The sequence below is a fragment of the Xenopus tropicalis genome, chromosome 7 (genome assembly GCF_000004195.4).
Source record: "Xenopus tropicalis strain Nigerian chromosome 7, UCB_Xtro_10.0, whole genome shotgun sequence".
Classification (NCBI taxonomy): domain Eukaryota; kingdom Metazoa; phylum Chordata; class Amphibia; order Anura; family Pipidae; genus Xenopus; species Xenopus tropicalis.
In genome coordinates this window covers 24,345,216-25,319,848 of record NC_030683.2, presented here as the reverse complement: position 1 = coordinate 25,319,848, position 974,633 = coordinate 24,345,216, and the positions used below count along the sequence as shown (strand labels likewise).

At 40.8% G+C, this 974,633-nt stretch overlaps 12 protein-coding genes and 1 long non-coding RNA gene across 29 annotated transcripts; 6 read left to right on the top strand and 7 right to left on the bottom strand.

The window, feature by feature from the left end:
- Nucleotides 1-9,238: 9,238 nt before the first annotated feature.
- Nucleotides 9,239-13,432, top strand: cyp26a1 (cytochrome P450 family 26 subfamily A member 1). 2 transcript variants are annotated; one of them, XM_012966562.3, is made up of 7 exons: nt 9,239-9,513; nt 10,072-10,296; nt 10,899-11,183; nt 11,454-11,600; nt 11,744-11,878; nt 12,371-12,526; nt 12,822-13,432. In XM_012966562.3, the coding sequence occupies exons 1-7, from the start codon at nt 9,325-9,327 to the stop codon at nt 13,161-13,163; spliced, it is 1,479 nt and encodes a 492-aa protein (XP_012822016.1). In that variant the 5' UTR covers nt 9,239-9,324; the 3' UTR covers nt 13,164-13,432. The 2 variants fall into 2 exon arrangements, with proteins under 2 accessions (XP_012822016.1, NP_001016147.1); NM_001016147.2 differs by lacking the exon at nt 12,371-12,526 and having other exon boundaries at nt 9,297-9,513; nt 11,744-11,783; nt 12,904-13,429.
- Nucleotides 13,433-96,696: 83,264 nt separating this feature from the next.
- On the top strand, nt 96,697-117,227 carry aldh18a1 (aldehyde dehydrogenase 18 family member A1). Of its 9 annotated transcripts, none has more exons than XM_018095407.2 (19): nt 96,697-96,741; nt 99,085-99,187; nt 101,195-101,406; nt 102,302-102,451; nt 102,668-102,772; nt 103,079-103,237; nt 104,103-104,193; nt 104,341-104,465; nt 105,318-105,374; nt 110,133-110,277; nt 110,620-110,693; nt 110,851-110,950; nt 111,154-111,374; nt 111,577-111,714; nt 112,643-112,838; nt 113,511-113,632; nt 114,061-114,247; nt 115,346-115,441; nt 116,401-117,227. In XM_018095407.2, exons 2-19 carry the CDS (start codon nt 99,094-99,096, stop codon nt 116,580-116,582), a joined length of 2,454 nt encoding a protein of 817 aa, XP_017950896.1. In that variant the 5' UTR covers nt 96,697-96,741; nt 99,085-99,093; the 3' UTR covers nt 116,583-117,227.
- A 471-nt stretch (nt 117,228-117,698) lies between these two features.
- tex36 (testis expressed 36) lies at nt 117,699-123,079 on the bottom strand. Its single transcript, XM_004912722.3, has 5 exons — nt 122,992-123,079; nt 122,301-122,615; nt 120,859-120,975; nt 119,312-119,392; nt 117,699-118,997 (listed from the first exon to the last, which is right to left on the bottom strand). Exons 2-5 carry the CDS (start codon nt 122,349-122,351, stop codon nt 118,800-118,802), a joined length of 447 nt encoding a protein of 148 aa, XP_004912779.1. The 5' UTR covers nt 122,352-122,615; nt 122,992-123,079; the 3' UTR covers nt 117,699-118,799.
- A 103-nt stretch (nt 123,080-123,182) lies between these two features.
- On the top strand, nt 123,183-126,284 carry mrpl51 (mitochondrial ribosomal protein L51). 2 transcript variants are annotated; one of them, XM_012959079.3, is made up of 4 exons: nt 123,183-123,270; nt 124,427-124,499; nt 124,815-124,922; nt 126,032-126,284. In XM_012959079.3, the coding sequence occupies exons 2-4, from the start codon at nt 124,427-124,429 to the stop codon at nt 126,226-126,228; spliced, it is 378 nt and encodes a 125-aa protein (XP_012814533.1). In that variant the 5' UTR covers nt 123,183-123,270; the 3' UTR covers nt 126,229-126,284.
- Nucleotides 126,285-127,854: 1,570 nt separating this feature from the next.
- edrf1 (erythroid differentiation regulatory factor 1) lies at nt 127,855-165,476 on the top strand. Of its 2 annotated transcripts, XM_012959636.3 has the most exons (25): nt 127,855-128,068; nt 129,696-129,892; nt 130,016-130,082; nt 131,002-131,127; nt 132,349-132,473; nt 132,553-132,712; nt 134,078-134,179; nt 134,408-134,529; nt 134,792-134,903; nt 135,764-135,911; nt 136,483-136,591; nt 138,919-139,030; nt 140,307-140,570; nt 142,018-142,089; nt 142,172-142,319; nt 143,036-143,221; nt 143,864-144,064; nt 144,579-144,797; nt 148,610-148,836; nt 151,991-152,149; nt 154,213-154,362; nt 154,643-154,796; nt 156,336-156,451; nt 160,082-160,233; nt 163,147-165,476. In XM_012959636.3, the coding sequence occupies exons 1-25, from the start codon at nt 127,991-127,993 to the stop codon at nt 163,313-163,315; spliced, it is 3,675 nt and encodes a 1,224-aa protein (XP_012815090.2). In that variant the 5' UTR covers nt 127,855-127,990; the 3' UTR covers nt 163,316-165,476. The 2 variants fall into 2 exon arrangements, with proteins under 2 accessions (XP_012815090.2, XP_002932709.3); XM_002932663.5 differs by lacking the exon at nt 134,078-134,179 and having other exon boundaries at nt 127,856-128,068.
- A 2,027-nt stretch (nt 165,477-167,503) lies between these two features.
- mmp21 (matrix metallopeptidase 21) lies at nt 167,504-180,937 on the bottom strand. The gene is made up of 7 exons (XM_002932652.5): nt 179,741-180,937; nt 178,625-179,270; nt 175,445-175,584; nt 174,773-174,914; nt 170,949-171,206; nt 169,746-169,918; nt 167,504-168,879 (listed from the first exon to the last, which is right to left on the bottom strand). The coding sequence occupies exons 1-7, from the start codon at nt 179,951-179,953 to the stop codon at nt 168,580-168,582; spliced, it is 1,872 nt and encodes a 623-aa protein (XP_002932698.2). The 5' UTR covers nt 179,954-180,937; the 3' UTR covers nt 167,504-168,579.
- A 3,762-nt stretch (nt 180,938-184,699) lies between these two features.
- uros (uroporphyrinogen III synthase) lies at nt 184,700-256,561 on the bottom strand. Of its 2 annotated transcripts, none has more exons than XM_012958524.3 (10): nt 256,540-256,561; nt 253,032-253,108; nt 250,539-250,622; nt 249,038-249,134; nt 243,215-243,289; nt 235,129-235,203; nt 190,792-190,875; nt 188,505-188,587; nt 186,674-186,775; nt 184,700-185,723 (listed from the first exon to the last, which is right to left on the bottom strand). In XM_012958524.3, exons 2-10 carry the CDS (start codon nt 253,092-253,094, stop codon nt 185,598-185,600), a joined length of 789 nt encoding a protein of 262 aa, XP_012813978.1. In that variant the 5' UTR covers nt 253,095-253,108; nt 256,540-256,561; the 3' UTR covers nt 184,700-185,597. The 2 variants fall into 2 exon arrangements, with proteins under 2 accessions (XP_012813978.1, NP_001107324.1); NM_001113852.1 differs by lacking the exon at nt 256,540-256,561 and adding an exon at nt 256,035-256,109 and having other exon boundaries at nt 185,428-185,723.
- bccip (BRCA2 and CDKN1A interacting protein) lies at nt 256,111-272,828 on the top strand. Its single transcript, NM_001004968.1, is given in 7 exon segments — nt 256,111-256,521; nt 259,147-259,221; nt 260,697-260,777; nt 262,056-262,151; nt 262,766-262,953; nt 265,618-265,789; nt 272,309-272,828. Coding segments are annotated over 7 exon segments (933 nt in total). The 5' UTR covers nt 256,111-256,371; the 3' UTR covers nt 272,480-272,828.
- dhx32 (DEAH-box helicase 32 (putative)) lies at nt 272,713-310,924 on the bottom strand. Of its 4 annotated transcripts, XM_031906149.1 has the most exons (13): nt 310,763-310,924; nt 307,067-307,170; nt 306,538-306,969; nt 305,309-305,503; nt 300,040-300,412; nt 297,742-297,987; nt 293,763-293,862; nt 291,955-292,110; nt 281,886-282,077; nt 279,715-279,864; nt 278,398-278,585; nt 277,586-277,764; nt 272,713-273,045 (listed from the first exon to the last, which is right to left on the bottom strand). In XM_031906149.1, the coding sequence occupies exons 4-13, from the start codon at nt 305,365-305,367 to the stop codon at nt 272,868-272,870; spliced, it is 1,821 nt and encodes a 606-aa protein (XP_031762009.1). In that variant the 5' UTR covers nt 305,368-305,503; nt 306,538-306,969; nt 307,067-307,170; nt 310,763-310,924; the 3' UTR covers nt 272,713-272,867. The 4 variants fall into 4 exon arrangements, with proteins under 4 accessions (XP_031762009.1, XP_004912777.2, XP_002932696.3 ...); XM_004912720.4 differs by lacking the exon at nt 307,067-307,170 and having other exon boundaries at nt 306,538-307,023; XM_002932650.5 differs by lacking the exon at nt 307,067-307,170.
- fank1 (fibronectin type III and ankyrin repeat domains 1) lies at nt 310,633-386,296 on the top strand. 2 transcript variants are annotated; one of them, XM_002932651.5, is made up of 11 exons: nt 310,633-310,732; nt 340,032-340,209; nt 344,008-344,132; nt 351,764-351,845; nt 363,328-363,402; nt 364,822-364,887; nt 370,004-370,169; nt 378,605-378,748; nt 384,848-384,925; nt 385,016-385,060; nt 385,140-386,296. In XM_002932651.5, the coding sequence occupies exons 1-11, from the start codon at nt 310,720-310,722 to the stop codon at nt 385,176-385,178; spliced, it is 1,011 nt and encodes a 336-aa protein (XP_002932697.1). In that variant the 5' UTR covers nt 310,633-310,719; the 3' UTR covers nt 385,179-386,296. The 2 variants fall into 2 exon arrangements, with proteins under 2 accessions (XP_002932697.1, XP_017951317.1); XM_018095828.2 differs by lacking the exon at nt 310,633-310,732 and adding an exon at nt 310,974-311,069.
- Nucleotides 386,297-389,567: 3,271 nt separating this feature from the next.
- Nucleotides 389,568-392,487, bottom strand: LOC116412314. The gene is made up of 2 exons (XR_004223660.1): nt 390,965-392,487; nt 389,568-390,896 (listed from the first exon to the last, which is right to left on the bottom strand). It is a non-coding gene; the product is annotated as an uncharacterized LOC116412314 (long non-coding RNA).
- A 2,039-nt stretch (nt 392,488-394,526) lies between these two features.
- adam12 (ADAM metallopeptidase domain 12) lies at nt 394,527-711,926 on the bottom strand. The gene is given in 23 exon segments (NM_001040014.1): nt 394,527-394,587; nt 405,923-406,053; nt 411,117-411,311; nt 412,361-412,463; nt 415,792-415,927; nt 416,957-417,065; nt 420,400-420,477; nt 427,530-427,728; nt 427,819-427,927; nt 435,724-435,919; nt 436,402-436,491; nt 444,010-444,187; nt 491,306-491,454; nt 500,663-500,747; nt 507,779-507,948; nt 512,160-512,231; nt 515,428-515,493; nt 524,010-524,193; nt 528,566-528,642; nt 549,170-549,248; nt 641,850-641,923; nt 664,809-664,942; nt 711,785-711,926. Coding segments are annotated over 23 exon segments (2,778 nt in total). The 5' UTR covers nt 711,888-711,926.
- Nucleotides 711,927-750,492: 38,566 nt separating this feature from the next.
- c10orf90 (chromosome 10 open reading frame 90) lies at nt 750,493-820,627 on the bottom strand. Its single transcript, XM_031906602.1, has 9 exons — nt 820,334-820,627; nt 794,762-794,838; nt 792,661-793,684; nt 790,743-790,928; nt 786,413-786,543; nt 784,864-785,062; nt 753,898-753,961; nt 751,696-751,795; nt 750,493-750,578 (listed from the first exon to the last, which is right to left on the bottom strand). Exons 1-9 carry the CDS (start codon nt 820,497-820,499, stop codon nt 750,540-750,542), a joined length of 1,986 nt encoding a protein of 661 aa, XP_031762462.1. The 5' UTR covers nt 820,500-820,627; the 3' UTR covers nt 750,493-750,539.
- Nucleotides 820,628-974,633: the final 154,006 nt, after the last annotated feature.

Genomic DNA, 974,633 nt, shown 5'->3' with positions numbered 1-974,633 from the left:
AGCATTTTGCTACAATAGCCCTGGGTGGGGCAAATTGCTAGAAACTGCCACATCCATGCTTTGATTGGCAAAAGCATGGAGCCTAGTGGTACACTTGTGGTTCCAGATACTGATGCCCAAGGCAAGGATGACAAGTTATCTGATAACCCCCCTTCTGCTCACAAAGAACCCCCTCCACCTCCTCACTTACTCCTGCTCCATGTTGAACAGCACTGCTTCTGGATTGGCAAAACCCACTGGGCAACAGTGGCCTTTACATAGGGCCCTAGCACCCTGCTTCCAGCACCAGTTGCACCCTAGGTTCTAGTAATATTCAGCTTGACCAGAAACCTGTGGGGCCATGTGTTTACCTGCAGGTCAGGGGGGTTTGAACTGAGATTTGGGCAATCACTGTGAGTTTGGGTTGGATGCAGGTTAAATGAGGAATTGTGCACCTCCTCTGCTCCAGCAGATTCCCTGTCTCGGAACCTGAGTTGCGCACAGTAGTAGCATATGAAGCAGTATGTAGAACTGGGCCCTTGAGCGGACATGCAATGGGGCCCCCCTACTCCTCCCTGGATGCTCGTTTTCTCTTTTTTAATAGTTGTGATACGGCCTCCAGTGGGCCACTAGGGAGCTCAGGGCTGGGTGCCACCACACACTCTTTGCCCCCAGTAGTTAGGCCCCTGGTATTAAGCAGAACATGGGTGCAGATGAGGTGCCGGGGCCTTCAATGGTAACATTTTATGAGTATGGGGCTCATTCACAATTTTTTTTTTTCAGAAAAAATCATATTTTTTCTAATTTATAGAACTTTTCATAATGACCACGATAATATCATTAAAATTGCACTACTTTTTTGTGGTTTTCATTAACTTCCACAAAAAAGTAGTATTTTTCACAAAGACTACGACCATTTTGGAATTCATTCAAGCTTCGGTATCGTGCCTATCTTTTGGCCAGGTTGGGTCTATAGAGTGCCATTGAGCCCTATGGAAGGCTTCCAAAATCATGAATTAAAGATTCAAAGCCAGAAAGGTTTATGAACCAGTTAGTACTCAGAAACTTAGTGAACTATTATCCGTAACCCACAAGTGCACCGGTCATGGTGCAGACGAGCTGCAGTGTCTCTACATTACTCAGTAGTAGGGTTGCACCTACCAGTACATACTCTTTTTTTGGGCATTTTGTTGCCAATGTCGAAGGCAATTTCTTGTGGGTCCCATGTGTTCTATCCCTTAGAGATCTCATTACTAGATCCCCCTGAACTGTGACACGGCGATCTGGTGAAATCAGTTGGACGGGACTAGGCTAACAGTTGTTGGCAGGGTGACCTCTGTTTGAACCAGGAGCTTCTGCCCTTCTGACCTTGTCTTTAAGGTGAATCTTTGTGGCCGTCCAAGGGAAAATCTGCAGGCGTCAATGACTAACTTTAATGAGCTCGGCTACTGAAGGCTCCTGTCTCTTTAGAGAGACCCCCTTTAAATATTAACCACTTGGCTACCAGAGAAGATAAGGGCAAAGCTCTGGTACGATATGTTTCATATGATCACAAGATCCGCTCATTTAGTGAGGTCGCCCACAAGCTGATCTTTCCACCAATAAGGGCAGGGGTACGCGGGGAGATTAGTTGCGCTGCAACAAATCTCCATTGTTGCGGGCAGGGCTGCCATTAGAAATCACGGGGCCCCTCACAACAAATTTTTCCAGGCTCCCCCGAGCATCCTTCAGCTCCCCCCAGCATCCTCCAGGGCCCCCGTAGCATCCTTCAGCTCCCCCCAGCATCCTCCAGGGCCCCCGTAGCATCCTTCAGCTCCCCCCAGCATCCTCCAGGGCCCCCGTAGCATCCTTCAGCTCCCCCAGCATCCTCCAGGGCCCCCGTAGCATCCTTCAGCTCCCCCCAGCATCCTCCAGGGCCCCCGTAGCATCCTTCAGCTCCCCCCAGCATCCTCCAGGGCCCCCGTAGCATCCTTCAGCTCCCCCCAGCATCCTCCAGGGCCCCCTATGTCGGCTCCCCTGCAGGCTCCGACCTTGCCAATGTCCACCGCTATGTCCTGCTGCTCCCCGCTCCATCTGCGCTTATATAAGGTTGCGCCCCGTACGTGTGACGTCACTACACACGGGGTGCAACCTTATATAAGCGCAGATGTAGCGGAGAGCACAGGACATAGCCAGCAGTGATAGGGCCCGGACATGATTTAAGGGGGCCCGAGCTAAGAAAACTCTAGCCGGGCCCCCTTTAAAGTTAAAAACGTCCGGGCCCGGGACGACTGTCCCCCCTGTGCCCCTCTGATGGCGGCCCTGGTCGCGGGTGACATCTCCCCGCAATACCATCCCACCAACTAGAATGTAAATCGCCAGTGGGATGGCATACGCGGCACTGCGATGTCCTGCAGTCGCTCAAAGTTTCCTCTGAAGACAACTTTGGGCGACCACAGGACATTGCAGCGCCGCGTATGCCGTCCCACTGGCGATTTACATTCTAGTCGGTGGGATGGCATTGCGGGGAGATTAGTCGCACGCAACAATGGAGATTTGTTGTAGCGCAACTAATCTCCCCGTGTACCCCTGCCCTAAGGCAACCAGTACCATTATACCACAGACTTATTATTGGCCAGGTTTGCCCATTTTGGCCAGGCTGCCTTCACAGACAATTACTATTGATAGGTGTATTTTGAACATGGCTGGATCTTTTCAGTCTGCTTTATGTGCAACTACAAGTCCCTGCGGCCGGACCCCCAGACGCCTATGGAGTGAGTAAATGAGCAGCCACTCAGCGGGTTTCTAAGGAGAGTGAACTAATGGCCAAGTGAGCCCATTCCTACCCAGCAATTAGTTCTCACATGGTGCGATGAAAAGGGGCGTTCATTTTATTTTTTTGACCCCGGTCCAATGTGCCTTTAATGAATCTGTAATTCTGCATTCATTTTGTCCCCTGTAAAATAGCTGGCGGCGGGCACAATAAGGCTCCCTGCGGTAATTATCGCTGCTCACACCACCGTAGCGGGTTATTTGATGAGCAGTGAACTTGGCAAGGCTGCTGGCAGGGTTCATTCAGATGTCACGGTCCGTGTTTGTAGGTCACAAGCAGGTCAGCTCCTGGGAACTGGAGATGTGCCCGGGGGTCACTGTGTCACCGCATCCCCGCCCGGGCCACTGACACGCTACACACAGGCACCAGGAATGCGCAGCCCCCCCCCTACCTGGGATGGAACGCTCCGCCGCCTCCAGTGGGCGTGGCGTGGGCGTGTCTACTCGGACTCGGTGTTTGTTATGGGGGCGGGGGCTCCTGTGCTGCTGCTAGTTAGTTATAATAGGTATAGTAATAAGGATTAGTTCTTTTCTGGATTGCTTTATATAGCGCCTGCATTTGTTTAACTACAATTCTCTGCATCTGCTGTAGCAGGGCGTTACAGGGTTGGTTGACCTTTAGAATAACTTTTAGTATGTTAGAGAATAGCAACTTTTTGGTTTCCTTTTTTAATTCATTTTTTAAGGAGTCACTGACCCCGGCAGCCACAAATCTATTGCTTTGTGAGGCTACAATTTTATATATTCCTTTCTATTTAGTCCCACTTCACATTCCAGTCCCTCATTCACACCACTGCCTGATTGCTAAGGTAAGCAAAACCCTAGCAACCAGACAGCTGCTGATATTCCAAACTGGAGAGCTGCTAAACAAAAAACTACAAAAAAATAAAAATGAAAACCAACTGCAAATTGTCTCAGAATATCAATGTCTACATCAGGGGTGGCCGGACTTTTTCCATGGGCGATCGACCAGTGACTCCTCCCCCAAGACACATTGTGTGTACGCATTCACGCCGCACTTCCACATCCCCCGGCTTCGTCACGATCCACCAGAAATCCATGTGGGATCGAGTGTTGGACCACGATCAACGTTTTGGCCACCCCTGGACTACATCATACTAAAAGTTAATTTCAAGGTGAACAACCCCTTTAAAAGCTGGAGAGCAGCAGGCTGGAAGTAGGAGTTTCCATTGCCTCTCCTTTTAAACCTGACACCTATAGCACACACATGCCCAGCAGGGGTGGGCCAAGCTGACTGGGCGCCCTAGGCAACCCGGTCGGCAACCTCGCTGATCCCCAACCCCCCCCCGTGCGTGTGCTTTAGTGCGCGTGGGGGGGGGGTTCGCGATGCGCTAGCGGCTAGATCATTGCCCCCACCGCGTAATGACAAGCGGTGGGGGCAATGACTAAAGTGAGTGGACTAGGGGTAGGCAGGAGAGGCTGTCTGGCGCCCCCCAATCGTTGCGCCCTAGGCAGCTGCCTCTTCTGCCTACCCCTAGTTCCAGCCCTGATGCCCAGTGCCAACTGAAAGGGACGGCCTGATGCCAGGAGGCTGCGTTAATAGTGTAGACATCACAACTGGGCCTCTGCACTAGAATAGCTCAATATCAGGTTGATAAACAAAATTTGCCACACACTGCTGCACATAGCACTTGGCTGAAGGGAGAATTCAATGGCAATAGATATGGTTGCACAGAAACAATGCAGCGGGCAATGTGCTTCTGATCTAATCACTGCATTCATGAGCCATGCAGCAGCACAATTGGTTTTGTAGCATTTTAAAAGGTTGCATCAATGCCCAAGGAAACCTTATATGTATAGGGCGGGCTCATTATATAGAAGGGATGTACAGTTTGTATATTGGCTGTATGTAGATTAAATATTGACTCCTGCAAACTTGGAGACAATTGGTTATATAACCTATGGTGTGTTTGGGGGCCCATATAGGCACACAATGGCATTTTTGCTGCTTCTTCGTGTATATTAGGGTTCCTCACTAAAGCAAGTGCAGCTGTGGGGGCAGGAACTTGTCTCTATGGCCTAAACCAGGGATCCCCAACCTATTATACCCGTGAGTGACATTCAAATGGATTTGGAGAGCAACACAAGCATGAAAAAAGTTCCTGGAGGTGCCAATGAGAGTTATAATTGCCTATTTAATTGCCCTATGTGGACTGGCAGCCTATAGAAGGCTCTGTTTGGCTTTACACTGGGTTTTATCCAATCAACACTTGCCTCCCAGCCAGAAAATAAAAAATGGGCACTTACTTTGAGGCCACTGGGAGCAACATCCAAAGGGTTGGTGATGCACTTTGTGGCTATTATACACAGGCAGATTTAAGCTGCCAAATTGGGTTCTTCAGAAAGATTCAGCACCTTATCTGCTAGTGTATGCGATTTTCCAACAGGCCTTTCCGGATGATATCTGCCCAAAAAAATGGCCAGATATTAATCAGGCAGCCTTGATTTTTCAGTTGGATCGAGGACAGCATTGGCTCATTGATTCAGTCCTTGCTACCACTTCTAGTATCCCCTTTATTGTAAGGTGAGCATATGGGGGAAAGATTAGTTCATTTGGCAAATCTTACTGTGTATGGCCACCTTTACACTGTGCCACTAGTGCTCACATGAGGGCAGGGAGCCAGAATAAGCCCCTTCTGATTCACTGCATATCACTGAAAGGTCTGTCTTTCCTTCTAAGGTGCAACCAAACTCCCTATAGGATGGCTGTAAATAAAAAAAAAAATACATTTTTTAATTAAAATCTGTCATGTGGGCCCAGATTTAACCTACATGTGCCAATATAAGATGCTGCCTCAGCCCCTCCAGACTCAGTTGCACTGATATGTCACCAAAAATTGTGCAAACATCAATCAGGCTGGTTTGGAAATCCGATGAGGATCACAGTGTTGAGGCAGTCCCTGCCCAATCTTCCCAAAATGCTTTTCCTCTGGCAATAAAGTGAATCGGCAAAGAAAAAGCACACAAGGCACTTCATTTTCCAAAGTTGCCTGCAGTTTCCTGCACAGGTGCCTTCCACCAGCGCTTCACATTATTACTTTTTGTGGAAATGCAACATCCTAAACTTCTGACATAACAAAAAATTGGGTGCCATAAAAAAAATCAGCATGACAACCATGAATTTCTCATTCAATGATGTTTGGGTGCAAACGAAAATATGACTTCAATTTAACATAAGTTTGACTGGAAATTTGAGCCCAGCAGAACAAGTAGAAAGGTCCAGCCATTCCAGAGTCAGTGCCAGGTAAATCCTGTTGACCAATGTGCATTCAGCACTATCGGATCACATAAATGTCACCTCTGTGACACAGTTTTGGGCTGTGTTCCAATCAAGCAGTAGCCTGGAGATTATTAGAGATGGACATATGTCAGATATTTCTGGATTTAGCCACCCAAATGCAACTATTGGCTCCCAGGCCAACAACTGGGTCATCTGGCAGGCCTACGGAGTCCGATCAGGTAAGGATCGCATCAACATACCAGTGTGGTCCTTGTGCAGCGGGATTATCTAATCTGTCATGTATGGTTCAGGCAGGTTTTTGGGATGGCCCCATACACAGGCTAATAGGCACAGGGGGTCACATAATAAACTTACAAATAAGGTTCCCTGAATGAAATGCAGGGGTATTAGAGATCCATATGTAACACCGTAGCGCATATAAATACAAGGAGGGTTTGTTTTTCCCCAAACATGACCTCTGTGCTGAATGCAGGGGATGTTTATGCCACTTTATCTGCTTTCCCAGTGCATATTCTCTGTGTCTTTGGGGAAGCAGCTTAGATACATTGTTCCAAATGCATTACATTAGCCCCTGCACTCTCAAAGCAGTCTCTCTCTGCAGCCCATGTATTTAAGAATCTTAATTAATTGATTGTGAGGGTTGATTATTTTAGGTTTCACTACTCCTTCTTTTCAGATTCTTTATTATTCATCCCAATAGTCAAACAAATGCTTGGTCATTGCCCTAGCAACAAAACTTTCATAAAAAACAACACTCAGAATGCCACTGCAAGATGTTGGCTAAAGATTAGCTGAACCTGGCATACTGACATACAGTGACTGGTGATACAGCCAGGACTGGATACAGCTCTAAGGGGTAGCCCATATATAAAGAAATACTTTAAAAATCCCCTAGCCACTGCTGGACATTTGCAGATAAATCTGGTGGTGGAGCTGAGGGGGTGGAAAGCAGTTTTTTGGTGATCTGCGCAGTATGCAAACTGAACTGTGAATGCCAAAGGGGAAAAGTCCAGACCAGTAAATGTATTGGATGGAGATATAGCCCTCTTTAGATGCCACCTGTGCACAAGTGGTGCAGGGTACCTAACCCTCAACAAGTGCAACTCATAAAGAGCTCACCTCTCCCCCTCACCTCTCCTCCCACTCAGAGACTTGCATTATGGTTACAACTTGGCACTGAATCCTCTGTAATAGTGTATTAGCAACATACCACCCTCCTGGGGCTCTTAAATTGAAAACTGAAAGCTGGAAGTTGTACTTCTGTGCCATGTGGGAGCCCTTCATTTATCCATAGGTATCCTACAGTATAACAGCGTGCTCTCTGCCAGACTGACCATACTGTTATTTTTGTTTGGAACCTGCTTAGAACCAAACCACAAGAATAACCCTGATCCACACCATCCACTTTGTAGCAAGTTCCTTTTTAGGGGGCCCCATGATTTCTGTCTGAATCACCTAAAGAAGCACAATTACAAGTTATCATTTATCTCTGGGAGTCCCACAAGTCGTGTTTAAAACTGGGAACCCCACCTTCAGTGTATGGGGTATCTCGCTAAACTAAACATGGCATTGGATCAGTATAAAGCCAGGGGAATCTGAACTACAACTCCCAGAATCCCCTCAACAGAAATCTACCTTATCCCTTGTGCAGTTCACTGATGGCCTCAGTACACATGGTGTCATTATACTGCCACTCAGGACTGGAATTGGAGACAAGGGCCTGTCTGAGAGAAAGAGCAATTCCATAAATCACAGCTGTCCAACCTGTTGCCCTCCAGCGGCTGTCAAACTACTGTTGCTGTAGACCAGCTGGAGGGCTTCAGTTTGGACATGGCTGTATATGGCATATGCAGAGAATTGTTCCACGATATAATATACCCTTTGTACTTTTAGCCTAAGTGGCCCTGTGATACTGGGGAGCCGGGTCAAAACACTCACCATCAAGACTGTTCCCATATTGATGTGAATAATCCCCTTTAATTTGCTGAAATTGCAGTATGGCAACACTAGTTTATATTTAACATTAAAGAAAAGAAGACAAAAATGATGCTTTTCTGTGCCTGCTGATATACAGTCCCGCCATAATGAGCTACTAATCCAAGCTGAGAGGCGCTTTATTGCCTGGGTATCAGCGCTCAGCCCCTGCCATACGCACATTTGGGAGATATTTAGCGCGCATTATTGGCTCGGCATCTGCTCAGCGCTCTGATCTATTATTATGATCATTACTATTAAGTCCATAAGAAAAAAAAAGCGAAGCGTGGGCAGTAACGGCCGTGTGTTTACCTTGCGCTATAACCTCGCTTTCCCTCGCTGACCTGAGTTTGAACCAGCGATTAGCGCTGCATCATAAGTCGGAGAATTTACTTGCGACTCTCCCTCCCGGGACTCAGGACGTAAATACAATCAGTGAGTTGGGGTGAAGCTCGGGCCAAGCGCTCGGTTTATAAGAGATGAAACTTGTACAGTGAGTCCCATTACTGTAATACATGGGGCAGCTTCGTACATTCCTTGCGCGGCAATAGGAGCAGGGAGAAAGCACTGGCTGCCTCTGTCCCATGCTAAGTTAAGAAAGAGGGTGTATTGTTGGTGCTGACATTCAATTCTATGGTTTATAATAATAAGTCAACAGATGCGGTAAAATTATTTTGCGTTGTAGAGAAGCGCAAATGCGCTTCTCTATGACGCAAAATAATTTTACTGCATCAGTAAATACTACGAGGAGCCTTTGGCGGCGGAGGGAGTTGATAAAAGTAAAAGGGTTATAGTATAAGAAGATTCTTGTCCAACCTGCTAACTCCCTCCAGCTGTTGTGCACTGCAACACTGCGACAGGCGGGTTAGACATCTCCAATACTAAAACGAATACATTCAATGTAAATACCCCAAACCCGCGTATAGATCTATAAAACAGACTATTCAGTTGCAGAACTTTAGGCGACTGGTGGTGGAAAGGGGGCGGCACAGTGCGCCCGAACGCGACTCATTGTAGTGAGTAAATTAACACCTATTCACAGTGAAATGCTGATTGTCTGGGGGTGGTAATGGGAGCCAAATGGTTAAAGAATTTGGGTAGAGTCGTGTCCAGGTGGGAGGAGTCCCAGGGTGATGCTACAATCTGCAATTAAAGATGAACTTTGTTTGAACTAATTTATCTGACCAAGGTAAAAAAGGGGGCAGAGCGGGGAGAGTATATAAAGGGCAAAGCATGGGGCAGCAGCAGACTGACTCCGGGGCTCACCTTGCTTCCAGCTCAGGTAGCCTCCTCCTGCCATGGATCTATACACTCTGCTCACCAGCGCCCTGTGCACCCTGGCACTGCCAGTACTACTCCTGCTCACAGCTGCCAAGCTATGGGAAGTGTACTGCCTAAGCCGCAAGGATGCCAGCTGCAGAAACCCTTTGCCCCCTGGCACTATGGGGCTGCCCTTCTTTGGAGAGACTCTGCAAATGGTGCTGCAGGTATGTACATGTATGTACTGGGGAGCCCAGGCAGCTTAGCGCGCAGTTGGGAATGTAGGAGGCACCTGTGCGCAACAGAGTTTGTTAGGGGGGAAACAAAGTAGCAAGTCGTATGAAACTGCGATTATAGATAGGTACAAAGTAACTTTCTGCTTTGAAAACTGTAACAACTTAGGTACCAACTTATACTATAGTGTGCCAGGCTGAAGCAGAGCCCAGTCCGAACCGAAATGCGCACCCATTGGCTCAGTAGCAAAAATACAGGCTCACACGTCACTCGTTTGAAACAGCCCAGCGTTTCGGCCCTTGCAGCAAACCTTGGGCTATCTGTTAGAGAATGCGCTGGCAATTCTGCTGGCCAACACTTTGGCGCTAACCATCTCTGCTGGCCAACACTTTGGCGCTAACCATCTCTGCTGGCCAACACTTTGGCGCTATTCATCTCTGCTGGCCAACACTTTGGCGCTATTCATCTCTGCTGGCCAACACTTTGGCGCTAACCATCTCTGCTGGCCAACACTTTGGCGCTAATCTGCTCTTCTTTCTTCCCCAAACCAGAGGCGCAAGTTCCTCCAAGTTAAGCGAAGGAAGTACGGTCGCATCTACAAGACGCATCTATTCGGCAGCCCCACGGTGCGCGTTACGGGCGCAGAGAACGTTCGCCAGATCCTACTGGGGGAGCACAAGCTGGTGTCCGTTCACTGGCCGGCATCTGTCCGCACTATCCTGGGGGCCGGCTGTCTGTCCAACCTGCACGACTCCGAGCACAAGTACACCAAGAAGGTAAGCGTATACCCATAGACTAGGGCAGTGGCCCTGCAGCTATTGCTGAATTACAGCTGGCACCCAGGGTGTCGGTTCCACAGGTTCTAGAAAGCATAAGTAGCGCCATTCTACAGCGTTTCTCCAGCTGTTTTTAGCGACAGCAGTCGTTTTATGCGCGTAACTGCAGCGCCACCAGTGGTTCCATAGAGAAATGCCTGGGTCTAATGCATCAATTTGTATCTCTCACCCTTTCTTTGCGCCCTGCCTCATCCTGGTGGGGGATCGCATCCCTTAAAAGCCCCCGGGGGCCTATTCTACAGAGGGAGATTTCATTTCAGCAGGGTGATGGGGAGGTTAATCTTTGTTTGGGATGAACCTGCTAATCTCTCCCCCTGCTGAACCCCAGCGGGGGGCTCTACTGACACCTGGAAAGGATTAACCCTGCGTGTGTGCGCACTGCTCCGGGCCAATCAATGGAACATACTTATCTGATCTAATGTAGGGCCAATCGGGTGGGGGTACAACTCCCTGCAACCGACTGACAGGCTGCTGGGAGTAGTAATGGGGCGCCCTAGTGTAGTGCTGGGTGCCAATGGGGCTAATGATGGTGTTGCCCGCAGGTGATCATGCAAGCCTTCTCCCGGGAAGCCCTCGCCAATTACGTCCCGCTGATGGAAGAAGAACTCAGACGCTCCGTCAACCTGTGGCTGCAAAGCGACTCCTGTGTATTGGTGTATCCCGCCATCAAGCGACTGATGTTCCGCATCGCAATGAGGCTGCTGCTCGGCTGCGATCCCCAGCGCTTGGGCCGCGAACAGGAGGAGACGCTGCTAGAAGCCTTCGAGGAAATGACCCGAAATCTCTTCTCTTTGCCTATTGATGTGCCATTTAGCGGCCTCTACCGGGTAAGCCAGGAACTGCATGCTCTTCTCTTTAACCCTGTGTATCCCAACAGCCAACTCATTCTTTATAGAAAAAAAAGTTATTTATTCCCTCCCTGGGTAGTTATTTACAAGGTATTATAATGGGCAGAATACAATCATGTAAACTAGTATGGCAGGCTGTATTTATAATATTAATTCCTGCATGTTGAAGTCTCTGCAATGCCCAGACAAAATGAGCATATTAAGAAATGCTGGCAACTAAAAGTTGACTTTAATTTTTCTCCACAATAGGGTCTGCGGGCCAGAAACATAATTCATGCCCAAATTGAAGAAAATATCAAGGAAAAGCTGCAAAGGGAACCAGACGGACAGTGCAGGGATGCCCTGCAGCTGCTGATTGACCACAGCCGCCGGACTGGTGAACCTGTCAACCTGCAGGTAAATATCATCATCATCCTCTTTAGAGCGTTCCGTCACATTGTGTGGTTAATCTGCCATGCAGGTGTCACCATTTTGTGAAGAGCGTAAATGCCTGTATAACATGTTGTAGTTTTTTTAAAGCATTATTTTAACTCTTGCAGGCTCTGAAAGAATCGGCAACGGAACTCTTGTTTGGAGGCCACGGAACCACAGCCAGTGCTGCCACGTCCCTCACCACCTTTCTTGCACTTCACAAAGACGTTCTGGAAAAGGTCCGCAAGGAGCTTGAATCACAGGTAATTTAGCCGGATCCAAATAATAGTGGCAGGCCATTTTTTATAAGGGCTTTGGTCATAAGAGCTTACAATCTAGCTGTATGCCGTTTGAGAGAACCTTTTGTTTATAGTGCACCACATGCAGTGCAAGCTGCCCTATTTGCCAGTGGCACTACTGTAATGGGTCAATCCACAACTATATATATATAGGATCGTTTTCATTAAATTTTTGTTTTCTAACAAAGTCCCTGCGTGTGCGGCTCATTGTCTTGCTATATATATATATATATATATAATTTATATACAATAGTGCCACCCAAACAGTGCAGCAGTGTATGCAACAACAGAAAAAAAACCACAGGTTACTCACAGTTGCTTGCAGTATTAAGGGTAGTTATAGGGGTGTGTGGGGGGCTTATAGGCATGGTAGTTCTAATGAAATATGCAGATGCAATGGGACATTTTTATTGATTAAAACATGACTTATATCTTTATTTTTTTTTTCCTCTGTAGGGTCTCTTGTCTAATAAACCCGAGGAGAAGAAGGAGCTGAGCATTGAAGTACTCCAACAGTTAAAGTACACTAGCTGCGTCATTAAGGAGACCCTGCGGCTCAGCCCACCAGTGGCGGGTGGATTTCGTGTGGCCCTCAAGACCTTTGTATTAAATGTAAGTTCCCCTTTCTGAAACGTCTCTCTCTGTGCTTAGAGCCTGTTATATTGTAGTTTTATATCGGCATCCCCATAGGCCCCAGTGCAGTGTCCATGTGTTGGGTTTTACCCTTTAGGAAAGTTCACTGCGTGTAGCAGCACAGTGTTCCTGATACCTGTAATAGAATCCCTCTTTTATGATTTTACAGCCCCCTCTAGGGAGAAACCAGCACCCCACATAACACCTTTCTACTAGTGACACTACCTGTAGTGCCAGTTGCCTGCTATTTATGGCCTGCTCTTTGTTCTTTCAGGGCTATCAGATTCCCAAGGGTTGGAATGTTATATACAGCATTGCTGACACTCACGGCGAGGCGGAGCTGTTTCCCGACAAGGACGAATTTAACCCGGACCGATTTCTCACACCGCTTCCCGGAGACTCCTCGAGGTTCGGTTTCATCCCGTTCGGAGGTGGCGTGAGGTGCTGTGTCGGCAAAGAGTTTGCTAAAATCCTCCTCAAGGTCTTCATTGTGGAATTGTGCCGGAATTGTGACTGGGAGCTCCTGAATGGATCCCCAGCCATGAAAACCTCCCCAATTATCTGTCCCGTGGACAACCTACCCGCTAAATTCAAGCCCTTTGCCAGCTCTATTTAAGCAATTAATATTCTGTATGTAAACCTACTCTATAGCATCTTAAAGTTGTACATAGTGGCTTTTGTAACTGGTTTTATATTTAATTTGTACAGTGTTGCAGTTATTTATACTTTTAATTTTTGTTTTCGTCACTGAATTGAAGCACTATATGCGGGTCTTGGCCGTGGTGTCTGGGATTTGCATCACTGGACATGTATTAACGCATCTCTGTAAATGTTTCTGTAAATATGAATTTCGTGTTTGCTGTAATAAAGCATTAACATAAAGAACTTTGTTGTAGTAACATTTTATATGCTGTCTACTATAGTATGAGCTTTGTTCTTACAATTGCTTATGTCCCATAATACTAAGTAGAACGTAGCAGAGTACTGTATATTATATTATGCCTTAACTCCCACCAGGACCATGAGCTACTGGCTACAAAAGTGCATTGTGCTGTTGTAGAGATGATGAGCAGCTGAAGCTGCAACTCAACAAGAAGCAATGCCAAGGAGATCTGGCATTCACTTTTTTTGTGGTCAAATATGGCTTTTTTTTTTTTATTTCAATATTTTTTATTTCAAATAAAAGTAGTAAAAGACATACAGACTGCTTTCCAAGTATCACAGTGTATACAAACATAAAATCGAAACCGTAGATTACTGAAGCCTTTAGGTAGGATGAGAATTGTGAACATTATTAAATGTATAGTCTGAGACTATTCCATTAGGGGCCAGGGGAAACCATCCCATGGGTCACCCTGGGTCCCTTACTTTTGTGTTCTTTCAGAACAAAATTATAAGAACTATATACAAAGGACGGGATATGTTTATAAAGATTATACTCGGGGATGGCGACCAAACCGGGTATATATTGTGTTTCTGTAGTCCATGGTAAGGGTTACAGTGAACAAATATGGCTTTTAACAGCCATATAGTAGTACAACTACTAGAGCACCTCAACAGCTTCCAGGTCTTACCAAGCTGTATTTCAACAGGTGCAGGTCAAGAAATACTGATCTAAAGTGTTCCTTTATAATAATCTTTTCCCAGAAATGCACATCCACTGCTACTATAGGCACCATCTCTCCCTACTATACCTGCTATCCCACAGCCCCAGTCCCTTCCCAGAGGCTATTATCCCCCCACTGCTACTATAGGCACCATCTCTCCCTACTATACCTGCTATCCCACAGCCACAGTCCCTTCCCAGAGGCTATTATCCCACTGCTACTATAGGCACCATCTCTCCCTACTATACCTGCTATCCCACAGCCCCAGTCCCTTCCCAGAGGCTATTATCCCCCCACTGCTACTATAGGCACCATCTCTCCCTACTATACCTGCTATCCCACAGCCACAGTCCCTTCCCAGAGGCTATTATCCCACTGCTACTATAGGCACCATCTCTCCCTACTATACCTGCTATCCCACAGCCCCAGTCCCTTCCCAGAGGCTATTATCCCACTGCTACTATAGGCACCATCTCTCCCTACTATACCTGCTATCCCAGAGCCACAGTCCCTTCCCAGAGGCTATTATCCCCCCACTGCTACTATAAGCACCATCTCTCCCTGCTATACCTGCTATCCCACAGCCCCAGTCCCTTCCCAGAGGCTATTATCCCACTGCTACTATAGGCACCATCTCTCCCTACTATACCTGCTATCCCACAGCCCCAGTCCCTTCCCAGAGGCTATTATCCCACTGCTACTATAGGCACCATCTCTCCCTACTATACCTGCTATCCCACAGCCCCAGCCCCTTCCCAGAGGCTATTATCCCACTGCTACTATAGGCACCATCTCTCCCTACTATACCTGCTATCCCACAGCCCCAGCCCCTTCCCAGAGGCTATTATCCCACTGCTACTAAAGGCACCATCTCTCCCTACTATACCTGCTATCCCACAGCCACAGTCCCTTCCCAGAGGCTATTATCCCCCCACTGCTACTATAGGCACCATCTCTCCCTACTATACCTGCTATCCCACAGCCCCAGTCCCTTCCCAGAGGCTATTATCCCACTGCTACTATAGGCACCATTTCTCCCTACTATACCTGCTATCCCACAGCCACAGTCCCTTCCCAGAGGCTATTATCCCCCACTGCTACTATAGACACCATCTCTCCCTACTATACCTGCTATCCCACAGCCCCAGTCCCTTCCCAGAGGCTATTATCCCACTGCTACTAAAGGCACCATCTCTCCCTACTATACCTGCTATCCCACAGCCACAGTCCCTTCCCAGAGGCTATTATCCCCCCACTGCTACTATAGGCACCATCTCTCCCTACTATACCTGCTATCCCACAACCATAGTTCACTTTATTAGCTGAAGCCATTAATTTTCACTGTAATTTATTTTTGGGACAGTCTAAACCTGCAGTCCACCGACATGTCAACCTATATACAGGACCACATTGGATGAACTCCACCTATAACAATATAGTTCTCTTGACATAAACCTTATTTTCTGAGAAAAGCCCAAAGTGAACACACAGCCGGCACTGCTCTGCCTGACAGGACTGATAAAATGGCCTTGTTGTGACCTGTGAACCTTTAATAACCTCAGTGAAAGCTGCTCCTGTCAGACTCTCCCAATCAGTAGGTCGATCAGAGAGTGAGAGACAGGCATTAACCTCATCAGTTCAACTTGGTCTACCTCCCCGTCTTCATCATCCTCACTGCAGCAAATGGGACCTTCATTTATATACATAATACATAACATACATCTGTATTTATATATATATACCTCATAGAACTGAGTTACATTTTCAGTAGAGCCCATTTTTCAATATAGTTGTCCTACTGTAGTATTCTGGAAGTTTTAGTTCAACATCATCTAGAAGTAACAGGACAAGTTGCCTCCAGATGTTGCTGAACTAAATCTCCCTGAATCCTACAGTAAGGCCACATGGTGAATAGTTGGCTCTACTAAATATGTGACACATCAGAGCAGAATGTGCATCATTTTCTTGATACTTGCCTCTGAAACACACCTGCTGTGGGGTGGAAGGAGAACTTTTAAAATAATGGGTTTAGATGCTAAGTGATAGGACTGAGTTATGAACATTAGTTCCAGGGAATAATATCCACCTAATAGTAAAAAAAAAACGGTATTAGAGGTCACCAAAGAGTTACGAGAGCTTTAATCAGCTGTTTCACAATGGAGGAGGAGAGAAAAATACATTTTATATCAATGCCATGAAGGAGAAATGGGTGACTGTGGGCTGTATGTTCTGGCAGAAACAAAGGGAGGAGGCACTTATGACACCCAAACAGTAGGTGGGAAGAACCGCATGAGTTGCGAGTGTTGTGGAGTGGGAGAAAGACTTGTTTACTGAAGAACAATGAGTGAAATTGGAGGACAACTAAAAAGGGCTTTATTAAAATCAATACAGTGGGAAGCATATCAGCAATATACGATGCAGCCTCTGGTGAAGAGAGGGTCTAGGGAGCAAGTGTTGGTGCTGGCTGTAGGATGTAGGCCACATAAGCTTATTAGTAAGCCATGACCAGTACGGTTACAGACTGACTGAGAGAAAAAGAGTGTAGGCAACAATATGAGAAACATCTGAGATCCCCACTTACAGTCTGTATTTCTAACCTTATTCAGGTAACTCCACTGAATAAATGCTAAGTCTACCATAACAGCTCTGAGAATAAGAGTAGGTTAATGCTTTTAGTAACTGGTGGCCCTGAGCATGGGGTTGGTGGCAATTTCCTATATACATATGTAGTGCCTAATAACCTATATACGTGTATTACTAAGCACTAAGGCAGTGATACCCAACCGGTGGCTCGTGAGCACCATGTTACTTCCCCCTCTGATGTTGCTCCCAGTGGCCACAAAGTAGGAGCCATTTTTACATTTCTGGCTTGAAGACAAGTTTTGGAAGCACAGAGACACAGTTTTATTTTAAACAGGGTCTCCTGCAGGCTAGCAGTCCACATGGGGCTACCAAATAGCCAATCACATAGTTACATAGGGTTGAAAAAAGACCATTGTCCATCAAGTTCAACCCATCCGAGTAAACCCAGCACACAACCTATACTAACCAATCTATACACTCACATACATAAACTATATATATACAACCAGTAATACTAACTGTAGATATTAGTATCACAATAGCCTTGGATATTCTGCTTGTTCAAAAACTCATCCAGGCCCCTCTTAAAGGCATTAACAGAATCTGCCATTACCACATCACTAGGAAGGGCATTCCATAACCTCACTGCCCTCACCGTGAAAAACCACCTACGCTGCTTCAAATGGAAGCTCCGTTCCTCTAATCTAAAGGGGTGACCTCTGGTGCGTTGATTGTTTTTATGGGAAAAAAGAACATCCCCCAACTGCCTATAATCCCCTCTAATGTACTTGTACAGAGTAATCATGTCCCCTCGCAAGCGCCTCTTTTCCAGAGAAAACAACCCCAACCTCGACAGTCTAACCTCATAGCTTAAATCTTCCATCCCCTTAACCAGTTTAGTTGCACGTCTCTGCACTCTCTCCAGCTCATTAATATCCTTCTTAAGGACTGGAGCCCAAAACTGCACTGCATACTCAAGGTGAGGCCTTACCAGCGACCTATAAAGCGGCAAAAATATGTTCTCATCCCTTGAGTCAATGCCCTTTTTTATACAAGACAGCACTTTATTTGCTGTAGTAGCCACAGAATGACACTGCCTGGAATTAGACAACTTGTGATCTACAAAAACCCCTAGATCCTTCTCCATTAAGGATGCCCCCAACACACTACCATTCAGTAGATAGTTTGCGTTTATATTATTCCTACCAAAGTGCATAACTTTGCACTTGTCAACATTGAACCTCATTTTCCAGTTTGCTGCCCAGTCCTTATTTGGCATCCCCAAAGATATTTTTCATGCTTGTGTGGCTCACCAAGACTTTTTACCTAAAGTGTGGCTCACAAGTAAAAATGGTTGGAGATCCCTGCACTAAAGAGGAACAAAGTGATTAAAAAACACATACGTATATTGACGTATATTTTGCCTCTAATTCTAATGTCAACTTAGGACATGGCAAGATGTTGGGGAGAGGCAGAATAAATAGAAGAAATGTGTGTATCATTAGATGCAAAGCTGAATCCAAACTAAAGTTCAGATACTTTGGCTCCAGCCCTCATTAGGGCCCACTTCCCAGAGAGTGATAGGAAGGCACTGAAAAGTTATCAGACAGAGGAAACATCAGCCAACTGAGATAAGATCACCCTGAAAGGGCAATCAGTGAGGCTGGCTGAAGGAGAGTGCAGATGAAGCCAGCAGATAATATACACATATGTGCTCTAGATCAGGAGCAGTAATGGCTATGGCACACACACAGCATTTGGATCTTCGCTACTGACTTACTGTAGTCAAACCAGAAGGAATATCCCTAGTCTGTTCCTTATTTACTACTTGGAAAGCATTGCATGTAACCAAAGACTTGTTATTATCACTCAGTAATGCACTTCATAGAATACTGGAAGCTTATCTGACTGTGGTCAATGGGAACCCCCATTTCATCATTCATTTACCACCTTAAAATAAAAGCAGTCGTGTATGCCATTGCCATAGCCTTATATGCTTGTCAAACCCTGATCAGTTTGATCAAGTATAGGACAAACTGGAATTGATCTGGCCTTCAGACTTATGGCTCACTAGTTTTGCGACTTTTTTGTGACTTTTCTGCGACTTTTTCCTGTGCAGTTTTTCAGTTCAGAGTTTTTAGTAAATGTCAGAGATTTGTTTATTCAAATTTTTAAAAAGTAAATGTTTTTAGAATTTTAGTAAACTGCCCCTAGTTGTATGATACTAAATGTTTCTAGTGCAGAATTCAAGATTTTAGGAGCATCATAAGTGGCTCCTGGCCCATTAACAAAAGAAACGTGCCCAACGAGATTCCTTCATGGGTTTAAAAACAGACCCTTGCAGCTGTCAACATGGAGCACACAGTTAGGTTAACCAATAAACCAGTGTTAATCTTCACTGTGCAGTTCTTGCTTGCAAATAGCATATGCTCCCCACTTTCTGAACAGTAAGCTCCAGGGAAAGACAGAGACAGCATATATTCTGGGCCCTAGCATAATAACAATAAACATGTACAGGTATGGGGCCTGTTATCCACAATGCTCAGGATCTGAGGTTTTCAGGATAAGGGATCTTTCTGTAATTTGAGTCTACCAAAAAATCATTTAAACATTCAATAAACCCAATAGGAATGTTTTGTCTTAAATAAGGATTCATTATATGTTAGTGGGAATCAAAAAGGAAATAATTTATAAAAATTAGAATTATTTACTTTAAAGTGAGTCTTTCTGTTATTCTGAACTTTCTGGATAATGGGTTTCCAGATAAGGGATCCCATACCTGTATTTGGCAAAGACCAGGGTCAGACTGGGGGGTGCAGGGCCCACCGGGGCTCCTGCCCCAGGGGCCCTGCAGGTGACACGCCGGCCACTTCCCCTAACCCCCCCCCCCACAGGGGCCCCCACCCGACGCCCTCCCCTGAGTGCACATAAATTTAACACATCAGGGGAGAGGCAGTTGGGTAGGGGGAGCGCCGGCAAGGGTCGGGTCTGGGCTGCAGAGGCCCACTAAGGCTGGGGCCCACCGGGATTTTCCCCAGTGTCCCGCCAGCCCAGTCCGACCCTGGCAAAGACTGTTAAAGTTATGGTACCAGATGTCCAGTCAGCAGACCCCCAGCTATCAGGCTGTAAGGGGATGTTGGAGGTCGCAATTTAACAGCTGGAGGGCTGCATAGTAAAAATTTTCTCTGGGGCTCCATAACTCCTATATTAGGCTTTATATAGTCACACAGGGGTGTACATGGGCTTTGTTACAGCTGCAGGGGTAAGGATGTGGCTCCCATACCAGCTGTTTGGAAGTTCTCTTGGGTCTCTGCACTGCAGCCACCCAGGCCCCCCCACCGTAGGCTGCACTGATAGCGTCCCTTGACTTACTGGGTCATGTACTTTCACAGTGCGGTGTTTTCTGTTTTTTTTATATATAGACAAAGACCAAAGGGTGCAGTTTACAACATCTCATTTAATTTAGATGTATCGTAAAGATGGTTTTCTTGAAATTTCTCACCCTTTGTTATGTAATTTAGCAGATGAAAGGAAAGCGCCGTCTCTGCTCTTCATACCTTTATTGTCTGCCATGGCTATCTGCATATCTAGCTCCCGAGCATAAACCTGAACCGGCCTTTAGCACCGCAGGGCCAATAAAGGAAAAGCAGAAAAGATGTAGGGTTCGGATTTAACTGAAATTCACAAAACTTTTTCTAAATTCCCCTTCATGTTCTCTGTGCTATCAAAGGCAACTCAATGTTGGGCAGAGTAAATGACTTTAACTTTTCCAGTTGTCATACTTTATTTAAAAGTCTTTGATGTCAGCAATTAATTCCACTTGTCCTGAGGACACAGAAATGTCACGTGGTGGCCCAGATCAGTCTGACATAACCATTTAGACCCTGGACTAATGTTTGGATAATAACTGGGTCCTATGAATACTGATCAGTAGCGGACTGCATCAATGGACCAATACAGTCCTTACATATTGATATCTAGTCAATCCTTGGCCAGATATTGGTTGGGTATTGGATTTAATTTACCCCACTTACACTAAAATGAACTACTGATTTATCTGGAGGAGTCAGCCTGACAACTACATTCAGGCTACTCAAGTGCTTTTAAAGAACCTTTACTATGGTGTATTTATTTGTATTTATTGTTATACTTTGTATGTATCTATAATTATCTTAATAACCCCCTGTTTGTATTAATGCATTCTACTGTACAGCGCTGTGTACATAAGTAGGGCTTTATAAATAAAGATATACATACATACTATGGTTTTGCCGTATGAACCTTGCTCTTTGGATAAACTACATTCAGACTAGACACACAAAAGTCGAAAAAAGTCCCCTTTACATGTGGGATCCCAATGCAGAATACCCCTATTTACCAGATGGATCTGCCACAATGGGGCAACCACCTGAAAGGTACAATCATGACAATAGGGATCGCTAGAAACAGAGTCTTGTGGCTCCAGTATAGCACCCCACTACTGTAAGTCTTTGGGTTGTTTTCTGTTGGCCGTTCTGTTCCAATATTTCAGGTGTTCGAAAGAGAGTAATGCATAATGAGTAAGTTGCTAGTCTTTGGCTTATGGTAGCCCAGTACTTGTACCTTTTCACTTGTGGGCTTGAACAGGAAGGAAATCCCACACACTGACTAACAGGAGAGGGCATAAGGCGACATTTCAAAGGTCAAATGGAGGTTCAGTGCAAATGACCCTATCTCCAGACAGCCTGATAATGGTTTCCTCAGATTCTGCAGTCCTACAAAGGGTTGAATAGGTGTCAATTGCTCACAGCAAGTGTTATACTACATGGCTGTTAGAGTGAATAGAATTGGCCCAATTCTTAGCAATGACAGGAAACCAATTTATCTGGGTGTAGCTGTTCTGCGTGCCCTTTCAAATGAACATTTGTCCTTCATATGGTTCTTTTAGAAATGACATTTTCATGATAGTTTTCCTCAGCAGCACTGTTCTTATTCATTTTGTTTAATTAGAGGGGTAGTTCAAACTTGTATTCTCAGCCAACTTGCAACTGGTCTTTTATTTCTAGTTAAACCCTTTGGTTCTGCATATCTCCATTATGGAATTCAAACAGTTAGTGGTTGCTAGGATGTGAATGGCCCAAGCAACTAGGTAGCAGCCTGAATAACAAAAGAATCCCCTGCAGACAGACTCTTTATAAATGGTGTCCAGGCTGGAATCAAACTCACAAGGCACAAGTGCTAACCACTGAGCCATTATGCTGCCCCTTATGACCAGCAGGGAGCCAAAATAAAAAGATATAATAGAGACAAACTCTAGCCTAGCAATCAAACAGACTTATGGTTACTGGGGTCACTGACCCCTGACAACAAGTTAGATTGGGAAGGTTCAGCTTGCAGAGTGATAGAATAGAGAGGGAAAATTCAAAACGCACCAATAAAGGACCAACCTGCAGGTTGTCTCAGGATAGCAGCGTGCTCTGGTGCAAGTGGCAACACTATCCCTTAGGCTGGCAGAGAGCCATGGAAATCTCACTTGGATCCAAACGTGGTCTCCAGGTCTCCAGCTACACAGCCCTGCAGGTGAAAAAATATGTTGTTTTTGGTTTGTGAAATACTTATAATAATACAACACTGACATTGCAAAAAATAATCCTTCTGCTTTGCACCATTTGCCATTATGTGCTAGTAGGGTCAGTGTAAGTTACTCCAATGGTCACAATGGCTTATAGAGGATTTTTCAACAGTTCAGCTGAAAAGCAACATATAAATATTTCTTTCAGAAGTTCATGCTACAAATTTCACTAACATTTAAACCAAATGGTCCAATGAAAGAACTGCAAGTGTTTTACTGACTTCTAGTTCTTTGCAATGGCAAATATCTTCTATCAAGACCTAGAAACCTACATTTTATTTTAAAATAAACTGCATCAACAAATTGCATCAATATTAAGTCAACTCCTTGTTTAGATTTGGAGAACTTTTAAAAGACTAAACTGAACAATAAAACTCAAGGAAAGAGGACACTAAGCTTTAGTTTAAAGTGAAACCTGTACCATTTTGACCAGTTCTGCAGCCCATTAACAAGTGCCAGAAGGTTCAAAAAGTCATCCAAACCTTTCACCTTCTTTGTCCCATCAAAGGCAATTTCCTTGAGAGGGCGGCAGGTTCATCTCTTTTTTTATATAAGGATGTGAAAACAAGCCGGCTGAATAGAGCGGCTTTCAGCCAAGGGGACTGAGTTCACAGGTCTGTGTTTGCTTTGTGAGCCTCTCACACCTTTATGAAAAGGACGGGAGGCGAATTTCTACATGGTCATTCTGGGCAGAGCAGCTCAAAAGGAACTTATGGAAGGACAGTGTGTGATTTCCTTAATAAATCTCTCAAATTACACAGGGGGCAAGGAGAAAAAAAAATCATTACTACATGTAAAAAACCTACAGTAGTTCAAGATGTAAAGTTTATGCTTAGCATAAAAATTAGGAGGATGGAACAAACCCTGATAGAGTTCAGGTGAAATTATAGGTAATGGTACGTTACAAATACACAGTGAAGCTTCCATGTTTATATATATATATATATATATATATATATATATATATATAGATAGATAGATAGATAGATAGATAGATAGATTAGCAATAAGTAGACCTCCATGCTGGTGTTTGACTGGGGTATCTGGGACCCACTAGGGCCATCACCCTATGGACTGACCACCCAAGCCCTCCTCTTGAATCCCCTGCTGCCCCTCTTGATGCCACCGTTGCAAACGTTGCCCACAGGTTTACCATTCCCCCTACCCACAGATCTAAGGGTGGGCCCATAAGGGCCAAGGGATTTTTCCTGGTGTCCTGCTGGTTCAGTTATGATTCTCTGATCAGCCAATCCTGTTAGCCAATACAATTGCACCTACTCTTTTCTTACTCAGTTGGCAAAGTGCCATATAGTTACATAGTTACATAGGGTTGAAAAAATACCAGTGTCCATCAAGTTCAACCCATCCAAGTAAACCCAGCACACCTAACCCACACCTACCAATCTATACACTCACATACATAGGTTGGCCCAGGGTAAGCCCAATGCCCTGCATGTAGGTGGGCAAATCAAACAAAGATCTGCTAATTTGGTGACCTTGCCAACAAGCGGCTCCTAATCTGTTTGGCCAATTTAAGGCACAAATAAGGCTTATTTCTATATTAAATGATAACCTTCTGAGGACACTTTTGTTTACCCTTACAGTTGTTCCTGGAGAGGTCAGGTTTGTGGCTGCCAACATATACAGCCTTAACTGACCCAACAGATAACCAATGTATCAGAATTGGCCCACATATTGTTTATAGATAATTAGATTGAACTCCCCTTTAAGCAGGTCCATTGCACACATTTATCTTTGTTGTTATATTTTTATATTGTGTATATTTATTAGAACAATGCAAACAAGACACAGACAATCAGGGAAAATCGATGGGAGAATATATAGACTACATTATTTCATGCTATGTGTCAGAAATGGGAGAACAAGGTTCAGTGAATATGAATAGCAACACTTGTCTTCTAGAAGAGGGAGGAGAACGAGGACAGGGGAAAGGGAGGAGAAGAACCATAAAGGGGGGAAGGAATACGCATCAGACACTAGCAATAAACACACCCAATCAGATGTGCAATAAAACTTTTATATTTATCTGAATCCATATAAGACATCCACAAGAAACCAGATCGATGTCTAATCTTTCCTTCGTCTGGCATTTTCTACCTACAGTGGCTGATTTTTATCACCGGAAGCAACATTTGTGCCTTTCCATTGTAAACGAAAGAGTTGTGTGTCTGATGTTCCCAAAACTAATATAAGCACAGAAGGATCTGCTAACTGTCGGTGCACCTGTGGGGGGCTGTAAAAGGTACCTGTTACCTGTAGGAGGCTCCCTTCATTTGTGTTATAAACCACAACAAATTAACCAAAGCTGCTTCTTGAATCGAACCAATCAATAATCTTTGATTATTGCCCTTATTCTAAGTTTAAAGAGATTTGGCTCCCTATTTACCATATGTAGGCACCCAAAGGCCTGTGCTGAGGGTGGCAGCTTTAGGAGCACACCCCCTGATGCCTATATATAGTAAATACATTTTTTCCTTAAAAAAGGGTTAGGAAGAACCTGATTAGCCTTTGGCAGACGGAAGTTACATAAGGTTGAAAAAAGACCAGAGTCCATCAAGTTCAACCCTTCCAAGTTAACCCAGCACACACAACCTATACTTACCTATCTATCCACTCACATACAGACCCACACTGACCTATCTATCCACTCACATACAGACCCACACTGACCTATCTATACACTCACATACAGACCCACACTGACCTATCTATACACTCACATACAGACCCATACTGACCTATCTATCCACTCACATACAGACCCATACTGACCTATCTATCCACTCACATACAGACCCATACTGACCTATCTATACACTCACATACAGACCCATACTGACCTATCTATCCACTCACATACAGACCAATACTGACCTATCTATCCACTCACATACAGACCCATACTGACCTATCTATCCACTCACATACAGACCCATACTGACCTATCTATACACTCACATACAGACCCATACTGACCTATCTATCCACTCACATACAGACCCATACTGACCTATCTATCCACTCACATACAGACCCATACTGACCTATCTATCCACTCACATACAGACCCACACTGACCTATCTATCCACTCACATACAGACCCATACTGACCTATCTATACACTCACATACAGACCCATACTGACCTATCTATCCACTCACATACAGACCCATACTGACCTATCTATCCACTCACATACAGACCCATACTGACCTATCTATCCACTCACATATAGACCCATACTTACCTATCTATACACTCATATACATAAACTATATATACAACCACTAATACTAACTGTAGATATTAGTATCACAATAGCCTTGGATACTATGTTTGTTCAAGAAGTGACGTAATATGCATGTAAATTACATCACGCCCGCACATAATCATTACATTATTACTTTGCCATAAATTGGACACAATAGCGCTGACAGTTTGCCAACTCTGGTTGGTGTCATTTCTGGCGTTTGGCTTGAGATTGATTTGTGCGCCCAATTCTTTAGACGCTAGTATGCTACGCCTCTTGACACAGGGCACTATAGAAACCCTGGACTTACTATCACCTCTTAACCAGGTGTTTGCTTCAATGTTCCCTCAGCACCCTGCATTTATAGGTGCAGCAGTGACTAATTCCAAACAGAAAGCAGGAAGGACTGATTGGGGACAAGGGCCACTGGACAGAAGCGCAAAGAGCGCCCTTTGATGCAAGTACCTTGACTGAATGGGGGTTTACTTGCAACTGTCTGTGGGGAAGTTTGCTCTACCCCATCTGGGTGTTTATGACCCCTAATGTAATTTTAAGCATCCTGACCAATGTACCTTAATTAAACATTTTCAATTATTTATTTTTAATTTTTCTGGCTCCTTTTAATTAGTGCACTCCTGCCTCCTGAAGAGCTTATTTTGACTAAAACTGTCTTTGTGAATTTTGCCTGGAATGGAGAACAAATGATGTGTAAATGTTGGTGAAAATTTATTCCAAGTGATGGTTGGAAGTTGACCCCAGGTGACATTTCCTTAAAAAAAAACCACAGTCTGACCATGTGCTGGGTTATATTATAGGCTTTAGAGCAGTGATCCCCAACCAGTGGTTCGTGAGTAACGTGTTTCTCCCCAACCCCTTGGATGTTGTTCCCCGTGGCCTCAAAAGTAGGTGCTTATTTTTTAATTTCTGGCAAGAAGGCAAGTTTTGGCGGCCTAAAAACCAAGTATAATGCCAAACAGAGCCTCCTGTAGGCTGCCAGTCAACATAGGAGTTATTAAGTAACCAATTATAGCTTTTACTGGCACCTTCATGCTTGTGTTGCTCCCCAACACTTTTTTCCACTTAAATGTAGCTCACGAGTATAAAAGGTTTGGGATCCCTGCTTTAGAGGGTTTACCTGTTAGTAGGCCAGGTACTACGGTTTCTAAAACTATAGAGGAAGTTGACCCTGTGTTCTGGGCCCTCGCCCCCCCCGACCATGGGGTCTGCTTCCTCCATAGTTATGCCACGGGGGTCCCCCCAACCTTTGTAATGTCACTTGTCACATTATCACTGAAACCCATGTATTATTAAAAAGAATGCACACTTGGAGTATTAGCAGTCGCTTTGGAGTTCTGTGACCCGTACAAAGTCACTCAGACTGGTGCCAGTATAAGGTCACGGAACTCCTTGGTGACTCTCTTTAAAGAGTAGAAAGATTTCAGGCTGTCTCCATAAAGTTCACTGGACCTTAATTCAGAACAAATGAAACATCGATTTATGTCACATAGATTCTATGCTGGTTGTAAAATCCAGCGCTTTTGGCATTTGTTTAGATACCAAGCAAGAGACAGACTATACTGACATCCATCACGGCAGAGGATAATTATTGCTGGTGTCACAGAACACCTGTTTCCATGGCATTCTTTAGGGCAGTTCAGCCGGGAGCATGTTGGAACTCTTCTCTGATTTTTATGTCTGACAGTTTCTCCGGGGCATTTGTGTCCATAAAACACTATTCCTTGTGCAGTTGTTTACCTATGTTAGTATTTGTTTTGCTAATAGAGCGTTTATCTGAACAAGGCTGCACTTATGAAGGGAGATCCATGGAAGGGTACACACAGAGGCAGGCTGAGGTATTATAGGTTACTGAACCTTGCATATGATGCATCCTCGCCATTATGCCTGACATGTAAGCCGGCCATGGGTGTTTTATTCCACATTATCCATTATTGGATAATGGCAATGTTCCTATATATCATTAGGTTTGTACCTACAGTGTTTTTTATTATATGATTAATTTATTTCCTTTCTGCTTTTATTGTCCCAGTGCTTTGATGGGCACAGATCTAAAGATCAACAGATGAACATACTCCATTCAGCAGAATGCAACCTGTGGTGGAAACATACAGCATCTGCATATTGCTTTGTGTCGTGCCCTCTGCCATCCCATAGGTGCTCACGTAAATATGCACAATGGAGAGGGAATGGAATTCTGGTAAAAAGGTGGGGTTGAGAAGCATAGGATGTGACTTAGCACACTGGGGATTTACCCAAAGGTGTTCTGATTTTAAATGAGAAATACTGAGTGGTACATGAACAAACACATTCACTTACCATGACACTTAGGGATACCATGGCATTTAGGGTGTGAGACTACAACAGTGATCCCCAAAGAGTGGCTCAGGAGCAACATGTTGCTCACCAACTCCTTGGATGTTGCAGTATGTAAGCAGGTGCTTAGTTTTGAATTCTTTGCTTGGAGGCAAATTTTGGTTACATAAAAACTAGGGTTACTGCCAAACAGAACCTCCTGTAGGCTTTTGATCAATATATGGGCTGCCAAATAGCCAATAACAGCCCATATTTGGCAGGCACCCTAAGAACTTACTGTTATGCTTGTGTTGCTTCCCAATTGTTTACATTTGAATGTGACTCATGGATAAAAAGTTTGGGGGCCCCCTGAACTAGAACAAGCTAATGGCCACTTAGCAATGTGTCATACTTCCAAAATTTGTGCACCAACAAACAGAAAAGCAAAGGGACAAATTAAGGAGAGAAATGCATGGTGGACTAACCAAGCAACCACTTTCTAGAAAGAATAGAAAGGCTGGCATAGAAATAGAAGGCAGTAACCCAAGGGAAAACTATACCTATGCAGGAAAAAGGGGTGTCCCTGTGGCTGTGGGTGAAGAAGTAGTAACACTGTCATTGAACTTTGTGCCTGGTCTCTAAAAAAAAGGAGGGGGCTGTAAAGCATGAGAAGGAGGTTATAGGAGAGAGGTCTCAACATTCCTCAGTTAAAAAAGAAAAAAGAAAGAACTGTTCTTGGCATGTTCTGACAGAGGAATTATCATGGATCTATGTAAAACTGAAGGCAATATTTCTTTTGATGTAAAATTCTATTTGTGTGCCGTTTCTTACTTCAATGGACTCACATAAAGCATTTCCCTGTGGCTAAAACTCTGTGGATATATAACAGTTAAAAGATATAAAACCACAGCAGCCCAAGGTTTAGAATCCTTCCAAATGGCATACAAACACTGTGTGGAGGCCACTCCCAGGTAGCTAAGAGGCCAAGGGGCTTACCCTACAGCAGGGGTACCCAGACTTTGTCACCCTGTGATCTACTCTTGCCACCTGGCCTCCATCATGAGATCTAGTTTAATAAAAATAGCGCAACGTCTATCATTTAAAAAAAGTATTATTCTTATTGTTTAATACCTAAATACATGTATATGTTGAGGGGAAAAATATGGCAGGATGGTATCCCGCCTTATGGTCTACCAAAAACTTTTTAAGTGATCTACTGGTAGACCGCGATCTACCTCTTGGGCACCCCTGCCCTAAAGTATGTATGGATGTAATGGTGGAAGCGCATGAAAGAAAAAATAAAAAACATATAGTGCAATACGTATGTTCAATGTATAAAGTAACCACAGTGCAGTAAATAAATCCACTCCCGCTATACTGTCAATCTATATGCTTACCAGATGGCGAAAGATGGAATCATATGTAAGTGGTGAAGAAATAGCTTGAAGTAGATGCCAGGATCCTCAATATAATGAAGGGAGGAAAAACCACAGATAGTATAATACCGTTTATTGAGATAAAAACTGCATAAAGCAGGCTACTCACAATCTGAAGTAGTGTACAATGCAGAAAGAAATATAGCTTGACACGTTTCGCATGCTGGATGGCACGCTTCCCCTGCCCTAAAGACTTAGAGAGAGATTTGTGGACTCCTACATATGCCTACAAGCCCACCTTAAAGGTCAGTTAGGGTGATATCTGGGATGAACATTTTTTTGCTCTCCTAGATGCCTTTGGGCTAATTGGTTTATATGCCAGTGTTTTACTATATCTGTAACCTTGCTATGATTTCAGGGGTTCCCAGACAAAGCTCCAAAGGAGCCAGAAAAAGTCCAACAGATACTGGTGTGAACATTCTCCCCTTCAATGTCCTCAAATAAGTAACAAACTAACTACATGAAGCACTGGAAAACAATTCTAAATTATGGACTCTGGTGCAGTATAAGGTATAGTAGACCCCAATCTTTATTATCCTTCTACCTTATATCATATGGATACAGTTATGGGACCCTTAACTCACAGCTTTAAAAAAAAAACGAGAAACTTTGATTTTGTACACATTTTATCTAGACCCTAAGATATATTCCCTGGCTGGAAGCATTTTGGGTGGCTTTTAGCAGAAGACGTCATCACGGGTGCCACTGAAATGTTTTGCCATTGTTAAAGCAAATGACCCAGCATATGGTTTTCCATCAATGGGATATTATGAAGGATAACGTTTTTAGCCAAGCCTTTGCGTTTGTTTAAAGTTGCATGATTAATATGGACGGCGTCTTTTAACCCAGCAATGAAAAGAAATATCATCTGTTTTTGTTTTGGGCTATCAGCTATCAAACGTGGATGTCACTGCAAGAATCCATTTACAACTATAATGATGACATTACTTTTATAAATAGAATTCAGTTTGCATACCTTGACAAGGGAAGACGGATTCACTCCTCGGAGGCAGTAAAATGAGAGGGAAAGTTATTTTTTTACAAAGAAAGGCCTCATTTTATGGCTCCAGTTTCTTCTGAATGTAGGTCAACCCTAATACACAGACCCATGAAAAAAAAAGCTGGGATCCTGCTGAAGAGTTTTGTTGCCTAATATGAACCTGAGTTAAGTTCCAGTGTGCAGCAAGCAACTTCCGCTAAGGAACAATATAGTCTTGATGGATCAGGGTGAACCTGCAGGGCAGCCCCAGGATCATGCACCAAGCATCCAAAATTGCAACCTGCAATGGCTTCATATGGAATCACTCCAGGATTACTCTGCAGAATAGTTAAATAGAATAGTTAAATTATAGGGTATTGTTTATCCCAAGTACATTTGGATTATAATAAAATACATTCTGTATACAAAAATATCCCCAATAAAATTTTTGACATAAAATGAACCTCTCTCAGGGAACTTACAGTATGTCATTGTGCCCAGGCCCAGACTGGCAATCTGTGGAATCTATTTAGGTTTATTAAAATTTGCATTTGTGTCATTTTCGTGTATTTTTTGTGAAAAAAAAGGCAAATGTTACCACATTTATTAAAAAATCTGATTCTAAAAAGTGCAATCAAATAAAAGAATAAAAAATACCTCATATTTGTAATTTTCACATAATACTTAATGGGTCACAAAGCTAAAAAAATTTTTGAAAAACTTGAAAAGCTCAAATTGACTAAATAGTTGAAATTTTAAGTAAGTCATTGACTTCAACATGACCTTGCAAGCCTATAGGGTGAAGACACACAGAGCTACTAGTAGCAGCTACTGGTCGTGGCTACTAAAACAGACAATGCTGATCATTTACTGATAACTGTCTCTACATGGGTTTTAGCAGAGGCAATTCTCAGTATTTTATATTAAAAGGTATTTTTCTGTAGTAGCCATGAAAAAGTAGCTGCTACTAGTATGTTAGTGTGTCTTCATCCTTAGATGCTGAAGTTTTACATTAGAGTTTTTGCATTTTTTGCTTATAAATATAACATTGTGTCCTTTTATTCATAATTCAAATTCATGTTTTTTTAACACAAAAAACCCAAGTCACTGAAAAAATAAGAATGTTGATAAATAACCCCTTTAGTGTTCATTTTTGTTGACATAATGGATTATGTGCTATTTTTTCTCCCTTTTTGTCATAAGCATACATTTTGTCAATTAATTATAGCAAATTAGAGTTATATATTAACTGAGTAGCTTTATATACTGTAACCATTTGCAAGATCAGATTTTATTTTAACATTTTTTTTTTTACATAATTCATTCTGCAAGTAAGTTTACACATCATTGGTTATGTTATATGGATTTTATACATTTAAAAAGACACATTGTGGCTTTTGTTTATTCTTTGCCACTGTATACTGCTGCCATCACATTTGAACCCTGACAGGAAATAATTTTGTGTACAAAACTGTATTGGGGATATTTCTGCATACAGAATGTATTTTTGAAAACAAAATGTACTTGGAACTAACAGCACCCTATAATTAATAGCCAACAATTTAGTTTGATAACTTTACACTTCAACAACTTTCGACTAGTATCATTCGGGGGAAAAGACAGCTGTATTTATAAGCCAGAAAGTCAGCCGTCCGGCCTGTGTGGCTAGCCCAGAATAAGACTAGCATTTTCATTTTGGGCAATTTTACTATGGAGTCACTTGTCCTAAAATAAGACTTTGTAAAATAGGATTATTGACCTTATTGATGTGATCTATTGTTTATAGACACATGTATTCAATTTTGTAGACACTATGCCCAGTTTACAATACTTGTTGGCAAAGTAAGGATCCCTAAGACAGCAGGAATATTTGGTAGCCAATGTCTTCCCCAATAATTGGGTCTTGGAATATCTATGGTCAATAATCATCAGGAGATCCCACAGAAAGTTTGCTTAGGTTTGATATATATTCTTAACTCCATGTTACTTGTTCTCATGTCTAGAGAAAGAATATTTTCATCGCCAAAATCATGGCTCCTATTCATTAATACCCAAGGATGTTTGTGCCCAAATTACAGCAATATATTCCTGTAATCTGTCAACAGCTCTACAATGCAGTTCAGAAGCAGAAGCTTGAGGGCAGAAGGTCAAACACTTTAAGACCACTTGAGAAGTTATCCTGAATTTGATGACTACAGTGTTACATAATCTATTGTTCAGTAAAGACATATAATAAAAAAACAGAGACAGTAGGTCATCGGAATGTTATTATGGCAAAAAATAGACCACAGCTGCCACATAGAACCTTTGGTACAGAATTTGATGGGGCACTACCCACATGGAGCTTGTATGTTCTTCCCATGTCTGTGTGGGTTTTGTTTGCATGCTTCATGTTTTCTTCTGTAGTCAATAAATATGTGACAATGGTAGGGAACTCCACTGAAATGACTTGGGTATCTTGAAATGTTCATGGAATTAAATCCAACTTCAATTTATTGCTAAAAGGTATCAGATACTCTATCTACTCTTCTATGAATGTAGAATTAGCAACAAAGGTAAGTTTCTTCTATTTGCATCAACAATTTTTTCATGAAGGAAGCAGTAACATGGAACCTAGACTGATTTCCAGTTATTATAACTAGGAAAGGGGCAAAGGGTTGCAATCCAATCACATTCCGCAATCATAATGCCAGGCTACTGGCTCCTGATGAAACTTTCCTAAACTGTGGGTACCTTGAAGAAGTGGCTGAGGAGGTCTTACCATAAAGGCCAGTAAGGGAGGGAATTGGAAGAAATGGTGATTTGCTCTCCCAGATAGATCTAAAAGTCCATGTTGAAGGTCAGTTAGGATAAGATTTGTTATGAATTCATGCTCAACTATAGTTGAATGACTGATATGCAGACATTTTCATTCATATGTACACATTTCATGCGTGAGGGGCCTGACCAAAGGTTGAACATTCAAGAGTGGCCCTAATCAAAAGTTGGACCTTCAGGATGGGCCCTGACCAAAAGCTGAACCTTTAAGTTGGGCCTGACCAAATGGGAACTTGAACTAAAAAATTAACGTGTGAATATTATAGGGACCTTGGAAGAAGAAATGATGATAAACAATCTGTGTAAAGTACAGCATTAATGCATCAGCTTCACTTTAATAAAGAATAAGAATAAATAAAACCCTAGCACATCCAGGACTGCAAATAACAACCAGTCACTCCAAGTCCGGTCTTCAGACCCACCATTTTGGGATCCTCTAGTTCCGGGAACCTATGACCTAGAAGACATCTCACAATATATTAAATACAAAATTCATTCTTGTAATACAAACCTATAACCAGGGGGGGGAAAGCAAAGGCCACATGAGCCAGAGGAGCAAGCAATATTGAATTTATTATGTGTGCAACAAGTATGCGCTCTTACAAATCCCCTTATCTGTGACCCCTGTGCCCTTGAGCATTTGAAACAAGATAGGAAGCTTCTGTCCTGTCACAGATGCTATAAAAGCGTGTCCTGGGAAGGCTTCTCCATAGGGTCAGGTAGAGTTCAATGAACTAGTGGAACGGCAGTTTTACACAAATCCTAAGGTGTTCTTTCCTCCCCTCCCATCTGCCTGCTATTAAACCACTAGGGTTTAACAACATCAATAAAGAACTTTCCAAGCGGTCGGCCCAAACAAATGCCCAAAAGCTAGCTTTCAACTCGGGAAAACTTTGCCTTTACATCCATTTAGGTTTCACTGTGTCAAATACTCCCCTTGAGTTCAAAAGTTCAGTTGAACCATGAACTTTGTCATTTAGCAGCAGGCATCCCAGCTATTTTGCCTTAAAACATTGAAAAAGCATAACACTGGGGAATTTTTTTGAAAAAAAATATCAAATTTTATGTGAAACCTGGCGCTCTGAAGCTGTCTTTTTTTTTTTCACCAAAAAAAAAAAAAATCTAAAAAATGAGAAGGAAATACAGTATTGTTGACCACTAATCGGCATTATTATCCAATGAGCACTCATTAGTGCGCAAGCAAAACGCAACTAATCTCCTTAATAATTTGTGAAGCCTTGTGTGCCTTCTGGTTCCTATGGTGGCTTTGCTCCCTGTCTGGGACAACAACGAGTATGAAAACAAACGGGTCATGACTTTTTAGTGAGAATACATGTCCTCTCATGATACAGATTCTTGACCAGGTTATACAAGCGTACAGCGATCCACAAACTTGCAGGAATGAAAACAAACACCGCCTGTTTTTTTCCCTCTGCTAATGCAGTTAATGCGACCGGTGCACAAACTCAATGGGGTAACGGGTTCATTTTGTTTTGTGTGTGGAAAATTCAAATTCCATTCTTTGATATTGGACTGCAAATTACTTAATAACTGGGGATAAATAAACCAAATTGTGCAAGTCCAAATTCAAAAGTCCAAATTCCAGTTTGGGGATGGAGTTTCAACCTGACTGTCTAGTAGAGCTAAATGGAAAACCTTCATGCAATAGGTTAAACACATCTACCTTATGTATTTGAGAAAGCCATGGGTATCAGCGAAATGCGTAAGGAATAGGTGGAATGTGGCAGTGAAATAGCCCCCATGTGACCCAATAATTAAGGCAGGAATACTAATGGGAATTTGGTGGCCACCTGGCCTAGACTGGCAATCTGTGGACTCTGGCAAATGCCAGAGAAGCTTCTGTAAGGTGCTTTAAACAGTCACTATTTATTGGGCTGTTGGGAGCAGCTGTTTGGACCTCTGTGTACTTGAAATGCCAGGGCCTATTTTGAATCCCACTCAGGTCCCAGTGGCCATATATTTAAACGGGCAGTAGAATCACTTTTGCTGTCCTAATTTGCCACAGACCACCTGTAATTGTTGCTGAGCATGATTTTTCACTATATCCACAAGGCAAAAGAAGTTGATAATTTTAAACTGCTTTTAATCTATTTCATAAAAATTATGGTTTAGTCCTATTGTGTAACTGGGGAGACATTTCATCTCTAAACAGATCTTAGGGGGAGATGTAAGTGTGGGGTAAGTGTGCTACATCCCTGTTGTTTTAGACTTGTAATTTGTCCTTACTGCTGGCCTTCTCTTTTATTCAGAGGGTCTATTATTGTAGCATCAACAGGAACTACCTTGGGTATAGTGCAAGACAGATGCACCTAGTAAAAAAGGCTGCTTCCCAAGATTGCCATGAATACTCATGCACCATGAAAGATGCCACAACAACACTGAGTGCAACTGTACATGCTACAAAATAAATGAGGCGCCATATTAGATCTGTGCCAGTTACAATTAAAATTCATTATGAGCAAGTACCTAAATAATGTTTTCTGATTAATGGAATAGAGAGCAAAAGTACAAACTTAGATGTAGAGAGATGTTTCTTAGAGAGATACTTGCTCTAAACACACTTCCCCATAGTTGCGCTAGGTGCCAATGCATTCGTCCTGCCTTTTTGGATACAGCTTGTTTATGCTAAAAAGGAAAAAAGAAAAATAATAAATGTATAAATAATATTAGTATATAAAATATATCAGTTTAGCTTTCACAAGGCGTATATATACCCACCCACCACCACTGTATACCTGATAGAGGTCAGGTAGGGGTGGTAGGGGTGGTTGTGCGTGCCAGTCCCCTTCTGGAACATTTTTTTGCAGTGGGGGCAGGGGCACAGGTGGCAGTCCCCCTGAACTTTAAGAGACTAATTTCTGTTCTTCTCCCGAAATTCAGCTCAGCTTGTGCAGAGAGAGCACCATTGCTTGGTCAGTTGGCCAAGTAATAGTTTTTTTCTGCAAGCTGTAAGACTTTTAAATTATCTTACATTTTAACTATGTCAGGTTGGTAAATTAAGGGGCTTGCATGCACAATTGCACTTTATGCTTTGGCGTAATATTTAATTATTTAAACACAGGTTTTTTCTATATGGAAATTATGCACAATAATGTACATTGGCACTTTAGAATATAGCACAGTAATTGATTAAAAGCAAAAGTAGGAACATTTGTGTGGGGCACTAAAAATGCTGGATCTGCTATATAGATAGCAGTGATTGGAAAAGCTGGAATGATTTGTTGGCACATTATAATATAGTGACATAATATGGTCACTATAATATAGTGGCAGTATAATATAGTGATAGAATTTATGCACCTTTTCTACTAACAAGCTTATTTCAGAAAGGGGGTATTTTTCCCTTTACAATTTTAAAGCCTGGATGTAACTAACTCCTCTTTACTCTCCCAAATACTGCTAGCCCTTTCCTTGGCAATAACAAAAAGCAGACGATACCCCTTTACAAAATATCCTCCAGTCATCAACTTTATCCAAAAATGTACAGAACCGGAATGTAGTTCTGCATATACTGAGAAACAGGAAGCTCCGCCCAACCTACCCCCAAAAATTTACACTTATTACTCCATTAGAGGAAAGAGATCAGAAAAACTTTGTGTTTTCATTCTGCACCTGTTCTTTCTTGGGTCATTTAGCAATGATACAAATGACAAACCTATGGACTCCCTGACATTTTGAGTGGTCCAGGAATCAGCGCCAGGATTCTGAATAAAGAGTTCATTCTGCTCAGACCCCCACCACAACAAAGCGGAGCAGTTCAAGTAGGTCTGGAAATAATTTCAGTTTTACTATGGCTAAATCATCAGCTTAAATTTTTGGCCAAGGCAACAAACTATTTGAATTTTTATGCCTTTCTGCCCCACCCTGCTATATTTGTCTATGTTTTCAATTTGTTTAATATATTTTCTATTGTAGGCCACAATACAAGCCTTTTCCTTTACTATTTGATTAAAAAAATATAAAATGGAATGAATATTTCAAGGATTTCATTCTTCTGATAATTCTGGGAGCTTCAGAATTATTACAGCTTTACCATCAATGTTTTGAGCACAAATTATAACAATATTTTCCAATATTGCTGTCCATGAAATAAATGGCCACAGATGGTAATAGCCAAGAAGTGCTTCTGCATTTGATACCTCATTATAGACATTTTTTAGCTGAAAGAACCTTGAAAAATACAAAACAATATATATTTAATAAAAATACAATACAGGTATAGGACCCGTTATCCAGAATGCTCGGGACCAAGGGTATTCCGGATAAGGTGTCTTTCCGTAATTTGGATCTCCATACCTTAAGTCTACTAAAAAATCAATAAAACATTAAGTAAACCCAATAGGATTGTTTTGCATCCAATAAGGATTAATTATATCTTAGTTGGGATCAATTACAAGGTACTGTTTTATTATTACAGAGAAAAGGGAATCATTTAACCATTAAATAAACCCCAACAGGGCTGTTCTGCCCCCAATAAGGGGTAATTATATCTTAGTTGGGATCAAGTACAGGTACTGTTTTATTATTACAGAGAAAAGAGAATCATTTAACCATGAAATAAACCCAATAGGGCTGTTCTGCCCCCAATAAGGGGTAATTATATCTTAGTTGGGATCAATTACAAGGTACTGTTTTATTATTACAGAGAAAAAGGAAATCAGTTTTAAAATTCTGAAGTATTTGATTAAAATGGAGTTTATGGGAGACGGGCTTTCTGTAATTCAGAGCTTTCTGGATAATGGGTTTCCAGATAAGGGATCCCATACCTGTACAATCACATTTCCTACATAGGTTGTTCACCTTTGAATTCAATTTTAGTATGATATTGAGAGTACTATTCTGAGAAAATTTGCAGCTGATCTTCATTTTTATCATTTGTGGTTTTTGAATTATCAAGTTTTTTATTTAGCAGCTCTCCAGTTTGGAATTTCAGCACATATCAGGTTGCTAGAGTCCAAATTACCATAGTAGCCAGACAGTGGTGTGAATGAAAGGCAGAAAGAGACAGAAGAAGAAGGTAAATAATTCAAAAACGGATGATAAAAAATAAAGACTAATGTAAAAGTTGCTAAGAACTGACAATTCTATAACATACTAATGGGCTTATCTATCAATTTTCGAGTTTGTAAATTTTTGAGTTTAATTCGAATAAACTTGCATTTGAAATGTTTGCTTATTTATAAATATGGAAAACTCATTTTAATAAAAAAAAACTTGAATACCTTGAATTTGTGCCTTTACAGACTCGAAAAACTTGAAAATCTCGAATTGACTTTGCCTAGGACAACTCCCATTGACTTCTACATAAACATGCAAGCTTTCAGATGCTGAAGTTTTACATTTTGGGTTTTTAACGCTTAGGGGCACATTTACTAAAATGCGTTTTTTTCTGGCCTTGAAACTCGATATGGTATAAATTCAAAGTAACCACAATAATGTCTGTACTTCTAAAATGTCTCAACAATGCTTTTATTGTTCTTATGAAAATATTGCGATTGCGTTCCGAAAGTCACAAAATTTTCGGCCCGAAAAAACGCCACAAAAACAGTTCTGGCTTTGGAGCCTTCCGTAGGACTCAATGGCACTCGACAGATCAAACCTGGCGGAAATATAGTCCCGATGAAAGTGTAACCAAAGTGTTAATGAATCCCGAAATGTTCGTATTCTTTGAGCAAAATGCGTTTTTTTCGTGGAAATTTTCCCGAAAATTTTTGCATATATTCCAAAATGTTCTATAATTTAGAAAAAATACGAATTTATCTCAAAATTATTTAGTAAATGGGCCCCTTAATAAGTATCAGTCACTCGAGTTTTTTTTTTTTGTAACTTACAATATTTATCGAAAGATTTAGGGGGTACAGAAAGAAAGAAGGGATGGGGTTAGCAGTTTCACTTTCACAAATGAACAAAGCACAGTAAAGCATTTTATACCATTAGTCACTCGAGTTTTTGATCCATAATTCGAATACTGGGAGTTTTAGCGCAAAAAAAACTCAAATCGTGGAAAAAATTCTAATTTAAAAAGTTGTATTTTTAGTAGTGACTAATTTTCAACCTAAGTATCTTTTTGGCACTTGCATATTCTTGCAAATGATACAGCTGTTAGAAAAATAAATGGATGTAGGAGAAATATTAGAAGGAGATGCACATGTAACATTCATTTCAGTTGGGATTTACAATAGGACATCCGAGGGGGGGAAGTGGATAAACACAGGAAATCAAAATATGACTTATATAGATGATCAGGAAAACTAGAAATAAACAGAGATTCCATCAGTTAGGGTTCTATGAAGTGAATGAAGAAAGGGATGTATGATAAGCTAAGAGACAGTTTGAGAATGTATATGTCAGTCAGAAGGGTGCCGTGGAGAAAAGGCGGCCAGTGTTCCTGCCAGCAGAACCTTGATTATCTGGGAGGTACATGAAATGTAAAGGTTAAAAGTTCTGAGTGTCAGGTGGTCTGAAGGGAGTGATTTATTCCAGCGCACTCCTGAGCAACTATTAAACACAGACAAGTAAGATACATGTCTGGTTTCTATACCCCAAGTATACACAGAGATTGCTATCACTGAGATATTCAGGAAAACATACAAGTCGGCATATTTTCTTCTTATTCATATTTTTTTTATCTCCATGTACATAGCATTTGAGAGCTGTTGTATTATATTATCCAGGGTTCTCAGGCAATGACTATATGAGCTAATCTGTCTTTGTGTTACTGGCCTATTAGAATGTAAGCTCTGTTGGGAAAACCCCTCTTTACCTCTTGTATCAGTTAGTTGCATTTTTGTATAGGTTCAAAGTATACATTGATTTATTGAAAAGCAAATTGCAATATGTTGATGCTAATATAATTATTATTATCAATACTAATACATGTAGGGGATCTTTTATTCAGAAATCTCTGCATTATGGGAAGGCCATCTCCTACAGAATTAATTTTAAGCAAATAATTCTAAGTTTTAAAAAAATTATTATTTAGAAATAATAAAACAGTACCTTGTACTTGACCTCAACTAAAGTCGGCCATACACACCAATATTATCGTACAAAACCTCGTCTCGTACGATATTCTATGGCGGCTCAGCGAGAAAACAAATATCGCAAAGGCTGCAGATATCGGTTGTCTCGTTGATTGGGCGGGTTAAAATATTTTGATCGGGCACCATTGAAGGTACCTGAATTGGCAGGTGGAGGTAGAAAAATTTCTATTGTTTCTACCTCCATATCTGACGATTCAGCCCTGAACGTCAATAGAGGGTGGGAACGATCTTTCTTGCGACCAATGATCCTTGGTAATGGAGGCAAAACAATCCTATTGGGTTTATATTGTGTTTAAATGATTTCTAACAGACCTAAGGTATAATTATGTAAAAGATCCCTTTTCTGTAATACCCCAGGTCCCAAGCATTTTAGATAATAGATCCTATAACTGTACATGATTTCTACTTTCTCAGAATTTCCATTTCTGAGAATTTAGATGAGGCAAGTAAAATGGTCAAGGTCCACCCATAGTTCTGCTCTGTTGCATAGTAAATCTAGCATTTAGCTACAGATGTTCTTACTAGCAGATGTATCCTGCATTGGATTACATTTCGTTTTAAATCTGGATTAATCTAATGTACAGCAATCTTCATTCTCATTCTCTTTTTACATTCTCATTCTGGGCAGGTAAATAGGAAAAAGGAGGTTCTAGGGATCCCATAGGAAAACATCAACTGGGCTTGTTAATAAAAGAAGAGATGCATATTAACCTGCAATTCTGCCATATTTCTATTTATAAAGATTCTTGGTTTTCAGAAACTCTAAAGGGCTCTTCTACTTGAGGTTCCAAGGATTCTGGAAAATATCTTACAAAATAATTGCTTGTATGAATGTTAAAGGGCGCAGTCATGAAATTGCATATTCAAGACATTCCATCATTAAACCAAATTCATTTGAACCAGAAGAAAGCCAAGTGCTTCTACCTTAAAATACGATTTTGATATCAAAAACAATTGTAACAGCTAATCAAAATACACTAATGCTAGGAACATTAGAAGATATCCCATTAGAAGATATCTTTACAACAAGAATATACTCATTTATAGAATTTCTGTACATCAACAAGGAGAATAGTAGTAACAGGAAGCTGCTTTAACTTCAACAGAACAGGACTGATCAGGAGTGATATATATATATATATATATATATACAGCGTATATCTTTAAGTATGTTTTTATCTGGGACTCAAACTCATAGAAAGAGAAAGTTTCTACAGCACATTGCAAGTTCTGTATTTGTAGACTCAAACCACTTTAGGGTTTCTACCTCCCAGGCTCAGCTAACTGTATAGCTCACAGCTACTGACAGGTCGTATTACCTGCCTGGACTAAGCACTATATTTATTCATGGTTTCTGGTACCACACTAAAAATTGCACAGAATGCTTTTGATAGACATTCAGTTCTGGGTCCTTCATATTTTCTAACTATCTTTGCATTTGTTGACCTTTACTCTTAATGTCACCATCATAAAACTTCAAGCTCTGTGGCCCCAATACTAATCTACATTCCTACTGATGTGAGAAGTTTTCTGCTTTTACTGCCTAAACAGATAACTTACTCCATATCCTAATTATATTTCCCTGATGGTTAACCTTAGCTATTTTCATTTTGCATTTACATACATGAAATAGTTACAGATGTTTATGCATTGGTTACAGCTGTATGTTGGACCCTTAGAAAACTGACAGTTCATGTTTGTGCAGAAGTCTGAACATGATAAAGTAAGATCTTCTGACATGAGTTGTTCTACACTCTTCCCTCTGTTGCATTGGAAATAAAGTTGTGGGATCAGTACTGTAATGAGATGGAGGCCCTTAACCTCTTACCAAGAGCTAAAGTATAGGGCTGTAGGCCTCTTTCCTATTCCAATACTACAGAAAGAAAGAGATTACAAACTCTCTGAATTGTAATTAGGTGATAGAGTCAATAAATCGAGAGACTCTAAACCTCTAAGATCAGGGATATAGCACTCCTAACTAGCTGGACTTCCTTTGGCCACCTAATAATTAATAGATACAGAAGTCTAAGAGGCAGATTCACTAAAACTCTAACTTTTCTCATTTTTTTCAACTTTTTCAAATTGTTGCCCTAAAAACTCAAATTTTTTGAATTTCACACAAAAACCAGCATCAAAAATTCAAATGCTTTAATGTTTTGTGTCAAAAAAAGGATCTTTCAAGAAAGGGAAGGCACATCTGCCATTGACTTCTATATGACCCTGGCAAGTTTGAGCTGGTGAGTTGTCAGATTTGTTTTTTTAGTCATGAGTTTTAGAATATGGCTTGACTTTGTCTATGAAACTCCCACTGACTTCTATAGAAACTCACAAGCTTTTACATGGTAAATTTTTATCGGTTTTTTGCACTTAATAAATTAGAGACATTTGAGTTTTCGAACCTTAACTTCAATCACCCCCTTAATGTTTCTGAAAACATATGAATGCTGTATAAATGTAAATGTAGACAGATGGAAGACCTTTCCAGGTTAATATTAAAGTTGTTGAAACTACATTCATCAAGTTATGTAACTAGCCAAACTGACACCATGTTACCAGGAGAAAAAGCAAAGAACTGCAGCACCACAAACATAATGGGAGACTTGCCGAGGTAGGAGAATGCCCATATCTGAGTTCCGGTGGCATCTACCAGAAGAAGCAGTTCCTAAGCTGCTGTAGGGCTTGTAGACTGCAGATATTAAACATTTTAAGATTTTGGGACTTTACAAAATGCTGATTTTGTTTTAATATTAATATCATTTTATTAAAATGTTACTGAAAATCTATTAAATATTGCAGTGGGTTAGGAAAGGGCATGACTTATCCCACATTCTAGGCTTCAGTAATCTAGCCTATGGTTGACCTGTTTCCTCAGGCAGACAATTCCACTGCTAGGTAAGACCTGTTTAAGGTGGGGCAGTGCAGGTACGGATTTAGCCACCCCAGCAACATCACAAGTCCTAAGGTGTGCCTGGGAGATATCATGTAAAGCACCTTAAGTTTTATGGTTGCACCTAGGGGAAGAAGTGTTAAACAAGTAAAAACCAATCCCTCCTTAAAAAGTTATATTCTCTAATGTTTATGGCTCTGGTGATGACACGCACAGCACAAAATCATAAAAAGCTCTTTGTAAACTGTCTAGGGATTCTATATTCATTTTCCATCACTGACATTGAAAGAATTTGTGATAAATCTTATGTTGTCTTATTTGATAAACTATATGTTAATATAACACTTGTGCAATATACAAAGGTACGCTCTCCCACCGAATCACAAGCCATAGAGGGTCTTCAGGCCCTGGCTATCCCTAATTTTTTCAAACCACTTGAATCTGAAACCCATTTTAGGGCAAAACATCAAATAAAACAAATTTTTTTTATTAAAATTGTTCTTTTTTTAATTTTTATTTCAATATATTGCACAAGATTTTATTATTGACTCAGAACTTCTAGTTCTAGTTTTAAAGCACTACGGAGCTGGCACTACTCACCACCCACTAGAGTAGTATTCTGTGCCTGTGAGTGATTTTCATTCATGAGACTTAGGGATCTATTCATTAAAGTACCAGTTCAAATCCCAAAATGGGAAAAATTCGGATTAAAAACGATAATTTCTGATGATCGCAAATATCACGAAAATGCTTACGAAAAATTCATATTAGTCACGATAATATCATATTGGCGATCCGAAAACGAATCCGAATGATCATAAACGGCGGGAAAACGTTTCTGGCTTTGATCCTCCTGTGCATGATTTTGGAAGCCTCCCATAGGACTCAATGGCACTCTGCAGCTCCAACCCGGCCCAAGGAAAGTCTCCCATAGGGCTCAATGGCACTCTGCAGCTCCAACCCGGCCCAAGGAAAGTCTCCCATAGGGCTCAATGGCACTCTGCAGCTCCAACCCGGCCCAAGGAAAGTCTCTCCTAGGGCTCAATGGCACTCTGCAGCTCCAACCTGGCCCAAGGAAAGTCTCCCATAGGGCTCAATGGCACTCTGCAGCTCCAACCCGGCCCATGGAAAGTCTCCCAAAGGGCTCAATGGCACTCTGCAGCTCCAACCCGGCCCAAGGAAAGTCTCCCATAGGACTCAATGGCACTCTGCAGCTCCAACCCGGCCCAAGGAAAGTCTCCCATAGGACTCAATGGCACTCTGCAGCTCCAACCCGGCCCAAGGAAAGTCTCCCATAGGGCTCAATGGCACTCTGCAGCTCCAACCCGGCCCAAGGAAAGTCTCCCATAGGGCTCAATGGCCCTCTGCAGCTCCAACCCGGCCCAAGGAAAGTCTCCCATAGGGCTCAATGGCACTCTGCAGCTCCAACCCGGCCCAAGGAAAGTCTCCCATAGGACTCAATGGCACTCTGCAGCTCCAACCCGGCCCAAGGAAAGTCTCCCATAGGGCTCAATGGCACTCTGCAGCTCCAACCCGGCCCAAGGAAAGTCTCCCATAGGGCTCAATGGCACTCTGCAGCTCCAACCCGGCCCAAGGAAAGCCTCCCATAGGGCTCAATGGCACTCTGCAGCTCCAACCTGGCCCAAGGAAAGTCTTCCATAGGACTCAATGGCACTCTGCAGCTCCAACCCGGCCCAAGGAAAGTCTCCCATAGGGCTCAATGGCACTCTGCAGCTCCAACCCGGCCCAAGGAAAGCCTCCCATAGGGCTCAATGGCACTCTGCAGCTCCAACCTGGCCCAAGGAAAGCCTCCCATAGGGCTCAATGGCACTCTGCAGCTCCAACCCGGCCCAAGGAAAGTCTCCCATAGGACTCAATGGCACTCTGTAGCTCCAACCCGGCCCAAGGAAAGTCTCCCATAGGACTCAATGGCACTCTGCAGCTCCAACCCGGCCCAAGGAAAGTCTCCCATAGGGCTCAATGGCACTCTGCAGCTCCAACCCGGCCCAAGGAAAGTCTCCCATAGGACTCAATGGCACTCTGCAGCTCCAACCTGGCCCAAGGAAAGTCTTCCATAGGACTCAATGGCACTCTGTAGCTCCAACCCGGCCCAAGGAAAGTCTCCCATAGGACTCAATGGCACTCTGCAGCTCCAACCCGGCCCAAGGAAAGTGTCCCATAGGACTCAATGGCACTCTGCAGCTCCAACCTGGCCAAAGGAAAGTCACGATACCAAAGTTTGAATGAATCCAAAACTTTCATACTCATTTCGACAATACGATTTTGTTGCATAATTTTTGACGGTACGAAAAAGTCACGCAAAATAAGGAAAAAATAGTGAAAATTTGCAAGGTAAGAAAACTTAGAAAAAAATACGATTTTTTTTTATTCAGAGCTGATCATACTTTGATAAGTTGGCCCCTACGTGGGGAAGTCAGAGTAGAGTTAGCTCAAAAGTGGAGGTAAGGTTCTTTATGCAACAAAATCAACAATTAACTTAAGTCTCAGACTTTTTACATTACCATACACAGCAAAAAGTTGGAGTGTTTCTGTCATTGTTTCATGAATTTGTTGTTGTTAATACCAACACAATGCTGTTAAGAATGCCAAAAAAAACCTTATACCAACTCCAAATTGTTGTAGGTTGTTTGATTATTTAGTGCTTTCTGTAATTCATAAAAATGGAGCCTGAAATGTCATTCTAATGCCATAATGCACTAGAACCTCTCAAACATAAGACTTTTGTGAAATTGTTTTTCTTTTTAAGAGAAAACCCCTTACTTCATATTGACATAGCCATTGCATTTTGATTAAAGCAATGCTTCTTTAAAAACTACAGTACATTATTGTGATAAATTGGCAAGCCATGGTACCACGTCAAGGTAAGCCCTATATGGTGGTCATAAATAGTTATCTCCAGTCATAATGTTCTTAGACTGGCACCTCCCTGCCTGGTAACATTTTTGGGCAAAAGTGTCTCCTGGTCAGGGCACCTGTCTCACAGCGCCTCATACCCTGCCATTAGCTTTTATAGGATTGAAAAGACCAAAGCACTGGTTTCACAGGTTTTATCCTCCACACTTGTGGCTTTTATGGGAAAGAGTTCACCCAGAGCAAGACCCATTCTTAAAGACAGCTATTAAAGGAATGAGTTTGTGGGTTCTACAATCACATGGAAGATCTTGCTGCAACAAACGTACAAAAATCAGTCCTTTCTTTTTTGTATGCTTGTAGCTAATTTGGCCACATCAGTTGCACTTCCACTGTACTTACATATTTTACTTAGCCTCGGAGTGCTCCCACAATCCCCCCCTTTTTGTGTATTTCAATATCACCCCAGGTCTCTATACTGAACCCGGGAGCTTAATGAGCATTACAATTTTGTTATTCCATTACTGACAAGGACAAATTGTGAATGGGCATCAGATTCCGAAAATATGTAAAAAAGGTGGATTTCATGGGCTTAACTTCCTATGCAAACTGCCTGCCAAACTTTTCAACTCTTGTATAAACTGTACGAGAGAGTTTACACAGGAACCTAAGCCTAAAAAATCTGTCCCCTCTACACAATCTCTATATCTGAAACCAGTCCAATATTTTTGATGTATTCTTCGCCTAAAATGCATAGTTATTTTCCAGCGTCAGCACACCCCTGTCTGTCTCGCTGAACTTTGGATAACCTGTATTAATTTTTCTATCACCTACACATGAAATCAAACTTTAAGATTGCAATTCAATTTCCTAAAGGTTCTAAAATAGCACTGCCGGATTAGAATGATGCACCATTATGTCCAAGTGGAATTGCTAGTGAAAATAAGACGAGGGTTAATAGGTCAGGGGAGAATCAGGTACTATATCATAAAGGACAGGAGAAAATTCCCTCTGTATGCTTTGGCACCATTAAGGCTTCATTACGCAGTAGCTCTGCTATTTGCTTTATAAAGGGAACTTTATCTGCAGCACAAACCCCTCTGAAAGGTACCGGAGCGAGCAAGGTATAGGGTGTGCTGGGGCTGGCAGTCACGGTATGAGGCAGCGCTCAGGGTTGGGGTTAATTGAATCAGCAAGTGCAACCTTAAAGAAAAAGAGTACAAAAAAATTAAGTGTAGATGTTCACGGGCTGCAAAACTAATTGTTTACCTTATTTATAATATATATTTTCCTAGAATTACACATTAATATCAGTTATGGTCCATCAAGGCTTAGGCATTCCCTGAGAAGAGAATAAGTACATGGCAGCAGGGTCAAGCACAAATCAAATTCCTACTTATAGCCCCTTTAACATGGTGTTTGAGCATTGTTCAGGTATGGGACCTGTTATCCAGAATGCTCGGGACCTGGGATTTTCCAGATAAGGGACCTTTCTGTAATTTGAATCGTTATACTTTCTGCTAAAAATCATTTAAACATGAAATAAACCCAATAGGATTGTTTTGCCTCCAATAAGGATTAATTGTATTTTAGGTTAGGATCAAGTACAAGGTACTGTTTTATTATTACAGAGAAAAAGGAATCATTTAACCATTAAATAAACCCAATAGGGCTGTTCTGCCCCCAATAAGGGGTAATTATACCTTAGTTGGGATCAAGTACAGGTACTGTTTTATTATTACAGAGAAAAGGGAATCATTTAACCATTAAATAAACCCAATAGGGCTGTTCTGCCCCCAATAAGGGGTAATTATACCTTAGTTGGGATCAAGTACAAGGTACTGTATTATTATTACAGAGAAAAAGGAAATTACTTTATTTGATTATAATGGATTCTATGGGAGATGGCCTTCCCATAATTTCTGGATATAGGGTCTCTGCATAATGGTTTAAAATTACTTCATAGGTCCATATTGTCATATAACTTACATTTGCCCTATTATACCTGCTATCCTAACACCCTTTCTATCTACAGCTGCCTTTTTAATGGGTCTACTATATACTGGACTCAAGGTAGTCTCCCCTCTTTTGAGCCATTAGAAGATTATTTGTCTGTGGTAGAGCAAAACTTATGGAAAGTGTTACAATAACCATCTTACCTTAATGTTGCCATATTGCTCTATTAAATCTGCTCTACTAAATCTAGACTCAGGAGAATATCTGTACACTCATTGGCTAACTAGCTATGTAGTCACATAATGCATGGATTCCCAGTATGGTCTGTAGAGAGCATCGAAATGGATTGCTGACCATTGGTAGCCAACAAGAGGACCTTATAGGCAACCCTACCTCTGCAGTGCAAGAAGGTCCACTTCTTTGAGTATAAATAAAATATCATTATGCATATAAACATCAACATTGTATATTAACCCAATATCAGTAGGGTTTAACCTTGCCTTCTGAGCCTGATACGGTTCTAGCAGAGATGCAGAATGTCATTGCACTTTATGGATGAATATATTCCAGTATGTCTAGGAGGAGGCTTCTGTTTGCACAGGGCAGTTTAACCTTGTTCAGCCTTGTTCTCAAAGACCTCATAGAGAAAGTTCTAGACGTGCAGCCTCACTTGCTAAGTGCCAGCTGCATTTAGACACTCCGGGATATGTTTTATGGCACCATTTGCATTTGCCTTGGGCACATTTTAGGGCAGGAAACAAAAACAACTGATTTAACAGGGCAAGAGCATAATAAAAGAGTCTCCGAAATATGTGCAGAGGTATTTGTGCACCCTCGTGTAACCCCTTTACACCATATCGTTGCCTTTACCCTCGAGAATATGATTTAATGCAGAGAAAACATTTGCTTTTTTTATTGTTAAAGGAGAAGTTCACCTTTCAATGAACTTTTAGTATGTGACTGACCTGGTTTTTAGCAACATTTCAACTCACCTACTTTTTTATGGTTTTTAAATCATTTGACTCCCTATTGCAGCTGAAAAATTCTATTTGCTTGCTGAGGTCAGTCAAAAGATTTCTGTTTTTTCAGGGGGCAAGTTTTGTAAAATGCGAGATTTATTTTACCGCAAATCAATAAAATCACCAAAATGTAAATGAAAAAATTCTATAGAAGTTGTTTTTTTCGACATTCAAGCTATTTTGACCTCAAAACCTACAATTGCGTTTATTTGTGGTATTTCCTAAATGAATTTGAAAATCGTCTCATATATCATTGTCTACTAAGGGACAAATTTGTTTAAGTTTGTTGCCAGTTTCTTAACTTTCCCTTGTATACTCATCAGGGCAGAAAATAGGAAATATAGACATTTTCTGGAATTATGGGCAACTTTTTTTGTTAGTAAAAAAAGTGCAATCACAGTTTTCTATAGATTTATATAATAGGAAATTTTACCTACCTGTTCAGGAACTTTTCAAACCAATATTCTGATAACCTTTTGGCAACAACTCTGCAATAGTTTGAAAAAGCCTAGGGAAAACAGAAACATTTTTATAAACAATAGAAAACAAGTACTTTTGTTAAAAATGGTTGAACCTGTAAAAGTCGACTTTTTATAGACATGAAAAACATTTGCACCCAATTTTTACCTGATTTTTTGCAGGCAATAGAATTATCTTGAAGAAATATGCTGTTTTAACTATACTACACCTTTAATTAAGAAAAAACCCAAAAGTGTAGTATTATCATATAAACAGCATCTAGTGTGGAATTTTAGCAATATTTTCCATATCTGGACGTGATTCGGTTTTAAAGTTATGACATAAAGCATTCCGCCAACCAGAAAGCAAACTAATGTGATTTTCACCTGTACGACTGAACTTGTGACTCCACCAGAGCTGAATAACAAATATGATTGAAGCTTCTGAGACTTAGTGGAAGCGTTCTATCAGAAGCTCAATAGCAGCTGCTGGGTGCAGTTTGGGTAACATCCAGGGGTGCTATGTGATAAGTCAGTGAATAGCGGCATCACCTTAAGACCATTGTGTCATAAAATGTTATATGGGATCCTAGATGCCACCAGGATGACGATGCACATAGGAGGACATACATGCAAGTGATGCCACATTTACTGGACACAGTGTTGCGCATCCAGTAAAAAGTCCATGCTTCTCCAATGAACTGGTTAGATTAACATTGCAACATGGCAATAGGTCTTCATTTTTTATTTCTTATTGTTTTTTTAATTATTTGCTTTCCTCTTCTGACAAGTTATCAAAAGGGGGTCACTGACCCCAGCAGGCAAAAGATATTGCTCTTTGAGGCTGCAATTCAATTGTTATTGTTAATTTGTATTAGTTATCTTTCTATTCACACCCACTCCTTTTCATATTCCAGTTTTTCATTCCAACCACTGCCTAGATGCTAGTGGTAATTTGGACCCTAGCAACCATATTGCTGCTAAAATACCAAACCAGAGAATAGCTGAATATAAAGCTAAATAATTCAAAACCCACAAAAATTAAAAAATGAAGACCAATTGCAAATTGTTTCAAAATAGCACTCTCTATAACATACAAAAAGTTAATTTAAAGGTGAACAACCCATTTAAATATAAAGGCCACTTCTGTCTTAACACACAGCTCCTGTCTCAGTACAGGTATAGGACCCATTATCCAGAATGCTCGGGGGCCAAGGGTGTTCTGGAGGTCTTTCCGTAATTTGAATCTCCATAGTCTACTAAAAAAAATCAATAAAACATTAATCAAACCCAATAGGATTGTTTTGCATCCAATAAGGATTAATTATATCTTAGTTGGGATCAATTACAACGTTCTGTTTAATTATTACAGAGAAAAAGGAAATCAGTTTTAAAATTCTGAATTATTTGATTAAAATGGAGTCTATGGGAGACAGGCTTTCTATAATTTGGAACTTTCTGGATAACAGGTTTCTGGATAAGGGATCCCATACCTGTATAATAAAACAGTACCTTAGCCTGTAGGTAAATTATGGGAATATGAGAAAAAAATCATCAGGATATAGAAATTAAAACCTATAAAAGTATCTACAGGCCCGGAATAGGACAATTTGATGAACTCCGTATCTACAGCAACAGCTTTTGCTTTTCAAATTTGCAAAGGCTGTTGCTGTAGATACTGAGATCATCAGAGGGTCAGCCAACAGACAGCAAGGAGAGCTACCAGGGAACAGTAGAAGAGCTAAACAGGTGGCAAAAATATTCAAGATTCCAGCTTCGAACAAGGGGCATAAGGTAAGACCCGTGTGTGTTTGGGTGGGGGCAATGTACAATAGGCAAGGCCAGGAGGAGGAGCAATTGGCAACATAAAAAGAGGTTATGAGATGCATCAAAGCTGGAAATATAAATTACAGTCATAAACAGGATGTTAGACACAGCTTTGTAGATGACACTAAGACAATAACACTGGAACTCTAAGTTTAAGCAAAGTTGCCATGGGCTTCTAGTCATTAATAACTGCCATCCTCTGGCTACAAGCAACACTCTCGCACAGACTCCCAAATTGTTCTCTATGGTTCTAATGACACGGATCGGTTATGTAATGCTGGATTAAATATGTCTCAGTGAGTGATGCCTCCGGGGAGCCTGGGGATTTGAAAACCCAAACTATAAAAATGAAGGACACTTCTCCTGACCACACATAGTTTCAGAGTTGCATCATTTGCATGGGAATCCAGCAATGACCATTTTTCTCTCATTTAGCTGGCATAGACTCTGAAACAAGTAGCAAACGATTTCAAAATGAATGTGTACAGGGTGAAACAGCTGCCAGAGGAGAAGTAGTGAAAATAAACTGGTGAAAGGAAACTGCCCAGTTCACAGAGAGGGCAATAAGGATATAGTGCAGCAGGTCCATGACACTTGTAGATGCTTATGCTGAAAGACGTAGCCTTCACTGTCCAATTGCTACAAATCTCCCTATTGCTCATTAAGGAGAAATGGTTCTTGCAGCTTTTCCCCTTTCCTATTTTAGCACCCTTTGTTTTACTTTCTGTTCTCTTTGGGTTCATTCCTATGTCACACCAGCCAATTCGTTTCAATGAACCAGTGTCCTTCATTCCCAAACAGCCAAACGATCCCTCTAATGGAAAAAGCTGAATGCATGATTTCACTGAAGGTGTTTGAAGTGTCTCTGGAAAATAAAAAAAGCTATTTCAGCCAAAGGACATATATATCAGAGGTAATGGTGGCTGAATGAAATGGGATCAGGTACTAGCTCTGTCTATAAAAGGTAGAACAGAAGAAATAAAATACTGAGGTGGGAAGGTTATTTAGAAAAGGGGACATTAACTCCTAAAGTGATAGTCTCTAAGTTATTGCCTACACCAAGGCTGGAGTTTCAGGTGTCCTTATTATGGCCTTATTATGGTTAAAAAAAACCAGCCTATGCATGTGGGTGTAAGAATAAATTAGAATGGAATTAACATGACTAGGGTCTTCTCAATTACAATGGATGTTGGGGCTTTTAAGAAATGATTTAATAAGTGCTTTTGCTTTATTATATATCGCAATACATATCCTTGGGGTCTACGTAGTCCTAGGACTTTCCTTTCCATAAGAAATGCAGGAGGACACTAACTGACCCCGTAGCCTTGGCAGCTGCCAAATGGTGAAAGCATAGTTGTTGTATAGGGCACAGCACTATGGACACAATCTATCTAATGATAAACTTTCCTGTGTACATTTATGGGACCCTAAATGTGGGATGTCTAGCAATACTGGGCAACAATACAGGTCCTGTCTATGAAATGCCAAGTATGAAGTTTTGAAAGGGTCACTAAAAAGAGCTATCCCCTCTTTTTATCTCTTGAGGCTGTGGAAGTGTTGGTCCTTTAACAAGAAAGGACTGTAACTTGCTGCACATTGTGCAAAATTGGTTTATAACCGTTTTGCAATGGCAGAAATTCTATACAGACATCTAGCTTATATAGGGAAATAATCATATTTATAGCTATATCTTTGTCACATTCATACAAATTGATCTTCAGTTTGGAGATGAGATGATTACCTTATATCTGTATGTATAACTGAGACCGATTCTGTCCTTTGGATGTAGAAATACAAAGAAGGCGACATGGGACATATTCTCAGGATGACTGACACAAGTTCATAAGGGACTGGCACAAAATATTCCCTGGATTCAGTAGGATTTAGTGCCTGTTTAGATACAATCCTCACAATGGTATCTGCAAATGCCTGTCTTTTTATTGCATGCTTTGCATTCACCACAGATACGAAAGCACTAGTTTGCTCAATGGTAGTTGAGCTATCTGGAAGCTTCAGAGTCAGAAGGCAGCCAGCATGAAAATAAGTTGGGACTATAGATGAAAGAAATGCAAAGAAGGGAAGCATCTGTGACCACTCTAGTTTAGATGGAACTGATGTCCTACCACTGCACACAAGTACTATGAAAGCATAGGTAGGTAAGTAGAAAGCATTACCAGGCAGATAACAGAGGTACAGGACTAGCTAAGTCACTGCTCTCCAACTTGCCTGTCTGGTTTTCAAAGGTCTCGTCTGGCTGTCATACTATTTTTTGGTCTTTAGTTGATTGTAAAACTGGACAGGTTTCCTTCTCTTTATTCTTAATATATGTTAAAGGCCTTTCTTTTGTAGGAACACCATACATGCACATTTAATAACATGCAGCTGTTGTGGTTGTTCCTTGGCACAAGTAAACACACCCAGATCTTTAAACTCTACCAGGTAGGTTTGGCCCCATCTGGTTTTGAGTCCAGTGCATTTTGGTTTTGCACCCTGTTTGGGACTTCCTAAAACCTGTATTTTACCCCATTAAACAGTTACTTTCATTAGAAACGTTGTGTCTATATAGAGCCTGGACCCCACCTACAGTCCATAACCAGAGCCTGCCTTAATACTAATTTCCTAAATCTAATTAAGCTGCATCTTTTGGACCTTAGCATCACACTCTCTCTACAGGTGACCTTCTGCTGTTGTAGAACTACAAGTAACACCTCCCATTTGCTAACAGCACAGATAAAAGAATGCTTGTAGTTACCATCATAAAACATCTGGAATGCAAAAGCATCACTTCTATAGCTTACTGTAGATCCAAGTTTTATTAGGGAAGATGGGAGTGGGGTCATGTGTTGTCCCAGTACAATTGAGACCGATGTCACTCCCTAGTATTCAAATAGGATAACGCAACAAATCCAGACAGAAATATGTATAATTCTGGGAACCCTAGGACATGAATGGTGAAGAGACAATAGATTATCCCATCTACTCACTGAGGGAACATATACAAGGGCTCTCCCTCCATAGGGATGTCACAATATACTACTTACTCTGGGAAATACCATGCATATAGGACAGTTACTACACAATCTACCCATAATGCAAGGGCTTGTATTTCATAGGCATGTCACAATTACCACAACTGCAGACGACTATAGTAAGCATGGTATACATATAGTGTCGTTCTTATCCAATCTGCTCTTAATCCTTCATAACGATTTACCACATTTACTGTATATACTCGAGTTTAAGCCTAGTTTTTCAGCACCCAAAATGTGCTGAAAAAGTCACCCTCGGCTTATACTCAAGTCGGGTGCCATGGGTCCCTCCAGACTAGCACCCACTGTCCTTTGTGTGCAACTTAGACCACCTACAACCAGACCCTCCAAAGCCTGTTGTTTTTGTTGACCCTCTTCTCCACTTACAGAGTAGTTTACTGTTTTTCTTTGAAATAAATATTTAAAAACATATACCCCCTTGATGCCTCAATTAATATAATTTTATTGGTATTTATTTTGATTATTAAATCTTAGCGGAAGCTGCTGCATTTCCCACCCTAGGCTTATACTCGAGTCAATAAGTTTTTCCAGTTTTCTTAGGTAAAATTAGGTACCTCGGCTTATATTCGGATCGGCTTATACTCGAGTATATACAGTATATAGTATTATACAGTAGGCAGCATATTCACTGTGCCTAGCTATATAAAGACATAATATTATGATGAAGAAATATTATCATGGAACTATTATGCCATTGTCTAGCCTGGAAATATAACAAACTACAAATCCATATTTAACACCTTTTTTACTTTTTCAATCTGTAATATATCAGTTTCATCTGACTTTAAAATTCTTTGTAAAGGAGTAACATGATATTCATAATTATATGTAATCTGAACACATATCTGCTTAAACACAAGCCTAATGTGAGCCCGTGCCATTTGTCATGCATTTAGCCTGCCTGAACCCTGTGAGATGTGCCTGAAACTTGTGCAGAGCCGCAGAGCATGGGAGCCCCTGTAGCACTGAGGTATGGGAGCCGTAACAGTACAGTAAGGAGATGTGACCCAGACTTCACCTTAAACCTGTCAGCATACTTTACCTCACAGACAGCACTGGGTTTTTCAAGAACTGCTTGTGAAATATGGGAAGGCAAATTCTGTTAAAGATGCTACAAAAACAGCAGTTCCTTAACCCTTTCAGGGTCTCACCGGGTCAGTAGTACAGTTCCTAAACACTTGCACTCTACCGCCTCATGTACTTCAGTACAACTGCCACGGTAAAGTGCTTCAGTTTGTAGACTTTTGAAACCCGAAAAATAATCTTGCCAATAAATGATAAACATTAAAATAATCACCATGATTTCTCCTATCAACATGGCTTAGTTATCATCAAGTACAGTTAATTTTTTTATTATTATTACTACAGCAAGAAAAAGCAAATCAGGCAAAATTGAGAAACTGTTTTTTTTCAATTAGCATTGCTGTATTTCAGAACTTTCTGAATACTGGTTTCTGTATAATAAGATCTCATACTTTTAATTTAATGGACTTACTCATCAGGCAGAATACAGAGGTTTTAAACCAGACATCCCAATGTTGAAAGAGCTGCCCCGTTCAAAACTTTCTGTTTCAAACTTTGAGAAAACCCTGCTCCAGCATCATAATCCCACCTGACATCACTGTGCCTGCTCCTGTCGTCATCATGCCCACCCCCAGCATCACTGTCTACCCCCATGCCATCAATCTCACCCCCTTTGTTTGGGTTTAGACACCGCCAAAGGTGGCAGCCCTAGGCAAATGCAATGTACATTCCAGGTGGGCAGACAATGCAGTTATAGAGGTGCAGAAACCCCACCACAAGGCATGCAATTTGGTTCAAGGCAGAGAGAACTCAGCAGATCCCTAGAAGAAAGGGGCAATCAAGAAATACTGGGGTCCCCCAGTACTGGCCCGTTTGCTGTACATGCTGAAAAAAGTAATAGTAGAGCAGCAAACTTGATTGGTACCATCCTGCACTTCTTGATATCTCCTCTACAAGCACCAACAAGGAGCATGCTCAGTTGAAACCAGGTCTAGAACGGCTTCAACTGCATATCCTCCTGGCAAAGACCACTGAGAAGAGGACATTAAGTGGCACAAGATGGTGCCAGCCAACCCTGCTACAATACAACTGGGTACAGCATGTCAGACAGTAGTGAGGATTCCCGGTGGTGTGGTTCTGGAGGGGGAAAAGAGTTTTAACAAAGTTTTATGTTCTCCATTAACCTATTGGAGATACTGCTGCTTTCTGCTGTTGGGATACAACAATACATTACCCATGAGTCTTTAAGTTGGGCACATTTCCCCCATCCAAACCACACTATTTGTATTGTATATATTCCCTCTGTTTGCCAGTCCCATAATATTTTCCTAAAACAAACAGCAGCCTTCCCCGACCATTTTCCCTCTGACACATCACCAGTGACATTTAAATCTGCAAACAGCACAGGTGCGCTGTAAATTTCATGCAGAAGAATGCTGGCTTACACAGGCAGATCTCACTTTGATAAAAAAGTCCTGCATATATTGTGCCCTGTATTAGTTAAACTGAGCTCCGGAGAGAAGGTTAGGAGAAAAAAAAACATGTTTCTTCAGCAAAGTCACTGCTAGAGAAGAGTTTCTATAGAAACCAGCAGTGCAATTTTTTCATTGGCTGCTAGACAGGAGGGTGTTTTGGTAACCTGAGTTGATAAGAACAGAGCATGCTCAGCGAGCCAAGAGCCAAAGTCAATTCCTAAGGGAGGGGGCTGAGTGGATTTGAGAAGGAGAAGGAATCCTAACTGATTATGGGGACACTGCAGCCTTATGATTAACCTTTCAACAAATGGAGTGGCAGGTATTGGAAGATTTCAAAGATATTCATCAATTACATTTTTTTGTTGGGGATTTACGTGTCCTTTAACGGTATTGAAAGGTTAAAGTACAGCCCTTCCAAGTTAGTATAGTGAGCTGTTTATTTCAATTGGTCTTTATGATGTCAGCGTTTCAGGAAAGATACAGAATCAGACTCAACAAATGTCATATCATAGTACTTAGCAATGCATGCTGGAAACATAGATCAATGTTTATACTGCAGCATAGCTGACCTTTAAGAAATCACATACATCTCCCGTATATTTAGCTCTCAATTCGCTCCAGTAATTTTCGCTGCAGTCAATCCAGGGGCAAAGCCCTTGCTATGTACACATACAAATAAGGAAATGAATAGGTGCATCCCTATTGCTTATATTATTACGTTACACTGAACTATACATGAACTCCTTTTGCTTATAAAAGAAGCAGCTGTTCTGCGACGGAATCCATGGTTCATTAAAAAGGCTGACCCCAAGTACAGGAGTAAAACACTTCCTCCATTTAACTGCAACCATTCAGACAAAGGTATTTACAGATACACATCATCGGCACTGGGACGAAGCCGCACTGCCAGGGAGCCGCTCTCTGCTCGTTGGCAGCGGGAGAAGAACTTTTGGAATACGAACAGATTCTTTGTTGTGGGGCAAGAAAATCATCCATTCCGAAATGTATCTGTCTTCGGTCTTTCGGTTGTAGGAAATAAAGAAGCTTTGTAATAAACGAGCCAAGCAAATTTAGCACTGAGATATTACATACTTTGCTTCCATTAGAAAATCTGGAATAAGAGCACGTTAGATACACAGGTCATTCGACAGAAATGGAATGAAACAATAAAATGGAAAAAAAAATGAATATAAATTCCTATGTACAGTATGTATATTTATAAAAAAAAATGTACAGGTATTGGATGTTTTATCTAGAATGCTTGGGATCTGGGGTTTTCTGGATATGGGATCTTTCTGTAGTTTAGATTTCTTTAAGTCTACAAAATTAATTATTTTACCATTAAATAAACCCAATACGAGTGTTTTTCCTCCAATAAAGATTAATTATATTTTAGTTGGGATGAAGTAAAGGGTACTGTTTTATTATTACAAAGAAAAAGAAAATATGTAATAAAACTTAAAATTATTTGATTACAATGGAGTGTATGGGAGACTGTAAATAAAAACTTTCTGGATAACGGGTTTCTGGATAATGTATCCCATACCTGTACCACCTATTGTAAACTATAAGGAGTCCAGTTTCTGCAACAGAGACCTGACCTGGGGTTGCGACCCAAAATTTGACTCACATAGAGCTGCTACAGCACCCAATTACTAGCTTTCTGAACCAGACCCAGGGACCCTCTCTCTGCAGCGCCCCCTACAGGAATTAGTCAGAAGCAGGAAGAAACTGGTGGAGACGTATGTGTGCCATTGTGAGGTGACATGCCCTCTAATGATGTGTCCACAAACTGGAGGTGGTCACCACACCTGTGTCCCTAACCAAACTTGCTGGACATGGTGTAACCCAAAAGCAGCCCACAATATGAAAATAAGCCTCATGTTTGACTGCAACCCTCATACATGATGGGTATGTGCTTCAGATCACCATGGGTACTGCCAGGCATATGCCTGTTTTGCTCTCATGTTGCATTAGCCAACTGGAAAAAAGATCTTATTGGCTTACATTTTTGTGGCTAAAATCAACATTATACTGTCATATTTTTTGTGGTCTCTCTGTACAAGCATGAGGGATGTGTGCAGAACCAGACTTACCTTCATAAAAGCTAGAGAAAAGGATAAAATAATTACATGTTTTCATGTAGCCAAATTGAAAATAAGTTTTCCTTAATAATTGATATTTAATAATATATAAAAATAACTACACTTCTATACATAAAACAATGTTAAGTAGATCAGTGTCAGGACAAGAATTCTAGAAGGGCTGAATTAATCTACGTGTAACAGAGCTGCGGGTACAGAATGGTTGGGCCCATTCCCCAAATTAGAAAAATGAAATAATGCCCTCTTCCAGCATACTTTGCCAAACTCACAGCCCTTGAGCTGTATGTCAGGACTCCTGGGAATAACCACCAGCTTCCAAAGTTCTCCACTGGATGTTTGGTTCCCAGGTCATCCTGCTACATGACACCTGCTGTGTCTCTCTTGCCTTCCCCTTACCTCCATGTGGAGCTCTCTGACCTCTCCACTGTTTTCAGAAAAACACCTCTTTTCTCCCTTTTGTTTTTCACTAAATATTTGGCAAAGTGTCAGTTGTCCTTTGAAGCTGCAGACATGAAACCCTACCTCCTCTGAAGCACTGAGAGAGGGATGAAAAATTTTAGAGGATTTAATTAATGTCACGAGAAGACATCTAAATATTGTCCACACTTGGATTTCTCAAAATATTTTGATCAATGTGCTAAATACTCAAAAAATAATGATTCTTAGAAATCTAAAGCTATGGCTCTCTAGGTGTAGTAATCTTTCAGCTTAAAGTTGGCTGGGCATGCTGCCTTAATAAGAGTGGAATTTAGGGCCATGCTGCCTTTAATGTGGTCTCCTTGGAGTGACTGTACTGGGTACAACATAGCAAAGGTCATTGCATAGGAGCAGTTGTACGTAGGAACAGTGGTAACAGTGCCCCAAACCCTGGCATACAAGGTATAGAAGGGCGAGTAAACATTCATAGTAGCAATGGGGATAATAGCCTCTGGGAAGGGACTGTGGCTGTGGGATAGCAGGTATGGTAGGGAGAGATGGTGCCTATAGTAGCAGTGGGGGGATAATAGCCTCTGGGAAGGGACTGTGGCTGTGGGATAGCAGGTATAGTAGGGAGAGATGGTGCCTATAGTAGCAGTGGGGGGATAATAGCCTCTGGGAAGGGACTGTGGCTGTGGGATAGCAGGTATAGTAGGGAGAGATGGTGCCTATAGTAGCAGTGGGGTAATAGCCTCTGGGAAGGGACTGTGGCTGTGGGATAGCAGGTATAGTAGGCAGAGATGGTGCCTATAGTAGCAGTGGGATAATAGCCTCTGGGAAGGGACTGGGGCTGTGGGATAGCAGGTATAGTAGGGAGAGATGGTGCCTATAGTAGCAGTGGGATAATAGCCTCTGGGAAGGGACTGGGGCTGTGGGATAGCAGGTATAGTAGGGAGAGATGGTGCCTATAGTAGCAGTGGGATAATAGCCTCTGGGAAGGGACTGTGGCTGTGGGATAGCAGGTATAGTAGGGAGAGATGGTGCCTATAGTAGCAGTGGGGGAATAATAGCCTCTGGGAAGGGACTGGGGCTATGGGATAGCAGGTATAGTAGGGAAAGATGGTGCCTATAGTAGCAGTGGGGGGATAATAGCCTCTGGGAAGGGACTGTGGCTGTGGGATAGCAGGTATAGTAGGGAGAGATGGTGCCTATAGTAGCAGTGGGATAATAGCCTCTGGGAAGGGACTGTGGCTGTGGGATAGCAGGTATAGTAAAGAGAGATGGTGCCTATAGTAGCAGTGGGGGGATAATAGCCTCTGGGAAGGGACTGTGGCTGTGGGATAGCAGGTATAGTAAAGAGAGATGGTGCCTATAGTAGCAGTGGGATAATAGCCTCTGGGAAGGGACTGGGGCTGTGGGCATATTTGTATACGTGAAAATTATATATGTATAGACAAAAGTACCATTGTGAATAATGTACAAATATGTGTGTTGTCTAGTGATGAGCAAATTTGTCCCGTTTCACTTCGATGGAAAATTTGTGAAACGCCAAAAAAATCAGTGAAATGCGCTTGTTGGACAACTTTTTTGACGCACGTATCAATTTTTCCCCACAAGATGAATTTTACAAATTTTCTGCAAATTTTCACAGAAGTTTCGCCAAACAATTTGCCAATGCAGAAATGCAGAAATTCGCTGCAAATCCGTGCCTGGCAAAAAAATTCTCTCATCACTAGTGTTGTTCTTTTGCTTGCATACTTAAGTTTAGTTTTATGTTCTAGAAGGTGCATTTGGAAATTACTTCAACAACAAACCCATACAGCATAAACTATTTTTTTGATTAGACTTTTTAATAAAACTGGTGGGATTTTAGCATTCACTTTATAACTGGTTGCTTGTATTGTCATGTCCATTAAATCATGAGTGATACTACAGAATACATTCATATGAGATTACAGGTATGGGGGCTTCTTGGATAACTCTTTGTAATGCCTCTTTGCCACAGTGTAACCCTAGACCCCCTTGCACAGCCCAACACCTTACTACAAAACATAGTTTCTAGCTCTTGGGGTAGGCTGGATTCTGTTGCAAAGGGTCATGGGCCCCCGGGGCATCTTTAGAATTGCCTTGTTAGTCGCAAAAGACAGAGAAAGATATAAAAGTCAAGCCTCAGTCAATGTCTATTCTTCAGCATTTATTGACATAAAACAGACACCTGGGTGCCACTTTAGCTTCTAGTGCACATTGTAGGATGTCATATACTTGTTACAGTAATATTCAGCACCAGGCTCGGACTGGCTGTGGACCCTGGCAAATGCCAGAGGGGCTGCTGTAAGATGCCATAGACAGTCACTATTTATTGGGCTGGTGGGGGACTATTTGTGCCTCTGGCTACTTGAAATGCCAGGGCCTATTTTGAATCTCAGTCACAATGACCTCTACCCAGACAGCTTTGATAGCACATATGTAATAAAAAGTAATAAAAAATTTGTCCAGAAGCAGAAACCCACAGCAACCAATAATATGTTTGGTTTAACCAGGTGACAAGCAAATGCTACCTGCTAATTGGTTGCTATGGGGTATTATTATTATAAATAATAATAATAACCCAGAGCAACCAATTAGCACAGGGTTACTGCTCTTGGGCAAACTTAGTGTCTTTTATTAAATAACCTCCTGCCTGTGAAATGTAGCTTCAGATCTGTACTCCCAACATCATTAATATTTCACAAATCAATACAGTTGTGCTTTGCTTGCTCATGCTCCCAGGTTAACCATCCTATGGATCTATTATTTTTAAAATGATCTTGTTTAGTAAATGTTCTATAAATGTTGCCTGTTCTTGGATGTCAATTACGGTTATTGGCCTTGTATAAAAGAACAGGCCTCAAGGCAGCTTACTGTACATTTATTTCTTTTTTACTGCATCTCTATCAAACTTTGCACTGTTATGTTCCTTTCAGCGGTGTAACTTGGTTGCATCGGGCCCCCATGCTGGAAAAACTTCTGGGGGGGTCCGGCCCGACCAGACCCTCCTCTCGCACATCTTGGGGTCTGCTGTATACATAGTTATGCCACTGGTTCCTCCCACTCCCACAGGTACTATACTGTATCATCCCACCCCTACAGGTACTAATCTGTATCATCCCACTCCTACAGGTACTATACTGTATCATCCCACTCCCACAGGTACTATACTGTATCAGCATCCCACTCTTACTCCTACAGGTACTATACTGTATCATCCTCCCACTCCCACAGGTACTATACTGTATCATCCCACTCCCACAGGTACTATACTGTATCATCCCACCCCTACAGGTACTAATCTGTATCATCCCACTCCCACAGGTACTATACTGTATCATCCCACTCCTACAGGTACTATACTGTATCATCCCACCCCTACAGGTACTAATCTGTATCATCCCACTCCCACAGGTACTATACTGTATCATCTTCCCACTCCCACAGGTACTATACTGTATCATCTTCCCACTCCCACAGGTACTATACTGTATCATCCCACTCCCACAGGTACTATACTGTATCATCCCACTCCCACAGGTACTATACTGTATCATCCCACTCCCACAGGTACTATACTGTATCAGCATCCCACTCTTACTCCTACAGGTACTATACTGTATCATCCCACTCCCACAGGTACTATACTGTATCATCCTCCCACTCCTACAGGTACTATACTGTATCATCCTCCCACTCCCACAGGTACTATACTGTATCATCCCACTCCCACAGGTACTATACTGTATCATCCCACTCCCACAGGTACTATACTGTATCATCCCACTCCCACAGGTACTATACTGTATCAGCATCCCACTCTTACTCCTACAGGTACTATACTGTATCATCCCACTCCCACAGGTACTAAACTGTATCATCCTCCCACTCCTACAGGTACTATACTGTATCATCCTCCCACTCCCACAGGTACTATACTGTATCATCCTCCCAATCCCACAGGTACTATACTGTATCATCCTCCCACTCCCACAGGTACTATACTGTATCATCCCACTCCTACAGGTACTATACTGTATCATCCCACTCCCACAGGTACTATACTGTATGATCATCCCACTCCCACAGGTACTATACTGTATCATCCCACTCCCACAGGTACTATACTGTATCATCCCACTCCTACAGGTACTATACTGTATCATCCCACTCCCACAGGTACTATACTGTATCATCCCACTCCCACAGGTACTATACTGTATGATCATCCCACTCCCACAGGTACTATACTGTATCATCCCACTCCCACAGGTACTATACTGTATCATCCCACTCCCACAGGTACTATACTGTATCATCCCACTCCCACAGGTACTATACTGTATCATCCCACTCCCACAGGTACTATACTGTATGATCATCCCACTGCTACAGGTACTATACTGTATCATCCCACTCCCACAGGTACTATACTGTATGATCATCCCACTCCTACAGGTACTATATAAAAACACTCCCACCTGCACTTTTGCTGCCATGAGTCCTGAAGTCAGTGGGAACCACAACAGGTAGTTGGGAGAATTATCTTTTATGCCAGCAGCAAATCCACTAAGTCTAACATTAGTAGTCTTTGTATGGCCCATCTTTAGCCTCCCCAAACAAAAAGGTCACCCTCCGCCTATGTTTGAAATTATGTTTAAATTGGGTTTGGGTGGAGTCTACTTTAACATACAGCAGCGGTCTGTCCCACAGAGAAGCTATGGAGGAGTTGAGATGTCTTCTATCAATATGCAACTTTAAAGAGGGAAGATTAGAGAGTTTATACAGTATATCCTTTATTTAGAAGACCAGTCAAAGGAAAATATGACTAGAGGTGACAGTTTTGAAAAGACCATTTACCATATCTATATCTTGCCTGGGAGTCTGTACAATGTATAACCCCTATGAGTACACTACAAAATGATATATCCCACCATGGCATGGTAGACACTTAAAGGAGACAGTCAAACAAATCACTGACAGATTCAGGGACCTTCAAAGAGAAAGATACTTTACAACAAGGTCATGACCAGAGAAATATACAGAGGAGGACACCCTTCCCTCAACTCCCATCTGCTGAAGAACTTTCCAAAATCCAAAGGAACAATCAAAGGGAAGAGCGTGCGTGTGAAAAAGATTTGCACATCATAAAACGAAACCACTAACTATACAAATACATGTGGATTGTCTCATTTTGTTTTTGGGACGGGGGTGCTGGAGAAATATGATTTTTATTAAGTGCATTCCATATCAATGTATGCACATAAAATAGCGAAGAAATCTGATTTATTTCAGAAGCAAATAATATAAAAAAGGAATTGCTTTCAGGAAACTGGGAAACTCAATATTACACATGAGGCTCTTCACATTATGTATATACAACAAATTGAGTAGTTCTCTGATACTATGGAATGATGTAACTTCTTTGGCCAAATGGCAGATGTATTTTTTGGGGAAAACAGATGGCAGAAATAAGCTCAGGTACGTTTTGGCCTTTGCAACAAGTTCCTTAGAAACTATGGAGTGCCCCGCGGCTCCCACCAACCCTCATCAACCCAGGCTGTGTTCCCCTGCCTTCAACTCCCCCTCTCATCGCGGTTTACAAAAATGTAGCAGCTCCCAACTGGGGTGGGGGGCCCCCAGGCTGAAGCCCTGGTGGGTTCAGGAGAGTGCAGTCTAACACTGTTGTACCCTATGGAATTTTAAATCATGAATCGAGTACCGAAGGTTTGTGAACAAAAAGTCGTTGCTGGCATTTCTCCAAATGAGAGGATGGTCACTAAAAAGTTTTGTTGCATTCGGCAATACCATGTCCAAACAAGTATCCCACCAAGCAAAACTTGTAACCCCTTGTTACCATATAATTAGCAGCCAAAGTAAAGTGGTAAACCCTGTGGCGCTGCCCATCAGTTTATGGAAGCTACCTCTCCATTGCTTGAAAAAAGTGGCAGAGAACCAACGGAGGGCTACCATAATCCTGCAGCTTTACATCCTGAGGAACTGGGTCATTGTTTCATCATTGGAAGGGCCAGTGATCCAGGATCTCCTGTGCAACTTGATAATGGGATATTAGTTTTAACGCTAGAGACCTGACACTGCAGATCTGGATTGAGGTGGAGATACATGGTCCCTAAGTCTCCATGCCTACTAAGCATACGGCAGTTTCTGGGAAACATGTGCTTTGGGAAATGCATGACTAAGTGAAAATGCTCTTCTTGCCATATGTTAGTGTGATATATTGCACTGTTAATATCATTAGTTCTGCACATTTTTCAAAGTTTCATGCGCCCTGAAGGGCATTTTAGAACTGTCACTTAGCAAAGTTTAGCCAACCCAATGGAGTGATATTGTCCAAAGCACTGGGTACCCACATACATATCACTTTGCTAGAGCTGTGCCATGTACAGATGAATTTATCAGGCACAATAGGCAGCAAACTTCCTCTAACCAACCATGCTGCTCCATTTAATTAGATTATCACATGTTTCTATTGAAAGGAATAAAGCAAAATGTTGTGCCGTGGTGCTCCACCAAGAGCACTTAAGTGGGCCACGTGAATAAAAAACAATGTGTGATCCATCTGTAGATGTGCGTGTATGGTAGCAATGAAGGTAACATTAGTGTGTGAGGAATGGCTGCCAGGTGATAGGCTGGAAGAATCAGAGGACATAAAAGAGCCTTGTCCATCTTGTCCCTTCTCATTGGATCTAGGGGAATAAAGGGGAATCATTCTAGTTTGGCTACAACTTCATCTCTTCTCTGGTTGTGTACCACTGCTACTAGTATTGGTATACTAATGTCCCCTGTCAGCAGGGGTGTCATTGGGTATCACCATCATTGCTGTCACTATTATTTAATCTACCCCTTTTTCCGTCAACTGGAGGATGCCAACTCCTGCCCACCTTCCCAGCATAGGTAGCATAAATTGACCTGGGTCACAATAGGATTTATTTATGCTTAGCTGCCATGGGTTCTGAACTACTAACCAGGCTTTACAATAAAAGGGGAAAAATACGATATATATGCAGGGTTATATTTGTGCAGATTTTCAGTAAATAAATGTGAAAACCCTATTTAGCTGCATTATGCTGTATATTCTTGTGTGTTGGAGCTCCCCTAGCTGCTGTAAGTGGTACAGTCCTCCCGTACACTGGAGAATGGCAACAGTACTCCATCTTACTGATTGATTGCACCACTCTCAGCCTAGAGTGACCAACATATCCAGAACTCCTAAGAAGTGTGTTGAAGCAGGTTACACTATGGTGGGATAGGATAGCATAATGAAAGAAAATACAGTTAGAAGCTTTACAATATAGATACATTGAACTTTTCTAAAGATTCAAAGTTATTTGTATATGTAATTGGTCATGAAAGACATATCTATCTATCTATCTATCTATCTATGTAAGGGGGCCCGGACTGCGAGTCTGCTATATCATAGTCCCCCCTCCCAGCCCCTCAACTGTTTGTACTAGGCCCCTCCAAAGTTTTTATTTGTGGTGGAAGCCCAGGGCTTGCCAGTTAAGCTACTATTATTGATTATTATGTATCTAACTATTGAGATTTCTCTCTCTCCCTCTCTCTCTCTATGTGTATATATATATATATATATATATATACACAGACACATATATATTTACACAGTTCAACATACGGATATGGGATCCATTATCCGGAAACCCATTACCCAAAGCTCCAAATTACGGAAAGCCCGTCTCCCATAGACCCCTTTTCTCTGTAATAATAAAACAGTACCTGTACTTGATCCCAACTAAGATATAATTACCCCTTATTGGGGGCAGAACAGCCCTATTGGGTTTATTTAATGGTTAAATGATTCCCTTTTCCCTGTAATAATAAAACAGTACCTGTACTTGATCCCAACTAAGATATAATTACCCCTTATTGGGGGCAGAACAGCCCTATTGGGTTTATTTCATGGTTAAATGATTCCCTTTTCTCTGTAATAATAAAACAGTACCTGTATTTGATCCCAACTAAGATATAATTAATCCTTATTGGATGCAAAACAGTCCTATTAGGTTTATTAAAGTTTTGCTGATTTTTTAGTACAATAACAGTATGGAGATTTAAAATACGGAAAGACCCCTTATCCAGAATACCCTTGGTCCCGAGAATTCTGGATAATAGGTCCTATACCTGAAGAATACATCCATGTGACAACACAGGGATGTACAGAGATCATCAGTAAGAAACTCCTCTCTTAAAAATATAACAAGCCCACTTATGGTATGAAGATCCAAATTATGGAAACACCTATTATCCAGAAAACCACAGGTCCCAAGCATTCTGGATAACAGGCCCCATACCTATATCAATTAATATATACTGACGTACACCAATGCACAATGAAAGACACAGAGGCAAGGTGCCGTTTATTCTCAGGGTACAACTACCTAAAGAAGTTGTCTGGAATGTATAAGATGGAGACAACGGGTCTCTGTCAGCACCGGCTACCAGTCTGGAGTATTTGCTAGGACAGCTCGGCCGTGCATTTCAGCTTAAATGTGTAGTTAATATAATTATCCTGAAAGAATCCCAACATGTAAGCTATTCTAAAGGGATGCTCTTTAAATGGGGTAATTACAAACAGAAGCTGCACTGAGTGGGAAAGCAATAGATAAGATCAGGTCACCGAGCGAGCAGGAGTTCACAAAGAGCACCAGGGTAAATCATAGTTCATTGACATGTTATTATTGCCTGAGCCTTGCATCCCATTTATCTGTTTTAGCTACCATACGCTTTACTGCCTGCTACTAAAAGCTGAGAGATAACTTACTGGATCTTATGGGCATTTGGTGGCACACATGACACCCCGGCGATAAAGATCTCTGCCTCTCTTTCCAAACAAATCAAAGGGAAAATGACTTTTTTTTTTCTCCCAAAACAAACTTCACCTTATTTTCCCTCTTGTGCTTCCAGGGGAGGGAAAAGGGAAGAGGAGCAGAGTGCAGGAAGCATGGCGGAAGCTCCGTCATTCGCTCCTCTTACCACTGAAAAGAAAGAGACACTTCCAAAAACAAAGATTTCCTAATAAGATTTCACTCATTTGCCCAAAGGTCGTGTCCATTTCTTTAAGGAATTTCAACTTTTTAATTTTTTTTTAATTCATGGTCATTACACTGTAAATCTGAATGGACATAGCCAGCTGTAGTGGTTTCCTTCTAAATACCAATATAGACAAGTGCGCAGGTACGTTTTGAGCAAAGTGCAATTTGGAGCGCAATCACCATGTTTTTTCCCACAGTGCTCTGTTTTCTTCCCTAAAATTCCAGAGCCATTGCAATTGAAAAGGGGGGATGCTCTTGACGCAATTTCGCTTTGCCCACAATTACGTCCAATTCGCAGAAATGAACTAAACCGCATTAAGCACGGAACACCTATAGCATCTGTATTAATATAAAAAAACATTGTCCCATTGTACAAATATATGGGCTCCGGGGTCTTTATAATGAGACTGGGAACTCACCCCTATAAAAATGTTTGATCCTGAACCCAATAAGCACTGGATTTGTATTTTCCTTTATTGCTGGCAGTGCTGGTATAGGTCTAATATCTTTAGTGCTTGGGACGTGGGGGTTTCTGCATAAGGGATCTTCCATAATTTGGAGAACCATGCCTTAAGGCTACAAAAAATAAAATAAACCATTAAATCCCAACAGGGCAATTTTGCCATAAAAGCGGATTTATGCTAGCTTAGTTATCAAGGCACTGTCTATTGCAAAAAAGCAAATCAGTTGTATTCTAAGAATTTTTGGTTTACATGGGACTTTATGAAAAATGTCAATGCCATATTTTGGAGCTGTCTGGATATTAGGTTTGGGAATAATAGCTCCCATAGCTCTGTATAGTACATACTGGGTGGTCTTAACATGAACTGCAGCCCTGAAATAGTTCTGTGCATAGAATTAAGATATATTGTATGGGCATTATTATATAAATTAAATATATTATATACTATATATACTGTATTAGTAGTAGTAGTATTATTATCAAAAATGTTACCCAATCCATTTGTAATGACAGTAATTTCATTAATACCAAAGCAAACATCAGAATCAGGGCCATTAACAAAGGATGATACACAATAATAGTTTTGTAAGGAAATATGCAAACTCTGACATTCTCCCCTGATTGCTGTTAGGCTGCTGATGGCAAGTTAAGTGCATTTGCAGCACTGTTAGTAATTTATGGCTTTTGCTGCAGTGTTTAAATAGAGAATTACCATGATAGGCACACTTTCTTATCAATCATGGCAATCCCTAGTGTTTGTTTGGACACTGCGCTGAAACAAATTCAATTACAAGAGTAAGAGAGAGCAAATAAGGTTCATTTCCAGCACCGGTAGTGTGAACTGTACAGCTTATACAGGTGCATGCATTTGCCTTTGTGCATGTGGAACCACTTTACTGTTATAATACAAACAATACATTTTATACATAATACATTGCCCAACAATAAACAAAATAAAAATCCTTTATTCTGAGCTGATATCAGGTATCCAATAAAATATCAAACAGCTTAGTCGGCCATTAGCCAAGTTCCCCCAATAAGAACACAACTCAGCAACAAGGATGTGAACGTAACTAAGTCTAAATCATTGTCAGATGCAGAAGTGGTTTCTTAACAATACAGCTTATCATAGTAACATAGTAAGTTAGGTTAAAAAGAGATCACACATCCATGAAGTTAAACTATTTATGCCTATATATTCCTTCCTGACTCCAAGATGGCAATCGGACCAATCCCTGGATCAACTTGTACTAAGAGCTATCTCCCATAACCCTGTATTCCCTCACTAGCTAAAAAGCCATCCAACCCCTTCTTGAAGCTATATAATGTATCAGCCAGTACGACTGATTCGGGAGGGAATTCCACAACTTCACAGCTCTCACTGTAATAAATCCTTTCTGAATATTTACATGGAACCTCATTTCTTCTAAATGGAATGGGTGCCCTTGTGTCTGGTAAATAAAGCATTAGAGAGATTATTAAGAACCCCTTACATATTTATACATAGTTATCATATACCCCTTAAGCGCCTCTTCTCCAGCGTAAACAACTCCAACTTGGCCAGTCTTTCTTCATAACTGAGACTTTCCATACCCTTTACCAGCTTAGCTGCCCTTCTCTGGATCCTCTAACTCAATAATATCCCTTTTGAGCACCGGAGACCAAAATTGAACGGCATATTCTAGATGGGGCTTTACCAGCGCTCTGTATTGGAATAACTCCTTCCTCCCGCAAATCTATGTTCCTTTTAATACAGCTCAAACCCGCCTCTAAATCTGATCTGCCACTTAGCCACCCAGATTGCCAGTTTGTCAGGATCCTGCTGCAAGGATGCCATATCCTGGATGGAATGAATTGAGCTGCAGAGATTTGTGTCATCTGCAACCACTGATACATTACTTATAATACCCTCCCCTTGATAAACAAATTAAATAAAAGTGGACCCAGTACAGACCCCTAGGGACCCCACTGAGAACCTTACTCCAAGTACCCTCTGTACCCGATCCTGTAGCCAGTTTTCTATCCATGTGTAAACGACTTATACCAATAGAACTTGGTTCTTACTCACCTCATCATAAAAAGCAATTAAATTGGTCTGACATGACCTGTCCTTCATAAAGCCATGCTGATTACTGCTCATAATGCCATTCTCCACTACATAATTTTGTATGTGATCTCTTAACAAGCCTTAAAATAACTTGCCCATCACGGATGTCAAACTTACAGGCCTATAATTGCCAGGCTAATATCATAATCCCTTTTTAAATAAGGAATAGGAATAAATCTGCTTTCCTCCAATCCATAGGTATCATGATGAAAGCGAGTCTGAAAACATCAGAAACAGAGGCCTGGCTAGAATGAGCTGAGCCAACAGTGCAGTTATTGGGTGGGTCTTAGCACTGTGACTCCTCTATTGTATTGTATATTGTATACGCTAAAGAAAAGAACTAGTTTAGCACATTTGCCTTTTTTGTATCTGTTATAATCATATTGTTACCATAATTCAATGGAGCCACACTCTCAACCTTTTTACTATTAATATACTTGTTTATTTATACTTTTATTCTTTAATTTTAGCCTCTGCCTCAGTGAGCTCCTCATTTTCTATATTTGCCTTCCAAATTGCTGTTTTACAACACTTGTTATAGTGTTTATATTCATTAAATTCAGCATCTGTCCTTTTTTCCCTATTAACTTCTTCTAAATTAAGCCACAAAGATTGGTTCTTAATGCTTCTACATTAACAGGGAATAAATAGAAAACAGTAACGATTTAATACTATTTTAAATTGCAACCATTTCTGAAATTCTGAGTATATATTTGTTTTTTGCACCAAACATCAAATGAAATAACATTATGGTCACTGTTACTCAGAGATTCAACCACTTGCACATTTGCTATACGTTCTGGGTCATTAGAGATCACTAGATCCAGTACAGCATGGTTTCTGCTTGGCTCATCTGCAACAATTGCAAACTTATGCAGCAAGTTTATAAACTTGTTCTCATTTACTGTCCCGGCAGTACTATTGCCCCAGTTAATATCTGGATAATTAAAATCCCCCATTATTATCACTTGCCCCAAACTAGCAGTCTTTTCTATTTGCAACAGGAGCTGAGCCTCTTCGCTTACATTAGGGGGTCTATAGCATACCCCTACCATTAAATTGCTGGATTCTTCACTATCTGTGAGAAGCTCAACCCATAAGGCTTTAGCTCCCTCATTTAACGTCATCACTTTCTCCTTTATATTGACTGATAAGTTAGGGATGCACTGAAACCCCCATTTTGGGTTTGGCCCAACCCCCAAACCCACCCTGACGGATTCTGCGGAATCCCGAACCAAATCCAAATTAGCATATGCTAATTGTGATCAGGAAGGGTTAAAAATTATCATTTAACTGCCATTTAACCCTTTCTGGATGCTAATTAGCATATGCTAATTTTTGCTAATTAGGATTCGGATTTGGTTCGGCCGGGCAATCGATTCCATCATAAAAAGGCTGGATTCGACCTGAATCCCGAACCAAATCCGTGATTCGGTACATCCCTATTATAAATATACTGCTTTATAAACAAACACACCCCTCCTCCTTTTCTATTGCCTCTGCCCCTCCGAAACAAAGTGTACCCCCCAATATTAACAGCCCAGTCACGAGACCCATTCAACTAAGTTTCAGCAACTCCAATCACATCATATTTCCTTTCCAGAGCCAGCAGCTCTCCCAATTTACCAGTCAAACTCCTTGCATTTGTAAACATACAGGTACCAGCATTAGAATTCTGCATATACAACTTACCGTCATCCCTGTCAATATCAGAACCCCCAAGAAAGTCTCCTCCCCCATTTTCCTTTACTATGCCCACTACATCATCTAACCTGTCTACCACAGAATTACTCGCCGCACCCCCCCACCCCCCCACATCTAGTGTAAAATCTTCTCCAAACCTCTGGCCATTATCTCCCCCAAAGCAGCTGCCCCATCATCACTGAGGTGCAGCCCATCCCTGGCAAAGAGCCTGTTGCCGATTGAGAAATTAGCTCAGTTATCCAGAAACCCAAAGCCCTCCTCCCTGCACCAACCATTAAACAGTGCATTAGCTTTGGAAGTCCTCGTCCTCAACTTCTTGCCTAGTTTTTTAAAATTGGTCTTGTGGACTTACCCCGATGACTTTGTCCTTGGTACCTATGTGTACCAAGACTGCCGATCTTTCCCATCCCCTCCCAATAATCTGTCTACTTGTTCCACCACATGCTGAACCCTAGCACCAGGCAAGCAACATATGGTTGATTGTCCCTAAACCCCTCAGCAGTAGCTGCCAGAGGGCCAGTCTGAAGACCATTGTGGATGAGATCTTGGAAGAGTGCCTATGTCCTCCCCTAGATGCACCTGGAAGCCCAATTTGAAGGAGGTTAAGAGATTAAGGAGAGATTTGGGATGAACAGTATTTGCTGCCCTAGATATTTTGTGACTAAAAGGAGTAGGGAAGATACATCACTGGAGGTGGCAATTTGTTAGACATCCTCATTGATTATAATCTCTAACATTAGACCCCAGGCTAGTGCTCTGGTTTGCTGTAAAGGCACTGGGTAATATTTTAGAGCAGTGTTGGACTGGGGTGTCAGGGGCCCACCGAGGCTACTGCCTCAGGGCAGGGCCCACTAGGGTGTCCCGGTGTCCTGTCCATTCACAAGGGATCCCTGGTAAGATGGGTGTGCATTTTCAGCAAAGAGGAGTGTCGGTCAAGGGTCTGAAATTAGTGATTATACCTCTCTATTTAATCAATCCCACTGATGAAGCCTTTCCTTCTTCTTTAAAGGCTGATACAATAATGTTTTCATAGAGCTGCAGCCTTTTTAAGTACTAAGAGGGGTCAAGACCAAATGTTATACCTTTAAAAGCAGGACTTACAACAAGAACATCTAAAAGCCTCTGCTATAAGGAAGTCGCCATCAGTAGAAATTGCCCACTTGAAGGCCAGCTTACCATATGGTGCAATGGTTTTAATGCCAGTTTTAGGTAACAGGTACACACAGGCATTTATTTATGCATTACTGTGCAGTGTTTTTTCTTTGTGTCCCAGCACACAGGAATGCAGAGGCATTTCTTTTGTATAGTATCTGTATCCATAGTAGCATGCAAAACAACCAAACGCAGGTAAGGCTCAACAGGTGTTAGCGCTCGATGCTACTGTTGATCTGCACTCAGTATGGACACCCTTTGAAAATAATGTGTTAGACTTATCAAAACCGACTTATGTATCTTTAATCAATGTGGTTAATAATACTTTCCTGCCTGCCAGGAAAATATTGCCCAGTGTGATATTTGCATCCATAAGATGCAACAAGAATCTTGCTCCCGCTGCTGCAGTTTTAGGCAGACTCTAACAAGTGTCGCTTCTCATTTGGGGAAACTGTCCCTGTGTCAGATCTTTTTGGTAAAAATGTAGTGTCTGCCATGTCTAAAAGATATTTCATTTAAAAGTGTAGTTCAGCATTGGCTGCCTTCAGCTTATCCATAAGAAGAGGTTCTGTTCCATTGTATTTATAGAATGCATTTGCTGCCAGCAACAGGTGGAAAGTGGTACAGCAATGACATCCATTTCCTTCTAACTGGCAGGAAAAGTTTATTTACAGCATATGAAGATTCAGTTACAAATTATGTGCAAAGTACAACATTGTGCATATAAATCACTAGGTTTTTTGCCCACGTCGCAGGGTTTCCTCTCCAGTATTCCAACTAAATAGCAGTTGCCCACAAAGTAGCACCTGCTACAACAATATTGGCACAAAATAGCCTTCAACATAAATTTGGCAAATTGCAGAAAATTTTCAGCAAACATTTTCCTCAATGTCCTTATTGTATTCTTTCTGTTTGAATGGCATCACTTTAGACATGCACTGTCGGCATTAGAATCAGACTGGCTTGGCGCAAATCAGATGTGTCTATGAATGCAAGCCACTAAAAGCCAGGAATCCCAAGGTTGCATGCAGTTCATCACAGTCGGCAGTTGCATTTGTGCTTGCCCCAGGATGCTTATGGGCATGTATGGATGCAAGAACCTTTGTGAATAGCATCAATGTGTGTTCAATTTTTCATCCATGGGGCTTTTTGCTTTCCTAAATGTAATGTTTTTACAAGTACAAGTATAGGACCCATTATCCAGAATGCTCGGGACCAGGGGTATTCCGGATAAGGGGTCTTTCCGTAATTTGGATCTCCATACCTTAAGTCTACTTAAAAATCAATAAAACGTGAATTAACCCCAATAGGATTGTTTTGCATCCAATAAAGATTAATTATATCTTAGTTGGGATCAATTACAAGGTTCTGTTTTATTACTACAGAGAAAAAGGAAATTCGTTTGAATTATTTGATTAAATGGGGTCTATGGGAGACAGGCTTTCCATAATTCGGAACTTTCTGGATAACGGGTTTCCGGATAAGGGATCACATACCTGTACTTTAATTACAGGTGAAACTTCCCTTTTAAATGAGTTGTACACCTTTAAATTAACTTTTGGTATGATGTAGAGAGTGATATTCTGGGACAATTTGCATTTGGTCTACAATTTATATTATTTGTGGTTTTTTAATAAGTTAGATTTTTGTTCAGCAGCTCCCCAGTTTGGAATTTCAGAAGCTGCCTGGTTGCTATGGTTCAAATAACCATAGCAACCAAGTAGTGGTTTGAATGAGTAACTGAAATTTGAACAGGAATATAGTTTATGGGCTACTAGGGTCAATAAAAACTGCCCAATCAATAATATATGAAAAGATAACTTAAAGGTAACCTACCCCATTAAGTAAGAGCTGGTATGTATGGAAAACAGAGACCAGTGTGTGCCTGTGTATGAATACCAGGCTATCTGCATTCAACAGTGCTGTTTTCATGTGGGACAGATAGGTAGGAGGCACAGAGGCATCCCTCCTCCTCCTGCCCCCAACCTTTTGCATTATTTATACGTGCAAGGGGCTCAAACTGCAACAAAACCCTGTACTCAGTGCCTGCCCTATGGCTGACGGAAATGACAAGGCTGCCTTGATCCTGCGGGCCCTGCATTTTGCATCTAGCACTGAATTTCCAATACGGCTTGAGGTACACATGCTTTTGTGTCCCTTAGTGTTCATGCACTTATGTCTGGGGTCTGGTAAATCACCATTCCTGATCTCTTGGTTATGATTGTTAATAGTAATGATGATCAAACCCAGGTAGATAAAAGTTGAGAGAGATTGCAGCTTATTGGCCCTTGTTTAGTGCCCTCATACCAGGGTAGATACCAGGGCAGGTTTAAAACTTCCACTAGGTAAAGACAGTGCATTGATGTGGTCCTCACCTGGTGGGTCTACCTAGGGTCCATTATAATCATCCTGATTTGGCCAAGCATGTTTGATCTGTATGTTCACTGTATACCCCCATTTATTGCACAGTGCTACAGAATATTTAGGCACCTTAGTAATAATATTAACAATATTGTGTTTGCCCAGCTTTATGGTAAGCCTAATGCCTCTATGAAGTTTTAATTTGCAACTTGTAATCTGCCCAAGCCTAGTGTTCCCTGTGCTCAAAAGAAAGCTATATACTTATTCCAGCCTGGAATATAAACACAGGTTAAATAGGTAAATGAGTTCTATTTTCTAAATGGGAAGAGCCGTGAGCCTGCCGAGCGCAAGGAATTCCAAGATAAACCTGACCCTGTGCCCTTTTTCCTTAATAATATATTCAGCCATTTATAGAAATCATTCCGCACCACAGAACCCTGTATATTTACACAGATCTTATATTACTGGAACAGTAGAAGTTTCAATACAAATTCATTCCTGACTTTGCTTTTCTTCAGTAACCTGAGGAATTCCCCTTGTTGTCTGGAAAAATCCATCAGGCGATTGGTTTGCTCCAAGCCGTGCCTTAATGCTGATTAGCAACCCTAGCGTGTTTGGTGGGGGCACTTTCCAAAGATCCCCTTGATGCAAAGTAAATAGCAATCTGCCTCATAAATAAAACTGATCCCGGTGTTGCTAGGGCATTCCTGTGTGAGGTTTGCTTATGCGCCCATTCCACTTGTTGGTCGTTCTTAGTCGGTGCCATGAATATCTACCATTAATCATTATTTTCAGTAAAACTGAGCTTAAGTTGGACAGCTTGCACTTTTCGTAATTATGATTAACCTATTATAAAAGCAGTGCCTGGCCAAGTGGATTAACCTAGACTTTTAGCTAAATAATAATCTTCTAAATGGGCACAGTTACTAAAGATACACATGCCAATATTAGCTTTACGTATTTTTTGAGTGGGGTGATTCTAAAGGTACTTTGTTTCTGCCTCATTCAGTCACACAGTAATCTGCACAGGATGGGGTGGGATGGTGGCACAGTGGCTGCCACTGCTGCCTTGCAATTGTTGGATCCCAAGCCAAGTCTGTATATTCTTCCTTTGGTTTCTCCCTTACACTTCAAAAGCCTACAGGCTGGCTCTTGGCTGGGTATTGGTCAGGCAGTCCACTGGAATAGCCCCAGAGAAGGGCCAATAAGTGTCTGACTTCGTCTAAAGGGGCCAAGTATGTGTATATGGCAACAGGATCGGACTGGGGGGTGCAAAGCCCCGCACCCCCAAGGTGCCACCTCCGGCCGCGTCCCCTGCCGCGCACCCCTAAACACCCCCCCGCAGGGGCCCCTGTCCGACGTCCTCCCCTAAGCAGTGAAACACATTAGGGGAGGACATCGGAGGCCAGAGGAAGCAGCAATAGGGTCGGGTCTGGGCCGCTGGGGCCCACCGGGTATTTTCCTGGTGTTCTGTCAGCCCAGTCCAACCCTGTATGGCAACCTAATTAACCCATAGTAACAAGTCAGATGTCTGCTTTCAAACAAGAGGAAAGCAGTAAATGCTTCCTGGTGATTGGTTGCTATGGTTTGACTTTATTTTTATTTGCACTTATATGTCAGCTACAATCTACATTTACAGTTTAATTTAAAGTTACAGGCAACGCAACTCATTTGTTGTTTAAATGGTCCAACCAGGTCAGCAAGTTTTTAGGTCACAGAACACTTGTGGATAAGTAATGCTGGCCATACAAGGGTTGATAAAAACTTCCGACTTGGCCCCTACAGACTGATTACACATTTTATTGGCCTGTCTAATGGGACTTCAGAAAGGTTTGCCTGACCAATCCAATCTGGCTGAATACTGGGCAGGTATCTATCAAAAGATCTGAAAAACCCATTGGGTGAGGACTTACTGGAGTTGCCTGGTCTGTTATAAATGAATGGTGGGCCTGCCCTAAAAGTGCTTATGCAAAAGAACAGTAGGATAGAAGTAGCCAATCACAACGCTACCTTCACACAGAGAAAGAAATAATGCACCTTAAAGGAAAACTACACCCCAGAACAATGTAGGTCTCAATAAAAATATATTGCAAACACCAGCTCATATGTAGAGCCCTGCTTCATCTAGATAAACCATATTCATAAAAATACACTTACATACATGTTAGCTCACATCAGCCAATTAACGGACAAAGTTCTGCCTTTTACTCCCACACTACTTCCTGTTACAATTAGAGCTACATAATTTCCTGTCAGCTGATCTCTGAGGGAGCACACAGCCCGTCACTAAATGGCGGCTCAAGATGTAAAAGGGCAATATTTACTGATATATATCTTTCAGTTTGGCAAGATTCTTTAATAGGCCAGTTAACGTGATATCAACTATCTGTTGATTATTCATTCTGGGGGTATAGTTATCCTTTAAATCCAGAAATGCAGAATCAACATAGTTGACAGGAAAATGGTTAAATAAGTAAATAGAGCAACACCACAGAAAATAATTTAAATAACGAGAACGGGAAGGAGCAAATTAGTATACTCCTCAGGAAATAAATGGTCTCTTTGTCAGCGTGTCCCTGCATGCACCATGCAACTGCGCGTCGCACAAGGGCAGCCTTCGTGTTGTACACCTGCGCTGGGCAGATTGATGCCTTCCAGATGTGACTGAACTACAAATCACATCACTCTGTGATTCATACGTTGGGCTGAACAAGTTGCATGCGTGAACTTTGTTTCACATACAGGTGCTTTTCATACAAATTTTTGCTGCTGTATCTATTGCAGTTGCCAGTTGGCTCTGTTAAAGGAGCCAGTCACCACAGAATCAGGCATGATGAACAAATATGAACACAGTTCCTTCTTGTCTTATTTTATTTTTTTCGTTTTTCGATTCATTTAAAAGTTCTGTTGCTCTCTAGTGTGGCATTTAGGGCAATGACACACAAGAGGGAGTAATTTACAATGGGCTGGGCAGTGTGCAAAGTGCAAAAACCAGGAGCAACAACCACAAAGGGGCTCTTGCACTTCTACCCAGGTTTTTTAATCACACTATGGAGTATTGATAATGAAATATCATTGGTTTACAGGGTCTCTTGCGACTGACAACAGTAGGAAATGTTTGCATACCTTCGCTGTAGTTGCCATCCTAAAACAGACTGTTGCTGCTCTAGGCCTACCCTAAATATCTTCCCATTCCCATCGGTAGAAAGAGAATGCTGTGATTCTGCCTTGTGGTTTTTTTAATGAGCTGAAAGTTGAAAAGCAGGTCTTTCTAGCAAGGAACGCCATTTATATTTATGGTTAGAATGGCTTCCTAGCAGTAGTCGTTAGGGGAATTTACCACAACAGGTACAACATGGATACAGTCATTATATCTATTGACACCATTCATCAAAGGTACCTGTGTCCAAACAAGCTCCTTGCACCTCCATATAGTTGCACTAAGCACCATTAGCATCAGTATAGTCTGCTCTTGTAAATGATGCAGAAGTGCAACAATTAACGCTGGAACTACTGCCAGGGCCACCATCAGTAAACAGCTGGCCCCATAGTACTAAGTTAGCAGTTCCCATGCCCAAGGGACCCCCATTATTAGCCCACCAGTCATCTGAGCTGCCTTGATATGGTCCCACCCAAAAATGAAAAAAGAATGCCTCTTGCTTGCCTAGTCACACACCTAATCCAACTGTGTCATTCCTCATTATGGCATAACATCACTCCTGTTCCATCCAGAACCCTCACACTCCTGGCAAGCCCCACTTTCTGCCAAGCATCACACCCCTCTTTGTCTTTATGGGACCCTCTCTGCCACAGGGCCTCAGACTGGAGTAACCCCCTGATGGCTACCACAAAAAAGTTATATTTAGTAATAGTGCTCATATAAAATGCATAAAAATGAAACAAAAAAAGTAACTTTTGGGATGATAATATCCATTTAACATACTAACCCTTAGTGTGAACTCTCCCCATAAGGCTGCTGTATAAATTTCAAAAATATGGTGATATTTAGATCCTTTATTTATTTATATACTGCTATGATTACACATTACACTGGATGATATATAAATCAGCATGTTGTGCTTTCAGTATGCCATGTAAAATAATTTACTGCTTTCTGGGGAAAAAGTTGCCATAACAAGATCAGAATAACAGCAACTATAGGATATACTAGAGGTACAGTATGTATAGCCGCCTACGTTGCTGCATAATATCCTACACAGTGACATCAAGTGGAATGTAGCGGAACTACAAGCTACTCATTTTAATATACAAGAATCAGGTGGGCGGAATATTTAGCTGCAGTGTTATTGTTGGGTCTGTGGCCTTTAGCACTCAAGCAACTGTGCCAGGAGCATTGGCAAACACACTATTTAGTATGCCATATGTGGATCTATTCTGTTCATTAGAAGTTCAAAAATACTATTCCAGTTTTTAAATGTGGGTCACTGACCCTGGCAGCAAAAAAAAAACAAAAAAAAAACTACTGCTCTGTGAGCCTTCAGTTTTATTGTTACCTTTGTATTGCCTTTCTTTCTATTTAGGCCCTTTTCTATTTATATACCAGTTCTTCACTTACACCACTGCTTTGTTGCTAAGGAGAACTGGACGATTCTGAAATGGAAAGCTGCTAAACAAAAAGCTAAAAATTAAAATCAAACACAAAAAATGAAAAATGAAATCCAATGGCGATTTGTGTCAGCATATCACTGTCTACATAATACTAAAAGTTAATTGGAAGATGAGCCATTTCTTGGGTGAATGCTGCTAGGGGATGGGAGACCGGAGGAGAGCCAAAAAAATCTGGTAACTCCCAAACAAATAGGGGGGTTGACAGCTCATGCTATCGTATGCTGGGTAGTCAAGAGCTGCTGGATAGGAGACTGAGGGGATGGACACTATATATAATACTGCATATTAATATTGCAAATATTAACAATAACACAACTACTTGTCCAACTATATAGACTCTTCTTTTCAGCTGTACCTTTGCCTTACTGTCTCTCCAATGTTACCAAACCTTACAATGCTGCTACAAAAACAGGTGACAAAAAAATTTACAAATTATCCTTATCCTTTAGTTATATAGTGAAGTTATTTGCCGAGATTATACAGATCAGTCCCTGTCCCAGTCTAAGGTCCCTATCACATTCACACACACTAGGGTTGATTTTATCAAGAACCAGTTTACCTGCCTGTATGTTCTTAAAATGTGGGAGGAAACCCAGGTACCCAGAAGAACCCCACACAAGCATGGGGATACAAACTGCTTGCAGATAATGCCCTCAATGGAATTAAACCTGGGTCCCCAGCACTGCAAGACAGCAACGCTAACTTGCACTGAACCAATATATGTCCTAATTCAATTTTGGGGATTTACCCAGTGTTTTTCTTTATTTAAGGTGAATTTCTTAACTTAATATAAAAGAAAGAAAACGATAAGAAAAGCCTTCACCTTTGTTTCAAGGTTTTGCCCAGCCACAAAAAGAATGGGCCATCAAAAATGTTTCCATTATCACATGAGAAATCAATGCTATAAATATTATCTGAATGAAATGGAAATTGCTTTTAAAGGTACTTTGTCAATTGTGAAGTGACCATCCATCTCGGTTATGGCAGGTTTTGCTTTTTTATGCTTCATTTCTAGGTCATGAGGTTGTTCATCTGAATAAAAGCTATGGGGAAAATAGACAGGGGGCACAAAGCACATTCAACAGCTTCTTTGTATATCTCTGCCCTCATTTACAAATAAATTCCTTCAACTTCTATCTTCTCCTCTTCTTCTCTTCTATCTTCTCAGCATCTTCTTCAGTTGTTTCTGCTTGATCTCCCTATAATTACCATCCCATCCTATCATACAATCCCCTCTGATACTTTCCCAGATATCTATCTGCCCATGTATGGTTCTTCTAAAGGCAAAATTCCATAACCAAGGTTTCTGCCCAACACCTTTATCTGTCAATTGTTTCATTCTAAGGTCGTAAGAATGGACTAAAATCCTTAATTATTTCATAATTTAACCCAGAGGTTCCCAACCTTTTATCTGTGTGAGCCGCATTCAAATGGAAAAAGTGCTATTATTGGCTATTTGGTAGCTTTTACTTGGACTGGCAGCCTACATGGGACTCTGTTTGGCATTACAACTGGTTTTTATTCAACCAAAACTTGCCACCAAGCCAGGAATTTAAAAATAAGCACCTGGGAGAAAGGGGTTGGGGAGCAACATGTTACTCCTGAGCCACTGGTTGGGGATCACTGATTTAACCCATAGGCTTGGGGGTAAATTGGGCACATAGGGAGATTTGACTTCAACTGCAGTCTAAAGAAAAACAGCACCAGTTAATATGCCCCTGTTCTTCTGTCCCCACTTCTTATGTTATTCAATGAAAAGGGCCCAGTGTGGTGCAAGCAGAGTGGTGGAAGGTAGACCGCAGCCCTAAAATGTGCATGGGAGTAAACTATGGACAGATAAAAGTGTTGGGGAAGTTTTTGGCTCCAGAGAAATCATATATAGTTACAATAAGCATGGTCAAAGAAATATATTATTAGTCAAATCTGAATTCTATGACCATGACAAGGTGTTCTCTTGTGCGCTCAGTACCTGTGGACCAGTGGAGTCTGTAGGCCCTGTACAGCCAGCTTCCACAATCAACTACATATAAGACCAACTTGAAAAAAATTAGTTACTTTGATGATGACCAGTTACCTCAATAATACTGAAGTACATTTATTATGGCAAACAGCCCAAATAAAATCATTGTATTCGGAAAAACCTTTATCAGTCCTGTCCAGCCAGGGCTCCTTCTTCTGTTCCCATGCCAAGCACATACCATGCACAAGGCACTTATGACCAGCCCTAGTCCACATGACTAAAATACTCAGAGACCGTCAAAACTGAATCTTTTATTAACAAAAAAAAAAATGGCAGTTTGTTGACAAAGTGAATAATTAAATACAACTGTCATTTTGTGTGCACCTTATATCACCAGATTCCATGCCTACGTCTCAATGCTTAGACATATCAATACATATACCTTTTGATTAATGCCATCAGTTCCTCTTTGGGCCAGCAATCATTTTGGTAAAAGCATTCTATGACTCAGTCAACACTAGTAAAAGTGTCTCATTGAATTATGTGGTTTCCCTAGGGACCCTCCCACAAGGCTACATAGCAAATGGCTTGGTACGGGCAGCTGTTGGGGTCTAAAACCCATGATGAACTTCCCTAATGGTAAATGCAACCCTGACATGGTCAAAAATTACAACAGCCATTGATCTCAATAAAATAAACCATTGTCAGGTATTAATCAAGAGATATCCAAGAAAGCAAGTGGTGTATTGACAGGAAACAAATAAAATCTGCTCACCCGATCACAAAATTAGGCTGAAAATCCCTGATCTTCACAGTTATCATTAACATATTCTCATCTGGGGACTGTAGAGAAGAAGCAGCTGATGTGAACTCGGTGCTAGCTCTTCACCCAAGAATATGTAAGTGTGGCATTTGGGGGTTTTTACTCTGTTGTGTCCAGTCCTAAGGATGTCCCTGAAAAGCTTCATATAAATATAGATAAGAAATAACACAGCCGTTTTGCATACCCCCATTTAGAAATTCATAGAGTAGGACTATACAGTACAGAGAATATTTTTGGATCATTTCCTGCCCAAGAGAGTTTATAATCTAATTCCTTTCTGTAGGAACAGAAATACAATTCTTTTTGCCTTTGTAGAGGTCAGTTATAGAACCCCTTAGTGCTCATTTTAAAAGCACTCTGAAATCCGGCACTAGTGGTAGAGCACAGCCACAATGGGATAAGCAGTCCTGTCCTTTATGCCTGGCACAGGCACCTAGCGCCAGATTTTCCATTGTAACATGTGCCCTTCCAGCTCTCCATATCTAGCGCATCTGAATGGTACAGGTAAGAGGTGAAAACACTTACATTCCTAGCCTGCAGGCCCTTGAAGAATAAACCATACCCCCAACTGTCCTGTTTTCCGCAGGACTGTCCCGGTTTTAATAGCGCATCCCGCTGTCCCGGATAGTTCAATGAATGTCCCGCATTTCCGTACTAGATTATGGGGGGGTACTGTTTATGGGGGCATTTTCTATGGGGGGCAATTGGGGGCACTTTCTATGGGGGGCACTGTGTATGGGGGGTACTGTGTATTGGGCCATTGGGGGTGCTGTGTAGGGGGGGCAAAACTGGTACATAGTTATAACTCACTTATAACTGACTGCCTTCTCTCTATATTTGTATTTTATATGTAGGAGTTGTTATATTGTTTTCCTTAGGTCGTTCAGTATGAGGGTATAGCACAATTTGCGTCGGAGTATTTTTTGAAAAAAAAAATGGATGGGGTGTGGTAATTGGGGCATGGTCACAAAAGTAGGTTGTTATTGTTGATTTCAGGCACTTCCTCTGAGATATTTTCTACTGATTTAAAATAATTGTATATGTATAAAAAGTCCAAGAAATTAAAATGGCAAATGGAATCATGAAAAGACCCATGGCGGTTGGAAGAGATTTACACCCCCCCCCCGATGGCGGCCCTGTAGTAATCACTACCCTGAGATCATAGGATTTTTGTTTTCAAACCAAGGGATCTCCCAAAATCCCAGTCTGAGCTCCTCTGTCTTTATTCTGTGTGTATTTCACTTCCCATGAAGTCTCTTATGTTCTGGCGCTTCCCACTGATTGGCAGCTCTGTTCCTGTTTGCCCCTCCTGCTTCTAAACCATCTACCAATATGTCTGTCAATATACACATTTATAAAGCAGAAAAGCTACGTGATACAATAGTGGCCAGCCAGCCTTCTATGGCAAGTCTCTCCTATACTGTAACCCACAGAGGGCTTTATTGGGTCCAGCTTGGATGGGCATACAAGTGACTGCTTTCAGGTCAAAAGTTTTTCAAACAGATTTTTTGCCTATTTTGATGTTAAACAGCCCCACTAATTATACAGGTTTTGGTGCAAGCGGCGGCTTCAAGCCTGCCTGTTTCATTTACTGGAAAAATCCATTTCTTATCACTGGCAATAATAAGCCAATTGATACACATTCCTGATGCTTGTGATATTACTTGGGGAAATCATTTCGTTCAAAGCCAGTTCATTGCCCTTCACTATGCTAAAAGTGAGTGCACATTAAAGGACATCAGCACTTTACCACTTTAATGTAGGAACACGTTCCTTTCGTGAGAAAATTCATATTCACTATTTTCATTCGGGGTCCATGGATGCCACCTGCTTTGGTACATCTATGCATATTGGCCACCATGTCACCGCATCGTTATGTGTGAGTTAATTGTGGCAAATTGCAACATTTTCAGGCGATTTTTAGAAAGGTCATAAATACAGCAAAGTATTTAGTATTTAGCAATTTTAGATTCATCAGAATGTGTCTTTCCAAAAAATGTGTGGTTTTCTGGGGGTCTTTATACAGTTAGGGGGTCTTACCACCAGGCCTGGACTGGGATTCAAAATAGGGCCTGGCCTTTCGTGTACAGACAGGCCCAAACAGCACGCTACCAGCCCACTAAATAGTAACTCTCTACGGCAGGGGGGGCCCCAAACTTTTTATTTTACCCGTGAGCCACATTTAAATGTAAAAAGAGTTGGGGAGCAACACAAACATGAAAAATGTACCTTAGGGGTAAGATCCTAAAAATCCACGGGGCCAAGGACTGTTTTCCCCGTCCCTGGGTTGTGCCTATGTTTGGCATTTTGCAGCCCGCCCCTACCAACTTTAAAACCAACTTCTAGTTTCAATCGGCAGAATGTTCCTATACATTTACAAAATATAATTTTTGTCAGTTAAAATTCTCTTTACTATGAAATAATTTCTTATTAAGTGAAACACTAACCCTGAAAACAAATTAGCACATTTATGAAAGCTGATAGACATTCATTTTCAATGGTTTATCAGTCATCCCTAATGATCTGAAAATTTTTTAATGATTCATTCTAGTGCCAAAAATAAATGACTAAATCCAAAATGCTTTCTGTTTTACTGGCAGTAACTACCTGTACGGCTTCTAAAAGGGTAGTGAGAGTTGATATATATATATAAAACTAGAGGATGTTGAGCCCTTAAGATGGCACACAGGGCTTTAAGCCATTGTACAAGCAACAAGAACTGTCCTAGCAACTCTCCAGTGAGTTGACACAACTGTCAGATCTCAGCCAAATCAGTCAAAATCAAAATCAAATCAGCCAAATCAGTCAGATCTTAGCCAAAATAATGTGCATCAGAGCATTAGATTACCAGTACACAACCCGATGCAACAAATGATGCTTGATGCCAATGTCATTGATAGGTAACAGGTAAAGTATTTTTTTCTACAAAAGAGAGCAAAAAAAACAAAAAACTTTCACCCTTTGTTGTGACAGTTTTGGTTTTCAGATTAGCAAACGTCCATTATACAGCAGGATTATCTTTGCACTGTAATATAATTATCTGCTTTGCAAGGACCAGACAAAAATTGCACTCATGTCGAACATGGGGGTCACTGAAAGAGTAGCAATACTAAAGGAAATTGATTCACTTGTTCTCACATACATTTTTTTCTTTATCCTGTGCATGTTTAAATCATTAAATAAAAGCAGCAGCTTTTTAATTAAGCAGCTCTGTTGTGATTGGCAATTTTTCTCTGTTGTTTAAACAAAGCCCCGTGCAGTCTTTTGTGTTCGATGGAATTTTAGTTATTGCCTCCCAAAACCCTATCAGAAAAATTCCAGGTATTTTCATATAAAAATATAATACTTTATAGAAATGGTGGAGAAGCGGGGTAGGATTTTCAGATGCGGCTATAGATGCGGGTGTATCATGAGTCTGAGGGCTGCGTTCTTATCCATATTTCTTATATTATATTACTTATATTCTCTATAAAACCTAGGTAAATGCTTTGGGGGCGCTTTAATGTTCCATTGTCAATGGCCCTTTAATTATAATTGTGCAACAGAAATGGGAAATGTAGGGATAATAGTTTTTATAATAATACAGATATGAGATTATTTTCTTGGTGAGAGAGCTATGGGGAAGGGGTTAAGGAACCCACCTTCTCAGAGCTGATGCACAGTTACTCTATTGGACGCTATTCAAACGGGAAAACAAAACGCCAGTTAAAGTTTCCTTCCCCATTCAGTGACCTGTAGTGTACATCTGTTTTCTGCTTATTTTCCTCCCTGCCAGGAATCCGACTGAAAGGAATATGCGCACATATTTGGGTTTTATATGACTTCGAAAGGGAGCCCTCTGCTACTTTCCAAAATGGTCAATAAATTGGGAGTGTGTGCTAGATAGGAAAAAAAGGCCTCTGTAGCGCTTTACTGTGTGTAAAGCCGGTCCCATTCTGGGCTCAAAACCAAGTACGGCGACTGGAGGAAAGTCCTGAACTGAGAGTCACCGCTGGCATGAGCTCCATGCACTGATCCTCTGCATCTGGCGCTAATTTAGCTAAAAGAAATGCAATCCAGTATCTACTAACGAACGGCTTATTAAATCGGCCATTACAAATTTCTTCCGCATAAATGCTTCAACATTAGGGGAAAATGGAAGGATGGAAAACTCTACACAACAACTAAGGGCAGTGTCTCTTAAGAGCTCAGTGATAGCCAGGGCTGATTCCCGGGGGGACAAATCCTGGTATCCATTATAATCCATTATAATAATTTTGTAAAGGGTACATGCATGCTGCAGAAGTAAGAAGTCTAAGCAATTGTGCATCCAGCTGCTTAAGTCCGAGACCCTTGTTTACATTCCCAGTTCCTGGTATCTTTTGATTACACTGTGGGGTTGGAGGCCCATATACAAAAAGACTGGCAATAGCTGAAAACCCATTTAGAGTGAGACTGAAGAATGCTGGAGGTCCATGTACATTTAGGGGTATATTTATCATGCTGTGTAAAAAGTGAAGTAAAACATTACTGGTGATGTTGCTCATGGCAGCCAATCAGATGCTTTGCTTTGGTTTTCTAACTGTTGAAATCTAATTGCTGATTGGTTGCGCTGGGCAACATCACTGGTAATGCTTCACTCCACTTTTTACACAGCATGATAAATATATACCCTTAGACTGGTAATAAATCGAGGTCAATGCATGGAGACTAGAAATGGAGGTCCCTAAACAGCAAGACTGGCAACAGCTGGAGACCCAGGGGCAATCAAGACTGGCTTGAAGGCTACATGGTCCTAAGAATATCACCAAAATGACTGCTCAAGGGCCTTCAGCAATCGCCAGTCTGGCTGTGCATGCACTGTTATCTATCTTTAGTCTTACATGCGCCTACAAATAACACAAGTTTGATTGCTCAAGGGCCTCTTGGTTATTGCTTAACTGTGCATGGGTAAAAATCTACAGTAACACTTACATTATATTGTCTGGGTCCCTGGCAATCACCAGTCTATAAGTGCATGCCCCATGCTGTGATACCCTGGCACTGAAGCATTGTCAGACTGGGTTTAGCTGGAGTCACCCTGGGGCCTTGTACTACTAAGTCCTATCACAAGGACACCTGGGTTGTAATGTTAGCCCACTGCCCATGTGGTGACCCTGGACCTTGGTGCTGCCAACTTTTTAGAATGAGGCCTGAAATTAAACAGAAATCTTCATAAAAATACCTGACCATACCCTGGTCTGCCCAGCCACGCCCCATTACTATCATGACTTTACTAAACTACACCCATTCCTTCACAAGTGATGCCTCTATTGCAGTCTTCAAATCAGACCACCACATCTGTCCCCCTGATGGCATCCCTGATTGTGTGTATTTCCTCTATATCTGCCTAGTGCCAAAGGCAGGTACCTCACAGTTGGCTGGATGATGTGGGGTTCTGGGATTTGTAGTTTAGTTGCATCTGGCAAGGCACAAGTTGATATACTAAGTCTGAGTTAGTTATATGGCATACATAATAGTAATAGGAAATAGAGTTAGTTATATAGTATATACTTAACAGCAATATACAATACAGCATTCTGCAAAATCAGTCTCAGCCCATTAATCTATTTCTCCTCAAAAACTGACAAAGACTTCCTAACAACATTGGGTTAAAACATGAAGTAATACAATAATAATTTATGGATTCATCAATGACAATAAACTTAACTAGAGAACGAGGATTTCTCCCTACCCCCCCAAAACCCAGAAACGTTTGTCTCAATAAACGCATATATGGGTCGATGAGAAAAATCCTCCGCGATTGCATTTTTGTGTATTAGCTTAATTACTGCCCTCTCTGAAGGCCGAGAGCGCAAGAAAACTCCCTTTATTCACAGAAATGCAGAACAGCCCTTTCCTGTTGTTGTTAGTTATTGGACTATAAATTCTACCTGCTGGGCAACATCTCAAATGCCCTTTATTTACGACAGGCCCTAGCCCCTCATGAAATGATTAAATTGGCTGAGGCTGACTATCAGGTGGGCCTGTAAATCTTTTGTGGGAGAAACATAAAAGGAGGATATCTGATCATATTCAAATTTCCTGAACAAATTGGCTACTGCTGCTCATAGCCACGGGCCATTGCTCAGGTTATGTTCAGGTCAGGCTAAAACGCTAGCATTTGGCTTTAGGTCTGAAGATTGAGGCATATGGTTTTCAAATGTGGGTTTAGGGGGTCCCCAAAGCAGTGAATTAGGGTAAATTAAAAAGGAAAACTATATCCCAGAACCATGTCGGTTTCTTTAAAACTATATTGCATGAAACAACTTATATGTAAAACTCTAAATCAGGGCTCACCAACCTTTTTAACCCGTGAGCAACACTTTAATACAAAAAAGGCTGTAATTGGTTATTTTGTAGCCCCTATGTAGACTGGCAGCCTACAGGAGGCTCTGTTTGGTAGGACCCATGGTCTTTATACCTCCAAAACATGCCTCCAAGTTAGAAATTCACGAATGAAGATCTGCTTGAAGCCACTGGGAGCAACATCAAAGGGGCTGGTGAGCAACATGTTGCCCACGAGCCACTGGTTGGGAATCACTGATCTAAATAAACCAGTTTATAAAAACATATTTTTTTAGTAGTATGTGCCATTGGGTACTCCTAAATAGAAAATTGCCATTTTAATTACCTGGACCGCCCCCTGGGACCATACAATTTGTGGTGCACAAAAACAAACAAAGTGCACACACATGTTAGATTACATCAGCCAATGAATGGACAGAGTTCTGCCTTTTACTCCCACACTACTTCCTGTTACAGTTAGAGCTGCATTATTTCCTAGAAGAAGTTAGGCAGGCACTCCGAAAATCCAATAATGTAGAATTGAAGCTCAAATGTTTAAAGTAAAATCACAAGTATTTTATTGAAGAATACACATAAATGCTAAGCCTTTACGCGTTTCGTGCCTATCTGGGCACTTAATCATAGGCTGAATAACATCTTACAGACATGAGATATTTAGGGCTCTGGCACATCATATACAATTTATTAATTAATTACTACTTTTCAGGAATTCTTCCATTCTACTAGTAATATATATAGATTCGTGTTGTATATACAGTCATTGTTTATATATCTTATGTACTTTATATACTTTAATTTAATTTACTATAGACTTAAATTAGCACTATGTAAACATTAGGCTTATGTTTACACATTAACTACTTACAACAATATAAATTAGGAAAGGAAATCACATTTTATATTTCACTGATAGGCCCTGAACCAATATACAAATAACAGCAGAAAATTCAGTGAAAATAAAACCACATTTTAATGGCTCAAAGATTTTTTCAAAACATAATACAAAACAAATTCAGATATATACTATACCAAACAGTGGCAAGGTGCATCCTAGTGCCTCTCCTAATGAAGCACTTTGTGCGAAACGCGTTAGGAGAGGCACTAGGATGCACCTTGCCACTGTTTGGTATAGTATATATCTGAATTTGTTTTGTATTATGTTTTGAAAAAATCTTTGAGCCATTAAAATGTGGTTTTATTTTCACTGAATTTTCTGCTGTTATGTTTACACATTAAATGCTTCTTTTGTTTCTTTTATCTTACTTCTGTGATTAACAACTAATTACACAGCTTTTTACAATTGGTATGTACTAATTATTCTAATTAAATGTCTGTAATGATTGGTCTGTACAGCTACCCTGTGATTGGCTAGTTGTGACCTTAAATATCTCATGTCTGTAAGATGTTATTCAGCCTATGATTAAGTGCCCAGATAGGCACGAAACGCGCAAGGCTTAGCATTTATGTGTATTCTTCAATAAAAATACTTGTGATTTTACTTTAAACATTTGAGCTTCAATTCTACATTATTGGATTTTCGGAGTGCCTGCCTAACTTCTTCTAAATATTTCCTATATGGCTCCCCCATGCTGAGGGTCTGGGGCATGAGCACCCGGAACACATCTATACAAGGGTAAGCTTTCTTTCTTCTTCCAATGGCTTAGATCTAGATATCCAAACAAATAGATAGCAACGGCACTCAAGAGCTTCATACGGGACTCTGCCCTTAAAATTCTTTATTGCGGAAAATGCAGATATAGATATCTCTTTAAGAGGATTTGTATCTGCATTATTTCCTGTCAGCTGATCTCTGAGGGAGCACACAGCCCATCACAAATGGTGGCTCAAGGTAATAGAATATATATATATATATATTCCAGTTTGAGAAGAATCTTTGTAATGACCACTTAGCATGATATAAACTATCTGTTTTATAAGATTCATTCTGGGGGTATAGTTTTCCTTTAAGGCTGTCATTTGTTTGATACTATTGGAACTTGAATGCACATATTGTTGGGCACACACAGTGGGTAGCATTGCTGCCATGTAGCTCCGTGACCTTTTATTTCTTTCATGCCTCCAAGGAGTTTGTATGCTCTTGCCATACTTGAATGGGTTTCCTCTGGGAGAATAATAGTAATATTCAATGGAGGTGCCAAATATTAGGTAGGATGTGGGGTGCTGGGATTTGTAGTTTCATTTCATCTAGGCACAGGCTGATATACAAGGCCTATGTTACATTGCATGCATAATAGTTATATGAATTAAATATATACTGTATGGATGTATTGGTTTGTTGGTTTAGTTTGCCAAATTATGACTGCTGGTGTGACCATGGTCGAAACAGAAATGCACATTGCCTCTAAGGCTTTGTATTTAAACAAACCAGACACCTACAAGATTCCATTAAATTGTTTAAGCACAATTTGAGAATTTGTTTCCCACCAGTTTACTCTCATATTAAGTCTCCTGGACTAGGGTTAGGCAGACAGAAGTACGTGCCTAACGCCCCCCACAGATGAACCTGAGACACGTGCCTCTTCTGCCTAGCCCTTGTTCTGGCCCTGATGGCAACATTCAACAATATTCAAACAGCAGCACTAATCAGTAAGGCTAAAAAAAAGGCAAAAAGTTTCCCTTGGTAACTTTCATAACTACACTTCTATTTCATTTTTTTCCAAAAATTCAGCTCATTAAATGCATTGCTGAGTGGAAAGCCCCCCACAGTGCAAGCACAGAATATTGGGCTTTCTGAGGCCTTATTGGGGGGAACCAAGAAAAAAATGGCTTCAGTCTGGCATATCTATTAAGAAATATTGTGATTGTAACTTTGCCATAATCTAAAATAACAGTAATTCTGATCCTAAACTAAATGCTATTTGTGTAAAACAGGCAGAGCAAGTAATACTTACTGAATAATCTAAGAGTACCCTCTAGTGGTAAATAAATTGCACTGCTCAAAACCATGCAAACTACTTCCTTGGAAATAGGCTGAAGGCACTTTAGGACCATTTCCTGCTGGAAAAAAGGCAATTTGTGCACATTGGCGCTCCCTAGCACTAAATGAAACACAAACTAGGGGGCATCCTTATACTACCCCCAGTTCTTCCTGTGTTCGGCTGTGCTGGATTCATAGGAGCGGTGCACTTTTGAACTTGATTCTGAACAGCAAACATCCAGTAACAAAACTAGTGCACTAAAGCAAATAAAGTGCTGTCTTGTATAAAAAAAGGGCATTGACTCAAGGGATGAGAACATAATTTTGCCCCTTTATAGGTCCCTGGTAAGGCCTCACCTTGAGTATGCGGTGCAGTTTTGGGCTCCAGTCCTTAAGAAGGATATTAATGAGCTGGAGAGAGTGCAGAGACTGCAACTAAACTGGTAAAGGGGATGGAAGATTTAAGCTATGAGGTGAGACTGTCGAGGTTGGGGTTGTTTTCTCTGGAAAAGAGGCGCTTGCGAGGGGACATGATTACTCTGTACAAGTACATTAGAGGGGATTATAGGCAGATGGGGGATGTTCGTTTTTCCCATAAAAACAATCAGCGCACCAGAGGTCACCCCTTTAGATTAGAGGAACGGAGCTTCCATTTGAAGCAGCGTAGGGGTTTTTCACGGTGAGGGCAGTGAGGTTGTGGAATGCCCTTCCTAGTGATGTGGTAATGGCAGACTCTGTTAATGCCTTTAAGAGGGGCCTAGATGAGTTCTTGAACAATCAGAATATCCAAGGCTATTGTGATACTAATATCTACAGTTAGTACTAGTGGTTGTATATATAGTTTATGTATGTGAGTGTATAGATTGGTAGGTGTGGGTTAGGTGTGCTGGGTATACTTGGATGGGTTGAACTTGATGGACACTGGTCTTTTTTCAACCCTATGTAACTATGTAATTGTGTACCCAGTGCAAAATTTGCACAAGAGCTCTCCTTACCCAACCCTTCTCTGTACCAACTGGCAGAATCCTTGAAACATATAGCTGTGTTAGAAGTGTAGCAGGCTCAATGGGTAGCAGATGGGCCCTGGTGCAGTCGTATTGGTAGTCTGCCACGGAAAAGACCTGTCTCTATGGTTGGGTTTGTGCACTTTACACTATGCCCCAGTCTGTAAATAAGCCCTTAGGTCTTACAAATACCTAAAATGGATCAGTATCACCATGACAAGGGGTTCATTGGCATTGGAATGAAGCATTAGTTGAGCTGATTTTGTAATTACTTGTCCTTTAGAGCAAAGGCACATGGTGTTTTCTTGCCCATGTGATTTCATTCTCTTGCATGGGAGATAAAACGCACGCAAATACCTCTCCGTAGGCTAACTTTGTAACTGTGACCCTGCCAGTGTAATGTTATCGCTCCCATATATTCACAGACAAATTTAACCTCCATCTAGACACAACTTTTAGCAACTTTGAAATATACATCAATTAAAAAAAATGCAGCTTTTCCCGAATTTTAAATGTAATAACATGATTTGGAACAGTTCCCTAAGCCCCGCCCCCTCTTCTGCTGCTTATCTGGCTGACTACTTCAGGTAAAAAAAAAAAAAACAACAGTAATTGACTGTCCTCAGCCTGCATCCTCCATATCCCACAATTCCCTGCACATGTGATGTTAAAGGAACAGTAACACAAAAAAATCAAAGTGTATAAAAGGAACTACAGTATAATGTACTGTTGCCCTGCACTGGTGCAACTGGTGTATTTGCTTTAGAAACATTACTATAGTTTAGTTAATTAAGTTGCTGTGTAGCCATGGGGGCAGCCATTTAAAAGAGAAAAGGCACAGGTTACATAGCAGATAACAGATAAGTTCTGTAGGATACAATGGTGTTTTATCTGTTATCTGCTATGTAACCTGTGCCTTTTCTCCTTTTTCCAGCTTGAATGGCTGCCCCCGGGGCTACACAGAAGCTTTTTATATAAACTATAGAAGTGTTTCTGAAGCAAATGTGCAAATTTTACCAGTGCAGGGCAACAGTGAGGGCAGTGAGGTTGGGGAATGCCCTTCCTAGTGATGTGGTAATGGCAGATTCTGTTAATGCCTTTAAGAGGGGCCTGGATGAGTTCTTGATCAATCAGAATATCCAAGGCTATTGTGATACTAATATCTACAGTTAGTACTAGTGGTTGTATATATAGTGTATGTATGTGAGTGTATAGATTGGTAGGTGTGGGTTAGGTGTGCTGGGTTTACTTGGATGGGTTGAACTTGATGGACACTGGTCTTTTTTCAACCCTATGTAACTATGTAACAGTACATTGTATTATGATTACTTAAAAACATTTTTATTTTTTGGTGTTACTGTTCCTTTAAGAAGGAAAGGAACATCCCAGTGCAATGCATTGTGGGTTATGTAGTTCCTGCATGTTGTCTGTAAACTGTGGACTTCTTACAACTTGTACATCAGTGTTTTAGTTCCTTCTCCCCAGGGTTACAAGTTTGGCAGTTTTTCCACCAAATTGAGTTACTAATTTAAAGCCCAGGTGGCTTTATAAAGTACAAACCTGCAAGGTATGGATTTGGAAACCTTGGCAGTTTTGTACTTTGAAAACTAGCCAACTTTTTTTTCCCATAGTGAACCTGACATGCATCTCCCAGTGCATGTTGGGTAATGTAGATTGTATTTAACAATAAGCCTACAAATAAAACTACATTACCCAGCATGCAAAGGGACTGGTATAGAAAGAAGCTCCTTTTTCTACACTGTTTTGCTGCTGTTTCTAACCTCTCAATCCCAATTTGTCTGCTCCTTCTGGTATGAGATTGTACTACTGAGTTGTACTATGATATGGAGGGCTGACATTTGTGCAGTAGATCCTTAGACTATAACACTTAGCATAACACTTAAGCTGGCCATACATGCACCGATACTATCGTATGAAACCTCGTTTCGTACGATATTCGGTGCGTGTATGGCATGTTGGCGAGTCGACTGATATCGCAGGAAGCTGCTGATATCGGACGACTCACCGATCGGCCAGGTTAGAAAATTTTGATCGGGCGCCATAGAAGGCACCTGAGCGAAATCTGCCGTCAGGGCTGAATCGGCAGAAGGAGGTTGAAATCCTATTGTTTCTACCTCCTTATTTGCTGTTTCAGCCCTGACTGTGTGTGGCGGGTCTGACGATGTTCATTAGATCACCACGTGTATGGCCAGCTTTAGGGTTTCTGAGAGTTGTAGTAAAACGCACCCATGTGTATATCATGTCTGGGGTTAATGCAATACTGGTGTGACATAACTCCCAACATATGCTTTCTTTTATTTATTTTTTGTTCACTGTGGTTATTGTGCTATTTTTGGGCTGCTTTTGAAGCGGAATTTGGCTAGTTTTGGGCTGGCTTTGACAATTAGACATGGCAACCCTGCTCCTCCCCTGCCAGGATTTCAAATGATACAGAAAGAGAAGAACTGGTTTGAAGCTGGATCTCAGCAAATAAAAATTGTGTTTACTCATACTTTTCGAAGGAACAGATTACAGTGATAGGTATATTAGCGGTTGTGTGGGGGACCTTTAAGAGTTCCCCGTTAATAGGGCTTCTCTCTATGTAACACCCACCACACAGAGGGCACTTTCTAACATGAGCGCTATGTCGCACCCAGGCTGGCACTGACGGCTTTACAGACACTGATTGATAGCTGATAACACCTGACCCAGTAATCTAAGCACAGATTTGCCGCCTCACAACCTATAGGCGAGAAAGCCCCTCCCACCTCTAACATGAGGCAGCCGTGCAAGCCCCGCCCAGGAGCCACGTAACTCAAACACGCCACGTGAATCTTTACGGCGATTCCAGAAACAATATTGTGAGCTGCGTTTCTTTGCACTGAAGGAAAGATCCGTAAATAGCGCAGCGTTGTGGTTCTGAACGCGGTGTCAGGGATACGTCACTGTGTGTGTGCGGAAGGGCTGCGCAAGGAGCCTAGTGGGGCTTTGAGAATAGCCGGAGCGGAGAGCAGGCTGGATAGGTGAGCCCAGAAGACTGGGAAAGGGTTATCGGGTTTAAAGGGCCCCGGGGAAGCATGGGTGATTGATCATCTGTATTAGGAGGGGCAGGTTGGGGCTGGTGGTTGGGGGAAAGGGGTAAGTGATAATAAGGAAGTGGTGGCTTTGGTCTGGCAAAAGGGTCTTTTCGGAGAGAAGGGGCTGGTAATAGTTTATTTGGGGTGTGGTATATTGGGGTTGGTAATGATCAGTAATTAAGCCTTTGTTGTGATGATGAGGGGTGTTTAGGAAAGGTGAGGATGTGGCAATGATGGATGCGAGGGGTATTCAGGAATGCTGGGAATAGGGCTGTGTTGTGATTAGAATTGGGAATGGGGGCATTGATGTGTAGGTGTCAGTGAGTGGGAATTGGTGCAAGGGATAGTCGGGAAAGGTGCCAGTGATGGGTGCAAGGGATATTTGGGAAAGGTGCCAGTGATGGGTGCAAGGGATATTTGGGAAAGGTGCCAGTGATGGGTGCAAGGGATATTTGGGAAAGGTGCCAGTGATGGGTGCGAGGGATACTTGTGAAAGGTGCCAGTGATGGGTGCAAGGGATATTCGGGAAAGGTGCCAGTGATGGGTGCAAGGGATATTTGGGAAAGGTGCCAGTGATGGGTGCAAGGGGTATTCGGGAAAGGTGCCAGTGATGGGTGCAAGGGATATTTGGGAAAGGTGCCAGTGATGGGTGCAAGGGATATTTGGGAAAGGTGCCAGTGATGGGTGCAAGGGATATTTGGGAAAGGTGCCAGTGATGGGTGCAAGGGATATTTGGGAAAGGTGCCAGTGATGGGTGCAAGGGATATTTGGGAAAGGTGCCAGTGATGGGTGCAAGGGATATTTGGGAAAGGTGCCAGTGATGGGTGCAAGGGATATTTGGGAAAGGTGCCAGTGATGGGTGTGAGGGATACTTGTGAAAGGTGCCAGTGATGGGTGCGAGGGATATTCGGGAAAGGTGCCAGTGATGGGTGCAAGGGATATTTGGGAAAGGTGGCAGTGATGGGTGCAAGGGATATTTGGGAAAGGTGGCAGTGATGGGTGCAAGGGATATTTGGGAAAGGTGGCAGTGATGGGTGCAAGGGATATTTGGGAAAGGTGCCAGTGATGGGTGCAAGGGATATTTGGGAAAGGTGCCAGTGATGGGTGCAAGGGATATTTGGGAAAGGTGCCAGTGATGGGTGCAAGGGATACTTGTGAAAGGTGCCAGTGATGGGTGCGAGGGATATTCGGGAAAGGTGCCAGTGATGGGTGCAAGGGAATTCAGGAAAGGTGCCAGTGATGGGTGCAAGGGATATTTGGGAAAGGTGCCAGTGATGGGTGTGAGAGATTTTGGAAGAGGTGGGATTGGGGCAGTGTTGGGAGCAAGGGGTATTGGCAGGGACAACTGGAATGGAGCAATTAATAGGTACAACATATAAAGGAGAGGTGGCAGTGATGGACAGGATTTGGTAGAGGTGAGAATAGAGGCAGTGATGGGAATGAGGTGGCAGTATCTCCTGCAGTCAGTTTATGCCACTTTAGCATCTGCCCCCCACCAGGATTTATAACTCTTCTAAAATTCACTTGGGCAAATTCTACAGGGCACAGTTTCCACATGTTGCTACAGATTAATTAACGTTATACATTCTTTAGACAGCATGGTTGGTATATTTGTGTTGTGAGCAGCCTGAGTTATCTTAATAAGAGGCTTCCATTTTTTCTCTTTCGTTTGATCTCTTGCAAAAAAAGTATTGCTTGTGTTACCATGGTTACGTCTAATTTTGTGGGTTTGTATTTCCCTTGGCCTGTGTACTCTGCTGGCAGCCGCAGGGAGTGCTGTAACTCCTCTCTGGGTTTCATCATCTTGTTTGGTGGTCACGTTAGTTGCCGGCTTAGTGTAAGCTCTGAGTGCCGTGCAGGCAGCCTGGCAGCATCAGCAGTAGGGCTCATATTGGAACTAAACTGCGCTCTGCCCAAAACAGCTATTTTAGCAAAGATTTCCAACTTGAAAAAAGTGAGAATGTTTTATATAGATTCAAATTTCTTTGTATTATTTATTCTGCACACAATGAATATACTCAAAGCTTGTTTTTGCAAAAATAACAGGGGCTAATTGGCAGAGGAGGCTTGAAGATCACACCGGTGCTAGTCTGCTCTGGTTATATTTCCTGTTTTGTTTAATTTAAGAGTACGAAAATGTTGCATCGGGCTGCTCTGAGTTCCTGCGTGGGCACCTCTGCCAGATGCCTCCTTGCACGGGTACGAAGCACGGCTTCTTCCAACTTGTTACGTGAGTATTTACAGACTCTTTGTCCATATGTTTGTTTATTAAGAACGGGTAGTGGTTTGCAGACCACTGAATAAAGTATTCTGCACAATATTCTTACTGTGAAAATAGAGTAAAGGTGGCTATACACGGGGCAATTTTAGCTGCCAATATCGGCCCTTTAGACGAATTCAGCAGCTTATCCGCCCCTGTATGGGCACCACTGACAGGCCTCTCTGAACGGCATCTGGCCTAAAAATTGTGCAGATCTCGACCAGGAGTTTTTTTTTTTTACGTTGGATCAACCTCTCCTAAGCCAACCATGTTAATTTGGTCCTAGGGCCAAATGATCGAATTAGCCCGGTAGCATATCGGGAGAATCTTGCAGTGTATGGCCACCTTAAAGGACATGGAAAGGCAAAGTCACTTGGGGGTGCCAAAATGTTAGGCATCCCCAAGTGACTTAAATCGCCTACCTTGTGCCCCTGGGAGAGAACAGCACCAGCCCGGGGTACCTGCAGCGCTTCCTTCTTCCTGGTTCGCATGCGCGCACATGCGCAGTAGAGTGAAAAGTCTTTAACAGAGAAGTCGGCTTTTCATTCTACTGCGCATGCGCCTATTGTACAGTCGCAGCTAAACGAAGCCGGAAGGAGGAAGCGCATCGCTACAGGTACCCCGGGCTGGTGCTGTTTTCTCTTAACAGGGACACCAGCCCGGGGTACAAGGTAAGCGATTAAAGTCACTTGGGGGTGCCTAACATTTTGGCACCCCCAAGTGACTTAGCCTTTCCTTGTCCTTTAAGACCTGCTTGTTTGGCGAGCTCACCAAACAATCTGATCTTCTCCTAATGGGCGATATTGGGCTAAGACGATGGTTTGGTCCTAGGGTGGATATATGGCCTGCCAATTGAGATCTGGCCAATTTTGGCCAGATGTCGGTCAGGTAGGCCCATCAGGGGTGCCCATACACGGGTAGAGAAGCTGCTGAATTGTTCTGAAGGACCCAAGTCAGGAACTGAAATCTGCCTGTGTATGGCCACCTTAAGAAAACTAGCATATCTTGTATTGCTTTCCATTAGCCTTTATGAAAGCGCACTATTTACATTGAATTGATATTGCTACTCTGCCCCTGTGTCAATATTAACAGACAGATGGGATATATTTACTGAGTGTAGATAACACTATACAGTGAAAGTGCTGATTCTGTAGGAACTGGGATAAGAAGCAGAATACAAGTGCAATGCACAGTTTCTGTTTAAGAAACCCTAACACCCAACAATAAAAGTGTATCAACGTCATTTAAATATAATATACTGTTGCCCTGCACTGGTAAAAGTTGTGTATTTACTTCAGAAAGGCTAATATAGGTGCTGTGTGTGTATATGGGAGCAGGTATTCAAACTGAAACAGGGCTAAATGGCACAGATTTACATAACAGATAACGGATAAGCTCTGTAAATCACCATTGTATTTTACAGACTGTATCTGTATGTAACCTTTGACTTTTCTCCTTTTTACCAGTTTGAATAGTTGCCCATGTGGCTACATGGCAGCTTATTTATGTAAACTATATTAGTCTGTAGCAAACACACCAGTTTTACCAGTGCAGGGCAACACTACATTATATTTTAATTACTTTGATATACAGATTTTTGGCGTTGCTGGTCTTTTCAGATAAATTCAGCATTTGTTTTCATTCAGTTGCAAAGTCGACATCTGCTTATGATTAATGTTAGTGTGCAACATCATTTAGTTTTTGCCTCCGCCTCTAGTAGCCACATTATCAATTATCCACGTATATTTTTGATGGCAGTAGCCATGATTTAAGGTGGCCATACACGGGCAGATACAAGCTGCCGATTCTAGTCCTTTATACCGATTTGGCAGCTTATCTGCCTGTGCATGGGGCCCCTACCTGACCAATATCTGGTTGAAAATCAGGTTGCTATGGGTTACTGCACCTGGGCAAACTTAGTGCTGTTTATTAAATCACCCTTAGTGATTAAATGCAATAATGTTTTCCCTCTGCTAGATTTCCCTGGCTCTACTCATCAGACAGCCCGTCATTGGAGCAATATCCCTTTCATCACGGTGCCACATATGCGCTCTCATGGGAAGCCATTTGCCCACCGCAGTGAGCTAAAGCATGCCAAGCGAATCGTCGTGAAGCTGGGAAGCGCAGTAGTGACAAGAGGGGATGAGTGCGGCTTAGCTCTTGGGAGGCTGGCTTCTATTGTAGAACAGGTAGGGGAAAGTTTGCTTCTTATAGTGATAATGAGATTTCATGTACAGAACATAATGTACACGTGTAAACGTCACTTGCACAATAAAAATAAATAGATTTGCATCAGTGTTTTCTCCTCTGCAAATGCTCAACTCGGCTGTTCTTTTCTGGTTTAATAGTCCTGTAGTTTCTGGTTTAATAGTCCTGTATTTAAAGGGGAACTTCACCCAACTGCAATTTAAGCTTATTGAAAAGTAACCATAATTTCAAGCAACTTTGCAATATACATTATTTTAATAATGTGCAGCCTTTTCGTGATTTTTAATGTAATAATTTGGTTGGGAACAGTTCCCTAAGCCCCGCCCCCTGTTCTCCTGCTGATCTGGGTGACTACTTTGGGACTGAAATAAAATGTAACAGTAGTCGACTGTCCTCAGCCTGCCTTCAGTTTGCATCCTCCATATCCCACATATCCCATAATTCCCTGCACACATGATGTCAGTAAGGTAAGGAACATCACAGTACAATGCATTGTGGGTTATGTAGTTCCTGCATGCTGTGTGTAAGCTGTGGAGAATTTGTTACAATTTGTAACACCAATCTTTTAGTTCCTCCTCCCCCGCCAGGATTTCAAATGATACAGAAGGAGAAGAAATTTCAGCTTATAAAAATATTTATTCATACTTTTTAAAGTAACAGATACAGTGATGGGTATATAACGGGTTTCTGTGTTGTGTGGCGCTCTTTAACAAGTTTTAGTTTGAAAGTCGGAGTTCCCCTTTAAACAGCAAGTCATGTATCACCAGCATTAAAGGCTTGTAGACTCTTCACTCCCCCTTTATTACAGTCTATATCAGTGGTTTGTACATAAGGCTTATAAAAATACAAAGGTTGATAGAAGCTACTTCCCCCCAGGTGTCTGTGCTGCAGAACCAGGGCAGAGAGATGATGATCGTTACCAGTGGTGCTGTGGCATTTGGAAAGCAACGCCTGCGCCATGAAATCCTCTTGTCACAGAGTGTGCGCCAAGCCTTGCACTCAGGGCAGAACCAGCTGAAAGATATGGTAAGTGACTGTTAATGTGGAGGAGACGGGTGTAACATAAATGAAGCAAAACCCATTCTCACCTATTGCACATTCCTGACCTCCATATTTTTTGTGCGTCGGACAGGCAGGTATGGGTTTTAGGTGGTGCACAGGGATCCATAGTTATGCCGGTACTGGGAGGTACAGTTATTAGTTGAGCAAAGCTTGATGTGTTTCTATATCTGCTCTCTCCAGCAAGTTCCAGTGTTGGAAGCCCGTGCTTGTGCCGCGGCCGGCCAGAGTGGACTCATGGCGCTATATGAAGCAATGTTTACACAGTACAGTATTTGTGCTGCTCAGGTAAGAGCATTATGGGGACTTTTTTGTGTTGTAAATTCCTTCAGCTGACTGTTTTTATAAAAAAAAACAAAAAACTATAGTTTTTGTTATTGTTTGCAAGCAGGGCTGCAGCACTGCCACCTGGTGCCTGGACTGCTGTAAAAGGGGTGGTTTCTGCGGATCAGGGCAGTGTGTGGGTAGGGTTGTCAGATTGGGGGGCAGGCCTGTAGATAACTGTGTATAATGTGCCAGCCAACTATATATGTGCGTAACTGTATACCCTGCACAATGTGCTTGCCTGACTCTTATCTGTTCTGGTGTTTTCAGATTTTAGTAACAAACCTCGATTTCCACGATGAGCAAAAACGGAGGAATTTAAACGGCACTTTACACGAGCTGCTTCGAATGAACATTGTTCCCATCATAAACACCAATGACGCAGTGGTTCCTCCTCCAGAACCCAATAGTGATCTGCAGGGGGTAAATGTGGGTAAAGTATTCCTGCGGGTGCACCCTGCATGCAGAGCTGTTTCCCTCGTAGTGCATATAGTGCATGGTTGCTTATCTGCATTCCTGCTGGAAAATGGTGATGTATATATGAGAGACATTTTTATTCTTTTTGGGTTCAAGTTCCCCCTTCCTTTGCAGTCCAACACTTAGCTGGGGCCCCAGTTAACAGAAGGTTAGTGTGATAATAATGGTAACACAGTAGGTACCCTGCAACAGTATCTAGGACAAAAATACCAACCCTCAAAGGGGGGACAAAGGGGAGACCGGATGGCCCCGTACATGTCAGATGGCCCCATCAGTGGGCCAGTAAGCTGCTAACTCTGTCTGCAGCTTTTATCATTGATTTCCCCATCCTTACTTGTAAAGACAAATAGGCAGATAAGGGATTTTTATTATGGTTATTACTTCCACAATTTGAAGGGACACCAATATAACTCTGATCTTCCTGATGGCTAATGATTGGAAAATGCAGATGGGGGGCTGAATGTTGGACCCTCTGCGGCAGCCCGTGATGCATCACGTTCTGTATGTGCCATAAAAGCCTTTAATTTGATTTCCTTTTCTTGGTGTGAGTTCCTGTGCGCTAAGTATGGAGTGGCTGCACTAACTTGCTTTAGCTTCAGCCCATTGCTAGCATAACTAGCCCTTTGTTTTATTGCTTGCCTCTTTCTTTTAACCCTCTGCTTTATGTTGTTTATTAACTGTGTGACTTCTGCGTTTACTTCCTTTTGGATTGCTGGGTTTTCCTTTTTTTTTTTTTACTTTCACTAGTTCACACCAGTTTGTTTGCCTCCAGTGGGTGCAATGATCATTCCATGCTCTGACCTTAGGTTTTTTACAGGTAATCAGCATTAAGGACAATGATAGTCTGGCTGCTCGACTGGCTGTTGAAATGAAAGCTGACCTGATAATCGTGTTGTCTGATGTAGAAGGTACATGATACACCTCTTGCACTTTCCTGTAGGGCGGTTCTGTCCAACTGGTTCCATTCATTGGGCCATTTATTTGCTATAATTTGCACCATCTCTGATTCTCACATTGCGTTCTGTCAGTATGTCTTCCCACTGCTTGTATTTCAGGACTGTTTGACAGTCCACCGGGGTCAGATGACGCTAAACTCATAGACATCTTTTATCCTGGAGACCAGCAGTCGGTGACCTTTGGAACCAAATCTCGAGTTGGTATGGGAGGCATGGAGGCAAAGGTACTTGAAAGACCTCTTGTAAAAGGGTGTATTAGTATCACTTTATTTGTAATATTTGACAGATATTTGTGGCAAAATCCTACAGTCATAAGTAATGATTCCTTTACAGCTAGACTAAACATTAAAGGGGTTATGCAGTAACCCACAGCATGTATGGTATGTTCTCTAATAACATTTATCATTGTACTGGTATGGGCCTATTATCCAGAATGCTTGGGACCTAGGGTTTTCCAGATATTGGATCTTTTTGTAGTTTAGATCTCTATACTTTTGTCTACTAAAAAATAATTTTAACATGAAATAAACCCAATAGGGCTGTTCTGCCCCCAATAAGGGGTAATTATATCTTAGTTGGGATCAAGTACAAGGTACTGTTTTATGATTACAGAGAAAAAGAAAATATATTGAATTTTGAATTATTTGATTAAAATGCAGTCTATGGGAGATGGCCTACTCATATTTCAAGCTTTCTGGATGACGGGTTTTTCGGAGAATGGATCCTTTACCTGGTATTGACTATTAATGCCACACCCCAAAGTATTTGGGGAAAAAATGCCTTATTTAGGGAAAATAGCCTGACTACTACTGCATAGAGGGAAAAGGAAGCCCACTTCATTGTATTATAGCCCTAGGTAGCTATACAAGTCTCATTGCACATGGACTGTGCTGCTTTAACATTGTCTCATAATTAGAAATATAATAATAGATTTTGTGTATCTAAACAGAAGTGTTTGATTTATGTATTTCTAATTTAAATCACATTTTCAGTTGATAATTGGAAAACATTAAAAAAAAAAAGGATTCCTGTTCTGTTTGGTAAATCTTCCTCTACCCTCCCCCTTTCCATTGCAGCCCTACAAGGCTCGAGCTTCAGCCCTCTGCTCTTCTATCTCTTCACCTCCTTTCTCGGTAAACAACTATGCTCCTTTGCTTTTATTTCCCCGTTTGACCCTTGAAGCAGTTAGTCTCAGTTCCATATTGTTCTTGGATTGCTTTAACTGCCTTAAAGGAACAGTAGTGCCAAAAGAATAAGTGTTTTAAAGTGATTAATATATAATGTACTGTTGCCCTGCATTGGTAAAACAGGTCTGTTTGCTTCGGAAGAACTATAATAGTGTAGCTAAACAAACTGCTGTGTAGCCATGGGGGCAGTTAAAATAGGGCTAAATGGCGCAGGTTATAGCAGATAACAGATAAGCTCTGTAGAACACCATTGTATTTTACAAAGCTGATCTGCTTTCTGCTATGTAACCTGACCCTTTTTTCAGGCTGAATAGCTACCCCCATGGATACATAGCAGCTTTTTTATATACAGGTATGTGATTCTCCATACCTTAAATTAACTAAAAATAACTTAAACATTAAATAAACCCAATATTGCTTTGCCTCCAGTAAGCATTACGCATGTCTTAGTTAGGATCAAGTACAAGGTGCTGGTATATGTTTTAACATTTTGAATTAATTGGTTAAAATAGAGTCTGTGGGAGATGACTTTCCCGTAAGTTGGAGCTTTCTGGACAAAGGATCCCATACCTGTACACCGTAGAAACATTTCCTAAGCAAACACACCAGTGCAGGGCACTTTATTTTGAATACTTTAAAAATACTTTCATTTTTTGGTGTTACTAGTCCTTTAAACATATGAAAGCAGGATCCTGGAACAAAGTCACATTTTGCCTCACATTTTTTTTTAATACTCACAACAGTTACATAAAGTGAAGGATATCCATTAATCATCCTGCTATAGTTCAAAAAGTATTTAGGCCTGCAAATATTTAATCAAAGTATTTTCCTTATTAGCCTTTGGCTTCCCACACTGAACAGTCCAACACTGAGCGCATGTATCCAGAGGGCAAGACTCCAGTTTATCTTTATAACTACAATAACAGCTGCTTTTTTGGCAGAATATACTGTAACTGTCTTGCAAAGAATTCTGTTTTGCCTACGCAAAGGGGTTGGGAGTTTGGTCACATGCTCTGTGCTCAGTATTACGCAGATAGAGGCGTTCAATAAATAGCATTAATGGAACAAGTTTCAAACACTGTACAGGTATGGGACCGGTTTCCAGAATGCTTAGGACCTGGGGTCTTGTGGATAAGGGGTCTTTCCATAATTTGGATCTCTATACTTTGTTTACCAAAAAAAAAATTTAATCATTAAATTAAACCCTATAGGACTGTTCTGCCCCCAATAAGGGGTAATTATATCTTAGTTGGGATCATGTACAGGTACTGTTTTATTATTACAGAGAAAAGGAAATCATTTAACCATTAAATAAACCCAATAGGGCTGTTCTGCCCCAATAAGGGGTAATTATATCTTAGTTGGGATCAAGTACAAGTACTGTTTTATTATTACAGAGAAAAGGGAATCATTTAACCATGAAATAAACCCAATAGGGCTGTTCTGCCCCCAATAAGGGGTAATTATATCTTAGTTGGGATCAAGTACAAGTACTGTTTTATTATTACAGAGAAAAGGGAATCATTTAACCATTAAATAAACCCAATAGGGCTGTTCTGCCCCCAATAAGGGGTAATTATATCTTAGTTGGGATCAAGTACAAGTACTGTTTTATTATTACAGAGAAAAGGGAATCATTTAACCATTAAATAAACCCAATAGGGCTGTTCTGCCCCCAATAAGGGGTAATTATATCTTAGTTGGGATCAAGTACAGGTACTGTTTTATTATTACAGAGAAAAAGGAATCATTTAACCATGAAATAAACCCAATAGGGCTGTTCTGCCCCCAATAAGGGGTAATTATATCTTAGTTGGGATCAAGTACAGGTACTGTTTTATTATTACAGAGAAAAAGGAATCATTTAACCATGAAATAAACCCAATAGGGCTGTTCTGCCCCCAATAAGGGGTAATTATATCTTAGTTGGGATCAGGTACAAGGTACTGTTTTATTATTACAGAGAAAAGGGAATCATTTAACCATTAAATAAACCCAATAGGGCTGTTCTGCCCCCAATAAGGGGTAATTATATCTTAGTTGGGATCAGGTACAAGGTACTGTTTTATTATTACAGAGAAAAGGGAATCATTTAACCATTAAATAAACCCAATAGGGCTGTTCTGCCCCCAATAAGGGGTAATTATATTTTAGTTGGGATCAAGTACAGGTACTGTTTTATTATTACAGAGAAAAAGGAATCATTTAACCATGAAATAAACCCAATAGGGCTGTTCTGCCCCCAATAAGGGGTAATTATATCTTAGTTGGGATCAAGTACAGGTACTGTTTTATTATTACAGAGAAAAAGACATCCTATAATTCAGACAATCCGATATTTGTTTACAGACAAACGAACAAAAACAACATCAATTGCAATGGATATATAAGGGGTACTTATCTTTTTGCAATAATTTAATGCAGGTTATTACAAGTATAGGAATGCTTGGGGCCAGATAACAGTTTTTTTCCTGTAATTTGGATCACCATACTTTAAGTCTATTTAAAAAAAAAAAAAAAAAAATGACTCTATGGGAGATGGTCTTCCCATAATTCTGAGCATTCTGGATATCTGGTTTCAGGATAAGATATCCCTTTTTTAATTGCATTGTACCCTTATATTAGTAGGGAGGTGCCATATCTTTTTTTCTTGCGAATATATAGAGTTATTGTAGCTGTCATTGGGATATGCCGTAGCTAAAATTTGACTAGAGGCAATTTCATGTTTGTTGGCTTTAAAGGAGAAGGAAAAGTAAAAACTATCGGAAAGGTCTGTGTAAATACAGCCATAAGCACTCACAGAAACGCTGCACTGAGTCCTCTATCAAAAGAAACACAAGATTACATGTTTTGTAAACATGTTCTTAGGGTATCTGACTTCTTCTCTGCCCCTCTGCCCCTTAATTCCTGGGGCAGTTCTCTCCTCTCTCCCCTCTGCTGCTCCTCCCTCCCTTAGGAATGTGTAATCTGAGCTATAGAGGCTAGAGCTATACAGCAGGAAGCTATGAAGACCAAGCTAAAATGGCAGCTGCTGTCTTAAACAGTGAAAGCTTCCTTTCCTCTACTTCCTGGTACAGAGTGAAGCCCCACCCCCTCTTCCTGTTTAGCTCTCCTCATCTCTTCTGACTACCCTAAGAGGAGAGGCTTCTGTGCATGCCTGACAGAGAAGAAGCTTTCCAGGAATGCACAGTGAGTCGGGCAGTTATCTATGGGCACAGAAAGCTTCTTCTCTGTCAGGCACGCACAGAAGGCTCTCCTGAGATGAGCACAGCTGAACAGGAATAGGGGGCGGGGCTTCATGCTGTATGAGGAAGAAGAGGAACGAAGCTGGAGATTTCCACTTATAAATCAGAAACCAGATCAGACTGATTCTAGGGGTTGTTTAGAGTAATTTTAAAGATAGAAAAAAAAATGTTTGCTTCACATCCCTTTCATCTTGAGTTCCCTGTATTATGGATGTTGCCTTTTTTGTACTGTCTTCCTGTAAATAAATACATAAAACTTTGAAAGATGCTGTAACTGAGGCAAGCAATATGGTAACTGTGCAGGAACATCCTTCAAAAAATGATGATAAATATGTTTAATCCTTCTTGTGTTATTCCCTGGTTTGGCTTGGGCAAGACCACACCGCAGAGATATCCTGAACCAATGGCTAATTTATTTAAAAGGTTTCTGGTTCCCCATTCCGATTCCCCTATCCATCTGCTTCTGTTTTTTTTTTTTAATGCATTTTTGAGCTGTGGGGAACCCTCCACACAGGAATGATCAGGGTCACACAATAATTGCTGCCTTCTATATCTCAACCATGTAGCCTGTATATGCAGTATGATATCCTGGAAGGAATAAAGGTGGAATTCATTTTACAGGGCTTAGAATACCAGGACCCAATTACAAAGACAGTGATTTCTAGAATTCCTTTTAATTCAGGGTTCAACATTTTAGCCCCATACAAAGGTACAAATACATAAATACATAGTCACATTCGTCTCTCAGCTGTAATTCCACTATTGCAAACATATTGACTGCAGTAGTTGCTTAAAAGGGCCTTTCTTGACCCCCCCAATATAGTGAAGGAAAGTGCAGTGTCACTGTTTAGGAATCTTTTGTTTTAAAGGTGAACTAAAGCTTAGCATTCAGGTTAAAAAATGCTACATCTAAGTGTTTTGGGGTTTTCTAACAGGCCTTCAACAGTGTGAAGATGTACGTATCCAGTGATGCCCCCAGTAGTCTTTTCTGCTGATTTAAAGTTCCTGCCTGTTGTTAGGTTACTAAGATTAGCGATGGACAGACAATATACAGTATAGATACAGTACAATGGCCATTCAGTTTAAATTGTTGACAGCAGCCCAGAACACACTAAGCATGGCAGCGTCACTGACACTGTAAAGGTGGCCTAACAATCAGAAGATAGGGGGCTGCTGTGGACACCTTATAAAGCATACATAATTACTGTTTTTGAGCTACTGAACCCTTGCGATGGTACAGGAAGTTTAGTATATGAAGTACAGCATTTCTATATTCTTTTTTTAGTTAAGCAGGAGCTGCAGCCATTGTTAACATTGCTTCACAGAATGACCTCTCTAAATGATCTGACTTGAGTTGACTCCATTGACTCTGTGCCCTAGTTCCCACCTGTGAGTGGTGTTGTCAGCACACAGAACAGTTATCTAGATAAAAGTTATTTATGGATTTTCATATCTGCAGGTGAAAGCAGCTTTATGGGCGCTACAAGGCGGTACCTCTGTTGTTATTGCGAATGGCACTCACCCAAAGATCTCAGGTCATGTGATCACTGATATTGTGGAGGGGAAGAAAGTTGGGACCTTTTTTTCAGAAGTGAAACCAGCAGGTAATTATATTAAGTATTGCAAGAAATAAACCAAACAAAGTTTGGACTTAAGGTGACCATACACTGTAAGATCTGCTCGTAGGGCCAAACAATCGAATTAAGATGGCGGGTATTGGCGCTGCCGGTGGTGCTTATAATTTGCCAAATCGGTCTAAAGGACCAATATCGGCAGATATGCTACATGAAGGGCTGACATTGGTGCCCTAAACTGGGTCTTATTTGGTGCCAGACAGCAGCAGAACAGTTCCCTCACTATCTCATCACTAGGTCATTCTGTGTGATGCCACCTTTATAATAACTGGGTATCTCCTCTTCAGTGTTACTACTTGATATGTCTTGCAGGTCCCACTGTGGAACAGCAGGCAGAGATGGCACGGACAGGTGGTAGGAGCTTGGCAACCTTGCTACCTGAGCAGGTAATTTTGTTTTTTTTTATAAGACCACCTTTAGAATCTTTAGTTGTTAGTAAGCACACAAACATCATCTCACCTATGTCCTCTCTCTCTCTAGACATTTTATTACACATTTTAACTTCTCCTTTTTATGTGGCATACATCTTTCTCCCCAAACAAGAGAGCTGAAATCATTTTTCACTTGGCTGACCTACTGACTGACCACAGAGAGGAGATTCTGTCTGCTAACAAGAAGGACATGGACGAGGCAGAAGATAAAGGTATGATATTCTCTTATTGTAGAAACTGAAATAAAGGCAAGGAAGGTTTCTAACCTTTTTATATATAGATATATCATTGAGACATATATGAGGCCTGTGTAGGTGGCCTGACCAAGTTTGTGATGGAACATGGGGACTTGAACCAAAAATCACTTGAAAACCTCTGCTGTAATCTGTCTTGAAATTGTTTCTTTCTCCTGTAGGAAGATTGGCTGCTCCTTTGCTGAAACGGTTAAGCTTATCCACAGCGAAGCTAAACAGTCTGTCCATCGGGCTTCGGCAGATCGCTGCCTCTTCACAAGATAGTGTAGGCCGAGTGCTGCGCAGAACACGCATTGCCAAGGATCTGGAACTGGAGGAAGTGACCGTACCTATTGGAGTCCTTCTAGTTATCTTTGAGTCCAGACCAGACTGCCTTCCTCAGGTGAGAAATTGCAGCAGTCACTGAGCATGTACCACCCTCAGTGGTGTCTGTTTTTTCCCTCGGTTATAGTGTCAGACATCACATTAAGCCTGACTGAATCCCACAATACTGTCAATTAACACACAATAATTATTCTGCTATCAAAGCTTAAATTATGCTATTTAAAAATCTGCCACATTCCATCATTTCTGTCTCTTGTTAGGTTTCTGCACTGGCCATTGCAAGTGGGAATGGTTTGCTTCTGAAAGGAGGAAAGGAGGCCGCCAACACCAACCAGATACTCTACCGACTGACTCAGGAAGCATTGTCTCTTCATGGAGTCAGGGACGCTGTGCAGTTGGTGCGTATTTATTCTTGTCAGCTATTTATTTTTTTGCACAGCAGCTCTTTAGTTTGCTATTTCAACAGCTATATGGTTGCTAGGGTCTTATTTGCCCTGACAACCAGGAAGTGGGTTGAAAAAGAGACTTTAGCTTTCCAGAGCAATAGTTTTTTGCCTGTGGCGTCAGAGACCCCCTTTTGAAAATTTGAAAGAGGCAGAAGAGGGGAGGCAAATAATTCAAAAATTCCATTACATAGTAAATTGTTAACAGAACCACCCCTTTAACTGGTCACAGATGTCCTTATTGCAACAGTCTTTTACAAACTGGGCCTGCCTCACCTCTGGTGATTTCACAGATAGCCTGGTTACTTTAGTGGTTGGCATGGGGTAGTGACATCACCAAAGGGGAAGGCCTAGGTAAAAGTGGCAGAGAAATGTGGCTGGCTGCCTGCTTGATGGGGATTGACTGGCATCCTACAGTACAAACTGCTTGTGTCATTAGATCCAGGATGAGGAGGCCCCTCTCTTACTGGCTTGGTTCATGAGAGATGCAGTGTATGTAATGTGGTGCAGCAAGATAGAAGGGGGGCCTTGCCCTAATACATTCCTGGGCCATCCTCTGCATACAGTAAAAGATAATAGCCTTCATAACCTCAAGGATAAGCCGTAGTACCATATAGGACTTTGCAGAACTGGGCAGTAGGAGTTTTAGAGCTTGGCAAGAGGAATATGAAGGAGCAGTTAAAATGGGGCTGGGTAGCTAACACAGGACTAGGGAGTGGGGTTTGGGGTAGAGGTGGGGTATGGGGTAGATCGCATAGATTTTGCTATGTTTTAAAACCACTGGAAATGTTCAATTGCTATCCTCATGGGCATCATATCTTTCTGTACTCTTTCATGGCTAAGCTACCTTCATATCTTATCAATGGCAAACCTTTGTTTTCAGGTGAACACCAGAGAAGAAGTTGAAGACCTCTGTCGTTTAAACAAACTTATTGATCTGATCATACCACGTGGTTCCTCACAATTGGTCAGGGACATTCAGAAAGCAGCCAAGGGTATTCCCGTGATGGGGCACAGTGAAGGAATATGCCACGTGTATGTGGATTCTGATGCAAGTGTTGACAAAGTCACAAGAATCGGTGAGTATGGAATCATTCCGGGTTCACTAGTGTAGAGCAATGCTTAGGGTTTAGGTGTCAAAATTTAGCAAGGGCCATATCTAAAGGTAGTAGAGTCGTGCTGATATGATAGTTGGCTAAAGGTGGCCATACACGCACCGATAATATCGTACGATATATCGGTGCGTGTATGGTATGTCGGCGAGTTGACCGATATCGCAGTTGGCTAAAGGTGGCCATACACGCACCGATAATATCGTACGATATATCGGTGCGTGTATGGTATGTCGGCGAGTCGACCGATATCGCAGGAAGCTGCTGATATCGGCCGACTCGCCGATCGGACCAGTTTGAAAATTTTGATCGGGCGCCATAGAAGGCGCTTGACCAAAATTCTCCCTTCAGCGCTGAATCGGCAGAAGGAGGTAGAAATCCTATTGTTTCTACCTCCTTACCTGCCGATTCAGCCCTGAATGGTGTGTGGCGGATCTGACGATGTTTCATGCGACCATCGGTCGCACGAAACATCGTCAGATCGCCACATGTATGGCCAGCTTATGGCTCTGGGCCCAGGAATCTACCTTGTAGTTTTCAGTAGGAAAACCAGAAGTAGTGAGAGATATGTAATGTGTTGCTAAGGAATAAAACCATAAATAAGTAATTCATTTTTATGCTTGTTTTTGTTTTTCCTAGTGCGGGACTCCAAGTGTGAATATCCAGCTGCTTGCAATGCAATGGAAACACTGCTCATCCATAGAGATATACTGAGAACCCCACTGTTTGACCAGATCATTGACATGCTGAGGGTTGAACAGGTACCAGCCTAGAACATTCTTACTGTTCCAACAAAGAGGTCCTGATCTCACCGACCCCCAGTCACTGAGCATTATTTTGTCTAAAGGGAATGTAAGCTGTCAAAACCAAGTCATGTAGGATTGTTCAGACTGCTCTTCTGAGCACTTTTACAATATATGATTATAATGAATTTTACCTGTGGTTCTGTTTGGCTGACCAGCCACAGCAGAGCAAGGAAAAGTCTAATAATGTGGCTCTGCTTAGAACTTATATTTATTACTAACACCGCATATATAATGGGAAGGCCCCTATTATCTAACGGCACCTTAGGAGATCCTTTATCCAAGACATGCAGTAGAGCAGCCTGTATCCATGTATATATGCAAATAAACGGAGAATGATCACTTTTAATGACCGCTTATAAGCCTGCTTTAAATTTTCTGTGCAGGTTAAAATCCATGCCGGTCCAAGGTTTGCCTCCTACCTGACCTTCAGCCCCTCAGAAGTGAAATCTCTGCGGACAGAATATGGTGACTTGGAGTGTTGCCTTGAAGTTGTGGATGGAGTTCAGGATGCAATTGAGCATATTCACAAGTATGGAAGTTCCCACACGGATGCTATTATCACAGAGAATGGTGAGCAGGCTTCTCTGCTATTTTATATCTTCTGAGCTTGAATTGGCATAATATATTAACTTTTACTATACTAAAAGTATTTTACTATTAAAGGGGTGGTTCACCTTTAAATTATCTTTTAGTATGATGTAGAGAGTGCAATTCAGAGAAAATTTGTATTTGGTCTTCATTTTTTATTATTTGGGTGTTTTTTTAATTATTTTGCGTTTTGTTCAGCAGCTCTCCAGTTTGTAATTTCAGCAGCTATCTGATTGCTAGGGTTCACTTAACCTAGCAACCAGGCAGTGATTTGAAGAGAGTCAGTAATATGAATAGAAGATAAATGATTGATTATAAGTAACGTTAACAATAAAATTGTAGCTTCACAGAGAATAGTTTTTGGGCTGCTGGAGTCAGTGACCCCCTTTTGAAAGCTGGAAAGAGTCAGAAGAGGAAGGCAAATGATTAAAAAAATATATAATTCTGTAACATGCTAAAAGTTATTATTTTAACCTGAAGGTGAACCACCCCTTTAACTTTGATTACAACATTTAATACACGTACCATAATAATGAAATAAAACCTTATTTATAAGTTGGTTTATATCCAATAATGATTTTTCTTAAATGGACTTTATCACTTTAATGTGCCTTTTTATATTCCTGTTACCTTTTCTTATCTCCTACATAATCCTCTTTGCCAGTCTTAGGTTAACTAGTATAGAGGCCACCATATGTATTAACAGGCATAATTTTTGGTGTAGTAACCCATAGCAACCAATTAGATGTTTGCTTTAAAACAGGTGACCAGTACATGCTACCTGCTGGTTGCTATGGGTGCCTATATCTGTAGCAAACCTGGAATCTTTATTACATTACTCCATTTCATCTGTTTTGACAAGATGCCAGGAATTGTACCTTAGACAAGTCTGTCAGTGGTAATTATCTACTCCAAAATAATGACCTGCACATTTAGAGCTGATAAATAAAACCAACATGGGGCCCTAGCCTAGCAGGTAGGGGATTTATAGGGGACTTATTAAGGGAGTCATTTAACATTTTACCATAACAGGGATTTTTAAGTGACATATAGATAAAATTTTCCTATTCTATTTTCCAGAACAAACAGCGGAGTATTTTCTGCAGCACGTGGATAGCGCTTGTGTGTTCTGGAATACCAGCACTCGATTTTCTGATGGATACCGATTTGGACTTGGTTTGTTTTTTTCTTTATGTTTTTATTTGTATTTTTAATTGTTGATTAATTGATGTGATGAAGATTTTACATTTTCATTTCTTAACATTCCTTTAATATCTACACCAACCAAAACAGTGATGTGTGGGTCAACAAAAAGTCAACCCACACCTGACCCAGCAATTCACCTCTATTTATAAACCTGCCCTGCCCTGCGGAGCAGATGCACACCTATAAAAAGAGGCTGATGGAGGTAGAAGCAGGGCATAGTAGAATTGTGGGTGGGGAGGGCAGATGGAAGAGTTCGGCTTGAACCCACCCGCAACCCTACATATTTTGTGTGGATGCCGGCTCTAATTTGCACATCACTAAACCAAAATATAAATCATGTTTGCTAACCTCCCTTAAACCTGCTCTTGACCAGTGGACTTTTAGAAGAATTCAGTATGCTTTGAGTTGGACCTTCTGGCTGTGTCTTTCTCTGTGGGGGTTCTTCTGATTATTCAGTTTGATCAAATTCAGGAAATGCCAGCTCTTTTTTGTATGGATACCCTATAGGACCTCTCTGATGCTTCCTACCTTTTATTTGGGATGAACATAATCCTGACTTTGGACCTCTGTGCCATATTACTTACTTTCTATATATGTACAATGGATAATGTACCACCTATTAAAAAATATAAGGATATTTTAAATCACAGATGAGTACCATGACCATATGAAGACACGAAAAGCCAAAGGCTGAGTGTTTTATTCAGGTAATGGAACCCTGAGTTGACTTCTAATATCCTCATATTTTACAACAGGGAGTACATTGTTTCTAATACCAGTGAGTCATGTGACTAGTTATGCATCATAACTGATGACATCACTAAGCACTGTGTTTATAAGGATATATATTTACATGATATTCATGGCTCTCGTGTATTATATGTTTATTGTGTATATTGTACTTTGATTTATCCTGTTTGACGTTGCAGGAGCGGAGGTGGGAATCAGCACAGCCAGGATCCATGCCCGAGGGCCTGTGGGGATAGAGGGATTGCTTACTACAAAATGGATACTGAGAGGAGAAAATCACGTTGTGTCTGACTTTTCAGAACAAGGGAGCAAGAAATATCTACATGAAAAGCTCCCTGTGCCACAAACCAGTTCTAGCTAAAACCAACATGATCCAGGTTCCACTTTACCTTTGATGCTATGTAGAAATGGCAGTATTCAGCAAGGGTGGCTGCTGCAGTGCCTAGAATGTGTCGGGTTCTAGTTAATAGCGCAAAAGCTCGTATTTCAATAGGACAAGAAAATGTTTAACACACCAAAACTTTCTTCAAACACAAAATGCACTCCAACCTTAATAGCCCTTATAAGCCAAATGAAACAGTCCTATGGTGCCATTGTTGAAATGTTCACCTAAAGAAGCAAATGGCACTTCAAATAAAAGTATTGTAGTTTCCTATATTTTTTTAGTAAATACTTTTGCATTTAACATGTATAAAGCCCTGATAATCCTAATAGTCTGTAACAGAAAATGGAATATCCCAGACACATTACATCGTCAGTCCTGCACTTATAAATCCATTTTAATGCTGGCAATGGAGGATTATCTTCTCTAACCTGTCTTTTTTTATACTGGAAGAAGAATGGGCTTGTTGCTTCTATACAAAATAATTTTTTTGCTCCTAAGGATTGAAGTATTTTTGTACATTTTTTTTAATGTTGAAATGCATGTAATAAGGCTTTCCCTTCTGAAAAGTTGACTACATGTAATTATTAAATGTTTTTCCGGTCAATAAATTTGTGAAACCTATTTGAGTTTTACATTATTCTGTAAATAGTAACAGTTACATAGAGAAACTTCCTAGCAGTTACCTAGGCGTATAGGCACATTTATTTAATATATTCATCAGAGCAGTCCCTGTGACTTCTACAGATAAGTACAGAGAAGAATTTTAGCATTTCGAAATGATGCAGTAATATGGGAAGCAGGTACCTTGACTAACCAATAACAACACACCAGTTTCAAAAGTTTCAGTCTAGTGCAGACAGATTGGTGAAAGCAATCCCCTGCCCACTCCTGGACTCCAGGAGATTCAACAGCTCTTAAATATCCCATTCAGTTCTGTCTTTCTAATAAGAGATACCTGGATGCCCAGTGATTTTGTACAGAGCAGCTTCTAAAATCTAATGGAGTACTCACCTTTATACATAGAAATAATCATGTGTATTTTCCAGCAGTCTTTCATGCTGACCCCTTAATCAGTGTGTATAACAAGGTAAAGGTGCTTAAAATTTTATTTTAACAATCACTGCTATAGATTGGATATACTGTACATGTAAACCCTACATTTTCCTACTATGTATATAAATTGGGCAAATCTCTCCCACACAGACGTCATCATTTGCACCGCATAAATCCCCTCCGTTAACTAGTGCCATCACATTTTCCTAAAGCAAATTGTAGCTTTAGGACATTTGCTCTCTCTGACATATCATGAGTGACATATCTGTAAACAGCACATATGTGCGGTTTGTACAATAAAGAATGCAGGCTTACATAGGCAGAACTTACTTTGATAAAAAGTCCTATTTGGACGGAGCACTATAATGTTTATGCTGAGCTCAGGAGAGGAGTTAAGGAGAAAAATACCAGACAGCTAGAGCAGAGTTTCTATGGCAGTGATCCCCAACAAGCGGCTTGGGGTCAACATGTTGCTTCCAGTGGCCTCAAAGCAGGTGCTTATTTTTGAATTTCTGATTTGGAGGCATAAAACCATGTGTACAATCAAGACTGGTAGTCTGCCAGTCCACATAGGGCTACCAAGCCATAAAATAATCATAGCCCTTACTGGGCACCCCCTAGGGACTTTTTTATCCTTGTGTTGCTCCCCGTCTTTTTTTTATAATAAAATGTTGCTCAGGGGTAAGAAAGGTTGGGAACCCCTGTTCTATGGGAACCAGCAATGTGATCTCTTAGCTGGTGGCTAGACTAAAGTAAACTGAGTTGAGAAGAACTGAGCATGCCAAAGCAAATTCCTAAAGGAGGGGGGCGAGTAGGTTAGAGAAGGAAAAGTTATCCTTAGTGATTAAGCGGATGCTGCAGGTATTTAAAGATTTTATAGAGGCTGTTCACTGATTACATTTTTTTGTGGGGGGTTTACATGTCTTTTAATGTTTCAGCATACAACTACAGTGTTCTGCATACAAAATATGCTAAGGACACCATTTTTACTGCTTAAATTGTATTCACAATCAGAAATCCTTTCCTCTATCGGAATTATGCATTCATTTTGCCTAAGAGCAGGAACTTCCTGGAATTGGCAGTTCTAGTGGGGAGTAGCACAATAATCCGCTCAAGAGTTGTTCTTGGGGACAGGTGTTTTCAGTATTCTAAGTAGCTTTTGGGATATCTTCTCAGAAATGTCTGCTGGGGGCCTTGTTGACCCCGGTAGGACATCTGATAAACTGTGAAACCTTTCCAGAGGTTGGTGGCTTTTGGTGGTGGGTCATGGCAATAAAGGTTGAAGTCACGGGAAGAGTGCTGATCCTTTGTGCTTGAAATTTTTTTACGGCCGAATCCCTATAAATAAAAAGGGTTAATAAAACACAAAACTTGAAAACCAAGTAGAATAACTGTTTTTCATTTTCCTATTGTCTTTACGTGCATGTTACAGCTTTGACTAGATAAGTTTAAAAGACTAATAAAAATGCCAAACAGTGGCCAAATTATATGGGAAATAGCCAGATGTTTGACTAAATAAATCAATAACCTTTTCCTTCTCAGACATGGAGGTGACACCATTTTAGTTTTTTCTCAGCATTGGGCTCTAATAATGTATATTCTTCCCCAACCAAACACTAACCCTGGGCACACCAGTTTCATAGAATACTTACATAATCAAAATATTCTGCAGAGCTCTGTAGTGAGTGTCTGTTGTCATGGGATGAAAATGGATAGGCTCTTTGTACTTCAATCTGAAAAATAAATAGGGACATTTAAATGAAAAATGAAAGTTTCATAGAAAGCAAATAAAACTTTAAACTGTGCCTGAGACTGACCATGCTACGGTATAGCAGAAGTCTTTGCAATAAAACCTTGCAGCCTCTCTTGTATGGATCACTTCCTCATTGACTTAGTAAATCTTTGTAGAAGGGAACACATTCTAGCCTGTCCTGCCTCCATTTACAGGGCTCTATTTGATCTCCCCTTAGTGGCTCTACAGTGCTATTGAAAGTGCAGTTTACTGTTGGGAACAGATCTATATCTTCCCATGCTGCTTACAAGCTGCCATCCTTGATTGTTTTTTAAGCCAGCTGTGTACTAACCAATACTTGCCAATATGCAAAAATTTGGCTGAAATAATGAATATCTTATAAGCGACCTTCCTATTGTTTTGCAGGTGGTCCAAATGATAAGAATCGCAGTAAGTGGAGTTGCGGCTCCTCTTTACTTTCTCATCTACCAATGCACCATATCTGTAGGGTGCATTGCCATAAGACATTCTCAAATACATCCATCTGCGATCTGATGATGACAGGATGACCAGTTGAAATAACCCACCAACCTGGCATACGTGTCCAAATGGTCAGGCAGTATAGTCAAAAATTTGCCAACCTGCCTGGTCAAATCTGGCCGCTTTACATAGAATTGTATAGCTATTTTGGCAGATAGCTTGTAAGCAGCATGACCATAGGAAACTTTGGATGTGTACCCGTTTACCGACCTTCTTTAGAGCAAGAGATGGTAATGGGTGAAACAATAGTCTGGTAAATGTAATAGGAAATCCTTGCAGAAGGGAATATAAGCCAGAGTAGAGGTGATCCAGGCAAGGGGAAAACAGGGTGTAGTAAAACCCAGAAAGAGACATAAGCTGGCTGTCATGGTGAGGTTTCAGTCTAATATGGGCAAGATTCCAGAAATGGGTTAAAGGGGTGGTTCACCTCAGTTAACTTTTAATTTGTTATAGAATGGCCAATTTTAAGCAACTTTTTAATTGATCTTCATTTTCTATCTTTAATAGTTTTTGAATTATTTGCCTTCTTCTTGCAGCTTTCAAATGGGGGTCACTGACCCCGGCAGCCAAAAACTATTCCTCTGTGAGACTATAGTTTTATTGTTGTTACTTTTTATTACGTATCTTTCTATTCAGCCCCTCTACTATTTATATATCAAGCACTCTCCCAAACCAGTCCCCTAGCAACCAGATAAATTGAAATAGTTGAAAATTCCAAACTGGAGAGCCGCGGAACAAAAGTAAAATAATTCAAAAACTACCAATAATAAAAAATGAAGACCAATTGCAAAATCAGAATAACTCTCTATATCATACTAAAAATGTACTCATAGTTGAACAACCGCTTTAAAGGACACAAGCCCTGTCAGGTTAGTTTGGGATGGTAAGCTCTGCACCATCCAGTAGAAAAGAACATCTATACATTACCTTACACTTTGGTGGTTGAATAAAAGGCAGTGTTCGATTTTCTCTATAGGCAGAGCGGTAAAACATTTCCTGAGTGCTTGTCATGGGCAATGTAGTACTAGTGCCAATATGCGGGAACTACAGCAAATATAAAAAGTATCATAAATGAAAACACGAAGCAAGTTATTTTTAGAGATACATTATGGGGTAATGTCTCATGGAGAATATAACCCAAAGTAACATTGCAGAGACACTTAACTGTGAAGTGTGACAAACCCACTGTATTCTCTTTGCATTGCATTGTATGTGTATTATGATTGGTAGCTCTAGTTATTTGAGGTGCATCTCATTGCATCCAGTTAGGTAAGGTAACTTTTCACAGTAGTACTTAAGCTGGCTCTCAGCAATAAAGAATACTGTATATGTATGTATAAAGTATGTATATTTTCTTTAATATAGAGCTACTTGTACAGACAGTGATGTAGTTATATGTTTAAATCCATTAGAAATGTATAACCTATGTATCTGTATCTTGCCTGAATATATGCCTTTCCTACAACTGAAACTTACATTTACTGAGCATTAAGGTAGACCTAAAAAATATTTTGCTTCTACGCCCCCAGTCTATATTCCTGTATTCCAAGTGTAGAGGGCCCAGTGGGACCATGACTAATGTCCACAGTGCAGTGTATGGTTGGAATCAGCCAAATCTGTGCAGCTTTACCGGGACTAAAACTTCAGCGACAAATGAGCAGGAAGCAAGGCTGTGTAGGGGAAAGGGCCTACAGGCACCATGGCTCCTGCCCTCCCTTCCCAAGTCTGCAGCTCACTGACAGCAAGGGGGCCCCTGGCTAATCCCCATTAGCGCAACACTGCCTTTCTCCTAGTTGCCCTCCCCATCTTCTGTTTTCCATACTCCCACTTCTAATGTGCCAATCCCTCCTCTGTGCCCCTCAGGTACTTTATGGTCTCTTGTCTGTCAGTTGGCGGTTGGCATATTCTGTGTGAAACATGCAGCCACTTGCACCAACATCTGTATAACTAGGGGTACTGTTTCATACATAGAGAGTTTGAATCTGGAAAATGTGAGCTGGTTGCATTGCACACAAAAGAGGGCGTGGCCAAACTTTTTTTTTTTGTACGGCACACTTGTGTTCATGGGGGCCCTATATAAATAACTTGTATGGAGCCCCAAACTTCCTGATGGCGGCCCTGGTTCTCCATATTTGGGTATATGCAATCTAGCAAGCAGTGTATTATTTACTAAGTCTTTGTTTTTGCTTGCTTTAATGCAGGTTAGTAGGGCAACAAATTCCAAAGTAAATAAGAGAAAGAAAGTTATTTGTAGCACAAACAGCATGCTCTACCCCAACCATCCCAACACTCTAACACACACTTTAACACCTATCTTTCAGCTGAAAACACATCTATATCATTCTCTATATAAGTAATTATTTCCTTACCCATACTCCATCCTTCTCAGTGGAAGGATTATGTAAATGTCCTTTGGGCATGTTTGCCCACACCGCCAATCTCCAAAAATGTAAAAATGAAGTATATGTGTAATCTGCTGTTGCTTTAGAATAGCCTGGGCTGGTTGTGCACTCTCGTTATATTGGAATCACAACACTTGGCTCCTTCTTGTAAGAATCTGTCGTTTACTGGTTGCCTTAGATACAGCTATGAGCTGTCTCTTTCTGCTTGACGCCAGACTAGTGTAAATGGTTGCAGGGCTTGTTCTCTCATTGTTCTCCTTGTCAAACAACATATTAAACCACCTGCCGAGCCAAACATAGAAATAATGAAGAGTCCTGAATGGTAGTCTGTGTGCATACTGTATTGATTTACTGTACTAATTTACAGCGCTGAAGCTAAAGTAAAAAATAAAATCTATAAAGCAACAATGTCCATATACTCTAAACTGCTAAAAAGCAAATGCAGAGGGGCAGAAGTATACTGGGCCTACTGGGGTGGGTTGCTAGAAGATTTATTTAGTATATTTTATTTACATTTGTCATCTTCCCCAAAGGAAGTTATGAAGTATCAGGTATTATTTGGTCAGCTCAAATGGAGAGCCTTATTTTACTGAAATTGTCCCATTTCTTTACGGCTATTTCTTATATAATTCAAATTCTGCCTTATGTTTTCCATCACCTTTTCTTGATAAAGGTATGCTGATGGTTGGTGTTAATTTAATGGCACATTCCACCAAATCTGTAATTTCCTATCCCCTAGGAAAGAGCGCCCAGGGCTAATGCCCTCTCTGCCCTACATCATAGCCCTGATAAACACTCGTCGCTAGCCTGAGTACGCACAGGCGCAATAGCGTTTAGTGTCAGAGCAGAGACTGGTTTCCCGGCATGCAGCAAGTGCGGAAGTAGGAAGAAGGGCAAAGAGGGATAGAGGGAAGGAAGGAGATACCACAAGGAGGAGGTAAATGTGTCCGAGCAGAAGAAAGTAGCAGCGCTGAGAGCCCCACTATACGCAGCTGAACACAGTAAGTTAGTGAAAGGGATAAAGTGCGTATTGGCACTGCTTAGCTCTGTGTTGTGTATCTGAGATCGTGTCCGGCTGTTGCACGTTTATTGGCTTGTTAGTTGGTCGGATATGTCTGAATGGACCCGGTGTAGACAGGGTTAATATTAGAGCAGGAAAGGGATCCAACTTTGCAGGGCCCCCATTGGGGGAGAGAGGACATAAGCTCTAAGGAAATTCAGTCCTATTCCCATACAATCACTTGTTAGCAATTCCCTACTTACTCACTGCAGGAAGAGGTTGTAGTTCAGCAGCAACTGTGGGAATGCAGGTTGCAAAACCTATGTTTGTGACAAATTACTAATAGCCTTTATTTACATTGCTCCAATGTGTTCTGCAGTGCTTTACCCATCATTCCCTTGGCGAGATTACAAGCTTAAGGGCTTTATCACAACACAAACACTTTTACACTTGTGTTTATGAGAATGTGGGAGAAAACCTGAGGAAACTCACCCAAGCGTGGGGTGAGCACTCAAAAGTGCTCATTAAAGCACTGATACTGACGCAGTTACAGCTTCATCATTCAAGAGAATGGAATTAGGTGGTGGTTTGTGGGTATGGTTATGCCAAGAAAACAACCAATGTGCTATGGCGATTTTGGACTTGTGTAGTATGAAGAGGATCAGCTTTGCAAACATACCTAGTTCTGCTTGTTATCATTGCCATATTATAGGACCTGGAAAATGCATTCATGTATCATGTCATTAGGGGGTTGCCCGTGCTTTTAGTCACGGCTTTACCTATATGTTCAGAATTATATTGAATGGTAATATTGTTACACATTTATATTATATCTGAACCTCTACTCATGTATATTGTTCAAAAATAGAAAATTATTGGTGAACTTTGTATAAAATACTTACAAAAAAGCTTTAGCTCCTAGTTGTTGCTCTGTGCTGCAACCAAATACAACTGCAAAAATCCAAAAAGTAGGAAAAAAAGCTTCAGCAGATTTACTGCAAAACATTTATTGTGGGTAGAGTTAACACAATATATGCATGTATATTGTCTCTATGCAAATATGAATCCATTCTCCTTATTTCCCTCTATTTAGATGTGGAGTGTACAACAGCTGCTATGGGGGTGTCGCTCCCTTCTGACCCAAGGCTGTCGATCATTTTCACTCGGTAAGACATATTTAAAGAAAAACTTTACCCCCAAACAATGTAGGTCTCTATAAAAAAATATATTTCAGGAGATCTGTTGTTCATGGTAAATCCAGTCTAACATTCAAAATGGCAGTAAAACAAGCTTAATTGTGGAAAAAGAAAAGAAAATTGTTAGTGTGCCCAGAGGAGTACTTTGAACATATTCATTGTAATTTGTAAGGAGGGGTTATGTCTCTTTAAGGTAATGCAAAGGATGTAAGGCAACCTGAAGGTGCTGGAATGATGAGGACAATGGATAAGGCTGAAGTATTAACTCTATTTTTTTTTCCCTAGGCAGTCGTGATCTAAGGAAGATGAATTTTATGCCTCAGCCCAAAAATACAGATCGTTGGGACCACAAGAGGGCCCTGTATGGAGTGTATGACAACATTGGGATACTTGGTGAGACAATTCTTTTTGAGAAATAAGACAGGCCTTTGCCACTTGAACTTGTTTTTGTTTCTCACCCTTAATTAAAGGAGAAGGAAATGCTAATAAAGAGTTAATCTCAAGCTGCAGGCATACCAGTTGTCTCAATAGTTCCCTTAAGTCTCCCCATAGTTCACCTAGAACAGCCATAACTTTAATACAGTTATTATGGAAAAGTAAAATATACACTGCTGGAAGCCAGGTTCTTAAGGGCCCTGACACATGGGGCACTTCATCAGCTACTGGAAATGTACTCGCCTGCGACAATGAAATGCCCAATAATACCTGTCCTTTAGCATTCATTTGTAGATTGTAAGCTCTTTTGGGCAGGGCCCTCTTCACCTCTTGTATCGGCAACTGATTGCTTTATATGTTACTCTGTATGTCCAATGTATGTAACCCACTTATTGTACAGCGCTGCGGAATATGTTGGCGCTTTATAAATAAATGTTAATGTAATGTAATGTAATTCATTTGAATCACTGCATGTAAAAGACTTTTTTTTTTACACTTTACCCAATGTGTGGAAATAGCCACAGGCCCTTTCGGAGCAGAAACTTGTGGACTGTGCCTAGAACTGAGGACTGTGTTAGCCTGTGCTTCTAAAGGGGTGAATGGGGGGAGGCACGTAAGGGTTCTGCCCTCTCACCCCTAACTTGTACTTCATTTGCACATGCAAGTTAAGTAGTGGAAGGAGGTGCAGCCAGCATTGGGGCCCTGAACTTAAGGACAGGTGCTCTGTTCAGTGAACAGCAACCCCCATGGGTGCAAGTGACGTTAATGAACACTGAAGGGTGCAGTCTTGTGCCCCCCCGAGTTGTAATTGACCCCTTTTACATGCGACAATCCTGGAGCAAGTGCCAGAAAATGTGGACCAAGGCATTTTTTGAGCGATTACCTAGGATCGCTACTTATAATGTGTTTTACATGCACCCATTCCAATGAATGTGAAGGGGCAGGTATTGTTGGATATTGTAAAGGCAGACATGTAGCTATGCAACTTGATTTTTATGAATATGTGTTTGGCATTAAAAACTCTTGTATGGTGCACATCACCTGTAATGTTTGTTCTCTCTCTGAAGGTGACTTTAAGGCGCACCCCCGTGATTTAATAATAGGCCCATCCTGGCTAAGGGGCTGGAAGGGGAACGAATTGCAAAGATGCATTCGAAAACGTCAAATGGTTGGGCCAAGAATGTTCTATGAAGACAGAGAAAATCTGAACAAGAGAATTCGCTTCCTGTACAAGCGATTTAACCGTTACGGCAAACACCGCTAGCATATGTATTTTGGACTTTTATATTTCCTTGTAACAAATAAATTATTTCATATTCACTTTGCCTCATCTGTTTTTAATATGCAGCCTTTAACTCTGCCTTCTAGAAGTAATTGATAGATTTTTTTTTATTCAGTAGTGCCTTTTTCCTTGAATAATAAAATTACAACAGAATAGTGTCAGGGAGTAATACCCTACTAGATCATCATCAGAAATTAAGAAAACTCATTTGTATCGGTCTCCAAGTGCTGCAAAAATTCAGGAATAGGCAACATCCAGCTACACCTGTGTCATATCCCATGACCCCCCATTTTTCTAATTGTAGGGAGCTGGGAGTTCTTCAGTAATGAAGGGAAGGGAGGACTATATGTAATTTAGGTTTTTTCTGCCACAGAGCAAACTTTTAACCCATTGTCCAGCCACTGGGCAATACATCCAAATGGCTTACTGCAAATTCTCCATGTAGCTTTGCAAAGGGAAAGAAGCACACCAGTTGTGTCGGTAATGCCTTTAAATCATTTATTTGCAGAAAATAAATGATTTAATGATGATTGCAAATAAATGATTTAAAGGCATTGCCGACACAACTGGTGTGCTTCTTTCCCTTTGCAAAGCTACATGGAGAAAAGGCTTGGGAGCGGCCGTGGAAGTTAAGCACCCTCTGAGAACATGTATGTAAGTGGTGTGCTGAAGATTTTTCTTTGTTTACTGCAATTTCTACCATCCCAAGCAGGTTTTTATGCACTCACATAGCAAGGACTGATGGGAAAATCAGTTTGTAAAAACCTGGAGGGCCAATTATGTGCTTTGTGTGTAGATAAACCACTGCATTAGTAGGCACTAATACTAATACTATACCTGCCATCCCACAGCCACAGTCCCTTCCCAGAGGCTATTATCCCACTGCTACTATAGGCACCATCTCTCCCTACTATACCTGCTATCCCACAGCCACAGTCCCTTCCCAGAGGCTATTATCCCCTCACTGCTACTATAGGCACCATCTCTCCCTACTATACCTGCTATCCCACAGCCACAGCCCCTTCCCAGAGCCTATTATCTCACTGCTACTATAGGCACCATCTCTCCCTACTATACCTGCTATCCCACAGCCCCAGTCCCTTCCCAGAGGCTATTATTCCCCCACTGCTACTATAGGCACCATCTCTCCCTACTATACCTGCTATCCCACAGCCCCAGTCCCTTCCCAGAGGCTATTATCCCACTGTTACTATAGGCACCATCTCTCCCTACTATACCTGCTATCCCACAGTCACAGTGTAATACACACGAAAAGTGCATTTTCAGCCACAAGTTACAGTTGTTAGCAGGGCTCACCACCCAGGGTGCCCATGTGACCACTAATTCAGGGACGGCCAGGCTCAGTAATATAGTTGTAAAGGCCTCGCAATCTCTTTCAACATATAATAAATAGGAGGAAACCAACTCGGACAATTGAGCCAAGTAACTGCAATTGAGTAAAGCTAAAGGCTATTCCTTGAGTCGGAGACGAGAGAGTTTAAACTGCTCTGGCAGCAGCCTTGGGATGAACGCATTGTACTCCCGCCTCACACTGACCCCAGCATGTACTTACTGACTTTTATTTAGTAGCCCGCCCCATTGACCTCTCTGTGGAAGTGAGGGGTGTGGCGTTACAAACACTTCCGGGTTGAATGGAAGCCGGTCTGGAAGTTTCTAGTGCGAGCGCTTCTGTACAAGTGTTTTATGTAATTCAGGTATTGGCAAAAGCACTAGGAGTGGGGAAATGGATAATGAGGAGCCTCCGGGGTGTGCGAACTCCCACAATCTCTCCAGCGAGGAGGAACATGAGGAACATGGCGAGGTAAAGAGCAGTTCTGCCCACACATGGTATTGTTTATTATTGTGCCATTGGCTTCAGCCCCTAGCCAAGGCTGCTCCTGCCCTCTGTGTGTGTGTGTGTGTGTGTGTATATATATATATATATATATTAGTGCTGCTTCTACTCCTGCCCTCTGTGTGTGTATATATATATATATATATTAGTGCTGCTTCTACTCCTGCCCTCTGTGTGTGTATATATATATATATATAGTGCTGCTTCTACTCCTGCCCTCTGTGTGTGTGTGTGTGTGTGTGTGTGTGTGTGTGTGTGTGTGTGTGTATATATATATATATATATATATATATATATATATATATATATATATATATATATATATATATATATATAGTGCTGCTTCTACTCCTGCCCTCTGTGTGTGTGTGTGTGTGTGTATATATATATATATATAGTGCTGCCTTCTACTCCTGCCCTCTGTACATCTATATTCCCTCATGTAGTACTGCCTTCTACTCCTGCCCTCTGTACATCTATATTCCCTCATGTAGTACTGCCTTCTACTCCTGCCCTCTGTACATCTATATTCCCTCATGTAGTACTGCCTTCTACTCCTGCCCTCTGTACATCTATATTCCCTCATGTAGTGCTGCCTTATATAATATCATACGAAACCTCGTTTCGTACGATATTCTGTGCATGTATGGCAAGTTGGCGAGGCGACCGATATCGCAGGAGGCTGGGATCGACTCGCCGTTCGGGTGGGTTAATAGATTTTGATCGGGCGCCATAGAAGGCGCCTGAGCAAAATCTGCCTTCAGAGCTGAATCGGCAGAAGGAGGTAGAAATCCTATTGTTTCTACCTCCATATCTGCCGTTTCAGCCCTGAACGTTAGTGGCAGATTGGAACGATCTTTTGTGCGACCGATGGTTGCACGAAAGATCGAAAATCACCACATGTGTGGCCACCTTAAGGGTTGTTACACATGGAAAATCAGACTTAAATAATTGTCTTTTTTATTGTATTAAGTCTCTAGCAAAGTAATTAAAGAGGACCTGTCACCCAGACATAAAAAGCTGTATAGTAAAAGTCCTTTTCAAATTAAACATGAAACCCAAACTTATTTTTATATTAACACATCCAAACCCATTATAAAGGCATTTAAAAATCCCAGCTGTCAATCATATATTGCCACTTTAGCTTTCCATTCAGCACTACCTAGATGTCACTGCACATCTCACTTTTCCCCTCCCTCCTCCTCATCTAACTGTGTAGCCAGTGCATGGGTATGGGCATCTGGTCCCCCCATTCTGTCACATAAACAAGATTTTGGGCTGATACAAAGCTTGCCTTCATAACAGTGTCCACAAAATGGTGCCTGCCTGCTTGCAGTGAATGAGTAATTATTATTTATATAGAGTAAGTAAAGTTTATTTTGCTCAACTAGGGCTCTTAGGGTGACAGGTCCCATGCTGTCCTTGGCTACTTGTCATTAAAGGAAGTGCTGGTCATACGTTCTTTGTTGGTCTACTTCTGACTCTTGGAAGTGCTGTTATAATTAAACATGAAAATGATCAGCTTGAATCAAAGGAGTTCATGGGGGGTGTTTCCATATGTATATAATAAAAAATATTCTGTTTTACTTTGTAGGAATCCTTGTTATCTCTTGGAGGCAGTGAAGTGAAAAGCAGGGCCATTGTGAAATATTCTTCTGCCCCACCCACTACATTTGCCCGCCTTCAAGAAAAAACAGATTTAAAGCTTCCTCCGGCCAACTGGCTACGGGAAAATGCCAATCTTGGGCCCGCCATCCAAAACAGCAGCAAAAAAAGCAAGCCATTTTCAAGGTATGGAATATTGCATTGTGGAATTGATTCATTCTGCATTAATTCTAAATGCAGAACAGTGTTTTCATTACTTCACCTCTGTAAATCACTTGATCTCATTGCATTATTTTCCTATCATTGCAGCTTTGGGATGGCATATGATTTTATTGACACCGTTGGAAAGGAGGTGGATGTTGTAGCTGATTCAGAGGTTTGTACGTTGCATGTTGTTTTTGGGCAAACCTACACCATGGATATGTGTTTACCTTTCATACTCAAGATTAAATAGGGCAATGACCTTGCAAATATTTAGGAGAAAGGGTAGTACATCCTATTCCATATGTTGCAGAGATAGAATTTCTGGCATTCCCCCAATAGCTCTAATGAAGCAGGGCTGCTGGGAAATGTAGTTTATGCAGTGAAAGTGCTTGCCTGTCCCTCTCCTATGTTGTGCTGTTCAAAGTGGTACTTTCATTTCAGTACATCATCAAACTAAAGCCTTTTTGCTGTAAAATAGTTTTGGATCTGCTATTAAAGTTATAGTCACTTTTGCCCATTGCAAGAGGTAGTGTTTATTCTTTTAGTCATGCGACCTGTTTCTGGCTGCCAGCAAAAATGAACAAACAGACATTGGGCCTGATATGCTTACTGAAATGGAATTATAGCTGAGTTTGTTTCATAATAAAATCTGTATTCCTAAGGCCAAGGGCATTTGGTGTTCTTCGAGTGCTGCCTGTGCTGCACTATGCCATAAGCGTAAATATAATGTACAAAGGAACCAGTAGGGAATGAAAAAGTTTAGGGCTCAGAAGTTATATATGTTATAGCAACTTTTCAGCTGGTCTTCATTTTAATTTGTAATATATATATATATATATATATTACAAATTAAAATGAAGGCCAGCTGAAAAGTTGCTATAACCTACAAAGAGTTAATTTAAAGGTAAACTACCAATATATATATATATATATATATATATATATATATATATATATATATATATATATATATATATATATATATATTCAACTTATTTGCCTTTTTCTTCCTGCCTCTCTTCAGGTTTTAAATGGGTTTTTACAAAAATGACAATTCATAATTTTTTTGTATTTGACCTATGTATTTTCAGAACATAAAGAAACTTCTGAAGATCCCATATAGCAAGTCTCATGTCAGTATGGCTGTTCACCGAATTGGGAGGACACTGCTTCTAGATGAACTGGACATTCAGGAACTCTTTATGAGATCCTCTCAGGTGGGAATCTGCTTCTCTTTAGATTTTTACCAACAGGAGGGGTTATTGTGTGCAGTCTATATTACTATAATTATTTCATTGCCATGTTAGTTATTGGGTAAAATAATCTATGGCAATATAGCTTCTGGGAGAAAATACCTGTTGGGATATTGCTCTGCATAAACAATTAAGTTAGAAGGGCCATCTGAAGTTCTCAAGGCAGTTCTGCACAGATCAACGAGCAGGTGTCTTTTCTCACACTTAAGGCTGATGGCAGACGAGGCATAGGGCAGATATTTTCAGCAAGCTGAAAAGCCGAAAATATCCACCCTACACCTCGTCTGCCATCAGCCTAATTCTGACCGACATTAGATGGCTAGCTAAAATGGCCAGCAGGTGGCATACAAAATCTTTTATATAAGTTGTTTAAAAAGGGCATCTTAGAAACAAAAAAATGAAATTACAAAAGTGCTTAGAAGAGCATTTTCACATTAGGTTTGCATATTCATTAAATTTACTCCTAACGTTCCATCATCTTTTCAACGTGACAGCATTTCTGTTTGTAATCTATACAGTAGATATTTTTCTTAGTTAGGCACTATTAAGGCAAAGCTGCTGTATGGATACCCAGGTACCATGTTATGCAGCTCATCCTCTGACAGCCCACCGCTTCCAGGCTGCCTGTTCATCTGATTCTCTTTTTTTTTCCCTGGTCACATTAGGTGTGAATTGGCATTTGGACACTTGGAAACTTTGGGCAGGGGCAGCACTACACACAGATGGTTAATCTTCAGCTCTTAGTTGAATATGATACCATAAGCTAAGAGGTAGAGATTGGAGGGGAGGGGCATAAATTTACTTAGGGTGGCTTTACCTAAGTGTTGACACAGCCAACCTGTGCATTAAAATTGACAGTTTAAGACCCTGTGGGGTATAAATAGAGGAAGTAGACTCCAAAGACACATGCGGGGAGGGGGTGGATGGGGTGATTGTGTTATCTGGTTCCCCTGTTGTTGCATATAAATCCCTGCTCCCTCTCTAGTAGGAGAGTGGCAATTTATATGTGAGCAGGCGGGGGAAAGGAGGCCAGGGCTGGTTTGCCGCTCTGTGCCACAATCCCCCCAACAACATCTAGAATACTTATATTTAGAAACAGGTTTCACAGGATATAGTACTAGAGGTTTTTTAGTTGCCCCTTAATAATGGTGGAGTTATTTTTGTAAAATCTTTTCTATTATCCAGACAGGAGACTGGACATGGCTAAAAGAGTTTTATCAGCGTTTGATGGACCAAAAGTGGCAGAGGAAAAAAAAGAGTAAGGAGCATTGGTACCAGAAGGCTATTCTCTCCAAGTTCTTATACTACAGGTAATTGCACCTTGTGCTTGTGTTAACTACTTAGAACCCTTACTGTATAGTAGCTAAATATATTCCCTTTCTGTTACAGTATCAATGGAGATGATGCAGCTGAACCTGTTCCGACAGCATCAAATGAGCCCAGAGAAGCTCAGGACCTTGGGGGCCAAACCAGCCGTGAACATGTTGCCTGGCCTGCCCCATTTGAAACACTTCCATCTGTATCAGAAGATGGTGGAGCTTCCAATCAGGTGAGGAGCTAGGTACCTTGCAGTGCAATATTTATTTATGTATATATGCTTTGTTTCTTTTTTTCTTTCTAGGATCCTTTTTTGCTCAACATTAGTGTTCTTGATTGAGGAGTTTGTTTTTTGTGGCTTCTTTATGGTGCAAAAGATGTCTTCAGATGAGCATCAGCTTGCCATTTAGTCTGCTTATTTAAAAAAAAAAAGCATACACCAGTGTTGGCGTCCAGGTTGCATACGGTGCTCATGCCAAAACATGCACACTGAAGACCTGGATCAATGTTGCCTTTTGATTCCCAGGACCCTTGCTAGTACCAAGCAGCAGTTCCACTTCTAGCTGGGTGCTTTCCCATGCTGTGCAAGAGTGCCAGCTGCACCCAGCACCTTGCACTATAAGCTGCCAGCCAATTCCCATCTGCTGGTAGGCAGCTATTAGCTAGAAATGAAGGGAAACTACAATTCTCTCCTTCTGTGAAGGTAAAACTGTAATTGGTTACAGGCCAGAACTGGGAATCAAAATAAGCCCTGGCATTTCAAGTACACAAAGACCCAAACGGCACCCCCACTAGCCCACCAAATAGTGACTGTTTAGGCATCTTACAGCAGCCCCTCTGGCATCTGCGAGAATCCGCAGTTTGCTAGTCCAAGCCTATATACATAATTCTGTGCTTCTGAGGGAAGTATGTTAGGACACGCCCACCTTTTATTTGTGGGTAACAGTCTTTTTTTAATATTTAAGTCAGATAGCATATGTTATAGATCCGCCTACATGTTGAGGCTTATTTTATAAATCACCATAAGGTTATATCATAAAAAGTGCAAAGTTAGCTACAGATATAGTTGCCTATAGCAATTGATCAAGTGGTAGAATTTACTGGTCGTGTGTTTTAAAGCAAAAATCTTAAATTAGTTTCAACTGATTACTGCACTTGGTCAAGCATTGTGCCTTTCATAATATAGGGGGAGTATATGTTTAATGTAGAGAAAAAGTGCTAGGGAGTTTTTGACCCCCTTTCATCAGGTCCCTCCTTTTTTGCCAGTATAGTGGGCTAGAGCTGGTAGCCCCTTCTGTATAATCAGGCAAGGTATTACCTTTCTCTTATTAAACTGGAGTCATATAAAGAGGTTTGCAGAACTCTAGGACTGGTGGGGCCATACATTTCCCTTGCATGATCTCATTCTTCCAGTATTCCAAATTTATCTCTGTAGGAAAACAGAAGTTAGAATTTGTTGCCAGCCAGCCCTTGCTTTTGCTTTACAACCCCAGTGATTTTAATTTGCGCTATATGATCGGTGTTATTTACACTCCATCTGAAATTGATTCAGCCTTCATCCTCCACTGCCAATGTTGTGTGCTTGCACTTTTCACAGGGAACTGTGTCCATTGACCCCTCAGATAGAGAGGGACGTGTGGCCCCAGTCACCAAAGAACAAAGTCTTCCCACTTTCTTTAATGACAGGGAACATGGTCAGGTATGAACTATATCAAGCACAAGAGGAAAAAATGCAATTGTCCAGCGCAAGAGAAATCATTTTTAACCAAAACTCCAAATCGACATCTATAACCAATCACCGTAGAAGTAGTTATCCATGTTTTCCCTTTCCTTCTCTTTATTTTTACTGACACTTTTTTTTTTAATTTACATTTCCACCATGTAATTCTACAACTGCAATTTCATAACTTCATTTTGTTTGTTCAAGGGACTTAAAAATGACTTTGTCAGAAATATCCTGTGGACGTTTGAAGATATTCACATGCTGGTGGGCTCCAATATGCCTATCTTTGGTGGTGGGCGGTATCCTGCTGTGAGTTTGCGTCTCAGGTGAGATGAAAGGCCATACAGGTTGCTTTGTTGCAGATGAAAATTGTTAGCATAAGTCCTTGTTTCATCTCTTTGTATCCTTGGGCAATTCACCTAATCTTTCTTTGCCAGGGCCATTCAGGTAAGTAAGTGACCAAGCAAATTGCCCCAGGTGTCATAAGTGGAAAGAGTTTTATGCACCCTCATACCTATTCTGTGTAGTGTTCTTAAAAGAAATATGTGATATTGTTTAACTTTGTACTAACTTCTCTTTTCATTGAAGGGACAACAATAAGCCAATCAATGTGCTGACTGGTATTGATTATTGGTTGGATAATCTGATCTGTAATGTCCCTGAACTTGTGATGTGTTTCCATGTCAATGGGATTGTACAGGTAGGTTAACTGCACTTTTCCTATATAAATACCCTGTGTTGCAAAGAAGCAGCAGCAACAAACTTATGTGCTCTGTGTAACATGTGGAAGTGATAGACTCCCTGGGACACACAGGCTTTTTCTTGTTTTAGAGGTGCTTCTTTTGTGGATTGGCCTGAAACACAAGTTTCTGTGCCTATGCACACACATATTGTAGTATTCACTTGGGCTAAAGTTGCCAATGAATTGCTCTGTAAAGCTGCTCTAAGACAGGACAGTATCCAAATGTATCCACAACTTGTTGCAGTTTGTTACTAGACACTCCAGGTCAGTTGCCTTAGGCTGTAATTATGTGCAGCACAATAAAATTGTGTGATTACAAGAGACTATTTACAATCTGTTGGGTTGCATCTAATCTGTGTTGTTCACATTTAACTGTGTACAAAAGGGCATTGAGGTTTGCTCCTGATTTGCCAACCATGGGACTAATATTGCATTGCAGTATTATGGTAGAGCACAAGCTGGCATGAGCAACTGTTTTTAAGGGACGTATAAAACCTACATTTTCCTACTTTGTATATTATAAGTTGGGCACATCTCCCCCACCCAAATTACATAATTTGTATTGCATATTTATGATTAAGTGTGGCCAGTATTAAAAGATTTCAAAGATCCTGTTTAAGGATAGAAATGGACCTTTACTTAACAACTATCTGATGATAGAGACTTTTCCTGTACACTGAATTGACCAATCACTTGCTTTTATCCCATTCTGTGAACCATAGTATAATATTAATACTCCTGCAAATATGAATGCTTCTGTTTGTTCTAGCCTTTACTAAGTTTGCTGGTATTTTTGTTTCTTTTCCCCGAAACTGTAGAAATATGAGATGATTAAAACAGAAGATATACCAAATCTGGAGAATTCAAATTTTTCAACTAAAGTTATTAAAGACATAGCACAAAATATTTTATCGTTTTTGAAGTCTAATTGCACTAAAGAAGGACACACTTACTGGCTTTTTAAAGGTAAAACAATGTTTTATTTCTTTTTATTCTCTGCCCATTTGGGTTGGTCTGAGTCTTCCGCTGTCGGTCTAACACATATCTGCTTGTTCTCTATTCTAAGCTGTTGTTTGAGTGGCCCTTAGAAAATATAGACAGTATAACCCACTACTCCTCCTTTCCACCTTACTGCCTGTCTGTGTGCCGCTCCAACTGCAGTTGTCATTTGCTGTACGTTATGCTTTTTTTTTTTTTTCTTAATATTAAGAATGCATAACAAAATTGTGTCTGGATGTAACTGCAAGTGGCTGTTTACAGTCTATTTTGTTCTTGTTTTTATTCTGTGTACACCTAATTCACAAATTAAAACAAGAAGCTATTTCGCTGTAAACACTTAACTGCTTCCCGACTGAAATCTGCCCCATGTGTGCACTGACAGGCCAGGCGGTGCCTTTTTGAGCTTATTGGCATTTTCTATGGCCAAAACTAGGGGAATACAGAAGAGGCATGTTCCTCTCGCAGTACTGGAGGGACACTGGCCGAATATCATCTGGTTCTGTGCTTGCCCACTAAAAAGTAATATTCTTTATTTTAGCCAGCGGCAGTGACATAGTAAAGCTCTATGACCTTACAACTTTATGTGAAGAAACGGAGGATAAATACCAAAACCCATTCACCATGCCCGTGGCCATTCTTCTTTACAAGTAAGTGCTCCATCAGAAGTTGGCATTAAGCAGGTTTTTTAGTTTTAGTTAGTTTTTTAGATATATTTTTATATGCAGCATTTTGAACAACAAAATTGTCACGTTCTGTTTTTCAGAGCTTTAAGTTCACATGATATTAAGAGTTTGAATTTAGATCTGCTAAACACTTAGGTTGAGTCCACATGAACACTCTGTAAATAAACCCTAAGCTGCAGCCTTTGTTCGTTTTTGAGATAAGGACCAGCTTATGATACAGAGCGCTTGTCCATAGACTGTTTATTAGTTTTATCAGCTTCTGCTTTGAAAAATGGGAGGTTACAGGAACTCCAGAAATGAAGGTGGTTTCCTTTTCTTGTGTAGGGCAAGAAATAACAAAAAACCCCATGATATTACTATGATAAACTATTATATGAAAATGATATTACATAAAGGAGAAATATACTCCCCCTTGTTCAACATTAGTTCAGTGAATAGGGCTTGTGGTGAACATACTTTCTGACTATTGTTTTAACCAGGACAAATCTATGGTTTTTGTTGTTTCTTGAGCTAAACAGGACAAAGAGGGAAATGAAAGCTACTCCGTGTTTGGTCCTTGCAAGGTAGTTTATCAGTACACAGATCATTCTCCTGTGTAATGGATTTGCTTATCTGTAAGCCAAAACAGTCACTACAATGGGTGAAAATGGTGGGGGTTTTGCTTATATATGCTTATATAGAACTCAGTGTCTCTAGATAAATTAACTCAGCTTAATATAGTAAGATAGAAGGCGTGAAGTCAAAATAAAGTTTTTTTTTTAAAAAAAAACACAAAAAAAACCCAACTAAAATATATATTTTTTAAATCAAAAGAATAGGCAGAATATTTATTTTGCTCATGTTGAAAACAGCTGTGTTCAGAGCAGATAGCCTCTGTAGAATAAAATAATGTTTTATCTGCTATGTAACCTGTGCCTTTTCTCCTTTTGAAAGCTTGAATGGCTGCCCCCATGACTACACAGCAGCTTATTTATATAAACTATAGTAGTGTTTCTAAAGCAAACTAAAAACTTTTAGTGGTCCAGGGTAACCATACATTATATTTTAGTTACTTTTATACACTTTAATTTTTTGGTATTACTGTTCCTTTAAGACGGGGGTGGGCAAACTTTTTGGCTCAGGGGCCACATTGACTTCGACAGAAATCACGAGGCCTCTCTGCTCCCCCCCCCCCCAGCATCCTCCAGCTCCCCACCCCAACATCCTTCAGCTCCCCCCCAGCATCCTGTAGGTTCCCCCCCCCAGCGTCCTTCCCAGCATCATCCTCAACATCCCCCCCAGCGACCTACAGCTTCCTGCAGCTCCCCCCAGCTCCATCCTCCAGCGACCTCCTGCTTCCTCTGTCCTTCGCCTGCGTCTGTTCCCCCGGCTCCCCGCTGCATCAAAGCACTTTAATACGGTTGCGCCCCGTAATGATGACATGTGCACGCACGGGCCGTAACCAATCAGGGCCCGTAATTCTTTAAAGGGGGCCACCGAGTCAGCGGGCTGGATTAAAAAGGCCAACGGGCCGGATGTGGCCCGCGGGCTGTAGTTTGCCCACCCCAGCTTTAAGAGGTGTTTTGGGTGCTCTGTCACCTGCAGGGAGCATGATTTCCGACAGGCAACAAAGCCCTATGTGCCATCACTCTAGCTTAGTGTACCCCTAGCTAATGTCTGGTTGGCTGTGATTGTTGGTATATGTCCCAACCTACCAGCTTTCTTGTAACTGCAGGTGAGGGCCTGCAGTCAGTTAGTAACAGGGCAAACTGAGCTTATTGGGTCCAGGCCTGAATCTATCCTGTGGGTTAAAAATATAATATGCTCAGTGCATTTCATTGGGCTGTAAAATGTATGCTTAAATAGGGAACTGCATTGTAACATGGCTCAGTGGGATGTTAAACTACAGTGGAATAGTTAACTACTCACAAACCCACAAATTAAAACCCATTTCTCATTCCACGTTGCCTTATGGGAATGAACTGTGAACACAGGATTTTTTTTTTTCTTTGTGTGTGTTAAATTTGTACTCGGCCCGCATTGTGATATTTCCCTGCAGCCCCTTCATAACGCTGTTCCTACTCTCTGTGGCTTTGTCCCCTGTAAAATAAAATTTTAAATATTTATCATGATGCATTAACGCACTGGAATCTTTATAGCCTTCCCGGGACTCAGCGGAAACATAAGTGAATAAATCTTGCCATGCACAAGTGACCCAATTTGTTGCAGCAAAGAAAACTATTAGCCAGGAAACAAGCAGTGACATTAAAACTGTATGTGCCATTAATCTTTCTCTTGTTTGTTCCTAATAGGGTGGCTTGTAATATGATGATGAAGAAAACCCAAAACAGGAAGCACTATGGAACCATCCGAACATTGTTATTAAACTGCCTGAAGTTAGTGGACAAGGGGAGGCATCCACAAGTAAGTTTATAGATCATGGCAGCAAATATATTTCAGTATTATACGGGGTCTCCTGCCAGCGCATTGCCATGAAACTGTAGAATATCAAAATGAATTGCTGGGCTTTGGGAAACAGTACCCATAGTCATCAACAGTTACAAAACAATTATATTTATATTTGCAATAGTATGGCTGTACAAGCGCTCCATGCAAATACAGCATTCTTTTTTTTTTTTAATGAAGGGGGGGGAATTACAGGCAAAGACTCTGTTTAAGGTGCCTACCCAGAATATCAGTGGGTAGATCAATCTTAAAGGCCTGTCATGGCAAGTCTAGGGGAACATGCTGGCTGAGCTGATGTCCCCACTACTACCCACTGACCAATGTTCTCATTGCATAATAACTATTAGATACAGAAGACTTGTATCCCTGTCTTTGTAAGCAGTTTGTTTAACATGCTATTTGCAGTAACATGATGTAAGAACTGGGCAGGTTTGATGGTAGGTCAGATAGGATAGCCCCCAGCATCAATAGGGCCAAGTGAGGCAAAGGAACAATTATAACATTTTGGAGCAGTAGCTATATATTATAAGTACATACATCATGGATGCCCAGTCTGGCAGTTATAGTTGTAGAACAGCAGGTATAGTTGGATACACCTGCTCTGTATATATTACCCTCAACCACTCCTTGTATGGGTGTCCCTATTTTTTACTGCTTTGCCAGGGGGACATCAATTTTTCTCCAGCCCTGCTCAAATAATATTCATTAAACATTTTCATCTTGTGTGTCCCTTTGATATGTGCTGGCAGTAACACAAAGCAGTGAGCAACCCCTAAGTTTAGCTTCTCAGCAGCCTAGAGCATACCGAGCATGTGCAGTGTCACTGACATGTAAAAGATGTAACAACATTAGAGGTAGGGATCTCCCCCTGACAACTTGGAAGACATGGATCATTGCTGTTACAAAGCTGCAGAACTGCAGAGCTAATACATTAAATTAAGAATATAAAATTCAGCATTTCTATTTATAATCTTTTTTAGGTTTTACTTCTACTTTAATATTTTGTTAGGTATGGCACCTGTCATTTTAAATGCAATTAGGCGGGTGAGTTCAGGGACCTAGAAAGCAGAAAACACTCTAACGTTAAATCAAAAACCGTAACTAATGAAGACAAAAAGGAAATGACCTTAGAATACCACTTTCTAAATATAGCATATGCAAGTCTAGCTGTAAGAAATGGTTATGTTTACCTTGATTGTATGTACATATTTACTCTCTCTCCCTTCCTTGGAAGATTATTGCATCAGCCAATTACATGCTTTCAGAACTTTTCCAACTCGACGAGCCAAAGAAAGAAGAAAATGGGGATGTTCCATCCAACGGGAACTCCGATGAAAGCTACAGTGAAGAGGAGGAGGAAGAAATGGCTGACAGCGATGAAACTCTGTCCTACAACTCCACTTCCGAAATTATCGAAGACTCCAAAGCCATCGCTGTCATTAAATCAGTCAGGGAGTTATCTGTTCCGGAGAAATATAAATCCACGCATCAGATACGGGTAGGCATATCCTGTAAATGGGATGTGTGCTCTCATTGAGGTAACGGGAGAATTTGGTCAGTCTGTGAGTGATTGGAGTCATGGAATAATAGGTTGATCTCTGCCATCTTTGGCTTTGTATAGATAAATTCCAAGGCCAATACTATGCCAATACTTAACCTACAAAAAAGCAGCCTTCAAAAGGGACATTCACATTCGGACTGGTGTCAGAAAGTGAACAGCCCATTCTATTCTAAACATTTTTTCTACCTGATGTTGAAGTGTAGCAAGATATTTAGCTCTGCAGCTCCTCTTGCAGTACAGGTATGGGATCCCTTATCCGGAGACCCATTATCCAGAAAGTTCCGAATTACGGAAAGCCCATCTCCCATAGACTCCATTATAAGCAAATAATTCTAATTTTTTAAAATGATTTCCTTTTTCTCTGTAATAATAAAACAGTACCTTGGACTTGATCTCAGCTAAGATATTTATAATTGATCCTTATTGGAAGGAAAACAAGCCTATTGGATTTATTCCATATTTAAATGATCTTTCGCAGACTTAAGTTATGGAGGTCCAAGTTATTGAAAGATCCCTTATATGGAAAACCCTGGGTCCCAAGCATTCTGGATAACCGGTCCCTTACCTGTATAACCAGAAGGAAGGCACATGTGTAATAGCAGTTTGGGTAATTTGGCACTCTGCAGTAGGCAGAAATAGTAAACCATGCTGGAATGAGTACTCAGAAGTTCATATAAAACTGGCAAAGAGTAGCTTTATGAGTAATCAAAACACTTTTACTTGTGAATAATTCAGGATTCCTACAGCAGTTTTTACTGCTTTGAAAAGTTTTCCTTTTGTTACAGAAGTGGAAATCTTAAAGCATCTGTAAATATGCCATTCTGCTTGGCTGTGCCCTTCTATACACTCATTGGAGGAGTGATTAACATGCAGGTCACAGTGACATTTTCGGAGCTAAGCACTGTTATAGAATACACAACAACATCAGTGTTTCTCTGGTTTCAGTTGGATTACAAAAAAAATATCATAGCACTGGTTGCTAAGCCTTATTTATCTGGCTGTTCATGGGTATGAATAGGCGCTGCCATCTTGTTCTGTAACAGTCTAGCTGCAGTTCACCTACTGAGATCTGTCAAATGAGGACTGCAGCAACACACTGATGCGGTTCTTGGCGAGTGGGATATTCAAACCTGCCTGATCAATTACTGGCTAATTTTTGGCCAGATATCGGTCACGTAGTCTAATACATGGGCTGATAAGTTGGCAACATAAGTCAGCACCATTTATTGACTTGTGTATGGCCACCTTTCCATAGAGGTGTTTCTAACCCTGCTTGCATATTTTTTTTTGCCTATAGAAGCCATTGTTCTTTCAATGAAAAAATACAAATTTACGTTTTTCTTCTATTGACATATTTTTTGGAAATGTGTTATCTGTTTTGCAGTCTAACTACACATTCCCAGTTTGCAGCGACACTGAGGAACGATGCCGATTAGTGCTCAGTTATGTTTTAGAGGTAAGACTCATTCACTCTCCCCCTCTCCCCCTAAATGTATTTATTGTTGCTATAACAGAAGCCCTGTGTTCTTTCTTCTTAGGGGTTGAAATGTGTTGACAGCAGTGTGAAAAAAGACGGGGAGCTCCCAGCAGCAGACCCCAGTACTCCTATCCCACTGAAATACGAGGATGACTCAGCTGACAGGCCTGAGTGCATGGAAAAGCAAATTGAGTTATTTCTCCATAAAAGTAAGATTACTATTATAAAAGTAACGGATATATAAATGTTGGTAATGAGAAGAGGCACATTTGCCTGTTTATTAGTTAAATAGACATTAACATTTTAAGGGGATTTTTAAATACAAAAACAAATTAAAGCAGACATAAATAATGCAGAAATAATAAACAATATTTTGCTGTATTCGCTTGCAATAGGCTATTTTTTTGTTAAGAATGTGTTTACATAAATATTTTACATCTTAAAGGGGTTCTGCACCGAAATTTGTTTTTGCATAATTAAAGAAAATGCAATTCAAAGCAGCTTTTCAATAAATATTTCCTAAACATTGGATTGTAAATGTAACTGCTTTTGAAAGCAGTATCTCTCTGGCTGTTTACATTCTATGCCCCTCATGGTTCTGACTCCTGAAACAATGTGGCTACCTGATTAACAGACCTGTGGAGAACCGACTCCTGTTACCTTGTTCAGGAGTCGGACGGAGAACAAAAAGGGATAAAGAAACACTGCATTTAATTTCTTAGAACTACATTTTTTTAATGTAAAAAATAGTATTTTGGTAGAGGACCACTTTAATAAACTTTGAGTTATTTGTAGGTCTTTGTGTTGCCAAGGGAATGGGGTGGGGGCATATCATTGCTGGAACCCTAACCCTAACATTAGATTGGCAGGCCACAATATTAGCCACCTTATTCTTGTATTTTATAATAAATTTTTTCATTCTCAGTGGGATCGTCGGAAAATAAGTGTTCGAGCCGATCTGGGATTGTTCCAGATGCCTGGCAGTTTAAAATAAAGCTCCAGCTCATACTCAAAGCCTCAAAAGCATATTATGTGCTCTCGGATGCAGCAGTGAGCCTACAGAAATACGGCAGAGCACTGAGATATGTCAAGCTGGCATTGCAGTGTCACGGTAGGTTGCTGCCTGTTCATGTCAAGTGCAACAACTAAAGCGACTTAGCAGTGGCTGAAATTATAAGACTTTTCTTGAATGAAAATGTTTTTTTAAAAGATTTTACTATCAAATTTTTTCGTTACAAATAGACAAAAGTGAAGAGAAAAGAGAAGTGCGAGGAGGCACAAGTTATAGTTCGCTAATATAGAGATTAAATAACATTAGTCATTCTGTAATTCCAGCCAGGTACTTTGCATGAAAATTTAATTTCGGTTAAACCAATTTGCTGTGCCAGAACCATGTACTGGTATTACAATGTATTATCATATTTTTCTTTGTCTTGTGTATGAAGTAAGTTGGTTAAATTGGCAGCTTAACTAAATGAATACAATAAAATAATACAGAAATGCACCTGTTCCTTCTCTCTCTGTCCCCACCAACACATGTTCCTCTCAGTGGGACTGTAGCAGAGATGTACAGCCTGCAGGGTTTGTGCTGTTCTCAAATCCGGACTGGGATTTAAAATACATCATGAAAATAAATGAGATGTTTACGTGATCCTTTGGACCTTCAGTTGGACAATGCTGCTCTTTATTTGAATCTGTCTTTTCCTTGCACTTAGTGTTATGTCTATTAATATGTCACCCAACTCCTTTCCAGATGCCTACAGTTGCCTGTGCACTGGCATTGTGCCCGATGTGATGCTCCTCCTCTGTCAGTACCTCACTCTGTGCGGGGACGTCCAGTTAATGCTGGCCCAGAATGCAAGCAACCGAGCTGCCTATTACGAGGAGTACAGTTACCAAACCCGAGATGACCAGGAAATCCTACACAGTCTTCAAAGGGAATCCAGTTGCCAAGGTTTCATTTTCAGACCTTTCATTTACTGCTTTGGCTTTTGTAATTCTGCATGTGATCTAGTGTTTGAATCTTGGGATAATTTTGAGGCTAATTAGTAATAAATACCAGGGTTGGGGTTAAAATTTGGATTTGGGTTTCTAGTTGGTTGCAGGTCAGACTGGGAAGGTCTACTTGAAGATTCCCTGTCTTAGAACCAGGGTGCGCACCGAAGTAGCGTATGTAGGGGGAAGAGGCAGGTTCCGGTTGAGTGCAGGTCCTACAGTGGTAACACCACTTCCATGATTCGCTTGCTCAGATAAAATACAATTATTTTGGCAGTTAAGGCAGCATTTCTGTATGACATTTTTACTTTACAACAATTTTCTGTATACTTATCTACTCAGCTGAAAGACTTTATTAGAGGCCCAAGTTGTCATTTTACCCATAAGGATAAGTACAAGTCAAAGTGATCATTATGAATGTGTGATTTTGTTCCGTACATGCTGCGTTACTAACGCAGTGTTACTTTCTGTAGGTTTTTCGTGGGCAACTGATCTAATCAATGACCTGGAATGCCAACTCTCTGTGAGTTGCAGATGCTACGAGTCAGCCAACGAAATTCTGTCCTTCACAAACCTGCGGACCCAGAACCCAGAACAGAGCACACAGGTCCTGAAACGCCTTGGGAATATCCGGAATGAAATCGGAGTGTTTTATATGAACCAAGCAGCTGCTTTGCAGTCAGAGAGATTAGGTATGCCCTTCTGTCTTTTATTCTTCTTGGATAGAGTTTATATGAGTTGGACAGTAGCAAGATTTCTAGTGGCAGCCATACAACATTGTAGAGTTTATAAGGATTTTGTTTACTTCTTTCTAAAGCCTCACTATAGGGAAACTGCTGGACAGTAGGACAGAGTTTTGGGCCTCCAGCATTAAGGTCCTAGGGAAAACATTGATTCATATTCAAAGGGCATGTTGTTAATCATTTGTTAGCCTGCAGCTTTGTGTCCACTGGTGGGATGCTGGGAGTTGTAGCTCAACAACAGCTGGAGGTGCTGTAGATTGGAAATCTATTATTTATGTGATCCTACCCTCAGATGGGGTCCCCAGCCATCTTGCATTGCCAGGGACCCCCTCTTCTTTAACTCCAGCCCTGGGCATCTGTACATGATTTATGATAAAGGTTTGTCTTACACTTATTTTGCTTAAAAATAGCAAAAGTATTAATTATATACATTTTCAGTTGTTTTAAAGCTGATTTACTTGCCCTTATATACAATATTATTTTTACAGCAATAAATCTAGAGCCCCTAAAATTTAACTCTTGTACCTGTTAGTGATTGCCCTGCTTTTTCATGTCTCTGTCCCAGAGCAAAATTTGTCCCTGCTGGGCCACCATACTTAGCTCTCTACGCATGCCCTAGTAGTGTCAGCAAAGACATGGAGTAGCAGACAAGTAAGAGGGGATTTGTGTGGGACTGTGCTATATTGTCTGTACTAAATTCACCATTATTCATGCCAAAGGCAGTGGTTGGTAACTCTTACAACAAATAACACAATTATTGGCAAAATAGAGAGTGTGTACAAATGGTGGGATCTCTCAATTACCAGCAAGCGTCATTACCACATCAGTATGTCCTTTCTCCGTGGCAAGAGCTCCACCTGCAAAATTGCAACAGACCATTGCATCTCCTAGTAACCGAGGACTACTATTTCCAGAATTGATCTATACAGAAACCATGATTACTGACGAGTTGTTGTGCTGTGTAAGAAAGTAAACAATGCTTTATCTGTCAGTTTGTCATCCCAAAATCATTTTAGCAACCATTGCAATCCAAAAACAATGTGTAATATACGCTAGAGGCGCTATAGGTGGTCTCCCTTTAGTGAAATCTTCTATGATGCACAAGATATTTTGCTTGCAGCTTCCTCTTGATAAGACCCCTTTGATTGGGCTATAGAATTTAGTCAAAGTGCATAAAGAAAAAAAAAACAGAAATATGTAAGCACACCATACAGTACACAAAGTGCACAGTGCAATAAAACTCCTCCACTGACACGGTTTCATAAGTGTGCCCATTCTCCCGACCCAAGGAGGTAAATGCCAAAACTTTTAAGAGACTTTAAACCGAGATAAATAGACGAGTCCTGACAAGCAAGTCCTGCACTGTGCACTTTGTGTATTGTATGGTGTGCTGCAATTTACACTTTTTTTTTTTGTCCTTTCATAACGTATTGCCCTATATATTTCTGTTTGTTTTCTTTCTTTATGCACTATATCCTTTACAATTGCAATCCAAACAAAATTTCAGCTCTCCACAAAGCGGCCATGCGTGTGGGGCATTCAGGTATGCTTATTTGCCAGATCTGGCACCTCTGAACAAGCTGAGAGCATGAGGGGCTGCACACGGTAAGGTCCAATCGGGACAGCAGGATATCAATTGAAATCCACCATACATGCACCAATAATCATACACTCCTGTGGCCATGTTTGGTGCCATTTGTATTGCCCTACTGGTGACTGGCCTTGCAGCCTTGTACTGACATTGAATTAAGGTAGAGTTTGTTCTTGTTCAAATTATATTTCCTGTTCTTTTAGTGAGCATATACATAAATAATATGGATCTGGGCATACATTGCAGCAACTGAAATAGATCAGGAAGCCTGACAAAGAGAGTCTGCATTCAGGCTCTGCAGTGTCCTTATTTCCCCTTGGCTCTAGTACCAAATGCAGATTTTTGCTGGTTATGCTGTGTATTATGTCCTGAATCGGGCTTGTCCGACCTGTGTCTCTCCGGCTGTGGAACTGCTGCCTTTGATGGCTCAGTGTCATCCCTGTAAAATTGTAATGTGCCCGGGTAGCAAGGCTGCCTTTGTGTAACATTTTTGAATGTAGAGGGTCTGTGCTTGTCACACTAGGGAAATTTAATATTTTTACTGCACAGAAACAGAAGAATACACAATTGTTTTGCTATGAACCCTCTTTAATAAGAGGATGATTAGGGGCCACTGGAAATACCATAAAGGAAAGACAGCCCTTTGTAATTTGGACAGTCGTGAATTAAATCAATTAACCCATTTTTTTGTGACAGTGAACCTGTTCCAATTAGAAAATTTAGCAGGTGTACTGTTGAAATGTACAGGGCAGCACTGATAGCTACAATGGGTAATGGGCACTATGGGTAAACCCAGCCGTAAACCTTTTGTAATCACTTTCAGGGGATGCTGGGAGATGTATTTCACATTCAAGCAAAGTGCAGCAGATCAGCTAACGCTGCATGATTATTTGGGAAGAAAACCCAAATTCTGAATGGTTCTGATAGCTGTCTGCTTCAAAGCCTCATATTAATAGCACATCTTTGCCAGTAGGTCAATTCTGGTTGCTTGTAGAAACTATCTGTATACAGATTTTATTGCTCTCTCTTTTAACATTTGGTACTTCTTCTTTCAGCTCAGACTTTAAGCTTGGCACAGCCAGCTTCATATTTATTTATGACTTTGCCACCTAATAATGGGATTCTAAATATTTTAGAGTACATGCACATTTAGTTCTTCGCTCAGAAATAAATATAATAAAGGAGTCAGCAAATATTTTGCAAGATGGGAGGAGAACTGGAAGAATGTATTGGAACTATCTGGATGGGTGATTGTTGTATACAGAAGTGGACTGAGATTCAAAATGGGCATTTCAGGTACACCGAAGCTTAAGCAGCCCCCTGGAGCAGGCCCAGACTGGCAATCTGTGGGTTCAGGCAAATACCAGAGGGGCTGCTGTAAGATGCCATAGATAATAACTATTTATTGGGCTGGTAGGATGATTTTTGGGCCTTTGTCTACTTGAAATGCCAGGGGCTATTTTAAAGGCCAGTCCAGACCTACTCTGCAGGCCTTATGAATAGTTGCTGTCTATGGCATCTTACAGCCGCACCTCTGTAATTTGTACAGATTTAGGCTTTAAGCCTGATTGTATTCTATATAGATTAAACACTTCTGTTACTGACAGTGGGTTATATAATGGTAAGGGCCGCCATCAGGAATCAGGTGCCCTGGAGCCCCAGTTATTAGCCTATTGGTCACCTGAGCCCTGGGCGAAGAGCCATGTCAACAAGTAGAATGGCGCACCAATGAAAAGAAAATGTGCTGCATACTTATGGCCATACCCTATTGTGTCAGAACTATGCCTGTGACCTTCCCAATCTCGTGTGTATTGGGGGTCCCCTCTGCCATGGGGCCCCTGACTGCAGTATCTCTTCTGCCCCCAGATGGCAGTTATGGCTGCTAGGTAAACAATGGTTCTTTTAGTGAAGAGTAACTATTCTATATTTGGTGGATACATTATTTCAGTAATGTGTCCTGCATAATTATGGTGTAAAGTATCTATTACAGTGTGGGTCCATCTTATACTGTGTCCTGCAAGTTTTTCTGCCTTTCCAAGTACAGGGACATGCACATACTAGCTAGCCAATCATCACATTATTTTTTTTCTGTCCATGGTCTCATAGTGCTCACTGTCATTTTTTAATGTTAATGGTTTTTAATGTTTTGTGCCCTCGTATTTTAATCTAGCAAACAAAAGCGTTTCCAGTGCAGAGCAAGACTTGTGGAAGAAGAGCTTCTCTAGCTTTGAGAAAGGTATTTCCAGTTTTGACTCCATCAAGGACTTGACCAACATTGCCCTCTTACTGTGCAACATGGGCCGCTTGATGCGGATTTGCGCCCAGGCTCATTCTAGTGGCGGAACTGATCTTGGCAGAGGGGAATTCTCTCCAGAGGAGGCTCTCTACTATAATAAGGTGGGCAATGGCCAGTTGCTATTGGTCTTACCTATACATTAGGTATAATGGTCATCTTTTATCCAGTACACAAAAGGTTGCACTGAATGTTAATATAGTAGCTGGGAACAAAAATACTGCCTCTGTAGAAAGCACCATGTATTTGTTAACGATAGCTGAAGTACACATAAAATGTTTAATTCAAGGCAAGATTGGGTCTAGCAATCTGCAGGGGATACTTTATGTGGCCATAGGTAGACCATAGACAAGTTCTTTATATAGGGCATGTATTTACTTGAAAGGACAAAATAAAAGGAAAGCAGAGTGGCCATTTATTAAACCTTCACTCTGGTCTTCCAGCTTTTGTTCCATTGGCTTGGGAATGGAGGCACAGAGTTAATTATGGTGGCCTGATGAATGTAAAAGCAGATAGGTTCTATTACTAGCGATCCACTGTTTGCTTACCTTGGTTTATTCAAGCTTTTAATTAGTACTCCGTTTAATAGAATGTAATTGACCAAGATAAAACTCCTTATCTACGGCAATTTACTGCGACAATGGCAAACAATTACATTAATTACCCATTTAAATGATGGCCCTGCAATGTGTGCATATAGAAAGTGTATTTAAAGAAAAGGGTAAATATTTATCCCATGATGGGTACAGGTTTATATTATACAATTACAGAGGGACGCCTCCAAGCTGGCACCCTCACTCATGATTGCTGCTTGAAATAAAAGGCCTGCGGGGTGTATTTATTGCTCCCACCTGTTAAATTCTATGGAGGTGAGAAAGAAAGTTATTTAGTTAGACTCTTTCTCCTATTTGATCATCATTTTGAAGTATTGTGTGCTATGCTGCAGCCATTCCCCTTGTTATTGTTAATGCTTATAATTCAGGCACTCTGCTATTTTCATACCTAAAGTACCATCTGGTTGCTAGAGTCATTGATCCTAACATCCAGACAGTAATACCAACCTGTGAGGCACAGGGAAAAAAAATCCTACCCCATAGGGCAATGTCACACATGGAGCTTTGTTACACGTTGTGTGACAAAGCTTGTAAAACACAATATTTGGTTTAATTGCCAGTTTTCTTTGTGAAATTACATTGATGGTTATTGATCCAAAACATTGACGCTGCAGCACTCTGTTTAGTGTGAAAAAGTGTTAATTTGTGCCAATAACCAGGCACCGTTTTGGGTAATTGCCTTTACGAAGCATGCACATTGGTGTAATACAATCCAATAAATACAGTGGTGTGAAAAACTATTTGCCCCCTTCCTGATTTCTTATTCTTTTGCATGTTTGTCACACAAAATGTTTCTGATCATCAACCACATTTAACTATTAGTCAAAGATAACACAAGTAAACACAAAATGCAGTTTTTAAATGAGGGTTTTTATTATTTAGGGAGAAAAAAAATCCAAACCTACAAACCTACCCTGTGTGAAAAAGTAATTGCCCCCTGAACCTAATAACTGGTTGGGCCACCCTTAGCAGCAATAACTGAAATCAAGCGTTTGCGATAACTTGCAACGAGTCTTTTACAGCGCTCTGGAGGAATTTTGGCCCACTCATCTTTGCAGAATTGTTGTAATTCAGCTTTATTTGAGGGTTTTCTAGCATGAACCGCCTTTTTAAGGTCATGCCACAACATCTCAATAGGATTCAGGTCAGGACTTTGACTAGGCCACTCCAAAGTCTTCATTTTGTTTTTCTTCAGCCATTAAGAGGTGGATTTGCTGGTGTGTTTTGGGTCATTGTCCTGCTGCAGCACCCAAGATCACTTCAGCTTGAGTTGACGAACAGATGGCCGGACATTCTCCTTCAGGATTTTTTGGTAGACAGTAGAATTCATGGTTCCATCTATCACAGCAAGCCTTCCAGGTCCTGAAGCAGCAAAACAACCCCAGACCATCACACTACCACCACCATATTTTACTGTTGGTATGATGTTCTTTTTCTGAAATGCTGTGTTACTTTTACGCCAGATGTAACGGGACACGCACCTTCCAAAAAGTTCAACTTTTGTCTCGTCGGTCCACAAGGTATTTTCCCAAAAGTCTTGGCAATCATTGAGATGTTTTTTAGCAAAATTGAGACGAGCCTTAATGTTCTTTTTGCTTAAAAGTGGTTTGCTCCTTGGAAATCTGCCATGCAGGCTGTTTTTGCCCAGTCTCTTTCTTATGGTGGAGTCGTGAACACTGACCTTAATTGAGGCAAGTGAGGCCTGCAGTTCTTTAGATGTTGTCCTGGGGTCTTTTGTGGCCTCTCGGATGAGTTTTCTCTGCGCTCTTGGGGTAATTTTGGTCGGCCGGCCACTCCTGGGAAGGTTCACCACTGTTCCATGTTTTTGCCATTTGTGGATAATGGCTCTCACGGTGTTCGCTGGAGTCCCAAAGCTTTAGAAATGGCTTTATAACCTTTACCAGACTGATAGATCTCAATTACTTTTGTTCTCATTTGTTCCTGAATTTCTTTGGATCTTGGCATGATGTCTAGCTTTTGAGGTGCTTTTGGTCTACTTCTCTGTGTCAGGTAGCTCCTATTTAAGTGATTTCTTGATTGAATCAGGTGTGGCAGTAATCAGGCCTGGGGGTGACTACAGAAATTGAACTCAGGTGTGATAAACCACAGTTAAGTTATTTTTTAACAAGGGGGGCAATCACTTTTTCACACAGGGCCATGTAGATTTGGAGTTTTTTTTCTCCCTTAATAACGTAAACCTTTATTTAAAAACTGCATTTTGTGTTCAATTATGTTATCTTTGACTAATAGTTAACGGTTTTTGATGAGCAGAAACATTTAAGTGTGACAAACATGCAAAAGAATAAGAAATCAGGAAGGGGGCAAATAGTTTTTCACACCACTGTAGCTGTGTTAAGGGGAGGGACATACCAATTCTACCTCCCATACTAAGGTACAACTCCCATGATGCTCAGTCCAATAGATGATATACAACCAAAATGTACTGTGCCCATAATATTTGTGATCATTGAGTTACAAAGTGAACTGTCGTACGCGCAGCTATAGTTTCTCACTAACCTGTGCCCCAGTGAGTGCATAGCAGTCATACCCTGCCCATGGGTACCCATCATAGGTGGTTTTATTGATCTGCCGGAAGCTGCACTATTAGAGAGCTAATGGTATCCAATGTTTTCTCCTTTCGCAGGCTGCTGATTATTATCACAAAGCATTAAAGGCTTTGGATAAAAGAGAGAACCATCAGGCCGTTTGGGACTCTGTGTACTGGGAGCTGTCAACGACATATTTTACCATGGCCACCTTGCTGCAGGATTATGCCCCTCTATCCAGGAAAGCCCAGGAGCAGGTAAAGAATAGGACCACCTGTGTCTCGTCCTATATTCTTATATTAACTCTCTATTTTTGTTTGATCGTTTTGAAAAATACCAAATCGAGTTTCAAAGCCAGAGAAATTCTAGTTTTAGTAAATCTGCCCCTTCGTGTCATGTTTTCTGCATGTATCATGGGAAGCACTTTACTAAAAACTTTAATACTGTTCTTTACAAAAAGTGCCTACCTTTACAGTGCCAAGCATTTGCTGAGTACATTGTGGCTCATAAAGGCCCCCTCATACATTTAAGTTTAGTGTTCTGTTTTTATTTACTACAGAGAAAAATCAAATAATTTTCAAAAATTTAAATTTTACATACCCTGATTTTAAGTTTTGTCTCATTTTACACCTTATTTTTATGCTCTCACCAATATATAATGCATTTCCCTGATTTTATATTTTTCCTGGATTTCACACCATTTTTTTATATGGCCCCTGAAAAAACGTAAAATGAGGTTTCTACTGTATTTGCTTAAAATAGGTTCTTATAAAAGATGATCTTTCCTTAATTCAGAGATTTCTGGATAAGGGAACCCTATACCTGCATCACATTTATCATGCTAAGCTAGGGGCTGGACATGCTGCTGCACTACCAGTATGCTTACACCCTTATGATTATGCTCACTATGCTCAGCCATAGAAAGTGTGACTATTGAGTCTGTATTTGTTGGGATCTGGGCAGTTAGTAGTACTGCCTGACGTCTCCTATATGATTACTCCATCCTGCTGCTCCAGAGATAGATCATCCTACATGCGGCTCAATGCCTGCTCAGAGAGGGTCCCATTCCCTTCTGTCCTGCTTCCCAGCATGATTTAATTATTCCATAAACACTGAAATGCCTCAATCAGCCGGCTTCCTGAATTCTAAACTTCCAGCATTTGATGATGCACTCGAGCCGCTTCTTTAGTTTGCTGCCGAACAGATGTGCTGAGATGTGTGCGTAATGCGTCCTTCCAGGACATGGCACCCCGCTCTCTAATCAGCCACGTACAGTGGATTTCATTTCCTTTTAATCAGTGCTTCACTTGTCATTCCTTTATACTCCCGACTCCCGCTGCTCGCCCCGTCTTATCCTTTCTTACTGCTCGGCCCTTTCCCTCAAATTCCCCTCATTCCCTTTATTCTCTTTCTTTTTCTTTGTACCCAAACCTTATCAAGAGACTGCATTTTTAAAACAAAATAATAATGCTTTTGAACATCTCTCTCGGGTTTAAAGTGCAAGTTTTTCATTAACTTCAGTGTGTTGCAGACTGAGTTAGTCTTCAGTCTTATATTTGGGTACTTATGAATGTTTGTGTGACTTTGCAGCCGATTAAAAGGATAAGATTTGTTAAATGGATACTGTCATGATTTTTATGGTATCTTTTTTTTATTTCTAAATTACATTGATTACATAGCAAATAGTTTACTCTGTCATTTAAAATTGTACTCTTGAGCCAACAAATGTATTTTTAGTTGTGATATTGGTGTGTAGGCGCCATCTCAGTGCATTGTGCCTGAGTCTGAGCTTTCAGAAGGAGCCAGCGCTACACATTAGAACTGCTTTCAGCTAACCTATTGTTTCTTCTACTCCCATGTAACCGAAGGAGTCCCAAGCTGGACTTGGATTCCTTACTATTGAGTGCTATTCTGATACCTACTGGGAGCTGCTATCTTGCTCCCTTCCCATTGTTCTGCTGATCGGCTGCTGGGGGGGGGGGGATTTTAACTCCAACTTGCAGCGCAGCAATAAAGTGTGACTGAAGTTTATCAGAGCACAGGTCACATGATTGTGGCACCCTGGGAAATTAAGAATATGGCTAGCCCTATGTGAAATTTCAAAATTTAAATATAAAAAAATCTGTGTTTTTGAAATTTCAATGCAGGGTTCTGCTGGAGAAGCTCTATTAACTGATGGGTTTTGAAAAAAACACGTTTTCCCATGACATCATTCCTTAATTACAGCACAGAATCCACAGAAAGGCAATTTGCTGGCCTTACCCTGTAGCTGCCATCTAGTTTGGACAACATTGTCGCTGTTCTATTTCCCTTTGTGTAGATTGAAAAAGAAGTAACGGAAGCCATGATGAAGTCCCTGAAATACTGCGATGTCGAAACTGTGTGCGCAAGACAACCACTGTGCCAGTACAGAGCGGCGACCATTCACCACAGGCTGGCCTCCATGTACCACAGCTGCCTGAGGAACCAGGTGCGGACATGCATTTTACAGCCTATCTGTGATTACTGGTTGGGAAGCTGGGCCAATCATAATGCTGCCAGGATTCATTTAGGAAACCGCTACTTTGTAGGCCAGAAACCTATGTAGAGAGCTCAAAGTATATGTTTCTTTGTGTGCAGTTAACCCTTGGTCCTGTCAGAGACAGTTGATCCTACTAGTTTGGATCAGAGTAGTCATTTGTCTTCATTCCTTCTTCTCTTTTGAAGCCTCCATACAAGCAGTGAGGGTAATCGGAACCTTGTTCTTTTAGGTGGGCGATGAACACTTAAGGAAACAGCACCGTGTCATGGCAGATCTGCATTACAGCAAAGCAGTTCAGCATTTCCAGTTTCTGAAGGATGCACCATGTGAGCTGTTACGGGTGCAGCTGGAGAGGGTTGCCTTTGCCGAATTTCAGATGTCAAGTAAGTTCTATTACATTCTTGTACCAGACCTATTTGCCTTTATTTATCTATTTCTGATCTCCAATCTTGGCTGAATAGTAAATCTTGTTGTGATCTAGTTAGGCAGTTTGGTTGATTTCTACTATATTGCCCAACACATGGGCATATATGGCCAGTCAGGGTGCTATTCTCACAGATAATCCTTTATTTCTGGTGGATCAAGTATTATCTGTCCTGATAGGAATGTGTTTTTTTGATGGGCCAAAACGAAGCAAAGAGTGGGAACTTAACTTTCTACTGTTCAGATTGTTCAGGTGGTTCCCTCATACGGTATCTGTCTGCTGGGCCCGCAGGTGTATGGCAGCTTTAGGCTTACTAGTGTTTAGTGTCTATGGGCAGTTCTCAGCTCTGACAGACAGGAGGCTTTGCACACAGGAATGCTTCCTGATTGTAGCAAACTGAATGTTGCCCGAAGACAATGCACATACACTTACTGATTTTTGGGATGTATACAATCCCAACCAATATCTGTGTACATGGATATTGTTCAGTTTGTCCATTGGATAGGTATGTAACATGCATTTGATAATTTGTCATGTTGGCCAATATGATGCATGAGCAGATCTCTTTACTTCATGCTATACATATAATAGAAACTGAGTGTTGTGGATCCTGCATGGGATCAGCTTGCATACAACTAATGTGTATATTGTGCTGCTTCGAATAAAGTGAATAAAACTAAGCCTATCATACATACATTATATATAATATGTAGTATGTCACGTGGAATTGTGTGATACAGACATTTCATCAGCATATGGGGCACACATAAATCTTACTGCAGAATTTACCATGACTTGCAGCAGCAGCAGGCTGGACTGGCAATCTGTGGGTTCTGGCAAATGCCAGAGGGGCTGCTGGATGGTACCATAGACAGTCACTATTTATTGGGCTGGTGGGTGTACTTTGTGTACTTCAAATGCCAGGGCCTATTTTGAAGGTTTTGCCTTTATTAGTAAAACAATTCCTTCTACCGCTTGGCTCTGGCTCCGGTACCCAGTGAGTATCTGCAGTGGGATTTTCTTACCATAGAGAATAGAAACAAGCAGATGCACTGACAGCAGGGTGTCCTAGGCACACATGGATCTCCATTGTGATACAGCCTGTCCATATGGGTGTCTCCTTATATATTTAACACCTCCAGGCGGATAAAGCTAAAAATGTAAAAATCTGATTAGTTCAGTCTAGAAACTTGCTGTTTTCTAGCCACTTTCCCAGCACCCACTGCAGTTATTCAGGCAAGCAATTTTCTGTTTATTACAATAAGTTTTAACTCCCATCATGAAAATGAAATCCTGAGTTACAGGAAAGCCATTCACTCTCATATACAAAGTATAGACTAACATGGGGGGGCTATACAGCTACCTCTGCCTCTTTGTGTCTTTCAAACACAACCATTAGAATTCCCTCAGCTGATCCCGTAGGTCTAATAACAACAAAAAAAAGCACCGATTGGTCAGAATATGGTTAATGAGACTTAAGGCTGCTATTTCATTGCAGGTCAGAACAGCAGTGCTGGGAAACAGAAGACTCTGTATGGGGCTCTGGATATCATGATGAAAACCCGCTGTGCGTTTGTTGTTATTCACAAGGAGCTGCTGGCCGAATCTGACCAGGTAAGCAAAGTCTTCAGAGCTCTGAGCACAAACCCCATTTTCAAATCTGCTGAATGCTGCTTTTTGGAAGTTTTTTCTAATTAGGGCTCTTGTATTCAGTGTACCTTCATTTGTATTCTGAATATTCAAACATTAAGTGCATTAGCAGAAGTACTTCAGTTGCAGGCCTCTAACCTTGTTGATACTTTGCCACCAAGGAGAATCCTCCAAGCTCGTCTCCTGTTTTACTAAATAGAACAACTTTTTAAGCTATTAAAATGCTCTTACAGCACTAGGCTAGAAATGCAACACAATATGTTTTGGGCTTTTTTACTAGCCCAGTGCGACCATAGCCAACCATTTAGTTGGGAAGATCTGTTCCTCTGAAGATGCCCCCAACAGCTCCCCATCTGCTTTTATGCAGATTTAAAGCATAGGCCCTGTGGCTGCCCAGAGGCCACGGAACTTATGCAGTGCAAAAGAATGGCCTAACAAGATCCAAGATTGTGAGCTCCTTTAGACAAATATAAAGACCTGGATCATTACTGTTATCAGCCTGATGAACCTCTGGGCTGATACAGTAATTTCTATTAATAAAATATAGCATTTCTAGCCATGCTCATTTTTAGTCTCTGGTAATTTTTTTTACACTCAATTGGATGTCTGTTTCTCAGATAGGGGTTATTAATTTCCCATACCTTACCTGCCATAGAATCTATGGTGCCATTGGCCTTTGTCATTTGGTATCTGGTGGCCAAATCTACATTTTGTTCCTGTTTTAAACAACTCTTTCAGCTCTGTCATTTCCTTTGCCTCTGTAAAAATAACACAGTACCTTGGCTCTTGCCAACCCAATCTTATTGGGTTTACTGTAAAATGACTTTGGACCCCTAGGTGATGATATTTAGGCCTCACTGCTTTCTACCCAACCCACTTTACCAAAGTTTTAGTTCTTAGCTTGGGAAAATGTTCATGGTCACTTAGAGGACACTTACACTGTATGTATATTATAAGGGGAAAACTGTATAAAACTGCCCCCCCCAAACTGAAATTTGCATTTCATACCTCATTGCACTTGCACGGTGCCCCTCTGGAGCTCTTTGCCTAGGTCTGCCACCCTAGTCATATTTATTATACACAGTTGCCACACAGTGCAAGTTTAGTACAGATACTGTTAGATATTTTTAACTGGCATGAATACAGCTAATTAGTGCTATCCAACTGGTACCAGTGGCCAGTACCCACAGTGCCAGATTAATTAAAATGTGAGGTGTATGTATAGAGGAGCCCTTGGACAGAGTTTCTTGTAAGGCCACATCGGGCCCTTTAGAATCAGCTGGTTTAGCTGGTACGGCCTAAAGCTTTTGTGTTCTGTTTTGCAATTAACTTATTAGACTGTAGTGGAATTGGCAGGGAATGGACTGCAGCCGGGACCCTCAAAATATATCAAACCATGCATTTGTTATCCTGTAGGGCTGTTGTTCTGCATTGATATTATTTATCTAGATGTGGGTTTAGTAGATATGCAAGTTCAGTATTGTTGCCTATAAATAATATACCCTATTAATAAGCAGGAATTCATATCAATTAGCTCTTTGCTCTTTCATACACCAGCAGCTTGTGCCCTGGCAGCGCTGTCCCTTTAAAGCTGCAGGCTTTCATTAATCACAAGACTGCATTGGCAGCCGGTGAGTCTTTTTCAAGGGCACATCTGTAGCACGGAGTATGAACGTGTTTGATGCTTCCCTGCTGCCCCTACCAGTAGCTGTGATTTTGCGCTTCACTGGCCTTTTTATCAGTTTCTGCAGTGTCTCAGCCTATTTGTCACTATGCTCCTTGCTGCTGGGACAGAGCCACGGATTTCCCGATTTGTCTATCCATGATTTGCCCATCAGTAAATATTATGGCTTGTGTTCTGTGTGTGTATATGCCTGAGCAGATGTACAGTCACATCCACTTTATATAGAAGGACATGCCAGCCTGCAGTGCACCTGTTCTCTATGGAAAGATAAGGTAATGGGACGGTTGAGATCAGAGAAGGGTCACCTAGCCCCTAGCTGAACTGCAGCTTTCAGATTCTGTCAGAGGATGTTGGAACTTGAAGTCCAGAGGGGGCTAAAGAGACAAGCTGAAGGTATCGCACATGAGGAATGCCCAGCCAGTGCTATCCCAGCAGTAGTTATTTACTCACCATCCATACTACCTTGCTGGTGTTGGAATCCAGCAGAGCTTGGCTTCAGTGTTCTATGGGGTCCATGATGTAGTACGTAACTACGTAGCAGTAACTGGAAATGTGCCCAATAGTTCCTTAGGAGCAGTTGCTTAGTACTTCTTGCCTCAAGCATAGGAATCTGGCCAGGAGCACTGCTAACCGCAGGCCACAGAGACATACTGGGCAGGCAAATGGAGTAACATAAACCATTGTCAGATTAACGTGGCTTCTGTGGCCCTATTCTTAGTAAGTGGTTTGCATTAGTCTCTCTGGCACAAGACATCTAATGGGAGGCAAACTGTCCACTGACGCAATAACCAGGAAGCCTAGTCCCATGAGAGGATTAACAGGAAGTCTAATCCTATGGCTAGCAGGAAGGACAGTTACAGGAAGCCTAGTCACATGACTAGCAGGAAGTACAGTTACAGGATTTACAGGAAGCCTAGTCACATGACTAGCAGGAAGTACAGTCACAGGATTTACAGGAAGCCTAGTCACATGACTAGCAGTAAGTACAGTCACAGGATTTACAGGAAGCCTAGTCACATGAGAGGATTAACAGGAAGTCTAATCCTATGGCTAGCAGGAAGGACAGTCACAGGATTAACAGGAAGCCTGGTCTCATGACTAGCAGGAAGTGTCACAGGATTAACAGGAAGCCGTGTCACTTGACTAGCAGGAAGTACAATCACAGGATTAACAGGAAGCCTAGTCACAGGAAGTACAATCGCAGGATTAACAGGAAGCCTAGTCACAGGAAGTACAATCGCAGGATTAACAGGAAGCCTAGTCACATGACTAGCAGTAAGTACAGTCACAGGATTTACAGGAAGCCTAGTCACATGACTAGCAGGAAGTACAGTTACAGGATTAACGGGAAGCTTATTCTCGTGACTACCAGGAAGTACAGTTACAGGATTAACAGGAAGCAGTCACATGACTAGCAGGAAGTACAGTCACAGGATTGACAGGTTGTATAGTGAGAGGAATTTTACAACCCCATGTTGTATGTTTGTCTATCTATTACCTATTTATCCACCATTGGAGTTCCATGACCTGCATATAAGCACTCGGCCTTTGCTCTTTAGAGCCTCTGTATGGTTATGGAGCTCTGCCGTGACTCCCAATATCCTTATCTTTCACGATAGTAGAACATTATTCCCTATGTGAGTTACATGTGCCTGCCAGAGTGTGTATGTATGTGGGACAGCCGGGTGCTGCAGGGGTTAGTGTGCGGTTTCCTGCCAGGGCTCAGTGGGGTTGGTATTGCCCCCCTGTGTGTGCGCTTGGGTTTCCTGTGGGAGAGAATGGCAGGGAAACTTGTCCACATTCCCTTGTTCCATATTTAATTTTGGGGGTGACACCCTGCCCAGAGCAGTAAAGCAGGTCTCCGTGTAACACAATGCAGCCAAGCTTTAATCAACTCTTCTCCTTTCCAGGGGAGTGAGCATGGAAGCGAGACAACCGAAGATTCCTCAGCCAATCTCAGCAAGGAGGAGGTGCTAAAACTGGTCAATATATTTGAGTCTCGCCTGTCATTCCTTCTCCTGCAGTTTGTCAAACTGCTCAGCTCGTCCAAGAAGAAAAACAGGTAGGTGATAGTTTCCTGCCGTATTCACTGCTTAGTCCCGGCTGTATGGTGAGCCTGCAAGCTTTCAACCCAACATAATAATACTCATTCAAGCATAAAATCTATATAAATATATACACTTAATGGCACCATAATGAGTGCTGGCAAACCCAGGTTATAGACCCACGACATCGCTGCAGTGCAGGAAACTGTGACTCTGCTAAAACTTTTTCCAGCTCTTGCACAAAGTATTCATTTTACTATGATGTAAAGAAAAAAAAAATCCAAGCCTTCCTTGCGGTGAGAATGTGGATAATTCCCTGTTTAATAGGATTCCCACGCATGCCTGCAGATCTCTGCAGCTCTGTTATTAAATATTCCTGTTACACACTGTAAGAAAGCAGCCTCCGAGCGTATCGATATAGAGCTACTGGGGGGGAAACAATTAAAATTCCATGCTGCCTTACACTGACAAACATAGAGGGCGGCTGGGCCGGCTCACAGGGTCTCTCGTTTCTGCTGTAGCACATTGAGCCGTGACTCAGGCTGAGCTGAATTAGCTGCACGTTGTGTCTCCGTTAAAGGGATACCGGCATCTCCTCGCTTCCCTGTTAAAAGAAATATATGCATATTTTATTTTGTAGACATGCCTAATTAGCACCATGCAGTTAATTAGGGCATTAGGTTCCTGGCACACTGGTGGATTAAAGTAGAACTAAAGCTTAGGTAGGTAGGCCATTAATATTACACATCTGTACCAGCCCAAGGCAACCCCAACCCTTTAGCTGTGAACACTGTGCCTCTGAAGATGCCCCCATTCGCCCCCCCCCCCCCCCATATTCTTTTCTGCTTTCAATCACCCCTAAGCTTAGCTTCTCGACAGCGGCCCAGACCACACTGAGCACGTGCAATGCCACTGAGACTGAAATGTTGGCCTAACAAATTCCAAAATGGTGAGCTCCTTTCAAAGGCCTAGATCATTACTGTTACAGGGCTGCTTCTACAATAAGTACAGTATTTGAAATAGTGTTTCTAGCCATATTTACTTATAGGGTTAAGTTCTCATTTAACAAATTATCGCTGTAGTAAACTGTATTGCAAGGGCACTCGTGTGATTGGTCCAGTGCCAAGTGCTCTTATCAGCTCTTATCAGCTCTTATTGGCCCACCACACGGGTGGCTGGATTAGACACAGATCTGCTTATTTAGCAACACGGCAGAGCAAGCTTGAAACATCATTGTTGTGAATTCCGTTGGCTGGATTATAATACTAGTAAACTAATTAATCCATCTGAGTGCTCTAAATTCCACAGTGATATGAACACTGTTTCTCTGGCTTGCTAGGGCCTCAGCCATAAAGCACAGCAGCACTGCTGCTTACAGTAGGCTTCATTCTGGGTCCATTCCCTTTAGACAGAATAGAAGTATCCAGCCACCAGAGTAATGTGCCATTCAGCTGCCCACCCCCAATCTCTGTCTGGCTACAACAATCGCACCCATTTGCACCCCCTACAGGTGGCTCTGTAAGTTGCAGTTTATCTATTTAATGGAGCATCTAAGTGATGTAACTCATGTGTCAGTGGCTTTCTGGCATTTTCCATCAGCCTACAGAGAATGCTGGGAGTGTCAGCAGGTACCAACAGGAGAGGTGGGGTTATATCCGCTGCTGGTTTTGTCCTGGAACTGTTGGATTCATCGCTCCGGAGAACTTTCCAAGACTGGATTTCTTTTTAGCACATTCCAGTTATGGGGGGACATATATAGACAAGCACATTCCAGTTTTGGGGGAGATATATAGACAAACACATTCCAGTTTTGGGGGACATATATAGACAAGCACATTCCAGTTTGGGGGGAGATATATAGACAAGCGCATTTTGTGTGACCAGGTATCCACAAGATGGCAATAGAAACTCTCCATACATCATGGGGAGCAGCGGTGGCGACGGCGGCATCTTAACGAGATTTTGTTGTTTAGAGTAATTCCACACAACCGGTAATTGTTTTTGCTCTCCAGTGTCGTGATATTTCATGGGCTTAGACTCGCATCCGGTATCAGGCTGGCAGAGGCTCCCGTATTTATCACTTTTATATACTGCACATTTGTTGCCAGGATCACTAATCTGGAGAGTTAAATGAGTTTTATAGCAAGGATTATGCCTTAAATTGCATGCAGGCAATATTGGGAGGAATAAAGAAACCGTGTGTGGCGCTGACTAAATTGCCCCTGTCTGGGACTCTCTTTCTTATCATGATTCCACTTTCCCTTTATCCTACACCCTCATTATAATGCAGGGAGCTACTAGGTGCTGCTGCAGCCTGCACAGTTACACATACCGACTTGCCTATTTGCCTGGGGGCGGGGTTACAAGATCCTGAGCAGCAGGTGGGCCACTAATGGAATCCAGGGCAGTTGGCAGGGGTCTCAGACTGAATGCTATAGCATGGGGTGGGTTAATCAGGTCTCTATAATCAGAGTATGTAGTGGGGTGAATAAGGATCATTAGAGATCAGATACAGTCAGATACTTGCCCTTGAATTGAATTGGCTCTATTGCCACAGCAGGTTATTGAGTTTCCCTTGCCCCCTCCCTGAGGCCCCCATTGCTGAGTTCCATTGGCCATTGGAAACCATAAAGGGCTCTGATTAAACTGCACACATTGGGGTTCATTTATAAACACTGGGCACATTTACACCTGGGCAGTAACCCATAGCAACCAATAAGTGGTTAGATTTTTTTCCAGCCTGCTGCAGGTTGAACACTGAAAGCAATCATCTGATTGGTTGAGATGTGTTACTGCCCAGGTGCTCACAAAGAGCAATCGCTATACATTACAATGCAACCTGTGCTGCTGGCAGTCAGAGGGTTAAATCTTGATAATTATAATAGATTTTCTGTGCTGCCGACAAATCCTGTATTTCTCCTTTCCCGTAGTGTCCCAGAGGAGGAGGCGTCTCTGAGAACATACAAGCAAGTGTATTCCAATCTGTTACGGGCGACGGCCAACCGAAGCGCAACCCTGAGCGAGCGACTCAGCCTCCTAATACATTTACTGGATCAGCTCACCCCTAAGGAGCCAGCCAGCGAGTCCGCCACTCCGTGACCCAAACATTGTTTTCCAGTTACAACGTGGATGCCGTGCCTTGTTAATCCCGGGATTGGTGGGTTGCTCCATTTGCTGCGTAACGCAGCCTGCAACGAAATATGCAATGCGCTGCTGTGTAAGTGACAAAGGCGTTTGAGAGACAATAAGGCTGCCATGAAAAGCTTGAGAGGTGCCGCACAAGGTGCACGTGTGGAGATTTGTGTTGTATGCAAAGCCAAGCGGTGGGGGTGACTTTGTTGCTCGGGACTGGACTGGCTGGTCAGAAAGCCAGAAGTTTCCCAGGTAGAAGTTAATGGGCCGCCGTACGCTCATTTTTGTACTTTCCCTTTGTATTTGTTTCATTGAAATAATAAGGGGTGAATGTATCATAACTCTTAATAAGCTGTAGCCTTACTGGGCTGCCATGGCCCTGCCTAACTGGCCACAACCTTGCTTCATTTGCCATAGCCCTCCTGTTGCTTTATATGCCCTTCTATAGAGAATGACGCCAGTCAGATGGATGCCGGTGCTATGTTATAGTGGCACTTTTATATTCCACTCAGTCTCTCTCCAGCACTCAGCTATTGGCTACAGATCTGCTCCCTATTCTGTTCATTAAAGGGGAGGTTTGCATTTAAGTGAACGGTTAGTATGTCACACACCTATTCTAAGCAACTTTTTATTTGGTCTTTTTTTTCTTCTGTATCCTGAATACATTCCAGCCTGCTACTGAAAATCCTTTCTGGTTGCCAGGGTCACTGACCCCAGCAACCAAAAAACCCCAGGCTTCAATGTTTATTTTTGGTTATTAACTTTCTTTTCAGACCTTTCCAATCTTCTGCCTTTTGCTTTTGTAATGAAGTCCAAGCAGCCAGAGTGTAGCCTAAATTCTAAGCAAAATTCTAATGAAAAATCAATGTAAACATTAACAAAAGACTTATTGCCTGTTGCTTTAGAATATGATTGTCTGCAGCAATACAGACTGTTCATTTTCAGGCAACCTACCCCTTTATATTCATAACATTTAGCATACTGGGGCAGTGTTTTGTTTTTTTACCCTTCTTACCTTCCTAGTAGTTGTCTGTGTCTCAGGCTTACAGATAAGGAGTTGTTCTTGTTGGGTATGTAACCGTGACTAGCAGTTACCTGTATAAAAGTCCTTCCAGTTTTACTGCTCTACACTGAACGTCACGAGGAATTATAAAAGCCAGATATATTCATAGAAATAAAGTTCAGCCCAAGCCCTAATCATCAAACTTAGGCCGAGAGCAGGAATATTAGTGCCCCTGTAATAATGATCTTTATACCCAGTAACAGCATATAAAGGCATGGTGCTCAAGGCAAAAGGAACATTTTGCCGCAAAAAAATCACTCTGGGTATTTGTTCCAATGGGATTCAGCATTTCAGTTACCAACTGTGCATTACATGGGAGAATGGGTAGTAGGGTGCAGTCATAAAGGAAAGGTGCCTGGGTAGGAATCATGGGAAATGGGAGGTGGAAATTAGCGTGGGGGAGGGTCATAGGGAAAAGAGGAGGAAAACAGCGTGGGTGGGAATCATAAGGATAAAGGGAGGAGGAAATACCATGGGGGAGGGTCATAAGGAAAAGAGGAGGAGGAACAGGGTGTGGGGGAGGATCATAAGGAAAAAGGGAGGAGGAAATAGCATGGGGGGGGATCATAAGGAAAAGTGGAGGAGGAATTAGCGGGGGGGGGGAGGATTATAAGGAAAAAGAGAGGAGGAAATAGCAGGGGGAGGATCATAAGGAAAAGTGGAGGTGGAATAGAGCATGGGTGTGGGGAGGGAAATGACATAAGGAAGGATTATAAGGAAAAAGGGAGGTGAAAAAATCATGGATTAGAATCATATGGAAAATAAACAGGAGGAGGAAGATCCCAGGCCATGTTCCATGTTTCCTTTTAGTGGAAAATACCTCATTAAAATGATTTCTCTTGCATTTACTTTCCCCATAGGGCCAATAACAATAACCAATGAAATGAGTTTATAGTTTGCACAGTCCGTGCCTTCACCTCTCTCACATTGCCTGGTGCTGAGCCCCTATTAGCCCACAATGGGGCTACGATTCTTCATGCCTTTTCTCTACTCTGAAATGTGAAAACTTTGTGAAAAAAAGTTAAAATATTTGTATTTATTTAAAATAAAAATCCGTATTCCTTATTGGCTTTATCTGCTTCTTTCTTGTAATACCAGAAAATCTAATGGTAAAGACATAAAAGTGTCAGCTCTTGGACACAGTGATTTGATGCGTACATGCTTCTTCCTTCAGCCATTTGGTAAATCCAAGATTGTGCTGTTTATAACTGGGTGAGGGTTATGGGAGTTGTAGTTTGAGAGCATCACTGGTATTTATACCCTGCACTATATGCCAATATGTTCCTATAGGCGCTGCCTATAGCAGGGACAGCGCTAATATGGCGCCATGTGCGGCTCTCGGCCTTTTCCCTTCTCTGTGTGATGCGACTGTGACATTTTGTTTTGTGCTACAGAGCAACGTACCCTCGTATTTACAGCACCAGGCACAATGTGATGTATTGGCATTAGCTGAGCCTTAGCCACTTTGTCATTCAATGGGGGGGGGGGGGGGATTAGTGGCTCTCAGAATCAGCACTTTGCAGCCACGGTTTGTTTTGCCTGGAAGGCCAATAGGTCAGGGGGAAATTCATGTAAATAAGCGCTGTAATAACTGAAATAGGCTGCTGCTTATTCCAAGCAATTGTATTCCAGCAGAGCCTCTCCCACCGAACACATAAGGGGCTGCCGTACACAATATGTCATTGTTTTCCATTGGGTTCTTCCATTCTTTAGTTAGCAGAACTTACCCAATCACCTCCCACAGCTCTAATGTAGTGTCTTTTTTTCTGTGCCCCAATGTAGACTGGGGGGGGGGGTTTTAGTGGGCTTGAAACGCGTAGGGCACCAATATATTTATATGTGTACATATGGTTAACATGGAAGTGCATCACCAAGTACTATTTCTAGTGTAGTAATATCCACCTACGAGCAACCAGCAAGTGGCATTGAGCCATGTCACCGAGGGTTAGTCAGGAAAATGCATGTCTCCAGACATAACTGCAACTGTACCGCTGGGCAAACAGTGATTCTACTTAGAAATGGGAGCTGCCATATTGCTTGGTTCAGCACTTCAACAATACGGAGGTCACGCTGACCATTAAAGATGCAGTCGATTCTTTGGATCTGGTTGAATGTTGGTAAGTCTTGCGTTACTCTGGGCCCCTTCCTCTCTCTAGTGCTGCTCATTTAATAGTTTTATAAGATCAAGGAACGTGAGGTGTTATGGGTTAAGCCAGGCAGCAAACCGAAAAGGTGGATGGATAGATGCCAGGGAGGCAAAAGGAAAGGAGTCTGAGAGCTGGAAACACTGTGTATTGGAATAAAGGGTAAGTTCATGTTGCTCCTAGACATGCTATTACTCAGTTTCTTATTTACTTATAATGGGTTGACCCTTTTGCACATGGTGGGGAGTGAGGGGGTTGTACAGGGTCTGCAAAAGATTCAGTAAATGGTTACCCACCCTTGATAAATGAGTGGCTTCTTGCCTAAAGCTGGCCATACAGTGTGGGGCCCTCAGGAGGTCTTCCCTAATGGACATCAGCCCAAAACTCCATTGTCAATTAGACATGTTTCAAAATCCCATTGGACGAAGAAAGCATTGGCATTGGAAGTAGTGGTAGGCAGAAGAGCCACCTTGGGTGCAATTAGTGGGGAAATGATCAATAAGGAAAAGCGAGACTGGAGAGCAGCAGGGGTTAGTGAGTGTGAAGTGGAGTAAAGGGTTAAAGTGGTGTGTTTTGGCCCAGCTATGCCGTAGGCACTCATTGGCCTGGGAGCCAAACAATTGTCAGATCATCCCTATTTGACCCACCATGTTTGTGACCAAATTGAGTTGAGATCTTCTTATGTAGTGGCCCTGCAGTACAAGTGGAGCTTATGATATGTGCCCAGCGTAACTGCAGACATCTTTTCTCTTCTGCCTAAACCAACAGACTGCAAAATAACCCTCGGGATTTCAGCTTCGAAAAAAACATTTCTATAAGTTTTGCAAGATGAACCAACCAATCAGTGCAAATCATTCAATCATTTTCATTTCTTTTACTTTTATAGAGTTAGAGTTATATAGGATTGTATTGGGGGAGGGGAACCCAGTCCACAACCTGCTAAATATAATTGGAAATGTAAAATAATTGTTTTATTCGTACAGAATAACAGTGCCATATAAAGCTAAGTAATAACATAAAGTGTATCATTCTGAATCAAACGTGCACAGCCAGTAAGAGCTATTGAGTCCCGGTGCTACACAGTTCATTAATGAGAGCTAGGAATTCTGAAGGTTGGACCTCCCTTTGCTGCTATAATGGTCCCTGCTGATCTGGGAAGGCTTTCCACTAGATCTTGGAACATTAGTGGTAGGAGTTGCCTCCATTTAGCCGCAAGAGCATGAGTGAGGTTGGGGTTCTGGCCTGGCTCACACAGTCAGTGTTTTGGTGTATTCCATAGGTGCTGAGGTCAGGTCTTTATTCAGGCCACACATCTCCATAAACAATTCTGTATGTACCTTTCTTTGCACACATGGGCCATTGTTGAGCAGAAGAAGACAAGGGCCTTCAAGAAACTTTTGCTACCACAGAGGAAGCACAAATTGGAACCAGGGGCCCAAGCCCAAACCATGGACCATAATTCCTCCTCCTTTACTATCAGTATTATGTTTAGTTTGTGTTTAAAAGTGCATTCTGGAGAAGGAGTTCATAGTAGAAATGTAAAGAACAATAGATAAATAAAGCATTTAAGCAGATCCGAACTGAGGATCCTTGTACAACACGGAATCTTCCCAAGTTGGGATTCATCTCAACTGATACATACATTCTTCTTGAATGGAATTCCCCATTCTTGTCATTAATAACTTACACACATACATTAGGCATTATGGGAGCCTGTCTGTCCCTTATTAGCAATTATTGGAGCGCCTATGTCTGTTCTTTATGTCATTAAGGAATGGCTTCCTGAAACCTGGTTCCGTTGGTGCTCCTTAGGGCTGCGTTTAGGAAACAGTGCTTTACAATAGTTTACTCAACTCCATTACTAAGGATTGTCCAGCTTTTCTACAGCTCTGGATCCAAAGTGTCTGTGTTTGTCATCTGGGAGCATTGTCATGCCGTAGGTGGGTACATTGGTGGAAGCCGAGGCAGAAGAAGACCTTAGAGAATCTCAGTGCAAGGATATTATTCAGGCTTTTTTGGGCGAATCACATTTTCAGCAATGAAGGGTGTACATTACAGATGTCAAACCACTGCTGTGATATTGTTCTTCTGGGGAACAATCCATTGTATGGAAGAGAGGGGTTTTGCCTTCTGTCCTTGTCGCTGACGACTTTCCAAAACTCTCTTCCTTTGAAGAGAAATAAGGAGCTGTGTGTGTAGGAGTAGTACGCCGCGTCTATGTTACCCTTGGGGTGATTGTTGGCTGCCACGGCTGGGAAAAAGTCGATGATTCTTTTGGGAAAGTCTGGCACAACTCTGTTTTTGTTGATATCAAAGGCAAAAACCTAAGGAAGAGAACATGTTGGAATTAAATGATCCTTCAGTGGAAACTCCCAAAATCCCAAAAACTCCTGCTTATCCAGAGATATTGCACCCCCTGCAGCTACCGGCACTCACTTGCTTCCAGATCATTCACTAATAAGTTTATAGATGTGCCCGTGGCCAAAACAGTTCATATGAATACATGCAACCCAAAGGGGATAGCTGGCCCTCTAGCTATAAAATGACAATAGCTGATTGCTGCTGATCTATAGCAGTAATGAAAAACAAACAGTGGTTTCATTAGTTACCCTTATTATTATGGGTCATTCTGATACCCTGCAACTTTCTCTGGGAAAGTCTCATCAATTCAAAACCCTACAAATGTTTCTGATCAATTCCCATTATTATCCATGGGAAACAATGACATTATGGCACACATACTACAATACGAAATGATTGGCTGCAATTTTTAACCATTTTTATCACCACAAGAACATTTCTTGCTAGTAAATGGTCTTTTAGTTCTGACCAATTACACTGTGGGACCAGTTTGAACATCAACATATACCACCTTGTGGAATTTGAACAGAGTTGCAGGAATCACATGAACCTGGACCACAAGAACCTCATACACATGCCAAGAAGAGGCATGAATAGATTGGACTCAGCCCAGACTCAGTGGTTGACATTAGAATGATTTGCAGAAGATGCTCTAATGGTGGTGGAGCAGTTAATCTGAAATCAAGGAAGAGGCCCCATAACATGAATGCGGAAACTTTTTTCTGCTTAGTTACCAAGGTTCTTTCCCCCTTTGATAACACTAGGACCTAATCTTTCTTTTTGGTTGTTTCACATTCAATAGTAAGAACGGAAGAGGAGAAATAAATACCTGTGAGTCTCTGAAGAAGTAAATGTACTGCCATCTCCGGTCAAAATAGGCAGCATTGATGGGGCTTGGGATTCCAGGAAACCCTTCTGAGATGAGGCGAGGGTAGCTCTTCCCCTGCGTATCTTCGGCGTAGGCTTTGTCGTTTTCGCTGTCGTAGTGCCAGTACTGAGTACCTTAGATAAGGAACGTGTATATATGGCGGTTAGCAGGCCACATCAAAGCAGAAGCCATGAATATTTCTAACCACATAACAATGTGATAGACCTGACTGCCAGTGAAACATCAAATACATAACAGCAATTCAGCTGCTCGGCTTGTCCCCCCGAGACAACAAGGATGTGCATCTATTCACAGTTCAGAGCCTTCGTTGACATCACAAGATTTTTAAATTGAATTTATTGCAGCTTCAACCTCGTTTAGCTTTTGGCAGACACTTATGTGCTCAGCCAACGGGAAATGCCAATCGAAGGACAGTGTTACTGTATTTTAGTGACCGTCACTTGTAGGATATAATGGCTTGGGCACAAATGGCTGCTAATAACATGAATGCGCCACTTTGTAACGTGCCTTATTCCATTATAACAGCAATAGTAGATAAACTAAGTCATTCAATACAGTATTTTCCAATGGGAAGTAAAGACATCCATACCATAAAGCAGTGCTTCCTACACCAACAATTCTCAACTAATCTTATTTTCTGAATAAACATGGCAGCAGGAGGGGAAGTGTATCCCCACAAAACATGGAAGATCTAGTGCTCTGGACTAGTGGAATGAAAAGTTGTCACAACTGCAGTCATGGAACGTTCATTACATGATATTACATGGGCTAATCCTGCTCAATTTCCGACCTATTGGCCCACAGGCAGAACGGACATATAATGTACAAGGGAACATAGACAGTAAGTTGCCTTTCTATTGCTGCACTTGTTTGGGCTGTTGCAGGAAGTGAAAAGGAGCTGCGGCTTCCTCACAAGCTGATGCACTGATCGATATGGTCCATTAGCAGACGTAATTTTTACACCTGCCCAATTGATGAACTGACCAATATCCATAGTTCATAAATATCATTTAGGGTTTCCAGGCCACCATAGACAAAATCATACTCCCAAGTTATGATATGAAGTAAAACCTAATTATTTTTACTAACTACAACTACTTTGATGCCTAAAGTGCTGTTCTGCCTACTATGAGTCTATAATACCTTTGAAAAAATAGGTGGCGTCTCTTGTCCAGGTCCAGACATGAACAAAAGCATCAATATTCTGTGCGGGAATTCCACTCCAGCCAGTAGCAATGGCCAATGGATCCCCATAGCGTGTCCTGTTGCTCCGATTCTCATACATCCAGTACCAGCTGTTGCGGAAGAAGTAGGTATTGTATCGAACAACAAGCTCCCCGTATTGGTTCTTTTCTTTATAGATCCAGTCAAAAACTGTGTCAAAGGGGCCTTCACATGAACCTGGAATGGAAGAACATTAAGAATTTTGAATATATGAATAACCGTGCAAGACGCTAGTGGTGCCTTCCATGGCCAGAACTAGAGGGAGCCATAATGGATTGGATCATTCTATTCCATTCTTCTGTACTGTTGATTTACAATCAATAATTCGGTAATTATAAATGCTATATCTGTCCAATAGTGATACGGGGCTATGAAAATAAATCTGTCCATCAAGATCAGTCAGCAACAACTGGAGCTACAGGTTGGATATCCCTAAATCATACTATTTCACCCCTATGGAACCTGGTCTTCTGTAACTTTGGCTGAGGTCACGGCGACGGCATTTAGGTAAAGCTTAAGGTCAACCTCGTAGGTTTGGTTTTTATCATTGCAGGCAAAGATTTCACATTTGTTAGCTGTTGTTTTGAAAAGGTTTGTTAGAAGAATAAAAATGGTTTTACAAAGATCTTCCATAGGGACTGTGCCAGCGCCCACACGTCAATGCTACAACCAGGAAACCCAATTTTTCACTTTTGTAAAAAGTCTTCATTTGTCCCTAGGCTAATAATACAAAAGTTGCACCTGGTGCGGAGAACATCCAAAAATAAGACAATTCTCTCCCTCCCCCCCACAGACTGGCCTAATAGGCTTGCCTAATGCTCAGAGTCCTGGAAGCAGAAAGCATCCTTTTGTTAGTGGAAATTACTTGGAAATCTGTCTCACCCGTAGCAGAGTGCTCGGAGCCGGCCAAGAAAATGCACAATAATTGAGATGTTTCCAGAAGTGCAGCACTAAATTACACAGCGCTTTCAACTCAAAGTGATGCAAAACCCAGAAGTGAGTTGGGTTCTGCCATGTTACTTTCCTCAGCAGACCCATTATACAGGCCTTCATAGAGAAACACTGTATATTTTAATAATGTTTTTATATTTTTGTTTGTGGTTGTGTGCATTTTATAAGTCTAGGTGTCCATACAAGGGCAGGTTTAAACTGCTGATTCGGGCCCTACAGACCAGGTCGTCCTACTGGAATATCTGGTTGAAAATTGGGCAGGTGTTGACCAAGAAGGTTTAATTTCCTGTCAGATCAAGAACAACATTGGCTTGTTGATGTGGTCCACACCCAAAGGCCTGTATCCCTGTCATTGTGATCAATCTTTTGGCCCTAGGGCCAAATTATCAGGTCAGCCCAATATCACCCACCATCATGGTTGCTAAAAGAACGGATCTTATAACATATGGTCGCAGGAAAGATTGTTCCTGCCCTCCACTGACATTCAGAGCTCAATCATCAAAGATAGATAGAAACAATAGGCATTCTACCTCCACCTGACGATTCAGCCCTAAACACGAGATGACCGCTATCCAAAGCTTTTGCGATATCGTTGTTTAGTTGCTCCGCCATACATGCAGCAAATATCATACAAAACTAGCCAACTAGCCAGCTATGGCCAGCTTTAGGATGCTCATACACTGGCCAAGCCTTCTGGGTGTCTGAATCACCAGTAAGTTGAAGGGCAGCTATAGTACAACTGGCAATACATAAAGGTTGCCAAATGCACTGTGCAATGTGTAGTATTGCCTAGGCCCCAGGACAACAACACTACTTGACCTGACTCTAAGGCCAAGGTTCCAAATGATTGGCAGCTAAAATATCTGTCTTTCTCATCTGCTCAAGCACCATACACTCACCAGTAAGATGCATCAGTTTGAACAGACCTGATAGGCTCGCAGGATGGCCTGTTAATACTGAGCCTCAAGCTGAGATCCATGCTCAAAAGATCAGGCACTTTAGCTGAAATCGGCCAAACTACCCCAACAAATGGAAGCATGCAGGGGCAGCTTAAGGCCAAAGCCAGCACAACAAGTGGCACAAAGAGACAGCCGGGGCCTCGCTTCACTATAACAGACTCTGCAGAAGAATAAAAAAAAGCCTGAGCTCCATATTGGTGAAATAATAAGATCAGCACAAAAATGCGCTTGAGGAATAATGGGCCATCCATAACTATTTGTCTTTAAATGAAGACGCTCTGCTGTATGCTTCTGCCATATTAATGGAGGTATGCAAACGCAATTTATCGTGCGTTTAATCAGCCCGCTGACTCCAAGACACTTGCATTATTTAAACTCCTTTTTAAGTTGCAATCCTTTGTGCTCAGCAGCGGCGATTCTCTCCCGGTCTGTCTGCAAAGTTAATTTGTTTGGGCACCGGTGAAAAATGGCCGTGGGGATTGTCAAGGCCCCATTGAGAAGTCAGCAAGCTGTACGGGGCCTTCTCCCTCTCGCTTGTGCGGATGTGGGATGATAGAGTAGTTAGAGGCAGCAGCGAGCAGACACAGTCATTGCTCAGGGAAAGTAAGGGACAAGGTATGAAAAGGAATTGGACTTTCTTTCAGCATTTGGGTCCCCCCCCCCCCCACCCAACGCCCTTGTTCTCTTCTACAAAAAGCTGATGGATAGTTTGAAAGGGAATTGCTCTATCTACATCTATTGATCGGGCCTCACATTGAGCACTGCATGTTCTCGGAGATGCCACATACTTTGTCATTCTTTACACTTTTGCATTGAGAGTCACAGGTTTATGCCTTAAAGCAGTGGTTTCCCAACTGCCCATTATCCCCCTGGGGAGGCCTGAAGGCCAGTTAGAGATCTGAGGACAATGTCACTTTGTTCTTGTAGCCCAGGGATCCCCAACCTTCTTTACTGAGCCACACCCATATGTAAAAAGTGTTGGTGAGCCACTCAAGCATGAAAAAGTACTATGGAGATGCCAAATAAGGGCTGTGATTGGCTATTCGGTAGCCCCATGTGGACTGCTAGCCTGCAGGAGCCTCTGATTGGATTAAAACTGTTTCTCTATGCTTCCAAAGCTGGCCTTCCAAGCCAGAGATTTAAAGATGGGCACCTACTTTGAGGCCACTGGGAGTAACATATTGCTCACGAGCCACTGGTTGGGGATCACTGGTGTAGACTCACCTGAAAGCCCAGCTAGAAGGCCAGTTAGGGTAAGTTTTGATGAGTATCTGTAATGTTGTTATGAGCTTAGGGGAAAGGGGGTCTCATCATAAATGGATCCAGCAAAGGGGGCTTACTGACAACCCTAACCAGTCATTGCACAATTAATAGTACCAGTATCAGTAATAGGATAGTATAGAATTGGCTGCTAAACAGCCCTATGCTGATGTTATGGATAGTATAACCTAATTTATATACCAGCTTCCTTGCCATAAACCAGTCACAATATGTTATTACATGACATCAAACTGACTGAGGATATCAATAACTGATACTCTTGCTTTTCTGTTTGCTGCTTGTGGACACTGCCCAGGGCCATACTGTTTGGTTGGGGACACATTTGGTATTCTCTTGGCTATTAATGGGACAGAAACATGTTACCATTCCACTAATTAATAGTCCTGATAATAAACCTGATGTGTTATGGTTGATGAGACCAACTGATTTTCTCTTCCTGTGTTCTAGACCAGTGGTTTTTGGACTTTTTCCTGTTTGAGTCCACTTTGTCAGTGCCACTTTTCCCTATATTTTGCCCTAACTGGCCTTATGGCTGTTAGTAATTGTGCTTACCATATAGGTTCTGTATGGCTCTCCTGTCAGACCGGTCCAGCTCAAAGCCAGAGTCCTGCGGGATGTAATTGGGCTGCATTATTGATCCCACCCTGTGGATGTGAGATAATCCAAGAACATGGCCAATTTCATGGGTCGCCACCTGTTTCATGGAGGAAAAAAAAAGACAAAGGTGTTACAATGCAGTGAAAATATTTCATTTAGATGCCACAGAAGCAGGGAAGCCTTTTTCCATTTTGGGATGCTGAGTAGAGTAGTTTTGGGGCCCCATCCTATCGCAAAAGCCTTTTCTCCAAGCCAAATCATCTGATTGCTCCATATAATGTAATGACAGGGTCCCCAAGCATTGGCAGGCCCTAGGCAGGGATCTAGGGATCCTTCTTGCACAATTTAGGGGAAGATACACACAACTCTAAAAGCAGAGGAGGGGAGAGAGGGGAAAACAATGCAGTGAGGATCATCCTATACAGCAGCCCCCTGCCTCTTCCCTGTAGCATTGCCATCATGGGGCCCTGCAATGAACCTATTTATGGACAATATAATTGCTGGGCTTACACTAAAGTTCTACCTGTGCAGTTACTTGATAGCGATAAAGGGCAGATGAGCACTTGGTTCTGCCTGACTGGCACACTCATCATTAATGCTGGACTTGTGCTTAGAACCTTCATTTACCTTCAGCAGGCTGATCCCGTGCTCGCTGCTGGGAGCAGTAAAATGTTCATCATCATCAAAGTGGATGTCCCCTAGGAACCAAGCGTGGGCGAACTCCTGCCCGGAGCCATCAAACGCCCGGCTACAGCCTAAATGCCGACCTGTGCGGGAGAGACAGAAGCAGAACTTGGTTAAATTCACATATAACCTACAGTGTAATCTTTTAATCCCAAGGGCAATCAGACTATTAAATTAATGAAACCCTAGGTGATTCCTTGGTGCTGTGATTCCTTGCAGGGCCACATTTACATTTGTGCCACTTATGCCAGTTTGATGCAGCTTAGCTTATGGCTAGAGGCCAACTGTACCCCCCATTTACTAACCTTGCACCCAATCTAGAGTAGTAGAGTCGTATATTTTGTATGTTTATTTAGGCTTTGTGGGTTCAGGACAAACAATTCTTTGCAGTTGGATGTTTGTCAATGTTATATGACATCAGTTGTCCCATCAGAAAGAAAAGCAACTTTCTTGGTGAGAAGTACAATAAAAGGCAGTGATCTGAATAGTAAAATAAATCCTTTAGTCTATAGAGACTAATCTTGGGGCCACATCCCCACATTTCTCCATTAAAATATCATCACCTGCACTTCTAATAACATAGCCTTCCAGTAAAGCCTAGCCAACAAATCTTCACCCCGATTGGCCGTCAGTTTCAGCATCCAGAAGAATCCAGGGCTTAGGATAAACATTTACCTTAATCACATTACCTGCTCTACAGTAGTTATTGGCGCCCCAATTGCCCAAAACATCGCATTAACACTGCTGTGCATCTTGTTTGTACACGCCAGAGACGCCAGCCTTTGCTTACTTAGACTGTAAGCTCTACGGGGCAGGGACCTCCTTCCTACTGTGTCTTATACCACATGGCACTTACTCCCGTATATATATATATATATTGTAAAACTTGTCCTCCCTGTGTGTAATTTTGTATGTAAGATTGTACAGCGCTGCGTACCCTTGGGGCGCTTTATAAATCAAGTTATATATACATACATAGATATACTGTATATATTGTGCCCGACGTCACTAAGGACTTCACTGCTAAAAACAGCCGATTGATCAGGATTTTACAATTATGCAGCAATTTCATTTAACTTGGTGCTGTGAGTTCTTGGCTACAAGCACTTTACATTCCCTATATAAACAGAATGTTATGTGGATACAACAATAATTAAGAAACTTGCTGTAGGCAACTGATCTCACCCCCACTCTGTGACAAGGCATTTCAATAACTGCTCTATTTGAGGAAAGTACAGAAACGGAGCTGCTAATTTCCGTACAAGCGCAGTCTAACGTCTGCATCAAAAGAGAATCATAAAAAGTATCCAAATTAAAAAAAAAAACAAAAATGTAAGGGACACTATCCTTATGCGAATGTTGGCATTTAAAGGGATACTAACCCACCCTGCACTTCTCAGTGTCACCTAGTTGTCACTGAACTACACATCCTAGAAAACTTTAACATATTATCAAGGTGAAATCATTCTGAGAGCTGTAGTCCAACAACATTAGGCTTGTATTATTAAAGCAATTTTGACCAGTAAAACTTTTCCCCTAATCTCTAGCGCCTGTAGCTAAATTTAAAAAAAAAAAAAATCATCCAATGAGAATCCCCGCTAATCTGTGTAAATATGGCTCAATGTTCTTTCTTCCTGCAGTTGGTGTTGGAAGCTTTAAGGACCATTTTCTAGGCCCTGAACAAGTCTCTTCTGTATCCCCCTGTCTGATTCCAGTGTAATATATTGATAATAATAAATTCTCTTGCATCTATATGATGACCCTCCCACATTTCCTGGCTCGTGAAGGCTATACAGGAGAACAAGTAGACAGCTAGCTACCCAGCCCTAACTATCACCTGAGGAATAACTCGCCACATCCTACCTGCTGCTGTTGTTTATGGGCATGCATCTCAGGCACTTATCCCCCTACTTTTTAACCCCATCATTTATTAATCCCAATGACTAAACATATACACATATATAAATACTCCCTAAAGCAGGGGTCCCCAACCTTTTTTAGCCATGAGCCTCATTCAAATGTAAAGAGAGTTGGGGAGCAACACAAACATGAAAAAATGTTCCTGGGGTTGCTAAATAAGGGCTGTGATTGGCTATTTGGTAGCTCCTGTGTTAACTGTCAGCCTATAGAAGGTTCAGTTTGGCAGTACACCTATTTTTATGCAACCAAAATGGGCCTTCATGGCAACAATGTTAAAAATAAGCACCTGCTTTGAGGCCACTGGGAGCAACATCTAAGGGGTTGGGGAGCAACATGTTGCTCATGAGCCACTGGTTAAGGGTTCACTGCCTTAAAGAGTAGAAATGTTTCTTGAGAGGTGGGAGAGGAAGTGTTCTTACTGGTTATTTGCCAAAAAAGAATTTTGAGGACTTTCCTCATAGCTGCCAAACCTTTGGTAAAGTCTCACACTAAGAGAAGGGAGCACGGGCAGCCTGTCAAAAAAAAATTTGATTTTCTTCAAGCTTGACCAACTTTAGGCTGATATCCCTTTAATGACTTACTGGCTTAATTCTAGGCAAGATGTGCAGCACTACATACCTCCCAATATTCATATAAGGATGCTCTGTCTATGCCATGCCTGTAATATCCCAGTGCCTCACCCAGTAATTCCAAGCCATTCTGCAAAATGCCCCCCCCCTGATAATGCTAATTAGGATTGTGCCATAAAAACAACCAGTTAGAAAGTATGCATTATATTCTAATGCTTATGATTATATCATTTTATTTGTTGCTTTATGGCTGTATTATTTATATTGTGTAATGGCACCTTGGCATATGCAAAAGGCATCTAATTCTTAGGGTTAGCAGATTATAGGCAAGGTTTAATTCAGGCAAAAAACCTTATATCATAACTTATCTAATAGAAAATCTATTGAAGTCTATGGGGAAACCTGTTACTGGATTACAAGATACTTTCTTATGCAACTGAATCGGGCCATAATAGGCAGCAACTGCTTTGCTAGAAATTTGCACTTTGTGAAAGAAGAACATAGGGCATGAACTGCTAACAACCCTGGCTAACAGGCCATGTATAACTTATATAGAACCCAACTCTAGGGCTCATTTATGAATGCAAGGTGCCGTGCATACAGGATTTAGATATGATAAAGAATATGAGCATACCTCGTCCAAATCCGAGTTTGATATCTATTTGGGATAGAGGGGAGGTGTTATCTTCTTCGAAGTCCAGTGGCATGATTTCACTCCACATGCGGAAAGCCAACCTGAAGACATATCTCTGCTCATTGATGGAAAGTTGATTGCTGTAGCCTTCTCCAATCATTCTCCATTTCAGCAGCTTTTTGGTGAAGACTTTCCCTGTGGATTTCTGTAGTGTCTCCTGTTCTTCCCTGTACTTGTTTGAGTGCATTAACATGTCTAAGAACCTCTTCCTCCGAACCTTGGGGGGGTCTGGGTTTTGTTGAGTAACGTTCTCCGAATCTTTGGTTTTGTTTTCCAAAGACTTTCTTGTGGGCAATCTCTCTGTGTCTTTCTTTGCCATTTGGTTGTCTGGTACGCCGCACCGTGGCTTGTTCATGGCATTGATGGTGGCATCATCTAGGATTCCTGTAGCTGGCAAGTTGTTCAGCTTCTGAAACTTTTTGAGAGCATCGATGAACTGAGGGCTTTTTGTTGGCTCGGCCACCTCTTGCCTTGCGTTAGAAACCCCCTCTTGCATGAGACTGAAATCTTTCAGAGGTTCATTTTCATTGGCGCTCGATGGATCCCAAATTACTGGTTCTGTCCAACCATATTTTGCCAGGTATTGCTGAAATGATACAGTAAAAGCATTTAGTGGTCTAGTAAAGACTGGACATTTACTGTTGGGCCAATGGCAATGCCAGTGAGTGAATACTGGGGGACCACCATGGTTTAGATTGGAGAACTTTAGCAGAGTGATATATTGGTTATATCAATACATGGCTCAGCATTAAAGAGGATAGCTGCCTATTCTATCTAATAGGTTGCAGTGAGGTGAGGGGGTATAGGCTTTTGTGTTTCATCTTAAAACCCGGGTTTACATCCTTTTTTCCTTTCAAATTCCGTATAAAACACAGAGATATAGCTATGAACACATATAACAAGTCATGTTCTGTGGCATGGTACCGTCATACATAATTATAATGGACAAATAAATGGAAGGAAAGATCTACCTATAAATTGGGTACCATGTCTTATTATTATTATTCAATAACACTGGACAGTGGCAAAGAGTATGCTGAATCTATCTATGAATACCTTGGCGGAGAGCAAATCCTTGACCAGTTCTGCCTGTTGGATTCCTGAGGGCTGGAGGTCTGACCGATCCCGGCTGTGGAAGAGCTTCTCCGAATGGCACAGCCTGGATGATATCAGGCACAAGGAGCACCAGATCAGAAGCTTAATGGAAGGCATGGTGGCCTCATGTGATGCTGATGGTCCTGCTGCTGTCCTGCTGACTCTGTGAGGCATATTCTGTAGTGCTGCCCACTACAACTGACTCCTTATATTGGCTACTGACTTACAGAATGTTTCACTACCAATAAAAACAATCTGGGCACTTGTTTATTTGACAAACGTCAAAGTGTGCTAGGGGGTCTAACAGATCACTGTAAACCAACATGTCTCTGGGTTTGGCGTCAAAATTCATGCTTTGAAGAACAAATGACTTCCTAATGTTGTTTACTGAGCCTTCCAGTACATGGAACTGGTGTTAGATGCACAGTAGGGCTCTCAGTAAACAGATACAAAGATTGTGACTACTAAATACAAACAGCTACAAATCAGTGCTGTAACTAGAAGCTATGGTGCCCCATAGCAAAATCATTTAGGCCCCCTCTTAAACTTTTGAAGTAAGGGCAATATATTAGCCAGTGTCCCACTTGGCCCCCCATAACTCCTGCTTATCCCACCAGTCCCACAGTGCTTCCTTTGAAGTTAAACCCTAACCCAGCAAGGTGGTATATAAAATCAGAACACAACTTCATAAATACACCAGGTTTTATGCACCGATGGCTGACGTTCAGGTAGTGATAAGGTATATTTGATTTTGTTTGTTTGTTTGTAATAACTTGGTATACTAAGCACAGTCATAAAATAGTCAGTAGTCATAGTTGGAGACAGTAAATGGAACAAAAATCATCTCTTAAATTACAAAATCTGCACCTATTTCAGATTGCAATACTGTACTGGCCTTATATATTGAAAGCAACATTTGTGACCATTAGAATATTTGCAGCAAAAGGGTTTGGTTTTTTTTTTTTAATACACACACCTACCAACCAATGAAGCTTTTTGGAATTCTCTTTCATTTAAATGAAGCTACAGGAGGCATTTAAGTGGATTGAAACCAGTGTCAACCTTGCAAGCTGCGAACAGTCTCCTGTAAAGCTGGCCATACACGTGGCGATCTGACGATGTTTCCTGTGACCATCGGTAGCACGAAACATCGTCAGATCCGCCACACACCATTCAGGGCTGAATCGGCAGGTAAGGAGGTAGAAACAATAGGATTTCTACCTCCTTCTGCCGATTCAGCGCTGAAGGGAGATTTTGGTCAGGCGCCTTCTATGGTCCGATCGTCGAGTCGGCCGATATCAGCAGCTTCCTGCGATATCGGTCGACTCGCCGACATACCATACACGCACCGAATATCGTACGAAACGAGGTTTCGTACGATATTATCGGTGCGTGTATGGCCAGCTTAAGTTGAAAAGGAGAGCAACCAGCAACATGGCTGAACTGTATAGTAACTGATGGACCTACTTGGGGGAACATTATGGTTGCAATTTAAGCAGGACTAAAGTACATACAGCGCTTAAGGTGCCCATACACTATAAGATCCGCTCGCTTGGCGATGTCGCCAAGCGAGCGGATCTTCACCCAATATCCCCACCTACAGGTGGGCGATATCGGGTAGCAAGAAACTTAAAAAAATAATAATCCGATTATGGTTATGGGGCAGTCGGTTCAGGGACCACATCAACGAGCCGATGCGGTCCCCGATCCGGCTGGATTTTCTAACCTGGCCGATCGAGATCTGGCCAATTTCTGGCCAGATATTGGTCGGCCAGGCTGCTCTGTTCTGCCCATACATGGGCCGATTAGCTGCCGAATCGTTCCAAGGGACCGATATCGGCAGCTATAGTCGGCCCGTGTATGGGGACCTTTAGGATGGAACAGCTCTGAGATAAAATGCTGGCCTACTGCCGAAAAACTTGTTCAATATTATAATATCTCTTTATTTGTTTCCATTGGTCACAGGAGAGCAACACATTTCATTCCAACTCATACGGGCTGGATACTGGTTGTAAATTAGTTATTTGACATGTGTGCGACATTTCCAGCACATCACCAGCCTACCCCTATTCTAACTGAAGATGGACATGGGTTAGAAGTGAACACCTTGCTTTAACAACACAGTAAATCTAATACATTGCCTGGTATGTAGTGAAATGTTGTCTTTTCCAGATCTCCAGGAGATATTTTCTGGGTGTTGAATGCAATCTGAAATACTGTGTAACAGCTGCAGCCTCACATAGCAGAACAACCACGGGCTTTATTGGCAGGATGGATTCTTATGACACGATGGAAAGGACTGACATTGAAGATCATCTCAGCCTGTCCAGCCGGCCTTTATCCCGTGACACCAAGGATTGATTTGATTGCAATAAATATTTAGACCAAATAGATGAATAAAACTGGAAAGCCTTGAGGCAGACGCATGGAGCAACCTTACATATGTACTATACATCATCACCAGTATTCTGTATAAAGGGCTTCTTAGTAACTGGCAACATAATAATACTTTTTCAAATCATAAATAATGAGCTCTAATCTCACCTTTTGATACATCTGCCCATAAACGTCGGCAGAAACAAAAGGAATTGGTTACAGCAAATGGTAACTATGAACCTACCAACCCATGGGAACTGCACCTCTTTATAAATACACTGTACCCACATACCAAGGGCACTGACAAAAAGTTCCCATTTATAAAGGGCGGACTGATAAATTAGATAAAAAACTTCAGTGGTTTCTACATCTGTTTCCTCCAAGATCTTGGAGTTGGGAAGGGATTTTTTCCCCCACGAAGGCAAATTGTAGAGGATTCAGAAGGTTTTTTTTTGCCTTTCTCTGGGTCCACTAGCAGTAAGGCAGGTTTTATATAGGCATAAAAGATTGAACTTGATGGACATGTGTCTTTTACTAACTTACTATGTTTCTATGTAAACGTTAGCCAACATTAAGCGTATACTGTGTATCTATAGACTGTACTTATACTGCATATCAGTCTGGGACTGCTCCCCCTCAAAATTGAGTTGAATGAATCTGTTGTAAAAATGCTTCATGATGTTTGTAGAGACTTTGTTCCAAAAACATGAACTGTGCACCTCAAAACGGTTCAGGTGGCCCCACAGGGCACCTCCCGGCTCATCTCTGCTAGGGAGGACCACGCTTGGCTGCTCAAGAAATGTCTCTGTCAGTACAAAGTGCAAATAAGCTGAATAAAGATGGCCAGACACTGGCAGATTTAATTGGGCAGGTTTAAAAATCGACGCAAGAACTGCATTGGGGCATTGATGTGGTCCTTGCCATAGCGGTCTGCATACTGTTCTTGCAATATGATTGTTTGGCACTTAGGTAAAAAGAATGGACAGCCTGATATTGCCCACCTCAAAACGGATATTTACATCTATGCCCAGCTTTAGAAACACTGCCAGCAGAACAGGGAGATGAATATCAGACAAAAAGATATACCTATGTCAGTCAGTTGTGCAAAATAAATAAAAGCTTTTTGGTTTATAGAGGTTTGGGTTCCATTCAGACTGAGAGGAAACCAACATCATTATTTATGGCAGAACAGCCCTAATGATGTTCCAATGTTATCAATTCCCTCTTGATGAAAGTTTTGTTATTCTCATTATTGGAACAAGGCAGGAAGACATGCAAATAAGTTACATTGTACAGACATAGAAGTAATTTCCCAACAGACCTCAGTGGATTAGTGTAAGATTCATATCTGTCCGGCTTTATCTACAGGCAAGGTCAGATTGGCCTGCAAAGTAAAGGTGGCCATACACGCACCGATATTATCATACGAAACCTCGTTTCGTACGATAATCGGTGCGTGTATGGTATGTCAGCGAGCCGACCGATGTCGCAGGAAGCTGCTGAAATCGATCGGCTCGTCGATCGGCCAGGTTAGAAAATTTTGATCGGGCGCCATAGAAGGCGCCTGACCAAAATTCTCCCTTCAGAGCTGAATCGGCAGAAGGAGGTAGAAATCCTATTGTTTCTACCTCCTTACCTGCCGATTCAGCCCTGAATGGTGTGTGGCGGATCTGACGATGTTTCGTGCGACCGATGGTCGTACGAAACATCGTCGGATCGCCACGTGTATGGCCAGCTTAAATCTCCCATTTGGCCCAGGCCATAGTATAACTTCCCTTGGTTCTCTATTGTTTATGTCTAATACCCTAACAGTGAACTGTAGATGGCAGGTTTTCTGTTGGGCCCTAGTAGGTCCAGTCCAACGATGGCACCTGTGCAGGACAAAAGCCAAACTGACTAACTTGTGCCATGAAAAAAGCTGATCTTTTGAGAACCAGGTTATATATAATTTTGAATATAAATGAATTCAGTGTGTAATGTAATTGTATAGGTAAAAGCGACTATTAAAGAACATACCGATCCCACTGCCCTCACTGGAACCGGAATATTTAATGAGTAATGTTTAAAGGAAGGAAAAAATGTCTGTATGTCAGTATCTAAGTGTATTTAGCGCAGCTGAACAAAACCAATTTCTTTTTCCTTATTTGCTTAGCACCCCCCCCCAACTGTTTGTACATATCAGCCATTTGCTAAGTACTGAGCTTGGTTTCTGTTAGTAAACCCTGAGTAAAGTTTGAGTTCTCAAGTAAATATGGAAGCAAGGACACAACACATGCACACAGCAGAACTTTCACCTCAGCTCAATTGGACTTATTAGGTCCAAGCTTGAAGTCTCCAGGGGATTATTAGCCATAGGCTCTACAATGGATGTTTACTTCTAAAGGGCCTTTGGGAGACAAATAAGGCCAATTGCAGGGAAACATAAAGTATATAATAATATTGTGAACTCACATATACACATACAACATATAACTGAGCAGGAAAATCCTCTAGGGAGCAAAAAAAGGGAAAAATAACCAATTAATATATATTTTTCACAAATGGTGAGATTAAAAAAAAGTTGTATTTATTTTAGTCCATTAAACCTACTATCACCCTGTATATTTTTGGGGCCACAAATAAACCATCTGAAGGGCTGATTTACTAACATAGGTGAACATCAACTCGTCTCTGTGCGCTTTGGTCTTACCCACAATCGAAAACTTTTCAGCCCGTATCATTAATGCATTAATATGGGTTCTTTGGTGAAGGCCTGCATAGCATGGTGCTTAAAGGATACATTTTGTAAATAATCTATTATAAAGACCATACATTGGAATCTCAGCTAAAGATCTACAACTCCCAGCATCCCTCTAAGGCAGGGAACCCCAACATTTTTTACTAATGAGCCACACTAGTGAATAAAAAATGTTGGTGAGCCACACAAGCATGAAATAATTTCCTTGGGGGTGCCAAATAAGGGCTGTGATTGGCTATTTGGTAGCCCCATGTGACTGCTGGCCTGCAGGAGGCTCTGCTTGGAGTAAAACTGTGTCTCCGGACTTCCAAAACTTGCCTCCAAGACCCATTTTAAAATGGGCACCTAGTTTAAGGCCACTGGGAGCAACATGTTGCTTATGAGCCACGGGTTGGGGATCAAGGCAATGGGGCTGCTGGAAGGTGCAATGCAGTAACAGAGGTTGCTTATTCCCTATAGACCCATGATCTGCTAATTCATAGGCCTGGTTATATACATATCATAAGATGCAGAAGAAAGTAAACACTGCCACAAGTTGCAGTTGACATGTTCAATGACAGTTACCCTTGGAGTCAGCATTTTATTGCACCATTATTTAACTCAGTACAGACTTTCCCAAGAAGTTGCAGGGAATCGATAACCTTTCATCACGAAGCTCACTCACGCCGCACTTGGCAGAAGGTCCATCAAGCCCAATTAGCATTTTTATTGCATGTCAGCTTGCTTTATTCCTATTGCTAAGTCCTGAGGCGTGGGGTTCAGAGCAGTGCATGACACCGGGATGCCTTCTTCGGCCATTGCTTCCGCAGTTGTAGGGCCAATGGCGCCAAACTGAAAGGGTAGGAAAAATCATAAAGAACAATTTCCAGATAATTATAACCCACCCCTTTCATTTTACTTATTATTAGAGAGAAATCTGGCCAAAAGTGATGCATTCTACTGCCAAATGTCACTGCAAACAAATATTATGAATGTCTGTTATAGCGGTGACCTTTTGTGCAGCTGTCAGTTGTACTGCCTTTCCTTATGTCACTCTTTCTGCTTCTAAGAGTTTCTTTACAAATGCAGAGTGACATGGTCAGAACAGAAATCAAAAGTCTTATACAGAACTTTCAGGCGAGTCAGAGGAGAATGGCAAGTGGTGAGCCAAGGCCTGACCTGCATACAAAGTGCAGCTTGTAGTTCTTACAGGAGAATGTATTTGTATATTTACGCTGCAGTCTAATAATGACTCTTCACATTATTTTGAATCATCAAATGTGCCTCTGAAGTGCCCACAAATGGCTCCCTCTTTTCTTTTAGCTTATTTACAGCTCAGTATCTGAGCTGCTGTCAGTTACCTGAGCTTAGGGATGAGCCTGGGAATTAGCGATCAATTCATTTTCATCCTAGTAGCATCAGCTTCCAGCACCAGGGAACTTCATTTTCTGCTGATTTCTGATGACCCCAGAAGCTAAGCTTCTCTACAGCTGCCCAGAGCCCACTGAGCATGTGCAGTGTCACTGACACTCAGAAGAGGGCACATCAAGATCCAAAACTTCTTTTCTTGCCTATCACAGCTGTTGAGAAGAATTAGCCAGGTAAGCATTGGTTTGGAATACCAAACCAATGCTTACCTGGCCAATGCCAGGTAAGCTGCTAGATGTGTTCTAGATAAGCCCTTTGCTCCAGTTTGTGGCTCAGACTACCAGTCACCTCTATTACATTTCTGTAAGTTACTTTTTACACCAAAACTACAGACATAACCGGGCTTATTTTATTGTTAGGTGTAAAGAATTTACCTTTATTTGATTAAGCTGATCATTAGGTAGGTCCTTGAGAAACTTGAGACAATATTTTACTCCAGACGGACTAAAGAACACAACACTTGCTGGGACACCTTCCTGAACAACAATTGGAAAATACAAAAAGAAGAGAATTTATATTCATAATCAAAATAACAAATCAAACAAAACAAGCAGCAAAGTGATGAGGTAGAGTGACAGGCGGGCAACAGAGTGACTAAAAGCCTGCTTGTCACTGCAGAAATTGCAACCTCCAGGACCCTGTACTAGGGGTAGGCAGACGGAAGAGGTACGTGCCTCCCCCCAGCCTTGTGCCCTAGACATGTGCATCTTCTGCCCTCCCCCAGTTCCTGCCTTGATCAAAAGTTATTAGGCTGATCTGCCCATGATGGGTATCACAGTAGGGCAATTGTTAGCACTGCTGCCTTATGGCTGGGTATGCTGAAGTCAGATTCCAGCCAGGGTACTATCTGCATGGAGTTTGTATTTTCTCCCCATGTCTGTCTGGTTTCCTCCCAAATTTTGCCCATTTTTCTTATACACCCTCCAAACCACATAATGTCATATGTAGAATACCCCTTACCCCAGGTAATGTGCGTGGGTATAATTCAGTAGTGACCATTAATGATTACAGTGGTGGGGTTCAGTATAAGATATTTAAACTGATATATTATGTATAAGTAAGCAGTTTTTACGGTTGCAGTTCCTTTAAACCCATGTTTAACCCATGTTTCCATTTAACATTATCTGAAGTGCAGTCAGTCCTTATTGACTCAGGTGCATAGCAAAGCAATAGGAGACTTCAATATGGCAGACTTATTTACTCCCTCCTGTGTAAACTAACCACACCGGGTGCCGAGTGTGCCCAGGAGACAATACACTGATGCAAACAGTGGCCACTCTGAATGGGTAAACTGACATCAAAAACTGCCCCCAAAGTAGCCCAATAAAGGAAGCCGAAAGTAAAGCAAAACTAGTTTTATTAGCACTGTAAACAATGCCTGTTCTTGATTAGGACTGTATTTGCTGGAACCCAATAATAGGCTTGCAGATCTGTTTTGTCGGAATGACTGTTACCGTTATATGAAAAGCATATATTAAAGGAAGGGTTTGTTAGAGAACCCCCAAATCCTTTGCATTTCTTTTGTTTGCTATGTATTTGGTTGCTCAGGTCGATAATAAAGTGCTCTTGTAAGGTCTAGGTCCAGAGTAGGCACCCAATCGATATCTTGCCAAAAATCGTTCAGATATCAATCAAGTTTGAAAGTCCCATCAGAAAGGGGGTCATTAGCAGATCATCTGATGTTCCTACACTCCAGATCCACCCAATTATCTTTAATATATTGTGGTGTCTGGTTGCCCTTTAATTCTTCAAATCTCCTTGGCTACATAAGTGCCAAGTACGGTGAACTAAATCCTCTCTGTTTCTGAAGAGTTCAAGAAATCTTGAGCCTAGTGCTCTCTTATTACTCATAAACTGGCACTTGTATAAAACATAATTATTCCACGGCTGGAACTCACAAAGGACAATACCTAAAGCTTAATTGATCCTGTAAAAATATGATATATCAGGCTCGGCCTTAGAAGTGTTATTGCTGAAAGTACTGAAGGTCCTAAAACACAAAATAATTGGTAAAGATTTTAAAATGGATCTGAATGGTGTCCATTAGTTACGGGGAAGTGCCACTTGGCAGTTTTAAAAAATACTTCAAAAATCGCTTTTAAATCCAAAGGCAGAAGCAGAAAGGGTTTTTTTTTAAAGGGTAAGTGAATGGGCTCATTTATTAGAACTACACAGATATAAGGCATTGTTAGTCCAGATACCAACCTTAGTGAAATAATTCATAAGAGAGTCTTGTACGGCAGGATGCGGGGCAGTCTGATAAACCGTAATGGTCTCTAGAGGTACCTCTGTAATTAGAAAATAAAAAATGTATTTCTATAAAGCTGTCGGCCCCGTAACGCAGCAATATCCTCACTGTCTACGTATGCAATTTCACAAGGCGAAAATGAGCGCTTACATTTTCCATTCTCCTTATGGAAATCTTGATAATACCATCAGGCATTCATAGCGGCCAGGACACGCTGTACAATTCTCATCAAAAAGTGAGAAACCTCAGATGATTGTTACCTTTTAAACTGCTTATTAAAATGAATGCAGGAGCCGTTCATATTATACTGTGCGCTAACGGACTGACCCATTCAGCACGAGGGTTTTCATCTTCCCAAACCCTCTCAAGGTGCACTCTACAACTCAACTCAATTTTCTCTCAAGCTGGAAAGTCTTGCCGTTAGCCGAGCGCTCACCTGCCCAAGCTTTATGTTTTTATTATCTTCTCACACAGGCGCCCGTAAATGAAAATGAATGTTTATATAAGGAGAGGAGATAAAAGGAACAGAAATCATTTATAAAGCTGCAGAAACTGAAAATACAGTTTACGAAAGTTGAATTGAAGTTCTTGAGGAAGTCGGGTTCAACTAGAGAGTACAATGCACGACCAAGCACAGTGTAGCATTGGAAATACAGCATTATAGCTTTAGGAAAGTTAATATTATCAATACTTGTGAAAAGTCTCAAGTGAGATGTTTCTATAATAGGATAAAATGATCATTATCTATTTGGGATGTTTGGCCAATGGCTTGACCCTATACATCACTATGTTATGCACAAGCCTAGCTTAGAGCTTTCCATAGCCCTGAACTAGTGCGGTTAGAATAGTAAAATGGAATACCTGACTGTCTTGGCTGTGGTGGATTACAAGATTGTGTATAACATGGATAAACATCACATAGCTCAAACAATGGAAAACACACCTAGGGGCACATTTACTAATCCACGAATGTCCAAAAAGCGCCCGAATGCGTTTTTTTCATAATGATCGGTATTTTGCGATTTTTTTCGCGATTTGTCACAAATTTTTCGAGCGCTTAATACGAAAAAGTTGCAACAATTCGGGAAAGTCGTAATGGCTATGAAAAAGTCGCGACAATTCACTAAAGTCATAATGGCTATGAAAAAGGCGCAACAATTCACAAAAGTCATAATGGCTATGAAAAAGTCGCGACAATTCACGAAAGTCATAATGGCTATGAAAAAGTCGCGACAATTCGCGCAAGTCGTAACGGTTCCGCAAAAGTCGCAAACAATTTACGAAAAAGTCGTAAAGTCATAATGGCTATGAAAAAGTCACGACAATTCACGAAAGTCATAATGGCTATGAAAAAGTTGCGACAATTCGCGCAAGTCGTAACGGTTCCGCAAAAGTCGCAAACAATTTACGAAAAAGTCGGAACGGCGACGAAAAAATCGCAAAAAAATACGAAAAAGTTGCTAAATGTTCGTTTTCCAATCCAAATTTTTCTAATTTGGATTCGGATTCGTGGATTAGTAAATCAGCCCCCTAGATATTGTCAGAAGAACAATTAAAAAAGCACATGATGTTTTTCAGAGCTGGGTAACCAGCTTCCCCTGGGGCTGTGTGGGAATGCAATATGGGCAGGTATATGATATAAGGTTATACTCATGTAAAAGTACCAAACATAACTTATGAGCAGACACTGTTTCTGCTGGGTTCAAAGGGAACCATAGGGAGCCCAGTGACAACCAAGTGCTGCAAGAATGATATAACTACAGGGGCCTCTAAGCAGCTCCCCCCAAGCTCTTGTTTGACATAATGCAAAATTGGCAACTCACAACAAAGCCAGATGGAACATCTGATGTGCCTAGAAATATTCAGTGCCCCAAGGCAGGACTTTTTGGCTCCTCTGGACATTGTCCTTAGTATGTCTACCTGCCCCCCCCTCTCTTACTATACAGGCAGCTGGTATCTTGTATGTATCTTCCTGATAAGGCAGCGGGGTATCACGACAATATTGAGCTCCCCAGAGCACTTTGATGGTAATTTCTCAAAATGTTACACTGGGCTATGTGGTTGGCTCAGATACATATACAGCTTTATAAATCTTCCAGGCATTCAGACAAAATTAAGTGCTTTTTTTAAACACAGCTTTATAAATATAAATATTCTCCATAGGGTTTCAAGCAATGCATATGTGTCAGGGTGATAATCTCTTATATCCTTATACCCCCAAAGTTCATTTATTTTGGTACTTACTTTTTTCTTGAAGTTTTTTAGGAAGAACCTCTCTTTTCAAAGATCCACAAGGAAAAAGAATGGGTGCAGAATACGATAATCCCTCTGAAAAAAATAACTGATGTTACACACCCATTAATGGCTTGTTGATTTAGAACGTTTGTCCCAAGGCTGAACACAACAGGCAGAGTTGAAGTTCACATCTATGTAAATACATTTAAGGGGTAATTTCCTATGACCTCTGACACTGCAGAAAAACATAGTGGCTTGCACCAATTATAAATAGGGGTTCATGATTTCATGTGTATTATAAAAAGTAAAGAATCATTCCTGAAGAATTGGGCTGGAATTACAAGGAACCCATGTAGCCCATGCAGTTTTATAGTATCTCTGCATACAAGCATTAAGCAAACTCAGGAAGCGTTTTTGTTAATGATAAATTTGTAGAATCCCACCCAGTTCTAGGGCCCATCACAGTACCTGACATAAAGGCCCCACTCTCACAAGTGTTAGATAGAGTAAGGGCTAAATTACATATATGGTGTAAAGATTAATGGTGGAAAATAGAAAGGGCAATTCTCATACTCTGTGGCCAAAAAGGGCACAGGCCCTCTGGTAGATTCTCTGGCAGGCTAGACTAATCCTTTAGGAGATTACACAGAAACGTTTCCATCCATGTATGTATGTATATGTGTTGTCACACTTCCAATATCTAGGACAGAATATATGTTTCACCCCAAATCCCACCCAAATTGACCTGCAAACGGGGCTTTCAGGTGTATCTATTTCTCTAATTGTTCTTCAGGCATAAGCCCCTTCCCATGTCACTCATCCATGCACAGACATCCCTTGAGGAAAGCATATGAATCATAAATCAGCTATGACAGACGAGGAGATTAGTCACCCGTTATAAGTCTTCTCTACTGCGGGCGACTAATCTCCTCCAAATGCCACATTATATTGCATAACGCATTTCACCTATAAATTATGGCTTCAGTGGGCAAATGTGCACACACCTTTACCAAGTATCCAAGTCATGGATACAAAGAACCTCCTATGAAACTGAGAATGATTAGCAAATCAAAGCAAGGTTCACTTATCTATTATAATAACTGGGCATAACACGTTGTGCTTTATGGGAGCCTTTAAAGTTGCTATAGAATGAGAAACTGTGCCAGTTATTACCATGCCTGGTGCCAGGGTAAAGCACAGCTTGGGTTCTCACTGACCAGCTGAAAAGGCAAGATAAACTTATAGAATCCTGTCAATATAAAGTCCGGCCAATCCATTAGAACTGTGTAAGCCTTATGCTTGAGATCAGTCGGGCAGAATTCAATTTCGATCTGTGAGAGCAACATTAAATGGTTTCTTTTCTTTTCATAGCTGTCTTTGAAGCCACCAAGCAAGAAAGACAAGGGCAGTAGAAAGTGGCACTTATTGCTTTCCTTACTATTGTTTACAATATCAAACAGGACAAGGCAGCGAATCTGTTTTTTCTTAACGGCGTAGACGACGGGAAATCACTCTGTTAGAATTTTTCACCATAATGTGTCCTTTTTACGGGCAGTTCTAAACTGCTGCACGTGATTTAAAGTGGCATTGATGGGCACAACTGCTTTTTAGCCTCGGAGCAATGAAACGGCTTCGGAGAAAGACATTTATTTATAGTCAAACATAGCCTTCTCTGTATGAGGCTTATCTGGAGGCCGGACATGGCAGCTGAGTACTACAGCTATAAACCAGAGACATGGCGCAGATGCACAAAGCCACAATAAAACAGTAACAAGGTGCTTCCATATTAAATGGCAGATTAAAACATGCCTTGCTGGTGCCATACAGCAATAACTAACTGTGCCTGTTCCATATTCACTGGCAACAAGAGCAGGGCAGCTCTAGCATGGGCTTTCTGTAATGAATACAAAGAAATGATCTGCAAATTGGGCAATAATAGTACCTGCATCAGCAGAGCAATTGGCTGCATTGATTTAGCATGAATAATTTATATGCACTATGGGCTTTGGGCCTGCAGTTATAGCTCTTCTGCCACCGGGTCAGTACAAATTATTGCTCCCCTTGGCAGTGCTCCAGCCAAGGGTAAATTAGGAGAAACTTTATAGTTCTACAACAATAGTGATTACAGACAATGCTGCACATAGAGGTGTTTAGGCAAGGGTCTCTACCGCCACAGAGCTCACAATCTAACTGTACAGCATAAGGTGCAGGGAGACTTAAAGGGGAACTCCGGCTTCCAAACCAAAATTTGTTTAAGAGCACACAACCCAGAACCCCCTAATATACCTATCACTGTAATCTGCTCCTTGAAAAAGTAGGAATAAATACCCCTTGTCAGATAACTTGCCTGTAGCACTTTACCTACCTACTAGTACTGCCTACTGTATGGCTGGTAGGGAAGTGGTGAGAGAATTTGCCCTGGTTCCTCAAAGGAAATGTGAATAAAAGTGCAGATCACCATACATATAAACATGAAATAAACCCAATAGGATTGTTTTGCCACCAATATGGATTCATGCAGCTTAGTTACCATCAAGTACAAGCTAATGTTTTATTGTTTTAGAGAAAAATTGAACATTTAGAAATTTTTTAATTATTTGCTTAAAATGGACTCTCGGGTTTAGGTAGACTGTGGCCCAAGCCTTCTTCTAATGCCAACCCCCAGCATTGCTTATTTTAGGCTTTAACACCTATGCTCTGTTTTCTAATCTAACATATCCATCTATGTGGGACAACAGATGGTAGAAAATCCTGCAGTAAAAGGACTGTGGCACACGGGGAGGTTAGTTGCCTGAGACAAATCTCCCTTGTCAAGGGCTACTAATCTCCCCGAAATGCCATCCCACCGGCGAGAATGTAGGTAAATCTCCGGTGGGATGGTATACGTGGTGCTGCGATTGCCAAAGTTGCCTTGAGAGGAAACCCGCGATTTCGGCGCCACGTATAGGATCCCACCGGAGGTTTAAATTCTCGCCGGTGGGATGGCATTTCGTGGGGAGATTAGTCACCTGTGACAAGGGAGATTAAAACGTTATGTTTCCCCTTTCATTATTCCAAGTGAGGAAAAAAAGAAATTGAGAAAATACAGTTACATACAGCAGAACAATCCATTGGACTCAGGGCTATTTGTTTTGGTCCAAGAGAAATCCCTTTCATTTAATAAAACTAACTGGCATATGCAATCTGTATAATTGTGTATTGATCTGTATTTCTGTACAAGAACACTCAATGCTCTTTGTGCAACATTTCCCATAAGGGCTACTGGCTCAGGTAAAATATCAGCCCCTAACACACTGGGAGCTAGCGCATTGATGCAAGGGAAAACTCACTGAATTACAACTTGGTTTCATAAGTCAGGCTTTACCAGAGAATAGGGGGCTTGCTTGGTGACTAAATAGTGTGGGCTCATTTTTGTTTTCCCCAGTACCAAAACCCCCAAAACGTCTCCATCAAAAAACATCCAAGGTCATTTACTTTGACCATGGATGCAATTGCACTAAGTGGTGAAAAAGTGCAATTTTTAGCACTCATTTAAAAAAGCATTTTCATCCAGGGTCTGCCAACCCCCTGTTCACCTAGTCAGTGGAGGCATGGCCCAGTTAGGTTATACCCCATTTATATCCATTCTGCTATACAAATGCTTAGGCTGAGGGCACACAGAGTTAGCTTCGCTGCTCTCAGCCTGCACTTTTTTTTTATATTTTACTTTACATTATGTGGCCGTGGTACATGAAGATTACACTGCTATGGGGTATGTTATATTTATATAATTACGAACTGATTTATTTATTTGATTTGCTGTCATTCTGTGCACCAATAAAATGTTATGTACATTATTTTTATAATTGAGTATACAGGTATGAGATCCCTTATTCGGAAACCCGTTATGCAGAAAGGTCCGAATTACTGAAAGCCCGTTTCCCATAGACTCCATTTTAATCAAATAATTCAGAATTTTAAAACTGATTTCCTTTTTCTCTGTAGTAATAAAACAGTACCTTGTAATTGATCCCAACAAAGATATAATTGATCCTTATTGGGTGCAAAACAATCGTACTGGGTTTAATTAATATTTTATTGATTTTTTAGTAGACTTAAGGTATGGAGAACCAAATTACGGAAAGACCCTTATCCAGAATACCTTTGCTCCCGAGCATTCTGGATAACAGGTCCTATACCTGTATTTGCAAAGTGCAAAAAACATAGCCGACTGTGCTCTTTTATTGCAATTTGCACCCTGCGCTGCATTAAGTAAATGACCCCCATTAAGTTCTAAGATTTAGAGACAAAACCGGCCTAAAACTCTTAGCTAAAGAACCTTAAACACACAGACACATGTAATATAGGACTGGACTACCCATATTACAATAAATATGACATGAGTTGGTGCTGTGGCTCTGAAACCAGACCAGTGTCTGTGTAAAGGCAAAGTGTGCCTAGCTGTGAAAATGTAAATGAAGATGCTTTCCTACAGCGGATACTTTTGGTGACTTTTTCCTGCAGTACATCTTTCTGGGTGAACCACCTTAAATAAGTGACACAGATGTATCACATACATTTCATTCATTATATAATATATTCAATCACAATACTCTATTTGTTATGAGGGTGGGCCCTTGATATCAGGTTTCCTGGTGGGTCCAGTCCGTCCTTGCAACCAGCCATTCTGTGTTATACTCACTCAGCCCCCATGTTCCACCTTCTGCTGATGCAGGAGCACAAAGGGGGGGAACAAAATGAAGTTCATAAAGGAGATGTCAGGGAGGAATACGACTTCCTTGCCTATGACGAGCATTAAGGAATAAATGAAGCCAGGGTCACCTGAAGCTATAATCTGCGCCACCTGACCTGGTAAAGTGCCATTTTCCAGCAGTATAAATGTGTATTTTGCAGAAATGCCACTTGTGCTAAGAAATATTTCATGGCACGTTACTCATAATGTGCTCTATGCACTGCTGACATTTGCGCAGGAGAATAAAGAAGAAGAGTTAAGCAAACACATCAAACTAAAAAAAAAAACCTCAGATGACAAAGGGAAAGTCAATTTCATATTTCCTTCCTTTTTATCATTCTGCGGATCTGTTTGAAACTGACATTGCTCTTGGTTGTTAGGGTGAAGTTCATTTACTTTGTCCCACTGCTGTTACCGAGAGCAACCAATAAAATATCTCTGCAGTAGACTGACAAAAGATAATTGTTGATTGGTGGCTGTGGGTTACTGCACTGGGGGCAAATTTGCCTCTAACAATCTGACATTGGTTCAATTATAGACTGGAAATGAACTGACGAGCATCTAATTAGAATCCTAACAACAGAATAACAATAATAACTAGAGAGGTAAATTTCCTGAAGAAAATGTGAGTGGTGCTTGCCGTGGCAAAACTCGTGCCCCAATATTACAATGTTTCCTTCAGCTCTCCGTGACAACTGCCCCTGCTGGGGCAATTAACCGCCCACCCCTCAAAAAAGTCATAGCACCCCATTCATGGGTCTACAAAAAATAGTGGTTAATTGCCCCCTGCTGGGGCAATTAGCTGCCCACCCCTAAGAAAAGTCAAAGAACCCCATTCCCGAATAAGCCACATGGTTTGACACCTCATTCATGAGTCTACCACAAACGGTGGTTAATTGCGACCTGCTGGGGCAATTAACCGCCAACCCCTCAGAAAAGTCATAGCACCCCATTCCCAAATAAGCCGCACGGTTTGACACCTCATTCATGGGTCTACGACAAACGGTGCGGTACTCAGTCAAAGTTGTTCTCAATGTTAAGTCTATGGGTGGTTAATTGCCCCCTGCTGGGGGCAAAGTCATAGCATCCCATTCCCGAATAAGCAGCACGGTTTGACACCTCATTCATAGGTCTACGACAAACTAGTTATTCGCCAAAATCCCAATTATAAGTCAACGGGGCAAATTTGGGGACCTCTCTTGCCCCGGAGGTAAAACTTATAACCTTGTGCGGGGTATCTTCTGACACAGGTTGCAAACCTCTTCAAATGTGGTAAATTTCACGTTTCTAAAAAATTCCCTCTCTGCGCTACAATCCGTCAAAGTTGGCCTCAATGTTAAGTCAATGGGATTTTTGGGCCCTGCGGGGGCAATTAACCGCCCACCCCTTAGAAAAGTGAAAGCACCCCTTTCCCGAATAGGCCGCACAATTTGACACCTCACTCATGGGTCTACGACAAACAGTGCGGGAATCAGTCAAAGTTGGTATCAATGTTAAGTCTATGGATGGATAATTGCCCCCTGCTGGGGCAATTAACCGCCTGGCCCTAAGAAAAGTCATAGCACCACATTCCCGAATAAGCCGCACGGTTTGACACCTCATTCATGGGTCTACGACAAACGGTGGTTAATTGCCCCCTGCTGGGGCAATTAACCGCCCACCCCTCAGAAAAGTCATAGAACCCCATTCCAGAATAAGCCGCACGGTTTGACACCTCATTCATGGGTCTACGAAAAACGGTGGTTAATTGCCCCCTGCTGGGGCAATTAACCGCCCACCCCTCAGAAAAGTCATAGCACCCCATTCCCGAATAAGCCGCACAGTTTGACACCACATTCATGGGTCTACGACAAACGGTGGTTAATTGCCCCCTGCTGGGGCAATTAACCGCCTACCCCTCAGAAAAGTCATAGCACACCATACCCCATTCCCGAATAAGCCGCACAGTTTGACACTTCATTCATGGGTCTACGACAAACGGTGCGGGACTCAGTCAAAGTTGGTCTCAATGTTAAGTCTATGGGCGGTTAATTGCCCCCTGCTGGGGCAATAAACCTCCCACCCCTCAGAAAAGTCATAGCACCCAATTCCCGAATAAGCCGTACGGTTTGACACCTCATTCATGGGTCTACGACAAACGGTGGTTAATTGCCCCCTGCTGGGGCAATTAACCGCCCACCCCTCAGAAAATTCATAGCACCCCATTCCCAAATAAGCCGCACGGTTTGACACCTCATTCATGGGTCTACAACAAACGGTGGTTAATTGCCCCCTGCTGGGGCAATTAACCGCCCACCCCTCAGAAAAGTCAGAGCACCCCATTCCCGAATAAGCCGCACGGTTTGACACCTCATTCATGGGTCTACGACAAACGGTCGTTAATTGCCCCCTGCTGGGGCAATTAACCGCCCACCCCCTAGAAAAGTCATAGCACCCCATTCCCGAATAAGCCACACGGTTTGACACCTCATTCATGGGTCTACGACAATGGTGCGGCAAAGTTGGTCTCATTGTTAAGTCTATGGGCAGATAATTGCCCCCTGCTGGGGCAAATAACCGCCCACCCCTCAGAAAAGTCATAGCACCCCATTCCCGAATAAGCCACACGGTTTGACACCTCATTCATGGGTCTACGACAAACTAGTTATTCGTCAAAATCCCCATTATAAGTCAATGGGGCAAATTTGGGGACCTCTCTTGCCCCGGGGGTAAAACTTATACCCTTGTGCGGGGTATCTTCTGACACAGGTTGCAAACCTCTTCAAATGTGGCAAATTTCACGTTTCTAAAAAATTCCCTCTCTGCGCTAAAATCATTCATTTCATTCAGTCGGTTAGAATAGGCCAACTGCCAATATGACGATGACAAGCGGACGAAAAAAACATCCTACAAGCGGGAGGAGCAAGCGTGGCTAAGTGGTCAAGGCACCCGCCTTAAGCAAGCCAGCCAGCCAGCCAGCCAGTAGTTCTAATCCCCCCATAGCTAGAAATATGCCTCACCACTGGTTACGCCCTTGTGACCCCTGGACAGAAGTCACTTAACCTCCCTATGTCCCGGTGACCGCTTGGCCCAGAAATGGGCTAAAGCGGTTGTCGTTATGACTTTTTCAATGGCTACATTTCCCCCAAATCCTCTGTTTTGCACTTTCAAGGGCAGCTCACGATTTATGATACAGGTATGGGACCTGTTACCCAGAATGCTCGGGACCTGGAGTTTCTTTCTGTAATTTGGATCTCCATACCTTAATTTAAACATTAATGAAACCCAATGGGATTATTTTGCCTCCAGTATGGATTAATGGTATCTTAGTGGGGATCAAGTACAAACTCACTGTTTTATTATTACAGAGAAAAAGGAAATTATTTTAACCCTTTTCCTGCCAGCTGTTTTGGTCAAAGCGGAACTTGTATTGCCAGACGGTTTTTGAACATTATGCACTGTTTCACTTTAGGGGCCTTTCCTCGGGGGGACTTTTAGTTTACCCAGGAAAACAATATATAGTTTTTTTCAGGACAACCTAAGCTTTCAAAATATGGAAGAATTTTTGTGTAATTCCAATTCTGTAACAAGATATAGGCTTCTAAATGTCTAAAAATGCAAAAAAAATCTAATTTTCCATAATATAAACACACATACTAGAAACAAAAATTATTTTATGCACGAATATACAACTGATTTGGAAAGTCCCATGTCTCCTGAACGTGCCAATACCAAATATATATAGTTTTATGGAGATTTGTCACTTGTATAGGTCAAAAACTCTCAGCAGTACATTACCAAATTTCCAAAGCACTGCTCCAGAAAGCTGCATACTTTAGATTTCAAGGACAAAATTTCCACTAACAGAAAGTTTATCCCAGAAAATTGTACATTTTTGGAAAGAACAGATTCTGGGGAATCCAGAATAGGCACAACTGTCTGTCTACTCCAAACTATCAAGTCCCAATGCTTTCCTAAAGTTATTGGTTTTTATCAAAATTTGTGATTTTTTTTAAAAATTGCTTCAAAGCTTCCAGTCTATAGTATCTTATCTCCTACAGGTCATAAAGTAACCAAATAAAACACCCTAAATTTGAACGCCCGGGGTCCACTGAACAGTTTGATGCCCAATATGTATAGGTTTAGCTAAGTATGTGGCATGTAGAGGCCCCAATGGGAACATACCCCCATATGATGTATCATTTCAGCTCCTGCAAAATCAACACATTTACATCCTTTATGTGGGATAATGCTACAAAAAAAGTACATTCACCCCAGAAAGCCATATATTTTTGGAAAGTACACATCCCCCCGAATATATAATGGGTAAACATTTCTTTTTCCTCCAAAGTACCAAGCTGTAAAGCTTTCCTAAGTTTGCAGATTTATATGACATTTAGAAAATCGCATAAAAATGTTGCAATTTGCCGCATTTATCTCACACAATTTCTTGCGTACAAAGGCAAGTCACCCCAAATAGGAACACCTAAGGCCTACTGAACAGTTTGATGCCCAATATGCATAGATATACCCAAGTCTGCGGTATGTACTGACCCCAAAATTAAAATAGCGCATAAGGATTTCTCGCCTGCCAACTCAGCTTTTGCACACAGAGCCCCCTGTCAGTGTATTATGTGCAGTAACCCCCCCCTAACTATACACAGACCCCCAGAAAACCCTATATTTTTGGAAAGTACACATTCTGGGCTAAGCCTCCCCAAACCTGCTTTGGCACCTTAAAACCTGGCTCCGTTTCTGCACTGTCCTGCAAATCTTCTCCGGGTTCTGCAGAAATCAGCTGTGCTCTGATTGGATCTTTCTTCTTGTGGATTGTCCAATCAGAGCACAGCTTTCTTGACAGGCAGTAAAATTGACCAATCAAGGCGCAGATGCAGACAGGGATCGGGAGATTTTGCAAACTGGAGGCAGTGCCGAATTGAAGACAAAAAAAAGAAGATTCTGCAGGCTGTACACTTTACCCAAGAACCAACTTTGAACGTTTTAATCCCACAGGCACTATACACAGGTACTATACAAAAGTACTATACTTTATATGTTCTAAAGACTGACCCACTAGCTGAAATTAAATTGTTTTTTGTCACCTGATATCTATAATATCCCTATCCCCTACCCTAACAGATGGAGGTTAAGTTAACTTTTCCCCCTGACAAAGCTCATTGTGCTTTTATATATTTGTTATGGTTTTTTACACTTTCTATTTTTCTTTTACTTTTGTCATAGTTTTTTTCATTTCTAGTTAGTTACAGTGAAGCCATTGCTCTGTATCAGTGCCAGTGCTATAGTGCCAGGGCCTGAATATCTGCCATCAGTACCCACTGCTCCTCATGGCATATAATGTGCTGGTTTTGTATATAAAGACTGCGTCTCACTGTATATAATGTGCTGGTTTTGTATATAAAGACTGTGTCTCACTGTATATAATGTGCTGGTTTTGTATATAAAGACTGCGTCTTACTGCATATAATGTGCTGGTTTTGTATATAAAGACTGCGTCTCGCTGCATATAATGTGCTGGTTTTGTATATAAAGACTGCGTCTCACTGTATATAATGTGCTGGTTTTGTATATAAAGACTGCGTCTCACTGTATATAATGTGCTGGTTTTGTATATAAAGACTGCGTCTCGCTGTATATAATGTGCTGGTTTTGTATATAAAGACTGCGTCTTACTGCATATAATGTGCTGGTTTTGTATATAAAGACTGCGTCTCACTGTATATAACGTGCCTGGAATGTCAGTACCTGCTGCCTCTCTCTCTATAAAGCTAACTTAAACACATCTAAAGGGGAGGTTCACTTTTAAGTTAACTTGTAGTATGTTATAGAATGGCCTATTCCTAGCAACTTTGCAATTGGTCTTCCTAGTTAATTTTTTATAGTTTTTGAACAATTTGCCTTTTGCTTCTGCCTCTTTCCAGCTTTCAAATGAGGGTCACTGACCAAAAAGTATTGCTCTGTGAAGCTACAGTTTTATTTTTCCTTGCAGGCCCCTTAACTATTCATATTCCCATCTCTTGTTTAAACCACTACCTGGTATATAAGACCCTAGCAACCAGATAGCTGCTGAAAAACCAAATGGAGAGCTGCTGAACAATAGGCTAAATAACCGAAAAACCATTAAAAATTAAAAGAGGACCAATTGCAACTTGTCTCAGAATATCAATGTCTACATCATATTAAAAGTTAATTTAAAGGTTAACTACCCCTTGAAGCTAACTGATCACAAACACAAATGTATAGAGAACCCCTAACAGAAGTGCACGTATGAATGCTTTTTACATCCTAAGCATTTTAGGGTTAAAAAAAGCACCCCCACCCGCACTTTTGCACAGTATCCCTGGGAGTCAGTGGGAACGGCAAGAGGTAGTTGGGACGTTTATATTTTTCACCCGCAGCGAATCCACTAAGTCTCACATTAGCTGTAGGTCAGTCTGTGTACGGCCCATATTTAGCCTCCCCAAACAAAAAAGTCACCCTCCGCCTATGGATTAATGGTATCTTAGTTGGGATCAAGTACAAACTCACTGTTTTATTATTACAGAGAAAAAGTAAATTATTTTAAAAAATTAGAATTATTTGCTTTTAATGGAGTCTATGGGAGATGGCCTCTCCATAATTTGGAACTTTCTGGATAATGGGTTTCCAGATAATGGATCCCATACCTGTACCAGCTATCAAATTGCCCACCATAAGCATGCCTGCTTGCCCCTGTCACGGTGAGTGGAATCATGCTGTCTATGGCAGCTGAAAGCAACTGTCATGGGAAAAAAATAAGTTTCTTATCACTGGCAATAAGAAGCCAATAGATAGGTGAGCTGAGCTGCAGCACAGGCACAATGGGGGGGATTACAAAGGCCGCCAAAATCAGCAAGTGCCTTTTAAGGTTATTTTTGGAAATTTGATTAGGATATGTGGAAATAATCATAGAACAGAATCTACACTGGGGAGCTGATAGGAGAGTAATGAAGATATTCTCTGAGCCGTATAATAGTGCCCAGCTGGTATGTAATACAGGAGATATCCTGTGAGCGCTATCTGTAATCCCCTGCTGGGGCAATTAACCGCCCGGCCCTCAGAAAAGTCATAGCACCCCATTCCCGAAAAAGCCACACGGTTTGACACCTCATTCATGGGTCTACGACAAACAGTGGTTAATTGCCCCCTGCTGGGGCAATTAACCGCCCACCCCTCAGAAAAGTCATAGCACCCCATTCACAAATAAGCCGCACGGTTTGACACCTCATTCATGGGTCTATGACAAACGGTGGTTAATTGCCCCCTGCTGGGGCAATTAACCGCCCACCCCTCAGAAAAGTCATAGCACCCCATTCCCGAATAAGCCGCACGGTTTGACACCTCATTCATGGGTCTACGACAAACGGTGCTTAATTGCCCCCTGCTGGGGCAATTAACCGCCCACCCCCTAGAAAAGTCATAGCACCCCATTCCCGAATAAGCCGCACAGTTTGACACGTCATTCATGGGTCTACGACAAACGGTGCGGGACTTAGTCAAAGTTGGTCTCAATGTTAAGTCTATGGGCAGATAATTGCCCCCTGCTGGGGCAAATAACCTCCCACCCCTCAGAAAATTCATAGCACCCCATTACCGAATAAGCCGCACGGTTTGACACCTCATTTATGGTTCTACGACAAACGGTGGTTAATTGCCCCCTGCTGGGGCAATTAACCGCCCACCCCTCAGAAAAGTCATAGCACCCCATTCCCGAATAGGCCGCACGGTTTGACACCTCATTCATGGGTCTACAACAAACGGTGCTTAATTGTCCCCTGCTGGGGCAATTAACTGCCCACCGCTCAGAAAAGTCATAGCACCTCATTCCTGAATAAGCCGCACGGTTTAACACCTCATTCATGGGTCTACGACAAACGATGGTTAATTGCCCCCTGCTGGGGCAATTAACCGCCCACCCCTCAGAAAAGTCATAGCACCCCATTCCCGAATAAGCTGCACGGTGGTTAATTGCCGCACGGTTTGACACCTCATTCATGGGTCTACGACAAACGGTGGTTAATTGCCCCCTGCTGGGGCAATTAACCGCCCACCCCTCAGAAAAGTCATAGCACCCCATTCCCGAATAAGCCGCACTGTTTGAAGCCTCATTCATGGGTCTATGAAAAACGGTGGTTAATTGCCCCCTGCTGGGGCAATTATCCGCCCGGCCCTCAGAAATGTAATAGCACCCCATTCCCGAATAAGCCGCACGGTTTGACACCTCATTCATGGGTCTACGACAAACGGTGCGGGACTTAGTCAAAGTTGGTCTCAATGTTAAGTCTATGGGCAGATAATTGCCCCCTGCTGGGGCAAATAACCGCCAACCCCTCAGAAAATTCATAGCACCCCATTCCGGAATAAGCCGCACGGTTTGAAACCTCATTTATGGTTCTACGACAAACGGTGGTTAATTGCCCCCTGCTGGGGCAATTAACCGCCCACCCCTCAGAAAAGTCATAGCACCCCATTCCCGAATAAGCCGCACGGTTTGACACCTCATTCATGGGTCTACAACAAACGGTGCTTAATTGCCCCCTGCTGGGGCAATTAACTGCCCACCGGTCAGAAAAGTCATAGCACCTCATTCCCGAATAAGCCGCACGGTTTAACACCTCATTCATGGGTCTACGACAAACGATGGTTAATTGCCCCCTGCTGGGGCAATTAACCGCCCACCCCTCAGAAAAGTCATAGCACCCCATTCCCGAATAAGCTGCACGGTGGTTAATTGCCGCACGGTTTGACACCTCATTCATGGGTCTACGACAAACGGTGGTTAATTGCCCCCTGCTGGGGCAATTAACCACCCACCCCTCAGAAAAGTCATAGCACCCCATTCCCGAATAAGCCGCACTGTTTGAAGCCTCATTCATGGGTCTACGACAAACGGTGGTTAATTGCCCCCTGCTGGGGCAATTATCCGCCCGGCCCTCAGAAATGTTATAGCACCCCATTCCCGAATAAGCCGCACGGTTTGACACCTCATTCATGGGTCTACGACAAACGGTGCGGGACTTAGTCAAAGTTGGTCTCAATGTTAAGTCTATGGGCAGATAATTGCCCCCTGCTGGGGCAAATAACCGCCAACCCCTCAGAAAATTCATAGCACCCCATTCCCGAATAAGCCGCACGGTTTGAAACCTCATTTATGGTTCTACGACAAACGGTGGTTAATTGCCCCCTGCTGGGGCAATTAACCGCCCACCCCTCAGAAAAGTCATAGCACCCCATTCCCGAATAAGCTGCACGGTTTGACACCTCATTCATGGGTCTACAACAAACGGTGCTTAATTGCCCCCTGCTGGGGCAATTAACTGCCCACCGCTCAGAAAAGTCATAGCACCTCATTCCCGAATAAGCCGCACGGTTTAACACCTCATTCATGGGTCTACGACATACGATGGTTAATTGCCCCCTGCTGGGGCAATTAACCGCCCACCCCTCAGAAAAGTCATAGCACCCCATTCCCGAATAAGCTGCACGGTGGTTAATTGCCGCACGGTTTGACACCTCATTCATGGGTCTACGACAAACGGTGGTTAATTGCCCCCTGCTGGGGCAATTAACCGCCCACCCCTCAGAAAAGTCATAGCACCCCATTCCCGAATAAGCCGCACGGTTTGAAACCTCATTCATGGGTCTACAACAAACGGTGCTTAATTGCCCCCTGCTGGGGCAATTAACTGCCCACCGCTCAGAAAAGTCATAGCACCTCATTCCCGAATAAGCCGCACGGTTTAACACCTCATTCATGGGTCTACGACAAACGATGGTTAATTGCCCCCTGCTGGGGCAATTAACCGCCCACCCCTCAGAAAAGTCATAGCACCCCATTCCCGAATAAGCTGCACGGTGGTTAATTGCCGCACGGTTTGACACCTCATTCATGGGTCTACGACAAACGGTGGTTAATTGCCCCCTGCTGGGGCAATTAACCGCCCACCCCTCAGAAAAGTCATAGCACCCCATTCCCGAATAAGCCGCACTGTTTGAAGCCTCATTCATGGGTCTACGACAAACGGTGGTTAATTGCCCCCTGCTGGGGCAATTATCCGCCCGGCCCTCAGAAATGTTATAGCACCCCATTCCCGAATAAGCCGCACGGTTTGACACCTCATTCATGGGTCTACGACAAACGGTGCGGGACTTAGTCAAAGTTGGTCTCAATGTTAAGTCTATGGGCAGATAATTGCCCCCTGCTGGGGCAAATAACCGCCAACCCCTCAGAAAATTCATAGCACCCCATTCCCGAATAAGCCGCACGGTTTGAAACCTCATTTATGGTTCTACGACAAACGGTGGTTAATTGCCCCCTGCTGGGGCAATTAACCGCCCACCCCTCAGAAAAGTCATAGCACCCCATTCCCGAATAAGCCGCACGGTTTGACACCTCATTCATGGGTCTACGACAAACGGTGGTTAATTGCCCCCTGCTGGGGCAATTAACTGCCCACCGGTCAGAAAAGTCATAGCACCTCATTCCCGAATAAGCCGCACGGTTTAACACCTCATTCATAGGTCTACGACAAACGGTGGTTAATTGCCCCCTGCTGGGGCAATTAACCGCCCACCCCTCAGAAAAGTCATAGCACCCCATTCCCGAATAAGCCGCACGGTTTGACACCTCATTCATGGGTCTACGACAAACTAGTTATTCGCCAAAATCCCCATTATAAGTCAATGGGGCAAATTTGGGGACCTCTCTTGCCCCGGGGGTAAAACTTATACCCTTGTGCGGGGTATCTTCTGACACAGGTTGCAAACCTCTTCAAATGTGGTAAATTTCACATTTCTAAAAAATTCCCTCTCTGCGCTAAAATCATTCATTTCATTCAGTCGGTTAGGATAGGCCAACTGCCAATATGACGATGACAAGCGGACGAAAAAAACATCCTACAAGCGGGAGGAGCAAGCGTGGCTAAGTGGTCAAGGCACCCGCCTTAAGCATGCCAGCCAGCCAGCCAGCCAGTAGTTCTAATCCCCCCATAGCTAGAAATATGCCTCACCACTGGTTACGCCCTTGTGACCCCTGGACAGAAGTCACTTAACCTCCCTATGTCCCGGTGACCGCTTGGCCCAGAAATGGGCTAAAGCGGTTGTCGTTATGACTTTTTCAATGGCTACATTTCCCCCAAATCCTCTGTTTTGCACTTTCAAGGGCAGCTCACGATTTATGATACAGGTATGGGACCTGTTACCCAGAATGCTCGGGACCTGGAGTTTCTTTCTGTAATTTGGATCTCCATACCTTAATTTAAACATTAATGAAACCCAATGGGATTATTTTGCCTCCAGTATGGATTAATGGTATCTTAGTGGGGATCAAGTACAAACTCACTGTTTTATTGATACAGAGAAAAAGGAAATTATTTTAACCCTTTTCCTGCCAGCTGTTTTGGTCAAAGCGGAACTTGTATTGCCAGACGGTTTTTGAACATTTTGCACTGTTTCACTTTAGGGGCCTTTCCTCAGGGGGACTTTTAGTTTACCCAGGAAAACAATATATAGTTTTTTTCAGGTCAACCTAAGCTTTCAAAATATGGTAGAATTTTTGTGTAATTCCAATTCTGTAACAAGATATAGGCTTCTAAATGTCTAAAAATGCAAAAAAAAATCTAATTTTCCATAATATAAACACACATACTAGAAACAAAAATTATTTTATGCACGAATATACAACTGATTTGGAAAGTCCCATGTCTCCTGAACGTGCCAATACCAAATATATATAGTTTTATGGAGATTTGTCACTTGTATAGGTCAAAAACTCCCAGCAGTACATTACCAAATTTCCAAAGCACTGCTCCAGAAAGCTGCATACTTTAGATTTCAAGGACAAAATTTCCACTAACAGAAGGTTTATCCCAGAAAATTGTACATTTTTGGAAAGAACAGATTCTGGGGAATACAGAATAGGCACAACTGTCTGTCTACTCCAAAGTATCAAGTCGCAATGCTTTCCTAAAGTTATTGGTTTTTATCAAAATTTGTGATTTTTTTAAAAAATTGCTTCAAAGCTTCCAGTCTATAGTATCTTATCTCCTACAGGTCATAAAGTAACCAAATAAAACACCCTAAATATGAACGCCAGGGGTCCACTGAACAGTTTGATGCCCAATATGTATAGGTTTAGCTAAGTATGTGGCATGTAGGGGCCCCAATGGGAACATACCCCCATATGTACTGTCATTTCTGTCATTTCAGCTCCTGCAAAATCAACACATTTACATCATTATATGTGGGATAAAGCTAGTAAAAAGTACGCTCACCCCAGAAAGTCATATATTTTTGGAAAGTACACATTCCCCCGAATCTAAAATGGGTACCCATGTCTTTCTACTCCAAAGTACCAAGCCACACAGCTTTTGTAAAGTTAGCAATTTTGATGACATTTCAAAAAATCCCCTCAAAGCTTCCACTTCGCAGCATCTTATCTCCTACATAGTGTTAGGTACCAAGATAAAACACCCTAAATTTGAACGCCAGGGGTCCACTGAACAGTTTGATGCCCAATATGTATAGGTTTACCTAAGTATGTGGCATGTAGGGGCCCCAATGGGAACATACCCCCATATGATGTATCAATTTCAGCTCCTGCAAAATCAACACATTTACATCCTTTATGTGGGATAATGCTACAAAAAAAGTACACTCATCCCAGAAAGCCATATATTTTTGGAAAGTACACATCCCCCCGAATCTATAATGGGTAAACATTTCTTTTTGCTCCAAAGTACCAAGCTGTAAAGCTTTCCTAAGTTTGCAGATTTATATGACATTTAGAAAATTGCATAAAAATGTTGCAATTTGCCGCATTTATCTCACACAATTTCTTGCATACAAAGGCAAGTCACCCCAAATAGGAACACCAGAGGTCTACTGAACAGTTTGATGCCCAATATGCATAGATATACCCAAGTCTGCAGTATGTACTGACCCCAAAATGAAAATAGCGCATAAGGATTTCTCGCCTGCCAGCTCAGCTTTTGCACACAGAGCCCCCTGTCAGTGTATTATGTGCCGAAACTTCCCCTAACCATACAGAGACCCCCACAAAACCATATATTTTTGGAAAGTACACATTCTTGAAATTTGGGGGGGTTGCTATCAGTTTCATGTATCATATGGTAGTATATGCAGGATATAGTACCCTTAGTTTTCAATCCTTTTTTGCATTCAGATTCATATTTCGAGTAGCTTCCGTCACATCCTCCCCTCAGGAGGGTTTTCACCCAGTGTGTTAGTTGTAAGTACCGAAAATATTCACGTCGGGGGATGTTATATTTTTCTTTCAGGGTGTTAAATGACTTGACTCTGCTCCCAGTAAGCAAGTCGCCTATTTTTGTAATTCCATTCTGTGCCCACCATCTGAAGTCAGATATTATAGTACCTGGTAGGAAGGCTGGGTTTTGGAGTAGTGGCGTCATTAGAGATTTTGGTTTGCATAATTTGTCCCTATATTTATAGGCTGCCCATAATTGTAATGAGTGGGCTATACATGGGGGCCCATGTTTCAGGAATGCTGAGGGGGTGGGTTTCCACATTATCTCAGACAGTTTTGTGTCTTGGACCAGCGCTTGTTCTAGCGTAACCCAGCGTGGTTGCCCTTCTAACATGTGCCATGCTTGTACCTGAGCAAGTTGGGCTGCTTTATAGTATCCGAACAGGTCTGGAACCCCTAGACCTCCTTTATATTTGCTTTTCTGTAGTAATTTTCTGCTGTATATCCTTTTTTAACCTTTCCATTAGTGGGGTATAATGATACTTTGATAGGTCATGTGAGTTCTCAGTAAGCATTACCCCCAGATATTTAATTGCTTTTGGCTTCCATTTAAAATGGCAATATTGAGCCATTGCTATTGCTCTATCATGGGGTATGTATAGGTTCAGGGCTTCACATTTTGTTAAGTTTATTTTGTAACCTGATATTTTACCAAATTTGTCCAGTTCTCTATATAGATTGGGGAGGGCTATCTGCGGGTTAACCAATGTTAGCAATATATCGTCCGCAAATAAGCTTAATTTATAGATGTCCTCGCCAATTGTTACCCCTGTAATGTCTGGACTTAGCCGTATTGTCTGGGCTAGTGGTTCAATGCATAGCGCGAAGAGGAGGGGTGACAAGGGACAGCCATAGGCGGAGGATGACTTTTGTGTTTGGGGAGGCTAAAGATGGCCCATACACAGACTGACCTACAGCTAATGTGACACTTAGTGGATTCGCTGCTGGCGTAAAAAGTTAACCTCCCAACTACCTCTTGCCGTTCCCACTGACTCCCAGGGATACTGTACAAAAGTGCGGGTGGGGGTGCTTTTTTTTTTTACCCTAAAATGTTTAGGATGTAAAAGTATTCATACGTGCACTTCTGTTAGGGGATCTGCAAACATTTGTGTTTGTGATCAGTTAGCTTAAAGGGCTAGTTCGCATTCAAATTCACTTTTATTTTTAATGGTTTTTCGGTTATTTAGCTTTTTGTTCAGCAGCTCTCCATTTGGTATTTCAGCAGCTATCTGGTTGCTAGGGTCTTATTTACCCTAGCAACCAGGTAGTGGTTTAAACAAGAGATGGGAATATGAATAGTTAAGGGGCCTACTTGGAAAAATAAGTAATACAAAATTATAATAATAATAAAATTGTAGCCTCACAGAGCAATATTTTTTGGCCCCCATTTGAAATCTGTATAGAGGCAGAAGAGAAAGGCAAATTATTCAAAAAAATTAATTAGACCAATTGCAAAGTTGCTAGGAATAGGCCATTTTATAACATACTAAAGGTTAACTTAAAAGTGAACCACCCCTTTAGATGTGTTTATGTTAGTTTTATAGCAAGAAAGGCAGTGGATACTGACTCCCCATTATATACAGTGAGACGCAGTCCGTATTTACAAAACCAGCACATTATATACAGTGAAACACAGTGGGTACGGATGGCAGATATTCAGGCCCTGGCACTATAACACTGGCACTGATACACAACATTGGCCCCACTGTAACTTACTATAAATGAACAAAACAATGACAAAAAAAAAAATAGTAAGTGCAAAAAACAACAACAAATATATAAACACACAATGAGCTTTTTCAGAGGGAAAGAGTTAACTTACCCTCCATCTGTTAGGGTAGGGGATAGATTATAAATTATTATAGATGTCAGGTCAGGCAAAAAACAATTTAATGTCAGCTAGTGATTCTTTAGAACTGTATAGTACCTGTGGGATGAAAACTGCAGCAAAAGTTGAGAGTTGGTTCTTGGTAAAGTTACAGCTGCAGATTCTTCTTTTCAGTCTTCATTTCTGCACTGTTTCCAGTTTGCAAAATCTCCCGATCCCTGTGTGCATCTGTGCTCTGATTGGTCAATTTTACGGTCTGTCAAGGAAGCTGTGCTCTGATTGGAGAATCAACAAGAAGAAAGATCCAATCGGAGCACAGCAAAACGGGCTTGAGGAACTCATTTCCAGGACAGTGCAGAAACGGAGTAAGGATTTTTTTTGTTTTTGTTTTTTTTTAATGTGCCAAGCAGGTTTGGGGAGGCTTAGCCTCCCCTAGCCTTATGGAAAATCCGCCTATGGGGACAGCCCTGTCTTGTGCCGCTCCTGATTTCAAAGGGGGGTGACCTTAGTGAGCCTGTTTTAACTTCAGCTTTCGGGTTGGTATAGAGGCGTTTGATCGCGTTGAGGAATGGGCCTATTATGCCAAATGCTTCTAAGGTAGTGTTTAGGTACCGCCAATCTACGCGATCAAACGCTTTTTCAGCGTCTAATGATAATAAGATGGTTTGTTGTTTGTTAGCATGCACTTGGTCTATTATGTTTATCGTTCTCCTTATGTTATCTGCTGCATCTTGGCCTCTAATAAAGCCAACCTGGTCTGGGTGTATCAGATTTGGTAGTAATAGATTTAGGCGTTCTGCCAGTATCTTTGCAAAAATCTTTATGTCGGTGTTTATTAATGAGATTGGGCGGTAACTTGAGCAGAGTTTGGGGTCCTTACCTTCTTTATGTATTACTATTATTTGAGATATTAGCATTTCTGGAGGGATGGGGGTGTCTGTCAGGAATGCATTATATAGTTTCACCATCTGCGGGGCTAGGGTTTCCTTGAATGTCTTATAATATTTCCCTGTGAAGCCATCTAGGCCCGGGGCTTTTGATGGTTTCAGTTTCTTTTTAATGGTATCTGTAATCTCCTCCATTGTAATGGGGGCGTTTAAGAATGTTAGCTGATCATGGTTGAGCTTTGGTAGTTTACACGATTGCAGATACCTATTAGTATTCTGTATTACGTTTGCTGTTTGCTCTGTTTTTTCTCTATTATATAGTTCAAAATAAAATTCTACAAAGGCGCTATTTATCTGATTTGGGATGTTAGTTATTGCGCCTGTTTTTGATTTAATTAGGGGTATAGTTTGGGCTTTCCGGAGGCCTCTCAGTCTCCTGGCTAATAGGGTATCTGGTTTGTTAGCTTTTTCGAAAAATTTTTGTTTTGTCCATAGCATAGCCTTATATGTGTCTTCAGATAGCGCTAGGTTAAGTTCTGTTTTTATCTTTACCAGCTCTAGGTATATTTTGTTGTCCCCGTGTGTTTTGTGTTGCATTTCTAGGTTTTTTAATTCCGCTTTTAGCTTATTTATCCTTTCCTGTCTTTTTCTTTTCCGGTGTGCAGCAATTTTTATCAAGGTACCCCTTATTACTGCCTTATGTGCTTGCCACACCATAGGGGTGGGGGTATCCCCTTTATCATTTTCTAGGAAGTAATTTTCCAGGTCTGCTAATACGCTTGTGACCACTTCAGGGATGAGAAGTAACATTTCATTAAGTCTCCACGTATAGTTAGGGCGTTCTGTTAGGAGGTCTACTAATGTGGTGGTGACTATAGCGTGGTCTGACCAGGATATTTCCCCTATGGTGGACTTCGCTATTTTGCCTGCATGGGGTTGGTTCAGTAGTATGTAGTCTATCCTTGTATAGGTCTTATGGGGGTGGGAGTAAAAAGTATAGTCTCTCCCTGTGGGGTTTGCAAGTCTCCAAGTGTCAATTAGGTTATGCTCCCTCATAAGGCACTGCAGCCTGCTTCTGTTTGGGTGGGATTCCCCTGACTGAGCTGAGGGGTATCGATCCGTGTGTTTGTCAGCTATAGTGTTGAAGTCCCCTGTGATTATTACCAGGGGTTTCCAGTTTGTGTCCAGGATCGTTGATATACCTTTGTAAAATTGAGCGTCTGCCTGGCTTGGGGCATATACTTTACCTAATAAACATTCTTTTGTGTTTAGCGTGCCCTTTAAAAAAAGATACCGCCCTTCCTGATCAATTATTGATTCTTGCAGTTGGAAGTTGAGATTTCTGTGTATAAGGATAGAAACCCCATTCCTTTTCCCTGCATGTGTCGCATGGTATATGTTTGGGTATGCAGAGTCCCACCATTTGGGGATTTGACCCGTTTTAAAATGAGTCTCTTGTATCATGACTATGTCCCCTTTGCATGCCTTATAGTATCTGAGGGCTTGCCTTCGCTTTTGGGGTATATTTAGGCCCTTAGCGTTGTGTGTGATTATATTAACTGCCATTGTGTACTGTTGTCGTTTGCACAAATACCTTTACCTTAATTACTAGTCTGAAATTGTTATACCCATAAGATCGCCCTATACTTTCCACATGTTGGCTGAATACACATTCTATAACTTCATAATAACTCATAACAACCATTGTTTAAATATAAAACCAATAAACGTTTCGGTATATGGGTAGTGGGGGTTGGGGTGTGCTTTTTAGCTGTTACCAAGGTAATGACACCCTTGGTGTATATAGTTGGGGGTATTTGGGTCAGGTCGGGGGAGAGTAAACCACAGAGTTCTCCGGCTCTTTATAAGCGTCCTCTCCTTTGTCGGGTACTTATTGTCCTGAGTAATTGCCCATTACTGTCCCTGGGAGTGGTATAGTTGGGTAGGATTGTTCATTATGACTTACAGTTTTAGTTGATCGGCTGGCGTTGTATAGCGGGTGGGGCTGCGAGGCCTAGTCGTTGTAGCCATCGGGGGCCCTCTGACGGTGATCGAATGAAGGTAGTCACTCCGTTGTGTGTGACTAGCAATTTAAAGGGGAAGCCTCATCTGTAGCGGATGCCGTGTTGCCTTAGAGTGTCTGTGATGTGTCGCATGTTCCTCCGTTTGGCGAGGGTGGTGGGAGACAGGTCCGCGAAAAGTTCCGGCGTCGATCCATCCAGATTGATAGAGTTGTTTCTGGCTGCTTGGAGTATCTTTTCCTTAGCTGAGTAGAATCTCATCTTTATCACTATGTCTCTGGGTCGTTCACCCGGTCCTGGTTTTTGTCTCAGCGCTCGGTGTATGCGCTCCATTCGCAGTTCTTGCGCAGGTAAGTCCGGGGTCAGCGTTGCGAAATATCTTTGCACTTTGTACTTTGTACTCCTCGATGTTCCCAATGTCCTCCGATACTGCTTTGACTCTGATGTTGGATCTCCGCGTCCTATTTTCTAGGTCCTCATACGCATCTTGCAGGGTGTGGACCTCTTCTTGTAGATCTTGTATAGTTGTTTCCATTTTAGCTGTGATGTCCGTGAGTTCCTCCTGTCTTGTCTCTAGGCGCTCCGTGCGGTTGCCTATTGCCGTAATGTCTGCCGCTAACTCCGCTAGGCCTTATTGTAAGTTATCCTGTAAGTCCTTTTTCATAGAAGCTAGATAGTCCCGTAGTTCTGCGATATCTTGCTTTGTGCATGGCTGGTCAGCCTGCGTAGCCATTTTGTCCTGGGTCTGCATTTGCTGAGTGAGCGGGGAGTGAGTTACCTTCGTAAAAGGCAAGGGTGCTGTTGCGATCGGTGCCTTTTTGTTTCTTTTGGCCATACCCAGGGGTTTTTCCTTTAATTGAGCTCCCTTTTTGGAGGGCATTCAGGGCTTTTAGACGCTTGCTGATAGCTTTGGAGAGTTTCTCGCTTGCGAGCTAGCTACTCATGCGGCCATCTTCCACGAGCGCTGGCTCCGCGGAAAGTACACATTCTGACAAATCCAACAAGGGTAAAGAGTCCTTTCTACACCAAAGTACCAATCTGCAAAGCTTTCCTAAAGTTATTGGTTTTTATGACATTTCAGAAAATCGCCTAAAAATGTTGCAGTTTGCCGCATTTATCTCACACAATTTCTTGCGTACAAAGGCAGCTCACCCCAAATAGGAACACCAGAGGTCTACTGAACAGTTTGATGCCCAATATGCATAGATATACCAAAGTCTGCGGTATGTACTGACCCCAAAATGAAAATAGCGCATAAGGATTTCTCGCCTGCCAGCTCAGCTTTTGCACACAGAGCCCCCTGTCAGTGTATTATGTGCCGAAACTTGCCCTAACTATACACAGACCCCGAGAAAACCATATATTTTTGGAAAGTACACATTCTGGGCTAAGCCTCCCCAAACCTGCTTTGGCACCTTAAAACCTGGCTCCGTTTCTGCACTGTCCTGCAAATCTTCTCCGGGTTCTGCAGAAATCAGCTGTGCTCTGATTGGATCTTTCTTCTTGTGGATTGTCCAATCAGAGCACAGCTTTCTTGACAGGCAGTAAAATTGACCAAGGCGCAGATGGAGACAGGGATCGGGAGATTTTGCAAACTGGAGGCAGTGCCGAATTGAAGACAAAAAAAAGAAGATTCTGCAGGCTGTACACTTTACCCAAGAACCAACTTTGAACGTTTTAATCCCACAGGCACTATACACAGGTACTATACAAAAGTACTATACTTTATATGTTCTAAAGACTGACCCACTAGCTGAAATTAAATTGTTTTTTGTTACCTGATATCTATAATATCCCTATCCCCTACCCTAACAGATGGAGGTTAAGTTAACTTTTCCCCCTGACAAAGCTCATTGTGCTTTTATATATTTGTTATGGTTTTTTGCACTTTCTATTTTTCTTTTACTTTTGTCATTGTTTTTTTCATTTCTAGTTAGTTACAGTGGAGCCAATGCTCTGTATCAGTGCCAGTGCTATAGTGCCAGGGCCTGAATATCTGCCATCAGTACCCACTGCTTCTCATGGCATATAATGTGCTGGTTATGTATATAAAGACTGCGTCTCACTGCATATAATGTGCTGGTTTTGTATATAAAGACTGCGTCTCACTGCATATAATGTGTTGGTTTTGTATATAAAGACTGCGTCTCACTGCATATAATGTGCTGGTTTTGTATATAAAGACTGCGTCTCACTGCATATAATGTGCTGGTTTTGTATATAAAGACTGCGTCTCACTGTATATAATGTGCTGGTTTTGTATATAAAGACTGCGTCTCACTGCATATAATGTGTTGGTTTTGTATATAAAGACTGCGTCTCACTGTATATAATGTGCTGGTTTTCTATATAAAGACTGCGTCTCACTGCATATAATGTGCTGGTTTTGTATATAAAGACTGCGTCTCACTGTATATAATGTGCTGGTTTTCTATATAAAGACTGCGTCTCACTGCATATAATGTGCTGGTTTTGTATATAAAGACTGCGTCTCACTGTATATAATGTGATGGTTTTGTATATAGAGGCTGTGTCTCACTGTATATAATGTGCTGGTTTTGTATATAAAGACTGCGTCTCACTGTATATAATGTGCTGGTTTTGTATATAAAGACTGCGTCTCACTGTATATAATGTGCTGGTTTTGTATATAAAGACTGCGTCTCACTGCATATAATGTGCTGGTTTTGTATATAAAGACTGCGTCTCGCTGCATATAATGTGCTGGTTTTGTATATAAAGACTGCGTCTCACTGTATATAACGTGCCTGGAATGTCAGTACCTGCTGCCTCTCTCTCTATAAAGCTAACTTAAACACATCTAAAGGGGAGGTTCACTTTTAAGTTAACTTGTAGTATGTTATAGAATGGCCTATTCCTAGCAACTTTGCAATTGGTCTTCCTAGTTAATTTTTTATAGTTTTTGAACAATTTGCCTTTCGCTTCTGCCTCTTTCCAGCTTTCAAATGAGGGTCACTGACCAAAAAGTATTGCTCTGTGAAGCTACAGTTTTATTTTTCCTTGCAGGCCCCTTAACTATTCATATTCCCATCTCTTGTTTAAACCACTACCTGGTATATAAGACCCTAGCAACCAGATAGCTGCTGAAATACCAAATGGAGAGCTGCTGAACAATAGGCTAAATAACCGAAAAACCATTAAAAATTAAAAGAGGACCAATTGCAACTTGTCTCAGAATATCAATGTCTACATCATATTAAAAGTTAATTTAAAGGTTAACTACCCCTTGAAGCTAACTGATCACAAACACAAATGTATAGAGAACCACAGAAGTGCACGTATGAATGCTTTTTACATCCTAAGCATTTTAGGGTTAAAAAAAGCACCCCCACCCGCACTTTTGCACAGTATCCCTGGGAGTCAGTGGGAACGGCAAGAGGTAGTTGGGACGTTTATATTTTTCACCCGCAGCGAATCCACTAAGTCTCACATTAGCTGTAGGTCAGTCTGTGTACGGCCCATATTTAGCCTCCCCAAACAAAAAAGTCACCCTCCGCCTATGGATTAATGGTATCTTAGTTGGGATCAAGTACAAACTCACTGTTTTATTATTACAGAGAAAAAGTAAATTATTTTAAAAAATTAGAATTATTTGCTTTTAATGGAGTCTATGGGAGATGGCCTCTCCATAATTTGGAACTTTCTGGATAATGGGTTTCCAGATAATGGATCCCATACCTGTACCAGCTATCAAATTGCCCACCATATGCATGCCTGCTTGCCCCTGTCACGGTGAGTGGAATCATGCTGTCTATGGCAGCTGAAAGCAACTGTCATGGGAAAAAAATAAGTTTCTTATCACTGGCAATAAGAAGCCAATAGATAGGTGAGCTGAGCTGCAGCACAGGCACAATGGGGGGGATTACAATGGCCGCCAAAATCAGCAAGTGCCTTTTAGGGTTATTTTTGGGAATCTGATTAGGATATGTGGAAATAATCATAGAACAGAATCTACACTGGGGAGCTGATAGGAGAGTAATGAAGATATTCTCTGAGCCGTATAATAGTGCCCAGCTGGTATGTAATACAGGAGATATCCTGTGAGCGCTATCTGTAATCCCCTGCTGGTATATGGTACAGGAGATTCACCCTACTTCTATGCATTATCAGGAACTCTTAAGCTGGTCTCAATGTTAAGCCTATGGACGGATAATTGCCCCCTGCTGGGGCAATTAACCGCCCGGCCCTCAGAAAAGTCATAGCACCCCATTCCCGAAAAAGCCACACGGTTTGACACCTCATTCATGGGTCTACGACAAACAGTGGTTAATTGCCCCCTGCTGGGGCAATTAACCGCCCACCCCTCAGAAAAGTCATAGCACCCCATTCGCAAATAAGCCGCACGGTTTGACACCTCATTCATGGGTCTATGACAAACGGTGGTTAATTGCCCCCTGCTGGGGCAATTAACCGTCCACCCCTCAGAAAAGTCATAGCACCCCATTCCCGAATAAGCCGCACGGTTTGACACCTCATTCATGGGTCTACGACAAACGGTGCTTAATTGCCCTCTGCTGGGGCAATTAACCGCCCACCCCCTAGAAAAGTCATAGCACCCCATTCCCGAATAAGCCGCACAGTTTGACACGTCATTCATGGGTCTACGACAAACGGTGCGGGACTTAGTCAAAGTTGGTATCAATGTTAAGTCTATGGGCAGATAATTGCCCCCTGCTGGGGCAAATAACCTCCAACCCCTCAGAAAATTCATAGCACCCCATTACCGAATAAGCCGCACGGTTTGACACCTCATTTATGGTTCTACGACAAACGGTGGTTAATTGCCCCCTGCTGGGGCAATTAACCGCCCACCCCTCAGAAAAGTCATAGCACCCCATTCCCGAATAAGCCGCACGGTTTGACACCTCATTCATGGGTCTACAACAAACGGTGCTTAATTGCCCCCTGCTGGGGCAATTAACTGCCCACCGCTCAGAAAAGTCATAGCACCTCATTCCCGAATAAGCCGCACGGTTTAACACCTCATTCATGGGTCTACGACAAACGATGGTTAATTGCCCCATGCTGGGGCAATTAACCACCCACCCCTCAGAAAAGTCAAAGCACCCCATTCCCGAATAAGCTGCACGGTGGTTAATTGCCGCACGGTTTGACACCTCATTCATGGGTCTACGACAAACGGTGGTTAATTGCCCCCTGCTGGGGCAATTAACCGCCCACCCCTCAGAAAAGTCATAGCACCCCATTCCCGAATAAGCCGCACTGTTTGAAGCCTCATTCATGGGTCTATGACAAACGGTGGTTAATTGCCCCCTGCTGGGGCAATTATCCGCCCGGCCCTCAGAAATGTTATAGCACCCCATTCCCGAATAAGCCGCACGGTTTGACACCTCATTCATGGGTCTACGACAAACGGTGCGGGACTTAGTCAAAGTTGGTCTCAATGTTAAGTCTATGGGCAGATAATTGTCCCCTGCTGGGGCAAATAACCGCCAACCCCTCAGAAAATTCATAGCACCCCATTCCCGAATAAGCCGCACGGTTTGAAACCTCATTTATGGTTCTACGACAAACGGTGGTTAATTGCCCCCTGCTGGGGCAATTAACCGCCCACCCCTCAGAAAAGTCATAGCACCCCATTCCCGAATAAGCCGCACGGTTTGACACCTCATTCATGGGTCTACAACAAACGGTGCTTAATTGCCCCCTGCTGGGGCAATTAACTGCCCACCGCTCAGAAAAGTCATAGCACCTCATTCCCGAATAAGCCGCACGGTTTAACACCTCATTCATGGGTCTACGACAAACGGTGGTTAATTGCCCCCTGCTGGGGCAATTAACCGCCCACCCCTCAGAAAAGTCATAGCACCCCATTCCCGAATAAGCCGCACGGTTTGACACCTCATTCATGGGTCTACGACAAACTAGTTATTCGCCAAAATCCCCATTATAAGTCAATGGGGCAAATTTGGGGACCTCTCTTGCCCCGGGGGTAAAACTTATACCCTTGTGCGGGGTATCTTCTGACACAGGTTGCAAACCTCTTCAAATGTGGTAAATTTCACATTTCTAAAAAATTCCCTCTCTGCGCTAAAATCATTCATTTCATTCAGTCGGTTAGGATAGGCCAACTGCCAATATGACGATGACAAGCGGACGAAAAAAACATCCTACAAGCGGGAGGAGCAAGCGTGGCTAAGTGGTCAAGGCACCCGCCTTAAGCATGCCAGCCAGCCAGCCAGCCAGTAGTTCTAATCCCCCCATAGCTAGAAATATGCCTCACCACTGGTTACGCCCTTGTGACCCCTGGACAGAAGTCACTTAACCTCCCTATGTCCCGGTGACCGCTTGGCCCAGAAATGGGCTAAAGCGGTTGTCGTTATGACTTTTTCAATGGCTACATTTCCCCCAAATCCTCTGTTTTGCACTTTCAAGGGCAGCTCACGATTTATGATACAGGTATGGGACCTGTTACCCAGAATGCTCGGGACCTGGAGTTTCTTTCTGTAATTTGGATCTCCATACCTTAATTTAAACATTAATGAAACCCAATGGGATTATTTTGCCTCCAGTATGGATTAATGGTATCTTAGTGGGGATCAAGTACAAACTCACTGTTTTATTGATACAGAGAAAAAGGAAATTATTTTAACCCTTTTCCTGCCAGCTGTTTTGGTCAAAGCGGAACTTGTATTGCCAGACGGTTTTTGAACATTTTGCACTGTTTCACTTTAGGGGCCTTTCCTCAGGGGGACTTTTAGTTTACCCAGGAAAACAATATATAGTTTTTTTCAGGACAACCTAAGCTTTCAAAATATGGTAGAATTTTTGTGTAATTCCAATTCTGTAACAAGATATAGGCTTCTAAATGTCTAAAAATGCAAAAAAAAATCTAATTTTCCATAATATAAACACACATACTAGAAACAAAAATTATTTTATGCACGAATATACAACTGATTTGGAAAGTCCCATGTCTCCTGAACGTGCCAATACCAAATATATATAGTTTTATGGAGATTTGTCACTTGTATAGGTCAAAAACTCCCAGCAGTACATTACCAAATTTCCAAAGCACTGCTCCAGAAAGCTGCATACTTTAGATTTCAAGGACAAAATTTCCACTAACAGAAAGTTTATCCCAGAAAATTGTACATTTTTGGAAAGAACAGATTGTGGCACAACTGTCTGTCTACTCCAAACTATCAAGTCTCAATGCTTTCCTAAAGTTATTGGTTTTTATCAAAATTATCTCCTACAGGTCATAAAGTAACCAAATAAAACACCCTAAATTTGAACGCCAGGGGTCCACTGAACAGTTTGATGCCCAATATGTATAGGTTTACCTAAGTATGTGGCATGTAGGGGCCCCAATGGGAACATACCCCCATATGATGTATCATTTCAGCTCCTGCAAAATCAACACATTTACATCCTTTATGTGGGATAATGCTACAAAAAAAGTACACTCACCCCAGAAAGCCATATATTTTTGGAAAGTACACATCCCCCCGAATCTATAATGGGTAAACATTTCTTTTTGCTCCAAAGTACCAAGCTGTAAAGCTTTCCTAAGTTTGCAGATTTATATGACATTTAGAAAATCGCATAAAAATGTTGAAATTTGCCGCATTTATCTCTCACAATTTCTTGATAAAGATCAGATAAAGGCAAATCACCCCAAATAGGAACACCAGAGGTCTACTGAACAGTTTGATGCCCAATATGCATAGATATACCCAAGTCTGCGGTATGTACTGACCCCAAAATGAAAATAGCGCATAAGGATTTCTAGCCTGCCAGCTCAGCTTTTGCACACAGAGCCCCCTGTCAGTGTATTATGTGCCGAAACTTCCCCTAACTATACAGAGACCCCCACAAAACCATATATTTTTGGAAAGTACACATTCTGACAAATCCAACAAGGGTAAAGAGTCCTTTCTACACCAAAGTACCAATCTGCAAAGCTTTCCTAAACTTATTGGTTTTTATGACATTTCAGAAAATTGCCTAAAAATGTTGCAATTTGCCGCATTTATCTAACACAATTTCTTGCGTACAAAGGCAAGTCACCCCAAATAGGAACACCAGAGGCCTACTGAACAGTTTGATGCCCAATATGCATAGATATACCCAAGTCTGCGGTATGTACTGACCCCAAAATGAAAATAGCGCATAAGGATTTCTCGCCTGCCAACTCAGCTTTTGCATACAGAGCCCCCTGTCAGCGTATTATGTGCAGTAACCCCCCCTAACTATACACAGACCCCCAGAAAACCCTATATTTTTGGAAAGTACACATTCTGGGCTAAGCCTCCCCAAACCTGCTTTGGCACCTTAAAACCTGGCTCCGTTTCTGCACTGTCCTGCAAAACTTCTCCGGGTTCTGCAGAAATCAGCTGTGCTCTGATTGGATCTTTCTTCTTGTGGATTGTCCAATCAGAGCACAGTACCGGCTGCCTCTCTCTCTATAAAGCTAACTTAAACACATCTAAAGGGGAGGTTCACTTTTAAGTTAACTTGTAGTATGTTATATCTAGTATAAATACATTTAAAGCAACTGGACTTGTTTGGTTATCATTGAAGACGTTTCACTACTCATCCGAGCAGCTTCTTCAGTTCAACTGACTGGTATGGGAAGTCCTCAGCATATATACTCTATATATATATACTCTATATATATATATATATATATATATATATATATATATATATATATATATATACAGTGGTGTGAAAAACTATTTGCCCCCTTCCTGATTTCTTATTCTTTTGCATGTTTGTCACACAAAATGTTTCTGATCATCAAACACATTTAACTATTAGTCAAAGATAACACAAGTAAACACAAAATGCAGTTTTTAAATGAGGGCTTTTATTATTTAGGGAGAAAAAAAATCCAAACCTACATGGCCCTGTGTGAAAAAGTAATTGCCCCCTGAACCTAATAACTGGTTGGGCCACCCTTAGCAGCAATAACTGCAATCAAGCGTTTGCGATAACTTGCAACGAGTCTTTTACAGTGCTCTGGAGGAATTTTGGCCCACTCATCTTTGCAGAATTGTTGTAATTCAGCTTTATTTGAGGGTTTTCTAGCATGAACCGCCTTTTTAAGGTCATGCCACAACATCTCAATAGGATTCAGGTCAGGACTTTGACTAGGCCACTCCAAAGTCTTCATTTTGTTTTTCTTCAGCCATTCAGAGGTGGATTTGCTGGTGTGTTTTGGGTCATTGTCCTGCTGCAGCACCCAAGATCGCTTCAGCTTGAGTTGACGAACAGATGGCCGGACATTCTCCTTCGGGATTTTTTGGTAGACAGTAGAATTCATGGTTCCATCTATCACAGCAAGCCTTCCAGGTCCTGAAGCAGCAAAACAACCCCAGACCATCACACTACCGCCACCATATTTTACTGTTGGTATGATGTTCTTTTTCTGCAATGCTGTGTTACTTTTACGCCAGATGTAACGGGACACGCACCTTCCAAAAAGTTCAACTTTTGTCTCGTCGGTCCCCAAGGTATTTTCCCAAAAGTCTTGGCAATCATTGAGATGTTTTTTAGCAAAATTGAGACGAGCCATAATGTTCTTTTTACTTAAAAGTGGTTTGCGCCTTGGAAATCTGCCATGCAGGCCGTTTTTGCCCAGTCTCTTTCTTATGGTGGAGTCGTGAACACTGACCTTAATTGAGGCAAGTGAGGCCTGCAGTTCTTTAGATGTTGTCCTGGGGTCTTTTGTGGCCTCTCGGATGAGTTGTCTCTGCGCTCTTGGGGTAATTTTGGTCGGTCGGCCACTCCTGGGAAGGTTCACCACTGTTCCATGTTTTTGCCATTTGTGGATAATGGCTCTCACTGTGGTTCGCTGGAGTCCCAAAGCTTTAGAAATGGCTTTATAACCTTTACCAGACTGATAGATCTCAATTACTTTTGTTCTCATTTGTTCCTGAATTTCTTTGGATCTTGGCATGATGTTTAGCTTTTGAGGTGCTTTTGGGCTACTTCTCTGTGTCAGGTAGCTCCTATTTAAGTGATTTCTTGATTGAAACAGGTGTGGCAATAATCAGGCCTGGGGGTGACTACAGAAATTGATATTGAAATTGAAAATTGAAATTGATAAACCACAGTTAAGTTATTTTTTAACAGATAAATATCACGGGAGCACTTACCGGTCAGCTCAGTCCTGCTCAACGTAATTGCTGACACCCAGACAGCACAAATCCATCAGGAGAAATAAAGTATACGGAGCAGTTTCCACGTCGCTGATTAAAAGCACTATTTATTGTAATCATTTAAAAACATATGCGAGTGCCAAAACAATCCGGGTAATACGCTTGACGCGTTTCGTGGCGTCACGCCACTTTCTCAAAAGCTGCATAACACCCATTGAAGGAGGTACCTTTTATCTCAAAACGGACTCCACCCCCCATCATAATTAACCCTTCACAGGTATAATAAAAACATTGCCACAATCAAAAGAAATACAGAATCGTATCATAAAATATAAATATAGGAGAAATACATGGACTTCCGAGTGTCACTTATTATTCATTACTCATATTAACATTAAATCATTCCATAATTAGTAATAACATGTCAATTCCCAGTCTCTATTCATACCCCCTTGTGTTTCCATTGTGCCTAACTGATAGATCCAAAATGCTTCATTCCTTAAAAGTCTTTTCTCAAAATCACCCTTTCTCAGGTTTAAGGCTGGAGTGTCTATAATCTGAAAGAAGAAATTCAAGTTACCATTATGTTGCTCAATACAATGTTTAGCTAGGGCCTTCCTCTCTATAGCTGAGGCATGTTCTAGAATGCGCTCACTTACTCTACGTATCGTTTTCCCCACGTACTGGGCCCCACACTCACATGTAATCAGATATACGACTCTCTTTGAAATACAATTAAAGTATCGTTTAATTGTGTATATTTTCCCTGTCAAGGTACTCCTAAACTCTTTAGATATCTTGAGATATCTGCACGCTTTGCATACTCTTCTACCACATCTATAATTCCCTTTATATCTAAGCCAAGATGTATTTACCGATGGTGATTGTGACACAAATAAGCTTGGGGATAACTGAGATGCTATGTCTCTCCCTTTCTTATATACAAAAGACGGCTTATTCCCCAGGACCTTTGCAAGAACTGGGTCTTGTAAGAGAATCCCCCAATATCTATTTACACTTCTTTTTATATGGCCAGAATCTCTCCCATATGTCATAGAGAAACGAATCTTAGAGGGATCTTTACCCTGCTTGTATTGTGCATCCGAAACCCGATTATAACGCAGTAAATCACTTCTATTAGTGGTCACAGCTCGATCATATGCTAATTTAAGAGTCTCTGTATCGTAGCCTCTATCTAGGAACCGATCCCAAAGTTCCATAGCACGGTCCTGAAAGGCATCCCAGGTTGAGCAAATCCTCCGTAACCGGAGGAACTGCCCAACGGGGATGCCCCTCTTAGTACCGATAGGGTGCGAACTCCCATAATGCAACAAAGTGTTGCAAGTTATGGGTTTCCTGTATAAATCCGTGAAAATAGAATCATCCTTGGATGTAAATAATACATCCAGAAATGCAATTGTGTTGATATGTGATTCAAACGTGAAAGTGATACCCTTAACACATCCATTACAGTAACTAATAAACTCTGTCAGTGAATCTACATCCCCATCCCAAATACCCAAACAATCATCGATATAACGAAAAAAGCATACTAGTCGAGTCCTATATATATTAGAAATCCCAAAAATATGGAGCCGTTCAAACCAACCCATAAAAAGGTTGGCATACGTAGGGGCAAATGAAGCCCCCATTGCGGCTCCACGTTTTTGTAAATAAAATCGTCCATCAAACAAAAAATAATTAGACTTCAATAAAAAGTCAGTGGATTGAAGAATAAAGTCTCTTTGTGTTTTAGGAAAAAGCTGTTCTCTATCTAGCCAAAATTCTATGGCTTGTAAACCATATTGATGTTCAATCGACGAATATAGAGATGTAACGTCCATCGTGAACCATCTGTAAGTGGATTTCCACACGATATCTTTAACACGATTTATACACATAGTAGTGTCTCTCAGGTAGGTTGGTAAAACTTCTACCATAGGACGCAACAACCTATCTATATATCCAGATAACTTTTGACTGAGAGACCCTATACTTGCAACTATGGGACGCCCTTTTACATTTATCAGAGCTTTATGCACCTTGGGTAATATATGAAAAATTGGTATCACTGGGTTCTCACATAGCAGGAACTCATATTCTCCTTTAGTCAGAACTCCATTCTCTAGACCCGCAGACAATAAATCATTAAGACTATTTTTGAACTTGTTAGTGGGATCACTATCTAGAGCTTCATAAGTCTCAATATCAGTAAGTTGTCTAGTAACTTCTGATAGATATTGTGAAGTATCTAAAACTACTACTGACCCTCCTTTATCTGATTTCTTAATCACAATACTCTTATCAGTACTCAATATTTTTAAAGCCTTACGTTCACCCAAAGAGATATTATCCGAATTATTCAATCTCTCTTTAGTATTCAGAAGATCTATATCTCTTTGTACCAATTTTTGGAACATTGTAATCTGTTGGCTCTTCGAATTAATAGGGTAAAAAGTAGATGTCTTATTCATACCTCGCACTCTGACTATATTTTGTGAGGAAACCTGACCCTCACTATAATTTTCCTCTTGAAGTTCTTGTAAATCCTGTAGACCACAAAAATCCTGAAAAGTATCAACATCTACTCTTGGCAAAGGGGAACTTTCCCTCAAAACACCAGTATCCTCAACATCATATAAGGCTACAGTAGACATATCATTTCCAATGTTATTAGTGTGAACAGTAAACATATCATTTCCCATAATGTTAGTATGATCAGTATTAGCAAAGTGTCTCTTTAGAGTAAGTAATCTTATAAATTTATTCAATTCAAGAGTCAGATTGAAAGTATCTACTGTATTGGTCGGTATAAAATTCAACCCTCTGGATAGTAGTTTCGCTTCATCTGTAGTTAAAGTTCTAGACGATAGATTAATCACATTATTTGGACATTCCATAGGTATTCCATCACCTTTTTCACCACTACAAATGCCCATCTTAGACGTTAATTCAGTCACAACACATTCATAATCATTAAGTCTGTCAGGTAAAGTTATTTTTTAACAAGGGGGGCAATCACTTTTTCACACAGGGCCATGTAGATTTGGAGTTTTTTTTCTCCCTTAATAACGTAAACCTTCATTTAAAAACTGCATTTTGTGTTCAATTATGTTATCTTTGACTAATAGTTAACGGTTTTTGATGAGCAGAAACATTTAAGTGTGACAAACATGCAAAAGAATAAGAAATCAGGAAGGGGGCAAATAGTTTTTCACACCACTGTATATATATATACATCTATAGTATGTTATAGAATGGCCTATTCCTAGCAACTTTGCAATTGGTCTTCCTAGTTAATTTTTTATAATTTTTGAATAATTTGCCTTTCGCTTCTGCCTCTTTCCAGCTTTCAAATGAGGGTCACTGACCAAAAAGTATTGCTCTGTGAAGCTACAGTTTTATTTTTCCTTGCAGGCCCCTTAAATATTCATATTCCCATCTCTTGTTTAAACCACTACCTGGTAAATAAGACCCTAGCAACAAGATAGCTGCTGAAATACCAAATGGAGAGCTGCTGAACAATAGGCTAAATAACCGAAAAAACATAAAAAATTAAAAGAGGACCTATTGCAACTTGTCTCAGAATATCAATGTCTACATCATATTAAAAGTTAATTTAAAGGTTAACTACCCCTTGAAGCTAACTGATCACAAACACAAATGTATAGAGAACCCCTAACAGAAGTGCACGTATGAATGCTTTTTACATCCTAAGCATTTTAGGGTTAAAAAAAGCATCCCCACCCGCACTTTTGCACAGTAACCCTGGGAGTCAGTGGGAACGGCAAGAGGTAGTTGGGAGGTTAATTTTTTACACCAGCAGCGAATCCACTAAGTGTCACATTAGCTGTAGGTCAGTCTGTGTACGGCCCATATTTAGCCTCCCCAAACAAAAAAGTCACCCTCCGCCTATGGATTAATGGTATCTTAGTTGGGATCAAGTACAAACTCACTGTTTTATTATTACAGAGAAAAAGGAAATTATTTTAAAAAATTAGAATTATTTGCTTATAATGGAGTCTATGGGAGATGGCCTCTCCGTAATTTGGAACTTTCTGGATAATGGGTTTCCAGATAATGGATCCCATACCTGTACCAGCTATCAAATTGCCCACCATAAGCATGCCTGCTTGCCCCTGTCACGGTGAGTGGAATCATGCTGTCTATGGCAGCTGAAAGCAACTGTCATGGGAAAAAAATACGTTTCTTATCACTGGCAATAAGAAGCCAATAGATAGGTGAGCTGAGCTGCAGCAAAGGCACAATGGGGGGATTACAAAGGCCGCCAAAATCAGCAAGTGCCTTTTAGGGTTATTTTTGGGAATTTGATTAGGATATGTGGAAATAATCATAGAACAGAATCTACACTGGGGAGCTGATAGGAGAGTAATGGAGATATTCCCTGAGCCGTATAATAGTGCCCAGCTGGTATGTAATACAGGCGATATCCTGTGAGCGCTATCTGTTATCCCCTGCTGGTATATGGTACAGGAGATTCACCCTACTTCTATGCATTATCAGGAACTCTTCAGCCAATTAGGCAATTAACCGCCCACCCCTCAGAAAAGTCATAGCACCCCATTCCCGAATAAGCCACATAGTTTGACACCTCATTCATGGGTCTACGACAAACGGTGCGGTACTCTATGGGCAGATAATTGCCCCCTGCTGGGGCAAATAACCGCCCACCCCTCAGAAAAGTCATAGCACCCCATTCCCGAATAAGCCGCACGGTTTGACACTTCATTCATGGGTCTACGACAAACGGTGCTTAATTGCCCCCTGCTGGGGCAATTAACCGCCCACCCCCTAGAAAAGTCATAGCACCCCATTCCCGAATAAGCCGCACAGTTTGACACCTCATTCATGGGTCTACGACAAACGGTGCGGGACTTAGTCAAAGTTGGTCTCAATGTTAAGTCAATGGGCAGATAATTGCCCCCTGCTGGGGCAAATAACCACCCCTCAGAAAATTCATAGCACCCCATTCCCGAATAAGCCGCACGGTTTGACACCTCATTTATGGTTCTACGACAAACGGTGGTTAATTGCCCCCTGCTGGGGCAATGAACCGCCCACCCCTCAGAAAAGTCATAGCACCCCATTCCCGAATAAGCCGCACGGTTTAACACCTCATTCATGGGTCTACGACAAACGGAGGTTAATTGCCCCATGCTGGGGCAATTAACCGCCCACCCCTCAGAAAAGTCATAGCACCTAATTCCCGAATAAGCCGCACGGTTTAACACCTCATTCATGGGTCTACGACAAACGGTGGTTAATTGCCCCCTGCTGGGGCAATTAACTGCCCACCCCTCAGAAAAGTCATAGCACCCCATTCCCGAATAAGCCGCACTGTTTGACACCTCATTCATGGGTCTACGACAAACGGTGGTTAATTGCCCCCTGCTGGGGCAATTATCTGCCCACCCCTCAGAAAAGTCATAGCACCCCATTCCTGAATAAGTCGCACGGTTTGACACCTCATTCATGGGTCTACGACAAAAGGTGGTTAATTGCCCCCTGCTGGGGCAATTAATCTCCCACCCCTCAGAAAAGTCATAGCACTCGATTCCCGAATAAGCTGCACGGTTTGACACCTCATTCATGGGTCTACGACAAACGATGGTTAATTGCCCCCTGCTGGGGCAATTAACCGCCCACCCCCTAGAAAAGTCATAGCACCTCATTCCCGAATAAGCCGCACAGTTTGACACCTCATTCATGGGTCTACGACAAACGGTGCGGGACTTAGTCAAAGTTGGTCTCAATGTTAAGTCTATGGGCAGATAATTGCCCCCTGCTGGGGCAAATAACCGCCCACCCCTCAGAAAAGTCATAGCACCCCATTCCCGAATAAGCCGCACGGTTTGACACCTCATTCATGGGTGTACGACAAACTAGTTATTCGCCAAAATCCCCATTATAAGTCAATGGGGCAAATTTGGGGACCTCTCTTGCCCCGGGGGTAAAACTTATACCCTTGTGCGGGGTATCTTCTGACACAGGTTGCAAACCTCTTCAAATGTGGTAAATTTCACATTTCTAAAAAATTCCCTCTCTGCGCTAAAATCATTCATTTCATTCAGTCGGTTAGGATAGGCCAACTGCCAATATGACGATGACAAGCGGACGAAAAAAACATCCTACAAGCGGGAGGAGCAAGCGTGGCTAAGTGGTCAAGGCACCCGCCTTAAGCATGCCAGCCAGCCAGCCAGCCAGTAGTTCTAATCCCCCCATAGCTAGAAATATGCCTCACCACTGGTTACGCCCTTGTGACCCCTGGACAGAAGTCACTTAACCTCCCTATGTCCCGGTGACCGCTTGGCCCAGAAATGGGCTAAAGCGGTTGTCGTTATGACTTTTTCAATGGCTACATTTCCCCCAAATCCTCTGTTTTGCACTTTCAAGGGCAGCTCACGATTTATGATACAGGTATGGGACCTGTTACCCAGAATGCTCGGGACCTGGAGTTTCTTTCTGTAATTTGGATCTCCATACCTTAATTTAAACATTAATGAAACCCAATGGGATTATTTTGCCTCCAGTATGGATTAATGGTATCTTAGTGGGGATCAAGTACAAACTCACTGTTTTATTGATACAGAGAAAAAGGAAATTATTTTAACCCTTTTCCTGCCAGCTGTTTTGGTCAAAGCGGAACTTGTATTGCCAGACGGTTTTTGAACATTTTGCACTGTTTCACTTTAGGGGCCTTTCCTCAGGGGGACTTTTAGTTTACCCAGGAAAACAATATATAGTTTTTTTCAGGACAACCTAAGCTTTCAAAATATGGTAGAATTTTTGTGTAATTCCAATTCTGTAACAAGATATAGGCTTCTAAATGTCTAAAAATGCAAAAAAAAATCTAATTTTCCATAATATAAACACACATACTAGAAACAAAAATTATTTTATGCACGAATATACAACTGATTTGGAAAGTCCCATGTCTCCTGAACGTGCCAATACCAAATATATATAGTTTTATGGAGATTTGTCACTTGTATAGGTCAAAAACTCCCAGCAGTACATTACCAAATTTCCAAAGCACTGCTCCAGAAAGCTGCATACTTTAGATTTCAAGGACAAAATTTCCACTAACAGAAAGTTTATCCCAGAAAATTGTACATTTTTGGAAAGAACAGATTGTGGCACAACTGTCTGTCTACTCCAAACTATCAAGTCTCAATGCTTTCCTAAAGTTATTGGTTTTTATCAAAATTTGTGATTTTTTTTAAAAATTGCTTCAAAGCTTCCAGTTTATAGTATCTTATCTCCTACAGGTCATAAAGTAACCAAATAAAACACCCTAAATATGAACACCAGGGGTCCACTGAACAGTTTGATGCCCAATATGTATAGGTTTACCTAAGTATGTGGCATGTAGGGGCCCCAATGGGAACATACCCCCATATGATGTATCATTTCAGCTCCTGCAAAATCAACACATTTACATCCTTTATGTGGGATAATGCTACAAAAAAAGTACACTCACCCCAGAAAGCCATATATTTTTGGAAAGTACACATCCCCCCGAATCTATAATGGGTAAACATTTCTTTTTGCTCCAAAGTACCAAGCTGTAAAGCTTTCCTAAGTTTGCAGATTTATATGACATTTAGAAAATCGCATAAAAATGTTGAAATTTGCCGCATTTATCTCTCACAATTTCTTGATAAAGATCAGATAAAGGCAAATCACCCCAAATAGGAACACCTATGGTCTACTGAACAGTTTGATGCCCAATATGCATAGATATACCCAAGTCTGCGGTATGTACTGACCCCAAAATGAAAATAGCGCATAAGGATTTCTAGCCTGCCAGCTCAGCTTTTGCACACAGAGCCCCCTGTCAGTGTATTATGTGCCGAAACTTCCCCTAACTATACAGAGACCCCCACAAAACCATATATTTTTGGAAAGTACACATTCTGACAAATCCAACAAGGGTAAAGAGTCCTTTCTACACCAAAGTACCAATCTGCAAAGCTTTCCTAAACTTATTGGTTTTTATGACATTTCAGAAAATTGCCTAAAAATGTTGCAATTTGCCGCATTTATCTAACACAATTTCTTGCGTACAAAGGCAAGTCACCCCAAATAGGAACACCAGAGGCCTACTGAACAGTTTGATGCCCAATATGCATAGATATACCCAAGTCTGCGGTATGTACTGACCCCAAAATGAAAATAGCGCATAAGGATTTCTCGCCTGCCAACTCAGCTTTTGCACACAGAGCCCCCTGACAGCGTATTATGTGCAGTAACCCCCCCTAACTATACACAGACCCCCAGAAAACCCTATATTTTTGGAAAGTACACATTCTGGGCTAAGCCTCCCCAAACCTGCTTTGGCACCTTAAAACCTGGCTCCGTTTCTGCACTGTCCTGCAAAACTTCTCCGGGTTCTGCAGAAATCAGCTGTGCTCTGATTGGATCTTTCTTCTTGTGGATTGTCCAATCAGAGCACAGTACCGGCTGCCTCTCTCTCTATAAAGCTAACTTAAACACATCTAAAGGGGAGGTTCACTTTTAAGTTAACTTGTAGTATGTTATATCTAGTATAAATACATTTAAAGCAACTGGACTTGTTTGGTTATCATTGAAGACGTTTCACTACTCATCCGAGCAGCTTCTTCAGTTCAACTGACTGGTATGGGAAGTCCTCAGCATATATACTCTATATATATATATATATATATATATATATATATATATATATACATCTATAGTATGTTATAGAATGGCCTATTCCTAGCAACTTTGCAATTGGTCTTCCTAGTTAATTTTTTATAGTTTTTGAATAATTTGCCTTTCGCTTCTGCCTCTTTCCAGCTTTCAAATGAGGGTTACTGACCAAAAAGTATTGCTCTGTGAAGCTACAGTTTTATTTTTCCTTGCAGGCCCCTTAACTATTCATATTCCCATTTCTTGTTTAAACCACTACCTGGTAAATAAGACCCTAGCAACCAGATAGCTGCTGAAATACCAAATGGAGAGCTGCTGAACAATAGGCTAAATAACCGAAAAACCATTAAAAAATTAAAAGAGGACCTATTGCAACTTGTCTCAGAATATCAATGTCTACATCATATTAAAAGTTAATTTAAAGGTTAACTACCCCTTGAAGCTAACTGAACACAAACACAAATGTATAGAGAACCCCTAACAGAAGTGCACGTATGAATGCTTTTTACATCCTAAGCATTTTAGGGTTAAAAAAAGCACCCCCACCCGCACTTTTGCACAGTATCCCTGGGAGTCAGTGGGAACGGCAAGAGGTAGTTGGGAGGTTAATTTTTTACACCAGCAGCGAATCCACTAAGTGTCACATTAGCTGTAGGTCAGTCTGTGTACGGCCCATATTTAGCCTCCCCAAACAAAAAAGTCACCCTCCGCCTATGGATTAATGGTATCTTAGTTGGGATCAAGTACAAACTCACTGTTTTATTATTACAGAGAAAAAGGAAATTATTTTAAAAAATTAGAATTATTTGCTTATAATGGAGTCTATGGGAGATGGCCTCTCCGTAATTTGGAACTTTCTGGATAATGGGTTTCCAGATTATGGATCCCATACCTGTACCAGCTATCAAATTGTCCACCATAAGCATGCCTGCTTGCCCCTGTCACGGTGAGTGGAATCATGCTGTCTATGGCAGCTGAAAGCAACTGTCATGGGAAAAAAATACGTTTCTTATCACTGGCAATAAGAAGCCAATAGATAGGTGAGCTGAGCTGCAGCACAGGCACAATGGGGGGGATTACAAAGGCCGCCAAAATCAGCAAGTGCCTTTTAGGGTTATTTTTGGGAATTTGATTAGGATATGTGGAAATAATCATAGAACAGAATCTACACTGGGGAGCTGATAGGAGAGTAATGGAGATATTCCCTGAGCCGTATAATAGTGCCCAGCTGGTATGTAATACAGGCGATATCCTGTGAGCGCTATCTGTTATCCCCTGCTGGTATATGGTACAGGAGATTCACCCTACTTCTATGCATTATCAGGAACTCTTCAGCCAATTAGGAAATTAACCGCCCACCCCTCAGAAAAGTCATAGCACCCCATTCCCGAATAAGCCACATAGTTTGACACCTCATTCATGGGTCTACGACAAACGGTGCGGTACTCTATGGGCAGTTAATTGCCCCCTGCTGGGGCAAATAACTGCCCACCCCTCAGAAAAGTCATAGCACCCCATTCCCGAATAAGCCGCACGGTTTGACACCTCATTCATGGGTCTATGACAAACGATGGTTAATTGCCCCCTGCTGGGGCAATTAACCGCCCACCCCTCAGAAAAGTCATAGCACCCCATTCCCGAATAAGCCACACAGTTTGACACCTCATTCATGGGTCTACAACAAACGGTGCAGGACTTAGTCAAAGTTGGTCTCAATGTTAAGTCTATGGGCAGATAATTGCCCCCTGCTGGGGCAAATAACCGCCCACCCCTCAGAAAAGTCATAGCACCCCATTCCCCAATAAGCCGCATGGTTTGACACCTCATTCATGGGTCTACGACAAACTAGTTATTTGCCAAAATCCCCATTATAAGTCAATGGGGCAAATTTGGGGACCTCTCTTGCCCCGGGGGGTAAAACTTATACCCTTGTGCGGGGTATCTTCTGACACAGGTTGCAAACCTCTTCAAATGTGGTAAATTTCACATTTCTAAAAAAATCCCTCTTTGCGCTACAATCCGTCAAAGTTGACCTCAATGTTAAGTCAATGGGATTTTTGGGCCGCCCCTTAGAAAAGTCATAGCACCCCATTCCCGAATAGGCCGCACAATTTGACACCTCACTCATGGGTCTACGACAAACGGTGCAGGACTAGTTTACGGAAGAATAATAATAATAAGAAGAAAAATAAGCCTGTGAGATAACAGTAGTGACGCTTATCTTCGCAAGCCCCACTAATAACTGTGCCCAGAGAGTAAGACTAGAAAGGCAAATAAGAGATCAGAAAAAGATAAAAAAAAAAACCGCAGCCAATGTTAAAAGTGCCAGTAAACATTCTTTATATCTTTATAACATATCTTGTATCTATAAAGGTGTATCTACCTCTGCTTTTGAGAGAATAGAGTAGTCATGGTTGTAAAGACTGGCAATCTGTAGATTCTGGCAAATGCCAAAGGGGCTGCTGTAGGATGCCATGGGCAGTCACTATTTATTGGGCTGGGGGGGGGGGGCTGTTTGGAACTGTCCATGGTCTATTTTAAATCAAAACCCCACACCAGGTTGACCCTTAACCAGCAGGTCATATCATTTGAGGGCACAGCCTGGCACCACTGGAGGCAAAAACAAGACAAATGAAAAATATACTGCCTGGAATGCTGGGAAATGAAATGGAGACACATTGCTCAGTCTGCTTATAGGACCTACATTGGTAAAGTACATGTAAGTAGACTTACTTGAGCAGATACATTCCGCAAGCTTTTCTGCATTTCCTGACCCTTCTCCTTCTGACGAAAGGCCAATCTCTTCAACTGGAAAACACATATAAAAGCATTAAACGTTTGCCCACACTGGCAAAAAATGTTTTAAATCAGATTTTCTCTGTAACTCATAGTTATATTACAAGGTTTCTAAACTTTAAGTCTCCTTTTTCCATTTGTACCCAACAGCAAATGTGTTATTAGCCCCAATTATGAGAAGGATAAAGGAAACTAAGAGCAACTTCAAAAGCCTACTATATATAATAGCCCATACTATCAATTCATTTGAGGATGGTAGATTCCAAGACTTTGTTTCTTTTTAATCCTGTTTATTAAAGGTTTTCTGGATCCATTCTGTAGATCTGTGTAGCTCTGGTGGGATGGTGCCTTTGGTACAACTCTCTTACTTTACTACTTATTCTATAGAGTGAATTATAAACAGACCTCTAGTAGCCTCGTTTATAAACTGCATAAACAGCAGGCAAGATATGTGACATATACAAACACACCTTCTCAGCACAAAGGGCAAGGTGAGTGGTACATAAACAGTAAGTAATCACAGATATAGTAATAACAGTGGAATAACTAGGGGAAACAGACCACCACCCTGAGCTGTAGGAAAGCCTGGTTGCACAGGGGGCCCTTTGATCAGGCCCAGACTGGCAATCTGTGGATTCTGGCAAATGCCAGAGGGGCTACTGTAAGATGCCATAGAGTGGCCTGGTGGGGAACTGTTTGGCCTTCTGTGTGCAATTGAAATGTCAGGGGATATTTTGAATTCCAGACCAGGCCTGCAATCGATCCCTTGCCTCCTCATGGGCCACCCCAACTCCCCCCAGCGGCTTCTTGCGATCCACCTTCCTGCCACCTTTGACTCCAATTCTTTCACCTGTGATCCCCCTTATGGACCCCCCTGCCTTTTACTTCTACCACTGGAGTGCTGGGACGTAATAGAGGCCCAGGGGGCAGACATAACACCACTGCGTATAAATACTGGGGAGGGTCCTATTAACCAAAAAGATTGGGACCCTGTGGTTTCCCGGGTATGGGATCCTTCTGCAATTTGGATTATCATACCTTAGGTCAGCTAAAAATCATTTAAACATTAAATAAACCCAAAAATAATTTTTTTTTGCCACCAATATGGATTAATTCAGCTTAGTTAGGATGAAGTTCAGGTATGGGACCTATTATGCAGAATGCTTGGGATCTGGGGTTTTCCAGATAAAGGATTTTTCCATTATTTTTGATCTCCATACCTTTAAAAATAATTTAAACATTAATTAATCTCTATATAATTGTTTTTCCTCAACAAAGGATTAATTATATCTTTTTAGGATCAAGTACAAGGTACTGTCTAATTATTACAGAGAAAAAGGAAATCATTTGTAAAATTTTGAATTATTTGTTTAGCATGGAGTCTATGTGAGATGGCCTTCCCAAATTTGAAAAAATTGCTGAAAATTTACTCCATGGAGGATGAACCTGTAATTCAGAGCTTTCTGCATAACAGGTTTCCAAATAAGAGTTTCCATACTATATACAAACAGGCAAGGTGTGTGTTATAGGCACAGTAGGAATACTGTTTATATATATTCTGCCAAGACAGAGGGCAATGTGAGTGATATATACAGTACTTTATGAGTAATCACAGATACACACTATCCAGGCAAAGGACAAGGTAAGTGTTATACACAGAATAGGTGCACACTAAGTAAGGCTTTATGACCAAACCAGACTTGCACAAGAAGCACAATTAATTATTTGGGAGGCAAAAAGCCATTGCAGACAATGTGCCATCCACAGATAAGACAAAATATATACAGAAATGATATAGTTCCCCCAAACCTCAGCTGCAAGTAACTATTCTCATATCTCACATGAGAGCCATAACACCATCAGGCCACGCAGGTACTGTGTGATTCTGAGCATAGGCCCATTTATCAGTCACACAGGAGATTGCTGTCTGGTTCTATTTCAATATTTAGATGGCACTAATTACCATACCATTAACACATGCTAGAGTGAATAATAACACCACACACTGCAGGCAATGTGTTGGTTTCACTTGACAAAGGCAATTAATACAGCCCCTATGTGATGACGGAGACCCCCTGTATTAGGCTGATGCCCAGCAGACAGATTAGTCGGCCGTGATAAATCTTTTGGTACTGTGGGCGACTAATCTCCCAAAATGCCTATCCACCAGCAGCAAAGTGAATCGATGGTGGAAAGTCATATGTGTCGTTTCTATTTTACAAAGTTGCCCAACTTCGGGAACTCTGTGCAACTTCGAAAAAAAACCCAGGACATACACCATTCCTTCAGTGATTCCCTTTGGCATTTCTGTGAGATAAGTTGCTTGTGGTAGTAGAGATTTATCGTGGGCGACTAATATCTCCATGGTGCATTAGCCCAATACAGGTATGAGATCCGTTATCTGGAAATTTGTTATTCAGAAAGTTCCAAATTAAGTGCGATCTCCCACAGACTCCATTTTAAGAAACTAATTAACGTTTTTAAAAACAATCTGCTTTTTCTCTGAATAAAACAGTAGCTTAGACTTGATACGGACTATGATATCATTAATCCTTACTGGAGGCAAAACAATCCTTTGGTTTAGTTAATGTTTACATTTATTTTATTTTTTTTTTCAAACTTAAGGTATGGAAAGCCAAATTACAGAAAGACCCTTTATTCAGAAAACCCACGTCCTAGCATTCTGGATAACAGGTCCCATACATGTACTATAACTAAAGCTGTCAGTTTTGCAGCTAGACAGGGGAATTTGTTTTCTGTCGGAACACTCACTTCCAGGTAAGGAGGCTGGATACCGTTGTGGGAAATCATGAGAAGAAAAATGTAGCATTCCCCTAGCAAACGAAGGCAGTACTGCTCTAATGTGATATATAAATTCCATTTACATGTAGAGTTTTTTCATCCATCTATTCTTTATTAATAGAAAGTGCTTCTGAGAAACATTAAAACCTGCAGCTCTGATGGAGGAAGCATATGGGGGCCAATTTGAGGAATGACAAATCCTAGTGAATAAGATATATTCTCCCTCTAACCTGTAAAAAGATACCAAAAAAAAAACATAGGTAAGTACTATGTTCCCTCTAATGCCTTATAATAACCATAAATCTGACTAAAGCTCACTATTAACATCAACGGCAGTCTGCTTTATGGCATCCCAACCAACTGCCATTTAGCTGTCATTTCCCTGACTGCACTAGACAGATTAAAGCTAATTGCTGATTGGTTGCTAGGGATAACTGCACTATAGCTAATTTGCATTTATTCAAGCAACGAGGCTCTAATGATTTCCATCCAGAGGCTGGGATGGATGTACATTTTAGACAAGACACATTACAAAGCCATGGAGAGACAGCTTATTGGGTTAATTAACAGAACTGATGGCAAAGCCCAGGACACAAGCCCTGGCTGGATATACAGAACCTGTCTGAAATTTGAAAAGTTATAAATCTAACAATTAATGGGCTGTAAAATTCTCATTATAAAATGTCTTTGGGGATGTGTCAGCCCAGGACTGTCTACAGAAGGCACCAGGAAAGGGCAACTGCCTAGGGGTCCCTTGATCTTTCAGGGTTCTGCCCAGTAGCAGTTCAATGCAGTGGGGACATAAAGAAACAACACATTGTTCCATAGCTTTAACATTTTCCTAGTAGGGCCCATTCACTTACATAAGTACTGTATGCAAAGTGCAGTTTTTGGATGCAAATCGTCATGTTTTTTTACTCATAATGTAGCATTTACCGTTTAATTCCTGTGCAGGCGCAGTTAAATGGGTTGTTTGTCTTTGAATTAACTTTTATTATGATGTAGAGAGTGCTATTCTAAAACAATTTACAGTTGGTCTTAATTTTTTATTATTTGCGTAGTCTGAATTGTTTAGGTGTTTATGTAGCACCTCTCCACTTCAGAATTTCAGCAGCTACCTGGTTGCTAGGGCCAAATTTAACCAGGCAGTGGATTGAAAGAGAGAAAGGAATATAAATAGGAGAGGCCTAAATAGAACGCTAAGTAACAAAAAGTAAAAATGACAAAACTGTAGTCTCACAAAGCAGTAGTTTTTAGCTGCCGGGGTCAGTGACCCCCATTTGAAAGCCAGAAAGAGTCAGAAGAGGAAAGCTTGCGGTAAAAATTAATTTTGAATGTGAATGCTGCAAGTTCACTGTGCCTATTAATGAATTTGCAGTGGGAACAATTGAATTAACGCCACATTTAGGTCAAAAAGGACACAATAACGCCTGATGCGACTATACAGAAGTGTAATGAGTGTATTTGTGGCTCGGTCGTAAATGACCCCTCGGGGCTGATTTACTAACGCACGAATCCGAATTGGAAAAATTCCGACTGGAAAATGAACATTTTGCGACTTTTTCGTATTTTTTGCGGCTTTTTCGTCGCCGTTACGACTTTTCGAAAATTGTCGCGACTTTATCGTAACCATTACGACTTGCGCGAAAAGTGGCGACTTTTTCGTGGCCATTACGATTCGCTCGTATCTTGTCGAGACTTTTCCGTATTGAGCGCTCGTAAGCGGTGGGCGAAACTTTCAGACTTAGCATGATTTTGGATGCCTCCCATAGGACTCAATGGCACTCTGCAGCTCCAACCTGGCCCAAGAAAAGTCTCCATACTGAAGCTTGAATGAATCCGAAACTTTCGTACTCGGCGCGAAAGCTGAGTCGTAATGCTACGAAAAAGTCGCAACATTTTGCGAAGCAATCGTAATGGCTACGAAAAAGTCGCGACAATTTCCGAAAGTACTGATCATTACGAAAAAAACGCATTCGGACGCCGTCGGACGATTCGTGGGTTAGTAAATGTGCCCCCTTGTGTGTATAGTGAGGCACAATAATGTTCATGGAAGCCGCTGAAACTCTAGCATGATGTACAGGACTCCAGACTGAATACTGTGCCTCGGGCCCACCTTTCCATGCACAGGTCACTTACCCCCTTTATTTCTTTAAGGGTGAAGACACACGGAGCTACTTAGTAGCAGCTACTTGTCGTGGCTACTAAACACCAGAAAATGCCCTGCCATAGACAATACTGAGAATTGCCTTTGCTAAAACACACGTAGAGACAATTATCAGTAATTTATCAGCATTGTCTATTTCTGTAACCATGACAAGTAGCTCTGTGTCTTTACCCTAACCCGTTAATATTACGTCCAACAATAGGTTTGTGACAAAAGCCTCATACTAGCTGCAAAGCGACAACATAGAAAGTAGAAAGTGTTATTTTAGCAAGTGACCTGCTGCAAGCTGGCACCCTGCCCTAGTTGCCCGGCATAATGCCACCAAATCTTATAATGTCAGAGAATGCAGGAGTCCTTGGAGTTCCCAGCAGCAGTGAGTGGCTGGTTCCAGTACTGCACTGCAGTATCAGCGCTGGCGTACAGCCTGGCATTTGCTCCGGGAATTGGAAAGCATGACTCTCTCTCTCCGACAGATTTCTGACACTGTAGGTTATATAATATAATGTTACTGAAGTATAACGCCAAGGTGACAGCTTTATTGTATCTCTTTAAAAACGAGTGCAGGCAGCCTTGGCGGAAGAAGAGTTACTAGCACTTACAAAACACATTCGCCCTGCCATATGCTGCATGCAGCCAGTGTTTATTCAGCTCAAGGACGGAATAGGGAACGTGGAAGGGGGCCCTATTATAATGCCAGTGGTTTCCATGAAAAAGGAGAAATCAATACGGACATTAAAGCTGAACTGTCAGATGGTCCTCAGAGCAGGAAATACAGTAATATTATTAGCTGGGGGTGTAAATTGCTTTGTGTCGCTGCTGCCATGTGCTTGTACTAGGAAAATAAAATTCATATGAGAGATGGTTATCCCCTCTGAGTGGCTGATATATGCAATACACTGATTCCATCTGTCACCGTGTGATTTATTGCTCATCTAACAAAATCACAAAGAGCTTGTGAGAAGCACAGTGCAAGAGATCCATAATTGATGGAAGGAATAGAAAATGCTAATTATACCCTGAATGGATATATTTTAACACAGGGTATAGTTTACTGTTTTTAAAAAAAAATTAAAAAATATATATATACATACACTATTATTATTATTACAGCTCTGTATAGCAGAAACACAGTTCCCACCCCCTCTCATTGTACTTATCCAGGGAATGGGATGTCACACAGGTATAATTTTCTCTGATCCTGTCACTAGCTAGCTGATGATTGTTGGTAGGAGTTAAATAGACATGACTAATATCTAATAGGGGTTCCATCAGATATGAGGGGTCATTTACTACAACAGGAAGCAAAGAGCAAAAATGGGCACAATAACCTGTTTTTTGGAATTTGTGTCCAGCCCTCCATGGAGCAGAGTTGGCGCCAGTTTCTACACTCTAAAATGCAGAGCAGAGAACTGTGTTTGCGCCATTAGCAGTGTTTAGCAGTGCTGTATTCATAAGGGCCATACGAGAACACCTAGATGTAACCTCCTATCCCCTAACTTGTTTGCCATTCAGCACCACAGTAGTGACAGTACCTATGGCCTGCCCAATATCTTTTATCTGGCATGAGGTACACAGCGCAGCCAGACCCCAGACTGTAGTGCTTTTTGAATGAGACTTAGTATGGTTTATGGTGTATGTTTGTGCACTTATGCTCAGGGTCTATGTAAATGACCCATCTTGTCCAGAAGTGCTTAGCAAGAACCCAAAACTCTGAATGGTTGGATCATCTTTTTATTTAACACCTGCTTGACCAAATCAGAAAAAGACTTGCTTGCCTGCCTCTGTACTGTATACCCAGCTTGCATTGCAACACTTGGATAAGAGCCTCCCCTACTGGTTTGCACAGGCCCCGCAAACAGTAGCTGGGCACTAAAAGGTTGGATAAGGCCCTTTTGGTACGCCATCTGGATGACCAAGTCTTGCTCAACTGGTGGTCTGCCATCGTATGCCCAGTTTTAGTATGGGATAGCTCAGGTGTTCTTTATATCTAGCATCTTTAAATACTAGATTAAAAATTAGATTAAATTTGAGGAGAAAAACTTGTGAAAACTCTCCTGAAGAGTATGCGAAAGGTTTTCTCCTCAAAGTGGGTGCAGATCAACTTAAGGGGGCTCAGACAGAAGGCCAGTTAGGGGATAATGCCATTAGCTCTCCTAGATACATCAGAAAGTCCAGCTTGGAGGTCACTTTATTTTTTGTCCTAGAGGTTCCTGGGGATATGGCAGAATGATTGATACAGCAATTTATTCCTGTATCTGTAAAGCTCCCCATACACTGAATCGGTCTAAGGGGCTGATATCGGCAGCTAGAATCAGCCCGTGTATGGGGACCTTAACTCTGTTATGAGCTTAGGGGGCCCTGGACAAAGGTTGGCATGCTGTGGGGTGATCGAATAAGATAAGGCAAGCACTGCCCTATTGTGTGTGTGTACTGTGACAGGGACCTTAGACTGTAAGGTCTGTTAGTTACTGACAGACAGTTACTGATGAAATGTTGAACAATCTCTGTAAATCTCTGTGTAACTTGACAGTCCTACACATGTAAATAAATAATAATAATGTGGATGAATAAAAAAAAAAAGCATTATAGCATTGGGGTGCCCAGGCATAATGAACTCATCAGTGATAGATAACTTACCATGTACCTCTGATGCCTGGGAACATGTTGTATTATATGCAACAGAACCTTCATTTCACATTTCTCAGGGGATCAGGGTAAACAAGATAGAAACTATCTTATTTTTCATGGTTATTAAATTATGGAACTTTTTTTTTGGAATGCAAACTGCTATATGGCTGCCAGGCTCCCACTGGACATGTAGGAGAGGTCCTGAACAGAAAGATTCACAATAAAAACATAATAACAATACAAATCTAGCGTCACAGTCAGCCTGCTTTCTTTTTGGTGTAGGCCCCTGATGACAATTTCCGGACAAGGGTGCACTTCTCTAAAACCTTGCTTATATGATCTCTTAAACCAAAAAAGTAGTTTACACTCTATATACAAAACTGCTATATGTGACAGGTATCTTGCAAGCTCCTCAGACTTACTTACCCAAAGAGGCTGTAGCTTTGCCAACCACATAAACGGGTTTAGAATTCCACTTGGCACAGAGCCGGTCATTCCAAGCTAATGAACAAAGGGTGAAAATTCAACATATTAATATGACCATCATTCCTTAGCAAAGCAACACACAGTACAGGGATAAGTCATCATTGACACACCAATTGCCCTGCAATACCTCCTAGTTCTCAGCATACAACACTGCCTGAGCAAAGAGGAAGATGGTGAGAGATGTAGTTCTGAATGTACCTGAGCCTATGCCAGATGCAGGGTGTGGAATTCAGTGCATGTTCTAGAGAACTGACACTGTTCTACCTATTAGTCTCCCCCTACTGGGAAATTATTTTATAACGCTAATGTAATGAGTGGTCTCAGAGGTTTGGGGTAGGCAGCTGCTGGGAGTGAGAACAGATGCTAGTGGAACGCGGCAAGTGCTCAACGGCAGACTTCTTGCATAGCAAACAATGCAGACATGTAGAATTTTCCTTTAGAGTATTCTATATATATATATATACAGTATATATATAAGGGCCACCATTGGGGGGCACAGGGGGGACAACTGTCCCTGGCCCAGTGGGTGTTTGGATCTTACGGGGGCCCGGCTGTCTCGCAGGAGGGGGCGGGAACTTGGGTGCACACAGCACCCAACACAGCTGCCCCTATGCTTGTTGGTCACTGATGTTAAGCCCCAGTGAAGCTGCATGGGGATTAGATGGGAAGTTCAAACTTCACCCACCCAATCCCTGTGCAGCTTTACCGGGACTAAAACTTCAGCCACAAATGAGCAGTAAGGAAGAATGTGTAGGTTAAGGACCTGCAGGCATCAGAGCTCTCACCCTCTGTTCCCAGAACTGCAGCTCATTTACAGTAGGGGCCCCAGGGTATATTTTTCATGCTTGTGTGGCTCCCCAACTCCCCATTTACATTTAATTGTGGCTCATAGTGAAAAAAAAAAAGTTGGGGCCCTCCGCCGTATACAGTTACTATTTAGTGGGCTGGTGGGGTGCAGTTTGGGCCTCTCTATATGCAAAAGGCCAGGCCCTATTTTGAATCCCAGTCCAGGCCTGGTGGTAAGACGCTCTAACTGTACAAAGACCCCCAGAAAATGTCATATTTTTGGGAAGGACACATTCTGATGAATCTAAAATAGCTAAAGATGTCTTTCTGCACCAAACTACAAAGCTTTCCTAAACTTAGTGGCATTTCTAACATTTCTAACATTGCTTAAAATGTTGATATTTGCCACATTTAACTCACACATAATGATGCGGTGAAATGGTGGCCAATATGCATAAATGTACCGAAGCAGGAGGCATCCATGTAGGTTTTCTGCTTTATAAATGTGTATATTGACAGACATATTGGTAGATGGTTTAGAAGCAGGAGGGGCAAACAGGAACAGAGCTGCCAATCAGTGGGAAGCGCCAGAACATAAGAGACTTCATGGGAAGTGAAATACACACAGAATAAAGACAGAGGGGCTCAGACTGGGATTTGGGGAGATCCCTTGTTTTGAAAAAAAAATCCTACTGTATGATCTCAGGGAAGTGATTACTACAGGGCCACCATGAGGGTGAAGGAGAGGGGATAACTGTGCCGGGTCCAGAGGGTTTTAGGGGGGCCTGGGGGGGTGCTTTTAGAGAGCTGGAAACTGGGGGGGCTGCTGTCAGAGAGCTGAAGGCTGAAGGGGGGGCGGGAGCTCGGTGCCTGCATTTTTTCCCTTACACATGGCATGGCTCTTGTGTATTATCATGCATATCCTGTAGATGATACCCTTATAAACAGTGCTTGGTGATGTCAACTGTTATAACTGGTGCATAATGGTGTAATTTGTCATATGATCCACTGAAACTTGTATCTTCATGTTGTCATGCAACTCCTCGGTATATTCCTATTCTTTTACAATAGGGGGGGTACAATATTCACTAAACACAAACAATGCCAAGCAATCCCATACCCAGATATCTCCTCCAAATGGTAATGTAATTAGCTGTGACAGTTACAGGTTTGGCTGTATGAGTCCTGTGGGTATTTCTGGGCATATTTATGTATGTGTAAAGAAGTGGTGCTAAAATTCAACATTGCTGCCTTAATGCCAAGTTGTGAAAAGAAAAATCTTATCTATTAATGGAGTTGTGTAATGTTTTTTTGCAGTGTGCAGTAAAGTGGATTTTATGGCATTGAAAGGAGGGAAAAAACATTATTAATATATTTAATAGTTTGCAAGCATCAATTTTTATCACCAATAAAAACAGAGTTTAAAGTTTGCTGCCTCAGTTGGTCCTGATGGACGTCAAAAGCGGGCTGATTTACTTTAGCTTGGGGTGTAAGTTAGACTGGGGGGCACAAGAGCACACCCCTAAGTGCTGATTTAAAAAGCCCTTGCACCACAGGGAAAGCTGTGCTCTGCTCATTATTCTGGATTACAAACTTAGTGCAAGGGGCACAGCTCAGTATCAAGAGGGAGGCACAGCTGAGCCCTGTCCTTACTGCTTGCCATAGGGAAGGCACTATAAACAGGGATCCATGCACCTCCTGCTGCTCCCTTACTTGCCCTTCTGAATGACACACAAGTTAAGGGAAAGGTAGGGGTGAGTGGGACGCCTACGTGCCACCTCATTCCTGGCCATCCCCATTAAAATACTGTATTTATGAGGGTTAAGGGCAATTCTCACCCTAATTATGATTTAGTTCTTTCACACCCACATATGAAATAAAACCTTTGCCCAGGTGTAGCAACCTATAGCAACCCATGGTGACAGTAAATGCTACCTGCTGATTGGTTGCTATGGGTTACTGCACCTAGGAAAACTTTGTGCCTGTGCCTTTTTTTTTTTTACATATCACCATGGAAGCATCTGCATTTTTAGGCTGAACTCAGCACTATTACATGAAACTGGCATTTAAAATTAGCCTATTTAAAATGCTGTAGCAACGCAGATTGGAAAGTTAAATGAACTATGAACTTCACAGTTTAGTCTTTTACTGATCTGAATAACAATGACAATGCAGGCTTGCCAAATCATCCAATATGGACTGGGCCACTTTATAATACTCAGGTTCTATAGCTGAGTGGCAATCAGCTTAGGAACGTGTAGCATTCAAAAGAACCATAAATGAACCATTAGGTCAAATAGTTGGATTACATGGGGGGCCTGAACAGACCTGTTAGCTGAGAACCGGCAGCTGATTTGGTCAAAAGTCCACCAATATTTTCACACGTATGGTCTTCCAATAGCAGCTCAACTAGTCTGTTCTAATAGCCCTAACAAAGTGATGACCTCCAGGGGGTGATGAAGGCCTGATGACTGGACACCCTTGAACAAAACTAATATGTTATACAATTTAAGGACTGTTATCCAGACATCTGTGTCAGAACGGTACGTCTAAGGCCCACATGATAACCAGTGGCAGGATTTGTGACATACTTAAACGGCCATAAAAAAGGGAGGCCTGCTGAAGAACTATGAAAGAGTTGGCAAAGCTTTGAGTCCCAAACTGGGGCCAACCATTACCTCACCCCCATGGGAGACTGTCTGGCACTCAGGCAGCCCCCACCGAGCCTAGCTGCTACATAAATCACCACAAAAGGGTGCCGTTTCTACTTCTGCTCTTAAGACTTTCAACATTCCCATTAAAAATACGTGGCTCGTGCCTGCTATTTTCCCATTTTTCAGACACTTTCATTAATTTAATTATTCGGTTTGGCGTGCTCCTTGTGTCTGGAGTTAATGATTTCATTCATGTTGGGGGGGAGAAAAAAAAAAACAACCCGCCAGAAGGTAATTTTGTACAAGAGAACTAATAACCAACTACAACATATTAGTAATGATTAAAGATTTCATGGAGTGTGAATTTTTTCAGCTTAAAATCAAAGGCCTAATTAAAAATGTTCGTGAGAATGCTGTATTAATTTTCTAAGGAGGTTAATTTACAATAATTTCTTGAGTGGGGCGCTGTAATTGAAAACAAAATGTCGTTATCTTTATTTAATGAGAGTTTGACATCACAGGCTTATTGGAAATGTCAGAGCATGAAGGGAACACAAAGCAGCTCTGGACGTTCCACTGGAAACCCTGTCTGCGCTTTGCAGGCAAGAGCTACTCGCAGCGAGGACTGACGCCGATAAATGTGATCACCATTAACAGCATGGATATTACCTGTGAGCTTTAAAGGGATGCAAATCAAGCACCTACTGCTAACTAAATTAAAAGGGAAATATACTGGGCTTATTCAGGCTCGGTCTGGCAATCTGTTGATTCTGGGAAATGCAAGAGGGCCTGCTGTAATATGCCATAGACAGTCACTATTTATCGGGGTGGCGGAAGGGGGGGCTGTTTATGCCTCTGTGTACTTGTGCCTTGTCACTGTAGCAACTAGTGTCATTCCTTCTGCATGGAAGTTAGGTACAAGGTGCAGTGAGCAAGGCTATTAACCCCAAGAGTACCCTGTACTTTAACCCTTTAAACTTGCCACTGAGTAGATATAGGGGTTATTTACTGAGAGCTGGCCAGGATGAAAAGTGCAAAAAATGGGTACAAACCGCCATGTTGCAGATCTCTTTACTACAAACTCTAGCACTTGAGTCAAAGTAATGACCCCCTATAAAGTCCAGTGTTCTTTTGTATTCTGCACCCACAAGTTTGCCCATAGATACCACTCAGATGTTTGCTATTATTTTATAACTTGCAGTAGTTAGTAAAAAAACTAACTGTAGGGACACAGTGGCAGCTTAGGAAAGCTGAAACGCCAACTTCTTATATAAACTTGGGAAAAACAGGGAAAGAATCATACACATACCTTTAATGACTTCTATTAGACTAATACGCATTAAAGGGGTAGTTCACCTTTAAATTAACGTTACGTATAATGTAGAGAGTAATATTCTGAGACAATTTGCAACTGGTTTTCATTTCATGGTATTTCATTTATTATTTGTGTTTTTTTAAATATTTAGCTTTTTGTACAGCTGCTCTCCAGTTTGGCATTTCAGCAGCTATCTGGCTTCTAGGGTCCAATTTACCTTAGCAACTACACAGTTGTTTGAATTAGAGACTAAACTATGAATAGAAGGTTTGAATAAAAAGATAAGTAATAAAAAATGACAATAACAATAAAACTGAAGACTCAAAGAGCTTTAGCTTATGGGCTGCTGGGATCAGTTACCCCCATTTGAAAGTTTGAAAAGAGTCAGAGAAAAAGGCAAATCATCTGGAAAGTTGCTAAGAATTGACCATTCTAAAAGTTATCCTAAAGGTGAACTACCCCTTTAAAGGTAATAAACAGGAAAAGATCTAAATGTAATTAAAGGGCACATTTCACCCCTATATTGTCCCCCCACCAGAGGTGCGTTGGAAGAATAATAGTTTTTTTCTAAAAATAAATTCCCCCCACCAGCGCTGTGCTACCAGCACTCGCTCATTATAAGCATGCGTGTGGCCCAACATGGCTGCCCACACCGGTGTCAGTAGCCCAGCGCTGGCAGGGGCAGTTTTTTTCATTTCCACTATCTGGAGTGCAGCTCTTAGCCCACACCTCTGGTGGGGGAAAAAATATAGGGGTGATAGGTGCCCTTTAATGGCCAACTTAACCTTTACTAAATGTGACAGGAGATTCAAAAATGAATGAGCATGTACCTCTAGAATCACAAATGCAACAACCTAATAGTGTAGATGAAACTGGGTCAAATAAAAATACCCCAAATCTAATGAAAACCATCAACATTTCTACATTGTTGATTAATAACCTGCTAATACACTGTTTCAACAAAAAAATGGGCATGAGTATGTTTCATCATTGTTTCTCCGCACTCACCTTCTTTATGATCGGGTGTTTGCAAACATAATTTCACGGCTTCTACTGCTCTTGGGCTGGTAAATATGAGACCAGCATAACTCTCTGGGTGGGAAAGCTTTTGAAATAAAAAAAAATGAAAAAAAGAAAGAAAGAAAGAAGAGAGAAAAAGAAAAGAAAGAAAGAGAGAGAGAGAGAGAGAGAAAAAAAGAAAGAAAATAGAGTTAAAGCTGCTTGCCATTTGGTGCCTACTTCTAGTGGATCTACCCATATACCGTATATACTCGAGTATAAGCCGAGTTTTTCAGCACCAAAAATGTGGCTTATACTCAAGCATATGGATTTGAAAGTAAGTGTCTGGCATCCGTTGCGCGAAATCCCCACTGACAGCCACTAAAATCTCACCAATTTGGCAAATGGATAAACTTGCCACAGATCAACTTTCTTATGTAATGTGTCATATACCAATTTTCTAAATTCCTTTGTGCGTTCATTAACTAGGACTTGCCTTATACTCGAGTATATGGATTTGAACATGTAAGTGTCTGGCATCCGTTGCACACAAAACCCTAGGCTTATACTCGAGTCAATACGCTTTTCCAGTTTTCTTAGGTAAAATTAGGTACCTCGGCTTATATTCGGATCGGCTTATACTCGAGTATATACGGTATGTGTTTCTGTTTTGTACTGTACTAGATAGTACTAAAGTCCTAATCACATGGCAATTGTTGGCCTAGAATCTGTTGCATGGGGACCCCACACAGACCAATGATCATACATTTAGCAGATTTTCTTAAAGGGCAACTCAACCCAAACACAACTTACGCTTTTTGAAAAGTAAACATAATTTCAAGCAACTTTGCAACATACATCAATTACAATATGCAGCCTTTTCGTGATTTTTAGTGTAATAATATGATTTGGAACAGTTCCCTAAGCTGATCTGTCTGACTACTTTGAGACTCATATAAAATGTAACAGTAGTCAACTGTCCTCAGCCTGCCTTCAGCCTGCATCCTCCCAATCCCACAATTCCCTGCACACGTGATGTCAATAAGGGACATCACAGAGCAATGCATTGTGGGTTATGTAAGCTGTGTCTGTAAGTTGTGGAGAAGTTGTTACAACTTGTAACATCAGTGTTTTAGTCCCTCCTCATTTTCCAGGATTTCAAATGATGCAGAAAGAGAAAAACTGTTTTGCAGCTGGATTTCAGCATATAAAAATTCATACAGGTATGGGACCTATTATCCAGAATGCTCGGGACCTGGGGTTTTCCGGATAAGGGATCTTTCCGTAATTTGGATCTCCATAACTAAAGTTAAAGGAACTTTCTGGATAACGGGTTTCCAGATAAGGGATCCCATACCTGTACTTTTTATTTATACTTCATACTTATTCATACTTTTGAAATCAAACAGATTCCAGTGAAAGGTATATTAGGGATTTCTGTGTTGTGTGGAGCTCTTTCCCTTTAATACATATATTCCAAGGTGTAAAACTTAATAAGACTATTTCATACCTTGTCAAAGAAATGATCCAGGGACACAAATTTGAAGGATAACACGGGAATTAATGTTGCCTGTAATCCATACGATGACAATTCCTACAGGAGATAAAGATACTGATACTCTTTACTTGTGCAGTGTCACAGAAACACAGTTGTATTATGCATGTTGATTATAAACTGTGTCAAAATTTGGCAGATTCCGAATTATTTATTATAATTATTGTGCATACAGCAAGAAACGGTATTTTTGTAAACAAATGATATAGTAACTGTATAGTCAAATACAAACAAATCACCTGCTGCAAGGAGTATTTTATGTGCTGGGCTTACAAAATCCCATACAAGATGAGGTACTTGCAGGGTGGCTGATGAGATTCAGTAAAGTATACAATTCTGGTACAGATATCGAACCTGTTAACCAGAATGCTCTGGACCTGGGGTTTTCCGGATAAGGGATCTTTCTGTAATTTGGATCTCTATAACTTGTCTGCTAAAAATCATTTAAATTTGAAATAAACCTAATAGGCTTATTTTGACTCCAATAAGGATTAATTATACCTAAGTTGGGATCAAGTACAATGCTCTGTTTTATTATTACAGAGAAAAGGGAATCATTTAACCATTAAATAAACCCAATAGGGCTGTTCTGCCCCAATAAGGGGTAATTATATCTTAGTTGGGATCAAGTACAGGTACTGTTTTATTATTACAGAGAAAAGGGAATCATTTAACCATGAAATAAACCCAATAGGGCTGTTCTGCCCCCAATAAGGGGTAATTATATCTTAGTTGGGATCAAGTACAATGCTCTGTTTTATTATTACAGAGAAAAGGGAATCATTTAACCATTAAATAAACCCAATAGGGCTGTTCTGCCCCCAATAAGGGGTAATTATATCTTAGTTGGGATCAAGTACAGGTACTGTTTTATTATTACAGAGAAAAGGGAATCATTTAACCATTAAATAAACCCAATAGGGCTGTTCTGTCCCCAATAAGGGGTAATTATATCTTAGTTGGGATCAAGTACAATGCTCTGTTTTATTATTACAGAGAAAAAGGAAATCATTTTTAAAAATTAGAATTATTTGCTTATAATGGAGTCTATGGCAGATGGCCCTTCCGTAATTCGGAACTTTTTGGATAACGGGTTTTTGGATAAGGGTTCCCATACCTGTACTGTTTTTGTTGGTTTAAAATTCTGCTTGTCGCCTTGGAGACTCAGTAACAAAAATTAACAGAAGAGCTAATTGGTTAAATATTGTACAAGGTCTGATTACTTTGATCTGATGCGTTAATTATTCCTGTCATGGACATATGAAAATCTTTTTTTGAAGTGGAGGCCCAACCTTTTATTGCAGCGTATTTGCTATCAGCTCTGATCAGCCATATTATATCTGTTGTCTAAACAAAGCCCCACTTGGTTTATTGCCTTAAATTGAACTTTAGATCACATATATTTATGAACTGCCCTAATGCTGACTATACATGTACCTATACAAAGTTTCATGGGATTTTGGGTATGTTTATGGCCCGCTAATTCCAATAAACCAGCAAAAACTACAGGTATTTTCATATCAAAGTATAAGGCTTTCTAGAAATGATACTTGATTTTTAAAATCACTTTGATTTCTTGGCGTTACTGGCACAATGTCAATTTCACAACAGTGGGGAAAAAATAGGGACTTTTCCTGTCATTTTGTGCATATTAATTTTCCACTGCATTTTGAAGCAGGTTAATAAATTGCAAATTTCACAAAACTGCAGAAAAAAACAGTAATTATTAGCCTGCTTGAATGCTGAACACACACTTCTCATTGCTATGGCTTCTGGATGGGTTTAATTTTTTTCAATCTTTTAAAATAAATCCTAAAATATGATGGGGGAAAATTCCATTCAGTTTGAGCAAGTTCATGATTTTGCTCACGCAGTCACAGTTGGACATGATTATTGATAAATCAGCCCCTAAGATAAATCCTTGCAATTAATATAGCTGGGTGGAGCAAGCAATGCCAGTATGAAGTAGTCAGTAAAATATTGTCCTGTATTAAACCAGGTATAATGAGGTGGAAACAGAGTGCACATCTTCAACTCTATTGAAAACACACTTTTTCTCTCCACAAAATGACATTTTAAAAATGGTGCAGCAAAGGGCAACTAAATTATTAAAGGGAATGGAGTAGCTCTTTTATGAATGTGGGCTACCTAAGATGTAACTGAACACAGTGAAGGGGTACTTTAGGGCAGGGATATCATGAATTTGTGTAAAAAATATAAGGAGACCACGAAAGAAGCTTTGCATTTTGCCAGGGGCAATCTTTGCCAGCAGCTAAAATGACAATCTAAAGATCACCTATAAACACTGAGAACTTTTAGGGTTGTTTCCCCTGAAGCAGTTGGCAGAGGGTATACTGTAACTATATTATATATTATATATATATTTGAAATGACCTATCATGGCATAACACAAAAAACAGCAAGAAGAAGAGATGAGTATTTACATACCTTAACATATGGATCTGAAGCCAAATCCTTAGTTTTGGGGTCTTTCAGTAATAAAACCTTCATTGTAGAGATGGACCCTAGAGAGAATTGAACCCGAACTTCAGAAAGACAGTTTCTGTACTTAATGATGGTAACAAGAAGCCAGCCAACTACCAGTGATATGATGAGTAAGCAGAGATAGACTGTTCACAGGAGAGCGGATACTCCCTGATAAGGGAAAATGCTGCTGCCTACAGATTACTCTTCATTTCTGGTTTTAAAGGAACTCTCATTGGAAGTACTAAAAACAAGATAAATTGGGTAGAAGCTAACAGGCCTTTCCTAGCTTGTGCCTGTCTGCCGACGTCTCAGTGAGCTGTATTAGCTTGATACTCACTGGAGCAGACTTGCTTGGAGATATTGGTCTAGGTGGAGTGACCTAGAGTTACCAGGGTGGTTCTGGTGAGGCAGAGTTATTGGACATAGGCATGGTGACATCAGAAGTGGCACAATGATGTCAGTGAGATTTTGATGCCGAAGCAGGGTTATTGCATCACTGTTTTCTCAGAGAGAGAAAGTTTTGAACTGGACAGCCCTCTCAAAAACTGTCTGGTTCAAAACCACGTGGGTGGCAGCCCTATCTATATCTATATTCTGCCTGATGAGTAAGTCCAATCCTTTACTTAACTGTATTGGATCTATTATACAGTAATCAGTTATCCAGAAAGCTTTGAAATACAGCAATGCTAAGGGTTCTGGCACACGGGGAGATTAGTCGCCCGCGGGATGGCACACGTGGCGGCGCGATTTCGGGAAATCGCCGAAGTTGCCTCGCGAGGCTTTTTCGGCGATTTCCCTAAATCGCGCCGCTGCATGTGCCATCCCACCGGCGACTTACATTTCCGCCAGTGGGATGGCAGGTGATGGCAACTCGGGGAGATTAGTCGCCCACGAACAGGGAGTTTTGTCGCGGGCGACTTATCTCCCCGTGTGCCAGAGCCCTAAGTTTGGAAAAATGCTAATTGATTGATTTGTTTTTTTTGTTTCTTTAATAATAAGAAATGAACTGTACTTGATGATAACTGAGCCATTGTGAGGTGAGTATCTTAATATTTGTTTTTTATTTATTGGCCAGATTATTGTTTGGATTTCACAACTCTGAAAACCGAACAGACAGCTGAGACCCGAACAGGCCTTAGAAAAGCCGAACTGTTTGGGTCAAAAGCGAACAGGTAGAAACCCTGTAAATAATATTCTTGGGAAGGCCCTCTTCACCTTTTGTATTGGTTATTGGTTGCTTTTTATGTTACTCTAGGGGGCCCATTCATTAAACCACAAATTTTTGCCAATTAAAAGCACGATTGGAAAAAATTTGGCAACCACTATAATATCTGATGTGCAAAAATTGTGCAAAAATTCTTTTCTTGGTCGTATGAAAACATTGTGGTTGTGATGTGAAAGTCCCGAAATTGATGATTTTGGAAGCCTTCTATAGGACTCAATGGCCAAAAGAAAGTCATGATACCAAAGCTTGAATGAATTCTGAAATGCTCGTGGTCTTTGCGAAAAATACAACTTTTTCTAGCAAATTAAAGCAAAACGCAAAAAAGTCGCGTAATATTAACAATATTATCGTGGTCATTACAGAAAGTTCTTAAAATTAGAAAAAATATGATTTTTTCGAAAAAAAAATTGTGGTTTAATGAATGGGCCCCTATATGTCCAATGAATGAAACCCACTTTATGTACATTGCTGTGGAATATGCTGGCACTTTATAAATAAATGTTAATAATAATAATAATATGCTATTTGTCATGCAGCTTTTCTTGGAGAAACTAATAGTACCAACATTCAGCTGACATTCAAAACAAAAAGAATAGCCAGGAGGGTGGCATATCATGCTCCTCCACAGACTGATGTGCCGGGTAAGGGCATTCCAAGCGTTGCCCCATCCCCCTCAAGTGATACCCCTCCTGTATACTGTGCTGCTAGACACAGGCTGCATACTAAAGAAAAAATTTGCAACTATGGATGCATTTATGTGGGGAGGGGGTGATGTAGAAATGTGCAGAAAACATTAAGCTCCTGTTTTTCCAACACCCACACCCTCTGGCTGTAAATAAACTTAGCACCGCTAAAGGTGGCTAAACGCGTTAAGATCCACCTACAGGTGGGTGATACCGGATGAATTTAGGCTAATTCGGTTGTTTGGCCCTGGGGCCAAATGATCGAATTAGAATGCTGGTAATAGGCGCAGTCAGTTCGGGGACCGCATCGGCTCGTTGATCCGACTACATTTTTTAACCTGCCTGATTGATAGCTGGCCGATTTCAGGCCAGATGTTGGTTGGGCAGGCCTGTCGTTTGTACCCTACACAGGCCGATAAGCTGCCAAATCGGTCTAAAGCTGGCCATACACGCACCGATAATATCGTACGAAACCTCGTTTCGTACAATATTCGGTGCGTGTATGGCAAGTCGGCAAGGTGACCAATAACGCAGGAGGCTGCTGATATCGGTCGCCGATCGGCCAGGTCAAAAGATTTTGATCGGGTGCCAAAGAAGGCGCCTGAGCAAAATCTGCCGTCAGGGCTGAATCGGCAGAAGGAGGTAGAAATCCTATTGTTTCTACCTCCTTATCTGCCGTTTCAGCCCTGAAGGTTAGTGGCGATCTGACCGATGGTCGCATGAAAGATTGCAGATCGCCACATGTGTGGCCACCTTAAGGGATTAATATAGGCAGCTCCAATCAACCTGTGTATGGCCACCTTAAGGCAGCAACACTACCTGCTCTCTGCCAGGGCTGCCCATAGCAACCAGTCAAATATACTGGCCAACTGCAGTAAGGCAAATCATGGCAATATTCTGCTTGGTTGCTATGAGTTACTACTCCAGAACATATATACTACACTAAACAGCCTGTCAGGAGCGGCTCAGGGGCTTGTGTGCTGCTTTTTGGATAGGATGCTGCTCTCCATACCACATCTCCCAGCATGGCAACCCTGTCTCTTCACTTCTACCCACCTGTCAGGAATTCAGGGCTCACTCACACTCAGCTTCCATGAGCCCTCTCCTCACTCACCCGCTGTCAGACATGTTCATACCTCTATAGGGTTATACGTTACATATGACTCCGCTCTATAAACCAGATAAAAGATTTTATCTAAAAGTCGGAATAGTATCATTCCTCTTATTGTAAATACATAGAGACACTCCTAGTAACGCACAGTATTCTGCCTCAAATGCTATGGACTTTAAACTTTAAGTATGATGGTCTCCCCTCTCTTTCAGATGGTACAGCCCAGAGAGCTTCCTGTTTACTTCCGCATTCAAGCACGCCGCGTAGGGAAAGGCGAACGGCATGGCTTCTAATGCAAAGCGGAGGGCGCTGGAGCCTGAGCGGCTGCCGGAGAGGAATGAGGAAGAGGAGGATGACATGGAAGGGGACAACTCAGACGAGTCCGATGATATTGAAGATGATGAATCGGAGGAAGAGGAAGAAGTGAACGAGGTATAGTAAAATGGATACCTATAGAAGATAGGGGCTGGTTACGTAAACCTTGCCATGTGGCGTTTAGAACTGCAGCTCCCAGTATTCCCCCGCTGGCAATTCTACCTCAGTGACACCTAGAAAACGGGTGAGCGAAGCTACATATATCCTTCAGCAACACAATGCGGGTCCCAGGACTAGGCCGCTGTATCGGGCCACAACTGGCTGTGTTGCTATACACGGAGCGGCTGGATACCGGAGCGGCTGGATACATGAGCGACTAAATGCAGTTGCCAAAACCTTTAGGCTCAGCAGTGCTCAATTCACTCTCATGCTCCGTCAGACGCGATACAGTCAGTAGCTAAATGTAACAGCAGGGACAGGGCACTACAGGGTTAAACTGCAAAAGTGCAATTCCTTGCACCGTTACTATGTTACAGAATGGCCTGTTCTAAGCTTCATATATTAATTGGTCTTTATTATTTATTTTTTGTAGTTTTTTTTTAACTATATGTGCCCCCTAACTCTTTTTAGCTGTCATGTTGGGGTCACTGACCCCAGCAACGAAAAACTATTGCTCTGTGAGGCTATACATTTGTTATTGGTACTTTTTTTTTGTAACTTTGTCTATTCAGGTCCTCTCCTATTCATATACCAGCTATGCATTTAAACTGCTCCCTGGTTGCTAAGGTAATTTGGGCCCTAACAACCAGATAGCAGCTTTCCAGTTTGGAGATTCAGAAGCTAAACGAAAAGTGAAATAACTAAGAAACTAATAATAATAAAAAATGAAGACTAATTACATATTGTCTCTGAATATTACTCTTTGTTTCATAATAAAAGTTAACTCAGAGTTGAACAACCCCTTTAGTCATGCAATGACAGAATTTGTTGTATACAGTTAACCTGAGCCTCAGTTCCACAGAGCTTGCAGTCTAAGGGGCACATTTACTAACCCACGAACGGGCCGAATGCGTCCGATTGGGTTTTTTTCGTAAGGATCGGTATTTTGCGTTTTTTTCGGAAAAATGTCGCAACTTTTTCGTTACTAATACGATTTGTGCGAAAAAACGCGAGTTGCGCAAAATCTGGCGATTTTTCGTAGCGTTAAAACTTGCGCAAAAAGTTGCGATTTTTTCGTAGCGTTAAAACTTGCACGAAACGTCGCACCTTTTAAGTTTTAACGCTACGAAAAAGGCACAACTTTTCGCGCAAGTTTTAACGCTACAATAAAATCGCCAGATTTTGCGCAACTTTCGGAATGGCTACGAAAAACTTACGTTTTTTCGCGCAAATCGTATTGGTAACGAAAAAGTCGCGACAATTTCCTGAAAAGTCGTAAAGACGCCGAAAAAATCGCAAAATGTTCGTTTTCAAATCGGAATTTTTCCAATTCGGTTCAGATTCGTGTCTTAGTAAATGTGCCCCTAAATCTGTTCCCCTAAGATAGAGTGGGATTCATTTATATGCATCTGTGCTAAATGGCACTAGTGCAGTTACCCATAGCAACCGGGCAGATCTTTGCTTTTATTTTCTAATTCGTAGAAGGGTCTTTGAAGCCAATGTCTGATTGCTATTGGCAACTGCTCTAGTGCAATTTAGCACCTTTTTTAGGGTGTTGTGGAGTTACAGGAACACGAAGAACTGACACAGGATCCGATTTGGCAAGACCTTTCATTAATTCCATTTGTTGAGGTATGTAGGGCCTTTCTACACAGACATGTTGTGTGATTTTTTTTTTTTTTTTTCTAAAATCAAAATTCAGGGACCACAAAAGATTTTTGTCATGTGAAAATTTGTTTCAGATTTGGTCACCTGAGATTTGTTGGGTGTGAAAATATAACCCATATGACAGAGTCTTAATTATTGTTTTAATTATATTTTTGAACTGTTTGCAGCTTTCAAATTGGGGGTCACTGACCCCGGCAGCCAAAAATGTTTGCTCTGTGAGGGTTTAGATTTATTGTTACTTTTTATAACTTTCTATACAGGTCCTCTCCTATTTTTATACCAGCCTCTTATTGAAACTGCTCCCTGGTTGCTAAAGTAATTTGGACTCTAGCAACCAAATATCTCCTGAAACTCCAAACTAGAGAGCAGCTGCTGAACAAGTGAAATAACTACAAAAACTAAAAATAATAAAATGTGAAGACCAATTGCAAACTGTTTTGAAATATTACTCTCTACTCCAACCTTCATACTAAAAGTTAACTTAAAGGTTATCAGTAAATTAGGGGTTTTTGTCATTGTAAAGGTTAATTAGACCCCCTTGTTTAACATAAGATCAGTAAATAGGGCTGAACATACTTTTTTGCCTATAGTTTTTATCAAGAAAAATGTATGTTTTTTGTTATTTGTATGGTTGTTATATGTATTGTTTATATTGTGTATGTGTTTTGTTAATTGATAGTAGGTCTGTTTTAGGTGTGTGTGTATATATATTAACTATATAACTCTGAAACAAAGGTTATTCCAGGTACTGCTCCAATACTTGTAGAGTCCCCCCCCCCCCAAGGCAATGTGCTCAGTGTACATATAATCACTAGATTTATCACGGAACAAACATTATTTATGAATGTTCTGTAGCTACAGTACATGGTGCAATTTAGAATCTGTTGAGATTGAAATGAATTTTTCTGTTTGCAGGAAGTTAATATAGACTTTGAAGCCTACACAATTTCTGACACTGATTCTGAAGGCATAAAGAAGCTGCTCAAACAGGTAAGATGGAGTCTGTCTGTGTCTCATCTTTATTAGGGACCCTTTGTTACACAGGGTCGGGAATATCTGCCAGAGGCACACACCCCAAACCATAGTTGTTGAAATATATTTTATACAAGTTTGAACTGTCTGCTTGCTAAAACGTATTGAGGACTACAGGCTGGTTCTTCCTCTGCTCCCATAATCCTTTGTTTCCCAACTCGCTTGCTAGACCGACATCTTTACAATGTGTTCATGATGAATCTAAATAATTATGAGCCAGTCATAGCCAACGTGGCACAACTGCTAAAGGCTTACTGACAATGGCAAGTGTAATGGTCCTGAGTGTGAATCCCTGCAGTGGCTTGGCTGGCATCAAGAGCCCAACAAGCAGCTTTCACTCTCAAGCAGTAGAGTTGGTCCCACCGGGCTGTTGGCCAATAACCCATTGGCACGTGTAGGAAGCTGTGCAATCAGTTCATGCCTGCTGGCTGAAAGAATTGATCTGCACAATTGCCCATCTTCATGGGTGCCCATATTGGGGCATCATTTTTCATTTGCTTTGCTGAGCTTGGCCAGTTATACTTTAATAATTGGCTGTGGACTAAAGTGACCATACACCTGAAGATGAAATAATAAGAACGGCACTCATATATATCTTTAAAGCTTGTTGCCCTTTATTTTATGCCACAGTTTGACTTGTGGATTCAATGTTTAAGAGGGACAAACAGCGTCGGACTGGACCACCGGGACACCGGCCCAGACCTGACCCTGTTGCCGCTTCCCCTGGCCAGCGATGTCCTCCCCTGATGCGTTTCAGGGGAGGACGCAGGGGGGTTAGGTGTGCGCAGCGGGGGGGCCCTGCAGGGGATGCGTCAGCGGAGGTACCTTGGGGGGGGTGCGGTTGCCCCGGTGGCCCCCCTCATCCCCAAGTCCAACCCTAGGGACAAACCCTCCCTGGAGGGCTCTGGACTAAAATGGCCATACTCCTGAAGATCCATTTACTTGGTAAGACTGACAAGCAAGAGCATCTTGACTAGACTTTGCTACCTACATGCTTGGTTAGGCTCCCGGGCCAAGCAATCCACTCAGAAAAGGCATATGGAGTCTTGTTGGGTTTAGTCCTTGATTGACATGATATTCAAACCTAGGTATCTTGCCAGATATTGGTCGAGCAGTCCATCAGTTTGCCCCCCTTACACAGCCCAGTAAGTTACAGACTAGGTCTGCAAGTGTAAGTCAGAAGCTATTATGGCATAAAGAACGTAAGCAGTGAAAGCATTCAGAAACTCAGTCAGGTCTTTTTGTCACTGCAGCATATAGGACTGTGGTATCCGTGTAGTGTAAATATGTTTAATCAGGAAAAAGAGTAAATGTGCCTTTAACTCTATTGGCAGAATGATCTGCTTTACCTTAAAACACTCTGTTTTATCTGAAACTTGTTTTGGCTCATCATACTAACCATTCCCAATGTCTGTCTCTTCCAACCATTTAAGTTGTTCCTGAAAGCCCATGTGAATATCTCCGAGCTAACAGACCTTCTTATTCAGCAGAATCACATTGGCAGCGCCATTAAGGTAATTACTTGCATCCCCCTGTCATTGGATCACTCTGACATGTGACGTGGGAACATTTTCTGGGCTCCGTTATACCAGTGTAATACATTATAAACAAAGGATTTACCTTCCTGAGACATTTAAACAAGAACTTGTGGCCTGTCACTTACACTGGCTGACCTCAGGGCTATGTTTAAAGGGGAAGTATACCCGTTTGTTAGTACAATTTACTTTCAATTGCAACTGAAAGGCAAACAATAAAGAGTCTTATTTATATTTTTCTTCTTATTATTATTTCTTCTTCTTATTATTCCTCTGGCTATATCATGAATGTATTATTATTATTATTATACATTTCTATTATAGCCTCATACTAAATTTACGCTAGTCCAGAGGAATATTTTTTGATATTTTATTACAGCTCAGGGTAATTACATTCATCGTTCTTTTTGGATTGTCACAATCAAATCTGGTTCCTATTATTCAGAATAAAAATGTTCATTTTTGCCTGAAATCAGTGTGCGGTTTTGTGTAAAGTAGTGTAGTTCTAGAAAAATGGGTTTCTTTATGGCCAGAAAAGTAATTGAGGCTTATGTTTTTACGGGGACATTCTGAGGCAATTTGTTTTTTCAGTTATTTAGCTTTTTGTCCATGAGCTCTCCATTTTGCTTTTTCAGTGGCTATCTGGTTGCTAGGGTATTGTTTACCTAAGCAACCAGGCTGTGATTTGAATGAGAGACTGGAATAAGAATAGGCAAAGGTCCAAATAGGCAGATATATAATAAAAAGTAACAATAAGATTATAGAAATGGAGGCAAATAACTACAAAATTATAAATAATAAAGATCAATGGAAAAGTTGCTAGGAAAAGAACATTATATAACATACTAAAAGTTTGCGTAAAGGCGACCCACCCCTTCAAGGACTACACGGCATATTAATAGTTATTACACTGCTGCTTGAAATGCTCACGACTGATTTAACGGAGGAGGGGTGTGTGAATGAGAAAAAGGTTCAGCTGAGGCAACAAACGTAAACACAGAACCTAACAATAATATAAAATCTGAAACTCCAATATGAAAGAAAATTATACTGTTAAACTTGTGTAGTTTTTAGTTAAATTGTTGTAATATGTAGTCATTCATGAGAATGTAAAATGTAAATATGATTCTCTTCTCTTACCAAAGGTATAACCATTTATTTGCAGTGATATTGTGCCATTATATTGCGCTCATATGTACAATGTAGTGGGGTTCTGTTTGCAGTATTCACGTCACCTAAATATGTTGTTTTTTGCAGCAAGCCGAGAGCCAGGAGGATAGTGATGATGACGATGACGATGACGTAGATCATGTCTTTGGCTTTATAAGTCTTGTGAATCTTACTGAGAGAAAGGTAAGTCCAAGGGCAAATAAAATAAATGCCTTATGTAGAATCTACTGAGATGGTATGGAATGTGCATGGGGAATACATTGGGCAGTTGCTAAACATGTTCTAATAGCAAGGTAATGTGTTCCCTCTATATCAGGGGTCCCCAACCTTTCCTTCTCGTGAGTCACAGTCAAATGTAAAAAGACTTGGAGAGCAACACAAGCACCATAAAAGTTCATGGAGGAGCCAAATAAGGGCTCAGATTGGCTATTAGGGGCCTCTATGCACACTATCAGCTTACAGGGGGCTTTATTTGGTAGAAAATCTTAATTTTTATTCAACCAAAACTTGCCCCCACGTCAGGAATTCAACAATAACTCCCTGGTTTGGGGGCACTGAGAGCAACATCCAAGGGGTTGGGGAGCAACATGTTGCCCCTGAGCCATTGGTTAGGGATCACTGCTCTATATAAATGAGGCCTTCCATCCACTGTTGTTTATCACAATTGCAGAACCTGCCATTGCTGCTTTGATTTCTTTTCAACTGATTTCTTTTGTCTTTTTCCAAGTTGTGCCACAAGACACTGGGCATAACGCGATTCCAAGCAACTGTTACAATTGTTCCATTTGTTCTTTTAGGGCACCTCGTGCGTGGAACAGATTAAAGAGCTGATTTTGACGCGCTGCGAGGAGAACTGCGAACAGAGCATGGTTGAACAGTTTGATAAAGTTCTAAACAACAACAGCAAGCCTGTGGGTTTCCTCCTAAGCGAGAGATTCATTAATGTACCTGCACAGATTGCTCTGCCCATGCATCAGCAGCTTCAGTAAGCAGATTCCCCCCGCTGTGCCTTCCCCACCCCTGCTCCACCTCCAGGGGGCATCAGAGATGTTATTTAAATGTAAATGTGTTGAAGGAACAGGAGTGGAAAAGTGACAATGATGTTTATATGATTAGTAGGAAAAACAAGATCATTTTTTTTTTGTTTTTATGGCAACGGCAGAGCTAGAATTTCTCTTTTAGTGGCATTTACAATATAGGAGATATCAGTTCATGTTTTAGCGGTTTGCTTTAAATGCATATAATTAACAAAATCTCATTAGGCTCATTAGCTGTATAATCTGCCCCTCCAGACCGAGTCTGCAGATTATCATTATCAAACTGCATAACCAACAACTGGCCAGGGATCAGCCATATATTTATCAGACTGGTTTAAATATCCTGTGGGATGAGGACTGCATTGGTCTATGGCTGATGTGCCTAGATAGGCCCGTGCTGTGCTTATTATTATGCTCTTAAGGGGGTGGTTCACCTTTCAGTTAACTTTTAGTATGTTTATGAATGGCTTATTCTTAGAAGCTTTTCAGTTGGTCTTTATTATTTTTTTTATAGCAGCCAAACTATTGCTGTGTGAGGCTACAGTTTTTTTGTTACTTGCTAATACTTTTTTTTCTACTCCTGTCCTCTCCTATAAATATATCAATATCGCATTCAAACCACTCCATGGTTGTTAAGGTAATTTGAACCCTAGCAACCAGATACCTGCTGAAATTCTAAACTAAGAGCTGCTGGACAAAAAGTGAAATAATTAAAAAAACAAAACATAGAATAAAGACCAATTGCAAATTGCCTTAAGGTCCCCATACACGGGGCGATTGTAGCTGCCGATATCGGTCCCTTGGACTGATTCGGCAGCTTATCGGCCCGTGTAGGGGCAGAAACGAGGGGCATGCCCGACCGATATCTGGCCTGAAATTGGCCAGATATCGATCGGGCAGGTTAGAAAATTCAGTCGGATCGGGGACCGCGTCGGCTCGTTGATGCGGTCCCAGAACCGACTGCCCCATTGCCACCGTTAGAACTCGCCTAGATGGTAACATGCCATGTTATGATGTCTGGAAGATACATGTTGACATTCACAGTCATAGTACCTGTTTCTTGTAGGCACTTTTTACAACCTTTTCGGGCACAGGGCTTCTCTGCTTAGGCCTGGACTGGCAATCTGGCAATCTGGCAAATGCCAGAGGGACTGCTGTAAAATGCCATAGATAGTGACTATTAAGTGGGGCTGTTTGGGCCTCTGTGTATTGGAAATGCTACAGACTATTTTGAATCCCAGTCTGGGCCTGTCTCCACTACTCCCCAAGCCATCAGCCTTATGCTTTTATATGTAGCCTCTGAGCAACATAGTTTCCTCTTCTCTAAACATGGGTAATGGTGCCTGTACCCTCCTCAGATGTGTAGCTTGAGTGCTGAACTGAAGTTTAACTAAATCCAAGTTATGTCTCAGAACTATGTTGCATGAAAAAGGATTAAAACCTGAACGTGCTTAAATATAAAAGAGAAACATTTTCTCATATTTTGGACTTGAAAGTGTGAAATGCGCTGTTCAAACCCGGGCAAATTCCTTATTAAATATACAAGCTATAAATTGAAAATTGCATAGCCGTGCAAGACACGCAGATAAGCAGGCTTGAAATTAGCGTCTCGCCTTAGGATAGGCGACAATAACTAATATGTTGACTGAAACAAGAGCATTAAGTCTTGCAGCATTAGTGATGAGAAACCCCCTTAGGTTACAGTATGTGCCAAGACAAACTAAATGGGATATTAGAAATAAATAACACAGATATCCGCCAAATTATCTAATAAAGCAATGCAGGCTGGGAAAGAACATCTCTAAATTTCTTGTGGAAATTGTTGGCTCAACTGCATCTGCTCAGCATTTGATGCATTTACATTTATATTCTTCTATTGCAACTGTGAAAGCACCACAATGATGCAGCATCCACCATTTATATACTGGGCTTCGCTATCTGTTGTGGCACAAATCAGTCTTTGGTGCTGTTCTGTGCAGCTGTGTGAGGAAAACAGGCCAAATAAATATAAATCAATTTGGCAAAAAGAGGGCAAGAACAAGGAGAATGGACAACTGGAAATACTCCAAACTGTTCCTTTTGTGGTTGGTTGGGGCACTGCTAACAAATCAGTATTTCATTGAATATATTTTTATAGTTAGATTTCCTCTAAAAGGAAGAGTTATGCCTTTATATTAGAAGGAACTTTCTAAAGAACCAACCTGTGTGAGTGGCAGTATATAAATGCCAGATGTTTTCAATAATATGAAGGCCAGTCATTTAAGTTTATGTTAGACAAGCCCAACAAGCTATAGGGGTGTCTTTATGTTCAATCTGCCCTCTTCCAGGCAGGCAGGGAAACTGCAGAGACGATTAATACTAATCAGTGTTTTCATAATGGGCTTGGCTCAGTATGGACTGCAGCAATTGGCTGTGATTGATTTTGTCGAGTGGATGGAATTAACCATCAGGGTAGGAGTCACGTCTTGGAACAGTATTTCTGCCAATACATTTCAGATATGTTAACCTGCTCTGTGTGTTACTGGTGATTATAGTAACTGTGCCCAAAGAAATAACTGCTTAAAGAACCCTTTGTAGTCTATTTAGGTGCCTTGTGTTTTATTTTTAAACAGGAAAGAATTGGCAGATACTCAGAGAACCAATAAACCATGCGGGAAGTGTTATTACTATTTAATTCTGAGCAAAACCTTTGTGGAAGCGGCAAAAACATCCAAGGGGAGAGTTGGCTCCCAGGCCAAGGAAGAGCTGATGTTTGCCAATGCAGAAGATGAGTTTTTCTACGAGGTAAAGTGAAGCTGATTGTGTGGGGGGGAAGAGTGGGAGTGTATGGTTAAAGTGTGCATACTAAAGGAGCAGGGAGTCCAGGTAAAAATGTGTGGGATGATCACTTGTACAAATGTCCGCTCAGTGTTTGTGCCTAAAGTTGATGGACTACAGCTCCCAGCATGCTTTGATCTTTGAGGGCTGGGAGTTGTAATCAAGTGATATTTGTGTTGAGTGACACTGGCAAGTTCTGTTCCCTACAAGCACTTATGGAAGGACTTAAAGAAAAACTATACCCCCAAACAATCTCTATAAAAATATACAACACATATGTAAAATCCTGCTTCATCTAAATAAACCATTTTCATGAAAATAGAATTTTTTAGTACAGGTATGGGACCTGTTATCCAAAATGCTTGAGACCTGGGGTTTTCCGGATAAGGAATCTTTCTGTAATTTGGATCTCCACAATTTAAGTCTGCTAAAAATTATTTAAATAATGAATAAACTCAATAGGCTTGTTTTACCTCCAATAAGGATTAATTATATCTTCGTTGGGATCAAGTACAGGTACTGTTTTATTATTACAGAGAAAAGGGAATCATTTAACCATGAAATAAACCCAATAGGGCTGTTCTGCCCCCAATAAGGGGTAATTATATCTTAGTTGGGATCAAGTACAAGGTACTGTTTTATTATTACAGAGAAAAGGGAATCATTTAACCATTAAATAAACCCAACAGGGCTGTTCTGCCCCCAATAAGGGGTAATTATATCTTAGTTGGGATCAAGTACAGGTACTGTTTTATTATTACAGAGAAAAGGGAATCATTTAACCATTAAATAAACCCAACAGGGCTGTTCTGCCCCCAATAAGGGGTAATTATATCTTAGTTGGGATCAAGTACAAGGTACTGTTTTATTATTACAGAGAAAAGGGAATCATTTAACCATTAAATAAACCCAATAGGGCTGTTCTGCCCCCAATAAGGGGTAATTATATCTTAGTTGGGATCAAGTACAGGTACTGTTTTATTATTACAGAGAAAAGGGAATCATTTAACCATGAAATAAACCCAATAGGGCTGTTCTGCCCCCAATAAGGGGTAATTATAACTTAGTTGGGATCAAGTACAGGTACTGTTTTATTTTTACAGAGAAAAAGGAAATCATTTTTAAAAATTAGAATTAGTTCCTTATAATGGAGTCTATGGAAGACGGGCTTTCCGTCACTCGAAACTTTCTGGATAATAGGTTTCTGGACAAGGGCTCCAATACCTGTACTATGTGCCATTGGGTAATACTAAATAGAAAACTGTCATTTTAAATATCAAGGGCCATCCCCTGGGATCACACGATTCATGGTTTACACAAACAAACCAAGGGCACACATACATGTTAGGCCACATCACTGGTTAAGTATTTATTCGGGGGGTATAATTTTCCTTTAACAAGGAACTGTGTGGTGCTGTCCATATATCTAAGCAAAAGTTTCTTACTGCAGATCCAGCAGCTCGTTGCCTTTATTAAGCCCTGGGTCGCATTAAATTGGTCATTTTCGCTCACAGCAAGGGCATAGATTACGTTCCTTATACTGAATGTGCCATTCTTGCTAATTAACGGGCCTTGTTTTTAGCTCCTTTCTTGGAATGGAGAGGTTCTTTGTTTCTGGCACCTCTGGCAGTTTCAGCATGTGCCTGAAATGCTAACTCCATTTATCTGCAGCACCGGCTCTCCGTTCCGCTCTGGACTGAGCTCGCCATGAAAGCAAGCCAGGTTTTGGGGATTAGCCAAGCTAACTGCACTTGAGGGGCATTATTTATTCTTTACAAGTGTTTGTGAACCACTGTAGTCGGTAGATTGAGCAAGACGAAGGACTAATAAAGGCACTGCGACTGTTTCATTCCGCCTGTAAAGGTGCTCATAGCTTTGTATGCCCGGGGGGGGACACTGGTTTTCTTTAACCCATAAAGCCTCCTCACCTCTTCACAAAGTGCTCCTGTCAGTCTAGGGCTAATGTCACACTATATTTAATTTGTTTGAAAAGGACTCAGAATGGCCTCCCGCAGCTCTCATTCACTTAAACACACGGTCAGGCAGAAAATGTTGCACTTCTGCCAATTTCCCATTCAAGCAAATAAGAGCTGCAGAATGGGAACCCTTTTGGCTTTTTTACCCAAATAACCCTATTTGCTTTTAGTCTGAAAAGCGCAGGCTGAGAAGAGCCCCATGAAACATTGGCTTAAGGCTGGTTACACACAAGTAAACTTTCAGAATGTCCAGTGTATTATTAGTGCAAGGGACATATCAGACACAGCTCTGATGACCCAAGGTACACACAAAGCTTCACACACGTGATTGAGTCATTTTTTCCCTTTTGGCAGGGTATGTCCAACTCTGTTCCATTCTGGAATGTCTGTTACAATAGAATAATGTGGGGGCATGATCTGATGTTATTAAGGGTGAAGACACATGGAGCTACTAGTAGCAGCTACTTGTCGTGGCTACTAAAATAGACAATGCTGATCATTTACTGATAATTGTCTCTACGTGTGTTTTAGCAGAGGCAACTCTCAGTATTGTCTATGGCAGGGGATTTTCTGGAGTTTAGTAGCCGTGAAAAAGTAGCTGCTACTAGTGTCTTAACCCTAAGGGCTCTGGCACACGGGGAGATTAGTCGTCCGCGACAAATCTCCCTGTTCGCGGGCGACTAATCTCCGAGTTGCCATCATTTGCCATCCCACTGGCGAAAATGTAAGTCGCCGGTGGGATGGCACACGCGGCGGCGCGATTTCGGCAAATCGCCGAAAATGCCTCGCGAGGCAACTTCGGCGATTAGCCGAAATCGCCTGCACAGCGTGTACCATTCCACCGGCGACTTACATGTTCGGCGGTGGGATGGTAGATCAGGGAGATTAGTCGCCCGTGACAAGGGAGATTTGTCGCGGGCGACTAATCTCCCCGTGTGCCAGAGCCCTAAAGGGGTGGTTAACTTTTAGTTAATAAAATTACTTTTTTTTTTCTTTTTAAATGGTTTTGATTGATAGATATATACTAATCAGGGGTTTAGTTCATATAGACTAAAGTTTGTTTAACTTTTAGTATGTGATAGAATGTCCTATTCCCTGCAGCTTTTGCAGTTTATTTGCTGCCGCCTTCTTCCTATGCCTCTTTCCAGCTTTCAAATTGGGGGTCACTGACCCCGGCAGCCAGAAAAAACTATTGTTCTGTGAGGCTACAATGTTATTGTTATGATTATTTTTATTACTTCTATTACTATTCATTGCCCCTTCAATACTTATTCCAGTCTGTTTGTTAGGGAAAATAACCACATGGCTGCTGGAATACCAGTATAGCAGACTTCTGTAGAGCAGGGACAGGCAAGGGGGGCAATATAGCAGACTTCTGTAGAGCAGGGACCCGCAAGGGGGGCAATATAGCAGACTTCTGTAGAGCAGGGACCGGCAAGGGGGGCAATATAGCAGACTTCTGTAGAGCAGGGACCGGTAAGGGGGGCAATATAGCAGACTTCTGTAGAGCAGGGACCAGCAAGGGGGGGCAATATAGCAGACTTCTCTAGAGCAGGGACCGGCAAGGGGGGCAATATAGCAGACTTCTGTAGAGCAGGGACAGGCAAGGGGGGGCAATATAGCAGACTTCTGTAGAGCAGGGACAGGCACGGGGGGCAATATAGCAGACTTCTGTAGAGCAGGGACAGGCAAGGGGGGCAATATAGCAGACTTCTGTAGAGCAGGGACAGGCAAGGGGGGCAATATATCAGACGTCTGTAGAGCAGGGACAGGCAAGGGGGGCAATATATCAGACATCTGTAGAGCAGGGACAGGCAAGGGGGGCAATATATCAGACGTCTGTAGAGCAGGGACAGGCAAGGGGGGCAATATATCAGACGTCTGTAGAGCAGGGACAGGCAAGGGGGGCAATATAGCAGACTTCTCTAGAGCAGGGACCCGCAAGGGGGGGCAATATAGCAGACTTCTCTAGAGCAGGGACAGGCAAGGGGGGCAATATAGCAGTTTTCTCTAGAGCAGGGACAGGCAAGGGGGGCAATATAGCAGACGTCTGTAGAGCAGGGACAGGCAAGGGGGGCAATATAGCAGACTTCTCTAGAGCAGGGACCAGCAAGGGGGGCAATATAGCAGACTTCTCTAGAGCAGGGACAGGCAAGGGGGGCAATATAGCAGACTTCTCTAGAGCAGGGACAGGCAAGGGGGGCAATATAGCAGACTTCTGTAGAGCAGGGACAGGCAAGGGGGGCAATATAGCAGACTTCTCTAGAGCAGGGACAGGCAAGGGGGGCAATATATCAGACTTCTCTAGAGCAGGGACAGGCAAGGGGGGCAATATAGCAGACTTCTGTAGAGCAGGGACAGGCAAGGGGGGCAATATAGCAGACTTCTCTAGAGCAGGGACAGGCAAGGGGGGCAATATAGCAGACTTCTGTATTGCTCATTTCTGCAGAGCTGGGGTGAGCAAGAGGGTCCGTGAAGCAGAGTTCTCCAGAGAACTCTAAAAATGCTGCTGTTGCATTAACTGCTGTTATGCCATAAATGCCACAAGTTCCCTTTCTCTGTTCTAGAACTTCGGTTCTAGGGATATAGCATGACTTCTCAGGTCACAAAACATTTCACAGATTCCTGTGCAGTAACAAGATTTTTGCTTCTCACCCCCTGAACAACACATACGTCTATCCATTATGTAGTGATATTATTCCTAAAGCACATATATATATATATATATATATATATATATATATATATATATATATATATATATATATATAAAGGATGGTTTAAGAGCCAGAACAGTTCCTACACAAGGACATTGGGGCTTCCAGCATTGCGTTGTAGAGGAATAACTTTCCATTTTATCACGGGATGCTAGCAATATCTCACTTTGCCTTTCAACCATAGAGAAGTATTCCACCCCATTAAACCGGCTTTTAATATAGGCATAAAATCCACTTTATAACAGCATATTTCTGCGAGAGGAGAATCTCGTCCATTTACTGCACGCTCAATTTCATTTAATTAAAACTGCATATGTATATTTCAATGTATCGCAGGGTTCCCTAGTTGTGCACACTGATAACTTGATATAGGAAGGCTCTGCAACCTTGCACTTTAGATACAGAATGTAATAATTAGAGCTTATTAATTACTTTATCTCAGCCAGACCTGAGGAAACAGCTGGGATTCTGGCTCTTTATTAACATTTTAAAGCGTGTCCAGAGAGATCCCTGTCATCTCTAACTTGTTTGTGTAACGGGGCCTAGCCTGCATCCCATTGGCTTTTGTTGAAGGGGAACTTCTCCTTTAAATAAACACGTGGCATTGTATTTATGGCCCTTTTCTAAACGTCTTTTGATTTGTTCCTTATTTTTTATGGTTTTCAAAAAATTATCTTTCTTACCCTCAGCAACCAAACATGGTTGTGTGGGGTCACTGACCCCAGAAAAAAAAAACCCAAAAACCCCAAACTAACTGTAAAGGGCCTATGAGGCATATATTATAGGCACCACTTTGTGCCCAGCAGGAATGGCACATTTGTTTCTGTGTAGGGTGGAAGCTGGCATCTAGGGTTTAGTGGGGAGGTTTTTCAAAATTTGGCTGATTGTAATAGGTTGTTTTCTTCCACCCCAAATCTTTAGTTCTTGTTAATATCTGTATCTTAACATAGATTATGCACCCCTGGCATTCAGTTCTTTGCATGCCCATTTTGTTCATTTCTTTGGATGGCTGGGCATTCAGAGAACGGGACAACTGAATGCCATCATCATAGGAGGCTCTCCCCCCCCCTCCCAGTGATTGTACCATTCCTTTTTCTTTAAGGGGTCTATGAAGGACAGTGTTGGACTGGGTGCTAGGGGCCCCACCAGATAACCTTAGATAGCTGGCCCACTCTCCATACTATATTTATGTCTTTCCTCCATTTCTCATCTTTGCTCTCGTAGAGGGATTGGCCATGGGACACCTATACAAAGCTGAACTTATCTATCATTTCTATAGGGCCAGCACGTTTCACAGCACTTTACATTAATTTATAACAAAGAAATGGTATCAGCGGGCTGTGCTCATAAGACACTGACACCTGGGGAATTTCCCTGGTATCCTAGTGGGTCATCCTAGTGATGGGGGAAACTCGCTCCAAGGTAGCATAGTTTATCAATAGGGGAGTGATACGAACTGCTAAATAGTATAAAGAAACCAAATTAGATTGTGAAGGGGCTTATGGGAAGTTAAATATGCCAAAGGTGCCTGCGTGTTCACTTAACTGCTTGCTATCAGACGGCCGAGGGAAAGGGAGGGGGAGGCCCCATAAAAATGACAATGAAAAAGAACTGCAAAGTGCTCAGCGGAGCACTTTAGGCAGATTTAATTTTGGATGTTTTATGTTCCCATCAGTGCAGATATATTAGCTTGCTGCAAAGTGTGAAGGTTAGCTCCTGCTATTCTAGAAAGAGAACCTTGTTCCCTGCTAATGAACGTTTTACCTGTATATTTCCCTTTCTTTCATGTGCAGAAAGCTCTGCTGAAGTTCAGCTACTCGGTGCAGGAGGAGAGCGACACGCAGCTGGGCGGCCGATGGTCCTTCTCCGACGTGCCCATGAAACCCTTGAGGACGGTGATGTTGGTTCCCGCCGACAGGATGAATTCAATCATGGACAAGTTCAAAGAATACCTCTCCGTGTGAACCGTTTCCCTCCAAACAGAACTATGTACCCGAACGCCGATAACATCATAGAGACTAATTAATTTTTATAAACGTGCGCGTACAATCGTAGTCATTCATTTCATCTTTTGTATCCGCTGTCGGCTCCGGCGAGACCACGCAAGGGTTCTGGGAGATTTCATTAGTGTAATTAAAGACAAGGTCCCTTTAGAGCAGGCGTTCAGTCCCCGGCAGGGAGAGAGTACAACACAGGGTTCACTATATCATTTATTTGATCAGACACAGGGAGGGGAGGAAAAGGGTTACTCGGATTCCTATAACATTTACAAAAAAAGAAATCAGTTCATTAAAGTTTTCCTTTCCTTTTGGACATGTATTGCACTCCTGGAGTTTTCTCTATTAGCCAAGGTCATTGTATAATGCATCTTTGTTCTGTTGCACCTTCATCATCGGCATCAGGTAGGGGCTCCTCTTCTCCGGGCTCTTCAGCCGGGGAACTGGGCACAGTCTGGTGCTGCTGCAGGAGCTCTTTAGTCTCACTAGGGGGCAGGTTGCTGAAGTAGTACGGGGGAACGAACTCCATGAACCTAATGAAAAATAAAGTTTTTCCCCATTAATCCTGAGGTTACATATGTATCCATTGAGGCTATATCGTAACATAAACAAAAGCTTGCAACGAATCCACTATCACCCCTCACTATTTCAACTGAACCAAACCCAAACATGTTAACTACTAATTGGTTCTATAAGTAACAACAGCGGTTCAGTTGTTTTAGGGCTCTGGCACACGGGGAGATTAGTTTGCCGAAATCACCTGCGCAGTGTGTGCCATCCCATCGGCGACTTACATTTTCGGCAGTGGGATGGTAGTTCGAGGAGATTTGTCACGGGCGACTAATCTCCCCGTGTGCCAGAGCCCTAAGGGTGAAGACACACTGAGCTAATAGTAGCAGCTACTTTTTCACCGCTACTAAATGCCATAAAATACCCTGCCATAGACAATACTGAGAATTGATTTGAATTATCAGTAAATTATCCTATTGCCTAAGTAGCAGCTACTAGTAGTTCTGTGCGTCTTCACCCTTAACCATCTTTCTATTTAACCAATCACAGTCTCAGGTCTTCACTATAGTTCCTCCCACAAAACTTGAATGATGTGGTTAACCCATTCCTTACAGCTCTGTCAGTGCAGCACCACTACCCTACTATACCTGCTATCCCAGAGGCTATTATCCCACTGCTACTATAGGCACCATCTCTCCCTACTATACCTGCTATCCCACAGCCACAGTCCATTCCCAGAGGCTATTATCCCCCCACTGCTACTATAGGCACCATCTCTCCCTACTATACCTGCTATCCCACAGCCACAGTCCCTTCCCAGAGGCTATTATCCCCCACTGCTACTATAGGCACCATCTCTCCCTACTATACCTGCTATCCCACAGCCCCAGTCCCTTCCCAGAGGCTATTATCCCCCCACTGCTACTATAGGCACCATCTCTCCCTACTATACCTGCTATCCCACAGCCCCAGTCCATTCCCAGAGGCTATTATCCCCCCACTGCTACTATAGGCACCATCTCTCCCTACTATACCTGCTATCCCACAGCCCCAGTCCCTTCCCAGAGGCTATTATCCCCCCACTGCTACTATAGGCACCATCTCTCCCTACTATACCTGCTATCCCACAGCCACAGTCCATTCCCAGAGGCTATTATCCCCCACTGCTACTATGGCACCATCTCTCCCTACTATACCTGCTATCCCACAGCCCCAGACCCTTCCCAGAGGCTATTATCCCCCCCACTGCTACTAATAGGCACCATCTCTCCCTACTATACCTTCTATCCCACAGCCCCAGTCCCTTCCCAGAGGCTATTATCCCCCCACTGCTACTATAGGCACCATCTCTCCCTACTATACCTGCTATCCCACAGCCCCAGTCCCTTCCCAGAGGCTATTATCCCCCCACTGCTACTATAGGCACCATCTCTCCCTACTATACCTGCTATCCCACAGCCCCAGTCCCTTCCCAGAGGCTATTATCCCCCCACTGCTACTATAGGCACCATCTCTCCCTACTATACCTGCTATCCCACAGCCACAGTCCCTTCCCAGAGGCTATAATCCCACTGCTACTAATAGGCACCATCTCTCCCTACTATACCTGCTATCCCACAGCCCCAGTCCCTTCCCAGAGGCTATTATTCCCCCACTGCTACTAATAGGCACCATCTCTCCCCACTATACCTTCTATCCCACAGCCCCAGTCCCTTCCCAGAGGCGATTATCCCCCCCACTGCTACTATAGGCACCATCTCTCCCTACTATACCTGCTATCCCACAGCCCCAGTCCCTTCCCAGAGGCTATTATCCCCCCACTGCTACTATAGGCACCATCTCTCCCTACTATACCTGCTATCCCACAGCCCCAGTCCCTTCCCAGAGGCTATTATCCCCCCACTGCTACTATAGGCACCATCTCTCCCTACTATACCTGCTATCCTACAGCCCCAGTCCCTTCCCAGAGGCTATTATCCCCCCACTGCTACTATAGGCACCATCTCTCCCTACTATACCTGCTATCCCACAGCCACAGTCCCTTCCCAGAGGCTATTATCCCCCCACTGCTACTATAGGCACCATCTCTCCCTACTATACCTGCTATCCCACAGCCATAATCCCTTCCCTTACAAACACAGTACACTGGTGTTTTTGCTCCGTTTTGGGTACATTTTTTTTTTTTTAAAGGGAAATTGGAATCCCTAATTCTCTGCAGTGCCTCTGTGCTGATTTAATATGCACTGGCTGCCCTTGAGAATAAGTGCCTTGGTTCAGCTCCCAGAGCAGCAATTCTTCTAGGAAATGAATTGCTGAATGTTCCCTGGTGCTCAGCACACAGATCTTGGACTAAAATAGCGTGGGTGGCAATGGGAGAACAAAAACGCAGGGGCTTTCACAGTGCCTCCACAGTGAAGAGAGATGTCACCCGCTGCAGGGGAAAGATAATCTATATTTTATTAAGATCACAGAACCTCTGAGGGTTTCTTCCCATTGAGCTCTGAATTGTAAATCATGTTTTAAATAACCTAGAAGATTAAAGTGTATCACTTTTTCTGTATCACGCTATTGATCCGCTGTGCATGACCCGAGGCCTGGTGCTCAGCGAGTCTCATTAGATTTCTAGGTTCAAGTTTTATTAGCTGTGAGCATTTTATTTGCCATTGTGTTGACTGTGGTTAGGATTTTCCTTTCTTCCATTTCCTCCCGGCCTGCACTGTTCTGGCAGGGAAAGGCCTTTCTAGCATTCCAAGGGGAATCTTATTTTTTGCAAAGGGAGTTCTAACAGTTCTTTCTTAAAGAGCAATTCAATCTCTGAGAAACAGTGTTTATATTGAGTACACATTGTGTAACTATAGTAGAAAATTTGTTACAGACCCAAATATGGTCCTGGTACCTCCGAATCAGAAGCCAAAAAAGAGTGTCCCTGCTGGGCCACCACTGTTTGCCATCTGAGTATCTTCAAGTGTGAATCCATGCACTCTGTACATATGCTATGGGCCCTAGAAGCTTTCTCTGTTGGATTAAGACAGCAGCTGCCATTTTAAGTAACTGTTGGTAGCTCAGATCACACATTCCTAAGGGAGGGGGGAGCAGGATAGAGGAGAGAGCTGCCAGACTCTGGCCCCAGGAATGAAGGATCTTTCTGAGAGAGGAAGTTTGATACCCAAAGAACATGTTCATAACAAAGGAGACAAGAAATCCTGGGTTTATTTTGATAGAGGACTCTGTGAGTGCTTATGGCTGTATTTACATAGACCTTTCTGATAAAGCTTACTTAGTTTTTACCTTTCCTTCTCCTTTAAAACAATGTGGAAAATAAGTAGGGCTTTATGTGCCAGATACAGAACCCGGTTATACAGAAATCTGCATTATAGAAAGGCCATCTCCCATTGATTACATTTTATTGAAATAATTCAAATTTTTCAAAATAATTTCCTTTTTCTCTGTAACAACAAAAACGTGCATTGTGCTTGTTCCCAACTAAGATAATTAATTAATTAATACTTATACAATACTATTGGGTTTATTTAATGTTTAAAATTATTTTTTAGTAGACTAACCCAGAAAACCCCTGGTTCTGAGATCCCATAGCTGTATATAGCTGTATATAGTTGTGGGCCTCCCTTGTGACTTCTGATATATTCCAATAGGGGTAGCATTATAACTGCCAAACAACTTACTCCTTCAACTGCTAACCTTAGCTCCCATCATCCAATGCTGTGAAATATATCAGCTGAAAGAAATAGGAAAGGTATAAACTGAGTAAGCTATAAACACAGAACTGCTGCTCTGTGACCTCAGTGAAAAGAAACACAGCATTTCTTTCCTTCTATTCTGTATACATGATATTCTGTGTCAGACTTCCTTCTCTCAGAAAAACCCTTCAGAGCACGACATAAGCCTGCTCAGTTTGCTACTCTCTCCCCTTCCCCTCTCTGCTGTAATCCGAGCTGAGAGTTGTTCTCTGCCTGCATGCTGCTGCCTGGAAGTGAAGTTAGACCAAGCTAGATGGCTGCTGCTATCTTAAAGAGAGGGAGATTTTAGGGCTGTTTACTCCGGTATGGTAAAGCATTCTGCAGAACAAATATAGCATTCTAGCTTGCACTATCGTGACTTATCTATTGGCAATAAAATGCCTAAGCAGCTCTCCCTTTTCTTGAAGGAAACACATTTCATATCCATTGGCTAGAATTTGGTATTTTCTAAAGCATTAATATTGTAGGTGTTTATGTGTAATAATGTTTAGATGAAATGTGTTGCTATTCCATGCACCCAGTCCTCTTAAATGTGTAATCTTTTTAGCATTATGCTTTACTTCTGTACAACAAATTATACTGCAGCACTTTACAGAAACTGTTCATTATTCTCCTTGGTCCCTGCCCAGTGGAGCTTCCCATTGACATTTCTACCACACACACACATTATGGTCAATGTAATCAATCAATGCAGATCCCTGGAATCTGGTGTTGCCCCTACGCATACATAGGGAAACTATACACACAGTGGTTGGAATCACATTCAGAGCTTCATGTCCCATTCAAGTCCTGCTCTGGTACCTACATGTTTGGTGAGATCTCTGAGACTATCCTGATGCAGCTTCTCTCAGAGACGCTAAATTCGTGGTAGAGAACCCATTCTGGAACCTTGGCGCCGTTGAAGCCAGAATCAGGATGGAGTTGTCCCACCTGCTTGTGTGTCAGCATAATGTAGTTTCCCAAACCATCAACATCACGAGCAATCTACAAAAATAAAAATTTTATTAACGCAAAACAACATTTTCTTTCAGTTTGTTTAAACCATCTACACAATGATTATGCCTATAAAACGCAAAAATGTATAAACTGCTGCCACTAACTCAGCCAGGGCCCAGACTCTCCTTTTTCCCCACCAAGATTGCTGGTATGCAGACAGAGAGGTATGTGCTCATTGCCGCCCCACCTAGTCTTGTGTCTCTTCTGTCCGCCCCTAGTTCTGGCCCTGATGTGACAGCTGTGACAGCAGAAGCTGCAGCTATAAAACAAGTCTGCCCATGTGAAGTTACACTGGTTCCACAGCTCTCAATGCTAAAAGGCTTTAGGTCTGTGAACCTGAACTTATTAATACGATGGAATATTTTTAGAGTCTCACATTTAGCTTGGGTGATGCTATGTTGACCTTTAAAACAATAATGATGGCGTTAACGTAACGAAAAACACAATGCTATGTGTGGTATCCTGTAGCAACCAATCAGCAGGTAGCATTTACTGGTCACCTGCTTAAAAGCTGCTAATTGGATGATACGAGTTACTGCTACTGGGCAAACTTTGTGCCTTTTTATTACATATAAGCGTAAAACCTAAAACCATGATAAATTTCTGAAACAGGTGCCTTACTTGCATGAAGTATCCTGACAAAAGTGACTTTTTAATGTTTATTACATTCTCCTCAGAGCCAAATGCAGGCGCTGTCAGTGGAAGCTCTATGCGCCTCATAATGTCAGCGAGCTCATTTCTTATGGCACGCGCCATCTCCATTGCCAGGAAACTTAGGCAGTGATCCTGACACCATTTTTCAACATCGTCTGTTAAAAGAAAAGAAGTCAGAGTTATGACTGGTGCTCATTTGTATCAAATAGGTAATATACAATGGGCCAACTTACCAGCGGCTCCAGGGTAATGACTTGGGAATTTGCTGGTACCCTTTGCTATGTGCTTATTTATATAATGCTTATTAACCTTTTGAGTGCCAGCTATACCCAGCACCACACTACCTAGCAATGCTTTCTTCCCATGGGAAACTATAATCCAGGTGCATTGTATCTACAGAGATGGCACTTCCATTTCAGCACTAAACAATTCTAGGCTCTATGGCACTAGGGGAGGCTTAAACTGTGCAATTGCGACAGAACTCTCCTCACCATCTATGGCATAAAGTGCCCTTCCCCACCTTTCCCCTCCAATTTAATCCTATAGCCACTGCTCCAACATATTTGCTATTACCATTTGCTGCAAATGAAGAAGCTATAGCATTTTCATTTCCCCCCTAATATACTGCCAACTTTAGGCACAAGGGTCCAACCCAGTAACGAGGACATCCTCTCTACTGCACATTTATCTTCCAGTGCAATTTTCCCTTATTTGTCTAACAGTCCTCAGTAGCGGCCAGCTGACATATAGTTTTTTAGTGAGTCGACCCTATAGTGCATGGAGTAGTGGAACTGACAGGTACATGGGGGGGGGGGACAGAATCAGAGGATGGCTGCAGACGCAGCTCCACTTGCACTTTGATTTCACTGAACTGGCAGTGGATTGAGCTCCTCTGTGGGATTTCCTTTTGTGCATTTGACTACAGATCAATGTTCTCAGTCTTAGCCAATTAAATGTGGTATGTTTTAGGAGCACTTTTTGATCCGCTGTCTAATGTTCCATTAAATCACTTTCACGAACTCCTGTAAGTACTCAGTAAAAGCCCACTGCGTACAGATGTCTATTACAGCTTTTAACTACAGTTCCCAGTATCCTTAGCAGGACTTTGGCTACAGATTTCAGTGGAGAGGCTTCAGTCTTGACATTCACAAATTAAATATGTTGTATTTATGCTACTGATTACTTGCTATACATTCTGGGAGGCTGTTTAAAACACACATGTATTTGGTTGCTATGGGTTAACATGGGCAGACAGACTCAGCTAGAAGCCAAATGAGTACTTACACTGGCTAGCATTGCTTCTCTTCATCTGCTCATATTCATTGTAGATATTTATAAGAGTGAAGTGGTCCCCCTCTGGATGAGAAAACTTTCCTTTACGAATTAAAATCAGCTCTTCGGCTTCAGGGGATGAATCGATAAAACAATTCGGGGCTAGTATTAATAGGAAAAAATAACAATGAATCAGTCAAAGACATTTGGTTTTTGGTCACCAATAATTAACAACTGGGTCACGCTTGTTCAAAGAGAGTCTAAAGCTCACATGAAGGAGATTCTCCCTTAGGCTAATCATGTCCATGCACATGGAGACTGACTGCCAACATAGCCACCAATCATTTCTAAAATAACTCCCTGTTGGACATCTGATATGGCCAGATAGACCAAACAAGTGGCTCAGCACAATTTGTACAACCGTCTTACAGTCAAAATCAGCACATGGCCAAGCCAGCCGGCCTCCCTAGGCCCAGCCGGCCACTGTTGCACTCTAGGCACGTGCCTCTTCTGCCAACCCCTAGTTCCTGCCCTGGTCAAGAGGTCCTTGCAAGAGCTCACTTTTGCAGTGTATTTTCCAGCTTTAAGCAGGCCATAGGCAAGTAGATATTGTTGGGCAGTTTAGTGTATCTGAACAGGCTATATCATCATCAACAGTCGGACATCTTGCAAAAGACCGCCTGTAGACCAAAAGACTGAATCTGTTGAAATTTTCACACATTGGCAAAGAAGCCAAAAATGGGTCAGCCACTAGGTAGAAAGACTGGTTTATGGGCAGTATGGCTTGTGCTAAACATACTTTTTGCCTTTTGTTTTATTAAATTAGGAAAAGCTAATGTTTTGTTATGTCTTGAGCCAAACAAACAAATCAGGGAAAGATACTCTGAAGATACTCTGTGTTTGGTTCTTGTAAAGTAGATATTCAGTGTATTCTATCCCCCCCCCCATTAATCAGTTGTTGTGACTGTTTTGTTAACATGAGTACATCATGCAAGTGGATTATCTGTGCACTGGAAAACTAATTATCTACCTCTCAAGAACATGGAGCAGATTCAGTCTCCCCTGTTTAGTTCAAGAAATAAAAACCATGGATTTTTCATACTTTTTCATACTTTTCAAAGTATGTAAACTCATGTTCTTTAAAAACAATAGGCTTTTAACACAAGTCTTATCAGTTGTACTCATATTCATCAAAGGTGTTTTTAGACAATATTGCTTCAAGTTGTCTATACATGAGCAGGTTTGGCCTGTCTTTCCAACGGCAAAACGATCAAGAATACAGTCATCTCCACATAAAAAAAAACTTCATTTTGCATTTATTTTTCTATTAAATTTTACCTCTTTTTCTTATTCTCCTTCTCTTGCACCTCTGCCTCTCCCACTAATTTCCTTAATGACCTAGGAGATTTTGCCATTTACTTGGCCATACATGCTCTGACCTTATGATTCAGAAGCAGTCTGGTGATGGTTGGCACCACAATGGCTGATCAGCCGGATAGAAAATGACTAGATCTGTACAGTTTGGCTCCCCAGGTTTATGGTGAAAATCAGCCACAGATCTGGCCATCATGATATTTTGAGCTTTAGCTGAAAATAACCAAACAGGCATATGCATGGCCCACTGTAGCACAACCAAATCAATCTCTAAGCAAACTTACAAATGGTATGCACGTTTTTCGTAATTTCAAAGTCCATTCTATCAAATGAGGTGTCAGATGCTAAAACCTATAATACAAATGTGCTAAAATGTTTTATTAATGTGCTATTTTACTGTTAATCCTTTCAACATTCAAGTGATATCTTTATCTCATCTTTGCGGAGAGAAAGTGTAAAAGACATTTAACGATTGGATATAGGCCCTGCGATGCATTCAGATCCAAATAACCGATCCGTTCCACAAGGCTTCTTGTATGAAATGCAATTTTATTATGCGTCATGCTAAAATTGCTATATTGGCGTCGTCTGTCCTCTTGAAACTCCAATTGTCTTGCATTTAGAAGCAATACACCTCTCATTTGCATTCAGATATACTGTAAGAGGCCGTGCTTGCTCACTTGGTGCCAGACATGGAATCGGCGCAGGATCAGCCGCCGCCTAACCTTTCCCGCTTGCTGCATCGAGAGCAGGACATCTGCTGTTTAGTATGCGGAATAAGAGCCGGCTATTGTTTTAGTGTGTAATACCTGTAACCATAGCAGCCAGTGTGAGCATTTCATCCACGCAGTCGAATTCGCAGGCAGCTAAAATGGATTTTGACAGCTGTGGATCGAGTGGAAACTCAGACATAATTATTCCAAATTCAGAAAGATTTCCATCATTGTCAAGTGCTGCCAAATAATCCAGATCTTCCAGTGCTTGCATTAAACTTTCAGGGTCTGTATAAAAGAAAAAAAAAAAAAAATGTGATTATAGTCCGAACATTTATGGCACAGAAAGAGAAACCAACAGTTTTAAAGGGGAACTAAGGATTGTAAAAAGTTAAAATGCAGAGATTTGTAATTTAATTTGTTCAAACAAACCTGTTGTGAGAAAAGTGGGTGTTTAAAGCCTCCTTTGCTTTCTCACCTCCTGCAGTGATCAAAGATGGCTGCAAGGAAGGCGGTTCAAGGTTACCCCACCCCTCCCGGAGGCCTCTTCAGTAGCATCCTGTATAGTGTGCCCTCCCCTAGCATCCTGCACAGGAAGTCCCCCGTGTCTGGAGTAATATGGAGCTCTGCTGCTAGCCCCCCACATTGTGTGTCTGTCAGTAATATCATTGAGAGTACCATGTCTTGAAAAAGAAATATTGTGCTAGGCCTGGTATTGCGCCTTCCACACCCCAGAACAATAAACCAATAGGAGAGTGGGCTCCTAATGCATGTGGTGTCCCCCAAACACATTCTAGGACAAGGATTTTCCCATTAAATTGAGGGCCACATTGGCTCATTGAGGAGGTCCTTGCTCCAACAGCTCATATTCCTGTCGCTCTAATCCGATTGTTTGGCCCTAAATCCAAATGATCAGATTAGCCCGATATTGCCCACCTTAGGGCAAATAAATATTTGCTACACAAAAAACTGTGCAAACATCCTTAAAGGGAAACTCTGGCTTGTGAATCACAATTTGTTAAAGAGCCCCACAAAACACAGAAACCCCTAATATTCCTATCACTGTAATCTGTATGAATAGATACCATTTATATGGTCTAGCTGCAAAACAGTTCTTTTCTATCTGCGTCATTTGAAATCCTGGCAGGGGAGGAGGGACTAAAATATTGAGGTTACAAATTGCAACAACTTCTCCACAGCTTACAGACAGCATGCAGGAACTACATAACCCACAATGAATTGCACTGTGAAATTCCTTTCCTTTGAAAGCACATGTGCAGGGAATTGTGGGATTGGTAGGATGCAGGCTGAAGGCAGGCTGAGGACAGTTGACTACTGATACATTTTTTTTTCTGAGTCTCAAAGTAGTCAGCCAGATCAGCAGGGGAAGAGGGGGTCAGGCTTAGGTAACTGTTGCCAACCATATTATTACATTAAAGATCATGAAAAGGCTGCATATTTGTATATTGTAAACTTGAGCTTGGGTACAGTTCCCCTTTAAAAAAGAAAGTGTTTTCCAGTTCCAGTACCCTGTAATCATTTGTAGTTTCAAAATAGAGCAATATATCAGATAATTATAAATATATATGTTTCTGTTCACCTAGAAAACATACATCTTGTTATTTCCAAGCATCACCAATCACCGGATTTGCAGCTCAGGTGATATTGTCTAATCAGTGTTTAACAGGGATCAAAACGATATAAGTTTAGATGCTTTTATGGCCATGCTCAACAGTGTAGCACAAAGGTTTTCTGGCGAGTGGTAATATTTATTAGATTTTGAGGCAGGTTTTATGTTAGGAGAGGCAAGACCTTGTAAAGTTGGAGCACTGGAGCAGAAAAAGTATAGGACGGCAAAGTCTCAGCAGCCAGGCATGAAATGAAAAACTGCCGCTTGTACACAGGGCAGAAAGCAGACAATAAAGAAGCACCGGGGGAAGAAGAGGGACAGAGACAAGGAGAAACTATTAACACGTTTCATTACAAGGTAAATACATTGTAAGATTTCATATAGCAGGTTATGAAGATACTAGTATTTTATTAATAGAATGCTATATAGGTGTCATTGAAAAGATTCTTTATTATCAAACCCAGGGAACACTGGGATTAGAAGGCCCCAACGCACTGAGATTTTGGCACATTTCAGGTGTTCTAGAAACAAATAGGTATTAGAGACAGGGTTGGACTGGGGGGTTAAGGGCCCACCGGGGCTGCCGCCCCAGGGGCCCTCCAGGTGCCCCCACCGGTCGCATCCCCTGAGCCCCCGCAGGGGCCTCCCTAACCCCCCTCGCAGGGCCCCCCACCCGATGTCCTCCCCTGAACGTGTACATTTACGATTAGAGGTGTGCGGGGTAGCCTGAAACCTGCGGGTCAGGCAGGTTCAGCCCAAATAAATGGCCTGCGCATCAGGTCTGGGTCGGGTTAAACTTCCCAGCCACAGCACACATGACTTCTTGCTCATTGGTGGGTGGGGGTGAAACGGTTAGATCCCACCCCTTGTAATGCCATCTCTAACATCAGCTAAGGGGACGGGATCAGGTCGAGGGGAAAATTCCCTTCTCAACCTCGGGCAGGTCGGGCTTGAGTTAAGAAGTGGTGGGTTCAGGCGCTTGGGGTTTGGAAAATTCCTAAACCACACATTGCTTTACAGCTGTGTTAGCTCAAACCTCCCCACAGTCAGTTGTGCATAAAATCCCATTCATTAAGAGGTACTTGTGCCTATACTTTCATAATAGCTATGCTCTGTGCCACTGCCTTCCTCTTGCCTCCGGTGTTGAATTGGGTGCTGATGTGCCTTTTGGGGAACCTGAAGCTACCGCTAATTCCAAACCAGGCCGTAGCTCAAAGTTTCCCTCAGCACCCTCCATCAATAGAACTGATGCACAATTGCATTCATTTTGATGCATTGGCCACAACTGAATCAGACACAACTTTGCTGGAGATAGAAACGATGCTTGAATTCTGCCACCAAATGCTGCATCGTGGGTAAAAAGCATGGCAACCGAGTCAGAAATCTGCAGTTGCACACAGCAGGCGTGGAGGTAAATTACCCCTAATAAGTTGAGTTTGAAAAAATTGATCATCAATATTCTATTGCAGTTACATTCATAACTTCTCCTGTAGATTTCATATTAGCATTTGTACACTGCAAATGTGCAACAGGAGCTACCTTATTCACAACAAAAGGTTAATTTACTGAAGGAGGAAGTGTCTCCTTAAACCTCTTTTCTTGTATTGTTTATCGCACTACGACAGTGCAAAATCTAGAATTACAAGTTAAGTCACATTTTACCAACAACCACAATTAAAACAAATCAGCAATCTACTGAGAGGCACTTTGTATAATAAACTGCCCCTTAACGCAAACCATAATAAAGGCTTCAGCTGGGGTTATAGAGGGGTTTGTTTATATGGAGCTTCTCAGTCAAATGCCGATTTGATTTGTTTGAACTCATAAGAACCCAGAATAGAATGGCACTCTACTTTCAGTTTCAGATTTTGTCTGGATTACCTATAAATGACACAACTCAGGCATATTTCCTTATCCAATGAATAAGCAAAAAGCACGATCAGCACAAGTCCTGCTCACTGAATTTTTTTAAAAATGGGGTTATAAAAAATGTTAAGCTGTCAAAATCAAAAGCAGAGGCAAGAGGCATCTAAGTAGCTATTTGTATATATCTGTCCAAAGTTCTTTGACGATGAGGGTTGACTTTTGGTATTAGGAAGCGTGCAACATTTTATAATGGGGGGCCTGTGAACCTCCTGTTTACTAGAAAACCGATAACCATTGGCACAGGTCAGGAATCTCAATTGTGCAGTCCTGCACTTGCTATAAGAGTTTGTAGTTCAAAAACACTGCTTTAGAAAGGTAAAGGAGAGTCAGTCAAACACAGGGTTCAATAAAAGCCTATTTAGTACTCACTAAAACAACAAGAAGTGAATCCTGCACTGAAAACGGAATCCAGACCCCACAACCCACATTTTACCCCACATCCGCTTGGACCCATTGCAGGACCCTACATTAGAGTCTTTTGAGAAAATAAACACCACAAGTGTATCAATCTGTGTGTAGTGAAAGTGCCATTATTCACCCATATGTTAAAAAGAAAAGCTGTCAATCACAGGAGGAGATGTGCTGCCAGGAGTAGGAGCAGCCCATCAAGTCAAGCAGCAAATCAAGAGGACCACATGAAAGCTGTCTGCCTCACATTCATCTTGTAATTTATTTGCTTCTGTGAGTTTCCATGAATCAAGAGATTTCCAGCACGGAAGGGTTCGATGGTTTTTAATGTAAACCAACCCCCCCATATCCAATTGAGGTCATGTGAATTCAATTAGCGACCTTACACTCTGTCATGTCTAATCTATTTCCATGCAGTTCATGAATTCTGAAAAGGGTAACAAGTTTTCTGCCTTTGTTCATTTCAATTACAGTTTGAATTAAATGCTTTACTATTTGCGACCGAGAAACATTTTGTTCACGACTTTATCCAAAACTTGTCTCCCCCAGACCGGCTAGTATCTGTGTGTCAGAACAAATCCACACAGGAAGTGTTAATTACACTAAACTTATAATATTTGCCCTTTGTACTGGAAATGGAATACATAGCTCCCTCCCTTTAGAATTGCTGGACAGATTGGCACTCACTTACAAGTAATCATGGGCATACCCTCAAATCTCTATCTCTCTTACTTACTAAGTAAGCACAAAGAGGTCCAGACAGCACCCCACTGGGCAACTAAATAGTGTCTATGGCATCTTACAGCAGTCCGTCTAGCATTTGCTAGAATCAACAGATAGCCAGTCTGGGCCTGATAGCAAGTTTCAATCTGTTTCTTTTATAAAAGAGAATGTATAAGTAAACATCCTGAATCCGAACCCTGCCGAAAAAGACCAAATCCTAGCCGAATACCTAACTGAATCCTGGATTCGGTGCATCCCTAATATGGAGTCAATGTTACATTGGAAATGCCTTCCTAGCAATACACCAAGGGGCATATTTATCAAAAACTGCCCATAATCGTAACTAAACTCGGTTGTTGTTTTTTTTTCCCTCACAATTTTGTTTTTTCCCCCCACAAATGTGCACATATTATAACAAATCTCCAGTAAGTAAGATGGCAGTGCCAGTCAGGGCTGCCATCAGGAAGTTTGGGGCCCCATACAAGTTATTTATATAGGGCTCCAGATGAACACAAGTGCGCCATGCCCAATTTAGTGTGAAATATAACCAGCTCACTTTAATCTATAATAAGTAGTTCATTGACTTAATGTGTTCATTAAAAGTCAGTGCATTGGGTGTCAGTGCCGTTTGCCCCTGCCCTTATGGAAGAAGATTCTCCTGCGCCTGGCACAACACTACCCTTGGTGAAAGAGGCGGGCTTTAAACCTGCATATTTTATTCCCACAGTTAGAATATGCCAACCGCTCATCTGTAATAAACAAACAGAAAGAACCTCCTACAGGAGAGATAATACTGTCCCTTACTGCCTGCCATAGGGTAAGCATTAAGAATAGGGCACACTGGGCCACCAGTGCTCCTAATTTGCCCATCTAAATTACGAGAAAATAAGGTGGAGGGGAAGCCTACATGCCTCTTTCATTAAAAAAAAAAATAAAAAAAATTGTGTGTGTGGTAAAATCTTACACAACAGGTACCAGCAGGCCCGGAGCGGTGACATGGTGGCCAATATGCATAGATGTACCAAAGCAGGTGGCATCCATGGACCCCGAATGAAAATAGTGCATATGAATTTTCTCACGTCTATGCATCTGCGTCCAATTTGCCATGAAATGCAGTAATTTTGGTGAACTGACAACAATTTCTATATATGCAGTGCAACTGTGTCGAGAGAATCACCCCCTTGTTACCGTGATGACACTGGAATTCTGGGGTAAACAGTGCATTGTAGGAAAAAAACATGGTGATTGCACTCAAAATTGCACTTTGCTCACTGCACTTGTGGATGTAAATGAGCCCTTTCATAGCAACACAAAGATGCTCAGCTCTGCAGAGAGAGGAACCGGATGAGTAAATGCAGCTGAATGCAGTTAAACCGTATCGAGCAGGGGCACTGCTGCCATTAGGCAAGTTAAGAAAATAGCATTAGATGTTTAATTGTAAATAAAAGGAATTAGATTTTATCAGTACAATACAGGTATGGGAAACCCATTATCCAAAAAGTTCCGAATTATGGAAAGCCCATCTCCCATAGACTCTATTATAAGCAAGTAATTCTAATTTTTTAAAAATGATTCCCTTTTCTCTGTAATAATAAAACAGTACCTTGCACTTTATCCCAACTAAGATATAATTAATCCTTATTGGAGGCAAAACAAGCCTATTGGATTTATTCAATATTTATATGATTTTAAGCAGACTTGAGTTATGGAGATCCAAATTATAGAAAGATCCCTTATCCAGAATACCCCAGGTCCCGAGCATTTTGGATAACAGGTCCCATACCTGTAATACATTTTACTTTTTTACAGTTTGCCCAGTGCTTTTCTCCATACCTCATGTCACTGAATGAACAGGGCAGAACATCTGAGATGTTACAGTCTAATACTGCATTGCCGGCAGCTGTGACTCTCATTTTCTATTAATTAAGCCAAGCTTTGAATCTTAATTCACTTGCAGAAGGTTCTAATGTATTCCCTACCAATCATTAGGCTTGTGAAATCAGTCTTTTTATAAACAAGTCACTGCAGTGGTACAAAGGTGACACGCTCGCCAGCATAAATAACTTAAAAAACGATGCAGAAAAATTAATCAGCGCTAAAGCGGGGACTGGGACTTCTCCCTGCATTATGAGTGACAGGTGCAGAGAGCGTGCCGTAATGGCAATGCATTTAGCTTGGAGCCGGGTGCAAATTCCAGCACTTATAAACAATATCCAGCTGCTACATGCTCTTGATGCTTAGAATGGCAGCTGGCTATTTACCACTATAGGAGCAGTGTAAATACTGAATTTAAAGACATCATGTAGTTGTGGTGAAGCATTAAATGATAAATAATGGATAACCACGTGAAACCCCTAAACAGGCAGTTTGATATTTATTCTAGTAACACATATATAATTCATTCTGGCTGTCAGACAACCATGTGCTTATGGTAACAATAAAATAAGCTTGCATTTTCTTTTTATAATATGTTATATAGGTAAGGGACCGGTTATCCAAAATGCTCGGGATTTGGGGTTTTCCTAATTTGGACCTCCACACTTCTAGTCTACTAAAAAAATCATTTAAACATTAAATAAACTAAATGCATCTAGTACGGATTTTTTATATGTTAGTTGGGATGAAGTATAAGGTACTGTTTTATTATTACAGAGAAATAGGAAATTTTTTAAATTGTTTGATTAAAATAAAGTCTTTTGGGAGATGACAGTAATGTGGAGGATAACGGGTTTCCAGATAATGGATCCCACACATGTATTGTCATTAAGCTTAAGCTGGCCACTCACTGTAAGATCAACTTATTTGGCAAGCTCACCAAACAATGGATATTTCCTCTGAAATGGCAATATGCTATCACGATCTGATCTTTGGCCCCTGGGGCACCAAACAATTGGACGAGAGGGATTTGGCCCAGCATGTAGGTGGTCAAATTAGGCAAAGATCTGCTTGTTTGCTGACCAAATGACCAGATCATGATGTGTATGATCTGCTTAACACTCTTTTTTATAGCCTTTGACGGATTCTTCAGAGCACCTCTGTCAACCCTCTTTAGGGAAGGGAACAATGGGCATTTTCAGCAGAGCCAGACCAACTGACTGGGCACCCTAGGCAACTTGATCATCTACCTCACCCCTTCCCAAGAAGAGGTAAGTGCCTAGCACCCCCCCTGAAGATGCCCCAGGCACTTGCCTCTTCTGCCTACCCCTAGTTCCACTCCCGATGGCAAATATGTCCTTTCCTGCTGGCTGTAACTTCCACACCAGAAGAAGCTATGACTGCAAAACCCATTTCTCTCAATACTACAAGCTTAACATTAGCACTTTGAGGTTTTAAGTCAACTGTTCTACACATAGATGCTAAACGGAAAATATATTTTTTATGAATATACATTTAATTAGCTATAAGAAATATGTATGTGCTATTAGCAAATGACAGATCCCTTTTAAACGTAGCTGCTCATATTGTACATTCGGTAGAATTACCAATGAGTGTCAAACTGATATATTAGAGAGAAAACAAAGCCAGAAACAAAGCATTTAGTCTATGCTCTCGCACAGCATTCTGCCCAGATAACGCAACCTGAACTGCCACTTTGAACAGAAATTCTATTTTAACTACATTCACAAAGTAGGAAAAAGGGTACAATGTTTTAAAGAAATACTTAAAGCAGTGAGCAGCCTGTTACACGTTGTCCCTGGAGGCACACAAACTAAACTTCAGAGAAGCCACATTAAAGACACCAATCCATTTCACAGAGCTTTTCTTTTGGACGCCAGGCATTTCAGCACAATGACATTTATGTCTTATGACGACTTTGCAAGGAACAGAACTTTTTCTCATAAATACTTAATCCAGTTTCTTTCTGAAATACAGAAGCAGTGGCAATGGAACGGGCTAGTCTGTTTTTGATTGCACTTACTTTTATTACAATCACTGTCACTTAATATGTGCATTCCTATATTGGGAAAAGTTATTTAGGGCAAGTCAGACAAATCTAATGGCAGCAGATGTGTCCTTGGCACATACATTATTCAGGTGAATACAGGCCCATTACTGCAGGCAAGATACTAATTTTGTGGGCCTTCTTTGTGACCCTGCTATGGATGGATGTACGTGGTTATTACACTTCTTCTCTACTGAGCTTTTTGACACTGTTGCACCACAGCTAAAGCAAAAGATTAACTGGGCACTTGTTGACACAACACTTGTGGCACATGACTGGTTTTTCTTTGTCCGCAGCTTTAATCTAGCAGGAAACTGAAGCTGACAAATTGCCCCTCTCCAGCTACCATGGCTGGTAATGTTGGTATGATAGCAGCGGTCAAGACACCCCTTGTGCCATAGGCTCCTAATATTACAGTATTATATCAGTCCCATATATCAGTGAAGCTGCTGGGGGAATGAACTAGAGAGTATCTAAATTTGCCTTTTCCTGGGCTACACATTTTGATGATCACGTCTACACATGTGCCTGTGGACAAGCTAGTGTGTACCTTAAAACCCAGAATACACAATACATTCAGTAAGACTTATTGTAATTTACAGAAAGCCAAAAAAAAAAATAGCATCAATATCTGTCCCTAAAAGAAGACCTGTCCCACCAAGTAATATTTCCAAATCTTTTTATATTGTATTAGTCACCGCAATACTCCCCATATGCCCTCATCCTTATGGTGATGGCACAGGATAAGCCCACGGCGATGCAAGAAGCCTTACGCGCGTCGTACCTAAGAGGTACTTAGTCATAGGCAGGAGTGCAGGATATCGGTCGATTGGGCAGGTTAAAAGATTTTGATTGGGCGCCATTGAAGGTGCCTGAGCAAAATCTACATTCAGGGCTGAATTGGCAGAATGAGGTAGAATTCCTATTGTTTCTACCTCCATATCGGACGATTCAGCCCTGAACGTCTGTGGAGGGTGGGAATGATCTTTCATGCAACCAATGGTCACTGCGTGTGTGGCCACATTTACTTGTGGTGATCCTAATGTTATGCAATGGCGAGGCATTTCTGGATGATCTGTTGCCTGTGGTAATGCAGATTTACCATGGTGACAAATCATACTGTGTCCCTTTGCCCTAAGGGTGATGGCATACAGGAGTGTTCTGTTGACTGAAAATACCTTTGTATCATTGTCTGAATTTACCGGTAAAACATTTGCATCGCGTACACTTATCAAAATGCCTTCCTCCAGGTCTTGACTGGGATTCAAATTAGGCACTGGCATTTCAAATACACAGAGGCCCAAACAGCCCCCCTCACCATCCTAATACATAGTGACTGTCTATCGGATCTTCAGGAGCCCCCTGGCATTTGCCAAAACCCACAGACTGACTTCTTCTGCACTTAGGAGTGGATACACAATTCAAATGTTCTAGTGGACGATATTAGTAGCTGTTACTTGAAGCTAGGAAGGAACTAAAAACAGGTCTAACAAACACAAGCATACTTATGTGGTGAGGACATTGCTGGACATTACCTGGTCTGTTGATGAAGTCACAGTGAGCGAGCCCCGCAATGTCCATTCTCTTCAGAAACAGAACCATTGAAATCAAATTGCACTCTTCCACTTTTGCAGTCAGGAATGGTTTCATCTCATGTGCAAAGTCCTCGGGGTACAAGCAAAATAGTTTTCCTGCAAAAATTAATTCACACACAATTTGCTTTGCTGCAGAGAAATAAGGAATATATATGCGCTAAAATGAAAATATGAAGCACAAATGCAGAGTATGTTACTTGTTCAACTCAGTTGTTGAATTAACACTGAGCTACTATAGCGAAACGCATAGAGCAGACGAGTAAACCGCTCCTTCATATTCAGTCCTGAGAATACATTCTGTGCATGCCTCCAGGCTGCAGTCTGCCTATAGTTGGCTCCGTACATCAGTCACATACATGTCTGACTGCACTTAGCAATACTGTAGCTGCAGGGCAATAAGTTGACTTGTAGGTGACACTAGACATATTGCACAACTGTACTTGCAAGAATGCGGTAATCAAAATGTTAATTGGAAACTATTTTTCGGGGGGAATTCAGGCTTATTCGGTCGTTTGGCGCTGGGACGAAACAATCAAATTAGAACGACGGTAATAGGCTAAGTCTGTTTGGGGACCGCATCAACGAGCCAATGCGGTCCCCAATCCGATTAAATTTTTTAACTTGCCAATCGATATCTGCCCGATTTCAGGCCAGATATTGGTCGGGCAGGCCCATCGTTACTGCCCCTACAAGGGCCGATAAGCTGCCGAATTGGTCTAAGGCACTTCACTCTGTTTGTCTGGAGGCTCCCAGTCGTTCCTATTCACTTATATACTTATGTAGTGGTGAACTATAAACTTAAGCTTAAATTTAATGGTTTCTTATAAGCCAAACGCTCACCAAATTAGACTACAGGTCCGGGTGCTTATGCCCCTCTCGCTCTGTAGGTATTCAGTCTTCATATTAGTGCAATCAACTACATATACTACTATACTACGTACAGTTGTGAACGGTTAGATATACACTCACCGCTTCCTCTCAGTGGCCCGGGTGCAATTCCCCAGACCCGGAGCAAGGGAAACATGACCTCAGATCAGGTGTAGAAACATCACCAGCATGCACTCAACGGACTCCAGGACAGCGGTTGTAAAACTTCAAAAAGGCTTTATTCAAGGATCCAGACCTGACGCGTTTCGTGTTGCCACACATATTCATAGGTACCTATGAAGTTTTACAACCGCTGTCCTGGAGTTCGTCGAGTGCATGCCGGTGATGTTTCTACACCTAATCTGAGAATCGGTCTAAGGAACTGATATTGGCAGCTGGAATCGGCCCGTGTATGGCCACCTTAAGGCTACTTGTCTGACGATAGCAATGTTGATAGAAAGTGTCCTGACCTGAGATTACTGCCTATTTTGGCTATAATTACAGATCTTAGTTTTTTTAATTATATTTTTATCATTTTTTAGGCTGGAGAGAACATCTATCATTGTGAATTACCCTTTTGCTGCTATGCACCCCCTGAGTGGACAGAATAGCAGGGGTGAACAACTGCTAATATAATGTAAAAAAATGAAGAAGTTTAATGCATTAGTGGGCAGAAGAGCAGGCTAAGCAATTATATATTAAGTCATGTGGGTGAGTATATGTTCAATTAAAAAATGTCAGGCATGGGTGGGTATATGACCCCTTAGAACAAGTTAGGAATGGGAGGGTATATGTCCCCTTACAGGATGTGCAGTATACTACCCCCCCAACCAACACTAAATTATTGCATGTACTAAGTTTTAGATATTCTCAACATTTACCTTTAGAATATGAGCTCAGTATATGCTTCCTCATCTCAGCCCGGACCTTACTTATTGGTTGCGTGACATGTGATTCTGCGCGGATTCTGGTATTATATACCTGAAACAAAAGGTGTTAATCGCAATGAATGCATTGTACTAACCAATTTACTGCATTGCAGGGATCTTGCTTCACAGAACCAGAACAGTTCTCCTGTCGATACGATGTAATTAACCCGTTACCATTGTGTTTTTATAACCCAGCTACTTTAAAGGGAAAGAATACCCTCACAACATTAAAGATCTTTCTATATTGATTATAAACATCACAGAAAACAGTCCATAGTTATAACTTGTGCTGTATCTGCTAAGATCACTGAATGAAAGTGTCTGCAGCACCATGAATTCTTATTTCTTGTGGAGTGTGGAAGGCAGGACTTTAATCTCCTGGGATCACATTTTGACCCTGATTATAACAAACACAAATGAGTTGTAAATGCAGCCCCAGTTTAATCTTATAGTCTGTGTTTGTATTTAAGTCTATGTAAACAAGTAGGCTGTCCCCTGCCTTATCCCTACTATAAAAAGCCGCAGAGCGTGTAGTTCTCCAACAACCAGAGCACAGATGGTTGCCTACGAGTAACCATTTATTGAAAAAAAAGCTTAAGGTTTCTATTAAGTTCATATTTTAGCTAATTTTACAAATTACAATTGATTTTATAGTTTAAAACATTTAGAAATATGGTTTTAAGATAAAGAGGAAAATATTCGTATATTCAACATTAACCAGATCAAGAGGGCTTGTATTTATAATGTCTGCCTATTTTTTAAACTGATAACAAAAGCAATCATTAATTTTGTTTTTAACCTTTTCTCCCATCCACCTTCTAAAATCAGGAGTTTGTTTAAAGAAAGATAATGAGCTCTATATAAACAAGCCCATCCCTTCCCCTTCTTGTTGCCGGTGTCTCATGTATACAGATAAAGAAGGAGATTATTACACAGGGGATTTAATTGTGTCCAACAGTTGAACTACTTTCTACCCCTTCTACATTTCTCTTAAAAACGAAGAAGGTGGGATCTAGTGTAAAATAGAAGTTCTTTAATTGTAATGTTCTGCACAGACAAGAGATATTTTTTAATTTAAACAAACAAAATACATTTCTGGCACAACCACATTGGGCCAAAACTAGGGGTAGGCACAGCAGGCAGCTGTTTTGTCCACTCCTGCCACCCTGGATTACTCTATGTGCAGAGATCGGTGTTTGTGATTGGTCTGCAGCAGGCACAGGAAGGGCTTTGCACAGGGGGTGGCCTTCGGTGCAAGTACCTCTTGACCCAGCACTGCAAGCCCAGCTTACTGAGCTTATGATAAACACAGGTGTATATAGTCCCTTTAAAAAGGAATAATTCACCCTAAAATCAACTTTTTAGATATAATGAAATAAAAAGATCAGGCAGTCTATAATTTATATGCATTTTTGTCTTAGAATCAATTATATTTTTTGTTCTGCAACTCTCAGGTTTGGAATATCATCTACTGTATGGTTGCCTGGGCTTAATTACCCTAGAGACCAGGTAGTAGTTTGCCAGAATAGAAGACACAAGAAAAAAAAGCACAAATAAAAATAATGATACATTTCATCCTAAAGTCAACCCTTTTGCTTCAGGGGCAGACTTGGAAATTGGCAGAAATTAATGCTAATTATTCAAAAACCACTTCAAATTAATAATGAAGACCAGTAGTAGAGGTGCTTAGAATAGGTACTATTGAAAAGTGGATATGAAGGTGAATACCCCCTTTAATGTTTTTCCTGCTAGCAATGCAGATTCTGTGTTGTTTACAAGGGGCTATATGTTTAAAGATTAAAGTTATACAGGTATGGGACTTGTTAGGCAGAATGCTCAGAACCTGGGTTTTTCCAGATAAGCAGTTTTTTCCATAATTTAGATCTCCAAATTTTAAGTCACTTAAACATTAAATAAATCCAATAGGATTGTTTTGCTTTCAATAAGGATTAATTATATCTTACTTGGGATCAAGTACAAGGTAAAAAGGAAACCAATTTTAAAAAAAATGAATTATTTAATTAAAATGGACTGTGGGAGATAGCCTTCCCATAATTCAAAGCTCGGAAAAGGGCTTGCTTAGTTCCTGTAGAGCTCCTACACTGGCCAAAATCTGGAAGGAAAGGGGTTAAACTGCAACTTTGGTCCATTGCAATAAAATTTGCAAATAGCATTTCAGCAGACATCAGTGTGCAGATAATGAGTCTGATGTACTAGCGTAAAGTAACTGATCACTAAACGCTAATAATAAAAGAGACAATTATGCCAGGCATGCACTAATGTGAATAAGCACAGTGCGTTAGACAAAAGGCAAAGCCAATGCTGATTATGTGGCATTCTTCCAGTAAATACTCCAGGCTATCATACATTCCAATACCAAACCCCTACATTTTAAGCAACCGGCTGTCAGCAGTAGAGTTTTTAATCAACACTGTCCCCGCTGAGCTAAAGAGACAGCTTCACACCGTGACTTATTAGTCTACCCTAGCAGAAGGGTCTGCCACCCTGATTAGTTTCACAGAGATCGGTTTTTGTGCTCCACATGCTCCCATGAAATATGCTTCTGCATCATAACATAAAAAGTTGTCTTTTCAGCTTGAGGTCTTCAATGGAAAAGAGACAATAGAAAACTTCTACTTGAATTTCTGTACAATGCATGATAAAATGCACCCCTTGTTGTAACATAAGTGAATATTAGCAGCTCACCAAGTGTCACAGCCAATTCAAGGCCCAAGACTACAGGCCACACATGATGAAGAATGCAGTGCCCGCTGGTAATCCCTAGGTTTGGGGATGGTGGGGCACCTACAATGCCTCACCCTGCCCCTCATTAACACATGCAGTGAAGGTCTTTACGCTCCATTTTAGAGTGCAAGACCTCTGCCTATCCTTTAAAGTGTCGGGCTGCATCAAAGCTGCAAAATACATAGCAGTTTGCGCCCAATTTATGCACCTTGCCCTGCACAAATAAACCTTACCACACTAAAATGTTGTTTTCTGTGATATGTTTACTTCAAAGCACCAACACGCAATTTCTGTGGCATTCTATGCCTTTGTGCATAAATGTAAAAAAAAAAAAAGAAAATGTGAAAATGTGCTATTTGCATAAACATTCAACATCTGTTATGGAAGCACTAAGTATATACAGGTAAAAATAACCGACTCAAAAGGACACAATTTTCTTAAGACTGGCCTCCTCCAGGGAATGATTAAAATAATTGCAACATTTTCTGAATAAAAAATCCTAATAAAAGGATGATTATTCAGGCGGGGCCTCCACCCCAGTAGTTACACCGCTGAAAAATCAATTTTCTTTCCTTCAAATGAATAAGGTTTAACCTACTAATTTTCTGATTTATTATTCAAGATATAAAAAGAGTACAGAGTATTATCATAGCTTTGCCCTTTCCCAGGTCCATGCCCAGGTTATTACAACATAACCTAGCAACAAAACAAGTCTAATGTATTATTAGACTACTAAACCCGGCTATTAGATGGCTGCCATGCTTGGGACTACAATGTTTCGTCATGTTTGTTAGTCCTTACCTGTATCTACTCCTAAAATAAGATAAAGCGCCAAAGAAAGATATATATTGACAGCATAAGCTTTTTATCGGACATGTATAAAGGTATAGCCCTTTGTGCCATTGGCTCATAACTTAATCATAAGTTGGCTCAAAGCAGGCCTCCACTGGCCTGTCCCACATGAAGTGACTACTGAACATATCTTTCCCTTTGACTACAATCGGATTGTGGTTTGTACTCTTTAAACCAAAAACACAGTAAATTATTTTTTTTGGGTTACTTGTTCCAGAGCAGTTGGCTGTTTTACATGCTAATTGTTCCCAATAATAAATAACTATTTTGCAAAGCTAAGATCAATCCAGAAATTTGGAATGGGTAAACATTGGGAACATAAATGTAATCTTACCTTCCTCCTCTCTATACCAACATCAATGACAAAGAGGATATTTTTCATCCAGATGAGAGACTCGCCAAGGCTGGTCGTCAATACCACTTTTCTTTTTGGGCTTTTGCTGTTGTCATCCAGTTCCTCATAAGGTATGTAGTCTGAAATGCTTTGATTGGGGTACAAAGCAATGGGTACCAGTTCACCCAATTCTGGATTCATGTGCAATGCTTCCTGTTTGATATGCTCATATGCCCTTTTTATCTCCTTCATGCAACCAGTAGTAAAGAAAACATAGGTTTAATAGAAAGAAAAATATGCATTCCAATAGACAGGTCATAATCTAATCCTTATCTGTCTACTGTGCCCAAGTGATAACACCAACCTGACATTAAACCAAATGTATTCTACTTGCCTAAAGGTGGCCACACACGTGGTGATTTTCAATCTTTCGTGCGACCATCGGAGGTAGAAATCCTATTGTTTCTACCTCCTTCTGCCGATTCAGCCCTGAAGGCAGATTTTGCTCAGGTGCCTTCTATGGCGCCCGATCAAAATCTTTTAACCCGCCCGATCAGTGAGTCAACAGATATCAGCAGCCTCCTGCTTTATTGGTCGCCACGCCGACTTGCCATACACGCACCGAATATCGTACGAAACGAGGTTTCTTACGATATTATCGGTGCGTGTATGGCCAGCTTAAAGGAGAATGCAAGTCAAAATGTAAAAAGCATACTGCCCAATAGTCCTCCTATTGTTTAGTAAAAACACCACACTTTTGGCTCACCTAATCAAATATTTACTCAATCACACTTACTTCACATTTTCTAGAACAGGCAGCCATCTCTAAAAAGGTATTCTCCCTTCCTTCCCCTCCTTGCTTCATACTGCACATGTGTGTCATTCCCTCCCCCCCTCCCCTCTGCCAGATCCGCTTCTGATTGGCTGGTGGGCATGTGTAGCTCAGAACAGGAGACAGGATCAAGTTACACACATGCTCAGAGAATAGGAAGGCTGCCGATGCAGCCTACAGGAAGGGGAGAGAGATTTCAGTGATGTCACTGTAGGCTTCACACTGCTGTAGGCTGCCAGCACCATTTGTCAGAGAAGCAAGCAGGGATCTGGGAATTTATATATATATTTATATATATATATGCAGTAAGTACTTAAAAATAATGCCTTTAGACTTACTTTTAATTTATATTAACCTTTAATTTTCCTTTAAGATAAACTAACTTGCCTGTGCTCACAAGAAACTTACTTTAACATTGTACCAAGGTTTTTATAAATATGGACAGCAAGCAGAGGGCTGCTTAAGTCCTGAACCCTTTTGGCATAGGAGAGCAGCTGAACTGTATCAGTAAGAGTAACAGAATTGGAACATACTTCCATAGGCCCAAGGCTATGTGCTCTTTAAAAAGAATAAAAGCATCAGGCTTTGTTTTTGGAACAAAGTCGTAGGGAATCAACTTTTTGATCGTGAACGGAGAGTATTAGTGTTTTTCAGTCCTCTTATAATTTTAAATGCGGCACCTACATTCACTGCTTCCAGAACACACTCTAAAAGGTGGCCATACACAATCTGATTTTAGCTGCCGATATCAGGCCTATAGACCGATTCCGCAGCTTATCTGCCCATGTATAGGCACCTGGACCTCCCTGACTGACATCTGGCCTAAAATTGGCCAGATCGTGATCGGGCAGGTTTGATTTTTTTCCGTTGGATAGGAACCAATGTTGCTGATGCTCGACATTTTAATTCGTTAATTCGATGCGCAGAAACACAGGCTGAGAATCAGCCCTTCGCTGGCACCAGCCCCCTACCTTGCCTTCACCCAGAAGCAGTGTCTCCAACCGGGTGTAGGAAGATGCAGTGAATATCAGCTTGAATTTTACAGCCAATATCCATAGTGTCTGCCTGCACCCATCGGGAACAATAATATTCCGCAGGCCAAGAATCAGCCCCGTGTGGCACTAGCGTTAAAAAAGACATACTATCATGACTCAGTAAAGCGAGTGTTTCAATACCACCTTTATTATTAGCTCAAATGTCAGCCTTCTGCGACACCGGTCGAGTCTTCTTGCATCTCATCACATTAAGAGTGGCCATAATTGCTGCTTCCAGTCTATGTAAGTGTAATTATTAATGCTCTGGTGTGTTATGTTACAGTTGGTTTTGAGCTTCAATATATACAGCCAACTGCTCATTTCATATATAGCCACTACGTATCACTACTAGGGTTGGCTTTATAAGGTACCAGCATTACTACTTTCAGATGGAAATTATAACAAATATCTACTTTTTTTAATTAAACTTACTTCTTCACAGGCCAGAAAGACAACAATGTCCCCTTGTTCTTTAGTATGATGTATTTCAAAGAGAAGTCGTAAAGTTGAGTGGAAGTAGTCTCTTGGAATGCTTGTGGTGTAAACCGACTCTACAGAGTGCATGTTTTCTGTTTCTACAAGTGGAGCATTTCCATAATAAGAAACCAAGGTCCCAGACAGAGCAGGGCAGGTAATTATCACAACTTTCAGTTCAGGTCTTGAGACTGCAATGACCTTAAGGCAACTGAGCAGCACATCAGTAGAAACTGATCTTTCATAGACATCATCGATAATGACGACTCCATAACTGGACAGAAGGGGGCTGGACATCATTTCCCTCAGCAACATCTCGTCCGTGCAATACCTGCATATAAAGACATCACCTGTGAGAAAGTGTCATGGCATCATCATTCAAACACATTATTGTCCATCATACACATTGAAATAAGGAATTATACACTACACAGGTTATTTTTAGGAAACACATTTGAGAAAAATAAAAAGCAGCTGATTTGTACTATATTGAAGGTGAAGCACCCCTTTGATTTGTATGTGGCCAAAGTGACCAGTGATTTCACCTTTTAATTTGCATGTATCCAAACGTAATTGTTGCTTATCTGTTGGCTTTTGGGCTGAACAGGTTGACTTTAAGGGCTCTGGCACACGGGGAGATTAGTCGCCCACGACAAATCTCCTTGTTCGTGGGCGACTAATCTGCCCGCAATGCAATTGCGGTGGCGCGATTTCCCTGAAATCTCTGAAGTTTCCTCTCAAGGCAATGCCACTTCTGCCATCCCACCGGTGATTTACATTTTTGCCAGTGGGATGGCATTTCAAGGAGATTAGTCACCCGCAACAAGGGAGATTTGTTGCGGGCGACTAATCTCCCCGTGTGCCAGAGCCCTAAAGGAACAGTGACACCAAAAAACGGAAAATGTATCAAACTAACTAAAGTAAAATGTACAGTTGCCCTATGCTGGTAGAAGGTGCATGTTTGCTTCAGAAACACTACTATAGTTTATATAAATACCCTACTGTGTAGCAGCAATGTGGGCAGCCATTCAAGCTGTGAAATAGGAGAAAAGACACAGATTACATAGCAGATAACAGATAAAATACCATCGTAATCTACAGATCTTATCTGTTATTTGCTATGTAACCTGGGCCTTTTCTTCTTTTTTTCCTGCAGGGTATTTATATAAACTATAGTAGTCTTTCTGAAGCAAAACACACTAGTTTTACCAGTGCAGGGCAACGGTAAATTTTATTCCAATTACTTTGATACATTTTCATTTTTTGGTGTTACTGTTCCTTTAAAGTGTGAAACTAATTTTGTGCTGTGTGTCTAGAGGCATAAAAATAGTCGTGCCCTTGGGGAGAATTAGATTTTCACAAGTGATCTATTCCTGAACTGACCGATATTTATAATACATGGATGTCAGTCAGGATCAGCATGTGTCCACACACACTAATAACAAAAATATGAAAACAAATAAAAATTAACAAATAATACATTTGGTTTGTCCAATTATCTGTATGGTTACTTGGTTGCTTTTGTGCAGAGACTAAGGGGGATTTTTTCTCATTTTTAAGAAACCACAAAAAAAATAATTTCCACGAATTGCAGTCATTTATCAAAAGTTCTAAACTGAAAAAGTATGAAAAATGGTGACTTTCTTAATTTCGCATAAAAATCAGCGTCAAAAACCTCTAAAACCAGGAAGCAAAGAAAGATCTTCCAGTCCAGCCACACCATTTCCGCCAGTACAAGGAATAGTGTGCACCATATATTCCATGACGCATCAATTATGCTTGCACCATCTTTATATAAAGCTGCAGCTGTGTCTTGGCAAGAAAGCCATAGGGAATTGATTCCTCGGTTCTAGACAGTTAGGACTCAGCTAAACAACACAGCACATATCTTGCCAGTCTGTCAAAGAAACACATGCCCACACCTGAAAATGCTGAATCTGAGGCACTATAATAATGTTTTATTGCATGTATATTTAATATTACCAGAAAAAAAGTAGCTTTCTGCTACGTATACTTTTGGGACTTTGCACCATGATGGCATAATCTAAATGCTGCTCCCATGGCAATTTTGTGAAATTTAGCCATTAAGCTAAAATACTAAAGGAGCCAATTATCTAAGCTTATTTGTCTGTATGAGTTGCACAATTTTACAACGTCTTTATCACAGGGCATTAGGCCGGCTACAGACAAAACTGACATAATCATTGCAAAAGGAGCAGACCTTTGTCATCTCTCAGCTCTAGGACATTTGGGAAAGAAGCCAATGTGGAGAAAAATGACAAATGGTTACAAACATCAAAATGATGCAATAATGAATAATGATCTTATTTCTGTACATCCAAAGTAGGCAAGAAGCAGAAAAATAGTCGAAATATGTTTTGCTGCTTTATCCACTGTAATAGGGATCTGGTCTGAACCGATACCCAAAAAATGTTCCTAGCATTTCTAGCACACAGAGGCCCAAACAGCCCCCAAAAGCCCAATAAATAGTGTCTATGGCATCTTATAGAAGCCACTCTGGCATTTTCCAGAATCCACAGATTGCCAGTCCAGGCCTGATGGGGATCTTGAATTTGTTTCCCTTTACGTTGTATTGTAGTGTAAGGGGAATAAAAAACCAAAGGAAGAATAACCTGGACCTCCTTCTAAGCTGTTTATTCAGCCAGTCACCTTTCTCTAACCCCAATCAATACCAAGTGGAAAAAACATTTTATGTTGGTTGCCTTTCGTCTCTTTTTTCCAGCACCCCCAATCTCTTAGCCCTAATGTGAAGTATAAAATGTGGCCCTAATCCTCAACCATTCAATTATAACTTTCCTAAAGCTAATCATACAAGTAAAGGTCCACTTGTTTGGTGAGGTCGCCAAACAAGTAGATCTTATACGGATATGCTGATCTTGAGGTACATGATATCGGATCCCAATGCAGTATAAGCAAGTCTTCAGGGTGAGAACCACATCAAGAAAAAATGCATTCTTCGCCCAACGAGATTTTGAAACCCTTCCAATCTACATCTGACCGATTTTTGGCCAGATACTGGTCAGAGAGGCCCCCCATACATGGGCCAAAAAGCTGCCAACATGGTCTGTCTAAAAAGAATTACTAATATTAAAAGACCTCAACAGATCACCGTTAAGAATGAAGGCCAAAGGGGCTTACTTATCAAAGAAGCACTATGTTACTCAGAATCCCAACTTAATATTGGGCACCCACAAAACTGAGCAGTCCATTTCCCTGTGAGTTACAAATGTAGGGTGAAATTAGCATCTGTGTTGGTAAATCACATACAAGTTGCAGCTCCAGTTTTATGTATGAAAACTCTTGATACACCAAGGCACTTGCCCTTAAAGACTGCGTTGGTGCAACACTCTAAGAATTTCTTGAAAGTAACACATGCTCAATGCAGGTGTGAATTCTATGCCTTCACAGTGTCCATGTGCCCTGCACTTTGCACCTTGCATTCAGTTAATCAGAAACGCTGAACAGGAGCATTGGCACTAGGTGAAAGTTGTTAGAAGCAAATAAACAAGTACATTCTTAATGGCATTTCAGACATCTGCTTATAAAACAAAAGCAAAAACATGATAGGAAATCTTTTAAAGCTTCCCTGGGAGTTGAGCCATTTGTATTTAACTCCATTCGCAGAGAAAATGCTAGCCAGTGACTATCTGCGAATCTTGAGTTATTCTGATGTTCCACAAGTGTACTGTATTAGAAGTTTAGCACATACATGTATTTCATGTATGGATGGTTTACATCAGTGATCACCAACCAGTGGCTTGTGAGCAACATGTTGCTCACCAACCCCTTAGATCTTGCACCCAGTGCCTCAAAGTAAGTGCTTATTTTTGAATTTATGGCTTGGAGTGTTAATTGCATAAAACCTAGGGTAAAGCCAAACAGAGCCTTTTATAGGTTGCCAGTCTACATAGGGGCTACCAAATAGCCAATTTTAGCTCTTATTTGTACCCCCAGGAACTTTTTCCATGCTTGTGTTGCTCCCCAACATTTTTTCCATTTGAATGTGGCTCACGGGTATAAAAAGTTGGGGATCCCTGCTTTACATGATTCAGGAACAGGAAGTGCCTAGTACATTTTTTTACCCGCTGGTACAGATACTGTGCCTCTATTCTGTAAGTGAAATCACTATTCACAATAGAAAATGAGCCCGGCTATCCACTGAACATCAAAATAACAGAAACAATGTGAGCACTGACCAGAGCAGGTCAAAATGCCCAGGCATCGAGAGTTTAAAGGAACAGTAACTCCAAAAAATGAAAGTGTATAAAAGTAACTAAAAGATAATGTGCTGCTGCCCTGCACTGGTAAAAGTTGTGTGTTTACTTCAGAAAGTCTACTATCATTTATATAAATAAGCTGCTGTGTAGTATGGGGGCAGCCATTCAAAGGAGAAAAGGCACAGGCACATAGCAGATAACAGATAAAACACTATTGTATTCTACAGAGCTTATCTGTTATCTGCTATGTAACCTGTGCCTTTTCTCCTTTTTTCCAGCTTGAATGGCTGCCCCCGTGGCTACACAGCAGCTTATTATATAAATTATAGTAGTGTTAAGGTGGCCATACACGGGCCGACTATAGCTGCCGATATCGGTCCCTTGGAGCGATTCGGCAGCTAATCGGCCCGTGTATGGGGAGAGCAGAGCGGCCTGGCCGACCGATATCTGGCCTGAAATTGGCCAGATCTCGATCGGCCAGGTTAGAAAATCTGGTCGGATCGGGGACCGCATCGGCTCGTTGATGCGGTCCCCGATCCGACTGCCCCATTGCCGCCCACATAATCCGATCGTCTGGCCCCAGGGCCAAACGATCGGATTATTATTTTTTTTACCTAAATGGTCCCCGATATCGCCCACCCGTAGGTGGGGATATCGGGGGAAGATCCGCTCGCTTGGCGACATCGCCAAGCGAGCGGATCTGCTCGTGTATGGCCACCTTTACTGTAGCAAACACACCAGTTTTACCAGTGCAGGGCAACAGTGCATTATATTTTTATTACTTTAAAGCTCTTTTATTTTTTGATGTTACTGTTCCTTTAAGGCTAGCATTCAGACTAATTTTATCCTTTCCTAGGAAATAATAAGCACTAGATGTCTGCTCCTTGACGTTATGTCAGATGTTTTAGTTCCTTTTTGAAATGACTGACTTGCTGAATTAACAAACAACTGTTCCAGGTTACCGGGAGCAAACGGTTATGTGCGCAAACCTTAAAAATTGTCTCGCTTGTACAGCAGTTTTCGAACGGCACAATATAGCCAACTTCATGTCCTATATTGACATCCATTTCGTCTGCCACTCTCATGGCCAGCCATACTGCCGTCTGCTTGTGCGCCTGCGTACACACAACTGCCCCATGTTGATAGTGCCCTGCTAAGCAGTATTCTGCGCACCATTGAGGAATCTGAAATTCAGAAAGGAAAGAGCAGTCAGTATGCAGTAATTATAATAGGATGCAGCCATAGAAGTACATTTGGGCACCGTAGTTTCACTGGTAAATCACATACAATCATAGTAACTCGAAGGCTGTTGCAGAAAGCTAAGCCAGAAATATGCAGTGTTACATGTTCAATGTCAGATATTCTGAGGGGTCAGATTATTTATAAGCACAGGTATAACATATGTTTATGTGCAGAGGTCTGTCTGTCATTTATACACACAAATATTCTTACAAAGTATTAAGCCACAACAACTTTTATAATAAAGACTAGGGCAGTTAGAAAAGATGCCCTGTGGCCCCTCAAGGGGTTGTTAAGCCTCTTTAAAGGACAACACAAGTGCCATTTTTTGAGAAATGCTGCAGGTAATACATTCAAAATGCCTTTGTGCATATGCCATTCCCCTCAGGGCTCTCTAGACTGTTATTTGGCATTTTCATTTTAAGTCATCTGACCCACAAGCTTGTGGTACATCCCTGTACATGTAAAAGCTGGACGTCACTGACCTAGATAACCATAAATCTGTGTCTGCACATGAAAGCCAGTGCAGACTGAAAAAACAGCTATTTGCATATGGAAGCGCATATGCTAGGAAGATGGGAGATGATTAAAGCTTCCTAATATTTCCAGTAAGCAAATATAAAGAGAATACAAAAATACAATAAAATAATGATTTTCTTTTTGTCTTTGTGACAGTTAAAGTTAATTTCCTGTTAAGCAGAGAATACTTTACTCTGTTCCCATGAAGAAACTGAAGGCGACTCAAGCCAGAGCCTCCATGGATTTCAAACACCCCATAATGTGTGGGTCTGCAACTAAGTATTCAAACAGTTTATTGTTTGCAACACTGTAGCAAAGCAAGTAAAAGGAGAAGCTCCTTGGGTTAAAAAGAAGAGGGGACAAAATGTTAAATCTAAACTAGTATTATTTCAAAAGAGAAACTGCAGGACACTGACAATGGTAATAACAATAAAATGAACTGTTTGGGTCTCACACTTACTTGTGAACTCTTTCCGCTCTTAGGTCCCGCCGACACAACCACAACTTGGCTGTTAGATAATCGCTCCAAAAAGTCATATTTGGCTTTCCATATGGGAAGATCTTCTCTTTCTTTTAAGAGTTTGTAAAAACGAGATGAGTAAGGCAAACCATCAAATGGATTTAGTTCCAAGTCATTAAGTTCATCTCCTTCCACATCACTTGAGTCTGTAACATCGAGGCAACAGCTTTTCTCTTCGGAAATGAGTTCATCGCCGTCCTGTTCATAGGCCTCTAGTGAAAGAGCCATCACCAGATATGGAGTGGGATGATTTCCATGAATCCAGCATCAGTATAACACAAAGGAAGCCCTGGTGGATGTACGGGTTCCCTTTAGCTCTATGTTGTCATTTCTCCTTTGTGAAGTCAACAGATGAGTTTGGGCACCTCCACACTGTCAGCAAAGAAGTTTGTTAAAACTTTTAAGTGTTGTATTACAGCGTCACATCTATTAGAAATAAGGAAAAAGGTATTTTAAAGCAGTGCCCTACTTTCCTCTGTATTCTATAGCCTTGCTGCTGCTGCTGTCTGGGGAATGATTAAGCAAAGGCCGTACTGGCCGGCCCTCTGTTACACGTGTCTGCATCCTGATTGACTATGAATAGAGAGCAACAGGAGTGAGGAGGTTATTGTGATTGTGGGGATGGGTCATGTGCTAGCTTAATCTCACAACAAAAGAGTTAGCCATTGTGAATACAAGAAGCAAAAAAGCACCGTGCATTGTGCCATAAGGACAAAAAAATCACATTTATAGATTCACCATGTATTTTAGTTTTAATTGATTAGCCGATGTAAAATTGTAATGGCACTGTATTTAAACACATTCAATACCTTATGGGAGGTTTATTCTACTAAAAAGCAGTTTGTATCCTATTTCCCTTTAAAAGATACTACAGCATAAGGGTATATTCAGGTACTATATATTATATACAAAGCTGAGGCATCCTAAATATCTCTTTAGAAAAGGTAATAGGTCAACTCACACATGATTCAAGAGGAATCCCACTGCTAGGGCCCCATTTTATACCTAAAAGGTTTAAATTTTTACCCCCATAGTGCTCAGTTACAAAGTACTGGTGTCAGAGGATGCCTGGCACTTTGTGTTGTGAGTGCAATGCATCCCTGTACTTACTGCCATAATAGTGGTAACTACATGGCCCTGCTGTGTCTTGCACCCATCTGAATAAATTAAAAATAGGGGGTGTAAAAGGCAACACCCACATACCACCCCCAGCTTGTTAAATACAACTCTGACAACACAGGCACTGCTGTAGCAGTGCAAAAACCATGGCGATTTGCACCCATTTTTTGCACTCTGGACCCTGCCCCACACTTGGTAAATGAATCGAATGTCTCTATATTTCTTTTATTGTTTGGAAACGTGGCAGTTCACCATGTCTTATGAGAAAAGAAACTACTCCTGCTTTATCTTGATTAGATGTTGTGACTCAATATACAACTAAAGACTCCTGTATCTTTGTGAGCAGAGAAGATGCTGTGTGTGCCCCTGGCTTCAATGATTTTTTAAAGCATGTGCTCCAAAGTATAGAAAGATCCTTTATCTGGAAAATGCTATGACCCAAGCATTCCAAATATACCACATTCTTAATTATAGTTCTTCTTTTACAAATTACTGCTTATCTAAGCAATCTCTAAAGTAATTATGTACTTAAGGGTTGGGCAGTGTAAACAGACATGCTTTCTTAACCCCATCAGTGCCTTGTCCCTTATAAGGTTAAGCTCAGCACCTGTTTTTTTGGTTTCACACTTTACAAGAAATTTGAGCACAAGTATAAACAGGTTTAAAAAATAACTAGGCACATTTAATTATCTTGGTGGCGACATTTTAGCCAAGATCAAAGATATGATGAAAAGGTGCAACTCATTGGTTTTCCAGAATTATAGATGGCCTTAAAATGGTTTGTATTGTAATAAATAGGTTAATAAACAAAAGATTATTCATTTCATTGAAATCTGTTAAATCATTGTATGAGATTGTATGCTCACCCTTCTATTGTTCAGCTCACTTAAAGGAACAGTAACACCAAAAAATGAAAGAGCTTTAAAGTAATAAAAATATAATGTACTGTTGCCCTGCACTGGTAAAACTGGTGTGTTTGCTACAGTAACACTACTATAATTTATATAATAAGCTGCTGTATAGCCACAGGGGCAGCCATTCAAGCTGGAAAAAGGAGAAAAGGCACAGGTTACATAGCAGATAACAGATAAAACACTATTGTATTCTACAGAACTTATCTGTTATCTGCTATGTGCCTGTGCCTTTTCTCCTTTGAATGGCTGCCTCCATGGCTACATAGCAGCTTATTTATATAAATTATAGTAGACTTTCTGAAGTAAACACACAACTTTTACCAGTGCAGGGCAGCAGCACATTATATTTTAGTTACTTTTATACACTTTCATTTTTTGGTGTTACTGTTCCTTTAAGCTAACAAGTCTGAACAAATGAACAAGCAAAACCTGGAGAGGAGCTGCAGCTCCAGTAACAGACATTACATGCACTGGCAGATAAAACTGGCCTTTCACTTGCTCAATAATTGTCAGGCACCAAATAGGTCAGTGTATGGAATCATGAATCTCTTTTGTAGTATGCAACTCATTCCAGAGCATGCCTGGGAACAGTTATAGGTATCTGCCATGACTGGGGCACAGGTGGGAGTTCTGTTAAGAGCCCCTTTCGCATTGGGTGGAACAGACAGATGTGGCGAGTTGATTTGCAGACCAAAAAAATAAGGAATATGTCCTAAGGAAGAGGAAGGGCTGCTTGAGCATAATATGGTAGGGATTGGTGGTTTTCTTTTTCAAAACACATCAGTTAATTGAGCTTCTCCAGCAGAATCCTGCATTGAAATCCATTTTTCAAAAATACAAACAGATTTTTTTATATTTAATTTTGAAACATGGGGCTAGCCATATTCTTCATTTCCCAGGGTGCCACAGTAATGTGACCTGTGCTCTTATAAACTTGTGCTCAGTCACCCCCCCAGCAGCCGATCAGCAGAACAATGGGAGGGGAGCAAGATAGCAGCTCCCAGTAGGTATCAGAATAGCACTCAATAGTAAGAAGTCCAAGTCCAGCTTGGGACTCCTCCAGTTACATGGGAGTAGGAGAAACAATAGGTTATCTGAAAGCAGTTCTAATGTGTAGCGCTGGCTCCTTCTGAAAGCTCAGACTCAGGCACAATGCACTGAGATGGCACCTACACACCAATATTACAACTAAAAATACATTTGTTGGCTTTTATGACATTTTTTATGACATTTTAAATGGTAGAGTGAATTATTTGCTACGTAAACATTGTAATTGTTGCTTGCATCTTTTAAATCTCGTTATATACTATGTGCCAATGACAATAAAAATATATTCTATTCTATTGTAATTTAGAAATAGAAAGTACCCCATAAAATCATGACAGTATCCCTTTAAATCAGGGCCCCATTCTAATTAGTCGTCAGACCCCATTGCCAACGCTGGTGACTGGGCAGGCAGTGGGCTAGTAGCCCAACTCTCCCTCTAAACAAGGCCCTGCTAAGTATTATGGCACCTCATGATTTCTGATGGCAGTCCTGTTGATAGTGAACACTCAGCTTAAAATAAACACATATTTATATTTATAAGCAAAGATGCTGCACTGTTTGGAACAAAACCTTGTTATCTTTCTTTTATTCTACATGTGAAAAGCACTGGCAGTTTAAACACATAATACAAAGATATAAGAATACTAGAAAGTATTGGGATCCACAACAAAACAATTTCCGCCCCCCCAAACTCTAGGAATAAAACATCTCTCATAAATCTATTTAAACTGGCTCACTAAGCCTGGGTCGGCCCCCTTTATAGCCATGGTCCTGGGCAAGACTCCTGCGCTCTATGAGTGATGAGAGACTTTATAATATAAACACTACAATATATATACAGTTATAAACTCTCAGCAACACCCAAAACGTCCACACTTTGTAGCAGAAAGACCGCATATTTTCGCAGGTAAAGTTAAAGCCTCCAGGCTTCCGTAGCCAGGATTGGCCGCGGCGCTACCATGGTAACCAGGTGACAGCGTCCCCCACTGCTACAGCAAACAGGGGAGAGAAGTGGTAGGCGCTGAGTCGGGCAGTCGGGAGCATGGCGCTGTCAGGTAGGGGTTCAGTACATGAGATGACATTACCTGAGGCAGGTTCCCCCGCTTCCCCTGTGTGAGACTGTGCCGGGGGAGAAGGCTGGGAACCTGGGAAGGCTGGGGCGTCGGTGACTCGCTGGCAGAGCGCTGAGCAGGTAGCGTGGCAAGCTGTGTGGGAGGAGCGATAGCCCTACACTGGCTGAAGGGATGTGACTTCCTTTAACCATAGGTGTGCCACACCCTACTTAAAGGAAACATGTCAGTAAAAATGTAGTTACATAGCCGAGAGGCACAGATGTTTTGTTAGATGCCGACATGCTACAACCTGGTTTTTGCACCTTTAGCCATAACTGTGGTGAGTTCTACATAGCATTCTGTGGTTCTTCAGCTGCTGTACAACTGCAACTAGCAACATCGCAATCAGAGTAGTCTGAGAGCTGAGGATTCTACAACAGCTACAAGGCTGAAAGTTTTAATTTACACAATTACCCCAGAATATATAGAAGCAGTACCCTAGTCTTACTGTATTGCCAGCCTTGCCCAGCTGAAGTCCTTCGTTACAATGCAGCAAGGGCCCAAGCATGGGTGCAGACACACAGAGCTACTAGTAGCAGCTACTTGTTCATGGCTACTAAACTGCAGAAAATACCCTGCCATAGACAGTACTGAGAATAGCCTCTGCTAAAACATACGTAGAGACAATTATCAGTAAATGATCAGCATTGTCTAATTTAGTAGCCACAACAAGTAGCTGCTACTAGTAGCTCTGTGTGTCTTGACCCTATAAAGCAGTGATCCACAACCAGTGGCTCAGGGGCAACATGTTGCTCCCCAACCCCTTGGATCTTGCTCCTGGCTTGGAGGCCAGTTTTGGTTGCATAAAAACCCAGTGTACTTCCAAACAGAGCCTCCTGTAGGCTACCAGTCTACATAGGGGTTACCAATAGCCAATTACAGTCCTTTTTTGGTACCCTCAGGAACTTTTTTCATGTTTGTGTTGCCCCCCAACTCTTTTTATATCTGAATGTGGCTCACAGGTAATAAAGGTTGGGGATCCCTGCTATAAAGGATAAAAATCCCACAGCCGTTCAGCTGGAGCGGCCCCCTGCGCAGCAGGCTGGAGGTACATTTCTTTTACAGTTTACCCTTTTGACCACAGGGGGGCAATCTGGTTGGCCTTGGTTGTTGCTAAACTATCACTTCCACCACCCCTGACAGCCTTTGCCCTCCACCATTTGGTGACTGATAGCACCCAGAAACCCCCTGAGCCAGTTGACAAGACTGATTAACCTTAGACTAAGAAAGCCGTCCTTATGCCAAATAGTATTAGGAATGGACAGTTTGGCCATTTTTGATTTAGGATGATGGAAGAAATGGTTGAACCACCCCCCGAATCTCTGCCTCCTATATCGGCTTCTTTGCTTTTTAAAGTGGTAGTTCAGAACTTTTAGTATCGTACAGAACAGTGTTCCCCAACCAGTGGCTCGTGAGTAACATGTTTCTCCCCAACCCCTTGGATGTTGTTCCCCATGGCCCCAAAGTAGGTGCTTATTTTTTAATTTCTGGTTAGGAGGCAAGTTTTGGTTGCATAAAAACCAAGTATAATGGCAAACAGAGCCTCCTGTAGGCTGCCAGTCACATAGGGGCTATTAAGTAGCCAATTATAACTGTTACTTTCAGTTCCAGGAACCATTTTCATGCTTGCTCCCCAACACTTTTTCCACTTAAATGTGGTTGGGGATCCCTGGTATAGAATGTCCTATTCTTAGCAAACTTTTAGTTGGTCTTCATTTCTTACAGTATTTTAAAATGATTTGCCTTGTTCTGCCTCTTTTCAGCTTTCAAGTGGGGGTAACTGACTCCAACGCTCTGTGAGGCTACAATTTTATTGTTACTTTTTATTACTTATTTGTTCAGGGCCTCTCCTATTGATCCTCCAGTCTCTTTTAAGCTACTGCTTGGTTGCTAGGTTAAATTGGACCCTAGCAACCAGATAGCTGTTGAAATTCTTATTGGTTGCTATGAGTTACTGCTCCTGGGTAAACCTTATTACATAAGGGTGTTAGAGCAGAAATGTCACAACAATCTGTGTGCTGCTCAATGCTATGATATTCTGGGTCTTCCAACTGCTGCACTGCCCTCTGCTGGCTATTGGCAGTTCTGCACTAGCTTTAGTGAAGGAAGAACTGGGCATGGAACCAGTATCCCTTTCCTTACCATCTTCATAATAGGCAGCATTGGCAACATTCCTGCCCATTTCCCAATACTAGCCAACACCAGCCCAATAGGCTAGTATAAGTAGGATTTGTAATGTATGATTATTTGCTGTACTGTGTTTTACCAAAAACTCTTATGTCTTCTTGTGGTGTAATGGACCCCTGACAAAGTCCTGGAATAGAAAGGGGAACCCAAAAGTCTTTTTAATTTAGGATAAAAGTATCCAGAATGCTTGGGTGCTCAGGCTTTCTAGATACAGGGGTTTATCCTTAATTTGGACCAATGGGTCAAGGCACAATGTTGCCCAATGCTAGGGCCCACTTAACTTAAAAAGAATTTGGCGATTTTTGTGGATGATAGGCTGTGAAATGCTAGGCAGTGTCAGTCAGTGGGAGTCATTTGCAGCTTGCTACAAAAAAAGCTGATCGCTGGTTGCTATGGGTTTTTGGACAGGTGCAAATTTGCCCAGTGTTAATAAATGAATCCCAAAAATGTCTTCTAAAGCAAATTGCAAGTACTTTTTGTATAAGAGTCTTTAGGAAAAGACAGCACTGTCTTTCTTCTCTACTGCTGAAGTAAGACTTTGCAAAAGGTGAACATCCACTTTGATCCCAGATTGCTGGGATATTTTTCCCATGCAACAGATCAGCTCACCAGAATCCACCAATTTTATTAACACTTTTTGTGATAATCCATATAAAATGAAGAATTAATTGTTTAAATAGGACACTGTTCTGTTTCAACTTGCTGTGCTTAGTGATAGTTTCCTTACATCTGGACCGGGATCAATATAGAACACCACTCACTGTTATTAACAGATCCTCACAGACAAGTTTATTCCCAAAACTGTGAAAAATCTCCCATACATAGACCAATCTGGTCGGTCAGAGAATATTATAGAACATACAAATGGCTGCTAATAGAAAACTGGAAAAACTGTTGAAGAGGGCAGGGGGTAATAATAATATATAGATATAACATACAATACAAACTAAGTATATAAACAGGTTGTGTGTTACATAACAGACTCTATAGGAAATTACAGTGCAGTACAGGTATGGGATTCATTATCCGGAAACCCGTTAGCCAGAAAGTTCTGAATTACAGGATAATAATAAAACAGAACCTTGTACTTCATCCCAACTAAGATACAATTAATCTTTATTGGAAGCAAAACAATCCTATTGGGTTTATTTAATGTTTAAATAAGCTTTTAGTGGACTTAAGGTATGGAGATCAAAATTACAGAAAGATCCCTTACCCAGAAAACCCCAGGTCCCGAGCATTCTGGATAATCAAATCAAATAATAAAGATCTTCCCAGATAATTGATTTCTAGATAATAAAACCCATACATGTTTGATATGAATCAAACCCCCTTCAAGTCAACTTTTTATGACATCCCCAAGCCTTTCAAAAAAGGTTAAAGGGATGGTTTACCTTAAAGTTAACATTCAGTATAAAATTCTGTAGAATGGTCTGTTCTTGGGAACTTTTTAACTTGTATTTTCATTTTTCATATTTTTTGAATTGTCTCTCTGATTTGCCTTTTTCCAGCTTTCAGAAGGGGGTCACTGACCCTGGCAGCTTAAAAGCTATTGCTCTGTGAGGCTCCAGTTTTGTTATTGTTATCTTTCTATTCAGGCCCTCTCTTACAGGGTCAGACTAGGGGGTGCAGGGCCCACAGTGCTCCCACCCGACCGTGTCCCCCACACCCCCTTTCACGTCCCTGCAGGGGCCCCCGCTGAGCCTTCCTTTCCCCCCCGGGCCCCTGCTGGGTCTCCCTAACCACCCCCCTGTCACAGGGCCCCCCACCCGATGTCCTCCCCTGAGCATGCATAAGTTTTACGTGTCAGGGGTGGAACAGTCCGGCCAGGGAGCACCGGGAAGGGTCTGAGCCCTCTGGGTTTTTTCCTGGCGGCCCAGTCCAACTCTGCTCTCCAACCTGCTAAAATTGCTAGATAACCCAAAATAAAGGCCCATTGCTGATCAGAATGTCACACCTACAGCATACCAAAAGTTAGTTTATAGGCAAACAACCTAAAAACAACCTAAGCATCATTCCCCTTAATTCATTTCATTGTGCCCCTTGAAAACAACATAACCCTCCTACTTGCCAGAAATGACATTTTGGAAGGTGTCTGTGAGCTTTACAAGCTACGTACAGTAGAATATCATTGCTAGAGGTTGATCTGGAGGACTGAACCTCGGGAGGAAAGTTAAATTACCAGCAGAATACAGACATTGCTTTCTTGTTATGGATTTGAGATGATTCATGCGTTTTGGGAATTATTATCTCTTTTATGATTCACTTACTTGCGGCATGATTTCTCTATGAAGCTGCAAGACTCTCGGAGGTCTAAACAAAGAACATAACGCGCACTGATGCGGCTTGCATGGGATTTGGAGCTGTGAGGGTTATTTTAACTGCGCCACATCTGTAGCGTAATTTTTCATTAACTTCCTGCTGGATCTTTATGATGTTCTAATCATAAGAATTTATTCACATCCCTTGAAAGATGTTCTAGTGCAGACATTTTCCTTTGAATCTGGGCAGCTCTGGTCTCCTTTTCCTCTGAAGAATATTAAAAGAAAAATGTTTTAAATGTTGCTTCTTTGTGAAAGAATATTTTGTAGTATTTAGAAGTTTTCCATTTTGCAGAATTTGATAGTTTAAAAAGTTTATTCTTGTCTCTGTAAGGAGCCGGCAATATGGTCTAGACTGGGGTTCTGCCTAAGTGCCTATTTTCATGAGATCTGATTTATATGTATAGAACACTTAAAAGAAAACTGCCATGGGAAAACATGTTTTTTTTTCAAAACGCATCAGTTAATAGAACTTCTCCAGCAGAATCCTGCATTGAAATCTGTTTTTCATTTCCACGGGTGCCACAGCCATGTGACCTGTGCTCTGATAGACTTCAGTCACACTTTACTGCTGTGCTGCAAGTTGGAGTGATGTCCCCCCCATTCCCAGCAGCCGATCAGCAGAACAATGGGAAGGTAGCAAGATAGCAGGTCCCAGTAGGTATCAGAATAGAACTCAATAGTAAGAAATCCAAGTCCAGTTTGGGACTCCTCCAGTTTCATGGGAATAGGAGAAACAATAGCTTATCTGAAAGCAGTTCTAATGTGCAGCGCTGTAGCTCAGACTCAGGCACAAAGCACTGAGATGGCACCTACATACCAATATTACAGCTAAAAAAATACATTTATTCGTTCAAGAATAACATTTTAAATGGGAGAGTGAATTATTTGCTATGTAAACAGTGTAATTTAGAAATAAAAAGTATCTCATAAAAATCATAACAGTATCCCTGGTGTCTGATTTCTGAATGGCGATAGCATAAGAAAAGGGTAAGCTCCCCCACACCCTAAATGTGTCCAGAGGTGTGCAGAGGGAGTATTTAAATCTATAGCTATAGGCTGTTGCCCTAGGCACAGGTCCACTGTGCCTACAGTATATATACTGTAAATATGTCCCTTGGCCTGAATAGATATATGATAAAGTAAGAATGAACACTATATTCTAGCCTTACAGAACCAGGGCCGGACATATAGCACAAGGGGCTCAGGTGTAAAATATGCAACACCCAAGGACATGCACACATTGATTCATTGACACATTGACCTATCATTCTCCTTTTTTTTTTTTGGCTGGGTTAGTGACTGTCAACAGCCAGATAGCATTTTAAATTGCAACACTGAAAGATCCAGAGGAGGAAAGAAAATAAGAAAAAAAAAAACCTATTAAAAAATGAAATTTTAACTTAAAGTGATCTACCGCTTTAATACCAATTATTTTGCCACCTTTCAATATACAGGGATAGGGGTAGTATACCTCCTACACTGCCATTCATTTCAACACTGTAGGTAGCTCTAAAATAATCTTTAAAAGGGTGGTTTACTTAGTTGATTTTAAGTATGTTATAGAAAGTGCTATACTTAACATCTTTTCAGTTGCTCTTTATAGTTTTAGCAACATTTGTCTGCTTCTTTCCTTCTTTCATTTGGGGGGGGGGGGGGTCACTGCGAAACAACTAATGCTGAGAGGCTACAATGTTTTTGTTACTTCTGTAGAGTGTAATCTATTGTGTACAACCTGCATCTGCCATGTATAGTCTACTTTGGCTGTTCAGCATTAATAAGTAAAATGGAAGTACTGCAAGCAAATCTATCACAAGCGTTGCTTCCTAATGTATTTATTGCTGACTTTTTCAGTCGCGGTTTCCTTGGCACTGTGACAGAACGCTAATAGCATTCATAACGCTTTTTATGTCATCTGAGGTTTAAAATTGTACAAATGACATAATTAAATGAGTGTTTTTAATTGTAGCTTTGCCGTTAAACCAGTCTGAATTTTTTTTATTTATGAAAAATAATGTTGTTGACAAGATAAGGTGACAAGAAATAATTATTCAGAATAATAATATTCTAACAATTGCAAATAAATGATGAAAACACAGCTCACTGATATGAATGTTTAATATATTTCATTTATCTCTGTCTGGTTCCTCACAAACACATCTAAGGGACACTTATAGCCTGTTCTTATTATTGAAAAATAAATTGCCTCCCTCTATTGATACTTTGCTTTAATCCTAAGAAGGTTAACTGCCTTGAGCTAGTAGACCTTACAATAGAAAGTATCAGGCCATATTATACAGGTATTGGATCCGTTATCCAGACAGTCCTGAATTACGGAAAGGCCATCTTCCATAGACTCCATTAGAAGTAAAAAATATTATTTTTTAAAAATGATTTCCTCTATCTCTGTCTGATTTCTCACAAACACATCTAAGGGACACTTATAGCCTTTTCTTATTATTGAAAAATAAATTGCCTTCCTCTATTGATACTTTGCTTTCATCCTAAGAAGGTTAACTGCCTTGAGCTAGTAGACCTTACAATAGAAAGTATCAGGCCATATTATACAGGTATTGGATCCGTTATCCAGACAGTCCTGAATTACGGAAAGGCCATCTTCCATAGACTCCATTAGAAGTAAAAAATATTATTTTTTAAAAATTATTTCCTCTATCTCTGTCTGATTCCTCACAAACACATCTAAGGGACACTTATAGCCTGTTCTTATTATTGAAAAATAAATTGCCTCCCTCTATTGATACTTTGCTTTAATCCTAAGAAGGTTAACTGCCTTGAGCTAGTAGACCTTACAATAGAAAGTATAAGGCCATATTATACAGGTATAGGATCCGTTATCCAGACCTGAATTACGGAATTACGGAAAGGCCATCTTCCATAGACTCCATTAGAAGCAAATAATAATAATTTTTAAGAATTATTTCCTCTTTCTCTGTAATAAAAACTGAATTTTGTACTTGATCCCAACTAAGATATAATTAATCCTTACTGGATGCAAACCAATTCTGTTGAGTTTAATTCATGTTTAAATTATTTTTTTAGTAGATTTTAGGTCTGGAGAATTCTGGACTACAGGTCCCGTACCTCTTCTTGCTTATAACAGCCCTGTGCAAAAGATAAAATAAGGCAGACCACATCTATTTTTATTGCTTCCCAATTAAGTCAGCCTAAAGTAACAGCCCAATTTGGACAGTTTTGGTGGGACTGAGCGGGCAAATTGGGCCTCCATCTCCCTCTCTGCTGCTGTATGCTGGCCCCCAAGCATTTCTTGGCACACTGTGGCCCCAAAGCACTTTTTGAAACTAATGCCCCCCCAGAAAATTTCATGACTAATACACTGAAAATGCTCCCATCCCAAGCCCTGCACAGATTTTAGCAGTAGTGAACCCCTATGTCTCTTCTTTTCAGATGAGTGCAAGTGCCATTTATATAATGTGGGGTGTAATGACACAGTCTTATTTCATGAAACTGCAACAAGCACTCCAAAAGGGGGTTAGCATGCCAGTGTGCAGACCCCCTATGGGCATGGTTTGCATTTGGAGCCAATATCTGCAGGGATCTCTGCATTTTTGGTTTTATTTGCATTTTTATTTATGCCTCAACTCCCAAATCTCCTAGTTTGCGCTCTGTGTCTGTATCATTTAAAGCTGATGTCCCACGGAGCGGTTAGTTGCCTATGATAGATCTCTGCTATCGCGGATGACTAACTGCTCTGAAATGCCTTTCCGAATACCGAAGTGTTGCAAAGAGCTTTCCACCAGCAACTCCAATTGTTGCCGGTGGAAAGCTCTTCACAAAGCTTCGGTATTCCTAAGTTGCAAAGTTTTCTCCTGCAGGCAACTTCATGTGACTTGAGAAAACCAAAGCAATGCGAAGGGCTTTCCACCAGCGACTCCTATTGTTGCCGGTGAACAGGCATTTTGGAGAGTTTAGTTGCCTGCTACAGCAGAAATCTGTTGAGGGCGACTAAACCACTCCGTGGGACATCAGCCTAAACTGACCACACTCATATGCCCTGGGCAGAGCTCCTGTAGAATGCAATTTCATGGCAGTACAAGGTACTGTTTTATTATTACAGAGAAAAAGGAAATCTTTTTGTAAAATTTGAATTATTTGATTAGAATGGAGTCTATGGGAGATGGCCTTCCTGAAATTTAAAGCTTTCTGGATTACGGGTTTCTGGATAAGGAATCACATACTTGTATATGATATAGCTATTCTTTGACAGAAACATATATTGATTCCAGCCAAAGCTTTACGTGTAAGGAGTTTTGTGTTCTCACCATGTCTGTGTGGTTTCCTGTAAGTATTCTAGTTTCCTTCTATACTGTGACCATACTGTGTGTGAATATGATAGGAACCTTAGATTGTAAGTTCCATTGGGCCAGTGACTCATGGGTATGACAAGTAAAGTGCTATTTGAATAATGGATAATTGAACATAACTTTGCCATGAACATTTGCTGTTATTCCCATATATTTCCCATTAAATGAGGTCTAGACCCAGTTATCCAACAGAGGACCCCTGTGCAGTACAGTGGGGTTTGTGGCTATTGTGGACATTGTGTCCCCCAACCCCTCTGGTATGGGAAAGCAGGGGTATCTTAAGTGAGGTTTTGTCAGTTTATGAGGTGGGCCTGTGCAGGGGCTCAGAGTTTGCTTAGTGGGTTTAGTTCTCCTTTAACCAGGTAATGATAGCTGAAGGAGGGCAAGTTTTACTTCTCAGTGAAAAACTATGGCTAGAATTTAAAGTGTACTGTCCCTTACCAATGTTGATTGCAGTTGCTTCCTCCTGCTGAAAATGTTATTGTCACAATCAAACTTGTTCCTCTTTTTAATCACATTTTCATCCACCAACCACCACTTCTTTAATAGTTCACATTGGTATTCACTGCACCTTGCATCTGCAGATAGGCTTTATAGCAGCTGGTGGCTGGTACAGTAAAGTCATATCTATCTATATAAGCTATACAATCAGAATGACTCTTTCTGTGAGTGAAAGGGCAGAGAATCCTCCATGGCCTTTTATCTACATATTTTTTAATAATTTTGTTTGGTTTGTACTGTTTTTACTCAATATTTGCCAGTGAAATATTAGTGACGTATCATAACATTAAAAGGGGACACATAGGGTAAATTATATTGTAAAGATAAGTAACCCCCTAAAGTGTAACTTTCCCAAACAGTCTACCTTAGCCCCCTTGCCAAACATCATGTTTATGTTGCCAAAACGCTTACTTCTATTTGAGAAACCCTGATAAAAAATAGTATATTTTATTATACTATCATACTATTATTACACTATCTTTGACTATTGTGGATGCCATGTTGGTTCCACTGATATCATGATGATTCCTTTATCTTTATCCGTAAAGGAAAAGTAACACTACATTTTTTCAAGTAAAACAATCTACTCTACCCTGCTCCAGTAATTGCCCTATCCTGCACACTGTTTATTATTTTGAATGCTTTATTAGAAAATACCTTCTAATACCTTCTAATACCTTCTGGTCATTTCAAATACGGCGATACAGCGATCTTCCCTCTGCACAATCCACTATGCGACGATCAACATCTCCTCCTTGCCCGACTCCAAAACTGGAAGTCAGTTGTTTGCCTGTACAGAAGGATGGCTGGGAGGAGATGTGGATCGTGGCATAGTGGATTGTGCAGAGGGAAGATTGCGGTATTTTTTACTTAAAAAAATTTAGTGTTACTTTTCCTTTAATAATGGCTTCTACTTTTTTGAGGTTTCCTGGCCTTTAATGTAAAATTGCTCGTTGTGCTTTTATAAGCACCTTTTCAATATACATTTTAAAAATTGCAAGATATTAGCAGTTTTGTTATCATTAAATGTATCAAGAGCGCCCTCTGCTATTCAGCGTGAGTAATGACTGGGCATGATAGCAAAAGCTAATTTTACCTCGCTAAGGGGCAGAATAATCAAAGCACGAATTTCAGATTGTTAAAAGTACGATTGGAAAAAATTCGGAGCAACCACAATAATTTCTGATGTGCGTATTTGAAAACTCATGTCGTGGTCGTACAAAAATATTGTGGTTGTGATACGAAACTTACTAAATTTTTGTATCCAAACTATTGTAAACTGCACAAAACCTTTCTGGCTTTGAAACTTCAATGCAGGATTTTGGAAGCTTTCCATAGGACTCAATGGCACTCTGCAACTACAACCTGGACCACGAAAAAGTTGTGCAATTTTAACAATATTATCGTGGTCATTACAAAAAAAATGTTCTAAAAATTAGAAAAAATACAATTTTTTTCTGAAAGAAAAAATCGTGGTTTCATGAATGGGTCTCATAGGGGCAGATTTATCAAAACTTGAGTTCAAATCTCGAATGGGAAAAATTCGGATTGGAAACAAAAAAGATCGCAAATATCACGAAAATGCTTACGAAAAAATTGTATTAGTCACGATAATATCGTATTGTTGATCCGAAAGTCACAAAGTTTTCGTACCGAATGATTGTAAACAGCGGCAAAACCGATCCGATTTTTTTGCGCTAAAAATATGAAAAAGTCGCAAAAGCCCTGAAAAAGTCACGCAAACGTTGAAAAAGTCGGACAAGGCACGAAAAAGTTGCGGAAAATACGATTGGACCAATCAAACGAACGCTCGGAGCTTTTGTGGATAAGTAAATGTGCCCCATAGTGTTTATTCAGTGTCCCCTCCCAATGTTTAAACCACCAAATGAGGAAAAAATGAGACAGTGCCACATTCTGCCCCATTCCACCCCAACCACTAACAGTTACAACTGGACATGGGGCTGGAACTAGGGGTAGGCAGAAGAGGCAAGTGACTAGGGCTCAACAGTAAGGGGGGGCACAGGGCACACTTCTGCCTATAATTCTTGCTAGAATTCAGGAGAGCTATTGTGCCACCTGGGGGGCCCAGTCAATAAAAACTGGGTGCCACCATCGTTAGCCTCACCACTAACTGAACAGCACCCCAAATTACCCAAAACTCTGCCCACTTTCCCACAAAACCCAACCCCTTTTTGGTGGGTTACAGTGTGAATTTTGGGAGGTAGACTTACTTAATAATGGGAGATGTATTTATTTGTAGTTAGACATTTGATACTATGTATTTTCTGTACTCATCATTTTTTTTTTGCATTTTTTAAGCAGATGTTAATTCAGTCCATTTTACAAATACACCTAAAAGGAATAGGTTTCCAGCTATTAGAAATTGCATACACATTCTGCTCCTATTGACCTTGGCACCACGTTTCTGTCTGCAAATTCCTGTAACTAGACAATGGAGTTTTGGAAATGTGTAAAATATATAAGTAGTAAATGTTCCAATGTAAGGGCAGACTGAGTGGGCTCAGAATTCTAAGTGCTTGTACTTTTATTCCTGCTGCCAGCTTTCATGTACTTCCTTAATTGCCTTTTCTTAGGGCACGTCTGTCATGACCGAATATTATTTTAACATTCTCCTCAAGCGCCATACTTGCTTTCCCTTTTATTAGGCAGCTCTACAAAAATAATTACCAACCTACAAATGGTTAATTGGACCTTGTAATGTTTCTTCTTTACTTTGAAAGAATACAAAATTGATCAGTGCCAGATAAAGTGACTCTGCACTGAAATGTAATTGTTTAATTGTAACCCAGACTTAGCATTTTCATGGGAGCTGGTGTTCATAGGGACATGTAGAGCATACTGTATGTATCATACCCTCAAGGACCAGGAGTTGTCATAGTTAAATAGTGTTGAAATGACCAGAGTCCATCAAGTTCACCCCTTCCAAGTAAACCCAGCACACACAAACCCATACTGACCTATCTATCCACTCACATACAGACCCATACTGACCTATCTATCCACTCACATACAGACCCATACTGACCTATCTATCCACTCACATACAGACCCATACTGACCTATCTATCCACTCACATACAGACTCATACTGACCTATCTATCCACTCACATACAGACCCACACTGACCTATCTATCCACTCACATACAGACCCATACTGACCTATCTATCCACTCACATACAGACCCATACTGACCTATCTATCCACTCACATACAGACCCATACTGACCTATCTATACACTCACATACAGACCCATACTGACCCATCTATACACTCACATACAGACCCATACTGACCTATCTATCCACTCACATACAGACCCATACTGACCTATCTATACACTCACATACAGACCCACACTGACCTATCTATCCACTCACATACAGACCCATACTGACCTATCTATACACTCACATACAGACCCATACTGACCTATCTATCCACTCACATACAGACCCACACTGACCTATCTATATACTCACATACAGACCCATACTGACCTATCTATACACTCACATACAGACCCATACTGACCTATCTATCCACTCACATACAGACCCATACTGACCTATCTATACACTCACATACAGACCCATACTGACCTATCTATCCACTCACATACAGACCCATACTGACACTCACATACAGACCCATACTGACCTATCTGTACACTCACATACAGACCCATACTGACCTATCTGTACACTCACATACAGACCCATACTGACCTATCTATCCACTCACATACAGACCCATACTGACCTATCTATCCACTCACATACAGACCCATACTGACCTATCTATCCACTCACATACAGACCCATACTGACCTATCTATCCACTCACATACAGACCCATACTGACCTATCTATCCACTCACATACAGACCCATACTGACCTATCTATCCACTCACATACAGACCCATACTGACCTATCTATACACTCACATACAGACCCATACTGACCTATCTATACACTCACATACAGACCCATACTGACCTATCTATACAGCACACACAGACCCATACTGACCTATCTATACACTCACATACATAAACCATAAATAGCAACATCAAGATTTTAGTTTCACTTTAGTATCCAGGTTTAGCCTTGGATACTATGCTTGTTCAAGAACTCATCCAAGCCTCTCTTACAACATCACTAGGAAGGGCATTCCCCAGCCTCACTGCCTTCAACGTGAAAAACCACCTACGCTGCTTCAAATTAAAGTTCTTTTCCTCTTCTGGGGGCTTCTGGTGCGCTTTTATAAAAAACAGAACATCCCCTATCTGCCTATAATCTATACAACCAGCACTTTGCTACTGTTCAAATACTTTAAAGCCCTATTGTAACATTGTGCATCCCATTCTAACAAGCTATTGGTGTTGGCTCACAATCCACAGGGCAGCTAGAGTGGGTTTGGGCAATAAAATGGGCTTCCACTTCAGGTACACGCTAGTACAGGGCACCACTGCCCATCACAGCTCACACAACTCCTGCCCACTTTGTTGGTTAGATATTCCATTTTTAAACTTTCATTTAATTTTAGTGTAGGAGAATGTAATTCTCTTTGGCTACTATTCAATAATATATATTATTCAATAATATATCAGTACATCTTTCTGTTCATGCCGTAGGGTATTTCTTGGTATTTCTGCAAGCACAGCAGCAGCATTATTAAGCTCAAACATCCTGTGCCCTGGCATGGTAAATGCTCAGTACATAAATAACCCAGTTTAGAATATCTAACCAAACCATGCCTATGGGCTCCACCATTAATGCCAGAAATCGTTATCTCCAACTTTGTGAAACTTGATGCTAACGTAGCCTATGTAATACATCACAACAAGACACAACAAACAACATCGCACAAAACGAGCTTGTGTAATAAAAGGCTATGAGCAATATGAGCAATATGAGCAATATGAGCAATAACCCATAGCAACCAATCAGCAGGTAGCACAAATTTAAAAGCTGTTTAAATTTTGGACTGAGAAAGGTCTGAGACTTACTGGAGAGTGATTGGGGCAGTTCTGTCAGGTCTTAGGCAGTTAACTATTCCTGAGTTCTAATGGACCCTTCCGATCCCAAATATTTACACACATGGGAATATTCTGCCCAGGGGGGTGGGGCTTGTTAAGGACATGTCTTAGGGACAACCATGTAATTTACCGTGCCCCTGACGGCTTTCTTGTGGGTTATAGGATTGTCTCTAGACAGATGTGGGCTAGGGCTGCTCCAAATTTCGTAATACAAACAACTGTAATACAGGTATGGGATCCCTTATCCGGAAACCTGTTATCAAGAAAGTTCCGAATTACGGAAAGGCCATCTCCCATAGACTCCATTATAAGCAAATAATTCTAATTTTAAAAAATTATTTCCTTTTTCTCTGTAATAATAAAACAGTACCTTGTACTTGATCCCAACTAAGATATAATTACCCCTTATTGGGGGCAGAACAGCCCTATTGGGTTTATTTAATGGTTAAATGATTCCCTTTTCTCTGTAATAATAAAACAGTACCTTGTACTTGATCCCAACTACGATATAATGAATCCTTACTGGAGGCAAAACAATCCTATTGGGTTTATTCAATATTGAAATGATTTTTAGCAGATTTAAGTTATGGAGATCCAAATTACGGAAAGATTCCCTTCCCGGAAAACCCTAGGTCCTGAGCATTCTGGATACCAGGTCCCATACCTGTACTAACATTTATTACACACAATTACTTTTAGCAAAGGGGCCCCTCGGAGACATGAGAGTCAGGGTGTTGCTTTCTTTGTGGTGCTGCAAAAAAACCTGCTTGTTCATGACATACAAGGTGTGGGCTCAAGACAGTTGTGTCAAAAGCTATTATTTTTTGTGTGGATTAAATATCCCATTACTCTGCTCAAAGTGTAAAGGCCAGCATGTTAAATAGATGTTTTTCTAATAAAGTGAATTTATAGGTCATTGCTGCTTTACTGGGAAGCCTTGGTGAGTGTGAAATGAAGGAGAATATGTTTTAAATAAAGCAAGTAGGGTGTCAGTCCTATGGCATTCACAGTGTTTTACAGGGAAATATTACCGCTTTTGGGCAAGTATTAAGCTTAACTGTAAAATAAAGTCAGGGGGTCTAGCCTTCAGGGCTGAATCTTGCTATTAAGTATTGCTTCTTTTGCCACTGTGATTAGTCAGCATTACATTTATACTGAAACCTGTCATTTTACTAGTTCTGCTCCTAATAAAATTCTCTTTCCTGAGGCAAAAAAAAGAGAAAATGGCAGACTACTACCACTGTGCAAGTACTTTTATATGAGCTGCCTTTCCATTATGGGGGATTGTGGTTGTAAAAAATGTGACTATAAAAAAGGTGCGTAATATTACTCTTATATCTCACGGATGATTTACCAAGGCAATAGCCTATATTCATTGCTTTTTCAAAGTACTGGTAATCTTTGATTATGATATAAAGGATGGTTATTTCTTTTACCGTACTTTTATTCCTGTATATAATATTAAAGGACAACTAAAGCTTCACATAGGAGGGCTGCTTTATTTTCTTTTTTGCTTTACATTTTCTTCTTCAGCTGGCATCTTAATCTTCATTTAGGGCAATGTGCATCAAGAACCTTTCATTTTAGAAAGGCGTACTGAAGCCCCTAGTCTTGGGCAAGGAGGAGCAGGCATTTATCAATGAGTAAAGTGGAGCGAAGTAGGAAAAGAAGCAAGATTTAGCAATTAATGGCAATTAGTACATAGCTTTAATCAGTCCTGTGCAATTAGAAAAATGAATGTAAATATCTGTTTTTTGGGCTGTTGTAATGGAGCAAATCTGCATTTAGGATGAGCTTCCCAGTGTAGTTTGTAGTGTAAGTTTTCCTAATAAAGGTAAAGGAACATTGGTTTTTGGGTATTTTGATCATGATAAGCAGTGCTTGCTACCATACTATCTATCATTGTTGAATGGGGGGTTAGCTTTCCTTCTGTTATGTCCAGTCAGAATTAGAAAAGGTGGAGGGTTGCCATGTTTTGACAAATTCAGCCCTCCCCACAGTCTCATAAGAACCTCCTGCTGACACACCCACTAACAACACAATTTTTCTATATTAGGATATATTTCCAGCATTTCATGACACACTGTTCCTGCATAACTCAGTGGGGGTCATTTATCAAAACTGAGCAAATTTGCCTGTGGGCAGTAACCCATGGCAGCCAATCAAATTGTTGCATTTATTGTTCTGCCTGCAACTGGCTGAAAAAAAGCCAATCACTGATTGGTTTCTATGGGTTACTGCCCACTGGCAAATTTGCCCAGTGTTGATAAATGAGTGCCATGTGACCCCCAACCCCCGCAATATATGAATTAGTGACTCCATTATTTCACAACACAGTGGCCCCAGCATATCATGACACAATTGCCTTATCATTTTGTAAAACTGTGGCTCAGAAATAAATGTCATAGTGACTCCACATTTCAGGACAATGACCACAGTTTTATGCTGGTTCTGCCCATATATAACATAGTGACCCCAGAAATATATATGGAACATTGACCCCAAAATATCAAGACACAGTAGCCCCTTCATATATTAACACAGTGGCCCCAGCAATATATGACACAATGTCCCAAGAAACATACAGTGTCTTACATTAGTATTCACCCTCTTGGAATTTTCCAGTTTTTTGTGTTAAAACCTGGACTTAAAATTCATTTTAGAGTCTGGTTTCTAGGGTCCAATTTACTATAGCAACTAGGCAGTGGTTTGAATAAGACTGAAATATGAATAGGTGAGGGGCTGAACTAAAAGTAATATAATAAATTAACAATTATAATAATGGTACCCTCAAAGAGAAATATTAATTTTGACAGGATCAGTGAAACCCATTTGAAAGCTGAAAAGAAAGCAGGAGGCAGAAGAAGGCACATTATTCAAAACTTTAAAAAACAAACCTTTTTCCTTTTTAGTGCAGGGTGGCCAAAATAATCACTGAATACAAAGAGTGCAAAGCTGTAACCATAAGCCAGTTTATCCAATGCTTTCCATATGGAAATCTAAAGTCTAAATGTGTAAATGAATGAATAATCCACCTCTCAATATGTATAAGACAATCACACCTATAATCAAATTGAATTCAGCGAGAATTAGGGAACAGGCATGTGAGAAAATGATTTAAATTGGCTCATCCTGGATGTGACTTTCTTTTTTCGTTGGATGTACTGGCATACTAATATGAATAGCTTTAAACACCCTGCTGTATGTTGGCCTTAGTACAGGTATGCAATCTGTTATCTGGAAACCCATTATCCGGAAAGCTCGGAATTACAGCAAGGTCTTCTCCCGTAGACTCCTATTTTTATCAAATAATTCAAAATTATAAAAATGATTGCCTTTTCTCTGTAATAATAAAGCAGTACCTTGTATTTGATTCCAAATGTATAACAATATAATTAATCTTTATTGGAGGCAAAACAATAATGGGTTATGTTTAAATGGTTTTTAGTAGACTTAAGGTACAGAGATCCAAGTTACAGAAAGAACCCTTATCCAGAGAACCCTGGCCCCAAGCATTCTGGGTAACAGGTCCCATACCTGTACCATATTATTTTATTCTAAGTGTGGTAATGTAATCATTTTCAATAATAGTTCTGCACAATCATCTGATTTTCACATTTGGACTGGGATTCAAAATAGGCTCTGGCATTTTAAGTATCCATAAAAGCCCCCAGCAGCCCAACAAATGGCAATTTACAGAAGCTCTCTAGCATTTGTCAGAATCCACAGATTGCCAGAGTGGCTCTGTGGGCGACCCATGATCGCAGGTAGTTTCCAAGGGTCTGGTGTCACCCATGCTTCTGCTGGGGGGGCCTGAATTATTATTCCAGGTGTTCTGGGTCCTTCTTTATTACACCCCTGGTCTTCCCTACAGCCAATCTAAGCTCTCCAACCTTCATTGCCACCTATTTTGTATTTTTAGCAATCTGGCAGATGTTGAATTTATATTTTACCCTACTTAATATAAGTAGGTATCCGCTGAATGGTGTGTCTTTAGCCAAACCAATCCGTACCCTTACATACATGTCATTTTAAAGCTCCGGACAACCGAATTTGTGTTCAATTAAATATATTATTTTTATTTTTTTTTCAAATTTGAATACACAAATGTAGGGTTTAACCAAATCTTTTGTAGATGATTTAGTATTTGGCTGAATCTAAAAGTTATGCATTCGGTGCACCTATTCGTCATCATATTTCTACAATAATTAGCCTAGATGTTCATCCATTATTCTTAGTTCTCTTAGTTTACAATTGTGCGAGTAAAGCAGAGCTTCCAAACCCAAATTCTGTTCCTCCTACCTTTATGCTTTAGGGCTTGGCCTCTTGTTCTGCGCTTCTCCTCTTCAGAAATTTACTGCTGTCAGATTCCATTACATTTTCCAAGAATTATGCCTTCTTCTGCTTAATATGGGAGAGTAGGATTCATGATATTCATGTGCCAAATTCTTGGAAATGATTTATGTTTCTGGACCATTACAGAGTCCCAGTGATGTGTATCAGCCATAATGATATTCATTGCTTAAGCTAACAGTAAACACTGTAAAATTCAACTCAAAGGGTAATATTTGCTTTCTTGTCATGTACTTTAATGCGGAAGTATTTGTACTTATCAGCACTTACTCCCTTGTTTGATCTATTAAGGTGCTGTTTGTGATGACCAGGTACACAGGTGTAGCAGAACTAGAAAAACCCACACGGAGATCTTAGCTAGCAGGGTAGAACTCCGCTTTATTCATGGCTGCTCTCTCCACCCATCCTGTCCCTCCCCTTCACTTCCACATCCTGTATCACAACCATCGATAATTAATGAAAAGTCATTACTCCACCCAGTGTTAAGCTGCTAATGCATAATAAAATAAACAGTTAACATTCATGCAGGGATGGATGGAACATCCATGCTAAGAATTTCAAAACAAAGCATCATTAACTACAGCAGTGCTGTCCAACTTCTGTGGTACCGAGGGCCGGAATTTTTCCGACCTACGTGGTGGAGGGCCGATAATGGAAGCCAGTTTTGACCACTCCCCTTTTTGAAACCGCACCCACTTGAAACCACACCCATGTTATCACATGACCATATCCATATTAATGGTTGTAGTACAGCAAAAACCTGCCATACTCTGCCTGCCCTACCCAGCCTGTGTGCCATACTCTGCCTTCCCTACCCTGCCAGTGTGTGCCATACTCTGCCTTCCCTACCCTGCCAGTGTGTGCCATACTCTGCCTTCCCTACCCTGCCTGTGTGTGCCATACTCTGCCTGCCCTATGCTGCCTGTGGGTGCCATACTCTGCCTGCCCTACCCTGCCTGTGTGTGCCATACTCTGCTTTCCCTACCCTGCCTGTGTGTGCCATACTCTGCCTTCCCTACCCTGCCTGCGTGTGCCATACTTTCACTGTGTGTGCCATTCTTGGCTCGTTTGTGCCAAACTTGGCCTGTGTGTGCCATAGTCTGCCTGTGTGCCATACTCTGCCTTCCCTACCCTGCCTGTGTGTGCCATACTCTGCTTGCCCTATGCTGCTTGTGTGTATGGCACACACAGGCAGCATACAGTGACAAAATGCTGGCAGTGCTCCTACAGTCTGCACAATAACTATATATTAAAAAACTTTTTAATTGCAGTACCACCTCAGTATATGTTCTTTTTGTAGTGTGCAGGGATTATTTGTGGGTTTCTACTGCTCCTGAGGTGTGAACAGGGGAACAATGGGGGTGATTACAGCCTGAGCCTGAGGTGTGAACACTGCAGGGGGTGAACAATGCAGAGATTAAAAGGTGTGAACAACACAGGGGATTACATATTTACACAATACAGCCTGATTACAGCCTGAATCTGAGGTGAGAACCATGCAGGGGGGGCAGTTAATCACAGTACTGATACCATTTAAAGCTTACACAAGAATAAGCCATCAAAGCAGCCAGACAGGTGGGGGGCCACACAGAGGGCCGCCAGTTGGACAGCACTGAACTACAGTATACCTTCTCTTATCCTTTTCAGTGTTATGTAATTGCACGGTCATGTCAGCCTTTGCCATTAGCTAGAATTGCTGTCATTTTAGGCCTGTGCTTATTGGCTCACACATTAGTGTACAGATGCACACCAGTGTATTAATGTTACAACATGATTTATAGAAAAAAAACTTTTTTGTATTGCATTGTTTCCTATGAAAATACAACTATGGTCTAAATAATAGTGTATGTCAGTAAAGGTGGCCATGCACGGGCAGATTTAATGGGAAACTGTCATGATGTCACATGGCTGTGGCACCCTGGGAAATGAAAAATATGGCTAGCCCCATGTGAAATTTAAAAATTAAATATAAAAAAATCTGTTCCTGTTTTTGATAATGATTTTAAAGGGGACCTGTCACCCTAAGAAATAACTCCAATTTTTTTTCTATATATAATTGAGCAAAATAAACTTCACTTACACTATACAAATAATATAAATCTAGATTCCTTCTGTCTTGGAATTACTCATTCACAGCAGGCAGGCGCCATGTTGTGGACACTGTTATTAAGGCAAGCTTCGTATCAGCCCAAAATCTTGTTTATGTGAGAATGGGGGGACCCAATGTCCATACCCATGCACTCACTACACAATTGAGATGATGATGAGAAAGGAGGGGAAAATTGAGATGCGCAGTGACATCTAGGTAGTGCTGAACGGAAAGCTAAAGTTATTAAGGCAAAGAGGCGGGGCAAGCAATATATGATTGACAGCTGGAAATTTTAAATACCGTTTATACTCGAGTATAAGCCGAGGTACCTTATTTTACCTAAGAAAACAGGAAAAACTTATTGACTCGAGTATAAGCCTAGGGTGGGAAATGCAGCAGCTACTGCTAAGTTTTTTTTAACTGTAAGGCAAGTTTGGGAAGGCTAAGGAAGCTGCCATACTAAGGGGCTGATTTACTAACCCACGAATCCGACCCGAATTGGAAAAGTTCCGACTTGAAAACGAACATTTTGCGACTTTTTCGTATTTGTTGCGATTTTTTCGGCTTCTTTACGAATTTTTCGTTACCAATACGATTTTTGCGTAAAAACGCGAGTTTTTCGTAGCCATTACGAAAGTTGCGTAAAAAGTTGCGCTTTTTTCGTAGCGTTAAAACTTACGCGAAAAGTTGCGCATTTTTCGTAGCGTTAAAACTTAAAAGGTGCAAAGTTTCGCGTAAGTTTTAACGCTACGAAAAAAGCGCAACTTTTTGCGCAAGTATTAACGCTACGAAAAATCGCCAGATTTTACGCAACTTTCGTAATGGCTACGAAAAACTCGCGTTTTTATGCAAAAATCGTATTGGTAACGAAAAATTCGTAAAGAAGCCGAAAAAAATCGCAAAAAATACGAAAAAAACGCAAAATACCGATCATTACGAAAAAAACGCAATCGGACTCATTTCGACCCGTTCGTGGGTAAGTAAATCAGCCCCTAAGTATCAAGTACTTAGTAGTACCATCCTGCTGTGTGTCTCCCAGCACAACTGACATCAAAGCTTCTACTTGTGAGAGTGCATCAGGGCAGACTTACAGTTTGTGCAGGTTCACAGGGGCCTTATGCAGTCATGGAAAAGCCATCAATCGCATTTGTGCTGTGTGCGCTCCCATCATATTTGCGCTGTGTGCGCTTCCATGAATGAAGCCATTGCCTGAATGTTGTCCGCTCCCATCATATTTGCGCTGTATGTGCTTGATGGAATTATCAGAGGAATTAGACTGCAGATTTGCAGTATTGAATTTAATGAAAAGTGGGTATGTTCTAAAAGGGAAAAATGTCAAGCACATAAAAAGAATGCATTTAAAGAACAATATTTTGTTATGATAGTATCCCTTTAAGTGTCTCGATATGTTAAATTGATGCACATTTCCAGGGATTTATATCTCCCAAGAGCCCAGAGCTAAATTGTTTCTTCTTTCTTTTATTTATGCGTCCCAGTTTTATTAGTTTTGCCAGTCACAATTAAATTTACTCGATAAAGAGATTTGAGATGCAAGACACACGAGATAGTTACAAGCAATAAAACATCAGGATGATATGCAGATATATCACAGCGACTGTAAAATGATCAGGCTTGTTTCTGGGAAGAATTTATGGATTTGAAAATCCAGCAGGTACTTGGTTCACGCTGCTTATTTATAGGGCTTGTACAGGTATGGGATCCGTTATCTGTAATCCAAAAAGCTCCGAATTACATGAAGGTCATCTTCCATAGACTCCATTTTAATAAAATGATTCAGTTTTTTAAAATGAATTCTCTGTAATAATAAAACAGTACCTTGTACTTCATCCCAACTAAGATATAATTACCCCTTATCGGGGGCAGAACAGTCTTATTGGGTTTATTTCATGGTTAAATGATTCCCTTTTCTCTGTAATAATAAAACAGTACCTGTACTTGATCCCAACTAAGATATAATTACCCCTTATTGGGGGCAGAACAGCCCTATTGGGTTTATTTAATGGTTAAATGATTCCCTTTTCTCTGTAATAATAAAACAGTACCTGTACTTGATCCCAACTAAGATATAATTACCCTTTATTGGGGGCAGAACAGCTCTATTGGGTTTATTTAATGGTTAAATGATTCCCTTTTCTCTGTAATAATAAAACAGTACCTGTACTTGATCCCAACTAAGATATAATTACCCTTTATTGGGGGCAGAACAGCCCTATTGGGTTTATTTAATGGTTAAATGATTCCCTTTTCTCTGTAATAATAAAACAGTACCTGTACTTGATCCCAACTAAGATATAATTACCCCTTATTGGGGCAGAACAGCCCTATTGGGTTTATTTAATGGTTAAATGATTCCCTTTTCTCTGTAATAATAAAACAGTACCTGTACTTGATCCCAACTAAGATATAATTAATCAGATTAAACATTCATATTGGGTTTATTTAATATTTAAATTATTTTTTTTTTAGCATTTCTAGCAATGCAGGTGTCAGGGAGCTGCTATCTTCTAACCTGCCCATTGTTCTGCTGATTGGCTGCTGGGGGGGGTTGAAGGGAGTGGAGATGACATCACTCCAAATTGTAGTGCAGCAGTAAAGAGTGGCTAAAGCTTATCAGAGCACATCGCCGTTTGGGCACCTAGGAAACTAAAGCTGGCCATACACGCACCGATAATATCGTACAAAACCTAATTTCGTACACTATTCGGTGCGTGTATGACAAGGAGGCTGCTGATAATGGTCGACTCGCCGATCCGGCAGGTTAGAAGATTTTGATCGGGCGCCCAAGCAAAATCTATGTTTAGGGCTGAATCGGCAGAAGGAGGTAGAAATCCTATTGTTTCTACCTCCATATCTGATGATTCAGCCCCGAACGGCAGTGGAGGGTTGGAACGATGGTCGCACGATAGATTGAAAATCGCCACGTGTGTGGCCAGCTTAAGAATATGGCTAGCCACAACATCAAAATTAAATATTAAAAAATATGTTTGCTCTTTTGAAAAATGGATTTCAATGCAGGATTCTGCTGAAGGAGCACTATTAACTAAAAAAATAAAAATAATTTTCAGTGACAGAATCCCTTTAAGCAGGTGCCTTAAAGGACATGTAAAGCCTACATTTGCCTACAATGTATATCAGTTGGGCACGTCTCCCCCTCCCAAATGGCATCACTTGTACTGCATATATCCCCTCCGTTTGCCAGCACCATCACATTTTCCTAAAGCAAATAGCAGCTTTACCTGGTGGCCATTTTTTCTCTGATACATAATCAGATACATTTAAATCTGCAAACAGCATACACACACACACACACAGACCCTTATTCAGCCTACATTTCATTAAGAATACAGGCTCACACAGATGGATCTGTCTCTGATAAAAATTCTGCTTTGTTTGAGCTGAGCCCAGGAGAGAAAGTTAGGAGAAAAAATTTGAAGCAGACAGCTAGAGCTGAGTTTCTGTGGGAACCAGCAATGCCATTTCTTCACTGGCTGCTAGACTGGGGGGGCGTGTTTAGTAATCTGAGCTTAGAACAACTGAGCATGCTCACAAGCCAGAAGTCAAAGCAAATTCCTAAGGGGAGGGTGAGAAGTGACGTCATGCACATGCGCAAAATCACAGTCGAAAAATTATACCCACGCATAAACAAATGTATCAAATGATGTCCCCGAACTCTTTCTACGCAATCACACCTTGAATTCATCGCATGACTTAATCAGAATTTGGAAAAAACAGGAGAATGTTGCGGGGGACAGGAATCTGGGGGGATAGCCACCGAAATCAGGTTACTCAAGAAAAAATAGGGGGGGTTTACAGCTCTGCATTTCTAGCCACATTCTAGGGTTTAGTCCTCCTTAAAGGAGAAGGAAAGTCATTTTGGCATGTTACTGCCAAAAGATTTGCCACATTAGTGCCACCTAGAACAATATATTTATGCTGCAGAAACCATTACCATACCTGAGTAAACATCTTTAGAAGCTTTCTCCGTTTGCTTAAGACAGCAGCTGCCATTTTAAGTAACTTCCTGCTGCAGTCCAGCCGTTATAGCTCAGATCACACATTCCTAAGGGAGGGGGGAGGGAGTTCTTTGCATTCTCGTGGGAGGGGGGAGCAGGAGAGAGCAGAGAACTGCGCAGACTCTAGCCCCGGGAATTAAGGTTGTTTCTGAGAGAGGAAGTCAGACACTGGAACATCATGTTTACAAAAAAGTGACAAGAAATTATGTGTTTCTTTTGACAGAGGGCTCAGTGCAGCGTTTCTGTGAGTGCTTATGGCTGTATTTAAATAGACCTTTCTAATAAAGCTTACTTAGTTTTTACCTTTCTTTCTCCTTAAATAAGGGCTCTTTTGTTCCCAGCGGTGCATGCTGCAGAGGTGCAACTATGCCCTGCACACAAGTTCTCTGTTATTGAGCACTAAAGGGTGTGATTTACACCCCTGCTCGCTCTTGCACTTACACCTTGGCCTTTAATATATGAGCTCCACTCAGATCCAGCTGCCTGATTGTAAGGCACTGTTTGCTTTCTTATTTGTTCCAGCAAGATGTCTTGAGTGGCAGCTGAACTGATGAATGGCAGCGCGGCCGCTCCTTAGGCAATATGCTGCCCTCTTAACTTAAGTGCCGTTATCGATTCCTCATTTTAGTTAACATACATAGTCATAATTTGGATGAGGCTTTGTGATAAATGACTTCAGCAATAGGAACACTTCAGAGAAACCTGTTTGATGGCAGCGTCAGATGGTATTATATTTTGACATTATATTACTATGTTGTATAGCAGAGTACTAATTCACTATGGGCACACACTGGGAGCGCAGTCTTTTGTTCCAGTTTAAATAAGGCAAGGCATTTGAATGGAACTGTGGACTAGCTGCATAGGAAATCATACGAGCCACTTGTACGCCACTTAATAAAGTAACTGCGCAGAATGAGAGCACCCTTATTATTCTTTTCAACTTTATCCCAGCAACATCATCAAGGACATTTAAACTCTAAACGAATATCGATCCAAGCTGGAAAAATCCATCAGTGTTCTTCATATACATTAGACATTATTTACCCGTAAGCCTCCAGCATATGTATTTATTGACGCCTTGCTAAATATGTTGTTACACTCGCAAGCTAAATCTCAGGCAGTCAGTTTTACTATCTGAGAGAAATCTCAAACGAGCAGATCTATATCAAAGTGCCAGTTTCACAGAGATTTTATTAGTGCTTTTTTTTTTTTTACACTGGATAGTATGTAATAAAATACATTATGTCACACTGTTAAATGTAATTCAAACTTCTCTCACATATTGACTACTTTGGGCGACTTCGACTTAACTTTATGTTATAATGAAATTGTTTGACTGTTATTTTTATCCTTGCTCCTTTGTGTATAATTAGCGGATTCGTTAAGGTGGCCATACACGGACCGATTTTTTACTTACAAACGACCGATTCCCGAACGATCCGATGCTATCGTTAAGTTATCGTATAGTTGGTGGTGTATGAACGATCGTCGGCCCACTAAACGAGCCGACATTATCGTCCCCAAAATCGATCGGCCAGGTTTAAAAATTTTGGTCGTTTAACGATAAAATCTGCCAGTTGGTGTGAGTGTCAGACATTTGTCTTTCAACGATTGTTCTCTGCGCATGTCACGATTGCCAGCAGCGGAAGTCAATGACATTCGATCGTATGTAGATGTACGATCGTACGTATTTTACGATAATGATGCGACAAAATCTTTCCCGAATTATCGTTGCCCGTGGATGGCATATCGTATGGGAACTCGATCGCCATACGATCGTTTGTCGATATAATCGTTCATTGCACAACGAGCGAAATCGCCTCGTGTATGGCCACCTTTAGTGCTGGTATGTGATGAATTTTCACCCTGCAGAAAACAAGAAAAGTCAGTGGAAAATTATTTTAAATCAGTGGTTTTGCTAGACTGTAGTGTCCAAGGGTTATCTCTACCTTAGAATGTATGTAAGTGATTGGGGCAGTTTTAGAGTACAGCAGAAGGGATATTTCCCTGGCCCTTAAAAATAAAATGGTATTGGTAATAAGTACAAATGTTGTATTATTACTCTAATTGTGTTAAAGGAGAACTAAAGCCTAACTAAAGAAGTAGAGTAGAAATGCTGTACATTATGTTCTGGGCTTCTGTACCAGCCAAAGGCAACACCAGCCCTTTAGCAGAGAAGATCTGTGCCCCCATGGATGCCCAGTAGCTCCCCATCTTCTTTTCTACTCATTCCCTGCACTTTCTCTGTGCTGCTGTCACTTACCTGAGCTTAGGGACTGGCTCACAATACAGGTATGGGACCCATTATCCAGAAACCCATTATCCAAAAAGTTCTGAATTTTGAGAAGGCCATCTCCCATAGACTCCATTATAATCAAATAATTCACATTTTTAAAAAAGATTTCCTTTTTCTCTGTAATAATAAAACAGTACCTGTACTTGATCCCAACTAAGATATAATTACCCCTTATTGGGGGCAGAACAGCCCTATTGGGTTTATTTAATGGTTAAATGATTCCCTTTTCTCTGTAATAATAAAACAGTACCTGTACTTGATCCCAACTAAGATATAATTACCCCTTATTGGGGGCAGAACAGCTCTATTGGGTTTATTTAATTGTTAAATGATTCCCTTTTCTCTGTAATAATAAAACAGTACCTGTACTTGATCCCAACTAAGATATAATTACCCCTTATTGGGGGCAGAACAGTCTTATTGGGTTTATTTAATGGTTAAATGATTCCCTTTTCTCTGTAATAATAAAACAGTACCTGTACTTGATCCCAACTAAGATATAATTACCCCTTATTGGGGGCAGAACAGCTCTATTGGGTTTATTTAATGGTTAAATGATTCCCTTTTCTCTGTAATAATAAAACAGTACCTGTACTTGATCCCAACTAAGATATAATTACCCCTTATTGGGGCAGAACAGCCCTATTGGGTTTATTTAATGGTTAAATGATTTCCCTTTTCTCTGTAATAATAAAACAGTACCTTGTACTTGATCCCAACTAAGATATAATTGATCTTTGTTCAAAGCAAAACAATCCTATTGGGTTTATTTAATATTTAAATGATTTTTTACTAGACTTAAAATATAAAGTTCCAAATTACGGAAAGACCCCTTATCCGGAAAACCCCAGGTCCTGACCATTCTGGATAATGGGTCCTATACCTGTATACTGTATATAGAGAATATAAATGTTACAATATAAGGCTAATTAGTATTAAATACAGATAATTACTACATGATATGGCAGCTCAGTGCAATTAGCATCAGAATTTAATCAGCCCTGTAGCCTCAGCTTATATATCATGTTTTGTTTGATAATTTCCGACACTTTTCAAGATGGGGTGCTCCTGTGTCAGTTATAAAGTATATATATTTAAAATATGGCATTTTTAGCCATATTCATTTGTAGGGCTTAGTTCTTCTTCTGCTCCCAAAGATTTCCCTGCTAGCGGGGAGACACAGGTATGTGGGAAGTGCGGGTCCTACAATGGCAACATCTTGTTGTTTAGGCTGTCCCTTAGCTACCTACAACGGCCACGATTTAGCAGTTTTTCTCTTTTTCTCTTTTTGCTCAAACATTTGGAGTCAGTTTTGATCTGAACTCCTTGTACAAATGGATTCCTTTAAATTCCACTGAAACAAATGGGGGCAGACATTAATTGTGTTTTACCCAGTTACCAAAAATATGAAATTAAATCAATGTATTGGAAAAGAATCCTCTTAATTGCATATCTACCTTGTGTCTTTGTTAACTGCTGCAGCAGTCAAACTTGTCTTTTTGGACCTGAATTTTTTACTGTCATGCATAGAACATATTTGTGTCCCTCTATGAGTTTTTGGTTGCTGGGTCACAATTATGTGGAACATGTCTAGAAAAGATTCCCATGAGCTTATAATGTTATGACCTGTAGTAACTGAGAAAATGACAGTTTTGGAACACAACAGTACACACATATTTGCAATATGGCAGTGTGACACATGCCCTGTTCTCTAAGGGTAAATCTCATGGTACATTTTGTACTCCTTATATGTACTCGGGCTGATTCACTGCCCAGGCTCAACTTCATCATCTCTAATGTAATTAGCTGTCAGAGGCATATAAATGCTAATTTATGCTCTTCAGCACAACCTATATAAATCAGTATACACGTTTTAATTATTTCAGGCAAATGCAAGACCTGACATTATGTAAAGATAACCAAAATAATTACTAAGCATTTACAATTCCCACTTCACTTGTCCATATTTGTCCTCCTTTGCTATTCCTTTTTAATGCAAAGTTATGGTATTATAAAAAAAAAAAATACATACATATATATTTATTTTTTCCAGATCAAAACACTATTCTGAAGCCTGATCCCCCAGTTATTGGGAAAGTCAGTCATCACAGTATTGAGTTGTACTGGGATATCAACAACAACCTCAAACAAAAAAGCTCCTCCAACAAGTGGATCAAGTTCACAATAGAAGAAGAGGACATAAAAACTCATGTATTTGGCACTATATACTCGTAAGTACTTGTTTCAAGTAAACAGCATTTGTAAATTGCTTATTGGAAAGCATGACGTTCAAAACATTTGTAAACGCAGTTCAATGAGGTAATCCATAAGGGCATTGCTAACATTAAGGAACATATGCTCATGAGTCAAAATTTGTTAGATTCTGACCCATAGTGTAGATGGGCCCGGGTGCTCATGCCCCAGACCTTCAGCTTAAGAGAGCCATTTAGGAAATCCAAAATATGAAGGCAGGCACTCCGGAAATAGATGGAAAAAGTATTCAGCAGTCGCTCCAAAAAATGAAGTAAAAGCAAAAAAGTTTATTTAAACTAACACATTATGCTGCAAAGCCTTATGCGTTTCGTACCTACAGGGTACTTAATCATAGCCTATTTTGGATTTCCTAATCCATAAGGGCCGTGACACACAGGGAGATTAGTCGCCGCGCAATAAATCTCTCCGTTGCCTTGAGAGGAAACTTTGGCAACTTCGGCAAATAGCGGCGCCACGTATGCCATCCCACCGGCGATTTATATTCTAGCTGGTGGGATGGCATTGTGGAGAAATTAGTCGCCTGTGACAACGGAGATTTGTCGCGCGGCAACTAATCTCCCCGTGTGTCACAGCCCTAAGGGATTTTTGTTGTGCCTCTTGCTTGGTAAGATCTCTGGTCTACCAAACTGATCTTTGCAAGTAGAATTGTACAACATGTATGTATGTATGTATAACTTTATTTATAAAGCACCACAAGGGTACGCAGCGATGTACAATCTTACAGAATACAAAATTACACACAGGGAGGACAAGTGATATAATAAATAAATACAATAAATACATATATGTATATATATATATATAAGTGCCATGTGGTATGAGACACAGTAGGAAGGAGGTCCCTGCCCCGTAGAGCTTACAATCTAAGTGGTTGGGTAACATACAGGCACAAATTGGAAGGTAAGGGTGCACCAGGTATGGGCATTTGCCCTTAAGCGCAGGACTGGGCAAAATAATGTTTTAGTGCTCCAGAAGGTAACATGGGTGAGTCCTTTGCAGCAGGAAAAAATATTAGGTTTCAGTGGCACTTTAAAGGACAAAGAGACCCCAGTTTACTTGGGGTGCCATCAGGGTCAGACTTGGGGTGCAGGGCCCACCGGGGCTATCACCTCCAAGATGCACCCACCATATCCCCCACCACCCGCACAACCAGACCGGGTTTTTTCCCCAATATGTTAGGCACCCACCAGGGAATAAAAATGGTTAGTATATTCACCAAATATTTTATTCCAATGCACATGTGCTAGTCAAAGTCTGAGGAAAGGTAAGTAAAAGTGTTACATTTTCTTTTATCTAGTATAAGCACAGGGCCAGGGCAAAAACTCAATTCACTGAGGGGTTGGGGGCATAACATGTGAACTGGGGTTTCCCTGTACTTTAATAAATAATTTCATATGTTAACAACTATGAAGAACACAGGATTACACAATAACCTGGACCAAGCCAAAAAAAACCCCAAAACATTTGAACCCACTATCAGTAAACTCCAAGACATAAAAAGTACTTTACTGTGTTATGAGAACATGAAACACAGAGTATTTAATTATAATAGAATACAGAAACTAAATCAAGTGCATGATATTCATCTTATTTAATGACTAAGAGAGGTAACCACACAGCTTCTAAAGAAATGAGAATATACAGGTATTGGACCTGTTATCCAGAATGCTCGGGACCTGAGGTTTCCAGATAAGGGATCTTTATGTAATGTATCTCTAGACCTTAAGTCTACTTAAAAATTATTTAAACATGAATTAAACATAATAGGATTGTTTTGCTTCCAATAAGGATTAATTATACCTTAGGACAAAGTACTGTTTCATTATTACAGAGAAAAGGGAAGTTATTTTAAAAATATAATTAATTGATTGAGTCTATGGAAGATGGCCTTTATTTAAGTCTGAGGTTTCTGGATAACAGATACAGTACCTGTATGATGTCCATTGATGTAGCATTCTTTCCCAGGGGATCACATTCAGGAGTCTATCCTGTTGTACAGGTATAGGGCCCATTATCCAGAATGCTTAGGACCTTTTCCATTTTCCGGATAAGGGATCTTTCCGTAATTTAGATCTCCATACCTTAAGTCTACTAAAAGATTATTTAAACATTAAATAAACCCAATAGGAGTGTTTTGCTTCTAATAAGGAGTAATTGTATTGTAGTTGGGATCAAGTACAGGTACTGTTTTATTATTACAGAGAAAAGGGAATCATTTAACCATTAAATAAACCCAATAGGGCTGTTCTGCCCCCAATAAGGGGTAATTATATCTTAGTTGGGATCAAGTACAGGTACTGTTTTATTATTACAGAGAAAAGGGAATCATTTAACCATTAAATAAACCCAATAGGGCTGTTCTGCCTCCAATAAGGGGTAATTATATCTTAGTTGGGATCAAGTACAGGTACTGTTTTATTATTACAGAGAAAAGGGAATCATTTAACCATTAAATAAACCCAATAGGGCTGTTCTGCCCCCAATAAGGGGTAATTATATCTTAGTTGGGATCAAGTACAGGTACTGTTTTATTATTATAGAGAAAAGGGAATCATTTAACCATTAAATAAACCTAATAGGGCTGTTCTGCCCCCAATAAGGGGTAATTATATCTTAGTTGGGATCAAGTACAAGGTACTGTTTTATTATTACAGAAAAAAAGGAAATCATTTTTAAAATTTAGAATTATTTGCTTATAATGGAGTCTGGGGAGATGGCCTTCCCATAATACTGAACTTTCTGGATAACAGGTTTCCAGATAATGGATCCCATACCTGTATTGAGAATAAACATTAATGCCATGCAACTTTAAAAACACCAAGTACGGTGAACAAGGACAAGTGACTAAGAAAGATCAGACTGTATCTTATGGGATCCATTATCCAGAAACGTTTTATCCAGAAAGCTCCAAATTACAGGAAAATGATCTTCCGCAGAGTCCATTTTAATCAAATAACTCACATTTTTAAAATGATTTCCCTTTTCTCTTTAATAATAAAATAGTAGCTTATATTTAATCCCAACTAAGATAAAATCCCTTATCCAGAAAACCCTAGGTACTGTACTTTATTTTCATTGGGAACCAGTGGCTGACACATCACGCCTGTACAATCTGGTAGAAAGACAAACAGATATATAAGTATAAAAATATATACAGAAAGAATGACAGAGAAATAGAGAGGGTTTTTTTTAATGGTTTATCATTGTGTCAGACATACCATAGGTCATCTTTTTTTCAGAGGACTTCGGCACAGAGAAATCAAGGACCCTTTGCCACTAGGTGGCAGAATTAGATTGGTAATGGTGGCATTGTAAGTGATCTCCTGAGACTGCTGGATTTATACAGCACAGGTTTGTGCACCTAGAAATGCTTGGGTTTTGTAGAAAAAACATTTTTGATTAAAGATGATGAAGCTACAAACAAGACTGCTGATATGTTTTTTCGGTGGGTTACACAAGGCTGCTGGCAGCTCCTCTGAGCACTGTAAATATTTTATTAGGCCATTTATTTTACAAGGGCTGCAAGCCATTATGTATACAGGTGAATTTTAATTAACCAGAAATGCGGAGTTCCTTGTTTTCATGCATTATGAAGTATATAGAACACGTAGCATCCACGTATTCTGGAAAGTTTTAAATGACTTAGCACCACAAACTTAAATTTAACAAAAACTTGTTTTGTTTTTTTTAACACTGACAGATATTTGGGAATAAGAGTCACTTAATGCTAACAGTGTGTTTCTTTTCTTCTATAGGGGATATTCTAGAAGGCACACTGTGGAAGGCTTGGAGCCCTCTTCACCTTACAGGTTTAGGCTCAAGGTTACAGGATATAATGGGGACTATGCCTACAGTCCGGTTGTCTCTGTATCAACAACAAGTAGGTTCATATACTTTATATACTAGTTTAAAAAATGGTTATATATGACTCAATTTATATAAAGCCAAGGAAAACAGACCAGCCATATTAAAGCATGCAGGATATGCAGAGTATAGGAAAATAAATTCTTTGGCCAGCACAGTGGCACAGTTGCCAGCATTGATTGGTGTCTACCAGCCATGAGTCTTGGGTTTGATTCTAACCAAGGGTACTACCTGCTTTCTCTTGGCTCTCTGTTTTATTTTCAAAGTAGGTTGTGGCTTTAAAGAGATACTAACACTTTTTTTAAATATACCATGGCATTGTCTTTGCATGAGTGTTTTGAATTTTTTCATCAAAGTATTTGCCTAATGCTTTTACATTGCCTACCTGATTCCTCTATGAGGGGGCTGCCGTATTTGTGCTGCATTAGTCCATTAGTGTTGGGAATTCTAACTGACAGGTTGAGAAGTTTGGCATGTACATTAATATTTTTAAAAGTAGTTTTTAGTGTCAGTATCACTATAAATGAAATTGTCCCTAGCTGCCAACCCCCTCCCCCCCCCAAAAAAAACAGTTTTTCTTTTTTCACCAGTAGGTAGACAATTCTTGCATTCCATTAGTTTATTCCATTCCATAAATGTTATGGAGATTCCCTGCAGGTATCTAGAGAATGTTAGCACCAAAGACTATATAAATTTAAACTTACCTTATAAGCAAAACTTTGGACTGGTATCCAAATTAGGCCCTGGCATTTTAAGTACACAGAGGCCCAAGCAGCCCCCCAACAGCCCACTAAATAGTGACTGTCTATGGCATTTGCCAGAATCCGAATCCACAGATTGCCAGTCCTGGCCTGATCAAGGATATCTTGATTTGCTCTTTATTTGGCCCTGGATTAAAAGTCCACCCATATTCAGCTGCATATTTTTTCTGACAGCATTTTATGATGATTTATTCCACCATACACACATTCACTGAGCCCAAGGAGTATCCTAAAGGAGAAGGAAAGGCATTTTGACATTTTACTGCCAATAGATTGCCACATCAGTGCCACCTAGAACGCTATATTCAATCTGTAGAAAGCTTTACCATACCTGAGTAAACAGCCCTAGAAGCTCCATCTGTTTGTTTAAGATAGCAGTTGCCATTTTAGCTTGGTCTCAGTAACTTTTGTGCTGAAGCTCTAGCTGTTTTTTTTCTGAGAGAGAAAGTCTGATGCTGAAGAACATGTTTAAACAAGGGAAGACAAGAAATCCTGTGTTTCTTTTGATAAAGGACTCAATGCAGCGTTTCTGTGAGTGCTTATGGCTGTATTTACATAGACCTTTCTGATAAAGCTTACTTGGTTTTTACCTTTCCTTCTCCTTTAAATCTCTAACCTTGAACCAGTGCACCTGTTTTCTGAATATAACACTGACCTGGAATATAGTTCTTTCAGCGCGATGCTGCCATCTTCTGAAATGTCCCAGTGGTCTCTTGCAGTTGATGGGGCCGTGCATTCACAGTATAGGAAAATCTTCCATTTTTACTAAACCATGCATGTGTATGGTTCATTAATGCATTCCAGACCAGGGTCCTTTCAAAAGATGGTGGCACGGCAAGATATGATCATCAGTGGATCAAGGCTTCCCTTCTCAGCGAGTACAGAGCTTTAGCTAGCTGTAGTGTTGTGTGCCAGTCAGTGCAGTGGGATGGAGGCCACTTCTTGGATGGTGGCAGTGAGTTAGAGACCAGCGTGGAGGACATTAGGGGTGTAGGAAGAAGTATGTGGCAATGGGGAAGAGTTGGGAATTATCAATGATAGTGAGGGGTGGTGGGGAGGGTTGTAAGTGTCCAGTGCAGCCCAGCGCTAGTACCAGTGTGATGACCTAATGCTTGCCTCATATTAAATCTTCAGTTGTGTCCCTGGGATGCCCTCTGTTTTGCAGAAAGGCAGCATCAAGAGCGATCCAGGCCATTCTTCCACCTAAAGCAGCTAAGTCTAACTACCCACCCATATCACCAAGCCTACCCGGCCCTGCTATCAAACGCAAATATGTTCCTGAATGTCTATTAAACCCTTTAGGCCTTGGAATATGTAACATATTATATATATATTACCACTTGTGATGGTAATCAAAATGCTGCTGCCGACCACAGTTTGCCTCCCATTCTGTTGCTTTGGAGACTCTAATAAGTGGTGCTTGAGCTGCCCAATTTTTTAATTCAAGCAAAAGTAATTAATGCTTTTTTGTATTGTCTATGAGCTTACTGTGGAAATAATCATATATCATATGATATATATATATATATATACAGGTATCGGACCCCTTATCCGGAAACCCATTATCCAGAAAGCTCCGAATTACGGAAAGCCTGCCTCCCATAGACTCCATTATAAGCAAATAATTCAGAATTTTAAAACTGATTTCCTTTTTCTATGTAGAAATAAAACCGTACCTTGTAATAAATCCCAATTAAGATATAAATAATCCTTATTGGATGCAAAACAATCCTACTGGGTTTAATTAATGTTTTATTGATTTTTTAGTAGACTTAAGGTATTGAGATCCAAATTATGGAAAGACCCCTTATCCAGAATACCCTTGGTCCCGAGCATTCTGGATAATGGGTCCTATACCTGTATATATATATATATATATATATATGCGACTCAGTTTAATAGTAACTTAACAAGAATGTCGATTAAGAATAAATAGAAACAAATGGTTATATAATAAAACAGGAGGATTGGGTGTTTGCTCACAAGAGCTAACAGTCTAAGGGTGAAGACACACAAAGCTACTAGTAACTACTTGTCACGGCTACTAAAATAGACAATGCTGATCAATTACTGATAATTCTCAGTATTGTCTATGGAAGGGTATTTTCTGGTGTTTAGTACCCGTGAAAAAGTTGCTGCTACTCGTAGCTCAGTGTGTCTTCACCCTAAAGGGTTAGTGGAACATAAGGTTATTGTAAAAAAATGGGCAATTATTTATTAGGGTGCATTGACTTCTGTTAATCTAGGGTGTATTTAAGCAGGTGAGCCTGGCCTGATGTTCCACAGCCCTAGGTTTTCCCATCTGATAACAAAAGAATGCACAAGCCACTGCATTAGTCATGCAAATTTATTTCAAACATAAAATAAACAAAATTTCTTCTCATTAACCATGCCATTTCTCAAATTGATATAAAAATATATATACGGTACATTACAGTGATGTGGGAGTAAGAAAGTCCAAACGACATTAAATCACTGTTTTTCAGTTAATTAGGAGAAAGATGATTTTGTGCACTAGAGAAGCAGGCTCAGTACTTGCCTTTAATAGAACTTATATTACTAATAAGCTTCCCAACAAATTAAATTACAAATCAATGCTATTTCTTCTCCTCCTCTGACCTTACCCCCAGAAAATGAGTAATTTGCTTTTGAAGAAGATGAGTCAGAAGTATCTGAGAAGATTATTATAGATAATTAGCAGAACCTGGGAACCTAAACAATGCTTTATAAATGATTTTTTCTTACCCTAGTCTTCATATACATTATTTTTTCTTATGTTATGGATATCCCTAACATACAAATATATTTGTGTGATAGAATAGTATTATGGAAAACATGTTTGCTTTCCTTCACTTTTGTACAATATAAACCTTAAAGCTGTCAGGGCATACATACACATACAGGCATGTAAAAAACAAGAATATTCCAGTGTATTATACTCCTCTAAATATAGAAGGAATGTGCTTAAAAAAGTTGCGTTTCAGGCTGATTTATTTGATTTTTTCCCAGAAACACTACTAGTCCCACACATCTGTGCCACTTTCTGCTGCCTCCTTTTGCCAGCAGCACTTGAAACACTGCACTGTAATATAGGAACCAATCAACAGCTAGGCTGACCTGATAGGGAACTGACGCCTCTCTTTGCCTGTGTGACTGCAGGGCTGTAATTGGCTGTCCCCCACCTACTGTGCTTCTGGCAGGGACCGTTAGGACACGCCCACACCTTATCCGAAACATGGACATGCCAAAAGTGGATCTATAGGGAGTATCAATAAATAAAGGGGTCATTTTTAAAGATTATGATCATTTTTAGCCAAGATGGAAATCAGCACCATATAGCATTCATTATTGCCTACACGATTTAGGGAGAAGGCTTCCGTTATGCTGTATGTCTTCTTTAATGGTAGTTCTATCTGGCAACAGTTACATTTTTGGTAAATGCTAGGCATGCAGTAACGCAAAGTTAAAGGATATTGCTGAAGTAAATGGAAGAAACATGCAGACTCTATGCAGATAGAACCCTGCCTGGAATAAAACCAAGGTCCCACCACTCCATGCAGATAGAGCCCTGCCTGGAATCAAACCAAGGTCCCACCACTCCATGCAGATAGAGCCCTGCCTGGAATCAAACCAAGGTCCCACCACTCCATGCAGATAGAGCCCTAGCTATAATCAAAGCAATGACCACTACAAGACAGCAGTGCTAACCATTGCATCACCATGCTGCCCATTTTCTCACAATACTAAAGTTGTAAGTTAGGATAAAGGGAACAAGACATGGATAAATAAAAAGCATACAGTTATAGGATTTATTATCCGGAATGCTGGGGTTTCAGGATGAGGAATCTTTTCATAATTTGTATCCCCATACCTTGTCTGTTAAAAACATTTAAATATTAAATAAACCCAATAGAATTGTTTTGTTACCAATATGAATTCATGCAACTTAGTTGCCATTAAGGACAAGGAATGTTTTATTATTACAGATAAAAGAAAATCATTTTTAAAAATTATTAATTATTTGTTTAAAATTGAAGATGGCCTTCCTGTAATTTGGATCTATCTGGATAGCCTGTTTCCGCATACCTGTATACCCCTGGTTGTTAAGAGAAAAGAACACCCCTCTGCCCTCTTGGATTGTGCTAAGAGAAGCAATACATGCTCTACATGCTGCAATGGGATCCCATATACTAACAGTTGGCATTATGGTACATTAGGGGAGCCTACATATGTGCTATGCCAAATGTAATTCACAGGACTCTCTGTACTCATAGAGGCTGTGGTTGCCCTTTTTATTGTTATTTGGTTTAGTGAGATCCTAGTCCACTTGCCATTTCTGAGCAGGATGAATTCTTTTTGCCTTTCCCTGTTAATAGATTCTCAAGGAGCCTCTCTCCTGGATTAGCTAAAAATAGTACACATAAGAGCAAAGGGTTGAAAGTGATTAATATGTGTCTTTTGTAATACCATAAAGGTCTGTCTTTATAATGAAACGGAGTCCTCCTAATGGAAATGGCTCAACCCACTTAATTTTCTTACAAATCCAAGTAAAACTAAACAAAAAATGTGCCTGAAATGATCAAATCATACCATTTGTACGTAGGAAGAAGTGTGCATTGAAAGAAGCCAACAATGGGAAGCCTCATATTCTTCAGAGGAATTATGAGAGTAAAACCCAGACTTTTTAAGTCATTTGTTAAATCACGTTGTTGGCTTTATTTGCATTTCCCAAGAGTTTTATTTCCGTGAGCCGCTGGAAATTACTATGACAAAGGCATTATACCGTTTTTGGGTAAAAAGAAAAAAAAGTCTGGTCTAATGCAGTTTAATCTTAGCAGTGCAGCACTTAAGCAATCGGCTGCAGTTCTTGAAAAGGTATTGTGCTTGAGCTGCCAGATTCGGAAATTCCATCATGTGAACTATCTAAATCCCCTTTCATTCCATTTTATATGCTTTTTGCCTAAGCTACAAATCTATGTAAGAGCAAGAGATATTAATGTCTTTTTTAGAACGATGATGTCTCTGAGCCACAGCAAATATGTTTTACAGGAAATTTTAGTTGTGCTAACGGATCAGAAAATTGCCATTTTTTCCACCTTTGCTGCAGAATCTTTATTTTGTATGAACGGAACAGACTGATATGTTCTGCCATTTTTTTTTCTGTGTTCATTTACCTTCTTCTTTTCATTCTTGTCTAAATGTAATTTTGTTTGACAGTGATTTATCATTTTGTGCTTTAGCTTCTGAGTGTCTTGCTTAGAATGTCTTGTTAGTAGGGTGCCGCTTGCTTAGTGAGACCATGCTGGGTTATTCTCAGATAAAGGAGTGATGGATGGGCAGGTGGGGGCTCTGTTTAATATTACATCACGGAGTGCACAGTTTGTCTTTGAATCAATATCAGTCACTTGGATACATGAACCTTCTAGTCCTTTGACCTGTTTAAATGATTTTTTAGTACATTAAGGAGCACATTTATGAATGCTCAAGCTTTTTATTTGTTGGTTGGGGTAAAGAAAAACCCAATCTGCACGAATCGGGCTATTCGGATGAAGAAACCACACAAGAGTTTGGAAACTATCGCATTGTTTTGGAAAACAAATGCTCGAGCCTGAAGGTTTGAGCATTTATTAATGTGCCCCTTAAAGTATGGAGATTCGAATTGTGAAAAGACTCCTTATCCTGAAAACCCCAGATCCCAAGCATTCTGGATAACAGGTCCTATACCTTGCATCCAAAGCTGCTTCTTGCACTTCCACATTGCTCTTGCCACCTCCTCTGTGCGTCTGACTCCAGGAACCCCTGGAGCTTTTGTCCCCTCAAAGACAGTGGTAGTTCCAGGGTTCCCACAGCGGGCTCCATCAATTGATGCAGTGAACTTGCGCCTAAAGAATCAGGTGCAGATGTCATGTTGCCATCCGTACACTGATTTTCAGAGCGATTGAATGCGATTTGCACTGATGCATTTGTGTGCACATCGTCACCTTATGTGCCCAAATGTTTATTGTTACGCTGCATCTGAGCATGGAAATGAGCCCTTTAATCTCTGTGTAGACTCACAATTAGTGGATTTTACTAACCTTTTCCGTTATCAGACCTGTGTGATCTTTTGCCAAGGGAAAATCAGCCCAAAATATCCACAAATATTAATATGTAAGCACAGTGGTCTTTTGACTTTTTCATCTCAAGCTCACCATAAAAGTACCACCATTAGTCAGGGTTATCTCATAACAAAGTCATAGCTATAGGAAAACATTGGTCCGTCTTGGCCATGTCTGACCCTCCCCTGGACCTGCACCATTTTTGTCTTGGCCCCATTCCATCGAGCCCCATTTCCCCAGCCATGCTCCTCTGTTTCAGATACATATTGGGGGACTTTGTGTTACGATTCTGTTTATTTCAATGGAGCATGTAAATTAGGTTTCGGGTGCAAATTACTAACAACGGGTGATGGACTTGCCGGTAACCAGCCAGGGGGACTCCTGTAAAATACAGGTGGGTTGGCATGCCTGTATCTAACCTGGCAAATAAGTGTTTGCCTGGGATACCACCATAACTGACCATTAAACTAGGCTTTTTCATGTAAATAAGCATTCTCCCCAAATATTCATCCAAACTTATTTTCAGACTTCACCCCCTTGCCACTACTATAGGCTCCCAATGTGGACAAGCCCCTCCAATTTGGAAGTAGGTTAGGGAGGAGATTCAAAAGATTATGTTAACAAGAATGGAAACAAAGAGCAAGCCCAGAAAAGCTGTATTATGCAAGCAGAATTTTAAACAATTGCAGGATCTTGGGAAACACTGTACTAGAAAATAATGATAAAGGAAAATGAAAAATAAAATTATAGGGCTTTTTAATTCAATTATTTTTGGTTCTTTGTTCCAGGAGAGCCATTGAGTGGTCAACATCTTCACCGAGCAGTGAACATGAATGATGAACATGAAGTCAAAAACATCCTTGAAACAGGGTTAGAAATTATATTATTTTCCCTAAAATCTGGATTCTGTCTACCTCACAAGTGTGAATTATATTGATAGCAGTTAGCATTTATCTACCCTGTTGTGTTGATCTTTGAGCTTATTGTGATATAGCAATTCACAGCTATTTATTTTGTTTTTGAATATGGGTTAACCTGTTGCTAAATCCTAATAAGTACATTAAACTCATCCTGTGCCACAGTTTCTATCAGTGGATACACAGGATGGCAAATAATGTCCACAGTCAATTCTCATTTTCACTTTTATCTGTTGTCGTGTCAGCCCTAGGGGCGTCTAATCACCGGAACACATGTGGATGGCTAAATACTTTTCTAGGCATTCAGTTAATATGATTTTGATACCTTCTGTTTTACCCTGTACGTGCCACAGATTTTAGAGCCTCTATGCCATCAATCTACATTCTGTGTTACATACAGGTTATTCAGTGATGAGAATGCAAGAAACTGTACTACTCACGGAAAATCTGACACATCAGGGGTTAAACAAAAACGTGTCTTCTACACAAGAACTGAAAATGAAACAGAAATTATTTGGTGCATTTAACTAATATTTTCATTGGCTCAGGGGAGCGCAGGATGAAACACACCCCATTCTTCCTTATGGGGGTTCTAGTAACACAAGCGCCTAATGCAGCTGGAACATAGCATGTTGCAATATGCTGCGTTCCACCTGCGTTCAACACTTACATAAGCCTGTGATAACTGGGGTAAATTTAAAGAGGGGCAAAGTGCTGCCTGAGGACTTCCGCCTTGTCTTATGGGAGAAATGGCACTGTCTAGAAATAAACAAGTAAAACCAAAGGGGTGAGAATATAGTAGGCGAACCATTGTTTAAAGTGACCTTGACCCACCTCAAATAAAATTAAACCTCTGCTACCGTGGGCAACTATTCTCCCCGAAATACTGTGAATCAACAGTGGGGAACCATATGCAGCGCTAAAGTGCCAGAAGTTTCCTCGCAAAGGAAACTTCAGGCGTCACAGCAATGTGTTTGCATTCCCAACTCCGATTCACATTATTGCCAGTAGGAAGGCATTTTAGGGAGATTAGTCGCCTGCAGTAGTGAAGATTTACTAGTAGCGACTAATCTTCCAACAGGACATTAACCATACAGCTTTGGTGTGGTGCTGTGCTAAACAAATGAACTGCTTCCATGGAGTGCCGTGCTAGCTGTTTGCTGAGCTTTGTGTGTCAGGTTTATGGCAGTGTTAGTTTGAAGATACACATCTGACACACAAGGCTCAGCAAATAGCTTATATTAAATATTAAACTCTGAAAGTAGTTAACTTTCTTAGCACAGCACCAGCAATGTTTGTTCTTTAAGAGAAGTGCCTGGGTTCCTAAAGGGACAGTAACACCAAAAAATGAACGTATATCAAAATATAATGTAATTGTAATGTAATGTCCTGCACTGGTAAAGGATGTTTGTTCAAAACACTGCTATAGTTTATATAAACAAAGCTGCTGTGTAACCATGGCTGTTGCTATTTAAATTTAAATAGGACTAAATGGCACAGGTTACCTAGCAGATAACAGATAAGCTCTGTAAAACACAATTGTATTCTGCAGAGCTTATCTGTTATCCATTATGTAACCTGTACCTTTTCTTATTTTTTCTAGCTTGAATGGCTGCCCCCAGGCTACATAGCAGCTTATTTATAAAATCTATAGTAGTCTTTCAGAACCAAACACAGAGTTACCAGTACAGGTATAGGACCTATTATCTAGAATGCTCGGGACCTGGGGTTTTCCGGATAAGGGATCTTTCCGTGCTTTGGATCTCCGTAACTTAAGTCTGCTAAAAATCATTTAAATATTGAATAAACCCAATAGGCTTGTTTTGCCTCCTATAAGGATTAATTATATCTTTGTTGGGATCAAGTACAAGGTACCGTTTTATTATTACAGAGAAAAAGGAAATCATTTTTAAAAATTATAATTATTTGCTTATAATGGTGTCTATGGGAGATGGCCTTTCCGTAATTTGGAAATTTTTGGATAACGGGTTTCTGGGTAAGGGATCGCATACCTGTACAGGGCAACAGTATTTACTTTTATTTTTTTGTGTTCCTGTTCCTTTAAATTCTTCCTAGGCCTAGCACTCCAAACAAGAAGCTGTTGCCACGTGAGGCTGATTGTCTTGCTTTCAAAACACAGCATATCAGACTCCCCCGTAAAGATGGCTCTTAGGATCAATTACCAGCAAAATGGATAACATTATATAGACAGTTTTTTTGTAAAATGGCGTATAATGGTACCCACTTATTTCAAATATCTGAGTTACTTTAATGAAATAATCATATAATAATATAATAATAATATAGAATAACACTGGAAAACAACTAATCTTGTCAAATATACCTCTTTTCCTTAATGTAAGTGGCTTTTTTGACACTGAAATAACACATGTAATTTATTACCTCAACAGCCTTGTGCGTATATGGTAAAACTGGAAATTAATGTATAATTTGTGCAGAGAATATGAGTTGTCAGTGATATGGCCAATATGTCTTATGAAATATTGATTGAATTCTTGTTACATTCAGGATGAGTCCGGTCAGATTCACAAGAAAAGCAATAACAGGAGTTTCCATTATTTAATGCAGTAAGGGTCAGTTTCAAAGAAACAGCAACAAGAGCAGGTTTTACACTGATTTCTAACACTGAGAATAAGGGATCTCTAGTAAAGCACTTCCAGATGGAGTGGTCTGAAAAATCAAACGAGAGGTTTAGAAAAATAAATAGGATGGGCTTAAAACAATAAACTAGAGAATCCATGTCTGTAGATTAAACTAGGAAATCCATGTCTAATGCTAGATTTTTAGTGCTTTGCTGAGAGAAGAGCCAAATATCACAGCTTTCATTCATTCTGATTACCTAGGGAAATGTTTATTTAGGCTTAGATGAAACTGTTGTATATTAGAGTAGGGTACAGTATGTGTGACTGCATACCACCTGGAGTCATATTGGCCATTTTATTCAGTAATTCACACCAATATTGTATTAAGCCATGGGTTCAACTTTGCAGTTAATGTGCAGCCTACACAATTAACAGCACTGATGCTAAAATCAATAATTGGTGAATGCATTTGCCCTTGTAAAAGTCTTTAAGCCTTGTTCTGCAGCCTTAAAGAAAAGGAAATGGTTAGGACTTATTAGTTATCCTTGACCCCAATCCCTAACACTCTGTTTGGCTAGCACTTAAGCTAGTGCTTTAGCTTCCTGCTGGATAACTGGGGCACCAATAACTGACCACTCTGCAATGTGCATACACATAGGGGCCCATTCATTAACCCACAAATTTTCGCCAATTAAGTACCCACGATCATTTCTGATGTGCGAAATTTGTGCGAAAATTATTTTCTTGGTCGGACGAAAATATCGTAGTTGCGATCCGAAAGTCACAACATTTTCATATCCGAACAATCATAAACGGCGCAAAAAGCTTCTCTGGTTTTGAAACTTCAATGCAGGATTTTGGAAGCCTCCCATAGGACTCAATGGCACTCTGCAGCTCCAACCTGGACAAAAGATAGTCACGATACCAAAGCTTGAATGAACTCCAAAATGGTCGTAGTCTTTGCAAAAAATACGATGTTTTTGAAAACCACGAAAAAGTCGGACTATTTTAACGAAAAGTTCTAAAAACTAATGAATTTTTTTCTGAAAAACAAAAATTGTGGTTTAATGAATGGGCCCCTACCTGTTAGAGCCCCCTAATGATGTGGGTGGTCCAGGACAATAGGCTACCAATGTACCTAGCCAGCAAAGATGGCAGCCACTGGCTACTTGTGCAGCAGTACTCTGGGTACTTGTTAGCTTTACTCAATAGAGCAACTGTTAATATTGATATGTTAGTTGCTGGGATTTATCTCATGCTAATGAGAAATGTATCACCTTATATGAGAGGGAGGAAAATTAAATAAATTAAATCTTTAATAGAAATTTTTATTTCTATTGATAATAAGAGAAATTAATTAAAAAATGTGCTATTTCTGGTATACAATTAAAAAAATAAGTTTTGCAGGAGAATTGCCCTTTAAAAGTGATAGCGACATTCCAGTTTAAGAGGTACATTGATGAGCTTTCTGCATGATGTTATGCTTGGAGTATGGCAGTTTGCTAAGGAGTTGAGCTCTCCAGCCTATCAGAACTTTGCCTACCCCCAAGAACATCTACATTGATGAAGCTGCTTTGTGTTGGAGGTTGACACAGTTAAGGTGGCCATACACATAAAGATCGATTGTTTGGCAAGGATACCATACAAGTGGAACTTTGGTTTGCACAAATAGGGGGCCCCCTGGGCTAACAATCAGATCATTATAAGCACCTATGTAGGACCATCAGGAGAGGACTGCATCAATGAGGCCAATGCCCTTATTTTTAGTCAGATATTGGGGAGACAGTCAGGGAGGGCCCATACAAAATAGATAAGCTACCAACTTGGTCTATAGGGGCCGAATCGGCAGTTTAAATCTGCCCTTGTATGGCCATCTTTAGTAAGCAGGGGTCTGAGGGTAGGCAGGGGGAACCTGCATTGGAAACACTTTTTATGTCTGGGTTTATAAAGAAATATTGACACACCCTGTTAAAACCTGGGATTTGTCATTATCCCTTTAAGTTTAGAAAAAAGTTAATTACATTTCCTCAAAGGCCCTACAACTTATACATCAGTAGTTGGCATTTCTATGATTTATCACACTTACAGTTTACAACATGGGCCAGGGGAAAGGTCTGCTTCCTCACAAAGGCCAGCTGGACCCTGATTTTGCTTTCATTGTGGGCAACCCATGATATTGAAGAAGGGTGGGATGCCCAAAAATGTATTTTTTTGGGGGGGGAGGCCAGCAGAAGTCCGTCACTGGTTTTAAAATTCAGCCATGTAGTTTACTTAAGGGAAGAAAGTAAAACTAATTAATAAAACTGAGACTGAGAAAACTGTCAAAAACAGAAAGTAGAAATCAACTGAAAAAAGTTGTCTGTAGTATTGCATTTCAAAACGATGTTTCATTAAAGCAAATAGTCCCTTTAAACGCTTGTCTTTGAAAAATAATAGAAAAGTAACAGTAGAATTTTTATTGCACAGAGGCAAAAAAAAAATCCATAAACTTCTTTTAAGTTTTAAATTATGTCTAACCTTTAGTAATTTTCTAAACGACCTCTTATTCTTTATCTTTATTGGATTGAAAAAAACGGAATGTTTCTTCAAACCTAAAAGTTAGTCTGTTATGGAAGAACCTTTTTATTCAGGATTGGCCAACCTATTGCTCCTGAAAGGGACCTTTGATATTTTTAAATTGGTTTCTATAATAAAACTTTTTTCTGGCTATACGTTTTTTTCTGCAGAGGCAATGTACAAATGTATATTGTAATTATATTTGAAGATACCTCTAACCCTAATTCGTTATTGAAGTCTCATCTAGTGTAGGGGAGGACTAAGGGTTAACTGTTTATAGAATTGGCGGATAAAGGTCAAATGGAAAAGCTTAAGGTTAGAGCAGGAAAGGCTAAAATGAGAGCCCTTCAAATTCAAGACATGCAGTGAGAGCCTTATGAAATGTGATGGTATTCCCATGCCTCATCTCTGCCTTAAAACCGCGGAATAATGGGCAGAGACATGTAACTTACTCTCTGATGTGCCTGTGTCCATCTGTGCATCCAGAACTGCTGGTTTAACAGCAAGATACAGCCATATATCCAGACTTGTAGACACCCTGTTTTGATCCTATAAGGTCTCAACAGTGCCAGATATTGGATATTGGAACACGGCTTCTGAGGAGCTCTAGATAAGTGCAATCATCAGCGGAAACTCACAGCAGGGAAGATACTGAAGGCCACACATACATTGTAATGGCTTTGCTAAGGGGAATCCCCTCTACCCTGATAGGAGGGCGGTGAGTGCTTTAGGCAAGGGCATTTTTAGTCTAAGGGGTACAATGAAGAGACTTGGTGAGAAGGAGAGGGCAAAGATCTGGAAGAGGACAAGATGCAGTGGGCAAAGATATAGAACAGACTGAAGTGGGATGGTGTGGGTAAAGAAGCAGAACAGACTGGAGGCAGATTAGTGAGTAGGGAGTAGTGATGTGCAGGTCAGGAAAAACTTAACCTGTACCTAACCCTATCCTGGAAAACCTTAACCCGCACCAACCCTAACCCACAAAATTATAGGACCTGCATCTTTCTGCTCTGTATTCTACTTCTGCAGGTTCCAAGACAGGGACACTTCAGGAGCAAAGAAAGAGCATACTTACCCAATCTGAGCTGCACCCAACCCAGACATGCAATGGTCTTCCAAATTTGAACCCAAACCCTCCTGACCTAAAGGTAAACCTGATGGTTGCAGGTCATCCCACACATCTCTAACGGAAAGGAAGCAAGTGGGTGAAGAACACAGGCTGGAGTGGCAGAACAGGCTGGAGTGGGACACAACATGACTATATATGTTTTCAATTTATTTGCTGGCCTATATGGATCCTTGTTACTGCCTTTCCTGGTTTTAGTTTTTTGTACTTAGATCCTGCTAACATATAAACTACTAGCAAAGCCAGATGTACAGTCCTACCAAAATGGATGCAATTGTTGCACATATTGATGCTATTACAGGTATTTGCATCTAAGCATGTGCTTTGCAGTTCTATATAGTTGGGCCTCAGTACATTGTGTATGTTCAACCTTTTCTGCTGCTGAATTAGGCACCAATGTGCCTATTGATGGCGGAAAACCCTGAAGATACCATCACTCTGAAGAGGGAAGGAAGAGGGTGGATGCAGCGGCGTAACAATAGCAGAAGCAGATCGTGCAGTTGTTGGGGGGCCTGGACCGTGGGCTCTGCTTACGTTGCATATAAATCCCTGCTCCACACCAGCTCTTAGGCAGGGCAGCAAGCAGGGAGCGGGATTTATAAGCGAGTGGGGGGGATGCGTGTAGGCAGGGGAAAGTAGGCATGGAGGGGTTTGCTACTGTGTGCCGTGCTCCTCCAAAGTTTTCTTCTCGCAGGGGGGCCCAGCACAGAGTAGTTACGCCACTGGGCGAAAGGGTAGAACAAAAGAGGAATGCAGAGAAAAAAGCAGAAAGCATTAAAATGTCAATAGTGTTGAGAAAATAAAGATATAATAAGACATAAAGAGCAGGCTGACAAAAAGGTTAGAACACATTTGAGGGGAAGGAAGGTTAAAAAGGGAGAAAAATACAGAGAGATTAAATAGGGAAGGAAGAGGAGATAGAAAAAATAAAACTAACAAAACATAGAGGAGAGAAGCAGAGGTAGAAGAGAAGGTAATAAAATTGGTTTTATCTATGTAAGAAGAGCTTCCATACCTACAAGTGTGTGTGTATTTATACATATATATACACACATGTAGCAAGGACCCCATATTTTTGTAGTGTTTAAATACTGGTGCACCTTTCTGGGACTGCAAGCAAAAACATATGATGATGGGCCTTTTCCTATGTATGTATATACAGTATGCACGGCTGTGGTATTGATAAGCTCACATTTATTTGGGGCTGCTGACTTGGTGCAGATATCCACTCTGCGGCATTCTGTCTGATGGAACAATTTAATTTGTACACTGCAGGTCTAATTCAGTAAACTACAATGCTGATTGACATTTTCCAGCTACAGAGATCTTTACGAAAACAAGAAAAAAAGCAAGCAGGCATTAAAGATCAGCTGGGGATATCTGATTCCGCAGGCTTTTTAAGGAAATAGATTAATTAGCACTTTGCATCTTTGGCTTTGGCAGGAAAAGGAAACTTTTTAAAACATGCTATTATCATTAAAACACAGCTACGTTTACTGAGGCTCCCACCGCAAACATGTAATTTTCACTAAATACGCTAAGCTTGGTTCACAGAGAGGTTTAACAATGTCATAGCTAATTTAATGAAGCAATTATTGGTACAATGTACAAGGCAGTACTAGCTGTAACTCGGAGAGGAGGATGAAGTACAGCAAATCTGCTGCCTCGTCCGCTTTAAACCTTCATAATGCAATTTCTGCAGGGCTCCTTAGTGTATTATTGGGCAGAAAACCAAATCCTGACCAATGACTTAAAGAAACCCTAAATGTTTTGGAGAAAAATAAATACATTTTCATGAGGGGCTTTGCTTCACCTTTAAAGCCACTGAGGCATATTTCTATAAGGATTCCTCCTGCCCATGTTTTTTTTTTTAATTTGATCTTAAAATGTACTTACATTAAAATGTACTCCCGCAGGCCCAGACTGGCAATCTGTGGGGCTGCTGTAAGATGCCATAGACAGCCACTATTTATTGGGCTGGTGGGGGCTGTTTGGGCCTCTGTGTACTTAAAACGCCAGTGTTTATTTTGAATCCCAGTCCTGCATTTCCATATAGTTGCACTTTATGCCATTGAGTCCTTCCTGTTTCCCCTTCAGTTGTACATATTGACACACGTCAATATGGATACTATCACGTCGGGACCAGACAGTAGCTCCAGTGTTCCCTTAGCACCCTGTGTTAATGGGTCACTCTTAAAGTGGCCATACACACTGAGATCTTCTCCCGATATCCCCACCTACGGGTGGGTGATATCGGGCTAATTCAGGCTAATTTGGTTGTTTGGCCCTGGGGCCAAATTATCGAATTAGAACGATGGGCATAGGCGCAGTCAGTTCGGGGACTGCAACGAGCCGATGCGGCCCCTGATCCGACTAAATTTTTAAACCTGCCAGATCGATATCTGTTCGATTTCAGGCCAGATGTCAGGCAGGCCCGTCATTAGTGCCCATACATGGGCCAATAAGCTGCCAAGTTGGTCTAAGGGACCGGTATTGGCAGCAAGAATCGGCCCGTGTATGGGCACCTTTAGGCTCCTAAAAGCCTGTGTGTGCCTGCACGCAGAGCCATTGTGTCGGCCAGTGCAGGCACAGGGAGCTGATTTCGGTGGGGAACTGCATACTTAAGCAGTTTTGCATGGAAATCTGCCCCATGTGCCTTTACCGGAATGACACAATGATGTGTACCACTTGTGATTATGAAATCAGTCTTTTATGGTATTTGACCATATTTAACAATGGAACAAATACGATAAAAGGGGACATACACCCAATGCACACAACTGCAAATGTAAAATGAATTAAGTTACTGAGGATTATGAGTTCTGTGGCCCAGCTCAGACAAAACAGCAGGGGGCACTCATGTTGCACATTCATGATACCAGCATTGTAAAAACTGCAAATTTCAGGACAACAAAAAGGATTCATGTAAATTGCAAATGTGCTCAGAGGAGGATTCTGACCAATTTTGTGCGATTGGCTATATGTGCGCTCTAAGCAGACAGACTACTGTATATCAGTTTGCCAGAATGTGTTCTACTGCTTAGATCAATAACTCTAAATCCATCAGTAGCTAAAAACACATTCCAGTGGCCAGTGTCAAAGAATTCTGCTATTTATTTCCTATGGCAATGCAAAAATTTCCTTTCCTGAAGGCTCAAGGCATGCCCTAGTGTCACTTGCATAGTTGAGGAAATAAAGGCTTCTCTTGAGAATATCCTGTGCTGATACATGCATGTATTCACTGGCTGATAGGAGGCCCGTTTGTTTGAGAGGACAGGAGCCTGCAGCACTGTCATCCCCTCTATTTATCCAAGTCAAATCGCTGGCAGAAGCCTATTTTAGGCAATACTATTTTAGGACAACAATCCTTTCACTTAGAGCATCAAGATGAACATGGAATCTAAAGTTATAAAGGTTAGAAAAAGTGGTATATATGTATATATATCTGTGGCGCAGGAAGACTCTAGTAGCGGAACATCTCACTCTACACAGAACCCTGCAGCAGATTTATCAAAATTACTTTCAAATGCGCAAACTGCCACAAAATCATTTGCTTAACGTCGCTTACAGTTTGTAATAGCAGCCAAGTACCCCTGATTTTGTGCCTGTCGGGTTTTTTTCAACCTTCACTGCATGGAAAAATGTAGTTAAAGAACATTAACACAAAACACATCTTTAACTTTCACCCCTTAATAAATACACTTATAAAAATCCCATAGAAATTAATAGAAAGTGGGTGAATTTTCTGTGGGGAGCTCCAATCTCACATTTTGATAAATCTGCCCCATAGTTATGGTGTTTTCCCTGCAATTCTGCAGTTTTAATAAATGTGCCCCTTAGTTTTTCCTAGAGCCAAATATCCGATCCGATGTTCACTGTTCCTGTCTTCTCATTGGATCTTATCCTTAAACCTACTATTTCCCCAATATCCTCTCTGTCTCTCGACTGCTGTGCGGTAATCATGCCTACTTCTACCTGCATTTCCCACAATGTCAACTCTCATTGTGACTTTTCCTGGTGTCAGATCTCTGTGCCTCATTGCCTCGTTTGTGGTATGTAGTTTCTCTCCCCACCCACCTGCCCTCACCCCAATGTCTGCTCTCTGTATATTACCTTCTTGGTTTCTTCCCCTTCTGCCTGCAGCTCCAGCTCCATCCTTGTTCTGCTCTTTTGACGAATGGGTCACTATTAGGGCGAAGCCACATGGAGCTAATTAGTAGCAGCTACTTGTCACGGCTATTAAACACCAGAAAATACTCTGCCAATAGACAATACTGAGAATTGCCTCTGCTTAAACACATGTAGAAACTAGTGATGAGCGAATCTGTCCCATTTTGCTTCGCCATAAAATTTGCAAAACGGCAAGAAAATTCGAGAAACGGTGAAAAATTTGCGAAACGCATTTGTTTCGCTTTTTTTGTCACCGCGGCTATTTTTTGTCGCTCGCTGGTTTTTACGTGACCGCGCTCAATTTGACGTGACCGCGCCCAATATGATGCGCGCCAACAAAAAAATTCAGCGCAACAAATTTTTCCATGCCAAATTTTCATGGAAGTTTTGCAAAACAATTCTCCAATGGCGAAATGCAGAAATTCGCTGCGAATCCATGCCTGGCAAAAAATTTGCTCATCACTTGTAGAGACAGTTATCAGTAAATGATCAGCATTGTCTATTTCTGTAGCTGTGACAAATAGCTGCTACTAGTAGCTCAGTGTGTCTTCACCCTTACTAGTTCTCATTGAACATTAAACAGCAACATCTCATGTAGTTGTTTTCCTCCTGCCTTGCCTTAGAACCCTCTCCAGAAACTTCATGGCTTCTATTATAAATTGCAGTAGACCATTTCTCACGTGTGACATTGCATTCTCCTCTGTCACTGTCTTGTCATTAGTACTTTTTCAGTTCAAAATTGAAATTGAGCACCGTGGTTCAGATAAACAAGCCTAGAAAGCCTAGCTGATGTACAATCACGCATATTTTGATATTCAGTGCTTCAGCTGAGAATGATATCCATACTATAAGGATAAAATGTTTGTCTATTTGAGTACCACGTGGACAGCAATTTAATCAGATCCTGCTACATTAACTCTTTGATATGACATTTTTGTGATGCCGTTTGTGTTTACTATGCTATCTGTTTCCCATTCTAGGCATGTAAAAGTAGATATTCCCGATAAATTAGGTTTTACACCTCTGATGGTAGCGGCACAGAAAGGATTCCTCAGGTATGTTTTACTTTTTCACTTGTATTTAGTGTAATTAACATTAGGTTATAAAATGGCCAATTCTAAGCAAGTTTAATTGGTGTTTATTATTTATAGTTTTTGAATGATTTGCCTTTTCCTTCTAACTCTTTTCAGCTTTCAAATTGGGGTTTCTAAACCCAGCAGCCAAAAAACTGTTGCTCTGTGAGGCTACAGTTTTATTGTTGTTGTTCCTTTTTCTTTCATTCAAGCCACTTTTTTGTTAAGTTAATTTGGACCCTAGCTGCTAAAACTCCAAACTGAAGAGCTGCTGAGCAAAAATGGAAGCAATTAAAAAACTACAAATGAAAAATGAAGACCAATTGCAAATTATCTCAGAATATCACTCTCTAAATAGGGGGTCCCCAACCATTTAAATGTAAAAAGAGTTGGGGAGAAACAAAAGCATGAAACATCTACCTGGGGGGCTGTGATTGGCTATATGGTAGCCCCTATGTGGACTGGCAGAAGGTTCTGTTTGGCAGTCAACTTGGTTTTATGCAACCAAAACTTGCCTCCAAGCCAGGAATTCAAAAATAAGCACCTTTGAGGGCCATTGGGAGCAACATCCAAGGGGTTGGTAAGTAGTGTGTTGCTCCCAAGCCACTGGTGGTGGGGCCACTGTTCTACATAATACTAAAAGGTATCTCAGAGGTGAACAACCCCTTTAATATCTCACATTGTATGTTTATCTGCTGTCGAGGTCAAGGTTTAGGGCAGTGTATTCCTATCCCAGGCTTTAACACTAATTAAGACCAGGTGATATCCCTGGATCTCTGGGTGGAAGGAAGGACAGAAGAATGTCATCTAATTGGAGCAGCTGGATCTTATTATTTTAAGTATGACGTTCTGTGCAGTAAACTATCCTTATTAGTATTAACTCAAGGGGAACCCATGGACGGTGAGTTTTAACAGGCTTTGCATATGGCAAATGGTCTGTTTGGATAGACATTTAGTCTCAGGGATCACCATTAACTTCTGAATGACATCATGTAAATTCCAGGCAAGAAAAATGTTATAATTGGCAACAGCTGCTAGTCTATGAATAATCCCCCCTTAATGTCTACCAGCCCAAATGGGAATGGAATGTATTATTAGCTAGACCTTTATTTTCTTGAGTATTATAGAGTGGAAGCCCCCCGTTTACATCCCTTGTGCGCTGAAACAAAGCACATTTTTAACTCCACAGATCGAATTGGATAATGCACTCTGACCTATTCCAGTGTGGAGTTAAAAGAGAAATCTTTTTTAAATAGGTAGGTGATTAAAGACACCAGAAAGTTGCATCCCGACATGCCAGAGGTCATGGGAGAGATGAGAACATTGTTTGTGTTGTGTTTATATATTCATTTTGATTTTTTTTTATTTATTTTCTTTAATTTCTTTCATGTTCTAATTTAGGCTGGTGGAACTTCTAACTGAACATGGAGCAGATATAAACCAAATGAATGGTAGTGGTAAGAACAGGTAGGCGTGCATGCTTTCTGAATGATATGTTATGAGCTTCAGCAATCCAGCTGTGGTAGAACATCCATATGACACCATGAAGACTTTATGTGCCTAGAATTGCTGTTAACCAAACATGAACATCCAAAGGCAGTATGTATGGCTCATTGAGAAAGCACATCTGATACAATTCAACCTTTGAACCTATGGTGTATTGGTTACTTGATTCACTAAGAAGAACATCCTATCTGAGATTCTGGTGGTTATTCACATAGACCTAACAGTACCAACAATTACGTTCTTGTCTATACTTCAACCCTTTCCATGCTGGCTCTTTTATAATCTTGCTATCCCACATGTTACCAGTAAACAAGCAATGACACAAAACTTGAAAAGAAACCTGGAACCATTGTCTTGATGGTACTCTCACCTTGGCCCCATAGCAAATCGTACTCTTACCTTGGCTCCATAGCCAATGGTACTCTCACCTTGGCCCCATAGCCAATCGTACTCTCACCTTGGCCCCATAGCCAGTCGTACTCTCACCTTGGCTCCATAGCCAATCGTACTCTCACCTTGGCCCCATAGCCAATCGTACTTTCACCTTGGCCCCATAGCCACTCGTACTCTCACCTTGGCCCCATAGCCAATCGTACGCTCACCTTGGCCGCATAGCCAATCATACGCTCACCTTGGCCCGATAGCCAATCGTACTCTCACCTTGGCCCCATAGCCAATCGTACTCTCACCTTGGCCATATAGCTAATCGTATTCTCACCTTGGCCCCATAGCTTCTAAGAGGGGAGGCAAATAAAGGTTACCAAATTATTTTGACAAATCAAGGACTTCTAATAAATGCAAATTGATCTTATTTAAAGTAAATCCAATTAGTGCAGCCCTGCCGAGGGGATTTTTTTTAAATTATCCACAGTTTTCAGATGATCTAGTAACCTTTTGTTACTTATTTATAACATAGAAATTTGTACTTTGGTGCATATTATGTTTCCACATGTCATAAGTCTTGTTTCTCATTGTTGTTGTGGTTATTTAACCTGACACTAATACATTTTTTCAATTCACCTTTGCTCTGGTAAGCGTATCCTGCTGAGATACCCATTATTAGTAGGGGGGATGCAAGTTATGCATTATTCTCTATCTTGGTCTGTCAAAGGAAAAGCAACTGATTTACATTTGTGGACACAATTTTCCAGTATCTAGTACTGCATATAAACTGGCATTTTATAAATGAATTGAAACACAATGTTCCTTTTCAGTACTGCTTGTCTCAAATTGGTGCTCTTTGACTTTGAAGGACAGGAAGAAAGGGAAATCATATCTTTTATACCTTAATATGGGTAAAACTAGCTGCTCTTTTTCAGAAACTGTTCCTTTCCACTGTTAGGGAAGGTGCTATTAAGTGAAGGGCAGTGTAAATTGAAGCAGCATATTAGTTATTTACTGGTTTAGTCAGGAACCTAAGAAATACATTATATCACAGGAAGCATGATTTGTAGCCAGACATTTGGTAATGCTGCAACTAACGCAACACTGACCACTTAGCAGTACAGCGAACTGGAACTGTAAACCTGAAAGACTACAAATGTGATTGTTCAAAGCATATTGTGGGGAAATTGATATTGGATGTTTTTATTTCAAAGATATTATGATACAAAATGATTTCCAGCTTTCAAGAAATAGTTAAGCAAATTATTAGTTCATCATTATTTGGTTATATCATTGTTAAATTGTGTGCTTTGTTCCAAATGGCACTTTATATTTATCTTGTGGATTCCAAACAGATTCTCTCATCACATATCCCACCCCCCATTTTTTTAGTTATCCCTTTTAATCTATTCCACACAACAGCGACGTGCAGACAGTCACATATCCTTTATGCCAGTGACGTGTAGATGTGCAGACATAAAGAATATGGGACTTTTTTGTGTGATGGTTTGTTGCAGAGATTCCTTTGTTAGTAATAAATCCTGCCAGGGCACCTGTAGTTTGATATCAAGGCAGTGGGCACAGCCTGGAAATACATGTCATTCTGTACAAATAAGTGGATAACTTTCACATGATTTAACAAAATAATAATTTTATTAGTATCTGTCTAGTGCTAGCTATGAGCAGTTACACAAAACTGCCAAGTGGTCCAGGCAGTAGCAAGTCTGTGCAACAAGCTATTGGTCAAACCACAAGATCAGTAAATGAAGAGTAAGACAGAGATAGAACTCAGGACTCGTTGGCCTTATTTAGAAATATTACTAACCATGGTTGTTGTGATGTTTGGCATAATTCCATAAGAATTATTTATGATATGGGGGAAAAAACATTTGAATTATGGTTCAACAGTTAGAACCATATCAGTGTTTTTTGTGTGAATTTTATATCTGTGTGTGCCTGCTTGGTAAATGAGATCTTTGGATCTTCTTTATTCTGCACATTGCTGTATATCTGCTTGGCTTGTATTATATTGCAATCACATCCAGATAATCATGAAACTATGGCTAAATACAGGCATATGAATTGTAATTGTTTTTAGGGTTGGCACATTTTTTTGCTATTAATACCAGCCTTTAGGTTGGGGGTGATTGGGAATGGGCAGATAGGGCACGCAAATAAGTGGCCAGCAATGGATAATGGGTGGGGCAGAGGCTGCCTCTATATAAAAGGGGGTGATCTGCCATGGAAAGAGTCAAGGAAGGGAGAGATTATAGGTAGGGTTGCCAGCCTTACAAATTTAATGGCAGATATATTGCTGGTAAATTTTTAATACTGGCACCAGCCCTAGCTGGAGATTTGCCGACTATGTCAGTCAAATACCAGCTGGGTGGCAAAGCTAATTGTGGTTGAAAATGTGGTAATTTGTATGCTACTTTGGGTTTGGCAATTGTCATCACCAGTTTCAGTAGAACACTGCATGATGCCATAAGGCAACAGTGTCCTGTCTGAACTAAAAATCCAGTTTTACCTTATTTCAGCTTGGTTAAAGTATGATGTCCTCTTCGTAAATTTGAATTGCAAGAGCCACATGGGGAGTGGGGGACCAGTCGGTCAGCACTGTGCTAAAGGGTTATACTATGACAAATTTCTTTGGGCAGTGGGGGCCCACCAATAAAATTTTGCCCAGGGCCCACTGGTACCTTAAAGGGACCCTGACCCCAGCCAGAGCTCCTCTGAAAAATGTACCAGCCAGGGGTACTATTGTAGGAAGCACTGAATTGCCATCTTGTATCTGTTTTCACCGAAGATGAGCACCAGTCGGAGGGCTGAGCAATTATAACCACTGAGAGGTGTTCTACAAATAACCGCCAGTCATTTAGCTTTTTCTTCTCCTTTCACCTAGAGCTTGTATTTGTTCTTTCATGGATTAGATTGTTAAAGGGCGAATCATCTAACCCCATGCCCATAAATGTTGTCACTCAAATGTCTCCCTTTTTATAGATAACAGGATTTAACTTGGATCTTTTCCCATTCTGGGTATGAAGCTTTGACTCATCCAAAAGATACAAATGCATCTGCGGTCTTTGTATAACGATGTTAAACTGCATGCTTTCATTGCTTCATTTATAAAGACCAGTTTAATGCTAGCAAAGCATTTGGCTTATACTGTAATATAAATGTATCATTTCCTGCTGTCTTTTTTTATAATATTTTCATTTTTAAGCAATTTCAAAATACAGCGGCACTATTGATTATATGGCACTATCATTCTGCAGGGGAGAGAAAGTACCATGGCACCTCCGCTTTAATATTACCGTGCCCTTTCCAATTTGCGCAGCAAGGTGTTACAGTTAAAGGAACTATTTAGTGCTACACATAAAGAGATTAATTTGCTGTGTTGACTTTGGACGACTTCACATTAATACCCAGTCATGTTTCTTCCTACTATTCCCATTTTCCAGTGAGTTTTTTTTTCGTGACAGTGCCCTGCAGAAAATGTCAACAAAATGTTCCGTCGTACCAGAACGTCTTTTTTTATTGCCGCTTTCTGTTCGAAGAGGTGTTCTGTAAAATCCAATCTTTTTTTTTCTAACTAAAAGACTACACATCTATATATCTTTGTTTTGTCTGTATTTTTTTAAGAGGACCTAGAACTCTAAAATATATTTTCCACCTCAGAGCAGTTCAAGATAGGCGCTTTGCCAGCAAATGTCAGTAACCCTAATGCAGGGGTCCCCAACCTTTCTTACTCATGAGCCACAGTCAAATGTAAAAAGACATGGGGAGCAACATGAGCACCATAAACGTTTATGGAGGAGCCAAATAAGGGCTAAGATTGGCTATTAGGGGCCTCTATGCACACTATCATCTTACAGGGGGCTTTATTTGGTAGGAAATCTTGTTTTTATTCAACCAAAACTTGCCCCCAAGTCAGGAATTCAAAAATAACTCCCTGGTTTGGGGGCACTGAGAGCAACATCCAAGGGGTTGGTGAGCAACATGTTGCCCCCGAGCCACTGGTTGGGGATCACTGCCCTAATGCATAGTGTTATTGGGGGCAGTTTAGCCTATCCAACAAGGTGAGTTCTTGGACCTCTTCTGTAAAAACATAGATTTTAAAGATGTGGGGGAGGCATATATTTATTTTTTTCCTTTCCACACTACAAGGTCACGTATATCATATCATATAAATTTATATTTGGAATTTTAATGAGACTGATTGTCTGTCCTTTCTTCTTAGCGAACATACCTCTACAGGTATGGGATCCATTATCCGGAAACCCATCATCCAGTACATTCCAAATTACTGGAAGGCTATAGACTCCATATTAAGCAAATAATTAAACATTTTGAAACATATTGCCTTTTGCTATGTAATTTATAAAACAGAACCTTGTATTGATCGCAACTAAGATAATAATAATCCTTATGGGTGTTGAAATTAATGTTTAAATGATTTATTAGTATACTTAAGGTATAGAAATCCATATTGCAGAAAGATACTTTACCTGGAAAACCCCAGGTCCTGAGCATTCTGGATAACAGGTCCCATACCTGTATAAGACTTTTTTACTTTTGTATGTATTTCAGGTTTAAATAAATAGCACAGGAACATATCAAATATTATCCAAGATGATATTTCCTTACATCACATGTGGCACACCTCTGACTTTATTGGTATCTGTCCCTACAGCCTTATGCTGGCCTGTTTTGCTGGCCACCTTAATATTGTGCAGTATTTAAGAGGACAAGGAGCCTCGTGGGAAAGCAGAGATAAAGCAGGATGTACAGCGATGCACTGGGCAGCAGACGGAGGCCATTTGAAAGTTGTTCAGTGGATGATTGATGACGGCTGTAAGGTACGAGAATACTTTTTCTTGGCTTTTTTTTTGACAAAAACCTCTTTGCTTATATAATTGATTTAAAGCACATTTGTCATGATATTTAAGCTTCACTGAAGATGGCATCCAATAGTCTGACATAGTTTGGCACAGCAAATATAATTAAAGGAAGGAAAATACTGTTTGGGTATTAGAATCAGTGCAGAAAATATACCACTGGCGGGGGAACGTATGGGTTGGCTAACCTGGTTAGTTAACCCCCTTCTGTATTTGTCTAGTGAAGGTTTCCACTAAATGTTATACATCTAAAGCTGAATATACCCTTTGGGCCAATTGATCAGAGAGTGTATCTGATTGGCCTGTGTATGCAGGTTTGGACTGGGCCAGTGGGACACCAGGAAAAATCCCAGTGGGCCCAGTGGCCTCTGCTGACCCTGTCTGTTCCCCCCCCCCCCGGGAACTGTTTGCATCAGTGCTCCCTCCGTTTAGAACTGTGTGCGCCGGTTCTCCCACCCCATTTGTGGAGCGGGGTGCGGTACATGTTATGGGGGTAAAGGGGGGTGGAGCTCACAACTAGGGTGGGGGTCCACTAGGCAGCAGCCCCGGTGGGCCCCTGACAGCACATTCCGACACTGGGCATAATGAGGGGCATAATTCACTAAATAAATGGTGTCATAAAAGAATGTTACAAAACTACTAAAAAAGAATTTTTGTTTTATATTTTATATTTTAATTTTTACTTTCAAAAAACAAGCAACACAAATACAGGTATGGGGGGGGGATCTCCTCCCACAAACTGGAAGACAATGTAAGTCTAAGCAATTTTCCAATATGCGTTCATTATGTTTTAAAGAAATTTGTTAATGTATTTGCTACGGAAACCAGTGACTGTCTGGGTGTTGTATTTTCTGCACTACTGCCTCTGACTCCTGAAAGAATCCAGCTGCACTTGACGTCACTTCCCGTCTGCACTCACCCTCTGCACCCTCACCCCTCCAGCTCCGCCACTTTGTATAGGAATCATCTAGTGGTGACTAGGGAGGATTTTTTAATTTATAGCACTTGCCCCAATAATGATTTAAGTAGGACAATAGCTGGAAATTAGATTCAACCAAATCAGTTTATAACTGAACAGAGCATTGTGGGAGTTGGAGGACAGCCTAATACTGCTATATTGTTTCAATGGAATAGACTGAACCAGCCCTGCTGGGAACACTAAAGGGCAGCCAGTTACTGACTTCAATAGCAATAACATTTACAAGTTTTAAAATAATTAAAAAATATAAATTTAATCTGTACAGTAAAGTTCCATAGGATTACATCTGCTTTAATTATGCAGCATTTTATGTTTGGGTTAACAATACAATTAGGCCAATTAGTGGAAAAGAATAACATTTTTCAAACAAAAGCTTTGTATTTTTAAAATGTATACATTATGAAACAATATTGGGTCTGTAACAGAAAATGAAACATATAAAAAAAAAGGAACCTACATTGCAGATAGCATTGGCTCAGTCAGATTAAAGGGGAGCTCAGGCTTCTGAACCAAAATTTGTTAAAGAGCCTCACACAACACAGAAACCCCTAATATACCAGTAACCCCTATTTGTCTGTAAAAACAGGCAGCACCAGCTAGAATGGCTTTAGAGCATGGGGTACATAGGACTCTACACATCAGATGGGCTTTTGCTAAGTGGAAATATCCTTGGGGTTTAGTGCAACTACAACTCACTTAGGCTGTGTGCAAGCAAAAGGAAGAATGGGCGCCAGAAGGTTCTTTTGTGGTAACCCAGAATGTAACTTGTTTATTGTCCAAGACAATGATCCACAGGGTTATAGCAATACTGACACAGAGGAGAGATCAGATAATTTCACAGACAGTAGAAAAATATGGTGTTCACCCGTATAGCCCACCTAGCCGGGGGTGGGGAATGTAAGGACCACCAACCAGCCTGTGGAGAGTAGCCTGGCCAAGTATCTGTATCCTCAGGGTGTCCTTTAGCAGCCAAGGATCCCTCACCCAACTATGGATCAGGGATAGGAACCGACTTGATACCTGCGTCTTAATCATGTCCTGCTCTAAGGCAACAGTGCCTGTAGGGAAGAATACTTCCAGCTAACCTCTCCTGGTTGGAACCGAAACTGCTCTTTCTAACTAATCTCACTATCTCACTTTCCTAGAAAGTGCTCTTATAAATTATCCTGATACTTACTACTTCTCATTGACAGGGTCCCTGTTCCCCTACTTCACTAGAGATAAATGCAGACTCTAGGGTAGAAGGCTTTATTGGGGCCCTGTTGATCTCAGGCTCAGTGGAACTTCCACCTGGGTCAGCAGATGCAGCCAAAGAGGAAGACCCACCCCCTGCTAAACACTATATCAGAGTGCCAAGGGAGTGGTCTCCCTGTTAACCAATAAGACACATATGCCAAACTATAAACTGATACATGGGTCTTTGTCCAGTAACAGCATAGACTAGAAAGTTGTAGGGTTTAAAGCCGTAGGGGCATGTTAACCCTATGGGTCCCTACATACCTATCACTGTAATCTGTTCCTTCAAAAAGTAAGAATTAATGCCATTTTTATATGCTGAGATCCAGCTGCAAAACAGTTCTGCATCATTTGAAATCCTGGCAGGGGAGGAGGGACTAAAACATTGATGTTACAAATTGTAAAAACTTCTCCACAGCTTACAGCCATCATGCAGGAACTACATAACCCACAATGCATTGCACTGTGATGTTCCTTTCCTTATTGACATTGTGTGTGCAGGGAATTGTGGGATATGGAAAATGCAGGCTGAGGACAGGCTGCTTATACAGATCCAGGTCTAGACAGGCAGCAAAGCTTCTTGACCAAATGGACAGGCCGAGGTCAGGGGTGGAGACAGGCCGAGGTTAATCAGGCAAAAGTCAGACTGGGAAAGCAGGTAAATCAGGAGCAGGCTAGGCTTCAAGGAGAGACCAGGATAACCAGGCACTGATGAGCGGTTCAGAGAGGCCCAGGAAGGGCGTCAGGATGCACACCGAGCACTTGCGCCGCGACGTTCACAATGCGCCGTGACGTACACATAGCAGCACGCTGACGCGCTAATGACGTAATTGGCAGTAAACCGCGAGAATCCTTACAGGATGACCTTGGAATTAAGCGCACATAGAATTTATAGCACAGCAGCCTTCACATTCATCCAATAAGGTAATTAAAAGAAAAACAATTGAAGGGCTGTTGCATTAAATAGTGTTCGCTGGAGATGATTGATTTTATGCATCCCGTTCCATTAATAGTGTAGGTGTTTGTTGCAGTTTGGACACTAAAACAATAATATGCAGGGCTCAGTAACGTAGTGCTGCCATTGCATATATGAAGTAGGCCATACTGATTTATTTTTCTAATTATGAAATGTGCTTGTGTTAACAGATCAAAGCGCAGTGTGGCTGCTCAACTTGTGTAACAATTTTCATAGATTTTACTGTTTAGCATTTAAATTACACTTTTAAATATGGAGAATTATCTGGGTAATCTTGTTTGCTTTGTCACACATACATGGTACTTCGTGGCTTTTCTTTAAAGCAAGTCACAAAAAGACACATTGATAGTAGATTATGGCCTAATACACCATAGAGAAAGTGCACAAGGTATATAATCCCAATGTGACTTTCTTGGAAACCTACTTCCAACCCACTCATACAGGGCCAGGTATGTGGATGTCCAGTGTGTGGATATATATGTATATTTTAGGGATGTACCAAATCCAACAATATTAAACTCAAAACCCAACACTCCCCAAACGATTTAGCCAAATCAGTCTTATGCTGTTACATTTATGTTCTGTGTGTGGGTTCCTAAGCTCAGTAACTGACAGTAAAACAGAACATGTGCAGTGAATCAGCAGAAAAGAAGATGGGGAGTTACTGGCAGGTCTAGGGCAGTGGTGGGCAAACTTATTAGTCAACTGAGCCAAATATCAACAAAATAGTGATTGAAATTTCTTTTGAGAGCCAAATTTTTTGCAGACTGTCACTGGCTCACTCGTGCATGAAACGAGAGAGCCGCCCTTGCACTGCGCATCCCGTCCCCGCCTGCGCCGCGTCTCCCGTAGCCCAAAGACCACCCCCTCCTGCTGATTTTTGCCACGGGCAACGAAAATGCGATCACACTGTACGTGCGAGCCGGCACCTGGAAATTGAAGGAGCTAAAGAGCTGCTTTTGGCTCAAGAGTCGCATTTTGCCCACTACTGGTCTAGGGCATATAAAGAATAGTACCATATCTTGTCTAGGACCCTAGGATTTAAGCATTAGTTTTACTATTTTTTTAGTTCAATCTGCACACATAAGCCCCTGCATTGTTCATACATGTAAGACCCTGCATTATTCATACCTATAAGACCTCAGACTCCTCACCTGTTCACATCTGAACCACTAAATATGATGAATATTGTCATGGAGTGCAATAATTACAAAATGGTTTTCTGAATATGAACAAACATGATAGACAAGACCCCGAAGGTCACAGATCCTAAGATTAAAGAAGTTATAATGTGAAAAGAGTCTTCTCAGTCTGATATGTATTCTATGGAAAATCTTGTATTTTCCGACCTATGGAAAGATTAAGAAATCATATGAGCGGCTTTATTTCATTGTTCTTGACAGTTTGACAAGAGCTACATTACATTCCTATAATAAACTTGACTTAGAAGTCCTGTCTTTTCAGTCTCACTAAGAGATCCTGCTAGCAGTTGCAGGAAAGGGTTTGTTCAAGTTGAGAAATAGCTTTATCACATTTCTGTGCAAGAAGATGAGAAAGACTACTTAACTCCTCTAGGCGAGTGAATAATTGCAAATGGCTGTATACTGATTTATTTTTGGTAAATTGGATAAGTTCTTTGCCTTATTCAAACTCATGCTTTATAAGGGCTAAATTCCTCTGGAGATTTTGTTCGGATTTTGTGGGTTAGATTTTATCTGATCTTGTCGAGCAATAGCACAACATTTTATAGGATGCTAAAAAATCTGATCTCCATAGGCTGTAATGTAAAGTCGGATCAGATAAAGTCAGATCTGATAAAGTCGGATGGTGTGTTTTGTTGCTACATCTAAATTTGACAGTCAGTGTATTTCAATAAGAAAAAAAAGGCTGTCAGACACCATCAGATTTTATCAGATGCAGACACAGCACGCAGCGTTCCCTAATGACAGGTGTGTTGCGTCAAATGGCAAATGTTTGATGTGGTTTATGCAGTTTACACATCATATTTTTCTATCAGTCCCATTATATTTTGATCCACGCGACTACCTCCGACTTGTAGGATGCAGAAGACACATTTCAAAATCCTCTCCAGATGGTTTCTCTGTCAGTCTTTGGTGAAGAGAATATATTATACTCCTTCAGATATATATACAGGGGTGCTCCAGTACACATTTGGTGGGTATGCACTCCATTATGGGAAAGGGTACTCCAACCTCTGAAACAGGCCTCTGGGATAGATCTCTAACACAGGCCTTTAGTATAGAGCTATATGGGGACCCAGAGATGCGGCTTTTATCAGTATTACCAATCTCTAACACAGGCCTTTAGTATAGAGCTATATGGGGACCCAGAAATGCGGCTTTTATCAGTGTTACCAATCTCTATCACAGGCCTTTAGTATAGAGCTACATGGGGACCCAGAGATGCTGCTTTTATCAGTGTTACCAATCTCTAACACAGGCTTGTAGTATAGAGCAATATGGGGACCCAGACATGCTGCTTTTATCAATGTTAGTGTTTCCAAAAAAGGCTTTATCAGATTTACATTGCAGACAGCTAGGGCAGTCATTCCCAGGCAGCCCCCCCTTTAATTGAGGAGTGGACGAGGGAGGTGAGAGTCCTAATGAGAATGGAAGAGCTAAGATCTTCATTTTATGATACTCATCAGAGCTGAGCCAAGCCAGACGGGCGCCCAATAGGAATCAAGTAGGAAGATAGGCTGGCACTCCAGACAGGGGCCCACCCTGTCCCACACGCAAATGAACATGTGTGATAACATATGGGGATGGGGGGAGAGAATTGTGGGCAGTGGAGAGCGGGCCAAACTAAGATTGTGCTTAGGACTTAAGGGCTCAAACTAGGGGTAGGCAAACAGTAGAGGTAGGTGCCTAGCGCCCTCCCCCAACAGCTGCACGCTAGGAACACGCCTCAACTGCCTACTCCTAGTTCTGGCCCTGGTGCTCATGAGTCACATGGCTGCATTGATACTAATTTAGTAACAGAGGATTATATGAGAGACACAATGGAGCACATTCAAAACGAGCATTCCAATCCCGAATGGGACAAATTTGGATTGGATACGATAATTTCTGAAGATTGCAAATATCATGAATATGCTTATGAAAAAATTGTATTAGTCACGATAATATCGTATTGGCGATCCGAAAGTCCAGAAATATTCGTACCGAACAATTGTAAACAGCGGGAAAACCTTTCCAATTTTTTCGCGCAAAAGTACGAAAAAGTTGTGCAAGTGGGCGAAAATACGCTACGCTCTGAGTGTTCCTGCATTGGTAAATCTGCCTCAATATCCTAATGGATATAGTACCGTCTACCGTATGATAGACGAAACAAATGTCCATTTCCCCTTATCTCTATGACTTACCAAAAATGATGCAATATTTGTATTACAGATAATAACATGGTATGCCTGTACAAACTGATAATGTTTAGAAAATTAATAACCTGTACTTGATTCTGTTTTAGTACGTTCATTTTATTCCTTTCTTGTTTTCTATTAAAAAAAGCATTACTGTCATGGGGTTTAAGGTTTGTGATTGTAATCACTGGGGCGGAGCCAAACTTATTGGCACCCCCCCCCCAGTGATTTACACTTTCCTTGTCCTTTACAATGAGAAAAAAGTGCAGAGTTTTATAATTGACACAGAAGAAGCTATTAAAATCTGCATCCTGTACAGCGCACACGAAAACAACAGCAGACCTTTAGAGAAAAATAAATCAATGATCCGAACGAGAGCATTTTACACAAGTCCTCCGGGAGCGCCTTAAAGGCCAAAACTTAAGAAAATCCCTTCTTGAAGATCAATGAATATGAGGAAAATTAGAGATGAATAACAGGATCGTTTATTTTGATTTCATATCTTCATTCAAGCAAGGAGATTGTAAAAATTTCAGGAGTTCCCCCAGGAATGCTCAGAGAGCTGTTGTTTAAAGAAGGAAATTGTACTTTCTTAAGCAAGATTTTATAGTCGCCATATAACAGACTTCTAGCTTTACAGCTCATGGTACAGAAAAAACTATGATATTGTGATATTTATCTAGGACAAGGGAATGGGGACTCATTAGCTGTGCTTTGAGCAAATAAGACATAGTCACTGTGTTAGTTTCCCATAATGCTTATTTTCTTCCATAGAATTCAAGCATCATTGTGGTGAGGCCCAGACTGGTGCCCTCCCCGCCCGGGCACGGGTCTTTAAATACAGGGCAGAATCCGGGTCAGATAGGGTTTGTATCGGGCGCAGGTCGAGTTTTTCTCCAGTATTACAAATTTACTGGCAATATACTTTGTAATGGCCTCAGCCCCATCAAAGCCCCACCCCAAACTACATCACGTCCCGCCCCCCAACCCAAAGGCTGTTATTACTCACTGAAAAAGTTGGCAACCCCATCTGCCGGCAGTATAGGATTTGTGTTACTAGCCAGTTACAGAGTGCCATGGTGCATAGATTTATATTATTTCATTTCTGCATTTCATTCAAATGGATGAGAAATGCGCATTTTAGGGCAGTGTTACTTGTTCTTATGCTTAATTCCAACACACACATAGGGGCACATTCATTAAAGTACGACAGGTCTGATTACTAAAAATTTTTATTTTTTCTAAAGTTTAGAACTTTTACGTATTTTCTATGATATTTTCGTTAATTTGCGTGACTTTTTCATACTTTGTGACAATTTGTGTGACAAAATTGTATTACGAAAGTTACGTAATTCATTCAAGCTATGGTATTGTGACTTTCCTTTGGCCGTGACTTTCCTTTGGCCATAACTTTCGCATCGTACCACAATATTTTCGGATTGTAACGTTTGTAACATTTCCGCACATCAGAAATTATCGTTAACTATACGAATTTTCGCAAATCGTACTTTAAAACAATCTAAATTCGTACATTGATAAATGAGCCCCCTAGTATGAAGTGCAGATTTTTTATTGTGTACTATACAGTATATAGACGGAGAAGTACAATGAATATTGTGTTGACAGTGTTTGTATCCGTATATCTTTGTTATTGGCAGAATAGTAACTTAGTGGTCAGGAAAAAACAGACTCATTGTAATTCTTCCCTATATCAAAGACACAGTTTCATTTCACAGAAAGAACCACTCCCTAAATTAACTTTTTTACTAAGATGAAATGTTGGGTGAAATGTATTATTCAGTGCATGATTTTTTGTTTTGTTTCAGATTGACAGCAGAGATTCCCATTTAGAATGGACTCCTCTCATGAGAATTGCGGCAGTCTCAGGAAATGTAGACATTGCCCGGTGTTTAATTGCGGCCGGAGCTGGAGTAAACGCTAAGGATACCAATGGAAAGACACCTTTGATGGTAAAAGTTCTGCTTTCCTTAAAAAGTAAATCATTTTTGACTGCCGCAAGCATTTAGCTCTGCAGATTAAAGGAGAACTAAACCCCCCCGGGTACATAAACCTCACTCAACTACCCTCCATCAGCCCCCTCACCTCTCCCTTCACAGTCTATTTCATAGAAAAGTGCCCCTATTTGAACAACTGAAATAAAAATGCAGCATCTTCACATCTTTCCAACCCTGTGTCTTTGCCGACACGGAGTGTAGAATCAGCTTTAACTGCACAAGAGGATTGGAAGGGAGCGGAGATGGCAATTTCCACTGTTCTGCGCTGCATTTAGACGGGAAGGGAGGGGTAAGGGGACAGATAAAGGACAGTTGAGTGGGGCTTTTGTAAGCAAACTCAATGTAACCCTAAGAAGGTGATTAGTAGTTCAGAAGTTGAATACTACAGAAGTTCTGTACTACATTTTACTGGATGTATTCCCTTCTCATTAGAGCTCAATGTTAGTGACTGCTGAGATTTAGAATTTCACTACCTAGTGTGAAACCTTGGCTCTGAGACCTTGGGTACATTCAGTGCCCTTATGTGGCCGCTCATCTTAGGGAACATCTGCAGAGAACATTATTAAATGCTGCTAGTGACCACTCTATTCAGTGTCATTAAAGTTGTGAGTCAATATGAGTTACTACTTATCACACAGTAGTATTGTAGTATTTGTAGTATCTGTACAGTTAGCCCTCAGTATCAGTTGTAGCAAGGGCCTGTATAGTGTAAATTTGCAAGCCTTGGTTCTAACTAGTGCCTGTATTCATCAGGTCTGATCTGATATCCCCATGGGCTAAAAATGTGCAGGTCTGTTTGATAAAGTAGATTTTGTAGATAAGTAGAATTGTTTGTGGCTTCTTGAGGGGTCCAAAATACCCTGATTGGGGCCAGGATGTAGAACCTTTATCTCTTATTAAAATGAGTAGACCACTGCCATGTGTGCTCAGCCATTGGTTAATTGTATGATATGGAGAAATGCCTGCCCCATCCCCCGTCCCCTAAAAAATATATTAAATACAGTAGGGGTTATTTATGAATCCTAAAATGGTCTCAATGGAAAACGTATATTGACACACTTCATTACCAAACACGCTCCTGCCCTTCCACATCCACCCTGCCTCTTCCCATCAATGGTGCACTACTGCGCCTACTGGCACTTGGACAGTAAATTAGATGCAAACACTCAGAAAATGCTCAACACAACTTTGTGTCAACACACAACTTCCATTGCATCAATCTTGACACATGTTCCACTGGAATTATGGGGTAAAATGTTGCATCCTTACATCAGTACAGGTCAAATGAAGACTCATTGGGCCACATCCTATTCCATTACAAAATGGTATTTTATGGTGTATCAAGTAAAAACTTGATAAATTGTAATTTGAGGATAAAAAAATTCTCCTAATTCAGTTCCAGTTTTGTCCTCAATAGAGTTTTCATCTGATAAACAGGGAGATTAGATTTTCTATATTGAATTACATCTGGCTGTATGGGGAAATCTGTAATGAATTAGGACAGTGCTGTCCAACTGGCGGCCCGGGACCCCCCTCTGTGTGGCCCCCCACCTGTCTGGCTGCTTTGATGGCTTACCTTTGAGTAAGCATTAAATGGTATCAGTACTGAGATTAACTGGCCCCCTGCATGGTTCTCACCTCAGATTCAGGCTGTAATCCCTCTGTATTGTTTAAATATGTAATCCCCTGTGTTGTTCCACCTTTTAGTTTCTGCATTGTTCACCCCCTGCAGTGTTCACACCTCAGGCTCAGACTGTAATCACTCTCATTGTTCACTTCTTCACACCTCAGACATAGGTACTGTAGGCAGAGTATCGCACATACAGCCAGCATAGGGCAGGTAGAGTATGGCACACACAGGCAGGGTAGGGCAGGTAGAGTATGGCACACACAGGAAGGGTAGGGCAGGTAGAGTATGGCACACACAGCAAGGGTAGGGCAGGCAGAGTATGGCACACACAGGAAGGGTAGGGCAGGTAGAGTATGGCACACACAGGAAGGGTAGGGCAGGTAGAGTATGGCACACACAGGCAGGGTAGGGCAGGTAGAGTATGGCACACACAGGAAGGGTAGGGCAGGTAGAGTATGGCACACACAGCAAGGGTAGGGCAGGCAGAGTATGGCACACACAGGAAGGGTAGGGCAGGTAGAGTATGGCACACACAGCAAGGGTAGGGCAGGCAGAGTATGGCACACACAGCAAGGGTAGGGCAGGCAGAGTATGGCACACACAGGAAGGGTAGAGCAGGCAGAGTATGGCACACACAGGAAGGGTAGGGCAGACAGAGTATGGCACACACAGTCAGGGTAGGGCAGGCAGAGTATGGCACACACAGACAGCATAGGACAGGCAGAGTGCTGCCTGTGTATGACATACTCTTCTTGCTCTATGCTGCTTGTGGGAGGTGAACCTGGCAGGGGTTTGTTGTGGGAGTTTGTTAGCATTTGGAAATAGCCATTAAATGGTCCCGAAGGTGTGTAATTATGTACTGGGGGTTGCTCTGCTATCCACAGGGGAGGAGGAGGCATATGGAATTTAAGGGTATATCTTAATATGACATACTTCTTTCACATATGAATGATGGTTGATATCCCCACAGTAAGGACCAAGCATTTGGGATTTTGCTGTGCTACCACCATTGTGATAAAATAGGTGTGGTTTGAAGTGGGTGTGGTTTCAAAAAGGGGAGTGGTCAAAACTGGCTTCCATTAGCGGCCCTCCGCCATGTATGCTAGAGAAATTCTGGCCCTCTGCACCGTAGAAGTTGGACAGCACTGAATTAGGAGATAAGCTTTTCTGAACAAATGGAATCTGGGCTATAATTATGTATTAGCTTATATGTTTAATAACATTGTATTGTTATTATATACATGAGTTAGCATCACACCTTTTTCACCCTTAATCTGTATCTTTCTTAAGGGCTGGAGTCAGGGAACAAAAATTATTTGGACTCTTCATGTAAGATAAAAAATATACATTAGTCCATTGCTGACTCTTATCATTAGAGGTCGTACAGGGCATTAAAGGAACAGTAACACTAAAAAATGAAAGAGCTTTAAAGTAATAAATATATAATGCACTGTTGCCCTGCACTGGTAAAACTGGTGTGTTTGCTACAGTAACACTACTATAATTTATATAATAAGCTGCTGTGTAGCCATGGGGTCAGCCATTCAAGCTGGAAAAAAGGAGAAAAGGCACAGGTTACATAGCAGATAACAGATAAGTTCTGTAGAATACAATAGTGTTTTATCTGTTATCTGCTATGTGCCTGTGCCTTTTCTCCTTTGAATGGCTGCCTCCATGGCTACACAGCAGCTTATTTATATAAATGATAGTAGACTTTCTGAAGTAAACACACAACTTTTACCAGTGCAGGGCAGCAGCATATTATATTTTAGTTACTTTTATACACTTTCATTTTGTGGTGTTACTGTTCCTTTAAGTAATGTAGGTGTGTTGGAATATATGAGGTGTGAAACAGATATTTAAGACGTTCTTGCCTTAAGTGCTTAGAATTACTTAAAATCTGACCTGGACATTACTGTCACTTCCATTGAAATGTGTATGATGATTATTACTAGCACTGAATGATGGAGGGAAGGTAGATCTGCTGAGACAGCAGTAATGCCAGTCTTTATGGCAAAGCTGAGAGTGGGTAGAAAGCCATAAGAATGTCCCTAATGGCCCACCATTGGCCTTAAAATATTACCTTTTTTACAAGGGGTCGGAGTTCAAAAAAAAAAATCAAAATTTTCCATTAGTGCTTTATCATTTCATAATATTGAGAAAATATGGATTTTCAGTTAAAAGAATATGCAGAATACATTATCAAATCCTACCAGTTCCTGTATAGAAAGAAAAAAACTAAACCTCCATACAACGTAGGTCTCTATAAAAATATAATGTATAAACCAGCTCAAATGCAAAACCCTGCTTTATATAAATTCATTTTTATAAGAATATAGTTTGTATGTAGTGTGTGCCATTGGGTAAATTGCCAATTTAAGTACTAAGGGCCACCCCCTGGGATCATAGGATCCCCAGTGCACACAAACAAGCCAAGACACACATACATGCTAGGCCCCATCAGCCAATTAATGGGCAGAGTTCTGCCTTTTGCTCCCACACTACTTCCTGTTACAGTTAGAGCTGCATTATTTCCTGTCAGCTGATCTCTGAGGGAGCTCACAGCCCATCACTAAATGGCGGCTCAAGGGAAAGGATGTAAAAGGGCAATATTTACTGATATATATATAAGAACAAATAGGAGCACTAACCTTAACTGTAAGGCCAACTGTCTGAGTGCAGGTAAAGAAAACTATTAAGAGAAAAAGTACTGCACTTGTGGGAATTTCTTTAACAGAAAAGTGTTTTCTTTACAAAATTTCCAATGTTTCGGGCACCAGCTCTGCTCTTCCTCAGGGACAAACAAAGTGCACAGCTGGAGCTTGAAATGTTGGAATTTTTGTAAATAAAATACTTTTCTGTTTGAGAAGCTCCCATGTATCGCTCTCTCTCTCTCTATATATATATATACACCAATATAGCAGAAAACAGACAACAGGGCATCATAATGTGGTGAAAAAAAGCTAAATATTATTTTGTCAACATTTCAGAACCATTGTAATTGGATGTTTGTGTGACTGTACTATCCTTAAAGGGCATGTAAACCCCCCACACAATTTTATCACTGAACAACCACTTGAAATCTGTAAATACCTGCCACTCCAGTTGTATAAAAGTTAATAGTAAGGCTGCTGCATTCCCCTGGGATTCCTTCTCCTCCTCTAACCCACTTGGCCCCCTCCCGTAGGAATTGACTTTGGCTCTTGGTTTACTGAGCATGCTCAGTTTTTTTCAACTCAGGCTACTAAACTCACCATCCAGTCCAGTAGCTGCTGGTTTCCATATAAACTCTGCTCCAACTGTGCTGAAGAAACATGTTTTTTTCTCCTACCCTCCTCTCCTGACTTAAGTTTAACTCTTACAGGGCACAATCCAAGCAGGACTTTTTAATCAAAGTTCTGCCTGTGTAAGCCTGCATTTTTCTGCATGAACTTTACAGTGCACATGTAAATGTCATTGGAGATGTGTCAGAGGGAAAATGGCTGCCAAGTGATTTGTTTTAGGAAAATGTGATGGTGCTGGCAAACAGAGGGAATATATACATTACAAATAGTGTGGTTTCCATGGGGGAAATGTTCCCAACTTATATACATGGTAGGAAAATGTAGGGTTCACATGTGCTTTTAGGGTTTAAATACCAATTCCCTACAACTCAGTTGAAATGAAGAAGTTACTCAAATGAGTGGTAGAATGTTTTCAAGAACACAAAAAGTCCAGTTGCTTTAGACCTAATTCCCTAGATACTTAACAGACCTCAGACCTTAACTTAAGAGTTTTTATCTTTGCATAGCCCCCCCCCCCGCACACCCAATAGGGTGGATATTCAGCCATTTTAACGGAGGACATATGCAGTGGTTAGATCTAGTAGGGCCATCACAGCACTGCTAAAAATCCAGGCCTTCAAAGCCTATCATTCTGTTAGGTGCTCTTTTGTGTGTCAGTGACACTCAGTGTTCTTATTCTTCTTATTACCCTCTGCCAAAGACTATGGAGGGCATAGGCAGTGGTTACATCTATTAGGGCCATCACTACTGGGATAGGTTGGATGGGTGGCATGTAGGAGAGTTAATGGCTTGTTTCCACCAGAAATGGAATCCCAACCATTAATTTTTATCCCTTGGCCAAGATGCAATAACAGAGTAGAGAAAAATGTATTTACCAAAACAGATATTTATTTGAGTTACAGAAGTCCTGTAATACCGCTAGTCTGTTCATCACCTACTGCTATATATAGTAAGTAATGGGGCAGGGCTGCAGGAAAAAAAACAAATGCCCTATGATGGAAAAAAAACCCTAGAACTACAGTGGTGGATAGATCGGTCACTCTGTAGGTGCCTGTACCGTATTTAGCTTCTCGCTATTCAGTTGTTTTGTGCCGATCTTGTACTTCTGTATCCTTATATTTATCTATATGGATTTTCCAGGTGGCTGTTTTGAATAACCATGAATCTTTAGTTCACCTGCTCCTAGAAAATGGAGCTGACCGTAGCATCAAAAATGAGGTAACACTGGCTGCTCAATGACTTCAGATTTCGTTGGCGCAATCAATGTGAGGATGGAAATTAAATATGTCTTGTTTTTTTGTTATCTAGTTTGGCATTGGAATGACCGAAATGGCTAAAGCTTTCAACAGAGAGGTATAAAGCTTGTATTTGCAGTTACTGAATTGTATTATAACAGCGATGTTAAATGGTTTTATGTTTTTTTCTCTGCTAGAGTGTGGTGGCCATTTTGGAAGGAGCAAAACATCTGTAAGACTGGAAAACACTCTAAGCCTAGCAGCCCTGACCTGGAACCTTCTGTGAATCCTGTCCTAGTTATTTGTTTTCCACTTTTCATTTTGTATGTTAATATATTGTAATATACTGTAATTAAACTAACCTCATATTCACTATACTAAAGCCTATATATATATAAATATGGCTAAAAATGCTGGGTTTTATAAGCTGAACTTCCTATACCAGCAGAGAGGTACAGCAGCCCTATAACTTGTTGTTGTCCACAGAATCTTGGATCTTGTTGGGTCATGTTTTAGGTGTCACTGCACATACTCAGTGCATGCTGGGAAACCGTTGAGAAGCTAAGCTTAGGGGTCATGGTGTAATAGTAAGAGAAGCTGATAATACAGGGCTGACTAGCCTTGTATTGTGAATTTTATTTTATATATATATATATATACTGGGGTGCATCTCCTCAGAGGCCTGGATCTTTTCACTGCTAAAGGCCTGTAGCCGCCTTGGTCTTGTAAAGACAATAGGGGTAATTTTCAACCCCGGCATGCAAGAGCGTGCCCCTTAGTGTTCATTTAATAGCACTTGCTCCCCCCGGGGTTGGATGGACCCTACCCCCTCTATTCCAGGTACAGTCCGCAGGTCTCTGTGCTCCGCAATGAAGTGCCAAAGCCTGAGGCTATTCGCCGAGTGCCCCATACAGTGGGCAAAGTGCAAAAAATGGCGCGGGGCATTGTGATTGCTCCCTAATGTGCAGCATTTTTAGCCAACTTCTTTGTTTCGCTTTAGTTCTAGAGAAGGCAATCTGTATTGTCAGATGTAAATTTAAATTATCAGTAGCCTCTGTGCAATTATTACAGCTGTTATTTATTAGCCTCTCGTGTACTTGAGATGCTCGCAGTGCTCTGAAACAATTACATTTGGGGTCCAGTAATTAATTACTCAAATTAATCTTGAACTTTTACTTTAATGGAAAACAGAGGCTTAAAATAACTTTCATTTGCAAGCGGCGGCTGCAGCGGAAGCGCCGGGGAGCTGGCTCAGTACAACTTACCTGGATACACAATTCATTATATTCCTTTATAGTAAGTGGGTTTGTTTTGTCAATATTCCTTTGGCAGAATAAAATACTTTCCAAAGTGACCTTGCTTGTGCTATGTTAATACAAAGACTGGGATCCCTGTCAGTCTGGGTGATATGATTGGATACAATCAGCATTTTTATTTTTACTTTAATTTTATGAAAATAACATTTTCGGCACCAAATGTTCTGTAGACAAATGCACAAACGTCTCATATCATTTTGTTTAGTATTTGAGGACTGCATGGAAAACTACACAAACTCCTGTGTGCTATAAGAAATAAAAATAGGCCAGGTACTGTAGATGGCATTAAAGCTGTGCCTTTATACAGCAGGTTGGGGCAAATAGGTTGAATGCCCCCTGTCTATACCCATGAGTAGCATGCTTAAAGGACAAGGAAAGGCAAAGTCACTTGGGGGTGCCAAAATGTTAGGCACCCCCAAGTGACTTTAATCACTTACATTGTACCCCGGCTGGTGCCCCTGTTACGAGAAAACAGCACCAGCCCGGGGTAGCTGCAGAGATGCGCTTCCTTCTTCCGGCTTCGTTTAGCTGTGACTGTGAGTCAGGCGCATGCGCAGTAGAGTGAAAAGCCGACTTCTCTGTTAAAGTTCCACTATTCACTCTACTGCGCATGCGCGCGCGGTGATGAAGGAGGAAGCGCTACAGGTACCCCGGGCTGGTGCTGTTCTCTCCCAACAGGGGCACCAGCCCGGGGTAAAAGGTAGGCGATTAAAGTCACTTGGGGGTGCCTAACATTTTGACACCCCCAAGTGACTTTGCCTTTCCATGTGCTTTAAAGGAAAACTATACCCCCAGAATGAATACTTAACCAACAGATTAGTTTATATATTATGTTAAGTGGCCTATTAAAGAATCTCACCAAACTGGAATATATATATCAGTAAATATTGCCCTTTTATATCTTTTCCTTTGAGCCGCCATTTAGTGATGGGCTGTGTGCTCAGCTCTAACTGTAACAGGAAGTAGCCTGGAAGCAAAATACAGAACTCTGGCCTTTAATTGGCTGATGGGGCCTAGCATGTATGTGTGCCTTGGCTTGTTTGTGTGCACCATGCATCATATGATCCCAGGGGGTGGCCCTTAAAGTGATACTGACACCAAAAAATTTATTTTAAAAATATGAACCTACTTCCAAACCTACCTATTGGTCATGCTGACTAAAAGTTCTGTTTCTCTACATAAATCCTACTGAAGATCCTGAATCCGACTGTCTGGCAACCCGACTATAGCTTCTCAATCTGTTAAAAGGACTAGGTCATAAACTGGGAGGATTCAGCTTGCCATTTGCTTCAAAGAGTTCCCCCTCCCTCGCTCGTTCCTCGCATTGTGAACTAGATAGCAGGAAGGCTTGATCTTTCCATTGCCTGCCTACTTCCATTGCTGCCCCCCCTTTCTGCTCTTCCCACAAAGAATTAAATAGCAGGTCAGCTTAAGCTTTCCCGTGCCTGCCTGCTTCTAAGGGCTTTCCCCCCTTATTACACACAGACAATGGAGCTGAGCTGAGCAGAAGGGGCGTTGCAGGTTTGTGATTGGGAATATTTATTCACTTGGAGGCATTTAAATTAAAACCCAGAAGAGGGGAACAAACATGGCTGCTCCGTGGGTCTGTAATTCGTGCTACCATAATTATGAAACTTTGCAGATTTCGTTTATAAGGAATTTAAAGCTGATACAAATTAAAACACAACAGCAGGTGTAAAAAAAAAATTTAATTGGCTGTCAGTATCACTTTAATACTTAAAATGGCAATTTTCTACTAACAGAATTAGCTAATGGCACATACTACCTAAAAAGCATATTTTTACGAAAATAGTTCTTTTTTTTAGATCAAACAGGGTTTTACATATGTTTTTTTGTAATGTATTTTTATAGAGGGCTGTATTGTTAGTATTGTAGGTGTAGTTTTCCTTTAAATGACAGCCAGCATGCTTTCTGATTCACCTTGTGTTTAAATTTTGGAAATTGTCTACCTTCTCTGTAGCTTGGGATAGGCTTTGGGGTGAATTATAACGCACATAGGGCATCTAAAGAGATCAGGGTTTTTGGATTTAAATGAGTGAAGACTTTGCCAGATCAGTTCCCTGCACCAAACTCTTGGCAACATGTTCTCAATAATAAATGAGAGTATTGTAACCTCGTAATCTCGCTTTGTAGCTGTGCCCAGTTCAAAGGAAGACATGCACAATTATAGAATAGATATGATGTTTTTTCTCATGTTTTTTTTCTGCAGTGTCTTCGTCAGCCTCTCTCTCTCTCTCTGCTATTAGCAGGACCTTTGCTTTGGGACACACTCGCAGTTCTATCAGGCCCAATTATGGACTTGTTTTGGCCAATGTGTGTTTGCAGGGTGTGCTGCCCAACTGGCAAGTGATTCGCTCATACAGCAGCCTGACCAGAAAAGCCATTTTGCCCTAAGGTGTAGTTGACTGTCCTCAGCCTGCCTTCAGCCTGCATCTTCCAAATCCCATAATTCCCTGTACACGTGATGTCAATAAGGAAAGGAACATCACAGGGCAATGCATTGTGGGTTATGTAGTTCCTGCATGCTGACTGTAAGCTGTGGATAAATTTTTACAATTTGTAACATTAATGTTTTAGTCCCTCCTCCCCGCCAGGATTTCAAATGATGCAGAAAGGGAACTGTTTTGCAGCGGGATCTCAGCATATAAAAAAGGTATTTATTCCTATTTCTTGCAGTAACAGATTATAGTGATAGGGATATTAGGGGTTTCTGTGTTGTGTGGGGACCTTTAACAAATTTTGGTTCGGAAGCCGAAGTTCCCTTTTAAGGGCCTTCCCCAAACTGTTGTAGAAAAATACAAAATTGTCAAGAATGTCTTGTAGTGGCTCCTGTGTTAGCAGTGATAGGCATGGCTTACATAGACAATTCCAATCATTAGAAGGGGTGTTTTCATACTTTTGGCTAGATATTATATCATACCAAACAAATATCCACTCACATTTCATAGGTTAGAGCTGTGCTTCTCAACCTTCCTAATGCTGCGACCCTTTAATACAGTTCCTCATGTTGTGGTGACCCCCAACCATAAAATTATTCCTAAGACCATTGGAAATATGTGTTTTCCGATGTTCTTAGGTGACCAAAGGGGTCCTGACCCACAGCTTGAGACCCGTTGGGTTAGAGAAGCGTATAATAATCCGAGGGTCCTCAGTGCTGAGGGCGTAAGTATTAAATCCATTCTATTATTTCTATTCAGATATTATAAGCATCATATAAATGTAAATATATATATATTCATATACAAAGACTAGAAATTGAGAGGAAGAGAAATTCGCAATGAATCAATGTCCCAGTCTGTGATTTTTTTATTGCCACAAATGTATATTTAATTCAGAAAGGCAAATCTGACAGTAATAGTATTCTTATGAAAATGTACAAAATAAAAACTATAAACTTTGCGGATAATATTATTTTATGTTGAATACAATAAGGATTTAGCGAAAAGCCACATCTTGGCACTGGGCTTTGCTGGGACGGCGGTTCCATAATTAACATATCCCTCTTCGCTGCTCTGCACAAACGGATTCCGGAGCATAAAATATGAAATATGATTTAGATTTTCATGGTTTATTTATTGCATTCCTTTTTCCCCCTCACAAAACAAATCTCTTACGGAAGATGATTCTCCAGTGGGTTTAATGATACCGGCGTGACCCGATACACCGCTCACAGAAAGAAGGACAAAAATGCGTCTTTTTATGGAATCGCCGCGTGGATAGGGAAAGTGTAATACATGATTAGTGAAAGCATTACTCCTTAATGGTTGGAAGAAGCTGATATAATAGGTTATTAGCTTGAATATCTGTTTGTTTTGTGCTTAATGGCTAACGGTTTTTCAAATGACAGGATTAATTAGTGCCGTAATAAACAAACCACCCTTTCACCCTTTTTTTTTTTTTTTAATTGAAATGTAAATTTGTGTGTATTTCCTGCCGACCGCAGTACATTTGTTTGGAAAGTATGATAGTTCCTTAGTTACAGTGCAGATATATACTAATTAGATATTACCAGGGAAGACAAACCATAGATATCAAACTTTAATAAGCTCTTTATTTTTTGCACTTTGCTCTGGGCTTGGGGGGGGAAATTGCAGCAGGTCTCTGCACTTGGGTTGCCACCTCTGCCAGCTTGCTTAGCCAGGCAGGGGGCAGGGGTGACGTCATGGGTGGAGGAGGCAGGACCGTGATGGTGTGGGTGGGGCCATGACGCGATGGGGCTATGATACAGCGATTGGCCAATCGCTGCAACATTGTTACTGAGCCCTGCCCAGTTTTCCTAATTTGGGAAACCGGGCAGGAAGTTTTGACCCGGGCAACCCTACTCTGCACCCACAAACAGAGCCCAGAATCCTGTGTTCTCTCTGAATATAGTGCTGCCTGTGTTGGCGCATTGTATTCACAAGGGGCAAGTAGGAGTCCCCTGCATGACAAGAGTAGGCACAGCTGGCAACAGGGCCCTGTACTTACCGCCTTCTCTAGGGCATAAAAGACAGGGCTGCCTTGTACCCACCAGTTCTGCATTCTTTAAGCGCCGAAGCAGACCCTACCCAGGCACGCTGTATGAATGAGAACTAAAGGGCACATTTTTCATTAGTGATGTGCTGGCTGGCCTGAAACCTGTGGGCAGGTTCGGGCTGAGGTTTTCCATGCTCCTACACTGCCTGCAACCTTACAATGCCTGAAACCTGTGGGCAGGTTCGGGCTGAGGTTTTCCATGCTCCTACACTGCCTGCAACCTTACAATGCCTGAAACCTGTGGGCAGGTTCGGGCTGAGGTTTTCCATGCTCCTACACTGCCTGCAACCTTACAATGCCCTGCTTCCAACTTTTGATGTCAGTATTTATAGATTTGGGCCCACATGTTCCACCCCTTTCGTGATGTCAGAGAGGGGCAGGTCAGGTGCGGGTCTATAAATATGGAGACTCAGTTAGAGTTGGGTTTGACTGACAAGTTATTGGGTTAGGGTTGACTTTGTACTGACCCGCACATAACTGTTTTCTACCCATTAATGTTCTTGCACTTCTGTTAGGGGTCTAAGAATATAACCCCTTATGGGTAACTGTAAACACTGCATTTTTATGTAGCCCAAAATTGAGGCGTTAGCCCCCCCATACACTAACATTGCAGTGGTATAATTAGGATCAAATCACTGTAGTGTATGGAGGCTACTCAAAACCATGCTGGTTAAAGGAGTACTAAACCCCCACCCCATCTGTTTTTCACCAGTTTTGCTATCGGTTACTGCCCAGGTGTAATGTGCAAAGTGAGTCCCAATGTAATGCCATAGGGGCTAACACCGGCCTTGATGCAACACTGAGCATTACTGACACTATTCACAACAGCTCCATGCTAGGACAGCATACATGCTCCTAGCAACCTGCATTGACTACTATTGCACCTATCCAGCCTGGACCCCAGGGAACCCTGCAACTCCCAGCAGCCTGGACACGGCGGAAATTGCAGGGTTCCCTAAGTGAATTGCACCGGCAGCCACAACTGACCTATTCCAGTATATCAGTCAAATCGCTAATGCTGGGGAATATAGTGCGCACCAGCATTTATGTACTATTTACCAAAACAGACACTATTGTGCATATTGGTTCAGATGCAATGAAAGCAGCTTGGTGTGTACAGGAATTCTGCATTTTGCATTAAAAATTGCATGAAAATTGCACTGGCTGCATAAGTAAATGAGACCTGTGTGTAGCATGGTAACCAATCTAATAAACAGCGATTTAACAAATAATATATAATACTGTAATATGGGTGAATGGCTATCCCAACAGTGTCTTTTAGCCCTTAAACATAGCTATGCCCATTCCTCCAGTATTGCAATGAATAGGCAATCAGTACAATTAACCCTATGTAGAAGTAAAATCACATGGGTCGCTCCTGTGTGCGGTGTATAAAGCGACCTTAGTGTAGCACCATTGTTTGTAAACAGTCCCATTCCTCTGGGCTTCTTCATAAGACAAGTGATATCGTTCCTAACACCTAAGCAAATATCATTATCACATTATTGCAAGTTATGAAGAGATTTACTATGAATTGGGCCTGGGGGATTAGCATAGCAACGAATGGTAATATATCAGGAAATATTTCCCTTTTTGATTAAAGGGGGTTGGATCACCTTTTAATTAATTTTAAGTATGTTACAGAATAAGCAATTGTCAGCAAATTTTCAATTGGTCTTTATTTTTTATGGGTTTTGAATTATTTGCTGCCTTTTTCCAACTCCTTTCAGTTTTTAAATGGGGGTCACTGACCCCAGAAGCCAAAAAACTATTGCTCTGTTAGGCTACAACTTCATTGTTATTGTTTTATTTTATTACTTATCTTTCTATTCAGGCCTCTCTTTTTCATATTCCAATTTCTCACTCAAACCACTATTTGTTTCTTAGAGCAATAGGGTTGCCATCTTTCCCCCTGCTGAAAGCGGTGACATCATGGAGCGGGACAGTGATGCCATGGGGGTGGAGCTGTGACATCACAGGGACAGGGGCTTTAATATGCGATCAGTGATGCGCAGTCTAGGAAAGTCCTGCCCTGGCAGTTTTGACCCAAAGAGCCCTTCCGAAATCCGGGCTGTCCGGGCCAAAACCGGTCGGGTGGCAACCCTACCTAGCAACCAGATAGCTTCTAAAATTCCAAGCTGAACAAAAAACATAATAATTTGAAAAACATAATAAAAAATGGAGATCCACTGCAAATTGTCTCAGAATAGTGCTATCTAAACCATACTAGAAGTAAATTTAAAGATGTTGTTTACCTTATAATTAAATTAGTAGTACGTAGAGAGTGATATTCTGAGACAATTTGCAATTGGGCTTCATTTTTTATTCATTTGTGTGGTTTTTGAATTATTTTGCTTTTTGTGCAGCAACTCTTCAGTGTGAAATTTTAGCTGCTGTCTGGTTGCTATGTTCTAAATGCCCCTAGTAATCAGGCAGTGCTTTGAAGTAGAGACTGGAATATTAATAGGATAATGACTGAACAGAAAGAGAATTAATAAAAATTACCAATAACAATAAAGTTGTAGCCTCACAGAGAATAGTTTTTTGGCTGCCGGGGTCAGTGACCCCCATTTGGAAGCCTGAAAGAGTCAGAAGAGAAACAGCAAATAATTAAAAAAAACTATACAAAATAAAAAATGAAGACCAATTGAAAAGTTCCTAAGAACTGGCCTTTCTATAACATATTAAAAGTTAACTTAAAGAGGTTGTTCACCTTTGGGTTAACGTTTCTGAGACAATTTGCAATTGGTTTCATTTTTTATTATTGGTAGTTTTGTTCAGCAGCTCGTCAGTTTGGAATTTCAGCTGTTATCTGGTTGCTAGGGTCAAATTTACCATAGTAACCAGGGAGTGGTTTGAGAGAGTGACTGATATATGAATAGGTAATAAAAGTAATAAGTAATAAAAAGTAACAATAACAATAAAACGGTAGCCTCACAGAGCAATAGTTTTTGGCTGCCGGGGTCAATGACCCCCATTTGGAAGCTTGAGAGAGGCAGAAGAAAATGGCAAATAATTTAAAAACTATAAAAGATAAAAAATGAAGACCAATTGAAAAGTTGCTAAGAAATGGCCTTTCTATAACATACTAAAAGTTAACATAAAGGTGAACCCTCCTTTACAGCATTTATTGGGTTGGCTCCCAAACAATCCTAAGCTGTATGGATGAGCGACAGAAGGGTTTGGCACTGCACTGTACATGGCTGCCATTATACTGTCCCCCAATATACAGTAAGTAACAGAAAGGCACGACTGACTAAATACTCGCAGGAAACAGCACGCCACAACTTGAAGGCAATAGCACGGATTCGACACCATAGGCCAATAGTAATGAACTTTGTCGTTACGGTAAAAGAGTGACGGCGAAACCTCCTATCTATTCCGTATGCTATAAAATAACATGTTTCAAGTGTATTAAAAACTATAAAAATATTTCCCTTTTTTTTTTGACGGAAACTCATCTTTGGTTAAATACATCAAATACAACGCACCGCACTGTACGAAATAATCACCATAAATTAATAACTTACAAGCACCTGAGCAAACACAGTGAGCACCGCTAGGAAAGCGTAGCACCAAACGCAACCGCTCAGTCCTTCCGAAAATGGCACATTGAACATTTTCCCCTTCTTTTATATAAAGATTCAAAAATAAAAGTGATGTTTCGGTAAACGAGCTCCGATGGGAGTCAGAGCATAGTGCAAACGTCACTGAAGGCATCGTCTCCTCTTCTCACTTGCGCTGAGGGGGCTTGATGGGCCCTGGCTGCTGCGGGGGGCACTTGGGGGCCGGCCTGAAATAAACAAAAGTGATATTAATGCCATGAAATCCAACTGAGGCTGAAATAAATGATAAATGAATAAAACATAGAGAGCAAGTGATTACATTTAATAACGGGTTGTTCAGAATCAGGCTTTATGGGCAAGTTTTCATTACTACAGAATAGGAGCTGCCATGTTAGATGCTCTGGCTATGAACTCCGGCTTCTGAATCCCTATTATACCTGTAATCTATTCAAAACGTAGGAATAAATAACATTTTTATATGCTGAAATCTAGCTGCAAAACAGTACTTCTATTTCTGCATCATTTGATACCCTGGCAGGGGAGGAGGGACTAAAACACTGATGTTACAAATTGTAACAACTCCACAGCTTACAGACAGCATGCAGGAACTACATAACCCACAATGCATTGCACTGTGATGTTGCTTTCCTTATTGACATCACGTGTGCAGGGAATTGTGGGATTGGGAGGATGCAGGCTGAAGGCAGGCGACTACTGTTACAGGTTTCTTTAGTCTCAAAGTAGTCAGCCAGATCAGCAGGGGAACAGGGGGCGGGGCTTAGGGAACTGTTCCAAACCTTATTATTATATTAAAAATCATGAAGAGGCTGCATATTTTTTTAATTGATGTATATTGTAAAGTTGCTGGAAATTATGTTTTCTTTTCAAAAAAAGTTGTGTTTGGGTAGAGTTCCCCTTTAATTGTTTTTAGGGTTCTTTGTGACCCAAACCCACCCTACCCATGGATGAACTCATGGGTCCCATGGGTATTGGATATTCCTGCACATCACTAATTGCCATAATGAATTGAGTTGCCCTTTACTCAGGAAGCCCTGCCTCTCTCCTGCCTGTTCCCCACTGATAGCTGCGCAGTGCAGCACTGACAGTTGGAATATTGCTCAATAAACTGATTTTACTCCTTTTATCAGTGTGTCAGTTCCCTAGAATGTGTTGCTTAGAGCACTCGGTGTACAATGGCACTGCTGAGTGCTAACAGCCCACCTATCCACTACAAAAAAAATGTTCCATATTAGAAAGTAACCTGAAAAGTAATTAGTAACTCTGCCCCTTAGTGTCATTTGATTTTAGGGTAAATAGATGGCAGTTTGAACCCTTATATGCATTTTTATGGAATGCTGAAAATTGATTGGTCAGAATGGTGGGGCTCTGTGGCAAAAAGTAGGGAGACAAAAAGCAGCTGAGTAAGGGAATGGAGACCCATCACGTTAAGTCCACATCGGTCCTCAGCCGATTATTCTAACCTGCCCAATAGATACCTGGCTGATTTTGGGCAGATATTGCTTGGAGTGGCCTTCACAAAGATGCCATACCCAGGAGCAGCTTTCATTGGCATAAGGCCAGCTTTAGGCAGAGTTAATGGGGGTAACTGACCCCAGCAACCACAAAAAAAATCAACTGTAGGATTCAAATTTTTGTTAATTTTATTACTTTTAATTGCTTATCTGCCTGGTTGCTAGGGTAATTAAATCCCAGTAATCATATAGCAAGAGTGAAAAAAAAAAATAATGTAGAAACCATATAAAATGATGGGTAATTGACTCAGATTACTAATCATATTAATGTTATTATTAAATTAGAAAGGACGGTTACATTGCTGGGGGGGGGGATTTGTTAGGTACCCCTCCATTGATTACAATTGTTAATCTCAGACTCACTTTCTGCACTTTCTTTACTCTCCTTGATTTGGTTTGCAACATATTTGTTCCGGTGTATTTGTAAGAATGGCAGCCCTACCTATAAATCCCTCCCTTCCCTGACCCTCTCCGTGGCTAATCACCCCCTTTTAAGCAGAGGCCCATCTCTGTCCTGCCTATTCCTCCATCCAGCCTGCCCATTGCCCTGCCCTGTTACATCATTACCCCACCCCCAGTGACATCACTATCTGCCCCAAACCCAAGGGCTGGTATTATCAGCAAAAAAAAGATGAGATGGCCACCCTACCTATTAATCCCTCCCTTCCCTGACCCTCTCCATAGCCAATCACCCTCTTTTTTGCAGAGGCCCACCCATTCCCCCGCCCTGTTACATCATTAACCCACCTCCCATTGATGTCACTGCCTGACCCCAACCCAAAGGCTGTTTTTGTAAGATGGCAACCCTACTACTATCCCGAGTGAGCACATTTTTCAGCCAAGTGGAGTGGCAACCCAGGGTCTGAGGTGAGTGAGTATAATCACTAAGGGGTTCTTAACAAATTGACACAAATTGACATCTCCCCACGATTAACCTTTCCTTGTCATTTAAAGCTTGTATAAAACATGATATTTCATTCTCACAAAGAGGGGTTAATATTATGATGACGGTACCCACTTAAAGTTGACATGGAAACAGTAATTAAAGATCTAGTTAATAACGGCTGCTATAATAATTACAGAAAAGCCACTAATTTAATAAAGTGCCTAGTTCAGCCGAGAATGAATAGAAATTGGCCCATTGATATATCACGTAATGTGCGCTTCTTCCCGGGGAATGGGGGCAGGCTGCGCATTTAGCTCTGACAGATTTAATTGAACGCTGAGGAGTCTCAGGTAGTTTGGGGACAGCTCCGGAGCAGAGACACCACGGGTTCATTATTACTCAAGCACGTTAATAATAGATTAGGCTTCTAATGCAATGTTAACCTATGTTAATCATTTTCCTAAGCTTTGTGAAATCAGATTTTCCATTGAGTGGAGTTTAGTGTAACAGTAACTGCCCCCGGAGCATCGTAACCCCCCCAAACCCCGCGTAGGGATAATCTCTGCTTCATCACCATCGTTACCAGTCGGATTTATCATTTGGTATTTAATACATTATAGCCTGATGGGATAATAATAAATACAACGCTCATTGTACATAAAGGAGCGCTTATTTATCTTACAGTTTCCCAAAGATACATTGGAAATGGCAAGAATGGATGAAACGGAAGTATATGTGCGTTTTTGGGAAGCTTTTTATCTTCTCACCAGGCATAAGCAAGGCACGGCCTTCCAGCTGTCATGGGCCCCAATTTCTAGCTCCTTGCAAAGGATGATGGGTGCTGGGGTTTATAATTGCCAGGAGACAGGTTGAGCACCTTAGTAATTAGTAATTAGGCCCAACAGCACAGCCTGACTCTCTGGGGTATTGGCACCCCACCAATTACAATATAGTCTGCCTGTGTTGGCCAATTGTGGGAATAGGTTGAGCCCCTCACCTTAGAGCAGTGATCCCCAACCAGTGGCTCGAGGGGCAACCCCTTGGATGTTGCTCTCAGTGCCCCCAAACCAGGTAGTTATTTTTGAATTCCTGACTTGGGGGCAAGTTTTGGTTGAATAATAACAAGATTTACTACCAAATAAAGCCCCTGTAAGCTGATAGTGTGCATAGAGGCTGCCTAATAGCCAATCTTAGCCCTTATTTGGCTCCTCCATGAACTTTTATGGTGCTTGTGTTGCTCCCCAAGTCTTTTTACATTTGATTATGGCTTATGAGTAAGAAAGTTTGGGGACCCCTGCCTTAGAAGTATCAAATAACATTGTCATTGTTTGCTCCCCCTGGGCAGACCCCTAAATGTCCATCCCCAGAGCTGGGGTCTAGGGAACTAATGGACCGTATTGATGAATTTGGGACCTGCTGATTACTAACAGGGGTCTTAGTCATGTGGTGTAATGGCCACTCTGTGGGTGGTGAACAGCCCCAAGTGCATGCACAATGTTTTATTTTAATACTGGGTTGGACTTGGCTGGTGGAATACTGGAAAGATACCCAGTGGGCCCCACTGACCCAGGCCCATTACGTGTTAGGAACTTTGGGCCCTTCACCCCTGATTGCAACCACAAGGAGAAAGTAGGGATTACTTGGTGCACATTGGGTGGAGGTGGAGGTGCTAGTGGAGTTGGTTAGATGTATTTAGATGTATAAATTTTATATATATATACACAGGTATATATATATATATATCCTGATATACTGTATATACTGTACTTCCTGATGACGATCCCATGTGGATCGAAACTCGTAGATATTTATATTTATGCCTGAATAAAGGATTTTTTTAATGGATACTTATGCCGTGAGTGCTCTCTGCAGACTGGATGTGAATTGTGGGTCAGCACCCGGCTTATGTTTCTTGGACTGAGTGCCAATATTGGGTATATATATATATATATTATTGCTCACACTCTTGTACAAGGCATTAAATGCTTGGAAGGCTGCTTCCCTTGCCCACAGTAGCTCAGCAGGGTTGCTGGCTGCCATGTCTAGCTGCCTGACTTATTGTTTTGACCCAGCGCATGATCTGTTGAAGTCAGGACCAGATCAGCTTTGACTGTGCATGTTATTGGTTGGGGATCAGTGCCGGAGTGCTAGGGCCAGGAAGTAAGGCAGTCCCCTTTCCTATCAGTACCCTTCCTTTCATTTCTGCCTCTCTATTGTAAGGTGAGAATGTTATTTGGGTTTGTGTGGGATACAGTGTATCTTATAAATAATAATTCCTCTATGCTGTAAGGGAGGAATGTAATGGCCGAGGCTGCTTCCCAGGCAGTAGAAAGGCGAGCACTGTACATGGCTTATTGCCATTCAGCGAGGGCTGCTGCTTGAGCATTCTCTCCCAGTACTTGCCTCAAATGAACTACACTATGTTTTATTCAGTGAGCTCCTCTTCTAAGAAATACAATGTGGCTGCCAATAGGTAAAGGCATTTTGATTACTGTGATTCACCCTGAGGGGAACTTTGCAATCAAAAAAACACCCCCTGTGCCACTGTTCTAAATGTAATATTATTACAGTCAAGCCTCGATTCTATGCTTTGCTAGGGGCTGGGAGAAAAACGCCCAAATTCCAGGGAAACGTAAAACTGGGGAAGGAAAAAACGCAGCTTGCCTATGTGGGACCATGAAAAAAGGGCGTCATTGTACTTCATTCCCATCAGGCCTGCCCCAGTGGAGCTTACACTCTAAGGTCCCTATTACATTCCCATCAGGCCTGCCCCAGTGGAACTTACACTCTAAGGTCCCTATCCCATTCCCATCAGGCCTGCCCTAGTGGAACTTACACTCTAAGGTCCCTATCACATTTCCATCAGGCCTGCCCCAGTGGAACTTACACTCTAAGGTCCCTATCCCATTCCCATCAGGCCTGCCCTAGTGGAACTTACATTCTAAGGTCCCTATTACATTTCCATCAGGCCTGCCCCAGTGGAACTTACACTCTAAGGTCCCTATCCCATTCCCATCAGGCCTGCCCTAGTGGAACTTACACTCTAAGGTCCCTATTACATTCCCATCAGGCCTGCCCCAGTGGAACTTACACTCTAAGGTCCCTATCCCATTCCCATCAGGCCTGCCCTAGTGGAACTTACACTCTAAGGTCCCTATCACATTCCCATCAGGCCTGCCCTAGTGGAACTTACACTCTAAGGTCCCTATCACATTCCCATCAGTCTCTGCCCTAGTGGAACTTACACTCTAAGGTCCCTATCACATTCCCATCAGGCCTGCCCTAGTGGAACTTACACTCTAAGGTCCCTATCACATTCCCATCAGGCCTGCCCTAGTGGAACTTACACTCTAAGGTCCCTATCACATTTCCATCAGGCCTGCCCTAGTGGAACTTACACTCTAAGGTCCCTATCACATTCCCATCAGTCTCTGCCCTAGTGGAACTTACACTCTAAGGTCCCTATCCCATTCCCATCAGGCCTGCCCCAGTGGAACTTACACTCTAAGGTCCCTATCACATTCCCATCAGGCCTGCCCCAGTGGAACTTACACTCTAAGGTCCCTATCCCATTCCCATCAGTCTCTGCCCTAGTGGAACTTACACTCTAAGGTCCCTATTACATTCCCATCAGGCCTGCCCCAGTGGAACTTACACTCTAAGGTCCCTATCCCATTCCCATCAGGCCTGCCCTAGTGGAACTTACACTCTAAGGTCCCTATCACATTTCCATCAGGCCTGCCCTAGTGGAACTTACACTCTAAGGTCCCTATCACATTTCCATCAGGCCTGCCCTAGTGGAACTTACACTCTAAGGTCCCTATCACATTCCCATTAGTCTCTGCCCTAGTGGAACTTACACTCTAAGGTCCCTATCCCATTCCCATCAGGCCTGCCCCAGTGGAACTTACACTCTAAGGTCCCTATCCCATTCCCATCAGGCCTGCCCTAGTGGAACTTACACTCTAAGGTCCCTATCACATTTCCATCAGGCCTGCCCTAGTGGAACTTACACTCTAAGGTCCCTATCCCATTCCCATCAGGCCTGCCCTAGTGGAACTTACACTCTAAGGTCCCTATCACATTTCCATCAGGCCTGCCCTAGTGGAACTTACACTCTAAGGTCCCTATCACATTCCCATTAGTCTCTGCCCTAGTGGAACTTACACTCTAAGGTCCCTATCCCATTCCCATCAGGCCTGCCCCAGTGGAACTTACACTCTAAGGTCCCTATCCCATTCCCATCAGGCCTGCCCTAGTGGAACTTACACTCTAAGGTCCCTATCACATTTCCATCAGGCCTGCCCTAGTGGAACTTACACTCTAAGGTCCCTATCACATTCCCATTAGTCTCTGCCCTAGTGGAACTTACACTCTAAGGTCCCTATCCCATTCCCATCAGGCCTGCCCCAGTGGAACTTACACTCTAAGGTCCCTATCCCATTCCCATCAGTCTCTGCCCTAGTGGAACTTACACTCTAAGGTCCCTATCCCATTCCCATCAGGCCTGCCCCAGTGGAACTTACACTCTAAGGTCCCTATCACATTCCCATCAGTCTCTGCCCTAGTGGAACTTACACTCTAAGGTCCCTATCACATTCCCATCAGGCCTGCCCCAGTGGAACTTACACTCTAAGGTCCCTATCACATTCCCATCAGTCTCTGCCCTAGTGGAACTTACACTCTAAGGTCCCTATCACATTCCCATCAGGCCTGCCCCAGTGGAACTTACACTCTAAGGTCCCTATCACATTTCCATCAGGCCTGCCCCAGTGGAACTTACACTCTAAGGTCCCTATCACATTCCCATCAGTCTCTGCCCTAGTGGAACTTACACTCTAAGGTCCCTATCCCATTCCCATCAGGCCTGCCCCAGTGGAACTTACACTCTAAGGTCCCTATCACATTCCCATCAGTCTCTGCCCTAGTGGAACTTACACTCTAAGGTCCCTATTACATTCCCATCAGGCCTGCCCCAGTGGAACTTACACTCTAAGGTCCCTATCCCATTCCCATCAGGCCTGCCCTAGTGGAACTTACACTCTAAGGTCCCTATCACATTTCCATCAGGCCTGCCCTAGTGGAACTTACACTCTAAGGTCCCTATCACATTCCCATCAGTCTCTGCCCTAGTGGAACTTACACTCTAAGGTCCCTATCCCATTCCCATCAGGCCTGCCCCAGTGGAACTTACACTCTAAGGTCCCTATCCCATTCCCATCAGGCCTGCCCCAGTGGAACTTACACTCTAAGGTCCCTATCACATTCCCATCAGTCTCTGCCCTAGTGGAACTTACACTCTAAGGTCCCTATTACATTCCCATCAGGCCTGCCCCAGTGGAACTTACACTCTAAGGTCCCTATCCCATTCCCATCAGGCCTGCCCCAGTGGAACTTACACTCTAAGGTCCCTATCACATTCCCATCAGTCTCTGCCCTAGTGGAACTTACACTCTAAGGTCCCTATCCCATTCCCATCAGGCCTGCCCCAGTGGAACTTACACTCTAAGGTCCCTATCACATTCCCATCAGGCCTGCCCTAGTGGAACTTACACTCTAAGGTCCCTATCACATTCCCATCAGGCCTGCCCTAGTGGAACTTACACTCTAAGGTCCCTATCCCATTCCCATCAGGCCTGCCCTAGTGGAACTTACACTCTAAGGTCCCTATCACATTCCCATCAGGCCTGCCCCAGTGGAGCTTACACTCTAAGGTCCCTATCACATTCCCATCAGTCTCTGCGCTAGTGGAGCTTACACTCTAAGGTCCCTATCACATTCCCATCAGGCCTGCCCCAGTGGAGCTTACACTCTAAGGTCCCTATCCCATTCCCATCAGTCTCTGCCCTAGTGGAGCTTACACTCTAAGGTCCCTATCCCATTCCCATCAGTCTCTGCGCTAGTGGAGCTTACACTCTAAGGTCCCTATCCCATTCCCATCAGTCTCTGCCCTAGTGGAGCTTACACTCTAAGGTCCCTATCACATTCACACAATGTTATCAGGAGGCAATTTACCTGCTAGTATAATTTTGGGGTCTAGGAGGAAACCCAAGTGACAGGGCCTGTTATCCAGGATGCTCAGGAGTTTTCTGCATAAGGGGTCTTTCCATAATCTGGATCTCTATACCTTATGTCTGCTAAGAAGAAAATTGGAAATGCTAATCCACATGTTTCTTATGCAGGGATGTAAAATAGTTTATATTTTACCCTCTGGCAGGAAGTGACATTGGGGAGACTTGTGCCCTGTAGGAGGGAGCTAATCTTTGATTGGTGTAAAGAAGAGCTCCAACTTCCGAACCAAAATTTGTTAAAGAGTCCCACACAACACAGAGACCCCTAATATTCCTATCAGTGTAATCTGTTCCTTCAAAAGTATAAACAAACACCATTTCTGCATATTTCTGTATCATTGGCAGGGGAGGAGGGACTAAAACATTGATGTTACAAATTGCACAAACTTCTCCACAGCTTACAGACAGCATGCAGGAACTACATAACCCACAATGCATTGCACTATGATGTTCCTTTCCTTATTGAAATCATGTGTGCAGGGAATTGTGGGATTGGGAGGGTGCAGGCTGAAGGCAGGCTGAGGACAGTCAACTACTGTTACATTTTTATTTATTTATTTAGTGACCACCATGGAAAGGGATCCAGGGTATCCACTGCTTTCCCGAATGGTATTCACTGTGTCCACTCCAACATCTGGAAGCCTTAGGCTCTACCCGTTATATCATTGGAGCTTTTAGGAGTGAATGTGTTACGTTTGCATTGTTGTCACTTCTACTGCTAAAATATTACATTGTCAGCTGCAAAAGGACTAAAGGACAACATGGCTACTCCGAGGCTGGATGTTTAACAAAGAACTACTGGGGCCAATAGTCTGCATTTCTCTTGAGAGCATGGCTCCATTTGAGTGCAAGAGCCCCATGTAACATCTGCTCTGCTGGGAGGTGCCCCTCACTATAATGTGCCGAGTGGCAGCTCACTGGTCAAAATAGCATTACACTTGTCTGAGAGGGCACACTGTAACAGCTCACTACAGATCAATAGTTTTAGACATTTTGGGGATCCTGACCCTGTGCGGACAAATATTTGGTCAGTTCTTCCTTAACATGGTAACACATGATGGAAACATCCTGGCACAGTAACTGTTATATATCAACCCCGCAATCTCACTTAGTCACCTTGAGGCAGACCTTTGAGGAGAGCAAATAAGGACTCATATATATTCATTCTACGTTGCTTTGAGGTTGCCGTCCCTCAAGGGGTGCCCTACGGTTTGGGAACCTTTCCCCAAAATCATTAAGTTCATTATGTTCACATTTGCTTCTAGTAATCCGAGAGTATCTACTCTCCAAATTGGGGCTGATCTCTCCCTGGGCAATGGCACATATGCATTTTTCATTTGTGTGTATTCAGTAAAAAAAAAAATGACTGAAAAATGTCAGGAAATGGCTCAAATAATTTTCCATACACAACTCTATAGCCAAAAAGTTGGCACTGTGCTGTTTTTGGTTGGTAGTTGGCTTGCGTGCCATAAGCGCAGTCACCCTAACAGGGAGAGGTTTAAGACAATTCCTGGCAATTTGCTCCTATAAACGCCACATGGGCACACGCTGCCTATTTCGATACCAATGTTAATAACAGAGAAGACGACACACACGGTGTTGGCATCACGGCAAGTGTACGGCTTATGGAAGGAACACTGGCAAAGCATAATCTTGTTTACTGAAACAGAAATGAACATTTGCGTGATGCAAAGAGAAGAACAAAAGGTGGTTGAACGAAACCTGTCATTTATTTAGAGAAAACATTTAATTTGTTTCTTTTTTTTAATGTTATATCTACATCTGCTGTATCCCACCTGCGTGCAGAGTTATATTTAGCGGGTATGAAAAAAGGAAAATGAATCCCATTTAGAAACAATTTCAGGTTTGCTTCCATAAAAAAATGACTGACTGGTATATCATACCCGAAATGCAAAATGGCTATGGGGCTTTGCTCTTTGCAGACCGGACACCTCAAGGTTATTGTCCTTGGACCTGTCTTAGACCCGTGGTTGTGACCTAAACTTGGATTTCCGCAATGTTCCTGCAACTACTGGCTACCAATAAACTTGTTTGTGGCCAAGACCCATCACCCGTCTTGGTGGCTTTTTCTACGCTAAACTGGCAGCCAGGCCCCCCCTCAAAGTAGCGCAGAGGAACGTGTATTGTTAGACACTGCGTTGCTCTGGTTTGGGTGAATTGGCATAAATAGAATAGGCAGAATACATTTTTACTTTTTACTGTGCTAGCAGGGGTAAATGTAGATATATAGTACCCTTTAAATATTTTTAGATATATGTAAATTATACTCATGATAGGTAAGTCATAATTAGTCATTTACTAAGACCCTGAGCAGAAGTGGAAAAGCACTAGGTAGCAAGAGCTCACCCATTAGTTCTCCTGCAGAGAGCACAGGTAGCACCATAATCATGGGGGTTTCTGTAGGTCCCTGTGCTAATAATTTAGGCTTCATTATATTTTGTTATAAGAAGCTAAGAACCAGCAATGTCTGCTTACATTTCCCCAGAGTCAGACTGGGCTGGCTGGATATTGGGAAATAACCTTGTAGGCCCCGGCCTTCATGGGCCCTGCTGACCTGGGATCACTCCCCTGCCCAGACTGCCCCCTCTCCCTAAATCACAGCTCTGAGGGGCCCCGGACTTCCCAGTCTGACCCTGCATTTCCATAATAAAGCTTTGCAGCCTATACAGATCTTATGGAGACTCCTGCTGTAGTTTGGAAACTATAAAAGCTCATTCTTGCAATGCCATTCAGATTCCTGCCATTTGGATCTCAGTTTGTGCAGCTGGATTAGCGGGTTCGGTGCTGTTCCGGGCACCTCTGTGTTCAGAGCTTTTATTGCTTTACCCTTGGGAATTACAATTTTTAGTTTGTGATGTTCCATCCAAAGGCTGTTATGTGCTAAATCTTTTTCAGATCCAATTTATTTACAGTCCAGTTCCTCCGTTGCCTGAAGCATCAGACTTTAGAAAACATGCAGCCCCTCGGAATAACACAGTCGGCTGCCGCGTGTTTCCAAACACTCTCTAAATGCGCGTGAGATATTTCAAACTTTAGAATGAATGCGGCTTACCTCACAGGAGTGATCCGAGGCACGTGTTCCCGATGTTCAAACATTGTGCCTAAGGCACTATCGGACTGGGAAGTTTTATTTAACGGAACGGCTGGCAGTGGCTTTTGTGGAGGGCTTGGTATGCAGGAACCCTAGGGCAAAAAAGTCAAAACAGATATTTAAGAAAGTTATTTGCCTGACAAACGCTTTCGGAACTTCCAGAGTTTAAAATGGGAAATTGCATAGCAGGAAATGTCTTCTGCCACACTAAAGCTGGGCATACACTGTTAGATATGCTGGTTTGGTAACTGATTTGCCCACCAACACTCTGGCCCTAATCAGGACAATCCAATGGTTTGGACAATTATTGGTTTATAATAAAGGCCTAGCAAGACCTGTTGGAGGAAGAACACCCTTGTCCAATGGGATTTTTCAGATTTTTAAACAAACAAATATATCAAGCAGGGTGATGGGAGAACTGCATAACTGGGCCAATAAATTGCCAACATGGTCTGCGGAGACAGACTTAATTGACCATGTATGGCCTCCTTCAGTTTACGGACTCCGCATAACAAACATCCTTTACTAACTTTGAACAAACATTAGTATGTCTTAGGGGTAAAATAAAGCAAATAAGAAAAAAATATTCAATGGCAGCAGGGGCTGATCTGATGTTTTGACTAAAAAAAACAAAGGTAGGACACAAAATATATTTTCATGCAACCTGGATTATATGGTAACGGGCAAAGTTTGTTCCTGTGAGGTAGCCAATTAGATGTTTGCTTTTATTTCTATAGCATGACCACACAAGGACCGGGTTTAGCCTTATCCAATGGATAATGGATTAATTGGATTAAAATGAATTAATTTGGTGCAGACACATTGGTGGTTGATATGCCAATTATAGACACAGATTATCACACAGATTTGTTGGAAATTGACTGAGCTGTGTAAAAAGCTGAGTACTTTTGATGTCAAAATAATCCTCTTGCTTTTTAATAATGTTTAAATGCATTGACTAGCCCTAAAGTGTTCCATATTACTTATACACCCTTATCCAGGATACCTTAAAGGAATACTGTCATGGGAAAACATGTTTTTTTCAAAACGCATTGGTTAATAGAACTTCTCCAGCAGAATCCTGCATTGAGCAATCAGATTTTTTTATATTTAATTTAGAAATTTCACATGGGGCTAGCCATATTCTTCATTTCCCAGGGTGCCACAGCCATGTGACCTGCGCTTTGATAAACTTCAGTCACACTTTACTGCTGGGCTGCAAGTTGGAGTGATATCCCCCCTCCCAGCAGCCGATCAGCAGAACAATGGGAAGGGAGCAAGATAGCAGCTCCCAGTAGGTATCAGAATAGCACTCAATAGTAAGAAATCCAAGTCTGGCTTGGGACTCCTCCAGTTACATGGGAGTAGGAGAAACAATAGGTTAGCTGAAAGCAGTTCTAATGTGTAGCGCTGGCTCCTTCTGAAAGCTCAGACTCAGGCACAATGCACTGAGATGGCGCCTACACACCAATATTACAGCTAAAAATACATTTGTTGGTCCAAGAATAAAATTTTAAATGGTAGAGTGAATTATTTGCTATGTAAACAGTGTCATTTAGAAATAAAATGTAAAAATCATGACAGTATCCCTTTAAGTTCCAAGTTTACTGTATAGCAGATCCCATCCCTGCACTGTATGTCAAAATAACATATTCTGCTTTGTGCATTGTTATAACTCCCAAAGCATAAAATATATTAAAATGTAAAGAAAAATATTTCCAAACCTCCTTTCTTTCTTTCCCCCCCCCCCCGGAATAGGTCGAGCTCTGCTTAATATGCCCGCTTGGGCAAGTGTCCTGACCACATTAATCTCTAGCTTCCTGGATGATAAGGAGCTATAAATATATTCAGCTTATCAGTGCTTGTTTGGTGCAAGAATATCAGAAGCAAAAGAAAGGAAGGACAAGGGATGTCAGAGATATTCATGAAGTTTCTGAGCTCGACAAACATGGAAAGAAAATGTCCCTTTCTTTTAGCTCTGAGGCTCTGACTAATGGGAACTCTGCCACTTGGTAGCTGCTTATATTATATATATATGGGAGAGAGAGAATGAGTGATAAATTTACTATTTAGGAGTCCATGCAGGCCTTAAAATAGTAAAAAAAAAACCCTGCAGCCTTTATTTTTATTAGTTAAAAATTCATATATATTTATATTTAAGATTTCTATGTTTTTACTTATATGTTAAAAATTGTCCTAATTTGTTCTCAGTGAACAAAGTGCAATTCTGAGAGCAATCACCATGTTTTTTTTCCTATAATGCAGCATTTATTGCCAGAATTCCAGAGTTGCTGTGGTTGCGTGGTGGTGATTAGTGATGAGCGAATCTGTTCCGCTTCGCCGAAAAGTTCGCGAATCTTTCAAAAGATCCGCGAAACGGCGAAAATTCGCGAAACGGCGAAAATGTTGGCTATTTGTTTTGTCACCCGCGGCTATTATTTTGTCGCGGCTATTGTTTCGTCGCCTGCGGCTATTGTTTCGTCGCCCGCGGCTATTATTTTGTCGCGCGGCTATTGTTCTGTCGCCCGCGGCTATTGCTTTGTCGCGCGGCTATTTCGTCACCTGCGGCTATTATTTTGTCGCGGCTATTATTTCGTCGCCCGCAGCTATTATTTCGTCGCGCGGCTATTGTTTCGTCGCCCGCAGCTATTGTTTCGTCGCGCGGCTATTGTTTTGTCGCGCGGCTATTATTTCGTCGCCCGCGGATATTGTTTTGTCGTGCGGCTATTATTTTGTCGTCCACGACTATTCTTTTTTGACGCCGGCGACAATTTTTGGACGTGCGGCGAATTTTTCTGCAGCGAAATTTTTCATCCGTTTCACGAAACAATCCGTCAATGGTGAAACGCGGAAATTCGCCGCGAATCCATGCCTGGCGAAACTTTTCGCTCATCACTAGTGGTGATTCTTCCACGTCAGTAGGTGCCAATGATGGTGCCTGAGATCCAGAACATTAACATTGGAAATGGAAGCAGTCCTGGCATGTTCTTGAGATCCAATCAAAAACATTTTGTCTTTTGCAGATATGTTGTTCTGAATGTTACAGACTGAAAATGTAGTATTTCATTTTCTTCTAAACAGAGAACCCGGCATCAGATACATCTGGACAAACCGTCCCCTACTGTTTCTTTAGACTCTATGGGCATCTTGTTTTCATATGATGAAACAGAACCTAATTTTCCCCTAGAAAAGTTTATAGATATCGCAAGTGATTAATGGATTTGACTGAGGAAAATCTGCCCCAGGACAGAACTGATTCTCTCTTTGTGTGCAGAATTTTGCCAATAACATATTCATCATGGATGGCCATTTGTTCCATTTCTGCTACCTCTCTCTCTCCGAGGTAATGGAGTCATTTAGCATAATGAGTCGAGATGCATTGCCTACATCTGATATGGGCTTGTAGTTAAAGAAAGTGAATGATCGCTTAGTTGCAGAAGCAATCATGGACTATTGATTATTTAATCATTTAAGGGCATTTGTGGTCTGAGAACTGATTTCTTTTTAGTTTATATTATTTATCATGTGCAATTAACAAGACAGGGCACTATTTCTCTATTAGTGTAGAAGCTGATCATACTTCTCTTGCAGATTTTGTGTTGATCAATGAGAGATGGCCAATATGTCTGTCCTCCCATCACTGGTGATACACAAGACTATTTGTTCAACAATTAATGATTAACCAATGAGCACATAATACCCTCATTTAATAATATTTAAGTAAAATAATTTAGGAAATGTTGTGCAAATCTGTATCCAAAGAGAACTGGCCACAGTAAGATTAGTGTTCCCAGTATCCCAAATGGCTGGTAACTGATGATGTGACTAGTTGGCCACTAGTATAAGGACGCCTGCCTATCCAAAATCTTGCCCCAAAACTGAGGGTTTACTTTTTGCTGCTAAAACAGCCTTTACCCTCTACTCTTCCAGGAAGGCCTTCTGGATGTTGGAACATTGTTGGTGGGATTAGCTTCCAGTTATATATAAGAGGTTGGGCACTGATGTTGGGGACCAGGCCTGGCTCACTGATGTTCCAGTTCATCCCACTGGTGTTCAATTTGGTTGAGATTAGAGATCTGTAAAGACCAGTCAAGTCTTTCCATTCCCATCTCTGCAAACCAATTCTCTATGGACCTTACTTTGTGAAAGCTGATGCCACAAGGTAGGAAGTGCCGCATTGCCAAGTACATCATTGAACGATTAAGGTGACCGTGCCTTAGCAATGATGGCTTTGACATAAAAAGTCAATTCCAGTAATTAGATTGGTTGTCCACCTTTTGGCCATATAACGTAAACCTAATGATTCCTCAGTGACACTGATGGGAACATATCCAATGTAATTACAAGGAAGAAGAGCACAGTCAGTTCACACATCTTCCCAGTGTTTGGAGACTGTACATTTAGGTAACTGTAAATAAATATTACATTACTTGTAAAGTTGGAGATACCACTGTATAAATGCAGTGCCAGGAAGTCATACGGCACAAATATCTTTAATTTCTTAATATTTTATAACTGTAATTGGTGCCTAATATTATTGTCTGATCAACTGAACTGAAATTGAACATATTTGTAATCATTTTGGAATTAACTAACATCTTGGCTGCAACACAGCTGCAAAGTGGAGGCTGGAAAAAATGTCTTGCACAATTTTATAAAGGGCATATACAATACAAACTCATGGCTTTGGAGTGGCAGTTATAGACAGTGTTACACCGCTAATAGAAGGCTTTTAACTGAACAGCAATCTTTGAAGGTCACACTGTCAGGGCAGATTTATCAAAATGTGAGTTTAGAGCTTAATACATAAAAACTCACCCACATTCTATTCATTCTTATGGGATTTTAACAAGTTATCAATTGGTGAACTCTAACTTTCACCCAATCATAAATATACTTCTAGACATCCCAAGGGAATGAATAGAATGTTGGTGAATTTTTTTGTATAAAGCTTTTGATTAATCTGCCCTATAGGGTTGCCAAAAGCAGTTGAGCCAAAAGCCTGGTATTAGTGGTCTAAACCTGCTAATATCTAAGAAACCACTAAAAATAGGAACTAAATATAAATTGCAAAGGTTGTCAGAGAATTACTCTTCTTATTACATCATGAGTTTAGTAACATATTAAGTAACATATTAGTAATTAAAAAATATACCTGTAAACATCTAACAGAAGGCTTTGCTGGAAGAGGCCGTGCAGGCACTGTTTGTTGGAATGGAAGACTGTGAAGTGGCGCTTGGACTTTTCTCGGAAGGCTGTGCTGAGGTAATTCAAGTATCCGTATTGGGTGGCTAATGTCAATCGGGTGACAGCGGGGCAGCCTTGTATTGTACTGTATGGAACTTTCCTCCTGTTAAATAGAAAAAAGCCATTTGGGTTTATTAATATTAATTATCTGTATAAGAAATCAATGCAATGGTTCTGTAAGCATTTTGAGCACTAGGTTGTGGAAGCCATCGGAACTTTGAGATTCCTTTTTAGTGATATAACACCAGGGCGGAATAACTGGGTTGCTGTGACCTTCAAAAAGAGCCGTTAAGCTGAAAGCCTGGTATTAGTCTATAAAAGTGCTGATGGTTCAGAAACCACCAAAAAAAACTGAAAAATAACTTAAACTTAAAGGTCCACTCCAAACAAGTTTAAATCAGTTCATATTGTTGGATATAGAACCCTTTGAATATAAAGCTGCTCATCTCTCTGGGAAGGCTTTTCATACATTAGGACATTGTTGGTGGAGTTTGATTCCAATTATAAGTAAGAAGCTGGGTATCAGGCAATCAGCCTTTGCTAGCTTCATCCCACAGGCAGGGCTGTATTTAGGTCCAATGCTGCCCAGAAACCAGAACTTTTACAAGCATTTGTTTTCTATATAGGCACCTGAGGGCATCCCCTAAAGCTGCCAACCTAGACACGTGCTCCTGGGTGCCTATATAGAAATACAACCCCTCCCACAGGCGTTCATCTGGCTTAAGGTCAGGTCTCTGTGTGGGCAGTCATGGTTCTTCCACTTCCATCTTAGCAACCCTATTCTGTTGCTACGAAGTAGGAAGGATGGAATTGTCAAGAGTGTTACTGTATGAAATGGCACCTTCCTCAGCAATAATGGGTATGGATAAAATAGGATAATAGGCATTACTACTGAACTATCAATGTTGCAGATTGCAGAGTGTCTGCTTAGTTTTTGTCGATGTCCTTTATATAGCCAATTGCACTTATTAGAAGGGTTGTCAACATGCTTTTGGCCATATAATGTGTGGCGGTTTTACTTATTAGCAGTAAACAACTTATAACTACTACATCCATATCATTCATATGGGCTCAACAACATACCAGACTGCTCTAGCTAATTGTTTCTAATATAATATAGCAATTGGTTAGTTGCAGTGAAATAATACTCGCCTTTGGTGGACACGCGGGTTTGCTCAGGACATGCTTAGAAAGCGCTGTGCTATACTCTTGATTAGGCTCATTTGAGCACCCACCTCTTGATGGTCTCACCGACCTGCAGTGAGAAATGATTGAATAAAACATGGTGTTAGAGCCGGCTGCAACCTTAATTTAGAATGACACATTGAAGAGTCTCTTCATTTTTATTCAACACGGCAAATAAAAAAAAAATAAAAAAAAAAATGATCAAATCCCTTTGCAGGAATGAAAATAAATATTGATTTTTCTGGAAGCCAGTAGCCTGTTAAATTAGCTTCTGCAATCTGTGAAAATGTGTCTTTTCATAACGCCCCCGGGGGACTCTTCTAATGAAACTTGTGCCTCTGTAATAATGACCTCCAATGTGGAGGCTTCGGCTCACTTGACTAAGTTTCGATCCTAGTTAGCTAGATTGCCTGCAAATGTTTAACTCAGACTAAAGTCACCCAAAAGTTCAGGCTAAACTCTAATTGCTTAACTCAAGCTTCAGTTGTTACCAGCCAGCTGCTTCTATAGAGGCAACCAGATGATCACTGCCAGTAAATAACGCTGAGCATCAAGCAAGATTCTCATTCCGGAATGTTATGTACTACATGTCCTCATTTCCCTCTGTAGGTGAGCCAACTGGCACGGTTTGGAATCACAAACTGGAACTAGTTGTAGGTAGACAAGGCAGGAAATTTGGGTTCATCATAATCAAGTACCTACTTTCCTTTTCTGAACTTGCATGCCCCCTGCTGGCCACCATCCCTGTATGCCTGTCCCCACAGTTATTGCACACCCTAATCAGGAGCAGATCTTCCCATAGAGGGGGGAATGTAAAGATGGTCTACGTTTTACTACTTGTATAATAACCCTTGGCCACCAAGCAGTAGGTATCATTTACTGAGCATTTGAAGACACACATCTGATTGGTTGCTATGGGTTACTAGATATGGGCCAATTTTAGACCTTTTTATTGCATTATACCAATAATAGCAGGGCTAGCAGGCAGAGTTTAGGGAGAAGCAAAGAAGTGGCAGGGGCATCCTGTGCGAGATCAGAAAGAATATCCAAAAATGTGAAAAAAAGTATTTCTTATTAATTGCATTAAAGACTAGGGAGGTGACTTTGCTGCAAAACGGAGCAAAAATATATTCCAAAAACATAAACAACTTCAAGCCATTTTATTATGTAATATCCCAGCAGACATTTTGGGGACTAGCCCCTTCTGTTTGGGGACTAGCCTATCTATCTATCTATCTATCTATCTATCTATCTATCTATATATCTATCTATCATCTATCTATCTGTCATATATCTGTCTATCTATCTATCTATCTATCTATCTATCTATCATCTATCTATCTATCTGTCATCTTTCTATCTATCATCTATCTATCAATCTATATCTATCTATCTATCTATCATCTATCTGTCATTTATCTATCATCTATCTGTCATCTATCTATCTATCTATCATCTATCTATATCTGTCACCTGTCTATCTATCTATTTATCTATCTATCATCTATCTATCATCATCTATCTGTCACCTATCTATCAATCTATCTATATACAACATTTATTTATGGTAAAACCTTAGTTTTACACAAAGCAGAAGCATAGATTAGCCCCAAAATGCTTTTCACAGTTTTGGGCTGACCTACCCAGTTTATTAATGAATTTATCATATGGCTCCCATTAAATATTATAGAATAGTGAATACCATCAGCATCTCTCTATATTTTCACTCTCGCATCGATGTGGTACCATATTGATTGCTTCTGCAGAGATCAATGTAGACATTCTCCATACAGTACCATGTTCTTGGAGCTGTGTGATCTACCTATCTTGCTGTGCCCTTTTAGCCTGGCTTGTTTAATTGATTCCCTGGTGTCTGAAGAGTGTTCTATCTGTGGGATATTAAACTGACATATCTCTGGGGAGAAGTGCCTTTATAAGCTTCCCCATGCCATGGCTTGTCCTTCCGTCTATGCTCATATCATTTCTAATAATAATATTATTCTACTCAGTGCTCTGGGGGGCTTGCTTATATTAACACTTATAGATATATCACCTATAATATCTCTGTACAGGCTTTGAACTTGTTCAATGGCATGGCTAAACCATTACTAACCACTTTTAGAAGTTTTATGGCAAGAGATAAGGAAGGTTAATAAATAAAAAAGGACCTAGGTAAAGCTGAAAGAGAGTAATTATGGAAAATATGAGGAAAGCAAAGGAAAAATAATGATGTGTTAACCTCCTAATATTTCTATAACAAATTATAGTACAGTGGTCTTTCTGCACAGTCCAAAATAAATCTGTGTAAAATTTCCATAGTAATTACCATGCTGGCAGCAGCTACTGCCCTGAACCTCTAAACAGGAGCTATGATAAATATAAGCATTTAATAGAGGCTAAATATAATCAATGAAATATTCTGTACAGTTTCTGAAAGTAACTCTTCCCAGTTCCCCTCTCAACAGTTTGTCTCTCTACATATGCCTTTGTGTCAGAGCCAGTTATTTGATGGACAGCTAACACAGAAAAATTGAGCACACACCAGTAATATGTTATAGCTACAACGACTATATTGGGAGATAGTAACTGTATTTTAGAAATGCTACATCGTTATTTATTGATTATATTTATGTTATTTCATATTTTATGAGATAAAGCTCAATCAAAATCAAGCCTCCAAAACTGTCAGGTCTAACTACAGCTGGCTTCCTATGGCAGTCACTGAATTGCCTTTTAGGTTCTGAAATGTATTATTGAGTACAGGTGACAGGCCTGAAAGCATAATGTATACAGTTCACATTCTCTGAGAAGCTTCCAATGATTGCCTTCCAAAATAATAGGGGCCCATGTTTGCACAAAACCACACCTCAGCCACACCCCATTATTCCCAAATCTACCCATGTTTCTCAGTAATCTACCGATTTCTCAGCAAACCACGCCCAGCTTTCACAGTCCCTGAAACCACCTCCAATTTATGTCCCTGGCTACCAGAATAGAAGCCCTTAAAAAGATTTCCATGGCCTAAATATGCCCATATGGTGGTAAATCCTCTGTGATACCCAACAGATTGCCCATAGGCCAAATTAAGGAATAGGTGGCCATACATACACAAGTGCCCATGTTCCATTGTACTGTTTGTTGGGACCATCAACCCAAATGATTAGACCTGCAGGAAGTGAAGAAGAACTGTGGCTCCATCAACAAATGGAATATTTATACAGGGCAGGTCATCTGCGACCAAGAGGATCAAAGGATGGCCTGTTAACCGGCCCCTTAACTGGCATATACAGCCTAGAATCTGCCTGTTACAGGGACCTAGGGTTACTCAAATGGAGTAGTGTGTTTCAAATTAGTTTCGTAACTGGATGTTTGGATGAAAGTAACAATCTAGCGATTACCTTAACTTTTCAATAGTAGTCTTCTTATTAGAGAAAAGCCATTGGAACAAAGTCTTCCTTTTGAGGTACACAATAAAAGCAGCAAGGAAAATGCAGCCGAATGTCACTATCATCCCCGTGATCAAGCTTCTGTTATCTGCGACCAAGAGATGGAAGATCGTTATAGGAAGACAAAACTTGATACTAAAAACCTTCGGCAGAAGCTGACTCAGCCTAAGATTAAGTGTCAGATGGATACGAACAACATCAGGCTTTTTAAAATAAGTGTATATAAAGTTTTTTTTGGGGTTAACAGAGTGCCCTTCTCCTGTTTTTTCTTGTTTTGATGGTTTGTCTACTCCCTAGAGCTGAGGGGCTGGAACACACGGACCATCCTGTTTACCTTGGTAAGCTTTTTATAGGTTATGAGTGCCGTTTTGCTAAATATATATGGGAGAAGCTGACTCAGCACAGAAACATCTACATATCTGGGGAAGTTCTCTTTGCCAGGTTTTGCCCCCAAAGTGAAATGCCAACTCAGCCTAATTCCATCAGCCCTGGGGTCAGTGATTGAATAACATTAGGTAACTGTGGAGGACGAGTGGCCTATGAAATGGCCCATTGCAGTCCTAGAGAGTGATAAGACTATTCCTTTTGCTATTTGGTCTAAACCAAGCCCAGATCACAGTACCAACTTTCCCAATGGTAAAGCAAAAGAAAATTGTATTCCTGCTAATATGATGGGTCACATTGCTACATTGTTGCCATCATTAAGCCCTTGTATGTTCTAAAGGAGCCCTCTACTTAACTCTCAAGTCAATGGCAAGTGTAAAGAAGAAAGGTGTTTGCATCTTAGCCAAAGCTAATAGGCGTAGATACAAATTAACCAATGGTAGGGCATTGCTTCACCCTCTCCACAGCCCCACCTCCGACCCACCCTGACTCTGCCCAAGCCCCACCTCTTTTATCCAACCCTGGTACCCCTCCTCTTTTACCTGTCGGCCATCTAAATCTGCCGCTGAATAGACTAATAGGCATAGGCATGGTATGTGATACAGTATTGCCATGTACTACAAATGCATGGTGCAAGTACTCCATATATCGTATTTATATAGATGCAAATTCTGTATTTATTTGTGTCCAGCACTGTGCTTGTAGTTAGTAAATAAAGCCCTTAATTACTTACCATGCAGTCTGACTGATCCACTGTCAACGCTGCCACCAAAACCATGTTTGTCACAAAATGGAGGCGCCCATTCAGCTTCACAATGGCAGTTCTTTTTATTATTGCAAACCTTTAAAGGAAAATTATACATACTGTAAGTAAGTACTAATACAAGGGTACCCTGTACCTCTCACATTGACTGGAAGGGGGAGGGGTGGTTGGTGCTCATTATACTAGCCGTGTAACCAAGCCCAATTAATGGGCAAAGTTCTGTCTTTTGCACCCACACTACTTCCTGTTACAGTTAGAGCTGCATTATTTCCTGTCAGCTGATCTCTGAGGGAGCACACAGCCCATCACTAAATGGCGGCTCAAGGGAAAAGATGTAAAAGGGCAATATTTACTGATATATACATTCCAGTTTGTGGAGATTCTTTATTGGTCACTTAATATGATATAAACTACCTGTTGGTTAAGTATTCATTCTGGGGGTATAGTTTTCCTTTAAAGAGATCACAGAGGCAGTCATTTTCACACTCGGCTGATTTTACAGTTGTCACTCTGAGTAGAATTTATAGTAAATACCCCCACTGACAGTCATTAGCAGCGTGACTGAGAGAAACCGTCGTACCTCGTTTGCTCATGTTGCGTTAGGGAGCCGTTTGGGCGCGTGGTTAAGTGATCAGTGACAGTTTAAAGCTAAATATATGCAAAAGGCAAATAGGAAACACATCCGCCGGGTGCATTCCAGAAGAACTCATGTAGTCTCAGCTGAGATATCAGTCACTTGATCCAGGTGCTTAGCAGTGGAGTGCGGAGTTAGCTGCACTTTCATTCTGATATCACTTTTACGGGTGGAATATTAAGCTCTCATCGTCATGTTACCGCTCACATTTAGGCAAGTGACTCATCTCGTCACAGAGAGACACGAGCCCCACGCATTTCATGCTCAATTTCTGAATGTCTAGTAATGACTCTAGTCTTGATTTTTGTTTAATGAGCAACAAACAAGTTGCTCCTCGATCTGTCTGACAGCAGCAAACGCAAGAGATTAGATTGATATCAAATTACCGCCGTGATGGCGTATTTCACCGGAGTGGTTAGAGCTTGGCCGGATTCTTTATGAGATTGTGCGAGGCCTTTTGATATATTAATAAAAATTAGCATAAAAATAAGAGCGTGAGGTGAGAATTCCGGCCTTGGATGCCATTGTTTCATTTAGAATTAAAAGTTTGATAACATCTGGGTCAGAAAGGGAGAATATGACTTCCTTTGTTGCCGAAGCAAAAGTGTAACAAAGGTATTAATGTATTAAAAAGCGAGAAATGAAAGGTATCACATTCAGATTGCTCCTTATTTCCCCTATGGTTTTATTTGGAATTAATTTATCCCATGTATGTGCAGCCCCTGAATTATACAGAGTGCAATATATATATATATAATAGCTGCAATAGGGGGCATAATGTAAGGCTGGTGGTCATGGCTTGTACAGGTAGGCCCAAAAACACAGATCCCCTACATATGCTGAGCAGGAAGATATAAAAAAATTAATATAATAGTAACTAATTATATAATAGATACAATAAATCCATTCCATTATAGTAAATCCTGCCATGGGCAATTCTATCTCCCTCCTGAGCACTTATGAACGCAGCCAAAGTGTAGTAATGCTATAATGGACACAAACATTGTGATTTTGGACGTCATTTTTGGATGCATATAGTTGAGCTACTGTAAGTGCCATTTGAGGTCATTTTCGACCAATTGAAAAAACAATTGCCATGTTTTTTCACCCACAATGCAGTGTTTTCCTGATAATTCAAGTATTACTACGCAATTGTGGCCCATGTGTCAAAACTGATGCAATTTAATATGAATCGGATGTAATTGTACTGAAAGTCCTGATGGTTTCACTTCTGGCACAATGATATGTAATCACGATTATATAGACGCAAATTCACTGCACCAGTTGATGCAGGCCACTGAGGGCACCCAGAAGCTCCAGGGCCTGCGCCAAAAGGTGCTCTGAACTGGAAAAGGAGGTGGGAAACAAGTGACACCAAGTGCAGCTATACAGACAGGGTCACACTGGGCCGGCAGGACACTAGGGAAAAAACCCAGTGGGCCCTGCTGACCCAGGCCTGCTCCCCTCTCCGAGTCAAAACATTTGGGTGCTCCTCCCCCACCCCTGCAAGTAAGAGGTATGGAATATGAGGTACGTGGGCTCAGAGGGGATGTGTAGGCTGGTAGCAAGTGCCATGACTATGGTAGGGAACCCCTAAGGTGACAGCCCTTGTGAGCCTCAGACACCCCAGTCCGGCCCTGTACTACAAGACTGCAGCCAACTTGGCATCACTGCAACTGCGGTTGTAAATAACCCTCATTGCCAACTTGTCTTTCCTGTTGAATCATGTGCAGTTGTGCCTATTTGTGTTGGGGTGTCCCAGAGCTACCTCCACCCTGACCATAGTGGTAATTCCAGGGTTCCCCACAGCGAATGGCATCAAATGGCGCAGCATCACACATATCACACGCCAATGCTGTTTAATGCCAGAAGTCTGATCCAGGGACTGGGCCGATTGCCATGTTGGAGTCAGGAAGGAATTTTTTCCCCTCTGCGGCAAATTAGAGAGGCTTCAGATGGGGTTTTTGCCTTCCTCTGGATCAACTAGCAGTTAGGCAGGTTATATATAGGCACTATGGTTGAACTTGATGGACGTATGTCTTTTTTCAACCCAACTTACTATGTTACTATGCTACTATGTAAGTGATGCACCCAACTCTGAGAATGTTAGCTGCAACATGCAGCCGAGTCAAGGTGCAACAATGGCAGACGCAATTACACTGGCAGCAATTATATCTGTGGGAAACTGCTGCATTATGGGTATAAAAGATGCTCACTTGCACTGCACTGCCTTCATAAATGAGCCTCAATTCATTAATATTATGTCTGTAGGAGATGCATTTGCTCAGCGCTGACTCTGTGGTGTGCGGAACCTGACTGAGCGGAGAGCAGAATGAGTGCCCTGCATGGCTAATACCCTGTAAGTACAGTCTTACTTTCCTTTATATGAGATTCTCTAGGGCATATGGTACAATGCTGCTTAAACTGCCTTAGGGGACCTCTGAGATAAGCAAGCGAAATTAAGCAGAACTATTTCCAGACGCAGGTTTTGGCTCTGTTGCGTTATCAGCGTCGCTCTGTGTATGGAAATGATCGTGTATTAATAGTCTGGCTTCTCCCATTGTCTCATTAGCTTATTATCATCTCAATACTGCGCGGCAGATAATAATTCCCTCATAATAGCTGGTGGAATTTGCTAAATGAATGCCACGCTGCGGTTTATGATTAAATGTAAAATTCAGTGCTTTTTGTTATGAGTTTTTTTGCTTTGTATGTTAAACTTTGCAAGGACCTTCAGACGGCCCTAGTAATAAAGAATAGCGTGTGATATTGTACTCACTCCGTGCCCGTGGCATTTCAGCGCGCAGTCATGGACACCAAATATGCTGATATTCTGACACTTCCGGTTCAGGCATATCTGAGAACAGAAAGTAGAAAATACATTGGATATATATATATATTGGATATATATGTGTCCTGAAGATGGCTTGAGCCTAAGCCGCAATGTTAAATTAAACACCATTTTTTTTCTTCATACAAGTCCTGTGAGTGCGGTTTGTTTGTGCTTACTAATTGTGTTATGTTAACCATGCACCCAGGTAGTACCTGGAGTTCTCAGTGTGCACCATTCCTGGACTTTTTATATATATATTTTATATATATATATATATATATATATATATAAATTCTTCTAGTTATGGCTCACAACTCTACTCTCTTGTCTTGCCTCATTTTATACTGATTCTCCTTTTGCTATCTACATGTTATGTTTTAATGACCCCACCTCTCTGCCCCTCTTTCCCTTGCTACATTCCAATCTATGGTCTCCTCAGCCATTGGGTTTGGCAGCGAAGCTTACATATCCATGTTCTCTTGCAATATCTTTATGGCCCGTCTAGCCTGTGAGAGGCGGAATAGGAAAGGCACTAAGTTAGAGGGCCCACTGTTGCCTAGGACTATATGGACTCCTATGGTGTCCTGGTGGTCCAATCAGTCCCAGGCTTTCAAAAAAAAAGGCTCATTTAGAGGACAAGGAAAGGCAAATCACTTTACTGCCCATGTGTGCAGCCCAGGGATTCCTAGGTCAAGAGAGTAGAGAAAATGGCACTCACTAGAGAAGTACCCTGAACTAGATGTTACTGGGCCACACAGCAAATTCAATTTCGACCCCCAAAACATGGGTAAATTGACACTACACTCCTGGGCCCCCTGCAACTGCTTCCTCTGTAGTTATGCTCCTAAAATGGACTGGGCGTCCAATATCATCAGCTGATCCACCAGGTACCACAGTGCTTCCCAGAAACAAATTTGGCAGTTTTACCCTTGTCCCAATCAGGGATGGATTTGTATAATTGCATTTATAGCATTGGCCTGGCACCCTTATTTTCAAAGTTGCCCATCGTTGGGCAAGGGGCAGAGCAAGGATGGATCATGTCAAAGTGGATTGGGGGCCAAAGGAACATTTTTTCTGCCCCTGGGCCCCATAAAACATTTCCAAACCAATACAGCTCCCTTCATAATGCAAACAGTAACCATTACCTCTGCTTCTCCCTATACTCTGAGCTGCTGATTAAAGCACCCGTCATTCCCATCACCCTTTATAATTAAAATTTCAGTTCCTGTTATACCTGACAGAGGTAGGGAGACTTCTACAGAAATGTAATTTAACTGGTAAATAAAAAGCAATTCCATTTTTACCAAAATGCATTAATGTAATTTGTCATTTTTACGGTTAGTTAAATTAATTTTTGATAGACCGCATAAATATACACTTGAAAAATGTGATGATGTTCTTTGAACTTAGTAATTAACAACTGCCTGGAAAAATGAGCTTTCACACACATTTTGGAAACAATGAATTGAGTTGATATATGAATAATAATATGTAATAAAATCTAACAGAGAGATCAGGGAGAGAGAGAGAGAGCTCAATAGCGTTGATAAGGGAGATGGGCCAGAGATGTAATTAGCACAGAGCTTTAATGAGAGGAGCGCCCACACAAGATTCATGTATTTTGAAAACAACAGTATAGTTTTACATCATTTACAGTAAAAGGATTAGTAATAAAAAGCAAAAAGTAATGATAATAATACTAATAATAATATGTAACAGGCAGAAACCTGTCTGCTTCAATGCATTTGTACAGGGGGATACAAGAAGTAAATGTTGCCTGAGGAATCCCAAAGCCAGTGTTGGACTGGCCCACTGTGGTACCAGGAAGGAACTGGTGGGCCAGGTGTTCGTGGGCCCTGCTTTTCACCCAACCATTTAATGTTTATGCCTTTATCTTGGCCTTTCCCATTTTCTGCATGACAATAAGAGGGTAGAATACATAATAGTATATAAAGAGAAGAGACCAGAGGGTGCATGCTAGAGCTCTAGGGCAGTGTCTGACTGGGGTACCTGGGGCTCTTGTGCATTGCTGCTGCTGCAACCATTGCACCCCTATGCTATGTTCACAGACTAGCAGAGCTGTCTCAGGGTTAGCTGAAAGTGAGGCTTGAGGACCAAAAAAAACCTCTGTACTTTTGACAACCTTTTTAGGTCCTTCACCACACCTTTTAGCCATAATTATTTAGACATACCAGAAGGAAGTGGGAAAAAAGGAAGGGAGGTGGGTTCAGCATAAATATTAAAGATGCCATTGAGTTCCACAGTGGAATGTGTGGCCATCTTTAACAGTATTCATCTAGGTATGAGTATAGTTAATGTCAGTGCAGAGTCAGTGGTGCCTGGGAGGCACAAAGTTGGCTGCTGGGAGGCGAAAGATTGGCAGGACCTAGAAGAAATAGAGCCATAATATAATGGGGGGGGGGGGGGGGGGGGGCAGATGGCAGTGAGCAGGGTCAAGCGAGAATTTGCCTGCGGCCATTGTACAACAGCAGAACGTAGTTTACATAGTGCTGAAAAAAGTCTACTATTGGCAATATAGAAGCTGAGTGAGGAAGGGAGGAGATATACTGTAGAGATTAGACCTGTGGTCTAAGGTTTTCTGGTTTTCCCAGCCGGACTGCGCCCAAAGCCAGAACACCAGAACCTATTGATGCAGGGTGCGAAGGGAGCCCTATTGAAACTGGGTTCCCCTGTGTCAATAGGTGCAGCAGTGCATGATTCTGAATGGAAGGCAGGAAAGACTGAGCAGCACTGAGTGCAACTGTAGGGAACGTTTTGGTGCAAGTACCTTTAATGGCAACTCATTGCAGGGAAAAGCGTAAGTGGCTTACTGTGTCTATGAACCAAAATGAGCCCTATAGATACAGTTAAAAAAGTAAACATAGCCTGCAATACAACCAACAGTCAGCAGATGGCACTGTAGATAGTTACACTTGCTAGACTCAGCAGGCCAATTCTGCAGGCTGTTTCAGGCAAGAACAAATATTGTGAGTGTATACAGAATGTGGATATTGAACTCTTCAGTTGTTGTTTGGCTTTAACTCCCAGTATCCCCTGCTTATCCGTAGAGTTGTAGTTTAACAATGGCAGGGGCACAGGTTTAATATCTCTGATATTACATATATGTACTTTAATGAAGGAGCATGGAGCACACGTCTATGTGTATATGATTGCGAGCTGACTGTATCTGAGTTAAACTATAACATGAATCTTATTATGACAATCCTGCACTGACCCACCCCTAGAGGGTAAACAAGAATCTAATCTGGGGTATTCTGTCAGAGTTCAGCGCTAAAGATCAGGTGGAAGCAGTCACAATAATTAGCAAGAGGCAAAGAGAAACCGATGCTCTAGTCAACAGGAATTCCTCATTAGTGATGATATTCCCTTGAGGCGGCAGTCAGAAGAGAGAAGTGGAATTAGGAGCCTGCTTGAGTATGCACATGGGGGGGGGCGCAGCCTGATTACCGCTATGTTAGGAATTTGAATATTCACAGTACGTAGGCACCCGCCATTCTGAAAGCACTTCAAATAAAAGTGGCGTATCTGAAATTGCAAATCTAGGGAGCAGCCTGCTGGAATATTCAAAAGTCTTTTCTGAATTCCAAATGCACTTGTTATGGGAGGTGGGGGAGAGGTTTGGAGAGTATAAGGCAGCTGCCTCAGTGGGCCCTGACAATATGCCGCACACCCCTCTGGCAACAGTAAGGATTGTGTGGCTCCAAACATTGAAATTCTAGCTTCTCTAGAAATAGGAACATTCACTGACATGTGGGTATGCCTTCTAATGACTTAGTACAAGTGCATATTGGGGGCATTTTGTATAGTTGGATCAAACAGGTACCTCCACAGCCATGTATAAGGCACGCTGTTTAGTAAATGGTTGTAGACCTGCAGACCTATCGGTTTGGAGGTATAGAAATTCACGTTGGAATAACTGGCTTCCTTTGTATGCCATTATAATGATAGGGTTCATTTAAGACCTTATCTGGAGTTGCAAATGTGCTAATATAAACACAGTCATTGTGGGAACTGATATCAAGGAGGAAAAAGTCTTGCGCCCATGCACGGTTTCGGCCTTTGTGCAAGTGTGTCAACTGACACAGGGGAACCCTGGACTTACCACCACCTCAAAGGTGGCAGTTGCTTCAGGGATCCCATTCGGGGAAGTGTTAATATACACAGTGGAATTGAACCTAAATAAAATGGGCACAGGTGTTATTTTTAGGTTGAATGTTGGGAATGACCCAAAATTGCACCAGGGGCTGCTAGCAGGGCATGCTTACCTTACAGTAGAGACCTCGGCACAGACCTGCAACCACATCTACCATACATATAAATATCATAGTGGGCAGGTCCAAACTGGGATTCCAAATAGGCCCTGGCATTCCAAGTACATAGAGGCCCAAGCAGCCCCCCACCAGCCCAATAAAAAGTGACTGTCTAGGCATCGTACTGCAGCCCCTCTGGCATTTGCCAGAACCCACAGAATGCCAGTCTGGCCCAGTGATTAATGTCTGCTTATTGTCTCTATTCTCTTAATTTATTTCCATGCGATTGTATTATTTCTTTTGTCCCTCAGGTCCCACTCTTGCTTCCTTCATCCTTTCTGCTCTTAATAGGCTCTATACCTATAACCTTATTTTAACTTTGGCTTTGTGCCCCTAGCTTCTGTGAAGGTGCTACTGACTGAGCTTGCAGAGCAAATCAAACAATAAAAGAAAAAGACCACCAGCAGTAGACAAACGCTAGGCTTTTTTTCCTGTATACCCCAATCATACTCAACAGTCAAGCGCAATTTCCTTTGGGGGATCTGGCTCAGCTTGCAGTCTTCACTTTGTCTTGGCAATCTTTAGTCTTATGCTTGTTGACCACAACTCTGACCAAAACCCATAACCTCCATGTGGTTTTATAATAACAAGAAGCCAGTAGTAAGCATAGCTTTGAGGTATTTAACCATTGGAAGGCCATGCAAAAGTGTCTGACAATGCAATACTCCAGTCTTAGCATAAGCAGATAATACCCTACCTGAAATAATTCAGTAAGCAATGGTTCACGTATGTTACCAGGCTCAAATAAAAGCATCGCACAGTGAACTGGAACACAATAGAGAAAAATAATTATTTGGTCTAATTTCCCTCTCACAGTCCTTGAAGGTGACTCTTAGTAGCTCTCCTTCCTGTCTGTCCCATGGAGTACAGACTATTTACTACTACAGCTACTACACTGGTGAGAACTTTGGCTATGCCTTACTCATCGTGTATAAAGGGTAACTCACTGCAAGTTGAATAAAATACAGGGAAATGGTTGCCCACGACACTAAAGTTGAATTATTTGAGATCCGTAGACATGGAAGTGAAAATGTAAACAACACTTTTCCTGTATTCCATTCAATCGGTAACCTCCAGTGACAGCACCAACAGTTACAACAGAACCTGCTGTAACTGTATTAATTATTGTAGAGTTGTCCTACTGTCTGCTAAAGGTGTGCTGCCCTAGGCCTGGGCCTATGTGTTCCTTCCACACACCTGGGCTTGTGTATTGAGACCTGTGGGAGGTAGTTGAGTCCAGACATAGAAGACTTTGCTTTTAATTCTGCTTTTTTTACTGCCTTCATTTAATACGCTGAACGTCCTTGCATCCTTATATACTCTTTGAAATCTGCTTGGTATTTGCATATTTAAGTGACGAACATGTAATATAGTCAGGATAAATTACCGTATCATCTCTAATTGACTCAGTTAGGATGTGGAGGAACACAACGTGGTATGTATCATGACAGATTGTACTGTATTGCACCTGTTCCACCCACTCCTTGTCTCTTATCATACATTTCTGTTATTAAATCCCATCATTGTAATTAAGCCTGAAAATATTCCTTAGTTTCGAATTTCTAAGGTAAATGTAGAGCAGGAATATGGTCTCAGCTGAATGATAAGGAATTTGTAGGGAATTGACTGAAGTGATCTATGGAGATTAAGAAGGCAAAGATTGTCTTAAGATGGCCACACACATAGTGATTTTCGATCATCCCCACCCTCCACAGATGTTCAGGGCTGAATCGTCAGATATGGAGGTAGAAACAATAGGATTTCTACCTCCTTCTGCCGATTCAGCCCTGAAGGTAGATTTTGTTGAGGTGCCTTCAATGCGCCCAATCAAAATCTTTTAACCTGGCCGATCGGCGAGTCGACCGATATCCACAGCCTTCTGCGATATTGGTCGCCTCGCCTCGAGGTTTCATACGATAACGAGAAACGAGGTTTCATATGATATCATCAGTGCGTGTATGGCCAGCTTTAGTCCCATCAACCAATCAAACTTTGGCCTACATTTCTAAACCAATCCATGCCCTGTACTTAATGGTAAAACCTAAAGATTGGTGGTGACTAATTAGTGACAATAACCATTCCTTTTTGCCCCTAGACTGGTGGAACTCACGCTGCTCTGGGGATCTGCAATGCAGATTGCCACCTCACAATATTCTTTGACACTGTTTTAAGTGGCAGTTTGGCCTGGGGGAAAAAGTAGTAATTATTATCACTGGAGGTGCCTAACATTTTGCCTCCCCCGCTCGGCAGCTTGTACGGGGCCCACCTAATGGCCTGCCCAGCTTTAGTGTGTATTTCCTTTAGGTGACAATCAATGAATCAATACTTGGGATTTATATATGATATATATGTGATCTGGCTCTGACCTAAAGCTTTAACTGGGGCATTGACCTTGAACCAATTTTCTTTTATTAGGCAAAAAATTATGTTTTGGGTTGACTTGTCCTTTAAGCAGCAGCACCAGCAGAGGAGTCTGAAGGCATTAGGCTTGGGGCTCAGCTAATGACAAAGTATAATTGTGCTGGTGCAGTACCAAATCAGACACTTGCTTTCATAGTCTAACATGCTACATACTGATTAAAGCTAATAGCTGATTGGTAGTGATGGTTTTCAGCAAGCAGATGAACCCCAGCATACTCCCTCCGATTGGGAAACATTGTTATGTTCTGAGCTGCTTGGCCTGTATTACAGAAGCAGTCAGAGGGGAAGATGGACCTATAGAGGCAACATATTACTAACACTTACTTTTCCTTCTTCACATTTGGTGCCAGCCAGGACAAGCCCGGGGTCTGGCAAGTCATCCCCCAGATAAACATGAGTCCCACGGCAGAGGATGCGACGGCCTTCTTGCAGCGGAATATTGGTTTCTATGGAAACGGCATTAGTGCCAATTACAGGACGGTTTGCTCCTCCTTGACACTGAATTTTTCCACATTTGGCATCTCTTAAAAATAAAAAGGAGAGAAATGGAACAAAATAAGTGCTCGTTCCATTGAAAGCAGAAGCACGGGGCCCAGTTCTATAACCCTCTTACCTGTTCTCACACTTGGTAAAAGATCCGGTAGAATCCTTCCCACAGTTTCCATAGGGATCCCCGGCTGAATTGACTCTCTCAAAGCAGATCCCTGGGGCAGGTTTGGCTCCTGAAAGGTGAGACATCAGCACTGGCTTAGTTCATTTGTCCTGAAGTCAGGCCCGGACTGGCAATCTGTGGGTTCTGGCAAATGCCAGAGGGGCTGCTGTAAGAGGCCATAGACAGTCACTATTTATTGGGCCTATAGGGGGCTGTTTGGGCCTCTGTGTACTTGGAAAGCCAGGGCCTATTATGAATCTTAGTCCAGATATTCCTGTTAGGTATTTGCCCTAGTCCCCTAGAAAAGCAAGGGATTCTGGTAGTTGTAGTTTAACAACTGCAATGCCAGGACCCTTCCTCTCTAGTTCAATTTAAAAATGGCAACAAAAGCAGAATATCCAGATACAGTACCTGCCAGGCTGGTCCTCATTTCTAAGATCTTTACCATTTTTATCATTCATGGCTGAGTTAATTGGTAATTACATCTGCCTAATATTTACTTAACATTTACTTTAAGCTATGCCTGTGCTCTCTTAGTGCTCATGTGGGGAAGAGAAAATCCTAAATTTGTGGAAACTAGTGATTCACTGTCACCAAGAGCCTGTAGATTGCCACTTGCTTCTCTAATGGGTGCTAACTGGCGGCGAAGCATTAGAGGGAGCCTTTGGAGTCGAATTAACAGCGGAGAAAAGTATCTGTAGGTTGAAATACAAGGAAGTAAAATGTATAAATGTAATGGAAAAAGAAAGGCCTAAAGGGACAATTTTCTTCCTGTTTCTCTATGGATTTGTCTAATAGAAATGTTTAATTATGTCGTTATTTAGGCTTGGTCTGCAGATTCTGTCATGCACAAAACTCAGTTGTTCTGTGGTCCTACATCACAGCCCACTCTATCTTCTCTCCAGGCCCTGCTTTAGTATAAGAGGGCTGTCCCTTATTGGTCAAAGAGCAGTGGTCAAATGCCATAGAGCAGGGATCCCCACCCTTTTATACCCATGAGCCACATTTAAATGGAAAAAGTGTTGGGGAGCAACACAAGCATGAAAAAGGTTCCTGGGGTTGCCAATAAGAGCTATAAATGGCTACTTAATAGCCCCTATGTGGACTGGCAGCCTACAGAAGGCTCTGTTTGGCATTATACTTGACTTTTATGCAACCAAAACTTGCCTCCTTACCAGAAATTCAAAAATAGGCCCCTGCATTGTGGCCACAGGGAGCAACATCCAAGGGGTTGGGGAGCAACATGTTACTCACAAGCCACTGTTTGGGGATCAGTGCCCACCAAATCAGTGGCAGATGCAGCCACCTACATTAAATCTGTACAAGCAGATTCCATGAATCTCTGCCATTATGGTATCCCCTTGATTCTAAGGAAAGGTAGAGTATAGGTCCCCTATTTATGTATCTGACATAAACCTTCTGTCTGTCCAGTTTCCACATAAGGAAACCTGCACATCTCAGTGCATTGCATTATGCCTTAGCTTTCAGAAGGAGCCAGCACTACACATTAGAACTGCTTTCAGGTAACCTATTGTTTCTCCTACTCCCATGTAACTGGAGGAGTCCCAAGCCAGACTTGGATTTCTTACTATTAAGTGCTATTCTGATACCTACTGGGAGCTGCTATCAGATCGGGGACCGCATTGGCTTGTTGATGCGGTCCCCGATCCGACTTTGCCTATATCCGTCGTTCTAATTCGATCGTTTAGCCCCAGCGAGCGGATCTGAAGGGGTATTGCCACCTTTAGTCTCTCTTCCAGGGTCAGACTGGGCCACCGGGAAAAATCCCGGTGGGCCCTAGTGGGCCCCAGCGGCCCAGTCCGACCTTTGCCGGCGCTCCCCCTACTGACAGTTCCTCCCCGACGTGTTCAATTTATACGCACTTGGGGAGGACGTCAGGCGGGGGCCCTGCGGGGGGTTAGGGGGGCCCCTGGGGGGGGGTTAGGGGACGCGGCTGGGGCACCTGCAGGGCCCCTGGGGCGGGAGCCCCGGTGGGCCCTGCACCCCCCAGTCCGACCCTGCTCTCTTCTATTCATATTCCTGTCTCTTGTTCAGACCACTGCCTGGTTGCTAAGGTAAACAATTGCCCTAGCAACTAGATAGCTGCTGAAATTCCAATCTGAAGAGCTGTGAAACAAAAACCTAAATAACTGAGAGCACAAAAAATAAAAAATGAAAACCAATTGCAAATTGTCTCTAAATATCAATGTCTATGTCTTGTAGATTGTAAGCTCTTTTGGGCAGGGCCCTCTTCACCTCTTGTATCGGTTACTGATTGCTTTATATGTTACTCTGTATGTCCAATGTATGTAACCCACTTATTGTACAGCGCTGCGGGATATGTTGGCGCTTTATAAATAAATGTTAATAATAATATTATGTCATGCTAAAATTTAATTTAAACATGAACAACCCCTTAAAAATTAAGTCTATGGGAGACGCACGTCTCGTAATTCAAAGCTTTCTAGATAACGGGTTTCTGAATAACGAATCCCATACCTGAACTAGTACATGTATAGGCAGCTTTAGTCTACCAGGACCCAATAAAGTTCACTGCTTTGTTTGGGAAGGGGCGCAATCAACTCAGCAATTTCCTCTTACAGTAACGCTGCCCATTTTATATGCAGAGCAACGCAAAAGAGAAATATTAATCCTGGACATGCATAAAAAATGAAATGCAAATATTATATAAAGTAAAATTATAGACTGACGGTAAAACTTTAATCATTAACTGCATAAAATTATCTTCCCAAAAGGTCTCATAAAAAAAAGCTGCGTGTTTTGTATAAAGCAGCAAAACATATAACTATAATTATGGAACTACTGAGGTATCAAAACGAAGGGACTTTCTCAGGCAAAGCTAAAATGCAAAATTAATTTTGTGTTCCGAGTTATTTCTCATTTTGCTTCTCTTAAGGGGAATCTCCTGTAAACAAATAATAAAATCAATGGTAAAAAAGCTGTTAATTTCATTCTTTTTAAAATGTGACGATGCGGTGGCTGCAGGAGTTACGTGCCCGCTTATGCAAAATGGATTCTGCGTTGTGCAATAAATAAGATTTAATCGTCTTTTTTATTTTTTTTTTTGCTTTGGAAATCATTTTTAATAAACCTTGTTTGGAATTCTTTTGCTGAGCTCGGCAGAGTTCATAAGCTGCAGCCATAACAAATCATGTTTCTTGCATTAAAAAAAGAGCCCATTAACTGGTATATTCTTCAGCGGTAAATACCGAAATGTCAAGGTCGCTGCTCTGATTGGTCACTTTAAAGAGTCCAAACAGTGCGAGAGAAACAGCGTCGGATGTAGGAGAGACAAATGTCATTGTTTTTCCCCAAATAAGTGAGTTTGTAGCGTTCTGTATCGACTGAACGTTGGGGATAATGGGTTAACCCTTGCCCCGGGGGTCGGAAGGATTTTAAGTGATTACTTTTAATCAGGACGTGGGAAGTCTTCTATATTTGCTTTGTATGTGGAATAGATTTTTTCGGTCTCAACCTTCACTCATTACTAGGAAGAGCCATGTCTGGCAATCCCTGTACGGCCGGCACTCGTGTTCATTTCAATACAGGGTCACATACTTTGTTAATCAGCCAGTGATCATTAATGGGAAATGGTGCCCCAGTCACTTCTTTATCATAGGCAACACTTGGGCCCCTCAGTCTGAAGTAGAACCAATGATAATAAAATTGTTAGAAGGCATCAAATGGCAAATAAGGTTGCATCTGTCATAGAAACTGATAATAATAATATCATTTTTTGCCTAATAAAAGAAAACATAATTCTAAGCAATATACATTCATCACAGATTTGCAATGGTTTTTAACTTATTTGTATATATAAATGCTATAAGAAGCAGTGTTTGTCCTTTTCGATTCCCTGCCCTGGGGGCTCTGGCGTTTGAAACAATGTAACACAAGGCAGCAGCCTGACAGACCTGTGTTGCTGGAGGAGACTGACCTTTGCAACATTGTTTAAACAGTAACACCCAGGAGTTCAGCAAATGCTGCTTTCAATACCAATTATATTTACAAATAACTTTTAAAGTACAGGAATAGGACCCATTATCCAAAATGCTCGGGACCAAGGGTTTGCTGGATAAGGGGCCTTTCTGTAATTCGGATCTTCATACCTAAAGTCTATTAAAAAATCATTAAAACATAAATTAAACCCAATAGGATTGTTTTGCATCCAATAAGGATTAATAATCTTATTTGGAATGAAATACAAGGCACTATTTTATTATTACAGAGAAAAAGGAAATCAAGTTTAAAAATCTGAATTATTTGATTAAAATGGAGTCTATGGGAGACAGGCTTTCCGTAATTTGGAGCTTTCTGGATAACGGGTTTCCGGATAACAGATCCCATACCTGTACTAAAAATTATGTTTTCTTTTATTAGGCAAAGATATTATTTTTGGGGTTGACGTGTCCTTTAATGAAAACTTGGCTTCCATTGTCCATATCATCATGGTAACATACACAACCTTATGATTTTTGATAACTTATAAGCTTAGCTTCTCAGCTGCTGCCCACACTGAGCATGTGCTGTGCCACTGGCACTCAAAAGATGGGCTAACCAGATCCAATATGGCAAGCTCCATTGGACATATTTGAAGGCCTGGATCATTACTGCTTAAGGGCTACTAAACCTTTTGGCTGCTACAGTGAGTTCTATATATAAAATACAGCATTTCTAGCCATATTTATTCTTAGACTTTAGTTTTTTTTTTTACTTTCCCTTTAATGTGAAAATAGTCTCAGAGGCTAAATACAACAGTATTTATAGCTCCCTACACTGTAATGTGCTGATTATCTCAAAGGTTGGAGTATTTGAGCAGGACCAGATTTCCTCACCCCTCCCTTTGTAGGCACAAACACATCTCCTTATGTTGACGGTCAAATACACAGGAAATATTTTCCTCCTTCAGGCTCCTGCGGCTTCGGGAAGTCGTTCCATCTTGACAAGATCAACATCTGTTTTTGTGATGGAAGAGCGCTCCTCGGATCTACGACAAATCGCGTCTTGTTTTGCACCTGCAAAGCCTGTGGCGCTTAGCAGGGCTAATGAGTTCTGCAACTTACCTTTTGCTAATTGGTTTCAAGCTAGTTAGTATTTTCTCATGACTGAAATACATTAGTCTTTTGTACTTTCCCACCCTGGTTTATCCTTCATTGTTTCTAAGGAGGACGCCTGCATTGAGTTGGCTGGGGATAGTATAAGTAATGCTCAGTAAGTTCTAACAAACATAAATCATGGAAAGGAGAAGTCAAATGAATCCCTAGGGATGGTAACTTCTCTGCCTGCAGAGCTTTCACTGACATTGTATTGTTTGGGAAAGGAGCACTGGCAAGATATAAGGGGTCATTTACAAGGGCGCACTCTGCCTTCCAGCTGAAATGAATTGCTAAAGGTCTCTGCATTCCATTTTGTCTGCCCCCATAAGTACAATTTTGTCAGGGTTTGGCAATGTTATATTCATTAGGGGCAGCAGGCATATAAGTGTCACCCTTCCTGTCCCCTTCCTGTAGAACAGGGCTCCCCAATCTTTATTACTGGTGAGCCACAGTCAAATGTAAAAAGACTTGGGGAGCAACACAAGCACCATAAAAGTTCATGGAGGAGCCAAATAAGGGCTGTGATTGGCTATTAGGTAGCCTCTATGCACACTATCAGCTTACAGGGGGCTTTATTTGGTAGTAAATCTTGTTTTTATTCAACCAAAACTTGCCCCCAAGTCAGGAATTCAAAAATAACTACCTGGTTTGGGGGCACTGAGAGCAACATGTTGCCCCCGAGATACTGGTTGGGGATCACAGCAGTAGAAGGTGGTGGTGGATACAACGGGGCCTTGTACTTACAGCCTGCCTGGACCCCTACAGAATTTAAAGGGGTGGTTCACCTTTAAGCAGCTTTTCAGTTGGTCTTTGAACTATTTGACTACTTCTTCTACATCTTTCCAGCTTTTTATTCCTTATCTTTCTGTTTAATCCCTCTTTTAATCATATTCCAGTCTTTCATTCACACCACTGCCTGGTTGAAGCCTATACATAGTTACCTAAGGCATTGGTCCTCCAACTGTTGGGCTGCCCTGCTGGAGGGACCTGGAGCAGTTGCAAGGTGAGCACAGCCTGAGGGTTAATTAGGGTGAGATTTGGGGCAATTTATGGGATGCAAGCTCTTTTAGATACCCCTGAAAGCCCAGCTTTAAGGTTATTTATGGTGAGATTTGGAATGAAGACTTATTCATATAATTTTGCCCTGACCAAAGGTGAGACCTTGGCTAATAAACCTACAACCACTGCCCTAAAGGCAGTGAACCTTGTGGATAGGGGTGTTTTGGGCTCAGATCAAAATACCTTGTTTTTTAGCCCTAAAACTGCCACTGCTCTAAGATTTTCTAGGACCTGACCATCAAACTATACCCAGCACCCTGCTGCCGCTTCTGTCTTCTCGTGTGTAATCTTGCAGATTCAAGGATTCGTTCAGCAAGAGGAATAAAACATGTACTTGATCTCATACAGAGTTTTCAAGAGGCTCAAACAAACACATAATATAGTTTGTCAACACGGCTACCTGTGGCAGCTTTCTCCTCGGGAAACCCATGCCATGTAAGCTCTCTTGCAGGCTGATTTCTTGTTACAGTGTGTCAGTCCAACTGGGATAATTAATAGTGTGAGTAGGAATTGCACTTCTGCTTCTTTGTACGCTCCACGGAGTTCTTCCCCTTGTAATTTCTAATCCTCTATGTCATATTTCTATGCAGATATTGGAATGTGCGTAGCTACCTGCAATGCCGGCTCACATAGGTGTCAGACTGGAGGAACATATATTATTCCCTTTTAAGTACAACATGTTGTTCTGAATATAATTCAAATGAAATATCCTTAAGATATGACTTCATTGGAGGCCACGATGCCTGTTCTGTAGCATAGGTTATTAGGCTACATACTCATGGGTATTAAGACAATATTTGAAATCAGTCAGACTGACAAATTGCAAATGCTGTATTAGTGCTGCAGGAAGACCCCTTGTCCCACAATCCTCACCCCCCATTTTAACAACAGAAACTGCATTTGCAGGATATTGAAGGAGCGCTGAATCCACCTAACCTCAAATGGAGTAAAGATGCCCACAAGTTCTTGATTAGACACATTTAGTAGAACCACCCCCCAAAAAATAAAAAACCTTATTATAAAATATGTATGTTCTCCTACATATGTATATTTTCTTGCTTGTTGAGACTTTGGTCCAGTGATTTGTATCTCAAGGGCCATCCTTCATTGTGTGTGACCAAGTTGGGATGGATGTCGGGGATTTAACACCTAGTTTTGTTATTAACACAAGCAATTCAACATCGTCTTGTTATGAACAAATTGATGTAAAGGTGAAGCACCAAACAATAATTTGAAGCAAAGCGTATAAGAACACTGCATTTAGAAGACTGGATTGAAGCTTTTATGAATATGATATTTTTTATATGACACCATGAAACCTCCTTACTCCGTGCTTGGTTTACTGCACCATCATGAATACCCTCATTGGTCTCTGTCCCTCATAGCTGGATCGCACTAACATAAAACATATCATTCTGGAAAAACCACAATGACTGCAAAAAATACCAAATGGTTACTTGTGCAAATAAGCAAATCTGCAGCTTTAGTGCTATAGTGGGTATAGAAATTCATGCCATTGTACCTTGGGAAGTCATACCCAACTAGTTGACATCAGGCCTGTACTGGGATTCAAAATAGGCATTTCAAGTACAAAGAGGCCCAAAAAGCCCCCTATAGGCCCACTAAGTAGTGACTGTCTATGGCATCTTACAGCAGCCCCTCAAAACACATACCCAGATAGGATGCTTACCTTGGCCCCATAGTGTAATGCATTGTTGCTCATGGGTTTGGCACACACCGTTATAGCAGTATCCCTCTATCTTGAAACATGGGTGGCCATCATGTAAATAAACATTGGCTGGGCAGTGAGCGCTGGTTCCAGAACAAAACTCAGGCAGATCACAAAAATTGTTTGCATCCCTGCATGGAGTTCCCGCTGGCTTTAGCTGCAATCCAGAGCATTTTACATGTAAAAACAGCACTACGCATATCTAGCAACTGCTTATTTACTCATTTTCTTCAGTAATGGGACATTCGTGGATGTGAGTGATGCCATGTTGTTAACAGAAGAAAACAAGTATCTGTAAAGAACATGATTGTCCAACATGTGGCGTTACTGCTGTCAGTGAAGGACCACAAAACAGCGGCCATAGCTGTTCCTAGAATTCCAGGGCAGCCTTGGCCCATTTGTCATTGATAGATACAATGCAATGAAATACTGGTCATAAATGTAAGTTCACACCCAGGATAATGTGGTCCAGTTGCTTATGTTTCAAACCATGATCAAAGGGACAAGGGCAACTGAGCAGTACTCATGTAATTCCATGTATGCAGGCCAATCAGATATTTGCTTTCATTCAGCAGACCAATTATTACATTATACCTTTGGGGTGGGTATTAAATTCCTTTTTATATAAAAACAAATTACCTTGCAGTCCTCACAGCAAAGTCCATGTGCACAGACAGCTCCTGGCTTCAGCATACACAGGCTGGCATTACAGCAGGGGTTTGTACATTCCTATAACAGAATCAGAAAAGCCACAATTAGGATCTATGGAAAATGTATTCTGCTCATCTCCCAGTGAAACTATTTGATTATTAATTGCATGAAATCTAATGTGCATGATGTTTGAGATATAGGTCTATACTATTTGGCTACCCAAACAATAAGTGTGACTCTCTAACTTTGTCTAAGCCGTATATATTAATTCAGTGGTTGTTAGATTTTTTTGTAGGTCAAACCTTTGTCTAAGATGCCCAACTGGGCTCAGAGCAAGGTTACACGTCTATGAAACCTTTGCAATATCAGCTATTCAGCTATAGTTTTAATAATACATTAAGTAACTTCCCACCCCTGATTTAACTCTAATTGATCCAAATACTAAAGTTCCAGGAATAGCTAGAAATTCACACCAACTCACTCTAACCACTGTTCCAAGCCCCCCGGTCTGCTAACCACCGCTTAAATCATCCGGCAAGCTTTTAATTACTAGAGCTTACATGATATCTTTAAAACCTCCTTTGAGGTCAGAAGATCTCATGTAAGTTAGTAGAGATCAGGTATACCATCAGCCTGTCCTAACTAATGTACATCTGAGTTCGCTTATTCTAGTGACTAAGATATTTTTTTGTGTTTTAAGATCAACACAAGGGCGGCTTTAAGGTACCAGTGGGCCCTGGGCAAAATGTAATTGGTGGGCTGCCCCAAGAAATTTATGATAGAATAACCCTCAAGCACATGAAGTTCAATATAGTAAGGCAGGTAGTGAAGAAATGGCTTGCATTTACAGCATTAAGTAAACGTGATCCTTAGGGGTGCCACCCTGGGCCAACAGCCCAAGAGTTGAAAAATTACAAAATGTTGATGCCACAAGATAAAGGCAAAGAAAGAGCTCTTCCAGTTGATTAAAATGAGGGGTCTGCCATCTTTGCAGGATGCCAAAAGTTATCACAGATGAAAAGCATACTACTACTGAGCCCCCTATCCTGGTGGCCCTGGGCAAATGCCCCTTTTGCCCATTTATTAAAAGGGCCTTGGTTAAGCCAGCCATCCATGCTAAGATTATTTTAGTGGAGAGGACTGGATCTGCGGCTTGGTGTCGTCCTTTCCCAATTGGACATGTCCAACTGATAGATATCAGGCTGGTTAAACAAGAAAACTGGCCACTAACAAAAATACAACATATAAGCAAGAGAGCCAAGAAAAAGAGTTTCTTTTATGATTTTCTTTCTTTCATAGTCACTGATCTCATGTGTGTTTCTTACTGATCCATCCAGGCACAAAATGTCTACAAGCTGAACAATGCCTGTTGGAAACCTTGTGGATTCATAATGTCAGCCTGTCCCAGACCACAAAGATGACACATACAGATACAAAGCTTTGTCATGCTAACTCATCCACTGAGGCATAGAAATCTGATACAAGTAATCGGAATTAGCTGTATTTATCTGAAAACCTTGATTTATTGTTATTTTATGCCTTTTATCCCATGTTGCAATGTTTCTTCCTTCAGCACTAATTCATTCAATTGGCTGTGACTAATTGTCTGCAGCCAGGGACTTTGGAAAAGGAATGCTCACCCTGTGCATTTAGCTAAGGATTGTTTTCTACATAATCTGTAGCTGAAATACAGTATGCTTATTAATTGCATGAAAACCATCAATGGAAAGTAATCTGGGCAAAGTCTGCAAATAATGTGAGATAAACATGCATAAGCTATAGACCTAGGACGGTGCAGGTTTGAGGGGTAGTACACTCTTCCTGTGCTCCCCAAGTTTCCCTGTGTTGGAACCTAAGGTGCGCATAGAAATAGTGGGCTATGTTTTTAAGAGATTTATGGTGGCAACCAGGGGCCCTGTGACTAAGAGTCAAATCTGATTGGGCACGTACATTTTGAAAGCAAAGGGAGGGGGGTGTTAAGGTGCAAACGTACTACACTGGGTTTGACCATATTCTCTGGTTTATGGGAGAAAAAAAACTTTGATGGACTAGTTTAGACTCTTTCCTAAATAATGATGTAATCATCATTACAATGATGATGGTGATGATCAATGATGTAATCAGCCCTTCAGGTCCCCAATATAATCAGTTCCACATAAGCTACGATGTACAATATACAGGAAAATGCCTTTAGGTTCCATCTGCTCAGAGCTCTAAATGGGAAGCATTACTCATCTATCACAATCATTACAATCTCTGTATATCCCACCCATTCTACAGATTTAATACATTTGGACAAGTAGGTGTGAACTGCTGGGAACAAAAAAGCCATAAGAAGATGTCTGTGGAAGCCGAGTTCCCATCAAAAATACAGCGTTTCCAGAGGAAATATGTTAAAAGTAGTTCAGTTTCAGTGATGTTTCCAAGTCTGCAAAAGGTCCATTAGAGTGGATAATTGGAACAGAAAAAGAAAGTTCTACAGTACTCTAAGTGGTTATTAAACTCATATACTATAAATTATATATAGAAAGAAATATCCTATGAGTTTTCTGTAGCTGCAGAGATAAAGGCCTCTACCTTCTGCTTATTAAAGAGAATAATATGATCTTATATGGCCCAGTGAAGAAACTGTTGAGATCATATAAGTTCCTATGTTTTATAATGAGATACAGCATTCACAGGCATAACTTCAACTGTAATGATAAGTCTGACCTTGGGTTATCAGTAAAGAGTTACAGAAATTGGCACACACTGGGAAGGAACCCAAAGCCAAGGTAGAACTATCTGATCTTTGTAGCAAATTTCCCTGTGATGAATTTCTTGCTTGAAATGAAGCTCATAAAATTGATTTACTAGTTCCAACAATGAGCCGAGGTTGGTACAGAGAGGGATGATAAGTAGGGTTGTGTTATAGAAGTCATAAAATTTGTACTAAGTCTCATAATCCATAGCAACCCATAAGCAGGCAGCATTGGTCATCTGTTTGAAAGCACAGGGGCAATGTTTAAAATATGTTATGCCAAAAAAGTAGGTGTAATATATGGCATATCTAAGAATCTCTGTTACAGTCCTTGGGGCATATTTATCAACACATGGCAAATGTGCCCATGGGTAGTAACCCATAGCAACCAATCAGTAATTGGCTTTTTTCAGCCAGCTGCATGTAGAACAATGAATGCAATTTGATTGGTTGCCATAGGTTACTGCCCATGGGCAGATTTGCCCAGTGTTGATAAATGACCCCCTTATGTGTTAATTGCATTTGCTATCAGAGAAATAATCCATTAGAAAGAACTAACTAGCATATTTATATGGTGTGTATGTTTTTTAGAACCAGGCAAATACCTAAAAATAATTGCTATATCTTACACCACTCTAGACCCATGGGTGTAACTCATTGCATTTAATGGAAAAATATCTGGAAAGAATATGGAAGAATTCTCCTTGGTGACTTGAAAATGTCTGGCCCTGGGATAGGCTGGTTGTAAAGGCTGCCTAATCCTTTTTCAAAATTAAGCTATAATGGTTAGATCATAAATGGAAGAGTAGTTTGCAATCTACCCACCACTGCCATGTTAAATGGCCTTTTAAAAGAGAAGAAAAGGTAAAAACTAAGTAAGCTTTATCAGGTCTATGTAAATACAGCCATAAACGCTCACAGAAAAGCTGCACTGAGTCCTCTATCAAAAGAAACACAGGATTTCTTTTCTTCTTTTGTGTATACATGTTCTTCTGTGTCAGACTTCCTCTCTCAGAAAATTCCTTCAGGGCACAGCAGGAGTCTGCTTAGTTTGCTCTTCTCTCCTCTATCCCTCCCCCTTCTCCTCCACCCCCTCCCCTCTCATCTCATCTCACTCCCTCTCCATTCTCCACTGAGAGCTGCAGCACGGAAGCTATTATGACCAAGCTAAAATGGCAGTTGCAATCTTAAACAAACAGAAGTGCTTCTAGGGATGTTTACTCAGGTATGCTTACACTTTCTACAGAATAAATATAGCGTTCTAGCTTGCACTATTGTGACTAATCTGTTGGCAATAAAATGCCAAAATGCCTTTCCTTCTCCTTTAATAAGGGGAAGATGAGATCCATGCACATTATATATAAGGCTTTAGCTTTCATGACATGAATCCTTCATCCCTTCTTTGTGACGTGATAAGAAATCATTAATGAATGGCTTCAGATTCCCTGTGTCTGTGTAAGGATGAGAGAATCATTAAATTAGATTTCATCTGCTGTTCTCATATATCATGTGCAAAAAGCAACAGATATAAATGTCTCCTGGCTGTGCTAACAAGGGATCACTAACATTTCCAAAGTAAGCCCGGGAGAGATAACTGGGTTACAGAGATATTTAGAAGTTGCTGGCACATTATTGACTTGAAAGAGCTGGTACACGGCTAGATAAGCTGACATCACAAAGTCTCTCTGAAAAGAATGAGTGGGCTGTCAGGGATTCCATCCTTTCTGTGAGGAACCAGCTCAGTAGAAGAGGGATAAAGAAACCTATTGCAGTTCCAGCTCCTTGCAATTTGGGGAAATAACACGCTTCACATGTTTAGTCTATAGTTCCTAGGTGCTCAGTAAATAGGGACTCAAAGAAAACAACGTAAGGCTGTCAGGATGTACATCATTCTCCAGCCTGGTTTGTTTTATCTGCTCCAAGTATCAAAAGCAGCAGAGAACAATATATATATACCCTTATCTAGTAAGCTCTGCACATGGATACATCATAAATGCAGAGCTAACAATATTAAAACTTGTCTCTTTGTATTATGTTTTCGAAAAATGTAATTTTAGGATCTTCCACAAACTTGTTCACACTAACTTAACCTCAGCTTCCACAAGAGAGCCAAGCCCAAGCTTCAAACTATGGCATTTGGTGTCCCAGTTTTCCCTATGTGAAAAAATCCCTCCTGCCAGTGCTAGCTGGAAATGAATATATAGGCAAAAGGGGGCACCCAGGGCCGGAACTAGGGGTAGGCAGAAGAGATACCTGCCTAGGGCGCAACAATTGGGGGGCACCTCTCCTGCCTACCCCTAGTCCACACTCCATTATCATTGACCCTGCTGCTTGTCATTAAGGGGGGGGGGGCAACGACTCCGGTCCCCCCAGTGGAACTGTGCAAACGCATCTGAGCACGTGTGGAGGTGGAAGGTGCAGGGGCAAGGTGGCCGAACGGGTTGCCTAGGGTGCCTGGTCAACTTGGTCTATCCCTGGCGATATAATTATTGGAATTATCTATTTAAACCATCATTGCTAACAAAAGTGCCACAACATCATGCAATGACACTAGTTTAATGTGCAAAATGTCTTAATGTCTTTATAATTCTGATAATCCTGCTGGGATTGAAAGAGGTTCTTCTAGGGAAGTTGGAAAAGTATATAAAAAGTATATAAAACTGTTTAAATCATCTTTATACATACATATATATATATATATATATACCTTTCTCAATCAAGTAGAGGCTACTTGTAGGCAACAGGCTTGTTATTCTCTCGCCTTAATAACACTGCCCAGCCACGGTCTAAAAAAGTGAATGGGGACTTTCAACCTGTGATATGTGACTAAAATTTTAAATGTATTCGAGCTGTTGTGAATCATTCCACCTCTCAAATGCGAGCAGAAACCCTGCAGTCTGTCTTCCATAAGCAGTGTTACTACTGAGGAGATAATTCTGTACAGATTTCAGCATGAAAAATTGTTAGCGTTGCTCGAAAGTATCACATATGGATTTCTAGTTACGTGAGCTGCTTCATAAAACGCAGCTCTATAAAATAGTATTTCCTTTTGAGAGGAAACAGCCGATTTTGTGGTAATGTGTGTTAATCCTTTAACTGTCAAGAGGTCCTGCTGTTTTATAGACCCCACTGTCAAGAAAGAACATACGTTGTATTATCCTCTTCCTATACAGAATGAATGATGTAAGTGATAAACAGTAGCACAGAAGCTATACACAGGTGCCTGAGCGCCTCGCCAAAACTAGGAAATGGCTTCTTATGGTGTATTTATGTTTAAACTGTTCATCGAAGCTGGATGATAAAGGTAATGGTTTATATTGGGCTAGGGATACATTTTGGGAAAAGAAAAATGTTTATGTTTTATTTTGCTACCATAGAATAAGTAGAAACCTTATAACTAGAAAGCTATGTTTTATGCTAGAAAAAAACAAAAACAGCATTCAAGTCTATCATTCTATTATGAAATCTAGCCACTTTGGTGATGCCAAGGAGACTGGCCCATCAAGAAATATGGAAGTCAAGGGGTCCACCCTAAAATGTACAGGTGAGCCTAAATGTGAGCATAAATTATCTTTCCAAGCTAAAAGTATTTTGGTTAAGGAGATGCTCTACTCCCTCTATATGTATGCTAGGCAAAAAGGAATCATGGGATAGAACTACAGTTTTGCTCTTAAAATTTCCATTTTCATGGAATATCTTATAGACTGAAGCTCGTTCATTTCAGTTTAACACCAGAACTATGGCAGTTGTTCCCATCTATACTGCTTTTGCACGTATTTGGGGTAGTGCATGGCTTTAATATCAGCATATGTAGAGCCAGGGAAGTGAATCCACATGAAAAGCACTTGAAGTAAGGAGACCAATTCTCACTTGTATGTAAAATAGAAGGAAACCTGGAAAGTAGCCCAGTTTCTCCCCTAAAATAATCATTTTCATGGAATAACCTATAGGCTGCAGCTCCAGGATTCAAAGCACCATCAAGGCAGTTACTGATCAGATCCCAAGTATGGACCACTGCTGATCAACTTTAAGAGACTTAGTTGCTGATATACCAACACTGGTGGTAAACTCAAGCCGTATCGTTGCCTATTCCAATCAAACAAAAATCAGAGATTTGATAGGTTGCTATGAATAATGGCACTGGTGCACTTTAGCAGCTATGCTGTTATTTCAGTACAGGTATAGGACCCATTATCCAGAATGCTCGGGACCAAGGGTATTCTGGATAAGGGATCTTTACGTAATTTGGATCTCCATACCTTAACTCTACTAAAAAATCAAGAAAACATTAATTAAACCCCATAGGATTGTTTTGCATCCAATAAGGATTATTTATATCTTAGTTGGGATCAGTAACAAGGTACTGTTTTATTATTACAGAGAAAAAGGAAATCAGTTTTAAAATTCTATATTATTTTATTAAAATGGAGTCTATGGGAGACGGGCTTTCCGTAATTCGGAGCTGTCTGGATAATGGATTTCCGGATAAGGGATCCCATACCTGTACAAGACTTCCCAGTACGACCAGGCACAGTAATCATTTAGACCAGTGATCCCCAACCAGCAGCTTGTGAGCAACATGTTTCTCACCACCCCCTTTGATATTGCTCCCAGTGCCTCAAAGTAGGTGCCCATTTTTAATTTCTGGCTCAGAGGCAAGTATTGGAAGCACAGAGCCTGCTACAGGCCAGCAGTCCATATGGGGCTGCCAAATAGCCAATCACAGCCCTTATTTGTCATCCCCAAATAATTTTCTTCATGCTTATGTGGCTCCCCAACACTTTTTACATCTGAATGTGGCTCACGAGTATAAAAGGTTGGGGATCCCTGGTTTAGTCACAATTAGGCTTTCTTACATCTGGTTCACCGCAATCACACTGTTCTCCTTCTTCCACATATCCATTTCCACACTTCTGCTCTCCAAATGATTCTGTGACTTCAGGCATGTTATATAGACACATGCCCACTCCCTTTTCCAGGCTGCTGTCCAAATCCTTCTTGCTGCAGCTGCTAAACACTGTGGGGAATGGGTATCTGTTGAGAGAAGGGAGCTGCTAAATGCGTGAGGTCTTTTCTCAATGCAAGGCATCATTTTTAATAATTCTAAGAATGTTTTGGGGTGTTAGATAATGGACAGCATGTGGAATGCACCCTAAAAAGTATAATTTTTTTATATGGTACACGCTAAAGCCACAAACAGTGTGACAAATGTACTTTATTGACCTTGAAAACGTTGCTTCTTTGCAGGCTTCCCCATTGAAGTGACATATGTGGCTAATATTTATATACAAACAACATTTTTGGATGTTGGTGCCAAAGCATGGCGATCCCATGATTATATTTTGTCTGGATCCCGACCAGCCGGCAAGCAAAATATAAGCTTCTTTTGTCTCCCTGAAGACGACAGGCCATATATTCATTAACCAAGCGCAGCAAAGCAATAACTCACCGTTGAGACAAGTCAAAGGCAAAATGTTAATTAGTTGATATTGTTGCTTAAATGTCTAACGCAGTCGCTTGCAATTAAAATGGAGATTGGCGGGACCCCGTTAATTTAACCTTTTGGGACAATAAATTATAAAGCACATGCTGGCATTTCACTGCCTTGTAAGATGGGACCCTTTGATACTCTCAAACTCAGCGGCCATGGTGTTACTGCTATATATGAACTTCTCCACATGCAGAAATCTATATACTAGAACCTTAATTTTATATTTCCCAGGGGACCATGACAAAATGGTGTCACATCCGGGGACGTAATATTGGGGTTCTGCTGTAGTTATTGCTTACAAGCTTAAGAAAGAAGCAGAGCAGAAATTGTGTACATTATGTTTTGGGGTTCTACACCAGCCCAAGGCAACACCAGCCCTTTAGCAGGGACGATCTGTGCCCCCAAAGATGCCCCCAGTAGCTCCATATACTTTTTGTCTGCTGATTCACTGCACATGCTCTAAGGCTGATTAGTAAATAATACAGATTACTAGTACATGGTACCTCTTAAACCAGTGCAATTTGCATTAGAATTTAATAATCAGTCCTGTAGCATCAGATTATACAACAGGCAAAACTCATACTTGATGATTTGAATGACCCATAAGCTGAGCTTCTCAACAGCTGCCCAGAGCACACTGACACTTCTAACAAAGTCCAAGATTATAACTGTACAGACCTGGATCATTTTTACATTTTTTACATTCTTACATAGATACACTGTGCCATCTACTGTCCCTTTCTACTCATCTTATTAAATGAAATCCACACATTGAGCCCACAGGCTAGTGCAAGAAGTTCAGTTTATAAAATATGGCATTTCTAGCCATATTCATTTCTATGGTTTAGTTTAAACAGGTTCTTCAGTTTCTTACACAGCGTTCTGAACCTGTTGATAAAGACTCTGAGTATGCAATTTTGGATTGCATCCCTCGTTGCTGAACCCTGTATATTCTTGCCTATCTGGTTCCTGATCCCCAGCCTGATTTCTAGCTTCAGTCCTTGCTGCCTGCCCCGTCCTCTGACCTGGTTCCGTTGGTTGGTTCTGTTAATTTCTTTGTGGGAATTGTCTACTGTCTATGCATTCCTATCAGTTCTACACCGAGTCCAGTCCTGTTGCCATTCTCAGTTGTGTCTCTATAGTGGGGGGGTGTAAGAGAGGCTGTAAAGCATTATTATAAAGACAGTAACAATAATTCTATAGGGTAATGGAAAAACAATAAATTACACCTCTAGATAAAATATTGAAAGCTGCCAGCATTCCCAGTACCTTTTCTGGCATGGGATATTTAGGCACCTGAATTCTTTTCTCCCAAACCTCACCTAAAACTTATATTATAGAACAAACTCTACTCTAAGTTTTTTTATTAAGAATAATTGTTTCTTGTATACAGTCTAATGAAGGGAAGTACATTTAGATCATAACAATACATTTAAAATTCTGTATATTAAACACAAAAATACGTGAACTTTTCAAGCTAAAAGACGGGCACAGCTTAAAGCAGATGTGGCGCGTAAAAAGAACATTGTGTTCGTAAATATTTCATTTACTACCAAACTGAGATTGCAGAGGCCAATGTGTTAAGGACAGATTTATGATAAAATATACATTGTATTGTTTGGCACTGGATCTATAAAAAGACAGGGGCTAGAAAGACCATTTCAGCGTATTTGATATATGACATCCTTTTTCTCTCCTCGTGCATTAGTTGTTGCCAGAATGAATGCATTAGGGCACCCTGTGTATTAGGTGCGGCCAATAACAAGCTTGTATTCTCTGGGAATGTGTAAATACTTAAAGATGGATTGCATTTGGCCCTATGTGGGGAAGGCTGGGTCTCTCTAAGCCTTTAGTGTGCTCCACCTAGGCCTAAAATATATTTTCAGCCAACTTTTGGCAGGAGTTTCTGTTTAAAAACACACAGTGCAGGAACTGAAAATGACTACAAAGAAAATAATGCTACCGGTATAAAAGCAGTACAAAACTTGTCAGCCCGTCAATGCAGGCAAATAAAAATGAAAAGTACCATTTATTTCAGTGCCAATAAGTGCGGAACTGCAAAGGCTTTGTATGTACTACAGTACGTCTGCTCTCTAAATAAATAAAGTTTTACATAGTGAAACAACTTAGCGGGTTTCAAAAAAAGGATTTTGATGGTTTATTTGGGAATCAGGTATCTAAGCAAGGGGAAAATAGGCCCCATGCCAAAGAGCTTACAATCCAACTTTAATGGAGTGTGGACATATGTTGGCACTGATGAGAGTCAGTATATAGACAGTATACCTTTTACTACTTTTTGGATTTTACTTGTTACATGAATAATAAGACTATCTAGTTATTCATCCATTAAACCTAATAGTTTAGCCCGTTGGTCTTTTTAATCCAGCCCGCCGACTCCGCAAGTCTCATCACATGAGACTTGGCGTCTGGGGACTGACGAGCGGAAATGGCGTAATGCTGGCCCGGCCTGGCCTGTCAGTAAGTCAGTGTGGCCCCTGAGCCAAAAAGTTTGCCCACCCCTGGTTTAACCTAACCTAATAGTCCTTGAAGGACAAAAGTATTTATGGGAAAAACTGATCACTGGCATATGGTTGCAAGTCACATCATCCTAAGGAACTAGGTTGCTCCAACAAGCAGGAAAATACAGAACTATTAAACAGCGAAAATACCATCATTTTTTATGTAGCCCACCTTTGGTATTTTCCCGTGGCACTACCTTGTGGAGCACTATCCTTGGCGCTACAGGAGTCCTGAGCCCCCGCTTACTATGGGGGTTTACAAGGGATTCTCCCTTAAAATGGCGTGCCTCCACCCAGGGATGGTGGTATGGATCTGTATCCTACCCCCTGGAAACTTCATAGGTTGGTATGCCCCTCCGGGCTAATAGATCTCACCACAAAGTAATATGAATAAAGTAAATGAAAAGGTTTATTGGACGGACACCTCTCCAGGAGCAGCTTATCAATAGTATACAGGGCAGGGTATATCTCCATACGTCTCATTGAGTACCATCTCCTGTTGGCCTACCCAATGGTACTCCCGACATGTGCTCCCCTCTAGGGGCTCTCCCCGGTACTCACGGCAAGACACTCTACCATAGAGTTCCCCCGGTACTCACGCTAGGACGTTACCCCACAGGGACCCACACCGGTACTCTCACTGGGCATCCTCAGATCCGGCCTCCTGGACTAGCGGTGACCTGCTCCACCTACCTAGCCACTTAGTTCCCTGCACTCCGGCTGATATAACGCCGGGAGGTCTTAACCTCGCTACTACTCCTGGAGGGGCCATGTCCGCCCATTCTAAACTAAGCTGTCCTACATATCACTTCTAGAGCGATCTATTACAGAACTCCTATCTAAGAACTATGCCCGGGGCACTCACTCCACTACTGGAGCAGTCCCTGGACTAACCAACCAACTCACTTAGCACATGGCCGCTTCCCTTATATGGGCCTATGCACCACCCTGTGGCCATAACCCGTACTACAGGTGTACTCCCTATTAACTATTAACAACCCAGTCATCCCAGTGTCCCTGTTTCCCAGCACCACTCTGTGGCCTGTCCTAGGGGTTCCTGTCCTAAGGGCCCGTTTTTGGTAAACCCCTACATTCTCCCCCTACAAGAAAATTGTCACCTCCTGGCTGACACACATTCTACTAAATACAATACATTTACCATGTTGGTTTCACATCACGCTTCACAGTTCCTCCAGGAGACTGCCAGGGTACAATGGATGACTGAAAAGGAAAAGTGAGACATAACACATTCCCACCCTCCAAAGTCTTTGTGAAAGTCCCACAAGAGTCTCTGTCCCTTTAGACATCTCACACTCAAAGACACACAAAGGACAAATTATTGCCCAAATCAACAATTTCTTTATTTCACAGCAAAGTAATTTCTTCTTGGCCCCCCCTCCTCTTTGAGGGAGTCCAGCTCCCAAGGCGATCAGCACCCTGGGTCCGTTCATCCACCAACGGGTGAGCATCTGGCAAACTTGCGCCCTCCTGGGCTAACTCAGAATCTCCCCTCCGGGAATCGTGACAGGAGCAGCACTTTCCTCCCAACCAGCCGGTTGGCAGCGGGGTGGGTGTTCCTTACCCATCACCGACGGTTCCTTCCTGGGAAAAGGATAAGTCCCTCCTGAGGGGCACACCTGAACTGTAGGTGTCACTCACCCCTTAACTGAAGAACTCCCTCCTGGGATTAAACAAGTCCCATAGAAGACCCTCTCTTACACCATATACGCAAAACGCATCTGAATATCAATATATGAAGCGTAGTAGCAAGGGTGTGGCTTTTCCACTTGTACCCCACTGGGCAATTCAACTTCCGTACTAAAATAGCGCGGCTCTGGGCTCTTCCTCCCGCAGCTATATACGGTGTGGCGTAGCACAGTGCGGCCCCACCACCACTCTTTTTCCAGCGCCCTGACAAACTTCCAGGCCGCCATTTTCTTCAGGGGATCAGCGTGGTACAGGCACTTCCCAGCCTTCTTTTCCTTGGCTGCTATCTCCGCCACCACCCAATCGTCCATTAGGGACTCCATTTTATCATACACCCAGAGGGGTGCGTACGGCATATAGTATCCCCATAGCCTAAATATCTTGTAATTCATGACCCGCTGTATCCGGGACACTCGGCAGAATATATCGGGGTCACCCTTACCAGGCAGGACCCAGAAGTCCTTCTCCTCCTCTTTAGTAATTTTTCTAGGAGCTAGGATGCTGTTGGGCAGTTTAAACAACTGAGGACTATAGATGTCTTCCTCCTCAGTCTCCTCCAGGTTATCCCATCCGGGATTAGGAGTACTAGCTGCCCCATTGGCTCCTTCAGAGGCTTCATTCCTCTTTTTGAGAACCTCTATATAGGGCGGTAGAGACTTTACTTCAGGTGGTCCCCCTTTATCACTAGTGGGCTCGGGACTCTGCTCGGCCTCCTCCGGGCCTTGCTGCACCCCTTGGGGTTCTGCCTCAACCGTAGCCTGGGCTGGACTGGTACCTGGGGCTTCGGGTAAAATGGCCGCGGGCTCACTCTCTACCCGATCTGCCTGGGGTTCCCGACCTTGGGACTCATCATTCACCCCCTGGGGTTTTTCATTACTTACGTCCCCTGAGGCTACTGAACCCGAGATCTCCACCTTCCAGGGATACAGCTGTAGTGGTCCGGACACCAGGGTAAGATCACCGTCCCCTAGGTATCGCCCATACACGGCCGGACTTGGCTGGCTAGTATTTAGAGTCGCCAACATTGCCAGCGTGGTTCCGTATCCACCGCTCAGCTTATCATCTCTCAGAGGTCCCATCCAACATCTGTGTCCACAGCTTGGGCAGCGACCCAGAGCCTGTTTTAGGGCTGAATGGGCTTCGGCCCCGCAATCACCACATATTGGCACCATGATGAATTCTCCCAACTGCGTGGGCTTCTCCACAAAAGATCCTAGCCACACGTAGCGAATATTGGCATCATACAGGCTACCATCTTCCGTTCTAGAAAGCAGGGGTGTCTCACTCCCTCTTTCACTTCCGGACTTGATCGACATGCTTGCTGTGAAATCGTAGAGGAGCTTACTCTCGCGACTCACTATCAACTGAGAAAGTCCCAAAATGGCCGCCGTGACGTCAACTGGCATCGTCACTTTCCTCAGCCCTTGGCGCACTTTCTAGCATTTCCTATTGGCCGCTGAACCTCACGGGGCGGTCGGTATGCAAATTAGGTAGTTTCCCCGGCTCTCTCTTGGCGCCAGTCTTCCTGCAATCCTATTGGCTAGGAGCTGCCTTGCTCCTCTTTCACGCCAAATCCCACCTTGGGATGCGGATCAGGGTGGCCCAAATCTAGCCCGGTCGGAAAAAGGGTGCAACAGACACTCTAGGCCACAGTTCCCTTAGGACCCTGTCTGATAAACAGTTCTCAAAACGATCTCAGCAGTGCCTCCAAATGTAGCCCACCTTTGGTATTTTCCCGTGGCACTACCTTGTGGAGCACTATCCTTGGCGCTACGAGAGTCCTGAGCCCCCGCTTACTATGGGGGTTTACAAGGGATTCTCCCTTAAAATGGCGTGCCTCCACCCAGGGATGGTGGTATGGATCTGTATCCTACCCCCTGGAAACTTCATAGGTTGGTATGCCCCTCCGGGCTAATAGATCTCACCACAAAGTAATATGAATAAAGTAAATGAAAAGGTTTATTGGACGGACACCTCTCCAGGAGCAGCTTATCAATAGTATACAGTGCAGGGTATATCTCCATACGTCTCATTGAGTACCATCCCCTGTTGGCCTACCCAATGGTACTCCCGACATGTGCTCCCCTCTAGGGGCTCTCCCCGGTACTCACGGCAAGACACTCTACCATAGAGTTCCCCCGGTACTCACGCTAGGACGTTACCCCACAGGGACCCACACCGGTACTCTCACTGGGCATCCTCAGATCCGGCCTCCTGGACTAGCGGTGACCTGCTCCAACTACCTAGCCACTTAGTTCCCTGCACTCCGGCTGATATAACGCCGGGAGGTCTTAACCTCGCTACTACTCCTGGAGGGGCCATGTCCGCCCATTCTAAACTAAGCTGTCCTACATATCACTCCTAGAGCGATCTATTACAGAACTCCTATCTAAGAACTATGCCCGGGGCACTCACTCCACTACTGGAGCAGTCCCTGGACTAACCAACCAACTCACTTGGCCGCTTCCCTTATATGGGCCTATGCACCACCCTGTGGCCATAACCCGTACTACAGGTGTACTCCCTATTAACTATTAACAACCCAGTCATCCCAGTGTCCCTGTTTCCCAGCACCACTCTGTGGCCTGTCCTAGGGGTTCCTGTCCTAAGGGCCCGTTTTTGGTAAACCCCTACATTTATATTTCCCTTTTTCTAAGAAGTGAAAACATTATTAGTTCAACTTGAGCTTCTATCCAGATTGCAGTTCTGGTCTTGCATAAGGTGCCCCTGTCTATAACCATCCACAATTTCCTATTTAGTTATTATTCCCCAACAAGAAGCAAGTAGGAGTGACCTAAAAGCCCTGGCGGTTGGTCAGATTACATTTTGGGCATGGCCAATGTATACTGGTTGGTTGGGTTTGTATATTTTAGATGATGGATCAATAAAGGTTGTTTTTTACTTTACATAATTTTTTAAAAGTTTGATTCAATAAAGGTACCACCTTGTAGCAAATTGATGGTTTATCCCAATATGAATCAGCCAGAAAATGATCTAATATACTATTTAATGTGACACTCGTGAAACCTGGGAATATATCTTTATTTTGGGTGGACCTGAACAGCTGCAGGTAATGTGCTGGCCAGCAGTGCAAAACGTGCCCGGAAACCGATATCATGGAAAATATATTGACTAAGAGGGATGACACGGATCCACCCTGTAGCAGTTAATTCTTCCTATTTGTCTCATTAATATTGGCTTTCAATTCACTAATGGCTTTGAGAGTAGATAAGGGAGGAGAACAGTGTCTTCCAGTTTGAGTTACAGTGCAACACCCATCATTCTCAGCCAGCTTGACAACTCCCATTATGCTTCGCCAGCAGTTCAGCTCCAGTTGTCCTCTGTCTGTTAACTCAAAACCTTGGCTGTTGGTATAACTTAATATGTCATGCAAATAGAATCTACCTAAATAATCATTAACTGACCAATGAAAAGGAAAAACCATCAAAAACCATCAAGGAACGTTTTTTTGGAAAGAGACAAACTTTATTTTCTTCCTGAAGGACAATTATGGCTCATGTGTCCCTAGATTTGACTTTAGACAGTATCAGTGCTATGTGCCCTGCTAAAACTAAATATGGACCTACCCATCATTATTAAGCTATTGCACAGGTGCCTGAGATCTTCTGAAAGAGATGCCACATAAGAGCAAGAATGGTGGTGGAAGTTAAAAGTCCATCTTTATAAATCCAGGGATATATGGGCAGCAAAGAAGCGGCATTATCACCTAGATTTTCAGTTATAAAGCAGAGAATATTTGAATTTGTACCAACTCTTAAAGTTGGCATTTGGAAGCTGAGGCTGAGTATGAGGGAAGGCTATGTAAGGCCTAAATTGGACCGAAAAGATTTGGCACCAAAACTGCTTTACTTTCTGTTATTTTATGGTATAGAACAGACATAAACCATATCCCCTTTAACTAGAACGAAACATGTCATTGTCCTGCAAAGTCTATAGGGAAGGTTAGCTTTTGTTCCCTAGATGCACTGCTGCCTATGATATAATACCATTCTGTCAATGTAATACTTAGATGTGACCTTCTGGTACAAAGAAGTCTGGGAATCAAATAAGAATCTTGGTTAACAGCCACACTTTCTTTTTAAAATCTGAAAAAACATGATCAAAAATAATTCATTATTATTCATACCCACCATACCCACATTAATAGAGGTAGCACAGCAAAAACCCAAATGGTTTGGTGCTCACTGCAGGGATGTCACCCTTAAATCATATGTGAAAGAAGTTTATTAAATCATATTAAGCCACACCCTTAAATCCTTATGGCTCATCCTACCCTGTGGGTAACCCAGCAACCCCCATTACATAATTACACACCTTAGGACCCCCTAACAACTGTTCCCAAATGCTAACAAACTCCCAGAAAAAAACCCTGCCAGGTTCACCTCCCACAGGCAGCATCGGGCAGGCAGAGTATGGCACACAAAGGCAGCATAGGGCAGGCAGAGTATTGCACACATAGGCAACATAGGGCAGGCAGAGTATTGCACACACAGGCAGCATAGGGCAGGCAGAGTATGGCACACACAGCCAGCATAGGGCAGGCAGATTATGGCACACACAGGCAGCATAGGGCAGGCAGAGTATGGCACACACAGGCAGCATAGGGCAGGCAGAATATGGCACACATAGGCAGCATAGGGCAGGCAGAGTATGGCACACACAGGCAGCATAGGGCAGGCAGAGTATGGCACACACAGGCAGCATAGGGCAGGCAGAGTATGGCACACAGGCAGCATAGGGCAGGCAGAGTGTAGCACACACAGGCAGCATAGGGCAGGGAGAGTACTGTATGGCACACACAGGCAGCGTAGGCCAGACAGAGTATGCCACACACAGGCAGCATAGGGCAGACAAAGTATGGCACACACAGACAGCATAGGGCAGGCAAAGTATGTCACATAAAGGCAGCATAAGGCAGGCAGAGTATGGCACACAGAGTGCATAGGGCAGGTAGCATAGAGCAGGCAGAGTATGGCACATAGAGCAGGACATGCAGAGTAGTGAAGGAGACAGGAAAACCTATCATGTCTATGTAAGTATCTGATCATGACCATTCCAAGATGAACAATCTGTATTGCATTACACACAAAAACACAATGCTAGCACTGCTCCTACATTCTGTCTGAGATGTGAAGAGGTGAACAATGCGAGCGACTACAATGTCTGAGTTGTGAACAATGCAAGACGCAAATGTACAGAATTCTGGTAAAATAACATTGCAGTAGAGTTTGCATGAAATATCTAAGAATTTATATTGCTCCCGCTTAGCGGTTGCTCAAGAACATTACACAAGCTTGCCCCCGCGTGCTTTGTTCTGTATGAAACTGATCCCTATACATCGTACATGTTTTTTTTATTGATCAGTTTATGGCACAATGATACTGATTCAGCGGAGTTTTTATCTGAGAACTTTCCACTCGGTGCCATTTATATCCCAGGTGAATAAAAACATTCTCCTTCCCACACCTTTCCGTACATGCATTCTGCACGATAAACGTTTGGAACAGAAATGAAAGATGTTTATTGTTCCTAGCAATTTATTTGCTGAAACACCCACACGACAACAAATTTCGGCTTCTGCCAGGAGCAGTGAGTCACGCGGCGTGTGAAATGCTTATCTCCATGCTCTGCGGAGAAATTAAGAGCTCCGACAAAGAACCTGTTTATGCATGTTGTACCTCTTCTGTGGTGCTGTGGAACCATGCTGAGTGATTAGTCCCTCACACGATGCGGAATGTTTTGTGTTTTTCTTACCACACTGTAAGTGATTATTAAAACCTCCAGCAGTTAAACTATTGCAGAGTTTAGGCAAAGCTGGAGTCCGGCGAACCTAGGAGCTTCTTGACTTTATCTCCATTGTTCCTTAATGCATCAACGTGAGGGGAGTTAGGCTTGGAGAGTGAGGGCTTATAACTTGGTACATACACATTGCCCCACGTCTCATTCAGACTTTTTATCTGAAATGCTTTTGTTCTATGTATTCTTTCTGTTGACAGATGCTATTCATAGTGATCATGTTCCAAGTGTGCACCAGGAAACCCTACTGCCACATAACTACAGAGGATTACAGGCTGGCATGTCTGATCCTACTGTTAATGTGCAGCTATGGCCGAGGTCTTGTGGTAAACTGGAATTTACCTAATTTATATCAAGTTTTCTTAAGGGTAGGGCTACAGAGGATTACGGGCTGGCATGTCTGATCCTACTGTAAATGTGCAGGTTTGGCCCAAGTCTTGTGGCAAACGTGACTTTTCCTCATTTCTATATAGTTTTCTCAAGGGTAGGGCTACAGAGGATTACGGGCTGGCATGTCTGATGTATGTATGTGTATGTATAACTTTATTTATAAAGCGCCACAAGGGTACGCAGCGCTGTACAATCTTACAATATACACAATTACACACAGGGAGGACAAGTGTTATAATAAATAAATACAATTCATATATATAAATGCACAGGGAATAAGTGCCATGTGGTATGAGACACAGTAGGAAGGAGGTCACTGCCCCGTAGAACTTACAATCTGATCCTACTATAAATGTGCAGGTTTGGCCCAGGTCTTGTGGTAAACTTGACTTTTCCTCATTTCTATATAGTTTTCTCAAGGGTAGGGCTACAGAGTATTACAGGCTGGCATGTCTGATCCTACTGTACATGTGCAGCTATGGCCCAGATCTTGTGGTAAACTTAAATTCCCCTCATTTATATCGAATGTTAGTGAGGTGGGAACACTGGTGGGCGTTCCTGATCTAGAACTAATGTCAGTGATGTTCCAGAGAGCTAGAATTGTTGATGAAGGCTTGGTTATGAAGAACCACTATGTTGGTGGAGGCTCATCCTTCACAGAAAAGATTGAGAAGTACAGAACAAAGTGAGGCCGTGCAATTATATATATTATTAGGTCACTGCAGGATAATAGGTTAAGTGGTAAGGATCCCAAAGAAATTATATAAAAAATAAAGTATAGTATAAATATAATAAAGCATATATAATAAACAGAGAATAATCTATTCTGTACAGATCCAGAGAAAGGAGATTCATTAGGGGTCATTTATGAACACAATGGGCACAATGGAGAGCGCATATTGGAACAATTCATTAATATCCTTGTATCTACAGTGCACGACTCTGGGGCTATTGACCCTGGGGAAACCTAGAGCTACTTCCACACTGGACCTGCCGGTGGCTCCAGGGTTCCCACAGTGGGTTGTACCAATAGCTGCACAAGACTTGCTTCCATTAATTCCCATAAGCAAAACTAAACGTCTGTTCTTACTATAAAAGCCCTGAATGAAGATCTTTCTTCAATTACTGTTGTTCTTCCTTTTGTCTATTTAAGCTTAGTAGAACCACTTAAACAGATTAAAGAGCTCATTAAAATCCCTTATCTGTCCTGAAAAGAGACTCAAACGTTTTAATGTCTTTTATTAACAAAGCTATGAGAGCAGCCCTGAATGTGTTGGATACAGCTGCAGTATGAAGAATTCAAGCAAAATAAAGAAGGTAGAGAAAATGACAACTTTTCCTTTAACAAAAGCTCATTTATGAGCCCCTTTCTCTCAGCATTAGCCACACTGGAGCAGAATATGCTTCCAGGGAATTATTAGGCTCTGGCTACGAGGTTGTAGCCTTTACCAGTCCGTAAATGAAACCCCCATGCATTGTCATAATTAGACTGAATAGAAGTTTGGCAGCACCTATCATATCAGGGATCTCCATATCATACCAAGCATGACAACAATGCACGCAAACAGATATTCTGATAGCAATTTAACAGAATGTAAAAGGAAAAAGTGGCATTCTTTTTGTTAAAAAAAAACCCACTTTAATCCTCCCTGACAAAACCAAATTAATATCCCTGCTAAGTTTCACTGGAGGAAGCTCTGACAGCTGGAGACTTGCAGAACTGCTGTCCCTGACCTAAAAAATTCTGCATCATTAAACGGAACACACAGATCCTGTGAGTGACAACCCACCCGCCTCATTTATACAGCTGGAGATTTTAAAGGAGCTCTGCCTCGTATTGTTGTAGCTTGTGTAGAATCAATATGCAACTTTAACAAATACATCATTTTGTTTGCAGGTACCTCTTGGTTGGGGTTTTGATTCGGATCAACAGGTAGTGGCCCAGAAGTAGAGGGCATTGGTCGGGGTACTGATGTTGCACATTACTGGAGAAATGCAATAGCCTCAAAGTTTGGACCATGTCTAGTACCTCAAAGCAATCAGGAGACTAGTAAATGCTACTTGATGTTTGGTCTCTATGGGTTACTAGAACAAGTGTAAACTTTGAGCTTCTACTACATTACCCATATTTGTAATAAAATAGCCAAGAGGTTATTTATTTTAAGGTACCTGCAAGGTTGGGTGCTCTAAAATTGACACAATGGGTTTGATTCCAACCACAACTTGTAGTGTTTGTATGTTCTGTCCGTGTTTCGGGGTGCATTTTATCAAAGTGTTGTGCTGTTTTTCCACCACAATTCAAAAAACAATCTATGGAGGCCATAGATAGGCTCATTTCTTAAGGTCCCCATACACTATAAGATCCGCTCGCTTGGCGATGTCGCCAAGCGAGCGGATCTTTACCCGATATCCCCACCTACGGGTGGGCGATATTGGGTAGGAAGTTGCTTTAAAAAAAAAAAATCCAATCGTTTGCGGCCATGGGCAGTCGGTTCGGGGACCGCATCAACGAGCCGATGCGGTCCCCGATCCGACTGGATTTTCTAACCTGGCCGATCGATATCTGGCCAATTTCAGGCCAGATATCGGTCGGCCAGGCCGCTCCTTTCTTCCCATACACGGGCCGATTAGCTGCTGAATCGGTCCATGGGGGCCTTTACACCCTACGACCAATTGGCCCTTAGACGGCAGGCCCGGACTGGCAATCTGTGGATTCTGGCAAATGCTAAAGGGGCTGCTGTAATATGCCATAGACAGTCACTATTTAGTAGGCTGGTCAGGGGCCGTTTGGCCTTTATGTACTTGAAATTCCAGGTCCCATTTTGAATTCTAGTCCAAGCCTGATGGGCTGAATAGGAGAACGTACAAGGGGCGGCACAAGGTATGGCTGCCTTTATGTTGTTCTGACTGACCTTGCAAAGAGCATGAATATGCTTCTACGCTGCTATTACATTACCTCCATGTGTAAGGGGTGATTTATAAATGCACCTGCAAGTGAGGATGCTCTAAAATGGGCAAATGGAGAGTCATTTTTTGCAATTAATATGCTTCTTTACTTTCATTTCTAATGGTTGCCAACCATCATGTCTGTCTGATGAAAGGTGAACAACTGTGCTTATTAATTTTGGGGAACCCAGTAGCTCCAGGGGTTCCTACAGTGGGTTGCATTAATAGTTGCACCAGACTTGTGTCCAGAGAATCAAATGCAAACAATAATCCACAGATATTCAGCTCTACTGCTGTTTGGGTTATTTACATTGTAAGGGATACGTCTTAAAAAAACTTTACTATCGAAAAGATTTCAATGTAGCACAAAGATAATACAATCAGTGTTGGGCCGCACCAGTGTTATTTGACTAAGGGCTCGTACTAATTCTTGTTTTGTGTTTATTCCTTTGTGCTTTGTAGTCAGTAATACTGTAAGAAGATTACATGGCAAAATGCTCAGCAAACAACAGATAGCAGACGCCAGCCTCCCTGCCACAGATAGGTCACGTTGTTACTGTGTTTAGCCGGGAACGTCAAGCTGCTTCCTATTCTGTTTTTGGCTTTTCCTAACAATGGCAGTAATTTCCTCAGCGGATACATTGCCTTGTTTGTTTGCTGAAAAAATCCCTAATTTGATAACTAATGTCAACAGTGGAATTTTCATTTCCAGGTGCTTGTTATGTGACTTTACAAGCAGGTTTATCTGTAGAGGTGAGCTGGGCTGTGACTTGAGGTGTTTAGGCTGATGTCCCACTTAGAGATTAGTTGCCCGCGATAGATCTCTGCTTCCAAGTGCGACTTATCTCTCCTAAATGCCACCAGCAACAAAGGGAATCAGCAATGGAAAGGCCTACGCATCACTTCGGTCCATGCCTCCTGGAGGAAAGGCATTTAGGAAAGGTTAGTCGCCCAAAGATCTATCTCAGGCGTCTAATCTCTACATGGGACATCAGCCTTATCATGTGACCCTCCAGCTGTACAGTAGGTTCAAACTCTCAGACATATCATGAAAGTTGTAGTTTTGGAACATTAGGAAGGACCACATAGAGAGGAAATCCCTAGGTCTCATGTTTAGGCCTTGAGGAACATCTAGGTGTGAGTAGAGGTTCCTAAAGGCCTCAAGATGGGACCTAGAGCATTTCTTCTCTATTCCCTATCCAACACTCAATGGTATTAGGACTATATTCTCAGTATGAATTTTATTGGATTTCAGTGGTTGGTTAACACTGCTGCCTTTCTGCCCTTGGGTTTGGATTCCAATTGAGGCTTTCTCTTCACAGTGTTTTCAAATTTATTTTTGAAATTTTTACTTAAGGTACTGTGGTTTCCCATTACAACTGAGTGGTTGATGTCTTATGCTCTCTAACTAATCGGCCCATGGGAGAACATATATTATTCCGATCATAAATGAATGATCAGAACAACAGGAAGTGAAGAGGAACTGCAAATCCTCTTCACTTCCTTCAACTTCCAGTGTAACATGCACTACCCTACATGATGCATCGGTGACATTTTCAGACCTGCCTGATTCCTGCCTGATGGACCAACTGGTATTCCCACATGCACAGGTAATTGCACAAATGTCTGAAAACTCCATAAGCAAAGATGCCCTCACTCATTAAATCTGTAGCAACAGGTGGGGCCTCACACCCAGGTCAAGGAGATGAGTGGGGAAGTTGTCATGGAAAGTAAAATAAAAGCCCACTATGATATTGTTTAAACAATTGACCATAAATTTCCAATGAGAAAATACCAATCTGCATGATTTGCACAATCTCCAGCTGACTAGTTCTTTCTGGCAGTCAGTGAAATGCGAGATAACCGCAAGGTCAGGGGATGGATAATGCAGGGAAAGACGATGTTTGATGGTGTTAAACACAGCAAATAGACAGGATTAGCAGGGATTACATTTCCTGGGATCTTGCCATATGGATATCATTAGCAGCAATGTTTCCAGTTGTGTAAACATGGGGTAAAAATACAGTAGATTAAGGCTAATGCTTACTAACAAGTGCTCACGTTGGGAAACTGCAATGTTCAGATAGAGTTTCCAAATATGTATGGTACACAATTAAATACCTAATTAGATCTAACTACCCATGCACTTTGCACACCCACTACAAACATTTAGACACTGTTGTGGCCATTCTCTCTATGGCCAACACTGCATTGTAACTTAAAAGTCAAACAAAGATTATTGGCACAGGGTGCAATTGCTTTAAAGGGATACTGTAATGATTTTTATGGTGTACTTCTACATTTTTAAATTATTGTGTTTACATAGCAAATAATTCATTCAGCAAAATTCATCTCAGTGCATTGTGCCTGAGTCTGAGATTTCAGAAGGAGCCAGCGCTACACATTAGAACTGCTTTCAGCTAACCTATTGTTTCTCCTACTCCCATGTAACTGGAGGAGTCCCAAGCCAGACTTGGATTTCTTACTATTGAGTGCTATTCTGATACCTACTGGGAGCTGCTATCTTGCTCCCTTCCCATTGTTCTGCTGATCGGATGCTGGCGGGGGGGGGGGGGGATATCACTCCAACTTGCAGCTCAGCAGTAAAGTGTGACTGAAGTTTATCAGAGCACAGGTCACATGGCTATGGCACCCAGGGAAATGTCAAAATTAAATATTAAAAAAATCTGTTTGTGTTTCTGAAAAACAGATTTCAATGCAGGATTCTGCTGGAGAAGCTCTGATGGGTTGTGAAAAAAACATGTTTTCCCATTTCAGTATTTCTTTAAGCCATTGCTACAAATGTGGTGTCAGTCCTGCTTTTACTGAGGGAGCCCCAGTTTAAATATGCTAAATGTTCCTGTGGGTGCATGGCAAGGCAACTAACAGCAATAGATGGCACTATGGCTTAAATTAAGAACATGCAGAACTGTCTTACTGAATATATGTAAGAGTCAGTGCTGAAAGTATATCTATCCATGGATTAAATCCCTGTATTTCCCCCAGACAGATCAGTCAATAGACTAGTGTGTTAGCCAGACTCCCCTCACTAAATCATACACTCCTACTGAGAGACTCCATTGTGCCAAGCCTACTCATACAGTGCATTTTAAATATAAAACAGATAATGGTATTCAATCTGCAACTGGTTTTTATTTTTTGTTATACTTTGTTTTACATTTCTGTACTTAATATTGCAGTGCTATAATGCAAAAGCCCTTCCTTATTGCTCAGTCCAGCTACACTCTCCCCCTAACACCATATTGCCCTTACCAACTGCCCGCTGGCACTCCCTAACTGGCACATCTGAGTGACATACAACTTATGGGACAGGTAGGTGGTGGGAGAAAGGGGTTCCTACATGCTTCTTCCTGCCCACCATTCATGAACTTAATCATTGAGCCCCTTGGGTGGCACGAAATGCGCAAGGCTATCCTTGTGATTATTTAAAGATGTAAAATAAACTACAATTCCTTTAAAGTTATCAGCTGCTTCAATCTTTGACTTTTATGGTCTGGACCAGTGATGGCCTGTTTTTACATATGGTCAAGTATTGCTTCCCTTGCTGAAGGTCTGGGTCATGAGCACCTGGACCCATTGTTAAGGGTGAAGACACACCGAGCTACTAAGTAGCAGCTACTTGTCACAGCTACTAAATGCCAGTAACTATCCTGCCATAGACAATACTGAGAATTGCCTCTGCTAAAACACACATAAGGGTTGATTCACTTATGTGCGATAAGCGTTATCTCATGCTTTTTTGCGTTAAAATTGACGCAAATAAAAGTCGTGATCCACTAAAGTATTATCGCATGTGTCGAGTCACATATCGCGTGCGTTAAATAGTGTGCAACCAAATGTATAAATTTAGCGCTAATATGGCGTGTACGCGATAAGTAGTGCACGTGCATTAATTAGCGCATGTTGCGTCAAATACCGCACAAAAATAGTCTTCGCGACTTAAATAACGCAAACAGAATTGCGTCTAAATTAACGCAAGTATCCTTTTAGTGAATCGTGCGTTAAGACACGATAAAATTTTTAACGCACGCTATAAATAGTGCTCGTTTTAACGCACTTTAGTGAATCAACCCTAATGAGACAATTATCAGTAAATGATCAGCATTGTCTTTTTTAGTAGCTGTGACAAGTAGCTGCTACTAGTAGCTCTGTGTGTCTTCACCCTAATAGTGGTAGCCATATAACTGCTCCATATTGTAACAGATCATTACAAACATTAGACACCCCCTATGAATACAATGCTACTAAACCCGGGCAGTATTTTATTCATGGGGTGGAATTGTAAATATTTTTTGTTAGAGACCGGAAGAAATTCAGATTTGTGCATGGCAGGACATAAAGTGTAATAAACATGGCAGATTGCTCATGGTTTTTGCCCCTTGCACCCTGCTCTGCACTTAGTAACTGACCCCTATAACGTAACTCCCTTGGCTTAATATAATTGTATTTATCCAGAGAAATTACATTTTCAATTACATTTCCTTTTCTATAACTAATAATGTGGTTGTACAGTACATAGTGGCACCTGGGGCACCAGCTGAGACATTACATGTTCCACCCCCCTAATTTATTCTTTATGCAGATCATATTTTAATAACATCTTAATGGAATCTAAAGCTGTTGCCTTATCTATAAAACACCGCAGGCAACGCTGGCGCTCATATTCATAGATAAACATTTAACAGCCATAAAACTAAACACTAATAGCATTACATGTTAGAAAAAAAAAAGTGGAGCATTTGGCTAAAATACTAAAATATCCCAACCACAGCTAAGTAACTTGCTATTAGATTATTCCCCGGACACTGGCTGTTACATACTGTTTAGCTCATCAGAAAAGCGAGAACGAGGGGAAATGAGTTCACAGAGAGGACATATTTGCTGCGCTTTGTGTCTAAATTCCTCAGCGCTCTCACTATATATTGTATTAAATAACATATTGGGTTGTTTCCAGTCATGCCTCTAGCAACCCACTCAGATGGAAATCTGTGTATTATTATTATTGCTGGCACTTCCCTTCCTTAATCCCTAATGGGATTAAGCATAGTGCAGGTTGCTAACCTAAGGCATGATGGGAATTGTAGTTCAAACAGCTTCAAAAATGGTACACACCAGCCATGAGGGGTGAGCTTTATAGTGCCTGTTGCAGGCAGACTGAATGGTGATTGGTTACTAGACAATACACATGCTAAGTAGTATATAGGCATTGGCCAAAGAAGGATTCTTTATATGGAAATATAATTCATTATAGCACAAAAATTATAACTATAAACTATAACTAAATAATACTTTCCTTTGTATCTTTGTATCTTGTAATAAGCAAAATGCTAAACAGTGTTTGTGCTTTCCTCTCCCCATGTTATCCTGAATCCAGATCCATAAATACACATACACGAAAGAGAAAATCTTCATATATATATTCTTAGATAAAGTGGGGAGATCCAATATATGTCTTGAACACAGGAAACTAGATTCCAATCCTGTCAAGCAATGTCCTCGGGTTAGGATGGTGCACTTTGCTCTTCCCTCTCCCCAAGTTCTCTCTCCCCAACAATCTTAATTTTTAGTTGAATAATAAATAAAACCAGGGAGAGGAATGCCATGCAAAGATAAGGGAAGAGCAAATATGTGCAGCATTTGCTTATGTAGCATCAATGATCCATTGGTTAGGGCTGTGGTTTCTTATTAAAAGACTGGACTACTGCAACCTGCTATTAACCGGCCTCCCTAACTCCTATCTTTCCCCCCTACAGTCTTTATTAAACACTGCTGCCAGAATTCTCCTCCTCTCATCCAGGAGAGTTCAGGCCCTTCCCCTGCTAAAGTCTTTATCGTGGCTTCCTGTTAAACAAAGAATATCTTACAAACTTCTTCTAACCTGCAAAGCCCTCCATTCCTCTGCTCCTCACTACATCTCTTCCCTTGTGTCTCCGTACGTTCCTGGCCGACTCCTTCGTTCCTCGCAGAGCAACCGTTTGGTTGCGCCCCCAACTACTACTGCTGTTTCCCGCCTTAAACCCTTCTGCCTTGCTGCCCCTTACATTGGGAATGCCCTCCCTGATTTCCTCCGGAGAGAATCCTCCCCCAGTCTTTTTACAACTAAGGTTAAAGACTACCTTTTGGAGCACTCGCCCAGCACCTGATCTGGAAACTGGCTTATATTGTAATGTCACCCACTGTGACCTACAGCACTTATATTTACCTATTTGTGTCTGTTAGTTACCCCTCCCATATAGATTGTAAGCTCTACGGGGCAGGGACCTCCTTCCTCTTGTGTCCTCGACTCTTAACTTACTGCAGCTGTATTTATCTTGTATTTATTGTTATACTTTCTATTTATCTATTATCTTAATAACCCCCTGTTTGTATTAATGTATTCTACTGTACAGCGCTGTGTACATAAGTAGCACTTTATAAATAAAGATATACATACATACATTAAAATTGTCGTTGTAGCTAGATATCATAATATCAAATGTTACCAAAAAACCCCAAAATATTGAATCCGAGAAGCAAAATTCTTAATAATTATTTATTTTTGAGTAAGTATAAGCTTTAGGAATCGGATCTACCGCATGACAGAAGAAATACAGTTTCTCCAAGCTGTGATTTGGATTGATGCACAAGCTATTTATCATAGTGAGAGAACCACGCTGAACTCAGTGTCATTTACTTTGCATATGCAAAACAGCATGTCTGGGAAGGAAACTAGAGTCTGTGCAAAGGTTTCCTTGTAAATAGAATGTTGCTTTTCCTATACACCTTCTGGCACAGTTTGTCCTCTCTCCTTGTCTAATGGGCTGTGCAGAAAGTCCTATGTAAATGGCTTATAATTTGCTTGTAATGCAAATGGTTTGACGTTCGGTAAGTACAGTTTTCAGCAGCGGTTCTAAAAATATTAAATTAATATGTGACATTTAGAGAAGCAATGTTGTACAAATGATAGAAAGATGGAATTTTGTTAATATGTAACCATATGGCTCAGAAGACTATGTTGCACTTTATTAGAATAAAGAAATTCTAGGGTCTTCTATTGATTCCAAGTTCAAGCAGTAAAAAAGATGAGTGGGGGCCAGGTCATACACCATAAGGTGCAAACTTTGGCCACAACTGGCAACGGATAAAGCAGTAAAAAAGGAAAAGCCAAATAAATCTGGCTGAGAGATGATCTTAATAAGATCCCAGGGATCTGGGAATTTAGATATGCAGTAAGTAAATAAACCACCTACGCCTTTTTGGTTATTATTGCATTTGCTGTTAGAGAGATGCCGTTACATTATAATACCTGCTCCCTATCTGGGGAGGCCATTGAGATTATTTATTAATCAAGAACCATTTATTCCCGGGGGTATAATGATTTCCTGCTAATTACACAGTGCACATATTCATAAAATCTTGATTACATTATTTAAGTTGTACAAATTACACTGCGAAGATATCCTGCTAATTTCCTAAATCTCTTAATCTCCCGTGCAGCCTATGTAAATTGTATTTAATGGCGTAAAGGAGTAAAACTTGCGGCGCGGTTTCTGTAACAGACGCCATGTCGCGGAGGATTGCCGTGATCTGTAAACTCTGACATTGTGCACACAGAAATAATCCCAACAATAACAGCTGAATAAATGTTTTAAACATTCCGCAAACACTCTTTTTACATGATATAGATAATTGCATTTCCGTAAGCTGCCGGACTGGATATTAGGTGGCTATGCTGACTACGCCGTGTAACTATATAAAACTGGGAATCCGTAATGAATTCTCGAGAGGAAAATACCAAGCTCAGACCTTGCATGAAATCAGCAGCTGTGACCTTTTTGCAACTAATCATAAACTTAATTTGGTATTTACTTAATATTTCGGCAAAGCTGGTACGTTAACCCCATCAGAGCTGTGCTGTCTGGGATGCACAATCTGTCATTGTCATGTATCCAACTTGCTGCCATGAAGGCAAAAAGCCTGAGACAACTGCTCAAATAGCAAAAGCCTTCTTTGTATAAAGAGGTGCAAACCTTGGCGTGATGTCTTCTTGGTGATATTGGTACAAATGATAGTGTGTGACTATGGGTCTGAATTCAGACCAGTCCAGCATCTTTACTGTGACCTGTATGTAAATGAAATGATGGGGAAAGTGTAGGATTTTATATACTACTTTAAATCCCAGAAGCTGTAGAATGTAGACAGAGACCTACAACTCCTTGCTATGATTATGATGGCAATGATTAATTAACTCCTTGTAGGCAGTCAGATATGGAGATGAAGGAGCAAATATAATTTGGCCAATGGGTAGACCATACGTTAGAACAGACCCTGACATACAGAGGTTCATAGAAGGGCAACCAATTTAATTAAGGGAATGGCAAGATATGGTCTTGAGAAGATAGGTTTGAAAAATATGATCATTGAATGCAATATGCCTCAATTATAAAAAAAAAAAAAAAGCAGAAAAGACAAGAAAAAATCCTGTGGAGGAAAAAATGGTTTCACAATCGGGGTGTCTGTATTAGAAAAGAAATCTGTTTATGGGGGAGATGAGCAAGGGATCGATTTAATTTTGATCCTAAATGGTCTTCTATTCCTGAAAACATGTATCTAGTTAGGGCAATGATATAAAATAAAAACAAGAGGGGTTAATACAGTACCTAGTTAGTAGAGAATCAGGCCCCAAGATGTTAAAGAGGCATCTAACCTACCAGTGGTAACATTCCTCCTGCCAGTATCAGTAATGTTTTAGTTGTTGGCCAGGACTGACTTAAGGTGGCCATACACTGTAAGAGCTGCTAACTTGGCAAGGTCGATCTTATCCCAATATGCCCACCTACGGGTGATCAATATCAATATCAAGCTAATTCAAAGCGAATTAAATGGAGGGCATAGGTACTGTCGCTTCAGGGACTGCATCAACAAGCCTATGCGGTCCCAGATCCAATGTAAAACTCAAACCTGTCCAATCGAGAGCTGGACGATTTCAGGCCAGATGACAGTTGGGGAGAGGCCCGTCGTTGGTGCCCATACATGGGTAGATAAGGTGCTGAATCAGTCTAAAGGGTCGATATCGGCAGCCAAAACCAGCCCAGTATCTTTTAATACTTAACCCCATAACTCTTCACGTGGCATAGTTACAAATATTATGGAAGGGAGCCTTGGACTTAATGCTTGGTCTAGGGCAGCATGGGGTTGTCTTCATGTGTGCTTTGCCTCAGGCCTGGATTTGTGGCAAGGCCACAAAGCCCCGGGCCTAGGGCGGCAAAAATGTAGGGATAGCATTTTGGCCAGTTACACCTGAACTTCACATATGGAACACTGGGGTCTAGATGCACTGGGGATTGCTGCCATCCTGTCCTTAGTGCTCAGCATGCAAGATAAATAGATGCACATGTGCGCAATCCTGGGGAGGGAGTGAGGGGGCAGCATCTGGGCGCCCTGTGAGCAAATCCCTTTCCCTTGCACCTAGGGTCAATCAGAAAAAACATATAAAAGAACATATGTACAAGCTCAGTTTAGTGTATGCCATGGCATTGGTGTTTGTATTGTTGGCGCAAGACTGCGTTAACGTCTGCCATGTTGAAGAAATTAGCAACATGTAAACATTTTCTCCCAGCATTGCTTTGGTGATAATATATTTCCGCCCAATCAGCTCATGGTGTTCCATCCACATTATTTGTGCCAGATGCCCAAATGCAGGGTGCAATTTAGCAGCACTAATTGCAAAGGCACTGCTCGAAGGCAGGCGTAAAGTACAGGGCCCTTTGTGCGCCAGTATCCCATCTCATCAACTGGTTTGATTTACAACTTGCCCGAGCCTGGCCAATTTCTGTGTATTGGCACGTGCCAAGAACTAACAGCTAAATGGCAGCATTCCTTGGCTCTGTAAGTAAGCGCAGACGCTTTTGCGAATTGTGACATCTCTATATTTCTGGAAAATGCCTGAAAATGCACTTTTAAGGAAAACGACTGTTTGCTTGTTAATTTTATTTAGTAAGACATACCAGTAAACTGCGAATCTTCTAGACTATTTAGTGCCTGCTTTCGGGAAGCTTTATAAGCAGCCTTGTAAATAAGTCCCTGATGTAACTATGTATTAAATGCACTAAATAGATTCTCCTGTGCTTCAGCCAATTTAGCATCCTATAGTTATAATATTGGCACTTTCATGACTGAGTACTAAAGACACTTTTAGCTTTAAAGGTACTTAAGTTAGAGAAACAAATATATTAAAGAAATCTATCATGTTCTCTTTTATTATACGCTTTTTTCTATAATCTAGAAACCTGTGTACATCCACCTGGGGAGTGAGCCAATAATCAGTAAAGGTAGGTTTGCCAGGAGCTGACATGATCGGGATAAGATGATGGGGCACTAGGGATACATGACCTGCTAATTATACCAGGAGGAAATCTGTAATGGCACCCTAGGGCTCATTAACACAAGATACACACTAATTCTGTTTCAGGCACCAGGATCATCACCAAACTGAAAATAACAAATTGAATTCTATGTTTAATCCTTCTGATACAGCAAATAAGGTTGTCTCGGACTCCTGTACCCCCCACTTCCCATTCACAGGTCTCTGCTGATCTTTACTATATCCAATAACTTCATTTCTTATCAAGGGATTCTCTTAATCCCAGAAAGTCATATCTTAAAGGGGCTATTCAACTTTAAATTAACTTTTAGTATGACAAAGACATTCAGGGTCAGACTGGGCTGCTGGGATACCGGGAAAATACCCAGTGGGCCCCAGCGGCCCAGACCCGACCCTATTGCTGATTCCTTTGATGTCCTCTCCTGACGCATTTCACATCCGCGTTCAGGGGAGGACATCGGACAGGGGCCCCTGGGGGGGGGGGGTTTAGGAGTGTGTGGCAGGGGCCCCTGCGGGGGGGGGGGGTTAGGGGTGCGTAGCAGGTGTCCTTGCGAGGGGGGGTTTAGGGCTGTGTGGCAGGGGCCCCTGCGGGGGGGTTTAGGGGTGCGTGGCAGGGGCCCCTGCAGGGGACGCGACCGGAGGGGGCACCTTGGGGGGTGCGGGCCCCTGGGGCGGCAGTCCTGGGCCCTGCACCCCCCAGTCCGACCCTGAAGACATTGATATGTCAGTTTTCTTTGTGGTTTTTCAGTTATTTAGCTCATTGTTTAGCAGCTCTCCAGTTTGGAATCAGCAGCTATCTGGTTGCTAGGGTCTTGTATAACTTAGCAACATTAAGCAATGCACAGAGCAATAGATTTTCACTGCGGGGGTCAGTGACTCCCATTTGAAAGCTGGAAAGATGTAAAAGAGGGAGGCAAATAATTCAAAACCTAGAAGAAATAAATGATGAAACCAATAGCAATCAGCTATCCTGTACATTTGCTGCCCTTGGCAGGACCCATTAGGGGCACAATCTCCAGTACCAAACCCAGAGAGACCACTCTACAATTTTACTGAATATGGGGAAGTACACAATACAGACTACAAAAAACATAACATATTTTGATAATATCTTGCCTTCCTTTTCTGTAAAGACTGGAACCCCTATGATTACCCATCATTCCCTTATGTGTAGTTAAATCAAGAACATGCCACACATAACAGGGAACCTACTGTGGAACCTACAGCATGGGTTATGACAGTTAATATGCCAGCAGAGGCTCCAACCCACATCTGAACATCTTTGTTTCAATAGTTTCCAGCAAGGTAACAGTTCAGTTATAATGTTGCAGCCTATCACTGTGCTAGTGATGTGGGGGTCAGCCTGAAACCCAGCACTTTCCCAACCTTTCCCACTCTGTCCCAACCTCACTTGACTGACAGGGGAAAATGATTGCTACCATTTTTTATAAACATGCTGGGTATATAAATTGTCCTGGCCAGGCAAGGCGGGTTGGGCTCTGGTTGGGTTAGGGCAGGTTGGGATATCAATACACTGCAGTCATGTTCATTTCCACCACTGGCCTATAGCAAGCATAGTCACACGTTCCAATAAGGGGTTCCCTAATATACCTATCCCTGCTACAAAACAGTTCTCCTCTTTCTGTATTATTTGAATTCCTGGCAGGGGAGGAGGGACTAAAACACTGATGTTACAAATTATAAAAACTTCCCCACAGCTTACAGACAGCATGCAGGAACTGAAATACACCACAATACATTGCACTGTGATGTTCCTTTCCTTATTGACATCACGTGTGCAGGGAATTGTGGGATTGGGAGGATGCAGGCTGAAGGCAGGCAGAGGACAGTCGGCTACTGTTACATTTTATTTGAGTCTCAAAGTAGCCAGCCAGATCAGCAGGGGAACAGGGGGCGGGGCTTAGGGAACTGTTCCAAACTATATTATTACATAAAAAATCATGAAAAGGCTGCATATTTTTTAATTGCTGTATATTGAAAAGTTGTTTTCTTTTTAAAAAGTTCAAGTTGTTCTTTGAGTTCCCTTTCAATATAAAACACTTTTCATATTACACAAAGTGCTTTCTCTGTACAAAATTATCAGGGGGCTGGCTTTTTTCCCATAGGTGCAATAATGCCGCCGATGAACCTGAGAAAGGGAGAAAAAAATCAGGAAACTATTTTGAAACCTTTGTTGAAATGCGTAAAAAAATCATCGTTTTTCTTTATTAATGGGACACGACAGCAGCCATACAAATGTTTCTATGAAAGAACGTTCTCCGGTCGCTCTGCATATAAATGTTTTCTTAATGCCACCCTGAGCCATGTACTGTAATCCATCCCTATGTATCCTATTATGTAACTGGGAATATTGCATGAAGCTCTCCCCGAGTTGACAAATCTGCTGATTATATGCTACTCTGCTTTTATAATGGCACTGAAGTCCGTTGGTTATGAATCTACATAATAAGTTGTTGGATAGAATGCGTCGGCAAGATCTGCCACGTTCATTACTGCGCTGCTGTATGCAGGACTAGTATATTACAAAGAATCACTGCCTAACCGCCAGATCACTGCACCCATGCTGATAGTATGAAAAACGCAGTCGTCGACATATGGAGTAAACACACAGCCACGAGCAGAGGAGATGTATGAGAAAATGAATTCTGTCGCTGGTGGGGACAAGTACAATGAAAGAGAAACTCAAGTGCTGTAAATCGTTACCAGAAAAACCCGAGAGAACAAAAAAAAAAATAAAATATCTAGCATTTCACTTTGGCTCATGAATCTGTACTGCCTGTATCTGAGAGTGCAAGGAATTCTCACTTTAAATCAAAGTCAAACCCTAAACATGGATTTGAGATAAGAGACAAAGTTATATTCGATGATCATCTTGTATCTTACTGTCTATCAGTGTCTCATCACTGCCTAGTACTGTATATCCTCACGTCTATGCCATGTCTCCACCTAAGGAGATATTATTATCTTTTAACTTTTTACATGGCCTTTAAACAAAAATGCACTTGATCTTACTACCCCTTTCAGCTCTTCCCCATAAGTGATTTGTTATTATCTATGTATTATATGCCAGGTAGGCTTTTGCCCCCTTCATGCTGCAGGCATGGCTTTCATGAAAGTTGGACTGGGCTGGTGGGGCACTGGGAAACAACCTGGTGAGCCCCGGCCCCCCACGTAGGCCCTGCCGGCCCAGACCTGATCCCAGCTGCCCTCCCCTGATCATGTCTACTTATGCACACTTGGGGGGGCATGTATGGGCAGTGGGGGGCCCCAGAGGTGGCAGTCCCAATGGGCCTGTACACCTCCAGTCTGACCCTGCAATGGTAGATAGGAAAATGGGCAGGGCAGATGCTGTCTCTATTTAAACGGGGCTGATCGGGAATGGAGCGAGTCAGGGAATGGAGGGATTTATAGGTAGGGTTGCCAGTCTTACAAACTTACTGTCATGTATAAATTTGTAATACTGCCACCAGACTAGCTGGCGATTTGCTGGCTATGCCGGTTAAATACTGCCTGGGTGGCAACCCTAGATCCGTAGATCTAGAAAGAAACTTCCATGAGATTTTTCACTGCAGCACTTTCATTTACACCTTTACTCCTACCACTCAGGCAAGGAATAAGAATAGGGGGAGTAAACCCTGTGACTAATTGGGGGGTACAGGGTTATAGGGGGACTCAATGGGGTCCTGGCTGCTTAACAATTCTATATGTGTTTGCAGAAAAAAACAATTTTCCTAAATGTGTATGGGAGGCTACTAATGATTCTATCAGCCCAGTTCCTTCTAATCCAAGACAGGTGTTCCTTAATTTCACCACTATGGGGATTATGTAATAAAAGGCAACCAAAACATTTCTGGTCACCCATTTAAAAGCAAACATCTCATTGGTTGCTATGGGTTAACATTTCTGGGCAAATTTAGTTCCCTTTGTTACATAATCCCCATAGTGGGGAATTTAAAGAACAACTGGCTTGGATTAGAAGGAACTGGGCCGATAAAAGAATATATATGGGGGGTAAGACTTGTACAGACACATTTCTGTAACTTCTTTTACTACAGTAAAACATTTTTTTTAGTTGATTAACGACATGCAGCTATTGGGATTTTCTGCTGGGTACCACGTGTATTACCTTTCTCTAGTTTCTTGATAACAGTTTTTACTTTACCACATTACAACATAAGGAACACTCGTGTAATGTTCTTTTGATTCCAGAACCGGGTAGAAGGGAAAGCTTCTCTCATTGGTTGGCTATTGTGTAGAGATGTTTGTTATAAGACTTTTTCACTGCAGATTATTCCCTATAAATCCTCTCAGTACTACAAAACTGGTACATTGGCAGGCCGGGAGGATTAGGATATTGCACAAATGGAGAAACAACCTAAGCCTAATGCGTGGTGAAGTATAGAATAAGTTTCCAAAGCTGCAAATCCAACACATCAATTACCAAAACTCCTTTAATTCTGACTTTATCATGTAATTTATGGATTAAATGAAATGTACTGTAAATGTGTAGCTATAGCCTCTAATCACAATCATACCTGCCTTTAGTAGGTGCTTAGCAATGTATAGGGAAGGAAAACTAAAATACTGGTAAATTTAGTATAGGGGTTTACAATAGAACTGGGGTAAAAATATGTTCTATGGCAGTGGCCTAACTATCCCACACCAGCCCCCCTCCACCAAAAAATCTAAGGAGGGGCTTGGTGAGCACAGAACTAGCAGTGTGGCTGTCCATTAAAAGAGAAGGAAAGTCATTTTACTGCCAATAGATTTGCCACATTAGTGCCACCTAGAACACTATATTTATTCTGCAGAAAGCTTTACCATACCTGAGTAAAGGGCCCTAGAAGCTCCCTCAGATAGCTGCTGCCATTTTAGCTTGGTCTTGGTAGCTTCCTGCTGCAGTTATAGCCATTGGAAGCTCAGATCACACATTCCTAAGGGAGGGGGAAGTGAGTTCTTATGCATTCTTAAGGGAGGGGGGAGCAGGAGAAGGGAGGGGGAGAAGAGAGAACTGAGCGGACTCGTGCCCCAAACCTGAAGGAGCCATTAAAGAGAGGAAATCTGATACCAAAGAACATATTCCCAAAAAAGGAGAAAATCATGTGTTTCTTTTCCACTGCAGTTGCTTGTGATGCTCTTAACCAGTGATCCCCAACCAGTGGCTCGCGAGCAACATGCTGTTCACCAACCCCTTGGTTGTTGCTCCCAGTTGCCCCAAACAGGTGCTTATTTTTTAATTCCTGACATGACATCAAGCTTTAGTTTCTTAAAAAAATATGTAAACTGCCAAAGAGAACCTCAACATAGGGGATACCAGTAGACAATCACAACTCATATTTGGCACCCCGGGAACTTTGTGCTTGCTTGTATTGCTCTCTAGCTTTTTTTTTTTTACATTAGAATGTTGCTCAATGGCAAACATGCTCTAAATCATGTGCATATTACCTTGCAGGTTTCCATGCATCTATTGCAAGTTGGCGGATTCAAACCTGGAGTCAGTAATGGCCTTTGCATGAGATTCACTTAGTTGGGATCATTCACACAAACTGCCAGCAGAACCCTGGAATCACTACAAACAGAAAAGGGTTAATTCCAGGGTTCCTTAATGTCAGTGCCTGGGTTTGTACATGATACATAAGAACATATTGGGTTGGTGCATTGATGTTCCACACAAGTTCGGAAGTGCAATGTGCATGTTTGGGTGCAAGTGCCTTTTATGAATATTGTTGATATGAACTCAATTTTAGTGCATCACAATGGCAGATATGTTTATAAACCATACCTTAAAACTTCTGTATGGGATCCCTTATCAGGAAACCCGTTATCCAGAAAGCTCCAAATTACGGAAAGCCCATCTCCCATTGACTCCATTTTAATCAAATAATTCAAAATTTTAAAAATGATTTCCTTTTCTCTGTAATAATAAAACAGAACCTTGTAATTGATCCCAACTAAGATATAATTACCCCTTATTGGGGGCAGAACAGTCCTATTGGGTTTATTTAATGGTTTAATGATTCCCTTTTCTCTGTAATAATAAAACAGTACCTGTACTTGATCCCAACTAAGATATAATTACCCCTTATTGGGGGCAGAACAGCCCTATTGGGTTTATTTCATGGTTAAATGATTCCCTTTTCTCTGTAATAATAAAACAGTACCTGTACTTGATCCCAACTAAGATATAATTACCCCTTATTGGGGACAGAACAGCCCTATTGGGTTTATTTAATGGTTAAATGATTCCCTTTTCTCTGTAATAATAAAACAGTACCTGTACTTGATCCCAACTAAGATATAATTAATCCTTATTGGATGTAAAACAATCCTATTGGGTTTAATTAATGTTTTATTGATTTTTTAGTAGACTTAAGGTATGAAGATCCAAATTACAGAAAAACCCCTTATCCGGAATACCCTTGGTCCCGAGCATTCTGGATAACAAGATCCTATACCTGTATAATCCAAAAGTGGAGTATATAAAACACACAGAAAGTTATATTCTCCTAAAGGTGTTGTTATTTCCTGATGCCAAGACCTTTTCCCCTGAGCTTTTAGACAAATACCCCAAAAGGCATTATAATATGACGATAGTTCCCCTTTAATTCTTTAAGGTTTCCTTCTGCTATCAGCAAACCGCCATTTGTCTTTGTAAGCTAGAAATTCACCTTTACTAAGTTCTTGGAACGATCGAAGTCATCAGAGAAACAGAAAAGAAATCATAAACTTCCCCGGTATGCTTAATGGTCCACAAGGAGGGAAGAAAGAGACAAATGAGTTCCATCATTTTGTCTTGAAGGGAAACATTATGAATTACATTTTAATGTGAAAGGTTCAGCGTAGACGTGACTGCGGCGCACATTCAACCTAGCGCTTTCTCTTTTAATATTTGTTTATTCTGCAGCTGTATTTGCTAAGCTTGTCATGTGATATTAACCCCTTTATATACGCAGGGGACAAACTGCCGACCATGAGTGACCTTCACTGTTGACAGCACATTAACATACATTATAGCTGAGGTAGGAAAAAATCACATATATCACGTTCAAATATTTACTTGTTAGTGTAAGTAGAAATAAATACAATTTTTATATGCTGAAATCCGGCTGTAAAACAGGTCTTCTCTTTCTGCATTGTTTGAAATCCCGGCAGGGGAGGAGGGACTAAAACACTGATGTTACAAATGGTAACAACTTCTCTACAGCCTGCAGAAAGCATGCAGGAACTACATAACCCACAATGCATTGCACTGTGATGTTCCTTTCCTTATTGACATCATGTGTGCAGGGAATTGTGGGATTGGGAGGATGCAGGCTGAGGACAGTCAACTACTGTGTTTTTTTAATCTTGAGTCTCAAAGTAATCAACTAGATGGCGGGGCTTAGGGAACTGTTCCAAACCATATTATTACATTAAAAATCATTAATTGCTGTATATTGCCAAAATTGCTTGAAATTATGTTTACTTCCCCTTTAAGTCAGTCATGCACTCAAGGTGACCTTTAATTTTCCTAGTAACTAGGCAGCAAAATCTGAAGGGGAAGATGAATTGCAGAGGGCCTGTAATGGAAGATAAGCGGTTAAATATTTTAATCATTAAAACTTAAACCTCAGAATCAATCTTCTTGCTTGTTGCTGGGGTCAGTGACCCTAATGGGCAGAAAGTATATTCAGCGGAACACCAGAAAAACAGGCAGAAGCAGAAAGGCTAACAAATCAAGTCATAAATGATAAAAAAGAAAGACTATGGCTGGTAATGTAATATATCGTAATATATAGTATATACAGGTATCGGACCCCTTATCCGGAAACCCGTTATCCAGAAAGCTCCGAATTACGGAAAGCCCATCTCCCATAGACTCAATTTTAATCAAATAATTCAGAATTTTAAAACTGATTTCCTTTTTCTCTGTAATAATAAAACAGTACCTTGTAATTGATCCCAACTAAGATATAATTAATCCTTATTGGATGCAAAACAATCCTATTGGGGTCAATTAATGTTTTATAGATTTTTTAGCAGACTTAAGGTATGGAGATCCAAATTACAGAAAGACCCCTTATCCGGAATACCCTTGGTCCCGAGCATTCTGGATAACAGGTCCCATACCTGTAATCTTTCTCAGTTCTAGCCACCCATAGGCACCAATCAGATGTTTGTTTTTAAACAGCTGACCAGTAACTGCTACCTTTTAATTGGTTGGTGAGGGTGACCAGACCAGTAGCAAACTTTTTACCTTTTTATTACATTACCCCCTAAAGTTTATTTATAAGCAAAATAGGGGCTTTCCTTGATATACAGCAGATATCCAGTACCACTCCTACCCCCTGCTATCAGCCAGCTCTCTCTGCCACTTTGACTTACAGGTACAAACTGCTGAACAGACCAATCCCCTCTCTACTAACGTTTAATTGGGGATATGCTGACAAATCCCACTGGCCATGTCCCCTTAGACTTTGCATTTGCTGCCAGGCCTCAGTCATAAGCACTTGTCAGGAAGGTTTTAGTGTGATCACATTCAAGTGTTTACCCTGGGACCACTCAGCAGTGGCTAGTGAATACTGACAGTGAGCCGCCACATTTAAACCCTTGTCAATGTAACTAAACGGGTACATGAGTAAACATATGGCCATGGCATCTATGCTTACTGTCTGTCCAAACTAATCTGTCATAGAAGGTCCATCACTGTAATACCCTTACCGGCTCCTAACAGCCCCTGAATTATTCACACGGGTGCTATTGACAGTGCACATTCCACATGACAATTTAATGGGTTGTGTAAAGGCGACATAGGCTGAAGTACAGGAATTATTCCGCTGTTTAGAAGTGCACTCGCTCTGAATGACATTGGCATGGCTGAAACTATCTTTATGGGAAAAATATTCCCAAACGTCAAAATCTTGGCGACTCAATTTTGCAATTCCATATTAAACTAGAAGGTAAAAACAGAATGACAGAAAGGTGCAACTATCTTTTATAATATTTTAGGCACACCGAAATATTTTTCTATTCTATAATCATTATTTATTGGCTTTAGTTTTTGTCTTTTAATGATACTAGGGGTCATTTTGAAAGCAATGGCCACAATCAGCCATTTTTTTGTACACAATGTTCTGGCTTTGCTGTGTCTCTGTTTTGGAGAGGCTTGCCCTGCATTGAGTGCTGCCTGCATTAGTGCTCCAAGAAGTCTAGCGAAGGCATATAGGTGCCCCTACTTCTGCCACCTACCCGTGCTGTAGTGTAACTACATTATGATGGTGCCCCCAAGAAAAAAACTTGGGCCCTCAACCTGCCTCATCTGCCCTACTCAGTACCTGCCCGCGTGCCTGCGCCAGTGCTCGTCACTCTGTGGAAGACAAACAGTACAGCAGGTATGTGACCAATCCAGGCCCCCTTTGTCCCTAGGCCCCCAAATGTAGCTGTGAGGTCTGTTGTATGGCAGTTACACCACTGTACCCTTCCCCTAACCTGCACATCATTCAGACTCACAAGTTATGGAATGGAAGGTGTAGGCCTCAACAGAGCCCTGTCCTTACCACCTGCCTAGTCAGGGCTCACTTGTGCCTCCAGGCACTGCTTCCTGCTCCTAACGCTGGACTGAGAATAAAATGGTAGCTTTCTCTGGGGCATAAGTACTTTAAAGGAGAAGGAAAAGTAAAATCACTGTGGGTCGCCAAATGTTAGGCACACCCTAGAGATTATAATCACTTACCTATTGCCCTAGGCTGGAGCTCCTGTTAGAAGAAAACCTCACCAGCTTGGGCTATTTCTCAGCAAGCACCAGGGCGCCATCTTCTTTCTGTTTCTTCCTTTTATCTGCAGGGTGTGCGCTCAGTAGAGTGAAAAGCTGAACTTTAAGCAAAAAGACACTCCACTGTGCATTCGTCAGCCTAGGGACATTGAAGGCCGAAGCAGTAGAACAAGAAGATTGCTCTGTAGCGCTCGCTCAGAAGTACCACAGGCCAGTTTTTTTTTCTTTTAAGGGTGAAGACACACAGAGCTACTAGTAGCAGCTACTTGTTGTTGCTACTAAAATAGACATTCCTGACCATTTACTGATAACTGTCTCTGTGTGTGTTTTAGCAGAGGCAATTCTCAGTATTGTCTATGGCAGGGTATTTTCTGGCATTTAGTAGCCATGAAAAAGTATCTGCTACTAGTTGCTCAGTGTGACTTCACCCTAAGGGCAGTGGTTTCCTCTTAAGGTAACTTTGGGAAATCGTAGCAACGCGTATGCCATCCCACCGGCGATTTACATTCTTGCAGGTGGGATGGCATTGTGGGTAGATTAGTTGTCCATGGTTATGAAGGTTTGTCTCCCCGTCTGCCACTGCCCTAACAGGAGCACTGACCCAGGGTATCAGGTAAGTGTATCCCCTTCTAGTTACATATACCTTTTCCTGCTCAGGGTGCTCACTCTACTCAGTGCCTAATGAAGGATACAGTGCCAGTTCCATGTATAAAACCTTTATAAGCACATGGCAAGATTAATAAAGTGTCAGCTCTATGTACAATGCCTCTGCCCTGTTTGTTGAAGGGAATTATTGGTGTTAGTTTGGGGAGGCTTAGCTCCTGTGTTTGCTATAATTTGCTATTTATGTGTACACATGGATGGCCTTTGGGGTGTTCCACAGTATGCCATATCCCTCTGCATAAACACTTGTAATACAAATGCCAGTATAATTAATAATTTTATAATGTTATAATATAATAAAGTATGCGCTGAATGGTAGAATTTTGTAGCAGGCAATGGAGAAAGGTACCCCTGTAAGTTGTACCAACTACCACCAGGCTGCACAGGGTGGTATTTAGTTGGGCCCTGCATGTACAGGACACACACATAAAAAGTTTACAAGAAACATCAAGGACATTTTTTCCAGGAGTACAAATGCTGGGTTACATTTACATCACAGCTCTGTTTGGCCTTTAAGGCTCTAATGTAGCCTGACAGATTTCACTGGATTGAGTAATAGATCTAGGCAACATCAAATTGGATGTAAAAAATCCATTTTACCTTGAATGTGACTTTTGTTCATTTTTCTTTATGATTTTGTAATTAGAGCTTTGTTTACACAAACAATTTAGCTGTCAGATATTGATAGGTTCCTCTATGACATTTCACTGGAACATAAGGATTTGCACAGAGTAGACTGTAGGGAAGCCATGCCAGAGCTAGAGAGGAAAGGGTTCCTGGCAATGCAGGAACAAGGGGCCCAAGCTATAATGGTAAATATATTAATAAGGGATATCCAACTGGTACCTTCAGCTGTATAGGAGAGCTGTAATCATGGGCGTCCACAGAAGGGGGCAAGAGGGGGCACTTGCCCCCCCCTGGAAAAGTAGCAAAAAAACCAAAAACCTTACTCCGTTTCTGCACTTTCCCCTCAAGCCCGTTTTTGCTGTGCTCCGATTGGATCTTTCTTCTTGTGGATTCACCAATCAGAGCACAGCTTCCTTGACAGACAGTAAAATTGACCAATCAGAGCACAGATGCACACAGGGATCGGGAGATTTTGCAAACTGGAAACAGAAATAAAGACTGAAAAGAACAATCTGCCCCTGTAACTTTACCTGAGAACCAACTCTCAACTTTTGCTGCAGTTTTCATCCCACAGGTACTATACAGTTCTAAAGAATCACTAGCTGACATTAAATTGTTTAATTTATAATCTATCCCCTACCCTAACACATGGAGGGTAAGTTAACTCTTTCCCTCTGAAAAAGCTCATTGTGTGTTTATATATGTGTTGTTGTTTTTTGCACTTACTATTTTTTTTTTTTTTTGTCATTGTTTTGTTCATTTATAGTAAGTTACAGTGGGGCCAATGTTGTGTATCAGTGCCAGTGTTATAGTGCCAGGGCCTGAATATCTGCCATCTGTACCCACTGCTCCTCATGGCATATAATGTGCTGGGTTTGTAAATACGGACTGCGTCTCACTGTATATAATGGGGAGTCAGTACCCACTGCCTTTCTTGCTATAAAACTAACCTAAACACATCTAAAGGGGTGGTTCACTTTTAAGTTAACCTTTAGTATGTTATAAAATGGCCTATTCCTAGCAACTTTGCAATTGGTCTTCCTAATTAATTTTTTTGAATAATTTGCCTTTCTCTTCTGCCTCTATACAGATTTCAAATGGGGGCCAAAAAATATTTTATTATTATTATAATTTTGTATTACTTATTTTTCCAAGTAGGCCCCTTAACTATTCATATTCCCATCTCTTGTTTAAATCACTACCTGGTTGCTAGGGTAAATAAGACCCTAGCAACCAGATAGCTGCTGAAATACCAAATGGAGAGCTGCTGAACAAAAAGCTAAATAACTGAAAAACCATTAAAAATAAAAGTGAATTAGAATGCGAACTACCCCTTTAAGCTAACTGATCCCAAACACAAATGTTTGCAGATCCCCTAACAGAAGTGCGCGTATGAATACTTTTACTACTAATACTAAACATTTTAGGGTAAAAAAAAAAAGCACCCCCACCCGCACTTTTGTACAGTATCCCTGGGAGTCAGTGGGAACGGCAAGAGGTAGTTGGGAGGTTAACTTTTTACGTCAGCAGTGAATCCACTAAGTGTCACATTAGCTGTAGGTCAGTCTGTGTATGGGCCATATTTAGCCTCCCCTAGTATCATCCTGCAAAAAAAAAAAATATATATATATATTTATCTGTTGCAGGATGATGCTAGCTTACTTGCCCCCCCTTGGAAAATTTTCTGCGGACGCCCATGGCTGTAATAAGTGTGGCAACAATATTATGCCCAGCCAGCCCCAAAACATAATGGGAGATTAAGATGGTCTTAAATGTTCAGATCTGGCAGGCCAGTTGGGCCAATTTTGACTATACTGTCTGGCCATCTAGGCATGTTTGTGAAGTATGGACGGGGGGCAGGGCAGATGATGTGGGGGTGGGTTACATCAGGGGGTGGGGCCAAGACATTGGGTAGTGCTGACATGGTGATTGCCTATTGATTGTTGCGTCATTCAGTGCACAGTCATGTTAGAATTGCCTAATCTGGAAAGCCAGACAGGCAGTTTTTACCTGAACGGGAGGCAACTGTAGTCACAACCGCTACCCCTGTCACAACCACCACTGAACAATGTACCTCTTTTTCCTTGACTCTGAATTTGTGGCTGCTGCAAACCAATCAAACCTCAGACTCTGGGCAGGTATCTGGACCGGGTTTGTCCTGGTGTACTAAAGGTCCATTTGATATGTATAAATGTCCTACTAGATACCATGAAATTAGTGGTAGTGTATGCACACCTTAAGCGCCAGTTTTGGAATATTCAGTATTTTGTACCAGCTGGTAATGATAACAGGGCATTTCAAAGCATTTTTTAAAATTTTCTAGTTGAATAGTTACAGTGCTGAAAAAAATGTCCTAATCCTTATTCCTTAATTGCAGTTTACCTTGGGGATTGATGGTTTGGAGTGCTGTTGGAACTCATTGCTTCCACTGAGCCCGATAGAGCTGAATGGTATTTGACTGCTCAAAGCAGTTCAACACATTCTGTCGAATTAATACATTCATTATCTTTGTTAAATGTCTCAATTCCTGGAACTGCTGAGGGTCGCTCTAGATTTTCTAGATCAGTATTTAAGACATTTTTCCCCAAATAACTGTAACCTGAACCATTTACTACCTTTCTGAAAGCTTGGAAAAATAAAGGGAAAACAAAATAAAGATATATTCACTTCTTTATAGTTTCATTAGAGTAATGTATGGGTTTTTTTCAATTAAGGTATAGTGACCCTCAAAAGACTTTTTTTCTGATTCGGTCCCTCTTATTTTTTATCCAGTGTAACCCTAGAAAACAGATGGCAGTTTGAACACCAAATATGACAGGTAGAAAACATTTCCAACTTCTAATTTCTATGGCTCGTTTCCAGTAGTAACAGCCAGGGCCATTACCATCAGTCTGTTCTTAGAGCACCTTTATAAACTATCTACAACTGTTTGTTGTGAGATAGAGTCCTACATGGGTCTGGATAGGCAGAATTGCCAACAGTCCGGTTTTGACCCAGACAGCCTGGTTTTTAGTAGGGCTGTCTGGGTCAAAACTACCTGCCTGGTTTTCCCAGTTTGGTAAAACAGTAGGATTCTCGATGATTGGGCAATGGCCGATCGCTGTGTCATAGCCCCTCCCCTGTGATGATGTGACCCGCCCCATGATGTCACAGCCTGCCCCCTGTGATGTCACTCCCTGCCCCCCTGCCCAGAGCTCCCAGGCAGGAGAGGTGGTAACCCTAATTGTGAGAATCTATGGTAGAGGTCTATTGTAGACTCTCTGGTAGGTCTATTCTGTCATTGACTTATATGACTTATGACTTCATTGACTTATATGACTTATATGATATGGCCTTTGGCTCATTGGTACAGATCCATTGAAATGAAAAGGTACAATGACTGCATTTATATATTTAATGATTTGCAATGAAACACAATATAATACATCTCATCGCAACTGCATTAGAGAACACATTTGGTTATTTACCCCAAATTATACCTTTATGCCGTTTATTTAAGGAGCAGAAAAAGTTTGTGTTGGATTTAAGACTGGAAACAAGATAAACATCTAGCTCAATTCTCCAAGCCCCCCGAGCTCTCACCTTCTGCATTGTGTCCCCTGAAGTACAAAGCAGTAATGGTTGTTTTTATTCAGGGAAATATAAATAAATGCCAAAAGGAAAAAGTGTTTTGATAACATGGTTACAGTTGAACCGGTGAAGGAAGAAGGTTAACTCCCTAAGCTTATCAATCACAAAGCAGCCAGCCCAGGACAACGCTTGCCTTGAATGCAAGGAGTACGTGGGAAGAATGAGGCAGGGAAAAGAAAAGGAAACGCTATGCCAAGGTCAGGTTTTGAAGATGAAGGGAAAATGTGAAAATGGTTTCCTTAATTGAAGTGTTGGACACATGAAACACACACGGGGTGCAGGTCTTTATGTCAGACTGTGGAGAAAATGACAAGAATGCGGCCACAAATAAAAGATTAAATATAGAAGATTTTGTAGGAGAAAGTAGTACATAGTACCTATCTGCCTACTCCAATAACCCATATTCTCATTGCACTTGACCTTTCTGGTGGGAAGTTATGGGTTACCTGAATTAGGCAAATTTGTGCCATGTTACTCCATTGGCCAAAACCAACCCACCCGTATGTGCCCACAGTTATTATTATTATTAACATTTATTTATAAAGCGCCAACATATTCCGCAGCGCTGTACCCAGTGCCCCAGTAGGGAGTGGTCTTGGGTTGTCTGGGCCCATTAGGGCAGGGGTCCACCATTTTTTTTCCCAGTCCGACCCAGCTTCCACATAGCTGTGCTCAACACCACTGATTCCAACCTCAGAGTGGTCTGACAGAGAGAACAGAGATACAGAGAGAGTACATCGCCTAAAGTAAAGCAGATAGCCAGGGGCCTAAAGGGGTAATGTCACAACAGGGTCAAAGATTGCAACACTTTTGGTTGGCCATAGAATGCATTTTGTCCCATAGCAGTCACTTGTCTACTGTTTGAAAGCCAACATCTGATTGGCTGCTATGGGGTATTAGGTATGGAGAAAACTCATGTGGCTTAGATTCCATGGCATAAATGCCTTGTTTTTAATTCTAGCTTATAGCCAGTAGGGTCATTTAGGTACCAACCCTAAAGACCATTAGACTGCATATGTCCAGGGGTATATATATATTTATGTAAGGTTGAACAGACATTTTTTGGCAGTTCATCAGAAGAGTACATTTACTTGCAGAGAAGGTTGAGTTCTTTTCTAGATAACATACTTAGGGCCCTAATTATCAACGTTTGAAAAATGATTTATGCTGGAAAAAGTGTGAAAAAGGGCAAAAATATAGGCACTGTATTTCCACCACTCCCTCAGAAGTCAGTAGGAACAATTCAAGCAGCACGTAAATTCTGGCAGAAGTTGCCGAGTAACAAAAGTGCTCATGGGGAACGTTATCATTGTAACAGAGATGTGTGGTGTATCTGATTTTACACAGCTTGATAAATAGGACCCTTAGCCTTGTGAGCGGCCTCTGCGTATAGTTAATAAATGGCCCTGGTGCCATAGTCGGTACCCCCCGCTTGCTGCTCTCTGTCAACTTTGCCCCTCCACCTGCTGCTCGAGCCTGATACTGTATCTGGATCTGCTTAGTGGGAGTCCGACCTGAGCTACGAAGAAAAATGAATCTTATGTGAAAGTATCATCAGTATCAGAAAACACATTTGTCTTACTGGTGGCGTACAGGTGAATGAGGCGCTGGGATAGGAGAAACCGAGTTAACTTCCCTTCATAAATAATGGCTCGCATCCCTCTTTGTCTCAACAGCAGCAGCTTGTTGCTTTTTCAGGAAAGCACCCAACGGAGATCATTAAAACCATAATCATTTCTAAAATGCACAATAAGTTCTGGCCTTTTACTAATACCTTGGATAAAGATGAAAAATAGATTTAAGCTGTATTTCACTAACATTGCAATTTTTATACATTCATGTCTACCCTTATATACAGTATTTCCATGTATGGTCTACAATAAATTATACTCTAATAATACACAAGAGCAATGAATATCCTGTAAATTCTATTCTTATAAACAGGGTTTAGTGATGTCATTTCTGTCACATGACTAACTGATATTAGAAGTCACCTTGGAGTTCCATGCCCTTATATTTTACAATAGTGGGGTACATTATTCACCATATAATGGCAATTTCCCTTTTGGGCCAAAATGTAAATTATATCCTTGTAGGTGGCACATTCTAGAGCAGTGGTTCTCAACCTTCCTAATGCCGTGACCCCTTAATACAGTTCCTCATGTTGTGGTGACCCCCAACCATAAAATTTTTCCTAAGACCATTGGAAATATGTGTTTTCTGATGGTCTTGGGCGACCCCTGTGAAAGGGTCGTTCCACCCCCAAAGGGGTCCCCGACCCACAGGTTGAGAACCTCTGTTCTAGCGCAAGGACACTACGTATATAAACTTAAAGAGACACTCATTCTGTATATATTTCCTGGAATGACACAGTAATGCTTCTATCTCACTATTTGCCAAAATGCCCACCACCCTGCCCTTCCTGATGCCTGGTCTGCTTGAGCCATTAGAGCAGCCTGCACCACTGCTGAGAACCTGAGGTAAGCAAAGACTAAGGTGGAGGAGGAAAAGTGCCCCTGAATGCTAAAAGTTACCAGAAATGCTATATAGTGGGAGTGGTAAAGCTGACAGGAGAGAATATTATGCTGGCAGGCTGGGGCAGGTATCTGTGCTCATAGTGTTCATATATCCCAATATATATATTCCCTGCTTTGAGTCATTGGCTCCAGTGATGAGCGAATCTGTCCTGCTTCACTTCGACAAAAAATTTGCGAATCTTTCAAAAGATTTGTGAAACGGTGAAAATGTTGCGCGTCAAAAAAAAATTGTCGCAACTATTCTTTTGTCGCCTGCGGCTATTCTTTTGTCGCCCAGCTATTCTTTTGTCGCCCGCGGCTATTCTTTTGTCGCACGGCTATTCTTTTGTTGCACGGCTATTCTTTTGTCGCCCGCGACTATTCTTTTGTTGCCCAGGTATTCTTTTGTCGCCCGCGACTATTCTTTTGTTGCCCAGGTATTCTTTTGTCGCCCGCGACTATTCTTTTGTTGCCCAGGTATTCTTTTGTCGCCCGCGGCTATTCTTTTGTCGCCCGGATATTCTTTTGTCGCCCAGCTATTCTTTTGTCGCCCAGCTATTCTTTTGTCGCCCGTGGCTATTCTTTTGTCGCCCGCGGCTATTCTTTTGTCGCCCGTGGCTATTCTTTTGTCGCACGGCTATTCTTTTGTCGCGCGAATTTTTCTGTGGCAAATTTTTTTATCTGTTTCGCAAAACAATCCGCCAATGGCGAAACGCAGAAATTCGCCGCAAATCCATGCCTGGCGAAACATTTTGCCCATCACTAATTGGCTCCACTGCAATCCCTACTGCAATGTTTGAGCACCTTAGAGGTCCTATCCTCAGTTGCTTCTAATATATAGATCAGACATGGAATGCACTGATGTAGATAGAAAGTACTGCTATGGCTCAAGGAGAAAACGGACTGTGCACGTGGCCAAAACAATAGACCTCTGTCCTAATTACCCACCCATATGATGGGTCAAGTAAGGCTGCTCTGATCATATGGCCCCTAGGCCAGTGATAGGACCATAATTGCCCAAACAACAGATCTTTGCCCTATTTAATGCTGGGTCAAATCAGGCTGCTCAGTTTGGCACCTGGGTCAATGATTAAATCATAATGGAGGTCTATGGAGACTCAAGAGGACTGCATCAATGTGCCAATACTGTCCTGATCCAACAGGAGGGTCAAACAGGTGCCATAAATGGGACAATAAGCAGTAGAGGGGCAGCACTAACAAGCCCATGTATAGCCAGTTAAGGGGGTTTAGGATAAATGCCTTTTACCTTCAGTATATCCATTCCCTCATCAAATCAAAATAATGTAAAGAAACAAAAGTATAGAATATTCTTGTAACACTGCTGAATACCCATAAAGGTATATAAAAGAGTATGGCTACAAGAGCCACAATGCCCACCTCCCTGACCTTCATGATTGGGGCAGTGAGAAGGCCCAGTGCTACCCACCAGGCCTATTTAAATGAAAGATTTAGCGTGTAACTGCTGGGGCTAGTACAGACTCAATGATTCCATGCCAAGAGCGGCGTCTGCATGAACAATATAAATATAAAGCACAAGGCTTTATAAATAATGTTTTAATGCTTTTTTTATGACATTGTGTGCATGAATTTAGAGCTATTGCGACATTATTTCCTGAAAATTATTTATTCCTCTATTTCCTGAATTTATATATGTATGGTTTATAGTATTTCCTATGGCCTGATACGCTACATATTAACATAAACAGTCTGCTTCCATGACAGCTAAACGTTACCGACACTGTTTGTCTGGGAGAGAATTCATTCCTGGGTATAATATGAACCCATTATATTCCATTCTGCTGCTTCTGAATTACTCCCTATGCTAAAAATCTTTTAAAGGGACTCAATACCTTCAATTATCTTTTATATTAATCCAGTGGAAATATTAAAGAAAAATATCACCCCGGGACAATGTAGGTCTATATAAAAATATATTGCATAAAACATTTCATATATCAACCCTGCTTCATCTAAATAAACCATTTTCATTAAGATACTTTTATAGCAGTATGTGCCATTGGGTAATGCTTAATAAAAAACTGCAATTTTACGTTTTAAGGTCCACCCCCTGGGATCATATGGGTTATGGTGCACACAAACAAACCAAGGGCAAGTTAGTGGGGACCTGAGAATTTGCCCCATATGAAGTACTGGGCCAAGCCAGCTGGGTTGTCTATGCAACCTGCCGGCCACCTGGTGTTCATTGAGTTGAACATGCTTATTCATTCGCACACAAATGAGGGAGAAGGAGTGAGCGCAATCATAAGGGCCCGGACTAGGGATAAGCAGAAAGGGTAAGTGCCTGGCCTCCCCCACTATTGGGGCCTAGGCACATGCTTGTCCTACCTACCCCTAGTTCTGGTCCTGCCTATGTGCCATAGCCCTTACTGGTCAAGATTTTATCTTTTTCCAAGCTGCTATTGTGTCCCTGGGTTGCTGGCCATAACCTTCGTCATCACCTTTGCCCAGGGAATATGCTTAAGTGGTGTCCTGGGGATGCCCTGGGGGGGGGCCCACCAGAAAACCTTAGAACATGGGCCCAGTCTTCAAACTATTTTTCATCTACTCCTCGCTCAGCCTCTATATTTTCCTAGTCTTTTATCTTAACATACTATATTCTAATTTTTGTTAGAGTTAGTCTCTAGGTTCCTATAGAGAGATGGGGAATGACCATAAATTAGGCCAAATGGTTAGAGGCAGGAGGGCCCACTGACACCTGGGCCCACCGGGAGTTTTCCTGGTATCCCCGTGGGCCAGTCCGACACTGCCTGGAACTACAGCAGAATAACTACTAGAACATGCTCATATTGTCGTATATTCTAAATGGAACTAACTCAAACCCAAAAAGTCTGAAAAACCATGGGTCAAGAGATTAACTAAGCAATAAAGTGAATCTTTGTTGACATACTGAAGTCATATTGTCAAAATGTCCTCTGTTTGATGGATTTGTATATGCAGATGGAACACATTTAATGTAGGTGTATGGGTAAGATGGTTGTACCCACCTTTACATTACATTTAGATAAATGTATATAGAGCTATATGCTTTGACATATTGTTCTGGCACACATGCCATAGTTCCTTTAATTAACCAACTTGCTTATTCAGGTTCTTACTTATTTGAAACATCTTTCCTGAAGTTATATTTGCCTGTAAATATTCCTGTTTTTAAGTAACAAGAATCTCCATGTTTTTAGAGTAGCAGAAGCTGCCACCATGCGTGAAGCACAAGGAATTCATCAGGGAGGGACTAGGTTGCTATGAGTCTGACCTCTCAGTAGGAGAGTCCCCGCCATCATAATGAGCCTGTGCAGAACTTCTTGTTTTCTCTTTTCACTTCATCTCTCCGCAGCAGCAAAGTGCAAGGAACCCGTGGCTCTTAAACATTATCTTTTCTACTCTTCTCTTTGCTTTCAAACCTTTTCCCTCTATGACTTACTTTATAGCGAGCAGCGATGATTTTCCCTCTTACACATTATTCTCTGTTTTCTGAATCTGTGCTTATTGGAAATGGCAGGCATGATTTGTAGGGAAATGTGTTATCTCGTTCCCATCAAACAGAAAATAGATGGGTATACTTCAAAATTACAGCCAATCTGACAGGTAGGGGATAGCTGTGCTTTTAACCATAATACTATTGATTTACTAGAACTTTTTTCCCCAGACTGAGAAGAAGCTAAAGCAAAATGTTATCTTAAAAGTTATTTTTGTGGGGCTGCTAAGATTATGGAACCGTGTGCACCTGCGGACTTTCTGGCACGAAGAATTTATGGCCAGTAGCAGCACTTAAACTTCAGTAGGCAGATTTATCCTACAAATCCCACGATCCCATCATTGCTAAGCCTGCAGGGCATGCTGGGAGTCATAGATCTACTCAAACATCTTTCCAAACTGACTGCAGGTTTTAGAGTAGAGCAAAGAATGTTTTTGCTCTGGTCCTGTCCTCCCCAAGCATCAAAAGGTCCCCTTGGATGGAAAGTGTAGATAAAATAGAGATATAAATACCATACAACTGTTAGATATATTCAGTATACAGAAAGACATTAGACTCAGATGGCTCATTATGTCCCACTATGTCTTCCATTGAAAGATATCTCTATCACACATTTTCCATTCAAATGTATTCTATGACAAAGCTTGATTGTATTGATCTTGTATGTCCAGATTGCAATGATATGACTTAAGGTGGCCATACACAGGCCAATAGTAGCTGCCGATATCGGCCCCTTAGACCGATTCTGCAGCTTATCGGCCCGTGTAGGGGCACAAACAACATCTGGCCTAAAATTGGGCAGATATCGATCAGGGAGGTTAAAAAATTTAGTCGGATCGGGGACTGCATCGGCTCGTTGATGCGGTCCCCGAACCGACTGCACCTATTCTGGCCAAATTAGCCTAAGTTCACCCAATATCAAGATGGGGATATTGGGAGAAGATCCACTCGCTTGACAGCCTCGCCAAGAGAGCGGATCTTAACGTGTATGGCCACGTTTACAACTGTTAGTTCTTTTTAGTATATAGAATATACACAGAGAGAGACATTTTACTCAGATGGCTGATCATGTCCCATGTAGTCATTATACATTAGGCATGTCCAGTTTGTAAACTTTAAGAACTGCAGATCAACAGGCTTCCACTCCAACCAGTTGCTAAAGGAACTGGGGTTTTTGGGGGTCATGTTTATGCTTTAAGCCTTCTCTGGTGTGGTATAGCTATTGAGATGATCAGTGGACTTGGAGAGTCTCGTAATTTGCATCTAAATACTCAGATTGGTTTAGAATCAAAGAAAATTGCATTGAATTGCTTACAACAGTCATGCTATTATGCCCCTTGAACATTTATGGAAGCTCGCAGGCCAAAATAAACTTATACTGGACTGGATCCAAATGCACCCTAGTTGTTTGGTTGCATGTGATTGGACTGAGCAATGATTAGATCTTCAATACAAAGGATAATAATAATAATAGAAAGTTAGAAGATACCATAGCTGCCCTTAAGTGAAGAGGCACTGCAGAATGTTATATAGAAAAGGCCTAAGAGTGTCACCTCCTCTGTTTACCATACAAGATATTTTTTATATTTTGACAGGCCAGTGGATGACATAACCATTAGTTTTCAGGTAGGTATACAAAGTGACACTGAAGGTGAAAGAGGATATATAGCTTCAGTTCATTTACCAACACTGGACAAACGTGCACTACCTTTTCATTGCTTTACTTCTAGATAGCTCAGCATAGCTAGTTATATTGTATATTAACCCAGTGCAAATTTGCCCAATGTTTTCTAAAATGAGCCCAAGTACTGACAATGGTTGTGCTTTCACTTAGCTTCCAATCAGAACACTGTTCCAACCATTCAAAAAAGATGGATGGATACCTGTTATCCACAACTATTTATTCACCTAGATTGTTGCACAGCAGTGCCATGATGCCCCCGGGAACTCTGGTTACTGGTGCACAAGCTACATAAATAGCTGTGGGTGGCCACATGTTAAACACTTGGGGCATCTTTGATAGGGAAACCTCATCCAATACAAAGCTTCATATTCAATCCATTTCTTTCCTTGTCAATCTGCAGCTTCCTTTCATTGCTAGAAGTATAACTGGACAACAAAACTTCCAGTTTATCTAATAAAAACATATTTAAATAATGTGCCTATTTGTACTTACGCAGTAGATGGAGTCATTATGCAGCCCCCATTGTCAGCCGATCCTCTGCAATTGCACCCTCTTTCCAATGTGTCATGATTCATGCCAAAGTTGTGCCCAAGTTCATGCGCAAGCGTCACGGCAGCCCCAAGAGGATTACCGGAATGGTCCTTTTTGATAAAAAAAATAAATAAGTAACAGGCTGCTGGACATGAATCTTTCTGTTAGTTTACTTTAACATTACTAATACAATGCATATGTGTTATGCTTGAAAACAATGTATAGCGAATGAGAGCAGCTAAACGATTGATGTCAACCTAAAAAACATTCTAACTCTAAAGCTGGCCATACACGCACCGATAATATCGTATGAAACCTCGTTTCGTACGATATGCAGTGCGTGTATGGCAAGTCGGCGAGTCGACCGATATCGCAGGAGGCTGCTGATATCGGTCGACTCGCCGATCGGGCGGGTTAAAAGATTTTGATCGGGCGCCATAGAAGATGCCTGACCAAATCTGCCTTCAGCGCTGAATCGGCAGAAGGAGGTAGAAATCCTATTGTTTCTACCTCCTTATCTGCCTGTTTCAGCCCTGAAGGTTAGTGGCGGATCTGACGATCTTTCGTGCGGCCGATGGTCGCACGAAAGAGCGTCAGATCGCCACGGGTGTGGCCACCTTAACCCTAAAAAACATTATAGTCCCTTTTCAGCTTCTGTATGAGTCTGTCTACTTTGTCCAACTCATATGATTCCAGCTCTGCTTGAGACCCCTTATCTGAGCCCTGCAGCCCATTCACTGGTTCATACAAGACAGGTAGAGGAGATACAGAAGCAAACAGAAGCATCTGATTACGTTCCTCCTTAACATTTTCTTTTTCCAACCTGTTACAGCACCATTCCAGGTGGTCTATTAAGGGGGAACTGTGGCTGTATGAGCCCTACCCAACACAGAAAGCCCTAATATCCCTATCACTGCAACCTGTTCCTTCAAAAGTATGAATAAATACAGGTATAGGACCCATTATCCAGAATGCTCGGGACCAAGGGTATTCCGGATAAGGGGTCATTCCGTAATTTGGATCTCAATACCTTAAGTCTACTAAAAAATCAATACAACATTAATTAAACCCAATAGGATTGTTTTGCATCCAATAAGGATTAATTATATCTTAGTTGGAATCAATTACAAGGTTTTGTTTTATTTCTACATAGAAAAAGGAAATCAGTTTTAAAATTCTGAATTATTTGATTAAAATGGAGTCTATGGGAGACGGGCATTCCGTAATTCGGAGCTTTCTGGATAACGGGTTTCCGGATAAGGGGTCCGATACCTGTACCATTTTTATATGCTGAAACCCAGCTGCAAAACAGTTCTGCATCATTTAAATCCTGGCAGGGGTTTCCTCCTAGACTCCAAAAACATAGAGGCACGTTAACAGGCCCCTAATAAAATTGACCACAGTGAATGTGATAGGGACCTTAGATTGTAAGCTCTATGGGGACAGGGACTGAATGATATATAGTGTCTGTAAAGCTCTGTGAAACATGTCAGCACTGTAAGAGTACAATATAATCCTGTGCCTGGAAGGAGGTAAAATGACATATATGGCATGTATCCCATTACAAAATATTATTTCATGTTTATTAATCTGTTCGACACTAATTTAACAAAACAGCGAAATTGTCTTTTTAGTGCACATGAATATTTATCAGCTGATTTAAGAATGCTAATATATAATAAATGGCATCATGTTAATTCAGCCTTGCAAATGACATTTTAAACTGCCTGAAAAAGCCGACTTTATCTCTTTTTCCTATTGTTTGTTAATTTCTGTTGTTGCCGTTTGCTTTGCAGCGTCAGTCTCCCTGGCACAGCACTAAGGAACAGGTTGGCACTTCATTCATACATGCTTATTATCGCAGAATCATTACATTCATGGACTGGAATATCTCATGTTAATGCCTGACGGAGGGGCGAGGGGGTCAGCTATTTTGAGCAGCACTCGCCTAGATGTTGTTTTTTTATTTTAAACACAACAAAAGCTAATTGTTTAATGGCCTGCCAGTCTCCTGGGTGCCAGACGGTGAGCATTAAAGAGACATCAAAACTCTGGCAGTTACTCTCTCCTTGAGAACTCAGCTCGACAGCTGTATTTGCAATGACTGCTACTGGTTCCGTGTAATTATGTTTTTTTAATGTAGTTGTCAGAAAGACGCTCCAGCCTCCTGAAGCACATTACCCCCTTTGCTAGGATTCTCTACTATGTGATTAAAAGATTAAGCATTGAAGCCTAAGAGCTTTGAACCTGCCCCGTTATGACATTGTTATGAAGTTGCTGATGGCTCCGTTGACACTTCCTTCCTGAGTGAGGCGGCTCTGCCGGTCTATCATAACATCACCAACAATTTCTAGAAATCGACACAAAGCAATCTTATATTTCTGTGTGTGTGTGGCGGAATAGAGGTTTTGATGACTTTCCTAGAAAATATCTACTTTATTTCACCGACAAAAAGACAATGTTGAAGGCACATATGGACCTTTCTGCCCCAATAAACAGAAGGTGATTATCGGAGCGTGATGGATGCTGTTGTGTAATCCATTTGGGGGCAGAGCGGGTGAAATAAATTAACCTTTTAGGTCACCCAAAGTGAAAGCAATTATTTTAGTGAAAGGGTTAAATAAGCTGTGATAATGATTTGATCACCATTGTGAGACGTACAGTTTAATATGGCTCGTATGGTGCTCCTTTTCCTCCCATCCATGATCATGTCAATAAAGCTATAAAAATACAGCTTTCTCCATACGCCGGCCGCAATAATAAACCCCTTTGCCCTATATAAACATGCTTTAATTGTTTTGCATCCCAGTGGGGTTTCGTTATTAAAGGAAGGTTTCAAATATTCCGCTAAGTCCATTTATGTGATTGATGTAACACAAACATGGCACGTTTCACAGAGATATCAGTTTGCAATATTTTTTAAAACTATAAGAGGTGAAAAGGTTGCTTGGATCAGGGGAAACTAAATCTGTTCCCTATCGGAAGTCAGAGAACAGGAAATGAACCTTTTGTGCTTGAAACGACGGTGGAGTAATTGTTGTCATATGACTTGGGGAATACTCTGTGTTGGATGCACAGAATACTCATGGTGTACGCAATATAAAATATCTTGCCCAGCCCTAAAATCACAGTAAAGGTGGCCACACACGTGGCGATCTGCGATCGTCAGGCCCGCCACTAACCTTCAGGGCTGAAACGGCAGATAAGGAGATAGAAACAATAGGATTTCTACCTCCTTCTGCCTATTCAGCTCTGACGGCAGATTTTGCTCAGGTGCCTTCTATGGCGATATCGGTCGACTCGCCGACTTGCCATACACGCACCGAATATCGTACGAAACGAGGTTTTGTACGATATTATCGGTGCGTGTATGGCCAGCTTAATACAGGTATGGGATCCTTTATCCAGAATGCTCGGGACCTGGGGTATTCCGGATAAGAGGTTTTTCCGTAATTTGAATCTACTACTTAAGTCTACTTAAAGAGTTATTTAAACTGTAAATAAATCCAATAGGATTGTTTTGCCCCCAATAAGGATTATTTATATCTTAGTTGGGATCAAGTACAGGTACTGTTTTATTATTACAGAGAAAAGGGAATCATTTAACCATTAAATAAACCCAATAGGGCTGTTCTGCCCCCAATAAGGGGTAATTATATCTTAGTTGGGATCAAGTACAGGTACTGTTTTATTATTACAGAGAAAAAGGAAACCATTTTTAAAAATGTGAATTATTTAATTAAAATGGAGTCTATGGGAGATGGCCTTTCTGTAATTCGGAACTTTCTGGATAATGGGTTTCCAGATAAGGGGTCCGATACCTGTAATATAATGTTATATTGATAAAGCTAAGACATATTCTGCTTTACAAAGATTATACATCAATCTCTGCCAGTGAAGCTTACAATCTAAGGTCCCTATAATGCTATGGTCAGCTTTATCAGAATCCAGTTAACCTTCCTAGATGTTTTTGGAGTGTGGAAGGAAACCCGAAGGAAAACCACTCAGACACAGGGAGGATGGACAAACTCCTGAGATCCTAGGTTTGATTCCAGCTAGAGCACTGTCTACAGGTAGCAATGCTAACCATTATGCTGCCTCACAACTCTTCTATCAGTAGGAAATGTAACATGTTCCTTATTTTTAACAAAAAATAAAAATTCTCTTTATCCTTTGAAGCTCAGTAATTGTACCTCACACGGTATGTGTGGAATTTAAAATAATCAAGAACACAAACCAACAGACAACATATGGATACTCAGAATCATGTTATTTTTTTCCAACTCAAATTCCTGAACAAAATCAGGCATCGGAGACATGTTATTTATTTGTATATAGTTTCAGAAACCATATAAAAGCATTTCATAGATTTCATCCCTAGGGAAGGCGGTCATGATGGAAAATAATGATGAGAGAGGTGTCCCCAGAGCAGTGGTTTCCAAACTGTGGGGCCCAGAGGTTAAGTGGGAGGGGGGATGTTCTCTAATGTACAGTTAGGGTAAGGTTTAGGGGAAATGTACATTTGCTTATCGATACACCAGCCTGTATAATTAATCTTTTGTTCTTTTTCTCTTATTGAAAGTGTTTACCCTTTACTATTTTTGGAAGGCTTTCTACTAGATGCTGGTTGATTATCATTGATAATGGCATTTGCTTCCATTCCTATGTAGGGGGTTGGGTACTGATGTTGGGCATCAGGCCTGGCTCACTAGTGGGATTACAGTTTATCCCAAAGGTGTTCAGTGGGGTCGAGCTCAGGGCTCTTTTCGGGCCCATCATGTTCCTTCACTGCCATTATTCTTAAAACCCATTCTGTAGGAACTTTACTTTGTACATGGGGTTATTATCATCCCAGAAGCAGAATGGGGCCTTCCCAAAGCTGTTGCAACAAAGTAGAAATAATAATTGTCAAAAAAGTCATTCTAGCGTCATTGTGTAGCATCAGCTGTCTCTTGAATAATCAGTTACAATGATTAGAAGGGGTGCCCACGTTGATGATGAATACGATTTAGATTTGGAAAGAACACCTATTGGCTTCCCTGAATAACCAGAAGAGGTTACTACCGAGTTGACATTTTCAAGAGGCATTGGCATGAATAAGCCCCCAAAACAAGCAAAGCTACAGGGCACTCTCACAATGACTCTGCTATAGATCAGAACTCTGGCACATTTAACCCAATACAGTATAAGAACTGGAGAAACGTTTAAACATTAGACCCCCTTTAGACTTCAAGGAGTCACCAGAGCTTTTAATCAGTTCCACAATAAAACATTCATGACGAGCATTTGCAGGCATCAGCGCTGAAAGGCTCGGCACTAAGAAAACAATTATCGGAGTCATTATGAGAACAAGTCCGTTTGCGCTTCTCTATTTACTGCTTAGGTCTCATTTTCATTGGGCAATTAAAAATTGCTGCTACTTAATTTATGATCAGTGATTAAACGTTCCAATCAGAATAATTTATGAGGGCTGTTTTTTTTCACAGACTGACATTGACATAAGTATTAAAGGGGAAATATACACTGTTGGTAAGTCGCATTTAGTCTTTAGTTACTTTAATTAAAGCATAGACAGCAACTTGACATTAAAGGAAAACTATACCTTAAACATTGTAGGTCTCTATAAAAATATATTGCATAAACAAGCTCATATGTAAAACCCTGCTTCATCTAAATAAACCATTTTCATAAAAATATACTTTTGTAGTAGTATGTGCTATTGGGTAATCCGTAATAGAAAATTGCCATTTTAAGAATTAAGGGCCACCCCCTGGGATCATAGGATTCACACTGCACACAAACAAGCCAAGGCACACATGCATGCTAGGCCCCATCAGCCAATTAATGGGCAGAGTTCCCACACTACTTCCTGTTACAGTTAGAGCTGCATTATTTCCTGTCAGCTGATCTCTAAGGCAGCACACAGCCCATTACAAAATGGCGGCTCAAGGGAAAGGATGTAAAAGGCCAATATTTACTGATAAAGATATTCCAGTTTGGCGAGATTCTTTAATAGGTCACTTAACATAATATAAACTAATAATAATATAAATCTGTTGGTTACTTTTAACCCCCTATTCAAGATCCAGAGGTCCAAATTCTGTTATAACTCAGCTGAACAGATTTTCTAAGGCAAAGAAAATCAAGGGCAAAACCATCTTTATATTATATTATTTCCCAAGTAAGTCATATTTGTTGTGATTTGTGTGATTGGTTGATGACTGGTTTGTGTTTTTTTTGCCATAACTACAATAAAGCAGACCCAACAAGTGCAGGGGCCAAAGTATACAGTGGGTGCTATGTTCTGTGTAGTAATTTCCTTCCCCAGTAGGGATGTAGTGAACCTCACAAAAAAAGTTTGCGAATCCGTTTGCGAACTTCTGCCAAAAAGTGCGAACTTTTGCCAACTTTGCGAACCCCATAGACTTCAATGAGAAGGCGAACTTTGAAACCTAGAAAAGCCATTTATGGCCAGAAAACTGATTTTAAAGTTGTTTAAAGGGCGCCACGACCTGGACAGTGGCATGCAGGAGGGGGATCAAGGGCAAAAATTTCTCTGAAAAATACTTTGTTGTAATCAGTAATCAGAAAATAAAAGCAGTCCTTACAAGGACTATTGGGTTACAGCAGATGAGATCAGCAGGACAGCTGCCCACAGCAGCTACATACAGAGCAGTAGAAAGTAGATTACTAGTCAGCAAAGCTACCTAAACTGTCCCTCAAACCCCTGCACAGCTTCTCTCCCTATGCTAACTCATCAAGCACACACAGGCAGAATGTAAAATGGCTGCTGGGCTTCGGTTTATATATGGAAGGGAGTGGTCCGGGGGTGGTCCAGGAGGGAGAGCTGCCTGATTGGCTGCCATGTATCTGCTGGCTCTGGGGTGAGAGGTCAAAATTTGGCTCCAGCTAAGGCGAACCCAAAATTGCGAACATCGCTAAAAGTTCGCGAACTTGCGAACTTGCGAACTTGCGAACACCCGATTTTCGTGCGAATTAGTTCTCCGGCGAACAGTTCGCTACATCTCTATTCCCCAGCTACGTCTGCCATGTTAACTTAAATGAACTATAACCCCAACATAAATACTTAACCAACAGAACAACAGAATTATATCTTATTAAGTGGCCTATTAAAGAATCATACCTGCACACAAAAACACTTTTTTTTGCAGTGGAACAAACAGCATGAAGAAATCCTAATGATATTGCTCCACTGCACAAGGTGGAAAAGTCTGCTCACCCCTAATCAGAAATAAATAATGGCATGGTGGCTCGGTGGTTAGCATCTAAGCTTTATTGCAACTAGGGCACTCTATGGAGACAGTTTTTATGTTCACTCTACAATTCATTAGGGTTGAGGAGACTGCTTCATACAGATACAAATTAACAAAAGGAATTCTGGGAATGAAATCCAAACAAGATTTGTTTGTGAAACCACACGGTGACTCTACCTAAGCTGATCAGAAAACCCTGCACTACACCGATGAGCCCCAAGAAGGGCGAAACCGGTCTGTAGTTGGGAATCTGATCAGCTATTATCCTGGCTTCTGCTTTAAACCCAGTGGGTAAGCATTAGCCTATAGGATAAACCCATGTAAATGGGATTTTCTTGGAGCTTGTTTTGAATTCATTCCCAGAATTCCTTTTGTCAATATGTTCACTCTGTGTCTCTCCGGTTTCCACCCCCCACACTCTAAAAACATACAGATCTGCTCCTGCTAAAACTGACCATAGTGTGTCTGGATGTGATTGGAACCATAGATTGTAAGCTTCACTGGGTCAGGAGGGGTCGGTAGCTCCTGGGTTCTCATGTGTCAATAGACAGAGCATAACCTGATTCTGAAGGGAAGGAAGGCTGAACCAAGTGGCACAGAGCCACTTACTTTTAATTGACACATTAAATCAATGAACTGCTTATTATAGATTAACCACCTGGTTATATTGCACACAAAAAATATTTTGTACTGCGAACTTGTGTTCATGGGGGGCCCTATATAAATAACTTGTACGGAGCCCCAAACTTCCTGATGGCAGCCTGGATTACTGTCCCTACTGACTGCCATAGGGTAGGCATTAAGAATTATATACACTGGGCCACCAGTGCTCCTTATTTGTCTAAATTATGGGAAAGTTAGGTGGAGGGGAAGCCTACATGGCTCTATCATTATTATTAATTAATTAATTATATTTTTTTTGGTGTGTGTGTAAAATCTTACACAACAGGTTGCAGCAGGCCCAGACTGGAAATCTGTGGATTCTGGCAAATGCCAGAGGGGCCGCTGTAAGATGCCATAGACCAGTGGTCCCCAACCAGTGAGTGGGAAGCAACATGTTGCTCACAACCCCTTGGATGTTACTCCCAGTGGCCTCAAGAAAGGAGCAGATTTGTGAATTTCTGGCTTAGAGGCCAGTTTTGGTTGGTGGGGTGCTGTTTGGGCCTCTCTGTACGTGAAAGGCCAGGCCCTATTTTGAATCCCAGTCCTGGCCTGGTGGTAAGGCCCCCTAACTGTACAAAGACCCCCAGAAAACCACATATTTTTGGGAAGGACAAATTCTGATGAATCTAAAATAGCTAAAGATGTCTTTCTGCACCAAAATACAAAGAATTTAACTTCGCCATGCCTGCAAATATATATTAATTGGCTTGATTCTTTACAAACACCTTATAGGTCCTATAAAATGGGTTGCTTGTTTTATGGTCACTAATAATAGATGACATTTGTCTGAATCCTTTATGGGACACTAGGACATGTGGACACTGTGATTTCCCCTTTGGGTGCCATTAGTGATTATGGGGCAGCCTGGGGGCCAAACTATCAAATGCATCCACATTTACTTTTAGGAGGGAAGACACACGGAGCTACTAGTACCAGTTACTTGTGGCTACTAAAATAGACAATTCTGATCATTTACTGATAATTGTCTTTACATGTGTTTTAGCAGAGGCAATTCTCAGTATTGTGTATGGCAGGGTATCTAGGGTTTAGTAGCTGTGACAAGTAGCTGCTATTAGTAGCTCAGTGTGTCTTCACCCTTAGGAGGGACGACACACGGAGCTAATAGCAGCAGCTGGCTACTAAAATAGACAATGCTGATCATTTACTGATAATTGTCTCTACGTGTGTTTTAGCAGAGGTAATTCTCAGTATTGTCTATGGCAGGGGATTTTCTGGCAGGGTTGGCCTGGGGTGTGCATTCTGCCTCAGGGCCCCTGCACCCCCAATGGCCCCAGTTGCAGCCTTCACGCTGCTGTAGTTCAGCAACAGCCCAGCTTGGTTATCCTTGCATTTGAATGTTTAAAACATGATGGCTACGTACCATAACGATTCCTCCAGACTTATCTGCAGTGCACATGCTCATTATGGGAGCCATGCCGATAGTCGTCCCTTGGAAATACACCCCGCTGAAAAAGAACAAAAAAACAGATGGCGTGAACGCTAGATTTAATACGACTTTCTTTTTCGCATCATCACATGTGAACAATGCAATCCACTGCGGGCTCCGCTGCAGAGAAAATGTTTCATTATTCACACTGAAGCTCCTGAAACGGAAAGACATCTCATTTTCTCCGATTCCCATTAGGACACTACTGTCATTTTCTGCATGTGAATATTTGTCATAGTAGTTATGGAACTGCTGGAGTGTAGACGCCGGCGCACAGAGGAATGGGAAAGCACAGCTACCAGAATATTCGGCAGAGCTCAGTACACTGGTCCACTACCTGTATCTGTACCTAGTGGCAAGATAAATGGACAGGCAGTGTGACTTGGGCCCTTGGCAGGTAGATGCACAGTTATAGGTGTGGCAGCACCACTGATTCTCCATTGAAAAGTTACTAAAGGAAATAGTAGTCGCCAGTGCAAAGGCCGACGCATCTCTTTGGCTTTCGGAAGTCATGCAAAGTTTCACGACTTCTTTTTGCACGACTTTGGGAAACAAAAGTGATGCAAAGGCCTTTCCACTCCTAGGGGCACATTTACTAACCCACAAACGGGCCGAATGCGTCCGATTGCGGTTTTTTCGTAATGATCGTTATTTTGCGTTTTTTTCGTAAAATTGACGCGACTTTTTCGTTACCAATACGATTTGCACGAAAAAACGCGAGTTTTTCCTAGCCATTCCGAAAGTTGCGCAAAATCTGTCGATTTTTTCGTAGCGTTAAAACTTGCGCGAAAAGTTGCGATTTTTTCGTAGCGCTAAAACTTGCGCAAAACGTTGCGCCTTTTAAGTTTTAATTCTATGAAAAAGGCGTGACTTTTCGCGCAAGTTTTAACGCTACGAAAAAATTGCCAGATTTTGCGCAACTTTCGGAATGGCTACGAAAAACTCGCGTTTTTTCGCGCAAATCGTAAAGGCAACGAAAAAATCGCAAAAAATACGAAAAAGTCGCAAAAAGTTCATTTACCAGTCGGAATTTTTCCAATTCGGATTCGAATTCTTGTCTTAGTAAATCAGCCCCCTAGTGTTGTGGGTGGAAAGTCATTTCAGAGCGGTTAGTCGCCTCTGGTAGCAGAGATCTATGGCGGGTGACTAACTTGCTCCATGGGATATTAGCCGTAAAGGACAAGGAAAGGTAAAAAACTAAGTAAGCTTTATCAGAAAGGTCTATGTAAATACAGCCATAAGCACTCACAGTAATGCTGCACTGTCAAAAGAAACAGGATTTGTTTTCTCTTTGTTTTCCTGTGCTAGAGACACGCAGCTCTCTCCTCTCTCCCCTCTCCTGCTCCCCCCTCCCTCAAGAATGCTAAGAACTCCCTCCCCCAGATTTGTGATCTGAGCCAATCAGCAGGAAGCTTCCTCATAGTCTTACTAACAGAGCATGTACACCGGTCTTGGTCTTGGTGCAGGAGCGAGGCATTATGGGAACTTTCTTTACAGAGCTCAGCGTATTTTTTTCCTATGAGGTTTCTGATCATCTGAACAGGAGAAAAATGGGGAGACTTAAGGGCACTATTGAGAGAACTGAAGGTATGCCTGCAGCTTGAGATTAACTCTTTACTAGCCTTTCCTTCTCCTTTAAGATAACTTTTAGTATGTAAGTATGTTAGGCAAATTCTAAGAAACTTTTCAGTTGGTCTTGATTACTTATTCTTTATAGTTTTTTAATGAAATGCCTTCTTCTTCTTCTGACTCTTTCCAGCCTTCAAATGAGGGTCACTGACCCCAGCAACCAAAAAGCTATTGCTCTGCGAGGCTACAATTTTATTGTTACTTTTTATTACATATTCTTGTCTCTCATTCAAATCACTTTCTGGTTGCTAAAGAAATTAGAACCCTAGTTACCAGATAATTGCTGAATCCAAACTGGAGAGTTGCTGAACAAAAAGTGAAATAATTAAAAAAAAAACCCCACAAATAATAAAAATCAAGAGCAATTGCAAATTATCATAGAATATTACTCTGTTCATTATACTAAATGTTAACTCAAAAGTGAACGACCCCTTTGATGCAAAGATTAAGGTCAATGGACTTCAGGGTTATTGCAAATTTCCTATGAGAAAGGATTAAAACCCAGAAAAATCAGCCATTGAATTCTACTAATCCTATGAGTGGAAAATGTTTTGCTTCGTGTGAATGATCGGTAGGGTTGCCACCTGTCCAGTTTTGACAAGGACCTGGTTTTCGGAAGGGCTGTCTTGGTCAAAACTAACTGCCTGGTCTTCCCAATTTGGAAGACCGGGCAGGATTCTTTAAGACTGATGAGACGCTTTGCCCATCGCCGATTGACACGTCATAACCCCGCCCCTGTGATGTCATGTCCCGCTTCCCTGCCTGGAGTTCCCGGGCAGGATAAGTGCCAACCCTAATGATAAGAGGTAGCAGTAAATGCAGACTTTGGGTTGCTTACTATACAATGAGTACCTACCACTGATAATATAAAAAAATAGGGGTTGTTGGATCATCAAAGACATCTCCATTGCCATAAAGATAAAGAAAGCTAACTGACCACCATTGTATTCTGCAATAACAAGGCAAGGCAACTTCGGTGACTTTGGCAAATCACGGCGCCGCGTGTGCCATACCATGGGCGATTTGCATTCAAGCCGGTGGGTTGGCATTGCAGGGAGATTAGTCACGGTGCAACTAATCTCCCCGTGTGTCACGGTCCTAAAGGGGAACTATTGCTAAAATGAAATTTTACCTTTCTTAAAATAATCATGTTACTAGTCACTACTACCCTCTCAGCAATCTCTCTCTCTCTTTATTTCCTCTTCGTGTAGAAGTCAGCGTCAGATTTTGATTGACAGTTGGGGCCATTATATCTTTTAGGAGGCTACCTTTACTAGCAGATGTACTAGAGCTAACTCAAACAACCAACTCCAGCTCCGGGATGTAGAGGGACAGGATTTCTGTCAGTCAGTTATGTTGAAGGAGTTAGCTACACTGCATCTTCTAGGCAACCGACCCAAAGACTTAACTGCAGGGGTGCTACTGCTTTGAGGTGAGTTAAAAAACTTGCCCTAAGGAGGCAGCTCCCCGGAAGTTACCAGGGGCAGGTAAAAAGCCTCTCCTGGATTAGATTTTTAGATCAGATTTTTGACTTTTCTAGTGCAAAGAGCGCTATTATGACATTGACTTGGGTGCCAAAGGGAGGCTGCGAGCCCTGAGACGGTGCTGCCTAACTGTCAGTCAAATTCTGACTCCAACTACTGAGAGACAGATTGTTAAAAGGAGGACAAAGAAAAGTGACTTGATTACATAAACAGTACAGAATTTTCAATTGATTATACTGTATTTATACATTTCTTATTTCAATTAGATAAAGCTTATGTTAAATTTTTGTTTTCACACTAGTTCCCCTTTAATAGATGCTGTTTGATAAGTAGCATTGGTTTTTCTTAATATAGAATTGCATTTGTACCCTGAGCAACTGCTGAAAGAAGCAAGTTATACGGCAACAGAAGGTACATTAGAGCATCTGTAGAGCACTTTATGGCCTTCGATTGGACACTTCTTTTATACTGCTTATTCTGCAACCTGACACTGTCCATATTTAAAGGCTATAATTCATATAACTAAATATATTATGCAGGCAATCAATACAGATCATAAATGGTTATGTGTTCTACTGAAAACAAGTCTAAGCCATATGGATTGGTTGGAGAACACCGACTCATTAAACTTGCATGTGCCTAACTGCCCTGTCAGAGCTTTTTTCTCCTTGTGAGGGTGGATTTGAGAATGTAATTGACTTGTGATCTACTGGGAAAAGGGTTGGCAATCTAGATAGCATGTCCTCGGGCAACGAAGCCAAGGTTGCTGCCAACTAACTCAAATATGAGATGTTGTTAGATCATAAGGAATATGTCAATTTAGTTGCTCTGCAAGACTGATGGCAGACGAGTTTGTTCTATGGACTTCAAATCACTAAAAATAGGCACATAGGGATGGATATTTCCCCACCGCGCTGCCTAGAGGTAAAATTGCTCTACACTCAGAATACTCTGCTAATCTAGCAAGCTGCAATATATATGTTGCAGTATCATCCATGTAAATGACTTCTTATCATCTTCAAACCTTTAAATGCACAGGAAATATTTCATAATTAACCCACTTATATACGCAGCCTGAGGCACTCCAACGTACAGCATACTACAGCAAGTGACTTGTTGCTGGAAGTTGTAGCTTTACTACAACAGAATGGTGTAGAATAGAAGACAGAATCCTTACTTTTATTCCTTGCAATGCCATTGGCCTTGCACAGCTGAAGACTGTTGATATCAGAGAAATGAGGGTGAAAATTACATTTCTGTAAAATGGCTTCCCATTTATGTAACAGCAATAAGGTGTATCCTTGAGCCTTGAAATACATTTTAGGCCTCTGTTATAGGGCCACGTATAGCTTTATCCTCAGTTAGGGGATCTCTAAACCCAGGGGCGATTCTGGACATATCGCCGCCTGAGGCTGCTCCTGGATGCCGCCCCCCCCCCCGCTCCCCAGCGCTTACCTTCTGAGCACAGGAGCGGGTCCGGGGGCGGTGAGATCGCTAGTGCAGAGAGCGCTATTGCGCTCTCTGCACTAGAAGAGCCGAATTTCCGGTTTAAAAACCGGAAATTTGGCTCTTAAAGTTACCAGGAGCGGCTTTTTGCCGCCCCTGGTAACTGGGGCGCTTCTGCCGCCTGAGGCGAGTTTCTCAACTCGCCTAATGGCAGAAGCGCCCCTGTCTAAACCTCCAGTTGATGGGCAAAATAATTCACCAGGCATGGATTTGCGGCAAATTTCCATCTTTTGCCATTGGTGGAGTTTTTTGCAAAACAGGTGACAAATTTCGCTGCGGAAATATGCGCAGTGCGTCAAACAATTGTCGGGCATGGAAAAATAATTCTGCATGTCAAAAAAAAAGTAGTGCACGTCATTTTTTTATGACTTGACAAAAAAAACTTTCACTTTCTTTTTGCGACTCTTTTCAAAGATTCACTAATTTTTCGGAAAGCTAAACGGGACAGATTCGCTCATCACTAGGTGTAACATTCACAGTTTTCAAAATGTGTCAGAAAGTAACATTTTGTTTGCTTAATTATACAGGTATAGGTAAGGGAGCTCTGTACATCTAGCTAGCCTACGTTGGGGAAGGGGCCTTGTCTGGTGCCATAAAGCTGGACTTTGGGTTGCCAGTTGTGGTGAGGGACACTGCTGCAACACAATCAGTTCTATTTCTTCCCAGTTGGATATAGGGATCAACATCCCTCCCATACTCTCGTTAGGTGTCTATGAAGATTCTCATTCATCCAGGTAATGATATACAGTATCTAGTAGAATTAAGTCTAAAACAACTGGACTTTTCTTGAAAATGTTTCACCACTCGTCCAAGTGGCTTCTTCAGTTGAAATGACTGGTAGGGAATTCCCCGGTATTTAAACCCCTGAGGGTAGTACAGTCACAGACATCCAATCACAGTGGTTCCATTGAACTTAATCAGTGACTGAAACTGACAGGTGAACGAAAGTGTGATCCAGTCACTATGGTACCATGATTCTCATTGATGCAGGTGTTAATCTTTCAAAGTACATGACTTCACTACACTGGACAGCATAGACCAGACTTAGGCACTGGGGGGACAAAACAACCTCTTTGTAAGAGGATGGCCCAACATAGTAGGGCAAACCCTTCAGGACAAGACTCAGCAGTCTACCTATATCTCAAGGAAAAGGGACACTCTTTTGATGACACTAACATGATTATTTTGGGCCGAGAAACCTTTATGGCACCATTCAGCTGGTTACACCATACATTGCCTTTTGGAGTGACAGACCAGAACCTGTAACACTACTTGTAAGGGGATAGTATAAGGAGTGCTATTAAATATCATTAGGAAAGCTGTGGTCACACAATTAGAGATAATAACAGCTAGGCAAGATCAGCATGCAAGGAGAGACAGTAAGAAGTCCATAGAATAATTTGAGAAAAAAGAAGAGCATCATTAATATTTCAGTCTGACAAATATGTTAGACAAAACAATATATAAAAAATATTTTGGAATCTCCCTTTCAAAAGAAAACTATTCAATGGGTTTTAGTTTGCCTTGAAGTTGTTTAGACGTGTATGCAATACTAGCCACAAGGCATTCTTCTGGATTATTAGCAATATTACGTCCTTGGAGTTCGGTGCAGTGGCAGAAAAATGGCATCATCCATCATCAAAACTTAATAGGTCAAATAGTACACATATATTTATTAATGTTACAACTGGTTCTATCACATAAACCAGCTAATATTCTGTAATATCGATTGGTGGTTTCCATACTCTTTTGACTCAAGCTCAACTTTAAGGTCTAACTTTTGGTCAAGGTACCCTTGGCTCATAACCAGTATATCATGTACCAGTCCAATAGGACAACTGTGCTGCTTTAGCTACTGATTTAAGAATATCTAGGACAGAGAATATGCTTTTGCCCCAAATATTTTGAATTTAACCGGTCTTTGAGGAGTATCTAGAGCTGCACAAAAGGAATTCTTTCCAAAAACTCTCTGTATTTGGCTTTCGGGCTTGGCCACCCACCCACTGCTCTGAGCGCCCCTAGGTGGGAGTAGCCCTACATTTTTGGGAACCACATGTCATGATTTAATTACTAATTAGCTTACCTGCACTCAATTACAGCTTAAATGGAGGCAGCATTATTTTTTTGTTAGTAAAGACTGAAAGATGTTCATCTTGTCTATTGTCCCAGCATGAGAAAAATCATTTGCTTTGCATACACAATAGATCAGAGAATGTGTCTGGATCTTCCTACACAACTCAGTAAGAGCTTCAAATAATTACCGGAACTTTCCCAACTCGTCAGAGGAATAGTTTGATAAATAAACCTATTTTGTAAGGTATGACTCAAACACCATTCCCTTCTTCCTGTGGCTTTTCACCATGGCAGATAACACAGTCAACTTGGTTTATCACATTTCCTTCTCAGATAAAGTAATTGATGATTTGCAGACCTGACAAGCTGTGCGTTGTCATGGGGTTTCTGAGGTAATAACTTCAGTTTCCTCCAATCTAGGAACTCTTGGAGAGTGGTGAAAGGATCTTGGGTTATGGAACATTTGTCTGAATCACTCCATATCTCTACTCCAACCAGAGCCACTCGTATATTCAATGGCCTAAAAAACTATAATAAAAAAAAGGGAGTTAAAAATATGTAAATGGAAAATAAAAAATTCTCGCCATACGCCCTATATATGTCATTAAGCAACATGAAACTTTCCATTAATGTACAAATACATTTTAAAGGTATTAGACCCCTTATCCGGAAACCCATTATCCAGAAAGTTCCAAATTATGGGAAGACCATCTCCCATAGACTCCATTTTAATAATAATAATACTTTACATTTTTAAAAATGATTCCCTCTTCTCTGTAATAATAAAACAGTACCTGTACTTGATCCCAACTAAGATATAATTACCCCTTATTGGGGGCAGAACAGCCCTATTGGGTTTATTTAATGGTTAAATGATTCCCTTTTCTCTGTAATAATAAAACAGTACCTGTACTTGATCCCAACTAAGATATAATTACCCCTTATTGGGGCAGAACAGCCCTATTGGGTTTATTTAATGGTTAAATGATTCCCTTTTCTCTGTAATAATAAAACAGTACCTGTACTTGATCCCAACTAAGATATAATTACCCCTTATTGGGGGCAGAACAGCCCTATTGGGTTTATTTAATGGTTAAATGATTCCCTTTTCTCTGTGATAATAAAACAGTACCTGTACTTGATCCCAACTAAGATATAATTACCCCTTATTGGGGGCAGAACAGCCCTATTGGGTTTATTTAATGGTTAAATGATTCCCTTTTCTCTGTAATAATAAAACAGTACCTGTACTTGATCCCAACTAAGATATAATTACCCCTTATTGGGGCAGAACAGCCCTATTGGGTTTATTTAATGGTTAAATGATTCCCTTTTCTCTGTAATAATAAAACAGTACCTGTACTTGATCCCAACTAAGATATAATTACCCCTTACTGGGGGCAGAACAGCCCTATTGGGTTTATTTAATGGTTAAATGATTCCCCTTTCTCTGTAATAATAAAACAGTACCTGTACTTGATCCCAACTGATATAATTCATCCTTATTGGATGCAAAAAAATCCTATTGGGTTTTATTACTGTTTAAATAATTTTTTTAGCTGACTTAGGGCTGTGGCCCATGCTGAGATTAGTCACCCACCGGCGAGAATGTAAATGGCTGGTGGGATGGCATATGCGGCTCAAGAGGCAACTTCTACGATCGCTGCGCTGCGTATACCATCCCACCGGCGATTTACATTCTCGCTGGTGGGGTGTCATATTGGGGAGATTAGTCACCAGCGACAAGGTAGATTTGTTGCGGCCGACTAATCTCAGCGTGTGCTACAGCCCTTAAGGTAGGAGATCCGAATTAGAGAAAGACCCTATATCTGGAAAACCCCAGGTCCCAAGCATTCTGGATAAAGGGTCCCATACATGTACTATATTACAAGTTCTAATTAAAGGGATTATGTCATGATTTTTATGGTATACTTTTTATAGCATTTCTACCCTATTTGTTATTATTGTTTTAGTTCTCTTTTTCATTTTCTCTTTATGAAAGTGCATAATTCTTTGGATAAACCCTTAGGGCTCTGGTACACAGGGAGATTAGTCGCCCGCGGCAAAACTCCCTGCTCGCGGGCGACTAATCTCCCCGAGTTGCCTTCCCCCTGCCATCCCACCGGCGAACATGTAAGTACATGTAAAGCCTCGCGAGTCTTTTTCGGCGATTTGCGCGAAATCGCGCCGACGCGTCTGCCATCCCACCGGCGACTTACATGTTCGCCGGTGGGATGGCAGGGGGAAGGCAACTCGGGGAGATTAGTCGCCCGCGAGCAGGGAGTTTTGCCGCGGGCGACTAATCTCCCCGTGTACCAGAGCCCTTAGGGTGAATACATATTAGGCAACAGTTCAGCCCATGCCTCTGTAGGAAAAAAGGGGGATATCCCAAAGTTGCAAGTGTTAAAGAGAAATGAAGCAGCAGAAACACTGGCTATGGACTGGCACTCGACATGCAAGGAGAACACGCTGGGTATACAGGGAGAAGCCGTGATGGCAAGCTTCCAGTGGTTCCAGGCTACAGCCAAATTAGCAGTCACACGGGATCAGTTCTGGCAACTATGGACTTGTTATCAATTAAAAAGAATGGAGACACCACAGATCTCATATTCTGCTTCAAGGTTACTAGCTAAGCTATTGTCTTCTTATCCCCTTCTTATCCATATGAAATATGAGAAATATGATAACTACATACTAGTGATGAGCAAATTTTTTCGCCAGACATGGATTCGCAGCTGAATTTTTTGTCACGTGTCAAATTGGATGCGGTCGCATCAAAAAGGGCGCGGTCACGTCAAATTGGGCGCGGTCGCGTAAAAAAAAGGGCACGGTCGTGTCAAAAAGCGTGTGCGACAAAAAAAAAATACACGCGGGCGGCACAAATAAAGACGCGGGCGAAAAAAAACTGTGATAAATGCGTTTCGCAAATTTTTCGCCGTTTCGCAAATTTTATGGCGAAGTGAAATGGGACAGATTCGCTCATCACTACTACATTCATATACATTCTAATCATTAACGTTCAGTTAAAGTCCTTTTACTATGGTTTATTCCAAGAGACAATTTGCTGGTTAATAATCAGATGCATTTTTTATCATCTTTACGCACAATCCATTTTATGGGGGTAAAATGAATATTCATCATTAAGGTGCCCAGCTGGCAACATAATATTTTTGCTTATTATGTAAATATTACTGTATATAAAAAAAATCTATTTATATAAGGCCTGAATACACATATTTTACTGCTTGCCTTTTACATGACAGGCAACATTAAAAAGTGCAAATATTACTGCGGTAGAAAGTAAATAGGCATATGAGTTCCATAAATTCCCCCAGGGGGTTTTCCTTGGTAGTTACACAAGGTCATAAATGTTGCAGGTTTTGCAATTATCAGACTGGCCTCGGCTGACAAAAGAATTGCCAATTAAATAAATTGTGGGAATTGCAATTATAGTAAAAGAATGGTTTATTTGGAAATAGCAAAAATGTATTTAAGTTCTGCTAATAAAGATACAGATAGAGACACTAGAAGTCCGATTGATAACTGAAAGGTTCTCTATCAGACCTGCTTAAGGGTTCTACAATGCCATTGCTATGAAATCAAATACATATGTTCACTCATTACTTTCAGTTAAAAACTGAGGTTCTGGGTATTCTAATCATGTAAGTTCACCGGTAAGTAGGCACTAGTGGGTATAATAGCCTCTGGGAAGGGACTGTGGCTGTGGGATAGCAGGTATAGTAGGGAGAGATGGTGCCTATAGTAGCAGTGGGGGGATAATAGCCTCTGGGAAGGGACTGGGGCTGTGGGATAGCAGGTATAGTAGGGAGAGATGGTGCCTATAGTCGCAGTGGGGGGATAATAGCCTCTGGGAAGGGACTGGGGCTGTGGGATAGCAGGTATAGTAGGGAGAGATGGTGCCTATAGTAGCAGTGGGATAATAGCCTCTGGGAAGGGTCTGTGGCTGTGGGATAGCAGGTATAGTAGGGAGAGATGGTGCCTATAGTAGCAGTGGGATAATAGCCTCTGGGAAGGGTCTGTGGCTGTGGGATAGCAGGTATAGTAGGGAGAGATGGTGCCTATAGTAGCAGTGGGATAATAGCCTCTGGGAAGGGACTGTGGCTGTGGGATAGCAGGTATAGTAGGGAGAGATGGTGCCTATAGTAGCAGTGGGGGGATAATAGCCTCTGGGAAGGGACTGGGGCTGTGGGATAGCAGGTATAGTAGGGAGAGATGGTGCCTATAGTAGCAGTGGGATAATAGCCTCTGGGAAGGGACTGGGGCTGTGGGATAGCAGGTATAGTAGGGAGAGATGGTGCCTATAGTAGCAGTGGGGGGATAATAGCCTCTGGGAAGGGACTGGGGCTGTGGGATAGCAGGTATAGTAGGGAGAGATGGTGCCTATAGTAGCAGTGGGATAATAGCCTCTGGGAAGGGACTGGGGCTGTGGGATAGCAGGTATAGTAGGGAGAGATGGTGCCTATAGTAGCAGTGGGGGGATAATAGCCTCTGGGAAGGGACTGTGGCTGTGGGATAGCAGGTATAGTAGGGAAAAGGCACACTATTGAATGTATAGTCTAGTTATTCAGACCTTTCAATGTCTGCTTTGTCTGAGCAGCCCCGTTACTAAAGACAAGTCTGATTGTCCAAAAGAGTTAAAGAAAAAGAATATTTATTTCTCCCTCAGACAATCATAATTTAAGACATATCCATTCCTTTATGAAAAGAAATGAACTGACCTTATCCACATAATTTGCCATTTCAATGAGCCTGTGTTTGACTTTGTCCACGTCCTTTCCTTGTCTCTGATACTGTGAAATTAAAACAGACATGTTATCACCATTTCCATTTCATTACTATGAAATGACCTTTTTCTAAAGGTTTAGCTAAATCCAGGCAACTTTGCCTCTCAGACCGAACATCTTTTCACAATGAACACAACAGCTGAGTTTATACCCCGTAACACATGTCTTTCCAGATTATCACCGAGGTTACTGTTTGATAGGATTCTGGAAAATGATAATTACTTTTATTGCACAAGCAGAGATTCAGGCTTTTTTTATACCAAAAAGTAAAACATAAAGTAGAAAACATTTCTCTTCTAACTTTGCAGAAGCCACAGCTCTGGATAACATGATGGCCGGTCTAAACTTCATGAGATGATTCCGTCCTTAAGTTCTTTCTTTGTGACGTCTTAATGTGTGTGACCCAATGTAATGCGTAATTGCTATGTGATGTTTTTGTTATACTGCTCATTTGGGCCCTTACTTTGTGCAGTGGATTAGGAGATGTTGGTCTTTGCTTGAAACAAGTAATATTAATAAGAAGCACTCAGTGTGCCAATAGTGCCCAATCAGCAACTGGCCTGTCAGCATAGTTTGTCACTATAATTTGTGTTTCTTATGGCCACTAGATGCCCAATCAGCAACTGGCCTGTCAGCATAGTTTGTCACTATAACTTGTGTTTCTTATGGCCACTAGCTGCCCAATCAGCAACTGGCCAGTCAGCATAGTTTGTGACTATAACTTGTGTTTCTTATGGCCACTAGTGATGGGCGAAATGTTTCGCCAGGCATGGATTCGCGGCGAATTTCCGCGTTTCGCCATTGGCGGATTGTTTCGCGAAATGGATGAAAAAATTTGACGCGGAAAAATTCGCCGCACGTCCAAAAATTGTCGCGGGCGTCAAAAAAGAATTGTCGCGGGCGTCAAAAGAATAGCCGCGCGTCAAAAGAATAGCCGCACAAAAAATAATAGCCGCGCAACTAAATAATAGCCGCGGGCGACGAAACAATAGGCGCGTGCGACGAAACAATAGCCGCGCGACGAAATAATAGCCACGGGCGACAAAACAATAGCCGCGCGACAAAATAATAGCCGCGGGCGACGAAACAATAGCCGCGCAACAAAATAATAGCTGCGGGCAATTTTTTTTGTCGCACGACATTTTCGCCGTTTCGCGAATTTTTCGCCGTTTCATGGATCTTTTTAAAGATTCGCGGATTTTTCGGGGAAGCGAAACAGAACAGATTCGCTCATCACTAATGGCCACTAGATGCCCAATCAGCAACTGGCCTGTCAGCATAGTTTGTCACTATAACTTGTGTTTCTTATGGCCACTAGCCGCCCAATCAGCAACTGGTCTGTCAACATAGTTTGTCACTATAACTTATGGCACATCTCCCCTTATTGAAAGCATCAACTTGTTTGCCTTGGTTACTATGCAAAATTCACCCCAAAGTGATGGGCTAGTAAAATATATACCATAAGTAAAATATTATATCCATGGCCATAGAATGTGAGACGTTGGCCTAGAGGTTATGTGACCACCATTTGATGTGGGTTCCATACTAGAGACCCTGGTTCGATTAACTGTGGCAACTCCTGGTGACCCTAGACAAAGCACTTAATCTCATAGTGTCCCGGCATATTTAGTGCACCTATAATAAATGCCTGGCTTGCTATAACAGTGCTTTGAGTCCATTGGGAGGAAAGTGCTTACCCCTGCATTTTATCCCTTCCTACATGGCATGGTTCATGATACCCAAATGGCTTATAAATATTATAGGACGTGGACTTCATACATGGCATAGCTGATATCTAAATATGCCATTAATTATCAGTTGAGAACTGGATCAACAGCTGACCCATATCTATGACCTACACATTGAGATCAATTGCACAGGGGGCATATTCTCCACGGCCAATTTCACGGAGGATGATCACTGTACGTTGTGTGCCATTGGCTTTAGACCTGCTACCCAACTTTAGAAAAAGAAGATACCCTCAACCCACAACCAACCCCATTGACCTACCCAGTCTATATTTGCAGGCACCCGTTATACCAAACTCATACAGTAAAGATAAGATAAACCCTTGCCACCTACTGGAATCATATAGTATATCTTGTTCTAAAAGCTTCTTATGTCACTTGGTAAAAACTCTGTGCCTCACTTTAAGCCCATAGCTGCATATGTATTTAATTTGTATCTAATAAGTCTTATCTGTGCCGGAATATCTGTCAGCATTATATCAAGATTGTACACAAATTTATATTCAAGTGCAGCACATAACACAGAAAATGCAATTACAAAGTTGTTATACTTTTATACATTATTTATTTTCTCTCCTTCGCCGTGTTCAAGAGAAATATGACACATTGATTATGCTCACTGTCTAAAAAATGCCTCGGCTGACATTTACATTGCTTATAATGAGATCCCTACATGTATCATATTACACATTAGAGACATATTTATTTATTAGTTTCAATTATTTATGCAGTTTCTACACTTTCTGCAAAATATCACAGTCTCCATTCTTCAAACAGAAACCAAAAATTTGCATCAGGTTTGTAAATAAATAAAAAGCTATGGAAATATTTTTTACCATTGCCAACCACGGTGAGTATTCCCCATTTGTAGTCTGATTGGACCCATAGGCGCCCGTGTTTTGCTTGGCAGGAGAATTAACCATAGTTTGGGAAATGATAGGCAGGTCTGTGCTGCTTTCATTAAGATGCTGCATTGGCCGCTATGGACGATTATGTATTTGTTTTATCCAAACGAGGCCTTTTTAGATATTCAAAAGTTGTCAGCCATTTCTGAGTTGCTTCTTCAGTTATTGGAGCTGACATTTTTCATTTCACTTGCAGTAACACTCCTTACTAGTTTTGTTCAGCAGTCATTTTCCCAATAGGCTCATAGGACATCATGGGTCATTTGCAGATCCCTGGGGTGCTAAGGGGTACAAGATCACGCCCCCCGTGGTTCCTTTGCAAATATTGCTTGTGACATGGCAGATCATTATACAAACTTACTTCACTTATCTGTGAACTGATCATTTCTTTTACTAGCTTATGTTACTCAAAAGCTGACTTGGCAAGACCAGGAAGTGTTTTATTTTTTAGAAAGTTAGAATATGAAAGTGGTTTCATTGTCTTGTTTAGTGCAAGAAGTAACCAAAACTTCAACAATAGGCAAAATATAGTAACTTTTCATATCTTACCTCACGATTATCCGCTACAATGACAAGTTCTACGTACTTGGTCGTCTTCACAGTATCTCTTTTGTGCTGCCGAAACAGATTATATACAAAATCCGTATGAGTATATCATGTCATTTTCTCAGCACTTTCAAACATATATTTTATTTTTCATCTTTTCTATTTTTTTAGATAATAAGAAAAGAAAATAGGCTCGGTAAGCTTGCACCTGATGTCTTTCTACTACTCCCCAAGAGTTTTTACTGTTGACTTCTATGATATAATATTCCATACCATTCTTCCAGGATAATACTAAAGGATACATTAGCCTATGTAAAGATTTAATATCTATAGACAAAGCAGATCCCAGGGTTGTGGGGGGGGGGCTGGATTGTGGAGTCTGCTTCCTCTATAGTTGCAAATAAATCCCACCTCCCCATGCAGGGAGTGGGGGACACGAGGGACTTAGGCATATGATGTGAGGGGCAGGGAGTCCCTGTACAAAGGGCCCCTCTCATGGTTTTTCTGCAGGGCCGACTAGTTATGCCACTCTTTATGTGTTAACAAATAGCATATTTCATAAATAATTAGTGTACTGTGAAAGCGAGGTTGGACAAGAAGAATATAAATAAAATTATATATTGATGCTAAAGAGCCATTTTATAGATGTACTGTATTTGTATATTATTATTATTATTAACATTTATTTATAAAGCGCCAACATATTCCGCAGCGCTGTACAATAAGTGGGTTTCATACATTGGACATACAGAGTAACATATAAAGTAATCAATAACAGATACAAGAGGTAAAGAGAGCCCTGCCCAAAAGAGCTTACTATCTACAAGGAGAAAGGGTTGAGACACAAGGTGATATGTTTATATAAGAACTAAAGATGAAGAAATACTTGGACATTAGTCTCCTTGTCATTGGCAATTCAAGCAATGTATGTGTGTTTTATAATCTTCTCTACTTGCACCAAAATAAAGGATAGAATATCCCCACCTCAGCAGAGGTTACCTGACAAAGCAGTAGGATTTAGAGGTTAAAACTAATTTTCTCCAACCCACTGACTATGAGCTGGAAATAAACAAGTCTGAACCCTCGAGAGAGTGATATTTGTCCCACCACTTAAATGTAATAGCTATTGGCAAGGGACACATGATTGGTTTTATATACCTAATTAGCCACCATTAAAGGTATAGAGAGGACCAAAGGAACATTTCAGTTGCCAAGTAGTTGTGCAGAATTACGTAACTTATGTTTTCCCTGGCATGACGCATCTTTTTTTTTTGCTTTTAATCATTTACTTAAATAAAGAGCCAAGCATTGGCAGCTTTGTTATTGATCTGAGTGTTGGCTACATAGAGGTTAATACCCCTGACTGTTATGAGAAGGTATAAAGAACAAATACCAATTTTTCATTAAGCTCTCTGTATTGATAAATATTTTTCCAGATGGCCCAGTTTGGGCAGAACTGAATCACGCCTGCTGTGTGAGGCCTGCAAAGTCTTTGTAAAGAAATTGAACAATAAAAGAAATATACTTTAGGCATTATATGCTTTAGAGAAAACTGCTGCACTCTTCCCTGGCAGCCTCTTCTTCCAGAACTACAGCATGATATATAGACACCAGGCTTTACAGAACACTGCTGCACCCCTCCCCGATGATCTCTCCCAGAACTATTGATATTTATGGCTTGTCTTGCAATGGTCGTCCAAGAAATCTGAAGAATTCCAGCCAATTTGAACAAGTTCACTTCAGGCTAAGTACAGATTGTAGGAAAGAGAGTTACAAGGTGATGGATCAGATTCATTGACATAAAAGAGCTTAAAAGAGCAATACTTTGGACTACTCTAGTTTTGCTTACTCACATATTCTAGGGTTAAAGGGCCAGTAGCACCAAAGCGATTAATTTCTAGTTGTATCACTATCATTTGTAAAGTTCAAACCTAATTGTATATACTATTTTAGTGTTAAACACACAAACCCTGTTGATGCAGCTTCCAAAAATGCACCTCGTCATAGAATCCAATCATAGTTATTCATAAGGGCTCATTTACAAATGCAAGTACAGAGTGCAAACTGCAAGTCAAGATGATTTTTTACCCAGCTAGGGTGGCCACCTGTTTGGTTTTTACCTGGATAGCCCTTACAAAACCCTCTGGTCTTGATTTCCAAATTAGGAAATCTAAACAGGACTCTGCACTAAATTATTTAATCATCAGCCAACTGCTGATTGCCACATCTTAGCCCCGCCTCTGACTCAGAAGCACACCCACTAAACATTATCACCCCCAGCCCCTAACTTCACCCATCTTTCCCTCTTCACTTTACTTATAGGAAAGGTGGAAACCTTGTACCCAGTAGTGCTGTTGCCCCTTTAGAATTCAAGAATAATCGTGGCTTAGGTTTGCAGGGCCCAGGAGCTACCCGGCAGTTCCCAGCATTAATAGGCACAGTTGCGCACCATTCCTCAGATTAGTCAGAATAGATACATTGATGATGAACTATGCTCTCCATTATGTCCATTGTAGAGAACCTGCACTTATGGGTGCGATAGTAAATGACCCGTATAGCGTTTAATGCCAACTTATTGCAACTATCATTATTAAATCTAACACCAAATTGGTAATATCTGCTCTGTCATTGGCCCTTATAGGGCAGAGGTACCCAGTCATTACAGAAGCAAGGTGTATTTAGGGTCATTAGGGTCAACCACCTCAAGTATTTTATGCAGCTTTGCTTTCAGTTGTTTATTAGCTCTTTGACAGCTGTAACATTCTAAATGCAAACCGTGCAACGTACTAGCTAACCCTCTATTAGTATAATAAATGTGCCCACCCTCTTACTCAGACAGCAGGGAGCCATTGCGGATCCTAGGAGTGTGTCACATCTCTGCTTAGCTGCAGGCTTAGCCTCCCCAGGAAGGTGAGATTTCTATGCACCCCAGGGATCCACCACATCCTGACGTTTCTATGGTTTATTTCTCTGTTAAGGACACTTAAAATAGAGTCAGGTAGTTTGGCTCCCTGGTGTATTTCAGGGCTCTGTGACGGCTCTGCTCAGTAGCTGCCTATCAGCAAGCTCAGGGCAGTGGCACACAGAAAAAAATGGCATAAACCTTCAATTAATAGGCTGCCTCTTATGGTAAAACAAGCATTACAGACATGTGCAGCGCAAGACTGATAATATAGTCTGTCATTTAGCATCATTGCAAATTGTCACAGGGCGATAATAAATCACCCACCGGCCGCTGTTTTAGCGAATATTCCTGGCAATCGCCCTCTTTTGCCGGGCATCTAATAAACCCCAGCCATATACTGTACGCGATTGATATTTCAACTGTGCTGTATTTTTATATCTTCCTGCAAATTGTTTCTTATATCATTGTAAACATACATCATTGTCTTCATGGCTCTGGCAGCCACGTAATCCTCCCCGTGCCCCTCTGGTTCCGACGTACATATATATCGTCCCATAGAGGGAAACTTTAATTTATGAATTAGATTTTTGGCGTAATGGCGTAAAATATAAAGGGACAATGTTCTCAAATACTAAAACTTAAATCAATGAGTAATGTTTAGTAAATTAGAGCAAAATTGGAAAAATTGTATAGTCAGTTTTCTGGATAAGTGATCTTTCTGGAATTTGGATCTCCATACCCTAAAGCTCCCCATACATGGGCTGATAGTAGCTGCCGATATAGGTCCCTTGGACTGATTCGGCAGCTAATCGGCCTGTGTATGGGCACTCCCGACGGGCCTTCCCGACCGATATCTGGCCTCAAATCGGCCAGATCTCGATCAGACAGGTTAGAAAATCAAGTCAGATCGGGGACCACATCGGCTTGTTCCTTTTCCTATACCTGCAGTTGTAATTCGATCGTTGGCCTGAATTCCCTGGATTCCCCCAGATTCCCTGGATTACCCTGGATTCCCTAGATTGGCGACATCGCCAAACGAGTGGATCTTATGGTGTATGGGGACCTTAAGTGTACTAAAAAATAATTTAAGCAAAAAATGTGTATTGCCTCCAATAAGGATTAATTATATCTTACAACAACAACAACAACAACAAACATTTGTAAAAATCTTAGGATCAAGTACAAGGTACTGTTTTATCATTATAGAGAAAAAGGAAATCACTTTTAAAAATTTGAATTATTTGCTTATAATGGAGTCTATGGGAAATGCCCTTCCTGTACTTCGGAACTTTCTGGATATTGGGTTTTCTAGATAACGGATCCCATACCTGTACTCTAAACTAAGTAAAGGTCCCCATACCCGGGCCAATTCTAGCTGCCGATATCGGTCCCTTAGACTGATTCGGCAGCTTATCGGCCCATGTATGGGCACTACCGACGGGCCTGCCCGACCGATATCTGGCCTGAAATTGGCCAGATATCGATCGGGCAGGTAAAAAATCTAGTCGGATCAGGGACCGCATTGGCTCGTTGATGCGGTCCCCGGACCTACTTTGCCTATACCCATCATAATAATTCGATCGTTTGGCCCCAGGGCCAAACGATCGAATTAGCCCGCAATCTCCTGATATTGCCCACCCATAGGCCAAGCGAGCGGATCTGAAGGTGTATGGGGACCTTAGGGGGCTGATTTACTAAGACACGAATTCCGACCGAATTGGAAAAATTCCGATTGGAAAACGAACATTTTGCGACTTTTTCGTATTTTTTGCGATTTTTTTGGCGCCTTTACGACTTTTCGGAAATTATCGCGACTTTTTCGTTACCAATACGATTTGCGCGAAAAAACGCGAGTTTTTCGTAGCCATTCCGAAAGTTGCGATTTTTTCGTAGCGTTAAAACTTGCGCGAAAAGTTGCGCTTTTTCGTAGCGTTAAAACTTAAAAGGCGCGATGTTTTGCGCAAGTTTTAACACTACGAAAAAATCGCAACTTTTTGCGCAAGTTTTAACGCTACGAAAAAATCGCAACTTTCGGAATGGCTACGAAAAACTCGCGTTTTTCCGCAAAAATCGTATTGGTAACGAAAAAGTTGCGATAATTTTCCGAAAAAATCGCAAAATACCGATCATTACGAAAAAAACGCAATCGGACACATTCGGCCCGTTCGTGAGTAAGTAAATGGGCCCCTAAGTGTTGGCCAATTTGCTTAGTTATTGCTTGAACAAGGTCTTATTTCCCACATATTGTTCTCCATGTTTCAACTTTTCCTCATAAATGAATTCCTCCTTTGTTCCTGAAAGTGTTCCCCTCACCAGTGGTTGGAGTGCCCATCTCCCTTCCCTTATCGTACTCTTTCCTTCACTTTAATTCACTCTAACCAGTCAACCACATAAAACCAACAGTGTTAGCTATTATCTTCATTCCAATGACAGGCAGCTACACTTACCTGGCACTGACCTTAATCAAGTCTAGTCACAAATCACTGATTGCCTATCTGTAACCTTGACAGGGTTGCTGTCTATAGACATAAATTAGATATGTCCAAGGCATTTTTATCCCCCTAAACTCTCTAATCTACCCACATAATTACCCTTTCCATCACGGTCAAAAACATTAGCATGTATCATTTCTCACAAACACAAGATATTCTTTAAATCTTTGAGCTTGGGCTCTGCCTGTTCTCTTGACAGTTAAACAAATCATGCTTCTTTCCTTTGAAAAAAACATGCCCTTGTTCTTAATTTCTTGGTTACTAAAATATAACAATATGGAAGGCAGGGAGCACAGTTTGCCATACTTTGCCAACTACACTACTTGAATTGCTGCAGGTCTCTGTGCTCCTGCGGTCACCCCCCTGAATACAGCAATGCCTATATTCGGCAGTGCTGTATTCATGAGGGGTTGCTGAGGAGAGATCCCCCTCTCCCAACCCCTGCCAATCTCTTACTTTTAGTTATTTAGACTGGGGTCTTTGTAAACAAATCATACTGTCTAATATTAATATTTAAACATATATACATACTTTTGGTATGTCTTGAGATGGGATAATTTCTAAATATTGGGCAAATTTGCACCTGGGCAGTAGGCCATGGCAACCAATCATATGTGTACTTTCATTGTTCAACCTGCAAGTGTAGGAAAAAAGCCAATCACTGATTGGTTGCTATAGGTTACTGCTAATGGGTACATTTTATAAGTGTTTATAAGTGAGCCCCCAGGCTCTCTGAGCTGAAATGTTGAATTTAAAAAATATTTGTTTTTAAAAAGTGCTATAACTGCTCCTGTCTTGCTATAAGCATATTATATATACAGTATATATATATATATATATATATATATATATATAGCAAGACAATGAGCCGCACACACAGGGACTTTGTTAGAAAACAAAAAAATATTTAATGAAAAAGATCCAACGTTTCGAGCACCAACTGTGCTCTTCCTCAGGGACAAACCTGAGGAATATATATAAAATATATATAAAATATATTTTAGAACTGTCCCTATTGTAAGGGAAAGCATGGCTGAGCACCAGACATACTAAGACATATTTATGATATTTTCTCTTTATTTTTAAATCTCTATGCAGTTTATGACACACCTTTTCATTGGTTTAATGGTATAATCTCTTTCTCTCAACTGGCTGAAGGACCATCTTTTATGGGCATGCATGATAAGTCCTCAGACTGACACTTGCTACATGAATCTGCTGACAGTTACATTTTACCTTGCGTGTTGAACCAATGTTTGGACATCATGGCTAGGAACCTAACCACAGTTAATTATGTATTTAGCTATGACAGGATGCCCTTAATCACTGTTCCTAGTGAAGAATTAGAAAGCTGAGTAGTCTATCTCACTGTTGCTTCTTCTGAATGTGTCACATCAATCACTTCTTCCTGAGCTTATCTTCCTGATGCTATGGTAGCCCTCCCAGAAGGATTGGATGTCAGTAAGCAGAAAGCCCTCTTGTGTAGAAGTACCAACTTGCACTATAATAGGCGCCATTAATTATACAAATCTTTCCTTTATTATGTTAGGTACCTACACATCAGGAACTTCTGGGAACATCTTCCCAATCAATTCTTATTATAAAGAGTCTTCACTACACATTCAGTGATACCTTAAGTCATTTATGGGCATTAAAAATTAAGTTTTGAAATAAAAAATGTCTCTATCATGATTTTTTTTACAGTAATTTTCAAAATTGCCCAAAGCCCCAATGTCAGCCCCTTAGGGGTATATTTATTAAAACTTACTACTTTCAAGTAAAAAAAGTCATGAATATTACGACCATCTAATTGCTTAGAATTCTTGAATGGGTTAATCTTGATCACATTTTGTGAATAAAAAAAAAGCTTGAGTGTTGAAAATACACTTTCTATCCACTTTTGTGTCATCTCACCAGGTTTGTGAGATTTGAATTTTTTGACTTTTTTATGATTAACCTTTTGATTTGTCACAGTTTTCTCAAACCGAGCCAAAAAAATGTCCCCTTTAGTATAGATATAGGAAAAATTTTCTTCACAAAAAGCGGAGCACCACGTGATTAAATATAAAAACAGTCTTTATCTTAATCATCATTCTGATGAAGTGGCGGGAGCCACGAAACGCGTTAAGCGTAAGTCCATAAGATGTACATGTGCCTTTTTTAACGTGACTGAATAAAGACTGTTTTTATTTTTAATCACGTGGTGCTCCGCTTTTTGTGAAGAAAATTTTTGCTATTTGGGGCCATTGTGAGTAGGTCTGCTAGCAGCACACGTGTCCTGTAAGCGGTAAGTGCTCCCGTGTTTATTTTTGTTCTCGTAGTATAGATATAGGACCTGTTATCCAGAATGCTCAGGATTTTTCTGGGTAAGGGTCTTTCCATAACAATAATCATTTAAAGTGGATGTTCACCTTCAGACAATAGTACGAATTGGAACAACTTTACTATTTAAAATGTTTAGTTTTGAAGCTACAGACCAAGATCAGGAAAAAAAATTCACTGTGAATTGGTTCTGTGCATGCCTTCCCTCTGGAAAGATTCAGCCAATCAGATTCATGAAATGCAAATGAAGCAGGAGAAGGAAAGCATGCACAGTAACCAGCTAAGTGCCAACTTCCTGTTTGGACAAAATGTGAGTTGGTGTTGGTGATCCCTTCCAAAGAGGGAGGAGAGAGCAGAGGAGAGAGCGTTTTAGAGTTCAATGTGATTGGTTCTGTGCATGCCTTCCCTCTGGCAAGATTCAGCCAATCAGATTCATGAAATACAAATGAAGCAGGAGAGGGAAGGCATGTGCAGTGACCAGTTAAGTGTCAACTTCCTGTTTGGAAAAAAATGTGAGTTGGTGTTGGTGATCCCTTCCAAAGAGGGAGGAGAGAGCAGAGGAGAGAGTTTTAGCAGCAGAAAAAAAATTCAATTATTTGATTAAAAGGCCATATCTATGGGAGATGGTCTTCCCATAATTTGGAGCTCCCTGGACAACAGATCTCATATCTGTATTCAGAAAGAGGGGAGAAAAAATCTACTTGTATCTTTTTTATCAGCTTTATAATAAATGTTGTCTAGGTTTGGGTAAACGCAGGATTCCTGCTGTGCAAGTAACAAGCTGAATGACCATGTCTGATTTCAAGCCAACATGAATCAGCAATGCACATCTGTCTAAAAACAAAGCATGTCTAACAGTTACTTACCCTTTTGAAAGTATCTTGAGAATGCTGGAAATTGTCACTCAGGGAAACGCCCGAGAGGTTAAAATGTTGGCTGCAGGATCCTGAAATCAGTTTTAGATGTTCTGCTTGGTAGAAGAGGTGACTGGTTGTGGAATTAGCCTGTGGCTCCAACACATATGCTCTGTTTTCAAGTGTAATTAATCCCCTGAAAGTAAACAAACAATGCACTTACTGAAGAATATACTTATATATACTTAGGAATACTTTGGAATTTTTTCAATAAAACCACTTTTTCTTTTGCATCAAGTCCCTATGTGTGCGGCACTCTTTCTATCTTATATATACTTAAGTATTCATTTGCAACACTATTCCTGTCCACTGTTCCACTTGCAAATACATTCTGGCAATGGAGCAAAGATCTGCAAAAAGCACTAACTCCCCTCGCCGTCCATTTGTGCAGCATCAATAATGCAACTAACAGGTGGTCTGAACATTTTCTGCACAAAAATACACCTAAATGTGCGGCTGGTAAAGCCTCTTTGAATTGGTGCCAGGAACAGAAGACATTTTTCTTTTGAAACTCGTTCGTTTGGATGGACTCCTGAGCTATTACCGATTTCTACAGTTTGTAATTTTGAAAGATTATTACAAGTAGAATCCAACAAAAAAAGAAGGTCTGTATCTGTATTTTTCATTATAATTCTACAAAGGACAATGTTCCTTTTGGGAGTCTCTCCCACGTGGATAGTAGTTCTCTGAGATGTTAGCTCTGCTTATCCAGCCATTGACTAAGGGCATTAATTTTTCATGACAAAGGGTTATCCTAAAGGTGATGTATTATGGTCAATAATATTAGGATATGCTTTCTCCAAGAAACAGGGGTTAAAACTATAGAATATTTAGGACTTGATTGCAGGTTTGTGCATGCGCATGGAGTGCATCTGCCCCCTCCCCAGCTAAAGGACCACCACTCCGCCCACCTCTGGCAAACTGTGCTGTGTTTGCCAAAGCCAATTTTTGTTGATGTGTTGATTGGAATCTAGGCACCATTTTGTGTGATGTATGTGCAACGCATCCCTAATTTTGTTGGGACCATGACTGAGTTTTCTCCCACTGCCTGGGGGCAAGTCTGACACCCTTAGCTTAGCTTCTCAGCAACAGCCAGAGCACACTGAGCATGTTTCGTGTCACTCAAAAGATGGCCTAACAATACCCAAGAATGCAAGCTTCTGTGCATGACTTTGAAGGCCTGGATCATTACTGTTATAGGGCTGCTGAACCTGTGACTGTGCCAGAGTCAAGCCCAATCCAGCCTTTATTCTGGATCCCATTTTCACCAGTGCTAAACACAAATATACATTTGCATTTTAACCATTTCTGCTCTTTAACAGTGTGTGTACCCTCATTAAAAAACAGTGGTGTGCACTTTTTCATCTGCCTGCAATTTGTTGGTGGATAATATACTGTACAGAGTGAGTGAAGAACAGACTGATGGCAGATATTCTGCAATATTTTCATAATCTGGGGGAAAAAATTATAATTAAGAGGATAGAGGTTCAAAAGCAAGAGCTTAGCTTGGTTAAGCTTAGTACAAGTTGATCCAGGGACTGGTCCGATTGCCATCTTGGAGTCAGGAAGGGATTCAGATGGGGTTTTTTGCCTTCCTCTGGATCAACTAGCAGTTAGGCAGGTTATATATAGGCATTATGGTTGAACGTGATGGACCTATGTCTTTTTTCAACCCAACTTACTATGTTACTATGTTAATGAACTCATCCATCTAAATTTGTGGTTCCTACTTAGCAGAGTGGACTGCAAGTAAAACACATGAATAGGGAGGATATTTCAGCGTTTGAGAACGGTATTTTACCAGATGTTCTTACTGGGGAAATGCACAAAGGAGAATGTGCTAAAAAGGTAGAACATTAATGCCAATTTTTGTAATTATAGTGATTAAAACAGCCCTGCCAGTAAGCACAGTGTTAATTAGTGCAGAGAGAAAAGGTCATTGTTTGTTGAATAGAGGTGTAATTAAATTAAAAAGAAACAAGTCAACATTTTTACTAACCTTGAAAAATAAATTGACTAATTGCATTATTTAGCTTGTGTTTTGATCTAAAGGAGACGTACCAATCTGAGGCACTGCCAAGAGGGCATGTTGAACAATGCCAGGCATGTTTCCATGGTGTAATAATCCTTTCCCTAGAATCTTTATTGTGTGCTCTGTGTTCTTTTGAAGAAAACATTATTTTTATGCTCTATTTTGAGTTAAAGGTTTTTTTTAAGTTGAAACGAATGCCTGGGAAAAGTTCCAAGGCCAAAACACTGTGCTGCTCTCGTTGTGTACAACTTACAGTACATGATGTTTTTTTTTTTGTTGTTCTCCATAATATGATAAATGTATAATTTAAGAAATAAAAATATATTTATATTTATATACACAGATAGTGTGCTTAGCCTTCCATTACAGCTGCTGGTTTTCTTGGAGAGTACATATATGTTTCCCTTGGAAGTTAACAATACTTACTCTACACAGAATGTAAAAACTCTCTCTAGACTGTAAATCGCCGGTGGGATGGCATACGCGGCTCAGCGATTTGCTGAAATCAGTGAAGTTGCCTTGAGAGGAAACTTTGGCGATTTCAGCGCCGCATATGCCATCCCACCGAGCGATTTACATTCTAGCCGGTGGGATGGCATTTTAGGGAGATAAGTCGCCTGCGACAAGGGAGATTTGTCGGGCGGCGACTAATCTCCCCGTCTTTCACAGCCCTTATGGGTTTTGATCTAAAGGAGACGTACCAATCTGAAGCACCAGACATGTTTCCATGGTGTAATAATCCTTTCCCTAGAATCTATTGTGTACTCTGTGTTCTTTTGAAGAACCAAATGGCCAAAACACTGTGCTGCTCTCGTTGTGTACATCAAGTACATGATGTTTTTTTTTTATGTTGTCCATAATATGATAAGTGTAGAATTTAACCAATAAAAATACATGTATATCTATATACACAGATAGTGTGCTTGGTCTTAGTCTTTGATTACAGCTGCTGGTTTTCTTGGAATATCTTGGGAGAGTACATATATGTTTCACTTGGAAGTTAAAAATACATACTCAATAGTATTCTACTCTACACAACAGGTGTTTTCAGGCTCTACATCATCATCTTGTGGTCCAAAAATTAGCCATAACAAGCTTTTGGATACATTGAAACATTACCCTACTTCCATTCCATAAATAGTTAGCATAGATATTGTGCCTTCAAACTGAATCTATAACGTTCTACTTTTTTACTGTACTGCACTCACACCCATGCCAAGAATAAAGAAGAAGAAGGAGGAAGGTTACTCCATGGTGCTCATTGAAATGTACCCCTGGGCTGGTGCAGTTTTCTTATCAGTAAGTAAATACAATCACTAGGGGGTGGGGGGAGGAGATGTCTAGCATTTGGCACCACCCCCAGTGATTTAAACTTTCCTTTTCCTTTAAAGAGGTAGCTCTATCTTTTGATTCACTCTTAGTATCATGTAGATATTACTATTCTGAGCCAATTTGAGCTGGTCTTTATTTAGCTGGTATGTATTTAGCTTTTTGTTCAGTAGCTATCCAGTTGAATTGTAGCCTCACAGAGCAACAGTTTTTTGGCCCCTGGAGTCAGTGACTCCTATTTGAAAGTTGAAAAGAGTAAGAAGAAGGAAAATCATTAAAAAAAACTGTAAAAAATAGATAATGAAAAGTTGCCAAGAATAGGGCATTCTATAACATACTAAAGGTTAACTAAAAGGTGGACCAATTCTTTATTGAATTAACCCCAAGCTTTCTATATATATAGAAGTTCTTTTTCTTCCCCCTACTCTTCTATATGTGGTATGATTATCATATCATCTATATGTGGTATCTTTATGATTTATGGGGCAGATTTATGAAAATGTGAGTTTAGAGCTTAATACATAAAACTCACCCATGTTCTATTCATTCCTATGGAATTTTAAGAAGCATAATTATTAATTGGTGAGTTTTAACTTTCACCCATTGATAAATACACTTCTAAAAATCCCATAGGAATGAATAAAAGGTAGGTGAGTTTTATGTATTAAAATCTATTTATCACATTTTGATAAATCTGCCCCTATATGTGGTATCATGATCATATTATCTATATGTGGTATTTTCAAATTGGCCCTTCATGTCTCAAACACATTGGCAAGTGTGCCTGATTGGCTGTAGTTTTGTTAACTAATCTGTATGTATTTGGTCTGCCACAAAGAGGTAATTAAAGCTCTGCAATGTTGTTCTACTAACCCAGTCCTGATACTGACAGACTACAGCTCCCACTATGCTTTAAATCTTGATAATATGTTGGGGTATGCTGGGAACAATCCAAGAATTGCCCTTTCCCTTTAAACTTAATGATGTAAAAGGTTGTTCTACAGTTCATCACCACGTGAGTTGTTTTAGTCCAAATATATAGATGTATACAGAAAGGGGGGAGAGACAGAGAAAGGAAGAGATTATTCCTCAGTATACAAGAAAGGTAGTTGTAGGTTGAACTTAAAGAAATTGAAATGACCCTTACCTGAGGCCTGAGCAAGAGCTGACGCTGACGGATGATTCAGAGTAGCCTTCTACCTTTCCATGGTAGTAACAGTGATCCTGTTCAAACAAGTAAGTGAATTGTCAGAATTCTCAAAATGTAAAAGGCCAATATTTACTGATATATATATTTCCCAGTTTGGTAAGATTCTTTAATAGGTCACTTAACATAATATGAACTATCTGTTGGATAAGTATTCATTCTGGGGGTATAGTTTTCCTATAAAGTGTGAGTTCAATGTAAGGTAAAGTCCTATTATAGGAATGCCATTCTACTCACAGACTTAAACCGATTATGATGCATATTAATATAGATCCAGGAAACTCTGTATTGCTTCTTAAACTAGAACTATAAAGAGGCTTGGACCACAATGATGTCAATCACCTTGAGAAAGCCTATTTGGCAAAACGCGTTGGTGCTGTCAACAGGAAACACTGTCTGGATTGCAGCTACTTTCATTCTACTCACAGACTTATTATGCATATAGTGATACATATCAATATAGATCCAGGAAACTCCGTATTGCTTCTTGCATAGTTAATATGGAAGATAAAAGGATCTCATAGGCAGTATGTTTAAACAATTTAATATCTCAATAGAATATTGCACTTACAGAAGTACTTTATAATGATGCTCACAAAACATTGCAGAGCTCCCTCCCAGTGAGGGGCCACAGCACTCGATACGTTATCTTATTGTTTCCCCCATTGAGAGTGCAGGTTCTGCAATAAGAACCCTTTAATCCCAGGCTCCTTTGTGCCAACGCTCCCTTTAATGGACATACAAGTACCCTTGTGTATAGGGTCTTAATGGATGCAATTTTGTGTCTTGCACAGTCCTCTTGTTCGAGGGTTTACAGGTCATAGAACCATATTTATCTTTAGCTAATTATTTTTATGTTTATTTGTATGAGCTGCTATAATATTACTTGTCTAAGGATAATATTTCTTGAAGCTAGTGAATGGTGCCAAATTGGCATAAAAAATGGTAAAAATGCTACTTTTGAGCACAGGAGGGTTTATTTACTATAGCAATCCACAACACTAGGCCTGGTGTAAGGAAACCCTATAACTTAAAGCAGCCTTGAGACGTTGGTAATTCCAGGCATCCCTTTGCATGTAGGTCCTATAGGTGCTTGTACTTGCACCAGCTGAATCATACACAAGGGCTATTAATGATATTGTTGCAACTTATTTTTAGCACATGCCCCATACGTCTGCAACTGTGAATAAATCAATTTTAACAGTTATATTGGGAAAAAAGGGTCGGAAAATATCTTTGAATGTTTGCTCTTCATCAACCAAGAGCAGTGTGCTGCCTCCCTAAGCCTTTGACAGACCTTCTTACATCCTCTGCCTGCTTGCATGATGCTCTCGAAAGGCTGAGAGTAATTGTTTCCATAATTCTGTTGCCACATTCTCAGATTCCATCCCCATTCATCATTTCTCCAACTGGGAGTGTGCTTTGCTTTGCATCTAGCTCCCAACTCTACCTCAAAGGCCTCTTTCCAAGAAAATATTATGATTAGCCAAGTTTCTCACTTCAGTGCCTAACCTCAGCTAGTTATCTGATGACTGGCCTCAGCGATATTAAGTGGTACTAAACAGTCTCATTTCCTGATCAAGCGCACAACGCCGTTCAATTTACAGGAATCCTTCACTGAACGTCCAGAAGAATTTTCATCTGCAAACACTTTAAGATCGACGGTTATTCTTTCTGAATCTTATTTCATCCAAGCACAAGAGTGTGGCTTTAATGATAATCATTGCTACAACACAATATCTTATAGGAGCCTGGTTTTAAACCTTGTTCTCCTTTATTACACTGGACACTTTCATATTTATGGTCTGTTTAGTATTATTGCAATTAGTAATTTTCTATTCAAGAAATGCTGGTGGCCATGACAACAGACTATTGTTACTGTCTGCTATTTTAGCCAGATTTAAGATAGAGAAGCACATATTAAAGCTCAACGGAGCTTAAATTCTATTGTGTTTTAAAGGAAAACATGCACATATTTTTTAGCCCTTACTGCCACAGAAACTTGGACCCAATATACGCAATACACAAGTATGTGGACACCTGCCTGTCCAACATCTAATTCTAAAACCAAGGGTATTAATATGAAGACTGAAACAGACTTTACCCACTCTTTTGGGGAAGCTTTCTGCTGATGTCAGAACATTGTTGGTAGGATTTGCTTCCATTCATACATCATGTTGTGCGTTGATGTTGGGGATCAGGCCTGGCTTGTATTGGCATTCCAGTTCAGTGACGTTAGGGCCATTGCATTTGAAACAGCAAGCCAAGGAACGGTTCAGACTTAAGGCCCCCATACAAGGGCCAATTATTTACCGTCAAACTACCGTTTCCCGAACGATCCGATAATATCGTTAAGTTATCGTATAGTTGATGGTGTGCGAGCGATCGTCGGCCCACTAATCGACCCGACATTATTGTCCCCAAAATCGATCGGGCAGGTTTAAAAATTTTAGTCGTTTAACGATAAAATCTGCCAGTTGGTGTGAGCGTCAGACATTTGTCTTCGAACGATTGTTCTCTGCGCATGTCATGATTGCCAGCAGCGGAAGTCAACGAACATAACACGAACATAAACGTTCATAAACGTTCGTTCTTTGCAGAACTTAATGGCTCGTATACGAAAACTTTTGGATCTGTAATAAAACATTTTTTTTTGTTACATCACTTCATGTTACATCACTTCCTGTTTCCTGTAAATACCGCTTCCGCCACGACATTGGATCGTACGTAGATGTACGATCGTACGTATTTTACGATAATGATACGATGAAATCTTTTGCAAATTATCGTTGCCTATGGATGGCATATCGTATGGAAAACCGATCGCCATACGATCGTTTGTCGATATAATCGTTCGCCGCACAGTGAGTGAAATCGCCTCGTGTATGGGGACCTTTACACTTGACACCAGTGAATCATGGCAATATTGTTACTGCTCCACCCCCTGCTGTTCTTTACCCTTGCTGCCAGCCGTATCCTATTGCACAGTGCATCCTATAATACAGTGTGTACCATGTCTTGCTTGCCAGTTAACCACACCCCTGCAAGTTCCTACCTTCTGCCTTAGCTTCTACCTGCCATCAAGTTGTTCCCATTTGCCAGGCATCTGTCCTGTCTATTATTCCTGGGTGCTTTATTGCAGCCATATCACATTCCGCTCCTTTTCTGCAAGCCAGTTCTGTATGGACCTTACTTTGATTAAAGGATTATTCTTCTGCTGAAACAAGAAAGGGCCTTCCACTAGCTGTTGCTGCAAAGTAGGATGCATGGAGTTGACAAGAATGGCTGGCAATGATGGGTGCGCCTTCTATAGCCAAATGCTAGGGGCATCCATATACTTTTGGCCAAATAGTGTAGATCATATCACAAAGGATCTCAGTGCCTCCTCCTTCCAACTATAATCTCTGTCAAGCAGGGCTTTATCAGCTCTTCTATAGGTCAATCCTGGCAAGCAATATCTGAAGCTTGGGAATGCATAGTACATCCATAGCGACTTCAGCAGATACAATAACTAGTAATTAATCAGTTATACTCCTCCGTGCCCCTTCTGGGACCAAAAAGCAATAAACCTTAATATATCCAATGATTTATGGCAGTATTTATTTTCTTGTTCTTTTGTTTTCATTGCATGTATGCATGTTTATGCATTCTGTATGCTTTGGATATCTGTACAAATTAAATATTTATAGATTATTTCATCATTATCATTATCATTGTCATATTTATTTACATAGTGCTATTTAAATAGTGCAAGCTATTTAGCCCTTAACAATATTAGAACAAAGAGGGGATTTACAACAAAGGAATGCAATACTGCATGCTAAATACTGAACTTTAAACAAAAGCAAAAATAGTGATAAAGCCAGGTATCGTGTGATAGTCTGGTTGCTAGTGGGCAGGTGTGTATATTTGGATACTGCAGGTTTTTTGGCAGGATTCACTGCGAAAAACGTCCATAGACTCCAAAGTATTACTACCAGCTTGGAAAAAGTGATACCCACACACTTCTTTAAAAAGTGCCCTAGCCCAGTGCTGTCCAACTTCTGCGGTGCCGAGAGCCGGAATTTCTCTCGCATAAATGGTGGACGGCCGCTAATGGAAGCCCATTTTAAACCACACCCACTTCAAACCACACCCATTTTATCACAATGGTCGCTGCAGGGATATCAACCATCATTCATATGTTAAAGAATTATATTATGTCATATATGTCATATTATGTCACATTCACACCCTTAAATCCATATGCCTCCTCCTCCCCTGTGGATAGCACAGCAACCCCCAGCACATAATTACACACCTTAGGGACCATTTAATGGCTATTTCCAACTGCTAACAAACTCCCAGAACAAACCCCTGCCAGGTTCATCTCCCACAGGCATCATAGGGTAGGCAGAGTATGGCACACGGGCCCACGGGCCGCCAGTTGCACAGCACTGCCATAGCCCATAATGCAGGTTTAGCACGTGCAGTACAGAACTTTTCTGAAGTATAAACTTCTGCAGTGGAAGCCTGGGCCAAGATGGTGGCAGCATCCCCTGGCTCTCCAGGAAAGTACTCTAAACCAGGGCTCTTTTTAAAAAAAGAGGGGCTCCAGGTAGAAGGTAAGGGATTACAGTTGCTGGGGTGCCAGACATATTGCCACCCCCAGTGACAGTGGTTTTTTTAAACCAGGGTTACAGAATGAAACAGTAATATTAGAGGGCTCTGTTTACAAAAGACCTCATATCATTTAACAGAAACAGTTATATATGCATTTACTACATTACATTCATGTCACGTGTCATGCAGTCACGCATTTTGACCTCCCCTCTTGCTCTCATGTTGTGAGTGTAGGAAATTACGCCTTTCAAGGTCTCTGGTAGACAGCAGTGAAATTGCTTTGGCAAGCACAGCACAAAATTATTTAAATATGCACTAAATTAAATTATGAAATGATTAATTGGTTGTAGTGTTAGGCAATGTACTCCAAGTCACTGTGACATGCAAGCATGTTAATTCTCTTCATTCTTGCCCAAGGACGAGGCACTAAATACGTCTGTATGGGCGACCATAGTGATTGGCTGTACAGAGCAGCACACTGGAAGTAACAGTCCCCAATGTCTCACGGAATATGCACACCAGATATAGAATATACTCACTGAGTAGTAAATGAGCAAGTCAATACTGTACAGTAACTACACATTGATGAGTTAAATGATTTGCAGCAAGGGGCACCCTACCAAGCCAGCCCAGATCATAGTCCTTCAGTAGAAGTTTCTCATTGCTGATAATGGGAAGGCAGGTAATTAATATGTATTTCACCTGGCAACATCATTGAAAATAATAAGTATGGAAAAAAACCAAATAATTCCATCTACCAGAATCCTTCACAAATTCTCATTTCTGCTGATCTCAATCCAGATGTAGTGAAAAATAATCATACTGGAATTATTACCTATCAATTTTACCTTCACATGAAACATTCCTTTACAACGGGAATATTTCAATTACATTTCCCCATGAATCAACATTGGATGGGACCCTGCCTGTCTCTTCCCATAAGGGTGGGTATCAATCCTTGATATGAATCCTGTCTGGTTAAATGTCTCTCCTGAGTGATACGCTGTGATGATACTGAGCCATGGCCTGGCCCTTTCCCCAATAACAGCATCATTTCTCAACATTACGCAGGCAGAGAAATATGATAATTCACATTGATTTGTCAAACTGTTATTTATGTGAATCAAGAAGTGCTTATGTTATAGTACAAAGAGGGTGAATACAGACTGTTCCTTACAGTCTGGGCACAATGGAGGGGCAATATTCAGGTCTGGACTGTACACAGAGGCCCAAACATCAGTAAATAGTGACTGTCTACGGCATCTTAAAGCATCCCTTCTGGCATTTTCCAGAATCCACAGATTTCCCTGGCAGTATTTACAACCTTTAATACATTGCAACAAATATTAAACAGTGCAAATATAGAATGGGTTCATTTTACACTTACTCTTACTAACTGGACTATTTACATTCAATGTGGGTGGAATCAGTGAGACCCTGCCTCCCGGATTACTAAAGTTTTAAATCACTGGGGGTGCTAAAATGTTAGGAACCCCCAGTGATTAAAATCCCTTTCCTGATACCCTGGGACAGTGCTTCTATTTGCTACAAACTGCACCGGCCCAGGCTATATCCTTGTCTCCATCTTGTCTGGATTCTTCTGTCTTCTTTTGGTTCCAGTGCAGACAGGCACAAGCACAGCAGAATGGAAGCCAGTGCCCGGCAAAAAAAGAGAGCAGAGGAAAAAATGTTACATTGAAAAACTTCTGAAGAAATACCCCGGTCCAAAGAAGTTTTCTGCTAACAGGAGCCCCAGCCTGGGGTATCAGGTACATGAACAAAATCACTGGGGGTGCCAAATCACTCATTCTCCTTTAATGGCTCATATGGGCAGCCCAGATAGCATGGCTGTAGAAGTACAAGAGGAGAGGAGGGTTTTTTGTTGCTTATGTGAAAAAAACTGTTATTTTGGAAGATTAAAGAGAAACTGTACCCTAAACATTGCAGGCCTTTTTTTTTAAACAGACCATGTAAACACTGCTTCAACTAAATAAACCATTTACTTTCCTCAAAAATATAGTTTTGTAGTACAGGTATCGGACCCCTTATCAGAAAACCCATAATACAGAAAGTTCCGAATTACGGAAAGGCCATCTCCCATAGACTCCATTATAAGCAAATAATTCAAATTTTTAAAAATGATTTCCTTTTTCTCTGTAATAATAAAACAGTACCTGTACTTGATCCCAACTAAGCTATAATTACCCCTTATTGGGGGCAGAACAGTCCTATTGGGTTTATTTAATGGTTAAATGATTTCCTTTTTCTCTGTAATAATAAAACAGTACCTGTACTTGATCCCAACTAAGATATAATTACCCCTTATTGGGGGCAGAACAGCCCTATTGGGTTTATTTAATGGTTAAATGATTCCCTTTTCTCTGTAATAATAAAACAGTACCTGTACTTGATCCCAACTAAGATATAATTACCCCTTATTGGGGGCAGAACAGCCCTATTGGGTTTATTTAATGGTTAAATGATTCCCTTTTCTCTGTAATAATAAAACAGTACCTGTACTTGATCCCAACTAAGATATAATTAACCGCAACTGCAATTGACCTAAAATGGACACAGTAGTTAATAGTAGTAGCATTAATGGAGTTCATTAAGATGCTCCTTGTACTTCCTTATAGTTGTGCACGGTGTCTGTCTCATCGTCTGTTCCAAATTGTGCACAAGTGTATCTATTGATGTAGGGAAACCCTGTAGCTAGTACCACTTTCATGCTGGCAGTAATTCCAGGGTTCCCACAACATTCAAGAGGCGCATAAGACTTGTGCCTGAAGAACTACATGCAGACATGATGTGATGCAGGTCTAACTTCAAAAATGTTCAGGACAATTGTATCCAATTCATCAAAATGTGCAGAAATTGCATCAGAAAAATACTGTATTCTAGGATAAAACTTGGAAAATTGTGTCTGAAATTGTAGATTGTACATGTATTCTTAAATGACCCCTTATGTATTATGGAGGGATGTGTATTATCCCTGCTATAAAGAATTTTTAGGAGGGTTCCACCAGACGCAAGCTTTTAGGTCCCTGCCACATTTGTATTTCTGTGGACCCCCCAAAACAGAAAGCTGCTTCTCTTTCAGTTGAATGTGAAATGCGCTGTGTTCAGAAGATATGGGGTTTCTCAAAAGGACCATGTTGGTTGAAAATACCCATTTTCAACAGACCTTATTGTAGTGACTTCTTTATACTGAGTATAACCATTGTTGAAGTGGGCTGGTCTAGGACCAACCTGTAGCCAATAAGATAATTATTATAATTTTATTATTCATAATAAACACACAGATCCACCTGCAATATCAATAAAATATGGCTTTTACAAGGCAGTAAACCAGAATTACTACTCTTCTATACACCCTTCTTTGCTAGCATTTATTGCCTGTGCACCCCCCACATTAGCAAGATCTGCCCATGGAACACTATAGAGACACTAAGCTACTGAACGGGGCTGGAGAATTATTAGCAGCTTTTCTTACATTGCCCTTCATAACAGGATGTGCTAGGATACCTTCCAGGAAAAACACAGAAATATGAATAATATACAAGGGGGATTAAGGGGAAATATGGGCTTGGCAGAGAAGATAATGATGCAAACCTGTACTAAACAAGCTCTCATGTGGCTTCATTTCTGGAGGCCTTATTAATGGGCAAAATAAAGATAAAAATATGTGAAAAGGGCAATGAAAAGAATATATTTTATATGTACATATATATGTATATATAAATATTTATACATGTGTGTATATACAGTATATATATATATATTCATTTCAAATACACAGAGGCCCAAACAGCCCCCCAGCAGCCCAATAAATAGTGACTGTCTATGGCATCTTACAGCAGCCCCTCTGGCATTTGCCAGAACCCACAGATTGCCAGTCCGGGCCTGTATAATTGCAATTGTAAGTATCCAGGAAAAAGGTTTTGTTGCTCACCAGCAGTAATTCATCTGTTCCCATAGCCATTTATCACTTAATATCTATATTTCTTTAGCTCATATACTTGACCATATAAAAATTTAGTGCAGGGCACAGAAAGCTTCTCCCCACATGGAGGGAATCCTTATCGGTTTGGCCTGCTTGATCGAATGCAGTCAGAAATACACGGCACTGCCCTTTCTTACTGCCAAGTAAATTCTCTTTGCAAATATGCATGAAATGGCATTGGTTAAGTAAATGTCACCTTCATTATAATGCCAGCATTGGCCTGAGCTTCAAGCAGGTGACATATAGGTGACGGAGAAGCGCTGTTTATTTATTCTAGTCACTATGACATATTAACATTTGATTTGACAGAATTAGCAATGCAAATTGCTGTATTATAAATATAATATGCGAAAAAGTTCCACCTTGGCAATGCTACTTCCATGGAACAAACTGGCAAGCCCATTGGCTCGGGAACCAGTTACAACCCTGTGTATTGTCATCCATGAAAAGCATGTCAAGTAAGTAGACTCCCTCCTCATATTTACTGTGTGCAAAGCAGGTGAAATGCTGGAAAGGAAACTTAGTTTTGCTCTTAAAATTTCCATTTTCATTGAATACCCTCTAGGATTGACTTAACCACTTGCTTTTAAAGCAAAGCCAGGGGCAGGTACTGATTGGATCCCATCTGCAGACCAGTTGTGCCCTTATCGGGGGCTTCATCAGTGTAGCACAGCGTGTCTGATCAGCATATATAGAACCAAGAAAGAGCATGACCCCGGCAGTGTCAAAGCCACCGGTCGTCTTATTCCAAATTCAAACCTTCCATTTAATCCTGTATTAAGTATAGTTACTATGAATCCAGGATTTGGTTTGGGATTTGGCCAAGATTAGGCCTTTTTCAGGATGATTCATATTCAACTGAATCCATGTTTGTGGCTAAACTGAATCCAAATCCCTAAAACCATGTGACTTTTGCACGGAAGGTGAATTTTTTCACCCCGTGCAAAGCGCATGGTTCTCTTTAATCTGCCCTTGTCCTAATTTGCATATGCAAATTAGAATTCAGATTCGTTTCGGTATTCAGCCAAATCTTCAGCCAAAGGATTCGGCCGGATCATACAACAGTGGATTAGGTACATCCCTAGTTATTAAGCTAAATAAAGACATTGGGAGCCAAGGGTCAATTTAAAAAAAGGCCACAGGGACCATTACACAAAGACAACCAATCGAACTCTACCAAATAGGGAATATTGACCTATTTTCTCTCTGGCAAGCATACTCCTGTGATATATATACAGTACCACTAACCCCAAGTTTACCAAAGAGTCAAACCCAAGGAAAAAATCTCACTGCCTCTCCTTCAAATCACCAGGCAGGAAGGTGGTCTGCTGCTTCTTCAGGCTGCTGGATCAGAAAGGGGCTTTACTACCTGTCACTTGATTTGTCCCTCTCTTAAGTAGGGTACTGCCCCTATAAACAACAACAAAACTTAATTAACCCTTCATACCTGGTCAGAGCTTCCCATATTATGTACAGGTATAGGACCCATTATCCAGAATGCTCGGGATCAAGGGTATTCGGGATAAGGGGTCTTTCCGTAATTTGGATCTCCATACCTTAAGTCTACTAAAAAAATTAATAAAACATTAATTGAACCCAATAGGATTGTTTTGCATCCAATAAGGATTATTTATATCCATTGGGATCCATTACAAGGTACTGTTTTATTATTACAGAGAAAAGGGAATCATTTAACCATGAAATGAACCCAATAGGGCTGTTCTGCCCCCAATAAGGGGTAATTATATCTTAGTTGGGATCAAGTACAGGTACTGTTTTATTATTACAGAGAAAAGGGAATCATTTAACCATTAAATAAACCCAATAGGGCTGTTCTGCCCCAATAAGGGGTAATTATATCTTAGTTGGGATCAAGTACAGGTACTGTTTTATTATTACAGAGAAAAGGGAATCATTTAACCATTAAATAAACCCAATAGGGCTGTTCTGCCCCCAATAAGGGGTAATTATATCTTAGTTGGGATCAAGTACAGGTACTGTTTTATTATTACAGAGAAAAGGGAATCATTTAACCATGAAATAAACCCAATAGGGCTGTTCTGCCCCCAATAAGGGGTAATTATATCTTAGTTGGGATCAAGTACAGGTACTGTTTTATTATTACAGAGAAAAGGGAATCATTTAACCATGAAATAAACCCAATAGGGCTGTTCTGCCCCCAATAAGGGGTAATTATATCTTAGTTGGGATCAAGTACAGGTACTGTTTTATTATTACAGAGAAAAGGGAATCATTTAACCATGAAATAAACCCAATAGGGCTGTTCTGCCCCCAATAAGGGGTAATTATACCTTAGTTGGGATCAAGTACAAGGTACTGTTTTATTACTACAGAGGAAAAGGAAATCAGTTTTAAAATTCTAAATTATTTGATTAAAATGGAGTCTATGGGAGATGAGCTTTCCGTTATTCGGAGCTTTCTGGATAAGGTTTCCGTATAAGGGATCCCATACCTGTATAATATTCTAATGGAAAGCATTTTAAATGAAGCAATCCCCTCCTTATTTGTATGCAAAGTAGAAACCATCTAAATGCATCTGCTACATATAGCTTTATTGTCTAAGCAGAATCTAGCAAGAATGGAAGCAGAGTCACACTGAAAAGAAAAATGCTACAGAAAACAAAGTCGGCCTCGGTACCAGTACAAGCGCTTGTACTCAGAACATAGTTACTGCTGGAGATAGACTACATATGGTTACTGTACCTTCTATCTGCCTCAGAAATTCTCCGGAGAAGGAAATCTCATTTTCTCGTATGTTATCTGTGAAACTTCATTGAAAAAGCATTGTTCCGCAGGCTGCACTGAGAAAGCTAACTCAGGATATCTTGAGCTGCAGGAAATCTCACGTAAGGAAAGCTCCACGTATCCTGATTGCTATAAGCTTCATAGTCATTCACTGAAAATCACTTCTTATTGAACGTTTCACACAATTGACTGCCTTTTAGGGGTAGAAAAAAACCCTGGAATCCTAGCCCTACCACCGTCATTCTTTCAATCTATGACACTTATCTGTAGGAGAACAGGTGATTTAAACAGACATTTGTGACAATTTACAACTGGTCTTCATTTTTTCAGATTTAGTAGTTTTTTTTTTTTTAGTTAATAAGCTTTTTGTTCAGCCGCTATCTGGTTGCTAGGGTTTATTTACATTGCAGTAGTTTTAATGAGGAACTTGAATATAAACAGGAGAGGGCCTGAATATAAAGATAAGTCATTAAAAGTAATAATAACAATTAAAGTGTAGCCTCTCAGAGCAAAAGTGTTTCAGCTGCTGGGGTCTGTGACCCCTCTTACACTGCATAGAGGCAGAAAAAGAAGGCAATTACTGAAATACTATAAAAAAAAATAATGAATACCAATTGCAAAGTTACTTGGAAGGCATTCTATATTATAATAGAAGTTAATTTAAGAGTTAACAACACATATTATGCCTAATTCACAATTGCAATTGTGGGGCTTTGGCACATCACAGGGGAAATTTGCCTGTGGGCAGTAACCCATGGCAGGAACTAGGGGTAGGCAGAAGAGGCAATTGCCTAGGGCACAACGATTGGGGGGCATCAGGCAGGAACCTCTCCTGCCTAACCCTAGCCTGCTGGCCTGCCCCTGACCCATGGCAACCAATCATATTATTACAATCATTGTTTTACCTGCAGCTGTCTGAAAAAAGCCAATCACTGATTGTTTGCTATAGGTCACTGTCCTAGGGCAAATCAGCCCCCACTGATTTATATATAAGCCTTTGGGTATTTCAACTTGTATAAAGAATTCATACTTTATAGTGCTCTGAGGCAGAAGTAAGAAGCCCCCATAGATGCTCAGCTATTACCTTCACAATAACTGGGTCCACGCACATGAGGGATCACTTACTTATCCCAGGGGCCCAAGTGTAGGAGCTCACTGACAGTTGTGCCCTCTGATACAAAATGATGGGCAAGTAAGAGGTGGATAGGGGGCAGGTGAAGGGTCACCTAAGTACCTCCCTCTGCCCACCCATTTTAGCACAGTTGGTGCTGGATTCATGGGGCATGTGCCCTCTGATGCAAAAAATCTAAATGCGAGAGAAGCGAGGGGGCTTGGCTGCCTCAGGCTAGGCTAGGACCCCTGAGGTGGCGCTGCATGCCGCAGGTCTACGCTCTGAAAAGGAACACAAAGAGGTCTGTAGCTATTCTTCATATGCTCCAAGTAGTGTGCAAAGTGCAAAAAAAGTCTTCTTTTGCACTTTGTAACAACAGGGAACTGTAAATTACCCCTATGAGGGTCTGCCACTTACACCGGATGTACATTCTTCAGAGCCTATTTCTGTAATCTCTCTATCACTGAACTAAACATTGCTACATAAGGGGCCATTTATATATCCTTGGGGTGCAAGTGCACCTACGTTCCCATAGGTGGAAAGCGTCACATGGAACATCACACAGCCAACATAAATGATCCCTATAACCCCTTAGCAAAGGGTAATTCTCTCTTGTGCACTTTGCTGTGGCTCTTTAACTCTAATGGGTTTCCTTTTGTCATTCACTGCAATGTTAGGTTGCCCTTCACTTCTCGGCTCACAATATCAAGTCCAAAAAAAGCTGATGTTAACATGAGCTGCACAGAAACCTAAAAGCAGCCGGGATATTATTTTCACCTTTTTTTTTAACCATTGAATCAAATTGAAATGTAATTTTACTACATAATTCATAGAGCGCACGACTGAGAGAACCTATGTCCAAATGATTCCATCATTATCATTCATTTTCTCTTTTAATTTCCACCCTGCATTACATAGCCACAATAGATTATACACTGCCGAAGCTGTGTACCTCGGAGTCAGATGTAGGGATTATGATTATGTTCCAAAATTAAATATAATTAGAACCAAACTTCGGACATGAAAGAACTCTCTTCTATTCAGACAACAGATGGCAAATCTGAATGACCCAAGGTTTAAATGGGGCTGATTTGACAGTGAGAACCACTATAAAAAAAACAAAAAATAACTTATATGTACATAGAGTGCCATCAATTGTTCCCTCCATCTGTATTTGCTCATTGTGACCACAAGAAACAGCACGTCGCGGCCACATGACAGAGAGAAGCAGTTCCACAGGCACAGTCTGTCTGTGAGTATGGGCTGCATGGTTATTCAGCCACAGGCACCGTCCCTGCAAACCACTATTTATATTTGCATTTCTGGAAAATGACTAAATAGACTGCGGCCCCTCTTAGGCAGCAATGACTCAGATACTTCTAAATGACTAAACTATCTCGCTCATAAGAGCCATTATTAGCTAAAATACACATTGGGGGATAAGGGCAAAGTGAGAAGGACTGTCCCACACTGTACATTATTCATCCCCTCTGTGCAAATGTTTTTTACTTTTTCCCAATTTGCATTCTCACTTCATATTTGCCTAGGACAATATTCCCAGCGCTATTCATGCATTATAGATTGTGCGGCTGATTCGCTGTGAAATAACTGTGATCTCTATATACACAGACAGTAAACCCACACAGTTTAACATAAAAGTTTAGCATATTCCTAGTAAAGGCTTTATGAGCTGCGGAATAAATTCGTTTGTAGCTAATCGCTGGCAGGGTCGTTTCTCTTAGCCTCCTCCTCTCCTAGGAAGTCCACTCTGTAACAGGGGCAGAGCCAGTGGATTAATCGGGGGCAACCTGGCATCGAACGGGTTATTGTTATTCCGAAATCACACTTGTATGTATGGTCAATAGAATAAACTAAGAAAGAAAGAAAGAACTCATATAATTCAGTAAAAAGGCACCAATATAAACAGCTGATCAGCTTATGTCACTCTATAATAAGCAGTTCATATAAATACAGGTATAGGACCTGTTATCCAGAATGCTCGGGACCAAGGGTATTCCGGATAAAAGGTATTTCACTAATTTAGATCTCCATACCTTAAGGCTACTAAAAAATCAATAAAACATTAATTAAATCCAATAGGATTGTTTTGCCTCCAATAAGGATTAATTATATCTTAGTTGGGATCAAGTACAGGTTCTGTTTTATTATTACAGAGAAAAGGGAATCCTTTAACCATGAAATAAACCCAATAGGGCTGTTCTGCCCCCAATAAGGGGTAATTATATCTTAGTTGGGATCAAGTACAGGTACTGTTTTATTATTACAGAGAAAAGGGAATCATTTAACCATTAAATAAACCCAATAGGGCTGTTCTGCCCCCAATAAGGGGTAATTATATCTTAGTTGGGATCAAGTACAGGTACTGTTTTATTATTACAGAGAAAAGGGAATCATTTAACCATTAAATAAACCCAATAGGGCTGTTCTGCCCCAATAAGGGGTAATTATATCTTAGTTGGGATCAAGTACAGGTACTGTTTTATTATTACAGAGAAAAGGGAATCAGTTTTAATGTTCTGAATTATTTGATTAAAATGGAGTCTATGGGAGACGGGCTTTCCTTAATTCGGAGCTTTCTGGATAACGGGTTTCTGGATAAGGGATACCATACCTGTAGTTATACCAAACAATTAATGAGCTAATAAGTCAGTCATTTTATTGGGGCAGTGGATTTTACCTTAAGTTTTTTAATTCATTAGTGGTCAGAGTTGGCCCTGTCAGAACACTGGATAGAGATCTTAGAGACGCATTTATTAAGGAGGTGCAAAAACATGATGTCTGTATACACTAAATCCTTGCACCCTGCAGTTGCACCCTTGTGCCTTGCACCCACACATAATCTCACAGCTGAATTGGAATGATTACCTGCACATAATATAGCAGCAAAAGTCATGCAACATTTAGTCCCAGCGCAAGTTCCCTAGTAGAATGTCTTCATCAGTTCTTTAAAGTTAATGCTTATTTACTCAATTTGAGCTCTACCACAGTTTGTCCCTTGGGCCCCACTTTATTTTGAAGAGCATGTTTTCCCCCAGGCCCCTGTGTATACAGGTCCCATAGCAATTGATCCGCTTGCCCTGGGTATAGATATATCTATGGATAACGCTTCTCTCTACGCCGCATAGAGATACAGAAGAACCAGAGTGGCGCTAATTGGCTGGAGAAAAAAAATACAAGTTCCCTGTTATTCTCACTTTTCAGCATCAAACCAATGAAATCATCAGTGTTTCAAGAAGCAGTTCATTATAATAACCGAGGGGGAAAGGCAACTCTCTATTTTAACAGCATCCTTAGACAGAGATTTATTTGGAATCCTCAGGCCCGCTAGTTAGGGCTGAAGTTGGTGGGGAAGTCTGCAGCAATAAAAGCCGAAATACTGTCTAACCCGAGCCTGCAAACTCAATTTGGTTGCGCCTTCAGTTAGAAGTTGATTAAGCACACTTATCACAAGCAGCTTTCCCTGCAGACACTGTTTACTGCAGAGATAATGTGTATATCAGCAAAATTAAAGGCTTTTAGATGCATTTATATGGGCAGGCAATACACTTTACTTGGATAAAAGGCTTTCTTTCTTTTTTTTTTTTAAATGGATGCTAACACATTGCCTGCTCCTAAATACAGCAGCCTTCCCATACATCAGCTTACTTCTCGGCAAGGGCTCTGTTTGTCAAATGTGTTAACTGGCTAAAGCTGGCCATACTTTGAAAGAGCCGCTTATTTGGTCAGGTCGCCAAACCAGTGGATCTTTCCCTAATATGGCTACCTTGAGGTGGGCGATATTGGATTAATCTGATCATTCAGCCTGAGGGCCAAACAATTGGATCACATTTACAGGCCATCAGGATGAGGACCGTATCAATAAGTCAATGTACTCCTTGTCCCACCAGAATTTTTCAAACCTACCTGATCGACACCTGCCTGTTTTTCGGCCACATATCGGTTGGGTAGGGCCCCATACACTATAGGCAGCTGTGATCGGCCTGTGTATGACCACTTTAAATCTCCTTCTCCTATTGGGGAATGTATTGCTCCAGATGTACCCCCACTTCTGGTCACACAATGGCATTGTTGGGCTATTGATGTCTGATGTATTTTGGAATATGTTTTTATTTATATAGTGCTACTTATGTACGCCAACATACCCATTAGGTTATCAGTCTCTAAAGTACTGCAGGGTAGATATCCATGCCATACTTTGTCTTATCATCTTTGCTTGTGAGGTACAGGCAATAAGTAATGGTCAGGGTGGCCCTGATGACTTTGCCTCTTGGGATTTAGGACAGAATGGAGTGAAAATTGTAAGGTCCATAGAATGTTTCCCAACTTTCCCAAGGACTCTGGGATCCATATGAGTTTTATATCCCAATGATTCCAGCTCAAATGCAAAGGACAAAAATATGGGTGAGAGCAAAATGGTAAAGAAGCATCTATATGCTCTTTGCAATTCTCTGTACTCTGCTGATTCTGAGTATTAAAACAATGTGCTATAGCAGAAACCACCTCCTGCCATGACTCCTTTTCCCACAATGCCTTGCATGCTTCTTCACAGGTGTGCAAGGCATTGTGGTGGCTTCTTCTACATTGTTTCAAGAATAAAGGTGGCCATGCATGTAGCAATTACGATCTTTCCTGCGACCATTGGTCGCAATAGGAATTCTACCTCCACCGATCAAATCAGCCCTAAACGTAGATTTTAATCCAACTGATCAACGAGATGACAGGTATCCTCAGCCTTTGCGATATCAGTCATCTCGTCGAGCTGCCATACAAGCACCAAATATCGTACGAAATGAGGTTTCGTATGATAATATTGGTGAATGTATGGCCAGCTTAAGAACCAACAGTGCCAACAGATACTGTTTTACTGATTGTGAGCAGTCATACATAAAGCACTAGAACTTTCTAGCAGTCATATATAGTATAGACGTGCACTAATTCGCCAGTCTTGCCTACTTGCATGAAATGCAAGGCTCATTAACCTTGGTACAAGATAGTCCTATGCTTAACACCCACCTTGACCACTGGGCACCCTTTGTATGGTACGGCGCTCAGTGTTTCCCCAGTTCAGTTCCATGCAGCTGATCTTTGCCCACACATATCCATAGCTGAATAACAGGCAAATATACTTTCCCTTCCAGCATCTGGCACAACATTTTGCCCCAGGTTGTGGGAGGGTTTCAATTGTGCTTGAATTCTGGGTTTCATTTTGGGTAAAAACACATGAAAATGCTCTGATTATTTGGCACTTTGACCCTTATTTCTGAGAATTCAAAATGTGCTTATTTATTTAGTATTTGTCTAAATTCTGCAAGAATCTTTCTTTCCATTACAGTACAAATAGCGGGAGTCATAACATTAGCTGTTAACAATGCAGACCTTGAACATTCTGTTTATTTTTATGAGAATATATTATTTGTAGGCATTTTTTGTAAGGCAGGTCTCACAGCTGTTTGCTGCCTGAAGGTTCTGGCTAGACGGAATAGGCCGGGACTGGGACATTAGTATAATAAAGAGCTAATCTCTAGTGCAGAGCTGCAGATGGGGTCACTCACCCATCAAAGATATGATTCTGAAAGGAAGAGCGCTGGATAGTCATTAACTGGATTTGGGTTATTTCCAGTGCCTAATGCACACAAGTCATTTCAAAGTGTCTCCAAAATTGATACTTTCTTTTTTAATCTGCAGAATATTGCAGAATCACATCCTGTACATCAGATGTTCCCCAGACGGCCAGACAGTTAGGGTGACATCTGGGGACAATGCCTGCTTGTTCTCCTAAATACTCCCGGAAGCCCAGCTTGAAAGTCAGCTACAGTGAGATCTGGAGGTGAAAACTTTTGCTGTTCTAAATATCCTTAAAGCAGGGTGCAAAAAGTACAAAAAAGGGACAATCCACCATGTCATTTTCCCTTTGCACCCCTCCCAGCAGGTACCAGAATTGTCTCAAGACTCTGTGCTTTGTTTTGGAATTCCAGAGACCTATGTTCACCCCATGAATTCAGCTCTGCCCATGTTCAGCAGCACTATATTCAACAGGGACAACATGTAGGCATCTACCTCCAGCCTCTTACCCCTCAGTGTGCAACAGTGGGTTCAGCCAGCAATGGGCCCAATAGCAGCAACCTCTTAGTTCTCTTGCACTTGAGTCTGTGGTGTCAGTAAATGACCCCTAGTGTTTAATTGGCTGATACAGCAATAATTTCACAAGTCTACAACCTTCTTATCACAATGGAAATACCCTAAAATGATTACTGGAAATCCTTGTTCTTAATTAAATGTAACTTTTTCATTGTATTTGTATAATAATAGGTTTACATGAGCGTTCTCAACTTTCTAGCCCTTGATAGTTGTTAATGAATCCATTCCCAACATCAACTCGAGAACTCTGGGTTCCCTTATCTCCTTATTTGACCTACTTATTATTTATTCACACCTAAATACCCATGGTGCCTTTGGCCTTTGATAACAAGTAGTGATGAGCGAATCTGTCCCATTTTGCTTCACCCCAAAATTTGCAAAACTGCTGTAAAATGCATTTTCCATTAGCCAGAATTCTTTATCCTTTCCAATTATTTGGACCATCTCTTGTCTAAAATCCATTGAATTACACTGAAATATTTAAATGTACAAAACTAGCATTGTTTTGCAGTCAAGTGGGATTTATTCCCAAGGCATAGCTAATCAGGCAGGAATGAAGAAGAATGTGCTGTTGAGAATGCCATTGCCAGTTTTCATGATGCTCTGAATAACGGGTTTCTGTATAACAGATCCAATACCTTATTATAAAGCTTTTCTTAAAACCCTAGATGTTTTATTTAAGAATCTGACAGGAAAGCTTCTGTGTTACATATGGAATCATTTCTTTTCAATGCTGTAAAAAATTAGGAATAGTTGAATGTAACCGTGATAATGTATTAATGTATTTAGCCTGGCGGTCACATTGTGCTTCACCTTCAGTCTGTCCAATTCCGAGCGTAGAGTAACCGTGCAATCACAGGTCATACATTGCATTAGTCCCTAAATCTCATTTGTACTTTGTAATATTCTGCTGTAATGATCTCTGACTTTTGTTTAAATCGTTTGTGTTAAAACGAAATTAGGGAATGCTCAGGAGCAAAAAGGAATGATAATAACACCCCATCACTGTGGGAATGCAGAATGTCGAATTTGAGCCATCTTTATTTTAATCTATACACCTCTGGGTGTTTTAGGCCAGGGATGTTTGGTCAGTGCTAGTGGGGGGAAGTTGAAGCATTAAATTGTGTTGAGAAGACTTTTCTTTGGAAGGATAGGATAATTATATTGACACATTATTATGAATACCAGCCAATAAATGTTCTACTTACATATGCAATATATTAACTTCTAATAGTATTTGATAACTTTTAATCTATTAAGCTTTTGGTTTCCCAACACCAACCTGAGAAATCCACTGGATTTGTGGCTATCCTGTGATTGTGGCCTTTTTGTTTATTGTAAAAGCAAAATGCACCTAAAGGCCTCTTTGTCTATGGCAAGGATACCCTGCCTTTTTTACTCGTGAGCCACACTCAGATGTAAAAAGTGTTGGGGAGCCACACAAGCATGAAAAAAGTTCTTTGGGGAAGCCAAATAAGGGCTGTGATTAGCTATTTGGTAGCCCCATGTGGACTTGTAGCCTGCAGGAGGCTCTGCTTGGAGTAAAACTGTGTCTGTGCTTCCAAAACTTGTCTCCAAGCCAGAAATGTAAAAATAGGCAACTACTGTGAGGCCACTGGGAGCAACGTCAAAGGGAGTGGTGGAGCATGTTGCTCAAGAGCCATTGTTTGGAGATCACTAGTCTACAGTATACATAAAGTAACATATGTGCAATAGACAAAGCTTTCTGCATCTCCAGTAAACAAAAAGGTAGTTGATTGGCGCCATTCATTGCTTGCATAGCACTGCTTTAGTGTACTTGTTTTTTTTTTAATACCCATACATAGCTGTTCAGCCTGAACTATTATAAAGCTTTTGTCATGGTATCATGGCTTCCACTCTGAACCAGTGCCGCAAAACTTACCGTGTAGTTAAGTGCAGTGGACACAAAAGCTCCATCTTCCGTATAATGCGTTGTGCTAAAGTTTCCAGCAAAAAGACCCCTGCAAAACAAATGGCACTGGCGTTAGAACTGAGGGAGGGAAACACATATTTTGGTGTCTCATTTGCAGCAGAAAGCCTTCATTAATTAAATATACAATAAATAAATAAAGAAAAGAGCGAAATGCCATCTGTGTTTTCAAAATTCCAGTCTGGGACATAAATGATACAGCGGGGGAAAAAAACGGCCCTATTGAATTTGGAAAGAATTTTTTTTAGATGAAAACTGTTCTGATTAATGGTAAGAATGGGTTTTGTTTGCGGAGAAGCATCCAGATGGCTCTGCTTCTAATAAACAAACTGAAATGTACACAGACGATTATTTATACTTAATGGTAAACATGGAAATTAATCTTTATTAACTGTGGTAATTTCAAGGTAAACTAATGTGAATTTAAACAGCTACAGTATGTTTAAATGAATGAGAAACTAATTGAACTAATTGTATGCATGCAATTAATGCTTTAATTATATAACTCCAGACTTCTGCTGGAATCCCATTTTAAGACACTTTGGCATGAATTCTTATCTTTATCCCTGTGTAGCTTTACCAGTTTAATATCACTGTGCTCACAGAATGATTAAGGCAAGAACTAGGCCAGGACTACAAGTTTTCAGTAGGACTTTCATTTAGAATGCGATAGGAATTCAATCATCATGCCCTGAACTGAAATCCTAGGGTTCACTAACTCCTTGTTAGGAACCATAAATCTTTAAATGTCCCAGATAATCCCTTCAACCACTTTTTACTGGCGCACAAAGTTTACTCATGATGGTCAGAAACATGAATGAAGGTCAAATACTGAAAGATCAATAGAAAAGAGCAATATACAGGGCACTCAAGAGATTGATACAGTCCTATACTGGGGAAGTGAACCCGGGTCTTTGTTGTGTATTTATTCTACATTTTCATGCATGATGACATCACACACCGGCGGCACAACACTATGTTGCCATCATCCTGACATTGATTTCTTGATATTGGAAATGTCATCCCATCCCTGCAGGAGCAGTTACTCAAAACTCAATTCATATACCAGTTTGAGAGGCACATATGGGACATACTACACCAGAGAGAACAGGACAAATTCTCCCAGTGGCACTGGTACTGGTTTACCTTTTTGGATTCCCAGGAATACAAAGACTTCCACAGATCTCTTGCAGCCTTATAGTTTTCCAAGTGTTCACATGACACCCATCAATATCCTACTGAGACGGTAGTTGTTCTTCTGCACATATTTTTACACTTTTCTGCTTTAAAATTTACATTACCTTATCTGGGCCCTTTAAATCTGAAGGAAAGACTATATCCTGTAGTGATGCATGGAATGACCGGCAACCTAAAGGACCCGGGAGTTTACGCTTAGGTTAGGCAGGATAGAGTTGCAATTTTGGCAACCATTGGGGTTGGGTGGGGGTCACACAGGGGAAGTGCATTCTTCCTCTACTTTCCCTGTTTTGGAACCTAAGGTGCGGGCAGAAATGGCATGCAGAGGGGAAAGACGAAGGTATGGTTTGGGTGGGGCAACACTTTGCAGGGTTGGGTTGGGTGTGGATTAAGGTATTGTGGGTTACGGTTGGGTGCAGGTTTAGTTTTTCCTGACCTTCACAACACTAATAGCCTGTATCTGTAAGGGCCGCTGGCATAACCATTTGATTTGCAGGCCACTGATACTGCCAAAACAAAAACAGGACAGGTATGGCATACAAGATACTGTATGCAAGGCAGGTAAGGAAGGCACTGATTGCAGGCAGGCAAAGTGGGTACAGTCCAGGCAGACAGCAGTTCCATTACAAGGTACTGCTGGAACAGGAAACAGGACAAAGTCCAAGGTAGAACAACAAGGGCTTGTTTTGGAAACAAGCCAAAAATTGAGCAGTGTAAACACCCAGAAACTGAGATCCAGGACCAGCTGACCCCTGGTGTGGAGAGATGGTGATGATATCACTGCGCTGCAAACAGCAGAGGAACGTCATTGCCTACACTGGAAGCGCTGGTGTTGGTGCAGCTTTACGGCTGGATGTACAAAAGTTTGCCTTCACTGGCGAATACATTTTTTGAGACCAGTCCAACAGCAACCCATTAAAATGGCTGATACATATACTCTATTATAATTGCATCTTACAACAGTACATAGGTTTCCACATAAAACACACACACTCTTTACAGACAGGAAAAAAATAGAAGACGCATAAATATTTGTAGCTGACAGATCTCATGGAAAACATATGGCAAAGTTAAATTAGTCAGGGTAAAAGACTTAAAGCTATAAAAGCGAACACTGAGTTGGGAGCATAAACACCTAACAGCTCTAAGTTATTGTCATAGGAGGCGCTATTGCTTGTGACTACAGCCTATGGGTCTCCAGCTGTTGCTGAACTGCCATTTCCCAATACCATCGGCACTTGCAGGATTCCAGGATTCCAGTAAGAGTGGCAAGCGTGAAAATGCTGTGCTATTAAAGTGTAGTTCTATTATTATTATATACATAATCTAATTTATTCAAGAAAAATATGGTCATGTAGCATCTCATTTATTAATAATGGCACAAACTAGCCCACTGACCTTGCAAAGCCTCTCTTGCTTGATCCTATTACACTCGGCACACAGCTGCTAAGAGAATAACACTCATCACAGATAATAACTAAATCTCTCAACTATAGGAGTTTATTTCCCAGTAGTTCCGTCTTCAGCCATGAAGCTTAGGGGAGAAAAAAAATAACAGGATCTGAGCAACCCGCTTCATAAACTGTACTTCCCTTGAAATTGCTAGTATCATGTGGACAAATACAATTCCTTTTGAGACGCATTTTTTTTTAAGTAACAATATGGGAGACATTTTGAAATGATCATAGGTTTTGGCTGCTAATGGAAAAGTCTGTTGCAACGCACTTTGCGATTGTTTGGGAAAAAGAATTTCTGATTATAAAGCCACAAAAAGTTTGAATGTATAGAAAAAGGAAATAGTTTCAAAATGGAAATATGGTAGAAGGAATATATATATTACTATTAAAGGCCCAGGGCTATCAGACTTCAAATCCCACAGGCCAGATGTCACATAGGCTAGACCAGAAGTTAATTTGCCATAGTTACATAGTTAAGTTGGGTTCAAAAAAGATTCCATCAAATTCAACCCATCCAAACAAACCTAAGTGCACATATACACTGACACTCATACCTACCAATCTATACACTCACATACATACAGTAAACTATATATACAACCACTAATACTAACTGTAGATATTAGTATCACAATAGCCATGGATACTTTGCTTGTTCAAGAACTCATCCAGGCCCCTCTATAGGCATTAACAGAATCTGCCATTACCACATCACTAGGAAGGGCATTCCCCAACCTCACTGCCCTCCCCGTGAAAACCCCCAGCACTACTTTAAATGAAAGACATCATTGTCTTAATAGAACCTGGCAGTACAAATTTGACTTATCATATAACCAGGGCACTTTCATGAAAAATATGGACACTTTGGAGGCCCTGGCCGGTGGGTGTGCCCTTCTGTCCTGTAGCGTGCATGTACTCCTTGGCAATGCCAACACATACACAATGACATTGAAGTGTAAGCACTGATGCTACACTGTATGCCTTGATGCCATTATGTTTATCTTGACGAAGTGGACATTCCATTAGTTGCCACAATATGTGGAATCATCTCCACTTCCATTTTGGCACAAATTCTCCTATAAATCCTGTTTCAGCCCTTTCACTGTGCCCAGACTAGCTTCTGTTCCTCACATCCTGCTCAAGCCTGTTGTTGAGTGTTTTTCCAGTTTTTTTTTTACTACAGCTGGTTTACTGACCTCAATTGTCACCTCCAGCCCATTCCCAACTACAATTTTGCTTTATCCTAGTCTGTACCAAACATATACTTGTCTGACCTCAGAATTGAACAAATTCAGTTCCAGGGCTCCAAAAGGGCTTTGGTGAAGGCCATTACCACACAGCAGTTCTCCTGATTCATAGAAGAGTTAAGCTGGCCATACACGCACCGATAATATCATATGAAACCTCGTTTCGTACAATATTCGGTGCGTGTATGGCAACTCGGCGAGGCGACCGATATAGCAGGAGGCTGCTGATATCAGTCGACTCGCCGATCGGGCTAGTTAAAAGATTTTGATCGGGCGCCATTGAAGGCGCCTGAGCAAAATCTGCCTTCAGGGCTGAATCGGCAGAAGGAGGTAGAAATCCTATTGTTTCTACCTTCTTATCTGCCATTTCAGCCCTGAATGTCAGTGGAGGGTTGGAACGATCTTTGAATTTGAAGTTGAATACATTGAAGATACCTCACCATGAATCCAGGGAAGGGAGGCATCACAGTGATACTTTGGAACTGGAGTGTGGGAAGATTTTGGCAAAAGCAAATTGTTCGGTGTTTGGTAACGGCCACTAATGAATCTAAGTACCAACCACTTTCAGATGCTGCCTCATAAATCTTCAGAGGGGAGGCACCCTCAATTCACATTATCTGTCAGGACAGACCCAATGATCCGATGGGATGGCAGAGAAGCCTGTCAAAACTAACTCCCAAGATGTCCATTTACAGTTAGACAGCAAGGTCAAAAGCATTTAAACTGTCCAACCGTATCAGCGTGTATATGGCCATTATGAGATTTAAGAGTCTTTTCAATCTGTGAGAATGTAAAGGTGACAAGATGAAAAAAAAGCTAATTACTGGTAGTTTTGCAAACAAAGAATTATACCTTGCCTCACACAATAGCTTCGGAAGGCGAGACTTGGATCGAATTAAATGCATGTTATTCAGAAAATAGCTTTATTCAATCCAACATTGTGTAACCTTCATTATGTTGTATAACTCACATTTTCTTGTTCTTTTTTGCAGCTCGGCTTTTCAGCTAGAAGAATAAGGCCAGAATACCTTCTAACCGTATATTACATGGTGCTGTATGTTTCTCAACGGGACAGTCTTTCTCTTGAGCACAAATCTATTACACGGAGAATGAGCCTTTACTACAGAGAAAGTAATGTGTTAATCACATTTACCTTCTCATTTAAAGGTATTTAGAGAACCTCCATGGTTGGGGAACATGGAACATAAAGCATAAATTATCATCAAGTTGTTGGTCATTTAAAAGCAATCTGGAGTCAGAGGGCATCTAAAAAATCTGTATTGGATTGTAGACAATGGGTAATTATCAGCAGGAAATAAGAAACAAGCAGAAGGACACTTATATGATTAATGACCTTTTTCTATTCATTAATCAACCCACACCTAAAGAACTGATGGCATGCATGTTATACAATGTTCTGAGTCAATATGGCTGGCTTTTGTCTGGGCTAATGACCATTTAAAAGGCATTCTGTATAGTGATTTACATGATCACCCATTATAATGATGTTTTATTAGATCATCTATTATATTTGCTTTAAAACCACTGGAGGAGCCAAATTCCTTGCATATCCATGAAAGTAGAAATCTTTGAAGCAAAACAATAATGTTTACTGATAATTCTTGCTGATTTACATACAAACGATGTGAATCGCGTTGTTCTCTCCTTGATGCTCTCTATTGTGAAACTACTTTTTTGGGGTTGGCAGAGCCTGACTAGAAACACTGTGGGTATCACCGATGGTGCAAAGCTGTTCCATTGCTGAGACATGGCCAACACACTTTAATTGTGCTTTTAAATCCCAGAGAAGAGTTTTAATATTCAAGAGTCTCCATAAAAATTAGAATGTCTGTAAATGTCCATGTAATGCGAAGAACCTAGTGTTGGACTGGGTTAATCTGGCCCACCAGAAAGTCTGAGGAAAGGGCCCACCTCCAGGGGGGGGGCAACAGTCCCATGGCCCAATGGGTTTTCTCCCCAAGTCCCGGCGGGCCCAAACATCTCTAAAAACAAAATGTTTCTCTCACAACACTGCAAAATCAAGATAGATAATAGGAGCTAGTGGCATAGTAGAAGGACCTGGAGCATCCGAGACAAGAATATTTTTGATGATAAAGCTTCCGTACACTAAAAGATCTGCTCTGACAACTTTTTGATTTGAAGCCCATTTGACCTGATTTGACCACTAACACAGTGGGCCAAATCAAGATTATCCAATTATTTGGCATCCAGGCCAATGATCATAATAAGGTCCTAGGCAGACCTGACAGGAGAGGATACATCAATATGGTCCTCATCCCATGCAATTTTCTAACCTGTCCAATAAATATCCAAGTAGATATTAGGTAGCCAGGCTGTCAGGGGGGCCCATACAGGAGACAATAAGCTGCCAACTTATCTGGGGGGAACCAAGCCAGCAGCTTTTATTGGTCTGTGTATGGCCACCGTAACTGGTAAGCTCTCATTGAAGCTAGCCGACACTACATATTTGAATTAAATGGATGCAGTTATTAAATCCAAAGCATTATTTTACAAGATTTGTTGTTGTAAAAAATTAACCCTCCCCCAACCTTATTTATTGTTCTGATAAAGAGGCACAATGACCAAATCTAGAGGTGTCATCACATAACTGGAGAATGTGCAAGTATTCCTATGGCACCCATTCATATTAATATAAACATGCAGTAATTTGCTATTTTCTCATCTCTATTCGAGGCAAATACTCGAGAGGTACTTATAAAATCTGGGTCCATTTCCTGTTTGGAAATTTGTTGTTTTGTTTCGAGAAACACAACATCTGTAGATAATAAATGTAAGTAATGCAAATGGTTATTACTGTCCTTTACAAATGCACATGCACGAAAACAGCCATTTTACAGAAAGTAGCACTAATAATTATATTTATGCCAGTCTCTCATGCAAATTCATAGATTCATAATTGTTTTTCCATATTCATTTGCCCAAGCAAAGAACTACATTACATGTTTTTGTACTGAGGAGCATTAGCTGCAATTTAGGTATCCATCAGCAGGACAGATTATGTGTATGGATAGAGGAAAGAAGTAATGAAGGTGTAAGACCAGGGATCCCAGAAAATAGGCAACAGCACTGTGCTGCAATGTCCCGGGTCAATTCCAAGCAGGGCACTATCCACAAGGAGTTGATTTACTTACCTAGGTGCAAAGTGCAAAGTGCAATTTCATTCACAATTGCTGTGTTTCCAGTTCCAAATGTGGACGCAAATGGCTATTCTATTGATGCAATTGTGCTGCACCTACTACAGTCTGATTAGCCAAATGGCTGCAACTAAGCATGTGCTTTGTCTGCCTGATGTCATTTCTAGTGTTCGGCATGCAAGTCATATGTGCACTTTATTCTTTTGGTGCAAGTGTGCTGTGCCTATTGATCCAGGGCTTTGATGGAACCTTGGAGCTACCGCCTGTCAGGAGGTGATGGTTGCTCCAGGGTTCCCCTGCTTCAATAGTTGCAACATTGCTTAACTTGGAACAGAAGGAAGGAAAGACTGAGTAGCACAGAGCGCAACTATTCGGAAGTATGGAGGGACATTTTGACGCAAGTACCTTTATCCACGTGTAATTTAAAAATAACCATGTATCAACTTTTCATGAGATGAGGAGATGAGGGAGGGAGTGCAGAGCACTTGCTTGAACAAATATGTGCCTGCTGAAGCACACTCAAATTTGAATCAGAGATTCAAGTGGAAGCATAATGTGGGATCCAAGCCTCCAATCACTTAATAACTATTCTGCATCAAACCTAAATCTGCCTGTAATAAAGGGATTGTGTCACCCTGGTGCTGAAGTGCATCTGTATTTGTGTTGTCAAGAAAAAAACTCTGAAAACAGGTCAGTAGCGCATGTAAGTGTCAAGACCTGCTCATATTATTGTTGTAATCTGACAGACTTCAGTGCCAGGAATTAGTGAATGGGGCTCTAGAGGCTCTGATTTTCCTGCTTGTGCACCCTGACCCATGCCTGGATTTGTGGCAAGGCCACAAAGACCCAGGCCTAGGGCAGCACCAATTAAGGGGTGGCATGCTGCCCAGTGCCACCTGAAGACTATATGTGGGGCACTGGGGACTAGGTGCACGGGAAATCTCCATGCACCCTGTCCCCTGAGTTCTAGGTGTAGGAGCATTCATGAGGTCCTCTGGGAGGGGTGGGGGAAGGCTGAGGATGCCGGCCTCTGGGTGTCCTAAAGAGGAATCCAACCCAGCCATGGCCTTTTATAAATGAGGACTTTAATCTTTAACTGTGAATAAACTTTTCCTTTTATGATGTTACTGACTAAATGGCATTACAGGGTATGAAAACAGAAAACAGGGAGGGCAGAAATTAGAAACAAGGGGGCTTATCTATTAATCTATCTTCTGCAAGGACATTGTATTATACAGTTAATGGTCATACATAACCGCTATGGCTCTGAGGAAGGCTGACACTTAAAAGAGATATAAACCCTCCATACAACCTCACCCCATAGCTTACAGGAATAGTTGCCCCAAACCAATAACAGATTGCCTCCAGCTCTGAATGCAGGAAGGAGACAGATGTACTTTCACAGCTGGACTATAATTCCCAGTATACTCCAACATATTATCAAGGGACAGAGCATGCTGGGATCTAACATAGTTCTGCATTGATTGAGCACTGTAATGGTTAGGCTGAGCTCCGGAGAGGAGGTTATGCCAAAAAAATTGGGGCAGATAGCTAGAGCAGAGTTTTTATGGGAACCAACAATGCCATCTCTTCATTGGATGCTAGGCTGGAGGGCGTGTTTAGGATTCAGAGCTGAGTAGAACTGAGCATGCCCAGTAGCCAACAGCCAAAGTAAATTCCTGATGGAGGGGGCCAAGTTAGTTAGAGGAGCAGAAGGAATCCTAAGCGATTAAGGGGATGCAGCCTTACTATTGAGCTAGTGGCGAGTATTTAAAGATTTCAAAGAGGCTGTTCATTTATACATTTTTTTTTTGTTGGTGGGGGGGTCATGTCCTTTAAGCAAGATTTTAAAGCAATCTGTATTTTATGCAATTCCCTGCTCTTGGAATGTGCACCTACATCTTTCACTTTGATGCCCATTTTATTACGCAACACCTAGGGGGTGATTTATCAACGTTTATATCAAAATATTTTCCACAATTCGATTTTTTTGTGCTAAAACTTTCAATATTTGAATTATGGTACTAAGCAAACATTCGAGTTTTTTCAGTGAAACGTAACAATTTACAAAGAACAAATGCAAATACACCCCATAGAGGGAGAGGGAATAAGGTAGGTGGGCTAAGAGGAGGTAAATAAGGCAAAGGATAGGGTAATTATAGCCCCTTAATATCGCTATAAATGCAGTACGAGGGGCAGGTGTGTGAGATCCCAGCTAAGCCAATAATTCCCCCTCCCTCTGTCTCTCTGTAGCACATATTCCATTAATAAGTCATGTAAAAGATGTAGAAGATGATGCATCATTCAGACTTCATTACCCTGACACATATGCTTTTATTTATTATGTTGAACTATTAGCCATTTCCAGCAGTTTGTTTAAAAGAAAACCTACTGTTTGCTCTACGTTAAGGGGAAAATAAAGGAAATAATTCAAGACAAAGTGTCGGAGCAAGCAGTGTTTATCAAGGAAACATAATGGGCTCATATCGAGGAGTTTGTAAAAGCTAAACTGGCACTAAGGATGATTTTATCCATTTGTATTTTACAAATGTATGTACATTACTGTGATTAATAACAGTTGGGACTTGCAGCTTTTTTACTAAGGAAATGTCTAATAGAAGTCAGACCAAGCCATTGTAATGCTTCAGATCTCAATATATGACTAGTGAGAGCCTAAATAGGCACCTCATCTGTTTAATGCAGACTCCATTATTAAGAAGTTGGAATTAACTCAATTAACTCAATGCCCCAAGTCACCTAATTAGTAAGAAGAGACCTGTGGACCAGGGGCAGGCCAAGCTGACCAGGCGCCATAGGCAACCCAGTCGGCCACCTCACCCCTGCCCCCTCCCTCCCAAGTGGTGGGGGCAATGACAAGGGAGTGCATACTAGGGGTAGGCAGGAGAGGTACTGGTGCTCCTCCCATTGTTGTGCCTCTTCTGCCTATTCCTAGTTCTGGCCCTGCTGTGAACTACACCATATGCAAGAATATAAAAGTAAAAGAATGTTAGGAGTCGTAGTTCCAACAGTTCCAGCTTTCCAGATCCACCTTCTTCTAGGATCCACTAATGGAACTCTGTACACCCAGATCTAAGGTCTTTATTTGTTGCTGAAGGCATTCATCCATTCCATGGAGCAGTGATCCCCAACTGGTGGCTCAGGAGCAACATGTTGCTCACCAACTCCTTGGATGTTGCTCCCAGTGGCCCCAAAGCAGGTTCTTATTTTTGAATTCCTTCATTGGAGTCAAGTTTTGGTTGCATAAAAAAGAGGTGTACTGCCAAACAGAGCCTCTTGTAGGCTGTCAGTCCACATAGGGGCTACCAAATAGCCAATTATAGCCCATTTACACCCCAGGAACATTTTCATGCTTATGTTGCTCCCCAACTCATTTTATATTTAATAATGGCTCCTGGGTGAAAAAGGTTGGGGATCCCTGCCATGGAGGCTTCACCTTGTACCACACTTTGCTAGGGGCTATGTATTTCCAAATGGGGAAAACAGAATCTGTGAACCTAGAATCTATGGCTTGGGCAGCTGGTACTATGCTAGTGCCATAAGTTCTATAATCCATACAGTTTGACTTTTTTTATGAAATAATACAGAAAATAAAAAAATTAAGACCAGTCCACTTGCAACTGACTCTAGAAGTTTATTTTAAGTTGAAGTGCCCTGTTAAAGTTAACATGTCTGAAGATACTGCAAGTGGCAGTTACATAACAGTTACTAGTCCAACAAAATACTTCTCCGATTGAGCCCTTGGGTCATTTCTTCCAAGTGCCATGCCACCATAGGGCCATATAAAATGCTAATATTTAAAGCAATTCTCTACCTGACAGTGGAATAACACGGATTCCTTTACTGTACCTTTGAAGGTTGGGAAGGGACAGTTGTTCAGAAATTGATTCACCTTTTGGCTTTAATCCATGTACATGGAAAGATTAATACTGCGAGAGATTGCCAGTTACTTAAGATAATTGGATCAATGAGATTAAGAGACTGAATGGATCCAAATAAAGTTGATTTATCTTGTTTTACAGATTTCAGGCACCATCCATCATCACATCCACAGCGCAAAAATAATTGTCAACACACAATTATCATTCCCCTCGAGTCAGTTTTATTGCTTCTTTCCCAGCGCCAACAACATGAGCATTAGAATGAGCAAGGGTGCTGGGGACCATGCAACCTGGAATAATGATAGCTGAGGTTATTGGCAAAAGATGGAGAAGGATTTACTGGTACATTTGGAACGCCTATCATGACAGTGGCAAAGAAAGGGCATGGCTGTCTGTGACAAATGTATAACTCACAGGCGATCATTATAGAATATGACAAAATGGTGCAACTGCCAAGGAAAGCCTGAAGCACAAGCAGGAGCGGTACGGTGAAGAGTAAAAACTGAGGTCTGCCAGTTGTTGTGTGTTACAATTCCATGAATTTGAAGGTGTGTGGGGGCTACCTGAAAGCATCACAGCTAAAGCAGGTACAATGGTGGTAAACTGTGTATTTATCAAGTGAACCAGTGTTGTTGGTGGAGTACCGCAGGCGTCTTTCCTTGGTCCTTTGCTTTTTCACTTGTTTATTCCATGTAGTACCATGCAGGATGCATCAGTTTGCAGATCAGTTTTACTAAATTGGAAAACTGGGCTGCAAATGAGGTCTAATGTTCATAAGTACAAGGTTATGCACTTCGGTAGAAATATCATAAATGTGAGTTATACACTAAATGGTGTTGGAAGTATCCTTAACTGAGAAGGATATGGAGAATTTCGTGGATAACAAGTGGTGTAACTCTAGGCATTTAAACATTCATTCTGTGGCTACTAAAGTAAATAAAGGGCATTAATTCAAGGGATGAGAACATAATTTTGCCCCTTTATAGGTCCCTGGTAAGGCCTCACCCTGAGTATGCGGTGCAGTTTTGGGCTCCAGTCCTTAAAGGGGACCTGTCACCCAGACTCTCAAATGAAACATAAAACCCAAAATATTTTATTTCATTAACACATCCATACGCATTATAAAGGCCTTTAAAAATCCCAGCTGTCAATCATATACTGACCACTCCGCCCTTATTCCTTTCCATTGAGCAGTCACTTTCCCTCTCCCTCCTCACCATCTCATTTTTTAGTCAGTACATGGGCATGAGTGCAGCTAAACTGCAACTAAACTGGTTAAAGGGATGGAGGATTTAACTATGACAGCAGACTTGACAAGGTTGGAGTTGTCAAGCAAAAATGCTTGTGAGGTGACATGATCACTCTTTACTAGTACATTAGAGGATATTATAGACATAGTGGGGGATCTTTTTTCCAAAGAAAAGATCAATGCATCAGAGGCCACCCCTTTAAACTAGAGCAAAAGAATGGTTGGAGCAACAAGGCAGATCAGTGAGGGCAGTGAGGTTGTGGCCTGCTGATGGCAGATATGCCTTTAAGATTGATCTTACCATCTATAGGTAGCTAATATAAGTATTGGTGTACATAGTTTATATATATATATATATATATATATATATATATATATATATATATATATTACAGGCTCGGATGACGGCACACACAGGGTTTGCACATAGATGTCACTGGGTGACTGGGTGACACCAGTGACATCTATGTGCAAACCCTGTGTGTGCCGTCATCCGAGCCTGTATATTGTTTTTGCGCACAGGCACCCAGGTATCAACTTTTAACTAATGGTGTGCTGCTTACTAGCATCTTTCTATATATATATACAGATAGGTTGGTAAGAGTGTGTGTATATATGTACATTGGGGTTCATTTGGATGGTGTTAAACTGGATGGACTTTGTGTAGGCTGATAGGTGGATAGGCCTAACCCAGCTTGTGCCAGGAAAACCAGCTTGTACATGGTATGGGCACCAAGTATGGGCACAGTCAGTATAAGAGTAAAGCACTGCAGGAAATACACAATTCTAGAATAAGGATCTGAGACAGAAACTCTTTGATGCTTCACTGTCCTGCACTGCATTCTTTCTCACTATTAAACAAATAACATTTCTAACAAATATCAACCCCACCAAGAAAACCATTGTTGCCTTCTTTGCATCATGTTCTTACCTCATGTTATAATCATAATAATCATGATAATAAAGAACAGCTTTGGGTTGAGGTCATGTAGACAGGACATGGTCTTATATCAGTGGGGGAATGAACAGGAAGGACATTAGATAGACATGTATTACCCCCAAGGTGTGCCAATAGCTTGTGTCAAGACACATTTACATTTATCATATGCATGGCCAATGAAATACCATTGCAAAAGAGCTATATAACTATGAATGTAGACCACAGTGGTTCATGGACTACTTAGAACTGCAGTGCAGCACTACTGCTATTTAAGGTTTGGAACAATATTACTTTGAGACCATTTATAGTTCCTTCATAACCAAAAAGTACAGCCCAACATGACTATCATACTAATAAATTATGTGGCATTATCTTTTGGATGACACTGACATCCATATTAACATATGGCGGCAACCTCCCTTCTTGTTGCTACCTTTATGAGCTGGCCCTATCATGTAGGCCCTCCATGTTTGCCCATTTCCTGGCCTTACTGCACTGCGTTTACAAATGGAGTAAGCACAAACAAACGCACTTATAGGACTTGTATAAAGCAAAAAAATTGTGTTTAATTCAACGTTTCAGCTTAAACTCAAACTGTCTTCAAGCCCTTTTCAGGACATAACTATATACAGTACATACAACATAGAATTCTTCTGTTCCTAAAAAAAAAGCAACCGTTTCACAAACCCGGCTGCATTTATTAATCCCATAACGAGAAAAATAATGCTTTTAATCTACATTTTGTTTTACTACTTTTCACTCGGCTATCGATCATTATGCGTCTCTCTCTGCTCTTGCATTAGGAACATCTTTACATTTCATAAACATTCCCCAATTAAAGCAGCTAATCAAATCCTCTGAACATTTCAAATCAATCCTTTGTTTCCTCTGCTGTTGATTACATTACGTACGGCTTGTCAATTTGCTCGATTTTGCTAAAATCCACTTATTTCTTTAATGGAATTTTTTTTCCGCCAGGTTCAGTGTAATGTTGAACCTCCTGCATCTTGTTTAACACAAACATTATTTATTTTTGCAGGTGGGCAGGGGCGACTTTTACACATAGAAGAAAAGACAACATTATTGTGGATCAGTGAGTGGGTTCCTTTGGGTACCTACCCCTACGTGGGCACCTAAAATGCATAAGGGCACATAAATGTCCACAAGTGAGTGCAATTCTGACCAAAATTTCCATGTTGTTTCCACACAAGGCTGCATTTTCCCATAATTCCAGTGTCATTGTGGTCGCAAGGAGGTGATGCACTTGCCACAATTGCCCTGCACCTACTGCAATTTTGTCTGATTTAACAATAGTAACGCAACTGCTCATATATCTTGTGTCAAGTTGCCCCAAATTTCACTGAAGGCCATCTGGCGCCATTTCTGGTGTTCAGCATGTAAGTTACATCTGTGTACAATTTTTTATGGGCATATGTGATGTGCGTTGAAAGGATCGATGGAGCTACTGTCTGGTTAGGAGGTTTGCCCTGCTACAGGAGGCGAAGCAGCGCTCGATTCTGAAGGGAAAGCAAAAAGGAATAAGGGGTACCAAGCACAACTATACAGAAGTACAAGTGCATTTTAATGGAATCAGGAAGGGTGCCTCAGGGTCAGAATTGCTCCTGCACTCAACAATTTCACACCCCAGTACATCAGTAACATTTGCTCTACACCTGACCTCTTCATTTCCCCTCATTCATTACTTCTTCGCTTTCCTGCATCCAGGACATTATAGAACATAGACTGGAGTGCTTCCACCAGTTGCCCATTAGGATCAGGTGCGTCAAGGTGTAAAGTTCCAAACTGCCAGAGGCCAAAAATAAAAAACTAATTGCACTTCTGAAGCCTGGGCATTAAACATGCTGCAACCACCCTCTGGAACTCCTCCCACACCCAGTTAGAAACTCCTATTACCGCCAGGCCTTCCAACAACCTCAAGCCCTCAGCAACTTGACCACCTTCTTAGCCCCCTTACTCTTCTCCCACATACACTAACTACTATTTTCCTTTTTTTTGTGCTACACACCTAGTACTACTATTGTGACCGACAAGTCCTCTACAACCACACTATTATCCCCCCCCCCCATGTCTCACTTCCTCTCCTACTCAGATTGTAAGCTTTTTTTTCCTTGTTGCATTGTATTTGTACCCCTTACTTCATAATGTGCTGTTCAAGATGATGACGCTATATAATAAATAATAATAATGATGATTCATCTCATAGACTAATGGTGCCCTTGCACACATTGCTATTGTCTCTTACCCATCATTGTTATTGTGTTTATACTCCACGTATTGTGTATGGTTTGTAGTCACTTTCCTTTTTTTCAAACTTTAATGACTGTGAACTAAACCCACCTATTGATTCCTTCTTCAGCCAGAGATCTGCCTATGATACATCATTTACAAAGGTGCTCATACTGATATTAGCCCTCCAGAAGATAAGAGGGGAAAGCAAGACACATATGCATATGTACAAAGCAGCAATTTCCTCCCAGGGTCTTGATTTGTGTGCATTTGGAAGCCCACTGCTTAACATAGAAAAGCTAATTATTACTGTATTGAATCTAATTAAAGATTGGATTCAGTTCCCAAAAAGCCGGTATAGAAAGTCTCCAAGTTTCCAAGAGAAGTCAGAGTGGAGAGTGGGATTTCAGCGCAGCTCATCAATGTAATTGGATTTTTTTGGAAAGACCGAACAACTGAAGGTATAAAGATCTATCTTATGTGTCCTCCGAGGCAAACAGCTCACAAAGAGATCTCCCTACAGTACACACATATTTTTCAGTAGACAGCTAAATATTCTGAATTTCAGAAGAGAAATAGTAGGCATGGCAAAATATTTCCGCTTTGAATATTTTCACTTGAAACTATCTAGAGACTCCAAACATATATACACATTGAAAGTATTATTGCTTGCATATGATTGATAGTTGGGCAAAGACAACAAGTCGTGCAGTCCTCCACTAAAAGAGAGAATGTTGGCTAGCTCATAGGGGGATTTACAAATAAGTGGGGTACCGGTTTATCAAGAAGGGGTTTGTTTATTAAACACCAGTAATCTAGGGTGCTAGCGCCTGCCATTGTAAGGCTGTAAAGTGTAAGTAATGAATGGTTTTCCCTTTCAAAGCTGAATAGGTATGGCCCCTCCTGGGATATGGTGACATTTTTGGAATTACATCTACATCAAACTCATTTACAATGAAGCCATACAGCAGACACTGCAATAGACAGCCATTACATGCTTAATTGATCTCACCAGCATCCAGCCATTATATTGTGTAGCCCGTACTTAATTGTAACATAGGCATCAAATCAGCATCTAATTGATCTCCCAGGTCCATTTGAGATTATTAGATCTATAGGGAGCCCTGTCACTTCCTACCATGGAACTCTCTGCTATGTGTTCTGTTCAGCACGGGGGTTGATGCTGGAAGTGCATTTTCTATTCTTTACAAATAGTGTCTTGTATTTATTATTAATGGATTGTGTGTAGTAAATAGCGCAGTGCAGGGCAATTGGAGAACAGTGTCTGTTCAGTTTCTACAATAGAATAAGGGTAGTCTGCACACTGGATAAGGCTTAGTGAGCAGATAATGTGGGTAGAACCTGGGTGCTCCTGAGTATATTAGTCAAATATTAAACAAAAGAAGGAAATAAACTCTTTATATAGGGCTCATTGGAATTCTTTTAATACAGTGGCATATTTAAAAACATTTTTAGAACTAAAATGTGACTTTTAATAAATTGTGTTGAAAATTCACCATTTAAGAACGTATATACATAGGACTGATTAAAATTACAATCAGTAAGTTAATTAGGTGCATTTGTTATGCACTCATGCACTATTATCCCATAGCTCCCATGCAATATTTTACTCAAGATGGGGATTAATACGGAAGTGGTTTTCCATTCCCAACACCTTCTAAATTCTTGCCCCCCCCCCCGGGAGCTGATGAGCGACACCTCTCATTGGACAACAGCCGACAAGGTCACTACCTATTGGAACCAACAGCTTCCTACTGGAATGTTCCACATCTGGAAGTAACCCTCATAGATTCCAGCATGTAATATGTACAATTCCCTATGGCCCCCAACTCAATGAGGGGGCACGACTGTCATCCCAACCGATGACCCAACAGCTTTTCAAGACCCAGTTCCCCTAAATAAAGGGAACTTACTAGTTGTTTTTAATCAATCCTTTGTGTATATGTTCTTGAATGGGGAATTTGTAGCAGAATTAATTTAAAGTTACATTTAGTTCTATTTTTTTCCCAATCTACCAATGGGGAGACTGTATTAAGAGAATTCTAAAGAGTTAATAAGAATGCTACAGCTGTATATATATATATATAAATGCTCCTGTCTAAATGTATTTCATTGTTTCCTCTCTTTTTTGACCACATCATTAATAAATTCAGCAATGACAAAAGCGATGAATCAAAGTAATAGCAGATATAGGGATGGAACAAAGAGATGCTACCCAAGTCATTATTTACTCCCATTCTCTGTCTGGTGTTTTCCCATAACATCAATGCTCAAAATGAGAACACAATCAATTCAATATATCCATCTTTTAAGAGATAGATCTGCTCAACCCCATTGTCTAATGAATGTGTGAGAAAAAACACATGTGAAATAATTTACTATCAAAATAAGCCATATAGCTCGCTGCATACTGATACCATTATAAACCAATGACAGTGAAGAACATGCCTTAAGGGGGTAGTTTGCCTTTAAATGAACTTTCAGGATGATACAGATATTGATATTCTAAGGCAATTTGCAATTGGCATTATAGAATGCCCTATTCCTAGCAACTTTGAAAAATTGGTCTTCATTTTGTAATTTTTTTTTTTTTTTTTTAGTTATTTAGCAGCTCTCCAGTTTGGTATTGCAGCAGCTATATGGTTGTTATGGTCTTATTTACCTTAGCAACCAGGCAGTGCGACTGCATAGAAAAATGAGTAATAAAAAGTAACAATAATAATAAAATTGTAGCTTCACAGAGGGATAGTTTTTGGCTGCCGGGGTCAGTGACCCTCATTTAAAAGCTAAAAAAGTGGCAGTAGAGTAAGGCAAATAATTAAAAAACTACAAAAAAATTAATAAAAGACCAACTGCAAAGCTGCTAGGAGTAGGGCATCCTATAGCATAGTAAAAGTTAACTAAAAGGTGAACCACCTGGAACTACTGTTCTGTTAATAAAAGTTATACATAAAAAAAATAAACCACCCCATTAAAAAATATATAAATGAATAAAGCAGCAGTAAAACCAAAATTCCATGTTATTATACAGTATATAACTAAAATTTTGACTCTTGCGATACTCTGAATATGTGTTTAGAAAAGGCTATAGGTTACTTGAATGGGAGCAAAGTGTACCCCTGTTATTACATTGTAATAAGGTAAGTTTATTTGAAATCATTTCTTCTTTGATGAAAAGTAAAGTGTTAAACATCTGTAACTCAAGTGTTTCTCACAAGTGTACGGAATGAGGAGGGAAACAAAGCGAGGGCAGATAAGGACAGAAATGCACCTAGCAACAATACCGGTGGCACAGCTATTCCGATAAGTCTCTCCTACACAATTAAGAAATCAGTAGTCTTCAAAGTGATCATGCCAACTCGCTAGAATGAGCTTACTGTACATCCTGTTCAATCTGGGCGTTCTGCTGAGTTAATCATGATATGTTTAATCTGTATAATGCAGGGTTCCATACAGAACTGAGAGCTGCAGAGAGAGAGGTGCCTGCCCTGCGCAGATTTGGCTTTGGTTCTTGTTTGCAGCAGGGGGCAGGGGGGGGGGGGGGGGTGAAAGAATGAAAATCAAGACAAATTTTGCAAAAAGAAAAACAAAGTTAATGGAGGACATAAATATACCCTAAAACTCACTCTTCTAGCTTACAGCATCCCTAACTTAATTACACTGGTAAAAGGATTTTCCAATGAGAATCATCTCTGTTAGTGCTACCTAAGCCCCATTGCTGAGCTTGCCATGTTGATATTGGCATTGTAATCAAACTTCAGAAAGGTCAATATTACGCTGTACAGGTGTCCAGAGCTTGAATAGAACGTAAGTTCTAAGGTGGAGATGGAACTGAGCGAATCAGGCGGAAACATGGCAAGAAGGACAATTTTTTTATAAGATAATTACACATTGAGGCCTATCATCTATCCTGTCTGTCTATATATCTAGATATCTATCTAGTCAGTCAGTCTGTCTCTCTGTCTATCTGTCTGTCAATCTATCATCTATCCTGTCTGTCTATCTATCTATCTATCTATCTATCTATCTATCTATCTATCTGTCTATCATCTATCTATCTATCTATCCATATATCTATCTATCTATCTATCTATCTATCATCTATCTATCTATCTATCTATCTATCTATATATCTATCATCTATTATCTATTGACCTGTCTCTCTGTCTGTCAATCTATCATCTATCCTGTCTGTCTATATATCTATATATCTATCTAGTCAGTCTGTCTATCATCTATCTATCTATCTATTTTGGTTTGGGTGGATGGAGGGCTCCATAAATACTACTAATCTGAGGCTTTTCTTCTGCTTCAAGAAACTATGATGGGATATGTCATTATTATGCTGTGGTTATTTAAACATCTTCTTGCAGACCTACAGGTTTGAAATACAGAGTTAGTATATCAATAAGTAGTACAGGTGTAGGACCCATTATCCAGAATGTTCACAACCTGGTGTTTTCCAGATAAGGGGTCTTTCTGTAATGTAGATCTCCTTACTTTAATTATATCTTAGTTGGGATCAAGTACAAAGTACTGTTTTATTTTTACAGAGAAAAAGAAAATCTTTTTTAAAAATCTGAATTATTTGATTAAAATGAAGTCTATGGGAGATGGCCTTCCTGTAATTCAGAGCTTTCTGGATAATGGGTTTCTGGATAACTAATCCCTATATGCAGAATTTAATAGAAAAAAAGAAAAAAAAAAGCTTAGGTATTTGAATATATATTAAGCAGGTTTAATTTACTTTGCACTAAAAAGAAAGAGCAATTAAGAGGGAAATAATGAGCCATATATATTCAAGAATGTGTGACTTGAAGTTTATTGTCGCCTAGTGTTCAAGGATCCCCCCTCTCATTCTCTTACGCAACTCAAGGAGCTTTAAAACGTTTTCTCATTGTGCGGATTACACTCAGATCCATCTTATATCAATTACATTATGGTCTGTTGCAAGGAAACAGCTCCCTTCGTTAAAACAATAATGCAAATTAAATTTACCAGGCATAATTAGCTCATGCGGCAGAAGTAGAGAGTTAAAATACGACGATTAAATGGGAAAAAAGAACAATACAATTTGTATAAAGTGCTGGGAGTTAGGGAGTCTTAACAAGGAGTCGCTCAATTCATTTAAGGAAACAAACACCCAAAGAAATAAATTCACTTTAATTAAACCGTGTGGGTTGTGCTTTCCGTGCCGCCGCTGATATTAATAGTTGCCAATGCAGTTATTAGGTAAATATTGTCTTTGCATTGGAACAGTCTGCTCAAGGATGCTGGGTTTGTTGTATGAGAAAGCAGGAAGCCATGAAACCAACCAAAAAGCTTATAGGAAATATATACCTTTTATTAAAGGTTTTATTACTTGCACTTGCTTTCCTATACATGTTCCCTGAAACGCAATGCCTTAGGTTTCTACCTACTGAACCTTTATGTATGTATCTGCTGAAATATATGTTGGCATGAAAGCTATACCTGTGACAGCAGTCTTGGCTTGGGGTACCTGGGGCCCACCAGAGAACCTCACCCCAGGGCCCCACCAAACACATAAGCGCATCTGCCGCTGAAACTGCCAGATTCCTTAACCATAACTAACCAGACATACCAGTAAGATCACTGCAGAAAATGAATTATGAGCACATTAACTGTAGACATACCAGTAAGCAGGGCCGGAACTAGGGGTAGGCAGAAGAGGCAGCTGCCTAGAGCGCAACGATTGGGGGGCCCCAGGCAGGTACCTCTCCTGCCTACCCCTAGTGCTACTTTGTCATTGCCTCCACCGCTTGTCATTAGCGGCGGAGGCAATGACCGATCTAATCGCACCGCCCCCCCCCCCCCGCACCGCCTCCTGTGCTGGGGCGGTAGGTGTGCGGAGTTGGCCGACCGGGTTGCCTAGGGCCCACCCCTGCCAGTAAGATCACTGCAGAAAATGAATTATGAGCACATTAATTGTAGACATGCCAGTAAGATCACTGTAGCAATGGCTTATGAACACATTAACCCTAGGCCAGTATGGTAGTGCATAGTAGTCGATAGGGTCCCAGGGGTCAAGCAGAAAATCAGGCCACTTAGAGGGAAGAGAGGGGGGACAGAAAGGAAGTGGGCTGTGAACTTGGTTTAGCACAAAAATGAAAGATGGGTGTGCGTTCTAACTGTATCCATTTTAGTATGAATATAATTAAAATGGGGACTGAAGAATAGGAGGCAAACTGTTCATGGTGGGGGGCAGTAGGCAGTGAATGGGCCCCAGCAGGATTGGGGCCTACCTGGATTTTCCCTTGTATCCCGGTGTGCCAGTCCAACCCTGTGCGTCAGAAACCTCTTTCAAAAACAGTTATTTGTTAAAGCCCCACACGCAAATGCAAAAGCAATAAGGGGTGCAAAATTGCACTTCGTAGTGAACATCTAGGGCATTGCTATGCTATGCATGTGGCACTGAAGTAAAAATCCACAGGAAGGTGCAGAGCCCTGTCAGGTAAAAGTACAGAGAATCGCTAAATAGAAGAAAAAGCAGCCAGGCAATCTGATAATCCACGAAAAAATGTCAAAAAGCATTTTATAGTAAATAAAAAATGTTTTAAAGTTTATTTAATCCATACATAAAAAAACAAAATGAAGCCTTACGTGTGTCTTACCTAAGGGGTACTTAATCATAGGCTACCAGCAGGGGCATGAGCACCTGGACCCACCTTCATCAGAGGTAAGATCTCTATACTCATTGCAATAGCTGTGATAACCCTTCATGATTTTATGGATAAAAGTACAGAGATTCAGATTATGGAAAGATCCATTATTTGGAAAGCCCCAGGTTCCGTGCATTTTGGATAACAGGTCTTATATTAGTACTATGCACCTAACACGTGACTTTCACATGAACAATTAGGAGGCAGGATAGGGAATGTACCTCCTTCCATCCATATACACAGTGCCAGAATGTGCAGTGCACATATTAAAGCCCTGCCGCTCCTTGCACATGCTTTTGCATGAAAATTGACCCAGGGCCCAGGATGTGAATAAGCTAGCTTTGCACCATTTTTTTGCACTTTGCACCATGCCCTTGAAAAATCAATGAGCTGTTGATTAACAATGGTAAAACTCTTGCAGTATTTAATGAAGAAATAACTTTTGAACAAAGCGTGGGGGTAATAGGTGGTGTTCTCAGCCAGGGTCGGACTGGGCCACCAGCCTACCGGGAAAAACCTTGTTGGGCCCTGTCACCTATCTGCACCCCTGTCCAACTCCAGCCACTCCCACTCTGGGAAAAAATAAAGATGGCTGTGCATTCCAAGGTGGAACACATGACCACCTTGATTTTTTTACAGTAAGTAAGCAGGACAGGAGCAGCAGTGACTGGGGTGGAGTGGCAATGACTGTGGGCAAATGGGGGGCCCTTGAGTCGGGTACACTGTGGGCCCTGGGTACACCAGTCCGTTCTCAGCCAGAAAATAAAAACACTTAAAATCTATGTAACAACCATTTAAGTGTATATTTCTGTCATCCATGTAAAAAAAAAATCCAATGTTCTGCTTCTTTATGACCTTGAGAAAGTTCACGCCATCATTCCAAGCCTCCTTTTCTATAAGTTCTTCAGGGCACTGAATCATCTCCCCATTGTTCTATAGCGCAGCATTTACATCACAAGGCAGACCAATATCAGGGGAAAGTATGAATATGATTATAATTACAATGAAGTGCAATTGAAGGCACTGCACTAGTACTACATCCGCTCGCTCTGCCTGGCGTTGCCATGGATATTGCTACCTCTACTGTCTCCCTGAAGGTCAAATCTGCTCTGATAGCAATCTCTTCTGGATTTGCTGGCCCAAAATCACAGTGTTCTGCCAACTTCTTCCTAGTGTTAACAAATTGAGCTACCGACACGCTCTCATTCACTTGCACTGATTGTTCCGCTATGATTAATGGCTTTGGTGAGTAACTTTTTGACATGGCGCTCACAATTGCATGGTTAAGCGACGTTGGGCAGAATCGCCATGACCTAGATTTTTTCTAGGTCAAAACAATCTCCGGAAATATTCAAATGTTCTCCCTGTGAGCAATCTAGGCACATCATGTGAGTAAATGTAGAGCCTTGTTAATTCTTATTGTCTGCAGAGCAATGACATTCAGAAACAGCCAGTCATTTTACACCATCAGGGAACTCACAGAGGTGTGATTACTTTGAGCACTTTGTCTTAAAAAAAAAATGTATAAATATATATGTATATAAAAAAAGATGAACAAACAAGGAAAGGTAGACCTTCTATATACAGTATACTATACATGGAAAAGAAAATCACTTTTTCTTTTACTTATCTAAATGCAAACACTACTGTGGCAGAAGATCTAACTAGCGAGCAGACCCATATTTAAGACTTGGTTGCCCACTTATTCTCTCCCCCCTGGTATATTGGTACCTTCTGTTACCTGCTATAGTTTTTTTTATTGTTTACTATCTCAATAAACAGAAGAGATGAATAATGATAGAGGTCTGTTTTATACCCATAAATGACTCTTGCTCAATAAAATGTTATGGAAATTTGATAAGAGATCATAGGCACACCTAACATCAGCATATGTAATGCCAATTGCTTGGTGGTGTAAAGGCCATTGGATGTTGGAGCAGTCGGAATAACAGTCAGATAAATGTGATTTTCTCATCTGATGGAAAAGTCTGGAAGGGCAGATACCAGAACACTACCTGTCTGAATGCGAAATGTGGATGGTAAGGTTTGGGCAAGGGCTCCTGGTTCCATTGACAGCTGTGTACAATGACATTCTTGACTATGTAATGCAATGTTATGGGGCATTCCCTTTCATGGTTGTCCCTATACACAAATAAAGGGCTGTACAGAATGGGTTTGTTGAGATAAGAGTGGAACAACTTGATTGCACAGAGTCATAGCGTCAACCCAAGTGAAGACCTGTGGGATGAACTGGAACACCGACTGTGTGAGCCAGGCCTGTTCTCAAACATCAGTGTCCAACCTCACTCATGCTCTTGAGGCTAAATGGAAGCAAATCCCACCACTAATATTCCAAGATCTAGTGAAAAGCCTTCCCAGGAGAGAAGAGGCTGTCATGCAGAATAGGAAAAAACTGCTTCAACCCATGCTTTGGGACAGAGAATTGCTGGACACTTGTGACCATATAGATTATAGTAAGTGGAGGAAACAACATTAATAAATATGAGAATGGTGTGCATGATATACTGTGATGGACTTACTGTAGATATTGGTGTTTTAGGTTTATGCTATAAACACGTTTATTTTAGTTATTTAGATTTAGAACAGGACACAGGCACAGAACAACTGCACTTGTAGGTTGATTTTAGACATCAAGACCAGAGGTCATTCTATTTACTGTACTTGGGCCTTAGAATGTTTACACAGAACAAGGAATCCATCTGTTGTCTCCTGTCACAAGTATCCCTAATGCAAGGTTAAGAATGTCACAAATAGTCTCAGAAACACCAACTGCACAAACACCATTTGGGACACTGCGCTGATGTAGATTTCTTACCAGAGAGATACCTTTTTGGGCTATTGTGCTGGGACAGTGAGACACTTAATCCTTTCCTAAAGATGGACAGAGAGACACAGATATGCTAAAACAAGGCTAATGATTGGCTGCCATGGGATCAGCCCCAAGTAGGATGAAATGGTTAAATGGCAACATTTTTGTACTTGACTTTGTTCCCTTACATCCTCACGAGCTTTCAGGATGTGTGAGCTATTATTTAATACTCTGTATTGTAATACTCTGTATTAATGTATACCTCTAATAAAGCTGTCTGGTTAATATCCTTTGTGAATCTGAATGGTTCAGGTCAGGCCCAGGGGGAACTTCGGGGCCAGGCTCGATTTGAGTAAGTATTTATTTAAATCCAAGAGCGACTTACTCACTGTGGGCGAGAATCCTATATCCCTAGTGGAGGATCATTGGAGTATATAGATACGAGCAAATTATAGAATTACGAGCATATTATATATATATATACATAACTCCGACATTTACTACATGTAAGGGTTATATAATACATCATTTATTTATTTGAACCATTAACTCCCATGATATGTGTAAATCCATTTTTGGTTTATTAGCGATATAGACAATGGAGCACATACATAGGTTTCCATAGATCAGTGTTAACACCTCTTATTTAATCTGCTGAGCGTCAGTTAAACAAAAGGAACTTTTTTTGAACCTACCATAGAAATGGATATAGCTATTTATACTGTACTTTAATGCCTCAAATATATTTTCATCAATAATTTATCTTTTTTTTAAAAGGAAATATTATTCACTAACGTGTATAAAATACATATTATCCTAGTGGTAATTATTATTAGCAGCCTTAATTATATTATTATTATTATTACATATTTATAAAACGCCAACATATTCCCACTGTACAATGCAAATTCCATACAAACATTGCCCCAAACAGGCCCTGGAACTATTAGAGCTTACAATCTAAATGGAAGGAGAAAGCATTATGAGACACAAGGGGGGTGGTTTATTAAGGCACGAACGCTCCGAGCGTTCGTTCGATCGGACCATTCGTATTTTCCGCAACTTTCTTATACTTTGGGTATTTTCTCGATTTTTGGGTATTTTCTCGATTAGTTTGTACAACTTTTTCGTACTGTGCGTTAAAAATAACGCGACAAAATCATATTTTCGCGCCGAGTATGAAAGTTTCGGATTCATTCAAGCTTCGTTATCGTGACTTTCCTTGGGCCAGGTTGGAGCTGCCATTGATTCCTATGGGAGGCTTCCAAAATCGTGCACAGAAGGATCAAAGTCGGAAAGGTTTTCCCGCAGTTTACGATCGTTCGGATTTAGAGAAACCACAGGAAAACTTGCTAAAAGGTGAAAATTTGTGAAATGCACTGGAGTCAAAGGGCTTTTTTTCTTGGGGTTAATATTTCCTTTCAAAACACATTGGAGTCTATGTGAGAGCAAGGAGGCATAGACGCACAGACTTGCTGGGATAGGGCGACCAAATCACTTGGAAATTCAAGGATACATCTAGAAAATACAGCTAGAAGGATTAAATGTAAATGCACTCATTGCAGCCCTGCAACATGCATTTATTAGATCTGGTCACCCTATCCCAGCAAGCCTACACTGCAAGTATACGGGCATTTGCCCAAGAAGAAATTAGAGCTCTGGGTTATGGTTACTGACTGAACTGTTACCAAACGGTTTGATTTCAGAGAATTCTAGAGACAGCTTGGGTTGTAAAAGAATGAACTGTCTATTTTCTACAGCATGCTCTATGTAGGAGCTTATAGTTATTTTGATGGATTTTGAGGATTGACAGAGGTTTACATTTTTTCCCATCATTTTACTGATTTTTTCAAGGCAGCTGTTAAATGACCTGTAGTAACACAGGCAATGTATGTATATTTAACAATAACAATGACAAAGGGAGCTGAGAATAAAAGAGATAAGAGACTCTAACAAATAAATCCTGGCAGAGGAACCCAACCCTCTCTTAGTAAAAATATGTTTGGTCTTTATAAATACCACAGAGGTTTAATTATGCGGTTACTGATCTTGTTTGTATTTAAAAAAGAAATAAATTCCACATAGCCCACCTCCCCTCTTTTTCCTCTTGTATGGGAACCCTTAGGAGCTGTCAGTGCATAACCATTAATTAATGTTGTTTCACTAATAACCTGTTGCCACTGATTCTCTTTCCCAATTAGCATTCAACAGCTCCTGAAGGTTATAGTAACAGTAGTTTTAATGGATCTGCTGCCCACTGTCAGAGACCAGACTAGTGAAGGTTATCAGAGCTGTCAACCAACCCCATGTCATAAGGGAGATAATGATCCAGTCCTGGTTCTTGTAGGCCTGACTTCATGATGAAATAAGGTCTCAAAAAGGCCTGGAGTGGATCATTATCTCCCTCATGACATGGGACTTGTTAAAGCTCTGGGTTATAGTTATATTTTATATATGAAGAATGGCCGAGTTGAAATTGTTTATTCTGGGGAAGATACTATGAAAGGGGGATAGTATTAGTAGGTATAAATGTACAAACTCTCTAGTGACACATTCTGGTATATATGCTAAGATCTTTTATTTTGAAGAGGAAGCCTTATGAGTTGATCTTTGCCAATTTGACCACCAATGTTGTGGGCCTATCTGAGCAAATATGATCATGTAGCCCCCCAGACTGGTGATGGCCACATTAAGGCTCAAGCAGACCACTGTGGGAGGATTGCATGCATAGTTTGATTAAACCAGGGGTCCCCAACCTTTCTTACTTGTGAGCCACAATCAAATGTAAAAAGACTTGGAGAGCAACACAAGCACCATAAAAGTTCATGGAGGAGCCAAATAAGGGCTAAGATTGGCACATTCTGATCTGACCCTATGTACACACTTCCAACAAGCGAGGACTAGGGTTCAATAGGCCCTGGCACTTTAGGTACAAACAGGACCAAACGATTCCCCACAGGCCCAACTAGTCTTTGGCATCATACAGCGGCCCCTCTGGCATTTGCCAGAATCCAAATCATGCCTGACTGTCATGGTGGCTGTCATGGGAAGATACAAAGGAGTAGGATCTGGGTTCATACGTTTCACTAGTACTGTTGCTGTAAAGTGTCACATTTATATCAATATAAGGCAGAACTGAGTTTTTTTTCAGATGATAAAATGGCACCCCAAATACCATTAGCATAAATCCCATTGGTCATCAGTATGCCATAAAAAATTCAAAACCTTGAATCAAATTGTGACTCCAGAATTCTCACTGTTTTTAATTCGCCGAGGGAGCTCTGCAACTTTGATACTGCTTCCTAAATAATAATAAATATATAGTTATATTCCAAATGGGATATTCTTTTTCTACACCCCCCCCCTCCAAAACAAAAAAAGGGAATTCTTATATTTTATATTAATCAGAATGGTGGGGTCTAATTAAAAAAAGAATAGATTACAATTAAATGAGGCACCTGTTTAAACAAGAAACAATTCTGTCATTTAGACTGAAGGCAGAAGGATTTACTAGATAGACTGAAAATAAACAGAGACCTTATGTGAGTGCATTGTGCCTTTCCTGCAGCGCTCAGGCCTTGGTGATTTATACAAAAGCAGTTGGCGGTGCTAAAATCAATTTCAAGAGTTAAAATGAATCTCATTTTTCCACATCAGACTAAAGTGATTTGTAGTGTGAAAAGGGGAAGATGAATATAAATATGAGCCAGAAGGAGAAACAATTAATTTATAACTAGATCTCAAATACTGTGCAGATTTGAAACAAATACAGCAAAACATATTTACATCGCCTAGCACAGGTAATTTCAAACCAATGTATTATTTGGACACCACAGAATAAACACTGCCTTGCTCTTCCTCTGTTGTTTCTTACCTAGCGCCAATCTTTGGCCTACTTCTCTCCTTTTCTTCTCTACCTAAGCCAAAAATCTGCTTCCCCTGATCTTTTACATTCCTCTTTGATTTGTTAGGGTATGATGGGTCCCCAACAGATTCCTATGTACCCCAGATGTCTTTCCTTATATTCTCCAATCTAAAACATCATGCCCCCATGTTGTACCTCTATTTTGTAACCCACACTGCCACTTTATCTAACTTCCTAGTTACCTTATCATTTATTCATTCCCACAGGGTGCCTCCCCAACTACACTTTATAGGGGCCATTTATAATGGCAAGCACAGTTGTGGGGACACAAATTTTCCTACAATCAGTTGCCTAAATAAATCCATGCACTAGGTACTTGTGTCAACATGGACTCCTTGCACTTCTTTATAGAGTTCAGAGCCACTGCCTGCCTGATGTTCTGAATTGTAGCTTAGTTGTGCCTATTGAAACCATTGTAGCGACTCTGAAGCTGCATCACCTTTGAACCTGTCCCCCCATGACCACAATTACACTAGAATTATCACCGTTGCTAAACAAGCAACAACTTTTTAACAAGAAATTGCCTGCATTGTGGGTGCAAAACAAATCCGTCATGCGCAAAATTGCTCTTTGTACACTGCTTTAGTTTGATTTTTGGTCAGAACATGACTTGATGGATATCAATTTGGTTTAGAAAATAAGTACAGGGCAGGTAATATGTTAAAGTAACTGGGTACGATGGTGTCCTTTCCTCCCAAGACCAATGTTAGCCATTGTCATTTTGCTTTGTAGCTTTCCAACTGGAAATCCATGGTCTGCAAAGGATATGCCATCTAGCGCTTAGATATAGGGCATATTGAGTAAGTGGCCCACTACAGCATTGTTCTACATATTCCTTCTATGTTAGTAGCCTTCTGTGTTTATGTTTGTATTAAGGATTTGGTTCGGGATTCAATCAAGAGTTGGCCTTTTTTGTCAGGATTCGGACGATTTCCAATTTCTAAAAATCACGCGACTTTTTGTCATGTAAACACGGAAGTTGAAAATTTTTCCAAAATTTTCTGACACTTAACCCTTCCAAAACCTAATTAGCACATGCTAGTTAGGGTTCGGTTCGGTATTTGGCCGAATCCTTTACAAAGGATTCGGGGGTTCGGCTGAATCTAAAAAATTAAATTCTAGTTTTTATAAATGTTTAGCTCCATGTCTTATATTTATCTATCGATATACAAGTACCACCATGCCAAGTACCACTAATGAAGCTTGCAATATAGTTCAAGGCTGCCCCGATACAGCATTTTCAGCTACTCCATTATTGAGTTTACTTAAGAAAGCAGCTTATCTGGCTGTGGTCTTAGGGCTCTGGCACACGGGGAGATTAGTCGCCCGCGGCAAAACTCCCTGTTCGCGGGCGACTAATCTCCCCGAGTTGCCTACCCCTGCCATCCCACCGGCGAACCTGTAAGTCGCCGGCGGGATGGCAGATGCGGCGGGACGATTTCAGGAAATCGCCGCAAAAGACTCGCGAGTCTTACATGTTCGCCGGTGGGATGGCAGGAGTAGGCAACTCGGGGAGATTAGTCGCCCGCGAACAGTGAGTTTTGCCGCGGGCGACTAATCTCCCCGTGTGCCAGAGCCCTTAAGGTTTTCATTTGTGCAGTTACAAAATATTTCACACCTGAAACCCTGGCAAGGCTTGTTGTTAGTGCCTTAGGCTTGTTGTTATCACTGGGGATGTAATGCTATGCAGGTTCTTCGGCCAGTATGGAACCCCCTGTAGAAGGCTTTATTGTTTACCTTACCACATGCAGAGAAGGATTTTCTCTAACTTTTTGATTTGCCAGAACATTTTAAATGCAGTTATCTATACAGTATATCTTACTAGCTACCTAAGGTTCCAATCTGTTAAGCATTGGCTTTTCTATACAAACATCAATTTTTTTCCAAGAAAACACTGAACATTCAAACGAATCTGTCCAAAATGCTTCTTTATAAATGGTCTGCATTAGACATGACTACACTATGGCGCCCTACTTTTGTCTGTGTAATCTGAAACAAGCCTGGGCCTACAACGAGCATTCCTTATTCTGATTTGTCCTTAGTGACAAGCACAGCAAAAACACACAGCCTGGTTATGTTAGCACAATGTTGAGGATGGACAGGCAGCTGGTCTGAATTAAAGCACTTAGATCTAACAGATAGTTAGATCTTAAGGTGCCTGGGACATTTTGCAAGTTTTGGTGAAAGAAATTGTTGCTCTGATTAAGATTTATAAAACATGGAGTACAGTATGAGAGATTGCCTCTCAGATCACTTATTGCATCCAGACATCATTGCACTGAGGCACAGAATCAGATCTGTATATGTTGCTCAAAAGGCTTTATAACACCCCCCTACTCCATGCACTCATGTGTAAGCTTAGATAGGTAGGATACGTGTAGGGAAAGTGTGAGACTAACAATATAGTTTCCTGAATGCCTTCAGCAGCTGTGTAGGAAGGGAATGGCTGGAGTGGAGACTAGTTAGAGATGGGTAAAATAATTCACCAAGTTCTATCACTACGGGTTTGGTGTAGTAATAATTTTATTTTGGCCTTTTGTAGGATACAAGATTAGCGTTTCAGCAGCTATAGGAATCTTTTGGTTTTAGGAAAAAAATCATAGTGTCTTAGGATTAATCATCATCATTATTATCCTGATTCATTTATATGACTGCATATAATGTATACAAGTTATGCATTAGCTCTACCTTATTACTCCCTCTCCTTGTTTGTGTCCCTCATTGTTTTATATTAGGTCCCCTGCTCTTCTTTATACCACATCTCTGACTGGAATCCTTTGCCTTCCTTATACAAATTACCCTCAGCTCTACATGGCTGTAATAGCTCATTACATTCTGCTACACCCTCCTGAATGGCACAGTAATGCCTAAAAATGCCAATTTTTAATGTCAACTTTAATTCCAACAAACAGGCTCACTGCTTTGGAGTCATTTTTTTACTTTTTTTCTATGTTTTACATCCCATATCCAAACCCTTGTCCAATCAGGCCACATTTTCTGTGCAGCAGTGCCCATATATGCACTTATCTTTAATCTGAAACAGCCAAACACTTACATTCCTACTATTCCTACCCTACCTAGCTTGCTATAACTTACTCCTTACAGACATGCCACTCCGCTCTCTCTCACCATTTCATGTATGGGAAACTCTGTACCAGGAAGTAGTGTGGGAGTGAAAGACAGAACTCTGCCCATTAATTGGCTGATGGGGCCTAGCATGTATGTGTGCCTTGGTTTGTTTGTGTGCATTGTGAATCCTATGATCCCAGTGGGTGGCCTTAGTACCTAAAATGGCAATTTCCTATTTAGAATTACCCATTGGCACATACTATTAAAAAAGGATATTTTTATGAAAATGGTTTATTTATATGAAACAGGGTTCTTTATATATGAGCTATTTTATACAATATATTTTTTTATAGAAACCTACGTTGTTCAGGGATATAGTTTTCCTTTTACAATGAAATTCTGATCTCAAAACATACTTACATGCTTACACATTCAGCTTCTAACTTTTTGCCTTTCTTTTCCTCTCAATGCTTCTCCTCCTTTTTCTCACAAAATTTCTCTCGAGCTTTAGCCTAGCCTGGAATTCACTGCCACATACTCTCTCCTTCCTTGCAAACCCTCAAATGCTGCCTGAAGACCTTTCTGATTCTGAATTATTAACACACCATAGAGGTTTATTGGCAACTTTATGTGCCAACTGTTCCCCATTCCTTTAGATTGTAAACCCTTGAAAGTAGGCCCCACTTATCCTTCTGTTTCATTGTATACTTCCACAAATTGTTTGTGTTTTTCACTTTTCCTAAAGATCTTTGTAGATTTACAAATGATAAAAGACACAAGCTTCTAAAACCACAAATTAAATAAACATTGTTACAAAGTGCCTAGGACAGCTCCCATTGACTTCTACATGATCTTGACAGGGTTTAGATGGCGTATTTTTACATTTGAGTTTTTTGTGGTTTTGATGCATAATGAACAAGAACGTTAATAAATGCCCCCTAAAAATCCCAGCGTCCCACTTACTCCACCGATCTCTACAATTTTAATTGAAGCTCCATTCCATTTAGGTGTAATTGCTTACTTCACCTTTTGTGCCCACTCATTTAAGAAAGCCATTTCTAAATTAACATGTAATTCCATATAATTTTCATTGACTGTGTCACTTGAAACAAATTAGATACAAAGCCAAGAGAGGAGAAACATCACATATAAATTACATGTTTCAATTCCTTATTTTCTCCTTGACAATAACTGTTTGACAGCATTGTGCATTATAGGAAACTGTAAATATAATATATATATAACTGCAAATAATAATAGGGTAACAAATGATTTCCTTTACCCTTGTATTGCGCACATTCACTGTCCTGTCTTTTTGCCAGATTAGTACATGTCACTTGTGAAGGAAAGGACAGCGCAGAAGGTACACCCCCTCCTTTTTATTTGCAGAGACCTGATTAGAAGATGACATTTAAACTTCACATAATTCAATTTAAATCATTGGTGGGGCATTCATAACCAAATGCAATTAAAAAAAGGAATGTGTCAAAAGACTAGGAGCCCCGACATTTCCCACTTCCATTCTTATAAAGGATATCTGAATGACTCATAATCTTAGAAGGGCAGATTTTCACCTGTTTTGTTTATAAAATAAAGGTCACCATTAAAAGTCACTCTGAAATTAAAATGGGATGTAATGTCATTTGGCTATTAAAGAAGTTCTAATGTTTGATAACATTCCAAGTCATAGGAAGATATGGTATGGTACATTATTAGATCTGGATCAAATCTCACAGTATAAAATAAATGACTTCTATTGAAAATTATAGCAGGCCAAGCATTGAGCAGAAAAACAAATAAAAGTATTGCACTTTTCACCTATCACTAAAAGAAGCCCATTCAACCTTATGTAGCAGAGGACCATGTTGTCAGATACACTGGCCACAGAGAACAGGTCTCTATAGGGCCTGGCTATTCAATTGGAGAGCCACAGTGGGCTGTTCTAATAGTTTTGTGATTGGTCCAATCATCGGAGCCCCATGAAGAGTTAAAGTTTTAAGATCAGGTGGGTAAACTAATGCAGAAAATGTATTTAGCCAATTGGCAATCCTGTTATATTGTGGCCTATAAGTGAGAATATAAGAAAGGGTCTTAAACTGTTATTGTAGGTTATTTCCTCTTAACCTCGCAAGCCTCTAAACCCAAACCTCTAAATTTGCTCATAGCCTATAGTGACTAAATACCTAGCATTATGTTTAACATGCACACATTTCCCAGGCACAAAGGCCCTAAGACAGGGGTCCCCAAACTTTTTTACTCAGGAGCCAAACTTAGTAAGCCACAAGCATTAAAAACATTCTTTGGGGATGCCAAATAAGGACTGTGATTGGCTATTTGGTAGCCCCATGGGGCTACCACTGCTCTAAGGTAACTGAAGCCTTAATCGAGTCAGTTATAAGGGACCTTGGGAATAAGGTGAGTATAGTGGCAGGAAAGTCCTGTTATAGCACATGCGAGGAATGGTGGGATAGATACTGTAAGCTAGAAAGGGCAGTTTAGGGCACCACCAAGGATACTGTAGTATGGAGTTCCCCATGGGGTTCTGCCAGACTGTAGGGACTCAAGTGAGTAATACCCATTGTGATGTGATGTCGGGTGATTTTGGGGTACAGCTCAACTTCATTTTAACTTCTGTTAGCTCTAAAATTTTGTAACAATCCACCATATCACTTCACTCTAGTACCTAAATAGTCCCCTAGCGGAAATCAGCATTCTTTACAGAAGTAGAATCCCTTGCAATCAATAATCTATAAACCTAGTTAGTGAAACACATGCTGGTATATTTCCTCTTTGGATTTAACCTTTTCCGATTGCTAGTTGTGCATGTTGATGCAGTTAAAGTATATCGAACTCAATGTAACGGTTTTTTCCTTCTAATTAAGTTGTGCTGTGTCCAACACAGCACAAACTGTCTTATGTACAAATGAACATATTTAAACATAGTACATTGAATTAGTATATAGAATTAATCATAAGCAAGGGTAGGGGTCATTACAACTACAGCTGCAATCGAGCAAAAATGGATACAGCTGTTGTGTAAATTGATGCTATCCATTAAAGATACTTGTGTTGATACATACTTGTGTCTTGCACTTTCATATAGTTGCAATTTCTCCTGCCTCCTGTTCTGAATCACACTCAAGTGCGCATGTTAATACGTGGATACCTTGGCATTACTGCCACCTTAGTGCTGACGGTAGCTCCAGGGTTCCACTGTCAATATGTGCAGCATACTTGCACTATATTGCACTGCAATTCTGGGGAAATGCTGCATTGTGGATACAAAATATGAGGGCCTATTTATGTCAGCAAAATGCCATTTTGTGCACAATACCCATGTTTTTTCCCACAATGCACTTTCCCCCCCAGAATTTCAGCATCACTGTGGTTGCAAACTAGCAGTTCTCTTGATGCAATTGCGCTGCCCTACTGCAATTGCATCTGATTTGGCAAAATGGATGTGAGTGTGTGCTTCATCGCAAATTGGGTACAATTGCACTGAATATTTTCCAAGTTTGTGTGCCGTCATTTCCGGTGTTTGCTGCATTATTTCCTGAGTTCAGCATGCAAGTGATGTGTACGCCCCCTATGCATTTGGTGCAAATGCGCTGTGGTGACTGATGCAGGGTGTGAAGGGAACCCTAGAGCTGCTGGAAAGGCGCAAATTGCCCCCTGCACTTGCAAACATAAATGAGCCCTATGGTGTTTCGCATTCATGTTTGTACCTGGCACATTTCTCCTGCTTTTATAAATAAGCATTTACAGGTATTAGTTTGTACTAAGCACGATTCAGCAATAATACTTAGGGGCTGATTTACTAATCCACGAATACGAATCCCGAATGGGAAAAAATCGGATTGGAAACGAACATTTTGCGACTTTTTCGTATTTTTTGCGATTTTTTTCGGCATCGTTGCGACTTTTTTCATGAATTGTCGCGACTTTTTCGTAGCCGTTACGACTTGCGCAAATTGTCGCAACTTTTCCGTAGCCGCTACGACTTGCGCTAATTGTCGCGACTTTTTCGTATTGAGCGGTAGTAAACGGCGGGCAAACCTTTCCGATTTTTTCGCGACGGCTACGAAAAAGTCATGACAATTCGCGCAAGTCGTAACGGCTACGAAAAAGTCGCGACAGTGACGAAAAAATCGCAAAATACCGATCATTGCGAAAAAAACGCATTCGCCCGCTTTCCATCCGTTCGTGGATTAGTAAATTGGTCCCTTAGGGGCCCATTTACTTACTCACGAACGGGCCGAATGCGTCCGATTGCGTTTTTTTCGTAATGATCGGTATTTTGCGATTTTTTCGGAAAATTATCGCGACTTTTTCGTTACCAATACGATTTTTGCGGAAAAACGCGAGTTTTTCGTAGCCATTCCGAAAGTTGCGATTTTTTCGTAGCGTTAAAACTTGCGCGAAAAGTTGCGCTTTTTTCGTAGCGTTAAAACTTAAAAGGCGCAACGTTTTGCGCAAGTTTTAACACTACGAAAAAAATCGCAACTTTTTGCGCAAGTTTTAACGCTACGAAAAAATCGCAACTTTCGGAATGGCTACGAAAAACTCGCGTTTTTTCGCGCAAATCGTATTGGTAACAAAAAAGTCGCGATAATTTCCGAAAAGTCGTAAAGGCGCCGAAAAGATCACAAAAAATACGAAAAAGTCGCAAAATGTTCGTTTTCCAATCGGAATTCTTCCAATTCGGTCGGAATTCATGTCTTAGTAAATCAGCCCCTTAGTATACATTATAATAGCCCATTAATAGCAGTGGTGCTCAGCTGAGGAAAGGTGCATTTATTGAAATATCTATCATTGGGGACAATATAAGTAAAGAGAGGCGAGAGAGCCCTCGGCGCTATGCAGCAATAGACAGTACATGTCACTGCAGTTTGTAAAGCTCGAGAGTATCAGACAACTACACGGATCTACTAATAATGTGCCTGACAACAGCTGTCACACAGGCAACAGATTCACTTTGCAGTCAGCTTAGTAAATGTCTTCCCTGTCGTCACCGGCGCACTCTTGTACAACAGCTGGGCTGGCCATCTTTCATATCACAACACGATCAATCCTAATTATGTACCAATATGTTTCTTTTCTTGCTTCCTTAAAAAACAAATCTGTTTCCTCTATCAAATTTGCATAATCAAATAATTTTGTTTTATTGTTAGGATTTTCGTATTAGTGGTGACATTTCACCAGTTTCAGCCAAGTGGAAACTGGGAATTAGAATCCCCAGGCTGGGGATGGGGGGTCAGAACCATGTCTGCTGGCATTATGGATAGATTGGATTATGGACTATTTTATCTTTTATGGATATTATATATTTGCAGCTTTTTATAATAAAAGCCCCTACAAAGACTCTATACAGCTCCATACCTTTCTCAACTTCAGCTCTCTCTGCTACTTCCTAGTCTAGTTACATATAGTTACATAGTTACATAGGGTTGAAAAAAGACCAGTGTCCATCAAGTTCAACCCATCCACGTAAACCCAGCACACCTAACCCACACCTACCAATCTATACACTCACATACATAAACTATAAATACAACCACTAATACTAACTGTAGATATTAGTATCACAATAGCCTTGGATATTCTGCTTGTTCAAGAACTCATCTAGGCCCCTCTTATAGGCATTAACAGAATCTGCCATTACCACATCTCTAGGAAGGGCATTCCCCAACCTCACTGCCCTCACCATGAAAAACCACCTACGCTGCTTCAAATGGAAGCTCCGTTCCTCTAATCTAAAGGGGGGGCCTCTGGTGCGTTGATTGTTTTTATGTGGAGCTCCACCCCCTTTTTTTTCGAGCTCTCCATTTTTCTCTGACTGTAAAGATGATCAAAGAGGTATCTACCATGCATACCTGATTTCCATTGGAGCAGAGGAAGCAAGCATCAAAAGAAAAAAAAAGAAAAGGGGTGGGACTTCACGCTAGACAAGGAGGTAGCTATAAGAGCTGCAGTTGAGTTGCTTGTGATTTAGAAACCACATGAGACTGAGTACAGGGAGAAAGGTATGTTATTCTGGGCACTATTTAGTGTCATTTTAGAAATAGGAAAAAAGTTTTACTTATTTTTTAAAGCATTTTAGTGCTGGTTTCTAGAGATGTAGCGAACTGTTCGCCGGCGAACAAATTCGCGCGAACATCGGGTGTTCGCGAATTTTCAGCGTATGTTCGCAGTTTGGGTTCGCGCCGCGTTTTCCGCCGCGTTTTTATCGTCGCAAAAGTATTGTACAATACGCCGCACAAGTCACACATGGCGTTTTTCCGCAAATCCCGTTTTCATGGTGTTTAGCGCGACATAGCAAAAAAGCCGCGTATTTTGCGCAACTCTGTGCCAACAAAGTATTTTTCAGAGAAGTTTTTGCCCTTGATCCCCCTCCTGCATGCCACTGTCCAGGTCGTGGCACCCTTTAAACAACTTTAAAATCAGTTTTCTGGCCAGAAATGGCTTTTCTAGTTTTTAATGTTCGCCTTCCCATTGGGGTTCGCAAAGTTTGCGACTATTCACATGTTCGCAAACTTTTTTTTTTAGGTTCGCTACATCCCTACTGGTTTCACTAAAAAGAAACAAAAACCTGGAAATACAGAATCTATGTAATGTTCAGCATAAGACAGACATGTGCACTTAATTCTTTTAGTACAACTGCACTGCAGAGATTGACAAAGGCCTTTTGTGGGAATGCTGGAGCAACTGCCTGACAAGAAGCATTAACAGAGCTAGCTTGCTGAGCTTCCTGGCAAGAGTTGTCCATCAGTGTCAGATGGTGAATTCATCACTGCTCCAAAGTCTAATGACTGTGACCCTTACACCACTCTAGCCAATGGCTGGCATTATGCATGGTCATGTGATGTTTTAGTGTGGTTCCTGCTAAAGGAAAGCCAGCTGGGTGTCTGGATGCTTTTAGTCATATTGAGTATTTATCCAAATTTAGGATATTGCTTTATTAGTATTTGTTGAATGATTTCATTTATCATTGTAATTATTACCCCAGTTCATTTCAATGTGAATTTTAAAATAATGTATGCATCTTTAGATTTCTAAACAGCATTCCCAAATATAAACGGACTATTTTGTTAGTCTGTAAGTCGGCTGGAGCTGAGAGAAACGGTGCAGCCAGAGACCACATATTACAATGCAGAAAGTAATTTAGCGAGAGCAATTAATGATCTCTTATTTGCTGGATTACTTGTATGGAGAGAGAAGCACGAGCCTTCAGGGACTCTTCTCCAGCAGCATTGTTTATTGTAGATGTAAGTATTTTCTTTAATCATTGTTTGCTTCAGTTGCCAACAGGGACTGTGTTCACTTGCTTAAAGGGAAAGTATGAAAGAAATAGGCAAAACTGATACCCATTCAAATAAAGGGCACTCCTGCATAGAAGATTTATCATACAGGTTGTATAATACATTAATACATGTATTATATTATACATAGAAGATTTATTATACAGGTTGGTTTCAGTAATGGACAAACTATTATGTTTAAATTACAATATTATTATTCTTTTAGCATCTTTTTATAAGGTGGCAACTGTACATTGACAATACAAAAACTACCAATAGCCGATACAAAAGGTAAAGAGCAAACAAGCTTACAATCTAAAATATACACTGTTGGGTCAGTTCATTCGTATAGTGCAAGCACCAATATCTTCCAATTACCCAATGTGTAGATGTTGTGGGAATTTACTCAAATGGCAGAAGTGGGAATACCTTTTTGATAGGATAAGCCAGCCACATCTAGGGCAAGACTAAGCAGGTTTACTCCTGTGTTTTATTCACAGCAGGGGTTTTCCACATAACAAGGCACTTTCCAGTTTTATACAGACTATACAACCAATACATTATAGTTAGTTCTTCTGATACATAGTATGAATAGCTGGTGTCTAAGAGCCTTGTTCAATGCCACTATTATGTCAAATGAATCGACCTGGCTTTTCCCTAATCCTCAGCGCTCACAGCTGCACCACTTGGTTGGTTCCTACTTTCTGAACAGAGAGATCATTTGCACCCCATCCCTTTTTCCACAGGTGAGGACACAACAATCACAACATGTTTACTTGCATTTCCAGACTCAGTGAACAAAGTTATTCTCCCCATGGATTCTGTTGCAACTTTCTATGTACATCAGCACTGTAGCATTTTATTGAACTGACAATATAATATAATGCATTCTGCCTTTTTTACTCTGTTACTATACATTATTTCTTGAGTAGATAATCACTTTCGTCAGCAAATATTCCTTGTCCAAATTAGGTATATTTAATGATGCCGTTTCAGACTGAACTTCAAAGAGCATCCTTTGCGAGTCAGATATAAAGCGGCAATTGATGGCGGGAACATGATAATTACAGGATCCTGTGATTTGAGTAATGGAGAGGTTGTACCAATGAGATCATTTTATTATTAATGCCTTTACAGACGTTGTACAGATTAGGGATGCTTGAATTCAGCATTCGATTCGGAATTTGGCCAAGAATCTGTCCTTTTTTTTAGCAGGATTCGGGTTCTGGCCAAATCCACGGGACTTTTTGTCACATAAACACGTAAGTTGAAAGTTTTTCTCTTTAACCCATCTGTTTAGCAGCAGTCGGTTTGGTACAAGAGATGGGAATATGTACAGAGAAGGGTTTGTTTAGAAAGACAATGAATGGAAAGTAACAACAGCAATAGAATTGTAGCCTCACAGAGCAATAGTTTTTTGGCTGTTGGGGTCAGTGACCCCCATTTGAAAGCTGGAGAGCTTGAAACAAGGAAGGCATAAATGAACTATATAAAGATTATACAGAAATAAAAATCACTTGCAAAGTTGCTAGGAATAGGGTATTCTATAACATGCTAAAAGTTTAATTAAATTAAAGAACCTTCTCTCAACAGAACTTGGCATCAATTGTGGTTACTTAGGGCTACATTCATGAAATCAAGAGTTCGAATCCCGAATGGGAAACATCCGGATTGGATACGATAATTTCCGCTGATCGCAAATATAACGAAAATGGTTACGAAAAAATTGTATTAGTCACGATAATATCGTATTGGCGATCCAAAATTTTCGTACCGAATGTTTGTAAACAGCAGGAAAACCTTTCCGACTTCGACCCTTCTGTGCATGATTTTGGAAGCCTCCCATAGGGCTCAATGGCACTCTGCAGCTCCAACCTGGTCCAAGGAAAGTCTCCCATAGGGCTCAATGGCACTCTGCAGCTCCAACCTGGTCCAAGGAAAGTCTCCCATAGGGCTCAATGGCACTCTGCAGCTCCAACCTGGCCCAAGGAAAGTCTCCCATAGGGCTCAATGGCACTCTGCAGCTCCAACCCGGCCCAAGGAAAGTCTCCTATAGGGCTCAATGGCACTCTGCAGCTCCAACCCGGCCCAAGGAAAGTCTCCCATAGGGCTCAATGGCACTCTGCAGCTCCAGCCCGACCCAAGGAAAGTCTCCCATAGGGCTCAATGGCACTCTGCAGCTCCAACCCGGCCCAAGGAAAGTCTCCCATAGGGCTCAATGGCACTCTGCAGCTCCAACCCGACCCAAGGAAAGTCTCCCATAGGGCTCAATGGCACTCTGCAGCTCCAACCCGGCCCAAGGAAAGTCTCCCATAGGGCTCAATGGCACTCTGCAGCTCCAACCCGACCCAAGGAAAGTCTCCCATAGGGCTCAATGGCACTCTGCAGCTCCAACCTGGCCCAAGGAAAGTCTCCCATAGGGCTCAATGGCACTCTGCAGCTCCAACCCGGCCCAAGGAAAGTCTCCCATAGGGCTCAATGGCACTCTGCAGCTCCAACCCGGCCCAAGGAAAGTCTCCCATAGGGCTCAATGGCACTCTGCAGCTCCAACCCGGCCCAAGGAAAGTCTCCCATAGGGCTCAATGGCACTCTGCAGCTCCAGCCTGGCCCAAGGAAAGCCTCCCATAGGGCTCAATGGCACTCTGCAGCTCCAACCCGGCCCAAGGAAAGTCTCCCATAGGGCTCAATGGCACTCTGTAGCTCCAACCCGGCCCAAGGAAAGTCTCCCATAGGGCTCAATGGCACTCTGCAGCTCCAACCCGGCCCAAGGAAAGTCTCCCATAGGGCTCAATGGCACTCTGCAGCTCCAACCCGACCCAAGGAAAGTCTCCCATAGGGCTCAATGGCACTCTGCAGCTCCAACCTGGCCCAAGGAAAGTCACGGTACCGAAACTTGAATGAATCCAAAACTTTCGTACTCGACACAACAATACGATTGTGTCGCACAAATTTTGTCGCAAGGTACAAACTTTTCGCGCAAAGTACTAAAAAGTCGCGTAAGTTATGAATAAGTTGCCGAAAATACGCACGGAGCGTTCGTGGATTAGTAAATGTGACCCTAAGGGGCTGATTTACTAACCCACGAATCCGACCCGAATTGGAAAAGTTCCGACTTGAAAACGAACATTTTGCGACTTTTTCGTATGTTTTGCGATTTTTTCGGATTCTGTACGAATTTTTCGTTACCAATACGATTTTTGCGTAAAAACGCGAGTTTTTCGTATCCATTACGAAAGTTGCGTAAAAAGTTGCGCATTTTTCGTAGCGTTAAAACTTACGCGAAAAATGCGCAACTTTTCGCGTAAGTTTTAACGCTTCGCAAAATGCGCAACTTTTTACGCAACTTTCGTAATGGATAGGAAAACTCGCGTTTTTACGCAAAAATCGTATTGGATCCGAAAAATTCGTACAGAATCCGAAAAAATCGCAAAACATACGAAAAAATCGCAAAGTACCGATCATTACGAAAAAAACGCAATCGGACTCCATTCGACCCGTTCGTGGGTAAGTAAATCAGCCCCTAAGAGTCGGTGGTAACAAAGAAGAGGACCTAAAGCTGTCTAAGATGATTCTCAGCAACCCCATTGGCTACTGTGCTTTTTATAACTTGGTACAGCAAACATTTAGGGGGTCCTCAGTTCAGAGGAGCAGGGAGAGACTCAATTCACCTTTTACCCTTTAAATTCCACTGATGTGCTATTGTAAAGACCCAGTCTTAATAAAGGTCAGTGTCAAAATTAACGTGTCCCTGCACGAAATGATAATAATAATATGATGATAATATGAAAATAAGCAGACAGGATTCTCATTGGAGGATCCTCTTGTATCAATTAGACCACAAGATGATTGATATAGTGCGAGCAGAGATTGTTCTCAGTGAAGAATTCACTTGTATCTGTATTGCCTAGATCTAAAAAAATATATTAAAAAGAATATATAGAAGTGGGAACAAAGTGGATGGAAACCACAATTCATGACACTTTGAATAAAAGCTACTGATTGCATCCCACAACCCAAGTTCAGTTTGTTACAAAATGTTCCTTCAGGCAGAACAAAGGCAAACTCGCATTTCAGAACTCATAAGTAAAAAAAAGACCACTCAATTCTTGATCTGGGGTTTCCTTTCAAGTCCTGTTTTTTTTCTGCAAGATTTCACCCTGATCATACAGCCCTTTAGAATATGTTGCCCTTTAACAAATGAATGATAATAGCTTATTTAATCACATATAAACATGGACTTGTGATCTATATACAGTACTTAAATGATTTAATATGAGTTAAGCTCCAGGAGCTCTGCTAGTTATTAGATGCGACACGGGAATCCAGCCAATATTCATTTCTCTGATGATAGAATCTATGGAATTATGAATTTACTGGAAATGTACTTTCTGGTAAATGTGTAATATCTAGTCTATGCCCCTGGACCACCTCCAATCTGCCCTGGCCCCCCTAAATTTCCTATCTCAGCTCCCAGGGTAGCCTACAGATCACCCGTTCAACTCAAAAAGTTTCCTTTGTCAGGGGCACTTCTAGGTGGGGTGGTTGCATCACTAGTGCAGAGAGAGCATTTTAAAAATCAGAATTTTGGCTCTTAAAGTGACTTTGCCACCTCTGGTAACCTGTGGGGCACGTCTAAGATGAGTGTCTCAACTTGACTTATGGCTGCAGCACCCCTGCGCTTGGTGTAAATGTTATGGAGCAGATATTTACTGAATGAATTTGGGAACCAAACACCAGCCAGTTGCAGATAAGACAAGCACACTGTAGTCTGATCAGATTAAAAAAAAATCTGGTTTAAAAGAACAGAATCTAATTAAAAGAACTGCTACCAAATTTTCACTCTTGTAAAGTCTTAAGTTTTGTCGATCAAATCCGCAAATCACTTAACACACTTTATAAAGGATAAGTGGCCAAGTGTTTGGTACAAAGTGAGAATCAATATGAAAACTAAAGGTGCCCATACACATAAAGATCCGCTCGCCTGGCGAGGTCGCCAAGCGAGCGGATCTTCTCCCGACAGGGGCGGGCCGAGCCGACCAGGAGCCCTAGGCAACCCGGTCGGCTACCTTACCCCTGCACCGCTACTTTGCACCCCCCCCGTGGGTTTTGATGCGCATGCGTAGTTCGAGCGTGTGGGTGGGGGGGTCGCGGCGCAGTGTGCGATTCAAAGCAGCGCGACGCAAAACTTAACTAGGGGTAGGCAGGAAAGGCTGCTGCCTGGTGGCCCCCAATTGTTGCACCCTAGGCAGCTGCCTCTTCTGCCTACCCCTAGTTCCGGCCCTGTCTCCCGATATCCCCTACTATGGGTGGGCGATATCGGGAGAATTTAGGCTAATTCGGTCAATTGGCCCTGGGGCCAAACGATCAAATTATAACAACTGGAATAGGTGCAGTCGGTTCGGGGACCGCATCAACAAGCCAATGCGGTTCCCGATCCTACTGAATTTTTTAAACTGCCTGATTGATATCTGACCGATTTCAGGCCAGATATCGGTCGGGCAGGCCTGTCATTGCTGCCCCTACATGGGCCGATAAGCTGCCGATTCGGTTCAAGGGACTGATATCGGCAGCTACAATCGGCCCGTGTATGCCCACCTTAAAGTGCAAACTCTCTATTCTCTCTTCAGGGCTTTTTCAAGCTCCTTTTATGCCTTTCACTCACATTATACACAGTCATATGCAAACTTGGCAAGAAAAAGAAGCTGATTCCGCATTATGTTGGAGTAGGGCAGGGGGACCGGCGCGTAGAACAGAACTGCCCATCCCTTATCTTTGTGCAACAGGACGGAGAGGGCTCAGCAGACAGAACATTGCAATAGCCACTGCTTTCTCTCTTTCCAGCCTCAGCTGCTAATGTTTTCTTATTTGCTAAATGACTTCCTCAAGGGTTATGTTGGGTAATTCTTTGCTGAAATACAAATGCCCCAGGGGATTTGTCTGCAGTTACTGTAGCATGCACTTTTGACAGGGGAACAGTGAATACTTCATTAATCTCCGGACAAAAGTCACGGGCGGCTACATGCCTAAGTGAAACTAAGCAGCTTCAAGCCGACTGTCACAATATTTCCCAGTACAAATGAATGTGCTTGGATGTGGCAGCATGCCGATCTTTAGATGATCTGTTCTGTGTGCGGGCACAGGGAAATATTATGCTTAAACTCTTGTGGTTTGCCCGGTCTCTCAATCTGTTTTCCTACCCAGCCACTAGGGATCATTTATGAAACCAAATGCAGGATGCAAAGCTGTACTTGTTGACGCTACTGATTAAAGGTATTGGCTCCTTCAACATTCTGATTTTTCGTGGTTTTAGAGTTTTCTGAAGCCACAAATAAACTAATTTCTACTAAAAGCAGGAATGTCTGGTCATTTATTAAAAGATCTGAATTAAAAAAAATCTCAAACAAATTAAACTGCAGAATGGTAATAAAAAGAACACAGAAATCAAGAATTAAATAAAGATTGTTACAATTTGCCTAGGACAACTCCCATTGACTTCTACATGTCCTCAACAGCTTTAACATGGTGAAGTTTTGTATTAGTGGTTTTCGTGGTTTGATGCATAATAGATGGTAAAATTTTGCATGAAAACAAATGTGAACATTATTAAATGCCCCATTAAAGTATGGAGATCCAAATTATGGAAAGGTTCCTTATCCAGAAAACCAGAGGTTCTGCGTACTATACCTGTATCTGTGTGTTGGAATAAGAGACCAGAAATAGAAACCATTAAAGATTAGGGATGCACTGAATCCACTTTTTTATGGATTTGGCTGAAACCCAAACCATATTCTGTTTCGGCTAGGCACTTGAGCATCACTGGCAAATATATATATACCTGTATATTTAACGATACAAACCTCCAGATCATTCATCCCCTGTATTATATATTTCTTGTTATAGTGTGAACATCAAAGAGTTCTCAGTAGCTCTTCCCACCATCCCACCATTAAATCAATGACTTTCGAATTCAGCAGAATATTGTACATGACCAGCCAGTCTGAACGCCCAGCCAAGCTCCAAAGAAACTCGGAGCCGTTTCTGATAACCTTGAATTTTTAATCGTGTTAAACCAAGCGCCGTCCTTAGATGCTGGTTTACGGCATCAAACAAATACAAGTGCTTGTGCGAGCGCAGCCGAAATCGATGCCTGTAATATGTTTGCCAGCCTGCTCAGCTGCAAGGCATATTAACATGGCTACTCAATACTGAAGATACTTATCTTATTGGCAGTAATAAGCCTTATTACTCAACAGCCAGAGGTGTAAATTACTCAAATGCCTCCAACGGCAGCTGTTTGAGAATACAGAGCACTAGTTACAAAGGTGTCATTACCCCCCCCCACATACACATTTTTTGTTATTTTCGCAACGATAGTTAGAATTAACTGCAAATGGGTATTTCTTATAGATAATCACAGGCAATCAGGTCTCATGCACAAAGATTGGCACTTACAGAGACACTTGTTTTTTCCCGCAATCACATATATTCCAACATTTTGATAGGCGACGTTGGCTTAATTAAATTTGATTGGCACGCCATCAATACTGCATTTTAATTAAGCTCGAACAGTGATTGCTGTTATGGAATGACATGCTGAATAGTTTTAATGCTACACTAAAATGGAAATTATTTTATGGCTGTGCATAAACATTATATCTTCCCCCTTTTTTTCGTTATATCATATCCGCTGCTAACGCTCGGCGTATCTGATGAATCATGTCTTTGGTGAGCTAGAGCTATTACCAACGGACTGTGCTGCCAAGTCAGATTCAGATAGTTGGCACACACCATTATAGGAGGTATTTCGTTAGCAAATCTGCTAGCTGAATATTAGGGAACCATTTCTACAAAAGTCAAAAATAGAAAAAAAATGGCAGTTTTGGATGCATGTTTTGGTCCCAAATAATTGAATTATTTATACAGTAAATAGCCCATTTCACTCAAATCTGTAATTTTCCAAGCCTTTCTGTCTTGAGTTTTAATATTAATCCTAATGTACATATAAAGAATTCCATTGGCCAGGAATATGACTGACTCTGTTCCCCCTGCAGGACACTAATGAGTTAATTTTTTGGCAAAACAAGTACAAACTCATCAGTATAACAAAACTTTATGGTGCTTTGTACAAATGATCAGAACAATAGAAAGGCAGCCATAATGCATCTTGTATACTCTCTGCCCATTCGCCCCTTGGCTAACAGCTTGGTATGAAATAAGCTATGACAAGAACCTATTGGGGGAAGGTAGTAATTAGCATGACTGCAAAAAGGGTAAATGGATTGTGTCTCGATTTGGTGATAACAATGGCTACTTCATCATCCTCAACACTTTGCACTCTCTAAAGGTCCCCATACACGGGGCGATCCGCTCGCTTGGCGATGTCGCCAAGCGAGTGGATCTTCTCCCGATATCGGGAGAATCCAGGCTAATTCGGTGTTTGGCCCTGGGGCCAAACGATTGAATTATAATGACGGGTATAAGAAAAGTCTGTCCGTGGACTGCATCAACAAGCCAATGCGGTCCCCGATCCGACTAGATTTTTAACCTGCCCAATCGAGATCTGCCCGATTTCAGGCCAGATATTGGTTGGGCAGGCCCGTCGGTAGTGCCCATACACGGGCCAATTACCTGCGATTCGGTCTAAGGGACTTTAGGGCTTTAGAAGGCCCAAGTTCCTCTAGACTCACATGATTCAGCTCTAGAAACGAGGAATGTTTTTCCAACAAAACGCAGAAAGCCTCGGGAAGTCTGGCAACCTTTCGTACATTTATAAAACACCCTGCAACAGCTAAAGTGCAGACTGCTTCTATGTCAAAGAATAAATAACATCCATAAATACTCGGTTACAAACATTCATGCCTTTGGCCTACAGATGCACTGTCTATTTCTCTGTGCATCTCTGATATCTGAGAAGAATTCCAAATAGCTTTTGTCGGTGTGTGAGAACAGGGAACAGGCAGGGAACAGAATCATCCGATATAGGAACATAAAAAGGTTTGCAGAGCAAGACCAACCAATAGAATTGCTTGGGGCATCTGCCTTGCAGCGGTTAATATGGACTTATTTACCCCCTAACTTGGCTTGTATAAAAAAAACAAAGTAGTCAGTTGCCAGTTGGTGGGAGCCGTTCAAATGTTGGATCAAGGGAAAGGATGTAAAAGGGCGATATTTACTGATATATATATATCTATTCCAGTTTGGCAAGATTCTTTAATAGGCCACAAAATATGATATAAGCTGTTGGTTAAGTATTTGGGGTATACTTTAACACAGGGGTCCCCAACCTTTCTTACTCGTGAGCCACAGCCAAAGAAAAGACTTGGAGAGCAACACAAGCACCATAAAAGTTCATGGAGGAGCCAAATAAGGGCTAAGATTGGCTATTAGGCAGCCTCTATGCACACTATCAGCTTACAGGGGGCTTTATTGGTAGTAAATCTTGTTTTTATTCAACCAAACATATTGCCCCCGGGCCATTGGTTGTGGATCACAGCTTTAACACATCGCTCTATCTAGAAGGCACAGGTGAGGATAGGTGTGTAGGTGTGCCCCTTACCTAGACCTCTAACATTCACATGTGCAGGTTAGGGAGAGGCAAGATGTAGGGAAGGCTTGGCTGCACCTCCTGATGCAACTTTTTCTGGGTGCAAGTGGTTGTTTTATGAACACTAAGGAATGCAATCTTGCGCCCCCTAGTGCACTAGTACCCCAAGGAAACATAAATGACCCCCTTGTATTATTTTATGACTAAATCATATTGGCTAAATTATCTTGGCTAAGCAGTCTGTGGTCAGGGATATCCTTGCATGTTGGCCTAATGTGTTGCTTCTAGGATTGCAGTTGGACATCCCCACATGGCTGTGAAGCGGAAAAATAAACAGAGAGGCAAAGTAACACACTGATTATTGCTGTAAGGCTGCTGGAGCAGGATCACAGCAAACTTCAGAGCAGAATGTGTATTTTACAGGATGTGTCGTTTCAGCATTAAACTGAGATGTTGGCACACGGTGTGTGTGGCTGTTACCACAGAGGAAGTCATAAAATGTAAATTGTGATAGAAAGTACAGGCAAGTGAAACCATAAATATAATACAAATTATAAACCATTTCAAAGCTAGTAATGTGAATATGTCCCTTGGCAGTAAAAATTATCATTAACCTTGCGAGCAGCCAGAGGACTACACACAAGTGCAAATGTTCCCTGAAATTCAAAATTGTATAATCATTCCGCTGCATGACAATTTAAGACAGAGGAGGGGTAATTATGATGAAATGAGCCAGCAAAAATATAACTGAATATAGCCGGCCTAAAGTGGAGGTGAAGTAAGACAAAATGGGGCCCTTCTGCTCTGGGTCCTCAAACACAAGTATGGTCCTTATCTAATGCTGCAGATACTGGGTCTCACTGCTGCCCCCCTCTGGTCCCACTACCAATGGCATGCCCAGAAACCAATACACTATAGCTAGCGAAGTTATAACATTTCTTAAGAGCAACTGGTTATTTTGATACTTTTCTACAGATACCAGATATTAATGAGCTGGAGAGAGTGCAGAGACGTGCAACTAAACTGGTAAAGGGGATGGAAGGGTTAAACTATGAGGTGAGACTGTCAGGGTTGGGGTTGTTTTCTCTGGAAAAGAGGTGCTTGCGAGGGGACATGATTACTCTGTACAAGTACATTAGAGGGGATTATAGGCAGATGGGGGGTGTTCTTTTTTCTCATAAAAACAATCAACGCACCAGAGGCCCCCCCTTTAGATTAGAGGAACGGAGCTTCCATTTTAAGCAGCGTAGGGGGTTCCTCACGGTGAGGGCAGTGAGGTTGTGGAATTGTGTTGTGTTAATGCCTTTAAGAGGGGCCTGGATGAGTTCTTGAACAAGCATAGTATCCAAGGCTATTGTGATACTAATATCTACAGTTAGTATTAATGTTTGTATATATATTTTATGTATGTGTTAGTAATAGATTGGTAAGTATAGGTTTGTGGGTGCTGGGTTTACTTGGATGGGTTGAACTTGATGGACTCTGGTCTTTTTTCAACCCTATGTAACTATGTAACTATGTAACTATGTAACTAACTATGTTACTATGTAACCAAAGCAAAATGTCCTAAAACCCTAATATTCAGGATAGCTGCATTGAGCAACCTGCAATATTGCAATTGGAGTTTTTCTCCCTAAAGATAAGCATTTTACATACAAAACTGTTAACTGATCTGAGGGTGCCACAGTTTGACCCAGTGTGCAATTATACCCCAAATATAACATTTTTCAAATGTTATCTTTTATTCTTTTCCCTTGAACTGGAGGGTTTCTGCCTCCCAGGGCATTTCCAAGTCATAAACAGCAGATGCCAAATCCATATCTTGTATTGATGAAATCTAATCATGTCGAAACTGTCTGCAAGTTGAAATAGCAGCAAATTCAGTTCAGCCTACCCTTGGGTTCACTTGGCATAGAGACATCCATACCAGAAGCATAAAGGTTATGCCCACATATCATAAGCCACTGCATGAAAAAAGTTGCAGCTAAAAACAACAATCAGTGCATTTTGTGAATTTTTTTCTTTGTGATTTTCTCATCACTAGTTTGCAGTTTTTATGAATAATTTTTATTTTGTGTTATTTATATTATGCTGACACATTTCCACAGCCCTTTTAAAATAAATTATATTAGCATTCACATCAGTCCCTGTCCCAGAGGAGCTTACAATCTAAGGTCCCTATCACATTCAGTCAGACAATTTAGTCAGAAGTAAAATGAACCTGCCTGTACAGTGGAGGAAATAATTATTTGACCCCTCACTGATTTTGTAAGTTTGTCCAATGACAAAGAAATGAAAAGTCTCAGAACAGTATCATTTCAATGGTAGGTTTATTTTAACAGTGGCAGATAGCACATCAAAAGGAAAATCGAAAAAATAACTTTAAATAAAAGATAGCAACTGATTTGCATTTCATTGAGTGAAATAAGTTTTTGAACCCTCTAACAAAAAAAGACTTAATACTTAGTGGAAAAACCCTTGTTTGCAAGCACAGAGGTCAAACGTTTCTTGTAATTGATGACCAAGTTTGCGCACATTTTAGGAGGAATGTTGGTCCCACTCCTCTTTGCAGATCATCTCTAAATCCCTAAGGTTTCGAGGCTGTCTCTGTGCAACTCTGAGCTTGAGCTCCCTCCATAGGTTTTCTATTGGATTAAGGTCCGGAGACTGACTAGGCCACTGCATGACCTTAATGTGCTTCTTCTTGAGCCACTCCTTTGTTGCCTTTGCTGTATGTTTTAGGTCATTGTCGTGCTGGAACACCCATCCACGACCCATTTTCAGTTTCCTGGCAGAGGGAAGGAGGTTGTCGTTCAGGATTTCACGATACATGGCTCCGTCCATTTTCCCGTTAATGCGAATAAGTTGTCCTGTGCCCTTAGCAGAAAAACACCCCCAAAGCAAAATGTTTCCACCCCCATGCTTGACGGTGGGGACGGTGTTTTGGGGGTCATAGGCAGCATTTTTCTTCCTCCAAACACAGCGAGTTGAGTTAATGCCAAAGAGCTCTATTTTGGTCTCATCAGACCACAGCACCTTCTCCCAGTCACTCACAGAATCATTCAGGTGTTCATTGGCAAACTTCAGACGGGCCTGCACATGTGCCTTCTTGAGCAGGGGGACCTTGCGAGCCCTGCAGGATTTTCATCCATTGTGGTGTAATGTGTTTCCAATGGTTTTCTTGGTGACTGTGGTCCCTGCTAATTTGAGGTCATTAACTAACTCCTCCCGTGTAGTTCTAGGATGCTTTTTCACCTTTCTCAGAATCATTGACACCCCACGAGGTGAGATCTTGCGTGGAGCCCCAGAGCGAGGTCGATTGATGGTCATTTTGTGTTCCTTCCATTTTCGAACAATCGCACCAACAGTTGTCACCTTCTCTCCCAGCTTCTTGCTAATGGTTTTGTAGCCCATTCCAGCCTTGTGCAGGTCTACAATTTTGTCTCTGACATCCTTGGACAGCTCTTTGGTCTTTCCCATGTTGGAGAGTTTGGAGTCTGCTTGATTGATTGATTCTGTGGACAGGTGTCTTTTATACAGGTGACTAGTTAAGACAGGTGTCCTTAATGAGGTTGACTAATTGAGTAGAAGTGTCTAACCACTCTGTGGGAGCCAGAACTCTTAATGGTTGGTAGGGGTTCAAAAACTTATTTCACTCAATGAAATGCAAATCAGTTGCTATCTTTTATTTAAAGTTATTTTTTCGATTTTCCTTTTGATGTGCTATCTGCCACTGTTAAAATAAACCTACTGATACTGTTCTGAGACTTTTCATTTCTTTGTCATTGGACAAACTTACAAAATCAGTGAGGGGTCAAATAATTATTTCCTTCACTGTATGTTTGGAGACCCATCCAGACATGGGGAGAACATACAAACTCCTTGCAGATAGTGCCCTAACTGAGATTGAACTCAGGACCCCAGTGCTGCAGAGCTACCCACTGAGCCACTGTGCATCATGGTAATGTGTATATCTGCTGTCCTTATTAAATTATTTTTGTTATGGGATGAAGAATACCCATATTCAGCCATATTTGGCCCAGTAATAGGGTTCTAAAACTTTACCAGGCGAGGTAACTATTCATTGGAGCAGTGAACCCCAACCAGTAGCTCGGCAGCAAGATGTTGCTCCCCAACCCCTTGGATGTTGCTCCCAGTGGCCTCAAAGCAGGTGCTTATTTTTGAATTCCTAGCTTGGAGTCAAGTTTTGATTGCATAAATACCAGAACTTTCTGTAGGCTGACAGTCAACATAGGGACTGCCAAATAGCCAATCACAGCCTCTATTTGGCACCCCAGGTACATTTTTCATGCTTATGTTGCTCCCCAACTCTTTTTAAATTTGAATGTGGCTGATGGGTAAAAAAGGTTGGGGATCCTTGCATTAGAATTTTTTAGATAAGTGCCCTCATAGTTGCTTTAAACCCAATAACTATTTGTTAATGTCCAAAACAATGATGCCAAAAACTAAAGTGCAAGTAAAGTCAACTTGTAAACCTGCTCAATTTTCCATGTGAATCTATGTGTTTTTAGAATACCATACAGTATTTTCTTGCATTTTACTTACATTTTTTTTTAAGCATCTGAACCCAAGTTCTTTGACTCTGAAGAGCAATAATGTTTACTGTGTTTCCATCATTTTCCCCTTGAAACCCGTTAATTTAGCACCATTTGGCTCTCCCACACTCTTGTGCAGGGATTCCTTGACCTGAATTGTTGGTCAGTAAACTTTCAGTGCAACATCTGGAAAGCATACATGCTCAAAGAACATGAGTTCAGCCCATCCATATATCTCATGGAATGGAAACATGCTGATCTGTCACTTGAAACTGGAAATCACTTTCATTTTCTCCAAATGTCTCTTTGAAGTTGCACATCAAAATAACGTAGGCAGATTAATAAATAAAAACAAACTGCTCCGTTTTTTTCTTTTCAGACTGCAAACTCGGCAGTTGATAACGCCCAGGGGAGTTCTCTATAGAACTTAATGTTTCAGATAAGGGTTTGCACTTGAACCAATTGCATGCAATTATTCCGTGTTGAAACAAGAGAGAAAGTTTCGAAGCGAGAGAATGGAAACGTCTGATTTATCTTGTTTTTTTTGGAGCAATGCTATAAACAGAGCGTTGCATTTACAAGAGCTGAAACTCCTGTGGGTTCTTCTTGATACAGTATATGATTGTCTTACAAATCAAAACAGATTTTTTTTACTTAGAAAAACAGGAGGAGTCAATTTTTCCAGAGAATTTTCTGCAGTGCTCTTGTTCTTAATGGCTCTGCCTGTTATTGTATAGGACTATTCCTAATTAATTGTGAAGATAAATTCAGCCCTTTTCCCCATCATAGTTTCCACTAAACTGCCTGAGGGGATTTGCTCTAAGTACTGGTTATCTTTCCACTACAGGGGATTCCATTCAGTTCATTTCCATATGAAATTAATTTTAGGTAAATTTACAAAGAGGGCCCATAAAAATAAAGAGTGTATTAGCAATTGTACTTTATAGCATTTTTAACCACTTTCAGTAAGGCGATGGGATGGCGGGATTCGGAACTATCATAGTGTGTCATCCTTGTTTGTAATAGATTGTAAGCTCTTTTGGGCAGGGCCAGGGGCGATTCTGGGCATATCGCCGCCTGAGGCGGCTCCTGGATGCCGCCCCCCCCTGCTCCCCAGCGCTTACCTTCTGAGCGCAGGAGCGGGCGGTGAGATCGCTAGTGCAGAGAGCGCAATTGCGCTCTCTGCACTAGAAGAGCCGAATTTCCGGTTTAAAAACTGGTAACTGGGGTGCTTCTGCCGCCTGAGGCGAGTTTCTCAACTCGCCTAATGGCAGAAGCGCCCCTGGGCAGGGCCCTCTTCACCTCTTGTATTGGTTATTGATTGCTTTATATGTTACTCTGTATGTCCAATGTATGAAACCCACTTATTGTACAGGGCTGTGGAATATGTTGGCACTTTATAAATAAATGTTAATAATAATAATAACAACATTTGTGCCATTGACACACTATACCTCCCAATAGTCCTATTTTAAATATCAAGACACATATTGGCCATAGCTTAGACCAGCCCTAACCCTGCACCCTTTTCACCTGCAAGAAGGGTGACTGTCCTAAAATAAAACATTAAGAGGTTATGCCTAGTGATGAGCAAAATTCCACATTTAACCATGGGTGAATTTTATCACGAAAATGCCACCAAAATTCAGTGGGGCATCAATAATTTGCAGAGTGAGGAAAAAGTTGTGGTCGTGTCAAAAAATGTTGCTGTTGCGTCAAAAAAAGTCGTGCACAAATGTTGTGTGGTAGCTGCACGAAATTTTAGAAAGATTCGCTCATCACTAGAGTCAACGGGCATTTTCGTTGAATTATTTTTTTTAATCATGAAACAAAATGCATGGTGGAATTTTCTAAATCAGGCAAAAAATTCTTCCATCTTTGGTTTTTAGAGTTACTCGTTTTTGACCATTACGTACTGTATTTTCCATTGGTGGTTTACAGCCAGTAGCAAATGAGTAACAGGCCAAGTTGCCTATAGCATATGCTTTACATGCCGGATGTAGCCAAGTTGTGTACGGGCTGCTGTCCCTAACTATACCCCTCTCCACCCAATAACCATCCAGATGTACACCCTTTCTTTCTCAGTGACCTACAGCCTTCCATAAATGTGCCCATACACATGAAGATCCACTCGCTTGGCACCCTCGCCTACGGGTGGGCTTTATCAGGAAAAAATGTAGGCTAATTATAATGACGGCAATGGGGCAATTGGTTTGGGGACCGCATCAATAAGCCGATGCAGTCCCCGATCCGACTAAATCTTTTAACCTGCCCGATTGATATCTGGCCAATTTCAGGCCAGATATCGGTCTTGCATGCCCCTCGTTCCTGCCCCTACACGGGCCGATAAGCTGCTGAATCAGTCCAAGGGATATCGGCAGCTACAATCGGCCCGTGTATGGCTACCTTAAGAGGCACAGGTTTCAAGGGCTTTGCTTCAGTCCCAAATGCGTAGAATTCGTAGAATTTTGGTAACTGACTTCCCATTCATATTCTCTAGTTCCAACATCCTATTGTTTCCTGAACTGCGTAGGAGGAGAAGGGAGTGTTCCACTTTTCATGTTGGTCTATCAACCGCTGTATAATGAGTCCCTACTCTGTTATGCCTCTGGATAGGAGCAAAAGGTGAGCTCATTATACAGACCTTTTATTATCTTTACCTTTATTTTTTTTTATTATTATATTGCACTGGAAGGAAGATAGAAATAAAAATAATAAATAATAATAGTCCCCCCCACAGGGACCTAACAGAGTTCAGGCGGACTGAGTTGCGAAAATTAGTCATCTTGATATTATGGTACAAATAAAAAAAAAATCCCTTTAACAATGCTGTATAAGCATATAAAATCCAGTACAATAATATTTGTACAATTAAATTAATCTTATTGTCTTGGGTTTACTCAGAAAATGGGCGTTTTTCTTCTTATATAGTAGAATAGGGGCTATATTATTCCCTTGATAATTAACAGCAGACAGAATGCCGTTCTTTCTAATACCTTGGCAGTCATTTTGGACACCAATATCTCAACATTTATTAGTAATACGAGTCTGTGTCCCCTGTGGATTCTGATATTCTGAGTTGTACTTGGGGGTTCATCACTCTTGGTAATGCAGATGCAGCTGTTATTATCATAAACACGTTTGATGGAGGCCATGATGAGAGCAAGGCTAAAATGATGAATATTCAATTTATGGCTTTTTATCGTTCCGGGACCATAATATGCAGCTTTCCCTGAAATGGACTCTCCTGAGCCCCCATAACACGACACACTATGCATCCCAAACTCAATTACACATGCAAGAGGGTTCTCCATGGTGGATCCTCCCTACTAGAGCTATCAGTCATCTCGTCGCTACCTTCTGCTCCATATGAACATCAGGTTTATGGTCAATAATTTCCGCTCAGAGTATGATATAGATTAGAATTTGCCAATTAGCTCGATGAGAGTGGCCAGAGAGATTACAAACCATCTGCAGAATTAAGCTATGCAAATGTCATCTTGTTGGGGTCTCTAGGAGACTCCGTCTCTTGTTTGCCCTGTAGACAGAAGCAATAAATACAGCTGGGAAATCAATTACTGTGTAACACAATCACAGACTGAAATGAATATAGGAGCAGGCATGAAAATATGTTTTTAATTAAAGCTATGTATCCATAGATGCCTGATGGGATTCAAAGGCTGCTGGATACATTTATTTAAAAAAAAATGGATCAGTTACTTCATATTTTCTGTGTTATTTATTTGTGTGTCAAGGAAAGGTATGCATAAGGGTGTAGGCTGGAAGTATTTACAGCACTCAGTGCAGCCATCTTTGGACAGATATCCTATAACAATGTGACATTTTAATCAAGTAATAATCACATTTGACTTGCTTGATGATGGGTTTTACACAACTTAATTTGATTTCGTAAAGGCCAGGTTCAATTAGATAATAAAATAATATTTACCCTTTCCAAGAGATGATTCTAGAGTATGGCTATACATATGTATCTATTGTTGAAAAATATTGTATTTTGTGCAGTAGTGTGAACACCAGACTGGGGTTCCAGTGGGCTAACCAGAAAACCTTGGACCACAGGCAAAATCTCTATACTCTTTTCTACCTCCTTTCTGCCACCTTATTCATTCATTTTATATACAATTATCTATCTAGCCTTCTCTTGATTTCCTTTTTAATTTGGGGAATGTTGATATTATAAAGATATGGGTCCTCATGGTTGGGTGAGCAGGGTGTGCCCATTGAGACCCACTGGGTAAAATCTTGACAATGTACAACATCTAAGCCAGTGATAGATTCATTTTTTAAATTTCAAACCCCCTTATTGGTTCAACCTTTGGTTAGGCCCCCCATAGCATATGAAAAGGTAATAGACATATGACAATAGTGGGTTATGGCTCATTCAACCATAGTTCCAAGAATCTCTAGCACAGCAAAACAGATTTCACCTCAATTCCAGGACCGGAGCTAGGGGTAGGCAGAAGAGGTACAGGGTCGGACTGGGCCGCCGGGACACCAGGAAAAATCTCGGTGGGCCCTGGTGGCCAAGACCTGACCATAACCTGCGCTCCCCCTGCCTGACCGCTCCTGCCCCGGCGCGTTTAATTACGCGCGTTTTAGGGAGGATGTCGGGTAAAGGGGCCCTGCGAGGGGGGTCAGGGGGGCCCCTGCAAGGGGGGGGGAGGAGGGAATTAGGGGACACAGCCGGCGGGGGCACCTGCAGGGCCCCAGGGGCAGAAGTCCCGGTGGGCCCTTCACCCCCCAGTCTGACCCTAAAGAGGTACATATCTCTGCATTCTCAGATTGGGAAGCAATGGGGGGGGGGTGAATCAGAGGGAGAGTTGCGGTGGAGGAGGGATGATTATCATCAAGGGGTGATTTGCAGAGTTGGGTGGGGGTTAGTTGAGGGAGTTGCTAAGGGGAGAATAGTTGTACGGCAGTGGCAGGAGATGGGGGGGAGGAGGCAATGCAGGGGGCTTGCCTTGGGTGGCCTTCTAAGGTGGCCTGGCTCTACTCAAATCTAACCCAAACTGACCTAAAAGTTGGGCTTCCCAGGTATATCTAAGAGAACAGATAGTCATTCTCCTCTAAGCCCCTGACTCTGCTCTAGCCCCCCCCAGGGGGCCCACCCCACAGTTTGGAAAGCACTGCTCTAAGCTGTTTCCTTCACATGTACATATAAGCAAATGATACAGTACACTCAACAAACCTTTGTATATGCTTATGTTGCACAATGTAGTTATTTCCAAGGGTCTAGTTACCCATAGCAACAAATCAGATGTTTTCTTTTTACCAGTAAATGCTTTCTGCTGAGTTTGCTATTAAATCAGTAGCAAACTTGGCACACTATGTTACATTACTCCCAAAGCCTTCAGGAAATTAGTTGCAGAGTGATATTTAAAAATATGTCAGCATGAATTCCTTAATAGCGAATAAATAGTCATAATTAATGCCCCTCATATGGTTAAGTTATGAAGAGTCTCAGTTGGAAGTTATTTCCATGCATGGAGAGAAACATAGAGAAGAAAGTTCTAGAAACCACTGAAATTGGACTTCAAAGCATGTAACACCATCAGACAATGAGCATAACAAATGTGTCCCATCATTTTATCCCCTAAATATTTATCCACCTGTTGCCTTTGTATGCAAGCTCATATTCAGGCTCAAAATACAAAGAGACAAACATCACATTTATAAGGGAAATGTGATTGCCGAACTACTGTATGTATCTCCTGAGAACAGCTGCTGCAGCACCCAGCGCAGAATACTAATGGTATCTGGTTCTGTCCGGAACATGCCTGAGATTTATGGAGGGGGGAGCTCTAAACTCTGAGCAGAAATAGAGGATTTCACCACGTATGTTACACAGGTATGGAATCTGTTTTATGGAGACCCATTATCCAAAAAGGTCTTGCCATCTCCATACACTCCATTACAGGGATGGGACCCTTTATCCAGAATGCTTGAGACCTGGGGTGTTTTGGATAAGGGGTCTTTCCGTAATTGGGATCTCCTACCTTAAGTCTAAATATATAAAGGGATCATATAATAACCTTTCTAATGCTTTATTTACCAGTAGGTCCTTCCAACGGACACGAGGGCACCCACTCCATTTAGAAGAAGGGAGGTTCCATTTAAACATTCGGAAAGGGTTTGTTACTGTGAGAGCTGTGAAGTTGTGGAATTCCCTCCCCGAATCAGTCGTGCTGGCTGATACATTATATAGCTTTAAGAAGGGGCTGGATGGATTCTTAGCAAGTGAGGGAATACAGGGTTATGGGAGATAGCTCTTAGTACAAGTGAGGGAATACAGGGGTATGGGAGATAGCTCTCAGTACAAGTGAGGGAATACAGGGTTATGGGAGATAGCTCTCAGTACAAGTGAGGGAATACAGGGTTATGGGAGATAGCTCTCAGTACAAGTGAGGGAATACAGGGGTATGGGAGATAGCTCTCAGTACAAGTGAGGGAATACAGGGGTAGGGGGGATAGCTCTCAGTACAAGTGAGGGAATACAGGGGTATAGGAGATAGCTCTCAGTACTAGTTGATCCAGGGACTGGTCCGATTGCCATCTTGGAGTCAGGAAGGAATTTTTTCCATTCTGCGGCAAATTAGAGAGGCTTCAGATGGGGTTTTTTGCCTTCCTCTGGATCAACTAGTAGTTAGGCAGGTTATATATAGGCATAATGGTTGAACTTGATGGACATATGTCTTTTTTCAACCCAACAACTTACTATGCTACTATGTTACTATGTTACTATGTCTACTACAAACAATATTTAAACAGTAATTTAATCCAATAGGATTGTTTTGGCTCCAATAAGGATTAATTATACCTTGTTGGGATCAAGTACAAGGTACTGTTGTATTATTACAGGTATGGGACCTGTTATACAGAATTCTCGGGACCTGGGATTTTCCGGATAACGGATCTTTCCGTGATTTGGATCTCCATAACGTAAGTCTGATAAAAATCATTTAAATATTGAATAAACCCAATATAGATTCATTGCATCTTAGTTGGGATCAAGTACAAGGCACTGTTTTATTATTACAGAGAAAAGGGAATCATTTAACCATTAAATAAACCCAATAGGGCTGTTCTGCCCCAATAAGGGGTAATTATATCTTAGTTGGGATCAAGTACAGGTACTGTTTTATTATTACAGAGAAAAGGGAATCATTTAACCATTAAATAAACCCAATAGGGCTGTTCTGCCCCCAATAAGGGGTAATTATATCTTAGTTGGGATCAAGTACAGGTACTGTTTTATTATTACAGAGAAAAGGGAATCATTTAACCATTAAATAAACCCAATAGGGCTGTTCTGCCCCCAATAAGGGGTAATTATATCTTAGTTGGGATCAAGTACAGGTACTGTTTTATTATTACAGAGAAAAGGGAATCATTTAACCATTAAATAAACCCAATAGGGCTGTTCTGCCCCCAATAAGGGGTAATTATATCTTAGTTGGGATCAAGTACAGGTACTGTTTTATTATTACAGAGAAAAGGGAATCATTTAACCATGAAATAAACCCAATAGGGCTGTTCTGCCCCCAATAAGGGGTACATTTGATTAAAATGGAGTCTATGGGAGATGGCCTTTCCGTAATACGGAACTTTCTGGATAATGGGTTTCTGGATAAGGGGTTCAATACCTGTATAATCAAATAGTTTTTTAATTTTTTAAAAAATGATCTCCTTTTTCTCTGTAATAATAAATACCTTATACTTGAGGGTAACTAGGATGTAATAATTCTCACTGGAGGCAAAACAATCCTGTTGGGTTTATTTAATAGACTATTTAGTAGACTTTAGGTATGGAGATCCAAATTATAGGAAAATCCCTTATCCAGAATACCCCAGGTCCCAATTAGTCTGGATAACAGGTCCCATACCTGTATGTCGTAATGAACATATATATATATATATATATATATATATGGAAAGAGAGAAGGTAAGTACAAACAGCAAGGCAAAATGATTACCCTAGAATGTCTGTCTAACAATGGTTTGAACTTGTTCTACTTCAATACACACTATATAAAACTTACTATTAATGCAATTGCTTGAATAGACACGGCACAATATACAATTAAACTGTAATTTTCTGAAGTTTTGCCTATAACAGTGTCTGAATTGCATTCGCTGTTTTGCCATCTCAAAAAAAAAAGTAGCAATTATCTTAAAAATACTTTGGGAATAAATTACATATTATTTATAAATACTGTCTTTAGAGAAGAATCTATAAATATAGTTTTTTTAGAGAATGAGCTCTGGGCAGAACAAAAGCAAACAAGATGGCATGAAATATCAGTATTCTGATTGTTGTGGGTTGCTTAAAGGGCTCATTTATGAAAAGTACAGTGCAGTGGTGTAACTAGTTTGCAACAGGCCCCCACCAAAAAATCTTCAGAGGGGCCCAAAGTAGGGCGATTCCTAGCCAGAACCCACTACCCGCCCCTTCCCTGCTTTCCCTACCTGCCTTCATGCCCCATTCTCCACCCACATGTAGAGCAGCTGGGGAGGGGGTCTTGGAATGCGTCCCCCTGGGGCTCTCCCATGCAGGGTATAATTCCTTTATAGTTACACTAGTGGAACAGAGTGCTAAGTGCAATTTTAGATGCAATGCTCCACAACTCAGTATATTTCTTATCATTCCAGTGGAATAATGGCTTTAATGGATTAAAATGACCTGTGATTCTTTAGGTGCTTTATTGATAGAGCCTGCATTGAGAACCCTGGAATTACAGGAACTTAGGGGCACTCAATGATGCGTGGTGCAAATATGCACCAAATACACCAAATATGTGAGCCCTAAAATATAGTAAAGGCATTAGCCACCTTGGTAAAAGGAACAGAGTGCAAAAACAGATGCAATTTGTACCTTTTTCTTCTGAGGTTTGGGGTGACATCTACACAGCTCTTTATACTCACAGAATCTATCAAGACTTGCGTTTGTTGCATGCATGCAAAGCCGACAGCTCCTCCTGACATTTATACTATATGGGAGGTGCCAGACTAGTGTTAAGTACAGGGCTCTATTGCAATCTCTCTTACAACAGGTATTATATACTATTAACTTTCTATCACTGCCCAAGAGCAAATTTGCCCAGTGTTGATGAATGACCCCAACTCACATACTAAAAAATGACTGGGCACCTCCGCAAAATCTTTTTATGGATCCCCCTCCCCCATTCCAAAAACCCTTTGACCATACTTCTGAGCTACCACGCACCCCCTGGGCCTATTCTATAGAGTCCATAAAGGGTACAAATGCCTGAAACAATTTCATTTGGAATATATTTTCAGTAGCTAATCTTTATCTAGATCTGCAAGTTTTTTTAGGCATGTTATTTTGAAGAAGTTTGATGACCATGATATCATATAGAAGTACATCCCCACATTATACTTTGCTAGTTCTATAGCTTTCTATTAACTTTTACATTGGTCATATAATGGTCATGCTCTTTGAAAGTTATTGCTTTCATTGGTTACAGGCTGGTCTAGAACAGGGGTACCCAGATTTGGTCACCCTGTCATCTACTCTTGCCACCTGGCCTCCATCATGAGATCTACTTTAATAAAAATAGCACAATGTCTATCATTTAGAAAAAGTATCACTCTTGATGTTTAATACCTAAATACACATTGGAATGTATAAATGCAGTGGCAAATTCACATTTATTGCCCACATAACATTATACTATAGTAGTAGTAAGTTGGGTTGAAAAAAGACGTACGTCCATCATATTCAACCATAATGCCTATACATAACCTGCCTAACTTCTAGTTGATCCAGAGGAAGGCAAAAAACCCCATCTGAAGCCTCTCTAATTTGCCGCAGAGGGGAAAAAATTATTTCCTGACTCCAAGATGGCAATCGGACCAGTCCCTGGATCAATTTGTACTAAGAGCTATCTCCCCTACCCCTGTATTCCCTCACTTGTACTGAGAGCTATCTCCCCTACCCCTGTATTCCCTCACTTGTACTGAGAGCTATCTCCCATACCCCTGTATTCCCTCACTTGTACTGAGAGCTATCTCCCCTACCCCTGTATTCCCTCACTTGTACTGAGAGCTATCCCCCATACCCCTGTATTCCCTCACTTGTACTGAGAGCTATCTCCCATACCCCTGTATTCCCTCACTTGTACTGAGAGCTATCTCCCATACCCCTGTATTCCCTCACTTGTACTGAGAGCTATCTCCCCTACCCCTGCATTCCCTCACTTGTACTGAGAGCTATCCCCCCTACCCCTGTATTCCCTCACTTGTACTGAGAGCTATCTCCCATACCCCTGTATTCCCTCACTTGTACTGAGATCTATCCCCCCTACCCCTGTATTCCCTCACTTGTACTGAGAGCTATCCCCCCTACCCCTGTATTCCCTCACTTGTACTGAGAGCTATCCCCCCTACCCCTGTATTCCCTCACTTGTACTGAGAGCTATCTCCCCTACCCCTGTATTCCCTCACTTGTACTGAGAGCTATCCCCCCTACCCCTGTATTCCCTCACTTGTACTGAGAGCTATCTCCCATACCCCTGTATTCCCTCCCTTGTACTGAGAGCTATCTCCCATACTCCTGAATTCCCTCACTTGTACTGAGAGCTATCTCCCCTACCCCTGTATTCCCTCACTTGTACTGAGAGCTATCTCCCCTACCCCTGTATTCCCTCACTTGTACTGAGAGCTATCCCCCCTACCCCTGTATTCCCTCACTTGTACTGAGAGCTATCTCCCATACCCCTGTATTCCCTCACTTGTACTGAGAGCTATCCCCCCTACCCCTGTATTCCCTCACTTGTACTGAGAGCTATCTCCCCTACCCCTGTATTCCCTCACTTGTACTGAGAGCTATCTCCCCTACCCCTGTATTCCCTCACTTGTACTGAGAGCTATCTCCCCTACCCCTGTATTCCCTCACTTGTACTGAGAGCTATCTCCCATACCCCTGTATTCCCTCACTTGTACTGAGAGCTATCTCCCATAACCCTGTATTCCCTCACTTGTACTGAGAGCTATCTCCCCTACCCCTGTATTCCCTCACTTGTACTGAGAGCTATCTCCCCTTCCCCTGTATTCCCTCACTTGTACTGAGCACTATCTCCCCTACCCCTGTATTCCCTCACTTGTACTGAGAGCTATCTCCCCTACCCCTGTATTCCCTCACTTGTACTGAGAGCTATCTCCCCTACCCCTGTATTCCCTCACTTGTACTGAGAGCTATCTCCCCTACCCCTGTATTCCCTCACTTGTACTGAGAGCTATCTCCCATACCCCTGTATTCCCTCACTTGTACTGAGAGCTATCTCCCCTACCCCTGTATTCCCTCACTTGTACTGAGAGCTATCTCCCCTACCCCTGTATTCCCTCACTTGTACTGAGAGCTATCCCCCCTACCCCTGTATTCCCTCACTGGTACTGAGAGCTATCTCCCCTACCCCTGTATTCCCTCACTTGTACTGAGAGCTATCCCCCCTACCCCTGTATTCCCTCACTGGTACTGAGAGCTATCTCCCCTACCCCTGTATTCCCTCACTTGTACTGAGAGCTATCTCCCCTACCCCTGTATTCCCTCACTTGTACTGAGAGCTATCTCCCCTACCCCTGTATTCCCTCACTTGTACTGAGAGCTATCCCCCCTACCCCTGTATTCCCTCACTTGTACTGAGAGCTATCTCCCCTACCCCTGTATTCCCTCACTTGTACTGAGAGCTATCTCCCCTACCCCTGTATTCCCTCACTTGTACTGAGAGCTATCTCCCATAACCCTGTATTCCCTCACTTGTACTAAGAGCAATCTCCCATAACCCTGTATTCCCTCACTTGCTAAGAATCCATCCAGCCCCTTCTTAGAGATATATAATGTATCAGCCAGCACGACTGATTCGGGGAGGGAATTCCACAACTTCACAGCTCTCTGTGCCAACACAGCAGTATTTTTGCAGTCAAAACCTCTGGTATGTTGGGGGGGGGGGGGAAATGGCAGGATGGTATCCCGCCTTGTAGTCTACCAAAACCTTTAAAGTGATCTACTGGTAGACCGCTATCTACCTCTTGGGCACCCCTGGTCTAGAATGATGGAAGAAGGTTTTAGTGATCTGAGGGGCTGCTGGTTGGTGTTGTCACTTTCTACTACAAAGCTAACTATTCTCAGATAAATACCAGAAGTCTGAAGAAAAGCCAGGCACACTGGAACACTTGATAAATGAAAGCAGGAAATGTATTTAGAATGAAATCACATATAAGGATAGCCCTACGTGTTTTGTGCCTCACATGGACACTCATAATAAATAATGATTTCCTTAAGGTTAGGCACAAAATGCATAAGGCTATGTAACTCTAAATACATTTCCTCCTTTCATTTATCAAGTGTTCCAATGTGCCTGCCTTTTTTCAAACTTCTGGTGAATATCCACTCCCTAAGCTGAAAGGTCTGGGGTTCTATGCACCTGGACCTCCACATGGTTTTTGGCAAGTTCAACCTATTTCTATGGGACCTTCTGTTCCCTTTTGCCTGTAGATTAAATCGTGATAGCAGTAGTTGTGTATCTGAGATTCTCTTACTTCTGTGCTTGCCAGGCTGATCCTCAAAGGCCAGGGAACTAGATTAATTGTAGATTCTCATTATGCTCCCACTAATAGGATGAGCAGCGTTGATCAATGTATTTGGTGTCATATGTGTTGTTTTCCGATTCTAAGCTATTCCAGAGATTGATCAACAGTTCTAAGCTCTTTAACTCAGGCACAGCAGCACCACTTGATATATTAATCAGCGGGGTTGCTAAGAAAACATAGATCCAGTTTAATAGGTCATAACGGCGCACTGTTGCTATTTTTGGTGCTTCGAGCTGCTGGTTATTAGATAATAAAGCTATGCACAAAGTGGATATCTTTATTATAAGCACTACACTTGTGACCCAATGTTTGTGCCTTTAATAAGCAAGATGACAAAGTGCGTATTTATTCAAAGTACCCTGTGGAGGTTGGGGCAGAAGATGTATAGTTTTATCTGTACTGTTAATGGTAAAATGTCTCAATCCCCAGGTTTGCTGCTTTCTTTGTAGATGCCATTAATACCATGGGGACCAAATTTCTCTCATCCTTAGGGGCTGCAAAAATATCTTGGCTTGCTTTAGGGTAGTGCAGAGATGATATGTATCCTAGGGCCCAGCATCACTGGGGCAGCTCTCTGTTTTGAATAAATTCAATTTTCAATAAAGCTATGACTTCATATGTAATCAAGATTAAATCATCAATAAATAGTGCTGCTTGCAATGATGCGTGATGTACAGAGTTGTTGCTCTCATGTGTACCTCAACATCAGTTTACCCATGTAATATTCCAGTCAGCCGTATTGGTGTGGCGGTAACTTGCGGTGCATTGTGGATAAGCTAGCAGCAACATGAAGAATATTAATGATATGAGTTCAGGGAAAAGGTGGTCATAAGATTTGTTGAGAAGAATGCCAGATTAAATGATTTTTGGCTGGTTTGGCCACCAAGCCATTGGGCAGCATCATACTGAAGTCCCATTTAGTGCACTTAGAACCTAAATATACAACAAGATGAGGTCCCCAGGCAAACAGGCATTCTTCCCATGTCTATAACTATGATGTAAGTAAAAATGTATATTGATCATATGAAGTTATTGTTTTAGCCCATCACATGTATCAAAAGTCTGGCAATTCTGTAAATAATTGCATTGATTACCAATGCTTGCTTGTATGGACATTGTAGCTTATGGGTTTCCTTGATATTTGGCCAGCAAACCATTAGGCAGCATCACACCAAAGTCCTGTTCAGTGCACTTAGAACCAAAATGTACAACTAGATGAGGTTCACAGCCAAACAGGCATTCTTCCCATGTCTATAACTATGATGTAAGTCAAAATGGATATTGATCATTTATTATTGATTTATTGTTTTAGCCCATCACATGTATCAAAAGTCTGGCAATTCTGTAAATAATTGCATTGATTACCAATGCTTGCTTGTATGGACATTGTAGCTTATGGGTTTCCTTGATATTTGGCTGATTTGGCCAGCAAACCATTAGGCAGCATCACACCAAAGTCCTGCTCAGTGCACTCAGCATGTAAATATACTGTACAACTAGATGAGGTCCACAGCCAAACATTCTGCCCATGTATAGCTCTATATTCATAAAATATTATTGTTTTAGCTCCTCAAATGGATCAAAGATCTGGCAGTTCAGTAAATAAAGGTTGCATTGATTGCCAATACCAGCTTAAAGGGGCACTGTAATGTTGGGGTTCCCTGGCAGCCAATTGTTACTGCATTGTGCATTTTGACCTAGTTCCAAGGGCATGTACAGTAACACTGTTAATGTTCAGTGCAAGATCCCCCTTAACCGAACTATGGCTGGAATAGCAAGAGGCAATACAGTAGTTCGGAAGATGTCAGCCCCAGCTTGGCTGCATCAAACGCCTCTCATCCTTTCATAATTGTTACTTAAACATAACTTTGTGCCACTGATATTAAATTATCCGGCAGCAGGACAAGAATTCCCTTTCACAAAGCACAGTATGCCTTCAACATCCTTGCCATATTGCTTCACAACGTTTCATTTCTTTAGCAATACACCCAAAGACTTTAATCTTCTAGACAATTTTACTGTAAGAAAAAAAACAACTAGTAATTGCTCTTCATGTCTTCGAGTTTTTTTTTTTTTTATATATATTTTTTTTTTAGTGGCAAATTGGAGAAAGGCAGAATCTGGGATATGTATTTGATGTAAAACGCCTGAAGTAAAGTAATATATCAACTCTTACTTGAAAGACTTAAAATTAAGAGAGGGAGATCGTGGCTTATTTAGAGTTGTACAACTGGAATTTTGAACAAAGTAAAAAAAAAAAAGAGAACGTACTGAATATCCTCAAGGTTTAATTGGATTCTTGTCCGACTTTTATTCAGTCAGCAAGATCAGACAGATGCATATACATGGTACGTTTCTGTCTGGGATGATGTTTTTGTGCAATACACATCGATAATAAAGTATAAACAGGCTCTAACCATCTCCTGTCTCATAAATCAGCATTCGGATTTTGCCTCCCTGACCTACTTCTTCAGTCAAATTGGTCCCATATGAGTCCATCATTAAGGTCTGCGAATCAAAAAAAGGCAAGCAGGGCTGTTTGATCAGGTTGCTCTGGTCCACCCAAGGCAGATATTTCCAATTCTAATCAGTGTATGATAATTAATCCACTCACAGTTTATGTATCATATCTAAAGTATATTAGATTTGGCAGGGGCGTCCGTTTAAACCTTGCATAGAGCATAGTTTGATCTTTCCCATAATTACCTCTTGTCTTAATGCCCTGCACTATTTAAACTCTGCACTTATTGCTTACAGTTGCTTTAAACTGGCATGCAAGGCATACACTGTTTGAGTTCTCCTTAAACCATGTTTGACGTTACGTTTGATCTCTTACTTATACCAGAGACAAGGTGGGTGCTTGGTAAATGTAAAAACTCTATGGGGGAATTCACGTGGTGAAACTGAGTCTGAGACAAAATAAAAGTGGAGATAGATTTGTCGAAATCACCACCTTATGCACAATCCTCTATCTTCGCTTCTGTGAAGTTTTGTCTTTCACAGAAGATTTTAAACAACATTTTGCACACATTTTCTTGTGAATTTGTTTTTCGTTCTTCTTAATCCTGTCAGCAGGTGACACTTAGCTGTACCGGTGCCTTGTACTAATAATTCCCAACCTTCTTTGAAGGCTGATATAGAAAAACACACATTTTACCAACTAAAATTTCAGGTAATTTCTCATCTCTCAGTTGATGAATGCAGCACCACATGAGTTATCCAGTAGGTGTTGCCTCCTGTCAAAGGGGAAGTAAAACCTTCTGCCAGTGCACAATTCCTTCATCCCCCTTCCCCAAGCACATCAGTAACATTTGCACCAACTGAACTGTGGCCCATTGTACATCCAGAACTGTAGAGAAAAATGTCTATTAAAATGTTGTTGTTGCACCATTTTAACAAAACTGAAAAGTGGCAATTGAGTCTGAATTTAGGTAGATTTCTGTTTGTGAATATGGAGAAAGTGTTTTACACCCCAATGTGCCTAATTCCCAAATAAAGAATAAAACAAGTGTTTATTCAAGATAAGCCTGGAAACAGTACACGCTAAACACATGGTAAAAATGCTAGTTCATGCCAAATGGAAAGACAGACTAATGATAGACATATTATGGAGGTAAGTTCCTAGGTAGAGATGTAGCGAACTGTTCGCCGGCGAACTAATTCACGCGAACATCGGGTGTTCGCGTTCGCGCAAATTCGCGGACTTTTGCCGATGTTCGCCACTTTGGGTTTGCCGCGTTTTTTTTTGGCGCCGCGTTTTTTCGCCTTGGGTTTTCCACTGCGTTTTTTCGCTTCGTTTTATCGCCTATGCATATACATAGGAATAGCTTGCGTTTTATTTTTTGGCGTTTATTTTTTTGGGGGTTTTTTTGTGTTATTTTTTTGCGTTTTTTTTGGCGTTTTTTTGGGGGGTTTTTTTTTACAAGTATTTTTCAGAGAAGTTTTTGCCCTTGATCCCCCTCCTGCATGCCACTGTCCAGGTCGTGGCACCCTTTAAACAACTTTAAAATCAGTTTTCTGGGCAGAAATGGCTTTTCTAGGTTTTAAAGTTCGCCTTCCCATTGAAGTCTATGGGGTTCGCAAAGTTCGCGAATATTCGTGAGTTTTGGCGAAAGTCCGCGAACGGGTTTGCGAACATTTTCGGCGATGTTCGCTACATCCCTATTCCTAGGAGCTCAGTCTAGATCCACATTTCTTTCCCACCCAGAATCCTGCTTTCAACCCTCCTGCCCCAGTTCAGCTGCACTTCTACTCTATTTATATATTTGGTTATTTACATATACATGCAACATGGAAGTAAAACCTTTTATAGTGCAAAGTGGAGGAGAAATGGAAGGAGTATCTATGTGAATAGTGCTACAGTGCAACCAGTTTTTGCATCTTTGTACGTTGCACTTGCTCCTGCTTTGGGAAATTCGTATTTTAATGTGTTTCTGGGGCCACAGGCTGAAAGATCAGACCCCAAGTGAATGAGTCCAAGTGGGGCCTGCTTTACACTAGCTATGCTTGTAGTTGTTATTTTCTTACAAAACTGAGCTTTGAGATGGGCAAAAAATGTAATTAAGTCTTGTCGGTTCATGTTATTTATTATTTTCTCTAATAAATTGATAACGGTGTTTACTTCCTATTTTATCACTCGCTGGGTGTGTGCCATGGCAGTAAAGTAAAATACATTCTATCACCCAAACTCCTGCCAAAAACAAAAATGTTTTTAATTATGTAGGAAAATAAAAATCATCATACATCACCCTCAAAATGGCCAACCTTCCTATAACGGAAAGCTATATTATTGCTGTACAAAAGCACAAGTAAAAAAAGGAAGCATTTACACTGAAAGCGTTGAACTGGTCTGAGAGATTTAAGTGGGTCATACAATCACAAACTTTTGGGGGGTCCCAAAGAAACAGAATAGGGAGAGGCAGAAATGAAAGGCCAGTGTAAACCTATTTTTTTGCAAAAAGTGCCATTTTGGAACATGGTTCACATTAAACGCTCTTACCCAGATGGGCCATCACTAAGTGGAGGAGGAAAGGAGAGAGTGTCACTTTATTACACACTATATTAAAGTGTGACAGAAAGTGGTCACTGTATCTATGCCCCACTAACAAAGATACGTAATTAAGGTAACATAAGCTTCTGCCTAGCAACTGCATGAATAGCCCTTGTAGGGGATTTACATCCACAGGGACTGCTAACCCTATGGGACCCTAAACCAGTTATAATGAGATTTAGGTTGGCTGTTTATTGGGTGTCCTAAATACTCCTGTGAATATGAAGGGTTACTATTTCATGCACGTTTGTATAGGCACAGGCATTTTACATGCATTGCAAAAGATCACAAATGCGAACCCTATTGTGTCATCTGGTATATAATAATATATATATAATAATATATATATAATTATATATAATAATATATAATAATGAATCATTAACCAAGGGGGTTGGGGAGGAAATTCAGGGCACAAAAGTATAATGTCAGGAAAGAACTAAATTGAGGTTGCAAAATACTTTCCAAGGGGAGTCAATGAAGGAATGAATTAGATGTGATTTGAGTATTCTGCTGCATCCCTGTACCCCACTGTACAGCTGAATAGAGCGCACTTTCCTATATCTGTAAAGAGCTCCACTTGCTCCATGGGTTGTGTGAGGAACACGCTTACTCACTTGAGTGCATCGTCTTCTTCTGCATTAGTTAGAGCAAAACGTTAATGCTGCGCTGATCATGGCTTTTATAGTCACATGTCCCCCCATTGGGAAATGTAGCCTCTCCTTTATTGCTAGAGAGCAGCCTGAAATGCCCCTGGAGCTTACGGAGTGCTATGAACGATCCAATTCATCTCTGATTCCACTTGAACCAAGTGAAACCCCGAGAAACAGAATGTACTATATCAGCCTTTGATAAATGTACTCGATAATCGATATACCTGCAGAAGAGTCATTTGGGAAAAAGACGGGTGAGAGATACAGAAAAATTGTGTCTCTTTATCTGCCTGTATTGAAACTCCCCGAGATCTCAACTGTGCCTGCACAATTTGACTTTCTCTGCCTAAAGAAGGAGAACCGGGACAAAATGCACATGAAAATGCTACCATTTCTGTTCCACTTTACTGCATTAAATATGCTTGGCCTAATTATATCTGCTTGAAAACCCATAAAAATAAAGTGGAGAAAAGCGTCTCAGTGAAGCCTTAGTGATAATGATGAAGAATCCCACTTAATCATTGGCTTAATAAGCTGGGCCAGTTTTTTTTCCCTCTTTTCTTATGTAAAGAAAAATGAAAGGTCAACTCAAACAGAGATCAGATTTGACTGGGTGAAATATCCTTAATCCCATGGGCTATAAACTGCAAATAAACCATGAGCCTTTAAAGAACATCACTTAGACAAGGATTTTTATTAAGACATTATTTCGCTGCTGGTATACAGTACGAAAACCAGATCAGTTGAGAGAACAACACATAAAAATTAAAAAATAAAATATTTCAAATACAAAATGTTATCATATTTAAATATTACTTTTTATTTACTAATTTTTTCTAATATGAAATATTTAAAGCAGTTTCATTCTGACATAACTCAAATATTGACCTTGTATGTAGTTTTCATGTATACAATGCTTTATACCAATAACCAGGCCATAATGCAAGTTCCACTCATATATATACATACACATATACACAAAGTCTAAACATATATGGCCACCTATATTCAGAGATTATATAACATTCCCACTGATTATATTACATTCCCACTGATTATATTACATTCCCACTGATTATATAACATTCCCACTGAATCAGGATTCAGTAAAAAGTTTAATTACAAGTCCTTATCTCATTCACACTATAAGGGTCATTTACCAATACAAGTGCAATGTGCAGTTTCGGACGCAATTCTCCATGTGTTCTACCCATAATAAAAGGTTTCCCCACACCCCACAATTCCAGTGTAATTGTGACAGTTCACAGTTGCCCCCAAGCTGCAACCAGAAATTTCAAAGAAGGGATTTCTTCATTTCCGTCTTGAGGTGTTAAAATAATGTTTCCATGTAATTCTTTTTGTGCAAGTCTGTTGCCCCTATTGATGCAGTCCCCTGAATTAGCACCAGGGTTCCCCAGCATCAGTAGGAGTATTTAGAAGTGCAAGGAGCAGGTTTAGATTGTGGTCAGTATAATCTTGAGCCAATTGACTGTATATACAACAAAACCTCAATTTTACATACCCTAATTTAAAGTTTTCCCTCATTTTACACAGGCCCCTGCCCAAATTTGATATTACACCCTGAAAAATATAAAATGTGGGTTCTACTGTAAACTGAACTTTAGTTTAAAGAGGGACATGTTACAGCTGCCAGAAAACTCTGTTATTGTGAATTAGGAACATTCTAGACTCTGAGTCAGCAGCCTATTGGCCAGGATGACAGCCGGCCCCATCTGGCCCAGCACTTGGATGGTCGGACTGGGAAAAGAGACATTTGTTTGGTGACCCCTGGGTGCCAGCTTTTCAGACCAACTGAGCCATTCAATATAACAACCTCTGCTCATATATACATGCAAAGGTTCTGGGAAGGAATGCTCTGTAGATTAAATAATTGACATGCTCATATTTCAGAAGAAATAAAAAAAAACCCACTATAATTATAGCATATTTCCCTATAACACAAGGCTACATTCTACTTGCCCTTTAAGTACACAAACCAAGGTTAGAATAATAACAGTAACAAAGAATACAATTTATTCCCTACTTCAAAACCTCTAATCTACGGGAAGAAGCAAATCTGCAGGGTCTGATGGCTTTTACTTTTTTTTTTTTTTTTGGCCAAGCAGAAAACTATTCTGGTTATAAAAGTCTTTAATTATGTATCCGAAATGCCTTTAAAAAGTAAACTGTTATTGTGGCTTATTCCAGAGGGTTATAAAGGAGGTTTATGGGTCACACAAAGGTTTATGCTTTATAGATACAGTACACAGAACACATAACAATGTTTTGAAATTATAAATCGTTCTGAAAAACAATATTTTACTTTTAGTGGCAATTTTTTAAAATGCCTTTGCAGCTTGGGCCCTGTCTTCTTTGTTTTGCTTTTTTATGGCTCTAAAAGCAAAAGGGCTCTGTGTGTTGATGATGAATTCTCTGTGTGGAGATTGGACTAATCCACAGCACATTCATTAGAGAGTATAAATTGCAAACTGCCAAGCAGCGTAATGCTGAGTGACGTGCTTGATACATCTCTCACCCCGCTCCTAAATCCCTAAATGTCCAACAATTATTAACTCCAGCTCTAGCATTGCTCCGAATTACATTCCATAGGCACAGATATACACGCCGTTTGTTTTTCTTTTTTGTCCTTCATTTTTATCATTTCCGATTGTCTTATTAATATTCCAAGACATTTCGCAGTTCAATTTTAATTACTTTTTTATTCTCTCCGACGTGAAATATCTAGTTACCAATATCAACACCACGCGCTTTGCTTAAATGGAAAAAAATTATATTTTTTTTGTTCATGAAAAAATGTGGATAAAAAAAAACAAGAAAAAAGGCAAAGGCAGCACAGGTATAAGGTCTGTTATTCAGAAATCCATTATCCAGAAATCTCCAAAATACCGGAAAGTCATCTCCCATAGACTCCGTTATAATCAAGTAATTCAGATATTCAAAAATGATATGCTTTTTGTCTGTAAAAATAATAAACCTTATGCAACCTTAAATAAGCCCCATAATGAACCATTATTGGAGACAAAACAATCCTTTTGGGTTTATTTAATGTTTAAATTATTATTTTAGTAGACTTAGGGGCAGATTTACCAAAGCACGAATTCGAATCCCGAAATGGCAAAAATTTGGATTGGAAACAAAAATTTTGCTGTCTTTTCGTCGCCATCGCGGCTTTTTCGTATTTTACGCGACTTTATCGTATTTTGCGTGACTATTTCGTCACCATCGCGATTTTTCCGTATTGAGCGATTGTAAAAACAATAGAAAAAACAATCCGATTTTTTCGCGACGGCGATGAAAAAGTCGCGGAAAATATACGAAAAAGTCGCGACAGCGACTAAAATTTTGCAGAAAATACAAAAAAGTCGTGCCAGAGATGAAAAAGTCGCAAAAATACCAATCATTACGAAAAAAACGCATTCGGACGCTTTCAGTTGCATAAATAAGTCATCATGGCAGCAGCATCCCTGCATATATAGATGAATATTTGCACATAGGGTATAGATCTAAGGGTGGCAACCATATCTCTGCTTTGCTGGGATGTTTTCCATCAAGCCCAAGAAAAAACACAAGTATAGGCAGTTTTTATACTGCTAGATGAACCACAGAGTGTTATTTAATGGGGAACTCTGACTTCTGAACCAAAATTTGTTAAAGTGCCCCATACAACATAGAAACCCCTAATATCCCTATCACTGTAATCTGATCCTTCAAAAAGTATGAATAAATACCATTTTTATATGCTGAAATCCAGTTGCAAAACAGTTCTTTTCTTTCTGCGTTATTTGAAATCCTGGCAGGGGAGGAGGGACTGAAACATTGATTACACATGGTAACAACTTCTCTACAGCTTACAGAGAGCATGCAGGAACTACATAACCCACAATGCATTGCCTGTGATATTCCAGGCTGAGGACACAGTATGATGTTACATACTTAGGCAAAAACTACCTATAAAGGGATATACAGTGAGCACATACAGATAAATATATTATACACAGGGTATAAATCTAAGGGGATACAGTATCTCTGCTTTGCTGGGATATTGTTCATAAAGGCCAAGAAAAAACACAAGCATAGGCAGTTTATTTATTTCTAGGTGAACCCTAGAGTGTTATTTAATATTTTTCTGCAGGGACTGAGAGCTCAGAATGCAGAGAAGGGGCTCAGCCAAAAACGTTTGAGACTGGAAGACTGTCACTAAGAGCAAGCTTCATGGATGTAGGTGAGAGTGCCGGCATTTGCACCATTTTGGGGCACCTATGCATAGCCCTATCATATAATCAATTACAGGTATAGGACCCATTATCCAGAATGTTTGGGACCAAGGGTATTCCGGATAAGGGGTCTTTCCGTAATTTGGATCATCATACCTTAAGTCTACTAAAAAAGTAAAACATGTATTAAACCCAATCGCATTATTTTGCGTCCAGTAAGGATTAATTATATCTTATTTGGGATGAAGTACAGGTACTGTTTTATTATTACAGAGAAAAGGGAATCATTTAACCATTAAATAAACCCAATAGGGCTGTTCTGCCCCCAATAAGGGGTAATTATATCTTAGTTGGGATCAAGTACAGGTACTGTTTTATTATTACAGAGAAAAGGGAATCATTTAACCATTAAATAAACCCAATAGGACTGTTCTGCCCCCAATAAGGGGTAATTATATCTTAGTTGGGATCAAGTACTGTTTTATTATTACAGAGAAAAGGGAATCATTTAACCATTAAATAAACCCAATAGGGCTGTTCTGCCCCCAATAAGGGGTAATTATATCTTAGTTGGGATCAAGTACAGGTACTGTTTTATTATTACAGAGAAAAGGAAATCATTTTAAAAATCTGAATTATTTGATTAAAATGGAGTCTATGGGAGACAGGCTTTCCGTAATTCCGAGCTTTCTGGATATCAGGTTTCCGGATAACGGATCCCATACCTGTACCTAGTAGGTACTAATGAGCAAATCTGTCCCGTGAAAATGCATTGAAGTCAATAGGTGTTTATTTTACGCACACATAACTTTTTTTTTTCTTATTCCAAATACATTAAAGTCAATGGGGGTTTTTTCTTACTCCTACCATACGACTTTTCTAAGCATGCAACTTTTCAACTTTTTCTCACTGCAAATACATTAAAGCCAAAGGTTTTTTTTTTTGTGACTAATTTTTCCCGTGTTTTTGTGAAAAAAATTGCCAATGGCGAAATGTGACATTTCACCAGGAATTTATAAGTGATAAGACTACATTTTCAGTCACCACTGGGGTCATGAGCAGCCAGAAATAACTGAAAATAGAATACAGAACATAGGGGCATCAGGAAGAAGGCCATAAGATTCCTCATAGCCTGTATGAACCAATGTAATAAAGCTATGCTAGCATGAGCAATTAGTAATGTGCGGCCAGCCCAATACCCATGGGACCCTAGGTTTACCCTCTGGTCAGACGGGTTCAGGTCAGCCTCGGCACATTATTTGCAGGTTGAAGGTGGGTTCGGGTTGAGCTTGTCTGCCTGTTCTCCCCACCAACGACATTACACTGGATTTTTGTGGCATTTTGTGATGTCATTGGTGGGGTGGGGAGGGTGCTAGTCTATAAATACATGGGAGAAGCTGGGTTGGGTAGGATCGGGAGGGTTAGGGTCGGGTGCGGGTCATTGTGTCACTTTAGGCCAGGGCTCCCCAACCTTTCTTACTCGTGAGCCACAGTCAAATGTAAAAAGACTTGGAGAGCAACACAAGCACCATAAAAGTTCATGGAGGAGCCAAATAAGGGCTGTGATTGGCTATTAGGCAGCCTCTATGCACACTATCAGCTTACAGGGGGCTTTATTTGGTAGGAAATCTTGTTTTTATTCAACCTAAACTTGCCCCCAAGTCAGGAATTCAAAAATAACTACCTGGTTTGGGGGCACTGAGAGCAACATCCAAGGGGTTGGGGAGCAACATGTTGCCCCTGAGACACTGGTTGGGGATCACTGCTTTAGGCAAAAATACTCAAAGCCTTCAAAAAGCTCTGTGGTGACTAATAGTTCTGCTTCCCAAGATGTCCTGAGGCAGCTGAGGCTTTTTTGCCTTGACTATAACTCCAGCTATTGGAGCCAGTCACATACAGTACGGCTTATAGTGAAGTGCTCAATAATGCCTAGTAATCAGATTCATACAGAGCTTTGGCATTTGTGCTTACTTTGAAACTCATTAGGGACGAGAATCATTCACTCAATGTCTTTACCACCTGCTCTGAGAGTCAGACACTAGATCCTCAGTAAGTAGATTAAGTAATAATGCTCCCAAAGCCATTTGAGAAGTTTATCCATTAAATACTATGCAGGAAACACACAGAGAGAACATTTCCATGAACACCCACTCAATGGTTTGTTCCAGTCATCCCACTGTTCCTTCCTACACTGGGGGGGGGGCACTTAAATCGATTTCTACAATTTATTGCACCACTCAAATGCTTGATCGATTTATGTAGTCCTACAGCAAATACATAAGAACTGAATGACGTTTATTTTATGCAGACATTAATTCTTCTCAGACGCCTAACAATAAGCAGGTATTGTGCAGAACAAGCAAATGGTGCATCTGTGTGACACAAAAGGGCAATGCAAGGGTATTATAACATCTGAAAACTCTCAGAGAGGAATGTGGAATGATATTCTTCTTGCAGGAGTTTCCCTTGCTTCTCTAAAGGCAGAGATTCTGCTGCGGCTCAGTCTAACCCCCATATGCAGGCCCGGATTTGTGGCGAGGCCACAAAGGCCCGGGCCAAGGGCGGCACATATACAGGGGCGTCATGCCGCCCCGCCGCAAGCAAATTTTAACATTTTGCTCCCATACGGAGCAATGGGGACATCTCCCCACTGCTCCGTATGGGAGCTCTACGTTTGGCGCTTGCGCATTAGTGGTCACGGCGGGGGGGGGGGCTTGTTCGCGCATGCGCAAGTTAGGCGCATGCGCATTCGCGGCGGCGGCGGGGGGGGGGGCGCCGAATGGGGGCGGCCTTGGGGTGCCCCAAGTAGAAATCTGGCCCTGTCCATATGTAGTAAAAAGCCACTAAGTTTTCCCAGTAGCAATAACTCATAGTGACCAATAAGATGTTTGCTTTCAAACAGGTGACCAGAAATTCTATCTGCCTTTTATTACATAACCCCCAAAGGCTTTTGTCATATCGACCCCTTATACTAGGGGTATGGCCTAGTGCTTTCTTCTTTGGTGGATGGGGCTCCTAATACAAGTATAAAATAACAAATACAACTATTGGAAAACTTATATTCATTTCATGCAGAAAAGTTGTTTGCATTTGTATTGACTTAACAACTTTTATTATAGTCTCCTAAATCTGTGCCCCCCTAGGCCTGGCCTCACCACAAATCTGGGCCTGCCCGTCCTGCACATGAAAAAATTACCTCAGGTCTCTGCACTTCAAAAAGTGCAGACACCTGTATTCACCTGTATGAATTCAGTGGTACCAGTTTGGGACAGCACTTTATTCATGAGGGGCAGGTTGAAGGATGCACCTAGATATCGACTCCCTTCCCATCCTCTAACTTGGGTCATTCAGACATAGAAGTTTTGCAGCTGTCAATGCTGTGTTCTCTCCCTGACGCAAATTCAAAGTGTATTAGCACTACAGCACTCTGCACCCCCTAGTGCTAATGTACTGGCAACAGGGGCAATAATAAATGACCCTTAATGTATCTCTGTAAACAGTTTTTAAACTGTAATCCTATGCAGGGTCGGACTAGGGGGTGCAGGGGTCCTGCAGGTGCCCTGCCGGCCGCATCCCCTAACCCTCCCTTCCCGGGTGCCCCCCTAACCCCTCGCAGGGTCCCCCACCCGACGTCCTCCACGAGTGTACATAAATTTAACGCAGCAGGGGAGGAACAGTCGACAGGGGGAGCGCCGGCAAGGGTCGGGTCTGGGCCGCTGGGGCCCACTGGGATTTTTCCCGGTGTTCTGGCGACCCAGCCCAACCCTGATCCTATGTATGATTATGAACTGAGTAATCAGGACGAAATCAGCACTCTGGAATATGACATGATTCCAGAGATAACTTCCCCTTAGTCCATGTGGCATGTTCATTACATAACTGAAGATATTGCAAATGGCAACCAATCATCAGTTATCACTGATCAAGTGCTGTTGGAATAATGAAAGTAAACATCTAATTGGCTTAAGTTGGTCATTACGTTAAGGTAATTCCACATTCCAACATTTTGCCAATTTTTTCATATTTGCTATGAAAAAAAATTGCTGAGTGAGGAAACAGTTGCGTTTTTGTCCAAAAAAAGTCGCACAACGTAGGTCACCAGTGCCAAGCTGACTTCCACACTTCCACACTTCCACACTCAAGCTGCCATCACCTCTTTTTCCTAGGGGCACATGGCAAGTCAAATTCAAGCAGAAGCGTTAACAAAATCCAAGGGGAAGTAAGCCTTACATATTATTATAGTTGTTTTGGGGGGATTTAAGTATTAAACAAAATTGGGGCTACATCTTTAATCTAAAGATGAACTACCCTTTAATATTTAAGGCTGTTAGAAGTCAATTTGAAGCTTCAGGGCCTGTATTTAAAGCACTCATGTTTCAGGCTCATTCTTTTTTATGGACATTGAACTCAATGGTCTTGGGAAGAAAACAGTGGGAGATGTAAATGTTGCCAGATAATGTCTGCAGGATACACTTTTAGTGTTTCCTTTTATGATAATTATCATAAGTGCCTTATTATGTAGATTGAGCTATTTCATCTTTCTGACTTCAACCCAATTCCCAAAGTGAGCTCCAAACCTTATCTCCAGCTATTCATCCACCCTCCATCATTGAACTGTGAGTCAGTGTTTGGCACATCACACTCTCAGGCCCATACTTGAATGCATTCACTCCCTACACATAAGTACATACGCTTCCCACTCACTGGCTCTTATCAGCATGTCGTTTAGCTGCCAGAGATTACACTTCCATCACATAGAGGATCTGAATGTTTCTACACCAAATTAGAGCATTTTACTTAGCAATGACAGCTATTAGTATGTTCTGTACAATGGGGAACATACTGTAATACTGATGCATTAAAAAGCATATAGTGAATGAGACAACACTGTATGTGCATTCTAGTGATTGCCCCAAATTATTTACATATGTGCCCAACTAAAGAATAGTCATAGCCGATAGACTGACATCTTGCCATTGAGATGATACAGCTGTGAAAGCAAAACTATACCCCCAAAATGAATACTTAACCAACAGATAGTTTGTATTATATTAAGTGGCCTATTAAAGAATCTTACCAAACTGGAATATATAAAGAATATTGGCCTTTTACATCTTTTGTGATGGGCTGTGTGCTCCCTCAGACCAGAAATAATGCAACTCTAAAGGTGACCATAAACAGCCGATTCTAGAATAGGCCCGTGTATGGCCACCTTTAGAGTCCCTTAGACCGACTCGGCAGCTTATCGGTCCGTGTATGGGCACTAACGACGGGCCTGCCCGACCGATATCCGGCCTGAAATCGTCCAGATATCAATCGGGCGGGTTTAAAAATGTATTCGGATCAGGGACCGCATCGGCTTATTAAAGCGGTCCCTGATGCGGTGGGGTTATCGGGAGAAGATCCGCTCACTTGGCGACCTTGCCAAGCAAGCGGATCTCAGCATGTATGGCCACCTTAACTGTAACAGGAAGTAGTGTGGGGGTAAAAGACAGGTCTCTGTCCATTAACGGGCTGATATGGCCTAGCATGTATGTGTGCCCTTGGTTTGTTTGTGTGCACTGTGAATTGTACGATTTCAGGGCGGCCCTTAGTACTTAAAATTACAATTTTCTATTTAGGATTACCCACTGGCGCATACTACTAAAAAGTAGATTTTTATGAAGAAGGGCTGATTTATGTGATATATTTTTATAGAGACCCACAATACATTCATTTTTCTCATCATGTACTGTTGAATGTATCTAGGTTTATCTCAAATTCTTTAAGATGATTCAAACCGGTTAGTAGTATTCACACCTCTAATGGCTGTCTCCCATTGCGAAGGGTGGCCTAATAACGATACTGGGGGTCCTTTATAATCACTGGGCAAATGTACAGTAACTCATATCAACCAATTAGAAGTTTGCTTTCATTGTTCTACCTCCAGCTGGTTGAAAAAAGCTAATAAGTTTCAAGTTTCAAGTTTATTGTCATATACAGATAACAATGAAGCATCATTACTGTAATGAAATTTTTTTGACCGGTGTTCCTCCCAACTTTACATAGACAAACAAAACAAAAAAACAAACAAAAAAAACAAAATACAAATATTAAATATAATAAAAGTGAGCAATAAAGGTACAAGTGTTTACAATAATAAAATGCAATGCAATATTTGAAATTGTGCAGTGAGGATTTAAAGTGGCTTTGCTTAAAGTGACACTGGGAAGAGTCCAGTAGTTATGGGGAGTGTGTGTTGGTTTGGGTAGAATGTCAGAAGTTCAGAAGCCTGATGGCTTGTGGGTAGAAACTGTCTCTGTACCTGCTGGTGCGGGTCTGGATGCTCCTGTACCGCCTGCCTGATGGTAGGAGCGTGAAAAGTCTGTGGCTGGGGTGGCTGGGGTCAGAGAGGATCCGCTCAGGCCCGGATTTGTGGAGAGGCCACAAAGGCCCGGGCCTAGGGCGGCAGAAGTTTAGGGGCGGCATGCCGCCCCGCCGCAAAAAAAAAATTAAATTTGGCTCCCATACGGAGCAGTCGGGACCTCTCCCCACTGCTCCGTATGGGAGTTTAAAGGAGCGCATGCGCACGGGAGGGCGCGCTTTCGCGCATGCGCACTGGGGGCCGCACTTTCGCGCATGCGCACGGGTGGGGAGGGGGCGACCGACAGGGGCGGCCTCGGGGCGCCCAAAACAGAAATCCGGCCCTGGATCCGCTGCATCTTCCTCCTACAGCGCTGTCTGTACAGGTCCTGCATGGCCGGCAGTTCAGTCCTGGTGATGCGCTCTGCTGATCTCACCACCCTCTGCAGAGCTTTGCGGTCCAAAGCATTACAACTGCCATACCAGGTGGTGATACAGCCAGACAGAATACTCTCAATGGTGCATCGATAGAAGTTTGTGAGTATTCTGGAGTCCATGCCGAACCTTCGCAGGCGCCGCAGAAAGAAGAGCCGCTGTCTTGCAGCTTTTGTGATAACACCAACATGGTGAGACCAACTCAGATCCTCACTGATATTGATGCCAAGGAATCTGAAGCAGCTGACTCTCTCCACCTCTGCTCCCTCAATGTGAATCCCTCAATGTAACTGGTTGCTATGGGTTACTGCCCAGGTGCAGATTTGCTCAGTGTTTATAAATGAGCCCCACTGTGTATCCTAGCAAACTGTTGTTTAGCTGATCGCCTCTGGAATACACCAGCTTGTCTTATATTACAAAATGTAGAGTTCTGGGACTCAAAAAACATAGCAATAAGTTTTGAACAGTCTACTACAAGTTGGAAAATGAAAGACCCGATTGGTTGCTATTAACTGCAATTAAGCACAGTTTTTTTTAACAGGTGCCATTAACTTACAGGAACAGATGTGCCAATCTATTTGTAGCAAATCTTTATTGAATTCAATTCCTACTGGAGATCAAACTTACCTACCCATTTTTCAAAATTTCCCATCAATTTTCCTCTTGATTTAACCAAAATCTGTCTAAAGTTAATAAGTCTGATTAAACCAAACACCAGCACCTGGCACATTTTAGACCATGTAACTGTTCTACAAAATGATGTTTGTTGTTAATGTTGGGCCGAACTGAAAAAATGTCCGTTTCTACACCTCAAAAGTCCTGCCCTTATTTCTTAACATGGAGACAGTTCACCTGGCATGCTTGGATTTATGGTTGCAGGGATGGTTCACCGTTAAAGGAACAGTAAAACCAAAAAATGAAAGTGTTTTAAAGTAATTAAAATATAATGTACAGTTGCCCTGCGCTGGTAAAACTGGTAAGTTTGCAACAGAAACGCTACTATAGTTTATATAAATGAGCTGCTATGTCAACACGGGGGCAGCCATTGAAGCTGGGAAAAGGCACAGGCACATAGTAGATAACAGATAAGCTTTGCAGAATATAATGGGGTTTTATCTGTTATCTGCTAAGTAACCTGTGCCTTTTCTCCTGTAAATGGCTGCCCCCGGGGCTACACAGAAGCTTTATTATATAAACTATAGTAGTCTTTCTAAGGAAAACACACCAGTTGTAGCAATGCAGGGCAGCATTACATTATATAGTAATTACTTTTATACACCTTTAAGTTAACATTTAGGGGGCCATTTCCGAATGCTTGGATTTTTCTTTTCTATTCAGATTTTTTAACTCTAAGGGGAACATTTACTAATCCATGAATCCGAATCACGAATAGGAAAAAATCGGATTGGAAACCAACATTTTGCGACTTTTTCGTATTTTTGCGATTTTTTTGTCACCGTCACGACTTTTTCGTAAATTGTCGCGACTTTTTCGTAGCCGTTACGACTTGCTCGTATTTTGTCGCGGCTTTTTCGTATTGAGCGCTCGTAAACGGCGGGCAAACCTTTCAGACTTTGCATGAGTTTGGAAGTCTCCCATAGGACTCAATGGCACCCTGCAGCTCCAACCCGGCCCAAGGAAAGTCTCCCATAGGGCTCAATGGCCCTCTGCAGCTCCAACCCGGCCCAAGGAAAGTCTCCCATAGGGCTCAATGGCACTCTGCAGCTCCAACCCGGCCCAAGGAAAGTCTCCCATAGGGCTCAATGGCACTCTGCAGCTCCAACCCGGCCCAAGGAAAGTCTCCCATAGGACTCAATGGCACTCTGCAGCTCCAACCCGGCCCAAGGAAAGTCTCCCATAGGGCTCAATGGCACTCTGCAGCTCCAACCCGGCCCAAGGAAAGTCTCCCATAGGGCTCAATGGCACTCTGCAGCTCCTACCCGGCCCAAGGAAAGTCTCCCATAGGGCTCAATGGCACTCTGCAGCTCCAACCCGGCCCAAGGAAAGTCTCCCATAGGGCTCAATGGCACTCTGCAGCTCCTACCCGGCCCAAGGAAAGTCTCCCATAGGGCTCAATGGCACTCTGCAGCTCCAACCCGGCCCAAGGAAAGTCTCCCATAGGACTCAATGGCACTCTGCAGCTCCAACCCGGCCCAAGGAAAGTCTCCCATAGGGCTCAATGGCACTCTGCAGCTCCAACCCGGCCCAAGGAAAGTCTCCCATAGGGCTCAATGGCACTCTGCAGCTCCTACCCGGCCCAAGGAAAGTCTCCCATAGGGCACAATGGCATTCTGCAGCTCCAACCCGGCCCAAGGAAAGTCTCCCATAGGGCTCAATGGCACTCTGCAGCTCCTACCCGGCCCAAGGAAAGTCTCCCATAGGGCACAATGGCATTCTGCAGCTCCAACCTGGCCCAAGGAAAGTCTCCCATAGGGCTCAATGGCACTCTGCAGCTCCAACCTGGCCCAAGGAATGTCTCCCATAGGGCTCAATGGCACTCTGCAGCTCCAACCCGGCCCAAGGAAAGTCTCCCATAGGGCTCAATGGCACTCTGCAGCTCCAACCCGGCCCAAGGAAAGTCTCCCATAGGGCTCAATGGCACTCTGCAGCTCCAACCCGGCCCAAGGAAAGTCTCCCATAGGGCTCAATGGCACTCTGCAGCTCCAACCCGGCCCAAGGAAAGTCTCCCATAGGGCTCAATGGCCCTCTGCAGCTCCAACCCGGCCCAAGGAAAGTCTCCCATAGGGCTCAATGGCACTCTGCAGCTCCAACCCAGCCCAAGGAAAGTCTCCCATAGGGCTCAATGGCACTCTGCAGCTCCTACCCGGCCCAAGGAAAGTCTCCCATAGGGCTCAATGGCACTCTGCAGCTCCAACCCGGCCCAAGGAAAGTCTCCCATAGGGCTCAATGGCACTCTGCAGCTCCTACCCGGCCCAAGGAAAGTCTCCCATAGGGCACAATGGCACTCTGCAGCTCCAACCTGGCCCAAGGAAAGTCACGATACTGAAGCTTGAATGAATCCGAAACTTTCGTACTCTGCGCGACGGCTACGAAAAAGTTGTGACAATTCTCGCAAGTCGTAACAATTTACGAAAAAGTCATAACGGCTACGAAAAAGTCGCGACAATTTACAAAAAAATCGCAAAATACCGATCATTACCAAAAAATGAATTCGGACGCTTTTCGGACGTTCGTGGATTAGTAAATGTGCCCCTAAAAGTTGAAGGAAAAAAAAAAAACAGCTAAAAATCCTAATTTGACAATACCCCAGCTAAAACTTGCCGAGATCATGTAGAAGTCAATGACAGATGTACCTTCCCTGGAGGATCCTTCTTTTGGTTTGAAAGTTTAGAGGTTTTGGATTTTTGATGTTTTTTTGGGGAGTAAATTTGAAAAAGTAAAGGTTTTGGTGCGAAAATGTTTCACATTTTTTTCTGCAACTTTTTCCTGCGTGTACTTTTTAGTTCCACATGCAGCAGTTGATATTGACCACTAACTTGCAAGAGCATCTCACCTTATCGTTTTTACTTACTGTAGAGGCAGAGTTCGCACCCCGTTACCCAGACTAGGAACCTTAGTGAACCCAAACACACGTTTAGTAAATATCCTACAAAGGTCTGCGTTTACATCCTCAAACTTTTTAAACATAGGGCCAGTTCATGGTCCCTCAGACTGTTGGGGGGCTGGAATGTAGTCCTCAAACTACACCCCCCGCCTCGTTATCAAACTATGGCCTGATCCCCCGCTCCCCACTGCATCCTCTGGCTCCCCACTGCATCCTCTGGCTCCCCACTGCATCCTCTGGCTCCCCGCTCCCCACTGCATCTACAGACAGGTAGTAGCCAGGGGTGAGGACACGGCCCGTAGTTAGAGGATCCCTGGTCTACATGTTTTAGCAATTTATGTTGTGCTCTCTTTCTAAGTTATTTAGAACTGAGAAGCAATATAAATTGTTTTTATTATTCTCAGAATTAAGAACTGGCCAAATTATTTCCCTCCAATGTTATTTCCAGTTTTATTTTCAATAAAGTTCACCGCCCCCAACAAACCCAACCTAAAGTCAGCAATCATCCCAGAACACAAAGCAGCATTTACAGAGCAGGCAGGGACGTTCAAATTGAATTTATGAGTCATTGTAATTCATTTATTAAACATTAGGTTCTGCTTTTACAACTGGTTTTCATCTAAAAAAAAATTTTTTTTTGTATCCCTTTGCCAAGTGATCTTTCCTAACGAGACATAATGCAGCTTCATTCATTCCGCAGCTTTCTCTGTCTCATCAGCCTCTTATTCTCTGGGGAGATAAGTCTTTTATGCATGTATAGTCCAGAGTAAGAACGTCCATTACCTATTCTTTCTTTGTCACATAAGATTCACTTATTCAGGTCTGCTCAATAAATAACTGATGTGATTAAAGGAGGGGGATTGTATTAGAATTCTAGAGAGCTGTCACGACACAAATTGAGATATCATCATTGCTGGCACGTTTCTCTATCTTACCCTAATATCCCTTGAACATAGTTTTCTTTTGCTGTTAACCTTTCTGTCTAACCATATTTTATATGGACTGAATCCAGTACAATGATGATAAAACACATATTTTTGGTCAAGATCTTAAAACTAGTGGCACGTAGAATCAAGGTTACTTGATTGCTTCAAATCGGGGAAGAAATTCTATTCAAAATGAAGCTCAAAGTAATTCTTCAATTGCCCTCTTATTCAACATGATTCCCAGTGAATAAATATCTTAGGCAGGAGTTGAAGCAGCCTTGGCAATACTAGGATATTAAAGGCTTGTACTCGGCAGTGTCCCGGCATAATGTATGGCACTTCAGCTTTTTTGCAAAATGGGATTAAAGGGCTCATTTATTATGCTTAAAGTTCATGTGCTGGATCATTAAGGGCCTTTAGCTGGCCAAATGCAAATTTCCAGCAGAATTTTTTGTGTGTTTTTTCCACCTGGGTTTAACACTAGAATGTAAAATATTTAAATATTAGTGGCCTTTGTTCCACCTCAAGAGCCGCCCTATAGCTTGGGAAACGCAGGTCGACGGAGATAAAAGGAACAAGTCTTCTTGTAACCTATTGAAAAACAGGACAGGCGATGGATTTCTTTATTCATTGCAGACATTAAATAAGACATTTGTTTAAAGCTGGCCATCCATGGCTGATAAAAGTTGCTGACAAGTTGAGATTCTTGCCTTATGCAGCAGCAACCCGTGGGTTGTCAGGGGCTGCAAAAAACAGCCACTCCTGGTAACTTTAAGAGGCAAAATACCAAATTTTATACAGGAATGTCAGCTCTTCTAGTGCAGAGAGCACTCTTTGCACTAGCCATGTGGCCCCTCCTTGCCTTACTCCAACGCTAAAAAGTTAAAAATGGATGTGTGTGTGTGTGTGTGTAAAGAGCGGTATTAGAAAGGCTGCCTGGCAGCTTATTTGCCAATGTATGGTGTTCTCAGACTGCCTGGCTTACAGATACCTGAAAGGTAAAAATACCCAGTTAGATAAGGACTAGTGATGAGCGAATCTGTTCCGTTTCGCTTCGCCGAAAAATTTGCGAATCTTTCAAAAGATCCGCGAACGCCGAAAATGTTGTGCGGCAAAAAAAAATTGTCACCCGTGGCTATTATTTTGTCGCCCACGACTATTCTTTTGTCGTCCGCGGCTATTATTTTGTCGCACGGCTATTATTTTGTCGCCCGCGGCTATTATTTCATCGCGCAGCTATTCTTTTGATGCCCTCAACTATTCTTTTTTGACGCCGGCGACAATTTTTGGACATGCGGCAAATGTTTCCGTTGTGAATCCATGCCTGGTGAAACATTTCGCCCATCACTAATAAGGACCGCTTTGGTGAATTGACAGGGCTACTTTAAGGTACCAGCGGGCTCTGGGCAATATTTTATTTGTGGGCTTCCACTGCCCCAAGACATTTGTGATAGAATAGCCCTCAACCACACGCAATGGTCTGTGCTTATTGGAGTAGACATGATGCCCAGGTGTGCTGCCTTGGACCAACAGCCCTTGGAGCAGAAAAATTACAAAATGGTGATGCCACAAGGCAAAGAAAATCTGCAAATTCCAGCTGAGTAAGATGAGGGGTCTGCCATCTCTGTAGGATGCTTCTGCCAAAAGTTATCCCAGTATGTTATTGGGCCCTTATCCTGGTGGGCACAAGGCAAAGGCTCCTTTTGCTGATTTATTAAAAAGGCCCTGGATATGGTCCTCTCCTGACCAGCATTATAATCCTATTGTTCATCTGGGACCAAATGAATGTGTCTGATTTGGCCCAGCATGTGGGTGGGCAAATCCGTCAAAGATCCCCTTGAATTGTCAAATTGCCATATGAGAGGAACTTCCCATGATGCCAAGCTTAAAGGTGGCCACACACGTGGTGATTTGTGATCTTTCGTGTGATCGTACAATCGGCCACACACCGTTCAGGGCTGAAACGGCAGATAAGGAGGTAGAAACAATAGGGTTTCTAACAATAGGATTTCTACCAGGGTTACAGGGCTTTTTTTTATAGAAATTAAGGAAAAAAGGTCCAAAGATGTGCAGTAATGCAGAAGGCACAGGACAGGAATTTGTACCCCCCCCTCCATAATCTTGACTAAGCATTTCCTTTTTATATTTGACAGACTGAATTCATTCAAAACCTAATAAATAAACTGTTAAGTTGGCTGGTACTCTGGTATCATAATAGGGTGCTATTACAGCAATAAAAAAAAAATCACACAATGTCCTCGCTCCAGAGTGCCATGTAATGAGATCTCCCCGTAATGCATTTTTCAAATATAATAGGCCAAGCAGCAAAATGTTTGAGCAACAGTAGAAAGGAGAACACAGAAAGCTGCCAACATTGCAAAACACGGACATGCTGTGATATCTGGAACATAACAAACAATGACTAAGTTTCAATACACGACACATGGTGTAATACAACAGATGAAGCTCGAGCCAAGGAGATAATGCTCTGAAATCACTCTCCATTCCAGCGCCACAGTTTGGGCTTTGGAACGCGCCTCTGCAAGAGGGATTAAAAGGCTGAGATTTTGCAGATGTTGGTGATAAATATGGAATTACTGCTCTACATTCTGCAATAACCCAAAGTGCAAAATTGTAGGGAAGGGTTTCAATGAGATCATAATATTCTGTTCCCAGAAGCACAGGAGAAATATTTTGATCCCCATCACATTACTGCTGAGTACCCAACTTTTAGCAGAAAGTGACAATAGGAAAAAAAACCCCACAATTAGCAGGACCATTAGGTGGTCAGTATTTTATTGGATATCTCTTTAAAGCAGGCAGGAGTTACAGTAGATAAGAGTGGATACCTGGTGGGATAGGAAGCCTGGGGCACCAATATGGGAGGCAAGTGTTAAAATACATAAATCAGGGCTATCCAGTCTGCAGTGCTCCAGCTGTATCCTTAACAACTGGAGGGCTATAAGCCACACCCCACTGTATAGTTTACCATGTCACACAGATAGCATATGAAGGTATATGGCAGTGCTTTCAATAGGTTAATAATAGCCATCAGCATATTAGGAATTTTGGTAGTAATATACATAGGCATCTTATTTGCTTCTCCTTAACTTCTGTCCGGTGCACAGTTTTGAAGGGGATCAATACCCCTTTAATCTCTATAAAATAATGTGCAGTAGACACCTCTTCAGAAAGAGAAGGAGAGCTCAGCAAAGAAAAGGGGGTGGAGCTTTACACTAATACTAGGAAGTAGCTGAAAGAGCTGAAGCTGAACTGTTTGTGATACAGAATCTACATGAGACTGAGTGCAGGGAGAAATGTATGTTATTCTGGGGCCTGTATAGAGACATTTTAGAGAGAAAAAAGGATTTCTTATTCTTTAAATAGTCACCAATAGGTGTGATTGGCTGCTTATGATATACAGGTTTTTCTGTGACTGCATTGCGGAAGCAAACGTTTTTGGCTGCTTTGGGCAAGAATTCTGGGAAGTGTCCATCTATATTAAGTGAGCTTGGTGACTTAATAATATAATATATAAAAATAATATATATATATATATATATATATATATATATATATATATATTATTAATAAGATAAGTGTAAACGAAGGCAAATTATAAATATTTCAGATTACCCCTCTCATGTCCTGTCATAAATTGTGAGATGAGAGTCTGCTTTTGTGTCTTTTATATATTTATATTGGTGCATTCCCTTTCATTTCTGATCGCATCAGATGAAAATGATGAAAAAGAATGGCAATTATGCTGTTCATGAATCTATGGAGCAATAAACAATATCATAAAGAATAAACCATCATCTGTCAGAGACTGTTGGTGGACGGAGCATAAATGAGCATTGGATTTCATTAGGGATTCTCATGCAAGCCATAAAACCATTTATCTTTTCCATTTTCTGAATATTTTAGAAATGACAAGAGAGTAATGAGTAATCATAAGATTTTGACACTTAATTTTAGGTTGAGAAAAATATAAAATGGATTAATTAGAACTATTCATCTGTTGCATTAAAACGGCACAATTGTACAGTGGTCTTGGTTAAAGCCTCATTGCCAGGAGGTGGTGAGGGCTCTGTCTCCTGCAAAAATACATTACAAATGATTTCTCTTCAACCTGCCTAGATTTTCAGAATAGGAAAAAAAAAACTTTTTTTCATTATCCAATTTTATAGCTTTTTTTTTCAGATATTGCATGCAATCATTTATAGATTATATTTTGATGCTGTTCTTTTATATACTTCCCCGAAGGCGGTTAAAGATGCCCACATTGTTTCAAGTGTATATTGCTTGGCGCAGGCATAACTATTTCGGTGCTCCTGAAGGAGTAATAAAGTTGAGAATGCGCACAGTAAACACTGGCCTGGACAACGGCAATGTGTGTAAAATTAATAGAGAACAGAGGGGCGAGGGGAGCAGCCTTACACAAAGTACATGAGTAGGATCTATTATACAGAATGATTTGGGACCTGAGGGCTCATGTGGCACAATTGCCACATTTTCCCATAATGCTGCATTTTTTCATAGACAAAATAACAAAGGCACTATGCTCTTGGTGCCATTTAGATGGGCCTGCTGCAATTGCATCCAATTTGTCAAAATTAGCACAATTTGTATGCTTTATGACAAATTAGGCGCAAAGGTGGCAAATATTTTTTTTCTGACTGGTGTTCAGTATTTCCAGTTTTTGGCATGTGACTAACATGTACACCCTATTTCTTTTGAGCAACTGAACTGAGGTGATTGACATAGGCACTGAGGGAACCATGGAGCCTTGACCAGACCTAGGGGTAGGCAAAAGAGGTACCTGCCTAGGGCGCAATGATGAAGGGGGGACAGACAGGTACCTCTCCTGCCTAACCCTAGTCTGCACTCCCTTGTCATTGCCCCCCACTGGTTGTCATTGCGCGGTGGGTGCAATGACCCCCCCCCCCTTGTGATGGAAATAAGCATGTAAACAGGGTGGAGGTTGCAGGGGCAAGGTGGCTGATCGGGTTGCCTAGGGTGCCCCGTCGGCTTGGCCTTACCCCTGCATGGAGCTACTGATTGGTACAAAGGTGAAGGTAGCCTCCAGGGTTCACCTGCGTCAATAGGTGCACAGCAGCATCAGAAAGGATTGAGCAGAGCTAAATGCAACTATACATTTTAATGCAAGTACCTTTAATGCACAACTGATTGCAGGGAAATTGTGAGGACTGCAACTGCACTTTAGGATGTACGTGTACATTTTGGATTTATTCTATATACCGTCAGTTTACTGTAAAGGTGGGCTTATGCACACATTGGATTTACATTCCTATTTATCTTGCTATGACACAATTACATACATTCTTGTTAATATGTCCATTTAATTGCATTTTTTAGCAAACCTGGCCCACCACATGAAGGCACAGTTAAATACATTAGAAAGCCAAGTCTCTGTGTCCACTTGGATAACTGTACTTACTTATTTCTTTCCAAGCTGATAAGTAGTCGTATATCTTTAGCTTTTAGTAGGACTTTCATCGCTGGTGGATGACTCTGAAAAAGAATTACACTGATTTAATACTGGAGGAAAGAGGTGTCTAAAAGCACAACCCATTTGTGTGTTATAGTGCACATTAATATCTATTCATATATGTTAATAGAAGCAATAACTTTAACACAGTGTGGCACAGGACGCTGCCCTATTATATATTATAAAGTTATTAAAAGTCTCAGAGGAAAGGACCAACGTCACAGGCCAAGGTCGAGGAACTTCTGGCTTCAGTACCATTTGTAATATACATACACTAAGTGCTGGGTAAATAGAGTAGAACTTTCTGTTATTCAGAACCTTATAAAAAGCAAATACTGTTCTAAGATTATGATTGCCAGTCTCAGTAAGTATATCTAAGCCTGCCTTTACTTACTGTCTGGTGCTTACCAATTTGCTTTACCAACAGCGCTATGTTGTGTTATGCTCCTAGGCCAGGGCACTCACTCACCATTCCTTTCCCCCCCAGCTCAAACCAATTGCCACTCACTCATGCAGAGTAAATTTACACTTGGGACTGGGCAGCAGAAGATTTTGATAGCTCTTTGAACTAACTCCCATTTCCCAAGGCAGATGTGGCCCCTGGACTGTATGCCACCCATATAACCTTGCCACTTTAGGTCCTTTTGGGCCTAGACTTAAGGAAGGTATCCCAAAGAAACCAATGATAATCTGCTGTGTAAAGCCTACATAAACCATTGCAAATGAAAGCACTAAACAGAATATTAAAGAAGAAAATGAATACTACATGTTGTTCACATACACTTTTCCATAGTTTATAAGAATAATAGAAGTTACTGCAGAACTCTATGCCCTTTATAGAATGTAATGCCACCTTATAGGTTATAAATCGTTTTACATGATAATAGTGCAGAAGGGGGACATAAATATTGTTCATTACAAATCCGAGTCTTGGGTTTTGCTGTCATTTTGGTACAGGTCTTGAAGTCCTCAAAGCTTCCAGCATCTGCAGAATGGGTATGCCAGCTTTCCATGTTCCAGTGCTGATCTGTGTACTCTGAGTATGAGCTGTCGATGGCGCTAAAGCACTGATACTGCTATGGGGCAGGGTTAAGACGGTGGGTGAGAGTTTGTAAAGCAGCCTCATGATAAAGGTGCAGCATACAGTTGTGTAACTAGATGTTATTGAGCCCCACAGCAAATTTAATTTAGGGCCCCAAGACATTGGTAAGTTGACCTATTCAGCCAAGATATATTGAAATTGCTCATTAATAAGGGCCTTACTGGGCCCCACAGCAAATTCAATTTATACCCCAAAACATTGGTTAGTTGACCTATTATACAAAGATAAATTGCTACCAAGATTGAAATTGTTCACTAATTAAGGCCTAACTGGGCCCCCCTACACACCTGGCCCCCCCCTGCAACCGCAGTATCTGCTTCCTCTGTACTTAAGCCCCTGGCATCATATAAAGGCAATGGTTACTGCAGGTTTTATTAGCATTTTTAACATGAACACAGTGAAAGAAGACCAACTGGACTCATTGAAAGTAGTACATTCATTCATAATATAATGCATTCTGCCAATTTGTTTTAAAAAAAAGTCCTCCAAAAACAATATTCCTCATTTATTTATACTTTTTCGTTTCAAAAATGTTGCAACATTCTAAAGTAAAATAATGTTTTGCCTAATTTTTAAACAGAAGGCACCAAGGGAGCAGCTCTCAATGACAGACAATTATTACTCTTCGAGTTCTTCCTCCCACAGGGGCCAGGAGTTAGCTGGCAACCGCAAAGAGCGGACATATAATAGATGGCGGTTGGAAGGACTTCTTGGGGAGCAGTTACTGTGAGAAGTAGAGTTTCCAGTTCTGTTTTTCCTGAAGTTACAGAGTATGCTATTTCACTTATTTGTGGTGTGGGATTCTGAAGCGTTATAGCACACAAACACACACTACAAATTATTAATATCAAGTTCCTCCAAGCTGTGTAGTCTGAATTTTTATTAAATATCTGTTCCTCTCTTTTTAAAACCTTCACCCTAATACAATATTCTGATATGAATATCATTTATACACTAAACTAAAACTGAACATTGGGAATTGGTAAGCCCTTACTATATGACCCTCTGTGGGCTCCTTCTCTTCCCCATTGCTCCTCAATGAAAGCTAGGGGGGGTCCTAAAAGGTGATATTCCAGTGTTATAGTGCCCACATGTAACAAATCTAAGAATAGAAATAGAAATTCATTTATTATTGTTATTAATTTATTATTGTCTCCACAGTGGGGATTCTAGATACGCCAGGACAGGACAGCTGTTTTAGGCTCCATCTTATCTAGGAACCCCTTAGAGCAGGGATCCCCAACCTTTTATACCCGTGAGCAACATTTAAATGGAAAAAGTGTTGGGGAGCAACACAAGCATGAAAAGGGTTTCTAGGAGTAGCAATAAGAGCTATAATTGGCTACTTTATAGCCCCTATGTGGACTGGCAGCCAACAGAAGGCTCTGTTTGGTATTATACTTGGTTTTTATGCAACCAAAACTTGCCTCCTTACCAGAAATTCAAAAATAATCACCTGCTTTGAGGCCACAGGGAGCAATATCCAAGGGGTTGGCGAGCAACATGTTGCTCAAGAGCCACTGGTTGGGGAACACTGCCTTAGAGCATCACTATCTTCAGATAACTGACTTGGAGAGAACCCTTGAGCACCATCTAGGTAGTGTTCCTTTGCCAACTTGACTATCACCTGTCTAAGGCCCTTAACCTTGGCTCCCCAGATGTTGTTGTACTACAGTTATGGGACCTGTTATCCAGCATGCCCTGGATCTTGGGTTTTCCAGATAAGGAGTCTTTCCCTAATTTGGATCTCCATACCTTAAGTCTTGTGAAAAATTATTTGAACATTAAACTGAATTGTATTGTTTTACCTCCAATAAGGATTAATTAAATCTAAGTTAAGTTATTTGGAACTTTCCGGATAACGGGTTTCCAGATAACGTATCCCATACCTGAACAACTTTCGGCATTCTTTAACCCATGATTATGTGTTGGGAATCATAATTTAGCCACATCTGGGGACTCAATGCTATGAAGTTCACCAGTGATTATATGGGGGCTTAGAATTCCAAGGACCCTCCCCCAGCATTTATGCCTTACCTACCAATAATTATATCATGGACTAGTCCTCAGCAACTCTTCTGATTTTACCCTGGGGTGCCACCTCTAGGGCACTTGAAAATTATTATTCTTTTCCTTAGGTGATGGCCCTGAATAAAACATTTGGTTCTTGATTCAAATTATTGTAATTCCACTCATATACACAAAGGGCAGGCTTCAATAGATCACTATGGCTAAACACAGTTCAACACATGGGAAAGGAACAGCATTCACTCCAAAGAAATAAAAAAGTTGTGCATGATACCATATGGAGCCAAGATAGCACATTCTGTGCCCAAAGGCAGCCCATTATTCCTATGTTTTCCATTACCAAAGGAATATCTTAATTATTCTCGTATGTTTTTGATTATATGCCTACTGCAGAACAAGCATAGCATCCCAGAGCAAATAAAACACAATTGTGTAAAAGAAGCAAAAAGAGGATGGAAATATGAGGCACAACACAAAGCCAGTGCAAATATTCCTAACAGGACAACCTTTTCTTGCACTCGCTGTTCCTGGAATCTCGCAGAGAACAAACCCACATTGCTGCTGGCACATTCCCAGACAGTAGCTTTCTACAGCCGGCACAGAAACATATAAATCATTTTTATTACATACTAATGGACAGGAAGCCGGTAAAGTGGTCACTTCTCATTTAAGAGCCACTGTACTGTTCTTAAGAAGAAATATTGCACCTGCTTCTTCCAGAGGACACTCTTTGCTTCTTAATTAGAGATCAAATTCTTATCACTGGACTCTCCAGTACTTATTATTGAAATAACTGCTCCCACCATGGTTTAACCAGTGGAATGTGGGCTCAAATTATTATACATATAATAAATATTCTGTGGAAAGAAAGATAGGTGTGCGTGACAATTAAATGGACGCACCAATAAGATTTTACTATATCCAACTGCCAACTGTCAGCTATTTACAAGAAATACACATTCATATTCTCTAATGACTCTCGTATTCTCTAATGACTTATACTCATTAAAAGGTTTTCAAACGGCAAATATTATATTCCTGTGTAAATTAGCCTTATATCCCCCAAAAATCAATAAAATATGATGGCATTGCTTGTCTCCATATTTGGTTTTATATATAAAAGTCTGCCGCACATATTGACGCAACCCACGGTAGTAAACCCTGAATTTATCACCATGTTCAAAGTGGTGATAGCGCTAGGATTAATAGGCTCACTTGCACACCATTCAGCAGTAGAGGCAGGACAGATGCGGTGGTGCTTAGAGCTACTTCACAGATGCGTGTTTGGGTGCATGTACCTTGCAGCTGCTGAAACCACAGTGCTTAGTAACAGACATCATTGTTTCCTCTGATGCAAACCATGTGACAGCTCCCAGAAATATGCAAAAGGGTGCTCCGTACCTATAAGGTAGCAGGAGCCTTGACGGCGCTAGGAACAGCAGGGGGAGTTGAAGGGGTTAATTAATAGAGGCTAAGACTGGGGGTAGGAGGGCTTGTAAGTAAGAGGGACCAGGATAGGGAAACTAACAGCAGAGGAAGAGGCAGTACCATTACCTTGTGGAGAGTCAAGGAGCATTGTCCCTCCCGCCCACACCCCCTTGAATACAAGCAAGATGGACTAGGTTGGGAAGGGGTTTGTTTATGCTGTCACAGCTTGTGGTAGGAATAATTGCTGGAAGGTGGGGGCTAAGCCCCAGTTTTGGCACATGGGTGTTAAAAGGTGGATGGTAACCTCCTCGGACAAGGATCCCAGGAGAGTAGTGGATTCTGGTTGCCTGCTCTCACTTGCCCACCTGAAGCTGCTGCAGAAGGTGGCCAGCATGGCAGGCAGCCATGGTTGGTGGTTTGGAGTGGGCAAGCATTCCAATGGTCATAACATGGATGGTTATTGTTAAAATGTTGATCATTTTATAAATTATTTTGTATTTATATATTTACATATTTTCTGTTAATAAAGCTGTGGCCATCCTAGACGTCATTATTGTCTCTGAGATACCGGGGGTGGGGGAAAAGAGCTTCGGTAAGGAAGCCTGTGTGATTGACGCTGCACTGTCAATGCCAATAGACTGTAAAGGTATGCTCTTCGCTCATATTAAGCCATTCTGCCGCGATTCACTGTCCATTTAAACCACAATTACCATATAATAAACTGATAGATTATCTTTAATGTAGCTTTTAATATATCTATTATAGATCTGATCAGCTGTGTAGCATTCTCCAGTGACAATCCTGACTGACTGAGTGCTTCATCAGACATAATGCTGCTAGTCTGCCTTGCTCTTATTACTTTGCAATCCAGCCCCATCATAGGTAATCTGTGCCTTCTGTGCCGCATGAATTAACCCCTGACAATATGCTTGAATACACCACGCCTTGTTGTTCAATAAGCATTTCACTGGGCGACTGGGTTTATGTGCTCTTTAATGAGGCTTGATCCTATCTAAACTATGTCCCCAAAACAATGCAGGTCTGTATACATAATATATTGCATAAACAGCACATATGTAAAACCCCTGCTTCATATAAATAAACTATTTTCATAAAAATATACTTTTTTAGTAGTAACCTAAATAGAAAATTGCCATTTTAAGTACTAAGGGCCATTCCCTGGGATCATAGGATTCACAGTGCACACAAACAAGCCAAGGCACACATACATGCTAGGCCCCATCAGCCAATTAATGGACAACGTTCTGCCTTTTACTCCCACACTACTTCCTGTTACAGTTAGAGCTGCATTATTTCCTGTCAGCTGATCTCTGAGGGAGCACACAGCCCATCACAAAATGGTGGATCAAGGGAAAGGATGTAAAAGGGCAATATTTACTGATAGATAGAGATGTAGCGAACTGTTCGCCGGTGAACTAATTCGCGCGAACATCGTGTGTTTGCAAGTTCGCAAACTGGTGATGTAAGCAAATCCCGTTTCCATGGTGCTAATAGTGCGAAATAGCAAAAAACGCCGCGTATTTCCGCTAGGTCTGCCAGCTGCCTTTGCATATACATAGGAATAACTTGCGTTTTTACGCAACGCTGTGTCAACAACGTATTTTTCAGAGAAATTTTTGCCCTTGATCCCCCTCCTGCATGCCACTGTCCAGGTCGTGGCACCCTTTAAACAATCAGTTTTCTGGCCAGAAATGGCTTTTCTGGGTTTTAAAGTTCGCCTTCCCATTGAAGTCTAAGGGGTTCGCAAAGTTCGCGAACTGTCGCACTTTTTGGCGTAAGTTCGCGAACGGGTTCGCAAACTTTTTTTTTGAGGTTCGCTACATCCCTACTGATAGATTCCAGTTCGATTCCAGTAAAATAGGTCATAATAGTTTTCCTTCAAATCTTGTCTGAACAAAACAATATTACAATCTTTTTCCCTACTAAAATCTATAAGGAGATAGGCAGGCTAATTCACTTGTATAGAGTTGCATATTAATATTGTATAACATTCCAAACATTATTTATTGGAAGACTAATCAGCTTTCCTATTAGCAAACTGCCCACATGAACAAATGAGTGGGGAAGATTCTATCCTTGCACAATGACACGTCGGTGCCACTAGGCACAGTTTCTAATCAAAGACTTTGCTCTGTCCTTGTGTAACTATGTCGACTTCCCCAGTCTGAAAATATTCCTGCTCTTTTCCCTTCTACCGTTACACAAACTGACAGGCAGCCAAGGCAAGAAATTCTCTTTAAGTTGTTTTCCCATGCGAGGGTCTGGGGAACATCCTACTGTATCTGTTGGCAATTTCAGAATGATAAATATATTAATTAAATGACAAGCACAGTATCAGACATAATTGGATCAGAAAGAATTTAATTAAGTGAACCGCACATGGCATTGACTTCAGTCATCACTCCAAAGAGATTTTTAAACTTGTCTGAACAATATCTGGGTTATTTTCGGCTAGAAATCAGTTGGGTAGTCCTGATGGAATGCCCCATACACAGGGCACTGATAAGCTGCCAACTCAGCAGCTAAACTCCTGTGTATGGCCACCTTAACTCTGCTGGTCCTGTTCTTTTTCCCCATACCATTTTAGGGAGAGGTTACAAACAAATAGTCTATATCATTTGTAAACATAGGAGATAGCTTGTGCTTAAGGTACAATTTCAAATTCCTTTTGCCAGTTAGGAACCAGTTTTGGTAGTCGGTGCCTAACCCTAGAATGTAGTACAGGTATGGGATCTGTTATCCAGAAACTCATTATCCAGAAAGCTCCGAATTACGGAAAGCCCGTCTCCCATTGACTCCATTATAATCAAATAATTCAACAGTTTTAAATTGATTTCCTTTTTCTCTGTAATAATAAAACAGTACCTTGTATTTGATCCCAACTAAGATATAAACAATCCTTATTGTATGCACGACAATCCTATTGGGTTTATTAAAGTTTTACAGATTTTTTAGTAGATTTACGGTATGGCGATCCAAAATACGGAAAGAGCCCTTATCCGGAATACCCTTGGTCCCGAGCATTCTGGATAATGGGTCCTATACCTGTGCCACTGTAATTGGGTGATGGGACATATTCATTATATGTTTAAGGGGTTGGGCTTAGGCAGCAAAAAGCAGGGTAAACCCACAGGATAAGTCACAATGAGATAGACATACCATCATTATACAATATACCTAAACCCCCCCCCCCATGTTTAACATGTATGAAGTGTACAAATATAATCACTTTAAAGATTCTGCGTTCTACATAATACCTTGGAAAAATATTTATAAAGGTCTTACTAGCTCTGCTTTAAATAAGATGTCATTGTACTCCTACAGCATTATTATGTTATAATTTTACAGGCCAACAAGGGCAAGGTCTAAAGACCGTGGGTGAAGGTCTGATGTCACTGAGAGCATAGGTGGGTAAAATAACCAGTAACAGTAAAGCCCATGCACAGTGGTAACAGAAATGGCCCCCTAAACCTGCTCAAACCCTGTACACAGAGATAATATAAACCTTTTTAACCAAAGGTATTGCCCTGCGCTAAACACAACTCAAGGTGACCTATTTAGCATTATGTAACTTTAACCATTAAGAAACACCCAAGGCATGTTTGCCAATTTAGTATGTTTGTCTGTATATTTGTGCCTACTCTCTATATTTGCAAATAGAATATATTATATTATATTGTATACCACCGTCACCCATATATTACACAAGTTCCGATAGCCAATGTCATGTTGCTTGGGTTTAAATTTTACTCTTACAATACATGGCTGTCCATTTGGAACTCTGAGGTTCTTTTTAAATTTTGATAGCTGATAAAATAATGGGTTTTGTAGAAAAAGAAGCCAGGACTGATAGCTCCTTGTCAATATTGAAAAATAACTCTCTGTGTATAAAAGGGGAATGGAAAGCCAGTTGCCAGGTCCCACAGCAATGCATGGATTAGAGAACAGGTGGATCTTTCATTAGCACAAATGACTGAGCCATTGATTGACCTACTTGCGCTCCAGCAGGGAAATTCATAAAAATGCACTGTTAAGGGGCCTGAGGATAAATTCTATACCCTGCTGACATGTTATCTGGGTTTCTAAAATTGTCCTCATCCAGACCCATGTAGTCAGGACAGGATTCCCTCAACGGAACATAGGTAGGTCAATGAAAATATCCAAATGAAAATGCTAAGTTCATTAATATATAGAATTCACCTAAAATGAACCTTAAGTTTGCAGTAGGCAGTGGTTAAGTAATTAAATGATGGCTGACACAGACTAAGCTTAAAGTAAAAAAACCCTGAAATCATGAAAAAAATTTTTGTAGTACTGAAAATATAAAGTCGAGACAAACATTTTGACAATTTATAGCTTTAAGAAATTTTGCACCAATACAAAGTTATGGCTAATTATTAAAGCAGCTTCCCATCCCCCACCCTCCAGAATCTCTGGCTCCCTGGTCTGCATCAGTTGCACAGAAATGTGTGAGTGACAGAAAGCTGATTTGCTGTAGATTGTCATGAGGCCACACCCCTCAATGTGCAAAGGGAAAGTAAATCTTACTTCAGTAGCCAGATACAGGTGTAACCAAAGAGTGTATAAAAGAGCCTTCCTCCATACCCCTGACAGTGACACATCAATGGCAGCAATATTGCAGACCTCTGCACAGGCAACTGTGTGTGTACAGGCACATAGACACTTGTATGTTGGATTCACAGACCTCTCTCTGTCTCTGTCAGAACTCTCTTGTAGATTGATGAGCCAGGCCTTCAGGCTTCTTAATTAACCAGCTGGGTCTTAACAGGCCCACCTAGTCAGTCTGTAGCATTTACCCTGCTACAGCCGGTCCATGATGGCTATATATTCTGCTATCGATTAGCTTACATACTAGTGATGAGCAAAATTGTCAGGCATGGATTTGCGGTGGATTTCTTTGAGAAACAGGGGCAAAAATTTGAAATGGAAAAAATTTGGCGCCCCCAAAAAAAGTTGTCATGAAAAAAATGACACGCGCAACAAAAATTGACACGTGAGTCAAAAAAATTGCTGCATGCTTTCTGTGTGACTGATGTTGAACTAAACCATATGGTTTAAGGCAAGTTACACCTGTATAGGAACTATTGACACTCATTAAAATCCCCTCCAGTTGTTGACTAGGCCCAACCTATAAGGGACTCTGGGTTAAACCTGTTTCTATCCCTATGATCAGCCATAATGGGAAGCAGAGAGTTTCCATTAGTGTTGCATGGGTTAGCTACAGAAAAATGAAGAAATCTTTAAAAGCCAGACTGTTGAAAAAGATCCTGAAACCTGAACCTGGACCCAATTGTGGAGTTTAATACACTCCAAACATTCAGTGTAACACTCTTCTCGATGAAATTGATGTTTCTAATTTAGTTATTGAATTCACATAATAAAAGATTTGATTTTAATCACAGGCAGGCTTGTTAAATTAAGTTCCTTATCCTTGGATTAAAGGCCAGATCTGAAGTGTCGTCTTTTAATCTATCCTTCGTTCGGTATGAATTTAGTGATGTCTAAATGCTAAGCATAAATAAGTTAACAAAAATGAATAACGTTAAAAACCGCAACTGAACGTGATTAAAATAAACAACTGAGAAACTCTCCTATATTTTCCTTTCTCTATTGGACCAATGGATTGAATTTACAAAAATGTAATAAAACTGTAAAATGTATAGAAGCTATACACAGTAAAAATTGGCCCTAGCTGCAGCCAGTTAGATACTAGCTTTGACTGGTCTGGTGCAATTATAATAATGAAAGCAAACATGTTATTGGCCCCCAGATTAAGTTTTGCATACAAGTTTCTACATATCCACCCCCATTCCAGTACCAGCTCATCTTACATTTACTGCCTACTTTGCGCTCAGTTGCTGCTGTGGGTAAGGCAGTCATGAGCTTTGCTCAAGTCAAAGGACTACCTCACCCTCTAGGGAGGCATGTAAGGTGTAGGATAAAGTATGTTGTGTAAATATTGTTAATTGATAGTGTGGGCACCAGGTGGCACTGTTAAGCAGGTGAAGCTCTGGAAGGGGAGGGCAAGGTACAACTTTGGCTGATGAGAAGGAGCCTGAGGTAGGCCCCATGCTCTGGAACGCTCTTCCCCATCCCATTAGGCACTGCCAGACTACAAGCCTTTAAACGGTCTCTTAAAACTTACCTTTTCACTCAAGCCTATAACCTAAACCCCCCACACATTAACTAACCACTGGTTTTCACCTCTCAGTCCACACTTACTGTCACTTTACACACCTACATGAACTCTAACGCCATGCTAGTTACCCTGACCTTATGTTTCAGCCCTTCCTTTTAGAATGTAAGCTCTTGCCAGCAGGGCCCTCCTCCTAGTGTCTCCAATCCTCATCCAATATAACTGCAAACCATTTTTGTGAATTGTTTATATGCACATGTTAACTGTTTTGTCTTTTGTATCCCTCTATTCTGTAAAGCGCTGCGTAAATTGATGGCGCTATAAAAATAATAATAATAAGCCACCTTAGAAGAGTGACCAGTAGGATTAGTTAGGTGAGATAGCAGTAGGATAAATATGTTGGAGTTCACTGCAGGTGATGAGAGTTAGTTGCAGGGAAGAAAGTCAAGCATCTAAAGCTCCATCGAGGAGAGAGAGGGACCAGTGTCCCAGCAGCAGCAATTAAAAACCCAAAGGGGAAGAGGGTCTAGATAAATCAGGGCATTGTGTGCCTCAAAACAAGGCTGACCCTTCTGCTGAGGGTCTGTAAGAAGGTACAGTGTCCCTGACAGAAAGGAAGTAGGGAGTAGGCTAGGCCCAGTGGCCTGGGAATCTTAACTGCCCTTTGTGGTTTTCGTGAGAGAATTAGGGTAAAAGGTATGGATATAGAACTGTGCCGATAATTGACAATACGCTGTTCCTTAGTTCAACTGAAGTGTTCTGTGTGAACCTTCAGTTTATTCGTAACTAAAGTGAGTATTGCAAGTTCCCTGAATTGAGACTGATTTGCAGTTTGGCCAAGTATCCCAATAGGGCAAGGGACAACATATTACAAGTACATACAGTCATTTGTAACCTTTCACTAAAAGGTTTAGTCTACACTTTCTGGAATAATCTATGACAAATTATTGACCCTTTGCTAAGATTTAGGGTAGGATTCTGTAGTACAGTATGCACAGAAAAAAAAACATTTTTGTGTAAATACCATAAATACCAACCAGACAGTTACAGTTAAATAACAGGCAATTCTATTTTGCAGGGCTTGCGCGTGCTGTGAAAGCCTGGATAATGGGTGAGTACATTAACAAGCAAAATCCTGAAAAGTAGGTGTATTTGTCATTCTGCCCTTTTGTCAAATTCCTCTTTTAATCTTAGCAAGGAAAAATAATGTTCCTGGGTCTAAAATCATGTGGATTTTGCTACCTTGTATAATTCATCCACTTTCTGCATTATTCCCTTAATTGTCCCATTTCCTTTTACCTTTCTAATTAAGAACTCAATAACCCATTAGTCAATAACTGTACAGGACAGGCCACATATAACCCACTGCCCACCTGTAAATGCTATTATTATCCTATCATTACTGGCATTTAATATAAAACTAAATCTGGAAATGTGCAATAACTATAGGCAGAGTACTTATTGCAGCTTTTTACATTGTTAAAGCAAATTATTTGAAGATATTAAAGTCTCTCAGGAATCCTATTAAAGAATGATAAAAACCTTGCCATCTGATGTATCGGTTATTAAAACTTATTGGTACCAAGTAATTTGTTTTCTCAATAGGTGTGTGGACTGTGATAGGTATCTCTGAGAACTTGTTAGAGAAATCTTAACAATACCCTAAGGGGATATATATATATATATATGGAAAGCCAGTCTCCCATAGACTCCATTTTAATCAAATAATTCAGAATTTTAAAACTGATTTCCTTTTTCTCTGTAGTAATAAAACAGTACCTTGTAAATGATTGCAACTTAGATTAATCCTATTGGGTTTAATTCATGTTTTATTGATTTTTTAGTAGACTTAAGGTATGGAGATCCAAATTATGGAAAGACCCCTTATCCGGAATACCCTTGGTCCCGAGCATTTTGGATAACGGGTCCTATACCCGTATAGCAATAAATGGCTGCCAATAAAATCTGCTTGTCTGATTCATGCTAAGCAGATACTGGTGATGGGAAGACAATCTTGGGAACTTTACTTTTAACTGGGAAAAGGTTAGAGGTTTTTTGTTCATCTCACTGGCTAGTAGTATCGGTTAAGATCACCGACATAAGTCAGTGATTCCCAACTGGTGGTTTGTGAACAACATATTGCTCACCACTCTCTTTGATGTTGCCTCAAAGTAGTTGCCCATTTTTAAATTTCTGGCTTGGAGACAAGTTTTGGAAGCACAGAGACACAGTTTTACTCCAAGCAGAGTCTCCTGCAGGCTGGCAGTCCACATGGGGCTACCAAATAGCCAATCACAGCCCTTATTGGCATCTACAAAGAACTTATTTCATGCTTGTGTGGCTCCCCAACACTTTTTACATCTAGTGGCTCACTAGTAAAAAAAAGGTTAGCGATCCCTGACATAGGGTAAATGGTCAAACTCCTCATTCTGTATAAAGGAAAAGTAAAGCAAGGTGCAATCATTTATTAAAATGTGGTTGCATGTTATATGTCAGGTATAATAAGGGCTTATCTTGCCCGCTGAACTTCTTGTTTGTTTATGGAATTTACAAGTTACACTGGGGATTAGAACTCTAAACAAAGGTTGAATCTTTTTTATTTGAAATGCAGTGCAATAGAAATTAATATATTGATACATCCTATTGGTGAAAGGGTATAACATCTCCAGAATTGTATTTCCCTTTCTGTATTTGTAATAATAGGGGTGATATTTAGGGGGAAATTTATTAAGACATGAACGCTTGGAGCATTCATTCTCTGCAACTCCCCCCCCTCCATTACCCCCCATTGCAATAAATGTTTCCATGCTCCACCTAGGGACTGAACTGCCGGCCATGCAGGACCTGTACAGACAGCGCTGTAGGAGGAAGATACAGTGGATCCTCTCTGACTCTAGCCACCCCAGCCACAGTCTTTTCACGCTCCTACCATCAGGCAGGCAGTACAGGAGCATCCACACCCGCACCAGCAGGTACAGAGACAGTTTCTACCCACAAGCCATCAGGCTTCTGAACTGCTGACATTCTGCCTAACACACACTCCCCATAACTACTGGACTCTTCACAGTGTCACTTTAAGCCACTTTAAATCCTAACTGCACAATTTCAAATATTTCATTGCATTTTTTTTTTGTAAATACTTGTACCTTTATTGCTCACTTTTATTATATTTAATATTTGTATTTTTTTTTTGTCTATGTAAAGTTGGGAGGAACACGGGTCAAAAAATTTCATTACAGTAATGATGCTTCATTGTTATTTGTATATGACAATAAAACTTGAAACTTAGGGGAATATATGAGAATAGTTACATGGGAGTAGGAGAAACAATAGGTTAGCTGAAAGCAGTTCTAATGGGTAGCGCTGGCTCCTTCTGAAAGCTCAGACTCAGGCACAATGCACTGAGATGGCCCCTACACACCAATATTACAGCTACAAATACATTTGTTGGTTCATTGATAAAATTTTAAATGGTAGAGTGAATTATTTGCTATGTAAACATTGTAATTTAGTAATAAAAACAATACAATAAAAATCACGACAGAATCCCTTTAGAGGGAGTCAATTCAAACCATAGATTTTTATATCACAATAGCCTTGCATATTCTGCTTGTACAAGAACTCACCCAGGCCCCTCTTATAGGCATTAACAGAATCTGCCATTACCACATCACTAGGAAGGGCATTCCCCAACCTCACTGCCCTCACCGTGAAAAAACCCCTACGCTGCTTCAAATGGAAGCTCCGTTCCTCTAATCTAAAGGGGTGACCTCTGGTGCGTTGATTGTTTTTATGGGAAAAAAGAACATAATCCCCTCTAATGTGCTTGTACAGAGTAATCATGTCCCCTCACAAGCGCTCAATTTTTTGAGAGAAAACAACCCCAACCCTGACAGTCTAACCTCATAGTTGAACCCTTCCATCCCCTTTACCAGTTTAGTTGCAGTCTCTGCACTCTCTCCAGCTCATTAATATCCTTCTTAAGGACTGGAGCCCAAAACTGCCCCCTATACTCAAGGTGAGGCCTTACCAGGGACCTACAAAGAGGCCAATGTAGGATGATGTAGAATTAGTGATTTTATATCTCGGTTAGATTGACATTTTTGACAACTCTGAAGATCTATTATTGGCAGGATCTGTGTGTGTGTGCAGACGTGTTTACTTGCTTGGTACCTAAATTCATTTTCTAGGTTTAGATTTGCTGATACATTTCCCAGCAATCTTTTTTTCTGTTTGTTGAAAACCAAGCATTTGTTTTGCAGGCTCTCTGTGTTTTCTCTGTGTAAATTACCTTGTATGTTCTCACATGAACCTTTAACCTTCATTGTTAAGCCAGAAAGCAGAATGCTTTGAATTGCACATCACTGTTTTATGCTGTATACAAAGTTCTAGTCATTTTATAATGTCATCAGCAGATTTCTGTGCCAGTTATTTCTGCTTCAAAGGCCATTTTTGTAATTCTCATGCTGCTTAATAGCTCTTACGCTTACATAAATCACAGGCGAGACCTTGTTTTTATTCTCAATACTTTACAAGACATCATGTCAAAAAATCAGCCAACATCCGTCTCCCCTATTAGTGGTTTCTCACTAAATAGTCATCCTCTAGGTCATTATATATCTGTCAGAAGTGCTGCTGTTTCAGATGACTATTTTATGTGGATCTAAACAGCCTGTTAAAATAAATTCTTTGTATCAGCTGCTACGTGACATTTATATCACAGCCCATCATACCTTTCAACCTCTCTTTTGTTAAAATAACTGCATGATGTTATAGCACAGCCAGTAAGGTTTTTGACGTTAATGGGAAGGGTCTGTGATGGGGTCTTCATATACCTTAAAAAGCAGGAAAGTTGGACAGAATGATGATGTACAGTAATTGGCTCTAATAATAGAAAATGTTCATACCAAGTGCTAGACTGTATAAACCACGGGACCATATCACCAAATGATATGAAAATATCTATATAAAAAGGAATAACACCAATGAATGATGGCATTAGATTGATATTATATATAGTATGCCTGGATTTTATTTAGAATTAATTATAGCGAACTGCTTTTTTTGAGCAAGCAAGCCCTTTTCTGTTACTGGGTGCTTGGAATTGTATTTAAATAGCAGCTGAAGGGCTGCAGCAGGGGTAACATGGATATACAGTGTTTCTGGTCACAGTGTCTTACTAATGTACCCCATTATACCCCCTATCCATCACTCATCTTATTTGCAGTTAAGGCTCTGTGAGCTTCTACTTTGAATAGGGTCCTTTGCAGTTTCCCCCACTTTGGACCTCTTAAAGTCCCATTTATTTTCTAGTTAACTTCTGTGGTGAAGGTTAAACAAATGCCCCCATATGTAATAAAAGGCACTAAGTTTGTAATGTAGCAGTAACCCAAAGCAACCAATAAGATGTTTGCTTTTAAACAGTGACCAGTAACTTCTGCCTGCTGATTGTTTGCTATGGGTTACTGCTCTTGGACAAACTTAATGCCTTTTATTACATAACCGCATTGGGTTGGTATGTGCTGAAGTAGAGTACACTGTCCCTTTAATCCATGAATTATTCTATAAAGATCATAAGTGCTTCCACAATCCCCATATCTATGGTATTTTTTTTAGACCACCTTTATGTGCTTATGAGTTTCCATAGGTCTTCTATTCTGCTGTATGTATCAGTTACCATATATTATATGTAACCATGTTTTTCCTTCTGCATGGAAGCACTTGATAGTCATAATTGCTCAATATAAAGGAATAATAACTAGTGGATTCTGCCTAATGAACTCCCTGTCACACCTCGTCTCGCTTTACCCGACTCTCTCCTCCCACACTCCCGGCCTTTACTCGTGTTTCATGACACCCGTTACATAGTTAAAATTGTCAGGCATTCAAAATACTTCCTAATTCATTTCTACAGTTCCCACGTACACGGGCTCTTCCAACTCACTAAGATGTCTTTTCAATGTCATTTTTATCGAAACTCTCAGGTATTACTTTGTAAGACATATTAACTTAGATGTCAGAATTCTATTGACAGGGCTGAAAAAATAGCACTCAGTTCTCCATCCAGAGAAATGAGCTATTAGTCAGGAGGGAACCATTACTTGTCAATATGGCATTGTACAGACAGGAGAGCATAGCTAGAATTTCACTGGAAATATTTTTAGTAGCTGCCAAATTAAGAAGAACTAATTCGATAACTTACTTTGTGATGAGGCTTGAAAGACCATATTCTATGTAGGAGAATTACTTTCATTCAATTCAAGTGATTTCTGTAGCTTAAACAAGTTGATTGTAGCGTACATTATAAGGAGGTGTGGCTACTAGACCTGCCGGATGCCTAGCAAGCGAATATATGGAACCAAAGATTATAGTTGACATGTTGATAAAGAGTCATTCACCATGTAAAGGTGGTAGTCCAGGTGCACCGGCCCCAGACCCTCAGCATAGAGTGCTTAAAGCAAAGACAACATCAAAATAAAGTAAAAAGCTACATAAACCCTACACGTTTAGTGCCCTAGGGGCACTTAAACATAGGCTAAATGACAGGAAGTATAGAATGCACAACCAGAACAAAAAACTTGGAAAAACAGTTGGGACAGGCACTTAAATACACTGCGTCTATCGCCATTACATAGTGTACAAGATATACCAATTGGGTAAAAACAGATAAGGAAACAATAATAAGGAAACAATACAAGCCTCTATAGAGTACTTGTATTGGGTTAAATATAGGCCATAGAGAGTAGAGACTAATAGAATATACAACCAATTAAAAGAAACTCTGGAAAAAAAAAGTGGGAAAGACTTTTTCAAGAAACAGTGTCTATCACCATTACATAATGTAAAGTATATACAAAGTAAATAAAAACAAAAAATAAAGGGCAATACAAGCCTTCATAATGTACTATTTAGTGGGTACTTGTACTTGTAGGTGAGTACACACCGCCAGTAAATATATTCACAAAATGACATCATCATATCCAATTGAAAAAGAGGCAATGAACAAAGTAGTTCACCCCAGCTGTCACCGAACAATACAGGGCCACTAAAGGTTGTCTTTAGTAACCTTATAAGTTAATGGCGTCCTACTTTTTTGTTCAGATATACACACAAATATACATACATACGTACAGATATAATTTCAAAGTATTTTGTGAACAGAAATAATAAGGCATTATGGAAAAAAAAACTATACAGGTATGGGACCCTTTATCCAGAATTCTCGGGACCTGGGGTTTTCTGGATAAGGGGTCTTTCCGTAATTGGGATATCCTACATTAAGTCTGCTAAAAAAATTAACATTAATAAAATAGGATTGTTCTGCCCCCAATAAGGATTAATTATATCTTAGTTGGGATCAAGTACAGGTACTGTTTTATTATTACAGAGAAAAGGGAATTATTTAACCACTGAATAAACCCAATAGGGCTGTTCTGCCCCCAATAAGGGGTAATTATATCTTAGTTGGGATCAAGTACAGGTACTGTTTTATTATTACAGAGAAAAGGGAATCATTTAACCATGAAATAAACCCAATAGGACTGTTCTGCCCCAATAAGGGGTAATTATATCTTAGTTGGGATCAAGTACAGGTACTGTTTTATTATTACAGAGAAAAGGGAATCATTTAACCATTTAATAAACCCAATAGGGCTGTTCTGCCCCCAATAAGGGGTAATTATATCTTAGTTGGGATCAAGTACAAGGTACTGTTTTATTATTACAGAGAAAAAGGAAATGATTTTTAAAAATGTGAATTATTTGATTAAAATGGAGTCTATGGGAGATGGCCTTTCTCTAATTCAGAAATTTCTGGATAATGGGTTTCCGGATAAGGGATCCTATACCTGTACTAATAACATACATTATTTTCCACGCTGAACCTGGTACCCATGCTATATTGGTCCAAATCTGTCTCCAACATCTGGTGAATTTTAGCCTAGAACACCAATCTGTACCTGCAGCACATACATTTAATAAATCTCCTTCTATGGAGTTTAATTCCATGCAAAAAATCTGTAGTATTCTCTGAAGTATTAGAAACCAGAAAGGACTGCTAGAACTAGTCTGCCTCTTCTCCTACCAGTACTGGATTTCACCATCTCTTTCCCTACCAGCAGCAGTCTTCACTAATGTCCTTTTGGGGCTTGGGAACTTTCGGCGGCAGTGTCAGCTGGGACAAACCTAACTGGTTAGGGCAGAGTGTAGTCCATAGTCAAAACTAGAAAAGAATGAAATATGGCAAGGGGCAACACAGAAGCAACAAACCCAAAAAGGCACCAAAAAATTTATTGCAAAAGGCATTACAATGGAGGTGTCCTCCGACGATGGAGAGCTCTCCCCAGGAGACCTGGTGCGGTGCAAGAGCGTGGGCATAGCTGGAGGGATGTACATAGGCAGTAAGTGCAGACTGTTCTGGTATGGAGTGCATTTTTTTACTGCTGTAGATTTTAAACATGGGCACACAGGGTCGGACTACCCAGTCCTGGTGGGCCCCACTTATTGTCTCCCAACATTAACTGTCCACCTCCCTTTTATCATCGACCTCTTCCTTTTGTCTCGACTGATCACCTGCCAACCTGCTGGATACTGCCTATGTGTCTCCCTGCTGGGCCCCCAGCACCACTATACAGATTTTATTCAGTTAAAGATGGCCGTGTGTTCCACTGTGAAACACATGAGCAACTCTAATTTTTATGCACACAGTGCATTTCTCTTCTATCCTCCCTTCCATCTGGACGCATTTAATGTGTGTTTCCCTGATGGACCCCGGGGCCCCACCGAATATGCACCACCCAAAGATATGTTTGTGTAGGCTGTTTTGTAACTTACCACATTTATATTCTGTATGAACATTACTACTAGAGGCAATCATGGCATCTTGAGACAAGCTCATCACCTTGGTAAGTGAAATATAAGTATGTGCTGCAAAAGCCGCTGTTTGAAAGCAAGAATCTGATCTGGTTACTGTTGGTTAACTGACCTTGGCAAGATTCATGCCTTTTATTACATTACCCAATAAAAGTCTTATCTTAACAATTGAATTTTTGTGCTTCTGCTCTAGTTGTTGATCAGTTTTGGTGCTTGTTTAGCCCTCAGCAAAACTTACAAGTTTAATAATACTTTATAGACCCCTTAATTCTTAACAGCTACTTTATCAAGGTGGTTGCAAGGTAGAAAGTGCAGGGGAACACTAAAAGAAAAAAGTATGTAGCATACTACTTGGCAGATGTGGGTAAGGTAATGCTTTCAGTCTATCTGCAGTGATCATACCGGCATGTGTGGGGTAATAATAATAAGCTTATAATCCATTTTTGCAGTGATCCTACATGTTTGGGAAACATATGTTCCTTTCTGCAGAAATCTTATTGGTATATCTGGAGTTAATATGCTATTGATTTATTTTTGCAGTAATCTTACTGGCCTAGAATGAATGTGTTCATAATCCATTGCTACAGTGATCTTCAATGAACTTACTGGCATGTCTGTGGTTAATGTGCTCATAATTAATTTTCTGCAGTGATCTTACTGGTATGTCTGGTTAGTTATAGCTAAAGGTTGTGGCAAAATAACTAAAAATGTTGCAGTAAATGTAAATGTCCACAGCAGGGGGGTGGGTCGCAGCAGTGTTTGGTCGGTCCCTGGTGTGAGATTCTCTGGTGGGCCCTAGGCTCCCCAGTCTGACACTGTGGGCACATTTGTACAGGTGAAGGGTATATAATGCTCCAAAACTCCAGTAGCCACTTCAAGTGGTGGAGCACACTAACACAAATTTAACTCTTTAATAATTGCTTGCGTTACTGTAGATTTGAATATATATAAAAAAGACTGTGCTACTTAATAGAGTGTTAAGTGCTTCAGTCCCTCACATATGTAAGAATACTGCACAAAGTCAATCCTGATCAAACTGCAGATTGTTGTTTACTGTAGATTGACACTGGTTACTACACTGGTTACTACTACATTTAAACTCTAATTTAGATACTAAAAGGGAAAATCTGTATGTTTAAAGGTATTCTGTCATGGGAAAACTTTTCTTTAACAAATGACTCAGTTAATAGTACTCCTCCAAAAGAATCCTTCACTGAAATCCATTATTCAAAAGGGCAAACCGATTTTTTTATATTTAATTTTGAAATCCAATGTGGGTGTAGACATACTGTATTTTTAGTTTCCCAGGTGCCCTCAACCATGTGACTTGTGCTCTGATAAACTTTAGTCTCTCTTTACTGCTGCGCTAAAAGTTGAAGTGATGTCAGCTTCCTCCCTTTCCTATCCCGAGCAGAACAATGGGCAGGTAACAAAATAACAGCTCCCTGATACCTGCATTGCTTAAAAATGCTCCAACTCCCCTCCTAGTGGTAGATATGGGAATAGCACTCAAATAGCACTCATTAGTAAAATATCCAAGTCCAGCCATGACTCTCCATGAGTAGGAGAAACTATAGGTTAGCTGAAAGCAGTTCTAATGTGTAGTGCTGGCTCCTTCTGAAAGCTCAGACTCACACTTTACTGCTGCGCTGCAAGTTGGAGTGATATCCCCCCCACCCCTCCCAGCAGCCGATCAGCAGAACAATGGGAAGGGAGCAAGATAGCAGCTCCCAGTAGGTATCAGAATAGCACTCAATAGTAAGAAATCGAAGTCCGGCTTGGGACTCCTCCAGTTACATGGGAGTAGGAGAAACAATAGGTTACCTGAAAGCAGTTCTAATGGGTAGCGCTGGCTCCCTCTGAAAGCTCAGACTCAGGCACAATGCACTGAGATGGCGCCTACACACCAATATTACAGCTAAGAAATACATTTGTTGGTTCAAGAATAAAATGTTAAATGGTAGAGTGAATTATTTGCTAAGTAAACAGTGTAATATAGTAAAAAAAATGACACCACAAAAGCCATGACAGAATTCCTTTAATGTAACATTAGTGTAGTGCAATGTAATTTTGTGTAAAAAAAAGTAATGGAACATATTTCTTTTAATGTCCCTGTGTCTTCATTCAGCAAAAGTTAGTGTACGTATAATATTAAAATAAAAGCTATAGACGGACCTCTTTTAAGCAACTCTTCAGTTGGTCTTCATGTTTTATTTTATTATTGACCTTCTTATTCGGCTTCTTTTTGGCCTGTAACTGAAAATAATACAGGTATGGGATCCCTTATTCGGAAACCCGTTATCCAGAAAGGTCCGAATTATGGAAAGCCCGTCTCCCATAGACTCCATTATAATCAAATAATTTAGAATTTTAAAACTGATTTCCTTTTTCTCTGTAATAATAAAACAGTACCTGTACTTGATCCCAACTAAGATATAATTACCCCTTATTGGGGGCAGAACAGCCCTATTGGGTTTATTTAATGGTTAAATGATTCCCTTTTCTCTGTAATAATAAAACAGTACCTGTAATTGATCCCAACTAAGATATTATTAATCCTTATTGGATGCAAAACAATCCTATCGGGTTTAATTAATGTTTTATTGATTTTTTAGTAGACTTAAGGTATGGAGATCCAAATTATAGAAAGACCCCTTATCCGGAATACCCTTGGTCCCAAGCATTATTTATATCTTAATTGGGATCAATTACAATGTACCGTTTAATTTCTACAGAGAAAAAGGAAATCAGTTTTAAAATTCTGAATTATTTGATTAAAATGGAGTTTATGGGAGACAGGCTTTCCGTAATTCGGAGCTTTCTGGATAATGGGTTTCCGGATAAGGGATCCCATACCTGTATATGGTTTTTGCAGGTCACTGACCATGGCAACCAAAAACTGATTGCCTGTAAAGCAATATAATCATTTTTTATTGGGTATCATTCTAGTCAGGACCTTTGTTATCATCTTCCATACTGACTTCCAAACTGCTGCCTGGTTACTAGGGTAATTATGCCCTAACAACCAAATAGCAGTTAAAAGTCCAAGCCTGGCAGCTAAACAACAATACATTTAGTAATACATTTTTTAATTTAAAAAAATCCCAAAAATGAAAAACCAACTGCCCCACTGTCTACCGCAGATGAAAGTGTAATCCTAAGGCACTTTTAAATAAAAATGAAGCATTTCATACCACATCCAACTTTAGGTGAAAATATGCAATCTCTGCAGGTACGTGCAATCGTCATATTTCATTTGCTAGGGTTTATTTCATTGGGGAAAGAGAAAATGAGCACTAACCTTTGTAGAAACGCTACCTATTGCTTCCCACTCTTCTCCCCTCAGCAGATAAGGCACTATTATCTCATAATGTTCATGCTTTTCCTTTTCCGTTTGTTGCCTTGACGATTCCAATTTGCCCTCCACATTCTCTCCTAGACAAAGCGGAACAGAAAAGAATTCATTTTAGCAGGACCAGAGCTGCAAACACAGACATTACTGTTTGGATGACTTTGCAGAGTTGTCTGAAGATTAATATGTTGTGGGAAATATCTTCATAAATCAAATCATGTGCAAGTTTCTTGTTCGTTTATCCAGCGGAAACAAGTGGGAAAAACGAAAAAGATCCGGAAAAATGGGAAATATAAAAGTAAATGCCATAGCAACCTTGCTGATGATGAAAGTCACTTTTTATAATTTAAAGGGATACTGATATAGAATATTCTGTTTGTGGCACCTGTTTATTTGGTCTTCATTTGCGATAGTTTTTGAATTATTTACCTTCCTCTTTTGTCTCTTTCCAGCTTGCAATTTAAAATGCTGTCTGATTGTTGGGGTCAGTGACCCCCAGCAGCCAAATATTTCTTTGTAAGGCTACAGTTTTATTGTTATTGCTACTACCTGTTACTTATCTCTCTTCTCAGTCTTCTTCTATGCATCTTACAGTGTTTTAATTCAATCACTGCCCAGATGCTGGGGTAAACTGGACCCTAGCAACCAGATAGCTGGTTCATAAAAAATGAAGACAACTTCTGTAGATTGTAAGCTCTTTTGGGCAGAGCTTCACCTCTTGTATCGGTTATTGATTGCTTTATATGTTACTCTGTATGTCCAATGTATGAAACCCACTCATTGTACAGCGCTGCGGAATATGTTGGCTCTTTATAAATAAATGTTATTATTAATAATAATAATAATAATAATAATAATAACTTTCTTCATCACACTAAGGGGCACATTTACTAAGACACGAATCTGAACCGAATTGGAAAAATTCCGATTTGAAAACGAACATTTTGCGACTTTTTCGTATTTTTTGCGATTTTTTCGGCGTCTTTACGACTTTTCGGAAATTGTTGCGACTTTTTCGTTACCAATACGATTTGCGCGAAAAAACTCGAGTTTTTCGTAGCCATTCCGAAAGTTTTTCGTAGCGTTAAAACTTGCGCGAAAAGATGCGCCTTTTTCGTAGCGTTAAAACTTAAAAGGTGCGACGTTTCGCGCAAGTTTTAACGCTACGAAAAAATCGCAACTTTTTGCGCAAATTTTAACGCTACGAAAAATCGCCAGATTTTGCGCAACTTTTGGAATGGCTACGAAAAACTCGCGTTTTTTCGCACAAATCGTATTAGTAACGAAAAAGTTTCGACAATTTTCTGAAAAAATCACAAAATACCGATCATTACGAAAAAAACGCAATCGGACGCATTCGGCCCGTTTGTGGGTTAGTAAATGTGCCCCTAAAAGTTAAAGGTGAACAAAATATAAAATCTTAAAACAAATTAATGTACATTTGCTCTTCTTAGCCCTTTTGCAGTTTACAGATTCTTGTATGTTGTTTTTAAAGATATTAGCAGTTTTTTTGTTTTTTTTTAACACTGTTGATATAATAAAATTGGTACAATACCACCATCTACTTGTCAGTTTAGCTGACCAACCTGACAGTCAGGAGAAACTTCCAGAAGAAGTAGAGGAAAGTCTTCTGATGTTGCTGTGCTTAGAATAGAGTGGAGCAGAGAAGCAGTGTAGGGGTTTTTCACGGTGAGGGCAGTGAGGTTGGGGAATGCCCTTCCTAGTGATGGGGTAATGGCAGATTCTGTTAATGCCTTTAAGAGGGGCCTGGATGAGTTCTTGATCAATCAGAATATCCAAGGCTATTGTGATACTAATATCTACAGTTAGTACTAGTGGTTGTATTTATAGTTTATGTATGTGAGTGTATAGATTGGTAGGTGTGGGTTAAGTGTGCTGGGTTTACTTGGAAGGGTTGAACTTGATGGACTCTGGTCTTTTTTCAACCCTATGTAACTATCTGACTTTGGTCATTTGTAAGCAGAGCACATCAGTAGACTTTCCTCTTTTGTCTTGACTGACAGCCCTGTTTGCAGAACAGACCAGAAAATGGCATTTCTAATTCAATCTCATTATATCAGCAGTGTAAAAAAAGCTGCCAATATCTTGAAAACTACAAAAAAATAATGTCAGTTGTAAAAGTGCTCAGAAAAAGGAATTTTACACAAATTTGTTTAGAGGCTTCATAGTTCCTATAAAATATGCTACAGACAAAAGAGCAACATGGAGCAAAGGTAGGACTTTTACCATAGCCTGTAACAGTTTTTTTTACTGGTGCATAAAGGTAAGTTTAATTGGTTGAATTGTTAATGGGGGGGGGGGGGGGGCACTGTGCTTATATAATTCATTTAAAAAACAGGTTATGCCATCAGTTCTAGGGGCCCAAATAATGAGTAATATGAACAGGGGAGCAGAGTAGGGGATACAGTTTAGGCTTGAGTAATGTACATGAAGCAACATCATATAAATACACATAAAATGTATGAATAAAGGTTCAATATCACCACCCTGCCCACTGTGGGCTTAATTCAAAGGCTTTGTTGAGTAGGATTCTCTAGGCTCTGCACAAATGTTTTTTCCATCAGACTGTATCATGACATTTCCGATATCCCTTCAATGCTGTAAAATCTAAAGTGATGCTGACATGTGTGCAAAAGAGCCAGCGTTAAGCAATACTTGGCTAATTAGCCAGGGTATAAAGGCCACGTTTCATTTGCTCGAGACATTTCGGGTTAGTGCACGGAGAGAAGCAGAGTTTTGTGTAGCCCTTAACTACGTAATTGCCAAATTATTTATAAATGAATAGATCTCCGTAGCCTGCAGGCAAACCATTCTGCTATGACCGGAGCACATGTAATGGTTAAGCTTTTATGAACAGGAACGAAAGAACAGTATAGACCGAAGAACAGGTACAGTATAGAAAGAGTAGGAATAGATCAATGTCTGTCTATCTATGTAAAAATAACCCTGACAAGTATAAATAAAAAGTCTCTGTTGGCATCTTTTAACTGCACATGAAGAATAGCTCTTATTCCATCAGCTTGGGAGGGAAAGAAGCTTTTATATGTACTTTGACAGAAAAACAGGTTTCATAAATTATAGTAAACCTTAGCAATAAAAAATATATTTAGCCTGCTACGTGTCCAGCTGAAAACACTTAGTTCTGAACGTTGCTCATACATATGGACAAGAGCTGGAAAGCAGGAGTACAGAGGGGTTGGGACATCTGGGCATCAGACTGCAAAGCTTCCAGATTACAAAATGAGAATTGACCATATTTAATATATGCTTCATACTGACCACTGCCCAGGCCCCATAAAATATATTGCTAATAGTTTCATTTTCATTCAGTTGTAACTATACAATCTTCAGTTGTTAAACATCCCTAACTTAATGGAGGTTGTTGTCAAAACTGAAGCAGTTGATAAAGTTGTATAGTACATGCTTGACAAATGCTGGACCTTATCTAACCAATTGGTTATATATCATAAATGTTCCATTAGTTCAGGCCATCACTTCAGTTGCAGATATTAAAAAAACATTTCGAAACGGCAGATGGCCTTAAGAAAGATGGTCTATTGCAAACAGACCCCCAATCTGGGATACGTGTACAGGTGATCAGGATGTATCGTCAAACTGCCTGACCAAACCTGGGCATGTATGGCCAGCTTCAGGCTCATACCAAGTGTTCATCTCTTTTTAATTCAGATGTTAGCTGAACCTCTTGTGCCATATAGCTCTAAGCCAAAAGCATTTAAGGGATACAAATAGGAGACCAATAGGAGACATCACACTAGGACACTGGGAAGAACATCTCTGTACTTATGTGAGTAAAGGCCCACCCTGGCTGGAAAACACAACCGGTGAAACCCTCGAGGGAACTATTACAGCTCAGCTTGGAAAGTTCCCTCTCTCTGTTGCTCCAATGGGGCAACTCAACATAGGATACAGCCCTACCCTGGATATTCATTGCTTTTATACATCACTAGTGTGACTAGCCTTAAGCTCCTCCACTACTTGTACCCCAGGGAAACCCAACATCAGCCTATAGGGGGCTCTATTCTGGAAGGGGCCCAGGTTTATGCACAAACCACTCATAAATAAAGGAGCAGTTTAGAAATAAATCTATTCCATAATAAAACAGCCTCTTTTGACATTGTCTTTCATTGGTTTGCATGATAAATGAATGCTTTGTGGAGCAATTAGGAAACTGTCTATTAATAGGAAGGAAAGCATCTGGTACTTTTAATATTTTTAATATGGATTATGCAGCATTAACACAATGCCCCCGAACATCTGTGCTCAGCATATTTTCAGGTAAACTCATCAACACAGATTCTCCTTTTGTCAAAAACAATAGATGATTGGATGAACCAATGGTGAAGTTGCACTACCACCCGTGTAGCTCAAATTTTAGACAAGAGCACAAAGCATTCTTTGTTATGTGTGAAGCCCCAAACAGCATAATGCAGGGTTGTCCCCTCCAATCGTTCTCCACAATAGACGGCTTTACACATTTTTAGATGAACGGCATTGTTAAATTATTAACCCATCCAAATAAAATGTCATTCAGGACCGTTACAGCAAGCATTCTTTGTTATTGATTAAAAATAATAATTTGAATCAATTATTTAATAATATTATATATAGTAGAAATAATTTAAACCTTAAATAAACCCAACAGGATTGTTTTGCCTACAATAAGGATTAATTATATCTTAGTTGGGATCAAGTACAGGTACTGTTTTATTATTACAGAGAAAAGGGAATCATTTAACCATTAAATAAACCCAATAGGGCTGTTCTGCCCCCAATAAGGGGTAATTATATCTTAGTTGGGATCAAGTACAGGTACTGTTTTATTATTACAGAGAAAAGGGAATCATTTAACCATTAAATAAACCCAATAGGGCTGTTCTGCCCCCAATAAGGGGTAATTATATCTTAGTTGGGATCAAGTACAGGTACTGTTTTATTATTACAGAGAAAAGGGAATCATTTAACCATGAAATAAACCCAATAGGGCTGTTCTGCCCCCAATAAGGGGTAATTATATCTTAGTTGGGATCAAGTACAGGTACTGTTTTATTATTACAGAGAAAAGGGAATCATTTAACCATTAAATAAACCCAATAGGGCTGTTCTGCCCCCAATAAGGGGTAATTATATCTTAGTTGGGATCAAGTACAGGTACTGTTTTATTATTACAGAGAAAAGGGAATCATTTAACCATGAAATAAACCCAATAGGGCTGTTCTGCCCCCAATAAGGGGTAATTATATCTTAGTTGGGATCAAGTACAGGTACTGTTTTATTATTACAGAGAAAAAGGGAATCATTTAACCATTAAATAAACCCAATAGGATTGTTCTGCCCCCAATAAGAGGTAATTATATCTTAGTTTGGATCAAGTACAGGTACTGTTTTATTATTACAGAGAAAAGGGAATTATTTAACCATTAAATAAACCCAATAGGGCTGTTCTGCCCCAATAAGGGGTAATTATATCTTAGTTGGGATCAAGTACAAAGGTACTGTTTTATTATTACAGAGAAAAAGAGAATATGTTTTCACATTTTGAATTATTTTATGGGGGATGGCTTTTTGTAATTCAAAGCTTTATGGATAATGGGTTTTTTGGATAATGGATCCCATACCTGTACAATAAATCTTTAGGATAGTCAAGGGGCCCACTAACTAACAAATACATTCAGATGTATTCTGTTCTTTGCAGATGGAGTTTTCAAAGGTGTATATAACTACCAACATGTTCTCACTTCAAAAATGCCCTATGGACATATATATATATATATGGAGCAACTGTAACTGTAAGTGAATGGGCCCCTAATGTCTTCTTTAGGTTCCCTATAATTTCAGGTAGATGACTTGTCTCACAGACATATATATAGTGTATATATACAGAGAGAGAGAGATCGTATATTAGTCAGGGCCCCCCTTTGCCCCCCCTTACTCCTGTACCCCCAGTAGACTCAGGGTCTACTGCACCCTATTGTGCTGCACTGCTCAACCAAACTTTATTCGGCTGTTGCTGGACTACAAATCCCAGAACAATTTAACTTATAATGAAGGTTGTAGTCCAACAACATCATGGTTGTATTCTTAAAGCAATATTGCACAATAAACTATTCTAAAACGTTCCCTGAAATCTCCAGGGTGAGTGGCTGCATTGAAATGCAAGAAATCCTCCAATGAGAATCCCAGCTTTTCTGTGTAAATCTGGCTCCATGTTCTTTGTTCCAGCACTGATCAAGTTTGTCCTTTATCCCCTTATCTGATCCCAGTGTCATATAATGAATGGAAGAAAATAACATCATTATCTCTATATGTAAGATAACAGCAAGATGCCTGACACAGTGCTGGGAATCAGCATTCTCACTGGTCAATTATTTTGCATCAATAATGAAGTTTTTGATCATTAGAATTCTCATTGGTGAATTTTCTTACACCTATAATTAAGTTTTTTGGCAACTTCTACAGCAACTAGTGGGCTCAGTGGGGCAGTGTTATAGTAGGGTTTACAACCCCTTTAATTCCCAGTATAGGCTCCATATTGACAATAGCATACAAAGCAACCAAAGCCTTTACACATTTGCAGATACATTTATTTTTTAATCCAGCTGTATTTATACAATTGTGTGTTCTCTTGTTCTCTTGTGTGTCGATGCATTGACAACATATCTATATCTATCTATATAGCTTTTCAGTGTGTGTGCAGCTCGATGTGTAAAGAAGCAGCAGGCTGGTAATAATCATTCACGTTATAGCTGGCTAATAATGATAATTAGTTTGTAATTAAGAACTAAATCTGAACTTAAAGATGCATAATGTAAGCCTGCGGCATCCATAAAGTTACTGTCTGGATCACAATATAATATCATTAGCAGAGATTGAGATGCCTCACAGTTGGGTGCCTCTGTGTCACTTTCTGGGGAAATATATAGCTGAATGAGACTTATAGAAAAGAAAATACTCAAAAAGAAGAGCGAAGGCAAGCTAGAACAAAACAACTGAACAGCTTGGTGTACATGGCCGCCTCTCCCCTGTGGTGGGGCAGAGGCCAGAAAGGATTAATACGTAGGATTGTACAACCGCTAAATTACAGCTGTGGTTGGACTACAAGTCGCAGTACCTATGCCTAGCATCCTCAGTGGCATAGGTGCTTCCCATAGCAACCAATTGGATCATGCTGTCAGATTTATTAACCAGTAGTAGACCAATTAAATTGAATTTTGTTCCTAGGGGTATCGTAACTGCACTGATACTATTTAACACTTTTGCGTAGGGTTGCCACCTTTGCCAGTGATAATCCTGAATAAAGGGGCTAGGGCTGATGGAATCTGGGGTTGGGCAGTGACACTGGGGGTGGGCATGATGACATCAGAGGTGGGCATGAAGATGTTGGGTGGGGTTATGACACCAGAGTGGGGTTTCTGAATCACTTAGATGCAATTGCCTGGATTTCTGTCCAGCTTTCTCAATGTTTTAAACTGGACAGAAAGTTTTGAAGGGACAGTCCTTTGAAAAACTGGGATGTCAGGTTCAAAATCAGATGGGTGGCAAGTCTAAATCCAAAAACTCTCCTCCTAAAACCTGTCAAGATCATGTAGAAGTCAATAGCAGATGTCCCTTGCCATGTTGGAAAATTTTTCTTTACTTTGAACTATTTGAGTTCTTTGGATTTTTGATGCCGGTTTTTGTGCGACAATTCAAAAAAGTTGTGGTTATTGTGCGACAATTCGAAAAAGTTGTGTTTTTCATTTCAGATTCTTTGATAAATGTCTGACATTCAGGGAAATTAGTTTATATGTGGTTTCAAAAAAAATAAAATGAGATAAATTTCTTTTATCTACTGAAAAGCTTTAGTAAATCTGTCCCGATGTGCCTACAGTCTCCAGTTGGACTGTACTAGGGTACCCAAAAAAAGGGCAGTAGATACAGAGACATGTGCCCTTGTCTATGTGCCCTTTGCCTTGTAACATAAAATGTACAGGACAAAAATATGCAGGGAAAATGCATTAAAATGCTAATAAAAATGACCCTTTCTAATTGTCCGCCGTGTCTATTTTCATGCTATGCGTTAGAACACACAGAAAAAGCATCATGCAACCAAAATTCATCCAAGATTGTCCCTGTGAGCAGTCTGTGCAATTTCACATTTTAAAACTGATAATGATTCTTAAAAAATGTATTTCTTCTCACTTTTTGCTAAACCTGAAAGTAAGGAACACCCACTAGAAAATAAAAGTCTCTGACAATCAGCGGGATCTGTGCAGCTTATCACTGCTACTTGAAGCCATCAGAGTTACTCAAGCTAAATGTGCCATTTATGATTCTCTATCTGATGGAAAACGGGACAGTGTTCCCATTCCATGGCGAGCCACATTAATCAGCAGTTTCATCTTCCAAGATCTAAGAGCCATCGCCCCCATCACCCTTCTCCCACTCATTCTCTAGCTTTTCTCATTACTTAAGCTCAGAAACTTTTCTTCCTATTCACTATTTGAATTTGGCATGTGATTTTTTGTTTTGTTCTTATTTGTGTAACCAACCAGAATTTAAATGCATATTCTACTCATAAATTCAACATAACCCCAATGAAAGGGACAACAAGCCCCTCCCAAGCACCCATATACCAAACTCCATACATTAAAAAGGACACTCAGGGATTTTACAGAATTAAGTTGTACGGCGACATGAGCTGGAAGCAATGGACTCATGTTGACAATATGTTCTGTCCAGTGAAGTAAAGTGAAACTGTTCTGTTCCACTGAAAAAATACCGTAACCAAAAGCCAAAGCTTTTGCCAAAAGCTTTGGAGTCAATGGGTGATTTTTGCCACATTTTTTCAGTCAATCTGCATTTTTTCTCGTGTTCTTCATTTTTTCTCTCAGGCCAAGTGCATTGAAGTCAATGTGCATTTTTGCTTGTTTTTTTTTTTCTCATGTCAAATACATTTCTTTTTTGCAAATACATTGTTTTTCCAGCTATTTTTCCAGCATGAAAAAAATTGCATTTCTTTCCTCTGGCGGAGAGATTCTAGTGCAGATTCTCAAAAATTTTCACCACCTGTCTAGGGCAAAGTGAAAAATAAACTCTTTTTATGGTCCTTTATCGCCTCCTTTACTCTGAAGAGTCCCTGAGGGAGGAGAGCAGCGCCAATGCTTTATGAATAACCAGCTCACTCTGTGTTGCCTGTGCTCTCAGGCAAAGTAAATTATCTCTTAATGCAGGTAATGAACTGAAAAGAGTAGTGTGAAAAATACCATAACTCTCTCCTTCCCAGGGTGACTCTTTAGAGTTTCTGGGATGGCAAATGCAGCTCGATATGTTTGATGGATTTGCTCATTTGTGCTATTTTGAGCAGATTTTTAATGTCATTCCATTGTTCCTTCAAGCTATTCACATTTATAATTACCTTTCCCCCCCTTGTTGCCTTCCCTGCTCAGTTCTAATGAGACTATATGACTGGAAAAAAGCATGTGAATATTGCTTCTGTGCCCAATAAGGATAAAGCTCTTTAACTCAATAGAGCAGACTAACAAGAAAAAACCCAACACTGACTTTGTAGCATGAAGAGAAGATGATGTCCTAATCGGTGGACATTTACTGCCATGTTATTATTATTATGTAGGTCAGTAGGGCTTAGCGTAGGGTTAGAAAAGTAGGCTTGCATATCTGTATTTTACACATTGCTCTACTGGTGGTCTGAATGTAAAAATATACTTATTCTATTTCCAACTGACTGCCTCTCCGAGCCCTACTGGGCCACACAACTGGCAGATCTTTATGTAGTAAGTGAATCAACAACAAGAGGATCAGCGAAAACAAAGCAAACATGAACTTAGGAAAGAGTATAGAATTTAGGAAGAATAAGAACTATTATCCTTATGCTTGGGATAAGGGATCTTTCTGTAATTTGTATCTCCATACCTTAAGTCTGCTAAAATCATTTAAACATGAAATAAACCCAATAGGATTTTTTTGCCACCAATATGTATTCATGCAGCTTAGTCACCATTAAGTACAAGGTACTGTTTTATTATTACAGAGAAAAAGAATATAATTTTTAAAAATAAGAATTGTTTTCTTAAAGCAGACACTATGGGAGCATGATTTTAGATAAGGGATCCCATGCCTGTATAATAAATACACATATTTAATTTGCAACATTTTATGTGGTTGAATGACAACTACAAGTTTTAGGGGCTGATTTACTAAGACACGATTTCGAATCCGAATTGGAAAAATTCCGATTGGAAACGAACATTTTGCGACTTTTTCGTATTTTTTGCGATTTTTTTCGGCGTCTTTACGATTTTTGCGTAAAAACGCTAGTTTTTCGACGTCTTTACGAAAGTTGCGCAAAGTCGCGATTTTTTCGTAGCGTTAACACTTCCGCGCAAAGGCGCGCCTTTTTCATAGCATTAAAACTTAAAAGGCGCAACGTTTCGCGCAAGTTTTAACGCCAAGAAAAAATCGCGACTTTGCGCAACTTTCGTAATGACTACGAAAAACTCGCGTTTTTACGCAAAAATTGTAAAGACGCCGAAAAACTCGCGTTTTTACGCAAAAATCGTAAAGACGCCGAAAAACTCCCGTTTTTACGCAAAAATCGTAAAGACGCCGAAAAAATCGCAAAATTACAGATCATTACAAAAAAAAAGCAATCGGACGCATTCGGCCCGTTCGTGGGTTAGTAAATGTGCCCCTTAGTCTGTGTGTAAAGAGAACAGGAAAGGGATACAGAAGAAACAGCTGATCATGACGTGTTCTGTTGTTTTGTAGGTATCTATAGGGCAGCATCTCCATTTTCCACTTTTACTGTTTAATCATAGATTTCTGTGATTAATTTATGTTCCACTGCCTGGTGTTATTTGTCGAGCAGCTCTACACTACTATCTACTATGTCTTTTGGATTCTATTGTTGAGAGTTTTGGTCAAGGATTCCTTATACAATTCATCTTCTGATGAAACATCTCTTCATCTAATTTGGAAATTAAAACTTTATTTGGGGCTTTATCATATCACATTAGGTCAAGGCCAGCTCCAATAGAGTCTGCTTTAAGCAAATAATTCTCATTTTTAAATGAGATTTTTCTTTCTTAATAAAAAAACAGCAGCTTGTACATGAAGGTAATAAATCTGCACATATCGACATTGGTGGCAAAACAATTCTATTGAGTTTATTTCATGTTTAAATGATTTTTAGTAGATATAAGATAAAGAGATCCAAATTTTTATATTTCAATATTTCTTTTGATTGTAATAAAAGTAATAATGCATTTAGTTGTTGCATGGGCAAAATAATTTGGCAGGGATAAATTTGCAGCGAATTTCGCCATTAACAGATTGTTTTGTGAAATGGGCTACAAAATTCACCTTGAAAAAATTGTCGGGAGTGTAAAAAATTTTTTTTGTGCGCATAAAAAAATTGTCGTGAACGGTGTTTTTTTTACGTGCCCCTTTGCGAATCTTTTTAAAGATTTGCAAAATTTTCGGATAAGTGAAACGGGACAGATTTGCTCATCACTAGTTGCAACCTTACTTATGCCATTTCTACGAATTTCTACGTTTCGCCATTAACAGATTGTTTTGTGAAATGGGCTACAAAATTCACCTTGAAAAAATTGTCGGGAGCGTAAAAAATGTTTTCACTAGTTGCAACCTTACTTATGCCATAAGTTTTAAACAATGCAGATATGCCGTCCTTATGGTGATCTGGAGAATATACCCAGTAGAAATTCCCTGCTAGTGCACACTGAGTTCAGAAATACGGATGCCAATTAGTAATGACTGACTCTACCCCATTTGCTTCTCCAAGAAATGTGTTGGGGGGGTCAATCGTTTTTTTGAGCATTTTTTCTTGCACTAAATGTATTGGAATCAATGAGCATTTTTTTCCATGCAAAAAACTTTTTTTCCAACAAAATAAAACGTATGGCAAAATTCTAGCACAGATTCATAATAATTTACACCACTTGCAAAAATGTCGTGAATTTGAATTAGGTAAGAGTGATAGAACCCAGAAAACCAGGCTTTAAAATGAAACTTTTTCTACATACCCATGTGATATATATTCCTTTAGCTCTAAGCAAATGTTGCTAATTGCTCATTATGTATTCTAAAGAAGAAAAAGAAAACCCGTATGTGCAGATTTAACGGAATTATCGTAAGAACAATACATAAAAACACATGCACCTTTCTTAATGACGATACAATTAAGGTTTTTGGCCAAGGCCCTAGAGGAGATTACATTTTAGAAATGGGCCTGAGACCAATCTATTTGCTTTTCTTTCATCACCACAGGTTCCTCGCACACAGTCTCCACATAATGAAAACTTCAGCGGGGTTGGATAATTGCTGAACGTGTGCTCAGAACCAGCTGTCAAAACACCTAATTACTGTGGCTCCCTATAACGATGAACGTAGTGCAAATATTACCGTACATTTGCATTTTATTTTATGGAGTTTAAGCTACGCTGCCCACCAAATACACAGGTTGGAAACAGTAAATACACTTCTTTTGTGTTATCTTTTGATCGCCCACAGTTTGATTGCAAAAAGTTCTTGTTTGTTATTAAAAATTTCTAGCACTGTTAATAATATAATTGTATTTATCTTTTTCATTTCCAGATAGAACTCTAATCCCCATATGTAATAAAAGACACAACGTTTGCCCAGTAGCAGTAACCCAATGTGGCCAATAAGATGTTTGCTTTTTTACAGGTTTAGCAGTAAATTCTACCTGCTGATTGGCTAATATGGGTTACTGTTCCTGGGCGAACTTAGTGCCTTTTATTACATAATCCCCATAGTGCTGAAGAGTGTTGGCTTTCAAGTATACTCCCCCCCTGTCTTTTTATTTTCTATCAGCTTTTTCAGATGCATAGAAAGAGATAAAATTGTAAATACAAGTTTCAAACACAACAGAAGTAGAGTATGGCTTTTCATACTGAGGAGCCAGGAGAGTTGAGGACAGAGGAGAAAGAATAGAGAAGGGAATGGATAAAGCAAAAAGTAAAAGGGAACTGGTCTTTTTTATCCAAGTGATGTCTTGTGGGTTCATCTACCTGCTACTGCCGCCCACTCCTTGCCTCAGAATCAGCAACATTATAGGCAATGTATCAGTCCTGGGATACAAAATAGGCCCTGACATTTCAAGAATACAGAGGCCCAAAGATAGCCCCATCAGCCCAGTAGATAGAGAGGGTCATTTAATAAATGTTTGCAGTGCAGAATTATTCGCACAGTGGACATATTTGCCCAGGGACGGAACTAGGGGTAGGCAGAAGAGGCAGCTGCCTAGGGCGCAACCATTGGGGGTGCCAGGCAGCCTCTCCTGCCTACCATTAGCCCACTCACTTTAGTCATTGCCTCAGCCACTTGTCATTAGCGGCGGAGGCAATGATCCCTCGCATCGTGAACCGCCGCCCCCCTCGACTGCACATGCGCTCTAACGTGTGGGGGAGGCGAGGTGGCCGACCGGGTTGCTTAGGGCGCCCGGTCGGCTTGGCCCGCCCCTGTATTTGCCCTGCCCATGTTTATATTTATAAAGCTGGATAAGACTGGTGCATTTAATGTACAAAAATAATTGCGAATTATTATTCGCAGTGCGAATGCCCCTTAAAAGCTTTTTAAATGTGGCATATTCGCAAATTGTGAATATTTATGTGCATGCTCTGTGTCCATGTTACGCCACAACATTGGTGATGTAAGAAATATTTGTTAAACTGATTTCACACATTAAAAGTGAAAATCTGAGCTATATTTGTACACAATAAACACGTGCAGACAGTCACAGGGGTCATTTATAAGGTTCGCGCAGCGCATGTTTTTTCACAAATGTTTGTTTTGTGCATGTTTTCCGCACCTTTTTTTGCCAAATTTTTCCGCGGCTAATTTTTACGGAAGCTTCGCAAAACAATTCGCCAATGGCGAAATGCAGAAATTCGCTGCAAATCCATGCCTTCGCTCTTCACTACTTTGCACCTTTCTAGGTCTTAGCAAACCAGGCAACTTGTACTTTCAGTACATCAGCAGGTTTTACAAATGTAGGATCAGGATTGTTGTTTTGCTGGAAGCACTGGATTCTAGTCACATTGATCATTGACGTTGCATGCATTTGTACATACAGGACTGGCAGAAGTAAGCGCGACACCACGGCCCATGTATTCCTAAACCCCCTTCTGTGATAAAGTGACTGAGGGCAACATGGCTCCCATACAAACTCACTGGCATCTCTAAAACTGTTCTGTTCACACCAGGGTGCCTTCTACAAGGACCTGCACCCACGGAGCCACTTTGTACGAGATGTGATTCAAGCCTCACACGCTTCATTATTGAATCAGCAGCTATGGCCTCAGCGCATGAATAAAAATGCATGAAATCCATGCTGCTTTGATACATTGACAGGACTAGATATTGATTCACTCATACAGATAACCCCAGAGACTACTCTGTTGATTTTGCATGGTTTTTTTTTTACTTATGACAAATTTCTTATTTAAATTTGCAGACATTATTTATCATGAATGAGCCCATGCACAGAGTATGTGGCCTTTCCGCTGCTGGTGCATAACATGTCCTTCACCGCTCTTGTGTTCTCAACTTCCCTTGCTGCTAGCGGCTTTTTGCCGGAGAGGGCAGATCTGGTCAGGGTGAATGTCAGGTTATGCATTAGCTAATTCCTTCCTTTGGCCATAGACTGTATTTATTAAAGGAAAACTATACCCCCAGAATGAATACGTAACCAACGGATAGTTTATATGATGTTAAGTGACCTATTAAAGAATCTCACCAAACTGGAATATATATATCAGTAAATATTGCCCTTTTACATCTTTTCCCTTGAGCGACCATTTTGTGATGGGCTGTGTGCTCCCTCAGAGATCAGCTGACAGGAAATAATGCAGCTCTGACTGTAACAGGAAGTAGTGTGGGAGTAAAAGACAGAACTCTGCCCATTAATTGGCTGATGGGGCCTAGCATGTATGTGTGCCTTGGCTTGTTTGTGTGCACTGTGAATCCTATGGTCCCAGGTGGCAGCCCTTAGTACTTAAAATGGCAATTTTCTATTTAGAATTGCCCAATGGCACATACTTGATTATTTAGATAAAGCAGGGTTTTACTTATGAGCTTTTTTTATGCAATATGTTTTTATAGAGACCAACATTGTTTGGGGGTATAGTTTTCCTTTAAAGGGCAAATAATCAAGTGTTAAAGGAACAGGGCTACAATAACGAAAGAAAGGACGAAGTTAATAAATGCAGATTTTGCACTTGATTGACTGAATTTGCTAAAGCAGCTATAGTGATATCTCAATGTATTTAAAGTCCCAAGTGGATAGAGAGTCTGTTATTTATAAGGAAGCCATCTGACATCAGCAGAACTGTTATAGAGATTAAATATTGTGTTCTCATTATATTATATGAAGCTGTCATTGTCTCAGCTTGCAATTTCAGTTTTATCCTAGCTGCCATTTTCTACGTGGGGCTGACTATAGCCCTCCTTCTCCTATTGATGCCCTTATAGGAAATCAGCAGTGGGAGGGAACAGCAGCCCATGGGTCATGGTGTGATGTTACTGTGGGGTGTAGACAGCCAAAACTGGGTTTAAGCAAGGGCAACTCCCATTTCTCATGCTTAATATGGAGAGTTAACAGTATTCTATTGTGCTGCGGACAATTCAGCAGGAAAAAGGGATCCTAAATTTGCTACACTTAGGGTGAAAACACACGGAGCTACTTAGTAGCAGCTACTTGTCACGGCAACTAAACACCAGAAAATCCCCTGCCATAGACAATACTGAGAATTGCTTCTGCTAAAACACATGTAGAGACAATTATCAGTAAATGATCTGCATTGTTTATTTTAGTAGCCATGACAAGTAGCTGCTACTAGTAGCTCCATGTGTCTTCACCCTTAAGGTGGCAATACACAGGCTGATAAAAGCTGACAACCCAGTCCCTCCAGCCTGTCAGCATTATCCATCTGTGAGGCCCTCCCTATGGCGTGCCCAACTTATATTTTTCCAAAAATCAACAAGATATCCATCCAACAAACCATCAGACAGAATTTAAAATCTAATCAGCTGAGGAACACATCAGTGAGTTGTCCTTTCCCAACGGTATGTGTATAGGATCCAATTGTTGGTTCAGGGACCAAATTATTCTGTCAGTCCAGTTTAGCCCAGTGAGAGGTGCCAAAGATCTTTTTGTTTAGTGGCCTCAAAAAATAAGCAGATCTACTTGTTACAGTAATTATTATAAGTATATAATATGTGACACTGGAAGGAATTTCAATGCGAAAAAGAAGAATATGTACATAACTGTGTCATCTATAGTGATGAGCGAATCTGTTCCGTTTCGTTTCGCCGAAAAATTCGCGAATCTTTCAAAAGATCCGCGAAATGGCGAAAATGTTGTGCGGCAAAAAAAATTGTCGCCCACGACTATTTTTTTGTCGCCCGTGGCTATTATTTTGTCGCCCGCAACTATTATTTTGTCGCACGGCTATTATTTTGTCGCCCGCGGCTATTATTTTGTTGCGCGGCTATTCTTTTCACACCCGCGACTATTCTTTTTTTATGCCGGTGACAATTTTTGGACGTACGGCGAATTTTTCTGCGGCACATTTTTTCATCCGTTTCGCGAAACAATCCGCCAATGGCGAAATACGGAAATTCGCTGCGAATCCATGCCTGCCGAAACATTTCTCCCATCACTAGTCATCTAGTAAAAGAGACATTTTTGAAAAGAGCTGTGTGCAGATAGAGGGTCTAGGCATAAAACTGCAGATCTGTACAACATACTCAGGCTGAGACCAGCTGAACAACATAAGAGAGGAAATACATTTTCAATGAACATTTTGCTTGGATTTCCCAGCACCAGAGCTATTTTTCCCTTATAGGCAGAAGCCGGAGCCAAGAAACAATGTGTTCTCTTCCCGTTAGCATTCTCTTTGCAGTATTTGGCAACTTCTGAATGGATCAATAGTGAGGTGTTTTATTTACAGATGGCGGCAGTAGCGAACAGCTGGGTCACATTGAAAATACAAAGTCTGAAAACTGTACAGACCTTCATTTGTAACGCCATGAGCATTATTAGGGCTATTACTGTATTGGCAACTGAATCATGGGATAGGGAAGAGCATGTTGTGTATGCATGTGTGTGCCCATTCACATGCTTAGGTAATCTCATTAAGATACCACTAGGTAGTTAATCTTTGTATCATAATAGGAATAATGTTATTTGTTATGAGGTTTATGATTTGGAAATTTTACAGCAGTGTGCCTGTGGCAGTGAATATACAGTGAGTGTCATGCAGGTCTCACAAGTGTGTCGGTTGCACTGCACTGCACACACTTTAACAGAGCAGGACTCACTGGTGCTTCTAGCTAGGAGTACGAATGAGCAAAAGTACATAATTACCTAGGTAATTTGTATTGGAGTCCATCAAGTTCAACCCCCTCCAAATAAACTCAAGTGTGCACATATACACATACTTTTACAGACCTAGCTATACACTGTCATATATATAAGCTATATAAACTAGCATCTATATTACTAAACTAATTGTAGCCTCGGATATTATGCTCAATCCCCAACTATATGTCTGTAATGTCCTCTAATGTACTTGCAAAGAGTAATTATGCCCCCTTGCAAGCTGCATTTCTCCAGAGAACACAACCCTAACCTTGATAGTTCTCATATATGCAGCATCCATTTTACCTGCCTATTTGCACATCTCTGCACTCTCTCTTAAGCTCATTAATATGCTTCTTAAGGACTGGAGCCCAAAACTGCACCGCACACTCAAGGGGACCTATAAAATGCAAAATTAAGTTTTTAGTTATGAAGATAAGGCCGCTTTTTTGCAACGCAGTACTTTATTTGCTTTAGTAGTACTGAGTGATACTGCCTGGAGTTGCAAAGCTTGTTATCCCCAAAAATCCTCAAATTCTTCCCAATTATAGAGACCCCCCCAACACACTAACCATTTTGTGTATAACTCACATTTATATTATTTCTACCAAAGTGCATAACTTATCAACATTGAGCCTTATTTTCCTGCTTGCTGCCTAGTTTTCCAAATTGAAACATATAGTTTTGTTCAATTTAGTATCATCATCAAAAATAGAAACAGTACTTTTAATGCCCACCTTTATGTCACTGATAAACAAGTTAAAAAACAAAGGGCCAAGGACAGACACATGTGGTACTTCACTAACAGCACTATAAGAAAATGTTCCATTTACCACTAGTAATGAGTGAATCTTTCCCGTTTTGCTTCGTTAGAAAATTTGAAAAGGCAAAAAAGTAGTGAAATGGTTAAAATGATGCACAACTAATTTACCACCATCATCAATGTGCACTCAATTTTGCTTCCATTCTGGTGCTTTTGTAAATCAGCATTAATTACTTATTGGGGAGAAGTTCACTTTGAATAAAAGTTCATTAGGCCACAGATTGACCTGTGGAAAGCAAATTTATCATTGGTCTTCGTTAATTATTTTTTACTTTATACTTTTTGATTCAGCGTCCTATCTATCCTGCTTACTTCCAATCTTCAACTAAAAATGTTATCTATATCTTTTAGCAAAAATACAGTACATGCCAACGTTGTGCGATGGCGTTAATTTGGCATTTGGCTTTATGATGTATATTTATACAGCTGTTTACACAGCTTTATTAGTAAGGGTGTTGTAATAAGCTCTATTCCTCTGGACAAACACAAAATAAAATTAAATATAAGATAATATATATGGGGTGTGGTACACGATACAATAAGATGGCAAACAATTGCCCTATTGATAGCATTACAAGACTGAAATTCTATAGTATATAAACAAGATAAAAGACACTGTATTACAGAGTCCTTTAGACGCAGGTTAGGATCTAATACATCTCCCCAATTAGAGTCAGATAATGTTACGTTATACATCACCAAAAACAACAAGGACATTAACTTTTACCAACATGTACAGATGATAAAGGAACTTCCATCCATAATGCAAATAAAAGACACATTACGCTGATCAATTATTTAAAGCCAATTAGAGCGCCATCCCATGATTTATGGTTCAGCCTTGTATTAAAATCAACTAAATAAAGTAGAATGCCGAAATATACTATATAACGGAAGCATATTATGTTGTAGAAAACTCGGTCGCATGAAGAACGCCAATTTGCAGTGCCTCTAAAAACATTCAGTAATTTACAATTTATTCACATAATTCCTCAAGTTTAATAATTTCTGCAATCCAGTGTAACTCGTTACACAAATGAGATTTTCTGTTACCTGATAAAGAATGTTTTAATCAAGCATTCTCTCATCGGCTCTCACTTGCTATCATCTCCTGGCCTTGACAGGGATATAATTCCAAAATGAACATTTTGCCTTATGAAAGAAAATTAAAGTAGGACGAAAGCCTGACAAATCCTCAGCCACCTACATCCACTCTCCATCAGCCCTCCTACATTGCACCATCATGGTTTTACCAAATAGTAGCTACAACTAGAGATGTAGCGAACTGTTTGCACGAAAATCGGGTGTTCGCAAGTTCGTGAACTTTTAGCGTTGTTCGCAATTTTGGGTTCGCCTTAGCTGAAGCCAAATTTTGACCTCTCACCCCAGAGCCAGCAGATACATGACAGCCAATCAGGCAGCTCTCCCTCCTGGACCACACCCGGACCACTTCCTTCCATATATAAACCGAAGCCCAGCAGCCATTTTACATTCTGCCTGTGTGTGCTTGATGAGTTAGCATAGGGAGAGAGCTGTGCAGGGGTTTGAGGGACAGTTTAGGTAGCTTTGCTGACTAGTAATCTACTTTCTACTGCTCTGTATGTAGCTGCTGGGGACAGCTGTCCTGCTGATCTCATCTGCTGTAACCCAATAGTCCCTGTAAAAGCAGTTTATTACACAAGTTTAGAAATGTAGTGTGATTACAGCACAAAACGCAACTCTGTGTCAACAACGTATTTTTCAGATAAATTTTTGCCCTTGATCCCCCTCCTGCATACCACTGTCCAGGTCGTGGCACCCTTTAAACAACTTTAAAATCAGTTTTCTGGCCAGAAATGGCTTTTCTAGGTTTTAAAGTTCGCCTTCCCATTGAAGTCTATGGGGTTTGCAAAGTTCGCAAAAGTTTGCACTTTTTGGCAGAAGTTAGCGAACGGGTTCGCAAACTTTTTTTGTGAGGTTCGCTACATCTCTAGCTACAACTTTTCCTATCTGAAAAATGCAGAATACAGCAGCAGTTTTGATAAACGCCACTTTGGGTCCTCTTCACTGTAATAACCGGCACAGAGCATGCATAGTGGAAACATGATCCAGACGGGCTTCAACTGCTCATGTTCCTGAGTAGTGTCGGACTGGCGTGTCCTGGGCCCACTGGGGCTGCCTCCTCAAGAGGCCTCCAATCCCAGTTGCAAAGTCCACCATGCAGAGCATGCAGTGGGCCCAGGTCAGTGGGGCCCACAAGAGCCAGGGCCCATCAGGGTTTTTCCCAGTGTCCCACTGGCCCAGTCCGACCCTGCCCCTATGTAGAGATTACAATGAAGAGGACATGAATTGGTAGGGCATGGGATCTTATCAATAGTGATGAGAAAATCTGTCCGGTTTCGCATGGCTGAAAAAGTTTGCAAGATTCACGAAATGGCGAAAAATGCATAAAATAGCAAAAATGACACGCAGCAAAGAATTTTTTGCACGTGTCATTTTTTAATATGCATGGCAAAAAAATGACACACATCAAAAAAAAAAATGACACTCACGACAATTTTTTGGGACCCATGCAAAAATTATTTTGTTCTGCAGCGAATTTTGTCGCCCGTTTTACGGAAATATCCACCACTTGCGAAACGCGAAATTCACCACAAATTCATGCCTGCCAAATGGTGCTCTTTGGTGAGTCCCTGAGGGTGCAGTTCAGGAGAGGGGTGGGAGACCTATGTGTGTGTGTATGTGTGTTTTCGTTCTCCTCTATATTCTAAGCATTTTTCAACCATTTCAAGTTTTCAGTAGTCTTGAGGGTTTTTTATTAGAAAAGTAACTGATATTAAAAGTAACATGTCTGTCTATTTTCTATTGAATTTTGGAACATTTTGGCAGATGCCAACTGCTTAACAGTCCTGTGAAAACACGCGCAAGGCTGACCTGTTCACAGTCTTTCAAGAGGCAGAACCTGCAGTGCTGAAAGTGACAAATACTTCTATCAATTACAATTACATTTACAAATAACAAATAAAACAACATTTTTAATGAATATGTCATGGAACCTTTCTTCTCTCAACGGGCAAAGTGTTATTTTTTTGGGTTTACGCCCATTTAAAAATGCCATTATCCATATTACAATTTAGGTTCCGGCTGTAGGCAATCGGTGCTCTTATACATACACATTCTTGCTGCCTACACGGAAAGAAAAATCATAACTAAACCAAGTGGAATGCAATATTTTGCCACAGGTTTTATATAAAAAAGCAGCAGCTACTGCCAAGGACCGAGAACAAGAAGTTCACTCAGGTCTCATCATATTTGCAAGGAAGCCTCACAAGTGAGGATGGTCTTCTCTGCACTGGTTTCTGTGGAAAATAAATAAATAATACACGTATTTGTCTATTTATTGCCATGTTTTGTTATAAATCTGTGGTGCCTGAAATTGTATTTAAACAGCATGAAAGGGCTGGTAGGGAATGTACCTAATACCATCCTTCAATGACTATCTTTGCTGTTATTTCTATATCATGTTTGTGGCTAACCCTACTCTATATGACCTTCTCTATTGTGTAGGTATATGTGAGGCTCCTATACAGTGAAGGTGAGGATGTCTTAAGTTGGGTTTCAATGGCTGATGAGTCAATGAAAAGGACTGCCTGGAATGTTCTCCTGGCACATAGGTGTCCTTAAAGCATGGAGAAGCCAAAGTTCATATTGGTCAAGGTGTATACCTTTGTAACATGAATAACTTGCTGATTTTTAAGTTTTTATGCTGTCATCAATAGGACACTGGTGTCCCTACTGTTATAATTTAATTATAGTGGCGAACACTGGTCGGAGCAGATGAGTTTTGCATATAATACATTGGGAGGACTGGAAGAGCAGCTGTGGGGAAATGGAACCAGCCATAATAGGTTTTACAGATATTCTGACATATTTCCTTAAACACCACTTCATGATGCACAGATTAACTTCCTGGCTGTTAGAATTGTAACAAAATAATGAAAATGTCAGAGCACAGACACCCAGCAGAAAGACCTGGAACAGAACAGCCACATGAAACACCTAGGGAGGGTGTCAGCGGCACAACTATAGTTTCATTTATAAAGGGGGGAGTGAGATCTCCTAAGCCCAAAGCTGAGTTTTAGTGGCTGATGAGTCCCTGAGAAAGACTGCATGGCATGTCCTTGCGTTTCCCCAGGAACACAGATGTCCCTAAAGCATGGAGAGACAGATGTCCCTAAAGCATGGAGAGACAGATGTCCCTAAAGCATGGAGAGACAGATGTCCCTAAAGCATGGAGAGACCAAGTTCACATTGGTCAAGATGCATTCCTTTGTATTATGAATAACTTACTGATTTCTAAGTGTTTATCCTTTGAACAAATGAAAATGTCAGAAGCCCAGCAGAAAGACCTGAAACAGGACAGCTTCATGAAAGACTTAGAGAGGGTGCCAGGAGCACAACTATAGTTTTAGTTACTAACAATGCAAAAATAATATAAGAGCCAAGCAAAACAACAAGTTTAAGTCTTAGGTCAATGGATATTTCAGGCCAGTAGGCACAGTTTTAGACTAGTAGTAATGGTCTGGACAGGTGGCACAGCGCTAGTGTTACAGCCCTACAGAGATCAGGGCAGGCAGCTCAGTATCAGCATCATGCTTAGTGTATGATTGGAGCCCAACACAGACTCAACCAAAAGCCCATGGAAGGAAACCAGTGTCAGGATTACGGAATTGAAACTGCCAACTGCAGAGTATCCGTCTCGGATATCAGCATGTAATCACAGGACCCAATATTTGCATTAGGGCAAAGGGGAGTGCATGGCATGCAGGCAGCAAATTATAAGGGCAATTAAGGGATTACTATACTCAAACAGCTGTCATGGCAAGGCAGACTGGTGCTCGGTTGCTGTTCTCAGTTGCTTCTCTGACATATATTAAATACTCCAGAATTTTTCTATAGTTCTTCTTAATTGAATTTTTATGAAATCTGCAGCAGATACACATTCCAAATATATGTACAGCGCTACGTACATAAGTAGCGCTTTATAAATAAACATATACATACATATGTATATTGAATAACAAATTCACAAAAACTGAAATATACGATTTATTTTCTGGATTGTGTGTGACTTCAGAATATACCATGCCCAGTGCCCATTTCTATATTAAACAAAGAGAAGAAATGGATTAAAGGATAGCAGATAATATGTACGGAGAAGTGATGAAGAGAATAAAGAAAGTGAATAAAAATGGAATAGGTTGGAGAGTGGGCCTCTCTGGTGAGCTCCTGTCACCTCAATCAAACACTGATTGTAGTCAATGCCAATATAACTTAATAAGATAAAAGGGAAAATGAATAGGAAGAATGGTATTGTGATTTGGGAAAGGTAGAGTATCTTATAGGGTATCTATATCTCAGATGCAGCTCAATAGAAGGTCTATGCCCAGTAGTGATGTAGCGAACATCGCCGAAAATGTTCGCGAACCCGTTCGCGGACTTTCGCCAAAACTCGCGAATATTCGCAAACTTTGCGAACCCCATAGACTTCAATGGGAAGGCGAACTTTAAAACCTAGAAAAGCCATTTCTGGCCAGAAAACTGATTTTAAAGTTGTTTAAAGGGTGCCACGACCTGGACAGTGGCATGCAGGAGGGGGATCAAGCAAAAATTTCTCTGAAAAATACTTTGTAAAAAAAAACGCAAAAAAAAACGCAAAAAAAAAAACGCAAAAAAATAACGCAAAAAAAAAAAACGCAAGCTATTCCTAATATATAAACGCGGCAGAAAAACCAAGGCGAAAAAACGCGGCGCCAAAAAAAAACGTGGCGAACCCAAAGTGGCGAACATCGGCAAAAGTCCGCGAATGTTCGTGCGAATTAGTTCGCCAGCGAACAGTTCGCTACATCTCTAATGCCCAGACTGACTCTTCTGCATTCAGATGACCCCAAACAAAGATGTAGATGTACTTGAGGCCTACCTGCCCTAGCTCTGGATTCCATATCCACCCTCAAGCCTAAGAGAAACATTTACCCTGCAAGTAGGGCAGGACCTCTATTCTGGAGAAACATACTAATTTATTTTAGTGGCTGTGGTTCCCTGGGTTATCAATGAGAACAACAATCTGGCCCAGCCTAGCCTAAGTTCAGTGTCAAGTTTAAAGGTCCCACCTTGCCATTTGTGTGGGTTTTGCTTTAAATTTTAGCTCCTTTCTGTGTTCTTTTAGAGGTAATTGCTGTGTTTTGTGTATGAGCTAATTTCCTTTTCACATTATAATGACTCAAAACTCAGTTCATGTTATATGGACTGGATCCCCAGAATTCTGTGTAGCTACTTATGCATCAAGTCTGAGGTTTTTTATGGTTATAAATCTATAGCACTTCATTTAAAAAAGAAATTCGCACATCATCTTTCTTTGCATCCTGTGAAATGCTGTGAATGGCCGGCGACACATTGCAAATGTATTTGCTGACTCTACTCATCCATGGGTTGCGAGGAGCCAATGAACCTTGTGCCGCAGTTCATCAGCATATCAATCTTGCTCCCTCTCTCTGCAAACTTATGATTATCCTCCCAAAGTAACTCAAGAATGTAAACAATCGCTCAAGCTTTCCATGATGAACAGCCGGCCACATCATCTAGGACAGATTTAGGGATGGTCTTTGACTTCAGAATCCATAGACCAAGACTGGATTTTTGGCATGAAACGGTAGCTATTATTTTGCTGCCTGATGTAAAAGTAGAAACACAATAGCACATCTCACTCTCCAACTAGACCACAAGTATAGACCAGTCAAACCCACAGTCATTCCAATTCCTTGCAAACACTATAGGGCAGCAAGGCTGACATTCCTGCCTTAGGAATTCAGAGTGTATAAATATATATACTATATGTATTGAAAGATTTAACATTGTTTCAAGTAGAGAATAAAGTACAGGGAGAACAACATATAACTACAGCATCACTATTGGCCATAAAAGTGTACCTTATATGTATAACAATAAGTTACCTCTATCCTATAAGTACAGTTACAGATATACAAGCTTCACAAGGGACTCCTCTTGGGCTATCAGTAGAGCATAGATTATATTTAGGCTCTCTCCACTCAGGTGCAGCCCTTGTAAAATATAAAGAAAATATCATGCTTTTGGACATACGGTATGTCATGGTTAAATGCTTAATAGCAACGGCAGACTCTACCTCAACTGGTATAGAGTAGAGTCAAGGCAAAAGCTTTTACTTATATAACTACCAATACTGGTGCCTGTACTGGTGCCTCATCTAATGGCATATAAATGCTTTTTTTTACAGATCCTTGGCAGACATTTGGGATACTTGGCTACCTATCTCCAATTCTACTGCTAGGGCTGCCAACTGGCCACAAAAAATTGTACTTGATACAAATGTTTGACAGGATTAAAGCTACAAAAGACAGGCAGACTGGTACTTTATTTTTAGAAAGGATGGCAACCATATCTATGAAACAAATGAGCTGATCTTTCTCAAATATTTTTTATCAATATTTTTGGCCAGAGGGTCCTATACCCAGGCAGATAAATTGCCCACTTTATCTGAAGGGCTGAATTGGAAGATGGCCTCTATGGTCACTTAACCCTCATTCACAGGATCCCCAGTAATGGCACAGAAATGTGCTTAAGGCCTACCTGCCCCATCTCTGCATCCCATGCCCACATACAAGCCTAAGGGAAACATCTACCCTATGGGGCTGATTTACTAACCCACGAATCCGACCCGAATTGGAAAAGTTCCGACTTGAAAACGAACATTTTGCGATTACTTTGCGATTTTTTCGTATGTTTTGCGATTTTTTCGGATTCTGTACGAATTTTTCGTTACCAATACGATTTTTGCGTAAAAAACGCGAGTTTTTCGTATCCATTACGAAAGTTGCGTAAAAAGTTGCGCATTTTTCGTAGCGTTAAAACTTACGCGAAAAGTTGCGCATTTTTCGTAGCGTTAAAACTTAACGCTACGAAAAATGCGCAACTTTTCGCGTAAGTTTTAACGCTACGCAAAATGCGCAACTTTTTACGCAACTTTCGTAATGGATAGGAAAACTCGCGTTTTTACGCAAAAATCGTATTGGATCCGAAAAATTCGTAAAGAATCCGAAAAAATCGCAAAGTACCGATCATTACGAAAAAAACGCAATCGGACTCCATTCGACCCGTTCGTGGGTAACTAAATCAGCCCCTATAAGTTGCAGGGGTTTTATTCTGGATAAGAGGTACCAGGGTCGGACTGGGGGGTAAAGGGCCCTCCGGGGCTCCTGTCCCAGGGGCCCTGCAGGTGCCTGTGCCACGCCGCCCCCCCCCAGGGGCCCCCCTAACCCCCCTTGCAGGGCCCCCCACCCGTCTTCCTTCCCCAAGTGCGTAAATTTAATGCACATGGGGTGGAACCGCCTGGCAGGGGGAGCTCTGGCAAGGGTCGGGTCTGGGCCACCGGGACCCACTATCACAGCAGCCCAGTCCGACCCTGAGAGGTACTAAGTGAATTTTTTTTTACACAATCAATGTATTTCCATTAAAAATGTGTTCTGAGTGTACTATCATCTACCCTCATATTTCTTGCTTATTAAACATAAATAAAAGATCATTTGATTACAAAGAAGCCAGAATTCCCCTACAAGCAATAACATGTTTTGTGTTTATTTGCATACATTTTAGAAAAATGACTCTGTCAAAAGAAGAGAATCTGGTGCAAGGCAAAGACATGGCTGCAAGAACATGATAATGCCCCTAGGATTCAACAACAATTAGAGATAAATGATAATATAATTGTTATCTTCATAAAAATGCGGCTAAAATAAAAGAAAGTGCTGATACGGGGGGCTGGTAATAGAGAAAAAGGCTCAGAAAAATGAAGGAATATGCCTTATGATCATGTCTACAAGTACATATAGACCCCTTCCATACCCCTTCAGGCTGAGAAACTGTAAATAATTAATATACACAGAAATGTAATAAAAAATATTTAAGGACTTCATAAAAATCCACGAAAGTTTAGTTCGTTTTCATCATAAATATGGTTCCCCTTTAAACGAGGAAATTTCTAGCCAACGGGGACAGCAAAAAATGTCATTTGTTTATTATGGGTATTAATAATATAATACAACTCAAACAAATGAAAATAAACTCCCTTTGAATTCTTTATACGCTTCCTACAAATCTGTAATTTAGTTTTCCTACCCTGTTAAAACTGATATCCAGTGCTGTGTCAGGACATTCTTGTACAAAATGTGAAATGCAGATGTAGCTGTAACGTAAAATGATATGTATTTTCCCATTTCCATTCTTGCTGTTGATTTAATTACATTGAAGGAGTGTGTGGTCAATTTTTATTTTGTAGTTAATATTTGCATTTGTAATTTTTTTTTATAGTTTTTAAGATATTAGCAGCTTTTCTGCCAATAAAAAGAACTTGAAACTACAGTGCCACCAGCTGTTCATTCTGACCAATGGAATACATAATAGATAGTGAGAAAAGAGCAGTCTTGTGATTTTGCCCTGATTAGAAGTGACCATAGTCATTAGATGACTCTTCTCTGCTCACTAACCTTAATTTCTAAGGGCTCTGGCACACGGGGAGACTAGTCGCCCGTGACAAATCTCCCTTGTCGCGGGTGACTAATCTCCCAAAAATGCCATCCCACCGGCGAGAATGTAAATCGCTGGTGGGATGGCATACGCAGCGCAGCGATTTCCCCAAAATTGTGGAAGTTTCCTTGAGAGGAAACTCATTCTTGCCGGTGGGATGGCATTTCGTGGAGATTAGTCACCCACGACAAGAGAGATTTGTCATGGGAGACTAGTCTCCCCGTGTGCCAGAGCCCTAAGAGGAGCAACATTACAAGACTTCCCTTTCCTCATGAAATTAAATTTCAGCCGACTTTAGCCAAACAGGTGAAAGCAACAGCAGGTGGGTCTTTTGGATCAAATTTATGATACGGTTATGGGACCTGTTATCCAGAAGGCTTGGGACCTGGGGCTTTTTGTGAAACGGCTAAAATGTTGCGCGGCGAAAAAAATTGTTGCACACACGTTGTTGATGCAGTGTCAAACACATGAGGTGCGCGTCAAAATAAACGAGCGTGCAACAAATTTTTTTTGAATCAAGGAAATTTGCCACAAATCCATGCCTAACAAATTATTTCGCCCATCACTAGTCTTTCTATTATTTGGATCTCCATACGAGTGATGAGCGAATTTTTCCACGATGCATAGATTTGCCATGAAATTCCGCATTTCCCCATTGGCAAATTTTTTCATGAAACTTCTGCGAAAAGTCACCACAACCAAAAAAAAAAAAGTCGCAGTCATAGAAAACTGCTGTGATTGAATCAAAAAAAAGTTGTGGCAAAACAAGTCTCACATGGCAAAAAACAATGTATCTTTATTTATAAAGCGCTACTTATGTACACAGCACTGTACAGTAGAATACATTAATACAAACAGGGGGTTATTAAGATAATAATAGATAAATACAAAGTATAACAATAAATATAAATAAATGCAAAGTACAGTTGCAATAAGTTAAGAGTCAAAGACACAAGAGGATGGAGGTCCCTGCCCCGTAGAGCTTACAATCTATATGGGAGGGTAACTTACAGACACAAATAGGCAAATACAAGTGCTGTAGGTCACAGTGGGTGTCATTACAATATAAGTGCTGGTTCCCAGATCAGGTGCTGAGTGAGCACCTCCAATAAGGATTAATTACATCTTAGTTGGGATCAAGTACAGGTACTGTTTTATTATTACAGAGAAAAGGGAATTATTTAACCATTAAATAAACCCAATAGGGCTGTTCTGCCCCCAATAAGGGGTAATTATATCTTAGTTGGGATCAAGTACAGGTACTGTTTTATTATTACAGAGAAAAGGGAATCATTTAACCATTAAATAAACCCAATAGGGCTGTTCTGCCCCCAATAAGGGGTAATTATATCTTAGTTGGGATCAAGTACAGGTGCTGTTTTATTATTACAGAGAAAAGGGAATCATTTAACCATTAAATAAACCCAATAGGACTGTTCTGCCCCCAATAAGGGGTAATTATATCTTAGTTGGGATCAAGTACAAGGTACTGTTTTATTATTACAGAGAAAAAGGGGATCATTTTTTAAAATTGTGAATTATTTTATTAAAAGGGAGTCTATTTGCAAAACTTTTGCATGTGACCACATCAATTTTGACGTGGTCTGCCCAGTTTGCCACGCTCACGCCCAATTTGATGTGACCGCACCTATTTAGATGCAACCGCACTCATTTGGATGTGACTGCGCCCAATTTGATGTGACTGCAACTTTTTTTTGACGCATGGCGTAATTTTTGGAGGCTGTTTCGAAAAAAATCCGCTAATGGTGAAATGCAAAAATTCGATGCAATACCATGCCTAATGAAAAATGTCACTTCAGGGACATATCCCATGCAATTCTGGTGTCCTGAAGAAGACCCCTTTTTTATTCTAGAAGACGAAATGCACAGAGAATTAAAAATTCTTTTGGACGAGTGGCCTGTAATGAAGTAGATAAACAAAATTGGCTCCATTTGTTGCATGTAGGATTATTATTTGGCCGCCTACACCAGGTTTTTGATGAGGATTTTAGTATATTTTGCTGTCTGTAGAGACATTGCAGAATTCATGTTTTATAATTACAGTATATTCTCTAAGAATAACTGTATTTAAACCACACCATTTTGGCTCTGCTTCTAAAATAAAACCACGTTGTCTGTGCGGCTTCACCCTTACACGGATAGAAACATTGCACATTTTATTTAGTAGGTCTGGGGAAATACATTTGTCTTGGCACTCGTTCCTTGTCTGGAGATAGCCATAAGAAACGAGCCAAGGAAAATGACTTCCCTCTTCCTAAAACATCGCGGGCAGTAATGTATAGCCTGATTTTTATCAATGCGTGGAAACATTTACTTGTCAATGGCCCGTGTTCTGCCCGGAAACAATATGGAAAGAGTACTAGAGTTACAGAATAGAAAAGGCTGAAACCACTATTTAAAGGAAAACTATACCACCAGGATGAGTACTTAACCAGCAGATCATTTGATCTATAAAAGAATCTTATCAAATTACAAAAATATATATAAACAGGTATGGGATCTGTTATCCAGAATGCTCGGGACCTGGGGTTTATCGGATAAGGGATCAACAAACCCAATAGGGCTGTTCTGCCCCCAATAAGGGGTAATTATATCTTAGTTGGGATCAAGTACAGGTACTGTTTTATTATTACAGAGAAAAGGGAATCATTTAACCATTAAATAAACCCAATAGGGCTGTTCTGCCCCAATAAGGGGTAATTATATCTTAGTTGGGATCAAGTACAGGTACTGTTTTATTATTACAGAGAAAAGGGAATCATTTAACCATTAAATAAACCCAATAGGGCTGTTCTGCCCCAATAAGGGGTAATTATATCTTAGTTGGGATCAAGTACAGGTACTGTTTTATTATTACAGAGAAAAGGGAATCATTTAACCATGAAATAAACCCAATAGGGCTGTTCTGCTCCCAATAAGGGGTAATTATATCTTAGTTGGGATCAAGTACAGGTACTGTTTTATTATTACAGAGAAAAGGGAATCATTTAACCATGAAATAAACCCAATAGGGCTGTTCTGCCCCCAATAAGGGGTAATTATATCTTAGTTGGGATCAAGTACAGGTACTGTTTTATTATTACAGAGAAAAGGGAATCATTTAACCATGAAATAAACCCAATAGGGCTGTTCTGCCCCCAATAAGGGGTAATTATATCTTAGTTGGGATCAAGTACAGGTACTGTTTTATTATTACAGAGAAAAGGGAATCATTTAACCATTAAATAAACCCAATAGGACGGTTCTGCCCCCAATAAGGGGTAATTATATCTTAGTTGGGATCAAGTACAGGTACTGTTTTATTATTACAGAGAAAAGGGAATCATTTAACCATTAAATAAACCCAATAGGACTGTTCTGCCCCCAATAAGGGGTAATTATATCTTAGTTGGGATTAAGTACAGGTAATGGTTTATTATTACAGAGAAAAAGGAAATTGTTTTTAAAAATTATAATTATTTGCTTATAATGGAGTTTATGGGAGATGGTCTTTCCGTAATTCAGAACTTTCTGGATAATGGGTTTCCAGTTAAGGGATCCCATACCTGTATACTGAATATATCCAGCACATATTTGCTTTGTAGGGTTTCCCACAAGGATTATGTAGGGGGCCTGGGGCAAATGCCCTCTCTGCCTTGCTCGAAAACCAGTGCCACATTAAAATATTAGTTTGCATCAATGTTACACAGAGCAAATTGAAATATAACAGTTATGGCATGGATGCTACAAGATGAAATCACTTTTTTTCCCTGTGCCTTTCCCTGCTAATGAAACATCAAATCCAATTGAGCCGCTAATAAATCTCCGCCTAAGTGCAACAGTCTTTATAAGGAAAAGCCCCAAACTGTCCAAAGTGTTATTCTCTGTTCAAAGCCAAATCTCCTTTTGAAATTTCATGCAGATTCTCAAGGCCAAAGCAATGGAGATTTATGGAGCTCTTAGCCAGTGCCGCCGTTGCAAATGAAGATAAAGGCAAGTAAGGTCAGTAACACAGCAGCTGAATAAACTGGTGGCATGTTCCAAAGGAAAACACAGCAAGAGGCAGAGGAGAAGTCATCTTCGCGAGGAACCCCCACAGCCAATGTGATCATCAAAATTCCGCATGCCTTGGAACACATCCCTTGTTTAACTGAGGCTCGGCACAATGAAGGCTTTTGTGCAGGGAAGACATATGACTGCATGGAGTAAACACATGCCTGGAATATACTGGCCAGACAGGCCCCCTCCATTGTGCTTTATTTATTTATTTCTGCTGGTTAAGGGGGGGCTTGTCCAGTCAGAACTTAACTTTTTATGACACAGAGAGGTATTTTGCTAGGAGTGCAGAGTAATCCATCTGCATTTCATTCATTTCCAACTGAAATGCAATTTTTAAAACAGGTCGAAGTTGGGTTCCCTCTAACAAACAACAGTGTCTCACCACAAATCATAGATTTACTATTCCATATTGTTTTGCAGTGGAGGAATCTATGATTGACCTATCTAGTGCAAATTTTGTTTATCTTTTAGCAATCTCTATTTCTCTGTAAATCCATAGGGCAGGGATCCCCACCATTTTCATCAGTGAGACACATTCAAATGTAAAAAAAGTTGGGGAGCAACACAAGCATGAGAATGAATTGTTCCTAGGGGTGCCAAATAAGGGTTGTGATTGGCTATTGGTAGACTCTATGTGGACTGGCAGCCTACAGGAGGCTCTGTTTGGCAGTACATCTGGTTTTTATGCAACCAAAACTTGACTTCAAGTCAGGAATTCAAAAATAAGCACCTCCTTAAGGCCACCAACAGCAGCTTCCAAGGGGATGGTAAGGAACTTGTTGCTCAGGAGCCACTGGTTGGGTATCACTGCTATAGGGCATCAGACTGGCCTTATGGTTGCACCTAGAAAGTTTTCAATGGGCCTCAAAGATATTTCTTTTCCTTTTTAACAAAAAGGGAAAGGCTCAAGTTGAGTCTCATAAGTTCCTATTACTCCCACATAAGCACCACATACTCTTACACAGTATTTGTAATGCATTGACCTGATTGACCTGATCCTTCATTCACTGAATTTGAATGACTCTTAACTTAGTACTTAAAATGTGCATAATCAGTGCTATCGTTGTTTTTTTCATAAGGCTCTTGTATTGGTTATCGGTTGATATTGTTTGTATGTAATTTGTATGTCAAATGAATATGATTAATTGCAAAGCACTGTGAAATATGTTGGCGCTTTATAAATATGTGTTAATAATATAAAAAAAAAAATATATATATATAAAGGCTGACTAAACCATGTTAGCATCTGTATGTCCTGGATATATCTTAGGAATAGAGAAGTAGAGGCTATCACAATAAAAAGGCAAGAACCCTGCACTTCCATCCTATAAAAATGTCAAAAATATCCATGGCAACAAATACATATTCTCACCAAATCGGTGTATACAGAAGATATAATTCTCTGCCAGTCTCCCTGGTTCTCACTCTAGTTGGCTGAATTCTGCCCCCAGCAGTGCTCCAAGCCCCTTACAAGCAGCAAGTTCAAAAGTGTATGCTATAACTTTGGATACCTGTATAATGGTGAAACAGAAAGATCCCTAACCCAACCTTCCCCCCAGGCCCCAAACATTCTAGATAAAATCTATAACTTACTGTTAAATGAAATCTTGGCACCCAAAGTACATCATTTGATGCTGCACCATACACTGTTGTATATACAAGAACCATTAATCATTCCAAGCCATTCACTTGTGTATGTACACACAAGTTACAACATCAGCTCACACATTTGTGCAGTACACAGAAAATGTTGTCAATGTTACAATGGCCTATGCCTATTTATCTATGTTTGTGCATATCTATCTATCACAAAATCAGTTCATTTGGGGATAAGAAAGCTCAAGGTTTAGATTTTATCAAACAAAAAATGGTTCCTGGCCTTGACGCATGATATATATATAGCAACCAGGGTCTGCCTGACTCCTGTGTATACCCATCTATCATTCTGCTCATTCATCACCATAATCATCATTATCATCATCAATCCAGCCATGGATCTGGGAAAAAGTACTAATGGGTCTGTCTTCACAGCAAAATCAACAAGAGATTTAGACATAAATTACAGCTGATGTTCCCATTAGACAATTCCATTACCTCCATCCCACTGCTCCTGGGCTTTGATGTAAAAAACCATGCAAGTAATTTTTAATTATTACAAAATATAATTCTATCCATGCTGTTCTGTTCTGTGAAATGTTTAAAGTCTGTGCGGCTAACCTGTTCTACTACTCTTACGGATTAATCAGAGAGCTGAGACATCTAATAGATAAGAATGCAGGAGGATTCATTTGTGCAATAGATGGCACATTACAGATTCACCATTACCAAAGCAGGAAATATGTACTAAATACAGAATAAATAATTCAACATTTTAACATTTATAGGCATATATACAGCAGGTAGCAGGAAAAAATCATATATATGTAGCGGACTGGTAAAATGGGGGTCCTTATTCTAGAAGGGGAGTAAGTCTTGGTTTAAAGTAGTTTTCTGGCAGCTCAGTTACTGGCCAGTATGTGTCGTTGTTCTGTTCTATAAAAGTGAAAGCTCTGCCTCTTTCTTTGGATTACACCTTCCTGGAAGGTGGGTGCAGGATAGGGCCTGGGCAGGGGTAAGCCCAGTAAGTGACATTTGTGTGATGATTGTAGCTCACTCCAGGAGTGAAAGATTGGATCAGGCTAAGTAGTGAGCAGCCTGAAGCTCCTCCGAGGAGAATTAGAAAGATTAAGTCCAGGGTGTACGAATTCATGTGAACAGACTTAGGGACTAATGTAGCTTGCCTAGGTTCCACGTAGAAGGCCTGATATTTAGAATTGACTAAATCTACTGTTGGATTATTGACCCCTGATGGGTAAAGCACTGGCTCTGTTTTCTTTATGTAACTATTGGTACTATGTCCTGTCCTCTAGAAATTTGTACTACATTCTGTAAATAAAGAGATTATCAGTTGTTTAGGAACTACTGGCCCACAATTTATTAGATCAAGTTGAAGGTTGTACTTCTGTGATACCCTTCCAACATTAGGTGAGGGCCCATTCCCAGAGATAAAGATCTGCATACATATTGGTTTGTGTGGAACTCAGTTTCCTCAATCAAAGTACCTCGATTCACACAATGAAGTGTGTTACCCTTTAAAGTGATAATAGACCTTGTTTTTATTTTATTTTTGGAGCCATCTAATGGAAATATGGACATATGGTAAAATAATTAACCCTCCTACTATGTTTGATCTCCTTACAAGAAGATAGCAGGGGGTGTGACCTACTGAAGCAGCCTAGAGGATTTGTTTGATTGCATTAGGGATGAGACCAGCTACAAAGTGCTAGGTAAGGGGTTCCCATAGACATAATACTTATAGGAAAATAGTCAACACAATTTTGATGAAAAATAAGGATTAACTGGCCCTTTAATAATTAAATCTGATTGCATCTCTTGAAAATCACCTCCAGTTTTACAATAGAGTGTCAGTGGCATGGAAATCAAGTTGGACGTAATGTTCTGCTAGACTGGCACAGTGGGAGGTCAAGCACAGATGTTCCAGAGGCTTTAATCTTCCCTTGTTTTACTTGGCCTTTCCAGGGGACTCATCCCCCTCGCAGCGCTACCAGCTGAATTGCGTTCTACAAATAGAACCTGTTCAAATTTTTTTTCTTACATTTTGTTTTTCCCGGTTGCTAAAAATTCCCGAGCACCCATATTCTTATAGTGGATTCCCTTTTTCTAAGGGCACAGACACCCCACTACGGCCATGCCGTCCAACAGAAGAAAAATGACTGTACCTTTGGTGGATAAAATAAGTCGAAAATATTACAGCGTCCTAAGTAACGACACTTATGTAATCTGCCATTAACGATTTATTCCTTGCTTGTCAAGCTCCTATACTTCAGGTCATTCAATATTCTTTTTATTCTTTCTGTACTAAGTGGCAATTTGCAATAGGAAACCGTTTTATTAAAAAAAAAAAAGTCTAAATGTTTCTTTCTTTCCAGCTCTGAATCTATGGAATTTACTGTCTCAACGTCAGTTTTGCCAGCTCCATATCCAATGTTTTATACTTCAATCCAATGTACTTAACAGGCCATGAAATATTCACTTGTTTCTGTATTAGATCATGGTTTCAGTACAGAGCGAAGGCAAAAAACTCCCAGTTTAGAAAAGCAGCCCTAATGCAGACCAGCCGGCCACTCGCATTATCCAGACAAATGACAGGGAAAGGCACGAAAATAGGCTGAGTTATTATAGCGCTTTATGACAACTGAAAGACTGTCGGAGGAATACGGCTGAAGTTTATTATTGGAAGCATTTTTGAGAATTAACCCCTGAGGCAGCCTGCCCCTTTTAAGTCAGTTATGCCAGTACTGAAAAATGTGAATTCCTTTTATATATATTTCATATGGAATGTTATCCAACAGAATTAAATAGAGGGATTCTCTAACACCGAACTGGACACACATACAATTTACATGCTGCGCTTCTTAATACCATGTTTCCATCAATGATGAAAGTGATGTAATGATGATGTAATTTTATAACTACTCGCCTCACCCAAAGCCCAGCTTTATTGTCAGGCTTGGACACCGAAACACAGGTGGTACCTGCAAGGTGGCCAGTGCAAATTTTAAGTCTGGACAGATAGTCTTTGATCTACTCAGAATGATAGAAAATTCCCCCCCCACCCCCCCCTGACTTGCCATATATTCCCAGATAAGCAGTAAGGTTAAATTTGGGCAAAATACCTGCCAAAAGTTAGATGTGTTGTTGTGGTAGTCGTGCTGCCATGGAGAACTTCCTATTCAACAAATACCCCCAGTCTACCATGACCAACAGATACAGCCTTCCTGTTATGTGTTTTGTGGTATCAGAGCTCATCCTTGAATTAATACCATGATTTACTATTCCATGATCCTCAACAGAAACATCCGAGTATCACTTTGAATTCTTGTAGCAATCTAAACCCTGTTGTATTGTTACCCCCTTTAGTGTCGCACTGGCCCACTGGGATACCAAGAACTCCTGGCAGGCCCTGGTGTCAGTGATACCGTCTGCTCGCCCAGCCATTTGCCTTGCATGCCTATACCGTGGCCAATCACTGTTTTTGAAAACAAAGAAAATAAAAGGAGGGAAGGGTTAGATGATGATGATGTAAGGAGACGTGATTGAGAAAAAAAAGGAAATCTATGAAGAAACATGCAGATCCGGTTGTCGATCTGATGGGAAAATCCAACCTGCCCAATTGACATCTGCCCACCTTTAGTCTAAGGTGAACCCCTCACTGGGAATAGCCACAATAATATCATATATACACTGAACATGTTGATGTAACATCTATACACAAATATATGGCCCGCTGTTTCACAGCCTGCCTGCATACATATGTGCCAAAACAGTTGTAGGGCTAATAGGGTTAATATGCACCTATGGCTTTAAACCCTACCATTTCCTTGTTACTGGGCAAAGGCCCATGTATCCAATTTGACATTAGCATTTTGTGCCTTATTGGTTTGTAGGTAGACCATTCCTTTGCACTCTAATATAGTGCTTAGCACAGGGGTGGATCTTTCTCTTTGGTTGAATCTGTTGACTAAGGTGGGAGCTCCACTGAGCCTGGAATCAACAGGACCCCAGTAAGCCATATACCCTAGAGTACCACTTAAACTTTAGTGGAGTCGGGGAGCAGGGACCCCGTGAATGAGGATTAGCAAGAACAGGATAACATCTTTCATAGTACTTTCTAGGAAAGTGAGATAGTTAGTTTAGTTAGAAAAAGCAGTTTCTGGCTCCAACCAGGGGAGATTAACTGGGAGTATTCTCCTCTACAGGCACTGTTGCCTTAGTGTAGAGCTGCAGTAAAGACACAGGTATCAGCTTAGTTCCTATCCCTGAACCACTGTTGGCTGCTTGGGATCCATGACCACTAAGGTACACATCCTAAGCATACCAGATACTTATCCAGACTACTCTCCACAGTGGTGCCATGCTGTTTGGCTGTCTTTTCCCTGCCCACACCCTGAGGTGGGATAAAACAGTGGACACCATCCCTTTCTACCTTCTGTGCCTTTATCTGCTAAATCCTCTGAGTGAGTATTGCATAACCCCGTGGATCATTTGTCTTAGACAAATAAACAAGTTAAGTTCTGTTTTACCGCAAAAGATACTTCTGGCGTCCATTCTTTCAGTTACTTTGCACACAGCCTAAGTGAGTTGTAGTTGCACTAAACCCCACATAGCAAAAGCCCATCTTGTGTGTTAGAGTCCTATGTACCCCATGCTCTAAAGCCTATCTACCTGGTATTGCCTGTTTTCACAGCCAAATAGGGGTTACACAATAAAGGACTAACCTAGTGAGCAGAGCTGTAAAATCCAATGATTCTTTAAAAGAAATGAGATTTACTATGTTTAAAGGGCTGTACATCACTATGTGCTTAGCTGGGACCCTTGGGAATGGTGTGCTCGCCGAGCAGGAAGAGAAACACACAAACATGACAAACAGACCCAAACAAGCAGCAATCTAAACAGAGCAAATGATCCAAAGGGCCTAATCTATGCTTTTTTGTGGAATCGTGCCCATTTTAGCAACATATGGGCCAAGCGCTGCACACGCTGAGTATAGAACAGCTCTAAACACAATAAATACTTCTCTAGAGAACTGCACAATTAATTGTGATTAATGGCTTTATTTGCAGGCACATTACACGCATAATGCATTTGGGGGGGGTCACCAAATGTTCCGGAACACAAATACCTACTATTGGTCAAAGCAAATGATAACATACCCCCATCATCCCCCTCAGCTCAGCTGATTTGCACTGTTTATTTTTTTTTATAATTAATTGTAATTGGACTTTATGTTGTATTAATGAGTCTCTATAGCCCTCCATAAAACTCAGTCCTTAGAGCCCCGAGATTTGCAGAGTAGGCAGTATAACCTTAATTACACATGGGAGAAGATTCTGCAGTGTTGCTTTAAGGCAGTGGGGGCTATTCTGGGTGTTTTAATTGTAACAGGGAGGGGGGGGACTTACGTATTCTGTATAATACATTCCATACCTGTATGACAGTGTTTTCACATATTACCTATCTTTATAATATGATAAAATTCAATAAACCCAATATATGTATTACCCGTGTGTTATATTATTACTCCACTGCCTAGGATCAGTTTCATGTGAAATCAATTAACCTATAAGCCAGGAAGTGGAAAGGGAACCGATGAAAACTACACAAACATGGGATGATGCTGGGAGTTCCTGGGAGTCACTGACTAAGAATAGCCGGAGGGCAGAAGGCTGAAAACCATTAACATTTCCCACCTCTAAAACTTGAGTCTTATTCTTTCTGATTTGCACTTTTCCAGCACTGACCCACCTGGCATCTCTGTTGATAGCGGTATAAGTCCATAATACACCAGGCTGAGGGCAGATACCCTTCCTTGCCCCAGCTCTTCTGTGCCGCTAAGGCATGATAGGGTTAAATGCAGAGTGCTCATTGGTTTACCAATGCTGACATTAAATGAATAATAAGGCCAATTTGGCAGTTGCTAAATAGATGAACGTGAGTGTGTTTATGTGATAAATGCGTCATATGGCTGCATTCTTGTGCTTCCTGCATCGCTAATAAATCCTCATTCACAAGTGCTGAGAGCAGTTCCGCTTGTTTTATGATTTAATCAAAGGCACAATATTGCAGCAATTGATTACACTAGGTATTATGATTATTACATTTACTGACTGAGTTGAACCATTTCCAGAAAATCACTGTTTTAGCACAATATTGCCAGGTCTGCACCCCACAAGAGCAAAGTAAGGGGGGTTATTTACGAATGTGGAGTAAAGTAACCTGGGTATGGTATTCATGTACTGTATGGCGATTACCTGCGGTACCAGCTGCCACATTTGTAAACTAGGAGAACAATTTGTAACCCACCCACTCAATGGGTGCAAAAAATTGTCTCATGAAATGGAAAAAATCACTGCAAAAAAACCCAAAACATTGCATTTTGCAAATTCTCTGTTTCAATAAATTTTTTGATAAAGTGACATTAGACAACTCATCGCTATGTTGGATTGTCTGGCATTGAGGAACATTCATGATGCTCACTACTCCCTAGTGGAGTTTAGTAAAAATGGTTGGGTTTAGGGTCAGACTGGGCTGCCGGTAAAAAGACCCGGTGGCCCAGACCCGACCCTTGCCGGCGCTCCCCCGGCCGACCATTCCTCCCCTGACATGTTAAACTTATGTGCACTCAGGGGAAGATGTTGGGTGGGGGAGCGCTGGCAAGGGTCAAGTCTGGGCTGCCGGGTGGAGGACCCTGTGGGGGGGGGGTTAGGGAGGCTCAGATGGGGCCCCTGCGGGGGGGTTAGGGGTAGGAGGGGACGCGGCTGGCGGGCTCACCTGCAGGGCCCAGCACCCCCCAGTCCAACCCTGGTTGGGCTATTGCAAGATATATGATCCTTTTTATGTCTAGAAGTTCTGTTGTGTATAGAGAACTATAGAGAAAATATATATATAACTATAGAAAAAGTATAGTTGCCCTTTAGAGGAGTTGGTGGGGTAACTTCCCAGGATACTCTATACTGATTAAGGGTTAAAGCACTCAGGGTCAGACAAAGGCTTAGTGGAAATGTAAATGGAATGTACTTTTTGGTTCCCCAGTTCAGTGCTTTTTGAAGTTGGGGGTTCCCAAGCGCTACCCTGCCGAGGACCCCAATTGGCCTTAATCTGGCTCAGAACGAATGCCAAGACGTGTGGCCCCAGCAACATCAGGTTTGTATTTTTAAAGCAACATTGCTCAATAAAGCCTTGTCCAGCTAATTGAAGCAATAAGATCTTTCAGTGAGAAGCTCCCTGTTATTTCTTCATACAAACATACAATCTGCACATACATTCATTTTTTGTTTCCTTTAAAGGTAAAATAATGAGAAAATGGGCATGGAAGGTATGCTATGTCACAGGTAGCATGTGGTTTGTTGGGTTGCCATTTTGCCTTGCAACACTGGGGTCCTGAGTTTAATTCCAGCCTGGACACTACCTCTGTGGATTTCTTCTGGGTACTCTGGTTTCAAACATATACAGGCCTAAAGGTTAATTGCCTACTGATAAAACTGACCCTACTGTGTGTGAATGTGATTGGGACCTTAGATTGCAACAGGGTTCAGATTTTGTAGCATCCCACAAAATCTCCTGATATTGCCTGACAAGTCAAATATAATCTGACCCACAAAATCTAATAAAAAAATATTATAACCCCTATTATGAACTATAATACTCATAATGATCTGGGTCCCATAATAAAGAGCAGTGCAATGGGGCCCATGCTGCCTCCCACTGGCTTGTACTGCCGGCCGCCACTTGTCATCCGCATTAACAGGCAGTTACCATTCAAGTCAATGGCAGACAGCACGGGCAGGGGATTTATTCCAGTGCAGAAGGGGCTGAGCTTGCCATTGGCCTAAACAAAATATATCTGAGAAGCAGATAATGATGCAGCAGTACTCAGGGGCACACTCGGGCAGCCTGTCCAAATGTGCGTTACAGATGTGCTTCTTAAGTAACAAGTGTGTCAAACAGAAGTTTTCACATGTTTAAAAATAGAGCTTTGTCATGGTTTTATGGGCTTCTTCTTTTAAAGGGAAACTAGACCCTGTATAAAAGCAGTGCTTAGCTCCTGTTTATTGTTTATTGTGCTTCAGAAGTGACATATGGGAGATCATTCATTTTACACAGAAAATACACGTTAGGATTAGGAAGTCCTAAAGTTTGCACTTGGTCCAGTAACCCATAACAACCAATCAGCAAATGGCATTGTTAATTACTAATTAGCAATTAATTTAGATCAGTGATCCCCAACCAGTGGCTCAGAAGCAACATGTTGCCCTCCTACCCCTTTGATGTTGCTCCCAGTGGCCCCAAAGTAGGTGCTTATTTTTGAATTTCTGACTTGGAGACAAGTTCTGGGGGAATAAAAACCAAGTATAATACCAAACAGAGCCTCCTGTTGGCTGCCAGTCCACATTGGGCTACTAAATAACCAATCACAGCCCTTACTGGGCTGCACTGCTCCCCAACTTTTTTTCATATTTAAATGTTGCTCACGTGTAAAAAAGGTTGGGGACCCCTGATTAAGATGCATGCTGCAGACTGAACTGATTTATGTGCAGCCTTGCACCATGCATCTAAAAATTAATTTTTAACTAGCCATGCAGGATATAGATTAAACACGTGCGCAGTATAATGAGGGTGAGGTGGCAACGCTATTGGCATTTGGCTACTAATGTTACAAATGGCTGCAAATAAAACTATTCAACCTCTGACCCACAGAGCATGCAATTGAACCTCTCACTGTTAAGACATAAAGGGAGCCCTGGACGTGGCTGTGCACTGGCTGCCTTCCTATAGTAAGTGCACCCTATTACATGAATATCAACCAAATAAAGGCTGCACTGATTGCATTTAATTACCAGCCCAGTAATGTGCATTTATTAAAAGTGTCCAGGATTTTGTAAACAATCGGATACATTACCCTACAGTTTTACTGATACATCTCATATCCATGCAGCTACCCCTGCTGGAGGCCTGTGAGTTCATACATAAACCCCAGCCAATTATCCTTCTATGATCCCCGCTAGATGCAATAAGGTGTAGGGAAACTACAATAAGCAATAAATGACTGGAAGCATCGGAATCATGATCTGATCTCCAGCACCAAGAATCCCTAAGAAACAATGGTTTGATTAAGAATGCTGGGAGCTGAATTTCCCAACAGTTGGAAAAACCATGGGTACTGGCAAATCACATGAATCATTGTCATATAATGAAGCAAGGGTTCCCTTTATCATAGCGGTAACCAACTCATTGTAACTAAAGAATAAAGAGCACAACTTTGAATGCTCATGAGTACAACGGAATCAATTACTTGATGTGTTTAGGTGCACTCAAACCTGCATCAAACACCACAAAAACTTAATATTAAATTAAAGCAACAGTGCTTTTCAGTGTGCTAACCTGCCACAGTTGGCAGAAAAGTTAGTGACCAGAGGAAACTCTTGTAATGTTGATCTGCTTAGAATTGGCCAGAGAAGCCTCAGCTGATCTCTACCCACACACTTCATTTTTTGAGCAGGGTGACATCACAAGACTTCCCTCTGCTCACCAACTTGAATTTCTCAGCTAAGCGACATCACAAGACTTCCCCCTGCTCACTAACTTGAATTTCTGAACATATCGACATCACATGACTTCCCTCTGCTCACTAACTTGAATTTCTGAACAAGGCAACATCACAAGGCTTCCCTCTGCTCACTAACTTCAATTTCTGAACAAGGTGTTATCACAAGACTTCCCCCTGCTAACTAACATCAATTTCTGAACATAGCGACATCACATGACTTACCCCTGCTCACTAACTTCAATTTCTGAACAAGGCGACATCACAAGACTTCCCCCTGCTCACTAACTTCAATTTCTGAACATAGCGACATCACACGACTTCCCTCTGCTCACTAACTTCAATTTCTGAACATAGCGACATCACACGACTTCCCTCTGCTCACTAACTTGAATTTCTAAATATGGCAACATCACATGACTTCCCTTTGCTCACTAAATTGAATTTCTGAACAAGACAACATTACATGACTTCCCCCTGCTCAATAACTTCAATTTCTGAACATATCGACATCACATGACTTCCCTCTGTTCACTAACTTGAATTTCTAAACATAGCGACATTACATGACTTCCCCCTGCTCAATAACTTCAATTTCTGAACATATCGACATCCCATGACTTCCCTCTGTTCACTAACTTGAATTTCTAAACATAGCGACATCACATGACTTCCCTCTGCTCACTAACTTGAATTTCTAAACATAGCGACATCACATGACTTCCCTCTGCTCACTAACTTGAATTTCTGAACAAGGCAACATCACAAGACTTCCCTCTGCTCACTAACTTCAATTTCTGAGCAGAGCGATATCACAAGACTTCCCTCTGCTCACTAACTTGAATTTCTGCACAAGGCAACATCACAAGACTTTCCCCTGCTCACTAACTTATATTTTTTTTAGTATTATGTAGAGAATAATATTCTAAGACAATTTGCATTAGTCTTCATTTTTCCATTTTAATTTTCGTTCAGCATCTCTCTAGGAATTTCAGCAGTTATGTGGTTGCTAGGGTTCAAATTACCTTAGCAACCAGGGAGCGGTTTTAATGAGACACTGGTATATGAATAGAAGAGGACATGAATATAAAAATAAGTAATAAAAAGTAACAATAACAACAAAATTGTAGCCTCACAGTGCAATAGTTTCTTGGCTGCCAGAAAAGTTAACTTAATAGGGAACCACCCCTTTAAAACCTCGACCTTTCAGATTCTCATTAAAATCACTGCCTGGTTAATTGGACCCTAAAACTATATAGCTGCAAACACTTCAAGCTAGAAAGCTGCTGAGCTGAACAAAAAGCTAAATAATTAAAAAAAAAATGAAGACAAATTGCAAATTGTCTCAACATATCACTGTCTACGTTATAATAAGTTAATTTAAAGGTAAACTACCATTTTAATGCACGCAATCATTTTTAAACTATCATTACTATGCCCATTCTGCAGCCCTCCATCTGTTGCTGAACTTCATCCCTCAACATTATTGGAGGAAACAGCAGAAACTTCTCTGAAAGCAGTAAATCAAGAGATAAAGGAACCCCCCCCCCCCCCATTTTTTTGCCTTTTCTGTTAAATTCCAGATTATTTACTATTGTTACTGTACTGACATCTTTAGGCAATCTCAGCTCGACAGCAGCAGTGATAAATGGGCTTCCCCGGCTCACAGCCCCGTACCAGCAATTTATCACCAACCCGAGACTGATTTATTACTCACGTGGGATAACATTCTTTGAACCAATGCACCAGAGATGTTTCTAAAGAACAAATGGATGTGAGATATGAGACTGAACAAAATCAGCAGATCAGGGCTGGAGATCCTGGCCAGTAAAGGAAAGTTATGGGGCCACAGTGCTGTCAGGGATGTCTAACCTAGGCTGGGGCCCTCCATTTGGTACCTTCTGCTGGAGGTGGGATGCTGGGGAATTTATCTGGTCCTCATAAAGCATTCTACTGGGGGTCCTCTATTTAATTCTAATAAATGGGTCCATAAGAACCCCAATATCAACTTTATTTGTCCGTCAGTTTGTCACCGTTACATCCACCCAGTACCATTGTATCACTGCCAATTATAGTGAGTTACTGGAGCAGCAGAGCTCACAATTAACAACCTGGGCATCCCCGCGGCTACTGGCAGCCCCGCTCTCCCTGACACCCTCCAGACTCTCTCGCAGCAAATGGAGCAACAAAAGGAGTTTATTTTGTTAATTAAGCCAGACTCGTTTGCAATACTGTCTTGGCAGCTGCAGCCTTATTTCCTACAGGAAAGGCTCTCAGTCTGTAGGTGGGTAAAGAGGCATGAACACCATTTGGCCTCAGTTTATCCACAAATAACTACTGAAGCCATAGTATTCTCTAATGTTATCTGCTATACAGGATGGCCCCTACAGTCATCCATGGCTTGCTATATCTATCATCTATCTATCTATCTATCTATCTATCTATCTATCTATCTATCTATCTATCATCTATCTATCTATCTATCTATCATCTCTCTATCTCTCTATCTATCTATTTATCTATCTATCTATCTATCTATCTATCTATCATCTTTCTCTATCAATCATCTATCTGTCTATATATTTATATATATATATATATATACAGAAAAAGACAGAGCACACCCTAATAATAGTCAACTGCCCCGGGTGCTTGCAAAAAACATGTATATAGCAAGACAGTGAGCCGCACACACAGGGACTTAGTTAGAAAGCAAAAAAAATTTATTAATAGAAAAAATCCAACGTTTCGAGCACTAACTGTGCTCTTCCCTGAGGAAGAGCACAGTTAGTGCTCGAAACGTTGGATTTTTTCTATTAATAAATTTTTTTTGCTTTCTAACTAAGTCCCTGTGTGTGCGGCTCACTGTCTTGCTATATATATATATATATATATATATATATTTATTCATCTGTCTATATATCATCTATCTTTCTATCTAGCTATCTATCTATCATCTCCACCTCTCTCTACTATCTGTCTGTTTATTTATTTATTGATCTATCTCTGTCACTCACTACTATCTCTCTATCTATCATCAATCTATCCATCCATCAATGTATTTTTCTCTGTTTATTATGTATGTATGTATGTATGTATAACTTTATTTATAAAGCGCTACAAGGGTACGCAGCGCTGTACAATCTTACAATATACACAATTACACACAGGGAGGACAAGTGCTATGATAAATACAATAAATAAGTATAAATACACAGGGAGTAAGTGCCTTGTGGTATGAGACACAGTAGGAAGGAGGTCCCTGCCCCCTAGAGCTTACAGTCTAAGTAATTATCTATTAACAGCAACTGCAAACACTATTAACATGCAATGCTGACATACATAATAAGTGCTGAGTAACAATATGTGTACTTGTACATACAATGCCCATTCATTTTTCATGTTACTGGCCCTTTAAGAGCAGCTACATATGTCTGTGAGTGGCAATAAAAGTTTGAAGTGAGGAGACGTTAAGCTTCCCAGTCTGTTGCAGCGTGACAGAGCACTCAGCTTGTGCCTGTATCCCTCCAGCAACATTGCCCCTCTGCCCATAGAATTAACTGGGCTAAAAGGCTTACAAGTGGCAGTCTGGGATTCCCTGCAGCTCCTAGCAGCTGTCCTGCCCCAGTCACCCTCCGGACTCTCCCCCAGCAAGTGAAGGAAAGGTAGCCGAGCCCAAGGTGAGCAGGACACGGCTGGGAAAGAACAATAGAGGCTCCCTCAGTGTAACCAGAACTGCAAAGTAACACGACTTCTGAACTCTTGCCCAGGGCACCAGAATGGAACTCCTGAGTCAGAACATTCCTAAAGACACAAAAGCAGGAGAAGTAACGACTTACCTTGGGCTTGGGAAGGAATAACACCCCAGCTAAGGCAAAGCAGCAGGATAAGTAGGTGCAATGGCAGAAAACCCCGTTGCTCTGCTCTGAGACTCTCTGACATCTTATCCTGACTGAGCGAGAGCTTTCATCAGCTGGCTGAGGGGGAAAGAGCCATAATATACAGTTACAGCACAGGGACTCAGGATGTGAGAAATTTCCTGCATGCAGTTTGTTAACCCCTCCTGCCTGGGATGTGCATCTAGTCCTTCTCCTCTAAACTTGGCCCCCTTTCTTTTTTTTGACTGTTGACCGTTGCAATAAATGAGTGTGTGTTGGCCAGAAAGCGGCATTCGGACCGTTAGAGAGAGAGGAAGGCAGGCCTGGGAGCTCCGCTCATGCCAACATTTAGCTCTCATTACAATGGAACAAATGATTGTCCTGTACTAGCAGCGGCTGCCGGATCCTAAACCCTACACACCACAAACTTGTGTTTGCCACATGTCTGCAACACAGGGTAATAGTGCCCCTATATAATAGGCACATTGACTGGCCTTTATGGCTGTAAATGAAAGCACCAATAAATTGTGTAAAATTCAGTTCAATTTATTATAGGCTGAAGAAGTCTTTCCAAAGTCAGAAATCCATAAGATCTCATATAGCTATAAAATCGGTGCATGGATGCTTGCTGGGCATCCCGACATATCCGACAGATGTCTGTGTACCAAGTATGGCAGTCAGTTTGCTGATAGGGTTTGATTTATTATCCTGATCCACCATGTTGGTCATTAGGGATGTAGCAAACCTAAAAAAAAAAGTTCGCGAACTTACGGCAAAACCCGCGAATATTCGCGAACTTTGCGAACCCCATAGACTTCAATGGGAAGGCGAACTTTAAAAACTAGAAAAGCCATTTCTGGCCAGAAAACTGATTTTAAAGTTGTTTAAAGGGTGCCACGACCTGGACAGTGGCATGCAGGAGGGGGATCAAGGGCAAAAACTTCTCTGAAAAATACTTTGTTGGCACAGAGTTGCGCAAAAAACGCAAGCTATTCTAGCGAAAATACACGGCTTTTTTGCTATGTCGCGCTAAACACCATGAAAACAGGATTTGCGGAAAAACGCCATGTGTGATTTGTGCGGCGTATTGTACAATACTTTTGCGACGATAAAAAACGCGGCGGAAAACGTGGCGCGAACCCAAACTGCGAACATACGCTGAAAGTTCGCAAAAATACGCGTTCGCGAACACCCGATGTTCGCGCAAATTTGTTCGCCGGCGAACAGTTCGCTACATCTCTATTGGTCATTGCATGATGAAATGAAGTGCCAGCTCCTCCTCCTCACTTCTTGCTCTTCTGATCATTTGAGTTGTTGGTCCAAATGAAAAATAGAAAGGCGTCTATACTGTGTATGGCCCTCATATTATATCTACTTGTCTGACATAAGGGACGATCTGTCAAATATTGTACACGATTGGCCCGTGCATGGCCTTTACCTTTACTCTATAAGGACTTGCACTTCCTTCACAGACACGTGAGGGCAGCACCCTACTTTCACATCCACATGCACCTCTGCTTGTATGGCGAGATCAAGTGGATCTTTCCTTGATATGCGCTTCTTGAGGTCGGAGATATAAGATAGATCAAATTGTTTGGGCCGAAGGTCATACGATTGAATTGCATTGATGGAATGTAGGCCACATCAATGAGCTGATGCACTTCTCACCAAGATGGGACTTTTAGACCTGCCTGATTGTCATCTGGCTGATTTTTGGCCAAATATTGGTCGGGTAGGCTATATAAGGGCCCCAATCACAGGCCAATACGTTGCCGAGGAGGGAGGAGGAAAATACATGAAATTCCCACTTACCTGCTGGGAACTATAGTTACATAGTTACATAGTTACATAGGGTTGAAAAAAGACCATTGTCCATCAAGTTCAACCCATCCGAGTAAACCCAGCACACAACCTATACTAACCAATCTATACACTCACATACATAAACTATATATATACAACCAGTAATACTAACTGTAGATATTAGTATCACAATAGCCTTGGATATTCTGCTTGTTCAAAAACTCATCCAGGCCCCTCTTATAGGCATTAACAGAATCTGCCATTACCACATCACTAGGAAGGGCATTCCCCAACCTCACTGCCCTCACCGTGAAAAACCACCTACGCTGCTTCAAATGGAAACTCTGTTCCTCTAATCTATAGGGGTGACCTCTGGTGCGCTGATTGTTTTTATGGGAAAAAAGAACATCCCCCAACTGCCTATAATCCCCTCTAATGTACTTGTACAGAGTAATCATGTCCCCTCGCAAGCGCCTCTTTTCCAGAGAAAACAACCCCAACCTCGACAGTCTCACCTCATAGTTTAACCCTTCCATCCCCTTTACCAGTTTAGTTGCAGTCTCTGCACTCTCTCCAGCTCATTAATATCCTTCTTAAGGACTGGAGCCCAAAACTGCACCGCATACTCAAGGTGAGGCCTTACCAGGGACCTATAAAGGGGCAAAATTATGTTCTCATCCCTTGAGTCAATGCCCTTTTTTATACAAGACAGCACTTTATTTGCTGTAGTAGCCACAGAATGACACTGCCTGGAATTAGACAACTTGTGATCTACAAAAACCCCTAGATCCTTCTCCATTAAGGATGCCCCCAACACACTACCATTCAGTAGATAGTTTGCGTTTATATTATTCCTACCAAAGTGCATAACTTTGCACTTGTAAACATTGAACCTCATTTTCCAGTTTGCTGCCCAGTTTTCCAATTTTGTCAAATCGCACTGCAAAGCGGCAGCATCCTGCATGGAACTTATAGTTTTGCACAATTTAGTGTCATCAGCAAAAATAGAAACAGTACTCTCTATGCCCACCTCCAGGTCATTAATAAACAAGTTAAAAAGCAAAGGACCAAGGACTGACCCCTGCGGTACTCCACTAACCACACTGGCCCAATTAGAAAATGTTCCATTTACCACCACTCTTTGTACTCTATCCTTCAGCCAGTTTTCTATCCAATTACAAATATTATGTTCTAGGCCAATATTCCTCAATTTGATCATTAACCTTCTGTGAGGTACTGTATCAAACGCTTTAGCAAAATCTAAGTAGATGACATCAACTGCCATTCCAGCATCAAGGTTCCTGCTCACCTCCTCATAAAAGGCAACTAAATTAGTCTGGCAAGATCTGTTACGCATAAAACCATGCTGGCACAAACTAATAGTATTGTGAACTGCAATGTATTCAACTATCCTATCCCTTATTACCCCTTCCAGAAGCTTTCCTACTACTGATGTCAGACTAACAGGCCTATAGTTTTCAGGCTGAGAACGAGATCCCTTTTTAAATAACGGCACCACATTAGCAATCCGCCAGTCTCTCGGCACCATGCCAGACCTCAACGAATCCTGAAAAATTATGTGAAGAGGCTTGGCAATCACAGCGCTCAGCTCATTTAATACCCTGGGATGAATCCCATCCGGTCCTGGACCTTTGTTTACCTTTACATGTTCAAGTCTCTTTTGAATTTCCTCCTGAGTGACCCATGCGCCAGTAGCTAAATTACTAGCACTGGGTATATTAAAAGGGAAGCCTTCATTATCTGGCTCCTCAGATGTATAGACAGATGAAAAATAAGAGTTCAAAATTTCAGCTTTTTCCCCGTTCTCATCAACCAACGTACCTCCCCGTGATAATAAAGTTCCCACCCCTTCTTGCTTAATTTTTTTACTATTCACATAATTAAAAAATAATTTTGGATTCTTTTTACTCCTAGCTGCAATATCCCTTTCCATCTCTATTTTAGCTTGCCTGATAGCTTTTTTGCATGCTTTATTGGCTTCCTTGTACCTGATGAAAGTTTCTGCTGTCCCAGCTAACTTGAATGCTTTAAAAGCACGTTTTTTATTACCAACCTCGACCTTAACTCTTTTATTCAGCCATAAAGGTTTTGCTTTGCGATGCCTCTCCTTGCTTACAAGGGGAATATACTGTTGTGTATACCTGCAAAGCAATGTTTTAAAGATGTTCCATTTTCCTTCTGTGTCTAACCCCATGAAAAGCCTTTCCCAGTTGACACATTGCAGAGATGCCCTTAAACTGGCAAAGTCTGCACGTCTAAAATTGAGCGTTTTAGTTACTCCCTTATAGCGCTGTCTCTGTAGCATTATCTCAAAGGAGACCATGTTGTGATCACTGTTCCCCAAATGCTCACCCACACAAATGTTAGAGATAAGTTCAGTATTATTAGATATTACCAGGTCCAAAATAGACTCATTCCGAGTAGGTTCTTGAACCACCTGAAATAAAAAGTTGTCATTTAGCATATTTACAAACCTACTAGCTTTTTCTGACTTAGCCACCCCATTACTCCAGTCAATGTCCGGATAATTAAAGTCCCCCATAATAACAACTTGACCCAATTTTGAAGCCTCCTCCATTTGCAAAAGTAGCTGGGCCTCATCCCCCTCATCTATACGGGGTGGTTTATAGCATACACCAATGATCATTTTCTTTGTGACCTTCAGCCCTACTGAAATTTCTACCCAAAGAGATTCAACGTTTTCATTGGTAATGTCTTTATTACATGGCTTTAAATCTGACTTTACATAAAGACAAACCCCTCCACCCTTTTTAATCCCTCTGTCCCTCCTAAAAAGCGTATACCCATTTAAATTCACTGCCCAGTCGCATTTTTCATCCCACCAGGTCTCAGTGATACCAATTAAGTCATAATTTTCAATACATGCAATAGCCTGCAGCTCCCCTATTTTTCCCGACAAGCTACGCGCATTAGCCAGCATGCAGCGGAGATTACTACTTCTTCCTCTACAGCTTACATTAGCTAAAGGACAGTTAGGACAACCTCTATGTACAGGTTAGGTGTGCTGGGTTTACTTGGATGGGTTGAACTTGATGGACACAGGTCTTTTTTCAACCCTATGTAACTATGTAACTATGTAACTATGTAACAGAGAACAGACACAAATTCCAGCTTTCCCACTAAGTATTATGAGTACTGCAGTCCCAAGCTCCATGCTCCTATTCTTTTTATTTGCTGTACACAAGCTTCTCGCCTTCCACAGTCCTCCTATAGTGTCAAAGCTGACCCCAAATGCGTTGTGGCTGTACAATACATAAAAGCATGGATTGATGTCGTATGGGGAATAGCCAGTCAAAGTCATCCCAAAGTAAAACTACCCTGGTGTAACTATCCTGGCCTCTCCTAAAAAGAGACCAATTGTCTTACTACATGTAGACACCTTTCTATTGTTCATTTGGACCAACAACTCGAATGATCAGAAGAGCAAAAAGTGAGGAAGAGGAGCTGGGGCTTCATTTCATCATACACTGGCCAACATGGTGGATCAGCATAATAAAAAGTGTTAGGTCTATTGATGGAAAGTGACTTAGGCTATTGTCTTCCCAGAGAGGCTTTCACTGAGGTGTATCTCTATTGTTGAACTATTTCTTAACGTTTATTCAATCTCCTGTGACTGTTGGTGGTCTGATTTTACATGAGAATTGTTATTCACTCTATACCACTATCCATTAAATTGCCTCGCTGCTGTTGTACTTGGAAAACACCTTATTAAAGTTACTGTGGGTTAATAAATCATCTTTCTGACTACTGATCACTTTCTACATGTGGTATATATGTTGAGATTTACAGTTCAACAGCATCAAACCTTTCCTTCCAACACTTTCCCAAGGCCCAGCTGAGAGAGGGGATTGTAATGCAACACAACTGTTTAGCAGCAGTGGTAAAAGAAGGGAGATCATTCACCCCATTACACCTAGGTTACAAAAACACTAAATTTCCCCCTAATTTTCTCTTTTCTCCATGGCTTGACCCCTTATTTCTCACTCCATTTTCACAGCTACACTTGACTCTGTCAGTCTATAAAAGCAGTTGGTGGGATCTGACTGGAGGTCATCCAGGTCCCTTGTCATGTTGTCTCTACCCTAATTGCTTTGGGCTTTTCAATACATTTAGGTATCTTCTCCAGATGTTGAGAAACAAGGTTCAACAGAGGTGCTGGTTGGGAATCCTTTTGCTCTTATTAGTCCTTTTTAAGCTGGGCCATTAATCATTAGTCTTGTAGTTGTTCTTTTTGACTCTGAAGAGGTTCAGACATCAATGCCCCCCTATGGGCTGGCTCCCAGTGTGATAATTAAACACGGTACTGCATGACCACTGAACAAGCTGGAGCCCTGCTTCGTACAGATGCCGCTTTCACTCCTGCTGATTGCCCAAGGGAACACTATATTTGTACTACTAATTTTACACAGTTGTACAGATAACATTTCTGGTACAGACAGTTGCTGCCTCATAGTTTTTGTATCTGAGGCACAAGGAGATCCATGCATTGCCCAAGGTCACATGGAGGTGATACATGAATCAGGCTTTTCCAAGCCAAAGCCATAACTCCCATATCCAGTCTGTTTTTCACTTCAGCAGTTATGCGCCATACCTTACAGCCATACAGTCACATGTAGCTGACAAACAATCCATTTAGCTATTATAAATAGCTTCTTCTATGGACACAGAAGCCAAACAACTTATGGCACCACATAGGCTGACATCTGATTAGACATCCTGAATGAGGATTAATGTAATTAAGCTACACATATAGATCAAGGCAATTGGTTGGATACAGGAGTGCAAGACCATGAAGTATCATACTGAGTTGTGATACCACAATTGCTTAAAATGGGGCATTTCCTAGGGATTCATGTTTTCCATTTTGATCTGTTAAGCAAAATGTTTTCACATATTAAACACAAATATAATTATAAAGTTCTCTCTGCCACAGGGGAAATAGTATAAAAAGTCTGTGGCCACAATTAGCTTGTTGTCTTTAAGTATAAACTAGCCTAACCTATTAGATCATGATTCCAAGATGTGCAGAGAATAATAACCTTATACAAAGAAATTGTATGTTTCGATAAAATTAGATGTTATTTGTGTGTTTGATTATTCTTTAAGATTTTGGGAAATGGTTCTTCTGGTGGCTCCAGAAATATGAATGGGGTGCTTGGCGCTCTTTTCATAAATAGATTTGTGAAGATCTAGGAAAGCTCTCAGAACTTGGCTTTAGAAGTGGGATGGTAAAATATCTGCAATGCTTTGTAGTATTATCTAAAGCTGGCCTCACAAAGTCCAGTTGTAGTTGCTGACTTGGTCCTTTCAGACAACTTTCAGAGTTGGTAGCTTATTGGACCTTGTATGGACCTAAATCAATGGCCTACCTGACTGATATTGGGCCCAGGATTAGCCAGATAGCTTTAATTTGGGCAAGTTTAAAAATCTTTTGAGATTCCTCTCCTGAAGGGTCTGTGTAGGCCCCAATTAGGATCATATTGTTGGCCCTGGGGCCGTTATCAGATCTGATCACGTGGTGACCTCAATAAACTTGCAAATCTTGCATGGCTAACTTAAAGACACTATGGAGAATCTTTAACATCTGTGTATGTATAGGCACCTTGATAGACAGTTTAGAAAGCCACTGTCTCCAAAGTAAAAAAGCATCAGGGACAGGGAATGTAAAAATGCTGTCACCAGACTAAAGTTGGCCAAACATATGAAGATCCAAGTGATGGGCCAAACTGGGCGGATGTGCTTGTTTGGGCACCCCAGCTCTGAACATTCATCAGCTAGAGAGGCTGTTCAACCCCATACATGGGCCCAGTTTGACCTTGCCAGAATGATTTCTGAACTATCCATAACTAATAAATGTGATTCTCCACACAAAACCAGTTTTACCAAATATTTGTCTACATGTCAAGAAAAGCGATTATATGTGAAATTGCATTTGCTGTTTCACAGAGGAAAGCAATGTGTTTAGGAAATATATAGGCATCTGTAGGCATAACCTAATGTCCATGATTAACAACATTTCTCCTAGTCTCTATTGGTAAGACTTTCTGCATAGAGACATCACTCTGAGAAATCCCAAAGTCAGCAGTGAGAAAAATCCTATACAGCCAACTAGTTAAATATATTTTATATTTTCTTGTAAATACTGATTAGGTTGAAAACAGGGAACGACATTGAGCACAGAGTACACTAAGGAACCCTGTGGCTTCCTACTTTCACCTATAGAAGTGCACAGCAACCAAGCCTCCTAAGTGACTCAGACCAGGAATTACAGGAAGCTGTGCCTCTATAAATCAGGAACTTTGAGAAAAAAAGCTTATTGAGCCCTGTGATGGAGTTGCAATGGCTTTTCAACATGTGTCAGTATGCCTTTAATGCATCAAAGCACAATAAACCCCTCTCCTGTCTGTGTTTTTCAGAGCCATTTTCCAGAGCTGAAGTGCTCCATTTGTTGGCATTCTCCTGTCAGTATGGTCAGCTATGTGTGATTCTGCTGCAGATTTATTGTTGCTATAAATCCCACTGTGGCATCCTAATAAAATGTATTGGATATCTCTCCATTGCTCCTTAGAACAGCTGCAAGCCAGAAATGGCATCTCCTGGCAGAACACAGTTCAGCCGCCATGAATCTGCTTTACAAGCTTGATTATAATTGGCTTTTAAATGAAAAAAAGAGCACATTCAGGTGTGCAAGGAGCTTACAATTAGCTTAGTTTAGGGTTTTCAGTCCTTCAGTCTTTAACATCAAATGGCTGGGGGTGCTGGGATTAGCCCTAGAGTAATACTCCATTGTGCAAGGCCTCTCCAGTAATGATGTTTCAATGATTAGGTTACCCTAAGGCAAATGGATGCCATGGAAGTAGCCAGGTGTAAGTGTGGGTCAATAGGAAGCACATGGGGAGATCAGCCCATAACGATTGCCTGCATTGGTGGGTATAGCTTTAGGGTACATCAGCTAGGTGCCCCCTTCTCTTCTGCCCCTATGGATTGCCAGGCAGTGGCAGTTTAAAGCTATAGAATGGTGCTTTTAAGAACCACCCTAAGTTTTTCCATCTGAGCAGCTGAAGGTCGTAAAGGGTTTCAGTAATTATAGTTTAACAAGATCCAGAGATCTGTAGGTTGCCCATCCCTGTTTATGCTTTGGTGGAACTTCATTCCATTGACCTCATCAAGGGAGACGTTTTATGCTAAACATTTTATGGTCAGAGATCAACATATGTCTCATTTGGCTCTCACATCCGTGCAAGTCGTTCCTTTAGCAATGATTTGTAAAGGCTGATATTGTACTTTCTGCTATTCCGTATAGCTTGCTTATCTAGCAATGATTTGCCCAAGGGATACAAACACAGCTGATAATACTATATTACTTCATTACTTTTTGGCCTCTTTGAAAATCCTTGATGGGTATGAAACTAGGTTTTAATTTGTAATATTTGGGATATCACAGACAGGTCACCATCTAGTGGTGATTTTGATTAACTGCATTTAACTACATTGTGCAGGCAGTTACAATACCCCAAGGTCAAAGGGAAATGGCACACTGTCATGCAGCTCACTAGGATGTACTTATGCTTGATATGGTTCTAAAAACCTTAGTATATCTATAGTGAGTGAGCCTGAAACAAATTCAAGTCACAGGCCACATAGGTATAGACTCAGTTGACTGGTATCATAGGGCTGCTGTGCTGCAGGGACTTTAGCGCCATACCATGATACTATTTATGTCTTACCCCCATATGTAATAAAAGGTGCTAAGTTTGCCCAGATACAGTAACACATAGCAACCAATAACATGTTTCCGTTTAAACAGTTGATTAGTAAATGCTACCTGCTGATTGGTTACTATGGGTTACAGCACCTGCGCAAACGTAGCGCCTCTTATTACATCATCTCCTTGGGGTCTCCCTTTATTCTTTCTGGAAAGGAGAATTCTCTCCATGTGGTACTCATTTCTTTAACTTTTTCTGTTATTTGTTTTGGTTTAATTTATTAGAATTTAATTGGGAAGCAACACTGTGTTTGTCAAATGGAGTTTGTTTACTAGAAACAAAAAAACTCTTAAAGCACACATATAAATCAATTTAATATAAATGCGGGTGAGCGTGCCAATAGAACTCAATAGCTGTCACCCAACAGTCAACCCTCTGCTGTTTCTTTGCCATGTGTTTATCTTGTTAAAGGAAAACTATACTATTTATTGGTAAAGTTCTTAAACTGGCAGCATAATATTATATACACTGTTGGCTTTATTTTGGGGGCATAGTTTTCCTTTAATGGAAAAATGGAGATTTATTGTATATAGTTAGGGGTACCATCTGGCATGTAGTTGACTGTCCCAGCTACTAAATCACTATCTAGGGCCAGAGCCAGAGCTACAAATTTACTGGCAATGTAATTGTCAGTAATTGCCAGTAAATTTGTGAAACCCTACCCTACCCTGACCCTCACTGCAGGCGGATTACCCCTTATAAGGCCAAACCTGCCTATACTCTGCCCATTTTCCCACCCACTCCACTCATAACCCAGCCAATATGACACCCCCACCTGCTTCCCCGACATAAAGGCTGATATAATTGTGAAAAAAGTTGGCAACCCTCTATATATATATATATATATATACATATATATATTGTCTCTGTTAAACATGTCACACTCTATAAATAAATAATAATAATAACTATGCATCTAAAATCTATATGCAATTTTAATTGATGCTTTCCTTTTCTTACAATGATCCTGCTGCTTAGTCTCAAGTGCTGAGCTGTGGTAGCTACTGATACTGACAGAATTGGGTTTCTCATCATTGGTTGGCAACCGCATTCTCCACCATATGTCATGTTAACATGCTTTCTTGGTACCAACAGATGGACAGAGACAATTCTCACCTTACAACCAGACCAATTTATTCTGGTAATGGGCAACATTTTAGATGTTTTTTTGGAGTATCAATAGAAAAGTATGAATGCAAACTAAATCAAAGCCTGTCTTGGCACTAATGAAACATTTGGTTTCCCGACAAACAGGTGGCCAAGCTAGATCTGCTTTTCTTTGTACAAATAACACACAATTGTTTTAGGGCAGTCTGTGTACTCACAGCAGCACATCAGATTTATATTCTCAGGTTCTTCAGTCAGACAAAGAGATCCATAAGCCTATCCACAGTGGTCCTGGAAACACAAGCCCAGGTTTTTTTCTTAAAGTGGTCACATACTTTCCTTCAAAATGATTCTTTTGTGCCACCCTAGTTCTCCAAACTAGGCATTTAGTCAGATACAAAAGGGCTCCAAGAAGGAAATAGTGATCAGTAATGACCATATGATACCAAGAATGAAGTGGCAAGTGTAAATACAGCGGGCACAATATTCATTGGAGACTCCTTTTGCATCAAGTGGCCACTGGCCCTGGAGAACTTGGAAAAACCTGTATTGTGTAGTGTATCCTTAAGAACCTATTTGTATGAATTCCATCATGCTTTTATTCCTGGTACAGGTATGGGACCTGTTATTCAGAATGCTTGGGACCTGAGGTTTTGCAGATATAATAATAATAATAATAATAATAATAATAATAATAATAATAATAATAATAATAATAATAATAGAATATAATTTCTATTCAAAGATATATAGTATATGCATGAAGTTAAGTCTAACAAAAATCACAATTCATGGGAATCCCTTGTAAACATGAGTGCATTTGTGGGAGGACAGCGTGCTGTGTATGATACCACAGTAATCATGACCTGAAGTCCTTATGACGATCAACAGGGAATTGGTTTCTTCATCTTCATATCAGGCATTGTAGTGGAAAAAAACTAGATCAGGCTGGATAAAAAACAGTATAAAGGCTGGAAACACATTGCAATAATAAATAAGAATAATAGCAGTACATAGTTCTGAGTTAAAACTGAGATGTAAAATGTAAAGTAAATCACACATAAGGCCGCTAAAACATCATACTGGTATCGAAATTAATAAGGGTCATTTACAAACACACCCACAAGTGTTCTAAAATGGGCAGAACAGAGAGCACATATAGATACAATTCCAGACATGCTCTTCCACATAATCACCTGATGAATGGTGCCCAACTGCATCTACTGACCCTGGGGAACCCTGGAGCTACTGCCACCCTGGGCATGGTGGTAACTTCAGGGTTTCCACAGCAAGCTCAGCGTGTGCATTGGAAGTGATGTCCCTAGCTAGAAGCAACTTCAACCTAATTTTGTACAAGCAAAGAGGAAACAACATGGAGTGTGGTCATAATTACGTTGGAAATATGGGGGAAATGCTATTGGGGACTAAGGTTTGATTTTATTTTCGCAATTCATATTCTTTTGTGTGCAAAAATACATTTTTTCAGGCTGTATTATGTCACAAAACCATGACAAATACGAAAGCAAAAATACTCCATCTAAAAGCTGTCGAGACCACGTAGAACTCAATGGCAGGAGTCCTTTCTCCAGCTGGAAGATCTTTCTTTGCTTAATGGTTTTAGAGGTTTTTGGGGGGTTGTGACACTTGCATTTGTGCCACAATATGAAAAAGTTGTGGTTTTTCGTTTTTTTCCATGTTTTTTTACTCGTGCTTTTTCAATTCTGATCTTTTAATAAATCACTTGGCATTTGTAGTTTTAAGAGAAAATGAGTTTAACACCTCTTAAACCACGAAAATTAGAATGTTGATAAATGGGCCTCCTCGTCTCAAAAAACATTTTGCTTGCTACACTTACATTTGTAAATGACCCTTAATGCGTCCAGTTACCAGTGATACAAACAAGAAGGTTCAGAAGACAAACAGTCCTGGGTTCAGCAGGAGCAGCATTGCTGTTGTAATCAAAATGCATTTCTTAATTCCTGTATAAAAGGTCTGGAATACATAGTCACAATAAATAAGATATGTATGCATAAGGTTGGCTGTAGATAAACCTATTAGTTCTCCAGGATACCTTTGAAGCACCAAAGCTGATTTATGACACTGTACTAAATGTCACAAGTGCAGTTGCTAATAACAACCAGTTGTCAAGTCATTTTAAATAGTGTATTACAAGTTAGGAAATGAAGGTAAAAGCCAGATTGGTTGCTACTGGCAACTGCACGTGTGCACGTGAGTTTGTAAATGAGCCTCTAGCACAATTTAATATTATATCAGATGTACCAATATGGCGGCTCTAGATTTTAAAAAAACAAAGTTCAAATTATGGTATGACAATCTGATCATCTGAATTTACAAAAATAAATATACATCTTTTTTGTTTACACAGACATACCTGATTCTGAAAGGAAACCATTCTGTGTCCACAGGAAGCATCACCCCACCCCCTAAGGCTCACAGAGTATTCCAACCCCTTCTTATTTAGTTCCACTTTGAATCAACAATGGAACAAAATGAAGTCCTGCTGGACCCCCTTTCTCTAGCCACCACAGCCCCATTATCCACCTGCTGTAATCCCTAGCCTAAGGCCTAACCTTCCGCCCTGGTCACCTTTTGCTAAGTAATCCCCCTGGCTGCGACTATGGTCCTTTCATTCACAACATCCCTTCCCCCACCCCCTTTTTACCTCAAATAAGGGAGGGAGGGTGGGAGCTGCTGGAAACAAAATGGCCCCTTTCCTCTGTGCTCCTCCCCATTACTCCTGTTCCTTCCTCCTCCTAGCCAATTCCTTTCAGGACTACATTTCCCACAATCCCTCACACCCAACACTTTTTCCTGGGCCTTCTTCCTAGCCTTATCATGGCTGCGTGCCCTAAACTCCTTCCTCGCTCTGTTACAGAGCCTGTATCCACACTGAATGCTTTGTAATTCTTTCCCACACATAGCTGGCATTATTTTTTTCTAATAGCTATTGAGCTATGAATGGTTTATGGTTATGCTCCCGCAACCTAACATTTGTTTTCCTCACCCTAATACTGTGTGTCAGTACTGCCGACTCATGCCGAAATCAGCCAATTAGAGCAGTTCTAATCTGTCAGTGACTCACAGCATGCGTGTGTTGGCTGCAGCTAAAAAATAGACAGAGCAACAAATAACTCATTAACTATATACACAGCTCTATGAGAAAAATAATAAAGCCTATTTGTAGCATAGATTTATTGAGCATCCACTACACTTTAATGGATTTTTAATAATAGCGACAATTCCCCGTTTAAATATATAGTGAGAATTCAGTGTTGTCAGATAGATGCACTCGTATTATCGATGATATCTCTCTGGCTCTGTTTATTGCAGAGCTGTACGAATGTGGTACTGAGTCGCAGTTGCACAATACCCCTAGAAGAAAAAGAGTTTTAATAACAGCAATTAATGGATCTGCCAACGAGCATCCGGAATTTCATTTGAAATCTTTGAAAAGAGTGTGTTGTCTTCTGAGTTTCTAATTATACATGGGGAAGTGCCGGCGTTCTCAAATCTTGAAAGAAAACAAAATTGTCCATTGTTCACGTGTATTTGGGTTTGTTCTTTAACCATAAACTGCTAAAAAAAAACTAATTTCTCCTCCCTGACAAAAATAATATACCGTTTTGTAGGAGAAATTGGAGTTGCTATTCCATAAAAACACTGTAATATTTAGAAAAAGCTGTTGTATCAAAAGCTGTTCTGCGGGTTCTAACTACACTTTACTCAAATGTTATTAGACTTCCAACATAGCCCAATATACTGTATTAAGAAGGATTAAAACATTCTGGGAGCTGTAGTTCAGCAACATACGTGTTTAGAACTAAACCCTAAAAACATTGCTAGACATTATAGGGCTGATTCACTAAAGTGCGATGAAACGAGCGCTATTTATAGCATGCGTTAATCATTTTATTGCGTCTTATTTGTCGTGTCTTAACGCACGATTCACGATTCGCGTTAATTTAGACGCGATGCTGTTTGCGTTATTTTAGTCGCGAAGACTATTTTCATGCGGTATTTGATGCAACGCGCGCTAATTAATGCACGTGCAATACTTATCGCACGCACATAGTAAGGCATATTAGCCATACACGCCATTACGTTCGTAAAACTACTTTTTTTTTTAAAATGACCATTTCCCTGCAAACTGGCGGCTGCATCACTCTAGGGCCAACACAGACTTGAATAAATCCCACTGCAAAGTCCATATTGTGTTGCCAAAAGCTCATGAACTGTACTTTTCTATAATTACCGCCTGCCCCAAGTAGGGGTTAATTTTTGCACAGACTAATGCGATATTTAGTGCGTCTAAGGGGCACATTTACAAATCCACGAATGGACCGAAAGCAGCCGAACGTGTTTTTTTGTAATGATCGGTATTTTTGCAACTTTTTTGTTGCCGTCGCGACTTTTTCGGATGTCCCGCGATTTTTTCGCCGCCGTTACAACTTTATCGTATATTTTCTGCGACTTTTTCATCGGCGTCGCGAAAAAATCGGATTGGTTTTTCCGCCGTTTACAATTGCTCAATACGAAAAAATAACAACGGCGACGAAAAAGTCGCGCAAAATATGATAAAGTCGTGACGGCGACGAAAAAATCATCAAAATACGAAAAAAAGGCGACAGCGACGAAAAAGCTGCAAAATTTTCCCATTCGGGATTCGGATTCGTGGATTAGTAAATGTGCCCCTAAGTGTTTGTGAATCATGCGTTAGTATTATTTCTGTGCAAGAATTAACGCAAAGTGGTAAAATTAAAGCATTCGCTTGCGCGCTATTTAACGCACGCGATATGCGACTTAACGCATGCAATAATACTTTAGAGAATCGCGCATTTTTTTCACGTCAATTTTAACGCAAAAAAGCATGTGATAAGCGTTATCGCACTTTAGTGAATCAACCCTTATAGATTTTATATACAGAACTTAATGCACCTAAGGGTTTACCATTAAATCTGATTGCTTTTGACCAATACGATATTTCTCAAAAACATTGCTAAGATTATAGAATGACCATTTGCTTAAGAAACACTCTAATAAGGAATGGTTCTTTACCATGGAACAGTAAGACAGCGGAATGCCCTGCCGGATGATATTGTGCTACAGGAGATGTGAGCCCTCTTAAACAAATAAATATATACTTGTTCAGATTGCTCGTCTGAGCACTTTTGCAGTTTATATTAGTTTTTCCTAGTTTTCATAATTATTATTTCATCTATATATATGTTTCTATATGGATACAAAGAGAGAAAGGCACACAGTTTGGAACAGATCTTCCTTTCGTAGTGTGGATCATTGATGCTGGGGGAACACTGAAGGGTCCAACATGATTCTTAATCTGAGATGAGAAGCAGACAACTGCCCATATAGCTATGTAACTGGAGATCTATTTTTCATATGTTACCATGTCTCCGTATTCTGGCAGACGCTGCTGTTATTTTGCCAGTTTCCCACACATTTCCTTCATTTGGAAGCGGCCATTGTTTCCTTGGGGAAGATTCCCAAGTCTTGCACAGTCTGTTGAACAAACCAGTATTTTGTTCATGTAGAGTTTATTTCTAGAGTGTCAGGCAAGGAGCCTGCTCTGCCTCATGGGAAAATTCCCTATTTTTCCCTAGCACAGTGATCTGCAGTTAATATAACCCAGTCTTTGAACACACACAGAATATATATACACCTTAGCTCTGCGCGGCAAATGAACAAGAAATGTATCAAGCAGCTTATGAGAGTTCCCTTGCTGTCAGATCTGTTTAGATTCACCGGTATCCGGAGTATCACTAATCATCTGCTATCACTCTGGCTTTCACTTAGCAGCCATGTTCCACTATTGGCAGGTGCAATAATCACTGAGCCGCACCAAGCGCTCTACATTCTGGCACATTCTCTGCTGTCTTTTGCCATGAACAGCTACCACCTGCTGTATGGACATGGGCCTATTGAGCCTGTCATGTGGCCAGCGTTGGGCTCCCAAGCGACTAATTGCTAGCCATTGTCACCTCTGCTCTCTGCAGCCTACCATCTTCTATCTAGGCCCTAATGTTCTAGTACATGTTAGTCATCATGGGCATGAATAGTAGTACTTGTAGAATTCAGCTTAAATGCTTAACGTGTGTGAATTTTAATGATATTCATCCAATAATCAAAAAATACTTTATTAGGTTGGGAATTTAATGATGACATTTTAGTCCACAGAAGAGATAAGGAATATATATATGTGTCAGGATCTGTCTGGATTCGATCCCTGGAGTGTGCGCTGAACTGCATCAACCAACTATAAGCCTACCTCTGGCAATTGATAGTTACTTGGTCATTAAGCTTCCTATCTGATTCCTTGTTCCAGACACCCTACCTAGTCCCTTGTTCCTGACACCCTACCTAGTTCCTTCTTCCTGACACCCTACCTAGTTACTTCTTCCTGACACCCTACCTAGTTCCTTCTTCCTGACACCCTACCTAGTTCCTTCTTCCTGACACCCTACCTAGTTCCTTGTTCCTGACACCCTACCTAGTTACTTGTTCCTGACACCCTACCTAGTTCCTTCTTCCTGACACCCTACCTAGTTCCTTCTTCCTGACACCCTACCTAGTTCCTTCTTCCTGACACCCTACCTAGTTCCTTCTTCCTGACACCCTACCTAGTTCCTTGTTCCTGACACCCTACCTAGTTCCTTCTTCCTGACACCCTACCTAGTTCCTTCTTCCTGACACCCTACCTAGTTACTTGTTCCTGACACCCTACCTAGTTCCTTCTTCCTGACACCCTACCTAGTTCCTTGTTCCTGACACCCTACCTAGTTCCTTGTTCCTGACACCCTACCTAGTTCCTTCTTCCTGACACCCTACCTAGTTCCTTGTTCCTGACACCCTACCTAGTTCCTTGTTCCTGACACCCTACATAGTTCCTTCTTCCTGACACCCTACCTAGTTCCTTGTTCCTGACACCCTACCTAGTTCCTTGTTCCTGACACCCTACATAGTTCCTTCTTCCTGACACCCTACCTAGTTCCTTCTTCCTGACACCCTACCTAGTTCCTTCTTCCTGACACCCTACCTAGTTCCTTCTTCCTGACACCCTACCTAGTTCCTTCTTCCTGACACCCTACCTAGTTCCTTGTTCCTGACACCCTACCTAGTTCCTTGTTCCTGACACCCTACATAGTTCCTTCTTCCTGACACCCTACCTAGTTCCTTCTTCCTGACACCCTACCTAGTTCCTTGTTCCTGACACCCTACCTAGTTCCTTGTTCCTGACACCCTACATAGTTCCTTCTTCCTGACACCCTACCTAGTTCCTTGTTCCTGACACCCTACCTAGTTCCTTGTTCCTGACACCCTACCTAGTTCCTTCTTCCTGACACCCTACCTAGTTTCTTCTTCCTGACACCCTACCTAGTTCCTTCTTCCTGACACCCTACCTAGTTCCTTGTTCCTGACACCCTACCTAGTTCCTTCTTCCTGACACCCTACCTAGTTCCTTCTTTTTTAAATGTTTAATTATTTTACTAATATGGAGTCTAGGAGATGGCCTTTCCATAATTCAGAGCTTTCTGGATAATGGGTTTCCAGATAGCAGATCCCATACCTGTACTGCCAGTTTGTGCAAACAAGGTAGAATTGGGCTTCAACCACTCAAGTATTAGTATATGTTTAGAGAACATGTAGTTTGGACCAGCTCACAGTATTTATAATAACCACTTGCTTTATACACAATTAACATTCGCAATGTGATATGTGTTTAATGCATATTCCATTGGAAGCGAATGTTTGTTCAGATTTACGTGATTTTTTTTTCCAGTACATTTTCCCACAGACATTATACTGTATCTAGCAAAGTGTGGGAAACAAAGAGTCCGAATGAGCTGTAACATGTGTTTTGCATTGAATTGCTGTCTCAGAGTAACGTTAATTCACATCTTGGGTTAATGTGATTCATACCTATTGAATGCAGGAGCACTGCTGCCCAGTTGATGTTCTGTATCAGTCCCCCTCGTTCCCCAGAAACTACTCTGACATCCATTATACAAAAGATCTCAGTGTGCGGATCTTGACTGTAACAAAGTAGTAAAGAACCCAGCAACCAGTTGAGGGAAGTAGGAAATCTGCAGAATTCACATACAGTGTGCTCGCCCTTTACCCCCACAGTTAACAACACAGTTCATAAACAGATCATCAGCGAGGCTCCCCTAGCAACCAGTTTTAAGTAGAAAACCTTATAATAGAAAACAGTACAAAATCTCGTGGAACGATACACATGTGGAGAGATAATAAAGGAATGTGGTGTTGGGAATTGAGAATTGGTCGCACACTATGGTCAGTTTCATCAAGAGATGATTAACCTTCTTTGGATTGTGGGAAGAAGTCAAAATACCTGGGGGAAACCCTCACAAACATGGCAGAACTTACAAACTCCTTAAGGATATTTATCCTGATAGTAGGTCCTTAATTTGAAGAGGATTTATCTCTCCTACAGTTTTTTCCTTTGAACCCATAAGGCTGCCAGCCATACTACTAATGACCTCCCTGGAGCACCACAGTCTAGTCCCCATGGGGCAATGAAAATCATTGAGGCAAAGGTTATTTATTTATTTAAGCTTCATGACTGTAGGTGTGAATTGTTGGTGAAGTGAAGGTGTACATGTGGTGCTGCAGGTCCCCACACTGTTTAGATATGTTGTTCCAATTTGACACCTTCACGCCTCATTAGTGCAACACACCAGCTGAGAATTGCTGCCCGTGGCATTAGCCTGAAAGAAAATGAACCTCACTTAAGGACCGCAAGGTACACATCTTGGACAGAAAGGACATCTGGTTTGATTGTATAACCCTTAAGGGTTTAAATTCCCACAAGTCGTCTGCACCGAAGAAGCCTTTAGGACGAGGGGTAACATTTTCAACATTGTCCATCAAATATGGTTACTCAAGTGTCGACTTATTGATGCTAGATATCTTCTCAATAATGTTGCTAAGATGATAGTTCTCTTATAACCATGCACTGGAGAAATTTTTCTGTTCCATCCAATGTTACTTGAGGAACAGAAATTTCACCTGGAAACTCAAATGGTTTTTCACTTCCTCCTAATAATTTTAAAAGGGGCTTGGATGACTTCTTGGACAAGCATAATATCCAGAACCATAATATTCTCAAGTTCTTTGTGGTGTTCTCTTGTATTTTCTGCAGATTTTCATGCCCTGCTAACATAAATACCAAGAGAAAAGCCACCATACAAGCAGAGAAAAGATATTTAGCATATATTAATGTTTGGGGGAAAAAAAGCCCTGTGATATGTAATATTCATCCGTGGTTGAACGATGGTTCTGCAGTGTTTACAACCAGAAGTGGGACTGTTATGACCTGTGGTGTGCGAATTTCAAATACAGAGACGGGAGTATAAATTCTGCTGTAAGTTTATTCTCTTTCTGCCCCTTTTTTTCCCCTGATGAAGATCTATTATTGGGTTGAAACGCGTTGGGCTTTTTCTATATTTTGTATTTAATACATTTTTTTCTTCTTCTGTAATTTTCGAGTGTGCAGACAATTTTTGCTTTTATGATTATTTTTGGAGTTGCTGAATGGGTTTTCTCTAGTTTATTGCACCTCGTCCTGGATTGAGGTTCTGGTAAGGTGTGCACTCTGGTATTTTGTATTATTAACATAAATACCAAGAGAAAAGCCACCATACAAGCAGAGAAAAGATATTTAGCATATATTTATGTTTGGGGAAAAAAGCCCTGTGATATGTAACATTCATCCGTGGTTGAACGATGGTTCTGCAGCAAGAGACCAAAGTTTTTCTAAGATATTTATTTTTTACCTCTCCCTGTTTTCCTCATGGATGTTTTGATCATCTTTAGTCTTCCAATTCTGACTATCATGTTGTAAAATCCGTCCATAAATTTCTAAAACCTACCTCAATAAATCTCTCTTTCTCCCAAAGTCCCTAAACTGTCTTTGCAAGGAAAAAATGTCCTTCTTTAACCTTTCAGTTTGTTCAGCGAGCCAGTTTTTTTTTCCCTTCTCTGTTTTTTCTTCAAAGCTATTAACTTATGTCGGCTTTCTGGGGTTACAATGGAAAGCGCAGTTCTCAGTGTTGCATTTTCCGCATACTCATTTTATTTGCGTATGTAGCTTTTATGTGTGCGGCTCTTTGCAGAGTAAATAATGTGCAGGACTTGAAAATTATGAGGGTTGGGGCTGTATCTGATTTATGGTCTTTATGATCTGAAATATGGTCTTTATCTGTGTGGTTTATCCATGTCCATTGATATTCCTGCTCTTTGTCAAACCTTTTTCTAAGAATCTAAGTAGAAATGTATTTAAGGATAGACCTTGATGAAGGACTGTCACCTACTATGTCAAGGAATATCTTACTCAGTAATGAATAGTGAACCAAGGGAAAGAGATAGATAGAAGATCAGGCTTGTTTACAATCATATTTTTGATGCATTATTGGTGCTATTGGGCTCTAAAGGTACTTGCATTCAAACATGCTCCCTACACTCCTACATAACTGCACTAAGCGCCACTTTGTCCATCCTGCATCTTCCATTAAATGATGCGCAACTGCGCATATTAACACAAAGGAACCCTGGAGCTATATCCAAGGTTCCCGCAATGGGCTGTGTCAGTAGGGGCAACACACGTGTCCAAAGAATCACGTATATACAGTGGTGTGAAAAACTATTTGCCCCCTTCCTGATTTCTTATTCTTTTGCATGTTTGTCACACTTAAATGTTTCTGCTCATCAAAAACCGTTAACTATTAGTCAAAGATAACATAATTGAACACAAAATGCAGTTTTTAAATGAAGGTTTACGTTATTAAGGGAGAAAAAAACTCCAAATCTACATGGCCCTGTGTGAAAAAGTGATTGCCCCCCTTGTTAAAAAATAACTTAACTGTGGTTTATCAATTTCAATTTTCAATTTCAATATCAATTTCTGTAGTCACCCCCAGGCCTGATTACTGCCACACCTGTTTCAATCAAGAAATCACTTAAATAGGAGCTACCTGACACAGAGAAGTAGACCAAAAGCACCTCAAAAGCTAGACATCATGCCAAGATCCAAAGAAATTGAGGAACAAATGAGAACAAAAGTAATTGAGATCTATCAGTCTGGTAAAGGTTATAAAGCCATTTCTAAAGCTTTGGGACTCCAGCGAACCACAGTGAGAGCCATTATCCACAAATGGCAAAAACATGGAACAGTGGTGAACCTTTCCAGGAGTGGCCGGCCGACCAAAATTACCCCAAGAGAGCAGAGACAACTCATCCGAGAGGCCACAAAAGACCCCAGGACAACATCTAAAGAACTGCAGGCCTCACTTGCCTCAATTAAGGTCAGTGTTCACGACTCCACCATAAAAAAGAGACTGGGCAAAAACGGCCTGCATGGCAGATTTCCAAGGCGCAAACCACTTTTAAGCAAAAAGAACATTATGGCTCGTCTCAATTTTGCTAAAAAACATCTCAATGATTGCCAAGACTTTTGGGAAAATATCTTGTGGACCGACGAGACAAAAGTTGAACTTTTTGGAAGGTGCGTGTCCCGTTACATCTGGCGTAAAAGTAACACAGCATTTCAGAAAAAGAACATCATACCAACAGTAAAATATGGTGGTGGTAGTGTGATGGTCTGGGGTTGTTTTGCTGCTTCAGGACCTGGAAGGCTTGCTGTGATAGGTGGAACCATGAATTCTACTGTCTACCAAAAAATCCTGAAGGAGAATGTCCGGCCATCTGTTCGTCAACTCAAGCTGAAGCGATCTTGGGTGCTGCAGCAGGACAATGACCCAAAACACACCAGCAAATCCACCTCTGAATGGCTGAAGAAAAACAAAATGAAGACTTTGGAGTGGCCTAGTCAAAGTCCTGACCTGAATCCTATTGAGATGTTGTGGCATGACCTTAAAAAGGCGGTTCATGCTAGAAAACCCTCAAATAAAGCTGAATTACAACAATTCTGCAAAGAATTCCTCCAGAGCGCTGTAAAAGACTCGTTGCAAGTTATCGCAAACGCTTGATTGCAGTTATTGCTGCTAAGGGTGGCCCAACCAGTTATTAGGTTCAGGGGGCAATTACTTTTTCACACAGGGCCATGTAGGTTTGGATTTTTTTTCTCCCTAAATAATAAAAACCCTCATTTAAAAACTGCATTTTGTGTTTACTTGTGTTATCTTTGACTAATAGTTAAATGTGTTTGATGATCAGAAACATTTTGTGAGACAAACATGCAAAAGAATAAGAAATCAGGAAGGGGGCAAATAGTTTTTCACACCACTGTAAACATCATTTTAACACTGAGAAACCAGAACTTGCTTTGATGCATTGGACACAATGCCTTCCATGGCACCAGTTACACTGGAATTGTGGGTAAGAATGCTGCATTCTGAATCAGTACATAACTGTATAATTATAGTGTAAATATCTCACTACTAGCAGAAGTGTTAGTCAATAGTTTGACACCTTGCGACTTTCTCAAGACTTTGGGGTTCCTTTACTAATGTTCCCCATGCATGTTCATGAATTGTGGTTTTTAGTGCCAAATATCACAGATTAGACTAATTATACAAAAACCTCAAAAATATTGTTCTTTATTAAATGAAAAAAATCGAAAAAAGACGGAACTATGCCATCTAAAAGCTGTCAAGGTCATGTAATAGTCAATGGGAGGTGTCCTAAGGAAAATTTAGCAATTTTACTTTATTTGCAGTCCTAGAGGTTTTTTGGGGGGTATATTTTCAGTTGTAAGCGCAGGAAATTCTTACAAAATTGCCCCCCCCCCCGACCAAGATGACTATGAAAGAGTCAATAGCTCGTCCTGTTGTACAAAGTTATATGTGCATTCAGTAAAGAAGAGAATTCCTTCCTTCTGGCTTTCTATTTTTTTTTTTTAAAACAATATATATGGTACAGGTAACACACAGACAAGTAAATTAAGGAAAAAATAAAAAGTACAGCTATAGGGCAGAGTAAAGGTGGCCTCAGGAGTCAGCAGCTTATAGGTCCATGCATGGGGCCCTCAGATGGGCATGGCCGACTGATATCTGCCTGAAAACTTTTCTGACCTCGCCAAATGAGCAGATATTTTATATTATTGAGTTTTGTGCACCATTTTGTTACTTTGCTCTAAATTAATAGTCAACATTGAATGTAAAAAATTGAATTCCAGAAAGCTCTTTTGCAATAAGCGACTGCTTCCTGACAGCCCATTCAGTATATATATATATATTTATTCTAAATCCATTTAAGAATGATGCCTTTTGTGCTCTGACTCCATAAAAGCTGCAGTGTACAAGTGGAAAATTAAATAGATTCACGGAGAGCTATAAAGTGCCAAGTGAGTATTGTAAAATCTACAGAACGTAATAGCGCCCATTCTACTGATTCTCTCAATCATATTCCGGCGACTGGAATTCATTATGAATGCTGCAGTTTACTTTATTTTATTGTTTTCTTTGCCCAAAAAATGGACTCCCTTCTATTAATATACTGTATTAAATTATTTTTTGCTCTTTTCAGGATTCTTTTTACCTTTGCCAAGAAAATGTAGTATTTTGATTATTCTTGGTTCAATATCCAGTCTCACAAGCAAATATTGAAACTGGTCATCAGGGCCCCACTGGGCCACATTAGTTATAGTATCCCCCCGTAGGTGTGCGCTCGTGAATCACACACAACAAGTTTAAAACGTCCACACACAAAAAAAAAAAATTGTGCATGTAGCTGAGAAAGAATTAGAGCAGTGGATCTCAACTTTCCTAATGCCGCGAACCATTAATACAGTTCCTCATCTTGTGGTGACCCCCAACCATAGAGGAGCGGTGTCTCAGTTCCTAAAACCATTGGAAATATGTGTTTTCCAATGGTCTTAGGTGACCCCTGTGAGAGGGTCGTTCCATCCCCAAAGGGGTCCCAACCCACAGGATGAGAACTGCTGAATTAGAGGGAACATTGCCATAGTGTTACCCTTCTTGTACTTGGATCATTTAGCTGTTCATTGCCTACATATGTTAACAGGCATTTCCTAATATCTACAAGAAACCATTCTACTAGTAGATGCTGATTGATCAGGAATAGTGATGTAGCGAACATCGCCGAAAATGTTCGCGAACCCGTTCGCGGACTTTCGCCAAAACTCGCGAATATTCGCGAACTTTGCGAACCCCATACACTTCAATGGGAAGGCGAACTTTAAAACCTAGAAAAGCCATTTCTGGCCAGAAAACTGATTTTAAAGTTGTTTAAAGTGTGCCACGACCTGGACAGTGGCATGCAGGAGGGGGATCAAGGGCAAAAACTTCTCTGAAAAATACTTTGTAAAAAAACCGCCAAAAAATAACGCCAAGAAAAAAACCCAAGCTATTCCTATGTATATGCATAGGCGATAAAACGAAGCGAAAAAACGCGCCGGAAAAACCAAGGCGAAAAAACGCGGCGCCAAAAAAAAACACGGCGAACCCAAAGTGGCGAACATCGGCAAAAGTCCGCGAATTTGCGCGAACGCGAACACCCGATGTTCGCGCGAATTAGTTTGCCGGCGAACAGTTCGCTACATCTCTAATCAGGAAATATTAATATCAGTAGGAAGTAACTATCAGCAGACATGGACATTGGCCGCAATTCTACGATGATCTAAAACAAAGAGCAGCTTCATTCTCCAATTCTGGAACCAAATGTAGAAATGTAAAAGTGTCATTTCAAGCACCATTTTTTTCAGTAACCTAGATGAACAGATTACAGAAGAAAGTAACATGTCTCTTATTACATACTATTCAGCAATAAAAGTGCTCGGCCAAAGTATTCGTCATCTGGCAAGCAATAAAGCTGTAAAGTATTGATTACGACACGCTTGTACTCGCTACCCCTATGCCTTAAACATATTTCCCACAGGATTCATAATATTGCAGCTCACATCACGGTCTCCGTACTTTCACTTATAATCCTAAGAACTCCATATAGTCTTTTCCATTAGAATCATTTCAGAGCTGATGCAATACATCCCTCCATCTACTAGAAATCGCACTCGTTCACAAATAAACGCACACACCTAATGGAAAATTGTATTGGTGATGATACAGGAGAAGGATAAAAAGGATAAACAGAAATGCATTTGGGGAGAAGGCTCAACTCTCTTCCTGTTGTAATATAACTGGGGAGAAAAAAGGGCTCATTTACAAAAAAAAATGCAAATCCAAAGCAATAAAATGTACCCAAAATTAAGTGTGTATTGACACTATTCTCACATGTGCATTAGTGATGAGCGAGGCATGGATTCGCAGCGAATTTCTGCATTTCGCCAATGGTGAATTGTTTTATGAAACTTCCGTGAAAATCCACCACAGAAACATTTGGCATGTGTAAAAAAATGTTGTTGTGCATCAAATTGGGACGGTCGCGTCAAATTGGGCACAGTCGCATCAAAACTGAGCACAGTAATGTCAAAATAGGTTGCAGTCGCGTCAAAAAAAGGCAACAATCACGTCAAATTGGGCGCCGCCACCTCAAAATTGGGTGCGGACACGTAAAAAAAAGGGCGACAAAAATAGAAAGACGCAGGCAACAAAGAAACAGTGCGGGCGACAAAAAAAATGCTCAACAAATGCTGTTCGCAAATTTTTCGCTGTTTCGCAAATTTTCTTGCCGTTTTGTGAATTTTATGGCGAATAGAAACGAGACAGATTCGCTCATCACTAATGTCCATACATGCTTTATTACATTTTTTAGAAAGCACCAATGCACCCTTTGGATTTTGAATTGAGCTCAGTTGAAATCTTGAAATAACCATTTATCTGGATCTGGTTGTAATCCTACGGCTGCCTTAATAGGTTGTATCAATAGCCACAACTACTTTTGCCAAGTGATTTAGACCCTAATGCTGTTACATGTCCTGGAAGTAACACAATTCATGCACAAATGCAGAGAGAAAAAGTGCAGCACAACTTACTTGCCATTGAGGGCATTGAGGGCAAGTTGCAGTGTCGCTATGCTGGAATCCTGAGAAAAAAACATTGCTTTAAATGTCATAAAATGTTATTTCTTTCATCCAGTCTAATAGATCCTACACTCTGGGTGGAGAAAATACAGTTGTATTTTTGTAAAGAAAAAGCCCCCCCACTGGGGACTAGGGGGTAGATTTTTCTTACGGGTACGTGAGTCTTATCCATATTTCTTATATTATATTACCTATATTTTACTCCTTTCAATGTTTTTTTTTTTTCTTTTTTTACCCCCACCCACTTCTGAAGATGTCACTTCTGGTTTGCAGCAGATTGTGATCAGTGGAACAGGTTTGGGTAGCGGGTCAAATCGAGTAAAAATGCGGGTTGCGGTTCTGGGTTGTGGGATGCGGGTGTCAAAGATTGTATCTGTGCAGGACTCTAGAGCAAGTGTCCCAAAATGCACAATATGTGTATCACCTAATTGCAAGAATACCCAGACGCATACTGAGCCCTAACGCCTGTATATGAGAAAGTGTCTCCTAAACAGAAGGTGTCAGATAAGCGCAGGTTTGCAGCCTATACATAGAATGTACAGCTCCATCTGCTGTGGCTGATATAGTAGCCCAATGACCCGTAGGGAAACGTAGGGAAGCAGGGGCATGACGTAGCAGTAGGACAGACATAGCCACTCCCAGTTTTTTATCTGATTGGTTGTTTTGTTTGGGGTATAAATAGCTGGAAAACGTTCCCGCTCCTCATCCATTTTAGGCAGCATAGGAAAACGCCCACCCTCCCTCCCTATAGAGGTGGAGGCAACGAGTGGTGTTGGCGGGGTGATTCAGTTGGCGGAAAACAATGGTTGGGTTAGGAAGGGAGTTTGTTAATTGTTTGGGGATGGCATGCCTGGAACCTCAGGGGTAAGTAAGTGGATTAGGAGGTGAGTTTTGTTGGGTAGGGGGTTCCGGGCTGGAAGGGCAGCTGGCAGCGCCAGTTATTGGCTTGTTATGGTGTATGTTATGGTTTATGTTTATTCAAAGTTGGTTGTTTGTTATACAAACATTTGTATTGTGTTCATGAGTTGTTTTCTATCTTATTTGTTCTTATGATATGTTTTAAATTAAAACTCTAATTGTTATTAATAAATGTTCTGCGGCCATTTTATCCCAAGAATTGGTGTCCGTGTGTTTATTGGGGTTGGTAAGTAAAAACAGGCAAAGGGGTTAAGGTTGGGAGAATGGCGGGTCAAGATCCGACGTTGCTCACGTCATGTAATATTCTGCTGAGGTACCATCTGCTCTTTAAAAAAATGACCCTCTGTGACAGCGAGTCTGGGCAGTAATTACAGTAGGCATTTTATCAAGCCGATCGTTTTCCTTCACAAATAGTTTGTATGATCTGTTCAGCAAATTTTTGCTGCAGTTTCAAGAAAAAATTTGCTAAATTTGGGGAATTTCGCTGTGAATCGATGCCTGGTAAAAACATTCGCGCATCACTAGTCTAATTTACTAGGGGGCTGCCAGGTAAAAGGACAAGCATTACATCAGTCCCCTACATGTGCTTAGTAAATATTGAACATTCGAGTCCTGGAAACCTTAATTCAAATGTGGGAGTTTTTGTGCAAAAAAAAAATGAATCACAGAAAAAATATCTTAATTAGTGATGAGCGAATTTTTTCACCAGGCATGGATTTGCAGCGAATTTCCGCATTTCGCAATTTTTTTTTGTCGGTTGTCAAATTGGGCACAAAAAAATAGATGCGGGCGACGAAAAAGACGCGGGCGACAAAAAAAAAAGTGGGCAATAAATGCGTTTCCCAAATTTTCCGCCGTTTCGTGAATTTTCTTGCCGTTTCGCAAATTTTATGGCGAACCGAAACGGGATAGAATCGCGCATCACTAGTGATGAGCAAATCTGCCCCATTTCACTTTGCCAATAAATTTGTGAATCTTTAAAAAGATTCGCGAAATGGCAAAAAATTAGCAAAACAGTGAAAGTGTCACACGGAAAAAAAAGTTGCCATCCGCGACTATTCTTTTGACGCCTGCGACTATTCTTGCGACAATTTTGGCCGCGCGACTATTCTTGCGACAATTTTGGCCGCGCGACTATTCTTTTGACGCCTGCGACTATTCTTGCAACAATTTTGGAAGTGTGACTATTCTTTTGACGCCTGCGACTATTCTTGCGACAATTTTGGATGTGTGACTATTCTTTTGCCGGGCGCGACTATTCTTGCGACAATTTTTGGACGCGCGCTGAATTTTTCGGAAAAGATTTGCGATACAGCAAAAAATTTGTGAAACGGCGAAAGTGTCACACGGAAAAAAAAGTTGTCGTCCGCGACTATTCTTTTGACGTCTGCAATTATTCTTGCGACCATTCTTGTGACAATTTTGGCCGCTCGACTATTCTTTTGTCGCCCGCAACTATTCTTGCGACAATTTTGGATGTGTGACTTTTCTTTTGACGCCTGCGACTATTCTTGCGACAATTTTGGCCGCGCGACTATTCTTGCGACAATTTTGGATGTGTGACTATTCTTTAGGCGCCTGCGATTATTCTTGCAACAATTTTTGGACGCGCGCCAAATTTTTCCATGCGAATTTTTTTCATCCGTTTCGATAAACAATCCACCAATGGCGAAACGCGGAAATTCGCCGCGAGTCCATGCCTGGCGAAACATTTCGCCCATCACTACTGATCACTAGTCTTGATTAATCTTCCCCTATGTAGTCTCGCTACACTATCAATATCAATGTGTCATAAGGAAACAGTGAGTTGGTTTTTGTGCTTAAGTCAATAAGAGCATGTATTAATGTATATATTTTTGGGATATTTAAAGAGAATGATAGAGAGGAATGGCTAAGCTTATATTTTACCGCTGTTCCTAAATATCTACTTGTGATAGACAGGGTAAAACAAGCAGCATGTGTAAATGGAAAATTCCTTCTTTTGTTAAAGCTATTTATTTAACAAAAGAAACTGCAAAAATCCAATCTTATCACCCAGTAGTTTCTAGTGGATCAAAGTCCTTGCAAAATTTCTAACTGTAAATCAAAGTCCTAGCATTGAGTCTATCAGTAATTTTCTATTCGATTTACTTGGAATGTGAAAACTAAGCTGAAAGCAAGGAGTCTGGCTCAGTGCATTTAGAATCCAATATTGTGTACTGGAATGTTCCTCTCTGGGTTATTTTTATTTATTTCCTTGTTAAAACAAAACAGGCTGTTAAAGGGGAAGGCTGCCTTATTAATGGTAGAAGAAAAAGAAAATTTTCCTGGGCTTCCTTCCCAGAATTCCTTCTGCCTTGTATACAAATTAGGGTGTCTCTCATTACCAAAAATGATTTTTTAGTGGATCCATTGCTTGATTCTACATATGCTGATTGGACAACCCTGCATTGCACTTATGAACCCCAACCCTGGTCGGCATTTGGGATTCCAATCAGCAAACTGCCCTAGCTGTGCTTAGAAACCCAGTGGGGGTCATTTATCAATAATGGGCAAAATTGCCCATGGGCAGTAACCTTTGGCAACCAATCAAAGTGTTGCATTCATTGTTCTACCTGCAGCTTACTGGAAAAAGCAACTTGCTGATTGGTTGCTATGGGTTACTGTCCACGTGCAAATTTGCCCAGTGTTGATAAATGAGCCCCAGTGAGTGAGGTTCCGCCTTTAGGAGCCATCATGGGGCTTCATTCCCAGAATTCCTTCTGCTTTGCATATGAATGAGTATGTCTCCCCTCAACCAAAACCAAGGGGGCAAGAATTCCCTCACCAGCTGTGTCAAATGAATTGAAACCATGGAAAAATCTACTAGACACCTATACTAAAGTAGCAACTGGAAGGTGGGATGTTGCTATGGATGACTGTTGGGTTGATGCTGTCCTGGCTTCCCCCTACCTGATAGTAACTCCTCCCCCTGTTAATACTTGCTCTTCCTAGAGCTATCATTCGCCTCCTACTCCACTGCCGACACACAGCCCCCTATTCTACAAACTCTTGAGCCTTTTGGTCATGGTTTGGTTTGACTGGGACCTATTAAAATGACATTTTTTCCAATATAACTATGGTTCCACGACTCTGTTTTTCTCATTTGCTCTTTAATAAAATATACATTTCAAATTCCATGGTATCTTTAAGCACATTTATAGACTGTGAAATGGTTTATCATCCATCAAGCGCATCCGCAGCTTAATCTAAAGATTTCAGAATCTGTTACTGGCCCAATCAATGGGTAAAATGCTTCGTTTTGTTTCCTCAGCCTATTCAAGGCACAGAGCAATTATCAAGCAATGGAGGATAACTGCTCATCAGCTCAATATAGCCGGCTGATTATTGCTACAATTGTATTGCTTGAACAGCTTTTGGTAAACAACATCTTTTCGCCCGAGTGTATTAACAAAAAAAAAATTGATGGGCTAAATATAAACGCGCAATACGTTTACGCCACTTTCGGTTTGTCCACATATTTAGCAAGCCATATGTGCAACACAAACAGATCTAGTTCATGATCATTAATATCTTCTGCACAAAATCTGTTGCTCAGTAAATTCACCCAAATGGCGAATCTCCATTGCTAAATGTTATGGTGTTTTATGGCGTTATATATTGTGTAACGCACGAATAGACGGTAATGAAACTGTAATTCTTAGTATAATGAGCATGTTCTTATATTAGAACTCGCCCAAATGATACACTATGCATAGCCCTACACAGCTGAGATACGCAAGGCTTGAGCCAAGTGCAGACAGGATGCTATTCTATTATGGCTAGGACTATGGCCTCCCATCTTATTGTAGCCTTTAATATTAATACAGGTATGGGACCTGTTATAACAGAATACTTGGGACCTGGGGTTTTCTGGAGAAGGGATCTTTCTGTAATTTGGATTTCTGTACCTCAAGTCTGTCAACATTTAGACATGAAATAAACAGTGAATTTCTGTGTTTCACCATTGGCGGATCTACTCCCAAAACGGGCGCAAAAATTTGCAGTGGAAAAATTTGTGCAACACTTTTTTTGTTGTGTGCCATTTTTGGCTTTTCACTAATTTTTTGCCATTTTGCAAATCTTTCAAAGATTCGCTCATCACTTGAAATAAACCCAATAGGATTGTTTTTCCACCAATATGGATTCATGCAGCTTAGTTACCAACAAGTGCAAGGTACTGTTTTACCTTAAAAGCGAAAAAGGACTTATTTTAAAAAATTAGAATGACAGGTATGGGACCTGTTACCCTGAATGCCCCGGACCTGGGGGTTTCTGGTTAAGAGATCTAGCTGTAATTTGGATCTCCATACCTTAAGTCTACTAAAAAATCATTTAAACAATCATTAAACCCAATAGGGCTGTTCTGCCCCCAATAAGGGGTAATTATATCTTAGTTGGGATCAAGTACAGGTACTGTTTTATTATTACAGAGAAAAGGGAATCATTTAACCATGAAATAAACCCAATAGGGCTGTTCTGCCCCCAATAAGGGGTAATTATATCTTAGTTGGGATCAAGTACAGGTACTGTTTTATTATTACAGAGAAAAGGGAATCATTTAACCATTAAATAAACCCAATAGGGCTGTTCTGCCCCCAATAAGGGGTAATTATATCTTAATTATATCTTAATTAATCAAGTACAGGTTCTGTTTTATTATAGAAAAAAAACAGAAAAAGGAAATCACTTTGAAATTTGAATTATTTGATAAAAATGGAGTCTATGGGAGGTTGCTTTTCCATAGTTCTGAGCTTTCTGGATAATAGGCTTCCAGATAGGGATAGACAGAAGAGGCACTTGCCTAGGGCACAATGGCACTTGGCACATACCTCTGCCGACTGCCTACCCCTAGTCCAGTCCCTTGTCATTTACCCTGCAGCAAGCCCTCCAGCACTGAGGTGTAATTCAGTGCTTTCTGTATAATGGGTTTCCAGATAAAGGATCCCCTATCTCTAGTAATAATCAGTATGGTATAAATATAAGACATCCAGGGTATAGATAGTTTGGAAAAACATTTCTGAGCTTTTAAAATAATTTAACTTTTTGATCTGTTGCTTTTCAGTCTGAAACTTAGAAGGGAATATACAGGTATGGGAACCGTTATCCAGAAACCCATTATCCAGAAAGTTCTGAATTAAGGAAAGGTCATATTTCAAAGGCTTCATTATAAGCAAATAATTCACGTTTTTAAAATTGATTCCCTTTTCTCTGTAATAATAAAACAGTACCTTGTAATTGATCCCAACTAAGATATAATTACCCCTTATTGGGGGCAGAACAGCCCTATTGGGTTTATTTAATGGTTAAATGATTCCCTTTTCTCTGTAATAATAAAACAGTACCTGTACTTGATCCCAACTAAGATATAATTACCCCTTATTGGGGCAGAACAGCCCTATTGGGTTTATTTAATGGTTAAATGATTCCCTTTTCTCTGTAATAATAAAACAGTACCTGTACTTGATCCCAACTAAGATATAATTACCCCTTATTGGGGGCAGAACAGCCCTATTGGGTTTATTTAATGGTTAAATGATTCCCTTTTCTCTGTAATAATAAAACAGTACCTGTACTTGATCCCAACTAAGATATAATTACCCCTTATTGGGGGCAGAACAGCCCTATTGGGTTTATTTCATGGTTAAATGATTCCCTTTTCTCTGTAATAATAAAACAGTACCTGTACTTGATCCCAACTAAGATATAATTACCCCTTATTGGGGGCAGAACAGCCCTATTGGGTTTATTTCATGGTTAAATGATTCCCTTTTCTCAGTAATAATAAAACAGTACCTGTACTTGATCCCAACTAAGATATAATTACCCCTTATTGGGGGCAGAACAGCCCTATTGGGTTTATTTAATGGTTAAATGATTCCCTTTTCTCTGTAATAATAAAACAGTACCTGTACTTGATCCCAACTAAGATATAATTACCCCTTATTGGGGGCAGAACAGCCCTATTGGGTTTATTTAATGGTTAAATGATTCCCTTTTCTCTGTAATAATAAAACAGTACCTGTACTTGATCCCAACTAAGATATAATTACCCCTTATTGGGGCAGAACAGCCCTATTGGGTTTATTTAATGGTTAAATGATTCCCTTTTCTCTGTAATAATAAAACAGAACCTTGTACTTGATCCCAACTAAGATATAATTACCCCTTATTGGGGGCAGAACAGCCCTATTGGGTTTATTTAATGGTTAAATGATTCCCTTTTCTCTGTAATAATAAAACAGTACCTGTACTTGATCCCAACTAAGATATAATTAATCCTTATTGGGGGAAGAACAGTCCTATTGGGTTTTTTAATAGTTAAATTTTTTTAAATACACTTAGGGCTCTCCCTTGTCGCTGGGGCGACTAATCTCCTCGAAATGCCATCCCACTGGCGTCACGATTTGCCGAAGTTGCCGAAGTTTCCTCTCAAGGCAACTTCAGCAAATCGTGGGCCAAATTGATGGTTACTAAATGAGCCCCTAAAAGTATGGAAATCCAAATTACAGAAACATCCCTTATCTGAAAATCTCCAGGTCCAACGCATTCTGGATAATGGTTCCCATAACTGTACTATGTTTTATTTTATTTTCCTGCTCGGTAAGCACCAACCTACAATGCATTGGCATTGTATAATCCTCCTACAACGCCAATATCTATCAAAAATGCAAGACTTTGCATTATTGGGGGATATCGGCTACATGTGCCTGCACCCCAGTGTATTTGTTGCTTCCCGGTGCAGGAACAAGTAGGAGGATTTTACTGTAGCGGGGCATATTCTCAGTGAGTGTGTTTCAGCTGCAAAGAATACACTAACTGGCTGATTCCAGCGCTAGGCAACGCATTACTGTCATGCAGTTTGTGGTGGGAAATAAATTGTATTTATGGGAACACACTAACAAACCTATTATATCGCTATAACTATAAGTCAAAATTCCAAAAAAAAAGAAACCTCAGTAACTGACAGATGCACACATCGGTGTGAGGCATGTTGGGATAGCTAGTTGTATTATACTTTCTCATGATATGCAAAGGTGGTTTTATCCTTTATCCGAAAATATTGAAAATTGTCCATGACCGTAGGGAAAAAGTTATCAAAAAGATGAACACATTTGCCTATTGTGCAGTGGCGGCGAATACATAACGGGATAATCATTATTACATTTAATAACTGAGCTGTGAATTGTAGAATACGGCACAGTGTATCCTCCGTGAACTTAAACAGTAGATAAAATAAATATAAACCTTAATGACTTAAACAAATGAATCATGAAAAAATTCAATTAAAGGCAGAAAACCAAACCTAATCTCAAAAGAAAACTATGTTTTTGGGGAAATGCTTGAATACTAAGCAAATGGAGGAAAGAAGGGTGAAATTGCAGAAGAACATTAATATGTACTCGGGTACTTAACACAATGTATTTAGAAAAGAAACTAAAGAAAAACAAAGAAGAATATTTAGCGTATAGGGGTATATGGCAGAGATAACTGTGCTCTCAGGGCACAATTGAGGCAGGTTTGACATATCTAGTTGCAAAATGGCCGTACATGTAAAGATCAACTTTTTGGCCAGGTCACTGAACCTGGATCTTTCCCCAGTTCAGCCACCCACAGATCAAATCAAGGAATGCAGAAAAAAGTATATCTATCCCTTCCTTATATCCTTTACACCACGAGTAGGGAACCTATGGCTCGGGAGCCAGATGTGGCTCTTTTGATGGCTGCATCTGGCTCGCTGCTAAATCTTTAATAAAAAAAATATAACGGGGGCGTGGCCTGCGCTCGGTGGATAGAAGACGTGTTCTAAGCCTTAAAACACGTCTTCTATTCACCAAGCACAGGCCACGCCCTCCTCTGCATCGCATTCGGCATCCTTGGGACCCACCCTACCTTGCCCCGCAGCCAAACATATTGTATGTCTCTCACGGAATTACATTTTAAAATATGTGGTGTCTATGGCTCTCTCAGCCAAAAAGGTTCCCCACCCCTGCTTTACACAAACATCCTTTGCTACACAAACTAAGGGCACGTAGAACAAGTCCATATCAAGACTTAGGGGCTGATTCATCAAAGTACGAGTTCAAATCCCAAAATGGGTAAAATTTGGATTAGTTATGATAATTTCTGATGATCGCAAATATCATGAAAACACTTATGAAAAATTCATATTAGTCACGATAATATCGTATTGGCGATCTGAAAGTCACAAAATTTTCATATCCGAACGATCGTAAACTGCAGGAAGACTCTGATCCTTCTGTGCATGATTTTGGAAGTCTCCCATAGGGCTCAATGGCACTCTGCAGCTCCAACCCGGCCCAAGGAAAGTCTCCCATAGGGCTCAATAGCACTCTGCAGCTCCAACCTGGCCCAAGGAAAGTCTCCCATAGGGCTCAATGGCACTCTGCAGCTCCAACCTGGCCCAAGGAAAGTCTCCCATAGGGCTCAATGGCACTCTGCAGCTCCAACCCGGCCCAAGGAAAGTCTCCCATAGGGCTCAATGGCACTCTGCAGCTCCAACCCGGCCCAAGGAAAGTCTCCCACAGGGCTCAATGGCACTCTGCAGCTCCAACCCGGCCCAAGGAAAGTCTCCCATAGGGCTCAATGGCACTCTGCAGCTCCAACCCGGCCCAAGGAAAGTCTCCCATAGGGCTCAATGGCACTCTGCAGCTCCAACCTGGCCCAAGGAAAGTCTCCCATAGGGCTCAATGGCACTCTGCAGCTCCAACCCGGCCCAAGGAAAGTCTCCCATAGGGCTCAATGGCACTCTGCAGCTCCAACCCGGCCCAAGGAAAGTCTCCCATAGGGCTCAATGGCACTCTGCAGCTCCAACCTGGCCCAAGGAAAGTCTCCCATAGGGCTCAATGGCACTCTGCAGCTCCAACCCGGCCCAAGGAAAGTCTCCCATAGGGCTCAATGGCACTCTGCAGCTCCAACCTGGCCCAAGGAAAGTCTCCCATAGGGCTCAATGGCACTCTGCAGCTCCAACCCGGCCCAAGGAAAGTCTCCCATAGGGCTCAATGGCACTCTGCAGCTCCAACCTGGCCCAAGGAAAGTCTCCCATAGGGCTCAATGGCACTCTGCAGCTCCAACCCGGCCCAAGGAAAGTCTCCCATAGGGCTCAATGGCACTCTGCAGCTCCAACCCGGCCCAAGGAAAGTCTCCCATAGGGCTCAATGGCACTCTGCAGCTCCAACCTCGCCCAAGGAAAGTCACGATACCAAAGCTTGAATGAATCTGAAACTTTCGTACTCAGCGCAACAATACGATTTTGTTGCGCAATGTTTGATGTGCGGTACGAAAAAGTTGCACAAATTAGCGAAAAAATCAGCAAAATCAAGCAAGGTATTAAAACTTTACGATCTTTTTGTATTCAGAGGCAATCGTTTTGATAAATGGGCCCCATAAGGTAAGTACCCACAGACTTTGCATTTGTAGCATAGTATTCAGCAAATTCTTATAGTAAAAAAGGAAGACATTGGCTTCATTTACCCCAAATATTTTAGATTTGCGGGAAGGCAGATACATTCCAATTTAGATTAAAGGAAAACTATACTGCCGAACAATGTATAAATATATATAAAATAAAACAGCTCACTTCAAACAACCTATTTTCATAAAAAATATACTTGTGCCATGTAGTGTGTGCCATTGTGCAATCCTAAATAGAAAATTACTAATTTAAGTACTAAGGGCCGCCCCCTGGGATCAAAGGATTCACAGTGCACACAAACAAACCAAGGCACACATACATGTTAGGCCACAGCATGCTATGCTATACCAGTATAGAATGTTACTAGAGATGGGATAATAATACACGTACACTGTACCAAATTGCTGTGTATGGACATAATACACATGACGGCTATTGTTTTATTGTTTAACAACTGCGTTTATTCAGAACAAGACTCACCTTTGGTTCGTTATTCCTTCAGATCTTTGCAGGTTTGGAATAAGAGAAAACCTTTGGAGTGGGATTCAGGGTTTGGTTTATATATATTGGGATAGAGATTAGGGTGCAGGAGATTTGCATTTGCTTTGTTTCTTTGTGCTAATATTGTGTAGAGCATTTATCCAATGAGTGTAATGTTGGCTATGGCCTTACCTGGCATTGCACTTATTGTAGCTCAAACATAGAGCTGCTGAACCCTTGAGAAACAAGTGATATGTATGTATGTATATCTTTATTTACACAGTGCTGTACAGTAGAATACATTTATACAAACAGGGGGTTATTAAGTATAATCCGCTAGGTCTGTTTCATCTCACTAGGAGAACATGCAACGCAATATAAACCCTATTATCAATAGAACACTATCAGTAACAGACAGTAACATGGGACACCCTGTGTAGGGTGACCATACACTCAGTAATATATAAATACACATTCTGTATTAAAGATAACATAAAACTGCCATAGCAGACTTGCTCCAAGAAAGTTGCAGGGCTACAGCGCCAAGGATCCCCAACATATTATAAATGGTTAAAAAAATGCTGGCAGTTGTAGTTTAAGAATTCTTAAAGCAACGCAGTAGTAGTCAGATAAGCCCTTAGGGGTTGTCCACCTTTGAGTAAATTTTTAGTACATTATTGAATGTCCTGCTTGCAGCTGGTCTTCATTATTTATATTTAATGGTCTTTGCATTATTTGTCTTCCTCTTCTACAGCTTTCAAATGGGGGTCACTGACCCATGGGCCTTTAGATGCACCATGATACTCAACTGCTGTCAGTGGCATGTTGGAAGTTCTAGTTAACCCATAGCTCGCTGGTCACACATTTTTCATCCTTAGCTTATAGCAATAACCTTCATTTCCTAATGACTATCAATTGTATAAATTCTGCATATATAGTATCATGAGAGTGTTACAGCCATACAATTGCCCTTTTTAGATTTATTTGTTTGCATTCCACTTGCAACACTTAAATAAAATACAGAATTGTCTTTTGATTACATTTAACATACTGAAAACAATTAGATAATTATAAACCCATTAGATAATCTCACTATAATGCTCATCATTCGTTAGGATTCCTTTTTGTCTATTAGGCTGCATTTCTTTGGAGAACCTGGTTCAGGAGTTTCTACAAAAAGAAATAGAAAGATAATGATTTAAAGCAGGCAATAGCTTTAGTTTCAACACAAATTTATGTACAGGTATGGAATCCCTTATCCGGAAACCCGTTATCCAGAAAGTTCCGAATTACGGAAAGTCCGTCTCTCATAGACTCCATTATAACCAAATAATTCAAACTGATTTCCTTTTTCTCTGTAATAATAAAACAGTACCTGTACTTGATCCCAACTAAGATATAATTACCCCTTATTGGGGGCAGAACAGCCCTATTGGGTTTATTTCATGGTTAAATGATTCCCTTTTCTCTGTAATAATAAAACAGTACCTGTACTTGATCCCAACTAAGATATAAATAATCCTTATTGGATGCAAAACAATCCTGTTGGGTTTATTTAATGGTTAAATGATTCCCTTTTCTCTGTAATAATAAAAAAGTACCTGTACTTGATCCCAACTAAGATATACTTACCCCTTATTGGGGGCAGAACATCCCTATTGGGTTTATTTAATGGTTAAATGATTCCCTTTTCTCTGTAATAATAAAACAGTTCCTGTACTTGATCCCAACTAAGATATAATTACCCCTTATTGGGGGCAGAACAGCCCTATTGGGTTTATTTAATGGTTAAATGATTCCATTTTCTCTGTAATAATAAAACAATACCTGTACTTGATCCCAACTAAGATATAATTACCCCTTATTGGGGGCAGAACAGCCCTATTGGGTTTATTTAATGGTTAAATGATTCCCTTTTCTCTGTAATAATAAAACAGTACCTGTACTTGATCCCAACTAAGATATAATTGATCCTTATTGGAGGCAGAACAATCCTATTGGGTTTATTCAATATTTAAATGATTTTTAGTAGACTTAAGTTATGGAGATTACGGAAAGATCCCTTATCTGAAAAACCCCAGGTCCTGAGCATTCTGGATAATAGGTCCCATATCTGTACAATGAAAACAGTTACAAAGGGAATTCTATAGGCAGAATGGGTATACACAGGGTTTGTGCCTTCTGTGCCACTGTGGGAACCAGACGGGTTCATGGGGTCTGTATAGGGACAACAGGGAGATACAAGTGTTGTGCCAATAGGGCTCAGTCCACATAAGCTTTGCGTTACCTTTTTGAAGAGTTCTGCTCTCAGTCTGTTGCTCAGTATTATCATTTTTTTCTCTTCATCTTCCTTTTTCTTTTTAACTTCCGGCAAGCTGTTATAAATCCTGTAACAGAACACTGCTCTTGAGCATCATGTATATAATCAGTACAGAATGGCATAATATTGTGCCAGAGAACTCCAAGAATGTCCCCATTGGCAGCATGTATGGCATAAAGGTCACTTGGCCCTGACTTGTGGGGACCAATGAAGTGTCTATATTTTTTCACTAAGTAGTAATAGTGGTTACAGCTTAGTAAAAAGCCTTTACATTTACAAAACTTTCTTCCCCATGTAGTTAAGTCCCCAGGGATCTGCATTGTGTTCCCCTTTAACAAAATTGTTAATTCCCTGCAGTTTAAAGGGATTCTGTCATGATTTTTATGGAGTACTTTTTATTTCTAAATGACACTGTTTACATAGCAAATAATTCACTCTTACATTTTAGATTTTATTCTTGAACCAACAAATGTATTTTTAGCTGTAATATTGGTGTGTAGGGCCCATCTCAGTGCATTGTGCCTGAGTCTGAGCTTTCAGAAGGAGCCAGCGCTACACATTAGAACTGCTTTCAGCTAACCTATTGTTTCTCCTACTCCCATGTAACTGGAGGAGTCCCAAGCTGGACTTGGATTTCTTACTATTGAGTGCTATTCTGATACCTACTGGGAGCTGCTATCTTACTCCCTTCCCATTGTTCTGCTGATCAGCTGCTGGAAGGGGGAGATATCACTCCAACTTGCAGCTCAGCAGTAAAAAAGCAGTAAAACATGACTGTGGCACCCTGGGAAATGAAGAATATGGCTAGCCCCATGTGAAAGTTCAAAATGAAAAATAAAAAAATCTGTGTGTGCTTTTAAAATATGGATTACAATGCAGGATTCCGCTGGAGAAGCTCTATTAACTGATGTGTTTTGAAAAAAAACATGTTTTTTCGTGACAGTATTCCTTTAAGGATTAGGAAGGGTATTAGAGCTCAGCACTGCTTCTGAGCTCTAACACCCCACAACACAAAATTAAATTAGACTTCTCAGAGCAGTAAACACATTCAGACAAGCTGATACACTAGGGCAGGTTTCTCAAAGGTTAAAAAAATAATTTTCACTGTCACTAGTGGAAACAAATTTAAGTTTCCCTAGTTCCCATAGGGCACCTTGGACAATTCTAACCTTTGATAAATCTACCCCACCAATGAAAGCAGCAAACGATAAATGAAACAATTAGTTTAGCACTGACAGTCAGGAAAAAGTTAATACAAGTGATAACATTCAGACTGCTGGGAATTCCCTTTAGAATTCCCCAGTTCAATTTGGAATAATAGAGAGTAATAGACAGATATAGAGAGTAATACCCTTTATAACATGTGTTACAAAGAACACCACCACCTCTTTAGCAAAAACATGGGGAAAGTATAGTAGAAAGCGATATCCTGTCAGTCAATACAGAATATTGCCATTGCTCAGCAAAAGGACTTATGGGCTCATTGTAGAAAGGGTAATGGACGAGAGCTAGGAAGGATTCAGTAAAACAGAAAAAGGTGCTATATTATCTTGCTATTATCTAGTGAAGTAAGGTAGGGGTTTGTCCTCTCCTTTCTTAGGAAAATTCCCATAAGAATTAATTCCAGCTGTGAACAGGGCCTATTAGAGCGCTAGACATACCCTGGGGAATAAAAGGTTAGGAGTTAGGTGTAGTCTGGTTCCCTAGTCCATAAAAGGTTCAGCCTCTGGATGGCTAGATGAGCTTGAGGCACTCCAAGTGAGAGATGGGTTATTTAGAAGAGCAGGGACTTCGCCAACAAGAGCAACATGAGTCATTACCCTAATCATTACCAGCCACTATATGGACTCAAGTAGATAGGGGTAGACTCAGGGGGACGGCACACCTATGAGTGAGTTCAACTGCTACAATGAACCTATTTGATGCTCTTTGTACACAATGGAGGCAAACGTTCCCTTTGGAGGGTCCTTGCCTATTAAGAGGCCCCTGGCCCTAGGAAACTGAGAAAAGTTCTTCATCTAGAAGCTTAAAATGGTTCCCTAGCTATGAATTTAGTGATATGATAACATTTTTTTTTTTTAAAAAACCGGCCTGCGCCACTGCCCTATGACGCTAAGGCAAGTTTTTGTCGTAGATGGTTAGACAGGACGTCTGCATCATATTTATTACCTTTTTGATCTTTGTTGCATCTCCTTCTCTGAAATAACTCTCTCCGTTGGTTTAAATAAGTTATCTGAAAAAGAAAAGCGGAGAGAAAAAACACATATGGTCTTTAAATAATTCAATACGCCGCGCACCAGATATTGTATGCAGTTCTTAATATAAATTGAAATGTCAGCATCTATCAATTTATGTGGCAGATCTATTGTCCTTGCAAAAGAACACCACAAGATTTTGCTTTCGGAAGATTAACCAGCTATTTCTTTATTAATGTCTCTGTCATGAGGAGTTACGTATCCAGGGATGCTTTTCGTGGTGGCAGAATGTTAGTTTTTGGAAATAGGGCTGTTCAACCTATTTTGCCCTTCACAGAGGTGTAACTAGAAATTAGTGAGAGACCAAAAGCAAAATCTTTCTAGGACCCCCCATTCCACAAACCCTAACAGAAGATAATCTGTTTCATGCACATAGAATTCTACACCAGTTACAGATTGTAACTTCCCATCTGGAGTTGAACCAGTGACCTGCAGGTTGTTATGCAGTCTCTTATACCACCACTCTATATGAGCAGACATCTAAATTCCTGGTTCACTGCTGTGGTATCCTTGCATATTCATGTAGGCATGGTTTGTTTTACTAATTGTTAATCTTGTCACAGGTGCTCAGTGTTAACCATCAACCTGCCTATATAATCTTCTGCTCTGCACTCACTGTCACTGCCCATTATAGGTCAAGCTTGCTGGTCCTTGCTTCCCTGTACCTGTTCCCTATGTGACTTCTGGGTTCTGGCCACGGCATTTTGCCGACCTTGAGTTGCCTCATTATTCTTCTGCTGTTTTCTGGTAGCGGTGTGTCTAGTTCTGTCATTACTGGTTCCTTCCCTGCAGTAATGTTTGGCTCCCTTGCCTGCCCGTGTGGGAGTGCCTGGATTCCTGTGAGGTAAGACCAGGCGGAACCAGGCCAAAGGTGGCTGTTATAGGCAAAAGAGCATTCTTAGACCGGAGTCCAGTCACTCCTTCTGGGGTTTGGGTTAGCAATACGTGTCACAGATGGAGCAAACTTTAGCTCACTCCATTCCATCATGTCATTTCATTTAAACAGATTATTATTACATCTTTTTATACTGAATTTAATCGTTCACCTTGAGGTGCAATGTAATGATACCATGCTTCTTCAGTAGGTCCCCCCACCTGCTGCTTTTATGAATCTGTCCCTTAAACTGCTGTTGAAGCCCCCCCCCCCACCTGATGCTGTCTCAGGTGCTTAATTACAACTGAAAGACTATAAGTGCTATTTGTGCCATGTCCCTGACCCTTCTATACCTGACAGTACTACTATAGGTGCTACCAAACTGTTCTTTGGGGCCTGAAGGTGAGCTTGGTTCAGGTCATTTCCACTTGGACCCTCATATGTTTCATGGATGAAAAAGACCATATTTTACAAAGTCACAAAGAGATATAGAAAAAAAACATATATATAAGTGATCATTGTACAAAAAACTGTCCCCATTAGGCTCTTATAGAGCCTGGTCATGCATGCAGGGATACAGTCAGGCAGCTTGACCAAGGTCAGAAGAATGATCCAAACCCTTGCTCAGATTTCAGGTTTCCCGGGAAGCAGTTGCAACCAGTTGCCTAAAATCACTCTGATGATACTTTTTAATTTCAAGGGAGACCATTGGTGGTCAAGACACAGTATCCATCCTACTCACTTATCCTACCTAGTGTAATGTGGCCACTTATGTGACATATAATCTGATTCTTTAGACAAACAAATGGCTCTCTGATTTATCAGTCTTGTAGTGGTGGATTTCAATCGGACTCACTGACTTTGCCTTTAAGTGTCATCCCCAGTGGCACTAATTGAGTAAAAATGTAACTTTGGCCATAGGCCCAGAATGAATATTTTTAGAAGAACACTGTCTATCTGTGATGTCCTGAAGTATCCCAGGAAATACTGTACATGGCCCCTCTCCAGAGGGAAGGATCAGTAGAAGTGTCACAGCTAATGACAAAAAGGTTAATACTACCCTGACTGAGATATTTCCCTTCAAACAATATCACAGCATTTTCAGATATCAAGAAATAAAACGTTTTTGGGTGGTTATTATTATGTGCTAAAGACTCGTTTGGTATCCAAATCCGGCTCTTGTAGTGGATTTTCCATCATTTTGTTAATCCATGTAAGTGAAAATGTAATGCAAGTAAAGCAAGATAAAGTTAGGACGTTCTGTCTTAAAGAACATGGCTGACATCATTATATCCTGCTCATTGCCCCCTTAATTGTTAATGCACACTGTTCCATGGTTTTATCTAGCAAAAACAAGACATCCCATCCATCATGACTGCAATTAAGTAGAACAGAGCCTTTATCCCTTACTGAGCAATTTTCTCTTAAATAAAGTGTAATCCAGAGGGAAGGACCATACAATGTATTACATGTTCTGTTCCTTTCTGCCTGGTCATTAAGCTTCCCCGCTCACTGGTGTTTCGACCATTATGTACAATCCAAATGTTTGTGTCTAATTGTGGAAAACACTTTCTGGTCTTTTTTATTTTACCATATAAAGTAAAAACATTTAATCATTTACCATTCTCTAGGTTTAAACAGAGCCTTAAAATATGCAAGTTTTTTTTCTTTTCAAATATACACATTTTCAACATGAGCCAGATAAATTGGTCTATTATACAAAATCAAATTCCAGTATATTTGGGCTTATTTGGACTTCTAGCATTCCTAGATGTTGGACTTCAAGGACCAAACTCCTCAAAAAAAGAGTTAACTTCAAAACTGGCAAGAGATCCTTGCATGGCATTTAAAGGACAAGTCAACCCAAAATATAATTTTTTGCCTAGAAAACATAATTCTAAAAAAACATTTGCAATGGTTTTTGACTTATTTGTATATATAATTGCTATTAGAAGCATTGTTTGTCTGTCCTTTTCTATTCCCTGCCCTGGTGGCTCAGACTGTTGAAACAATAAAACACAAGGCAGCAGCCTGACAGACCTGTGTTGCTGGAGGAGACTGACCTTTGCAACATTGTTTAAAAAGCAACACCCAGGAGTTCAGCAAATGCTGCTTTCAAAAGCAATTACATTTACAAACAACTTTTAAAACACCAAAAATTTCCAATAAATGTACATTGCTTGGAATTATGTTTTCTTTTATTAGGCAAAAAGTTATTTTTGGGGTTGACATGTCCTTTAATCTTAAAAAATGCAAACTTGTGCATAGATAATTCCACTTCAGTTATTCCAGATAAACCTTTATGGCCAATAGCAGTACAGTACAGACTGTCATCTGTTAAGGTCCACAAACATGGACCAATAGAAGCTGCCGATATCAGTCCCTTGGACCGTTTCGGCAGCTTATCAACCTGTTTAGGGGCAGAAACGAGGGGCCTACCCGACCAATATCTGGCCTAAAATTGGGCAGATATCTATCGGCAGGTTAGAAAATTCAGTTGGATCGGGGACCACATCAGCTCGTTGATGCGGTCCCCGACTAGACTGCCCCATCGATCTCGCCAAGCGAGCGGATCTCAACGTGTATGGGGACCTTTACACCAGGCCATTTCCCTATCTTTATAGACCTGGAAATTCCATTGTCAACCAAGCAATCTGTTGCTTATCTTTCTTTCTCAAGCAGTCACTTGGCATTAGCCTGTCGGGACGTCAGCAGTGAAATCCAAAGACCAGGCTTCTACCTGCTCTCATTAAGGTGACCCACACGTATGCCATTGTTCCTAACTAGAGCAAGTAGATGCTGTATTGTCACCCCATAAGGCATGATTGTAGATTTTACACCTAAATCAAATTAAAAGGTGAAAAGAGTACAGGCAGCTAATAGGAGGCACCTTATACATGTAAAACTGTAGATGCCAGCTTATCACTATCAATATTTGGATAGAGAAATGGGTGGCATATACTGTATTAGTAACAGCTGACGGACCAATGTGTTGCATTCCATACCTTTAGCCAGATTATCCAACGTTTGACTATTCAGTTGTTTTTGAAGGACAAAGGATATTGTGCCCAATATCATTTGCAGGTAAAAACCAGCTGGATGGGCATATAATGAACAAGTCAGGTTTACATTCATCTCTATATAACTATAAGTAGAAATACGGATTTAGCAGGATTTATTTGGATTTGTGTGTTTTGGAACTTTGAAATCAGTCTGTAAATAGAGAGATCAGTGGAGAATATAGAGCAGGGATCCCCAACCTTTCTTACTCGTGAGCCACAGTCAAATGTAAAAAGACTTGGAGAGCAACACAAGCACCATAAAAGTTTATGGAGGTGCCAAATAAGGGCTGTGATTGGCTATAAGGGGCCTCTATGCACACTATCAGCTTACAGGGGGCTTTATTTGGCAGTAAATCTTGTTTTTGTTCAACCAAAACTTTCCCCCAAGTCAGGAATTCAAAAATAACTCCCTGGTTTGGGGGCACTGAGAGCAACATCCAAGCGGTTGGGGAGCAACATGTTGCCCCTGAGCCACTGGTTGGGGATCACTGATATAGAGCATAACAGCCTTTATGGTGTATTGGGCTCAATGTAGGGCACCATGACACTATTTTTCCCTTCTAGTGAATGTGTTTCGCTGCAAGACATTGCACCATGGGACATTTATTGCACAATCAAAAGGGAAATAAATCCTAATAGTGTTGCCCAACCCATATGTTAAATGACTGTTCTAACACATTATCATAGACTAAATCCCCTGCTGTATCTATAGAGCTCCCAACCAAATGAAGAGGCTGCTTCTGCAGTGAAAGAGACGCAGTTGCATTTAGCCGCTGTTATGGCAAATCTCTAGCTGCAGACAAAAATGTTTCGCTTGTCTCTGCACATAACAATAATGAATTATATTACGGGTGCCTAATTCTGTTCAGCATGCTTGTTATAAGGATTTTGAAAACTTATTACATTTTCATCCATTCAGCCATTATATTTTAATATCTCATCCAGATCTATCTGAAAAGCCTTTTTTAGATGAATTAACAAGGACAAAGGCTTTCAAGCAACACATTTGCCTGTGGGCATTGGTAAACGGATGATTGCTTCTTTCCTCATTATTTATAATTTCAATGAGGGCTCTTCTCCTACCTGAACTTAAACAAATGACCAGGTGGTGGGACGGCGCTGAGTGGCAGGCAGGCGGCTGTGCTCACTCAGGCAGGCATGCCCATAGCAGCAGGCACCAGGAATCATTGCATAATTGTTTGTTATTAGATTTTCTGAGGTATCAGATCCAACTCCAGTAAAAACCACAATATAATGTTTCAGTTCTAGTATTTTTATGCCCCCTTTTCTGCTGAAGAACCAAATGTTGGCAAGCTGGAAAGTATGTTACCTCTTATTTACTGCTGCAGCTGCATTAATGGAGCGGTCCTATTGTTGCCTGTGGAGGCATTTGCAAAGCACGACAGGTGAACAAGTAGAACCGCGTGTCACATACAACCACATACTTTCCCCGAACATGTTATCCTGTGTGCACCATCACTGACCAGTGCATGAAGTGGCTCCATTTGTGCACACTCAGGTATGACTGAAAAACAGCTTTGTGCTTCATTTAGTTTTGCTTTAGTATATAAACCACAGAAAAATTAATAAAATGGCAAAATGCATTGGAGTCAATAAGAAGAATAAAGTACATTGTGGTTAAAGGAGAAGGAAAGGCATTTTGGCATTTTATTGCCAATAGATTAGTCCCAATAGTGCAAACTAGAATTCTATGTTTATTCTGTAGAAAGTTTTACCATACCTGAGTAAACAGCCCTAGAAGCTCTCTCTGTTTGGATAGCAGCTGCCATTTTAGCTTGGTCTAACTTCACTTCCAGGAACACATTGCTCCTGGAACAGCTCTAAATTCAGATTACACAGCACAGTTGGCGGGGAGTGCAGAGAGGGGAGGGGGAGGGGGAGGAGGAGAAGAGAAGAGCAAACTGAGCAGACTCGTGCCGTGTCCTGAAGGATTTGCCTGAGAGCAGGAAGTCTGATACCGAAGATCATATATACAGAATAAAAGAAAAGAATTGTGGTGTTTCTTTTCACAGAGGACTCTGAGCAGCAGTAGTGTAAGTGTTTATAGCTGTATTGTCATAACTATGGCATCGTCATAACTTTTATGTGTCGATCGTGATTCAGGGAACTAGGGATAGTCAGAAGTGCCTAGGGAGAAATGGTGACTAGAAACATACCTCATGTTTACCTACCCCCTAGTCCAAACCCTTCAGTCCTGCTCATCCCACTCTCCAATCTGTGGCACCTGTTTCCCGCCGCCCAATCATCACTTCAAGTTCTCAGCCCCACGTCAATGTGCTTGCATGAGTAAGTGCACAAAAGGGGGTTGAGGGTGTGGTGGGAAGGTGGGAAGCTGGGTTGCCTAGGGAGCCCGGCCCGCCACTGGATGTTGGATGTGTCGATTGTGACAAAGGGATGCTCGATGTGCCAATCTTGACATAGGGACATTAGATCCTGGCTCATAAATGACGTCTGCATATTTTATACTTATATACTTTTATATTTTCTTGGCGAAGCAGCAGACCACATGGCAAAATTCCAGTATGGATTCATGAAAAAAAAACACAGAGCCAGTGAAACCTTGAATTTCACTGCAAAACTGTAGCGAAAAAAAATCTCTCATCCCTACTAGTTAAGTAATATGTTTTTAATGTAATCATTACACAGATGTATGAAGTGTAGTTTGACGCTTAGTGCCATTCATGCAAGGGAAACGTGGAGCTACCGTCACCCCGAACATGACTAATTCCAGGGTTCCCACTGCTAAGCAGACATGCACCTGAAGAATAATACGCAGACATCTGACATTTTAATGTCAAGCCCCAGGTATAACCCAATCCTTAAAATTTGCAAAATCCCACAACCGTTTTTGCACACATTAATACACAATTACACCGAGTGCAAATCTTCGCAGAGCCGCAAGTGCTCTATGTAGGAAAAAATGCGGCATTATGAATACCTATGCTCCAGTTAATGCAACCTTCTATTTTTCCTGTAACCCTTGTTTGTTAAACTATTTAAAGAGCACAAAGTAACTTGCTGGCACTATATATAAAACATGATGATGGTGAAATAAAAAAAAAAATGCCAGAATAGGAAAAGGAGTAAAGATATTCTCAAACAACATATGGTTGTTTAAAAATATACTTAGCAGGCAGCATAAGGTATTCCAGTATTCCATATGCAGATATGAAATTTGCTAAATCATTATAGCTATGTAAAATACACAAAATTAAACAATATGCAAACATTGACCCGTAGTGTTCAATTATTTGGCTAGAAAATTACAATAAACTGGATAGAAGGACTAAAGAAGCAAATTGAAAAATTAGCCAGTAAATAGTATATAAAAATAAACCTCTGAATTGCAATCCATTAAAAAGATGTTTTGCGGTAAATAAACAGAGGTTAAGTGGATCCTGATAAAACTGAGCCTAAGGGACTTTAGATTGTAAGCTCAACTGGGGCAGGGACTGATGGGAATGATGTATCTCTGGCACTGAGGAATATGTCTGTGCTATATAAAAAAAGGATAATAATAATAATAATGCAGAATGTTTATAGGAAATGTAGGGTATAGGTAAATGTAAAGCAAATATCCTTCCAGTTACAAAGAGACAGTGTGGCTTGGTGGTTACATCTATAGTCTCTATAGGGAAATGGATCAATTCCTGGGGCAATGGAAAACTCTAAGAATAAATAAATTAATCTGGTGCCAGTTGTTCTCAAGCAGTTAACTGGAACCTTATTTAATACTGAATAAGGATAGTGATGCCAAGGTACCCTGTCAAACACAGAGGCTAATAAGGACTGCGATTGGCTATTTGGTTTTCCCTATGTGGACTGGCAACCTACAGGAGGTTCTGTTTGGCAGTACACTGGGTTTTTATACAACCAAAACTTGCCACCAAGTCAGGAATTCAAAAATAAGCACCTGCTTTGAGGCCACTGGGAGCAACATCCAAGGGGTTGGAGAGGCATGTTACTCAGGTGCCACTGTTTGGGGAAAACTGACCTAGGGAGAAGGACCTCCCATAATATGAAAGCCTTTAGGAGAAACACCTCCCTCCCTTAGGGCAAGATTAATTCTTTTACATCCCTACAAAAGTTTTAAGGGTTGGGTTGCCACCTTTCCTGCCAAGGAACTCCAGGCAGGGAAGCGGGGCGTGATGTCACGAGGGTGGGATGTGAAATCACAGGGGCGGGCTGCGCTGTCGAGAGGGCAGGGCTATGATGAGGCAATCTGCAATCAAGGTAGTTTTGACCTGGACAGCCCTACCAAAAACCGGACAGGTGGTAACCCTATTTAAGGGACAGCAGCTCGGTGTGACTTAAAAGCTCTGGATATGGCTCTGCCTTTATTTAGTTGTCATATATAAGTTCTTGATGACTGGGTCAATAAAGTTAGAAGAATAAAATATAATCAATGAATATCCAAGAAAAAAGGGACATGGGCAGCAATATCCTATTCATAAAGGGAATCAACAAACTAGGGAGCGTAGTTACGGAACAACAAACACATGCAGCAATGTGAGTGGGACAGAATATAAAGATGTGGGAAAAGTTTAACTGAAAAATGATGGAGAGAATGTACAAATGAAAATTTAGAAAATACTGAGTTTATTGTGTGTCGGACTGTCCCACAAGGATACCAGAAAAACTCCCGATGGGCCCAGGTGTCAGTGGGCCCTCTTGCTTCTAACTATTTGGCCAATTGCATGGTCATTCCCTATTTCTGTGTGGGAAAAAGAGATGGAAGGATAGAAAAGAGACCTGGATAATAAAGGGGTTTCAGGAGGAGAGAAGGCATAATAGTTGCCCCTGGCATCTCAGTCCGATACTGAGCTTATTATTTATGACCAATTGGATATATTATTAGGGAAAAGGAGCAGCTCACTGTACCTAACAAGCAATGTGTAAAACCACAAGTAATGTGGAACTAAGTATCAGACAATCAGAGGGACGTTGTCATATGTTCATCCTACACAGTCCATTCCCCCACTGTGCACAAAATGCATCATCATCTTTAGAAGAGGTGAAAATGTCCCTGCAGATTATCAGCAACGTTGGTGGTGACGGGGTGGTGCTTTCCATAAATGTTCTGCTAAAGGTACAGAAAGGGTCGTCTTCTCATACCTTGCACCCCAGGTTCACCCTATGCCAAGTGGACCATCATCTTCCCAGCATAGTCACAGAAAATCAAAATGCCCAATGGAGCAGCAAATAATGGTCATTAATTGTGATCAGTGATGCTGTTTATCTTCTTGAAACTGTTGGTTAAGCCTACTTGCAAATGCTGATCTGCTGTAGAATATTGTTGCTGTGGAAATACCATAACAAAAAGGCAAAACTGAACAATTGTAGGTGGATAACTAGAAAGGGAAGTTTGAGAACAGACTTCATGTTGGGTTGAAAATCGTGAAGTCACTAAATGAAATCTGATCTGTTGTTGGCTTTTTCTAACCTTGGACCCCAGTTATATAGTAAAAAACACTGTGCAAAGTTTGGAGACCCTAGTTTAATAGTGTCTGAATGGCAGCAATTTAAATTTCCCCACTGAAAGTCAACGAGTGACAGTGATTGGCGGTTGGTGGCTCCACCCACTTTTTCCAACCTGGAACTGAAGTTACCCAGTAACTCTGTCAGTACTAACTCTTCTGAATGGTCTGTGGTTCATCCTTAGCTCTACAGACAGGAGGCATTGGTATAGGGCATAGGGTATAACACCTCCAGTCTAATAACCATGCCTCCAGTCTGACAAGGCAGAGCACCACCCACAGACATTGCACAATAGGTGGTGACCTATTTTGACCATAATGCTGCTGGAGAACAGAAAGATGTTGCAGGCAAAGTGTTGCCTCTATGGAAACCCATAGCCACTGCTAAAATAAGACTTTAACTGCACTAAATTGATACCTTTAACTTTTTAGAATCTTATCATCGGGAAAGGAATGGAGACTACACACAGGGCAGCAGCTTATATACAACCCACACTTTCTAATCACCCTTCCACATGGCAGCCTGACCCACAATGCCCTACATGCACATCTGGAAGGAGGCTCACCCAATGGAGGACAGCCTGCACCCGTAGCCCACCTTCTTGCCTCTCTGTGCACCTCAAGGCCTATTCCTCAGCACCCAACCTGCAGGATTTCATCTTAGTGTCATCAATCACCAATTTGTTGTGACCATCAGTCCCCATCTCTTATCTTCCCCAACTCTCAGTCAGACTCAGTTCAAACCAATGTTCCCATCCCATTTGTACATCAGAGCAGCTCTGCTTACATGGGATTTCCAATAAGCCCTACTAAACCCAACCAGTATCTGCACATGTGAGAAGTCAAGAATACTCAGAAGAAGATCAAAGATTCAGACCTATTTCAAAGAAAAATGAAAGAGCATGGCTTTTAATTCATTCTCTATGGCACAATAAAATAAGGATATTTATGAAATCAAGTAGACTTGGGTGCCATTTGGGTGTTGGTTTGGTGATACCCCCCCAGTTTTATGAACCTCACACCTGCCAATTGCCTCTGTCTTTTATGTGTTTCTCATGCCCCTCCTTCCCAAAAGTCCCTCTCCTTCCTGTCTGCCCCTATTGTAGTTAATACATATTTTTTACCCAGTGGAATATTATGTTATCAATAAAATTCCTTTAATTCTATTTATCTATTTCTCCCAGCCTCCTGATGGTCGGCTGCCCAAGGAGATGCTTCTCGGAGAGGGCGGCACTGGAGCTGTGTTCAAGGTAAGGGACCAACCAAATTCCTAGAGAGCAGGGGGAGTTGAAAAGTGCGATCACTATCCCTGCTATGCACATTCCTTAATAACTCAATATTTCTGTCAGTTTGTTCCCAATATGAGTCTTGATATTTCCAGCTAATACTGAATGTCAGTTAAACCTTTTTGTATGTGTTACAGGGCCATCACCATTGCAGAGGTAAGGTAGCCGTCAAGATGGCCAACATCAGTTGGGTAAGGTTTCTTTATAGTTCCTTTCTCCATATCATTCCTGTTGTGTGGCTGCCTATGTGAGCTAAGGGGTTTCTATTTTTCCTCTCCAGGATGAGGAGTCTGTCTGTCGAGAGGTAAATTTTGTACAGAAGTTCAGCAGGCACAGGAACATGGCCTCTTAATATGGAGCTTATTACCAGGCTCCTCCGAATGAGGAAACATCGGAGTATCTGGAAGTAAGAAATTGTTTATTGAATCACATTCATCCCTTATGTGCCAAAGAGATCTCCATCTCTCTCTGGAGGCCATAAAATACATACACAGCCTGAAATATTTCTTCCTATTGCAGCTTGTCCTTGAGTACTGCAGCGGCCAGAGTGAAAGCTATAGTGGGTGTTGGTGACAGCTGCGGCAGCTGGTGCGCTTATGTGTTTGGTGGGGCCACTGGGGTGAAATTTTCTGGCTATACCTGCTCTATGTTCACGGGGTGATCAGTCACTGTGGTTTTTTAAAAGTCGTGCTTACTAATTGCCCTATGTGTCTTCCCTCTTATAGCAATACATGAAGTAGAGGCAAGTGGCAAAACTTCAAATGGAATTGTTCCTACCCAATTTGTCCACACAATCAATTATTCAGTACAGTCTCAAATATTGACTCAATTGCCATTAAAATAATAGAAGCTTTAGGTTGGCAATTTACTTCAATTATTCAGTTTCCTTGGTTTGAAGAAAGAGGCCAGTTTTGTCTATATATTGTTGACTGACTAGGATGGATTGATATGAATCTATCCAAAATATGGGGGCTAAGGGGGACTTATGTGGTGAGCTTAATGTGGCTGATCCAAGTGTTTGCCCATTGGGCTAGATTGTATGGGAGCCAGTTAGCCATTGACCATATACAGAGACTAAAGTGGAAAAGCCAATCATATATTGACAGGAATCATCCTGGATTCAGTTGGACAAAATAAAAATATAGTAGGTGCCACCCCACCTTTTCTCACCCCAGTCCAAGCTCGGGATACTATAGAAAGTACATCTACTGTAGCACAAAAGTAAAACTTGAATTAAAGCCCTATCACAGACAATTATCAAAAGGTAGATGGGCTGCAACTATACTGGGGCTCATCACTGGGCAAGACCTGAAAACAAATCTTTGACTTGTACAGGGCCAGGGTATTTTCCCCAACATCTTCCCCAGCCAAACCAAAATAAACCTGACATCTTGATTTGCCACAAACCATGCCCCCTTTAGAACTATTCCTACTAAACTGACAACATAGTGATGCAAGAAAGGCCCCCATGTTGGAACTAGGCTTGCTATGTTTTGGCCAAATCCTTACAAAAGGAAAAGTTCTTAGCTCACTCCCTTGCTGGTATTTACAAAGGTCTCCCATGCTAGTTCAGTGCCCGTTGCTGCCAATAAACAAGGAGGCTGAAGAAATTAGAATGCCCCACTACATGTCCAATCTCATTCCAATCCAAGCTATGTTTAAAGGGGACAGCATTGTCAGGAGAACTGGAGGTGCATATACCTTGTAACGGTAATTACTAGAGATGTAGCGAACTGTTCGCCGGCGAACTAATTCGCGCGAACATCGGGTGTTCGCGTTCGCGCAAATTCGCGGACTTTTGCCGATGTTCCCCACTTTGGGTTCGCCGCATTTTTTTTTGGCGCTGCGTTTTTTCGCCTTGGTTTTTCCGCCGCGTTTTTTCGCTTCGTTTTATCGCCTATGCATATACATAGGAATAGCTTGCGTTTTTTTTTTGGCGTTATTTTTTGGTGTTTTTTTTGGCGTTTTTTTTTGGCTTTTTTTTACAAAGTATTTTTCAGAGAAGTTTTTGCCCTTGATCCCCCTCCTGCATGCCACTGTCCAGGTCGTGGCACCCTTTAAACAACTTTAAAATCAGTTTTCTGGCCAGAAATGGCTTTTCTAGGTTTTAAAGTTCGCCTTCCCATTGAAGTCTATGGGGTTCGCAAAGTTCGCGAATATTCGCGAGTTTTGGCGAAAGTCCGCGAACGAGTTCGCGAACATTTTCGGCGATGTTCGCTACATCACTAGTAATTACCCTTTTTTTTTTTAATTCTTTAATTATAGACCAGGCCTAATGGTCCAAGCCAATGACAATATCCATCTGTTGTTTCTTATTTCTACTATAGGTCTATATGATATCTATTACATTTAGCACAGGTTACTCCTATTTGAGTGGACCCACAATGTTCTCTGGCAAGTATGAACTGGAAGTGGGCCCAGGCAGCCCAGACCCACTGCCTGCCTGGAATCTGCATATAGAAAGGAATAGCTTGTTGGTGGTTTTCAGCACCAGGAATTGGTAGCAAGAAGAACTACATGTTTTAGGGTAGCAGAGGGTTCAAAATGGTTATTGTGGGTCTGCATAGCTGGGGTGGTGGGCCCTTAAAGTGATGGCCCACCATGGGGAGTAACAGAACCTATCAGCCACAAATACCCCAGACTGACGCAGTTCTCTGGTGGACCCTAGGAGGAGTTGCACTGTTCATTTCCCTATCAGATCTACTCATATGGAACAGCTATCAAACCACCTTGCCAAATAGGACAACACAGTGCCATTGGCTCAGGTTATTTTGTTTTTACAAGGTTGGACTGGCCTGCCAGAGTGCCAAAGGATCTCCCAGTGGGACTGTGGCCTAGTAGTCCAAGCCTATAGTAGTCCAAGGCCAATAACCATGATTTGCTTCTTATTTCTACTATAGGTCTATGTGACATGTATTATCCCAGGTGGGGGTGACTGAGGGTCTGTGATGGTGGATCTACATGGCTGGGGTGGTGGGACCTTGAGGTCTATATGACATCTATTACATTTAGCACAGTCTACTTTGAGGTGACGACCCACCCACTGGGGGCTGACGGAACCAGTCACCCCAAATGAACAATGAAAATAAGGAGATTGTATTAGTTCATTCTGAATTCAAAACCAATTGGTTGGCAGCTTAAGTAAGCAGGACAGGATTGACACAGCGTCTTTTGGATGGCAGTTACAGTTGCATTAGATACCTCTGCTGTTAGACTTCCAGGCAGAATTCCCATCTTAACATTCTTTTAAATCATCTAATGTACAACCCCCCCACCATGGATCTATAATGTTCAGAAATTACCCTTGCCAAGAAAGAATTCCATTACTTACCCAAACACTGCTATATAGAAGTTTTCCAGTAAGCCCTTAAGGGAAATTTACAGTTTTAGACTGCCAATATTAGGCTTCTACTCAGCACTGAAACTGTGAGTGACCATAACTAACCATGCAGCACCCCCTGCAGAGTCATTTAATCCTAGGATGGGGGATACTCTGTCTCTAGGGTTGCCACCTTTCTAGATTTCTTGGTTGGAGGCTCCACCCCCTTTTTCTAACCTGGAACTGCAGTTACCCAGTGACTAATTGCAAAGTTTAGGGACCCTAGGATTAATAGTTAGAGAACGGCAGCAGTTTAAATTTAAACCAACAAAAGTCAATAGGCGAATTGTGATTGGTGGTTGGTGGGTGTGCCCACTTTTTCTAACCTTGAGTCGAAGTCACCCAGTGACAAACAGTGGGCACCCTGGCATAAATAGTGTGAGAATGGCAGCATTTTAAATTTAAACCAATAAAATTCAATGGATGAAATCTGATTGGCTGTTAGTGGCCCAACCTACTTTTCCTATTTTTGAACTGCAGTCTCCCAGTGATCAACTTTGCAATGTTTGGGGACTCGGGCATAAAAATTGTGAGGCTGACAGCATTTTACACTTTACCATTGAAAGTAAATGTGATTGGCTGTTGGTGGCTCTGCCCACTTTTTCTAACTTTTAAATGGGCAAATACCCAGTGACTAACTTGGGAAAGTTTAACAAACCTGTAATTAATACTTAAATAATGGCATCAGTTTAAATATAAACCAATGAAATTTAATGGGTGGAAATAGATTGACTGTTGGTGGCTCCGCCCACTTGTTCTAACCCTGAATATGTAGTCACCCAGTGACCAACTGTGAAAAGTTTGGGGACCCTGGTGTTAATTCTGTGAGAATGGCAGCAGGTTGGATTGGCTGTTGACAGCTCCGCCCACTTTTGAGCATCCAACAATCATCATATTTTCATTCAGGCTGACCCCATGACGGTGTGATTCAAGTTTGGGGAGCGTAGCCTCAAAGCTGTAAGATTGGCAGCAGTTTCAATTTCCCCATAAAACTCAATGGGTGAAATTTGATTGGCTGTTGTTGGCCCCTCACACTTTGGGGTCATCCAACAAATGTCGCTGTTTCATTAAGGGTGACCCCATTATTATATTATTCAAGTTTGGGGGGTGTAGCTTCAAAGCTGTAAGTGTGGCAGCAGTTTGAAAATCTTCCTTGTCAAAGTCAATGGGAAAATTGGGGGGTTCGGAGCGGCGCCACAAAAAGACATGGGGCGGGATCGCTTAGAAAAGCACAAGCAACCTGCTCTGCTATAGGGCGAAGATGTGTGGGGAGTTTGGGTGTTGTACCCCAAAAACTGTAGGAGGAGTAGCGTTTAGAAAATTGGGGCGCTAAGAATAAGAAGCGGAAGAAGAAGAAGAAGAAAAAGCGGAAGAACAGTCTGTTGGGGGTTTTTTCAACCCAACACAATATACAAAGCTTAGTTGTTTATACGTGGGTATATATTTCTAGTTGCAGTTTACAGGTTCCTTCATAAAACCAGATATATTGACTCTTCCCGTAACTGACCTATCAGTGATTCAATTGCTACCCTGGCCTTTGTTGTGGTTCAGTCCCCCCACTTTTCTAAAACTACATTAAACCACTGAATTAATGGCACTTGGGATCCAGCCATTCCTTAGCAATACAATAAGTGCATATTTATTGAACATAAATATAAATTAGTTTTCAGTACGTCCATCAACAGCCCCCTTATTTACATTCATGGCAAGGACTCAAATCAACAGCGGATACAGGCACTAGGGGGCATTTACTAACATTTATATTTTATTCACAATTTGTGTTTATTATTTTGGTGATTAAGTGTAAAAATCACTAAAACCACTAATACAAAACTTTGCAGTCCAAAAGCTGTCGAGGACATGTAGAAGTCAATGGAAAGATCTCCTTTTGCTTTGTTGAATTAGAGGTTTACAGATTTTTGTCACAAGAAACAAGAAAAACATTGCAGGGAAAAAAGCAATGAAAAAACTCCCATTTCAAATGGAAAACTTGCCAAAAAACACCCATTGACTTCAATGCAACAAAAAAACACCTATTGACTTCAATGCAACAAAAAAACACCCATTGACTTCAATGCAACAAAAAAACACCCATTGACTTCAATGCAACAAAAAAACACCCATTGACTTCAATGCAACAAAAAAACACCCATTGACTTCAATGCAACAAAAAAACACCCATTGACTTCAATGCAACAAAAAAAAACACCTATTGACTTCAATGCAACAAAAAAACACCTATTGACTTCAATGCAACAAAAAAAACACCTATTGACTTCAATGCAACAACAAAAAACACCTATTGACTTCAATGCAACAAAAAAAAACCTATTGACTTCAATGCAACAAAAAAAAAAACACCTATTGACTTCAATGTGTTTCACAGATTTTTATAAATTTTTTGCCCATAGTGAAACAGGACATATTCGCTCTTTATGTGCTTCCAGAACCTAAAATTCCTACACTCTCCATTCATTCCTATGGGATTTTTAGAGGCATATTTATCAATAGGTAAAAGTTAGGGGGGCATTTACTAACATTTGATTCGTATTTTTGCACAACAACAATTTTCCTCATTTATTATGCAACAAAACTTGCATAAACTAAAAGCTGTTGAGATCATGTAGAAGTCAACTGGAAGATCTTTTTTTTTAGAGCTTTTTTGGGCTTTTTTAATGCTTTGTACAGCTATACAAAAAAGTTGCGGTTTTCACATTTACACTTTTCCAATTTGGATCTTTTAATAAATGACAAGACATTTGTGGGGGTTTTTTTGGAAATGAGTTTAGTCGTGGTTTAAAAAAAATCTAAAACCCCAGAATATTGATAAATCTGCCCTTTAGATTTCATCATTCGATAATTATCATTCTATTATTATAAAATAATTCATAATTTGAAAACTGATTTCCTTTTTCCTTCTAATAATAAAACAGTACCTGTACTTGATCCCAACTAAGATATAATTACCCCTTATTGGGGACAGAACAGCCCTATTGGGTTTATTTAATGGTTAAATGATTCCCTTTTCTCTGTAATAATAAAACAGTACCTGTACTTGATCCCAACTAAGATATAATTACCCCTTATTGGGGGCAGAACAGCCCTATTGGGTTTATTTAATGGTTAAATGATTCCCTTTTCTCTGTAATAATAAAACAGTACCTGTACTTGATCCCAACTAAGATATAATTACCCCTTATTGGGGGCAGAACAGCCCTATTGGGTTTATTTCATGGTTAAATGATTCCCTTTTCTCTGTAATAATAAAACAGTACCTGTACTTGATCCCAACTAAGATATAATTACCCCTTATTGGGGGCAGAACAGTCCTATTGGGTTTATTTAATGGTTAAATGATTCCCTTTTCTCTGTAATAATAAAACAGTACCTTGCACTTTATCCCAACTAAGATATAATTACCCCTTATTGGGGGCAGAACAACCCTATTGGGTTTATTTAATGGGTAAATGATTCCCTTTTCTCTGTAATAATAAAACAGTACCTGTCCTTGATCCCAACTAAGATATAATTACCCCTTATTGGGGACAGAACAGTCCTATTGGGTTTATTTAATGGTTAAATGATTCCCTTTTCTCTGTAATAATAAAACAGTACCTGTACTTGATCCCAACTAAGATATAATTACCCCTTATTGGGGGCAGAACAGTCCTATTGGGTTTATTTAATGGTTAAATGATTCCCTTTTCTCTGTAATAATAAAACAGTACCTGTACTTGATCCCAACTAAGATATAATTACCCCTTATTGGGGGCAGAACAGCCCTATTGGGTTTATTTAATGGGTAAATGATTCCCTTTTCTCTGTAATAATAAAACAGTACCTGTACTTGATCCCAACTAAGATAGAAATAATCCTATTGCAAAACCTATTGGGTTTATTAAATGTTTTATTGATTTTTCTGAAACTTAAGGTATGCAGATCCAAATTATGGAAAGACCCCTTATACGGAATACCCTTGGTCCCAAGCATTCTGGATAACGGGTCCTATACTTGTACATCCAAAAATCCCATAGGAATGAAAAGAGAATGGGGGAATTGTATTTGGGTTAGTTCTAATTTCACACTATAATAAATCAGCCCCTAAGGGGGGGGGGGCATTCTTGCACCCCTCAGCATCCTTGCACTTGCAAATGAAAAATGACCCCATATACAATCAAAAACATCAATGAGCCTAAAATAAGTACAAAAAGTGACTTCTACAGTTTTATTTCTTCCTCCTTTGGCAAATCTCTAAACTCATTTGGAAACGACTGATAGCAAAAGTCAGGGCACAGCCATATAATGTTGGGGCTCTTATGTCTATGTTCTTAATATTTCTTTTTAATGGAGTCTAATTTATTTATACCAGATCTGGTAAAACAATAGTAACGCTGGCGACAAAACTGCTGAGTAAACATAAACATGAAAACGTCAGGGAATAATCAAGAATCACAAAAAAAAAAAGTTCCTGCCAAGAATTGAGAAACAGTCTGAACACAACAGAGACGGCTCTGCCATAGAATAGCAGGAGACAGAAAATAAATTATATCCATGCGTTGCTTAGTGCAGCAGTTCAATAAAATGTGCTTTTATTTCCAGTAAAAGACAGAACAAAATATTATGTTGAGGAGTGTTTGGCTGTGCAGCGCAGTGGGGAGTGTGTAGCATTATTATACGAGTGCCAGTCATCTCGCTAACCTCCTGTACATAAGAGATGAGTGTATATTGGGATAACATTTTGTTGGCTGCGCTACCGGCACAATCACAAATAATCTGTTCATATGTGCTGTGGGTTTCGCTATCACGGCCATGAACCACAACTGCCAGCAACTATTATTAATGAAGATTATATAGCACTGTTCCTATCTGGAACCAATAAGTGTGTTCGTTGGTTAAAATACCACATTTATCACTTTGGCAACTATGGGGGGGGGGGGCATAGGCTTGTCCAAACATGCAGAAGGGTTATGTATCCCTGCTAGGATGTTCACCATTAATTATTCATCCAAAGGACCGCACTGTTTGGGATTTTATGTAATCAAATAGTTTTTTGTAGGAGACTGATGTTTTGGGCAGTAACCGGGCCTTTCTCAAAGTGCACAAACTAACAAACTGACTTCTAATGAATTATGTATAGGAGTTTAGGGATATTAAGTAGTGATGAGCGAATCTGTCCCATTCGCTTAAAAAAAAAAAATTTTCAAGCGCGTCAAAACATTGTCAAAAAAATTGCCTTCGCAAATTTTGGCACCCGTTTTCTCAAACCAATGGCAGAATTCACCACTTCATTACTAATATTAAGTACTTTATCCACTATTTCAAACGTAGTGGACACCAAGCGCTCCGGACTCCGGGGTCTCTCATAAAATCAAATCTTTATTGTTGCATTAAAAGAAGGAACGCCTAACGCGTTTCGTATGCCAAGCACACTTATTCATAGGCTACTTTATCCACTACTGATAATAATTAGCATGCTTTTGTCTTCAAGAGGCATACTTGGCTCTAACCTGGAGGGTCATGGATTCATTGTGAGCTGAAGACCAGGAGGCCCACAAACCTATAAGATAGCCATATAGGAGCCAATTTGGTACAGGTATGGGAGCTGTTACCTGGACCTGGGGTTTTCTGGGTAAGAGATCTTTTGGTAATTTGGATCTCCATGCCTTATGTTTGCTAAAAAAAAAGTATTTAACCATTAAATAAACTCAATAAGATTGTTTTTCCTACAAAGTAATTATATCTTAGATAGGATCAAGTACAAGATTCTGTTTAATTTTGACGGAGAAAAAGAAAATGCTTAAATTCAGAAATCCGTAATTAAATCTTCCCATACCTATACACTCTAACCAATCAGCCCAGGGGCAGTGGGGATGGAGAGCAAACAAGGCACTAAACATGGTATGGATAACAGGACCTGTTATCCAGAATGCTCAGGACCTGGATATTTCTAAATAAGGTGTCTTTCTGTAATTTGGATCTCCATACCTTAAGGATACTAAAAAATCATTTAAACATTAAGTAAACTCAATAGGACTGTTTTGCCTCTGATAAGGATTCATTATATCTTCTCTGCGATCAAGTACAAGGTACTGTTTTATGGGAGTCTATGGGAGATGGCCTTCCCGTAATTCAGAGCTTTTCGGATAATGGATTCCATAATATAAATGATTGGAATTGAAGCCAGGCTACCTGATTTGCTGATGAACTTTGTTATCTACAGGACTTCCAGTGAGCACAGTGCTCAGCAACACCACACTGGCAAGGTTTGGTGACAGATGAGGACTAGTAAGGAACATTGTCTAAAATCTAAAGGATCAAAAATTAGGATCTACCCAGAGTAGCTGATGATGAAGCACTTTGTTAATGCATCTCTAGACCTATCATGGTGATGATAGTAGAATCAATAGATAAGAGAAAATCTAGACTCTTCTGGACTTCTGCAGGATGTGGCCAGTGCAGACATAGAAACACCCACTTGCAACCAACAATTTCAACGGCTTGAACAGCAATTTTAAAAGTAACATGGCATCTTTGACTCATGGTTATTCTGTAATCATGTTAAAAAGGCATTACCTGTAACAGAACATGAAAGATCACTTTGAAAAACCAGCGAATAACCTGGGGTATTCTCTGCTTCAAAGAAACACAAGGCACAAAGAGAATTCAGACCTTTGTAGGCAGAATTCCAATATCTTAAGAGATGTGACATTAAAAGTCAAAAGAAAACTCTTAAATTCAGCAGAATCACCCCTACGCAAACACACATCTGCTTTGAACACAATCCTTTCATAGGGCTTCCAAAAGATCCCTGACATTCTATAAAAGGGAATAAAACATGGCTGCATATATACAGTAGTTTGCTGTAGAAATAGGAAAACATCATTATTAACATCTTGGAGAACTCAGACTCAGCCCCAAGGCCAACATCACTGCCGACACAAAGGTGACAAATAAGAAGCTCAGAACGTATTGTGTCAAAGGGCAAAGCTGATAAATAAGAGCCGCTGAATATATCACTTCATGGGACAGAGCTGACAAATCAGAAGCCACTGAAACATCATTTAGACGTCCTGACAAATCAAAAGCTTTGGATGCAGGGGAAAACCATTCTACTGATCCAAAATTCCAAGTATGGAACTAATTTAATGAGATATGTGCAGATGAAAGGTGAAAAAGAGAGGAAGAAAATGTTTCAGGGCTCTGTAGGTTGATTTGATCTAAAAAGTTTCTAAGGGCAATTACACCTGGTCATGTGTCTTTTCACTATGAAATACTGTACATAGTGGTGCGACTGTAAACAAAATGTTATTGATCACGAGTCGCTTAATATACTAGCTTCTAGATTTATAGTATAAGTCTTGCTAGTATAAGTAGTGATTGCTCTCTATACGTCTATTATCTACAAGTACTCCAGGTACCTCTCCATCAAGGAGTCTCATACAATGTTCTCATCAAGACCAAAAAAGAAAAGGCAGTTCATCCATTAAAATACAATGTACTGTTAAGCTGGACACACATGTGCCTATATTGGCCATTCATGGCTCAATGTACATCTATAATGCTCCCTGCCTGTCTGGCACATACTCCCTCCTTCAGACATGCCAGCCAGTTGCCAATGCAGAACATCATAGTGTGTGCAATGACCCTGCAAGTGTGTGTTGTGGGGCTGGGCCACTGGGACAATCTCATTAGTTATTTGACTTGTCAGTTACATTTTCCACTCAGCTTGTACCCAAATTCTCTTTAATTTCAGGTTACTGTCATTATCCTTTGTTCAAGATGGCCTCTGTTTTCTCAGATCCTGTTCAGTCGAGTTATTGTGTGTTATCTGTACTGTATTGTTACTTGTTATTGTGTGTTACATGCGTACACCTGCAGTAGAAGAATCCTTGTGATGTAAAACAGGACTGTTGCACCTTGACCCCACTGTTAGCTGCATATGATCATCTAGCCAATTTGTCAGTACCCAGGACACCTACTGCGCTGAAACTGGGAGAAGAGTGTGAGCAAGTAGTGACTTGGGTTCCGATACTGCTTTTTTAGGCTCAGTAATTTAGCCCATTGATTGCTGGAATAAAGCAATACGACAAGATTACATAAAGAACTCAAAGTCTGCCTGTGGTGCTCACTATGCGGTGGCTCTGTAGATGCAGGAACAGGTCACTACAGCCAAACAGCAGCAGGTAGTGAACATTTTAGTCCTTGAGTTGTGGCGGAAAACTATATTGGAGACATTTTGTGGTCTGCTCTGAAGCCGTAAGTTGAAGACACAAGTGGGGGAATGTAGTAGAATTTGCAAGCGGAATAAATTGCACACAAATAATAATAAAAATTGCCATTGCGAATGTTTAAGATGTGCATGAAGAGGTTTTATTACATAAACTGCGCACTGGCTCAAACTTAAAAATTCCCATTGGCTAATCTACTGTCGCATGAAAGTCAAAGGGGGAGATTTATTAAGACCCGAACGGGTCCGAACGCGCCGAGCGGATTCGCGCCTGATTTTTTCGAGCGGCCGCGGCGTTTTCGCGCGGGCGCACGAAAAAGTCGTGCGAAAAGTCGTGCCGCTGTTTGCAATGGTTTGGTACGAAAATTACGTGACTTTTTTTTCATAAGCATTTTCGGGATATTTGCGATCTTCAGAAATTTTCGTTTCCAATCCGAATTTTTCCCATTCGGGATTCGAACTCGGGTTTTGATAAATCTGCCCCAAAGGGTTTGCAAAAGGTATTTTACATTCGTACAAAGGCAAAATTGCTTACAATACAAATTTTAGCCCTATTGAAAATGTTTTTTCCCTTAGCAACCTTTATCACATTCCCCCTAAGGGGAGTAAGTAAAAAAAGGAATAAAATCTCTTTACAGATTTCTTACTTGATTTCTTCTAGGCATATTATAATGTAAGACCACACAGTTTTAAATGAACACACTGCAAAATGAAGGGGTGTATGGGAATTTTCATGAATATATATTTATATAAGGGTCACCAACCCATTCTACTCACTGTGGCTTGCACCTGTTTCCCCCCAGAAGCATTGGCCCATGGGGAACAGATCATTTTGCTAAATGTAGAATAAAGCACGGAGCCCCCAGTGCACATCTGTGTGGGAATATTCCCATGCAATGGAGGAACGCACCATGCAGGATTAGTAAACATTTAACCATATTTTCAGTTGCACTGCAGAGTGTGATCAAACTGCGAGACTGCAGAATATGTACGGATGGAAGAGAGTGTAGCAGCTTTGGCATTAATTCTGAGGATCAATGATTTGGCTTTGATCATACATGGCTGTATGCATTTACTCCGTATGAGAAGAGGTAGCACTTACTGCAATTTCCCTTCATTTTTTTATCCGTACTAAAGAATATTCAAATTGCTCTGTTTTATCTGCAGCCCATAAAAAGACAAAACAATTCTGCAGCTCCGTACATGATTTTATCTTTCATAGAATTTCTCCAAATGTCTGTTTTGCCATTCTCCTACATGCTGAACAGCTGAGCAGTTTTTAGCCGCGTAAGCATTTTCGAAGATGAGATCTTCTCTGGCACGTTTGGGATAAGAGTTTCCCAAAGCGGTTTGGAAAGGTGTTGATGATAGTGTCTCCTTACAATAAGCTGTATTTTGGCTAATGATTTTCTGCTGTTCCTAAACACTCGTAATTGTTATGGCTTATTGTAATTACAATTTTGCGCTTATGCAATTTCACTGTGCAAAAGCTTTGCCAATTTAAGTTTTTATGAAAAGTAAAGAAATAGATTTTAGAAGCAGCTAATGATTGCAGAACATAGAGAAGCTGTTCAGGGGTGACGTAAGGCACACTACAGCCTGGGGTAGAGTTGGAAATGCCACTCTTCAATGGGGGAGATCACAATGGTAGAAAGTAAAGTAATAATGAATATTTGATTAAAGGAGAACTATCCAGGACTTTAAACTTGTCACAGGGGGTCACCATGTTGGAAAGTGTATGCGACACACACATGCTCAGTGGGCTCTGGGCAGCTGTTGAGAAGCTGAGCTTAGGGGGTCGCTGCAAAATATCAAGTAGAAAATGAGGTTGGGCTGTAATATAAACTAAAGCTAAAGGGCTGATTATTGAAAATTCTAATTGCACTGGTTTCCATGTTGCCATGTAGTAATAATCTGTATTAATACTAGTCAGCCTTATATTGTGCCATTTATATTCTATATATACAGTATATTATGTGCCAGGCCCTAAGCTCAGGTAAGGGGCATCTTTGGGGGCACAGACCTTCTCTGCTAAAGGGCCGGGGTAGCCTTGGGCTGGTACAGAAGCCCAGAACATAATGTGCAGCATTTCTACTCTTATAGTTAAGCTTTAGTTCTTTAAATCTACCATTGTAGATGTATGGGTATGGATATGTTTGCTGTTTATCCACTCTTTATCCATATTTAGCCATTTATATATCTAAAATGTAATACGAAAATCAAAAAGAAAATATATTAAACAGTAGGAGGAAACTGAACAACTTTTATTCCCATAATGCATACAGAACTAGAACCCTGACATTTTATTCATAACTCACTATTTAGAATGCAAAAACACTCTCCTGTTCTATCAACACAGCACACATGGACATGGACATTGCTGCAAGATGCAAACACATTTTTGTCCTGAAGAGGTTCAGTCTCAATGCCAAGTTGTTCTATTTATCCGATATTAACCCATAAACTTGCCTTAAGCAATTTTTATTCCTTGTAACCCCTGATCTGCCTATTGCCTACAGGACTGCTAAATCAGCAGGGATCAAGCAGGGACAGCCAGCTTCCCTGCAGAGAGGGATGAAAGGAGTGTAAGTTTGTAGATCAATATAATGCAAGTAAAAAGGGTTTTTTTTTCCATAAAATATTATGCTTGAATGAGCACATACTTGTAGGACATAAAATATGAAGGTCATTTCTAATACACTGGATGTACTGTACTTAATCCTTTATTATTTTTAGGGATTTCAAAATAAAAGAAAACAATTTAATTAACTTTATCTAGGTAAAGATCACAAGAATTTCATATGTAAATATTATGCTTTAGTTCGCATTTAGCCTTATTATTGTGGAGAGTTTTGCATTAGCTGGAGCTTTAATGTATGAATTACATCTAGTTCAGAATAACTTTAAGCCCTTTTACTAGGTCCAGCATTTGTTCATAGCCCCCTATAGCATCTTATAACAGGGGTCCCCAACCTATCTTACTCGTGAGCCACAGTCAAATGTAAAAAGACTTGGAGAGCAACACAAACACCATAAAAGTTCATGGAGGAGCCAAATAAGGGTTGTGATTGGCTATTAGGCAGCCTCTATGCACCCTATCAGCTTACAGGGGGCTTTATTTGGTAGGAAATCTTGTTTTTATTCAACCAAAACTTGCCCCCAAGTCAGGAATTCAAAAATAACTACCTGGTTTGGGGGCACTGAGAGCAACACCCAAGGGGTTGGGGAGCAACATGTTGCCCCTGAGCCACTGGTTGGGGATCACTGCCTTATAATATGGTCACAGTAATTGTTATTTCTTGAGCTAAACAGGGCAAACAGGGAAATTAAAGCTACTCCATGTTTGGTCCTTGTGAGGTAGATAATTAGATTACCGGTATACAACCCCTTCTCTTTATTGTGACTATTTTGTTAGCAGGAGTTCATTATGCAGGGGGATTACCTGTGCATTGGTTACCAGTATATCTATGGTTGCTTGTGTCATATCTTTAATAAATACAATATGTGTATATTTTATGAATACATTGTGCTTTGTATAGTTAAGGGTAAGAATCCATGTATCGATTGAGTTGGTCGCAATAGATCTCTGCTATCACAGAGAGAAACAGCTCAGAAAAAAAATTTCCATTGGCAACAATAGGAGCTGCCGGTGGAAAGCCCTTTGCATCGCTTTTTTCCGAAGCCGTGTGAAGTTGCCCTCAGGAGGAAACTTTGTGCAACTTGGGATTACCAAAGGGATGCAAAGGGCTTTCCACCGGCGACTCCTATTGTTGCCAGTGGAAAGGCTTTTCGGATGGGTTTGCCGTCCACGATAGCAGAGGAGTATCGCAGGCGACTCAACTTTGACCGAGAGTAGTTGGAAATTCAACCCCTTCATTCCCCAAACTTCATATCCCACCTTTATTGTCCTGATTCTTGAATGAACTGCCTTAGGAATCCATGCCCAACTCCCTAAGATTAACTTAATGGTTATTGACCAATCTGAACTTGCCACATAAACCTAAGGTCAGTCTCTGGGTTAATAGAATGGATTGTGGTTTAGTTACTGTGTTCCTGGAGCCCCTGCAGTGAGGACACATATGCCAGACCCACTGGAAGTATGAGTAAAAGGGAGGCATTGGATTTAGATGCAACAAATCCACATCTGTTATTATCTTTGTAAATATCTGTATATATTTTATTTGTATTCAGCGTTGTTTGTATGTTGCATGTTTGCTATTTCTGTAGATGTGTGTCAATAGCTTTTGTTAATAAATGTATGTTTTGATTAAACTCTCTTTTATCAATGAATCCTCATAACCGTGAATACATATGTACTTATGTATATGAAAATAAATATACCTATTTACATAAATATATCCTTGGGCAACAATCCTCTTTAACAGATTTCTAAACAGATGTCATTGCTACTATTGCTTCATAATCACAGTTTATCCCAGAGTCTTGTTTAAAACTAAAGTACACTCGAAACACCTGCAATCAAAAGGGAAAGGTAGTTTGTGAGCTGAACACGTTCACACTCTTCCCGGACAAGAAAAAAAAATGGAAAAAGTAAAAGATAATAATGCGGCATTCATGTTAGAATTGTTCCACGCAGTGCTACTTTCCTCGAGCCTCTGCATTATGGAAAATGATGTGACAACAAGAGGTATGAAGAGATAGAAAGGCATTATCATGCAGCAATACCAAATTACTCGCTACCTTGCGCCCACAGTACAACTCATCGCTGGCTCCCCTAGCACATTAGCAGTTTTGCTTAATGTTCTCATTCTTTGCCTGTCTAAAACAATGCCTACTTTGAGAAAATGGACAGTGTGCTGAGTCAGCATGGGGAAAACACATCTGCATATCTGTTGTACTGTCAGCAGAATATTCGGAGGAAAATGTTTATTATATTCCTGCCTAATGAGGCCTAAAATGTTTTTTTTTTTGTTATTATTCCATATAAAATTAGGCTATCACAAAATTCCAACCAAATTAAATTCACAAGAAAAAAAATGGAATACTGTCAAATGCCATAATATTCAATTTTCAAAAAATAAAAAAATTTGTATCATGGAAATATTTGTTCGAATGACCAAGGGTGGAAGTAGGGAAAGCTGGTTTTGCTCAAGCGTAAATTCAGCCATTAGATTATCTTTATTATCTCCATGGAAAGCTCAACAGTATAATCACTGCTTTGAGGATGAAGGCAATATGTCATTGACTTATCACATTGATATTAAGGGCACAGCAACAAAGATTTGCACTTGTTTAATATGGTTCCTTTGGGGGGAAAACCTTCAATATCAGTGCAATCTGGTGTTTCTTTTCATAGCAGCTGCCACTTGATGCAACTCTCTGGAGCCTCCATAAAACTGTATAATTACTGTCCCACTACTGGAGTTTCAACATTTTGTAGTGCTTTCTGTTTCTCCTCTATATTATCTTCATTATATTCCCTGGCTTATTTTCCTGCTGTGTTATTGTGCCTCTAGAGCATGGATCCCCAACCTTTTTTTTAACACTAAGCCACATTCAAATGTAAAAGAGTTGGGGAGCAACAAACACAAGAAAAATGTATCTTAGGGTACCAAATAAGGGCTGTGACTGGTCTTTAGGTAGCCCCATGTGGACTGGCAGCCTACAGGGGGCTCTGTTTTGCAGTACACCTGTTTTTTGCAAACGAAACTTGCCTCCCAGACAGGAATTAAAAAATAAGCACCTGTTTTGAGGCCACAGGTAGAAAAATTCAAGGGGTTGGTGAGCAGCATGTTGCTCCTGAGCCACTGGTTGGGGATCACTGCTCTAGAGACTGCTTTAGATGTGTCCCAGAAAATGCAATGAATAATAAACCAATGAATCCAATGAATAATGAGTCAACCAAAGTTGGATAGTCTCTAGCTTATTCACAATGGAATTTTATAAAGAAATAGTATTTCCACAAGAATAAAGCTTGTTATTTAATTTGAGATGTGCTCATATGGAGACTATGGGGCACATTTACTTATCCACGAACGCTCCAAACGTTCATTCGATTGGTCCAATTGTATTTTCTGCGACTTTTTTTGTATTTTTAGCATTAAAAAATGGGATCGGTTTTGCCGCTGTTTACAATAGTTCGGTACGAAAATTTTGTGACTTTCGGATCGCCAATACGATATTATCATGACTAATATGATTTTTTCGTAAGCATTTTCATGATATTTGCGATCTTCAGAAATTTTCGTTTCCAATCCGAATTTTTCCCATTCGGAATTCGAACTCGTGTTTTGATAAATCTGCCCCTATGACTTAAGTAAAATACCCAAGAAGGGTAATTGTTTGTGGGGATACAAGGGCCACCAAATACTATATACTTGTTAGGAAAAAGTTAGGGGCAGATTTCTAAAACTCAGACTTAGGGGCTGATTTACTTACCCACGAACGGGTCGAATGGAGTCCGATTGCGTTTTTTTCGTAATGATCGGTACTTTGCGATTTTTTCGTATGTTTTGCGATTTTTTCGGATTCTTTACGAATTTTTCGGATCCAATACGATTTTTGCGTAAAAACGCGAGTTTTCCTATCCATTACGAAAGTTGCGTAAAAAGTTGCGCATTTTGCGTAGCGTTAAAACTTACGCGAAAAATGCGCAACTTTTCGCGTAAGTTTTAACGCTACGAAAAATGCGCAACTTTTTACGCAACTTTCGTAATGGATACGAAAAACTCGCGTTTTTACGCAAAAATCGTATTGGTAACGAAAAATTCGTACAGAATCCGAAAAAATCGCAAAACATACGAAAAAGTCGCAAAATGTTCGTTTTCAAGTCGGAACTTTTCCAATTCGGGTCGGATTCGTGGGTTAGTAAATCAGCCCCTTAGAGTTTTGGAAATATGCAGCAAAAAAAAACACAAATTTAAATATTTTTACGTTTTAAAAGCACATTTTCAAGATTTATCAATCAGAAAATTTAATTCAAGCTTTTCAATATTCAAACTATTTTACAACTTTTTTTCAATAAGTCAAATGTTTCTAAATGAAATGGAATATTGTGATTTTGGTGGCAATCTAGTTCTTCTGATATACAGGTATGGGATCCCTTATCCGGAAACCCATTATCCAGAAAGTTCCGAATTACAGAAAGGCCATCTCCCATAGACTCCATTACAAGCAAATAATTCTAATTTTCAAAAATGATTTCCTTTTTCTCTGTAATAATAAAACAGTACCTGTACTTGATCCCAACTAAGATATAATTACCCCTTATTGGGGGCAGAACAGCCCTATTGGGTTTTTTCAATGGTTAAATGATTCCCTTTTCTCTGTAATAATAAAACAGTACCTGTACTTGATCCCAACTAAGATATAATTACCCCTTATTGGGGGCAGAACAGTCCTATTGGGTTTATTTCATGGTTAAATGATTCCCTTTTCTCTGTAATAATAAAACAGTACCTGTACTTGATCCCAACTAAGATATAATTACCCCTTATTGGGGGCAGAACAATCCTATTGGGTTTATTTCATGGTTAAATGATTCCCTTTTCTCTGTAATAATAAAACAGTACCTGTACTTGATCCCAACTAAGATATAATTACCCCTTATTGGGGGCAGAACAGCCCCATTGGGTTTATTTAATGGTTAAATGATTCCCTTTTTTCTGTAATAATAAAACAGTACCTGTACTTGATCCCAACTAAGATATAATTACCCCTTATTGGGGGCAGAACAGCCCCATTGGGTTTATTTCATGGTTAAATGATTCCCTTTTCTCTGTAATAATAAAACAGTACCTGTACTTGATCCCAACTAAGATATAATTACCCCTTATTGGGGGCAGAACAGCCCCATTGGGTTTATTTAATGGTTAAATGATTCCCTTTTCTCTGTAATAATAAAACAGTACCTGTACTTGATCCCAACTAAGATATAATTACCCCTTATTGGGGCAGAACAGTCCTATTGGGTTTATTTCATGGTTAAATAATTCCCTTTTCTCTGTAATAATAAAACAGTACCTGTACTTGATCCCAACTAAGATATAATTACCCCTTATTGGGGCAGAACAGTCCTATTGGGTTTATTTAATGGTTAAATGATTCCCTTTTCTCTGTAATAATAAAACAGTACCTGTACTTGATCCCAACTAAGATTTAATTACCCCTTATTGGGGGCAGAACAGCCCCATTGGGTTTATTTAATGGTTAAATGATTCCCTTTTTTCTGTAATAATAAAACAGTACCTGTACTTGATCCCAACTAAGATATAATTACCCCTTATTGGGGCAGAACAGTCCTATTGGGTTTATTTCATGGTTAAATTATTCCCTTTTCTCTGTAATAATAAAACAGTACCTGTACTTGATCCCAACTAAGATATAATTCATCCTTATTGGAGGCAAAACAATCCTATTGGGTTTATTCAATCTTTAAATTATTTTTAGCAGATTTAAGTTACGAAGATCCAAATTACGGAAGACCTCAGGTCCCGAGCATTCTGGATAACAGGTCCCATACCTGTACTGATGGAAAATTGGTTGTTTGCTTAGGACAACAAGCTTCTTTAGTTTAGGAACCGTCTGTACTCACCGCTCAGTGGAAGAGGCACAGTGAAGAGCTTTCTTCTGCAAGGAGTGACTTTAGGTGGAAGCTTTGATAGTGGAGACCTGTGTGACTTCCGGGGAACCTGCACCTGCTTGAGCTTTCTGCGCCGTGCCATAAGCTCCAATTTGTGAACACGTTCTTGTGAATTAGATATAAAATCTGGTCTGTGGTGTTCCAGGGCCTCCTAGAAAAATAAAAATTCAATTTGGGTGGGTTCTGATTCAGTACTTGTCATTGCATTAAGCCTTCCTGATTTGGTTTGAGCATCTTTAAGTTCATGTGCAAGGTTTTTGCAGTCCCCCTCAGCTCATACTCGAGTTGGGTGCCATGGGTCCCTCCAGATTAGCAACCTCTGTCCTGTGTGTGCAAATTAGGCCACCCGCAACCAGACCCTCCAGTGCATATTGTTTTTTTTACCCTCTTCTCCACTACAGCTAGTTTACCGTTTTTCTTTGAAATATATATTTAAAAACATATACCCCACTGATTATTTTGATTGAAACTTAGCAGTAGCTGCTGCATTTCCCACCATAGGCTTATATTCGAGTCAATAAGTTTTTCCAGTTTTCTAAGGTAAAATTAGGTACCTAGGTACCTTATATTTGGATCGGCTTAAACTCAAGTATATACAGTAACCACGACTTTTTCCTCACTTTTTGTGGTAGTTTTGCCAAAAAAAATTACCAATGGCAAAATGTGTAAATTCACAGCAAATCCATGCCTGGCAAAAAAAATTGCTCTTCACTATATGCAGCCAGATATTTATAAGTTAGGTTTGAAAATCTTGTTGGGAGAGCATGGCATCAATATACTAATGTGGTCCTCATCCACTAGGTCAACATGAGACCACCATTGAAAACGGGCCAACTACTGGATCATACTGCAGACCTATGTAGGCCTATCAGGTGAGGATCATATCAACAAAGTGATTCCTGTGAGACAAGGAGCACACTGGGATGATCTGATTGTTGGCGTGGAAAGCTCAATGGGTCAGCGCAGACATGCAGTTTGATCTGATGTTCACATTATACTGAGGGCCAACAATGAAATCAATGTGATTTGGCCCCAGCACAGAGGTGGCTAGATTAGCCAAAAATCAGTTTGTTTGGGGACCTCATTAAACAAGAGGACATTTGAGTGTACTGCTAGCTTTAGTGGACCTTACATTTCTAAAAAGTACTGAAACCTTCTCCCAGTCTGTGTGTGTAACCTTGAGTAAGGAATACTTGAATCTGCCAGTGCTGACATAAAGGTTAAGGCACTTTCAGCGGTGATTTAACTAGGCAGCAATACAACGTACAGTACACTACAGTGCAGAAAACAGATGTCAATAAAACATGATGCAGAGCGTACGTGTGCCAGGGCAGTTCTAGAATACAAAACACATTCTGTTAAGCCAAACTTTCAAAAAAAAATAACAAACTATTCTGAAAGTAATTTTAACTTTAATAGGATATTGAAATATTTAATAAGAAAAAGCGTGAAGTAGATAATGACATTATTTATATGTTAATAAACAACATGAAATGCCTACCCTCAAACTCATCTCTCCTGCTTCGTTCTCCTTGTTTTTCTTTGGCTTTTCCTGTTGAAAAATCGTTGTTGGTAATGGCAATGGCAGGTCCTCAATACAATCACGCTCTGTTTTCTCCCAGGAGTTGGAACCTAAATGGAAACACTTACACAGTCATGTTTTACAGAATAAGCAAACAGAAAAAGAATAATATGGCAGGTTCAGATGGAATTACACATAACTGCAATGTAATCAGGGATTGTTTTGTGGAAATAGGATTTACTCTGGTCCAGTAACTCATAGCAACCAAGCAGTAATTCTACTAACTGCATTTAAATTTCCTTAATATGATTGGTTACTATGAAGTTGCCATACTGCCCCTTTAAAGCCGGAAATTGAATGCACTAACAGCTTGGCTACTTAGCTGTTAAATTGGATACACGCTAAATAGGTGCACAAAAATATGTGTAATCTATTGCCTGCAACATATTGCCTATTAACCTTGCATAGTGTGGATTCAATATGTGTCTTGTTTTATAGGTATGAGATTGAAGCTCTAACTAATATATAAACCTCACAAAGTCCAATACTTTAGGGAAATTGGGGCAAAATGATGTTCATATTAAATCACAGTAAAATTTCCTCATATTCAGGAAAAAAAAACCCTTCCCTGCTTATAAATGCTAATGGGCACATATCCGAGTTTGGGGAAAACATGTAAAAATGTTGATTACTAATTTATTATGCATGCAAAATGGCACTTGAGTAATTATGCAACATCGATATGCAAAATGTTAGCTGAAAAAGGATTTTGCGCTTATAATGGGATAATTCATCCTACACTTCCGCAGTGTGGATTATATGGGCATCCCTCTGGGAAATCCTTCAACAATAAATCTGTAAATGAATATAGAATGGAAAAAAAGCAAGTGCTGGTGCCCTCATATGCTATAAAATATACTTAAAAGGTGTATATGTATATATATATATATGTAAGTGATGTGTGGGCTGGCCCGATACCCAGGGGACCTGCGGGTTAATTTGTGAGTCGGGCTGTTCAGGCCAACCTCATCACTTGGGGGTTGCAAGCGGGTTCGGGTTGAACTCTTTTGCTCCCCGCCCGCGACCTAACACTGCCGGCAGCCTCTTCCGGCTTGTGAATTTATATGTGCGTGCCGACACACCCCGCTCCTTTTGTGATGTAATTGTGGGGGTGGGGCAGGGCACACGCGGGGGAGAGGCCCGGTCAGGTAGGGTTTGAGTTGGGAGCAGGCGGGTTAGGTTCGATTGCGGGTCACTAATTTTCACTAATATTAAATAATATACATAAATAAGAGTGTAAAAATGGATAGTGCTAGGGTTGATCCCAGCCAGGACACTGCAAGGAGTTTATATGTTTGCCCTGTGTCTGTGTGGGTTTCCTCTGGGTACTCTGATTTCCTCCCATACTCCAAAAACATACAGGCAGGTTAACTGGCTTCTGATAAAACTGACCATAGTGTGCATAAATCTTATAGGGGCCTCATCAGATGTAGTAATGTACTTGTCTTTTTGTCATTGAGCCACCAAATCTCATTTAGGTGCCGTCATACGGAATAATACATTAAAGACATGAGTTTTATTTAATGCATGAACCCTGTTTTATACTACAGCTGGACCCCACCTTCCAAAATAACACCTGGAATTTAGTAGCAGTTTTTCTCTATCACCTTCAACAACCGAAATACCAGATCTGAAGACACAAAGATATACAAAAAGAAATGATTGTTTGTAGATCCATTGTGATACTGGTGTTCATTGTTTCATACCTGGTTCAGTCAGTTTGTGATTAGAATCCCAATAATTAATTTAACTATAATAACTGCTATACAATATGAATAGTTATGGTGAATTCCAAAACATTAAAAGGAACGTGTGTGGAAAGCAGACCGAGTCACTAATAAAAGCATGAGCATCCACAGAAAATTGTCCAGGGGCAAAGTCATCAAACAAATACAACCTGTTTTTCTAGACTAAGCCTGTGTGCAATAACGTTATAGGCAAAGCCCATAAAGTCGCTCACAACTTACATAAATGTTTAAGTAGAGAGTATAAATCACAAAAATCTGCCACATGCAGCACTGCGTAAATATTTTGGCCACATACAGTTTGCGAAGAACACCCATAAATAACCCTTTTTACCAAAACATACCCCAGATGTGCCGGTATAATTACTACAGATAATGGATAATCTGCATATTAACACCAGAAGAGCAAGTATAATCAATTAAAACATTTGATAACAGGCATTTTAACCCCAGATGTGCCAGTATAATTACTACGGAAAAAGAAACAGTCGCATATTAACCCAAGATATACCAGTATCATCACTACAGGAAAGAAAATGTGGTGTTTCTTTTAACAGAGGACTCATCATTACTGTCATTGTTTATGGCTGTATTTACATAGACCTTTCTGATAAAGCTTAAAGCTTACTTCGTTTTTACCTTTCCTTCCCCTTTAACCTCAGATATGTCATTATAATTATTACAAGAAATGGAAAGTCAGCATATTAACCACAGACCTCTCTGCCTTACTCACCCTGGCTCCTGTAAAACATGCAAAATGGAAAACAGTGAAATACATAGCCATCTTGGAGTTTTTCCTCTAGGAGCAGGGAGCTGAGAAGACAAGCAGGGCAATGTGGGACATTTAAACAGTTGTCTGGGGCAGCTCCTTAAGCACTTGGCATTGGACTATTACCCAAAAGCTTTTTTTTGTAAAGTGGGCATTGGTACACGGAAAATATAAGTGAAAAAAAGCCCTTTGTAAAACCTCACTATGAATAAAAGCTACATTAAAAACTGTACAGTAGCTGTATGGAGATTGGGTGTTGTTTCATTCAATTGTAGCTACCTACCTTAGGGCTACCTATTCTTTGGTCCCTTTTTATTACTTACAGATTCCCCTGATAACATCCCTTCTGTATAAAAGTAAGCCACTGATAGCAGCCCAACTCAGCAGCAGCAGCCCAGACCCAGGCTTAGCCCATGCAGGAGCCCAACCAATAGGTGGGTTTGATTAAAGGGGAAGGGCTGATACTAGTGGGAGGAGTAGGTGGCCATTTCAGTGTGAGGTGAGGTTGACTTGCTACCATTTTATGGAAGCAAGCAGAAGAGTAAAGTTCCCCACCTGCCCCCCTAGATGGGGGTGGTATCCATGGTCTGGTTTGTTGTTTTCTTAGTTGTCACAACTGTGGCCAATGAGGGCTGGGGTATACGAGTTTATAGTTAGTTAGTTAGTGGGAGCATAGGCAATCTGGAGGGCCTGATTCTTAAAGTATATTTGTCACAACGGTGGGCGGGCCCTTGTCAGTCTGCTGGGAAAATATTGGGGCCAGTAAGAGAGGCTTATCTTGGTGGGACGGTTTAACCCCTAAGGTGGGTGGCCATTATTGTGGATGCATTACAGGGGAAGTTATTAAAAGGTGATGGCGGGGGCTCCAGGTAAGGGGGAGTCTCTTTTATAAGTATGGTTTCATGGCCTATCCTCTGGGCTAGGATGCTTTATAGCTGGAGGATAGTGCTTCAGGTAAGGAAGGGCAGACCAGGGGCGGGCCAAGCCTACCGGGCGCCCTAGGCAACCCAGTCGGCTGACTCCGCCCACCTCCCCGCCCCCTCCCCAACGGCGCATGCACGCCAAAGTACAGGAGGAGGTGCAGGGGGGGGGGCGGTGCAATTACATCGATCATTGCCTCCGCCGCTAATGACAAGCGGCGGAGGCAATGACAAAGTAGCACTAGGGGTAGGCAGGAGAGGCTCCTGCCTGGCGCCCCTCAATCGTTGCACCCTAGGCAGCTGCCTCTTCTGCCTACCCCTGGGGCAGACTGACAGGGGTTCATGTTATATGGATGTTATACGGTTTAATATGTTTTGATATTGTTGTTATAAATGATGTAATGAGAAGATGGACATTGTATATTACTAAATTGTTATGTTTTGGATTGTACTGCTGAAAATTAATAAAGCTGTGGCCAGTATCATTCCGAGATGATAGTGTCACGCATTTTATTGGGTAGAGAGGCTAGTGAGAGGATGCGGTGGATGATGCTATATATATATAGATATATTAGCTGCTGGATGCTGTAAAATCAGTATAAAGTGTTTACAAAACACATGCCATGAAAACAACATTATTCTGAGCAATTATGGTCCCACAACTACAGCAGCAGGTCCATTTTATTAGACTGTATATACACTGTATTTATTTCAGAAATAAAGAATTGCATTCATTTCATGATTCATGATCATTCGTTGCAATGAAGCAATAAAGACTGTAAAAAGTCAGGGACTAGACCTACTTTTTCACTTACCATTAGGAGCAATGTTTTCCTTATGAGAGATCTGTTTTTCTTTTTCTGACTTTGCAGTCTGTTTTCCAAATATAAAATTAAATGTGGTCTTTCTAGATCCTTCTAGCAAGTTACTATATCCTTCAGACAGGCAGCCTCTGTGTAACTGGGGATCAGATTTTGGTGTAAGCACCTGCTGATGAGATTCTGGGAAGATTAAAGATTGGAGGTTATTTATCAGCACAAATTGTAACAAACCCCTGTCAGATTATTTTCCAGCTACAGTATTTTGTGCACTTAATAGGCCATTTAGCAAGGCACAATCTTTTTTTTAACATCAATAAAAATACATTAAAAAGCATATATTAAGTAAATCTTTCCTTTTAGATCTTAAAGCAAAACTATACCCCCAGAATGAATACTTAACCAACAGATTATTTACATCATAAAGGCCCTTTTACATCTATTCCCTTGAGCCATTTTATTTTTTTGTAATTAATAAATATTGAGATTAGAGTTTTGAAAACTATCATTTGAATTTGATTTTGCACAAAACATTTTGAACTGCGGGACAAATTATTTAACATTGATAAATCAATGATGGCTGAAACAACATGTAGATCATTCTAATCTGCTCAAGTAGTTACAAATATGAAACCCAATTTATTGCTTGTTCTTACACTGACTGGTCCTGACTGCTGGGGGTGAAGGCATTAATAAATGGCCCATAACTCTAATTATGTCCCACATTGACCTACTTTCCTTGGGGTAGGTGCGCAGTTATAGCCCCAACCTTTATCAGATAGTGTTAAGGTGGCCATACAGTCTAAGATCTTCTCCCAATATCTAAGGGACCAGTATCAGCAGCTAGTGTATGGCCACCTTTAGCCAAATAGGTCTACTGATCTCTAATGATGTGCACCAACACTTTACATTTTTGGTTATGGGGTGCATATAATTTTATCATCAATGTTTGGTGGTCTCAGAGGTTACAAGAAGTTGCAAGTAATAATTGAAACATTTTTGTTTAATATAAATATTAGTTTAGAGAAATGGAGGGCACTCCTGGCTAGAATATCCTTGCCCAAAAATTATATATACAAAAAAGCAATAAAGTATAAAGTATCAAGGTGCTAGGGTTTTAATAATCCCCCCATAAGAGGACTATACACATCCATATAACCCCACAAAAACCCTGCACACCAGAAAAAACTTCCCCAGGGAGGTATTTATAATTAAAAAAAACATTTTATTCATTTAAACATGATACAGAAAAAAGTATCAAACTTTAAACATTGTATATCCATCAAAAAGAAAATAAACACATACCCCCAGTGTAATAACTGAAAAACAAGATATGAAGGCAGATAATCTGGATGAGAGAATACCGCAACGTTTCGGCTCAAACGCCTTTGTTAAATATTAGGTTAGCTGTTATATACTGCAATGGTACACTGTGAATCACTTCTAGAAGTCATCCACAGCAGCCTAATGCAGACTTCATTGAAGACTAGTTGGTGTTTTAGAATTCTTTTTAAATAAACTAAACAAATAAGATATATTATTGTTTATGGCATACTGGGGCTCATTTGATATGTTGTGTGCTCAATTTATCTTTGGAAGAATTGTTGTGAGCTTCTGATTCTCATGATTTCGCAATGCCTCCAAGGTTCAAGCGGATAAAGCCTTTCCCCCAGGGTAATTATATATAACATCATGCCTAGGAAAGGTCATTTTTATTATTAGAAAAATAGCTTTCCTAGTCTTTCATAGACTCACGGGTGAGTTTAAATATTAACATATCTTCTGAATATATAGTACATAAAGCATTCTTATTGCGTACAGTCCAATATACAATAGCCATTTCACATGCTAAGCTATACTGCAACTTTTCTAATAGCATATTTTTTTACAGTGCCAACACTGTGATTAACCCTACCTTTAATTCTTGCTGAACATGAACGGTTTTTCAGCGGTTCACGAGAGAGCCTTTTCGGTTGATCTAATTGGTATTTGGTGTCATGTTTCAGTTTCAAATTAAGTTTACTGCAGTCCGTAGTTGCTTCTTTACCTTGAAACAGATATTCAGATCTAGCAGGGCTTTCTGTCTCCAGGTAATTTCCCAATATGTCTGGCTGCCTCTGGGCAGAAGATGTGTTTTTGTTTTCTAGATCAAATACAGTTGTTCTATCATCTAATGTAATAGGCCTACACAGATCAATGCCAACTTTATTTGTAGTATCTTTTTCACTGGGCCGATGAGGGTTTATTTTGAATGACATTTCTGATTTATGAATGTTTTGACAGGACGTCTTTATTTTTCCCAAGCACAATGCAAGGGATTTGTCTACATAGCTGATTACTGAAGGAGAAACCTCATTGGTTGTATTGTAGATGGATGAGATAAATGGCACCCTGTCTTGGTCTCCATTACTTGTGCTTAAATGGTCAGCATTGTTTTCCTTACTGCAAATACAAGCTTGGCAATTTGTGCTAGAAGACGTCTGTAGACAAGAATGAAAAGTTCCATGCCTAGAAGCGCTCAGGAAAAGGTGTCTACATTTGTCTTGTGGTTGCTGATCAAGTTCAGAGGAGGATTCAGAACCCTGGAATACCATGTTATTGCTTCTACACAGAGACACAATGGGGTCAGGGGCAGTTTTTATCTCAGTATGGTTTAATGGTGGAGTTTTTTTCTTTGCTGTAATCGTAATAGAAGAAAATCCTTTCCTCCCTGCGTGGCATTGTTTTTTGTGGTTGGAATTGAAGTTTGGCCGATCTATAGATTTTTCTAACACTGCCTGAATCTCTAATTTGATGGGAAGTGCTGTGAATGCTCTATTAGTGCTGACTGAATTGTGATTAGCCATAGATTGCTTTCCATGAAAAGAATTAGGCTGAGGGATCACAGGCTGCAGAGAGAAAAGGTGCTTTTCTTCCTCGGTTTCATTTCCATCAGTCATCTGTGAAATGAACAGAGATGAAAAATATTCAAAAACTATTTGATGTAATGTGAAGGAGCTGATTTGGAAGGATCAAACATGGGTCATGTTTGGTGTTCAAGGGTATTGCAGCCTTTCCAGCATAAAAGGTGGTTACATAATAACAATATTCAGTTTGTGCATGGTCAGTGAGGACAGGTTGAACACCCAGAATAAAAAGACTATGCAATTCAAGAATATTTAGGGGCACATTTACTAATCCACGAATCCGAAAAATTCGGATTGGAAACGAAAATTTTGTGACTTTTTCGTATTTTTTGTGATTTTTTTTGTGACTTTATCAGATAAGTATGTGGGAAACTCACACATGGACAAATAGTTTCTAAATTAGACAACAGTTTGTTTAGTCAGTAGCCAAAAGTGGCCTTTTCCACTTATAGATGTAAAACACATTCTTTTAAAATGTATTTTTAGGATTAAGCTAATTTTATGCCATAGAACCCCTTGTTTTTTTGAGCTAATGTAAAAATCAATCCCAGTGTTGAAGAGTTAATGACAAAAGGTTCCTGATAGTGACTAAATGATTTTGTCTTTTTGTGTTGTTTCCTACTAGGCACTATAATATCTCTTTCCATTATTAAGAAGATGAATGCTGAAGGGATATTTAAATCATCCTTGCAGTAGTAAAGGGAATACAGTCTGTGATTAATGTGTGTAGGATTTTATTGGAGGCATGATGCAATACCGCAATAACATTAGGCTCTCTTACTGGCTTTAATTATGTTTAAAATCTAAGTAATAGTGTTGTTCATTCTGACAAGCTTTTAAAAGCAGTATAAATACATGTGCAATCATTATACAAGTCTAATAATTATTCATCAGAGGAAATGACCGGTTCCTGGTGGAAATCTAGTTGATATCTGAATGTTTCACATACAGTGTGGCAGTTTGATTGGCCAATAAAGAAAAAGTGATCCTTTCCAACTGGTTGCTGAGATTTCACCTTGTGACCTGATTGGCAGGCGTTGCGTGGGCATCTTTTTTTTTCACTTAGTTTTTTTCTGTAATGGTAAAAAGGCCTTTGATCTTTTACAGTACCTTGTTAAAATGGGCATTTTCATTCTCTCTGTGCTGAAGCTGTGCTGCTGGAGAGCCGGGCTTGCTTTCTTTCAAACCTGTTCAAATAAAAATATGCACCGTGTGAAACCATTCAATTATGCACTTTTTATAGACGGCAGGCATTTTTACTTTCTGTAAATTATTATCGTTAACACATTTTATCTTATTTGTTCCCTCTCTTTGTGGACGGAGGGAAATGGAGGCTGTTACAGAAAATCCCAGTAGGAGTTATAGACATTTAGCCGCCACAGCATGGAGGGAAGGAATTTAGTGTCACACAAGGGGGTGTTGAGTAACCGCTTTCCACTTTAGATTTATGGGGAATTCATAGAGGTAAACACTGGTTCCATGGGACTCATAAATGTAAGGGTCCATTTATCATGGATAGGCTAGAGGCTTAGTGCAAAAAAATGGTGCAAAGTCTTGTTGTTTTGTATCTTGCACCTTTTTGCTCCTTGCCTCTGTGCTTTTTCCAAAGGCATTTATAAAATGGAGGGCCAAAATATTTTCCATAAGCCGGTAGCACCTTTTATCATTGCATCCATCTGAGCAGGAGGTGTGTGGGACATTTTCCCTTAGCATGTCCATTCACACATTCAGGACATGTAAGGCACAGGGAGCTAGGAGCCCTGAACTTTATGTCTGCCCAAGATTTTGCCCTTCAGCCCTTGAAATCTGTGCTCTTCACCTTGTGCCAGATTTTTAATGTACCCTTTTTAGGTAAAATATAGAAGCCACATTAAACTACCTGAACAGTGGGAAATCTATGTTTAAAAAAATGTAATGTACCATTCATTGTTCAGGAAATTCTCTGTTTCTCTTCTGCATTAAAGGCCCAAGGGAATGGCTAAAATGTACAGAATGAGTTTGACTAGAGGACATTCCATTTGGAATAAAATGTGTTGGTGTTTAGTACAGGTATGGGATCCCTTATCCGGAAACCCGTTATCCAGAAAGTTCTGCATTACGGAAAGCCCATCTCTCATAGACTCCATTATAAGCAAATAACTCTAATTTTTAAAAATGATTTCCTTTTTCTCTGTAGTAATAAAACAGTACCTTGTACTTGATCCCAACTAAGATATAATTACCCCTTATTGGGGCAGAACAGCCCTATTGGGTTTATTTCATGGTTAAATGATTCCCTTTTCTCTGTAATAATAAAACAGTACCTTGTTGATTCTAACTAAGATATAATTGATCCTTATTGGAGGTAAAACAAGCCTATTGGGATTATTCAATATTAAAATGATTTTTAGCAGATCCAAATTACAGAAAGATCCCTTATCCGGAACACCCAGATCCCGAGCATTCCGGATAACAGGTCCCATACCTGTATACAGAAACATCCAGCGCCGGATTTTTAATCCAGGCGCCCCCAGGCCGCCCCTTGTCCACGGCCCCCTCCCCTGCACGAATGCGTGAATGCATGCGCGGGGCTTTACACTCACATACGAAGCAGTGGGGGAGAGGTCCCCATTTCTCTGTATAGGAGAAAAAGTTTTACATTTTGGTGCGGCGGGGCAGCATGCTGCCCCCAAATTTGTGCCGCCCTAGGCCCGGGGCTTTGTGGCGTTTCCACAAATCCGGGCCTGGAAACATCAGTGACCTATACAGAGAAAAAGCAAATTTGCCCCAATAGTTTTTCTTATATAGGAAACACATTTAGTGCATGCAGTGCATTACAGAAGATTTTATTTATTATTTAGCTTTATTTATCTGATTAGACTATTATGCTGCCAAAAGGCAATCACTTACTACAAACTGTACTTCTCTGCTGTAAGTGCCCAAACAGATGGAATCCTTATGTTTAAGTAATAGAAGGTTATGTAATAAAAGGCACTATGTTTGCCCAGGAGCAGTAACCCATAGCAACAAATCATCAGGTAGAATTTACTGGTTTAAAAGCATACATTTTATTGGTTGCTATGGGTTACTGCTACTGGGCAAACAGTGCCTTTTATTAGATAGGGGAGGGGGGTAAACATTTCAAAACTGTTGATGTTGTGTTGCTGTCATTTAGATAAATATTGTTACAGAGGTATCACAATTGAAATTTATTTTTGATCTCACTTATAGCAATAAAAATTGACATACTATTGCTTTTTTTTACATCATTATCATAGTGCCAAGAACATGCAATGAGAATAAAATCTATCACAGAATGTTGCTTATAAAATGACAAGTACACAAAATGTCTGTACACAAGAAAGAGGGTTCATTATGGTTCCCCATAATCACAGAGCTGATGGATATTACCTCTTAAAACATTTTGCTCTAAGGTCCAATAACTTACAGTGCTACCATTTGATACCATTTCAGACATACTATATTCTAAGAGGACCTTGCAAGGGTCAGTTTTCTGAGCAAGTTTAGTGAGTATCTTTGCTCAGGCATGGGACTGACAAGGATTCTGTACAACCGAGAGATCTTCCTCTCTGGATTTGGGTGGTTCCAATGCCTTGTCCATTTTATGGTCAAACTTCTTGCTGTCTTCCTGCTTGAGGGGAATGGGCAAGGTACATTTCTGATAAAATACACAGCACTTTGCACCTGACTAGGGCTACCAGCCACATTAACTGCCCAGTTCAATTGCAGGGTTAGGAACTGAACTCTATCAGGTTGTCTGGGAGCTGGGAGAAGTTGACTAGACCTGTCTCAGTTACCTATATTCAATAGAATTCTGCTGATAATTACTATTACTATTTTCTCTCTATACCTCCTCACTTGGCAAATTAATCGATTCCTTTGGCTTTCAGTACCACCTCTATGCTGATGATACTCAGATCTATCTTTCCTCTCCTGATCTCAACCCAGAGCTTCTAACTCATGTCTCTTCTTGCCTTTCTGCTATCTTCACTTGGATGTCCCAACGTTACCTTAAATTAAACCTCTCTAAGACTGAACTGGTTCTCTTTCCCCCATCCAAAGCCCACATTGTTCCCGAGGTATCTATAACGGTTAACAATTCTACCATCCCCCCCCCATCTTTGCAGGCCCGGTGCCTTGGGGTTATCCTTGATTCTGCCCTGTCCTTCACTCCTCATATCCAGTCACTTATCAAATCATGTCACTTTCACCTAAGAAATATTTCCAAAAATATGATCATTTATCACCCAAGATGGTGCCAAAATTCTTATTCACTCTCTTATAATATCTCACCTGGACTACCTTCAAAAGATCTCTAAAAACACATTTATTTAGAGAAGCTTATCCTAATTTAGTTTAACATAACCTCAGTGTGCTGCTAAAAGCAATACCCTGTGCCCCACCTCTCACAACTCTGGTCATGCCCATTCCCACACCTTGTGTCTCAACCCTTTCTCCTTGTAGATTGTAAGCTCTTTTGGGCAGGGCCCTCTTCACATCTTGTATCGGTTATTGGTTGCTTTATATGTTACTCTGTATGTCCAATGTATGAAACCCACTTATTGTACAGCGCTGCGGAATATGTTGGTGCTTTATAAATAAATGTTAACAATAATAAATAATAATGTGCTCCTTGTTACAGCACAAATGATCGCGTATATTATTTTAGAACACTGCTTCCTAACCATTTTATTGAGTGCTAGAATGAAGTTGAAGTATCAGCTTTGCTGGTTTTAAATTATAATACACCTTGTCTCAATTACTGTGTTCTATTGTGGAAGGGGTCATTGTGGGTTGGGGTTATTGCATCATTTGCTAATTTTATACCGACTAGGGAGGGGGCGTGTTTCTGAAGGGGCGGGTCTGTGATGTATTTGGGGGTGGGGTCAGATGTAATCAAGGACACGTTAAAGAACATTTAGTGAGTTTTGCAGCCTAGAGGGGAAGCAAGTGAAGCTGGGGGATCAGAGGCAGGCAGAAGGCAAATCGGAGGCAGGGGCCAGGGGCAGAGGACTAGTTAATACAAATTTACCGGCGAGTACATTGATGTTAAATTTGTAATACTGGCCCTGGACTTGGCTGGTATTTTACTGGCTATGCCAGTGTCATGGCTATCCACTCTAAACAGTTCCAAACCATAGGTTAAGAATCAATGTCTTGGCAATACAGAAGAAAAGACTTGGAAAGGGAGAAAGGAGAGGACTTGGGTCTCACCAGAATAGTAAATCTATTCACAGTAAGAGCTACAGGCTCCCTATTTTTTATCATTCATAGGCTCAGAATCTCTTAAAACTAGTTTCTTTACTCTCTCTATATATATATTTTCTCTCTGTACCCATACCCCTAGCCCTGCATTCAGTTCCTGACTAAGCCAGCACTGACATTAAACCTGAAGAAAATCTTTCATATTTTTTTGCCGTGCAGACACGGGAATCCCAAGCACGCTCTTTTACATTTCTTATTAAGTTGGGCATCATCCTGTTTTAAAGGTTTAAGGTTTTCATGTGGGATAGAGCGGAATCATGAATCCTCCGCCGGTTGCCTGGCAACGGGTTTCTCCTTCCTTGGAAATGTGACAAAGTACAAAATAATATTGCTTCAACCGGTGAATTTTATAGGATCATGAACAGCTGGGATGTGCTCATATTATTTAAACTCAAATAACACCATCAAAGCCAATGACTGTGTTTTTTTTTTTTTTTTAAACAAAATAAAGAGTGGTAAATGTAATAAAGTTTAGTAAAAAAATGTATTACTGTTATTGAAGAAAAAGTCCTGTGCTTTTTCTTTTGCTCTTTTGCTGCATCTGCTGTGCACTTTATTAGGCTGCAAAGACAGACACGTGTAAGCAATGAATGGAAATGAAAGTTCTGACCAAATCAAAGAGCCACCAAAACTCCTAGGTTGGGTACTTTTGAATTCAGTGAATATATTATTGCCTGTGCAGATTGCTGAAAGTAATATCAAACTGCACTAACCTGTCCTGAAGTAAACATAATTTGAAGCAACTTTGCAATATACATCAATTAAAAAATATGCAGCCTTTTCATGAGTTTTAATGTAATAATATGGATTGGAACAGTTCCCTAAGCCCCGCCCCCTGTTCTTCCGCTGATCCCACAATCCCACAATGCCCTGCACATGTGACATCAATAATGAAAGGAACATCAGAGTGCAATGTGGGTTATGTAGTTCCTGCATGTTGTTTGTAAGCTGTGAAGTAGTTCTTACAATTTGTAACAGCAATGCTTTAGTCCCTCCTCTCCTGCCAGTATTTCAAATGACACAGAAAGAGAAGAACTGTTTTGCCACTGGATTTCAGCATAAGTGGTTATCATGTTTGACAGAAACAATGCAATGAACGTAATATATGTCTGTGTATATGTGTGCCAGATTACAATGCATTATTTTAAATGAAAGGTGTAAATGGGTAATAACAGTACCCTATGCTTTGATTGGAGTTTTCCACTCAATTCTATTAGTTAAAGCTTTCTTCTTAATACTAATAACTTCTTCTTTGTGCAGCATTTCCTAAAGGAAAACTATACCTGAATGAATACTTAACTAACAGATAGTTTATATCATATTATATGACCTAATAAAGAATCTCACCAAACTGGAATATATATATATATATATATATATATATATATAGAAAAAGACAGAGCACACCCTAATAATAGTCAACTGCCCCGGGTGCTTGCAAAAAACATGTATATAGCAAGGACAAACCCTGAGGAAGAGCACAGTTAGTGCTCGAAACGTTTGATTTTTTTCTATTAATAAATTTTTTGCTTTCTAACTAAGTCCCTGTGTGTGCGGCTCACTGTCTTGCTATATATATATATATCACTATATATTGCCCTTTTACATCTTTTCCCTTGAGCCGCCATTTAGTGATGGCCTGTGTGCTCCCTCAGAGATCAGCTGACAGGAAATAATGCAGCTCTAACTGTAACAGGAAGTAGTGTGGGAGTAAAAGACAGAACTTTGTCCATTAATTGGCTGATGGGACCTAATATGTATGTGTGCCTTGGCTTGTTTGTGTGCGCCATGAATCGTTTGATCCCAGGGGGTGGCCTTAGTACTGAACATGCCAGTTTTCTATATAGGATTACCCAATGGCACATACTACTAAAAAAAAACATATTTTTATTAAAATGGTTTATTTAGATTAAGCATATGAGCTGTTTTATGCAATATATTGTTCAGGGGTATAGTTTCCTTTGAAGAGCAGCAATACAAAAGCACCAGCAGATCATGGGGCTACGGCGGGGATAAGGCCTTTGTATTCTAAGCCGACACACAGATAAATCTACCTTGAGACAGTGTAGCTACATTTAAATTAACCTTGCTAGAGAAGCATTTTCAGGAGTAGAAGATTTCAATTTCTTTTCTGTAACGCCAGCACTAATCACAGTGATCTATTCTATGTGCTTTGCAGTGTCACCAGGTTCTGTAAGTTAATGTGGGTACAATATATGACACTTGCCTTACAGAAGTCCACACTAACAGTTCAAAGCATAAATGGAAATGTTTTGATTGCTCTGTTGTATTTTTTTCTGTTTTAATAGTTTAAAATGATCATGCACAGGCCCCACACGCTGAGCTGGGTTCAGAATTGTGTGTCTGACCAGGTCGACAGACAGGAGACTGGGTGCCGGCACAACTCAATGTCGAGCATATCTGGCACTCAAATAATAATCTAAACACATCTTCCACTCACAGTAGGATATATAAATAATAAGTACTACAGGGATTTATTTAAATCATAACTACCCAACAAGATCCATTTTTGGAAGTATCATTAAGGGCTGTTTCACTCAGAGAGGCTTTCCAGTATTTATATTATAATAGAGTATGAATAAAAGAAATAAAGACTGTAAGTACATTGTTTATTATACAATGGGCCTCATTTGTTAATTCTATGGATGCAAGTGCTAGAATACTAAAGGAGCATATAGGACGTTTGGCAGGTACAGAGCTCCATTTGGTTCCTGTCCCTCTGATGCTCCATAACTTGAGAGTCTAAATGACACGCAAGTTAAAGAAAGGGAGGGAGGGGGTATCTATGTGCCGCCCTATCCAATTCCTCATAAATACTGTGTCGCCAACTTCAGGCAGCTTGGCATTCATGGGGGTTGCAGCTCCTTGTGCTCCAAAGGTGACCACAGGTGTTTACAACAATATATATGTACATATTTATTGGAATTTCAAACTTTTTGGCTTATTGCTGATACATGAATGTTTTCATACAGCTGTCATCTTGCCCCTGACCAACTGTTGGACTTCAAAGGGAGTTTAAAGTAAAAAAAAATCCAATAGCCACTGCTCAAGATCTCTGTATCTTCCTCCTATAGTCCCCTTTTAGTAGATAAAAGTGGTCATTTACAACTGCCCTTGTCACAATAGTGATGAGCGAAAAATTTGCGAAACGGCGAAAATGTTGTGCGACAAAAAAAAATTGCCGCCCGCGGCTATTATTTTGTCGCGCGGCTATTGTTTCGTCGCCCGTGGCTATTATTTAGTCGCCCGTGCCTATTATTTTGTCGCCCGTGGCTATTATTTTGTCGCACGGCTATTGTTCCGTCGCCCGCGGCTATTGTTTTGTCGCGCGCCTATTATTTCGTCGCCCGCGGCTATTGTTTCGTCACCCGCGGCTCTTATTTTGTCGTGCGCCTATTATTTCGTCACCCGCGGCTATTGTTTCGTCGCCCGCGGCTCTTATTTTGTCGTGCGGCTATTATTTTGTCGCCCGCGACTATTCTTTTTTGACGCCGGCGACAATTTTTGGACATGCGGCGAATTTTTCCGCGGCGACATTTTTCAGCCGCAAATCCATGCCTGGCGAAACTTTTCGCCCATCACTAGTCACAAGTGCAGGAGTGCTAAGAAGCACCAAAACACTGCCCTAAGTCCTTATTCAGGTTGGAGATACGGCAGGGGAAGCGTCCATTCTAGCGTGAGGTGCAGAGTGCAGCCACAGGGAGGCAGGGCAGGCCGAAAGTATGGAGCCCCTGTTGGTGACATCTGCAGGCTCTCCCTAACTTGCATGTCTAAATGATGCAAAAGTTAGGGGATGGGTAGGGGGGCCTCATGAATACAGTGCTACCAAACATAGGCAGTGCTGGGGGTAAATGAGGGTCTCTGCTTTCCGTTTTGGCTTGCATTCATTTAGCAGGGGACAACAAGCCAGGGTGCATCCATATTTTAGACACTCCCTTGCATATTAAAAATTTCCCCGAAAGTCACCATTTTACTGATATTACCACTAAATTTTCCCAGTCATTTAAGAAACGACTTGTTCTTTCTCAGCACTAAATATTTTCCTTCCTTTTTTTCGATTTTGGAGACTGGAAAACTTGTAGCAACCCCAGCAGGACAAAGGAAACAATGACCAACTCCTATCCCACATAAACTCTTAATTACTTTTACAGACTCTACTGCAATGTCACCGCTACCCAAAAAAAGCCATGACGGGGGTAGGGGGGACATCTAAATATTACTGAAATAAATGAATTTATGCACAATCCAGAGATGATGATTTTTTTTTTCTCAGCTTTAAAACATTAGAGCAGTTGAAAACACAGCTGTTTTCCTGAAGTGCTCTGTTTAGAGAACACTATTTGTTGGCACTCGTGAGCAGCTTGAGAAGGAGATGGATAACCTCGGCATGACACTGCTTCATGTGATTGCTGAGTGAAGCTTAACCATTCATAAAATCCATTGTGGTTTTGGTTATAGGTCAGAGAATAATGTTCTGTATTATCAGCGAGCGTCGGAGAGCGGTGCTGAGAATATCATACCCCGCTGATCTATCAGCTGTGCCACTTGCTTTAGATGATTGCTGTCTGTTTTTCCCTGGAAATGATGTAGGTGTGCCAAGCAGCAAGCAATGTGTTATTAAGACACAGATTGAGACCATTTACTAAATCTGCAGCGTGATGGTTTCGGAATATGTATGTTAATGGACGGGATATGGCACTTGATTTTAATTATATATATATATAGCGTTTGGCTGTTTTGAGATAAATGTAACTTCTAACGTGATCTGGTTTAGTATATTAATTTCTGTCATAATTAAAGCTTCCCATTCGTTTCATTTTTCCTTTACTTTAGGTGGCGGGCAGTTACATAAAATGGGAAATAATTAAAATTCCACAGGGAAATGTAGTGTGGAAATAGGGTAATGCCCTTATCTAGTAATGCTACATAGGCATTATTCCTTGTACATTATTAGAGCTCATTATTACTAATTCAGTGTAAGATGCAAACTATTAGCACAAATTGGATATTTTTTTTACCCACAATGCAATCTTTTGTTTTAGAGAATTCCAAAGTAATAGTGGGTACTACACATAAACTACCCAATTTCACAATATGGATGTAAATTGGTGCCCACTTCGGCACATTCTGTGCAGACTGATGCATGCAACCAGGGCTGGATTTACCTGCCATGAACCACTAGGCCACTTGCACCCTGCCCCGCGCACATTCTTCCCCGCCTCTCCCCACGTGCCCGCTCCCCCCCCTGCGCTCGCTTCGCCCCTGTACTTGCACCATCTCCTGTACTGATTGGCTGCACTGGGGACTGGGCAGGCTGGAGATTAAAACAGCTGTCAGAAATCTCCTGTCCTGTCCCCAGTGCAGATGTGGCCTGTGGGTGTCATGCCACCCCCTTATCTTTGGCACCCTAGGCCCGGACCTTTGTAGCCTAGGGTGCTGTGTAGGCACTGCATACTAAGGCAACCCTGAAAGTTGGGCGTTCTAGGGCACCCTGCCATGCATGTGCCATGTGTAAAGAATTACATGCAAAAGCACATGTAGACACAAAGAAACCCTAGGGGTCATTTATTGTTCCTGGGGACATTAGTGCTAGAGCTCTAAGGATCTAGAGCACAAGAGCTTACCCCTTAGTGCTCACTTACCAAGCATTGGATAAAACCAGTGCAAAGAGCAGTTCCAGGAGTCCAATAAATGTCTGTATCTTCCTCCTATACTCCCCTTTTGCTAGATAAAAGGGAAATTTACAGCTGCCCTTGTTACAAGTGCAGGAGTGCTAAGAAGCACCAAAGCACATTCCCCTTGTTGGGGCCCCTGTTTGCACCAAGCATTGGATCAAAAAACCCAGTCGAGAGAGCAGTTCCAGGAGGTGCAGCAAAGCCCTGTCTTTACAACTTGCCTCCTGACATGCAGGTTGGGGATGGCAGAGGGCCACCTAGAAAGCCCCCTCTTGTACACAGTGCTGCCTTATGCAAGCAGTGCTTTATTCAAGAGGAAATTCACAGGTCTCTGTGCTCCAAAACAACTTACACAATGTGTGCAACTTACACAATGCAGAAATTGCTGCCTTGCAGTTTGCACGCAGTGTTTTACATTGTAAATTACCCCTCCTGTTGTGATTGCAAATGAGCCCTATTATTTATATTGTATAATGTTGTACAGAGCAGGTTGTAAAATGAAATAACAAGATGGGCTGCTGGGATGTCTAAGTTTGTCTGTTTGTGTGTTTGTTTTTCCATCTGGAATAAGTAAGGGCTGAACTTAATAGACTTGAGACTTTTTCTTTCCAAAATAACTTAGTATGTAACTATGTCAGCCTCAATGAGCCATCAAAGGGTTTCATTGCTTGCATAGAGCCTGTTATATAAAGCCACATACACTAGCATTATGCAGTAATTAGCACATAAAGAAAATAAACCATTTATGAGGTTACGGCTCTGTTAAGGATGAGCTCTACAATTCTAAGGGATTTATACGCTTTTTTTTTAATGTTAAGATTTGGTTTTCATGTGTGGTAGTAAAGGCAATGCAAATGAAGTGTCTGGTATTTAAGAAAATAAGATACGGCAATCATTGTGCCATTTAAACCTTGAGGAAGCTGTATAAATTAATGCAGTGCTTTGTGTTATTCACGTGACAGGGAATCAGATAATGGCTTTATATTTTTTCCTCTGCTTTTAAGTCTACTTTATGAAAATGTTAATGCTGAAAATTATAATTCCTTTAAACACACAAGGCACATTAAATCGCATTAAAATGTTCTCTTTACTAAATAAGGTGGATGGCAACTGAACTGAAATTGTCTTTTTTCCCATAATAACATGCTTTGCCTTTCAATATTTTGAAAAGTAAGTCTCGAATTCTTAAATAATTTTGTTGATGGTTGTCATAATTTCCTACTGAATAATACCTTCATTCTTTTCATTAATGCAAATTGCTGTTCATAAATTAGACTTTATTTTCTTCTTGTACATGCTTGGATAGAAGTTCTAGACAGGTCTTGGGGAGCATTGAAGTCTCCTGCTGAAATACAGAAATGAATTGCCGCCCTGCACCTTAATGCCCCTCTTTCTCAAAAGAAAGTATGATGAATCGTTATACTGATCTCGCCAGAATGAATTTACAGTTCTCGGGCCAGCAGGATGCAGAAAAGGTTTCTCAGGGAGTGAGTTGTTTCAACGTGGAAAGTAAAGCATTCAGCTGCTTCAGAGTTTGAAGGAAAACTGACATTGTGGAAAGAAAACACTGCTTCGACAGCTATATGTTCATATACAGCATTTGTAAAATGCGTTACAGTTATAGTTAGCCAACCAAATGAGGAATTGTTGCAAATGTATATTTCCCGATTATGTACAGTAGAAGTCCCATTTTATATTTTTCAGAGGAGCAGAAAAAATTGTTGCGAAGGGCTTTCCACTGACATTTTAGAGGGGTGAGTTGCAGACTGGATGATTTCTTGAGCAAGTAAAATGTCCAAGGCTATTGTGATATTGCAATTAGTATCGGGGTTGGTAAATATAGTTTATGTATGTAAGTGTATAGATAGGTCAGTATGTGAGTGGATAGATAGGTCAGTGTGGGTCTGTATGTGAGTGGACAGATAGGTCAGTATGGGTCTGTATGTGAGTGGATAGATAGGTCAGTATGGGTCTGTATGTGAGTGGATAGATAGGTCAGTATGGGTCTGTATGTAAGTGGATAGATACGTCAGTGTGGGTCTGTATGTAAGTGGATAGATAGGTCAGTGTGGGTCTGTATGTGAGTGGATAGATAGGTCAGTATGGGTCTGTATGTGAGTGAATAGATAGGTCAGTATGGGTCTGTATGTGAGTGTTTAGATAGGTCAGTATGGGTCTGTATGTGAGTGGATAGATAGGTCAGTGTGGGTCTGTATGTGAGTGGATAGATAGGTCAGTATGGGTCTGTATGTGAGTGTATAGATAGGTCAGTGTGGGTCTGTATGGGAGTGGATAGATAGGTCAGTGTGGGTCTGTATGTGAGTGGATAGATAGGTCAGTGTGGGTCTGTATGTGAGTGTATAGATAGGTCAGTATGGGTCTGTATGTGAGTGGATAGATAGGTCAGTATGGGTCTGTATGTGAGTGGATAGATAGGTCAGTATGGGTCTGTATGTGAGTGGATAGATAGGTCAGTATGGGTCTGTATGTGAGTGGATAGATAGGTCAGTATGGGTCTGTATGTGAGTGGATAGGTCAGTATGGGTCTGTATGTGAGTGGATAGGTCAGTATGGGTCTGTATGTGAGTGTATAGATAGGTCAGTGTGGGTCTGTATGTGAGTGTACAGATAGGTCAGTATGGGTCTGTATGTGAGGGGATAGATAGGTCAGTATGGGTCTGTATGTGAGTGTATAGATAGGTCAGTATGGGTCTGTATGTGAGTGGATAGATAGGTCAGTATGGGTCTGTATGTGAGTGTACAGATAGGTCAGTATGGGTCTGTATGTGAGTGTACAGATAGGTCAGTATGGGTCTGTATGTGAGTGTATAGATAGGTCAGTGTGGGTCTGTATGGAAGTGGATAGATAGGTCAGTATGGGTCTGTATGTGAGTGGATAGATAGGTCAGTATGGGTCTGTATGTGAGTGGATAGATAGGTCAGTATGGGTCTGTATGTGAGTGGATAGATAGGTCAGTGTGGGTCTGTATGTGAGTGTATAGATAGGTCAGTGTGGGTCTGTATGTGAGTGGATAGATAGGTCAGTATGGGTCTGTATGTGAGTGGATAGATAGGTCAGTATGGGTCTGTATGTGAGTGGATAGATAGGTCAGTATGGGTCTGTATGTGAGTGGATAGGTCAGTATGGGTCTGTATGTGAGTGGATAGGTCAGTATGGGTCTGTATGTGAGTGTATAGATAGGTCAGTGTGGGTCTGTATGTGAGTGTACAGATAGGTCAGTATGGGTCTGTATGTGAGTGGATAGATAGGTCAGTATGGGTCTGTATGTGAGTGGATAGATAGGTCAGTATGGGTCTGTATGTGAGTGGATAGATAGGTCAGTATGGGTCTGTATGTGAGTGGATAGATAGGTCAGTGTGGGTCTGTATGTGAGTGTACAGATAGGTCAGTATGGGTCTGTATGTGAGTGGATAGATAGGTCAGTATGGGTCTGTATGTGAGTGGATAGATAGGTCAGTATGGGTCTGTATGTGAGTGGATAGATAGGTCAGTGTGGGTCTGTATGTGAGTGTATAGATAGATCAGTATGGGTCTGTATGTGAGTGTACAGATAGGTCAGTATGGGTCTGTATGTGAGTGGATAGATAGGTCAGTGTGGGTCTGTATGTGAGTGTATAGATAGGTCAGTATGGGTCTGTATGTGAGTGTACAGATAGGTCAGTATGGGTCTGTATGTGAGTGGATAGATAGGTCAGTGTGGGTCTGTATGTGAGTGTATAGATAGGTCAGTGTGGGTCTGTATGTGAGTGGATAGATAGGTCAGTGTGGGTCTGTATGTGAGTGGATAGATAGGTCAGTGTGGGTCTGTATGTGAGTGTATAGATAGGTCAGTGTGGGTCTGTATGTGAGTGGATAGATAGGTCAGTATGGGTCTGTATGTGAGTGGACAGATAGGTCAGTATGGGTCTGTATGTGAGTGTATAGATAGGTCAGTGTGGGTCTGTATGTGAGTGGATAGATAGGTCAGTGTGGGTCTGTATGTGAGTGGATAGATAGGTCAGTATGGGTCTGTATGTGAGTGGACAGATAGGTCAGTATGGGTCTGTATGTGAGTGTATAGATAGGTCAGTGTGGGTCTGTATGTGAGTGGATAGATAGGTCAGTGTGGGTCTGTATGTGAGTGGATAGATAGGTCAGTGTGGGTCTGTATGTGAGTGGATAGATAGGTCAGTGTGGGTCTGTATGTGAGTGTATAGATAGGTCAGTGTGGGTCTGTATGTGAGTGTACAGATAGGTCAGTATGGGTCTGTATGTGAGTGGATAGATAGGTCCGTATGGGTCTGTATGTGAGTGTATAGATAGGTCAGTATGGGTCTGTATGTGAGTGTATAGATAGGTCAGTATGGGTCTGTATGTGAGTGTATAGATAGGTCAGTATGGGTCTGTATGTGAGTGTATAGATAGGTCAGTGTGGGTCTGTATGTGAGTGGATAGATAGGTCTTGATGGAATTTGGTCTTTTTCAACACCGCTTAACTATGTAACTGTGAAAGTTAGTGAAATCTTTAAATCAAGATATGTAAAATTGAGGGTTTACTGTAGTTCTTTATTCTACCCCTACCCTTTTACTTAAAATCTGCCATGTGTGTTGCTGTAGCTTTATTGGCCTTATGCATAATTGGTCGGAGACAGGGAATAAGGGATCCAGGACAACCACATCCAAATTGGGGGGAAAAAACCTAAAATAAAGATGCAATGTCACTCTTTAGTGAGCAGGAGAGCCCTGCTGGAAACCTTCTTCGCCAATGCCACTGGAACATTCTGTTGTGGACTGACACAACAGAACCGGAACTGTGAGTTAGCTTGGGCAAAGATTACTGTTAGAACAATAGTTTTAGTTAGAATTTGGCAGAAAATGATGTCACATTGCAGCACTGTGCATCACTACCTGTGGCAAATATCAGTGCATGCCAAATGAATGGCGCATCAGGACACACCAAAGCAGGCGTTTGCACAAAGAACCAGGAATCGGCGCACTGAGAGGTAAGGTTTACTGGTGCACCACCAATATTATAAAATATAAAATGCCACCAATGCCATTTTTTAAAGGGTACCTTCCTAGATTGGAGGCTCAAGGGAAATGTTTTCTCGACCCTGCCATTAGGCTTGGGATTCCTTTAATTAGGAAAAGGATAGCTGACCCTCTTTATATGGCTTTCTGTCTACACTACAGTTGTTTTTAACTTGTAAATATCAAAGATGCATATAGAAGAGGATGTCATCATCTACTCTACTACTAACTTTGTCCTAGAAAGTAACATCTCACAATAACCCGAGTAACATTGCTTCGGAAACGTGTACATGATGAAATTCCAAGCATTCTGTTGCCACGGGCAAGTGAGGAAATGTTATAAATCACTCCCTTTTGCTTCAATGGCAGTCACAGGACTGACCTTGCCACAGGTCTACTCTTCGATCACTGAGGTTTAGAAATGGTGTCTGTACACATTCGTTTTACTTGGATGAATTTCAAACTCATTTAAAGTTGGGTAAAATAACTGGGCCTGGCCAAGTATGACTAGTCTAAAGACTAGAATGATGGCCCTAATAAGCACATATGACACATATGAACTGAAATGGGAGAGAGGATCAACCTTTAAAGTAATAGTATTTGGGAGTTGAAGTCCCTTTGTTTTACAGAGAATCTGTGCACCGCCCACTATGGACCATGGACTTTAAAATATAATTTCAGCATATAAAGGACACTATAGACATTGAAATACTGTATAATTGCAAAGGCAAATGGAGTACTAATTACTCCAGTATATTTCTCTGTTTCATTTTTTAACATAACGTATGAAGCATACTGTATTTCTAGAAAAATATTTTGGTTGCTTTCAGTGTGTGTGCAGATGAGTGGGTGTGTTTGTACGCATGTGATCCAACAAGATATGATTTATTAAGGCAGTTAATCAAAACCAGTCTTGGATGGAAAAATACAATGCTGTGCAGTCTGTTGCTAAACAAAGGGCTAAGACTATGTTTGCAATTCTGAAAAATATATACTGATATACTCTGTTATTTTTCATCAAAAATACACCAAACTCAAGCTTTGTGGGTTAAAACAGTCAAACTCACCCTCCCCCCCCCATTTTACTTAAATGCCAATCATCTGTTTATATATGCATTTACACAGAAGAATGGATGTGGCCATATTGCTCCCACAATACACACCTTTGCCTTCTTTTTGAAGGGCCTATCATTGTTTTAATTATGACCTGTTATTTTAATATTAGGGTATATGAATTTTGGTTCTGTAGGGGTTTACCAAAAATGGGCCCTTAGGACAGCACCCCTAGGACAGGCCACAGGGTGGTGTTAGTTAAAGGAACAGTAACACCAAAAAAATGAAAGTGTATAAAAGTAACTAAAATATAATGTGCTGCTGCCCTGCACTGGTAAAAGTTGTGTGTTTACTTCATAAAGTCTACTATAATTTATATAAATAAGCTGCTATGTAGCCATGGAGGCAGTCATTCAAAGGAGAAAAGGCACAGGCACATAGCAGATAACAGATAAAACACTATTGTATTCTACAGAGCTTATCTGTTATCTGCTATGTAACCTGTGCCTTTTCTCCTTTTTTCCAGCTTGAATGGCTGCCCCCATGGCTACACAGCAGCTTATTATATAAATTATAGTAGTGTTACTGTAGCAAACACACCAGTTTTACCAGTGCAGGGCAACAGTGCATTATATTTTTATTACTTTAAAGCTCTTTCATTTTTTGGTGTTACTGTTCCTTTAACAGGGACACTGGGATGACTGGGTGCTAAATAGTTAACAGGGAGTATACCTGTAGTTTGGGTTATGGCCACAGGGTGGTGCATAGGCCCATGTAAGGGGATGCAGCCATGTGCTGGCAGACATTTTAGTCCAGGGGCTGTGCAGGTAGTGTGCACCCCTGGCACAGCTAATAGACAGAAGTTACATAAGAGGTCGCTCCAGGAGTGACATGTAGGACACCCACCCGAGTTTAGAATGGGCGGATATTGCCCCTCCAGGAGTGGTATTGGGGTTAAGACCCCCCAGCATTACATCAGCTGGAGTGCAGGGCCACAAATGGCTAGAATAGGTGGACCAGGTCACCTCTAGTCCAGGAGTCCGGATCTGAGGGGGCTTAGGCGTGAGTACTGGAGTGGGTCGCCTGTGGTAAGGCTGCCTAGCATGAGTACCGGGGAGGACCTCAAGAGGGGGTGCCTCCTGGCGCGAGTACCGGGGAGATCACCTAGAAGGGAACACTTGGCAAGAGTACCGTAAGTTGCCCAACAGGAAAAGGATCTCAATGAGATGTAAGCAGATATGCCCTGCATGCGAATGAAATAATATGTGCCACTCCTGGAGAGGTGTCTGTCCAAATAAACCGTTGTATCTGATTCACATATACTACTGTGTCTGAATGTACTTCATACCCAGAGGACCACTACAAGCTGGTAAGGAATAACCCCAGGGGGGGTATATCAGCCAGGAGTAAGTGGGTCCCAAGAGGGGTATAGCATCCTGTTCGTTTCCCAGGGGGTGGATTATAGTTCCACAAGATCATCCCTGGGTGGAGGCATGCCTTTAAGGGGAGAATTCCCTGTAAACCCCCATAGTAAGCGGAGGCTCAGGACTCCTGTAGCGCCACGTAAAGTAAATCAGCAGGTAGCAGCACTGAAATAACCACAAGTGGGCTACAGTTCTATTACATTAAAGTAGCGATCCCCAAACAGTGGCTCGCGAGTAACATGTCGCTCCCCAACCCCTTGGATGTTGCTTCCAGTGGCCTCAAAGCAGCTGCTTATTTTTGAATTCCTGGCTTGAAGGCAAGTTTTAGTAGCATTAAAGCATTCAGGTTTTTATGTATAAAATATTATCACTTCTCTTGCTCATATGTCTAAATGTAATTAGATAGAATGGTAAAGCACCATGCACTCAATCAGCTGTTATTAGTATCCTTGGTTCTAAAGTGTCATTGTGTTCTTCAGGGCTGTAGAAAATGAAAATACATTTAACACAAACTGAAACAAAATTTTTAAAAAATTGCTGCATAAAACAACTTGTAGCTACCGGTCCTGCCACTTATACTAAAGGAGATAAGCTGCAGTGTTTCACCAGCCATATTAACCCTACTGTGGTGTAGCTTAGGAAGTGCTCAAGAATACTGCGTGGGCTAGCTTTTCCATTACTATCATGCTGTGTACACAGAAATATGAGTGAATGTCAAATAAATGAAAGTCAGCATGTCTTAATATCATGCTAGGTCACCATGATCCTTGGCATAGATCCCAACATGTCTGGAACTTTATTGGAGATATATCATATTATTCCCCCACAAGAAATCCAGATGTTGCTTTGGTTGTGGTGGTGGAAAATGCTACAGAACATTGTCATTTATTATGAAGGCGCTTTGGCTTGAATGAGCAGATTTATCAAAATTTGAAAAACTTGTGGGGTCTTTTTTGTGCAAAATTGCAATAAACTTTAAGAGTAAAGCAACAGGAAAATCCTTGAGACAGGTCGAGACTTCTCCAATTAGTGGAGTGAAAGGTTTATTTTTTATTCTAACACATAGGGGCACATTTACTAATCCATGAATCTGAATGGGAAAAAATCGGATTGGAAACCAAAATTTTGCGACTTTTTCGTCGGCGTCGCATTTTTTTCGTATTTTGCGCAATTTTCCCGCGAAAAAGTCGCGGGACATACGAAAATTCGCTACTGTGACGAAAAAGTCGCAAAAATACCAATCATTACGAAACACCGCGTTCGGACGCTTTCGGTCCGTTCGTGCATTAGTAAATCTGACCCATAATGATGTGCTCCCAAAGTTTATAGCTGGAACAATGCTGGTGAAAAAATGTGATAAAAAGAATAAAATAAGAACAAAAAAACTTAAGACTGAGGAAAAACCATATTGGTGCAAATTTTCTCACAATCAGTTGTACATAAAACCCCATTCACTGAACATACTGTCAAAATGCGCTCTTTGTACTTCTGCGTAGTTCTGCTCTGCACCGCTCAGTCCTTCCTGCCTCCCATACTGAATTGAGTGTGGTTGCACCTATAAATGCAGAGGACCCCTGGAGCTACTGCCACCTCCAGGCCAGGCAGTAGCTCCAAGGTTTCCTCAGCACCCTGTGTTAAAGGAAACTTTACCCCCAAACTGTGTAGGTCTCTATAAAAAATATATTAGCTAAAACCCCTGCTTCACTAATTAAACCATTTTCATAAAAATATACTTTTTTAGTAGTATGCGCCATTGGGTAATCCTAAATAGAAAATTGTCAGGTGATCTCTGAGTAGAGATGTAGCGAACTGTTCGCCGGAGAACTAATTCGCACGAAAATCGGGTGTTCGCAAGTTCGCAAGTTCGCGAACTTTTAGCGAAGTTCGCAAATTTGGGTTCGCCTTAGCTGGAGCCAAATTTTGACCTCTCACCCCAGAGCCAGCAGATACATGGCAGCCAATCAGGCAGCTCTCCCTCCTGGACCACTCCCTTCCATATATAAACCGAAGCCCAGCAGCCATTTTACATTCTGCCTGTGTGTGCTTGATGAGTTAGTATAGGGAGAGAGCTGTGCAGGGATTTGAGGGACAGTTTAGGTAGCTTTGCTGACTAGTAATCTACTTTCTACTGCTCTGTATGTAGCTGCTGTGGGCAGCTGTCCTGCTGATCATCTGCTGTAACCAAATAGTCCTTGTAAGGACTGCTTTTATTTTCTGATTACTGTTACTCTAGTCTTCTTTTCATTGTGTACTGCAGCTCCGTCTGTGTGTGTTGGAGACAGGTGTGCTGCTCATAGTAGTGCAGCAGCACCAACCACACATTCACATCATTTTTTTTTATTTGTGTTTTTTTACTTTGCTACTGTAATTTATAGAGCCGAGTGCTATTAGTCTAGCTGTGTTGGGGACTGGTGTGCTGCTCCTAGTAGTTCACCACCAGCACCAACCAGAGATGACTTTTTTTTTATTATTAATTTCTGCCCTTTACAGCACAAAACGCAACGCTGTGTCAACAACGTATTTTTCGGATACATTTTTGCCCTTGATCCCCCTCCTGCATGCCACTGTCCAGGTCGTGGCACCCTTAAAACAACTTTAAAATCAGTTTTCTGGCCAGAAATGGCTTTTCTAGGTTTTAAAGTTCGCCTTCCCATTGAAGTCTATGGGGTTCGCAAAGTTCGCACTTTTTGGTGGAAGTTCGCGAACGGGTTCGCGAACTTTTTTTGGGAGGTTCGCTACATCTCTATCTCTGAGGGAGCACACAAAATGGTGGCTCAAGGGAAAAGATGTTAAAGGGCAATATTTACTGATATATAAATATACACATATATATATGTATTCCAGTATATTCTAGTTTGGTAAGATTATTTAATAGGCCACTTAATATGATATAATATATGTTGGTTAAATATTCTTTCTGATGGTATAGTTTTCCATGCCCCCTTGTGACCACAAAACAGGAACTCTGGGGGAAACCACTGCATTATGGGAAAAAACATTGTAACTGTGTTCATAATTGCACTTTGCTCAGTTGTAAACGACCCCTTGTGAGTTTAAGTAAAGATTTAACTCCATTTCTCATCTTGTCCATTAATAAATCCATCCACAGGGTCTATGCATTGTAGTTCAAGCATATTACCTCTTCTTGAATATTTCTAAGGGCTGAGCCCTAAAGTCAGCTTATTTGTCGTAATTGTCACAGCCTGTTGCTACAATTAAACATCATCTACCCTATCTTCAGCTATATCTATTTTCTCTTTTCACAAACATCTATTTTATTTTACATTTACAGTGCTGAATATACAAGCAGTGCTTTATCAATAAAGTTATACATATATTTGCAAACTCCAATTTACAGTATTCCCTGTTTTCTTGTATTTTACACTCCTTGCAGCTCCCAGCATTTTACTCGTATAAAGTTACTTATCTCCATTTATCCTTGTCTTTGGTTCTGTTTCTTCTCTACCTGTTTCCATGGCAGCAGTGAAAAAACAAAGGGACGCTTATCTTGTAACGTCAGAAAGCCCTGTGGTTATACAACTTTAGAGCAATTGTTTCTCCTCATTTGTTATGGATGTGGGGGAAATATTGATGAGAGAGAAACAGGGCTGGATTCAAGATAGTCGAGCGTGGAGTAGAGATGATACAGATATGCAGAAAAAATAATATATAAATGTTGATTAAGAGGTAAACAGGGGATTTCAGTTCTTTTTCTGCAACAGTGAAACTTTTGTTTACTAACTACAGAAAATATATCTTTTAAAAAACTGGCTAAATAAATTCATAAATTTAGGATAAGTATTACCCAGGAAACATAACCCGCTCGCACACAGTTTCTATTAGACATGACTGTTGTTTCTGAATTTTGTGTATATCTAATGTGCTATTTCAAAGGCAACAGGTTGGTTTTAAACAGTTCTGTATTAAGATGAACAGCCATGCAATGTATTAAACCAAATGGGCCTACATGACTGATATCTGACCAGAATAGACCAGAATAGGGAGAGGGGGGTGTGGGCCCCACCATGACTGACAACTCAAGGGCCCACCATTCCTATCACAAATTCACCCCCATCACAAAAGCGCCCTCAAACCAGTGTGTACATCTATCCGTGTAGCCACTGTATGTCCAGTATGTTAATGTACACAACCAGAGAGGGCTACAGAAAGGCTGGCAATGACGTTAGGTAGTGGGTGATCTAGTGGCTGTGGGGGGCCACTGGAACTGTGACCCACTGGAATTTTTTCCAGTGGGCCAGTCTGACACTAATGGGCAGGTTTGAAAGTCCTGTTGGGAAAGGAGGGCACTGGGAAAGGTGATGCGGCCCTCATCTGACAGGTCTCTGAAGGCCCCACTTACATTCCATCTTTGCTCCTAGGGCCACAATTGGATCGGGCTGTGAAGGAGCAAGGCTGTTGTTCAGTGGGTGTGGTTTCATTTGGATCATGGGTGAAGCTTTGACAAAACTAGGGATAGCCAAAGCAAATAAGCTACATGACTGTGCATCTGAGGGGTATTTTTAATTTTCCTTGGGGTTCCATTCATGAACTACCATGTGCTTACTGTGCCTATTTTTTTAATATAATGATAATCATGTGTGTTATGCATATAAATTTGAGCATAGTATTATGTATGTGACTGAATTCACCTGAACAATTTCATGTCTAGGCAGCCTGTATGAGTCGGCTGATAGCAACCTGCATTTATCAGAACAATAATGTAATCCTGCAGTTACCAACAGAAATCTTTTTTCCTGCACTTCTATCTGTATTAGGCATTTTCAGAGTTAAGCCAATGATTCTGCTGAAGTTGCTAGGAGTGAGAGCCGACTCATTCAGCCTGCCTTTCTCTTCATAATGTTTAGGTGCAGGAAGCACAAGGTTCATGTAAAATACCTGCCATGAAGGCAAACCTATATAAAAATAAAACTATTGTATAAAAATAAACACACACAAACGCTAAACTGAGTAGTAAATTGATGTAATTAGATATAAACATTGACGTGATGAAATATTTATACCAGGCACTGCACAGATGCCCTTTAATAGCGACTGATAATGGCTTTACTCAGTGAGGAAAAAATATGTTCAAAACATCATGATCTCCAGTGTCAAAATGTTGGTATAAATGTTCAGACAATTTCCCAGACAGAAAGGACATTTACTGTACACAGTTTATTCATTTGCACTTCTACACAGACCGCAGACAGAGAAAAATCCATGGCTGTTCAAGTGAATGCTTATTAATGCTTATTCCTTCTGTGTCCTTTCTCCTGACATTATGTTACGTTACTTCTAGTTAAGAGATCATCTTACTTTTACACACGCTGGTTTACAATTTGGTTGGTATAATTGTAGCATTTCTTATTCTTGAAACAAGAAACCTGTTGTGTTTTGATTCAACATATTTTGTGTAATTAGAAATTGCTAAACTGATTTGCAAATTTGATGCAGGGGCAGAGACTGAGGGGAAGGTATTCTAATCAAAAAAGGAACTTTGGGGTCCCAGATTAAAGTGACCTCTCATGCTTCAACGGTCAGTGGCATCCTTGGAGTTGTATTTCAATAACAAATTGGAAAACTTTAAATTAAACAAGGTTGTCTTTGTGCACGCATTCAAGATGGCGGTGCCCATAGGACTCTGGTCAATTTTGGATGATGCATCCAAAATTGGAGCCAGAGCCATTTTTATCTCAAAGACAAGCGTAAGATAGGAAGCTCTATCCATGTTCTTACTTTTCTAGAAAATTCTCCTCTTCTGAGCAAAACTACGATACTGGGACCCATGAGTTACTTGCTGTCAAGTTAGCTTTGGAAGAATGACAACATCTTCTAGAGGGCTCACCATACTCCATCACCATCTTTACTGACAATAAGAATGTAGACTATTTCCAGGCTCTGGAATCCTCGACAGGCTCAGATGGCACTCTTCTTTCCTGGGTTTAATTGTTTATCATCCAGGTTCCAAGAACAACAGAAGCTTTGTTCCAGTGATGCAGTTATTCCCCCTACCAGGATTATTGCTTCTCTGCTTCCCCAATTTGCTTCACAGATTCAGTCTGCTCAGTCTTCTGAACCTCCTGACATTCCTATTGCCATGCCTTATATTCTTTCTGAACTTCGTCACTTTATTCTTCAGCAGACCCACTGTTCCAAACAAGCTGGGCATCCAGGTGTAAGAAAGACCATGGATTTGTTAAAACGTCTAAATCATATCGGGAGTTCCACTAAATCAAAGTTGGAGAAGAGTTTGTTAGCTCCAAAGAACTATGCTGATAAGAAGTGTAAGTGCTCTCCCCAATACTCTGTTGGAGACAAAGTGTGGCTATCCACTAAAAATATCCATCTTTAGATTCCTTCTCCCAAGCTAGGCTCTCCGTTAATTGGCCCTTTCTCTATTCTGGGATAATCAACCCTGTGGCTGTCCAACTCCAACTTCATCCTGAAATGCGTATCCCTAATGTGTTTCATGTGTCTCTGATTAAGCCTGTAATTTCTAACCATTTCTGCTTTGGATAATCTCCTTTTGCTCCTGTTATTGTAGATGGCACGGGAGAATGAGGTTGAGAAAATTCTAGACTCTAGATTCTCCAGAGGCTTTTTACAGTTTCTCATCCAGTACAAAGGGTTTGGACCTGAGGAATTGTCCTGGGTTAAGCATTCAGATGTCCATAACCTCAACTTGGTTATGGTGGTCCAATGGCCCCCCTGGAGGAGGGGTATCTGCCAGGAGCGTTCCACTTTGTGCGTGCATCCAAGATGATGGCACCCCATGCAATGACATGTGGGTGCATGATGTTATTGCACTTGGCAGGAAATTCAAAGTTAAAAGGATGCCAGAGACCCGGGTTCAATGCCCCTATATAGGTCTTCTTTTAGAAAGCTTCTGGGTGTTCCTAAATTGTTATTTATGCTTGATCTACCAGTTTTTGACTCTCAGCCCATTGGGACTCTGAATCAGTTATTGATTTAGCCAAATCCAGTTTCTCTACCAAAGATGCGGCCAATACTGGACCAAGTCTGAACCTTTTTTTTTGCAAAATTAGAAAATTAAAAAAATGCATCACAGGGAAAAAAAGTATTCCCATCAGCTGTCTAGCACTTTAATGTCACGTAACTGTTGGGTTTAAATTAGGTTTGGCTGAACATTGTGGATTCAGTCAAACCAGAATATAGTATGCTCAGGCGGCAGTGCTTGGCAAGTTACCAGGGGTGGCAATAAGCTGCTTCTGGTAACATCAAGAGCCAGATTTCAGATTTTTAAATCCCTCTCTGAACTAGAGATGCAGCCCCCATTGACCCTTTCTGACACAAAATTCTAAACACGGGCTGACTCAGGCCAGTACTTACTGTCAAATCATCCCTGGTTGTTACACAATTACAAATTCTGGCTATGAGGCCCATTTCATGGCTGGGGCCCAGCCTAAAACAAGCCCTAAGACAATGCCCCTTTTGGAATTACAAAATAATGTTTTAGTGTAATAATTAGAAATGTTCCTTGGCCCCACAGAACAATCACTTTATGGCCTCATAAAAACCAGCACTTGGAGACCAAGTTAATGCTCCTTAATCAGAGAAGGAAGCTTTATTGGTTCCATAATTTAGACATAGACTATATCCTCATTCTATATTACCAGTACAATTATCTGCCTTCTATTGCAATTACATTATAGGTTATAACATGTAAATATTTTAATAAACATATTAATAGCTTGATCCTTTGCATGGTCATTTAACATCCTACATAATCAACCATTTTGTGATCAGTCATTAAATTTAATTACTTGTTAGCAGGTCAGTATACATTTCCTTACTCCCACTGTTGATCTAACTTTATATCCACAACTCATTGAAACTTTCCTACTTCACATGTCCTGTCTGAGCTTGATATTGTTATCATCACATGAAATTCCGATTAACCTTTTAGGATCCAGTTACTAATAAAGATGTTATATATGCAAGCTACTGAGCTGGAAGCATGTCCATAACACATTGGCCTAGGGCCTGACTCACGCAGAGTCTGTTAATTATAAAAATATATTTGAAATTGCTCATTTGTCAGGACCCCAAAGGGCCCTCTATACCCCCTGGGGCCTTGGACCTATTGCCTTGGTTTTATACAAAAGGGTGTAATTGTATTTCATTCAGTAACAACACCATCACAATGTATTTACTCCTATTTACTCAACATACAAAACTTGGAATCACTTACCAAAGTAATAATCCTTCTTCCTGAGAAAGTAATGCAGTGACAGGTGGACCTGAGTAACAAAAGGCTTGTTCAGTTCACTTTTCTCTTCAGCCGGTGTAAGATTTAAATCCATGTGATACTGCTTAGCGCACTCTGGGAAGACAGGAATCCTTTCTTGGGAAGGCATGAGTCTGTCGAGCAGTGTTTGGGAACTCTTAGCTAGGCCGGTCACTTGTTCCACTGGTAACAGGGAATGCCAGGGACTGCTCTGTCACCGAGTCTGCGCTGCAGCCATGAATAAATAATGCACCCCCCTCTATTACAATTCTGCTCTGCACAAAAGGACTCTCTATTACCCTCTCTAATTACAGAAGGGCAAAGTTATAAAGCCCAGACAGGTTTATGATTCTATTGACCCTCTCACCCAACCACCCCCAGCCACAGTCTGAATAAATGAGTGACATCGGAGCACTTTATTTTTCTGTGCGAAAAAGCTGATCTTGGATTCTTGGTTTTTATGTAAGTTTCTGGTTTCTCACATGAAGCCTTGGTGCATAAATGTTTAATTTCTCAGACTTTAATATTTAAGGCAGTGCTCTTTTTCCAGCATTTCCCTTAGCAAAGTTAAGAGCAAACTGCAAAACTGTAAAGGTTACACTTATGGTCCAAAAATCTTGTTAAATGTGTAGTAAAGAAAATAAATCATGGGAGAAAAATAAAAGCAAAGCAATTGTATTGGCATTAACTCTCTCTCTCTCTGGAATACTGGGAAAAACGGAAGTCCTCCAGAAAATGTAACAGATATTTTATATCCTAATAATTGACCTACCAAAGAATTTAATGAGATTATCTTTACATATCAGTAAATATTGACATATTACATATTTTATATTGAGCCACCATTTTGTGATGCTCTGTATGCCACTTACCGATCACCTGACAGGAAATGATGCAGGCTCTTACTGTAACAGGAATATGTGTGAGAGCAAAGACATGTTCACTCAGTGGCTGATGACTAGTGCTTTGTGCAAATTTCCCCACAGTTGCTGCATAAAAGAATCCCATTTATTATAGGCACTTGCATTAAAAGATACTACTTGCACTTGTATATTTGCACTCAGCACTACTTGGTCTATCCTGGATCCTGTCCAGAAGCTAACACAGTGTGCCTACTGACGCAGTGGAAAACTAGTGCTTCCACCACCTGCAAGGGCGGGAGCACATTTGCACCTAAATTACCGTATATACTTGAGTATAAGCCAATCCGAATATAAGCCAAGGTACCTAATTTTACCTAAGAAAACTGGAAAAACCTATTGACTCGAGTATAAGCCTAGGGTGGGAAATGCAGCAGCTTCTAAGTTTCAATAATCAAAATAAATTCCAATAAAATTAGGATCTATCAATCTTACTGAACAAATACGTGCAGGGAATCAGTATGCAAGATGGCAGGCTCCCCCCTACTGCCTCCTCTAGCAGGGTCACCTGGAGAAGTAATCACTCATTAATGACTTGCTCCTCAACCTGTCTGTCAAAAGGAGCACATCATAAACTGAGAGGATTCAGCTTAAGGTTTACTTCAAGGAGCTCCCTCTCTCTCCCTCCCTCCTCACCTCAATAGCATGCAGGCTTGATGTTCTGTTGCCTGCCTGCTTCAAACAGTTCCATTCCTGCCTGCTTGTAAAGGCTCTCCCTCCCCCTCTCCATAAGACACAGACACCAGAGCTGAAAGCAGGGAGTATGCGATGTCATGCCGGGGGTGGGGCAAGGAACCAGGAAGGAGCGGAGCACAGAAGAGCACACAGGGAATCAGGTAGCAGAGGGTGTTAGTTGGAGGGACTCGAGTATAAGCCAAAGGTTAATTTTTCAGCACATTTTGGGTGCTGAAAAATTCGGCTTATACTCAAGTATATACGGTACCCTTTTGTTTGCAATTTCCTTAATCATGTAACCTAACATCACCTGATTTTAAGTGTTCAGTTTTGTTTGGCCAAGCACTTAAGGTGGCCATACACGCATACACGGGCCGATTGTAACTGCCCATATCAGTCCCTTAGACTGATTTGTCAGTTTATCGGCCTGCCCGGACACATCTGGCCTGAAATTAGCCAGATATCAATCGGGCAGGTTAAAAAATTTAGTCAGATCAGGGACCGCATCGGCTCGTTCATGCAGTCCCTGAACCGACTGCGCCTATTACCAGCGTTCTAACGACCGAACCAGGGCCAAACGACCAAATTAGCCTAAATTCACCCGGTATCGCCCACCCGTAGGTGGGGATATTGGGAGAAGATTCCTACTGAATCCAGGATTCTTTGCGTTCCTAGTAAAGAGTATCCTGGCACTGTTTTTACATTTTTGCCTTCCTCCACCATTTTGTGATGCTCAATTTCCCAGCATAACAATTAATTATTTTACTTTTCTAAAGACATTGTTTTTTTATGGATGTTTCTCATGAACAGGTTCCTTGTTCATACAGGGATGTGTTGGTTTAACTTTAAAAAGTACTCTGACACTGGTTTTTAAGACTTAACACTTGTAAAACACCCAACACGGGTCCAAACTATATATATATATAGTCCAAATAAACTTAAAGAGTGATCACTATTTCTTGCATATGTATAATAAATCTTACCCGTGGTAAGGATAGGTCCGGGTGCTCATGCCCCAGACCTTTCAGCTAAGGGAGCCATCATGGAAACAATGAGCAAAAGCAGGCAGGCACTCCGGAGATCCCAAAAATAGGTGAAGGAAAGCAGCAAAAAATAGAAAAGTTTATGATAAAAAAGTATAAATTTTATTTAGTCCATATGTAAAAACATGGAAAGCCTTACGCGTTTCGTACACAAGGGTACTTAATCATAGGCTCAATATATAAAAAATTGGTCGTTAAATAAACTGTCTCTAGGCACTTTGGTAATCTTGTGGTATACGGTGCATCAGGATGCAGGCATGACTATTCTGTATAATACCTGTAAAGAAGGCAAACGTATGTAAGAATGCTAAACATTTAGTAAAAGGAAAAGAAATGTCTATAGATATTAGAAAATGAGAGATCCCCTTTATTATGCCATTTTAGATTTGTAAATATATATATATATTCCCAGCTACAGTCAGGTGATCCCAATGGGCCAATAAAAGGGCAACCATATGGGGGTTTTAACCTTGAAAGCAAGTAAGTTGCAGGTAAAACTTAGTCCCTTGGCTAAACATATATTGAAGCAGTAGAATTCTTGGTGAATCGCATAGGTCAGTGTAGGACTGGCCAGAAGGGATGACTTTGACCTAGTTGGCCAGTTTGAAGTATATTGCAATATATGGACAAACAATCCCTGTTTTGCTTAAAGGGAAGGGCATTTCTTAGTAGCTTAATGCACTGAATGTCTTAATGTCCTATATATATTGATAAAGGGTGAGTGCAGAGGATCTCTTGTTGTTGTCTCTATATATATATATATATGTATACACACACATACACATATAGATAATAAAGATGTCAAACTGTGAGGAAACTAGCTTATTTATTATGGCTTGTAACAAAAAAAAAGGTTTGGCCTTAACAGAAGACACACAAAGGCTCCTCATTCCAGAGCATTCAGCCACTAGTAGCCACGGGCAGCCTCTCTGTGTAAGAGGACATTGATAAATAGGTTACCCAGCGTCTGAATAAACTCTCAGCATGTTTTATTCAACTCAGTGTAACAAGCAAAATCTCCATAGCAACACATGTTTAAATAGTTCAAGTAAACATAATTTCATGAATCTAAAGGACACTATTCATGCATGTTCTAGGGGGGCAAATGCCATTCCATGAAAGCACATCAACAAATGTTTTTACAGCCAAGAGAAAATATATACACAGGGGCGCACTCACATATATACTTTATATGATAAATCATGATTTTTGAAAATCAAATGAGTATTGTATGTTTGGATTTGAAGAATCCAAATCTTTTGCTTTGCCCTTTAAAAATTCAGAGGTTGCATTTTTCTGCATTGTCCCCAAACCAGACAGCTCCTTTATGGCTTTAGGTTAATGCAATAAATTTAATCAAAAAGTCCTATATGCAGACTGGGATTCAAAATCTACCCTGACATTTCAAGTACACAGAGGCCACTAAATAGTGACTAATGATGAGCAATTTTTTTGCCAGGCATGGATTTGCGTTCCAAAAAAGTCACAGTTGCATCAAAAAATGTTGCTGACGCGTCACAGAAATGTTGCAGTCGTGTCAAAAAGAGTCATGCACGTCAAACATCTTGCGTTTCATGAATTTTACAACGTTTCGCTAATTTCTCTGAAGTTTCGCAAATTTTTAGCTGAAAAAGGGCAGATTTGCTTATCACTAATATTATAGTTATTGTTATTGGATAGGGGCCGAGGATCTTTTCTGCCTCTAGAAATTTCCAGCACTTGAATAGGTATTATTTTCAAAATTTGAATTTGTAAATTTTCAATTTTTTTTTCCCTTCAGAAAATGTGAAAACTCACCAAACCAGAATATGCACATATTCAATAAAAAATCTCTAGAAAACTTGATTATTTAAAAATGTGCAAAAAAATTTCAAACTTAAAGAAAACACATTCTATTCATCATTTTTTTTTTATTAGTCTATTTATTTGAAAAAATTCTCAATTTTGTGATGTCATGATATAGTCTCAATTTTGTGATGTCATAATATATTCTCAATTTTGTGATGTCATGCACTAATTGGCTATTTAAGCCATGTATCAGACTTTGGATGTATGCCTATGATTAAGTGCGCACGCGCACGAAATGCGTCAAGCACTCTGTTTTTAAGATACAAATAAAGGTTGTAAGCATTTAACATCTCACGGCTATCCGGTGTGCGTTCTAAGCTGTATACGATTGGAGATTGAAAAGTTTGCTTCCATTTGCCCTAGGACAACTCCCATTGGCTACATGAACTTTCCAGCTTTTGGATGCCAAAGAGTGAAACAGGATTCAGGGACAGATTCACCCATCACTAATGCGAATATTTACATTTGAGTTTTTTGCACTTCATAAATCTAAAAGATGCAAGTTTTGGTAACACACAGGGGATTATTTTTTCTCAAGTAAAAAAAAATGCAAAAACAAAAACCTTTCTGAAACCTTGAATAGTCTTATTTAATTAAATTAAAAAAAAACCATGAAAAGTCAGAAGAAAAAAATCGACACGTAAAAGCTGATGAGATTGAATAGGAGTCAATGAGAATACTCTCTATTTATTCTATTTACCTACTGTACTTAAATAGTGAAGATTTTCATATGAAATGAAATAAAAGGAACAATGTGATGCTCGCTAGCGTGTAATTTCAACTATTTGGTTTGAGCTATACTGTATCTTAAATAAGCTAGCAATCGAGAAAATAACCTGCAAAAAACATTTTGTAGGCTTTTTGTTTTTTTTTAAAGCTTGCAGGGTTTTTTTTTTCCTCAAACTCAATTTTTGCTAAATCAGTCTCCCAGTTCATGAGTTTTAGTGCAAAAGACAAGAATTCAGGGAACAACTTGAATTGAATGTTGATAAATCTGCCCCATTGGTTTGGATTCTCTCATGCTGCACCCTGTCTTGAGTTTGCCAATAAATACCCTAATAAAACTGAAGGTTAAAATCCATTAAAAGCTTCTGCCTCCTTAATGCAAACTGACAACCCTAAAATATTCAAGAAATTCTTTAAAAAAAAGTTTCTGGTTCTGCTAAAGCTGTAAAATAACTAGGAGTCTTTCTGAGGAGACCTGAGCTGTTTTACAGCACATTCTAAGTACAGGTTTGGGATCCCTTATCCAGAAATCTGTTATTCAGAAAGTTCCGAATTACGGAAAGGCTGTCTCCAATAGACTCCATTATAAGCAAATAATTCTATTTTTTAAAAATGATTTCCTTTTCTCTGTAATAATAAAACATTACCTGTACTTGGTCCCAACTAAAATATAATTACCTCTTATTGGGGGCAGAACAGCCCTATTGGGTTTATTTAATGGTTAAATGATTCCCTTTTCTCTGTAATAATAAAACAGTACCTGTACTTGATCCCAACTAAGATATAATTACCCCTTATTGGGGGCAGAACAGCCCTATTGGGTTTATTTAATGGTTAAATGATTTTCTGTTGTATTTTACTTTTGAAAGCTTCACTAGTCGCTGGGTATCATTTATAAAAGTTTGCGCAGAGAAGTTGCACAAATAGTTGTTTTGCGCATGTTTTCTCCCAAATGCTTACATTTGGCACTGCTGCGCCTGTCTTTTCTTTTTTTACAGTGAAATGTGAATTGCACACAAAAATTAGCAAATTAGATTGCGGTTTGCATGAGCAGGCCCTGTTTGTGTGTTTATTGTGCACGAATATAGCGCCAATTTTAACTTTGCAAATATAATTTTGCAAGTTGCAAAATCAGTTTACTAAACATTTCTCTGCCACTAAAGTGGCATCATTCGGACACAGAGGGGCCTATTTATCACAATCGGCTCCAAATACAAAAAAATCGTATGTTTAAGTTTTCGTACCTTGTGTATTTTCGGCATTTTTTCTTCGTTATTTTTCCCAACTTTTTCGTACTGTGCCTCAAAAATTACACAACAATACGGTATGAAAGTTTCGGATTCATTCATGCTTCGGTATCGTGACTTTCCTTGGGCCAGGTTGGAGCTGCAGAGTGCCATTGAGCCCTATGGGAGACTTTCCTTGGGCCAGGTTGGAGCTGCAGAGTACCATTGAGCCCTATGGGAGACTTTCCTTGGGCCGGGTTGGAGCTGCAGAGTGCCATTGAGCCCTATGGGAGACTTTCCTTGGGCCGGGTTGGAGCTGCAGAGTACCATTGAGCCCTATGGGAGACTTTCCTTGGGCCAGGTTGGAGCTGCAGAGTGCCATTGAGCCCTATGGGAGACTTTCCTTGGGCCGGGTTGGAGCTGTAGAGTGCCATTGAGCCCTATGGGAGACTTTCCTTGGGCTAGGTTGGAGCTGTAGAGTGCCATTGAGCCCTATGGGAGACTTTCCTTGGGCTAGGTTGGAGCTGCAGAGTGCCATTGAGCCCTATGGGAGACTTTCCTTGGGCCGGGTTGGAGCTGTAGAGTGCCTTTGAGCCCTATGGGAGACTTTCCTTGGACCAGGTTGGAGCTGCAGAGTGCCATTGAGCCCTATGGGAGACTTTCCTTGGGCCGGGTTGGAGCTGCAGAGTGCCATTGAGCCCTATGGGAGACTTTCCTTGGGCCGGGTTGGAGCTGCAGAGTGCCATTGAGCCCTATGGGAGACTTTCCTTGGGCCGGGTTGGAGCTGCAGAGTGCCATTGAGCCCTATGGGAGACTTTCCTTGGGCCGGGTTGGAGCTGCAGAGTGCCATTGAGCCCTATGGGAGACTTTCCTTGGGCCAGGTTGGAGCTGCAGAGTGCCATTGAGCCCTATGGGAGACTTTCCTTGGGTCGGGTTGGAGCTGCAGAGTGCCATTGAGCCCTATGGGAGACTTTCCTTGGACCAGGTTGGAGCTGCAGAGTGCCATTGAGCCCTATGGGAGACTTTCCTTGGACCAGGTTGGAGCTGCAGAGTGCCATTGAGCCCTATGGGAGACTTTCCTTGGGCCAGGTTGGAGCTGCAGAGTGCCATTGAGCCCTATGGGAGACTTTCCTTGGACCAGGTTGGAGCTGCAGAGTGCCATTGAGCCCTATGGGAGACTTTCCTTGGACCGGGTTGGAGCTGCAGAGTGCCATTGAGCCCTATGGGAGACTTTCCTTGGACCGGGTTGGAGCTGCAGAGTGCCATTGAGCCCTATGGGAGACTTTCCTTGGGCCGGGTTGGAGCTGCAGAGTGCCATTGAGCCCTATGGGAGACTTTCCTTGGGCTAGGTTGGAGCTGTAGAGTGCCATTGAGCCCTATGGGAGACTTTCCTTGGGCTAGGTTGGAGCTGTAGAGTGCCATTGAGCCCTATGGGAGACTTTCCTTGGGCTAGGTTGGAGCTGCAGAGTGCCATTGAGCCCTATGGGAGACTTTCCTTGGGCCGGGTTGGAGCTGCAGAGTGCCATTGAGCCCTATGGGAGACTTTCCTTGGGCCGGGTTGGAGCTGCAGAGTGCCATTGAGCCCTATGGGAGACTTTCCTTGGGCTAGGTTGGAGCTGTAGAGTGCCATTGAGCCCTATGGGAGACTTTCCTTGGGCTAGGTTGGAGCTGTAGAGTGCCATTGAGCCCTATGGGAGACTTTCCTTGGGTCGGGTTGGAGCTGCAGAGTGCCATTGAGCCCTATGGGAGACTTTCCTTGGGCCGGGTTGGAGCTGCAGAGTGCCATTGAGCCCTATGGGAGACTTTCCTTGGGCCGGGGTTGGAGCTGCAGAGTGCCATTGAGCCCTATGGGAGACTTTCCTTGGGCCGGGTTGGAGCTGCAGAGTGCCATTGAGCCCTATGGGAGACTTTCCTTGGGCCAGGTTGGAGCTGCAGAGTACCATTGAGCCCTATGGGAGACTTTCCTTGGGCCGGGTTGGAGCTGCAGAGTGCCATTGAGCCCTATGGGAGACTTTCCTTGGGCTAGGTTTGAGCTGCAGAGTGCCATTGAGCCCTATGGGAGACTTTCCTTGGGTCGGGTTGGAGCTGCAGAGTGCCATTGAGCCCTATGGGAGACTTTCCTTGGGCCAGGTTGGAGCTGCAGAGTGCCATTGAGCCCTATGGGAGACTTTCCTTGGGCCAGGTTGGAGCTGCAGAGTGCCATTGAGCCCTATGGGAGGCTTTCCTTGGGCCAGGTTGGAGCTGCAGAGTGCCATTGAGCCCTATGGGAGACTTTCCTTGGGCCGGGTTGGAGCTGCAGAGTGCCATTGAGCCCTATGGGAGACTTTCCTTGGGCCGGGTTGGAGCTGCAGAGTGCCATTGAGCCCTATGGGAGACTTTCACTATAGGAATTATTCTGACCTGTGCGAATTTTATAAATGACCCCTAGGGGCACATTTACTAATCCACGAAAGTCCGAAAGTGTCCGAATGCGTTTTTTTCGTAATGATTGGTATTTTTGCGACTTTTTCGTAGCCATCACGATTTTTTCATATTTTTCAGTGACTTTTTCGTCGCCGTTACGACTTTATCGTATATTTTTCGTCGCGATGAAAAAGTTGCAAAATTTTCGTTTCCAATCCGATTTTTTCCCATTCGGGATTCGGATTTGTGGATTAGTAAATGTGCTAAAAATGAATAGTGACACTTCTCCTTCTATGCGGGACCCTTGCATCCTTGCCTTTCCTATACCAACATAATTAATTGTATTAGGACTGCTTGCAAGATTAACCTTCCGGCCCCCAATACTGGAGTAGATCATTTGTGCAGGAAAGGCAAGCTGATAGACATAATGAAGCAAGGGGGAATGAGTTAATAGTACCATTATAAAAAAAGAAAAGAAAAAAAAGAGGCAGCACAGAGCAGTGCAGGACAGAGTTTTCCATAAAGGAGTTTGTTTGTTTTGTTTGCGGGAGAGGGTGTGAGATAAGAGAGGCTGAAAGAAAAATGTCAGCATGAATAAACCAGTAGTACTCCCCCTACAGGAAGTAGTGCCCTTCTCCATATGAGGAAGGGGAGTGTATTTTTTACTGCAATACATTTTACTAATATGGTGATTTTGTAACAATTATTGCTTTTAAAGAAAAGATCTGATCACAAAACTAAGGTTAGTGATGAGCAAAATTTTTCGGCAGGCATGGATTCATGGAAAACTTCGCATTTCGCCAATGGTGGATTTTTTTTTTGTTAAATAGCCGCAAAAATTTGGCGTGGTAAAATTCGCAGAGCCAGAAAAAAATCGTTACACGTCAAGAGATTGCATGTGAGTTAATCCCATTGGCAATTTTAATTAATGTGGCCCTTACTGTATATAAAGCCAAAGATACTGTACATCATTTTAGGCATTCATTCAAAAGTATATTCATTTCTCAGCTTAATTGAGCAAGAATGGAACAACCAATACCAGTATTCCCAATAGAAAGCAGCAGCGAATCAGGCATTTTGAAAACAGGAATCACCAGTGGTTTGTCCCCTCTGATTACATGCAGGATAATAATTATTTCAAACTACGTTTCTATATTATTGCAATTTTAACCACTGGGCAAAGTTTCTGGAATCCATTCATAAGCGATGATTGTTTCTCATATTGTTACAGCTGAGGTTGTTGGAGGCTTTTTGGTTTAATTAAACTATCGGGACTTCATACACACTGAGCAAGAAGTGCATGACACAAATGTCAAGAAAGATACAGCAATTTGTCTTCATAAACAGAAATACATATGCCCTGTGGCACAAAAGATCGTTAATAATGTTATCCTCAGATCAGCAACGTTTCCTTTCCATATCAATACAGTAAATGTGACAATAGTTTGCAAACAGATTACTGGATAAGAGAGTTTATTTTGCTTAATTACTATGATCGTATCCATTAGAATCTATGCTCAACACAGTAAGATCGCAATTGTTTTAACCAATGTACACTTTTCTCCTGTATGTCACCATTTTGTTTTACAATGTAAAACCAGTAGCTGTACCCAGAGTTATCACAGTGATCTCCCAAGGGATATCCCAGGCTATCCCCAGGTTAGTGATGAGCGAATCTGTCACATTTCACTTCGCCATAAAATTCGCGAAACGGCAAGAAAATTCACAAAATGGAGGAAAATTCACAAAAGCATTTGTCGCCCGATTTTTTTGTCGCCCGCATTTCTTTTTTACATGATCGTGCCCAATTTGACGCTCGACAAAAAATTTCAGCGAAAAGGTTCGTGAAACAATTTGCCAATGACGAAATGTGGAAATTCACTGGGAATCCATGCCTGCCGAAAAAGTTCGCTCATCACTACCCCAGATATTTAGCACTGCAGTTATTGGCACATCCCCAGACAGAAAGACACAACATGGATAATCAGTATTAGTGATGGGCAAAATAATTCGCCAGGCATGGATTGGCGGCGAATTACCTCATTTCGCCATTGGCGGGTCTTTTTGCAAAATGGGCTACACGTCAAAAAATTGTTGGATTGGCGGCGAATTTCCGCGCTTCGCCATTGGCGGGTTTTTTTGCAAAATGGGCTACACATCAAAAAATTGTTGGGCATGTACAAAAAATGACGCACATCAAAAAAAGGCACGTGCTTCAAAATAATGACGCGCACGGAAAAAAAATTCTGACTCGCAACATTTTTGCCATTTTACGAATTTTCTGGCAAAGTGAGACGGGACAGATTCGCTCATCACTAATCAGAATTCATTTTAGATGCCTGTTGACAAATGCATTTACAAAGCAAAATATAGATCATATAAAGTAACAGTGTCTGTAAAAATGGACCGGAAAGAAGTAAATGCAGCCCATCAAAGTGCCCAGCAGACTCGTATAGATATATGAATAGGTACTGTATATAATTATCTGGAACACTGCTTCTTTCACCTAATTTATCTAAAGTAAGGAGGCTATTTATAAAGGAGCAAAGGATTAATGATTACTATTTTGCTGCACATCAACAGTTTTCTTCAGTGTTGTAATTGCCTATTTATAAAGCTTCCAAATGTTTCCAACTAAGCTGAGAAAATTCAGGTAGTTGTTGATATTAAATAAGAAAAAGCAGGCACTGGAATGAAATATTTGTTGGCCAATCTGGGGTTTTATATCCCACCAGATATAAGTAAATTTGGTGCACTTTTACCAATGGTCAAGTTTTTTGCTTAGAAAACTGGAATTCAAGTTATGGCTTGGAAACTCGAATGTCTGGTATTTATTAAAGTAAAACTATACCCCCAAACAATGTAGGTCTCTATAAAAATATATTGTATAAACAGCTCATATGTAAAGCCCTGCTTTATCTAAATAAACCATTTTCATAAAAATATACTTTGTTAGTAGTATGTGCCATTGGGTAATCCTAAATAGAAAACTGCCATTTTAAGTACTAAGGGCCGCCTCCTGGGATCATAGGATTCACAGTGCACACAAACAAGCCAAGGCACACATACATGCTAGGCCCCATCAGCCAATTAATGGGCAGAGTTCTGCCTTTTGCTCCCACACTACTTCCTGTTACAGTTAGAGCTGCATTACTTCCTGTCAGCTGATCTCTGAGGGAGCACACAGCCCATCACTAAATGGTGGATCAGGGGAAAGGATGTAAAAGGGCAATATTTACTGATATATATATTCCAATTTGGTAAGATTCTTTAGTATGTCACTTAACATAATATAAACTCTCTGTTGGTTAAATATTCATTCTGGGGGTATAGTAAGTGCAAAAAACCTGAAAACTTGAATGAAAAAATTCACCATCTAAAAGCTTACTAGTTTCTGTAGAAGTCAATGGGAGTTATCCTAGGCAAAGTCATCATATTCTCAAACTCGAGTTTTTTAAGCTCGTAAACTTGAAGAATTCCAGATATTCAAGTTTTTTGTTCGCATAAGATTTCTTTATTAATAAATAAGCGACCATTCGATAGGTGAAATTATTTGATTTACAAAAAAAACTTGAATTCACAAATTTTGGAATCCTCGTGCAATAACTGTTTACTGATTGCAGTCCCTTGATTTTTTAAATTAATATTATTTTAAAGTAATGTGTAAGTAAAACTTTTTTCAATATGAACTCTACCCTAATGAATAGGGCGTTTGCTAAAAAATACCTTTTGCCCATCTTTTTAACAAAAAATTGTCATATGAATTATGGGTTTTTTTTCTCACTAAACAAGAAAGTCAAACCACTTTCACTTCACCATGCTCTGCAGAGATGAGCCGCCTCAAAAAGGCTGCAGCTTGGGGTTTGTTTATACAGAACTCATTATCTCAAATTACTGGATTACAGGGGGGTTAAAGGGAGGAAAAGAACAGTATTTCTTTAGTGCTTTATAATGGCACGATGTTGGGAAATATAGATTTTTGTTAAATAAAAAATCGACAGAAGATATTTTAAAAAAAGTAAAGGTAAAAACTAAGTAAGCTTTATTGGAAATGTCTATGTAAATACAGCCATAAGCACTCACAGAGAAGCTGCCCTGAGTTCTCTATCAAAAGAAATACAAGATTTCTTGCCTCCTTTTTTGTAAACATGTTCTTCAGCATCAGACTTTCTCTCTCAGAAAAATCCTTCATTTCCGGGGCTGGAGTCTACGCAGCTCTCTCCTCTCTCCCTTCTCCTGCTCCCCCCTCCCACAAGAATTTAAAAGAATTCACTCCTCCCTCCAATCAGAATGTGTAATCTGAGCAGCCAACGACTAGAGCTGCAGCAGGAAGCTACGGAGACCAAGCTAAAATGGCAGCCGCAATCTCAAACAAACAGAGGGAGCTTCTAGGGCTCTTTAATCAAGTATGGTAATGCTTTCTGCAGAATAAATAAAGTGTTCAAGGTGGCACTAATGTGGCAAATCTATTGGCAGTAAAATGCCAAAATGACTTTCCTTCTCCTTTAAAGTTCTATTTATTGTTCTCACATTTAGAAAAGCTGTAATGATGTTGATGTTGGGTTAAAGACTTGGCACAACTTGGTTACATCAAACCAAGGCTGAGGAAAGCCTACAAAAAATCTAAAAATAAAACTGCAGAATTCACAGATGAAAATTAACAGTAATCGAAAACTACAGTGTCATCATTATCCCATTTGAATCTTTATAAATACGTGTAAAACCACAGAAAAAAAACCCAAAAAAGCATCAATTCTAGTTTAGTGTTAATTGGGTGTGATTTGATCAGCAGCACTGATAAATATGCCCCTATGTATCAGATATCGGAGTTAGGATCTGAAATGTCAGTACAGGTATGGGATCCCTTATCCGGAAACCCATTATCCAGAAAGCTCCGAATTACGGAAAGCCTGTCTCCCATAGACTCCATTTTAATCAAATAATTCAGAATTTTAAAACTGATTTCCTTTTTCTCTGTAATAATAAAACAGTATCTTGATCCCAACTAAGATATAAATTATCCTTATTGGATGGAAAATAATCCTATTAGGTTTAATTAATGGTTTATTGATTTTTTAGTAGGCTTATGGTATGGAGACCCAAATTATGGAAAGACCCCTTATCCGGAATACCCTTGGTCCCGAGCATTCTGGATAATGGGTCCTATACCTGTATTAAGTGAATCTACAGTATCTTCCTTTTTCAGTTCTTCAGCATACTATTGATAGATTCTTAAAAAAGACACTTTTAACACATTTTTGTTCTCTATCAAAGGACTGTGAAAACAGGGAATGAAAAGATATTTTGGTTGCCTTGTGCTGAATGAAAGATAACAGTATCGCTTATCAAGATGGATCTGTACTGTTTCCAAGCACTTGTGTAGTTATCTGGATATCTGTCATACAAACAAAGGAATGTAACAATATCCAGACAGTTGTTTAATTTACAAACAAATGAAAAAAAAAACATGGCACATTCTATTGATTCCCAAAGATCAGTAACATGAAACGGGTGCCAACAGAAATCAGAATGTAGATATCACTGATGCGCTAAAGTAGAATATCTGCTTTTCAGATCAATGACAGAATTACTTGGATTCTATTGTATTTGCAAATGCTACACCAATGAATGACAGTGCCGGTGTTTCTGGTTTTCTAGACCTAAAGGAAAATAAAATATTGCTTTGATGGGCAGCTATACTGTATTTTGTCTGTCAACTAAATGCACAAAGCCTATAGAAAGTACATAAATGATGTGAAAAAAAATCATTATAATGGTTTCTGCAAGCAAATACTCTTTAAAATGAGTGAGAATTTGAGCAAATGGGGAGTATTTTCAAGGTTTTGCAAAAACGCTAAAAGTCAAAAAGTCTACAAATCTCGAATCTCAAAAAACCAAATTGCGTTAAAAAGATAAAAAAAATGCAGCAAAATCACATTCTACAATTTATTTTCAATAAGTCATCTCAAAACTTAAATTGGAAAATAGCTTGAATTTTGCCAATGCAACTTCCATTGACAGTAGTGATGAGCGAATCTGTCCTGTTGCGAAATGCAACTACCGCGTGACAACGCGTGTGAGGTTTTTTTACACGACCGCAAGTTTTTTGACGCTACTGTGACTTTTTTCCTCACTCAGAATTTTTTTTGCGATTCATTTTTGTGGTCATTTCGCTCACCACTACTTACAGTGTATTATGTAATATAAGTTCAACATTGGCATCATAACTAATATACAGGTATTGGATCCCTTATCCAGAAACCTGTTATCCAGAAAGCTCTAAATTACGGAAAGCCCATCTCCCATAGACTCCATTTTAATCAAATAATTCTGAATTTTTAAACTGATTTCCTTTTTCTCTGTAATAATAAAACAGAACCTTGTACTCGATCCCAACTAAGATATAATTAATCCTTATTGGATGCAAAACAATTCTATTGGGGTTAATTAATGTTTTATTGATTTTTTAGCAGACTTAAGGTATGGAGATCCAAATTACGGAAAGACCCCTTATCCGGAATACCCTTGGTCCCAAGCATTCTGGATAGCAGGTCCAATACTTGTACAAGCGCAACCCATCAGATGATTCTTTTCAAAAATGCTTCTTGCTGACTGGCTACATAAGGTACATTATTTTACTTTGTATCATACAAAACCTTCTCTCTCCACAATATGCCAAACCTTCAAATGTCCTCTGCCACTGCAAACACTTGGATTTATCAAAAACACCAAAGTTAAAAATGCCTGTAATTACTGAAATGTGAGCAACAGCATTATAAATAAATTAAAAAAGGTCAAATCGGCAGTTATAACTAATCAAGATATATGTTGGTGTGCGCCCAAGTCCATTATCCCAATCTTGTGATTAAACATCTGTTAGCATCTTGGCGGCGATGCCTATTAATTAGGAAGCCTTTGGATTTATCTGCCTCATTACCATGTAATATTATTTTCCATGCTCCTTTGCCCATTTTTTTTTTGTTATTCTTAGTTATGAGAAATTTGGCACTTTGTGTTCTTTATTTTGTATGGTTCTATTGTCCAAAGTGGACAGGCATGTACTTAGACTTTTTAGGACTCATTAAACCAGAGCAATGAGAACATTTGGACAAAGATTGGCATTTTCTTACCCACAATGTAGCATGGGTTTTGCCAAGAATTCTAGCATGCCCACAAAGTAGCATATGCCTCAACCTTCATATGATTTACCAGTGTTGTTGCCAATTTGTGTCTGTTTTGGTAAGCTGCGCACTAGATGTGATGCATGTGAGCAAGGAGCATGTATAGGCGCATTGGATTGAGCACAATGTAGCGTTTTTTGGACATGATTTTCTTAGAAAAAGAACAGCTCATTTATGCACACAAAGCAGGTGCTACATATTTTATTGTACAGGTGTAGGACCCGTTATCCAGAATGCACGGGACCAAGGGTATTCCGGCAAAGGGGTTTTTCCATAATTTGGATCTCCATACCTTAAGTCTACTAAAAAATCAATAAAACATTAATTTACCCCAATAGGATTGTTTTGCATCCATTAAGGATAATGTATATCTTAGTTGGGATCAAATACAAAGTACTGTTTTATTTCTACAGAGGAAATCAGTTTTAAAATGGAGTCTATGGGAGATGGGCTTTCTGTAATTCGGAGCTTTCGGGATAAGGGATTCCATACCTGTACCTTACTTCTGTATAGTTCAGTGGCATTATATAGTTCAGTGGCATTTAGATCTAAAATTGATCCTGGACCCCTTATGTACGGACACATCAGTATACCTTGCACTTATAATTTCACATTGGTGTATTTAAACTGCAAGTTTTGTAGACTTCTGTTGGGAATTAGGGATTCACTGTAGTTGTTAGTGCCCATACAGTTGAATGAGCTTAAATATAGATTTGATCTGTGCTTCAAGTACTGGTTTTAGTAGTTTAGGGTTCTAGTTAGTACAATTAAGTTGGATTAGGTTGGAAAAGAAAGAGCCATGATAAATCACTTGCACTTCCTTCATGGAAAAGAAAGGTTGGGGTACAGAAAGTCCAAGTGAATAGAGCTCTAGGGTAAGATCAGACATGAGTGGAAGACATGGAATATTGACCCAATATACAAATACTATCTTGCAGAATGATATGCAAAGCTATTTATGGGAATGAACTAAAGCATCACCCTTGAGTGCTCTAAATTCATACCCTTGATGTGCCTCACCAGACTATACTGTATATGCTCAGGGTAATGGAAAAATATTGCAACTCTAGAGGACCTTATATGTTGCCACCTCAAAGTGCGTTTTTCCTAAATCTGTGGCTGTTCCAATCCCTACAGCCCTTGTAGTTAAAACTTTTGTTTAGTGACAGTGACAATAGTGTGGCTTTGCTAGTATGTTTGGCAGGCTGCAGGTTTTTCACTTAATATTAATAAATATTTTGTGGCAAATAAATGCTGGGTTTTTATTTAAAATGACAAGTTAAAACAGTTGAGGTTTGCAAAAATATCCACAAGGCTGTTAGTAATTTGTGTGACATTATTGTTTCTGTCCTTTTCACATGGATATTCTGTATATGAACATAGTTTTTGGCTCTAGTCATTAGGGATGTAGCGAACCTGAAAAAAAAAATTCGCGGACCCGTTCGCGAACTTACGCCAAAACTCGCGAATATTCGCGGACTTTGCGAACCCCATAGACTTCAATGGGAAGGCGAACTTTAAAAACTAGAAAAGCCATTTCTGGCCAGAAAACTGATTTTAAAGTTGTTTAAAGGGTGCCACGACCTGGACAGGGGCATGCAGGAGGGGGATCAAGGGCAAAAACTTCTCTAAAAAATACTTTGTTGGCACAGCGTTGCGCAAAAAAAACCCGCAAGATATTCTAGCGAAAATACGCGGCTTTTTTTCTTTCGCGCTAAACACCATGAAAACGGGATTTGCGGAAAAACGCCATGTGTGAGTTGTGCAATATTTTTTTGCGCCGATAAAAAAACCGCGGAAAACGCCGTGCGAATTTGTTCGCCGGCGAACAGTTCGCTACATCTCTACTAGTCATTAGTAAACCCTAGTTGCCACCATGTTAGACTGGGCACTTGGTCATATGCTTATGAAGCTGGTAAGAGGTAAAATAAAATATTGGTCAATGAGATGGAAATGGTGCCAACCAACGAACACTGGAGAAAAACAGAGTAACACAGAATGATACAGCACCAGAGCAGAACAAAATATAACAAGATGCAATGGTAGAAGAAAGAGAGGACGGGATGGTTAGCACAAGGAGAGAGCCCCTGATGACAGGCTTCCTATAGCGCCCCCAGTAGGCCAGTCAGTCCCTGATCAGGTACAGTAACATTTACAAAAAATATGCCATGTAGTGCTAGTTTGCATAAATAAATATGCAAAACAAAATCTGCATATACACAGAGCCAAAATGCCATCCTTCAGTGATCATGCAAGCTGGCAGTGAAGATTAGTTCTGAGACAGGATGAGCCAAATAATGGTGGGGCAGATGGGCAGGGAAGCAGGTAATATTACATTTACAAAGGTTGGAACCAAGAGACAAAATATCTTTGAATAACGAATATTGTGAAAGAGAAATTGATATTAGTCGGACACATATCTCCCATGTCAAATATTAAACAAAACTCTCAACATGTAAAATAACATCACATCATTTTCTATACATTTAAGTGCAATAGATTTCTAAATATGAAGGACGACTATACTCTAAAGTGCTTAGTCCAAGCCAGGCATTTATAGCTAGCCCAACCCATGATATCATACCCCATCCCACGGAACACAAGGACAGCCCCCTGGCTTGCTGAGACTATAGGGCTCATTTACACAGGCAGGTCAAAAATGAAATTTGTACTCAATGGCACTCTGCAGCTCCAAGGAAAGTCTCCCATAGGGCTCAATGGCACTCTGCAGCTCCAACCCGGCCCAAGGAAAGTCTCCCATAGGGCTCAATGGCACTCTGCAGCTCCAACCCGGCCCAAGGAAAGTATCCCATAGGGCTCAATGGCACTCTGAAGCTCCAACCCGACCCAAGGAAAGTCTCCCATAGGGCTCAATGGCACTCTGCAGCTCCAACCCGGCCCAAGGAAAGTCTCCCATAGGGCTCAATGGCACTCTGCAGCTCCAACCCGGCCCAAGGAAAGTCTCCCATAGGGCTCAATGGCACTCTGCAGCTCCAACCTGGCCCAAGGAAAGTCTCCCATAGGGCTCAATGGCACTCTGCAGCTCCAACCCGGCCCAAGGAAATTCTCCCATAGGGCTCAATGGCACTCTGCAGCTCCAACCCGGCCCAAGGAAAGTCTCCCATAGGGCTCAATGGCACTCTGCAGCTCCAACCTGGCCCAAGGAAAGTCTCCCATAGGGCTCAATGGCACTCTGCAGCTCCAACCCGGCCCAAGGAAAGTCTCCCATAGGGCTCAATAGCACTCTGCAGCTCCAACCCGGCCCAAGGAAAGTCTCCCATAGGGCTCAATGGCACTCTGCAGCTCCAACCCGGCCCAAGGAAAGTCTCCCATAGGGCTCAATGGCACTCTGCAGCTCCTACCCGGCCCAAGGAATGTCTCCCATAGGGCTCAATGGCACTCTGCAGCTCCTACCCGGCCCAAGGAAAGTCTCCCATAGGGGCTCAATGGCACTCTGCAGCTCCAACCCGGCCCAAGGAAAGTCTCCCATAGGGCTCAATGGCACTCTGCAGCTCCAACCCGGCCCAATGAAAGTCTCCCATAGGGCTCAATGGCACTCTGCAGATCCAACCTGGCCCAAGGAAAGTCACGATACAAAAGCTTGAATGAATTCCGAAACTTTCATACTCGTTGCAACAAATACGATTTTGACGTTCTAAAAGTTAGAAAATTTTTTGTAATGGTACCCAATCGTACATTTATATTTGGGCCCCTAGGTCTTTGCTGGCAGGCTGATCCTGTGCCTGTTGGTGCAGAAACATATATGGGGCAGAAGAGTTTTCTTGATATTACGGGTTGCATTTACTATTGCTTTATTTTTTCAGTTAGGTTTTTTTTGTCACTAAAAAAACAATATTTTTATCGGAAAAATACGTACAATTTATTAGAGACAAAACTGCGACAATTACGAGTGCAAAAATACGCCAACTTAAACTTCTCTAGATCATGTAGAAGGCTATGGCGGATGTCCCTTTTTACAACTGGAAGATCTTTCTTTGCTTCATGGTTATAAAGGTTTTGTGCAACAAGTCGAAATTTATTTTTTTTTGCATTTTTCGCTTTCCCGATTTTTCCTGCAACTTTTTTCCGTTAATTTTAGATTAGATCTTTTGATAAATGACTGCCTCTCATGGAAATGAATTTATTTGTGGGTTTAAACGCCCCTGAATTTTAGCAAATCCCCCCTAGGTATGCGACTATATCAGAAAGAAACTGTATCAGAAAAGAACACATTAAAAGTAATACACTTGGAAAAAAGAATAATGTAAAAGAGGAGACACTTTGAGATATTGCCTAACTGCTCCAGGTATGTGAAACTGTGGTGTTAGTACTCAGAGGGTTACAGACACACATCAAATAACAAAATGAACTGGCGAACAGTCAACTGAAATGTGATAGGGTCTTCCAAGTAAATCTAGTCTCGTGACAAGGATGGATTGCTGTATACAGTGTTCCTCTGATCTGGATTCTCTCAGTAAGGCATAGATTATCTACAGCTGCTTCAAGGTTTCTTAATAACATTTCTCATTTCCTTATATTATACAAGGCCATTTTGAATCAATGTCTACAGCCTTCTAAACATTCCAGTATTTAATTTGTTGAATCATTGTACAGTTAAATGTATGTGTTCTATTTAGTATCAAAGATTGCTTATTGTGAACATTGTTAGCTGGTTCTGCTGGTGTAATATAAGGAACACAATGGCTCACTTCAGTGCATGTATTTTTTTCCTTTATGGTGATGTTAATCCAATTAAAGTAACTCTACATTTATAACCATTTTCCTTATACAAATCAATTAACTTTGTTGGCTTGTATTAAGGATACCATAGTCTACATTGTATTATCAATAATGTTTTTATAATACAACCCTGAGTCATTTACATTTCTTCAGAAAGTTCATAGGGAAGTTAAATGCTTATAATGTAATAATATTAGTTCAGTGCTTCAAATGGTATTTCTAGACTCATCTTGATATTCCTGTTTAAATTACTTTGTTGGCATTATGGATAATATACATTACAACTGGTGACCTTAGGGCAGGGATCCCCAACCTTTCTTACTCGTGAGCCACAGTCAAATGTAAAAAGACTTGGAGAGCAACACAAGCACCATAAAAGTTCATGGAGGAGCCAAATAAGGGCTGTGATTGGCTATTAGGCAGCCTCTATGCACACTATCAGCTTACAGGAGGCTTTATTTGGTAGGAAATCTTGTTTTTATTCAACCAAAACTTGCCCCCAAGTCAGGAATTGAAAAATAACTCCCTGGTTTGGGGGCACTGAGAGCAACATCCAAGGGGTTGGGGAGCAACATGGTTCAGGATACCTGCTGTAAATATACTTTTAAAATTCTGTAACGGATTTTGTTGGTATTTTTTGTAACCCAACATGCCTTGTCATAAAACAAGACTCGAAGACAAGGTTCTCTAAGAAAGGCTGAGTTATTTATTAGTCATACAAAATACAAGTCTTGTGGAAGCAGCCTCTATAGCACACCAACCGATGGGACAGTATGTGATACAAGAGGCTTCAAAAACAATACAGTAACGGTCTATGCTTTTATAACCGTCATATATGACGTTTTCTATCAGAAGCACAATATTCAGTTATTTCCATATAAGGCAAAATTTAGACAAACTTGTACAAATAAGTTGCAAAAAATACCTATCATTATGAGTATACAATCGTATTAAACATAAGGTTTCCTGTAAAAAGAGGAAATAGATGCAATGTTTATTATCACCAAGGGGTGCAGGGCTGTCTTCTAGCCTCAAGTCTCAAATCTTCCAACTATGATCTTAAAATAAGTATTAGCCCATTACTGCCTTTTACCATTCCTCTTTTTTCACCCTGCCTTAGGCCTATCTATATTGAGGACACAAATTGGGGCTATAGATTAAATAAAGGGGAGCGTCCCATCTGCAGACAGGCCTGTCTTCTGGTAAAAAGTCTCCACAATGATCAACAATTTCCCACTCCCCAACCCCTTTGGCTGGTGGCCCATGGTCTCTTCTGGCTATACAAATATGAAACATACATTAGTAACCAGGTAAGCAACCAGAGTAAACTCTTACCTATGAACTTCAAACATAAAATTAAACATTTACCTACTTACTGGTGTTTCAGCTGCCCCTTCACATGAAGCATTTTGGTTGAGGAAATACATTCCTCATTCATGTGTAAAATTAAAAAAAACACAGGGTCAGTCTTAAGATTTATATAGAATTGCTTCAAAGGTTAAGGTCCCGCTTTTCAATTTTAAAGCACGGCCAGGGCAGTATGCCAATCAGATTCCCAGTCCATTTCACCCTTAGTGCTACTCATCAGTGAAGCTAAGATGTTTTTTTTACCTTAGAGCCAGGGAAGTAGATCCACAAGAAAAGCATTTTGGATGTGGAGATACCTTCTTCTTCTTTCATACACAAAGCAGAAGGAATTCTGGGAAACAGGTCAAGAACCCCTCCTAAGATTTCCATTTACATAGAATACCCTTAAGTTTGAAGCTCATCCTCTTTGTTTTAAAGCACAGCCAGGGCAGTAATGCAGATCAGATTCAAACTACAGGCCGTTATTGGAGCTCATCAGTGCCACATTCAGCTCTAGAGACAAGGCATGAACGGCTTGTTATTCAACCATTTTCTTCTCCTAGTTTCTAACTGTTGAAACAAACACTAGAACACTAGGCACAAGAACAATGTAAGTATTATTGCTGATTATTACTGTGGGTATATAGCACTCATGCATACAAGACTGGAGGTAGTTTAGTTTAAGTTATACTATCAATTGTAAGATTTAGAAACTATTTTTTTTTTCTTTTTTGATACCCTTATGTCTAAGGGTGAATACCAACTCTACAAATAACTGTCTAATATAATAAATTCAGGTGAAAGAGGTTGCAATGCTTGGCCTTCAAATTTATTTACAAGAAAACAAAATAATCAGTCCTCTTGATCATGAGCACAATTTGCTTTTAATTTGACAATGAGGCTGTTTCCACTCATTCTCTGTAACAGACCCCGGGATGTGAAGGCCTGTACCATTTAAGACAAGTTCTCTCACTTTTAATTAAGTGGCATATACCACGCCGTCTTAGTTTCTCCTGGCATGTGAACTGGGCCTGAAGAAGAAAGCAATCATAAACTCTAAGATGGGTTCATTCAGCTGTGGCATTTCTAAGCTGATTTAAGCAGTCTGTCAAAAAGCAGTGAAATTAATTAGTTTACCATGCAGCTTTAACATCATCAGATTGACAAATTACCAATGCAAACTAGTGGGAGTAGTAGGAAATGTATTCCGATTCTGTTTGCTCTCTCAGAACGAGAAGTTGCAGTATTCTGGAGCATTTTAATTCTCAGTATTTAGACATTTACTGTCATTCAAAAAAAATATTTAGCAATCAGATTTACTTTTTAATTTGATCCTCAGACGCCAACAAGGTGTTTCTGTTAGATAAGATATTTTTGGGCCTTTTTCAGACTGGTTTTGCATAATCTTTTACCCATCATTTTGTATTGAGCTGCAGGAGAATAAAATAGATTTGTGTTCATCAGCTTTGACACTTTATGTTCTGCATTTAATCCCAGAGGTCCTTGAGACCTTTGCATCATAATGGGACAGATTAAATACGATAAGATCCTATTTCCTTAATTTAGAACTCTAGATTTCAATCTCAAGTTTTTTACTGATTTGTTTTTAAATTAAATGCACCCACGTGCCCTACAATTACAACAAAACTTGCCAATGTTTCAACCAGGCTTAACGATTGTCACTCCAAGAAAACCAATCAATATTTTGTAATTGTCAATGATGTTCCAGTGATACTCAGTAGCCCTGTGCTCTTCAGTGGGGGTTTGTGGTGAACTTTTTTTTAGTTCAATTTCCTTCTTTGAATGTTCAGCCTTTGGCTAGGACCATTATAGCTTCTAACAATATTACAGATATAGGAAACCCAGTGGTGTATTAATCATACAGACAGAATTCCAAGATTATCCACAGCAGTAAATATGTTTTCACCCCTAATGTCATCATAACTGACCTTCAAGCTGAGGCCCAAAACTGCCTGTCTGCCTGTCTCTCTCTCTATCTGTTTAGAAGACTGTCTCTAAAGCATCATGGCAGTAGAATAGTGGTTCCCAAACTGAGGAGCTACCCAACCCTTTGGTGGGGTTTTGGAGCAGAGGGGTTTTGGGCCTAAAGGCCAGCTATAGTGATAATTAGGGAGATTTGCAATGCTAAATACATATGAAAGCTCAGCTTGAAGGTCAGTTATGATGACATTTGGGGTGAAAACATATTTACTGCCGTGGATAATCTTGGAATTCTGTCTACGACTCGAGTATAAGCCGAGGGTGACTTTTTTCAGCACATTTTGGGTGCTGAAAAACTAGGCTTATACTCGAGTATATACAGTATATGATTAATACACCACTGTGTTTCCTGTATCTATAATATTGTTAGACATCAACAATAGCATAACATTTCTTTATTTTAGAATGTTTCATATGTTGTTCTGGGACATAATATTAATATGTATTGTATTAACAGGTTATAATATAGCTATCAAAGTATTTTTGTAGAATTAAATGTACTTCTTAAATCAGGGTAACTATATACATTGGAAAGATGAAAGAAGAATCTTCCATTATAATGTATAAGGTATTTATGAAAGAAGCTTCCTGCTCTTAGTAAAATAAAGGAATTCAAATGAGGTTAATTACTATGTTAAAATACCTGCAGTATGTGCATTTTCATAAGCCACCTTATTGATATTGCTCTAGACCTAGGAGATTTTGAAAACTGATCAATTTTAAGTTCCTTCCAATTCTTTTGTGAATTGCCTTTTTATACACAAATGACCCTGACATGAATACATGAATCATTGATTCATCATAAATAGTGCTCCCAGTTCAGGGATTCTCTCTGATGTTAACTGGAAAGGCTGTGGGAGAATACTCCCCTGCTTTGTTGGCTTTCCCTCTGTACCTGTAACCGGCTTCTGGTACAAGACTCATCCAGCAGCAGGATGAACAATGAAGTACTGACTTCAAAACAGTAAGCAGTTCATTTGGCAACAAGAAAGAGCATCTTTAATACAGTGTACAATTCCAATGGTAGGCAAGCTCATACATACAAGCATGCCGTGGGGAGGATCAAGGGCAGCCACATAAGAAAGCCGTATTGGACAGTCAAGCAACCAACCTGGAATCAGAACCAAGAACCTACCTGGACATAACTGTATAGAAAACTGAGTAAACATACAGACACTGGGAGAACAATAGGTCGGCAAGCCAAACTGCCTGAGAGCCTTACCGGCCCCTGTAGTTTCTAATATGGTGCCCTAGACAAAATGCCTACCAGGTGACCCGATTAATGCATACCACAAACAAATGGTTTGCAAATACTTACCCACAGAGACTAATTCCACCACTGCAAGTAAACAATACCTGACCCTGTGACGAATCCAAGAGCATTAAGCAGCCTTGAGCTGAAACTGGTTTTTACCCTATACTCCGGATATCCTGCCCAAATATAGTTTGGATGGTACTAAGGAATCTGCACAGCATAGAATGGGCGTCCAACTGTAATACATGCCCACCAGACTAGATGTAACTGGAGAATTGCATATAGTAACTGCATCTCAGTAAGGCTACAGCTCTGAATCTATACGTATTATACACACACGCACATTTATATATATATATATGTGTGTGTGTGTGTATAATACGTATAGATTCAAATAAAAATAAGTGAGTGTGATAAATAAGTAAGATAAAAAAAAAGTGAGTGTGCCAAGAAAGGGTTACATATATATATATATATATGTAACCCTTTCTTGGCACACTCACTTATTTTTGGGCTGTATACAGGAGATTTTCCTTCTCTTTGAATTATAAAGATACTGGGAACTGGGATTTTAGCGCAGTGCCTCCACCTAGCGGACACTGAGGAACACACCTAAAGGGACTTTCCACTAGGAATAATCACTTTATATAACTGTTGAAATAGAAGGTAAAACAACTTTAGGGATAGCTGAATTTCCTGCCCTGAGGAACTTGTGCAGTCTATTCACTCCTGGCACAGTCTCTGTAGGTGCCCAGTCCCAACTTGGATCCGGATAGACCACAACCCTTAAATCAGTTCAGTCCCTTCCACAAGAGCTCTTAAGTCCCCCCAGGTAGTGCTACCTGCCCCAGAGTATCTTTCCCTCTGGAAAGGTGGCTGCTCCCACGTAGCAGGCAAACGAGCAATACCTGTTCTCACCAGGGGACACACACACGTAGATTCCACAGAGGACTTTGTAATCACTGGCAGCCCTGCAGGCTCTTCTCTTTTCAGTCTCAACTCACAACATGTGGTACTGGCTGCTCACTCTGTATCTCTCTTCCAACAACTGGCAAAACCACAGGGGCTCCCTTTATCAACTGCTGGGCCCGCCCCTTGATTTTTGGCTCCAAACTTAAGCACACCTCCTCCCAGAGGTGCACTGCTGCATCCAGCCAATCGGGTTCCTCCCCAGTCTGTAGCTAGGCTGGATGATGTCACAGACTGAGAAACAGGGGGCAGAGTTCTCTGATCCCCTACAAATATATATAAATATTGAATGACCATTGCATGCCATTGCATATGTTGTGTATAAAACTTGTCTGCCGTGTAGCAGTGCATATGAGGCAGAATTGGCTGCTGCTCTCAGACCAGTGTCTACTCCCTATACACAGTCTAGTTGTTTTGTATTGGTCTAAAAGAAGGGAAAATACATATATACTGTGTTGCTGCCTTCTTCAGCGATTCAATTTAAATAATTATATCCTACCTACATGAAGCACCACCTACTACATTAAATTCATAAACAACCCAAATTCTACTTGGTTGTGTCTAAGCCGGTTGACAGCTGCCTTAATACAAATACAATACAGTGTGGCTACTGCATTAAATGCGTATAATACATATATGTAACCTCGCTGTTGCATTAACATAAGCTATAGTCTCTGCATTAACTAAGTGAACAATAGCCAAATAGCATGTTCTCATAGAAAACCATGCTTTTAACGGATTTAAATGTTGCTTAAAACAAACATGACACAGGGTCAACCGATCAGTGGTGTGTTACCCATACTTACCTACAGACCTGGAAGCTGTATAAGCGAATATGACCCATAACCAAATAACAATAATACAGTTGGATATTGACTTAGCCTCCAACACACAGAGCTGCTAAAGGTGTTTCAGTATATACATTCGATTTGGTCGTTACATTAGCCAGCAAGACAACCACTGAAGTGTTTTACCATACACATTCAGTTTACATGGTATATTAGCCAGCATGAGAACTGCTGAAGCGTAATGAACTGCATATTCAGTTAAGGCTAATGCAACACGAAGCGTATGGCACATATTTTCGGCAAGCCAAAAAACACTTGCCGAGGATACGCTCCATACACTTATAACTATCCCTACCTGTGCCTGCACCCGAATGAATGGAATACGCTCTGGGCAGGCACATGTAGCCGATACCCGCATAAAAACGCAAGAAAATGCAAAGTCTCGCATTTTTATACGGATATCAGCTAAATGTGCCTGCCCAGAGCGTATTCCATTCATTTGGGTGCAGGCACAGGTAGGGATAATTTTAAGCGTATAGTTAATGTAATGCAAAAAAACAGTGCACAAAAAAACACCCACTGACTTTGTTATATTCTGGACTCTGTATTATAAAAGAGGTTCACAGCAGCTGGTAGTGGCACAAGCTTTACTTCGAACAAAACATGGCTGAACTGCCAACAAGTTGGGAGGAAGGAAAGGATAGACAGGCAATGCTAGGGGAAACAATTATCAGAAGAACCGGATGACACATATCAGTTTTTACATGTAACAAGAGCCGTCTAGTGATCATACATTAACAGTCAATACCCAACAGATTTCAATGTATTTTGTGCAGAAACAAAATGCCCCCAAAAGCACACCCATTGATTTCAATGTGTTTTGGGAATTTGCAAATTTTTAGCAGTTTTGCAACAGGACAGATTTGCTTGTTGCTATACTACAGCCATAATTACAAGATTATCTGGAAGAACAAAACAGCATGCACATTCAATCGTATCAATCTTATGCTCATCCACAACATTAAGCCTCTGTGCAGGCCTAAGCCTTTCCTGATATGGCTCATTATTCAGACCATCTCCATCTTAACTGCTCTTCTATAGTCACTTCCTATTTTAACAATATCATCTAGACGCAGGGCTTCTTCAACCCTAATGGTGAATTCATGGTAAGACCCATCCTTTTCCATTACTGCCTCCTCCCTACATAGCCCATTATTTAGGCTAATTTCACCAGAACGTATGTGCATTGCGTGCTTAATTTGAATCCATCTGAAATGTTAATTCCTACATCTATTTCTTCTAAAGTATGGAATTTATTAAGGGAATTTATTATCCACAAATGCATTATTATCCTGGAATTCTGCAATATTGCAATGCCATTTTCCATAGGGATCTAGTGATCATTTTTGACTAATCAGCTTTTTGTGTGTAATAACACAATACCTTGTACTTGAGGGTAACTAAGCAACCCTTCTTGATCATCAATACTATACCTGTAGTGTCCTTGCCTAAAATAAACAATAGGTGCATTAGAAGTTCTGTGCTCTGTATGTATTATTTTACATTTTGTCTCATTAAATTTCCCCTGGCCATTATAATATATCCACAATTCATTTTGCATTTTGACCCTCCTCCAACAAAGGATACACCCTAGCTTGGATATTGTTTGTCATATAAATGATGTACAGGTATAGGACCCATTATCCAGAATGCTCGGGACCAAGGGTATTCCGGATAAGGGGTCTTTCCGTAATTTGGATCTCAGTACCTTAAGTCTACTAAACAATCAATAAAACATTAATTAAACCCAATAGGATTGTTTTGCATCCAATAAGGATTAATTATATCTTAGTTGGAATCAATTACAAGGTTCTGTTTTATTTCTACATAGAAAAAGGAAATCAGTTTTAAAATTCTGAATTATTTGATTAAAATGGAGTCTATGGGAGACGGGCTTTCCGTAATTTGGAGCTTTCTGGATAACGGGTTTCCGGATAAGGGGTCCGATACCTGTATATATTAAATAGCACAAGACCAAGCAAAGATCCCTACAAATACCACACATTACCTTCCCTCACTTTGAACTTACACCATTAGCTAAGGTGGTAAACTGCACAAGTGTCGTTCCCAAAAGCAACCAATCAGCAATGAGTTCTAAGCTAGTAAATGAAAAAAAAGACCCGATTGGTTGCTTCTGGCAACTGCACTAAAACCTTTCCGTAAATGAGCCCAGCCTTCTGTCTTTTAATAAAAATATTCTACCAATTTAGCATTGAATAAAACTAATATGAAGACTAAATCCTAATTCTATCACTTTACTTACTACTGATATGAGACATCTAGAGTTCTGTTCCTCCCTGCCTAGTGCATAAGTGCTGATGAGACCTATAAAGTTTTAGAGTGACATATACTTATTCTGGTGAGCAAAAGCCAATAAATGATCAAATAAAAGAACCCGGTATTTCTTGCAGAACATTGTGCAGAACTTGGCTTAAGGCCTGGAGGTAAAACTGAACTATAAGAAACCAGATGGCCATAGAAAGTCATTGATCTGAATTTCTTTTTTTCATTCTTTCATCTTGTCATAACTGTACAAGGCACAATGTCAATTAAAGGATAGATATAATTAGTTAAGTAAAAAAAAAAAAAAGAGGAAAAAAGAATTCTATCTTGGACAGAATCCATATCCATTACTCTTATATTCAGTGTCAGACAATTACCTTCTGGTTTGTACTAAAGCTTTTCAGAGTTTAAGTGGTTCACTGAGCCTACTACATAATTATAGGTGGATTAAAGAAACTGCTAATAAAGGATTTTGTTTAATCTTCTATAAGTTGTTAATATTAATTGGTAATTCATTTATTAATAATTAACAAGGAAATGTACTGTCTGCACATGAAAGGTTCACTGTTACTTAATCTTATCATTAAGGGGTGGTTTGAGCCTCTCCAAAGAAAGTAGCGTAACTCTTCCAAACGATTCCACATAACTGGGCAGAAGATTTATTTCAGAACATTACGTTTACCAGCATTTAGAACTTCACGTGTATATATTTTGGACTTTTAGATAGTTATTAAAGGGGGTATGGGTTCTAAAAGAATCAGAATGTGGATATTGAGACTTGGGAGGTGATTTATCAATGCTCGATTTTGAATTTTTGGCTGTGATTCAAATTTTTTTCGCCCTAAAACTTCCAAATTCGAATAATGGTTTCAAAAACTTGAATGTTCAATATCTATTAAGTGCAAATGTAAAACTTTGACATCTAAAAGCTGAGGCAGAGGTTCATTCAGAAACCAATTGGACTGGGGAGTGCAGGGCCCACCGGGGCTCTCTCCCCAGGGGCCCTGCAGGTGACCTGCCGGCACTGTCCCCTAACCTCCCCCACCACCACAGTGGCTCCCCTAATCCCCCACAGGGTCCCCCGCCTGACGTCCTCCCCTCAGTGCACTTAAATTTAACGCGCATGGGGAGGAGCGCCGGCAAGGGTCGGGTCTGGGCCGCCGGGGCACACTAGGGCTGGGGGCCACCAGGATTTTTCTCGGTGTCCCGGCGGCCCAGTCCGACCCTGTTCCTAAGCAAAAGGGGTTTGTAGACCGATTGATGGGTATAAAGTGAATTTGATATAATCAAGTTTTTTTATGTTTTAATTTGATCAACTTATTTAGATTAGAATTTTTTAATAAACAAGCAAACATTCGAGTTTAGTAAAATTTCAAGTTTATTAAAACTGAAAAAAAACTTTAAAATTCACACAATTAGTGTAATTGTTGCTATATTATTTGCTCATCTGTCTTGAGTGCAAGAATTTGCTTGGTAAGTGTATAATTGTCAGTTTGTGCTTATAATATGCATGGGCAAATAGTTTTAGCCATTAAGGAATTCCGTGTCCAAAGGCAATGCCATGAAAAGTGATACTGACACGAGCAGGGGAAGCGCCTAACTCCACCCATCTTCAAAATATAGATTTTGCTAATATTCACAGATAAAGCATAATGGGCCAGATTCAATTTAATGAGAAAAAGTTATCTTATAGCTTATCATGTTACTCATGGATGAGATTTCATTCAAGGATAGAAAACTTCAGTTTTAGACTTCAGTAGAGTTTTCATGAGATGAATGGTGAGATTCTGAATTGAATTGCATCTCAAGTCTCAATCTCGTCCATGAGTTTTCACATGATGAACCTGTTTCTCACTGAATTTAATCTGGCCCAATATACTGCTTTAGGCTTCTAGTGCCTTCTGAATCATTCTACTCCTGTTCAGATGAGTGGTAATGTTAACAGTGTATCTAATACAGGTCCGTACTAAACAAAACAAAAGGTATCCAAGCCATAGTCCCTAATAGCCCTGCCTGTGTATGTTGGGTTCTTAATTGTCTCTATTTATTTCCTATGCATTGGCAATATATGAGGTCTGTGGTACAATGGTGCTTTATGGCAAATGTAGGTTTCTGCTCTGCAGAACTTGCCTCTAACCTTGCACACATTACTTCAAGGTGACCACAGTGTTGGACTGGGAACCCAGGGGCCTAACAGAAAACCTTGGTCCGCTTTCCAAACTATTTTTCCTCACCCAACCTCTTTATTCTCCTAGTCTCTTTTATTTACATGCTATTCTTCCATTCATTCCTTCCATTCAGAAATAGGGAATGACTATGAAACAGGCCAAATGGTCAGGAGCAGGAGGGCCCACTTACACCTGGGCCTACCGGGAGTTTTCCTGGTATCCTGGTGGGCCAGTCCAACACTGGGTGACCATGCTCATTAGAAAGCAAAGGATGAAGTAAAAGAAAGTCCAGGAAATGTCTCTAGAATCTTAAAGGTCTTAGGGATTAGGGTTGCCACCTCTGCCGGCATTCTTAGCAGGGCAGGGGGCGGGGGTGACATCACGGGGGGCAGGGAGGAGGCGGGGCTGTGGCGTTGTGGGCCAGGGAGGAGGTGGGGCCATGACATCACAAGGCAGGGCTATGACGCAGCGATCAGCGATTGGCTGATTGCCACATCATTGTTACTGAGTCCTGCCAGGTTTTCCTAATTTGGGAAACCAGGCAGGAGGTTTTGACCCAGGCAGCCCTTCCAAAAACCAGGCTGTCGAGGTCAAAACCAGACAGGTGGCAACCCTATTAGGGATTCAAGAGCCCACAGAATATGTCCACTTTTTATATCCACAATACAGTGTTTTTCCCAGAATCCCAGCCTCATTGTGAGAAGTCATATCAAGCATGTAAAATATATAAATATACAAAGTCGTTATAACATCATAACATTCCAACTGCTGGGATCACTGACTTATTATAGATGGGGAATCCAGCTGAGGAATCCAGAAGGATCCCCAGCATTTATGATTTATTTTAGAATTTATCACAACTTTCCTAAAAGTATTTGATGAATTGACTGACTTATTAATGCAGACAGTGAGAGCTCATCAGAATCCAATTCTGCCCTATGGAGTACAGGAATGTTCCCTGTATGAGCCATGTGACAAGTGTTCCTAGTTAAAGGCAAGATATTCATGATTATGGATGATATAATCCTACATTATAGAAGCTTATATTGATGTCTAAAAGTTTGCTTCGAGTGGAACCAGACAACTTCCCATTTAAATAACAATAAGGGAAAATAAATGCACAAATAATCTTATTACTACTTGAAAAGCTTCTTATAACGGCTTGGTTTCCTTTATAATAATGAAATAAAATGCATAGGTTCTGTCTTGGTTTGGAAATGGAAAGTGGAACATATCAAGCGACTCTAAGGCTAATTACATTTCTACCTTAAGACTACAATTTGATCTTTTTAAAGTGAATTCTGAAAATGCTATTAGATAGCAACTTTCCTTTTAGATGTAGGTTATTATGTGTAAGCTTTCCTTATGGGATTGTATTATTCTAACTTATTCCATTCTAAACAAAACCAAGTGATAAGTATAACAGCTGCTAGATGGGCTTTATATATCAGTAACGTTAAAATGTAATTTAAAGAGACAGTTTCAACATAAGCTAAATGCATAGGGCTTGTGCTGAACATAACCTTGTGCCTTTTGTTTTAAATATGAAATACTTTTGGTTTTTACTGCACAGAATACAAAACAAGAATATGATGCCAGTTTCACTTTAATACTTCCTGTCATGTCCTGATCCCACAGGATCTGTTATCAGGATACCTATTATCCAGAAAGCTCAGAATATTTGGGAAAGCCATCTCCCATTTTAATCAAACAATGAAAATGTTTAAAACTCATTTCCATCTGTGTAATAATAAAACAGTACCTGCACTTGATCCCAACTAAGATATAATTACCCCTTATTGGGGGCAGAACAGCCCTATTGGGTTTATTTAATGGTTAAATGATTCCCTTTTCTCTGTAATAATAAAACAGTACCTGTACTTGATCCCAACTAAGATATAATTACCCCTTATTGGGGGCAGAACAGCCCTATTGGGTTTATTTAATGCTTAAATGATTCCCTTTTCTCTGTAATAATAAAACAGTACCTGTACTTGATCCCAACTAAGATATAATTACCCCTTATTGGGGGCAGAACAGCCCTATTGGGTTTATTTAATGGTTAAATGATTCCCTTTTCTCTGTAATAATAAAACAATACCTGTACTTGATCCCAACTAAGATATAATGAATCCTTCTTTGAGGCAAAACAATCCTGCAGTGTTTAGTTAATGTTTAGAACAGTTTATATTATACTTAATCAATGGAGATCCAAGTTATGGAAAGATCCCTTATCTGGAAAACCCCAGGTCCTGATCAGCCTAGATAACAGGTCCTATACATGTACCAGTCCACTGAGGAGCCACTGATAATGAGCTACTTATACACTGCTGCTTAGATAAGGGAAGGGATTGTTTATTCAAAGGTAGTTAGGGTGTTATGAAAAATTTGTTTATAAAGTAAGAGAGGAGGTGAATTTAGTGATAACAGCCGAACTTTTAAATTGGTCCTTTATAATGGCAAAAAAATAGCAAAATGTCAATTTTTTTTCAATATTAAAATAATATACAGAATGTAATTTCAACACAAGTGCTATTTATTGTGTTTATTTTTTTGCAAAGGTGTTTTTAGGTGTACACCGTCGATACTTCTCAAACTACAAGTAGGTAGTATGTGGCATTTTCTACTGGTTCTGGTGTAAAAAAACTCATTTCTCATGTATTCTATTTGAACATAAATATCATTTTGGCTAAATAATTGTGTGTGTGGCATTGTGATTATAGTTTTTGTAAAATATTAGGGCTCATTTACATCCACAAGTGCAGTAAGCAAAGTGCAAATTTGAGCCTTGTTTTTCTTTCCACAATGAAGCTTTTTCCCCACAATTCTAGCTTCATTGTGGTTGCAAGGGGGTGATACAATTGCAATTGTGCTGCCTAAATCTGGCTGGTGTCATTTCTGGTATTCCTTGTGCAAATGACCTCTGCGCCCAATTGTTCGGGTACAAGTGTTGCTGTGCCTATTGGCGCTGGACTCGAAGGGAACACTGGAGCTACTGCCTGTTGAGGAGGTAGCGGTAGCTCCAGGGTCCCCCTGTATCAGTAGGCTCAGCAGTGTTTGATTAGCATTTTCACACAACTACATTTAATGAAAGTGGTTTCACGTTCAACTTACTGAGGGAAAATTACAGGGATGGCAATCGCACTTGAGGATATAAGTGAGCCCTATTATTCTACCTGGTAGCCGATGGGGGTTATTAAGCAGTAGGTATTGCAAATCCTCTCACTCAATGACAACCAAATGGACTTGTTGCTTCCTCTACCCAGAGATGTTACATCTGAAGAACATCAGAACTTTTCATTTTGCTGGCCTCTTCCTTCTGAAGCTTAGTTCTAGAAGATCACTTTCTCTGTGACACCTTGCAATTGGTGACTACTGAATGTGTCAACGTGCCTTCACATAGGGGGAGATTTACTAATCCACGAACGGTCCGAAGGCGTTCAAATGCATTTTTTCGTAATGATCGGTATTTATGCGACCTTTCCGACGCTGCCGCGACTTTTTCGTATGTCCCATGATTTTTTCGTCACCGCTGCGACTTTTTCATATATTTTCTGCAACTTTTTTGGCGCCGGCGTGAAAAAATCAGATTGGTTTTTCCACCGTTTACTATCGCGCAATCCGAAAAAATCGCGCCGGTGACAAAAAAGTTGCGCAAAATACGATAAAGTCGCGACAGCAACGAAAAAGTTGTGCAAAATAAGATAAAGTCGCGACGGGGATGAAAGAGTCACGACAAATATGAAAAATTGCAACGGCGACGAAAAAGTCGCAAAATTTTCGTTTCCAATGCGATTTTTTCCCTTTCGGGATTCGAATTCGTGGATTAGTAAATCTGCCCCATAGAGCCACGTGCCCTGCACATAATCAAACAACTGACCCTGTGTTGTATTTCTGCCCTGTTATAGGACAACCCTCATCCATATGTTCCCCATCATGTATTGATGAATCTCACCTTGAGTATGGAGAAGTATTAAAATCCAAGATAACACATTCAGCAATACGACCTACAAATGAATTCAGCATATAATGTACGTTTGAGTTTGAATTTAATTCTCTATTAAGATTCATTGCCCTCTCATATATATATTATTAGGTTAGACTTCATGATCAGTTAATACATTTATTGGTTACTCACCAAGCCTCCAGAAAATTCTCAACACTTTCATGCAAACACAACTTCACAATGTGCTGAAATTGAATTCTGTGCTGATCACCTAGACACCATCTGTCACCAAAGATGTAAAAGTAATCTTATTTCTGTGCAAAGATTTTATTACAATTCACACAAACATTTATGGCTGCACTAAATTTCACCAGTTAAACTTCTGAACTGGTTTGTATTTTTTTTTACCCATTGCATGTCCCTAAGAGGTTGCATATAGATTGTAAGATATGTACCCTCTCTTAAAAGGAGAACTCTGGCTTCCGAACCAGAACTCTGGCTTCTGTGTTGTCCCACACAACACAGAAACCCCTCATATCCCTATCACTATAATCTGTTCTTTAAAAAATAGCAATAAATACCATTTTTATATGCTGAAATCCAGCTGCAAAATAGTCCTTTACTTTCTGTATCATTTGAAATCCTGGCAGGGGAGGAGGGACTTAAAAAATGAGTTTACAAATTGTAGCAACTTCTCCACAGCTTACAGACAGCATGCAGGAACTACATAACCCACAATGCATTGCACTGTGATGTTCCTTTCCTTATTGACATCACGTGTGCAGGGAATTGTGGGATAGGAGGATGCAGGCTGAAGGCAGGATGAGGGCAGTTGACTACTGTTACATTTTATTTGAGTCTCAAAGTAGTCAGCCAGATCAGCAGGGGAACAGGGGGTGGGGCTTAGGGAACTGTTCCAAACCTTATTATTACATTAAAAATCATGAAAAGGCTGCATATTTGTTTAAATTATGTATATTGCAAAGTTGCTTGAAATTGTGTTTACCTTTCAAAAAGTTTAAGTTGTGTTTGGGTGGAGTTCCGATTTAACTAAGAATCTTTCTGAACTATTATTATTACTATTACTACAGTAAAAGATGTACACGTATACAGTGTTTATAAGTCCTTCGGTGGCAGTGACCTGATTAAAGAGGGTTCTTCAATGAGAAACCTACTTGCTTTGTTCACATGCGACTCATCCCATTGTTGACTTCAGACCATTGTTGATGGGGGCCTTTCCTACTTTGGAGACCTAAGGAGGAACAAGAGGGTCAGTTACATTAATTTTAAATTAGGAACATAGATAATAAAAAACTTAATCTCCTCCTTGCCACAGCAACCTACAATTTGATGTAACACAGGGCTGTATAAAATCTCATTCACTACACTTATTTTAGAACTGAGCTCCTTAATAATCACCTTGACTTCCTCTCTGGGCTACAATACCTTAGAAAGCAGCAAGTTGCTCCTAGCCTTTCTGTGGCTGGGACATTGCCCAGATTGTCCTCTCCTTCATACCAACAGTTCTCCCAAGTCAAGGTTTGTGCATGGAAGTTTATAAATGGATGCAAGTTTTTTTATGGATCATTTAATCATTTAAAATTAGAGAAAGTAAATTTTTTAGAGAATTGAGAAAGAGGATGTTATAACATATTTGAACAATAAGTGCAAAAAGACATATGCGTGAATTTCATTATTCTGATTTTTGGAATTGAGAAGGTGAGACTGAATTCAAGAAAAGGTGATATCAATTGACTGCTGCTAAGAAAGGAATGCCAGTGGTTATATTGATTAAAAACTAGATCTCCATTAGGCTTGAATGAGAGATTCACCTTTACCCCATTTATATAAAAAAAAGCTAGCTTGAGTTACGGTGCCAATATATGATCGGAATTTGACCACTCTGTGTATATATATATATGATATGTAGTGATGAGCGAATCAGTTCCGTTTCGCTGAAAAATTTGAGAATCTTTCTAAAGATCAGCGAAACGGCAAAAATTTGCGAAGCAGTGAAAATGTTGTGCGGCAAAAAAAAATGCTGCCCGCGACTATTCTTTTGTCGCCCGCGGCTATTATTTTGTCGCACGGCTATTCTTTTGTCGCCCGCGGCTATTGTTTTGTCGCACGGCTATTCTTTTGTTGCCCGCGGCTATTCTTTTTGAACACCGGTGACAATTTTTGGACGTGCGGCGAATTTTTCCGCGACAAATTTTTTCATCCGTTTCGCGAAACAATCCGCCAATGCCGAAACGCAGAAATTGGCCGCAAGTCCCTGCCTGGTGAAACATTTCGCCCATCACTAATGATATGCTGTTCCCAATTAGATAGTTTTGTACAATTGGGGGCACATTTACTAAGCAATTTTGCGATCAAGTCAATTTTAAAGTCAAGTTTATTAACAATTTAAAAAATTTGCCAGGTTTTATCTGTCGAGTACCATTGAGTCCTATGGAGGGCTTCAAATATTAGAAATGTTCAACTTTAACTTGAAAATGGTTAAAAATGTGAATATTCATTGTCAGCCTGGCCTTTTGCTACACACCTTCAAGGGGAAATTAATCCTATCATTGTTTTCTATGTCGCACATTTTCAAGGGGAAGTTAATCCCATCATTGTTTTCTGTTTCCCCCAGTTTCAAGTGAAACTTAAATACATTATTGTTTTACAATGCTCCTAAAATGGCTGCTGGAACAATTCCTGTTTGGGAAAAATAGAGAGGATTCATGGAAATGAAAAGCCATAAATGTCATAAAATTCTCAAATTTTTGGGCTACAAAAAAATCGTGATTTTCGGACAACTCTATATTTTTGTTCAACCTCCCCCCCAATATTATTGTGACATTTCATAAATACTACAATGATCAAGTTTAATTCGAATTAATACCATGTTACGTAACGTTTATATGACATTCAATGCCAGAAAAAAAAAATTTTGCCCCTAAATATATTTTGATTTATTATTCTATTTTCTGTTCAGGTCCCTAATTAAAATAATCAGTGAGTAACTGCATCTTGCCTATCACTGATCATACCCTAATGTGACTGTGCAATAATACAGGGCAGAGGTATGGTTCTTTACTCTCTAGTATAAGTTGCTACTCTGTTTAATGTTAAATAGTGATGAGCGAATTTGTAGCGTTTCACGAAACGGCAAAAAATCAGCAAAACACATTTGTCCTGCAACTTTTTTTGTCCCCCGCGTTTTTTTTACGCAACCGTGTCTATTTTGCCATGACCGTGCATATTTTTGACATGACCATGCCCAATTTGATGCAACCACGCCTATTTTGCCACGTCCACGCCTAATTTGACGCAACCACAAAACAATTTTTTTTTCAGTGCCGAAATGCGGAAATTCACTGCGAATCCATGCCTGCTGAAAAAATGTGCTCATCATTAATGTTAAATATAAATAAGTTAATATAAAAATAAGTTAAATAAAAATAAGTTATAAAATAAGGAAAAAAAAAGTTGTAGATTTGGAGTGAACTGACAGCTACATCATTCAATGTAGGATATACATAGGATACAAATGAAATGGACCAACCATAGATATCCCCTGATGAAGCTATGCAATCTTGTGGTTATTTGCATTTACTCACACTTAACATCAAATCCATTTCTAATTTTTAGATTGGGAACGCGGCATCTACACTAGTGTAAATATATGGATTCAGCACATGTGCACTTTATACAGTACAATCCCCTCAGTAAAATGAATTTGGTTTAATAGATTGATTTATGTTTTATATTATTTTGAGAGAGCAAATCCTATAGCACAAATATGAATTGTTATTCTTTCTGTTGTTAGTGTAATGAATAAAAATAATATAATAATAATAACAACAACAACAATAATAATATAATAACCTTGAAAAGGTTTTAATGAAGTAATAAAAGTTTTAAGCCACAAGCACACAATGCTGCATCTAAAACTAGTGGTAGACACCATGTGCATAGGTTTACATGAGTATTTAATGAGCTAGTATCCATATTTTTGTTTAATCATTTATTTCTCTCTACAAGATCATTTTACCAACTTCTTATGTGGAGAATCAAAGAATGATAACTGTAGACAGGCAGGGTTTTCTGAACATGTAGTTGTAGAATGTGACAGTGCACCTTTTTACTAAGTGAACAGTTGGACTTCTAGTTGCATCAGCAGCTCCAAAGCTCAGCTCACTGAATGCTGAGTGATTCATATGTTTGGAGGATATCACAGTGCTGACAAAGCACCCCCATGTTAATATTTTTTGAAGTAGATTAGTGACTAGTCACAACAGTATTATTGCACAGTGAACATGGTCACATAGAGCTGAAGCCATTACACCAGAGTCACTGGTTTTACCCAAAGAACGTTGCTCTATATGTCAAAATACAGTATGAAATTGTTAGGCTCCGCTGGGGTTTGATCCCAGGACCTCCTGGTTGTTGGCTGCTCTCCCTAACCTTTGAGCAAGAGGTTATTGCTTTGTTGTTCCATTCACCTGTATCCTGGGCTTGGTGATGTCACCCCAGCAGCCTTATTGGTTAGGTGGAGTCAGCCAATCGGGGCTGACTCTACCCTATTTAAGCCCAGCCCTCCTCACACACCTTGCCTGAACATTGGTATAACATGAGCACTGTGGCTTGCCCCTAGGTTGTGTTCCCTGTTCTGGCTCCTTTGTCTTGCATCCTTGCTTCATTGCTCCTCGCTCCTGATCTTGCTCCTCGCTCCTGATCTCGCTCCTGATCTTACTCCTCGCTCCTGATCTCGCTCCTGATCTTGCTCCTCGCTCCTGATCTCGCTCCTGATCTTACTCCTCGCTCCTGATCTCGCTCCTGATCTTGCTCCTCGCTCCTGATCTCGCTCCTGATCTTACTCCTCGCTCCTGATCTTGCTCCTCGCTCCTTGCTTCACCCATCCTGCCAAGTCTACGCCCGCTCCATCCTGTAACAGCCCCTGCCTCAAGGACTCAGCATCCCATCTCCCACTCGTAACAGAAATATTACACACCAAGCCACATTGTGCTGTCTAAATCATAACAAAATCCTGCAACATATCAGTTATATTAGCAAGTGTTGAAGCTAAAACACTCTTCACTTCACTCCCTAAGATTCTCTTTGCTTGTTCCACTCCTGTAAATTCTACCAGTCTAGTTTGCAGCTGTTATTTATACTTCCTTTTCCCATTTCCTTGATTTTCTTTAAGAAAAGGCTAGGTATAAACACCTGAAACAAAGCTCAAGTGTAAATCCATGCCGCCCAGTGAATGAATGTCTTACTTCCATATTAAAACTGGCATCTCAAGGACTCTTTGCTTTTATGACCTACTTTAATCCTGGCTTTGAGTATATCTTCTGGCCTGAAATGCATTAGTAGATCTTTGATATCACAACTAAAATGCATCAACGGGGAGAAATAAATGATTGATCTCGAGCTGTTCTGCTGACCTGTTAATGTGCACTATAATGCCTCTGTGCAGGACCAGCTGCAATCAATATACCCACTGTAATGATGTAGCATGCTTTATGCCTCCGTTACAGTGTTTCTGACACCCAAAGAGAAGCTCTTATGCAGCCCTTATCGTCCGCACTCTCGCAAGCACATAATTATGTCTTTGCAGATTGTAAAACCCTAATCCCATTTTACACACATTGTAAAACATGTCGGCCAATTGAAACTCAACTGCTGTTTCAACGTCTCCTCGGTTTTAGAAAAGCTTATATTTTTTTTATTGGCCTGTAAATGTTGGAGACCTTGCCTGCCATTTTCTATAAGTTTGTGCTGAGATACTGTAGAATTATAATTTTCATAGTAGAAACGGAATACTATTCTAAAAAAAACTCCCCCGTGTGCTTTGAAAATGAAAGCGACTTATTAACTACGAGTATTTTTGGAATCAAGTTATTAGTAAAAGACCAAACTGAAAAAAGAAATGTGAAGTACACCATTGTTACTTTTTCCCATGTAGCAAGCAAATTAGAAGAAAAATGGCATATTAATAGGCCACATTCTATTGAAGTGATTGTGTCAGAGTCATAGATGTCAGTGGGGTCCTTGGGAAGGCAGGGGGAGATAAAAAAAAAAACCCTTAGATGACCACATAGAATCCTTAGGCATTCATTTGGCTAGCCCAGATCTCTGTCATAATAAAGGAGACAACCATGAATAGTCGTTATTTATTATACAGGTATGGGATCCCTTATCTGGAAACCCGTTATCCAGAAAGCTCCGAATTATGGAAAGCCCATCTCCCATAGACTGCATTTTAATCAAATAATTTAGAATTTTAAAATTGATTTCCTTTTTCTCTTTAGTAATAAAACAGTACCTGTACTTGATCCCAACTAAGATATAATTACCCCTTATTGGGGGCAGAACAGCCCTATTGGGTTTATTTAATGGTTAAATGATTCCTTTTTCTCTGTAATAATAAAACAGTACCTGTACTTGATCCCAACTAAGATATAATTACCCCTTATTGGGGGCAGAACAGCCCTATTGGGTTTATTTAATGGTTAAATGATTCCCTTTTCTCTGTAATAATAAAACAGTACCTGTACTTGATCCCAACTAAGATATAATTACCCCTTATTGGGGGCAGAACAGCCCTATTGGGTTCATTTAATGGTTAAATGATTCCCTTTTCTCTGTAATAATAAAACAGTACCTTGTACTTGATCCCAACTAAGATATAATTACCCCTTATTGGGGGCAGAACAGCCCTATTGGGTTTATTTAATGGTTAAATGATTCCCTTTTCTCTGTAATAATAAAACAGTACCTGTACTTGATCCCAACTAAGATATAATTACCCCTTATTGGGGGCAGAACAGCCCTATTGGATTTATTTCATGGTTAAATGATTCCCTTTTCTCTGTAATAATAAAACAGTACCTGTACTTGATCCCAACTAAGATATAATTACCCCTTATTGGGGGCAGAACAGCCCTATTGGGTTTATTTAATGGTTAAATGATTCCCTTTTCTCTGTAATAATAAAACAGTACCTTGTACTTGATCCCAACTAAGATATAATTACCCCTTATTGGGGCAGAACAGCCCTATTGGGTTTATTTCATGGTTAAATGATTCCCTTTTCTCTGTAATAATAAAACAGTACCTGTACTTGATCCCAACTAAGATATAATTAATCCTTATTGGATGCAAAACAATCCTATTTGGTTTAATTAATGTTTTATTGATTTTTTAGTAGACTTAAGGTATGGAGATCCAAATAATGGATCCAGAATACCCTTGGTCCCGAGCATTCTGGATAAGGGGTCCTATACCTGTAGTCGGTATTTATTTTTCCAGTTATTAAAACATTCAAGTTTTTTAGCCTCATTGAAAATGAATGGAACAATGTGATTCTCACCAGCGTGCAAAACACGCACAAGTATATTCTGTTGTGCTTTTATTTAGATGAGCTATCATTCAAGAAGAAAAGTTGCAAAAAAGAAAAGTTTTGTTGCAGTTATTTAGTACTTGGACACTTAACTTGATAACTTGATCAGTATGCACAGTCATATAACATCTTTTGGCTAAAGATACCCTATTAGTGATGAGCAAATCTGTCCCGTTTTGCTTCGCTGAAAAATCTGCAACTTTTTTTACATGACCACGCCTTTTTGTGATATGACCACACCTTTTTTTACGCAACCACAAATGTTTCACAGCAAAATTTTGTGTCGCAAATGGCAATGGCGAAATGTGGAATTTCGCTGCAAATCCATGCCTTTTTTCACTCATCACTATACCCTATATCAGTAGAGGTTGGATCTTTGGTGAGGGCCCCCACAGCCCATACCTAGGTTACAAATACAGTACAGGTATGGGATCCCTTATCCGAAAACTCGTTATCCAGAAAATTATGAATTACGGAAAGGCCATGTTCCTTAGACTCCATTATAAGCAAATAATTCAAATTTTTAAAAATGATTTCCTTTTTCTCTGTAATAATAAAACTGTACCTTGTTCTTGATCCCAATTAAGATATAATTAATCGTTAATGGAGGCAAAACAAACCTATTGGGTTTATTCAATATTTGAATGATATTTTGCAGACTTAAGTTATGGAGATCCAAATTACAGAAAGAACCCTTATCCGGAAAAACCCCAGGTCCCGATCATTCTGAATAACAGGTCCTATACCTGTATAGAAATACAAAAAAAAGTAAGAAAAATGTTGCACTGCACATTTTTCTAACTTGACCATCATGCTTAGCTTACAGTATATCTACCAGAATAAATAGGCAAACTCCCCAAATGTCACCCTAACTGGACTTCAAGTTAAGCACCCTGACCGCTGCTTCAGGGCCTCTCATGGGTGCCAGCCCCATAGTTTGGGAACCACTGCCCTATTTTAGCACCCTGAAGATTTTTATTATTATGCAAACCTTTGGCTAGCAATATTCCAATGATTGGAAAATGGAGGTGGAGTTGGATGTCCCATAGTGGTAAGACGTTAGTAAATCTACTGTTTAGCTCATGAAAATTACATTTTTCTATTCAAGAGATTTTAATTCTGTCAGGGCTGGAGGGCCATCAGGACCAGAAAAAGAAGAAATAGGACATGGAGGAACAGGCTGAACAATCTAAAGTCCAACAGCAAGGTAACCATGACGTTAAACAGGTTTGTATTCAAGATTAAGGCTGATGCCACACGTGGCGTTTTTACGCTGCGTTTTTTCTCAGCCTAAAAATGCTGCACAAGCCACACAGCCCCTGACTATGGCGTTTTTCAGCCTAGTACTGGTGACGTAGCAAATCCCGTTGGTGCTAATAGTGCGAAATAGTAAAAAACGCGCGTATTTCATCTAGGTCTGGCAGCTGCCTTTGCGTATACATAGGAATAGCTTGCTGTGCAAATACTGGCATATTTCAGCCGTGCTAAGGCGTTTTCTAGCGTATTTCCGCATTGTGTGGTTTGCTTCAAGTCTTTTCAAGTTATTTCTATGGATGATGATATCGGGCGTTTTTCAGCCGCTGAGAGAATTAGAAAATACGCAGCGTAAAAATGCCTCATGTGGCATCAGCCTAAGGCAAAGAGCTGATGAGGCAGCAATTAGGATAGTAAGGAACAGGTGAAAAGTCAGGAGGAAAAATAGTACAGGTATAGGACCCATTAATAAATTAATTAATAAAACATAAATTAAACCCAATAGGATTGTTTTGCATCCAATAAGGGTTATTTATATTTTAGTTGGGATCAATTATAAGGTACTGTTTTATTAAAACAGAGAAAAAGGGAATCAGTTTTAAAATTCTGGATTATTTGATTAAAATGGAGTCTATAGGAGACAGGCTTTCCGTAATTCGGAGCTTTCTGGATAATGGGTTTCCGGATAAGGGATCCCATACCTGTAATTAACGTCAACCCAGGAAGCTTTTTTATCTTGAAAATTGGAGCTGCCTTCAGAGTGGTAACATCATGGCATGGTGGCTTGGGAGTGATGTTGTGACAACCCGGCACCACTATTCATTGATCTGTTTGGCACCACTTCATACCTTCATTGATACAAATATTTTGGTAGGCCAAAACACAGTACCCCAGTTTCCTTTGTGACCAGCTTGTCCAGATCACAAGGTTCAAATAAATGGATTTTTCCATGTCATTATGTATAATATATATATATATATTTTATAAAAAAAGAACCCCATCATGCATAACAAAGGCTACATATGAGTCATTCGCTTTAAATTTGTTTCCTAAAATATATTTTTGGAACGAGGTATTCTTATAAAGCTAATTCCTTTGTTCTCAGCAATAATAAATAATTAGCCAGCAATAGAGCTGCACAATAATACATGATTTGTCTGACATGAATAGCAACACCTACATAATGTCATCTCTACTGAATATCACAAGAGAGGGAACACGCTGCAGCGAGCTGCTTTATTTCCATCCCACTTCTCTATCAGCAGCGGAACACCTTGCAGCTATGCATTCACGGCTTCTCTGATGAAGTGGTATTTGACATGCAGTTGCTACAAGTCAATATCATTTATTTAGATATTGAGAGAGAGAGAATCTGTATTTACAACCTGCTTCACCGGAGGATTTATGCAACAATATTCACAATAGACTATATTCCATATTCAGGTTTATATGGCCAATGTGCTGGCTATTGTATCAAATAAATAATAAAATGGCCTTGATACCCAAAAGGATGACAGATTACATGTTAACTGAGCCAAAATATATACACATGGCTTGTGTGATAGACACGCCTTACAAAACTGAAGCCTTTGAGGGACTTAGTACCATTATCATAGTGTATAATCCTTGCCTAATGTATTAACTGGGGCTATGATTTTCCTGTGGGTATATATTTAACATTATTTAAGTGTGGTTTGAGATTTACAAAATTTCACTTCAATATTTAGCATGTTTTTTAGGGGGCAGATTTATCAAAATTCAGATTTGTATATTTTTTTTCTACCACCATTTAAAAAAGCACAAATGTTCCCTTATTTATTAAAGGAAAACTATACCCCCAAAATGAATGCTTAACCAGCAGATAGTTTATGTTATGTTAAGTGACCTATTAAAGAATCTCGCCAAACTGTAATATATATATCAGTAAATATTGTCCTTTTACATCTTTTCCCTTGAGCCGCCATTTAGTGATGGGCTGTGTGCTCCCTCAGAGATCAGCTGACAGGAAATAATGCAGCTCTAACTGTAACAGGAAGTAGTGTGGGAGTAAAAGGCAGAACTCTGCCCATTAATTGGCTGATGGGGCCTAGTATGTATGTGTGCCTTGGCTTGTTTGTGTGCACTGTGAATCCTATGATCCCAGGAGGCGGCCCTTAGTACTTAAATTGGCAATTTTCTATTTAGGAGTACCCAGTGGCACATACTACTAAAAAAGTATATTTTTATGAAAATGGTTTATTTAGATGAAGCAGGGTTTTACATATGAGCTGGTTTATGGAATATATATATTTTTTTTTTTTTAATTATCTTTTTATTGAGTTTTAATGCAGGTACAAAAAAGGTCCATCTAGACATATGGCGTGAATAGAAACATGTTATATCAAGAGCAAGTCATATCAGATAACATTTGGCATGCAGGAGTAGGTCAGATAGATATGTTGAGGCATCGTGATATGTTCAGTTAGCATAGTCTATAGCAATGTGTCATATATGGCTCTTATGTTGCAGAGCCTAGAGCGAGACAATTGCCATATGGTAGTGGACCGCCAACCAAATGAGGTAAAACATTATAGTAAAGAAGCAGGTAAGAAAGAGAGATGCCAGATTGGGGGGGAGGTGGGGAGAGGAATGGGTAGGGTATGCCAAACTGGGAGGGGGGGTAGATGGAGTACAGGGGTAGAAGAGGTCCTATCTGGAAGGGTTGTGGAGTTAGCGTGGGGGGAGTGTTCGAGACTGTATAGGTGGGTGGTGGAGAGATCTTTAGAAAGCTTAGTGGGTACAGAAGGGAGAGATGGCTAAGGTTCAGGAGTCATTGAAGGTACGTGCCTGGGGTTGGAGAGCCACCGGAGGCCCGCGTCCAGCCCAGCTTGTCCAAGGCAGTGTATTCCCATGCTTTAGATAGGGAGGTTTGCATAATTAAGGCCCTACATGAGACACAATCGCCTGTAGGAATCTGTATTTGTAAATTTCCTCCAGTGAAACCATTTGGTAATAAATGCAATATATTTTTTATAGAGACCTACATTTTTTGGGGGGTATAGTTTTCCTTTAAAAACCACAACTGTAACAAAAAAGTGGATGCCAAAGTGCATTAAAAATATTGCAAATACCTCAAATCATGAACTTTCCATTACTTAAATATCATGAATAGCTCCCTCCTGAAAAAAATGAAAAAACTGAATACTTTGAAGGAAGGGAAAAAAAATCAGAGAAATTTACCCACTTTCTGTTCATTCTTATGAGATTTTTAAAAACGTGTTTATCAAATGGTAAACTCTAAATTTTACCTGCTGATGAATACGCTTCTAACAATCCTATAGGGATGAATAGAAAGCAGGTAAGTTTTTCTGTGATGAGTTCTAATCTCACATTTTGATAAATCTTCCCCTAATCAACACAATTTTCCTGTGATCGTGTATCTATGAAAGAGCACAAAAGCTTAATGATGATTAAATAGCAGGTCGTAGGGGGAAACATTTTTTATTTTTTCAATAGTCATGACTGACTTAAAAACTGTGGAAAAACAAGCTGACTCTCAACTTGCTCGAAAGCAAAATAAACATATCCAGGCAACTCCTATGGCATCTCAGAAGGTTATAGGTGGTAAATTTTCATTTTTTCCCATGGTTTAAGAACGTCACATTGAACGAATACTTGAATTTGACTTTCCCAAAGTTATCAGAGTTTCTGAAGAGTTATCAACCAAATACAGGTATGAAAAACTTCAGCAGCTAAAACCTGACACTTTCAATAGGAGGTGTATGTTCAACACTCAAGCTATTTTAATTTTTTCCATTTGGAGTTTTTTAATCAATCAAATTTTCTGAAATAGATGGAACAACACACTTTTGGTTGCAATTTGATTTTTCTCTCATATACTCTATATGCTAGTATGGAGCTGAACTAGGAGCAGACAGGTGCTCAAGCTGATATCATTCTCAGGCCAGGATGTAGGGTAGGAGCTGGGTTTAAGTAGGGCAGAGTCAGCCCTGATTGGCTGACCCTAACTGACCAATAAGGCTGATAGGAAGTGATTGGAAAGGCCAGGTGAGAGGTAACAAGCAAGTCTGCAAGCTGCTCACCTGGGAGAACAACAAGAAACCTAGGGGCTCCCGGTTTAAATCTTACAAGGAGGAAAAAAGCAGAGAAAGGAAGTGGGAAGTTAGTTTTACCAAGAATGATGTTTGGAAAAACTCAAATTTATACAATTGATAAATGTCTGCTCTTATTGATGATATATGGCTTTATTAAATATGAAATATAAATAAATATGCACTCTGTAAAGCAAAACTCCATGCCCAGGTGCAGTTAGCCCCTGTTGGAATAACCATAATATTATTTCGTTCTTAAACCAAAATTTCCGACCTTTAGGCCTCTGTGGAGACTGAAATAAATAAAAATATTCTTATGGCTGCAAGCGGCCACTTATTTCCCACTGCTTTTCTATTTGTATATCAGCAACTTCTATTGGTCTTCAGAAAACAGAAATATTTGCTATCCTGGGTATAAAATCTTCATCTCTAGAAGCAAAAAATCTACAAATCGCCGATGGTGAGAAATTGTCTTAAATTGTAATTTAAAAAAAAACATCTGGGGTACATAATGTGGTTTTTAAACATAAAAATAACATTAGGCACTGACTATGATCCACTATGTGTGAAAGTGGATTTATTACCTCTGTATGTTATTCATACTGTGCACTGTACTGTGTATGTTAGGGGAAAGGTTATACTGAGTCAATGATATGTCCAGCTGAGGGAAATCCAGTAGGCAGAGTGCATTATTGGTGTAGCAGCTTCCCGTCGGCAGCTCTGTGACTGGGAATACTAATCAGCTTACACAAAAATGCAACTCTGCATCGTATTTGCAGCGCAGACAATGATAAATGTTCCTGACTGCCTTCAAATGATAGAATTGATCTCTTAATCAGGCTGCATGAATTGCATGCATAGAGAATGAGCTGTGAGCTCCACCTGCTTGCCAGCCCTTGCACATTTCATTTTTATTTGCTTTTTTCCTTTCGATGCGTCACGGCAAAACTACGCATTTAACTGCTTTTCGTAACAGGAATAGCCGTTATAGCTCGGCTGTCTAGATCCACAGGGACAAAGTGTGATCATTGCATTTATCGTAATGATCATTGATCAGGGAAGTTAGAATATGGAATCCCAGCAACAAGGCCAAGAGCTGGTTTAATGCACTAATATATATAGTTATGGGAGACAGATCACTGCCGCTAATGCTGAATAGCACATGTGTATGTTCATTTAATACATGATGTGCTTTCATATGAGTGCATCCATCCTTGCTTTCTAATAAACCCTGGAACCATTGCCACCCTGGATCTGGCAGTGGCTCTAGGGTTCCTACAGAGCATTAAATAGAGTGCAGCACTAGACTTGATTGAAATACAGGTATGGGACCAATTATCCAGAATGCTCGGGACCTGGGGTTTTCCGGATAAGGGATCTTTCCATAATTTGGATCTCCATACCTTAAGTCTGCTAAAAATCATTTAAACAATAAATAAACCCAATAGGTTTTGCCTCCAATAAGGATTGATTCTTTCTTAGTTGGGATCAAGTTTTATTATTACAGAGAAAAAGGAAATCATTTTCAAAAATTAGAATTATTTGCTTATAATGGAGTCTATGGGAGATGGCCATTCCGTAGTCCAGAACTTTCTAGATTCCGGGTTTCTGGATAACGGATCCCATACCTCTACAGGTATGGGACCTGTAATCCAGAATGCTCGGGACCTGGGGTTTTCCGGATAAGGGATCTTTCCATAATTTGGATCTCCATACCTTAAGTCTGCTAAAAATCATTTAAACAATAAATAAACCCAATAGGTTTTGCCTCCAATAAGGGGTAATTATATCTTAGTTGGGATCAAGTACAGGTACTGTTTTATTATTACAGAGAAAAGGGAATCATTTAACCATTAAATAAACCCAATAGGGCTGTTCTGCCCCCAATAAGGGGTAATTATATCTTAGTTGGGATCAAGTACAGGTACTGTTTTATTATTACAGAGAAAAGGGAATCATTTAACCATTAAATAAACCCAATAGGGCTGTTCTGCCCCCAATAAGGGGTAATTATATCTTAGTTGGGATCAAGTACAGGTACTGTTTTATTATTACAGAGAAAAGGGAATCATTTAACCATGAAATAAACCCAATAGGACTGTTCTGCCCCCAATAAGGGGTAATTATATCTTAGTTGGGATCAAGTACAAGGTACTGTTTTATTATTACAGAGAAAAGGAAATCATTTTCAAAAATTAGAATTATTTGCTTATAATGGAGTCTATGGGAGATGGCCATTCCGTAGTTCAGAACTTTCTGGATACCGGGTTTCCAGATAACAGATCCCATACCTCTACAGGTATGGGACCTGTTATCCAGAATGCTCGGGACCTGGGGTTTTCCGGATAAGGGATCTTTCCGTAATTTGGATCTCCATTACTTACATCTGCTAAAAATCATTCAAATATTGAATAAAAGCAATAGGACTGTTTTGCCTCCAATAAGGGGTAATTATAACTTAGTTGGGATCAAGTACAAGGTACTGTTTTATAATAACAGAAAAAAGGAAATCATTTGTAAAAATCAGAATTATTTGCTTATAATGGAGTCTATGGGAGATGGCCTTTCCGTCATTCGGAACTTTCAGGATAATGGGTTTCTGGATAAAGGATCCCATACCTGTATAACCTTTACTGTGGAAATGCTAGGTGCAACTGATAACTAGTTCAGCCACAACAATCCTGGAATTGTGGGGAAAAAAAACACACAAGTTGCGCTTGAGGTGGTAAATGAGCACTATAGAAAATGAGCTCAATGAGAACTGATTCCTTTGCCATTATTATTTTGATTTCTAAACATCTGTGTTATATTTCACTTAAAACCCTTTATAATGTTTATAGCAAACACATAGGTTTTTAAAAAGACAACTTTTAGATGCCGAAAAATATGGCCCTATCAGCTTCTACAGACTGCTCCATTAATCCACACAGTTCCAGATGCAAGTCCATTTCACGCAGGTGAGCCCATATGAATGGAATCTTGAGCTGGGCTCACCCAAGAGTGTCTGCAGTGCACTCAGCTATGAAATAATCCACACAAAAGTCTGTTCATGAGCTGGTTCCATTTGCATGCAAACTGGGTCTTTTCTCATTGAAAAGATGGGATCTGAGATATGTGCCTATGGCTTATTTACTGAAACAGCACGGAAGATGTCAGGGGCCACCACTGCACCCCTCGCCCCTGCAACGTGACATCTCCTGTATGAGACAGCATCAGTTTATCTTCAGAAAGGTGAGGATGATATTAAATAAATAGTATTGTACATAAGAGCAATAAATATATCCATTATTGATGGAAGAAAAATACCATAGGAAAAAAATGCATCTTTTTGTGCTACAGCATTATTAGAATTTCTCCATTTATTTTATTTAACTTGCACTAGGTAAAATGGCCATTGACTCCAATATATTTGACGTGCGAAAAAACACGCCCATTGACATCAATGCTCTCGGGAAAATTTTTTAAGTAGTTTACAAATATCCCAGCAAAGTGAAATTGGGGAAGTTTTGCTCTTCACTAAGGCTAATGTCACATGTAGCGTAGGTAGCGTGTTCCTGGCAAGTCGAAAAACGCTTGCTGAGAATATACTACGTATGCTTTAAAATCCTCCTACCTATGCCTGCACCCAATAGCATTGAATAAGCTTCAGGAAGGCGTTGGGTGGCTTTTTAGCAAGTGATGGGAGATAGCTCTTAGTACAAGTTGGTCCAGGGACTGGTCCGATTGCCATCTTGGAAGGAAGGAATGAATTTTTCCCCTCTGCGGCAAATTAAAGAGGCAGGTTTTCCTCTGGATCAACTAGCAGTTAGGCTGGTTATATATATGCATAAAAGGTTGAGCTTCATCGGCGTGTGTCTTTTTTCAACCTAACTTACTATATTACTAACTAACTCCACTCCTTTCACATTTTCCTCTTTACTGTAGACCAGGGTCTTTCAAACTGAGAGTCCAGCCTCATTTGTAATTGTAACTTGCAATTCTGCTAAAGCCTACGCCTTGTTCCTCATGGATAACTCATGACTTTAAAAGACCAATTTTTTTTACTAAACAAAAAAATTGCAGTGCAATGAGGCCAACACCAAAGCCTATACTTATGGGATAAAGAACCTGTATGGAAAGCCCTGGAGCTATAAGCGCAGGGGCTGCATGACAAGGGATCCAAATAACCAGCAGCCAGATTACACTGGTTTATGTTTAGAGATTGGCAGAATCAGTTGCAACCCTGATTAAGTGAGAAGGAAAGAGTTAAGGCAGGAGAAAGCTGGCCTGGGGGGCGGAGAAAGAGAGGGATGTGATGTCAGGAAAAGAAGCACTCACTTCCTTATCTTCTGAGCAGGTAGAAACATCCCACCCACCCTCCCCCTTTTTGCATATTTTGCAAAAATGTCAGGAGTTTTCTTCTTTATGTTCTCATATTATCTATTAATAACAGAATGTGGATGTTTTCCTGAATGCATTGTTATATTGTGCTTTCTATGTCTTTATACGGGATAAACATGAGAGTCAGCATAGTATTAATTCATGTTAACTTTGATTTGTTGATCCAGGGAATGTTTCCAATCGCCATTGGGGTCAGGGAGGAATTTTTTCCCTCTTGAGGCATAATTGGCACTGGCTTCAGGTTGGGTTTTTTGCCATCCTCTGGATCAAAACAGTGGATATATGATAATGTATTTTAAGTTTTATTTGTCCCAGCAGTGGTAGGACCTTGCCAGAGAGGGAGAAATGAGCTTCTCTCCTGTGACTGCATGGTGGGTTGATAGATACAGACGCTACTACTGCTTGTGCTAGGTGACAGCCTGCTTGGATTTCCTATCATAGAGACACCGCAGATTCAGGACCGGCAGCAGGGCTGCTGAACTTCTCTCATGGTGGGACATGCAGCTCCTGCTGGTTGAGTTTGGGGCCATCCTCTCTGTAGGTAGAGGCTGCCTAATACTCAGTGACGGATATAAAGGCATAGTTCTGATCTCAAATGGCAACTATGGAATTAAATTTCAAGTCTTCAGCAAGGAATGGCAGAACATAGTAGCGACCTCTTATGGAATTCTGGCTTTAGACTATTGCCTTGGGTTAGGCTGGCAAGGTTCAATTTATTCAATAAAATATGAATAAATGCTGTGGCCATTTTACTCCATCTCTGTCTCCTGGTGTTTCATTAAGGTATATAACAAGGGGGTTCAGTGGGGTGCCTCAAGGTGAAGGGTCAATTGAGGAGTCCCCATTTCAAGGGCCTTTTAAACAAACTGTGTACAGTACAAGCTTTGTTAATACATCAAAGAATAAAAATGTATCAATGTTAAATAATTAAGGTTATCAATGTAAAAATTCTTACCTTTTGATATATTTCCCAAACAAACTAAAATCCCTACTTACCCCGTTATATTTCATAATGAGATACCATTGAAGCTGAGACACGTTTAAGCCAGAGCTTACTGCAGCTCCATTGGTGCCTTTCAAAGCATTTGACAGGCACAGTCATTCTACTATAGGTTACTTTTGTAATTGTCCTTTCACTTGGAATCTACATACAGGTCCTCTCTGATAAACGCTGAACAAGATTTTTAGTATAATCATTGATCCGCCGTTTCCATTGAAACCAATTTTCTCCAAGCTGTACTAAAGTAAACGTAATTAATTACCTGCCAGACTGAGGTCTAATGCTCATGTTTTCGGGAACAGATAAAGTTGCTTGCTAGCCTGCACATTTGTAAAACTCTTATGTGGCAGATAATGCCATGTAGCACTTGTGCCACCAAGGCGCCCAGATACCCTCAGAGATTGCAAAATAAACCTTGGTTCCCTGTGCAGCCATAATAAATTTATTTTAAACAAGCTTTTTTTTCCAGAAATGAGCAGGAAAATGTATTATCTGTTATTTATATAGCAGTGACACATTTATACAGTGTTTTACAGAGATTATACATCACTCACTGCACTAGTGGAACTTACAGTCTATGGTCCCTCCCCATTCATACCTGCCTGTATGTTTTTGGAGTGTGGGAGAAAATGTGGGTACCCAGAAAAACCTCTCAGACATAGGGAGAACATTCAAACTTCTTGCAGGTATAGCCCAAGCTGAAATCAAACTCAGAACCCCAGTTTTCAAGCTTTCTGCTTCCATATTGGCGGCCCAGACCCGACCCTTGCCGGCGCTCCCCCTCCTGAACGCTCCTCCCCTGACGCGTCAAATATATGCGCCCGGGGAGGACGTCAGGTGGGGGCCCTGCGAGGGGGGTTAAGGGGGCCCCTACAGGGGGGGGGGATTTGAGGACGCGGCCGGATGAGTGCACCTGAAGGGCCCCCGGGGTGGGAGTCCCGGTGGGCCCTTCACAGCCCAGTCCAACCCTGGGCTGGTGTCAGAGCAAAGTCCTCCTCTCAACAATGTCATGGAACCTAGAATATTAGTGTATTAGAGCCATATTTCAGCAAGATGTACAGGAATCATTGGAGAGAGGAAAAAGACAAAAAGGTAGGGTCTAACTCATAAATTCTCCTAAAACTTTGCTGAGCCTTTTACATTTAACAATGCAAAAGGGATTGTAAACCCAGCCATGATGCTATCCCACTGAACCCCCTAGTTTTGCTGTAGAAGATGCCAAAACAAAGTTATAGATGCAAGAAAATTCACCAGTAAGAATTCTACATATTGGATGCAGTTATAGGAATGGTGGGCGGAAAGCTGCATTATGGTGAAGTCCAAAACTGCCCTTGAGCTAATGTTTTCTTGGGTTAATGAGATAATATTTTCTTTGATATTTATGTGGTCATTAAAAATCTTGCTTACCAAAATTTAACATTCAGGCCACACCCCTGATCTACCTAGGCCACACCCAGTTTTGCCCAAACCCCACCTACTTTTAGATAAGCCTTGCTTCTTTGGGATCCAAAGCAAATTCAATATAATTGTCAGTTATAAGAAGGAAAAGGTCCATGAAGTAAATATTCAGAATCAGGGATCTGGAACGGCTCGCAATAACTTGATTAGAAATATATTTTATAATATCCGCTGGCTTGCGCTTTTCATCATTCAATTTAACATTCTAATTAAAAAGAACACACGACTGGCTTTTCTGTCGCAGAGATGATGAGGCGTAGGGTTATGAAAGAACAAATTCTGAACATTATCAAACACATTAAATGGTCCCATTTATCAATATCTGCTCCTAGAATGGCATTGAATGCACGGCGGCAGAGGAGCCTGGGAAAAGCGTTTGTGTTCATAGCATTTCAGCAGGAGCCCCAGTGGCAGCTGTCGGTGAGATTCCCTGACAGACTCAATGATATCCACATGGTTTGGCAGGTCAGAATCCAAAACCTGAATGATTCCGAGGGCAAAGAAGTGATTTACATGAGAAACACATGCTCTGGTTCCGTGAGCATTAACTTTACATCACTTACTCTCTGGTGCATTGAAACAAGTTCTAATTGGCGTAAATACTCAGACGCCGGCATCTCCAGCTGCTTTGTCGGGGAGTGACAGTAATGCGCTCGCTAAGGTGTTTACTGAATGGTAACAGGGTGCTTACGCAGAAAACATACACTGTATTAAAGTCATCAGACTTGCCTAATAATTCATGATATGTTTGAAAAATTTAGAGTTGCCCTAGTTCCGCCAGAGACAACAAGGTGATTATTATTTACACTGGCGTGCAACATTTAAATATAAACCATGGCAACTTAAAGGGTAAGTAACACACTCTCTACTCTCCTGCATTAGATCCCACATTAATCCTACTATCAAGTCTCTCTGTATTTTAGCAGTGTCCCTTAACTCTCATACTCCTTTTGTGTCTGTATGCCTCCTCTCCATAATTGTCAGAGCGGGAACTAGGGATGCACCGAATACTGGATTCAGTTTGGGATTTGGCCAAATCCCGGCGTTTTTTTAAGGATTCGGTTTCGGCCGGATCTGTGGTCCCGGGCGAACCAAATCCGAATAACCCCTTCCAATCCTAATCAGCATACGCTAATAAGGATCCGGATTCAGTTCGGGATTCGTCCGAATCCTGCTGGGTAGGTTCGGAGGTTCGGCTGAACCCAAAAAGTGGGTTTGGTGCATCCTTAGCAGGAACCTCATTCCATAGGGCTCACTTTAGTCCACAAGTAGTGATGGGCGAAATCACTGCACGTCCAAAAATTGACGACAAAATAATAGCCGCGCAACAAAATAACAATTTTTTTTTTGACGTGCAATATTTTCACCGTTTCGCGAATCTTTTGAAAGATTCCCGAATTTTGCGGTGAAGCGAAACGGGACAGATTTGATCATCACAATCCACAAGTGCAATGTGAAAAGTGTAATTTTGCCATGTTTTACCCACAGTGCAATGTTTTCTCTATACTTCAAGCATAATTGCCTCCACAGGGGATAATGCACCTGGCGCAATTGTGGCCATGCTTTAATTACATTGAATTATACTGAAAATTGTCAGGATGTTGAAGCCCAAGTCTGGTGCATCTATTAATGGAACCTGCTGTGGGAACTCTGGGACTAACACCAGGTCTAGGTTGGCAATAGCCCCAGGGTTCTCCAGTGTCATTATGCATCTTACCAACTGCACTGTTTGCACAGTGGGTTACTTGGGTGGTAAAAATTTTACCAAGTGGGAAAATTTCCATGAAAGTTTTATCATGTGCTTTGTTCAGAAAAAAAAAAAAGTGAGAAAAATGTGCATTTGACACAAAATAAAAACATTGCTGATCAGTTGGTTATTCTTATGCACTGAGCCAGCATCAGTAGGTCACAAATTCCCATGGATGCTTAGTATACACAAATATGGCACAAACAGCCATGCTAGATATAGAGGCCAATTTATCAACATTCCACAAAAAAAAAAATTTCACCAAAACCACAAATGCCAAGTAATTTATTAGAACAGCCAAATATAAAAAGCTCAATTAAAAAAACCTGCAAAAAAAAAATCCAAATAAGAATTTTTGTACAGATGAAATTGTTGGAAAAACCTGAAAACCTCTTAAACTACAAAGCAAAGAATGATTTTTCCAATAGAATAAGGACAGCTCCCATTGATTTCTACTAGTGACGAGCGAATCAGTCCCATTTCCCTTAGCTAAAAACATTTGCAAAAAATTCGAGAAACAGTGAAAAATTCATGAAATATGTCTACCGTGTCGTTGTTTTTTACACAAGCAACTATTTTGATGGGCCACAACTTTTTTTTATGTGACTTTTTTGACATGATCGTAACTTTTTTCTAACTCAGCAAATTTTCACAGCAGTTTTGTGAAAAAATGTAGCAGTGGCAAAATGCGGAATTTTGTAGTAAGTCGATATCTGGTGAAAAAAATCGCTAATTTCTTCGTGACCCCGTCAGCTTTTAGATGCTTTTTAGAAGTTCTGCATCAGTGTTTTTCATGGTTTTTCCACTTAATACTTTAATTTACAGCACTGCGCCAGTGATTTGACTGATTAGACTGGAGCCCCTCAAGATCTGTTGGCCGCCACTGCATAGGGTCCTTATATATCCCACTGCCTGGGTAGAGGGCTCTGCCAACAAGTAAAATGGGACCCCAATGGAAAAAAAACGACCAGTGTGTTGCAATTGCAATTTGAGAAATCTTAAAAATTGAGAAAAATAACAGTGTTTTTTCACTGCCACTTTTCTATTAACCAATAATACTTTTGTATTAACCAGTTAAACAAATCCAGTAAGTGGCCGACTGTGGAGGGCTTGCTTGTTACAATTTGCTCATCTTTCTTTACTGATTTACAGGCAGCAGATATTATAGAAGCAAGGCAATCAGTGTGCATACTGGCCAGATGTCGGGTCTTCAGAGGCTCCTTTATGCATGTTGTCTAAACAGACAAGACTTGAGAGATTTTCCAGCTCACTCATTCAGAACACATTGTGGAACAGTAACGTTCCTCTGTTGCTTGCCTGTGTGCGCCCCTTCTCCTCATTTGTTCATTATGTATCATTTTGACATGTGAGTGGCTGTATGATTTCCAGGCACCCACTTTTCACTGCAAATATGGATGTATTTTTGGAACACTGCCACCAAAATGCCTGTTTAAGGCAGTTAGTTGCCATCTTTCTTTGACCAAGTTTATTTTACAAAGCCTATTTTACCCAAGCTCTTTCCTTAGCAGCTGTCTCTTTGGTACACAAACTATGTCAGGCCTGTTAGGTCTAGAACCAGGAACCCTGTGTCTATTGGTTGCTGCTCCTCCTGGCTGAGCCACAGGAGGCAATGCATTTTGGCTTGGAGGTTGATATCAATTACTTTTCCTCCTGGCTGTATTTCCTGGCTGGCACAGAGATTCAGCAGCAGGCAATAGCCCAATTAAGTGAATATATCTGCCTGCCTCCTCCAATAAACTGAACTGGATTGCTCTGCTTTTGCTTGTACGTTGCTCCTGTACTTCTTCCCATTCCCATTCCCAGACTCCCTGGTTTCAACACATTTTCTGCTGCCTTCTCTGACTTCAGTCTGTTCAGGAACATGGTTTGCTTGCTGCCTGCCCTGACCTTGTACCCCAACTTTGACTTGTTTTGTTTGCATCCTGCCCAGAACAACTGTCTTTATTTGGGCTTGCTTTCAGCCAGCTCATTATACACCGGGGTCCTTTTTCAGGTTTTATTATTAAATCTGCCTCAGTGTGTTTGCTAACGGATACACAACATATAGTTTCCCATCTGCTAATTCAGATAGCACCCCTAACAGAACCTTAGTATCTCCTTTGACCTTTTTCTTTCATATCACATTTGACATCAGCAACCTGCTCTGAAAGCTTACCTGGACTTTAACTTTAGTTCTTGTTTATTCCTCTGGTATTTTGACCTTCCCACAGTGGTACATGGTGGTGATATTCATGTTGCACAACTACTGGGGCCCAAAAGGCTGTCAGTGGACACTGGAATTATCAGCTCTTTCCTACTTTTCCAGATATATGACAGCAGGTATGTTACTTCATCCTCTCCCTGGATGCAGTGTTCTACCAGTTATTTACAGGAATTAACCAAATAATTGCCAGGGGTCATATATTTTAGGGCGCAGACTGACCGCCAACGGCATAAGTTCTCTCATCTATGCTATGCCACATGTTTACTGGTATCACAAGGGTTTTCAAGATCAAAGAACATGGGCATGAAAAGGTTAAAACTATCCCAGCATTTGTGCAGTACCCATAGAAATTAAGTCGTTAAGCTTCACAATAACAATCCAAAGTCATCAGCGGTTTTCAGGGTGCAACTAATAGCAGCTACTTGTTGTGGCAAATAGACAATGCTGATCATTTACTGATAACTGTGTCTACATGTGTTTTAGCAGAGGCAATTCTCAGTATTGTCTATGGCAGGGAATTTTCTGGCGTTTAGTAGCCGTGACAAGTAGCTGCTACTAAGTAGCTCTGTGTGTCTTCACCATAAAGTGTACTTTAGTTGTGAGCTTGAGTTTCCTGAGAAGACCTTTCCCTTCATAAACTTCAACATGTCACACTTTTACTTCTATTGAGGTCTCCTGACTGCAGTATACTCTACAATGCGTCCCACCTCCAAATAAACACCTTTGATGTATGTACCCTAAATCTGTCAGGGGCAGCTTTTCCAGCATACAATCTAACATGGAATAAAGAAGACCAGTTACAAAGGTCCAGTCTGAATATACTTGATCCAAAGCAGTTCCACACAGGGATACAGTTAATTCTTTCCCAGTTGACAAAATGGGCCATTTTAGACCTACCATCGATATTCACAAGTGCTAAAAAATATGTTATAGCACTGAAACGAGCCAACAAGGGCACAGCAAGAATATGAAGCCTTGGGGGCTGATTTACTAATCCACGAATCTGAATCCCGAATGGGAAAAAATCGGATTGGAAAATGAACATTTTGTGACTTTTTCGTATTTTTGCGATTTTTTTTTGTCGCCGTTGCGATTTTTTCGTAGCCATTACGACTTGCGCAAATTGTCGTGACTTTTTTGTAGCCATTACGACTTGCGCGAATTGTCGCGACTTTTTCGTATTGAGTGCTAGTAAACGGCGGGCAAACCTTTCCGATTTTTTCGCGCTGGCTACGAGAAGTCGTAACGGCTACGAAAAAGTCGCGACAATTTATGAAAAAGTCACGACAGCGCCGAAAAAATTGCAAAATACCGATCATTGCGAAAAAACCGCATTCGGACGCTTTCAATCCGTTCGTGGATTAGTAAATCGGCCCCTTAGATTGTTATGTAAAAAAAGTTTGCCCAGGAGCAGTAACCCATAGTAACCAATCAGCAGGTAGAATTCACCTGTTGAAAAGAAAACATCTTATTGGTTGCCAACATCAGACACCCCCAGCAGGATTACAAGTCTTCATCCCAAAAATATAATGTGGCGTTCCAGAAAGTTTTCAGAGGAAACTTGAGACTTGAATTTCAAACATAAATACTGAAATGTGAAAAAGCTCCATTTTTTATTTCTTTCATTAATTATTCTGTATGGGAGAATGGATGGAATGAATTTAATTTCATATTTAATAGCTTCCCTAGAATTTGATATATTGCATTAAAAAAGAAGTAAAAAAAAAAAATACCAATTAGTCGAACAAAAGAACCAACAAGTAAAAAAAAATACATTTTAATTACTGGAAGCTAAATTCCTAATTCAAAGATAGATTACAACAAAATTAAAGATATTCATTGTGACAAGTAATAATGTAAGATTCACTGCGGTGAAAAAATCAATGTAGAAAGCGAGAATTAACACTGTTAACTAGTGAGGAGCGAATTTTTTCTCCAGGCATGGATTTGCATTTTGCCATTGGTGAATTGATTTCGCTAAACTTCTGCAAAAGTTTGCTGTGGAAAAATTTGGCGCATCAAAAAAAGTCACGTCAAATTGGGCGCGGTCACGTCAAAATGGGCGCGGTCACGTCAAATTGAAAAAAAAGATATGCGCAACAGAATAAAGACGCGGGCAACAAAAAAAAAGACACGTGCAACAGAATAAAGACGTGGGCAACAAAAAAAAAGACACGTGCAACAGAATAAAGACGTGGGCAACAAAAAAAAAGACACGTGCAACAGAATAAAGACGTGGGCAACAAAAAAAAAGACACGTGCAACAGAATAAAAACGCGGGCAACAAAAAAAAAGACACGCGCAACAGAATAAAAACGCGGGCAACAAAAAAAAAGACACGCGCAACAGAATAAAGACGCGGGCAACAAAAAAAAGACACGCGCAACAGAATAAAGACGCGGGCAACAAAAAAAAAAGACGCGCAACAGAATAAAGACGCTGGCAACAAAAAAAAGACACGCGCAACAGAATAAAGACGTGGGCAAAAAAAAAAAGACACACGCAACAGAATAAAGACGTGGGCAACAAAAAAAAGACACGCGCAACAGAATAAAGACGTGGGCAACAAAAAAAAGACACGCGCAACAGAATAAAGACGTGGGCAACAAAAAAAAAGACACGCGCAACAGAATAAAGACGTGGGCAACAAAAAAAAGACACGCGCAACAGAATAAAGACGTGGGCAACAAAAAAAAAGACACGTGCAACAGAATAAAGACGCGGGCAACAAAAAAAAAGACACGCGCAACAGAATAAAGACGTGGGCAACAAAAAAAAGACACGCGCAACAGAATAAAGACGTGGGCAACAAAAAAAAAGACACGCGCAACAGAATAAAGACGCGGGCAACAAAAAAAAGACATGCGCAACAGAATAAAAATGCGGGCAACAAAAAAAAAGACACGCGCAATAGAATAAAGACGCGGGCAACAAAAAAAAGACATGCGCAACAGAATAAAAATGCGGGCAACAAAAAAAAAGACACGCGCAATAGAATAAAGACGCGGGCGACAAAAAACAAGATGAGCAACAAATGCGTTTTGTAAATTTCCTGTTGTTTCTCGAATTTTTCGCCCACAAACGGGATGGATTCGCTCATCACTACTGTTAACTGACCAGTAGCCCACAATATACTGATTGCTTATCATAGGGGCAGATTTATCAGTTGAATTTAAAACTTTTTACCGCAATTCATGTTTTTTTGCACACAAGTTCATAAACCCAAATTAGAGCTTCTAAATTTCCAATGGTCTAGGTTTATTAGGTGCAAAAAACTTTAACCTAAAAATTCAGCATCTGAAAACTGGCGAGTTTATGCAGAGGTCAATGGTAGTTGGCCTAGCAAAATTTAAAGAGATACTGTCATGATTTTTTTAACATTTTATTCTTGAACCAACAAATGTATTTTTAGCTGTAATATTGGTGTGTAGGCGCCATCTCAGTGCATTGTGCCTGAGTCTGAGCTTTCAGAAGGAGCCAGCGCTACACATTAGAACTGCTTTCAGGTAATCTATTGTTTCTCCTACTCCCATGTAACTGGAGGAGTCCCAAGCCGGACTTGGATTTCTTTCTATTGAGTGCTATTCTGATACCTACTGGGAGCTGCTATCTTGCTCCCTTCCCATTGTTCTGCTGATCGGCTGCTGGGAGGGGGGGAGGGATTTTTGTGTGACTGAAGTTTATCAGGTCACATGGCTGAGGCACCCTGGGAAATGAAGAATATGTCTAGCCCCATGTGAAATTTCAAAATTAAATATAAAAAAAATCTGTGTTTTTGAAAAACAGATTACAATTCAGGATTCTGCTGGAAAAGCTCTATTTACTGATGTGTTTTCTAAAAACATAATTTTCCCATGACAGTATTCCTCTACTGGATATTAAAATTTTTAAATGAATAAGCACCTATTTTGGTGAGGTTCAAGGCTTTTTGAATTAAAAAGAAAACTCGCAAACTTGATTTTTTATAAATTTGTCTCCCCATGTTCAAAGTACATTTAGGCATGTTTATTTAAATTTGTACTTGAAAATCTTGGTGACACTTTATCACTGCAAAAACACAAGATTATCTAAAAGAAACAAACAGGGTGGCAAATTTATCATTCTTAATTTTGAGAAATCAGATGATGAAAACGCAAGCGCCTTTTTTTTTGCCACTTTTTTTCTCAATCACCTGCGTATTTAAGTAAAGAAAAATTCAATGTAATAATTATGATCAGTGATGAGTGAATCTGCCCCGTTTTGCTTCGCCAAAAACTCACAAATCTTTTGAAAGATTCATGAAATGGCAAAAAATTTGTGAAATTTTTGACGCACAACATTTTTTTTGAAGCGCGTCATATGTAAGTAAAAAAAAAATTAAATGTAATAATTATGATTAGTCATGAGCGAATCTGTCCCATTTCACTTTGCCGAAAAATTCACAAATCTTTCAAAAGATTCATGAAACGGCAAAGAATTCAGCGAAAATGTCACACGGCAAAAAAAATTGTCACACATCAAAAAAATTTGTGACGCACGTCACATGTAAGTTAAAAAAATGTAAATGTAATAATTATGACTAGTGATGAGCGAATCTGTCCTGTTTCGCTTTGCTGAAAAATTTGCGAAATTGGCGTAGATTCATGAAACAGCAAAAAAAAATGTCTTGCGTGAAAACATTTACTTTGTTGCCCATTTCGCGAAACAATCCGCCAATGGCGAAACACAGAAATTCGCCGCAAATCCATGCCTGCCAAATAGTTTCACCCCTCACTAATTATGATCATGTTTACTCTCGGGGGAAGTCATTTGCAAACAAAAATTTGCAAACGAATCTTATCATTGCGTTCATTTCAATGATCCTGTGTCAAATAAATGGAAAATTTCACTGAACCCCAGATTTTAAAAGAAAAATGTGTAAAAAAATGAATTTTGTCGCTGTTTTTTACCCAGCATAATAAATTGCACCCTATGTTGGAACAACTGAGTCTTATAAGTTGAACGCCCGTTTCGTGAAACAATCCACCAATGCCGAAACGTGAAAATTTGCCCAAATCTATGACTGCCAAATTATTTCACCCATCACTGACAAGGAGTAATCATAAACACTAGTGACGAGCGAATCTGTCCCGTTTCATTTCACCGCAAAATTTGTGAAGCTTTCAAAAGATTTGCGAAACAGCAAAAATTTAGCAAAACGGTGAAAATTTTGAGCATCAAAAAAACGATGCGCCATATTTTGTCACCAGTACCTCTAAACGGTCTGCCAATGGCAAAATGTGGAAATTAGCTGCAAAAGCATGCCTGCCAAATTGTTTTGCCCATCACTAGTGATGGGCGAAAAGTTTCGTCAGGCATGGATTCGCGGCGAATTTCCGTGTTTCGCCATTGGCGGATTGTTTCGCGAAACGGATGAAAAATTTCGCCGACGAAACAATAGCCGCGGGCAACGAAACAATAGCCGCGGGCGACAATTTTTTTTGTCGCACAACATTTTTGCCGTTTCGCCAATTTTTCGCCATTTCGCGGATCTTTTGAAAGATTCGCAAATTTTTCGGCGAAGCGAAACGGAACAGATTCGCTCATCACTACCCATCACTAATCATAACTATTAAATACAAAAGTTAGGAGGCCAAACCAGGGTTAGAGTATGGATAACAGTTGAGTACGACCATCAACATAGGGAAACGCTTGTTTCCTACAGGTAGTTCTAACCATACTGCAGCCTCAGTAATGCATTTACTGTACACTATTTACATCAAAGCAGAATACATCATCAGATTAAAAAAAAATGAATTTGAAAAGCATTTCCATGATCCCATTTTTCCGAGAGAAGAAAGAAATGTTATTTTATATTCTTACTGCTCCTTTAAGCCACAGCTAACACCATTATCAATGCTCAGAGAAAGATCAAAGAGGCTTTTCTTTTCTTGGAAGTACTTGTTCTTTCTGTTTCTTGCTGTGAAAATAAAAGGCATTTCTCAAGATACAGCATAGATTGTCAGCTCTTTAGGCCAGAGACTGCATTCCATCTGGGTTTTGAACTGTTTTTGCTGGTAGAGTCCTGCAGTGGGTGGGGTAACCAAACGGATTCCCTGCAGGTTGTGGGTAGGATTTCCGGATGCAGGAATAGATGTGGGTCTGTGGTTTGAAGATCTGAAGGTTGCACATTGGGTTGTGGGTCTTTTCAACATGTTGTGTTTCATATTTATTATCTATATTATCATATTTTACCCATTTGAACATTTTTTAAAAACTTTTTACTACCTCTGCCCACTCCTGATGATGTCACTTCCAGTTTGCAGCAACAGCACTTCCTCTTCGATCGAGATGTGGATAAGGCAGTTGGAGATCAGGTCGAGTAGTGGGTCCAAGTGGGTAGAAATGTAGGCCTGGGTCATGGGTTGTGGGTCGCGGGCCCCAACCAAAAAAATTGGTTCAGCACAGGACTCTACTTGCCAGTCTATCACTAGACCTTACTATAGTTTATATAAACCAAGCTGCTATATAGCCATGGGGGGGTAGCTATTCAAATTGAGAATAGAGAAAAGGCACAGGTTACATAGCAGATAACAGATAAGCTGTGTAGAATACAATCTGTTATCTGCTATGTAACCTTTGCCTTTTCTCCTTTTTTCCAGCTTGAATGGCTGCCCCCGTGGCTACACAGCAGCTGTTAATATAAACTCCAGGAGTCTTTCTGAAGCAAACACACAACGTTTATCAGTGCAGGGCAACAGTAAATTACATTTTATTACTTTCATACACTTTTTTGTTACTGTCCCTTTAAGATCAGTATATAAAATACAGCATTTCTAGTCATATTCATTTTTAGGGTTTAGTTCTCCTTCAAAGTAGTCAAATTCCATTATATCCTATAGGTAAGAATTTTGCATGTTCATAAAGTTGCCAAAAAAGTGCAAAACCTTCATTATAACACAATGCGAGCCTATGGGGACTAAAAAGGCAAAAGCTTTTCTGTTATTTTGATAGCGTTAATGGATCCAGCAGAATGCAACCCTATATCATTCCTTTTTCTGTGAATAACTTTAATAATAGTTTTTACCGTCCACCTGAGAATACCAGGGAAACACAATCGAACGCATTTGAATTAATCTCAAATTCACAAAAAAAAAAAGACAAACGCCTTGAAAGCTGCGCACAAATAATTAAAAGGCAATAGATTTAATGCACAAGGTGTTACTTCCAATTTCCTGGCATGTTTTGGACTTCCTGTTGGGCTTTCATTGTGTTCTGTGATCAAATTGTCTCCGGGAGATGTGTTGGCAAAAGCAGCGGAACCAAGGGAAACGCGTTTAATTGAAGCTTAACCGACAGATGAATTAAACATGAAACCTACTGAGATTGTAGCGCTGAAATCAATGTGCGGACGGCGCGGCACCACTACGGCCGTATGCCCACTTTATAGAAATAACAAAAAAAAACCTTTAGGCTAAGAATAAAAAATTCATTTCCTGCCGACGCGATGTTGGCTTCCTAATCAACAGAATTCAATTAATCCCGTCACAAAGGCAACGTCTATGGTATTGCCCAAGTGTAAGCTTCGTTACAAAACATAAACTGGCGCTGTCATTAGATACTGATTTTTATAATCTCAGTTAATGTTTGGCCCAGGTTTATTTAATCCTTTGCGGCTCCCCTTTAACCCTTTACATGCCAGGGATTATAAAACTGCTCGTTTTACAGTTCTGGGATGGAGTTTGATTTATATTGAGATCATGTTTGACCCACGAAGGATTAAGCGGTATTTATTCTCCCTTTTACTCTTTGGTTTGGATTTGTGGGAAGGTCATAAAGGCCCAGGCCTAGAGAAGCAAAATATTAGGGACGGCATGGTGCCCACTTGCTACATTGATAGGGAGCTCTACTGGCTACTGCATCTACTTTTAAACCTCTGGTCCCTAATGTGGTATTTTTTCCTGTAGAGTAATGCATGGGTTGAGGCAGGGGTCCCCAACATTTCTTACTCATGAGCCTCAGTCAAATGTAAAAAGGCTTGGAGAGCAACACAAGCATCATAAAAGTTCATGGAGGAGCCAAATAAGGGCTCAGATTGGCTATTAGGGGCCTCTATGCACACTGTCAGCTTACAGGGGGCTTTATTTGGTAGGAAATCTTGTTTTTATTCAACCAAAACTTACCCCCAAGTCAGGAATTCAAAAATAACTACCTGGTTTGGGGGCACTGAGAGCAACATCCAAGGGGTTGGGGAGCAACATGTTGCCCCCCGAGCCACTGGTTGGGGATCACTGGGCTGAGGGGAGGACAGAGTGGGCACTGCCCCCTAGCAGGTAGGGTTGCCACTTTTTTAGCATAAGTATACCAGCCTGGCTGAGGGCGTGTTTACAAGGGGATGGGAAGAGTCATGATGTTGAGGGACACATCGTGATGTTGAGGGGCAGAAACATGTCATCAAGCAGGAAATCAGCAGAAAATTTGAGTGATTGGGGCAGATTGACTAGTTATTACTTATTTACCACCATGTACATTGCTGGCAGGTCCCAGCCTTGGCAGGAATATTACTGGCCAGATGGCACACTACTAGCAGTTTTTGCGCAGATGTGAGCATACACATGGGGGTTGGGATCACAGGTCGACCTAAGGGCACATACATTTGAAATGCAGCCCTGACCATAGAATTATTTTGTGGGACTACGACGAGCAGTCAGTTACTCTCCCCATTGAGCCCTGCAATGATGGTCAAAAAAGTTAGCAGCATTGCAATCTTTTTTTTTTTTTTCTTTTTTTTTAATATTTTAAATTTCAGCAGGTTTTGAGTGGTGAGATTTTTATTGTCCGAAAAGATAAATAAAAAAACCATAGAGATGTTGCCACCATTCTGGTGATTTATGTTTTTGCTCCTACATGTGCAGAAGCCCTATTATTCTGCTGCTTTGAGATAGTCATACACTGTAAGATCCACTTGTTTGGCAAGCAGGCAGCAATTGAACAAATTTTTTGGTAACCAACACTCTGGGCCAAAATGATTCAAATGATTTGATTGGCCCATGGGTCCAGAGTCAGGAAAGGCCAGCTGGGTGCCCTAAGCAACCCAGCCAGCCCCCTCGCCCCCCCACCAACAAAACGCAGGCCAATGTTCGTACTCACACATACACATTGACAAGGAGTGGACGTAGGGGTACAAGATGTACAGGTGATGGGGGGAGAAGAACTTGGACTCGGGGTAGGCAACAGAAGACCTATGTGCCTAGTGCCCCCTCCTCAGTATTGCGCCCTATGCACATGCCCCTTCTGCCTACTTCTATTTCCAGCCCTGCTTAGGCCAACAACTGGACCATAATGGGGGCCTGGAGAGACTCATTAAGAGAGTAATGCCACTGCAGTCACCACCCCAAATGGGATTTTACAACATACCCAGAAGCTACATTGCCGATTTTCTGACAGATATTGGTTGGGATAGCCATCGGGAGGGCCCCATACACAGGTCAGATGACTTATAGACCTAATCTATAATATATAGAATATATGTACCTTACAGGAAGATCTTGCATGGCCATTAAGTCACAAAGTGAAACTTCCCCAGATTTCCAGTTTTCCTGCATTTTACACTGTTTTTTGTGGTCTCACCAATATATAATGCATAATATATTTCCTTTGAGTTTACATTTCCCCAGATATTACATCATTATTTTTCTGGTCCCCTAAAAAAACTTAAAATTGGGACTCTACTGTAGCTACATTTCCCAGATATAATCTCCTTTGTGCAAGTAGAAATAAAAAGATTTTTTAAAAACCCCCTGGGGGCTTTTTGATTTGCTTTGTATAATACTGTGTTATTTTACTCGACAATCTTTACAAGTTTTTTCTCATGCCGGCTCTAAGTGCCAGTATTCTAAACTCCTAGCTTTATTTCTGTACATATTGAGTAGAAAATGGGCCCTCTGTCCACTTCTGATATTACCAGGAACACGCCAGAGTTAATCAGAAGAATACACAAGACTTTCCTGGAATCATTTTCTTCTTTGACCATTTGCCATCAATCCTTGACCTGCGTTTGAGGAAATACGATAGCAAAATATATCCCATTGTGGTACCAAATGGTATTGAATTCATTATGTCCTGCACTGCAAAGGCTGAATACTCATAGTGGTGGGAAATAAGGCAGGGTTAATGCATTCACCCTCAGTGTTTGAGCCACTTGTGTCGCAGGAACAGCCTCTCTGTGCAAATGGCAACTAAATAATTCACAGTAAACAGCAGCTGCACTGAAAAACTAGGCCTCTTTGTATAGCGACAAGTGGTAGCCAGTAAAAAATGAAGAAAGAGCAAATGTTATTAATTGGAAAGTAATACAAAAAAAATATCAGTACAAAAATATATCTCAGTGACAGCAAATACAAAATGTCATTTTATCAACCACCCGGAAAGCAAAAATCTCTACACATTGGGGCGGCAAATTTGATATTTGGTGGGTGGAGCATAGCTGCATATGAAAACTAATGATGCACCGAACCCAGTTTTTTGGGTTTGGCCAGACCCCCGAATCCACCCCGATTCGGGCGAATACCGAAAACGAATCCAAATCCTAATTAGCAGTCTGGAAGGGGTCAAAAAAAATTTTCCCTAACATTTAACCCTTCCATATGCTATTCAGGATTCAGGCCGAATATTGAACCAAATCCTGGATTCGGTACGTCCCTAGTGAAAACATGGGCAAAATCATGAGCATTCTACATGAAGTACCATAATCTTTATTGCTGCATCCAGAAGAGAACTGAAACAGCCAGTTTTTTAAACTACTAGCCCTCCTACCTCCCCAGATCTCCTATACTTGTGGGCAAATGCAGAGCTAAGAAATGAAATTGGAGATGGCGGTGTTTGCCCATGTAACTCCTTGTGCCAGGCCCCACAGCAGTGGTCGTTAAAGGAAGTACATGCCTATGGCCTGCCCATGTAACACCCATAATGAAGCAAATGTGAGGCATTTACAAACGGGCACTCCTAAATTAAATGTTATTACATCCACTTATTCATCTTAATCATGGATCACAAAGAAGGAAGAGCCTAGGTTTCATTTCTTCACCAGGAAGCAAAAGGTTCCTCATATAAACTGATACAAATCTATTGCTGTAACATGCATGGAACACAATCAGTCTTTGTCAGTAAGGTAAATGGTAGAGCTTATTAATTACAGAGAGACTTAAGCGATCATGTATATGTCCACAAGTGCAGTTGCAGTCGCTGCACTTCCCTGACTGTCAGTTGTGCAAAATAAACACTTTTATGAAAGGTACTTCCTTCTTGCACTTCCATATGGTTACCCTTGGCACCATGCAGTTCAGCCTTCCTTATGTTCTGAATTAAGTTCTGCTGCACCAACTGACACAGGGGAACCCTGGAGCTACTACCACCCCCAGGCCAGGCGGTAGCTCCACGGTTCCCTCAGCGCCCTGCATGAATTGTCACAGTTCAGTTGCACTTAAAGAATAGGGTGCACACATCACTCGCACAACAAACACCAGAAATGATGCCACATAGATTCCGAAAATATTCAGCGCAACTGCACCTGATTTGCAACGAAGCACAAGCGCAGTTGAGTAGATTTTGCAGAACTGGAAGCAACTGGTGTAGGCACAGTGCAATTTGCTTTAAGGGTATTGCCTGATTGTGACAGCAATGACGTTGGAATGTTAGGGAAAATGCTGCTTTGTGGGGGGAAAAAACATGGCAATTGTGCTCGTAATTGCACTTTGCTAGCTACACTGCACTTGCATGTGTCCTTTAGTGTATAACACTATTTTTTAACCCTGAGTATAGTATCTACACTGGTGGATCATGCCATGGTAATAAAGACTCTATGCTCCACTACACACATAAGTGACTACATGTATGAACCAACCTACCTCTGATTATTCCTCATTTACCAGGTTACTCTACCAATAAAGTGCACTTTTACCCCAGGGTTCTCCTTTCCCTGGGGTTCTTCTTACCCTGGGCTCCTGCACCCTCCATCTTTCTCAATGGGGTAAGTTCAAGTAAACTATTATGGTTCTCCCACTAACTCTTATACACCAGGGGAAATGCCCATTCAGTAAAGACTTCCCACTGCAGGACATGCCTACCCTTATATACAGTGGAGGAAATAATTATTTGACCCCTCACTGATTTTGTAAGTTTGTCCAATGACAAAGAAATGAAAAGTCTCAGAACAGTATCATTTCAATGGTAGGTTTATTTTAACAGTGGCAGATAGCACATCAAAAGGAAAATCGAAAAAATAACTTTAAATAAAAGATAGCAACTGATTTGCATTTCATTGAGTGAAATAAGTTTTTGAACCCCTACCAACCATTAAGAGTTCTGGCTCCCACAGAGTGGTTAGACACTTCTACTCAATTAGTCAACCTCATTAAGGACACCTGTCTTAACTAGTCACCTGTATAAAAGACACCTGTCCACAGAATCAATCAATCAAGCAGACTCCAAACTCTCCAACATGGGAAAGACCAAAGAGCTGTCCAAGGATGTCAGAGACAAAATTGTAGACCTGCACAAGGCTGGAATGGGCTACAAAACCATTAGCAAGAAGCTGGGAGAGAAGGTGACAACTGTTGGTGCGATTGTTCGAAAATGGAAGGAGCACAAAATGACCATCAATCGACCTCGCTCTGGGGCTCCACGCAAGATCTCACCTCGTGGGGTGTCAATGATTCTGAGAAAGGTGAAAAAGCATCCTAGAACTACACGGGAGGAGTTAGTTTATGACCTCAAATTAGCAGGGACCACAGTCACCAAGAAAACCATTGGAAACACATTACACCGCAATGGATTAAAATCCTGCAGGGCTCGCAAGGTCCCCCTGCTCAAGAAGGCACATGTGCAGGCCCGTCTGAAGTTTGCCAATGAACACCTGAATGATTCTGTGAGTGACTGGGAGAAGGTGCTGTGGTCTGATGAGACCAAAATAGAGCTCTTTGGCATTAACTCAACTCGCTGTGTTTGGAGGAAGAAAAATGCTGCCTATGACGCCCAAAACACCGTCCCCACCGTCAAGCATGGGGGTGGAAACATTTTGCTTTGGGGGTGTTTTTCTGCTAAGGGCACAGGACAACTTATTCGCATTAACGGGAAAATGGACGGAGCCATGTATCGTGAAATCCTGAACGACAACCTTCTTCCCTCTGCCAGGAAACTGAAAATGGGTCGTGGATGGGTGTTCCAGCACGACAATGACCCAAAACATACAGCAAAGGCAACAAAGGAGTGGCTCAAGAAGAAGCACATTAAGGTCATGGAGTGGCCTAGTCAGTCTCCGGACCTTAATCCAATAGAAAACCTATGGAGGGAGCTCAAGCTCAGAGTTGCACAGAGACAGCCTCGAAACCTTAGGGATTTAGAGATGATCTGCAAAGAGGAGTGGGACCAACATTCCTCCTAAAATGTGCGCAAACTTGGTCATCAATTACAAGAAACGTTTGACCTCTGTGCTTGCAAACAAGGGTTTTTCCATTAAGTATTAAGTCTTTTTTTGTTAGAGGGTTCAAAAACTTATTTCACTCAATGAAATGCAAATCAGTTGCTATCTTTTATTTAAAGTTATTTTTTCGATTTTCCTTTTGATGTGCTATCTGCCACTGTTAAAATAAACCTACCATTGAAATGATACTGTTCTGAAACTTTTCATTTCTTTGTCATTGGACAAACTTACAAAATCAGTGAGGGGTCAAATAATTATTTCCTCCACTGTATATGGCTAAAACACTTTGGGCTCATTGGCAATGGCAATGTGCAAAAGGCTAAATGGAAAAATGAGTGCACCTATTCAAATTCCATAAATTATTTATAGAATCCATAGAATCTATATCCATCTCTGACAACATGGTATACATTGGCTGGTTTTACTAAAGGCAAAGGGGTTGGCCCTGAGCTGCGGTGTATGTTAAATAATCATACTCAATATCACATGATTGTTTATTTGTTCCTTTATCAGTAAATGAAGTTCTTCGTGTTTCTGAGGTTCCTCTCCCAAGCCCTGGTCAATATACTGGTAACTAGCCAGACTAGTTAGTAAGCATTGAGTAATTTTATTCCTATACCTTATCAGTAGAAGTTAAAGTTTAGAGATTGGTATGTTACTTAACAAAAAGACCAGGAAACATGGATGAGATCCAAGGTCATAGTTGTAACGTATCCCTCTTTTTGATTTTACTAACAGCAATCTGTCGATGAAACAGCTTGTCACCACTGATGTTTCTTCCTGGAAAGCCATTGATCTGAACAGAGCTGCTTTAGAACATTTGTCGTTTTCTCTGCAATTATAATTCCATGAAAGATACAACCAAAATGTCTTAGTTTTAAAGGTATACGGAGGACCCCTGAAGCATATCTATAAATGTTTAATGTGAGCTTGTAAATGACATAGGTCATGATATAGAGCCAACCATGGGGCAAAGCTTTATATAAAGAAAAGGAAGCATCAGTCTGTATCATTTACTAGTGAACATAAGTGATGGGGGAAAACATTCACCAGGCATGGATTCGCTGCACATTTCAGCATTTCGCCATTGGCGGAATTTTTTGCGCAAAACGGGTGACAAAATTCACAGCGGAAAAAAATGCCACGCGTCCAAAAAATGTCACCCACGCCAAAAGAATTGTTGCGGCATCAAAAAAATTGTCTCACTTGTCAAAAGAATTGTCTCACGTCAAAAGAATTTTCTTGCGGTAAAAGAATTGTCTGGGGTCAAAAAGAATTGTCTGGCGTCAAAAAGAATTGTCTCAAGTCAAAAGAATTTTCTTGCGGCAAAAGAATTGTCTGGCGCCAAAAAGAATTGTCTTGCGTCAAAAAGAATTGTCTGGCGTCAAAAGAATTGTCTCACGGTGAAAGAATTTTGTGGCAGTGAAAGAATTGTCTTGCGTCAAAAAGAATTGTTTCGCGTCAAAAGAATTGACTTGCGGCAAAAGAATTGTCTGGCATCAAAAAGAATTGTCTTGTGTCAAAAGAATTGTCTGGCGTCAAAAAGAATTGTCTGGGGTCAAAAAGAATTGTCTTGCGTCAAAAAGAATTGTCTGGCATCAAAAGAATTGTCGCTCACCGAACGTATTGTCACACGTCAAAAGAATTGTCTCTCTCAAGTCAAAAAGAATTGTCTCTCATCAAAAGAATTGTCGCGTGCAAGAATTTTTTGGTCGCGCCACATTTTCCCCGTTTCGCGAATTTTCCACTGTTTCTCAAATCTTTTGAAAGCAAAAAAGATTATCTCATCACTAGTGCACATTGCTTTGTGTAAGCAGCCATCAGACTTTTACATTTAAATTTACTTAAATGTTTTTAATTCATTGTAAACTAGCACACAAAGGGTAAGATTTGCTTCACCCTGAATAATATCAACCTGACAAATATTTATTGGCCCAGAGCACAAAGAAAAAGAGTAGAAAAGAGTCATCTGATGGTTTCTTACTCTTTTCTAAGCAGAGCAACATCAGAAGACTATGCTCTTTTTCTAATAACATTTTCTCCCGACTGATGGGCAGGTCGGAAGGACTGACCAGCAGGTGGTGCTGTTGTTTCAATTCCATTATACTACATTAGCAGTGAAAAAATTGGAAACATCTTAAGAACTAGAAAAAAAATAAATAAGAAGAGCAGTTTTACATGGATTTGTTTCAAGGGCTTACGTTTTCTTTAGAAAAGAGTCTTATGGGATTATTGTAGTGAAGGGTAAGGCGGTGCTTGGCAGTGCTGTGGCTAATGCAAGGAATCTTGGCTTCCCTATGCCTTCTGTTACTTCCAGCTGTGCCAGATGGTTGGGTTGGTAAGCTGCTGGAAGATATCTGGAGAGAGTGCATGTTACATTTTTCATAAGTGTACTGATTTAAAAAAATGTATATCTTAGTATGTTACATCAAATAAAAAAGAAATACTAGGTCAAGTGTTCTCAGGGGTGAAGGTTATAATGAACTCCAGATGAAAAAAATAAAGAAAGTCGTTTATCAATGTTCTGGTCACAGTAACATCATTAATAAATGATCTCCAAGATGTGTTCCATAGTCTCACAGAGGAAGGGATCATCTATAAAGGGTTTCCCCCCCATTTTGCAGCTGTGATATTGAGGATTTGATACCCTCAATACCCTTGAAAAACTGCATACATAGTAATAGTAAATCCACACAATGCATGGCAAGTTAGCTATTCCCTACATGCATTTGGGCAGCAGAGCTACCATAGTTTTGTTTTGTTTTTTTATTTTTAATAAATGCAGAATATTAAACCCATATACAGTACTGCATGGCAAATTGACCATTCAATAAAATGCACTTTGCAAGACTACCATAATAAAATTGCACTCTTCTGATTTCATGACTGAACCACCAATGAGGGGGTTTTTGTACTCTGTAGTTATCTACATTGTGAGACCATTTGATAATAGTCACACTTTTATTGTTTGCATTATTTTTTTTTTTAGTTTTTCTTTGCAACTCTCTAATTTTCTCCAGTTGTTCATGGTTCCCATACATGTCTATGGTAATGCCATTCAGAAGTAAATGCAATGAAAGAAATATGGCATTTCAAATGCGGATCTGCTCATAGGTTCTTGAAATCTCTGAGTTTGAGGAGAACATTTCATAGATATAGAAAAAGCTGATCAGAAAGCCCTGCACTACACTGATGAGCCTCAAGAAAGGTGAAACCTGTCTGTGGTTGGGAATCTGATCAGCTGTTATCTTGGCTTTTGCTTTAAAACCCAATGGGTGAGCTTTAGCCTATAGGATAAACCCATGAAACCCATGATGGGATTTTCTTGGAGCTCTTTGAAATTAGTTCCCAAAATTCCTACTGTTTATAAATATAGAAAAAAATCTTAATCTGTGGGAGAAGTGCTTCTAGACAAGATCAAACAAAAGAGAAATCTCAATCACTGATAAATCTGCCCTTGGGTAAGGTTGGGTGCATGTCAACTTGTCTTTTTTCTCATGTAATCATTTAATAAGCCAAAATGGGACAAAGAGACATCCAGAGATGAACAAGAGTGTATGGCAGAACAATCTGCAGCCAAGCCATTACACCAAACCTTCATTAGAAGAAGGTCACGCTTGGTTGTCTCCCCTCTGGTGTTAATTTAGATGGAATGTCATCTAATTTGTGCTACATTAGCCTTAGGGAGTCAAATGACTAGTGTTTTATCCTTTGGCGCACTTTGCTGGCTTCTGTCAGTGTTGGAAATATCCTTCATAATAAGTCAAGAGAAATAATGGAAATGTAGTTATATGCCATTCAATTCAATGTCATTATTTCAATAGTACAGGTATAGGACCCTTTATCCAGAATGCTCAGGACCAAAGGTGTTCCAGATAAGGGGTCTTTCCGTAATTTGGATCTCCATACCGTAGTTGGGATCAATTACAAGGTACTGTTTTATTATTACAGAGAAAAAGGAAATCAGATTTAAAAATCTGAATTATTTGATTAAAATGGAGTCTATGGGAGATGGCCTTTCCGTAATTCGGAGCTTTCTGGATAATGGGTTTCCGGATAAGGGATCCCATGCCTGTATTTCAAAGACTTTGTTTCGTTGCAAATTTCACAAAACTGCAGAAAAAATGTGAAAATGCTTTTGAGTGAATGGGAATGTGAAATTACATTTTGGTCAAGGTGTTTTGTTACGGGGTTTAGCACAGTCTTCCTGCTCCTCCAACTGGTAAACGGTAACAAAACTCAGATGCTGACTGTGCTGATCTTGAAACAGTCAGTTCTAATGCCAGGAAATTGCAGTCAACTGTGGTGCTGGGAAGTGATTGGTGAGTTGATATTGGTGCAGACATTTTATTTATTCAATTATGTATTTGGTGAAACAGAGCACATAGTAAAATTCTAGAACTGATTTGACCAAAAATCTGGCAAAACAAATCTGAACCAGGTGAAAAAGTTTCCCCGTTCCTAATAATGTATCTTATTTTGCTCAAAAGAAATTTGACATCCCACCAAAGGAAACCATGGGATTTTGCCATGTCTGAGTAGGGATGTAGCGAACCTAAAAAAAAAGTTTGCGAACATGTTCGCGAACTTACGCCAAAACCCGCGAATATTCGCGAACTTTGCGAACCCCTTAGACTTCAATGGGAAAGCGAACTTTAAAAACTAGAAAAGCCATTTCTGGCCAGAAAACTGATTTTAAAGTTGTTTAAAGGGTGCCACGACCTGGACAGGGGCATGCAGGAGGGGGATCAAGGGCAAAAACTTCTCTGAAAAATACTTTGTTGGCACAGAGTTGCGCAAAAAACGCAAGCTATTCTAGCGAAAATACGCGGCTTTTTTGCTATGTCGTGCTAAACACCATGAAAACGGGATTTGCGGAAAAACGCCATGTGTGACTTGTGCGGCGTATTGTACAATACTTTTGTGACGAAAAAAAACGCGGCGGAAATCGCGGCGCGAACCCAAACTGCGAACATACGCTGAAAGTTCGCGAACATACACGTTCGCGAACACCCGATGTTCGCGCAAATTTGTTCGCCGGCGAACAGTTCGCTACATCTCTATGTCTGAGTCAGCAAATAAACTTGATATTTTCACTGCAGTCAGTGCTGAGGTTCTTAATAAATGTGAGAATTACTGAAGGCAAAATCAGCATGAAATGTTAGAGTATTTATATCTTCATGGTCATTAGGGCTCAAGTGCTAAATGAGGCTATCCGCATGGGGCTGTTAATGTTTCGAATGGATTGAAATAAACAAAGTTTTACCCTTTTATTGAGTAGAACAGACATTTATAATTGTTATCAAGCCCTAAAATGCCTTGTTGTCTCTTAAGCCTTTTGTGTAGACACTTTGTGGTACAAAATACTATTAAGTAACCAGGTTATTCTCATTAATGATGAGCGAATCTGTCTCGTTTCGACGAAAAATGTGCAAAACTGTGAAAAAATTCATAAACCGCGGCTATCATGCAAATTTTTTGACACGTGCAACTATTTTTTTTGACGTGCAAGACTTTATTTTGTGACCTGGCGCGACACATGGCAACATTTTTTGGGCGTTTTGCGAATAAATCAGCCAGTGGCGAAACGTGGAAATTTACCACGAATCCATGTCTGGCAAAAAAATTCACTCATTGATAATTCTCATTATCATGAAGATCTTTCTTTGCTTCGTGATTTTAGAGGTTTTCAGGTTTTTTTCAAGTTGTGTTTTTCTTGTTTTCTCCCATGTCTTTTTTCATTAGTGCTTTATCAATTCAGACCTTTTAATAAACGACTAGACATTTGTGGGCTTTGTGGAAATGAGTTGTTTCAAAAAACTTAAAAACCATGAAAATCATAATGTTGATAAATGCCCCCCTAGAATGATTTCTCATTCAGCTTGATAAAATGTCAATGCCACAGAGAAGCAGTGTCTCAGGGGCCCGACCTGAGCCTTCAGCTAGGGGAGCGGATATCACCGTTTTTTGAAGAGCAGGCACTCAATGAGCAAACCTTCAGGCAGAAGACTATTTCCAACTCCACATTATTCAAAAATATATGAAACCCCACAACGAGTCTGATGAAGCCATATTTGAATCAAGTTGAATTGGTTCATTTATCTATAGCCGGGATCCCCAACCTTTTTTACCTGTGAGCCACATTTAGGTGTAAAAACATTTGGGGAGCAACACGAGCATGAAACATGTACCTGGGGGTGCCAAATAAGAACTGTTATTGGCTATTTGGCAGCCCCTATGTGGACTGCCAGCCTAAAGGAGACTCTGTTTGGCAGTACACCTGGTTTTATGCCTCCAAAACTTGCCCCCAAGCCAAGAATTCAAAAATAAGCACTTGCTTTGAGGCCACTGGGAGCAACATCCAAAGGGTTGGAGAGCAACATGTTGCTCACGAGCCACTGGTTGGGGACCACTGATCTATAGGTTAGAGTACATATTAGAAGTTTACCCACATGCCCACACACTATAGACAGAAGCATTGGTGTTTATATTAAGAGGAATTACTATAGTACAGGTAACCTGCTAGAGCAGTAATTCCCAAACTCTGGGTCTCAGAGCAGATGAGATTTGGGAAGTAAAGCCATTTCCTCTCCTATATACATCTAAAAGTCCAGGTTAAAGTTCAGTTAGGATGAAATTAGGGATGATTAAATATTTTCTGTCTTAGCTATTCTTCAAACTAACTACTAAATGACTGATTTAATTTTAAATGAAATTCATGGGGTTCTTGACAAAAGGCTGGAGCTTCAAAAGAGGGTGCTGTCCAATGGCTGGACCTTCAAAGGGGCTTTGGATGAAGGCTGGACATTCAAGCAGGGATTGAACTGAAAAAAGTTTGTACAAGGTACTGTTTTATTATTACAGGTATAGGACCTGTTATCCAGAATGCTCGGGACCAAGTGTATTCCGCATAAGGGGTCTTTCCATAATTTGGATCACCATACCTTAAGTACTGTTTTATTATTACAGATAAACTGTACTGTTTTATTATTACAGAGAAAAGGGAATCATTTAACCATTAAATAAACCCAATAGGGCTGTTCTGCCCCCAATAAGGATTAATTATATCTTAGTTGGGATCAAGTACAGGTACTGTTTTATTATTACAGAGAAAAGGGAATCATTTAACCATTAAATAAACCCAATAGGGCTGTTCTGCCCCCAATAAGGGGTAATTATATCTTAGTTGGGATCAAGTACAGGTACTGTTTTATTATTACAGAGAAAGGGAATCATTTAACCATTAAATAAACCCAATAGGGCTGTTCTGCCCCCAATAAGGGGTAATTATATCTTAGTTGGGATCAAGTACAGGTACTGTTTTATTATTACAGAGAAAAGGGAATCATTTAACCATTAAATAAACCCAATAGGGCTGTTCTGCCCCCAATAAGGGGTAATTATATCTTCGTTGGGATCAAGTACAGGTACTGTTTTATTATTACAGAGAAAGAGGGGATATTTAAACATGAAATAAACCCAATAGAAACCCAAGAGAAAAAGGAAATTATTTTAAAAAATTAGAATTATTTGCTTATAATGGGCTCTATGGGAGATGGCCTTTCCGTAATTTGGAACTTTCTGGATTTTTATACTTTTAAACTTATTATAGGTTTCACCATTCTGTTCCTGTGATGATGACAAAAGAAAAGGACAGTTCAGACATTTTGAACTGAAAGGGAAGAATAAACTTCACCATAAGGTATAACTCTGCACCAGAAAGTCAGTTGAATCTTCACATTATGCCCAGTTGTTATTCGTTATGGAACAAGCACGCCTGACATGCCGCTGGTTTCCGTAAAGCAAATGAGCGCCATCGTAGTACATCAGATCTGTACTTTTAGAGCCCTTTCTGCCATTTATTTTGAAGCTGGAACTTTAAAAGGACAGCTGAAATAAAACAAGCTTGGCTTTCTCGCTAAAGAGACATCGTTTGATGTTTGCATACATCCCATTTCCCAGTTGAGGAATATTTTATTTATGTCGTACCGATAGCGACTGTTTGAGGCTTTATACTTTGGAAAACATTGAAGAGCTGCGTCTCTGGTGGAAAGTGTTTTTGTTTGATGGTGTGTTCTCCCTCGCTGGTGTATGTCCAGCAATCAATAAAGCTCTTGAATAATGATACACTTATTTTCCACCAGGATCCTAGCATTTTGTAATAAATAAACCATACTTCCTGACAAATATGTTTAAACTGTTTTTTTTTACAGCGTGATGTTTGCCATACTGCTAGCATGGTCACAGCTATGGCGGCTGCTTTGCTTTTTTGAGGGGGCATAGGTGCCATAGGGTACATTAAAATGGTGAATTTAAAGGACAAGAACTATTTAATTATGTAACATTTGATGGTCACATTAATTAAATTATTGATTAAAAAAAAATCCTGACACCTCCTGTTGTGACCTGGCCTACTGACTTTGCTGAATGCTGCCTGCCTAAACCTTTGCCTGCTTATTTACCTGTAAACCTTGCTGCCTGCCTCCACTTGGATCTATCAGTCCTCTCTCCTATCTGAACCCCTTACACCAGAGGTCCCCTTGCTGCCTGTCTCCACCTGGATCTATCAGTCCTCTCTCCTATCTGAACCCCTTACACCAGAGGGCTCCTTGCTGCCTGTCTCCACCTGGATCTATCAGTCCTCTTTCCTATCTGAACCCCTTACACCAGTGGTCCCCTTGCTGCCTGTCTCCACCTGGATCTATCAGTCCTCTCTCCTATCTGAACCCCTTACACCAGAGGGCCCCTTGCTGCCTGTCTCCACCTGGATCTATCAGTCCTCTCTCCTATCTGAACCCCTTACACCAGAGGTCCCCTTGCTGCCTGTCTCCACCTGGATCTATCAGTCCTCTCTCCTATCTGAACCCCTTACACCAGAGGGCTCCTTGCTGCCTGTCTCCACCTGGATCTATCAGTCCTCTTTCCTATCTGAACCCCTTACACCAGAGGGCTCCTTGCTGCCTGTCTCCACCTGGATCTATCAGTCCTCTTTCCTATCTGAACCCCTTACACCAGAGGTCCCCTTGCTGCCTGTCTCCACCTGGATCTATCAGTCCTCTTTCCTATCTGAACCCCTTACACCAGAGGGCTCCTTGCTGCCTGTCTCCACCTGGATCTATCAGTCCTCTTTCCTATCTGAACCCCTTACACCAGTGGTCCCCTTGCTGCCTGTCTCCACCTGGATCTATCAGTCCTCTTTCCTATCTGAACCCCTTACACCAAAGGTCCCCTTGCTGCCTGTCTCCACCTGGATCTATCAGTCCTCTTTCCTATCTGAACCCCTTACACCAGTGGTCCCCTTGCTGCCTGTCTCCACCTGGATCTATCAGTCCTCTTTCCTATCTGAACCCCTTACACCAGAGGGCTCCTTGCTGCCTGTCTCCACCTGGATCTATCAGTCCTCTTTCCTATCTGAACCCCTTACACCAGTGGTCCCCTTGCTGCCTGTCTCCACCTGGATCTATCAGTCCTCTTTCCTATCTGAACCCCTTACACCAGAGGTCCCCTTGCTGCCTGTCTCCACCTGGATCTATCAGTCCTCTTTCCTATCTGAACCCCTTACACCAGAGGTCCCCTTGCTGCCTGTCTCCACCTGGATCTATCAGTCCTCTTTCCTATCTGAACCCCTTACACCAGAGGGCTCCTTGCTGCCTGTCTCCACCTGGATCTATCAGTCCTCTTTCCTATCTGAACCCCTTACACCAGAGGGCTCCTTGCTGCCTGTCTCCACCTGGATCTATCAGTCCTCTTTCCTATCTGAACCCCTTACACCAGAGGTCCCCTTGCTGCCTGTCTCCACCTGGATCTATCAGTCCTCTTTCCTATCTGAACCCCTTACACCAGAGGTCCCCTTGCTGCCTGTCTCCACCTGGATCTATCAGTCCTCTTTCCTATCTGAACCCCTTACACCAAAGGTCCCCTTGCTGCCTGTCTCCATCTGGATCTATCAGTCCTCTTTCCTATCTGAACCCCTTACACCAGAGGTCCCCTTGCTGTCTGTCTCCACCTGGATCTATCAGTCCTCTTTCCTATCTGAACCCCTTACACCAGAGGTCCCCTTGCTGCCTGTCTCCACCTGGATCTATCAGTCCTCTTTCCTATCTGAACCCCTTACACCAGAGGTCCTCTTGCTGCCTGTCTCCACCTGGATCTATCAGTCCTCTCTCCTATCTGAACCCCTTACACCAGAGGGCTCCTTGCTGCCTGTCTCCACCTGGATCTATCAGTCCTCTCTCCAATCTGAACCCCTTACACCAGAGGGCTCCTTGCTGTCTGTCTCCACCTGGATCTATCAGTCCTCTTTCCTATCTGAACCCCTTACACCAGAGGGCTCCTTGCTGCCTGTCTCCACCTGGATCTATCAGTCCTCTTTCCTATCTGAACCCCTTACACCAGAGGTCCCCTTGCTGCCTGTCTCCACCTGGATCTATCAGTCCTCTCTCCAATCTGAACCCCTTACACCAGAGGTCCCCTTGCTGCCTGTCTCCACCTGGATCTATCAGTCCTCTTTCCAATCTGAACCCCTTACACCAGAGGTCCCCTTGCTGCCTGTCTCCACCTGGATCTATCAGTCCTCTCTCCTATCTGAACTCCTTACGCCAAAGGTATACCTGTGAGCAACATTCAAGTGAAAAAAGTGTTGGTGAGCAACACAAGCATGAAAAAAAGTTCCAGAGATGCCAAATAAGAGCTATGATTGGCTATTGTTAGACTCTATGTGGGCTGGCAGCCTACAGGAGGCTGTTTGTCAGTACACCTGGTTTTTATGCAACCAAAACTGGCCCAAAAACCAGGAAATCAAAACTAAGCACCTGCTTTGAGCCCACTGGAAGCAACATCCAAGGGGTTGGTGAGTAATATGTTGCTCCTGAGCCACTGGTTGGGGATCACTGCCTTACACTGTGCTTCTGCTAGACTCTTTCCACTGTTATGTATTCCTGTTCCACATTTCCAGGCTAGATTTTTATCAGTGCAAGGGACTGCTAGGCCACTATCTTCATCCCTAAATTCAACTGACATTTATCATAGTGTAGAATTAGGATCACTCTCATCTCCACTACAGCTAGATCTCCTTGCTTCTAAAAATATGTAAAAAGTGGCAAGATTAAATACTCATCATGGAATAAAGAATTTTTAAAAAGTATAAAGAATTAAAAAAAACAGAAATACTCAAGGGCAAGAAACACAAATGGAAACAATGCAAACTCTGGAACTTAACAAAGCCATCACACAAATTATAGTTTTTTTTGCCTCTCTCAGATTCTAAGATTATCTCTAATGGTAAAGCCAATGCAAAGTAAAAACCGTCCCATACTGCCTTGGTGTCAATCTCACAAACAAACTGAAATAATAAACATGCAAATAGGCATGGGACCATATACACCAAGAATAAAAAGTATTAGTTCTCCATTATTCAAGAACTAATAAATATGAAATAAGAATGTGCAGTACATATACAGGTATGCAACCTGTCATCCAAATGCTCAGAATCTGGGGGTTTTCATATAAGGGATCTTTCCATAATTTGGATCTCCATACCTTAAGTCTACTACAAAAATCATATAAATATTTAATAAACTCAACAGGATTGTCCAATAAGGATTAATTATTATTAATCCTTAATTATTATCTTAGTTGGTATCAAGTACAAGGTACTGTTTTATTATTACAGAGAAAAAGGGAATCATTTAACCATGAAATAAACCCAATAGGGCTGTTCTGCCCCCAATAAGGGGTAATTATATCTTAGTTGGGATCAAGTACAGGTACTGTTTTATTATTACAGAGAAAAGGGAATCATTTAACCATGAAATAAACCCAATAGGGCTGTTCTGCCCCCAATAAGGGGTAATTATATCTTAGTTGGGATCAAGTACAGGTACTGTTTTATTATTACAGAGAAAAGGGAATACTTTAACCATTAAATAAACCCAATAGGGCTGTTCTGCCCCCAATAAGGGGTAATTATATCTTAGTTGGGATCAAGTACAGGTACTGTTTTATTATTACAGAGAAAAGGGAATACTTTAACCATTAAATAAACCCAATAGGGCTGTTCTGCCCCCAATAAGGGGTAATTATATCTTAGTTGGGATCAAGTACAGGTACAGTTTTATTATTACAGAGAAAAGGGAATAATTTAACCATTAAATAAACCCAATAGGGCTGTTCTGCCCCCAATAAGGGGTAATTATATCTTAGTTGGGATCATGTACAAGGTACTGTTTTATTATTACAGAGAAAAAGGAAACATATTTAAAAAATCTCAATTATTTTGTTAAACTGGAGTCCAATGGAGCCCAAGTGCCTGCCCATAGAGTAAATCTTTATGACTTAATGCAATATATTCTCTCTCTATTATGAGATAAGTTTTATGCTATGACATTTTTTCTCATCTATAGTTACTTGAATAATGTGTAAATACTCTGCCTGTTTGTATATTTATTTTTTCCTCTGTAATGTTAGTAAAAATGCATTATATTCAGCTTATTTATTTGGACTTTTGGGCTTTACATAACAAGACATGTAAGAAATAGTCTCTTATGACTCCGATGAAAGCTTTTATGTTACCTTATTTTTTTGTTTTTGGAAAGTCAGGTCAAAAGCTTCCAATTGAGACAAAAACCCCAGGTAGAAGATAATATGTCAATCTGACTTTTATTTTAACCCATTTCCCTTGGAGAAGAATATATTTGATATTTCAGACTAAAACCACAGGCACCTCTTAGCTTCTTCCAGATTGTCTGTAGGTTTGACTGAATCCGGCCTAGTTAGCAAGTTAGCAGGAGTTGGAGCAATTTCTGTCTGAAACTTCATACCCACTTCTAAATGGATCCCCTACTGTACTTTAAGACTATAAAAGCTTCACGTTAAGAAACTATAATGGTTTCTTTGATTGCATTTCTCCTGGTTGCTGTGCCAGTGATCCTTTTTACAGCATCTCAGGGCGCAGATAACAGGTTACTTCACTGAACATGATGACAACGGTACATAGCTCTTTCCCTGTGTGATGGTCCTAAAGTACATCAGAGACTAATCCGCCATGTTAACTACATCATAATAGACCTCACTGGGGTATGGGTACTTGTGTAATCCTTATTTAAGTTATATTAACAATGTAGAATTCATTTTGGTTGATTCTGTATTTTTATTTGAAGTGTTACATGATACTATTATGTTATTGAAGGTATAAATAAATCATGTCCCTTGTAAGATAAACAAAGTAAATAATATACAGTATATTTTCCCATGTATGAGACTCAAGTACTTGCCCATGTGAAAAAAAACTTTTCAATATTAAAATATCATATAAAAAAATAAATAAATCAAGCAATTAACTGAAAAATATTCAATTGAAACCTTCAGACCTTCACAGAATGTATATTTGAAGACCACCTGTGCTTACAGCTTAAAGTGTAGTATATCCAGTTATACAGGTATGGGACCTATTATCCAGAATGTTCAGGACCTGGGGTTTTCTGGATAAGGGGTCTTTCAGTAATTCGAATCTCCTACCTTAAGTCTATTAAAAAAATAATTTAAATATTAAATAAACCCAATAGGATTGTTTTGGCTCCAATAAGGATAAATTGTATCTTAGTTGGGATCAAATACAGGTACTGTTTTATTATTACACAGAAAAAGGGAATCATTTTCAAAAATGTGAATTCTTTGATTAAAATGGAGTCTATGGGAGATGGCCTTTCCGTAATTCGGAACTTTCTGGATAATGGGTTTCTGGATAAGGGGTCCGATACCTGTAATACATAATTTTTAGCCATGAATACCCTGTAAGTGATGTCATCCACTATAATTGGTGCTCAGTGATGTATTTTGTGTCACATGACTCACCGAAACTTGCGCATCGAAAAAAAAACCCAATGTACCCCTGTTGTTAAATATAGATTAGAAAGAGGGTACCATGGCCATATAAAGAAAAAGTTAATATGAATTTCAACTCCTAATACAAATTTGAGGTGGCGGTAAGCAAATTTCTGGGAGCTGTTAAAGCAAGACCAATAAGTCTTAACGAGAGGCGATATTCAGCCTTATATATGAAGGTTGTATGAAGAACCCTTGACCTCCCAGTCCTGTTTTCACCATGCGCTTCACATTTTATCAGAGGAAACATGTATCTTGTAGGGACAGCATAATCAGAGTATGAATTACCAATGTTACCCAGTTTGTATTATGCGGTGCTTGGGTCCCATCTACATCAATGCAAACATTTTATTACCATGATACAACTATGTTCTATGTTCTCTTGCATGGTTTGAGGATATCAGTTTAACTAGAGCCCCCAGCATTTAGGAAATGTGTCTGCTAGGAGAGTCATGACCACTGACTACAACGGATCCACCAGTGGGCACGGTCATGTTCAGAAAGTCTGCCCCTTCTGTCCCACGTCTATGGCATGTTGCCCATTGATTACACCCCATAGACCTTATTTGTATGGGTGTAAGGTAGAACCCATTTAAACTGGATAAGTTTATCCCTAAAGGAAAATAATTAGCAATACTCTCTGCCTGTGGCCTAAAATAGCAGTACATTTTAGCAACCAATTAATTGTTCTGGTGAGTTGGTGTGTGATCAGTTTCTATGGGCTACTGCACTGATGCAACCTTAGATAAGGGACAGTGCACTGCCATACACATATACAGTAAGTCACTAAGCATGATTAAGCAAATGTAACAAAAGTGATTCCATCTTCCCTTGCTGTTTCTATAGGTCAGGGGTCCCCAACCTTTCTTACTCGTGAGCCACAGTCAAATGTAAAAAGACTTGGGGAGCAACACAAGCACCATAAAAGTTCATGGAGTTGCCAAATAAGGGCTAAGATTGGCTATTAGGGGCCTCTATGCACACTATCAGCTTACAGGGGCTTTATTTGGTAGGAAATCTTGTTTTTATTCAACCAAAACTTGCCCCCAAGTCAGGAATTCAAAAATAACTACCTGGTTTGGGGGCACTGAGAGCAACATCCAAGGGGTTGGGGAGCAACATGTTGCCCCCGAGCCACTGTTTGGGGATCACTGCTATAGGATATAGAACCTGGCTCACCCTTAGGGCTCAGCTACATAAACATAGGTGCAGTACCTGTGTTACCCATATAAAATATACCCCACTGGGGCAACGCACCAGGCACCTTATCAAATAATAAAACAAGATGACAAGTGGTTGGGGCAGCTTGGAGCTCAGATACTACAGAAAGGACCTGCATTCAAGTGATCTATAAATGAGCAAGAAGGGTCATGCATTTATGTCCCATAGGGCCCTTAAACTTCTATCCAGTGTCTCAGTAAATAACCCCTTATACCTTCTCCATACAAAGAACCCTAGCGCATATGCTTTTTATTTTTTCAATTTCATTTCCATGCTTTCCGTAGGAGAGGAAATAATTTGAAATAGTAATATGTAAAGTAATCAAATGTTGTAATATTTTGAATATTCAGAAGTTCACAGGCAGACTGAGTACACTGATTAAAACTGAACAGTTTCCATAGTGATTATGTGGTTATTTGACAGGACAGAAAATGTATTTGAAATCAAAAATGAATCTTGTTACAAGCTATAAAATATATATAACATCCTGTATAATATACATACGTTCATCATGGTGCATCCACCCTGTACAAAAAGCTTGATATGGTGTTTGCCACTTTGTGAATGATTTCTGCAGTTTTGTAGGACTGGGTTGGGTTTCATACATTTTTTTTTAGAAACTCAAAATCCCTAGAGATGTAGCTCTCACTGTTCTCTACTTTTTGACATGATGCAAAAGGTTATTTGGAATGTTTAATTTTTGCAGAAGACACCCGACATGAACAACTGTCAAGAGATGGACCATCAGTGAGGCTAATAACATGACAGATATGACTTACTTATTATTGTGCAGAGTTTCTTGTCATAATTAGAGCTTTGACAGATAGCTGGACAGGCACAGGCATTAGAATTGTATATCACCTACGGCTTTAGTTAGAGATGAAAATGAATTCCATACAAATTAAATGTATTTATGTATTTAACAAACATATATACATGAACATTATGTGTGTGTGTATAGATGATAGATAGATAGATATCGGGGCCATTGCAAATGTATTACATAGTAAGTACGTTAGGTTAAAAAAAGACACACGTCCATTGAGTTCAAACGTCTATGAAACCTACTAAACTTCTAGTTCATCGAGAGGAAGGCAGAAAACCCTTCTGAAGCCTCTCCAGTTCGGCACAGAGGGGAAAAATGTCCTTCCTGACTCCAAGATCGCAATTGGACCTAAATCAAATTGTGCTATGAGCTATCACCCATAACCTTGTATTTCCTCACTTGCTAAAAAGCCACCCTACTAGTGATGAGTAAATTTTTTTGTCAGGCATGGATTTGCTGCGAAATTCCGCATTTCGGCATTGGCAAATTTTTTCACAAAACTACAGGAAAAATTTGCTGCAACAAAAGATTTGCCAAGAAAAAATGGCCATTGACTTGCATGCATATGGAATGAGAAAAAACTTGCGCGGGTGCAAAAAGTGGGGGTCATGTCAGAAACGCTGCAGTTTCACCATTTTCGTGAATTTTTAGCAGTTTCCCAAACCTTTCAAGCTTAACCCCAAGAAAATGTAGAAAATAAAACTTAAACATATCCTGGAGTTTTAGTTCATTCTATACTTCCCTTTACTAAGAGAAGTATAGATCAACTTACACCTTAGTTTAAGATACAAGTTAAGTGCACCAAGAGAGGTGATGGTGATCTGACTCCCCCAACCTGGACTAAGAATATGAAGAGACTAAATATGTTGTAGGATTATTCCTGTTGAACACAAAGAAGAGCTATGGCAGCCTGAGAAGGATGCTGAGCATTATGCTGAATAATTGAGGGGCTCTTTTTCTGCACATTGTGTATGTGCCACACGTCCTGAGATTTGACCTTTTTTTAGTCTACAAAGTCATTGCACATTCTCCCTATTATTCCAGAAAGTAGTGCTAACTACATTTAATTTAAAATAAACAAAACATTTTGAAATATACATACAAAGTACAATGAAGCCGTTCTTAAGCGCTAATAACAAGTCACCCAAGAGGTATTACGCCTCCTTATTATCAAGGAATTGTTCTAAACTGTTCTTTCATAAATATAGACAGTGTGGAGACTGCTAAACATGAAAACTAACAAGTCAATGAAAGAAAACAGAATTAAACAATATGGTGAAAAGTAATAAATCAAATTCAAGCCTTATGACCTCATTTCTGATCCCCAAACTGTGAAAGAGCACCAAAGTTCTTACACTGCAAAATATAAATGAGCAAAGTTCAGACTCCCTCATTAAAGACCTCCTAGATAAAGTGTGTCGGCAGCTACCAGGAGCTGGGTTGTAAATCATTTTGTTACGGTCTTCAAATTTTTACTTCTACATATGTTTTTCCCATCATTACTTTTTCTTTATACTGCATTTTAGCCAGACCTGAGGCTGCTAAGAAAATTATCACTGGTGCATGCTACAAACTGACCAGTATAAGTGAGGCAAATAAAGCACTGCTAATTTTATAAAGGTCGGGTTGTTATTATGGGTGACTTTGATCCATACATTAACTGCAGTAATGGGGTGGCCAAGTCAAGAAAAGCTAACAAGTTTGCAACTTTTTATTTCAGGTGGTTCAGCAACCTACTCGGAGACATGCTCTGTTGGCTCTATAATAACTAATAGTACAGAATTTAACAGTGATCATAACATGGTCTCCTTTGAGATTATGTTGCAGAGACAGCTATATAAGGGAGTAATTAGTAATTAAATTTTAGACGTGCCTACATTGTCAGTATAAGAGAATCTCTGCAATATATTAAATGGAAGCAAATTTACTGTTCAATGTTCATAAATGCAAAGTTACACACTTTGGTAGACATTACATAAATGTAGTTATACACTAAGGGGCAGATTTATCAAAACACGAGTTCGAATCCCGAATGGGAAAAATTCGGATTGGAAATGAAAATTTCTGAAGATCGCAAATATCACGAAAATGCGATAATATCGTATTGGCGATCCAAAAGTCACGAAATTTTGATACCGAACGATTGTAAACAGCAGCAAAACCGATCCAATTTTTTCGCGCTAAAAATACAAAAAAGTCGTGCAAGTGTCGAAAAAGTCACGCAAGGTACGAAAAAGTCGCGGAAAATATGATTGGACTGATCGAGTGAATGGTCGGAGTGTTTGTGGATAAGTAAATGTGCCCATAAATGTTGGGGACCTTCATAAATGAGAAGGATCTAGGGATTTTTGTGGATAACAAATTGTGCAACTCCAAGAAGTGTTATGCACAAAAAAGCATTAGAGTGAGGGATGAAAACAGAATTTTGACTCTTTAGCAATCCCTTGTAAGGTCTCAGCTTGAGGGTAGAGTGCAGTTTTGGGTCCCAGGCTTTAAGAAGGATAATAATGAGTAATAATGAATAATAGCAGAGTACTGGAGTACTGGGAATTCAAAGTTGGACTAGCCCAACAGGGCACTGGGGAAAATCTGGTGGGTCCTGGTTTTGTTGAGCCCCTTTTCATCGGGTATGTTGGTGTTGATTTACTTCTTCCCATGAAGTAGGTATTTAGACCCCTTAATCTTGTAACAGAAGTGGAATTACATATAAATTTAGATACAAAATGCAAAGCCCAGCTTGTCCTGAAAAAAATTATGTATAGTTTTCCTAGGCAAATTCAAATTTCCCTTCAGGAAATGACAAATGGCAAATGAAATGCAAAATCCTGTTGGCAAAACCATTATTACAAGTCTCATGTAGGTGTGGGGCTGGGTTTGATGGCACACCGACAGATTTAATAAGAGCTAAAGCCAAATTCATAAAAATTTGATGGTCAAATGTCATCTAAAAGACCAAATCTGAAAACTTTAAGAACAAGCTCTGCGGGAAAGCTCAAAATCATTTTCCTGGTGCAGAATTTCTAAAATAATCTTTCGTTTCAGTGCAAGTGACCACATCTCCCCCGAGTAATTGTATTGTACTGCAATATCGCTTATTGGTTTTACACAAGGCGTTTGGTCACTTGCACTGAAATGAAAGAGTTATTATATAAGAAATTCTGCACCAGCAGATTTTGTGCTTCCCAGCAGAGATTGTTCTTAAAGATTCACGTTTGGATAAAGTGCCGATTGGACTTTCTCCTATTCTAAAATCTGAAAACTCTGTTAAAAAGACAAATTCAAGAAAGAAAAGATAGAGGTTTGTGAATAAGGTAGAAATCCAACAAATCTATCACCACTTTATTTTGTCTCACTATCACCATTTTTTGTGAATTCCCCCCTATGAGACCACATGGTGGTATCTGGAAATAATTGTTTTCGGTTTTAGTTAGTTTAGTTTTGTTTTTCTGTATAAGCATTTGTTAGCAAAGTCGTTTTGGCCTTGTCTTTTTTTTTATTTACTTGTAAGTTGGCCACAAGGAAAGCCCAAGCAAAAGTGAGTATTTTATGCAGCCTCATTAACCAGCCGCGGGATTCAGTCAGCAGATCTGTGCTTTTGCAAAAGTGCTGCATCCCTTCCCACTAATGGCTTGTATAATGTCTTATTAAGTTCTGTAGAAAAATTCAACAATACCAGTAGAATATTACTGAGTGTTCAGAGTCTGAGATAGAGAAAAAAGGACACTGTGATTACAAAAGGCATCTGATGAAATGCAAATCCGCATTTGAAATGAGTGCAGTATGATACTTTAGCTATGCCACTTTACTCTAGTTCTATTGTAATGCGTATGTGCTTGTTACTTGGGCAGTAATAATGAAGATATCTTTATTTGGATCACTCAGCAGAATACAGGCTTTCTTTGATCACGTAATACAATGATGTGTTAATGATACAATTAAGATATCAGACTGTGGTTTTGTAGACCATACAGACACAGATATTATAGCATTATCCCACTCTGGTCATTAAAATGATCAGCATAAAACACATGGGTGTAGATTGTAATCAAGACTCACTTATATCATGTAACAACCTTTATAACTTAAACAGCTACTTGTCAAATCAAAGTATTATCTCTATGAAGGGTTTAATTCATCCAGCTACTAGAAACCCACTGATACACCCTGGTCTCTCAAAATGTTACCACTTGGTCAAGCAGTCTCTGCATGGAGCATATGGGAGCCTTGGACATGTTGAAAATAGCCATTGGTTCAGATATGAAGATGACCCTCCGGGTCAAAACACATGGGGGCAACAGCGGGCAATAAAAAGGAAGATGTGCAAGAAAATAAACTGTCCTTACACTACAATGGAGTAAAATGTAAATACCGTTATATACAGGAAGCCCACTCATAATTATTACTACCACCCTCTGGGGGTTATCAAAACTGTAAACCAGAATGTGATAACTGAGTCTGAGAACAAGGAAAACAAACATCTCATTGGAGCTTTTAAATCTAGAGGTTGAGCTTGAGGTAGAAAGGCAACAATGTCAAGAACTGTAGAACAATGAGCAGAGGAACTGATATGGGTACTACCCCACGCTCATTGCACATTGGCAAACTGGCAGCAGACCCGGTCCCAGAGGAGATGTAAGGGGAAATAAGTATTGCTAGTGGGAGCCTAGGCCAGGGCACTGGAGGGTCTGGTTGTGGGTGGCCTAATTTGCACACAAAGGAGAGAGGGTGCTAGTCTAGAGGGACCAATGGCACCCGACTCGAATATATGCAAAGGGTGACTTTTTTCAACACATTTGAGTGCTGAAAAACTAGGTTTATACTCGAGTATATACACTAGTCATCCCATATGTGGCTGTATTGTTTTAAAACCACAGGAGGACCCCAGCAACACAATGAGATAGAAACTGGTATACCCAAAATCCCCAAATGACTAAACATGAGGGTAGCAATGTTTTTAGTCCAGTGCTGTGGACACTCAACAAAAAAAATCATTGGTCAACAGAGTAGAAATGACCTCACAGGTGTTTACTTTGAACCATTCCCATTTTCTAAGAAAGAGTGCTTCCTTCAAAACAAAAACAAAGATCGACACTTTCCTAAAAGGCTTTCTTTATTTCCCTCCCTTTCTAGGCAACTATCAAGTACTTTTCATAAATCCCTAAGTGCAAAACTATGATGGGACCTCTGAAAGGGACTTCTTACCATTTCTTTTTAATAAACAATAAAATGGAAGTATTTATCTTCTTTTTCTATTTTATTTAAGGTGTCACTATTTAGAAGACTTCAATGTCAAAAATGGCTTATGAAATTTCCATCTATTTAAAGGAGAAGGAAAGGTAAAAACTAAGTAAGCTTTATCAGAAAGGTCTATGTAAATACAGCCATAAGCACTCACAGTAACACTGCACTGAGTCCTCTGTAAAAAGATTAGTTGTGTCTGTAATTCCTGTGCCAGAGACACGCAGCTTTCTGCTCTCTCCCCTCTCCTGCTCCCCCCTCCCTCAAGAATGCTAAGAACTCACTCCCCCCCCCTTAGGAATGTGGATCTGAACCAATCAGCAGGAAGCTGACTCTTAGGGGCTGATTTACTAATCCACGAATCCCGAATGGGAAAAAATCGGAAATTGGAAAATGAACATTTTGCGACTTTTTTTTCGTCATCGTAACAACTTGCGTGAATTGTTGTGACTTTTTCGTAGCCGTTACGACTTGCGCGAATTGTCGCGGCTTTTTCGTATTGAGCGCTAGTAAACGGCGGGCAAACCTTTCCTATTTTTTCACGACAGCTACGAAAAAGTTGCGACAATTTGCGCAAGTCGTAATGGCTATGAAAAAGTCACGACAATTTACGAAAAAGTCGCAACGGCAACGAGAAAATCGCAAAATACCGATCATTACGAAAACAACGCATTCGGGTGCTTTCGATCCGTTCGTGGATTAGTAAATCGGCCCCATAGTCTTACTAACTGAGCATGTTCACTTGGTCTGGATCTCGGTGCAGGAGCAAGGCATTATGGGAACTTTCTTTACACAGCTCAGCATTTTTTCTTCCTGTTTGGCTTCTGATCATCTGAACGGGAGAAATATGGGGAGACTTAAGGGCACTATTGAGAGAACTGAAGGTATGCCTGCAGCTTGAGAGTAACTCTTTATTAGCCTTTCCTTCTCCTTTAAAGGAGAAGGAAAAGTAAACACTAAGAAACCTTTATCAGTAAGGTCTATGTAAATACAGCCATAAGCACTCACAGAAACGCTGCACTGAGTCCTCTATCAAAAGAAACACCGGATTTCTTGTTTTCCCTTTTGTGAACATGTTCTTCGGTATCAGATTTCCTCTCTCAGAAAAATACTCCATTCCCGGGGCCAGAGTCTGCACAGCTCTCTCTTCTCTCCCTTCTCCTGGTCCCCCCTACCGTAAGAATTCATAAAACTCACCACCCCCCTTAGGAATGTGTAATCTAAACTACCAACGGCTGGAGCTGTAGCAGGATGCGAGGAAGACCAAGCTAAAATGGCTGCTGCAATCTTACGCAAACAGAGGGAGCTTCTAGGGCTCTTTACTCAGGTATGGTAATGCTTTCTGCGGAATAAATATATTGCTCTGGGTGGCACTAATGTGGCGAATCTATTGGCAGTAACATGCCAAAATGACTTTCCTTCTCTTTTAATATTTAAAAGTTGAACAACAAAGAAAAACATCAGTTGTGTTCTGTCTCATTTTAACAGTTTCCTTTTGTTAACGTTGCACTTAATTCTTAATAGTCCATTTTAATTTGAAAATGCAAGCCATTCTCTGGGCTCCAAAATGAAGCCATAGAGATAGTTTTTGTCCGTTCATTATACTTTGAACTGATCAGATGCCAGTTAAGTTTCTGACTGTAGGAAGCAATTTAATTATAATGTTGCTCTAGGCAGCATGCCATTATGTATAAACTCTTTTATAAGTTTTAGGAACAAAATGGTAACTATGTGCCACTGCTATATTAGGTTTTAGCCATTTGCATTTATGATTAAAGGCAGAAGTATCAGGCTGTCCCCTGAGGAACAGGCATTCCAATCTGTGGGATATAACATTTAGCTCTGCAAATGGACATTACTGATGTACGATCTTAGTGATTTTCAGTCAGGGGCTTGATTCATTTCATTAAATAGAGTTCCAAACATAATCATTGCCAGTGCTCTTGTCCCACTGCTGTCTGTAAGCACAAGGCCTATAATGTACTTATATGTTTCCTTTGTACCAACCTGACCTGAGAGAAGTGTCACACAGAGCATTGGGATATGGGACTTGGGCCCCCCTGGGTAGTATCTGCATGTTTGGAAACCACAGACCTGCTCATCCAAGTATCGTATTCCCTTCTCACCTTCACTTTTCCTTCATTTAATGTTTTCTCTTTTTCTACTTTTTATATCTTCCATTTTCCTGCCTTCTCCTCATATATACATTTGCCTACGACTTCCCTATCTTTTCATTCTTCTTCACATTAATGCCCTGGTATTGTAGGGTAGAAAAAACTAACCTCCACTCTAAGGAGCACATTTACTAATCCACGAACGTCCGAAAGCGTCCGAATGCGTTTTTCGTAATGATCGGTATTTTTGCGTTTTTTTTCATCGGCGCCACAATTTTTTCGTATTTTGTGAGGCTTTTTCGTCGCCGTTACGACTTTACCATATATTTTCCATGACTTTGTCGCCGCCGCGAAAAATTCGGATTGGTTTTACCGCCATTTACAATTGCTCAATACGGAAAAATTGCACAAAATACGATAAAGTCGTGACAGCGACGAAAAAGTCATGCAAAATATGAAACAATCGCGACGGCGACGAAAAAAACTGCAAAATTTTCGTTTCCAATCCGATTTTTTCCCATTCGAGATTCGGATTCGAGGATTAGTAAATGTGCCCCTAAATCCGGCTGCTCTGAAAAATGCATTTCTTTGTATCACTGTAGATGTCTGTGTTTATCAAAATCTTTCAGGTATACATGAAGTTTTATCCTCAGCACAGGGAGGTTAAGGTTATATATCTCCTAACAAAGGGAGGTACTAAAGAAAGATTAATTATTGTTGTTTCAAATTAGATGAATGTTTAAAATGTTTTTGCCAAGGTTGAACCTGGTTTATATGAACTTATTAATAAGAGATTATCATTCTCCTGAATAGTGATGAGCGAATATTGGAATGGATTCGCAGCAAATTTCCACATTTTGCCATTGGCGAATTGTTTCATGAAACTTCCGCAAAAATTTGCCGCAAAAAAATTGTAGCGTGTCAAAAAAAGTTGCAGTCGCTGCAAAGTAGGCGCAATCTCGTCAAATTGGGCGCGGTCACGTCAAAAAGGTTGCAAATTTTCCTGCCGTTTCGCAAATTTTTCAGCGAAGCGAAATGGGACAGATTCACTCATCACTACTCCTGAACCCTGAGAGCCAGGTTAATTTAGCTTAAAATGATTATACAAGTATAGGACCTATTATCCAGAATGCTAGGGACCTGGGGTTTTCCAGATAAAGGGTCTTTCCATAATTTGGATCTCCGTGCCTTAAGTCTACCAAAAATCATTTAAACATTAAAGGGCAGATTTTTTTTCAGATTTATATTTATTTGAAATCACACAAAAATCTAATCTACGCAAATGGCAGTTATTTATCAAAAGATCTAAACGGAAAAAGCATGAATGAAGAAAAGTCGTGGAAAGTTGCGAAAACTGCAACTTTTTTGTCTTGTCGGACAGCGACTTTTCTGTATTATTGCTCAAAAGCCAGCATCAAAAACCTGAAAACCTTTAAAACCACTAAACAAATAAAGATTTTCCAATGGTAAAAGAGATATCTGCCATTGACTTTTATATGATCTGAACAAGTTTTAGCTGGAATATTTTCAGATTCAGAATTGTCACAATTTTGTTGGATTATAATTCTCAGAAAAATCATGACTTTTTATTCAGAGACTTTTTCAGTTTTTTGTGAACAAAATCCCAACCCAAAAAAGTCATGGTTTAGTAAATGCCCCCTCAAATAGGATTTTTTTTGCCTCCAATAAGGATTAATTATATCTTAGTTGGGATCAAGTACAGGTACTGTTTTATTATTACAGAGAAAAGGGAATCATTTAACCATTAAGTAAACCCAATAGGGCTGTTCTGCCCCCAATAAGGGGTAATTATATCTTAGTTGGGATCAAGTACAGGTACTGTTTTATTATTACAGAGAAAAGGGAATCATTTAACCTTGAAATAAACCCAATAGGACTGTTCTGCCCCCAATAAGGGGTAATTATATCTTAGTTGGGATCAAGTACAGGTACTGTTTTATTATTACAGAGAAAAGGGAATCATTTAACCATTAAGTAAACCCAATAGGGCTGTTCTGCCCCCAATAAGGGGTAATTATATCTTAGTTGGGATCAAGTACAGGTACTGTTTTATTATTACAGAGAAAAGGGAATCATTTAACCATTAAGTAAACCCAATAGGGCTGTTCTGCCCCCAATAAGGGGTAATTATATCTTAGTTGGGATCAAGTACAGGTACTGTTTTATTATTACAGAGAAAAGGGAATCATTTAACCATTAAATAAACCCAATAGGACTGTTCTGCCCCCAATAAGGGGTAATTATATCTTAGTTGGGATGAAGTACAAGGTACTGTTTCATTATTACACAGAGAAATGAAATCATTTTGATTAAAATGAAGTCTATTGTAGATGGCCTTCCCATAAATCTGAGCTTTCTGGATAACAGATCCCATGCCTGAATAACTTTAATAATAGTCATTGCAGATACATATTTACTAATTTTCACAGCCTGTCCCTGGCCAAAACAAGGGTGTTCCTGACCAAAGATTGCATTGCAAATGGGTGACCTAAAAATTCCTCTTATATAATACTTCCCACCTTTTGTACCAGACGATTATGTATCCTTTGCATTTCTTTGTTTATGAAAAAGAAAAGATAAAGGATTTCTTGACTGCAGGTATTGAAATGATTTCATAAGATGATACAAAAGCTTTTACTTGTGTACTGTAACTTCAATAACAAAAGAAACAAATGGAGGATCAGGTAGAAAGATGAAAGATAAAAGCCTACAATGACTTCCCCCAGGGCCCCAGGCTTACTTAGTGACCTAGAGAAATGTTCAACTTCTGCTTGAAACAGAGTGCAGTATTTGTTTAGCTTGAACAAGTCATTTGCAAAAATATACGTTGTGTGTGCCAGGAATACAAATTATGTTTTGCACTGCTGACAACTCTTTCATGTGCTACCAATTTTTAAGTGCTAGAAATTCCATAGCTACCAGTTGTTGTTGTTGTTGTTGTTATATCTGGGTAAGGTTCATTACTTCTAGACTTAGAAAACATCCCGCAATTATTTGACAGTTTATAAACTCGTTACATGAATGGCATTACATGATTGACTGAAGCATTTTCCATATGCCAGTAATACATTTTACATAAGCAGATTTGTATAGTAAATATAATAGTTATGTCTTACAAGAGAGGAATATGAGAGCTGCCAATGATGACATATGCCTGAAGGGGAAAACATGTTAATTTGAAATTTTTACTACAAACTACATATGTGCAATAAATAATATTATGTATTTGAATGCCTAGAATGGCCAAGAACAAACCAACTGTTACAGACTGTAATGTATAGGAGCTGTAACTGCCAGGAGTAACCTTTTAGGCGAGACAGGAGAACCCTGCCAACCCCGGTATTCCCCGACGCCCTTTTGGGGCCCTGGACTTTCTGCAGCGGCACTGAAAGGGATCCTACTCAGGCAGGCAACGAAGAACCGTAGTCAAAAAGTCAAGCAAGGAGTCAAAACCAGGGAATCAATCAAATACAAAGCCATTTTGTGGACACTTTTATTAATGCAAATTATGTGTCACCCAAATTTTGTGTATTCACCATCTAGGTGGCATCAAGGAAGTGCTGAATAAAAAGTGAAAGTAATGGTAATTAAAAATCCAACACATTAATCATATATTGCCTGCATGGCTTTTATGCCTTAGGCATAGGGGCGGGGCAGGAATATATGATTGACAGCTAAGATTTTTAAATTAATTTAATACAGGCCTGGATGATTTAATTAAAAAAAAAGGTTTTGCTTTTCATGTTTAATTTGCAGAGGACTTTTATTACACAGAATTTTATGTCTGAGTGTCAGGTCCCCTTTAAGATAATTCCCTTACTTGAATTAGAATTAATTCCAGACATAAAGCCCCACCTTTATGCTTTAGGCATAAAGGTGGGGCAGACAATTACTTTCACTTTCAGCTCAGTAGCCTGTGTATGGCATGGGAATCAGATTCCCCAATTCTGGGGGAGCAAGATTTGGGGGTTATACAAAGCTTGTCTTAATTACACTGCCCACAAAATGGCAGCTGTCTACTGGCTGTGATTGTGAATTAACCGAAGGAAAGAAGATTTATATTATTTATATAGTGTAGGTGAAAGTTATTTTGCTTGACAAACACAATAGAAATACATTTGGAATTAAAGAGAGATAATGCGCTTCATACAATAAACCAACCATTCCCAATGTTGCTGATAGCACTATTACCCAACATACCTGTAGTTAGAGCCTGGCCATTGTAATGCCGGCTTACAAGCAGACCAGTTCACTTTACTGCACCTTATTATTACCTTTATTTCTTCATATATTTAAAATCCCTGAAGTTGAGATTAAATGTGTTATTTATAGAAAATAATAACCCCTAGGTTTCTTCAGTAGATACAACAGCCGTGGCAGCGTAATAATAATGAGAATTCATTTCTTTGGCTTGTTGAATTCTTAAAAGGATTTTACATTAAATATAATGTTTAAAATAATTTAGCAAGTATGAAATGTTCCTTGGCTAACCGGAACATTCAGCTTGTGCCTACAGGGCCCATGAAATAATCATCAGCTGAGGCAAACATATACTTAACCAAAGGTTTTTGGCAGTAGTAAATAGTTCACATGGCGACAGTATAAATACAAGAGTCACAATTCATTTTCTTTCAGCAATGAGTGGTCTTGTTCAGCAGAACAGATCTGTAGAGAGAAGGGATATACACCAACCACAAAGCAGTCTGTTTAGGGGTTTGAACTGAGAATACACGTTGAGAGTTCAACTCCTCTGTTTGTTGTACAGGTCAGAATACTAAGAAAATCCTCTTACACAACCAGGGTCAGACTGGGGGTGCAGAGCCCACCGGGGCTCCACACCCCCAAAGGTGCCCTAGCCAGCCACGTCCCCTGCACCCCCCACAGGGGCCCCATCGTGCCCCCCTAACCCCCCGCAGGGGCCTCCGCCCAATGTCCTGCCCTGAGCGTGCGTAAGTGAAACGTGTCAGGGGAGGGACACCGGGGCAACAGGGATTGGGTCTGGTCCAACCCTGTACACAACTATGAAGATAAGAGAAAAGTGATGGCTGGAAACCACCAGCTGCTTCATTGGACATTAATTTGTGTTGCTTTTAGTGATGTTTCTAGCGACAAGCAAATTGTTTTGCTTCAGAAATGGATTCACTTTGAAATTTCGCATCCTGCCACAAAAATTTGAGTGAGGAAAAAAGTTGCAGTTGCATCAAAAAGTCACGGTCATTGCAGTCACATAAAATAAGCTGCGATAAAAAAAGTCACGTACGTCAAAAAAGTTGTGCAGTTGCCGCATTTTATGAGGTTTTCACCGTTTTGTGAATTTTTTAGTAACGCAAAATTGGACAGATTCGCTCATCACTAGTTGTTTCTTTAACGTTTCCCCTTGTCTTCCACTTCTCTAATTTTGTATTTATTTTCTATATATCATGGCACCTTGCCTGAACAGCTGCTATTTCAGTATGGGATACAGTTTAAATAGCTGATCATTCTCAGTAGAACGTTTGATTCGGTTTGACCAATAGCCATTAGGTCAAATGGTTTAGATGTTGTGCTGCAGATGAACAGTATTAGATCCAATCCAGTGAGAAAAAGGTTTATCACAATGGACGAGATTCAATTTGAAATGAAATTCAATTCAGAAAAACTTATCTCAAAGTTTATCATGTGAAAACTCTCTTGAAGGGGAAAACATGGAACTAAATTTGGAGAAAACATTTTTCTGCTCAAACTGAATCTTGTCCATGAGTTTTTACATGATAAGCCATGAGATAACTTTTTCTCATTGAATTGAATTTATTCCTATTGACTGAAATTGAACAGCTTTTTACCATGTCCAACTAGTTTGTGCTAAGCTGCTTTATTCTGCATAACAGAACCCTTATCCAAAGGATTATATAATTCTCTATGGGGCCGATTCACTAAAGGTCGATAAAACGAGTGCTATTTATAGCATGCGGTAAAAATTTTATTGCTTCTTATTTTTTGCGACTTAATTCTCGATTCACTAAAAGGACAGGCGTCATAATTAAGATGCAATATTCTTTGCGTTATTTAACTTGCGATAAGCATTTTTCTTGCATTAATTCCCCCGCATGCGTTATTTCCCGCTGTGCGCGATATATTTCACTGCGTGCTATATTAGCGCACGATATCACGCACGTAACCATTACTTACGGAAAACTACTGTTCTGAAAATGACCATTTACCTGAAAACTGGAGGATGCATCACTCTAGGGCAGGGCTCCCCAACCTTTCCTACTTGTGAGCCACAGTCAAATGTAAAAAGACTTGGGGAGCAACACAAGCACCATAAAAGTTCATGGAGGAGCCAAATAAAGGCTGTGATTGGCTATTAGGGGCCTCTATGCACCCTATCAGCTTACAGGGGGCTTTATTTGGTAGGAAATCTTGTTTTTATTCAACCAAAACTTGCCCCCAAGTCAGGAATTCAAAAATAACTCCCTGGTTTGGGGGCACTGGGAACAACATCCAAGGGGTTGGGGAGCAACATGTTGCCCCCGAGCCACTGGTTGGGGATCACTGATCTAGGGCCAACACAGACTTGAAAAAATCCCACTGCAAAGTCCATATTGTGTTGCCAAAAGCTCCCCAACCATAATTTTCTTTAAGTACCGCCTGCCCCAAGTAGGTGTTAATATTCGCACAAACTAATGCGATATTTAGCGCGTTTAATGCTTCATATGTGTTTGTGAATCATGCTTTAGTATTATTTCTATTCGCTAATTAACACAATGCGTTAGAAATAACACTTTGCAATGATGCTTTTTTTGTGCATGCGATATGCGTCTTAACGCACGCGAAATGACTTTGATGAATCAGGACTTAAATTATTGCATGCTTTTTAACGAAAAAAAGCATGCGATAAGCGTTATTGCCCTTTAGTGAATCAACCCCTATGTCTCTTGTACCCAGCTTTGTTTGTACCCTACTACCTGTAGTCAATTCCTCCTTCATTTATTATATATCCATAGAAAATCTCTTCTCCCTTGAGTGTGCTCACTCTCTGCTCCCTACACTGCTTGTCTATTAATCTTATTGATCATTAGGAAGTGTGAGCCCCTAATACCTATTACATTTCATTCTTATGATGTAAATGTTACATTGGCTTCCTGTGGATAAATACCTTGAAAAATGTTAGAATGCTTAAACAAATAATCATAGCATCTCTATTTTTTTTTCACCTTTGCCAAAAATGCTACCTTTATGTTTTGTTATTAGCTTCTATGAAGATTGAAAGAGCCATTAACACGGTCTGCAGTTTTTCTTAAGCTGCTGTTGGCTGGCTCTATGGCTGGCAGCCATCTCCTTATTTATTGTAATGTGTTCAAACCCCATAACAAGAAGCCAACATGGGGTGTGATCTGACACAACTAAGAGAGTTACATGCCAAACGGATCTTCCCAATGCAAGGAAAATTCCCTAGGAATCCCGAATGCCTGTGTGTAGACATACCAAATTCCCCTGTGTTAAAACACTCTTATAGGGATGGTTCACCTTTAAATTTAGTCTTGGTCTTGATTTTTTACTTGTAATGGATTTTCAACTATTCAGCTTTTTGTTCAACAGCTCTCCAATTTGGTATTCCAGCAGCTGTCTGATTGCTAGTGTACAGTTTACCCTAGCAACCAGGCAGTGGTTTGAACAAAAGTTGGGACTATAAACAGAAGAGGGTCTGCATAGAAAGATAAGTAATTGTAGGGACCCCAAAGAATCGGGCCCCTTCAGGATTAGTTCCCCTTTAGACAGGCACCATGAAGGTGGCCTTATGTGATTTGGACACCTAAAGGTGGTCCTAGCTGTTTATGTGTGAAAAGGGAGTTTCCCTGTTGTTCAGCAGCAACCACTAGGTGGCAGTGTGCTGCAATATAAAAAGGGATGACACCCATTTTGTGAAGGTCTTAGTCCTGGGACTGCCTCTGTATGGAGGCGAACAACAGGCTAGTGTTCTAGTATAGGAGGTACTTTAATAGGTCACTCTAGGAGTGACAGGCAGGCTAGAGAGAACAGGCAGCGATAGCCCCAACAGGAGATAGAGGGGTTAAGAACCCCCAGCATTCATTGCGGGAGTTCAGGACCTGTAGTGTGTAGTAAGAGGAGCCAAGTCAGCACCTGGGAGTGTTCCCAGTGAAGGGGCCCTACGCGTGGACCGGGGTGCGTTCCTAGGTGGGATCATCCGGCGGGAGTACCGGGGGTAGCCCAAAGAGAGAGTGACTTGAGCCGTCTGTGTGACATCCTCTGAAAGTTCTGCCTGCATCAATAAAACAAGTTCATCTGGTTCATCATCATAACCGGTGTCTTGGCTGTTCATACACAGAGGATCCTCAACTGCCTGGTAAGCAGCTACCCCAAGGGAGGGGCACGGTACTGGGAGTTGCTGGGAGTCCTGGTCCAAGGAGGACCTCATAGAGTTTTCCCAGGGAGGAGACATATAGGTCTCCCTATACCTACCCTGGGTGGAGGCACACCATTCATTCATATATATAGCTGCTAGGAATGGGGCATTTTATAACATATTAAAAGTTTACATAAAGGTTAATCACCCCTTTAATTACATTAAGTAAACTAGAGGGTATATAGGCCTTTTGGTACCAATAACTTGTGTTTTCTTATTTTCTACAAAAAAAGCCAAAGCTTCATTTCGATTTCCTGCTATGTGTACAAAAATAATTACAAAACACAACAATAAATTAGATTATACTTAGTTTTATTGTTGACAAATCCCAGGGAAATGCCAATTTTCTGGGTAATCGGACTTAAACTTGGATCAATACAGCACATCCACGAACAGGTAGCGATGTGAAAGACATCCAAGCGGACATGAGCGACATTTCTACCCATTTAACTGCTACAATATCACAAGACTAACTTTTCATTACCCATTTTGTTCAGGGTAGTGCACTTTTCTTTTAACAAACTACTATCACTATCTACTAATGACTATCTACTAACTGCTTAAGTCATGATTTTTATGATATACTTTTTATTTCTAAAAGACACTGTTTACATAGCAAATAATTCACTCCACCATTTAAAATGTTATTCTTGAACAAATAAATGTATTTTTTTTAGCTGTAATATTGGTGTGTAGGTGCCATCTCAGTGCATTGTGCCAGAGTCTGAGCTTTCAAAAGAAGCCATCAACATATATAAGAACTGCTTTCAGATAAGTTATTGTTTCTCCGACTCAATGGACTTTCAATATGACCAAAATGACCCAAATTGCACAATAGCAAACAGGGTTTCTCCTGCTTGGGTGTTATTCTCATGTCTTCCAGTAGGTGGGGCAAGTGAGCCCGTTGCACAATGCCAGCCATTTCTTAATTCATGTTAAAGTGGAGAAACCATCCCTAAACAGAGGCGGGGGCCTTCAATACCATCTGTCTGCTACATACAATGCTGTTCTAACATCTGTACCCCGGCAGTTTCAGAACTCTTCATACATCCATTCATGCAACTCTAACAAGTAACACCTGTGTCTATGAGTTGCATGATACTTTGGTAATCCTTTCAAAGTAACTCCACAACAGTCACACCTCTGTGAGTTTCAGGTGTCACCTCTTTGAAGAGTTACAATGTGCCTTTGTGATTGGATTAGTGGAGGAGTTCATATGCTGAGGACTTCCCATACCAGCCAGTTGAACTGAAGAAGCTGCTCGGATGAGTAGTGAAACGTCTTCAATGATTACTTAACAAGTCCAGTTGCTTTAGATTCATTTATACTAGATATTTCTGAATTCATTTGATTTCTACAATGCTGAAACCTTCTCCAGGGTTTTTTGGAAGGGTAAGGGGGTCTGAGTTGACAGAAATAATTTCTTTTCATTGTATTTAATATATTTGGGGCTAAAGTTCTCATTGCTATTCACTGCTTCTAACTGTATTTAATGTATTTGTGCTGCCACTACCCAATGTCCCTCACTTTATATAATGCATTTTGGGTGGCGCTAGTTTTGCCCCTCACTGCATAAAGTATTAGGATCTGGAGTTATTGTTCATAGAAGTCAATGTACCATTATCTACAAGTGCAAACTGTGTTTATATATCTATATATCCTTTACTATGTCGTCCTGTAATAGTAAGAATTCCATAACACCGCACTCACTCTAAAAATAAGTTGAGACCTCTCTTCCCATATGTGCAGAGAATGCCCTTATGTGTTCTGGGAAAACCCATTAATATGATGCAGTATGGCAAACAGTAAACCCATATCCAAAGGCATGACACTTAAGGTATAATAAAGAGTTAACCCCACAATGAAAAGCAAAGGGTATCATTATAATGTTATCTTTTATTTATAGGGTTTATTGATGCTTATTTTTAGTAAAGCCTCTTACTGGCATTCATTTTATTTTTGAAGGCTGCGATTGCTGTACAATAATATATTATAAGCCATTACACTTTACATTGTGAAATGCATATCTGTTGTATCTTGATGATTTCTTGCCGCCATTTATCATCACAAACAGGCCAAGCAGATTAATGTTAGGATAAGCTCTTGACTAATTTGCAAGTCATTTTCTTGGCTATTATGAGGATGGCAATATGAATTCTCCAGTCTACCATTTAGCCATTGGTACTGTTAAGCGGAATGATAAAGAATGACACACAACATTGATTATAATTGATATCAAAAAGTACGAGTGAGCTAATTTGTTAGCATTTAAGAACAAGCCCATTAATACATGTCAGCCTGCTGTAAATAAAAGAAATGAGTAAAAGAGAATCAGTTATGTAACGCACGAATAACATAAACTGTAAAGACATTACTAATGGCTACCAACAGCTTTACAACTCCCCTGCACCTCTCTTATACTGATATAAACAGGTCCCAGCTCACAAACAGTATCGCTAGACATAAATACATTGGGCCAAACACATTATGTTGTTGTACTGTGTTATTTATTGTTATAATTCTGTACAGAATATACAAAGCCTATAGATATATGTGTAAGAGAAGAACATGTTCCTTTCCTACTGCTTAATGTGCTTTATCTCAATACTTGAACTCTGCTTTATTATTTTCTGATTCTTTTTGCTGCTTATGTAGTAAATAATGTACCCCCTACTGTAAAATATAAGGATATCATAAGTCACTGAGGACTTCCATAAAGGCTATGTGTTCTGGCCGAGGCTGTGCTTTTATAAAGGTCTTGGAACTCCGAGGTGACTTCTTATATCTTCATATTTTACAGTAGGGGTACATTATTATTTATAATACAGAAGTTTCAGTGAGTCGTGTGAAACATTACATCACTAAGCACCAATTATAACTGATTACATCACTAAGCACCATTTATAAGGATATCATTTACAGGATATTCATGGTTCTTTGTAATGCTTTATAAAGATATTAATTACCTGATTCTATTAGCCTGCAGCTTAGAGTTCCATGTGTCCTGCCTCTTGTAACCACCCATACAGCACCAACATACAATCAATCACCATCCAAATCTGCTAGGGTTAGCAGACCACTTGAAGGTTTAGGGGTACATTGCAGGGCTCCATAAATGCAATCAGTGCAACCTAAAATTTTGTATGTATTTCATGCAAAATAATGTAAATAAATGCTAACAGAGGTTTAAAAACATGTTTATGCCCCTGAACCATCTTTATCAGGACATGGCATTAGTTTGCACCTACTGTATAGGTTAATGGAGAAGGATCTGGGGGTTTTTGGAGGTAACAAGTTGATCAATTCCAGGCAGCATCATTCAGTGGCTACTAAAGCAAATAAAGTGCTGTCTTGTATAAAAAGGGCATTGACTCAAGGGATGAAAATATAATTTTGCCTCTTTATAGGTCTCTGGTAAGGCCTCACCTTGAGTATGCAGTGTAGTTTTGGGCTCAGTATGGGTCTGTATGTAAGTGTATAGATAGGTCAGTGTGGGTCTGTATGTGAGTGTATAGATAGGTCAGTATGGGTCTGTATGTGAGTGTATAGATAGGTCAGTATGGGTCTGTATGTGAGTGTATAGATAGGTCAGTGTGGGTCTGTATGTGAGTGGACAGATAGGTCAGTATGGGTCTGTATGTGAGTGTATAGATAGGTCAGTATGGGTCTGTATGTAAGTGTATAGATAGGTCAGTGTGGGTCTGTATGTGAGTGGACAGATAGGTCAGTATGGGTCTGTATGTGAGTGTATAGATAGGTCAGTATGGGTCTGTATGTGAGTGTATAGATAGGTCAGTATGGGTCTGTGTGTGAGTGGATAGATAGGTCAGTATGGGTCTGTATGTGAGTGGATAGATAGGTCAGTATGGTTCTGTATGTGAGTGTATAGATAGGTCAGTATGGGTCTGTATGTGAGTGTATAGATAGGTCAGTGTGGGTCTGTATGTGAGTGGATAGATAGGTCAGTATGGGTCTGTATGTGAGTGGATAGATAGGTCAGTATGGGTCTGTATGTGAGTGGATAGATAGGTCAGTATGGGTCTGTATGTGAGAGGACAGATAGGTCAGTATGGGTCTGTGTGTGAGTGGATAGATAGGTCAGTATGGGTCTGTGTCTGAGTGGATAGATAGGTCAGTATGGGTCTGTATGTGAGTGTATAGATAGGTCAGTATGGGTCTGTATGTGAGTGTATAGATAGGTCAGTGTGGGTCTGTATGTGAGTGGATAGATAGGTCAGTATGGGTCTGTATGTGAGTGGATAGATAGGTCAGTATGGGTCTGTATGTGAGTGGATAGATAGGTCAGTATGGGTTTGTATGCTGGGTTTACTTGGAAGGGTTGAACTTGATGGTCTTTTTTCAACCCAATGTAACTATGTATCAGGTAAGTTTTGGGGAAGAGCATTGACCATTACCCAATCATAGCTTTCCTACTACCCTACATACAAAAACGGACTCTTGCTATTGTATCTAACCTTTGTCTTATTACCTCTTTATGTTGGTTCTAATGGGGGTACATGTCCCCACTGATGGACTGCTGCCCTATGCTGTCATTGCACACTTCTGCCTTTCCAAAGATTAATATGAACCTCTGAGGCTGAACTTTGGTATGTGTGCATAAAATACCAAGGACAATTTTACTATTGTATATATATCCTTCTTAGACAGGTTTCAAATTTTATTATTCTTAACTTTGCTGTTTGCGCCAATTCATAGCTGTGCCGTTAATCACTAGATACAGTCGAAAGTAAAAGAGCACCGTGTTCCCGATACGCATGAATGGTTTGACCAGTCTGCTTGGATTGGGTGACACTAAGTCATACCTAAGTCATTAAAACTTCAACCTTTATCATCCAGGATACATATCCTGAGTCCATATTTATCTGTTTTTAATATGCAGAGCTACAGGGGCATGCTTCCAATGGCACTGCCTGGCCCTTATCAAATCCCATTCAACGTCTATATCTCTTTCCTGTTAAACGAGCGCAGGGATTTTTATCATTGGAAACTAATTTTTCTTGTCTGCGTGAATAGGAATTTCATTCTGTTCGGGTCTTAATTTATTTATTTTCAACTTTGTGCTTTAAAGACTTTGTTAGATAACCTTTAGCTTCATTTCCATTTCCCAATCAATTCTTCTAAACTTTCTGTGTGTATATTTAACTGAGGAGGTTAAGCAGTTGAAACATTACTTTTGGGCCCCCCAAAAAGTGATATAATTATGAGATAATAAATAGGGTTTTTCAGCATTAGCCGGTTTAAATTTTTCAGTAGTTCTGTGAGAAGTATATTTTATTTATATTGTGCTGTTCTCCCAAAGCTGAAAGCAGTGGAAATACATATTACAGACATTAGGGCCTTAGGTGCAGAAGCTGCCACTCCGTCTCTGCCTCTTTACGTAAAAAAAACCATCACTACCTAATATAAAGTGCATTCATGTGATTTTCTCATAGGATGTACATTTTAGTTCTATTTTACCCACTTTTCCTGTATGGATGGTAAGTTTCTCCTGCACAACATTTTTTGTTCTGTAATGGGTAAAGGGTTCAATTACTTTCTAGAGCAACGGGCAGAGAGAGAAGTTTGCCTATACCCAGGGTTGGACTGGGACTGGAAAAAATCCGGTGGGCCCCGACCCTTGCTGGCGCTCCCCCGGGCGACGATGTTCCTCCCCTGGCGCGTTAAACTTACTCGCGCTCGTGGGAGGACGTTGGGCTGGGGACCCTGTGGGTGGTTAGGGAGGCTCAGTGGGGTCCCTGTGAGGTGGTTAGGGAGGCTCAGTGGGGGCCCCTGCATGGGGGTTAAGGGGTGCAGCAGGGACCCCTAGGAGGCGCGGGGGACACGGCCGGCGGGGGCACCTGCAGGGTCCCTGAGGCAGCAGCCCGGTGGGCCCTGCACCCCCCAGTCCGACCCTGCCTATGCCTGCTGTCTGGTTCTATAATATTGGTCTGGGTGGAACAGACTTTGTTCAGAGCTCTGAACAACAAGCAAGAACTCAAGGTATTAGAGCTATAGAAAATATAGAAAATGGACAATTGGAAGATGCCCAGTGTTTTTTTTCGGGTTGAATTTTATCGACTGTTTTGCTTAAAAATCCGCCAATGGTGAAACGCGGAAATTTGCCGAAAAATTTCGCCCATCACTAATGATCTTTACTTAAGCCAAATAGAAGTGAGCTGAGACCAATAACCTACAAGGTCCCCTGTAACCCATTAGTTCATGTCAGGCAGCTAACTAAGTGAAAGGCCATGGAGGGAAGGATATCTGATGATCTGAAGGTTTCATTCTCTGTAACCCATACCTCTTATTTGCTTTAGTATGCATCATAACATTTGACTAGCTATTCTTTCTGCTTGTCCTCACAACTTATTTTGTAAAACCAAGAATCTGTATTAGTATCAGAATTACAGTTGAGAGGACCATTGCTAGAGTAAATAAGTATAGAGTTTTTGGGTCGATTAGTTGCAATTCAAAATTTGAGCTTTAGTTACAATTTGAGAAAAAAAAGCTAAAAACATGAATAGTCGCCAGAAAAACTTTGCAAGTAAAAGGGAAATCGTCCTTTAGGTAATATAAGGCCTCTTTACATTTGAATAAACCATGTCATAAGTAAAAGATAGAGCTGATACGGACACATTGGTTTGTCCCATAAAGGAATGTTGGTGCTTACAAAATAGAGGCTGGCAAGATGAAAAGATAATTCTGTTCTGCATTTAGCAAACACAGCACATAATTAGTATTTCATGTCCCTAATGTAACCCCTTTGCATTGGCTTTTCATTCTTTACTGCAGTGTCAGCATAATGGAAATTGCCACCACAGGGTCAGGTGATCGGCAATCCAACAGAATGGCGTAAATATTGCTTTCGGTTGTGGATTTTTATCTGCATTATATTGTAATGGATAATGGAAACATGAACTACTACCTATAATAATACTACTGCAATAACAAAAAGAGCATTTCTCTCATTGACAACATGGGTCCTCAAATAATTGTAGAAGGCAATTACAACCCCCTAAGATTATTCTCAATAGTCTGTGGTACATTGGGTTACAATAGTAATTGAAATGGGAAAACTGATTTAATTGTTAAGATGATAACTGCATGAAATTTTAGCCTAGGGATCCTGAATCCAATCAAAGTGTCAGGTCCTTTCGACCTTGGATAAGTCATTGTAATCCCTTGTGTTCTTGGACACTGCTTGCAAGGAGGTTTGAACCAGGGTCAGAGAAAGTAATTGATTTTCGAATGATGTGATTATGGAGGGAAAGTTGCTATATATTATGAAAAACACATTATGACTGCAACTATGATGGAAGAAAAGCTGGCAAGGATGTGTATCACAAAAGTCATTTGTGCTTCAACCGTGTGTCTCTGTTTTTCCAGAGAGATCCTCATTTATGTGGTTTTTATTCAGTAGAGCTCCATCTTACTAACACTTCTCTTCATTGAGGAGGCTCAGCACTTTTGTGAGGGATTCTATGAATGTGGCTGCCTACTTGTACATAAACATCATGCATAGAGTAGATGTACCCATCGGATACTGAATGAATGTTAGATGAAAACCTCTGGACTATAGGTACCAAATAGCATTTTTTCATATATGAAATCACAATGAATAATGTGTTTGTATGCAGGTAAGCTCCATTGGTGTAAATTTAAATCCAAGCATAGTTGAACCTCCTGTCCCATATACAAAAGGGTAAGGGATAATATTTATACTACACTGGTACTATGAACTGAGGCTGGGTGTATTTTAGCAGGGTCTACTTAACCTCTTTCCACATTGGATAAGGGCAAAATAAGGGAATGTAGCTGGAAGTATTGGTCAATATTCTTGTGAAGTTAAAACCCCTAAACCACCCACTGGTACAGGCAGGATATAAATAAATACTTTCCCTACCCCGTCCTGGGTCACAACAACAACAACAAAATAAACAACCATGATAGATCTAAATGCCTCCTAACCTCAAAGCTGAGTTGTTCTTCTCTCCTAAGCCTAGTTTAATAGGCAGTGATACTGAGACTGCTAATTTAAGCATAGTACAAGTATGGGATCCAATATATGGAAACCAATTATCCAGAAATTATGGGAAGGCGTCTCCTGTAGACTCCATTTCAATCGAATAATTCAAGATCTTTTTTTTTGTAATAATAAAACAATACCTTGTACTTGATCCAATCTAAGATATAATTACCCCTTATTGGGGGCAGAACATCCCTATTGAGTTTATTTAATGGTTAAATGATTCCCTTTTCTCTGTAATAATAAAACAGTACCTGTACTTGATCCCAACTAAGATATAATTACCTCTTATTGGGGGCAGAACAGCCCTATTGGGTTTATTTAATGGTTAAATGATTCCCTTTTCTCTGTAATAATAAAACAATACCTTGTACTTGATCCAATCTAAGATATAATACATCCGTATTGGAGTCAAAACAATCTTATTGGGTTTATTTAATGTTTAAACCGTGGGTCCTTAGCATTCTGCATAATAGAGCCTATACCTGTACATATAAAAAGTAATATTTGGGCCAAGTGTAAAGCTGGTCAGAGATATTGTATTGGTGAATCTGTTGTTTTTGATCAAACTGGTCAACCATCACTCAATCTGTAGGATTTCATCTTGCAGTCCTGAAAAATTAGAATGCAATGCGATCTGAGCTAATCACAAATCCATCAGACTTATGATGCACACATATATAATGGCTAAATCCATCAATCAGATTTGCTGGCTTGAGGGCTGAAAATGTATTGCTTGACAGTTTTGCAATGGCTATAAATTGCCACATGCAAACCTATTCCTGCATATTAAGGTAGAATAAAAGTAATGGGGCCATTTATGATGACTGAAACTTGAGCCGTTGTATGACACAGTGGCCCCAGAATTGCAGGACATAGTGGCCCCATAATTACAGGACACAGTGGCCCCAGCATTACAGGACACAGTGGCCCCAGAATTACAGGACATAGTGGCCCCAGCATTTTAAGAAACAGTGGCTCCAGCATTTCAAGACACAGTGACCCCAGCAAGTGGCAGATCTATCCTATGAGTTTGCTTCTCTCCCTGGCAATGCAGTTTACCCAAACAACACACCACAGAATAGACTGGTGATTGCTTCTCCCACTTGCTATGTTTGCACAAATTCATTTGATTCCCTCTGTATTCATTAAACAAGCTTTAAACGGGTTTATCTAAAACAGCAAAGCAAACTGCTGATTGGTCACTGGATGGAGCCCCAGCTGAGATTACTTCAGGGTGTATTGAGGGCCTTGCACACTAGTATGTACTAGTGTACAAACTGCACATTGGGGAAAAAACATTCCCACTTAGTAAACATAGAATAAGGAAAAATCAGGAATAAGATGCCAACTGGGCCAACAGAAATGCTTATTGGTTTCCATTTAAAATGACCATTATAAGCGAATCCTCATCCAAATCCTCAGGATCTCCCTTCCAAAGAAAAAGAGATCCACAGCACCCAGAAGCTATTTTAGCTCCATAATTCACAGTTGAATTATTATGGAACATTTGTGAGCTGGGCAAGAGCAGATTTAGCTTAATCTGTCAGATAAATCAGTGTTTCTGGTACACCATGCTGTTGCCTAGCCCGAAGTCAAACATTTTACACTGGATGTATTGGTGAGCACAATATGTCATTTTTATCCTTCCATTTATCAAAATGTGTCAGCAGTTATTTGATCTTACACTTATCCATCTTTAATCCACTTTACCTGTTGAAGGCTTTATTACACTTGTGTTGCAAAGGACGCGGATGTCTGATGCTATAACATGTGGAATCCATTGCCGTAATTATTGCAAAGCTTCCTTGCACTTTATCGGCTGCCTATTCTCCAAACTTTCCTCTCTGCAAAATCATTTCTACATGGCAATCAGTAAAAGTTTTTCCTTTTTAGTATTTCATATCTGCTTTACAAATCTAAATTGAATGTATTATATATATATATATATATATATTTGTTCCCACAATTCCCAGACACGTAAATAGGTGTGTTTTTTTAACTGAATATCTGAATCAAGAATCTAAATTGAATTTATAATATATATATATATATATATCAAACCAAGGATGGCACACCGCTTCAATTCTTGTCCCGGGTGCACGGTAAAAAGTTTAAATATTGCAAAAAAAGACCAGCAACACCGGATCTATTGTGAATAGTAGATTATATTAAAAAATGCATGAACAGCCAACGTTACGTTTCGATCCCCATCGGGACCTTTCTCAAGGCAACCATGCTTACCAGTCTCATAACCCATTTATACCCATAGTGACCAAACAAACAGGAAATGACATCAGCACAAGCATGCCATAAAGTGAATAGCAGTAAAGTGTGCAGTCTATGCTGCAAAGTGATCAGTGCAATAAGTTATAAATATTAGTATACTGATTGTTAAAACACTAAAAGTGCATATCAAGTGCTCAAATATAATCCATGACATTTTTAAAAACAACTTAAAACGACAATAAAGTGATACAATGTAGCAGAAAATACCCTGCCTACAAAAAGTGATACTTTGTACTGCATAAATTACAGATTATACGTGCATATAAAAGAGTGATACCTCTGCGATAATACATATCAGTGCATTATACCTTAGATCCCACGATAGCACAAACGGTGTAAACACATAGTTAAAAAATACCCTATTGTTAAAATCCAATTCCGATAGAGATACGCTACGTCTGCTAATCTAGCTGCATTGTTCACCTAACTAATAGGGCCCCTCTTTTTTTGTATTTTATTTATATTGCACCTAGGACCTATATGATAAAACATCCCTTTACCTAGTCATAGATTATGTTTACTTACAACAAGATGCAGCTCCCAACACGAAAATATCATAATTGATAGCCATACATATATGAACAAATACATCCGTCAATTATATTGAACCAAATACATCCTCTGTACAGTGCACTTCACAAGAAACAGTTCAAGGCCAGAGAGCTATTCAGGCCTCTAGGGGCCACACAGTCCAATTCGTATGTCCAAAATGCTTCCCTTTGTAGCAAGATGCGATTAATGTCCCCATCTCTTTGTAGATCTGTAATGCAGTCAATTGGCATACACTTAAATGATGATATTGGATGCCTCGCGTGCAGCCAATGCTGTGCTACTGGCTGTTTAGATATATCTTGTTTACCCTCCTTTTTCACAGGTTTAGGGTCCAACGCAGCCCTAATAGTGGCCCGATGCATGTTTATCCTTTCCTTCAACTGTCTACAAGTTTTGCCACAGTATAACAACCCACAAGGACATTTGATTATATATACCACATTACGAGAGACACACGTAAGTCTGTGTCTAATAGAATATGATTTACCGGTGTGTGGATGATGAAACGTATCCCCAGTTATTAAAGTGTTACACAATTGCCACATTTGAATACTCCCATCCTGCTCTCATAGGTACGTGTAAAGTACTTGCTTACCGGATCCGCAGGGGACAGAAGCTCTTTTAAATTCTTATTCCTCTTATATCCAAACCGGATCCGTCTGCGGTTGATTGCTGTCAATTCCCCATCTGTTTTAACTATTGGCCAATGCTGCAATATAGATTTCTTAATCAACGGGGTGTGTACATCGTAAGTGGTCATGTAACTCAAAACATCATTATCAGTACTATCATGTTCCGGTTTACGTCTCAGGGTCATTTCACGATCCAGCGATTTAGCCCATAGTTTAGTGTTATTAATTAATTTCACTGGATATCCCCTCTCCAGGAACCTCATTGCCATATCATCCAATGCCCCATGTCTCACTTCTTGCTCACTGGTTACCCTAACAACCCGCATCATCTGCGATTTAGGTAATGAGTCCAGGAGATGGCGAGGGTGGCTGCTGGTGTAATGCAATAACGTGTTCCTATCTGTGGGTTTCTGGAATAGTTTTGTATGGAGCTGATTACTCATTGGATCCTTATACACAGTCACATCCAAAAAGTCTATGCTGTGTTGATCACTGTGCACCATAAATCTTATGCTTGAGGGTACATTATTTAAATCTTGGACAAATGTTAACAATTCCTCATCCGATCCATACCAGAGGAAAAATAGGTCATCTATGTATATCTATGTATATATATATATTTCATACAAAGAGGCTATTTTACAAGCCAAATGCACTATAAAATGAAAGCCAATTCTGTATTTTATCCACAATAGAGGAGGAGTCATTTAGGAACTGGAAAGCAGGTTGCAAGGGGCAAATCAAATTGCACAATCCACCATATGTATTGGCAAGGAGAGGTGGGTTTTCATGTCTCCTAATTTGTGCATTGTTCAGATAGGGCCATGTACTTAAAGAAAATAATTCCAAATCATTTTCTATCATGTTAGTTGAACAAAATAAACTTTAATTACACTATTAAAATGATTTAAAAATCAATGAAAGCAAGCAGGCAAACACCATTTGTTATTATGGAAAGTTTTGTATCACCCCCAAAATCTTGTTGCCAGAATGGGGGACCTAATGCCCATGCCTAAGAACAGGCTACATAATTATAGACCATAAGGAGGGAGGGGTAATGTGAGGAATGTAGTGATGTCTAGGAAGTGCTAAATGGAAAGTGAAAGTATGCCTGAGGGATAAAGGCAAGGCAGGCAATATATGATTGGCAGCTCAGATTCTTAAATATATCTATAACAGATTTGGATGTGATAATAAAAAAGGATTTGGGCTTCATGTTTAATTTGCAAAGGACATTTTTATATACAGCTTTTTATGTGTGAGTGACAGGCCTCTTTCAAGACAGAGCTTGCCTGCCCCAGCTAATTCTGCACTCATTGTGCCAGAACACAGCCAAACCCCAGGTAGAAGTGTTCTCTACATCAACACCAATGGGTGCTCTTGTACTAATCTTGTGCTCCTGTTCTTCTCCAGGGTCTTTGTAAATGACCCCTTAGGTTTTTTTTTCTGAGAATGAAGTATCCATTTACAAATTGTATTAAATTCCCCCATTAATTTCCATGTAGCTTTTTGCTGATTATTTTAGTCAATCCAATTAAAGAATATTTTCACTCTGTAAAAAGATAATGTTAATTTCAATCAATAATATTATTCCCAAACTGATTACTTTTCAGTTGTAACAAAAAAAAAAATCTAATTGACCCAGTGATATAAAAGCCCACAAATAAAGTGGACAAAAGTCATTATTTCTGCTTCAGTGTACATCAAAGGTTTGTTATTGCCTATTTACAATACATCAAAAGTTTCCATTAGTGTAGAGTAGAAGTGAAATAATTGTCAAATTAGTAATGGAAATGTCATCAAAGCAGTAAACCAACATTATAACATTATTTTAATGGAATTTAAACAACTTTCAACAAATTATCTCCAGGAGGTAAAATATCAATCATTTTTGCTCTCACTTTGCCAATCAGAAGTCCTTCATCCTCCAGTAGGATATAATGGGACTTTCCCAGGTCTGAGTTAAGTAATGGCAATATCTTGGTTGAATTGGTTGGAAACATTTTTTATAAATAAGGCAAAGGGAGTATCCCAATGAAACAGTTCTAAGAAATAGATCATTCAGACTGAACCTTAATTCTTCTACCCATTCCCATCTTGGAGTTCTAATGAGCTTGACAAGATAATAATAATATAAAGCAGCAACTGAAGCTGGAGGCAATATTCTTCCATTCTGAAGTTAAGTTATAGCTGCAAAACAACTTCACAGAATTATAAGTATATCATTGGTTTAAATCCCAGGCTTTCATGACTTACAAAATGAAAGAGAGAGATATAATACATGTATGGGATCTTTTATCTAGAAAGCATGGGACCTAGGTTTTTTCCTTGATCTATCCACAATGTGGAGCACCATGCCTTACGGTTACTAAACCTAAACATTAAATGACTCCCACAGTGAATGTAATTAGTAAACATGGACCCTATGCTGGTACTTCTTTTCTCTGAAAAACACACTGGGTATTTCCTATGTGAGTATCATATCTCAAATAGAAGATACAACGTGCATCCAAAGTAAAGCAAAGTTGCTGCAATACCGAAGCACTGCCAAGGGCTTTCCACCGGCAGCTCCTATTGTTGGAGCGGTTAGTCTCCTGGGATAGCAGAGATCTATCGCAGGCGACTGAACTGCTTCGTGTGTCCTTACACTTAGGTTGAAGACACACAGAGCTACTAGTAGCAGCTACTTGTCATGGCTACAAAAATAGACAATGCTGATCAATTACACATCTCTATGTGTGTTTCAGCAAAGACATTTCTCAGTATTCTCTATGGGCAAAGATACACGGAGTGATTAGTTGCCACAACTTTTAAAAAACACAATTGTAGATTGTAGATTAATTTGCAAGTCACAGCAACTAATCATTTACACTGGAGACTAATTATCCTGTGTGCCTTCACCCTAAGGCAGGGTATTTTCTGGCGTTTAGTAGCCGTGACAAGTAGCTGCTACTAAGTAAATCCATATGTCTTCACCCTTAGGCTTTATGGGTGTGACTTAGACTACAGTCATTTTTCGATCCTGCCAAAAACCCATTATTTCCATCACTGCAGGATTCTGAGCCCTTAGGATGAAGACACACAGAGCTACTAGTAGCAGCTACTTATTGTGGCTACAGACCGTTTTTGTGAAAAAAATTTGCCAATGGCGAATCCATGCCTGCCAATAAATTTCTCTCATCACTAATCATTTACTAATAACTGTCTCTAAGTGTGTTTTGGCAGAGGCAATACTCTGGCATTTAGTAGCCCTGACAAGTAGCTGCTACTAAGTAGCTCTCTGTGTATCTGCCCTTAATAGGATAAGTTGGTAGTGTGATCAGATATGAATGGCAAAACAGGATACATTTCTCAAGATGAACTTTCCAGCACTAATAGGAAGTCTTTATAAATAAACCAGGAATATTTCAGGATGATATTATTCCTATAAGTGGAATTTTACAGTCCCATTTTCATGATCACAAAAACCCTTTTATTTAGGAGCCGTATTACATGGTTCTCAAATATAGTACGAGGATTCTTGAACTTCACAGTGGAGACACCTAGGACATATTTATCTCACAGGCTTTGAAATGAGCCAATAGAATCTTATTATTTTCATATACATGAAGTCTATATTTTTTATAGATTAAAAATACTGGCTTTTAGTGAATTATAGTGGCAGGTATGGAAATTAAATTGGTCACTCTGGGAAGTCTTTTTCTTTCTATATTATTTTTTAAGTTCCAAAGATTGGGATTTACCAAGGAAGCATAAATATGTCACTGTGCGTATTGTTTGCCTTGCATTTTATATTCAGTTCAGTTTGATTTTAGCGCTGTGGTTGGAGACAGCAGAGAGGTAGATTGATAGGCTCATTTGCCATAAACTCCTCCATGGCTGTCGATGTGTAAATCAGTCAGCGCGGCTCGTGGCGTGCTCTTCCCACATTCACATTTTTGCATTAAATTACACATACATAGAGGGGCAAAATAAATCCACCCATTGAGATTCAATGGAAGATCATATTAAATTCACGATTCAGAAGATATACCAATTTTATACATTTCCCTATACTATATATATACCACTGGTTTAAGTTAAATGAGTGTGGGCAAAAAGCAATAACACTATACAGATGAACTCCTGGTCTGTATATGCAACATGATGACACAGGTGGGAGTGGCCATAATAAAGTAAAGGGAAAACCTGCAATTGTATGTACAGTATTATATGCAATAGTAGGCTGAATAATATGAAATTAATTCACCTTTGCCTCTGGGAAGGGACTGGGGCTGTGGTATAGCAGGTATAGTAGGGAGAGATGGTGCCTATAGTAGCATTGGGATAATAGCCTCTGGGAAGGGACTGGGGCTGTGGGATAGCAGGTATAGTAGGGAGAGATGGTGCCTATAGTAGCAGTGGGGGGATAATAGCCTCTGGGAAGGGACTGTGGCTGTGGGATAGCAGGTATAGTAGGGAGAGATGGTGCCTATAGTAGCAGTGAGGGGATAATAGCCTCTGGGAATGGACTGTGGCTGTGGGATAGCAGGTATAGTAGAGAGAGATGGCGCCTATAGTAGCAGTGGGGGGATAATAGCCTCTGGAAAGGGACTGGGGCTGTGGGATAGCAGGTATAGTAGGGAGAGATGGTGCCTATAGTAGCAGTGGGATAATAGCCTCTGGGAAGGGACTGTGGCTGTGGGATAGCAGGTATAGTAGGGAGAGATGGTGCCTATAGTAGCAGTGGGGGGATAATAGCCTCTGGGAAGGGACCGTGGCTGTGGGATAGCAGGTATAGTAGGGAGAGATGGTGCCTATAGTAGCAGTGGGGGGATAATAGCCTCTGGGAAGGGACTGGGGCTGTGGGATAGCAGGTATAGTAGGGAGAGATGGTGCCTATAGTAGCAGTGGGGGGATAATAGCCTCTGGGAAGGGGCTGTGGGATAGCAGGTATAGTAGGGAGAGATGGTGCCTATAGTAGCAGTGGGGGGATAATAGTCTCTGGGAAGGGACTGTGGCTGTGGGATAGCAGGTATAGTAGGGAGAGATGGTGCCTATAGTAGCAGTGGGGGGATAATAGCCTCTGGGAAGGGACTGGGGCTGTGGGATAGCAGGTATAGTAGGGAGAGATGGTGCCTATAGTAGCAGTGGGGGGATAATAGCCTCTGGGAAGGGGCTGTGGCTGTGGGATAGCAGGTATAGTAGGGAGAGATGGTGCCTATAGTAGCAGTGGGATAATAGCCTCTGGGAAGGGACTGTGGCTGTGGGATAGCAGGTATAGTAGGGAGAGATGGTGCCTATAGTAGCAGTTGGATAATAGCCTCTGGGAAGAGACTGTGGCTGTGGGATAGCAGGTATAGTAGGGAGAGATGGTGCCTATAGTAGCAGTTGGATAATAGCCTCTGGGAAGGGACTGTGGCTGTGGGATAGCAGGTATAGTATGGGAAGATAGTGTGTATATAGTGGGGGAGTGGGGATAATAGCCATTAGGAAAGGATAGGAAGTATAATAAAACCTTTAATGGTGCAAATATAATGCGGTAGACATCTGTGTAAAGTGCAAGCTTCCTTCTAATGCTCTGCTCTCCATCTCTACTTATTAAAAAACACCCCTGATCCATCACTCTCTGTCTGCAGTGGGAATAGCTCACGTTAATGATCACTGCCAGGCAAGGCCATGATCAAGCTTTCAAGCAGTTACAGTAGCTGTGAGTCTGGCGGAACAGTTATCACCCTCAGGAATACAGTCTCCGCTCTTTATTTCAATCCTTGCCTGCTTCATTTGCTATTCCTGATTTATTGATGTCATTTTATTCGGTTTATTTGCTGACACAGCCTCTAGTGCGATTTATTATTACACATAATTGCAATGATCTTCTCCGAGATCGGCATTTCTCTCTACTTAGTGCATGCGCTTTCTCATCAGTAGACGGTGACACTACTACACACGGCACAGACAAGATTAATGTACTATATGATTAATCGGGCTTTAGAAATTTTTGGTTTATGGCATATTTTTTGTTTAATTTGCCATATATCAATAGAATTTTTATTTTTACTTTAAGTCGGGCTTGTTGTTGTTAATTTTGCTTCCGGTTTAATAAACTTCACAAATTAAATAATTATTTCATTTTTTATTTCACTGCTTTCCTGGTTTCTAACCTGGGCCCTGTATGAATTGATAAATAATACAATATCTGACATTTAGGGTAAATGCCAAACAAAAGGCAGCTTCAAAACCCACTGTCCTACAGAGGGAGCTAGACTAGGTTTGCCAACTGTTCAGTTTTGACCTGTTCAGGTTCCACAAGGATAAAACCCATACAGACCAATATTTGGCCAATAAATGAAAAACATTTACATATTAAGATACTCTATGATTTTTTTGCTACCATGGGGAGCAAAGATCCGCTCCTGGTAACGTAAAAAGTAAAAATTACAATTTATAATTCAGAATTTCAGCTCTTTCAATATTTAAATATGATTTCCTATTTGTCTGTAATAATAAAACAGTACCTTGCACTTAATCCTAAGTAAAATATAATTACCCCTTATTGGGGGCAGAACAGCCCTATTGGGTTTATTTAATGGTTAAATGATTCCCTTTTCTGTGTAATAATAAAACAGTACCTGTACTTGATCCCAACTAAGATATAATTACCCCTTATTGGGGGCAGAACAGCCCTATTGGGTTTATTTAATGGTTAAATGATTCCCTTTTCTCTGTAATAATAAAACAGTACCTGTACTTGATCCCAACTAAGATATAATTACCCCTTATTGGGGGCAGAACAGCCCTATTGGGTTTATTTAATGGTTAAATGATTCCCTTTTCTCTGTAATAATAAAACAGTACCTGTACTTGATCCCAACTAAGATATAATTACCCCTTATTGGGGGCAGAACAGCCCTATTGGGTTTATTTCATGGTTAAATGATTCCCTTTTTTCTGTAATAATAAAACAGTACCTTGCACTTAATCCCAAGTAAAATATAATTAATCCTACTGGGTCCATTCAGTGTTCATTCAGGTCCAATACCTGTATCAGGTCACAAGACTCACAGATAAGGCTTGTGGTACAGGTATGGGACCTGTTATCCAGAAACCATAACTTAAGTCTGCTAAAAATCATTTAAATATTGAATAAACCCAATAGGATTATTTTGCCTCCAATAAGGGGTAATTATATCTTAGTGATGAAGTACAAGGTACTGTTTTATAATTACAGAGAAAAAGGAAATCATTTCTTAGAATAAGATAATAATGCTTATAATGGAGTCTATGGGAGATGGCCTTTCCATAATTCGGAACTTTCTGGATAACAGGTTCCCAGATAAGGGATCCCATACCTGTTATACAATACTTTACCTAGATAAGTGCTTGCAGAACCCACAGCAATGTGTGTTTGGCAACAGTGCCACAAAATCTTATAGGGGTCATTTACAAATGCAAGCGCAAAGTATAGTTTTGGGCAGAGTTGATCCAACACAATTGCAATTATGTGTTACATTGAATGCCCTTTCATTTTGACGGGTGCTTATTTTGCATTTTTAGAGGGCAAGTTTTGTCGCTTCCAGAGCGTGTGTTTAAAATGGTAGTCACTGGGTGCTGGTCTGGTGTGCCTATTGATGTAACCTACTGTCAGAATCCTGAAGGAAAATAGATCACAAGCTGGAGGAGGGATTTGGATTACAATCAAGGTCTAAAGTGTGGTTGGAGCTGCAGTCCAGCACCCATAGAGATGTATTCATAAACCAACACTACACAACAACACTTTTCCAAGCCCTCCAATGCCAGTGGCCCAACTGATGCACGTGAATCCTCCAGTGAGAATATTGCCTGCCCTGTGGTTTCTGGGAAGCTTTACATTCCCTTTAATGCATGAATTCAGTCCTGTTGTATAGAATAGCACAAAGTATAGACTGCAAGCTCTTGCCATTATATGGTCCTGCAGTTCTCATATCATTACCCTTTACAATATGCGGACAACAGATCCCATGGGGGTATACATCCAGAATGAGAAAAATACAGGCTCTGAAATGACCACTTTAATGTTTCAGATATTAAGCTCTCAAGCCAATTTTAACACAATTAAAACGAAGGTCAGCAAAGCTGAGAAATCCCCATTACCGCAGAGCCAGTGGGGAAAAGAGGAAAATGAACTGCTGTTGTAATGTAATAACTCATTTTCCAGTTCACCAATTTACCAACACACAAAGTCCAGCGCAAATGCACAAAAAATGCCCTTTCTGCGCTGAATTGGCAGAAATTAATTTGACATTGAGGCATTAGTGATCGAAGAACCCACTGCCCACCTAAACAATAAGCTTAGGTGTAAAATTGCAGCAAACAAACACTCGCAGATTTCCTTTTTTGCCCAAAGAACAGTCGTGCTGTCAGTCTGTCCGGATCTGGCAGATTTTATTCCCCCCACCCCATGCACATGCAAAATGCAAGCGAATATGAATTCCGGTGCCGCTCTGCATCTGAATGCGGATGGGTTCACTGAACAGGCAGTTAGGTGTGAAATTCAATTACAGACTTTGAAAAACATCTCTTTATCATAATGCAAGGGTGTACCCAGAATATACTCACTGAGGAGCTGGATACTAGCACGGGAGTCCTCTGCCACTCAATATTCAGATATTGTACTTGCATTCAAAACTGTGCATTTTTTTTAAAAATAAAATATGAATATATATGCAACTTATATTTGCTGTACAGCAGGGGCTATGTGTGGGCTGTGACTTTTTGCTTGATAACATTATTTATACATTCATTTTATTTTACACATGAGCATGAGGAATCCCTGGGTGCACTGGAGAGGAAATGTAATAACACAGGGGGTGCAAACCTCCCTGTATCTTGTGCCCCCTAGCTCCTGAAGGTAGGAATCCTGAAAAGAATTGTGCCAGGATGTTATCCAGAAAGAATCATGCAAACCAGAGCTGCATTATTCATGTAATGGATGTTTAACAAAGCCAGATATTAGCTTGTCAATATTACACTGAAACAAAGCTATAGGTATAAGGGGTCAAGTGTAAATGCTATAAAATTGACTAATTGGACAACGCATATGGCACTATTTATTAAAGAGACCCTGACACCAGAAATTAAGCTTTTTTATCTGTTTTTCTATCGTAACATTGTCTTTGTATAAGCTTTATAATTTTGCCATAAAAGTATTTGCCCAAAGCTTTTACATCGTAGAACATCACTGTATACATTATAGTAAAAGTTCATTTTAGGTTAACTATCTCTTTAAGCAGGAAGAGAAGGAGATGCATTGGATTTCATATTTTGCAGGTGAATGTCATTACACAAATAATGTGCTCCAACATGTACTGCAATGTCATAGTGCCCTTTAGTGCCCTAAAATCACTGATCGATGCACATTGAATTCCAGCAGATCTGCAGCCGCTAGCTGCTTCCCAGATACATCTGCTCTTTAGCCCTTTTTGTATGAATGCCAGTGCAACTCGACAGACATTGCTTTCATTATGTTTGCTGTGTCTTCTGCAGCATCTGGATTCTACATGAGAGAATGCAGAAATGATCATTTACATGTGGGTAGGAGCCTGGATAATACTCTGTAATCTGCAGGGTGGATATAGTTACATAGTAAGTTAGGTTGAAAAAAGATGTACGTCCATTACGTTCAACCATAATGCCTATATATAACCTGCCTAACTTCTAGTTGATCCAGAGGAAGGCAAAAAACCCCATCTGAAGCCTCTCTAATTTGCCGCAGAGGGGAAAAAATTCCTTCCTGACTCCAAGATGGCAATCGGACCAGTCCCTGGATCAACTTGTACTAAGAGCTATCTCCCATAACCCTGTATTCCCTCACTTGCTAAGAAGCCATCCAGCCCCTTCTTAAAGCTATATAATGTATCAGCCAGTACGACTGATTCGGGGAGGGAATTCCACAACCTCACAGCTCTCACTGTAATAAATCCTTTCTGAATATTTAAACGGAACCTCCCTTCTTCTAATTGGACTGGGTGCTCTCGTGTCTGTTGGAAGGACCTACTGGTAAATAAAGCATTAGAGAGGTTATTATATGATCCCCTTATATATTTATACATAGATATAGTGCTCTTTGGGTATTTGGTACCAGAAAATACAGTGCTTAATATCTATAGTAAAGATCAGATGACCACATTGAGCCAGATGCTTAGGTCTTGGCTGTCTTTTTGGAGCATCACATATGGGCAGTAGAACATATAACTGACAGTATGATTCATGGAAAGACCAGGTCATTAGGTTGTTCATAAGACATATAGATGACCATCTTTTTTTCTTTCCTGTAGATGAACCTGATCTTTGGGAAAGTAAAAGGCCGAAGTAGAAATCCATACCATTTCCCATGCACAACTAGGTCTTTATTCCCCAATAAAGATTGATTTTAGTCACACACAAACAATAAATGCAGCAGTACAATGGGCTGAGATCCCTAGGATCGAGCTTTTTACCTAAATCACTATTTTTGGCACCAAAGCCCCCTGCCCAGAGAACTTGTAGGCTGGGGGCCGTCTGCAGTGCTCAGAGAGCTTGGAAGTTGGTTCTGTTTCCACCACCAAGAGATAACATGAAGATCACCTTGAAAATGCTCTTGGTGATATGTATATAAATTTGTATCTGTCTTTTTACGCAAAGTCTTTTGGAGATTGATATGTTACCCTATAATGACCCAACATTTTATGAGAAAGGTATGACTTTGGTAAAATTATCTAAAATTATCTATCTACTGTTTGTACCCCTAAAGTAGGAATGCCAAGTTTGATCCTTTTTAATAAAACACGTCTTCAGCTATGCCACAGTGAGGTCAGGCTTGGAGGTGGGACTACGTTGTGATTGGCTGGAGAACTGATGTAAATAGAAGCCCAAGTTGGTGGATCTTTGCTCCCCCATCAGGTCCAAGATCAGGGCTGCAACAGCTTGGGTTATGTAGTTCCTGCATGCTGTCTGTAAGCTGTGGAGAAGTTGTTACAATTTGTAACACTAATGTTTTAGTCCCTCCTCCCCTGCCAGGATTTTAAATGATGCAGAAAGAGAAGAGCTGTTTTGCAGCTGGATCTCAGCATATAAAAATGGTATTTATTCCTACTTTTTAAAGGAACAGATTATAGGGATAAGTATATCAGAGGTTTCTGTGTAATGTGGAGCAAACATGGCTAATCAGCATTATACTATCTGTTAAAGGGAAAAATAAATAGAAGACTTACAATGCTTCAAACTATGGTATATTTTCCCTTTAGCATTCACTAGCAATATCACATCATGCAAGGCTGAATGCATTAAATGGTCGGAGCCAAGTATAAATAATGCATGCTTGGCGCTTATTTGTTCTCTGGCCGAACATCCTGTTTGCCCATTAGAAAATTCATTAGCTCCAATACAAAATATTCTTCCCTGAGTTTAACATTATTGATTCCTTTATGCCAAGGCACCATGAAGTAAGTGGTTTGGAAAGAGACTGTTTACTCTCATTAAGGTTTAAATGATGGTGTATAGATATATACTGTATATCAATAAATAGGAATCTCTTATCGAGAAACCCATTATCCAGAAAGCTCTGAACTACAGATAGGCCATCTTGCATAGAGCCATAGAGTGTTCTGGGGTATAGTTTTTGTTTAGGGGAAAAAAATCAGCATCTAAAAGCTGGTGAATTCATGCAGACGCCAACGTGAGTTGTATTTCCAAAACTAAAGTTATTTATTCGAGTTTTATGAGTTTTTAGTTTTCAGTTTTTTCGTATAAAAAAAACTTAAAAATTCGCATTTTCAGAAATCTGCCCTTTTAAAGGGGTAGTTTACCTTTAAAGGAACAGTAACGCTAAAATATGAAAGAGCTTTAAAGTAATAAAAATATAATGTACTGTTGCCCTGCACTGGTTAAACTGGGGTGTTTGCTACAGTAACACTACTATAATTTATATAATAAGCTGCTGTGTAGCAACGGGGGCATTCAAGCTGGAAAAAAGGAGAAAAGGCACAGGTTACATAGCAGATAACAGATAAGTTCTGTAGAATACAATAGTGTTTTATCTGTTATCTGCTATGTGCCTGTGCCTTTTCTCCTTTGAATGGCTGCCTCCATGGCTACATAGCAGCTTATTTATATAAATTATAGTAGACTTTCTGAAGTAACCACACAACTTTTACCAGTGCAGGGCAGCAGCACATTATATTTTAGTTACTTTTATACACTTTCAATTTTTGGTGTTACTGTTCCTTTAAGTTAACTTTAAGTATGTTATATAGTCTTTTTCTTAGCAACGTCAATCGATCATCATTTTTAATTTTGCCTCAGAATATTACCGTCTACATTAGTGATCCCCAACCAGTGGCTCGTGAGTAACATGTTGCTCCCCAACCCCTTGGTTGTTGCTCCCAGTGCCTCAAAGTAGTTTCCCAAGTTTTGGAAGCACAGAGACACAGTTTTACCCCAAGCAGAGCCTTCTGTGGGCTACCAGTCCACATGGGGCTACCAGATAGCCAATCACAGCCCTTATTTGGCTTCCCCAAAGAACTTTGTTCATGCTTGTGTGGCTCACCAACACTTTTTACATAAAGTGTGGTTCACGAGTATAAAAGGTTGGGGATCCCTGGTATACATGATGCTAAAAGTTTATTCAAAAGAGAACCACCCCCTTTACTGTCACTAAGTGACTTTTACATATGTCACTTTTTTGGAATGTATAGAAAACATTTACTTACTCAAGTGCAGTATGTAATTAATGTATAATTAACCAGCTGCATTCAAATATTGGACACCACCAAGATGGTGAAATGGTAGAAAAACAGATAGGTGAACAGACAGACATGCAAGTATATCATAAATAAAGACTGACAGACAGAAAGATGATGATAGATAGATAGATGATAGATAGATGATAGATAGATGATAGATAGATGATAGATAGGAAGATAGATGATAGATTGATAGAGTGATTGATAGACAGATAAATGATTGATAGATGATAGATAGATGATAGATATAGATAGATAGATAGATAGATAGATAGATAGATAGGAAGATAGATGATACATTGATAGATATATAGATAAATGATTGATTGATAGATATATAGATAGATTGATAGATGATAGATACATAATAGATAGATAAATGATAGATAGATAGATAGATAGATAGATAGACGATATATAGATAGAGGGTAGATGGATAGATTGATTAATTGATAAAGTGATTGATTAATAGATATATAAAAGATTGATAGATGATTGTTAGATAGATAGATAGATAGATAGATAGATAGATAGATAGATTTAAAAAAATATATAGCAAAAATTTGGAATTGGAAAGAGAGATACAATTCTTAGTCCAAAAACACATGAAGTGACCCAGAAATAATATCTATTAAGTAAAGTGATGCTTATTTTAGTTACTGTCTTTGCCAATTTTACAATGACTTTAAGAGACAGTGATTGAATGCACAGTAAAATAAAGCACGTAACCTCCACTGTGCTCATCCATCAGAAGGAGGAAATATTTTTCTCTTACTTTGAGGTTACTTCACCATAATAGAACCATAAAATGTCGGTATAATGGAGACTGCTGCCTGGCTGTTAGTTAGTAGTGCCTTAAAGGGGAACTAAAGGCATAATATAAGGAGAAATACATTACAGGTATAGGATCTTTTACCCAGAATGCTCGGGACCTGAGGTTTTCCGGATAATGGATCTTCAGATTTGAATCTCAAAACCTTAAGTCTGCTAAGAAATCTTTTAAACATGAAATAAACTCAACAGAATTGTTTTGTCGCCAATATGGATTCATGCAGCTTAGTGACCATCAAGTACAAGGTACTGTTTTATATTTACAGAGAAAAAGGGAATCATTTGAAAAAATTGAATTATTTGTTTATAAAGGACTCTATGGAAGAGGGACTTGTATTGGAACATGTATTTCAAACTTTCTGGATAATGGGTTTCCAGATAAGCGATCCCATACCTGTCCATACCTGTCCACAATACATTATCATTGTTTATTTATTTATCTGCAATCAAGTAAGACAATACAGGTATGGGACCTGTTATGCAGAATGCTCGGGACCAGCGGTTTTCTGGAAAAGGAATTCTTTCCAGAATTTGGATCTCTGTATCTTAAATTCAGTAAGAAATTAATTAAACCCAATAGGATCATTTTGCCTCAAATAAGTATTAATGTTATCTATACTGCAATCAAGGACAAGTTACTGTTTATTATTACAGAGAAAAGGGAAATCATTTTAGATAATGGGTTTATGGATAACAGATCTCATACCTGTATTTCCTTCCAATAAACCAGTAAAAGGTGTAGACTCACCAATAGGAACACTGGATCCAGTTATACATGCCCCAGACCTACAGCTTGAATAATAAGCACTTGTGGGTACATGGCCGGCACTAGAAAGTGGACCACAACAGTTAAAGAAGCATAGTAAAAAATATTTCTTTTTATTTAGGGGGAAAACAAACTCAAATATATCAAAAAGGAAAACGTTTGCATTTTGTGCCCTTAGCGGAACACTTAGTCATAGGCTCTGTGTCATATATTATATCTTATTGAACTCATGTCCAACCAGTGACCCCCATCTGCGGTCATGGACAGGGTGTCAGGGGGTTGCTGAGAGTTAAAGCTCCGCTACAGCGGGAGTTCTGAAGCTTGGACATCTGACACTGATGGGGGCATTTATCAACATTTGGATTTTTGTGCTTTTAGAGTTTTTTGAAACCACAACTAAACTCATTTCCAAAAATGTCATTTATGACAAGATCTGAATTGAAAAAGTCTTTACGAAAAGCACAAAAACCACAACTTTTTCATATTGTTGCACAAATGCAAGTGTCGACAAACAGAAAACCACAAAGCAAAGATCTTCCATTTGTAAGGAACACCTGCCATTGACTCCTACATTATCTTTTAGGTATATTTTTAACTTCAGATTTGTTGTGGTTTTGTTGGATAATAAATTATGTTTTTTTTTTATTCAAGAAATTTGAGTTTTAGAGCTGTGACATGCTGCATACAGACACATTAGCTATTGGTAGGGTGGTAAGCAGAGGATCTAGACCAGTGATCCCCAACCAATGGCTCAGGGGCAACATGTTGCTCCCCAACCCCTTGGATGTTGCTCTCAGTGGCCCCAAACCAGGGAGTTATTCTTGAATTCCTGACTTGGGGGCAAGTTTTGGTTGAATAAAAACAAGATTTCCTACCAAATAAAGCCCCTTTAAGCTGATAGTGTGCATAGAGGCTGCCTAATAGCCAATCTGAGCCCTTATTTGGCTCCTCCATGAACTTTTATGGTGCTTGTGTTGCTCCCCAAGCCTTTTTACATTTAACTGTGGCTCACGAGTAAGAAAGGTTGGGGATCCCTGATCTAGAACATAGGGACACGGACAAAACTTCTTCTGGCAAAAGCACAGGTTTATTTTGTGCAAATTCTTTCCAACATAAAGCTCACAGGAATACAGTTCTGTAACATTTCGACAAAACTTATTCAAGATTTGTCCCCTCTCTGGGGCTCTCACCTTCAGGGAACTTCCACACTCTGAAACTATTTGGGGCTTCTCACTGTCCCCAACGACCTTCGCACAACCTGCTGGCTCTCCCCTCCAAGAATACTAGCTCACAGCCTCTGGCCTGGCTCACCTGAAAGCCGCACACCCCCCTCCAACACAAGGGGGTCTCAGGAGAGCCCACACCTCCCTCCAACACCAGGGGGTCTCAGGAGAGTCACACACCTCCCTCCAACACAAGGGGGTCTCAGGAGAGCCGCACACCTCCCTCCAACACCAGGGGGTCTCAGAAGAGTCACACACTTCCCTCCAACACCAGGGGGTCTCAGGAGAGTTACACACCTCCCTCCAACACCAGAGGGTCTCAGGAGAGTCACACACCTCCCTCCAACACCAGAGGGTCTCAGGAGAGTCACACACCTCCCTCCAACACCAGGGGGTCTCAGGAGAGCCGCACACCTCCCTCCAACACCAGGGGGTCTCAGAAGAGTCACACACTTCCCTCCAACACCAGGGGGTCTCAGGAGAGTTACACACCTCCCTCCAACACCAGAGGGTCTCAGGAGAGTCACACACCTCCCTCCAACACCAGGGGGTCTCAGGAGAGGCACACATCTCCCTCCAACACCAGAGGGTCTCAGGAGAGGCACACACCTCCCTCCTACACCAGGGGGTCTCAGGAGAGCCGCACACTCCCCTCCAACACCAGGGGGTCTCAGGAGAGCCGCACACCCCCCTCCAACACCAGGGGGTCTCAGGAGAGGCACACACCTCCCTCCAACACCAGAGAGTCTCAGGAGAGTCACACACTCCCCTCCAACACATGGGGGTCTCAGGAGAGTCACACACCCCCCTCCAACACAAGGGGGTCTCAGGAGAGCCCACACCTCCCTCCAACACCAGGGGGTCTCAGGAGAGTCACACACCTCCTTCCAACACAAGGGGGTCTCAGGAGAGCCGCACACCTCCCTCCAACACCAGGGGGTCTCAGAAGAGTCACACACTTCCCTCCAACACCAGGGGGTCTCAGGAGAGTTACACACCTCCCTCCAACACCAGAGGGTCTCAGGAGAGTCACACACCTCCTTCCAACACCAGGGGGTCTCAGGAGAGTCACACACCTCCCTCCAACACAAGGGGGTCTCAGGAGAGCCGCACACCTCCCTCCAACACCAGGGGGTCTCAGAAGAGTCACACACTTCCCTCCAACACCAGGGGGTCTCAGGAGAGTTACACACCTCCCTCCAACACCAGAGGGTCTCAGGAGAGTCACACACCTCCCTCCAACACCAGGGGGTCTCAGGAGAGGCACACACCTCCCTCCAACACCAGGGGGTCTCAGGAGAGTCACACACCTCCCTCCAACACCAGGGGGTCTCAGGAGAGGCACACACCTCCCTCCTACACCAGGGGGTCTCAGGAGAGCCGCACACTCCCCTCCAACACCAGGGGGTCTCAGGAGAGCCGCACACCCCCCTCCAACACCAGGGGGTCTCAGGAGAGGCACACACCTCCCTCCAACACCAGAGAGTCTCAGGAGAGTCACACACTCCCCTCCAACACATGGGGGTCTCAGGAGAGTCACACACCTCCCTCCAATGCCAGGGGGTCTCAGCAGAGCCCTAATGTGTAATCCCACAGCTTTTTTTTTTTTTTCTTGCTGCTCACCTGCAGCCTTATCAGGCAGCTTTCTACAGCCGGGCAACTGCAAACACTAAATGGAGCATGGAATGGAGGGCCCATGCTACTTTGCTTCATCCAGCTCTTCCTAAGCAAAAGCACACAGCATTCCTGCTGCAAAACCAGGCATTTTCCCTAGAGGTAAACGAGCTAATCACCTTCGGCACTGCTGAAAATACACCTAACAATGATCTTATTCATTGCATCTCATACAGCGCAAAAAAGCATCAATCGTGAAAAAAAAACCTGTTAGTAAATGTACCTCTGAATGTGCTTTGATAGTTACTAACCTATAAACACTTGGCTCTTTATACAGTAGATAATGCTCAGTCACTCTAAGGAATGAAGTATATTCAGGCTTTTTAGTGTTGCACATCCCTGCCTGGGGAAATGCTGGGCAGCAATCAATAATTTTGTCCAGTGAAAGAACATGAGGATTCAGGCCACTTGCACTGAAGCTCTGAGAGCATTTAGCCGAAATACTAAAGAGGGATATTTCTTAAGAAGTTCTTAGCGAGCAGGATTCCTGCGAAAGCCACATAACAAAGCCCAGCTCCAAATCACAGAGCCGCCGCCGAACACTTACATCGCTGTCATAATGGACGGATTATGAATCAATGAGAACCAAAAAGAAGCTGCTAAAATGATACCTTTTAGTATAATGTGACAGCGCAAACAATGGGACACAATTAAACGGTACAAGTTCTTTCTATTGATTCGGCTTTATTTTATTATTGCTCGGTGTCACTAAGATATTGGAAAGCAGTTACACTTCCATGTTACAGGGAGCCACAATAAGCATAAGCCTTAATTAGGGTTTTCTTTTGCTAAACGCCGACAAATGAAAATTATGAATCGCTATGGGCCTTCTGATTCTTCAGCATTTGGAATGATGGTATCACTACAAATGAGACTGGTGTGGTCTCTTCCTGGTGCTCTTTTGAAGGAAAACTATACCCCCCAAACAATGTACGTCTACACACTTTTCAACAATGGCAAGGTTCCAAAATGTTTTGACAACCCAATGTGGATTTATTCCAAGCTTTATAGGAAAAAGGCAATCCTTTGATTTGCCATTTTGATCCTGTAGGGTTTGGCCGAAAGCCAGGGCAAAGCAGATGCCTGCTTATACCTTATATATTCTTCTACAACAAGTATCTGTACTTATTTTTATATGATTTATGGAGGAATAAATCTCTCTAAAACAGACATCCCAAACTTAATTATAGATGCAAAAAGATCCTCCAACGAGAATTGCCCTACTAGCACTATATTAATCATCTTATTCTTATCTAACACTGAGATTAGAAAGCATCTCTGTTGTTGTTTGACTGTTGCTATAGAAGATTTTTGTCTCGCTTAAGAATCTCTCTCTCTTGCCCATCCATCTCTGTCAGGCCCGGACGGCAATCTGTGGATTTTGGCAAATGCCAGAGTGGCTGCTGTAAAATGCCATAGACAGCGACTATTTATTGGGCAGTTGGGGGGTTGTTTGGGTCTCTGGGTACTTGGAATACCAGAGACTATTTTGCATCCCTGTCCAGGCCTGATAGCTGTTGTTAATTGAGTACAGTTCCAGGCATGTTTTTATATTTAAAGTTATGTAGGAGTTTGGAGAAGTTTTAAACTAGTAGCAACATTTGGGTGACCCATGGTTGAGCAAAGCTGCGTGCAGCCCATTTAAAAAGCAAATATCAATAATATATTTTCCTGCTCCTTTGTGCAGTAATTAAGACATGCCATTCTAAAGCATTTTGATCCCCAGGAATATTGATATAGATTATGTAACTGTGTTTTCTGTGAAAAGAGAACAAAGCCATTGATGCGGAACAAATGCACCTCTATAAAGAAATGAATTGTATCTTAAAAAATGTTCACTGGAACTGAGCAGTGGGTTGTAATGCATGGCTGTCGAGTGCCATTTCTTTTGCAGCAGAGAGGCGGCTTCGGCTTCCTACAGCCACTTATTTCTGGATTTTGGAAGAATGCAGAAATCCCACTGCGGAAGAACAAAAAGAAAATATAAAATATCTTTATATGAGTATGTGTGGTTTGCCTTTTACCTTGTCACTAGAATGACAAAAGCTTGAGCAAGGGAAAAAAACAGGAGGCCGAGGCCAATTTATTTTGGCCTCATAATAACTCCCTAGTATAGAGCATGTTTGGGGGTTAGGTGGCTAAAAAGAGTCAGGGCCATCTTTAGTTGAGGTTGAACTTTAAAAAAGAATACTCTGCTGGGTTTTTATTATTTGTATAGTGCAGTGCTGTCCAACTTCTGTTGTACCGAGGGCCGGAATTTTTCCGACCTACGTGGTGGAGGGCCGATAATGGAAGCCAGTTTTGACCACTCCCCTTTTTGAAACCGCACCCACTTGAAACCACACCCATGTTATCACATGACCATACCCATATTAATGGTTGTAGTACAGCAAAAACCTGCCATACTCTGCCTGCCCTACCCTGCCTGTGTGTGCCATACTCTGCCTTCCCTACCCTGTCTGTGTGCCATACTTTCACTGTGTGTGCCATTCTTGGCTGGTTTGTGCCATACTTGGCCTGTGTGTGCTATACTCTGCCTGTGTGTGCCATACTCTGCCTTCCCTACCCTGCCTGTGTGTGCCATACTCTGCCTGCCCTACCCTGCCTGTGTGTGCCATACTCTGCCTTCCCTACCCTGCCTGTGTGTGCCATACTCTGCCTTCCCTATCCTGCCTGCGTGTGCCATACTTTCACTGTGTTTGCCATTCTTGGCTGGTTTGTGCCATACTTGGCCTGTGTGTGCTATACTCTGCCTGTGTGTGCCATACTCTGCCTTCCCTACCCTGCCTGTGTGTGCCATACTCTGCCTGCCCTACCCTGCCTGTGTGTGCCATACTCTGCCTTCCCTACCCTGCCTGTGTGTGCCATACTCTGCTTGCCCTATGATGCCTGTGTGTAAGGCACACACAGGCAGCCTACAGTGACACAATGCTGGCACTGCTCCTACAGTCTGCACTGTATATTAAAAAACTATATATTAAAAAACTTTTTAATTGAAGTACCACCTCAGTATATGTTCTTTTTGTAGTGTGCAGGGATTATTTGTGGGTTTCTACTGCTCCTGAGGTGTGAACAGGGGAACAATGGGGGTGATTACAGCCTGAGCCTCAGGTGTGAACACTGCAGGGGTGAACAATGCAGAGATTAAAAGGTGTGAACAACACAGGGGATTACATATTTAAACAATCTAGCCTGATTACAGCCGGAATCTGAGGTGAGAACCATGCAGGGGGCCAGTTAATCTCAGTACTGATACCATTTAAAGCTTACACAAGAGTAAGCCATCAAAGCAGCCAGACAGGTGGGGGGCCACACAGAGGGGGGCCGCCAGTTGGACAGCACTGGTGTATGGCTCTTCAGCCAGATTCCTGATGAGCCACAGACTGATCAGAACAGTAGCCATTTAGTCATTTCCATAGCCTTCAGCTACTATGTTCTGAAGGGGAGGGCCTCTATATGTCTTCCACAATCCCAAAGACAGTTCTGACATGAGTGGAATGAATAGGGTTGTCCTTAGAATAAGTAAACAGATTAGATCAGGTACAATTGCATACTGGGGTGTTGAGTTGAAAATTAATATTTGCCCCTGTTTGAGTGTCATTTCAGAGTGAATATATGCAAGTGCTAACCAAAGTGTGGTGTACAGCCCTGCATCCTTTCAATATTATTTCCTTAATATCGACAAAAGGAGAATATACAGTATAATGCCCATTCATGGCTAGGGGTAAGCAAACTGAACTTTAAGCAGCTGAACTCCATTCTGTTCTACAGAGTGCACTGACACTGCCAAATCCTTCTTCCCTGATGCCTCACACAGTGGGGAAAATATATTGATAAAACTGAAAACTAATTTTTTACCACATGGCATTTACCGCTTACTGAGGGCTGACAAATTGACCCCCAAGTCAGCCGTCTAGTTGTTTTCTGACAGAACTGTGCATTTTTTCTCGTCATAATGGATATTATTCACAATTAGTTATTAATGGGTATCCTGAATGGCCAGTCAAAAGGGGCCAAAGTTAAAGGGATCCAGCCCCCAGATTAAAGGGCAAATCAAACATCTATATTAAAAGCATATCCCAAACCCAACATAAAATTGCAAAAGGAAAAATCACATTTTGATTCCAATATCCATGTTAAAAACATACAGACCCCACATTGTGAGTTGCGTTTGGGATATGCTTTTGATATAGATAATGGCTATTGTGCCAAATAGATGTTTAGAAGTAAAAAAATAAACCTTTATTTAATTCCTTCCATGATAATAATTTGAGTCAAAGAACAGCAAGTCGGTGTAAATAGGGCTGGTAGAACTATCACGTGAGCATCCCATGGCATCTATTGGACCACTGGAAAGGGAGGACAATATTTCATTGTGCAGTGTTGCTTTAAGTATACATGTCTATTCAGAAAGGGAGTCTACTCTGACTTGACTCTTTATTGGGGTTATAATATGATATAATTCTCTTGCATCTGTCATTAAGCTTAGGTGCCTACTCTAAAATGCTAGCTTTATAGACATTTAACAATGTTGTGTAGGGACCCATAGGGTTAAGCTCCCTATGGCTTTAGAACCCTATCTCTTCACATCTCTACTGTTATTGGGCAGAGCCCTTTGTACTTAGGTTTCAGTTAAGTCACTATTCCCTATTGGTTTAGTTAGGTAGACCACACCCCTTGCAGACTAATATAGTGTCTAGCACAGAGGTGTGGCCTCCTCTTGGCTGCCTCTGCTTCTCAGGTGAAGGACCACTGAGCATGGGAGCAGAACATAAGTCCCAGTCAAGCCAGTTACCCCAGAGAACACCATACACTCTGGAGAAGTCGAGGACAGGGCCTCGTGAACGAGGTTTAGCAAGCTCAGCAGGTCTGTCATAGCACTAGAAAAGTCAAATAGTGAGCTCTAGTAAGCAAGGGCAGTTTAATAGCCCCATCAAAGGAGAGTTAGTTCTGGGAGTATTCTCCTATCCGGCAATGTTGCCTCAGTGTAGGGCCATGGTGTAGAGATAGGTGACAGGTTAGAATAAACCCTGATCCCTACTCACCCGGAGGACTCATATACTAGAGGTTATCAACCTGAGGGACAAGATATCTTCCCAGGCTATCTCCACAGGGGTATCGAGTTGAAAGGTGTATTTACCCTGCCCAGACTCTACCAGGAGGTGGAATATAAAGGTGTACTACTTCTGCTTGTTTGTGAGTATGTGATAACCCTAAAATCCAATTTCTTTGAGAAATAAACTTGTACTATAGTTAAACTGAAGAACCTTGTCCATTGGTGTCCATTTTTACTAATCTGCACTACACAGCTACAGTGAGTTGTAGTTCAACTACACCCATGCTCCATTGGTCTCTTCTACCTAGCGAAGGCCCATCCTGTTTAAGAGAGTCACAATGTAACCCATGCTCTAACACTAGCCTGGGTTTTGCTTAAATATAGCCAAACAAGCATTATAGAAACACTTGCCCGAACACTTAAATCAACTTATTTTAATGCACTGGCCCAAAGTCAATTTAAATAGAAATAACACCTTTAAAGGGTAAATAAAAGAAAAAAATGAAAATGGAAAATTGCTCCTTATTTATTGTGTAGTTCCTCATCACAAATATTTGGGTCTACTTGTATAATAATATAAAAATGCATGATAATAGCAAGTGTATAATCCATACACAGGTAAGGGACCCCATTGTTTTCTTCTACAGTTGAAAACCCCAACAGAGAAAATGAAAGTAATTGCAGTATTTATTAGAAATCAGCCTTCGTGTCACATTCAGAAAATTCTGCCATTTCACAAAACTTACTACCGCTTTTTCTCACATTAACCATTACGCACTAAATCTCTGTGGGTTTGACATGCGCGGGGCACAAATAAGCACCAAACAGCAGGTGTTTGATGTCTCCACCAGCTCAGGTCACGCTTCAAGCACTTTCTTATTGCCACTCAAGTAGAAAGCATTAATGAAAAGTGAAGCAAAAATGTAGCCATTTTTCAGACAATGTCATCTGTTTGTATATGAGAATTTTTGTCAGTACAGGTGTGGGATCTGTTACCTGGAAATCCGTTATTCAGAAAGCTGAGAATTACTGAAAGGTTATCTCCCATGGACTCCATTTTAATAAAATGGTTTTAATTTTTAAATAATATTTCCTTTCTCTCTTTACTAATAATGCAGTTCCTTGTACTTGATCCTAAGAGATAATCAATGCTTATTGGAGGCAAAACAATCCTATTGGGTTTATTCAATGCTTAACTGAATTCATAGTAGGGAAAGACCCTCTATGCGGAAAGCCCCAGGCCCCAAACATTCTGGATAACAGGTCCCATACCAGCAATATGAATAAATGCAGAAAGAGATCGATAAGTAGGTTTAGTTCCCGATGTCCATTTTGTGTTTATCATGTCATGATTTATCATATTTATTTCCTTACTATATAATCTAGAGATCTTCAACATCCTCTACACATCATCTACCTGTTATCCTTTTCTTATACCCTTGTGAGCATTCTGCTTTTTCTTGTTCATTAAGTACAATAACCATAAAGAAGACATTATTAACAATAGCCCTTCTAAAAATTAATGAGCCGCACAGCAAAATCTTTATTATTCACCCATCCCCAAAACCTTCAGGAGAGTTGTATATTTTGCTCATATATATTGAATTTACACTTTATTAGGGACCCCTGCCGGACCCACTATTCTCATTTATGTTTATTTAACAGCAATAACAGACTGTGGGCACTGTAGCAATCAAAAGGTGCAAATGTACAATAACAGCAATCATCACATTATTTGCCCTAATGTATCTTTTTTATTAGGACAAATAGGAATGCGAGTAGCAAACAGGGAAACAGAAAGGACAGAAACGTTGCTTAGCAGGCACTGAATAGAAGTGAGAAACAAGAATATTGCCAGTCCCAGGGGAGGACGAATAGCATGATCAGAAGAGAAATTCCAGCGTGAAGGCATATAAGGGTGTTTGACATGGCTGAGAAAACAAGTACAGTTATTAGGTGTGAGACAGAGGTAAGGAGCCTGGGAAGGAATTATTATAAAGGAACAAGCTACGGGGGATGCACTGAGCTGTGCAATAGGATCAGGATATACTAGCAAACTGATGTGGAGTTTTCATAAAGAAAGATCTTAACTGCAATGTCAAGGTGAAATAGATATGAATAGATGTTGGTGGTTTAAAATAAAAACACAAATTAAAGCAAAATCAAGGTGTAAATCTGAATGTTGTTCATAATCTGAGTTCTGGGTTAAGCAGAGGTAGATTTAGGGCATAAAAGAAAGGTAATACAACCTCAGACTAGACCAAAAAAGTGGACGTGGTGGTGCCATGGTTAGCACTGCTGGGGTCCTGAGTTCTAGGGGTGCAGTGCAGGGATCCTAAATGCTAGGGGTACAGGGTTGGGGTCCTGAGTGCTAGGGGTGCAGTGTTGGGGTCCTGGGGGCTAGGGGTGCAAGTGCTGGGGTCCTAAATGCTAGGGATGCAGGGTTGGGGTCCTGAGTGCTAGGGGTGTAGTGTTGGGGTCCTGGGGGCTAGGGGTGCAAGTGCTGGGGTCCTAAATGCTAGGGATGCAGGGTTGGGGCCCTGAGTGCTAGGGGTGCAGTGTTGGGGTCCTGGGGGCTAGGGGTGCAAGTGCTGGGGTCCTAAATGCTAGGGATGCAGGGTTGGGGCCCTGAGTGCTAGGGGTGCAGTGTTGGGGTCCTGGGGGCTAGGAGTGCAAGTGCTGGGCTCCTAAATGCTAGGGATGCAGGGTTGGGGTCCTGAGTGCTAGGGGTGCAGTGTTGGGGTCCTGGGGGCTAGGGGTGCAAGTACTGGGGTCCTAAATGCTAGGGATGCAGGGTTGGGGCCCTGAGTGCTAGGGGTGCAGTGTTGGGGTCCTAGGGGCTAGGGGTGCAAGTGCTGGGGTCCTAAATGCTAGGGATGCAGGGTTGGGGCCCTGAGTGTTAGGGGTGCAGTGTTGTGGTCCTGGGGGCTAGGGGTGCAAGTGCTGGGGTCCTAAATGTTAGGGATGCAGGGTTGGGGCCCTGAGTGCTAGGGGTGCAGTGTTGGGGTCCTGAGTGCCAGGGGTGCAGTGCTGGGGTCCTGAGTACTAGGAGTGCAATGCAGGGCTCCTTAGTGCAAGGGATGCAGTACTGGGGTCCTGAGTGCTAGGGGAACAGTTCTGGAGTCCTAAGTACAAGGAGTGCAGGGCTGGGGTCCTGACTGCTAGAGGTGCAGTGCTGGGGTCCCAAGTGCTATGGGTGCAGTGTTGGGGTCCTGAGTGCTAGGAGTGCAGGGCTGGGGTCCTAAATGCAAGGGGTGCAGTGCTGGGGTGCAGTGCAGGGGTCCTGAGTGCTAGAAGTGTAGTTCAGGGGTCCTGAGTGCTAAGGGTGAAGTGAAGGGGTCCTGACTGATAGGGGTGCAGTGCAGGGGTCCTGAGACTCCCTGTCTCATTCTAAAGTCAATGATGTACTAGGAAAATTAGAGTGCACCACATGGGTAGAGTCTGATGTCACTGTGCTGTGGAATATGTCAGCACAATATTAACTAGATTATTTCCCCTGTGTGATTCTTGAGAACCATATATGAACCATACTCCCTGCCCTTACCAGTAACAACCTGACCAAATAACACTGGTTTCTTGAAGTCTGGATGCATTTCTGTGTAATAGTAAAGTAAAGAAGCTTCCTGACAAGAGATATTTAATCTTAAAATGTTGACCAGCTACCTAATATTCTGGGTTCACGCCTACCATATCATTATGATTCGAGATACCACATCCCATCAATAAGAGAGATTGTTCTTTATAGGCAGGGGAATTACATAACAATACCGTACTGCCTGGTGGATGCATCTGTCATTTTTTACAATATATACAATATTTACAGGCAATATACAATATTCATTACAATATACACAGGCAGGGAACCACACAGAGCAGCTAATGGGTCACTCAGGTGCCCCAGAGCTTACAAAGACACAATTGATCTAGTGTCACTGCTTCAAGGGGCCTTAATAACATTTTCTTGTCAAGAGTTTTTCCGTTGCACCGATCTCTTGCAGTAGCACCATGGACCACAAGGGGTCCACAAATCTCAGTTTGTTATCCACTGGTTATCACTACTCAACAACTGCTGTTTCTTAATCACCAGTAATTAGATGCTTCTTAAGGAAGCCAGTCTTGCATTTGTTGGTTTATCCTTGAGCAAACAGTATAGGCCATCACTAAATAATAGCAGTGTCACTATGAGTATTTCAGAACTGCATTTCATGCCTATCCAAGGCACAATATCAGAGGCTTAATGCATTGTAGGTAATAATACCCATTATATAATATAAACACCATGTGATTACAGCATAGCCATAAATCTCTCGAGACCTATGACCTGTGCAACTGGAGCTATTCTTCTGCTCTTATTTTGCCACTGGTTTAAATATTAGCGCCTCTGGCATAAATTTGGCATGGTGGGTAGGTTTAATAAAGCGCTAATTAATCACTAAGTACCTTGGATAAGCATGGATAAGCATGGAGTTGAAATCCTGCAACTCCTCCTTGAGATACAAGGGCTTATTTACATCTGCAAGAGCAGCTGCAGTCATACAGATTTCCCTGCAGTCATTTGCGCATAAAACCACTTTCATCGAAATGTGCTCTTTGCATTTCCATATAGTGGCTCCACTCAGTCCTCCCACTCTGAATCAATCGATACTGCGCTTATTGACACATGGGAACCCTAAAACCGCCACCTCTTGATGAGACTGTAGCTGCAGGGTTCCCTTCACACCCTGCGTCAATAGGTGCAGTATATTTGCGCCTAAAGAATTAAGTGCAGAAATCACTTGCACAGCGAACACCAGAAATATTGGCAGACAGACTTCAACGCAATTGCATCTGATTTGCGATAAAATGTTGCGGCCCACCAGTCGATACCCTGTGGATTACTGGAAGTGCGCCGGTTCCTTGCTTTTATTGGGTATGCGTACGTACGCTGCGTCGTGTACATATGCGGGGAGGGGCCAAAAGTCGACCGCGGGGGGGAAAAGTCTGGGCACCCCTGAGTTACACTTTGGCTGCCCTTGGAAGAACATTAAGGTACAACAGCTGTATTGTTTGGAAGTCATACCTATCTGTAGCCATACAGGTACCAGGTATGAATGGCGGCTGCACTATGGATGACGATGGTTAGGTTATTGGACCTGTTTATGGTGCAGATGGCCACAGCTCTTCTTCTTGTTGGTGGATCAACTAAAGGGTAGCAAGGCTGTGTATGGCCCCTCATATGGCATCCATCCATACCCTAGATGTTTGGCTGACTTTACATTTTGTTTGTTAAATTTATATCCACTGACCTTTTTGTTGTTGTTTTTCCATAGGTTTAATAAATTAAAGTTTTAATTGATTCCTATAATAACATTTTCTGATGCCGCCCATATAATAAAGGGAATGAAACCGGACACTGCCAATTCAAGCAGACATTCTGCATTTATGTTTCTGCCAACTCCAGTTTCTAGCAATACAGTTAATGTAGTTAAGTGTCTGTCATGTTCGTTCCAGTTCCCCTTGGATGCTAATCCTGAATCCTTTATTTCCTTCTCATAATACAGGCAGATGAAGATTTAAAAATACTAACCTTTGGTTGAACTAGAAAGTATTTGTTTTGGGGGGTGCATAATGATTTTATTGTATAATAATGTGTGCATAATTACTATGATAAAAGAGAAAGGCATGAGTCTATTTAATACAAATGCAGTCTAACTGGGAGACAGAAATGCACCTGACGTGAGTCTCCTGCCATAACAATTTCACTTTTTAAACCCATCAACTATCTGTAGGGAAAGGAACCTTTGTTCTGATGTTGATGTAGCTAATTGGAATAAAAATGTTAAGTGTGTCCTCTGAGACCCGCAGGCTCATTAGACAGCAAGAATGCCGGTTGTGGTAATTATGCTCAGGCAATATCTCTATACTTGGGCATTCGCTGCCGAAGCAAGGTGGTTATAAAACATGCAGATATCACTGTGCTACTATTTGGGACAGGGAGACATGAGCAGGGAGAGAGCCACCAGCAAATGGAGCAGGAAGGATACTCAGTGATGGACACCCTTGCATGCACTTGGCCTCTGGTCTTAGAGAAACATGGAAGGGGTATTATTGTTCTGTGTTGCCTTATAAATCCATGTGTGTTTAATGAGCTACAGCTTTCACCAAGCCTTGATATAGTTACATAGTTACATAGTTACATAGGGTTTAAAAAAGACCAGAGTCCATCAAGTTCAACCCATCCAAGTAAACCCAGCACACACAACCTATACTGACCTATCTATACACTTGAAAACATTAACTATAAAGTATATACAACCACTAATACTAACTGTAGATATTAGTATCACAATAGCCTTGGATACTATGCTTGTTCAAAAACTTATCAGGCCCCTCTTAAAATTAACAGAATCTGCCATTACCACATCACTAGGAAGGGCATTCCCCAACCTCACTGCCCTCACCGTGAAAAACCCCCTACGCTGCTTGAAATGGAAGCTCCGTTCCTCTAATCTAAAGGGGTGACCTCTGGTGTGTTAATTGTTTTTATGGGAAAAAAGAACACCCCCCATCTGCCTATAATCCCCTCTAATGTACTTGTACAGAGTAATCATGTCCCCTCGCAAGCACCTCTTTTCCAGAGAAAACAACCCCAACCCTGACAGTCTAACCTCATAGTTTAAATCTTCCATCCCCTTTACCAGTTTAGTTGCACGTCTCTGCACTCTCTCCAGCTCATTAATATCCCTCTTAAGGACTGGAGCCCAAAACGGCACTGCATACTCAAGGTGAGGCCTTACCAGGGACCTATAAAGAGGCAAAGAATGCTGGACATAGTCTACCAATGTTTGGGTGTAGAAACACTGATATGGAAGTTTTAGGTCCCCTGTAAAAGGCATTGTTGCTCCCAGCATGCTTTAAAGGACCCTTTAAAGTAAAACTATACCCCGAGAATGAATTCTTGACCAACAGATAGTTTATAATATGTTAAGTGACCTATTAAAGAATCTTAACAAACTAGAATATCTTTATCAGTAAATATTGCACATTTACATCTTTTCCCTTGAGCCGCCATTTAGTGATGGGCTGTGTGCTCCCTCAGAGATCAGCTGACATGAAATAATGCAGCTCTAATTGTAACAGGAAGTAGTGTGGGAGCAAAATACAGAGCTTTGCCCATTAATTGGCTGATGGGGCCTAGCATGTATGTGTGCCCTGGCTTGTTTGTGTGCACTGTGAATCCCATGTTCCCAGGAGGGATCAATTTCTATTTAGGAGTACGCAATGACACGTACTACTAAGAAAGTCTATTTTTATGAAAATGGTTTATTTAGAAGAAGCAGGGTTTTACATAAAGTATGAGCTTGATTATACAAGTAAACAATACTATCAGTCCTAAGAAATCTTTGTAGTGAGTACTATGCCACCTGCAACGGGTTATTAGTATATGCGGCAGCTGTGAAACCAGTGCTATTAGCATCAAATTTAATAATCAGCCCAGCAGCATTAGCTTATACAACAGGCAAATCTAATTTTCAGTTTGCTAATTTGCAATAAACTTAGTTTCTGAACAGCTGCCCAGAGCACACTGAGCATGTGCAGTGTCACTGACACTCCTAACAAAATCCAGGATGGCGAGATCCTGTGACAGCTATGAAGACCTAGATCATTACTACTAAAGAGATGCTGAAACTTTAGTCAGGTGCATTAAGTTCAGTATACAAAATATGGCATTTCTAGCCATATATTAATTTTTTGAGTTTAGTTCTCCTTTAATGGAGGACATATTCCCCATTGGTTAGTGAGCACCAAGGCCAAAGATGTGCACTTCCACTGTCATAAAACATTACTTTCAAGAATGCATCAAGTAACATTCTCCATACGCTGAAGCTGGCATCCCTGTTATGTAACAGAACTTTAGCCCAGTGTATATTTGCAATGACGAGACCAGAAATAGCATAACCCCGGAACAATCTGCACAAGTGATTATCCGTCACTTTCAAGTGTGAAATAGAATTTGCAGTTTCACATGAAATTCCAAAAGCTATCTGTCTAACCCAGGGACATGTTAAAACATATCAACGTTGAGCAATTTTAGGACTGGGTGTTTGCTGAGCAGTTCTATCAGTTGGGTTGTGCACGGCCCGGTGTGTGTGTAAATACCATACCTGTACAGTGCAAATAATCTGCTGCCCTTCTGGATTCTTTTCTAGTTTTACAGTGATTTATGCAAAAACATAACATATACCCTATAGGACCCCTGTGACAAGGGGAGATTTCGATACACAAAGCTTCGGTTTCCCAAAAGGGCCCCCACTGACTTTTAGAAAAACCTCCTTAAAATGCTTGTGCAAACACTTGTTAGGCAACTTTCCCTAAAAAATGTGGCAATCCAGGTTTCTGAGTGCAAAGTTACTGTCAAGTACTTGCACAAGCAGTTTCAGACAATTTCCATAGCAGGCAGTATGGGTGATTGCTAGTATATCGGGCGACTCCATAAGCTGCTTAATATAAGGCAGTGATCCCCTACCAGTGGCTCGGGGGCAACATGTTGCTCACCAACCCTTGGATGTTGCTCTCAGTGCCCCCAAACCAGGTAGTTATTTTTCAATTCCTGACTTGGGGGCAAGTTTTGGTTGAATAAAAACAAGATTTACTACCAAATAAAGCCTCCTGTAGGCTGATAGTGTGCATAGAGGCTGCCTAATAGCCAATCTTAGCCCTTATTTGGCACCCCCATGAACTTTTATGGTGCTTGTGTTGCTCCCCAAGCCTTTTTACATTTGACTGTGGCTCATGAGTAAGAAAGGTTGGGGATCCCTGATATAGGGGTGTCCTGCATGCCACTGCCCTGGGAAAGCAGGTTCCATCAGACTCCTGTGTTTTACAGATGATGCCAGCTCCATAAAGAATGACTGCAAATAGTGATTGGTTGTGCAGCCAAAGAATGTGTCTTCACACAAATGTAGCTACTCCCAGCATACTGCAACATAGGATCATAGGATGTACTCCAGCAACAACAGGGATGGATAGATACTGTATTTAAAAGAGACTAAAACCTTGCAAAGCACTGTTGCTTTGCCCAGATGTTGCTGGACTACAACTCCCAGAGCACACCAACCAACACATTGTAAAGGATCACAAAAGCCCATCACTAGCAGTCATTATAGCATATTTGTATTTATACTAATGACATTTTTCAGCTTCTTATAAAGTACACAAAGTTAACACGATAGAAGTGTTTCAGCCAAGTTGGGTTTCTCAAGGGGTTAGGTAACAAAAGGGGGTTAAATAACACAAGGCATTAGGCTGGCCAGGAGTAGTGACCCATAGTAACCAATTACCAGGTAGACTTTATTAGTCACCTATTTAGAAGCAAACGTCATTGTTTGCCATGGGTTATTGCTACTAGGCGAACTTAGTGCCTTTTATTACATATGGGGGGTAGAGTACAGGTATAGGACCCATTATCCAGAATGCTCGGGACCTGGAGTTTTCCGGATAAGGAGGTCTTTCTATAATTTGAATCTCCTACCTAAAGTCTGCTAAAAACATTATTTAAACAGTAATTAAACCCAAAAGGATTGTTTTGCCTCCAGTAAGGATTAATTATATCTTAGTTGGGATCAAGCACAAGGTACTGTTTTATTATTACAGAGAAAAAGGAAATAATTTTTAAAAATGTGAATTATTTGATTAAAATGTAGTCTATGGGAGATGGCCTTTCCTTAATTTGGAACTTTCTGGATAATGGATTTCTGGATAAGGGGTCCGATACCTGTACTCCACGGTCACTGTCCTAGTTATGCACAGTTAATTCCTGGATCACATACAGTTGTTGACCCTCAACGCCAATCTGCCACTGTTGGAATCAAAGATGGCATCCATACTGTCATTGCATTACTGCTACTGAATTTATACATAAGTGTTCATTAGGACTATTCAACAGAAAAAAAGTTGCTGAAACAGACAACTTCAGCTTCATGATCCCTTTTAACATCTCTTACTGCATTAGAAAGTAGTGCATAATATGAGATGCTGAAGCAATTCTTGGGTCATAAACTGGATTGCTAGATTCCACCTGAGGCTCTAGAAATAAGGTTTAAAAACCCTGTTCTACGGAATGACTAGAATGCTGCATATATATAAGGCCCAGTTAGGCAAACATTCTGAGATCAGAGTGTACCTCTAGGCATGCTTGGGACTCCAGCTGGCTCCTAGGTTCTCTGCATACATGTAACATGCATACAGCTCAAAAAAAAAAAAACAAAGCTAAATCATATACAGCAGCTCCACCTGAGGGAACAAATCTGTGGCCAGAGGGAACAGCTGGACTGGCTTAATGAGGAACAGCAGCGAGGGTAAAAAGTGTTACAAACATGGCAAGCATAAATAAAGTGTGCTATACCTGCTATCCCACAGCCCCAGTCCCTTCCCAGAGGCTATTATCCCCCCACTGCTACTATAGGCACCATCTCTCCCTACTATACCTGCTATCCCACAGCCACAGTCCCTTCCCAGAGGCTATTATCCCCACTGCTACTATAGGCACCATCTCTCCCTACTATACCTGCTATCCCACAGCCACAGTCCCTTCCCAGAGGCTATTATCCCCACTGCTACTATAGGCACCATCTCTCCCTACTATACCTGCTATCCCACAGCCACAGTCCCTTCCCAGAGGCTATTATCCCCCCACTGCTACTATAGGCACCATCTCTCCCTACTATACCTGCTATCCCACAGCCACAGTCCCTTCCCAGAGGCTATTATCCCTACTGCTACTATAGGCACCATCTCTCCCTACTATACCTGCTATCCCACAGCCACAGTCCCTTCCCAGAGGCTATTATCCCCCCACTGCTACTATAGGCACCATCTCTCCCTACTATACCTGCTATCCCACAGCCACAGTCCCTTCCCAGAGGCTATTATCCACCCACTGCTACTATAGGCACCGTCTCTCCCTACTATACCTGCTATCCCACAGCCACAGTCCCTTCCCAGAGGCTATTATCCCCCCACTGCTACTATAGGTGCCATCTCTCCCTACTATACCTGCTTTCCCACAGCCCCAGTCCCTTCCCAGAGGCTATTATCCCACTGCTAATATAGGCACAATCTCTTCCTACTATATCTGCTATCCCACAGCCCCAGTCCCTTCCCAGAGGCTATTATCCCCCCACTGCTACTATAGGCACCATCTCTCCCTACTATTGATGGCATGACCATCAACCCTGTAAATTCTGCACGCTGCCTTGGGGTTATCTTTGACTAGTCCCTCTCCTTCTCTAACCATATTAATAACACTGCCAAAACCTGCCGCTTTTTCCTCTGCAATATTGCCAAGATACGCCCCTTTCTTTCACAAGCAACAGCTAAAACACTAATCTATGCCCTTATCCTTTCCCGCTTAGATTACTGCAATCTCCTACTAACCGGCCTCCCAGACTCCCACCTCTCTCCCCTAAAATCAATCTTAAACTCTGCTGCCAGGATCCTCCTGCTCTCTCCTAAGAGGGATCCTGCTCAGCCTCAATTAAGCTCACTAGCATGGCTGCCTGTCAAGCAAAGGATAGCTTACAAAATCCTTCTGCTGACATTCAAAGCCCTTCACTCCTCTGCTCCTCACTACATTTCTTCACTGGTCTCCCTACATGTTCCTGGTCGTCTCCTCCGCTCCTCTCAAAGCCTCCGTCTCTTTACACCATCCACACCCACTGCGCTCTCTCGTCTTAAACCTTTCTATCTCGCTGCTCCTTACCTCTGGAACTCTATCCCTGAATCCCTCCGTAGGGAAAACTCACCCACTCTCTTTAAGAAAAAACTCAGCTGTTACCTTCTGGAGCACTAAGACATTATTTTGCCCAGTCCTGCGCTTAAGTGCAAATGCCCATACCTGATGCACTCTTACCTTCCAGTTTGTGCCTGTATGTTACCCAACCACTCAGATTGTAAGCTCTATGGGGCAGGGACCTCCTTCCTACTGTGTCTCATACCACATGGCACTTATATATATATATTTATACATATATGTATTTATTGTATTTATTTATTATATCACTTGCCTGTGTGTAATTTTGTATTCTGTAAGACTGTACAGCGCTGCGTACCCTTGTGGCGCTTTATAAATAAAGTTATACATATATACATATATACATACTATACCTGCTATCCCACAGCCACAGTCCCTTCCCAGAAGGATGCCTGATTTGGTGCATCATCCCTATTAAATTGGTTCTGCTCCATCAGAAGGTGTCACATTATGGTATCCAAATATTTAATTTATATCTTTTTTTTCTGCATTTCTTGCTGCTTAAATGCCTCAGTCTTCTGGTCTTCTTTGCAAATTCTTCCAGTGCTAAGCACTGTTTCTAATCATCAGTGAGCTTAGAAACACTTCTCTGTAACGAAACTGAGAGCTAATAATCTGAAACTGGCCCAAAATGGCTTCAACTGATGCAGAGAAAGGTAAAGGGCTCCTACACACAGGCATGTGTAAATGCGTGTCAAATACATTGCATGCTAATTACTGTTATAGGATTGATTATCTGAAATTCTTGGGACCTGAGGCTTTCCAGATAAGGGATAATTAGCATCTCCATACCCTAAGGCTCCTAAAAAAACATTTAAACTTAAACGACCCAATATAATTGTTTTGCCACGAACATGGGCTGAAGCGGATTAGGTACCAACAAGTCCCAGCTACTGTTTTATTATTACAGAGAAAAGGAAATCAGTCAAAAATAAGAACTGCTTGTTTTAATGTGACTGTTTAAAAATGGCATTCCTGCATTTTGGAAAATAAATCCCATACCTGTATCTGTTGTAGAAATGGTTTCATATTCAGAAAAAAAAGACTGAAAAAAAGACCGTGAACTGTTTACTTCTCATTATAATAGGACAAAAGCAAATTCTGAAAGCCTGGGAGAAAGCAATGATTCACACAGTGGCACACTTCTGCGTCCCTTCTTATCCGCTTCCCCAGGGCAGATGTTACACAAAGAGACTCTTGTACGTTCTTTATATTCATTATGCTGGAGTGCTGAAGTAAAAGGAGATCCCACCGCCCATACCCCAGTGTCTGCAGCAGACAGAGAATTTAATCAATAGCTTATTTAGGATTTGTTTATCATCTTAGCTTGTAAAACTTTGCACACACGGACACAAAATATAAGGTAAACTGTAAATTGGAAGAATTAGATATAAAGTGCTCCATGCAAATCCAGCATGATGGGAAATGTAGTCCAGCAAAAAAGGGAACATTGTGCTCATCTCTAAACTGTTTTCAAGGGGGTGCATTGAGGGCGTGATGACAAAATTCATATAGACAAAGACAATAAAATGTCATAACATGCATTGCATTCTTCCTAATAGTTTAAATTTTTTTCGAGGTGAGCACCATCATTTTCATTTTTTTGCTATAGTTTCTTTAGGAGCAGTGGCCAGCTATATGTTGTCAGGCGACCCCTAGCTACAGTCAGGTGACCCCAGTGATGCCGATAAAATGGGCAGTTTTAGCCTTGGAAAGCAAGTTGCAGGTTAAAGTTATTCCCTGTTAAAAATCTATATTAAAGTAATACAGGTATAGGACCCCTTATCCAGAATGCTGGGGACCAAGGGTATTCCGGATAAGGGGGATTGGTAATTTGGATCTTAAGTCTACTAAAAAATCATAAAAAAACATTAATTAAACCCAATAGGACTGTTTTGCATCCAATAAGGAGTATTTACAGTATATCTTAGTTGGGATCAGTTACAATGTACTATTTTATTACTACAGAGAAAAAAGAAATCAGTTTTAAAATTCTGAATTATTTGATTATGGGAGACGGGCTTTCCGTAATTCGGAGCTTTCTGGATAATGGGTTTCCGGATAAGAGATCCCATACCTGTAGAATCTATAATGAATCTGATGAAAGTTAGTGTACGACTTTGATATAATTTGGCAGCTATTTTTTTTTTATTTAAAGAAGAAGACAACATTTCTTAATGTCCTTAATATATTTATAGAGAGCAGGTATGCAGAGAATCCACTTTTCTGGGATTATTCAGCCAAATCCAAACCAGTGTAGGGAAGGGGGCAGAAATTCAGTGAGGAAAACATTTTCCAATTTTCTTTATCATGTGACCTAAAGTCATTTGATCTTAAGGGTTCGGATTTGGTTTGGCCAGGTACTTAGATTAGGCTGAATCAAAATCCTGCTGAAAATGGTTTGGATTCAGTTGATCCCTAATAATGGATGAGTACGGAGAATCTCTTGTCCTTAAAGGAAAACTATACCACCCTGAATGAATACTTAAGCAACAGATACAAAAGTTTATACTATATTAAGTGGCCTATAAAAAATCATACCAAACTTGAATTTATATATCAGTAAATATTGCCCTTTTACAACTTTTACCTTGACCCACTGTCTATGGGATCTTACAGCAGCCCTTCTGGCATTTGCCAGAATCCACAGATTGCCAGTCCGGGTACAGTGACCCCCTCAGTGAGCACTAACATACAATGGTACAATTACCCCATAGTATAAAATGTTTTGGTGACCCTAACATACAAATGTAATGACCTCTGATGACCTCATTCTGATGTAATTTTGTGAGAATAGTGAAAGAGCATGGAAAATTACGATCTGTTACTTATAGTTTCATCAAAACCTTATAAGACTATGAAAAAGGATGGTTTGTTCCCTTTAGTCAGATAAAACTAATGCAAATTTGTTCACTAAAGCAATAAAAGTTTAATCATCCCGCAAAGAATCAGACCGCAGGCAGGCTTATTAAAATAATTATTGGTGTGTTTAGCTACTGTGTTCTGTTATATTGTGTTTTTTCTTTATCCCTTCTGTCTACTGCTACAGAGATTGATTTCCCTCTCTTCTGCCCAATTCCCGTTGACATCATTTCATTATTAACATTTATTTATAAAGCGCCAACATATTCCGCAGCATTTGCATATCTTCCCTGTTTTGGCTCAAGCACCTTTATTTCTAATTGCATTAAAAATCTTCGTTCTGCTTTGTTACTATCCTTTCTGGTACATCCCCATTCTACCCCCCCCCCCAACTAATCATTCCCTTCCCTCAGCTCACCACTTCATTCCGTTGCCTCCGCCCCCCTTCACCCCCTGCCCATCATTCCCTTCTAAGCAGGCCTGGATTTGTGGTGAGGCCACAAAGGCCCAGACCTAGGGCGGCATAAATTTAGGGATGGCATGCTGCCTCTGGGCACCCGAAACTTAAATCCTACACTTCTTCTAAGACTTATTTTTGTTCCAATTCAATTCCTTTCCCAACACTTCCTTCCTTTTTTCCAACTTCCCATTCACTTCCCAATAGTCCTTTCTGTTCCAATACATTAGCTTCCCACTAAGCCATCTGCTGTACATGAAATCCCTTCCCAACCCTCACTTCTATTCCACTTTGTCAGAAACCCCATTTCTTCACAGCTCCAATCCTTTTTCCAATCCCCAATCCTTCCTCCTTAGAGGAAATTCCCCACTACAATTGTAAGGGGAAAAAATGCTGTTAAATATTTCACAAGCATACAAGGCCGCTGCTTTTCACAAAGTAAACTTGATGTTTCGTTATACTAGGAATGCTGTTGAGGGAAAACATATTTTTTTCAAAACGCATCAGTTAATAGAGCTTCTCCAGCAGAATCCTGCATTGTAATCTGTTTTTCAAAAACACAGATTTTTTTTATATTTAAGTATAAAATTTCACATTGGGCTAGCCATATTCTTCATTTCCCAGGGTGCCACAGCCATGTGACCTGTGCTCTGATAAACTTCAGTCACACTTTACTGCTGAGCTGCAAGTTGGAGTGATATCCCCCCCTCCCAGCAGCCGATCAGCAGAACAATGGGAAGGGAGCAAGATAGCAGCTCCCAGTAGGTATCAGAATAGCAACAATAGAAATCCACATCCATCTTGGGACTCCTCCAGTTACATGGGAGTAGGAGAAACAATAGGTTAGCTGAAAGCAGTTCTAATGTGTAGCGTTGGCTCCTTCTGAAAGCTCAGACTCAGGCACAATGCACTGAGATGGCACCTACACACCAATATTACAGATAAAAATACATTTGTTGGTTCAACAATAAAATTTGAAATGGTAGAGTGAATTATTTGCTATGTAAACAGTGTCATTTAGAAATAAAAAGTATACCATAAAAATCATGACAGTATCCCTTTAATCCCGGTTTAACCCCAATAATATTTCTTA

Bases quoted from the DNA above. Each gene is read 5' to 3' on its own strand.
- aldh18a1 (XM_018095401.2), top strand. From the start codon at position 98,663: ATGGTTACGTCTAATTTTGTGGGTTTGTATTTCCCTTGGCCTGTGTAC. The intron at 110,278-110,619 runs GTAATTATATTA...TATGTCTTGCAG, and splicing joins TTCAGAAGTGAAACCAGCAG to GTCCCACTGTGGAACAGCAG. The intron at 113,633-114,060 runs GTACCAGCCTAG...TTTTCTGTGCAG, and splicing joins ACATGCTGAGGGTTGAACAG to GTTAAAATCCATGCCGGTCC.
- fank1 (XM_018095828.2), top strand. From the start codon at position 311,030: ATGCTACAACCTGGTTTTTGCACCTTTAGCCATAACTGTG. The intron at 363,403-364,821 runs GTATGTTTTACT...GTTCTAATTTAG, and splicing joins GCACAGAAAGGATTCCTCAG to GCTGGTGGAACTTCTAACTG. The intron at 378,749-384,847 runs GTAAAAGTTCTG...TGGATTTTCCAG, and splicing joins ATGGAAAGACACCTTTGATG to GTGGCTGTTTTGAATAACCA.
- dhx32 (XM_031906150.1), bottom strand. From the start codon at position 306,825: ATGGCTCTTTCACTAGAGGCCTATGAACAGGACGGCGATGAACTCATT. The intron at 300,416-305,312 runs TAAGGTTTGCGC...TGTCTTTATATG, and splicing joins TGTACAAGCGAGACAATTTT to CAGGTATTGCACGGACGAGA. The intron at 293,863-297,741 runs GTAAGATTACAT...CTTTTGTTTCAG, and splicing joins TTGGTATAGAGAGGAGGAAG to GTATATAATACCAGAATCCG.
- edrf1 (XM_012959636.3), top strand. From the start codon at position 127,991: ATGGATAATGAGGAGCCTCCGGGGTGTGCGAACTCCCACAATCTCTCC. The intron at 128,069-129,695 runs GTAAAGAGCAGT...TTTACTTTGTAG, and splicing joins AACATGAGGAACATGGCGAG to GAATCCTTGTTATCTCTTGG. The intron at 160,234-163,146 runs GTAGGTGATAGT...CCTTTCCCGTAG, and splicing joins TCGTCCAAGAAGAAAAACAG to TGTCCCAGAGGAGGAGGCGT.
- cyp26a1 (XM_012966562.3), top strand. From the start codon at position 9,325: ATGGATCTATACACTCTGCTCACCAGCGCCCTGTGCACCCTGGCACTG. The intron at 10,297-10,898 runs GTAAGCGTATAC...TGTTGCCCGCAG, and splicing joins AGCACAAGTACACCAAGAAG to GTGATCATGCAAGCCTTCTC. The intron at 11,601-11,743 runs GTAAATATCATC...TAACTCTTGCAG, and splicing joins GTGAACCTGTCAACCTGCAG to GCTCTGAAAGAATCGGCAAC.
- tex36 (XM_004912722.3), bottom strand. From the start codon at position 122,351: ATGCCCAAAGGACATTTACATAATCCTTCCACTGAGAAGGATGGAGTA. The intron at 120,976-122,300 runs GTAAGGAAATAA...TATTTGCTGTAG, and splicing joins CTGAGAAGGATGGAGTATGG to TTCCCGCATATTGGCACTAG. The intron at 118,998-119,311 runs GTAAGTATTCTA...TTTTATTTATAG, and splicing joins CTGCAGAATATTTTGATTAT to GGATTCGGCCGTAAAAAAAT.
- mrpl51 (XM_012959079.3), top strand. From the start codon at position 124,427: ATGTGGAGTGTACAACAGCTGCTATGGGGGTGTCGCTCCCTTCTGACC. The intron at 124,500-124,814 runs GTAAGACATATT...TTTTTTCCCTAG, and splicing joins CTGTCGATCATTTTCACTCG to GCAGTCGTGATCTAAGGAAG. The intron at 124,923-126,031 runs GTGAGACAATTC...CTCTCTCTGAAG, and splicing joins TGACAACATTGGGATACTTG to GTGACTTTAAGGCGCACCCC.
- c10orf90 (XM_031906602.1), bottom strand. From the start codon at position 820,499: ATGCCTTCCCAAGAAAGGATTCCTGTCTTCCCAGAGTGCGCTAAGCAG. The intron at 785,063-786,412 runs GTAGGCATTTCA...TTATTTTTCTAG, and splicing joins CAGGAGAGATGAGTTTGAGG to GAGGCCCTGGAACACCACAG. The intron at 751,796-753,897 runs GTAATAAATATG...GTTCTGTTACAG, and splicing joins ATGCAACAAAGATCAAAAAG to GATTTATAACAGCTTGCCGG.
- mmp21 (XM_002932652.5), bottom strand. From the start codon at position 179,953: ATGCCTCACAGAGTCAGCAGGACAGCAGCAGGACCATCAGCATCACAT. The intron at 171,207-174,772 runs GTAAGCACAATT...CTTCCATTCCAG, and splicing joins AGCCATACAGAACCTATATG to GTTCATGTGAAGGCCCCTTT. The intron at 168,880-169,745 runs GTATTTATTTCT...TCTCTTCCTTAG, and splicing joins ACTTCTTCAGAGACTCACAG to GTTTTTGCCTTTGATATCAA.
- uros (XM_012958524.3), bottom strand. From the start codon at position 253,094: ATGAAGGTTTTATTACTGAAAGACCCCAAAACTAAGGATTTGGCTTCA. The intron at 188,588-190,791 runs GTAAGTACCAAA...TTCTAATTACAG, and splicing joins TAAAAAACTTCAAGAAAAAA to AGGTACCTCTAGAGACCATT. The intron at 185,724-186,673 runs GTAAATTCTTTA...CTACCCTTTCAG, and splicing joins ATCAGCTTAATCAAATAAAG to TTTGGCGCCATTGGCCCTAC.